Here is a 1,026,898-nt window from a genome sequence, read left to right as displayed (position 1 = left end):
GGAACAGAATGGAGATGCAGAAAGACTGGCGATGAGACAGTACTTGTTGAAGCTAGGCATTGGGTCCATGAGGTTTATCATACTATCCTCTCTGTTCCTGTGTATGTCTCAAACTTTCCCGAATGAGCTAGGAACTCAGCTCCTTCAGTTGTACTTGCTGTCCTCTCCAAATAATACACGTTCATGAACTGTCACCATAGCACCCAGTGTTTAGGCAGCAGGGGTGGGAATACTAGCAGCTTGTGGAACATTAATGTGGCAGGTTCGGTTCGGAGTACTTCATGTGTTTTATCTCATCTCACCCTCCTAACAATCCTATGAGGAAGACACTGTTATGCCCATTTTTCAGATGAGGCACAGAGTGGTTGAACACCTTTCCCAAAGTCACACAGCTGATAAGTGGCAGGGCTAGAATCCAAACCCTGCTCTGTCTCTAGAGCTGTGGCCACTTCGCCCAGGTGTCTGTGTTCATGTTGTGTCCATGATATTCTGGAGTTAGTGATAAGAAAGCAAACAGGTCTCTAGAAACTACTGGCTGTCATCAAGTCCCACTTAGATAACAGCATTGCCAGTCACTGAGTGCTGTCCCCGCTTATGCAGACCAGAGACAGGGGGCACATCTTTCTGGTTCTTTAATAACTAGCGTCCCCTAGTGGTAGTCATTTGTCAGGAGGATAATTTCCCAGCCAATGCTTTCATCACGGGCTTGGCCATGCTCCTGCTGTGAATCTCAGCCCCAGAGGCTGCTTCTATTAAACTGGGGGAGTCCAACGTGTATTGTCTGTAAAGAATGTATTCAGCCCACTGCCTGGCACAGAGTAAGCCCTCTGTCCATCAGAGCCATGCTTATGGTTGTTTATTGAGTGGAAGAAAGGGGAAGAGGTTTTTTTGTTTTTGTTCTTGTTTTTTTAAAGATTTTATTCATTTATTAGAGAGAGAAAGAGCACACATGAACCGGGGGGAGTGAGGGGATACAGGCAGAGGGAGACTGTCACGGGACTCGATCCCAGGACCCTGGGACCATGACCTGAGCCGAGGCAGATGCCTAACCAACTGAGCCACCCAGGCGCCTGGAAAGAGGATTTTTTAGAAAGGAAATATGTTTTTAAAAGCTCGATGGGTGATTTTAATGTGCAGCCAGCATTAGAACTACTGATTTAAGAAGTGGCTGATCTCTTAATTTTTAAATTTTTTTATTTTAAAAGATATTTATTTATGTATTTATTTATGTATTTGTGTATTTATTTATTTAGAGAGCGAGCTGGGGGAGGGGTAGAGAGGGAGAGGGAGAGAGAGAATCTCAAAGCAGACTCCGATACAGGGCTCAATCTCACAACCCTGAGACCACAACCTGAGCCAAAACCAAGAGTTGGACGCTTAACTGACTGAGCCACACAGTCATCCTTAAATTTTTTTTTTAATAAAGAATGTTATGGGGGTGTTCAAGATTTTATCTGGGCCTTTGGAAGAATGCACATAATCATCTGTAATGAGGCTGGAGTGGAGATGATAAATTTGGGGTCTCATTTTATTGTTATTTAGATGTAATAAGAAGGCAATTAATACCTGTGGGCATGAAAGATGGGGAAACCAAGTCTGAGAAAGGTCAAGTGCATATGCAGGTTACAATGTTCAGAGCCACATTTCTTGGTCCAGCAAGGCAGTGGTGGGGCCTTTCACAAAATTCCCAGTGTCCAGCACCCAGACCTTCACTGCTTGAAGAACAAGTTGATGTGGAAATGTATTCTTTTACCCCTTTACATGTTTCCAGACTTAGCTCCAAGGGACTTGTTTTTTTCTTTCTTTTTTTAAAAATAGACTTTGTTTGTTTGTTGTTTTTTTTTTTAACATTTTATTTACTTATTTGACGCAGAGAGAGAGAGCACAAGCAGGGGGAGCAGCAGGCAGAGGCAGAGGGAGAAGCAGGCTGAGCCCAATGCTGGGCCCGATCCCACGACCCTGAGATCCTGACCTGAGCTGAGGCTTAAACGACTGAGCCACTCAGACGCCCCTCCAAGGAACTTTCTTTCATTATGTTCTATTCGTTAGTTTTCCTCAGCCCTGTTGTGGCTGTAATTCCTCAGGAGTTCTCTTAGGGGCCAGGGAACAGGACACTTCAGAAAGTCCTGAGCCTTCTTGACACGGAAGTCTCTTCTACCTCAAGTCAGGTAGGACGTGGTGGATTTCCAAGAGAGCGATTGTATATTTACTGCTTCTAGGATTCCATTTATTGAGTTTTCATGGTTCTATTTTTGGGCAACTTCTAAGAATAAAGCATTTCAGAGCAATACTTCAGTTTTTTTTAAGATAAGTGACCTCGAGTTGTTCTTGGCACAAAGCTTTGCTGCCATTTTCTGGAACTTAAAGCGACCAAATGCATTGGGTGGAGGGCAGTGGACACTTTTTTTGCAGCAGAAACACAGTATGAAGGTAGCACTGGGGCTTTGGGTGGTGGTGGGGGGGGGGTGTGCCAGTTTATCTGTCTTTGACCCTTGTCAAGGGCCTCACGTATAGGCCTGACACAGACCTCATTCACACCGGAGACACGGAAGCTCTGACTAATGGGCCATGTGACTGTGGGTAAGTCTTTTCACCTCCCAGCTGATTAGTAGCTTTCTCTGGACACAGTTCTCTAAGTTCTCCTCTAGCTTTCAAGGGCCGTGGTTTCAATGATTTATCAGTACTTGAGCCTTCATGTGGAGTTGAGTTCATTTCAAACTCACTGCAGCTGTTCCAGTAAGTTCTAAGCTTGTTACAGCCACTTCAAAGAAGGCAGATTTAATAACAGTGTCTTAATTTTTACCTTCAAATGCTGACTCTCTCTCTAGGTGAGCTATCAAAGAGATGCATTGTAGAATCCTTTTTTTTTTTTTTTTTTTTTAAGTATCTGAAAGCCTGCCTGTCAATTTCAGAGCTGAAAGTTGCCTTGAGGGGTTCCTTTCTGCAGGAAACTCCTGCCATCATTTATACATCCAAAGCTGCAGGGGCCTTTCATGGGACCCCGGGCCCCTGCCGAATTTCCTAAGGCACACGAAGGGACCCTAGCCAGAGGGAGGCTGCTGGCGGAGCAGGCAGCCCCCTGGGAAGAGCCGGTGCATCCTGCTGACTTCTGAGGAGATTCAAGGCCGATGGGTGGTCTCTGGATTAAAGAACAGATGAACCTGGGAGTAAAGTAAATGAATCACATGTTTCCATTCTTTGAAAGTTAAACTTGAATTTATTTTTTAATCGTAGTAAAATATACACGACAAAATTTTAAACTTGAATTTGTAATCATCCATCTGGCATCTGGGGCCTTGTTTTTGTTTTCCAAGATGGCCTTAGAAGGCTGTCTATAATGTCTGAAAATCACTGAGCCATGATACTTGCTTCAACTGTTTAGTGTTAGAACCCATGAAAAGATGGCAGGAGACATAGCTCAGCCCAGTTCAGCCCAGGAGGAAATGCTCTGGGCAGCTACGATGGCCGTGCGGGTTACCTCTCAGAACGGGTTGAGCTGTGGTTAGAGTATAGAGCCACCAATGTTAATAACTTGAGCAAATGGCCATGAAGCTGTGGTGTAGGAGTCCGCTTCGGCATCTCGGAAAGTAGAGTTGGAGCCATGACTCTTTCCCTAACTAGCTTGTGCAAGCCGAGCTTCACTAAACTTCAGCTTCTTACCTACAGCAAACAAACAAAAACCATGGAGATGATAAACTCCGCAGGACTCTCACGAGGCCAATACTGACTCATTCACTCAACAAATACTGAACGAGCATCTACTAGGTTTCAGGGCATGGTGTCAAATAGTAGCAGCTCACATTTCCTGAGCACAAACGGGAACTACTATTGTTACCATCTTACAGATCAGAAAACGGAGATGATAGACAGGAAGACGCTTTGTAGATGATAACAGGGTCCAGCATGCTTTGGCACAAGACCGTGACCCAGGAAAAATTTTCCTTTACTTCCCCTATCTGAATTGCGTGGATTCTTGTGACCTCTACTGTCTAGCAACAGCAGCAATAACAGTTTTTCTACGTGCCAAGACTTCCGCTAAGCACTTTCCAAGCATGCATTCATTTAATCCTCCCACCAACAGTGTGAAGTAGATTATTATTGTCATCCCCATTTTATAAATGAGGAAAAGGAAGTCAGAAAGGATTAAATAATCTGCACAAGGTCTTCAGCTACTAAGTGTTAGATCTGGGGCCCTAGCTCAGTCTGGCCCCTCGGTCTGCACTCTGCACCATTTTGCCTCACTGAGTTCTAACATAGGTTGGCAAGGAAATATCCCATTCTAACCCACTTAGGCCTGATTCCTCTCCATGTCTGTTCCCTTACTAACAGCTATCCAGTTCCCTAGCTCCTAGCCAAACTTCCTGTCCCAAGGAAGCCTTCAGGGACTTGGGTTCTAAAGAAATCAGTTCTCACCCCTGTGCGTTTCTATCTTGCCCTCAGTTAACGCTAATGTGATTTAATAAGAGCCCTGGGAGGAGAGGGCTTCGGTCACATGAGGGGACTCCTTGTGCTGGACCGTCTCTCAGGGTGCTCCTTCCCCAGCTGGGTGCTGGCTTCTCTCCGCATGAAGGGCCAAGCCAGCCCTGACTAGCTGTGCCAAACAGCATTAACACCTTCCTCGTGCAAGTCATTAGTGTTTAAATACATACTGAACCAAGCCTTGATTTATCCTGCGGAGGACAGGCTGAATATTCGTATTGTGACTTCTGTGTCCCACCATGCAAGGGGGCTGCTCCCGGGAAACAAAAATATGGGGAAACTGTGAAAAGCAGCCGCAGTGATTTTTTTGAGCTCTGCCTCAGAATGGATGGAGGAGTCAAACAGCTTAGACACCTAACCCTAGACTCAATTCTATCTGTAATTTCCTGGTGGGTCTCTCTCTAACCAAGTTGAGCGCATAGGCTTTTCCTATACCCTCACGGACCTTCCCAGCTTGCCTCCATTCTGGTCTTGCTGCAGTAAGACTACAGCTGAATCTATTATAATCGGTCCTTTCTGCATCTCTCTCCTACCCTGTGTGAGTGTCTTAGGGATGACGGCTAGCTTTCACTCTATCCAGAGCCCCTAACATTGAACCTGGCACTTACTAGGTACTCAATAAATGTTAGCTAAGTAAATCGATGAAAAAAGCTAAAGGCTAAGGCAAGAAAGAAATCCGCTGAGTCCTGCACCCCCAGTGAAAGATGACTGATCTTCTGCCTCCCTCACACCGGGCTTCAGGGGAGTTAAAGCCCGTGACGTCACTCTGGTCACGATAAGGGGCCGTTTAAATTTATATCTTGACTCTTTTCTTCTAATCTCCTGATAAAGGTTTTTAACTGAATAGAATGGTCAAATGTTGTTTAAAAGACCTCTGAGGAGTTAACCACATGCGCTCGCAAGCAGATTGCTGAGAGGAAGCGGGCTGTTCCTACGAGTTCGCCTGACACGGGGAGGGAAGCTCCGCCCCTCCTGTCCTGGGTTCCTAAACTGAACAGCGTTCTCCTACGGAACAGGGTGTAGAGAACCACTCGTGAAAGCGCCCTGGGTGTCTGGCCTCTTGAGACCGGGCTTGGTAGGAACTCGGGTCCACAGCTGGTGCCTACGGAGCAGTTAGCCTACGCGCTTCTGTACTAAGGGTCTTAGGAACAGTATCTCATTAAGAGTCTAACGACCTGAGGGAGGAGGTTTTCCGAGGAGGAAACAGGCACAGAATTAAAATAGGCTGCTGGAAACCACACAAGGAATAAGTAGCAGAGCCAGGCTTTGAACCAGGAGGCTTCAGTCCAGAGCCACATCGCTAACCACAGTCAGCACTGGTTTCTGGGCCCTCTCTGTGATTTGAGACATGATGTAATGTTCCAGCCAGGAGAAGACTCAGGTCTTGGTCAGGTTGGCCAGAAATTAGTAATGTGATCAAGCTGCCTGTTTTTTGTATTTCTTAAATGGGGGATTGAAGATCTTTCATGAAAGATGAAGATCTTTCATAGGGGCGGTTGAGTGACTCAGTTGGTTAAGCATCTGCCTTCAGCTCAGGTCATGATCCCAGGGTCCTGGGATCGAGTCCCGCATTGGCTCCCTGCTCAACAGGAAGACTGCTTCTCCCTCTGCCTACTTCTCCCTCTGCTTGTGCTCTCTCTCTGTCAAATAAATGAATAAAATCTTTAAAAAAATTATGGGGCGCCTGGGTAGCGCAGTCGTTAAAGCGTCTGTCTTCGGCTCAGGGCGTGATCCCGGCGTGCCGGGATCGAGTCCCACATCAGGCTCCTCCGCTATGAGCCTGCTTCTCCCTCTCCCACTCCCCCTGCTTGTGTTCCCTCTCTCGCTGGCTGTCTCTCTGTCACATAAATAAATAAAATCTTTAAAAAAAAATAATTAAAAAAATTAAAAAAATAAAAATCTTTCATAAAGGAAGACCCTCTTTTATTAATTCCATGGGGCTCATGCTTTGAAAAGTATCACTTAGCAAAAGAATCATATTTTACTAGCAATCACTTTGCTTTCTAGTTTTAATTAATTAAGTCCCATCAGAGCTGTCAGTTTTGGCGAGGTCCCATCTATTCCACTTTACCTAGCCTCTACCCTCTGCTTTTCTGTGTCAGTCACCAGTTATTTTTGTTTCTTAGTCCCGGCCACCATATTTTATGTCCTAAGTCTGTTTACTAGTTTTGTCTCTCTCTCCCTCCGGAATGTAAACTTCTGTGTGGGACAGCAGTTCATCCGCTTATTTACGCCTGCTGCCACCTGCTCCAGGCAGGGTAACCCTCTAGGCCAGGTAACAGAGCAGACCTGTGTTCATGGGGAAGAGACTTCTGTGGTAGCAGAACTTCTCTCAAGATCCCAGGTGATGGCAAACCTAGACCTCTTCTACTCAGTTAATTGACAGGTTGAAGGAGTTGAAGAAAATACTCTCTTCATCTATCTATACATCCACGAAAGATACCTGGATCCATCCCTTTATGAAACTAAATATTAATGTGGGATCTCAAGAATGTTCTGGAAAGTTATTCATGCAGCTATAAGAAAGTGTGGGACAAAGGCAGGATGGGACAAAGGGAGAAGATGAACTCTGGTGCAAAAGTCACGAAGGCCTCGGTCAACCCTACAGGATGCTCTGGAGCTGGGAATGGACCGTCTCAGTTGTCCCTAATTGAGGCTGGGGCCAGACCTTTGATTAGCCAGGCATTGGCCACCAGCCTGCTGTGCTGGACTGTTCGGGCTGCTATAACATAATACCAGAGACCGTATCACATCATGGGGTGGTGCATAAACAATAGAGATTTATTTCTCACTGCTCTGGAGGCTTGCAAGTCCAAGATCAAGGTACTTGGAGTGTCATTGTTTGGTGAGACCTACTTCCTGTTTCTCAGACAGTTGGCTGTCTTCTTGCTATATCCTCACATAGCAGAAGAGATAAGAAAGTTCTCTGGGGCCTCTTTGGAGGGCATTAATCTCATTCACGAAGGCTCTGCACTCATGGCAAAATTACCTCCCAAAGACCATACCTCCAGATAGCATTACATTGGCTATTCGGTTTCCACACATAAATTTTAGGGAACACAAACATTCAGTCTGTATCACATCCCATAACTTTGGGTGAAGCAGCATGCTAGCTGAGGCCGAGTCCGTCAAAGGGCATGGTTGTGAGAACTTAGCAGCTTGGGATGGGTACAGAGGTCTCAAAGAGGGATCTGAAAGCCGTGCCGGGTAAGTCTTTAACTTCCATCTGATGCTGTCACCATACCCTAGCATACTGGATTGCCAGAATGGAATGGAACAGAAAAATTTGCTCAGCCAGGACTGTGTGGCATTGAGCAAAGCATGAATCAACCCAAATACAAAAATGGCCTGGTCTTCCACTTGCCAGATTTCCAGACAGACCAACCATCCCGAGTAAGCACTGGAGGAAGGTTCCTAACCTTCCTCTCTCCTCACCTATTTGCTTCCCCTTCCCCCCTTCCCTTTTAGTTCTCTTAGAGGCAGCCTTTGAGGGGCATGAAGTTGGTCCTCTTGGCCTTGCCTTGGAGAGGGAGGCTTAGGGGATGGGGAAGGAAGGGCCTCACCTCCATGTGGGAAGGGGGGAGCATGGCAGGGTGAAGGGAAGGGAGTGGAAGCCCTCTTTTGCCGACCAGAACTACACGTGTCATAGCTGTTCTAAATGGAAGGAGATGGCCAACAGGTTTCTGAGACTATGCAACTGAAACTGAGCTAGGTGGACCAAAAGTTCCAGACTGCACGAAAGAGGCAGTCTGAGCTTACCGATGTGAAGGGCACTTCTCAGAGACCGAATGTTAGCAGGGGAAGTGTGTTCCAGGGTTTGGTTTTGTTTGTTCCTGAAGAACACTGAGTCACCCTAAAGCACTAAACAGACATTCAATTTTAGAAAAGTCAGGGGTGGTCAAGACTGTGCTGGCCTTGACTTCATGCACCTACTCTCAGGCCTCATGGAAACCCTGGCCCCTCTGGATACCTTTATTTGCTTCTTTAACTCATTGACGAGTGAGTGTGCATGTCTCACACTGGATTGCAAAAAGAGTTTCTATTTCTAAGGGGGTTTTTTGGTGATAAAATATACCAATCTTTTAGATCCCAGGTAACAGTTTTTGAATGAACCTGTTATTTGTTATGCTTTATTTCAAGAGGGAGCAATCTATACAATGACTCACTCCTTTGACAATGACCTGCTCTTGAGGCTTCAAGGAGGCTTGAGAAAACCTCTAATTAGATCCATGGAGGCTGTGGTCATAAAGACAGGCCCCAGCTCACATATGACCCATGCTCCCAGCCTTCTTGTCCCCTGTCCCCTCCCCTCAGCTTGGGGGAAATGTGCAGCCTCTTGCGAGTCTACGGGTTTGGCAGACAAGAAAAGGGAGAGTCTGATAAAAGCAACCGCCTGGGGCCCTTGAGCCCAGGTTCTTGGCCCTCTCTGTGGTGGGGGTCCAGGAGTTGGGAGCTCTGGCTTCCAGATGGCTGGGCCCAGCGGTGAAGACATAGACGCAGGAGTCACAGAAAGCCTGGCTTGCAGGCCTAGTTTCATTGCCTAAACCAGCATGTCCTTGTGGTGCAAATTCAATCTCTAGGCACCTCAGGTTTTTTTTAACTGAATAGAATGGGGATATGACAGTATCCGGCTTCTAGGTTATTATGAAAACTACATGAAATACTGGATGAGACTGTGAGCTCCATGAGGACAAGGACATTTGTTTCTTCTGCGCTATCGCCCGAGCCCTCAGGCTCACACCATTGTTCCCGGCACTGAGATATCTGCTGGCTGAAGAGAGGAGGCAAACCGCTTAGCCCGGGGCCTGCCCCGGCCGGAGAGCAGAGCATCACGGGCACTGTGACTCTCCCGGGGATGCTGCTTCCTGATCACGACATCCACCAGCAGTTCTCGCGCGGACTCACGGGCTACACCCGCTCAGCCCTCCCACTCCAGCAGGAGTCGAGTTTGCCGGTTCCCTTGTATGACTCAGCAAGATGGCAGGTCTATGCAGCGGGCCTCTGGGCCTGGGGCTGCAGGGCTGCTGCTGGTGCCGCCGGCCTGCTGGGGAGGCCAGGCCTGGGTAGGGTGCCAAGCTGAGGCATTTCAAACAGCAGGAGTCCGGGAAGGCTTGAGGCGAGGCTGTTAGGTGCTGAAGAAGGGGCCCAAGGGGGACGTGGCAGGAAGCCAAAGGCACGATGTGTCTGGTTTGTTTTAGGAACTTTCCCAGGACCAGTCCTATACCCAGAAAAGCAGAAAGACATTTTTCTTTTCTTCTTTTCTGTATTCTCCTCCCTCCCGATTGTGTGAATTCTATTGTCCAAACACGGAACCAAGCCTGGTACCGTTAGCTCTACAGCTGAGCCACGGTTTGGATTCCCTGGGCTCTTGCTATTTGGAGAGAAACCTGAACCATCCATTGACCCATTGTTTCCACAAGAAATTCATTCCCAGTTGCAAACAGATGATTAATGGTGTAGGTCTCAGAATGAAACGCATTCTATACCCTGTCCTGGAATCCTGACAAATCAGGGCTTGATTTTGGTGGCAGGCACTGGGGATTGTGTTTGCATAATAAAGACATTGCAGGCCCCCAGGGAGAGGGAAGGCAGACTCCAGGCCATCGGCTCCAGACAGATAATTCTTGAATAAACTAGAATGACCACACTGGAGGCCAAAGGCACTTCCGCTGCTTCACACACTAGAAAACTAGAAGGGTAAGAACTCGACTTGAAGAGACTGCGCAGATGCATCAGCTGGTCGGGGGCGGCTGAGTTTCTGCGGCAAGGAACATCTTGACAGCAGCCATCCGAGTGTTCCTAGTCTCTCCCAGCCAGGGTCCCGAAGGGAGCCCCGGGGCCCGTTCCTGGGGCAAGAAGCTTAGTGAATGAGCAGAGAAAGCCATGGAAAGATGTGCACCACGAGGAGTGTGATAGAAACCCAGAGAGGGGAGTCCTTCTGGAGGTACCGCAGCAAGGATTTACAAAGCTGGTGAGAGAGCCGTGACTGGGGCCACGTCCGGGCTGGGGAAGGGGAAGTTGACCAGATCCCTCTTTGGCAGCCAAGGACTGATCTGTCACCCCAAGGGATGCGGGGTGCTGGGAGAGAAGCCCATGGGCAGCTGGCAGGACCGTTGGTGCCCACAGCCTCCTGGCTGCCACAAGTGCCCCGGGCCCAAGCCGCCCCACCTGAACGTAACCTTCTCGGCTACTATCAGAACCAGAGTGACATTTACAGAGACTTCTGGAATAAACAAGGTTTGAAATTGGGGGATTCAACCTATGGATTTCAGCTTGGGGTCTCCTCCCATCTTCCCTCTAATGAGAAAGTGACAGGAGACTTATGAGGAGCTGGCCAGATGGCTGCAAATGTTAATGGAGGAAACAGGTTACCTAAGGTGTTTCCAGTTAGTTCCCTGCCACCCCTACTAGCTACAGCAAACTGATTTGACAAAGCTTCACCCAAAGGGCAGCCAGATCGTTTCCCGCTGCCTCCTTCCCCTCTCCCTGCCCACAATAAGAATGCTAGGGACTGTTGCCAAAGGATTGGGAGAAAAGAAATGGACACTGGGGGTTGGTCCAATGCAGCAGAGCTTTTCACATGCCATCCGGACGCTGTGGTTCTCTGGAACACTGCTGTTCCTTTCACAGCTTATAAAATAAGATGGCATGTCCCAGTTACACCCAGCAATGAAGACTGAGGGGGGAAGCTGCATAAGAGAAGTTAAAAGGGAATTCCTAAACTTAACCTTCACCTACATCCCTGCCCCCACCCAACCCAGGAGAGTTGCCAGAGAAGAGCCAAAATTTCCCCTCCCCAGTGGAGGCTTCCAGATCCCCAAGGTGACTCAATGGATCTGCAGGGGGAGGGGGAAGGACCAAGCGTGGGAAACACACGGGCACATTCGTTCAGTCCGGACGTTAGCCTTGGTGCCCCGGGCTGGGGAGGTCTTCACATTCCAGTGTTGCTGATACTCTGAGCCCGGGGAGGGCATGTGTGGACCCAGCAGCTCACTCCCCCGTCTACAAGATGTGGTTCCTAGTACCTGCGTCCATCTCAATAAGGAGATAAAATCCAAGAAACGCTAAAAAGTGTTGAAGGCTTAGAGCAGATTTCCACAGAAGGAGCAGGTCCCTAAGGGTTCGTGTTTCAGGCCACAGGCAAGGACAATCGTCACATATGGAAGGGGAATTAGGAGCTCGGGGCTGGAAAATGCTGGGCGTGGAGGTGCGGGTGTGGTGGTCCCCTTCCTCTCGCCTGCAGAGGCCGAAACTAGGAGTTTTTCAAATCCCTGTTAGTATGCAGCCGTCACATTGCATCTGACAGGAAGGCCACCTCTTCCTGCTTCAGCAGTGGCAGATAAAACAGTCTCCCGCTCCACAGCTCGTGACTCTAGCCCTGTGGCGAAAGCCTGAAAGGCCCCGCTCACCGATGACACCAAGGCAAAGAAATGTCCACCAACTGATTCCCCTCAAAGGGTGCCAGGAATTTGGAACTCGGGTGTAATTCATCTTCTAAAGACTGAAAACGTTTTTTGTTGTTGTTTCTTCACCATTCAGCTCTTTGTATTAGGTTTGGTTTGACAGTTGTTTCAGGCTTTATTTAAATTTGTCCCTTTCCCCCAGGCAGGGTGGGTCAGTCAGTCAGTCAATACCTGCTGTGGGGAGGCCCAGAGAGCCCCACCACTCACGTTCCTGGCTCAGAAAAGTGATGGATAATGATGCAAAATTCTTTTTTATAATTATGTGTCGCCAGCGAATTCCCCAAACTCGTTGTCACATCTAGTTATAAAGACATGTCCGCCCCCAAGGTGCCTCCCTCCAGGCCCACCTCCAGGGAGCCTGCGAACAAAGAAAGAAGCATGGAAGCCAAAGTGATTATTGGGACCGGAGTGACAGGATGGAGAGACTGTAAGGAAATGATACGCACAATTAGTGGCCTGGCAAGTTTACAGACATTACTCAGTAAGCCCCCCCATGAGTTCCCTGAATGCACTGATGGGGGCTTTGTAGCAAACGTTAGCTTTTTGTACATTTTAGTGGCAATGAAAATAGAGCAAGTGCAGTTGATTGACGGAACTGAGTGGAGCCTATTTATCCATTCTCGAGCTTTTGTTAGGAGGGGAGGTGAAAGTGTCTTTAGCGCTCTGTGGTCTCTGCTCCTCATGGAGACCCCAGCCATCTTTCTCTCTCGTCTGAAAAGTGCTTTGGCTCTGGCAGAGGGAGGTCAGTGGGAGAAACCAAGTGAAGGTCAACCTTTTTCTTTCTCCTTTATTTTTTGTTAGTCATGGTTAGTGGCTGAATTTTTAAAAAGATCCAAAAGCATGAAGTGGGCAACTTGAGTATTCTAATTTGCATATTCATGTCAAACCTGGGTTGCCAGCACTGAGTTATTTCAAAGCCTGTTGCCAAGGGCCCAGCTTTGGAGGGCCTCTGCATGTAGGGGGGCACCTGTTCTCAAAATGACAACACCCCGCCGCTCCCCTTCTTTCCACTGCGCTCTGGGCTTCCCCCAGTGGAATGAACGGCAGCTTCTCCAAGTGGCTGACTTCACCCATCCATGCGCCTTTCTCCATGAAGGCATTTAAGCGCAGTGAGCTATGGGCACAGGACTTTGGAGATGGGGGTGATTTTTCTTTTATGCTTGTGTTTTTTAATCACCTCCTTGTTTTTAAAAAAATTTACATTTATCCTTGATTGTGTTCGGTGTTATTCTGGGTTATGCTAGGAGCTAGCAATAGCGGGGAGCACGATGGTTTGCCATCAGACCCAGGCGACCCGCTGTTTGTGTTCTCAGAGCAATAAACTAGAGCAATGCCGGATTGAAAAGGTCTGAAAGGAAGAATTCTAGAGTTAGAAAAAGCTACTAAACAAAGAAACGAGTTTGTTTCAAAGCATGGTAGATTTCGATCCGTTAGAAGTGATACTTCTTAGGGGTAGAGGGGCAGATTATGGTTGTTCCCAGTGAGAGCAAACTGGAAGGGCAGGACTCTGCCTGGAATCCCAGGAGTTTTATGAGCACCAGGTGCCCCCTAGTGTCCAAATGGCACCCCTGGGTTTGCATGCTTTAATCCTGCAAAAATGGAGCACAGGTGAGGGAGTGAGGAGGAGTCTCACTCATTTTCCATTTGTTCCCTGGGGTCTGGGGTGTTGTGGGGAGCAGTAGAGGAAGGGAGGGGACCAGCTTCAGGAAGCAGCCGTGTCTTGCCCCCAAACCACTCGGAGAAAGGGCCCACCACATCTAGGGCTTCCTTACCATGGGAAGAACAGGTCCATGCAGTGAAAAGAGGCTGGAGCTCAACTGCTAACTTAGCCACTAAGCAACAGTGTGACCTTGGACTAAGTGCTTAATCTTCTTGCTGACCCCTACGTGGTGGCAGCAATAAGTGTATTTCAGGATCAGGAGGAGAATGAGACAAGTGTGCGAGGCACGTGCTGCCTCTCAGAAACCTGGCCCCCTTTGCCTCTTGCCTGTCCTTCCTCCCCAGTTTGAAACAGCTTCCCAGGTCCAATTCACCTGACACAGCTACATGGGCGGGCTTCATAAATAGGTTATTTCTATCTACAAAAATACTATAAGGGTTTGTGAGGGTTTATTTTTTTTTTCAGTTTTAATTGATTTTGAAAAAAAAAATCTTCCTTGAACTTGGCGCTAAAATAGCTCAAGCAACCATTTCCAGGTGAGATGTAGCTATTTGCTCTTTGGCAATTATAAACAACGGCCGAGCCTTCAAGCTTGCGCCACCTGCCGGCCAAATGAGGTGATTCACTACTGGGCTGCCCGCAGTCGCTGGCGGCGGCAGGGTGGGGGTGGGGGTGGGGGTGGGGGTGGGGGGTCTCCAGGCGGTGAGAATTCTCTTCCTGATAGATTTTTGGCTCCATTAAAAGTTGTAAATACATTTTCCTAGCGATCCACTCCAGTGTAATACCAAAATATTTTCCTAACAAATCTCAAATCTTCTTAGCTTCTAAGTTTCTTTTATCTTTGTTTGGGGGAGGGTGGTTTTTTTTTTTTTTTTTAATCGCAGGGGAGTTTGGATTAATTAGAAAACACTCCCACTTTCCATTTTAACTATGGAGGAAGAAAAGAAGGTACCTCGGCTACCTCCCCTAGCCTAGGTAGCACAGGAAAATGTGAAAATATTTTACAGGCTAACTTCTCTTACTGTAGTCTTAAGTCTTACTCCCCTAGAAGAAAGGGGAATAAATTAGAACACATGAATAAGTCATTTTGAAAACTTGCCATGTGTGTGAGGGAAGGGGCAGGAGGAATGGAGACATCCATAAGTCATTCATAAGTGTCTAATGAACCAGGATTGAGTTCCATGTCAGTCAGATGGGGGGGGGGCAGTGTGTGTGTGTGTGTGTGTGTGTGTGTGTGTGTGTATCCTTGGGCATGACATTCAGATCTTTGGTTTTCTCATCTGTACAATGATTCATCATAATAGCACCTGCTATAAGGTTGTTGAGAAGATTATACCAGATAATGCATGGTAGCACACAGTCACGTGAAAAGTGTTCAATACATGGTATTTCTTTCTACGATTACTCATTCACTTTCTGCACTAACTTATTTTGAGTTCATAATGTACACTTTGCAAGCTTCCTTGCCAGTTTACAGAAGGAGCACGGGGTCTTACTTCACTTCCTGCTGAAATGGAAGGGCAGTTGCTACTTTGACCATTGAGAGATGAAGTGTGGAGGGAGATCTTATGCAAGCCTGCAACAGGACATTCTGGCAGCCTTCAACTTGGCTCTGAAGACAGAAGACACTCAGGAAATACTCATCAGCTAACTTAGAGCCAACCACAATGCTAACCACTAGGAAACAGGCTGGTACTTACACATCCAGGCAGCCTCAGACATAGCCTCTTGTCAGCACACTGCTTCTGGGAGCTGAGGGGACATCCCAAGTGGAGCCCCCCCGGTTTGTTCTTAGTTTGGGGTTAAATGGAGACATTTGTACCAAAGAGCCATAAGTCTGGTGCCCCAAATGTTGTTTCCGTTGTCATCCCCAGGCTACTTTGTCACCTAAAGAAGGACCTGGACCTCCCAATTATGTCACCCCCATTTCTTTTTTTTTATTCCACAGTACCCTTGGCACAGTGTTCGGGTCGAGTGTGATGGCTCAAGTTCAAAACCCAACCACAATATTTCCTGCAGTTACCACTGCGTTACATTACACAGTGCTAAAAAAGGTCAAGCGGGAAATGCTGTGTCATTATCTAGGAGAAGAGCAATGATTTCAGCTAATTCATGGTAGCACAAAGGATATCAGACCTAAATTCACCAAAGATTTTGTATAAAAACCCGCTGTCACATCAAGCTGATTGGGGTGGTTATTTCTGATGGTAGTTTTCATAGTTCAAAACTCCACATGGAAGACCAAGGGAATCTACTTCTCTCATAAAGAGTAAGACTTCTCAATGCTGTGGCTTAGATGTTCTAAAAATGTATACGCAGAGAGCAAGACGGACCCTTAGCAGCATCTGTTGCGGGTGGCTGCCTCTAGGAGAGGCTGTCCAAAGTGGGAGCAGTTGTCCTGACGGCTGCCCCCAGCTCTAGATGCTGCGTGACATGAGTCTCCTACCCGAGCTCTACTCTTCTTCAAAACCACTGTGCAAGTTGTCGTGTGAGGATTAAATGAGGTACTCATGCATGCCAAATAGCTAACAGCATGGCTGGCATGTAGTAGTCGCTCAATATTTGGTAATATCACTACCATCTTCTCATTTCTGCAACTCTTCAGGGGTGATGATGGTGGAGTTCTTAGATCTCGATAGGTCACTCTCTGGCATCATTCTTCCTTCTCTTATCTTTCTCATGAAAGAGGAAACCCATGTCTTATCTGAGCCTTGCTCTATTGGGAAAATGACAGATAATCTTGTTGCAGTTTCCCAATCTTTCAGGGCTTCTGTTCCCTTTTATTTATTTATTTATTTATTTATTTATTTATTTATTTTTAATATATTTTTTTAAAGATTTTATTTATTTATTCGACAGAGATAGAGACAGCCAGCGAGAGAGGGAACACAAGCAGGGGGAGTGGGAGAGGAAGAAGCAGGCTCATAGCGGAGGAGCCCGATGTGGGGCTCGATCCCATAACGCCGGGATCACGCCCTGAGCCGAAGGCAGACGCTTAACCGCTATGCCACCCAGGTGCCCCTATTTATTTATTTTTTTAATTAGGAGATGAGTCAGAGATCAGAAGGGCCTTGCAACTCTGCTACTCCAATTCTAACACATGTCGAGTGACTGGGGGCCTTGTCAAGCCTGTCCACCATCTTTGTCACAGTACCTCAGGCAGGCAGAGTGGGTATTCAGAAAATGGTGACCAAAGGATGTTTTGTGTGACTGTTTTTTCCCCCCACAGGTCTTGGTTCTTCTCCCTTTCATCATTCTGAGTGCTCTGCTGTGAATCCAATCCCTTCTTATCACACTTAACTTATAAAACTGGGAAGAACAAAAACCAGAATATTGCTCTTGTCCTTGTCTTTGGCCAATCCATTCAAATCACAGGTCAGGATGGGGCTGTCTGCCCTGAACCTCAGCTAATTTGAGAAGGTGCCAACATAATAAACAATAACAACAGCTAACATTTATTGAACACTGCGCTAAGCTTTGACACGCACTCACTAATTTACTTCTTGTAACTATCTGAGATACGTACTCTAGTCATACCCAGTCTATAGATGAGGAAACTAGGGGTTAGAGAAATTAAGTACCCGCCAATGGTAAAGCCAGTGCTAACGGCAGAGCTGGGTTTTGACTCCAGTAGATTGACCCAAGAGTCTTTGTTCTTAACCACTTGTGAAGCAATTCTGGGCAGATTTATCACAGTTTTTTAAAGGTATTCGTCTGGGAAGGGTGCTAAGAAGCAAGAAGGCAGACTAGATGAGCTCGTAAGGGTTGCTTTATTCCATGATTTTGCCCAAACAATGTCATGTTAATGCCATCATATGGTTCTGTAAAAAGCAGCACAAATTTTGGCTGAAACAACAGAAATTTATTGTCTCCCACTTCAGGAGGCTAGAATTCTGAAATCAAGATGTCGGCAGGGTTGATTCCTCTCCATGGCTGTGGGGGAAGGCTCTGGTCCAGGCTTCTCTCCCTGGCTTGTAGATGGCTATCTTCTCCCCGTGTCTCTTCACATTGCCTTCCATCAGGGTGTGCTTGTCTCTGTGTTCAAATTTTCCTTTTTATAAGTAAACTGGTCATATTGGATTAGGGCCTAACCTAATGACCTCACTTTAGCTTGATCACCTCTGTGAAGACCCTATCTCCAGATAAGGTTACATTCTGAGGTACTCTGGCTCCAGCATATCTATTTTTGTAGGGGGACAAAATTTAACCCATGACAGCTCCCCTCTGTCATTTCAAAGTAATGATTAGCATTGTGACTCCATTTCCCCACAGCAGGGAAGTGGTTTACTTAACAGAGAACAGTCCAGGAAGGTTAGCTTTTGGGATCAAACAGGGCAACTTTGTTAATGCCCCATTTGCTACTTTTAGCTAATGGTCAAGTGAGTATATCTCTGGTTACTCACCCACAAAAATAGGAAGGACAGTTTAAGAAATAAAGAAATAAAGGAAAAGAAGGTTTCAGTCAGTGGCTAACTTTTAGAAGCCCTCGACTGTTGATGATGATAACAGATTCTCAGTGAATCAAAGACCATTCAGGAATCAGATATCTCCAAAAAGAAGATGCAATGTTTTTTTTTTTAATTACATATTTACTTTTTTTTTTTTAAAGATTTTATTTATTTATTTGACAGAGAGACAGCCAGCAAGAGAGGGAACACAAGCAGGGGGAGTGGGAGAGGAAGAAGCAGGCTCATAGCAGAGGAGCCTGATGTGGGGCTCGATCCCGGAACGCCGGGATCACTCCCTGAGCTGAAGGCAGACGCTTAATTGCTGTGCCACCCAGGCGCCCCGATGCAATGCTTTCTAATTGGTTTCCTAACAGAGCTAGTTAACCTCTCATGGAGGAGCAACCTACCCTTAGATTCACTTAGTAATGCATTGGAAATTCCACTTGTAACCACCAGTGCTGACAGACAGCATTATTCTCCTAGGGAGTGCTTATCATCGATGCAATGATCTCCTCTCTTATTTTATCCAGGGTAAGGATCATTGCTGCACCAAATTAGAGAGGAAACAAGCGTGTAGGAAATATAAATTTTAAGATATATTTAATGAAAAAACAATAGCACCATGAATCCAACTTTATACAGGGCCAAAAAAGTAAAATGATGGACTCAGAGCTGTCTATTGCCTCAGGCTGGGCCAGATTTAAAAAGGGAAGTGTAAGCATTTGTTCTAAATATTGCTACTCTTTTGTTCTTTGAAATTCGACCATATTATTGAGAAAAGTAGAAAAAAATCTGTGGAGTCTAACACTATCATTTGTGTAAGAATTAGTGCAAGGAGGCTATCTAGGTATCGGTATTTATCTACATGGTCCAGGAGAGATACCCAAGAAGCTCCTAGCTAGGGACTGGAGATCTGGTGGGAGGAAAACGAGGTTCTCACTGTATAGTCTTTGCAGAACTTTATTTATTTAAGCCATATCCATTTTTAAAAATCAGTCCGTGTTTCGGATAACTGCACACACACAACTGAACTAGGCAAGGACATACAGGTCCCAAGCCCCTTCCAGCCTGCGCTTCCCTGTGCGGCTCTGGGCTGTCTCTGGGCACCGTTGGGAGCATAGCCTCAATTCATCTGGAAGTCTATACATGTGGCTTTGAGCACCTGCCTCTTCATCCTTGTCAGGCTAAGGTGAGCTTTCAAGGCTTGAAGACATGAAGTTTCAGACCTTATGTGAAGTGGGGTGAGAAGCATTTGGCTTGTTGCTCTGTCAGGTTTTAAGGACTGGAAGTTCTTAACTGTCCTTGCGCTTGTATGTGTCATATCTGAGGAAAACCTCTTTTGCCCCAATCATAGAATGTTAAGTTTGTGAGAGTCTCGACATGTTAAGCAAGTCAGCCACCCTGGCCCCACAGGAATCCCTTCTCCAGCATCTCCATCCCAACGGCTGTCCTTCCTGTGATTGTCTACCCGCCATGCTTATTCTTCAGGCAAGCTCTCCTTGGCAAAATACTCCTCCTTTATGTGGTGTTGAACTTGAACTCTACATAACTTCCACCCATGACCCTGGCCCTACCCTTCTATGCCTCCTGGAATGAGTTTAATTTCTGCTTCACAGGGAGGATCCTTCAAGTGGCTGCCCTATCTCCTGTTTCACTGACTCTTCTTTCAAGTAACTCCAGAGTCTTCAGCTCTCCTTCTGCTAAGCTGGTCTTCAGATAACCTTGATCTCCTGGCCACCCTCTTTGGAATGTCTGTGAGTGTAAGACACTGAGGTTTCCCAACAGTGAGGGCAACATTTCCCAGTGCTCTGAGCAGTTGAGACTATACAGAGCTGTCACAACCTTCCTCTATGTGTTGTAAATTTAAAATTTAAACCAAGACCAAGCATCATTTACTTCTTTTTCCCCTTTGGGGGAGGCGGGCGGAGGTGAGAAGTTACATCGCACCATTACATCACACTGTTGACTCGCTTTGAGCTGACTATTGCATAAAACGCTTCAGTACTTGCACAGCACGGCTCTGAGTGCCGTGCTTGCTTTGTTTGGAACCACGGCAGAGCCTGCATCTTTCCCTATGTCATTTCTTCTTCTTTAGCCCATGGTTAGAACTTAGATTTTAAACCCAGATTCTATCTTCTTAGGTATTCCCTTAGTGGATTAACAAACCTGCCTCTGGGTCTTCATCTAAATCAATGATAAAAAGTGCTCTTCTGGGGGCCAGAACTCAGATCAGATCCAATTCTACTTTGAAAGTGAAAGAGTGGCCAGTGTGGGAGCCCAAGAGGGAGTCCTTCCAAGACCTGAGTACTTGGAGAGTTTCCTAACCAGATACTTATGTTTATCTCATTCAGAATGAGCACTGGGATTTGTGAAGAATGGAGGTAATTATTTGTATTTTGCTCATGAAGAAAAGCCCTGTTTCTAGAAAGGTGTTAGCAGCTAGGGGTGGATAGGGTGCTTTAAAATGAAAAGAGCCTACAGACCCTTGCCAATCATTTCTCTTAAGGGTTCAAGAACAGAGAGAAGGAGCCTAAGGATCACTGGCTAGGAGGTTTGTTTTATGATTTCAGCACTCAGAATTTTAGAGTTTTTAATTTAGGATGGCTTCAGAGTTCCAGGAAGAACTTTAAGTAAGCATTTTAAGTTTTAAAATCTACTATTTTTTCTTTCCTTCCTTTATTTTTTTTTCTTGGGAATTCATATTTTAGGGACTTAGGGAGAATTTAGGAATCATAGATTATTAGAGTTGAGTGAATCTTGGCCATTAGGCTCCTCATTTATGAAATGGGACAGTAAAAGTACGTGTTGTGTGAAAGTTGTGAAGACTACATGAGAAAATGCACGGTCAGTACTCTGAGTGGATGCTGGCTCATTTTAAAGGTTCAGTGAATATGAACTGAACTGTTATTATCATGATGGTTGCAGAACCAGCAGCCCTTTCTCCCCTCTCTTCTCTCCACTGACAGATTTTGGCTCAAAAATAATAAAATTCTATTAACTAGAGCTAATCCATGAGGTAATTAGGAGCTGGTGACCTTATCATTCTTCAGCAATATTGGAGCAGAAACTTGTCATACTGGGAATGATGTTAGTGGAAACATCTCTTGAGACATACTAGGCTGCATGTCCTCTTCCAGTCAAGTCAGAATGACTGGCTACCTACAGTATTATCTTGGATCACAGCGTGTTAGCACTAAGAGGCACTGACCCTAGTCAGCTAAGATCCCCTCCTTTCTCTCATTAGTATTTCCAGGGCTAGCACTAGCCACGGTGACTAGAGCAGTCCACCCATTACCTCTTACCATTTGGCACTTCCAGCATCACTTCTCTGTGTTGGCAAAAATACAGCCATAGGGAAACAGTATTTGTGGGATCCTGGTCTTCTGTCCTTTTTTCCTTTTTCTGATCCTAAAAGCTAAAAGATTCAAAGAGTTGGTCTTGGTTCCAGACAGATGATCTAAGGCCTTTAATGAGATTAGCAAAAGCTGATTACATATAAATTCTTGAAACAACTAACAATAATATTAACAATAAATAAAATCAATAACAATAAAAAAAAGAAGAAAGAAAATCTAGACAGTTAGAAAACTTCAAGGACCTGAAAAATGGTGTATAAGTGCTTCTGTTATTTTATCGTGAGAAAAATTTAAAATTAGAATAGAGGAAAACAAAAAAGTGTATATTTATATAAGCTCAAAATTAGGCATCATTCTTATGTATAATATTATTGCCTAGGCAAGATGCATGTTAGATTAATTTAGTAAAGTTTTTTTTTTTTTTTTTTTTTTTACAGACCCAGTATTGAAGTTTAGAAAAGTACTCTGTAAGACTCTGCTTCTAAGTAGTGGAGCTCAGTGGTTCTGAGTGTGCGCTCTGGCATCAGACAGTCTGGGTTTGAACTTTGACCCATACTTATAAGCAGTATGAGCTTGGGCAAATTGCCCACCTCTCTGTGACTTCATTTCTCCATCTCTAAAAAACATATCTAATACCCAAGATATACGAAAACTTCTTCACCTCAATAACAAAAAACAAATAACCTGATGAAAAAATGGGCAAAGACCTTGAATAGACATTCTTCAAAGAAGATATCCAAATAGCCAACAGGTCAATGAAAAGATGCCCAACATCACTAATCAAATATTGTAAATCAAAATCACAGTTGAGGTATCAACTTACACTTGTTAGGATGGCAATTATCAAGAAAGCAAAACATAAGTATTGGTGAGGATGTGGAGAAATTGAAACCCTTGTGCACTGTTGGTAGGAATACAAAATGGAGGAGCTGCTGTGGAAAACAGCACGAAGGGTCCTCGAAAAACAAAAGAAGAAATATCATATGATCCAACAATCTCACTTCTGAGTTTTTATCCAAAAGAATTAAAATCAGGATCTCAAAGAGGTATTTGCACTCCCATATTCATCGCAGCATTATTCACAATAGCCCCGATGTGGCAACAATCTAAAAGTCTAGAACAGAAAAACCAACAGAGGAAAGGTGGTATATACCTACAGTGGAATATGATTTAGCCTTACAAAGCTAATCCTTCCCTATGTGACAACACGGATGAACCTGGGGGATGTGATGCTAAGTCAAGCACGCCAGTCACAGAGGGACAAACACTGCATGATTCTACGTACATGAGGGATATAAAATAATCAAACCCATAGAAGCAGAGAATAGAATGGTGGTTTCCAGGGACGGGGGGCAGGGGAAATAGGGAGTTGCTGTTCAGCCAGTACAAAATTTCATTTATGCAAAATGATGACATTCTCGTGATCTTCTGTACAACATTGTGACTACACTTTGCAATACTGTATTGTACACTTAAGAGAGTGGATCCCATATTGAGTGTTCTCACCACATTAAAAACAAATAAATGAAGCAACAGTAACAGCAACAAAACATACGTGAGATATGGTTAGGGTTAGATGAAATCATTTGTTCAGTATCCAAGTGCATTAAGAACCAGATGCGTACTAAGTATTAAATAACCATTGATAATATTTTCTTATTATACCTGTGGGAAGCTAGATTGCTTGGATTACTGATCTATAACCCAGGCACCACCATTCATTGGGTGGCATCGTACTCAAGTTCCAGCTGCCGTATCTAAAAGGAAAAAACAGACCCAGTAATTGGCACCTACCACCCCCGCCCCAGCACAGGACTGAATGGTTTTTTGCCCAGGGCTTAGGCTATGTATCTATAGTGGAACCTTTCCCATGTCCAATTTCTCAAAAGGGACTGAAATGGACTGAAACGGAACTGTTCAGGGCAGTTGCTGGCTGTAGAATGTGGCAGAATGCTGTATTGTCTTGCCTGACCTAGTTCGGCCAGAGTGCTATTTATTTCTAGGGACTAATCAGGCAAGAGCTGTGGTCTGGTTCTTTCTCAAGCAGGTGCTCTGTGCCAAAAGAGCTTGGATATTCAGCTAAACTCGAATCTGCACTAGAGCTCTGGCTATTTTAGTGCCTCATATATATAGTAGGATGGAAATTATTCATATTTTCTTTTTGAAAATGAGTCACAGAGTTGAGGAAGAATGTCAGTATTATGAGTATCAATAGAATTGTCTTATTTTTCTAACAGGCAAAAATTCATGAAACTGTTGACCAGCATTGTCCTTATAAGCTGTGGCTTAGATTAGATTGTTACAAATAATTTCTATATATTACACGGCTTTCCATTTTGAGATTATTTAGCTATTTCCTCCATACTGATAGGACTCTGTTCTTTCACATTCCTGAGAACTATTGGGATTAATATAGAATAAAGCTAAAATTGGCCATTTTTCTTAGAAGCTCCTGGCTATTTTCTTTATTAAATATTGGCTGGATTGCCCAAGGAAGTTATGGGTTTCTGAAAAGATTTATTATATTATATTATTATATTATATTATATTATATTATATTAATTAATTTTGTTTTATTTTTTAGAGGAGGGGAGGGGCAGAGAGAGAATCTTAAGCAGGCTCCATGCCCAGCACAGAGCCTGACCTCATAACCCTGAGATCATGACCTGAGCCAAAATCAAGAGTCAAACACTTAACCAATTGAGCCACCCAAGACCCCAGGAGAGATTTTAAATTGAAGTGGTTCTCGTTAGCCTGGATGGCTTGGCCATATCATCCTATAGGGAGAGAAGTAGATGAAATGATTCCTGATGCTCCCTGGTCTGTGACCACTGAACCCAGAAAGACTCAACATGAAAGGAGGTTCCTTCACAGTGTCTCAGGACCAACAGATCATGAGAAGTCACCATGGCAACTAGTTTCCAAAGGGAGGCTTACAGAAGAACCAGAGGTAGGGGGCCCTTGTGGAAGTAGTCAAAGGCTTAAGGAAGTTACAGGATTTTAATGGACTGATTCTTTAATAGCACAACCGATGGGATTGGCAAGCCCTATCTTAAGTGATAGATTGCTCCCTAGTCAGAAAGGCTTATATAGGCTCATTTCTAAATTCATTCAATAAATACTTTTGAATAGTGGTCTGTGTGCCAGCACTGTGCTAGGCAAGGGAATATGAAGATAAGCAAAGCATCATGGTTCCTGATTTCATAAAACTTTAAGTCTGGTTGGGGAGACCCATATTAACTAACTACACAAATATGTAATGACAGACTGTGATAAGTGCCCTCTACAAGACAGAAACCTAGTTGGGGTACAAAGACTGTGGTCAGAATTTGGAACTGTATAGGCTTCCCTGAGGAAGGGGCTGAGATCTACAGGATGACGAAACTAGATAAGCAGGTAAAATGGAAACTTTCTAGGCAAGAGCATGGGCATGGGGTCTGAGGGGGTTAGCTGAGGAGAATAGCCTAAAATGAGGCTAATGAGGAGTGCTGGGGCAACGTCATTTATGTGATGCCTTTTAGTCCTTAGCCGAAATGCAGTGAGAACACATTGAAGGGCTTCAGAAAATGGGGGTGGGGAGAAGAATGGAATAATCAGATTTGAATTTGGAACAAGTCTGACTGCAGCGGGGAGAAATCATTGGAAGTATACAAGGGTAAATATGCTATCGTTGAGATAAGAGATGAAAGCTTGAACAGATGCTTGCCCTGGAGATGAATAGTAGCAGACTTGAGATATCTCCTTAGGAGATCAACTTGATAGTAGTTGGTGCTTGCCTGGGAAAGGCTAGGTGGGGTGAGAGAGATAGAAACTCCAGATTTGAATACCTTGTGGATATCTAGATAGAGGTACAGAGGACATGGTGGGGTTTTTTAGATCAGATCAGAGAAAAATCTGGGAGGTTCTCCTGGTGCCTCCAAACTAAGTGAGGAAAGATCCCCCTATACGAGATGTGGTAGAAAGACAACATCTCAATTTATCTTGGCCATAGATTCCTGGAAAAGCTCCTCTAAGGCCTCCTGAGTAGTAGCCTCAGCTTTTGGATTCTATTAAGCTCTATGAAGGAAGGGACCTTTTGGCCAGGACTTAGCAGAATGCCCAGTATATGTCCTCCCAAATAGTATAGATAATAATATGGTATTTTCCCAAGAGCACAGAGAATATCAGAAGTGACGGCGAGATGGAGAGAAGCCTAGGCAGTCATACTTCAGACTCCTGGTGCAGTGACCTTCTGATGTCCCACCCTTCCTCTCTCCCTCCCTTTCTCCCAGGTCTTGTGCTTTTGTTGAGACTATACCTTTATATTCCAAATATTCCACTTTCGCATTTAGTTTTAAAAGCTTTAAAGTTTGCTTGGGCGAATATATTTGGTTTTATTTTGAGATGGTACCATATTCGGTAGCATTCATTTTAGTAGAACACTTTTGGATTGAATGAAACGGGTTTGCCAATGGTAGTTATTTGGAGAAATGAGCCAAGAACTCAGGTCTAGGTAAAACAAAGGACATAACACCATTAGGTAGACCCAGCAACACAACCGGAATGGTTGGAAGTTCAGCAAAGCAGGTTCCTGCAGATTTTAAAGATCTTGGCAGCCATGGAGGCTGGGAAGATCAGGGAGCAGCAGGCTAGACATTTTTAAAACAGTGAAACGAAGCCAGGATCTGGGAATTCAAGGTGAGAAGGAAGAGCCCCAGCAAACAACGTTGATGAACTTCAGCTCCAAGGACAAGCTGTGCAAGGGTTCCCTAACACACAGGTGGTTAATTGCAATGAGAAGAAATCAGAGACCTAAGGTGAACTGTCACTGGGGCTAGGACAAGGATGGAGATGACTTGATGGGTAGATAGTGACAATAGTTTAGATAACTTTGCCTGAGAATTCTTATTCTTGCTGTGATTTTCTTCATTTTCATGAAAAAAGGATGAGTGTATTTTTCCCTTAAAATAATGACATATATGTCCAGGTGAGCTGACACCATTGGAAATCTGGTTTTTCAAAGTCATGAATATGTTGTAAATGTGAAAGAAGGAGATTACCTCATAAACAGATGTTTCCAGAAAGGTAAATTAAAATGAATAGAATTACTGATATCTTCAAATGGGTATGGTTTCATGCAGCAGATAATTAAATATTTTCTTCACAATAAATGTGTGTGCACACATGCATGCTTGTGTGTGTGTGTGTGTGTGTGTGTGTACATGATGTAATTTTCCTGGCTCTTTCACCCTATATTATTTAGCAACAAATATTGAATTTTGACACTTGAGGCTTTTTCACGTGAATCTTCTACCAACCTACGTGAGTGATACTGGGTGTTGGCATCTGGGGAGGCATATGTGCAGAGAACTTGTTTTTGGAAGAGGTGTGGGTCCAGGGTCAGTCCAATTTAGGACCACAAATATGAACAAGGAGCAGACCTGCTGTCACTGAAACCGTAGGTCAAAGAGTCTTAATTTAGCTCTCTATCTTCACGGGGCTTCAGAGACACCTCAAAGACGGGCTTTCCAACCATCTTGGATGTAAGTTGTTTCAGATATTCTGGGTCTTGTTGTATTTACAATCACCATAATAAACATCAATACCCTACATTTTTCTTCTTCGGAATGACTGGTTACTCTGTTGTCCAGCTTTCCACAGGCAGCTATGTAGGCATCAGTGTTCATGGTGGCCTTGAACAGGCTGTTCACCCTCTGCAGCTCCCTCTAAAACAGGCAGGCTTGTCTTGGGATCTCCCTCCCTCTACTTCCATACTTGTTTCTTCTTTTCAGTCCTCTTGTCTTTCTGCTCTTTCCCTACCCTCCTACTTGCAGTCCTACCTAGTGTTTCTCTGCTCCCCTTAGTTTATACCCGTCACGTGACACTTCCTCACCCTTCCTTCTCCTGAGACTCCACAGCTTACAAAACTGAGTTCCAGTCTTTCACAGTCTTCTTCTCAGCAAAATAACACATCCAATCCACTCATGAAAGTATTCTACTTATCTCTGAACATTTTGATACGGGACAAATAATTAACATTCTGGAGTTCAAGGGGTGGGGGCTGGGAGCATGAGGCTGGCAGTGGTAGAGATCATTTTGGGTGGGAAAGGCCTTCAATTTCCCTTATATCATACTAAGCAGGCAAACCCTAAATATTGGGCAGGTGCCATCCCGGCCCTTCTATGGGGTAGGTCATTGCTGCCCTTTTCAAAGAAGGCTTAAAAAGGGACCCTGGGATATTGCCAGTGTGGGTGGGACCCCCTCATTTATCAAAAGAAGCGTGATCTAATTGAGTCGGGATTGGATTAGGTAAGGAATGAGACCAAAAGGAGACGTGTCCTTGAAAGCAGTCAATCTCATAGCCTGGGGGCAGACATTTGCTGTTGGCTGAGTCACACCGCCTTGGGATTAGCCAGCTCTACTTTCTGTTTCAACAATAAAAAGTCTTGCAAAACTGCTGGCATGTGAGACAGAGGTATCCAGAAGGTCTTGGCGTCTCTTCCAGCAGCATAATGGGTCTTAGGGAAGACACTCGTGAGCGCGTGGTCCATGCACTCCACCACCAGGGAGAGGTCCACGTTCACAAACGAAGTCGTGCCTTTCAGCTTGTCTAGACCTGTAGAAAGAGACAGAAGTACATTTACTCTTTGGAAGAAGGGGAAAGGGACTGTGTGAGGCCAGGGTGTAAAGGGGAGGATGTGTGGGCATAAATTTATTTTTAATTCGCTGTTATAAATTGAGATCCCCTGTGGTGGGTTTCTATCTATTCCTCAGAAAAGGATGCAGCAGTGCTTTCGTTAGACCCCTGGCTCTCAAACTTGAGTGGGCAGCAGAATCTCCTCAAGGGCTTGTTGAAACCCAATTGCTGGGTCCCACCACCAGCTTCTGACTCCGGAGGTGAGAAGTGAGATGCAATCATTGCATTTCTATCGTCTCCAGGGGACGCTGTTGGTGCTGGTCCAGGCACTGAGAAGCACTACTTTAAGGTCATAAGGGAAAGATACTATAAAGTCTATGAGGCCCCTGAGCCAAGGAGTTAAAGGTTTGACTCCAAATTTAAGGGAATACCGTATGTATAGGAAATGGGGACGTGCTGTGTGCATGTACGTGGGTGTGCATGTGAATACAGTGTGCCTCTATGATTGGTTGAATAAAGAGGGAATCATCCCCAAAGTCTTGACTCAGAAAGCTGCACATATCCCGGTGATCAGGCAGATGAAATGCTTGAGTAATGAGCTATGATAGCTTTAAAGCAGCAGGTATTTTATCAGAAGATTGGTAATGGCTCAGAGCATTCCTTCCGTGCTCTTAAAGCATAGCTGAGTTGTGTCTTCTCAAGAGAAAATCTATGATTTTAAATCTCCCTTTCAGCTTCAGGCCCCCGTAGCGACACGTTGTTCAAAGAACCTAACTGAGATGACCTAATAAGTCTTACCGGCTATTTTAAACTTTTACAACGACAGGTTGGGAAATGAAGGGGTGAGCTTAAATTCACGGTCTGCTTTGGAACTGTGAGTCTGGCAGATGTCCAAGTCCTGGTTTGGAAAACAAATAAAAACAACGGTGCAAAATTGGGCTCAAAGCCTTTTGGTACTTCTGAGAGGGGACAACTGAGCCAGGGGCCAAGTCAAAAATAATTTTGAGGTGGAAGTTGATGACATATTCACAGGCATTTAGAAAGTCTCAGCGTCAATATCAACAGAGAAATCTCTTGTAAATGACGGATTTTCTTTCTTTTTTTTTCTTAAGATTTTATTTATTTATTTGAGAGATAGAGACAGAGATAGCAAGAGAGAGTATGAGCAGGGAGGAGAGGGAGAAGCAGGCTCCCCACTAAGCTGGGAGTCCAAAGCGGGGCTCAATCCCAGGACCCTGGGATCATGACTTGAGCCAAAGGCAGATGCTTAACCGATTGAGCCACCCGGACCTACTTAGAATCTTCAGAGTTCGTAATGAGTGAGAAACAGAGTATTTAACTGCAGTGGTTCTCAGCATGATAGCACTGGGAGGTTTGTCAAACCAGACGTTCTTGTTGATACGTGTGTGTATGTGTATGTGTGTGTGTATGCGTGTGTGTATGTGTACCCACGTGCACGCACAGGTGGCTGGGGGAGTCCGTCATTCTATAAACCTCCCCAGGTGGATGTGACTTGGCTCTTGGCTCCACCTCGAAAACTCCCGGCGTTGAACCTTGCCACAGTTGGCTGTCTCACCAAACCCACCGGTGAAGAGGCAGGATCAGAGTTTCGAGGTTAGAGTGACACAAAGTTAGGTGGGGCCTGTTTGGCTTAAAGCAGGAGCTCAGTAAGTGTTTGGGGAATGCCGACTAAGCTTGAAGCAGGACCAGGAAGCTTGAGCTGGAGGTGGAGCCCGGGTACAGGAAGTTCCACCAGCTCTTTGATGCCCGTTCCCATTACAGTGCAGGGCCCAAGAATAAATGGCAAAGTCGGGCTGTCTGGGTTCCAGCCTAGCTCTTCCACTTACTAGCTGGGCTGCACTGGGCAAGTTGCTTCTCTATGCCTCTGTTTCTAGACAATTCAGGTAATATCTACTTCATAGGGTTTATTTGGGCATTTTAAATGAGACAGTCCACGTAAAGCACTTAGAATGGTGACAAGTACCAAATGTTCACTATATGTTAGTCATCATACTCTAATCTATTATTTCTCCATCCCTGACTCAATCTGACTTATGCTACTTCCCCTTCCGTCTCCGCCCCCCATGCATTCCTGCTCTGGAAAGCTTCCACCCAAATAATTCCTTCCTGGCCTTTAGGCCTTACTCAAACCTGACCTGTCTCATAAAGCCCACTTGACTAGCAATGCCTTCATCCAGTTCTGAATTCCTTGGGCAATGACCGTCTAGCACCCGTTCTGGGTTATTGGGTTCTGTCTAAGAATTACAGGATCGATTTTCTCGCATGCTGCATAGTCTCATTGTTTTATAATCTCGCTTGGTTGTTTTTTCTCATGAACTAGACTGTAAGCTGGTTAAGGGTCAGAGTCTGAGTCTAGGTATTTTGTAAGCTCCATAAATCTTTGAACATGTGAGTGAGTGGTTGGTGTTTACCAAAAAGAGGAGACTTGTGTAGAAGTGAAGACTGTGGGCTCCAGTCTGGGCACAACCAGGAGGAGTTGGACAGCTCTGGGTAGAACATTCACTTTTCCAAGCCTCTGTTCACCACTCCCATGATTCTTTTGAGGAGTAAATGATAGAATTCATGAAGCTCTTAGTATAGAACTTGGCACTTGGTAAATGCTCAGTAAATGTTTGTAAACAAAGTAAGAGATGGCACTGGAATGAATAGCGATCTCTAGACACATTTAAGATCCCTAGTGGTATATTATTATGAAAACCTTATTTTTTCATTTATATTTGAGTCTCCTTCATGTTGCCTATGACACTGAACCCCAGAGGAACCCTGGGTCCACCCAGAGACTTACTTTTTTCAATGTAACCTTCTCCATACTGTTGTTTGATATCTGGAGACAGATGTTTCCAAATGGCCAGTTTTTTTTCAGTGGCTTTAATTGGATCTGATAATTCTGTTTTGAATAATCCTGGTTCAATACATGAAACACGCACACCGAAAGCTTTCATGTCCCGTCTGTGAAAAGAACGCATTGATGATGTTTAATCCAGGTTTGTTCGGGGAATGTTTGCTATTTGGGTGATTGTTTTCTTAGGAATTTTTTCATGGGCTCACACAATTGGGTGCGTTGGAAAGGAGTATCTTGTTCTATACTCTCAGTCTGCAGTGAGGAAGCTGAAGTTCACGGTGGTGAAGGCTGGTTTAGTGGCAGAATGGGAAAGGGATCTGGGTACACCCACTTCTAGACTAGTGCTTCCCACTAAGCCATACTTTCTCATTAAATTGACAAGCAGTCAGGTTAAGGACAGGTTTCTTCTCAGTATGCAAAATACCTCATGGGGAAATGGAGTAATGATTGGCCTGGATGGACAAGTCTACCTCCATTTTAAAAATGTGAGGACATTGTGGGACAAATGAAGACAAGGTGAGGGACACAGTGTGACAATCTCTGATGTGGCTCACCTGCTCCCTATGCTGCTCAGTGAGCTCTTTCATTATGTGGTCTCAGAAAACCAAAGATCTACTGATTTCCTGGGCAACGAGGTTTTAGGGGAATCATGATGTGCTCCCTCCTTTTAAAAGCAAAACAAAGAATTGCAAGCCATCATATGAATAATTATTTCCTAAATTTAATGTATATTTCCACCAAGGATCTTGAAGGAAGTAACTACTCATTTTATACAAGTCTTTACCGTACAATTTTTAAAGAACTCCACCAATGACCTTAAAATGTAATTTACCTTAGGTTCTGCTTTCCAGCAATGTGCCTATTGTTTAGTTTGCAGTGTACTTGACCGAAAATGCAAATTAGCTTGATTTTGAAAGATTTTGAAAAGTATGTTGCTTGCATTAAAATTATTAAAAAGTTATTGTCTGACTTAATTTTCTTTACTCACCTATCTTCTGAGCTCCTTTGGGTTTTGGAAAGTATTTGGGAAGATTTGTCTCCCCATCTGCTAGTGAAATAACATATAATTTAGGGACGAATGGCTTTAAGTCACCCACCTAAGTTTACCAGGTAAGCCAAACCAGTATGAAACCAGTATGAGTGCTGGGCAAATACAGCTTTAAAGAGTCCCAGCCTTCTCCCAGTGGGACCATTGTCTCTAAACCCTGCTATTTATAGAAATTCTGGAGCCACCACTGCACTGTGGCCTGCACGCACAGTACCATTTCCAATACCAGTTCCACAATTTAGAAACAACAACAACAACAACAACAACAACAACAACATTCCTAATTGGGTAATTTCAGGCATGGTATAGCTGCATCGCACACACACAAGCCCTTCAGTTGAAATCCCTTTTTAAAAGTGGTTATTAGTCTCCAAGAGGGTGGGAAGAAACCCTGTTGCTTTTTGTCTCTCTCTTTCCTCCCATCACGTGGCCCCATACCCAGCACACATGTGGGAAGTAGTTGGCAGAATGGAGTAACTTCCAGCTGGAGGGCAGTCCCAGGAAACAAGAGAGAACTGGAAAGATCACAGAGAAGAGCTCAGGAAAGTGACCCCATAACAGTGTTTATGCACTGCACACGGGCCTGTGTGGATCTGACTTAGAGAAGCAAAGTCTGGGACCACCATCTTCCGTATCCCAGACTGGCTACTGTGTGGTACATCTGCAGACCAGATCTGAAGAGCACCGCAAAGTCTTTAAAAATCAAGCAAACGTTGAAATCTCAAAGTACAGAATGATGGTTAGCAACTGTGACCTGAATGCAACCTCATCAAATGTCTGCTAAAACAAAAATATTGGGTTGCCTGGGTGGCTCAGTCATTTAAGCGTCTGCCTTCAGCTCAGGCAGGCACCGGTCCTCCCTCTGCCCCCCCCCCCCACTCATGCATGTTCTCTCTCTCTCTCTCTCAAATACATAAATAAAATATTTTTAAAAAAACACCAAAAAAATCAACCTTCTCCATAGGACTTAAAAAAAAAATCACAGTAACTCATATCATTCCAAATATTCAACATCAAAAGAACTGACACATTCCAAATGTTCAGCATAAAGAGAACAGGAAAATCTCAACTCACATGGGAAAAGACAATGGCAGATGCTAATGCCAAAGGACACAGGTGTTGGAATTATCGAAGTCTTTAACACAGCTGTTATACAAATGCTCCAAATACAAAGGAAAATACTCTTGAAGTGAATGGAAAGTTAGAATGCTTCCCAGAGAAAAGAAAAGACAAAGAAGAACCAAATGGAAATTTTACACTTGAAAAATACAATAACCAAGATAAAATATTTTTTGGTTGGACTCAATAGCACAGCGATGATGGAGCAAAGTCAGTGAATTTGAAGGTGGACCATTAGAAATTATCCAATCTGTACAGCAGAGAGAAAAATGAGAAAGCAAAGAGAACCTTAGGGATCTGTGGGACAAAACCCAAGGTCTAACGTTTGTGTTACAGAGTCTCAGAAGGAGAAGAGAAAGAATGAATTGCAGAAAAAAAAATGTTTGAAGAAACAGTAGCTGAAAACTCATCAAATTTGGCAAAAGACATAAACCTATAGATTCAGGATGCCCAGTGAAACCCAAATTTTATAAATCCAGAGAAATCCATGCCTGTGGGCACTGAGTTGGGGCCTTTGTTTGCTAAACAGGTCCTTTGCTTTGAGCTCTGGGGTTCTCTGATAACATGAGCAAAAAGATGTGGTCAGTGCTTTCTTGTGTGAGCAAAATCTTCACCTCTGATTAGTAAATTCCTGCTCTGAGTTTTTTTGAAAATGAAGTATCAGAGGAAAACTGTCTTTCTTGTCCTTGGGGTGGGGGTGGGGATGGGAAGGTTATCATCCATTTAGCTGTAGTGTCTGAAATGTATGGAAATTTGAGTCTGGAACTTTCAACAAGAGGGGGAAAAAAGCTGCACAGCTGAGTCATTATTTTGTGATAGTTACATTTACTTTACCAGATAATTTTCAACTGAGGGTTTAAATAAGATGACTGTTGTGTCTGCAACTGACAGTTACACCGATGGAGAGTTCTACCCTGACTTAGGCTCTCTATATGATTCCCTAACTATTTAACAAACTGACCTGTGAATATAAGTTCACCATCACTGTCAGCATCATGCATTGATGCAAAAAGTAAAAAAGACTTGGATAGACTTAGGTTCAAATCTCAGTTCTACCACTTACCAGCTGGGTTACCTTGAAGTTATTTAATCTCTTTGTTTCAGCAGTATTGCCTACAAATTGGGAATAATTTAAAGCACTAAATAGAGTGTCTAGTACATAATAAGCATTCAGTAAACAGTAGCAGCTATTATTTCCTAAAATGTCAAAGTTTGCTTTACCTTAAGCTGTCATTGAAGCCTTCTACTGCATATTTGGAAGGAGTATAGCCCCCTCCACTAAATGCCAGCCGACCTCCAATGCTGGAGACATTGATAATCCTTCCTCGAGCTTTTTTGACCAAAGGAAGCAAATTTAGAGTCACATTGATGAGTCCAAACAAGTTCACTTCAATAGGTTCTCTGTAGTCCTCCACTGTCAGCCAGTCGGTGGGAGCCAGCACGCCGAGAACACCGGCATTGTTGATCAGCCCCCAGAGACCTAGAGCAGAAAGAAAGGAGGTGTGATAGAAGCCGGCACCTCCCCGGGCGTCCTTGATGGACATACAGCCCCTGCCTTTCACGACACTGCCGTTTCCTCCTCCTAACCACACTCCTGCTTTGAAATGCTTTACGGTTTTGGGAAGGAACTACTCTCTGAGGGGCTAGGAGGCTAAATTGAAATAGTTGAAGCTCTGTTACTGGAAGCCAATTTCACAGTAACTCTATTTCTGGTTCTGAATGTAAAATACTGACACTGTCTGAATGAGCCTTTTGCTTTTTTATCTTAGATGCAGAACAAATTGGTCTATTTTTCCCACTTGCTAGATTGCAAAGCCAGAGATTATTTATTTATAAACTGCTTTTTACAAAGAACAATATCAATCTACTTCGCATCTATTTTTGGTAAAAAAAAAAATCTAGTCACCAATTGTTTTATTTTACGGTGGAAAACATTTAATATTGTTAAAATGGTTTGGAATTCAAGCGTTAAAAACTGTCTGGAGCCTTACTAAACCATTGCTTCTGAGGTTTGGGGTCCAACTATATGATGAAGATGGGATACAGAAAAATCACATACACTTTTTTTTTCTTTTTTGGATTCTAACGTCTTCATTAGTGAGAATATTTCAAACTTCATTCAAGCCAATACAAGTCCTCTCGTTTGGAGTGCTGCCATCTTAGCAGAAGCTGGAGGCAGAGTAAGGTCCAATGGCTTACTACTCTACCACGATGATGCAAGACACCTTTACCCAGATTCTCAGGCTATTTTCTATCTTTCCCATAGAGAATGTGTGAGTTCTGGAATGGTTTTGTAGTGAGAAGTGGGTCCCAAGTGTTCACACGGCAATTTGGGGATTCCTTGCATGATCTCTTGTAGCCCCAACTTCATTTGCTGTGAATGTGGCTAAACTAGAATTTCATGAGAGAAGAGAAGGAAAAGTCCATACCTCCAACTCAGTTCTCAATTCGCCCACTGGGACTTACGACTGAGGACAACGTGGGCTGTGTCTCTCCTGCAAACAGCGAGCTTGCAACTCAAAACTACTGAGGGCTCTATCTTAAGAACTTTCCAATATTCTCCAGTGCCATAGCTGGTATTTAGGAGACATTTTCTTGAAAGGCCATTTAAGATCCAAACACGTTTTATTTAGCTGTAGCTACTCCACAACACCCCCTCCATTCTTCCCACCCCCACAACACTCACCTTTTTCCCCAACTTGATTTTTCACCCACTGGGCCGTCCTCTTGACATTCTCCGGGTCAGTGACATCCAGAAGCACAGTGTGAAGCCTTTCCGAGGTTTCTGCCTTTAAAGCTGTTGATTCTGATTCAGTCAGACAGGCAGCAATTACATGAAATCCTTTTTTATCAAAAGTTCTGGCTGCCAAATTTCCAAAGCCTGTGTCACACCCAGTTATAAAAATGTACTTATCAGTGATGTCTGTAATCTTTAGTTGTCTTTTATAATTCCATAGAAAACCACAAAGGATTAGGAGGGCTAACAGCCAAAAGAACATTTTTTTCTCCTGTATACGATAGGGACTCTCCTTTCTTGAACAATAAAAGAAGTTGGTGACCTGAATGTTCAAAATTAGAAAGAAAACTCAAATTAGAACCATCAAGGTGCTATAACCCAAATTGATAAATTGCAGATATTTTAATGCATTTGAGTGAATAGTTAAAAAAACCAAAACAAAACTATTATTTGGCTAGGAAGATGGCCACTTAAGTGCTAAACCATTCCTCTAAAGTAATGCAAAACCTAACTAAAACATAGCCAGAGAAAGTAAACGGGAGAGAGGTGTCTTGGCAAAGCTGACACAAGTCTTTGGGTTGACGTGAGTGAATGTATGAATTCATCCATCTGAAACATAGACTGTCACGGTAACATCTTGTCTCTTCCTACTTCATGAAATTCAGGAGTCGAATAGGAAAATCTATTAGAAAATGCTCGATTCCAATTGATTGATTAGATTGTTGATTATTTTTATACTGTCAGGCAAAGTAGTTGCCACTATGAAAATATTTCCAAGTTGGTTTCCATTTTCTTGTTTTCAGTGGGTTACTGTCATCCTTCAACCCAACTCTGAGACCATCCCAACTCCGTGCAGAGAGTATGCGGTGCACAGCCCCCGGGAGATCGTGGAGAGAGGGCGAGATGAGTGGGAAGAGACTGAAGGATGGTGGCCAAAAGCACAGCACTCCAAACAGAATCAAGAAGCCTCCGATTCTGTTCTCTTTGGACACTAGCTTTCTGTGAGAAAAAGAATCACATGACATAGGACAAAGGAAAACACAAGTCTTTCTGGAAAATTGTGAGGCTTTGACAGTAAGGGCAGCAGGATGACCTGGAAAACTAATTAGTCTGGGTTAGAGGTGGCCCAGGGCCTAAAATCAAACGGGTGGAGGGTTTCCTTTCTCCATTCCTCAGAAGGCTACCACTTGCACTTTCCCTCAGCATGTATATAACCTTTTTATCTTTTCCTAAATAAAAAAAATATATATCATTTCACGTAGGCTGACTATACCAATATAGAAATATCACAGTTGTTTTGGATTAAAAATAAATGTTAAAGAAAGAATACTACATTAATTTTATAGTTCTTAAAAAAAAAAAAAAGGTGGGGCTTGATCTCATGACCTTGAGATCAAGACCTGAGCCAGATGCTTAACCAACTGAGCACCCAGGTGCCCCTATTAATTTTATAGTCTTGACCATTTAAATGCATACGCCATCTTAAAAGTCATACTAATTATTATACAATGTTTGGCTGCAAAATAACAGTTGTGAACGAATCAAGCGATTATATTACTGAAAACAAGTGTGATGCTAATTTGGAAGTGCAATATCAAAAGTATCACTGGGTGAGACTTCAGACTATTTTGGGATATAAAATCCCATATATAAGGGTGCCTGGGTGGCTCAGTCGTTAAGCGTCTGCCTTTGGCTCAGGTCATGATCCCAGGGTCCTGGGATTGAACCCCGTGTCAGGCTCCCTGCTCAGCGGGAAGCCTGCTTCCCCCTCTCCCTCTGCTTGTGTTCCCTCTCTCGCTGTGTCTCTCTCTGTCAAATAAATAAATTCTTAAAAAAAATAAAAATAAAAATAAATTAAAAAATAAAATCCCATATATATCACAATGTTTGTCATTTACACAGACAGCCAATACTATCACTTTTATCTTGGGTACAATAAATAATAATAAATAAATAAATAATAAATGAGCCAGCTTTCCCATAGTAGGAAGTGAACAAGAACCGTGGCGGGGGTGGGGGCATTTGCCTGCTTGCTTCAGGTCTGAGCATCATGAAGGCTCAGACCTCCTTGCTCAGTCATTGGCAAACCAAAGGAAAGAGATCATTAGGTCCCACCCCACATAGGACCGGCCGTGGGTCTGTATTGGCTCTCTCTGCCTTTGGAAGCAAGAGGGGTCACAGAGAACATCACCTGTGGGAAAAACCTTATTTCCTTCCCTTTTGACGCAGAAAGTTTCCTTGCTTTGCCCTATGTTCACACATATCTCGGCCTTTGATCTAGATTCACCCTGAGAATCGAGAGGGGCCCTGAGTGCTTCATAGAGGACAATGGATAAGCCCTGGAGTTCAAGTTCAGACCTCACAGATGCTTCTGGAATCATGACGATTCATGGACACTGTGAGTACTTGCAAGGTCAAGCAATTTTATAAACTTTGGGCTTTCTTTTTTCTTTTCTTTTTTTCTTTTTCTTTTTTTTTTTTTTTTAAAGATTTTACTTATTTATTCGACAGAGATAGAGACAGCCAGCGAGAGAGGGAACACAAGCAGGGGGAGTGGGAGAGGAAGAAGCAGGCTCATAGCAGAAGAGCCTGATGTGGGGCTCGATCCCATCACGCCGGGATCACGCCCTGAGCCGAAGGCAGGCGCTCAACCGCTGTGCCACCCAGGCGCCCCTCTTTTCTTTTTTTCTTAAACAGGTATTTCCTGGTTTTTCATTTGAGCCATTAAAAAAATTGTTCATGATTTTTCTGCTTGTAAAAGTAACTTATGCTCATGGTAAAAAAAAAAAAAGGCAAATACAGAAAAAATTAAAGAACAAAGTAATGATGATCACATTTGACTCTTAATATTTTTGGTACATGTTTTCTTCCAGTTTTTCTCCTGTATATGTAAATATTTCTTTCCCTAATAAGGAATACAAACATACACACAGATAGAATTATACACATACACTCACGTGCACACACACACACAACTTTGTTTCTACTGCTTTATAAGGAACAGATTATTGCAGATAAAAAAATAACTCAGTGTAATATATCTTCTTCATTTCTCAAGGAAATTTTGGGCTCTGCTTTCATTTTCTTCCCGGCAAAAGATCTTTAGCTGAAGAAAGAAGAGGTAAGAGAACTGTCCATTGAAGAAACTAAGTCAGAGGTAAATATTAAAATATGATAGGTTTGAACAAATTGGTTGATTCTTTTGATATAGCTGTGCGTATTTCTAAAGCAGTCAAGTTTTTAAGACGATCATGGCTTAATAATTAGGCATAGTTTCCCAAATCTTTCCTGTGTAGCAGTTATTGATTTGTGGCAAATTAATGTCCATGTGGTAGAATTTTCCCTTCTCAAATATATAAATACATAAGAAAGTGTATAATTTTGAGGTGTAGTGTTGATGTAACTACCTGTTGGCAAATTTCATGTTTAGATATTTTAAGGAAATTTCATACTTATAAATTCAATTAGTATAGTGTTTTGTTCAAGTCTAGCCTCAGTAAATTCAATAATCGAATAACTAAATGTTGAATTGTTTTCTAAATGGATTCTGTAGCCTTCATTGCAATCCAAAGCTCATGGAGTTATTTGAGGAAGGCAAATGCTCATGGGGTTTAATGTGTCCTAGATCAGAGAGTAGAAACTTTCTACGTCATCATGTTTTGCTGGGGGCAAGCGGAAGGGGAGGAATAGTGAAAGAATGGTTTGCATTTGTGAAGCATTCTACACTGCATTTTTACATATAGATTTCATTAGATTCTCTCAACAGACTTTTGAGTTAGAGAGGGCACATTATTTGCCTCATTTTATACAAGAATTAATATGCCAACTAATAAATGTAAAAGAAATGATGGAATTAGAAAATCACCATTTGGCAACTATAATAGTAACAATTATATCAGGCAAGAATAATCAATGGACGCTCACACTAGTAGGAGAAATTCTGTTAAGAACAATTACAGAATCTCAAAAATATCTCCTCCTAAGATATGTACTAATTAAAAAGAGAGCAATAATAATTTCACAGTGAAATCTGACAGATACCACCTTAATCAAGTGCTCCTAGTTTTGGGACAGACCAACACCATGTGCCTCCTGCTACGGTGCCCTGGGAAGGACACAGCAGCATTTTCACGTATAAATGGAAGCTAATCTTTTTTTTTTTTTAAAGATTTTATTTATTTATTCGACAGAGATACAGACAGCCAGCGAGAGAGGGAACACAAGCAGGGGGAGTGGGAGAGGAAGAAGCAGGCTCATAGCGGAAGAGCCTGATGTGGGGCTCGATCCCAGAATGCCGGGATCACGCCCTGAGCCGAAGGCAGACGCTTAACCGCTGTGCCACCCAGGTGCCCCTGGAAGCTAATCTTGCACAAAGACATGTCTCCCAATTCCACACAGTACATGGCCTATATCTTTAAAAATGTCAGCGTCATGAAGGAAAGGAAAGACTGAAGCCTGCTCCAGATAAGTGGAGATTAAAGAAATGTGATAAACTCAATGCCATGTATGGTACTGGACCAGAAAACCATTTTTTTCTTTTGCCAGAAAGAACATTATTTGCTCAACTAGTGAAATTTGAGTAAGATTTATTGATCTGTTAAATACTATTTCATTCTCAATAAATATTAATTTCTCCATTTTTATAATTTACTGTGATTATGTAGAAAGTGTCCTGCTTTTAGGAAACACACACTGAAGTATTTAAAGATTAATTAGCACCGTATCTTCAACTTACTCTCAAAGTTAAGAAAATAGTAAGAATATTTACATAGATAAGTAAACCTACTAAGGAAGCAGTCTAAGTGTCCCTTGATAGATGAATGGATAAGGAAGATGTGGTTGCCAAACCACAAACAGGTGTTTGCTGGGGCAGTGGGGGGGGGGGGGGGGGCGGTAAATGGGCTAAATAGGTGAAGGGGATTAAGAGATACAAACTTCCAGTTATGAAATAAATATATCCCAGGGATAAAAGGTAGAGCATAGGAAACATAGTCAATAATGATGTAATAACTTGTATGGTGATAGGTGCTGAGCAGTTTATAATGTATACAAATGTCAAGTTACTACGTTGTACACCTGAAACTAATATAATATTGTATACCAACGATACTTCAATTAAAAATAAAACAACAGCCACAAAAACCCCACATACATATGGATATAAAGAGAGAATGACAATGCAAATGTGGTAAACATTAATATTTGGGGATTCTGGGTTGTATTATTCTTTTGACTTTTCCATACGTTTGAAATTATTTCAAAATAAAAAAGTAAAAATTTGGCAAGTAAAAATAAAGCTTTTTTTTTCCCCCTAAGAAAAGGCTTCATTAGCTCCAAAGGGGTTTCATGCATGAAATAAGTAACAACTCCAGCACTCTAGGATCTAGTGACCTTGGACTTCTACTCTTTGGTAAGTTCACCTTCACAATCACTAGAGAAAAGCAAAAACTCAAACCAAAACAGTCAAACACCCTCCTCCCTCCTCATGCTCTCCATCTCCCCCTTACTTCCTCTTTCAATAGCCAAACTCATTTTTCCTTGGTGACAGGCAACAGAGCGGAGCTTTTTCGTTGTAATGGATGAGCTTACATTAAAATTGTGTTATCTTCATTAAGTACCCCTCTGGGCTGAGAGTCATTTCAGATGCTGGTGTCCCAGTCTGCAGCCTAAATCCAGGGGTCTACCAACTCTGACCTAGAGTTTTATATAGCCTGTTCTTACTCCAAATATTATTGTCCAAAAAATACTGGATCTTCTTCAATTCCTAAGTTTCACATTCCTCTAGGTCATTGGATTGAGTCAATCACAAACCAACACATACTTACCTTTGACCTCTATTTTAGCCAAGACTCCATGTGTTGTCATGTTTCCTAGCAGCAGCTCTTGGTCAGAGTCATTGGGAACATGAACCTGTACACAGAAGCTGATTGATGGTCAATTGGTTCATCGACCACCGAGAAGTAAATGAATGACTGTAACGACTATGGCCGCCTCAACCATATTCCGCCAGCCTGGCCGCCTCCGCATGGCTCCTTCGTCCTGATAATTCAGAGACTTGGGGCACTGACCTTGGTTGCTTGGGCTGTTTGCTTATCTGCTTTGCCTTCTGGTTTATCTCACAACAAAGTGCTTAGCAGGGGTACACATCACTTGGCTCAAGGCAAGAGCCCCTCATCTGTAACAGCCTTCTTAGGACCCAGTGGCTGTGAGCCTGTGGGCTCATCAAAGCCGAAGACAGAGTTGGGGAAAGCAGGTCTGCAGCCCCCACACCGCAGTGCATGAGGACTGGTGCAATCCTAAATATGCATCCTCTGAACTGGGCCTGGAGACTGTTCCAAAGCCAAAATAAACACTAGCCACTTTGCTAGTAAAAATAAATGTGGGAAGCAAGGACTGAGGCCGCACACACACACACACACACAAACACACACGACAGCAAGGCAGGGGTTAGGAGTCCAGGTCTCAGAATCAGGCAGGTAGAGGTCCAGTCCCAGCTCCTCGATCATCAGAGGTCTTTGGGCAAATTATTTATATTCTCTTAGCCTCCATTTTTCTAGCTGCAAAATGGAAATAATAACGTCTCTGTTGGAGAGTACCTGGTAAAGTAAAGACCAGTGCCCACTGTACAGGAAGACCCTTATCATTGCGGTGGGATCTGTCACGTTCACTTGTGAGGGGCCCGCTCTATGTATGGCTCATACTTTGGCACGGCTTCCTCACTCGAGGTACTTTTTGCTATTTGGGGTGAAATTTTTTGTTTTGGGGTCTGTCCTGTGCATCAAAAGATGTTTAGCAGCACCCCCAGCCTCTACCCCTGGGATGCCAGGAGCACCCCCTCCCCAGTTGTGACAAAAAAAAATGTCTCCAGACATTGCCAGATGTCCCCTGGGGGGCAGAGCGGCTCCCAGGTGAGAACCACTGGTGTAGAGCTTCCTTGTGTTGGGGGTCCGGAACTTCATAGTAGCAGAACCATTTTTCCGGAAACTCAGCCATTAGTTCTTCGATAGTGCCACATTGATGAGAGTTCATTAATTTATTTTTTATGGCCTTACCAGAAAAGTTTTATTACTTATAAATATAACTCATATGCTGCTACTGTAAGTATTAGTTTCTGTGATTTTTAAAAAGTGCCTTTTTTGGGATGCTTGGGGGGCTCAGTGGGTTAAGCATCTGCCTTCAGCTCAGGCCCTGATCCCAGAGTCTCAGGATTGAGTGCCGCATCGGGCTCCTTGCTCAGGGGGGAGCCTGTTTCTCCCTCTGCTGCTCCCCCTGCTTGTGCATGGTCTCTCTCTCTGACAAACAAATAAAATCTTTAAAAATAAACAACTTTTAAAAAGTGCCTTTTGTCATCAGGAGGAGAGGAGGCATTGAACAAAGCCAAATTTAAAAATGACCAAGTTAGCACTCACAGCATTTGTGAGGCCTAAATTCTGGCTGGGACTTTTCAGTTAGGGCCACTACAGGTTCCTCTGGGGACGCCCTTCCAGTGGGTTGCCGGCTGATTCTACAGAATTCAGAATATGCCCCTAGAAAAACCATGGTACTTGGGATTCCCAGTTTACCAAGTCAGGAAGGCATAGTAGTAACTGCTATGACTTCCCGAGTGCTTGCTGTATTCTAGGCCCTCTGTTGGGATCTATAAACACTCCTTATTTAAACCTTACAGTGGGCACCTGGGTGGCTCAGTAGGTTAAGCATTTGCCTTCGGCTCAGGTCATGACCCCAGGGTCCTGGGATTGAGGCCCTCATCAGGCTCCCTCTGTCCCTCCCCCACCTCGTTCTCTCAATCTCTCTCTCTCTCTCTCTCAAATAAGTAAAATAAAAAATAAAAAAAATAAGGCTTACAGTAAAATTATCTCCATTTTATAGAGAAAGAAACAAATTCAGAAATACAGTCTAATTGTCTCAAGATAGAATCGTAGTGCTGTTTTGAAGACTGATACCCGGGCCACTTGGATTTGGCTGTTCTTCCTTTCCTGCTCTGCTCCACCGCCACCTGGATTCCCACTCAAGCCTGGGAGTCTGGGCTATGCATACACTTCTCTACAAGCGCCAGTACTTGCATAATCCTTGGCATTAGGTAAATAAATGCTGTCGAAGGAAAGAAGGAAGAGAAGAAGGAAAAAGTTTCAACTCTAAGCCCAGGGTTCTGGTGATAACTGGATTAGTCTTTGAGCCCTCTGAGTCATCAGACAAAAGGATAATAATTGCAATATAATATTCACACTTCCAATTTAGAGAACTTTAAGAATTTTTGAAAAGTGTTCGAGAAATATTTATCTCATTTAATTGTCAAAATATTTCTGCAAGCTAAGTATGGAGTAGGTATCATACAGAAAGTCATTAGCCAGAGAGCGGCTAGAGCTCCATCAAGTTCTCATCTCTGAACTCCGAAACCGTGTAGAAGGAGAAGGAAGAATGGCAAAGAAATTAATGCGTTGTCAGTTAATAGGAGGAATGAATATACTTTATCAAAAGTCTTGATCATGCCCCACAGATTCAAAAGGAACCAAGAAAGGAGAACTAATTGTGTCTTTCATCTGCCATGCAAAAATGCTTAAGTGTAAGCATGTGTTTGCAGCTATGGGAAGCTATTGCAACTCGATTACTATCCTTTCTCACTTCCGCTTTTTTAAAAAACTTTCTGTACCTGGGTGTCTTTCCTAGTAAAAAATAAAAAATAAGATCCTTTGATTTCACTTCTCTTATTCATGTTCCTCTGCCCTTTAAAAATAAGTGACAGTTATCAACAAACAAAAAGAACTGAGAATAACGTCTTCATGTCTCAATGTCATGGTGAGCTCTACTTTCCATAAGAAATACAGAATTCTTTCTAAATACTTCCTCCTACACGACTTCATTTTATTTCTACATAATTCCATGAGGGGGCTTTGTTTTAGAAAGCAATAGTAAAACCAGTTGATCACACTGATTGATAAGAATTTGTAGAATTTTTACTTACTTTCAATTTGTGGCAATCATGGTCCAAGTTGGATCAACGACTAAGTAGTTTCTTAAAAAACATCAAATAGAGAGCATTTAGAAGTAGCTTTCTCAAATATTTTCCTTTTGAAGTTCTTTGAAGTTCTCTCGCACATCTTTCTTAATATTGAGGCATTGTGGACCTGTATGTCCTTACTACATTTAAATATTGTTAACCTAGCTAAGTTATACCGAATTCCTTTTTATTTTGAACTTTTCCTTGAAGTAAGAAGTTCTGTTTGTTTTTTTAACCCAAGTGAGCTTTCACAGATTTCTGCCACGCCTCTAAGAAAAATAGTTTGACCTAATGACACAAACAAATTCCTATGATGAATAAGTTACATTTCTGTGAGAAAGTGTTCAAGTTGGGCACCTAGAAATCTAAGGCCATTTTTTTTTTCAATGGAGCCAAGGGACCCTCTATGAAACATGCTTACATGAAGCAACAAATGCTTCTCTGAGGGTCTGAGTAAAATAATAGTAATAATAATAAAAATTACGATGCTGCTGATGGTACAGTTGGGGTGGTCTTCGTCATCATGGAAACAGTAACTTCTCTCACTCGGTGGAATAAAAACCTCCTCCACCAGTTACATTCCCTTGACTCCTGCTTCCTTCAGGAGGGAGGGAGTGTGTGGTACCCGGAGTGTACTTTGTGACGCGGAACCAGTGAGGCGTGGAAAAGCACGTGCTTCTCTGCACACTCATTCATTCAGAAAGTCTCCTGAAGAGATACGGCAGCCACTCCTAATGGAGGGCAAACCTATTGGACTTACACTTGGCATTTTTAGTTCTAAGGATAAAAGTTCCCTCTGATTTTCTTTTGTCTTCTCGCAAAACTTTCAAATTATAATTCACCATAATATCCACAATTATTAATTAATGAATTATCCTCCATTCCCCCACAGGTTGATTACTTTGCCAATAGGTTTCCTGGTGGTATTGGCAGGTTAAGAATTATTGTTAAAGCCACGCTCGCTTTACTTAAGAGATAATACATTGTATATGACTATAGCTTGTTATTACGAGGCTTCAAAGAAAGCATAGACGGGTGCCAGTCTGGCTCAGTTGGAAGAGCACGCAACTCTTAATCCTGGGGTCGTGAATTCAAGCTCCACACTGGGTATAGAGATTACTTAAAAAAAAAAAAACACTAAAAACAAAACAAAGAAAACAGAGTATGGAGACAATGTTACGTATAGATGCAGAAAGTGTGTTCAAAACTTCAGTCTATTTCTTTTTGTCTGCAGTTGTCTTTGAGCAGAAGGAAAGCTCTGAGGTTTTAATCTGTACCTTAAGAAAGTGACATTTGTTCTGAGGGTTTTACAACCAATTCCCCCTTTCCTCATTTGAAACGTATGAGATAATGATTTTTTTTCTTGTATTTAAGCATTGGGATTTGTTCTAAAAATTGGACACATTTTCAAATCTCAAAAACACAATAACGAAGACGATACAACGTTTAAATTTCATTTCATACAGCATCTAGCCAAGGATATTCTTAGAGCATCTAACATATGCCAAAGGATTCTGAGATAAATAAAGCATAATCATTACCTTTGAGCTAGGAGCTAGTAGTGTAGGGGGACATTTCAGAGCTATTTGTACAACTCAAGTTGATTTTTAATTTAAAAATATGTTTTATTTAAACTTTCCCCCCAACTGCTAAAAATCAACCCACTGAGGGAGTGGCACCACACCCCTATTTAAATCATAAAGCCTGTAACAGTGGCTGCCCTGGATTAAGTGGCCAGAGGCCACTAAACTACGCATTGTATTTGGGAGCCAAAGTGAAAACAGACTTGGACTTGGAGGAAAGCCCAACGTCTTCTTGGTAAAATGCCAACCACAGGATCATAATATGGAGAGTAAATATCTGAAGCAGCTTTATCGCTGTCGTCTTAGTATCCAGGAATCCAGCGCGCATGGGAGGAGGTTCCCTGATTCCTTCAGACCTAGAAGGCACCTTTCTCGCTCACCTTAGTGTGCCTGTGTGCATTCGCCTCAAGGGACGTCTGGTAACACTGGCAAAGCAGGGAGGCAAGCAGATCAGACCTACAGTTAGCTGGGAGCACATCTGTGGTTCCAGTAAGAAACTCAGCTAAGACTCCTACTCTCTCCGGAACCCCTCCCCCACCCAGTTTCCAGTTAATTACAAGATTTACAGATGGTGTCAAATAGGCATAGAGAGAATAACTAGATACAAACTTGATTGTAACTCTAAGGTGCCAAAGAACATTCGAAGAGAGACCTGGGGGGAGTTCCAGGCAAGGACCCGGGTGACACTGGGATCATGTCTATGGTAAGATGGACTCAGTGTCTATCACAGCCTTCTAACATTACTATTACTATTACTATTATTATTACTATTACTACTTTATAGCATGAAAAAGGACTTGATTAATTCTGCAAGAGTGAGGAGAATCAAAGGCAGTTTGAAGACTGACATGAGAAACGGAGGGATAGATGACAGAATTCAGTCACTGGTTACCTTACTGGCGGTGAACTGGAGTGGCGAACTGTTGGGGACCGGCTGGGTGGAGGGCGGTTCTGTGCGCTGTGCTGAGGAAGGAAGGATTGAGCCACCTGACCACGCCGGTCCTCGGAGGTGGAGATTCTCTGGGCTTCCGTCAGGCCCTGAGTACACACATGTGTGAAGAGTTCCTGGGTTCCCGCCTTGCTCTGAGTCACTCTTGTGTGACACTGGCTGACGATTAAATCTCTCTTTAGTGCATGAAGGAGGCCAAACAGCTGTGGGTCATGTGTTTTTGGAGGAATCGGTAGTACCTTCAGTAAATTGGATTTAACAACTTTCAGGAGGGACTTAAAAAGGATTAATAACATTCCTTTCACTCTGAGCGCAATCTCTTGACAAAATTCAGCAGTTGAAATAATGTAACATGGAAGCGTTTTGTAAACTGCCCCATGCATTGTTTTAATCAATTAATTTTGAATTATGGTTACTGTTCATAGTCTCTAGGGTTTTGTTTTTCTTCCTGTTAACATGTCTGTGCTGACTGAATACCGCTTCCCTGCTAAGAGAGTAGGTAGGAGATACCAGTCTTGGAGGATTCTTTTTCTCATTTTTTTTGAACACTGATGAGCAAGGAGATGAAAGCGATTCGATGCAATGAGGTTCTGTACTTATCTATGAGTCTTAATTTGTGTTTGAAGGTATGACAAGGAGATCTTAATGAAGTGGTCTCTGGAATGGAGATCACTGAGAATGGGAAAGAATCCCCTTCCCTGCCCGGAGCTAGTCTGTTTCTGAGCTTATCACAATCGATCTGCCATGTCCTGGGACGACGATGGAAAACACGGAGGCTGTAGGTGAGGAGGAGGTAGAGACAGTGCTAATATGTACCCCCTTCGCCCAGGCTACCACCTCCCCCTTAAACACACAGCCAGGTACAGACTCCACGGATTGCTTACTTTCAGTTTCCCTATATATCAATTTATTGCTATATGTCTCAGATTTCCCAGGCTTCTGTCTTCCCTCTTTGAAAATGCAATTTGTTGTGGTTTAGCTGGGATGAGAGAATGAATGACTATAACCATCTAGGTAGAGTTTAGACACTGCTTTCATCCTGTAAATTAAATGGGGATCTTTTTTCTCCAAAAGAACAAAAAACCAAGACTGACATTTACAGAGGTAAGGATGTAGGATGCCAAGAACATGCCAAATGTACTTCTTCCCCTTTACATTCTGCACATCAAAGCAAGGCTTAGATTGAAGTAGTACATTGACTCAGATCCACATGAAGAAAGGTATAAATGATTAATATCATACCCTTCCTGTGAGCAAGTTATTGTTATTGAGAGCTGGAGAGAGCTATAGGCACCTGGTGGTCATGGAAGAGAGAAGGGAAAGGAGCAAAGAAAAGGCTAGACCATTAGATTGTTTCTCCCCTTGTCAGATGGTCCCATATACAGGTTCAGTTAGTGGAATCACTTGTCAGCAGTGCCTTATCAGGACTAGGTTCAAATTCACATCTTAAGAGCTAAATTTCCTTTCATTCTATTCCTTAACAAGGCAACCTATGATGGGCTACTTGCTCAGAACTCTCCCTACATTAGATTTCTGGTCATTGAAGGTAACGTAAAAAATACAGAACCAAATTACCATTCCATTTTTTCTTAGTTCTTTCTTAAAACAGGAGATTGCATTGTGGATTTCATTCAACTATAGAAAACAAAACACTAAGCATATGACTGTCCTTTTTCTTTTAAATCTCTGTGTCATGAACAGAAATTTCTGCAAAGAAGACATACAAATGGCCAAAAGACACATGAAAAAATACTCGGCATCGGGGAAATACAAATCAAAACCACAATGAGATACCACCTCATACCAGTCAGAATGGGTAAAATTAACAAGTGAGGAAATGACAGATGCTGGCGAGGATGCAGAGAAAAGGGAAGCTTCCTACACTGTTGGTGGGCATGCAAGCTGGTGCAGCCACTCTGGAAAACATTATGGAGCTTCCTCAAAAAGTTAAAAATAGAGCTACCCTATGACCCAGCAATTGCACTACTGGGTATTTACCCCAAAGATACAAATGTAGTGATCTGGAGAGGCACCTGCACCCCAATGTTTATAGCAACAATGTCCACAATAGCCAAACTAGGGAAGGAGCCCAGATGTCCATCAACAGACGAATGGATAAAGAAGATGTAGTGTACACACACACACACACACACACACACACACACACACACACACACTGGAATATTATGCAGCCATCAAAAAAGAAACCTTGCCATTTGCAACGCTGTGGATGCAACTAGAGGGTATTATGCTGAGCGAAATAAGTCAATTAGAGAAAGACAATTATCATATGATCTCACTGATACATAGAATTTGAGAAATAAGGCAAAGGATCATAGGGGAAGAGAAGAAAAAATGAAACAAGATGAAACCAAAGAGGGAGACAAACCATAAGAAACTCTTAATCTCAGGAAACAAACTGAGGGTTGCTGGAGTGGAAGGGGGTGGGAGCGATGGGGTGGCTGGGTGATGGACATTGGTGAAGGTATGTGTTATGGTGAGCACTGTGTATTGTGTAAGACTGATGAATCACAGACCTGTACCCCTGAAACAAATAATACATTATATGTTAATAAAATAATAATCTCTATCTCGCCCATATTTCCCCCAATTCTGCCCAAGGGTGCTTTCTCCACCTTTTCCAGACACCAAAACACAAGGTGAAATGCATTGGGCTTCTTGCAACTGCGCTGTGCTAGGTTCCAAGCCAGAGATAAGCCTGACGTGAGATCAGATAAAGAACAGCACTTACCCGGCACTGCAAGCTGTGATGGATCCGGCTCCCGGAGCACGGCCCGTGTCACTCTTGTGAGGGGGCCGGGGGCAAGGCTGTTTATGGAGAGAGTATGTTGGCCTTCTCCTTCCTGCTGTCGTATAACCCTCTCTCTAAGGTCACTCTCAGTGCAGTGTGTCTCTCTGAATAACGAGGAATTGGTATTATGACTTCATATTTTTACAAGCGTACATTGTAATCATACTGCTTCCCTTTGTCAACAGACAGCTTTCTTATTTCCAGTATACAGATCCCCCTAGTGACACAAACAATGACTTTGATAATCGAGCATAATGCTTCCCATAAATGCAGAGCAAGGCTTGGTCAAAACCAGGAGCTTTGTTACTCATTCTCCCAATTGTAAGATGAAGCTGGGCTAATCTTTTGTTCCCCTTTACTGTAAAATTAGCTAAACTAATAGTTAAGGACTGAATTGTGAGAACATTTGGTAGATTCTTTGAAAAAAGATCTTTCTTATTTGCAGAAGGCACAACCTTTTAGCTTATTCAGAGAAGAGGTCTTGGCTTGAAAGGTGAGGTGAGGAGTACTGTGTCAGGGAGCATTGTACTGAAAAGGCACATGGAGCAAGAGAGAGGAATGAAGGCTTAGGAAGAAAAATGTGACTCTTACAGAGGAAGGGCGGTGGGTGCTCCTTTTGGTGTGACCATCACATGCAGAACATTAAGAAAACAGAATGATCCGTGACTTAGGAATGATTCTCTTGCCACGTTTCCTGGTTTCTTCCAATCCAGACAACTTCTTTTCCCCTGAATTTTAGCGGAAGTGGATAAAGACTCATATGAGATGAAGGGCAGATGCTAGATACACTCTATTGTGTAATATGCAAGTACCGCCCAGTAGGAAAGAACTCACTGGGCTCCATGAAATGGAGTGGAGTTCGAGGTAGGCCTTAGCAGGTAGAGATACCTATTGTCAGACCCTGTTTTGGGGTATTCGGAATTGTTTGTTCTGTGCCAGGCCTGTGTTAGGCTCATGAGATATAAAGATGAATAAGGCCTTTTCTATCAAAGAACCACTTACATTAGCTTACTGCTGATTAGGGAATCCCATCGAGCTTTTCCTCTCCTTGAATGACCCCTGCTCCTTGCTGGCTCCCAACATGTGATTCTTGCTTGTGACCCCCTCCCCCCGCCCCTCCTTGAGACCGTTTTAGATTGTGGAGGAAGGGTGACCTCATCCTCTGCTGGTGGATATGTGAACTGCTACAGCCTTCCTTGAGAGCTATCTGGAAACATTTATTAAAATAAAATATACAGAATACTTTTTGACCCAGCAATCTCATTCTCAGGAAATCCATCCTATAAAAACAAAAGCAACTAATGAATCATCGAACTTTACATCGGAAACCAGGGATGTACTGTACGGTGACTAACATAATATAATAAAAAACATTAAAAAAAAAAAAAAAGAAAGCCAGTATATACGTGTATATGAACAAGATGTGGCAACAAGAGCCAAGAGCAAAGTATTTGACACCTGAAATAGGATGGCTGAATACATTGTTGTGGATATGCACATGGAATATTATTTTGGAGCCGTTAAACAGGACAAATTAGAGCTTTGCTACTTGGCTTGGAAGGCTTTTCATGACGTCATTTTTTGTAAAGCAGAGAGTCTCTGCACATGCGTAAAGGTAAGTGAATACAGAGAAAATATGGAGGGATATGCATTGGATTGTAAATATGGATCACGGTATTAGGTGGTGTCAGTGAAACAGGAGAGGATAAGGCAGGAGAAAAAAGAAAGGGTTTTTTTTTTAAACTACACTGAGAATGAAATGATCCAACACATTGGCAACCAGGGAAAAGTCCTGCCCGCCGCCATCACCCCCCAGAAAAGCACCAAAACCTACAAAGCTTGAATCTAATAGAGCCTCTATATCCAATCACCACATACAGAGATACAGAGAATGGAGGAAACAGATTCAATTATACCCTGAGGTCCCATCAGGAAACCAATGGAGGAAATCCTAAGGACAAGCAACTTAATTTATTCCATAGAAATAAATTGCACACAAAAATAGAGAGGAAATCTATTAATTAAAGGAGGCTTAAATAAGACGTAATAACTGTGTGCAGTATACACAAATTATCTGGATCCTGATTCAAAGGAACATACTTTAAAATAACAATAAATCCACTTCCAGCAATTTTTATGACACAATTGGCAATTTAAATAATAGTTGTTTCTATTAAGGAATTATTGTTAATTTTCCAAACGTGATGATGGCATTAGGGTTATTAAAGAAAAGAACCCTTTTGTTTAGGTTAATTACTGAAATATTAATGGATGAAATAATATGATGTGTGGGAATTGTTTCAAAATCCTGCAGTAGTGGGAGGAATGGATGTAGGTGTGGCTGGGCCAGGATTAGCCATGGGTTTAAGCTGGGTCTGGTGATGGGTACCTGGGAGTTCAGGATACCAACCTGTCTACTTTTATGTAGATTTGGAATATTCTATTATAAAAAGTTTAAAACATGATATAACCACACTTCACACACACACATAATCAATGTTCTTCTGAACTAAGGTTCAAAATTGAATTAAAGCATTGTCGGGGTGGAGAGGTGCATACTGAGATTAGCTTCAGGTCTCATAACCAGCACCTGGAAAGAATACCTTATTAAGAAGAGACTGCTCCCCTAATGGAAGGTATAGGTTTGCTATAGGTTTTTTACACTTCTAAATATGCTTTCAAAATTTCCCTACTTCTTTGTTATAATGATATTTTAAAAGTAAAATACCTCATTGCTATTTTATAAAATGCATCAGATGCTTCCCTTATGGTCATGGAGTTGAGCCTATATTTGCAAGCACCCAAAAGTCAATTCAGCTGCTTTGGCTTAATCAGCAAAACCAGGCAGGCTCCAAGTATTTCTCGTGCAAAATACTTCACCAGGTATTATGGGAAATACAAACTTGGCCAGCAACAAGCTTGCAATGTCTGGAACAATTGTTGCTTTTAAACCTAAACGTCTTTATCATCTGATGCACTGGATTCATTTAGTTTGCAAGATTTATGGACACTACTATAGTAACTGAAATTTGTGAAATGCTATTAGCCTTTCTGATTTTCTGAATATAATGTTCTTGTCCTGCTCAAATACAATTAAGTAAATTTGGCTTTTTGGTGGTTGTTTATTTTGAAATGTGAATTATTAGTTTGAAAGCTAACTGCCTATAAGCTGATTTGAGTGCAAAACATCACATCCCGGGAGTGGAAATGTTGTTATTAATGTTATTAATGAAACCTACCAAAAATAAAGAACACGTCTTTGTTTTAATAGCCTGTTGAAATTGATTGGCTGTAGACACAGAAAATGACCCACAGTGAAGTGTATCTGGCCCGATACAGGTTAGCTTCCAGTGGCCCTCTGGCGCATCACCAGACATTTGTTAGACAATGTCCCAGGTGAACTGTTTCTTATCTTTACAATGTACTGGGAGTACTGCCTGACAGCTTCTCAGAACAGGGGCTGGTTTCTTCAACTTTTCCCTGAATGAGAGCCTTTCCTTTGCTAAGCTGGGGCTACAGAACTTGGGTTTGGCTCTGTTCCATCTGTATGGAGGCTTGTTTAACATTTAAGCAAAATCCCAATAATTCTAAGAAATTTTTTTACTATTCCTTTAGTTTTGTTATTAAATAAAAGTAATTTAATCTCATCAGAGAAAAATCAACAGAAAAATCATTTCTTATTTAGCAAATCAGAGTAACACTAACAAACTTCAATTTAGTTTTCTAAGCGCTATGCTACAAGCATTAGCTTCTTTAATCCTCATAACAACCCTATCGGGTATTAAACCATAAACTAACTTATAGTTGAGAAAATTGAGACCCAGAGAGGTTAAATAAGTGATCCAGTTTACTTACCTTGTTATTCAGACCCAGATCTGTCTTACTTCAGAGTCCGTATCAGCACACTTGAAATCACTATTACAATTTCGAGTACATTCATTTTGTCTTCTCGTATATGTTTTCGTGTCTCCACGTGTTTTACCAAAACAGTATCATGCGTATTTTTGGCTGCTTTCTTTTCTCTTTTCTTTTTTTAAATTTATTTGAGAGAAAAAGAGAGAGAGCACCAGCGGGGGTGGGGGGCAGAAGGAGAGGGAGAAGCAGACTCCCTGTTGAGCAGGGAGCCCAACTTGGGGCTCCATCCCAGGACCCCGGTATCATGACCTGAAATGAAGGCAGATGATTAACTGACTGAACCACCCAAGTGGCCCTGTTGGCTGCTTTCTAAAAAATTCACCATAAATTTACCCAGAACAATTTCTGCTACCAATACAGATTCTTTTGTTCAGTGATTTAAAAAAACAAAAAGTTGTATTGTATTCCATCATATGGGTTTGCTACCTACCCTCCCATAATTGGGCATTTAGGATCCTTTTAATTTTGTATGCTTACCTCTTAAAAAAGCAAATTAGTTGTGGTTCTCTGGGCAAGGACAATACTCTATATTTGCAAAGAGTTGAAAAATTATTTAATCATTACTACAACAGCACCAATAACTTTTAAAAATGATCATCAGCCATGGAAAGCAATTCCACTCAATGACAGTCTTAAAGCTTAACCATTTTTTCAGCCTGGAAGCTTTCAGGACTTTTCCCCTCTGTCCTTGTAATTTGATATATATATATTTTTTTATTTTTATTTTTTATTTTATTTTTTTTTTGCCAGGAACTAACCAGATATGGTTCTGTTTTTATTGACCTTCAATCTTTACACTTCAAAATTTTTCAACTCCGGATGTTAATTGATTTCAATGATGATTGCTCCAGTTTTTTTGGCTTTGTTTCTTCCATGGAGAGCCTTATAATTCTTATCTTGTCTCTATTTCCTATGACTTTTATTTATAATATCTATTTCATCATTTTCATATTTTTGTCTTTCTCTACAGTTTGGAATAATTCCCACATTTATATAATATGTCACTGATTCCATTTCCTACAGTGTTGGCTCCCTGTTTACCGTTTGCAATGAAGATTTTAATTCTGATAATACAGTTTTAGTTTCCTAGTTTGTTTTTCTTCCTTATCTCACTCTATTATCTTTCTATGTCGTTTTGCCTCCTCATATATTTTACTTCTATTTCGCTTCATCTGTGTCTTCCTATTTCTTTTCTTTCTACTCAGATTGCTGAACAGTTTTCTAAATTTTGTGTGTGTGGGTTCTATAGAAAGTCACTTTCAGATCTGTTTACCTGTATTCTTTTGCTAGGGCCGCCATGACAAAATACTACAAACTGAGTGACTTCAACAACAGAATTTTATTTTCTCACCATTCTGGAGGCTGGAAGTCCAAGTTCAAGATGTTGACAGAGTTCGTTTCATCTGAGGTCTCTCTCATTGTCTTACAGATGGTCACCTTCTCTCTATGTCCTCCTATGGCCTTTCCTCTGTGCTTGCTCAGACATGACATCTCTGTGCATCGAATTTATTCCTTTTTATAAGGACATCAGTCAAATTGGATTGGGGACAATCCACTTCAACAGCCTCAATTTAAGATAATACTTCTTTAAAGCCTTACCTCCAAACACACTAACATTCTGAGGTACTAGAGATGAGAGTTTTAGCATATAAATTCTGGGGGGACACAATTCAACCCATAACAGTACCTCAGTTGTAAAAATGATGTTCCCTTTTCCTTAATGCTTAGCCAGGCCATTTAATAATTCTGAATTGGCCTTCACTTCCTGCTTATGCTGAGCCTAAAGATGAACTAGAAATGAAAGCTTATTGTCTTCTCTAGTCTTCTTTCAGCATGCTCGCTGCCCTGGACATGCACATAGTTTTCTAGACGAGCTAGCATACTTTTCAAAGCTCTTATTCCCCCAAAGAATCTCATTCCCCAGCTTTCTCTTCCTGACTTTTGTCCTGTCTACTATTTGCTTCAATTGTTAGTTTTTGTGCCAGGTGGCAGCACTTGGCTGTCAGTAGTTCTGAGGAACACCCTCCACCCTAAGAGAGCTACAATTTAGGTGAAACAGAGCCAGGCTCCTTGTGTTAGTTCTTCAGGGGAACCACAGACAGGTCAAAACAAATGTGACTCCGTGGGAGCAAGACTGTCTCTCCTCCCTGCAGTATCATGTATTCATACTGAGGATTCAAGTCGCGAGCTTGAAGCCGGCCACCATACTGGGAAAGGGATGGGGTGAGGATAAGTCAAAATGCCACAGGGTTCTCTTGTTGTGTTCTAGCAGCCTTTCTCCTGGTTAACTGTTCACTTGATTGCTGTAAACACTTGCCATCTTGCAGAGTTCCAAAAAGGTTGGTTCTTAGTTTTTGCTAGATTATTTGGTGTTTCTGGGGAAACATAAGCCCCTTGAAGTCCTTACTCTGTGATCTTCACTGATGTTATAAATTCACATGGATGATGTTTTGAAGCCCTTTTGTATATCTCCAATTAGATGGCAGATTGACCCAAATACTACTAATTTAACTTCTACAGTCTAGCATACTTTCTTCTTTGATGATTGTGGAAGACAATGGCAGCATTTTTTTTTTTTCCTGGCTCAGTATCTGGAGCTCTGTTATGCTAAAAATCTGAAAAGTTTAGTTTCTAGAATCTGCTAGTAGAGACCCTTGTGGTTTTTAATTTCTGGCAGTCAGCTTTTAATCTCTTTTGCTAATTCCCCCTTCTTTGGCCCAACCTCCAATGATGGAGTCCTTCAGGAACCAATTGCAGGACCTTTTTTTCTTCATTTTATGCTCTTCTAGGGGGTTTTAGATCTTTCCAAGCCTGTAAATACCATGGATACTCCAATTATTCCCTAATTAATATCTCCAGTCCTGTTACATGTTGAATTCCAGACCCAGTTATTACTCAACATTTCTCTTAATAGCTCACAATACCCCAGAATAAACATATTAAAACCGAACACTTAGTTCTCATTCTCACAAGAGTTTTTTGCCTTGGTTCTTTTCCATGTCACTAAATGACACTTCTATCCATCTAGTCATTTCTTCCAGGAATTTTGGAGTCATCCGTGACTTAACACTCCTGATATGTATATAACTATTTCTTGAAAGTGGCCGATTCTTGACAACTCTACTATCAGTACTGTAAGATAAGCTGTCACATCATATTTTTGCTTGTATTCCTCCAATAGCCTTCAACCTGTGTCTTTCTTCCACGCTTGCCACCCACAACTCATCCCGCAATTACAGTGAATGTTTAAGAGCACAAGTCAGATCACACCACTCTTCTGTTCAATCATAATTCATTAATGTGGCTCACAAGGTCCTTACACGACCAGCCTTCCACATGTCTGTCTAGCCACAGGCGATGCCATGCTCTCCTTTTGTCACCACTCTTCAGCCACAATGGCCTCCTCTTAGTTACTTTAATCTACAAGTTCTCTCCTGCCTTAGGATTTTCTGTGAGCTGTTTTCCCTCAGCTCTTGTCCTCTTCCGGCTATCCTTTTCCTGGCCAATTCCTTCCTTAGGCCAGCCTTCTCCAAATTTCAATCTAAGTTAAAATGCTTTTCCTGACTCTCCCACAGCCTCTTGAACTCTTCCCTAATAGATCTTGTGAACTTTTCTATGATTATTTGTATGATTATTACTTATTATTGGTTCTCCTTAAGACTATAAACTTCATGAGACCATGTTTGTTTTCTTATCATCTCTATCCATCGTGCCTATCAAGATGCCAAGTTAGTAGTCGCTGATAAATATTTATTGCATGAATATGTGAAAGGATGGGTGGATTAAGGGTCAGAAGCAGTCCTATTCTAGTTGTTCCCAAGGAGTAACAAGCATTAAGTATTTCCTGTGCACCTGAGCACATTCCAGTATAATGAGAGTAAACACCTAATTTCCCTTGTTCCCCCCCCCCCATATGTATCAGGATTGTGGTTTGCTTTGTTCAAAGACTTTGCTCTGGGATGGAGGAACTGAACACCAAGATGAGCCAAGGGTGAGAGAGGACTCAAGATGCTCAGGATGAACTGGTAATTGCCAATGAAGAGGGAGAAAAGCCATTGGATTGTTTAGGAAGTTCAAAAAGCCATGCTAAGTTTATACAAATGATTTATCAGAAATGTTATAATAATATAAATGAAACAAAATAAGAGAAAAGGACACTGGGGTTAAGATAAACTTTAATAGCTATGTCAAAAAACACAGCTTCAGATCCTTACAAAGGGAAATTAAAAAAAATGTGAATCCAATGGGACTGTGAAGAAAAGAGGAAGTGGTTTCTCAGAATTGGAAGTTATCAGGAGATTTGGGCTTAGAGATCTAAAGGCCACAATTGAGAAGCAACACTGGAAATCATAAGGAAGCCTGTGCAAACCTCATTGCTGTGAATTTTATCCCTATTGCATTTAAATGGGGATGTTTTGTAATTTGGATATAGTAGGAGATATTAGAAGTTATAAATGAGGTTTCGTGCATAAAGAAGGTATGGGTATTTTTTATTACACTTTGTTTTATTCAGATACCTATGTAATCACACATGGTCCAGGAACACTCGAATAGTGTGTGAAACGTGATCAGATGTTAAAAATTGGTCCTCAGGGGCGCCTGGGTAGCGCAGTCGTTAAGCGTCTGCCTTCGGCTCAGGGCGTGATCCCGGCGTTCGGGGATCGAGTCCCACGTCGGGCTCCTCCGCTGGGAGCCTGCTTCTTCCTCTCCCACTCCCTGCTGTGTTCCCTCTCTCGCTGGCTATCTCTCTGTCAAATAAATAAATAAAATCTTTAAAAAAATTAAAAAAAAATAAAAAATAAAAATTGGTCCTCAGACACTATCGCCAATGATGCTGTGCTTGCCCGTGGTCTCACTAATATAAAACCACATCCACATGTCAGTGGCCACAAACCATTCAGCACAGCTTCCTTACCTGTGAGCTGTTTGTAGCTACCAGGTTGAGCACTGTTGATGATTATTCTTCAGGCTCTAAGTAGTTATGGGAATCTCAGCAGGGATTGGAGGAACCAGCTCAATCTTAAAGTTGTGCCCAAAGGTGGCTAATCCAGGCTTTGAGCGAGTCATAGCAGCGTTGGTCAGCCCCAGAGCCTTCTCAGTGAGGTTATGGACAAATAGCACCACGGTGCTAGGATGGGAAGTTTGTCACGACGAGTGACTGGCTGAATTAGGTCTAGATATTTTCAAGATTAGATATTTTACAAGACTGATAATATGACAGGGATCCAGGAAGCAGAGGTGTGGAGGAGAGAAAAGCTTAATGCTTCCACAGGAAACTTGAATTGGCAGTGACACATCAGGAATCAGGGTGAGGGATGAGGGGAAAGATAGTAATCACTTAGGTGGGGGAATCTTTGGGAGAAGCCATGATAAGTGGTTGGAATGAAGATTTGAGATCAATCATCAAGGAGCCATTTAGTTAGATTGTATTTTTCCTTATTTACTCTTCTTACTTAATTTCTTGGGGTATTTTCTGAATTTTCCTTGATAAAATCTGTGGAATGTATAAAATTGTGTGTGTGTGTGTATGTGTGTATACTTCCTTGAGAAGTAATGATGCAATGTAGTTTCTGGAGCTATGTAAGAATGTAGGAGTATTGGTTATGTCTAGGTGCATATCCTAGTAATGGTGATGTTAGTAATAAGAGCAATTATTTCACATGATATGAAATCTGGAGGCATTTGGTTTCAGGGTTGGTTCAGTGGCCCAATCCTATCATCAAAGCCCAGCCTGTTTCTTCCTTTTTGCCCCATTATTCTCACCATGTAGCTCTTCATTTTTTGGTATGTCACCTCACGATCACCAGATACAATTCCTTGAGGTCTGACTTGGAAGGAAATACTATAACTTTAGTATATGAGGTGTTATGAGTTGTGCTGGGCTTGGCACAATTGTGTACACACACACACACACACACACACATGCACACACCACTCCATACACACTCATTTATACTAAAAATAAAGACATATACAGCAGTCCAGAAGAGAAAGGAACTAGCGGCTGTCATTTGTACACGCCCATAAATGACAGGGGAAATCCTAAAATGAATTTCTGAGAACTTAGGCAGCCCTTCCATACTCAATAAGGAAGTGAGGATGTGCCAGATCAGCGAACGTGGGATAGACTGTGGTCTAAAGGTAAGCATGGCTGACTACATCCTGGGAGATAAGTATGGACTCTGACATGAGGTGCGCTGACAGGCCTGGCCTGAACTGGGAGATTCCCTAGTACATGGCAGCAACCTCAACTTTCTCACTGAGTCAAATGCAGGTTTAATTTGGCTTTAAGTCCTTAAATTTTATCCTACTTTAGTTTGAGGTTTGATGCTTATGACCAGGGTCCCTAATTAATCACTTTTCATCATTATTTAAAATTGCGACAATTTCAAATGTGTGCCTAGACAAGTGTCAATGAGAAGCAATGAATTTGTCAATCAGGTCTAGATAGCTCCCTGCTTTAAAGCAGTGTTTCAAAAACTAAGTTTCCTATGTAGTCAGAAGTCACCCAGAGTTAGTAAGAGTAGAACTGGGGCGCTCCGAACGGCCATTTGCAAGACAGCAATAAAAATAATGTACCTTCAATTTTTCTCCTCAAAGCTGAAAATATTAGTTTACCAACATCCACCTGGATTGAAATGCTTGCTGAAAAGAGATGTGGCTTTTGGTTTTATGAGGCTATTAGATTGTTGTCCAAAGATACGATTGGCTAATTTGGTAAAACTGGTTCCATGTTGTATTAAGAATGAATTGCCTTGCATTAAGCCAGGGAGTAGTAGATACTCCCTCCCACTCACACATTATTTGTAACCACTTGGCACAGATCATTATGACCTATGCTTGAGTATAGTTTCCAAGATTCATACATCACTTCAAGAAGGGAGGTGTTCTGGGTGAAGCTGAGACATGAAAACCCAATCTTCCCAGAGCTTAAGCAGGCTTGTCCCTCTCTAGTGGGAAATGAATTCATTTTACAGTTCAATGACTACTTGACACCATACACAATCACTGGGTAACAAATGTTCTGTACCAGGATTGTCTCTGGTTTTCTTTCTCTCTCTCTCTCTCTTTTTTTTTCACCTATTCTTCTCCCTTCTCCAGGTACTAATGTTCCCTCATAATTTTTATGAGCCTTCAAGGGAAGATGAGAACTAGCCTGCTTGAAGGTATGAAAAGATTTGCTCATGAATAAAGTCTACATTTCTGTCTCAGTTTTCCTCATTAGAGAAGGAAACAAAAATAGAAATTCTGGCCAAGTACTGAGAGCTGAAGAAATAAATAGCTGTGGATTTCAATGTATTTCATCAGATAATTGTAAGCTACAACTTGCTGAGAGAGTGACGAAAAAGTCTCATGTGGTGTTGTTAGTTCTATGGGGGGCTAAAAATATACTGAGGTGACCCAATTCACTATTTTTGACTTTTATCTCCATGACCATCTTAAAGGAAGCATGATTTGAAGACCGTCATGAAGTGTTTTATGTGCCAGGTGTCTTACTCGAAATGGCCAAACAAGTGGGGGTCTGGAGGAGTCCCAGGAGCCAAAGCCAGAAAAGACATAGGATTGGGACAGACTGTGCAAGAGGCCAAAGGGGACCCCGAAGGCTGTTCAGATTAGAGCCAGCTTTTGGAGACGTGGGCCCAGGGACACAGGTCTGGAGTAGGATGGGGCTGCCTCAAGATTTAGGGCCACTGGGCCACACCCCCACATAGGAGCTTCGGGCACTACCACATGGGACTTGTCCGCGTTAAGATAAACCAGGATTGCAATGCAGACAGAGACTGAGAATCCACAGAAATTTTGCCTGTGATGTCCAGATGAGGGGTCCATATTTTTTGCAGACACAGAGTCTTCAGGGACAAAAGCATTGACTGAACCACAGCTAATATTTGGCGAGCATTCAGACGTCCAGATATATTTAAAAAATTATTAGTAGCATAAATTTTCTTAAGCATCCTTATAGGCAATACTTTTGTCATATACTTTATTCTTTTCATTTACTAAACCATATATTAAAAATAGTTTGCTTTTATTGTATACCATTTAGAAGACGCAGGAAAGCACAAAGAAGATAAAACTCATCCACATTCACATTTTTATTACTTACAGATAATCACATTTATATTTTTCTTCTAGTCTTTTTTACATGTTCACAAAACAAAATCAGGAATATAAGGATTTTGGTAGATACAAACTATACAAAATTCACCTGTCTGCCTGGAGCAGAATCACAGGATAGGGAAAGGGGAAAGAAAAAGGCACAGGTCATTGGTTCACAGTGGTCCTTCTACACTAACCCTGAATCAGCCCTGCACAACCAGAGGGCCAACCTTTCTGGATATCGCTGACTTATTTGGAAGGGCTTCTGCGAAAATATGTGCTATTAATATCTTATCATGGGTATCAATCGTGGACTCTTTTGGCTCGACGGAATGAGACTGAGAAAGTTCATTTAAAAAATCTTAAGCATGTATTTTTCAGGGCGAGCCAGCCAGACTCACAGTGCAGTATGATTAAGGAGGATGTCTACTCATTAGCTTGGGGCATGTTGGGTCTGGGGTGAATATCCATGTGCCAGCCAGATAGACTGAAATCTCAGACTCAAAATTAAAACTTACCCGTTTTAGGGCATAATCCCTGGGGGTCAGCTCAACCAGTGGCGGGCACTCCTTCTGGAGGAGAAACTGCTTTGCCCCTGCATCCAAAATTCTTTCTTCCCCCCTGCAGCAGGTTTGCCCAGGCTCTGTGGCACAGGTAAGTTCAGGCAGACTTCATCGCCCTGGAACGATGCCATTTCTACTTCCATTTTACGGATGAAGGAACTGAGGCTGGTGGAGATCAACTAACCTGCCCAAAGTCACATGGCTGGGAAGTGAATTCAAATCGTTGTGATTCCAAAGCCCACCTCTTGAGATTGGTCAGCTTTTAAGCACACCCCCTCGATGCACAGCTAAACCTCATGTCTTAGTCTCTTTGGCAGTTAGATGGGGCCATGTGACAGAGACCCGGCCAATGGCATATGGATGCCGCTTTTAGGTTTGGCCTGCGGACACTGTCCACGCGCTATACTCCATATTTTCTCTTCCGCTGTTGGATGGCTAGATGCCAATGTCCAAGACCTAGAAAGTCACATGTTGAGGACAGCAGAGGCTCTGTCAGCCTGGGTCCCTGAGTGACTTGTGGAGTGGAGCACCTTCTCTGGCCACCAACTTCCCTTCATTCAAAGGCTGTTGGACTTTATGTGAGAGGGAAATAATTAGTAAGTATCATTACCTTAACTAAAGTCACATCACAAGTAAGTGACAGAAGCAGGATATGAGCCCAGTTCTCGTTACTCCAGAAACCTGTGCTTTTTTCACTGTACCGTCCGTTCTGCCTCCCTTTGCAGTGAACTAAACTATAGAGATTGTTTCCTGCCACATGGCTTGCTTTAAAAACAGAAAGCTACCCAAGAAAGTTCTAATTCTGACATTTTCTGTCTACTAGTCTTTATGCCACAACGACACAGCCAATTATATTGTGTCAAGCTGGATTTTCACAATTTTTATTGATTTTTCAGGGTGGTAATGACCAAGCAAAAGAGTCTGTCATCGGTGTACATGTGTAAGACTTCCTCTGGACTGAAGCTCCAGTCAGACTATCTGCAACTCATTTTACTGGCACTGAAAACCCTTCTTTGTCTGTCTTCACCTACCTCAGTGAACTTAGATGCCACTATTTGCCAACAAATAAACAAACAAAACCCCACTCTTTTCTAGCCTCTTCTTTCATCTGGTTCTTCTTAATGTTGCCTGTGTGTGTTCTATGGCCTTGCTCATGCTGTCTTCCTGACTGGGTCCTCCTCATACTCTGAGACATAACTCCAATTCCCTCTCCTCAGAGATTTCTTTCCCCGGTGATTCCTGTCCCCACGGATGGGTCATTTTTAAAAAATATTTAAGAGATGCATTGAACTTTTTGACATTTGCTGTTGTTCTGCCTTATTTTATTCTTAATTGCTTTTTATGTGGAGCTTTATCTTCCCTTTAAGATTTATGTGTCCTCGAAGACACTATCTCTGATGTGTACAAGTTGGCAACCAGCATAACATCTGACATGGTACCTTGCAACTAGAAGATGCTTAATGATTTGTGTTTGAATGATTCAAGGATGAAAGTAATAGTGATTTCTTTTGTTTCTTCCACATTGCCCAGAATGATCCTCAATACAGTTTTGTTTTGTTCTGTTTTTTCCCCTCAGTACAGTTTTTGGAACAATTGTTGGCTGAATTCTATCTTCATCATTTGGGCCTTCCCTGAGGCATTTTTGGTATGAGTTTGAACCATGGTCCAAATTGGTCTAAAGTGACCTTGAGGGTTCTATGATAGCAATTCTCAAACTTCAGTATGCTGAGTGCCACCAAAGGGCTTTTATTCAAGACATCTAGGGTGGGCCTCTGAATTTATATTTCTAACAGCTAACGCTGATGGTCTAGTAATCACACTTTGTTTTTTATTTTTTTTAAAGATGTTATTTATTTATTTGACAGAGAGAGACAGTGAAAGAGGGAACACAAACAAGAGGAGTGTGAGAGGGAGAAGCAGGCTTCCTGCTGAGCAGGGGGCCCGATGTGGGGCTTGATCTCAGGACCTGGGATCATGACCTGAGCCGAAGGCAGATGCTTAATGGCTGAGCTACCCAGGCGCCCCTAGTAATCACACTTTGAGAACCACTGCCCTACTGCCATTAAAATGATATCATTTAGTACTGCTCTCTCTCTTTCTTACTCTACTCCAGCCATACTGACTTCCTTGTGGCTCCTTAAAGGCAGAAAGTACTCCCTTGCCTCAGGGCTTTTGCACTTACTGTTCCTCCAGATCCTCTGTACTTGCTCCCTCACCTCAGGTCATTCCTCATATGTCACCTTCACCAACCACCTGACTTAAAATGGCGACACTTCTCCTCACCTCACAAACACACATTCACACATAACACACACTCCCCATCATAGTCCTTTCCTCTAATGTTTTTCTCCATAGCATTTATCACCATCTGCACATATGTTGTGCTTGTTGTTTACTATCTACCTCTCTCCCTACCCACACCAGAATGTAGGATTCCTGAGGGCAGGAATTCTCATCAGTTTTGCTCATACTGTATCCCAGAGGTTAGAATAGTATTTGGCACACAGTAAGCACTCAAAAAGTGTTTCAGTTGATGTTTTAACTGGAGGACAGCAGGCCCCACAGCCCTACCTGTTTTTAGACCATAAACCATAAAGAAAGCTCACCTACTGCTGAAACAAAATAGGAATGATTAACTTAGCATTCATCCAGTCCTGGCAGGTCCAGGGGGCGTTGAAGGAGCAGAGGGAGACGTTATTAAACCTCCAAGGGGCTCAGGACAGGTCATTGCTCTGTCCTTAGTTTTTGCATCTACAAGATAAGGTGCTTGAACAAAAATATCTGCACTATTGTTTCTAGCTCTAGAACTCTCTCTTTTTTTAATCTTCCTGCACATCTACACGTCACACCAAGGGAAGGCTTAGGACACTAGGACCAGTGAGAAGCTCCTCTTCATCCTGTGGCTGTTATCAACAATTTCACCATAACAAAGGTCACAAAATTCTACTGAATTCAAGGCTATAATTCCACAGCTGAGCTGTCTTTTTGGTTTTGTGTAGAGCAAATTTCTTTGTCCTGGGTCCTAACTGTTGCCAAATCCAATATTACTACATTTGTGTTGCCTCAGAAGTCAACCTGTTCCAGGGCTTCTCAAACAAGTTCAGACAGGGGAACATCTTAGAAAGCTTTCTTATATTTGCTGACCTTGATACATGGAAATTTTAACATATACATATAATAACATACAAAATTTGGGGCTAAATTTTAAGCCATTGTATATATGGATTTCAGTAGAGACAAATAGTAGTGGATGCCAAATTTTTAAAAAGATTTTTAATTTTTTAAAATTAAAATTAAAAAGATTTTAATATTTATTTGAGAGAGAGAGAACAAGAGAGAGAGAAAGGGGGGAGGGGCAGAAGGAGAAGGAGAAGCAGACTCCCTGCGGAGCACGGAGCTGGAAGTGGGGCTCAATCCCAGGACCCTGGGATCATGACCTGAGCTGAAGGCAGCTGCTTAACCGACTGAGCCACCCGGGTGCCCTGTGGATGCTGAATTTTGAAGTTTATGGCTGAAAAAATTTGAGTTGAGAAAATTTGATCTTATTACTTGATCTTCTTTTCTGTAAACTGAGAAGCACTGGCCCATCACCTGCATTTTCGAGCCTGAGGTGGAAGGTTAGCGAGGAGTGGTCATAGGCTCTACACCTTGGTAGTAAAACCTGGGGTGGGTTATGTAAACTCTCTGTGCTTCAGTTCCCTCAGCTCTACAATGGCGATGAAGATGACAGCGCCTAACTCCTATGGTTATTGAGAAACCCAAATACGGGGGTACAAATAAAACTCGTCAGCTGAGCCGGGTACCCAACAAGGGCTTGAGCGACCTTGGCTATTATTATTCACCGCTGAAGGCCAGAGTGAGGCGCACTTAGGAAAGGATGAGCTCAGGCAGGGAGAGAGAAAAATAAGAGCGTTTGAGAAAATGGAAGAATGAACAAGAAGGGAGAGGAACAGACCTGGAGGGCACAAAGCCGTTGGAGAAGCTATATGTGTTTATTTGACTTGGATTTCTATTCATTTAAACCTTAAAAAAAAATCATTGATCTCTCCTTACACAAGGCTTCCTGCGGTGGGCAGAGCCCGAGGTCGTTGACTGTGGAGGCCGGGGTGCAAGGGTCATGTGAGCTCCCAGAGTTGGGAGCAAAAGGCTGTTTCAGGTGTTCTTCCAGGTTATCTATCTCCGTGCAGCGCCGGGGCTGGGGCGGGACGGTCAGAGGCCTGCAACGTCAGGATTTTCCGAGTCATCTTTCAAGTTGAGGGGGCAAGTTTCAAGGCCTTTTGTTTTCGGTCTTCCTATGTTTTAAAGTGACTTCTGAAGACCAAGGGCCTAAGAAAAGGCGGGGTGGAGGGAGGCCGAATCACAGCGCTCTTGCAGGGTGGGGGCGGAGGGGGCGCCAGGGTCGGTGGCTCCTTTCAAGGGAATCCGCACTTTCCAAAGCCTGTTGGCGCCCTCAGATGGCTTCCCAAGCACACTGGGTGTTCGGGGTTATCGTCTCCAGTGTCAACCTTTCCTCAGAGGTCACTGAACTGTGCTTCGGCTGGCCTTCGGGCCTTTGACCTGTCAGCAAATAGATAATGTTTTCAAAAAAGCTTGAATTCTGTTCAGTGTTTTATAATGATGAAAACTGAAGGTGGAAACGGTTGTAAAACCCTCTGACTGTCCACGGTGGTGTGTCTCGTTTCTCCGGCTTCCTCAAGTTCACGCTCGCAGGTGAGTGACTTCTGCTGTCTACGGCACCCGCAAGGCCATGTCCTCTAGCTTCTACTTGGTGGGGTGCTGTGTTTCTGATTCACTAAAGGCGGTCTTCTTGTCTTGCCATGAACAACGCGCTCATGCTTGGGTAGGAACTGGCAGAACACCGATAGTTCATAATACGATGTGCAGTTCCGATGGCTCTTGTCACTGTCTCATGTCTAGCAATACTACTTTATGCATCAGCTCTCTCGTGTGTGTGTGTGTGTGTGTGTGTGTGTGTGGTGTATGGGGTGTGTGGCACAGATGGGTGCCCAAAGTAAAAATGCTAGTGAATTTTTAAACCTTGGCTTTATGAAAGCACAATACCGTTCGCACAGATAACCACAAATCCCATCCCAGACAGCTGGTGCTGGTTTAACAGAGAACTACACCGGCTTTCTCTTGTCTCCAACACCATGCTCCTTTCCTCATTCTCCCGGTTCGCAATAATTTAGATACTAAAAAATAGGAGCTCTGGATGCATGGCTAGAGGGGGAAAAGTCGGATTCTAGAGTCTCCTTTCCCTTTTTAGGTTTCCCGAGCTAGTAGAAATTACCTGTTGCTGATGATTTGAACACATAGATCAAATATCATTCACATACAAGACTGGGAATAAAGTGTGGTATTTCCAAGCGTTTTGAGGGAAGGCTAGCTCACTAGACATATTAGAGACAACGTAAAATGACTGCACCCCAAACTCTTAATATTGGGATCTAATACTGGTTATCATTAAACTTGTAAAATATTAACTTATTTACAGACTTTTGTTTAATAGAAGTTCTTTCTGTGTGCAGCCACACCACCCCCCCACCTCAGCCCACATACCCCCTACCCCTCCAGACTTGGGTGCCCTCCTCCTCTGCTCTTGATTGTAAGCCCCTTGAATAATTTGTGTGTCCTCCTACTCAGAGTAATGGTGACAAATATTTGCTGATGAATGCTGGAAATAGATTAGGAAGTAATGTAGGAAAACAAAAAAACCAACCCTGTTCACTCCATGGTTTTAAAAGACACTGAAATTGCTAAAAAATTAAAAAGAAAAAAAATGCCCAAGTTCCATTGCAAGAACCAAGTGTTAAGAGTTGTGTGTTGCTTTGAGCAGATGGGGGAACTACGTGTGTAGAGACCAAGAAAAGCTGGGAGTAACGCTACCTTAAACTCTTTTGTTTGAGAGCCATTCTTTTAGTCCTCTATTTCATTTCTTTCTCTCGTCCATCAGCTGCAGCTCTCGGGGCTAAAGGGGCCTCAGTTTTGTCCCATCCTCTCCTATCTTCCACACTGTTGACACACACCATCACGCCACAACCCGCTTATCTGCAAGGCAGTTTTCTTCTATTTTTCTTGCTTCTTAGCATAAACTAGTATTTCTTTTCTCCTTTTAATGATCCTTGGGAGAAACAAATCATTGGCTGGGTTTAATAATATCAAAAGTGCGCTACCTACATTTCTACGTGTCAGCAGTGAAAGATACTTTAAGGGCTTAAAAAAATCAGAATTTGTGGCGTAAGAGGTGACTTTCAAATTCAAGAGGACCAGGAGCAGTTCTGCTTTTCTCTCCGAGCAGCCCAGGGAAGGGGAGCATGTGGTGCTGGCGGCCCTGAGAGCGTTTACGGAAGGAACGGCCTCACAAAGAGAAAAGCCCCGGGGAATCTTCACAGTGTGCTGTGGGGCGGGCTGAAGCCACTCCACTCCTGAGCCTGGCCTTGTACCCCTCGCTATGCCTCCGGCTCCTCACTGGCTGTTACACCATTTACATCGTCCTTATTATCTTGGCCTGGACGCAGAAAACCCTCACCTCTCCCTCCTGAATTCAGCTGATGCAAGATCAACATGTTTCAAAGATAGAATTTGGGAGAAAATGAAATGGAAAGCAGAACAAATCTCCTCAGAGATAATAGAAAATCTGATAGAGTAGAGAAGTGACAAGAGCCTGAAGTGACAGGAGCCTGGACACCGATGGCTTGGCTGTGGGGCACCTCAAACCAATTTGTTTTAGTCACCTCAGGCCTATCTGTCCGGGTGCGAGACGAACTGTGTGGCCTGTGCCCTGCTGAACGAGGGTGCCTGCTGCCTGGCCTGGCAGAATGTTTGTCCTTCCCAACCAGATTTTCTAGTCCCTCTGGGTGTGGGCTCTCAAGTTCCAAGCCTTATCAGAGGGTTGGCTTTTTTAACAAGTATAAAAATGATCAAGTCTTTATCTTGCCTAAAAGTCTTTACTAGCTCCCTTGCCATTGGGATAAGGTCCCAAGTCCTCAGCGTTAAAGATGAGGCCCCGAGGAATCCAGCAGCCAGATCCTTCAGAGATGTCCATCCACTTTCCCTCACACTCACTGGACGTTCTTCCATCCTGGAGCAATGTGCTCTCTCTTGGTCTGGGCCTATTCATGTGCTTTTCCCTGCCTGGGATGCTTTTCTCTCTCCTGTTTCCTTGGCTAACTCACCCGCATCTCCTATGTCCCATGTTTAAAATGCGCTGCCTCCAAAGCCTCCCCCAGCTGTTTAGACAGGGGCAGGGCCTCTGTTCAAGGGTCTTGGAGATGTCCGTGCTTCCCTTCACCCACAATCACCACGCTTGTCATTTCTTATGTGGCACCTGTCTTCCCTGCCACATTGTAAGTTCCACAAGGACAGGGCAGGTTGGAGGGCTGGTGTTCCATACGATTTTTAGGTTGGGTAAATCAAGCAGTATTTCTCCCCAGGCACCAGGCTGCCCTGAACTGACCTCATAATGCAGGAGTCAGCAAACATTTTCTGCCGAAGGCTAGAAAGTAAATGGTTTACGCATTGGTGGGTGGGTGGGGGGATATAAGTATAGTCTCTGTCACAGCTACTCAACTCCTCCATTGTAGCACAAGAACAGCCAAAGACAAAATTAAAACTAATGGACATGATTGTGTTCCAATAAAGCTTTATTTACAAAAACAGGCAGTGGGCTGAACGGTCCTATTATAGTTGTATCTTCAGCCTGGAAGGATTCCAGTTCTGGGAGAACTATTTTCACCCCTGACCTGTTTCTTTTCTCTCTTCCTTCTTTCTCCCCTTCCTTCCTTCCTTCCTTCCTTCCTTCCTTCCTTCCTTCCTTCCTCTTTCTTTCTTTCTTTCTTTCTTTCTTTCTTTCTTTCTTTCCTTTTCTTTTCTTTTCTTTTCTTTTCTTTTCTTTTCTTTTCTTTTCTTTTCTTTTCTTTTCTTTTCTCTTTTTCAGTTCTCCTACAGCATCAATAGCCAGACTGGTGTCTTAAAGTCACACTTAGCAGTCTTGATGTAATGGTCCATGGTGGGCACTGACATTTTGTGTTCTTTGGACTTTTGGTTTGTCCCTGACATGGCTTATAGAACTGCATCATAGGGGCGCCCCACATCGGGTGGGGATCGAGCCCCACATCAGGTTCCTCGGCTAGGAGCCTACTTCTTCCTCTTCCACTCCCTCTGCTTGTGTTCCCTCTCTCACTGGCTGTCTCTGTCAAATAAATAAATAAAATCTTTAAAAAAAAAAAAAAAGAACTTCATCTCATCTGGTTTTGACAGCTTCAAGCCCCCCATAGCACTGCTTATTTATCCCCTTTCTGAGGTTTGTCAGTGTTCTAGGTTCTGCCAGGCAACCCATCCAGATGTTACACTCTGTCTTCTCTCTCTTCTCCCCAGCAGTGGTTTTCCAGACTATTGTTGCTAGTGTTCTAAAGTAGAATTATCTGTGAAGTGTCCCAGTAAAGGTCAGGAGACTGTCCTCCAAGTTGATAAGATTACACATCTTATCAAAGAAAAGAAAACTTCAACCCTGGAGAGTTAAACAGAAGTACAGACAGTCTGCACATAGACCACATGCCATTTAAGCAGAGAGGGACAGTGGTGCTGGCGTGGACAATTAAAAATGCTTGGGGGTTCCACAATTAAGCAGCCAAAGTCTGCCAGCCAGTGCTTAGAAATCTTGATTTCTCACTTTCAACTGCCGGATTTTCTAAGTGTATTGGAAGACCATCTTCCTGGAAGACTTGAAAATTAATCTGCTTCCAAAGAGATTTTTTGGAGGTTCAATCATTTACTTTATGAAAAGGCAGAGTGAAAGGGAAGTAACATGGTACATTATTTTCAATTCTGAATTCTTTTGTGAGGCTAAAGTAAAATGTTGTTATTGTAAATTGTTAGGAAACCTTAATGAAAGCTTCCTGCAATGTGTGATATGCAAGAACCCTTCACATGCTTTAGGAAGCTCAAGAACAGAGTTGATGGCTTGGGTAGTATAGACAACAGCTGGGAGAGTAGAATTAGATGACATTACGCCTGCTGATATTGATGGGAAAATAATGTGACAAAACACCATAGCACGCTTACATCGTGGTACACCAGGTGCGAAGGAGACATACTCACGCGACCCTGTGAAACAAACCTGTTTATCACTGAAAACTAGATTCCCACTATGTTCCCAGGGTCCCAGAAACTATCAGAGATGCTCTCCAGCATCTGCTGTGTTTTCCAGAATCTCATCTAATAAAAAGGGAACTAACCAGTGGAAGAAAACATGGTCTAATGATATACCAGAATTTCATTCTACGCTTATAATGATATGAGGCAATTCAGCTAACATCCAATTCTGGAAACATCGCCTTTCCTGGAAAATATCGTAAGCAAGGCTTTTGAGTATTCATTCTAGTAATTTTGGTATCTCGTTGCACTTCCCCAGACTTAGCGCTATAAAGTTGCCACTGCCTTTACGGATGCCTGCAAGTCAGAAACGTTTTCAACACCGTGGCCTTCAAAGGCCTCACTGCCATTTCTGAGCTGCGCAGAGATAAGGGAACGAGCTTTAATTTCTGGCTGACCGCCAACTGAAGAGCCAAGAACTAGCAGCTCTGACGTCCAAGGACAGGAAAGGATGGATTTCCCAGCTAAAGTAAAAAAGCAAACTCATCCTTTCCTGACTTCAAAAAAATTAATTTTTTACTCAGATGTATTTGACATATAGGTTTAAGGCATACAACTTGTTGCTGCGATGCATTCATATATGGTCATATGATCGCCACCGTAGCTTTAGCTAACACTTCTATCATGTCACATGCTTATCATTTCTTTTTTGTGGTAAGAACATTTAAGATACAGCCTCTTAGCAATTTTGAAGCATTCAATACGGTATTGTTGACTATAATCGCTATGCTGTGCATTAGATCTCCAGAACTTACTCATCTTCTAGTTGCAAGTGTGTGCCCTTTAACATCTCCCCAATTCCTCCACTCCTCACCCTCTGATAACCACCATGCTACTGTTTCTATGAGTTTAGCTTTTTTAGATCCCACATATAGGGGATATCATATAATATTTGTCTTTCTCTGTCTGGCTTATCTCATTAAACGTAATGCCCTCAAGATCCATCCATGCTGTCACAAATGGCAGGATTTCCTTCTTTCTTATGGCTGAATAATATTCCATTGTATATATGTGTGTATGTATGTGTGTATATATATACACACATATATAATTTTTTATATATTCTATATATGTGTGTATATCTACATATATATATGCCACATCTTTTTTATCCATTCATCCGTTGATGGGCGCTTAGGTTGTTTCTGTATCTTGGCTATCGTGAATTATGCTGCAATAAACACAGGAGTGCAGCTATCTCTTCCATATCCTATTTTAATTTCCTTTGGGTATATACTCAGAAGTGGGATTGCTGGATCATATGATAGCTGTATTTTTAATTTCTTTTTTTAAAAATATTTTATTTATTTGAGAGAGAAAGAGAAGGAAAGAAAAAGAGAGAGAGAGCATGAGCAGGGGCAGAGGGACAAGGAGGGGAGAAGTAGACTCCCTGCTGAGTAGGGAGCCCAACACGGGGCTCCATCCCAGGACCCCAAGATCATGACCTGAGCTAAAGGCAGACGCTTAACGACTGAGCCACTCAGGCGCCCTAGATATTAAATCTTTGCCGGTATTTCAGTTAATGGTTTCAGTATTCATTGCTGATCATTACCCAAAATCTATTCATTGAAGTTGCAGATAATTATTTCTCTAACTGTATGGGATTTTAGAAATCAGTAATGGATATTGATTTTTATTGAATACTTTTTCTGCATCTATCAAAATGATCAAAATTTTTCATTAAACAATCATTGCATTCCTGGGATCAACATTGCTCATTATATTTTGTTCATGAACTGTTGAATTATACTTAATGTATTTAACAATTTTAAATCTATTTTCAAAAAGTAATTATAATTCTATTTTTTTATTATAACATTCTTGTTTTTTTTGATGTTAAGGTTCTACTTGTTTTATAAAATGAGTGGGTAGCTCTTCCCCTAGTCCACACTGGGCTCACCATATCCTCGATCTAGGAGTTGCATTTACAAAGGAGCACTGCAGGCTACCCACCAGTGTCAGGTGTTGGCGTTCCAGACACTGACCCGGGAATGTCACCAGTTGGTTGTATAGCTCTAGTGGTTTTTATTTGTACTCGTGGAAGGAAGGAAGGAAGGATAGATGAGCAGAAAGGACAAATAAATAAAAAGTATCCATTCATCAACTAGAGAAAGGCATTATCAATGGTTTGGCTTTATCTTTCCTAATAATTAGACTCTTTCGTGAAGTTACTGACTAAGAAATCTGCTCTTTAGTGAGGATTGAAATTGTTAGTGAAAGTTATTTCTTGTACCAAACTGTTCTTTCATTTGACTAGTTTGTTCAAAGAGGAGAAAAGAAATAATTGCAACAATGATTATTTTATTTTATAGGGTTATTGCCTGCAGATTGCAATCACCATGTCTGACTCAGTAATTCTTCGCAGTGTAAAGAAATTTGGAGAGGACAATTATGGTTTTGAGTCAGACAGATTCTGTAAGTGGCCTTTTTCTCTTACTGTCTCTTATACAAAAAGAGGTTGGAGCAAAAGTGGACAAGCTAGTGAACTTCCAAGGGGCAGAGGAAGACCAACAATAATATGGAGAACCATTACTGGATGTATTTCTTACCCACAAATGGATTGTTCTCTCCAGAATCCATGTAATGGAATGTTTGAAAACGCATGAAGTGTGGGTGAATGCGGGCTGGCTGCATACACGGAAGGACACAGCCAACAGAATTTATACATTTTGCAAGACTGAAATCATGGCAGGTCCAGAAATTGATGCCCAATTCCATTTCGCTGATATCAAAACATATTTCAACCCTTATACTCTCACAGGTAGAATGAATTGTGTCCTGGCCACATATGGAGGCATTGCTTTGATGCCTTAGACTTATACTTGGTCTTAAAGTTCAAGTTAAGGTCTAAAAAAGCACCAGCTGTGAAAGCAGCATAAAGGGATTTTAAACTGTACCTCACCTGTTAAGTTCCCATGCCTGGAGAAGCTAATGTCAGCTCATTATGTGATACTCGATCTGTACAATAAATTAAGAACCTGGGGGAAAAATGCACAAAGTGTGGGTGAATAAAGTATCACATCCATAAATATCTCTTTCCTAGTAGAGTAGGGTTGTTCCAGCATTGTTTATTATTATTGCCTTTATCCATCTATTGTTATAATTGATTATAGTAGTAATTATTTAGTGAGAAACTACCAAGATTATGCTGGCCAGAATGAGATAATGGGAAAGAGGACCCACAACATTAGTACCTAACGTCTAGGGAGCACAAATGATTCCAAGCAATTATTATTATTATCATTGTTGTTATTTTTTAAAAGATTTATTTACTTATTTGAGGGAGAGAGAGAGAGAGAGAGTGCCTGAGCAGAGGGAGGGGCGGAGGGCGAGGCAGAGGGAAAGCATAGGGGAAGCAGACTCCCCGCTGATTGCTGAGGGGGAGACCAAATGAGGGGGCTTCATCTCAGGACACTGAAATTATGAGCTGAGCCAAAACCAAGAGTCGGACGCTTAACCGATTGAGTCACCCAGGTGCCCTGTAATTTTTCGTTTTTTAAACAAATCTTATGGTTTTACAACTTACAGAAGAAGAAAATGAGACTTGAATAAGCCGGTGATGGGTATTAAGGAGGGCACATATTGCATGGTGTACTGGGTGTTATACGCAAATAATGAATCATGGAACACTGCATCAAAAACTTGGGATGTACTATATGGTGACTAACATAACATAATAAAAAGTTATTATTAAAAAAAAATAAAACCTGGCAAAGTTTACATGACCAATAATTGATGGAGCTATCATCCTAATCCGGTTCTGATTCCTAAATCCAAGATGTTAATCTCTATCTATACTATAATGCCTCTTTACTCTTACTTAAATCAAATTAATTAAAATGCCAGGGAATCAGGATATGCTGTCCCATGGCGGTGGTTGACATTAGCACCCTGAAATTCCTTTCCTTGTTGCTTCCCTACACCCATGGCCCTGCACCTCCACTTTCACTTCCTACCCTCTATTTGCTCTGACCTAGACTGGGGAAAATCATAGCCAGCTTAATCCTATGGCTTCTCCTGGCATGGGAGTGTCAACATCATCTTATTGTCTAGTTAATTTGTAGCCTAAATTTTAAACAGATAAATTCTGATGTTTCCAAGGAACCAAACAATAAATATTCATTTTACTTGGTAGCTCATAAAATTAGATTTTCTTCAGCTAATTTAAAAATGTTGGTCTCCAGTTGACATTCAGAAAATACAAATATCTCATATCCTGTAAAAATATCAAAAAATGTAGTCAAGACAACAATTCTGAACCTGACAGGGTGTCTTCTTGTGTAATATGAGAGAGAGAGAGAGAATGAAAAACAGGAGAAAAAGGCAAATAGTCATTTTGCAATGTTCCACGAATAAAGCTAATTTATGGGAATGTTTGCCTGGAGCAAAATTGTTAATGACTGTGTTGTTGTGTCATTATCATTAACTGCTTTGTGCATTGTTTTTATCCTGACAGATAACAATGATAAGAATTCAAGGTAAGTGACTATTTCAACAATACATCATCTTTTCTAGAATAACTTCCTAATATTCCTTTCAAAGGCACAAAGCAGAGATAATATTTTCATGCATATTGTACTTCCTATAAAATGGCATAAGTAATCCATTCCTTTTCTCTCTAAAACATTGCTGTAATTTGATTTCAAAAACCTTTTGAAATATTCCTTCTGTGTTAGGTCCAAATCTCCCCTCTGTATCCAGCAACACCACAGAATTTCTAACCTAAATGGGCAGAGGAATGATTTTATGAGCACAGGGGAGATCCCTAAACCTCAAATTCTTCCCACAGACAAGTAGTAGAAGCCTAAAATTTAATTATTAGATATTTCTCTTTAGTTTAAGAGTTTAAATTCTCGTATAAAAAATGTCAGTCAATCATACATTGGTATAAGAATAGGATTAGACAGAGTCTGACTTAGAAGACAGAAGGCAGGCACCAGGCAAGTTCCTGAAAAAGAGGCGATAGAAAGGCAGATGTTGAAGTTATATAGGAAATTCTAAGTAATTTGCAGTAGAAAGGGATGTTGGATATGGTAACATTAGTTTTAGACTAGGAGTGCTAGGGTCAGCTGGGCCTAGAAGAACCACACTTTTCTCACTGGGTAGAAAAAAGATGAAAATGGGTGTAGGTGTAGGTGAATGGCAATGAGAGAATGAACAGGAAGGTTGAGTGAATTCTTCAGTTTTTAGAGGAGGTGAATCTGTCTTCTGATATATATAGTAATGTACAATGAGAAGAACATGGCGAAAGCTTGAGAAAGCTGTGGAGGGACATGGAATAATCTGGACAGATAAAGTACAGTGCTGTAGATTGAGCTAAGACTGGAGGCCATACTCATTCATTCATTCTTTCATTCATTTCACAAATATTAATTAAGTGCCTACCAGGTATCAGACACTATTACAAGTGCTTAGGATACAGAAAAGAACAAAATGGACCAAAATATCTGTCCTTGAGGAGTTTACATTTTAGTGAGGGTGACATAATAAGCACCATAAATAAATAGAATATATAGCATGGTAGCTAGGAAAAATCTATCACTTTCTTTCTGAGAAAAAAACAAACAAACATGGAATGGAGATGTGGAATGCTGTGGGAAGAAAGTTGACATTCGAAAGGCTTTGGCCAGGGAAGGTCCCATTAAGAAGCTGTCTTATGAGAGGAAGTCTGAAGGAGATGAGGGGTTGGCCGTGCAGGTATCTGAAGAAAGAGCCTTCTGGTGAGAGGAAACAGCAAGTGCAAATGGTCAGAAGTGAGAATAAATTTGATATGAACAAAGGTCAGCAAAGAGGCCAAGTGACTCGTGTGCTGAGAACTGGAGTGCAGTAGGAAGAGACGAGGTCAGAGAGCCAATTGGCCAGACCATGGAGGGCCTTGGGCATCTCAGCAAGGACTTGGGATTCTTCTCTGAGCTGGAGGGGAAGCTTAGGGCAGCAGACGGCAGGCATGGCGTGTGTTGGCATCAGTTCACATGGTGGAGAGGTTGTCTCCAGCAGGCCCCACAGCCTGGCTTCAGGAGGAGAGGGGCAAACAGCTGCATGGATGCAGAGATGCAGTTTCCAAAGATGGAGGTGGGGAAAGAGATTAAGGATGATGCTAAGTAAGAATGTAGTCCAGTGACTGGTGTGGGATCTGGGATGCATGGGTAAGGAAGCACCATCTTGATGGGGTCTTAACAATTGTAAACTAATGAGGATTTAAGGGACTACAGATCTCAACTGAGATGACAAATAGGTGTAGAAGGAGGAAGTGGCAAAACAGAATGCGTAGGCAGTCCCAGAATGCCAATGGAGTAGAGTAGTTTCTGGCGAAAGAAATGTCCAGGGTGTATCCATGAATGGATGACTCAGGTGAAGTAGAGATCCCTGGAGTTGAGAAGGTCAAAGGTGGGTTAGATACAATTTTATGAGTAATGATATGAGTAAGAAATACTAAGGAAATACAATTTTATGGGAAGTATGGGAGTTTTTAAAACTTTTTCATCATATCAATATTATTTAATGTAGTTGTAAAATTTTTAAGGGCTAGAAGGAAGCTTTAAATCAGCTAATCCAACCACCTTAACTTATATTACAAGGAAATGTAAATAGAAACAGGTTGAGGGTCAGGGCTGAGGTCCAATAGTTTTATGTTAGTATAACTGGGAGTACAGAGCACTTTTTAGTTTCTTTCAATACCTCTCCAAAAACTTCCCTGGATCTCTGCTGAACATGAGATATAGCTATACTGAAATCTCTGGAAGACGTAAATCTGAAAAACAAGAGCTTGTTTTTAGGATGCCAGGTTTGGCAAGAATTTTTCAGTCAGTAGGGAATTTATTTCTTGCTAGAGGATGACTCATAAAATCATTACCTAGGGAGAATTTCTCTTTGTTTTGGAAAGGATGGTCTATAAATCCATATGTTTTTCTCCTCAGGTTACAAGATGAGAAGAAAGGTGACAGCAGTCAAGTTGGCTTCTTTCAATTGGTAATAAAACTGTGCTGTTTTTTGACATAAATTTTTAACTGTGAATTGTTCAGATCATGGAGGGAGTGTTAAATCTTAAGTCACTGGCAGGTGTTTAAGTACAGTGTTCACTTTTTCAGTCATAAACTTTGTCTATGTAATAACATGCTAAATGGCAATTAGAAATATGTTGGTAATTAAACACATAAATCCTGGGGCACCTGGTGTCTCAGTCGGTTAAGAATCCAACTCTTGATTTCAGCTCAGATTGTGATCTCAGGGTTGTGAGATCGAGCCCTGTGTTGGGCTCCATGCTGGGTGTGGAGCCTGCTTAAGATTCTCTCTCTCCCTCTATTCCTCTCTATTCTCTCTCTCTCTCCCCCTGCCTCTAAATTAAAAAATAAGCAAATAAATAAACAAAATAATATTAAACACATAAATCCTACGTGGTAGATCAGAAAAGGGTCTTGGAAAATAATCACTAAGCCCATAATTATTTTCGTAAGGAAAATCAACACAGTAATCATATCATGTATATTTATCCTTATGATATATCTTTGGAAATTCCATAGTGTTGTGTTTTCCCCAAATTTTCACAAGGTAGAGGCATTTCTAGGCACTAATAGGCACTCTTGTTTGTCAAAATCCGTTCTGGGATACAATTTATGCTCTTGTTGAATGCTTCACACAGTATTTCTACACGGCAACGGCATCAATGCCAGTGACCACTTCCCACTGAAACTGTGAATCGTTGGCTAAGAACTGAAGTCAGTTCTCGAGGTAAAGAGAATGAATTCAGAGACTAGGAAAGAAATAACATAAACAATGTAAGAGTCTAGTGTTTTAGATAATTGATATACCACTTACTTTGATATAATTAGTGAAAACTCTACTGTTCAATTAAGATGATTCCCATAAAATTTGGTGCCGAATGCTATTTATCAGAGCCTAGTAACTAAAATTAAATAGTCCTCGTACTTCTCCTGCTTTTCACCCATAGATGATCTCTGAATCCTTTGTTTTTCAAGTTTCGATTTTCTTCAACGACTGACATTTGGCTGATGTTTGTGGGAAGTTTATGTGCGTTTCTCCATGGACTATCCCATCCAGGCGTGCTGCTCATTTTTGGCACAATGACAGATGTTTTTATTGACTACGACACTGAAATACAAGAACTCAAGATCCCTGGAAAAGCATGTGTAAACAACACTATTGTATGGATCAACAGCTCCCTTAACCAGAATGTGACAAATGGAACGCAGTGTGGGTAGGCTGCTATTTTTTTTTTACTTGTTTTGCTTGTATATTAAATTGTAATTCAAAATGTGTAAATGGGATTTTATTAGCTGAACTGGAGTGATATCCAACACAGATATTAACCCATATTTCTACAAATTACTCTGCCCTGAGGTTCTTCCTATCTTACCAGGTTTTTAAATCCTAACAAAAAAACAGAATTGGAAATTGCCCATTAAATGTGTCACCCAAATGTAAGCACTTGGTAGACTATAGGCTTGAGGATGAACACTACCGGTATACTAGGAAGGTAAGCCATGGATTTTACTTGAGTCTTTGTCATATCTCGTGTCTTACATGGAAGACTTCTTTTACTTCCTTAACTCCGTTCTGTTTCTTAGCTCCTATGGCTGTGGCTAATGGTCCACTTGATCTTCAGCCTTCTTTCTAGAATGGGAAATTCATTAGTGGGCTACAGCACTTGGAGTCGGGCCGCTGGTCTCAGTAGTTGAGCTTCTATGGAAGAGTGGTGTGGCACCATAAACAGAAAGGAGCCCTGCAGTATTAGCCAGAACCCACTGGGCTACTATTCATTTCGTGATAAGCCCAGCAGGCTGCCTTGTAATCAGTGAGTCGGTAGTGTTCACGGTGCTGACTCACCGTCACAGCACGAACTTTACAGTCGGCCTCACACTGCCTCAGGGCCAGAACAAACTCATTTGCATGTACGAACCCACACACTCAGGTTCAAGAGCCAAGGGCAGGGCACATCCTGACTGGAAAGATGCTTGGAATAGCTCCCCTAGGCAAATTTATATTTTTCACCTTCATTTAAAAATCTTTCTACGTATTTCATTTAGATTTTGAACAAATCCTCCTAAACCACTGATAGTGTTCCATAATATTATCTACAGTTAGGGTCTTTCATTCATTCACTCATTTAACCAAAAGTTTTTGAACAGCAACTACATACCGGGAACTTGTGTAAACCTCAAGGATAACAATGGTTCTCTTGAATCATGGTCCTTACCTTCATGGCATTTAGGTCTAGTCAGTAAAATCATCATTAAATCAAAGACCATTCAAATAAATATGTAGTTACAGCTGGTTAGAACTTGACAGGAAAATACAGGACAATATATAATATGCTGAATTACCCTTTAAAAAATAATAGGCCTACTCATTAGAAATAAATATCCTAATGTCTAAATATATATATATTTCTTTTCTAAATTTGGAAGTAAGATTCTGAACAGTTTGTATAAAAGAGTTACTGTTGTCAGTGACAGTCTTTTCAATCTTTCTTTTATGTTGGAGGACAAAAATGAATTGCTTCTTACAGAGTAGTTCAACTACAAAATGTAATGTTAATTACTTCCCCCTTTGGAAAAAAATGCATTCAGACTTATGTATGATGTAAATTGACCCAAATCATTAATAACATTTATGAAGGCAAAATTTTCTAGGGAAAATTCCTGAAGGTACAGCCTGTTATGCCTTAAAATTTGGTAATAAATGTTAGAGGGGCCAAAACTTGAGACATATCCATGATAACGAGTGCTCATAAATATTTATTAGATGATTTAAAGAATGACTCTACCATTAACATCTGTATCAATAACATCCAATAGAAAAGAATTTACTGTGGCTACCCATTACTCACTATTTATTCTTACTAGATAATATACTTGAAGGTGAGCAGATAATAAAAAGCAAATAGGAGCTTTCAGAAGCTCATTGGCTTTTGCTGAATTCAAATGATACAGAGCATGTAAATGGATATTAGTCCTTTTATAAAATTTCATATGGGTATCTGGAATTGTGTGGACCACATCTTTCTCAGACCTTTTCTTTACCAGGAACTCCTTTGATGAGTTAAGTACTTTAATTGTGAATTATTATGGTCTCTGATATGACTACTGTTGTACTTCTGGGTAAATGTTTGTTTAGCTTTTATGTAATTAAGATCACTGTGACAATGGACTTGGGTGAGACAGAAGAGAAGGGAGTGGACATTTTCCTACCTGTAAGTAGTTAACAAGCCTCCAGAATTACTCAGCTCTTTTGCAATTTTTTTTCCTTGGAAAAAGTATGTCATTAAAACAATTTCTCCACCTATTATAATAGGTATATTAGTCTTGGACAAGGCTATTCCATGATTTTATCAACATAAGCATGTAAGCATGCATGTGTAATGGTAGGAGCTGGTTTTTCTCTTCCATTTCACTGGTTGGTTTCTATACATCAGTTGTAATCCATTGGATGGAATTTTTAGGCAAAGACTTCCAAACGGGTCTCAGTGCATAATGCTGAAAAGTATTATAGAACGTCAAGCCTCCGGATTAGTTTATCAGAATTCGTTTGCTCTGAGTAGTCAAATAATAAGGCAAAAGAATGAAAGATGACTGAAGGGGAAGTCCAAAGAGTCCAAATACCACAGTGCAACTTCTTTTTATTTTCTTTTATCCAACTGAAGTGTAAAAATTCAAATGGAAGCCACAAAGTCTTGTGATTTAATTGTGGAAGTGACATACCATAATTTCTGCCATTTTCTATTGGTCACACAACCAACCCTGGTACAGTCTGGGAAGGGACTATACAACAGTGTGAATACCAGGAGACAAGAATGATTAGAGGCTCTTTAGAGGCTGACTACTGTGGCCATTGAAAAGTTTGATTCCTCATTTCCCCCACATGTGAATGCATCAAAGTAGAAATCAGCCTGTTTTTTCTCTTGGATTTCGGTCTGTTTTCTTCTCAACGTACAGTTAGCGTATGCATTCAAGCACTATGTTGAAGTTAGACACTATAAAACAATACACTTTTTAAAACAGCTTTATTGAGACACAATTCACATACCATGAAATTTACCAACTTATGGTGTACAATTCAATGGTTTTTAGTATCTCACGGAGTTGTGCACCCATCACTATGATCAATTTTAGAACATTTTTATTACTACAAGAAGAAACCCCATACCCCTTAGCTATCACTCTCCAATTCCCCATTCCCCCCTCAGCCCTAGACAACCACTAATCTACTTTCTGGCTCTGCAGATTTGCCTATTCTGGACATTTCATACAAATGGAATCCCACAATATATGGTCCTTTGTGACTGGCTTCTTTAACTTAACATAATGTTTTCCAGGTTCATCATGTTGTAGCATGAATTAGGACAGCCTGGCATGTGTCCATCCTGGAGAGTGTTCATGTGCACTTGAGGGGAATATGTGTTTTGCTATTATTGGATAGGATGTTCAAAAGATGTCTGTTAGGTCTAATTCGTTTATGGTGTTATTCAGGCCTTCGATTCCTAGTTGTTCTATCCAATACTGAAAATATGGAGTTGCAATCTCAATTATTATTGAACCGTCTATTTTTACCCTTGAATCTGTCACACTTTGCTTCATGTGTTTGGGGGCTCTGTTTTTAGATGTATATATGTTTAAAATTGCTATGATCTCGAAAGATTGACCCTTCTATCATTACAAAATGCTATTTATTTCTAGTAAAAATTTTTAAAAGTTTATTTTGTTTTATATTAGTACAGCCACTCCTGGTTTGTTATGGTTGCTCTTTGCCATGACACATCTTTTTTCCATACTACTTTCTTTTTTTTTTTAAAGATTTTATTTATTTATTTTTGTGAGAGAGAGAGTGAGCATGAGTGGGGAGGAGAGGCAGAGGGAGAAGCAGACTCCCTGCTGAGCAGGGAGCCCGCCGCGGGACTTGATCCCAGGACCTGGATCTCATGACCTAAGTGGAAGGCAGATGCTTAACCATCTGAGCCACCCACGCATCCTCCGTATTACTTTCAACTTGTTCATATTTTTGCTTCTAAGATATGTCTCCTGTAGACAGCTGACAGTTGGAGCTTTTTTTTTTTTTAATTTATCCAGTCTGACAACCTCTGTCTTTTGATTGGATTATTTAATCCATTACTTATAAAAACAACCTACCTAAGAGTCTAAAAAAGTGGATAAGAGAAAGTTAGAGATCTCAGGCCCCAAATAATGACATGGTTGTGAGTTCCTTGGGTTTTCTTTAGACCTCACATGTACTAGATTGGGTGTTGGGAAAGCTGCAACCTAGAAATACCAATAAGCACAAACCACAAAAGACCCAATAAAATTCTGCTCTCTCTAGATAATAGACCACAAAGAGGCAGCCTGAAAGAAGAATTTCAGACAATAACTATTCTATTCAAGCCAACACCACAGAACAAAACAGAACACACATAACCTTACTCTTACCCATGCCAGCAAAGGTTGAGTTGGGTCCTAGACTTCCCTCTTTGCCAGGTATCAGTGAGCCCCTGTGGTGTCCCTCCCCTACCCAACTCCTGTGGTGTCAGTGAAGACTATGTGGAGGCCGGAATCACCCCACTCTAATGAGAAAGCTCTCTCCCTACCTGCTTGGGTAGGATCAGAGAGTCAGGACCTTCATCACCACCACCATGGAAGAGAAAACCAAGACATTTTCAGATGACGGAAATGAAGAGAATTTATTGCCAGGTGACTTAGCTAAAAGAATGGCTAAAGGAAGTTAATCAAAGTAGAAATCAATAACAGAGAGATGATGGAACCCTCCCCCCCAAATTCTTGGGAATCAGACAATAAACTTCTAAATAATCCATAGGTCAAAAATGAACTCTCAAAAGGAAAAGTTTTAAAAATTGAAGTAAATGAAAAGGAAAACAGAAAATGTAAAAATCTGTAGGACACAGCTCAAACAAGGCTGAGAGGAAAATTTATAGCACTAAACGTATACATTACAAAAGAGGAAACATCTCAAATTAAACATCTAAGCTTCCAACTCAAGAACCTAGAAAAATAGCAAAGTAAGTCCACAGAAAACGTATGAGAGGATAAAATAAAGATAAAACAAACAAATACAGGAAATCAATGAAATACACCATGACCAAGTAGATGGCTGTCTCTATCAAATAAATAAATAAAATCTTAAAAAAATAAATAAATAAAATAAAATTTCAATATCCATCCATAATAAAAACTCTTAAAAAAATTAGGAACGGAAAAAAAATTTTTTTTTAAAGATTTTATTTATTTATTTGACAGAGATAGAGACAGCCAGCGAGAGAGGGAACACAAGCAGGGGGAGTGGGAGAGGAAGAAGCAGGCTCCCAGCGGAGGAGCCTGATGTGGGGCTCGATCCCAGAACGCTGGGATCACGCCCTGAGCCAAAGGCAGACGCTTAACAACTGAGCCACCCAGGCACCCCCGGAAAGAAATTTCCTAAACTTAAAAAAGGACATCTACAAAAAAGTCCTATGGTTAACATCATACTTAAAAGCAGAAGATTGAATATTTTCTCCCTAAGACTGGAAACAAGGCACTTTGATTTTATGGTGCATTTATTTTTCATAAAAAGCAAGATAAGAATCCACATATCTTAATAATTTGTAAAATATATCTTACCTTTCCCCTCTAATTGTCATCTTTCTGCCCTCTTCTCTTTCCAGCAAATGAGCCAGGGGAATCTTAATTTAGCCAAGTAGATGCGTGTCAATTTTGCTCTTAAAAAGAAAGGCGCCCATTTGGTGAGACAAATCACCCGCACGCTTTAAAGAATCCTTTCTAGGATTTTATAACTACAAGAAAATTTTTCACCAGATGATAAAAAATTTGATGTGCAGTCAAAGGAGCCAAGCCAGGCTGCTCTTTTCTTCCTATCAGTTTTTCTGATGGGTTTGCCCTGTTGTTCGAGAAATATTCTCAAGTAGTTTCTAAAACCCTAATAACTTCTTATCCCCAAAAATGAGTTAACCGTTCATCTCTGGGGTGCCTCAGGAGTGAACAGAATCATAAACTACACATGTCCTTATCCACACTACTCAGCAGTGATATAATTCTCCTGAAGTTTGCCCCAGTAAATTCTGGAGCTGTGTCAGTGGTCAGTACTTTCAATCTGAGTAGGTCTGTTTATAACTGGCAGCTGCGTCTTTCATGGCAGCCATTTTATCGCCTCTGCTTAGAGCGCGTTCAGGAGGAATGCACCACAGGAAACCTAAGTAAAACTTTTTGACAAATACTCCTAGTTCTCTGTTTCTGGACACCCAAGTTTCTTTCACAATGAAAAATTTCACAGAAAACTAAGAGTATGGCCTCATTTACACATTAGAAGTCTTTTTCTTCATTATGCATCCTACACAGAGATCCTTAACTTTTGTGAGAACCTCTGATTGTGGATACTTATTTGTAAGTTTTCTATGTCTTGTTCTTTCTTGGGGTTCTCTTAAACCATCATAAAAGACCAGGAATGTGGTGAACAGACATATTAGCTGTTTTGGAGACTCTCCCTCCAAAGAGCGATTGACCGAGGCAATTATTTCCCTTCCTTATAAGTATTTTAAAAGTCAAAGCCAAATAAAGAAACATTTATTGAGGTATCCTGTCTGCTCTGTGTAAGGTACTGTACAAGGCTTTGGGCAGCGTGAGCAAGCAGCTTAAATTAAGCCCTTGCCCTCAAGTGGTTTGCAATCTAGCCAAACAAACATAAATCTATTCGGTATAAATATATTCAATGAAGATATTGAATAATAGTGCAAGATGTCAATAAAATCTGGCATGGAATAATAGTTTGTTTTGAATTAAAGAAATTATACTTCAACACTTGGTCCAAGTTTGGTAGAGGGAGAGAACATTTCAAGCTTGGGTCACAGAAGGAAGGCCTGACAGGAAGCAGAGAGCACTTAGGATGAGAGTATCTCTGCTGAAGACGCTGCTTTCCGGTTTCCTAAAGAAATAGACTCGCTATCATTTAAAGCATCCTCAAGGGTCAGAACTGTTACTAACCCATATGTTCATTTTCTAAGTGCAAAATTCTTTATTTCCTGAAAGCAATTTCAGACTAATCTGTGCCTCCCCTCCCTAGCCCTGCCAATCCCCCAAGGCCTGTGCCACAGTGTGGTAGTTGTGCTGAAAAAACCATCGAGCTTTCTTGCTATGCCCCACATTCTCACCTTAGAAATTGTCCCAGAGAGTGAAACCCCCTGGACCACAGTCAGCAGAAGGACTGGGCTGATAAAGTGTTTTTCTCCTTCCTTGGGATGATGACACACACATTTTTCAGTGTTACTTTGAGATGGAAAAGTTGAACAGCTGGCTCCGATTCCTGGAGGAGGTCACAGTAAAGCCTCCAGATTTATAGCACACATCTCTCTACCAGTGTCTTCACAGACCCCAGTCTGGCTTTTTAAAACCTCTCCCCAACAGCGATTTCTCCATCACTGCATAACCAGCATGAGTGAAGGGCCTTGTCAGAGCACTGGGCTGCCATCTACTGCCCCTGGCTTCCAACTGCCAGTGAGTCATTTTTGCCTGTAAAAATGAAGGTGTTAGGGGCACCTGGGTGGCTCAGTCAGTTAAGTGTCTGCCTTTGGCTCTGGTTACGATCCCGGGGTCCTGGAATCTAACCCCACATTAGGCTCCCTGCTCAGCAGGGAGACTGCTTCTTCCTCTCTCTGCCCTTCCCCCCACTCATGCTCTCTCTCTCTCTCAAATAAATAAATAAAACCTTAAAAAAATAAAAATAAAATAAAATGAAGGGGTAGGCATCTTTGCTGGGATTGGTACCATGGGGTCTAGGTGGAGATTTGGCTGGACTGATGATAATTCTGCGTCGATAAGATGCCTCACCCGAATTTCATATTTTATCTTCCTCTGTACCCACAAATGTAATCTTTGGTAAGCTTGACCCTACTTCTGAATCTTAACATTTCCCTCCCCTCTTTTGAAGGTTGCTGGACATTGAAAGTGAAATGATCAAATTTGCCAGTTACTATGCTGGAATCGCTTTGGTAGTACTTATCACAGGATATATTCAAGTGAGTGGCGCCTCCATTTTATTTATGGATCCACATCTGGGCTCAGAGACATTACAATGAAATGCAAAGTTCACTCTTTTACTTTTAAGTTGTTCAGAAGCCCGAAGGACTACAGTTTTATTTGGAGGTGGGAGGGGGCGAGAGAATGGGGAAGGATTCTTCTCCGACGGGGAGGAAAATACAGACAGTTGTCTAGAGAGACTAGACTGAATTCCAATGCCCTGTCCTCCCCCACCCCCTCTATTTCATCTTCTAAACTCAAAAATAGGCAGTTGTGGGTGTGTTTGTAAAGGGGGTGTGGGCACCCCAGAGAAAGCCAGACGTGAGGAATTGGAGGAAAGTGAACTTTACTTTCTTTTTCTCTTTCATTGCTAAAAATCTCACCAATCTGTGTTCCAACCCCAATTCCGTGGACTGAATCTAGAGTGTAGTCTGGATTTAAACCATGGAAGGGCCTGGAATTACTTAACCGTTATTAAAGAAGAAAAATATTTCATCTTTTACCTTCTTCTGTAGAAAAAATAATGAATCCCCTCAACCCCCATTCATTCAAGAATTCCAGGAAGTCCGTGTTCATTGTAAAGAGAAATGAATCCATTTCCCCTATTCTGGTACTGAGGGTTTTAATGACAGCCTGACTTTGCTTGGTTGGGGACAGCTATCAGTAGATTCCCTGCCAATGTCATAATTTTTGTCTTCCTTTCTCTGAAAATTATTGTCCAACAGTCTGAAAACTATGCATTCATGCTTGTTGGCAGGCCTCTCAGGAGGAAAAAATACACTCGGAAGGGCCATGCAAAAATAGGGATATAAGAGCAAGAATTTCCCTTTCGTGCTGTGAGCCTTCCTTTACGCATGAGGAAAGTGAAGCTTGGTAAGGTTAGATCTACAAGTGGCAAAGCCGAATTCACACCCAAACCTTCCGGCTTCCCTGGCCACAGCCGTTCCCCTCACCCTGCTTTCAGCAGCAGCTGCGTGAGCTCACACCGCCCTTCCCATGACTCGGCAATCTGTGAAGCACTTTCCTCTCTTCCTCAAGGCTTATGTTGAAAGTATTTTCTTCTGAAAAGAGAAGGAATGAACGAATATTTTTAACATCACAGTGCCAAACATTCCTTGCTCCATTTTCAGATATGCTTTTGGGTGATTGCTGCAGCTCGTCAGATACAGAAAATGAGAAAAATTTCCTTTAGGAAAGTAATGCGAATGGAAATAGGATGGTTCGACTGCAATTCCGTGGGAGAGCTGAATACAAGATTTTCTGAGTAAGTGGCTGGTAGGAGGTTTTAATGTTATGTGTGCGTTTTTGATCATAGAACCCTTGTTTCCAAATTAAATAACAATTAGAAACACGTTTTCAGTTATTTTGGATGCATTTTATCTCTTAAGTTGGGATTTTACAGGTAGCATGGTTTTTTCATAGGTAACGCTTTATCCGATATGGTCATTAACAATTGAAAGCCAGGATACTACGATTTTGTTTGTAGGCCCTAGATTAAAATGTTGGAAATGAAATATTACAGAAGAGAGTTAAAAGAAGTAAGGCTATATGGCCTCCGAAAGAGAGACTGAGGGATGTCACTGCATGTGTGTACAGGGAAAAACAATGTAATTAGGATGAATTATCTTGCCTTGTCTGTTGAGACCATTTCTGCACATGAAAACAAAGACCAACAAAATCCAAAATAGTCTGAGAAAGATTCAAACTAAACAACTGGTTTTAAATCCAGTTTATACCTAAAGACCATTTGGGGTCATTGATAGCCCCCTTCCCCTCCTCCTCCAGGTATTCTGAATGAGCCCTGAGTAATTAGAAGCAATTGAACCCTATTGAATTGAACTTTGGGGTCTCATGAGGTCCCATGAGAGAGTGTGTAGTATGGTGTAGAGCAAAGACTGAATGTTGGGATACTTGATTCTAGCACTCATTCTGCCCCTTCCTTACTGTGACCTTGAACAGATCCTTAAACCTTACTAGAATACAATTGTCAAATCCCTGGGTAATATCTTAGGTCCTTTTTTTGCTATTCAGTCCTAAGCCCTGTTTGCTCCATCTAAACAAGAGATTATGAGAATGTTCCTAGGAATATGAGTTTAATGTATTTATATTCAAACAGTATTCTAGAAGACTTACCGTATGCAAGCCATAAAGATAAACCACACAATTCCTGATCTCAGGGAACTTACAGCCTAGTAGGAGGGATAAAAGGTGCAAGCAAATAAATAATCAAAGCTGACATACTGATAGCTTACTGTACTCTAGGCACTGTTCTAGATACTTGACATATATTAACCAATCCTCATTACAACCCATCGAGGTAAGTTCTGTCATTATCCCCATTTTACAGATGAGGAAGCTAAGGCACAGAAAGGTTAAGTAATTTGCCTAGGAAAAGCTTGTGTTCAAATTCAGAGTCTGGCTCCAGAGTCTGTGATCTTAACCACTATTCTATCCTGCCTATAAGCAGAATGCAATAATTACATACACGTACACACACATACACAGATTCATTACATTGCTATGCAAACACACATAGGAAGTTATTACTTTTTCCTCAAGGGTTTTTATGAATTAGGTGGTGCGTGGGTTGCACCTTGAGGTTGAAAGGATTTAGCAGGTATGAAGAAGGAAAGAAGGGCTCCTCAGGACAGACCAAGAACATAAACTATAAGAAAGAAAGAGACAAATAAGATGGTTTCCGAAAAAAAAGTCTTTGTCCACATTGAATGGACACCAGTTGGGAAAGTGGGTTGAGGACAAACTTACTTGGCTGTGAGGGAGGGAGAGGCTATAGTAAGTTTCTTCAAATGCAAAAGTCTATTATGTTTCCCCCAGGCAATGGGGTACAGAGACGGCAGTAGAAGGGAAAGGCTGGGATTTCTCAAAAACACATTTGAATTGGCCAAATTCAGTTTTAGTGATTAAAGCCTCTCTTGTTTCTAGCGATATTAACAAAGTCAATGATGCCATTGCTGACCAAATGGCCATTTTCATTCAGCGCATGACCACGAGCATCTGTGGGTTCCTGTTGGGATTTTACCAGGGTTGGAAACTGACCTTGGTCATTATCTCTGTAAGCCCTCTCATCGGGATTGGAGCAGCCATCATTGGTCTGGTAAGAGTGTCTTCCCACTTCTCTCCAAGACATCTGCACTGAGAAACAGCCAGAAGTGTGAAACTTGACTCCTTTTTCCTGTGTACGTTTAGTCAACATTATTTATCACTGTTCTGGTTTATTTTGTTTGATTATTCCTCGGTATCAAATAACAATCCATCAATCCAGGGATTGATGGTATTCTAATAACATAAATATTATTGTATTAATAATAATAACAACTACCTTTGTTGAGCATACACTATTTTGCCAGACACTATTACAAACTTCATATGTATTAGCTCTAATCTTTACAGCAATCTTATAGAGTATTAATGCCATTTTAAACATAAGAAATGGAGGTTCAGAGAGGTAAAGAGACTTGTCTGGGACTGCACAGGTAGCGAGTGACAAAACTGGATTCAAATACAAGGGAGTCTGACTCCAAATCCCCATGCACTTTCTCATATGCCTATTGCTTCCCATGGTCTCCCAAACTCAGATGTTTTCTTCAAAAAGGCCCAACAAATGTACCCAGATCAGGAACAAACACATAAAGGAGATTTCCACATTCACAGCTGTGTTCTCCGTGCCGTCTGATCAGTTTCAGAAAGAGGTCACCTGACCCATTCCGAGCGGTATTTCCATTTCCCAGACGTGCAGGCCAAGAAAAAGTGTAGGAGTAGGAATATTGGGTCATCCCCATCAGAAAACACTCCCAAGGATTAATAAATTCTTACATCATACTTTGAGAGCAGCCACCTCAGATAGCAGCTCATGGGATCAGGCACACTCATAATTCGTTGTAAATGAGAATAGAATTCAGGTGAAAAGCTGCATACGCTCACATCATTGAGCAACAGGAAACCAATCTCCATAATATTTTCTAGCAAAATATTCTTCACAATCCACTGGCTATATTACTCTAACATTTCCCAGGTGGTGGTACAGAGTGACAGTGGCAAAGAGCTCACTCCTCTCAACTGGTCACCCCCTGATTCTAGCATCTGGCTTAAGAAAGGCATATTTAGCATGTCAAAACTTTAGCTTCCTGTCTTGAAGATAAGGTCATTGTGATGACTGAAGGCATAATCCATGTTATGCACTTAGCATGGCATCGGCACAGAATTAATTGCTAAAGAGATATTTGCTTTTATTTTTTCCAATCCACCATAATGTGCAAGCTTTATGACAGTCTTTCCTCCCAAACACTTTCTAGCTTCACTCCAGGGAAGCCTAACCATCCACGGGGCATCTTTGGGGATTCTGCAAACATTTGATTCAGCTTTTTTCCCCTAAATACACTTACTCTCTTTCCTCAAACCTGTGATTAATTAATATTCGTACTCAGATGGGTCTTATGTAACATTTCAACATGGTGGACATGTAGGCTGGGTAACTTGATTTTAACAGGCTTAGAGCATAGTTTCTCTTCCTATCTCAGTGCCCGTATTTCAAGTTTTTGTAATTGCGTCACCGATTTGGAATGTTGTAGCTTTGCACTGGTTTCTTCTTGAATTCAAGTCTGTGCATGTTTGTGTAAAATGATACAAGTAACTTCACTAGGCCCAATTCAGAAGCAGGACCAAAAGAAAAAAAAAAAGAAGTAGGAGGGGCAATATATAACCTGTTACATGTTATTGTGGGCTTTATATGCCTGTGTCTGACTTTTATATATACCATGAGAAATATGAGCAATCGTTAAATGTTTTCCAATTTACATCTTTAAACTCCTTTATCAATTTAACAGAAGTGTCCCAAGATTATTTAATGTGCATTAAATTACAAAAAAGCTATTAATATTCACAACTACTTAATTTCCTTAATACATAATTTAGAAATAAATTAGAAGAGGATTGTGGTAAAAACTGTAATGTCATTCGTAACACCTAAATTCAGATTTTCATGTTGATGAAAACAGTCCTGCTTTCCCTATTGTTGCCTTTTCTTTCTTTTTTTTTTTTTTAAGATTTTATTTATTTATTTGACAGAGAGAGAGAGACAGCCAGCGAGAGAGGGAACACAAGCAGGGGGAGTGGGAGAGGAAGGAGCAGGCTCCCAGTGGAGCAGGGAGTCCGATACAGGGCTCGATCGATCCCGGGCTCGATCGATCCCAGGGACCTGGGATCAGGCTCTGAGCCGAAGGCAGATGCCCAGCGACTGAGCCCCAGGCGCCCCTATTGTTGCCTTTTCAATTCACAACTCTTGTGAAGTGTGGACTTGTGACATAAATATGTTGTAACAAAATACTACATTTACTTGTTTTGTATCTTAGAATTCCATTTAAGATTTTGTTTGAGAAGAGTTCTGCTGCTAAAAGTTTGGAAAAACTTGGAAGATAAACTCCTTTAGTCTGGGTACTTATGTATTTTAGATTTCTGAGTTAGTTATCTTCTACCATATTTGCTTGTGTTCATTCTGCTACCTTCATCTGTGCCAGGGATTCCTTTGGTGATTAATTCTAATTACAACTCAATCCGAGTCCAATTTTAGAAAAAGTAACTTGTTAAATATTAAACGCAATGTCTTTTTAGTTCCTTTTGTAAAGAGCAAAGCTAGTTGAGCCCCTCCAGTTGAGTCAAATGGTGTAATATTTATCTGGAGCTTTCTCCTGTGCAATTACCTCTACAGCATCACGAGCCTCTGTATTGTCAGGACCTCTCTCCCAACTATATACTCTGACTAACCTCCAGTGTCTGTCTCTGGTGTTTGTCTGTAAATTGGGCAAAGGGCCTGTGGTCGATAGCAATGAAATGTGACATGGTTTCATTTGAAAACTGCATTAATATAATGAGTGAAACACTGTGGTTTCACAGGATGCCCTATCTGGGACTTACTCTGTGAGAAGGTTTTTGAGGTTGACTTCTAATGAAGTCATTTCGATATGCTAACAACCAAACATTCATGGATGGGGCTTAACACGGGTCAAACTTGGGCCAGATTCTTTCCTCGGTGAACACCTTTATGGTGAGAATCTAGTCTTGTATGAAACCACACCACATACTTACTCTGCTAAATGAACCATGGAATGACGGGCTGACTTACATAATTCCCTGGTCTTCACGTTTTGTTTTCTTCTTCTGGATTTTAGAGTGTGTCCAAGTTTACTGACTATGAATTGAAGGCCTATGCCAAAGCAGGGTCGGTGGCTGATGAAGTCCTTTCGTCTGTGCGAACAGTGGCTGCTTTTGGTGGTGAGAAAAAAGAGGTGGAAAGGTCGGTTTATTGAAATGTCTGCCACTTTCCTGAATTTCGTCATTTGGCGTATTACCCGGAATCTTTCCTATTTTGTACAAAGTGGCAGATTTGCCTTGGTCTGTTCACCCTGAGAGCTTTTGTTCAAGAGGTAACTGAGAGTAATTAGCTGGGCAAAGCACTCCAAGGACCCCAAGCCTTTAGCTGTGTGTTTTGAAAACGTTGTAGTGGAGATTTTTAGAATGCTATCTTGGGGTAGGGATTTATTTCACTCCGGGGACGTGTATGTACGCACGTTATACTCCCTGGTCCGTGACGCTGTTTGCTGCATGATCTCAAATGCAGTTCAACACATTTTTTATTCAGTATCTTTTATGCAGCTACACATGGTCTTTATAAAGTCTGATAAAATTTCCACTTAATCAAACAAAATTTAGCATTGGGTATATTACAGACCATCTCTAGGAGATTAATTCTTAATGAGAATAAAAAACCTAAATGATTCAAACAACACAGTTGTCAAGAATTTGATTTTGTTTATTCTTCCTCTTATCTAGTATTTATGAAGTGCTTACCATGTGCCAGGTATGATTTTATAAAATAGCCACCAATTTAATTCAACTCTTATGTCATTCTCAATTGTTACCAAATAAAAAAGAGAATAGAATTTACAATCTCTAATTATTCTCTTTTCCTTTTTTTTTGTTTTTGTTTTTGTTTTGCTTCTTTTGGTTTATAGAGTGAACTTACCTAGTTTCTCACAAAAAAATTTCAGTGGCATTCTATTCCCACCATAAGAGATATTCATTATTGTTACTAATAGCAGCTTTTTTTAAATAATAATTTTTCTTATGTTATGTTAGTCACCATACAGTACATCCTTAGTTTTTGATGTAGTGTTCCATGATTCATTATTTGCATATAACACCCAGTGCACCATGCAGTACGTGCCCTCCTTAATACCCATCACTGGCCTATCCCAATCCCCCCCCAAAGCCCTCAGTTTGTTTCCCAGAGTCCATAGTAGCTTTGTAAATGTTTTGAAAATGGTAACAAACAAAAAATAGCCTTTCACTTTGTCCTGCCAAATATTAAAAGTTCTTCATGAATTTATTTTTTGGAACGAAGGAAGGCAGTTACAGAATGTCTGAGCTTTAAGACAATGCCAGTTATTAATGGCGAGGTCATGGAATCACTGCAGCCTAGTGCTTGGATTGAATTTCTACATAGTTATCCATGTCCCATGGCTGTGCACCTGACGGGTTATGTTACAACATAGCATTCTTGGTCATGGGGCAGAGGGGTGGGTGTGTGGGGACGAGTTGGTGCAAACACCGGTTTCAAACGTGGGGGAAAACTGTTGCATCATTTTCGGATAGAAAGCATGCCATGTGACTTGCTAAAAACGATTCAAGCACACGTAGTACTGGATCCCTCGTGTCCAAACGTTTGTGTTGAAAATTCTTTTCTGTTGGGGTAAAGTTCTCACTTTTCTCACACTGTTCTTATCCGAGAAGTGATCAGCCATGAGGTTTGGTTAGGCATCGTTCCTTCAACACATTTCGTTGCCAGATTGAAACAAGCTAAATAACTACACGGAAGTTTGTCATTTTCTTTCCCGAAAGCTGCTGTGTGTCTGGGGTGATTTTATGACCATTGAGTAAAAGCACTGCATTGCGGCTGATTTAAACATTCTATCTGGAGCTGCTGCGGCTGACGTAGACACAAATGCTCTCTCTTCACAGGTACGAGAAAAACCTTGTGTTTGCCCAGCGTTGGGGGATTAGAAAAGGGATCGTGATGGGATTCTTTACTGGATTCATGTGGTGTCTCATCTTCTTCTGTTATGCCTTGGCCTTCTGGTATGGCTCCAAACTTGTCCTAGAAGATGGAGAATACACGGCGGGAACCCTTGTCCAGGTACTTTGGTCTTAATGACCTAGATATAACATTTCCTGCTGGAATCTGGGAAAAGCCTACAGTCAAGGCATTTTGTTTATTCCTTTAGTGTCCAAGGGAGGAGAGCGTCAGTGATATGATGGAGTCCATCTGCAGAAACAAGCAATACCTACACATTTTATAGTAAAGGAACACTGAGCATTTGAATTGATGAGACCAGCGATTTAATGATCTTCACTTAACTGAAGATTTTATAGCTGTCAAACAATGATTTTCTGACTGAGTCCAAAAGATAATATGCCATGAAAATGGGAAGTCAGTGATCTCTCAGCTAAAAATTAACAGCTCATGTAGTTAAGCTTAATAATAGTACAAGATATGTGCTAATGGACATATTTGTAAAACATAATGAGTTACTAAAATACCAAGCCAATAATATCCTCAACGGAACAGGTAATACGACTGACCATATTTTATTGTTCACTTGTGCTGTAGCCATGCAAGCACGAATGCCGTGGCCATTTTCATTTTCAGCATTTTTTCCATTGTTCTTTCAAGTATTGTTGAGCGTCTGCTATGTGCCAGACCCGTACAAAGCACAGAGGATTCAAGAGTGAGCCAAAGAAATGTGATCTTTTCCTGATGTGATTTATAGATCAGTGGGGAAGAGAGGCAATAATTAAACAACCGCATCAATACCTAATGACAGATGAAAACACGTGCTGTAGAAGACAGGGAATGTTAGCAGTGAATGGCAGGGTAACCGGGTGTGGCTAGGGTCAGAGAAAACTCTTCCTCCTGCTCACGAACCCAACGTCTTTCCTCCTTAGCTTACATCTGGACTCTTGTCATTGTTCTGATGCTCAGCTGAACGGCACCTCCCCAGTAAGGCCTCCCATGCTCATTCAATCTTTTATTCTCCTGTATGGCTTGAACTTTCCCTTCAGAGCCCTTGAATGAAACTGAACACGTGGGTTTGTTTACATTGGTTCCCACCCCTTCCTGTTCTCACACAGGAGGCCATGGAGGTAAAACATGAAATACATGTTTCATTTGGCCTAATAATTAATTAAGTACATTCATCTTTTTTAAGATTTTATTTATTTATTTATTTATTTATTTATTTATTTATTTATTTGAGAGAGAGAGAAAGAGAGAGCATGCACGAATAAGTGGTGGGAGGGGTAAAGGGAGAGGGAGAGATTGAGAATCTCAAGCAGACCCCATGCTGAGAGCAGAGCCTGATGCAGGGCTCCATCCCACAGCCCTGAGATCATGACCTGAGCTGAAATCAGGAGTTGGATGCTTAACTGACAGAGCCACCCAGGCGTCCCATAATTAAGTATATTAATTTTAAAAGCATGGAGATGAGAAGCAGTTTCATATAAGATTCTTAAATAAAATATTTTGGCTCAAGATTCTAGGTGAGACAGGTACCAATTAAACAATGAAAAATGCCGAAATCTTATATACTAGAAATTTGCTAGCTGATAGCTTATAATGTGAGGTCTGCTGCTTTAATATTAACACATTTCTAGGGAAAGTTGAATGGAATTTTATTTACAAATAGAAATGATTATCAGAGGTCAAACCATAGTCAATCTAAGCTACTAACTTCATTTCATTAACAGCTTGATGATACACAAAGAACAACTTTTTAAAATTCAGTTCGTCTGGGATGCCTGGGTGGCTCAGTTGGTTAAGCCTCTGCCTTCAGCTCAGGGTCCTGGGATCAAGTTCCACACCAGGCTCCTTGCTCAGTGAGGAGCTTGTTTCTGCCTCTGCCTGCTGTTCTCCCTGCTTGTGCGCTCACTTTCTCCCTCTCTCTCTCTGACAAATAAATAAAACTTTTAAAATAAAATAAAATTCAGTTCTTCTTTGCAAGATAAACAACTGGCATCATTTGAACTTTGTTCTAAAACATTAAATATGGTAAGACATGTTAAAGTGTCTTTTGAACCTTAAAGGGATAGTATAGATGGCAAATGTTGCTGTTATTGTAATTTGAGCACTTTCTTAACAGCTCTAATATAGCTTTGCACATATGAAAAACCAGTGAAAGTACCGCAGGTCGGAAACCTGACTATGAAGTCCCTCATCTTTGTTGGTCTAATGACTCTTAAGAACTTTCGACATTTACCAATTGACTTCAGTCCCAGATGCTTATATCTGATCGTTCTGCAGAAAAACATGTGTTGAGAAAAGACAGCCTTCCTTGCATTCCAGGCCTGCAAAGAGAGGACAGAGGTATGCCCAAATAACAGTTCAGAGGGAAAAATGAATTGCTAAATTGAAAATTAAATAATACACAATTCCAGTTGAAAACACTGAATTTAAAAATCCCTTGGTTACTCTCTCTAGCAGGAATCCAATTTTATGGTTCTGTTAAAAGGTAAATTGAGGCATACCACAATTTTTAAGAGATTATTTAAGCAAATATAATTCCAATCAGGCAGCACCAAGCCAGAAGTGATGAGAAGCCACTCTCTACCCACGGGAGCAGAGGAGAGAATTTTATAGAGAAAAGGCAGAAGCAAAGCAAAAAAATTACTTAATTGGCTCTGGCTTAAGCAGCTGCCTTGCCTGGGGAAGTGTAATTGATCATTTGTCATTGGTTGCCCTTAGGTTTTTGATGTCTTAACCTTGAGACATTTGCGCTTAGGGTTTGGTTTGCTCATGCAGGCTACTAAGGCATTAAATCCACCTCAGCCTGATGTCCTCCTTGTTTAACTAAGTTGACAGTCCTCAGCTTCAAGTGTCCACTCTTGTCTATACCTTCAGTAAGTAATTTGGCTGAGACAGTACTTACTATGTGCAGATGTGACATACTATGTGTTTCTAACATTTTAATAATCGATTATTAACCTTACCTCTGCCTCCTAAATGCCTTCCTGCAAGCCTCTGCTTACACCTTAAGAAATATCCCTTTGAAAAAATGAGAGACCTCCATTAACAGTATAATCACTGATAGCTCTCTCTCTCTTTCTCTCTGTCTGTCTCTCTCTCTCCCCCTCCCTTCCTGCATCCCTCCATCTCTCTTTCACTCATGTGTGCAGACACATTTTTGTTCATTCTTCTGAGTTACAATCTACGAAGTCTGAGTATACATGAGCTGAGTTGAGTGTTATTAATCCACTAAAGTAATTAACAATTAGGTTAAGTGAATATATTTTTGATGAACAAAATCATTATTGGCTACATGGTAATTGAGCATACATGGTAAGTGGTTCACATAAATGACTGTGATTGGTATCTCTCGTACACAGACAAAAACAAACTCTGTGATCTATTAGGAGTATAAGGTATCGAGCACTAAGTGACATATTTCATATAAATACCATATGTCATATCAAAACTTCATTCTGTACTGATGTCATTGTACTGCCACTTAAACATGAAATGGAGCCATGAGGTTGAAAAATATGTTTTGAGGGGCATGGAGTGGGATATAAACTCACATGTCTGTGCCTCCAGGGCCTGACTCATTAATCACCATTTTCCTGCCTCTGGATCTGCCTTCCAAGGAGCCACCAATCCCCTTTCCCCAGCACAGCACACCCATAGATAGATTGTTCCCCAGTGGTCTCCCTTGCCTTTCCTCTTCCCACACTCCATGGGGCTAGAGTACAATGTTTGGGTTGGGCAATGCTGGTCTGTTGGGATGGGCGCTAGCCATTGTGATGATATTAGGTACATGTCTCTGTCCTGTCCCACTCACTCTTTCCCTAAGTACCCTGAGGGAGACATTTGCAAAGCCAGGCTGAGCAAGGTTTGACTACAAACCTCAGCATAGGCCCCTGGTGATTCAATCTACAATCTAGAGCAAGGGTCAGCAAACTATGGCCCACCAGCCAAATCCAGCCTGATGCCTGTTTTTGTAAATAAAGTTTTATTAGAACACAACCACAACTATTTGTTCACTATAGTCTATGGCTGCTTTTATAGTACATTGCAGGGTTGTGTAATTGCTTTGGAGCCCATAAGGCCTAAAAAGCCTAAAATATATACTATCTGGCATATTATAGAAAATGTTTGCTGACCCCTGATCTAGGACATGTGGAAGGCTTCCTTTGCTCAGTTGGGAAGACCTCTGATAAAGTTGGTCTTAACCCAATTTAGAGAAGTACTGTTCTGTCTATTCACTGTATCACTTCCTAAGTGTGGAATCTTGCTTCTTTCAACACCACAATTATTTATGTGGCTAACACTGGATTAATCACCTTTAAACTAATTATTTCTCTTAATGCTCATAAAAGTCCCATGAGGTATATGCTATTAGTACGCTTGTGTGACAGATAAAGAAATTGGGGCTTGAAAAATGAAGTAATGTGTCCATGGGAGGAACTATCTGCTGTAATTAAGAAAAAGGAACGAGAAAGATGAAAACAGAATGTTGGTCCCACACATGGAGTAGGGAATTCAGGGAGAAGGCACGAGAGGGCTGGTGCACATCATCATGATATGTGGAATGGAGGTTAAGAGAGGAATGCAGGTAGCTGGGAGGCTCTGAGGAGTCTCATGGTCCAGACAGAAGACTAAAAGAAAGCGGGGAAGCCATCCCAGACTAGGTTCATTTGACTGCCTGAGGAAGACGCATTTCAGGCAGCAGTCAGTCTTCAGCTCAGCAAGTAACTCCTGTCCCTGACGGATGGTGGCCAATGAAACATCCTCCGTGAGGATCATGTGACCGGCACCCATTTGGTCAAAAGGAGTCTTATGCTCCTCCTAGAGGCATGGGACCAATTGTCTCATTGCTTCTTCCTTTATAAACAGCACTGATAAACACGGAGTGCTATTGGTAGGGACATCTGCTCGTGATCAAGTTGCCTTCCCCTAACTTAAGGCAATGACTGGGTTGGTGAGTTAAAGGACAGCTTCCTCAGCATAGCCCAGGAACCTGGCCATACCCACTGCATGCCACCAGCAGCAGATGGGCCTGTTTGCGAGACGGAACGCCAGTTGGGATCCTGGGTTCAAATACTGCTCTACCACTTAATACATGTTGTAATGTAGGATAAGTTAGGGAACCTTCATTCTCCTTGGTTTTCTCTTCTGTTGTATGGATTAAATGAAGTAATACAGCTTAAAGCACTTACAGATAGACATTAGTAAAAGTAGTAGTAGCAGTAGTAGCAGTAGTTATCCTAGTAATAGTCTACTAGTAGCAGTAATATAGCAGTAGTAGCAAACCTACGTTGCATGTACTTATCTCTAGGACAATCAAGCTGATCATGCTGTCTTTATTGCTTTAACCAGAAACCATATAAGCCTGTTTATATCACAAACGCAATTATCGTATCACCATTCTAACTCACTTTGTGTCTATATGCTGCCTTGCTTAGACCTCTTACTCGTTTCAAGATATGTTCTTCTTTGTAGAATAGGGTTCTACACTCCTATAGTGTAGTGTTTTACACATGGATGTTCAGTTAAATGTAATGTAGTCTTTAAAACCATAACAATAGAAAAATTGGAAATACTTTGCAGAACAAAAACTATTCCAGGTGTTTCTAAAGAGCGATTTAGCTTTCAAACTCCCATGGAAGAATATTTCTGAGAAATATCTGAGCTCACATGGGTAGCCCAAATGATGGCACTATTTACCAATTGACAAAAGCACATGAAAACTATGTTTATCTCTTTTCATTTCAGATTTTCCTCAGTATTCTATTAGGAGCTTTAAATCTTGGCAATGCATCTTCTTGTCTGGAAGCCTTTGCAACTGGGCGTGCAGCGGCCACCAGCATTTTTCAGACAATAGACCGGGTATGTGAAAGCCAAATTAAAGGCCAGGAGCAGGTTGGGGGTGGGGAGAAAAATGAAGTTCTGAGGAATTTACCCTCAATGTTAAGGAAAATGAGGGCCTATCGCAATACCCTTAATTTAGCAATACTTAATATGGACTGTCATGAGCCAGACCCATACTAAGTTGGGACTGAGAGAGTGAAATAGAAGAAAAATAAGGCCCTTGCTCTCCTATCATACTGGAAAACATGCAATAAAGAAGTAAGCACATTTATGGATCTGGTCTTATATATAGTATATATTAGTATATACTAATACTATTCATACCTACTAATATAACATCTCATATTAATATCTCAGTAAATGTTAGTATTATTACTATTATTAGTAAATATTTAATATGGAAGCAACTTTGGTGCAGTGTTTTACCTGGCTATTTTTCTGTTTTATGAGTAAATTCAAACCAAGATGGACAATAAATGCATATATATTCATTGTTGCTATATTCCTTTTATATTCTACTCCAGAAACCCGTCATTGACTGCATGTCAGAGGATGGTTACAAGTTGGATCGAATTAAAGGTGAAATCGAATTCCATAATGTGACCTTCCACTATCCTTCCAGACCAGACGTGAAGGTAAGTGTTCATCTTTTCCCCGGGAATGACGGCATTTTTCTTCTTTGAGGATTCATATCCAGGGCCACGAGTTACTTGTTTTTCTGGAGCATGACAGTTTCCAGGAAGAAGGAACAGAAGCACGTTTCTCTGGGAGTGCCTTTAGGCATCATGTCATTTCCAAGGCAACACGTCACATTCCTTTGCAGTAACGACAGCGTGCAAATCCCTCTGGTGGGGACACAGTCTGGCAGCCCATTCAGGTTAGGTCAGGCTAAGTATGATCCTCTGCTGAAATGAGTGGCAGGGCTTGTCATTGTAAGCATAAGCTAAATAAACTGCAAGGCCATCAGAACAATCCAGAAGTACAGGTGCAAACGGTGGAACACTGAGTGGGGAGAGTACGTCTGGCAAAGAAAACTGTTGCCTTTGTAGTTTTTCACTTCCTATCTGTAAGGTCACGAGGGTCACAAGATCCGTCTTTGGAAGAAAGGTAATCTCGTGACCTCATGCTCACGTGTCTTGTGCTGGGTGATCGCCCAGGGCACGTGAGGAAGGAAATTTAGTTTTCCTGCACCTACAGAGCAGGTGTTTTTAAAGGCAATTTACTCTATAGGAAAATTAGGATCTACTCCCTTGAATAGGTTGACTTTGAAATGAGACTTTTTCCTAATTTTTAACAGAATACCTCTAGCCACCCTTTCTTAATAATATTTCTATGATGGGAACTAAATCCTATGCAACTTATTTCTGATACTACATACCTAAAATGTAGGTAAACACATACATACACACGCACACACACACACACATATATATGTATATAAAACATAGGTACCTATATATTCTGATTAAATTGCTGGAGCATATTTTCTATTAGTTACATATCACCTATGTATGGAAACATTAAATGTCACAACGTATGTCAAAGTACCTTGTGAAAGATAAACCACAAGGTCGTACTCAGAAAAGATTTTTTAATGGATGGCTAAAAACTTGCTTTAGAATATCTGTTCAGAACAAGCTTGTAACAGCTGTTTCATAAATCCCAGTTGAATTAAAACACATTTATTTCATTTCTGTTTTATCCTCTATTCCCAACACCAGTAGTTTGTTTTCATAAAATCTTCATCCTTACACCTGTATGTCCTTAGCCCTGCTGGGTGCCGCACTGTACTGGGCTGTAATGAGAAAAAGCACATACAACGCCTGCCCGCCCTCGGGGAGATTACAGTCCAGTAAGTGAAAGTCTGTTTGCAAGCCTGACTCTCCAGTGTGAAATGAAAGATATGTGAGATTTTGTCACCTAAAGGACCCTACACCACCTTGACATGATAAGTATAAAAATCACCACTGAATTGGTGAAAATATCCAACAGATGCTTATGAATTAGATTCCTGTTCTTCCCTTTCTAGACTTAGCAGCAGTTAGCCTCTACCTTTAACAGGGCTTTAAACTTAACAAACACACCACAAACATTTGTTAGGGAAAGTTTTTCAGATGATATGTTCACACACAATACAAATGTATGACATCTTAAAATTTGTAAATTATTATTAATCCATGATCAGTAAATTAGTATTATATTTCAAACTTAATGGCTTTCTTTCCTTAACTAATTGGGATAGCCTCCTTGAGGCATCCTAGTATATCCGACGTGTTTTATTTGTTTTTTTAAAGATTTTATTTATTTATTTATTTGTCAGAGAAAGAGAGAGAGAGCACAAGCAGGGGAGCTGCAGGCAGAGGGAGAAGCAGGCTCCCTGCTGAGCAGGGAGCCCGATGTGGGACTTGATCCCAGGACCCTGGGCTCATGACCTGAGCTGAAGGCAGATGCTTAACCGACGAGCCACCCTGGCGTCCCTATCAGAAGTGTTTTAAATGTGGATTCTGGAACATACGTTTATAAGTTGGCATGGTTTATTTACTTCAACAGTGTTACCACACATCATTTTCTTTCTTGGGTGCCACTATCAGTTTGTTAACGAGTAATGTGCTAAATGCTAAAACGTCATCGTAGGCACTGTTGACTAATTTTCTGATTATTGATGGATATTGATAGGCGGCATAAGTAAACCCGTATAGAGTATCCTCACAAAGCATCCTAACTTACAATCTAATTGCTGACAATCTGAACATTGTTCTTTTCTTTTCTCTACAGATTTTAAATAACCTCAGCATGGTCATTAAATCAGGGGAAATGACTGCTGTGGTAGGAGCCAGTGGATCTGGGAAGAGCACAGCCCTGCAGCTTATCCAGCGTTTCTATGACCCCAGTGAAGGCATGGTGTGTGTCTTCCAGAAACCTCTCAATACATGGGGATGGGAGAGTGCAAATGGAGATACGCTGGTCAAACACAAACGCCTAGCATACACTGAGACCGTCCTGACATGCAGAGCTGACTTACTGGGTGTTTGACTGAATTGACTGGACTGATTCCCTACACAGTGGTTGTGTTCAATGAATGACCAGCCCGTTCGCTCAGTGATGTAACTAAATGTGCACACACATTCAAAATGCTATTGTTACCTCTTCAGTGAACTCACATTTCCGTTTCGTTCTTTGTATTGTAACAAACTCATTATTGTCTCTTCAAGTTTTCCAAATGCTAATTAGTAGGAAAGTTTGCATGGCTGGAATGAACAGATTGATTGATGACTGCTTTGAAAATTTAGGTTTTAAAGAAAAATCATATAACTTCACAACTACTTCGTCTCTTTTCTCCTTGTGTTTATTTGCCTACAAACATAGACCTAAACTAAGAAAATAAATATCTGTAATTGCAATTTGTTTATCACATTTGTCTATCACATTTGTCAAGCACTCTATGGAAATGATTACTTATTTTCAAAATGAGCCCCAACGTGTATATACTCATTTTATAAATAAGGAAGCAGAGTCAGAGAGATTGAGACTTGACCCGATTTGAACCCAGGTCTGTTAGATGCCAAAGGCTCTGCTCTTTCCACACTCTCAAAGTCATTCTTGTCAACATTTCCTTGATGCCTTGAGATAGAATCATCTGAGTACGTATCAAGTGGCTTCAGCGCAAGGCGTTCCCTGTCATGGGTGCATTGTTACACTGACATGACAAACGTAATGGAATTTTTCTTTGATGCGAACAGTGCATCCTACAGGCATTCTTTGCTACATACCAACTATACTCTGAATACATAGAAATCATGGTCTCTTGATGTAAGATTTTTACTTTTTTGCTAATAATGATTTTTGCTTATCCCACCTACAGTTTCAATTACTTTTGAACAGCAAAGTGCTATTTGATGAATCTGGCCAGAAAGTAAGATTTACTGTAAAGCATGCCTACAAGATAGGGACCATTTCTTATTTTCTTTGTAGCTTTTGAAGCCCATTTTAGGTCACAAGTCAAAAGGTAATAAAAATATACAAAGTATGGTGAATAACTGACTTGACTCTATTGAAAAATTAAAATTTTTCCATTCCCGGGCGAATCGTGTTACATTAAATGTGTTTTTACAATGAATTGTTCTATAGCTAGACTTGATTTCAACTCTATATTGTCACTCCTATATAAATAACCTCATTGTAAGAGGAATTTTTCTGTTATAATCTTGCGGGTCTCTATTATTTCTCCCCATAGGTCAAGTACAACATAACATTTTGGTTCAGAGATGTGACGTTGTGCTTATGTTCTCTAGGTGACTTTGGATGGCCACGACATTCGCTCTCTTAACATTCAGTGGCTTCGAGCTCAGATTGGGATAGTGGAGCAAGAGCCCGTTCTGTTCTCCACCACCATTGCAGAGAACATTCGCTATGGCAGAGAGGATGCAACGATGGAAGATATAGTTCGAGCTGCCAAGGCAGCCAATGCCTACAATTTCATCATGGACCTGCCACAGGTACCCCTAGCCTCTATTCCAGGGAGGGAACCCAGAAGTTGTAAAAGGAAAAAGAAAAAGTTACAAAATACTATACATTTCTTTCCATTTGAATCCCAAATCATTGAATTCTTAATACCATGTTCGGTTTTGTTCCTGAAAAGGTACCACGAGTTTTCCCCTTTGCCTGAAAGCATAATGTTGATATATTAAAAATCTACCAAACAGGAACTTTCTTCTAAAAGCTCTCTTTGACAGAGGCACAGTCCCCTTCCTCCATCTGTTAAGCATTTGTCCAAGCAGTTGATAAATTTGTTATGTGGCAATGACTTACACAATGCTCGGTGATGCCTACCAATGTCATTGTTCTTTCATTTTCTGTGCTTAGGCAGCTAATACTGTGGCCTCCATACTGTATCTCGCATATTCAAAAATTCCTCATTTATCTTCATTTTAAACAGCAGTGATGACAAAAACCAACTCTGTATTATCATACTTATAGGTTTTTTGTAGCCAATGGTCTGCTAAGTCGAAGAAGAGCTATTACTACCAGTTAACATTTATATAGTGCCTCCTACTGACCAGACACTGTTCTAAGCACTTTACATCTCACTTAACCCTCACGACCATCTGTTGACAGCTACTGTTATTATTTCCATCTGTAAAGAGAGAACCAAGGTTCCAGTAGGTCAAATAACTTGCTCAAGGCAGGAGAGTGAACCTTCACACCCAGGTGGCCTGGCTCCAGAGTCTGTGCTCGAGATCATTTCCTGTTCAGGTTTCTAGATTACCTGTGTGAATAGGATTGCAGCTGTGAGTATGCTATAGTCCAGTGGTAAAGAGAATAAGGCTTTGGAAGCAGACTGCCTCCGTGCAAATCCCAGCTTCTCCTTTGCAAACTTTATAAACTTGGGCAAGTTACTTTAGGCCCTTACACCCCAGCATTTCCTTACCCATTGATTGAGGAGAACAGCAGTACCTGCCTCGTTGAGCATCTGCGAGAACGAATGAGGTGATATGTGTAAAGAGCTCAACTTTATGCTTTATACATGGTAAGTGCTCAACTCATGTTGGCTAAGAATAAACAAGACAAGAGCCTGACATCATTGTGAGGTTCCAATATAATGCTAGACATGAAAGATACTCAGGAACTTTTTGCTGTCAATGGTAATGGTTGTACAGCTAGTTTGATCTTTCATTTGCAGTATAGAGACAGCTTAATATTGTGTTTTCCTGTGTTGCTTAGCTAGAGGAAAGAGGGAAGAATTTGATAGATGCTTTAAAATGGGTTTTCAGGAACCTGATCAACTTTTATTTTGGTGGAAACATTTTTTTTTTTTTAAGTAGGCTCCACACCCAGTGTGGTACCCAACACAGAGTTTGAACTCAGGACCCTGAGATCAAGACCCGAGCTGAGATCAAGACTCAGATGCTTAACCAACTGAGCCACCCAGGTGCCCCTACTTTGGTGAAAACATTTGATTTTGAAGTTGAGCTAAAGAGAAACATTTATACAACCCAGTGAACCTGGGAATGAAAGAATAAATCAATTTCTTTTTTTTTTTCTAAAGATTTTATTTGTTTATTTGGCAAAGAGAGAGAGAGCACAAGCAGGGGGAGCAGCAGAGAGAGAGGGAGAAGCAGGATCCCCACTGATCAGGGAGGGGCTCGATCCCAGGACCCTGGGATCATGACCTGAGCTGAAGGCAGACGCTTAACCAACTGAGCCACCCAGGTGCCCCAAGAATAAATCAGTTTCTTTATCTTACACACAAATATCGATCTGGCAATAATCTGTTTCAGGAAAGGGTATTTCTTTCAGTGAAATTTGGGCCTGTGAAAATTCATGCTTGAGAAGGATGCCAGAGAGGATCTTGTAATGATCACTTCCAGGAGCCATCAAATTATTCGTCTTCATTACCGGTGTCACCTTCTTCCTAGCAATTTGACACTCTTGTTGGAGAAGGAGGAGGCCAGATGAGTGGTGGCCAGAAACAAAGAGTAGCCATTGCCAGAGCGCTTGTCCGAAACCCCAAGATCCTGCTTTTGGACATGGCCACCTCGGCACTGGACAATGAGAGTGAAGCCATGGTGCAAGAGGCACTGAGTAAGGTTTGTTGAAAGTCTGAGTTCATTTTACAAGACCATGTGGAAATGTGCTGTAGGAAGTGCAGCTTGCTGAGAGAGGAGGCATGGGGGGAAGGACGGGATGGAGAGGGGGAGAGAAGGAGAAGGACTACATGGGTCAGTGTCTCCAGTCCGACTATTTAGAAAATACTGGCTGACTAGAATGTTCCTCACAGTTGAATAGAAGTCGGTATGGCTTCCTTCCAAAAGCTACAAATGCAAAATTTTAAATTTTATTAAATCTAACTTATAAAATGTGATTTCAAAAATTTCCATTTTGATTTTAGCTGTTCATTAAGAGCAGCAATTAGACCAACGTGTGGGATGTTCACGGCCTTGATAAAGTACGTTGGCCTTTTCTAATACCTGCAGAGCGCCTATTTGAGGATTTTCCCAAGGACCCAGGCTCTGACTCTCTTGTGGGTTCTGAGACCATCTGGATGTCAATGTCAGCTCTGTCTTACTGTTTGGTTAATGGTGCACTGTCCATTCTTGCAGATTCAGAAGGGACATACGATCATTTCGGTTGCTCATCGCCTGTCCACAGTCAGAGCTGCAGATGTCATTATCGGTTTTGAACATGGCACAGCAGTGGAAAGAGGCACCCATGAGGAACTGTTGGAGAGGAAAGGAGTTTACTTCACTCTAGTGACTTTGCAGAGTCAAGGCGATCAGGCTGCTAACGTCGAAGGCATAAAGGGCAAGTGTCTTTCCCGTTGCACTCGTACATTCTATAAAGCATTATGTTTGTTAGCTCTCATAGTTTCATGGATTCCTGTCCATTTTAATATACACTGTCTTGTTTGTTCTCCCCAAAGCGCTTGGAGGCATTATACAGATGATAAGAGAAAGAACAAACGCTCAGGGGGTTCGGTTACTTGATCGAGTCGGAGAGCTGAAACCCAGGTTTTGTGGGGAAGACGATTTTAATTCCATCCTGCTGGTTCCCACCTCCCCGCTTTGCAAATAGGAGAGCTGTCCTAGAGTGTCCTGCACACAGTAGGACTTCTATTCTTACTGTTGAGTAAATTAATCAATGACTAAACACTGCAACGCTTATTTTCATTAAAGCAGACAGACACATCAGGCCCTAGTGCATCCTTTTTTTTTTAATTCTGAATTTTCAGATTTGATAACTTACCCCAACTTACACTAACCAACCACTCTACCACATACCGGTTTGTGAGCTCCACCGGGTAAAACTACTGTGTATATTTAACACAGGCGATTTCTCCTGAAAAGACTTCCTTTTTTTTTTTTTCTTTGGTGAATCTACCATAGAAATGACCTCTAGTGGGTTTCCCTTCAGTTTTTTTTTTTTTTATGATTCATGCTATCAGATATCTATTTGTTGGAGATAACACATGGGGTATCACACAGTTCAAAAGATTTAATCCTGCTAGTTTTTACATTTATGTATTTATGTGTTTATTTATTTAAGTAATCTCTACGCCCAATGTGGGGCTGGAACTCACGACCCCATGTCCCAGAGTTGCATGCTGTTTGGACTGAGCCAGCCAGGCACTCCCTGCTGAGTGTTTTGACATTTTTTTGTTAGAATGTGCTGGATAAGTGCTAAGTTTCGTTTGTCACAAGAAAGTTAATAGAATGTTTTAGCATCAGACGTAATAACGATAGACGTAAGAATTTTTCTTTTGAGATGTTTCTCCTTATTGTGCACACTAAGGAATCGTTTATGTTGTGTTGAATAGGACAAGATGAAACTGATGGGACCTCACTTGACAGCAAACAGAGCTTTTGCAGAGGGGGCTACCAGGCTAGTTTAAGGTAAGTGGAAGCCATGGGGCAGATTTTAAGGTTTTACAGTATTCTTAGGAGCTGTCTGCACCTGTGATCCTCGGGCAGTATCTCAGGTACAACCAGGAGAGCCTTGAGCATCACCCCACGTTTCATGTAATATGAACATGCAGATGAATCCTTGGTTGCTATATTGACATTTCTGTTGCTAGTTCATGGAGATTTTTTGTTTAACTTTGGCTTCTTATCTTATTATGGGTAGGGTCATGATAGAGATGCTTTATAATTAGGGGCGCCTGGGTGGCACAGCGGTTGAGCGTCTGCCTTCGGCTCAGGGCGTGATCCCGCGTTGTGGGATCGAGCCCCACGTCAGGCTCCTCTGCTGGGAGCCTGCTTCTTCCTCTCCCACTCCCCCTGACTGTGTTCCCTCTCTCGCTGGCTGTCTCTATCTCTATCGAATAAATAAATAAAATCTTTAAAAAAAAAAAGAGATGCTTTATAATTAAAATCTTGTTAATCGATCTTAGAACGGGTATTTTAAAAATCTATTTGGTCTTGTCCCTGAGATCTAACCATGGTACAAAGCATTGTTTTACATGGAGGTGAAGTTCATGGCTTTAGGTCTATTTTTTCACCTACTAAGCTGCAATGGAATTACAAATATTTCTGCTTCCAAAGTGACCCATCTGAATTCACATCATTCCTTAACTAAATGAAATAAAATATGTATTTTTTAGCATTTGAGAAGAATTTCCTTAAACCCCAGCTATTTATTTATTTATTTATTTGGTGGATGAATATGGGGTATTGACTTTCAAACATATTTTTGGAATATACTATCAGCCAGACTGTAAGTTTTAGTCTTTCATCTTGACTTAAGAGTTTCAGTAAAATAGTTCCTTTAATGTTAAAACTCTGCGCATTAAGAATTCTGCCCAAAATATCTGTCTCTCTTCATGAAAATATTACTTTTTTCCCCCTAAGTTAGGAGGCTGTTCGTAAACAATGGGAGACAGCAGATTTCCTTAACTGTTGACTTTACTGTCTCTAGGGTATTTAATTCAAGGCTGCGCTCAGGGCAAAGTCTCAGTTATAAGACTTGCCTTTTCAAGGTAGTACATTGCTTGTTGAAAACTGGTTTAAAGAGGCTTAAAATAAAACCTTTAAGTAACAACTCCAAGTAATTCCAACACAGATTTTTAATATTCAAAGAATAATGGATAGAGTTGTTGAATCACTATTTCGCACACCTGAAACTAATGTAACATTGTATATCAACTATACTCAAAAAAAAAAAAAAAAAAAAAGAATGGTTCACTGAGCTTATGCTTAGGGCTGTTATTTTTCCTTTTGAGAATAAGTCTATCCGTAGAAATTTTAAGAAATGTGTTTTATCAAATTTATTGAATTTGTAAAATAAGGCAATAGCTTCAAGCTACTCTGTAAAGTAAAAGCTACAAAAATTGCCAAAATTATTAGGTGATTTTTATAGATATTAGGTATTACGTTTAACCATGCTTCTCTGATTGAAAGAAAAAAAATTATAAAGGTCATTAGAATCACAACCTGAAGATACTACCTTCTTAAACACAGGAAATGGTTAGGCACCTCTTTTGATCACTGGGCTAAAGGTTGCAAAGAGGAAGTGATATATTTCATTGTCATGTCGGCAAAAAAATAAGTATTTTCTTAACTTTTCTGATGAACACAATTCTATTGTTCTAAGTAGTTTACCTACAGTTTATTATTAGGACAAAATAACCATTTTTAATATAAACATTTCCTATTTGGCTATTAATTCTCACAAATTCTACATTTTGGTGACTAGGATGAGAAATCTAGAAATACAATCTACACCCAGAAAGTAGCTATTAACCTCCTGCAGAGAAAGATTTATAAGTTTGAGTAAGAAGGTCTGTTAAAAATATCTCATTGTGTATGCTGACAGATTTTTTTTGTTCAAAGATGACTAAACTAAATGTTAATTTGTATCTTATTTCCTTGGCTCTGGTCTTTCTGACAGCTCGGTCTCTCTTTAGTAATATATTTTAGGTTCAAGAACAATTTAATGGATAACAGTAACTAATTTCCTGAATAATAATGTTGAGAGAGAGAGAGAGAAAGTGGGAGAGTTATTTAGTCCCCGAATTGCTGTATTTATTTGCAGAGAGAAGTGGTATGCAGCTTCTGAGAAAGGGACTGGCGTATGTTGTCCGTTTCTTTCCTTTTTTAAAAAAGATTTTATTTATTTATTTGACACAGAGAGAGTACAAGCAGGGGGAACAGCAGAGGGAGAGGAAGAAGTAGGCTCTCTGCTGAGCAGCGAGCAGGGAGCCCAATGCCCAGGACTTTGGGATCATGACCTGAGCTGAAGGCAGACACTTCACTGACTGGGCCACCCAGGTGCCCCATGTGGATGGTTTCTAAAAAGGCCTGTGATAGAATTCTAACTCTAGAGCTTATGGTGGACCAGAGGGAGCTGGCGAGTGGGCCCAGGGTTCAGTGGGACAGCCTATGCTAGACAGGTGGGATGGTCTGTGAAATAGAGAGAGAGAGACTTAAGAAATAGAAGATTCAGGTAGTAGAAATCGGAAAGGACAAGGACATATGTTCCGCCATGCTCAAAACTGGGAGGAAGTCAACCATATCTGCTTCTCCACATACTCTACCATGGCTTCCAATGCTCTGAGCTCTCTCTAGGCCCATGACCTTACGTCTCAGCCCTACCACGCACTCTGTTCTATCCAGTTGACACACGCCTGTTCCTCGTGCATTCTGAAGAAGACTTCTTGACCTTGGTTAACTAACCCAAAAAGCGATTCTGTTGCTGGAGAGTCTCGGGCCAGGCTTGAGGAAGTTGGGGTGTCCCAGACGGCAGTTTGATAGCGGGGAGGCAGGTGAAGAGTGGTTTCAGGCCTTATCATCACGACATTTGGCAAGAGCGTGACTGTGCGAGAGCAAGGAAGAGGAAGGACTCGAGGTACATGACCTGTTGAACCTGGGTGACTAAGAGGGTGGCGGTGGCACTAACAGGACGGGGAACAAAGCCGAGGCACGAAGGTGGTGTGTCAGCGCCTTCTCAGGAAGGCCAGACGAGCATGTATAACAGGCAAGCGCCACCTGACGTTTGTCTTCGTCTAACTTCACCTGGATGCAAATGACGGAGAGGGACTTGTGGATGATTCCATCTAGACCCTCGGCTCTACGCCTCTCTCTTTACACCTTCTTTCTTCAGATTAGGTGCTTTGATAATGTAACGTCTCTTCTCGTCTTCAGCATTGCCTCTATCACTTAAGACGTGGGTGCAAATGACTGGAAACTTAACTCAATTGACTTTAACTTTTAAAGGGAGAGAATCAGTTTACCTAAGAAGTTCAAGGATGCCTTAGCTTCAGGCCAAGCTGGGGCTTTAATCAGGTGGCCAAGATGCATGCAGTTTCTCTTCCTTTCTCAGCTCTGCTTTTTTCCCCCCCTTCTTTTTGCTTCATTTTTCAGAAGGCTTCTTTCCTTGAGGGTCTCAACATAATTGCCAGCAACTCCTAGTGCTGCCTACTTTCAAGTTTAACCTAGAGGAGAGTAGGGGTCTCCTTCTCAGAAATCTCGGGAAAAAGACAAAACCACCCAAACCAATCTCTTCTTATATCTGTGCTGTACTACATATATGTAATAAGGAACCTGTTCTCTCCTGTTTCCATGCTTCGGTTTATATTGTCCTCTCCATCAGAAATGCTCTTCCTGGGGCGCCTGGGTAGCGCAGTCGTTAAGCGTCTGCCTTCGGCTCAGGGCGTGATCCCGGCATTCCGGGATCGAGTCCCACATCGGGCTTCTCCGCTGGGAGCCTGTTTCTTCCTCTCCCACTCCCCTGCTATGTTCCCTCTCTCGCTGGCTGTCTCTCTGTCACATAAATAAATAAAATCTTTAAAAAAAAAAAAAAGAAAGAAATGCTCTTCCTATGAATAGCCAAGTCCTACCGTAGCCACCTCTTTCATGATGCTTTTCATAGGAACACCTGCCTTATATTTCTTTTTTCTTTAAATTTTCATACTTTCTATTCAAACCTGCTTTACAGCACTTAGCACAGTCTTCCTTATAAGATTAGGGTTGGGTCCATGTTTTGCTGTTCTGTAAGATTTTAAACTCTTTGAGGGTGAAGTCTGTGACTGACCAGTCTCTGTAATCCCCACAGCACCTGGCATTGATCTGCATGTCACAGATGCCCAATAAGCTTCTGTTAAATGAATAAACACATCAAATAAATTTTATTTCAATAAGATATTTGTTAATTAAATGCATTTCTAGGGGTAGTACATAGCCTAAAGAAAATCTCACTTGTGGGGTACCTGGATGGCTCAGTCAGTTAAGCATCTGCCTTCGGCTCAGGTCATGATCCCAGGGTCCTGGGATCGAGTCCCTCATCAGGCTCCTTGCTCAGTGGGGAGCCTGCTTCTCTTCCATCTCCCTCTGCCACTCTCTCTGCTTATGTGCTCTCTCCCTCTCTCTCTCTCTCTCTGTCAAATAAATAAATAAAATCTTTTTTTTTTTTTTAAAGAAAGACAATCTCACTTGGGGCCTTATTTTCCTCCTACTAGCTCATTTGCATCCAGGTGACCTTACACTAAAGTAAAATATCAGGTGTAACTAGAGAGAGAAGAGTAACAAAACTATAACCTACAACAAAAGGAAGGTAGAGGTGCTGGGCCATCGCCATGGCAGCAATTAGCAGACCATGTGGATTTGGAATGGATTTGAACCTTGGACCTTCTGTTGGTAGACTGGTGGCACAGCTTTCCTCTCTTTCGCTCCCTCCCTGCTTGAGTGCACTCTGAATCAGAGTCCAGCTTGGGGCTTGGAAGATCCACTTTGAATAACGATGCCGTGGGGATAGCTCTGTGAAACCTAAACAAGAAGCTCCCTTACCTGGTTGCGACGTGACCGATCAACCATTCTGTTTATTTGATGCAGGTGATGTAAGCTTGAACACCAGTAAGTCCTGTTCCAACCTGCCCGTAATCTACCGACTCATGTTTCTGTTTATTTGCAGAGCTTCAATCCGAGAACGTTCCAAGTCTCAGCTTTCTTACCTGGTACATGAACCTTCGTTAGCTGTCGTAGATCATAAATCTACTTATGAAGAAGACAGAAAGGTCAGGCACCAGTGGCTCTTGGGGTTTGGAGGCAGTTTTTCCTGGGGGGCTATTGCATGACCTCTAAATCTGAGCATATGAGTTTTCAAGGCATCTATCCAGTGATGCTCACTAAGTCAGATTAAATGGGAGAACCCATGAGGACCTGATGAAAACTCTAAATGCTATCCAATATGTTAAAAGAAATGCAGAGTAATTAATTACTTTAAGAACATTAGTAACTAAAACTGGACTATAGGGTTAATCGATAGTTTCTAGATGAACCATTGAAACAGACACAGGCAAATTACACGCGTTTAGATTATTTGATCATGTATGTATAATTTTTAAAGTTTTTAAGAATACTTGAAAACAATTTTCCTCAAATTTTTAAATCTCCTTCTAAAATTATAACAACCTTGGCAAAAGTGTTTATTTGACAAAGGTATTTGAGAACGTTAGCCCTTATACAAGTTATCACAGTTTTTGATAGGGAGGCTCATTAGGTTTTATGGAGAGTTGTTACCTCACATAGTTTTACCATAATTATTTTAGGATACACCTAAAATTAACACTATTAATGTTAATATAATTCAAAACTACACAAAAATGAAAGAAATAAGAGAAAAATCAACAGATAACAGCAATATTTCTTCCTATGGATGTAGGTCCTCAAAGCTGTCGCGGGCATCTTAACTTCACAGCCGGTGTCCATCGTCCCCCTCCTCAAAGCCTTTCCTAATGTCTGCACTTCATTCTTCAGCCTGAGAGTCTTGCTTTCAGTCCCCCACTACTCTTCATTTGAACCTTTCATGACAGGTTTCTGACTGAGCCTCATTTGGGGTCATGTTGTCTTATTCCCTTACTAAATGACACACTCTTAAAGTTAGTGACTATATATTATTTACCTTGCTACAATAAAGGGAACATAACAACTTTTATAATTTCACCTCTCTCTGTGAGTTACTGGTTTGCCACAAATACAGGGAAGACGAGTAAATCGTCTTTAGCTTTTTTTTTTAGATGACTAAATTTGTCTTTAGGTTTGCAAAAATCAAAGGAAAAAATCTTCTATACAATACATAATGGCTTTATATCATAATGGCTTTATATTTTGTGTTCTTCCATTCTTCTATTCTTTTTTTATTTTTATTTTTTATTTTTTTAAATTCTCCTACTATTTTTTTTTTTTAGCTATATCATATAAGTCAATCAGAAGTCAGTTACTCAGAGACAGATTTTCTAGTTTTTGCATCATTCAGGCTTGATGGGGGTGGGTCAGGGGACAGTTTCCCTTAAAGTCAAACTTCTAGTGAAAGGGGACAAAAGAAAATTATTTAAATCAATTAAATTTTGCCTTTTGTTAGTTTATCTTGGAATGATAACTACTGGAAAAAAGTCACTTCATATTATTTTTAAATGTCTCAGGTATTGTTGCTTAGGGTTAGGGATACCTTCAAGAATCAGAAGGCCAAGGAAATTTTGTCATGTCAGGCTGTGAGTGGGCTGTTGTGTAGGGCAGTGGTTCTGGGAAATGCTGGAGTTTGATGTAACTGGATGGTACAGCATAGCTGACACTTTCTAAACCTAGAATCATGGAATCCTAGGCATTCAGCTCCGGAAGGAGCCTTGGAGATTACGTAGTGCTGGGAATCTTGCAGACTGGGCTTTATTATTAGAATACCTGAGGAGTATTTTTAAAACACAGATTCATACTCAGGCTTACTAAATTTGAATTTCTGGTGATTGGGACCCAGGAATCTGTATTTTTAATCATCGATCCACCATAAGTCTGGCAAGCATCCTCATCTGGACATCAACCACTGTCTAGAACTGGAAAGGGTCTAAATTTTGCTCTATTGCAAGCTTCCAAGTTAGCCTGACACAATTTCATGGATGCTGGCAGAACGTACAAGAGCTCTGAGCCAGAGACAAAAAACTTTATTACACACGGCAAGAGTAGTAACCAGAGTATATCATTTGCACAGTTCCCCAGCCCAACCCCCAGATTTAAAGAGGGCCAGATGATACCAGCAAATGAAGCGGTGTGTTACAGGAGAGAAATCCTGAGCCCGAGGAGCTTGATTCTTTTATAATGGGCAGTAAACACATCTGCTCTTTTCTTGGGATGGAGATACCATCTTTGTCCTCCAAGGCTATTTGCTATGCAAACCTCCTTGAAAAATAGTCTGAATAGAGGTAGTCAATGCCTCTGCATAAGATGTGCAGAAACACAAGACACCCATAGAGAGTTGTCTTCCCAAAACAACTTAGTTCAACCGTCTCATTTTGAGGACGAGGAACTGAGCCCCAGAGACCTAAATTGCTTGGTGATGTATTCCATGGGTGGCTACATTGGGCTCATCCAAGAACTCTGTTCTTTCTATGCTTGTTCTACTCGTGCTTTCCTAGGCACCCCTCTTCTTCCCTGGAATTGATTTCCTAGAGTTAGTAAGTTGTCAGAGATGAAAGTATTGAACAGAAGGATTTGCTGCATGAATGTATAGTGACAAGTGCAAATGTTGAGCACAGGCCAAGAGAGAATTTGAAATGGAGGCAATAAGAGATCCATCACCAGCCAAGCTGCCTTCCTCCACCCTAGTTGGCTTGCAATGATAATGACATGACACAAGGTTTTATTTAAATTAAATTGGTAATGTGGCCTTTGACTTTGGAAGCAAAAGGAATGTATTTGAATTTCCTTGCTGTTGTCTGTTCCCGACATTCAACTACCTAAAGGGTAAATTACTACGTATAAATGAAAGAGAGCACTAATTAATAGTTTTATAGTCAATTTGTTATAATATTTTTAGTACATTTTAATAGAAAAAGTAAAAAAAATTTAATGCAAATCTATATAAGCCACCTAAAATTCTTTCTTAAATGAAGTGAGTAATACATTTAACAAATGATTGAACGATTAGTCCTATAGATCAAGCACTGAGTAATATCTATAGGAAGGGAAAATGATAGTAAAAATGACGGGATTCTGAGTACAATATTTGCTTTCAAGAGGATAAAAATTTGCTAGCTCTGACACTTCAATGACAACGAAGGAGATCAGAATAGGGAAATATTAAAATAGTTTTCACGCCTTGCAAAGAATATGTAGAACGTAGAAATCCCGAATGGATTACCATTTACTTCTGGGCACTAATTAAGGAAAATCTTATAGAAAGCATGTAAATGACAACTGTTGACACCGTTTAACACATTTTAATAATTACTTTGCCGTGTTTCAGATACGCAGCCCTGCCTTAGCGCTTCAGTCAGTTACTAGATTGTAGAACTTTGCCATCTACGAAGGATATACCTTGACATTTTTATGAGTCATCAAATATATAAATACCACCATAGGCCAAAAGCTTTTTCAAATTAGATGGCTTACTTTTTTCAAAGATCCAACATATTAATTGCTCCCCTAGAGTTAACACGTAACTAATCGTGAAATGAAAACCACAAGCTTGTTTTCAGATGAGTATCCACCTAGCATGTCTCTTCCAAGTCACGGCATGGTCTCAAGCAATTGAAAACCATTTCTTACAAAAGAATGAATCACTTGGAGGAAATCAGACGGGGAGAAGAACCATGAGAGACTATGGACTCTGGGAAACAAACTGAGGGTTTTAGAGGGGAGCGTGTGGGGGGATAGGCTAGCCCGGTGAGGGGTATTAAGGAAGGCACATATTGTATGGAGCACTGGGTGTTATACGCAGACAATGAAGCATGGAACACTGCATGAAAAACTAATGAAGTACTGAATGGTGACTAACATAACATAAAGAAAAAAAAATCACTGCATCTCATAGAACTCTGAGGTCACTCATAACCAATCAAACCATGACTTTTTAAATCTGTGAACGCCAGAGGGACTTCTGTATAATGAAAGAACATATGCAAAAATGTCTTCAAGTACCTCAGGATGACTAATGTAACTCTCCCCTCAAGGACAAGGACATTCCTGTGGAAGAAGAAATTGAACCTGCCCCGGTTCGGAGGATTCTGAAATTCAATGCTCCAGAGTGGCCCTACATGCTGATAGGGGCCGTGGGTGCCGCTGTCAATGGGTCGGTCACACCGCTCTATGCCTTTTTATTCAGCCAGATTCTTGGGGTAAGCAAACAGCTGGATTAGCTTTATTCTGATATTTTTTGTTTTCCTATCAGTGGATATTGTCATTTTGAAGGGTTGGCTCTGTATTTTAATGGATTTAGCTTTCTTTTCCTCATCTCTAAAGGATTCAAAGTGCTCTGAGTCTCCATTACACAGAAGGTAAGAAGAGGAAGCTGAGCGCTCTCATTTAGGCTGGCAGGATACTCATCCAGGCATCGCGTCTGTAAAAAACTGCAGTATGGCTGCAAATTTAGTGTCAGGAGAGGGCAATTTCCCTATATGCAAACAAAATCAGAATGCAAAGCAGGTTTGTTGAATAATACAGAAGGATTTTAGGGCCGTTTGATCTTGCTGAGACAGCTGAGGTGCAAAGTTTGCTTATAAGAGCCGGTGTGAGTGCACGTTGTAGAATTGTCTGCTCTGCTGATTGCACCATTGAAATGGCAAGGTGGGAAAGGAAACAGGAAAAGGAAGAGAGAGGTAGAATAAAGGCATGGGTAAAGAATAAGCTTATTTCAATTTTTCACTTGCTAGGAGTTTTGATAGTCTCCATCTGACTTCATTGCTACAATGAAAAATAATAACTATAAGCATTAATTGATACTATCTAAGCACTTTATATATAATAGTTCACTAAATTTTCCTAGTAACCACCTGAGGGAGGTATTCTTCTTGTTCCTGTTTTTACAAAAAAGTGAACCAAGGTATACAGGACTTAGAATAGCAAATAATGGATCTGGGATTCAAACCCAGTGTGACTGGAGAGCCAGGTTCTAATAAAACTCTTGTTGCAAAATTAGTTATCAAAATGCTGCCAAATTTTTTTAGTTGAAATTTACCCCCACACACAAATCCCATGAGATCAACAAGGAGGCAAGCCTAGAATCTGGATAACTTTATTAATCTGTTCATGGTGAAACGGGCATTAGGTGGTAGGGCCAGGAGCAGAACCCAGCTTTTCCGAAGCTAGGCTAGAGGATTTGTCAGGACACCGCACTGTCATAGCTTAGTAAGAGTCCTGAGTGTTAGTTTCCCTTCCTTCTCTTTCTTTTGTGGTGTCTCTGGAAGAGGTCCTGACCAGAAAAATGTCCCCATGGGCATGAGTCATATTAGAAAGACCTGGACAGTCCACAAACAAAATCAAGTCAGTTGTGTAGGGAGGGCCTCAGCCACCGCTTTTACTGCCATACTGCCCCCTTGTGGTAAGTGAGGAAATCATGGTACTTTCAGAGAGGTAGGCAATTGGAAACCTGACTCTAAAACTCCGGTAAATTGAATTTCTGGTTGTGTGAAACCCTTTATGATGACAGTCTTTTAAATAATTAATTTATATTCCTTAATATATGGTAAGTACAATATCCTAATATCATAGAAATGTTCTTTTACTTACTCAACAGCTATTTGTTGTTTGTCTCGCATAGACACTGTGCCAGGGACTTGGGATTGCATTCAGTCATGCCGCCTTCTCTAATAGAGCTTCTCGTCTATGAAGAAGACAGACATTAAACATAAAAATGTACTCATAATTCAGCAAATATTTATGAATCACTTATTGTTTGTCAGATATTGTTGCTGGGATTGAGGATAGAAGGAGGAACAAGAAAACCAAAGCCCCTCCCTGCTCTCATTATGACGATATTCTAGTAGGGAAAGGCTCTGGAAATGCATCTCACTGAGCAGGGATGAGAAGTAGAAGGTGTGGTGGATAGGGTTGAATTCTGTAAAGACCCAACTATGCCCTAGATGTTTGCTTTTAAAATAAATCTGGGATACCATCTTCTTTTTTTAATAATAATATTTTTTTATTATATTATGTTAGTCACCATACAGTACATCCCTAGTTTTTGATGTAAAGTTCCATGATTCATTGGTTGCGTATAACACCCAGTGCACCATGCAATACGTGCCCTCCTTACTACCCATCACCAGCCTATAAGTCAAACAGAGAAAGACAATTATCAATATGGTTTCACTCATTTATGGAACATAAGAAGGAGGAAGATTGGTAGGAGAAGAAAGGGATGAAGAAAGGGGGGTAATCAGAAGGGGGAATGAAGCAAGAGAGACCATGGACTCTGGGATAGGCTGGTGGGGTACCATCTTCTTTGGTGATCATCACTTTTTTAGAAAAACAGAGCAGAGAATATACTCACTTAGCCTTACCCAAACCCTGTACATGAGCTGCTGTGGAAAGAGTGCTGGATTCCCAGCCAGGAGATCTTTTTCTCTGAAACTGGCTCTTCTAGATACTTACCAAGCACTATATGCCCTGGGTCACACCATGCCATTTCTCTGGGCCTTGGGTTCCTCAACGATAAAAGGAAGGATTGACAAAAATGGTTTCTAAGATACCTTCCAGCTCTATTAGTCTATGAAATGGCCAAGTCAGAAAAAATTAATGATTCAGTTATAACCCCTGCTCTCCTAGAGCACCCCCCAGTTGCTGGTAGTAAAAATAGGCTCTGTAATTCTTCGGGTCACAACCAGAAATCCTAGGAAAAACTTATCTTCAGCAATTAGCTTAAGGGCTGCAGTATCAGGGTACCAGGATCTAGCTGGTGACATCCAAAGTCTGCTCACGGTTAATGTTCTCACAGTGTTCTATTTGCTAAGTGAATGATGCTAAATGAAGTACTATTTTTCCTCTCTGATAAAGAAGATCATTTCTGTTTGTCTCTGAGCATAATTACCACATATTCATCAGTAGATTCATGATACTTTCATCTCACAGGGTATAATCATGAGTCAGATAATAGTCTGTTTGTAATTATGCTATTTTCATGCTGACCTACCTCAAGGGCCCAATACTCACATTTGGTGTATTGAGACCACAGTTTGGAACGTAGACCCAGTGAACGATTGGACACTATTAGGAGCCCGGGTGCTAATCAAGCGAAGCATTGATGCACACATAAAACATAATTGAGCTGATTCACTTTCTGTGGGTCTAGTTGACTCGGAAAGTGTACAAGGGATCCAGGCAGAGCAGTGTGGATGTCGCCTGCTGGGAGAAAGCAGGAACTGTGGAGCCAGCCAGCCCCGCATCTGTAGGAAGCCTCTGCTCAGTATGGTCTGTTTGCATTTGAACAAGTGGCTGTTCCTTGATGAGTCTTAGTTTCCTCATCTGTAATGAAGGGCAAGAAAATCTACCTCACTGGGTTGTTTTAAGAAGCCTAATTTAAGGAAATCTTCATTTAAGTTAAAGTAGGCTAAGTAACACATTTGGCATCTGGTAAATAGCAAGAGTTTAGTGAATGTTTCTTTTCTCCTAAACAAACTTACCACTACAAAAATGGCACAGATGTATCATAGAAGAACCTATGGATGGGTAGCCTTTTGGGTTGCATTTTCAACAAAGATATACAAAGGACTCATGGAGTAGAATTTTGGGGAAAAGGTTATAGATAGACAGATGCCCAGTCTTGAACTGGACAGTCGTGTGGATTTAACATTAGCCAAATATTCGTTTAGCACTGAGAAGACATGTAATGCCAGGAACCAAAAGAGCCCGCCAGGAAGAAAACCACTGGAATGGGAAAAATAGACATTTCCTTATCTAATAATAACCACTAGCTAAATGAACTTGGACAGAAGGTTTGATATTTTGGGCTCTAGTTTTCCATCTATAAAATAAGAGTTAATTTGACTAATCTGCACTTCTATGGTCCTATAGTCCATGGTAATAATAGGTGACATGAGGGAACAATGGGAATTGTGGCATCACAGTTTGGAGTTTGGAGGATTTGTGTAGTGATTTTTAACCAAATGAAACAGGTCTTCAAATCCCTAAATTTGCAAACTCTGTAAAGTAAACATAGGAGTTATTCTATGGGAATAATGACCGTGGAATCTTCTGAACCCACTTCCACCTGTATTAAGAACCACAAAGACCCTAGCAACTGTCCTTGAAACAGTAAATCTCATTCATCTAGAACTCCCCCCTCCACTTTGGAATTTGTGATGATTTGAATGGGTTACTTTGCTTTACAAAAAAGGATTTGTTGATGGAGTAGTACACATTGTCTTCAAGAGATTGGTTTGGTGTAGTGACAGGCGCTCAGTACGTATTTACTGAACAAATGGTTTCTTTTGAGCAACTGCTTGTTAACATTGTTCTAGTTACTTAAATTAATTTAGAACAATAAATAAGGCTGTCTAATGCATACTTTTTCTGAACTCAGAGTTCCCTCACTTAGCCAAAGTTAGGAAGTTTTGTTGTACCTGAAATCCATTTCATTGTAGGGCAATGTCATTAGAATGTGCAGTTGTTCTCCCCTTGTTTTATTACAGCTGAGTCCCCAGCCAGCTGCTTGAGCATACGTCTGCAAGTTCAGAATACACTTAAAAAGTATAGTTTACTCCCGATTATAGATGCAAAAAACCCCATTCACAACTTCCGTAGTTTTTTTGAGGGGGTGGGGGCATGTTTGCAACTTCTCCTGATTTAGAAACAACCACCTCAGCCTCGGATGGATGGAAAGTATTTTTAATCCTAAACCAATTCCAGTTAATGCCTTGATAGCTAGTTGCTTTTTTAATGATGCTATTATTCATATATATATGAAACTACTAATAGGTATGGTACCTGAGTGCGAAAATCATCGTTATTGCTTCCATTATTTGAGAAGGACAGAAATCATGATAATACTCTGTGCTTTGTTCCAGAAACCATTTTCATCTTCCTCCCTCCCTCGTCCCTCCCTTCCTTCCTTCTTCCCTCCCTTCCTTCCATCTTTCCTTCCTTATTTCTTTTTCTTACTACATAAAGGATTTGAGATATTTAATCATATTTTCATCTGTATCAATGAAAAGCCAATACAATTGCCTACATCAGGCTAAGAAACAAGACCAAAATTCTGCAAATTGTTGCTATTAGTTTTCATTTGCCAAGTTTCCTTTCCCACGGGGAATTAAAGTACACATAGTCACAGCTAACTTTGGCTTAATTACTAGTATATTTTCTTAACCCAATGCTTAAGAGAAATTTCTTTTAAACATTTTATTTCTTTTGCTATTGTTTGAAATAATAAAGTAATATCTTCCCTTACTCCCTTGCGAAGACTTTTTCACTTCCTGATAAAGAAGAACAAAGGTCACAGATCAATGGCGTGTGCCTGCTTTTTGTAGTAATGGGCTGTGTATCCCTTTGCACTCAGTTTCTGCAGGTAAGGAATTTTATTTTTTAGTAAGTGATTTAGTTATTTCCTCTCTTTTCATGTTAAAATATCACTAAAGACTCCTTTATGTTTCAGGGATATGCTTTTGCTAAATCTGGAGAACTCCTCACAAAAAGGCTACGTAAATTTGGTTTCAGGGCAATGTTAGGGCAAGACATTGGCTGGTTTGATGACCTCAGAAATAGTCCTGGGGCACTAACAACAAGGCTTGCTACGGATGCCTCCCAAGTTCAAGGGGTAAGCTTTGGGGGGGTGGGGAACCAGCAGTGTTATTAACTGGAGTAAACGTTCTTTCCTTTGAGTATTCTGATAATCACCTATATGTTTCCCATGAAATAGGAGCTCATGGGATTGAGATGTCCCAGAGCCACATTTCCTACCATTTGCAATGCTGACACACAACAGTCTCTCCCCAGGCAATGTCCAGAATCAGCGCCATGAGTTAAATCTGTCAGGTTTTAGATTTCCTAGGAGTCTAGCAACTGAGAGCTTTCCTGAGACTCATTTCTCAGATCATTTTCAGGCCCAGAGGCTCAGATTCCACGAGACTTCATGGTGCCCCCCCAGAGGCGGAAGCAAAGCCTCCTTACACAGATGCCCAGTGTGCAGGTAGTCTTAGGAAAAGAGATCTGAGTTGCCTCTGTAAACGCCAGTCAGGAAACTGAAGAAAAGAAGTAAATGATTGCCATCTAGAATCCCGAGGCACCCATAGAGACAATGCTGTGATTTCTGGACCCCAGAACCTGCACCCTTGTTCAGGTGACCCATCCATTGTAAGGTGAGGCAATGCTTTTAGAAAACCAGGGGTTTGTATTAAAGTGACAAGAGTCAAATGTGCCGTCCAGCACCTCTACGCACTTTCTGTGGGAATAAAAAGAAAGAGAGAGAGAGGAAGGAAGGAAGGAAGGAAGGAAGGAAGGAAGGAAGGAAGGTGAAAAAGGAAAATCACCGTTTGTGAGGTTCTTGGAAGAACCCCCCCCCCAGATTGAAAAACTGAGTACTGTGTGTCTTGACTCCTAGCCAGTTCAACCAAAAATAGGGACAATGGTGTGAGAGACTTTCAGAGGAACATGGGATCCTCTTCCCCAGAGCGTTTTTCTAGGTATACACACGTTTCTCACAAACTCTGGGTCACACTCTACATATTGTTTTGTAATCTTTCTGTTTTTCCCCTACAACAATCTGATGTGAGCATATTTTGGTTATTATATATTCTTCTAGAGTAGATTTTTGTTGGCTGTATAATTCATCATTTTAATGTGTCATCATTTAAGAATTCCCTATTTAAATGTTTTTCTGTTTTTCCCCCTTATAAGCAACTTACATCATTTCACATCAAGCGTGGCATATCCTTGATTATTATTTTTTTGTTCTCAAAATATAATCACTGGATCAGAATGTATAATCATCTTGAAGGGTTTTAATGTGCATTGTCTTGTTGCTTGAGGAAAGTTTGTAGCAATTTCACTTTTACAATCTGAGTGTTCTAGTGTCCAGTTTACCTGACTCTTGAGCTTAGGTCATATAAATAAGCTATCACAGTATCGCTTCTGTTTTTGCATCCTTCAATCGGCAAGGGGCTTTTTAAGGTTATTCACTCTCACTTGGACTCAGAGTAGTATCTAATCATCTTACAAAAATTTTACTTACTCTTTAAAAAAATGAAAAGTTTCTAAGAGTTTCTCTAATATTTTTGTTAAACCTTTTTTTAAATGAGATTGCTAACCTGGGTCAAATTTATTTTAATATTGGTGTAAGGTAGAAATCAAGGCTTTTTTTTTTTCTTCAAGCTGGATAGAAAATACTCCCCCACCAAAATTTAATGTAGATTTCATTTTCCAGCTATTTGAAATCCTCCTGCCCATTGAGAATATCAACTTCCCATGGATACTTGGAGCTACGGGGATTCTCTTTTCTCTTTCATTCATCAGTTTGATTTATTCTGTGCCAGGACTTCACTGTTTTAGTTATGTAACTTTCTGATAAGTGTTTATTTTCTGGTGAGGTAGATCCTTGCACAATAATTTTTCCTCTTCAAAATTCTTTTCTTTATTCCTGGACATTAATTATTCTAATGTACTTTAAAATCATCTTGGCTTTTTCAAAAATTTTATTTTGATTCCCATTGAATACAGCCATACAGCCACCCACCCCCACCCCACACCTGAAGATTGCTGTTTGGGATGCTAAAAGTTGCCAAGAGAGACATACAAATAAGGATATGCTATATGCTATGTATAGTATATATAATATACAGATACATTAACATATCAGTCTATCTTGTTCATTTTTTCTTATGTATTTTTTCACTATTTTTTTTAATGATTTTTTATTATATTATGTTAGTCACCATACAGTACATGCCTGGTTTCCGATGTAAGGCTCGATGATTCATTAGTTGCGATTTCACTATTTTGAATGAATGTCATAGGTTGAGATTTGAGCTATTAGTTTTTGTATATTTATCTTATAGCCATCCACTTTTTCAAATTTTCTTATTAACTAATTTTTAAAAAATTTAATATAGTCTTTTGAATTTCTAGGTATATAATCAAATTATATGCAAAGAAAGATAATTGTATCTCTTCTTTTTCTTTTTCAATACTTATACCAACTATTTTATTTTCTCGTTTTATTTCATACTAGAACTTTCAAACACTTGAGTACTAAGAGGAAGTAGAGGAGATTCTCATAAGTAAGACAAAAAAACATAAAGTAGACTTGTCAGATTACATAAAAGCTTAAAACTTTTGTATAGACAAATGATAACTTAGGAAAATATTTGTAACACGGATTAATATACCTAATAGGCCTAATATGTGTAGTGCTGCTGAATTGGTTAGAAAATAAAAATAAACTAAATAATAAAGGTTAAAAAAAGGTATATGGACAAGCAACAAAAAAAGAAATGCAATGGGACAATTAACAGATGAAGAATTGTACAACCTTATTAATAGAAAAATACTAATAAAACAATGAAACACCATTTTCCACCTATCAACTCAATAAAAACTATCGTGAATGACAACTTCTTATACTTGTGAGGATGAGGAGAAACTGACACTCTCATAAAATAGTGGTTACAGTTTGAATTCTTCCAACATTTTTTAGAGAATGATCAGGTATGCAAATCCTCTGACTGAAATTCATATGAGTAAATTCTCTCCTGTTTTGTAACAATGTGCACTCAAGTGTATGTTTATATTGATCAAAAAATTAATAAAATCCCCTGAAAACTACCTGAATATCCACCAATAAGAAAATAGTTGAGTGAATACATCCATACTAAGGAAAATTAGGCAGCTATTTTTAAAGGTATGAATGTAATGATCTGGAGGGATGGTTATTTTACACTAAGTAAAAAAAAATCAAAGTACAAAGTAATATCTAGACTGACCCTTTTTTGTGAAAATGTTCAGTGTTATATATGTACATATATTTTACATGTCTTAAGCTGCATTACTTTTTAAATTTTTAAAAATATTGATTGAATAAAATGTAAAAGAAAACAAAATAATGATATTCTAAAGAACTATGCAGCTATTTTCCAAATTCTCTTTAATGCCTGACTCTCCTTGCCACCTAGAAATTCTTTTGTTCTTTTTAACTGTGGTAAAATATACAAAACATAAAATCTACCATTTTAACCATTTTTAAGTGTACGATTTAGTGGCATTAAGTATATTCACATTGTTATGCAACCATGACCACTCTCCATATCTAGAACTTTTTATCATCCCAAATAGAAGCTCTGTACTAATTAAATATTAACTCCCCCCCCCCAACTCCTGCTAACCACCATTCCATGCTGGCTTGACTATTCCAGGAACCTCATATAAGCAGAATCATACAATATTTGTCCTTTCATGACTGGTGTATTTCACTTGGCTTACGGTCCTCAAGGTTCATCCATGTTGTAGCCTGTGTCAGAATTTCATTTCTTTTTTAAGGCTTGAATAATATACCATTGTTTGTATAGACGGCATTTTGTTTATCCATTCAGCTGTCAGTGGGCACTTGGGCTGCTCCCACCTTTTGGCTATTGTGGATAATGCTGCTATAAATATAGGTATACAAATAAATCCTTAATTTAGCTTTTCATTCCTGTCTTCAAGGAAGTTATAACCAATATACGGGAATTCTTGGGACCCGAGAGCTCATATTCCATTTGAGTCTTCAATACAGAATGAAGACGCAAAGTATTCTTGCTCAGCACTTCCTTAGTACCCATGGTTACCTAATAGCTTACCTGTGATTGTCTTGCATTCTTTATTTTTTTAAAAATGCTAAAGTCTCTACAATACTGACAAAGATCTTGCAATTGTACCCATGCAAGTCTTTTCTATACAGAAGACACCAATTTTTGGTCACATCTGTATATCCACAACTGAAAGAAGATTTGGAACCATCAAATAATTTTGAGTGTAAATAGTAATCACCACGAGTGTCCATTCTCCACCTATACAGAGACTGAATCCATTTTGTCCATTTTGCGTTGATTGAACAGCAAGTTACAAAGTCAGCATGTGATTTTGTACCAACGAGCAGGTTAACTTCAATGAGAATCAAAGTGGGCTCTTATAATAGTCTTGTACAAATTTCAAAACTCTAATTATAGAACAAGCATCAATCTTCACTGAATAATCAGAAATATTACCATAAGACCAATGCCTGGGTATTTTCAAGCAGACCAAAGGCACAGTCACCTGACATACATGCAACCCTTGCTTAGGGCTGAATTAATCTCCTCCTGACTGCCCTAGCTCTCACACCCATGAAATGAGATCAGTCAATAGATGAGCTTCCACAAGACTGTGAATAAAATGGACTTTTATTAATCCAGTCTTCAACTGCATTAGGGAGCTCGTTATTTCAAAAAATCTTTTTAAACACAGAACTACCAAATGACCCGGTAATTCCACTCCTAGGCATATATCCAAAAGAAGGAAAGCAGGGACACAAACAGATGTTTGTACATCGATGTTCATAGCAGCATTATCCAGGAGGTCAAAAGGTGAAACAACGCAAATGTCCATCAACAGATGAATGGATACACACAATGTGATCTATACATATAATGAAATATTATTCAGCTTTTATTTTTATTTTTTTATTTTTTTTAAAAGATTTTATTTATTTATTTATTTGACAGAGAGCGAGACAGCCAGAGAGAGAGGGAACACAGGCAGGGGGAGTGGGAGAGGAAGAAGCAGGCTCCCAGAGAAGGAGCCTGATGTGGGGCTCGATCCCATAATGCCGGGATCACGCCCTGAGCCGAAGGCAGACCCTTAACAACTGTGCCACCCAGGCGCCCCTATTATTCAGCTTTTAAAGGAATGGAATTCTGATATGTGCTACAACATGGATGGACCTTGAAAATGTTCTGCTTACTAAAATAAGCTAGACACAGAAGGCTATTGTATGATTCCACTTAGATACTTAGAAGAGGCGAATTTATAGAGACAGGAAATCGAACAGAGATTCTCAGGGGCTGGGGAGAGGGAGGAAGAGGAGTTATTATTTAATGGGTACAGAGTTCCTGTTATAGACGATAAAAAGATTTTGGGTATAGATGGTGGTGGTGAAGGTTACACAACACTGTGAATGTATTTAATGCCATGGAATTGTATACTTATGAACAACTAAAATGAGAAACATCATGTTATACATATTTTATCAGAATAATTTCTTTTTTTGTATAAAATTGCCTTTTCACATAGTGGAATTTGATAAAAGAGACTGTGTGTCTCAGATCGCTTGATGGTTTTTGGTTTGCAGGCAGCCGGCTCTCAGATCGGAATGATGGTCAACTCCTTCACTAACATCACCGTGGCCATGATCATTGCCTTCTTCTTTAGCTGGAAGCTAAGCCTGGTCATAATGTGCTTCTTCCCCTTCTTGGCTCTATCGGGAGCCATACAGACCAGAATGTTGACAGGATTTGCCTCTCAAGACAAGGACGCTCTGGAGATCGCCGGCCAGGTAATCTTACAGACCCAATTTTCCAACTGTCAGACAAACCATGAAGAATGAGTAGTACAAAGAGACTGAAGGAAGCTGTTAGCCTACAAATGTTCATCTTTGGAAGCCTCCCACTAGCCTTTTGTATACGTGCCTTTGCCCGAAGGCTGTGACAATAAAGCTCTGATACTGTGAGTGTGAGCAGCTGGAGAGAAACAGTGGGGCAAACAGAGAGGGCTGCATATTCGATTTCCTCTCCAATGGTTATTTTCTCCACATCCCGATTTGGTGTATTCTTATTCGCAAGAGTGGAAACTTCAGTTTTCTGTCTGCTTAGTTTAGCTAAACGGTTTCCCCAGGTCACGCTGCCCACACAGAGAGGAGCTATGATCTTTTAAATGGCACACACTTTTAATTTTCACACTTTAGTGTCTGCTAGACTTAAAACAAATTTCTTTCCCAAATGGAATGATGACATTCAGTTTAGGTCTCAAATACTCTTAGTTTTCAGTGATGCACTTTTAAAATTGTGTTCTAATGAATATCTGGTTAACCGGTAAATGAGGAGATGGCGGCATAGACATTTATCAGGTATAAGAAATCATGCACACACACACATACACACCTTTACTCTTTTAACAAATTGACTGTTTTCTAGGTTTTGTCTCTTAAGAGAGGGAATGTGAACATTGCCCAAGAAGACAGAAGCCAAGAAGATTTCATATACTGATGGCAGAGAGTTGCCCACTTTTGTGCTATTTTAGAATAAGATATGCTAATTCAGAAACAGTGATGATTTCCCCTAGCGTATGAATTGAAACAAAGGCAAATTCATAGTTGGACTAAAGATCAACTTTATAACTTATATAATATTTGGTCAGGTTTTTTAAGAAAATAGAATCGTATGTTGAACTTACATTGTTAGGTATCTTTTGTGTCGCAAGACACCTAAAGATACCATTTTAGACATTTCAAATAAATTCACGAAAAAGCTAGAAAGCTTTCAAGGACCAGCGTGGGTACATTTCCCCCCTTCTCTCTTCTACAAGTGGAGGCAACAAAGCCATGTTAGTATTGAATAGAACTTGAATTTAACCGACTCGTGGTCCGGGTCCGCGGACCCCCCACAACTTCTCTGTGCTCCCAGGTGATGCCTCGGCCGTGGGGCCGTACCACCTTCTGCCATTTGCGCCAGATCAAGTCCATGTAGCAGCTGAAATGCCACGAGAGTAGTTACTTCTGCTCTTTTATTCCTAAGCCTCTTCTTCACTTTTCAGATTACAAATGAAGCTCTCAGTAACATCCGCACCGTCGCTGGCATCGGAAAGGAGCGGCAGTTTATCGAGGCATTTGAGATGGAGCTGGAGAAGCCGTTCAAGACCGCCTTTCGAAAAGCCAACGTGTATGGCTTCTGCTTTGGGTTTTCCCAGTGCATAGTGTTTGTTGCGAATTCGGCTTCCTACAGATACGGAGGTTACTTAATCCCCAACGAGGGGCTCCATTTCAGCTATGTGTTCAGGTGAGGACGATCAGGCCAAGGTCCTAACAGCCCCACACTCTGGGGAGCAAGAGCCTGGCTCTGTAAGGTAGCTTTCGCTGCTTAACCGAACCAGACCAACCGTGGTGTCTTCAACAGTGGGGGCTTATGATTTCTCAAGATTCTGGGAGCTGTCAGGATGGTTCTTCCGGACTGGACTGATTCAGTCAGGCTTCTGCGTGCCCTCTGTCTCCACATGGGCTCTCTAGCGGGTGGGCTCGTTTCCTTCACATCACGGCGTCAGTATTCCAAGCACAAGAGAGCAAGCCCCGCTCCACAGTGTGCAAGAACTTTGCGAGTCCTTTGGGCATCACATTTTCAAATATCTCTTTGGCTGAGGAAAGTCATACCACCGAGCCCAGATTTAAAGAAAAGAGAAGGGAGTCTACCTTTCAATGAGAGGACCCGATTGTGTTTCTCCATTACTGTCACATTACTGTCACACTGCTGTCACAATTCTGACCCCTGATGGATGACCTACAGTTCAACTTAATTCTGACACCAGGTCCCGGGAGATAGAGTGAGATCCCACCAGTTAAGGGCTCTGTCCTGCAAGACTGCCCATATCACCTTCCTTAGACCCTCAGACACCCTATCTTTCCCGGGGTCGGGGGCAGCGATAGGACTGAAATTTCCACCCCTCTAATTGTGTGGTTGCTTCCCCTGGCAACCAGCCCCCAGCCTTAGGTTAGTTACTAGCGGCCTTCCAAAGTCACCTCATTAACATAACCAAAGACACCTTGATCACTCTCCAAATTTAGCAGTTTCCAAGGATTTAAAAGCTCTGTGCCAGGAATGGGAGCCAAAGACCAAATAGATGTTTCTTACTATAAATCACAGTATCACAGAGGAGTAAAAGAGTCACATTGCAAAGGGATGTGTACAGAGTAACGGGACGACTGAACCATTTACACAGTCTGCCATACTGGTTTACGCTGAGAAAATCTAGAGGCCTTGGATCAGACAGTTTTCTGAACCATCTTACCTGAACTCTACTTCTTGCAAGAAGGGCATGTTTCCAGCTGCATCCTGCTAGCTACGTAGAGACAGCAAAGGCCAGGACAGGGGAATTATGTTCCTTTCTTATAGTCCACACCTGCTCTTCTGATAAGATTAGCTTTGAATGCAATTTCTCACATTTCTAGAGGTGAGAACCAAAGGATGTCCAGGTACCAAGGGACTGGGGGTGTATGTATATGGCTGTAGAGTGGTGGGGTGGGGGATGTTAGAGGGATGAGGGGGAGGTGGTCTGAGAAGGCCTTGGAAGGACGTTAGGAAAAGTGGTCCCAATAGAAATCTGTTCTTTTGGGGTCATTCTCAAGCTATGAGTTCTGTCTTCTTGCCTTCTATATTTCTTCTAGAAATACAGAAGAAATTTTTTCTTCTGCCCTACTAGACCCACCCCAATCAGGAAAGCCTCTTTTCTAAATTTTGGCATACTGAGAGTTGTGAACCCCCAAATCAGAAATCACAAACTGTTGCCTTGTTAGTTTATGTGAGATACTTGAAGAATTATTCCCAATATGTAAAAATTGGGAAACTATAGAAAATTCCCAACTTCTGGCTTCTCTTTAAAAACTGAAAGATCACCTTCCACCATTTTATTCCAGATTTTTTTTTAACTCTTTTTTTAGATTATTTATTTATTTATTTGACAGAGAGACAGCCAGCGAGAGAGGGAACACAGGCAGGGGGAGTGGGAGAGGAAGAAGCAGGCTCCCAGTGGAGGAGCCTGACGTGGGGCTCGATCCCATAACGCCGGGATCACGCCCTGAGCCTAAGGCAGACACTTAATGACTGAGCCACCCAGGTGCCCCAATTCCAGGTGTTTTTCATTGCTTTAAGCTTTGGGCTGGGCTCCTAGAGATGTCTGGGTTTGCGTGTCTGGCCTAAAAGAATTCCTGCTCATGCACTGAGCAGTGAAACACACAAACACACTGCCCTCCACCACCACTGAGGCAGGCCCTCTGCTCATGGCGATGCAGGCGGTCAACCCGAAGATGCCCCTCGCATCATCATGTATTCAGTACCGGGAGCTCTCTGTCACCATATTAATCACTCATGTATTCACTCAGCCATTTGCTCATTAATTATGCACCCGGTGCATATAGTTAAAGGCTGTAGAAGCAGACAGATGATTCTATCTTCCCACGGTGTCTGAAGCATGAATGACATGTGTGCTTGGTACAGAAGGACACTTATATCACGAATCATTGTCTTTTACATACTTACCATGAGATTCAAAGAATGCTAGCTTTGTAAGAACTCAGCTCAATCTGGTGATCTTTCAAGCCCCCTCCCTCCTTTCTTTTTTTTTTTTTTTTTCCCCAAGAAGTCTTTTTTCTCCCAAACAAGTTTTTGGAGAAGAGGTTATTGCAGCTAAAGCAGGGTTTGGAGGTGTGAACACCCCTTGTTCAAGTCTCCCCTCACCATTTTCACATAGAACACACTTGCAAACTGCTAGTCTCGCCAAGCCCCCATTCCCAGTCTCAGGTGACCTGCTCAAGGCTGCTCCGTTCTTTCCTAGCAGAGCCAGAGCCGCCCTCCCCCCATGCCTGCCTCTTAGGCTGTCACACCACCACCCACGCCTTCTCTACCCGGGTGTCTGCCCTATTGCAGGGTGATCTCTTCAGTTGTTCTGAGTGCCACAGCTCTTGGAAGAGCCTCCTCTTACACCCCTAGTTACGCCAAAGCGAAGATATCAGCTGCACGCTTTTTTCAACTGCTGGACCGACAACCCCCAGTCAGGGTGTACAGTAGTGCAGGTGAAAAGTGGGTAAGTACTGAGGGGGCTACGGGAGGAGGGAGGGAGGCCTGTGCCTGTGTGTGTGTGTGTGTGTGTGTGTGTGTGTGCGCGCGCGCGCGCAGAATGGCTGTTGGGGCTGGTCTGATGATACCACTTAGCTCTTCAGTTCCTGCAGTTTATGGGTCCATTCATAGGCACTCAGAAGGCACCGACAGTAGATTTATAAATGGAAAGGAATGAAGTAAATTAGCACGAAAATTATTCATAAAGCTGGCATTTGAACAAGGTAATGATATCCAGGGAATGCTAAATTCTGTGTAATGTAAAACACACTTAGTTCCAGAATGAATGAAGCTGGATGTCTTTTGAAACCTACCCAACCACCATGTTTTCTACCAATGTTCTGGTATGGGATATAGAAAAACCAGTTCTTCCTGTCCAATAATATTGACTTAATCCATGTTTGTCTAGGTTCAAGTTTTAGCTCATGTGGACCCCAGAAAACTAATTTGATCTCAACAAAGTATCTTTTCCTTTGATAGTCCTCACAGGTGTTTTTTAATCTTCCCTGCCTATTTTTAAAAAATATTCCAGTGTGTTCGAGAGAACAACACTAAACTAAACCCTAGTAAAGCTGAATGAAATTCAGAAATCTTTGTAAATTGGTCAACTGACCTGTTCCTCCTGTTGTTATTAAATGTCTATCGCTTTCTGTAATTCACAATTCAGATAGTACAACTGAGGGTATCCACTTTTGCAACACAGGGTGCAAGTAACTTTCTGAGTCATTTGAAGGTAATGCTATTATTCCATATCTTTAGGGGGAGCAGAACTCTAGAGGTTCGGACGGTTCCTGGCTTCTGTGATGGAATCATATCTTCTAGTCGTTCTTTTCCATTCAGAACGCCAAGGAATGGATGACGAGGAAATCCCTTTAGGTTAGAATGGGAACGAGAGGTCACCTATCTTTCATTCCACCACTCAAACCTCCCTTTGTTCCCCACCTGCCAGAATAGGAAACAGGACGGCATCGCATCAAGGGGCTGTCTTCAGACTTCGCACTATGGCAGTGTGCTGTGCTGTTGAAAGTATCTTAAGCAAGGACCAAAACTCAGATTTAGCTGCATTTTCACTATTCTAGATTCTAGTAGGAACATATGTAAGTCCCATCTTCCCATCCACAGGACAACTTCCAGGGCCAGATTGATTTCGTTGATTGTAAATTTACATATCCTTCTCGACCTGATATACAAGTGCTGAATGGTCTCTCAGTATCGGTTCGTCCAGGGCAAACGCTGGCCTTTGTTGGAAGCAGCGGATGTGGCAAAAGCACCAGTATTCAGCTGTTGGAACGTTTCTATGACCCTGACCACGGGAAGGTGGTAAGCAATACACACGCCTTGGAGACTTTCGCTTTCTGCAGAATGTCTCGGACCCCTTCAAAGTGGCTCCAAGATCACGAGCCTTGCCAGATTCTCTCTAAAGTGCTTGCCATGGACACTGACTCCTGTCATTTCCAGTCATTTGCTGGTTGACCTGAGTCTACCTTACACTTTCTAACATCATATTCTTCCCAGTTCCAGATGGCCTGCTGACCAGTTAGACAAAGCAAACTGGGCGTGCTGCAAAGCTGGAGATGAGTGTGTTTGACAGAAGTGCTCACTTACCTGTAAATGGAGCGGAAAGTGCAAACTAATCAGGAAACTAATGACTGCGAAGGGAAAAACTGACGGGCGTGATAAGGAGCGCAATGATAAATAAGCAAGGGGGGTTGAGTATGAAAAATCTGACCCAATGCTGGTTCCAGGAGCTTACGTCTAAATGACATAAATAACCCAGATTGGTAGTTATGCGCCATAAAGCTTTGGCAAGGAGATTTGAAAGATTGGTGAACTGCTTTGTTGCTTATTTTCCAGAGCATTTCTTTCTTTTTTCTGCCCTTTTTCTTTTCTTTCTTTTCAAATAATATATGCAGAGGAATACAAAATAAAATAGGAAAGATTTGTAATAAAAAGCAACCTCTTATTCTACCCTTTTCCACCACGCCCCATTTCTCTGTTCAAAGACAACTATTTTTAACTACATGATGTTTTTAGATCTTTCAATGATTACCTCAGCGTCTCTACATAATATGATTATGCTGCTGTTTCACAGTTTAACAAATTTAGACTCTCTGTTGACTTATTCTCAAGAGACGGAAATTTAGTTTACCCTTCCCACTCCTGCTCTTTTTACACGCCTCCTCCCAGTACATATATGTATCACTTAAAACAGGTTCTCTGTTTGTAAATTCAATTAATATAATTCTGCTTCTTTTCCACCACCTGCAGATAGTATCTCTTGAATTCTCATTCTTTGATATGAGGATGGTAGAAATTCTATGTTTATTTTCACCTCTTCCTTTTATTTCTCTGGCCCTAATAACTGTACATTTATATTATCAAAATGCAAAACACTAACATTCTGTTTATGACATTTATTATCTTTCATGCTTTCACTCTACGCTGACTCCTAAAGTTAAAAATCAACCAACGACTTTTGTTATGATTATGTAAATAGCGCTCATCCCATAGTCAAGTGATGACGTACATCGGCATTACATTTTCTGAAAGGCTTTCCCTTTTTTTGCATGCTCTGCCTTTATAAAATGTTTATATTCTTCCAATGTCTCTATCCTGCTACCTTTTCTGAGGGACCTGCTTCTTTCTCCCATGTCTGTCACTGCCTGGACTGATTACAACCTGTGGCTGCCGGACACTTGTCACCCTGTGAGTTTCCCGCGTGTTTTCCTGGATTAGATCCATTATTTCCTAATTCCAGTGTCTTCCTTTTTCTTGGGTTTCACTGTCATTTTGTTGGAATGCACCCACCGGTAGTTTTCTAAGAAATGATTCAGAGGCATAGGTCTGAAAATGTTTTATTCTGTTCCACACTTGATTGATTGCTTAATCCTAATATTTTGGGGGGGAAAAGGCCTTTTTGAGTTCCCTGGGTAGTATAATCTTCACTGCAATAAGGACAGGTCACATTCTGAAGAAAAATGCTGAGAGAAACTCGAAGGAGGCAACTAAAGAGTCCCCTGCGTAAAGCAAAGCAAAGAAACAAGTGAACAGATATTGGTAGAACCCAATAAATTATGCAAATAAGGAGTAAGAGTGGATTATATATAATTTATAATCGCCTTGTTATCAATTTTAGGTATAAAGATTTTAATTTGTTTAAAAGGACATAGAGATTGATGAACCTAGAAAGCACATTGCACTGGGGTCTGATCTCTGCAAAGGAGAAGGTCTAGTTTCCCAAAATGTCAGGTCATCCCATCTATCACCCCAGGTAGACTGTGAACTCTGAGACATACAGGGACCCGGATCCTTCACATTTGACTTTTCCAACTTTAATGTATACATTAAGTATATTTTTCTCAAGGTGCTCAGTGCCTGTTCTGGTCATAGGTAGAAAGCAACGCCCATGAAGTAATCAGCATGATTCCTTGCATCTCATAAACACAATATATTTTGTTGTGTCATTGTAAAACATTTCTGCAAACCTTTTTCAAGTAGGAAAGATATCACCTTTTATGCAATTTTTAAAAATTGTCCTTGCTCTTAAGGAAGCTACCAAATGCAGCTTTCAAAATTTTCAACATTTAATTCCTGTGATATGCGGTACTGTGTTAGGCCCTGTGGGAGATTCTAAGGATCAGGAAGCATGTCTTCTGTCTTTTAGGAGCTTATGATACTGGCGCATGTACAATAATTAGCAAACAGCTCCAGTATTTAATTAGGTATTAAATTGTGCTTTGCAATCTATAAGTACTGTGGAAAATGAGTAGAGGAAGATGAGCCAGGCCCAATTGCCGAGGAGTGCCCTACATGTTTTCCCACTGGTGTTTGCCTTTTCCATTGCTGAGAATTTATCTAAAATATAATATCTTCACAGCATTTAACATAATCTTTTTCTGAAATCATAAGGCCAAACACTTTATAGTAGTACATTAAGCATAGCGTACCTTTATTATTTTAAGGCTTTTAAGTAAAACAGCCCAAATGTAGATATTTGAGTCCCTGTACTCAAGTGTCTAGCCCACGAATAACAAGAACACAGAGATTATTTTTTCTTTATAGAGCAGCCAAAGACTGCCTAGCATGGTACCCTTGTGGCAGGAAATTCAATATGTGTCTGTTGACTAAGTGAATAAATGTACTCCTTTCTTACTTGGGTCTAATATCTCACGTTAGGTTCAGTAAAATCAGGGAAGCAGCCTCAGTTCTTGTATCGTCCAATAGCTTTACATAGAAGCCTGTTTCATAACCTGCGGAGTCTCAACATTGAGCGGTTCTCCCTACTTATAGAGGATGTGCTACACCGAAGGATAAGGGGAAATTTTTTTTAAACAAAAGACTGTTCTGAGTGCCTTTCTCGTTGGTACTGCCTATAAAGCTAGAATTTGGGAAACAAACAAAACCATAGTCCGATCATAACTTTGACACCACTCCTGACACACGCTACCTCCGGAGGTCGAAGGCAACATAACGTATTTGTAAGATTCCTGGGATTTTTATCTCAAGCAAAGCAAATGTCTTGTATAATATGACCTCTAGCATATCAACGTTCCTCACTGCTGGAATTCTGAAACTTAATGCTCTGCTTGTCCCCTCTATTGACAGATGATAGATGGGCATGACAGCAAAAAAGTCAATGTTCAGTTTCTCCGCTCGAACATTGGGATCGTTTCCCAGGAACCAGTGCTGTTTGCCTGTAGCATCATGGACAATATCAAGTATGGGGACAACACCAAAGAAATCCCCATGGAAAAAATCATAGAAGCGGCAAAGCAGGCGCAGCTGCATGACTTCATCATGTCACTCCCAGAGGTGAGGATGCCGTCAGAGTCTTTCCCTGCAGGAGACGGGGATGAATAGAGGTAGAATGGCCAGAAAGTGCTATGACTGGCTCAAGGAGAGGGTCAAAGGCAACACAGGTCATTTCCTGGTGCCCTGGGATTGTTTCTGTCTTTTAAGCAAAATAAATGTCCTTCATCAATGTACTCTTTAGTGTTGCAAAGAATTCTATTATCCAGTGCAAAAGATGCCATGAAACTTACTGAGATTTGGAGCAGGTCTAGGTTTGAACTCAAACTCTGCCACTTACTAGCTGTGTAACTTTGGGACAATTATCTTTTCTGAGACTCAGTCATCAGTGAAATGCACACAATAACATTAAAATGAAAGAATGCACATAGTAGCCCGACAAAGAAAGCTGCTGCTGTTATTCTGGTCACATCATGACTGCATTACTTGACAGCACATGCTGCACGTGGTGGGGTGAGTTGCATCTGCCTTCGTGCTTCTCGCTTTTCCAGAGCCAAGTTTGGACTTAGTACAATATTGACTCTGCATTTTTCCATCCACCAAGAGCCTCTTAGTGGTTGATCACAAAGAAATTAACACATGGAAATGAAATTTTAAGAATGAAACTTTTAACTTTTTCCCCTTCTTTTAAATACCACTGGGCAATTACTTTTCTTTGTAAGTGATTATGTTTATAAATTTTGATCTCTTGTGGTGGGCTTTTTCCTTTGTTCTTTTTCACAAAGCCTCCTAAGTCTCAGCCTCATTCTAGTCTGGGTGGCGTAATCCACAAGCATGTGGAAATTACTGGTTGCTGTATCCCGAATGAAAAGCAGAGCTCGTGTGTCCCTGAGAGATTCATTTATTTCATGAATCTTTGTGGAGCACATCCTCATTTTGTGGGAGACAGTGGCTTGGAGGCGGTTTATGGCCTCTTTTTCATATGGATTTACCCGTCGGACCCTTCACTGAGCACTGTTTCTCCACGAGGACAAAACAGGCTGTCAGGAGTCTCCCTTGGCTGGTTAGCATTTGTCAGGAGGCAAGGGAAATGGGAAGGAAACACACTTGTGGAAGGTAGGGAGAGTAGCGGTCAAGGGCAAAGTCCCAGAAACAAGACACACCTGGATTTAGAGTTCACCTTCACTGCTTTGTACTTGTCTTTGCACAATGTTCTTACTTGTCTGAGCCTAAGTTTTATAAACTGTAAAGTAGGGAGAAAATTATTTCTATGAATGTTAAATGATCATCTGCCTGGAAGAGTTAACACAATACCCAATGCACGGTAAATATTCCGTGAATGTTCACTATTTTTACATAGCCATCCCAGGCATCTAGCTAGGGATTTTCCTCCATAACTTAACCTGAAACAACAAATACATGAACTAGTTATTAATATCTGCATTTTCCAGACAAGTTTGCTCCTCAAAGAAATTTATTTATTTATTTATTTATTTATTTATTTATTTATTTATTTTTTAAAGATTTTATTTATTTATTTGACAGAGGTAGAGACAGCCAACGAGAGACGGAACACAAGCAGGGGGAGTGGGAGAGGAAGAAGCAGGCTCCCAGCAGAGGACCCTGATGTGGGGCTCGATCCCGTAACGCCAGGATCACGCCCTGAGCCGAAGGCAGACGCTTAACCGCTGTGCCACCCAGGCGCCCCCCTCAAAGAAATTTAAATAATGTGTCCATCCTCAGAGCCAGTAAGCAGCAGAGTGGAGATTCACACATAGGCTTGTGATCCAGAATAATGCCTCCTCAATAAGAGGATGGACCAGAAGATCTCTCAAAGGGCCCTTGCGTTGGTAGGATCATTCCACCTTGGAAAGATCTTCCAGAGAAGAGTTTGAAAATCAGAGAGATCTCATGGACAGGGAGAAAAAAAAAAAAAAAACCTAAAATAAATGCAGAGAAGGGGATATAAAATCCCCTAGTTTCCCAACAAACCCCATGTTTTTCTTATATTCCTAAATGGATTTGACATCCTTTAGAGAAGGTCTCATTTATTATTGCTGATTTTAAAAAACAAAAAAACTGTTTAAATCCACAGTCAGGTCATTGATGTGGGCTCCATCCAGCATAGGAGCAATGATTGTTTCTGGGTCTCAAACTTACCATACTTTTTCCAGAAATATGAAACTAATGTTGGGTCCCAAGGGTCTCAACTATCTCGAGGAGAGAAACAACGTATTGCTATTGCTCGGGCCATTGTACGAGATCCTAAAATCTTGTTACTGGATGAAGCTACTTCTGCCTTAGACACAGAAAGTGAAAAGGTATGTATTGATTTTCTAAAGTCTTAGATCATTATAAATGAGTCTTTTGCTGTAATATATGCCTTTATAAAATGGCACTATTTTCAATTTTCTGATTCATTGACAGTACAAATGGCACTACTTGGTGGAACAAAAAGACAGTAATCTAGAGGAAGTGAGGCAAAATGGGCTTGTTTCAAACAAAAAATGTATTTTGACTTTAAAATAAGAATTGTTTTTAAGACTGTCTAGGCTAGGTGACACTTTTTCAAGGGTAAGTAATTAGCTTTCTTAAGTGCAATTAAGTAGTCTAGGTCATCTGTTAGGCATTTCATATTTTATAATTTCAAAGTTACATGGCAGGGCAGGTAGACAGCATGCAGCACAAAGTAAGAGATGGTATCTAATGTGCAGCTTGTGTGAAAGGAAATGCAATTGGGCAAAACAAAATTATGAAATTTACCATTTATAATTAACTCCTTAAAAATCAGGATTCATTTTGGAGAGAACTTAATGTCCTCAATGAAGAACAGTATCGGTAATGACCACTTAACTGCTACCTTACACGGTTTCCTTGGTTTCATTTTTGCCAACTAGACCATCAAGTATTGTAAAATTACACAGTGACCTCTAGTTTGCTTCATTCTTGCTTCACTGAAATTTCTCAGCCTGTAGAACGCAATTGAAATCATTGATGCATTACAGTCAGCAAATACGTATGTCATTCTTTCTCTCCTGTCAAATCTTTGGGTTTAACCCCTGAGTATTGCAATGTTAAGCAGAATTCTTGCGATGTTGGGCCAGGGAACAAACACATGTCCTTGCATCAGCTTTCCACCTTCTCTTTGCAGACGGTGCAGCTCGCCCTGGACAAAGCCAGAGAGGGTCGGACCTGCATTGTCATCGCTCATCGCTTGTCTACCATCCAAAACTCAGATATCATTGCTGTCATGTCACAGGGGAGAGTGACTGAAAAGGGGACCCATGAAGAACTGATGGCCCAGAAAGGAGCCTACTACAAACTCGTCACCACAGGAGCCCCCATCAGTTGACCAGACTCAAGAACGTCATGTACAGATGCACCAATTACAGGAGAGTCATGTTTGGTTTTTTTTTTTCTTTAAGGAGAAATGATATCTTACTTTTACAGTTATTGTCATACATTGGGATCCAAGCTAATTTATAATGACCTTCAATAATATCTTAGTTTTAAAAATCTGTATATAGAAAATGAAAGAAACTAGGATTAGTGTGAATGAAAATCCAATGTCAAGCAGGTGCTCAGCCATTACCCAGTGACTTTCTCCATGCAGAAGCCAGTCCCAATTACTACATGGGAATTAACGAGAAGTCATGGAGTAAATGAGACTTTAATTCCTCAAGGGCAGAGGACTATCCTTCGCATTTTTGAAACTTCAGTGTACACAGAGCCCAGTGCACTTACAATAGGCACTCACTGAGTGTTTATCAAGCTGGACCAAGGTCCTATGTGAAAAGAACAGGGGGACTGACAACCAACTATTTCTTCACTAAGGTTTTCCTGCAAGTGAAAGCAGATTCACTCATCTCTAAGGATGAAGATAGGAAAAGGAGAGCTTTGATACTCTGGACACTCTCAGGCTGGGAAAGGCAGAAAGGGGCAAGTATTTGCAGGGACTTACCCGTTAGGAGTGTGGATTTATAGATTCAGGGTGCAGTAGGTGGGTGGTGAAGTCAACATTTACTGCGCTAGAATCTGCCAATGTGGCTTTTGTGTATAACACTGTATGAAGCTACAACAAGGTAAAATGCACTATTTCATTTCATAAATAGACTTTGGAGAGACAAAGGACAGCAACCTGGGATAAAGACTCTACCCCAGGCCTTTAATCCTTGTCACCACCCTCCACATTTTTTGCCTGTATGGAAACAGAAGGACACACCCCTCCTGCAGCAGGATGGCTGCCCTTCTCTAATTCTAGCAAAAGATTTGGGGGTGGATGGGAAAGCTGACTGAGAAGCTTGCACTTAGAGACACAAGTCACATTTGAAGGGGTGGCTAAAGGCAAGGGGATTGAATATAAAGCTATATAGGAACAGAAAAAACATTCCAGCTCCCTCCTCCTCTGGCAGGAGATTTTAGGAGTAGCCTCTGGGGAAACTGGCTAATCCAAGAAAAGAGACTATCAAGGGCAGAGATCCTCCAAAGGAGATCCTCCAAAGAAACTCCCCAACCAGATTACTCTACTGTGAAGCCCAGCTGCCAACAACATGTACCCATCGGCTTTTCAGTGTCTCACTCTTCCACAGGAATAGATTGTGAAGAATCACCAGGCATTGAGGAAATATTTTAACACGAAAAGCAAAATGACAACAATAGAATGCCCAGAACAAGGACATTAGAGGTAACAGAGCCAATGCGAAGATTTGGAAAACATTCAAAGAATGCCAATAAATTTACATAATGAGATGAGAAGATATTCCCGTCTATTTAAATAAAAACAAGAGCTCATAAAAATGAGCATACAAAAAAAGAAAATACAAAAAAGAGCTCTTGACAAAAGAAGTGAAATTCAGTAGCAGTTCCTATCAAGTTGTCCGCCATCAAGGTGTCTTCCTACTCTATCTCTTTCCCAAATACGCTCTATGTATACATTTTTTTCTTCCCACCACCAACAAGTGAAATTCTGCCCACAAATTAAGGCTGAGCTGTTGTATATTGAGATATATTATTTATGTGTTTGTCCCATGTTTCCTGGTAAATAACCATAAAGGTGGTTTAGCAAGGTAACCAGTTAGGTCAGAAGAACTGATGGTTGCCAAGTCAGGGAGGGAGAGGGTAGAGTACAGCACTCTAGTTAAGTCATGAAAAATGGCAGGGACAAGTACATTGCAGAATAAAGATGCCTGCAGGAAGGAATTAAATTTTGTAGTATGCATGTGCTCATTCTGTAATATTGAAGAAAGAAGACCAAAATCCATTTGTGTAAGTGTAAATTTCAAAGAAGAACATAAGCTCTGTGCTGGGAGGCTGCCAGTTTCCCGGAATGGAATGTGTGTGGTGTGAAAAATGAATAAGAGTCACTTTTCAAATAAGGTACTTGAAAGTTATTGACGAGCAGGAAAAGGTTGACAACAGAGGGTTTGAAATAATGTGGGAGAACAATTGTTTTTTGAGGCTCAGTGACAAGGCAGAGGATTATAACCTTAAAAACATAGAAATAAATAAAGTTGCAAATTTATTTTACAACACCAGGGAGCGCCAATGTTTCCATATCTATCCCACATCCTACATTATTAGCAAAGATTTGGTCTCTGCAATTTTACATTATTAAGGTTTCTCAGATAATGGGGGTATTTGCTTTCTCTGTTCTATCTGACACTTATCTCAAATCTTTCTGTAATTTCTAATGTTTTCAGAATGGGTTCATGCTATGATCAAACTCATCCCATAACCCCAAATAATAGACGTTTACAGGAGAAAAAAAAATAGAAGGATTGGAAGATAAAGTTGGGGAAACTTCCCTGATGATAGGACAAAAATATAGAGCCAAAAAGTAGAAAAAAAAGAAAAAGAAAAATTTTAGAGGAAAAACCCAGGAGGTATAATAATTAGCTAATTGCAGTTCCAGAAAGAAAGATTAGAGGGGAGTAAATTATTAAATGGTCCAAAGATATTTCCTATAACTGGAGAATATAAACTTTCAATTTGAAAGGGTTCCACAAGTGTCGAATATAATAAATAAGCAAAGATCCTCTGTGGGCACACTATTATACAATTTTAGAAAACTGGGGAAAGAAGATACTAAAATTTTCCAGAAGAGGGCAGAACATGGTACATATAATAAAGAATCAAAGTGACATAGGATCTTTTGACAATAACACTAAAAGTCAGAAGATGTAAAAATTTGCTTTCAAAATTCTGAGAGAAAATTATTTCCATCCTAGAATTCCATATCCAGAAAACTCTTCTCAAGAATGAGAGAAGTCCAAAGAAACTCTCAATCATGTAAGGTTTCAAAACTTTCCCTCCTCATACATGTTTTCTCAGGAAGCCACAGGAGGGTTTCCCTAAAATAAAAGTAAATGAAGAAAGAAGAAGATATGGGACCTAGGAAACGGGTGATCTAACTCAAGAATGAGGTGATGGGGGTGCCTGGGTGGCTCAGTCAGTTAAGCATTGGCCTTTGGCTCAGGTCATGTTCTCAGGGTCCTGGGATTAATCCCCATCAGGCTCCCTGCCCATTGGGGAGTCTGCTTCTCCCTCTGCCTCTGCCCCTCGCTCTCTCTCTTAAATAAATAAAATCTTAAAAAAAAAAAAAAAAAGAACGAGGTGATGGGAATCTCCAGGTTGATTAGGAGGGGAAATCCCAGGATAACTGGTCTGCTGGAGACACAGTGAGCAGCCAGGCCCGACAGAAACAAGGAAATGAGGTCCCACGAGGGATGTGTCTAGGAAAACACGTCATGCTGCTAGACTATCGTGACATTCCCCCTGGCAGAGTTTGCCAGTGAATTAGCAATGTGTATACAGAAAGACAGAGGGAGAGAGAGAGAGAAAGAGAGTGAAGGTTATTAGCTATTAACTCTGGAGTAAAAGAAAACATACATGAAAGGAAATATATTTATATTACACTACGTGACCCACCCAAGAATGTTATTTACAAAGCCGTATTTTGGTAGCTTTTATTTCCAGCCATTCATCCTCTAAGTGGCCAGAACTCCCTGCTATATGTCTTTGGTCCTTGAGCACAGGGACTGTGTCCAGATCCTAATATCCCCAGTACTTTACTTACTTGGTATACAGTGATAACCAAATACATCTTGGTTGAATAATCATTTTAAATTTGTACAAGTAGTCAGTAATTTGTCAGCCCCAAGACAACTAGCCCATTAAGTTAGAGCAGTGTCTTCCAATAAAAATATGAGTCACTAATGCGAACTACATCTGTAATTTTAAATTTTCTAGTCACATTAAAGAAAAAAGAAATAGGTAAAATGAATGTTAATAATATATTTCTTTTACCCCAATATATACAAAACATTATTATTATATGTAACCAATATAAAAATTATTAAGAAGATAGTTTCTTTCATCATATTAAATATTCAGAATCGGATGTGTATTTATACTTACAGCCAGCCTAGCTCTGACTAGCCACTTGTCACGTTCCTGCTAGCTACATGTGACTAGAAGCTACTATATTGGAAAGACAGGGTTAGAGTATCCAGTTTCATGAATTTCCTGGTCTGGGCCTCCATTGCTCCTACAGGATTTGCGTCTTAAAGAAACATGAGCCCAGCTTCTTACACCATACCTGGGAACTTGGTAAAACTTGTTTAGGTTAAAGATCATGACTCGTTTGGACTAACAAGCATCATGGTAGGACCTGGCAGAATCAAACATTCTGATGTGAGAGTTACAAACAGAATCATATTGGCCCTTATCAGAGTGATGGCAATTCTTTACATCATTTATTTTACTTGATTTACCTGTTTGAGCCGACAAAGAGGAAAAACTAAGATTGTTTACGTATCACAGTATAACTGCAAAACTGCCATTTGATCTAATCCCCTTGAGTTCTCTTCCCAAGACAAGTTTTCTTCCAATTAATTTTGAAGAACCATTTATGATGTTTTTCTATGAACATTTCTTACAAATTCTTGGAGCAGCATGTTTCCCATCTTCTTTAGAGGAGAGATCCTGAGTCATCGGATACACCTCGAAATTGCATGAAAGCAGATGACCACAAACCAGATATGCTATTATCTGAGCAAAAAGTAGAATTGACCTCGAGATGATTTTGTCTAGAAACTCTTTTTCACAGTTACTTTGCGTGTACTCTCCATAGGCTCTTAGGAAATTACTTCGATGAAAGGATGTTTTGAATTTAGTAATGCATTCATGCGTGCAGTCTTTGGCAATTATACACTCATTTAAAAATGTATACCCCGGGATATCTTGATATTGTGTCCTGAAAGAGGAAAACACACAGGATCATAATCAGGTATAGTTTGCCACATATTTATTCATGAATTAAACGTGAATTTCCTATCCTAAGAAAATAGCAGACATTCCCATCAAGTTGGTTTAGGATCCCACCTCATATTTCCAACTAAGGGTTGGATTTATTAATATCTCTTATGCATGCAGAATCTTTCTATAATCAGGTCACGTAAGTCTGTTAGTGGAGATAAAGAAGATTGCAAATTTGGTTGCTGTTTCCAAACATATCTTGAGATAAATTTACATATGCGTGTCTATCATTATAAAATAAGCATTTAGTCCATTTGTAGGTGTTCTAAATTTCCAGATCAAGTGAATAATCTCACCTGCCTATAAGAGATGGGAGGTGAAAATAACTTAAATAAACTTTAAAACCCAATTCCAATTTCTTTCACACCGTGTTCAATTAAATGCCCAATTAATTTAAATGGATAGACTGTAAATAAAGCAGTGCACATGATTATCATCTAATTAGCACTGGCCAGCATTATAATGTGCTCATTAGTGAGTTGTCTGGTATCCTAAGTTTCATAATGAGTAATCAGGGTACACGTGATTGGCATGTAGCTGGCTGGATGCAACTACTCAACCCAATAAATCAGCGTGAAGACAGAATGTGCAGGAGAAAAAGGAAGAGGAACACACAGCTGGTGAATTGGCAGTTCCCTCCTTTGTATGATTCAGGTACAGCTCCTACTCTCGGATACAAAAGGGTACATTCGAGAACAACAGAATGGCTGGAGACAGAAAGGGAACTGTTCACCCACGGTGACCCAGAACAAGTGCCTATAATTATTATCAATGATTACAAGAAAGAAAGAAACGACTCTGAATTTATTTGTCGAGAGTACGTATTTCTAATACACCAAGTATGGAATCAAACTAAGAGATGGGCGATGTTTTAATAATAAAATTTCTTGGAAGATAAAAATTCGGTTATTTAAATCTACCCTGTGGTAACATTCACAAAACATTTTATCATTTAGAAAGTCTTTTGCCCTCATAGTTTTTGTATGTTATTGGGAAACCAGTTAGCAGGCTGCAGGTAAGGACTGCAGCCGGAAGTTGCGTCTACTATTAAATACGTGAAAAGTCATTTGGCTTGTATCGTAGGCTGGCTTGCTTGACCCCCAATTCTACAGCCCTTTGCCTTGCTTGCCTCTGTTACAGAGGTTGGAAAGCAAAGCCTTTACCTTTCTGGACTCCCTTGAGGCTAGGGGAGGCCAGATGATACTGTTATGCTTACTGAAATAGAGGCTCAAGTGTCTTTGGAGGCTGTTCCTTCTGGAATAAAGCCTGGGTTGAAGAAAGGCTGTTTCCCTTCCTCATTTTTTCTCTCCTGGAGGCACAGCAGGCATGCTGTGGTCATTTGGTCAGAAGCCACACACCATGGCGGGCAGAGCAAGAAGACAGACTGAGCCTGATTCCTGGACATCCTTGAACAGCTGCTCCAGACTACCTGCCTCCAGCCATCCCACTGCCCGGGAGGAAGACACCTCTCATTTGTTTCAGCCGCTGAAGTATTTTGTGCCGTTGTAGAAGTTGCCGTTAATTATGGATGAAGACAATCTTAATAGATGATTACAGTTTTGTTGATAAAAATACTGAAATGTAAGTGGAAGTAATGCCATGTTGAAGTACTCATGTGTGCTTAAATAACCTTAAAATATGACCTTGATATCTAAAGGTATTTCAAACATATCAGTTGAAAGAAAGAACTAATCACAGTCTTTTTTCAAATGTCACTGCTATGAAAAGGAGATATCACTGGATGGAATCTTTGCAGCTCATTCTAGTGGTTTTCCAGGAACATTCCAGATACCCTGCTTTCGTATGCTTCTAGTGAAGCAGGCTTTTACTTGGAGACTTGGTGTTTTGTGGTCATGCTTTCTTGTCTTCTCACATAGGAAACTGCTGTTAGTCTGGGAATGATCTAGATTCTACTGGCACAATATAGACCAGAGTTGAAAAGAAAATGATTCACAAAGAGGATGAATTTGAAACAGGGTGGGTTGGAAGAGATGGGAAATAATGTTGCCATCTAATCTGTAGCTGGATATAGTCTCAACTCAATTCTTCTAAGCCCACAGGCCTATGCTGAACTCATCCTTGCATCTCTACCACAGAAAGTACTTGTCAGGTAGACACCCACGGAGACTCAAGAGAAAATATAAGCACGGACAGGAGGGGTCCTGTTTGAGCTTGAGAAGATCTTAGAAGCTATTTGGAATGAGATCTCTAACTTTCATTTAGCACAGTGGTCCTCAAAAATCTTAGCACCATATAATTTGGTGTTAGAATTGTGTCACATTCAAGAAGCACATTTCAATAGCCATAAAGAGGTAAAAAGTAAATTTTGTCTTTACATCTTTGGGAGATCCATAACTAGTCCACAACAAGCCTACTAGCTTCTAGTCACTTTCTCCACACAGCACAGTTGGTTAAGCACCTCCAATCTCTCTGCCACAAAGCAAACCTCCCTTCTCCTTCCCTTCTCCTCACTCAGCCTGTTACTATGTATATCTGCTTAATATCTCTCCCTTCGAGAAAAGTGTCCTCATTAGGATGTTGAGGAAGGGGAAATGGAGCTGGTAATTTAGTTATAGGGTCTCTTTTGTAAGATAGGTGAGTGGGAAGTCTGAATATTCTCATGTTAATTTTGCCCAGTAACATCAGTTAAATTATTCCATAGCTATAAAAATCAGATTCTAGTTGGAATAGAATGTTTTAAGGATTGAAATGTATTACATAAATCTAAAATTGTTTATTAGAGTGGCAAATCAAAAATGGAGTAATTTTTAGAATTTACAGCCTTTTTCATTGCATATAAGTAAAATTTAACATGCTCCGGCTCTTCTTCCAGTTTCATTGAACGAGACCCGCAGGGTTGCAGAATGTCAGAGCTGGGATGCATGAACCTTCCATTCTAAGTCCACTTTAAGTCCCTCACTTGAGAAATTACTCAGCTGAGGCCTCCAATATTAACTGGCGTCCCAGCATCACAGTGGTTAGATGCAGAAACCCACTAGACTAGACTAGACTAGACTAGAATGCCGGTCCAATGACCTCAGTCCAGGGAGCTTGCTGCCGAACTCCTCAAAGTCTTTCATAAGTCTCTCTGTCTTAGAATTTGCTAGCACCTACCCCGCTGTGTTCTGATACCCTTTGGGATCCACATAAGGATGTGTGACACTGCCTCTTGATTGGCCAGCGCGAGCAGAGCATCAGTATTTCAATGCTAAGAGGATAAGATGCACGAAGTCAGACAGGAATACCTCCTTTCCCTTGTTAAGTCAATGCAATCTCCGTATAGAAAGCTAGCAATACCTCTACCATGTCTTTCATTCAAAAAATTGTAAAAAGGCAGAGTTTGAAACGATTCTGTAGAAAAAGAAATCTCAAGGACCAGATGCTTTTAACGTGGAATTATTGGGCCTGAGGGCAAGCATGGTGTCTAGGAAAGGCAGTGATATGTAAATGCAATGGCCACCGTTCGAAAACCCCCCATTAATGGCAGAATGTGTGAACAACGATGACAATCTGGCCACTGCTGTTCACAAGACACACAGTGAATCCAGGGAGAGGTCAGTTCTTTGAACAGAAGTTAGAGTGCGATTGGCCCAACTGATGTGCACGGGCAGGTGACAGCTAGCGAGCGAGGGAAGAAGCTCTTCATCTTAATGGCTTCTGGCTCTCTTTTCCAGGCGCACATACGGCCTGCTGTTCCTGCAGAGCATGCAGATTGTCCCAGGGAAATGGTTTCTGCTCTCACCTGAGCCAGCCCTGGAAACGGGCCCGAGGTGCTGCCTGAGCGCACGCTCCTCTTGGTGGGTCCTGATCTGTGCCCCAAATCCCACCCGGCAGGACCACAGCTGCCACCCTTCGCTCATTACCTTTCCCTGTCCTGGCAGCTCCTTCAGAATGTCGTGCTCTTTGGGGAAGTATCATGGTTTCTGAGCTGAAGACAGAGTCCTTTCCAGTATCACATGGCAGAATGTTAGAAGAAAAGAAAAAATTCTAAGAAATTTAAAAATTCAAAACAGAAAATAATTAATCGGTTTTACACTAACCTTTATAACCTCAATCTTCAAATTTTCTCCCTCCTTGAGAGCAATCACTTCTGTGCTGCCAAAAGAAATGAGATGTAATTCCTCCCAAGTCATTACTGTGATCTCCATCAAAGACTAGCAAAGACAGTAATTAGCACTCCCCGCCAAACCAGCCTCAAATTTGACGGAGACCGCACTTGTCCTTTGAACAGCTAAAGTGAAGCACTTCTAATTCCTAGAATTTTCCCATAAGACACTGTCATTTGGCAGAAGTTTCTGGAGTTGTTGCTTCTTGTAGACCTCTCCTGCTGCTAACAATTCTTTTCAAGAAAAAAAAGAAGCCTTTTTTTTTTTTTTAACTCACAAGTGGCACCACATTACTTTCAGTGCGAAATCACCATCAGGAAGCATTAAACTTAAGGCAGGAGGAAAAGTTAAAAGCGCCACCTTGGTTTCTTGGCAGCGCTAAGGTTCACGTATTCATCCAGAAATTGTACCATTTCCAGAGGGGCAAGGACAGTCACTCAATGCCGGCAAGATCCACAGGTGCAACTGGACCCTAGGGATCCTTTTTAGACCAGTTTCTGAATATACACAGAAGCTCCAGTATGCAGCACACAGGTGCGGTAGACCCAGACAAGCAGGACAACTTGGTCAGAAAGTCATCCAAACTTCCAGAACGTGGTCGTGAATATTGGGTAAAACTCTACCCAACATTGTGGCCCTTCGAGGGTTCTAGGACACAGTGCAGAGAGAGGGAACCTCGACCCCAGATCTGAGGCAACAGAGAGCTAAGAGTCCAGGGAGACTAGGGCAGGACAGAGGGAGAGAGAAGGATGCTGGCACACAGAGCACCTTAGATCTCCTGGGGGCCCCCCGGAGATGCAGCGGAGTCTACCGTTGGCTCTCTAGAGGCGCACTCCAGCCTTCCAGCCCCAGAAATGTCTAGTGCCGGTTACCACACAAGGTGATTTTTGTTTATATGTTCACAGTGGGATTTTCCTGGCACCATACATGTCTTAGACCTTGTTAACAGTAACTATTATTATTTTCATCTGGAAAATAACCCCCATGCGTTAATTAAAGATTTCTGGGCTGGGAGGAACATACGTTGTCCATGTTATATGAGCAAATCACTGATGCTTCACTTTCTTCATGTACAATGAAGGAGTTAATACTATTCATGTTGTCTCACACAGGGTCATGGACAGGTGACAATATAAAAAAACACTTTTTTTTTTCAGGGAAAATCACTGTGTGACTGGATCCATGCTGTCCAGTTCAGTAGCCACTAGACACACATGACTATTTGGATTCAAATTTATTTAAAGTAAATAAAATTTTAAAATGCAGTTCCTCAATTGCATCGGCTGCATTTCAAGAGCTCCAGAGCCACATGTGGCCAGTGGCTACCATACTAGACAGCACAAATACAGAACATTTCCATCACTGTAAAAAGTTTGTTGAAGAGTGCTAGAATATACAGTTTTATAATACTTAAGAGATGAGGCACATTTTAAAACCAAGTCTTTGACTTTCTCTTATGTCAAGGTTTTTTGTATATGTATTTATTTGATCTTGAATTTATTCACAGATTGTAAATAAATATAAAGCATTCAGAAATATAACTTTCAAGGGCATCTTATAATGTATGTTTTAAAATCTCCCTTCTGTTATACTGAAATAGGTCTAGAGAAGGAACCAATTTAACCTTCTAAGGCAGATGTCCAATCAATAGGTTGTCAGAGGAAAGGGATTCAACACTCGTCTTGAGAGCTAGTTTCGGCAATAATAAATTACCTTGCTTTTCTTTTCAATTGTATGTTTGATTGGACAGTTTCTCAAGTCACTTGTCTCATCTTCTCATCCTGAAAGCTCATGATATTGACATTTTTCTCCTGAATGTGTAGATGTGTAGACATTTTGAATGTATGGATATATTAACAGTGAGTCAGATGAGCTCAATTCTACTTACGTTTGGCAAATAAATAGAAGCAGAAGAGTCTTTTCCATCGTTATTAAAGGGAGGCATTTTCTCCAAGGCTGTGAGAAGCTGTTCCTCTTGCTGCCTAAGCAGTTTCCATTGCAAAAGCAATTTGCCAACATATGGATCCCTCCAGGAGGCTTCAACTAGAGTAAAAAGGGAAATCTCATCACATGGGGACTTTCAGGCTTTATGGCAGATAGGGGTGGAATTGTTGGGGATTAATTATAGAAAACGAACCCACATCTCATCTTATTCCCTTTCTGAGGATCACATGTCACCCAACAGAGAGCGCTCACTATGGGTGGCTAAGAGAGCTTCTCTCTGGGAACCGAGGAGGAGTCAGCATTGGAGAAGAATCCCGGCTCTTAATGCCCTAGTTTTCTCATGCTTGGTGACAGCAGTCTGAGTCTGTGTTGAGATGGAGGATTCCTCCAAACTGACATTACTAATCTCAAATAAAGCTTCGACAAAGGGATCCCAGACAGGAATGAGCTCTCTGACAAGTGCAGAAGAGTATGAGATGAGACAAATGCATTGTAAAGTGTTAAAGGATTGAAGTGAACTTCTGAGGACGACACTGGGGCAGGGGAGCTGAACCAATGACTAAGGATCACCACCTTAAGAACATTCTTTTCTCCTTTCCCCCAAACATCCCATCAACATGAGACAAATTTCATTCTTAAGATAATCTTTCATCATCCCTCGGCTTCTTGCTTAGGAATCACCTGACCATTGAAACCAAGTTCAATTACCTTTGAAGACAAAGCTGTTACGTGCGTTTTATAAAAGCAACAGCATATACTCTATAAATACATTTAGAAAGGAAATAATAATTACTTTGATTTTTAGAGGTTTTGTTATCCTCAGCTAATATTTTGCCAAATAGTATTTGCTTCAACTGTTATGTTTTCATAAGTATTTATGGATAATTTAATATATCATCTTCTAAAATAATTCAATGTCTTGATGTTTTTGGGAAGAGTCACATAAAACATTGTGGTGGACCACAGGTAAGTAGGATGTGTAGCAAAATCTGACTCAAAATGTACTTGATTGAAATGACATAATTATCAACTTAAAGTCCAGAATTATCAGATTCAATGAGGGAAAGAAGAAAAGAAAAACTCTTGTTGAGAAATTCTTAGTATAATATTAATATTCTTTCAATAATAATTTCTTAAAATAAAGCTATAGATTTTCATCACAGCTTAGTATACATAGAGATTAACCCAATTAATGTTTTTCTTGGGTTGGAGCATGACCTTGAGGAAAGCACTTGATGTCCTTGGCTTTGAGAGACTGGTAAATAATGTTCTAAGCAGAGCATCTTCAGCAGCATTTATTGAAATATTGGAAAGCACTACTGTAAAACAGAGACCAGGAGTTAAACAGAAGTTCAAGTCCAGACAGTAACCTGACCTGTTTCCCCTGGATATATAGCCATATCTAGAGCCATTGCTGGCCCCATTAACACCCCTCACGGTGTAAGTCAAACAGGAAGTGGGATTTTAATGACATTTCTGGAAAAACAACTAATTTACATGGCAATCATCACAGAAGCATTCACTCTTAACAGATTTTTACCTCTTAAAAATGAAGAAACAAAACAGTGTAATGGAAATACATGTGAAAAAACTTGGGTTCTAATTCCCGTTCTGACAATGGTGTGACAACAGAGAGTGCTTTCACAGCTGAATGAAACTCCCTCTCCTTATCTGAGAACTGAGGGGGTGGATTTGACTGGGGATCCCACTAAAATGCCCACAGGAGCCATAAGTGGCCTGACCTTCCTATGATGAAGGTAACTGATACTGAGGCTCCCGCTGGGACTATGAGAAAATGGATAATGCTGCTTCTTACTGGGGACAATCGGTCAGCAATGGTAGATTGTTTCCAGGTGGGAATGCAGGCCCTGTGGTGCCATATTGTCAGATTTGTCAAGAAAATACAGAAATTCAGATTTTTACGTCAAATTTTCCGGTTTAAAATGGGGATGGGAAGGGGGTGGAGACCACGGGGAAGGCCAGACTAAGCATAGATACGGTGGGATGGGGCTTGTGGCTGCCATTTTGTGACCTCTGCTTGGAAGCCTCCTGTCTGCCCCTGCTCTGTGGTTCTGCTGGAGGATGGGGAGGCGTGTCATGCTGGGACCACAGAGCATTAAGCCCCTGCAAAACTCTAATTAATCTTCTTTTCGCTTGGTTTCATTAACATATGAATACAGTAGGGAATCAGAGCAACCACAGTCAGTGGAATGGATGCACTTTTACAGAAAGACAGGATGTAAAATAAATGTTCTGCATGAGTGGGGATCTTGATGAAATGGTAGAGCTGCAGTGTGATCAACGAGGTCACTGCACAGAGCAGCCGGAAGCTCAGCTTGTAGCCATTTTCCCCTCGGCAGCTCCTAAGGAACATCTCTGAGTTGATTGCAAAGCCCAAGCCAAAGAGCACCCCAAGATTCCTCACGAGTCCGGCAAAAGGCGTGGTGTCAATGTGGATCCAGTCAGGGTTGGCACACCATTTCTTGGCTATGGGCACAGACCACAGCAGGTCAATGTCAAGCAGTCTGAGGAGCAGGTAAAAGCCGAGTGCAAACAGAAAGAGGAAGAGGTTGGTCTTCAGATACGTGCTCAAGCTCGCTGTCTGGATGCCTGGAGTGTGTTCAAAGGCCTCTGCCACAAGCATGCCTGGGAATTAGAAAAAGACACTGAAGATGACCACGTGCCCTTGAGTACCTCAGGAATCATTCCTCTCAGTATTAAAGAATTTACCACCTTGTTCATGATAAAAGGCTTTAGACATCTAGGTTCTATTCATTTTCCAAAGCCCTTTCCCTAGGCAATAGCTAAAATACTTGCCCCATGCTCTTTTCACCATCCATGTTAGCGCAAGTGAATCGTTCAGGAGTCCGTGGCCCTGGGTGGCAAACACTTTATAGGCAGAGCACTGACGTAGCTGCTTGCATTAATATTTCAATTGCCATAGCCAATGAACTAGAGAGCCTCTGAAAGGTCTGTGGGGCTGAATGGTGGAAACTCAGTCACGGTGAACGCCGCTTCAGCAATATAGAGCAGCTGCTCAGTGAAGTCCATGGTCATGTAATAATCACTTCAGGTGTGTCAAAGAGGGTGGCATGGTGTGCAGCCAGGAGGGTCGTTAGGAAGTCCCCAAACCAAGACACAAGCCCCCTGTCTGGGCTGATAGCTTGGGAGTTGGACATGGCCCTAGTCACACTTCAGAGAAGCCCCATCTCACTGAGAGGTTATGTATTTATGCCATCGCATGAGACCGTGCCATTGTGTACACGGAGGATCTGAGAGGTGTGTGAACTGCTTGCGCTCCGAGGGCAGCGTTTAGTAGCAGAGGCTTGACAGAGTCACCTGAGACTGGGGTACTGACTACCAGGAGAATCCGACGACATAAAACAAATGACACGAAAGGTTTCCAATGACACAACTCAAGGTAAGTGATCATATTTACCACCAAATACTCCAAGAATAACTTGATGAGGAAAATGTGTTGCTATGAATACTCTGGAGATGCAGACACTGATTTGAATCAACCAAAAAAGACTCCAAAGAAATGACCAGGTCAGTCTACGATGGAAGAATAGATATAAACGTAAAAAGCAAAGAAATTGTATCACTCATAAAATTAAGGGGGTGGACACTGGATGATCTTTCTCAGAGGAATCCATCTAACTGTGACATAACATTATGATTCTAGAGTCCTTTTTTTTCCAAAATGTTTTCATGTGCTCCATAGGATTTGAAAAGGTTTAACAGAGGTTTCTACATTTAGCAATTCATTAAGCTTAGCCAGAGCAATATCCTGAGATTTTAATAAGTGCTATAAAAGGGGAAGCCAATTTGGCATCCTGATAATTATTTTAATGGAATATGGGCAATTCAAATTTGAAGGAGTTACTAATATCCAGAATAACCTAGCATGGACCATATACGCTTTTACTCTCTGTTGTACGTGTTTCCTCTTTTCTGTCACAACATTTTTTTTGTCTGAAGAAAACTCACTGGAGAGGTAGCTACCACTCTGATGAAAATCACACAAGTATTTCATCAAGGGCAAATTTTCATTGGGTTCAATTTCACAGGTGCTCAAGAGTCCTGATTCTTTGTTTTTTGACATATAGAAAATAAGAGACAAGGGAATTGACTTAGACATTATATTATATTAGACTTTGGATTAGAAGCAGCAATTTGCAAAGAGCTTACAAAAATATTAAAGTCCAAGCTCATCATTTTAATAAAGAATTAGAGATATTCAGGTATAGGAATCCTTGGGGTTCTGCTGCTGAATATTTGTTCCTGATAATCCGACCAAACTGGTTATGGAAAAACGAAGAAATAGAAAGAAATGAGACTTTCCAAGAGGAAGTAAGCAGAAGTTATCCATGTGGAAGAAGAATAAACAGGGATTTGGTAATATTAAGATAAGGAGTAGACACTCAATAAATATCGATGGACAAAGGAAATGTTGCCATTATAAAAACTTAAAGGGAATTATAGAATTAAAAAAAAGAAACAAATGTTTCTCAGGGTCTGGAAACTTGAGGAAGAGAAGAACTACAGAGAAAGGTGAGACTTATTTAGATTCTCTTTTGGAAACGTGTTCATGGATTGAAAATGTTAATTTCTTTAAATTATAACTTTTGACTTCTTGTTCTGGGTTAGATAACGAACTTAGTAGGTGTACAGGTTGTGGTCTCATTAGAATAATCTTTGAAAATATCCAAATTTCTTTGGTGGTTGGTTTCTTGTATTGTCCAACACTACTCCAGAAAGTAGGATGTATGATGGATCTTGGAATTTTTTTTTGTATTTTAGAAGAATTTTTATGTAGTGGTATTTGTTATAGTATTTTTAAGCAATTAATTGACAAATTGTATCTCAGTAGCCTAATAATATATGATTAAAGTGGTGCTCAGAATTGTTTTAATGATAGGTAAGTATTTCAGGAGAAAAGAGAAGGAAACATCCCAATTCCTGTAAGAATTATGAATAATCTTATATTAAAGTTTCAGGTCTCTCTGAACACTATGGTTCTACTAACATTAAGTCTACCAACATTCAAATTTAAGTTTGCCTATAGAATGTTTTTAATTAAAAAGTTTGCATAGTCTTTAAAGCTATAATATATGTTATTGATGTCAAAAACATTGGCTATTCAAAGAAGGAAACGTAATTTTTCTAAACTGATAAAATCAAGGGGAATGATGATTCCCAAACTTCTCGTTAATCTTAAAACAAGGGAATATGTAAGCAAAAATACTTCCTTATATAATTTTACATGACTTACATATGAGCTACCAAAGTGATTACTGTATTATGGAAACCTAAAGGCACTTCCAGTGAGTCATGAATCAATTAAACATTTCCAATCTTATAATGTGGCAGTAGCTCTGAGCTAATGAGAGCATTATCTTAAAGCAAAATATTAACTTTCTATTCATTTTGCTATTTTGGCTATGATCGAATAGAATAAGCACATTTCAACAACTACAAATATACCAAAGTAAATTTTGAAAAGGCATTCTGTATTCACATTCCAGTGGTACAGAAACTGGAGCAAAGCTGACCTGTGCAGATAAATGGTCAACGACTTATCCATCCGACTGACAGTGTGGCTCAGGGCAGCTGTTACCATGACATACCAGACACACGATGAGCCCATTGCATGGCCCGATGGACTTCCTGCAACAACAAAGTGCTGATCCATTTGAAAGGTGGTTAATAGAGTATCCGTATCAGAAATAGACGGTAGAATATTAGCTATGAAAGTTACAAATAGCTCAGAAAAAAAACCCACAGGCTACATGTCATGTTTAGAAATAGGTAGAAATAAAATAAATCGAGTCAAATGGAGCCTCAAAACACTATTTCAAGAAAAATTTTTTCAGATATTTTCAAGTTCATCAAATGCCAGAAATCAAACTGTCCAAGGCTAATTAAGAGCTTAGGCTGTTGCACCAAAATCCACCACAGCCCTCCATGACTTTCATGCCTAATTGTTTTTAATTGATGAGAAAATTAAAGTACTTGCATTGGATCCTGAATCAGTTTATTTTCCTTGGGCTGAAAAGTCAAACATCCGAAGGATATCATTACTATGTTCTGCTTGACCAACTGACTTACAAGGGACTGCCATGTACTAGCGGCTACGTCTGGGCCTACCTGGTGGCTGGCCGCTGCAATAGGTGTCTTTGTCATTAAATGGACGAGGGAAGCTGTAAAGGGCATCAATCCTGACACAAGCCTGGCAGCCTTTCTACTTCCAGAATGTCTTTCCCATGCTGCTTGATTTTTAAAAAAAACCATTTACTTCCATGTTCCTCATGAGTTTTTACCAAGTGGAGATTTATTCAGATTAAACACCAGTCTGTTTTTGAAAAACACTACATTAAAGAAAGACGATCTATTTTTGATAGATCTAGTTCTTTCAAAGCTATATCTTACACAGGATTTTTCAGAGCCTATTATATGCTTACGTGAGTTGTAAATCTTTAGGGAGTGAATGTAGAATACGATCTCTCTCTCTCTCTTTTTTTCCTCCAGAAAATGTCTTAGAAGGTAGAACATGCTGGGAAGTGCTGGGATAAACCAAAGTAGCATTTCAATTGTCTCGAATGTTATCCTTCCATCCATCCATCCATCCATTCCACATTGGTTTCACAGAGATAAAATACACATCATCCCTGTCCTGATGGGACAGCTTATTGGGGAAGCCATGCATATGTAAAGAATTAATTATAGTACAGTGTGATAAATAATACAATAGATGGATGTATACTTTTATGGGAGCAAGAAAGAAATATATTCAGAGAACTCATTAAGACCTTACACATTCACTATATTCAGTGTTAGTTTCAGGATGTCAAATGGCAAGAATTTTATGCTATGTAACAAACTGTGGTAAGGTACAATATCACATTACATGTAATTTTCATATATATATATTTATATTTAAAAACCTTTTCATAATCTTAAACTCAACTTTCATAGTAAAGATTTTATACAGAATCTTACTTATAAAAGAAAGTGGCCCAAGAAGTCTACTTATATGTTATATATACAAGAGAAAAGAAGAAGCTTGAAAGAAAAAATTCTAAGATTAGAAATAATCTCTACTTGTAATACTGAAACCAGGAAGTCCTTACCTCATTCATGAGATCCTCAGATCCATAATAACTTTGAAAGTTGCTCAGCAACAGATAAATCAGCATTTCTAGGATTTTAATACAGTTCTTTGGGAATTCCTTCTAGCTAACTCTTTTTTGTTTGTTTTAGAATCAAACCATTGCATTCTTCCCAGAAATAAATGCAAAATATAAAATCATTTGGAAAGTAGTCTCCCAATTTACCCTTTTACAAATAACAAAACGATTATTCATAAAACTTCTTTCCTTTTCATTAGCAATTTTTATGCTTATGAACTTTTAACATCCTCACCTATGACATTTTCTTTAATACCCTATATAATATCGTATAGTAATGAGGTAATAACCATACATAATGACTCTCTGTTGGAATATCTTTAGTAACTTGAAGCTGCTGTATTTGCTTACCTGGACCTGTTTCACATGTAGTGGGGAACTGTTCAAGGCATGGACTTGAGTGATTTGGGTAAATCTGAGTTTCTTGGACCCACCAGTAAGGCCGATGACCAAACAATATCCTGTATTTAAAGAAACATAAACATGCATACAAATTTAAATACACAACTATTGCTTAACTGAAGACTAGCTATCTCGCCTATAAAAATGATTCAAGCAGAGGGTTGATGGGGAAAGATCATGATTAAGAGACTATGGGTTCTGGTCTGTCTCTTATTATAGAGGATGACACAGTCATTTGGAGTTTTTGGCATCCTACTTTCCAATAAAAAGAGATTTTTTTCCTTGTAGGGAAACTTCTGTGGGTGTTTTGGATTCTTAGACTGGAAATGTCCAAGTGGTCCCTGGAATTATCAATCCACTCATTATGGTGCTGCTCATTTAACGAATTTATTTAATCACAGCATATGTGTTACAGGGTTTGGAACTTACTTATAAGTCAGATTAAGCATACATTTCTATGCTTTCCGTACGTTCTATTTATGAATAGGTGTTTCAAGTTAACCGACATGTTTGAAAGATTTTCCAAGTAAAACTACACACATCCGAAATGTGATCATTAAGCCAATGCTACAAATTTAAGAATAAGCTTTACGAAAAATAAAACAAAAGGCTTACCATTTAAAAATAAGATTGAACCAATCCCCAATGACTGCTACCCATATCATCTTGGTTCCAATTGTCTGATTAAGTGGAAACCAAAGTGGAAAATAAATAGAAAAGATATTCCGGGGATCGCCAACATTGGACATAAAATTTAGAAAATTGTAGTAGGCTCGATAGTCCTTCTGCAAATGCTGAATAGCGAGCACTCCATTCCTATGAAGGAAATCCATCTCGAAAGAGAAGCAATTCTAAACATAGAGCAATTGGAGATGAAATGTTCTGAGTCCCACTGTTTTTATACGGTACCCTCATGGCGGGTGCGGCCATTACCGCAACATGTGACGCTGACCATCTGTGAGAGGGCACGTCAGCCCTCCTCCGCCGAAAGCTCATCTGTTCATGATTTTAATTGGTGCCAAAGAGGTGAAGGACATGCTGATCTGTAGCTAGTCGAGGGGAAATTTGGGTAGAGACGAAATGAATTTCTTATGCAACCTCCCGTTTGTGTGCACATTTGGATCGTGTTTGCTTGAAATTTTTTGCACAGTTCATTTCCTTCAAGGGCAGAGACATTGGCAATTTCTATGCTTGGCTAGAAGACTACGCAAATAATTACTGCATGTCAAATAGCCCTTAAAGCCATGCATTTTAATTTAAAATAGACTGTGGCTCTTTGACTATTTTATTGGGTCTTTGAGAAAAATGGATGAGTAAACATCTGGGCATGAAAAATTTATGTGATATGACAGGTTATTTTCTGAATGCAGACTTTTAAATCAAAATATTTTGATATTTCTTTATTAGCAGAGGGAATATGACATATATGCAACAGAGAAGGAAATACATGAAATATATGAAATCTGCAAGGAAACCTATTTTTTTGACTCTAAGGCAAGAACGAAGACACGGAGGTAACTTGGGTAATAGAACTGTGTTAAGAATGAGTCACATTTTTATGGACGAGAGAGTACAATTGGGAACACTGGGGAATCACTCATGTGACAGGAAGATAAAAATCAACTTTAAAGGGCTTTTCACCGATCAGGAAAATGGTTCGTTGAAAACAGAGCATTCAGCAGTAATATGAGGAAAGCACCCAAACGTACATGTAGATAGGAATAAACAGAAGGGCAGCTCAGAGAGGGGTCCAAGTCTGCAGTGAGGTGTTGAGTTAAGAGGACAAAGTCTGCAAGGTTCGACAGTCTCTGCAAAGCAATAAAGTCCCAGCTGGTGGCAAAGTCCCAGCTGGTGGCAGAGGGGGAAGGTAGGTCAAGTGTTTGCTCTCTTACCATTCAGATCCTTATCTTCTCTCATCATGGCCTCCTCACCAAGGGACTTCTTCACAGCCTCCGAAAGGCACCTTGGATTTCTCTTGGAGTCCTGTCCTATCATTTAACAGCGCCATCATCATGGGAATCCAGCGTCTATAGGCACCTTCCCAGCCTCTGTTACCGCCCCTGGAGCAAATGCTTTGACTGCCCATTAAAATCTTTTTGGATGTTTTTTAAAAATGCCGTATCTTTGTCCTACCCCAGACAAATTAAGTTTCTGGTGATGGGCCCCAAGCATGGCTAATTTAAAAAATACTTCCCAAGTGATTCCAATGTGCAGCTGGGGTTGAGAATCATTATTATAAAGAAATATATACATCATTTGTTCTCCTTTCAGCCTTAAGCCCAAAGTCAACCTAAACGAAGCTTCAATGGCATTGAATATGTAAATTATTGTGTATAACTGGATTTTCTTCTTCAATTCAATTTTTACACTGACTGATGTATCTTCTCAAGACTTCAGAGAATCTAGAATGAAAGAACCCTAATCTGGTGAGAAATTTTAAAGCTGTTAACAGTTGTATACAACCTTGTTATTGTGGTCTGGAAGATGTGAAGCAATGGTGACAACTGAAATTTGTGCCTCGTAAAACAGAGCATGCTCATTGCAACATCCCTCACCGAGTTTTCCGTGGTGCTTCTCTGGAAGGAGGTTAAAATGCAGCCTGGTTTCTGTGGATGAGAACTCTGGTTTGACAGTCAAAGTGGGATGGCAAGTGGCACCAGGTCATTTTTCAGAAAGTGACTTTATTTTTATTTTATTTTATTTTATTTTATTTTATTTCATTTCATTTCATTTCATTTCATTTCATTTCATTTCATTTCATTTTATTTATATGAGAGAGAGAGGGCAAGTGAACACCAGCAGGGGGAGGAGGGACAGAAGCAGAGGAGAGGAAGAAGCGGATTCCCTGCTGAGTGAGAAGCCTGACATAGGTCTCAACCCCAGGACCCTGGGATCATGACCTGAGCCGAAGGCAAACGCTTAACTTACTGAGCCACCCAGGCGTCCCCAGAAAGTGACTTTAAATGGCTACCAGGAAATGAATATTAATCTCTTTCCACAGTGAGAGACTTATCGGTCTCTTTTATCATTCTTATCATTTCAGTAAGAGGAGAACCAGCAAGAAGTCAGCGAACACTGGCTCTCCCCACCAGCAGAGAGTTTTGCTCTTTCCGTGGGAGGCCCAGAATCACACCCTCGGTTCTCCCAATAGTGTGCTAATCTGATCTGAACGATGTATGTGTTGGGATAAAATCAAATGTGCTGAAAACTCTGTTGTACTGTAGAAGCCTTGCAGTCATGCTCTTCCAATTATTTGCCTTCCAAAATTTTCTCTCAAAAAAAAAAAAAAAAAAACCTCTCTCTTATTATCCAATTTTAACGTCACAATAGTTCAGTAAGCCTCGTTTTAGTGATGGAAAAATGTGTAAGCATCCAGGCCCAGGTCATTTCTTTAGCGTAGGAGCTCTGTTTGGAGACTAAATTTTATTTCCAGACCAATGCTTCTTCTTAGTGTAGGTTGTGTCTAGGTTGTTCAAAGCCGACATGGGTGAGATTGTAAACAGTGGCAAAATGAATAAAAGCTAATGCTATGACCAGCTTATTTCAAGTGTTTTCTACTACCCAGACCCCCAATTCACCTGTATCATCATTCTAACTATGAAGCTTTGCTGTGCAGTCCTGAGAGAAAATTGGTTGACACAGAAACACATCTGGACAGCTGCCAGAGCGCTAGGAGAACTTCATAGATACAGTCACCACTTGAACTTCTCTTGGATGGCTTTTCCCGTCATTGGACAGCAGGGACACTGCTGTTATGGGAATTCATGGCTACTGTTACCTGTCCAGTCTCTTGACTTCTTCTCTGAAGGACATATCAAGTAGCACTCAGATGGACACCTCAGAGCTTAAAACTGACTCTCATTCCCATCCTTTGCCGATAGCCTTGCAACCCAGCAGAATTCTTCTTCTCTGGGGACAGACAAGTATGCAAATAATGAAAGCCACTCAAATGAGAACAGACAGAGGCTATTTATTCTGCGTTTGCTATAGCAAGAGTCAGCTACCATCACTCTCATTTGACAAAGGTTCAGAAGCAGACAGGGAGTAGAAAAGCTTTGCTGTAGAGTGGAAATAAGGGAAGGCCTCAGGTGTGCTCTGATTAGAGGTCACTGGCACAGGCAAGCTGGAGATGTGTCAACTAGAAGCCGCACATCTCATGTAATTGGTTCGGGGAGCATATTTAGTTTTCTCTGGTTGGTCCTGAGTAGGAAGCTGGGGCAAAAAATAGGGCAGGGGCGCCTGGGTGGTATAGTCGTTAAGCGTCTGCCTTCGGCTCAGGGCATGATCCCGGCATTCTGGGATCGAGCCCCGCAGCAGGCTCCTCTGCTATGAGCCTGCTTCTTCCTCTCCCACTCCCCCTGCTTGTGTTCCCTCTCTCGCTGGCTGTCTCTATCTCTGTCAAATAAATAAATAAAATCTTTAAAAAAAAAATAGGGAAGCCAACCATCATTGGCCAAATCCTGACCACTCTGGGCAGATCGCTTCAGAGGTTTTGGGTCAGAATTCTGTGAGCGTATTTGGTCTGGGCATTGTCCATTTGAAAATTCAGTCTCTCACAAAACAAATTGAATAAGTATGTGTCAGAAGTAATTGATGTGGCATCCCACGAAGAAGTAAGAGAATCCCTTGTCTATCCTATAATTCTATAACTCTTATTATTCATTGAGTCAAAAGGAGAGATAGACTTGCTTACTAAAGATAAATGAGTTTATTCAGGTATGCACTACTCGGTATGAGGCATTAGCCTTGACTAATCAGAGTTTATGTTCTGGCTTTTTTGTTTTGCATATTCAGTTTCTATAATTTCCATAATCTCTTTAATGAGCCATGAGGAAGGACATTACTCCTCTTTATTCTTTTTCTGAGAAGTGTTTAAGCCACATATTTCATCGTATTCATTTTCTTCGGAAATGTCTTGTCCCTAAACCAGGGTGTGAACGACATCAAATACATTTTGTCTTACAATTAAGAATTCAAGTTCATGCTCATTCAGTCCCTCAGAGTCTGTGGACTGTGATGAATTTAGCTGCACATTAGTTTTTCATCTTGGGTAGTTAATTTAGAGAGACTGACTGTCTCCTAAGGACTATGTAGTTCTATAGACTGTGGTATAATTAACTAAAGTAAAAGCACCTTGATTTCTTTTGCCTTTTAACAGGATCTGCTAAGTCCTTTTAGTCCCTGCAGTTCATCATTTTTAGTCTTCTCATAGCTTAGCTTATCTGCACTTTCTTAGCGGTGCTGTCTCTGGTCAGCATCCTTGCCATTCCTTTGACAGTGCTTTCCCTCAAGTACTCTTTTCTTTTAAGGGATTATATTAGTCTGCTAGGACTGACACAGAAAGCACCAGACTAGGTGGTTTAAACAACAGAAATTAATTTTCTCACAATTCTGGAAGCTGCGAGTCCCAGATATCCGCAGGAATCAATTCTTCTGAAGCCTCTCTCCTTGGCTTGACCAGATGGCTATTTTCTTTCTGTGTTTTCACATGGTCATCTTTCTGTTGGGATGTCCACCAGTCATATTGGGTTAGGTCCCATCCGAATGACCTCACTTTAACTTAGTTAAGTCTTTAAAGACCCTATCTCCATAGTCACATTCTGAAGTACTAGGGGTTAGGACCTCAATATATGAATTCTGGGGGATGAAATTCAGCCCATACCCAGGATTTACTTATAATTTGTAATTGTGTATTTGCTTCGAGCTTATGTGTTTAATCTCTCTTTCTTGCACCATAGTGCAAGCTCCATAAAATAAGGGATCGGGTTTTTTTGTGTGCCAGCCACCAGCATAGACCCCAGCACAAGCCCATGCTGGGGTTGATTTCCCAGGAAGCTTGCCTGGACTCCTGCTATGTATGGCAGGTTATTGCTGGGACCTGCTGGGAGTTGTACAGCATATTGATAATTTTATATCTTTTTTATTAAAGAGAGGCCCCAATATTAGAAGAGCTTTACTTCTCACAAAACGTGGATCTGCACCCGGGCCTTTCCTCATTATTCAATAAATATCTCTTGAATGAATGAATGAATGAATGAATGATTAAACAAAACTTGATGTGAGTGCTAATTTATATAAAGAAGCTTAAAAAAGGGTTGTTATTCAGTTAGTCTAAACTCAAATGCATTTTTTCCACAAAGATATTATAAAGTGGCTGGGTCAAGAATGCTTCTTTAAGATGGAGAAAATTATATATAATGTTTATCTAAGAAAAAAATAATATCTGTACACATCTGCTTGTATTTAAAGAGAATAGAAGAATAAACAATTTTTGAAAGTTCTCTATAAAGAAAAGAAGGGGATAGAGTGGAGAGAATGGGAAAAGCTAGACTTCTTTAAATATACTTATTTTCTAGATTTGATTTTGAAACCATGTAAGTATTTTACATAATTATAAAACTAAATTAAATTTAAAAAGTAATTAATGTAGAATTTTTAAAAAATGGAACAAACGAGAGAAATGAAAACAATGTTTACTTGACCCACCATATTTGTGAACTAATCACTTCTAGCTCCACAGCACTTATACACATTTTATGATTTTTGTTCCTTGTGGGAAACGTCTTTCTGAGCATTTCCTTGGTCCTCCTCAGTTTGCCATCTGCCATCAGAGTTGCCATGGCTTGGGGTAGGGATGCTGTCCCGCACTTATCCTATGTGGCTCACAGCAAGAAAGAGAGGCAGGAGTTGGGTCTTTTCTGGTACCAATAATCTTCACGTAGAGTTTTTCCCTTCAAAAACAGAGCCTGCCTCATACATTGAGTCATTTCAAATCAAGGTTGTTAGGATTAAGGTCTATCCCAAATCAGTTCACCAAATGATGGAACAAAGCCATGTCCAAGCTGTGCAGCCCAAAATCCAAAAAAGGGTATATCTACCTCTATCCTTCTCCTTTTGAGGTTTCCTTTCTCAAAGCGTGGTCTATGGATCTGCTTCCTGCACCTCCATATAGATTCCCGGGCCCACTCCAGACTATGGAATCAGACTCTTTGGGATTGAGGTCCAGAAATGTGCATTTTAGTAAGCTTCCTAGTGGTTCTCATACACATCAAATTATAGAATCTCCATCTTAATTCATAAATGAATGAATGATGAATGATGATACAGGTATCATACCCCTCCTGTGTGTCCTATGTGTAGTGGACCCTTTCTTATACTATCATCTCAGCTTCAACCCTAAGGCATTTTTTCTCGACCCCCTTATTTGGGGGTCTGTATTATTCCACCCTCTTCCCCATGGATGCAGATTTAGTGTGTTTTTGTTTCCCTCCTTTGGAATCCCCCTTCCATTCTCTCTCTCTCTCTTTTTTTTAAATTAAAGCCCATGGTAAACACTCAAAAAATACTAGCTATAATTAACATTCATCATTCTTATTTTGCCAAATATTTTGTAAAAGTGGAATTGACCTCCAATCATGAGATTCTTGAGCAGAGTAGAAGTAAGGCAACGTGATAACATGTCTTATACACAAATGTTCTGTTACTTCTCTTTTGAGCTCTGACATCTCTGCCTCTTCCTCCCTCCCTCTCTTTTCTCTCTCCTTCCTTTCTCTCCCCTTCCCTCTACTCCTCTTTCTCATGCTAAATCCATCCTCTCTCTTCTTTATGCTAAATACTTATAGAGTTGAAACTTTGAATTGGTCACAAACTTCACCCTTCCCCTCTACCCTGAGAGCAAAGACAACTTCAAGACAGCAGAGCCAAATCTGAACTGTTCACCACCGCATCTTAGAATCAAGCCAGATGTCCACCACATAATGAGAGTCTTCAGAAAGGTGCACAACCAATATGCTCTTCAGAATCAAGACCTTTTCTTCCCTCTGTGGTAGAATTCTCCATTTAATTGCTCTGTGTTCTGTTCAAGGACTAGAACTCTGCCATGCCAGTTAAAGCACTTTTGAGTGGAAGAAATCTTTAAGAGTTTGTGATTTGGTTCTAATATTAGCTGAATCTCTTTGGCCACTAGGCCAAGAGCTCATGACCTGAATTTGACCTATTTAAAGGTCACCAAACCTTCTGAAATCATATGCAAAATATTAGTGTATGTGCATGTTACTTGGAAGAAGGCCACAGCTTTCACAAGATTCTCAGTGGAATCCCTGACCCAAGTGAGTTAAGTACAGCATAAGGTTCACTGGAAGAAGGCCACAGCTTTCACAAGATTCTCAGTGGAATCCCTGACCCAAGTGAGTTAAGTACAGCATAAGGTTCACCATTTCCATGGTGCCTACGCCCAGGATCCTTTCATTTCCTGTTTCTTCAGAGTTATCTTCAGTACTCCAATCTCCCCTGGATGATTTGCTTGTCTGAATGACTTCCTTCCTCTTAATGACTTTTTAAAAATCTTTTAATACTATAGCCAGTCTCAAAACTCTGTACTGTTGCCTTCTTTTCAGTTAATTCCAATAGTCGAATAATTCCAGTTCTTTCCAGAACTTTCTTACTCTGATTCATTTAGGTTTTCCTGGGGTTTTGACTGGCAGTAAATCCTGCCTGCTTTACTTAGATTGCAACCTGCAGGACAGAGGCTAGAATTTCTTTAATATGCTCCACATGCCAAATAGATAACCACAAGATACCCTTTTATCATAAGATGAACCGTTCATCTCTGAGGTATAGTGCTCTTTGCAATTCAACATCATTCAGAGATATTTGACTTTCACTTGTGTTGCTGGTGCAGTGGTAGTAAACAAAAACGTATTTTGGAGGCATTGACCTTTATGTCTTCGTGCATGGTCATTATCCTTTTACTACAAGCTTATCTGCCTGCTGTAAAATAACTTGTATTTGAAATCTCTCCAGTGTCACCTTGTAATGTCAAATGGATTTATTTCAGACTGAGTTGAGACCCTAGTGACTTTCAGAAAATAATTACTTCCATTCCAGCTAGGTTTCCAGGAATACTGGCATTCCATGGTGACACTGTTATAAGTGACCCGGCTATCTCCACTTGTCTCATTATTCATTCTTCCCTAGAAATGATCATGAACTACACATTCATAAACTTTTCCTTGGATCACCAAAGGAAACAGAGTGGCCCATTGGGCAGTTCTATTCATTTTCTTCCTAGTAGAGTTAAGACATTTTGCACCTGGGTTCCTATTTTATAGATGGCCCAAAGAATACCTACTGTATGTATTCTCAAACTTTACTGTATATTAGAATCTTTATTACTATACAGAATATCTTGTGTGTGTTTGGAAAATGTACACTTTCTTTTCTTTGAAAAGCTGATGTCCTTCATATTTTTTATTTTTACCAATTTTGAGGTATAAATGAATAATTTTTGGGGTAATTTCTATATCATAAAATTCACCATTGTAAATGTATAATTCAATTATTTCTAGTAAATTTATGGAGTTGTGCAACCATCACCACAGACCAGTTTAGAATGTCTCCATCACTGTGGAATGTTCCCTTGTGTCCTCATGCAGTTAATGTTTGCTTCCACTCCCAGCTCCAAGCAAAGACTGAACTGTCTCTGTGGATTTGCCTTATCTGGATATTTTATGCAAAGGCTATTTTATGGAAAGGCTTTTTTATGCAAAGGGAGTTATATGATACACAAACTTTAGTCTCTGACTGAATGTTTTTGAGTATTTTTAATACTCAAAATAATTATGTTTTTGGGTATTTTTTTTTTTCAGGAATAAATGCTTCTTAGTTTGCTGTAAGCTTTCAGGTTATTTCCAGAACACTAAATGGTTGTTTTTGATAATTTCATCCAGTTTTATAGTTGCTTTTGGGGGGAAAGGATTTGCTGACTTCTTCACTTCCCTTGCTGGAGGTCCTAGCCCTTTTTTAAATTTTAGGGAGGAAATGAAAGGCTCCAGGTGAAATCTGGACTAAAGGTTGACTCCACTTTGGATATACTGTGCTTTGATAATAGCAATTATCATAAGAAACATTTTCTTGAATCATCTTTTCCAATGATTCTTGATATAGACCATGCAGAGATCTAGAGAATTTAAAGTTTTTTTCAAGAGTCTATCTAATGCAAGCATTTTCTATTACCTGTTCTTAACCTGGAATCTGTCCAAAGAGCTTTCCTCTTTTCTGAATTTATAGTAACTTTTTATCCTTTTTCATTTTCTCAGTGAACAGATATTGAAAATACAAGTACTAGCTAGCATTTGAGGAGTTCAGTATAAATGTATATGTCATAAAATGATCCTTATATCCAGAAAAGTGGAAAACTTTTCATCTTAACCATGGCATTGCTTGTTATCATTTCAATCTTGAGTTCTGCCCCCAAGATGGAAGGTATCTACTCAGCAAGGATATGTGCCATAGAGGACAATGACCTTTCTTCTTGTACCCCACGATCCTTCACCCATTGGAGAAAAAATCAAGTTTTCAGGGAAGGAGCAATGGAGCTTTCAGTCTGACCAAGGCTCCTGTAACCATGGCCCAGAAACACCTCCAGACTGGAAACATGTGCCTACTTCTTACTCTGCACCCCACCCTGGGTTACAGACCATATATCCCAGAGAATGTAGTGCCCCTCTCAATACATGGCACAAAACGGACATCCCCAAACTCCTGGTTGTTGAAATGAAAAGCAGGTGTGTGTGATGATAGTGATGATGGTGGTGTTGTATGGAGTTGTGATGGGGGAGCTTCTGCTTTTCCCTTTTTAAAGCCAAGGAAGCTATGCTGAGCAGAAAAGAAAAGCTGGTTGCTTGTAGCTACACTTGGTGGAGTAGAGAGAAACCATTCACATTTTCTTCTGGAGAGGAACACCTTGACAAATGACACAGGAGTTTCTCCCTCACACTTCTTGGTTGGGGATGAGTCCTGAGAAAGAATAAAAGACAATGGACACCCAGAGCCTGCCCTAAAGTCTGCACATCAGCGGGACAACCGCTTGCCCCAGTCCAAGGTTCCGTAAGTGATTCATCAGGTTGGTGGTCCAGGCAGCACATCTCCATGAATCTTGTTAAGTACTGTATTCACTAATCTGGACCAGTGAAAACCCTAGAAATGAGTGCCATTATTCATTGAGCTCAAGTTCTGAGATGGCAATAGATACAATTTTGCTTTAAGATAAATATTACCAGAAATCAGAAGTTCTTGGATAAATATCTGTGAAAAAATAGATGTTACAGCAAACTATATATCTAAGCTTATTAATAACAGTCCCTAGGATGAAAGCTGATGTATGTTGTGATGTGTTAAATGTTGACAATAAGTTGTCTTGATTTTGTTGGTCTGAATTAGCTCTTGGGATAGAGTACCAAATATCAGGTACCCCTGAGCATGTTATTTACACATAGGTTTTATTGTTGGTGTTTGAATCCTTAATGATAATGAAAGAAAATAGTAATAAAGACCTTTCAGCCTATAATCAAGGGCTTTATTTTCACAAACATGCTATGGTCAGAGATGAAAATAATAATTTTAATTCCATAACACAAGACATATATATTTTCCACTCCTTAAAGTGTATAGTCTCTGTGTTCCTTTCCTATTTTTCTCTCCTCCTCAGCTTTATCAAGAAGGATGCAAATAGTGAATCAATTTCATTTACTTGGAGTTCCTGACCAGTACAGCTTCCCTGCATCTTGCCCATCCTTTAGCAATTCAAGTTGAATAGCTGTGCCTCTTTCTGGTCCTCAAGGAACATAGCAGATGATTTTAAATAGAGTTCTAGTTCCTTCCAGTTTGAAGTTCTGCAAGATAGCAATGTATTGTTCTAGTAGGCCCCCCAAAATGTTGTCAGAGAGGCTGGAAGAATAGAAAAGAGATCTTCTGTAAACCATAAGAATCTATTCTGAGGACCATCTGAATGTTTCTGCCCACTAATAATTGGAGTCAACTTAGCAATAGTAATCCACTAAAATGAGAAAATGAGTCAGCTGCAAGATGTTCACCTTAGTTTAAGAGATATAGTTGAAGCCTTGTGTCAGTGGTGAATATCTCAAAGCCTTGCTAATTAACTTTTTTTTTTTTTTTCAATTTTGCTCATAGATCAATCGGTCGTGCTTTACCAGATTCTATCAGGAATGCATTAGAGAGATGGTCCAAGCATTATTCCAAGCTGGGGAAATAATTTATTATCTTGAACTAATAATGGCCTAAAGAAAGTACTAGAAACTGTTTTCAGACTATTGTTTGAAATTTAATATCCATTATGTTGAAACTAAAGTTGTTATATTTGTGAGATATTGGCAAATTATTAAATGGATAATGCTAAATAACCACACCTAACTAATTAATTCAACTTGGATTGGGTGGAAGAGATGTATTCTATACTTATCCAGATGTAGCAGAATGCGTGTCTCCTTAAAATCATAACTCAACAAGCAGTGTGACTGTCTTGTAATGGGAGCCATATGCATTGCCTTAGCTAAAGTGAGTATTAAATTGTAAGAATTTCTCTATTTCTTCACCAACTTAGATTTTGTTCTACCTAAAGCGTTATTTATATGTGTTTTAATATGACAATCTGTTGCATAGGAAGTAGGTAGGGTATAAAATCATAAAAACAAGAAACCATGTTGGGTACTTATAGGGACCTCTTCTAAAGCATTTACATTTATTATCTCTTTTAGTCTCCACATTGGGTATAGGAAGGAAGAAGGTATTATTGTTGCTATTATTATTATTATTATTACCCTCACTTTGCGGATGAGGAAACTGAGGTTCAATAGGCCAAGTAACTTGCCCGAGGTCAAACTTAGTAAATGCTGAAGCATGGATTTCAAACTCAGACAGTCTGACTGCAGAGTAGGAGCAGTTAGCCGCTGTTGAATTAACTAGAGAAGTAATATGCCTACAGGGTATTAACACTTGGATCTCCCGACAATATCCTCTTAAACTGAGCACATTAAAATCGTAATTCCTGCCTCCGCCTCCCTGCATCACCCCTCCCCAGCACACCAAAACAACCATGAAGATGTTTTCCATTCCTCCAACAGCATCACCATTCTTACAAATATCACGGTTAAAAACCTTGAATTACTTCTGGCTTCCCCGCTTCTTTTCACTTTTATCTGCAACGCAGACTATCAGAGAGGGAAGGTACCAAGAAACTTGCCCATGAAAAGTTTTGCGTCGCTGAATTTCTACTGGGGCAAGGAATACCAGTACTAGGTACTGCTTTTCGTTTCTGTTTCACACGGTCCAAAACAGAGACTTAAGAAATTTTGGAAATGTTCATATTAGAAGCCAAGAAACAGTAATGTTCTAACCACTTCCCAATGGAAAATCATTAAATGATGTTACAGATTAAGCAATGGTATTTTTATTAGCTTCATTATTTTTTAAAATTAACTTTAAGCTCTAGGGAGTGTTAAAGAAGAGTGTATATACTTGGCAACAGAATGCGATTAAAGATCAATATTTATATTTGTTGCAGAAACCTTTATTTGAAACTGATGAATGCCTTGTGCTGGGGCGAGTCCCTCCAGGAGCTATTAATTAGTATTTTACCAAACAGAGCTGAGAGTACGACTGTGTCTCAGAAAAAACTACAAATCCCAGAATGCACTTTATCTTTTCGCGAGAATCCCGGAGGGCTAGACCAACCAATGCCTTCATGAAGAGCCCACCTATCAGCCAATCCGAGGGCGAATGGGCGCCCGGGGGCGGGAGGAACAAGGCGCCCTAAAATTTGAAATAGGCAAGTCGGCGCGGATGCGGGACCTGGTTCTAGAGACCTAGTTTTGGCTCGAATTGGTTCAGGTCTTTTGTGGGTAGGTGGAGGGACTCACGCCTGCTGGAGAAGGTGAGGGAGGTGGGAACTGACCGGGGCTCCCCGATCCGCCTATCGTGATAAGGGAAAGCGGGTTTCCGGGCGGGATTTATTTTTGGAACGCCGTCTCTGAAACGCAGGCTTGTTGTTTGCACATCAGGTGGGCGGCCGTGAGGCTGAAGGGTTCCGGGTTTCTGTGAACGAAAAGTCTGTGGCCCTCCTGGGAAGGTTTTAGGTTATTGGGGTGGTTTTAGCGTTACAGAAAACAGGTGGAGCCAGTCTGACCGGACATTGTTTTACAGACGAGGGCACTAAAGCCCAGAGAGTGCAGGTGACTTGTACCTTTCCTGGACTAAGCCCACTAAATTTCCTCTCCAGTCGCCTGTTTAGTGCTACTTTTCGTGATCTTAGTGGGAGGGAGAGGCAGGTTAGATGTGGGACCTTATCCTATGAGAGGGGGCCGTCCATCTGGGATCTGGCAATGCAGGCCAGAATTCAAATGGTCAGAGTTGGAAACGCCTAAGTTACCAATTTTACTTGTGAGAAAACGGAGTCAGAGTCATTTTCTCAAAGCCATAGAGCTGTGTGAGTGTCTTGTGCAATTACACTACTGAGAAGTCCCTAGGAGGTAAAGATGTCCTTCCTGGAATCTTGCATCTTAACTGCAGTTAAGTCCAGGTGGCTTGATCTGCCCTGAAATATCTAGAGTTAAAAGTAAGGTGCTAACTTTTTTTTTTTTTTTTTTAAGCAAAGGTCACACTGCCAAAATATGCTTGATTGGAATATGAGCCTGATTTGATTTCAATAATTCATAAGAAATATAATGTTCTATTTGTTTTGTAGCATTTTCTTCCAAAATGATAGAGGATGAACTGACACTATTTGATAAAAGCATAAATGAATTTTGGAATAAATTCAAAAGCACTGTCAGTGACACTTCCTGTCAGATGGTGGGACTAAGAGATACCTACAAAGACTCCATCAAAGCATGTGCAGGTAACTGAAATTAACTTGTAACATGCTCTTTTGTTGTTCTTGCTCTTTATGTTATTTCAGCTGAATTGAAACTTCAATTCCAATTTCTCTTTCAGAAAAGCTGTCTGTGAAATTAAAGGAAGAAGAACGAATGGTTGAGATGTTTCTGGAATATCAAAATCGTAGGTGACAAACTGTAGATCACAGAGTTTTTTTAGATCGAACATCTTTATGCAATCTCTCATTCAAGTAAAACAATGTAGTGCGTGTGTGTGTGTGTACATATATATAAAACTAATAAACATGTATGTACCTACTACCCAGCTTAAGAAATAAGTATACTCCCGTGTATACTTTTCTCCCACCTTCCAGAACTAACCTATTAGTATGTAGTATTGTGTTTTTGAATGTTATATATATGGCATTATTTTGTGTATATTCTGTCCCTTTTTAAAAATATTCATCAGTATGCTTGTGAGATTCATCTGTGCTGATGTGTAAATGCCAGTTATTTGAAAAACGAGTTTTCCCATTGGAAATCATAGGCTGACAGTTGAAAAGCTGGAGTTCTTCAGGTCTTTGGGGTAGGGTTAGTCCTCCTGACCGTTTTTGTCCATATTTTTCCTGCTGTTTCCTGCCCTCTCATTTATACCACTCTTGAGTTTCCACGGTATATATGTTGGTTTTACTGAATTCACACAGATCAACAGATCACAGACTTGTGGCCATAGGCCACAGGTTAAATTTTACAGCACCATGTTTTAAACACTATTAATGGAATGTCTTTAGATGGAACATGTGTTCTTTAATTTGCTACAGTCCCCAATAGTTTCTTTGGCTTTGTTTTGCCCACTTGACTCATTATCTGGCTCCTGAACGCGTTTGACTTTGGAACCCTGGTAGGCTATTATGCTAGCCTTTTACTCGTGTCTACTTTCTAAGCTGCCCTGAAGCGTCCTTCTCCTTTGACTTCTCTCATTTCTTCTGTAACCACAAGCAGAAAGGAAAACCACTTTCGTTTGTGAGTGTGTGTGTGTGTGTGTGTGTGTGTAAGCATTCTTGGTTTGTAGAATTGCTGGGGATTAGAACATAAGTTTGAAACGATCAATTTTTACTATTGTGAGTCTCAGTGTGCTCTTAATGGTTACCTGTAGTGAAAATAATGTGCTAAATAGTCTAAAAGCTAAAAGCATTATCAATTGTTTTTCTTTAAAAAATCACTTTATGCTTGAACAGAAATATAATTTACTTAAGTTTAATTAATTCAGTGAATATTTGATATTTGCTTAGCATGGAGACAACCGTTCACAAAGTACTGTCTGCACACTGCTTACAATTTAGTGGAATATACAGACAGGGAATCCACAATGAAAATACATTGTAATAATTGCTGTAATAATGAAATGGGCTGCGAGAGCACAGAATTTTTTCATTTTTAAGGTGTCTACCCTAAAATGAGCATGTTTATTTGCTGCAGGAAAGAAGTTAGTGGGGACTTAAGAAAAGGGGTCAGGGGACAATGAGTAGAATAGAGGGGAGGGAATCTGGATTAACCATGGATTGGAGAAGGAGCCGCTGTTACTCTGGCAGGAGAGGATACTGATACAGATACATGTGGGAGTAGGCAAGCTGGAGGGAACTCACTCACTCACCAGAGATTTGTTGAGCAGCTACTCTGTGCCAGGTACCCTTCTAGGACGATACTGCAGAGAACAAATTAGCCAAAAATTCTGGCCCACCTGGAGCATCTGTTCCTTCTATTTATCAAAAGGAGGAAGATCATCTGTTCAAAGTGAGAGGCATGTACTATGGACCAGGCTCTTAAATCCTGAAAGCTTTACAAGACAGAAATTTGAAGCTCACTGAGGTTAAGAAACTTGGCTAAGGTCGTGCATTGCAGCCAATATGTTTGCTCTTTCCAGTGCACCATAAAACACTCTTTCCACATGGAAGGAAAATTCCAGGAGGGTTTGTGTGGTGAGTAGTAGTGAAAGTTTTAAATACCTGCCCTAGAGAATAAGAGACAGCTGGCTACGTACACATAAAATAATAGTTATGCAACATCAAGGGCCCTTCCATTTGTATGGGCACAAATGCATACAGTTCGTCCTTTCCTTTCCTTTCCTCTCTTTTCTTTCTTTCTGAGGTTCCAGAACTGTTGTTTTTTTTTTTTTTTTTAAGATTTATTTATTTATTTGAGAGAGCAGGGAGGGGGGATGGGATGGACAGAGGGAGAGGGGGTCACAAGCAGACTCTGGGCTGAGCACAGGGCTGATGTGCTTGGTCTCACAACCCCGAGATCACAACCCAGCCAAAATCAAGAGTCAGACACCCAACTGACTGTGTCACCCAGCTGCCCCCATGTAGTTCTTTAAATGTTATAATAAAAACACTGACATATATGGTATTTATGTATCATTAATAGTTTGGAAGTTTCCATCTTATTGTTATTGGATACTCTAGCCCTGTGCACTAAATAAATGGAGCAGCCATTATTATCCTCGTTTTATAAGCGTTGCCAAAGTTGTAATTTGACCAAGGTTCTTGGGTGACAACTGAGGAGCCAGAATAGAACCGAGACCTTGGACTTCAAATATTCATCTCTTTTGTCATTGAACATACTTATCTTTTTTTAAAGTAGCATTTTTCTGTAGTGGCCACTCTGCAAAATAGTAGGGATGTTCCTCAGAAAATTAAAAGTAGAACTACCATATGATCCCCACTCTGGGTGTTCATCAGAGGAAAATGAAAACTAACTCGAAAAGATATCTGCACCCCCATGTTTATTATTTATAATAGCCAAGATAAGGAAACAACCTACGTGTTCATAGATGGATGAGTGGATAAAGAGATTGTGGCATACACGCGCGTGCGCACACACACACACACACACACACACACCATGGAATAAAGCCATAAAAGAATGAAGCCTTGACATTTGTGACATAGATGGGCCTCGAGGGCATTATGCTAAGTGAAATAAGTCAGACAGAGAGACAAATACCATATGATATCTTATATGTGGAATCAAAAAAAATTTTTTTTAAAACAAAAAAGCAAACTCATAGATAACAGATTGGTGGTTACCAGAGGGAGGGTTTGGGAGAAGAAATGGCTGAACTGTTTTTGACCTTGGTTTTGGTTTTGATTTAAATTGAATTTTTTTTAAATCATTTTTCTTTCTGGTAATTCTGATAAAATGTCTATTTTTAAATTATACTTGACATAATATATGATCATGTCCAAATTCTTGGAAGATACAGAAAAGTAAACAAATCTGAAACGTTGAGAATCACATTTAACAAAATGACATACTTTTTTTTTTTTCTTTTTCATGTGCTATATAGTATTTTTGACATAATTTTGTTAAGGGTATCTATATAACTTTTTTGAGAGTATTTTCCCATATTACTAAATTCTTTGAAAATATATTCTACCTTATTGATATACTATTTTAATAATTTAGGATGTTTTCAGTTTTCACCATTAAAAATCATACTAAAAATAATTTTTTTGTATATAAATACTTGCACACATCTTGTTTCTTAAGGTAACTTGTAAAAATGAAATGAACTAATTAAGGACATGAATATCTTTTTTTTTTTTTTTTTAAGTGAGTGAGTTTATTACGTGAAGATACAGGAAAAGCTTTCAAGAGTGAGAGGGGTCCCAACAGTGTTGGGACAGGGTCGCCAACGAGGGCCTTTAGGGTTGGTCTTTTATAGAAAGCTAACCAGAGAACTTAAATCCTTTTAACATATGAATATCTTTAAGACTTGTTTTGCAATGTCAAAAATATGCCGTAAGGACTCGTATTTTGCATTCTTCTCAACACTGACTATTATTTTTGTAAACGTTGTTGTAATAAATGAAGATTGGTATGTCATTGCTTTATTTGCATTTCTGTGATTACTACTTAGGTTAAACTGTCTTTCATATTTATTATCCATCTGCAGTCTGCATTTCCTCTGTTTATTCCTTTGTCTGTTTTTGTTTTAGGAATTTGTATTTGTGTCTTCTTTAGATTAACAACAGTTGGGGGAGAATATTTAATGCTCAAAAGCATGGTCTTTGAAGTCAAGTCCTGAGTTTGAATCCAGCTCTTGTATTTATGCATCTTAGTAGATAAAGCTTTGGGCAAGTTAGTCAACTGCTGAGCCTTTTTACTCTTTTAAATTAGACCTACAAAATGTATTATAGTGAAATTTAAGTAAATTTACAGAAATAGAAGGTGTTGAACAAAGTTCCTAGCACATAGTAGAGTTTTATGCATATTTGAATCAAATGAGGTTTTTCACCTACTTATTAACTTTTATGTAGCTGGTATATGTCTCTCTCTTTGATTTCTTTTTGCCTTTGAGTAAAAAGATCTTTCCCCGTAGAACTAATTTTGTATTCAGATACTGCCTTTTAGGTGTTGCAAGATTTCATTTTATATTTAAATATTTAATACAGAATTTATTTTGTATTTCAGCAACCACCTACCACCTGATTTTATGGTATTTCATTTTTCATATCAATTTTCTAAATATACCAATGTTTGTTTGGAAATGCCATTTTTGTTTAAACTGTGTGTCATTTCTTCAGCTGGTACTCCACTATTGTATTAAAAGTGTCACAATCACAGATGTTAAATTTGATAGGATGAGTCCCTTTCCTCGTTATTTTTCTTACCATATTTCCTAAACTGTTGTCCCCTGTGTATTCATCAGGTAAATTTTATAATTACTTTTGTTGGATCTTCCCTTTCCCTTCCCTCCAAATTCCACTGGGACTGCATTAAATAGAGAAATGAACTTGGGAACTATTGACATCTTTATAATATTTAGAAGCGTAAAATGTCTTCCCATACATCCAGGTCAGATCAAATACATGTCTCAGATAGGTTTTGCCCTTTTTTTTCATATAGTTCCTACATATTTCTTGATCTAGATTATTCCTGGATGTTTTGTTTATTACCAATGTAAATGAGGTTTTGTCCTTCCTTCCTCTCTGTCTCCCTCCCTCTCTGCTCTCACTTCTTTCTGTTTTTTTTTTTTTTTGTATCTTCCAGAATCATTGATATAGCATTAGAATGAACTGTTTCTTTAAAGCACTGTGTAAAAACATTGTCCAGATTTGGGTTGTCTTTGGTGGTGAGCTTTATTTATGTACTTACTTAAAGAGCAGGGATGCAAGGATCTTTTATTTTCAAATGCAAATAGAAAAGAATAAGATTTTTTTTCTTTTTGTTCTTTATAATTTTTGAACCTTTAGGAAGCACTTACTAGTTAAAACATTATTGATCTTATGAAAGTCAATATTTCTTGTCTGTGATGTTGGAGAGCAAAGTATATATATACTAGCTAACACTGTGCTTCTTACAGAGATCTGTAGGCAGAATAACCTCATTCAAGAAAAAAAAGATAACTTGTTAAGGTTGATTGCTGAAATAAAAGACAAAAAGCAGGAACTAGAAGTACTGACTGCAAATATTCAGGACCTTAAGGAAGAATACGCTAAGAAGAAGGAAAGTAAGTTTCCAGTTGTACACATATTTCAAATATTAACCTAAATTTCAGAGTGGTGATTTCACAATTCTGTATCTCTTGCCTTCTCTCCAGTTCATTACTAACAATGGATAACATGACTCAGGCGCATAGCCGGCCACTCATTTCTGCAAGGAAGCTGTGGGAAGTTAGCTAAGTGGGCTTTCTTTTCTCTTGTTTTAGTTAAAGGTCCTTTTGATTTCTAGTATAACCAGAGTTGTAATGCAATTGGTATGGGAGCTTAATTAAGCAGAGTGGGAGACAGTTTCACTAAATAAGATTTGTCTGGAGAAGCCATAGTATAATTTATGCAACAGAGTTATTGATGACACTTTCTCTGCCAGGAACTATTAAGCACAGTCTTTATGCTGTAAAGTCTCTTTGTCTAAAAAAATTTCATATTCAAAAGTGTATTTCTTTTATCATAGCTATTTCTGCTGCTAACAAAGCTAATGAAGAGAGGTTGAAAAGACTACAGAAATCTGCAGACTTATATAAAGATCGACTTGGACTAGAAATTCGAAAAATTTATGGTATGTATATTAATGAAAGTGAAACATACGAGATTAGAAAGGTATATCTTAAGTAGCGAATTTAAAATATGTTTTCAAAGAAAATAATGACAATATTATTAACTTTTGAGAAAATAGGAAACAATTAAAATAATTTTTTTTAAAGATTTTATTTATTTATTTGACAGGGAAATAGCGAGAGAGGGAACATAAGCAGGGGGAGTGGGAGAGGAAGAAGCAGGCTCCCAGCAGAGCAGGGAGCCCGATGCGGGGCTCGATCCCAGAACCCTGGAATCATGCCCTGAGCCAAACGCAGACGCTAAATGACTGAGCCACCCAGGCGCCCCAGAATTTAAAAATTTTTATCACCCTAACATAATTACTGATGCCTTGGTTATTTATCATCCAGTATTTTAATGTGTTTTTGGCATGATTGCCAACATAAAAATAATTTTTGTTCCTTTTTCTTACTGGTATTTTATGATTAACATTTTCCAGTTGCTATAGCCTTCCTATGGTAATTTTAAAATGGTAGTATAATAATTCATTTCATTCATATATCTTAATTTATCCAATCTTTTATCTGTCATTTAGTACAGGTTTGTTTCTAACTTAATATTTGGATTCAGCCTCTGTTTCCGTTTTAGAAGTACTACAGTGAATATAGATTTCTCCATTTCTTTTGTATAATTTCCATGGAATTCCCAGAGAGGCATTACTGGGTTAAGGCATGTAAATATGTTAACGCCTGTTATGTGTAATATATGTGCCAATTTATAGCACTATTCATTGTGTTGGCAGTCCCCAAGATCACCGTGAGGTTTGGTGATTCCCTGGAAAGACTTCCAGAACTCTGCATATAGTCATATTCATGGCTCAGATTCATTGCAGAGAAGATGCAAAACAAAATCAGCCCAAAGAAAGGCACTGGGACAGTCTAAAAGAAACACTTTTTCAGGCATAATTTTTTAGGAGTCGTAATCCAGCAGAGTCCCACAGGATGTGCTTAATTCCTTTAGCATTGAATGTGACAATACGCGTCAAGTGTTCTCTACCAGGGAAGCTCATCAGAGACTCCTGCAACTTGTGCTGGTTTTCCCTGGACTTCACCCCATGGGTTTTTCCATTTGCTGATTTTGCTGGAGCCTTTCGCTGTAATAAATCATAGCCGTGAGGATGACCCTATGGGGAATCCTATGAGTCCTCCTAGTGACTCTTCAAACCTGGGGTGGTTTGCCAACAACCAGCTGGCAAGCAGGCCTTTCTAAGATTCTTCATGACCTCAGCGTCAGGCCTGCCATATTAATTCTTTGTGTTCACCTCTCTACAATGTGAAGAGTACCCATTTCATTGTCTTCTTGCCAGAATTGTATTTTTTAAAGGTTGTTTGGGTTTTTTGGCAGTTGACTAGATATAATTGGAGCATTTATTTTTAAATGCATTTCTTTGATTATTAATGAAAAGGTAAACCTTTTTTCCGTATACCTAATTATATTTCTTTGACTGCCTGTTTGGGCTCTTCATTCATATATCTATTAGTCTTGTTTCTGCCCCACTACTCCATCTGTTGGAATAAGCTTTTAATAAAAAATGTTGACCTTTTGATTAGAGGGAAGTACAAGGTCCAGCTCTGAATTTTTGATCCATTGGACTTACTGTCATCCTGAGGTGATTTTTTGAACCAGAAAGCTTTAAAATTATTTTAGATATAAAAATAGAACTTTCTCATAGCCCTCAAAGTCAGGAAATAATGTTTCTTAAAGAAGAGAACCCAAATTAAACCCTTCATTATCTTATGAAGTCTTTTATTTCCTTGGCATGTATCCCTTCCATTACTATTAACACTTTTAAAAATCTGGTGTACTGGGGGCGCCTGGGTGGCATAGTCAGCTAAGCGACTGACTCTTGGTTTCAGCTCAGGTCATGATCTCAGAGTTGTGAGATCAAAGCCCGTGAAGGGTGTCAGGCTCCCTGCTCAGCACAGAGTATGCTTAAGATTCTCTCTCCCTCTGCCCTTCCCCACCCCTCTCTAAGTCAATAAATCAATAAATCTTTTTAAAAAATATCTGGTGTATGAATGTAATTATTTCATTTTGAATAAAAATGTAAGACATGTTTTTCAAAGTTTCTGAATATTATTTTTTGTAATTAAAACCATTTTTAAAAATGAGATTTCCTAATTTTTTATGCTGTAGAGCAAACTGAAAATGTACGTGAGTTTCTACTTTGTGGCTGCCATTTTTAATTTCTAATGGGCATTTACTCCTTTGGGAACCTTTGGAGGTCTTTTGGAAAATAGGGATCGAGTCTGGATTACTATGTAGGAAAGGTCAAATTAAATCTATTCAGTAGTACCTTTTATATTGTGATAAAACTATATGACCTAGAATTTGCCATTTTAACTATTTTTTATCATACAATTCAGTGACATTAATTATATTTACAATGCTGTGCAATCATCACCACGTTTCCAGAATTTTTCATCACTGCAAACAAATTATGTACTTATTAAACAGTAACTTCTTATTCCTCCTCCCCTAGCCCCTGATAACCTCTAATCTACTTCCTGTCCCTATAAATTTACCTATTCTAAGTATTTCATATAGGTGGAATCATAGAGTATTTGTTCTTTTGCATCTAGGTTATTTTGCTTAGCATGTTTTCAAGGTTCATTCACGTTGTAGCATGTATCAGAAGTTCATTCCTTTTTGTGACCAAATAATATTCCATTGTATGTGTAGACCGTATTTTGTTTATCTAGTCACCTATCAGTGAACGCACGGTTATTATCACCTTTGGCTGCTGTGAGTAATGCTACTATAAACACTGGCAAAGTTATCTGAGTCCCTATTTTCAGTTCTTTTGGGTATATACCTCGGATTGGAGTCACTGGGTCCTATTGTAATTCTTGATTTAAACTTTTTGAGGAACTGCCAAACTGTTTTCCACAGCTTCAGCACCATCCTACATTCCCACCAGCGGGGTTCTGATTTCTCCACATCTTCATCCACACTCTTCTTTTCTTGTTTTGTTTTGTTTTGTCTTCTTACAGCTGCCCTGGTAGGTGTGAAATGATAGCTCACTGTGGTTTGGGTTTGCATCTCCCCAGTGAGTCGTGGTGTTAAGCGTCGCTCCATGTGCTTATTGACCATCTGGGTCTGTTCTTTGGAGAAATATCTATTCAAGTCTTCTGTCCATTTTTTAATTGGGTTGCTCTTCTTTTGGTTCTTCAGTTGTGGTTTTTAAAAATATATCCTATATATTAAATCCATGTCAGAGATATGATATATAAATATTTTTTCCCATTCTATGGGTTATCTTTTCACTCTTGGTAATACCCTTTGAAGGACAAAAGTTTTTATTTTTGATGAAGTCCAGTGTATCAGTTCTTTTCTTTTGTTACTTGTGCTTTTTAAAATCATATTTAAATTACAGTTCACTTAAAACTAATTCGTAACTTGTACATTTGGAGGCTTGGTTAGCGTGTGTGTGTGTGTGTGTGTGTGTGTGTGTGTATTTAGCGCACAGATGTTAAGGACAAAGGTGAGAAAGCTCATCTCCATTGAAAGCCTTGGCACGATAAAATATTCTCATACCAAATAATCGAATCTCTCTTTTCAGGTGATAAATTACAGTTTATATTCACTAATATTGACCCTAAGCATCCTGAGAACCCATTTATGTTTTCCCTCCACCTAAATGAAGCAAGGGAGTACGAAGGTACGTACTCCGATCTTTTAACTGGTATTTAAGATTGGCATCTCCAAATGTTACCTGACTCCGCATACAAAGTATAATGACGGAAAGTAATTCCCACAAGGTAGTGCCTTCTTTGCCAGTCTTGCTTCATGGGATAGTGTCTTCTAAAGGCTGAGTGTAGTTTTGATTTGTAGTTATTACGTAGGATCTTTAACATGTACCTTCTCTTCAGGCTGGCACGGTGTCACGGTGGCAGAAAAGTCTTAAGACCACAGATCACTGCATTTCATACACAAGTATGAATTATCCTTTTAGAGAACTTAAAGCTAAAGCTATAAAGGATATAACTACATAAATGTGAATATTATAATTTCTACAAGTAGGTGATTTTAAAAGCAAATGCTAAGTCATCAGAATGTGATCGTTTATTTTCCCAAAAATCAATTTAAGAAATAGTACCATCTCCTGAAAAATCCCCACATTGGTAATTTAGCTCACTTACTGATTCTCCAGCAGGCCAGCAGGTCATCGACTTCTGGGGAATATATATGATTGATAATAGGGGGAACAAGAAGAGAATGGAAATATATTTATCTCTTTTTCATTCTTCTAATGCCCCTTTTAAAGTAATTTTTCATTTATTGGAATTCAGGAAAATGGTTCTCAGCTCATTGGACCTGTATTCTCGTCTTAAAGCATTTATAGCAGATACACACTCAGGAGAACTGCTGAGTTGGCTTCCTAATGTGCCCTGGTGACTCCGTTCTCATTCTCACGGAATTTATATTTTAGGAATCTAATTCACATACAAATGTTTTTTTCTCTCTCTCAATAAATACCTTTTAATGAGTGCTAAATTTTAGAAAGCAAACCCAAAAAATCACATGCCTAGGTTTTTAGTGTTCTCCAAATTGTATATTCTCTCTTGCTACACAGTATCACAGTATTTGATAGTGTATTAAAATGGAATCTACAGTGTGATTTCGAACCAAGTGTTCTTTGCTATTCTTTCTCTTGTGGTCATGGTTCTTGTTTCCTAAGCAATCTCAACCAAAGAGCTGGAAATCTGACATGGTCAAATTTCTTCTCCTTGGACAAAGGACCAAATTGTTGGGAGAGAAAGCTGGGTCATTCCTTTCCTTTGACCACCCTCACTGGAGACTTGCTCCCAAGATGTACCGTTTTGTACAACTATATGTGAGAGCCGTCAGTTACTTGTGACTTTTGTCTCATTTGATTAGTAAGCCCTATAATTATCACTTTTAGAACAGCAATCACATTTTCTAAGAAAACTTATAAAAGCTTAGATTTTTCCCCATAATTATAAATTATTAAAAGTTGGCATTGAAAGATGTTCTTTTTTTGATCCAGTGACCAGAAACTAGAAGTCAAGCCAAGGGTTTACAGAGAAAACTGACTTAACAGTTTAAAAAAACAATACGCACCTGTTAAAACAGTTTAGTTAAACCAAAATGTATAGAAAGATGATAGAAATGGCATTCTGTTCTTTATCACTGAGCTCTTCAATCCATTGACTACAATCTGTTTACATTTAAAGTAAGATTGTAGTACTTAAGATTTTAATACTTAGAGATTAAACAAAGAATGAGTCCAAAAGATAGTTAGGATATGAAAATCAAATGTATCTATTGTTCTGTGCTCAAAGCATTTCAGTAAAATGGAATTGAAATGGTTTGAATCAGATGAAAGCATCTAAATTAGAAACACTTCTCCTCCACAAAAAAAATGCATTCCAATTATCTCCTTTTTTTCTTCTAGTGTCAGATAGTGCTCCTCATCTTGAGTGCCTGGCAGAATTTCAAGAGAACGTAAGGAAGACCAACAATTTCTCGGCTTTTCTTGCCAATGTTCGGAAAGCTTTTACTGCTATGGTTTATAATTAATGTATGAATAGTATATAAAAACTGTTTCTTTTTCTTCTCTATTGTGTATCTCTTTTTTTAAATCATTGTGTGTCTCTTTCAAAAAGAATCCTCATTATCCATTGTTTGCCTATAATTTTTTTTATTTCTGTAACATTTCTGTGTGGTATATTTCTTTAAATTATTTTAATTAAAAGCTTAAATAAAATTTATAAAGTCAAATGTGTCCTTTCTAAAATAAAAATATACTATGTATATATTTGTGTGTGTGTGTGTGTGTATATATATATATATATATGTATATATATATATATTTTTTTTTTAATAGTAAGCATGGGTAGTTTAAGGCTAGCCTGGGAGTGGGAATTTGTACAACATACACTGTCTCATTGGTTTCCAAGCCTTTTATTTATTTATTTATTTATTTATTTATTTATTTTAAGATTTTATTTATTTATTTGACAGAGCAGCAAGAGAGCACAAGAAGGAGGAGCAACAGGGAGAGGGAGAAGCAGGCTCAGCAGGGAGCCTGATGTGGGGCTCGATCCCAGGACCCCAGGATCATGACCAGAGTGGAAGGCAGACTCTAAACAGACTGAGCCACCCAGGCACCCCTCCAAGCTTTTTAAAGTCATGGACTAGTAATAAAAAACTAGGAATACAGGCCCAACCTAAGGGTAGCAAGTTTTGAAATGTACATGGCAAAATAAATACTACTGTCTACTAACATTCTAATATCATAAAAGAAAGAATATTTTCCTCATCAACCTGTGAGGTGGATACTATCCATAGCCTTGTTCTACAGATAAAGAATCCAAGGCACCGAGAGTTTAAGTAACTTCAAGTCACACAGCTGGTAAGCATTGGAGCTGGAATTCGAACCAGGTGGCAGTCTGGCACCTAATCCATGAGCTTCGCCTGGACGACACCTCATGCATTTCTGTGTTGTATTGTAGGGAAAGTATGTGGAGACAAAGTTCACAAAGATTGTAAACAAACTTGAACTTCAATAATATAACTTAGCCTTTTTCCATAGAAGTATAATGATTAAGAGAAAGAAAGGTAGGGGCGCCTGGGTGGCACAGCGGTTAAGCGTCTGCCTTCGGCTCAGGGCGTGATCCTGGTGTTATGGGATCGAGCCCCACATCAGGCTCCTCTGCTATGAGCCTGCTTCTTCCTCTCCCACTCCCCCTGCTTGTGTTCCCTCTCTCGCTGGCTGTCTCTAGCTCTGTCGAATAAATAAATAAAATCTTAAAAAAAAAAAAAAAGGTAAACTGTCTTGAAAGCAGAGGGATATGTTTTGTCTGGATCTTTAGGAAATAGCTTCACTAAGATGATAAAACAGCCTCAAACCTCAGGGAAACAATGAGCAGAGTACCAGGCCTTCAGGAGCTGCATGGCTCGCTGAGAGCAGTCTGTAGGCCTGTAGAATACAGTCAACAACCTGGTCTTCGTGGAAATGTCAGGTGGAGGGCTACTGACTAATGTATAGTCCTATCTGTTCAGTCAAATATGAAGACCTTAATTATTGAGGGTCACTATGTGGCAACCTAGGAATATTCTGGAACTGATATTATTCATATATTAGCTTAAATTATAAAGTTGATACATTATGAAAATTTCACTTTGAATAAAAATACACATGAAAGGCAAACCAACTATCTCATTAAGTTTGCTCCTTTTATACATTGTATTTAGGATGGTATATTACAAAACTAAAATAATTTTAAGCATTTAAAATCTTCCTGATATGGAAATAAAACACCAGATATGAAGACAAGAGATTTTCCTAAGTGAAAAAAAATATGCGCAAGTAGTAAAGTTGATTAAAATGGAATCCAAATGGGGTAGATTAATTTAGTCCAAATTTTGTAAAAAAATGAACAATGAGATCTTTAAAAATTAAACTCAATCACTAAATTGTTTAAGTTAAAAAAAAAGTGGCACAAAACCTGCTAAAATGTGCTAATGGATTAAAAATTTCAATTTTCCAGCTAAGGAGGATTACAAAGTGTTGCTTCTCTTCTAACTCAGAAAATTCCTATACAATTAGCTCTGTGTTGGTTTGTGTACAATGAGAGCACGTTGCCTATTTTGCTATCACCTAGCATAGTGTCTGGCACATAGTAGAAGCTTAATAAATATCTGTTAATGTTGAACACATCATACAGACTCAATAGAAAATTATTTAACAGGAAATCAAAATTACACCTCTGAAAAAGGGCTGACTTATTCAACAGTACCTGCATGTGTGTTGCTGCTATGTTCGGCTATTTTTTGATGGTGAAGATGGCCCTACAGGGAATTCTTTTTTTTATTTAAGATTTATTTATTTATTTGACAGAGAGAGAGAGGGCGGGCAAGTGTGGAAAGGGGCAGAGGGAAAGAGAGAGGGAGAATCCTCAAGCAGACTTCCCACTGTGCACGGAGCCCCACACCGGGCTCAATCCCAGGACCTTGAGATCATGACCTGAGTCAAAATCAATAGTCAGTCCCTTAACCGACTAAGCGACCCAGGCGATTCTTGACTTAATGATGAGCTAATAGAGGACAAGTTTCTTTCTGAATAAAAGATAAGGGTTGTATCTAAGTCAAAATAGAGTCAATTTTTTAAGTGAACTGGAGGAAATATAAGCTATTTAAAATCAGCTCCTTTCTTGATATGGTTAAATATATCCTGGTGAGAAGTATAAACAATGTACATTGTGATATGATGTGAAGAATGTTTAGAGTTTAGACACATTATCCCTTTCTCTCAGCAACTCCCTGGAAGCAGCTGGGGATAAGGTCTTTAACTGGAAAGAGGAAATATTTGAGAGTCAAATAAACGTGATCTGTGTAATGGTATACCTTGAATATTCTAAATTGTTTTGTGAAAAGTTCTGTTTTCCAGCATCAGAATGGGATTGTGGAAAAATCAGAATTAAGATGTGGTCCGGTCTATGGTACATGATTTCAGGCAAGTCATTTAACCTCTTTGAGCTTCAGCCATACTGTGCTCTGTGTAGTTCCCTAAACTTGCCAGTTTCTTTTCTGTTGACCAGGCCAAGGAGGTTTCTTCTATTCTCAGGTAATTAGAAGTAACTACCATAAATATTTGTTAATATTACCATGCCGCTTCTGCATCTATATAGATTTTCATCTTTAATCTGTCAACATGGTGATTTATATCAATAGATTATTTAAAAATGTTGAATCAACCCTCCCTTCCTGGAATAAATCCAATTTAGCCAGGATATGCAATCTTTTTTGAAAAATAGCGTTGGATTCAGTGAATATTCTATTTAAATTTTTATGTCTATAGCCCTAAGTGAGGTTGGCTTATAATTTTCCTTCGTATATGAACTCTGGTTTTAGCATCAAGGTTCTCTCCTAGGTCCTAGAATCTTGAAAATAGTTCGAGTGTGTTCCATTTTTTCTATTTCCTGAAAAAGTATGAATGAGATTATCTGTTTTTGAACTCACCTATAAAACTATCTGGGCCTGTGTCTTCTTTGTAGGAAGTTTTTTTTTTAACCACTCTTTGAATTTCTTTAATAGCAATTAAATTGAGTTATTCTATTTCTTGAGTGAGTTTTGATAATGCATATTTTTTGAGAAATTTGTCTTTTGGTCTTGCTTTTTTTGCAAAGTGATTGGTGTAAAGTCGTTGATAATATATAATTGTAGCTTTTAGATGTCTGCTGCCTCTGTCGTATGTCCACTTTTTCCTTATAAATAACATTTATCTATGCTTTTTTCTCTTAATCTTGCAGAGGTTTGCTCAATTTATTAATCCTTTCAAAGAACCGATAGGTAGCTTTGTTCAATATTTTATTTTGCTTTATATTTCATTAACTTTTGCTTTTTCTCCCCCTTTTTATTTCTTCCCTTTCTGTGGGTTGATTCTGCTGTTGTTTTTATAAATCCATAATTAGGATGCTTAGTTCATTTATTTCAGCCTTTCTACTTCTCCCTATAGCATTTTTAAGCTACTTTACTAGAACGACGGGTTTTAATATGTAGTAGCTTTCTTATTTTTTATTTCTAATACTTTCTAATTTCCATTAAGATTTCTTCCTTGACCATGGGTTATTTAGAAGCTTCTGTGTGCGTGCACATACGTGGGCTTATGTGCACGCAGGTGCACATATGAATGTGTTCTCCGAAGGCAGATGATTTTTAAATTATCCTTTTCTTAATGATTTCTAACTTATGCTGAGGTCAGACAATTCTAGAGACTTGCGCTGTGGCCTAGTGCATGATCAATCGTTGTACGTGTGTATTTTCCAGTGGTAAGGAGCAGCGCCTTCATTCTCAGCTTCTGGTGGCTCACCCCAACTTTCTCATTTGCCTGAGTGCTCCTCAGCTGACTTTCCCCAACCTCCTCGATCCTGATTAATGCCCCCCCCAAATGTTCTCATAACCCTCTTGATGTAGCCCTATTATAGAATTTATCACAGTGTATCATGTTTAATTGGTCTGTCTCCCTTACGAAAGTGGGCTCTTCGAGGAAAAGGACTTGTTGTCTTTAAGACTTAGTATTTAAGTAACAGAGCCATAATGTTCCAACCACTCTGGAGAGCAACTTCTACTTACCCTTCCAAATCCAGTTGAAAGACCCTACTCTTGACAATGGTGATGTGAGAAGGCTGGGCTATTCTGCCCCATAGAAACCATACACGAACTGGCAAATTATTAAAATGACCATTTCAAGGTAAGCAACAACCATTGCAAAGGCAAGCAACACCCTGGGAAATGTTTATTCATGAAAACCTGCTAGTGAATTGGACGAGAATGGCGAAATTATAGTCAACAAGCACATGGAAGGATGATCGGCATCATTAGTCACTAGGCAAATACTAACTAGAAGCCCAGTGAAATTAAATACACCTGCTAGAATGGCTACAATTTAAAAGACTGATAATATCAAGTACAGACAAGGGTATGCAACATCTGGAATTCTCATACATTGCTGGTGGAAATGCAAAAGAAAATCGCTACTTTGGAAAACAATTTGTAGGATTGTTTTTAAAAACACAGGAAAGTTAAATACATAGGGAAAAAAAGTTAAATAGACAGGGAAAAAAAAGTTAAATACACAGTTAACAATTCTACTTCTAGGTATCTACCCAAAAGAAACGAATTTCCCCCCCAAATTTGTTCACGAATGTCTGTAACAACATTATTCATTATGACCAGTAAAATGTAGTAGTCGCCCCCTTATCCACAGGGATATGGTCCAAGACCCTCAGTGGATGCCGAAACTGTAGCTAGTACTGAAACCAATATATACCATACCTATGATAAAGATTAATTTATAAATTAGGCACAGTAAGAGATTAACAAAATAACTAATAATAAAATCGAACAATTATAACAACATACCATAATAAAAGTTATGTGAATAAAAGTTATGGTCTTTGTCTCTTAAAATATCTTACTGTACGTACTCACCCTTCTTGTGATGATGTGAGATGAAAAATGCCTGTGTGATGAGATGAAAGGAGGTGAATGACACCGACATTGGGGGCGTCGTGTGAGGCTACTATTGACCTTCCAATCCCAAGTCAGAAGGAGGGTGATCTGCTTCCAGACCCTGGCTGGTGGAGCAGGGACTACGGAGGAATGGACTGAGAGCAGCAGATAGTTCGCTTCTCATTCTCTAGGGTCAAGATATGGCCCGTATCATACTTTGTTCTACCAATGAGATTATCAAGTAAGTGGCTGAGAAAGAGGAAGACGAGTCTCTTTTGAGAGAGTGTAATGTGGTCCAAAGTGTTCTTTCTTCCCTGGGCCAAGGGTGAATATGAGAAAGAAGAGGCGAAGGGGCCCCTAGGTAAAGCAGCCCCACAAGGGAGAAACTTCTTCGACCAAGTTCCCAACACCACTCATCTTTAAAAACTTATCGGATCAAAAGTAGGGGATATTTCTCTCTTAGAGCTGACTCCTTGGATATATTTCTCCTTCAACAGTGCTCCTTTCCTGGAGTGTATGCTGTAGACACTAGTCTCCAGATTCATGCAAGTAAGCAGTGGTTCTCAAACTTAAGCTTGCATTAGAATCACCAGGAGCGCTTGCTAAACCACAGATGGCTGGGTTTCTGAGTGTGAAGTGGGAGCTGAACATTTGCATTTCTAACCTAGTCCAGGGTTACATCAGTGCTGCAGGTTCCAGCACCACCCTTGGAGAACCTCCAAAGTAAGCATTTAGCCATTTGCCCCAGCGTCAGAAAAACTCAAGTTACTAGCCAGCTGAAACTGCGATCAGCAACACATTTGCCATGGCGAATACCGGGCTAGGCAGGCGCGAGTCCTTTCTAGGCGCTCCCTGCTGTAACTCCCTTTGTGTCCCCTGATCTCCATCATGAGCCCTCAGCTGTGGACAAAGATCTTTCTCTAGCCAGTTTATTTTCCTTCCTCTCCCAGGTCTGCTTCTCCATATCCCACGGTTCCTCTGAGAAAGAGTGTTTCACTGTATAATTCTGTGCAAGTCTAATTACTCCAATCTCAGGCCAAAGCTGCTTTCCTCCCATTTCCATGACCCTGCAGGTGAGTACTGGGCTCTCCCCTTTGGGCAGATTTCCCCAGCTGCAGGCACCCACCCGTCCCCTTAGTTTCCCTAAACTGAGCTCCTATCTGCATAAGCACAGCCTGGATTCTCTGGCTTGCTGACTTCTCACCCATGGTGCTGCCCAGTGGGAGGCCTGGGACCCCGGCTCTCCATCCTGGGTCACAGCAGACCGAAATCTCTGACACTATCCATGTAGCTCTATCCTTGTAGCTGCACTCCCTCTACAAAAGTTTCCTGTTCTTCTCTGCCATGTCCCCCACCCTGGTCCAAGTCCCAGGACCACCTAATCTTGCCCCCTACACCCCCCCCAAGACTATCTTCCCTGGGCTAGTCTTTCTTCCTGTGTAAGATTGCAAAGGACAGTAGGACATGTTATTTGACTCTAATGCACTTTTCTTGTTCTAATTCAGGCTAATTACCCACCAAGCCCATCAAGACTTTGGGGGAGGAGGGGGTGTTTTGGAGGGAAGAATAAAGTTACACTATACTCAAATTACTTATCAGTTAAAGCCTTATAATACTACGCAATAAAATTTACTTTACCCCAAACTGGATATTATATTACTTTTTGATAGATCAGAAGGCACTCTAAGTGATTAAAGTGCTTTTTGTCATTATAAATGTTAATTATTATGGGTAATTGAAAATGCAAAAAAAATGAAATTAATAGATCTTTCTGGTTGATAGTATGATAGATATATCAGCTTGTGTTCTATTAGAAGATAAAGTAGAATAACGCCTTCTGATGTTTTCAGTGAAAATCTGGCTCAGACCTCTACTGCTTATATTTCTGGCTGTGATGTTGCTAAAAATTTCCTGACATGAAACTGCGTAGTGGAGCGTAATTATGAAAGCCTACTTAGGGGCTTCAAAGTATTCATATTAAAAGTTATTTTATTCTGTACGGAAGACTTCTGTACATCATTAATCTTCACAATATACACTTAATTTTTATCTAAATATAAGGGATACCATTCCCACCTGTCCCATCAGAAAATTCTTGCCCTACTAAAAAGGTATTCACCAAGTCTGTTCTACCCAGCTATATTGATACATATAGTCTGATGAGAGTATTTCCTTGACACATAAAAATTTATATGTCACAGATGCAAAAGGAATTTGAAGCAATGTTACAAAACAGGAAAATCATTTATGTTTTCACAAGGTAAAACAGATTGACAAAGGTAGAGGGACATCTTTCTTTGAAAATTACTTCCAATGAGTTTCAGGGCCCAACCACCACTATCATCACTTTTTCTACACAAATGATCCTCTGTGGGCTGCAGTCAATTGCTACGCAATTTTTTATACATCGAGGCTTAATGGAAAGAAGGAAGATGAAGAGGAAATATAAATTCAAATTTTCTGTTCATGGTCTAATGGCCTATTATTCAGCCAACTTTCTACATGTAGAAAGCCTTCATTAGTACACCATTAAGAATGACACTAAAACTTCTGATCTGTTCTTCTAGGCTGTAAGTTATGTCTCACATAATGAATTTCACTAGAGCTCCTTCAGGTCTGGTGTCTATATCTATAAATACCTCTATGTGTTCGTTATATCCTGCTATAGGAGTGTAACGGTGCAGAGTATAAAAAATATATGTACCTTGATTTGAAAAATTCCTTTTTGAAAGTGTAAAATTTAATAAATTAGAAGAGGTAGGTGGCAAGAGAGTAATGAAATGGATTTTAATTATTCTAATGTCACACTATTTGGTACAAGAGTAAACATGCCGGAATGTTTCTATCAACACAATAACCCTCCATTCAGGAGAGTGTGATCTCCAATCTGATTTAGGTCATTTTCTGAAAGATGCTGCTGTCCCACTTCTCTCCATTCTAAAATATTCCCCTTGGGAAAAAATTGAGACCTATCCTCTCTCAGCCCCAATCTCTTCCCATTAAAGGGCATTTGGGGAAGCAGCATAAAGCTGTTTCTCTCTAGTCCATTTTAACAGTAAATGTTGGTTTCTAGAACTTTCTATCCAGCGAGACCTGGATAGTGAGGATAGTGAGGTTCCTTTCACTAAGAAGCTGCCTAGGGTGTTCCTTTCATAATGACCTACTTGGGAAGTGCAATTTTCTTATGTCTAAATTGGTATACGAAGTTTCCAAATGGACAAGGAGGCTAGAGATTTCAGGCACTGTCTCCTTCCTAACCGTTTCCTCTCTACTTCGCTCTTGCTCTCAGCTCCCGAGCCATCTCTGGCTCACACCTGGCCTCACTTGGAAGAGCAGTTCTGGGTGAGCACAGGTGATACATAAGAAGCCACTGCCTCAGAAGATTGCTGGCTGAGGATGGAACTCCATTCGACACTGAGCTTCTCTGCCTAGTAGCCAGACCTCTCGTCTACCACCCTCTCTTCTGATCACCGGGCCTCTTGGCCTCAGCTCCCCATCCTCTATTCTACCCTCGCCTAACCTGGCTCTCTCTCCCTGGGGTCTGACCTGCCAGGCTCTGCTGAACTCTTCATCTCGTTCTTCATCTGTTCTTCCTCGCCTCCCGGGCCCTGCTCAACCCCTCACAGGCCTGCTCTGGCCTGTTGCCACACAATCCGACAAAAAGGACATCTAAGTCCTAATCTCTGTGGTGCCACCAGAAAACTATGTGAGTTCAGGCAAGTGGCTGAATGATCTGAACTCCGTCTCTCTCTCTCTCTCTCTCTCTCTCTCTCTCTCTCTGTGTGTGACTCCGGGGGCTGTGTTGGGGCATCTCTAGGGTCTCTTAGGATTTGAAAACTGTAGTTGCTGTGGGGTCCCTTTCCCGCCTCCCTCCACTCTCATCTTCTGACTCTGTTTCAAGCAAATAAGCAAGAGTGCAAAGTGCGGAGACACACAGGTAAGACTCCATTCTCTATTTGTAAAGATTACAGCATTTATCTTTATTTGCACGCCCTGTACAGCTGACAGAGGAAGGCGGTGTGCTCGGAATCCTGTTTTACACCTGGGTGGCCGGGTTCCCAGCACTGGAAGGGAGCTCCTCCACATAAGCCGCAGGAAAATGGCCCTTTTTTCCATTCAGAGAACCAAACCACCATCCTTCTTCTTGTTTCCTGTATATAGTCACAATGTCGCCTGGGAAAATGCACATTTAGTTAGACAGATGGGTCTCTGCCATTAAGCACATGCCCGAGCCCAGTTGGCAAGACAGTTTTAAGGAGATTCTGCTTTCAAGGAGTTACTTGGTAGCATCATTCTCGGCACACGATTCAGATGATGCAAAATTTACTGAACACCTCTGTATGCAGCAGGCATAATGCAGAGAATATGAAAAAGAATAAGTTAATGGGCAACCAGGTTATGTCATACGATAGTTTCATTAAAAACCGAATCACGTGGGATCACATGTCCTTCTTGTGCGGGACGGCTTACTTCGGATACAGCCTATGGCTCGTCATCAAACTTTTTCTTGGTGTCTGTGTTTTAAGGGTTTCTCACATTGGTGGCCGAGATAGTCTGGTACGGTGACTAGAAGTACGTCTCAGCTACCAGACTTTTCTTTAGATCACGACAGCTTCTCTCCATTACATGAGCCAGTTTTATAGTCCAAAGTTCCAACTCACAGCTTTGCACAGAAACATAACTCCCCATTCCTCAATGTAGATCACTTTAATAAAATATCAATTTGAAGACAATACTTTTTAAAGCCACGAGTCAAATACATAGAATTCCTAAGAGACATATGGCTCTTCCCTAATTCTCTCTTAAAAAATACCATTCTGATATTAATAACCCTAAAGCTTAAACTGGTGTCCCAAATCCTCTGGCTAAGTCCTTCTCTGGTGAGAAAGGGCCCTTCCCCTCTGGCTGCTGACTGCACATCAAAGCAGAAGCCTCTTCTTTCGGCAGCCAAGAGCTCCTTTATTTTGAGCATCCTTCTGAGGTAACTTTTCAGTCTTTCTTTCTTTCATTCTCTTCTCCAGTTATTTTCTGTCTTAGGCAAAGAACTGTCCACCCCACCCCCTTCCACCTCGCCTCACTCATGAATCACTTTTTATTCTTACAGGAGATCATTCTCAGCCTAAGTGCTACCTCCAGTGAGTTCTCTCAGGCCAGCAGATCTCAGGTCAGCATATCGACACAGGCTACTAACAGGAATTCAAACAAATAATTTAAAGACTTGGTGCCGCTTCCCTAAGCCTCTGATGGCTCTGTTTACTTGAACCCACTTACGATACAAAGTATAAGTAGACTTTGCTGCCACCAGAACTGAAGATAAAGAAGAGAATCAATTTATTGTGTACCTACGTAACTCAGACACGGGCCCTGGGGTCTAGGTGGCATCTGGGAAATGTGCTTTTTATTCACATGGGAAGCGGGAATGAGGCATATCATTTACTCACTTACTGCTGTAGGTAACCCTAGGATGACATGATGAAGAGCAAAGGGACTTCCAGAACTCTGCCAGCTTTTAAATAAAGGCAACATTGGTTTAAGATGAATGGAGGAGAGGGTCCACTTTCTATTTCCTTTTTTCTTATCTTATTTATTTCTGAGCTAGAAGGAAAAGTAGTTGCTGGAAGAAATCTGGCTGGCAAACTGAAAAGGAAGCACCCGTTAACCAATAGCAAAAACGTGTTGTATGGCTGCAAAATCCATCGAGACTTCCTGTTGGCTCTGGGCGCCATGTCCTGCTCGGAGGTAATGCGCTCTCTCCTACAACACAAGTTTTTCTCACTCACCTTTTCATTGCCAGATCTCTGCCTTAGCTTTAACATCCAAATATGGTTGCTAATTGGACACACAAAGAAAGGTGAGGCTAGTGACTTTTTCTTATTTAATGTTGAGGTCTACATAACCCATGACGGCAAACCTTTCTGTGTTCAACCAAAATCTTTGACACAGAAAAGGGGGCCATTTCCTGGGTTGGCCATAAAGCATTTTTTCTGAGAGGTAGGTGGGAGAAGCATTAAACTGGGAGTTCTCTGACCTGGCTTCTAGAACTCACCCTTACCCTGAGCCGTGAGGGGAAATCATTTTACATTCCTGTGTGTTTAGCTTTCTGAAAAAGAAAAAGATGGGGCCACCTTTCTAATAACTTTCCATTACTGACATTCTACCCCAGTTAGCACTGTGATAAGAAGCATGACTCTGGGTTTCTGAGTTCAAAGCCTGCGCTATCACTTCCTCTAACATCAGCCAAAGTACTTACCCTTTCTACTTAGCCTCAGTCTCTCAACAGTAAAATGGGAATAAACAATAATACCTAACTCAAAGGGCTTTTATGAACATTAAATGGGACAATGGGCTTGCAGCAATGTCTTGCACTTAGTAAACACTGAATAAATGTTAGCTATTTTTATTACATGACTTTTACTTTTGGTGTGCTTATCTTTATTTTTGAAAAAGGGTGATTATAAACCTGTGATGATTTGATGTTGTGGTAACTTGTAAGGCTGTTGTAACAAAGACAGGAGTGTTTATTCAAGTGAAAGATCTCAACACGGTAAGGCAATCAAACTATTTGAAAATGATTCTTACCTTTTTCCAAATTTAATTCATCATCTTGTCTGGCTTGAAAAGAATATAAAGCCTTGCAAAGACCACTGCCGAGCGGGGCCACACCGGAGGCTGAAAGTTGGATCCAGTTATAATTACTAATGCTGTGTCAGGAGGCAAGACGAATATGATGGAAGCTCTTGAGTTTTCTAATGCTGGGGTGCAGAGCCTAAATATACCGACCTCTTCTCAAAAGGAAAGTTTATAATTTCACATAATATTCATTTCTTGGTATAGTAATCATTTATGATACACTACTGTGTGTATGGACTAGGTATAATATATAATCAAAAACTGTATGATAATGTGGAACATAATAAGTCTGGAGAAAAAAAGTAAATAATAAAGATGATAATTTAAATTTGTTTCCCACATGAACCTCTTTATCAATATCAGTTAGCTGATATGTGTGGTAGCTGATGCATGTTTTGCAAAACACAACACCGGTTTCCATTCAGGTATAGATAGGGGCCTTGCAGCACGTGCTTGCTTCCACCATCCCTAGGTTCTGACGGAACTCTTTCTTTCTTTCTTTCTCTTTCTTTCTTTCTTTCTTTCTTTCTTTCTTTCTTTCTTTCTTTCTTCTTTCTTTCTTCTTTCTTTCTTTCTTTCTTTCTCTCTCTCTCTTTCTTTCTTTCTTCTTTCTTTTTTTTAAGGTTCAGTTAGCCAGCATACAGTGCATCGTTAGTTTCTGGTGTAGTGTTCAACGACTCATTAGTAGCGGGTAACACCCAGTTTCTTAAGCAATGTGACGGTGAGTCTTCACTACACCATGTGGACCATTACTGTCCCGGGTTTTCCTGAAACTCTTTCTGCTAACTTTTCATCAAGAAACTTGCAAATCAAAGTTTGGAAGCTATAGTTAAACAAGGGTTTAACAAGTTTAAACAAGTGTGTGTGTGAGTGTGTGTGTGAGTGTGTGTGTGAGTGTTGAAAGGTGAAAGGTGGGGGGTGTGGGCTGGGAAATAGCTAAGGTTAGGCAGCTGAATAAGGGGAGTAGGTAGGTCTTGGGATCACCGTGTTTCTCACAGAAAGGATAGGGTTTCCATGGAAGTTTGGAGGAGGCTGTGGAGACAGAGCTGCTCACAATGGTTCAGGGGTGAATGTATGGACAGCAAATTGCAGACTGTCTGAATAACATGAATGCCAGTCATCTCAGGGACCTTCTCATAGCATGCATTTTTCCCCTCAACCCTCCACTTTTTGACTCCTTCCCACAGTTTGTATTATGTCTGCACAGAAAGCTACAAATGCTAACAAATTAATCAGTCCTAACCGAAATGCAAATTTCTTTCAGCTGATAGATGCCCATGTGACTCTGAAAATAAAACGTAAATGTCACAATGTGCTGTGCTTTACCAACAGAACCAGCCCCAAATTATTGTGGGCATGGGATTACCTGTAGATGAGGACCTTGGGATTCTCTGCCCACCAGAAGACGTCCTGCTCACAACATTCTCTAATCTCTTCATCAGAAAAGGCTGAGATATTTTTACATAACTATGCGTCTGTTGCTGTTTAAATAGTGTAAAAAAAAAAGTCATTTTAACAACACTGTCATCAGAAGTATTTGTGAGAAGTGACTTTTCCACAGCTGTTTTCCTCGGGAATTTGTTTTTTAGTTTTGGGGAGGACAGTATAAATAAGTTATTCAATGCTTTTCTAAACTCTACTATAAATCTTAATTGTTTCTGAAGCCGTAATATTTTCAGAATTAGACAATGACTGTATTTTATAGCCTGTGTTTGCAATTCTGACCTGCAGCTCCAGGTCAAATAATAACACTCACAGCTTTACTTCCTCAAATTCAAATTTAATTGGCTTTAACGCAAGTGAAATGGCCATGACTCTAAATGATTGATTTTTTAGAGTTCTGAGTCTCACGGAAAGAAAACAATCCCATTATCACAAGATGGTTACAGCTCCCCCTTCTGACAGGAAATGGAAAACAGCTGCAAGGAGTAGCGACTCCTGCGTATTCACCTGTCACCATCACTTCCTCCAGTGTATCGCCGGGAAGACACACGGATGTGAATTTTTGAAGTTGTACTCACACTTTACCCACATTATGTACTATGTTAAATGGATGAGACCAGTGCATATCCCAAAATCTTACACTTTAGGTCTGTATGAAATTTCACTCCAAAAGCATGTTTAGAGAATAAAGTTAAGATATGAGGAGGAAGAAGGAATCCAAAGTGTTATTAGCTCCTCATAGGTACTCTACAAAGAAGGTATTTATTTGTGATTAGCTCTTGTTACTGCACTCAAAAGGAATAAAAATGAATTTATCTTAAAATTCCACAACTGGGATTTGGGATATATGGTACATAAAACTCACAATAGCCTTTTTGCCCTGGTACGACTAGAAGCCACTCCATCCAGCAAGCGCCATCAAGAAATCACAGCCCATCTCTTAAATGTTTACCTTTTCTTTCCACTTGAAGATGGAGTTACTACAGGGATGGCTCGGTTGAGGTCTCTGCTCCAGTTCTGCTAACACCGATGACAGTTTGTAGGAGTTTGCTTGCAAGAGGTCTAGTTTCAGATTGGTCTGTGGATACATCATTTGGCCACATGAGTAAATTTCTAGAAAATGAGGCACAGCTGGTGGGTAAAGGGATATCAGGGTAACTTCCAAGATGACAAAGAGGTCTAGAAAGGTACACATTCGACTCATGCAGACAGGCACAGAAGATGCGAAAGAGAGCAAAAGTGGACCCTTCAGGACTTTAAAGGAACCTTGGTTGTCGAGTGTGCCTTCTTCTGGACTCTTATAAACAGGATAAACTGGAAACCTAGATAGAACAGTATTTTGTGGCAACAGATAGCTTTACTCAAATTTCTGCGAGGAGTGAGAAAGGGAATAATAAAGTGTCGATCTCAGAAGGTAGACTTTTGGGGGCTTTGAAGGAAGGCAGTTGAAAGTGGTGCGCAACGGAACTTGTATCAGATAGTATCAAACTCAAATGGTGTGAAGTGGGTTTTGTTGTTGCTGCTGCTGGTGTTACTGTTTTTCTTAAAGAGGTGAGGTCCTCTATTACCCAAAAAGTTTGCAGTAACACTTCTGGAAACTGGAAACAGTATTCGGGAGTATCTGGGTGTAAAAATAAGTGAAGCTAAAGATACACTCCTAGTTTGCCATTTGACCTTCTGTTCCCTGTTTGACCTTGAACTAGAAACTTCATAATAGCTTCTTTGTCAAGCTGTGTTCAGTCAGGGTAAATCAAATAACAGAATCTAAACAATGGGAGGGGCCTGCTTATCTCATCTCTTCCTCACCATTATTTCTCCCTTTTCCACACCTCCAGCATGGGGATTCCTAACCCTAACATCCCTGCCAGGGGGCCACAACCATGGACTGAACACCTCTGATGGATGGGGAACAGTCCATCGTATTGTGGGGCAGGCTTGCCTAAGACGAAATCAAAACCCACCGCATGCCTTCTACCATTAGACCTAGTCTGCATCTGAGAACATCATAGGGCAAGTCTCCTTCCTCCTCTATGTGGTGCTCCTTCCCATATCTGAAGACAGTGTCTACTCTAAAAATACATTCCGTTTCTGCAAAAAATTGCTCATAGAACATGCCTTACCAGCATTCTTGCTTCAAATACGGCACTTGAAGGACCAAGAGACAATGAATTGGGAAGAATTTAAATGAAACAGTTTCCTCCTGTAAGAAACCTTCCCTGGGGATCAAAAAGTCTACCAATACCACAAGTTTCCCTCCACCAACTGTAGGGGTGTGTAACCAAGTTACATGGGTATTCGGTACCCACTACTTGAAGGTGCATATTGGCTCCCTCATAAACACTGCGAATTCAGGGGGCAGACCCTCTCCAACCCTGCACCCTCCGCTGTGTGAATCAGATGCTCCTAGTACGTGTTCCATGCTGGTGATGACGATGACAAAATTCTATGCAAGAACAACCGAAGAAATAAACTTACAACTTAACACCATCACAAAATGCCCCATATGACTTTATTTTGGTAAATATTATTTGCATAGAATTAGTAAACCAAACATTTGGCACTGTCACAGAAAATGTCCTACAGACTGCTTTATAATTTCATAGGAACCGCAGCCATGTGTCCCTGAAAGTGTGTTAGACCTCTGCTCCCAAAAGAACAGAATCCGGGCCTTTCTTTTCACTAAGAGTGTTAGGCTTGTTCTTACAACAGCTCCCCCACTCTCCCAGCTCCCCAAGGAAGCCTCTGCTAAAAAAGAGATTAAACTGTACCTGACTGTATTTGTCTCCTTTCCCCAGAGAACCAGTGAAATTGCCTGTTTGGACAGAGGTATTAGGTACCTGCTTTCCCAAGAGAGTTCGTGAAGCTACGTATAAGGTACCAAGAGCCAGCCCAGCTTCCTGTATCCTTCAAAACATTGCTAAAGATTTTGTATCTCTTCCTGAATTCTTCTCAGATGAATCCCAGTCAATTTCCTCTCTCTCTTATCACAGCAGAAAACCTGTATCTAGCACACGTAGTTCACAGTATCTGTTCATTTTTATTCCTGTATAAAATTCACAGGCCTTTGCTGACCTCCCTTTCACCGTGGGTGCCTCTGAAGCAGCCTCATTGTCCATTGCTCCCCACAAACGCCAGAGGGGCTGCTGTGGCGCAGGCTCTCAACAAAAAGGCCCAGAGATGCCGCTCCCTGCCCTCTCCTGACAGTACCTCCCCTCCCCCTCAAAACCACCTCAGCCTCTAAACCTTTTTCCCTTGTTCTCAGAAGTTTTTGCCACACACTCAGACTACCCTCTTCCTTCTGTGTGCCCAAGCTTTCCTTTCTCCTGTTATTTCCAGAAGCCCCTGATGTTAGCTGAAGATAAGGGAAAGGGACTCTTCACAGTTACCAGGATTTCGGCTCTCCTCTGTGTATGGTGCTGGCACTTTCTAACAAACACTTTTTCCTCACAATAATCCTTTGAGGTAGGTACCGAGAAAAGTGAAGTTGTCCCAAGTCCATGGAAAGGGCAGAGCGCGATCCAAATATGGACCTTTCTGAATGCAGACCCTGTGTTTTTAATCACTTCTCTTAACCGGGTTAAAGTACACATGGTTTCCAGACCCTAATGGAATTATTCTATTTTGGGGAATTCTATTTTAGGCGCAATTGGTTTCCTGGAAGGACACTAAAGCAAACATGTCTAAGTAGTTGAATTTTTCCAGATCCCTCAAACTGCTCGTCAAGGAGGCGACTACAGGAGCTCTGACTGGATTGTTCTTTGTCATGAGAAAAGAAAGGCGAGCAGAGGTCAAACGGGCCCAGAAAACAAGCATTCTAAAAATAACTCCTTCATCTTTCAATCTAGGAAAGTAGACGCTGCAAATATTTACCTCGTCCATCAAGGCTGCTGTGATTTTTTGGCTCTCTGCGTCTGAGAAGGCGGGGTCCCTGGAGTAGGATTTCAGCATTCGTTCCAGGCCTGACAATGAGATCATCCTCTCAGTCACCGCGGTCCATCCTGTCCTGGAGGGACACAGCTGAGAGGGGGCACGTGCAGGGGGACCTGAGCCCAGAACTCACACCAGGGGGAGTTCCCGATGGCCGAGGCTCTTTCTCCTTGTAGTTGTTACTAACTTTTACTGAATGGGTGGCCTGCACCTTTATTTAATAAAGTTGAGAAATTCCAGTTTTTAAAAAATCCTGATTGTTATTTTGCAAGATGAGCATTCGAATCCTCCTTGTGGACCCAGTCCGTGGTCGATTCCCAAAACTATCGCAGTGTGAGCCCCTCCCTCACTGCGGTGGTTATGTTTCTAAACATTTCGCTCTCTTGGATTTCCTATCGGGATTATATTTCAATATGTTGTTCTGCTCCCCATCAAATAAGCTCCGCATACCAGAATCACAAGCGCGGGGCGGTTTGTATTACCCGTATCGCATTAGAGCTGCTCACATTCTGACATCCCTAACTCATTTAGAAGGAGAGCTTAAAAAGAAATAAACAAAAAAACCAAAAGCTGTGTGCACAAGGAGGCTTACCATCTTTTAAACAGCTCGCTGTTCCTCATTCCAGCCAATTTTAGAAACACGGCGAAATGCTATTATTTCTGGAAATGGAGACCAAGTGCTCGTAGAGCTCTCTTAAATAGACCAAAATGTCATTTTCAATCTGTTTGCGCTCTCCTTTCTTCTTTCCCACTTTTCTTTATTCACACAAATTAGGTCTGACATAGGATTCTTTAAATGAGGTGATCCCTGCCCCGATTAGCAAAGGTGAAATCACCCTACCTTTGAATGAACCCTCTGAGTAGAAAGAACACTTTCCCTGATCGGGCCATTCACAGATATAATTACACACCTTCCTGGTCTCTTGAGGCTTTTTCAATATCTTTTTGCAGTCTCAACAGTTTTGATTTTAATGAAGACTCTTGTCGCTCTTTATTCATTGCATTGTTAAGATCTTCTTCCTTTAGGGGAAAAAATGATGTTTAACAATTTAAGGAGAAAAAGTAAGGTTTGCTACTCCTAGTTGCACTGAGAATTTCACTGAAAACTGTATTTAATATTAACTTAACAGAAGGAAAAAAGTAAAAAAAAAAAGTCAGGATAACCTTTGGTTTTATACAGGTTGTTCTATCTGTCCTAGACCCACTTAATAAGAAAATATCTTGTCCACAACTTGTAAGTACACAGCTGAGCACTTTCTTCAACAGAACACAGTATTGCTGGAGAAAGAGCCTTCCTATAGTTTAATTTCACAGTTTCTTGATAAGTAAATCTATTTGTTGGATACTCTACTGCTCCCTATTGATCTTGATTGAAGTTAGAGTTCTTCGAAGGTCCAAATGTAGCATGACATGTTTCCCAGGAGCTAGGACTGTGTCGGGAGTTTCATCAATGTTTATTGTGCTCTGTTCTGTATTGGCTGGCTATTGGCGACCCATGAGCTCTTCCCAGGATGGGTCTATAATCTAGTCAGGCCTTGAAGCATCACGTAAAGAGACCTAGCAATCCAAGGCCACATTCATTCATGAGTGTGCAGACAAGAATGTGTGATTCGCCGAGTGCCAGGACGTGAACGTTTCAATGAGGCAAGAAGACTTAACCAGGATTTTTCAGTCAAGGAGAAGGAAGCCAAAGGGTACCCTGGACAGGAGAAATGGCACAAGCAAAGGACAGAGGGAGGGCTGCAGGAGACGCATCAGGAACGATACGTAGACCAGTTGCTTGAGCAAACACAGTAGAAGGAAAAGTTGTCTTGGCAGTTTAGGTCAGATTTTTGGGCTGAAGTAGGGATTTTGTCTTATAAAATGTGAAAAAATGTTAACAATATCTGAGCTTTCACATCCATTATTTCAAGGGTCGAATGAAAAGAAAATGAGGACGTCAAGGTTGGATGGGGAGGCAGCCGAACAGGAGTGTAGCAGATGGACAGGAATGCGTGGAGAAAAAGGGGACACTAAGGTCTGAAGACAGAAGTAGAGGGATCAGGACTTGGTTGATACAGAAGGAGAAAAAACAAGGATCCTGAAAGTTGGTGGAGAGATGAGCTTTAGATAGACAGTCATGAAGCGTGAGGATTTAGAGCAGAGAGAATAGCCTTAATAGGAATAATAAGGTATAGATAAACATATATTGCTCATATATTGTGAATTGTATATTATAAATGTTGATATCCTTATTACATGTGATTCTTACAACAACCCTAGGAGATTGGTTTTATTTTCCCCATTTTCCCTCTGACAGTCAGAGAAATAAATGAAGACCCAAAAGAAACAGTTTGAAACCCAGGTCCTCTGAATCCCAGTGTGCCTCCCCATCGGCTCCTGCCCATGCCAGCCCCTGGAGGTCGGCGGCCCCGCAAGAGCCCCGGCTGAACTGCAAGGCTGCCTCACTCCACCCCTCAGGCCCTTCTTGCTGGAGAAATGCACATCATCCCCGGGCTCCGGCTCCGGCTCTGTGCCAGGCCAAGACTCCATTTCGGTTGTTTGGGGACATCTATTGTTTACAAACGTATTTCTGGAAGTGGATCACTACTGGCACAACTCGAGGATAGAGTATACTGCTGTCCTTTAACTTTCTTAAATTTGTCCTTCTCTTCCAAAGACTTTAGAAAGATCAATATTGAAAGTGGCCTATGAAACTGCTGATGCAACTTAGGAGCATGGCCTTTCCAGCAACCTTACAAGTACTTTCACACTGGTCACCAGCCCCTCAATATCTGCGTTTGGATTGTTCTCCGGTCTTACCCTAGTCCTTGTACATTTCTTGGCAACTAGATATAAACCAGTCTACACCCAATGTCTATAAAGGCAGATTTAGGGCATGTTTTTCTTTGAGGATATTAAGGAAATCCTATTTACCCATTTGGAGGTACAGTCCATTGTCTTAGACAACAGATATGTAGTCATTAGCTCTGGTGCACTGATGATGTGATAGAAACCAAAAATTCCCATGGGCATGTCAATTACAGATAAACTGTCATGGCTGCCTCCTTACATCGCACTAGAAGCCTAATCACATTTTCAATGACAATGACCCCTATTTTACTGACAGCTTAGTCAATAAGGGCATTTTTATAAGAAAGTAACAAATATATTTTATTGCACATTTTCCCATCTCAGGAGTCACCTACACTATTTGGAAGAGAAAAAAAAAGGAGCATTTTCTGCTTATAATCAAATCTTCCTTTCCACTGCTTATCACTACATTTGTTTCTGTTTTGAACAGACATTACTATTGCTAATTCACTTCACTTTTCCAGGGTAGGAAAAGAAGATCTAATTCAAGAAATAGGTGGCCACTTACTGCTGTTCGGAGGGTAAGGGTGGGGAAAGCTGGTCAGGAGCCACTGTTGGGCCTAATCTAACCTCCTTTCCTCCTCCTTCATCTCTTGTTCCCTGAGCAGGACTCCTGGGATGTTGACTTCAGCTACACTTTTAAGCCTATAGGAGGCCATGACCAGTAGGCTAGTTCTCCATACAGGGGGAAACGAGCCTTCCCAATCTGGACCTTGAAAGTCTGGACAAAATACAGCAGAGGAATTCTTTCTGCAGATGGCAATAATTAATGATCAGCTCCTAGAACACTACAATTAAGACCAACAAGAGGGAGGACAAAATCCTTGAGGTGTGACCCAAGAAGACAAAGAATTTCCCCCCAGATAACAAAGAAGTGAGATGTCTAGGCTCTGACCAGGCACGCTGATGGGTTTTTAGCAAGTTTCATATAATGGTAGAATCACCCAAATGACCTCAAAATAAGCTTCTATAATATGGTGTGAGGTTTTCAAAGGCAAGGACCATGAAGAATGTTGACAATGATTCCCACCTTCGAGGAGTCCTGCCTTTGTTCAGTCCCCTCCACGAACACTTATTGACTTGGGTTTGCACTATTGGACTGCACTTATCGACTTGGTTCTGACAAATAGAATACAAAGAGATGTCACTTCTGAGATCAGCTTATAAAGAGTACAGTTCCACCTTGGATACTCTAGCTCTGTCTCTTTCGGATCACTAGCTTCTGGGGGAAGCAGGCTGGCCTATTGTGAACTCCCCACAGGTGCAGAGAGCCTTATGGCAAGGAGCTGGTCTCTGCAGCCACCAGTCAGCGGGGACCAGAGGCCTGCCATCTGCCACATGGGTGAGTTCAGAAGCAGGTTGTCTCCCAGGAGAGCCTTGACATGTCTGCACTCCCGCTAACACTTTGATGGCAGCCTTGTGAGGGACTCAGAGGCACCAGGGAAGCCACACCTGGATTCCCGGCCTGCAGAAACTGTGAGATAATAAATGCTTGTTTTAACCTGCTAAGTTTTGGGGGTAATTGTTTTGCAGCAATAGACAACCGATATGACATACAGTGATTATTTGCAGGTCATGAAACAGTCTGCCTGGGATTACTCTAGAAGCCTGAGCATAAAGATTCAGTCTGGAATCCCATTTGACTTTCTTCCCTTCCAGAGGACACCAAAGACATACTTCTATTGCCCGGTTTCTAAACCACATCCTGTTGTTGTTTTTTTAAAATTTATACAGACTATGAAAAAAAATCAATATTTTCATTTACAAAACAAGATATTTCCTTTACAATTGCTCTCAATGTTTTTCCAAATGCGTCCCTCAGCCTATGAATGAGGCTTCCCATCAATGGAATTTCCTTCCATTCTATACTTACGAAGTAATCGGTTAATAGGAACTCAGATTTATTTTCTGTGGATGACACTGCAGTTTCTTCCATGAGAGCCTGGGTGTCTTTCTCCACATCTATCTTGCTGATGGCACAGTGAATCTGCGTGTGGCACTGCAATGCCAAGAAAGCAGAACAAGGTTGCTGAAGAATGTTTCCTGCCAGTTCCTACCACGTGTATCAGAAATACAGAAATCCTTACAACTCACTGTGGTCAGGGTTTGGCCAAAAACAGAAATATGTTGGGTGTACTGGTTCAAGTTATTGTATAAAAGTTTAATTCTTTCCTTCTCCAGCTCCAGGATGCTCTGAAAAGGATGGAAAATGACAGAAGATGAGCTGGTTGTTGTGCAAAACTAAAGGCACCCACCCAAGCACTGGCACACCCCCAGAAAGCCCGTGAACGGTCACATTTGTGCCTTTTGATGATGTCATTTCCAGGCTGCAGTGGGGGGAGATTCCCAGGAAAGAACATGATTTGGTGCTAAGTCCTGTTTATCCTCCTTTAGGATTGGTTTTGTTTTTGTTTTTGTTTTTTAAAGATTTTATTTATTTGACAGAGATAGAGACAGCCAGCGAGAGAGGGAACACAAGCAGGGGGAGTGGGAGAGGAAGAAGCAGGCTCATAGCGGAGGAGCCTGATGTGGGGCTGGATCCCATAACACCGGGATCACACCCTGAGCCGAAAGCAGACGCTTAACCGCTGTGCCGCCCAGGCGCCCCTAGGATTGGTTTAACTCACATAATTTTCCCAGGCTGTTTTGGCCCAAAAGGCATTTGGTTACCTGGTATTCACAAAGGAAGGGGAGAAAAGAGATCATTTGAAAAGCATCTGTGAGTTCTTTTTTTTTTTTTTTTTTTAAGATTTTCCTTATTTGTCAGAAAGAGAGAGAGAGGGCACAAGCAGGGGGAGCGGCAGGCAGAGGGAGAAGCAAGCTCCAAGCTGAGCAAGGAGCCAATGTGGGACTCAATCCCAGGACCCTGGGATCAATACCTGAGCTGAAGGCAGACACTTAACCGACTGAGCCACCCGGGCATCCCAGCGTCTGTGAGTTCTAGAGAAGGAGTGTGAAGCCCAGTAAAATCCCTGTCCATATCTTGGAAATGCATTCAGACTATTTGACAAGAGCAGAACCCCAAAGTCTGATCAACTTTGAACTTAGGAAATTTTAGGCCAGGTTTTAGGAACACACTGTACCCCAGTAGGCAGCTGTTTCCTTATGTTGACACGAGTTGAGCCACCAGCATCAGTCTGAGACTAGAATCACCAGCATCTCTTCATGGAGATGGTAATGGTTAAGAGATTTTAATTACGTTTCAGGGAAATCATTAAAATGATCTATGTTTGCTCATGAAAAGAGGCAGAGATAAATTCCACTGTGCAAAGGGGAAATCCATATCTCATTTAATGAATTATTGCTTTCTGTTATCTTGTTCTTTTTGTATAAAATAGGTAGTAGAGAAGCAAAATACTCTGGAGGACCTAAAACTGTCCTTTTGTGCCTTTACGATAGCACATGTATGAGAGCGTGGCCAAAGTTCGCAGGGGGACAGCAGAGCTGGAGACTGGTTGGGGCCCAGGCACCGTGATAAACCATACTCTTCATTCTTTCCAGTCCTGTTGTCTGGTCTGTACTACTCAAGGAGTTCGGAAGGAATTCATTTTCATCTAAATTGCTTAAATAAAACTGATCAAAGAAATATCATGTTCTTTCTAAAGCAAAAACTCTCAAATTTTAGCATGCTTAGCAATCACCTAAACACCTTACTAAAATCATTCAGAGGTTCTGATTCATCCCATTTAGGGAGGTGCTCAGGAATCGGAATTTTAACAAGTACACTAGCTGCTTGGAGACATTGTCCTGGGACTCTAAAGGGCCACAAAAAAAAAAATCTAATTTCAGATTATTTATGATTCTTCCACCCAGAGCTACCCCATTAGCATTTTGATGTATTTCAGTCCGTCTAGGTATGCGCAAATGTACGATTTTATTTTTCTAGTTACCCAGCAAATTATTCAAATTTGTATTCTGTTTTTTCACTTAACATTATACAAGAGCAGTTTCTCATGTTGTTCGCCTCCAGAAACTCCATTTAATATAGTCCACTGCGTGGGGTTGCATACAGCACATTTGATTCATTTAGTCATCCCCTTAAGGTTAGCCATTTGAATTGTTTCCTCCCTTTTGCTTTTAATGTATTTTGAACAGAAATTGGTTTGTTTTTCAGCTATTTCCTCAAGATGCATTTATAGAAAGAAAATTATGTTTTTCACCACGGGTTCTGGGAGAGAGTCAAGCCCTACTGTCCTGAAGCGTCCGTTGTGTGCCGTATGAGTCACCAGCTCCCCAGCCCCAACCCCTCCACCCTGAGAGGCACAGTCACTACTGCCCTTGGGGGAACTGTGAAAACAATCACTCCGATTATTTTCTGTGTTCTGTGGTTCAGATGAGGAACACTGTTGAGAAGGTGAACATTTTTAATGTTCTTGACACTTATTGCAAATGCCTCTCTAAAATAATTCCTTGAGTACTTACTGTTGGAACCCAACATTTGGCTCTTGGTAATTCTTAGTAGCACGGCCATTATTTTTCAAAATATAGATTATTTCTACCAACTGAATTGTTTGTTCTTAGAACAAATGTGAATGTGACTTGAGCATAATATGATTATGAATAGTAAGACTAATTGACATGTGGTTTGTGGAATTGGTTTTATTACTTCATAACCACACTTGAAACTTGACCCTTTTTAGTAGCTAGCAAACTGCCTTGAGCACATTTCAATGAATGCTCTCTCAAAGAATCTATAAATCCAATTTGGAGAGTAAGAAGGGGTAAGAGGATACGCTATAGGATGCTTAAATGAATTCTTATACCCCATTTCTACAGAAGAATGGTCCTGGCAGAATGGAGGGAAGAAGGAAACTGAACCACCCTTGTAACATTTCCACCTCACACACTTATAATAAAATTCCCTTAAATTCAGTTCAGCCCACTTTTGTTATGTGTCTTCATGAGTATAACATTCTACTTCTGAGTTTGTAAACAATGGACGATCTAGAACACCCAGTATAATATGTGAGTCAATGATTTGGTGGTGCAGACAGGGTGTATACAAGCTAAGGGAATACAAAGTAAAGGAATGTTCTTGGGTAGGGCCGGGCGAGGATGACTTGGCAGAAGTAGTCTCGAATGGGTCTACAGAGCTGAGCTTGCACTCGGGAGGCCGAAGGTAGCTCTAAGGGAGCCGAGGTAAGAGGAAGTGACAGAACTGAAAGGGAGAGCGGGGCGCAATGTTGGTGGCCTCTGGAATGGTGGTAACAATAAACCAGGATACAAGAAGGGTGAAAGGAAATCTTTCTTTTCCTTACGGAGATTCTGATTTTGAGTAGATTCTCCACATGACTTGGATTCTAATAAAAAAAAAAAAACTACGGTTTTAAATATTTTTCAAACTGAGTTATAAGTTTATTAAAAAAAAAAACTTCAAGTATAATTAACATACAGTGTTATCCTAGTATCAGGTGTACAGTATTATGATTCAACGATTCTATACATTACTCAGTGCTCATCAGGATCAGTGTCCTCTTAATCCCCTTTGTCTATCTCACCCACCCCCACCACTCACCTCCCTCTGGCAACCACCAATTTGTTCTCTATAGTTAAGAGTCTGTGCTTTTATTTGTCTGCAAAGACATCTTTTGTAATAGAGAAAATGTATATCTTGTCACCATCAGGGAGACTTTATAAATAAAAAAGATAATTTCCATGATGTTTTAATATAAAAGTTGGAGCTGCTGAAAGGGGGTTGGTCAGGAGGAGAGGTACAGGAGGACCCTAACAGGAAAAAAGAAAACTGAGAAAAAAGAGAGACCTAGTAAGAGCCTCTGAGAGGGGAGTTGGTAATAGCAATACATAAGACATTTTGAAGGCCAGCTGGAGGTCACCTATACCAGTCATGCTGGCAGCCATACGAGGTAGGGACCATAATTATCCCCCATTGCTGTGATGTAGAGAGGTGAGAGGAGTGCAGACATAGAGGTTAAGTATTTTTCTCATAGCCCTTGAAGGGCGTCTGGAAGATGGAATGGGAGCAGCCATTTCTCTCCCATAATCTAACAGGGCTTCCAAGGAAGCCAGCCTCTATGGAAAAGCCACAGATCCACTGAGAAGTCCCAGGGGGTGAGGCAAGACCAGAGGCCAGGCTGGAGAGCCAGGTTTCAGATGGACAAAGTTGGAAATTAAATCCTTGGCCCTTTCTCCTCGTCCTCATCTAACATGTATTCAGCAGAAGCGAGGAGAGTACCAGGACCCTATGTTTGATGGCGTAAAATAAAGAAGGGTTTCTCCTCATTTCCTCCTCTCTTCGGCCTAGTTTTCATCTCTCCTTTAATTTCCCCACTTTTCCCTAACTCTGCATCTATCCTACCTGGAACGTGGAAGAGCAAGAGATTAAATATGGCCCATTGGATTTCGGCTTGTCCAGCAGAGAGCAGAGGTCAAGCCCATGGCATCAGACCGCCTAGGTTGAATCCCGTTGCCATCTTGGGCAAGTACCTTCACATCTCCACTCCCTCACTATAAATTGGGAATAGAATTATGACCTCTTCATGATGTTGTGAGGAACACAAAATGTAATGCTGTGAATGTACTCAGCGCCGTGCCTGTCCCTAGGCAGCACCTGTATCATTCACACATGACTGTGCTTATCAAATTGCATCTCGATTGCCTCTTTTTGCAACTGTACCTTGCTTTAAACATTTTTTAAAACTTAACATGTGGGGAAAAAAGAAACCAACATTCATGTTCTTAACACCCAGAGTTGAACATTATTTAAGTTGGTCAGATTTATGTTGACTTAAAAAATAGAGAACTAAGCTAGTCAGATATACAGTCGTTGGAGTAACTTTTGAGCCCGGGTTGCTTCGTCCTCTACAAGCTGTGTGGCTGTACGGGGCAGCTTTCTTGAATTCCCACCATTTCCCTCATACAACACAGATTCAGTCTATATGTATAAGTTTACAAACACACACATTAAAAACTCACTGTAGTTTGGGGTGTGAGTTTTTTAAATGCTTTAATTTACATAGAGTGTATAAATAGCATATTTCTTTTCTTCAACATCATGTTTTTGAGGTCAATTTGTGTGGGTTTTTTAAAGATGTTATTTATTCATTTATTTGAGAGAGAGCGCCAGAGAGAAAGCATGAGTGGAGGGGAAGGGCAGAGGCAGAGGGAGAAGAGGGAGCCCAATGCCAGGTTCAATTCCAGGACCGGACCGTGGGATCGGGACCTGAGCCAAAGGCAGATGCTTAACCAACTGAGCCACCCAGGTGTCTCTAATTTGTGTTTAAATATAGTTTTAATTAATATTTATTGCTAGATATTATTCTACCTTCTAACTTAGAGCACATTTTAAGAGGAATTTCTCTATTGATAGGTGTGAGGATTGTGCACAATTTTTTCTCATGATGCAGTTATAAACAATTCTGCAATAAACATTGTTATACATCACCCTTGGTATACACGTGTATACCAGATATACGCCTAGGAGGGGGACTGCCATGTTGTAAATACACGCACATTTCAGTTTTACTAGACACTATCAAGTTATTTCACTAGAGAGGTATAAGAATTCTTGTTTCCCAGCAATTCTTGTTTGGCAACACGTGATATTGCCACTTTTTAACCTTTGCCAAATGACCGAGAGTCTTTTCATATGTTTATTGGTCATTTCGATTTTCCCTTTTGTGATCTGCTTGTTCATACTTTTTAAGTTTTATGGGATGATTTGCCAATTTCTTTCTTTATATGTCTTCTTTGCTGCAAAACTTACACCTCCCAAGTCGAGATGGTTCTCTTTAATCACTGCTCCAAGCCCCAACACAAAGCCCCGCATACAAAAGAACTCCATAAGCGATTACTATATAAATCAGCTCTCAGGCATAAGACTGATTCCTGAGTGCCAAATACTCAAGCCTTAATTTACACTTCACATCGACAGCACTTTTTGAAGTTAGCTGAGTGCTATCGTGTCCATCGAGAGTTAGAATCTGGCCAACGATCCTCAGTAAATATGCACTGGTTATTGGATCCAGGAGAAATGGAAATGACTGGAAGTCATGTGGTTTGTCTAGAGTCACAGTAGGAGTGAGGGTCGTCGCCAAGGACAGAGCTCATCAGGTCATGCAACGGAGATTTGACCTTCCTTTTCAAGCCTCACAAAGCTCTATGGGAAGAAGAGAAAAATGCGAGCCCAGGACTCACCTGGTAGCAATTTTCCAGCGTGTTTTCCCACTTGAGTCTGGTAGCACAGCCAGCCAGGTTTTTTTGGTAGTAATTTTCATCTTCTTTTGCCAACTTCTCCGTCGATTTTTTCAGTTTACTGAGGAGCTAAAGGAAAACGTCAGTGTCACATATTCCCTAACACATTTATCAAAGCCCTTGGTAATCCCAGATAAAGGATTATGTACAACCCATCGATACGCTTCTCATCTCCCAGCTGAAGTCAGCCACAGTAACTACAGATGACAAAATCAAAGAGCTTTCTCAGAGAAAAAGCATATCAGAGCTGAAAGGAAACCTAAGGGTCAGTACGAATCCTTCAATTGTTCACAGGAAGAAATTGAGGTCCGTAAGTGTGACGTGATGTGCTCCTGTGCTTCCAATCAAGGAGGAGGCCAAATGACAGGTGAGGGGAAGCAAGCACAGAGTAGCAAGCTCCAGCTCAAGACTCGACTCTACAAATGACTCCTGTGCTCTCATTTGGTAAATCGCCCGTGCGCCCACATTCCTTCCGAGGACGGGTAGGGATCGTGCAAGCACGTAAGTTTAGAACCGGCTCGCTGGTGAAAAGCCTGACGCACAGGCCAACGTTCACTACAAGTTGCGGCCTGCCTGGCAGGTGCTTTCGCTCATCTTGCTCCCCGGTGATCTGTTTCTTCACGAAGAGCCCCCTCGTGCCAGCCACCAAAAGTGGCCATTCTGATTGTGAAACCTTCTGGAAAATCAAAGTGATAACAAAACTCTCTGCATCAGGGTAGCTGAAATTGATTCTCGAAATGCTCAAATAATTTCACATCTTTGAGAACAACGGAAGTTGTATTACATGAATGACTCTCAAACTTGAATATGTTTAGGAAGGACCTGGGTGCTTATAAGAGTGCAGATTTTCAAGGTCCCACAGGTAGCAATACTGATCCAGCAGTTCTATAATGGGACGGGGAAATCTGAATTTCACTACCCCTTTTGGTGATTCTGATGCAAACGGTCCTCAAAGCACAGTTCAAGGAGCACCAAAGATCCCTCTGACTTAAGCAGTTTAGGAGTTTCAAGGATAGAGACAAAGGCTTTCAAGAATGACCTTCTTTATGCTTAAGGACATTTTGACTAACGTTTTAGTAATGAAGAACATGCATCCAAAATGGTGAATATTAACACCACTCCCTTTATTCTTCCAACTGATATGCTGGCCATTCAGCTGTCCCGGCTCTGATGTATGACTTACACAGGACACATTTGGTTTTGTATATCAAGTGCAATGAACCACATTTATCTGTGGAAACATGAGCTTATGAATTTTAACCTGATAACAATACAGTGAAAAAGCTGAAAGTGTGCCGTGGCTATACTTTGCTAAATCATCATCCTTAGATTCTCGTTGAGAATGCTCGTACCCCCAGCAACGAGAATGGAGTCACTTTTGAGATGACTGCTCACATTCATCAGCCTACGCTATAGAGCTCTATTGACTAGAAGTTTCTGTTCAGCAAATTTACAACAAATAACCCCAAACAGATATAAAAGAATGGTAGACTTTTATATTCTTATTTAAGGAAATTCTCAGAAAAGTTTATAAAATTTGTCAAATATTGAACGCTTTATCTTTTCTTTCTCTTGGAACAAACATCTCATTCATTTATTCATCAAACATCTATTGAGTGCCTCCAAGTGCCATGTATTAGGCTCTGGGACTAGAAGAGTAAACTAGATAGTCTCCCCTTCTAGTCAGAGACCCACAGGGCCATCACTATCTCATGTGATAGATCCCAGAATGATACAAGTTTTAGGTATCACCGGGGTGCCAAGAGGGGCACCTAAACTAATCTTGGAATTAAATGGCATGTAAGCTGAGCGTTGGCATAGAATGGGTACTCACAGAAACGACTGTGTGTGAATAAAGCTAAAATGGGAGTCAGAAGTGGTGAGGTAAGATGGCATAACGTGATACTGACAAAATTTTTGCAGAGGCTGGAGCACACAGTTTGAGAGAGGACAGCAATAACACTGAAAAGTTAGGCAAGGGTCAGGTCAGGAAGAGTCTTTAGGGCCACATAAAGGAGTTCGGACTTGATTTGAGGTCGCCAGGAAGCTTCTAACGGCCTTTAAAAGAAGAATGATATGCTCATACTGGAGTTTCAGAAAAGTCAGGTGGGCTTGTAGATGAGGAAGAGATAGAAGGAGGCAACGCTGAAAGCCAGGACAGCAGTCTGCCAGAGAGCTGCAAGCAATGGTGATGGTGGTCTGGGAGAGAGCAGTGGGACATGGTGGGGAGGAAGCATAAGTACCAAAATTCAAGAAGTATTTGGTTTAGGAGGTAGAACCATGGGGATACATTACCTGATGATATTCAAAGATATAGAAAACACAGGAATAAAAGAATATTTTTGGTAGAGGGAAGTGATGGTTCCAATCTTAGATATTGAGTTTGAGGTGCTAGGAGGCAGTTCAGAGACTGGTTGGGCTGGAGACATAAATTGGGGTATTATCAGCCTGGATACAGTAGTGGAAGCCTTGAGAATATATTTATTAAGTACTGGTTATTTATTGAGTAGCTGATTTTGAGAATACTATGTTGGACACTGGAAATACAGCGCTGAATAAAACCGAATGAGTCCCAGGAGAGAAATCATCAGGAAAAGAGATATATAAAGGTCACGCAGAAAAAAGTCCATAAAAGAATTTAAGAAAAAATTGCCCTGAAAAAAAAACCAAAAGAGTAAGGTGTCACTGAAGTTAAAAGAAGAGAACTTTCTAGAAGGAGGACGTCAGCAATGCTTAATGCTTCCAAGAAGTTAAGTAAGATAAGAACTAGAAAGTACACATTGACTTTAGCAACAAGGATGACATGTTTTCCAAGCAAGAACACTCTTCGTAGAATGGTGGGGAAAGCTTGATTGGTGTGGATCAAGGAGTGAACAGGAGGTGAGGAAATGGAGACAGAGCACAGATAACCCTTTCAATAAATCTTATCGTAAAAAGAAGGAGAGATGATAAAATCTGGGGAGGAGTAGGAATAGGACCATGGAGAGGTGTCTCCCTGTCTCTTCCTACCCTCCTAAGATGGGGTGAGGAGGGCCATGTTGACTGATGAGAAGGGGTATGTCCAAGATACAGGCAAAAGGGAAATAATCACGAGAAACATCTCTGAGAGGCAGGATGGGCTGGAAATCCACACACACGATGAGGAATTGGCCTGTCCCCTTGCACATGACTTCAGTAGGCAGGTGGCTGAGCCGACTTCTATTTACTCTGTGAGGAAGGAGGCAAGATAGTCTGCTGAGAGTGGGTGGTGAGGATGGAGGTGTGAGAAGAATGGAGATTAGGTCAGCTTGTGCTGAGCACAAGGACTGCTGAGCAGGAAAGCAGGAAGAACTGCTGAGCAGTCAGGGTGGAGATGACGGGCACTTCTCTGCCACATGCGGACAATGAATGCTGCCTTAGGTGTTTAGCCTTAGGACTAAAAAAAAAAGAAAGAAAAAGCAAGCAAGGAAGCAAGCAAAAGCTTCCAGATAAAGTGATGAAGATGATAGGGGTCTTGATACGAGGACAGCCAAGGTCCCATGGTTACGAGACAAGTCGGAGGAGGGCAGACAACACCATGGGCTTCGACCTCCAGGGAAGCTGCTAATGAGGGACGGAAGAGGAAAGCCACCATTTAGCTGCCTGGCACTTTTCTCTTTGTTATTGCTCGCCGGGGATAAAGAATAGCTTGTAATGAGGGCTCCCAATGCCGGTGCCATGCCCGGTGCTCGGCGCTGTCGCACGCCGTGCTTCCGCCTCCTCGGAAGCCGCTTCGTTATTCAGTGCTTGTTACGACCATGTCACACTGGGAGACTGACACGTGAACAAGTAAGAACGTTGTCAGATCTTGCTAGCAATGAATTTAAGTTATTCAACTAATAGTTTCTTCAGATGAAATGACAGCCTTATTTACAATGACGATTTTCTTTTTCTTTAAGAATGTTTGGGGTGGCGGTGGTTCAGTCTGCATTTCCTTAGGGGGACTTCATCTTGGGGGGAAGAGACTACTTCAGAGGTTTCCAGTTTGAAGCACACGACACACGAGGTGTGCGAGATTGTCTATCATATCTCCAACGTCATTCGTGTTCCTTTTGGCCTAGACACGGTTAGCAAGCTTAATCTTATTTGACATATGAGTCGACGCTGGTGCCCAGCGTGGACAGTTAGGTGTTCTGGAGGGAGAGTGGGGATTTTACAACCTAAGCAGCTGACACGGGCCCTCACAAACGTCTTCACTTGCAGTATCCTGGGACATGTGGCCATCCGCGTGTGTCTGGGGTGTGGGGATTTACAGATTTGTCATCTAGCTTTAATCAGGTTATACACACAAAACGAGCAAATGTCTTGAAAAGATTTCTGCTGAGATGTAGATTGCCATTAGCACTGCCAATGTAAGCACAAGAAAGCCACAGGAAAATGTCAGAGCTGATGCCTTCTCCTGCTCCTCGTTATAAGCACATCATCACCCATAGGAAAAGGCAAAAACTGGGATGATCTGGTGAAATCTGAAAAGAGGTTAACCAAAAAGTTTAAAACTATCAAGAGGACTATTAAAAATATGAATTTACATTTACTACGGTTAAGGCTGAACCTTGCCCAGGTGTATATTTTGCCTGGAAATGTCACTCAGTGATCACAGGAAGGCATCATGATTAGCTAATCATTTAAAATATTATTTCATCTCTATCTCATCCCTCAAGCACTTTTTTATGTTTTCTAATGTTCATAACATATTCGTATAACATATAAAGTGCTACATGTGGTACACAATGTTGGTAAAGTACATGAAATAATTCGTTATATACATACATATATTTTTTACTTACTTGCACTGAGAGATATTTAATAGGGTCCCTATGGAAAAATGTGGACACTCTTGGTCTAATTCATCATCTGTCAATAATACCTTTTAAAAATATATGTGGACCAGGAATGATTTAGAATCCCTCTCATTCTCTGCCACGTGCCAGCTCTGCAGAGACCTCACACAGAGCAGGGAGTCAGCCAATTCTCTTGTGTTCATAGCTCAGAGTAGGAAACCCATGCTTCCCGACACCACATGCACGCAGCCAGCCATGACAGGTTACCTTCTGCTTCTCCTTCTTAGTCACAGTGTGCTTGGAGCTTTCTACAAGTTGGGAAAGTGCCTCATGCTTCTTGGTACTAACCATTAATTTCTTCTTGGCCTAGAGTCAAAAACACAAAAAAAGCAAAAAGGGATCAGAAATAGATATCAAGATAAAACTCTTCTGTTCTGAAACAAGTCATGTTTATGTGCTCACTTAAATGATTGTGTAATTTTAGTTCTTCATTTCTGCCCTCACCTCAATATCTGTCTAGAATATTACAGTGGCTACCATTGTGCCCTGAAACCACTGTATATTTTTTCATTATATCGAGTACACTCAAGAGGGTCATACATTTCTCCAAATCACAAAGGCCTGCAAGCCTCCAAAACAATGTTCTAGCCAGCATCATGAAGGGAATGGCTTTATCACAAAAACATCACAGCAGACATGGAGGACCACCTGCCTCACTCTTTTAAATCAACCTGGGCCATAACAGAGTCATTTTAAGATGCTTTCTTAAAACTTACAGCAAAGGGGCTATTTTGTACCTGACGCAAAGTCTTCAGAGGTGGGCATCTGCCTGGCCTCCTGGAACATGGCCTGCATTGGTGGGGGGGGGGGGCAGGGGTTTGGGAAGGAAGAAGCACATTCAAAGTCCTCCTACTCTGTTGATGCCTCAAACCTCAAAGTGGGTTATGACCCAGGTGATCATTTCCTATTCTACACAGTTCCAACTTGGCAGAAGATGATGTTCTCAAGGTCACAAGGACTTCAAAACCAGGTAATGAAGGGAAAAGTTCAGTTCCCTCTCTCTCTAGGAATCAGAGGCAAAGGCTTCTGAATGTCTCTCAACCTAAGAAGCCTCTGCAAAGGGGAATTCAAGGAATAGGAAACGCACTGACGCTCTTTCTCTGCCTCCAGTCAGTCCCAGGCCTGCGGAGAAATGAGAGCATGAGGGAAGAGCTTTGGGTCCTTTAAGGCTTCCATTTCTGTCTCCCAAATAGACCGCACTTCACTACTGACACGCTGAAAACTTTCCATTGTAACTGGGAAGAAAATCATTAGAGCTCAAGGATTTTATGTTCTCTAATTTCTCTGTCACTCTTCATAAAAAAATAAAATCATTTTATTTAGAAAAATTACTTGGTGGAAACTGGGAAAGAATAAAAGACACTTTTTTTTGTTCTTGAAAGCAATTATAGCTGCTGAGCATGGTTTCTCTCTTTTGGTCCGTTATGTTGAATTTCCTGTGAAAGACGAATACTTAGAGAATGGATTTTAAAAAAATCTGTTTGGGGCGCCTGGGTGGCTCACTCGGTCAAGCATCTGACTCTTGATCTCAGCTCAGGTCCTGATCTCAGAGTTGTGAGTTCAAACCCCATGTTGGGTTCCACACTGGGTGTGGAACCAACTTTTAAATAAATAAATAAACAAACAAACAAATTCTATTTAAGAAAGTTCATAAAATCAAAAGCAAAACTAAAACCTAATGACTGGACACTGATTATGGGACTTTTAAACGTTTATTATAAAAGTGATTCTCACGAGGATTCTTTTATCAGTGCTACTATTGCCGGTATAGAAATTCATTTATCTCAAACATTTCTTATTAATGCTTTTGGTCTTATGGAATCCTTGACTTCAGCAGGAGCTCCAAAGGCAACAGTGAGGACTGAGTCGGGGTCGCCTATTTTTGAGGGATCTCTCTGGTTGTTTGTGACTAGCACCTGTCTACTGGGGAAAGTTCTTTGGGTACTGATGCTCTGGAGATGAAAAGGGAGTTCAACTTTTGGAGCACAAGTTCTCTCAAAGGGGGATCACTGGGCTTTCTTCACAGATTCCCTCTCCACTGGTTTCTAGTTCTTTCAACTTGAATTCCTCCTAAACTGGATTGTTCTAGAATTATCTTCTCTACATATATATGGGTTCCATCTGTTATGCTCTCTGCGTAAGAACCTATAATGATATGCTCCAAATTCTCAAACCAGATCATAATTCCTCTCCCTAGAATTCATTTACTGTTTCCTGCACATATGTTATCTAGCCAACTACATTTTAAATTACTTGAAAATAGGAACCATGTCCTAATAGTGTGGAGTACAGGAAGTGGACGATACATATTTGTGGAATCAGTATATGTATTGCCCTTTTGTATGGCTCCTCACCCCTCACGGTACTCCTCTCACTAGTAAGACAGAGATCACGAACGCCCTTCCACAAATGATATGCCCCAAACTCGGAGAGTACTTGTCACTTGCCCTAAGTTACAGATTATACAGAAAGGCAGTCAGGGCAGTGGAATGGGTCAGAGCAATGACTCTGGAACCCGATGACTTATAACAATTCTCGATTCAAAACACTTAACCAGCTTTAGGCAAATGATTTACCTCTCTGTGTCTCAGTTTCCCCACCCATCTGTCAACTGGGACATACCACATTGGTTTGGGTTTTTTGTTTTTTGTTTTCTTGGTGGGGAGAGGTTGTTGCAATGATTGAATATATAAATATATAGCATTTGGCACACAACAAATACTATGTCTGTTAGCTATAAATAATAGCCGTATTTCAAGCCCTCCTCTTCTATCGGTTTAGTTGAAAGATATATCTCTACAATAATTCAGGTGAGGAAAGAGTTTTCTCTTCAGTTAGCACTTAGAAATACTAACGCTAAAACAGGATCACATTCGTGCAAAAGCAAAAATGTTCAGTCCTAAAAACGGAGTTGACATGAATGACATTCATACGTATACTTGCCTTGAGCTGTTGACTCCAATTGCCAATGACAAGATTTGCTGCCTTTTCAACTTCATTGTCAAGCTACAAACAGAAAAAAAGAGAAACGATTTTCTTCCTTCCTTTCTTTTCTTTTCTTTTTTTTTTTTTGCTGTCTTTCTGTTGAGTCATGCTGGCATATGAATTCTGGCACAATCACTATCACAATCCATAGGAATTTCAAAATCCTACAGTGGACATATATCCTGAAAAAAGGAGCCAAACTATCTTTTCCCCACGTCAAAACCTCTTGACAGAATTTAGCTTGAATGCCTTTGGTAATATAATTATTTCTGTGTCAACTATGTAACTATACAAAAACTTTTGAAAACAACATCAGTGTGTGCGATCTGCATGGAGGGGGTGTTGCAGAGTTTGGCGTCCCTTTTGGTCCCAGCACTTCCGCATCGTTCCACGTGGCCCCAACTTTAGCCTCCTGACAATACCGAACAGTCCCGGCAGTGTAGGGGTGCAGCGGGAAGGGCAATGCTGAAATAAAGGCTATGAAACTGGACCAGCAGTTTGAGGGATCATGCCGCTAATTATCCAAAGCTCTATGATAATGATCGTGTCACTGGGCCTGATTTATGGTGGGTAAGTACTAGGGAAATGCTAGTGATGATCATATTATTATGGGGCATGAAAAGTATTTTGTAATTAATGAAATATAGACTGGCGTTTGGTTTTTATTAAGTTGGTTTGCAAAGGTGGAAGATTATGTTGCTTAGTAATAATTACTATGTAAATTTCCCCCATCACCCCAGCCCTCAATAGAACATCCATCGTGGTAAAAACACACATATGTCCACACAAACATCATTTCCATTTCCTGACTCAGTTTAATTAATTTGAATAAAAAATTTTTGTATCATTTCTCTTCCATTGGGATTTTTATGGATCCCTCATCTTCCTAACTTATTACGTTTAGCACCTCCTTTATCTGGCTGTGGTCACTTGAAACCACCCCAAGCCACCACCCCTTCCCTGCACAAGGGCCACTGGTGACTGCTTCTGAACTTCTAAACTACACCTCGCCTTGAACCAATTGTGACCATGACCTCACCCCTATCAGAGTTGAGCAGTATTTATTAAACACCCCTTTATGTCGCCTGAAAATAGATTTTAAACACTACGACACACAAAGAAAAAGAAAAAGAAGCGCAGATGAAATTGTTCTGGAAGGAAAGGGACACAAGAAGACCAGAGAATATGCGAGACAAAAGGACCAGGTGCTCCCAAAAGAATTGTTTAGTTTTGTTTTTTACCTTTTTCCAATTTTAAGAGTATTTGGGGACTATACCTATTATTGTCTTTACCTAATCCCAAACTGTTAAGCACAAAAAACATGTCTTTTTAAAAATTATGTCTATAATACTTCTGTTTACACAAGAGTATCTATTCATTGAAAAACAATGGAAATGCAAAAAGTACCAAAAGATGAGATAAAAATAACCTCGAATTCCACTATCTAGAAGTAATTCTTACTAACATTCTCAGGAGGCTCCTTCAGATTTTTTTCTATTCATATATACATATATTTACTTTACAAAATTGAGATCATTTTTATTTAACAGTATATAGTGAAAACATTTCCATGTCATTAAATTCTTCTGTAATAAGATTTTAACGGTTGCATAATATTCCATTGCTTGAATTCATCATAATTTATTTTTGGATGACGAAGAGGTTTCGAGTTTTTCGCTACTATAAACAATGCTTTAGCAAACACCTCTACACATACATCTTGAGCTCTTGTCTCTTTTTATGACAAGTTCCTGAAAGCTAGTATCACTTTCATCACCTTTCCCTCCTTGGGTCCAAGACAGAAATCTTGCTTTAAGATAGATTTGACTCACTGATTTTTTCTTCTTTTCATGTACGCTCAGGACTTGATGCGCTGGTTTTATTGCTTCCAACTCAATTGCTTTGCCAAGTTTTCTGGAAATAGAACATAAAAGACACACAAGCATAGTATTAGGATTTATAGCTATTTTCCAAATTATTTTCTGGGGAAATAAAATGGTGTGTTCCAGCCTGTCTATTCAGGACAAGCTTGAAGCAGAGTATTCGTAGCACGCCCACTTTAACTATTTCTGCCTCCCCCTGGGGTTAGGGTAAGCCCTGGGGGTGCGGGGTGCGGGCATGGGGGGTGGGGGAGAACCACTCACTGGTGAAGGTCCGCCGCAGATTTCATGCCCTCTGAGACCCAGGCCCAGGCACTGACGAGACAGCTGGAGGCAAAACAGGAGGGCACAAGAGTGGGTGTCATTCTCCCAGTAAAGTCTGAGCAATGCAGCCTCCTGTCTGAGTCACCACATATGGCAATCGCCCTCATTTCCCTAATCTTATTTCAATGTGTCCACGGGAGTCAATTCTGCCAGTTTATTGATCTGCCCTGTAGTCATTACATATACAGCCTTTTTTCATTTCAATTTTCATTTTCCATTTCGTGTCTGTAGGAAATCAGGGAAATAAAGTAGCCAAGGGTGAGCAAGCGTTTAGAACAGGCGGAAGATCGTGTGCTAGGTACGGGGAAAGGGGTCTAAAGACCATCTTTCCAGGCTCCTCATTTCACCAGTGAGTAAGCTGCGTTAGGCTCAGAAACGTTAAGTGGCGGAGGACCCAAGAGCCCTGGGACGTCCCGTGTGCGGCTCTTGGGTTTGGGGTCCAGCTACTGTTCCCTGCTGGCTCATAGGACAACAGTGCAGATATTTTGTAGTCTTGTGAGCAGTATCTCCATTTTTAAATAATTTTTATTTTTAATTTAATTAATTAATTAATTCGAGAGAGAGAGATAGCAAGAGAGAGCACACGTGCGGGAGAGAGAGAGAAGCAGGCTCCGCACTAAGCAGGGAGACTGACATGGGGCTTGATCCCAGGACCCAGGGATCATGACCTGAGCCAAAGGCTGATGCTTAACCGACTGTGCCACCCAGGCGTCCCAGCAGTGTCTCCATTTAACAAAAGGAGAGCACTGCCCTCTCCCTAACGGCACAGGGTAGGGGGTAAGAAATGTGATGCTATTTTCTCCCACAGAAGGGGACAGAAACCCATATCACCGGCCTTCAGAAGCCAAAGGATAAGCTCAATTGCATCAGTAAACCTCAGGGACAGAGGCCTGTGTAGACTTTGCTGGGGGCCGGGACAGATCTGTGTCCCTGCTGAAATCAGGATGGGGCCGAGGCTGGGCACGTGACTTAGGTTGCACCCTGCAGTCAGAGAATTGAGAGCTGGACCAGAGGATGCCAGATTTTCTGCATATCCAAAGCCAGGCTCAAAACCAGAGACAAGAGACTACTTAGTATAGCCTTTCAGTTATAGGAAATCGCAAAAAGCGCAAAAAGAATCTGTATCCCTTGGGAGTAGATCAGTGGTCGCGTAGGTGGGGAAAGGATTGCAAACAGGCATGAAGACTCTTTTGACGTGATGACGATGTCTATGTTTTGATTTTGGTGGTGGCTCCACTGTATATACACCTATCAGAATCGACCAAACCGAACACTTAAGAAGGGTGCTTGTTGTTGCATGTAGCTTAAACTTCAATAGAGTTTATGTTTACAAAAGGAACCCTGCACCTTTGGGGAAGAGAATCTGACATTTGCTCCTCAGAGGAGCTGAGCAGCAGAGCAGAAAGCCTAGAACGTCTGCCTTGGAGGGGTCTGTGTCCCTGTTTCCTGTGTGACCTTGGAAAGATCACTTGATTTCTCTGACCTTCATGTAATTGGTCTTTTAAAATAGAAATAATTCAGGTGACCTACACAACACAGATTTTGGGTATAGATAAAAGTCCAATGTTTATTATTAAATATTATTGTATTAATCCTGGTGAAGCAGACATTCCGGACTTGCCAACCCATGCTGGATGCTAGGATCGCAGCACAGTAAGACCCGCACCCCTGCATCCCTACACCTCCCATTCTTTAGGAGGTCATTAGAATCAAAGTCATAATGAACTCCGTGCCAGGTAGTGAACGCACTTCTTGTATTATCTCATTTAATCCTCACAGCAATTATATGAGATAGGTTCTATTTCCATTTTAAATACACACTGAGAGATATAATAAATTGCCCTAATTCACCCACCTGATAAGCGGTAGAGGTAGAATCTAAATCTGGGCGGTGCCAATAAAGTCTATACTCAACCATTGTGCCATGCCGGCTGCCTCGCAGCCTACTAAAATGCTACCCTAAGAATCAAGCTCCAAGCCCAACAATCTCAAAGCCATTATTTGCTGTTACAGAGGATCCCTAAGGAGTAAGAATGGGAGCTCCAGAAGGACTCTTCTTTCTTTCCCTCTCTCTTTCACCATCAAAAGAGGTCTTGGCAATGGCACTGCCAGTTCGGGGTGACATCTGCAAGCTTTGGTCAAGAACCTTTGGACCATTTTTAAAATATCTTTTAGAATATCCAGTATCTTTCTTCTCTACCCCCCCCAAATCAACTTGACTCTGAAATGTATTAAGAAAAATGTGAACCACCAGTTTTTTAGGACCCAACATGCTAATCTCCACGCACATGATCTCATATAATATACACCCCCCACACAGACCTGCACACACATGTACCATGCAACACATATCGGCACTCCATCTAACATATGGAGGAAATCAAGGCACAGAGAGGCCAGGTTACTTGTCGGAGGTCATGGAGTTGAGATAAAGCGGGATTCCAAGCGGGTCTCCGGGACCTTCCAACTTAACAGCACTGCTTCCGAAGTAACATAACATCACTGAGGCTTATGATTATGGGCTTAGGAGTCATAAGGACACTGGATTAGCCCAGTTCTGCCACTTACTATCTGTGTCATTGGGACAAGTTTCTTAAAACTCTCCAAGCCTCAACACTGGTCTGTAATAGGGACAATAATAAGACTTGCCAAGGGTTATTGCGAGGATTAAAAGAGAGTATCTGGAAAAGCACTTAACACCGTGCCTGGCACACAGTAAGTGCCCAAGAACTGTAAGCCAGTCTTAACACTGCGCACCTGCCACAGTTAGAAGAGGAAGCTGGAATAGAACATACATCACACTTCATAACTTTTAAGAATTACTTTGCCTTACCTATTTCACATACTTACTTTTTTTTTGTGGTCTGTAATGCTTTGCTTAACTTGACTGCCAGTTTCTGAAGTCCTTTGGCATAGTTAATCTCCAAGTTTGCCCTGTTAGCAAAGGGAGAGTTGGTAGATAGGGTGTTCTGGCTAGACACACACACACACACACGTGAAGGAGGGCTCAGGCTGATAATGCAATGTCTACACAGGAAGAGATGATCTGTTTACTCTGAGGACCCTCTTGTCTTCAGGTGAAATCCTTAAGGATCTCCAAGAAGATTCTACAAAGGGAGAGTTTTTAATTTAAACTTCTTGTATACCAGTGTTATGGGTTGAATTGTATGCTCTTCCCAGCCCACAAAGATATTAAAACCCTAACCCCTAGAGCCTGTGCATGTGGACTCTGCAGAAGATCAAGCTAAGATGAGGTCATCAGGCTGGGCCCAGATCCAATATGGCCGTGTCCTTACAAAGAGAGGAAATTTGGACATAGACACACACACACACACACACACACACAATGCCATGTGGAAACGAAGACAAGAGACTGGGAAGATGTACCTACAAGCCAAGGAGTCCCAAAGACTGGCAGCAAACCACCAGAGGCAAGACAATGGCATGGAACAGACTCGGAAGGAACCGACCTGGCCGACATCTGATCTCAGACGTCCAGCCTCCAGAACTATGACACAACACACTGCTGTTATTTAAGACACCCACCAGTGTGGTACCTTGTGATGGCAGCCCCCGCAAACCAATTCATGGAGTAAGGAATCGAGGACTTGCCTAGTTACTCTGGGACGTTAGCGCCATCAGATTAGCTCTAGATTATAACAGCTGGCAGTCAAGTGACAAATTATGATGAAGTTAGCCAAGAAGTAGCTTTCTTTGTTTTGTTTTATTTTGTTTTGTTTTGTTTCTCAATGCCCTTGATCAAGTCTTTATTTAAACTTAACTGTCCAAGGGGACACCTGGGTGGTTCAGTCCGTTAAGCGTCTGCCTTCGGCTCAGGCCATGATCCCAGGGTCCTGGGATCAAGCCCTGCATCAGGCTCCCTGCTCTGAGGGGAGTCTGCTTCTCCTTCTCCCTTTGCCCCTCTCCCCCGCTCGTGCTCCCTCTCTCTCTCTCAAGTAAATAAATAAAATCTTAAAAAAAAAAAAACTAGCTGTCCAAATGACTCAACATTTATAGAAAAAACACACGTAGGATTAGGCAGCGAGCTTCTTGTCTTCATGGCGGGTTGCTTTTCTGTGGGGTTCTCAGGGCTGCTTTCTTGGTCGCCACAGCCTTTTTCCCACCAGAGGCTTCTTCTGCTCCTTAACGCCAACAGCCTTCTTTTCTTTCTTCACTGCCTCAGGCTGCTTGCCAGGAACCCCTTTCTCATCTGCCGGGGCTTCTAGCGCTGCTGCCGTCTTACCCTCTGGAGTCCGTGACACCGGCCTGGTGGACAGCGGTGTTCGGGCACATGGTCTTTGCATTCGGGTATAGCTTCAGCAGGGTTCTCAGGTTCTTCCGTGGATTCTTCTTCAGGACTCCGTGATGAATCTTCTTGAGTGGTGCTTGGAGGGCTCTTTGGATCGCTGGGCTTTTCAAGGTTCTGCTAAGGTGTGTATCAAGCATCTTGTGCAGGGGAAGGTTAGAGTTACTCTTGCGGGAGGCAGCCTTACGCCAAGTGCCATACAGATCATCTAACTTGAGGAAAGCACGTTCAGTCCCACTGTGGAAGCATCCCACTTGCCCACCAGGAGTAAGTTCCAAAATGTTCAGTTCGCTTTCATTAAGTAGAGTAATTCCAGGGATGTTTCTGAAGGCCTTGGTGACACTGTTGTGCTCGTTATATATGATGTGGGGTCCCCCACGTTGGATATGATGATGGTTTCTCATTTTGCCGTTTCCAGCCCTCATTTGATGAGATAGGTGGATTTTTTTGATATCACTCCAGGCCTTAAGTTTCTGAAGAAGCAAAAGTCCTCCTTGGTCTTTTTGTAGCCTTCGACTTTATTTTCAGCCACCAAAGGGAGTTTAGGAACTTCCTGAATACGGCGACTTTGAGACACGAGCAGCTCTGGTAAGACGGAGGCACCCATGCAGGGCAGGTGGCATATTGCTTCTGGGATGTTTACTCTGCGGTGCCCACAGTGCCAGGTTTTGGATGGTGCAAACATGAGGACCCTGTGACACGTATTTCCAAAAACACCATGGCTGCAATGGTGAGTCCCACTGCCTCAAACTCTGGGCATCCAAGCCAGAGCCCTGCCGGTATCCCAAGACTCAGCCCTTGTTTGATGACCTGCTAATTCACTAGCAGTGTGGGGTGCAAGGTGGTGCGAACAAAGTTCATAGTATCTGGTGGAATGGGAGCCTTGACCACAGTAGGCAAAGTGACATTTTTGCCAGATGACTCCCCCTTTCCAGAACACACCAATGCAAGTAACTGAGCACACATCATGGCAGGGAGGGGAGAACGAGAGGAGATGTGCTCCTCTCAACCCAGCGGCTCCTACACGAAAAGCAAGAAGTAGCTTCCTAATGGAAAAGTGCAGAAGTGGACAAAACCACATTTAGAAAATGAATTTCTATTACTTTGTATGCAGGACAAGACTCAGTAGGGAATCTGGGCATGCCTCCAAAAGCAAACTCCTTGGTTCTCTTGAATAGATTGAATCACTGTTATCTTAAACCGATTTTACTGTGTCCTACTTAGAGGCCCATCTATAGATAAAATAAAGACACAGTCTTACTCATCTCCTCACTTTCACTGAAGATAATACAAATGTTGGAAATTAAGTTTGATTTGTATTGTTTTCCTTCTTCATTTGGGCCAGAACGGGTTTGTTGATTTTGTTGTTGTTGTTGCATAGATTTTAGCCTTTGAATTCTATTTTTATTATAACTTATCTTTAGAATTATTTATGACTTCACTTCATTGGAAAAACAATCCCAGAACTCCCTAGTAACTAACTTAATACCTGCATTTTTTCAGCACAATGAAATTAGACTCAGTGTTACAGACCGAACAGAGAAAGATAGCTCTGTTTTATAAAATGGAATCCAGAGATCATGGGCTACTGACCTATTGCTAAATTTCTATTCCGCTTTCCCTGTTAGTACAGCTGTGCTCTAAGTTATTTTTACCACTTTCTGAAGGAAAGAAGGCCACTGTAGAATGCACATTAAGGCCTACCTGCAGAAAACAACATTTGGAATCAGAACTTGCCCAAGAATAAGGAATGGCAATGGCAAATATTTTAAAATAATGAAACTGATCAATAAGTATCACATTGCATTTATAAATATATTTCTGCATTCCAGGAATATGTTCCAGTTGATGGAGAGAGAGACTGCTGGTCAGCAGAAGCTGGGAGTGACCATCACCTTGATGAACCCAGATGCTCTGGAAGCCCAGACCTCTACCTCTGGAGTGGCTTTAGGCACTGCTCAAAGGGAGTAATAAGACTTACCTCAAGAAAAGGTTTTATGATGATTTGAACGTGCAAATGACCCAGGCCTAGGAGGGGCTGAACAATGAGTTCAATTGCTGGACTGACCTGCATAATCTGACACCTGGCTCCCTCTCTGATCCCCCTCCCCCCACCAGTCATCCCCTTGCTCCTGCTTAGTGGCCAAATGCCATCCTGCCTCAGGGCCTTTGCACTTGCTGTGGCTGGGTAGTTTTTCTGCTACATAACCACATAGCATCTCCTTCAAGTAAACTCCAACAGGTTTTACACAAACAGCACTACCTCAGAAGCTCCCCTGTCACTATCCCCCTACAGCTGTCTTTATGTCCTAGAATTTACCACTACCTTACATTACCTATTTTCAGTGTATTTCTATGAACACCCTTAGAATGTAAGCTCCACGAGGGCCAGGGTGAGCTGTGTTCACTGCCATATCTCTAGATCTAAAGAGTGCCAGGCACATAATAGGCACTCAGTGTGTATGTCTTGAATGAATAAATCAGTGAGTGGACTTCCCATCAGATCTTGGTTAGAATTTTTCACTGGTCTCTGCTATATTTGTTCTTGCTTCCCACCCTTGAAAACCTTACACTATTTAGACACATTCCTGCCCTGACGCATTGCTCAGCCCTCACGTGAGAGTACACCGCTTTCTAGCCCTTCCAGTAGCTAGACACCAACCCTGTCCTAGCCCATCGCTAAGCAGAGGGCTTTCCCAGCATTCCATGCCAGCTCTGAGGAAGCAGCACAGACAGCATGAAGTCTGACGGTGTGTACCGCTCAGCTCCGTGCTAGGCACCAAACACGTGCTTCATAAATAGCAAGTTTTCTAATCTGATTATTATGTACCCCAAAGGATCCCTAAACATCCAGAACACCCCAAATACACAGAGACGGCAGGTGTGGGGGAAAGAATTCACCGTTTGCTCATCCATCAGCTCCAGAACCATTCAGAATGGCTTCTACAGGACAGGTAGTGCTGTTGGGCACGGGCTTCTCCTCAGAATTCGGTTTCACTTTCAGAATGTTCTTGCAGGCTGTACAGGGAGTCCCAGAGGCCACGCAGAAATAAAGAGGACAATTGCCAGAAGGAAGTGCTGCTTTCCTTTAAATTGTTAACTTAATCAGAGTCACCTGGGGAAAAAAGCTGGGCTTTGGTGTCAAGAAAGCAAGAGGGTCCTGCCGGCTTTGAAGCTATTGCTGTTCTGTGTTGAGAACACACCTTTGCTCCGGAGCCCCAGGACTTCTGCTTCGCTTGAGCGCCGTAGGAAACCAGCCTGCAGAGACTCGGTTACCACGCAGCATTTCTCTTTACACACCAGTATCTTACAAATCTGGGCCGAGGGGTAGTTTTACAGGTTGGGATAGAGCTTAAAAGTTCCAAACGGTGCTCTCCTGACAGATGCGTTGCCATCCTTTGTGACATGTAGCTGACGCTTCACCTGTGTTCTGTCTGCACACAGAAGAGTGACATCCAACATTTCCTGGGCACTTACAACAGGCCAGGCACCGTTCTGAGTGTTTTAGGTGTATTTCCTCATTTAGTCCATGATAACTCCCATCAGGGAGGCACACGTACTCTACGCATTTCACGGAGAGGAACACCAACGCACAGAGTCTAGTCCATTAACTTGTCTGCGGCCACACAGGAGGAAGTGACAGAGCTGGGACACAAACGGGGCAGTCTGGCTCCAGAAAGTGCCTGCTTGGTTACTTCAGTTTCCTGCCTCTGAAACAGTGGGGAAGAGGCTGGAGATGGAGAATTGCCGAGGAAGGCAGAGGTAAGCGCTTTTAAAACCTGACGCCGCCTCCCACTTGGCCTTTGCGGGCAGTGCTCTGGATCACCGGCTCCGGGGGATTCACAGCAGCCCCGGTGCACACCAGGGCGCTGGCCTGGCCTCCTCTGCAAGCAGCAGCGCAGTCCTAAGGCATGTTCCCGGATGTGGAGGAGGCCCTCAGGGTCTGGAGAGCAGGAGGGAGGGAGCTGTGACATCAGCGGTCCCCTGCGGAGGTGGACAGGACCTCTCCGAACAGCACTACGCACTACGCGGTGTCCCCATCTCTCCACCTGCAGCAGGATGGTGACCCTACAACGTTTCAGACCCTCATTCAAACTCACCGAGCAAAGCAGGCTGCAAACATCTGCTCTTTTCAACCCTAATGACCATTTCAGACTCCTCAGCAGCTTACCCTGCCAGCTGGAAGGAAATGAAATGCAACAGGGTCCGGAGGATGGGTGTGGGTACCTGGGGGTGGAACACTGAGCTCGCTCCCTGGTGAGTCTGCCTACTAAAGCAAAGGTCCCTGCCTCTGGCAGCCAGTGGCCTTTATCTTAACAGAGGTTAATGAGTAAATTCCTCCCCAGAGAAAATGGCTCTAAGAATCCATGTTCCAAGTGGCAAGCAGAGAGAGAGCTTTTACTTTTCTAAGTTGGAACGTTTGTAAATTGAAAGGAACCCTGCCATGTGGCTCATCTGTGCCTATGATCTAACAGTGTGTGTGTGTGTGTGTGTGTGTGTGTGTGTGTCTCCTTTCAGAATTCCTGCTAAACAGAAATGAACCAACGGTGGGGTATTGCCAAGACAAAGATGGCAACATGCACCCCTGCATCCAGTCCATTGGTTTATTCTCAGTTCTTTAAAGGGAACAGCTTTTATCATGGTTTCCAGCATGCAAAGGGAGTTAAGAGAGGCAGAGTGAATCTGAGACAGAGAATGTTCATTCCCTCATTAAAATAGTCAGAAACAAGCTTGTAAGAACACTGTGCTTAATGTTCTAGCCCTATAGCTACTATATGTAATAGAAGTTACGATTTCTTCTCCAAGCAATTGTCTTGGTACATATAAAATTGATGATGTATGTATATATACTTCTATGGTTAACTCAAACTCAGAATTTTCCACGGAGCCTTAAAGATCCTGAACCAGGGAATTGGCACGCACTGACTCTTAATCCATTTATATTCTAATTTCCTCTCAGCATGCAGAGGCAAGTCAATAAATTTTCATTAGTAATAGAAGACCAACCAATAAGTCAAAGACCAACATTTGTCTTAGATTTTAAAACAAATGACACTTTTGAAAGAAAGGAGAGAGGAAAAATATGTGACATCAGATTCAATATTTAGCTACAGCACAAATTTAACAGGAAGAATAGAAGTGACCATGTCATCAATTTTAGTGTACCCTGATCTATTAAAATTAAGATGATAAAAAGTGATTTAAAAAAAAAAGAAAAAAGACGGTGCTTGGCCCCTGTGTCTATGAGGGACTAATTAAAATTGAACTAAAGCTTTCTCAAGCTTGGAAACAGCAGGTGACAGAGCCATCCCTTCATTATGAAATAAGAAGGAATTTTAGTAATCTGAAATCTCTGTTCGTGAATCACCCCCATCCCTCGTTGCTTACTTTCCACCACCAGCAGCTTCCGGCTTGGGGGCCGGTGTGCCGACATTGTCCACCCAAGCCTTAGCAGCTTGCATTTTGAAGGACAGTCACAAGCCCACCTTACAAATAAGCTATCTTTACAAGTTAGTTCCTTGAAGAACATTTAAAGGACATTTTTACATGGAAGCTCTGTTATTCAAGCAGCTGGGATCTTTGGCTAGCCCACAATTCTCACTTCTTCAGTCCTGATTGCCTTCATTCTGGCTGCTAAGACCAGTATGAGAAGCTGAAATGGGAGGACGAGACCTGGAGGACCCCACCTTGGGTGTCCAGAATGAGAGTGCCACTCAGTCACCACTCACTTCTGGCCCAGGAGCGCACACTATGGTAGCTCCAGACCCTCAGATTCCCCCTGCCTGGTCATTCCTGAGCCAAGTGAGGTCCGTGGAGTCAGGTGGAGGTGTTGTCTTGGGGGAAGTCGGGTAAAATGGACAAGAAGGGCACTATTCAAAACTTTTTAGCTGGAAAACAAAATTTTATATAGAATCTCACCACGTCCTAGAAATGCTATATTCTGATATCCTGGGAGTGGGAGGGACAAGGGAGCCCATCTGACTTCTCCTCACTCCCTGAAGCGGCCCCTGAGGACTCCCACAGACCTCTGTGTTACCAGGTTTAAAAGGTACTGGGCTTAATGGCTGCTGATGTCCCTTCCCATAGAGGACATGAAGACCCTGAAGGGAGCTGTACCAGGGCCCTTGAATGTGTCGGAACACCCACAGTTGGCGGTGCCCCAAACGGCCTGCTCAGTTGACAGATGCCCTCACACCAAGCCTGCGTTGAGCTCGGTAGAAATCAAAATGTATCTTCTTTCCCATATCCCCGTCTGTATATTAGGAATGGACGAGAGTACATTCACACTGCAATGGGTTGTGAGAATTAAAAAAGTAAAAGAGACCAAGGATAAGACACATCTAACACAGTGCCCGATCTGAAGATTGTGCAGGATGAATGGTGTCTTCCGTGGTTTTGTCATTCTTTTCTAGCTTTTGCTCAAAATAATATTCTATATACCATAGAAGTCAATTTCTCTGACACACTAATTTACTGCTCCTCAGAAGTACCCTAACTTGAAAGTTCTGAGTGCCTGAAGTCATTCCTACATTAACACATCCATTCGCTCAGCGAACATCTATTGCATGCCTGCTCTGTGCCAGGCTCTCTGCTGGTCACATGGGATACACTCTCAAGAGTTCGGCCTCCAGTGCAGGAGACAGGCAGGTGAACAGACTATAGCCGTATAGTAGGATCTAGAGCAGAGGTAAGCACGAGTTCTATGCATCTCTGACAGCTACCATTTTGAGATGGAACTGGAGTCAAGGAAGGCTCCCATGAGTGGGATATCCAAATCTGGACGATGCATTGAGTGGAGACTGGTAACCAAGGTGAAGAAGTGTCTGCCTCACAGAGGATACGGCAAGCACAAACTCACAGACCCATGATGGTGGGTGGGAATTGGCAGGAGGGGTGGCGAGGATGCATGAAGGGGGGCAGTGACTGCCAGTGATTCAACAGACACAGAGGGGTGGGGCTCATGGGTAGATGGAGAGAGACAAGCTGGATAAGAAGCCAGGGTCCGGACCTCCAAGGTCCTTTTATAAAATACTGTGAGGGCTAAATTTTACACTAAAGCTCGTGAAAGTCTAAAACAAGGTCACAGCCACAGACTGGAAGATGCATTAAAGACACTAGGACAGGGCCCTCTCCAGCACCCTAGTCGAGATAACCTCGCTTGGATTAGAAAAAGGGGATCCCCTGAAAAGACACAGCTTGGAGCCAGCGTGCAAGGCTCGAGGGTGGAGAGTGGGTTAGATTTCTGCCTTCACTCAGCCCCTCAGCCAGGTGCCTCTGTGCAGTGTACAAACTACACAACTTCCAGACTGTACTTCCAGACGGAAGAACAGGTTAAGAGATTTTTTCCCCAGAACAATGGCAGAGGCCATGAAATGAGAAGAAAGCTGTAGGTATGAAAGGCGTTTAAAAGAGAGAAACATGAAGACTTGGTCATGAGGAGAGATAGAAGAAGGGGTCATGGATGGCTCCCAGGTGTTGGGCTTGATTGGGTGGACAGAGGTCCCAGTCACCATGGTAAAACGTCCAGCAGTACCAGCTTTGGGGAAAAGCTGAGAAACTGTTTAGGAGAGGTTGACTTTGTGGTCCTATGGGATATCCAGGTGGACATGTCCAGAGTGTTGGATATATGGCTTGGAGCACAGATAAGACATATTGCCTGGTAATACACACGTGCGAGTCTTCAATATGCAAAGAAGAGCTGAAGCTGTGGAGTTCAGATCACCCAGGCGGGGGTAGAGTAGAAAAGGTTAGGATTTATCAACGTTTTCGTTTCAATCATTCATTCCTATGTTGACAGCATCCGCAATGAATGATGGGTGGAACGATGACCAACCACACTTCCTTCTTTGTTTTATTCTTTTCTTTCTTTTTATTTATTTATTTTTTTAATGTCCAGAGCAGCGGTACTTGCCCTTTGAAAATCTGATCTTAAGCTTCCTTACGGAGGAACAATTGATTTTCCCATGAAAGCCCATTTAAAGCCTAGCAATGAGGGTGCAGGGGACCAAACCTTCATAAAGTTTCTGGGCATTTGTCCTTTAAATCTGATCTGTGATTGTGCTAAAGTGAACCCGATGACTTTGACATCAGGCGTCTTAGGAGCTGCTGTGTGTTTCTGGCTAAATCGGAGCTGCTACTACAAAGGGAAAGCGAAGCCACTAATTGGATAGAGGAAGCTAAGCATGACCATGAATTGCAGAATTTCCCAGCAAAATGATGTTTCAATACCAACTGCACTTTTCCATCAGCACCAATTAGAACAAATTGGTAGGCAGCTGAGCTTGGCGATGCAGCACTATCTGGGCTTAAAGCTTGATTGTGACGCTGTCTCCTGTAGCCACGTGCTAACGGAACTGCCCCGCAGAACCACATTCCCATGGATTCGCAAGCCCCGTGTCTGAACTGTTAGGGTCCAAGGACGGGACAGACCTTGTTCTAGTAATGTAGAACTATCTTTCCTTTATTTATTCATTCACTCTACAAGTATTTGCTGAATGTATTTTATGGGACTGATATGCTTAGTTCGAAGAAGCCCCATACGCTCCCTCACGATGCCTTTTATTATGCTGGCCACTGGATTTGTCTTCAAAACTTTCTATGTCATTACCTTCAGTGGAAATGCTTACTATCTGTATTCCAAGAGTACCATCTACTTGTCTGGTGGGGTTTCTCATTACTTGTCTACACTCTAAGTGACAGGATAGTTTTTATAGAGTACTGTCGTTCCAGGTACTGGCTTTTCTAATACAAGGGAAAGGCATCATTGACTTATATGTAGTAAGTCTACCCAACTAAGAGGAAAATATGCCCAGTACGCATGTCTGGATAGCTGACGGGCAACAGCCTTTTATCTTTTGTATATCTAGGGTAATAAGTACTGATTCCTCAGAATGGAAAGAGTAAGGGAAGTATAGTACCAGCTATACTGTGACCACCCCTCCTGTTGATACGGTTATTATGTTAACTCAATTCAAACACCTTGTAGGAAGAGGTAGTGACTTCAGAATCACTTCCCATGGGAGAGAAATAACCCAATCTCGGCAAGCGACGTGGCCTCTGTATTTGCCAGCTAGCACATAGAAACATAGATGGAAAAACACAATGTGTTACATATTCATAGATCAATAGAGAGTTTGTGTCCATTAGAAAACAGTCCTCCCCAAATACCTACTCTTAGTGTGGACGAGCATCCCTCAAGTTACCTACATGATCTAACCCCAGAGCCAAGGAAGGAGAGCCTGAAGTTCAGGTGTGAGGAGACATTTATCAGGAATGAATACAAAGCAACTCAAATGGCATGTTGGTTAAGGAGAAATTATTTAACTGTATAAGATCAGCTTTACAAAAGAAAAGAGATGAACATATGGGGAGGGGGCAAAGAGAAAAAGGAGAGAGGGAAACAAGCCATAAGAGACTCTTTACGAGGATTAAGAGAACATACTGAGGGTTGATGGAGGGAGGTGGGTGGGGGATGGGCGAGATGGGTGAGGGGATTGTCATGAGCCCTGGCTGTTACATGTAAGTGACGAATCCCTGAATTCCACTCCTGAAACCAATATTGCACTGTACATCAACCACCTAAAATTTAAAGTTAACGGGTTAATTAATTAATTAGCTTTACAAAATGTCTAGGAAAGCATCCGTTGCGTAAATGACCTAATATCTAGCATAATTTTGTTGGTCGAGGTAAAATATTAGATTCATGCTAGGCATAATCCCAGAAAGTGCATGTAATTTTGCTAACCAGTAGTGTTCTTTAGACCTTCAATCTAAATTCTGCTCCATAAGAAGGTAAAACCATGGAGAGAAATATGCTTAGCTACCCAAGTGGTTTCCTCCACTGGAGCTTGTCCGCGGCCCTAGAACGCGTGGGTGGAAGGCTTTGTGCATGACGTCTAGGAAGGATGGCAGCCCGAGGAAGCTACGTCACGAGAGACACGGGTGAGACATGAAGGCTCGGGTCGTAGATAAAAGAGGTAGGTCTGTGGCAGGGTGGAGGTGCTGGAGTGACCTGGACAAGAAAACCACAGTAAGGCAGTTCTGGAGCAGTGATTCCCCGAAATTCATTCTGTTCGTCCTTGAGTCTGTTTGCCAGACATTATTTCCCACCTGCCTTCTGTCTTCATAGGTCTCTCCTGGGCACTACCTTTGAACACGGGTACACCAAAATAATCAAGGCCCAGATGACCCTAGTCCAGGTCACCTGCGTGGCTAACATATACAGATGCTTCCTGACCTGCAGGAGGGCCGTGCTTTCTAATATAGGTAATGGGTTGAATTTGTATAATAGCTAACTGGTCATATTTTCAATAATTTCCTTTGAGACTAAAAAAATTTTCTTACAGAAGAGATTCCCTCTCAGATTGGCCCTACCTGTTCCTCTCATAGAATCAAGGCAATTGGCTCTAGGAGTAACTTACTCTAAATTTTTTTCTTTTTGACTTCATTTGACAAACCTATTTTTGTTTTTCGGTTTTGGGTTTTTGTTTTTTGTTTTCTTTTAATAAATGACTGTGTGAGCTTTCTTGTATCTTTCCTGGGCCTCATGTATGGTTCCTGATAAAGCTAACGTTCTCCTTCGCTCTTGCCCTACTAATGCACGATGCAATCAGACCATGTATACCACACATGCAATTATTTTAAATTTGAAAGTGTTACCTTAAAAGAATATGCAATCTCTTCTGGAAGTCTCTTTAGAGTTGTTTATTATAGAGCTGTCTAGATATAGGGAAATGGCTTAAAGACTCTTTATGGCCCAATTCAGTCCTTGGGGTCTCTGATTTTAAGCAGGAACTTCTGTAACTTTTTTGACTGAGTTAAGGGTGCTCATTTTTGCACAGTCACCAAGTTGACACGTGGTCACATCTAGCGTTTAGACAAGGTGATGATCCTGAAAATGGTCACTTTTCATTCATCAGACATTTACTGACGAAGTCAAAAGCCCAGACTCTCAAAGCTCAGGACACAAAGATGAGCAAGACAGAGCCCCTGCCCTGGTAGGGGAGACAGAGCCAACTCATAAGTGCTGTCAGCGTGGGAAGTACAATAAAGGCAGACACACAGGCACGAGGGAGGCCTCAGGAGGGGGTGATAAACTCAGTCTGAGGAATCAAAAGAGACTTGACTGAGCCCTCCCAAGCAGAATTACTTCCTGTTGTTTCTTGATTTTTATGGTACCCAGTGATAAATGTGCAATAGAGGAGAATCACTCTTCGAATCAGTCTCTCAAGTACCAAAATATAACACTGAGCTCTGGAAAGTAGGACAGCTCGTAATCACTCCTCCAGTCATCTTGCTAGCTGCAACTAACGACGAGGAACTGTTTATTGCAAACGCGCGTCTTGTACCTTTGCTGAAGAATGGATGTGACCTGCTTGCAGAAATTCTCTCCGTTTTGAGAAAACTCCTTTAGGTTCTTGTACGCTTTATTATACTGAAAAAGAAAAGATGCACAGACGGGTTATGAGCACTTCCAAAGATAGAACTCCAATAAATTCACAATGTTCCGTAATGACGACAGTCATTGTAAAGGATCGTGCAGCTGCGGGGACGCACACCTTTTGAATGAGTTACTAAAATAAAGATTAAGTTTCTTCTGCCTGGATATGAAATATCTTGGAGAACTTTTCAAAAACAAAGCTGGTCTGTCTGTTTCTCCCCAGGCAACGACTCAGCAGTGGGGCGATTTTGAGGTCCGACTTCCTGTCGTCCTTTTGTTCCCGGGATGGTTAAAGTACATTCTGAAATATGTATACTGAGTAATCATTTTCTGCCTCCCCCAAAAGCTTCAAAATAATATTCCTGGGTGTCAAACCCCAAACGCATAAAAATGAATGTTTTGGGGGGCTGAGATCTGGAGATGGAAGTGAATAACTTGTTAGTAAAATGTGCCCTGTTCCCTCTACATCTCGTTTAACTCTAGTAATAAGAATATTGTAACGATGAGTTGAACATTTTTGTTGTGCCAAACTTCTAAAAAATGTACGAATAAACCTTTAGGAACTTCATTTCTATATGAATTTAGCCTACAGACACAAGATTTCGAAGGGAAGGTTTTTGTCATTTGATTTAGAACGCCACAATGTCACTCTGAAAATTGTGTTTGTAAAAGTAGGCACTGATGACAACAGACTGCAAGTGCTCCGATGGAGAGAGTATGGGAATGAATTCTGCAGCTTTCCTGACGCAGAGTAGCTCTGTTAGGTGGTGCAATGGTCCCACACGCCCTCCCTCAGGGTTTCCATCTGGGGGTATGATACCTCATTGCATTTTTAAAAATGAGATTCTAGGGGCACCTGGGTGGCTCAGTCGGTTAAGTGTCTGCCTTCAGCTCAGGTCATGATCCTGGGGTCCTGGAATCCAGCTCTGAGTCGGGCTCCCTGCTCAGTGGGGAGTCTGCTTCTCCTTCTGCCCCTCCCCCCTCAAATAAACAAAATCTTAAAAAAATAAATAAATAAAATGAGATTTGACCGAAGAGGATGAAAGTTCTTAGGAAAGAAGTGCCGGGCTGTAGCTCTTCACGCTCGGCTGATGAGCCCGCCTCCTCCCGCGCTCCAGGGGCGCTCGGTGGGGCCCTGCGTCGAGAGCTCCCATTCCACCAGCACCTGCTGTGCAGCGGGCAGGTTCACATCTGTGAATCCCCAGGGCCAAGGTGACCTTTCAGTTGTCACGGGAGGACCTGGTGAATGGTGCTAGCAGAGTAGCCAACAGAGGACACGGGGCCATGGAGGAGGAAAGGACCTAAAGAAATGACTTGACCAGGTCCCTACCTTCAGGGCTGCAAAGAGCCGCTACCTAGCATAGAGGAACACAGTCCTATAGATGCCACACTCTTATCTTCCTGCGGTGGTTTCAGTTCCCCCTGAACTCAGCACAGAAAGCCAGGGCGGGGTTTGAGAGAGCACAAGAGTAGCAAACGGCTTCAGTGAAACTGCCTTGGGCTCAAAGACAGTGGTCAGGGAGCCAAGCTCTTCACAAAGACATTGTTAACTCCTAAAGCAAGGTTTGCAAAATCATCTGACTGCAGGCACCTGTCAGCGCCCGAATGAGTGAGCAGCAGGGTGGGGAGAGCGAGCTAGAGAGACAGTGTCCCAACTGCTCTGGACCAGGGGAGTGTGGCCCACGATGGCCAGATAGTCCAGATTGTCCCAAAAGCTGAAATAAGGATTGGCATCTGAAATATGATTTTCTGAAAACAATTGTAGCAAACAATTTACAAATTTTAAAGCTCTTTGCAGAGTCGGTAAAACATACCTATAGTGAGGTTTACACGGAGGCTCATAGGAAGTGATTCTCCTTGAGTCATGAGACTCAAAATCACTATTTGGCAACCAAGCCATTTTCATTTCCATAAAAATAACTTGTCATATGAATGAAGTGATATTATAAGACCTCCTTCCTCCCCTTAGAGGTACAATGGGAAAGTTTGAGCCAGCATTTTAAAGCGGTTTAGCTTTTTGTTTGTTCCTCTGTTGCCTAAACATTCTCACCAAGTTCCCCCTAACCCTTCTATTTTCTTCCCACACCACCAAATAACATCCCACAAATCGCACAGAGGTATCATGAGAAGAAAATAGGTAAATGTTTAGCAGGGCACATGCCCCTGGAATAAAGTTATTTCTCAGTGTCTCTTCCTTAGGTGAAGCTATGTGACTAAATGCTTCTCAAGGAAGCATGGGTGACAGTTTTGTGTGGGGTTTCAGTGAAGTTTCCTTCCTCCTCTTTCCTGTCACCTGAACTTAGAAACGATGGCTGCCCCAATGTTCATAGCAGCAATGTCCACAATGGCCAAACTATGGAAAGAGCCCAGATGTCCAACGACAGATGGATGGGTAAAGAAGATGTGGTATATATAGATACAATGGAACATTACCGAGCCATCAGAAAGGGTGAAGTCTTGCCATTTGCAACAGTGTGAATGGAACTAGAGGGTATCATGCTAAGTGAAATAAGTCAGTCAGAGAAAGACACATACCATATGATTTCACTCATATATGGAACGTAAGAAACAAAAGGGATGAACGTAGGGGAAGGGAAGGAAAAATAAAATAAGGTGAAAACAGAGAGGGAGACAAACCATAAGAGACTCCTAACCATAGGAAACAAACTGAGGGTTGCTGGGGGGAGGCGGGTGAGGGGGTGGGATAACTGGGTGATGGGCATTAATGAAGGCACTTGAAGTAGTGAGCACTGGGTGTTGTATACAACTGATGAATCACTGAATTGTACCTCTGAAACTAACAATACACTATATGTTAATCAAAGCCAATTTAAATTAAAAAAAAAAAAAGAAACAATGGCCGATGCCATAAGGTGATTTTGAGGATAGATGCCATGGGTTAAGGTGGTAGAGCAGAAAAAGAAAAAGAGCCTGGGTCCCTGATGGCCCTGGGGGCCACCACACATGCCCTCAGTGCTCTATTTTTGGACTTACTGTGTGAAATACAATAATAGGGGTTTATAAAAGCCACTCTCATTTTTGGATTTTAAAATGGGCGGCTGAACATAGTTCTAACTCATACACAGTCTTTTAACTTTTTATTTTAAAATATGAAACATTTTTATGTTTCATAAAATAATAATGATACAGATAATGATGATACCCATTATGAACTCACTACCTAAGTTACAGAGATATTTAACACTTTTCTTCTGCTTTCTCTTTAAACAACTGTTTTTCCTTTTCATAATTTCTTTGGCTATACTTGGGCATTTATTCTTCCATATGAAGATTTATCTAATTACATTTTTTAAAATCCCTGTTGGGATCCTAATTGGAATTGCATTTTATATATATATATATATATATATATATATATATATATATATATATATATATATAATGCATATATATATGTATCAATTTGTGGAAATCGACTTTTTTATGGTGTTTAGACTTCCCATCCAAGGATATAGTAAGCCTTTTCATGTGTTCAAATCTTATTTTATGTTCAATAAAATTTTACGATTTTCTTTATAAGTCCTGTAGCTTTTCTATTTGATTTGTTTAGAAATATCTCACAGTATTAAATTGTGAGTTTTTTATGTAATGTCCTATCTGCTTCACTCTCCAGTCCACCACAAAGCAGAAACAAAGACCCAACAAAAACACCAGGGGGCCGTGTGCAAGAGAGAAAGATTCGAATGCATGCTTGCAGAGCGAGCTCTCCTGCTCAGAAACACTCTGAGGCTGGGCCTGGGGCTGGGAGAAGACAAAGCAGAGGCATGGATTAGAGGATGTTGGAGGCTGCAGAGTGGAAGTGAGAAGAACCACCAGCAGAGCCAGGAGCGCAGAAAAGGGAGTCTGAGCTGAACTGCCTTGGGGATGGGCCCACACCAGCCCCGTCCCCTGAGGAGTCTGCATCCAGCAGTCCTGGGAGAGAACAGGGTTCCTCAGACCCCATGTGTGAGGATGGGGGCTTGGAGAGGAAATCTTGCCCCTAACCAAGGTGGAAATGAGCAGAACCAGTTGAGAATTTTTCCATGTGCTGGGGTGCAGGGGCTGCTGCATTTCCCAAATTTATCAGGCCATCAAAACTCTCCAAGCATGTTTTTAAAATACTAGCTCCAGAGGACTAGTTCTAGGAGGCCAGACAGCCCTGAAAGTTTCTAAGCCACTGATTCAAAATTCAGCTATTTGGGGGGGGCGGGTGTTGGAGATCCTGTGTGAAAGCAGAGAGGCTCTGTCCTTCCCCAGTCACTCAAGCGCAGCTGTTTGAAAGCAGAGGCTGTTCCAGCAAAACCCGGCTTATGCTTCAACCGACCCTGGGCCTGCTGGTTTTATATTTTGGAAGAGGATTTCGTGTTATATAACAGACTGGTACTTCCTAACATTTTCACATCATGGCACACCTAGAAAATCATATTTGGGGGCACCTGGGTGGCTCAGTCCATTAAGCATCCGACTCTTGGTTTCAGCTCAGGTCGTGATCTCAGGGTCCTGAGATCCCTGGGCTCCATGCTCAGCGTGGAGTCTGCTTAAGACTCTCTCTCTCTCTCCCTCTGCCCCTCCCCCCTCACGCTCTCTCTCTCAAATAAATCTTTAAAAAATGAATAAAATAATTTTAAAAAAGATTATATTTGTACTGGCATAACGCGTGGTAAATGGACAAAGTTGTTTGAGGCAGAGGAAACTGGCCTGTGAGCTCTGCCCACCCCCAGCCACAACCCGCCAATTTGAGGGCTGCCGAGATTCATGTCTCAGGTACACCTATAACCCATTCACCAAATTCCACAATGCCCAGGCACACGCCCTCTGGAAGCACCTCAATACATTATGTTGTTGTTAATTTCATGATCACATGACAGCAGGATGTTCTTCTTATTACAGCAATGGAGAGAGTCTTTATCTTTGACCCCATATGCAATGTACCAGACACTCCCCGACAAACCCTGATCTCCCCTGAGATAAAGGTGACATCGATAAATAAAAGAGTTGCTAAGAATACTTCCATTAGTGCAGCATAACCCCTTCTTTAGAAACAGGAATTCTGTGCCTTTCATCATGTACCACCTACTCAGACTTAAAGACAAAATCTGTGAAAAGCAGACTTGCATAAATATCAAAGCAGAACCCAGGACCATCTTGTCCTTTATGTGTGTACGTGATCAGAAAACCTTGAAACATGTCTACTTCAAGGTGATGAAATCTCTTGACCTTGCTTTGGCCCTCCCTTTGCTCTCCCATCTCTCCTTCCCAGCTCACTCTGATCCACCAGAGAGGCCACAGAAGGGATTTCATGCAGCACAGCTTAAAAACCACCGAAGTCTATCTAATCCCTTTATTTTATAGGTAAGCGCCAAAGAGCTGAAAATAACTTCCTTAGTTAAGGGCAGAACCGTGATTAGAAATATTAGGTGAGCCAATCAATTAGAGAAACCATCAGAAATAAATAGATTTATAAATAGCTAATCAGTATAATTACACTAAGTTTACTCAGAGTAATATTTACCTTCAAGTGTTTTGATCAGTACAAATGGCTTCCTAATGTCATCAACCAGCACAAGAAGTGTTTTCTCTAGTCAAAATCATATGAAAGGTAAATTTTTGGTGTTCTTTCTCCACCCACTGAATTTTCAAAGACTTCACCCTTACCAAATATTCATTCCAGGAAAAGAACCTACTATTGATCCTACGTTTCCATATGAATTTTTATTAACATGCTGTCTCTCCTTGGGCTCATTTGTTACTAGGAAAAAAGTTCTGTATTTTTTCCCTGATAAAGGGAGTTCAGGCTAGTGGTGGAATATTTGGGACATTTCCGAGCCCCTAAAAAACCCTTCACCAAGAAAACTGGTACACACAGGCATTTCCCATTCGTCTTTAAAAAAATATTTCTGCCCAACATTTGTAAACAAATTCAATTGTATAAATGTTGTCCTCACCAAAAATGGAGCAAAGTAATGGGCACATGGAATAATTAGATAACTTCTCAACAATATAAAATGCATTGTATCAACCCTGCACTAGCTGTTCTTTCTGATTTTCCACAATTTGAATGATTAAGGTTAAATCCAGTTATTCCAGAAAAGCCCGTTTCTATTCTAGATGGCAGTATGGAAAGTTTTCGGACAGTGATATCCTCATAGTATTAAATAAACCATGATATTCCACTTATAGTTAATCAAGTAAACTTTTGATGTCTTTCATATGACAGGCACTGTGCTACTGATTTCATGTGAATCCTGATTCGTGGGGGATAATATTTCAAACCACTGCTCCTCTAACTAAGGGATTATCTAGGTAAGATTTGGAATCCCTGCGACAGGCCATCAGAAGTTATGAGATATAGAACATTAAAGAACATAGTCTACTCCATCCTTTCCTCTTCTTACTTTACAGAGGAGGAAACGGGCCTGTGAGATGTGGATGGCATATCTCATGTCTCAGGGATGCTGTGGGCCAGAGGACATCGATGCGGTCAGAGCCAACCTGCCAACTTTTCTCTGCAAAAAACCAGAATCCCTCAGAATCCATGGACCATTGTAATGGCATCCTCTGTCTTAGTGCAAGTGAACATCCCATGACCCAGGTTGAGCCACTGTGATGGGAAGCCCAGATTGGCACGTGAGCCGGGTTCAAGGAGCCGTCCCACAGCCTGGCTGGTACTGCTTCAACAGCTGGCAACGCTAAGGGAACGGACAGACTGTGTGGAGCCCCAAATGCCTGCTTTGACAGGTCCCTACTTGGCTACCGTATGAGTGAGTAAACACATCAGCTTGGCTACAGCTTGTTATCTGCCCATGATTTCTATGGCATTATTTCATAGGAAGGTGCTGCTTTTAACGAAAAAGGATTGGATTATTTCATTTGGAGATAGTTCGATTCCTGTCTATTTCCTTGCACTTGGATTTGAAAATTATTTCACCTGACATTTTTCTTTTCTTTTCTTTTCTTTTCTTTTCTTTTCTTTTCTTTTCTTTTCTTTTCTTTCTTTTTTGTAGGTATAGAAGTTAAACTCAGAGGCATCAAGACATTAAGGCCCAGAGCCAATTTTGTTCCTTTTCAAAAACAGAACTTTATTTTTTAAAATTTCTTATTATGTTATATGAGTCACCATAGAGTACGTCGCTGGCAAAAACAGAACTTTAAAAATCTTCCTCAAATAAGTTCTGACACTCTGAAGATGAGTTAAAAGCCTACACATTTAGGCAATCTTTGTGCTACGCTGGTGACTAATAATTTGAGCATAGACAGTGACCAGGCTGTTCGATGTCGAATAGCCCAGCTATTAGCCTATCTTGTCACTGGAGCATGAACTTAAAAAGAGATTTTAAAATACTTTTTTGTATTACGGTTCCTTTGGTTGTGTTGGAAAATCTATATTTCACTCAGAATATTTTTAAATGCATTAGATAAAATAACAGGATTACAAAAGAAACATTAAATTGATATATATTTATAAAAACATTTAAAAATTATACATGTTTTTAAATTAACATACTAAATAACAAGTCTTGAGGATAACTCAAATTTCTAAATCACACATAATATAAACAATATTTCTAGATAATTGCAACCACTGTAATATTACATCAAAATATCTGTGATTTTTTGGGGTTACAAATCGCAGACACTGTGGTAGTACTGAAGTTTGTTGCTTATATTCAGAATTAAAGTAAATTCTAAAGGTTTTTTAAAAATTATTTAAGAGAGAGAGCATGAGCATGAGGTGGGGCATGGGGGGGCACAAGGGGGGGACCACTGAGCAGGGAGCCCGACACCCAGCACCGGGGTCAATCCCAGGACCCCGGGATCATGACCTGAGCAGAAGGCAGACGCTTAACGGACTGAGCTAACCCAGGTGCTTCTGAAGTAAATTCTAAATTTCTGTTAAAAATTAGTAGAAACAAAGAGGCCACGTTTTTCCCATTAAATTTCACGTAACCACGGATTTTCATACATGGATCCACTGGGGCAGACCAGCTTAAAAACTGTAGTTAAGCTAAGGCTTTATGAATTCATTGTGTTCCATGCAACCCTAGGGACGGAATGGGACATTTTGCAGGTGGCTAAAGCTTTGGGTTCTGTTTGGCTTCCTCACGAAACCACCCCCATGTTTCCGAAGCATTCATCGGCAGTCCGTTCCTTTGTTTTATTCTGTTGCCAACGGCAGCTTCATCTTCATACAACATTATTCCCCAAGCACAAGCTAGAACTGCACCAGGAAATCAACGTGAGCCCTTGAAAATGAAACAATTGCAAATAAATAAAGATTCCATGACTTGAGAGGATTTAGAAACGTTGGCTGAAGGGATATCCGCCTCCTCTTGACTCCCAGACTACCTTTGATGGCACTGGGCCCAGAGAGATAACCTTCAAGTTGTGGACAAGGCTGGGAGTCCTTGGGGAGATGGCTCAGCTGAGGGGAAAGAACCCCTCAGTACGTTAAGGAGGGAGCATGAAGCTGACCCACACAAGTGGTGACGGGTTATCTTGAGGGGCTGCTCGGAAGGAAACATGTCTCCCAGATCCTGATCTGAAAGCAGCCTTTGAAAAGGACATTAGGCTATTAGTTCGTGCTCGTGTTATTGTTGCATTAACTTAACTTGGTCCCAGTTTCTCTCTCTTCTATCTCACTCTTCACGTGGTCGTGACTTTCTTCTTTGGTGACTTGGTGTCAAGTTTTTGCCTCCATTTACCCCATCCCTGTCTCACTCAACCACCCCTATGGAAAAACGTCATCGAAGTATCGTGGGAAGAAAGGAGAGGGGTTAATATTTGGTAAGGGGGCAAACGCAGAGAGAGAAAAATAAACAGCAAATACATGAACAATAAAAGACTTGTTTTAAAAAAGTTATCTGTGCTTACCAATGGAGAGAAGCTTGGGATGGAGGAAATTAAAGGGGAGAATTTTCCATCTTAGAATCTATATACAGCTACATTGTTGGAATTCGTTTTACACTAGACACATATTTACTTTTGTATTTAAAAAAGTGAAAGTAGACAGAACCTCCTATTACAGGGTCATTATTAATATTTCTAGCCATTATGACTTCATCTCATTAAGCTCATCTGATTCATGAACTCGTTTTGTGGGGTCCCATTTACACCTTCTCTAAACCTGTGCTTTGTCCATTGCATAAACAAAAATGAAACCAGTAATTTCTCTGTTGCTCTTCCTCTTTATGGCTTGATGGCAGCCCTTGTTTATCTGCTTCTTCACAGTCTGTTATTGTTGGGGTTTTTTTTGATAAAATACTTGAGGGATAAATGCAACCCGTTGCTTCTGATGTCACCGATCTTAGTTTTTGGCCACCCTTTCTCGAGCTAACACTCTGATGACTCTTGATTATTTTACGTCCAGAGTATATACGCCCCCACGCGCCTTGTTTTAATTGCTCCTTATTTTCTAAATTTCATCTCTACTATTGCTGTTAACAACCTCACACCATCTTTGGATTTTTGACCCATCTTTTCTTTTGGATAACACTCCCAGGACTAGACAAACATGTTGGGAGACCAGTCTGAGAACCACTGGAGGCCGGGCAGAGCAGGGGGGTGGTGGTGGGGACGCGTCCTTCCAGGTGCAGACCTTGAAATTCTGGGCTCCACATGATATGGGGGAACACGCCACAACCCTCTACCCTAACTTCATTCCCAGAGCCCCAAATCGGCTGCAGATTGTGAGTGTTCGTGCAGCCGCCCTACACACCATGTCGGCACCGCTGACGTGCATCTTAAGAATGTTTTCTAAACAGCCACCATCTGCGAGCAAATAGGACGCTATACCCACTCGAAGTTTTTCCAACAATATGAGGATAAAAGATGACAATTAACTTGCCCTGGCATTTGCTAGAAAGGGTGGTTTTAAATCAAACCAAAGCAAAACCACAAGACTTTTGTATCCCATCCAATATCTGCACATTTGTCCTCCGAATGTCTCCAATTTCTTAAGTTAAAACCCTTAATACGCAAACTTAGCCCTATAAGGCCACCCTCTCACCCACAGGCGCAAACCACACGGAGCTACTCACCGAGCAATCTGTCAGTGGGTCCCTCATATTGGAATGTTCTTCCTTCTGTCCTTTTACCTGTGCTCCAGCCTTCAGCGCTCAAGAAACTACAATCAAGGCTGGGTGTGTCCTGGACTGCCTGTATTCAAAGGGCCTAGAGTACGTCAGTCCTTGTCAAACACCCTGAGGAGGAAGTCCCAGCCCAGCACGTTCATCCCGTTTGTTTCCTGAAAAAGCAAAGAACTGCTCTGGGTCAAGAGAGCTGGACTGAGGTGCCAAGAATGACTTCTGTGAATACTTGAGGACAGAATACTGGGTCCTAAACTGTGTGACCTCGTGAGAAGGCCCTGAAGTGGTCAAGTGTCCCAAGAATGTGGGTGTTCAGGGTAGATATGGAGGACGTATAGTCTCCTGGCCTGCTGTATTTATCACATTTTAAAATTTTCTTTATTTTCTGATGTTTTGGCATGTTGGGGCCTTTCAGGCCTGAGGAGGGACAGCCCCTCTTAGCATTAGCTATTCCTGGAGAGAGCAAACAATTGGCCTGTAAGCGTGACTTTGATATGCAAACTGACCAATCCCGAGCTCAGACCCCCAACCACCTTGTTTATCTAACACACGCACGCGCGCGCACACACACACACACACACACACACTGAGTCACTATTGCCCTGTCCCAAATCCCCCCAGGGCCAGGTACCAAACAATTAGGGCCACACCCACAGAACTATGACTATAGTTGGAAAATGTCTAGAAAAGTCCATCAGGGAGCAGGGCACACATTAACCATCTCACAGGGCCTAACTCAACTCAACCCTCACTCTCAGCCCAAGAAGATAATCTATGGAGTTAAGAAGGATTTTCCTATGTTCACCCTCACCTTTTTGTTTATTATGACTCAAAAGGGTAAACAGAACTAGAAATCAACTATCAGCAACTTATCATTTATTGCTTTCTCTGCACCCAGTTGTCAATCCTTAGATTTCCAGCTCATGGCCTGTTGCCTTGCGGTGGCCATTTGCCGGACTGCAAGCATCAGGAGAGCCCAGTGACACACTTCAGAGCTGCCCGGGGCGGGCAAGCTCTATTCATCTGCCCTAGGTATGCAGGCTCCATTCAAAGTCCCTAGAAATAAGGCATGAAGAGGAAGGGGACACTGAGACAAGAGATGCTGCCTTGCAATCAGATGGAGAAGAGCGGTCCATAGTCAGGGATCACCGTTCACACGCTTCACAGTGCTCTCCCCTTAGCCTCTCCCAAGGGACTTTATCACTTGGGGTTCCACCGTTGAGCAGTAGCAACTAGGGGCTAGGATTAGATAAGGCATACGTCATTCGGATTCCCACGGGGGCTCCCTCCTGCCATCAGAGATTGTAGAGCAACTTGGCTGGAGCCTTGGTTCCAGGGCTGGGGGCAGCTCAGCGCCTTCCTTCTGATCCCGGAAGCTCTTGGTCTCGTTTCGGCTCCAACGTGGTGCAAAATGGGGAGATAGGCCTCCCTCGCTGGTTTGCACAAGAAATGCCATCACACCACGCTTCCTGGGATCTTTGTGGCCTATTGAAGATCGGTAGTGCGTTGCCGCACCCGTACTCATGTGTGTTTCTCACAGCAGGCTGACTAGCTTTCCCTTAGGCCTCCTGACATCTGCTGAACTAAAATACCTTCTTCTGGCTGCTGTGTCCTTCTCACAGACTGTTGTAAGGGCAGCAGGGTATCCGGGCTGAATCTACACTGAGAACTAGAGTTTGGCATTTGTTGAGCTTTTCAGAGAAGTGTTTGAGCCTGGGGGGGGGGGCGGGAATTATATATATATATATATATATATATATATATATATATATACACACACACACACACACACACACATATATATATAGTCAGAAAGAAGATTGTATCAGTTATTGTATATATACAATATATAATATATATATAATATATACTGTGTGTGTGTATATATAGAGAGAGGTCAGAAAGAGGATTGTATCAGTTATCCATTGTCAGAATGATGCTGTGTAACAAACAGAAAACCCAGTGGCTTTGAATGGCACAGACCTTCCTTAGTTCACAAGTCTGTGGTTTAGCGGGGTGGTACTTCTGGTCTCCCTGCATCCCTCATGTGGAAGCAGGTCATCTGCACACACAGCTCTTCTGGGTTCTGTTGGGCAGGTGGTTGGCTGTGGGCTGAGGCAGTTTTTCTTCAGCCAGTAGCCGAACCTGGGCCGTTCACAGGGCCTGGTGAGGAGCTGAGAGTGAGTGGAAGCACCCATGGCCTCTGAGGTGCAGGCTTGGAACTGACACACCATCACTTCTATTCGGTTGACCAAAGCCTGTCACAGGCCAGCCCAGATTCGTGGGGGTAGGGGAGATTCCACCCCTAGATACAGAAAGGGCAGGGAATTGGGATTAGTTTTACATGAAATTCACTACAATGGTCAGTCAATATTTGTTCTTGAATGACTAAAAAGATAAGACAGAAAAGACAATGGAGGGCATGGTCATCCCTTTCCCCAGTCGAGCCTCAGAGGATGTTTTTGGAACTCCAGCAGAGATTGAATTTATGGTGAGAAATAAAAAGTTAATTCTCTAAGGACTCTAGACGCAGACTTGGAGGTTCATTCTTCCTTCCGAGTAAAGAGTACAGTACAGTAAAGAGTACAGTAAAGCACACGAAGCCTGGGGTGGCAGGTGGGGGAGGAGCAAGTAGCCGAGCAGGTTCTCTAGGGTGTTTCCAGCACCAGAGGCTGTGACTGATGAGCCACCTGGGGGTAAGTACATTTGTCCTTGTGCCTCTGAGAATTCCCCGTCCCATGACTCCCAGAAATGGTCCAGGGAGAGCGGGAGGAAGGAGCTGAGTTCCTGTGCGAGCATGAGGGAGAAGAGCCTTGTAGTTTTGGAATTAATATTATGGGGAAGGAAGCATTCCTGCACCCTTCAGGGTCCTTCTAGCCGCACTAAGAGTCAAATTGACATGACACAAGTTAATGGGAGAAAATCAAATTTAATACTAGCGTATGTACAGGAAACCCACATAGACAGGGAAATTCCAAAGACAGTCAGGCAAAATGAGGTATACATGTCATTCTGAACAAAGGAGAAAGGGGTAAGGGGCTGTGTCTTCAAAGCAAAGGAATGTAATCTTCAGGAAGAATGTAAAAGAGTAAATGTTTGGTAAATCAATGTTTGCTGGGCCACTCAGAAACAGTGGGACAAAGAGAAGACTTGGAACAAACAGGACCTATTAGGTTCCTCCCGGTTGACCATCCCTACCATCCCTAGTGTAGTTCTCTACGGTGATAGCTCTCTTCCTGGGGCAGCTTCTCTCTCGATTCTTTTAGGCGTTTGTGCGGGAAGGCAAAGAGCTTTTCCTGACTCTGCTGGATTTTGATCACTTTTGAACTCAAAATCATCTTCATGTCAAGTGGCCTATCTTGGGGCGGCCTGTCCTTGGTTCCCGTCGACCCTAACATAACCCTGTACAAGGTAAAGGAGAGCTACAGACAGTGAAGCATCTCACAGAAGGAACACTAAAATATTTGGTTCCCAAGGCGTCCTTTTGAGTTTTTTGTCCTCAAGCTTTGTCTCTGGCTTGCACACATTCTCTGGCTTCTTTCCAGCCCAGGCCTCCAGCTTGACTCATTGACCGACATCTCAGATGCCAATCTTCCTGCTTCCTCTCCCCATCTATGCTTAGCATTCGCATTCCTGGCGTGGCATCTCTGCAGAAAGAAAACTTGCACTGAACTCCCTTGGGACTAGCCTGGAAGCCTCTTCACTGTATTCTACTCAACCCACTTTGCGCTGCTTCCAAGAGGAGTCAACAACATGGTAACATTTGTTAAGTGCTTATAAGCAGTTGTTGGGTATTGGTAATTTAGAAAGAAACAGTAGCTCAAATGTAAAAGAGGCTAAGGGCAATTCATAACTTGCCTTGGAAGTTTCCGTAGAACCCAAAGCATTAAAAAATTGGAAATGGCACAAACATCCATCAATAGGGACAAGTGCAGCTACTGAAATGAAAAGTATGGGGTTCCTCAAAAAATTAAAAATAGCAATAACATATGGTCCAGTAAATACTAGCTATTTACCCAAACAAAAACACTAATTCAAAAAGATATAGGCAGCCCTCTGCTTATTATAGCGTTATTTACAATGGCCAAGATAAGGAAGCAACCCGTATCCATCAATAGAGGAATGGATAAAGAAGATGTGGTGTGTATATATACGCATTCACACACACACACACACACACACACACACACTGGAATATTACTCAGCTATAAAAAAAAAGAATGAGATCTTGCCATTTGCGATACGATGGATGGACCTAGAGAGTATATGCTAAATGAAATCAGTCAGACAGGGAAAGACAAACACCATATGACTTCACTTACACATGGAATCTAAAAGACAAAACCAATGAACGAACAAAAGGCTGAAGCAGACTCATAAATACCGAGGACAAACTGATGATGATTGCCAGAGGACAAGAGCGTGGGGGGATGGGCAAAGTGGTCAAAGGGGGTGGGAGGTACAGGCTTCCAGATATGGGATGAAAAGTCACAAGACTGAAAGGCACAGTGCAGGGAGTACGGTCAAGCCCTGTGTGGTGACAGCTGGTAGCTACACTTGCGGTGAGCATGGCATAGCTTATGAACTTGTCGAATCACTGTGTGGTACACCGGAAACCAATGTAACATTGTGTGTCAACTATACTTCAATAAAAAAATTAATCAAACAATATCACAACCTGGTTAAATACTTCACGGTAATATGAGCTCACTTGTAGAGAACTTACCATCTGTCAGGTGCTGTTCTCACTGCTTTACAATACGAACTTATTTAACCACCGTGACAATCATCCGAGATAGCTCCGTATTGTTTTCAGCTTTCTAATTCACATAGGGACACAGAGGCACAGATGTCACCAGCTAGACCCCAAGACCTGACCTTACTGCCCGTCTGCTTGTACCCACCCACGTTTGTCCCACAGTTTTCCTTAAATTCTTCTTTCCAGCTTATCTCTTAATTCAGGCAAAGGACCCTACAGGCATAACATTCCGTGAGGGAAACTGAAACTACTCTCAAGCAATAACGAGTGCCCAGAGGAAGAGGTCTGGTGGCCCAGACCACCCGGACCAGTTTGAGCTAAAGCCCCGATTGGCACCAGCGCAGATGGACCACGGAGTGGCCTCTGGGATGACCAACACTTACCTTTATCTGGTTATTATACTAAAATCTCTGCCCCAGGAGGAGCACAAGCCTCATTTGTATAACGTACAATGTTTCCTCGAGGCATGCGCAACCTTTTGCCTGCCTCTGCATGGGAACCCATTCACCCTTGCTTGGGGAGTCATGGCTCTGGAAGTTATTCCCCGTTATCTCCTTATTTGCTGCAAATAAATTTCCTCTGTGCGACAACTCACCTGGTACAGTTTCTATCTATGACTCACCGAGGAGAGAACTGACTTTGGTTGCACAGGGTGGTTAAATGACTTACCCAAGGTCGCGCAGTTAGTGGTGGTATAGCTGGGATTCATCTGGCTCCAACGCTTCCATGTTTAATTACTACACTAGGCTGCCGGTCAACCCAAACACTGGGATACAAAATATCCAAGAACAGGAGAGAGTATAAAATATTGAGCTGTATGTACTGACTTAGAAACAGGTTGCAAAAGAATACGTATGATTCTAGTTTGGTGCATATGTAAGAAAAAAAGATCTGGACACATGTATACTAGACAGACAAGTAACATAACCCTGAAAGCTGAGACTATGGAAGACTCCCAACCTGGCGTACGTTTCTGGATAATATTCACATTTGAACCAAACCTATATTGCTTTAGAAACAAAATAAGACAAGTAACACTTAAGAATAGCAGTTATGCTAACTTTAATTTTAAAAACGAAAAACCGGTAAGTGAAATGATGTCGGTGAGCCTTGTTAGTTCATACCTCCACACTTTGCACAATGCTGGTTCCTTCTACCTTTATGTTGGCCTAGTTGACTTTGATTTCTCTCCAAAGCCCAGCTAGTGTCACTTTCCGCAGACACAGTATACTCTTGCCTTTGTATACCATTATCCATCACACCTACCTCATTTATCCCATTGTATTGAAATTACTAGTTTAATGGTCTGCCTGCCACAGTCCTCAGCCAGCTCTTTATAACAAAGTGCCTGGAGCAAGGAAATGTTCAATAAATATTTGTTTTCATTTCACTGAATTCCATACTGAGAAAGTGACCTCATTAGCTAGTTCCTTTCCATTGACAAGACAGGGAATGTTGCTCATGGGCGGACCTGTATTTTCAGTTCTCAGGAAGCAGAGTTCAAAACCCTGAGGATGAAGATAAGTGTGACCTTCTGGGCAGGAACTCTAAAATGGGAAATGGCCCAAATGCACCTGGGAATCTCTGACACTCTTATTAAAAATGGCCTTGACAAACAGGAAACTGAGAAGAAATCAAAAGGATCCCCAGGGGCCACTTAGCGAATTTGCTTGGAGATTTGTTGGTTAAAAAGATAGAAACAGACGAGGTAAGAGTCTTAGGACCAAAGATAAAATCAAAGACTGGCCTAATGCTAAGAATACATTTGAGAAAGCTGGAGTCTAAAATGAGCTAAGTTTTGCAAACTTTGCTGAGCATGTCTAAGAGAATTTTCACTATTTCCCCAGCAGGAGGAATGTAAAGGGACAGCCCCTGGGCTTATGGCAGCTGGCCTGTGTCCCCGAGGATCGAGGGAGCAGGAAGGCTGAGCCATGCTGCCAGGTTCAGGGCTCAGCGGGGCAGACAGAGAGGCTGGCGGGCAGCTCACCGCATCTTCAAAGCACCTTGACATATCTCCCCAGGGCCACCCCATTTCTGAGTCCTGGACGAAGCCGACTCCTTGCCTTGTTTGAGCTGACAGAGGACCGGTACCGTCTCTGCTGCCGTATCAGGCACGTGAGAACCATGGACAGTATTTACGAGACATGACATCACTCCCACCCATCACCCTCGGAGAGCAGCGTAGAAGCGATCTCATTCTGACTAAATTGCCTTTTATTTTTAGTCTCTGGTTGCTACAGTGATTAGTTTGCTTAATTTCCATATCTTCCCGAAGCTGAAAAATACATTTCTAAAGCCTTGTTTTAATGCATACGTTAAAAAAAAAAAAGTAACTTTGCCCAAACCCTCAGGTTGGAAAAAAAAATCCATCTAATTTAGAAGCGCTAGTGAGTGTTTTACACCGTAACAGGAGCAGGGATGAACACAGGGATACTGTGATTGTTAACAGCCAGCCTAATTTGTAGCATCTGAGATAACTTTTATGCTCAGTTTGTATTAATTATATTGTGGTTTTTAAAATTGCACAAAATAAGCTTTCTGTTTCATAAAAAATACCTACTTGTTAAACCGAAGTCCAAATGGTCATAACTAACTTTACAAACACAAACTAGCCTTGCATTCAGTGTGCTTGGGTGAGTTGTCACTGTGCATGTCCGAGTTTCATATATATTAATTTAAAATCTCCAGGCGTTAATAGAGAATAAAGATGAAATTAAATAGACTAAATTGCCTTAAACAAATTAGCATACATTTACTTTTCCCTCGTGAGCTGTAGGAAATGAAGACTAATGGACAACCAATTAATAATCAAGTCATCCTACAGCCATGATCGATGGCTTTAACTTAAAAAAAAAAGCGTAAGAAGAATATTTTACAAATGCAGATTCATCCAAATTACATTATATCTTCATTTGATCACCTATGTTAATATTCATGTGCCATTACTTACATTTTTCTAAGCTCATCTAGGACCAGTCTTACAGATTTTAATTAATATGCACACCGCAATGTCCAGGACAGGCCTGCTTTAGTCTCCAGGGCAAAATATGAGCTTGGCAGCTTTGCATATGTAAATAAAATGCCACCTGCGGGATTTATTTGCCTTTTCCACCTTAGTCATATATCCACGTTATAAATCATCAATTTATAGTTATTTCCTGTAAATCACTGCCAGGTTATGAAGATAGAATCTCAGAAAGAAAACGAAAATGCTCCAAATGGTTATTTATTGTGACTCCTTCTGTCCCCGGAGCCGAGGCGCTGGAGGTGGCATGGAGACGAGCGGGGGCTTTATGCATCTGGCATTTTAGATGATGAGCTTGCATCACCTATTCCAAAGTATAAACTCACGTATTTGTTAAAGCCATCGCGTACCTCTGGGACTGAGGGCACAGTGTTTGAAGCCGTTTACTCAGATCTTCGGTTCCGCCAGCCAGTTCTGTGTACTTGCTGAAAAACTCTTCCCCTGCTGTCTTCATACCCAGGTTATTTAACAGCCCCTTAGTCAGCTTCTTCCACAACTCTTCCGAAATTTCTCCAGAAGATCACCATTTCTGTCATGTTGCGTCTCCGTAGCATTTTCTACCATTGGTAATTCATTGATGGTTACTCACTCACTCACTCAGGGGGGGTCTTTATGTAGCACCCTGTCTGATCAGGCATTATGAGTGTACAAAGATGAATAAACTCTAATCCCTCTTTCAGGCAGCTCAGTGTGATGAGGGAAGGGTATGTTATGCTGTGATAGATTATATTAAAGAGGTCTTTCCAGAAATGTGATGGGCATTCCAAAGAGGTTCCCTGCTCAGCCTGGTTGGGGAAGGGGAGAATGACAGGAAACACTAGTGAGAGCTGGTCACACCTGCTGAGGGGCACGTAGTAATTGTCTGTGCGTTAGTGTGTGTTGGTGAATTCGGGGAATTATAAATCCCACAAAAATTCCTTGAGCACGCAGCATGGGGGACCTTTGCATGGGACTTAGAGTTAGTGAGGCCAAAGAGATACCAGAGACTCGACAGGGAACGATTTGGGTGTCATGTTTTGACTTTAACCCAAAGGTAATTGGAGCCACACAGGAGCCTTTTTTCCACAGAGGATTTTAAGCACATTGTACGCTCAGATGTGCATTGTAGACTCATCACTCTGACAACAGCACAGACACTCTTAAAAAGACTGAGCTAAGAATCAGAAGAGAGGGAGCCTGTTGCCAGGAACCAGGGGGAAAATGGCGAGGCCTTAACTAACATGGAAAAAAGGGGTAGAGTTTTCAAATGGAACCAGCAGGACTTAGTGATGGAATGGATTGGGAGTAAACAGTGAAGGAGTGGGAGGCCCTAGAGTTAAGCTCAGGCTTCTTGTATCCTCCCTAAAATCCCCTTCTCTATGGCCTCCATGGGTAACAGAGGGCAGGAATTAATAATAGTATAGGCTTGGGAGTGTGAAAAATGTGGGTTCATTAGTATGCTTATTTGGGGGAAATTTCTTAACCCTTTTAAGCTTCGGTTTTCTGGTATGCAAACTGGAAGTGATGAGACCACATACCGCATAGCAGAGTATACGTAATAAATGTTCAATGAACACTAACTGTTCATGATTACTGTTATCATTTTAATTTATTTTGGCATAACAAATTGAGGCATTATTAAAGATGATTGTTTATTACACACATAAAGCATTGACGAATACAACTACCATAATTCAAAAACTTGCAAAAACTAACATGACTACTCTACTCACCAAACAACTTACAATTCTTGAGAAGTTTTAACTAATGCATTTTCTTCTTTCACTAAATTCCCTTTAAGAGGCTGAGGAAGGCATTTTGTATTATTACTTTATTGCTCTTGGAACTCAAAGATGGCATTCTTCTTTTTTTTTTTTAAAGATTTTATGTATTTATTTGACGGAGAGACAGCCAGCAAGAGAGGGAACACAAGCAGGGGGAGTGGGAGAGGACGAAGCAGGCTCCTAGTGGAGGAGCCCGATGTGGGGTTCCATCCCAGGACCCTGGGATCACGCCCTGAGCTGAAGGCAGACGCTTAACGACTGAGCCACCCAGGCGCCCCTGCATTCTTATTTTTAAAAAAGTCCTTACTGCATCTAAGTATCTGAAAATTTCTTGAGATATTATTAGGGTTTTGAAAGCAAATATATTGGTTTAAAAAATTATCTCAATATGGTGACTAACATAATATAATAAAAAATCATTTAAAAAAAATTATCTCAAAGTTACAGGCAAATTGCAAGTTCAGGACACAGAATTTTTTCTTTTTTTTACATCTTAATATTTAGTGTGTATTTACTACAAACAAGGACATTCTTCAACAAAACCACAATACAACCATCAATGGCAGGAAATTAACATTGATTTATTACCACAATCTACTGCTCAGTTCCACCAATTGTCCTAATTATGTTCTCCATAGCAACAGGATCCAATTCGGAATCCTGTGTTGCATTCAGTTGTCATGTCTCTTTAGTGTCTCCTTCACTCTGGAAGTTTCCAGTCTTTGGTTGACCTTCATGCCATTGAGACATTTGAAGATTACCAGTTAATTATTTGCAGAATACCCCTCAGTTTGCATTTATCTGTTATATGCATCTTTGGCAGGAATATCACAGAAGCGATGCCGCTTTCTTATTGCACCAATCAAGTGACTCATGATTTCACTTGTCCCATTACTGATGGCATTTACTTGATTAGGATGCTGTCTGCCAGGCTTCTGGGCTGTAAAATCACTACTTTCACCTTTGCAGTTAATAAATATTTTGGGGGGGGGTACCATGAAACTATGCAAACACCTTGCTCCTCCTCAAACTTTCAGTTTATTCATTTATTAATTTATCTGAACACAGTTTCCCTTTTTATTCAATGTGTTATAATCAGTTACTATGATTAATTTTGATTCGGCCAATGAGCGGCCCTACAACTTGGTTTTGCTTCCTTAGACTATTTCCCCATCATTCTTTGAGCACCTCCTCACTTTCTGGCTCAAAGATTCCTCCCTTTCAGCCTGGCTTTCCTGCCCTGCCCTAGATTCAGCCACTTCTGTGAGGAGGCTGGTTCCTTTTAGTGGAAAATGGACTTAGGGTGGATTAGAAACCAAGACCTGGGGTGCGATTGTGCTGGTTGGGGAGTCACGGATGGCAGGCCCTCAGGTGGACAGCTGGGAATATATGGAGATACACGCGCATATACGCCGAGATATGCTTCCGTCTGCACTGTTATTGATACCTACCTATGTGTTGAAGGCCATGACTTTACATGGATACTTAATTTCAATCCAACACTAAATTTATTCCATTTTCTCCCCTTCCATATATGTACTTCCCTTTTCTAACAGTGAGAAACTGGCTTCCGTTATCCTTACTATATATATATTTGTTTCATTCCCCTGCACGCAGCCATTCTCCTCGTGCAGCTACTCTGACTTTCCACGCTCTGACGTCCCCTCTAGGCCGCTCCCCCACAGGCATGCCCTCGTCATCCCGCCTGGGTTTGAGAACTGCTGTTGGGCCTCCTCTGTATGGACACTCTCTTTCGCCCACGTTGATTCTCCCTGTCCTCTGCAGACACATCCATAACCCCATTCAGCCTTCGGGCCACCACGCCCCCCTCACCTGGCAGAAACATCCACCCTACTTTGTCCCATCCATTTGGAATTGAATAGTTCAGAAAGAGAAGGGAAGGAAAAGAGAAAGAGGCAGGAGGGAGGGTGAGCATTCTCACTCACAGACTGTATTATTTGTATCTTTGTTACCGCGGAGTTCTTTGCTGGCTGGTCTTCCTCCAGCCCTCTAGCGCAGGCGTGTCCCAAGGTTCTGCTTTGGCAGACAACGGAGAAATGCCCCAGAGCTCGGACCAAGTTATCTGGATGGCGGCCTGCTGGGTCTGAGCCCAAGGCAAGGTCCTACTTCTCCTTGGGCATCTATCTCTTGATATGAAATAACAGAAGTAATAATGGTACCTAGTTACAGTCCATTTTTCCAATTTTTGGAGACATTTCCAAATGAATGGGCTCATGAGCTCAAATTCAAAATGTAAAAGTTAATTCATTTTTTTCCTTCCAAAACTTCTTATCTTCCTGAAATTCCTATTTCTGTAAATACATATATACATTCATTCTGCAAGCATTTATTGAATGCTTACTATGCAGCAAATGTGTTGGCTAAGGATCCAGAGAGAAAAAGCAAGTTCTTTGCCGCCAAGATGCTTACAGTCAAGTGAGGGGGAGTGTGAAAAGCACTCTGATGGGGTTCAATGGTTGCACCTTCTCTTCTCTGGGAAGAGCACCACATTCTAAGTGACTAAGGCATTCTGGGAGGAGGAAACCTATGTTAATCTTGAAAGCCACATGAGAGTTAGCTTGGTGGAAGAGAGGAAGAAGGCCTTCGAGGCAGAGGGAGGCTAATGTGCTAGAGATGTAACGTGGCATAGCCTATTTGAGACCATGGACTTGGGACCTGGGTCGAGAGGCATGGGGAGGGATGAGGATAGACTGAAGAGTATCAGTGGTGAGGCCACAGAGAGCAGAGGGACTTATTACTGGTTCGCACCATGCCCTCTGTCTCAAACGCCCTTCCTCTTCTCCCTTGACTCATGAAAATTCATTCTTGGCTTTCTCCTTGAAATCTTTCTCATCTGATTCTGAAGCAACTTCTCTCTCCTCTGAACTTTTCTGTGATTACTATCCTAACAATAGATTCGATATGATGATGATGATGACGATGATGATAATGTCATGTCTATAGAGTAATTATCATTTTCAAAAACCGTTTGCCTTCATCATGGAGTTTGATCTGCATAACAGAGCAAGTACCATTTCTTTCAGCACCTCCTTGACCTTTTAAAACAACCACTGCTTGTGCTCGGCCCCTCTAACTGGAGCGGGGGCCCCTTGGGTCCGCAGCTTCGCCTCTGGCTCACTTGTATCTCTCACAAGGCCCAACACAACGGCTCGTGGAGAGCTGTGCTCAGTACACGCATTGACTTCATTTCGGTGCGCATTTTCTTGAATTCATTAGCGTCGGGGTTCTGTCTTTGCAGCTGGCGAGGCATATACGCGCTGTGTCACACATCCTCAGAAATGACTTACAAGTGAGTAAGAAATGGCGGCGCTGGGAGTGTAGTCTGTCAGAGCTCTGTTCAGTCTAGTGCCTTTGACAGAGAGAGGGAACACGATTTTTGAAAACTCTAGGGACCCTTTTGAGCTCATCTTTGGTGCTATGGCTCCAACCGGCCTAGCGTCTAGACACTGTTTGCTGACTGGCTGAGTCGGCGGTTACGAGCACCCTGGGTCAAATCTCAACTCTACCGCTTGTTAGCTGGGTGACAGAAAACAAGTCACTTAACTTTTTCGAGCCGCAGTTCCTGCGTCGATAGGTTACAGGTGGCGGTGGCGTGCCGGGGACTGCTTAACCACTGGCTTGCCCCAGTAAACAAACCCAGGACTAAACCCCTGGCTCGCAGCTTTTGCTAAACCGGGCGGGCTCACTCCGCAACTGCGAAACTACCAACGGCAAGGACAGCGGCTGCGCGCACGCCTCCCCGGAGGAGCGTCGTGGAAACTGTGACCGGGCGTCAGCTCACCGCGCAGGAGCTGCCCTGGAACCGCACAAAGAAGGCTGCTAACGGTCGTAACGGCAGAAAGGAACGCCGTTCAGTCAGGAGGTCTGCCCTCTCCCGGAGCTTCTGCTCTGGCTGATGACAGCCCATCTGTCATGGTTTTTCAAGCTGCTTCCCTCGGAGGCACCTGGAGGCTTTTCCTGTCCCAGGTCTCAGCTTCTTGGCAGCAAGAGCTTCCACCTCTCGTTCTCTGCCCAGACTTAGTTTATTGCCTGTGGATTGAATCCCCAATAGCACTTAGTCCTTTATTTCTTCCAGTGGCCACGTGCTCATGGCCTGGTCGTGTGGTGCCCAGCACACGCCGGCAGACACCGCTGACCCTGGTTTTCTCCATGGTTAGGATGGACATGGTTTCTCTCTCATTGAGGATGACAACAGATGAGATTATGCTGCTCCTGCTTAGATTCCTGAAAGGTTTCCCATCACTCTTACCCTAACACTTGCTCTCCCCACCATGGGACCCAGGCCCTATGTGATCTGCCCCTTCCTCACTTTTGAATGTTATCACCCACACTCTCCCTCTTATTTCTTTTGCTTCATCACATTAGCCTTGCTGCTCCTTGAAACTTCGAGCTTGTTCCCATCTTGGAGCCTTTGTATTTCCGGGCCCCACTGCCTCTTCTGTGACCACCTAAGATCCTGCCCTCTGTCAGGTCCCAGCCTGAGTCACCTGTCCATGAGGTATTGGAGACCATCCAGTCTGGAGAGCCCTGGATGTCACCATACACTTTGTTTCTTCATTACTTTTTTATTTTTTTTAAGATTTTATTTATTTATGTGACAGAGAGACAGCCAGTGAGAGAGGGAACACAGCAGGAGAGACGGAGAGGAAGAAGCAGGCTCCCAGCCGAGGAGCCCGATGTGGGGCTCGATCCCATAACGCCAGGATCACGCCCTGAGCCGAAGGCAGACGCTTAACGACTGCGCTACCCAGGCGCCCCCATTACTTTTTTCTTGGTCACTGTGTGAAATTACCTTGTATGATGGGCTGACTTACATCTCCCCAAAATCATGTTCAAGTCCCAGCCCCTATGTCCCAGGAGGTGACTGTACGTGGAGATAGGGCCTTTAAAGAGGTGACTGAGGTACCTTTCCATTTATGCATTCTGTGTACACATCCTTAGAAGCCCCAGAAATAGATTGCATCTGTGAATCAATATTTATTGTAGAAGACAGAGGATGTTAACTTTCTCCAAATCATAATACCCTTGAAACTTTGTTTTGTCCCTTTTGTTGGAAAAATGAGACTAATATAAAAATTTCATCAATGGTGAAAAAGAAAGAGGTGATTAAGATAAAATGAAGCCTTCGGGGGAGCCCTGATCCAATATGACTGCCATCCTTAAAAGAAGGGATTAGGACACAGACAGATACACAGAGGATATGACCATGTGACGGCCTAGTGAGATGGCGAGCTAAGAAGACAGGCCTCAGAAGAAATCAACCCTGCTGACCCCCTGATCTTGGACTTCCAGCCTCTAGAACTGGGGAAAACAAACTTCTGTTGTTCAAGTCACCAGTCTGTGATTTTTGATTACCGTAGTCCTAGCAAACTAACACTCGGCACCTCTTTGTTTTGTGTTTTCTTTCTCTTACTAGATTGTCTGTTCCATGAAAGCAGGAACCATATCTGTATTCTCTACCCTTCCGTCTTTAGTGCCTATAATGAGTCCTGGCACCTAATGGGCCCTCTATAAATATTTTTAAGTGATTGAAAGATGCAGTCAGGAACCCAAGCCTTTGTTGTTCAAGTTATCTTTGGCTATGCAAATATTTTCATCATTCATTAAGTTAAAAAAACAACCCAGCCTCCTGTGTAAAGAATTGCTTCAAACCTTAGCCACGAGTACTAGAGCTTAGAGCTTTCACGTTCTGTTCCGTGAGCGCTCCAGTAATTCAGCCACTTCTCTTCTCGGTTCTTTGTTTCTAGACACTTCTCCAGCCTCAGTCCTCCGTCTCATGTGCTTTATCGCCAGGTCTGGGAGGCTGGTACCACGGGCGGCCTCCCTCACCTGAGCCCGGCCACAGAGCCTCTGAGCTTCTGTGCCCAGCGGGTGAGAGAAGCGGCCCCCGTCCCACACACGCAGCAGTTCAGAGCCCGAGACCACGTGCTTTCTCTCGCTCATCTTGCTTCCGCAGCGGTGGGAGCGTTAACTGCTGAGAGCTCGCCTCTTACCAGCACGCTCGGGACTGGGCTCATTTGTTTCCAGCACACATCCCTCGTGCGCCAGTCCGGGCCAGGCTCCAGGTGGGGCTGCGGCAACAGTCATGCGGGCCCTCTGTTTCCTCCCCCCCAGATCTCTGCTCTGGCCGGCGAGGGACTGACCCCCACCATCTACACCTCCGTTGTCCCCTCTGGCAGCTTTCTGGCTGAGTTCAGCCCGTGGGGAGGGGGCGGGCATGAGCCAGCAGGGAGAGAGATGGCATGAGCCAGCAGGGAGAGAGAGGGCCGAGTCTTCGCTCCGCAGCCCGCGGGGCGGCCTCTCCTCCGAGCTGCTCTCTCCCACCGCCTCCGGCCCCAGCTCAGGCGCTAGCGGCTCCCGGGCTCGCTGGCCTCTGGCTGCTTTACCTTCCATGTTTGACCTTCCCGTCTTGCCCGTGCCTCTGACGGCAGTCCTTTTCTTGAAGTTTCTCCAGCTGAATCATCTGACGGTGACTTTCTGTTTCCTGCCTGGAGTCTGACGGATACAGGCTTTCTGTACTTTTTTAACTTCGGGGTTCAGGAATGATAGAACTTCTGGTGCCTCAGGCTACAGCCGCTCTGGGGATAACCAAGGTTGTGGCCCTCAGGCTCCGGTCGCCATGGTCATTGGTCCTGAGGGATCACTCCTCATCCTGGTAGATCTGGGTGTCCGACCCCCGTGGCCGGCTGTCGTGCCGTCTGTCACTCTTGTCGGCACTGCTGTCACTGCGTCCGGTGAAGCAAGCGCAGGGCTGCTGGAAACAGAATCAGGGGGCAGAAATAACAGGTGCCTAGGCTGGATGTGGCAGCCCCAGCAGGCAGGGGCCTAGAGAGGCTGAACTGCGTTGTGGCCATTTGGGAGGGATGCTTGTGGACTCAGATTAGCTTTGCTCACAGAACTAGAAGAGTTCGTGGCTTCTCCAAGAGGTGTATTAGCTCACAGCCTATCTTTCTCTGCCTCAGAGCAATTTCGGTAGTTTATTAGGAGAAGTCATGCTTGGAATCAGATTGTGGTCGGGGGTGGCTATAATATCTGCACAATTTTTAATAGGGCGTCTGCTTTATTTTTCATAATACTGGTGGTGGGGGGGGTCTGGTTGAATGTCAGTACTATTTTTATGGCTCTGGAGATATTAGATGACATAAGCTTAGAGCAGAAGAGCAGCTGCGGAAGACAGAGTTACACAGGAAAGACAGAGAAAGAGGGAAAGAAGCCCTAACGAAGGAGGGCACAGACCCAGAGAAGGTATTAGTCAAGCTCCTATGAGCTGTGCACACACTGACAGGGATGGTTTTGTGTGTGCTGGGTTCTGGATTGTTTGTTCTAAGTGCTTCTTTGCATAATTCAGAAAAATCAGTGCAGTTTGATATATGTGAGCTCTCATCTCTGTAAGTAATATTTAATATGTTTTTCCAGAATGAAGCACTACATAAAATCTAACATTTAAGTTTTTATTTCTTAATTTCCAAAGAGACACTGCAACCTATTACATATATAACATATAAATGTGTTAACTACGCTAGGTCAGTATTTGTCAAGTGGAGCACAAGATGTCAGATGGTGAACCAAAGTTCAACAAGACACCACAAGAGAAACTGAAATAGAAATGGGGGGAGCTACACACATGGCATGTCTCGAGGGGCCACACAGGTTGGTGAAGGCAGGGTGAAGACTGAGACAGGACCTGGGGCACATGCCTTTTTTAGGGTCCATGAGTAGAGTGCTTTGGGCCTCCTGGGCTAAGGCTGGATGGGTCTATCAAAAGAGTGGGGTTTTGGTTAACCCCGTGGTGGTCTCATCTAGGGGGAACATAAGGCATTCAGGTGCTGGGAGGCAGGGGAGACCGTGGATCACAGGGGCTATTGGGGAAGTCATATCGGGGACTGACATTTGCTCGTGAGTCTGAGGGCTGCTCTCTGGGGCGTGCACCTGTTTGAGGGGCTAAGGTCGGTTTAAGGTCCCTGCAGGGCACCTTGCAAACAATATGGATGCTGGGGCAGCAATATTATGGAGTAGCTTAGCTAAATTCCTGACAAAATAGAGATATATATGTTATATGTTATATATATGTAGCTAAATATGTGTGTGTGTGTGTAACATATAAATATAAAACTATTTTTCAGTAATCATAATGATAACTGGGATTTAAGGAAAGTTTGCAAGAAACTAGGAGGATGATATGTGCCCCAAAATAAATCTTGTCCAGGATGATGTGACTTATTACCAACACCAGCCGAGGAGCGCTTACAGAAAATGTCGTTTACACTTGACTCTTAATACTTATCTTTATTATGAAAGTGTTTCCAAAGTAAAATGATCCTCATAATAATGATTGCTTCCAGAGATCAAGAACAAATAATCATATTTTCATATAAAAATCAGCAAAACACAGTAACAATACATAAAATAATTCTAATCGGCTAACAGTACATCACTCCACTTCTGACAGAGACGCTCAAGCACTGAATTGTCCTAAGAAGACAGGTAAGATTTTGTCACCTATCCTAGTTCTCACTGCAAACTGAAAAAAAAATCAAATCCCCACACGAACCCTCTCCCCCTTGCCTGCCACGAACGGCTACGGAGGTAACCGATTCTGCGGGCACACCGAGAGCTGATGAGACTCATAGGCTTAGAGGCTTTAGGGAACTTTTGGGAATCAAACTTAGAGGGGGTATTTCATCTTTAATGAACCGCTGAGTTAAACTCCCAGAATTGCCACCTAACTGTTCCTATTCCAGAGCTAATTTATCTTTGGCAACAAATCTTTAAAAGCCTCTAATTTTTTTAAGGGCAGTTTTACAACAACAGTTTAGAAAAATTACTGTAGATCCAAGAGGGGGAAAAATGATCTCTATAAAATCTAATTTTTCACTTAACATAGAAATCATACCAACAGCTGTTGTCCCTGGTTTCCAGGCCATGCAACATATAGCAAAATAGGAAACCAAGCTTCGTGGACCGGTGTTGAGGAAAACAAGCTTACTTGGGCACAATACTTGTTAAGAAAAATGGAATCGGTCAGAGAAAAGAAGTGTGGTAAACAACTGATCCAAAGTCTATTGGGAAGTTGATAGCAGACAAGTGACAATATTTTGGTTTCCTCTTTATCAAGAGTTCCAAGAGGCTGTAAGGAATGTGGGTGGACGAGATGAACAAGAGAGATCTTGGGCTAACTGTCCCCTCCCATCAGTTCCCGGCAACCTTGAGAATACTTAGTCTTGTGAAGACACAATAAGATACACCATCGGGCTGGAGAGACTTTTATTTCTTTGATCTGATGGGTCTTAGCTTGTGGCCATTTGCTAAGCCATTCCTTTCAAAGGCTTCAAGGCTGAACTTCAGTGACAAACACCTGGAAAAGGTGATGGTTCTCCTTTGGGTGTCTGCAGAGCTTCCAAACTGTTCCTTATCATGTTTTATATTCTCTAATAAAGTTTTCTCCATGAAAACCAGCGTCAGCTATGCTCCCTCTGAGTATATACTCGAGACGTTACAACTGCGTCTGGACAAACGGACAGGCCTCCTCAGTGTCTACTAAGGGTCCCTTAGAGGAGTGGAGGGGACCATATACACAAAGCAGACCACAGGGTCCTTTCCTGGCCTGCGACTGTCAAGAACTGAGTCGTGTGGCCTCAGTGAGCCAGCACTAATTACCACCTGCTGCATTACGCATGACTTCAGGAACTGCTTTGATTACTGAGGGTGTTCCTTGCACGAACAGCATGCTAGACGGCAAGTGTAACAACCAGAGCCAACCGCGTTTTCTCTTCCCATACAAGTGACTCAAAAACTGAAGTGCCTTGTCATTACTCTCTCATCAGGCTGACTTTGATCTAATTTGTTTTTTTCTTACTCGAATGTTCTAAAGATTTCAAGGATACTCATATTTATCTACAAAGCAGAAATCAGCCAAAGACACAGAAAAAAAAGGTAAGCTAATTAATATCTTAAGACCTCAACTATCATAGGAAATGTAAACATTTAACCTTTTATTTCCAAAGGATTTCTTGAGGCCTCTCTGGACATAACGACATCATCACCTACACAAATAACAGAATCTCTTAACACCTGTGGAATTATTCTGTACACTTCAAATTCAGAAAAAACACTCAGATATTCAGGCAACTTTGGCATTAACATTTCTGAGAAAGGGACAAAAATAACTATCGATACAAAGTCATGACCAGAATGGGAACAATCGTGGGTGTCCACAAAGTTTTCTCTGAAGAGCTTTTTTGCAAACACTCAGGTGAAATGAAATCTCATTTTTCACTTCAGCCCAAATACCAATGAGGTTCAAGTTCCCAAAGTGGGAGATCCAGACCCTTTCGGCCTAAGGTAAAAGCATTCAGTTCACTCAAATCCAACCTCTATCGAATACTCAGAATGGAAAGCTGGCAACAGAATGGGACATTTTGAGGTTCACCCACCATTTTGGCAAAACGTGGTCTGATTTTATCTCACTAAAGAGTTATTTCTTTCACCCAACTGCCTGCTTTCTTTGGGGAGCCTACCTTTCCTCCTAGCTCATCTTTGTCCAATACCTGTTTCATTATCTGATGGTACCTCAGGACACCATCTGTCTAGCAGCCTGGCAGGAATTGGATGTTAATAAAACCTTGGGGTGAAACAGCAACCATATGCATTTTTTCCCAACATTCAGCTTAATCATCTAAAATACTGATAGTTAGTCTTCTATTCTCCACATGTGTACCACCACTAAATTTGGAAATGTGAACTACATTTGGCTTATATGCTGACCTTAGGCCCTCTACGATCTTAGCCTGAGGCAAGAGAAAGGATCCTACCAACTCTCAGCTGGGTGAGTGGCATGAACAGGAAGTTGAGAGGGAGGCGGGGAGTTTCTCTTGTATATGGTGGATCATTTTTATGAAAAAAAAAATATGGATAAGGATGAGTCAGTGCTATTTTGGTTTTATGTTTCTGGAGAAACATACAGGTATGTACATAGCGCACACATTGTCATATCATTTATTGACCCAAGGCCAAATTCTACTTGATTTTCTACTTCTTTCTCCACTAAGAGATCTAGAAAAGCTATACAGCATTAGAGAATAAAATATTACGTTTTCTAGACTCCTTCCTACACACCCCTTGGTACCCTGGAAAGGTCTGAATATGCGCAGGACGAAGGAACTATCAACACGGGCTAAGATCATTAATGGGAAACAACACTCTCAGTAACCTACAGCTGAATTTACGAAATACACTTCCAAAGCTATGGCCTGGCAAAAGGAGAAGATAAGATATTTCACATATTTTTCTCTCTCAGTCTTATGCCACCATGATAAGGGGGAGGAGTAGACAGAAATATATTATTTTTGCATCTTAACAGGTCTACAAACACCACTTTGATTAATCAAAAAGAGCTCTTTGCCCTAAAATGCAAAATGAAATAAAAATCTATAGATACAGAGGGGACTGTGTTAAGTTAACGTCATTGGTCACTGTGGCTCTGAGTATTCTCAGTCCTCCTTCCAAGAGACTTTTGGGAAAAACAAAAAACTGCTTAGATTTGTCTCTGCTAAGGACAGACTCAATTTACATCTTTTCATGCAACTCCGCGAAACCATTAATTTACAAGCCAATCTTTAGAAATTCTTCTTCTGTTGTAGGGTATCAGATGATCCAAATTTGAAGACACTGTGGTTCTCTGGTTTATTTCTCCCTTTGTGAGGACTTGCTCTAGACACTAAAGCAAGGTACAATCCACTCTTCTTCTCCATATTTTAGTCGATAAGAAAGGAAACTTTCACCTTCTCAACAGTTTTCAGCTGTAACATGCTTGCTGTTTCATTTTCTGTATCTGCATTTTAGCAGATGTTCAGATGACTAACAAGTAATTTTGATGTTTTATGACTGGTCTCAAACCATCCACAAATTACACTCCTAGACATACCCCCGTTTTGTGCAATAAAATAATAAGGCTTTAGGAGAAGAATTAGTTGCACTGTTTTCTCAATAAACAAGCAGACATATGTCTAAGCCTCTTCAATTATTACTCTGGGCCTTATCAGAAACAGACTATTTCCTACGTAGGTGGGGAAAGATTTAATATTACGGGGTGGGGTTTTTGTTTGGGAGCATTATTTTAACTATTAGCACACAGGCTGCAAATTGTGGGTACAAAGATTTATTTCAATTTTTTCAAAAATTTGAATTGAATGTGAATGGCCGTAAGCAGGACATGCACTCCCTAGTATTTCTGGGGCTACTGTCTTCACTCTCCCCTGACTCACACAATTATGTTACTGCACTGTGGTTTTGGACTCTTGTTTTGTTTTGTTTATGAAATAAGTGTTTGTAATACCTTTTTATCCCCTCTTACAAAAAGTTGGAAGGAAAAGAGATAACATCTTTGGTTTATGTGAATGGTTTTCTTATTTATACTTAAATAACACTGCCATGTAGGAGACTACAGCAACTTACTTTTCAGCAGTCTTTCTCATTGCTGCTATTGCCATAGTCCAGTAGAATTTTTGTTATTTTTTTCTGGAAATAGCTCCGTTTGAATAAAAATTCCTGGAAACCGAACAAATCTTCAAAGAAGCAAACCAAAGGCCTTCAAGTGCAACACTGCTCAGTTTCTAGCAACAGGAGAGTCACTCTGGGTCCTATTTAAGGAGAAAAGACAAAGTAAAATCGTCCTTCTCCCATTGGCTTTATTTTGCTCAGAAAAATCAAAACACCAAGATCAAATACTAGAGAGGGCACTTCCTCGAATGCTGGTTGCAATAAAGTGCTTTGCGCCAGAGCTGACCTTCGCCAACTGTTCAGTCTCCTTTGCTGTGCCAAAATATACTTAGCTTCTTTTTTTTCATGACGTGACAGAAGATTGCGGTAATTATAGGGGTAGTGCTGAAATCTGCTTGAAATCAGCTGTTCTCTTTCTGTTATTCTCAGATCACGGGACAAATTCCCAGTAGTAAGAGTGATGTCATTGTTTGTGACTATGACCTTAAGCAAAGGTCCTCCTTCAGAGCCAGAGCTCTGACCTCATAAGAGGGAATTAAAACAAAAACAAAAACAAAAACAAACAAAAAGCCAAACCTCTGTAACCTACAAAGCTCATCTCCAGCCAGCTACCAGACTCACTGAAGACATCTTGGCCATGTGTACAAGGAATGATGTCTATTCCAAAATTTAACACAAAACAGTTTTTTAAAGTTCTCAAAGAACCATACTCTTTAATTTGAACTGCTAATTGACCACGAAGAGTGACAATTAAAAAGCCTAGCTCATCCTGCTTAAACTTTACACTGGGAAAATGGTCACTGAGGCTATATAGGCAATTTCAAAACAGGCACTGTAACACAAAGAAAGCAAATCTATCTGGAGCAGCACGAGAATCTTGCACTGGGTTTTGCTTGCTCTAAGTGACAAATTAAGCTGATGCTCCTATCGAACTCAGTTACAGCAATAGAAAGGGGTAGAAGCAGATGGAGCACCTCCCTCACTGTCATGAGCCCAGAGAGTAAAAGGAGTGAGGAAACCTTCTTTTGTCCACAGATTTACAAACAAAAATGAAATATAAATAATATTCTAAGACAGTACAAATGCAAATACTGTTCCCTTGTGTCAATTACATACAGCATGCCTACGTATAGAGAATGGTAATTCTTCTTCATTCACAGACAGGACATATGGCAGTGCACTATTCAAAATGCTTTGATAATCCTAATTTTTGTTTCTGGTGCTGAGATATAATGAAAGGAACTGCATTTGCAACTTATTAAATACTTCCAGGAACAAACAGTTCACTTTGTTCGGGACTTGTAGTTTTCAGTAATTAATCATCCACGGAGCAAGACCCAGTCAGGAGGTACCCGTTGGTACCACTGGTCCCATTGGTGGTGGTCGCAGTGTGAGGGCTCTTCCCTGGAGGTTCGGAGTCTTCCTCATCTGAGCTAGACTCAATATCACTTCGATCATCCTTGGACACCTGTGGAATACAAGAAGGTGAGTGTAACCAGCTCCTAAGGAATCATTAAGGTATGGCATGGTCAGAAGTACATGTGATCATACATGAAGGGAAACAGATGCAAACGTTAAAAATCGAAGAGGATAGGAACATTGCCGTAACAGTTAGTTTTCCTTCAACGGAGATGTGCAATTTGGGTGACAAAGTCAGTTATCAAGGAATGCAATGTAGGTGGATTTAGGCACCACAGGGGGCTAGACATGCTGACCTCTTTAAGGTACCTCTGGACAATGAGAATGTACTAGACCCTGAAACCTACTCTTAACTGGTAAAGTGACATATTGTAAAACTGGAATGGCATTGTAGGAATTTGGTACAAATGGATCAATTTACTCTCTGATGATCACATTCCCCATGAGAATCCTGTAAAGGATTAACCACACTAATGGAGATATTCACTAGCTTAGATAATTTAAAACATCATTCTTATTTGGCTTTGTAATATATTATTTTGTGACTTAATTTGTTTTCCTTTTCTGTCTGCCAAAATTAAGTATAAATTTTGTTTTATATACTACATAAAAACTAATGGCAGTAGGAGGCATTTGGGGAACCTGCTGGGTGAGGTCTGGTTTAAAATATTTCCTAAAGAAAATCTATCAACCAGATCATCACAATGGGCTTCCATCATTCCACAGTTCTTCAGTCCTCTGCCCAGTCTCACTCATTACATAATGAGGACGGCACGCTCAGGCATCAGCATATGCATTACCATAAAGGACAGAAAAAAAAGTCACAGTCTAGCAAGGAACCTTGATTTAGGGAGAGATTAAGAAAACACTCAACTGCTTTTAAAATTAAAATAGTTTGAATCTATCCTACGTTATCCGTCTAAATTATGGTAAGCATATTTACCCAACATGCGTTAAGACCTCTGTGTAACTGAGCACCATTCACTTCTTTTCCCTAGGCAAAAGGGACCTGGGGGTCTGGAGGCCTGGCTTCGTAGAAGCTTTCTCAATTCTAGCTGCCTGTCTTTCTCTAAGAAGTGTGCTGGCAGTCTCCTGGGAGGTGTATCAGAATGAACTGGGGGCTTTTTCACATCACATCCTCTCTGTGCCATCAATGCCCCCCACTAGAGAAGTCACCATGGCTACAGGTCAACGTCATCTCTGTCAGGTGGGTGGGGACGAGGCCGTCTGAGAGCTCAGAACTGTTGTTCCTTTCTAACCCAAACAACCAAATAAATATAGTGCAAATAGACTTCACTCCAATGCCCCTTGAGACGAGACTGAACGCACAAGGACCATTTCTAAGACGATTTAGATACCGAAAAGACCAAAAGGACTGAATTATTTAGGGTACTTGAACTTAAAAAACAAACAAACTTGGGTCACAAAGACAGCATGAGAGTAAAGCCTCACGACATTTAGACATCCATTAGTCACATATTAAGCTGCTAATAGGAGAAAAAACTCCAGTTTCAGAGAGTGATCAATTTACATTTGCATGCTTAGTAAGATTATTTGTAATTGCATTTGGAAAAAAAAGTTTATACTTATGTTACTTTCAAGGAAAGGAATAATTTAAAAGGTCTCAAAATAACCCATAGAAACATAGAGTCCGTAACCCATGGACAAGATGAATATAACTGTCCTAGGTGAACAGCAAGGGCAGTTTAGATATTCTGAAGCCTGACATCTGCAATGAGATTCATAATCGTCTCTTCCTAAGACTGAAGGAATAATTTGGAGAGAAGACAATAGGTCTGGTGGAAACAGCAATGCAATAAGGAGACAAGTAATCGAATCCACCTGTCCTTGTGTCTCAGTTACTGTTACCATGCTGACAGCATTGTGCATGTTGATGCAATTTGTATCCAGAGGAGGAAAAGGAGTGTTTTTTACAGAAATACAGGTGCTTAAAGAATAAGAGGTCCCAGAGAAAAAATGAACTTTCACCTCTAAACAATTAATTGATCAAAATATTTTGGATTTATATAAGAGCTGATACTGAGAACTGGCTGCGCAGTATGTGACTAGATGTCCCGAGCCCCATGGAAGGGGCCAGCTCTGTTTACCTCACTGGGGACAAGGTGGTCAGGGCTAACAGGCAATAGTTGATGCTCAGGCCTCCATTCTGGACCATGATAATCCTCTCCCCAGCTTCGTTTCTGTTTCTCCTACTTCACTTTTGTCTATTTCTGGTTTTTTAGCAAACATGTTAAACACCAATGAAAAAAATTCCTCTCCTTCTGTTGGATGGTGCAAAATTTAGCAGAATGCAGGCTCACGCAAAGGGCACTACTAACTGAGCTGTTTCTAGTATCCTTTGCACCTGGTGAGAGCCACAGTTCAGTTAAAGCCTCTGGTCAGTGTCAACTGATTAGCTAGAACAATATGCATGGAAACAAAGCATCGGCGTGCCCCTCCAACAGGCTAAAGTGGCACCCAGAACAAGGAGAGAGGTATGAGGAACTTACATGTAAAGGGTTCCACTTCCCAGCCTTCCAGGGTGGCAGAAGGAAGAGAATAAACAATGAAAGTAAGAAAATGTCACAGAGAAATGTTCTGGAAAAGTCACTGCTCCCAAGAAACGTTATTTGAATCAGCCTCATGAGGTCATATTTAAACAAAGAGATTTAACTAAGTTTTACTGAAAAAATCATAAATGGGCAATATTGCATCAAGCAACCCTTCTTGTAAAAGGAAAGAAGTTATTAAATTTCTGTTTGGCACAAGTTTAATCAGAGAAGGACCATGGGAGACAGAGAGAGAGAGAAAGAACACAACAAATAACATATCATCATTAAGCCTAAAATTATAAATGCAGATCGGTGGGATTTATCAGCAAAGCAATGCTACAACTTAAAAAAAATTAACTAAATAGAAGAAAATGAAAATTTGGTTTGTGTTTCCAGGAGGTTATGCTAAATTATGAAGAAAAAATTCAAGTTTTCATGAAATTTGAAATAACAATGTTATTGTTGATTAAGAAGAACCCAAAAACATAATTTTCTGGGACATATCAGAAACAGTAAGTTTCATCTTACCTTGCCTTTTGAAATAGCTTTGCAAGCTATTTTTACGATTAAGTAAGACCAGAAGCAGTTCAAGCCTTGTATTAGCAACAGCAGTAGATTAAAAACCCACCAGGAAGGGTAAGGTCCAACGATCTCCCAGCTTTCAAATAATGTGGTATTTAACACCCTAAGGAAAAAGAGAAAGTAATCACTGAACACAACTTTTCACTCAGCCTTCCAAGGAACTTCAGTTACTGCACAGAAGCACAAAGCCAACAATCTCCACTAACTAGTCCCGCCCTGCAAGGATGGTCTGAAGTCTGACCAGGTACTTAGAAGAGTCATTGCTGCAGATTTCCCTGGTGTTGTAACATTCATTTTAATTCTAGCTTGAACCATGTACTGCTGTTCCTCTCTCACCTGCTGTCATTTCTTCCGTTAACTTCCCTCACGTTTTTTGTTGTGATGTTATCTCTTGCTACTTATTAAAAGGCCTATTTTGTTTTCAAAGTTGCTTTTGGTCTTTAAGTGTGAGGAATACCATTCGATAACATTACAGGGCAAGGAAAAGAAAGGTTAATTAATTCCAGAAACACTACTTAATAAGTTTAAACTGTATGCGTAGCACAGTGGTGGTTAGAATATACTTAAGACCTGATCCCTGTCCTCGAGTGGTTTACAGTCTAGTTGGGGAGACCCTACAATGTACTTAATTTTGTAAGCCTTCCTCTGGGAAAGAACTGACGATTGGAAGATATCATTTTGAAGTGATGCTTGAGATGAGTATTGGAATGTTTTTTTAAAGATTTTATTTTTATTTATTTGAAAGAGAGAGAGAGAGAAAGCACAATCAGGGGGAGTAGCAGAGGGAGAGGGAGAAGCAGACTCCCCGCTGAGCAGGGAGCCCGAGGCAGGGCTCTCAATCCCAGGACCCCAGGAGGGACCATGACCTGAGCTGAAGTCAGACACTTAACTGACTGAGCCACCCAGCATTTGGAATGATTTTTAAAAAAATTATTTGAATACAATAAATGGGCTCCATTTTAAGAGTGCATACATGAGGTAGGCGAAAGTATTTGAAGGAACTGGTTCTCTGTGTAATCCACCATCAGGAGCAGGATGGGCATCCACCTGGGGCAGGTACGTGAGGGCTGGTTTCAGCACTTCACTCTTGTCCCTGCTCTGCCCTCTCCTCTGCCTTTACAAGTTGACCCATTCCTCCTGGACTCGTACTGCCGCCATAGAGAAGCACGGCAGTACCCACAGAATTCTGCGATCACTCTGATTTCCTTGCTTTCCTGCTTAGCTTGCTGCAAGGCTTTGTCTGGACACCTAAGGATGCTGGCAAAACTCATCGAAGTGTATGTCCACCATCTGCCACAGCAGCGCTTGCTGGGACCCCGCAGGAGAGGTTAGGTCAACAACACTTAGTGGCTAAGAGGTAGGGATGGAAAACATGTATGGCCATAGACCACTCCTGCAAGAACAGAAGACAGATAGACAGAAAATTTTAATATACGAAAGAATGGGATGAGTGCTTTGAGAGAGGTTAAGAAAAATACTTTGTCAGTTCACAAAAGGAAGAAAACCTCACTTAATGTGCAGTTGGGATAAGAAGTAAAGAAAAGGGAGAGTGAATAATGGACACAAACAGGCTGCCCATCCCTAATTTCAGCAACCCACATTTACACACCAGAATGAGATGCACAGAGTATGTCTACGTCCTGTCACACGAGCTGTCTCTCAAGAACAATGTACAATAAACATGGATGTTAAAATCTCAAAATCAATAGTATGGAGTTTATTTTGACAATTCATTACAAGTATATTATTCTATAATACAGTAGAATTCATTCTGGTGGAAGGGGACAATATTAGGAAATCTGTTAATATAATGGACATGCCCATCGGCCAAATTGGGACAAGCCTAATTATTTCAATTGCACTGAAAGACAGTTGGTAATGTTCAATTCCCCTCTGCTGGCATTTAAAAACTAGAACTCAAAGGATTTCCTTAATATGATTTTTACCCAACTCAAGTCAGCTGTTGTCGTCATATTTAACAACACCAGAGTCACTGCCTTTATAATCAGGAACAGACCACAGCCAGCCAGCATCACCATTATTATTTAACACTATTCTGAAAAGGTCTGGCCTTGAGTATGGTAGAAAGTCAAAGACTTCATTTCAAATACATAAACATTAAATCTCTGTAACTGTTTTAGAAACAACAAACAATCAAAATTTCCAATAATCGGGAATAGTCAAGGAATTAGTTTTCATTCTTATTCCAGGAATTACGAACTCACTCAAGAATTAAACATGTTTCAAGAGTTTCTTATGATAGAGAAGAATACGTAATATCACCTCAACCTCATAAAATAAATACTGTTGACCCTTGGACAACACAGGTTAGGGGCACCAACCCCCCATGCAGTCAAAAATCTGTGTGTAACTTTTTGACTCCTCCAAAACTTAACTACTAGTAGCCTACTGAAGATCGGAAACCTTACCTATAACAGTCAACACGTACTTTGTATGTTATATGTATTATATACTGTCTTCTTACAATAAAGTTAGCTAGAGAAAAAGTATTAAGAATATCATAAGGAAAATTCATTTATTGTACTGTATTTATTGGAAAAAAAATCCATGTATAAGTGGACCTGTGCAGTTCAAATCCATGTTGTTCCAGGGTCAACTGCAATTGTCCATATATGCACCCACACAGAAAAAAACCCAAAATTATAATTTCTTGAAAGGAATTAAATAAAGCCATTATAGGCTTTCTTTGGTGCATTACGGAATTTTGTATTTTCTTCTTTACATTCTTCTTTTTTTCCAAATACATCACAAATAATTAGAAAAAAATACAAGTTATTTGTAAGAAGGAGTACATTAGGGGGGCGCCTGGGTGGCACAGCGGTTGAGCGTCTGCCTTCGGCTCAGGGCGTGATCCCGGCGTTATGGGATCGGGCCCCACATCAGGCTCTTCTGCTAGGAGCCTGCTTCTTCCTCTCCCACTCCCCCTGCTTGTGTTCCCTCTCTCGCTGGCTGTCTCTCTCTCTGTCGAATAAATAAATAATAAAAAAAAATCTTAAGAAGGAGTACATTAGGATAAGCCCATATTTTACCCTTGTTTATTATTCCACGAGACAGCCATCTTTTAAAACACCAGTTTGCAAGCCAGAGGACAAGAGATCTAAACAAGGTTCAACTCCACAGTAGTGAGGGAGGACCCATACACCTTATGATTTTCTACCTCCAACACCTTGCAAAACGCCCGGAAATAACATGCTCGCTAGACATGTCCGGTGATTGTGTGTTTGTTTAGTAGTCAAGTAAATAGGCATGTACAAGACAGCTCTGGAATAAATCAATTTTATTTCAGAACTAGCTCTGCTTCCTGACACACTATATATTTCGACATTCAGAGGGAATCTAGAGCAAGAGGTCCTGTAGAAATAGCAACAATGAGTGCATTATGCTGTTCATTAGAAATTAGCTTTTGCCGGATTATAGGTTGAGAGCCTTTCTCACCATTATGATTTGCTTGGCTTAATTTGAACAGGTGTCATGCAGTCACTGGCGACATGGCATTCACATTAATTTCTGAAATGCTACATCAGAATTCATAGGCTTTGCCATGACAGTCAGTGGCACTCTGAGATACTGCTCACGAGTAATGGGATTTCTTTGCAAATTGACTTGGGATGCCTGCAGAGACACTTGGGAAAATACAATCAGTGCACCAAGTGGATATATCTCTCAGGTGAGAAGCTTGGTAAGAAAAACAAGGTATCAGGAATTTAGACTGGAGGGGGAGATCTCATTATGCCACCAGGACTCTGAAAAGCAGCAAGCCCAGGAAATGGGGTCTTTGTTTAGCTACAGAATGTTTGATGAGGAAATTGTTCCTTTTGGGGCACACGGTTGAAAGGGCGAGTACAGGATTTTATCCTTTCTTGGAGGTTCGGGTCAGGAGTATCGACTTTAATGATGCTATTGAGAATTCCCAGTGACAGAGTTCCGAAGAGGGGTTATCTCTAAGCCCTGATGGAGGGAGGCTTCTGGGATTCTGGAAGTGTTTGAGATCTTGATCCGTGTGGTGATCATGCAGATTACACCTACATAAACTTGACAAATGTAAAAATGTATCAAGCTCTGCACTGGACAGTTGTGCACTATACTATATATGTGAATTCTACCTCAATAAAATAAAATGGGAAAAGTGCTCTGTGGGCCAAATGCCATTGATTTGCAACCTCTGGCTTGCATAATAACTATAATACCACTGTTTTTTTCCCCCTCCAATAATTTGGGTTCAACATATGGCTCCTAATAGATTTTTTTTCCATTCCCAAATAACAACCCACAGCGTCACACCTCCTGCTGCTGCTCAAATCACGTGTGGACAGTTTGCCAAGGGGGCATAAGGGACCAGAAAGGACCATTTTCCTTTTCACTAATTCAGGCACACTGACCACTAGGTGGCACATGACACACGTACAAAACATGCTCAACTAGGTCTATTCTGCCAGAACCGGCTGCCAAGGTGTGGCACAAAAATCACTGCATCTTTGGGTTACACTCTCCTTTCTAAGACTCGTGCTGAACAATGGAATGAGGAGGCTTCAGTCTGCAGTTATTTCTTCCTGCATGATTCTTGATGAGAATGGATGCCAAGGGATGCCTGCAGGGCACAGGCGGCTCCTTGCGATTCACTGGGGATGTGCAGACGCACCAGTTGCTGCCCCGGCGGACTAGCCTTGAGGAGTTACTTTAATGGATGGTTAATGAATCATAAGAATTTAATCTGACGATGCCTTATAGTTACTTGTGCTCATGTTTACCTTTTATGGATTCTTCATCTTAAATTATCCCAGAAATATTATACAGACTATCCAGAGGCAGGGATACACACACACACACACACACACACACACACACACACACACACGAGGGAAGTTTACAATTTTTTTTTTTTTTTTTTAGCAAAGGAAACACAGTAGTCTCATTTTAATATGATATTTAAGGACACATTCTAAGCATCAGTGTGACTTCTACTTTCTCAGGCCTCAGAATTCTGGAAGTCTCATAATATAACACAGCATAGTACAGAAAGATCTCCACTGTTATCTCATTTGGGAAACCTATAACCAATGCTTCATTTCTCCATTCTTATGACTGGCAACTCAAAGTGTATGTTCATTATGTTTAATATGTAAAGTTAATGAACATTCTCACTTTTGGCTCTAATCTTACTTTTAAAACTTAGACAGTAACTTAGAGGTAGGACCATATAACGGTGATTGAGATGTTAAAGACCAGAGGCCCAGGTGCTCTCATCGTGTGGAGGAATTACAGGTGGATGTTAATGATGAGCCCGAGCCCCCTGACCACGGCTAGCGACCACAGGCTTTGCCTCACTCCTTCCCTTCACCCCCACCAAAGAGCTCCATCTGAGCCCTGGGTTGGGGTTTCTGGAATGATCTATATAAAAACTACAACAATAACTGGACCCATGTCTAATATCCAAAGAGATGAGCCAAGACTGCTTCTCTAGGAGAGTCGGGGTCAGGGTGTCACTTTGAGCAAAGCTGCATAATGCAAGTGAGGGTAGATTAAAAAGTAAAATTTGCTTTTTGGTCAAAGTTAAGGTGTTCTTTACTTCAGAGCTTTTGAATGGTCTTGGTTTTGCTCTCCCAGACAGACTGAAGTATAATTCCATGATGTGTGTTTCTCTGGCATATATTGTCCTTTGAACGTACACAGAACATAAATGAAACATAGATTTGACCTAAAGATGGTCTAATAATCTGCTGGCATGTTTCGCTCATTTTAAAGTAGATGCTGATAGAAAAGCATTTAAAATTTACTCTGAACAGAAATGCTGGGTACTTACCACCTGAAAAAAAAAGTCTCATAATTAATTCACTGTGATAAGCAACCCCTCTCTGTCCTGGTTTTCCTAAGGTAATAAAAGCTCCAGGCCTAAACAATTATCTTTGTCAAGTGTTGGGTAGTCAAGGCTGCAAAAGGCTTAAAGCCACGCTTGTAATATTCTTTTAACAAGACAGTCTCACCAGAAGCTCAGGTTTCTCCAAGACACTGTCGTTTGTTGGCAGTTTTCTAGGAGGACGGCTCTGGGTAGCTTGTAGCATGGGTACCTAATTATTCTGAACTACAGACTCAAGTAATTTCTCTAACAGGAAGCTAAAGTTGAACACAGATGAATCATCTATCTTTCATTTAGCAGTGGACATACTGGTCCTGCCGTATTCCCAGCTGAATAAGACATGGTGGGGTCAATTCATTTATTTTTACTTTTCGGTCCTAGCCTAGCCAGACTTCGGAATTGGCCACTTAGACTCTTGTAAGTGGTGACTTTCTGGCTGGAGCAGCTATTTTTCTCAAAATTAGTCATTGCCCTCTTCGTGCCCCCTTGCTATCTCTCTGCCCCAATTCCCAACTCCTCCACTGCCTGGTCTGCGTGTCTATGTCACTCATCCGCCAATCGGAGTCCCTCTAGCCAACGCCATGTCATTCGGGATGTATCCTGATTCCAACATGCTTATTTTCAACCCTCTGCCTAGCTCTTTGTTGCCTTCATGCCCCTTAAAACAGACATTTCCTGGTTCTCTATAGCTGTCCTTTACTGAGTAACTACTGTGTTGAGCACTGTGCCAAACATATTACATCTATTGGTTCACTTAGTATTTTCAACATCCCCGTGAGATCCCTGTATAGTAGGAATACTTACACTAGCTAGTATTTATGGAGCATTAACTATATGCCAGGAAATGGGCTCAGGCTTTACATGGGCCCATTTAATCTTAATTTTTTTTTGGAAGTATCTATTTTACAGATGAAGAAACTGAAACATAAGGAATATAAATAACTCTGTCAAGGTCAGATCTCGTAGGCGGGGGCCAGCTGGGATTCGAACCCACCTGACTACTAGTCTGGGCCTTCAGGCCCTATTATTCCTACAGTCTTTATTCAGCTCCTGCAGACCCTTCCTTCGCCCTTCACCCTTGGCCCAGGCACAGGGCCACGTTACAACAGAGAAAGTACACAAACACACCTGCTGCTTTAACATTTGTGCTTCCTGTGGCCTGTCATTCCCTGTTCTTTTTTCCTGGGATTTTTAGTCTCTTGGGTTCATCATCTGCTTTCTGATAGCCATACCAGGCCCCTCCTGCTTAAACAACATATTTGACTTATTTAACTGGTTTTCCCATGTGGCCCACCCCATTCAAACCTTCAATCCTGACCGAATGATCTCCCTGACTGGACATCAAATAATGCCTTTCACTATTACTTTGTCATGTATATGAGATATTCAAGATAGAAAAGCAAAGATCTTGTTCTAAAAATGGGAAAAAGTGGGAGAGAGAGTATTGTGCCTGCTCGACAGGCAGACATCTAAGAGTCTCAGATTGTAGGAAATCATTCTTCCAGTCTCCTAAGAGTATAAAACCATAACTCCATCCTCACAGGGTTAGGACCGCCCAGGCTCTGAAACCTCCCCAAACCTTCCCCTGAAAGGCTGCTTTTTGCTCCTTCCACTGTAGGACTCATTCCTCACAAGACCCATGACAGGTAAGTGCCCCAGGCCAAGGTGGAGCAGGAGAGTCTCCCTGCTTGCCACGGGCTCCTGGCCCTTTCCTCCCGTTTCTCTTCCCTCAGGGGATCTGAAGAGTATTTGTTGTAGCAGTGAGAGAAAACAAAGGCCAGATGCATACAACGGCGGAACTCCTGGTTGTGAGAGTCTGTCTTACCTTCAAGTTTCTGAGTCTGATCAATTAGGTCAAAGCAGAAAAGCCTGACCATCCTTAGAGTTCACTGAACTTGTTCCTGAGGGAACCCAACTGGGCTCTGGCCAGGAAGTGCGGGGGGAAGGTCTAGTGGGCTTGTAGGAAGATGTCCTTTACGGTGTGGCTGTTTACAACAGGAACATAGGCTGCTGTAGTCATCTGCTTCATGGGAATGACTATCTTCCATTCTGGCTTTTCACTTCAGGTAGTGGGTGGGGCCTGGGGCCATTTGTATTTTCTCATTAGCTTTTTAAATAGCAATGTCTGTGTGAGAAGGGCTTTAGGTCAGAAGAGTCTGCAGTGTGGCAGGCCTGTGGTTAGTCCCTTGACTGCAGCCCGTGGGAGTGATGTGGTCTGACCATTCCCTAGAGAATGAAATGAGGCACACGGCACCCATATTCATGCCTATGTGCCGGGATTTCTACATGGAGATTTAAAATGAGCATCTCCGGCGATAAATGGTGAGAAAGCATGAGTAAAATATGTCACCATCTAGTCAACTGAACAATATAAGAGGGCTTAGGTAACAGTAATACTTCCATTGGGAAGATGTCTGAAGAATTTTAATGTTTATTAGACTCAGTCTCATTAATAACCTATAAAGTTGGCAGGGCAGATAGGATACCGACTTTTTGGTCAGGAGACCAGGATCTCAAAGGCTTATTTAATTATCCAAAGTCACAATACTGTAGGTTTTGTTTTGTTAAGGTTTATTTATTTGAGAGAGAGAGAGAGATATTCAGGAGCAGAGGGAAGGGCGAGAGCAGACTCTGCACGGAGCACACAGCCCGAGATCACGACCTGAGCTGAAACCAAGAGTCAGATGCTGACCACACTGCGCCACCTGGGCACCCTGTTTTTAATTTAAACACATATCTCTTGGTCTCCTCTTTTTAAAAATTTATCAAAACAGAGGATGTGTACTCTTCATAAAACTTTGAGGAAAAAAAGAGCTAACAGGGAGGTTCAGAAGACATCACGTTTGGGCTGGCAGGCTAGCAAGACAAGGAAGAATGCTGTCCCTCTGCCTCTTAAAAAATCCCTTGAGAAGGTTCCGGTAGAGTCTTGGCTCAGGGAGAATCTCCATATTAATTATTTAGGGATCCAACTCTACCCGTTTTGTTTAGAAGCTTGAAGAGAGTTGGCATTATCTTAGAAATCGTATGTGTACCGCAGGTGTCAGAACTTCCCGTCAGCCCTACCGTCATCTGCCTAGAAGCTGGGTTATGAGCTTTGTCTTATCAAGAAGTTTAGAGTAATGAAATCAGATAATCGCTTAATCTGAAATCACTAAAAAAAAAAACAAAAACAAAAACAAAAACCCTCAAAACTTAACAAATATTAATTATATATTTTTAAAGAAAAAATATATATCCTCACTAGTGTATGCAGGCATCCTCTGGCCCTTTAAGAAAAACAGGCCCTCTCACCTAGCATGCACCAACTGGCTGACAGGTCCAAAAGGTAAGCTAAAGAGTACTTTGTTCCTGAAAAATAGAACCTCCCTCCTCCTCCTTCTTGAATGACTTCCTTATTCTCATATCTTCATGTCTTCTTAGCTCTGAGACTCTGACCATAATTACTTCTAACTTTCTGAACCACGTATTTTCATATGGTCTCCTCAGTGTTTGATGCCTGATTTCCCAACCCTCTGGAAAACTCTGGCTTGCATGATGCTCCCTGCTCTAGGTGTCCCTGTCCTCACTCTGCCACCCACTCTTCCCCACACTAATCCATGCCAACTTCTTCCCCTTGCCTGTAGGTAGAGAGGGAGGGTAGAGGCAGGGCTTGGGGGAGAGAGGAAAGAAGGGTATAGTCTCTGACTCCTACTTGGGTTGTATTAAAGCTTACTTCTAGTAGTTCTGTGTGTGGGGATATGATTTGGTGTGTGACATTTCTATACATGTAATAAGTCACACTGTACTGGGTTCTAATGACCTCATCTCTGGGAAATGTTACCAGTCCCTTTTTCATCTCTTTCTGTTTTTATTTAAATGTTTCTAGGAGTCATTCTTTAATGTATCTTTGGGAAATATTCCTGAAAATTTTGGAAATGCTGCTGCAAGGAGAAAATGTATCACAGGCCTGCAGTGTTGATGGACACTGCACCATATTATCTGGCTGGCAAAGAGATACAGTAAACATGGCTGAAACAAAGAATTGCCTCCCCACAGTAAATCAGAATTGATAAAGCCAAGTTTAAGAGGCTGAAAATCAAGGAAAACAAGCAAATAACTGCTGCCCATCCCCCAAATAAGAGAAGGGGGAAAGGGGGAAAAAAAACTCTAGGAGAGTGAATGAAGAGATTTAGAGAAGAAAAATTTGCTTCTGCAGGCTTCAAAACTTTGAGAGAAAAATAACAAATATGAAACTATATGCATTGAACAATAACAGGGCAATCGGTGAACAAAAACATTTATTATAACCATAGCATTCTGGCTAAAAAAGAATTAAAATAATGTTAACTATTGGACTCACTTCCATAGAATGGGCATGCTTAGGAGTGTGGGCGGGAAGTGAGCTTACTCAGAAAGGAATGGACAGTCTTGAGTGTTACGTCTGAACTATAAGCCAGAACACCTGGATTCTATGTTCAGTCTTGATTCACTGATGCAATGATACTGGGAGTCTTTTTTTCCTCCCCAAACCTAAGATTCCTCATCTACAAAATAAAGACCTAGGATAAGATGATTACTAAACCGTCTTTAAACTCTAACATAAACGGCCATATGAATTCTTACGTTTTTAGATTTACCTAAAATTTTACTTTTTCTGATTATTTTCTCCACATATTAGACAGCCCACATGTATATAGATGCCTTCTTCTCAAGTGAGTCACAGTCGTTTCTCTAAATTCAAAACTGGACAACTAGGGCCAAGAAACCAGGAAAGGTTTTGTTTTGTTTTAGTTCTAGAAATGCAGGGGCAAAGTAAGGAAGTGGAAAACCAGGCAAAATGTATAAAATCTCATCTTTAGCAAGGGACCGATGAAGGGCATAAGGCCTTGAGAAACAGTTGATTTTATGACAGAAAGCCTCTGCATAATTGGCTCTACTGCGCTCGGAACTGGCGGGGGCAGCCCTAGCTTTCAGCAGCGGGGCATTCGGATCAGAACACAATGGCTACAGGAATTCCTTAGCAAGCACTCTGCTAAGCTTTGTGGTGCTTGCCAGCTATGTGTCCAGTTCCTTGCTCGCACACCATCAGTCGTTTCTCTGTGGAACTGGGCAGTCAGGAACACACGTGGCTGGCGTGACTTGTCACTGGAAGTGTATCCACAGCCCTTGGCTCACATTTCCGTTCAAGCCAGCAAAGCCGGAATCTACCAGCAACCGGTTGTACAATGTTGTTCTCTTTAATTTTCAATCTGTGTGAAAGACTTGAGGTATGGACTATAAAACTTGATGCCACTGGACACATACCACTATCAAAAACAATATTCTCTCCATTTTTTCCCCTATGACCAGTATATTTGTCTACCTTATGCTGAATACAAAAAATGACATCTCTGAAACTAACCAGACATCCTGGGTCTTCCTTCAGCAAGCCACGCAACTGTATCCCTGAGAGGGATTTTAAGATTAAGTATCCATACTCAAGGAGCTTACAAATAAGCATAGGAGAATAGACAAATACACTGTTAGGGTAGAGTATCTTATTGTAATAGGTGTTGCAGGCAAAGGGAGTATTTTGTAGCCTGCAAAAGCAAAGAGTATACACAAGGAATCATGAATAAACTGTGTACCTGTAAGGCAGTTGTGAGAGAAGGAACATTAGTTGGCATGATTTAGTGGAAGGTCTTTCTTGCTGGGAAGAGAAATTTGAACTTACAGTGGAAAACAAGAGAAAGTCTTGGATGATTTGGGGATGGGTGGGAGGGTGGGACTGGATTCGGGCCTTGCTTTAGGAAGAATCTCATAAAAACTGTGTTTGGGATGATGGTTTCCATCAGGAGAGAGAGGGCATGTGGGGATGCTGGGTAGGAGGCTACCACAGAGAGCTTGGTAAAAGGACACAGGGTCTCAGAAACAAGAGCAAGGGAGAGAACAGCATCTTTGAGAAACACGGCTGCTCTTCAGAAACTGTGCCCAGTGACTGTAGCTCATGGAAACAAGCACTCCAGAATGTGCAGAACAGTGGGAGAGAAGGAAGAATAGGAAGAATGAGGTTTTTCATGTAAGCACAAAGCCCTGATTTATTTACTGAAACAGCACTGGCTCACTTTGGAGAGTTTACACCCCAACAACCAGTAGTGCTCCGTGTTCTGGTGCAGTACCTGGGTGGTGCCAGACCACATCCTAAACCACATCCTCAGTCCTGTTCTCTTTAGGAAGGTGATCAACTCGTTTTAACGATGGGTTATTAGCATCATGCTAAACAGTACGTTTCCCACCCATGTTCAAGCCCCCAGATTCTTTTAACCTGATACTTATTGCTGGGACTTCACAAGGTGTGTTGGCCAATTAGGATCAGTGTTGAGGTTATCGGGTTTTTGATCAGGGTCACTGCTGTCGTTGATATTGAGCTGAGTGACACACACCTGTCTTTTGCACAACATGGAGGCAAGCAAAGGAAGCAAGGGAAGCTTGGTTAATTATTTGGTAACCAAGAAAGTTAAGTGGAATTAATTTTATTTTTATTACGTTTGTACTCTATGCCCAATACTGCCCCCACTGTGGGCGGGGTCCACATTAGTGTGCCTCACAGAACTCAAAATCTAGTTGGGGGGCAGGGGTTGGAATATAAATTGGCATACCGTATTTTTAGTGTTACAGTATGTATCAAAATGTGCACATCTACTGAGTCTGTAATTCTAATTTCAAACATTTGTCCTGAGGAAGTAATCAGGGACTTGTGGAAATATTTAGCTCTAAGGATGTTCACTTAAATATTAATTATAATAGCACACTACTTGAAACATCCTAAATAATGTCCCAAAATAGGGCACTCATAAATAAACAATGACCTTTCACAGGATGAAATACTCTGTAGCCAATAAAATTATGTAATAGAAGAACATTAATGAAATAGAAAAATGCTTACAGTACAATGGTAAATGAGAAAAGCAAAGCTATAAAACATTGTGCAGAAGGATCCCATTTTGGTAAAGAAAACAATGTAATTTTAAGCCCACGAAATCTTAGAAACAAAGACATCAAATCATAAACAGTGGTTATCTCGGAACTATGGGACTGGGATTTTTTTCTTCTTCTTTGTGGTTTTTCAGTTCCCATAAAATTTCTATAACGAATATTTAACTACAATGTGTGTAGAATCACATAAATAAACTTAGTTTCAGTTAAAATTTTGAGAAAACCATATGAGAATGGTAATAGATCGCTAAGTGCTAACAAAAGCCACTAAAGGTCTTAACTGGGGCAAAGAGGGCACAGATTTTCCCAGAGCCACGTGGATTTCCCGAAAGCCACCTCCACTGAGTCTCAGAGCGAGGAGGGGCTGCCTTGCTTGGCAAAGCCCAAGCTTCCTGCTCTGGACGAGGAGACAGGAACAGGCTTGTCTGTGGTGGCACCGGCTGCTGCCCCCTGTCCCCCATAAAGGCTGGCACCGTTTATGTGAGTGGGAGAAGGGGTGCTCCCTGCGAGTACTGACAGGAGTGAGGCCAGGGAAAAGCAGGGCACCCCGGCGGTGCCAGAGTCCCCCCCTTCTCTGTGACGGGCTGTTCACGGTGCTCACTCCAGAGACAGATGCTTTATTACATGTGAACAAAGTAAGCAGCTTTCTCGATTCATTCGTCATCATGGGTGGGGGGATTCTGAGAGGGCAGAGGGGTCAACTTAAACACACATCATTAGCACAGGTGATCACCTTTGTCCCTGCCATATGGGTTTGTTGGTATGTTTGGAGCTGCTGTTCTCAGAGTTCCTGATATTTTGAGCTTAACAACCGGCCCAAGAACTATGAAACCTGCCTGGCCTCTACACTCACCTTCTGTTACTTTCTTATTTCATGGTTTTGTGGAAAAAAAAATGTATTTTGCAAGATATGATAGAGCTTCTGGAAACCATGGGAAACCCACACGATCTTGTCTTGAGGGGCAGGGGGAAACAGACAAGGGAGTGGAGAACAGGAGAGAAGGGAGAATGACGAGGGGAGCGTGGATGGCTGGGGAAGGGAGCCAGAGAGGAGGAGCGAGACCGGAGCCCTGCTCCCCGGAGGCATTACACGTGTCTGTATCTTGCATGACGGCCAGGCCTTGCACAGACTCAGCCTGACATTTAATACCACCGCATTTCTGGGATTAAATGTTACACTAATAAAAAGAGAGTCACAAGACAAATAGTCGTGCCTCGAACATGGGAGAGGGAAGTGCCTGTGCAAAGCTCAGGGCCTGACACTTGAAAGCTCCTTCCCCCTCTAATTGCCAGGATGGGAATTAACCTGCTGTGACCTGTTTGCTGGCAAACTCAGAGCAGGTGCGTATTCAAACAATTCAACAAGGAAGGAAGCAATATAAACCCTTTGCCTTGGAGAGAGGGAAGGTGCAATGCGCAAACCCAGAGCCCTCCTGGTCTAACTCCAGGGGCCCACCTCTCCAGAGGGCGGAGGGCGAGCAGGCTCAGGAGCTGGAGAGCAAAGAGTTCTTCCGCAGAAATCGCCACTGCATGGGGCGCCTGGGTGGCACAGAGGTTAAGCGTCTGCCTTCGGCTCAGGGCGTGATCCTGGCGTTATGGGATCGAGCCCCACATCAGGCTCCTCTGCTATGAGCCTGCTTCTTCCTCTCCCACTCCCCCTGCTTGTGTTCCCTCTCTCGCTGGCTGTCTCTATCTCTGTCAAATAAATAAATAAAATCTTTAAAAAAAAAAGAAAAAAGAAATCGCCACTGCAAATACATCAAAGGAGTGGCCCCAGGGTTTTATTTGGTAAAACTCGTCTTCGAATACTTTAAAGTATACAGAGTGTGTGTGTTGGGGGTGCGGAGTTCAACTAAAAAGCAAAACAATTCATTTCGCTGAAACGACAAGATACCCTATCTGTTCCTCCTAGTTAGACTGTTTCATTGTGCTTATCCATTCACCCTCAAGTACTTCTTTCCATAGTCCCTGACCAAGAATAGAGCGCTTACAGTCAACAAACTGAATACGAGGCTTCTCCTCCCACAGACAGAATAGCCACGGCCACACCTTAAATCACAGAGGAAGCTTCCCTGGGCGGACAGGGGGTTTAAGTGGCATTCGGGTAGCATCTGAGGCAGCTTTCATTCACAGACGTCATAGATGCTGACGAGACCAGCGCTCCAACCTCAGGGGGAAAGTGGGCAAAGGATATGAACAGACAGCTCACGAAAGAAATACAAACACAAATGCCTTACGAAAGCGGGGGAAATGTTCCACTGTGCTTATAATCCAGTACCTACAGCGTTAAAACAAGAGGTACGTGTGCTAAGTTTTGGGGCTGATGTGTCATATGCGTCTGCAGCTTACTTGCACATGATTTGGCAAATGTAAGAGAAACGCAATGTGTATAAAGAAATGTAATGGGTCTTGCAGGGGCTAACAGCTGATGAATCAGGTGAGTATATGAGTAGTCACTGCATTTGTTCAGATGTGCTATGGGTTCGAACACATTCAAACTAACATATTTATTAAAAGAGAGAACATTTAAACTATCAAATCACCCAATGTGTATAAAAAAGAAGACAAACCACTGCGTTTTCAAAGTGAAACAACACTCCCACGTGGCCAGTCAGAGCATAAGTTGGTGAAATCTTTCCAGAAAATCTGGCTATACATATAGAGAATATTTTTTAAATTACTTTTTATTTATTTGAGAGAGAGAGAAAGCGGGCAGTGGGGAGGGGCAGAGGGAGAGCTAGAGGGAGAGAGAGAGAGAGAGAAAGAGAGAAGCAGACTCTCTGCTGAGCAGGGAGTCCGAGGAGGGACTTGATCTCAGGACCTTGAGATCATGACCTGACCTGAAGGCAGATGCTTAACACCAGACTGAGCCACCCAGTGCCCCTAAAGTATATTTTTAAATCATTTTTTATCCTCATAAATTTACTCTTGTAATTATCTATCTTTAAAGAGGTAAGTTATCAACAAATTCAAGCTCAGGAATGTCCATGCACTACTGTTTCTAATGGCAAAAAATCTCCCATAAATAAATGGTTAAAAATGCATATCTATATGGTGGAATGTTATTCATACATTAAAATCTTGGCTTCTATCTAATGACGTGGGAAAATCCTCACAATGTAATGAAAAGTGAAAAAAATCATTAAAATTATATGCAGTATGATCCTTAATTTTCATATATATATGTATAATACACATATGTATAATAGGAGATTAAAAGAAAATATTCAAAAGTATTCACATTGTCTACTTCTGATTCCAGGATTCAAAATAAAACATTTTCTATATTTTACAAATATATGTATTATTGTCATAATTAGAAAAAACACTTAAAAGTTTTTTTCAAGGTGATCATATAAGAAAATATTCTTTCAAATTAGTTCAAAAACACCTATTTATGTTTCACTGTCAGAGGGGGAAGAGGCAAAGCTGAATCTTCAGTCCAAGGCTGGACACAGTTAGCAATGCCCAGGGTATACAGACGGAGTAGAACATGTGGGAACCACAGCTGTTGGTTTTAGGGTTCCATCCCTATGAGTTTGTATCCTTAGCATGGCACTCTGACAGTACTGAAAAACAAATCCAAGAAGAAAAATCCCAGGAGGCCAGAATGGCCTCAGATTATTGTGCTCAATTCTTCCTAGACGGAGATCATGCTTGGAACATGATGGTAGAGAGGTGGGTTTCCACGTGAACGTCTGTCCTGGGGCCCCCAATGTTAAGGTGACTCAAGAGTCTAGGGTGAAGCATATAACACATGCTCTACAAATACCTTTTTTTTTTTAATACAAATATTTTTGGTTAATGGATAAGCATGCATATTATTTCGGGAGTATGTATATTTCAGAGTTTGGATAATGGATCTTATCGATTGAGAATGCTCAAAATCAGCTTTGAATTGGGATGGTATTTTTCAAAGCAAAAACTAATTCTCCGTAACCTGTAGAATTCAGAAACCTGGTGTCTCCACTTCCCACCGTGTGCCATGTACTTCAAGGAGCCTGCTCCACAGGCCAGCTGTCCCCAGTCGGGCTGCTCCCTAGAACTCCCTGGGGAGCGCTAAGAGTACTGATGGCAGTGTGTGGCCTCCAGAGACTAATTTCAATGGTCTGGGGTAGAGCCTGGGAACTGGAATCTTTAATAGGTTTCCGGATGACTTCAATGTACCGGCAAGTTTGGGAACCACTTCGGGAGAAAAAAATCTACAAACGATTCTGAATCACTTTTTACTGATCTATTTCTGCTGGCAGTAGGCAGGATGATTATAGGTCATCTGTGATTATGTGGGGCTGAATGATATTTACCAGGCCATGCATGAAATATTGTAAATTTTGTTCTTCTCCCCCATGTTAATGAGGAGGATAAAAGCCTGAGTATAAGAATTCCCAATGTTTGAGGTTTCAAACTGCCTCAACTCAGAGAGACTCAAGGACCTCACTCTTTGTAGCTCCTTGCTTATCCTTCAAAGGTTATATTTAACCTCCCAGGATTTTGGAATTGTCCCTTGAAGAGAGCACGAGTTTGTACACTCATTCAGACAATAAATAGAGCCCGATGCACAGGTGGGAGAGCGTCTATAGGGACAGAAGAAAAAGCCCAAAGTCAGAAAAGATGATGGTGCCTTTATCCTTGACCACATAGAATTCATATAAAAAATGATTCCCAATCACAAAACTGTGTAAGAAAATTCCTAAAAATTCCTTTTCTTTTTTGGCATTGGGAATCAGTTAATTATTGCTGAACCAAAATGTTGATGGCCCTGCTTGTGTCCTAAGCACACACTTCATTATCCTGTTAGGCATCTAGCATGGAGTGTCCTCGGTGAATGTTCGTGATCCATCACCCAGTTAGATGACGTGGGTCACCTAACATCCATGCTGCTAAAGAGAACATGTTCACTATAGATTTTTACTTAATGAAAACATTCCCCTTTCGATTCAGTCAACATCCTCAAGTTGCCTAAGTTTTATCACTGGGCTTATTATGTTTCAAACACCAGAAGAGACTGGATAAAGAGAGATTTTCATGTTAATTTTTGAGAGGCTTAACAAGGCTCCAGCTAGTAATGCACGATCTCTTCACCTTGCCGGGGGAATGGCAAGTACCCATGGGGACACAGGGGTGCCATGTCATGACTCTACTTCTCTTACTGGGAGGGTCAGGACTGGCCCTAAGCAGCGTGAGACGAGGCCAAACTATGCCCTCCTCGCCTAAGACATAAACGGGTTACCTGGAAAGGTAACCAAAGTCCCAGATAAGCAACCATCCCGAGGAGACAGGTGTCAAAGGAGACAGCTGTCCTACTTCTCTGTAGCAGTGAAGCTAAGAGGTTTCAGGGACACGCATACCTGTCAGGATCACTATTCTGCTTTATACCTACTAATCGCCACCCACTGCAATTAGAATAAAACCCTGAACACTTCCCAAGGCCCACAAAAGTCCCTAATCTTGACCTCTCCTACCTAACCAAACTCAACTCTTACCCCTCTTCCTCATGTTCATCAAGCTTCCTTCTGTTCCAGGAAGAGGCCACAGCTGTTCCCACCTCAGGGAGCTGGCACCAATGGCTTCCTATGCCTCCTCTTCGACTTGTCCTGTGATGTGTGTCTATCTCGTTTTAGAAACTTTTCCGTGATCCCATTGCTTCCTGCTTTAAAGCATGAGCCCTAAGAGTGCAATGATAGTGTGCATTTCACCTGTTTTGGACCTGTCAAGGCGCCTGTGAATTGCACAGGGCACTAGGTGCTGATCATGGGGAATGCTGGATCAGTTCCCATTCCAGGAAAACTGGCAGCAGACGTGGCCCTCACTTCGGCAGCCTAGAGCGTCCCTGCTGGATACACTGATTTACAAGCACAGACAAAACAGGGCTGCTCCTCACACTTGCCTTGCAATATTTATACCCATAGGCATAACTTTTCAGTGCACTGTGCCTTGATAATTGTTTTTGGCCTATTTACTGCTAAGACTTTAGTTTTAGCAAAAGCATTAGATACGCAATAGAGAAAAGAATGAGAACATTAGGCCCCTGAAAATAAAATTATTAGAATGTTAGGCAATAAAGGGAATGAAACCTCACTTTGAGGCTAATACAAAGTGACTTTGGAAGCTGTTTCAAGTGAACACCACACCAGGCAGAACTGAAGCAAACTGCAATACCAATGAAATGCTAACGCTATGAGTTTATATCATTATCCACTGTGATTTGTTTTTCCCCCTGCAGAGTAAGACAAATGACAGTCAAGTCAAAGCTCCCATTTTTTCCCTGAAACCTCTCACTGAAGTCAGGCCCTCAAACAAAACAGTGGAGCTGCCAAGCATGCGCTCATCCTCTGAAATAAACACAATGCTGAAATGGATGTTTTCAGATGCCAACTGTCTAAGGTTGGGACCGCTATGTCATTTACATACACCTGCCCCCCAGGAGCTGACGCTTAGAACACGCCTGCCATGGCTCCCTGAGACACAGTCACGTCCATGGTCTTTGGATACGGATGGGGACATTCCTTTAAAGTGTGGCTGCCTGAGCTGGGGGCCGTGGTCCCAAAATCACAGTTTTCCTTATTTCTATATAAACTTTGGTTTCATTACCACCTTACTCTAATGAATCAAATGAGTGTACAGTCAAAAATCATGCTTATGATTCTCTGCTTTGGTTTTCCAGATAAGTGTGTTTCGTTTTGTCTTGAAGTGCTCCCACCCGCACCTGTAACTGGCTGCTCGGCCCCCCTCTTGGGCATTTATGAGGCACTTCCAAAGCAAGCTTCGTATTTCCCCAGTCAAACCTGTTCCTGTTGTAAGTGACACCACTGCCTCCACTATGCCTATGATCAACCATCCTAACTCCAGAGATATAAAACTGTTTTCATCTCCAGCTCTGGCAGTAGGCTATGCAGCCAGTCATCCAGACAGAGGGAGAGAGCCAGGATTTGCACACACACAAGGTTTATCCAGAGCCCATTCTGTTAACTGCCATCTCTTTACCTCAGTTAATGGCTTTAGCCCTCACTGGGTGACCGAAGTCAAAACTGTGGTATCACCCTTTTGGTATCACCCTCCCATCTCCTTTCTCCATCCCTCAATAACCAGTGTGCCTACACGCTCTATTGCCCAGATTCCACGGGAACCCACTTCTTTCTGTCTACCACTGCCGCTTCTACTCTGTTTGAAACCACCATCAACTCCTACGCAGACAGGTGCTGTAACAAGCTTCCAACCGGTCCGCCAGGCAGACCTTGTTGCAAGATGACCACAAACAAAGAGACAATGTGAGCAATGAAGTCATGTGGCCGTACTTGTCCAGGAGGTGGTCATCCAGATAATCCAGAATATTTATACTTAAAAAATGTAGACTATTACTGTGAACAATTTCGAAACACTTTCTCAATTCCCAAGTAGGTGCACGAGCCCCCAGTGGTCAAGCTGGCCCCGACTCATTTTCAGATGGCAGCACCAAATTCATCCCTTAAGGATTTATTCTTTTTTTTATTTTTTTTTAAAGATTTTATTTATTTATTTGACAGAGAGAGAGAGACAGCCAGTGAGAGAGGGAACACAAGCAGGGGGAGTGGGAGACAGAGAAGCAGGCTCCCAGCTGAGCAGGGAGCCCGATGCAGGGCTCGATCCCAGAACTCTGGGATCACGCCCTGAGCCAAAGGCAGACGCTTCACGAGTGAGCCACCCAGGCGCCCCACCTTGGGGATTTATTCTGACCCTCAGAGTAGGTTAGACCCTCACAGCAGCCCATATATCTTCATACTACCAACGTAACAGTGTGATTGACATCTGCCTACCTAGACTGAAAGCTTCATAAGGGTAGGGACTGAAATATTTGCCTTTTCCTTACTGGTCTCAAACGCCTAGCAGAGTGTTTGGCAAATACTAAGTCTGCAAGTATTTGTAGGATAGAATTTTTCCATAATGAGAAAGGCTTTAATACTTTCTAATTCTGAATGTAGTATGTATCGTCTTGAAATTTCAAGCTATCTAGGAAAAGTTAAGAAAGTAAAGTCAATTCCTCCCCATTTTTTCTTCAGAGCGTGCTTGATCAATATTTTTTTTAACCTGTTGTGAACCAGTTTTGTGGTTTAAACAATGTGTAGGTGATTGAAAGTCCATGGGATTTTCCTTCATGAGGCACCAAATATGCATAAATCCTGAAAAAGGACACAAGACTAATCCTTCTCTCACTCTCTCTCTCTCTCTCTTTTATTTTTGTCTTTCCAAATTGAACTTTTCAGAATCAGGTCTTTATTGGACCTGGAGAATTAAAGCACACCCCTCTAAATGTTGGCTCTTCTAATTTCATCTCTTCTTCTGTGTTCCTTCCCATCTCTTCATATCTCCCAAGACAGTGGAGTCCATTGCATTCTATGCTAGAGAATTGAGGATTCAACTATTTTTGGCAAAAATAAAATTAAGTAAAAATTAAATAATTAAACAAAATTAATAATAGAGCAAAAGAGAAAATAGTTTAAACAACGTGGGAGAATCCATCTGCCATTTTCTTTCTTTTTTTTTTTTTTTTAAAGATTTTATTTATTTATTTGACAGAGATAGAGACAGCCGGCGAGAGAGGGAACACAAGCAGAGGGAGTGGGAGAGGAAGAAGCAGGCTCATAGCGGAGGAGCCTGATGTGGGGCTCGATCCCGTAACGCCGGGATCACGCCCTGAGCCGAAGGCAGACACTTAACCGCTGTGCCACCCAGGCGCCCCTTTCTGCCATTTTCTTAACTTGCTTGAGTTAGAGGACATGAATGTTTTGGACCCTTGGATATTCTCAGTTCTTACCTTACTTGCCTTTCATACAAAGCCCATCTTGTTGCATGCATGTAAATTTAGGAACATATACTCAATTTTTACCATATGACCTAACCTTGGAACCTATTTTCTGAATAACATTCTATCCTATTCTATTCCATTTCATATTGTGTTCTTTGCTGTTTTGCTTCCCTCTCTGCTTTTGAGCAAAAGGAAAGAGGTTTGTCCTTCCTCTCATTTACCACCTCTCTCTTCTTTGAAGCCCAGCCCAAATATCACTTCCTCTGTAAAACCATCCTTGCATCCTTGATCAGAATTATCAAAACTTCTACTGAGGCCCCATGGCAAAATTCTGTACCTCTGTTGACTCTTCCTGGCCACCCACTGTGGATTTCGGCTAGTTGTCCAATACCAGAACTGAGCACATGCTCCTTGTAGCAGGGGTATCATATACATTTTCATATTCCTGGTGGTTAGCCCTGAGCCTGGGTAAGTTTTTGATACTTTATGCTTGGTTAGAAACAGAACCTTATGGGACGTCTGGGTGGTTCAGCTGTTAAACGTCTGCCTTCAGCTCAGGTCACGATCCCAGGGTCCTGGGATCGAGCCCCGCATCGGGCTCCCTGCTCAGCAGGAAGCCTGCTTCTCCCTCTCCCACTCCCCCTGCTTGTGTTCCCTCTTTTGCTGTCTGTCAAATAAATAAATAAAATCTTAAAAAAAAAAGAAACAGAACCTTATGAAATTTTCCTTGACCCATAACCTATTAAAACATCTGAGATGCAAATTCTAAGTTAAAATGTTCTGTTCTATGCTTACTTTGAAGTCCATCCCTCAATGGAGTGTTTGTTTAATTTAATATATTCAAGTTCTATTCTGGGGAACGATAGTTAACATTAAGCTAGAGTTTAAAACTTACTGTACTTCGAAACTTCCCCAGTCTTAGCAGAGCACACCTGTCAGGGTGTTAAAATACCGGTTACATAACAAAGGACAATTTAGATGTATTGCCAAGAACAAAAAGTAGCTATTCTGTTTGGTGCCTGATAAATTGCCATTGTTTATTGTTTAATAATCACCACCATCTGCCATTTAAATTTTTCACACCATCTGTCAATATGGCATATCAGAGTAAAGCTGATTCACGCCTCTTCTTGCTGGTCAGCTGTAAGGAGTCCTGCGCAAACGACTTAGTAGAAGTCCTCTGACTTCCATACTCAACTTCCTTAAGTCAAACAATTCATAATCTGAGTCTCTCATCCTGTCTATAAAATAGAACAAAATTTCATATTTGGGTTTTTAATCTTTATTACTGAAAACTTCAAATAGAAACGCCAGGAAAAATATAATAATATAAAGATCCCACCACCTATTACACACTCATCAGCAGTTACATCAGTGATAACTCCTGGTTGGTGTGTTTTCATCCATATCTCCCTCCCTCTACCCATCCTTACTTACTTTGAAACTAATCTCAGACACCATATTATTTAATCTATAAGTAGTCCGAACTTTTTTAAAAAACCTATCCACAATCCATCATCACACCTGAAGACATTAATAATAATTCACATTCACCTGTTGAGTCTATTTTGCTCCTGCTGCAAAAATGGATCTTACTGAATATTTTCCTATAAACAGCTCAAATGCCCTTTATAAACCATACACATGCTGATAAACTACTACGATCTACTTCTAGGGCAAAGAAAAACAGCTTGTTCCCTGAATGCTGCTAACTACTGAATTCGGTTTTTGGAAAGAGGTTGCATATTATATATTCCTTTATTCACATACATGATAAAGAACAGAGATATTGGCACCCACACTACCAGATCAAGTCTGATAGCCACTCTTCTTTTTCAACCTTGCCTAGGGTTACAGACACAGATAATTTCATGCACATCCGAACAACTGGCTTTAGACACTGCGACCATTCATTTTATAATCTCACATCTCCCCTAATGAATTTCCTATGAATGCTGGTATTAAAGAGTCTGCAAGGTAGATCTTTTTCAAAAACCAAATGCCACATTTTTCTAAAGGTTGTTGCGGAGTTTTTTCCTTATACATAGGAGAAAAAAGGACATTTATGAGATGAAGTGTCTTTCTATGAGCTCAATATTGAATTTTCCATTGTTGGTGCTCAGTCTCTCCTGGGAGGCTCTTAATTGAATCAGTCTTGAAAGGTTTTCATTGTGTTTTTCCTCAGGCCCTCTTATGGATTACAGAAGCATTCATAGTGAGTACAGCTCTAATGGAAGATGCTGTCACCCCATTACTCAGTCTGGTCTCTGTCACAATTGCTCATGCCTCTTAAGAGGCTGGCATGCTATCAGGTCAAAAAGAGGTCAAGGTAGACAGACACAGGAAGCAATAGCTCTTCACAGGGAATGGGAGAACAGCGGGAGAAAGCAATGGTGCAGCCACCAATAATCCCCTGAGCACAAATTCTAGACTAATTCACCTAAGCATAGCATCAGACCCATACATTTACCCACGAGGACTAGAGGCAAGGTAGCATAAGAGAATGATGGCTTCTGTGGGCAAGGCAAGGGGAGAGGAAAGGAGCTCATGGGGTGGGTCCGGCGCTAGTGGCGTGGTCTCCATGCTGCCACCTGCACACCAGACTTGTCTCTACACCATCTCAACATGAAAGCCTGGAAGGAAAATGCTAGCTATCAGGAGAGAATTCTCATCTCTAACAGACTAAATGCTGCAGCTGAATTACTTGTAATTTTCCCTGTTTTGTTTCAGATAGTCAGACTTTTTCTTGACTTAAGCCTTATTCCCTCAAAGAATCCTTCTCTGCCTCAGTACCTCATCTAAAGCCTGCTGTCTAGTTAATGTCTACATATGAGCCACCATTTTCAAATAAGCTAGAAACAGTGTTATATAGCACTTTAAACCTTTCAAGTCCCTTTTATACACATTCTCACTTGATACATGCAAAAACTCTTGGCCAAGGAAAGCTTTGCTATACTCGCTTACAGTGGGGGTAGCAAAAGTAGGGAGAAGAGTGGTGATTTGATCAAGCTCACTAAGTAAATCTCAAAATGAAAACTTGAACAGGATTCTTAATTCCCAGTCCAATATTATTTCCACATCATCTCATTTAAGAGGGTTTTGAAATATTTTTCCTCCAGAACTTTGCAAAAGAGCTTTCCAAGATCTTTGGCTGATGTGAGTTCAATGACACATTGTGTGCATGCATACACTCATGCATCTATATACACTGCTTTGTCATTATTATCTGATTCAATTGGGAGTAATAGTTTTAGTAATTTAAAAAGTTGCTTAAAGAGTACATATGTACCTTAAAGATACATATGTGTGTGTGTGTGTGTGTGTGTATGAAAAGGTGTGTATGTGTATATATGTATATGCCATCATTCACCAATTTTTTTGATTTAGGGCCAAGCGTTTTCCTTTTGAATATGGGTTCACTGCTGGACCTTTCTTACATTCACCTTTCCTGAAATGCAAAGTCTACAATTTCCACTTTGGGCTTCTTTAAAATGGAAAACTTAGGGGTACCTGGGTGCCTCAGTCGGTGAAGCATCCAACTCTTGACTTCAGCTTAGGTCATGATCTCAGGGTCCTGAGACTCAGCCCCACGTGGGGCTCGACGTTCAGCAGAGTCTGCATGAGATTCTCTCTCTCCCTCCCCCTCCTCCCCCTCCTGCTTGTGCTCTCTCTCTCCCTCTCTTTTTCTCTCAAATAAAAAAATCTAACACAGAAAACTTAAAGCCACCTCGGAAGTAATCAGGGTGTGGAAGTCCTCTGGATTTTTACAATCTGCCTCTCGGTCTTTTACAGTTGTCTCACCTACGCGTCATCCAACAGCAATTTTTACACACTTCTTACTTTTTACAATGCATTTAACTTAATTTTTATAGTTTCAGAAAAAGCCATTATGTTTTTACACTTACAGTTAATATTTTATTATATTGAGTAATAAAATCATACATTATAACAGGCACAAAGAGGTCTGCGGACAACCGTGCGACTCTTCCACTGGAAGTAGTTCTCCAGCGTTCACTGGAGCAGTGGGTGTATCGCGAGGTATCTGGATGCCACAAGTATGCTTCAGTGGGGAAAAGAAGAGTGTCTGTTCACTTAGGGGAGAGGGGCAGGTAAGTACGACATGGCTGTGTGTTTCTGTTTTCTCTTTTCCTGGGAAGCAGTGCAGTTTGGCAGTAAGAAGACTGTCAAAAGTTCTGGCTCAGACTCCGAGAGACATGGGGCAGTTTAACTTTATCGGGGACTCAGTTTTCTCATTAGAAAATTAAGAGGACTGACTTAGGGAGTGGTTTCCTAGAGCACTGGGAATGAAAAGGATTCTCGGGCCTGGGCTCGGCCCAATGGGAAATGACGCCTTGATGGATTGGCAGTATCTGCTATGGGTAGTTAAGGGGAAGTGGCAGAACGTGCACACATCTTCCCGGAGCTAGATAATCATGGTCCCTGTGTAATGAAAAGGGCACAGGCTTCAGCTTTGCATTTGTGCTCTTGTGACCTTCAGCAAGTTAGTTACTTCTAGAGCCTCAGGAAAGCAGGGATACTCCTTGGAGACCTAAGATCTTATGTTCCTAAATGCCATGCCTGGATTACCCTTCACCCCAGCCCAATCACATGTTCCTTAGACCCTGTACATCCTGTTTCGTATGTACTGCATGGATGAAATTGTCCATCATATTACAATTCTATCATTAGGGTTGGGTTTATAATTAAATTATACTTTAAGGGTAAGAAATATATCTTATTTCTCAAACATTACCATAATATTTCTTACACAGTGTGCACTCAGTAAATGTCAAATAAGCAGATAAACAGAACCATTGTTATGAGAATTAAGTACAGAGTGTTTAGCACAATGGAGGTAACAGGTGCCCAGTAAATGTTAATTTCCCTTCCTTCCTAAATCCTACAATCCTGGGCGACAAATTACACGTGCATAGAGACAATATTTCTTTTTCTCTTTTCTCCTTGTGTAACACTTCTGTTGTAGATGCACTAGATACTTGAGAAATGCTTTAGAAAAAGCTTTGAATTAAAGTGTTATGGCATTATTTGAGCTTTCTTCTGGCCCCGCATAAAATGTTAATAGTATATAGATGTTTGACTAAATCTCTGGTTTCAAAGTATGGTATGAAGATGATTTTAGGTGTGAGATGAATATTTATTAGTTATGTATTTATGTGAACATGTATTTTACAAAATATAACAAATTCTTTCTTAAAAATTTAATAGTGACACAAGATATAATAATTCTTTCTTTTTTCCTTAAAATTTATTTATTTATTTGAGAGACAGCCAGCCCACAAGTGGAGGAGGGGCAGAGGGAGAGGGAGAGAATTTTTAGCCGACTCCCCGCTGAGCACGGGGAGTTGGACCCTTAACTGACTGATCTACCCAGGCGCCTCAAGATACAATAATTCTTTTAAAATAAACTGTAAGTAAAAGGAAATGAGTCTACTAAAGAAAACAAGCAAGCAAGTAATAATAGTATGTGGTTCTGGCACAAATCATAGTTTGTCAACAGCCAAGATCTAGAAAACTTATAACTAGCTAAAAGCATGACATTCTATAGCTAAACTGAACTTTGCCTTTCTTCAGTTGTAGGGAGAAAAATTCTCAAGTTTCAGTTTTCTGTAAACCTTTGTCATTTACTAAAATTAGAATTAAAGGGATATATAAGAAAACGTAATCATGCTTAATTTGACATACCCTAACCATGTGTACTGCAGGTTATAATTCTCTGTAGTCTATGTATTATAAAGCCATTTTCTGCTAGGGAAATCATTCAGAATTGGAATGACAGCATTTTAAAGACAATAAAAATCTCATGGTGTTCTATAAAACATCATTGTTTCCAGGTCTTTACCCTCTAAACAATTTTGAGAACCACTGAGTTAAAACAGTGGTTGTCAACTGGGGCTGATTTTGCCCCCAAGAGATAATTGGCAATGTCTAGAGATATTTTTGGTTGTCATAACTAACTCTGTGTGTGTGTGTGTGTGTGTGTGTGTGTGTGTGTGTGTCTGTGCGTGCGCATTCACGCACGCATGTATGTGCTACTGGCATCTAGTGGATCGAGGCCAAGGACGCTGCTCAACATCCCATCACGAACAGGACAAAGAGATTACCTGGCCCAAGTGTCAGTAGTGCTGAAGTTAAGAAACCCTGGTGTAGAGTTATGTTTGTGAATGACTTATGAATACCTTGATCTTACACCCACGAGTGAATGTCTAAAATGGTTCAGATGAAAGTTTTAAATACCTACTTCCAGATTTATTTTCAGAAAGCATTAGGGGAAAAAAAGATTTTCACAGAATTTTAACACACATCCACCTCTCCCTTTTTAAAATTCTCCATTTAGTTTTTGAGAATGAGTGGGTTGGAAAACCACCTCAATCATCATGGTATAAATGCCTACCTTCAGTTAATAGGTCAGCTCAAGACATCAGCTTAATTGTTCCAAGTGTTTTCCAGTTTTCATGGCAAAGAGCCTCCATATTTATGAAAAAACTCTCCTCACTGACTGTGCTGGCTTCCATGTGGGTGGGAGGGAAGGATATGTCTGCGACCCTAGGCTATATCCTCAACAGTCCCCTGGCGCCATCCTGGGCGTCTTACAGAGAGTGAACACATTCTTACTGTGCTTTATGATATACTGGGAGATGGCAAGCTATCAGCAGGAAATCAACTTATTTAGCCTTCCCACATCTCCCTTCCTTTCCTTCTGAGCTCTGTCAGCCTAGAAAAAATATTTCTTAAGTGCAACTGGTGATAAGATCTCACTAGTTTTTCATACTCTGTGCCCAGAAACCATTTTGGTCCAAGGATCAAACTCTTAGAGGCCTGAATCAGTCTGATTGTTCTGATAAATGTGTTCACAGTTGATCCAAATAGAAGAAACAGATTAGGGTATCACCTCCCCTTACCCCCAACACACAAGGAGCAGACTGTCTCTGTACAAACTTTTAGGAAACAGAAATGACTGAGGTGGGTATAATAATTTATAGGCCTAAATCTACCATACCCTCAGTTGAGTTACCTACTGATTTTATATACTTTTTTGCAGGGGTGGGGGAGAAATTTGTTAAAAGCGTTAGATAACATTAAGTTGCATTAACAGTGAGAGCTGTGAATGAGCCAGGCACAGAGCTGAATCCTCCTGTATTGACTGAATAATCGAAGTGCTGCACTGTTCCAACGAGGAGGGGTGAGTTAAGGATCAGTCTTGTCAACCCAAAGAACACATACTCGGTAGAGAACTGGTCAGTTTGAACACAATGAATGTGCTTAAATGCTTTGATCCATGGTTGGCTGCGTTTTAAATCCTAAGGCCTAATTTTTTTTTTTTTTTTGAAGATTCTTCTGCTTTATACTTAAGGAGCTGAAATTCTACAGTGTCATTTGCCAGGATACTGATTATGTATAAGTGGGAGATTTTTTTTTTTATCAACAATAAATGTCTTACACTGTGAAAATAGCAGCTTGACTCCCACATTCATTTAGCAGCAGGAGGCATAAAATGGATTGGCCCTTTTGAATTATTCCAGAAATGTGCTCCAAATGCATATAGATAGGCCACTAAATATAAAGCTAATTGCTTCTTTGTTTTGTTTTATCCTCCTGCTAAGCAACTTTTTAAACCAAACTGTTTGATAAAGGATGGGCTCTTTATCATCACTGTTCTTCAGAATAAAATTAAGTTTATAAGAAAGCTAAGCAATGTGTGTTCCCAAAATACAATCTGATGAACCCTGTTGACGACCGAAATTTATAAATGATAGACTGCCAAACACTGCCATTTTGACGTGTGTGGGTCTTTTGTTCCTAAAGGAGCTGTTCATTTGAATGGTTCAGTATTTATTGTGGCATTAGTTAAAGTAAGGAGGTGGGCCATTCAGCTCTCCCTTTAAGAGAGAGCTTCTGTCAGTCATGAAGAGTGCAGTTAGATGGTTCCAGCAATGGTGCCTTCAGAATTTGTGTTTGAGCTGAGGCCTGGGAGCTCTCTCTCAGCCCAGGACTGTACATGAAGGGGCATTAGGGGCTGCCCATTTCTTCACTACCCAGGACTCCTCTCACAGGCCAACACTGCTCTGGAGCTCTCTGTTGGGCAGGCCAAGGCTATCAGATCTACACCACTGTTGGAAGTTCTGCCTGCCCCACCCATGCTGCCTTCTCTTTATCTGACAGGCATGACCACCTAATAAACCTCTGGCTCTCTGAACTCCATCGCCTGCTTCTCAGGAGACCCAACCGACACACATCATTTAGATGCTGCTATCAAAATGGGAAGAGGGGAATCTTCTATGCTACACTTTGAACCAATGGCCAGTGGGCTGCAAACACGTCTTGGAAACCTTGACCATCAACACTAACAACTCGGTTTGTATATTGTTTTGTGATTGCCCAAACTGGTGTGTCTGCTCTGAATAGGCAGTAGCAAAATCCCCCGGTGTTCCAAGCCCGTAACCATAACCATCTCCTGGAACCCTTAGATTTAATTCTCACACAGCTAGTAAGAATCCTGAAAGAGGATTAGCTTTATTCTCTGTCAGGCAATGTAGAAATTAGTTAGAAAAAGACTTTCATCCAAACAGCAAGATGGGCTGCCTTGAAAGACATTAACTGCCACTTCCCCGTGAGATTTGGGGGATTAAGCTGATTAAAGGAAAAGCTCTCATAGGAAAGTGAATCAATGTAAACTCACTAATTTGAACCGATTGGTTACTTTCAAATTATGGTTTTTTTTTGTTCTGCCTCCACGGACAGGAAAACATGTATCTCTTGTGATTCTTTAAAATATCTCCCCACTCCAAGCACTTCTCTGCCTGCTGAGGGAAAAACGTAGTCTATTAAACCCTTTCCAATAGGAGGAAGATGGAAGGACCCTTGTTTCCTCCTGTGATAAACAATGTGAAAACACAAGGTGAACTCAGAAAGGAAAGCAAAAATTAACATCATGAAGAAAATACGAAACCGCCAAATACTGGATTCTTTCATTTTACTTGGCCTATCCTGAGAATCTCTGAAATTCCTCCATAGGTTGAATCTCGTGGTCAATCATGTCAGCTTGAGTCCCTGACCCAACACACAAGCTCCCTTTACCCCTTGGCTGGCGGCTGGCCACTGATGCTGTAACAATTCCTACCTGTTCCACCCCCACTCCTTTCCTTGCTTTGTTCTATTCTCAGGTTATACAGACAGGATTTAGAAAGATACCTCCTTTACAATCTGAGTACAGGAATTCCTCCTATTCAAAGGCACACTGCCAACAAGAAAGGGCCATTTAAAGTGAATCCAACAGGGGGCGCCTGGGTGGCACAGCGGTTAAGCATCTGCCCTTGGCTCAGGGCGTGATCCCGGCGCTATGGGATTGAGCCCCACATCAGGCTCTTCCGCGATGAGCCTGCTTCTTCCTCTCCCACTCCCCCTGCTTGTGTTCCCTCTCTCGCTGGCTGTCTCGATCTCTGTCGAATAAATAAATAAAATCTTTAAAAAAAAATAAAAAAATAAAGTGAATCCAACAAAACTAAAAGGCAATCTTTGGAATGGGAAAAGATATTTGAAAGGACATATCTGATTAAGGGTTAGTATCTATAATCTATAAAGAACTCACCAAACTCAACACCCAAACAATCCAGTCAAGAAATAGGCAGAAGACATGAATAGACATCTTTCCAAAGAAGACATCCAGACGGCTAACAGACACATGAAAGGATGCTCAACATCACTCAGCATCAGGGAAATGCAAATCAAAACCACAATGAGATACCAACTCACACCTGTCAAAATGGCTAAAATTAGTAACACAGGAAACAACAGATGTTGGCAAGGATGTGGAGAAAGGGGAAGCCTCTTACACTGTTGGTGGGAATGCAAACTGGTGCAGCCGCTCTGGAAAACAGTATGGAGCTTCCTCAAAAAGTTAAAAATAGAACTACTTTATGATTCATCAATTGCACTACTAGGTATTTACCCAAAAGATACAAAACCACTGATTCAAAGGGACACATGCACCCTGATGTTTACAGCAGCATTATCGACAACAACCACATTACAGAAAGAGCCCAAATGTCCACTGACTGATGAATGGATAAAAAAAAATTGTGATACACACACACACATACACACACACACACACACACACACACACACACACACACAATGGAATATTGCTAAGCCATCAGAAAGAATGAAATCTTGCTATTTGTAATGACATGGATGGAGCTACAGCGTATTATGCTAAGTGAAATAAGTCAGTCAGAAAAAGACAAATACCATATGATTTCATTCACATGTGGAATTTAAGAAATGAGACAGATGAACATGGGGCAAAAAAAAGAGCTAAGTGAACCATAAAACAGACTCTTAACTATAGAGAACAAACTGAAGGTTGTTGGAAGGGAGGTGTGTGGGGACTGGGTTAAATGGGTGATGGGGATTAAGGAGGGCACTTGTGATGAACACTGAGAATTGTATGTTAAGTGACAAATCACAAAAGTCTACTACTGAATATTACACTATATGTTAACTAAGTGGAACTTAAATAAAAATTTTAAAAAGGAAAAAATTTAAAAAAATAAAGTGAATCCACTTAAAATGGGATGCAAATTTCATAGAAAATAGGTCAATCAAGATTTTACTTTGAGAAATGAAGTAAAATTTATGAAAATGAAATCTATTTTATTTTCCATTTAATCAAATTTAGATTATAATTGCAACTATGTTCTAATTCTTAGAGCTAAAAATGAATGAAGTGTTGATTGGGAGGGTTGTATAATTTTCTCCCAAACTGAGTGGGAGTAGTATATGACCATTTTACAGAAAACGCACAATTATTTGAGGGCTTCAGCATTTCCCCAAGGGTCTCTCACATTCCTCTGTAATTCCTATCTTTCCTTTTTGAAGTACCTATTATGTCGCCATCCTTGCTGATGTTCCTTTTTCCAACTGTTAAACGTCTTGCCAACTCCGTTTTGGCAGGGGTTTGGTATGTTTGGAGCAGAGCTCTGACATCACTTTCACTGACTTCATGAAATCTTGCATATTGTATACACGTACGATTTCAGTTGGCAACTGACTAGCATTGCTTTGATACTCTTCTTTCATTATACTAGTTTGGTGAGGAAGGCTCAGAGGCTCAGAAAGATAAGCTTCCTACTTTCAGAAGGCTGTCCTTCCATCTGGCTGTTAATCCCTAAGACCCTGCTTGCTCAGTTTCCTCCTGTTCTTTCCCCCATCAGTATCATTAATCTCTTCCTTTACACTGACTCAAGGAGTCACAGTACCTGAAAAGTCACCTAACTAGAATCAACAATGGATGCTTGCCTCTCTTCCTTCAACTCTCTGAAAAGCAGGAGTCTCTTCTTTAATTCATGGGTACCGCACTAACACCTACAAGTACTCTCTCTTCTGTTTCTAAAAGGAAGCACAGATGTCCAGTATTCTATAAAAATCTTCATGTGATACTGCATTCAATCTAATGATCATCTTCTTTCTTTCTGCAAACTTCTTAAACAAATTGTCTGTGTCTACTATCTCTTCTTGCCCACTCCCCACTTGTTACCTCCCACCCCCTTAGAATTAATTGCGGGGATCACTCTATGAAATTTTCTCACTGGAAGTCACCAACTCACTTGTAATTGTGAAATCAGAGAATCAAGGAATTTTAAAACGTTAACAAAAATAAAAAGAAACTTTAGAGCTAGAAGATACTGTTGGTAAATTTTATTCCAGTTCTCTCATTTCACAGATGAAGAACACATGCACAGTTCACGTGACTAGTATTCTTATTTTCCTTGGTCTCCATTGCAGTATTTGATATTGTGAATTCCTTTTTTCTGAACAACATAGGTTAAATAAATAAAATACTGTCAATCTGATTTTTTTTTCTGATTGGTTCAAAAAGGAGGCTTGAGAACCTTTCCTAAGGATCAGCTACATTAGGCAAGAGACAAGGTGACCATCACACGTGTTTGTTTCAATTCAGACTCTTGGGTGAGACCCCTACCACCCCTCACCTCCCCCTCTAACCATCACCATGTTTTAATTTACTTTCAAGCTGTTTTCATAATCATCAGAGGCTTCATTTATTTCTGAAAATATTCAATATAAATGTGCTGTCTTTCTTCTCTGCTGCCTTTCAGCTGCTTACACCTTAGAACAAGGAACTTCATGTTTTGTTCTTCTACGACAAGATACCATTTGGTTATAGGATGACTCTACTTACTAACTAATATACCTAACATCAAACATTTGAGATGAAATGAAATTGCATCGTTTTTTACTGCCAAGTTCTCAGATGTCGAAACAAGAAGGAGCAAGTCATCACTGCCCACCAGAACAGGGACAGGGTGTTAATTTGAAGAAGAAAAACTAACCTCTCTTCCCACTCTGCTTAATGGAAAATAGTCTGGATCCATTCTCAAGTGGTTTGGAAATCTACTGGCTATTTTCAAGGTGCTCAAGATACTGGCCCAGGGAAACATATCCTGACCATGGTTAGAAATAATGCTGTGCCCATTTTAGACCTGTTTGGAGCACCAAGACTCTCCAGGTACAAAAAGTGCCAGCAAAATACAGTTTTAATGAAATGGTTAGCTTTTCATGCAAATGATTTGGAATTACCTTATCTGAAATCTCAAAGCCATTAAGGGCAATTTATGAAGAAAATATATCATTCAATCTTACTCCTTTTGCAGCAGGCAGCAATCAATAGTCTCACTACTTCTTAATTAGTAAAAAGAGAAGCTCCATAAATTCATGGAAGCAGCTGTTGTGATATTTATTTGATGTTGATAAGAGCAAGCAAAAATTTCATTATATGGTATATATACAAATAAAATATAAATCTGTAAATATATTTACTTAAGATATAAGTATCTATAAATATTTATCTATGATAAATATATATGTATGGATATAAGTAGTTTTTAGATATCTATCTATCTATATATAAATATAACATATTTATATATGATGGAGCACCTACTTCATTTCATCTTTTTGTGTGAGAAAAAGTAGGCCAGAAGATAAAAATAAGCAATGATCCTAGTTGTGCATGCAGTTATTTTCAGAATAAGGCAGAATTTCATCATCTTACCCAAACCTTTGAAGGACAGGTAGAAATCAAGTTAAAAAGAAAAAGAGAAGAGTCATAAGTCAGTATGTCCAGTGTGGGCCACTCAAAGTCCAGTCTCCTACATTTTATGCCTGAAATAGAACTTGTCCCAAACTCTAGCTGTGAAGGATAACATGTCAGGGTGGGCGAATTATGGTAGGGGAATTAGTGAGGGTATGTGGGCTCAAGAGAAGAGGGAATTTAAATAAGCATTATTTTGGCATTCAGAATGTTTCTTCCTGATTTTGGCAAAAAGAAAACAGAATGATACTCTCTTACATTGAAATTAGTAAACAAGTGAACAAACTACCTGCCTGGGGTGAATACCTTTACGCAAGTGAATATTCCAAATGAAGACCTAGAATAAATCCTAGAGATCTACTGTAAGATAGATCAGCACACTTACAGCATACCAGGTATAGTGAATAGCCCTGGGCATTTAGAAGGAGAATGAGACATGGTCACAGCCCTGTTGGAGCTCAGTCTTGAGTGAGGGGTGACAAGGAAATGAATGATTATCAAACAACAGCATCAGAACAGCGCTTCAGGAAAATGTCATGTGATGGCTACTGACAGTAGGGGACTCCGATATCAAATTAAATGTTTGATGGGATGAGGGGGGGGACACAATTTGAAATAAATGCAATCATATGGCTAGGAATAGAAAAGGGGGTCAAGCTCCATGAATAATTCACGACTGAGAGAGATATTTAAGCTCTGTTTCTTCTGTACTTTGTGGCAGCAGGTTTAACCTATGTTATGAAGCACCTAACTTATTTCTGGAAGATATTATAGTTGTAATGTATAAGGAGAGGGTTGCGACCCTTTTAAATAAAGTGCTGACTTTGCAAACTGTGCTTTTAACATAAGGTAGTATTCTGGGGAAGAGAGGTGATTTAAGAGCCTTGCACACAAAGAAAAATTCCTTCAGTGCTTCATGCTGGCTCCCGAATTGACTGAATGGGATGTGTTCACATGGCACTTTAATACTAACTTAAATATTCACTGCTTTCCCAAGGTGTTTGCCCTTCCGCAGTAGACGGGAGATAAAACACCCTTATACGTCCATGAGATTAGAACAAGAACAATTCGGCAGACTAAAATTATGATTAATGGAAATATTCTAGTTCATGATCACCAGAAAATTCTTTTTTGTTTTGCTCACTTATTATTAGTCAAAAAGCCTAATAAAAAGTCACTGAAAGATATTTTACTATTATCTGGTGGTTTATAATCTTGTACTGCTTCAAGTTAATACCCTTACCACCAGCTATGATTGCAGAGCACTGCAGGAAACAAGACGGGAGACTAAACTGAAACACAGGGGACCCAGAGCACTCCCTGGGGGCTATTTTGGGAAATAATCCCCAATATTTCCTTATTTGATTAGCACACACTACTATGCAGTAACGTTAGAGTGAACAGACTATTCTATCTCATTACATACATTTTACTACATATACATTTCAATTAAAAAGCAATCTAAAAAATGTTAGGTAATTAAAATAGTACTTCTTTAATTCTCAGAATTTTAGAACATTTGGAATTGTTCGTACCTGGCCATTCTTACATGCCACTAAAAAATGGAAGGTATTCAGAATCCTTTCTTCAACCAAATTTTAATAAATATTTCCATGAATGCTTCATACGACATTTCATCCTAACTACTGAATATATAGCTCAAAGATCATGATACAGTGTATTAGCAACCAACAAATCAAATTAAATATTTGTCTTCTGATGACTCTATTTAAGGCACAGGTTGGGGCTGTGTGGGATACAAAGCAGTCTAAGACACCAGTGTGTGTGAAAATTAGGTGTGGGTTTGTACGCGGTCCCTTCAAAAAAAGGAAGTTAAGACAGCTAAATTGGGTTGGTGCAAGTTGCTCCACGAGATGTGGAGTTTGCTATGAATTTGAGGTTGGGTACCTAACCTGACACTGACAGAAGATGAGAAGTCCCTGATGGTGGCTGGCACAACTGTCAGGGGCCCTCAGACAGAATTAATTACTATGTCGGGACAGTCTTCTATGTGCACCTACTCACCTTCTTTGGTGATCCCATGGATGGAGGAAAGACGTTTGTTTGTTTGTTTTCTATTTCTCTTTTTGAATAGTTGCCCCCTCCTTACACTGCCCTGCAACCTCTTGACCACTTCTTCTCTTTGTGCCTCACTTATCAAGAGTCAGTGTGCCCCACATCCCCACCCTGCCCTCTACGAGGCTCCCAGTCACTGCTTTCATTTTCAGTATATTTACTTGTGCTATGATTTTCCTTATCTATATTTAACTCCTGTATTTTCAATTGTTAGACATTTAGCATTCTCCAAGCATTTGTTTTATTATCTGCTGTGGACAGAGGCAGATAATAACAACTGCACAATTCTGTTTCTCTAAATTCTGTCTGAGCAAATGATTCAGTGGCTGGAAACCCCCCACTTTTGAAAGATACTGAGTCACTGCCATGTTTGTCTTCTTTGACCAGACTATTCTGTATCATAAGGAAAGACACATGTGGGCTGTGAAGTCTCAGTCGTGATTGCACCAAACTGCATGGGAAATTCTAGAATTTTACTTCTTGATTTGACAAATACTTATTGATGGTTTTGCAGTGCGGGATGTTCCTGGGCTCATGACCTAATCAATATCTATGTCCCCAACACCCACGCTGTGCCTATCACACAGCAGGTTCATGGCGAAGTGCAACTGAATAGATTTACAAAGAATAAATGGCTCCTTGTCTATGAGGAATTTTTAAAGTGTTTGCTTCCTTGTCCTAAAGACCTAAAAATTTAAGTAATAAAACATAAGATATATCCCTACAAGAAATAGGATGATTCCAGGGATGCCACTGATGCTGTGGTTCCGTCTCCTTGACTACACTGTCATCCCAGAGATGCCATTCAGAGATACAGACAAAGTTCTCAGAAGGAAAGGACACAGCCAGGGTGTGCACCAACAGTGGCACAGAGCCCTACACACCAGGATTCTGCAGGGGGTTTCTGGAACGGCGTAGGTACTTGTCTAGACTGAGAAGTAGGCAATGGGCAGGGACAAGGTGGTCCAGAGCTCAGCCGTTGCAAAGGGAATCAGCATGGACAGAGTGGCCAGTTGTCAGGACAGATCAAGGGACCACAACAGGGAGCTGAGGGTAAGTGCTGGAGGAGAGAACCAGCCTGGTACACAGCTGCACCTTATCATAACATAAAAGAATGGAAAGAGTAGATGTAGGTTCTTCATCAGGTACAGGATTTTCCACAAAGCATCACTCTCAAATAAGTGAGATTCTTGATCAAACATAGAATCTGCAAATCTATGGCCCCGGCATTAGACTTTATTACAATAGTCAGATATTTTTTTCCAAACAGATGAAATGGCCATACAGAATTTTATGATACTCTGAACAAACATGTTTTTTTTTTAAGATGCATTTATTTATTTGAGAGAGAGAGAGAGAGAGAGCGAGCACAAGCATAAGGGGCAGAGGGAGAGGGAGAGAGAATCTCAGACTCCATGCTGAGCGCAGAGCCCGACACGGGGCTCAAAATCATGACCCTGAGATCACGACCTGAGCCAAAACCAAGTCGGACGCTTAACTGACTGCACCACTCAGGTGCCCCAGACAATCATATTTTTTTTCCTCCTTCTCTCAGCAAAGGGTTCTCTGCAGTGATTGGGAGGGAGGGAAGAAATGCTTAAGACATTAGTTCTGCGCAGACAGCATTGCTAGGATACTGCATTTTTTGTTGTTGATTCAAGTCACAAAAGGAAAAAGCTTACTTAACTGGGAGCATAATCTGCCCATCTCACATACAATATTAAGAATACCTGGATGTTTTTTGTCTAGGGTAGACAATACTTCTAGAGAACATCCCAAGGCTGAATACATGTAACACATCACTCCCTCCACTGCCTTTTTTTACTCATCCGACTAATTCTTAATGGTCTGGCCCAGGAGTTGGCCAAATTTTCTGTGAAGAAACAGCTGGTAAATATTTTAGGATTAGCAGGCTATACACTCTGTCCCAACTACTTAAGCCATTGTAGCAGAAAGCAGCCAAACACAATATGTAACAGATGAGCAAGGTTGTGCTCCAAGAAAACTTAATTTATAAAAACAGGCAATGAGGCTGATTTGTCCTACAGGTGATAGTTTTTTGACTCCTGGTTTAACTTTTTAATCTTGAAATTATATAAAAATTATGATGTTCACATGAAAAGAAGCAAAACATTTCAGACACATTATTTTCAACCACCTCTACCCAACCTTATGAAGGTATTAATTGATGCCAACACATGTATTAAAAACATACCGAAATACCTACTAGCCAAAAGAGTTCAGATTTCATCCTCTATCTCTAAATTACATTTAACACAGACCAGCACCAAGGAAAATGTCAGAGAAAATCTGTCAACGGATTCTAGAAAAACAAAAACAAAAACCTAGCTTCTCCAAATTTGTGAACTCTGAGACTAATCTTATCAGATATTCAGAAAAGCATATAAGCCACACTACTTTGGTAAAGTAGGTTTTGAAAACTAAATCAGAGATGATGATGATATTCCCATACCATCTGGATGAATTTCAAATCTTATTATGGAAAATGGTAAAAGAATGATCTAGGCTCTTCTGTAACATTTTTTTAATTGCAGAAACTTTCAGAGAGTACAAATCAGCAAATAATTCTCCTACTTTGCAGGACAGAGATGCACAGAAAATCACCTTCTGAGATGTCATATGCTTCCGTCTGAATAATAGTGGACCACTGAAAGTACATATTTAACTCTAACCTTCGCATAGCCAAGGGGTTAGCATTTGATGGGACATGAATGGAGATGTGGAAAGTCATTACTAGGACATAGGAAGAGGTTTTGACAATTGCGGTATGCCCATTCATCACTGATAATGATCTGTCAATCCATGACTTGTAGGAAAGAACTAGCCTGACATCAACTTGCATTTTATGAAATTCTGTGAGATTCTGTGAATAGTAATGGTCATTCTGGTGGCTCAGGATCAGTATTGTCACTTAGAATTTCAGGGAATAAGACAACCCGGTGCATATCCGATATATGCTCAGTGAGTACTAAAAACGGAAGTGACTGAAACAAGATATTCTGAATCTCATAACTGGAGAGATAATTTTAAAATTTTATTTCAAAAGTGTCTATGATTATGGTTACTTAATCTAGACTACTTGGAGGCTATAAAATGTAATAAAAATTTCTAGCCATGACTTGGCCATAATGGGAATTTCCCTTTCTCTTTTAAAGATTTTATTTATTTATTTGACAGAGAGAGAGAGAGAGTGTGTGTGTGTACAAGCAGGGGGAGTAGCAAGCTCCTGGCCGAGCAGGGAGCCTGATGTTGGACTCGATCCCAGGACTCTGGGATCATGACCTGAGCCAAAGGCAGGCGCTTAACTGAGCCACCCAGGTGTCCCAAGGGGATTTCCATTTTTAATAGTAATAGATTTTTAAAAAATCCTTAATATTTACAAAGTACTTTATAGTTATAGAACTATAAGCAGTATTTCATTAGACCCTTAACATATCCTGGTAAGGTAGGTGGAACAGTTACTATTATTCTTATTTTCCTGATGGGACATAGATGTAATTAAACACCTGGTCTTCAGACACCCATGGAGGGGGAGAACCATGACCCAAAGCAAGCAGTCTTTCTACTGACTGCACCACGCTACTTCCCTGTCCGGATCTTTGTAGATTTGCCTTTTTTGTTTTCATATTCTAATGTACGGCTGGGGGATGATGATGCTTACAGTATGATGTCTTGGCTGGGCCAGAATGATAGAGACAATCATTTTGAAATTACTCTTTTTTATGTAACAACTACCAAAATTGTATCTCATCAACAGCTTTGTAGTCTAATCTTTAAAGAAGATAGTACTGTCTTGGAGGGAGAACCACTGAAACTTAGTAAGTACTTGCTGAATTGAGCTCATGTCAGGAGAATAGAGTCCAGAGAAATGGGGTAAATCATTGACTAAATGAATCGGTTCTCTCTGTGTAATAAGGCAGAAACTGCCCCTAACTACTTCACAATGATTTAAAAAGCTCAACTAAGTAAACAAATGTGAAATTGTTGAGGATGAAAGAGTACTTCTTGCACCCAACAAATACCGAGGAGCCACTGTGGGCAACGTATTGTGATGCCTGGTACAATGATTCTGGGCACAATCTACTCTGTGCCACTTGAAACCGCAGCTTTGTAAAACAGGAATTGTTAAGAATTTCAGGGATTACACAGAAATGGAGTTGAGGAAAGACAGATGCAGATCAATGAAAATGGTAACAGCTTATAATGATGGGCTTAACCTCAAAAATGATAAAATCACTGACTGTCCAACCACCACATAAAGGCTAAAATATGTAGACTTCTGAGTAGATGCAGTAACGTGAAACACATACCCAATTTCAAAGATTTGGTGTGCAAAAAAAGAATGCAAATATCAGTATTTTTAATATTGATTACATGTTAAAATGATATTGTTTGTGGTATATTGAGTTAAATAAAACATGTTATATAAAAAGTTGTCACCTCTTTCTTCTTACTTTTTTAATGCGGCTACTAGAAAATTTAAAATTACTGTGAAGCCTGAATGATATTTCTGTCAAGCAGTGATGTTCTAGAAGGACGTATTATGGCCAAAAGAAAAATCTGGGCAGTGTATGATTCTGAAAAGGCTAAGCATGGTGGATGTTGTCTTGGTGAGACACGGACTGAAGACACAAGAAAGAATGAGTCAAGTGTTATTAAACCCACAAATTACGAAAATTCTGATGGCTCATGTGGGAACAGAAGTACAGTCAGGAGGAACCTGGAAGATATTGCTGGGGATTCCAAAGTAAACAGACTGAAAACTAAATGAAGTAGAGGGCACATAGAATAATTCTGTTTCTTCTTTCACCTGAAGCACAAGTACTTGAAAGAGAATAGAAGTTTATAAAATGCTTGTTAGCACTGAAGTCCCATCTTCCTCCAGCACCATCCCTCCAGCAGCCACTGACTGCTTCACACGCACCATCTCTATGTAGTATAATGCTCTATTTAGCTGACAAAGCTCCCTAGGACACTTCGCCAAAGTACTTAACACTGACAGTCCAGTTACCTTATTTATCTCCAGAAAATGTTCAGAAAATAATTAATAATCTCTAACCCCCCCAAATTATAAACCAGAAAATTATAAACCAGAAAGTTATAAACCAGAAAGTTAAAAACCAGAATTATAAACCTATCAGGGTTCAACTGCGAGTGCCCCAAGGCAGGCCCTATGTCGGACTGAATTCTCAGTACCGAGTCCCTTACTGGTTACACCCTAAGTACCCAATAAATATTCACTAAGTACATCTCAAAAAATGGTATGCTGAAGGTAAGAGTTGATACGTAAACAATATGGAAAAGGCAAAGACTAGAAATTTTAGGCTGATAAGCTCATTGTTGCAGATAGATAGTCAGATGGGGGTGAGTGCCTAGAAATGAAGAGCCAGAAACCAATAAAAGTCTCCTAAAATCAAGTCATGCCGGTGAGCCTCAGATTCTTTTTTCACTGTTCCTACATGTGCAGAGGATGCCTTAAACAAGAGAGTAAATTTTTACTTTCACAAGAGTAAATTTCAACTTTCACAAGACCTTTGACGAAGTCTTTGATTACACCTTAAAAAAATCTGGGGAAAGAGCAGGCGTGATGACAGGGCAGTTATGAGACAGTAACAAGTAAAATCACAAAGACAGACTTGTGGTTGAGAGACTGAGGCCCACCCAAAGAGATTCTTCAGTAGTGTACCAGAAATTCCTCTGGGTCAACTTCTTTCTTCAGTGAGTTGGGGGAAGCATGAAAGGCATATACTTACGTAGTAGAAATGTGGGAGGGGTAAGTATAGCACTGGATGTAGTTCAGAAAACCCTACTCGGGCTAGAATATTTGACAACGGCATTATAAAAACTAACAGGAATAAATGCAGTCTGTATAATTAGGTATACAAATAAATCATAATAGAAATAAAAATACATAAAAATGAGATAAATTGAGGATGAGGGAGATCGAGTCTAGCAGGAGCTCAAATGTTTATCAGATCACTGACAGTACAATGTCGAAGTTGCTTACAGCTAATGCAATGGCAAGCTGCATTAAAGAAATGCAGTTCTAGGGGACGCGTGGGTGGCTCAGTCAGTTAAGTGTCTGCTTTTGGCTCAGGTCATGATCCCAGGGTCCTGGGATCAAGCCCCACATGGGGCTCCCCAGAGCCTGCTTCTCTCTCTCCCTCTGCCTGCCTCTCCCCCTGCTTATGCGTCCTCTCTCTCTCTGTCAAATAAATAAATAAATAAATAAATAAATAAATAAATAAAGTTAAAAAAAAAAAAGAAATGCAGTTCTAAATAAAACTTGTTTTTAGTTCTCTTATATTTTGTACCAGGCAGTCCACATTTGGAACATCACGATGAGGAATTCTCAGGAACAAACAAAGGAGAGCAAACAACAGGCAGGAATAATTGAAGGGATTAAGGATGCTTTCTGATGAAGAGAAAGCCTACAGATGATATGTTAGAAACATTCACGTTCTAAAGAGTTTTCGATTCAAAGTGTCAGGGTACACTTAGTCTGTTCCCAGAAGCCACTTTTTTGAGGAGGGAAGGGAGTCACGGATCTTGAGAATCTGATAAAGACATGCACCCTCCCCTCCGGGAAAAAAATACACACACCAACACGCTTTTCATACTGTTTTAGGGGTTTCTAAACAGATTAAGGACCTTTAGTTTATAAGTTCTAAAGACCCAGGTTTCCGTTTCATTTAAGAAACGATTTCTCCCTTAACCTCTGAAGCAATACTCCTGGACAAGGGAAACTGATAGAATTCCTATCCTGGGCAGAAGGCATGGGAGAAGAGGTTGGAGCTGGTGATGTGTAGTCCCTCCTAACTCTAGGATTTCCTAATCTAAAAGGAATTTTTAAAAATAATTTCACAGTCTTAAGGAAAACATTTAAAACTCTATTTGCTATCGTTAGGCACACTGTAATTTTGAACACTGACAATACCCATTACACGCTAGGAGTTGGAAACAAAGGTCATCCAAGCACTAATGCAACTTCTTCGACATATCTGAAAAGGATTTCATTCATTAGAGGTACCACTACGATGGGATCAGGTATAGAAATTATTTCTTGTATTACAAACAATAAAATATTTCTCTCCACAAGCTGCCTCTTGAAAAACTTGGCCTCATGCAGGGGCATGGTAGTAGAAGTCCTATGACATCTGCAATGTAAGTTCTTGCTTTGTATTTAGTTATAAGGATTTTTCTAAGTGGCTAGTTTATGGCATCATCACAGGGCATACCTATGAGTCATGCATAATTTCTATATTCTAGGCAACTCACTGCTGTCTAAACCTAAAGAGCTTTTTTACACATTAGCTGGAGTGAAGGAGAAGGGGTGCATCTAATTTTAATTCTACCCTTAAAGGGAAGTAAGCAAATCAAAGTACTTGAGAGTAATGTTTATTTCTTTAAAACTCAGGTTCTCAGAAGTCCTGGTTAAGAAAAAACTTTCTATTATTCTCTAGAGAAATATGTCCTGGACTTTGCTCAAATTACTTCTATTTAAATTCTTACCACTAAGTTCTGTTAATAATCTTGAAAGAGACCCAATCCTGAAATAATTACAGATACATTATATGTAAAATTACACGTGTTTCCTACCGACAAGTATATAAAACTATACTGAGGCTTTATAAATGCTTGTTGCCAGCATACAATGTTGCTTCTTCTATAATGGTTCTTCTATAATGATTATGAAAATCATCATAAGTAAGTGTCCAAAAGGGCTGAGAGCCTCAAAGAGAAGGGGTGCGTGTGTGTGTGTGTGTTAGTGATTTGTTTATGGAACTCCGGTGATAGACATACTCACTTTAAAAATCCCAACTTTATTATGGTTATTTTTCTACTGGGGCAAGTTATTACTGCATTCCTTCATTTCTCAGCTTTTTCCAATTTCCATTACTTTAATTTCCCATTCAAATCAATTTCTTAAAATAAAAAAAAAATATCTGCCATCAGTGGTAGACTTTAAGTGATACAGAGGGCTCATTTCTTTTCTGGTTCAAGTAACAGCCTTCCAGAAAAAAGATTAATGACACTGGACCTATTTTCTATAGAAAGGGTTGTCGAATTCCATCAAAATCAGTCATATTATTTCTTTAGCTCTCAACACAACAAAAGACATCCAGACATTAAGAGGCCATAGGGAATTTCAGGGGTTAGTTTCAGGTTATACCTTCCATCTGTTTCAGCTATAAATACAGCCGATGAGGAGAATTACAGAGGACAATGTACTCAAACTTCACTGTGGAGCAGAATCACCAGGAAGGCTTATCAAACACAGACTGCCAGGACCCAACTCCAAAGTTTGTGATTCAGCAGGTCTGGGGTGGGACCCAGTAAGTTACATTGCTAACAAGTTTCTTGGTGATGCTGTTGCTACCAGTCTGGGGACAAGGTTTTGTAAACTCCTGGTACAGGAGGATCCCTACTATATAATGGGCTGCAACACCATGTTTCCTGTATTTATTCAAACTTCCATGGCTAAGGGTTTCTGATTCATGCTCTAGACTGGACCCCAAAATGGCAGACGGCTTTCTGTGGTCTCAGAACCTCTGTAAGGTGCATCCTTCTCTAACTATCCTGCAGAAAAGATTAGTAAAGAATACAATATTTCTGGAAGAAGAAATCAAAACCATTTCTTGAGTCCCTCCCCCACTTTCTTTAAACCTCTTACTAAATATTTGGAATGAAATTCAAAAGCAAAATAGCTCAGAAAGCCTATCCGGAAGGGGTGGTTCTATCGGAAAGAAGATTGGCATACTCACCAGAGAGGAAATATACCCAGTCGTGTGGTGATAAAAACCATGGCAAACATAACAAACAGAAGATCACAAATTTTCTGAAACTTGGCATAATTTGCCATTTTGGCAGCCTATGAAAGGAAGGAATGTGATATATTAATTTAGTTAAACTGGTAAGTGAAAAGTTTCTTTCAATATGCACGAGTCTCCTGTAATATCGATATAACTTACCAGATGCATAAAATTGCCTGCTACTTTGAAATGTCATGCATCACGCATCAGTATTTATAAATTGCCCATAAATTGAGTGAAATGCAACGTTAGCTATAAGTAAAACTACGGACTTTCACAGATTTAATAAAACATTCAGCAACCTGAAAAATTCAATGATATGGTTGATCTCAGGAAAACAGAAAAATAAGAAAATTCCCGCATTATAGATGATACCAACACAGGAATTTGGCACAACAGGTCAAAGTAGAAAGTGCTAAGTAATCCTTTAAAGCTCTAATGAGTCCAAACAGTAAGGCCACAAACTTTATACAGAATATATGGAGGCTTTCTGCATTATTTTCTCCTATCTACTTAGAATGAAAGGTTTTCCTTAAACAGGCAAAAGGAATATTCTCGGGAGATAGTTTCTTGGCTTATTCTCATAAATTTAGAAATAAAGAATACATCAAGATCATGTCATTTCAATGAATCCATTTAGGTATAATTTTCAAAGTTGCATTAACGGGTCATTTTCTAGATGAAAGTCACTAATGTTCCAAGTGTCTGTGAGAATTACTCTAATAATTTATGATAGTAATTTAAGTGACCACTTTTTATATTATAAATTAGGGAAGCGATTACCTCCCTTTTCCTACCATCTACACACCTTTTAACAGATGATTCTAGGTAACAATAGGTGTCACTGAAAACATAATTTTGCTTGATCACCTTTTTACATTTTCACATAGAATTCACACGCACCCACACAGAGGGTTTTAAATTGAAGATGTCTTGCTGGATTCATAACATTATTTTCTACTTCTTAGAAAGCTAAATTAGCTGAGTCAAACTTGAAAGGACTGTTGACAGTATCCGTAGAAGCTACAATTTTATAGCTTTAAGTAAAACACAGAGGGATGAGAGAAATGGCTTCCTAAGAAAAAATATCTATTAACTGAGCAGAAGCCAGGATTATGAACTTTAAATTTCATGAATACTTTGGTTGTGATACCATGAATTATAGAAAGAACGAAAAAAAGTATTTTCTGCCTCCTTCTCCATAGGTAAATCATTTTTCTCTTATACAGTTCAACAGTATTCAATAAAAAAGCATCAAACATGCAATTTTTCTGAAATGTCTAGGTCACAGATCCCACTTCAGAGTTGATAGTTGACATATCTCATTATTTGGATATTCTCAAGTGTTATTGTATAATGTAAAGAAAATCCATGTGATGAAGAATATTTGCTTTTAAGCCACATGACTGGCATTTCTGGATTGTTTTTCTTTTCTGGATAAAAGTGACAGACAAAGATTCAACCAGCCATTTCCACAGACATTAAAGTTGGCAGATTGTACAGGATTGATTTCAAAACTGTATATTGCTGTATAAATCTGCACTTTCAAGCATACTTAGGATTTAACCAAATGATAACTGGTTTACAGGAGACTGCCCTTATACAACTATATTTCTCCTTTAAAAAGTATGCTAAATAGAGTTTAGCTTGAATCACTTAAAAATCATAGTGCCATACTATCATCTGATATACCTAGCCCATTAGGACTGTTTTTCTATTTCATAGCCTTATAAGGAACAGAGTTTTTAATGAAGTGCTGTATATATTTCAAGCCTTGATTAATCACCTTTATAGTAGATTCAATTTTATCATGTGGAGTTTCTGCTTATACTGTAATAATAGACCATTATTTGAGAGCACCTCTATATTCACAGTGACAGTATATACTTCAAGGGGCAGAACTGTGTGGGACAACAAGAATAAAAACTCAGAATACAGATTCTAAGACCCATTTCTACATGAAATTTGTACTCTGGTAAGTTTACCTTTCACCAGTTACATAAATTTCTTAGCATAAAGTAAAAAGGCTTTTATTTAATTATATAATACTATTGGGTGTGTCTCTTCATAGGGGCCATAATTAAGAGTAAATGCCACATCAAAATTTTCCTTGGGATTTTATCTTTTGAAATACGCTAGAAGCATTTTTCATTTTCTTTCTTTCTTTCTTTTTTTTTGCTACTTTAATAATCCTAAATGATAATGGTTTGGAAAGTTTATTAAAATACAACCAATATTTCCTCAAATACTCTTTATCCTTATACATGTAGAGAACATAGTTTATATATTTAATTTATAATTCATATACACTTTTCACTGTAAAAATGCTAGGATAATACACATGTTGGCAATAAAAACTATGACTACTAATTAATTTCATCAGGATGTACAACTACCATTAATAATTAAATTGAGTTCTATGTACTTCCCAGTTATATCAGTGTGAAACTTATAACACCAGAAACAAAACCTATTCAAGTAATGATTTTCCAATTGAAAAACATTCATTTCTTAAGTGTGGGATAGTAAAGGTTTTCATTATTCAACTAATAAAGAATGCTAAGATGATGAATATTCTTTGTATAAAAATGCATGGACTAAAGTCTCACTTTCACCCATTTAACTTACAAAGAAACACTTAGCAGTTTCAAATCAGTCATATACTATCTTCCCCCAGTGCCATTGAGAATAACAGAAGAACTGATGGTCTTGCGGATTTCCCGAATTCTAGATTTCGAACTCTTAAAGATGAAAGAAAACTTTTACCTCTAGAAGAGCATCAGCTGAATCGTGAAGACAGAGGACCAGGGTTCCTACTCGGGCCATATTGTTGACATACGAAAAGGAAATCAAGAAAATAGCTACAAGATGATGCAGGAACATAATGCCAAAGTCCTTGGGGAAGAAAAAACACAGCCATGTTAGGTTTTAGAGGACAGCAGTATTTCCATCCATCTCTTCCATTATTCAACAAATACTTCCCAAGGTTCTTAATGGACCTAGCACTGGGGATACTAAAATGAGTAAGAGGTATTTCCTACCCTCTGGGAGCTCACTACAGAGTGGCAGAGGCACAAAGGGGACCAGTGACTATGGAGAATGTGATAAACACCAGGACTAAGGCCATGTCACCAAGGGTGTTTTATATGTAAACCAAATAATTTGAAGCTATGGGAGAAATTGCCTCAGAATTTCAAGCAAAGAAAGTTATTACATGGATTTCTACTTTAGGAAAATCTTTTGGGCAGCAGCACAGGTCCAACGGAACCACATCTCCAGCTACCGAGGCTGGGGATTCTGCCTCCTTCCTCTAGAACATGTCCAATGGGATGGTAAAATAAGAATCCTAGTATGTGGCTTTTCTGATGAATCCTACACAAACAGGCCCTAAATTTTAACCGTTACCTGTCCATAGTCATTAGAAAAAAAATTGGCAAAAGTAATGATAAAATGGCCACCTTTATTTGGGTCATTTTCACTGGAGCTGCTGGTTGGCCCATGTGAAAAGATCATCTTTCTCTGACACTGATTTATCTCCTGGCCATCTGGACATGGTTTGTATGATGCAGAATTTCTGTTGCTTAGAAATACAGTCTCTCATTTACTAATATTTTTACTCTTATTTATATTTTTATTTTTTAAAGATTTTATTTATTTATTTACTTGTCAGAGAGAGAGAGAGAGAAGGGGAAGCTGGCTCCCTGCTGAGCAAGGAGCCTGATGTGGGACTTGTGGGACTTGATCCCAGGACCCTGAGATCGTGACATGAGCCAAAGGCAGACGCTTAAACAACTGAGACACCCAGGTGTCCCTACTCTTATTTATTTTTTAAGATTTATTTATTTACTTGAAAGAGGGAGTGTGTGCACACGCATGAGTGGGGGTTGGGGCAGAGGGAGAGACAGCATCTTAAGCAGATTCCCTGCTAAGCTCAGAGCCGGACACAGGGCTTGATTTCACGACCCTGAGATCATGACCCGAGCCAAAATCAAGAGTTGGATCCTTAACCAACTGAGCCACCCAGGTGCCCCTTTGCTCTTATTTATAATCTATTTCTTCCAGAGTATACTTGAACTTCTCTGGATTTAAGTGCCAAGATTAGCCCTAGTGGTGATCTATTTGAAGTCTTGGAAAAAATAAAGCTATTTATGTAAAGATAAATAAATTAGCCAAAATGAAAAAGAGCATGTTATGAAACTGAGAAAGAGAGAGACAGAAAGAGAACAAGTATGTGCATATGCTAAAATACAGAGCTACTGATGTCATATAGTTTTAGATTTGAAAGGTCAGCCTCAGTGATTTTAAATGGTTTTAAAACATTTAAGCAATGGCCTTTGTTTAGATACTGAAAGTAGCTAATGATTATCCATAAGTAATGAAATATTGCTATTAGGTCCTTTGCCATTTATTTCATTGTGTAGTTCCCATACTGAAAAAATTTTCAATTATTTGGTTTTATTTTTTAATTTTTAAGAAGATTTTATTTATTTATTTGAGAGAGAGAGAGTGAGAGAAAGTACAAGTGAGGAGGACAGGGAGATGGAGGCTCCCCGCTGAGCAGGGAGCCCAGGACCCTGAGACCAGGACCCAAGCCGAAGGCAGCTGCCTAACCAACTGAGCCACCCAGGTGCCCTGATTATTTAGTTTTAATTTATATAACATGAACCTACAAAGCTATGGATATTTCTACTGTTTAAATTCCTGTGATACAGAACTTTTTTAAATGTCTTTTTATGTTTTATAAAATAAAGCTTTAAATGGCAATGATAAAGTTAAATTTGTATGTTAAAAAAAAAACTCACAACGGTTCAGTGGTTCTGTATACACTCTCATGACTATATTCAGAGGTTACTTTTCTGCCTTGGAAAGTGCCAAACATTTTACTGATAACCATATGTACTGACGTAATTACTAGGATAAACAATGCATCAGTGTCCTAAATATGGTCAGACAGTTTTAAAAAACGAACTGCAACTACTTCTCTTCTTTTCAACTAACCTAGTCTCCAAATTCACCATGTTGTATTGATACTGGATACAACTGTTGGAAAAATCACCTGTCTTGTGTCAGTTCCAACTGCCCACAGCAGAATTACAGAACCAAGTCTTGCAAACTGCTGACCTACCACTATGGTCCTTCCTTCAGAACCACATTCACCGCACAGTTTTCAGCTCACTGGCAGAGAGAAATAATGATCATGCTATTTAATGAGTCTCATGAGTGATTACGTACAGACTCAACTTACCAGTTTTACCTATTTCTGATTTTCTGATGTACTTGTGGTCTCTAGGATTTTCCTAAGTCATTAAAGTTGGACAACACCAAAATGCCTTAGGTATACAATGAAAATTATGCTGATAACGTTTTCCACTGGAAGGTGAAATCTCTTCTCTCCAGGCTGTTATCAAAAATGTATGAGGTTCCAGTACCTGGAGTACAGTGTTCTACCAACAACAGCTACTTCAAAACAATGCATCAGGTGGAACTAAGCTATCAAATGATACTCCAAACTGTTTCCTAAACATAATTAAATGAAAACATACAGTACTTAATCCAATAGCTCAGTGAGTTTATATTTGCCCATGCTCAATATGCAGATTTGAAGTCTAATCAGCCAAGTACCTAACCAGAACATTTTCCACATTTCCTATTGTTCAGCCCTGAATGACTGCTCTGGATTTATTGAAAGAAAACAAGAGTTTTTCTCTATTTTGTTTAAAAATGAATACATATAAATTGATTAAAACACTTAGGGATGATTAGGACCACTTTATAATTATGTTTCTTAATTCGTATCAGATATAAATGTCCGTAAACAACACAAAGCTCTCGGCAATATAGCACACATCCCCTAAATATAAGAGCCTTGTTTTTGAGACAAGGTTTGTTTTGTGAAGATGATTTCTGCATATAAATCCCCTGGTCCTGGAAAACATTTATTACTGAGAGACTCAGAGTTATGCCCATGGCAGAAGACTAATTTTCATTATGCAGCCATTATCTGTATGAATATGAAAAAAGCATGAATAATGAATTTTCTCTTTTACATTTCTGCTTCAGAAAGCATTATACGCAACAAAATACATTCAGTAAAAGCCACACAATCATTATTTTATGTGTTACATCTCCTTACCTTGATACCTTTAAGCAGGCACTGAATTTGATCCAAATAACATTTTTAAGTAAATTGTCAACTTGGACCTTATCAATGCAGGGTAAGAACTCCCATCCTCAGGTTTGTTATTGCTGAAAACGACGGGTATGTGGGTAGACACAGGCCTGGCCGCAGGAACCTTAGCATCTTAGGTTGAGAATATTTTCCTGCATTTTTGGTAGCAGCAATTAGGTAGAAAGATTGTGATTTCTTCTTGGCACTCAGACTGAGGGCTGATTCCAAAGACCTTATTCAAAACAGACTGGTCTGGCCACCTGTTTCACCGGTGTCCCCCACCTCCTGCTGTTCGGCCATATTGTTTCTGGACAACTTCACAGCCAACATCAAGGGCTCCTTCTATGTTTGCTGCCTAATATGGACCCTGACCTCAGCCCTCATTCCAGCGGCTGTTCCTATGTTAATTATCAGAGATGGAAAAAAATCAGATGTAGTCTTGACTCAAAGTCAATTAGAATGAGTCTGTAATGAAAGAATTCAGGGAAGAGCCATCCATTTTTAATACCAGAAACTGCTAAGATAATGCTGTTTTCTTTTTTTTTTTTCCTTATTACATATTGAATGGCATTCAGAGAACTTAGAATAGCCCCTTCGTCATTTCTGTGTCATTTCCACAACAGAAATCACTGGATGCATCTACAGTTACAGCTACTTGGGCTCCATCGCCAACTGTTGAAATGAGAAATGGCATCCGTACTTTAGTTCTCCAGGGTAATTTCTTGCAAAATAAAATATTAGTGGTGAAAGGCCAGAAGGACCACCCTCATTAAAACGTTTAAGTCTGGTGTTCTGCATGATGGGACTCCCTTTGCAATGATCGGGAGGCCAAGACTCTTGAAAATAATGCTCTGTCTCCAGGAGGCACCAGAAATTCATCTTGATGTACAAGTTTTTATGAAAGCAAGATTGACTCATTTCTCATTAGGGAAAAAAAACCTACCGCAGACAATAAGAAACTTAATTCTCTAAATTCCCATTTGCTGGATAAATGCTCCTAATTTCTAATAGTTTCTTTTGGGAATAATCTTTGCAACGAATAAAGCAAAACACTGGTGAACCTTCTGAAAAACCAAAAAGACCAAGATTTTAAGTGATAGCTGATTTAGATGTGCATGGATAGTGAAGAATATGAAATAGTTCTAAAATGCAAGGCAAAGAAAAGACACTTCCTTCTCAGATGCAAATGACATGTATTAACTCTGCTGAATTTAACAGATAAAATTAACAAACACAATAAACTTATAATAGAAAGTTACCTGAATAGAAATCAGGTAATTATCACCAGGTTACCCATTTAACAGATTTTTAAATTCTCTAAGGAAACGGACATCATAAAAAAAATTTTTTTTTTTTTTGAAAGAGAGAGAGAATGGAGAGGGAGGGGCTGAGGGAGACGGAGAGAGAGAATCTTAAGCAGGTTACCTGCTCAGCATGGAACCTGACACCGGGTTGATCTCACAACTCTGAGATCATGACCTGAGCCAAAATCAAGAGTTGGATGCTTAACAGACTGAGCCACCCAGGCACCCCAGCAACAGTGTAATTTAGAACTGATTTCATTGTATGGCAACTGCAACAACAGTCAAAATCTCTCAGGTCTATTTGTTTTGTTTTGTTTTAAATAGTTTTCTTTTTTTATTTGAACCTTCAAGGTACCTAGAAAGTTGTGTGACTTTGACAGAATAACATGTTATTTTTTATAGAGATCAATAACACACTGTCTTCCTATCTCTTCACTAGGGATTTTGCAACCTGAGGGTAAACCTCAGAAAGCTGGGGAGAAGCACAGTTGTGCAAGCAGTGGACTTAGAGCCCATACCTTGGCAATGTGCAGGGGAGAGCGGCCACGCAAGCTCCATCTCCACCACAGCCCAGATGTGCCGATGCAAACGGGGAGGATCTCAGGCAAAACTTACATATGGCAAGAATAATCATAGGTACTTTTTCCTTTGAGGGAATATGAAAATAGGTTCTCAATCTTTGGCTATAGCTCAAGTCCTGATTAACAAAGCATGAAAAAATATATATACTTATATATATATATATAATATTTTTAATATATAAATATGCACATTTATATATACATAAACTTTTAAAAAGCTAAGAAACAAGAGACTAAAAAACTATCTAGGTCTTGAGATGATGACTGAAATAAAAGTATATTCATGGTGATTTACAGAAATCAGTTGATTCTGATTTGCCCCATATTAGGAAATTTGAGGAAAATTATACTTTTCTCTTACCCATGTGTGGTATGAAAAGTTCACAGAACATATTTAAAAATATCAACCTTTGGGTATCTGCATTCTCCCTCAATTTATCTGGCTATTTTATTTTTAGCTGGCCTCGAATGTTGGTGTACAATAGAGAGAACTGGTTAAATATTCCATTAAAAAAAGAAAAGATATTTCAAATAACAAGGCTCTTCAAAAACTGTAACTTGAATTCACTGTCATTCTCACAGACAGCCTATGCATGCTAGGGTAAATATTCACGGGAAAATGTGGGAAGGGATAAAAAAGTGTGATTGATTTGAGAAATATTCATTCAATTATAAAGTGGAGTAGTTCTGGCAGAAATTATTCGGTTATCCCTTCTCTAAAATTCAATCCACGAATAAAACTTCATTTACACTTAATCTACAGTCACATTTATTTCAACACTTTCTTTCCAATAGACTAGATTTTTCCACCTTTGGACTAAATATATACAGACTGAGGTCTTTGCGGAAGATAACTGTCACAAGCAGACATCATTCTAAAAACAAGTTGTGTGCCAAGAAATTGATTAAAGACATCTGAATTTATTATTGTCACTATCAAACTGCTTGAAAAATATGTACTGATGTGATTTAAATATCTCTATTAGCCATTCTCAAATCTGACATCCTAACTATTCAGCAAATATTTATATCTAGGCTACTCTGGTTTAGAGCAGAGAATGGCACAATATGGCCCCCAAGCCAAATCTGGCTCTCCGTTTATTTTTGTAAATAAAGTTTTATTAGAACATTGTCACATTCATTTGCTTAACCAATGTCTATGGCAGTGTTCTTCCTACAGCTGAGTACTTGCAACACAGATTGTGTAGGGGCGCCTGAGTGGTTCAGTCGTTAAGCGTCTGCCTTCGGCTCAGGGCATGATCCCAGAGTTCTGGGATCGAGCCCCACGCTGGGCTCTTCCGCTGGGAGCCTGCTTCTTTCTCTCCCACTCCCCCTGTTTGTGTTCCCTCTCTCACTGGCTGTCTCTCTCTCTGTCAAATAAATAAATAAAATCTTAAAAAAAAAAAAAAAGATTGTGTGGCCTGCAAGTTTAAATTATTTACTATGTAGCCCTACACAGAAAAGTCAGATGGCCCCTGCCTTACAGCCACATCTACATATGTATTTTGGGAAACTCAGGTCATGTTATCTGAGATATAACAATTGCATAGTGTCATGTCCAACTTCATCACATTTTCTTCAGATAAAGGATGTACGAGAGACCTAATTTTCACAGCTGTTCTTAAGTAATCATAGACATTACTCTTAAAATTCAGACAAACTATAAAAAAAGAGTTTTGGCAGATATCTCCACTAAAATTCTCGCGATAAATTACAACAACAACTTCAAGAAAATCTGAAAATCAAGACATTTTTTCACCTGTTTTTAAAACAAAAGCTCTCTGTCTGGAGGCGATATTATTTTCCCTACTGCTAGATGTACTATTACTTTATAGCTTCTGGGAACATATATAAAGTGAAATAAAGAACCGCTGTCCAAGCAGTGTTTACCCAGTCTTTCTCCTGTGTAACATTTATGGTACCATTTCAAGATCAAGAACTCATAATCTTGTCTTCTATGAATTATTTAGTTAATATTTAATCTGTAATTGATTTTATTACTGTGGAAAAGGATACAATAAAATTTTATTTGTACAACAGAAAATAGTAAGATAGTGCCACTAATTCCCTTCCAGTGTGCCTGGCCAGAGAGCAGAACTTAATTTGCAACTCCCTGGAGTCCTGCTCCATGCTTTCCTGTCCTTTCCCCGTCAAGAGAACAGTCTTCAAATACACTATGCTTTCAAGTGACATAGACATTTTTCTTAATTATATACACATGTTTTTTTTTCTCATTGAACTTGGGGTCTTCAGAAATTTTCATCACTAGCAGTTCTTGCCACATTCCAAGTACTTGGAGTTGGAGGCCTTTTATATACGCCTTCTGCGCTCTGTTTAAATTACACTTGGCCCAGTCACACTAACTTGTACAGCTTTTAATGCTAGGAGGGTCACTTCTGAGACATTTTAAATATACTCGATAGAACAGTCTTAAGTGGTACACAGGCTTACAGACTTTTTATTCTCTCTCTCTCTCTTAACATCCCTGAGGACAAAAGCAATGGCAACACTTAATGGTATCAGGTGAACCCACTCAGGCTGAAAACATCCAGAAAGATCAGTAGGGGGCAGACAGTGCTCAAGTAAAATCAGAAACATCCCAGGACTCAAAAGCTGACACCTTCGTATTTACTGCAAAGCCTTTGAGGCCCAAAATGACAATGGGCAATCAGGGACTCAATTTTGTGCTTTAGATGAAGATGAAAAATATCTCCTTCATGTCAACCAAGTTGGGACGATACTGCAAGCTGTCAGAAGGGGTTCAGAGGAACTCTTACTGTTGCCATCAGCCTTATCTCTAGTCTTCTAACTCCTGTCCCTTCAGCTGCCTGAGCTCCCTACTCTTCTTCACAAATTGCCAGAAATCTATTGGCAGAATTCACCTGTCCAGCTTCTTCTTGCTACCATGCAGGCCTCTGGCCATGCAGTTTTTTTTCTGGCCAGAACCCTAGTATTTTCTCTTTTCCAAGCCCCACTCCACTTTGACCACCTGGTGAACTATCTACCTTCCAATAATGCCAACTAATTCTCAAGTTCCAAAGGCTCTGTCTGACACTGTGATTTAGTCACATAAAGCAAGGACTATTAGAACCACGTTTTATAAAGAAACTGAGGCACAGAGACACAATGTAATTATTCCGAAGTCACACCATAAGAACAGGCTGAATTTGGTTGTGTGTGACTCCAGAGCTCAGGTTCCTAAGGAGCCGGCAGGCTGCTGCTCAGAGACAAACGTGAGAAGTGCTGGCTGTGAGGAAGGGAGTCGTAGCGAACTGAAAACATACAGAAGTGAGAGACTAACACACAGAACACGGTCCCTATCCCGAAGGTAGGAAGAGAAGGTGATCAAGAGCAAAGGTACAGGGTTAGCCATGAGTGGAAAGGGTGCCCCTTCTGAGGAGGCCGGAATTAAAGATGTGGGAATAGGTCCGTCGGTATTTATGGGGCTAGAAACAGAGGGAATTTACGGAGTTGGGGAGAGAGTTAGAGCTACAATAAACCAGAGTGTGTGTCTTCTCAAGACCCCTAGGATGGCTTGAGAGAAACTCCCCAGAGGAAGCTGAATGACTGAACCCCCCCAAATGAAAGTGGATCCTTCCAAGAGCCAATGGCACCTCCTGTGAGAGGGTGGGACTCCAGAGGCCCCAGTCGTGAAGGCGCAGAGCCCTAGGCTGCAGCACTGCGTAGATCCTGGGGTGTGGGTCTCTCTGCAATGCAGCAATGCTGCGGCCTGTACACTGCACTGGAAGAAGACGTTCCGGCCATCGCCCTCCCGCACTGCGGCCACGCCCCAGGACTGCCCTGCGCCTGCGAGTTGGACTGGGACCTCCAAACGTGCTTACGAGCCCCCCTCCGGCAAGGCCCTTGGGAGTCTGACTGCCGGATGAAGCCACCAGTTAAGGCAGCCTTTGAATAAAATCCTGTAAAATCGCCCCGTAACGCATGCTTCTTTTCCAGACGCCGCCGCTCCATCGTTCTCTCAGCAGCCTGCACGCAGCAGTGGGCTGCGATGTTCTGGTCACGGGTGGTAGCTTACTAAAATCAGCTGCCTCTTCCTCCCTTCTAGTCTGAAGACACAGCAGTGAGAAAGGAACAGGCCCAGGGCTCAAGAGTCAGGGCAGCAGCTCCGAGGTTACACGGAGAGAGAATACCACGTCACACTCCACCCCTCTCGGCATCACCAGGTGTCCTCTGGCATGACTTTAGCTTTTCAAACAAAGAAAGGACACACTGATGCCAGCCGGGGTCCTTGAAGTCCTATCTCTAGAAAATACTTAAATAACGTATGCCAGCAGTCCTTGCAGGTTTTGGTATCAGAACACTTTTGGATTTTTAAAAACCCTGAGGACATCAAAAAGTGTTTGTTGATGTGGGCTATGTCTCTTCGTCTTCGCCACATTAGACATTGGAACTGAGAAATCTGGAAAACATTTATTAAGTAAAGTCTATTACAGGTTAATTAACAGAATTATTTTCATGAAAAATAACCATATTTTCCAAAATAGAAAAAATAGTGAGGAGAGAGGTAGTGTTTTACGTTACTGCAAATCTCTTTGATGTCTGGCTTAAGATAGGAGAGTTGGATTCTCATTAACTGCCGATACCATCAAATTGTCGCCCTAAGTTATTTTGGTTGAAGTATATAAAGAAAATCTAATACTAAACAGTTGGAAAAGGGAGAAGTATCTTAATAGTCTTTTCAGATAGTTATGAATATTCTTCTTTGATATTGTACCAAAATTTGACAAGTGGGATATTCTTAAAGGTTACGTGCAATATAGAATCTGAAACCGTATCAATACCCCTTTCATATTCTTTTACATTTAAGTCCTTTGGTTGTTTTGACCTTTGGATGGATCTTCTACTCATGTATGACTTTGTGGCATCATGCATTAGTTATTTAGAAAATATTGGTTCACTGAGTTAATATTTTAAAAATAACTTTTATTAATATCCCCACCAAACTCATCAGATAAGTCTTCATGGATTGAGATGTTATCAAGCTCTCACTGGTGGACAGGAGTCTTCCAAAAATCTAATTTTTGCTTGAAAGCTTGAGTTTTATCATTGACAACAAATAATGTCAATTTTTTTTGAAACAACTCAACAAAATCACTTTGTACATTTTCCAAAAAAAAATCACTATCAAATACACAAAAGCTGGAATAACCACAGTTTGTCAGTCATTTTCCCAAGTAAAAATGAGATTTATGGGAGAAAAAAAGCAGCTTGTTCAGCTCACAACACAAAGCACAAAGTGCACATGATTTTCCTGAGACACTATCGGGTTCACTGCCAGGCAGCAAAAGTTCTTTATCCCTACTTCCCATTTTATCACATAAGATATTTTTAAGTATATACTCAAGAATAGAGAGTTAACAAAATTAACACTTTTTAATGCTTCATCAAGAGCATTCTTAAAGTGATATTTTTTTTTCTTCCTGTAAGCATGTGACAGCAAAGAAAACTAGGACTACTAGTACCATTGGGGGCCACTGCCTGCAACTTTGCCCACTATTACTTCTGGACTATGAGTACAATTTCAACAGAGCCAGGAAGGCAAATATCATCTTAGTATTATTATGGAAACAGCTTTCACCTTGCAGATCTCCATGGGTCCAAAGACTACACTTTGAGAACAGCTGATCTAGAAAAATTATCTCCAGATATTGTTCAAGGAAATGATAATTAGCCAAATTATTAATAATAGCTGCACTAGTCAGGATAAACTAGATTACATGTCAAAAACAAAGCCCTTAAAACCTCAGTGGTTTAAAACAAAAGTTTATCTCTTCTTCACTGCATGTTACCTTGGGCAGGGAGGGGGGCTGGTACTCAGGGACCCAGGCTGAGGGAGCAACTTACATCTCAAATGTTACCAATCACGACATTACAGGGGAAAAAAGACACTAGAAGGTCTCACCGGTGATTAAACACCTCAGAGTGACTCAAGTCAGTTCTCTTCCCAGCCTACGAGTCACCTGGCCCCATCCAATGGCAAGGGGAGGCAAGGCTGAGAAGTACAATCCTACAAGTGCCTGGGAGTAGAGAGGTGGCACTATTTGGTGAACCAAGTTAATTACCACAGTGATAGCCAACTTTTATTGAGCATTTATTATGTGCCAGGAACTGTTCAAAGAGCATGTATTGTTTATTTATGCTCACCCCCACGAGTTAGGTTATATGAACTCCATTCTTTGGATCAGAAAACCAAGGCACAGAGAAGTAAAGTAACGTGCTCAAGGTCATTCCACCTTAGGAGTGGTGCTGAGCAGGCAGACTGACTTCAGAGCCTAAGCTTTTAACTTCTAAGCCAAAATGCCCATAATTATTCCCCAGTCTAGAACAAACTGAGAAAAAGAATGTTTTCATAAAGATAAATTTAAAGGATTGTCCTTTATTACAAGGTGTCCTTTCTCCTTTAAAATGTTAAAATTTCCCTTCCTTTATGAATTGAGGGTGGTAAGTAGTAGGTGATTTAAAATTTCCTTACTGGGCAAAGTAAAAGGTTGGCAACCTTAAGTTAGTTCTTCTTCTTAATTATTTTTGCTAATTTTAATTGACCAAAAATATAATAATTTGTGACCAAAAATATAATAATTTCCCTCAACAAAAATATAATAGTTTGTTGTTGTTGTTGGCTGGGTTTAGCGCTATGTGTTGATTCAACCAAATTTTGGTCATCATGTGCTAGGTAATGTTCTAAGCTCTATTCGTCAAGCATTGTACCAGGCAGTTTTTATGGATATTACTTCACTTAATTCCATGCCATCCTGCTTCCTTATAAGGGAGATTATTGCACGCATTCTCTTTCACCTTAAAACTAACTGAAGCAGGAAAGATCTGGAACGTGGCAAGCCCCTACTCGGAGGAACGGGTGCCAGTTATCCCCTGCAGAAGTTACTAGAGAGCAAACACAAGCCCGTCAATAAGTTTCTCGCTAAACTCCTCTCTGTGAGGAATCTTTTCCAGGATGTAGTTTTTCTTGCAGGTTAAAGACTAAAAGAGCAATAAGCTGATATCACCAGCTGGGCCCTGGAACTCGGCCATGGATGATTTCCTACAAAGGACTCCGAACACAAGCAGTGCTTACTGGCCGAGGGCCCAGGCTTTCAGGCCAAACAGCAGCTTAGTTAAAAGGGACATAGGGCTTAGACGCGAGCAAGCTGTTCTGGGCTCCAACACATTTATTAGTTTCTCTTGGAAAATTCAGATATGCAGGAGAAATACTCATTGTGAACAGGTGCTAAAGAACAGAATTTTAATAAAAATTGAGCCTTGGGATATAAAAGATGTTTCCAATAATGCTGAATACTGAGAATGTACCTGTTGTTTTAATAAGATACCTTAACAATTTTGTTCTTACAGAAGAAGCAAGGAACACAGGAAGGGATGGAAGGAGAGACAAGTGGAGGGAAGAAAAGAAAAAGGTAAGTAAGGTAAAATCCTCCTAATATCTTGGTAGCATATAATAGAATATTTAAATTATAAGTCCATTATATACCAAATGACTACATCTGGGCTTGTCCTTTCCCTACGGGAAGGTTAATAATGATGTATCTCATCACTCACCAAGTAAGTACCAACCCTGGAAAGGATCAAGAGAGAGGCATTTTAAACACCACATTCTATTTGGAAACAGAGCAACTAAGGAAAAAAAAGGCTGGCAATACTAGGACACTTCTAGAGAAAAAGCGTTTATGAATATAAAAGCCACTCTGGAAAGTCTCATAAACTCATTAAGTCACAAAAAATGATTTCTAAACCTCACTTCAGTTATTGATTTTAACAGTCTGAGGCATGCATTCAGATTCAACGTTTATAAATCCTGGCCTCCACTTGAAATGGCCATTCAAGTTCATTGTCATTTAATAGGAAAACTAAAGAAACATTCTTTATAACTTTCTATTCATAATCCTATGAGAAACCTTCCATACTGTGTTGTCAATGGGTGTCTTCAAACAGTTCTATTTCATAATTAGGAGGCAAGCTGTTGTGATAGGGTTTAGTTAATAGTTGGTAGGGATAATACAAGAAAGGGAATGTATTTGGCAGCCAGGATATTGGATTAAGCCTCGCTGATGGATGGAAGAGCAGATCCTCCAAGCACTAGAGCAATGGAGAGGGAACGCTCAAGGACCTGCAGTGATAGTCAGCAAGATGCAAAGGAAAAAAGCAAGAGCTACAATTCACTAAGGAGAGATGGCAACAGAGAAAAAGGCCTATCTTATTAAAACCCGTGCTGAGTAATACACAGGTCTGGCAGTGCTAACTTCCCATTCTGTGCAACAAAGAGGGATAAACCAACTGCACCAGGAATGTACACAGGGACTCTGACTAGCTGAAGAAAGGGGAGGTGCCAGATGTCTAAAACAAGCTATTGGTGTTGACTAAGAAAAAAATGGAGACTTCATTGCTAAACATTGACAATATGTATAGGCTTGAGATCAATTCCTTGAACTTCACTGTAAAATTACCCTTTTTATATACAGGTGGTTTCCACATTGATGCAAGATATATTAAAATCATACAAAATGATACACTTCAACCCTTGAAAATCATCCCCTTATGATAACTATTAGATAACGGTCATTTGACTTAAAAGAATGAAGACTCTATGAGTCCTCTTGGCTCACTGAAAACACACGTTACATGCACATTGAGAAAGTTCGAGCAAATGGAAGGGGTTTGGTGACTTTGGGTATAGCAATGTCTCGCTGGGACTAGGCTCCCGGGAGCCGAGTACAGTTCCCATCTTGCTTTTATTAATCTACTTGACTCTAGATGGCATACCTAATTCTCGATAAGCAAAAGAGAAACGAATAAAATGGCAAAGAGCTGCAAAAGGCTTATTACTACCTCTCTAATGTCAGGAGCATGGCGAGGCAAGATAATGCAAGAATTGTTTACATGCCTGATCTCAGAGTGAATCACAGAACCTTGCTGGGTAAACCTGCGCTCTAATTTATTCCCATATAGCACAACCTTGAAAAATTTACATAAACTCACTGTATATCAGTTTTCCCAGCTACAAAATGGGAAAATATTCAAACCTTTTTTTATGCAGGTTTTTTCTGTAGCTACCTGGGAAAAAGTGCTCCTCAGAAGGAAATAAACTGCATATTACTCCGCCTTATAAAGAAAGGACATTCTGCCACAGGCTATAGCACAGATGATCCTGACGATATTATGCTAGGTGAAAAAGCCAGCCACGAAATGACAAATATGGCATGATTCCACTTATATGAGGTACCCAGAGTAATCAAATTCATAGAGACAGAAAAGAATGGTGGCGGCCAAGGGCTGGAGGAGGGGACAATGGGGAATTAGTGTTTAACGGGTACAGAGTTTCAGTTATGCAAGATGGAAAGAGTTCTGGAAACTGGTTGCACAACAATGTGAATGTGTGTAATACTCTGCTGAATTGCACACTTCAAATGGTTAAGATGGTACAATTTTATGTTTTGCATTTTCACCACAATTAAAGGTTTAAAAAATAAATAAGTAAATGCACAATAAGCCTAGCACCATGCCTAGCATGATCATGTAGACATGATCAGTCTACAAGTACTAAATACAGGAATGAAGAAGACTCTTCACGTAAGACAGATGAGATCTAATCTGACTGGCATACCACCACTGAGGGATCTTTAAACATTTCCAGAAAGTGACCCAGCATGGTACAATGAGGAAGGAACCACAAATGATCGTTGTCAAGGAGTTATCTCCTCTGCCAAGCTCTAGCCCTCACAGGGACCATTTCCTTCTGAGAATCAAGCAACAGACATCTCATGCAGGCTGTGCAGTCATACAAGGTAAGGAAAGACAGCTTCGTGCCAGCTGAGAGAGCCTCTGCTGGGGGACAGTGGCAGGCATGTCCCTGGGGAAAGGGTCTGCAGTACGAGGGACACGGACTCGTACGTGTTCTTTCGCAGCCATTTGGGTGCCACTTTGCAATTTAGCAGCTTTGGCAGCTTACTGATATAACCAAGGAAGTTACAGTGTTCCGGTATTGTGCTCCTTGACAACACAGAGTTGTTTCCAGAGGAATCTGGAAGATATCCATTAGTAAGTCAGAAGACATTCTGATTAGTCCCGTTTATTCACCTGCCCTAAACTTACTGACCCCCATCACCAGCAGGTGCACTGATGGCCATGGTACAAAGACAAACATATCTTGCTCTTTCACCCTTCAAGTCTAGGGAAGGGACAGAAGGCAGGCCACCAGGTCACAGTTCATTTAGGAATGTTGTATTTTCATGATGTGTTTTGATGTTAGATAACTCTAATTAAGGAAAGACTCATTCATGGGGTTGGAATACGGAGCTTTCTCTCTCCCAGGGGCTACAAATACAGTTAAAAAATAGAATATGTACACACTGGGCACTTGTAAACTAAACCCAGAGGAAGGAGTGGTCAAAAATCCTGGAGGAATTGGATTAGCCTTCAAAGAAGAGATTACTTTTGGACTAGGTCAGGTTTGGGAGGAGGAAACAGGATATATTCTAGCCAAGGTAAGGTCTTGTAAAAAAACAAAGGTGCATGAAAAAAAATTATATCTGAACAATGATGAGAAGATACTCTTGCTAGGACGTATGTGTGTGTCAGGGGAGAGGAAGGGGGGTGATGAGACTGGAGAAGTAGCTTTGAATCATGTTGACAACCCTGAATATTACTCCTACTTAGGTAGTCTGGCTTTGTCTTGAAGGTTTTAGAAATATAACTTCTTAGGTGGCAGACAGGCAAGAATGATTATTTAGATAGGAGGACCATTTAAAAGGCTATTACAATAGATTAAACAAAAGTGGAGATGACTCCAACTAAATATGTCAGTGACATTAAGAGTTCAAGTATAAGGAGAAGCAAAGAGGAGAGCAAAGGAAAACGCCAGCTTATGTGACTATCGGTTATAAGGATTACTGGAAGAAGCAGAGAACTAGCGGACGATCATGTCTTCAGCTAGAAATACTTTGCATGTAAATTCAGTTTCCTCATTCATAAATGAGAATAAATAATAAATGACTCAACTGGATCTTGGAGTTGATGGGAGGATTAAATGACAAAATAAATATAAAGAACATATTACTATTATTTATGCGTAGATTTGTGGAAGTATGCACCTGGAGAGAATCCAGGCCCAAAGAGAAACATTTGTGAGCTCTTGGTACATGAGTTATGGCTGGTAGTGCTGAAGGTTATAAGCTTGGTCATCCCGGGAGATGATGCCCTGTCATCCAGGACTAGACCCCGTGCGCACAAACATGAGCACATGAGGCACTGGGCTGGAGGCCATCAACGAGGACTCTGAAGGAATGATCCAAATACGGGAGTCTGGAGAAAATGGTATGATGGAAAAATGATAAGCAGTAAATAACCAGAAGTGCCTATTCTTCCCAGAAGCTGGTAGAATGAGAGCTGGTCGGGGTGGATTTGAACACTTAGGAGTTCAAAAGCGCCTGCAGCAAAAGTCAGTCCAGTGAAGGGGACAGGTGGAGGCTGTCACTGTTCATGGAGCAATGTTGTATTTTCATGATGTATTTTTTGATGTTAGATAATTCTAATTAAGGAAAAATTCATTCGTGGAGCTGGAACACTGAGAATTTACTCTCTCCCAGGGGCTACAAATACAATTTTTCTTCTTTATTTAATCTGAAGAACAGAGGGCCTTGTGAATCAGACTGAGAGAAAATTGCTGCTGTTAGGATTCGTTGATATATTTTTTCATGGAGAAAAGAACACTAGGTTGGGAGGAAGGAGGGAAGAGCCAATGTGAACAAAATATAAAGCCCCACAAACAAAATAAGGAACTTTCTACAGCAAAGCAGAAAGTAGCACCAGGCCAGCACTGCCAGAGAACAGAAGTGAGTGCCTTGGAGACTCTAAACCCATCTGGCAAGAGCCATTAAGGACACGTATCTGCAAGCACTTTACAACATAACCACTCTTACCTTTCTTTTGATATCGGTGAACTGGGAAAACATTAAAGACCAATAAAACGACAGCTCCAGGATGTAATAATAGTGAAGGTCAGTTGTGAGTGGCTGAGGATCAAAGAAAAAAAGGAAAGATTAATAGTTAATAGGAAACCAATTTGTGTCCCAAACATCTCAAGCTCAGTACTGAAAAGTGACATGGTCTTGCCCCTCTACAAATTCTAGCCCCATTCTCTCTGTGGAGAAGAAGGGCTTTGAAGCATGCCTCTAATCCGCAGCTTGATGGCATTAAGTTTTGTTTCATCCCCAACCAAAAAAGTGTCAGTGATTATGAACATTTGTTACCCAATTCACTATTTATTTTAACAACAGGATTTATGGTTCCTTGATGTAAGTATCTGTAAGATTCCTTAGGCAACCTGAAAAACAAAAAAACAAAAAACAAAAAAACCCACATACACAAAAAGAATAACCCTGGAAAGTGCTGTGAGATTCCATAATACAGGAGCAAGGGAGGTAGCTGATAGAAACTGGGGTGCCAGTTGGGTCACGGAGGCAGAGTTTCAAGTTCTGCATTAATCAGAGCTTTCTCGTTATTAGGAAATGTTCTGTACATTGCAAATATCAAAAAAGATAATTCAAAAATATTTCTTAAAAGACAGAAAGGGACAAAAAGGCTGCCAAGAAATACCAGGCTAGGCCCCCAGTCAGGAAATCTGAGATCAAGTCTCAGCTCCACAGCTCAGTAGGTATAAAATTTGGGCCTTAGTTTACTTTTTGTAAAATGGAGCTGACACCTACCTTAGAGGTACAGGAATGGAGAGAGGCTCAGAGAGGCAGAAGTCAGGAATATTTATTTTGTTTATCGAGCTATAACGAAATGTCTTACTTTACCAGAATGAATGAAAGACCTTTGAAATGCATCATCTCCACGCTACCCACAATGTAACAGTATATACAGTAACTGCAATTGAAACGCTAATGTTTTGTGAACCAACAGCAGCATAACAAATGACTTTCATGAGAAGCTGGCACTCACTTAACTACTACTTTTACCAACTTTATGCACTGGCACTAAAGAAAACAATTGCCCCTCCCACTGATCTTTGGCAACAGTAAGGGGACAGGATACTGTCCCACCAGCAATCCCAAGCTCTGAGAGACAATGAGCATCAGTGAGTTTATCAAACTCAGCACCACCCTGGAGAGAATATATTTTCCACTGAATTATCCTTTTAAAATTTGCAGGCATTAGCAATAAGGGATAGGTATCAGGTCAGACATATGGCGGCAATGAATTTAGAGAATAGGGCACTGGTTTCACGTCCCTTGGAGTCAAGGTTAAATTTCAGTTTTAAAGAGATTTCCTGCACTATCACCTGGAAAAAGCCATGGAGGGCTATGAAGACAAGTGAGAGTACATCTAGAAACCACAGAGTTCATAAGAAAGCATCATTATTACAAAACTACCGTATTCGTGGAGTGCTCTGCAGCTGACAAAGCTTACCTACATGTTAATTTCTTTGACTCTCATAAAAATTCTACAAAATTAGTACCATCATTTTCTAGGTGGTATAGTTGACAGGCAATTGCCATCAGTTAGTTTGGGTTGAAAGGTCAATCACAGGTCTTCCAGCTAGTGAGGCTCTGTGACTACCATGTTTAGGGATTCTCATTCCCAACTTGGGATCTTGAAGACAAACTAAAGTGGCCCAGCTAAAGACCACTTTTCGTTATTTTAAACTTAAAATATACACATGTATATAAAAATCATCATATAATAAATTACATATATACTCAGACACAAAGAGCAGTGTGCCTTTAATAAAATTGCAACAGACCACTACTCTCATCTAAATATCTGTCCAATTATTTAATATACATGCTAAAGACATAATAAATATGCTTCATGAGCATTTTAAGCCCTAAGACTAACTCTGAACTGTAATCTATGTATTTATGGAGACATAGCTACCCACAATGCACTTTAATTACATACATAATAATTACATGTTGTTCAATTTTTTCCCCACACATACAAAAAGAAAGAGCTGATTTTTTTTTAATTAGAATACGGTGTTTATCAAAGATGACCACTATTCCTATAAGAGAGCATGAATTGGTCCTAGATTTTGGGGGCTAATGCCAAATTATTCATTTATAAGCAATGATGTCTTATCAGCAGAAGACAGTCTTGATCTGAATCCCCACACACAGTAGCTTTGCTTCTATACTAATGATGTTCTTATTTTTTATTTCATTATTTTTTAAAGATTTGTTTTATTTTTTTTAAAGATTTTATTTATTTATTCGACAGAGACAGAGACAGCCAGCGAGAGAGGGAACACGAGCAGGGGGAGTGGGAAAGGAAGAAGCAGGCTCATAGTGGAGGAGCCTGACGTGGGGCTCGATCCCATAAAGCCGGGCTCACGCCCTGAGCCGAAGGCAGATGCCCAACCGCTGTGCCACCCAGGCGCCCCTGTTTTATTTTATTTTTAAGTAATCTCTATAACCAACATGGGACTTGAATTTACAAGCCCGAAATCAAGAGTCACATGCTCTACAAACTGAGTCAGGCAGGCACCCCAATGTTTCTTATTTTTAAACATAACTATCTACCAGACCTTCAAATTTTCATGTTAAATCTCTAGTTTTGTCTGTGAAACGGTCAGCAACTATAATTTTGGGCCCCTGTCCCAGCAACTAATTATCCCAGAAAAAAGCAATTCCTTAGCTCCAGCCATAAACGTGAAAGTTATTTCAGACTATGTTATAGCTATAAAGAAGCGTGGCTATTACATTTGATGTGACATTTGTCTCAATGTTGTTCATAGGACAGAATTTACCTCCTAAATGCAGTGGATTAGAGCAGCTGCCGCACCAACATACGAGTTACGGTTTCTAGGAGGCTTTGATGTGCTTTTATAAATAGAATTCTAGATATATTTGGATTTTTCCACCCGGTATACCATTACAGGACACAAAGAGAGGTGTAATGACAACATCCCAAGTAGTTAAGATGGTAAAACAGCAGTTGAGCCTGAGAATTGCAATTGTGCACAGTAAGCGATTGGTTTTGACGTTGCTTCAGTCTCTATCAGAAAGCCCTGGCAAGTTCAGCTTTCTCTAACCATGTCCTATTGCTTGTTTACATTCTTTTCTAATCTGAATAAACTACATGAAAGAGATGAAAATGCAAACTGGAATTCCATTTCAGTGTGTCCTTAGCCCTGAACCAGCCCAAGGAGTTTCCAAACCAGTCCCTAGCCTGTTGCAACAGAGTGTAACAAAGATACAGAGCATGCTTGCTCCCAGTAACTTTATACATACCAAAAAGACCACATGCCCCTAAAATGACAACCCAAGGAACGGATGGCAAAGTCAAAAATCCAAGGTGCCTATCATAACGTATGTCCCTGTATCTTGTCACCAAAATACATCGCTGTATTTGATTCTTTTATATAACATATTCCAATTAAACTAGAAATTCTAGAAATTTTTCAGTTAAGAAATTACTAGAAAAAAAGACCCAGCTATGATATTCAGATGGTAACTGATCTGAGGAACACAACGCATGCTAATATTATTGTATTCATGGACAGAGGCAAAGGTATGTCGGGGGTGGGGATCTGAAATGCTCCCTTCCTGGGATATAATTTTCATCTCATATTTGATGATGGTTGAAGTCTAGTGTAATGATACAAGCCCATTTTTCTATCCTCAAGGAAATGGTGCTTGATTTACATATTTAGAGGCGGCTCTTAAGTCCACAAAGTGGCCTGAACTCCGGGTGCTTGCCGTCCAGATAGACTCCTGCCGGCTTCAGGTCTTCAGGCTCTCTGCAGTCATTAGATGTAGATAGCTGTTAGAAGCAGGAATCGCCCAACTATCGAACGGACTGTATCTCACTCTTCAGCAAATGCACCTTCCAGCTTATTCCATTTGCTAAAGCAATTGAGCTTTGATTCTGAACTTCACTGAGAATGCAAGCTACTTCCCTTAACTAGGCTAAGTCTGTATCAAGCAGCAGAGGTGGGGGCAGGGGCCTAAAATCATGAGCCTGACCTAAGGAAGATACTCTGCATGTGTAAATCTCCTTACCTGATAGGGGTAGTTGTACCAGCAGTGCCTTGTATTCCACAACCAGGGCGTCTGAAAAAAAAGACAAACACATTTTACGTGTTTTGGAAATGAAGCAGGATAAGAGATGCTTATGACAGATTCTTGTCCCCAATACTTTGGGATTTCAATAATCTACCTGTATGAGAACTGAAGGACTTTAACTAGAATTAGGATATTAAAGCAATTAGTATTCCATTATACATGCTCTCTGGGTAATCTTCTAAACTCAACTGGTAGTGATGTAAGGAAAGACGTGAGGGTTTGAAGCCCATGGCCAAGAAAGAATTCTTGAGACGTCTTTGGTGCAAAAAGGTGATTTTATTAAAGCACGGAGACAGGACCTGTGGACAGGAAGAGCTGCACTGGGGTCATGAGGAGTGGCTGATTATATACTTTCAAGTTGGGAGGGGGTTAGGGATAGTCTAAGTCTCCAAGGAATTTTGGAAGCAAGGTTTCCAGGACCTTGAGGGGGCTAGCTCTTGTTGGGAAGAGGTCATTAATTACCGTCTAATAAAACCTTAGTCATAAGACTCTTCAGATGTATATCGGTGGGCCATATGCTTGAGGGATCATTGCCAACACAAGGAAGTTTCCAAAAGAATTTTATATGTTAAAGTAGGCTTACAGGATCCTGGGGAGGTGGGGGGAATTGGGCTAGGATTGCCTTTTGCCTTTAGCAAAGTGTCAACATCAAGGCAGTTGAGTCCCTAGAGGAAGGTCACTCTGCCTGTTTCGGGACTTGTCAATGGGCTATAGGTAGTAAGGAAATTTAATAATTTTTCTTCTGCCTTTATTTCCCACATCAGTAGTATTTCAGGCTACTTCTGGGAGGAAGTCCCCACTGGTGTTTTCTGTATTTTGCTGGTTACATGGACACCTTCCCACTATGTAACCAGCCTCTGCAGCAGAGCCTTTTAGGGGGTCTCACGTAGACCAGAGGCAAATCATCAATCTCAGTATTATCAATAAACAATGCTGACAGTTGGTACAAACTACTCTGAAACTCCTCCAACCCAACGTTGCAAAGCAACATTATCAATCAGTCCTTTCATGCTTTGATGACCAGTGGTTAAGTAACAGGCAGGGATACTGATTTCAGTAGAACAGCCCAGACTAATTCCAGGCCTGAGGGAATTAACCCCCACAGCACACTCCACTCCCCAACTCATGGTCAAGGTCTTTTAAAGACAAAACAATCACTCTTAATTTGACACCAGTCACTTGCCTTACAACACTGTAAAATCAAATAGAACAGCGAAGGGTACACACAGATTCCCAACAGTTATAGGAAGTGGGGAGAGACTGGTATAAATTTAAACAGGCTGCTGAACAATCCATTGATACCAGCACAAACTCTCTCATATTACTGGATTAGCTTTATTATTCTTTTGTATCTCTGACCTACAGTTATCAGCATTTTGTGGCATTTGTCTAGATGCATTTGGTATACATCTGTATGTTTCTTACTGAGAAACATCATCTATCCTTCACCCAGTCCTTGTTTATGCATCTCGAAATGATATTATCACTGAAAGATTCATGTTAGATATATTTTTACAGACCTAACCTCCTTCCTTACCCTGTCCCAGGCCCTATGAGACTAAAAGTTGCTGCTGGCTGCAGTAGGGTAAAGTCCTTGTCTCCCTAAGAGCCATAGAGACCCTGTCACCCCATCCTCCTCCTCCTCAGCCCTGCACTGATGAGGAGGAAGATGACGATGCTAGTGAATATTTGCTCAGTCATCCCTATGTCCATACGCTAATTTTTTTTTTAGGGCTTTTCTCCATGATCTGTTATTTACTTAACCAATTAAAAAGTTGTTCAGCTCAAGACTGCCCCATACACTTTTAAAGGCTCTCGCATATGAACTCATTTTATCCTTATAATAACTAGTAGTATTTGCTTCATCTTATACATAGGTAAAGTGAGGCCCTGAGTCTGGAAATAACTCTCCAGGTTAAAGAGCTAGGCAGTCTCAGAGCCGGAAATCAAACTCACTCTCTGGTCTCAAACCCAAATGTGACTATGGTGCCCCCGGTCTCTGAGTCTAATAAAAACTGAACCAGGCCTTGGTTTAGGGAGTCAGACTGAATAAAAAGCCACTCTCTGCCCTAAACCATTCTCCTTTGATTAAAGCACTACTGCTTCGCCTTCCTTTTTCCTGGCTTTGCCGCTGGTTACCTGTTCAGTGCCATACACATCACGCAACCTCACTGCATGTAACATCCCGGGCACCTGAGCTGTCTGCCTGTCTCCTCCATTTCTCTCACCTGTAACCTTGATGTGTATTACTGACCTAGCCCACAGAGTGCCTGTGACGATCAAATGAGAGCATGTATAAAAATACTTCGGAGGCTTCAAAAGTTTAATGTGCTGTCGTCACAGTCACATGAACACATGTCCTTTGAGGAAGACACAGAAAATAATGAAAAATAATGTGTATTTTCATTGCTATTAACATTTCATGTATAGCCCACTTTGGGTCTTTTTTTCTCTTTAATACAGATATAAACATATATAGTTTTATTTTTAATCAATAAATTAAACACACATACATACATAATTTTTAAATGTGGGTATGACATATCAAATCTACTTTAAAGTATAGTACAAATGTTAGTTTTTACCTTTTTTCTGATAAAGCTGTTTATTATTTCAACAATTAGTTGAAAGTCCAGGGAGGGGAATGTGGTGGGGGGGGAAGGTATGTTCTATGCATATGTTTATGCCCCCAGCACCTAGTTCAGCATTCATTTACTGAACGCTAATGAAAAGGAATACAGAATTCAATGCAAGGCCTGTGACAAACCTCGCAGCATTTTCCCGAATCTATCAGTCCCAAGCCTACAGGGCATGTGTGTGCTTGCCTCTAAAGATGCAGTGGGAATCTGTCCCACTGCGGCCACTCCTTCCAGTCACAGGAAGGAGAACAAACGTCTGACTCCCAGTGACCTAGAAAAATCCATTATTTAGAGCTTTCCTTCCTCTGTGAGTTTCTTGGCTTCTCTGGCTTTTTCCTCACACGCAGGCTCTTCCCTGTGCCTCAGATGTACACCACCTAGACCTGTTTCTATTACATGCCGAAACTTGACTGACCTGCAGAAATATGGGATGAGTCTCTCTCTCTCTCTCTCTCTCTCTCTCTCTCTCTCTCTCTCTCTCTCTCTCTCGGTGGACCCCGCCCACCTGAGACAGGAACAAAAGGCTTGGATATCCTGAATGTGATGGAGCTGGCAGAGCCCTAGCTCAGCCTGCAAGCTTATTTGCCAAACAATTTAATGAGAAGTTCTTTTACATGCATATTTACACACACCTCTCACTTTGACAACACTCGATGTGAATATCCCTTCTATATGCATACCACGTGTTTCTAGGATCTCATGTTATGTGCCTCCTCAACCCTATGAGACAGGTAGCACAAATACAAATGTCATCTTTCTCAATTACAGATTAGAAGCCTTAAGTCCATGAGAAGGCGATTTTCCCAATTTTTTATAGTTCAACACTGGTGTATGAATCTGAATTAGCTCCTTATAATTTAATTTATTAGGTATAACTTCCTTTATTTGAATTGATACCATGAAGCTATCTTTTCTTAAAATCAATTTATCAATTTTTCCCTTTTCCATGCTTCTAGGTATCTTTTTCAGAATCATTTCCACATTTATTTGATATTAAAATCTGCATATTCCATCACACAAAGTAAAGAATTCAAAACATAAAAAGCTGAATTATTTACATATCAAAAAGACAACACTGGTGATTTTTAAAAATACACTGAAAACCATCAGTTTAGAATGACAGGTCTAGCATCTTCCTTAATAATAATAATAATAATAATAATAATAATAATAATAATAATAAAATCTGTGCTTAGAATAGTACATGGCAATTCAAGCCCATTTTCCAGAAATAGATATGCTTTTCTCACATGGCATTACAATATCAAGCCATATTTTCAAGATTGGAAAATCTAAAAACCCAAGGAGTCTCCAATCTTGTCATCCTGGTACCTTAAGATTCACATTATTCCCTGTCACACACACACACTTAAATCATGTTACGAAAGACTTCACAGATTTCAAAGTATTTTATACATATGATCTTATTTAATTTCTACAACAACACTGTAAGTGCTCAAACTGCCACAGCAGATACCGTAAGAGACAACATGCTGGCTTAGAGCTTCTCAAACTGTAAAGTGCAGCTTCTGATTGAGCAGGTCTGGCTTGGGGCTCACATTCTACATTTTTAACAAGCTTCTAGACAATACAGACGGGCCTGGGACCATGTTTTGAATAGTAAGGTGGGCAGAGAAAGTAAGGTGACCCCATCTTCTTGGTATTAGGCACCCTGCTAAGCCCTTTGTTCCAATATTCCACAATATACTGTTGGCTGAATGAATTAATGAATTATTTGTAATGTTTATAATTAACAATTTGAGGCAGAAATGGCTAGTAAAACAATGCTTAGCTAGAGACATTGCTTCTCAACCAACCTCCCTATTTGATATAACCATTATCTCAGCTCTGGTAGGAGGGATGTGAGCAGATTTATGTGTGCCACTGCACGATGGTGCCCCTAAAAGTTCATGTGAATGAGTTCCTCTCATCCTTTCTCCATTCCTACTGGAGGGAATTCATGAAAACTGGAGCAATCACCTGGGACCCTGACATCTGTTTCTGTGGAGATTGGTGTCAGAGGGCTCCTGCCAGCCCTAGTCTGCTTCCCTCTCGATTATATGTGTGAGATGAACAAATTCCTAACATTTTTCTCATATCTAAGCTACTGGGTTGTCTTTAAAAACATATATATATATATTCCAGCATAGCCTGTATTCTCACTAATATATGCATCAAGGCAAGTCTCATTAATTATTGTATAGACAAATAAGCAATCTCAAAGAGGTACCATAATTAATTGAAGACTACATAGCTGATAAGTAGAAAAACTAAGATTCAAATGCAGGCCAGCCAGATCCTTCCACTTTACCTTCCCTGTGGTAGGTACCCTGGGTACAAAGAATGGGTAAGGAAAGAAAACGCCATGGGCATTTGAAATTGATTACCCCAGTTGAGTTATTACATTAAAAAAATTGAATTTCGAGTTAGAAAGGGCCTCCAAATCCTGTCTAATCTATAAAAGAACCCACATGTAAAGATGGGTAATCAGGCCTCTCCCTTTAAAAAAAAGAGCACCATGTTTATCAATCACTGACAAGATCCCTCAAGCTTACTTCCCAATTTTTTCTTTGTCAACAGAAATTATATCAATTCATGTTTGTTTTGGGATCTGTTATGAACTGAATTGTGTTCCCCCCAAAACTCATATGTCGAAGCCCTAAATTCGCAAGGTGATTGTATCTTGAGATAGGGCTTTCAGCAGGCTATTAAGGTTAGCTGAGATCATGAGGATGAGATCATAACCCTATACTGAAAGGATTGGTGGCCTTATAAGAAGAAGAGGTGAGAGATCTCTTTCTCTTTTTCTCTCATGCTCAAAGGAAAGGCCATGTGACGACAGTAGTGGGAAGATGGCCATCAGAAAGACAAGCAAGCCAGAAAGAGAGCAGAAACCTAAGCCTGCTACACCATGATCTGGAACTTCCAGCCTCCAGAAGTGTGAGGTTTAAGCTATCTAGTCTCTGGTATTCTGTCGTGACAGCCAGAGCTGACACAGCATCTTAGGACAATTTTTTATACGTGCTTAAAAGCTGTTAAACTCCACATCAACTAATTTCAACTTAAGAAGACTCGGGAAACATCTGAACAAAACCGAGACAGACCATAATGCTGTGGATAAGAAATGACTTCTAACACTGTCCACCTAAATCACAATGTATGACGGGATTTTTCTTTATATTGTGCACATCTGCTGTCAGACACGTCACGTGAGACACAAGTCCGCAGCAAGCGTATCCATCAATAACATGGTGTCCCACGACAGGCTTCTGTGGCTCTCCTTCCCCCAAGCAAACTCAACCCCAGCACCAGGATGGAGGTCAGAAGTGCTGTGGGGGGCAGGGAGGGGGGTCGTCCCATAGTCCTCATCTGCATTTTGACCATATACGTTAAGACGTGTGTATAACTATTGATTTTTTTTTAAAGAGAAAAGTAGAGAAGGCTTTTTAAGGGTCAGGAGAAGTGTTCTTTTATCTGCTGCTCTGTAGAGGTTTCATCATGAACGGAACTAACAAAAATAGGTGAGATTGGATCATCTTACTTTACCATCTGGAATAAGATAGGTTTGGTCTTATTTTTGTTTTTTTAAAGTTCCATCTGACGTACTCCTTAAAAATAATAGTTAAAAAAACCCACCAAATCTACCTTTCAGTTTCCATGCCACCTATCACGAGGATAGATCAATCATCAAAAATCCAGGAGGCTTTGTCCAAGTCTTTTGGACCCTAACGTAAACTACAGACTTTGTGTGTTTATGTGTCGGTGCAGCTTGATCAACTGTAATACACGGACTGCTCTGGTGGGAGATTTGATCACAGGACAGACTATGCATGTGCAAAGAGCAGGGGTATATGGAAATCTCTGTATCTGCGCCTCAACCTTACTGTGAACAAAAAACTGCTCTAAAAATAACTGAAATCTTAAAAAAAAAAAAAATCAAGGCAAGTAGGCTATCTCAGATCACTCATGCTTCTCATGTCCCTATAAGCCTAAAGTAACAGTAGAGTTTGAAGCAAAAGACCAGAGAAAAGAATACCTGGTTCACCAGGCGAGTGTTAAATGATTACATGTAAATATAAATATACATACACACACATACACTTTTCTTTCAAGAATCAGGAGGTACCTGTAGTTGAAGGAATAGTATTTTGTTTGAATTCATAATTATTTTGATTTAACAAAAGAAGATGAATCACACAAAGTATTAAAGAAATGTTGTTGACTTATCAAAGATGTGAAAGTTCTGTGGGTTTATACCCGAAGACAGCATCTTAGAGGAAAAATTTCATCTTTTCACTGATTCTATCCAAACTCCTAAATGGCTTTCAAAAAGCTCAGCTGTGACAATTAACAGTCAAGGAATACATTCTAAGAGACATACTGGCCTCCACATAGGTTAAGTACCAAGTATACAGAGCCTCAGATTGTTTTAAAATTCCAGAAACCTAGATTCCTGAACTACACTGAAACTAATTTCACTGAAACTACCCTGAAAACACTTCACTGAGTGACCCTTAAACCTTATATCTTTGGCTTATACTGAGGATTTATTGTAAGAAATAAACATGACGAAAGTACTTCCATGTCTGTAATGAATTTATATTAGAAAGGTTACCACTACTTTACCCTAAGTTGAATGTGTAAGTTCCATGATATTTTTCCTTTAAAATTTAATTCAAGGTGAAAAAAATATTTTCTTTCTGTGAATGTTTCCTTTTACCAAATGAGAATTACATGATCGTGTTATCGGTTTTGGGAAGCTGAGATTGAATTTTAAAGTTTAGTCACAGCACCTGTGATTGTCTCTTAACATCTTTGCTTATTTTTCATTTTATGTGCAATTTTTTATGTTAATATCTATATTAATAATGTTATTATATAAAGATTGCAAATTCTTTTTAGAAACCTTCAACTGTATGATTTAAATGAATTAATATGAAATCAAATCTATTCAAAATAAGATATAGTTTTAATACACATTGTAAAATTACTCAGAATGCATAGAAATATTTCATGCTTTAGGGGTAAAAATACTGATAAATAAATTGCTTGGGATGAAAAGAATGAAGCTAGAAGTCTCTCGGCCAAAGGGTGCTGCTGGTCAGTGGCGAACAGTCTGGGGTGTTCCCCAGAATGCAAGACCGTACCCTTTCCTCCTTTCCTGGGTCAGTAGATATGTGACTATAAATTTGCAAAGCAGAGTAGTGACCCCTCCCTAGAAGGACCCCCATCTGATTAACTCTGAAAGCTCTTGTGATGTCCAAATGTAATTTAGACTTGACCCCCATGTCATTAAATAAAGAAAGCAGCCTTTTATATTGATCGGGCTTTAAAAAAGATGCTGGTCGTCAAGACCTGGTCAAGCTTGTGCCTTCAGCACATTCAGCAATCAATTTAGAACATAATTTGCAGATCTGCCAAGCATACATAAATAGAAGGATTTCCTTGGAGATGGGCCCTGATGCCACCAGGTCTCTATGTGGGTTTAATCACTGAAACAAAGAGAAGAGCAATGTTGAGTAGCATTTCCATGTCTTCTATGACCTTCCAGCCAGTGTTTCTCCACTTTTTCTGCCTCTGCTCAGCTGACGGACTTCACACATACCCCAAAGTGACTGTGGCTGTAATTCTCAAGAGCAGGGAACAGAAAGAATAAAAAAGCCATCCTCCCAAGGATTTGGATGTAGACTCTCCCCTACACCCAGTGAGAATCACTACAAAGAGGAATGGACTGATAATAGGAAAAGAAATCAAGAATAAAGAAACCAGATGAAAGAAAGAAAAGAGAAAGAAAATGAGGTGGAAAGACCTAGACGGAGGGGAAAATGGTGAAAATATCAATACGGGGAGAGAAATGTGCAGGCCAGTGTAGAATTTCGGAATGCGACCAATGAGAGTGGCTACTAAGAAGACCAAAATTAGTTAAAAGATAATGTAGAGAAACAATTTATAACATACAGCAATGGATTAGTATCTTTAATATATAAAAAGGCCATAAAAATTGTTTAAAATATTTAAATACTTAATGGGAAAAACAGGGAGAAGATATAAACAGGTAACATACTAAACAAAACTATATGTGACCAAAAACATATATAAAAATTACAGGTTAGAACTAGACAGTATTTTTTTACCTGAGTCTGCAAAATATTTAAAGGGGTCAGCAGTATATAAGGAAATCAACGCTCTACAAACTGGAATAACTTTCCTAAAAAGTCATTGGTCTTTAAAATCAGCATATCCTTTGACACAAATTTTATTGAAAAAAATTAATTAGATCCATATGTAAGGCATTTGCACATGGATTTCCAGTACAATTCTTTTCCTAGAAATGAGAAATTGAAGTAAATCTGATTGTTCAGTAATATGAGGTTGGTATATTCTTAGTTGGGATTTTGTGGGAACAGACCGAGGTGAGGATGTGGGTGGAGGCTGTGATCACACGTGGGTGGAGGCTACCTTCAGAGTATTTACATGTTGACGGTGATATTTCGAGTATATACAAATTATTAATAATTTAATTATAAATTCTCAATTAAGAGAAAGTAGAAAGAGGAAAATAATGAGATGAGCAAATAACACAGAATGAATCTTGCATTCATTACAATGATGATCAATCACTTTGCTACTTATTCACCTACTCTCACGATGAAGATCCCCATCAACCTCTTCCTTACCACTTCTAAACCAATTTGCCTCTGGCGTGATATCTTGGTGCTAATATTATTGCATCCTTCTCACTCACTCACTCTTTTAAGTATTTAGTGAGTGGCTACCATGAATCAGGCATTCTGCTAGGCATGAAGATACAACAGACAAGTTCTCCGTTCTCTGGAAACCTACCATGTCCTGGATAAACAAAACAACTACAACAGGCTACAGCAGGGTAAACACAGGATGTAGAGGAACAGTACATAAAAAGAGCCCCAGTCCAGGGTTGGAAGGTGAGGGGGGAGAGGGCAGCTCCACTAGGAGGTACCATAGTAGCTGAAGCCAGAAGGCATCGTGTCTGGCATGCCAGCTCCCCCCCCTCTGCCCTCCTGCCTCTTGATCAACATTTCAGGCACTCGTTTGCTGGTTTTCTGCCTCCAGAGATCATTTTGTATACACTTTGGTGGGTCTTCCTCTCCACTGAACTCCAGATTATTTGAAAAGTATATAGTCTATGAATTGGTTCTCAATGCTGAAAAAGTATCTCTGATGTGTGGTTTTTATGTTCTTTGGTATTGACTTTCCTAACTGTCACCTACTAAGGAGCGTCCTAAGCACAAAGAAGGCAGCAGGATATAGGAGAGCACTTACAAATACGAGCATGTGGATCAGAAGAGGTGAGTGACTAAAAAAGTAAACTCGTGATTATGAGGCCCCTTCTTGATGTCCACACAATGCTTGATCCACCTGTCATTTCGTTATTGTGTGAGATGCTAACCGTAAACCTCACAAATGCTAGAAAGAGAACAGACTATTGTGGCTGAGAACCGGAATTCAAGCTTCTTTCAACCAGATCCTAGCTGAGTGTGAGTCATTAATCTCCCTGCATAATATTTTCAAATCGAAAAGCTGGCTTTCATGATTAAGATACGGTTTTGCCAAATAGAAAGAAAGAGAACAAAAGCAGGAGCTGGAACCACATGAGAGGGAGAAAGAGAACTCTACTGTTAAGATCCCCCAATGGACATATCTGGAGACATGGCGAGAATCTTCATTTTTTATCCTGTGAAAACATGAATTACTCCAAAAAGTTGGGCTGCATATTGTTGTTCCAATTAGCAACTAATAAAAGGTAAGAGTTTTGTGGGTTGCTCACAAGGATTCATGCAGGCCACATACCCACGTGCCGCACACCCTCCGAGAGGTGACTAGACCCCACCAGGAACGCAGAGCTGGTAATAAAAGTGTATTATCACATAAGAAAAGTCTTCTCATTCCTATCTTTAACATTTATTCAGGATAGAGAGAAACAATAATATGAAGGTGGAGAAAACATGAAAAGCAAAACAATGAACTTAATGAAATGTGAGTGAAAATTTGGCCGTTTATTTTTCTCACAAAGACTTGGTTATTCTGACTTGAGTATTCGTAGACATTTTCTTGAAAATGCACACAGTGAGTCTGTTACTTTAAGAAAATCAAATGACAGTCTTTGTTGCCAAAGATAAAATTCTAGCTTTCAAGCAAATATTAGCATTTTGGTATTCATATAGTCTATTATATTCCTAACAGTTTCCCATTAGTTAAAAGTTTCTGAGATCAGTGAAAACATTAAAAAATATATATTTTTGGTATTTATAATGACATGCCAACATTTGTAAGATCTGTACCCCTCAGTAAACCAATAACTTCCAAATGACCAGTGCATCAAGTTAAAGAGTCAAATGTGGGTAAAAAAGAAAGACAGATTAACGGGCACTAATGTCATCAAGTACAAAGAGTTCACTGACATTCTCCCTGAGTTTTGGTGTAGTATTAAAGAATAATATTACAGTTTTTGAAAAACACTGTTAGGATACTTCTGCCTTTTCCAACTACATAACTGTGAGGCCCAGATTTTCTTCTAATACTTCAACCAAAGAAAAAAAACACTTCATAACAGATTTTTTAAATTTCAAGTTTTTATTTAAATTTCAGTTAGTTCACATATATTATTTGTTTCAGGAGTAGAATTAAGTGATTCATCACTTACTACAACACCCCATGCTCATCATAAGTGCCTTCCTTAATATCCATCACCTATTTAACAACCATCTCCCCGCCCACCTCCCCTCTAGCAACCCTCAATTTGTTCTCTATACCTAAGAGTCTATTTTATGGTTTGCTTCTCTTTTTTTCCCCATGTTCATCTGTTTTGTTTCTTAAGTTCCACATAAGAGTAAAATCATATGGTATTTATCTTTCTCTGACTTATTTCACGTAGCACTATACTCTCTAGCTCCATCCATGTTGTTGCAAATGGCAAAATTTCATTCTTTTTTATGGCTTAGTAATACTCCACTGTGTGTGTGTGTGTGTGTGTGTGTCTGTGTGTGTGTGTACACGTACACACCACTTCTTTATCCATTCATCAGTCGATGGACATTCATCAGTCTGCGGATAATTTGGCTATTGTTGATAATGCTGCTATAAACACTGGGGTGAATTTGTTGCTTCAAATCAGTCTTTTTGTATCCTTTGGGTAAATACTTAATAGTGCAATTGCTGGATTGTAGGGTAGTTCTATTTTTACCTTTTTGAGGAACCTCCATACTGTGGAGTGGCTGCACCAGTTTGCATTCCCACAAACAGTGTGACAGGGTTCCCCTTCCTCTGCATCCTTGCAAACACCTGTTGTTTCCTGTGTTAATTTTAGCCATTCTGACAGGTGTGAGGCGGTATCTCATGTAGTTTTGATCTATATTTCCCTGATGCTGAGTGATGTTAAGCATCTTTTCATGTGTCTGTTAGCCATCTGGATGTCTTCTTTGGAAAAATGTCTACTCACATCTTTTGTCCATTTCTTAACTAGATTATTTGTTTTTTGGGTGTTGAGTTTGGTAAGTTCTTTATAGAGTTTGAATACTAACCTTTATCAGATATGTCATTTGCAAATATCTTCTCCCATTTCGAAGGCTGTCTTTTGTTGATTGTTTCCTTCACTCTGCAGAAGCTTTTTATCTTGATGAAGTCTCAATAGTTCATTTTTGCTTTTGTTTCCTTTGTCTCTGGAGACATATCTAGTAAGAAGCTGCTGTGGCCAAGGTCACAAAGGTTGCTGCCTGTGTTCTCCTCTAGGATTTTGATGGATTCCTATCTCACATTTAGGTCTTTCAACCATTTTGAATTTATTTTTATGTATGGTGTAAGAAAGTGGTCCAGTCTTTTGCATATCACTATCTGGGTTTCCCAACACCACTTGTTGAAGAAACTGTCTTTTTTCCGTTGGATATTCTTTCCTGCTTTGTCAAAGATTAGTTGACCATTTAGATGTGGGTCCATTTCTGGGTTTTCTATTTTGTTTCATTAATCTGTGTGTCTGTTTCTGTGATAGTACCATACTGTCTTGATTACTCTGGTTTCGTAATATGGCTTGAAGTCTGGAATTGTGATATCTCCAGCTTTGCTTTTCTTTTTCAAGATTGCTCTAGCTCTTCAGGGTCCTTTGTCATTCCATATAAATTTTAGGATTGTTTGCTCTAGTTCTGTGAAAAAATGCCTTAAATGTGTAGATGGCTTTGGGTAGTATAGACATTTTAACAATGTTTGTTCTTCCAATCCATGAGCATGGGATGTTTGTGAATTTCTTTGTGCCATCTTCAATTTCCTTCATAAGTGTTCTATAGGTTTCAGAGCACAGATCTTTTACCTCTTTGGTTAGGCTTATTCCTAGGTATCTTAACACATCATAACAGACTGAAAGTAGCAGTAGTGATGAGAATACAGCTCTCCTCTACTAAACCATATATTACAGAGGACAGTGAAAATCTCTAGTTTTTGTTTTAGAAAATATAGTTATTTTTCTTAAAATGCTATTTGTGTTACCATGTAATGATTTATTCTTTTTATTTTTAAATAAACTAATAAATGTATTTAAAGTTTGTTTTAATTCCTAATAAATATTGATAGATATGACTAATAAAAAAAACTCTTTAAAATCCTGTATACTTATTATAAGTATAAACGGGACCAGAAACCAAAATGTTTGAGAATCACTGCACCAAAAATGGCAAATCAACGAAATGAAAAATACCAAGTATCTGAAGACCACATAGAGCAGAGCTGCCTTCCTGGCCTAGGCCACTTATACTGGGGTTGTTACATGAGGTAGAAATGAACTTCGATCTTTAAGGCACTGTATTGTTGGGTCTCTGAGCTGCATTCCTGCTGCAGCTTAGTCTTCTTCCTGACCAATCTGTTGCACGTATGGCAACAGATACACACATTGGAAAGAGCCCTGGTACTTAAGAAATGAGTTCTTTTAAATCTAATTCACTGAATAAGCAATGTTCAGCACGTGCAATGTCACATCAACTGTATCTGATTTTCATTTCAATACATCCCTACCTCTATCCTCCCCAGCCCTTAACGTACACCAAAATTAGTTCCAAGAATCCAAAAACCATAGAGTTAATTAAGGTTGAGGAGGGAAGACTCTTCATCAGGGTAGTGATATACAATTTTTAATCAGATAATCCATAGCCATGGGAAGAGAATAAGGGTTATCCTTTGAGACAGTATAGCCTACGAGACCTTCAGGATTTTCACAAGTCATTTTTTTCTAAATGAATTTGTCTTGAGCTACTGAGAACACTTTAAAGGAATTATATAAGAAAAGGGTGATGAGCCATAGCTTGCTCTCTCTCTCTCAAAAATATTGGGCACTTTAGGCTTGATTTTTCTTATGTTTTTTAATGTTACCTTGTCACCATACCTATGCATTATATCTGAAAACCTACAAGTAACAGGCCACATTATATGAATCATGAATCCAAACATATTAAGTATAACCAGTTCTATGCTTCCTAAACTCCTAATCTGCCAGTACTCTTCCATCTAGATATGACCATACATGGCCATGAAAGACACATATTTTACATGAGTGAATACATTAGAAGAACAAACTGCATCATGCTATCATTATTTGAGAATGCTGTAGAAAAGTGGAAAAATCAGACACTTGCAAAGCAGCTAAATACCTGCAATGTTAATGAAGAACACCACTTTTATGAGAGGCAAGCCAATCTAGAAGTAGGGAAATAAACGTTTCTTAATTTCCCAACCCCTGAAAAAAACACATTATAAGGAAGAGAGACTCAGAAAGGACCCAAGAGCCCGACTGTCAGGCCTTAGTCTGCGATTCACCAGCTAGGTGACAGTGGGTAATCCCTCTGGTTGCTCATCTGTGATATCAGGAGTGGGACTGTGTAGTTCTTATAAGCCCTTCAAGCCCCAAATGTCGCCACTCCCTCTGCCACCTTTTATTTCTCCCAAGACAAAATCCTAGTTTGCCATGCTCTGATCATACTGCAGACTCCAACACCCCACAAATGGAAACCCAACATCAGAGGAAGACCCCTTTGCCTTCTCTCTGAAAGGACTCCAGTTATCCACTGCAATTCAGAGTTTTTGATTCACTGACAAAATTAAGTCACTCTTATTAAACATAATCAGAGCATTATTAGTAATTGGTATAATAAAAAGCTCATTTTGTCCAATTTTATAATGTTTGAGTGAAAGTCATAAAGTGAGTAACTGCTTTTCAATGTGTCCTGTATCTGTGAGGCTGAACTTTTATATTATGTTTGGTAGTGAAGATTTAAATTTTCTAAATTAAACAGTGATGAAAATTCGATGATGATATTTTAATTCAGGAAAACAATTACCCCCTTTCCTTACTGCTACTTCCATATATTAAAATTCAGAAGGGAACTCACAATTCAGTTTACCATTTTTCAATACTAATAGGACAAGTGATCAAACCATAGCCTTTAAATGAGTGATACATCCTTATATATTATTTATCTTCTAAGTAGGATAGAGAATTTATCTTTTGAGTTGCTGAGTTAATTACAAAGAAGAATTGATCTTTATGCAGTTAACTTTTGATCATCAGCTCCTGATTTTAATCAAGCCTGTCTTCCTGTCCTCCCAGCTTCTGATCTTGCAAAACCAGGTAATCATTTTGGGGGCCAGGGAAGCTGCAAAATATAAGTAGGATATATCAATGCAACTGAATGATATCAAAGGCCTGAACCACCAATATAGCAGTGGTTTGCTGAATATGAGACAAAGCTTTCCTCTTGAAAGAAGAACAAAGCTGGAGGTATCACAATCCCAGATTTCAAGATATATCACAAAGCTGTAGTAATCAAAACAGGATGGCACTGGCACAAAAAAAGACACATAGATCATTGGAACAGAAAAGAGAGCCCAGAAATAGACCCACACTTACAAGGTCAATTAAACTACAACATAGGAGGCAAAAACATATAATGGAAAAAGAAAGTCTCTTCGATAAATGGTGCTGGGAAAACTGAATGAAACAGGACCACTTTCTTACACCATAAACAAAAAATAAACTCAAAATGGATTAAAGACTTAAATGTGAGACCAGAAACCATAAAACACCTGAAAGAAGACATAAGCAGTAATCTCTCTGGGCATCAATCTTAGCAATATATTTAAGGATCTGTCTCTTCAGGCAAGGGAAGCAAAGGGAGAAACTATTGGGCCTACCCCACAACAAAAAGCTTGTGTATAGCAAAAGATATCAACAAAACAAAAAAAGACAGCCCACTGAATGGGAGAAGATATTTACAAATGACATATCCAATAAGGGGTTAACATCCAAAATATATGATGAACTTACACAATTCAATCCAAAAAAAAAAAGAGAAAAACCAATCCAATTAAAAAATGGGCAGAGAGGACCTGAATAGACATTTTTCCAAAGGCGGCATACAGATGGCCAAGAGAGACATGAAAAGATGTCCAGCACCACTAATCATCAGGGAAATGCAAATCAAAACCACAATGAGATATCACCTCATACTAGTCAGAATGGCTAGTATCAAAGAGGCAAGAAATAACAAATCTTGGCAAGGATGTGCAAACAAGGGAACCCTTGGTGGGAATGTAAATTGGTGCAGCCACTGTGGAAAACAGTATGGAGGTTCCTCAAAAAATTAAAAACAGAAATACCATACAATCCAATAATTCCACTACTGGGTATTTACCCAAAGAAAACAAAAAACAGTAATCTGAAAAGATATACATACCTCTATGTTTACTACAGCATTATTTACAATACGAAAGCAACCTAAGTATTCATCAATAGATAAAGTGATACAGAAGATGTGGTACGTATACATACAATGGAACATTGCTCAGCCACATAAAAACGTATGAGATCTTGCCATTTGCAACAACACGGATGGACCTAGAGGGTGTTGTGCTAAGTGAAATAAGTCAGACAGCGAAAGAAAATTCCATAGGATTTCACTTACATGTGGAATCTAAAAAACAAAACAAATGAACAAATAAATCCAAAACAGAAAGACTCATAAATACAAAGAACAAATTGGTGATTGCCAGAGAAGAGAGGGATGGGGGGTGGGGATGACAAAATCGTTGAAGGGGATTAAGAGGTACAAATTTGTAGTAGTAAAAAAAGGGGAAAAAAAGCTATTTTTGTCCATGAATAAAGAAAGCTCTTAAAATCAATTAGACAGAAAGGCTGGGTGATTAATGAAATTGGCAGGATACTGAAAATGTAATCTTAAATTCTCTATTTACCGAGAAGCAAAAACAAGACCACTAAGTAGCCTCACTATATCACTGACCAACCTTTCTATGCAAATAGGACCGGGTTCCTTTTTATCTTCTGTTGCATTTTTGAAATGCTTCTTTGTTTTGTTTACCTCAAGACCTAATGAATTTCTGAGTTTACTGATGTCTATAATATTAACCCATCAATGCTTACTTTCTTATAGTTTGGTAAATGTTCTCATGAGGTTGTACTTATTATTCGCCAAATACCCAATTCTTCAGGCTCGAACACTATCAATCACAGAACTTGCCTGTGCAAACAAGTGGAAAATCAAGGTTATTTTTTGAACTGGAAAATGGCAATGCTGACAAAGGCCATAAGAATGAACCAAGCGGGAGCCATCGGCCTCCAGGCTAAGGTATACAAATAACATTACGATTTCGGTCTACAGTTCCAGAGGCCATGACTCAGAAAACATGTATGAGGTGATCTTTAAATGGGAAACAGTGACAGACAATGACATTTTACTTGTTCCACTACAAACAACTTTAGTAAGTGAGCTGAGAAGACACAGTCTTCTGTATCATCAGGAAGTATTATCTCACATCAAGCTAAGATTTAATTATCCTTTAACAGATGCGTCATTGAATTAAGTGACAGTGGTATTTTAGGTCTTCAATTAGAGTTTCTAAGATACTCTAATTGAAGGAGTTTTGCCACTATAAATATATTTTCAGCTCCATAGGAATACCTCAGTTTGGAGGGCTTAAATATTGCCAGTGACCAATTCTGTAAATATGTGTTTTATAATATAAACTGAGAATCCATCAATTTACCTTCCGCTTCTAGAACAATAACCTGAAAGAACTGTGCCCTGTTTTCCTATATCATTGGTTTCAAATAGAAATAACATACATCTTTTACCTAATGGTATTATAACAGAATTGTATTATGTGTAGTTGCTGTTCCAGTGATACTTAATCCAAGGTAGAAACTGTAACAGTAAACTGTTTCATAATGGGACTGACTGATTCTGCCCCTGAAAAACTAAGAGGACACCCAAGGAGAGGAGAATTAGTTAGTTCAGACAGGAAGTAATCAAAAACTGTCTAAATATAGGGAAAATTGGCATCTGTAACAAGTTCCAATAATAACAAGATGGGAATTTAAAAATTAAAAAAAAAAAGATGGAACTAGAAGGTCACCTGTACAGTGGATTTCCTTAGTTCAAGATTATGTTTGTTGAAATGACTTTAAGAATGGTATAAAAATAAACTGAATGCTGGAACAATTAAGTTTCTGATATATTCTTATCATTAATCATGCAATGAAATTCATTCATCCAGCAAATGCTCTGTGCCAGGCCATGTTCTAGGCACCAGGGATTTAGGAATGAACAAAACAAATAGAAAATCACTGCTCTCACAGAATTTACTTTCTGGGGGAGGAGAGTACCAATAAACAAGATAAATGAGAAAAAATACATATAATGTTAAATATGATGAAGGCTATGGAGAGAAAAACCCAGCAGGAAAAGGGACATAAAATGTCAGAGGGTGTGATGGGGAGATGACATTGAGGGAATGGCCAGGGTGGGTGTCACTCAAAGTAAAAACCGGAAGGAAATCACTCTGTCATTATAACTTCCACTATTCTGTCTTGCCTACTTTACCTTCTAGCTCCTACTTTTATTTATATGTAAATAAAGTAAGCCAGTCACACACGGGGGTGGGGGGGAGGCATGAAAAAGAGAAGAGAGGGGCAGTTAGCTTTTAACTGGCAGTGACTTCACTGCTGCTTTCTAGATCTCTTTGTGTGCCATTTGTGAGTATCAAGTTGCATCCTTGCTAATTCCTTGTATGACTTTCGTGGAAAGAACACTGAGATGAGGGGGAGTGATGGGTGGGGTGGGGCGGAGCCGGCCAACACTGGGACGCAGGCCTTCACAATGCTGGCGTACTCTGGTACGTTGGAGAATGAAAGGGGATAAAAATACTGCAGAAAAATTTGCTCGTTTTTTTTTTGGTTTTTGCTTCTGCATGGACCTGTTTCCTCATTTAAATTGACATGCTGTCAGCTGAAAAAATAGTGTGATTTTGTTTCAATTCTCTGCTCACTGAAGTGGCCATAATGATCACTGTACCAGGTTTTATATAACTGAAGCAATATAGAAGCAAGAATTTTAAAAGTAAAAACATCTTAGGAATGGAAGTCATTGATTTTATTCCTTAGATTACCCCAATCGCAACATATTGTGATTACAGAAGACAACAACAAAATGGGTAATAGAGAAATGAATCCGCGAGAGACTTTATCCATATTATCAGGATTCTGAAGCTGTGTTTTTACATCAAAGACACTCTATGATGAATACTTAATCCTTCAGTAAGCTCAACCAGTATATCCAATCCTTGTAGGCTTTTAAAAAATCTGCTGTTCAATATTATACCTTCTTCTCCTACAATCACTAGGTTGATCCAAACCTCTTAGGACACTTAGGACACTTCCCGAGTTTATGTCTCAGAATTACCTAGGAGCACATACCCTCATACAGTGAACGATATTCCTGGGAAGTATGTAAGGAGAATAATCTTTACTAATCAAGTGCTGTCAATTCATGAGGGCCATGATGGCAATCACTTTCCTTTTTTAACTTGCAGATTCCTGGGAGCAACTCTAGACTTATTAAAATAGAAACTTTGACGGGATAGTGCCCAGTTAATGTGTATGGTTCCCAAGCTCCCCGGGTGACTGATCCACTGCCAGGTTGAGAGCCCCTCCACTCAGGTAAGCTGCTGGAACCTATAATACCTACAATACATCACGTGACAAGTGAGGCGTTCTACAGAAAAGCACTTGGTCACCGCCTAATTTAGTTGCTCTGTGTGTTCCTACCTTTCTGTGAAGAACGGTGCTCGGGTTCTAAGTATCTGACACCTGACGTGACTCGACAAACAGGGGAGTAGAAAGTGAAACTATAAAGCGATCTTACTGTTTATTTTAATAAAGATAATTTCTGGAATGGCAGCCACAAAGCATTAATACCTGAGTCTTGAAAGAGAAACCCAATAGTCCCAGTAATAATAGGCTTATCCTGCCCAGTATAAAGAGAGTTTTATCCATCCCGAGCAGAGCCTCTGTCCTCCTCCACCGGCTGCCTACACCAATATCGTTCTCCCCTTCCTTCCCCAGAGCCCCAGTTTTAAGATGAGTATAATGAGTATACGGTTTCCTGAAAATACAAAGAAGACATTTCTCAACCTTCTCGCAGCTACGTGGGGCTTTGTGTCTTAGTTCCGGAGTGAAAATGGTGTGCGGGATGTCTATAAAGGCTACTTAATGAGAGATGACTCAGCTGGCAAGCAACTTTTTAACCGTTCATTTTTCCTTCTTTTGGGGGTATGTTTCATTGACGTGACAGCTGGAGTTCTAGCAGCCATTTTGTACCAGAAATAATCTTCAAAAGGTAAGCTGTGCACTAGAATAGTGGAGCAGAAAGACATAATATCCCTGCATGGAGCCATCGTACCTGACTCTATCTCCGTCCAGGCTTATTTTACACAAGAAATAAATCCTTTTTCTTATTTAAGCCACTGTTACTACTTTTTTTTTTTTTTTTTTTTTTTTTGCTATATGCTGCCAACCTAATCCTAACTAAAATAATAAGTAGAGAGGAATACCAAGGGACATATAAAGTCAAGAAGAGATTTCGATGGTATATAGTACCCAACCTATGAATCCCTAATACACTGATATTACTTCCAGTATCTGTAAAAAGCATGTCGCATATGTATAGCTTTAAGCTTACAAAGAGATTTAATAATATTCACCCTCATTTGCTGAAGCAAGAAAGTAAAATAATTTACCTGATCTCTGTATACTGAAGAATAATCAGTGCAGTTTAATAGCGCAAAATCTGATAAAAGATGAGAGCTAAAAATGGAGAGCAGGAGATGAATGAGAGTTCCATGGCAGAGAAAGTCACTGGCATACACGGTCTTGTTGACCATGGAGAAGACGGTGAAGAAGTGAAGACAACCCCAAGATCCTCACTTGGTTGGCTGCTGCAGATGGTGATGTCCGTAAGTAAGACGGGAACGCCAGAGGAGGAATAAAAGGGATAGAAATGCAAAGTGGAGGACAAAGTCAGAAAACAGACTGGGAATCCAGATTGACTCGCTCTTCCGTCTTTTAAAAACATTTGATGATTCCACACCAATTGCTCCATAAAGCCCAGGCTCCTTATTGTGATTTCAAGGCAATTTACAACCTGGCTTCAACCCACCTTTCCAGATTTGCCCTTTCACATCTCTGTCTCTTTTCCACGAGGCCCCACCAAACACAAACCTTATGCTCTAGTCACATATGACTGCTCATGGTTCCCCCAAACAAGCTTCACAGAAGCCCATGCATATTTCTTTCATAACACGTATCTACTTTGCTGCAAATATCTGTTTACTTGTCTGCTTCCCACACTCAACAGAACTATTTGAGGGCCTAGCCTATTATCTTGGATATAGCACATCAAAACAGATAAGTACTCCAATACCTGTTTAATTAACAGAGGCTCCCATGCCAAGCCTCTGTGTTTTGCTTACTTTGTTTTCCTTATCTGGAACACAGAAAGGAATCGATGATGACCCTGAATTGTCAGGGCTGGGTGAATAATACAGTGGTGGTTTTTATCTGGAGAGACCAGATCAGAAAAGGATAGAAAAAAAATTGCCAAATAGCTATCAGAAAAAGGAGAAGTTTCTACAAAGAGGTAACACATACACTCAAGTCTCTGATAACTTTTTATTTCATGCAGCAAAATACATCAAGAGTGTGGAATCAATAGTTCATGTTTGGAATAGGAAGGCAGGAGCACGACAAGGAAGAAAGCATTGGGGTTCTCAAGAGGCAGGGTGGGGCTGGATAAAGAAAAGCCTGACAGGAAACCTCTCCATGCAACCAGAACAGTCACATTACTTACAAAACAGCCCTGTCAGCAGAAATGGGATGTGTCCTGCTACTTCTTCATCCTCAACTGTGCTTCGGAACTTGACGGAGGGTATTGTAGATAAGGTCTGGGTTTCCCCGCTTCAAGGTTTTCTGAATGCCACTACAGTAGCATGGACTATACCATTGGTTAAACACAGAAAGTCCCAGTCCAGAGATGCATTGCTTCGCTTCTCCAATTTGTAATAATAAGAAGAAATAAAATAATACCATGTGATAGTGCAGGAAACAGAAGAGCCTTATCCAGGTCATACATGAAAATATCTGCCACCCTTCTGTGACCCATATTCTTATTAATTAGTGTGATGTGGTACAATATAAACACAAGATGGGAGTTGTGAGTATTACAAAGTATTAAGAACACAAGAACTGATTTGGTAAATAGTGTATTCATGTTTTATGTTCATCCTTCAGGTCTTTTACACACAGTATGGGAATACGGTTTTAGGACACTCTTTAAAAAAGAAGAGAGTCTGAAAAAGGAAACTCAGTGTTACTCATTCCTGGCTCAAATTTAAATGGCTTCTCAGTGTTGGTTGTCAATGAGGGCCTCTATAATAGCACAAAATAAATACTACAAGATCAAACAATCACCCTCCTTAGAATTTACTCAAGTGATTTGAAAACTTATGTTCACATAATGTTTAAAAGCAGTTTTATTCATAAATTGCCAGAATGTGGAAGCAACCAAGATCTCAATAGGTGAAGGGATAAACAAACAGTGGTACAGCCACATCATGGAATATTATTCAGTGATAAAAAGAAATGAGCTATAAGCCACGAAAAGATATGGGAGGAGCCTCACATGCATATTGCTTAAATGAAAGAGAAGGCTAGATACTGTTTACTTAATGTGACATTCTGGGAAAAGCAGAACTATGGAGATGATAAAAAGAGCAGTGGTGATCAGGAGTTGGAAGGAGGAGGGAGGGATAAATAAGCAGAGTGCAGAGGATTTGGGGGGGCAAGTGAAACTGCTCTAGAGGATTCTATAATTGTGGATACACGTCATTAAGCATTTATCCAAACCCATACAATGTACGATACAAAGAGTAACTAACACTAATGTAACTGTGGCTTATTAACCGTAACAAAAGTACCACAATGGTGGGAAATGTTAATAATACAGGAAACTGGAGGGAAGAAAAGGGGTATGTGGGAACTCTTCAAGTTTTCTCTAAAGCTAAAACTGCTCAAAAAACACGACCTGTTAATTTTTTAAGAATATTACCTTAGAACCTCCAAGTCATTTAATAACTCAGAATAGCATTTTGTCAATCAGAAAAAGCAAGCAGCTTGGAAGACAATATAGCATAATTCAGAGTATAATGCCTTGACCAAGGGACACAATCTCTCTGTTCCATTTCTGTGAGAATTTGTTGAGTGACTACTGCATGTCGGTCCCTGTTGTGGGTGCAGACAGCAATAAACACACAAAGATACCTGGCCTCGTTGAGCTTATATTCTACTGTGCAGAGACAGACAATAAAAAATAAACCAACAGAGAAAGTGAATTATACCACATAATGAGAAGTCCGTGAGTGTTACAGAGAAAAAGGAGAGCAGATAAGGGGAATCCGGATTACTGGGTTGGGGGCTGGGGAGTAATTTCCTCGTTTGCTAAATACAGAGGAGATAATACGCTCTGGTGGATGTTACGGGTTCCATGAGATCTCCCATGCAAAGTGCTTAATAGTGCCAAGCACACAGAAAGTGCTCAGTCAGTAAAAGTGACCTCTTATTACAGTTATTGCTAAGCAAGAACTCAGGTAAATGGCAGTACATTTTTAAATAACTTTTATCATACCCACCATATTTTCAGCCCTGATTTTTTTTTTTTCCAATTGCTGGAGCAAAAGCAATGATCATATTCTAAGTGAGAGATTCATGTACTTCAGGAGAAATGAGCACGTGTAGAATTTGTGGTTGCTTACTGGTAAAAACCATCTTTTCATTAGCCATTCTACTCGCCTCTGCCAGGAAATCTCTTACATAATCATATGGACAGATCTGAGAAAAGATATTGGCAATGGTAGGTTGGGTTTCGTTGTCTCGGAGAGAACAATTCAAAGTCTGAAATGTCTGAAAATAAGCGATTCGGGACTCGTTATCATAGTTTCACAAAGTCTTCAGGGACCTGGGTTCCTCCTCGCTCACTGCTCTGCCACTCGTAGGGTGTAGACCTAGTCCCTGAGGCCCAAGAAAGCCGCCAGAGCTATCGCATCCGCGTGGTAGGCAGTAGGAAGTGATAAGGAAGGCCTCATGTTTCCCTTTGACGAGATTCCCCACCAGGCACTTTCCACAGCAGTTCTCCTGTCTGTTATTACCCAAACTGCTGTCCTGGCTCCCAGCCGCAGGAGAGGCAGGTGCGGTTTCACTGGCAGAACTGTGTCCAGCTAAGAGGCAGGGGGAATGGGCTCTGAGAGGTAGCAGCTGCTTTTCCGAGGGATGAAGCACAATGGCCTCCCACTTCTCCAGCTGGCTGAAGGGAGCGCCCACAGCGCCCATGAGAAGGGAGAGGATCCTTTGTCTCTGCAGACGTGTGTGGTTGCTAGGAGAGAAGGGAATTTGGTGGTAGTAACTCGTTACTGAAGCGCAGCCTTCTTTGTGTGTGTGTGTTTTTTAATAAACTGACTCAAACTCTATCAAAGACAAAAAGATTTCAATAAATTTTAAGACTGGAGAAAGATTTAGAGATTTTTTTTTAAAGTTTGCATTACATATACCACTACAAGAATACTTCAATAGCTTAAGGTGAATCCACATATAAATGGTTTATTGTCCAGCTGTTGAAATACCAACTTCCTAAAGATTTGAACTGAAGCAGGACCTATCTTTACCAAGAAACTAAAATCCTAACAATACGTATCATTCTTATCCAAATTCAGGCTTTCATTTATCACTGGGATTTTTTTTTTTTTGAAGTCCTCAACCTTATTTTGTTACTCTTGGCTATGCCTGACCAGTCAGTACAGGTGGCATATTTCAGAAGTTATCAAGTATCTATTATGTGTCAACATGTTTGGCAGGAGGCTCCAAAGACTTTATACCACATTCCCTGTCCAAGGGAGCCTGGGCTGGACTCCCAGCTCTCTGAGTCTACCTTTCTTTTCAGGGTTTTTGCTGGTTCAGCTACTACCTTCAGACACTGCCTTGTAGCCAGCCTTGCACCAGCTCTGTTCCTCCTGTTACAAACACCCCCTCCCGACCTCCCACCTTTTTATTTACTATTATTTAATGGTACAATTGTACTAGCCAATAGAAATGACTGTGTGAAATTCAGAAATCATTTAATAGAATATAAGATATAAAGAAGTAGGGGAAATGCATTGGCTCCAGAATGCTTTTTTTAAGTTGGTAAGAAAAAGCATATTCTAATTAGCAAAAATAAAAACAAAAGCCAGGGTTATAGAAATAAGAAAAATTGTAGATAATTTTAAAAATAGAGCACTGAATGGGGCCCCAGGACTCAAGGATCTCAGCTGAAAATAACTGAGACCTCACTTATTGTAATAGGCTATCCTGATGCTTAAGCCAGCTATTTTATTAGAGAGCAAAATGCTTTTATATGAAAGAAACAGCACTATATCTGTAAACCAATTTATTTGCATAAATCTTGTGATAAAAATAATCTAAAACTATCCTTTGATCCTAAGCAATACAAAAAGACAGAAAAAAGGAGCCCAAGTCCACCGCCAATGTAACATTTTTTCCCCCATCAAGTACAGCGGCACGTAGCTTTCTATGCAGACATTTGTACTGCATCCCTGCGGGAAGCCTGCGGTATTGATTCCTTTGTATCTTGTTACCCTGTGTATTTGGCTCTCCTCAGGGATTCTGGTTTGCAAAGGTGCTGGTGATTCTTAGCTAAATACCCCTGATAACTTTACACTGCCTGCCCTAAATGCATGCAAGAGAGACAAAACCTAATTCTCAATCTGAGGAGTGAAAATGTCAGGATTAAATTTGCTCTCAGGAAACAATAACCCTCTGAACTACTAATGAATAACTGGAGAGAATACGAGCAGAAGATAAGAAATGTAAAGCGTCTTCCCAAAACCTTAAATTGGGAGAAAGGTTTTGTCAGTGAGAGATGAAAAATGTGGACCACTGTGCTCCTTTCCACTCATTGCCTGCAACTTGTAAATTAGAGCCTGTCTACCAATGGTACATTTGGTACTTGGAAAATTACTTATAATTAATAGACATCATAATTCTCCAGCTGATAGCCTAGCAGGTAATCTTGCATGCTTAATTGAAATGATTTCTTGATCTTCATTTCATTTAAAAAATATAATTAAGGACATCAATAACAGCAAATTTAAATAAGCATTTTTCTAGCATATTCAGTGTTGTGATACAACTATACTTGAATTTTATTTGGTTTCTCCTTTTCCTTTCTTTTCTTTTCCTTTCTGCCTCCTCCCATAGCACAGATACCCCAGGACTGCTGTTGCTAAGAAGCAACCCAGAGAGGCTTGCCCTGACCGCACACAACCCTCGGCCTCCACCTCTACTCCAAATAGGAATCCTCCACACATTTATTGTCTGGACTCAAAATGCACCCTTCTTTGTTCCGTTACATGAAAATCGGGAGACATTTTCTAATTATCATGCCTCTATGTTTAAACACCAGATTTCAAAGGATCCGAAGCATGTACTCTAGGAGAGAGGTGGTCAATTCTGAAATTGCTCTAGGTCAAATATTTTCATTCCATAATGCAACAAACTTACCTATTAAAACAAGAAAAGAGGCACAGATAAGCTTTTCTTTCAAAAGGATTTAGAACTGAAGCAAAAAGAAAACAATGAAAAAAGACAACGTGATACTGACAGACTACGTGGAATCTTTAGAGAAAGGGGATACCCAAAGACAACAGTGCTGCCAATACTTTTCTCACAGAAATGTACTAGTCGAATATTTCCAATTCCTATGAACATACGTGAAAAGTCACAGACAGTGGTCAAAATTTTATAAACAAATTTTTTCTTATCATGTTTGTTTTATATTCTTTACAGAGGTTGGGACATAGTCTAACAATATTTAGACAAACAGTTTTAGATTGTGTACCAATCCCACCACTCAGAAGAAAAAAAGAAAAAGAAAAAAAAAAGCTTCACTATGACAAGGCCTTGCTAGACTGCAAGAAAAAACATTACCAGGAACCTCATAAAAAGGAGAGATTTTTAGAAACTGCGGAAAAAAAGAAAACATCGTTAGGTGATCAGGTGCTGTGGTAACATAAAGAGGGTTTTCTCAAGTCTCTTTTATTTGGGGTAGAGGAGAAAGGGGAGAGGGTAAAGCTAGGTTCTGGATTCTTTTACCTGTAGATGCCTTAACAGCAGAAACTCTAACTTGACTGTAATGTCCCCACAGCCCCTCATACATAGAGGCTGCTCAGTAGATGTGTGTTGAATGTTTTGATGAGTGAACCTCCCAGCCAGTCATGTAAACATGTACAGGAATTTTCATTTCTATTCCAAAGTCCTTTAAGAACCCATATGCCCTTGCTCTTGTACTGGTAAGAGAGAAAGCATATGCTCATTCAAACAAGCCATTTCCATATTCTTACTCCATCGTAACTTTCTCTGCTATTAAGTAGGAAATAATGTGGTTTCTTGACTTTGTGTCATAATGCCACGCTCAGGCTCAGCTTTGGTTCTTTTATAGAATGTTCTAGACAAAGGAAGTGGCATTCATTTCTTCATCTATACATTCTCTCATTTGGGTGACTGCCTTAATTGTCTATTGAATGCCCATTCTGTGCTGGTCATTGTGACAAGCACCAGGAATGCTGTAATGACCAAAGCCACAGTCCAGGTTTGCAAAGAGTTCATTGTACAGGTGATTTAAAAAAACAAAAACAGACAACATGGGAAAAAAAGTATTATAAGATACCATGAGGAGTGTTAACACTGCATACCTCAGAGAGATAGAAAATGTTGGTTGGGATTAGTAATAACTTTTATTTACATATCTTATGATAATTTCTCTAGTTAAAATAGAAATTTTAAGATAATGTGATGAACAATGCATATTAGCGTGATTCTATTATTTAAAATAATGCACATATATACTATTTATACATAAAATGTCTTCTACATATTCAAGAAGTACTTTAAAATCTAGGGGTAGAAATTGGCATGGGCAGAGGGAAGGAGATTTTTCATTTTTATGTTCTTCCATACCATTTGGGCTTATTTCCATGTGCATGTATAATTTGAATTTTAAAATGACTTTTTAAATGTGGAATTAAATAAAAAAGGGAACAAAAGGTAGTGACAAATTAAAGGCAAGACTAACAAAACCATAATGACAAACCAAGGGAAGGCTATAAATACAATTATTAGCTTTCTAGTGATTAGCTCAAAATGGAAGTTTACAATGTCCAGGAAATAAAATGAGACTAATTTGCTCAGGAAGTTTACCTATTCTCATTATTAAGAACTGAGAGAAATTTTTCATAGAAACCTTTACAAAGAAGATACTGTGTGACACAGAATATCCTGATATTATTCTCATAATCTTCACAATGACAGGTTTTACAAGACTTCTCATAATGTTCCCCAACAGAAGGTGATATCAACACAGCAAATGTAATTCACAAAAACATTTCTGAAGGGGGCTAGTTCAATCTGAAGGCCTGGAACTCCCTGGTAAGAGCATGTTTCTGAGACTAGATGGCCTGAGTTCAAATGATAGCCCCACTAGCATAGACTTTAAGAATGGAGTCAAATTACTCAACTTTTCTGTGTCTGTTTTCTTATCTGCCCATAGGATTTTGTGAGAAATAAATGAACACTTATACAAATTTTAGCACTGTGCCAGGCAAAGAGGTAAACACTCACTCTGTGTAGCTATTTACACCATCACCCTTGAGTTTTTTCTCACCTAAGCCCTTGATAACCTGAGCATGCCCAATACTGGGGACAGGGGTTCTCGCCAGAAGTGCAGACTCCTAAACCTCAGCAAAGAGTGTCCTCGTCTGTGTGTGGGGTCAGGAGCCTAGCACTGAGCAGGGGCCAAAGAGGATGACTTACCCTTTAATGTGAATAAGGGAATAATAGGAAACACTGCCAGATTATTTCTTAGAAAATATGATGAATGTATTCCGTCACACTATGATGAAGAAGGTAGAGATCTCAAAGTTCTACTACATGGGACAGCTCACATCTACGTCCCTGGGATCCCCTCTAAGACCCTAAAATAGATAATTTGTTGCACAGAATTATTTGCATTTTGTTATATTATTATTTTTACTGAGTGCAAACTATGGACCAGGCATTGCTCATTTAATTTTTATAAGAAGGCCTTTAAGGTAGGGCTAGTTAATCTAATTTTTTAGATAATGAAACTGAGGCACAGAGAAGTAACTTGTATTGTGTCACACCTAGTAAACAGTAGAACCAAGACTCCAGTCCCGCCAAATGGCTCAGCCCACTCTCAACTGTGGCATTGTATCATACCACATACTACATCAATCAGTTCAAAGTTCCTAAATGTCCACTGCAAAATTCTAAAGGCTTGCTATAGAATAGCTTTACAACATTTAGGTCCCTTCTAGATAATAAAATATTAATGTCATGTAAAAGAATGCTTATTCCATATTTGCAGGTTGCAGGGCTGATGGTGATAGGGTAACAAGGAGGGGGCTTATACCCAGTTACTAATCACCTCATGTCAAGATGAAAAGGCATCAGAAAATGGCCCTTAGAAATGTTAAATTGCTCTAAAAGAAGAGCACTTCTATTGGCTTGGCCTCTTGTGACATGTTGTGGTGTAAGGTCTAGATATGAGCAAAAAACCAGGTCTGTGCTCCGTTATGCAGCTTGGTCTATAGCAGAGCTCTGTGCTCGGCCCCCCCACAGAACTTCGGTGGGACTTCTTCAAAAGGGGCTAAAACAGCTAGAAGGGATCTAGGGAATACACAATGTCAGAGTCTAGCGGCACTTCCTTTAGCTTGGTCTGAGTAATAGACATCTGTAATTTGTCAGGCAAGCCGATTAGGTAACGTTGAGACGTGATGTACAATATGCTGCTAAAAGGAAAAAGTTCACAATCTGAAGTGAGTAGAAATGAATTGCCCTTACAAACACATGCCAAGCCAGATGTGCTGATCTACCCCGTCAGACTTAAAGTAAACCCCTTGGGAACAGAGATGGTATCCTTTTTATCCCTATATACCTAGCACCAGCAGAGTGGCTGGCATATAGTGAGTCCTCAATAACTGTTTACTAATCCAAATGGATTGAAGGCTTCCTGATATTTCTCTAGACTGGGGAGTAGACACGGGGAAATCATATTCTCACCCCATATTTGCTGTGTTACAACTCAAAGAGGAATATTTTTACTTTCCAAGCAAATATAAAGGTGACTACAACAGTATTTTTAGAGACTAAAAAGGCACTGTTACTTTAAAACAAAATCTATGTGTGATATATATATGGACTACTACTCAGTCATCAAAAAGAATGAAATCTTGCCATTTGCAATGATGTGGGTGGAACTAGAGGGTATTATGTAAGCAAAATAACTCAATCAGAGAAAGACAATTATCATATGATTTCACTCATATGTGAAATTTAAGAAACAAAACAAAGAAGCATGGGGAAGGGAGGGAAAAATAAAACAAGACAAAATCAGAAAGCGAGACAAACCATAAGAGATTCTTAATCATAGGAAATAATCTGAGGGTTGCTGGAGGGGAGGGGGATGGAGGGATGGGGTAACTGGGTGATGGACATTAAGGAGGGCACATAATATAACGAGCATTGGGTGTTATCTGAGACCGATTAATCACTGAACTCTACTCTGAAACTAGTAATATACTATATGTTAATGAACTGAATTTAAATAAATTTAAAAAACATAATTTTATGCCAAAGGCAAGTTCCACATACATTCTTTGGTTAGTTCTCTAACAATAACAACTATCAATCGTTTTGAAATTCTCCCTGAGATTTAAAAAAAAAAAAAAAAAAGGACAAAAAACAATGAAGAGTGCCTTTAATTGTGGTAATTTTTATCATGGGCTTTTGCAGCCTATGAGAAACTCCTAGCAGGAGAAATAGCTATGGCATCATGAATTTTTTTCTGGCCAAACCTTGAACACCTCATCCAACAGATGGTCCTCCCAAAGCCATCAGCCATTGGATGAGTCACTGCCTCCCACACAACTAGTTTTAAAAGAATGGTAGCCAACAGTATGCAGAGTGTCTCCCATATGCTTATTGACCAAGTTGGAAAACCCTACTATTAAGGATCCATTCCTTAAGGATAAGATCATCTACTCAGTTTAAAAAAAAAAAAAAAAAGCCAATTGTCCTAGGAAGATAAATACAAACTATTATCAGCCACCAACGCAGGGGTATCAGAGCCTTCCTAAGGACATTGAAAGCAAGGCCCTTCGATAATTAAAAAAAAAAAAAAGTTTCAATGGAAGATTTAGGAATGAAATAGGTGCCTAGTGGCAGAGATTATATACCCAGGGTTTTCTTAATTTGTTTCAAGTGATCAAACATTCTGCCATACTATTTTATGAACTACCAAAATGTCTTCAAAATTCCAACATACTGATATTCAAATTATATCTCCCAGAATACTTCTGCTCTTAGTAAAAGCATATATATTTAATATAATATATATTATATATACATTATGCTTTTTTTTCTCAATTCATGTGTACCTATTTTTGGTTGGAAAATGTCCCCAGGAGGCTAGGTATATGGTCAACACTCAGGAAAAAAAAAAAAAAAAAAAAACAAGGGTGCAGAAAAAGGAGGTCATATGACTTTAAAAGCAAATTGTTTATTTAATCATTTTTCTCCAGTTAGTCCTGCTAACAATTCATGAAAACATTCATAAGGCAAGTCCCTTCTTTTCTCATTGGTTTCCCCTTTGTCCTCTATTTCATGTTTACTAATTTGCTCTGTCTGAACACATCAGACATACCATACATACTCTTTTGATACTTTAACATGAGCTACTGAAGTGATGAAATGAGAAGGTATTATCAAAATTTCCTTCTCCTTTCCTTCCTCATGGTGAAGTTCAAAATAACTTCTCTAGGGAAATTACCAACTAGTCCATGCCTCTGCCAATGACCTGACATTTCCACTTAGAATGTACATCCAGTTATCACAAGGGATCAAGCATAAACTGAGGAGTAATGAAAACTCTTTAATGAGAATAATTCTAAATTCTTCTTCAATTATCTTAATGTATGAAATATAAATAGCTCACAGATTTTTCTCTAAGTTCAAAATACTGTGATAAGCTATATAAGCTTATACAAGTAAGTACTGCTACCTGGTCAGCAACAGTAAAATAGGTGAACAGGTGAAATAGCTGGCACTGGACAGCTTCGAAAGAACTCTTGGACATCTAGAAGTTCTTGGAATTTTGCCTCTTTAGTCTTATTTTTCTCAACTTTGACTCTATGTACTTTTGATTTTTTCTTTTCATTTCACATTTCATCAATTCTGAAAACTTAATGCTTTCCAGGCTGAGACAAGTTCTTTTTTTGATTATGTATATATAATCATAGCTCCAGGTCTTTCACCTGCTATAAGAGGAGAAATCCAAAGTCAGAGGAGTTAAGGGTCTATCATGAAAACACACCCTACATAGGTAGAATATACTATACAGAATCCCAAACTCCGTTCTAAACCCAGGTGCCTGAGAATTTTCTTTATTGGAAACTTCTAAATGTGCATTTATCCCTTTAAAACTTTCACATATTTCTCACTCTGTACACAAGTCAATTCAGTTGAGTAGTACCATCATCTTTGGATCAATGACCACTTTGGAGTAAGTGGCTGCCACCATCAAGGCAGAATCTCTCTTCCTAACATTCTAGGATCTATTTGGAAGGAAAGGTCTATCAGACTAAAACCCAAGAAGCCCACATGCAAACATGGTGCATTCCTCTTGGAGGCCAAATGCACACTGTCCTGATTATTAAGCGTGCATGGCTGCCATCTAGCAGCATGTAACACCTAACTTAGGATATAAGAGGCTGAAGTTAAAACCCTGCTTGTGCTCAGAATGTGTGAAGAAAGAACCACAGTCACATCAACCTCCCTGGCCTTCAGATACTTCCTCTACCTTGTGATAACTGAATGTACTTTTCAAGTGGAAATGTCAGGTCACTGGCAGAGGCATGGACTAGTCTGTGCTTTGTAGAAGTAAATGTGCTCTACAAAAGCATGAGCTAAGCACTGGGATCATTACTTGTCTTCTATTAACAAAAATTGAAATGTCATGCCATAAAATAGACTTCCACACAAAATTCTACCACTAACGGATGGCCAGAGCGTTCTTGGAGTTGGTTTTGCTCTGGTGTGGCCAACATGATTCATCCATATGCCTCTATATGTCTTGCCTTGTGAGTTATGGCATATGTTTTGAAAATGTACTCACAGACCATTACAATAGACTGTACCTATAAGCCCGACTTCAGCAACACTATTCTAATGACTAAAACCAAAATCCAATTAAATCACTTTTAACATTCTATATGCTATTACCATATCGAATTGTAATTTCTTTCCCTCGGCTTGATATCTTTTGATTCCTGAGACGCATGAAGAATCTGGGTTTATTAGTTTAAGTGCTTAATAATTTAAAACCAAAGGTTTTCAACTCTAAAATTCATTAGGAAGATATACTGAGGGAGACGCATCACAGAATGGCTGATAATGAGAATCATCTCGTCCTACTATCCGTTCTTTCCAACATTCACATGGTGCCAAAAAAGGCCATCTAACAACCACTTCCAAGCAGATGATATTCTAACTATTTATTAAAGAGAAATATTTTCCATGTCCCAGGGCACATTGCTAAGGCAGGGATTTGTAAGTTCCAATTCACTTATTGGTTTTGGCAGAATTCTACTGTCACAGTTGTTGGCTTTGCTGGCAGAAGATAGCACTTTTCTGTTGCAGTAGTCCGCAGAAAAGATATCCTAGATTGATGATAAAACTAGGGAAGCCAAATAACAGTGAGGAAGATTTTAAAACAGTCATGTGTAGTTGATAAACCTAAGGACAGAAAAAGTAATTGAAAACAATAACTCACAAATATTTAAGACAATTAAACTAGTGTAGCATACCGCAAAAGGTCCTCAGGCCACGTAATTTTAAAACAGGTTTTTAAATATTCTCTTTCAAAGGAGAACTATAATCCTTCTTCTTTGTATTGCAGGAAAGAAAAGGTTCCACCTGCACAGGAATGGCCTTGTTTCATGAAGAGTTCCCTGATGCAGTCAAGATGGCCGTTATCTGTGTCAGATCCCTCTAGTTGAAAGTGTATCCCATCAATAAAGTGGGCAGCCACTGGAAATGGGAGCTGTGGTGAGCCCTGTGGGATGCCGTCTTAGGGTTAAAATCTCTTAGGGTTTCACTGGAAAAACAGTCATTTATAAACAGAACATTTAGTAGGTTTCATTATGTTTCTGAGGGATTCATAAACCTTTAAAGGATTCTTTAATTCTAATAAAAATGCTGTTAAAAACATTCTTTCATATTTACCTTACTTCCGACAACCTGATGATGCTTTTGCACAGCTACCTTTAAAGAAGTCAGACTCCACAGAAGTCACTCCACATATCTGAATATACATCACATACGAAGGCTGACTGTTGGACAAAGATGTCTATGGATACTGTCAATATCAGATGGAAAAAGAGAACATGGTCACCCGGCCACAGAATTAAAACAGGGATCCTAGTTATTTTTCCAACGTGACTTTTCATTTACTCTTACAAGGAATGAAACTGAATGAATGTGAAAGAGTGTGTCTGTGTGTTTGTGAGTCAGAGCCACAGGGCCAGTGTGATCCCTTTAAGACAGATCCAGGAGGCTCCCTATGTGCTCCATGGGTGGGGGGGAGGGAAGAGTCAGACTTCCTAAGGTATTTTTGCTGTTGTTTATGTAATAATAAATTGGGGTGGGTTTGTTGTTGTTGTTGTTATCTTGTTTATTTGTTTGGTAACCTTACTCATCATTTTACCTATTTGTACATGTTCAGGTCTATATAAACTTGAAATACAACTAATGTAAGGATGGCTAAAAATACAATTAGCAATTCATTTTTTCTCCTTTTTTAAATATCTCAACATGTTCATTTAGTAGGTAAGGACCTAGGACTTAAAAGACCATTAATGAGTTATGTAGTTTATTAAACATGCTTGAGTTTCTGTTGAAAATAAAGGACCTGAGCTCAGATAATGGCTACATGACCTAATTCCTATAATCAAGCAATAAATTAGTTACTAAACTAACAGTTCCTAAAATTAAATTTATTAGAGTTATTCATAAATTTGCTCCTAATGGTATTCTGTTTTTAGAGGCAACGTTTTGATTATCAACCTGAACAGAGGCAAAAATCCAGAGGTCGACTGGCAGCAGAGAGTGACAATTTTTCTATTAATGAAGCTTCTGGCCACAGATCAACTCGTGACCCTAATGACCGGTTTCCTTGAACCAAGTTCTCTTATGTCATTAGCATCATCACTGCCTGTCAGCAAATGTGACTGCAATTTGCAGTCACTTACAGCCACTTTTTTAACAGGTCTTTCACAAGGTCTAATTATATGAGGCTTGTTGTGAAGCTACAGAAAAAGAAAATGAAATAATGTATGAGAAGGAGACTTGAAAGCAACAACATACCACACAAAAATGCTTCACCGGCTAATAACTGTTCAATCCCTAGAGGAGCAGGGCTTTGCTTTACGAAGTGCCTGATAACTGGGATATTAGCCTTTCTTTCAAAGGACACTTACTTGGCAACAGGATGAGGGCTTAGATATGTTAGACTGAACTCAGATTGAAGTGACTTGAAAAACCCTACACAAGTTATTTCCTTCTTTCTTCTTCCCTCTAATTCACAGAACTAACTTCATGCTGTCCCAAAGGAGACAGAGGAGATGGTTAACGTGAGCGCGAATGGCTGTGGAAGAGAAACATACCGTATGGTCCTCACAGATGATCCTTAAGAGGAGGAAGAGAAAGGGCTATCTTCCTAAGTCTCGAAATCCTCACTGACAGCGGAGCCGGGCTTGCACAAATCCGCACGGCTGCAACCCGTCTCACCGCGAAGTCTCGCTAGCCCGACTTCTCTTCACTCATCTCCGTGTTGCTAAAGGTGAGGCAGTTGAGCGAGTCTGATTCTCAGCGGCTCCTACCGCACGGATTACACGTGCCTCCCAGGAAGACCTCCCCGTCTTTTACAAACAAAAACCTTTCTCCCCCGTATCCTCACTTTCCTTTCTCTTACCACACCGGCTCCTCCAGCCACACCTCACACCTGCCCCCCCATACGCCCCCTCTACCCAATCCACACGGTCGCCACAATCCCCAAAGTGGAAGGAAAGTACTGTTAGCTATAGTGTTCACCAAGAGTGATACTGATAACGATGGGATATGAAGCAATGAACGACTGCTGATGTTTTTACAAAGATGACCTTATTTGGTATCAGGAAAAATAAAAACGCACATTCAAGACTGTTCAGAAATCCTGCGAAAGAGATTTTCGTCGTAACTGAAGGGTCACACTAGTGCATCACGTAGCTGCCATCAGCACAGCCCCAGTAAGTAGACTTCCGGCAACCCCTCGCTCAAAAAAAAAATCACTGGAAGTCAGATGAGGTAGATAAAAGCAACTGGATACTGCCTCTGGAATGGAATAAATAGATGAGGGGGGAAAGATATTTTAAATGGCCCCAGGATCTCTCCATGAATTCATCTGGTGTTGACTTAAGTTCTTCAGGAGGAGTTAGGCTATTTCATTTAAGGATGGCACTGATATTTGTTGGTAGAGCCAAGGAAATGCAAGGGAATTAACAAGTGATGAGCCATTCCCAGTGGTCAGAGTGGGAGGGAAGACTACAGAAATAAACTAACCAGCTCTGCCAGTGATTTGATGGCGAATAGACAGATGTGCTAATAGAGTGGACAGTGCTTTTCTCTCTTGCTCTCTACTGGGACTGGTGGACACTCCTTGGCATTTGGGACTCCTGTCCCTCCCTTCCTCTCATGAGACACCAAAGCCAATGCCCACAGGAAAGAAAATGGAAAATCAAGATATATCTTATCCTACCAAAATGGACAGATGTTTCTATGGCTTTTACCATCTACTTCCCTAACGTCAGAATGAAATCTGGAACAAGCAAACAACTACAGATAAAACATTAGGGTGTGGAACTGCAGCTCCTTTTTTAAAAGCTTAGGAATGTTCCCCTTCCCATTTCTTTTTTTCCCTTCTCTATTTTCGAAATTTGTCTCGTTTCTCAGTATACCTTCCTTAACGTAGCACGGCCATTAACCTCCTAGACAAACAGCAGATCTGTGTGACAACTATTTATTCAGTATCTGTTTTCAGGAACCAACCCGGAGGCACTGGCAGTAAGTCTGGGCAGCACACAGGTAACCTTGTGACAAGTACAGTAATTGAGCCCGTCAGCATCCACCAAGGGGGCAGAGGGTGTGATGGGTGCGGGAGGCAGAGACAGGATGGACAGCCCAGAGGGAGCTGAGGCATGGGAAGAGGCAGGGAAAGGAGAGAGAGCTCAAGCTTGAGCAAAGACTTATGTGATGGGCAAGAGTTAGCCAGGTCAGGAAGGGCTGACATCATTTTGGTCTATCACTGGCAAACAAATGACTTGTTACCAGGGCAGAAAAGCAGATCTCTCCCGTTACAAAGAGAAATGTTCTACTTTCTAGTACAGTAAGTTAAAAGCTTTTATCTGTTGAAAAATACAAAAATAGGATTTCTGGAAACCATATGCTTATATAATTTTAGTAGAAATTAAACACTTTAAAAATATTCTTGCATTTTATCATTTCTCTCCCATCTTTCCTTGCCATAAAATATCCACATGATGACATAATGTAATATCAGCGAATAGGTTTGCTTTTTAGGATCTGACTGAACATTGAGATGGACTATTTTTACTGCGAGGACATTTAACAGTGACAAATGTGGGAGAACAATCACATGACCTGGGGCTGAATGCCAGCTCTGCCACTTAAAGTTACTTAACCTCTTTGAGATGGTTTCCTCTCTCTTTTAAATGGGGGTAATAATACCAACCTCAGAGGGCAGGGAGAAAATCAATTAATACCACACTACAGGACCGAGCTTCAGATCAGCACATGGAGAGGACTAAGGAAGTGTGTGGGTGCCATGGCGGAAATATCCTTCCTTCTCATTCCCTAAAAGTCAGCTGCCTCCTCTTCTCTAAATATCACACAACCGAAGTATATTTTTTTTCTTTTTTGTATCTATTCTGGTAGTAGCAAAACAAAGAAGTACATTTTAAAATTATTTGTATTATGTACTAAGCATAACATTTTTTAAAAAGGAGAGTTTTTGTCTCTTCAAAAAATAAAGCATTCGATATCTTCATTGCAATGTGTTTATCCCTTGAATTTTTTTCCCCCTCTTGCTAAGTGAGCAACTCTGAATGGAAAAAAAGTTCTTTCTACTCCTATGGAAAACGTAACAACAAAAATAGCTACATTTTTTTGCCAGGTAATAAGTATAGTCATTCTTCTGGAAAACAGTAGAAATCTTTTTAAACTTTCACTTTTTCACTGTTCCCCTCTTTTAGAAGTAACTTTTAAATACACCAAAAATATTGTCTCCTCCTTTCCCTTTTAAAAAATTCAACATTACATCTTCAGTACTAGATAAGCCTTTATAACAAGCAGGAAATGCTTTACCTGTCTGAAACTGACCTTCTGCCAACTTTTTTGGGCATACCTGACACAAAAATCCACCACTGATACACAAGAGCCGGTTTTCACCAGCCTATGGACTGGTGCCATGGATGACAGACATCAGGACAGCTGCGGTGGCCAACACAGATCCCCCTGCCTCCTGTTTTTACTGCTTCTAATTCATTCCTCACTCTGCTCCAGCTCTCGTTCAGTTGTCCGTCACCTCTTTTCTTTCTTATTCAACAGAAGCCAAGTTCTTGACCTGGCAATCGTGACCTTCACCCACCTGCCCCATCCGTCTCTCATCATCATCACGCTTGCTGTCTCCCCTCCTCTCCTGCCCCCAAACACAAACATGTACACACACACACACACACACACACACACACACACAGTTCCAGCCTTACCACTTTCTATCCTTTCCCAACACTGTCCTTCCCTTCACTGCTTTTGCCCATCGTCATCAGCTGAAGCTTCCTTCATCTTTCATCCTCAAAACCACATCCTTAGTTCAGTCCTCCCTGAGCATCTTGTCATAGTTCTCCTTCCTCCTTCTCTAATCTTAGAGTTCTGCTTATACCATTACAATACCTTTGTCATGTGCTGCCAGATGCTAAATGTACTTGTGAGCAAGTCATTATCTTCTATTAACCTGTAAGCTCTTTAAGGATGAAGAATATGTGGCCCACCCAGAGGAAACCTTCAGATGTTGTGCTATCCTGGTTTACCATGAACATTTGTTGCAGAAGCAGATGTGTTCCCACCTGCTAATCATCTCCAGGTTCATGTGAGAGGCAACACAAAGTGACGCCAACTTTAGATGTGCCAAATGGTATTTCTCCCTGGATATGCTAGTGAATATCTTCTGAGATATCAAGAGAGATAAGTACATTTTCATAGTATGGTAAGCTGAATAATGGCTTCCAAAAGTACCCAAGTCCTAATGCCTGAAATTTGTGAATGTTACCTTATATGGTAAAAAGCAACTTGCAGATGTGATTACGGTAAAAATCTTGGATTGGGGAAGTTATCCTCCAGATGCCCTAACTATAATGACAAGGGTCCTGATATGAGGGAGACAGAGGGAGATTTGACTACAGAAAGGGAGAAAGCGACATGATGACTGGAGTGATGAGCTTGAAGATGGAAGGAGAGGCCACCAGCCAAGGAATATGGCAGCCACCAGGAGCTGAAAATGCAAGGAAACAAATTCTCCCCTACAGCCTTCTGAAAGAACGTACCTTGACTTTAGCCCAGCGAAACTGACTCTGCATTTCTGACCTCCAGAAGTATAAATGAATAAATTCGTGTTGTTATAAGCCACTAAGTTTATGGTTACAGCAGCCACAGAAAACTGACACATATGTTAAGTGAGTATTTAGCCTTTCTGGGCACCGCACTATATAGAACACAGTAGTTCTCAAAGTGAGGTTCCTGGACCAGTATCACCATCATCACCACCTGGGTACATGGTGGAAATGCAAATATTCAGGCCTCATCCAAAATTACTGAATCAAAGCTCTGGAGGAGAACACCCAGCTATCCATGATTTAACAAGCCTTCTGGTTGATTCTGGGGTATGTTCAAGTTTGAGGACCACTCCTGGAACATTTTCTCTTTGAACTTGGTAATTAACAGGATGTCACGCATTTTAGAAGGATGAAATAATCTACTAGAACATCACTTCCTTGAAACAAACGCTATGACAACACAACGTGGAAAATGGCAAGGACATCCTAAACAGACTGCAGCACAAATAACCAAAAAAGTCTTAAAATAACATGAGATGCTACTACCAGTATCTAAAGTCTATTTTATCTGTGCTCAAAGGTTTGAACCAGCAACAGTCAGGTGTAAGTATTCACTGCTAAACTACTAACTACTAAATAAAATACTTTTTTCTTAGCAGGCAAAATAGATTTAGAATTAATGGAACCATAAATCAGTACTTTTTTTAACAATGACAATTTCTCTATTATTCAGAAGGAGTCCATTTTGAACTTCCATCAAGTTCTTGGCCTATAATTGCCACATTCAGCACATGAAGACAAAACCTCCAATATTATATTTAGTGTGTTTTTTTAATTCAAGTATATGTCAGGAGAAACTTATAAATGGGAAAGAATAATATTTCCAACGTGATATCTAAAAATGGCCATTAGGCAACCTTTTGCATAATACTATTATACAATGGCTATTTTTTTAGAAAGCCAATTTCATACCACAAGCAGCTATTTATTAAAGGAATGAATAAATGCATGTCATATCTTAATAAGAGATGATCATAATAATCAACCAGTATCAAAATCTAAACTCTATTTTTAACTTCCATCTCTCATCTAAAGGGTTATTTAAGTTCCATAAGTAATCTAGAGAACTGTGTTTTTCTTTGCGGCACTGTTTGGTAATCTGAATTTTGCCAGGCTCTGCTGACCACATTCCATGCTTATCGACACTTACTGTGCTACACAGAAGTCAACCAGGGGAGTCTGTTCTCTGGGGTTAAAGGACTGGTTAACAACGAGAAGCAAGTGGGAATTCATTTCCCTGCCTAGGATCTTATAAATTAGGTCAGTAGGACCCAAATCAAATTGTATCCACAGCATTTATTAATTTTGTTTTTGCATGGCCCTGTTTTCATAATTCACATGAAATGAAGATAATTAGTAAAGCGCCACTTTATCAACTGCTTTATGGCTTCAACGACTAGTTTAAGGGAAAAAACTGAGGTTAGGTTATGAGGAGCCATGAGTAGGAACAAAGTGAAAAGAGAGCTGCTTCTTGATTCCTGCTCCACGTGTCAGTGGTGCCTGTACACACACATCCACAGAGCACTGCAGCCTAGTTATTACCTCCACCCCGTGTACTGGGTAGCTGGTGCCAAGCATAATTTGTCTGCTGATGCTGAACACCACGCACCCTAATATGAAACTCTGTGTTATGATATTTTATCAGTTACTTTTAACCTCCTAATCAAGAATCTGCTATGGAGAGAAGCACACAGCCACAAAGGAGAAGCTGATACTCACAACAGGGCTATTGCCTAAGAGAACAGACTATGTTTACTTATGCTGTGGTTACTAAATGCCCCCTAGTATCCAAGTCACTATAGAGATAATTCTTAGAATATTACCAGTTAATGGCCTTGAGCAAGAGGGGACTTGACTCTAGAAGTTAATATTTTATTTAATTTTATTGCCAACCCTATGTTGGGAAACAGCATAACCACAAATGAAAAAAATGATAAAAATCCTCAGCTAATCTCTAATCTTGATTTCAGTCCTTAATTTTTAAGTTCTTTCCCCAAAACTTTTAATTTTTAATTTTTATTTTTTTTAAAGATATTGGGGCACCTGGGTGGCTCAGTTGGTTAAGCGTCTGCCTTTGGTTTGGGTCATGATCCCAGGGTCCTGGGATTGAGCCCCCATCAGTCTCTTTGCCCTGCAGGGAGCCTACTTCTCCCACTCCCTCTGCCTGCTGCTCCCTCTGCTTGTGCTCTCTCTTTCTCTCTCTCTCCCCCTCTCTCAATTTATTTATTTGAGAGAGAGAGAGAGGGAGGGAGAACGCATGCATGAGCAGAGGGAGGGGCAAAGGGAGAGGGAGGGGCAAAGGGAGAGGGAGAGGAAGCAGACTCTCTGCTGAGCATCGAGCCTGAGATCATAACCTGAGCTAAAGTCAGATGCTTAACTGACTGAGCCACCCAGGAACCCCTCCCCCAAACTTTTAAAACAAAATTGTTACAAAATAGCAAAGTAGCATATTTTTAATTTCATTACTCAAACTCTGTTATTCTCAGCGGGATACCAGGCACTATGGGGAAATACACTGGGGTATGAGGCCCTGTCTTGAGCTGCTTATTGAACTGGATGGAAATAAATTTGAAAGCACACAGATAAGACACCTACTACTTAAGTAGATGTAATGATATTATATAATAATAATGACAACTCCTATTGATCAAACACCTTCCATGGCTCAGGGACCAAGCTAGCTACTTGACACACACACTATACAACCTTACAAAATATAGGACGCACTGAAGTAAAGATTTAAAGGGCCATAAGTTACAGGTTTTCCATGGTAAGGGGGATGTGTGAAGAATCAGGGCTGAAGAATCATCTTTGGGTAAAGATGAGGAAGGTCATTCTGAGTAAACCCAGTGATAATAACATACCCAGCCTGGGACCTTGTTCAGTACAGTTTCTATGGAAAGGTAGGGCAGAAGCCTCAAGAATAAATCAAGAGGGCAAAATATACAATGGAGAAAGAGTAGGCTCTTCAATAAATTATGCTTGGAAAATTAGATATCCACATGGAAAAAAAAATGAAATTGGACCCTTCAAAAAGTCAACTAAAAATGGATTAAATCTTTAAAAATAAGATCTAAAACTATAAAACTCCTAGAAGAAAAACTATAAAACTCCTAGAATAAAATCTAGGGAAAAAGGTTCTTGATATGCCCTTGGCAATGACTGATTGGTTAGGACACTAAAAACACCAAAAATGGGACTATATCAAACTAAAAAGCTTCTGCAGAGCAAAGGGTATAATCAGCAAAGTGAAAAGACAATCTACAGAATGAAAGAAAATATTAATAAATCATATGCCTGGTAAAGGGTTAGTATCCAAAATATATAATGAACTCCTACAACTCAATAGCAACAACAAAATGGGCAAAAGACCTGAATAGACATTTCCCCAAAGAGAAGGTAAATGAAAAGATGCTCAACATCATTAACCATCAGGAAAGTGCAAATCAAAACCACAATGAGATATCACCTCATACCTGTTAGGATGGTTATTATCAAAAAAAAGCAAGAGATAAGAGTTGGCAAGGATGTGGAGGAAAGGGAATCCTTGTGCACTGCTGATGGGAATATAAGTTGGTATACCCACTATGGATAAAAGCACAGAGACTTCTCAAAAAATTATATGACCCAGCAACCCCACTTCTGGGTATATAGCCGAAAGAATTAAAATCAGTATCTCGAAGAGATATCTGCATATCCATGCTCAATTGCAGTATTACGCACAATGGCAAAGAAAACAGAACATTGGAAGAAACTTAAATGTCTATCTACAGATGGACGGATAAAGAAAATGTGGTAAATAAATACAATGGAATACTATTCAGCCTTAAAAAAGGAAATCCAGCCATTTGCTATAATGTGGATGAACGTAAAGACATTATGCTAGTGATATAAGCCAGGTACAGAAGAACAAATACTATGTGATCCAATTTATATAAGTAGAAGTGTAGGGTAGAACTGTGGTTTCTAGGGGCTCAGGGAAAGAGGAATTAGAGAGGTATACATAGTTTTACTTCTGTGAAATGAATAGTGTTAAAGATCTACTATATAGCACAGTGCATATAGTTAACAGTACTATATTCTACATTTTTTTTTTTAGAGAGAGAGCATGGGCAGTGGAGACGGGCAGAGGGGGAGGGAGAGAGAGAATCTCAAGCAGACTCCATGCCCAGCGCAGAGCCCAACACGGGGCTCCATGTCATAAAACTGAGATCATGACCTGAGCCAAAATAGTCAGATGCTTAACCCACTGAGCCACTCAGGCACCCTGTACACTTAAAATTTTAAGAGCGTGGATTTTATGTTAAATGTTCTTACCAAAAAAAAAAAAAAGAGGGAGGGATGCCTGGGTGGCTCAGTGGTTAAACATCCAACTCTTGAATTTGGCTCAGGTCTGGATCTTGGTGTCATGAGTTCAAGCCCTGTGTTAGGCTCCACACTGGGGCATGGGGTCTACTTAAAAAAATAAAAATTAAAAAAAAAAAAAAAGAGGGAGAGAGGAAACGTCTAGAGATGATGGAGTTTAGAGCATCATATATGGTGATGATTTCATGGGTACACAGTTATCTTCAAAGTCATCAAATTGTATCTATTAAAGATGTCCAACTTTTTTGCATGTCAATCACACTTCAATGAAAAATAAATATATAAAAATAAATAAATAAATAAGTAAATAAATAAATAAATGTTAGTTAAATGTCTAAATGGAGACGACACTCTGATAGATATGATATCTACCTGGAATTTGGAAGTGAGGATGTTGGGGCAGAGAAGGATAAAGCAGGACTATTGGGGAAGGACAGTGGTTTGAGCAATCATGTTGCTTGTGGTGGTTAGGCTGGTGGTGCAAGGACTGAGGATATGATTTCACAGCAATTCATAGATGGATGAGGCCTGAGGGTGGAGGTAACTGAAATAACTCTCCTTCTCAACTCCCATCCATTGACCCTTTTGAGTATATGGAAGAGGGTCACAGAGGGAGCACAGAGAAGACATGGAGAAGAATCAGAGGCATAAGTTAATAAGATGAAAGACAATAGACTGGGGTCAAGGAGGAGGAAGGGTGCCCCTTCCAAACAAATACCAAGTATCTTTACAACGAGGACATGCAGGGGAATTAAGTCATCTTTTCTCTAATGCAAGCCAAGTCCTTCCCAAACACATTAGCAATTTTATTTTCTGATTTCTCCTTCTGTAATCTCAAACAGACCCTGTATTTTTCCAGTTTTCGTATTCTGTACTTTCCATCTAAGAATGCTTTCATTATCCCTGCTGTTTCAATGCTATACCATTTATTAGGGCTCAAACTAAATACTACCTCTCTGAGGTTTATTCAGTTCCCTCAATTGAGTCCTCTTCCATGCTCAGGAAGAACCCTATACTTCTGTCATTTATCACAAACTGTATTTATAGAGAAATCTTAACTCCTCTGCCATATTATAAGATCCTTAAAGGCAGGAACCATAGGTTCCCTCTCCTGTAACTGTCACTATGTATTGGTATAGCAGATATTTAATAAATGTTAGCTAAACTGAATTAAATTCCTAGGCCACTGATGATCCCAGGGAAGGGAAGAACAATACTAACATTAGCTCAAGGACTCAGACTGTCTTGCTAACTTCTTTTTTCATGATACTTAGAATAAGCCCTATCAAAGGGCAGGTGCTCAATAGATCCTGAATGAAAGAATGAACAAATGAACAGAGATCAGAATTTCCCAGTGGTAATAGACCGAGGCTCTTGAAAAAACCATGAATGGAAAGCCCTTTAAATAAAAGCCTTTGATCCTCAATAGCCTTGTGCCCACATTTCCACTCAGCAACACACAGCAACTGTTTATAAGGCAGCTCTAGGATGATTAAAGACCATTATGTTTTTTTAATTGAAGTATGACTCACATACAACAAAATCTAAGTTCACGGAAATTTGATACATGTCTACATATGTGCACATCTATGTCACCATGATCTGATCAAGATCTAGAAGAATTCCTGTACTCCAGCAGGCTCTCTCTTGCCTGCCTCCTCCCCCCTAGAATACTACTTCTATCAATATAGATTAATTTTCCCTGGAAAAAAGTTATCTTATCCTTTCCATTGTTCACTGCCTGATGGAAGTGTGAATTCCCTGAGGACAAAATGGCCATCTTCTCTGTGCTTTGGAATAGTCATTCAAAGGTAGTTGGTACCATCACACTTCTGCTCAAAAAATCCTAAGCAATAACAGCAGTGGTCTATAGCAGGCTATTCTCATGTGCATTAATAAAGGAGAAAGGCACAAAGCTAAGCAAAACACTAAACTATATGTCCACTTTACAGCACACTGTAGCTGACCCAGTATGCAGATGCTCTTTGAACCAGTTTTTTTGGAGACACACGCAGAGCTGTAATCAGAGCATGAGCTAGTGTGATGCCCGCTGTTCTGCTCCACATCAGATAATTGTCCTAAGTACCTGTACTCCACCCTCAACACACAGACAAGACTGGGTCTTCCCTGAAAAGACAGAACACCAGTTTTAGAAGCAGAAGTAGAACATCTCATTTCTTCTCCCAGACCACTACTGTTTTTAAGCCATGAACATCTGGTTTGTTTCATTACAGTTGATGAGGAAAATGATTTATTATGATGACCATGGTATGTGAAAACCACGAGCTCTCAGATTTTATTAAAACAAACCTTAGTAAGAATAATGCTTTTCTTGTTGAGTTCAGTAAAGGATTTTTCTTTATGTCAGATGACGATTCAGCTAATGCAGAGTGAATGTGCAGGTACAGATTTTGATACATGGATCAATATTTCATATCAAATTACCCGAGCTCTTCTGAGAGTGACTAGTTTTCTATTCCCTGTGGAAACAGGACAGGAATGCTAATGCAATCCAGTTCTCAGGCATTGCCCTCCGCCAGAGGAAGCCTGTAGAGCTAGCTGTTACAGCATATAAATGAGGACTAGTGTTTTTCACAGTTAAGATCAGCCCTAAACTTTTGCGAACTATGTCTATGCCTTTAGGGGACTGTCTAATAATGAATATCTTATGTAAATGAGTGTTATTTTAGTAGCCTCTAAAATAGAAGCTAGCTTTTTATTTTTAGACTTTCTACAAAGTAGACATTTTATTAAGTGAGCTGAAAAAAATAAGATTCATGGTTTGATCAAGCACCCAATCCACAAACCCTTGTATAAATAATTACATAAGAGCAATATCACTTCGTAATACTTGTCACTTGTACTTGGGAATCGACACAAGCACTTTCTCCTCCTACAAAAATCCACTTCAGCCTCATGAGCTCCTGCAAGTCCTGAAATCCTTCTACTTCACCGCCTGCAGGAAGCCATTGGTGTGAGATGTCAGTCCTTCAAGACAAAGCCTGAGCACAAAGCAAAGACAACCTGGGTAAAAGGTTCCTCAATGCTCTTTAGAGAAAATTATACACACCCAAAATTAAACCCTTGCATCTCACTAAATTTAAAAAAAAACCTATAAGCTATAACCTCAGTGCTGATGAAATGGTTTTATTATCTGAATATCTTACGTTTTCCTAGGCAGTAAACAATTTCACCTAATGCAAATTCCCCTAACTGTAGAGCATACTGAGTTGTCCCAACCAGCTTCTTACTGTGAATAGTGTATTAATGGTTTGCTAGTCACACTGTAGAAAGTAAATATGTATCAAAGAAGGCAAGAAAAAACTGTATTGCATAATGACATAGGTTTGTGTATAAAGGGACAATCTATACCCAATCTGAAAATTAGCAATTTCTGTTGCAATCCAAAAATACCAAGAATGCAGCAAGCCACAGATTCTCAGCTTTGCCGATGTGACTTCATTTGCAAGTAGATACATAAAAGCAAGAATAATGCTTAATTATCACTAAGTTTAACTCTGTAGTCTTAATATAAATATAGTCATAGGACACAGCCTGTGTTTTTTCTTGTTAAGTGGTCAGTCCTTATCAGCCCAGTAGACCCACTGAGTCAGTAATGAAGCCTGGATACAAGTAAGCCACAGTGTCAGTGATATCTCCATTTAAATTCCAGCCCTCCCACTGACTAGCTCTGTAACCTAGGACAAATGACTGATCCTTGGTTAGCCTTAGTGGATGAGAAGTTATGTTTCGCAGCACATGAGAAATGAACACTATGTGATCAGTATAATGCCCGGCCCATACTGAGTACTCAATGCAGTATAGCTATCATGACTTTGATTATGATGTGATTATTTTCAGTGATGAAAACTTGGCCATGCACTAAGCCAATAATGTTTCCAAGTCATTAGCCCACACCAAAAGGTGTGGGACTTTCATTATGAGAGTGCTAATGGAAGGAAGAATTCCGAGTTATCTCCTGACACGGCCACGTAAATCTGCTATGGAAACAGAGCTTGACTCTCCCTAGAATCCCACCGGAGACTAAAAAAGCTCCTTCAAAAGTCAGTACTAGGACATTCTCGGGCATCTGGGTCAAGACGATCACATAAAGGGATCCCCTGGGAGAAAATTCAGGGACTGGGGCAGAGAGGACCAGGCAAACAAGGACAGTGGGATTCTTAAAAAATGAAACTTCTGTATCTCTTTGCCATTTAAGTGAAATTCAACTTTTTTATTTTCTCCTTTTTAAAAATTACAACACAAGCTCTTTCAAACCCAAGTATACCTAAAGAGATGCACAGTCATTTCCATCCAAATGCCCATAACTCAGGGCTAATAGTTTTAATAGAAAAGAAAGTAGTAAAGACATTTGAAAAAATTAACTATCTGCAGCTCTGCCTAAGAGGAATCTTCATTTTTACCTATTACCTTCCATTTCTCTATATAAATGTTAATTATTTTCATGTAAAGTTCTGCTAAACATTTTATTAGGACTATAAATAATATGGTTACTTCAAAATTATTTTTAATTGATTACATGCTATTTTATCATTTTGATAATAATTTTAAAAACTCTATGAATATTAGACATTAAGATTGGTTTAAGTCGTTTGAATTTGCTATAATCTACGTTGCATGTAGTATGTATATGTATATGTACATGCACGTGTATATTTTAAGTGGTAATAAATAACTACACACATGTATTTTTTGCCCCTGTATAATTCTTTGCTCAGGATACATTCATGGAATTGAACTGCTGAGTCACCGTCTACAAACATACATATGGTTATTATTCTGCATCACCATGCTGCTTTCTAAAACAGGTCATACCGGCTTGCCATAACTATTGACTATTTCAAATTCTTCACTGAATAATGGTGTATGAATTCTAAAAATGTTATATTAGTCCACATTACTGATTTTAGAGATGTAGTGATTAAATCCCAGAGAGATTAAGTCACTTCTTCAGACTGCAGAACTGATTAATGGCAGAATTCAACCCCAAACCCAGGTCTTCTGACTACTTCTTCTGGGTCCTCACTGTATCGCATTATCCTCAGTTTCCCACTGGCCTCAGAATGTTCTCCTCAGATAGAATGCCTGCTGCAAGTCAACAGAGAAGGGCAAATGACAGGCATGAGGGAAATCAGAAAATATTCAAGAGGGTACATGTGGGTGGAAGGGAAAAAGGAAGATACAACAAGAATCATGGAAGGACAACATCCCAAGGCCATTCTAGGTTATTTCCATTCCAGAAAGTGCACTGACCTATTTGTAAGCATCGAAGCATGGCCACGACAAGGGATCTTACTTGGCTAGGAAGGGGCAGAAACACATTTAAAAGTTTCATGCCAAAAAAAAATTAAAAATTAGGAAAATTAAAAAATTTTTAAAAATAAGTTTCATTACAGGAGATTTAGGCATTCACAGCCCCCAACAGAACCCACCGCTCCATCAGTAATAATTAGTGTTATGTCTTACACTTTCTAAGTACTTTATAGCTTCCACAGCAATCCCACACAAAAGCTGAGGAAGTCAGGGCAGGCATCATTTTCTCATTTTACAGATGAGAAAAATGAGGTATCAGAGCACAGTGGTGTGATTAAGCATAACGGGCAGGGCCAGAACTACCCCCTCAATCTTGACTTCTCCCTTAATGTTCTCCTACAGTGATGTGACTTTTATTTCTTACTAAGGTAAGTTTACTAATTTAAACAAATATACTTGAACGCTTGATTTTTAAAACTTGTTTTCTAAGTCTTGTGTGGCTGTTTTAACGGACTCAGAAATTCTGAAGACCACATGTCTGGCTTCTATTTTTGGCACAAGCAAGTCAATTCATCCTTCTGAAATTGTTTCTTCTTCTGTGAAATGAGATATTTGAGATGGTTGATCCTTAGGGTCTATTCCCAATGTTCATATTCTGCATCATCTGCAATTCTTACAAAATTATTTGATGGGGCCATTAGGTGAAAGTTAAAACTCAGATAAAACTCTAAAAGTTGAACCTCTTTCAACAAGGGACATACTCCAAGCAATTTCAAAATGTTTTAAATGACACAAAGAACAAAATTATAAAATGGACACATATGCTAACGGCTAGACAAATTTTATTTTCACTGTCAAGACAGGCAAAATGCTGACAATTTTGCTGTTATGATTTTAGAAAGAGTCCAAGGGAACCAATAAGCAAAAGAGTATACCTTGAAGCATGATACCATGGCAACACTGTGTGGCCTTGTTGAACTTGGAAAAGCACACCAAATGAATAATGAAACTATGAATAATGAAACAAATAATGAAACAAATGAATAATGAACTATGCCTTCATTCTGAGCCGACTGAGACTAAGAGAATGGGCAAAGTGCTCATTTGGCCACGATACTACTTTTCAATGATGGCTTTTCACCCCCTAGTTAGTGACGAAGCCAACAGAGTATGTGACAACCTGCATATTTTTTCACTGTAGTTAATTACAGTGAGTTGTCAGAGCACATCAGAGAAGGCAGCACTACGGGGAGGCGGGGCTACCTATTAAGATACTGTCTTGCTTCAGAGCAGGCGCTTTACGAACTCCAATTCGGCTGGCTCTTAGGAGCCGGTGCCTTGTGGAGCTGAGCCTCTGAGAAGCTCTAGAGGGAAGCTAGAAGACTGCAAGAGGAAGATGGGATGTGCTCCTTTCTCTTCTGCTTCCTGTTCTGGCCATCACTTCGCCGCCCTCTCCCCCCACACCCCCAGCCATGCAGCTTCACCCCAGCAGCGGCAGTTCATTCCAGGGGCAATGGCAGCTTGCAGTTTGCAATTATTCCTTATTCCCACAGCCAGCCTCATCGCGGTCCTAGAGATTCCCACTGGTCAACATTCCCTCTCTGACGTCTAGCTCCACTGGCTCTTCCTTCAAGCCTCTACGTTCTGATAACTCCACCCACTTCCCATGAGCCCCTGGTGCTCAGAGAGGTAGCTTCTTCCGGCCATTACTATCTCTATGATACCTCCAGTGCACTGCTCATCCAAGAATGTAGAGAGTGCCAGTCCTTGAAATGGTTGTTACTGTTTCACCAGAATGTAAATTAACACCACTAAACACACTGTTTAGTTCAGTGGACTTTTTCTTCATAGATACTTTTCTCAAAAAAGCAGCAGTGGGTTGATTTACATTCAGGTCAAGCTCCTTATCTCCTTGCAGACTGGTAGGAAATAGTCACCAGATCAATTACTTGGAGTAACACAGTCTTAGTGGTTCCCTCAGTTAATGTTTCTTTATATTAGTCACTCCTAAAAATAACTCCTGTGATTTCTGTCTCATAATAGAACCCTGACAGAGAAGTTAGGTACAGGTAATATTCGAGTAACTTGTATTTTAATTATATACATGCATGTGTACAAAATGAATCAATATAAAATGTACCATAGGATCAAAAAGTTGGATATACATTAGCCTAAAATATAAACTATAAGAAAAAAATATTTACCTAAATCCTAGTTGCATGCATATCTACATTGCCTTCCTGTGACACTATATTTTTAATAAAGAAACTCAAAGAAAAATATTCAAACAACTCCACCCAATACAAACTTCCATCTATAAAGGAGGAAGAAAGTTAACAGTAAATGAGAGATACACTATTTCTTAAGGCTTGAATATGGTTTCTTTCAGGACTTAGGAAAATGTGTTAATTCGAATGAGTACATTGTGTGATACAATTTCAGAGCACCTAAATGAATTCTGGGTTTTCTTTTAAAAAGCACTTTTCTCTGCCAATCATATTTATGGGCAGAGTTGCTTGTGTCTGGCAATTACAGGAACAGGCTATTGAGATAGGCTTATCTTTCAACTATTTAAATATTTCCTACTAACGTAGCCATAACTTTACCTAATAGTTCACTAACCTGTCTGTAAGGTCAATGCCGTCTAGGGTTTGCTTTATGACCAAAGTCAGTGCTATCTAAAAAGGGGGTTCTAGGCTGAGAAAGTAGAAAACATGTAACATATAACATGTGCATACCTGAGCATTACCACATCACTATAAAATATGAGGCTCATTCTTTTACTTGTCAGCATGAAATTACAGAACACATTTTGTTGATTGCATATAAATGAACACACACACACTTTACAGGGTATCTAGAAATTTTGAAAATACAGGACCAATTATTTCATTTTTCATTATAGAGCTATTCATGTGTGACTGTATAGTTTTTCACCCAAACTGGGCCATTCTGAATACAAGGGAGAGGTAACTGCCTAGGACCCTAACACAGCTTGTGTGGTCACCCAACTCATGCAACGAGTCAGCCTCCAAAGATGCGTTTACATATCAACTACAAGAACTATGACATAATGGAGACTAAGTCAACACATATTAAATAAAATGAAAAAAAAAGTATGATAAAGAGTACTCTATGCTTCTAAGAATCTCGCATGCAAATACATAATTTCTACGTCACATAGAATCTTGTTCCATGATGTATCCTTTGACATTGCTCAGAAGAGCTAGACTGTTTGTAAAAATAAAGCATACATGGCAATCATGAGATTGTGCCTCTTAGATCTTGGAGTTTGGGGAGTGTATGTGGCCCAGGGCCCAGCTGCTGTGCCCTAAAATCCACAGCTGCCTTTGCATGAAGGCCACAGGCTGCTTGCAGCCAATGACTGAGCACAACAGGAGTGCTAAAGGAAGGCCATTTCTACAAAACATAGGTCTCCTCTGATGGAGTCTGTGGCTCTGGGACTCTCCAACTGAACTTTCTTTGGAAAGGCACAGCAGTATTAGAGCTTCACCCAACCTTTTTTCCTTCTCTCTCCCCCACACTGGGGGTCGGTCTTACACTGGGGTCTGAAGGCTCTTCCAGCCTCCCCCAACACCCTCCCCATTTTCACTCATAGGCATTTCCCACACATCTAATCTCCTCTTGGTATCTCGCTCTCATAGGACCCAAACTAAGCACAGATGTTTCTTGACATAAATCTAGTTTACATGTATTCTAAGTACAAAGAATATTTTAAAATGGAGGGCACTTGAATCAGTCGCATTTACACACTGAAACTCTACTATGATGTGGTAAGCCCAGAGAAATATGTAGACTCTCCCTATAGGATTAAGCCAATTCACATTGGAAAAGTTAACAGCATGTAATAAAACTTCAGTGTTCAGCCTGAATGTATTTCAACATGGTAGAGAAAAACCAAAGCTATTCTCACACTAGAGATTGATACCTCCTAGCCTCATCAATAAAAGGAGGTATTCAGATGATATGTGTGACAACTTCCGTCTCTAAAATCCTATGGTTTCCTAAAATTATTTATGGATCAATTTGTATTTTTTAAGATTCTCTATCTATTGTTGTGGGTGCATGGTGCTTTGCATTTGCTAAATATCTCTTTAACTGAATTTCAGGGTAGAAAGGGTTCTAAAGTGACTTAATCCACCCTAGGAGATGACATGCATCAGGCTCACTTGACCTAAAGGCAGAAAAAAACTGGACAGTACAAGCTGCTCAGGCATTTTTCTAATAGCCCACGTAAGAATCAACATTTTTAATGCTGGGAGTAAGAACCAGCTGTGGCCTCTCACCTCTTGAAATTGGTTCACTGCCCTGTTATTTTATTGAAAACACTTAAGAGTGCTGTGAAAATTTGAATTACCTTGTTTTGATTATTTTTGATTATTTTTGATGTTAATAGTATCATTTTTTCCTCTTAGGTTAGATGGGCAAACACACTGTCCATTCCAAGAGAGTTAATAGAAAATGTATTTTAAATATCCATTAAAGTAAGTATTTAAGGTTCTATAAATGGTAACAATGACTACATGAGGTCAAGTTAGCTAACTTAACCAAAGAAGGAAGTCATTTGGAAATCATGCTGAAGTTAGGGCAGGCTGGTAGAGTGGAGAAAGTATTGGATTAAGAGACAGCCGTGCATGTTTCATTTCAGATTCGGCTTTTAATAAACTAACTGTGTGACCTCTGAAACGCTACCTACCCTCTCAGGATTTCTGCTTCCCCAGCTGTGAAATAAGAGGGTTGGACTTATGAAGTCCTCCACAGCTGGTTCCGTCCCATGGATTCTATGTGCACTTTTCTATCACACACGATGATCAACATCAAACTACAGACTCAATCAAAACTGGGAGTTTCTTAGTATTACAGTTTGAAGAAACCACAAATGCAAATAATCTGACAAGAAGAAACGTTGTCTTCTCATTTTTTAAGCATTTGTTGTAACTAGATGCAGTATGAAAGGGAACCAGGATAAGGGCTCCTGGGTGGCTCAGTTGGTCAAGCATCCGACTCTTGGTTTCGGCTCAGGCCATGATCTCATGGTCATGAAATCAAGCCCCATGTTGGGCTCTGCACTCAGCTTGGAGTCTGCTTGAGATTCTCTCTGCCTCTCCCCCTGCTCTCACTCTCTCTCTCTCAAATAAAGTAAAAAAAAAAAAGGAAAGAAAGGAAGAGAGAAGAGAAGAGAAGAGAAGAGAAGAGGAGAGGAGAAGAGAGGAGAGGAGAGGAGAAGAGAAGAGAAGAGAAGAGAAGAGAAGAGAAGAGAAGAGAAGAGAAGAGAAGGAACCGGGAAAATCTAAGGAAAAGCAACGTCCAAGCCAACACCACTGACAGGCCCTCCTACTGCCTTCTACAGAGCCACTGAGGAATGGAGGATAGAAGCTATTCTTGTTCCCTTCAGTCTGCTGGACAGAGAAGCAGAGCTAAGTGTCAAAGTGTTTCCTGTTCTGACGACAGATGGCCAGGCTTGCTGTAGAAGGGCTAAAAGAGACTGTATCCTGCCGAAGGGCAAAAAAAAGTGCTTCCGGCTCTCACCATCTCTCCGTGCTTACCGTCAAAGCCCTTCACCCACAGAACCCAACGTGAATTCCAAACCCTGAGCTCAGTTAGCAACTCGCCATTCCCATGAAACACAACTTTCCCTTCTCAGCTGAAATTCCATCCAAAGCTATTTCCTCTTCCAAGGTAGTGACGTTGTGAGCACAGGAGCCCTAAGTCATTCTTTCCATTTTCTCACCATGTAAGTAAATTTGAAAACTAGAACAGTAGAGTTCCAAAAGAGGCAGTTTCCACCACATTTATGTACCCCAGTTAAGAATTTGTTCATACTCAGCCTACAGAATGAGGTTCACTCTTTTCAATCTATTCAAGTGGTCTCTGGGCCAGGCAGTTTATTAAGTGAAAAATAAGTGTAGTTACTAAAAGAAAAGACAACAAGTAAAAAGAATAATCCCTCTAGGCAAATATGACATTGGAAAACAACCACGATTTATGATAGAATTGGCCACAGGCAGATAATATCGTATAACTCAGACTTTAAAACTAAAAACTCATTTGCAAATTTTCACATCAATATTTACATGAAAACTTACTAGTAAGGCATGACACTTGGCACAATGCCCTACTTTGGAAAAAATTCTCTACTAAACAAAGATAACATAGATTTAACTTAAAGCTTAATACTATAATTTTTTTAAAAATAATTTCCAACCTTCTGCCGAATCAGTATTATTAATATGTGCATGACTAAGAGAAGCTCAGTTTTCATAAGACTTGAATTTAAGCAGCCTAACTTGTTAATAGTAGCATTCAGCATTGAAATAACCAGGAAAAAGGTTATGGCAGCCTTGAAGAATTACTTTCATAGATAAAGGTGCCTCAGTTTATACAGGAATAGCAAAGGAGCAGCAGGGGAAACACAACGAATGAAAGGAACTCCATTTTCCACCAACAGCTGGTGTTGCCTTGTTAATAGCTGTGCAAGACACTAAAACATAATTTCTGTTGGTGAAAATTATAGTGATAACACACATTGCAACAACTGATTTTTTCAATTATGTGACGTGGAAACTCTTCTTTCAAAGGATCAGATGGATTTTTTAAAGCTCCTCATGCCCATAAGTAATAAGTAACAACTACAGTGCTCAGAGGACTTGCAACATCTTTCACTGGCAAAATAAATTATTTTCAAAGATATTTTTGGCATATACCTAAAAAAAAATTTACTATAAAGGATAAACTACAAATATTTTTGTAAGTCAAGGAAAAATGCACAAATATTCTTAGGAAACCTGTTATGATTATTTAAAATACTATTATGTCATACACACAAAATGAGATATAGACTTACAGTTATATAAGAATTACATAAAGTAACTTGGCAGATCCTACCTTTTTTAGGAACCGGACTCCATAGGTAAATACATAAAGGGAAAATGAAAATCTCCACCTGTAGAAGTTTAAAAAAACATTCTATGACATTCAGTTTATATATTTCACAGCATAGTATTCTGAAACATCTAAGTGAAAAAAAGTCCATTAAATTTGACCCCCCCCCACCACTCCAAACAGGGATTAAGTTTAATGGGCAATTTCAGTGTTGGCTGAACATGTACACTCGTGTGCATGGTTTATTGCAAAATCTTAAATATTAATAATTCATAACAAATTTTCTTTCAGTTATTGTATTTACCCATCTGCTCATCTTCTCTTGCCAATATGTGCATTTCCTCTTGTTAATCATGAAGGAACATAGTTCAACAATACAAAGGTATATAAGATTGTTTTGAATTCCTTGTCTAATTCAGATATTAAGTAAATAACTTGACTTAACTGAAGTTCACACTTGTTTTAAAAATAAAAGCCTTAGTATTTTTAAGTCAGGTAAGATTTTTTCCTTCATCTTTCAACAAATACTTGTTGACGTCTTCATGGATGTTGCTAAAGAACCCATCCATCCAAGCTATCCATCTGATACCCGACTGTTAATGACAACCTTACGCCACTCCGAACTGTATGGCTAGCTGTTAGTTAGACTTTCATTTTGTTAGTGAGGAGAAACGTTTTTGGTTCTCTTTCAATTTTAAATGATTCAATGTTTAAGTCTTAAAATATAAGATTTTGTGTGGACAGTGGTGATTCTGCAGGGGGAAAAAAAAGTTGAAACCCTACTTTTTACCCTAACAAAGATGAACCACACTTAGATGCAAGACCTAAATTTGAAAGATGAAACTGTAAAGCTAACCGAGGAAATTGCTGGAAGAGATCTTTGCAATTTGGGGATAGCCAAAAACTTCTAAATAAGACCTTTAAGACCTCAACTTTGGAAGAAAATTCATGCATTCAATATCAAAATTAAAGATTTTGTAAAATGGTCTTCATAGATAATAGACAAAAGATTAGATGTTTTGTACAATATCAAAAATTATTGGGACAAGGGAAAATACTGAATATGAATCTTAAATTAGACATCAGTGTTATATAAATGTTAAATTTATTCTGTGGGGGAACTGTATTACAGTCTCTGTAGGAGAATGTCCTTTTTTAAAGGGGATTCACAGTAAAATATTTAGTGAAATACCTGAAATTTTAAATATATATATATATATATATGACTTTGTATAACTGTAAAGACTTTATATAAATTATATATTATATGTATATATGGTTTACCCTAGTACTCAATTCCCAATTTTATTTCTTATATTTTCTAAGTGTGACTAGCTATGCCTTTAAAAGCTGGCTAAGTTTCACTAATTAGCATTTCTGAGGTTATGTCGTTAGTAGTTCTATGGGTTACAAATTATAAATGCACACGAAGGAGAAAGGGACTAGTCAACTTCAATCTGTCAGGAGGCAAACTGCTTTATGGGTTTGCAAGCCATGTAAAATTTTCAAATAAGGTAAAAAAAAAGGGGGGGGAGAGGAATGGGAGGGAGAGGTGATTTTAGGAGAGGATTCAAATTTTAGACAAAATATTCTGGAAAAAATGATGGCTTCTGCAGGTAAGAGGAAAAGAATAATGGTAGGGGACCTCTTAGAGCTGAGTGAGACCCAATAGCAGACACAAGTATCCCTCAGAGTTTCATTCTTGGGCTGACTGACCTTTCAAACATCCTGGAATTCAAACCAGACTAACATTTAGAGAAGAGCTTTGAACTTCAGGGTTGAAAATCTTCAACTAATAATTTATAAAACCTGAATTCAGGAAGAAACGATAAAAATGGATGAAAGCAGTATAATAATTCAACAAAAACTTGCAAATAATATAGAAAAGCTCTCTTGTAAGTAAAAGTGGTTCACTTACTGCAGTATCAAAGTCAAGGACTTAATTTTGACCATGGCTCTGTTACTGATTTTTTGGTGGTTGTGGATGAGAGTGTCTGTATTTTTCTTTCTGTCTGGATGTATAAATTCTAGATCAGAAGTGATGACCACAGGGTGCTACACTTGGTTTTAATGTTTTGCTGGCACTATCTAGAAATTCTTAATTGTGGAACAAGGGACCCCACATTTTGTTTTGCACTGGGAAGTGCAACTACGTAGCTGGTTCTGGTTCAAACACACAGAATTTCCTAACTTTGGGCAAATCTATTATTCTTTGGCCTCAGTTACATCTCTATAATGGAAGAGTGGGCTTGTAGTACACTCTTTCGATATTATGACCCAAGGATTTGGTGGCACAAATAATCTCCACTTTTCTCCAGTCTCTTCCACCTCCTAACGTATGAAACCAACCTACTTCATGCATATGCAGGTCACTTTTCCGGCCTCTGAAGGCAACTGAATTTGCACCTCCCAGATTAAATGATTTATAACGGCTGTTTCAGCTCTAAAACTCTCCTGTTAGTAGGCAGTGATCAGGCAATTTTTATGTATAATAAAAACTTTATGGAAGTCATTGGAATTCCTATAATCACTTAATGTACCTACATTTTATTTCTCACTAAACTGACCCAGTTGTCATAAGACTTAGGTTCTAATACAGGACACCAATGCCTCCATCATTTGAGTAACAATTTGTGATGAATATTTACAAGACAGAGTTTATTTCCACAAAAGGCCTGTAGGAAGCAAAATTTTCAAACATTCTGCCACATGCATAACTTTTTTTATTTGTGTAGTTTCATGTAAATTACAGTTTTTAAATGCTATCTAGTTACAGCCTCCTAATGAATTGCCTCCCTCAACCTCCCACTAAAATACCTATAAAACAAGAGGTAAATAAAGGTGCATGCAATCACACACACACACACACATTATATATATAATATATATAATAATAATAATATAATATATATATATAACTTTCAACCTATTGCAAGAGTCAGAGAATTTTACAGCAGAAAACAAACAATAAAATTAGATTTTTAAAATGTAATTCGAGGCAGAGAAAAACAAGCTATGAGTCCTGAAGGAAGTAGGAAAATCTTAGCATATCTCCCTTTCTCCGCTTCCTAACACCTCCGATACAAATGCAACAATCTGTGTGGTCAGAAACCTGCTCTCTGTCATGAATGAGGCTTTTTGAAGCAGGAGGAGAAACCCCCCATCCTATCAGTTAGGGACTGCTAGTTTTAAAAGGTAAGTGGGAAGAAAGGGAAATATGTAGCACCCTGGGGTTTCAGTTGCAGAAAAGCAGATTTAGAGACGAGATGATCTATGGTGGTATGTATTCTGGGGGTTGGAGTTCTTAAATAATCCATAGAGAGTATGTGAAGAACAAGGCACTAGCAACTGCTGCTTTATATGAAACTCTTCTAGACCACTGAAAACAGGCCAGGGCCTGCAAACACCAACTGCTACAAAGTCGGAGATCTAAAGGAGGGCTTTTACTAGTAAACAAGAGGATGACAGGGGTGGGGGGGGGAGGGAGAGGTGAGGGGGGCAGGGCAATCCATGCACCCTCTCTGTGAGTGGGTCTAAACGGATATTGCCAAATTCAGGAAAGAAAATTAGAGCTAAATGTCAACATAGGTCTACCAAGAAGTAGTGCATAAATATGGAAAGAAAAGAGCATGCTAAAGAGTCAAGGAAAGACCTGTCTCCTAAAAACAACTCCCTAGAGGAACCAGATGTAATTTTTAGAGAAGTATTTAGCATTGTTAATACAACACAAGAAGACATGTCCTGGGGCGCCTGGGTGGCTCAGTCAGTTAAGCGTCTGCATTTGGCTCAGATCATGATCCCGGGGTCCTGGGATTGGGCCCCGCACTGGGTTCCTGCTCAGGGGAGAACCTGCTTCTCCCTCTCTCTCTGCTGCTCCCCCTGCTTGTGCTCTCTGTCTATCAATTAAATAAATAAAATTAAAAAAAAAAAAAAAAAGAAGAAGATGACATGTCCCTTAAAGACCAAAGTAGAAAGCCATACTCAATAAAGGACTACTGGGTATGATTAAAAGAGACTCTAAGTGAAATAAAGAAGCAGTACAAAGATTCTAAAAATGAAATGACAGAATATTACCCACATGGGGGGAGAGAGAAAACTGGAGATGTGTACTATGTAAAATTAAATCATTGATGTAGAAGACAAACACCCACATATGGCCAGAAAAAAGAACCAATAGATGAAAGAAGACTAGATCTGAAGGACCAGAAAAATCAAATCTAATTATAGTTGTTTCTGAGAAAACATGACCGCAGAACTGAAATAGAATAATCAAAAACCTGAACGGAAAAAAAGAGGACTAAATCGTATTCCAAATAATATCAATTCAAAGCCACATTCTGACAAAAGTTTTGAATCCTTGGGTTAGGAAAAAAAAAAAAAAAATCTTCAGTACCAGGCGTAAAAGCAAAAACAAGTCAACACAAAAATCAAATGAAAGTAAGTCACCATCAAAGAAACAAATGTCCAATTGGTCTTAAATTTCTCGTCTATATTAGTAACCTACAAAAGAAAGGGAAGATTCAATCAGAGACAGCCACTGCCAGCCAAACTGCCTTTCACTTGTGAAGGAACAGGAAAAGCAGTCTCACATAGCCCAAGGCTCTGAAAATACAGTACTTATTACCCTTTATTAAAATATTACTTAGCGTAATTCCAACCCACCAAGATACAAATAAAAATTAAGAATTCTTACAGGCCTAATTTTGGAATAAAAGGACTAGGGTTAGCAACATAAATAACTGCCCTGAATTTCATGGCCAAATTAAATGCTATTACCCTTCAGGGAAATGTAATTCATATAAAATATTTAACAATAACCAGGGTATAAATCCTTAGATTATACTAATGAAAGCAGGGGATGAAAAAGGGAAGCATTAAACTTATTCATACAGAGAAATTTCAAAAGACACTGTTGTTACGGTAATAATAAAAATACAGTTAAAGAAGGTTTTCTTAAAAACTTAATGCCTGGTTAAAGATGGTAAAAATAAATGACCTCTGTGCCTTGCATGAATGTAGCACCAAATAGGCAGAAGAGGGATTTTGTGACACATCAGTTCCCAAGGCCCCAGAAAAGAGGAGTGAGAACCACCACCCCATTTTAGAGGCTGGAAAGCAGAAAGTAAGTGTTAGCCTGGGTAGCAGAACCAAAAAGCGGGAATCCTCGGCTGTCAGTGTAGAATGCTGGCGAGGACCGCCGAATGCCAGAAGGACTCCAGCTGAGGAAAGGGCTCTGCAAGGCAGCAACCTCAACTGGAAACAAGATGAGGGATTAGCCTGCCCAAAGGCTGAGCAGCTATGCTGTTGCTAAGTGGCAAAACCAGGACAGCAGTGGCAGAGACGCCAAAGCCCCCTCTCAAATTCCACAGAATTAGAGTTCACTTCTTTTGCCTCGAAAAGTCAATGGGTTCCACTACATTTGCTTGGGCGTGGAAACTTTTATATCCACCAAACCTGAAAACTAGAATGGAAAGCTGATAAAAACTACCACCCACTGAATCCGGTTTATTGTCCTTATACAACAAGGCTGAAAGGGCTCTTTGTTAAAATCAAGACTAATAAAATGTGCCATAAAAGTAGGGAATCAGAGCGTTGACAGCTTGGGTCTTCCTGCCAGGTGTCACAAATGGCACCAGGACCCTCATCTCTAGGAGGATGAAGCAGAGAAAACATCCAGGGCAGCCCCAGCGCTCAACTCAGCACAGCGTCCCAGCGCGAGCAAGGCAGGCAGCTGGGGCCGTTTTCCCTACAATTACGGAGTACTTCCTCGATTCCAGGAGCTGTCCAAACACTTTACAAACAGGAAGTCATTTAGTGAGACTATTCCAAACAACAAAGTAGGTACTATTATCATCATGCTCCCTCTCCTTTTTTTTAGCTGAGGAAACAAGGACAGAGTGGTTTAGTAAATTGCTGAAGGTCACATAGCTAGTAAGGGAGAGAGCCAAGACTGGACACGAGACGGGCTGGTTCCAGTATCCCAGCTCTTACCCATTAGGCTATGCTACCTCTTCCTGAACTGTATACTCTGGAAAACTGAAGACAATGTATTCAGCTAAAATAGGGTTTTTAACCAAAGGGACATTAATGGACACCACATAATGAGAATGGTTTGTGTCCTAATGAAGAGAAACTGGTTGCCTGCAAAACTGGAGACACGGAAGGACTGCACTGGTGCTTTTATTCAATACCAAGGCAGCTAAAATAATACAGAGCTTGTCAGCTAAAGTCAACAGTAATTACCAGGGGGACATTCTACAGCTTAGCCAATCATCCTCTCTACCTGCTGAAATACTATTCCTCCTTCAGGATTTATGTCAAACGCTAGTTAGTCTATGAATCTGCCTTTTCTGAATGTTGCAACATTGAAACCACTGTAAGTTTCTCTCTGATGGTGTGTTCTTTACCTCTCTACTCATCTTCGATTACAGCCACAAACCTCTGACTTGTGAGTTCCAAGTAGGTAAAATGGAGTCTTATTTACCTTTGTATTACTGACAGCAAACATAATGTTTTGCAAAGAACAGCTCCTAATTGACATCTGAATCTTTATGAAAGGTATCGGTACTCCCTTTATTTATTTTAAAGTTTATTTTAACCAAAATAGTCCATAATCTTATAATGTTATCAACTATTTCTAGAAACTGTGCAAAAATATAAATAAGAAAGGGGGAAGACGTGGCAAACATTGCTAATGCATTTTTTTTTTAAAGATTTTATTTATTTATCTGACAGAGAAAGAGAGAGCACAAGCAGGGGGAACAGCAGACAGAGGGAGAGGGAGAAGCAGGCTCCCCGCTGAGCAGGGAGCTGGATGTGGGGCTCCATCACAGGACTCTGAGATCATGACCCGTGCCAAAGGCAGATGCTTAACCAACTGAGTTACCAAGGCGTTCCTGCTAATAAAATCTTTAAAATGATCAACATAGTAGTAATCTGGAATCAAAGAGAGTCAACTCTGGAATAGTGTACATAATGAAAAATATTGTTATTGAGTGCAAAACTAAGGTACAGAGCACAAAAATCTAGCATATAGTTCCTTTAATTATAAAATGGAATTCATTACTTTTGAGACATTTCTCATTTTAGCTGTTCCATTAACTAAACAATCACAAACAAGGATTAACTCATTTCTTGTCAAATACCTGAAGAGAAGTAAAGTAGGGCTTATATCTTTTCTTCCACCAAACTTAAGATTTAATATAAATTATGCCACTATATCTTGCAAATTATTACAAATAAAGTAAAATTATGATAAAGGAACAGAATATATTTTGAAATAAATTAGTATAGACTTTATTATATTGATACTTTAAAATATATAAACCCACCCTTTTACCTCAAAGTACAAAGTAGATTAAATTCCTGTTTCTCTACTAAAAACTCAGAGCTGATGACTTTCCTAAGGTCTGAACAAAGCTTCAACCTAAACATATTTGTATTTTACCACTTCTTCAGTCAAGTACAACTGGACTTCTAAAACTCTTCAAAGGGGTTTCTCACTTCCACAAAGTTTTGAAGAGAAGTACCTGTGGTTTCAAGCTTAATACCAAGTTTTCCGTACAAAGTGAACAGTCTTTCTACTTACTAGGTTTTCCTGAGGATCACCTATTTATTTTTAGAAAGCAACAACAGCCAGCATTTCTTGAGCACTTACTTTATGCACGATACTATCATTAAGAGTTTTGTACGTATTCTCTCATTTATATTTTATGAGAACCATGTGGGGCAAATGCCACTGTCGCTTCCATCTTGCAGAAAAGGAGAGGGGACTTAGGTAACTTGCCTAAAAACACAGGGAACAAGTGGTGAATTTGGTCTCTGAATCCAGGCAGGCTCATTCCAGAGACCATGCTTCTCACTAGTAAATATCGCCTCTTTAATACAAAAATTAAAATGAAACTTCTTTTTTTTTTATTGTAACTTTGCTCCACAGCTTGCTCTCTCTCGTCACATGAACACAAAATCCACTGATTACGCTGACAGCTGCCCACCTCCGTTTCAGCTCCTTTTCTATGCTAACGCAAGAGGGAAAATAAGACTTGCTCTGTTGTCCCTTCCTTCCTCTACAATGTAAAGCACGCACTCAAAGTGCAATGACGTAGCCAGAATGCTAGTTAGAGTTGGTGCTGTGACCATACGCTCTTACTCAAAGTGGGAAAACAGCTCACCGAAAGTCAGTGTTTGGTCTTGCCGGTGTTTCACTGTAACATCAGCATATTTCTGTGCACACAACTCAGAGGCATCCATCCCCCATTTTTTATTTCCTCGAAACCGGGGCTGTTCTTAACAACTAGAGAGTCCATCCACACCCTTGTTCTACAGATGAGAACACTGGGTCCAGAGAACTGTGCCACTCCCCTACATTCTCAGGTCACTTGGTGAAAGAAAACAGGTGTCCCTGTTTTTCACACTAGGTCTCCTTCATCCATATCTTGTGGCCCTGTGGCCTTACCATCAAGACTGGAAATGGATGACCACACTGTAAGGTTCAGAAAATACTCAGCAGATGCTTGATACACTGCCTGATACTCTGAGGCAGAATGTTCATTAGTGTATAAATATGGAATTTCACAAATTAAACCGACACCTAAATTTTTTACAAAGCCAGATTTCAGAACTCTGTGTGGGTGACTGGTTGGTTGGCTGGATTTTTGGCTTGTAGAACAAAGTAAGGCCCTTCGATTAACTGGCAATTATAGGTCTATCAGAGCCAGCAGACAGACACCACTGACTCATGTTAATGATGCAGACACGTATTCCCCTCTTGCTCCATAGGCTTTTAGCCAAAATGTTTCCCTGTTTCCCTCCAAGGATTTGTTATCTTTTTCTTTACCTTTAGGGTACAGTATGTGGAAGTGAGTAAGGGACAGACCTAAGACTTAGTTAACTAACTGATAGGTTTCATCTGCGAATATATATATTTTAAAGCTGTAACATGATCTTTTGGTCACTATTCTCCTTTCAAGGGGCACCTGGGTGGCACAGTCGTTAAGCGTCTGCCTTCGGCTCAGGTCATGATCCCAGGGTCCTGGGATCGAGCCCCGCATCAGGCTCCCTGCTCAGCGGGAAGCCTGCTTCTCCCTATCCCACTCCCCCTGCCTGTGTTCCCTCTCTTGCTGCCTCTCTGTCAAATAAATAAATAAAATCTTCAAAGAAAAAAAAAACTATTCTCCTTTCAAGCTGTTACTGGGATACTAACTTTATTACTTGCAAACAATAGAGGTGTTCATCAACTAGGGAGAAAAGTAAATTAGCTCTAGTTTGGAAAATGTCCCATGTATCTTAAAGAACGAAATAAAGGTGAGATGAAAACGGCCATTTTTTTTTTTTTTTTTTTTTTGGAAACTGAGATACAATCTAAATTCCCAGAATAGCCTTCAAAACTTTCATTAGTTTAGGAGTCCAAAGAAATACCCTAGTTAGGAGAAAAGATGTTACTTGTCCCATGGACTGATTACACAGACTTGAGTTTTAGCCTAAAAGCAAACATTTCCTGAAATTATTGCTACTTCCATCAATAATTTACTCTGTGATTCCAAATGGTTTTCCTCATTTGCTGAAGGCTCAGCTGTTTCTGTTTGAGAAGCAACAGACTTGTCAATGCAAAGTCACTGAGGTTGGAAGTAAGTCAAAACTATTCACTTTTCATTCTCAGGTCAAATGTGAACGTCATTTGAGCAGAACAGTCTTCACTAAATCCAGTCTGTTAAGCATCTGCCTTTGGCTCTCAGGTCATGAGGGGATCAAGCCCCACCTCGGCTCCCTACTCAGCAGGGACTCTGCCTCTCCCTCCCCTCTCCCCCTGCTTGTGCTTGCTCACTCGCTGTCTTTCTCCCTCTCTCAAATAAATAAATAAATAATCTTTTTTAAAAAAATAGTTATGTGAAGTTTAGTAATTTGTAAGATAATGCTACGTATCATATATATATATATATATATTCATATACATCCACACACATACACATATATGCATGCCATAAAAATAAAGAAGGAAATAAAAACACCAAATTCAGGACAGAGATGATCTCTGGAGAGTGGAGAACAGAGAGGGGTGTCCAGGGAACTTCAGCTGCTTCTGTAATATTTTAATCCTTTAAAACAGGATTAGAGAGAGCTGAGTGGGTCCTTGTTATATTAGTCTCTGTATTTTAAAATATTTCATTGGAAAAAAAATAGTGTGAATAAGAACCAGGCTCAGTAAAAACATGAGATGACTATGTCTTTCCCTCCTCCCACACCTGGAAACCATGAAGGACTTGTTCTTCACGACATTGCCCCAAGAAAGCAGCCTTTCCTCAGCATCATAATTAATTGTACTCTTTCCCTGTCATTACATTTGTACTTTTAGGGCCAAACTGCCATTGGAAATATCACTTGCATTTTATACTTAATTCTAAATCTACTGTGTTTGGTTTCTTGGATTTAACTACTTTGATTTGGATGTTTTTCTTATGCTTTGTTCATAAGCTCTATCAGCAGTTAAATTATATTGATTCTTCAATTTTGTATTGGGGTCTATCCTTTTCTCTCCAGGTTGACTTCTCTTGTCAAGCAGCTGGCAAGGTAGAGTTCAGCATCGCTGGCATTTGTCCCTCGTCAACACCAGTGCCAGTCTCCCATAATCTGCACAAAATACACCGGCCAAAATTCAGGGTCTACAAATTACACTTCCGTTAGGTCATTCTGCCTATAAAATATCTCTCATTACTCCCAGGATTCCTTTGAATATAGACTCAACTTGTAATTGTGAGCTTAAAGTCCATTTGCACTCAAATTTGAATAGTCATGATTTGCGGAAACAGAAAAAGATAAACAAGCATTTTCCAACGAATACTTGTCTAGGATAAGGATTAAAAAAGGAATAAAACCAAGATTGCTCCACTGTTGCCAAAAATAAACTCGGTCAACATGACTTTGGAGCATGCACTTGCAAACGTCACACTTCTTAAGCATGTGGTTGAGGCAAAACAGCCAAATATTTATTATCACCTAGAGTCAAACTAATGTTATGTGTTCCTTGAACATCGAGCACTTTCATAGTCTCTGTGTGATTTTTTTTTTTTACATGAAAGCAGACTGAAGACAAAGAGCTGTTTGATGCTGTGGTTACACAGGAAAGCAGAAAACAGGAACTAATGGTACTTAAGTTTTCAAAACGTATGTACTTCTGAGTTTAAGAAAGAAATGAATCTGACCTTTGCTACTGTCCTGTTCGGTGTCAGTTTTCTGCCATAGGCTTTAATCCAGTCTCATAACTGGATGCGGGACTGAGCAGCAGATCTTTCTCAGGAATATCAGTGGAGCCCTTTGCTTACCCCCAATTCCTGCCTATGACTCCAGTATAAAATGTCCTTGGTTTCTTCATCTGAAAATGGGGACTAAAATACCTATTTATCAGAGTTGTTAGAATTCAATAGGAAGGGGAAAAAGATTAAACAGAGAGAGATGAACAGGTATGAAGCCTAGGTTGCTGACTGGGCTCATTTATAATTTATTTGCCCTGACATACCAGTCTCCCCATGTAAACATTTAAAATCATATCTTATACCTCCTGGATCTTTTTTTTTTTAATCCTCTTTTCTGCCCCATGCCCACCCCACCTCTCAACCCCCAACTCCTTCCCTGTTCACTGCCATGTTCTCCTCCTAGACTTTAAAATTGCCTGTGAAGAATATGTATTTATACATATAGATTTAGATGTTTACGTATGTGTATATATAAACATACATGTATATTATGTAAATATATGTGTATGTATATAAACATACATATCTATATATGTGTATATGTATGTATGAATAAAAGCTAAACCCATGAATGTCAAGATCTTCCAATCAGAAACAAATACAGTTATATAGACTTCCGATCTATTATCTTCTACTTCGAAGGAGGATTTCTTGCTCTTTCCTCTTTTAAAGAAAAAGACATAATCAGATTAACAATCTTTCATCACTGAGGTTTTTCCCAAAAAACTCAGTCAACCTGCACTCCTGCATCGGAGAATAAGTCATTTCCACAAAATTGAACTCAGTTAACACGCACAGGGAAATTCTTGACTGACTGGTTGACGCCATGCGAGTTGCGTGCTGATTGAAAGAGTCATGAGTGGGCCACGCACCAGCTGTATTCACATGGCAGCACCTTCTGTTTTAAATAACTAGGACCTTCTTTTCACCGTGAGCATGGGGATGCGGTGAGAGTGAGCTGCCCACTTTCAAGAGGCAACATAATCTCCCTTACCAGCTAGTATTACGTAGTATTCCACGCTAACTGCAAAGCAATCCTTAGAAACAAGAAACAACGTGAGACAATGGGATAAGCATGAGATGGCCCCCACAGGAAACACTGTAATCACACCCTGACCCCTTCAGGGTGATCTTGGACAAGCTCAAGTCTCTCTTCTGGGGAAGCAAGGAGACCTTTAAGGTCTCTTCGACCTCTGCAGCTTTGAGTCTAGGTCTATTTTGATCCTACAGTCTTTGACAAAACTGGCCATTCTGTTCTGCTTAAATCACTGCCGCTCTGCTCTTTCACCCTTTTCTCCCACCTCACTGCCTCCGCTGCCTCCCGCACAGACTGCCCTTGCTCCTGACATCAGTGACACCCCGGCTTCCATCCTCAGCCTCCTTTTCACTCCAGACGCTCCCTGGAGCTGAATTCACCCACTCCCCGTCTGCTGTGCAGTCACTGCTTCAAACCAGCTTCATGGCCCCGGACACCCAAAAGGCAGACCATTTCACCAACACAGACACCATGGACTCCAACTTCAAAATCAAACATGTGTCATCTTTCTTCCAGAAATCCAATCTGTTTCTGCCTCCCATCTCCATCCAGGACATTATCATCCTCTCAGCATGCTATCCTTCATGCCTCCTCCTCCTCCAACCACTACATCCCATCAGTCATCAGATCTTGAAGTTCTAACTTGGAAATATTCCTTTCATTTACTCCCTTCGCTCCACCCCCACAAGTGTCTGCCCCTGTCCGGCACATCTAGTTTTCCTTCTCTCGGGGTGGGCTAGACTTCCCTGAACTCCACAGACAAACATTTAAGCCAAGGTGTCAACTGATTAATTTAATCATGAGAAAGAGAATAGTCACATAGTCCAGAATATTTCTTTTGTTATGAATGACAACTTCTCTTCCTACATGCAAATCTACACAGAAATCCAGAGTACAATCAGCGGACTGATTACAAAACACAGAAACAGAACAAGAAAGGTTGATGATCTTAAAATGGCCTGAGGCACTTTCACCAAAAGTAAATCTTTCCAGAAGCCAACACTCTTCCCCCAGTGCTTTAATATACTCAGCCAACCTGGATCTCAGAATGTCCTCTACAGCGGGGAAATTATAATGTCTCTGTGCCCCTACCCTTTCCTTAGCTGAGTGAGGCTAATCAAATGTTGCCCTAACCAAGCCTGGAATCACCTCTTTAGGGTGACCTGAGCAAGTTTCATTCCTGATCCATCGTATGTGAACTCTTCTTGTTTGTTTGTTTGTTTGTTTTAATCTTAACCCTAATTTTGGAAATAATGAATACATAGTTGTCTCCATGTATTGCCTATAAATATTATACCTGCCAGGTATCAGGGCTGCCTTTCATCTCATGAATAGCCCATTCACATTTATGCCTCAGCACCTTGTCTCCTACCTTTCTCCTCTCCTGGGACTGCTCTTCCTCTTCATCCACCTCAACCTACAGTGATATTTCTGAAGTTTTCTCTGGTCTACACCTACTAAGGCAGAAGTTTTTGTCCCCCTAATACACTGTTCTAAGATTAAGCGAATGCATATTCTAGTTATCTTTTAAGTGACCAACAACCAGATGGATTTTCAGCTCTGAGGGAAAGATCAGTGTCTTAGATCTACCCAGGACTAGTACTAGTGAAACCAGATAGTTTCACACAGCCTGTGTGATCTTGGGCACTCCCTTTACCTCTGTCACCTCATCAATAAAACGAAGACAATAACACCTACTTCAAAGGGCCGGGGTGGGAATGAAATGAGGTGATCCTTGTAAAGTACACAGAACAGCCTTTCAACACATAGCACGTGTCCCATAACTCAACCACCATTACTAGGTGTATATAGCAGGCATATGACAGGCACCCAATAAATGATTTCTCAATGACGTGTTATGATTACCTACAGGGGCCAGTGCCCATGGCTAGTCAGACTACTAAATCACTGGATGACTCTAGGAGACATTTCATATTACATTTGAAGAAAATACAGGTGTAGAGGAGGCCCTCGTTCTACTACAGTGAGCAGTAGGTCATGTAAATGAGAAACTCTTTGTTGCTTCTTTATTAAATGTATGTGTCAGGATTTGGCTGACTTCTTATTTTCCCCTTGTTTGCAGTTTTAAAGTTATTTAATATTTAATGTTACAAAACCACTTGAGATTGCTACTACACTAAATCTGCACATTATACAAGCGGCTCTGAAAATGTTAGGAGTGAAATTTAGTAGAGCTGGGAAGTGAAAAGTACAGCAGTGAATTTCCATGGCAATGTGGTGTTATAAATAAGATATGATATGTGGAGAAATCGACCGCTGAAGATGTACAGATGAACAAAATGACTTTATGTTTATTCATGGACTCCTTGCAAACTCCTTTGCACTCATATATTTTATAGCCACAAAGTAAATATCTAACCTACAAGGTCATCATCTGAGCCCTTTAAACCCAAAGGTTCTAAACAAGGATCTGCAAGCTTAATCCTGTGGGGACCAGTCAGGTCAAGCAAATAAGGAGAAAGAAGGTCAGGCTTAGCTCTGAGTATGAGGATGAATGGCTGCTGGTACTCAGTTTCTTGGCAGTGTGACAGATGGGGCCAAGGGCTATGGCAATTTCAATACCCCATTGAAATAAGAGCCAGTCAAATGTCAAGAAAAAAATGCAAACTCAAGTACTGCCACGTTTTCCCCAATTTTCAGAGAAAGCTGGCAATCTGATATTTCAGATACTTTTTATGAAATCTGGGTTTTTTTATAAATGCTGACAAATTAACTCAATTAAAAATAAAACACCATGCAGACCAACAAAATACATCTCGCAAGCTGGATTCCACTTGAGGTCACCAGTTCACATTGTCTGACCTAAGTGCTCTTTTATGTGTGCCAGAGATGGGTGGGATATTTTAGTCCTAACTGTTATTCTCTAAACTGGATGAGTCCCCTATAATAGAATTCTCTGCTTTCCTGACACATGGAATTCTCATGGGTAAAATTTCATCCGCATTTTCTAATAACCTAATGAACTCTCGCTCGGTTCTTGAAAAATGTCCACCCAGCAAAAATGGAGAGAAGTCAAATCAAAGAAATTCTAACGTGCAATTATGCTAACAAACAGATGCCCTTTCATCAAGGAAAATATGCTGAAGATTTACTAAACTTCAAGTCATACTACAAGATGCTGGGAATATAAATATGAATAAGTCATGGTCCCTCCTCCAGGGGCTGACAGTCTACAAAGCTGTTTCTTGAGGGGCTACAGATGCAAATCTAAGGAAGTATTACCTACTCTAAGGAGTCATTCACATCCTCTGTCCACACTCCCAGTCCATAATAGCCAGATAGTAACCTTTATCTCAAGGTCACTGTGCCCATGTGTCACTATGGAAGCATGCCTGGAGAACTGAGTCTTTCCATGTCAGATCTGGAATTGTTGTTAAGATGGGGATGGTGTCACCCCTTATCCCTTCTCTGGGTGAGCTGGGGTGAGGGAGTCGTGGGATAGAAATACAGTAGAGGACCATACAGAATATAAATTTAAGAGAAAGTTCCACTGGGACCAGTAGTATCCCCAACATAACTGGCTCCAACACAAGGGGAAAGGGAGCTGCCATTCAGTCTGGAGGTCCTTTTGCCATGTTAGTGGAATAGTGGAGGCAGAGCTCACAAGAATGGGAGCTCAGCATGGCAGGGCCCATGTCAGACCCATTTTGAAATGAACAGGACTTGAGGCTAAAGTATTCTGATATAACCGAACACTTATCAGAAAGAACTATAGTCTTATTATTTCTCTTTCCTTTTCAAATAAAAAAGGTTAGTAAAGGTATATTGATGTTCATACTTTGGAAAACAAGGAACAATTATTACAAAAATATTAATCTCATTGTCAAAGTTTTGATCATAAACATTTTTTATTATGTTATGTTAGTCACCATCATTAGTTTTTCATGTCGTGTTCCATGATTCATTGTTTGCATATAACACCCAGTGCTCCATGCAATATGTGCCCTCCTAAATACCCATCACCAGACTAACTCATCCCCCTAACCCCCTCCCCACTAAAACCCTCAGTTTGTTTCCTGGAGTGCACAGGCTCTCATGGTTTGTCCCTCTCTGATTTCCCCCCCCTTCACTTTCCCTTCCTTCATAAACATTTTTTAAGTTTGAAAACATATAAAGAAAGGAGGAGGGCATGGGGGGCCGTTGGGGTGTGGGAGGTGATCAGTAAGAAATGTACCACCAGTTATTACAGCAAATCAGTCATTCAAAGCACCTCATAAATGATGGTGTATGTTAATGAGGAAACAATTCAAATTACAAAAACAGAATATATTTATAGTTTTCCTGGAACATTGATACCATGTAATTCAAGGCAGAGATATACATTCGTATGGCAAATTGATTCTCAAGGGGCTCCTTGTAATCAATTGTACATATTTGGCATGAAATGGTTAATGTAATAAATATACATTCTTGCTCTGCTCCGCTGCGTGCTTTGGAGTAACATTATTTCCTGGCGTTACAAACGCTCTTTAACGTAGAACCTCAGGCTAACTGGGGTAGCACTGCCGAGAAAGAGAGAGATAGGGAAGTAAGCATATCTCTGGTGAAAGAATGGCACGCAGATTTTCTCAGAACCAAGCCTGGAGTGTAGGACTTCTTTCTAACGGGGTAAGTAATTAAAGCCCACAGTGTCCCTAGAGGTAGTCTCTGCCTCCCAGATTTTGCCCATTTATAACCAGACTGAAGTTCCTAAAAGAACATCTCTCAAGACACTGCTAAGAATGGAGTCTAGACTTCAAGGCTTTCAGTAATCAAAGCCCACTTTCAGAGTCCTGCCTTGGTCCCCACTAGTTCAATGTCTCGTCTCCTGAAACGTCAGATCTGGGCCTGCTGCCTTGATTACCCTTTACCATCTGTCCAACACCAGCCTCCCCTATAAGGCTCCACTTATCACTTCTCTTCAAAACATCCTGTCTTTTTTCCCCACTCATGCTGTGCTTTCTCCCTCTGCAGAAGATTACAGGATTCTTTGGCTCTGTTGATCGCTGCCTCCTTAACATCAAAAACAAGTAAATAACAACGAAAGATATCTACTGACCACCTGCTATTCTCCAGCCACCATGAAGTACAGCAGCATATGTAATTCCACGTTCTCTATCACAGCAACTTTTCTAGGCACTTGGTACTTGCCCCTTAAACAAATGAGACTGTGGCAGAGAGCAAACGTGACTTGTGGGACGTGGCAGAGCTGGTAAGTAGAAGAGCTGGGAACCGAACTCAAGATGTGTCTGATGCAGAAGCTTGTGATTTTTGTACAACGGTACTCCACCAAGCATTTAACAATAGCGACGATAATAAAAATGACAGCTAACACTTACTGAGGAACGACCAACAGGTGCACTCCTAAGTGCTTTGTACGTTCTAAATCACTAATCCTTACAACAAGTAGGTACTATCACTACTCCCATTTGAGAGATGTGGAAGGAAATATGACAAGATCAATCAACTTGCCTGAGCTCACAATGTCTTGCAAGTGGCATACGCATGCCCTTAACCAATACCCAATACCACCCCGTCTACTGGCTAAGAGTGCTACCTAACTGCTTCCTGAGACTTTTATAACTAGTCCTTATGTTCAACTTTTCCCCCTAAATCCCTATCATACTTTTTACATTATCATAGAGGGAAATCTTGAGAGGAAAACAGATTTTTTAAAGGAATGAGTACTGGGAGGAGGTAGGGGGAGGAAAGAAAGGAAACAAGGAAAGGAGGTACCCTGTTCCTTGGCCTGAAGAGATAAAACCCTTAGGCTACCTCACGATGAAACCAGTCATCCAACATCACTTCTCCTTTACTGATGTCCTAAAGTCATCTTTGACAGTCACACCCTAAACAGAAACTGTGATGTGAATAGATACAGAAATCAGGCAAACTGGAGCTGACTAGAGCTGACTAGGTGGGTATTCAAAATATGAAAACCTCCCAAAGGTGTGACACTATCATCAACCCTACCGCGGATTCAGAGCAGAAGCTCCATAAGCTCCTACGAACCTCAGTTTTGGTAAAATAATTAAAATGAGGAAAAATATTGGAACTTACTTTCATGTCAAGAATTCACAATACGCATTTCAAAATGCACTGCCCTTCAAATGACACCATTAAGAAAAGACATAAGCCACAGTCTGGGAAAAATGTCTGCGAGTCATATATCTAATAATGAACTTATATCCAGAATACCTAAAGAACTCTTAAAACTCAATAAGAAAACAAACCCAACTTAAAAATGGCAAAAGATCTGAACAGCCATTTCACTTCAGAAAACACATGAATGTCTGATAATCGTATGAAAAGATACTTATCATTATTCATGAGGGAAATAAAAATTAAAACCGTGATGAGATACCAATTCATACTCTGTAGAATGGCTATAATCAAAAAGACACTACCAAGTGTTTTCCAGAACACAGAGAAACTGGAACTCTTATACATCTTGGTGGGAATCAGAAAATGCTGCAGCCATTTTGGAAAACAGTTTGATAATTTCTTGGAAACCTAAACCTAAATTTGCCATATAGCCCAGCAATCTTCTTTTAGGTTTCTACCCAAGAGAAAGGAAAACACAGGTCCACACAAAGACTTGTATGTAAATGTTCATAGCAGCATTATTCATAATAGTCAATAACACAAACAATCCAAATGTCTGCTCAGTTGGTGAATGGATAAACAAAACGGGATATATCCATTTGAACAAAGTACTAATACATGCTATGACATATACGAAACTCAAAAACGTTACGCCAAGTGAAAGAAGTCAGTTGCAAAAGAACATACGCTGGATGATTCCATTTATATGAAATATCCGGAAAAGGACAAATCTATTGAGACAGGAAAGAGATTAATGGTTGCCTGGGGCTGAGGGAAAAGGAGTTAGGGAGTGAGAGCAAATGGGCACAAGTATTCTTTGTGGGATGATGGTTCTAAAATTGGATGGTGATGCTTGTACAACTCTGTAAATTTACCAAAAATAATTGAGTGGTGCCCTGAAAATGGATGAATTTTACAGTACGTAAATTATACCTCAATAAAGAGGCTAAAACAAACAAATACAATGCTTCAGCTCTGGCTGAATGCGGACTGCCCACTCTGGCTGCCTACCATTGTTCTCTGTCTGCTTGACAAGAGAATTGCTCACAACTAGGTTCTCTCTCAGATGTATTCTAAAGCACAGTACATTGAAGAAGAGAGAAAATGGTGCCCCAAGTATTTCATGATGGACGCAAATACTTAGGGAATGTTCCATTCAGTATGAGCCCTAAAGCCAACTGCTTCATATGGAGGACATTCTAGAATTCTCTTCTCCTGTATACTTCCAAAATATATTGTGAGGACTATTGGTTGATTTTTTTAAAATGTTGTTCCAATGTTGTGCCTCTTACATTGGCCCCTGAAAAGACTGCAAAAAACATGAGACATTTCTATTAAAATATACTAGCTTTAATACCTTAGAAAAACAATTTAAAAGAGTGGAACAAAAGGGTATGAATATTTGTTATAATCAAAATCAGGAGAGATGCCTGTGACATCATTCCCTAGACTAGGGGTTGGCAAACTTTTTCTGGAAGGGTTAGATAGTAAATATTTAGGATTTGTAGGCCAAAAGGCAAAATGAAAGATATTAGGTAAGAACTTATATAACCATTTAAAATGTAACCACTTAAAAATGAAAAAAAAATTATTATCTCACAGGTCATACAAAAACTGGCAGCAGGCCAGATTCGATTGGCCATGTTGCCACTCCTGGCCTAGACATACTCTACACACACACGTGAATCACACACCACACCAATGTTTTCAAATATGTTAGCCATGTAGAATTAACACTTTGTGCAGCCATGTTCTTTGAAGCCATACTGCTTACCACTTTCCAGCTGGAGGGGAAATAGGGTTAAGGGAAAGGGCTAGAAGCAAAGGCACCCTAATCAAGAACAGCTTCAAGTGATGTAAAAATATTGAAGTCTTTGTTGACTTCTCTGAGAGACTGATTCCCTTAAACACATTTGACTTCTTTTACCAAATTTTTTCTACTTTCGTTCCAAACCATATCTAATAATAGTTCCCCACAATTCCACTGCACAAACCAGAAAAATTTCTTGTTTCACTACTTATCTTGGGCCCTAGGTCAGTTTAGTGCTGAGATTAAGACCTAGAGCCAGACATAGATACAGACTCTAGACTGGACAGAACAAAACCAACCCAAAGACGAAGCTCACCTGCCTAAACAACATTTCTTAACCTTATCTGGTTCCAGGAGGCTCCTCATTCTGGGCCTCTACTGCCTCAGTCTCCCAACGACCAAGGCTCTTTGGGAATGAGGCCAACAACTGAACCGGAGCCCAGCTTTGCTTCAAAGGACACCACATCATAGAAGCTATAAATACAAGCAGCTCTCTCACTGATATCTGTGACAGAGTAGGACCTTAAGAGGCTACACCTGTGGGGAAAGGTGGTAAGAGGGTGCTGAGTGGCTGCAGAGAAGGCTGCTGCCAGTGCCTGGAGAGATGGACTTCAGTGAATATGGCACAATCACAAACATTAAAATCTCTGGTAAAATCAAGGCACCATTAAATCGTTCTTTGATTTTTTTTTTTTAACTATTCAAAATCAATGCCCAGATACTGATCTACCTACATGCCTACTGATTATCATTCTTTGTACTTGTCTTCCATAAATGTTACAATATTCATTTGGGTACCCAGAAGCTCTTTCTGAATCCTTCACTTAGCAAGAGAAAACACAAATAGCCATCCATCTAAGTCACTCAAGGTGACTCCATGGGGCTGATGGGAAGGGAGATGTTCAAATATAGAGCAGGGGTCCGTACTCGTCCCACCTACAATGTGCCTTTGGACACATTCTACTTCTCTTTTCTCAACATGATAAGGTACTCAGCAAAAACACCATGGTGTTACAAACATCACCTGAATATTCAAAGGGGAATCATGGAGCAGCAACTGAGTAATAGAGAAGTCAGAACCTGAGATTCTGTGTTTCCTTCAACAGAATGCAAGATCACTGTTACCAGCTCACTACTCGAGAATGTTGAAGCAGAAGGACAGGATGACTTTTCCAGTCCTTTCAAACTACACAGAGGCAAATAATCTACGCATTTCACAAAATGTAAATTCACAGAATAAATTAGCTATAATGGCTTTCATGCTGACTTAGAGATTGTTCAGTGCCCAAAAGAGTTTCCCTGGAATTGCAGTGTTATAGGAAACATTCTTTTTGAATGTTGACCTGTTCATGTCTGAGAAGCTGTGGCTGGGAGTCAAATATTGTCCAGATCCCAAGGAGTGACTACCAAGGTCAAACCCCAAACTCCATTCCCAGATGCACATACAAATAACACAATCTTGAACTTTACTAAATCAGATTTTACCCTGTCCTTGATGTTAACTCATGAGATTAATGATTTCAAGTTAATTTATATCCACTGACGGCATTGCATGTGTAGATATTATTTATTCTTCTGCTCCCTGGGAGCAAACAACATATCTGAATTCTTATTGTAAACCCTCTGAATACTAGCACTGTATAACTCTGGGTACAGGAAAGTGTTATTTAACTACACATTACTCTGTAAAAAAGTCTATACACATAAGTAGGTTGATCTGGGTGATTTTTTTATTTATTAAAGCTATAAAGACTTGGATTTAATTAAAGCTATTGCTTCTAGCAATGGGCTAATATTTTAGTACTCATACATTAGTGAAGATACTGAAATTATAGACGGTAAATTACTATAGCAGACAGATAATTTATGTACCTTTTCTCGAGTAGCACTCAGATATATCCATTAAATACTTCTGCGTTAAGTTTTGCTAAACTAATTTTTAATACGCCACTTGATGTGAAAAAAAGTTCTGAAAATCAATTTCCTTGTACTTGTTAAATGAAAGGGGAAAAAAAGTACCAACCAATGCTTATATTATGTAATACCCTTGGTATTTGGGACCACCCTCATCTTTTGTCTCACTATTACTATCAAAGTATTTACACAGCATACGGACTGCCTCCCCAAACGCTGTCTAAATCAACTTCGTTGGCTTGGCATTTCATTTAAGGCATTTATGACTTTGTGACTTAGAAGGGCAGTAAATTTTACTTCATCCGTGCTTCCTTTTCTGGAGGTCACTGAAAATATTCTATTTCTATATTTTAAACCTCAAACTTGCCCGCCAATATAAGACCTGTGAATTAAATTTGTTTTTAAAAGGTACCAAGGTAAGGCCAAGAAATTGGTGTCTACCTGAGAATTTTTTATTTCCTCCCCTATAAAATGAGACAGCTGGACTATATGAGCACTAGTGCTAGGAAACTATTTAATCAGAATTCACCATTGGTCTTTGTCTTCAGAAAGCAGAGGTCAACAAGCAACCAGCAAATGAGCATGCAACACTGCCAAGAAATAACAAATTAACCTTAATTTAAATCATAGTAACATCAAGAAAAGACAGAGATTCTTTATTGAGAAATAAAGATTTATCGAGGAATAGAGATTCTGTGTTGAGAGCCACATCGTACTGGGGCTGGTTCAAAACTGTTTCTCAGATTAGGCCATGACCTTCTGTGGGAGACTGTGCTGACATCTTTTATGGAATTCTAGATGGTAAGAGAAAGCCACCTGTTCTGTCAGCTGACAATGGATATTTTTATCCACCTTTGTGAAGGGGAGTACATTTGGCCAATCTGCCTGGTTGAATCATAGGGCGTAGGCTGAAGTGTAATAAGTACTAGGTGGTGGGGAGTGTGAAGAAACAGATAGACAAGCTTCACATGTCATGGTAATAAGTTCCACATTTGCTCTGGAAAGTGGAGGAAATCAATCCATGAGGTCTGTTTGGGTGGGATATTTCCAGACACATTGAAAGTATTTTGTAGTATACTGGTAAACAGATGGGATGGTGGTTAACTTCGCCCAGTGCCACAGAAAAGTATGAACTGGACTTGACTACTATTTATATGTAAGCATTATAGAGGCATCAGATCAACCAAATTTAATGAGTGCAGGACCCTGTATTAGACACCACAGGAAACGGAAAGATGCCTTTAAGGAACACCCAGTCTAGAACCTCCAGTCAAAAGGGAAAATGGAATAAATATACAAATAACCACAACTCAGGAAGCCACATGAGATAAATACTCTCAAGGTGCCTTCAGGCTTCAGATGTTAACTGGCTGAGCAGCAGAAACACAAGACTGAAGGGACATGTGATAAAAGCCTGGACAACAACAGGGACTTTGTGGGTCTCTGGCTTAAAGAGAAGTACGGTCGTTTCCTAGTCACAAGGTGAGAAGTTGGATAAGTTAAAACCCATGATTAACCAGACACCACTGCCATTTATAATGCTTACGGTGAGAAGGGAGAAAAGAGAGAAGGCTTCCATGTACAAGTTACAAACATTGTTAACAACCCAATGAGGTAAGCATCACTCTATCACCAGTAAGTGGGTCTGGGAAAGGCTCCCATGAGGTGAGGCCAGACTTCAACCCAGATGAATCTGACTTCAAAGCCCATTCCGGTTCCAAATCCACACCAGTATGTTGCCAGTATATGGAAAGTCTACTACTGGAGACAGAAAACTTTGATTAAGAAGTGACCGGCTACAAAAACGCAAATATCCCTGTGTCAAACCACACATTAAAGCAAGATCAAGTATAAAAATTAATTTGTAAGGAAGCTAGAAATATACCCTTGAAGGATAATAGAGGATTGGCTGGAGAGAAACAGGGCAAGAGCCAGAGAGAGATTTCTATGTCCCTCCTGCATGCTGAGTCCTTGGTAACAAGAGAGTTTTGGATAAAAGGAGAGACTCCTCTCTGTCGAATCTAGTTTGACGTAGTAGAAGCAATGTGCCAGTCACCAACATAGGTTTAAGTATTTTCCTCACATAGCTAAAATATCTCTAAGTTGAAAACACAGCTAGCTTTTTTCCCTCTTCCCTTCCTTCCTTTAAAAATCCTTTAAGGGAAAGGAAAATTCTCCCTAATTCCACAAGAAAGTCAAAATTCACCAAATGGTCACAATCATATTCATTCTTCTTTGGAAAGTGCCATGTCCACGATCACCTACTCTATTTCCTTCCTGCCATTCTGAACTCAGTCCTTGTTTCTCACATATACCCTACACTTCCCTGTTTCAGTGCAGTTACTCACACCATTTCCTCCACTGAAAACCTCCATTTATCACCATCAAAATAGCATGCTTTCTCCAGAGTCCATCCCAAACTGTGAGGCTTGTCCTGATATTCCCAACCTGATGTGCACACTCCCCCCTAAACTCTGAAGGGTTTACTTTAGAAATCTCTTTTTGCATTTATTAATTCTCCTTTGCCTGAGAGTCATTTTTGTTATTGTCTTATGCTTATTACAAGTGTGCTAACCCCTTTTAAGGGAAAGAGCGTCTCCCTGTATCATCAGCTCTACTTCGTGCTTATATTCAGAACTCCGTATTTGTGACATTCAGTTAAATTTATCCAAGATTGCCAATCAGGTTGTGCATGTAAAGCTACTTTATGATCCAGAAGGGTTCACATGGTTCTCACACTATATCTAGAAACCTCTATCATATGTAAAACTACATATAAAAGTCTCAAACAAATGTTAACACAGATCTCAGGTGAATTCTAGCAAATTATGTCTTCCTAAAATTACTTCTAGACAACAATATTTTTTAATCTAAAAATCTGGGGACGGGGATCAATAAACTACTTAAACTCAGAAGTCTTTCAGAGTGATATAATAAACCCTGGCGGTTCACAGTTGGATTTACTCTGACAATGTTCATTTTAAAATATATTGACGTCTCCTTTGTTCTTAAGTGTGCCTGCATTCTCATTATTGGCAAGAGTAAAAATGCAGAGAGGAAAATACAGAAAGGATAAGAATTTACTGCCTTTCTTCAACAAGTAATGACTCATGGGAAGCATCTCTAGGATAATCACCCTTAAAGCACATTCGCAACGATGCTTTACATGTCCCTAGAAGGAATGGGAATGAGAAATAGGATTTGCGGGGATGGAAGAAACAAAAACCACGGTGCACCTGCACTGTAGTTTTCCTCTACTCAGAGAAGCCACCTGGTTCCTGTTTTTCCACCTTCTACAAGGTGACCTGGTCACTTGCTTAATCTCACAGTGCCTCAGTTTCCTTAAACGTTAAAAAGAAGGCAGAGGAGAAGAAAAGGAAAATGAGGATGAAAAGGTAAGAATCTTTCTAATTCCTCAGGGTACATTCCAGGGCTGTTGAGACCAATTAGATAATGCTCACGACAGGTCCTTGAAAATTACAGAGCTATACAAAGGTCAAGTGACAGTACAAGCTGCCCACTTACTCTCCTCAGTCTCTCCTAACACTTGCTTCTCTTGTGGGAGGGGCAAGAGAGGAGAATTATTTCAAGAAAATGATCAGATTTTGTATTAATTTTTCTGTGTCATATCACTGTAGTACTGGACACCATTTTAAATGGAAATTAAGATCAAGAAATAGATCCATATTGGAAAAGTGAAGATTAATGAAAATCTAGTAAGCAGAGTTGTTAGTTTTTCTTTCTGTACTATTTAGGAATTGAGATCTATTTTTCCATTAAATTCTGTAGTTTCATTTTCTATAATGGCATTGTATCTTAGATTGTCACATATTAACTATTAAGGTTACATAAGCACCATATGGGAACCACTGGCATAAATTCCCTATTCTTCCAATAAACCACATCTTCGCAACTATTTTTTTTTTTTACCTTAAAAAATGTATAGGAACATATAACAAGAAAATAATCTATTTTGCCAGTAGATGTACAAAAAAGAAGAAAGCCTTTGGTTAATTATTGTGCCACATATACTGAGGATTTCTTTTCTCTCCCTCCAAAAGAGAGGGTTGCCATATATTCAAGTCCTTGAACAGTCTCTTATTGACAGAGGACTCACAAGTGCTTTATTTTAAACAAAGACGTATTCTTTGAATGAAGACGCTCAAATCTGAAACAATCTCAATCAATGATAGTTTGGGATGCTTAAAAAGGTCAGCTGATGGAATCAGCTACTTTAAAAAAACAAAGAAATTTAATAAAACTTGCTCATTATCTATAGGATTGTCACCTCACAATTATTCATATTCGATGCCATTGTAAACAAGCCTTTTAAAGATCTCTTAAAACAGTATAGAGCCAACCGGCTGGCTCAGTTGGTAGAGCACACAACTCTTGAACTTGTGGTTTTAAGTTCGAGCCCCATGTTGGATACAGAGATTACTTAAAAATAAAATCTTTACAAAAATAGTACAGAAAATGGTTACATTTTAGAGATCTCCAATGTATACCTATAAATAGAGACCCAAAAAAAGTCTGAAATGTGTGCTAGGGCCTTGGATAAAATCTAGAAGTAATTTCATACATGGATACCAAAAACATGAAAGTCCGTGGGAGTGAAGAGACTATACCCTGACACACTGTACTAAAGGACTTCAAAGTAACTCCAGTGACATTAAAGACATGATGCCAAAGACACAAATGTAGGCTTTGAATAAATTATTTCATAAAAGTGAATAGAAGAAACATTTCTCAATAAACACATTAATTAGTATGTTATTAATATATGTGAGATATTATTGTCCCTCCAAAAGTTTATGTATTCAGGGTGGCCCTAAATATTTTTTTATCTTACTAGAAACTGGGGGACCCACCTTATATCTGAGAGTACTCTTTGCCCATCTATAGTATCTGGCCATTGAAAAAAATAGAAGCAAATTTCCCTGTAGTGTGAAAGTGAGTCAGTGACTAGTTAGAACACAGAATTCAATGCTCAGCTATTAGAGCTCAAAAGAAATGGGAACAAAGCATTGTATTATAAAGAAACCAGGTAGACTATTTATCACTTTTGCTGTGGTTAAAAAAAAAAAAAAATTCTCACACTCCAATTTTCTACTAGAACAAACAAAAAATAAATAAACAAATAAAAAAGTTGCCCTAACTCCAGAGCGTTGCTATTAACTCCAAATTTTGTGTACTTACATGGACCGGGTGCCGAAACAATCATTCAATAAATCATGACAAGAAAGCAAGCCACTGAAATAAATTGTGAGTTTGTCTTTTAACCTCATATTTTCCACTCCAGTTGTGTTCTGTGGGAGCCAACCGTCTACATTTCCCCGAAGGAAGCATTCCTGAGGGAGGCCAGGAAGCCAGCTAAAAACTAGCCCAAGGGCCTAAACTCCCGCCATATAATCTAGCCCCAGCCTAATAAGATCTCATTTCGCATAACCTTGTGATCAACAGTGAACTGAATGCCCTCACTGAGATCCAAAACCAAACCCACTTATTTCACGACAAACTGAGTTTCTTCTTTTTGTGACTCATGAACAGAATCTAAGTCTATTAGCCAGATGTGTGAAAGCTTATCAATAAATATTGAGTTTTGGTAGCTCTCATAAAAGTAATTTTTTAAGTCTTTCTCTTTCGGGCACCTTTCCCTTACATCTGGAAGAACATATGAAGCCCACGTAAGACTACGTACATGGAACAATAAAGTCTGCCAAAAAGAACACACATAAAATTCTTCTCTTTCATCTCTTTCGGGAATCTTAAATAACTGTGTAAACAGCAGTATTAACTGTTTTGCCAATTATAAGGCAATGTTCATATGAGTCAAACATCAGGAGATGTTATTTAATGTCTGTATTTAAAAATGGTGAAGATGATAGCAATTCAAAGCATTAAAATTCATTTGCTGTAATAAATCTGAATGTATAAGAATAATGTTTCATGAGAGATGCTCTTCATAAGTATCCACAGCCTTAAATTAAATTTAAGTTAATGTTTTAATGCTACGTCACTCACAGTCAGTGAGTTAAAGCTGGCATTACAAATAATCCAATGTCAGGGAGATAAAAGATTAAAAAAGAAAAAAAAAGAAGTAAAGGTGAAATGAATGGCTGCAATTATGGCACTTATTACACCTTTGTCTTTCATTCAGTCATTATGAAAGGCCCCAAAGCCTCAACATTTAATTTAACCTGGGTCTAAGAACTCTCAAGCAGAAAGCATGAGAATGGAAGAGAATGGAAGAGAAATGCGGGCTAAAATCGCAGATGAAAGAGTAATTCCTCTCTTCAGACTGAAAATATTCTCCCAAATCTCAGCACCTGATGGGACTGGAGTGGAATTATTCTGAGGCATGTAAATACATCTGCTTCTTGTTCTCTGGTGTGATGCTTCCCCTGGTGAGAGCCGAAGAAATAGGATCCAGCAAACTTTCCTAAAAGCAACCATGAAAGGACTTGAAAGTAAGGGTGCTCATGCACGGACAGCCTGCCCTCTCCTCGGCAGCTTGACTCTTGTCAGATGACTCCTGTCCTTGACTACCAGTCCTCACAAACATACCCTGGAGGGCTGGGACAACATTGATCACTTTGGGTCCTAACCTACATGTCTCCTGTAAGATGTTTACTTAGCAAGATACTCCTTTAAAAGGCAGGGACTCCCTCTGCAACCAGAAAGTGTCAACCAGACAACCAAGAGGGCCACATCAGGGGGCTCCCATCTTTGGAAGCCTGGCAGGTAAAGTCCAATAGAGGACAATGGGTCACTTCAGTAACAATGCCTCATCGAGCTTCAGAGTTGGCTGCTAACTGGTAGCTTGTATCCTTAAAGCCCCAAAATAGCCCTAGGCAACTCTATCTTGGTCTCAAAGTAAGGAAATATATTCCTTAGGCTCACTCTGAGTCAATCAAAACCACCATATATTCACCAACCATACCCGGCATACATAGGCAGTCTAGTTGGGAAGAAAACAAACATTAAGGATAATAAAACAAGTAGGAAATAATTCTAAATAGTGGCTAATGGCTGAAATAGGTCATGCTGATTATTAGTATTGCAGGGGCACAGGGAAGGTCTCCGGAGAAATTCGTGTGAGAAAGAACAGTAGAGAGGGCTCATGGTAACAACAGGACTTGGGTTGAGCCTTGAAGAACAGGCAGGACTTCTGTAGGGGGAGGAAGGGAGAAGAGCAGGGCTAAGAAAGAGAGACAGAAACAAGCAGGGGTGTGTAGCAAAGGGTAAAGGGCCTGTTTGTTTGGAAGATGAGAAAGTGGAACTGTGTGAAGACAGAGCACATGGAGCTAGATTCTAGATGCTCTAAGGAGTCTAGAAATGGACAGACGGGTAGGGAGAAGGTAAAGAAGGAGAGGTGGAGGGGGGGAAAAAGAGAGGTAGATTAGGGAAGGATTAAACAGAAAATAGTAAATAGAGTATAAGAAAAGATGTGTGATTATAATGTCTCAATCTCCCCCATTAAATGTTAGTTCATTCTATTAAACAGGATACAGCACAGGGCTTGTCATAAAATGACAGAAAGAACCAAAGCTACTGAAAGCTACTTTGAACAATATTCTGTAGCACATGACAAAGCTATTTAATTTCGAGTTTATATCATTCTCTTCATTTGATGAATAAGGAAACCAAAGATCAGCCATGTGAAATGACTTGCTGGGGATCACAGAGGAGCTGAAGCCTGGAGCCCGGATTTACACAGGGTGCAGTCTGAGAATGGAAGACCCAGCAGGGCGAGGCTGCATGCTCCGTCCACCCCCAGGTCCCTGGAGACTACAACAGTGCCTGAGGCAGGGCAGGTATACAGGAACTCTCTCTGAATGAACGACTCTTCACCATTCATCTTGCCTTGCTACGTAAGTACTCTTATTATGAACAAGTCACCAAATGAAGCAAGCAAACACAAATGATTTATATAAGATATTAATGAAAAGGGAGTCAGCAACTTTTATAACCACTGCCTCAAATAACTCTTCTAAGTATAATAGTATTTTCACAAAGCATTTTTTTTTCTTTATTACAGGGGGAAATATTCAGGAAGTCATCTGTGTATAGAATGAAATAATTATAAGCACGAACATCAGCCTAAAGGCACAGGCTCTAAAATGAGTGTGAGGATTTTAAAATAAAACAAATATCAGATAATTGCTAAATTTGAAGTGCAACTAAAAGCAACCTGTCAACATCATTCTTGGAGCTTATTGACACACAGAGCAGAGTCCCAAGGCATACAGGAGAACGGTTAGGGCTCACTCAAGTTTGCAGGGCAACAGGAATTTCTGCACTAAAACAAAGAAGTCCTACTTAGGTTAGGGTCTCACGAACCACTTTTATGCAAAGTTAGGAGATGTGTATAAATTTTTCTGGGAAAATTTTTTATCAGATTCTGAAAGGGAACTGAGACCTTTAAAAAAATCAAGATGAACTACATAGTTCTGTAACATAAAAAAAGGAAGAAAATTCCTGATTGTAACAAATTGTTTACAGTCAAAAGGCTTATTATAACAAATGACAGGAAATGGACTAATATCTTCTATATCTAAAAAGAAAAATACTACTATTCCAATAGAAAAAAACACACAAAAGACATAAATAATTCAGGGAAAAAATCCACTTAATTTACTAATAGTTAAGTAAATGAAAATTAAAACTATTTTTTCCTATCATAATGTGTTTAACTTTTAAAATATGTCATATTGACAAGGAGACAGAAAAAAGTAATACTTTCAAGCACTGTTTATTGGTATAAATATGGGGAGGATATGAATTTATATCTCCTTTTTGTTGTTTGTCTGTTTTGCTTCTTATATTACTTTTTTTTCTCAAAGACTTTTTTATTTGACAGAGAGAGAGAGAAGGAGCAGGGGAGGGAGAAGCAGGCTCCCCGCTGAGCAGGGAGCCTGATGCAGGGCTGAATCCCAGGACCCCGGGATCACGACCTGTGCCGAAGGCAGACACTTAACCGATTGAGCCACTCAGGCACTCCTACTTTTTTTTTTCTTATATTACTTTTAAATTTCAAAAATTTCTACTGTGGCCATGAGGAAAAAGGTTTAAATTCAAAAGACCTGTGTTCAAATACAGACTATAGTATAGTTTTTGGGTTTTTTTACTTAATTTAATTGTTTTTTAAGTAGGCTCCACACCCAGCATGGACCCCAAAGCAGGGCTTGAACTCATGACCCTGAGATCAAGACCTGAGCTGAGATTAGGAGTTGGACGCTTAACTGACTGAGCCACCCAGGTGTCCAGGCTGTAGTATCGTAGACAATTCTTTCAACCTCTCAATTCCTCAGCATCATTTGTTAAGTGGAAATACTACTTATACCTCTATCTGGGTTTTTGTGAAGATTCAATTAGATAACATTAAGAACCCAGCACAGCTCCTGACAATTTTAGCCTAACTAAAATTGACAAAAATCATACACCCAGGCATCTACATATGCACAAGAACCCACATGCACACACATATACCTACAAACCATCACTTAACTTCCACTGACAAGCATCATCACCCTCCCTACAAGGCACCATCTGCTTCTCCAGCCTCATCTCCCTTCCCATGGCCTGAGCTTCAACCAGTGGGCAGATCTCAATTCTCCAGGGTTTCCCTGCACTGTGCCTTGGCTCCTGCTCTTTCCTTGCTAGAACATTCTTTCTACCCTTTCTCTGTTTTTTGCCTGTCAAGATTCAATCCATTTTTCCTGGCCTATCTGAAACAATCACCATCACGTCTTTAAAGATACAGCTCGGGAGGGGGGAAAGCAGGGCGTTCCTGGGTGGCTCAGTCGGTTAAGCATCTGCCTTCGGCCCGGGTCACAATCTCAGGGTTCTGGGATCCAGCCCCACATCGGGCTCTCCTTTTAGCAGCAACTCTGCTTCTTCCTCTCCCTCTGTCATCTCTCTTGTTCTCACTGTCTCTCAAATAAGTAAAATCTTAAAAAATATATATATAGCTCTTGGGGTGCCTGGGTGGTTCAGTTGATTAAGTGTCCAACTTTTGGTTTTGGCTCAGGTCATGATCTCACATATATGGGCTCTGTGCTAGTTGGAGGGGGGAATGGGGTGGGGCTGAGGAGTCTGCTTGAAATATTCTCTTTCCCTCTCCTTTTGCCCCTCCCCCTGCTCGCACGTGCGCTCTCTTCATATAAATAAATAAATAAACGAACAAAGAAACAAATACATAAAATCTTTGAAAAAGAAAAACAGAGCTCTCTCACTCCATTTGAAGCCCCAACACCTTTTGTAAGTAGAGTCATGATCTCCGGGTCCTAGGATCGAGCCCTCACCGATCTCTCCCTCTCCCTCTGCCACTCCCTCTGCTTGTGCTCTCTTGCTCTCTCTCAAATAAATAAATAAAATCCTTTAAAAAAAAAAAAGGAATAATGGCTGCGTAAGCATTACTCACAGAGTATTTGAATGATAAGGAATGTGTATACTGGTAGCACTGCTAACCCAAATTATTTACAAGTGTGATTTCATTTAAATGCCAAGAATCTCAACTTGGGCATCAAGCTCTCATGCTATCAGTCAATTTTTCACAGCTGCTAGTGAAGAGATTATTTTTCCTCTAGGGACAATGTGGAGTTTCATGCTGTGGATGATGAAGTCATTTGGGTTTTGCTGTCTTCTAGAGACAATGGAAAATAGCACTAACAATATTATGTAAAGATTTATGAGTAATTTAAAAATCATCATTATCTTTTTAGAAGTTTAGCTCTTTTGATTAAGCAATTAAATTACTTGGACTCTATTCCAAGGACAGTCCGAAATACAGGGAAAAAATATACACAGAGATGTTCTTCATTCACAGAGATGAACCTGACACTTGAGCCATTGTGAATGGTTGTAACACATTTATAGTAAGAAAAACCAGATTAAGAATGGTCCTAAATAATAACAGAATAAGAAAATAATCCTTAGGACATCCACTAGATGCCACATTACATCGCTATTTAAGCCAACATTTAAAAAGAAAGGGTACTGCCTGGGGATGTTCATGACCTGGGAAGCAGCCATCATGCAAATCACACCGGTCCTTCTATAGATGGAGAATACAAACACGGTGTTTTGATTCATTGTTTTTACCAGACTAGGAATGGTTATGGATTTGGGGGAAGTTACTCAGGTTCTCGAACTCTCAATTTCTCTGACTATAAAATGAGAACAAAAACAGAACCTACCATAGATGAGCACTGCAAAACTTAAACAAATTAATGAATATAGGATGCTTAGCCCACTGGTGGCCATTAACTCAGTACACTTTCAAGTCCGGTGCTTTAAAACAGCTGGAGAGAAAATTGTATGTGCAATATGATCCCAGAACTATATTAAAAAAAAAATTATACACTGAAAATTCTTTAATTATACTAAAACATTGCCCTCCCAATTTTACTTTCTTATGTTCCAAAATTCTATAATTTTTACATATTCTTACATAATGGGGGTAAAAAGCAATCAATTTTACGTTAAAACCATCTTCAGGAGGCTTGTATTAAAAATATATATATATACGCATACATACATATACACATTCAAACACATATGTGTTTATATGTTTGAAAGTTTTATTCAAATATTTTTATTTAGTAGTAATTTTTCTCTGATAACATTATTTATATGATAGCTTATTTAAATTAGTTACTCAGCTTAAGCTAGAAATAACCAAAAGATTCATTTAATCCATACTCTTCCAACAAAAGGACAGACTTTACTCTTCTATTCCTCTGAACCATGACCATGACTTCTTCCAGTTGCCCAGGTGAAAGAAATGTCACAGCAAGAAAGCTCTTGGTAATGTGGATAAATGCACAGGGTCACATATTTAGCTGATTTGCTGGACTCCCTGAAGCTAGCCTTGCCCGACTAAATCCTCTCCCATGCTGAGTCCCAGTCATCTGCTCAATTCCAGAGTCTTCCCCCAGGGACTGTACTTGTTTAACAAATCTAAGGCAGTCAAGCTCTTTCATCTGGCTAGGTCTTCTTTCAACTCAAGGGCTGTGTGAGTCAGCTTTAACTTGAGGACCACACATAAAATGTATACACGCTTCAACCCAGAAGTTCCATTTTTAGAAACTTATTCTGCCAAAAAAACTTACATGAAATACACACATAAGAAATTTCTTTGAAAGACACAAAGAAATGGAAAAACGTTCCATGCTCATGGATTGGAAGAACAAATATTGTTAAAATGCCTATGCTATGTAGAGCAATCCATACATTCAATGTAATCACTGTCAAAATACCATCAACTTGCAGCACCTGGGTGGCTCAGTTGGCTATGCATCTGCCTTCAGCTCAGGGATCGAGCCCCGCATAGGGCTCCCTGCTCAGCAGGAAGTCTGCTTCTCCCTCTCCCTCCACTGTTCCCCCCACTTATGTGCACTCTCTCTCTCTCAAATACATAAATACAATTTTGGGGGTAAAAAATACCATCAACTTTTTTCACAGAGCTCGAACAAATAATCCTAGAATGTGCATGGAACCAGAAAAGACTTTGACTAGCCAAAGGAATGTTGAAAAAGAAAACCAGAGCTGGAGGCATCACAATTCTGGACTTCAAGCTCTATTACAAAGCTATAATCATCAAGACAGTATCGTACTAGTACAAAAACAGACACATAGATCAATGGAACAGAACAGAGAACCCAGAAATGGACCCTCAACTCTATGGTCAACTAATCTTCGACAAAGCAGGAAAGAATATCCAATGGAAAAAAGACAGTCTCTTCAACAAATGGTGCTGGGAAAATTGGACAGCTGCAAACAGAAGAATGAAACTGGACACAAAAACAGACTCAAAATGGATGAAAGACTTAAATGTGAGAAAGGAATCCATCAAAATCCTAGAGGAGGATACAGACAGCAACCTCTTCGACCTCGGCTGCAGCAACAAGGCAAGGGAAACAAAGGAAAAATGAACTATTGGGACTTCATTGAGATAAAAAGCTTTTGCACAGCAAAGCAAACAGCTGACAAAACCAAAAGACAACCGACAGAATGGGAGAAAATACTTGCAAATGTCTTATCAGATAAAGGGCTAGTATCCAAAATCTATAAAGAACTTATCAAACTCAACACCCAAAGAACAAATAATCCAATCAAGAAATGGGCAGAAGACATGAACAGACATTGCTCCAAAGAAGACATCCAAATGGCCAAAGACACATGAAAAAGTGCTCAACATCACTTGGCATCAGGGAAATACAAATCAAAATCACAATGAGATACCACCTCACACAGGTCAGAATGGCTAAAATGAAGTCCGGAAATGACAGATGTTGGCGAGGATGCAGAGAAAGGGGAACCCTAAAACACTGTTGGTGGGAATGCAAGCTGGTGCAGTCACTCTGGAAAACAGTGTGGAGGTTCCTCAAAAAGCTGAAAATAGAGCTACCCTATGACCCAGCACTTGCACTACACTAGGGATTTACCCCAGCAATACAAATGTAGTGATCCGAAGGGGCACCCGCACCCCCAATGTTTATAGTAGCAATGTCCACAATGGCCAAACTATGGAAAGAGCCCAGATGTCCAACGACAGATGAATGGCTAAAGAAGATGTGGTATATATGTACAATTAAAAAAAAATGAAATCTTGCCATTTGCAACAACGTGGATGGAACTAGAGGGTATCATGCTAAGCGAAATAAGTCAGTCAGAGAAAGAAAAATACCATATGATTTCACTCATATGTGGAATTTAAGAAACAAAACAGATGAACACAGGGGAAGGGAGAGGGAAATAAAATAAGATGAAAACAGAGAGAGAGGCAAACCATAAGAGACTCTTAACTGTAGGGAACAAAGTGAGGGTTGCTGGGGGGGGGGGAATGGGGCAACTGGGTGATGGACATTGCGGAGGGCATGTGATATAATGAGCACTGGGTATTATACAAGACTGATGAATCACTGACTTCTACCTCTGAAACTAATACATTATATGTTAATTAATTGAATTTAAATAAAAAAATAAAATCAGGAAGATGACCAAAAGAAAAAGAGAGAATGATAAAAAAAAAAAAAAAAGAATATTCCTTGAAGCCCTCTAATGGTTGTGCCAATAGGGAAATGATAAACAAATCAACTTTCTGCCAAATGCAGTCATTAGTCAGAATGAGGTACGTCTATAAGTACTGACCTAGAAAAATGTCTTTAGTAAACAAGTAGGGCAGAAAAAGAAATATCAGAACAAAGCGTAAAGTATAAACCCTTTAAAAATTACATATACACACACACACAAACTCACACATACACACATATATACATATATATAAATACATCCATGTTTGGAAGGAAACACAAAAAAACTTATCAGAGATTGATTCTAGGCATACGCGGGACTGGAGCTAAGGGAAAAGCTCCAGTTTTTAGCACAAATACTCTCTATTGCTTTAATTTGCTGCAATGACTGTGAGAGAGGCCGTGATAGCTGGTGGTAGGAGCTTCGGCTCCAGAACCACCTTGCCTAGACTCAATCCCAGCTCCACTGCTTACTAGCCATCACCTCTAGTCTTCTGTGTCTCTTCTTTCAAATCAATATAACCTTCCTTAAGAATAAGAGATGAAATAAGTTAGTACATTTAAAATAAAGCCCTCAACATCACATATATTAGGATGGCTATGAAAGAGAGAGACAGAAGGCAGGCAGAGAGAGAGAGAGAGAGAAAGGGAGAGAGAGGAAAAAAGAAAAGCATTGGTGAGGATGTGGAGAAACTGAGACCCTTGCTCACTGCTGGTGGAAATGTAAAATAGTGCAGCCTCTATTCAAAATAGTATAGCAGTTCCTCAAAACATTAAACATGGAATTACCATGGATTCATCAATTCTACTTCTGGCTATGTCCCCAAAAGAAGTAGAAGCAAGGTCTCAAACCGATATTTGTACACCATGCATAAAGTAGCATTATTCACAATAGCCAGGAGCTGGAAGCAACTGAAGTGTCTGTTAAAGGATGAATGAGTAAACAAAATGTGGTATACACACACAATGGAATATCACTCAACCTTAAAAAGGAAGGAAATCTGACACCTGCTACAACGTGGGTGAGCCTCAAGGACATTACGCTAAGTGAAATAAGCCAGTCACAAAAGGACAAATACTATATGGTTCTACTTACAAAAGGTACCTAGACTAATAAAATTCCTAGCAACACAAAGCAAAGCTGTGCTTTCCAGGGGCTGGGGGAAGAGAATGAAGAGTTAGTGTTTAACAGATACAGAGTTTCGGTTTTACAAGATAAAAAGAAATCTGGGATGGGTGGTGATGATGGTTGTACAACATGAATATACTTAATGCCATGGAACTGCACATTTTAAAATGGTTAAGATAGTAAATTTCATGTTATGTGTGTTTTACCACAATTAAATCTTTTTAAAATATAAAATAAAAATAAAGCCATTCGAGCAGTACCTTGCCCAGAGTAAGTGCTCAGAAAATTTTAGCAGTAATAGCATGATACTATCACTATATTGTACTTTTGCATCTTAAAAATGAGACTAAAAAGAGGCTAATGTGCAAACCCTCACCTCCCCACAATTCAAGCTCATTTCAATAATTTTATACTAATCACACTAATTTTGCAAATTCCCTGGCCCATTTGATGGATGCCTTCACTAAAGCGTCTTTTCTCACACTGCACCCGTTCCAGAAGGCAAAAAAGGGTTTTCACAGCCAGGAGCTGACACCAGCTACTACCTCCGGCCAAAAGAAAATAAGAGGAGCAGTTAACACCAGCAGCACCCTGCATGGAGGCAGAGGCCAAGGAAATGCTCACAGTGCAACAGGCCCTCCGCAAGGAGCAGCACTGTTCTCTTGTTTTCAGCTCCGTCTCTATCGCCTCCATTGGGGCATCCCAGCCACCGCCAAAATAGTATCATTATACTACCATACTCAGTAGCCACCACAGAATATGATCTCCCTGGTAACTGTTAACACAGTATCATGAGAGCCACAGAGAAGGGTCATATGCGTCCCAGCATGGAGAAAGCAAAATTGAAAGACATACTGGTTCAGATTCAACTAACATTTATCAAGCACCCCAGTATACCAAGAATGTACACAGAAATTTGACAGACTGTATTATTTAAAGTTCACAGCTGCCTCCTGTAATATGTAACGTTACTCCCATTTCTATGTCAGAAAATTCGCTCGGAAAATTAAGTGATTTCCTCAGAGGCATGTACTAATTAGGAAGATAGTTAGAATTCAAACCTAGATTTCACAACTCCAAGACCAATGATAATGTGCAAAAGCATATGGAAAATAAAATGAAAAAATGGAATGGTCCTTAAATCATTTTGCCCACATGTCTTCTGATGGGTAGCTCCACAGTTAAAACATTTCTAGTAAAGATAGTCTTCGCTACTTTTGAAAAACAGACAACCTTTTAAAACTTGCCTAAAGGTATGTAAGTAAAGGAGGAAAAAAATACATGGATGCCTCTTTTATATACTTAGATGAAATCTGATTTGCAATTATCTCAGTCTTCCAATTTTCACTGAAATAGAATGGTGCTCATCAAATAAATGAGGGATGCTTTACAATTTTTTTTCAAAAAAACATTTTATAATGGGCTAAAGGAAAGGAATGTTGTTTTAGTTTTGATTTTCTTGAATTGTAAGTCAGAGTGTCATCTCTGAATATCTAAAGGACAGAAATTATACATGGTAAGCTTCCTTTCTCTCTTTTTGAAAGTACCTTAACCTGCCACTCACAAGCTATGCCACTCAAGAACTTATACTAAAGGACCTAAATGCCTTTCTGCAACTGTTCCTTTAGGCTAAATGTTTGGAAGGATTACCCAATACACAGATATTTTCTACAAAGAGCCACTTCTGTTTCTCCCGCTTTAGATTCCCTGGCTCAGGGGCAGCTGTGCTTAACATGGTACAGGATCCTGGATAAATCCCACTGCGTGTTTCCCTTTCTAACTATCCAATATTTAAACCTAAAAAAGGTCAAATTAAAATAATGCCTGGAAGGGGAGAGAAGTTATATAGGGAGACATACGGGCCCAATTTGCAAAGGATCAACCTTACCTTCTTCCCTAGGTGGGCTGGAACTGTATTTTTACGAGCCTCTGTTTCTTTTCTCTGGCCTAACAACCACATTCTTGCAATTTATTTTCCTTTGCCTTTTCCTCAAACCCTGAGGCCAGACTATAATCATAACAATGACTACAATAAGAGCAGATATACTTCACGTCCGTGGAGTCTTGCTATGCCACAGGCACTGAGAAAAGCCCTTCACCTGCATGATCTGCATTACACCCACAGTATATATGGAGAAAGGGAGTCCTTTTTTTTTTTTTTTGTAATTTATTTTTTTATTATGTTATGTTAGTCACCATACAGTACATCATTAGTTTTTCATGTAGTGTTCCATGATTCATTGTTTGCGTATAACACCCAGTGCTCCATGCAATACGTGCCCTCCTTAATACCCATCACCGGGCTAGCCCATCCCCCCAACCTCCTCCCCTCTGAAACCCTCTGTTTCCTGGAGTCCATAGTCTCTAATGGTTCATCTCCTCTTCTGTTTACCCCCCCTTCATTCTTCCCTTCATTCTCCTACCGATCTCCCTGCTATTCCTTATGTTCCATAAATGAGTGAAACCGTATGATAATTGTCTTTCTCTGCTTGACTTATTTCACTTAGCATAATCTCCTCCAGTCCCGTCCATGTTGCTGCAAATGTTGGGTAATCGTTCTTTCTGATGGCTGAGTAATATTCCATTGTATATATGGACCACATCTTCTTTATCCATTCGTCTGTTGAAGGGCATCTCGGCTCCTTCCACAGTTTGGCTATTATGGGCATTGCTGCTATGAACATTGGGGTGCATGCCCCTTCTCTTTACTACATCTGTGTCTTTGGGGTAAATACCCAGTAGTGCAATTGCTGGATCATAGGGTAGCTCTATTTTCAACTTTTTAAGGAAACTCCACACTTTTCCACAGTGGCTATACCAACTTGCATTCCCACCAACAGGGTAAAAGGGTTCCTGGAGAAAGGGAGTCTTACTGAAGCAAAAGTGGTTTGGCCAATATCACGCATCTACTAAGTAGAGTCTTTGAAGCCAGGTCTGTCCGACTTGGCAGACTGGGCACTTAACCATTAGGCCATACTTTTCAGTGGAGAGACACGGATAGCGGAAGAATTTAGAACACGATGTTCCTTGGGGGTCCATACTCAACTCCTTGAGTGTTGTCCATCACTGTCCCTCCTGCACCTAGTGCCCGGCACACAACAGGCACTTGCTGAATATTTAGGAAAGGAATGAAATAACACAGTAATAAGGAGAGTGACCAAGAATCAGCTCCTGATCTCACCACCCAGACTGAGGCAGGTACTACCGCTCAGCATTCCTCAAGCATGTTTCTCCACCGTTATTAATAGCTGGGCCCCAGAGAAGCAGTGAGTCGTGTATTTCCTGAAACGGGTCAAAGAACACCAACCCCTTGCACACTCACTACCACTTCAACTAGAAGGATCAACCAGCCTTTGTAGCACAGTAGAGATAGATCTAACCTTCGTTTTTGTTAAATTCTAAATACAGGAGTTAAAATCCTGGCAACTCTGTCTGCCAATTGCTTCCACTTAGAGTGTTCCGGAGACTGACAAGGAACGCAGCCATTGATCTAGGGGTATTTACTTCCATGTTTTCTACTTCCTCCAACCATTTTAAAGGCAAATCAGCTAAACCCTGCTTTTAACCACTTTACTTTATGCCATAAAACAAAAAAATAAACAAACCAAAGAAATATTTCTTGCAGCTGTTTTTGTTTGTTAATGTGTGCTGTAGAAAAAAGGAAAGCTCTAGCCCCCAAGTCTCCACAGCGAATTGCCAATTAGCACCTCCCACGTCAATGAAATAATGTCTTGAAGTCTGTGAATAGATTTTTTTTTTAAAGATTTTATTTATTCGACAGAGATAGAGACAGCCAGCGAGAGAGGGAACACAAGCAGGGGGAGTGGGAGAGGAAGAAGCAGGCTCACAGCGGAGGAGCCTGATGTGGGGCTCGATCCCACAACTCCGGGATCACGCCCTGAGCCAAAGGCAGACGCTTAACTGCTGTGCCACCCAAGCGCCCCTGTGAACAGATTTTGATTCAAAGAGTGTTCTATCACAGCACACTGTCTATTTTGACAGAGTTGTTGGTATAAACCGAAGGACTCCATGGTAAGGGAGAGATCCCCAGGGAACTGGGGAAACTGTGTAAAAAGAAATTAGGAAATGTGGTCAAATTGAATCTTGGTAAGACCCACAGAAGCTCTGCACATGTGCCTTTATGATTCGGTCACGGATAAGCTAATACGCTACCCGTTTGTCTCCCTCATACGGCCCCCACACGCACACTCGACTGTGACGCTTCTCTGTGAACATATGACCGAAGAGCCATCTGCAAAGGGCCTACTGTTTTCTATACGACAAACACCAAAAACGGGAGGTGAGAGACCTAAAAAACATTCTTCTTTTAAAGAGATAGTCTCACTGCAGCTCATTGGGAGTACTCACTATGTCTGCAACTCCACAATAAAAAAAAAAATTTTTTTTTAATTAAAAAAAAAGAGCAATACCTTGAAGGCAGCTTTAGAGAGAGAAAGTCAATCCTAAAGGCAGCTTTGCTAGAAATTACTTAGGAATTCAACTCCATTAAAATTTAAAGTTACAATCTCAGTATATAGGAAGTGCGCAGGAAGAAGCAAGGTATTTGAGTCGGTCACACAGATTTGGACTCTCGTTTTATATATACATGCATAGTACTTAGCTTTCCCGAACTGAGATAAAATCATCTCCCCAATGGGAGGATTAAATAAGATGACGTAAATAGAGATCTTGGCCCATAGTTGGTACTCACTAAATGTTTGATGGCAGCAGGCTGCTAAAATAATCACCACAAAGGAAATATGCACTGTGCCTACAAACTCCCCAGGACAGAGTCAGCATTCATTTTGTTGACTCAGAGAAGCATTCCATATCCATGGATGACAAATAATGATCCATCTGAATGGGAAAGCCAATAATTACTTTATAAACTAATCTTGCAGCCTTTCAGCTAACTACAGATTCTGTGCAACCCAGTCTTCGGAAGGTCCTGCTTCGTGCTCATTATCCTATTCCCAAAGTTCAAACAACCCTAACAATATTAAGGGCTGGTATTTTGGAACTGTTCTCTGAAGGTCTAATGACTGGTACGGTCCAAAGCCCCGGGAGGCCACCCATGCAGTCTCGGTTCACTGCATCTGGTTCAACTGCAGCCCTTTCCTCAAAGTCAGAAGAGAGATGGGAAAGAAGCAAGAGAGGCTAAACAGATTCTGCGGCTGGCTTTAAAACTAGCAGCAGCTGGGCTTTGCCCCCATCCACAAAGGGCTGGGGATGTTTCTTAAATGTCAGAACTAAAGTGTTTTCTTCTCTTCTACCATTTTTAGTTGGCTCATTTCCCAACCACATTCCTGGGGGAGTCTCTATCCTTACCAGAAGGGCATGCTTGTCAGTACCCATATGCTACTCACTCATACCTGGCTACTTTCTTCCCTTCTCTACCAACTCACAGGCCATGCTGTCACTAACGTGTATTTCTAAGATGCAAAATTTTACCCACGATTCCCATCTTCTAAGAGATTTTGTGCCTAACACTACAAACTCCATCAATCTGTGCAGCGTATACCTAGCCTTTCCCAAACCAGATAAATTTGATTAAATTTACATTTGCTTGTGCATTACTTTGTAGGAGCAAGGCCATCTGCATTGTTTCCTGGTACATATTAGGCAAGAATCTCTTTGTCAGGTTTTGCCTAATACACAGCAGAAAACAATTTAGGCAGATTTATATCCTCCATGTCTTTGAAAGGCCATGTCCCTCAACACCTCTCTAATACCATAATTGTACCCGGTGGGTGCTTGGTGTAGATGGCTATTTCACTGGCTCATTAGGAAAGTTGTTGTGTGCAGTTTTAGGAAATTGCTGTAGTTAAAATTGGAAGTCACACTGGATACAAGGCCAAACTGACCTTGTTTAACTTTACATCAATGTTAAAATGATATATCACATAAAATAAACGTGTACAAAAATTCTAGTTTCCAAAACCCTTTATCACATTCAAAACTTTTGTATGCATAGCACATATAATTTTTTTTCTCAGTAGATGATACTTACTAGATTTAAGGTTTTACTAATACTTCCTTTTCCAGAAATAGCAGACTTGGCTATTCAGAACAATTCCTTGCTACCCTGACCTATGAAAAACAATAAACTCCTCAATTAAAAAAAAAAAAATCCTTAAAAGCAGCCAAGGTAACAAGATAGTAAGAAGCTATTAGGAAAAAATCTAAAAAAAAAAAACCCTAGGAACCTAAAGACCTAAGCAGAGTATCACAGTTCTTTTCACCTCGAGAGCATCTGTCACAGCCAGTAAATCTGGGTTTCTGTTTTGGCAGCTTTCTGGAGGAAAGGGGAGAATCAAGGCCAAGAGCCCACTCAAAGTGGGGAATATTACAGGAGGCAATGTTCACATTAAGACGGGACCCAAAAGATTACATCCATAGGATGAGTATGAACCATACAGAAACCCTATTCCTACCCCTAACTCTGGGGAACAGCAGGGATATTGCCTTGGCACTAAGAAAACCAAGAGGGAAAAAAAAGAAAAAAAGGAAACAATTCCATGAGAAGTTATGGTCAAGGACCCACAACTATGACTGTAACCTAAGTTCACTATGCCTTGGTGGTCCTGGTAATATCGAACCATGGACTTCATTTAAGGTGGTCCTGGACTGGTAGTATGTAAAAATGTTTGACTGATGCATAAGTGATAAAGTCTCCTTTCTAGGCCTCAAGAATCACACCAATATTTTTTCAGAACAAAGAGTAGCACAAAATTAAAGCACACAAGGATAAACAAAGGTACCATGAATCAGAATCAGTAACAGACCCACTGATACTATCAAACACAGATTATAGAACAACTATGGTTATTCTCCGTACAGAAAAGAAAGACCAGGGGCGCCTGGGTGGCTCAGTTGTTAAGCGTCTGTCTTCAGCTCCATGCGCTGCTGGGAGCCTGCTTCTTCCTCTCCTACCCACCCCCCTCCCCCCCCGCCGCTTGTGTTCCCTCTCTCGATGGCTGTCTGTCAAATAAATAAATAAAATCTTAAAGAAAAGAAAAGAAAAGAAAAGAAAAGAAAAGAAAAGAAAAAGAAAAGAAAAGAAAAGAAAAGAAAAGAAAAGAAAAGAAAAGAAAAGAAAAGAAAAGACCAGGTAAAACGTACCTGCCAAGCATAGAAAACTATAAAAAGTGACCAAGCAGGTTTTTAAAAGACCACTTCTACAAATAGAAAATATAACCAGATTAAAAACTAGGAGGAGAAGGAAATAATAAATTAGAAAGGATTAATATGAGAATGAGTGATTTAAAAACTAGGTTAGATGGTATCTAGCATTCAGCCGAGAGAAACAAAAAAATGGAAAACTTGAAAGAGAAGTTAAGACACATTGAAGATAGTGTGAGATGGTCTAAAATACATTTAATTGTTGTTGCATAAGAAAAGAGACAGGATAGGGAAGAGGCAATATTCGAAGAGGTAATGGTAAGAATTTTCCAGAACTGATGAAAGATAGCAATCCATAGATTCAAGAAGCCCAGTGAATCTTAAGAATCATTTTTTAAAAACTACACTTGTAACACTGCATACTGAACATACAGAAAGACAAAAATGGCTAACAGAAAATTCTTAAATCATAAAGGGGCTGAGGGGAAGGCATTATCTTCAAAGGAATGACAGATTTACCATCGACTTCTCTATAGCAACAAATCAACTTCTTTTTTTTTTTAAAGATTTTATTTATTTATTTGACAGAGAGAGAGACAGCCAGCGAGAGAGGGAACACAAGCAGAGGAAGTGGGAGAGGAAGAAGCAGGCTCATAGCGGAGGAGCCTGATGTGGGGCTCGATCCCATAACGCCGGGATCACACCCTGAGCCGAAGGCAGACGCTTAACCGTTGTGCCACCCAGGCGCCCCAACAAATCAACTTCTATATAGCAATAATGTAAGCAAGAAGACAATGGGATGAAATCACCACTGTGAGGAAAGAAAGAAACTGCCTATCTACTATTCTCCACGCAGAGAAAAAACTTTCAAGAATGAGGGCAAAATATACTTATTTTCAGACAACAAAAACTAAGAGATTTCATCTCCAGGAAGTCCCAAGGATCTTCAGACAAGAATTAAGTGATTCTAGATGGCAAGGTCTGAGTACCAAAAAGAATGAAGAACAAAGAAAATGGTAAATATGTGTACAAATCTAAAAAGAACACTGACTCTAGGTTCTTTAAGGTGAATAATGTCTGTAAGCCTCAAAAACAGAATAAAAGGCATGAAAAAAATAACATAAACCAGGAATGGGTATATGGAGCTAAAAGTATTATACACATCTCCGATTTTCTGGGAAGAGGGTGAAAAAGGTGGATTAACATTAGATTTTGATAATTTAGGTAAACCCATTGTAATTTCTAGGGTGACTGCCAGATAATTAAAAATTGACCCTGTAATTTCGAAACCAGGAGGGAAAATAGAGTCATAAAAATAATAAGTGCATAAGTCAAGAAAGGAGAGAAAAGGAAACATAAAATGGACCAAAAAAACAGCAAGCACAAACTAAGATGGAGATTTAAAAGCATTTAAAAGTGATAATTAAGTGTATATGGGTTAAGCTTCAGTGGAAAGAAAGAGAACAAATATTTTCAGACAGAATTAAAACAAAATCCTACCACACGTTATCCACAGGAAACAAGACACGAGAATATGAAAGAGTTAAATAAAAATTTGGAAAAGGATGTAGTATGCAAATAACCATTAAAATAAAACTGGGGTAGCTATATTAATAAGACAAAATTGACTTTAAGGTAAAAAGCATGATTAAACATGAGAATCACTTCATATTAATAAAACATTCAATTTACCAGAAAGTCATTATAATTTTAAATGCTTATATACCTAAAAGCATAACCTAAAATATTTTAATGCAATAACTGACAGAATAAGAAAAAAACAGAAAAATCCATAATCATGCCAGATTTTCAACATTTTGTCAGCAACTGATAGAATAAGTAGACTCCCCCAAAAATCAGTAAGAACACAGGAGAGTTGAGGATCATGATTAAAATCTTTACCAAACAGAAATATATACAACACTATAACCAGCAGTTACAGAATTCGCATTCTTTTACAAAGGACCTTTACAAACATTTACCATACAGTGGACTTTAAAACAATCTCAACAAATTTCTAAGGAGAAAATTCATACAGAGCATAATCATCTACCCTGAGCTTTTAAAAATCATCTTAAAATAACTTAAAATGTCCACATATCTGAAAATTGAAAACGTATTTCTAAATAATTGCTGCATCAAAAAAATACTAAAAATAGAAAATGTTTTATATAAAATAGTAATAAAATACAATTTATTTATTTACTTATTATTAAAATTGTGTGTTGTAGTTAAAGCCAAGCTAAAAAAAAATTGGTTTATCTCTTCAAACATATTTATTAAAAAAAATATTTAAACATGCTTCACAACTCAGTTTCATCAATGAGAGAAATGCAAATGGAAACCACAATAAGACCTGTAAACACTACAAAATGTAAAAATGCTGTGTTGGTGAGGATATAGAGCAACAGAGATTCCCGTACACTTCTAGTAGGGGTACAAATGTGCACATTTGTATGTGTATACATTCTAATCTATTTAGAAAAGAGATTAACATTACCTCTAAGTCTGAAGATATACATACACTCTTTTCTTTCCTTTTCTTTTCTTTTCTTTTCATTTCTTTTCTTTTCTTTTTTTTAAGACAGAGAGAGACAGCCAGCTAGAGAGGGAACACAAGCAGGGGGAGTGGGAGAGGAAGAAGCAGGCTCCCAGCAGAGCAGGGAGCCCAATGTGGGGCTCGATCCCAGGACCCTGGGATCATGACCTGAGCTAAAGGCAGACGCCTAATGACTGAGACACCCAGGGGCCCCTTAATACAGGACCAAATATCTCAATTTGCCTGGGATAATCACCATTTTCACTTATTTCCCTGACATCCTGTCGAGTTTAGCATTTCGTCCACACAAAAATGTCCCAATCGGAACATTAATTTATGGTTACCCTACCTATGCCCAAATTCTCCTCCTATTTATACAGTATAGAAATTCATGATGGTGTACCCAGATTGATTTGTACAAGAATACTCATGGTATTATTTCTTAAACAGCCCCAGACTGGAAACAACCCAAATATCCAAAAATGATGGAAGAGAGAAATATGCTGTGGTATGTGTACACCATGAAATACCACACAGCAGTGAAAATGGGTGAATTACGGCCAACCGCACATACACAGAGCAGCATGGACAGGCCTTACAAGCACACCGCTGAGCAAAACAGGTGAGGCACAAAAGAACACATACACCATGATTCTACTCATATTAAGTTTAAAAATAGGCAAAAAATGAAACTATGTTGTTTCGGAATACACGTATAAATGGTACGACGGAAAGGAAAAGAAAATGAATACCACAAAAGTGATACCGTATTTCTTTATTGGAAAGAAAAGCAGTGTTGTGATCTAGAAGGGGCGCTTGGGGGGGTCTCTAGGAGTGGCAGCCAGACAAAGACGTGGGGCAAAATATTCTAGGAAGAGGGGACAGGGAGTGCAAGGGCCTGTAGGCAGGCATGGCCTTGGCTTGCAGAGAGCATGTGGATGTCACTGGAGTCTAGTGAGACAAGATGAAGTCGGCGAGGGAGACAGCCAAGATCCAGGCGATGCAGAACCTCACAGGCCAGAGTGACCGGTTTAGATTTTACTCCAGGGTAGAGACAGGGAGAGAGGCAGGACTCTCCGGGAACTCCAATTAAGGGGGGGGGGGGGGGGACACACCTGTGCCACGAGGGGTGGGGTGTTGAGAGAGAAACCTCACAGAAGGCACCTGAGTTGGACTTGAAAGAAATGAAAAAGAGTTAAAAGCAGAGAAAAAAAAGGGGTAGGGAAGATGCTGGGACAGAATGTGCAGAGAACACTCAGCAGTTACTTCTTACCAAAGCATAACATGCAAGGACAGGGCTGAATAACAGCTGGTAAGCCCTGTGAACCCGAGCCCAGAAACAATCAGGCCACTTTCAGACCTTGCAGGCCCTAGTTTGGAGGCTTCACCTTAAAGCATATTAATTAATAAGCATATTATCTTGTACCCACATCCCGTATATTAATGTGTTTGTCTGTTAAAGTTTTTAATAACTTTTATGGCTTTCAGTTTAAGGAGAAAGCAGAATGTATATCACAGTTGAAGCTGTATGATGGATACATGGAAATTCATTACACTATTCTCTCTTCTTTAGTGCATGTGTTAAAATTTTGATAATGAAGAGTTGAAATTAACTGAAAAAATTATTTTTTTGCTAGTGAGATTAAAAGTTTATTATATTTACAAATAATTTTTTATTTGAGTTGAGCCATTAACCCAGATCTTGCAGACATTTAATTAAACATTTAATAATATTAGGTAAAAAACAAGGATTTTATTTGAAATAATTATCAGAGGCATAGATTACTTTTTAAGTATCAAAAAAGTTACACTCATGGGATTTTGTGAAAATGCATCCCTTACAGTTTTTGATTTGCTTATTTGATTGTCTTCCTAATGAATTCCTTATTTTTAAAGGAGTAAACTTGGATCTAAAACGTAATGGGGATACAATGTGCATATAAAGAGAAAGCACAGGGAAAGAAAAAAAACACACTGCTTTTTTCCCCTCTCTCTTCTCTCTTATTTATATGCAGATTTAGAAAACTGGCTGGCTAGCTGCAGGCATATCTGGATGTGTTTCTTAAAATTAAAAGCATAAATTAAATAAAAATATCTAATGCATCAAATCATCCAAAGCTCAAGAGAAATCCATGTGGCAGCTTAAGAATCTTCAGCATGTGGTACAGAATTTCTTGGGACAGAAGGGAGTCTGGAATGGAACATCATCCAATTTAATAAGAATTTACTACCTCAGCAGCTCACAGGATAATGAACTAAAAGATACAGTAGTGCTTATTAAGATAGGGACATTCTCCTTCAAGGTAACCATAGGCAAAGGAGGCTCCATGGGTCAGTTTTGTCCCCTCAGTCTTTCCAAAGTTGCAGACTGACCGAAGGATATGAGTGACTCGTCCTCCTTCCCCTAGGAAACATCTCCTGTAAACAATGAATGTGGAAATGATAAAGAATGAGCAAATGCTTATTGGTTGTCTTAGCTCTGACTGTTCTAATAAAATATCAGTGACTGGGGGGCTTAAACAACAGACATTTATTTCTCACAGTTCTGGAGGCTGGGAAGTCCAAGATCAAAGTGCCAACACATTCAGTTTTCATTCAAGAACCCCTTCCTCATTTGCAGATGGCTACCATCTAGCTGTGTGCTCACGTGGGCTCTTGGTGTGAGCCCGAGAGAGAGAGAGAGAGAGAGAGAGAGAGAGAGAGAACTCTGGTGTCTCCTCCTCTTCTTCTAAGGGCGCTGATCCCATTACACACATACCACCCCCATGACTGACTGCATCTAAACCTAACTATCTCCCAAACGCCCTACCTCCAAATACCATCACACTGGGCCTCAGGGCTTCAGCATATATATTTTTTGGAGGGACACGTTCATTCAGTTCATAACACTGGTTAACACCAGTTGCAGTCTGGTCTGATACATGCCTGAGACAAGGATCTAAACCTTTGCTTTTAGCTTCGTTTTCCTTTAAGGAGCCATTCACTGCATTGCGAGAGCTGATCCCAAACCAGCAACTTTTTTTTTTTTTTTTTTTTAAGATTTTATGTATTTATTTGACAGAGAGAGAGTAAGAGAGAACAAGCAGGGAGGAGCAGTAGAGGGAGAGGGAGAAGCAGACTCCCCACTGAGCAGGGAGCCCAATGCAGGACTCGATCCCAGAACCCTGGGATTATGACCTGAGCCGAAGGCAGACGCTTAACCAACTGAGCCACCCAGGTGCCCCCCAAACAAGCAACTTTTTGATTAGAGAGGGCGACCTCTGGATGATCACACTCTCCTGACACCTCATTCCTTAAAGAGGCCCTCACTGCCTACCACCCCCCACACAGAAACACACTCCAGCCAGAGGAATTAATAAATATACTTCCAGACAGTTATTTCACACTTTCTCTTCTCTCCTCAAAATTCTAATACCTCCTACTCCCTACTCTAGTTTCAAGAAACAGAGTCTGAGCAAGGTGGTAAGTGCTCGAGACAGGCGAGTAGGCCTGGCCCCTCGACTGCAATGCCAGCTGGGCCTTGTGTGCCCTGACTTCTCTGCCTAAGACCTGAACCTCCTAGTTCCACGACAAGGGCCTCGTCCTGCTGTGCTAGACAAATAAGACTGTGGTTTCTAATTACACCCTACTTTAAAAGTCAGCAAGCCAGAAAGCCATGTTCTTACTCCAAACACCAAGAAGCTTTTCCTTTAAGAAAGTCAAGAATTAGATATTAAAATGATGAGTTTTAGTTCCTTCAACAAAAGCCATCACATCACACCTACCAAGTAATTATTCAGATATTTGAGGATTTAATAGAAATAAAGCCTTGGATAAAACACATGGTGGTAGTGTGGTACCCTAGGGTATTAAGCAAACTCGGAATGATATTAGTTGACTGGGCAGGGGAATTGAATTCATTTTGCCAGCCTCTAGCACACAGAAATTCCAATTGATCTAAAGTAATTACTTTTCCTGAGTTCTTACAATGTGGTAGGCATATCCTAGGTGATTTGTAAGAATTATTTTACTTAATTATTATAACGACTCTGTCAGGTTTTTAAGATTATTAGTCCTGTTTTACTGTTATGGACACTGAGGTTTAGAGGGTGAAGGAAAGAAACACTGTTATTTATCCATCAAGGAAAGAGGTCCTGGGGCACCTAGGTGGTTCAGTCAGTTAAGCATCTGACTCTTGATTTTGGCTCAGGTCAGGACCTCAGGGTCATGAGATTGAGCCCCACCCCATGTTGGGCTTCACGCTCCGCAGGGAGTCTGCTGAAGATTCTCTTCCTCTCCCCTCCCTCTGCCCCTACCCCGCACACGCGTGCGCTCTCTCACGCACTCTCTCTCTCTCTCTCAAATAAATCTTTTAAAAAAAGGAAAGAGGTCCTAATTTCCATCTAGCATCTGATACAGAACCCAACATGTAGTAAATGCTCAAAAAAAAAAAAATGTTTATTGAACCACCTAAATACTGGGAAGAAAGAGAAATAAGAACACTTAAGCCCATGAAGCAAGAAAACCTTTAAATTTTAATACACCAGAGGTATAGCTAGGATTCATGTGAATCCTTCATAATTTAAGATAAAACAATATTTTATTTTGAATCAATCAAATTGAAATGATACACCCAGGATCAAGTCCTATTTCAGAATTAAATAAGAATGAAAATCTGTTCAGGTTGGATGCATTTCCACAACTAAAATTCATGAGAGAGAAAATATTTGCTGAGAACTGCCATCTCAATGGCTAACAGAAGAAAAACAAGCGTGTCCACTGAAAAGTACATATAAAGAACAACTTTGGAGGAAATTCTGTATTTGGCTACTTCTTGAGATCTGCACGGGCTTATCAGCTAGAGCTAGAGGGGCAGCCTGGAACTTCTCAGATCTCACAGCTCACAGCACGGACCACAATCCTCACACACTGAGAATGTCTTACTGCGAACAGTATCCCAGCCCCCACATCACTGGGTTGGACCTGATGGAATCTGGAAAGCACTTAGGCAAAACTTGTGTTCACTTAGGACATCTGGTAGGGGTGCTCAGTGAACACAATTTCCCACCCCCTTCCAGCCCTTACCTATCCCAGTCCCCAGCCTCCCACCCACAGAGAAGAAAGGGAGACAGAAAAGAAAGATCTCTGATGGCTCTGGTTGAAAACTGGATTCACCAAATCACCTTCCTTGGAGCACCAACTAAGGTTCCCCATAAGTAAGGAATTTGCATGCACAGTGACTCTCCTCACACCCGAACAGAATAACACAGCGGGGCTTAACGGTATGTGCTTCAATGTAGGAAGTTCTGGCAGAATCCCAGTACGGGATGGTCACTTTGTTATTCCACAGGTATCACCAGCCAAATACTGTTCTTTTGAAAGATAAAAATTCTACAAATACAATTCAATATTTTTTATACTTCAATATTAATTCTGTCCCCACATCCATCATAAAATGCACTCGCAAGATGCTGTTTACATCAGCCAATGCTTATTTATCTCGACTTTGCTTTGCTAACCCACAAGTACTCATTACAATACAATGACTCAGCCCGGTCCCCAGGGAGAGCTAGATGGTCTGTAGCTCTTTCCTAAATTGCTGTGCCTTCCCCCCCCCACACACACATACACACACACTCGGAGTGCCAGAGAACAGCAATTTTGTCTTTTTTTACCTTTAAGTGCCCCAGCACCTAGCCGCTACCACAGAAAGGTCCTCTGTAACCATTTGGGAAATTGAGGTGAATTAAGTCCTGTGGGTGCATGATTTTTTTCTGGATTTTCTGGGATAATCTTGATTTCTAATATTCAATTGCTCCAAACCATTTAAATATTTTCATGCTTTTCTGACTGCATGTCCTGATTTGTTTTGTTTTTTTCTAACGTTGGACCTTGATTGCAGAGTGCTGAGTCAATGGCATCCTACCAGTTATGGGTCCCACACCCTGATTTTTTTTTCTCTGCAAAATATGACACAGTTGATAGAGCTAACAATGAGGTGATAATGTAACGTGGTTTTCTTTCTTTTTCTTTTGGTTGTTTAATTTTTGCATGTTTGTATGGGAGTTGGAAAAGCAAAGGGGAGAGGTCATTATGCTGGTTCTATTATCCTCTCTTGAAGACAAGATAAAGGTTGGAAGACAGACATCACAAGGAACACAGAAGGTGCCTGCTTAAAATCATCTCTATTATATATCAAATCAATAAGAGATATATTTCAATGAGCAAGTTTTCTTTCAACAAAAAAATTAAAGTGTTCAAACTGAGTCATACATTGGTATAATGCGCTGATAGTAAGAGCCAATTCCTTTCGTCAATGAGCCAAGCCCTTAGTAAACACGAGATTTTCGTGAATGCAGGCAAAGCGAGGACATTTTTGAGCAGAAGGTCGGACGGCCCTTGATATGTAGACAGGAGAGCATAGGAGGAGATGCCCAGGGCCTGCATTTGGAAATCAGGCTATAGCTGCCTCCTGGCTTCCCCTGTCCTATTCACCACTCATGCTGACTGGGCTTCCTCTAGCCCACCTTGCTCTCCAGGCAATTTCCACTCCCTGGGGTGGCCTTTGGCACCTTCATTCTCTTTCTCTACCTGGCCAATCTAATCATCCTCAAAAATTCAGCAGTGTCATCTCTGCCAGAAGGCCCTCCCTACCCCCTCCCTCCCACCTTGATCTTCCTAGGACTATTTGAAAGCTACCGACTTGAGCTGCTTCTTAATTAAATTTAGACCTTTAATCCCTAGTGGTTCAATCCAATCCCTAATCTAAATAATTGATTCATTCAGTAGACATTTATTGGGGTCTTACAAAGCACCAGGCATGGTGCTGACCTGTGGGGATGAAAAGTTGAATAGTCCCAGCAGTCAAGGTGCTGGACAGTTTAATAGCAGAGGGAAATGCAAACAGTGAAAATCACACGTCTCCAAGTGAAGGGCTCTAGGAGACAATAACTGAACGTGCCACTGGTGTGCCAACAAGACAGGGAGGGAATTTAATTCCAGGCTTTCAGAAACCGGAGGGGGAAAGGAAAGAGGACGACGATGAAAACACCCAAGTGCCCCCTTTCTATATTTGCTCTGAATGTGCTAACAGGTAACGTTCCTGAGCTTCCTCCCACAAGCCCCTGAATTGGGGCAAGCCTGGGTACAAATCCCAGCTCTGCCACTTACCAGCTGAGTGGCGCTGAGTCACTGACTCTACGTCGCTTTGCTTCAGTTTCTTCAGGAGTAAGAAGGGCTTGTGATACCTAACTTATTACAGAGGGTGGTTGTGAGGGTGAACTGTAAAGGCCCATTACGATACCCAGAATAGAACATAACCTCCGCAAACATTCTTTCTCCCTGGTCGCTTACCAGCATTAGGTGCCCACCACACCTGCAAGAAAACTCGTTGTTGTATGATCATAGAGAAGATGAAGATATGCAATTTTATTACCTGTGAGACTAAATACAGGAGTTATCAGAGCCCCAAAGGATTAAGTGGTATGTCCAAGTCTTGTGCACTCACCTTTAATGCCAATTCTATGGCTAGCCTTGACCTGTGGATCACGACGCACCCTGTCTGTGAGTTTGCACCAACGGCCTCCCTCGCACCATATGCTCTGCAGAGCAGTACCTTCTACATAGCTCAGCCCTAAGAGCAATATATAGCCTCCCATCGGCTGGCAACTGCTAAGAGATGGTATAGAGGCAAAATAAGGAATACTGACCAAATTTAAAGAGATTTTTCTAAAATACTTTAATTCTCTCAATCATGACAGCCCTATAGACAATGCCAGCAGGTCAACTTGCATTTAAAATGAACCTAATTGGGCTTAATTGCTTTTAGTTAAGTTTCCAATCTCATAGAGGGCTCATTTATGAATTTAGATTCGGGACGGATCTATACATAACTCTCTAAGACCTGCTTCCCCAAAAGTCACCTGGAATCTGCCCAAATCTTTCAAAAGGGGGAACAGCTGTGCCTCCCATTGCTTTGTTCAAGTGCCTACCCCCACCGCCACAACTTACACACAAACACCTTCACCCCTGAATTAGTAGGTGCTGTATACAAATACCAGGAGTCACGTGCAATGTGCCAAGTTTTAAGACAATTATAGTCAAATTAGTAATGGTTGAGGATTCTATGAAGCCTCCTGTCCACCCTCTTGACAAGGGCTGTGGACCCCACAAGCTAATCTCAGAAGGGTGAATAGCCAGGAGGAAGCAGAAGGCACCTACCCCTGTAATAGTGGGAGGTGGGAGGGAGAGAGGCAGGGAGGAGTAAAAGAAGAACAGAAAGAGAGGGCAAAGCAGACTGGACTCCCAAGAGGGAGCAACAATGTGCTTCCTTCCCAAACAATCTAAAATACGGTTCTCCTGATGGCATATTAAGATATAAGACCCAGAAAACCTCACAGCTGAGACAATAAGGGAGAGGCTCTAGAAAAGAACCTTATCACTTAAGTATCACAGGTTATATCTCCCTATCTAAGGTACTGAACAACTTTACTAATATGCAGAATCAGTTGCCCCTGTGAGTCCCACAAGGTCAGAAACTGTTGCTTACTTGGGGCTCCGGGGTGGCTCAGTTGGTTGAGCATCTGCCTTCTGCTCAGGTCGTGATCTTGGGGTCCCTGGGATCAAGCGCCACGTGGGGCTCCCTGCTCAGTGGGGAACCTGCTTCTCCCTCTCCCTCTGCTTCTCCCCTGCTTGTGTGCTTTCTTTCTCTGTGTCAAATAAATATATAAAAACTAGAAAGAAAGAAAGAAAGAAAGAAAGAAAGAAAGAAAGAAAGAAAGAAAGAAAGAGAAGAAAAGAAAGAAACTGTTGCTTACTCAACTTTGCAAACCCAGTTGAAAGGGAAACGGGCATTAAGAGATGCACATTACACCTATAACCTCTCATTTCATCGACAGAATGACCTGATAAATAGGAGGTATTTCCCCTTTACAGAAGAGGCCCCTGGGACCTAGCCAAGTTAAATTGCTCGCTAAGGGTGAAATAGCTTGAGCCTGGACATGAACCAGTCACATTTGATTCCCAACCTCAAACCTGTTATAGATCAATTGCCTCTGTAGCCCCTTCACCTGCACATGGGAGGTAACCAATAAACATTACATGTAACGGCAAACTCTTATACCCAGAAGTCATGCCGACGTCCTCAGGCTGATGCGCCGTCCTGGCCCTCGCAGAGGTGGTTTCACTCCAGCCAGCGCCGCTGTGCTCCAGGCTTTGTTCCTCTCTCCCCACTGGGAGAGGCAAGCTGTGTCTTCCTCAGGATCACCTGGGCAGATTTTACATCTCTGCGGTTCAAAGATATTCACTGTGTGTTCTGACATTTCTCATGCGGTGCTTCAAAAGCCCTGGCTCCTAGTGGCACAGCGGGCATCATTCCCTGCTGAAGTAGGACACCTTTTCTCATCCACTTCTGTCACATCACTACACAGCAGCAAGCCAAAGGGTCTGCCGTTCTGAACTCAGACGGATTTTGCTTCTTTTTTGTGTGCGTAGGTAAAGCCCAAGCTGACAGTCCTGTGAATCCACATGTTGCTGCCTCCTTGGAGTTCCACAGAATAAAAGAGCTTCATTCTAACTTAAGAACCCGTTCTCCCTGCATCTTCTCGAAGCTCTCCTCCCAGAACAACACACACCAGGGAACATGCCTATAGCTCTGCCATTGCATGGCTATGACAGACGACTAGCTGCTTGCTCCTGCTCCTGTTATACCAACTTGACTAACAATAGACAACACGGTGCTGTTGATGGTAGCTCGCATTTACAACCCCTTCTGTGCGAGACACCTTTCTAAACACTTCATATGTTAACACATGTGGTTTTCCCAGCGACCCTACAGGGTGGGCACTACCAATATGCCCATTTTACAGATAAAGAAACTGAAGCTTAGGGAGCCCAAACAGCTCTCCCAAATATCCCACAGACTTTTCGGAGAGGGAACACTCGAACTCAGACTGCCTGGCTCCAGAGCTCACCCCCTACACCACTACCCTACAGTGTCAGTCCCGCTGTAAGGCTGGTTGTGAAACCATGAATATCTTGCACTGTTAGGTGAGCATAGCCCAAATTTTATATTGGCTTATGTGTGATTTCACCTGTCGGAAAGACTATGTGAACGCAGAAATGTGCTGAGTTGACCTGAGCAATGGAGGAAATACAAAACACACGCACACACATGCACACCCACCCCTCTCAAACATCCCCACGTTACCTCAGTTCACATGTTATGGGACACATCCACCTGGTGTCACAGCTTTCTCTCAAATTTCAGATCCCCTCCTTCTACCGCGTCACAGAAACTTAGGAGCTGTAACTCTTGCAATGATCCTATGGGCTGAACTGCGTCCTCCCAAAGTTCTTAAGTTGAAGCTCTAACCTCTGACATGACTCTATGTGAAAATATGGCTTTTATGGAGGCAATTAAGGTTAAATGAGGTTATAAGAGTGGGGTCCTACTCCAAAATGACAGGTGTCCTTATAAGGAGAGGAAGGGACCCCGAGGATAAACATGCACAGAGGAAAGACTCTGAGAGAACAAAGGAAGAAGGCCGCCATATGCAAGCCAAGGAATGAAGCCTCAGGAGAAATCAACCCTGAGACACTCTGATCTTGGACTGTCAGCCTCTAGCGCTGTAAGAGAGAGATTTCTGTCTTGTAAGGTGCCCAGTATGTGGTATTTTGTTATGGCAGCTCACCCAATACACCAACACCAACTTCCAAGCAAACTTCAGGTCTTTTTCAAGGTAAAATACCATATTTATTATAGTCTTTATGTACTTCTTCACTACTTAACATGTATATAACTGTGCTGTTTTTATTAGGTCCCCATCTTTTTTTAATGCCTCTGACAAAGTTTTTGAGTGTTGTGCCTTGACTCATTTTTCCCATAAGCGCTGTGTTGTATTGTGTTGTTGTGCAATTTTGCACAGTGTGGCAATTTGTAGGAATGTGTACGTTGTGTTACAGCACAACTGTACAAGGGAATCATGCCTAATAGATCTGAAAGGCAGAGTTAGAACATAACGTTCCCACAGGCATCTTGAGGCCCTCTGATGGTGCAGGTTCTACAAAGAAAAACCCTGGAAGGGCAGGCACCAAGCTTAGATACACAGCATGTGTGCATATTTGTGTGGGCACATGTATAGAATATAATCCTAATAAGTAGCAAAAGCTGAAGTACTTATTTCTGGGTGGCAGGCTTTGGAGTGTTTTTTCCCCAAACTTTAGGAACATTATGTGCACCTTTATACATCCTCTATAATCAAAGTTGATTGTAATAATTTTCATGATTTTGTTCTAAAATCAGAAATGACTTTTAAAACAGATTAAACAACAAAGAAATGGCATACAGGTTCAAAAATGGTGGACAAGAATTAAATAAGAACATGAGGCTTAATAAATTCAATTATTCCTCTATATACACTGTTCTTTTCATCTCCATCCCATTCCATGTTGAATAAAATTCTTGGAAAAATTAGCTACAGAGCCTTAAGAAATTTAGGATTTAAAGAAAACTAACTAACAGTGCCTAATATGCAGCCCGCTTGACCAAAGTTTGGCCTCTCTGATATTTTTAGCAAAAATCTGGTTTCTTTAATTAGTCAGTACCCATGAATGACAGGCCTAGCCATATGCCATCAAGGACTGTGAGCGGCTTGATCTAAATGGAAAACCTGAGTTCACATGCCACAGATGGCAGGTCGGGAGTAGAAAGAGGGGAAGGGTTTCAAAAGCTTACCCAAGGCAAAAGAGCAGACTGTCTATAACACAGTTCATCAATCTTCAGAATTTTTGTAGGGGAAGTAATACTATCTTGAGAATACTAACAACTTCAAAGAGGACCTGATTGAGTTAAATGCAATTGCACAGCATCAAGGCACCATGTGCCAGGAATATTAGAGATGGGCATACTAATCACAGAACTGTCTAATGCTTCTATTATACGGCAAACTCTGTTCGATGGATGACTGTCCCGTGTGCTGTAAGACCACATTCTCCTTCCTGAAACTCTGAAAGAACTAACAGTACTGTAATCCCAAAGCAGGGTTTAACAAACTATAGCCTGCTTGCCAAATCCAGCCTGCCATCTGTTTTTGTACAACCCATAAGTTAAGAATAGCTTTTAAATTTTTAAATGGTTGAAAAAAAATTTAAAGAATGCTTCATGACATATGAAAATGATAAATTCAAATTTCAATATCTATTAATAAAGTTTTATTGGAACACAGCCACATACATTTGCTTTGTCTATGGCTGTTTTTGTGCTACAACAGTAGGGTTATAGCTGCGACAAGGTTCCTGTGGTCTAAAATACTTACTTTCTGGCCATTGACAGGCAAAGTCCGCTGACCCCTGCTCCAAAGTTAAAACTGACCTGAATACAACTGACAGATTTAAAACCATTTAAAACAGTCATGAGTAGTCTTGAACACCAAGATATTCACTGACTCAATCAAATCTGAACAGTAACTTGGCCTGTAACTATGTACTTTGGATGACAGGAGCTGTTCATTGGTCTAGGGACTATTCTGAATTAATGAGAAACAACTACCATCATCACAATAGCAGCAAAACAACTCAACTCTGTGCTTTTCAAGAATTAAGAGGTTGGGACGCCTGGGTGACTTGATTTTGGCTCAGGAAATGATCTCAGGGTCCTGGGATCCAGCCCCATGTGGGGCTCTGTGCTCAGCAGGGAGTCTGCTGGAGATTCTTTGCCTCTCCCATCACTTATGGTCTCTCTCTCTCTCTCTCTCTAAAAAAATTTATTTTTAACTAACTTAAAAAAAAAAAACTAAGAGATTGTATTCCAATTTTATGATTAATTTTTTTCCAGACTCATGATCAGCATGAACTCGTATCATAGTACTGAAAACATGAAGGTGCCATTTTTCTAGAAGATAATACTTTCTTATTCTGTCCTTCAAAATCGGCATCTGTCTTCGGGGGAACTTTGGTAGTAAATAATGCTCACGTCGTGATCTGATGGAGAAAAAAAACCAAAATTGACTTTTCTCTTTGGCAAAATTTTGTCCTTCATTATAGTGTGGGACAAATGGAAGATTCTAAAGAGTTTACAAATATTCAGTCAGTTCTCTCTTGCAAACAGGTGACTGGGTTGTGACAACTTGTTGAATACATTCACCACACATTTCCTCAGATCCAAGATCTGAAATCAAGGGATATGAGACAGCTTGCTCCCTGGGCATCCCTGCTCTTCTTCCCCTCAATTATTAGGCTCCACTTTCTTACTGAGGTCACAAGACAGCACTGCTGACATGACCAAGTGAAAAGCTACCAAGTAAAAAAGCAGTGACTGAGTGGCAGCATGAGGACAATGGGTTAAACCACTCATTTCTCACTCAGCAATGGAATCACAAATTAGGATCATGGGGCTTCTTTGCAGAAATAAAGTCACAATTTCAAAAGGTGCCCAGATTTTGGTCAGTCTGCTGCCCCTGAACAGAAACATCCCAAACCAGCAGCATTCGAGGGTAGTTTTAACCAGTCTCAACTCTAAAATGAAATTCCTAAAGAAATGACAGTCTTGAGTCCTCATCTTACAACAAGGTTCCATATGAGCAAATGCCTATCCACATAAATGAGTACTAATCTGTAAAGTGTAATATTCCTTGCCGTATATCTTCAGGTTATCATGTGGGAGATGTATCTGTCCAGTCAGGTGAAGACTGCTTAAACGAAAGTCATATATAATATTCCCTCCCAGGCATGTGCTATTAAACGCACTGCACAATATTTAAAAATGATGAAAGCATACAGGGTACAAATGAGAGGGAAGCCATTTATTCTGAAACTTATCTCTGTCCCCTTCCTGTTTCATCCTGCAGATATTTTTTTTATTGCAGATATGATTTACTTTCCTAGTATCCTGATGCAACTGTTGGGGGAGGGGGAGGCAAAACTTCACCGGCTTCAAAGCATGATCCCCCGGTTAAATGGCTCCCATTTAGAAACAGTTCCTCTGAAAATGTATCACAGGGTATCTCATTTTTATAAATTCTTCACTCCCTCTTGCAAATCTCTCTTTCAGTTGCCAATAAAGATTTAAATGCTTCTGGAAGAAATATTCATCAAAACTAACACAGCTGTGAATGACTGACATCAAGCATGAAGGGGGGAAAAAAGCATGTCAATGTTTCAACACATTACTTGTTGAACAACTTCTACTCAGTTCATCCGCATGAAGTGGGTGTGCCAAAAGCTGGACATGCCAGCAGATGGTTACAAGCACTGCTTGGCATGCATCTTGCTGTCATCCCACACTGCTGAAAGATGAAACACAGTTCCCCTGAAGAGAAACTATTTTCTAAAACAGTGATTGAGAGAGAACAGAAAAACTATAGAAACTGTACAGTTGGGCCCTAGACCTTCAAGTCCCAGATCTGTGTTGTCTTACTTGCTAATTTGATTTTCAGGATTTTTGAACAGCAGTCCCCTCTTTTCAGAGATTAATGCTTCTTAACCATGAATGTGTGTCATAAGTACTAAGGGCATTTCTTTCAAGATGTCCATGTCCCGACCTCACCTGGGTCACCCTGCTGACTCAGACATCCCGGGGTGGGACCCGGGTATGTGTATTTTCAAAAGCTCACCAGGTGATTAAACAGTGCACCCCTAGTTGAGAACAACAATTCCAGATCATTTTTTATATCAATGAGCAAATAACTACGACACACAAATGTGCCTATGATGACCAATATAATTCTGCCTTATTCCTCATGGCATCATCTACATGTTCCCCTTCGCCATTGCATTCCTTACTCTGAATTTCCTTCTTTGAAATAGTCTTGGAGCTTTCCACAGTTTGATAATTTTCCTAGACAAATTTTAGGCTAAGTCAGTGTATAATAGGCACTCTTCATTTGGGGAGGCAGAGTGCCAACTTAGATCAGCAAATCCTTCCAAAATAATGCCACTGTAACTTACAGTCATTTAACCAATATTTATTCAGCAGTATATATGTGGTGGGAAAGGCTAAGAATGCAAGAAAAACAAGATGTGGTTCTTGTGCCCTCAAGGAGCAAGTATTATGTAATTAGGGTAAAAATATATGGACAAGTTAAGAAAAGCTAAATAACCACATAAGAAAACACATGATTCAGTATTAAATTACCAGTACTTACAATGAGGACTCTAAAAATTTGAAAGAAGTAGTGTTCATGCCAGACACTCAACAGTCATGACACATTTCTGAGACGGCCTGGGGTTTGAAGAATGGGTAGGGGATAGATGGGCAAGGCAGAGGATACAGGTGTCCATGCCAGGAACACGGCATAAACCTGGGTAAGAATGAACAAAGTATGCACAGTGAAAAGACAACCTTCTGGAAAGAAGGGGTCTTTGGGGTGACTGATACCGAACACATAAAGGCCAGAGTCTAGCTAACAGGCTAAGGAGCCTAATCATTTCTCCTATAGTTGCAGAAAAATCACCAAGGTTTAAAAGCAACAGAACATGAAGATAGTAGCATTTTGGGAATTTTTTTGTAGCAAAATATCTATGAATGTGAGATAAATAACAAGGAGAGCTATGAGAGCAATTAAGATCTGGGCCATGGCAGTGGCTTTACAGAGAACAAATGGAACTTGGTGAATAACCGTTTTGAGCTTCTAGCCTGTAACAGAATAGAGGCATGCAAACAATAGAAGGGAAGTCAGAAAGGGAAGCAAGTCAGAGTTGCCAGTTGGGAGAAAGCAGAATGATGCCTCAGAAGAAACGTCTTCATTGGACACCTGACTTTGGAAGAACCTGGCAAGAGGAAATAACTTCTGCACAGAGGATGGAAGGTAGAATAGGGAAAAAAAGAGGCTGAAGACTGAATCCGGAGAAGAAGCCCAGTCAAGAAAATGGAAAAATGCAGAATAACCGATTCAAACAGAAGCCCTTGGAAAGGCAAGAGAATCTAGTAACAATCCAGAGGTTAAGGAAGAAGAGAGTTTTAAAACAAAGTTTATCAGCACAGTCCTCTGCAATAGAGAAGTCCAAGGCCACCAGTATTCTCAGGGCTCGTCCCAGCAGTCCCGCCACGTGCCCTAGCCCACAGCTGACCTTTCTCCTCTTCTTTAGTTATTGACTGTCCATACCAATTGTTTAGCACACACACCTGTTTGTTGTATAACAGACTCAGGTATTTGTCATATTTCCTTGACACTATTATAATAAACTTCTTAAGGAAAAAGATCAAAATCAATATTTTAGGTACCACCTCTCCCCCCAAGGTGTGCCTTCACATTGCCAAGCCTTTAGCCATCATTTAGAAATATTTTTAACTGATTATAACTATGCAGATAAAGCCCAGCTGAATTCAGGGAGAAGACATAGATCCTGGTCTAGTGTTGAGCCTTGCTATTCGAAGTGTGGTCCATGGACCAGCGGCACCACCTGGGAACTTGTGAAAAATGCAACCTCAGTTGCCATCCCAGACTCACTGAATGAATGAGAATCTGCATTTTTAACACCATCCAGTGACGGATTCCTATACACACTGGTACGGAAACTGGTGTAGACTTAGTATAGTACAGAAAGGACTAGCACTGAGTTACCAAAGAAGTTAGCTGGAGGAAGGGAAGATGGCACATGAGTTTCAGCATGTGGTTCCTGTGCCAAGACCCAGCTCCACTCCTGCTCAGACCTGCAGCCGAATGGCGCCCAGGCCCGTTGCATATATGGTGGGGCAAGGCCGGGAAGCAATTGCACCTTTTGATCTGGAGCCCAGACGCATAAACCCTTCTTCCATAAACTGCCACTAAGTTCAATTAAAGGAAGGGCTTTGCAGATTGTATCTACTGGGTTGTTTTTCCGGGTTTTATAAATATTCTGACCTCCTGAAGATCCTGTTTATGCTCCCCATATCTACCCAGCCCTAGGAATTTATGGCATTATTCTGCCTCTAACTCATTTCTCCCAGAACACCAGGTTTCCCTCTACGTTTTAGACTGCAATTGCTAAAATACTTTTCCAGCATAATTGAAAGCAAAACCTGAAAATGCACCTTCAACCCCAAACAGAAAGAACCTGCAACAAAGGGAGCAACACTGACAGCAGTATTGTTCCAATCACCAGGTGTCAGGAAAAAGCTCCCAAAGGACAGAGCTGTTAGACAAAGGCACAGTCATATCCCAAAGGATGAAGACCAAATGGACCAATGAGCTCAAGTCACTGTTATCTTCCCTTTGTTGGAAATGTGCTCAATGCTTCAGTATTTCTTTCTCCAACTTCCCTATAGGTAAGTGTATTGAGTGTTGCTATTTCAAAATAGCACTGTGCTAGTTCTCTGTGGGGCTTTTATTATTCTTAACCGCTTTATTGATAGATAATTTACACACCATAAAGTTCGCATTTCAGAAATGGAAGAGACCTCGCTCCATCCCCCATCTTAAAGCCATGCTTCATTAAATTCACCCAAGGAATATAATACAGTTATTTCTTAAACCTCCAGGAATATGGGACATCATCACAACTCTCTGATAATACATCTAACATCTCAGCTTTTACCAGTGGAAAGAACTTCTTGACAAAGTCCCGTCTGTTAAAATGCAAACTCTAACAGCAATGACTTCTAGTGCTATATTTCAGAGGTGGCTGACTGAAAAACGCTGTTGCAGGCCCGTGTAATCCGCCTACTTTGTAGGAACTCTACTAGAAAGTGAGCTTCATTTACTAAATCCAACATGGAAATCACAAATTCTTACGAACTACTATTCCCCCAGGGTTTTTTTGTGGACTATTTTTCCACCAGGTGGCATTCTTCTTAGGGGCTGCTGGAGCCTGCAAAAAGCCCTTATATTTAACCTCGGGGATGGGATGAGTACTCAGGCAGGTTTTTCTTTCAAAAAGAAAAACAGCAACTTACATGCTTTCACAGAACTTCCTCAGTGTGCTTGGCTTCTCTTGGTTGCATCTTTGTCGAAACCAGCGCTGAATGCTGCGAACATCCCAGTCCAGCTGCTTGGAGAGGCCTTCCAACCTCTTTTCATCAGGATGCTACGAAACAAGGTACCAGCAAAATCATTTTCATCTTCACTATAAACACATCTGCCCTTGTCTAAATTGAGATTCCCCACCCCCCCCCACTCCCGGATTTACTACCTGCTACTGAGATTTCCATATTTACCACTGAGGACCTAGTCCTTCCATTAGTAGCATGGCCATAAATAACCACTTAGGACAAAAAAAGTTACTCATTAGGAAACAGCACTGAAAAATACGAATCTTGCTCAAACGCTTGCACTTCTTATCAGCAACAGAGATGCAATGAAGCAGCCAACTGCCTGAGTCAGCTCCATCAGCCTTCAAGGAAAGGAGTTAGGTTAGGATGAATTTGCAAAGAGGCATCAAAGGTTTCACTTTCTCAGGAAAAAAAAAAATGCTATACCCAATTATCATACATCAGGGTAGTGTAGGACAGACAAAAGCTCAGTCATCTCAACAGACCTCACTTTAGCCTAAGAGGCACCAATTCTACACAAAACCTGTGTTCTCTTTCTTCCTCTTCTCTCTCTCTGCTCTGCTACTCACACATTCCTCTTCTATTCCTCTTCTTGGTCATTCCCTTTGACCAGACCCTCATCAAACCTTTACAACAACTATACATTACTTGAAGACGCAAACTTGGTGAACAAGAAGAGACCCTACTTATGGCTTGCCATAGGATGATACTATTCTGTCTGTCTCTCACTCATTTCTCTAACATTAGGAGGTGACAGCCCGGTTCAATTTGTCACTCTAATGACCTCTCAGCCTTGGTTCCCTCACCTGTCAGGGTTATTCATACACTGAAATAGGACTGTGATGACGACCAAATGTAAACAATATGTCTAAGACTCAGTAAACGTTAGTTTCTCCCCCTTTTGTATCTCTACCCTCTCTTCGATATCTTAGAGACCATCCTGCCCACAATTATGTGAGCATGTCCTGCCGAACAACAGAACCCAGCTGAGTGAGGTCTATTCCTTTATTTTTTCTATCTTTCCTTACTATAAATGAGATGTTAGTGATTAGAGGAAATAACCAAAAATGGGGTGGGGGAGGCAGGCTGAGCAGCTTCAAGTTACAACGGTGGGATTACCTATGATACCTTTCCAAAGCATCTCAAGCGATTCAAGATGTCAGAAACACAGGGAACCCAGCAAGTGGCCTTGGTATTATGACTGAGGTTATAAAATGTGCTGAGCTTGTGTTTGTGAAAGTCCTTTGCCAACTTTCAGTGAGTTGCACGCTTTGACATGTTTTTGTTTTTAGCAGTAATGATGCCATCTACACTCTCCTTTTAAGTCTATCTTAATTAAAAAATAGGGGAGACAGAAAATTCACATCCTACTATATACCTTGGCTATACCATTTTCCTAGAGGAATCGATTTTTAATTTCAATTTGTTTTCTCAGCTTATTGAATAGGTCAAACATTCACACGGTTCACAAAATAAAATCTATGCAAAGTTTCACCCTCCCATTTTATTCCTATTATTCTTCCCCTTCCTACCAGCTAACCAGTTATTAAATCAGTTTCTTTTCCAGAGATATTTTATGCAAATAAGTAAATTTAAATATGTATTCTTATACATCCCTTTGTCACAAATGGTTGCATACTACATGTATCATTCTGAACTTATATCTTGGAATATTTCCACATTAAAACATAAAGAATGCCCTCCTTCTTTTGTAGAACTGTGAGAATGTGCTATAATTTACTTATTCACTCTCCTGTCAATGGACATTTAAGTAGCTTCTAAACTTCCACTACTATAAACAATGCTATAATTAATCATCTTGTCATAGGTCATTTTATACAGGCATAAATAGAGATAAATTCTTGGAAGTAACTGTAGGAGATCAAAGGCCTATGCCTTTGCAACTGATTTAGATATTGAAAAGTCACCCTCACTAATGATTTTACCAATCTATACTTTCACAAACAAGAGGGCCCATTTCCCAATGCCTCGCCAACAGAGTACGTCATCAGATTTCTCAACTTTTTTCCAGTCTGTTATAAAGTGGTGTCTCCGTATGTTTTTAACTTGATTTCCTCTTTTTTACGAAATAGAAAAAAACCATTTACACTTCCTTTTTATGAGCAGTCTTTTCATATCTGTTGCACATTTTTTCTCGATTTGTAGGTATTTTATTGATTCGTAGAGTTTCTTCATTTATTAACTAGGGTGATTAACCTGTGTCTGTACCATAGGTTGCATGCTTTGTAACAAGGTCTTTGCGTTTTAGAATTCGTCATGGGGTTTTCTGCTTGTTTTTTTATTTGAAGTTTTTGAAAAGCATATTCGAATTTACCAGTTTTTTCTGTTATAACTTCTGAATTTGGGGTCATAATAAGAAAAGCCTTCCCTACTCCAAATGTTCAAGAAATTAACGTAGGATGAACTGACATCTTTACCCAATTTGTCTTTTGTATCTTTGACAGTGTTTGAAAATTTTCCTCACATTCCTTGCACATATTTTACGTTTATTCCTAGGGATATTATCTTTTCTGGAGTTGTTTGTCGTAACTTTTCGCTTGATTCCTTTACGTTTCCAAGTACCAAGTCACATAATAACATGTAACTAGAATGTAAGCTCTATAAACAAAGGAAATTTTTAGTATCTTTTTTCACCTAAAATACAGTAGGGACTCGGTACCTAAAACATAGTAGGGACTCAGTAAATTCACACAGCAATAGCTTCACCTCCTCATTTCTAATTTTTATGCCTTTATTTTCCTTATCTATTCGCTAATTTAAGGTAAAACTGAGCACAAGGTAGGGCAGTGGTTGTGAGAATCTCCATCTGTTCCAGACCTGAGTGACAATACCACTGTTTCTCATTTAGCAACAGGCCAAATTTGGAGCTGACATCGAAAGGTATTTATCGTGTTAAGAAAACCACACTTACCTCATTAGATAACCTGATTTTAAGCGCAATTATGTTAGATTTCAGCATCCATGCAGATGATTGTGTACTTTTTCTCCTTAGATCAATTAATATGATGTATTATATAGATTTTATGAGACTGAATATAGGGAAGGCCTTGCATTCCTAGAATAAATCTTCTCTGGAGATGATAAATAATTCTTGTACTGTGCTGCTGAGTTCTGTTTACTAATTTTTATTTGGGATTTTTCATTGCTATTGCTAAGTTCAGTTGGTCTCTAGTCTTATTTTTTTGGTTAAATCTTTGTCAGATTTTAATGTTAATTAATGTTTTATTTCTACATAAAAAGAGAATTTGGATGATTTTCTTAATTTTCTACGCTTTGGTATAGTTTAAAATAGCATTGGGATTATCTGCTCTTTAAGACTGTGTTAGAATTTTTCTTTTGAGAACATCTGAGCCTTACTTTTTTGCAATTTAGCTCTTTGATTTTGAGATATATATAATATATATACTATACATATAAAAATACAGTTGGTAAATTATATTTTCCGAGAATAATTTCCATTTTACCCAAGTTTTTATATTTTCTTTGCCATATTAATAGAAATAAATCCTTTTTATTTTCCTCCATTTCTGTGATTGTTGATTATTATGTTGTTAATTCTTATGTTGTAAATTTGTGCTTTTCTTATTTGGTTAGCTAACTTTCTGTAAAAAGAAAATTAAATGGGTAAGGTATTTTTGAATTGATTTTCAATTCTATAGTTTTGCTAACACAGTTTCTGCATTTATTGCTAATTACTGCCATCTGCTTGCCTTCATTTGTTTCGTGGTTCTTTTTCTTACGTTTAAGTAAGTGTTGAAATTTATATATATATAAATTATACATATGTGTGTGTGTATGTGTGTGTATATATATATGAATTTTCATCTGAGTACTGCTTTGGCACAGTACAAATGAGTGATGTTTTCGTCCGCTCTATTATCAAATATTCTGAATTTCTATTTTTATCCAAGAGTTGATTAAGCAAGCAAGAGATATTCTGTTTTCTGATTTCTAGTATTAAGTTAGGCCTATTTTAATTTTTAAAAAGTTTTTAAAAGATTTATTTATTTATTTGTCAGAGAGAGAGAGGGCACAAGCAGGGGGAGCAGCAGGCAGAGGGATAAGCAGCCTTCCCACCGAGCAAGGACTCGAACCCAGCCACCCAGGGATCCCAAGTTGTGCCTATTTTTAAAATTTATTACAGTTTTGTGTATACAATAAAGGTTAATTTTTGTAAATATTTAACAGGCACTTTAAAATTATGGTCCTTACATTAAGAATATAGGGTTCTAAGTGTACCACTTAGATCTTCTGCATTAATTATGCCTTAGAATTTCTATCTTCTGTTTTACATTTTGTTCACTTAATCTGTCATGACCCAGAGGTAAAATAAAATTTCCGGCTATTAAATTATTTTCTTTCATTCTTTTTTATGAGTATATGGATACATTGACATTCAATGCATATAAGTCATAACCACTTTATCTTTATTATGAATTGTATCTTTGGCAAGAAAAGGCCAATTCTTCTTTTCACATAATCCTTTTTGACCTGAATTCCACTTTTATGTAAAAACAAAAACCCTACTTTATTTTTGTATTTGTCTATACACTTTCACTCATACTTTTATTTTCAATATTTGTAATTACTTTTTCTGAAGGTGTCTCTTATCAGCTATGTGACCCAAACCTAAATTCGTTTTATTAGATAAGCCGAATCCATTTACATATATTGATATAACTGATAGGTTTGTTTATAGTTCTGTCACATTAATTCTGTTATGCTGTTCTGATAAAAAAAATTTTTTAATTTTGGCAAACCAAATACGGTTTGTATTATTTTCCTTCCTTTTTGTGGGCAATTTTAGTTCTAGTGGTTATCCATAATTATAATACTCTTCCTCTGTTTGTTTTCAATCAATAATACCATATGAGCAATATTTAAAGTTAGCATATTTCCTCTTCCCTCCACCCAATATTAGACAATAATTTTCTCTCTCTTACAGCTTACTCTTGTACTATTAAATATGCTTATATTTCTATTACTCAATTTGGCTGCTTAAACTGATTTGCTTTGACTCCCAGCTATTAGAAATTATGCAACTAGTGAATTTATTCTACCTCCCATCTTCTTTCTCCTTCTCATCTCAAATACGGTTGTACTTAAATTCTTTTTTAAAAATCTGTTTGTCTTTAACTGTTACAGAATAAAAACAATTTGCCTAAACGTAAAATTCTTAGTTCACATTTTCCTTGAAAATATTGGAAATATTGCTATAAAGAAGACTAAAGTCATGTTGATATTTTTTCCTAAATAAGTGATTAGATTTTTTGCTTGGCTGCTCAAAGAATTCTTTCTCTTATTTTTCAATTCCAGTAATTAAAACTTCTTCTAAAACTTTCAATTTTTACTACATGTTCATTAACATATTAAAATAAATCTCCATTTATTTTAGAAAATTTTTCTTGAATTTTATCTTTCAGTATTTATTCTCCTTTGCTTTTCCTTGAGGAATTCTAATAATGCAGATGTTTGGATCTGCTTGAGCTATATATCTGATTATTTTTAGCTCTTTTTTTTTCATTTAATTCAGTTTTTTTTTTAAGATTTAATTAATTTATTTAACACAGAGAGAGCACAAGCAGGGGGAGCAGCAGAGGGAGCAGCAGAGGGAGAGGGAGAAGCAGACTCCCCACTGAGCAGGGAGCCTGATGCAGAGCTCAATCCCAGGACCCTGAGATCATGACCTGAGTCAAAGGCAGACACTTAACTGACTGAGTCACCCAGGGGCCCCTCATTTGATTCAGTTTTATTATTTCCATCTCCCATGCTCCTCACTGAGTTTTCTGCAATGTCTAGTGTTTCCTGTGTTCTTTCCAATGTTGCCTTCATTTCTGTGATAGTTCTAGTACATTTTCCTGAACCTACAAGCTCCCATTGCATCTTTTCCTGCTGATGAACGATTTTTTTCTTTAGATCTACATTTCTTTTTTTGTGGTCTTCCTTCACAGAGTTACTTTTTTTTTTCTTTTTATGATTCATCTATTTATTTGAGAGAGAGAGAGAGAGAGAGAGAGAGAGCATGAGCCAGGGAAGGACAGAGGGAGATGGAGAGAGACAATCAATGTTAAGCAGATGCCCTGCTGAGCACGGAGACCAACTCGGGGTTCAATCCCACCACCCTGAGAGCAAGACTGAGACAAAATCAAGAGTCAGACACCCAACCAAGTGAGCCACCAGGCACCTCTTTTTTTTTTTTTTTTTTTTTTTAGTTTATGGTAAAATATTTAATCAATTTTCATTTACCCCATGGCCTCATTTTTCTAGTGACAATTTTTGTTAATAAGCATTGCTACACGTTTTTTTCTTATCATTGATGCTGTGTATGTTCCTTATGACTCATCTCTGAGTGAACTGGGTCTCTCTGACCCGCTCCCATCAGTGTGCAGGGCAGGGAGAGGGTTCCTGCCACTCAGCTGCCACAGAGGCCTCTGTCTCCTGAAAATCTGCCACCCGTATAGCTTTCTGTGTACTTATCCCAGTTATCTGAATTAAACTGGGTCCAGGAAGACATCTGCTGGCCTTGCTTCTGCACCTAATGTTGCAAACAGTGGCTAGAGCTTTCATCTCTCTCACATTCAAGAGCTGTCTTTTTGCTGGCTTTCCTGACAGCTACTGCCATGAGGCCCTCCATTCCCACTTCATGCTCTTCACTTCCTCCTACTTGGTTTCTACCCAATCCCCAGCCGTTCTTTGTTAGCCTTTATATATATTTTAAATCTAGAGATATGTATCTACTAGTTTGTCAAAAATAAAGTCTGAGAGATTTTCCTTCTTCTTTGTGTTTTGTAATTGTTTTGCATTTTTAAATTGTTTTCCTTAGTTTTTTTCTTTTTTAAGATTTCCAAGGGGGATGCCTGGGTGGCTCAGTCAGTTAAGTGCCTGACTTGATTTCAGCTGGGATCATGATCTCAGGGTCCTGGGACTGAGCCCCATGTTGGGTTCTGCCCTCAGCGGGGAGTCTGCTTGAGGACTCTCTCTCTCCCCTGCCACTCCTCCCACTTGCACTCTCTTCCCCCCCACTTCTCTCTCTCTCTAAAATAAATATATAAATCTTAAAAAAAAAAAAAAAAAAAAAGATTTCCAAGGAAAGAAATGAACAATGCTGACTTACATAGACATTTTTATTCCAGAAATACTTAGGTTGATTTTAATATGCATAACCGATACTGGAAGAGAAAAGGAAAGTAAAAAGGAAAGAAAGAGACAGGCATAAGAGGAGAGTAAGGGGGAACAAATTATAGGAAATTTGCCTGTGATTTTTAAAATATAGTGTAACATACCAAAAGTGGATGATGATATGATTTCTCTGGATCATAAAACCTGGTTTCACAGCTGACATACATATTTTTCCCTTAGCGGCCCAAGAATTGTTTTGACTGGAAAAGTGAAGCTGTTGGGATTACAGATATGTGCCAACAATATGGCAGAAGAATCCCCAATATGTAAATAAATAAATATAAATAAACAACTACACACACACACTAATTTATTTATAACAGATATACAGAGAAACAAATAGATGTTAACTCAAAAGGAAAGATTGTTAAAGAACATAAAGGGGTTCAAATTCATCAGATAATCACATAGATGAGAACTACACGGTCACGGCATGTGACCAGTGAGGTCACAAAGGGATCCATATTCAGAAAGACCCACACTTCAAATTTCAAGTTCTATGGCTGCTATCTCAAAATTCTCAATAATTTTGTTACAGAATTGGTATTTTGTATATGAAGTCCAGTGTCAGGGGTTCAGTCTTAGCTCACACACAGTCCTACCACTTTCCCCAGACAAGTTTGGGGGAAGTTATTTCTCTGCCCACTGGCTCCCCAAGCTCCCCAGGCTTCCTCCCCGTTCCCACTCTACCTAGTGACACTGCCGCCTCAGATGCAAGCATGGAAAGGGCTAGAGTTGGGTGTGCATATCCCACAGGGCCTCAGTATGGGACATGAAGGCAGCCACCTTCACCCTAGGCTGGCAGTGCCCCCATGCATTTGGTGGGGGAATCAAGGGGGACAGGCCTCTTGTGCATTCCAATCCAGGTACCAAGTGTGTCCTGGTGTAGAGACTGCAATACGCTTGAGAGTTACCTGTAAACCGGGGGTTGGGGCAGTAGGCCCATGGAAAGGGAAGAAACCTGTCTCCACTTCTCCACCCCCAGCCAGAGAAGGGCAGGCATGTGGGCTCTGTGTGCATTAAGTCAGAAGGTTGGGCCCCCAAGTACCTGTGAGGCTCTGTACTTGTCTCATGAGTATCCCCATGTCGGAGAAAGCATGACATTAAATAGCAAATATAAAATACCTTGACAGGTCAAGAAAAAGAACCTATGAAAGAAAAGAAAAAGCTTTATATTTTTATGCCTTGAATGATATTTTTTCAGACTTCTTGAAAAAGAGACCCCGCGTTTTCATTCTGCATTGGCCCTACAAATTATGCCGCCAGTCCTATATAGAGCAGATTTTAAGGGTTTTGAGAGTGCATCCCTACACATTTGAAAGATGATAACCATGCCCTTCTCCAAAGGTGACCTGAATCATGGTCAAGGCCAGTTGGTGAGTGATCACTCAAACACACACAAACACTGCTGAGACTCTCTAAGTGCTGCTACTTCTATTCTGGTCAACCGACCTGTTACTTCCTCATATCATAAATAATACTGGACAACTATAAAGAATTCAAGGAAAAACTGTTCCAACTTTTGCTGCATTTATGTTTAAAACATGAGGTTTCTGTTCTAATCATGTAAAAATGTCCAACAGAAACACCCTGGAAACTAAGAGTGTATGATTAAAATTAGCTAGAAGTAAATTTCTCTAGAGCAGTCAACCTGACTGCAAAATCCTTTTATTACCTTTATAGAAGAAATTTCTCCAGTAACCATAATAAACATAAGCAATGGAATAAAATGTCCACTGCAGAATTTCTAAAGGGATACATAATATGTGAGTAGAAAACTCATTTTATTATGCATTTAGAGTAGCTCACAAAGTGAATACAAATATATTATAATCTCATTTTTAAAAACCTGATGACTTCCTACACTTCTGCTTTATCAGAGGGAAAGAAGTGTCTCCTGCAGTAAATTGATATGTTAAATGAAAATACAATTTTTTCTTAATTTTTCTTCCTCTAAGTACCATAAGTTAAGTACCATAAGCCCCTTTGGGTTAGAAACTGACAATCTGAAATCAGCCCATAAAACTACCAGAAGGCGAGTTTTTAAAAAAATCTCATACATTCTTCTCTTCTTCCTAGCAGAGATATAAAAAACACCTAGTGCTTTCTTATACTTCTCCAGGAAAAATGTCATTTTTAAAAGGATAGAGGAGAAAATCCTCTTGGCAGAAGAAAGGACCATAAAATACACAAAAATGTTTGAATATTTGAATTAATAGTTTTCAGACAAGAGACAAGTAATACCAATGGTCAGCAATACAAATACCAAAATAGGAATAAAACTTGCATAACACTGTCAAACCACATTTTAGAAGCCTGAGTAATTTTCCCAGGAAAATGAAAAAGGGAAAATGAGCCATTTAATATACAAACACACAACACTTCCCCTAGAATGTTACACTTCGCTTGGTCTTCTTTCTTGTCTATGCCAGAGTAAGATAAAGAGAGAGAGATACAGGTAAGAAGATACTTGGCCACTGTGATGCTCTTCCTTTTTTCATGGCCTTAGATGGAAGGTTTGTGGCTTCTTTCTCCCCCTTCTTTGTTCTTAAGGCACTGTCAGCTGAGGGGTGACAATCTTCCCCCTGCCCTGCTCGGCTCCCCCTGCTTCTAGTTTGGACATTAACTCACCACAGTGATAATGTCTTCTCCTACCTTCTCTACAGTGAAACTACAACTTAGAACTCTCTAGACCCTTGTCCTTCATTCTTTCATGTTGCAACTCTTCTGTCCTTCAAGTATTCCCTCTTGTTTACATTTGCCTACGTATCACAACTGCAGGAATAAAAGGACAACGCTAGAAGCAGATGGGCACTTTTTCTCACACGCACAGGCATACCTCGTTTCATTACACTTCGATTATTATGCTTTACAGATCACTGCATTTTTCACTTATTGAAAGTCTGTGGCAACCCTGCATCGAATAAGTCTATCGGGGACATTTTTTTTTAATAGCATTGGCTCACTTCGTGTTTCTGTCTCACGGTTTGGTAATTCTGGCAATATTTCAAAACTTTTCATTAGTATTATATTTGAATTGCTGCAATCTCTTGACAAAACTTTAATGGATGAGAAGTTGCTTCTTATGAATGGACAAAGAAAGTGGCTTCTGGAGATGGAATCTCCTCCTGGTGAAGATGCTGTGAAGACTGTTGAAATGACACGAAAAGATTTAGAGTATTATATAAACTGAGCCGATAAAGCAGTGGTGGGGCCTGAGAGGACTCCTATTTTAAAAGAAGTTCAAAATGCTATCGACAAAATGCTATCAAACGGCGTCGCTACACATGCTCCCCATGCTACAGAGACACTGTTCGTGAAAGGAAGAGGCGATCAATGCAGCGAACGTCATTACTGTCTTATTTTAAGAAGTTGCCACAATCACCCCAAACTTCAGCAACCACCACCTGATCCGTCAGCAGCCATCAACATGGAGACAAGAACTTCCACCAGCAAAAGAAGATTACAACTTGCTGAAAGCTCAGATGATGGTTGGCATTTTTTAGCAATAAAGTATTTTTTTAATTAAGGTATCTATATTGTGTTTTTAGACACAATACTACTGCATACTTAACAGACTACCGTACAGTGTAAACATGCCTTTTATATGCCCTGGGAAACCAAAAAATTCATTTGACTCGCTTTATTGTGGTATTTGCTTTATTGCAGGGGTCTCAGACCAGACCCACGGTATCTCCAAGGTCTGCCTGTACATTCGTTATATTCCTCAGTTCTACCCCATCATCTCCACAAAACCCCGTCCAACTGTTATACGTAATGCTTCATGTCATGCAAGATTAAAAGAGGCACAGAATTAGACTAATCACTATCTAATCTAGACCATTCTTTACAGACAAGCTTCTAAAATCAATGTGAGAGTAAATAAACAGTTCTCAAACATGTCCACTTTTATTCACCTTCTACCCAGCTTCTTTCCAGCATGAGGCTGGGCAATTAGTTCTCAAATGCAAGAGGAGAGAAGGGATTAAACAATCTCAGACTGAGAGTGGTGGTCGTGATAATTCATACCGTACAAAAGGACAATCATACCTTCGTAATCGCAGTGAAGACCTTTTCCAGAATGGCATTTGGCTGGGCAATTTGTGGTCCATTGGCCTGAATGTTGAGGGCTATGGCACATGGTTTGGCTACAAATCTTTAAAAAAAAAAAAAAAAAAAAAAAGGTCAGAAGAAGTTATTCTTTCTATAACTGTTCTTAATATCACCAATCAATTACATATTACTCAACTGTCCCAATAAACTGCGGGATGGACACTACTAACACTCATACATTGGTCACTGTAAAGCCAATTTAACTTTTTTTCTCTCCTTTAGTCCTCCAACAGTAACAGGAAAAAAGAAATCCTTTTAAAACATTTAAATCTCCTAATCCCTACGTTCTAATGAGACTGAACAGGTAGAAAGACTACAAAATGGCAATGGAAGTACATAAGTGAAATAAACAAACCATCATTTTAAAATGATATAATTTATGCTTTTCTTACTGACATATGGCTAGCAACTGTCATTGCTCATATATTTTTGCTGTGAGATAGTATTTACTAACCATCTGATTACACATGGAAGATGCACCTTTGATCACCCCTACATTGTAAAATTGGCCATTTTTGTCTCTATAATCAAAGCACACTATATTCAGCCCCAATTCCTTATGGCTTCTTAAAATTCCTGCTTTGTGGTTATTTGTGTCTTTCTCATATGGAGTAATGAACGATATCAGACAGCATTGTATCCCAGACAAGTTGAAAAGTCTGAAATGACTAGAAGCATCTGCTGCACTGTTTTTATCCTAAGCGAATGACTACGTCAAGAAGAATGGGAAGACACAGTTTCATTTCTGGTCGTGTTTGATATGTGAATGAGGCATTGGAGGAGTAGGGGAGGGCATGGGGCCCCAGAGGCATGGTGACATCTCTAAAGCTCTTTTTTCTTTTAAGCATTTACAACTTTAAGAGTTGTTTTAGACTAAATGTTCAAGAAAAAAGGTTTTGTGAATATTCCTTTTCAGTAGTGACATTTAACATTTTCTACTAATACAAAATCATATAATAACAGATGAAAGTATTACCCATATTATTTTAATGTTGGCCAAAAGCAACAGTTGATAAATGTACAAAACAGATCATGAAGCTTCTTTAATATTAGTTGATGAGATTAAAGAATAGACAAAGGAATTTTTTTTAAGTGGGACTAATGAAGTTTACATACATATACCATATAATATCCTACTGGGTCCTATTTCAAGTTAAAAAGAAGACATTTATTCAAACAGAAAAATGGAAGACTGTACGTGCAAGCCTAACCCAGGAAAGATATACACAGATAATGTGATATAATACCTGTTTTGCTGGGCTCTCTGGGACCAAGTTAGGAAGGAGGAGTAACCACCCTTTCCTAGTACATAAGTGTTCTAAAATACGGAGATTTCCCCACACTTGCATTCCCAATTCTTTTTAACGTAAAATGTTCTAAGATACATTACCTATGCCCCTACCTTCTTAAGGAGAATGTAATCTTTTTCACTCTGGGTCTTCACTGTGAACAATAATCATGGAACTATGGCTATAGTTAGTGGGGAAAAAATGAAGTTTGATGGGTAATGCCCACAGCAGAGAGTCCAGAACTTGTTCTCTTGACAAGTTTCCTGCTTTGTGGGTTTTTTGCCTCCTCCTTATGATAGGAGTGTGAAAAGATACAAGGTCCAGCAAGAGTGGGGAAAAAAGGTAAAATAGCAAGATTAATTTGGTATAAGGGACATCAACTTATCATTGGTTGCCTTCTACTCTTCCATGTTGGATTTCTCCCCTGTCCTCCCTCATCCTCCCCATCCCCACAACCTCTAAAACACTGTTCAAATTCCCTTTCTGAATTTGCCATCATCCTTGTAACATCCTTCTGTCCTAGTACACGGTCTTCTTTCTATCTTCTAAAGAGTTGAGGGTCGAAATGCAGAGGATGGTCATTTCACTTCTGAATACACTGTGACAATGCTTAGGCTTATGCATGAGGGGGTCAAGAAAAGTGACCAACTGGTTATCTTCAGTAAATATGTTTTCATTGTTGCTCCCACTGTTTTGAATGCTGTTGACAAGTTAACATATCTTCTCTGTGAGCCCCACAACGAGTGGGCAAGCAGGAGAGTCAAGAAATTCACTCAACAGAATTAATTCAAAAGCCACTTCCTCACCTTTGCTATCATCCTACAGTAACTCAAAAAAAGCATTCAATATCTAATATGCAATAATAAATTATTTACACATTTCTTCTTCTCTTTTTAAGCATCAAGCCACTTCTTAAAAACTCTTCTTTAGGGGCACCTGGGTGGCACAGCAGTTAAGCGTCTGCCTTCGGCTCAGGGCGTGATCCCGGTGATCTGGGATCGAGCCCCACATCAGGCTCTTCTGCTATGAGCCTGCTTCTTCCTCTCCCACTCCCCCTGCTTGTGTTCCCTTTCTCGCTGGCTGTCTCTATCTCTGTCGAATAAATAAATAAAATCTTTAAAAAAAAAAAAAAACTCTTCTTTAAATTTCAAGAACTAATGCAAAAGCATCTTGAAGAAGGCATATCCCTTGATCACCAAACTTATCAAATTTTGGTAATCAAAATTATCAAGTAAATATGATGCTCTGTAAACAGATTTTTAAAGCAAAATCCAAAGGACAGGATGGAAATAATCTCTGCCACCATCTGGCTATGGCACCCTAGCTGCAGAAATCTCCCCATATATAAGAAAATTAATAATAACTACATATGTATAGGGGCGCCTGGGTGGCTCAGTTAGTTCAAGCACCTGCCTTCAGCTCAGGTCAACATCTCAGGGTCCTGGGATTGAGCCTCACGTCGGTCAGGCTCCTTGCTCAGAGGGAAGCCTGCTTCTCCCTCCCCCTCTGCCCGCTCACCCTCTCTCTCTGTCTCTCTCAATAAGATCTTTAAAAAAATAACTACATATGTATATAAATTGCATGTATGTACAAATACACATATTTGTTAAAACATGATGTCACATGGTCTTTCTAAAACTTTTGATGTGCGCCACCTGTACGGTTTCATACCATATAGCATTTACACATCATGACTTCTCTGGGTCCAGAAACCCAGTCAGCTTCAGCTGCACTATGCCAAGCCATGTGCACCCAACAAGTTCTAACAGTACCAAGCAAACACGAGCAGAAACCTAAACAGGCATTTGAAAAAGACCAGGGTCATCAGACAGGGTAACCGTTTGCCTCAGTCAAAGCTGCTCACTCAGCACCAGTGTTCACTCCCTCAACCCCTCACTAGGTGTTCTCTTTTCAACTTATCTAGTACACACAGCCAGACACTTAATTTCCAAGATTTAAAAAAACTTCACAAGATAGGCAGAAAATACGTAATTTGAAATCTTAAATGAGAGGAGAAAAGAAGATACATTTTTTTATTTTCCTAGTAGTATCCCTAATTATAAGAAAATGCAGACATTTTATTTGTGTTTATTCCCCAAAGAACTTGTGAACTGGGCATTTTATTTTTTTCTGAGAGAGTATGAGACACCAAATAAAACCCATGACACAACTACCATAATTCTGTTACCTAGCATCATGGTCCATTAGAGGAAAGCTGGATTTTTTTTTTCAATGCTGGCTCTAACAGAAATAAGTTCATGAAAGCTGTCTTTCACAGGTTTGTAGAGACAGAGAGATAGAGAGGGGTTAGGAGGTATACCTACAGATACAATTATTAAAAGTTAATACGTACTTTCAAACTTTGATGATTACCTTTACCAGAAATGCTCTCCTAATTACTTCTTTATCAAAGGTAGCAACGCTGCCTTCACAAGATCAAACATCTATAAAGTACTTTCATGTAGCAGAACATATGTGCAAGGGAACACAATAGGATATGAGCTTTGAAAAATACTAGTCTCGGTTTAAAAGCAGAGACATTTCTACTTTTTAATTCTATTTAACAACATGTATTTGTATTTTAAACACGACCTGAGTATCTCTGCACAGAGCACCAAAGTAAGCTCTGGGCTGTGGTATGGATAAAAGCACAACAAAACATAAAATGATTATTACACTCAAAATGCTTACAATATGTTAAAGGAAATTAATTTAAAAAATAAATAAATGTTTAGCAGGCAAATATTAGTTCTAATCGCTTAATACCATGTAATCTTCAGTGTGGAACATGGCCAGAGACTTTCAGTCCTTTCTAACTTGAGTATTTCCTGCACTTTCCAAACAGTTGTAAGGCTGCAGTGGAGGATACATAAACGTACACATGATGTAAATGTATAGAATTAAATCACACACACACACACGTGCGCGCACACATGCACAAATGAGTGTAAGTACACCTGGAGAAATCTGAACAAGTCCAACAGATCTTATAAATGTCAATATTCTGGTTGGGATATTATACTATAGTTTTGTAAAGGTTACCATTGGGGGAAACTGGATAAAGAGTACATGAATTCTCAGTGTATTACTTCTTACAACTGCATGTGAATTTATAACAATCTCAGCAAAAATTTCAATTAAAAAATAATTAGAAAAATTCTGTTTTTACAGTATAGAGTTCCTCAAAAAGTTAAAAATAGAACTACCCTACAATCCAGTAATTACACTACAAGGTATTTACCCAAAGAATACAAAAATACTAATTCAAAGGGATACATGCACACCAATATTTATAGGAGCATTATCTATAATAGCCAAATTATGGAAACAGCCCAAGCGTCCATCAACTGATGAATGGATAAAGATGTTGAATATTTACACAATGGAATATAACCAGCCATAAAAAGGAATGAAATCTTGCCATTTGCAGCAACATGGATGGAGCTAGAGAGAGCATAATACGAAGTGAAATAAGTCAATCAGAGAAAACAAATACCATATGATTTCACTCATATGTGGAATTTAAGAAACAAAATAAATGAGCAAAGGAAAAAAAGAGAGGTAAACCGAGAAAACAGACTCTTAACAAAAGAGAACACATTAACGGTCACCAGAGGCAAGGTAGATGTGAGGATAGCTTTAACAGGTGATGGGGATTAAGGAGTGCACTTGCTGTGATGAGCACCTGTGATGTACAGAAGTGCTAAATTGGGGTGCCTGGGTGGCACAGTGGTTAAGCGCCTGCCTTTGGCTCAGGGCTTGATCCTGGCATTATGGGATCGAGCCCCACATCAGGCTCTTCCACTACGAGCCTGCTTCTTCCTCTCCCACTCCCCTTGCTTGTGTTCCCTCTCTCGCTGGCTATCTCTGTCGAATAAATAAATAAAATCTTTAAAAAAAAAAAAGTGCTAAATCTCTATATTGCACACCTGAAACTAATATAACACTGTTAACTGGAATTTAAATAAAAACTTAAAAAAAAAAAAAAGAGATGAAGCATAGAAGAAAAATGTGAAACTATAGATTAATTATTTCTACTACTGAAAAGACAATTTTTTCCTATAGCAGTGGTTTTTTAAATTTTTTTATTTAAATTCAATTAATTAACATGTAATATATTATTGGTTTCAAAAGTACAGGCCTGTGCTTCATCAGTCTTATATAATACCCACTGCTCATTACATCACATGCCCCCCTTAACGTCCATCACCCAATTACCCCATCCCCTCTTCCCTCCAGCAGCCCTGTTCGTTTCCTATGCTTAAGAGTCTCTTATGGCTTGTCTCCATTTCTGGTTTTGTCTTATTTTTTCCTCTCTTCCCCTATGATCCTCTGTTTTGTTTCTTAAATTCCACATATCAGTGAGATCATATGATAATTTTCTGATTCACTTATTTCACTTAGCATAATACCCTGTAGTTCCATGCATGTCATTGCAAATGGCAAGATTTCAATTTTTGATGGCTGCGTAATATTCCTGTGTGTGTGTGTGTGTGTGTGTGTGTGTGTACACCACATCTTCTTTATCCATTTATCTGTCGATGGACATCTTGGCTTTTTCCATAGTTTGGCTATTGTGGACATTGTTGCTATAAACATTGGGGTGCAGGTGCCCCTTTGGATCACTACATTTGTAACTTTGGGGTAAACATCCAGTAGTGCAATTGCTGAGTCATAAGGTAGCGCTATTTTCAGCTTTTTGAGGACCCTCCATACTGTTTTCCACAGTGGCTGTACCAGTTTGCATTCCCACCAACAGTGTAGGAGGGGTCCCCTGAAAAGATAGTTTTAAAAAGATGATGAGCAGAATTTATTTTTTTTTAAAGATTTTATTTGTTTATGTAAGAGAGAGAGAGAGCATGAGCAGGGGAGAGGGGTAGAGGGAGAAGGAGAAGCAGACTCCGTGCTGAGCAGGGAGTCTGATGTGTGACTCACTCCCAGGACTTTGGGATCATGACCTGAGCCAAAGGCAGATGCTTGACCAACTGAGCCACCCAGGCACCCAGAGAAGAACTTCTTTCTTTAGCTTTAGTGTCTCATTGTGGGATTTGTCTTTACCTTTATGTATCTTCATGCTATAATAAATCCACAATTAGGACTAAAATAATTTGGTTTTGATGTGAAAGAATGAGGTCCTAATACATTGATTCTTCATCTTCAAAAACTCTGTACAGCATACTAATCCCCCCTAAACTAAACTACCTAGGGACTTAGGAGAATGAATAAAAGCAAATAGACTTTGGAGATGAGTCAAAAGTAGGAGCAAGCAACCAGCAGAGAGTAAGTTCCCTATTTATTTATGTTTATTTTGCAGCTCTCCCCGAGGACAGACACAGTCACAGCACCGGATGAAACGCTGATAGAAAAACACACTCTCTTTCTAGATGTAGGAACCAGGGGAAGGAGCCTGGGAAAATCAGAGAGTGATTAGGGAACCATGAAAGGGGAAAAGCCAGAGAAGCCAATCCCTAACTCTGTGTATAACCAACCAAGCATGATTCTGGCTGACCTCTGAACTATGTATGTACAAGGTAAACTGACAGCAGTCAGGAGCTAAGATTTAAAGAACTGAACTGAGGCCAAAGCCACTGTCCACTGAAGGCATGACAAGCTCCAATTTGAATCCAACTAAGTAAATCACCTGTTAACACAAAACATCAACACTCTTCAGGGCAATATAAAAAATAAAATCTAGAATCGCCACAATTTAACCTTCAAATTCCAGGATACAATCTACTCCAGGATACAATCTAATACATTGATGAAAAGAGCAAAGGAAAATATGACCCACACTTCGGGGAAAAGACATACAAAGATATTCAGTGAACTTGAAGGTAGGTCAATAGAAACCATGCAATCTGAAAAAGAGGGGAAAAAAATTAAAAAACAGACTTTGAGGACCTGTGGAACAATTTCAAAAGGCTAATGTATGGGTAATTTGAGTTTCAGAAAAGAGAGAGTGAGGAAGAAAAAGAAAATATTAGAAAAAAATATAGTTTGCAACTTTCCAGATGTGATAAAAGATATACAGATCCAAGAAGCTCAAGAACCCCAAAAGACTAAGTTTGAAAAGAAGAAAATCTAGACAAATCATAGTCAATCTGATGAAAACCAAATATAAAGAGAAAATATTGAAAGTCACCAGACAAAAATGGCACATTATATACAGGAAACAATTTAAGCTATATATACTAGAATGACAACTATAAAATAAAACACATAACGGAATAAAATCCGAAAAATAAAAAAATCACCATGTTTTAGCAGAAGAACTTAGCACTGTATTTCTTTTGTTGTTTCCTTTGTTGGACAACAAAACCCAGGTGGACAAAGGTGGTGTAGTTCATAAAAATACGATGAACTTAGGGGTAAAAGAGAATTACAGACAAGGCCAAGACAATTACCAATTGTACAACAGTCATGCTCTTCAAGAGCTCAAGAAATGTTTATTAACCATCACAATGCTTCTAAGCCTTCATTTCTGTAAGTTTTGTGGATTTTTATAGTGGTTTATAGTATAGAAAGTGTAAAAGTAACGAAAAGCACCTAATAATATTAAAAATCACCAGGAATGCCATCACCCAGAGATAAACATTTATTGGCATTTGAGCATTCTTCTGCTACCTCTCCCTCATACACTTTATATGTTTTTTATACTTTGTTTACTGTATTTTATTAAAAATTACATCACACTATATGTATTTAGTAATCTTCTTTATTTTCCTATTCTGAATATTTCTCCCAAGAAATTACATATCCTTGTAAAACGTGGTATTTAATGGTTACATAAGCCTAAGTGTTCTGATTTTTCGTTGTTGTGAAGACTCTCTCAGGAAATTGCCATTAGACTCTTTCTGACACCAGAAAACTCTGGTCAAAGTCCAATTACCACAGTACAGATTCAGGCAAAGATGAATTTGAACAATTAAATTCTTCAGATTGATTTGAAATAACTGTCATCACAGGATAATTATCCATTGTTCCATGTGCTTGATCTTTACTGAATTGTGGATCACTCTTGCTAATATTTCCAAAGCTTCAAAGAAATCAGTCATAAAGTTTTGAATAGGAAAATCTCTAGACTCTTCTACATCCTGAATTTTTATATTTTTAAAGATTTTTGATGATCAGTAGAAAAAATGGGCAAAAGATGCAAAATAGGCAATCACAGAAAACAGAAATATCAATATGCATATAAAGAGATATTCAACACCACTGGGAAAATGCAACAATACCATTATAACCTTCAGGCTGGGTCCGATAATCTAAAATATAGCTGAGGATTTGGAGGCACAAGAACGCAAATAAACTGCTTGTGGTGATTAAGTAAAGGCATATGTAACAATGACCAATAAGCATGAAAAGATGATCGTCCACACTCAATTTAAAAAACTGATATCAAAACACTGTATCATTTTCACCTATAATATCTGCAAAATTTTTTAATGTGGATAAATGTCAAAGCTAGTAAGAGTTAAGAAAAATAGGTACTCTGGGGCGCCTGGGTGACACAACGGTTAAGCGTCTGCCTTTGGCTCAGGGCGTGATCCTGGAATTATGGGATTGAGCCCCACATCAGACTCCTCTGCTGTGAGCCTGCTTCTTCCTCTCCCACTCCCCCTGCTTGTGTTCCCTCTCTCGCTGGCTGTCTCTATCTCTGTCGAATGAATAAATAAAATCTTTAAAAAAAAAAAAAAAGAAAGAAAAATAGGTACTCTGATAAACTGTTGATGGGTGTCCAAACTGGTACTATCTTAGAAATGTAACTTACCAGTACTTAACAAATTATTAAAATGCCTAAGCCCTTGTGGGTATTACTAGTTGTACATCCTACTAGAAATTTACCCTACAGATATACTGGCATTTGTTAAAGTAAAGTTTATTAAAGTATTGCTTGAAGTAACAAAAAAGGCAGGAAACAAATATTTATCCAGAGGATATACATGAAATACAGCACATCCATACAATGGAATTCTGTAAGGTTGTTAAATGAGGCAGATTTGTTGTGCTTCACGACATAATAGTCAAATGTAAAATGCAAGATACAGAAAAAGTATTATCATACCTGCTTCCTTAAAAAACATTTTTATTAGAGACAGTAGTGAAAAGTTACTAATGGTGATAATCTTTTGGGTTAATAAGATTGATCTGCATGTTATCCTCTCTGTATTGTTTACATTTACAGTATGTTTGCTTTATATTTACTTTAAGGGTAAATAACATTTAAATGCCTTCGATCAATATTTAATAACATAAAAAAATGCTCAAAGGCAAAAGGTAAAGCAATGTTTATATGATGACTACTTATAGATACATGTAAACTTCTGACATACAAAAGAAATTGAAAATATCCTAAAAGGTTAATCATGCCCACTGCCAGGAAAAAGACTGTGGCTTACTTTAACATTCTTTTTTATGCTTTTCTATATTTCTCAACATCTTAAAATGAGATTTCAAATACCAAAAGTAAAAAATAAAAATCTTCAAAAATAGAAATGAACAGAATGGTTTCTAATGCCAGGTAAGACTCAAAACCTTAATGACACAAAAACTGAATATGGAAAGCCCTGAGGCAGCTGCATTCCAGCTAATTCCATAGAGTTCTTCAAGCAAAGGGCTCCATTGTGACTGAGACAAGGAAGAGAATAGAAGGTAGAATAAAAATAAAATGCCATTTCAGTACCTTGTCAAATAGACAAAGGATGAAACTCAAGTCAATGGGAGCACCAAAAGATACAAAACTATGAAACTGCCTGAAATTACTTCAAGAAAAATGTTACCAACACTAAATAAATACACGGAGAATGCCGAGATGCCACCAGAAGAAAATTGCTTCTACCCAGGCCTGGAGACACCACAGAACTTCTCTATTTCCTCATCTATATAATGAAAGCTGGAATTACACTCCATCTCATGCTGGGAAATTTTTTTTTTAAGATTTTTATTTATTTATTTGACAGAGAGAGGGACAGCCAGCGAGAGAGGGAACACAAGCAGGGGGAGTGGGAGAGGAAGAAGCAGGCTCCCAGCGGAGGAGCCTGATGTGGGGCTCGATCCCAGGACTCTGGTGCCCCTGGGAAATATTTCTAAACCATTAGCATCTTGAGGCCAACTGAAAAGGGATAGACATGGGGACGATGGCACACAGGGTGTGCATGCAGAAGACAATTTTCTAGCATCACAAAGCAGAAAGGAAAATTCCTTTAGAACAAACCCGTATCCCTAGTGAATTTGCTCTGAGCTTGAAATCTTGGTAAGCTGTTTAGTATTTCCGAACTTTAGTAACCATATTTATAAAATGGAGACAGTAAAACCGACTTTGCAAATTTTGTGTGAACATTGAAAGAATGATTATAAACCTCATACCACAGGGCTCAACTGGCTAGTCTTTAAATTTTCATTACAAGAAGCATATGTTTTGCACATTAGTCGGTGCTAACTGGTAACCTGCAATGTGTTATAGGAAGAACATAAAGATGGCAAAAATTTATAAAAGAGTTGGAAAACTTAAGAACTTCTTTCTGTCACTTGGTTCAGCCTTCTTCCTCCAAGCCAGATTTCTTCTCTAAAGACATCATTCAGAAACTTCCTTTGGGTATGAAATGCTCCTGTACATTTCTTTGCAATTTCCTGTGAAACTATAATTATTTCAAAATAAAAAGGAAAAAAAAATCTTCCTTTGGTATCCTATTTTAGCTTTGCATCATGTTTGACTCAAAATATTCTTCCTGCATAATTTTTTCTTGCTGAAATGTAAACCCATTTCCTCTTTTCTTAGCCCTCTGGAGAGATCGGTATAGTCAATAACCTCCTCAAATACCCAAAAACACTGATTAAGTCATTCTGCATTCTTCTCTCTTCAAGAATCAACAGCCTGGATCCCATAAATCTTTCCTCATCCATCTTTTTCTAACTTTAAATTTTTGTCTTTCTAAACTTCTAAGGATTCCTTTCTGAATCTAACTTTACCCTATTCTTTAAGGAAGTGAAGAGGCCCTCAGACAATGGCTGCTTTTATTCATAAAAGATCATTGGCAGAGACTTTCTTGTTGTTAAAAAAAAATTTCACAAGAACCATTTTACAAATTACAGCTAAGTCATTAATAGCTGTAGTAAAGGGACCTGCCAATGGAGTCCACACCAACCTGGTAAGAGGTGCACATCAGAAACTGGAAGGCCATCAAGTGCCATCAGCTGTGAGCCGAGATCCTTGGAAAGCCCAGGTTGACCTGAGAAATGTCAAAACTACCTCTCCTTGCTATGCATTTCCAGAATTCTGAAAACAAAAACTCTAGACTTCAGACATTTCATCACGAGCTCATTGGAACTATTCAAGCCGCACAGAATCTAGCCTTTAAAAAGAAATTGTTGGGTTGCCTGGGTGGCTCAGTCATTAAGCGTCTACCTTCGGCTCAGGGTGTGATCCCGGAGTCCTGGGATCGAGCCCCACATCAGGCTCCTCTGCTGGGAGCCTGCTTCTTCCTCTCCCACTCCCCCTGCCTGTGTTCCCTCTCTCACTGTCTCTCTCTCTGTCAGATAAATAAATAATAGCTTTAAAAAAAAAAAAAAGAAATTGCATCTTAATTAAAAACATGCCCCTGTATTTTGCATAAAATAATAAAAAAGGCATTAGAGATATTTATAAGGAAAACTGTATAGGGTATATTTATATATGAACATACCCTTGTAGTCAGGAAAGTCTTTAATATGTTACCACTAAGCTGATATTTTCATTATGATACTGATAAAATTGCCGTCACTGTCAATCCCTCTTTTGGGAATATTGCCCATGTGTGAGTCAGCTGTTATTTTTCGTCTGCACTTCTTTGCACATTAAGAATGATACTATCTGGACCTCTCATTGAGGGGTACAACTGCACCCTCACAAAATTTGTCACTCTGTCAGCTCTGCCTCTTTACCTCATTGACTGCAATTTCGGCGATTCCATCTCTAACTGCTGCTTCCAGCAGTAGCTGTCAGCTTTTGACACATCTCACAAATCAAGAGCTCGGCCAGAGAGCCTCGGAATCCCCTGCAACTGTACCTCCCAGCACTCTAACAGATACCTTCCTTGTCACCGTCCTCATGCTCTCTGTGTGATGGGGTCTAAGTACCCCTGATCACTCATCTTCCGTAGATGACCCATTGAGCAAAGCGGACTTGCAAGAAGCAGGCTTTCAAGGCCTGCGGACAGACTGTCTTACAGGACCTTGTTACTGGTAGATTTGTCTCCAGACAGGCTGTAAAGCTAAATGGGAGATTCTGGACAGTTCCAAGCCTTCCTCTATGCATTAATCCTTTTACATTCTACTGCATCTGCCAGGTGCCTTACAGTTCAGCATGGGCTTTCACGCTTCATCTCAGTCACCATTCCAAATGTCTCTAAGGGAGATGCAAACTGATTTTATCACTGTTTTAGAGAAGAAGACTTAGCGTTCCTGTGACTTGAATTGTACACAAAGGGACTAGAGGTGCTTGCCAGCAAACACCCCTCTTACTCTACTCCAACAACAGCACTCACGCAACATTTCTGACTGGTTGCAGCTGGTTACACACGCTCATGGCCTGGATATCAAAGCCACAGGATTGGCCACTGGTGCCTCAAAACCACGAAAGTTGGTCATCAGTCATCAATAAATGATGCCTGGTTTCACTTCTGATCTACCGTTGAAGACTTCTGGGGGCATGTGCAGGTAAACCAGGATAGTGTCCTTTAGTTTGACGGTGGATCACTAATAGCACAAGGACTTTACAGAATTTGAAAACAGAGTCAGCAATTCATGAAGGAGAGTTTCATACAGGTCTTCACTTAAGCTCATGATCAACCACGATGCTAAAATTCCCCCCAGAAGAATTTGAAGCCTAACACAAATTTTAACACCAATTACATATCATGTGCCTCTTTCACAAGCAAAGATAACTGTGAAAAACAGACAGAATGAGACAGAACGAAGGGTAGCATCATTCACACAGTGAGAGTAATACAGAATGATTAAGAAAACTGACTCTCGGGGTGCCTGGTGGCTACACCGGGTAAGCGTCTGACTCTTGGTTTCGGCTCAGGTGGTGATCTTAGGGTCGTGAGATCAAGCCGTGTGTCAGGCTGTGCGGTCACCAGGGAGCCTGCTTGAGACTCTCTCCCTCTGCCCTCCCACCCCGTGTGTGTGTGTGTGTGTGTGTGTACTAGAAATCTAAAAAGAAAGAAAGATAGAAAGCAAGAAAGAGGGAGGGAGGGAGAGGGATGACTCGACATCAGCAAAATCAGTCTACTATAAAATGGTAAAAGCTGAACGGTAGCCTATGTAACAAACACACTGAGCACAGTGCCACGACGGAGCAGGTACTCAGGGACTGGTCTCCATCACCTCCCAGAGCCCCTGCCCATTGTCACGTACAGACTCCTATGGTTTCAGCGAACTCCTTCACACAAAGACCAAGTCTAATGAGGCATTACAGTACTGGATCGTCGTAACAGTTTAATTCAAGGCCTTTTTTTTTTTTTAACAATTACTCTTAATTCTCTTAACTTCATTTGACCTTGTAATTAGTATTACCTAAGATTTAGAGGTAAGAAATCTGAGACCCAGAGAGTGTCATTCCCAAACCCAGAGTCAGCTCCTCTCAGGTGGCCACTGTTTCCTGTTCTTTTCTCATACTCACCATGCTATCCCAGGATGGAATTGTGCTAGGAAAAAGTGAACGTAACACATCTGTTTGCAAATCCCTCAAGTTCTTCTGTGACTTCTGTCCGCCTACCTTAGGTCAGCAACGGACAGTGTGTGTTTCAGGCAGTGTGTGTTCATGCCACACCCGCGGTAGTTTAGACATTCCCCCTAAGAGAGTGCGGATCTGTGAGGATCGAGTCAGGAAGACAGAAACCACAGGTTATTTTAATAGAGAAAGTCTACTCTAAGGAACTAGTTATATCGGTATAGGAGTCCTAAAAGACACAAAGGCAACCCTGAGATGTCACAGAGGAAGGAACAGCAGCCAGCAGCCCTAGGGGTGTGGGAACAGAGGGTACAGGTTGGCGATGGTGACCCCGCAGGCTTGACCCAGATCCCTCAGGAAGGGGCAGTTCCCAGCTGGGGATGATGTCCTGGAGGGGGCATGATGCAGCTGCTTCTGGGAATGCCGAGGAAAGTCAGAAGCCACAATCAATCGCTGGAAACGAACCATCTCTCCTGGGGGAAGAACGGCTGCTGAGGTGACACTTTCAGGAAAGGAGGTAAACAGGATAAGCATGTCTGGTCTCCCTCCTCCAGCCATGCCGCCTCCCTCCAGCGTATTGGCAGAAATTATAGGGAGAAAGCTGGCAAAGGAGAAATGCGGTTTTTAGAGCCTCAGTCCCAACACCATAAATAAAATGAGAAGGGTGGGTTTATAGCTGAGAGATGATGGCTCAATTTTCAGCACAGAGTGTTCTTCACATGCTCAAAATCTCCAGTCTGGGGACGCTCCTGCCAACTGGACATCATCGCCATTGGATTTTTTAGCACAGCTGATACAAGGTCTGTTGGTGGCCACTGGGCAAGAAACTAAAGAGATGCTGACTGGCTAGGACATTTCTTGCTCTCCTACTCCAATCCCTCTGCTGTCACACCACTTGCACATGATGTGGAAACTTCTGCGTTCCAAAGAGTATGCTGTTTATTTTCAGAAGCCTCCTCCTATAGAAAGAAGCTAAGCAGCTCTGGAGGTAGGCTATCCTGATTTGACCACTTAACTAGCTGTGAGATAAGAGGACAATTATTTCACCTCCCTGAGCCAGTTTTCCTTGATGAAATTATACCACCTGGACCACACGACTTGTTTAAGAATTAAATAAAACGTTAATGTAAAAGTGCCTGGCACATAGGTGGGCAAATGCTGGATTCATTCCCTTTGTATGAGAAAAACACACCTCAAACGGTTAAAGAGCTATTACTCATCTGCTTTTCTTTTTTGCGATCTTCATCTTGTAATTTCAGTTGGTCTAAGACCCGCGTGTGATTCTATGAGAGTATCCTCTTACTGCCAGAAAACCCAAACCTAAAAAGCAACGTAAGCTCCCAAGATGAGAAACAAAGCTGAAATAAGAGGTGGAGAGACAACTCTGAAGGCAGCAAAGGCAAAACACAGCTTACTCATGTGGAGTAAACAGGAGAAAACAGGATAAAATATGCACTCGGCTCTTGATTAGGAAACAAGCATTTCTCGGAGAGACGTTCCCATTTTCTTAATGCAACCTTGTATTATGCAAGCAATGGATACAGATCCTTGTTATTTTTTTAAAAGATTAGTAATCTCTTGATGTACTATAAGCCTTCTATGACCACAACCCCAGTGGCATCATGAGACAGCCCAGTGAGTGAGCATAATGGTATTAAACCTTCAAAATTCTTTGATGGGAGCATTAATGAGAAATAACCAAATCTGCAAGTAAACATCAGAGCTCAATTAAATAAAAGAACATGAAGGTCATTTCCATTTAAAGCTCGGTAGTAGATTCAATCAATGACGTATTTTCCTGAGGGGCAAAAGCTTATAGAGTGAGTTAAATGAGTTCTTATTTAAAGACCTGCAAAGAAGGGTCATAAAATGTTAGTAACTATGGTACGATAATTGTAATAAAAGTGTATTTTACCATGAAAAAAAAAAAAAACTTTTAAGCAAAAGTCAACTTTTTCGGGGCGCCTGGGTGGCACAGCGGTTAAGCGTCTGCCTTCGGCTCAGGGCGTGATCCTGGCGTTATGGGATCGAGCCCCACATCAGGCTCCTCCTCTATGAGCCTGCTTCTTCCTCTCCCAGTCCCCCTGCTTGTGTTCCCTCTCTCGCTGTCTGTCTCTATCTCTGTCAAATAAATAAATAAAATCTTTAAAAAAAAAAAAAAGTCAACTTTTTCATTGTTTCCTTTGGGGATTTACAAAATAAAATTATTTCAGGGGAGCTCAGAGTGACATCCTCTGGTATAACTGCCCCCTGGATGTTTAAATTTCCTCAGGCCTCATCATTCCTGATGAGCTCTTTAGCCCTGTTACTTAAGCACCATGCACCAGTCATTGGTGTCGCCTGGGAAACGTTAAAAATGTAGAATCCCAGGCCCAACCCCAGACGCAATGAATCAGATTTTTGTGTTTTAACAAAAATCCCCAAATGATTCCTATGCACAAATGATTCCTAGTTTGATAGGCGTGCTTTAGCCCAGTGCTTCTCAAACTGTGGTCCCCAGACTAGCAGCATCAGGATCACCTGAGAGATCGTTAAAAATGCAAATTATGGGGCCCCACTCCAGCCCTACCAAATCAACAACTCTGAGGGTAGGGTCTAGCAGTCTGGGTTTTAACAGGCCCTCCAGGTAATTCTGATGCATGCTGAAGCCTGAGACCACTGCCTTAGCTTAGACTTGAACAGACTGGTCTTAAGGGATGAAGGAATTCTCTTGCACCTAAAAGCAGCCCATTTCACCTATGGGCAGTGCTCGCAGAAAATTATTCCTTAGAAATGAGCCCAAGTGTCCCCCCATAACGATTATTCCTACCAAGATGAATAAAGACAACAAATCTCAAACTTTCTTCCTACCTGATGGTGGGGAGAAAATAAGTGATCAAATAGGCATTCCAAGTGACCTGTGGAATATGAATAGTGTCAAAGGAGTGTAAATGCTGGGGCGCCTGGGTGGCACAGCGGTTAAGCGTCTGCCTTCGGCTCAAACATGACAATCCTACAACATTCCAATCAGGTCAAGTTCTGAACCTTCTTTTCTACAGGTAAAAGTCTACATAGACAGAGACGTAGATATAGTTAATTTATATAATATACATGTAAATAATATGGTAAAATATTTTGCTAATAGTGTATAAAAACATGTTATAATTAATTTTGTTGGGTATGATAATGGCATTGCAACTATGTTAAAATAAATCCTTTTTACAGAGAAGTGCATAAAAGATAGCTTTTATATACCTATAGTATACATACATAAAATCTCGTAGTAACTAAATAAAATAAAAGTATCATCTTTCTCATTCTAAATCAAATGTCAACAATCAGGAGCCACGTTAACATCGAGTTTTTGGCAGCCCCTTCACTCACTGGGCTTATGGTCAATCCAATCCCTTGAGTGTTATATCAATAATACTGTTTTTTATCTTTCTATTACACAGGGTTTTTTCTTCCTTCTGCATTCTTTTAGAGGTCACTTGGGCCTCTCAGTTCTTTCTCCACCTCAGTCTGCAGTCCTGCCTGCTTGGCCGCGGTATGGGGCAGCACTGGGCAACTTGGATGGACACTTCAGGGAAGACTGAGACTGCTCCATTTGTTTCACAATCCCCACTGCTTTACATTAATTTCTTTCCATACAGAAAAATTAACTCAATGACTGCTCTAACTGTACCAAAAATAACTTGGTATGGTTTATTAAACATCATTCAAAACGAAGCTAATGTAAAACGCCAGCATTATAAGCCTACCACAGCTCATTAAGCTGCAGGATATTTTCACATCCCGTGAAGAAAGCTGGACCTGTGATTTGAGGTGCTTCGGGACTTCCTTTACCTTAAAAAATACTACCGATACCTACTGATTACAAACAATATACCTCAAAAACACGTGAGTTCAAGGTTCAATTTTATTTTATTTTTTTAAAGATTTGAGATTAAAGATGTATTTAAAGATATATTTTAAAGATTATTTGAGAGAGAGAGAGAGCATGCACGTGCATGTGAACATGAGTGGGGGGAGGGGCAGAGGGAAAGAATCTTCAAGCAGACTCCCTACTGAGCATGGAGCCCCAATATGAGGCTCGATCTCACGACCCATGAGATCATGACCTGAACCGAAACCAAGAGTTAGACGATTAACCAACTGAGCCACCCAGGTGCCTGCAAAGTTCAATTTTAAATGCTGTTGGGAATGGCCCTTGGACGAGCAGAACACGAAGGAGAGAAACATGAGCACATCCACCCAAAAAGATAGTCTATTTGGAGAAACACCTAGCACTGCACCTGGCATTTAACAGACAGGCATCCAGAACACATGACATCACTCTTTCATTTGTCTGCTACTGTCTAATATAGCCATCACCATGGCACGTGTGGGCTTCAAACACTTGCCACCACTAGCACTGGTTACTCTCCTCATACACCTGCTATACAAACCCTAGGTTTTTGATTTTGTAGGTCTGAAGGCCACTGGCTGCCCATCTACACCAGCTTGAAAACTTCAGTGACCATTTCAAACTTTATCTTTTCCCAAGATTTTCTTGAACCTCTCCATCTCTCGCCAAACCTTCTTGCAACAGTATTGCATTTACACTCCTTTTTTTTTTTAAAGATTTTATTTATTTTTTTGAAGAGATAGAGACAGCCAGCGAGAGAGGGAACACAAGCAGGGGGAGTGGGAGAGGAAGAAGCAGGCTCCTAAGGGAGGAGCCTGATGTGGGGCTCGATCCCAGAACGCCAGGATCACGCCCTGAGCCGAAGGCAGACGCTTAACCGCTGTGCCACCCAGGCACCCCAGCATTTACACTCCTTTGACACTATTCATATTCCACAGGTCACTTGGAATGCCTATTTGGTCACTTATTTTCTCCCCACCATCAGGTAGTAAGATTCTTGATGACCCTGACTCACTTGTTCTCTTCTCTGAAAGCCTGGCACATGCCACCACGTACACGTTGGATACCCCTACCCCACAACCACCCTTCCTTCCTTGCAAACAAAACACCTCTTTTATTTGAAAAGACTACCCATGAATTCTGACTGATCTCAGGTAATCATGAAAATCAGATTCTTCTTCTCCAAATACCTGCTTTCTATTTCCCTGGCAGCTACTGGGGATGCGGAAGGGACTGAGAAAGTTTCCTCCCTGATAAAAGAAGTTTATTGGTCCATCAGCCTCTTTCTTCCTCTTCCTTCATTGTTGTAAAAGGTAGTGTTTGGAGCAGTGGCAACCATAATGGGATCGAGGGGTGATAAGCTTAAAGACAAAAACCAAACATTGACAGTGGCCGAGCAGAATGGCAGAAAGGGCCTGAGTTTCCACTGGCTTTGTCAAGCTATTAATCCAAACTTAATCCAGGTCCAGAGCCTTGGACCTACTGTGCCTCTTGTTACAAAAGATCATCAAATGACTTTTTCATTTAGCCAATGTCTTAGGCATTATTACTTTATAGGCAAAAGCATTTCTAATACAGCCACTATTACTCTTGGCATATAATAAACACTTGAATATTTACTGAGATGTAGTTGAGTTTAATCTATTCATTCATGTAGTTAGAAAATACACAAAAGCGCTTGGTCTCTCACTGCTACCATTTTCTCCCACTTCATTCAAAATCTCACTTAGATTACTGCAGAAAACAACTTCCTCACTGCTACTGAGTGCTGACACTTTCAGCATACTAAGAAAATTATTATTTTTTAAATGACAGGAAAATGTTTGCTCAGAAGGGATTAGACTCACAGTAACAGAAAGGAAAAATTTTTAAATGTGCAGTTCGAAATGACACCTGCTTTAAAAGATACTTTATAAATTTCAAAGTAGCCAATACTTTGCCCCAGATAAAGTAGACGGGCTGTCCTGAACACTCCACAAAAATCTGCTCATCCATCCAGCTTTTGGCTACCTGTGCCTGTTACACAGATCTCAAAATCCAGAGACATAATTGCCATAGGTTTGTGGCTCCTTTTCAGTACCAAAAACAAGGCTATGCAGCTATGTCAGAACACATAGCTACAAAATTTTCAATTTGTCAACAAGACTCCAAACTAGGTAGTCACACACACACACACACACACACACACACACACACACACACAATCATTCTCACAATAAATTCTCCAACTGTGTTCTCAAATCAATCACTGCCTGGCACAGAAACCTTAGAAATAACACACTTACCAAAACTGGCTTTTGTTGAAAGAGCTGGAAAGGGAGGACCAACCTCTATATGCCTAATTTCTTTTTACCTTTGAAAAATTGCTTCTAAGAAATTATAAACTATTTCCGTTCAAAGAAAATTATGCTCAGTGAAGCCCCTTAGGGCCTAAAGGTTTCTGAAGGCTATTCCATTTTTAATTTAGATCTTTCCATTGTTCCTGTCAGAGATGAGTGATGTCTTGGCTACCAGACCTTGGAAACCTTCAGTGGGGGAGCTCCCAAGCTGCAGGCAGAATTCTTTTCAACTTCTGGCCTTACGAATGTCATTTATTAGCTTAACATGACAACATCTCATCTTTCACCTCTGACTTAGTGAGAACCCAAGAAATGTCTGGCAGTGCCTCAGTTCAAATGCACCCAAGAAGTCCCACTAGTAATTTGCTGGAACTCTCTCTCAAAGCTCTGTTACTATCATCATCATCATCTCTTCCTCCCCCACCACCTCCTCCTCCTCTTCCTGCACCTGGTGCTTGTCCGCTCTTCAAAGCCACTATTGTACTCTTTATCTCATGGGATCCTTGTGATAAATCTATCAGGCCTACGGAGGATAAATCTATCTCTGTTAGAAAAGAGAAAAATACTGCCCAATTTTGAACCAAATCAATGGGGAATAGGTAAGAGTTTGTTTCCCTTCTGCCCCACTTGACTGTTACATTAGAACATTTAGCTTACGAATGACCATTCTATCAGGCAGTATTAGCATCTAGGCTGGTCCTTAGATTCCAGCTTGGAAATTATCTGGATCTCCTCTGCTGCTTTCCAATGTTATGCCTGTATAGCTTTGCCATTCTTAAATTTTGTCTATCAGATCAAATTTATTTCCCTGAAGAGTTGAGCTTGAACCAATTCTGTCAAACCTAATTTAGTAATAATAGAAAATGAAATTGAAAATATCTATAGGAAATAGAAAATATTTTAATGCTTTTATAAAATATCTATAGGAAATAGAAAATATTTTAATGCTTTTATAAACAAATTGTACTCATGTAGCAGAAGGAAAAGGTTTTAAAAGGCTTTCCAAGATGTAACCACAGTATGTAATTGAAGGTGTACCATAAATATCTATTTCTTATTTTAAAATTAAGACAATATTCCTTTGAAAAGAAATCTCCCTACCTCCCAACATATTTTTCTCTATATGGCACAATATTGCCAAGACTCTGTAATTTAAGATGTATGGTCACTAAGACTATTTGAAAAATACTACCAAGGCCAGCATTCTAGTGAATATCCACCAACACCAAAACATTTCCCCATATTTATGATGTACATAAAATTATTCTTTAATCAGTTAAAAATACTTATTGAACACTATGGGTACCCAGATTTGAGCCCTGGGACATGCCAGTCACCAAAGAGCAGGAAAGGATAAGGAGCGGGAGGAGGGGGGAGGCAAGAGGCAGGAAGAGAACGAGACAAATACATACATAGAGTTTTCCCGCAAAGTGTGTAGTAAGTCTTTGAGGCATTCACTATGAAATGATCAGAAATCCCAAAGATCACAACAATTAGTTCTCACACACAGACAAAGCTGCTCTTACATTCTTAGAGGAAGGTTTTTAATGATGATCTTACTACAATAATTAATTCAACCACAATGTCATGAGACCCTGAGCCCTACGGTATTAAGAAGGGGAACCAAAAGCAGCACTCCCCATCCTCCAGGACTCCATTGTACCACAGGGCCAAACAACCGGACATCAGACGATTAGACTATGTGGTAGAGGCAGCTCTGCCTCACAGCACGGAGATGAGAAAATAAAGCCCAATTCTCAGATTTGGGCCCAAAACTAGATTTCCAACTGAAAAGAAATGAACAATGACTAAACTATGATGCATCTTTTAATGTCCTTTAAAATGGTTATGTGTTTTTACAGCACAAAAAATCATGCACTGAAGTATTCATAATTATAATCTCTTCAGTACTGCTGTCCTACAGGGACATGCCACTTCAATGCATCACAAACATGCATCTTGGGACGCCTGGGTGGCTCAGTTGGTTAGGTGGCCGACTCCTGATTTTGGCTCAGGTCATGATCTTGGTGTCCTGGGATCAAGCCCCATGTTGGGCTCTGCACTCAGCGGGCAGTCTGCTTCAGGATTCTCTCCCCCCCCGCCCCTCCCCACACTTGCGCTCTCTCTCTCTCAAATAAACAAATAAATCTTAAAAAAAAAAAAAAAAGGACATGCATCTTAATTTTTTCTTTAGTCTAAAAGGAATTTATGGCAACACTATTTCATATATACCAAATAAAAAGCAGAAAGAACACTTTCCCCCCAAAACTTTAAAGGTTGTCTTCCAACAGATAATCAAGAAGGGAGTGATCGCTCATGCTCACACAATCTCTGCAGTTTATTAGTAAGGGTTTCTTAAATTAATTCCAGGTCCAATGGAAAATTTTGCAAGAACTTTAACAGCAAAAAAAGACACCCATGTCTTTTCCTTTCCATGGAGAATGAGGCTATTTTTGCCCCAAGAGCCAAAACATGAGGTATTAAAGGTCTCAACATCCTCCTTAAAACTATCGCTAGCACTTTGCTTCCACTCCCATCCCATGTATTTCTCAGTATGCTCCTAACCTTGGCAAGCATCCTCCTGAACTTGACCTTAACCAGGCAAAGAATTAAACAAGAGCCCCAGTTGTGGTTCCTTTGGGCTTATAGGAGAAACCTCCAAACTAAGTGTTCCTCCTTCCATAAAATTTCCAGAGTCCAAACAACACCCATCAAATATTAAGCCCATCAGTTAACAGTAATGAGGGGCAGAACAATCCCAAGCTTGCCCTTTCTCTCTTCCTCATCTTTTAGGACAAACTACTATATTTTGATAGTCCTGAGATCATGAGTGCAAAGCTAAAAGAAACCAGAATTCAGTCCATGAGAATTGCTTATAAATGAAATGGGCTGCCATAACACAGGAGAAACAGTACGTTTAAAGGTGAAGAACAGGTATGGGCTTTACAGGTGGGCGACTTGGCTTTGAGTCCCAGCCTCTTCCAGTCTAAGCTCACACATCAAATAACAACTTAATCTCAGTTTCTTCATTTCTAAAATAGGAACAGTTGCCACAATAGCTCTGGGCCACACACTCTTCTAAGCTCGTACACAAACAAATTCATTTAATCCTCAAAACTATCCTCATTTTACAAATGAGGAAACTGAGACACAGAGATTAAGTAACTTCCCAAGGTCACATGGCAAACAAATATGGAGCTCAGATTCATTCAATGGTCTTACTCCAGAATCTGTGCCTATAATTGTTACATAGTTGCCGTATCATACAGCTGTTAGAGGATTAAATGAAATAATGTACATGGTACATGAACTGGCACATAGCTGCTCAAAAACATTATAGCTGCTACTGCAGTTAATTATTATTGACATTAAAATAACAATATTGTTTATTATATAATATTTTATAGTATATTGTATATATATAATGTTACTACTATTATTTAGCTGCCTGATGTTAACCACATTCAAGCAGAAGCTAGATACTGCTCCTGAATGATCTCTAGAATGCTTTTCCATTCTGACTTTATTCTAAGATGGGTCAGCCTGGTTCTTTAACTCACAAGTAAAATGTTATGACATCTCAGATCTATATTCGTCCCATGGACCAGGCCTCACAACCCCGTTATCACCTGGTAAACCTCTAGTCAAAGAAAATGTGGGTGATTGTGAATATTCTGGAAACTACACCTGCAAGGGAGTCTCAACTACTGAAAACAGAAGACTTGGCCCATTCCTTAAAATTTCAAAATATAGCATAAGCAGTCAATAAAAACATGCGCTAGATAAAGTTCCAGCTCCACTTGGAAGATTATCCAACAAAATGAGTTTGATTTTTTATTTCTTTTCCGTTATTTTAAATTGCAAGAGACAGACATCTCCACGAGCTGGAGTTTCTCCAAAAAAAGTCACCAGGGATAAGATCCCTGAAAGCTAGAGAGTAATGTCAGCTATGGTACAACTTCTCCAACAAAATTGCCTCATTACAGAGTCTCTTCTTGGCACAACTTGTACTCTTAAAAATAGTAGCCCAATTTCACAAGCAAGTGGGAACCTCCTGATCCTGACTTCTACAATACTGCATTCCTTCTGCTGCTAGTCATGTTCAAAGTCTGTTTCTTAAAATTGCTTGTCAAGCCATACTTTGAACAAGGCCAATTACTTTCCTCCTAAGACAAAAGCATGAGAACCAGGAATCTGGGAAAACAAGAGAATCATTATTTTACTGACATGTTTACGTGAACATGAACTTTGAGTGGTTCCCACTTTCCACATCAACTCCCCTCCCCTTGGTGATTAGAATTCCAATGTTTTGAAAGACGGTAAAGCAAGGTCATCTGTAAATTTATTATTTATTCATTTATTTATTTAGGAGATAATGTGTGTGAGAGCTGGGGGGGTGAGGTGGGGGAGGGCAGAGGGAGAGGGAGAGAATTGTAAGCAGACTCTGCGCTGAGTGTGGACCCCTACACAGGGCTCAGTCTCAGGACTCTGAGATCATGACCTGAGCCGAAATCAAGAGTCAGACACTTAACCAACTGAGCCACCCAGGTGCCACATCATCTGTAAATTTAAAAAGAATGTTCATATTAGAAAGTTTTCCCTGCAGTGACCATATGGTTCAATTATTAAAAATTACATTAAAGAGAAAATCAAAAATTACTTTATTAGTTTATATCCTGGGCTTGAACAGACATTATTAACTTAGGCAATAAAACTGTGCTTTTGTGTGTTAAAAATATAAATGTCAAAAATATATAATTGTCATTTCTCAATTACAAAATTATGGATTTACACTCTCCTGCAATACTTAAGTACAGATGACTGAACTATTCAGTAAAATAATCAAATGAATTCATGTTCATGGCAATAATAATTTTAAAGGTTATTCAAGGAAAATGTCTGAAATACTAAATTTTCATTGTATTCTTATTTTCCAGCTTCTGATGTCAGAAATCAATCACAAAGAAGTTTAAATTACTTTTCCACCACACATGCCTACGTGGGCAGACACACATTCATTCCTGGAGTCCATGCGCAGGGACGGAGGGAGTCAGAACTGGACTCCAGTGTGCTTCAGTCTGGTTCTGATAATGCTGCAAAGTCAGTCCAGATATTTTGGCCAACTCATTTACTTCACTATGACTCAGTTTCTTCAGCTGTGAAACTAAGGTACTGGATGATCCCACAGGGCCCTCTGGTTCTATAACTGTTCTACAAGGTTCTCATTTTCTCTTATTATTCTTCTTATTAGCTGAACTGATTTCTACTAGAAACAGACTCATTTTTACTTTCTACTATCTACTGTTTCTCTTCAATTAAAGAGTTACTTCCTTAAAAAAAAAAAAAAAAGTATTACTGAGCCAAGAGGCAGATTCTTGTCTTCCACTCAATAACATCTGTTTCGGTGGTTGTGAAGAGCACATTTGGCAAAGTAATCAACTCTTGCCAAATAAATAAATACATTTCCCCAAAGTCACTTTAATTTGTAATTGCATACCATATTCTCAGGTTAAAATAAGTAAGACTACGTAGTGTGTGTCTGTGTGTGTCTGTGTGTGTCTGTGTGCATGTGTGTGTAGTCCCCCAGGACTGAAGGGTATGTATCTTCCCTATGCCTTTTTCCTTTAGCCCAATCCTGAACTTTCTATAATCAACAAAGGAGAAAGCTATTACTTATGGTTTTATCCAGTTAAATATAGGAAAAACAAGCCATATCAGAGGTGAAGAGTATCTCAGAACCTTTGGCAGCAGTGGAAAAAGGAAAGGAGACATCCCAAGAAAGGCAGATAGTACAAGGGAACGGGTCCGTCTTTCCAGGAGTACCTGCATGGATATACTGCTTGGGAAATTTTTAAGGCCAGAGGGAGCAAATACTGGTTTATAAAACTGGCCTGACAGACTATGACTGTTAGTAACTAAAATGTCAAAAAGCTTTTAGAAAAACATTTAGGGGCGCCTGGGTGGCACAGCGGTTAAGCGTCTGCCTTCAGCTCAGGGCGTGATCCCGGCTTTATGGGATCGAGCCCCACATCAGGCTCTTCCGCTGTGAGCCTGCTTCTTCCTCTCCCACTCCCCCTGCTTGTGTTCCCTCTCTCGCTGGCTGTCTCTATCTCTGTCGAATTAATAAATAAAAATCTTTAAAAAAAAAAAAAAAGAAAAACATTTAAATTTTTTCCAAACTCCTCTAAGGACGTGGTCAAACTGAAAATGACCAGTGTTATTGTTGTAACTGTAAGTTGCTATCCTTTTCCTTCTCCATTGCTCTTAGATACAGCCCTTGAGAATAACTGCTTTCTACTTTGTGTTTTAGGCCTAGCTCTTCATACAAGGAGTAAGGGAATGCAGAGCTGGGATCGGTGGCAAGCTGATCTCTAATCAAACTACTGCCTCATACCGATCGTCCTAGTTCTTATGTTCCACAGATGAGAGAAACCATATGATAATTGTCTTTCTCTGCTTGACTTATTTCACTTAGCATTATCTCCTCCAGTAGGAGGAGGAAGAAAGGGATAAAGAAAGGGGGGGGTAATCAGAAGGGGGAATGAAGCACAAGAGACTATGGACTCTAGGAAACAAACTGAGGGCTTCAGAGGGGAGGGGGGTGGGGGAATGGGATAGGCTGGTGATGAGTAGTAAGGAGGGCACATATTGCATGGTGCACTGGGTGTTATACGCAACTAATGAAGCATCGAACTTTACATCAAAAACCAGGGATGTACTGTATGGTGACTAACATAATATAATAAAAAAAATATTATTATAAAAAAACAAACAAACAAACTACTGCCTTACTCCCTCCTCAACTGCTGGTCTAGCTCCACTTCACAGCCAAAGTTCCAAGGCACCAAAAGCAAAAAGAAAAGGGTAAACAGGGGCAGGGATTAGGAAACAGGGAGAGAGAGAAGACAGAAGGAACGAAGGCTAATGGAGAAGGTGAGTTACTAAGAAAGATGGTTTGTGGGTCAGTTACCAGGTTCTTAGGCTAGGTCATCCCCATTTATGTCAAAAGCCTCTCAACACCACTGTTGGTGGTGCTTGGTATACCTTTCTCCATTTTTCAGACTGGAAAACTGCAGCTCAGAGAGGTTAAAAACCTTGCCAAAGTACCCACTGCACCTAGCTAGCTCAGGTGGGATGTCCTCCAGGTTGTGTCTGAAGTCAGGGCTCATCCTCTGCAAAGGAAGGGAAGGAAGAAATGACTGCAGAGTGGAACCACTTACTACAAGTCATACATCACACTGGATTCTGCACGTCGATCATCTTTACACTAATCACGAGGTAAAATATTAACTGCTACTAGCTTCATTTTCCAAGTGAGAAAAAGTGGGCCCAGAAAGGCTAATTTGCTCAAGGTGGTGACAACTGGCAAGTGGCAGAGACAAGCCTTAAACTCAGAGCATTCCCACACCCAAGGGAGTTCATGCTGCGTTTCTTAAGGAACAGATCACAAAATTACAGGGTAGAAAGCTGCTGCCTACACAGGAAGGCCGAAAAGAGCTGCCTCAGGGCTGCGGCTGTTTCTCCGGGTCTTCTGGAGCGAGGGCTGACAGCAGCAGCTCCAGCTTTGCCAGAGCCCCTTCAGAAAGCATACAGAGTGATTTCCACCCAGAATGCTATCAGGACTCCACAGGAATCAAACTCTTTGGAGGCAACAGGCTCTTCATGGAACCCACATTCCAAGAAAATGTCTCAACCCTGACACATCACCAAGTAACAGGTGTTCTTAACTTTTACTGAGTCACACAAAAACATGGAGAGAAATGTGAAAAAATTTTTTTCTTCTCACTAGCAAGGTTGGAACAAATTCTTACCTGTTCTAGTATAAAGAAGTTTTAGGAGGAATGGCTAAACTACGGCTTATTAACATTACTCTAACAGATCAGACTAGGAAGCTCAGACATTTTTGTTGATGCAGCAAGAGGGAGCAGTCTGTCCAGAGAGCTATAAAAACTCCGCACGCGGCACACAATGACTATTTCCCCCCCTCACAAATACGGTTTTCATCCCCTGCCATGAATTTTGTTGGGTTTTTTTTTTTTTTCTATCAATGTGAAAGAATGCTCTAAAAGTCCCTGGACTTTCAATTACAGAAGTAGAAAAGCTTATTAACTTTAAGTGACTCTAAATATCCAAAACAATTTTCCAAATATCAACGAGAAGCCACAGAGAACAACTATAAACTGAAACCTATCCTTCAAGGTTATAGAAAAAAACACAGATGAATGTCTTCAAGTTTTTTACTTGACATTTCAGAAATCATCCCCTTAAGAGGTTATCATGGGGGGGAAACAAAGCCAGGAATACATAACATATGGTTAAGTTCTACTGTTTCCCAGGGGTATTCTGAAGTCATTCCTTCCCAAAAGACAGTAGAGAATCAGGAAACTGCCATCTACAAAAGGTAATAGCAACAAGTGTTGTAGACACTGTTTGCAAAGACCCAGTCAGTACCCAACCATCCAAGAAATGGAGGAGATAACGGCAAATCTCAGGTGCAAACTGCGGGTATGCAAGTACCTCCAGCAAAATACTCTGCTTAACAGCAGCAGGGGCAGCAGAAACAAAAAGCCAGGACCATGGAGACCGGTCCACAGACAGTGAGCCAGGCACCTCCGCAGGGACTCACCCTTGTTAACCCAGTGCCTTTGATTCCTGCAGCCCCTCTCTGCTGGCCCTTTGCCAACCTGGAAATCCCCAGAGCAACAGAATTTACTTCCTCTAAAAACAACCAGACCGGGGAGATCAAACACAAAAACCCCAGCAATTGTGTCTAACAGCCTTCTGGTCCAGGTTTGGCCCCATGCTGCATGACTCATCCACAGAGCTTTATCCCTGACTCTCCCCAGTGCCACCTCATTGGGTAAGGGGTGGCTGCCATTTGCCTCTTGCAGGGCCCAGCCATGGGATTTCCTCTGCACCAACCAGGCTTGAGCATGGTGTTCTGGCCCAAACATTAGAGCCCTCACCACAAAGAGGAGCTGGGAATTTCAGAAGTCCTAAGGTGGGGCTGACTCTCTAGACTTGAACAATGTGGAATTGGAAATCGGGGAAAGCACTACATACAGATACTGCCTACTGATCCTTGAAAGCACTGTGAGAAAACATACGAAAACTATATATTTTTGTGCTATTTAGCCATGTGGTTTGTACTAGAGTACATTCATTTTCAATGCTGTTGATGGGTCGCACGGCAGGCCACTCCAGAATGTGCTACTTTGGCATATGGATTATTTCCACCTGAAGACAATCAAGGCCCAACAGACTCAAGAAGAGTCTTTTACCTCCCCAAAAATGCCAAAAGAATTTATTTTTTAAAAAGATTTTATTTATTATTTATTTGACAGAGAGAGAGATAGCAAGAAAGGGAACATAAAGAGAATGGGAGAGGGAAAAAGCAGGCTCCCCACGGAGCAGGGAGCCTAATGCAGGACTCGATCCCAGGACTCTGGGATCAAGACCTGAGCTGAAGGCAGATGCTTAACAACTGGGCCACTCGTGCGCCCTTCCTAAAAGAATTTAGATAGGGGACCTGTACCAGAAAGAGAGCTATTACCAGTGATAACTGTTTGCATCAGAAGACTTATCTGCATGGCATGGCAAATACTTTTTTACCAAGCATTTGCTCTTCCCAGCTTTCTGTGAATTGCCTTCCTCCCCTTTGAAGTTCCAGACCCCTCCCCACTTCTCCTTAGCTCAGGATGGCATATAAGCCACAACTGCCTGGGAGGGAGCCTCATATCTTTGGGGTTCCCATATACAAAATTAGATTTGTTTTCCCCTGTGAATCTGTCTTATGTCAATTTAATTACTAGGCCAGCCAAAGAACCTTGAAGAAGGAAAAATCTTCTCTCCCCTATACTTTACAGTATTCCATTGTATAAATAACCCCCAAAATATAAAGCATTCTACTATTGGTGGAAAAAAATTTAAAAGGCAGCAATGAATGCACCTGGATGCAAGTACCTGGGCTCACAAGTGTGCAAATATGAGAGTGCAAGCACAAATACATGTGTTCATTATTGATAAAATGTAAATGGATCCCAGTGTAATAAAGATCATAAATCTCTTGACCATTAAGCTTTCTCACCTCATGTTGCCCCTTCATAACACTTCGGAACATTATAATCTCTCTTTCTTTGGTATAATGAGTAGGTGGTCTAGAATGTATTTCCTGCTCTTGCTCATGGTCTGCATGCCCAGGGCTGGAACATGGTAGGGACACAATAATGACGTGTCTGATGGAGGGAACAAAGGGAAAACGGAGGGAAATGGCTGAAGTCTTCAGAAATACCCCATAAAAAAGAAAGGCCTCCATCGGAAACCGGGGATGTACTGTATGGTGACTAACATAATATAATAAAAAATCATTAAAAAAAAAAAAAAAAAGAAAGGCCTCAAACAGGGCCTCAAGAGAAGGGGTATAAAAAGCATTAAGAAAAGTGAAGACATTTCTGGTAGTTTTAGCAGCATTTTTAAAGGCATGGAAGCTGCCTTAAGTATACTTGGCAGGGGAAGGGGGCTGGTTAGAGAGATAGGAAAAAGATCAGGCAGCTAAGAGCAGTGTCTGGAGTCCTCACACTGCACCCCAGCTATTCCAACATGAACCCTTTCCTGGAAAGCCTGTCATCCCCATCTGCTACTCCCTTGGGGCTAGAATGGCTAGGGCCAAATTCCTGCCACTTACCAGCTGGGTGGCCTCAGGGAAGTGACTTACCCTCGCTTCCTCAGCTTCCCTTACTGTAAAGTGAGGATGATGTAATGCTTAACTTACAGAGTCAATGGGAGCATTCGATGAGTTAATACACGTAAAATTCTTAGAATGGTTTGGCACATAATGCTCAATTAATGTGGTACTATTACTATTTTTACTCTTGTTATCTTTTAAAACTGGCTAAAATTTCACTTCTCCCTGAAACTTTTCCTAACTCCTGCCTAGCAATACTGCCCCCCACCCTATGCACTCTACTTAACTGATCACAGCACTTACATACCACTTTAATGCACTTTATTTTATACTCGATTCTAGTTGTTTAAGGGCAAGGGCTATACTTTACCTGTATATGAATCTACAGTGCTATAATTTAAGGAATCAGCGGTATCACCAAGGCAGCTAATTTGAAGTTTGGGTGTCATCTGGAGGAGGTGGGTGAAGAGGATGGGAGAATCTGGGGAAAAGGACGTTCCTAGAGAAAAGTACACATTCTTGGTCCCTTTGGGCCTAACCAAGCTAGGGGGTGTTTATTAAGAAATAGGCTTCTAAGGAAGAGTACAGAGTAATTCAACAGGCCTAAATCACCTTGTAACCTCCATAACTTCTCATATGAGAAGCAGATGTCATCTTGCTTAAACACCTTGAGCGCTCCACAAATATACTTCTCACCAGGTAATGAATTTCTCATTGTGGTGGGTGGATTAAAGATGGCCACAAAGTCTCTGGTTCTCCTCCCTTCAAGAGATGTGGGTGTGTGGTCCCTCTGCGCAGGTACGGGAGGCACTGAGATGCTTCAGTCAATGGGACTCATCAAAAGGGAGGACATGCCAGTGTCTGGGCCCAAGGCTTAACAGACTGTCTCCTTCTTACAGAATAGCCGCAGGGTAAGCCAACTACCCAGTGCAACGCCTACCTATTACACGACTATCATGCTGTGACAGTGCCCTAGCTAACCATCTGGAAACCACAGGGAGAGTTGCCTCAACAGCTCACAGCTGCCAGCTTTCCCAGCCCAGGTGTCAAATGTGTGACTCAAAGAAGCCTTCAGCTATCTCCAGCTTCAGCCTCCTACTAATTCCAACTGTACGAGGAATCACAACCAAGAACCACCCGGCAGAGCCCTTCAAGCCCAGGACCATGAGAAATAATGATAAACTTTTGTGTGAAGCCACTAAGTTCTGATGTGGTTCATTACACAGCAATAGGTAACTGGGTAACCAGAACACTCATCACTGGAAGTGTTCAACAAAAATTTATCTGGTCACAGGTATTGTGGAGAGATTTAAATACAAGATTAAGGCAGGGACTACACCACCTGTGAGTTCCAGCCCACAGCTGTCTAACACAACTCTTGACATTTCTTGATGTTTACTATTAGTGCTCAACAATACATGGCAGATCTGGGACTAGAAATCAGACTGCCTGACTCCGAAGGAGCCTTTAAGTAGGTTGCTCCATCTCTAGCTTTTTTAGTTACTGAGCCCTGCCTTCCACCAATGAGAGCACCATGAAGCATAACACGTTGACAGAGTAACAATATGCACATGTCCTTATATATACCCACATACTATAAGTAAAATGCATTCTTTTAGAACTTAAAATTAAAACAAAACTTTTTAATCAGAATTTTTTAAAATAAGGCTGAAGTATTTCTCTCCAATGTTAGAAAACTCATTGAGAATGCCAGCCCAAAGCTTATATTCAGAATCAATGAGTTAGAAACTAAGAGCAATAATTATTTATTCACATAAAAGAACATTTGAAAGAAGAGAAAATGCAGGGATATGAACTAATGTATGCTCTATCTTGCTAAATGACAGGCATGTAGCTCAAATAAAAAATTTTCTGACTTAAAAATAAATTGTGCAATGTAGTCATTCTAAGTTGTTTCCTTAATTAAAAAAGAATGCCAGTGGAAACAATGGTGAATTCCAAATACAGTTGACAGTCTGTCACCAGAGCACCTCGGTGACGGCCATCAAAGTTTCCATCCTGCAGAAGTACCATATGGGGGACATTATCTGGTTCAAGGACCTGCTGAAGCAGACCCTTGCTACAGGCAGGCACCACGGCCTCCTTGTCAGCCCCACCAACTCCAAGGGCAAGGCGGATACTGGCAGCTTCAAATTAGTTCCGAAGGACAAAAGGAAAGTCTAATCCAGGAAGACACCCACCATGACAGCCCCAGGAGACCCCATGAGGCCAAGGAGAAGGGCCCAAGAAACCCATCGAGGCAAAGAAGGATCCTCCCAACCCAGGCAAAGTGAAAAGTGGGCACAGAAAGAAAACGCAAGGGGGGAAGAAAAGAGGAAACAGTCACTGGGATATATGGGAATTCTCTGTACTATCTTTACAATTTTTCTGTAAATCTAAAACTACTCTCAAATTAAAAGTTTATTTTTGAAAGTCAACAGACTTCACTCTTATACACACAGCTGCCGATTACCTTCATTGTGCCCATCTCATATATGTGGACAACCAGAGAGAAGGAAACATTTGAGGAAAGACTGCAAGATAAAAGAGAGAGAAAAATACAAACCAAAAAAACTGACCTCCTAGAAGAAGAAGAAAATAAAAGAGAACCATAAAAAATTTTAAGTAGTACTCTCACAGAAATTCAAGAAGTCATGCTATGCATAATATATAAGCAAGGTCCTTTGAAAACAATTGGAAAATATGAAAATACTTTTATTTATTTTTTTTTAAAGATTTTATTTATTTATTCAACAGAGATAGAGACAGTCAGTGAGAGAGGGAACACAAGCAGGGGGAGTGGGAGAGGAAGAAGCAGGCTCCCAGCGGAGGAGCCTGATGTGGGGCTCGATCCCTGAACGCCGGGATCACGCCCTGAGCCGAAGGCAGACGCTTAACTGCTGTGCCACCCAGGCGCCCCTGAAAATACTTTTAAATTTAAAATATTATGATTGCTGAAATTTTATAAGAAACCAATAGATTTGGGGGGAAAAGTCAAAGAAATATTCCAGAATGTAGACCAAAAAGATGAAGTAATTTTTAAATTACAAAAAAAGGAATTGGGGGTGAGAGAGTGAGAGTAAGACTGTCCTGGGTCTTTTCGTTTTTTTTTTAAATAAAATACACATAACAAAAATTTTACCATTTAACCATTTTTAAAGTGTAAAGTTCGGTGGCATTAAGTCATTCACATCATTAAACAGCCATCACTACCATCCAACTACAGAACTACAAAACTGAAACTCTGCACCCATTCAAAACAGTAACTCTCCGTTCTCCCCTCTCCTCCCTGGTACCATTCTACTTTCTGCTTCTATGAATTTGACTACTTGAAGTATCTCATATAAGTGCAATCATACAGTATTTGTCCTTTTTGACTGGTTTATTTCACTTAGGAAAACATCCTAAAATTTCATCCATGTTGTAGTTTATATTAGAATGTCTTTCCTTACAAGAAATAACAGGTGTTGGTGAGGATGCAAAGAGGAACGTTCTTGCACTATGGGTGGGAATGCAAACTGGTGCGGCCACTCTGGAAAACAGTATGGAGGTCCCTCAAAAAGTTAAAAATAGAACTATCCTATGATCTAGCAATTGCACTACTAGGTATTTACACAAAGGATACAATAATACTAATTTGATGGGATACATGCACCCCAATGTTTACGGCAGCATTATCAACAATAGCCAAATTATGAAAAGAGCTCAAATGTCCATCAACGGACAAATGGATAAAGAAGATGTGGTGTATATATACAATGGAATGTTACTCAGCCATCAAAAATAATGAAATCTTGCCATTTGCAACAACATGAATGGAGCTAGAGGGTATTATGCTAAGCAAAATAAGTCAGTCAGAGAAAGACAAATATCACATGATTTCACTCATATGCAGAATTTAGGAAACAAAACAAATGAACATAGGGGAGAAGGAAAAAAAAACAGGCAAACCAAGAATCAGACTCGTAACCATAGAGAACACACATGAGGGTTCCAGAGGGGAGGTGGGCAGGGGGGTGGGTTAAATAGGTGACAGGGATTAAGGAGGACACTTATGAAGGGCACTGAGTATTGTATGTAAATGTTGAGTCACTAAATACTACTCCTGAAACTAATATTACACTGTATGTTAACTAACTAGAATTTAAATAGAAACTTGGAAAGAAAGAAGAAAAAATAATTTCCTTCCTTTTTATGGCTAAATAATATTCCATTGTTCTACAATAGATAGATGTAGATATATATACCACATTTTTGTTTATCTACTCATCCATCAAGGGACACATGGGTTGCTTCCACCTTTTGGCTAATGTGGAGACTGTATCTTGACTGGGATAGTGGTTATACTACTGTGTGAATTTGTCAAAACTTATGGAACTGTACAATAAAAGGAGTGACTTTTGCTGTAGGCAGATTATACTCCAATAAAATAAAACTTTAAATATGAAAGAAAAAATAAGAAAAACTGAGGATTAATTGACAAACTCCAGGAAACTAGAAAGAGTTTTATTTCTAGAAAAAAGAACAAGGACTACCAAAGAAAGACATTTTCAAAGAAATAACACCAGAAGTTGCAGCAAGGTAAAATTTCTAAGTCCTCAGACTGACAGGACCCACAAATGCTCAGCATGATGGAAAACTAACTCTTGTCGAAGCAAAACGTCAGAACAGCAGTAAGACACACAAAGGATGCAGAAGCAGACTGGCAGAAGACTTCTCATCAACCACAATGTAAACAAAAAGACAGAGCAATGCACTCAAAATTTCAAAGGAAAATGATTTTCAGCTCAGAAACTTTCAATTAGTCAAACTATCCACTCAATGAGAGATTTACATGGCAAATAATAGGAAAGGGGCATCTGGCTGCCTCCGTCAGGGGAGCATACAACTCTTGCTCTTAGGGTTATAAGTTTAAGCTCCGCATTGGGTATGAGATCACTTAAAAATAAAAATATATATATTTTTTTTTTGAAAAGGGAAATAAAAGGAAGAAACAGAAGATCCCATTTACTTTTTAAACATCCTTTTGTACAAAGTTGTTTATTGATGTGATAGCAAAATGTAGATAGGAACCATGAAAGAGGAAGGTATAGGATCCAGGAAATAGTGGATCCAACCAGAAGAGAAATAAAGACTCAATAATTAACATCTAAAAAAAAAAATCTAAAGAAAGTAGCTGTGTAGCACATCTAGAAAAATCAATTAGTCCAGATTGGGACAGGAGGATGGAGAAAGGCAAGAAGAGCAAAGGAACCTTGAGAAATTTAGTACTCTGGCTGAATCTGTGGAAAGAGAGAGCAGCAGAGTGACTAAGAGCATGGCTTCCATATCCATGTGGCCTATGTTCAAATCTCTCCTCCACCCGTTAGCACTTGTATGACTTTGGACAATTTACTTAGCTTATCTCTAGTCCTCAGATGCACCTGTAATAATTCCCATATCATACACTGTTGTGAGGATTAGATTAATCAATGCAAGTAAACCACTTAGAAATTATTTGGCGCTTTAATCCCTTAATAAAAGTTGGCCATACTGATGGCAGAAAAAGTAAGCAATATAAATTTTAAAATCATAAACCTCAGGGAAAAAGGGAAAAAGCTAAACAAGGAAGGAAATGTAATCATAGTTCTTGTTTTTATAGAATAATACTTATACACTGATGAAAATATATACAGTGATTATTGATTTAACAACAAATAGTGATAAACTATATAAGCAAGCATGGAAAAGGAGTGAACACAGTTCTTTGGGCATTACTGTTCTCTCTAAATGTTACCTGGTTCATAGATGTATTATTTTCCAATATGTAGACCGGAATAAATGTGGGAAAAGAAGTGGAAAATAAGTTCTATAATATATGAATGTGTTAAAAAATGAACAAGTTATCTTAATGGGATGGAATTATAGGTGGTTTTTAGGTGATTTTACAATAAAGGGAGAAAAAATGGTTGTTGCTTTCCATGATTTTGCTGTTTCATAAGAAGTAGTTTAGGAAATACCATTTGAGGTGAAATTGCTTTAAAATGTTTGAATTTGTGATCAATAATAGAGAGCATTTGGTCAACCAGTAGGCAGGCTTTCAGAAACCAACTAAGGGTATAAAATCAATCTTTAAAGAAGACGACTCTACCAGGAGTGAGTTATTCTGAACTCTTTTTTAGCCAGTTTAATTACCATCTGAAGAAAAAAACCCTGAAATCAACCCAAGATAGATAAGAGACATATAAAGTCACCTAAAGAAGCAAAATGGTCCCTAAATCTAAAAACACTTAACAGTAACCTGCTCTGAGACCCTAAGTTATCTAAAGGGTATGTGGATGATACTTAAGAGGCAGAATAAAAGCTTAAAAGGACGGGAGGTGGTTCAGAGCCAGATTGGAAGTGTCCATGCCTTGTTCAGGGAGAAAGTGAATTTGACTTGAGAAAATGTGCTGGCCTGAGGATGCAGGAAATCTGACCTTTTATATATTATTTGTCCATTTTAACTTAGCACAAACCAACCGCTTTAATTCAGGAGACTGCTATCTTACACAGACTTTGCTGATTCTCCCACAGTTGCTACACTATGTGCCCTGAAGTTATGAATTTATTCTAATTGATGTCACAATCTTATTGTAAATCAAGGTTTCCCAAAGCCATCAGTTATTGAGAAAGGATTTATCAGCTCTTGTGTTTTCTCAGGCACAGGTCGTATTCTTTTTGCTACCATATACTTGGGACACAGTAGCTTAGAGTCAATCAGAAAAGATGGACGCGAGCAAACAGGAAAACCAAGAACTAAGTGCCTTCAGGCTTAGTGATACAATTTTAAACAGGCAACTGTCTAAGAATAGAGGGTACAACCTCTATGTCAGCTCATTTATTACATATGTGTTAAATCTACCTGGTACCTATTCTCCAGAGTGCTTAAAGCACAGCATCAGGAATATCAAATTTGACATCTCTAATAGTTATGAATACAGAAGAACTCTCTCACGGAAGGAAGGTGGAAGGAGGAAAGAAGAGAAAGAGGGAAAGAGGAAGGGAGGGAGGAAGGGAAAGGGAAAGATCTTTCTTGGAGCAGAATGCCAGCTAATAATGTAGAAAGAATCACAGAAATAGCAAGCACCATTTGGCAGCTGTCATCGAGGTGGCTGATTCATGCGGGATTGTCAATGGATACTGACCGGTGGAGATCTGATGAAAAACAAGACGTTGGCAAAATTTTGGGAAACGTTCCCACAAAATGCTGATCAATTACAAAGAAAAAAAGTAAATTTAATCTGCAAAGAATCTGGCATGCACCAACATGATCGGGTGATTATGGGCCACGTCACCAGTGGCAGGACAGGGCAGCATCTTGTGCCTTTGGCGTGATGCCCTGGGAGGACCCCAGCAGACTTTTTGTGGCATTCCACCCCCAACGCATTAACTGAGTTTAATCAGGAGGAAGTATCAGAAAGATCCTAATCCTACAATATTAAAGGCTTGCAGTTTTTAAAACTCTCAAGGGTACAAAAGAGAGGGAAAGACTGAGGAAATTTTCCAGACTGAAGGAGTCTAAAGAGCCATGAGAATTAACAGACAATACAGATTCCTGGACAGGATCTTGGACCAGAAAGGAAAAGAGCCATTGTTGGGTTCATAACACTGGCACTGCGAACTGAATGGCAGGGTTGTACCCGAGCTGGCTTCCTCATCTGGAGTGCCGTGTGCTGGGTGTGTAGATCATCCCCGTTTGGAGGAAACACACACTGAAAAAGCTTGGAGGGGAAAGGACGTCAGGTCAGCAGCTTGTTCTTATAAGGTTAAGAGAAAGACTAATGATCTCTCTTTCAGAGAGAGAGAGAAGGAGAGAGACAATGGAGTAAATCCAGTAAAATATTAACAACTGGGGAATCTGAGTATAAAGGAGTTCTTTGTTCCACTTGGCAATTTTTCTACAAGTCTGAAATTATTTCAAAATTAATAATTTGAAAATTAATCCATTGGGAAAATATATATATTCTTATAACCTAGGTCATAACTGATGAATTGTTGAACACTACATCTGAAACTAATGACGTACTATATGTTGGCTAATTGAATCTAAAAAAATCACTATGTGACAATATTCCATAATCAAAGGATAAAATAAAAAAAGATGGAAATAAAAAAAATAACCTATGTCATATAGATAATTGGAAACAAGAATGTCAATAATGAAATGAGACTAATTTTTTAGCCACTAAAATTTAACAAAAGGAAAAGTTAGCATTCAAATTGGCTCAAATCTGCTTTAAATGGAAAAATGCTTTATTCCTTGTGAAAGTTACTCTATTTTTGGCTTTCCAGTCAGATCTTTTTTTGAAGAGTTTGAACTAAGACAAAAAGAATCAGCTGGTGAATAGCATCAGAAGGAGCAAAAGTGGGAGCAAATTATCGTGTGAAGTCTATTCCACGAATGTGGCAAGTCTGACTCATCAGCTGGATTCAGAGCTTTCCAAAGGCAGCCACTGGGTTTTGTGGTCCTGCCACCTCCCTCAACGACTGGGACTGTCGCTCCCCATCTGTTATACCCTGATGTGGACCACTCAGGTGTGAGGTACTCTGTAAGTAATGGCCAATAGCCAAGGGGTAGTATGCCTTAAAATGAGTCCTTACTACATGCTCAAAGAGATGTAAAAAAAACATTTATTCATTCATCAATTAGTAAATGAAGTAAAAGACTATATTTGCAAAACAGAATTACTATATAGTAGCTACAACAAATAACTTAGGTTCCTATCAAAGAATGCCTAAGCAAAGCAGGTTACACAATGATATCACTTATATAGATTTTCACTCTGTCTTTGCGCTGGGACATGGGTCTTCTCCTGCCTCTGGACTCAAACTCAGGCTGGAACTTATATCATCAGCTCTCCTGCGTCTCCAGCTTCCCAACTGCAGATCTTGGGAATTCCTAGGCTCCAAAATCGCATGAGCCAATTCCTTATAATAAATCTCTTTAGATAGACAGATGAACAGATAGATTGATAGATAGAGATCTTTTTATAAATATCTTTTTATAGATATCCTATTGGTTCTGTTTCTCTGGAGATAATTATAATAACATTTAGATAAATTTTAAAAATACTAGTAATACTGAATTTAATTTATGACTACACACTTTAATATGCAAGAGTATAAGAAACAGAGTAGGAGAAGAGGTACTAAATTTATGATAGCAGTGAACTGAAGGATGGGAGAGGGTCTGAGACCAAAGATGAAGATGAATTTTATCTATGGTGTTCTACTTCCTTTATGAAAAAGAGATGACCTTAAGTGACAAAATGTTCACAATTTTTTATTCTCAGTGGTGCCTGCTAGATACTTACTATATAATTATATTGCTACAGAAGGACTTGCTCATGATAACAACTGACCAAATCATTTCCAGGCCATATACTGTAACACAAAATAATGGCATATACCCAGGGTCCAAAGTTGGTCCCGGCTGTACAGTTAGAAAGCATGAACGGACATGAGCTAGTAGAAAACTCACACTGAGTAGAAATCAGTTTCTGTGTGTATGAGATGTGACTTTTAAATGAATGTTCTTGTCTTAAATGCTTTAAAACTTTGCAAATTGTTGTTAATTTTTTAAGTAACTCATAAAATTAAAATGAGGAATTCCTAATCCACTCTTTTTCTCTGAAGCTCTAATAATTGGATAAGTGCTTAATTGGCAGGTTTCAGTTTCCATGATGGCAAGCTGATTTTTTTTTTTTAAATGGTACAACAAATATAAAGACAGTACCACACTGGAACTAAAATAAAATTTTAAATAATTTAATTTTAAAAAGATAGTCCTTTAGATTTTAGCTTTAAAATCCTAATTTAGGGGCCCCTGGGTGGCTCAGTAGGTTAAGCAATCGACTCTTGATTTCGGCTCAGGTCATGATCTCAGGGTTGTGAGACTGCTGAGTCCTGCATTGGGCTCCCTGCTGGACATGGAGTCTGCTTGAGATTCTCTCTCTTCCTCTCCCTCTGCCCCTCCCCCCCTTAGAAAAATAAATAAAATAAAATACTAATTTAGATACCAAATGACACAGGCATGACTGGCACCTATTTAATTTTATCATCTACATAAACTACCACCATATGTTCACCGGCAAGTAGAAAATCAACCTACCCACAAGCATTTATCGTACAAGTACGACATAGCTGTCCCAGCTTATCCTTGTCTGGATGGGGGAGGGTTTACATATATAAATAATAATTGCTCATCACTATCGTCTTACTACAGGAGACCTAAAGCACTATAATAAATGACCCTTGATAGAGTCACCTAATTGGAGACCAAAATACCACACAAAAATAACTTGGTACTAAGTGACAACAGTGACTATAAGCACAACCAGCACCTGAGTGACGAAAAGCTCACAGTGGAAACATGATGCGATGGAACTAGAGGAGAAGACAGCGAGGAAATTCTACACAGAAGGAAGCACGTGAGCCACACAAGGCACAACTGAACACATCTGGCAGAAGGCAGGACATAAGCCTGAGCGCACACATGCACAAGCTTACGGGAAGCTATCGGATACATGGCTGCACAGGGGGAATTAGAGCAATTTGGACAGAATGTTAAGTGTTTGGGAAGCCTTACTGATTTTTAAGATAGTGTCTGGCCATGATGATAGTAGGATTTAAGAAAAATTAATATGATACAATTTTCTGAGGGCTTTCCACATCACTGAGGGTAAAATCAAAGTCCTTACTTGGCCCTACAAGGCACTATATAATTTGGACACCTGTTCCATCTGTGACCTCAGTTTCTCCTTCTTTCACCTTCCCTCATTTTCAGTCATGCTGGCCTCCCTACCAAGCTTTGCACATGGCAGCCATGCCTCCACCCAGGATGTTCTCCTCAGATATCCTCCTGGCTTGCTCCCTTCCCTCCCTATGTCTTCACTCAAAAGTTAGCCTCTTGGGAATGTAAAATGGTGCAGCCACTGTAGAAAATAAGATGGCAGTTCCTCAAGAAATTAAAAATAAAATTACCATACGATCCAGCAAATCCACTTCTAAGTATATACCCCAAATCACTGAAAGCAGGGACTCAAAGATACATCTGTACACCCAAGTTCATAGCAACATTATTCATAAGAGTCGAAAGTTAGTAACAGCCAAAGGTCCATCACTACGTAAATGGATAAACAAAATGTGTTATATACATACAACGTATTACTTAGCCTTAAAGAGCTGACAAAATTCTGACATATGCTACAGCATGAACGAACCTTGAACACATTGTGCTAAGTGAAATAAGCCAGGCAGAAAAAGGCAAATATGTATGACTCCATGTAAATCATCAATTTTATATAGAAGAAAGCAGAATGGTGGTTACCAGGGGCTGGAGGGGAGGGGGTGAACGGAAAGTTGTTTCAGTATGGGGAGATGAAAACGTTCTGGAGACGGATAGCAGTGATAGTGTGAATATACTTAACACCACTGAATTGTACACTCAAAATCAGCTCAAACGGTAAAATTTTACATTAAATCTATTCTACCTTGATTTAAAAAATAAATGTAAAATAAGTCACCTTCTCGGTGAGCCATTCCTTACCACCTCATTTTAAACCACAAACCTCTTCCCAATCTTTACCCTGACCCTCCTCTGCCTATTTCTCTCCCCTTAGTACCACGCACCACCAAACATATGTATTTCTCTACATACTTGGCTTACTGTCTCCTCCACACCCTTGAAGGTAAGCTCCTGAGGGCAGGACTATTTCTTGTTTTATATCCCTAGCACCTCCAACAGTGCCTGGCATATAATAAACATTCAGTAAATATTTGTTAAATGAATTATGACTATTATGCCAGAAAGACTCAAGTTCAGGGAAGCTGGAAGCAAAATTAGCCACTCACGGGCTGTGGTTGGAATCCATGAGTAAGACGGTAAGGCTGGGGCTGTAGAGTGTCTATCATGAGAGAAGAAAATATAAACCTGAAAGACATTTCAAAAAAAGGATCTATAAGATTTGAAAACAGATTGGAAAAGAAATGGAACAGAAAAATGTGTCAGGATGGGCTCTATTTTGAGACAAGAAGAAGAAAAGCACCAATAAGAGTCATGGGGACGGGAAGCCAGTTTTAATAAAATACAGTCCAACACAGAGCTGACAAGTCAGAGCTGGAGGAGGGACTTTGTGACCCCTGCCAAAGGAAGGTTAAAACTAAAGAAGTCATTAACTCACCAAAAGAGTGCTTAAAAAGAAGAACAGCAGGGGCGCCTGGGTGGCACAGCGGTTAAGCGCCTGCCTTCGGCTCAGGGCGTGATCCCGGCGTTATGGGATCGAGCCCCACATCAGGCTCCTCCGCTATGAGCCTGCTTCTTCCTCTCCCACTCCCCCTGCTTGTGTTCCCTCTCTCGCTGGCTGTCTCTGTCAAATAAATAAATAAAACCTTTAAAAAAAAAAAAAAGAAGAAGAACGGCAAAGGGTGGAGGACATGACTTTGGTGGGCACACACATCAAGGGTCAGGAGGGAAAAAAGAGAATGAAACCAGCATCAGGATGACATGAAAAGCTGCGAAATCATGGCAGTCAGAAGAGCAGTTCTGAGGAAGAGAGCTGGGGGGAGGGGGGTTAGAAATTAAAAAAAAAAAAAAAAATGCCACTACATTCAGTAAGGAAGTTATTGATAACCTTAGAAAAGGGATTTAAATACTGGCAAATGTTTTAAGCAATAGGATTATTTTCAGAATTGTGATGTTTATAAAATTGGAGTCTGCAAATCAAATTTAAATGTTTTTGTCTGGAGGTTAATCTCTGGTAGGGAAGCAATGGGGACATGAAGACACAGGCCAGAACACTGGGAATTGCCCATAGTCTGTTGGGAGGCGGGACACCAGGAACCTTCCATTTAAGATCCCTTGCCCTTTACCATCATTATTCGTAAGGGCCTCCCTAACTATCTCCTCCACTTACCCAGGCATCCTTAAGAGTCTGATATTTCAAAGCCACCTCATCTGTTGGTTTCACATGTGTCCCTCCTAACTGCTTTCCCTGTATCTAAGCTCCCTTAATGAGGCCAGTCAGGAAGCTCATGTCATTGCTACTCAAAACTCCTGCTCAGAACCTAGCAATGGCTTCCCATGTCACTGAGAACAAAAGCCAGTGGTCTCACAGACCCCTATCAGGGGCCCTAGACACTCAGCTGCCACCACACACACCTCTTCCTACTCTCCAAACGGCTCACCTGACACAGCCACACTGACCCCCTCCTTTTTGTGGATTGCTCAAAGAGGTACTGCCTCAGGGCCTTTGCACTTGCTTTTGCCCCGCACCTCCGCTCCCACCTCCTTTAGGTCTCTGCTCAAAGGTCACCTTATTAGACAGTCCTTCTTCTGACTACCTGTATAAAAGTTCATCTGTAGTACTCCCAATCCCCTATGTATGTATTTATGTATCTGTCCTCCTTTCTTTTCTTTCTTTTTTTCTTTTCCTTCTTTACGTCCTTCTTTATTTATTTTTATGGTACTTATTGGCACCTGACACATTTTATTTGTTCATGGTTTGCTAACTGCCCTACATAAAGCATGAGTACATAAAAAGTATTCCATCAATGTTTGTTGAATTGTTAACTCCAAGTTAATGACTTCTACTATGACTAGACAAAATTGCTTCTAACATACAACTCAGTCACCATCTTCATACTTAGAATAGCCTCTCTGTCTGCCAAACCTTCTTTTCTCTAAAAGAGCATTCTAACTGGCTCTCTTCAGAGAAAGCTTTCCCAGGCTACCCATGTACCCTTCAGACTGTGATTCATAGCAGTTTAGTTTTACGTTAGCCACAATTATGAAATATCCAGGTCTGATTTCTCTGCCTACACTGGATTAGAAATAGCAGACTGGATAGAAGACCTGTAGAGGCAGGTGTATTGCTGGCACGAATTAACAGCTCTCAGCCTACCAGACAAAAAGAAAACTATAGATAGCAGCACTTAGGTCAACACACACACCCACACCTACATACATGTGCACATATGTTCCTGGATTCTTAGACTAGGAAGATGCCTTAAGAGTTTTAAAGATCTCACCTCTGAATGAACATTAATCAATGTCAATAATAACGGTTCCAAAATGTCAGAAAAATATTAGATCGGGTCCATCACCATCCACTCAGTAGCAATGAAGCTGAAAGTAAAGTTTTCCTTTTAGAATTTAAATGGAAAGCTCCAGCTAATCTAGAAAATTCCAATGTGAAACATGTTTTCTGATCATGTTTGCTGGATTCCTCCAACATCTAGAGCTGCTACTAGAAATAATTAAGAAACACAATATAACTAAGTATTCTAACAAATAACATCTCATATGCAGTATTTTCAAGTTTTCAAAGAAATGTTTTTATATATGTTATGGGACTCCCACAGAAACCCTGCGAGCAGGCAGGCAAGAGGCAGAGAAATAAAGAGATGCACCCACTATCAATTCAACACATGCTATGGAGTTGGTGTTCCAGTGCTGGCAATCGTGTGGACCCAACACACAAGGCCCCCTCTCTTAGAATCAAGGGCATTCTTTCCATTTTTTAAAGATTTGATTGATTGATTTGAGAGAGACAGAGTATGCATGCAAGTGGAGGGAGGAACAGAGAGAGAGAGACAAGCAGACCCCATGCTCAGCGCAGAGCCCAACGCAGGGCTCGATCTCAGGACCCTGAGATCATGACCAGAGCTGAAATTGAGTCAGATGCTTAACCAACTCAGCCACCCAGGCGCCCCTTACCATTTTTTTTAAGTAGGCTCCATGCCCAAAGTGGGGTTTGAACTCGTGACCTTGAGATCAAGAGTTGTATGTTCTACTGTCTGAGCCAGCCAGGCACCCTTTTCTTACCATTTTCATCTTAAACCATTTCACTGTATGAGTCTACGATAAGATAATCTCTACTACAGCACAAATCTTCTTATTTTATGTAATATCTTACCATTTTATGGTGCTGTTCTGCAAAGAACATTATGGCTTTCAAGTCTGCTGTCGACTAAATAATTTTTTAAAACGATTATACTAATACCATTGCACGTGTGTCAAATGATCTATGTGCAAGATTATCCACAGCACCACTTTTTCAGAGCAAGAGAATGAAAACAATCTGGGTGTTCTCTAGTGGGAGATTTCTTCAGTAAGTGGACTACTGAGCAACTGGTATAAAGAATGTGGCAGGTCTCTGTGCTGCAACATGGGACAATCTTTACAATACGCAGTGAGTGAAAACAGCACAGTTTTGAATATCAAATGTGGTACTAGCTTTCACAAAGAGCCTTGGAGATGGGAGGAAGGATGTGTATGTTTGTCAAGGCAAAGCACACCAATGGAAGGATACAGATGAACAGGGGTGACCTCAGGAGCACAAAATAGGTGGTTGGGGGACAGGGCAGGAATGGACTAATGTTTTGCCAAATACCCTATCATACCTATTGAATTTTTATAGTAGGTGAATACAAATAAATAAGGTTACTATAAAGTCAAAATGACAATAATGCTCCTCTGAAAGAATCATGGGGCAGATTAAGATACTATATGTGAAAACACACTGGGAACAACAAAGCAATAGGCACCTATTAGTTGCAATCACTTTGGGGAAAGAAATGCTTTTTCAATTTTCTCAATTTCAAATTTCAGAGCTCTTGACATTATGTTCAAAACACAAAAATACCTTCAGAGGCTGCAACCAGATTCAAGACCTATGAGGAAGGACTAGCCTTTTGCCCTCTTGCAAGGTTTTTGTTTTGTTCTGTTTTTTGTTTTGTTTTATCTTTGTTGTATGGTTTTCACAGATGTGCTTTTGCCTCTATACACAGACCCTGAACACAGACGGAGCCCAGCGGACGGGTAAGCTTGAAAGCGGAAAAGTAGACTGCATTTTTACACTTCTGCCTCACCTTTCTGATCTTTGTTGGGGTAACACTGAAATACTGAAAACCCAGCTGATCTGCTACTGTCTTGTCTTGAAACAAAACACTTTGACGGCAAATAGAGAGGGTTAGAGTAGAAGGGGTACGTTGTACGTTCCAGCAATCACTAGAGTTGACTTGGCCTAAATTAAATTCAGATATTTGAGAGTCAAACTATAACAAGTAAAAAGCTGTATTTCTTGGTTAGTGTGTTCCAACCAAGCACATTTTACCATGAGAGTTCAGTCTTCCTCATGAAACACCACGAGCCAGAGCAGTGACTGACCCAAGCACAGGGTGACGATATTCCAGGGGGACTCGGCGTCTGCCAACACACCTTCCCAGAGATCCCTGACAAAGGCCCACCCATTCTCTCACACAACAGAGATCGAGAAACTGTTACTTTTTGTTTAACACGCATTTATGTGCATTTACACTATGTCGGTGCATGTTCTAATTTAAATGTTAACATATTTGATCTGCATAATAATCCAAAGGGACAGACACTGTTTTTGTCTTCATTTTACAGATGAGGAAACTGAGGGATGGAGAGGCTTAGTAATAAGCCCAGGGTCAAAGAGCTAAAAACATGGGGGTGGAGGCAGCTGGAGTCCAGAGTTCAGGCTCTTCACCACTGACCTCTACAAAAAGCACAAGGGTAAATACTGGGAGTTGGAGGGGGACAGAATATAGTACCCCGTACTATCTCATTCTGACGTGTTAATTATGCTGAATTAAAGTTATGTAAGAAGCAGCCAGTGCAAGGAGGACACTCTGACCTCCTCTGTCCCCCTGAAACAGGCACTACATCTCCCACATGAAAGGTACCCTCCCTGTCCCAGGAAGAAGAGACGTGTCCTTGTCATGAGAGAGAATTTAGGGCAGACAAGGTTGTATAAACTAATCTTGTTACTTCTTCACCAATTTACTACCCCCAGCCCAAACCCCTCTGTCTTGCCAATTCTTCACAAATGTATTGTTTCTTTGCCTAAAAGGTACGAAAGCTGCCGGTCTGAGTCCCTTCTTCGAGTCTCCTACTTTTATGAGCTCCCATAAATACAAAATCACATTTGCTTTTCTCCTGTTCATCTACCTTTTGTCAATGTAATTATTAGGCTAGTCAAAGAATCTGGAAAGGAAGAAGAGAAAAGTGTTTCTCCCCTATAGAATCTACTGGAAAACAAGACAGACCTCTCTCTTCCTTCTTGGGAGCTGACCTCCCAGCCAGAAAGGATTGGAAGACCAAACAATAGGTAACAAATTACAAAGGCCGAAATGTCACCATGGAAAAGTGATGAAGGGTAGAGGATGATGGAAAACATTCACAGAGTTCTCATGGATTCCTCGCAAAACCCTGGAAAAGAACTAATAATATTCTCATTGCAGAGATGATGCCGCTGTGGCTAGGGGGAGGGGCGGAGCAGGCCAACGTAGGAGTCACCCAAGGTTTGAGCCGTCCCAGCACCAGCTGGTTGTCAGAGACAAACCACTGGACTTTCTTTTACCCCAAAAACAGTTGTGGTTTTCTTCCGCATTATATTAACCGACTCTCCTCTGCATTTACACTGTGAGGTGTAAGTACTTATCACGGGTGTCTTGTCAGATGCAGCAGCCTTACCTCAATGACAACAGTCCCTTAATACCAAGCACTCTGCTCACGGTCAGACCGTAATACATACTGGTTACCGGCATTCACCTAGAATTGATGCCTCTCACGGGTTCCCTGCAGCGGCCCTGTGCTGGTCGCCGAGGAGCTGAAGAGTAAAGGAAGAAGGGAATGAAGAGTAAAAATAACTAATGACCTCATTCCAAGGGCCAGGCCAGGTGTTTTCACACGTTATCTTATTAAAATGGCTAGCAGCGATCAGATGTTTCGAAGATGGATCAGAGAGGCTGTTGGGGTTGATTAAAAACAAACTCTTCCTCAATGGTATTGTGACAGAAATGTATGGCGGCAGATGGCAGCTACACCGAGAGTGAACAGAGCATAACGTGTAGACTTGTGCAATCACTCTGTTGTACGCCTGAAACTCATGTAACACTGTGTGCCAACTATATTCCGATTTTAAAATTTTAAAAATAAGTATCCTTGTAAAACAAACAAACAAACAAACAACCCTATTCTTTTATTTTAAAAGTACTATAAGGAAAGCAGAATGCAACCAAAACACCTAATTTCAACAGAACAGAAATTTTGCAGTCATGAAAAATTATGTTCCCAAGGAGTTTCCAACAAATGGAGAAATATTTATGTTCTAAAAATATCTACATATTCAGAAAAAGGACAAAAAGTAAAGTATAAGCTCCTTTATAAAATACTGCATATATATTTTATGCATAAAACATTTGTGAACCACCTAAGAAGGAATAGTATTACTCCTGACTCCCACCAGGGAGTGAAAATGAGAAGACGGATAAGAGGAAATTTTAACATTCAGTGTACAGCCTTCGAAATACATAATTTACACCTTTTGGATACAGAATTTTTAAAATTAAATTTAGGAAGAGTTTTTAAATTATGTGCAAAAACGATGAAAATGCTTAGGCTTAAAGTTATCTTAAGTGACAGGACAAAAGTTTTTTTAACACGGAACAATTTCAACTGTATCCCCTTCCCAATAAAAGAAACCAGAAGGGGCACCTGGCTGGCTCAGTCAGTGGAACATGTGACTCCTCCTGATCTTGGGGTTGTAAGTTCGATCCCTATGTTGGGTATAGAGATTACTTAAAAACAAAAATCTTTAAAAAAAAGAAAAAAAGAAAAAAAGAAAACAAATTAGAAAATTCCTGAAACACTATTAAGAATACTTAGCCTGGGAGTCAGTTTTTGCTTTTTTACTTTGTATACTTTCTTACTGTTTGAAATATTTATAACAAGCATTTATCACATTCACCGTAAAAAAAAAAAAAATCCCAGGATTAAAAAAGAACAAATAGAGTATAGGAAACATACTAATATAAGTGACAGAATTATAGGAGTTGCTTTTGCCACATTCTAAAGTCAAGGATAAAGAAGCCAAGATAGTCACTCTAATGTAAGTTTAAAGTAAACAAACACTGAAAGACCACCCTCTTGCTGAAATACAGCCACACGTGGGCTTAAAGTCCTATTTCAAGGAAGGCAGACTCACACCTTAATTTTAAATACTTTTGACCTAATCTTCTTTTCCTCCTTATAATCTTCTTTGATACATGTGTCAACTCTGCTTTCTTTCAAACAGTCACTTGGGAAAATAAGGTGATAGTGGCAATTAGCTGGAGTCAGGTCACGAGCCCCAACCTTCACGCGACTAGCAGCCACCCACACACTACACGGCTCTTCACACGCCTCACTGGCTCTGTGTGCTTCCACATCTCCCAGTTCCTCTTGGACTTAAGTTTTTCCTCTCAGAAAATGTTACCTGTCTCTACAAAGTATTAAGACATCTTGCATCTTACAAAATAGTGAAAGGAAGGAAATTACTACTTTAAGTCAGCTTGATGCCAAACTGTCATTCATTCGCACAATACGGATCTTCTTTGCCAGCTCTTTTGGAAACTATATCAGCGACGGGTTCGGTATCATCAGGCATTCTCCCCTCTGAGGTTAGAGATTCTTTGTGAGGCAGAAACAAAACAGAAGAGTTCTGGTTCCTCTATGGGGGGGCTAAGCACACTACAGCCTCTCTCTCTTGTTCTTTATAAATAAAAACTCAGGATACAACACAAAAAGCATCTGGTCGAGGACTCTGAAAAGTAAAGAAAAAAGGCGAATGGTGAAAGAGAGTCAAAACTTAGAGACGTGACCTTAAAGGGGGTAAATTTCCCAGGTTTTTATCATTATTATTTTATTCTGGCGGCTTTGTCCTGGAGCAGGACCGAGTCACAGAGTCCCACAGCAGTGCAGTGTGAACAGAGAAAACTCCAAATGAAACTCCTTTCCCATCAGAGGAACTTGGAAAAAGCACCCTTGCAGGTCAAAGTATGGAGGGAATCATGGAGAGAAAGAAGATAGAGAAGGGAATTTCCTAATTCTACACAAAAATTTGCACAATTCCTGGCCTTACCCTGAGCTGTGCATTCATGAGACAGACCACAAGTGGCAGAGCAAAGGCTTTGAAAACTAAACTGAGATTAGAGTCACCACCCATAGAAGGTGAGACAGAAATGCAGTTTGAATTTAACTGGGTTCACTGCCTATAAAAAACAAACAAAAAACAACATTGTTCAGAAGATTAGAATAGGACCCAGAATCTACATAGCATAAAATACACAATGTCTGGGCTACAATCCAATATTATCCCACATACAAAGAACTAGGTGAACATGACCAGTTCCCAAGGGAAAAAACATTCAGATTTAACCCTGAGATGATGACCCAGAGGACAGCTATCATAATATCCTCCATGAGGATATAGAATGATTGGAAAAACAGAAGTTCTCAGCAGAGAACTGGAAACCAGGGGGGGGAAAAAACCCACCTGGAAATTATAGAAATAAAAAAAGTACCTGAAGTAAAAATTCACTGAATGGCTCAAAAGAGGAATGAAGAGATCAGAAGACATGAGTGAGCTTGAGGAGTCAGTGAAATGAAGACAAAGAAGAAAAAAGAAAAGAAATTTTTCAGAAAAAAAGCAGAGACTCAGGGACCTAAGGGAAAAATATTAAAACTCCTAGTATTCATGTCACCACGGTTCTAGAAAAATGGAGAAAAAGCTTGGTGGAGAAACTATTTGAAGAAATAACGTCCCAAACTTCCCAAATATTAAAAGACATAAATTTACAAATGCAAGAAGCTTATATACTCTAAACTGAATAAACTCAAAGATAATCACCCTTAGACACATCACAAATAACTGCTTAAAAGCAGAGATAGAGAAAAAATTGCAGCAACTGGAGAAAAATTACACATTTATACAGGAAGACAATGATTTAGAATGACTGAAGATTTCTAATCAGAAATGAGAGAGGCCAGAAGGCCATGGAACATCTTTAAAGTGCTGAAAAAGAAAACTGCCAAGCAAGAATTCTACATCCATTAATAATATTTCAGGAAGCTCAACGGGGGCTCCTGGCTAGCTGAATCAGTGGAGCACACGACTCTTGATCTTGGGGTTGTGAATTCAAGTCCCACACTGGGTGCAGAGATAACTTAAAAATAAAATCATGAGGGGCGCCTGGGTGGCTCCGTCAATTGGGTGTTTCTGGCTCCAGTCATGATCCCAGGGTCCTGGGATCGAGTCCTACATGGAGCTCCTTGCTCAGCAGGGAGTCTGCTTCTCCCTCTGCCCCTCCCCTGCTCATGCTTGTGCATGCTCTCTCTCTCTGAAATAAATAAAATCTTTTAAAATAATAAAATCATAAAAGAAAGAAAGCTAAATAATGACACTTTTAGACAAAGCAAAACTAACAATTCATTTTTGGCAGATCTGCTCTAAAAGAAATGCTAAAGGAAGGGCTTCGGGCTGAACAGAAATGACACCAAGAAAGAAACTAGGGTTTTCACCAGCTAAAAAACAACAGAAATAATAAATATCAGGGTAAATATAAATGGCTATTTCCCCAAAATTCTTTAATGTGTGTATGATTGTTGGAAGTAAAAATTATACTGTTGTTTGGTGGGATTTTCAATATATACAGGTGTAACACATATCATGACTATAACATAAAGGTGAGTGGGGAGGATAAAGGCAGCTACATGACTGTAAGTTTTCTATATTTTACTTTAAGTAGTTCAATATTAACTCCAAGTAGACTGTGATGGTTTAGGTATAGCTATAAATATATGTAGGTTAGGTATATATACATGTATGTACATATATATGTGTGTATATATATATACCTATATATATATATATATACACTAACCCTCAAGCATCCACCAAAAAATTTTTTCCAAAGAGATAGAGCCAAAAAAACAATAGACAAATAAAAATGGAATACTAAAAAGATAGATTCAAATTATCCAAGAGAAGACGGGAAGGAAGGGAAAGAGGAATAAAGAGCAGAAGAGACATACAGAAAGCAATAAATGGTATATCTAAATCCAATCACATCAATTATTATATTAAATGTAAATTATCTAAAACATCCATGTAAAGACAGAGACGGTCAGAATTTTTCAAAATAAAAAGAACCAACTAAGGCAATTTTCTTGCCTATAAGAAATTTAAGGTATAAATTTTAAATTTTAAATATAAAGACCTAGACAGATTAAAAGTAAAGGATGAAAACATATATCATGTATACTATAAGCAAAAGAAAACCAGAATGGCTATACTAATTTCAACCAAACTCTTATTCTTGCCTCTCCTAATCTTTAATCTCTCTATATTACCTTATTGATTTACAGAGACTATTCCCTCATTACTTGTGAAACCATTTCCACAGTATTAAGCTATGTTTGTCAATGATTTATAAAATATATCATCATACCCCTGCTCTTCATTAGCTTACCATCTAAGCTAGACAACGCCAATGCAAACATTTATTAGTAATGCCCTATGTACACAGAAAATTTCATAGACTTTATGAATGGTATGGGCTTCTCACTATAGCTTAGGTGGTTTAGAGACTAATGCTGGGGAAGAGAAAAATAATGTAAGAAGCTTGAGAAAAAATATATTTTCAGAAGCAGCTAAACGTAGATTTTGAGTAATCAAGCCTAAAGCAAGCATAAGGCTGTATAGCACATAGATAAGCTGCTTAAAGTTTTATTAGACTTATCAAGATTAGCAACAGTATTAAGCAGATCATGTCTATCACTGCATCTTACATTATAATGATGAAATAATGTTTTGGGGGCTTATACCCAATACATGTCCTTCCAAACAGTATTTTGTACCTAAACATTCTCACTATAAAATTACAGCCTTACAGGCCCCTCACCTCCTTTTCACCAGTCAGGTTCTTAAGGTGATAGGGAGGAGAGAGAGGAGAGCAAGGGGAAGGAGGGAAAAGGAGGAGGAGACATTATGGATGATTACACAAGAGGGTGGAAACTTCTGCAACGGAAATTCATCAATTGTCTACAACACACAGATGAGGGTTTTCAATGCAAAGTTCTCCGGTATAACTAAAAACTAGGGGAACAGACTGGCTGTTTTAGGAGAAAGTGTAAAATGAAGACAAAGAAAAGTGAAAAAACTGAACCGTGTAGGAACCTATGGATCATCATTGCCCTCCCCCTTCATGTGTTTTTACATACTTTTTGTGATTCGATTTAAAAAAAAAACAAAAACTCTGCTCTATGTAAGAGGAGTATTAGTTCCATTTCACAAATGAGGCAACAGACAAAAAGTACTTTATCCAGATAGACATCCCTCACTCTTATGATGCAGTTCATTTCTGGAAACCATACTATAAAAATCATTAAGAGGACTGCGTGAAACGTATTGAATTCATTTACAAGAACAGATCTGACTTTAGCAAAGAAAGCTAGTGAGAAATAAGTGGATAAAGACAAGGAGAAGTGAAATGCTGGTCTTTCCTTTCACTGCATCACAAGGAATGCTTGGAGGAGTGAAATGCTAACTACACAAACAAGCAGGGCCTCAGCAGTTATGGGCACAAATACTGACCTGCACTACAGGAAGACTCACCAGGAGAGGCCCAGGGCAACTACTACAAATCTGCAGTTAGAAAACAAGGCAGTCGGGGCGCCTGGGTGGCACAGCGGTTAAGCGTCTGCCTTCAGCTCAGGGCGTGATCCTGGCGTTCTGGGATCGAGCCCCACGTCAGGCTCCTCCGCTATGAGCCTGCTTCTTCCTCTCCCACTCCCCCTGCTTGCGTTTCCTCTCTCGCTAGCTGTCTCTATCTCTGTCAAATAAATAAATAAAATCTTTAAAAAAAAAAAAAAAGAAAAAGAAAACAAGGCAGTCAAGAGCCTAGAAAGAAGCCCACACGAAAACAGTGAACTGATCTTTGACAAAGAAGCAAAGGCAATACAATAAAGAAAGGATAGTCTTTCAAACAAATGGTGCTGCAACAGGACATCCATATGCAAGGGGGGAAAAAATGAACACAGACCTTACACCTTTAACAAAAATTAACTCAAAATGGATCACGGACCTAAATGTAAAAGGCAAAACCTATAAAACTCCCAGAAGATAACATAGGAGAAAATCTAGGTGACATTTAATTCAGCAATGACTTTTTAGATATAAGATTAAAAGTACAATCCAGAAGACAAAATTGGTAAGTTGCACTTCATTAAAATTAAAAACCTCTGCTCTGCAAAAAAAAACATTGTTAAGAGAATGAAATGACAAGCCACAAACAGAGAGAAAATCTTTGCAAAACACGTATCTGATAAAGGACTGGTATCCAAGCTATACAACGAACTCTTAATATCTCAACAAAAGAAAACAACCCAATCAAAGAATGTGCAAAAGATCTAAACAGACTCCTCACCAAAAGATGTCAAATAAGCATATGAAAAGATGCTCCACATCATATGTCATGAAGGAATTGGAAATTCAAACAATGAGACACTACTACTCATCTTTTAGAATGGCTAAAATCCAAAATGCTAACAACACAAAATTTGAGTGAGTATGTAGACAGAAACTGTCATTGACTGCTGGTGGGAATACAAAATGGTACAGCCATTGGGAAGACATTCTGGCAGTTTCTTATAAAAACGAGACATGCTCCTGTCATATACTCCAGCAATCATGCTCCTTGGTATTTGCCCAAAGGAGGTGAAAATTTACATCTACACAAAAAATTACACAAGAATGCTTATACAGCAGCTTTATTCATAATTGCCAAAACTTGGAAGAAACCAAGATATTCTTCAATATGTAAACGGATATATAAACTGTGGTAATTCCAGACAATGGAATATTATTCAAAGGTAAAAGAAATGAACTATTAAGCCACAAGAAAGCATGGAGGTGAATGTGTTAACCAACACTGTGTAATCATTTCACAATCTATACATATATCAAATTGTCACAATGCATATCATGAACTTACACAATTCGTACATCAATTATATCTCAAAAAAGCTGGGAAAAGTAAATAAAATCAGTACATCATCCTAGACTGGATACTGTACTAGAGAAAAAAAGATTGTTACATACATTAAGGACAGAATGGGATCAATTCATAGACCGAATACAGACAGTAGACTTGATAGAGATGGGCACTTTTTTTTTTTTTTTTTTTTTTTTTTTTGATAACTATACTCTGTGTCAAAACTGTCCTTCTTCTCAGGAGGTGACTGGGTTAGAAAAAACATAAACACTATGTGTATATGTGAAGAAAGAACAAGAGATGAAGCAAATGGAAAAATTCATCGCTGAACTTGGGTAAGTATACAGGTGTTCTTTGCACTGTTCTCACTTTTCTTGTCTTAAAATTACTTCCAAAGAAGAAGTATTTAAAAGCTTACGGGGGGGGGGGGGGGCATAGAGAAACCTTGAATACATATTGCTAAGTGAAAGATGGCTACATACTGTATGATTTCCACCTATATGACATTCTGAAAAAGGCAAACAGAAGACAGATCAGTGGTTCTAGGGATTCAGGGGAAAGGAGGGGTGAACAGGTGGAGCACAGAATTTTTAAGGCAATGAAACAATTCTGAATGATACTGTAATGAGGGATATATGTTATTATACATTTATCAAAATGCATAGAATGGATGAAACAAAGAGTGAACACTAATAAAGACCACGGACTTTAGTTAAAATAATGTATTGACATTGGCTTATCAGTTAAAATAATGTATTGACATTGGCTCATCAGTTGTAACAAAAGTACTCTAAGATGTTCATCAGAAGGAAAACTGCAGAGGGTCAGAGGCAGAGATGAGGAGGTATATGAGGATTCTCTGTACTTCCCATTCACTTTTTTGTAAATGTAAAACTGCTCAAAAAATGAAATTAAATTTTTATGAAGCCAGGCAGTGTGTTATTTTTTTGTGTTTGTGTTTCATGCTTATGGGTTAAGTTTTTGTGGTTGCTGTTTTGTTTTGTTTTGTTTTTTTGAGAGAGAGCGCGAGAGAGTGTGGAGAGGGGCAGAGGGAGAGACAGAATCCCAAGCAGGTTCCATGTCCAGCACAGAGCCCAACACGGGGCTCAATCTCAGACACGGGGCTCAATATCACGACCTCGAGATCACGACCTGAGCTGAAATCAAGAGTCAGACGCTTCACCAACAGAGCTACGCAAGCGCCCCTATGGGTTAAGATTTTTAAACGGCACCAAAGAATATTTTAATTTCCTCCAATTTCAAAAGCCAGCACTGTAGTATGAGGCAAACAGCTGAAAAAGAAACCACCTAATGAAAGCCTGCCTACCACTTTCTCTGCCGTCTTTTCTGACTTCAAATGTACCTAGCTGCTCACTTGTTTCTTTTCATGAAGAACATGTACTCTACTTCACTGTGAGGGATCTTGAAGCACTACTGCAGCCTTCAAGGACGTATCCGTAGAATACAGCCCTCTCCTCACATCCCTTTAGCCAGAGCCGAGGCACCTTCTGATGACTCTTCATACGGCTAAAAACACCAACGCATCAGGCCTTATATGCTGAATGCCTCCAACGAGAGAAACTTTGGGTGAAAACACAGTGAAGCCCCTGTTCTTCTCTGCAGAAAAAAACCCACACATACCTGTCTCGAAAAGAGGTGACTGTAAGTTCTCCCCCCAAACACCATCATCAAATAGTTAAGAACTTCAGCTGTTAAGATAGAGTGCTCAACTCAGGACGATTTATGATTACGTGTCTGCAAAGGAACCGATCACCTCCCTGGTGTGGTTAAAATGGAGAATTGTTTTCTTCTCTACTTAAGATTTGTGAAAAGCCTAGTACTAAAAACAGCAGCACTTCTGTTGTGTTAAATGACATGCAGAATTTTCTGACTGTGCTTTTAATACGCAGGGCCTAACTTTTAGCTTTGAACATAGTGTTACAATATTTTGAATGCACGGAGATAATTCTAGTCCAGTGGTTCTCAAGTGTGGTCCCTGGACCAGCAGCATCAGCATTACCAGGGAACCTATTAGAATTAAATTCTAATGCTGACCTACAAAATGAGAAATTCCAGGGGCACCTGGGTGGCTCAGTCAGTTAAGTGTCTGCCTTTGGGTCAGGTCATCATCTCAGGGTCCTGGGATCCAGCCCCGCATAGAGCCCCACATCAGGCTCCCTGCTCTGCGGGGACCCTGTTTCTCCCTATCCCTCTACCCCTCCCCCACTCCCACCTGTGCTTGCTCTAATACATAAATAAAACCTTCTTAAAAAATGAAAAATAAATGAGAAATTCCAGCCATTTGTTTTCACAGCCCTCCAGGTGACTCTGATACCCAGTAAAGTTCTAGAAGTCCATAAATTTAGAAACAAGTCTTATCTTCCTTTCTCTAAGTTGACTATAACCAATTATATTGGTAAGGCTCAGGGAGCTCCTCATGCTCATAAATGTTAGAATGGCTGGTTAAGAATTTCATCTTTTGGGGGCACCTAAATGGCTCATTGGTTAAGCGTCTGCCTTCGGCTCATGTCATGACCCCAGGGGCCTGGGATGGGATCGAGCCTCCACCATGGGGCTCCCTGCTCAGCAGGGAGTCTGCTTCTCTCTCTGCCCCTCCCCCTGCTCATGTGCTCGCTCACTATCTCTCTCTCTCTCTCAAATATATAAAAAAATAAAGTCTTTAAAAAAAAAAAGAATTTCATCTTTTGATCCTTGCCTCTCTACCACGCAAGGATAGGGCCTTCACATGTTTCACGAAGGAAGGAGGAAGACTCATATCCAGTGCTAACTCTGAACCAACACAGAAAGAAATCTGTTTTCTCAGTGGGGGAAAAAAAATCAAAGTCTTCCTTTTCAAAGGGCTTAGGCTTTCTTCTTCATCACAATACCTTATTTTGGATAATAATTTTTATCAGATAATAATTTTTAGCTTACAAAGCACCTCCAGATACGTTATGTAATTCAGCTGCCACAAAAACCCTGTGAGGCACATTCTCCACTCTCCCTAACATTTTGAAGAAGTCAAAGCTCAAAGAACTCTGAGTAACTAGCAACCCGTCCAAGATCAGCCAACCGGTACATGTACAGAGCCTTCACTGTTCACGCCAAGCACAGTGCTTGTAAGCAGCCTCCATAAAAGAAACATTAGCTGTGTGATCGTGGACAAATTACTGAACCTTCAGAAGCCTCATTTCCACATCCATAAAAAAGAGGTAAAAGTAGTCCCTACTTTACGGAGTTTATGTGAAGATTAAATGAGATAATCCATGGAAGGTTCTAGCAACAGTGCCTGGCAATAGCATGGCTGTAATAAATGTTAGCTGTAATTACGGATCCTCACAGCATCACTGCTCCTGTTAGGACAACACCACAGTCACCACTCCTGTTCAAGGGAATGGGGTTTTTTCTTTAACCTATCACTGCTTTTCTGTACCCCTGCTTTCAGACTTCAAATGGTGTCCAAACCATCATATGTAGAGTGTTTATGCAACAGACACAATCCTACCATCTCTTGGGCTACGGTGGAGCTTACAATAGATTAAACCATCAAAAAACTTCATAATAAATGAATATTTTTGTTAGCAATTATTCCAATCATCACACACTTTGATATTTATTTGAATTTAAAGACTAGCTCTTATAAAGATAACCAGATAGTTATGTCAAATTTACACAGCCTTCATTCCCAGAGAGCTTCTTGAGATTCAAGGAAAACAAAAGGCTTAATTAAATAAGGCTGGCAAATTGAAAAGCTGACTTCAGCTCCTTGCCACTAAATTGATCAAAGATAGTCTGAATCTCCAGTTGTATAATGAAAAACAGAAACTCTTCTCTGAACAAATCCTTTCAGATTTATACCCGATTGCAACCCTTTGAAGTTGACACAGCTGAAATCAGATTTTTTGCATGAATTATGCACTACAGTGGAACAGAAGGTAGACCACTCAGAATATGACTCATCGCACAAAAGAAAACTGAAGGCACAACTTGTACTGTGTATTTTCTGGGAACCCAACATTCCTGAACTAGGTGAGGGTAATACAGCATCTAAGTGCACTGGGCTAATGATTCAACAAGTGCACAGACTTACTCATTTGTCTTTCGGTGCCTTTTGTCCTGGTGACTTCCAAGTCCGTTGATCTAATCCCCCATAACTAATTACTTAAATCCAGTGAGCAAATGGGATATTAACATTCATTTTAATTCATCTCAATTAAGTCAATATAAACCCAACAAAAGATTCCCTAAGTCCAAACTTGAAACCTCATTTAATTTTCTCCCTAAAATACTATGATTCAAGTTTAAATGCCATAATTTATTTCAACGCTGTATGCTCCATCTACGGATTCTACAAATCAAAATTATTCATATTTATTGAATTTTTGAGGCCTCTGTCTCAGAATTTTTGAGTGTCTTTGAAAAAATGCTTTTAATGATTTCTCTGGGCCTATTCAACCTAAGCTTAACTTGTTGTTCCCTAAAGAGAAATAACTTTTAAACCCAAACTTACTTCTAAATCAAATATATTCATGGTGGTACTATTTCAAATTCATCAAGACCCAAGATAATAGATGTTCACATTTACATATGAATGGCTTATTAGGTCAATAGTAAACCAATATTTGGGGAAACAACTGGTCTTTCAGTCCGGCCATGATTTCAGTGTTATTCCTACTTAATTTATATAACAGATGAAGCACTTATTTCTTGACACTGAAGTCAAAAGCAAAATGCGTCTGTAGGATTACAGAGCAAAGCTATAGGAGCTAGAGAGCCGTGTAATATCCTAAAGGCCAGCTTCAGACCCTAGCTAATGACGAGTCAGGAATTGCCCAGAAATTGCTTTATTCACTCCATTCGATGTTGACACCAAGAAACCCCACCAGCTACAGCTGACCCCATCTGACTAGTACATAAAAACCTTTTGAGCAAAGACAAAAGAGTTGCTCGAGTACACACAGTCGACTCACTGTTGATGGCGTGTAACTGCCCCTTTCAAACCACGCGCTTTCCAGGACAGGAGCCCCACTGCAGACCCTCTCAGTGTGGGGCTCAGGTTAGTGCCCAGCTTCTGCTGAACAGATGTTTCTTTCCTATCTGCTCTCTGCCACTTGCCACCAGGGAGCCTGGCTTTTCACCTCTTGCTTTTGCCCAGGATATTTTAGTTCTTATTCCTGCCTGTCTTTTTGACATGGAATCCACACTGTACCCGGGACTCGCAGACAAGTACTTCTGTCCCCCACCAACTCTAGCTTATCTGAGGCTTCCCTCTTTCCCCTTTACTCTGACTTAAACATCTACTCTTGCTCCAGTCCTATTTCTCACCCTCAATGTACTGGCCCACACCCCAGTATCACACAGTTGAAGCTGTGCTCTGAAAACACTCAAGAGAGAAAGCAAAAGTTCAACAGTGTTTCTATACCTCCAAGCTTATGCATCCTTCACCTACACTTGACTGAGGTCCCAGACATCAGTTTCTCAGGTACATCGGAGGCTGTGGATATGGACCTAAGCAAATACAATCATAAAAATGAAATCACAGAACTAAGAGTTAACATATGTCTTCTGATTCTAACTCTGCCCCTAAGCTCACACCACCGTGTGATCTTGAGTGAGTCATTATCCCTCCAGATCTATTTTCTCATCTGTGAAGTTAAAGGATTTTGTAATCTCCAAGTTCTCTTCCAGCTATGAAATTCTATATTGTATTTGACAAAGGTAATGGTCAAATGAATCCTCAGTCATGTTTAAAGGCTTAAGATATTATCTACTGTTGTTAACTCACATCATTTCTTCCTCCCATTAACACAGACAACTGAGACTCGATTGTGTACTCTAGGGCAAAGACACTGGGAAGATTCCCATAAAAACTTTTATTCTACTAGCATATCTGAATGAGCAATCCAATGCCCCTGTGGATTAAAACACTCTGAAAGACTCATCCACATCTACTTCTCTCACAAATTTAAAGAACCCATTGGCTGAGTCCCTACTATGAGCCAAGGATTTGCTTAAGCATTTTACTGCAATTATCTCCAATCCTCACTATGTGAAAGGTTAGTATGATCTCCATCTCACAGAATCAGAGAGATTCCTTAACTTACCCGGAGTCACAGTTCCAGTAAGTGATGGTAGAATTCAAACGCAAGAGGCTCTGGGCAGGCCCACTAGTGAAGACCTCAGTGAGCAGTTAACATGGCAGTCTCGGGTAAAGGTAATCAGCACACCAGCTGCCTGTCACACATACTCCTGCAGTACAACTTTCTATTGCATTTGACAGTGTTTACACTGTACCCTTCTCAGAAGATGGGAAGAAGTAGATCCTCCTAGGAACCAAATTCTCCTAGGCTTCACATTTGTCGTATGTGAGAAAATAAAATTTACAAGAAAAAGTTATATATATGTGTGTGTGTGTGTGTGTATGTGAAAAGACACATCTACATTGTACATCCAAAGTTTGTATAAGGAACAGGTCAACCTCCAGATTTAGACCTCATTGCAAGGTGACCGTTCTCCCCAGCCTCAGCAGAGGAGGGGTGGTTGACTACTGGAGAGGTTAAGTCCCGGAGGACCTGACCTTTGGGACATTAAGCACAGTGACCAAAACTGGACGAAGCGAAAATCTGCAAACCAAGTAGAACCTTCAGTTCCATTTCACTGCTCAGCTCCTAAAACGTGGGCAGCAGGCTCACAGCCTTCAGGCAGGAGGAGGAGGGCTGTTTCCTGGGCAAACTGACTAGCTCAAGGCAAAGTACTCTAGAGGGAAAGTAGTGATTACAATCCCCATAAAAACTAAACTCTTCAGCCCCGAAAAAAAATCATAATTAAGGTCAAAAGACATATTAAAAATATAATATTTACAATATACATGAAAGACAGCTCATTTATTTTTGCATAGAAAGCCTGTATAAATCAACAAACACTCCTCCCAAACACAAAAACATCACATAATTCATAGAAAACTAAAAACAAACAGCTTTAAACATATGAAAATGTATTGAATTTTACTTAAAAATAAGGATAAATCAAAATGATACCATCTCTTACATAGTCAACTGGCAAACATTGGAAAATTCAGTCACACGCTGCATTAGAAATTTTCCTAAATTAGTAGGGATATGAACAGATGCAACTGCCCAGGAGAACTTGACAATACAGATCAAAATTCAAAATAATCCAGCAACTGCACACTAACAGTTCATCCTTAAGCAATTCACATGTAAACAAATACATACGTACAAAAATAGCCATTGTGGCAATACTTGTAATAGCATATGACTGGAAATGACCTAAAGACACAATGATAGGGGACAGGTTAAATAAATTACGACAAATATATTGTGTGTATTAATATGTTATATATATACATATATGTGTGTGTGTGTGTTAAAAATCCACACAATCACTTAAGTGAAAAGGTACAAAAGAGTATATATAGTTTGTATTAAATATCATTTAGAGAAAGATATAGATGTTTGGATACACACAGAAAATTTTCCAGAAAATAAATGCAAATGGTCATCTCTGAGGAGGAAATTTTAGTTTTCACTGGATACCCTATTTTACCATTTGACAGTTCTTCCAAAATAAGCATGTATTGACTTTTTCCCTATCAGTTTCCTGCCCAAGAATTATATAGGGCAAGGTGATGATAATAGGATGATAAGAAAAAAAAAGTTCTCTGGGGCACCTGGGTGGCTCAGTCACTTAAACCTCCAACTCTTGACTTCGGCTCAGATCATGATCTCAGGGTTGTGAGATGGAGCCCCACGTCGGGCTCCTCGCTCAGTATGGAGTCTGCTTGAGATCCTGTCTCCCCCTCTGCTTCTGACCCTCCCCCTGCTCGCTCGTTCATGCTCTCTCTTTCTCTATATATATAAATAAATAAAATCTTTAAAAAGAAGAGTCTAGAGAGGAGCACAGTTAATGCAACGGCTGGAAGCTGAGAGTCCTTCTTCTGTCCAAGAATCAGTTTGGGAGAGATGAGCTAAGTTCTATTGCTACTTTCTTTCTGTACCTGAGAAACAGGAATAATAATAATTATAAAATACAAACTTATTTTAGTTTATAATCTAAACCTTGTGCCATCTACTGTGACCTTTATTTAACAAACATATATATTCAAATCCTTTCCAACTCAATGCCTTTGGCTCACTTAGCCAAGAGCAATGATGAGTCTGAACGTGCATTCTGGGGGGGTAACTACACCCTGATTGTCTGATGTGGAGACGTGAAGCCACTGTGCTTCAAGACCAAACATGACCCACAGAACTGTAAACACGACACCAGGGGCAGGAACCAGTAATCTTGAGAAATGTTTGCTTGATGTAAATAAGTCTAGCAACTTGATTTATAAATCATTATGTGCTTTACCTTGATTTTTTTTTAAAGCCAAGAAATATTACTCACGAATAACTACTTAGCTACTTCATATAAACTTATGGTTTCCCAGCTCAAACTCTTGGACACAACTTCCATGAAATACCAAGCAAAATATTGCATATGATCACCTATACACTTTTCAATAAAGTATCACTTCTAGCCTCATTTTTTATACATTCATTAAGTTTAGTCATTGAATCTAAATTTATGGTCTTCCTTTACTTTATAATTTAGCCAAATCCATAATAACTTTTCTACAGCTTTGAAGCTATACATTTCAAAAAGAAAAAAAAATACATAAATTCCACAATGTAAAATTCATTTTCAAAGAGTTACTTTTTAAAAAGCGACCCTGGAATGTCTTTATTCTTAGACAAAAGAAGCATGTTCAAGTACTTAAGGGTGGGGGTGCCTGGGTGGCTCAGTCCTTAAGCTTCTGCCTTCGGCTCAGGGCGTGATCCCAGAGTTCTGGGATCGAGCCCCACATAGGGCTCCTCCCCTGGGAGCCTGCTTCTTCCTCTCCCACTCCCCCTGCTTGTGTTCCCTCTCTCACTGGCTGTCTCTCTGTCAAATAAATAAATAAAACCTTAAAAAAAAAAAAGTACTTAAGGGTGATGTGTCATAAAACCTGCAATTTACTTTGTGTGTGCAGAGAAAAAGAAAAGAAAAAATACTATAAAATGTTAATCACTGAATTTCAGGTGGTGAGAATAAAAATGTTCATAGCATTACTTTTTTTTTTTAGCTTTTTGTATATTTGAATATTATATTAAGTCAAGAAATTTTAACAACTGCCGTTCTGCAGGTGTAAGAACATACCCCTTCCCTAAACAAAAAGGTACAATGATATAACATGGTACCTAGGAGGTAGGATGCTATGAACAGTCAGATACACTGAAGAATATAACCAAGTTCTAGTGATTAAATCTTCCCTTGAGTTCTAGACTCTTAGTTTACTTGTTGAATGTTTACTTGTTATTTGTTGATTGAAAGTTTTTCTGTCAGAGGAGATGAATCTTAAGGTAACTACTCAGATAATAAATTATTAGGAAACTTCATACAAGAGATCTCCCTCCTTCATGATTTCTTGCACAAGATAATAACATTCAATATACCAGTAACTGCCTTTTATTTGTTGTAAAGAATGTAGCAAAACACTCACCATTCTTGTGAGCTAACTAAGCTAAAGGCAACGAGTTGGAAACGGTGTAAATATAGGAGATGAAGGTTTGTTAAAGAAATGGTTGCCACAGATGCCACAAAGTTCAAAATTACAAACTCGAGTGAATTTCTCATCGTATCTTATGCTCATTAGTCCCATTTCTCTGGTTAAAGAAAATAAAGTGAAAATGTCTTCACGGCAGATACTATTAAATTTCCTTCCCAGCCAGAGTCCCAACCTGCTGTTCTTTGGATATGCCATCATGTTAAAACAGCTATTTTCTTTACAGGGCAGTTTGTCAAAATTACTTCACACTGGCAGCAAGTTACATCGGGATGGAGAGGTTTTCTCATTCAGAGTTGGGGAGGGGGGACTGGTAAACTGACATAATTTTTCTCAAAAGGTTTTGGCAGCGTTTATTAAAATTTTAACTTTGTACATCATCTGACCTAGAAATTCTACTTCTATGTTAACTTATAGAAATACATTTGCGTAAAAATAACTCTGTACAAGAATGATGTTGTAGCATTGTTTCTAACAGCATTCACAGAAAAACAGTTAAATGAGCCATGAAACGTCCAAACAATGGGATACCGTGCAATTATATTAAAAAGAATAAAGTGGCACTACATCCACCAACCATGGAAAATCTTCAAGATATAATGTTAAGTGGAAAAAAAAGTTTCAGAACAGGACTTAAAGTATATCATCCATGTGTTAAACAAACTTTATATTTCCATGTGTGTATGTGTGTAGATAGGTAGGTAAATTTACTGAAAAGGTTCTGAAAAAACATACCTATCAAGTGCTAATACTAGTCACACCTAGGGAAGAAAGTGAATTGAGAAAATAGTGAAAATGGAAAATTTTTGCTTTTTTTCTGCAATGGGAGTTTTCTTATGAAATTATGGACAAAGATTTTTTTAAATAATTTTTAAAATGGAATAAGAGGTTTTATATTTTCAAATGTTTCAAATACTAGTTGTTTTGTAGCATAATTAATCATGTTAGACATGGAAATATTTAAAAATCCACAAATTAAAATTAATACATTAGAAATTAACAAATAGTTACCGCTAAGGTAATACTGCACCAAGAGATTCACTGTACATTGTGTTTTACATTTCCAGAACATGGGAGGAAAAACTCAGAAGTCCCGTTTAAAGCTAGTGTGAAAACCCCATTATCCCTAGCATGCATAATTAGGAAAAAATATTGTTATACCACAGAGTTCAAAAAGGCTCTAGAAATTTGTACATAACTGCAGTGCCATTTGAACATTTCAGACTCATATGAAATGGTAATCACAAAATATCGAAGGTTTCATCAATGAAACATATTATTTTTATTTCTTTTAAAGATTTATTTATTTTTTGAGAGAGCAAGTGAGAGGGGGTGGAGGAGGGGCAGAGGGAGAAGAGGAAAGAATCCCAACCAGACTTCCCACTGAGTACAGAGCCCAATGCAGGGCTGGATCTCACAACCCCAAGATCATGACCTGAGCCAAAACCAAGAGCCAGCCACTGAACAGACTGAGCCACCCAGATGCCCCCATATTATTTTTAAAGAAAACCATTCAATTATGCTGTAAGTCCAAAAACAGTAAGAAATTTTAACAAGCTGATTTTACGGTACCCCCCTTTATAAAAATAAACAAAAAATGATCCAATATTTTCTGTGTTTTTGACTAAAGGGCATGAGTAGGACCTAGAACAACCTAGGCATAAAAATCACAAAATAATAAGAAGCAGAAAGCAAATGAAAAAGAATTACCCACAGGAATATAGGAGGTCGTCAAACAAAAATTGTAAAGAAATTGCAAGTCACGTGATCGCATCTCAAAAAAAAAGTCAAAGAAGAGATACTAGGGTTCATAAAAGTGATTACAAAACTACAAAAAAAATTGCAAATGGAAATAGAAGAGAAGGTAAAGATTAAGAAAAGATTAAACAACATGAAAAGCAACAGAATAAACAGGATAAACATAAATCGAAGAGATAACTGTTATTTGGCTAGAGGGAAATTAATAGAACCACATAGAAAAAAATATTAAAATGATTATAGAGAAGAGGTGGATATGAAGGGCAGGCTAAAGAATTCTAACATATTATAATTTGTATTCCTGAAGAAAAGAAATGAACAAATGGAACAGAAAATATAACCAAAGATGGACTTAGCTAAGAAAAATGTAGATTAGAAGGGACATGTTTTTAGGGTGAGTATAATTTTAAAAATACAAACGGAGCAAGTCTTAAAGATATTATTTTCAGGGCACCTGGGTGGCTCAGTCAGTTAAGCATCCGACTATTGATTTCAGCTCAAGTCATGATTTCAAGGTTGCACACTGCGCGTGGAGCCTGTTTAAGATTCTTTCCCTCTGCCCTTCCTCCTCTCACTCTCTTAAAAAAAAAAGTATTTTCAAAACAAATACAGTATCTCTAGATCATAATTACTCAGTATTCAAAATACATGGCTTTTTCAAATCCCAAGTATATGGTAGCTCTGATTTCCTTGTCTCAAACTACAAATCTTCTCAAATCTTCCACATTCAAGGAACAGGATACAGAAGCATTTCAACACGTTTGCCTATCCCCTGCTAACAACCTTAACTTGTTCTTTAAAAAAGGATGTAAAGATACCATATTTTTGTCCCTTTGTTAATGGATAGCCTTATAAAACATTCTCACCAACTACGTAAGGTGGGAAAGAAAAGGTGTGTTTTGACTATGGTTCTCTCTCTCACTTCTTCACGTGGTCTCTCTTTCCTTTGCAAATAATTCTTTAATTTATTCAATTTTATAACCAAATACTAATCAGACTTTGTACATAAACACACACATTTATCCAAGCATGTGCACAAACTTAACAGAAAGATGGTTCCATATGTGCTGGCAAGCACCAAAGTTCCTTCATAAAGAACCAACGACCTTCAGTTGAATATTGGGTTTTGATGCATAGACTAGGAATTAGAGTTGTCTCTTATCTTCACACTGCAAAGAATAAAAAGTTTGTTTCAGGAAAAATAAAGCACTTTTCTAAGAACACCATATGAATGTTTGTTAAGCAAGTGATGATGGTACATTTGAGAGCTGGGTTTACTAACGGTTATTTGCTGAACTAGGGTTTCACCAAGACAGAATTTTAAGCCAAAGTCAGGGTTCTAGGCTCCCTTTTGTTATATACACATGGCAGAGTGTGTTTTTTCTGTCTCTCTTTCCCCCTTTCTCTCTAGGTCTCACTCCCTCCACAAATCTAAACAATGAGCCTCAGAGCCAAAAAGGCTATGGTTAGTTTCACCTGCAAGTATTAAGTATAATCTGTGTCAACTCCCAAAATGTATCATCCTATACTATGTACTTCAGCAGTTCCCATTCAGAGCCCCTTCCTGGCTCTTTTAGGTTGGCTTTTAAAATAGGGCATAAGAATTTCTAGTAGCTAAATGCACCCAATTCAGAAAAGCTTTACACAATTTGAAAGAACTGACATTCCTTAGATTCGACCCTTGAGTAAAGAATTAGACACTGGCTAGAAAATAGAATGGAGATTGATGGAGAGAAAGGCTAACCAGGTTTGGTTCTGCTTTTAATGGAAGATGTTTATCATCTTCAACTCTTGCTAAATAATAATCCACTGTTCTACAATTGTGGAACTTAACCAGTTCTATTTCTTTCTCTCTCTTTTTTTTTATCAGAAAAAATGTCTAAAACCATGAAGTTATTTTTGAAAACAAAAAGAACATTTATTCCATATTATTTATTGTGTATTTTTTAACCCAAAAAAAAAATGAAATAGGAAAGTGTGAGCTGATAGCACTTGTCAACTATCCCTTTAAATGGATTTGGCCCAGACTTGGCTATTGCCATGGGAAATATGAGGAATAACAGAACAGCTGGTAACTCCAGAGCTCAGGACCAAGAGGTAAGGAGGCCAACCAGTCAAGAAATTCCGTTTACCCAGGCTACCTTAGATTTGAACCCAGGGGAGGGTCTGAGCAAGAGGGAGGGGTAAACAGAAGGTATGGAAGTGCTAAGCAAAAAGGAGCTAACAGTTGAAAGGAGTGATAGGCTGTGGTCTTAAATTGGTGCCCCGGTGTCGTCTGCCCGCTCTTACACGGCTTGACTCTGCATCTGGCACGGCAGACTGGGGCAGGCACAGGAACTGCCGCTGCAAGCCGTCTGCCTGCCCAGAAACCCAGGCTAAAGCCTTCCTCTGAGCAAAGCAATGTCTGAGCACTGACATTTCTTAACACTTCCATTGTTCAACTCTTTTTTTTTTTTTTTAAGATTTTATTTATTTATTCGACAGGATAGAGACAGCCAGCGAGAGAGGAAACACAAGCAGGGGGAGTGGGAGAGGAAGAAGCAGGCTCATAGCAGAGGAGCCTGATGTGGGGCTCGATCCCACAACGCCGGGATCACGCCCTGAGCCGAAGGCAGACGCTCAACCGCTGTGCCACCCAGGCGCCCCGATCCATTGTTCAACTCTTAAGATATAGTTCACTGCAATATTTATTTCAGGAGCCCAGTGATTTCAAATATACCACAGGTACCTAACACTAGCAAAAGTGAGCATTACACAGTGTAAGACTCCACAAAACCATGAACATAAAGTACATACACAGAAAACCACTTGACTGCCTGAATGCTCCTTAGAAATAACCGCTGGTTAAAAACCACCACTAGTACATCTATTTTTGCTCTCTTCCCCAGTCCCTTTACAATCCTGCAGGCAGCCATTTAAGTCTGGGTGGAAGGGGGAGGAAAACAGAATGGTGCGTATGAGCTCAGTGATGGAAGAGAAATGTGCTCAGGGGAAACATCACACCAAGAGCTGGCCTCGGTGTCTGCACACGGAGCTCTGCCCTCTGCAGCTCCAACCCACACTTAAAGGGGCGCCCTTCAATCACCTGGAAGAAAAAGGCCATGAAATGTGGTAACTGACAGTGGGCAGGCAGTACCTCGCAGTCACCAGAGAAGCTTCTTTCCACCACCACCTTCACTCACCCTGAGGGAGAGACAGAGTAGCCATTTTTACTGTGAAAACAACCCTGGCTGATGACCAGACCCGCACAGGTTTAACAACCAGGTGAGGTGAACAACTGTTCCAGTTTTTCCTGGACTGAGGTGTTTCCTGGGACAGCCCCAGATAAACTGAAACCAGCGGATCACTGGACAATGGCACTGTGGGAGTGCAGAGCAGCCAGGCCCTGCCAGGACCAAGGAGGGTGGCCAGGACAAGGCTCTTCATCTCTACAAGCTTCAGAATCCTAAAATATAAAATGGAAGGGGAAGATTCTTAGCTCTGCCAGTATTTCTCAGAGTGTGGTTTTCAGAACATCTGTGCCCTAAAACAGCATCTGGCAGTGGTGTTCCAAAAGGCTGGGGGAAGGGCCAGTGGTAGGACAGGGTGCCCCAGTGAGGAGGGCTATTTTGTTTTTTAAAAATTTTATGTATTTATTTGTCAGAGAGAGAAAGAGAAACAGCACAAGCAGGCGGAGCTGCAGGCAGAGGGAGAGCAAGGAGCTTAATGCCGGAATCGATCCCATGACCCTAGGATCATGATCTGAGTCGAAGGCAGACGCTTAACCGACTGAGCCACCCAGTCGTCCCGGGGTTGTTGGTTTTTTTGTTGTTGTTGTTTTTTTTTAAGATTTTATGTATTTATTTTAGAGAGAGAGCACAAGTAGGGTGAGGAGCAGAGGAAGAGGGAAAGGGAGCGAATCTTCAGCAGACTATGCTGAGTGCAGAGCCCAACATGGGGCTTGATCCACAGCCCTGAGATCATGACCTGAGCCGAAACCATGAGTGGGGCACTTAACCAACTGAGCCACGCAAGCACCCTGTGGAGGGGTACTTTTTACACTCTACCATTCTGTGTTTAGAACTGGCTTCACATGGTGCTAATAAAAAGCAGACCAACTTTTAGACAATTTTATTGTTCTTTTTTAAATCTAAAGGTAATGTACCCTCTTACTGCATGCACCTGGTCTCCCACTTTGGTACACCACCTGTGTGTGACACACAACAGACTCATATATTTTTAAGTGAATGACTTTTCAATTTCTTTTCCTTTGACTCTATTAAACTACTACTGAATTAAAAAAGAAGCAGTTTTGGGTAATTTCTCACTCTACAGTGCTGCGGTTTCATCTTTGCCTTACTTCCTCATTTAAAAGACAACCCAAAACAAATGTCATATTTGATCACCCTAAGACACCTTCTATCAATGCCTTAAAAAACTAACAGGCTTGTCAAATTATTTACACAGCAAACTATTTACAAATTATTTTTAAGCTGTTCAGAGCCCAAAAAGTGCCTATAGTAGAAAGCACCTGCCACTGCCTTCTAAACTAATTTGGTCAGGCAAGGTTAGCCGTAGTCACACCAGTGCAAGTTCAAATTTGGGGTGCTTTGTTTCTCTTACAGAAAAAAATACATATATTTGTTATTTTCAGCCAATTTTGAATGTCTGCATTTTCATAAACATGATCCCAGGGATGCTAGACTGGATTTTTTTAGTAAGGATCAAAGACAATCCACGAGGCTTGTAATTCTGAAAGAAATTGATAAATATTCAGTCTCAAGGCTTTCCTTTTTCTTGGAGGCTCTTAATAGAAAAAAATATTTCCGAACCATCTAAATATACAATCTCAGCAAAGTGCATTACATGAGTGTGAGGTGGACGAGGCTAAACTGCGAAGGGTTGTTTTCTGCCGACTACAATTGGAGGGTTCAGAATTTTCCTTAGACGGGAAGAAAGAGAGACAGGGACAGAGAGAGAGTGGAGGAGGTAACAGGGAACGTAAAACCCAAACCCAACCAGTAAAAAGCAAGAAGGGGTCTATCGTACATGTACCTGACACAAAGGTAATGCCAGTAAAGGTTTTCAGAAAGCTAATGATAAAGCCTCATTTCCGGAAATCAGGGCTCCAACAATCACTCAGAAAGCAATGGGGGCGGGGGCACGTGTGCACACCTCGAATAAACCTGAAGAACCAGGAGGAACTACTTCCATAAACTAGGCATTGCTCTAAACACAATGAATGCATTATCTCATTTAATCCTTGCAACAACCCTCTGAGTCAGAAACTGAACGTGAAGAGATTCAGTAATTTGCTCCTAGGTCTGCAGCTGTAGGTAGCATGCCTGGAATTCAGCCCAGGTCCTTAAATCAATAAAAATGGCCAATTTGATATTTGCCATTGCCAGTAACTGAATACCCAATCAATTTTCCCTTGAGTCTATGTGCAATAAAAAAAGACCGTCAGGGCCAGATGGGGCAGTGAGAGAGAGATTGGGATACTTGCATAAAACATCCCTCCACTGAAAGGCAGCTTCCTGAGAAAACTCTAGCTAGAGAAAGACCATCGTCCTGGGCCCTCTCCAAAGGCACTGCCCCCCTGAGAAAGCTTCAGGCTCCACGTGGTACAAAGCTGCCCATCACTGGTCCAAAATCCCACCATTAGAAATAGTTTTCTGCCACCACATACAAGCAAATCTCTGGCCTAAAACCACATTGATATTAACAGTTGAGAAGAAAAGGCTAAGAAGCATTCTCCTCCCTAAATAGGCATAGTGCTGAAGGGATTAGGACTTCGATGCCTGCCTAAAACCCTAAATATTTACTCTTCAACAGAACAAGTAAATCCTCCAGCTTCAGGATCAAATATATAAACAGGTCCTTCTGCCTCACAAACTGCACCCTCTCTCCACCCCTCAACCTCCGTCCCCCCCACACACACTTAACACACTAAATCACATTACAGAACATTACTTCTCAAGTACTAAATACTGTACTACGATGTTATTTTTTATACAATGTGTATTTTTAAGAACCAGTTTTTACTGAGACCCCTTTAAAAAGATTTTCACAGATAGTTTTCCAATATCACAAAGTAGGCGTATTCCCCATTTTGCAAGTAAAGACATCAGATACCAGAGAATATGCTGTCCACTACTATATAGCTGATAAGGAGCAGTGTTTGTTTGGGTTTTAACCCAAGTTCCATAATCTTTGTGATATCCCATCCATTTTCCTTTTAAGTCTCAGAATTAAGAAAGAACATTTGTAATTAATTGCAATAAATGTATAAAACAGTAACAATTTGAATCTACCCACACACTCCAAGATACACACACCCACTGGCAATAAAGTCCTTATATTCTCTTAATGCCCATAATGCCTAAGCTCGGAATGCTTGGTTCTCAGTTTCCCTTCACTCAAGCTATTGTGTCCAAAACTGCCACTCTGCTTAAACCACCAAGTCACTTTATTTTGCTTTGTAATGGTGATCTATGAAGACAAGATCTACAGAGCCACTTGGCTGGCAGCTTTTACTCTGGTACTTGCCAGCGTGTCCCTAGACAAGACTTTCGATGGTTTTCTCCATCCCCACCCCCACTCTTACCACCATGCTTCTCCTCTGCTCTCAGGACCATCTTGTGTTTTTAAAGGAAGAATGGAAGGGGAGAGAGAAAGAAGAAGACAAAGGAAGGGGGGGGGGGCAGAATCCCAATCACAGCTTCAGGACGGCAACAGGAGCTTTGTAACCTGAAAACCTCAAAGATAAGATGTGACATTTATGCAGATGCTGGCAAGTCACAAACAAATGTTATTCCTAGGTCACCGCGTGAACAGGCTTACCTAGTAAAGGAACACATCCTTCCTGTAATGAAAAAGCATTTGTGTATCTCTAACCCCACCCCTGCCAAAATCACCTCACAATCCATTTCTGAGGTAATAAAAGCAAAAGTAGGAATCAGAAGCAGGAGTGGTTCAGGAGAAGTCCATTTTGAAGGCTAGTGGTGAGAAAAAGAAAGTTCTCCTTAAAAAAAAAAAATGCCCCAAATATTCTCATAGATGAATTATAGGAAGCAGTGTTTTGTACAATGACCAAACATTAGCATAAACTTTGGAAACTACTTTTCAATAATATATGTACCTGCCTATGCTTACTATTGATTACCCTATAGTATGCAGCATTTGAGTAAAATCATGTTCCGATTTTCAAATATTTAAATTATTTGCTTATAAAACAGATGTCAATTTAAACTGAAAGACAAAGAAGAGGGTCAGGTCTGATCTTCTTCCCCAGAAAAGCTTCCACTGGATATATCTGTGGCCTAGGCCACCTGCCTTACTAGAATTTTATCCTATCATCCTGATTTGTTTTAAATGGATTGTGAACTCACTAGGATGCCTTTACTTTAATCCCAGAGCTGGATCCTCTGAAACTGTGCTTCTCTAAAGACACTGTATTCTCTTCTGTACCTGCCAACTTACTATTATTAAATAGTAATCACCTCTCCCCAAACTATGGTGATTCTGGTGAGAAGGGCTCTCCTAGTCCACAAAGGGCTCATGCATTTTAAAAGAAAACAAACACTGAAACAAAATAGTGCTTGATGAAACTGAGATCAAGAGGACTGGGTTGTTTGTTCCTAACCAGAAAATCGTCAAGCCTAGAACATGAAACCAATTATTTCTAGGAAGTGACTTTTTTTAAGTCCGTGAATCTTCTTTATTTTTCTGTTCTTTTTAGTTGTGGTAAAGTACACATAACATGAAATTTACCATCCTAACCATTTTTAAGTGTACCGTCGCATTGAGTACATGCACATGGAGCAACCACCCCACCAATCTAATCTACTTCCAGAGCTCTTTTCATCTTACAAAAATGAAACTCTATACCCATGAAACACTAACTCGCCATCGCTGCCTCTCCTCAGCCCTGGCAAACATTCTGCTTTCTGTCTCTGACTCTGGCTACCGCAGGTACCTCATATGAGTGTGATCACACGGTGTTTGTCTTTTCGTAACTGGCTTATTCGACTGAGCATACTGTCCGCAAGGTTCGTCCACGCTTTAGTCTGTCTCAGAACCCTCCCTTTTCAAGGCTGAATGATACTGTATTGAATGTACACACCACAGTTCATTTATCCATTCATCTGTCAAGGGACAGGGGGTTGCTTCCACTTTTTGGCCATTGTGAATAATGTTGCTAAGAATGTTAAGTGTGCAAATACCTTTTGGAGACTGCTTTCAATTCTTTTGGGCATATACCAGAAGTGGAATTGCTGATTATATGACAATTCTATTTTTAATTTTTTGAACATATTCCTTATTCTTTTCTACAGTGGCTGTACCCTTTATATTCCCACCACCAAAGCCCAGGGTTCCAATTTCTCCACATCCTCACCAATACTTGTTTGTTTCTGCCTGCCTTCTTTCTTACCTTTTCTTTCTTTATTTTTCTTTCTTTCTTTCTCTTTCCTTCCTTCCTTCCTTCTTTTTCCTTCCTTCCTTGCAGCCATCCTAATGAGTGTGAGGTGGTATCTCACTGTGGTTTTCATGTCTATTTCCCTAATGATTAGTGTCTAATAAGTCACTTTTAACTGAACATTCAGAGAAACAACGCAAGAATTTAGGCTCTATCTCTGAGTTTTCCTTCATAAAAACCCATTCAGTCTTAATCCCTCAAACTTCCTCCCAGCCCTTTCTCTCTGCCTCATCCTCCATAATAAAGTCAGGATATTATACTATTTCATCCTCTTGACTGCATCCCTTCCACTGTGTGGAATCTGAGAGGCTTCCTGCCTGATGATGATGACTCAGGTTATAGAGGAGAGGCTGAAAGCAGAAAGAAACAAAAAGTGTAAACACAGGACCCAAGAAACAGACTAAAACAAGACCATTCTGCATTAAAAAAAAAATAATTCAAAGGCCACCACTTTCCTACCAAAAAAGTTGGAAGGTTTATCCCAACAGGAAAACATACATGAATTCACGGAAAGTGAAATATAAATGACTAGTAAATATTTGAAGTAAGTTCATCATGAATAACAAAATATACAGCAGTAACTTTTTTTCAACTTGCAAAGCAAAAATTTCTTCAAATGATAATAATTTGCATGTTGATAAGAAAGTACAAATGGATATAATCTTTCTGGACACTAATCTCATAATTTGTGTCTATCAAGAACACTAAAATATTTACCGTTTGGGGCTCAGAAATGCCACTTCTAGGAAACATCCCTTAGGAAGTCACCAGAAGTTGAAAGATTTATATACACAAACTGGAAACAGCCTAAATGTCCAACAACAATATAGAGACTGGTTAAAGGAATTACGGTAGATCAACAACATCATCTCATGATGTTTACTTTAAAACAGATCACCAAAATTACTAGGAGATCAAAAAATCTGGTTCCAAATGCCTATTTTGCTATTTTTAAGCCGTGTGAAGCTAGGTACATCTCCTAAATTCTCAATCCTTAGTGTCATCTGTAAAATATTGAGAAAATTAATGTCTACCTCACAGGGCTTAGGAGAGGATTAAATGAAGTAGATGATGTAAAGTGATAAACTCATATTAAGAAACACATTGTTGGGGTGCCTGGGTGGCACAGCAGTTAAGCGTCTGCCTTTGGCTCAGGGTGTGATCCCGGCGCTATGGGATCGAGCCCCACATCAGGCTCCTCCGCTAGGAGCCTGCTTCTTCCTCTCCCACTCCTCCTGCTTGTGTTCCCTCTCTCGCTGGCTGTCTCTATCTCTGTCGAATAAATAAATAAAATCTTTAAAAAAAAAAAAAAAAAGAAGCACATTGTTGCTATTATTACTTTCAAAATTAAAATTAAAAAGTTATTCATTAAAAACTGCAGTCATTCACAATCGTCAAACATAAGGGAAAAAAATGGTGAGCATGAAGTCACAGGCTTTGGACTGTGTACCTTGGCATTCAATCGTCCAGAGCAGTACTCATGAGCCACCCCAAAAAGACATTGTGAGAATGACCACTTGTGTTCAGTCAAGCCAAAGCCTAGGTATATGAAGTCAATGAAGATTACAATAGCAGGTAAGAGTAACAACAAAAGAGTTGGTGAAATTTTTTTAGGGGGGAGGGGCAAAGACAAAAGGATAAAATCTTAGGAATAAGGGTTCTTAGGGAATCACTAGTATAGAAGGATCCTTGTGCTACAAGAAGCAATCTTGTTTACTTATTTTTATTAAAAAAAAAAAAAAAAGACTGCCTAGAAACATGAAATGACACAACTAGTCACTGGCAAACAAAATGTGAAACCCCAATATCCTGACTCAAAAGTGTCTAAGAAATGAACTGATCAAATGAAGATGGGAGGGAGGAAAAAAACAATAAAATTTTGAGAGTCATGACTTTGTAAGAAATAGATGACCAAAGGCTTTAGAAAATCTAATTTGGCCTAGTGATAGAAGAAGTAATTTAAGCACATGTAATAAATATTTAGAATCTTCTATGTGCCCAATGGGCCCAGATTCACAAGCTCACCAACAAAGTGTGACGGGGTAAGTGAAACAAGTGACTAGAGCCTGAGGACAGTGATCTCTTATATAAGCCATGGGACAGGTCTGCTGATAGAAGAAATTCACCTTAAACCCCATTTCCTTTCCACTGACACCTGCCTTCCTCCACCACCGAAGAGAAATCACTTACAAACTAGAATCCAACAGAAAAAAAAACCCAACCCCATCCATGAAGAATTCAGATACTTTCAAGAGTCATAAGCGAACTCCAAGTGCTAGTGTCATTAATCCCTGATGACATGAAATCATTTGTGATAATTTAAAGTTATCTCACCTGCCCTCCTCACCATTCTAAGGCACTAGCCATTAAGAGTAACGTGATGCCTTTTATCCATACATCAATCTACTACAAATAGCTAAACTATTGCACGCTGTAAATGCCAACCTTTTATTTTGCCAGATGAGAAAGCTGTGCTAAGGCTCTGCAAAGAATACCATCCCTCTGGTTTTAGGTTGTTTTCCAACAGAGCATCCATTGTAATCCAACTTTCCTTTACCAGTCAGAAACGGTAGGAGCAACCTATTGTCTCTGACCCCAACTCTTGCTTCTAACACCAGTCTGGAAAAGCAGGTATCCATAGTTTTAATCTGACTCACACCGCATTTAACAAGTGGAACAGATATATTTATAGAGTGAGATATCCAAGACAGAATGCATGAGAAAAACCGTTCCCATATGCAAATGGTTATCAAATACTCTGTCTTGGTCCATTCAGGCTGTTATAACAAAATATTATAGGCTGGGTGGCTTATAAACAACAGAAATTTATTTGTCACAGTTCCGGAGACTGGGGAATCCAAGATCAAGGCACCAGTCGATCCGGTGTCTGGTGAGAACGACCTTCCAGGTTCACAGACAGCCATCTTTCCACTGTGCCCTCACGTGGCTGGCGGAAGAGGCAGGGAACTCTCTGAGGTCTTTTTTATAAGGGCACGAATCCTGTTCACAAAGGCTCCACCCTCCCGGCCTAATCACCTCCCAAAGTCCCCACCTCCTAATAGCATTACCTTGGTGTTTAGGATGGCAACTTACGAATTCTGAGGGGACAGAAAAATTCAGTCAGTCGCAAATTCTTTCAAAATACATCAGATGACATCAGTCTCTTCATTACAAGGTACATTACAGGAATATCCTTCAGAAATCAAACCCACCTTACACTCAGCTTTTTCATGGCAGACGTTCACTCATACCTCTCCTCTCCCCTCTAACCATCAGGAATACATTCTCATTCATTTTCCCTCCCTTCCTTCCCCTCCCCCCTCTTCTCAGGGCCTCACCCAAGGCGGCTAGCAAGGCCAAGATACTAAGTAAATCCATAAGAAAAAGCCCAGTGGACAGACCTTCCCTTTGACACTACTGAGACACTATTGTTCCTTGAAGGTCTGAGGGCAGCAGGTCATTTGACTGAATGAGCCAAGCAAGACTGGTGTCAGCCTCCTGAAAAATGACACTTCTCACATAGCTTGGCACTCTGAGAGACAACCTGACAGGAATGAGTTTCTCATTTCACATCTAGTCATCACAAGAGGTGCCAGGTCAATTCTAGGGTCTATCTAAACAGGGTCTGAGGAAAGAGAGCAACAGCTTTCTCTGCAGAATCATCTCTGTGGACTATTCTGAAATACTGTAGCTTTTTGGAGCACAAATGATAATAGCCCAAACGATTCTTCTAATTCAAATCACAATTGAAAAATACAAGAAACAAAACAACCAGCTAAAATATTTGTATGAAAAAAAAACTCTTTATTCTTAGATGACTTATTTCTACCTGCAAAAAATGACATTTAACCTGCTCAAAGTTTCATGAGATAATAATTAGCAAACTTGAAATATATAGACTACCTACAGGAATCAGATAATTGAGGGGCTGAAAGCAATCTTAGATTACAAAGGCCATCTGCTTCACTGCATAGATGAGAAAATAGAGAGAAATTAGGTGGCTGCCCCAGGTTGAGGTAAGTTTGACTAGAATTTGAATGTTCTGATTTTCAATCGATACTTCCTGCATCTCTCTCCTAAAACCACATGGAAGAAAATGTATTAACATTACCTGTTTCAGCAATAACTCCAGGAATTTTTATTCCCAAAAAGAAATTCAGCAGAACTTAATCCCACATTTATGAATACTATAGCAACACATTTTTTTAAAGATTTTATTTGAGAAAGAAAGCACATGAGCGGGGAGAGGGGCAAAGGGAGAGGGAGAGGGAGAAGCAGACCCCTGCTGAGCACGGACAGAGCTTCACACAGGGCCTAATCCCAGGACCCGGAGACCATGACCTGAGATGAAGTCAGAGGCTTAACCGACTAAGCCACCCAGGCACCCCTACAGCAATACATCTTAAAAAGTGAATTGAAAGAAACTATTTATCATAATTCCATAGAATGGCTTATTAAGACTAAACAAGTGTTAAATAAAAAAAATCATCAAACATGATAATGCGACATTATTAAATATTTTGATCGTTATGAGCACTAACGCATAGAATTGTTGAATCACTATATTGCACACCTGAAACTAATATAACACTGTATGTTGACTATACTGAAATTAAAATTCTTCAAAATTGTAAAATAATAAATAATATTTTGTTCCTTGTCATCAAGCTAACTACATAACAGTATACCCTACAATTCTCATTCTAGGAGAAACCATGAAGTTTTGTTTTAACAACAGATATTTTACTTTGTCAATCAAGTAATATCTATAGTGGCCCTTTCGGTTCTACCCAGAGTTAAGTACAGTATAAAGGTTATGCTAAAAACCACCAAGCTTAGGGCTATTCAGAGACTCAGCCAAAAATCACTGAATTTAGGCTGCTCCATTTTTAACCAACCATGCTGGGCATCCATATTGTTGCCCATATGGTACTATAACACGGCATCATTCTGGCCACCAATGCCTCCACTGTCAGCACCCCAACAGTAGAGTGCAAACAAAAAAATAAGCCTGTTCAATGGAGCAGAGCTCAATTCAGTCCACTCTTTAGTATTCTCTTTATAAAGAGAAAAACATAAGACTAAGGAGAAGGTATTCAAATTCACAATTTGGGCCTCAACAAGGGCATTACAGACCCCATTTAATGGAAATAAAGATCTTGGATAATGAGATATTTCACAGATACGTTCTTAGCTTTGAAATAAATGACAACAGAAGCATAAAAAGAATAGAATCCTAGAAAGTAAAATAGATTTTTTAAATATTTATTTATTTAAGTAATCTCTACACCCAAGGTGGGGCTCAAATGACCCCAAGATCAAGAGTTGCATGCTCCTCCAAGTGAGCCAGCCAGGCACCCCAAAAATGAAAAATAAATTTAAGAAAAAGGAAGAGAATCTGGAGGAAATTATTTCTATGACAAAAGCATTTTATTTTACAAAGGGACTCATAACAGGCTTCTTTAGGTCATGCTATACATTACAGAATACTGCAAAAGAAAGATTTAAGCACATGTTAGAGGGGTACTGAAAGTGAGTTGTATCAATAACAACAATATCAGCTGATTCAAGTTCAGGCCCTTGATGGAGGCTGAATTGAAGGCCACAGGTTGGATGCCAGAATGTGTTATTTAGGTGTGAGAGGAGGAGAAACATGCAGAACTTGTAATTTTGGTTCCAACTACACACTTGAATTTTCAGAGGCTTGAGAGTCTGAATGGTTAAAGACAGAGCTGTCACTACTATATAAGAAGAAACAAAGTAGACACCGTTTCAAAAGTCAGCAGCATCGTGTGGTATATGGGCTATACTGGATTACTATTCTGAACATTAATCACAAACTTTCAGTTCCCATACAGGCCATTAAATTCACTTCCACTTGAATCAATGGCCTGAAAGAAACTGGAAAACTCTCTACCTAGCAATATGAGGACATTTGCTGTGACTGATAGTTGAAAGCAGCTGACCCTTTTGTATAAACTCTAAGTCAAGTCATGGGATTGTGCAAAGGAAGAAAGAAAATGTTCAGGAAGAGGAATAACAAACTTCCAGTTTTCAATTGGAATTACATCCGTTTTTAAGTTTTTTACGGCAGAGAAAGTCTAAGTACAAAGCTAAATTTACTTTTTTTCAACCTAATGAATAGCTTGAAATCAGCTTTCTGCATATAGGTCATTAGCTGACACGCTTTTGTTATCCAAAACATAAGACTACACACCTTTTTCAAATGCATTTGCTGACTACAAGTGATCCCAGGCAGAACTGATCAGACGTCCTAAGGCAACTGTGTGTGGAGCCCCTACTAAGGATCAACACGGAACAACCTGCTGATTCTGAGAGGCTGTTTTTGGAGAGATTGCAAAGTTAGACATGAGCTCCTATTTTCCGTAAGTAAACATTTGCTCTAGAAGCAACTCTAACCTGCAAACACACCCACTTTTTCACAGTAAGTCTCCGTGCTAGATAGGATCAATGAGGTATCTGTGCTGGATTTCAATCATTTTAAAATAGGTCTTAAAATCTGTTCCTTTGTGCATTTCAATCTCTGCATGTGAACAGCTGACTTCGTTCAGAAGCACCAGTATTGACCGTTGAAAAATACACCTTCCTTAAACAAGATATTTTTTGTTCCCATGAAGCTTTTTCTGTTGCCATTTCCAGAAACAAATGACACAAAAGGCAAATTCTGCCATTCTCAATAGCGGTTTTAGACAAACAGAAACAGCAAACAAAATAACAGCAAAAGCTTAAGAAACAAAACCAAGGGTGAGTTGGGGGCAGGGGAAGAGAGGTGGAGTGGACCTGAGAAATGGAGTCTAAACTCTGTGGTCTCAGAAATTCAGCCTTTACCGATGAATGGGGGGCTGGGTGAGGAGAGGGAGGAGAGGCGAGGTTTTCAGTTGAGGAAAAGAATTATGTGCTGCTGTCCTGGTTTTGTTTCAATAGCTCCCGGGCAGTGCACAGCACGCAAAATCGAGTTTTGTGACTAAGACTGATTCAATGAGAGTAACACAAGTTTGTTCATGACACAATGGAGCTACGAACCAAATCCGGAAATTATACAAACAATAAATAACAGTTCTTTAAAATGTTTTAAGTGCCTCTGGTACAAAAGTGTACGGTTATTCATAGGAAGCATCTATCTATTTAACATCACCATGTTGCCCGCTCTGCACGCGTCCTGCCATATCCTCTTTTAAGAAAACCGCTAATGACCTAGAGTGCTGGAAGCCTAAAAACTATTGTCATGTATCTCCCCGGACCGTGAGCCTGATACTCAGTGTCACTGATAGAAAAGAAACAGCGGCCAGAAGCCCAGGAGTCCCTGGCGAATTCTTCTGAAGCACAGCCCCGACAATCCGCGTGCCGGAGTGAAAGGACTGGAAGTGTGCACGGTCCCTCCGCCCTCCCGGCCGCGCGTCCGCAACGTTCCAGGCTGTCAGGTGGGTGGCGACGAGCCTCGGCGGGGAAGCCCTGCCCGGCAGCGCGGCAGCCCGCGGGGCGGAGAGGGGCCAGCCCCGCGGAGTGCGCCGCGTCCCGAGGCCGGCCGGCGCTCACCTTTGTTCGCCGGCGCCGGCGGCGGGGAGAGAGGCGGGCCAAGGAGGGGTGCGCAGGGCGACCCCAACGCTCCGCGGCCCCTCCCAGGCGCCCCGGAGGAAATCCGTAGGCTAGCTAGATCCTCCCAGGCTCCCCGAACGGCAGCCGGGCTGAGGGGTCAGCAACCCCTCGCCGAACACAAAGGTTGGGAGAAGCGAGCGCGAGCGCTGCGGGCGCGGGTGCGTGCGCCACAGAGCACGCGAGTGTGCGTGTGCGCGCGAATGTGCGCGCCCGGGTTCGTGTGCCTGTGTGTGTGTGTGTGTGTGTGAGAGAGAGAGAGAGAAAGAGAGGGAGAGAGAGAGAGAGAGAGAGAGAGAGAGAGTGTGTGTGTGTGTGTAGGGGGAGGGGAGGAGCGCTCGAGCCCTTCTTACCTCTCGAAGATGAGCCGCACCATGAAGATGCAGAAGGCCAGGGGGAAGGCGAGATAGAGGTCCTCAGCCTGCGGGAAGGTGGCTTCATCCGTGTTCTTCAGGTCCGCCCAGGTGACATTGTGTGGGAGCCAAAACCTCTCGTTCCAGAACCAGGCTAAGATCCCTGCCATCTTGCTTTGTCCACTCCAATCGTGGGCTCCCGTGGCCCGCCGAGCTTTCCGCCGCGCAGGGCGCCGGGGGATGCGCGCGCGGCTGGCCCGAGCCTGTGCCGCCGCCGCCTCCGCGACCGCTGCTCTCGAAGGCTCGCGGCGAGCCCCGGTTCTCTCCTCCCTCTGGCCGCGCTGGGGAAAGGAGCCGCCTAGCCCGTCACATGGCAGCCTGGGCCGCTCGTCCTGATTGGCTCGCCCACGCGTCAAGCAGGGAGGCACACGCGGCCAGCTCGCCCACGCCCGGAGGGTAGGGCGCAGCCGCTGCGCCCCAGGCGCAGGAGCTCGGCTCCCGGGAGTGCCGGCCGGTCCTGCGCTCCCCGCGCTCGAGCTCCGCGCGTAGGACAGCGACCTGGGGCAGGCACCCCAAATCCGCCCTAGCCTGCCGGCTTCCTCGCACATGCTCAGAACGCCGGTTCCTGCCCCCATTGGAGTTTCAGGGGTCTCAGTCCGCTTCCTGGGCGCCTACATGTGTTGGGAAGGCAGGTAGGGGTCGGGGCCGATCTTCAGAACCACCCCTGCATTGAGAGAGAACAGCAAAAGAAGAAGTAGGGGGCTCAAGGAGCAAAGGAGGAAGAAGTAGCAGAGAAAGGGCCATGCAGTCCCGCGCTTGGAGAGGCAGGGTGAAAATCAGGAACTGGGGCGGGATGGTTTGGCAAGAGTCTGCCTCTACCCCATCCCTGCCTTTTCCCCATCCCTGACTTTCTGGCCTCTTTTGCTACTGCTCATCACCACACCAGTTACCCCCAGGGAACAAGGCCCTCTATTTTAATCTATGAGGTGGTGGATGAAATTAGGCACTTAGGTGCTATTTGCTAATGATAATGGGGACTGATAATGATGATGATGGCAACTCGGCATTCTATAAAACTGGCACTCTAAAGGAACGTCTCAGAAAATGCCACCGGGCCACATTTTCGCTTCACATGGATCAATAGAGAACCTCCACTCTGCTATTTGACAGGTTATTATTCCTACTTTTTGAATCTGAAACCTTTAAGGTGTTAGGTGTATAAGGCCTAGCCCAGGCATCTTCACTCCCACAGTACATTTCCTCATTGATACAGTCAGCCATGTGGGTCAGTTCAGTGGCCCATGCAGACCTGGTTCTGGGGGTATTTTGTTCATTTTTCTCACAATCATTCCTTTTCTGCCTGGTTCTGCCAGTAGGCTGTAGTGGACACTTCCAAGAGGCATATAAACAGTCCCTTAACACACGCTTCTTTATTCTCCCTTCCCCACCGACCACCACCCTCTTTTCACCCCTTCCCTTTAAAGTAAAACTCAAAAGAATTGCCTGTGGTTACTCCTTACAGTTTCTCTCGCCTCCATTCTCTTCTGAACTTCCATTTGAGCATTTGCCTCTCTCTACTGCCCTGAACTGCTCAAGCTCACCGATGATCTCCTTGCTGCTTACCAAAGGTCGGTTCTCAATACCGCTGTCAGCAACATTTGGCCAAGTTGTTCAGTTCCTGCCTCTTGAAACACCTCCTTGTCTTGGCTTCCAGAAACCACATTCTTCTGGTTTTCCTCCTACTTCATGGCCAGGTATGCTGAGTATACTTTTTGGTCCTTTTCACCTTCCTAACCCCTTAGAGTGGAGTGGCCTTGGAGTTGGTCTTTTGTGCCCTTCACTTTTCTATCTACATATAATCACTTGGTGATCTTATCCAGTCCCATGGCCTTCAATGTCATACTGATTGCTCCCTCTTCATATCTCTAACCATGAACTCCTCCTTAAACTTCAGTCTCCTAAATTCACTATCAATTCGGCAACTCCACTTGGATGTCTAAGAGCCATTTCCTATCCAAACTACTAATCTTTCCTCTAATTTTTTTTCTCCTGTCATCTTGGCTCAGGCCAAAAACCTGGAAGCATCTTCCTAATGATTGATTTCTAATCTCCTCAGATGTCCTTCCTTATCCATAATAAATCTTGTCAGCTCCATCTTTAAACCAGAATCACACCATCTCTCATCACCTCTTCTGCTGCCATCTTGGTCCAAACCATAAACACTGCTCACCTGAGTTATACCAGTAGCCTCCTAACTCCCAAGTTTCAGCTCTTATCCCTTTGAAATCTACTGTCAGCCGGTGATCCTGCAGAAATGGAAGTCAGCTCACTTCTGTACTTAAAGCCCTACTGCTACCCCATCCCTCCCTAAGTAAAAGCTAAAGATACCTCAATGTCCAAAGGTATTTGGCTCCATATTAATTCTCTGACCTCATCTACTCTCTTCTCTCTCATCTGCCTCTCCCTTCCTCTGCTCTGGTCACCCTGGTCTCTCTGGCCTTCTTGGAAAACATCTAGCATGCCTTAATGCCTGTGCACTTGATTTTCTCTATCTCTGCAACTCGGCCCCCCACCCCCCAAATGTCCATACCTACTCTTGCTATAACGTTACTTACTCCACGAAGTCTTCCCTGGCCACCCTGGTTAATGCACAAGCCTCACCCCCACCCCCACTCTTCCTATCTAACTTTCCTGCTTTCTGTTCGCCCAAAGCATTTATCACTACCTAACACAATATATATTTTACTTATTTCTTTATTAGGCTCACACACGCACTAAAAGGTAAGCTTCAAAAAGTCTGAGATTTGTACCTATCACTATTCTTTTTTTTTTTAAGATTTTATTTATTTATTAGACACAGAGCACAAGCAGAAGGAGAGGCAGGCAGAGGGAGAGGGAGAAACAGGCCCCCTATGGAGCAGGGAGCCCAATGCAGGGTTTGATCCCAGGACCCAAGTATCATGACCTGAGCTGAAGGCAGACACTTAACCACTTAACCAACTGAGCCACCCAGGTGCCGCTGTACCTATCACTATTCTATCCCTAGCCCTTAAAATAGTGCCCAGCACATAGTAGGTACTCAGTAAACTTGAATTAATGAATCAACATCACTCAATCTCATAGAAATCCTTTCTAGGAGAAGAAAAACTCTGAATAAATAATTTTATTAAATATGTGTATACTCGTGTGAAGAATAGTGTGGACATAAAGATGGGATCGATCAGATCTCGAGTAGTGTAGGAGAGGTGTCCTTAAAGTAAGTCTTCATCAGGGAGTAGGTATCACCATTCCCATTTGAGACCAGGCAGTTAGCTGCTCGTTGTTACTGACGGTCCCCCAGGATGATGCCTTGGATTCAACTGCATTCTTGTAGGCCACAGAGAGGAGGTTGCTAGGGTCACTTGTCACCTTTGTGGCAGAAGATCATCTCATGGTGGAGCCTGGTCTGCTGGGCCAGAGGGACTCCCTCCATGGCTGCCTCTAGTCCTTTGTGTCACTCTCGTATATGACCTGATAGTATCTTTCCTTCTACCCTAGGACTTCTCTGCTGTCCAGCGGGTTCTGCTGTGTCCCCAAGCATATACAACAGGAACTGTTGGTAAGTTAAGGCCCTGGAGCCTGAACTTTGACCAAGACCAATAGAATCTAGTGGATAAACTTTTATTCCTTTCCCTCCCCTGCCATGGGACACACACGGTAGCTTCACACAGCTTCCCTGAAAATACCCTGTGATACAAAACAATCAGCTTATTCCAAAGTGGGGGCCCACTCAGTACCTCACTCCCTTATGTTTCCTTTCTTTCTCTCATTCTTCTTTTCCCTCATTCCTGCTTCCCTGAAACTACACTTCCCCGAAACGACTCTTTTTTCTAGAGAAGACAAACTAAGTTAATGTTACTCTCCTATTCATTACCTTTGAGAAGGTGGTAGGATTTCAGGAACATTTTGAAAAGTTAAGGTTGTTGAACAATGGAAAGAGAATTTACTACTTATTTGTGAATCTTGCACAAGTCACTTAGTTTCTAAAAGCATGTTAATGCCCTTAGAATGTAAAATGTGAAGGTGTAAGTTGCGTACCAATAGTGGCTGTCTTGCCTGAGCTATTCTACTGTCATGAGGCTCCCATGATGTAACATGTGGGAAGGGGCTTGTGAGCTCTTCACCTCTCTGCACATGTACAGGGTAGCACACCTTCCCTTTTATCTGTCCAGCAGATCTCCTTCAGGCACTAGGGCTTTCCAAACACCCTCCATCCAAATGACTACCCCAGAAATACAATGGAGTAAAATGCCACTTCATGTCGACCATAGTTGATTGGTTGAGAGATGGACCCTTGGCCCAAGATGGTAACTGAAGTCCTTTGTCAGGTATTAGGGCAAGAATCAAAAGCAGGCATCTTTTTTTTTTCTGTAACTTGGACTCTAGGATTTCAAACTCAGAAGTTGTTAGCCCCATGCTTCATCATATGGATAGAAAAAGCAGAAGCTGGGGCGCCTGGGTGGCTCAGTCGTTAAGCGTCTGCCTTCAGCTCAGGGCGTGATCCCAGCGTTCTGGGATCGAGCCCCACATCAGGCTCCTCCACTAGGAGCCTGCTTCGTCCTCTCCCACTCCCCCTGCTTGTGTTCCCTCTCTCGCTGGCTGTCTTTCTCTGTCAAATAAATAAATAAAATCTTTAAAAAAAAAAAAAAAAAGCAGAAGCTAGTGGGCATGAAGAAAGAGGAATAAAGCAGATCTGTAGAATTAACTAAAGCTAAGAGACATATTTCCACATGGTACCTGAAGGCCAGCTTGTTTCTCACCTTTAGGTTCCATGAAACAGTCTCATATCTTCATACAAAACATTATTCTAAGAATACGTAACTTTAACACTTTGCTGACCTCAGTTCGGCCCCCAGGGGAAGGTTAGTCACAAGAAAGACACCTCCCAAGGAGGCCACTATACTTGTGCAGGAAAGACTTCCAATTGCTGCCCCAGGAAACCAAAATACAATTTTGTATTTTGTATCAGACATGTTTGTAGTTCAACCAAAAAGCCAATAGTCAGTCTGTAAATAGAAGAGGGAAGGAGAGAGAAAAGGGGAAAACGTTTTTGTTGGGGGTAGGGGGTGACACTGCGTACACTGCATATTAGGAAAGTGTGCTTCAGGTCTTGAATATGAAACATCATATGAGAATATACCCTCTTTTTTTCCAGGCAACTGGGAAATATCAACAAAGCTAAGCATTACTTCTCATTCTTAGCCACACACCCAGGTCTTAACCCTTCTACATATATTTGAGTCCACCTCTTAGATGCAGAACAGCCAGTTGAGTTGAATTTCCACTGTGAGTTGTAGAACACAAAACTATAGGACTTGCTCTACAAAAAGAACACAAAATCTACTTGGGGAGCAGGATGTACTCACATGAAAAGCCAGATCGCTTACACACCAGCACCACTCATGAAGGCACTGGACCGTACATGATAAGTGCCATGTACTGCAGATAACAAGGACTTCCTGCTCAGAGGAGGAAGGAAACATTCTGTGCTGAAGAGGTCGAGGAAAGCATTGAGGAAGAGGTGGAAATGGAACCAGACTTCAAAGAATGAGGAGATCTTGAAAAGGCATGACCAAAAGAAAAGCGTGAGGAGGACTTGCTGACACACAAAATATGGCTGAGAAGCTAGATTACAAATGGCCTTTAGTATGAGGCAAAGGAATACTCCAATTTATTTTAGTGAGAACAGTATTTTATCTGGGATCATATCATATAAGTGACTATAGTACAATGCCTAGTACACAATAAATGTTCAATTACTGCAGGTTTTAAAAATATACAGAAAAAATTCATCTATTCCTTGAAACACAAGATAGTGCTAAAAGTAAGCATCCAATCAAACACTCAACTCGTTAATTTTAAGGAAACCTGATTTTCTTTGGGGATAGTATGGAAATATTGCCAAATTTTATTTCTGCAGTCATTTCTCCTGAATATATAACCTTCTTGCTCTGGTTGGCAAAACTATCCTAAATCTAAACTCATTTTCTGCGGTCCAGATAGTAGTCTCTTGGGTTTTCATTTACGTCATATTTAGGGGGAGGGTTGGGAAAGATGCAGTAGGATTCATCCCCATGGTATGCAGGTCACCCATAGCAATGCAGACAACTCAGCATCTCCTGGCATCTTAGGGAAAAGGGTAAGAGCATTTACCTCACAGCATTGGAGTTAGGCTAGGGTTATAGTATTAGTTAGGGTCTGTAACCTGGACAGGAATTAAATATACATTACTTTCTGGAAATTTTCCAGTAAGACTGCTCCCTCCCATGTTCATGGTCTTTTTTGCAAGTGTGTCAAGCACTGGAGGTCTGAAGATCTTTCTCCTCCCTCCCCTACCTTGACAGTTCCTGTCTCTGGAAAACCTTTTTGATACTGACAACCACCAATTACTCTTGTATTCCTAGCTAAACCAAATCACTGGCTGGATTTTCTGTCTTCTCTGTAATAATCAAAATCTATTTAAATGTTAATTTTCCCTCTTGAAATTTTCTTTAACTTACCAGCGTTATAGTCTGCATCCCACTAACATTTTAAGCATGACAAATGTACTATGAAACTAACAAAAGGAAAGTGAGAAACAACCAGCTTTTCTGACTGTGGACTTCCACTTAGGAATTATATTCACCTTAGTTACATGTCTGTAACTTCTTAGATCTCGTCGGCTAGGTATAGTCAACCATGATGGCATTTTCTATGTGTACAAACAGATGAACAGCATTTAGGAGGCAAGGCATCTGATTTACTAGCCAGAAAGCCTGACTTCTACTTTCCACTATGCAAAGGTTTTTATAATCAAAGAGAAACAGAGAACTCAACCCATCATCTCAATTTGTGAGAGGAATAAGTAACCTAAAATATTGCTTGAAATTACTGACTTTATATAGAAGCAGAAATTCAGAGTTGGAAGTGCCCTTATATACCAATGAGTACAATTCACTCTCTGTGCTCATCCAAACTGTGATTAAACATCTCTGATGATAGGAAGTTCACTATTTAACAATTGACCCACTCCCTTTTGGCACACCTATGACTATTAGAAAATCCTTTAATGAAGACATTATCTTGAGGAGTGTACCAAAATCTTCTTGGGTTTCAGATTTGTAAAATAGGGATAGTATTTTTCTGTTGGCTAGATGGACCTAGAACTCAGAACAAGATTCAAATCTAATCACATCACCTTGAACAAGACACAGCACTCTGTATTTAATCACATAGAAGGGCATTAGGAAAACCTCTGAGTGAACTTCCGTGTCACCCAGGCATTTCTGGCCTCTGTGAGCAACAACAATAAAATAAAGTTTAACTTGCCTACAGAATGATCAAACACTGGCCCAGTGTTTTATGGAGAATTTGGTGCTTTTTCCATAGACATAGACATAGAAATAGTGACCAGATATCCCTGAAAAATTTTTTAACAGTAGGCATCATAGGAATTATTTGTCAGCTGTGTAGGACACAGGAAAAATTAAAACTTTTGAAGTTTAAATCCCACAATCTTCATGAATTCTACAGAACATGAAAAACCTTATAGCATATAGGTTCTTGAATAAAATTTAAAATGTAAAAACATGCAGAGAACAAAATGGCCACCTTAGATGTAGAGGCTGAGTGGTTAGCTAGATGTACTTATTAGCTAAATTACTTCATGTCAAACAGTAGTTTTAATTCATTCCACAGCATGGTTAGGAGTTAGCATGAGCCATGGTCCTATTGAGTTGTTTTGAGAAGAATTACAACTGTAACTATGACACCCAAGATGGATGGCAAGAATATGCAATGTTATAAAAAAGTAGGGATTATAAATGCAAATGTCTTTAGGGGCCAGATAGGTAACAACATGGCTGGAACAGTCCAGGTGAAAGAAAGAAGGGTGGACCAGAGATTCTACAGGTATTCAAATTCTCCTTTCCCTTCTTATTTTTTGCTTTTTTGTTTTTGTTTTATGAAAAATAATGGATGGGCAAGTCAAACACACCTGTTGGCCAGTGTTTGTAATCTTAAATTACTTCCCTATCTTCACATCTGGAGGATTAAATGTATTTTAGGAGGAATTACTTTAAAAGAAATACTTTTTTTTTTTACAAAAAAAAAATGGAATTTATCCAGAGAATAACAATCAGGGTGATGAGGGATATGGAAATCTTGAAGAGATATTTAATATATATATTAGGTCTACTAACTTTGGAGTTTAAAGAAAAGTAGGTTTAAATGCTAGCTTTGTCAGTAATAGTCACGTTTTCCCTTAGAAAAAACTGCTCAACCTCTTAAAACCTTAGTTTCTTCACATAAGCAAGGGTAATAATGCTATCTACCACATGGGGTTAAAGTAAAATTGAAATAAGATCATGTAAATTGTTTAACATTTCAACGGTAACAGTTAATATTATTATGTACTGTAACAACAGTGAAAGTTGACTGTTGAGATAATCTGCCTTCAAGGCAGGCTAAATTTTTCACATCTGGGATTAGTAGAATTGACTTTCACTCAGCAGAGAGGGTGAGGACAACATTAGGAAGGGAGAGACGGGGGAGTGGAGGGAGGTTTCAGAGGCCCGGGCACCCTGCTCTGTGATTCCTCATGAGCCATAAACTGATTAGACCCAAACTACTTAAAACCAGTGACATCTTGTGGAAACTTGCAGAGAGACTAGGTTTTGATCCAAGGAGCTTCTACAAACAAGGAACCCTGAGGATATAAGCTAAAGAGAATTTGAGAAATTATGGAGATGGACTTTAAGTCTCAGGAAGTCAAGAAACTGGAATTTTAGTCAAGTGTGTGGAGCAGGGATAGTCTATGAGGACAGATGTATTCCAGTCACCATGAGGGAAAAAAAGGTGGCTGGGAAACATAATATGTGTGTTCCAATAGTGGAAAGGCTGTCAAGTGTGGGTGATTTGACTTGATCTGTGCAGATCCAGAAGGCAGAACTTGGGACAGTAGGCTAAAATACCCGTAAAGCTGATTTCATCTCCATAGAAGAAATCCACAACGCTGAACAAAGATGAATCAGCGGCTTCAGCAAGCCGTGAACTTGCTCTCATGGGAAGTGCTCAGGCTGCGGTTTACCTGTTACAAATGTTGGAAAAGGTATTCCTATCTGAAACTGACTGGAAATTGATGTCTTCTAAGTTCCTTTTAATACTTTGAATTCACATAAAGCACTGTGGAGAGAAGGGCAAGGATAAAACCAGAATCTGCCTTGCCCTAAGAAGTTTCTCCAGTTAGAAAAAGACACTAGTCAGTACACTCTTATTTTAGGACCTCTTCAGTCTTAAACTTCTACACTCTTGGAGGGTAGAGGGAAGAAGGAACGAAGAAAAACAATGGAGGAAAGGAAGAAGCAGTAGGTAATTATTGTCAGAGAGAAGCGCCTTCAAAAGCTAGAGAAATTTAAAAGTTTAAAGAAATGAATCACTTCTTGCTTCATCCTATAACAAGTCCTGCAGTGTTCAAAGGGCCATGTGGGAAGGTGTTGTTAGCTGCTTGCAGGATCCCACCAGAAAACAAAATCAAAGAACTTAGGCCACATGGTTATATTGGCAGTATCTGTTACTTACCAGTTCTCCTCCCTAGCACTTTGAACATTTTTCTGTGATTTTTTAAAAATTTATTTATTTGACAGAGAGCACAAGCAGGGGAAGCGGCAGGCAGAGGGAGAGGGAGAAGCATGTTCCCCGCTGAGCAGGAAGGCTTAACTGACTGAGCCACCCAGGCGCCCCTTGTTATATTTTTAATAGTGAGAAATTAGACATTAGAAATCACTCTATTATATGCTATTTGAGAACTGAGACTACCTAAAATGATTGCGTTCTTCCTTTCTCTCATTAGCTGTTAGAGTTTAAGTTCATTTTCATGTGTGGGTGCAAGAAGGAGGGTAGAATTTCAGAAGGAACTTTCACTTGCAATAGTTGTTCATCATTTAGTTTTGCCTTCAGAAGTGCAGCTAACACAAATGTTCATGTCCAAGTCTAAAATAACCATTACCTGGCAATCATTAATGTACATTAAATTTAACTCTGCAATGCTCATATTTGGAAAGTACTCGTATTTTTAAAAGTCACCCCACTAAAAATTTTTAAAAATACATAAATCTACATAATAACAAAACAGATCAGCCCTCTTTCATTGTTGTATTAAATTTGGTGCGGCACTGATGCCTAGAGAGGAGAAACATATCGTAAATATCCCAAGGAATTAATCGATCTCATTTAATTGAATTTGAGACCAATAAACTGCAATACCTTCTGCTGCCCTAATTGCATGTGATATTGTAAGCAATCAGCGGCATGTGATGGATAGGTCTAGCTGAGATGTTTCTATTTGCCTTGAATTTTTATGATCTCTAAATTCACTTAAACTTTAAAATACAATTAAAATATAGCATAATCAGAATTTGGGGGGGGAAACAAGCTTTCAAAACTCTGCCCCAAAAAAACAAAATGAAAACCAAAAAAAACCCCAAAAAAACAAAAAACACAAAACCAACACGAAGACCAAAAAACCCTCTGCACAGGTGTGAGTTATTAGAAGATTAAGTACTCTGATTTTACCAGCTATATATTTTTCAGAAGGCCTCCCCTGTGGCTGCCACAGAATTATTAACAAAATCCAAAGCCCTGGAACCTAAACGCTTATGAATGATTTGGTTTAAAAGATTTTTGCAGTCCTCATTTGCATTGTAAAATGGACTTCAGCTCTAAGTTTAGTCAGAAGTTTTAGAAGCTTTGACATGGCACATTGCCATGAGAATATTTTCCCTGTGGGGAAACGAAACTCGAATGTGCTAATTAAGGGTGCTTAATATCCCTCAAAATTAATTCTTTGTTACCTGCAGTGATTTAATTATTCCCTTATGGAAAGCTCAGAAATGCCCTGCATCTTTAAATAGCAGTGGGCCACTCATTGCTACTGAGTCAACATCCATTTTGTGGGTGTTTCTCCTACTCATTGGCTACGGCAGTGGACAAAGAAGACTTTAGGTGTCAAAATAAAGCAGCAAGAGGAATTTTCACTGGTGGTTTGTGAAATCACTGTCATTGATGTCATCATCTCTCAAAGAAAAGAGATTGTTTTCCTTGAATAGGAAAAAAATCATTACAGCAACAAAAATGAAGGGTGGGGGAGGGTTGTAATTAACACGAGGTCGTCTAGCTAAGCTCCTGACCACCAGGAGCAGTCAGCCTGCCCTTTCCAGAAAAGTAAAAGTCAGTGTCCTCAGAGGATGTTGGCTGAGCTGAGAAATAACTAACCATATACAAGACTGTTTATTGTTAAGCAAAAGACTTGAGTGTTATCCAGGTAATTACCATTCCTCCTGGAATTCTTCTTGAATCAAGTAGCGCTATGTAGCTAGGGGGCACAGTAATAGCTCTCCATGTAGGTATATATCCTCGGCTAAAATGCCATTTCCACTAGTAGCCAGTTCTGACCACACAATCTGAAATTGCTGCCCAATCCCTGTGTCACCCCCCACCCCGGTTTTATTGCCATCATATTACTGGGGACCAACTGAGATGATCTGGTGCGTTTACTGATTTACTAGTTTGTTCCTGTCTTCCCACCTGGAGCACGTGGGCTCTGGGTGAGGAGGGCCCTGGCTATCTTACGCAGAGCTCTACCCCATCCCTTGAGCAGCCCTTTGGCACCTGAGTAAATCATTATTGAAGGAGTGCAGTGCAGATTTTTTTAATGGCCCACTAACTTCTCTCTAACAATCAAAAGAAGATTTATCCTGGAGCCTCAGCCAGGAAAGGAGCTAGAAATCCTGGGTAGACAGCACAGAATTCATGTATTTAATCAAGATAGTTTTGTGTGGACCCACAGTCACCGGAACACACAAACCTTTGCACTGAAGCTGTCTGCTCAGGCAAGTTTGACCAGAATCAAAGAAAACTTAGTCCAAGTTGAGCCCTTGGCAGGACTTGCACTGTTATTCATTCTCCTGGGCTAGAATGTTTTCAGCTCAACCCTCGTCTGTGCTGCTTCACTGCATACAGATTCATTTTTAGTAGATTTAACAAATACTCGCAGACCAGCCTTTACATGCTTTGGGAATGAGAGCATGCTCAGAGTGCTTCAGGGAAATGGGCAGCTCAGTGCTGACAACAGGACCCCAAACGAGCAGGCTTAACTACTGACACGTGATTCCTATTAATGTGTGCTGGTCTGTCGAGCCCTGCAGGTGTTCTAGGGGGGCCAAGGAAATGGAGTAGGGGGACTTCTTAACTTCCCCACACTCAGGGCCCAGGGGGGTCAAGTGAGGTTCTGCTCACTTCAATTCCTTGAGGCTCCCAATAAGTAAAAATGAGTAATAATAACAAAATGGCTCTACAGTATTATCACATTGGCATGTTAGAAACTTTCAAATTGGGGCGCCTGGGTGGCTCAATCTTTAAGCGTCTGCTTTCGGCCCAGGGCATGATCCCAGGGTCCTGGGTTCGAGCCCTGCATGGGGCTCCCTGCTCTGCTGGGAGCCTGCTTTTCCCTCTCCCACTCCGCCTGCTTGTGTTCCCCCTCCCGCTGACTGTCTCTCTCTCTCTCAAATAAATAAATAAAATCTTATTTTTCTTTTTTTTTAATGTTTTTTTATTATGTTAGTCACCATACAGTACATCCCTGGTTTCTGATGTAAAGTTTGATGATTCATTAGTTGCGTATAACACCCAGTGCACCATGTAATACGTGCCCTCCTTACTACCCATCACCAGTCTATCCCATTCCCCTACCCCCCTCCCCTCTGAAGCCCTCAGTTTGTTTCTCAGAGTCCATAGTCTCTCATGCTTCATTCCCCCTTCTGATTACCCCCCCTTTATTTATCCCTTTCTTCCCCTACCGATCTTCATAGTTCTTATGTTCCATAGATGAGAGAAATCATATGATAGTTGTCTTTCTCTGCTTGACTTATTTCACTTAGCATTATCTCCTCCACTGCCATCCATGTTGCAGCAAATGTTGAGAACTCGTTCCCTATGATAGCTGAGTAATATGCCATTGTGCATATGGACCACAACTTCTTAATCCAGTCATCTGTTGAAGGGCATCTCGATTCCTTCCACGATTTACCTATTGTGGACACAGCTGCTATGAACATTAGGGTACATATGGCCCTTCTATTCACTATGTCTATATCTTTGGGGTAAATACCCAGTAGTGCAATGGGTAGGTCATAGGGTAGCTCAATTTTTAACTTTTTAAGGGACCTCCACACTGTTTTCCAGAGTGGCTGTACCAACTTGCATTCCCACCAACAATGTAGGAGGGATCCCCTTTCTCCACATCCTCTCCAGCAATTGTTGTTTCTTGCCTGATTGTCAATTTTTGCCATTCTAACTGGCGTAAGGTGGTATCTTAGTGTGGTTTTGATTTGAATTTCCCTGATGGCTAATGATTTTGAACATTTTTTCATGTGTCTGTTAGCCATTTGTATGTCTTCATTGGAAAAGTGTCTGTTCAAATCTTCTGCCCATTTTATGATTTATTTGTTTCTCGCGTATTGAGTTTGAGAAATTCTTTGTAGATCTTGGATACCAGTCTTTCATCTGTAGCATCATTTGCAAATATCTTCTCCCATTCCGTGGGCTGCCTCTTAGTTTTTTTGACTGTTTCCTTGGCTGTGCAGAAGTTTTGGTCTTGATGAAGTCCCACAAGTTCATTTTTTCTTTTGTTTCTCTTGCCTTTGGAGATGTGTCATGAAAAAGGTTGCTTTGGCCAATGTCGTAGAGATTGCTGCCTATGTTCTCCTCTAGGATTTTGATGGATTCCTGTCTCACATCGAGGTCTTTCATCCATTTGGAGTTTATCTTTGTGTATGGTGTGAGAGAGTGGTCAAGTTTCATTCTTTTGCATGTAGCTGTCCAATTTTCCCAGCACCATTTATTGAAGAGACTGTCTTTTTTCCACCGGATGTTTTTTCCTGCTTTATCAAAGATTAGTTGCCCAAAGAGCCGAGGGTCCATTTCTGGGTTCTCTATTCTGTTCCATTGGTCTATGTGTCTGTTTTTGTGCCAGTACCATGCTGTCTTTGTGATCACAGCTTTGTAGTACAGCTCGAAATCCGGCATTGTGATGCCCCCAGCTTTGTTTTTCCTGTTCAACAGTTCCTTGGAGATTCGGGGCCTTTTCTGGTTTCATACAAATTTAAGGACTATTTGTTCCAGTTCTTTGAAAAATGTAATTGGTATTTTGATCGGGATGGCATTGAAAGTGTAGATTGCTCTGGGTAGCATGGACATTTTAACTATGTTAATTCTTCCGATCCATGAGCATGGAATATTTTTCCATCTTTTTGTGTCTTCCTCAATGTCTTTCAAGAGTGATTTGTAGTTTCTAGAATATAGGCCCTTTACGTCTCTGGTTAAGTTAATTCCAAGGTAACGTATGGTTTTTGGTGCTATTGTAAATGGGATGGATTCCCTAATTTCTCTTTCTTCAGTCTCATTATTTGTGTATAGAAATGCGACTGATTTCTGAGCATTGATTTTGTATCCCGCCACATTACTGAATTGCTCTATAACTTCTAATAGTTTGGGTGTGGATTCCTTTGGGTTTTCCATATACAGTATCATGTCATCTGCAAAGAGAGACATTTTGGCTTCTTCTTTGCCGATTTGGATACCTTTTATCCCTTTTTGTTGTCTGATTGCTGTTGCAAGGACTTCTAGTACTATGTTGAATAATAGTGGCAAGAGTGGGCATCCTTGTCGTGTTCCTGATCTTAAGGGAAAGGCTTCCAGCTTTTCCCCATTGAGAATGATATTTGTTGTAGGCTTTTCAGAGATGGTTTTTATGAGATTGAGAAATGTACCCTCTATTCCTACACTCTGAAGGGTTTTAATCAGGAAAGGATGCTGTATTTTGTCAAATGCTTTTTCTGCATCAGTTGAGAGGATCATATGGTTCCTGAGTCTTTTCTTGTTGATATGATATATCATACTGATCGATTTACGAATGTTGAACCACGCTTGCATCCCAGGGATGAATCCCACTTGATCATGATGGATAATCCTTTTAATGTACTGTTGGATTCTATTAGCCAGGATCTTGTTGAGGATTTTGGCATCCATATTCATTAGGGAAATCGGTCTGTAATTCTCCTTTTTGATGGGGTCTTTGCCTGGTTTGGGGATCAAGGTAACATTGGCCTCATAGAATGAGTTTGGTAGCTTTCCTTCTGTTTCTATTTTTTGAAATAGCTTTAGGAGAATAGGTATTATTTCTTCTTTGAATGTTTGGTAGAATTCCCCAGGAAAACCATCCGGGCCTGGAGTTTTGTTATTTGGAAGGTTGTTTATCACTGACTCAATCTCTTCATAATTAATTGGCCTGTTTAAAAAATAAATTTCTTCCTGTTTCAGTCTTGGTAGTTTATAGGTTTCCAGGAAGGCCTCCATCTCTTCCAGATTGCTTAATTTATTGGCATATAGCTGTTGATAAAAGTTTCTAATATTCCTTCCAATTTCATTGGTGTTGGTTGTGACCTCTCCTTTGTTTCATTCATAATTTTATTAATTTGGGTCCTTTCTCTATTCTTTTGGATAAGTCTTGCCAGCGGTCTGTCAATTTTATTGATTCTTTCAAAGAACGAGCTTCTAGTTCTGTTGATCTGCTCTACTGTACTCCTGGTTTCTAATTCATTGATTTCTGCTCTACTCTTGGTCAACTGCTTCCTCGTGAGTGGATTAGGCCTGTCCCTCTGTTGCTGTTCCAGCCTCTTGAGGTGAGACTATAAAAACTGCATTTTAGATTTTTCTATTCTTTTGAGTGAGGCTTGGATGGCTATGTATTTCCCCCTTAGGACTGCCTTTGCAGTATCCCATAGGTTTTGGACCCTTGTGTTTTCATTCTCATTGGTCTCCATAAATTGTTTAAATTGATTTTTGATTTCCTGGTTTATCGAGTCATTCCTGAGCAGGATGGTTCTTAGTCTCCAAGTGTTTGAGTTTCTTCCAAATTTTTCCTGTGGTTGAGTTCCAATTTCAGAGCGTTGTGGTCTGAGAACATACAGGGAATAATTTCAGTCTTTTGGTATTGGTTGAGAACTGTCTTGTGTCCCAGAACATGGTCTATTCTTGAGAATGTTCCATGGGCATTAGAATAGAGTGAGTATTCTTTGGTTCTGGGGTGTAGTGTTCTATATATATCTATGAGGTCCAACTCGTCGAGTATGGCATTCAAAGCTCTTGTTTCTTTGCTGATTCCTTGCTTAGGTGATCTGTCTATTGCTGATAATGGAGTGTTGAGGTCCCCTACTATTAGTGTATTTTTATCTATATATCTCTTTATTGTGGTTAAGAGTTGGCTTGTGTATCTTGCTGCTCCCCTGTTGGGGGCATATATATTTATAACTGTCATATCCACTTCTTGGATACATCCTTTAAGAATAATATAGTGCCCTTCTATGTGTCTAACTATAGTCTTTAGTTTAAAATCCAATCTGTCTGATATGAGAATTGCTACCCCAGCTTTCTTTTGAGGTCCATTGGCATGAAAGATGGTATTCCATCCCTTTACTTTCAGTCTGAATGTATCTTTAGGTTCAAAATGAGTCTCTTATAGACAGCAAATGGATGGGTCATGTCTTTTTATCCATCTGCAACCCTGTGGCGTTTTAGGGTAGCATTTAGGCCATTTTCATTGAGACTGAGTATTGAGAGATAGGACTTTAATGATGCCATGTTGCCAGTAATGTCTTTGTTTCTATAGATTGTGACTTTCTGTTCTGTATCACTCTTGGGGCCTTTTTACTTTTATAGAACCCCCCCTTAATATCTCCTGTAGGGCTGGTTTCGTGGTTACAAAATTGTTCAATGACTGGTGATTCTGGAAGGTCTTTATTTCTCCATCAATTCTGAATGACAGCCTTGCTGGATAAAGGATCCTTGGCTGCATGGTTTTCTCTGAAAGAGTTTTAAAAATGCCCCCCCCAACCCTTTATCTCATTCCAGGTCTGTGTAGACAGGTCTGACGTAATTCTGATACCTTTGCCTTGGTACGTGAGAAATTTCTTTGCCCTGGCCGCTTTCAATACTGTATCCTTGGATCTAATATTTGCAAATTGCACTATGAAGTGACGTGGTGTAGGTTTGTCGTGGTTGAGCTTGGGAGGGGTCCTCTGTGCCTCTTGGATATGAATGTTTGTTTCCCTTGCTAGATTAGGGAAGTTTTCAGCTACAATTTCTTCAAATATCTCTTCTAGACCTCTGTTTTTCTCCACCCCCTCGGGGATGCTGATGATTCTGACATTGGAACGTTTCATTGAGTCAGTAATCTCCTGTAACCTACATTCCTGAGCGTGGATTTTTTTGAGTCCAGATTCTATTTTAGCTTTTTCTTCTACTAACCCGTCCTCCAATTCGCTGATATGTTCTTCTGCCTCATTCACCCCGGCCGTCAGAGCCTCTAGTTTTGACTGCATTTGGCTCATAGAATTTTTAATTTCTGCCAGATTCGCTCTCATTTCCACCCTTAGAGATTCTATATTCTCATTAACATTTTCGTTAATACTTTTTTCAAGTCTACACATCATCTTGACCATTGTTACTCTGAATTCCATTTCTGATAATTTGGTTATATCCATATCCATTAGTTCTGTGGCAGAGGCCACAGACGCATTGTCTTTTCTTTGCTGGGAGGGATTTCTCCTTCTCGTCATTCTGATGAGGAGAGGTTACGAGGTTGTCTAGAGCCCAAATTATTGATCGGGACCCAGGCCGTGCGTACTTGTTTTATAGGGATCTTAGGGATGTGGGCTTCTTGATTTTTCAGCCTACCTTCTGGGGGAGGGGCCTGCCACGCCAATACTCAGGCAACCCTGTTTGGGTAGAGTCTCCATGTCCCCTGCGAGGGGGGATGGGGATGGGCACACTGTGAGCCGGTATTTCCAGGCTTTTGTTCTCTGGTGGCTTTCCCTGGCGGCTTGTTGTGACTCTTCTGATAGAGCAGTAGTGGCCGAATCTCAGCCTCTGTCTCAGAACAGAGGGATCGCGAACCGTTCTCCACTGATGTTCTGGCCACTTTAACTCTGTTCCTGTTGGTGCTGCTCAACCCTGCAGCGTCCTGGGATGTGCACCCCACACCCGGCGTCCCAGCCCTCACTTCCAGGGCCGGCACATCTCTGTCCTTTGTGTTTCTTTTTTTTTTTTTTTTTTAAAGATTTTATTTATTTATTCGACAGAGATAGAGACAGCCAGCGAGAGAGGGAACACAAGCAGGGGGAGTGGGAGAGGAAGAAGCAGGCTCATAGCGGAGGAGACTGATGTGGGGCTCGATCCCAGATCGCCGGGATCACGCCCTGAGCCGAAGGCAGACGCTTAACTGCTGTGCCACCCAGGCGCCCCAGTCCTTTTTGTTTCTAACACCGCCAGCCGCTGGCCGCCCCCGCGCGCTCCTGGAGCTCCCGGTCTCAGTCTGGATCCAGTGAGCGCACCGGAGCTCCATTAGAAGTCTGGTGGTGCGCGCTCACCGGCTTACGGTCTCAGTCTGCTCTCTCGCCAGTGCCATCCGCTCCCCCATGCAGGTAGCTACCGCTTCCCGGTGCCTGAACGCAGTGGCTCCCTCCCCCTTCCGTTTATCTTCCGATATCTCTGCGCGGTTTCACGGCTCCCCACTTCGTACCTCAATACTCAGCGCAGGAGATGTTCATTTGTAGAGATCCAGATGTATCTTCCTGCATCTCAGGCTGATTCCGTGGATGTTCAGGCTGGTCTGGTACCTATCCAACTCGACTCAGGGGACCGGCTGAAAAAGGGGTCCCCTACTCCTCCGCCATCCTAACTCTTCTCAATAAATAAAATCTTTAAAAAAAAAAAAGAAACTTTCAAATTAACATTATTAACCTCCACGAACACAATGCAATATGACATTGCCATCATAAGATAATTGTAAAATCTGTGTAAAAAGCATGAATTCAGGGGCCCCTGGGTGGCGCAGTCAGTTGAGCATCCAACTCTTGGTTTCCGCTGGGATCATGATCTCATCGTCGTGAGATCCAGCCCTGCATTGGCCCCGAGCTCAGCGAGGAGTCTGCTGAGGTTTCACTCTCCCTGTCCCTCTGCCCCTTCCTGTGCTTGCTCTCTCTCTAAAATAAATAAATAAATCTTTTTTAAAAAATTCTTAAAAAAACATGAATTCATAGAGCACAGTGGGTCATGTAGTGTGGCACATATGCTAAAGGCTGACATGGAATGTCTCTTCCCTCTACTGCCAGCGAAACTCTAGAACTCTAGATATTACACCATTTTGACCTGTATTTGTTAAGGTCCAATGTCTACATTTAAGGCACTTCTTAAACAGGAAGCATAGGCTCCCTGAGCAGGTCACCACCCCCTGGCCCTTAGGCCCACATGTGTCCTTAATATCCACCTGTACTTCTGCTACTTCTCTTTTTCTCTGGGCTTTGCTTGTGCTGCAGGACCAAGGAGTTCATCCTGCTGGTGGTGTGCATGTATGTATTATGTCCTCCATTAATCTTAACTTAAACTTTTGGATACGGTTCTCTTTGCCTTCTATACCATCCTAATTCAGTGTCCCACCAAAAACTCTTTTGATCTATGGACTAACTTTCAAGCTGCACACCAGAGCTACTCAGGGGGAAACATAGCCGCTCGAGTGGAATAAGACCATTTGTCAACTGTAGTGAGTTTGAAACAAATTTTCATGAGGTAAAAAGCTTGTTTTATCTCCTTGTGAGATCTGATTTCACCTGTTCTATCCTAGTGGGAAGCACAAATAGAGTCATTTGCTCAGGCTTTCTAAGATTAGCTGAGGTAAAAAGATAATATAGTCATTGCAGGCATCAATTTTCTGGACTCCACACCCTTCTCAGAAATGCTGATTAACTAGGCCTCAACTCTTCATAGAGCTCAGTGAGGAAAATCTCCTCACCATCAAAAAGGAATAACAGATCATTTAGAAAAACTTCATAGCTTATGCTTCGAATAATAGGAATTTGTTTCAGTTCTTTAAGACTAAAAAAGATGAACAAATGCTATTTCAAAGGCCCAGGGAAAAGGCCACAGCAGGGAAGTAACCCTACTTTCATCCCCCCATCCTCCCCCAGGTACCCTTCAAGCCAGGGGCAGATTTATTCTTCTCCCACACATGTCCTTTCACCTTGCAAACCTTTGTCCCTTCCAAGAACGACTGCCAATGGTCAACATTTGGCTTCTGGTTGAGAATTTTAGCATGAACCTCAGCCTTTCTTTTCCTGTGCCATTGGAAAATATCTAGCGAGAGCCCTGTGAAAGAAAAGCCACAAAAATCCAACTCAAGGAAACAGAGTAAAACCTGGAGATGGAAGACAGGTTTTCCATGGATTTTTGCCCAGTGCATGTAGCCTTCCCTTGAGGCTGTCCCAACCAGCTCGGCAGTATGCAAGGTGCGTCCAGAGGTCTTATCCATCAGAGGAGTTACAAGAGCTGCCTGGTATCTGAGACACCCATATAATTCTTTTCAGTCCTCTATACAAAATGCTCTGCATGACTCTCCTCGGCTGTAGGACAAATCCAGCCTCTTTTGTAGGAAATCAAGGCCCATCACAACTGGCTTCTCATCTCTCTTTTCCTAATCCATCTTTGAGGTTCACCAAAACCATCTAACTTTGTACCCATTCCCTGATGACCCAGTCGTCCTCTCTTGTGCCATGTATTTATACAAGCCCTCCTTTTTAAATTCTTCTTCTTCATATTATTTCCCCTGTTTAGAATGCCTTTCCCTTTCTTCTTCCCTTTCTCCTCCTCCTCCTCCTCCTCCTCCTCCTCCTCCTCCTCCTCTTCCCCTTCCCCTTCTTCTTCTTCTTCTCCTTCTCCTTCTCCTTCCCCTCCTCCTCCTCCTCCTCCTCCTCCCCCTCCCCCTCCCCCTCCCCTTCCCCCTCCCCCTCCCCCTCCCCCTCCTCCTCCCCCTCCTCCTCCTCCTTCTTCTTCTTCTTCTCGCAGGATCCATGCCCAGCATGAGCCCAACATGGGGCTTGAGCTCATGACCGTGAGATCAGGACCTGAGTTGAGATCAAGGGTGAGATACTTAACCAACTGAGCTACCCAGGCACCCCATCCCTTTCCTCTTTACCTGTCAAAATTGTATATGTAAGCTAATTCCCATCTCAAAAATCACCTTCTGGAATTTTTCCAAGATCCCATCAGAGTTAGAACAAATCCTTCTCTACTCGGTGCTACCATAGCACCGAGCACCTGAGAGCCCTCTCCTCCTGCTATTTCTTATGTTCCATAAATGAGTGAAACCATATGATAATTGTCTTTCTCTGCTTGACTTATTTCACTTAGCATAATCTCCTCCAGTCCCGTCCATGTTGCTGCAAATGTTGGGTAATCGTTCTTTCTGATGGCTGAGTAATATTCCATTGTGTATATGGACCATATCTTCTTAATCCAGTCATCTGTTGAAGGGCATCTTGGCTCCTTCCACAATTTAGCTATTGTGGACAATGCTGCTATGAACATTGGGGTGCATATGGCTCTTCTCTTCACTATGTCTATATCTTTGGGGTAAATAGCCAGTAGTGCAATCACCAGATCATAAGGTAGCTCTATTTTTAATGTTTTAAGGGACCTCCACACTGTTTTCCAGAGTGGCTGTACCAACTTGCATTCCCACAAAGAGTGTAAGGGGGAATCCCCTTTCTCCACATCCTCTCCAACAATTGTTGTTTCTTGCCTTGTCAATTTTTGCCATTCTAACTGGCGTAAGGTGGTATCTCAGTGTGGTTTTGATTTGAATTTCCCTGATGGCTAATGATTTTGAACATTTTTTCATGTGTCTGTTAGCCATTTGTATGTCTTCATTGGAAAAGTGTCTGTTCAAATCTTCTGCCCATTTTTTGATTTGATTATTTTTTTCTCGTGTATTGAGTTTGAGAAGTTCTTTGTAGATCTTGGATACCAGTCTTTTATCTGTAGCACCATTTGCAAATATCTTCTCCCATTCCGTGGGCTGCCTCTTAGTTTTTTTGACTGTTTCCTTGGCTGTGCAGAAGTTTTGGTCTTGATGAAGTCCCACAAGTTCATTTTTTCTTTTGTTTCTCTTGCCTTTGGAGATGTGTCATGAAAAAAGTTGCTGTGGCTGATGTCAAAGAGGTTGCAGCCTATGTTCTCCTCTAGGATTTTGATGGATTCCTGTCTCACATCGAGGTCTTTCGTCCATTTGGAGTTTATCTTTGTGTATGGTATGAGAGAGTGGTCAAGTTTCATTCTTTTGCATGTAGCTGTCCAATTTTCCCAGCACCATTTATTGAAGAGACTGTCTTTTTTCCACCAGATGTTTTTTCCTGCTTTATCAAAGATTAGTTGCCCAAAGAGCCGAGGGTCCATTTCTGGGTTCTCTATTCTGTTCCATTGGTCTATGTGTCTGTTTTTGTGCCAGTACCATGCTGTCTTTGTGATCACAGCTTTGTAGTACAGCTCGAAATCCGGCATTGTGATGCCCCCAGCTTTGTTTTTCCTGTTCAACAGTTCCTTGGAGATTCGGGGCCTTTTCTGGTTCCACACAAATTTAAGGACTATTTGTTCCAGTTCTTTGAAAAATGTCATTGGTATTTTGATCGGGATGGCATTGAAAGTGTAGATTGCTCTGGGTAGCATGGACATTTTAACTATGTTAATTCTTCCGATCCATGAGCATGGAATATTTTTCCATCTTTTTTCTGTCTTCAATGTCTTTCAAGAGTGATTTGTAGTTTCTAGAATATAGATCCTTTACCTCTCTGGTTAAGTTAATTCCGAGATAATGTATGATTTTTGGTGCTATTGTAAGTGGAATGGATTCCCTAATTTCTCTTTCCTCAGTTTCATTGTTCATGTATAGAAATGCAACTGATTTCTTTTTTTTTCTTTTTTTTTAAAGATTTTATTTATTTATTTGATATAGAGAGAGACAGCCAGTGAAAGAGGGAACACAAGCAGGGGGAGTGGGAGAGGAAGAAGCAGGCTCCCAGCAGAGGAGCCTGATGTGGGGCTCAGTACCAGAATACTGGGATCACGCCCTGAGCCGTAGGCAGACGTTTAATGACTGAGCCACCCAGGCGCCCCGAAATGCAACTGATTTCTGAACATTGATTTTGTGTCCCACCACATTACTGAATTGCTCTATAAGTTCTAGTAATTTGGGGGTAGATCTTCATGTTTGACATGTTTTTGCCAGAAACCATGAAGTCCCCAATAATTAGATGACCCCTGTTTAGCCCTTGAAAAGTTTATGTTTGGTGTGTAAATTATTGTATCATTGAGCTGAGCTTCTTCCTGTAGATTTTGTTGCAGTTTTTTTTCATGGAAAAGAAAAAGATGAATGTTTCTAACCCTGCAGGAGTGAGTTTGGAGATCCAGGCTGAATTATTGTTTGTCCTTAGATAGCACTGGGGTTGGGAATGGGATGAGGGGAGTTGTTTTGCTTTGTTTTACTAGGATAAGTGACAGAAGACTGAGAAGGATGTGGGGGCTAAGTTGAAAGGATGGCTTTCACATGACTCTGCCACTGGGAAAGGCAGCACTGCTATTCTGTCCAGGTAACATGACTAAGTGTGGCCCAGAATTGGAACAGGTTGTCGTTCCCACTTCTCTGCAAAACCAGCTCCCCTCTGGCTCTGTCAGTGGCTAGTGAAGAGAGAAGACCCTTGTCACTGATGTTCTCAGAAGTCCCACCATTGGCAGAGGAAACAACTTGGTAGCTGTTACATAGTTACTTGGAGGAAAGATGAGTTGGTGGACATCTTTAGGAGCTATAGAAATAGTAAGAAAGAAAAAGAAACATTTCTAAGAAAAGAAGGAGGTCTTGAGGTCTTGTAACGTGGACCTTAAAATTATTGTGAATTCATGTTATCATCCACTGCTCCAGGTTTATGAAATTTGTAACGCACTGTTTAAATAAATAAATATTTGTGTATTTGAAGTAGAATTTTTTTTTAAAGTTTAAATCTAGAAAGAATTTGGGGTGGGAGATATAATAGCATAGTGATTTTTTTTGGGAGAATGGATTCTGGAAACCAGCAGATTTGTCTCTTGGCTTTTTTTTTTTTTTTTTTTTTTTTTTTACTAGTTGTATGATCACAAGCAATTTATTCTTCTTAAGTCTCTGTTTTTCATCTATGAAATATAAATGTGTAGCAGATTGTATTTTCCAAAAGCCATCCAAAGGCAGCAGCATGGATATGTATTCTGTCCCACAGGATGCACTCATGAACTGACATTGACATACCTTCATCAAGAGATGGGATCTATATTCCCTTCTTGAATCTGGGCTGAACTTTGAAATCGCCTCAACCAAAAGAATTTGGCAGAAGTGAGGGACTGCCGGTGAAGTCATAATTGGCAGTAGGCTTCTGCCTAGTGCACCCGTGTGTTCTCTCTGTCTCTTCTCTTTTGTGGGTCACTTTGTAACCCAGTCACCATGCTGTGAGGAAGCCCAGGCCACCTGTGAGTGTCCTAATCAACAACTCCGAGGACAGCCACTTAGACATGTCAGGGAATGAGCTTTTAGATGATTCCAGGGCCTAGCCTTCAAGTCCTCCAACTGAGATCCCAGACCTCATGGTGTAATATCAAACTCACTATGCTTTGCCTGAATTCCAGATCCACAGAAACCATAAGAGATCATAAAGGATTATTGTTTTTGTAAGCCCTTAAATTTTGTGGTAGTTTGTAAAGCACCAATAGAAACTAAAGTAAGGGGTAATGGTAAGTGATTCATGGTGGTGTTGTGAGGCTTAAAAGAAATAGTACAATGCTTGGCACAACAATGAGTGCTCAGTAATATTAAATGTTAATTATTATAACAATAAAGACAATTACTAAGCACAATTTTGAGGTGATCGAGGGTTCTCACTGGGCACCCTTATCTGGCTCTCTTAACAGATAGCCGGGGGAAAAAAGAAGTTAAAATGTACCAAAAACCCAGTGTAGAAGAAGCCAGAGGTCTGTAGAATTTGACTTGAATCGATTCGTGTATAGACTTTGATTTTACCCCTCTAAAAGAGGTCCTCTTAAAGTTCCTAAAGCTAGAAACTCAGGATGAGAGAGAGAATATACTTGTCAGAGCCAATGTTGTGTCTGGGATACTTACAACTATTAACCCACCACCCTGTGGTAAGCACTTAAGAGAAGCTAGCTTCTATATGCAATTAAAGTGACCTCTCCTGTCAATTACTCTCTAAGTAACCTGCCACATGGTTGGCAGGTTACTTTCACATATCTGAAAAATATTAGTTTTTCAGAATATTGCAGTAAAGTATCAGACTGTCATAAAGCCCTTCTAAGGATTGCTTTAATGGGAACTTAGGGATATGCTGATTTTCTTTTGCATTCTAAGGTAATGACAACCCAATCATTCTTGGAATTTGCCCTAGTTTCCTTCCATAATTTTGATGAAGCTAGATGTGGGCCACTGAATATTGTCCAATGGTCAAGAATATCAACAGGGAAAAGAAAAAAAAAAATAGCCCACTAATACTTCCAACCTTCTTCTCTGCACAAAAAATAAAAATAAAAAAGGTTATAAACTGTAATAAAGTCAGCAATGGAATAGGAATAGTGAAAATCAACTGGAAAATCTATCTTGTTTTCTCTGTTCCTGAATATGCGTTGTATAGAATTTGGGATTCACTCAGATTATAAGCAATGATTTAAAAAGAGAGACAAGACTTTAATGGTGGCATTTCTGGCACAGTAGCTGGGGAAATGGCTTTTATGTTAAATGTCAGTTTAACATCCTTTAAATCATCTTAGAACCCTGCTGATATACCATATACTAGTAAATTTAGATATAATTTATTGAGTGCTTTTTCTTGTTCTATGCACTGTACTAATCTCTTTGTATACATTATCTCATTATAATCCTCATCACGATCAGTCTTATGAGATAGGCATCACTAGCTCCAATTTTTTTTTCACATGGAAATTGAGAGTTAGAGAGGTCACAGGGCTTCTAAGAGGAGCTGAAATGTGAGCCAGAGATTATGCCTTGCCCATTACACAGCATTGCCTCTACTCTTGGCTGAGATCTCTGCTCCATCGGCATGTGCAGAAGTTAGTTCAAGTGCCACCTCCCCTTGGATGGTTATCTGCTCACCATCTTTCCCTGCCCCCCCCCACACACGAAGTATTCCTCCACTTCTCTCTAAACTTCTATATCAATGCTAGCCACATATGTAATTATACATTTTCTAGTAGCCATATATAAAAAGTGCAAAGAAATAGGTTAAATTAATTATATTCTTTATTTAACCCAGTATATCTAAAACATTATCACCTCAACATATAATCAATATAAAAATATTAATGAGATGCTTTGCATTTTTTTTGCACTGAATCTTCAAAATTCAGTGTGTATTTTATACTACATCTCAATTCCAACTACCCACATGCAAATGCCAGTTATCGGTAACTAGTGGCTATTCTATTGGACACTGTAGTTCTATAGCATTTAGCACATCTTGTTTCCTTCCTACGTAACATAATGTAAGTTTCTTGAGGTCTGGAAATGAGGCAGATTCATCTTTGTATTTCCCAACATCCCCCAAATACCATGCATAATAACTATTTGAGTCAGCGTGTGAGTCAAGAAAACAAGTTATCACGCCTTGCTGAATTCCTGGAAGGGAGGCATCTGTACCACGGCAAGTCTTAGGGAGTTCTCACAAAGTGAAAGTCAGCTTTGCACAGTCTTGGGAGCTGCAAGTTGGTCAGAGAAACTGACAAGAACGAAAAAGAAAGAGGTCATTATGGGGACTATGAAAACAAGAAGGCAGAGACAAAGCACCAGATCACTTCCTGGTTAGCAATTGAGCAAAGACAACGAGGTAACCAGACGATGATGAGGGGGTACCAAGTGACCCAATCATCTGAAAATGATAGAGCAATAGTTGATGCTTAGTATAAAAGGATTCTTTGAGTCTCTCTAGTGCGGCTTGAAACACATCTTTTTTTTTTTTCTTAATTTTTTAAAATATTTTATTTACTTGACAGAGAGAGAGAGAGCACAAGCAGGGGGAGCAGCAGGCAGAGGAAGAGGGAGAAGCAGGCTCCCTGCTGAGTAAGAAGCCTGATGCAGGCCTAGATTCCAGGACCCTGGGATCATGACCTGAGCTGAAGGCAGAAACTTAACCATCTGAGCCACCAGGCATCCCTCGAAACACATCTTGAGCAAAGATTTCCAGGATATAAAGGTGACATACTTGAAAAAAAAACTTTTTTTTTTTGGTCACTCAGGTTTTATGTGATTGACTCAACATCAGACAGGTAAAATCCATTAAAAAATCAGTTATTAATGAGTGTCCTAAGAAATTGCCTAGTTTTTTTCATTGTTCTTTTTTCAGCAAGTAGCTGTTACAGTATGGACATATAGCTTCACAGTATATTCATTGTATTGTTGGTGAATTTGTACTAAATTATTTCCTGGGTGGCTGTGACAATTAGTAACATATCCTAAAATACTTTTCATCTTCATAGGGCTTTACAGTTCACTTTTGTATGATTAAAATCTCCAGGACATTTGTGTCACTCCCATGGACCATCTGTCAAGGATTTATTTCTTGAGTAATAAAATTAAAGTCTTAGGCTGTTGATTTTGGAAATCATGTTAATTCATGCAGTTTCCAAGTGATTAAAAATCAGTCTTCTTCAAAAATCATAGCTCCCCTTTTAAGTACCTACAGTTTGATTCAATTCAGAAAATCTTCAGATGCTGCTTCTGCATACCAAGATGATCAGATTTTGAAAGGCATTTTTCTGATGCCCTTTGAAAAAAACATATAGGAATATATATATATAACCAGCAAGGAGGCTACTATTAAAAAAATATTGTGAGACCCAGATGTTAAGTGTTTTTTTTTAATGTCAAGAAATATTCTCCCTAGAATATTATCTTCATAGTTCTTATCATTCAGGAGGAGCCTGAAACAGGTGAGAAAGCCTCTGGGCACTGTTGGCTGGAGCAGGACTCTGTCCGCAGTCAGCACTCAAGCTGACTGAGGACCCCTTGTCCTCAGGAGTCTCGCTGGTCTCACTAGAAAGTGACTGCCAGATAGTGCATTCTGCTCAGAAGTTCACCAGCTGGAATTCTATGGTTGGTAACAGGCAGGATATAATGAGACTCTTTCCTTTTTCAAATCTCATGCCTATTTATGCTCAAATTCTTTTAAGCACCTGGGGTTGAAGCAAAGGGTTGTTCCCTCACATGGTCAATAAGGGCAGAGTGTGGGCTGGGTCTCCATATGCCCTTTACACCCAATAAAGTTTCCACAGATTTGAGCTCCCAGGAGTCTGCTAGTTTTAAAGCCTATTCCACCCCCTTTTATCAGCATTTAAAATGGACCATTAGACCTTTAATCAATATCAACCAAGATGTTATGGTTGTAGCTCAGCAAGAATAGAGCTATTTTCGAAAGCTATTCATATATGTAGCAAGAAGAAAAATATGCTACCTAAAAATAAGTAAATAACACTCTAAATTCTACATCAGTGGATGTTTGGTAATGTACTGGTGGGAGGGGGTAAGCTAGAAGATTGTGGAAAAATAAGAGAGGGCTTTAGAGCCATGGTTTGCAACCCTATTAGATCAAACACCTCATTTTTATAATAAGTGATTTAGCGTGTCGCTTTGACTATCATGAAATGAAATTCATTCTTCTCTAAAATTCCAGTGTACCTCCCTAACTATAGAATAAAGGAGAAATAAAAAGGAAGTAATTTATGAAATACATAAAAATATGTATTCAATATGCAAATGCTTGTCTAGGAGGACACTAGAGAATCCGTAATGAAGGTGTCAGATGCTTGCACTAATCACAGAAGCCAGCAAATACAGCAATGACAATTGCACTCTGAACCTTTGTGTGTTGCATTGAGCAAGGTTGCCATCTTTGATGTGATTTCCCTAAATAGTGAAGGACTCTTGGGGAAGTTCCAAACCAAATGCAACCTTCTCTCAAAAAGTCACAGATTTTTTGTTTTCATATTAAAAAAAACAGAGTTAGATTCTAGGTTCAGATAATTATGTACAGGATTTATTTTTACCTACATGAATGCCCAGGGGACATTTGAAAGTGGCATGAGATGCCAGACAATTCTTCATTATATGAGACTATTTTAGCATCTCTTCTTCCCTCCCAAATGTCAGCATTTTCCTTAAGCACAGCAACATGCAGGGGCACCTGGGTGGCTCAGTCAGTTAAGCTGCTGACTTTGGATTTCAGCTCAGGTCGTGATCTCAGGGTCCTGGGATCGAGCCCCACATTGGCTCCATGCTCAGTGGGGAGCCTGCTTGAGGACTCTCTCTCTCCCTCTGCCCCTTCCCCCATGCTTGCTCTCTGTCAAATAAATAAATAAATCTTAAAAAACAACAACAACAGCAAACACTGCAACATTCAGAAATGTCACCACAAGCCCCCCTGTGGACAGAGCCCTAAGGAGAAAGAAGGCCTATGAATATTGCTGGTGGCAAGATTCTAAGGAGCAAGACAAGCAGTGAACAATTCTTGGAGAGGCCTTGCGTTCATTTTAAGCTGTCTTCTGTTGTGTACTATGCTGAAATCTGTTCTAGGCCTAGACCTCCAGCAAAACTGGAGAATCAGGCTTAGAGGTGATTAGCCATAGCAGCCCAAATCATGCCATGGAGCTAGTTTGGTGAAAACCTGCCACTGCCACCACTGGGCGCAGACAATGCATGCAGTGGCCATCGCCGCTAGAATCGTTGCCATCGCTGACCTGGGGAAGGCACACAGCTGTGTCCACAGGCATCACCCTCCACTGCTTCTTCACACCACTGGCTTCTACTTCAGAGTACCAGTGAGTGCATTTGATTGGCTCGGCCTCCATCACGGGTCCTTATCTTAACTGGAAGGGAGGCTTGGAAAGAGTATAAGCATCTTCAGCTTCCAGAGGAGGAGGCAGGTTCTGCTTCCTCCAAACATAGGAAAAGTGTTCAGAGGCTGAGCAGCCCACAAGAACGACAAATGCCCACAAGCTGGACAAATTAGTTCTATAGACGAGAAGTACCCTGGGATTTTGGTGCAGAGAATGGTCCCTCTGAGGAGGTATGGACAAGGAAGGCTTTACACAATAGCTGAGATTTGATCAATTTTTGAAGGGTGAGAAAATTGGCAGGGTTGTACATAGGAGGCGGAATTCTAGATAAATGGAATGACATGAGCAAGAATGCAAAACTGGGAAGACAGGGCGAGGAATCCAAGTTCACTGGAGCTAAGTTTCACGGGGGGGGGGGTCACTAATGAAAGAAGAATAGAAAGCAGAGGAATGGCATTGAGGTAGGAAGGTTCCTTAACAGTGGTGCAATTCAATCAATGCGGTGTTTGATAGTAGCATTCGCATTTTTTTTGTATGTACTTTCATTGCTTTATCAAAACATGTCCTTGTCAGTTTGAATCTCATTCCCAGTCTCTAGGAGGATCAACTTGTTTTTATGAATTGCTAGGAGCCTATTGTTTTTTTGCTTATTTGTTGTTTATGATTTTTGTTGTTGCTTCTGCTGTATTTTTCTGATAGGTGAACTCTTTTATACTTTGAATTTGTATTACATTGTGTCCACAGAGGAATTTAGCAGGAATCTTTTAGCTGATTCTAAGAGTGATGCCTACCTGTAATTTTTAATCAAACTAGGTATCATAATCCATTTTTTGAAACACTTGTTATGCACATAACATGTGCCAAGCTCACTATATAATGCTTTCATCCACATATTTAATTTAATCATAAAATTACTCTTTTATTTATGAAAAAATAGGATCTGAGAGAATAAGTAATTTGCCCAATGGCACACAGGAAGTGGTGGGGTAAGGGTTCTAACTCAGGTCTGTTTAATCTAATTCCTACATCTTCTAAGGCTTCTCCCATCAGAGTCCAATTTGAAATTATGCTTTTTTGGCTGTGCTGTCTAGAAGGTCTGTGATGTTTTGATTCTAGTCATTCTGAAGCCAAGAGTGGAGACTCAGTTTTAAAGGCTCAAAGAGGGCAAATCTTGTTTGGTATCTCACGCAGGATTACCTTGCCTTAAATCCACAAGATCTTTGTCTTGCCAAGGGTGTCCTTTGCAGGGATAGAAGGTCAGTACTGGCTGTTATGACAACTCTGCCTTGAAGCCATATAAACTGCCTTCTTTGGTACTTCCATGACAATACCAAATACTTACGTACTGCCAACCGGGTATACCCTTGGGTGATAAAGTTACACCTGAGGGGATGTGCCACACTCTTGTCTCATCCTCTGAACCAGGGGCTCCAAGTCCCAGAGAGTGGTAAGACCAACCAACATCCATGGGCTAGGAATTATAATGGAGACGCATGAATGATGAAGGTCTAATGATAACCTAACAGGTACTGCTGTCCCCACCCCATCCTCCACCCCCACGAAAACTTAAGCAGAAATTTTAAGGTCTGGCCATCCAGGGTGATCTGCAACATTTGGCTTCCCACTTCTATTTTCTTTCTTTGTTCACCCTTTGGGAGAGTGACCAGTAAGCAATAAAATGTCAAAAAAAAAAACAAAAAACAAAACAGGCAATGGGAGGAAGGTGGAAAAATAAGCAATCGTGGTTTCAAGCTCAGCTGAACTTCTCCTTTGCTCCGCTGTCTTAGCGAACAGACCCTGTAGCAAGTCTCACAGACATTCACCACCCATGTTAAGTCCCTACTCCGTAGACCTCTCATAGACCTCTCTATCTGCAGATTGCTTCATGTTCTATTTCACTGAGAAATAGAAATAGAAAATCTTTCCTTTCCCCTTACCCTGCCAACTTCCCTCTGTTTAGAAAAGTGTTTCAAAGCTAAGCTCCTACTTTCAAAAGCTAAGCTCTCCTCCTGTGTTTCCAATACCAGCAGTCTTACTTACCTTCTTCTGTAACTTGCTCCATGAATGACCTTTACTTTTGTCTCCCAAGTCTCAGCCCACAAAGGTCTTCAAGGATACCATATCTTAAAGACAAACTCACAAAAGCCTCTCCTACCCTTAACCCCACACACGGTCAGTTTACATCTTGCTGCCTTTGGACAGACTTATTGAAAGTATAAGGCTCCCTGTGTTGTCTGTATTTTCTCACCTCCCCCTCACTCCCGGATGCAATATGGCATCTTCACTGAAACTGCTTCCCCCAGATCAACAAGGGGTTGGACTTCTGGGTTTTTGTTATTGTTTGTTGGTTAGTTGGTTTTCCCTGACTAACACCCCAGAACAGAGGTGTCCTAGTGGTCACAGTTAGAGGAATATCCATGTATGTATACAGTTAGAGGGCAGCCAGTCTGGACCATTTTGTTTCCTTCTCTTGAATTTGTTACCCAAGTGGAGACACAGAGGGAAGATGTGAATGCTGAGCCATCCATTGGCATCCCTGTGAAGAAAAAGTCCATCCACTCTTCCTGCTCGATTCCCAGCCTTTATTTCCTGCCTTTCCTGAGGCCTGGTTGTTCAGCTTTTCATGAGACTCTGTAAGCTATACTGTATCCTGATAGCTCTCTTTCCTTCTAAAGTTAGAGAGGAGGGAATGGGGAATGATGGCTGTTGGACAAAGGTTTCTTTCTTTCATGAGGTATCTTCCTTCACCTACATTCTAAGATTATGGGAATACGGAAAGTAGATTTCTGACATCAAGCTTCTCTAAAAGCCTAGAATTATCGAGCAAAATCACTAGCATGAGTCTATTAGACTCCATTTCTCCTGAGCTGCCTTGCACAGATTTTCCCTGCTATAAGCAGCATCCGAAGGTGGGGTGGTGATGGTTGAAAAAACAAAGGGAGTGATAGGGATGCTTATTATTAATTAGTTAGAAGAATAAAGAATTGGGCTGGCTTATTCTCAGACCCAAGAAGCCTAAAGATGAGCACACATGAAGTCAGGAAGCCTAAGATCCATGTTCTGGCAGAACCGGTTTACATCCCAGCTCTATCGCTTACTCTGAATTTAGGCTTTGAACTTCTCTAATCCCCAGTTTCTTTACCTGGAAAATGCAGATAATAAAGTTATCTACGACTTTTTGAGAAGATGGTGCCAAAAGCAAAGGAGGAAGCCCCCATGCCTCTCACAGCCGAAGCCAGAACAAAGGCTTTGAAGACCAAGAAAGTGGTGCAGAAAGATGTCCACAGCCACACACACACACACACACACACACACACACACACACACACCGGCAGATCAGCATGTCACCTATCTTCAGGCAGCCCAAGAAACTGCAGCTCCAAAGGCAGCCCAAGTATCTTCATTAGAGAGCTCCCAGGAGAAACAAGTTTGGCCACTCCGCCATCAAGCTCCTCTGACCACCAAGTCAGCCATGAAGAAGATAGAAGACAACAGCACACACGTGTTCATTACACTTGTGAAGGCCAACAAGCACCAGATCAAACAGGGTATGAAGAAGGTCTATGATACTGATATGGCCAAGGTCAATACCCTGATTGGGCCTGATGGAAGGTAGAAGGCATATGTTTCACTAGCCTCTATGATGTTTTGGAGGATGCCAACAAGCTTGGGATTACCTGAACTCAGTCCAGCTGGCTAATTTTAAACATAAATTCTTTCACCATAAAATATAATAAAGGTATCTACTGTGTAAAGTTTTTGTAAAGATGAAATGAGCTGCAAAAAATTTTTAATGGGCAGTAGAATGTCTATAAGCCAGTGAGTGATCAATAAACAAAGATTGCTATGACTACTATTTTTTTTAAGTACACTTATGATCTTACTGGCTTGCCATGAGTTAATCCATGAGCGGATGGTCATAAGGAAATCACATTTTAACTGCTTTTAAAATTTATTTTAAAATCATCATAAAATTCCCTGTAAGGAAGATATGGGTTTGGACCCTTTAAGAAGAAAAGATAGATCTGAGCATTCTGTGACAATAGCTGAGCTTCCTAAGAGAACATAGCAACTTGGTTACTAGGCAATTTTTTTTCCTGACTGAGGAAGAAACAATCATGTGTTAACATATCATTTGAGATACGTGTCATGTTTAGGGATCCTTATTGTTCAAGGAAATAAAGGAAGAGGGGCAGCCTCTCATTGTACAAAATAAGACAAAAAAGAAAGAGTATTGAACTCAGAAATGAAGATTACAACTGCAATTAACATTTCATCTAAAGCTGCAAAGTAGACAGGTGAGTGCTATGTGGGTCTCAGCCATAGAATGTATGGAAAATGTAGATGCCACACCCAGAACATAACCTCAACAGTTTCCTAAAAGCAATAAGGAGGATGCTAATTTTGTGGAGGTGTATAATACTGGGGTTTTAAAACCTGTTCCTGGTGTTTCTTCTTTATTCACGTCGTCACAGCACAGCGTTGAACAAGTTGCTTGGATTGAACCAGGCCTTATCCCTATTCTACTGCTTAGTAACTGTGTGACCTTGGCCCATATAACCCACCCTTTCTGTCATCTGTAAATGAAAATACCTGCCATACTGCCTTAAAGAACTATCGGAAACATGAAAGGAAAGAATGTGAACATACTTGGTCAATGATAGAGCATGACACAAACGTTTGTTGTCATTATGCAAGATCTGGTAGTCAATGAATGGTTAACGACTTTACATTCTATTTGAAGGGTATATTTTTATGGTGAAAACAAAATTGACTTCATCATAGACTTATTTAAAATAAATATGTTAACTATGGGATCCAGCATTAGACACCACCTGGTGGCAGTTAGGAGTAATGCAAGTACATTGCTGAGCTGCTGCAAATGTCACAGAAAAGTAAGGTGGAAGGGATAAGGAGAATCTCAAAGAGGGACTCAGACTAAAATGAGCAGAAATGAGACTGGCATACCTAGGATTGAAGTTCTAAATGGCTCTAGAATTCAGTGGGCTATAAGCAGCAGCAAAGCTTGGCTCAGCTGCAGCTAAATTAGGGGAAGAAAGTCAAGCCTCTTCTTCGACCTTGACTTCCCACGGACCGGCATGGTAATATCAAGAAGAAAATAGAAAGGAAAAAAAATACTAAGGAAAGGAGAAAGGGAAGTAGAGAGGGAGAGAAAATCTTAGAAGAAACTCTATAAACCAGCCCATTCTGTATGCTTTTATTTTGTTAGGTTTTTTTTCCTTCTGATTGCCAATTCAAGTTTCTTTTGAAAAATTCCAACTCTATGCTAACTGAACTAAATTAAATAGGGCTGACATGGCATAGTTGGAAAGAAACAATGTGTCTTTTTTTTTTTTCAAAGATTTTATTTATTTGAGAGAGAGTGAGCATGAGTGGGGAGGGGTAGAGAAGCAGAGGAAGAGGGACAAGCAGGCTTCCTGCTGAGGACTCTGGGATCTTGACCTGAGCCGAAGGCAGACGCTTAACCACCTGAGCCACCCAGGTGTCCAACAATGTGTCTTTCTTTGCCCTTTGTGATGGGACAAATCTGCCAGGACCAAGAATGCTAGGAAGAGCCCATGAAGTCAGGCAAATAAGGCCTAAACATTAAGATAGTCTATGGAAGACAGCTAAATTCACAGTTCAGCAGTACTTTCTTGCCTAGGATGAGGCACACAACACCAGCCCCCATGCAACAGGGTAACTTCTCCAGTCTCCATTGCCTTTTGATGACGGCATCCCTTAGCAAAAACAGGGAAGTGTCTCCCCTTAAAGCCTTTATGTCCTGGTCTTCCTCCATTTCCTCTTTTACAGAAGGTCACCATCATGCTCCCAGGCAGCTGCAGAGCGTGCTCGGCATGCCATTTGTACATGATGACTTTTCCTTGCAATGTGAGCATATTTGGGAAACAGACTATTGCTGCATCATACCAGCTTCCCAGACAATCAAGAACTTGGGCTCCAGTTATAGAGTGAACCAGTAGAAATTTTCCAAGCAACTAGTCAACCCCAGCCTTCCACTTGAAAATTCACTTAATTTACATAATGCTGTGAAGTAGGTGCTATTATGATCCTCACTTTGGAGCCTGTGAAAATCAGGACTCTTCCTTGATGAGGACTCAGAAGATATGTATACCCCCAAAAGTGATATAATAGAGAGACCAGAAAAAGTCAAAAACATTTGTTGGAATTCTAACGGGATGCACAAAGTCATGGCTATTATGATGAAGGAGCAGAAATTTATAAAGGAAGAAAGAGATGCAAATTGAGTGACTCTTTTTTCCCTTGGCAATGAATGCTAGGTTTAGGAAATTAATGTAAAGCCTTCTGACATATATTGTCAAATTGTATTTCGAAGTGTGGTAATAGTCTACAGTCCTACTCAAAACTCCCAAGAATGCCTATTTCATTTCATTAAGCATCACACATTTAAGAGTCTTTGCTACTTTGATACACAAGAAAACAGTATTTAGATAATTTTGCATTTCTTTGAACATTTTCTTATTTGTGTCCTTCGCTGTGTACTATCTAGTATTTATATTTATGAAGTTTTAATATTTTAAATTATTTTATAATAAATATATCAACCTTAAAAATACAATAAAAACAAATGTAAATTGCTATTAATTACATTCTGCATTAGAAGCAATAAATATTGTAGCATTAGAATCCATGAAGTGGAGGAGAGTCTTAAAAAACTCTGTAGATGTTCATATGAAAAGAGAAAGAGTTGAGAGAGGTGTTGATCCCAAACAGGAGAGAGAATGAAAAACAATCCTAAGAAGTCTAGGTATTCCCATAGCTAAATGTGGCAGTGGCAGTAAGATGGGAGGGATAGATGAGAAGATTTGAAACAGAAGAAATAATCACAGATGTATTTTAAGAAAGCTGCGTTGAAATAAAAGGGCTGTAGTAACGTTAAATAGGTAATTCTGCTGTGCAATCAGATCTGAGAACCGTCGGTCTCATTTGTTTCTGTGGTCTCTTCTAGATGGAATCCTTTTTGAATTTAAATTTCTGCAATGTGTTTTTATTTTGTCACATCCACTTCCTTTCTGTCCATAGTTACTTTGGAGGGAGAATGGAGGAAAGGGGCTTCCATAAGAATTTCTGGAATTCAGTGATTTCAAAATAACACACAGTCACATGGCACCTGAGTGGCTCAGTCAGTTAAGTGTCTGACTCTTGATCTCAGCTCAGGTCTTGATCTCAGGCTCATGAGTATGAGCCCTGCATTGGGCCCCATGCTGGGCATGAGGCCTCCTTAAAATAATAACAACAACACATGGTCTCATAGCCTCATAGAAACAAATGGGAGACCTGATAAAAGATCAGGTGATCTCATGAATTTTTTTAAACAAAGCTCCTTGAAGCATTTTTCCTATTAAGCCCCATCATCTTAGGGGGAAAAAATTAAATCTTGTACTATCACCGGGCTTTACTTGCTTTAATTTTTTGTTTATGAGGTTTTGAAAACATAGAAATGCATAAATTAATGGACAGACATGGTCCCAAACCTTCTCACACTGATTAATCTGAAAAGTCCCTTTCAGACCGTTTAAATGCTTGCGTCAAGGCCATCCCCCAGTCTGCTTTCAGGTCGAAGCCCTGCGCACAGAACGCTTTGTTAGTCTGAGTGGGGAGAAGGCATGGAAATTACCTCCATTGGACTCCTCTACGCAGGGCTGGGTGTGTGGCCAAGGGCTGTCATGTCTGGAGCACCATGCAAGAAAATTATCGAAGCCATGTTCAAGTGCCTTTGGGTCTTTCTTTTGTTGTGAACGTGGGGCTCTTTATTAGCACTGAATTGTTGAAAATGCCAACCGGATTCTCAACCTGTAGTTAGCCAGTTCTTCCCAGTATTGGGTGAGTGTTTGGGGGTGATTTCATTGTTATAAGTCCTTTAAATTGAATCTTCAACTCACCGATTGAGAATTATAAGAGGGAATTTTGTTTGTTTCAAGTTTTTATTTAAATTCCAGTTAGTTAGCATATGGCATAATATTAGTTTCAGGAGTAGAACTTAGTGATTCATCACTGCATGTAACACCCAGTGCTCATCACAAGTGCCTCCGTAATACCCATCACCCATTCAGCCTACCCCCCATCCACATCCCTTCTGGTAACCATCAGTTTGTTGTCTATAGTTGAGAGTCTCTTTTATGGTTTGCCTGTCTCTTTTTTCCCCCTACATTCATCTGTTTGATTTCTTAAATTCCACATATAATTGAAATCATATGGTATTTGTCTCAGCATAATACACTCTAGCTCCATCTACGTCATTGCAAATGGCAAGATTTCATTCTCTTTTATGGCTAAGCAATATTCCATTCTGTATATATACCACAACTTCTTTATCCACTCATCAGTCAGTGGACATTTGGGCTCTTTCCATAATGTGGCTATTGTTGATAATGCTGCTGTAAACATCAGGGTGCATGTGTCCCTTTGAATCAGTGGTTTTGTATCCTTTGGGTAAATAACTAGTAGTGCAATTGATGAATCATAGGGTAGTTCTACTTTTGACTTTTTGAGGAATAAGAGGGAATTTTTTAAAGTACTTTTTCTAAATGAAAATTTTATGTGGTTATTGTATAGGTGCCAAGACTTAGGTTTGGTCGTGTTTGATGACAGCAACCCAAAATGACACAGAGGAAGAAACTTCAGAAATTTCGGGTATTATTCTGTTAAAATCTGACTGGCAACTAACTTTTCACAGAAACTTGCCCTGCAAAATAGGCTTTCTTTTGCGCTGCCCTTTTTTTTTTTTTAAGATTTTATTTATTTATTTGAGATCGGGGGAGAGAGAGAGAGAGCGGGAAAGAGCACAAGCCAAGAGGAGAGGCAGAGGGAGAAGCAGACTCCCCGTTGAGCAAGGAGCCCGATGCGGGGCTCGACCCCAGGACCTCAGGATGATGACCTTAGCAGAAGGCAGACACTTAACCAACTGAGCTACCCAAGCAACCCGTCATTCTTTTTTTTTTTTTAAGGACTTTAAAGCTAAAGGTCAAGGGAGTCATTTTTCTTACCAGGGTCCAAATTAATTTAAGTAGTTTGCTTTTTGTTTTGTTTTTATCAAAGTTGCTTTATTTTCTCTTCAAGATTATATTAAATTATAACCAGATACAATTCACATTGGTTTCCACTTTTGCAGATGAACTTTCTGTCTTCCAGACCCCTGAAGGCTCTTCTTCCTATTCTCTCTCCCACTTTCCTCCTCTGCCCCATTTCCCCAAGTTAGAAAGAGCTGACAACAAAAGATTTATCAAATTGAAATGTTGGCAACATAACTTGGTTTCTTTTCTCTTCCTTGATGTTACAGGCCTCCCAATACAGGGATGGCATCCAGTTGCAACTTTCTCTTACTCACTTGGGAGAATTGGGAGGAGAATGTCCTCCACTTTCTAATAACAAAGTAGCAAGCATGCAACAATTCTCTTGACCTTGTAGAAAGCCAAGACTGAAAAACATCTTATGCTTTTTTTTTTTTTCAAATTTCTCTCTTTTTGTTAGAACTCATATAAATTATCTCCTGGGAATGGGATGCCCTGGGCCTTTCTCTTCCATTTTCAGTAATGGTGTAGCATTCTGGGTTTCCAGGTGAGGAAAATATTGTCAAATGACAACCATAAAGACCCTTCGGTCAGATTATTTCACAGTCTGCTCATACACACTCCCTGGAGGCTCTGCTATTTTCGAGTTTTATTATACTTTTAATAATACTTTAAAAATAGAGGACCTTTAATAGGCCTGGTGATACATTTTCTGCTTTGGATGAGTTCATAAGAGATGTGTACATTATGGGAATTGTATGGTTCCTCCACCTGCCCTTGAGAGCCACAACATTCACACCACCTTTGGACTTCAGCTACAGGGATATGGGGAAACTTTGGTGACTATCGAACTCTACCTTCAACTGCTGGTGCCCTACACCTGGATCCTCACAGTTCACAGACTGTGGCTTAGGATTTTGTCTCTATTTGTCCAGAGCTCACTATTCCTTAATTCTTCCCTCTTTTTTGGCCCTCCTCTATTAGCGTAACTACCTGATCCGTGCTGCTTCCTTCCCCAGACTTTAAGTCAGAAGCTTGGTTTGATGGCAGCATATGTGTTTTCATGGGGTAGGGGTCCCAGGGGAAGCCACCGCTGTGTTTGAGCACATCTTCAACACTTTCTCAGAGTAAATGTGAACATGACTGTTGTTAAGACTTATAAAATAAAGGCTTTAGAAAAGTGAAATATGAGAATAAAAAGTGCAGGTTAGACCACGATTTACAGAGAGAAAGTGGTTTAAAGTTCAGCCCACCCACACATTATGCATCCCACCATAATCCGTGAGCCACCAGGCTCTGTGTAGGGTGGTTAGACCAGGCACACATCTCTGCTCTGAGCATCTTACCTGCCTGGACCTATGGAACCTTCCTGCCCCTCTCTGCTTTATGTCATCCTTTCTGAACTTGACCTTTCCATCCAGTTGACTGGTAGGATGTGCCAGGTTTCCACTGGTCTAGCCAAAGTCCTGCTCTGGTTCTCTGCATCCTCTCAACTAATAAGACCCAGTCATTCCCCTCAAGTGGTCCCCCAGGAGCAGAACTTAAAACAAGGAGAGAGGGGAGGGATGCCAAAGAAGGCCACTTAGGCCTGATCCCTTATTCATGAAGGGACTCAGTTGGAGATTTTTGGCATTGTCTTCTACTGCAGTATTACATACAGCCACAGAGATACTAGTAGGATTAAAAGACAAAGACATTCATCATAGACCTTTACATTTTTTTGTCCCATCATTGGAACAGACTAACATAGTGCACTATGAATTGATATGTTTTCATAATTTATAGTTGTGATGACTACCATACTTATATTTTAGTATAATTTGTATCAACAGCATTATTGTTAATCATGAACACTTATATAATACAATTATATAAGTTTATTTTTAATTTTATCATTTTTAGTGTGCTGAAGCCTCAAAGAAGTAGTAGCCTAATCTCTCTTGGCCTGTAACCCTCTAACAGTATATGCTGGATGCTGGGTGGAGTAGTCTACCATTGTTGCTCAGAGTTTAAAGTCAGCATGGACGGGCATGCACAAGAAGACTTTCTGGAGGGGTGGACTTCCATCTTCTGCATTATATTAACTTCTCTCTTTTACATCATTATGTCTCATGAGAGCTTTTTACCTTCGTGGCCTCTTACATAGAAAGAGTGTGATATATCTTGTCAATGACTTCTTGCCTAAGCCTCAAGGGAGCTGGAATCTCCTTATTTTCTCTCATTTCTTACTCCTTCTGCCCATTAATGCATCATGTCTATGCTCTGCCAGAGGAGTCTGCAGGGATGTAGGGAGAAAGCGCTGGGGGTAACCTTTCTTCCCCCCCCCCCCACTCCACCTCCACACCGTGGGGATCGGTTCTCTAGAAAGAACTCAGGGAATGCCCATAATGAATTTGGGCTTTGGACTCTTTCTTCTATTTCCCTTTCCATACCTAACCAGAAAGATGCCTGATTATTCTAATCAGAGACCTTTAGAAAAGAAAATTCCAAATACACTTTGAGCATTTGAACTGCATGTTTACATTGTGTGAAAAGGAATTTATAAGTATATTTTCTAAATTGTGCTTACTTTTGAGAGTCAAAGGAGAAAAAATTACAAAGAGTAATATAGGAAATCTCTTATTCGGTCATTCTGAATTAAACATTGTTAATATTTTGTCTCATTGACTGTCAGCCTTTTGTTTGTTAATTAAGAAATAATACACTATAGATATAGGTCAGTCTCCTTTAAACCCTGTCCCCATGGTTATTACCTCCCTGCTCCCCACACCCCTCTCTTCTGATATGTTTGAGGTGCTTTTTCCTTCCAGTCTATTCTCAAATAGATTGATAAGTAGTTTTACATATGACTACTTAAAATATGTGTACATATATTTCTGTATACATATAATATGCCTATGCTTTTAAATGCTATGCATACATAAGAGATAAGCATAAAACACATGCAAGATTGTTTTCTTTTGTACACATAAATAGCATATTATATGTATCAACATCTTGCTTTTCTTTTTCAGCATTGCTTTTTATATCTATTTATATTGATATTTATAGGTTTAAAGATCATTAGCAGTGTACAGAAATGTAACAAATTTCTGTATATTAATTTTGTATCCTGTGACTTTACTAAATTCATTTATCAGTTCTAGTGGTTTTTTGGTGAAGTCTTTAGGGTTTTCTATATATAGTATCTTGTCTTCTGCAAATAGTGAAAGATTTCCTTCTTCCTTACCAATTTGGATACCTTTTATTTCTTTATCTTGTCTGATTGCTGTGACTAGGACTTCCAGTGCTATGTTGAATAAAAGTGATGAGAGTGGACATCCTTATCTTATCCCTGATCTTAGAGGAAAAGCTCTTAGTTTTTCACCATTGAGTATGATGTTATCTGTTAACTGTTAAGCCTTCGTTAGTTGTTATTATTACCAAAAAGACTTTCCCAGTCAGTTGCATCTCTTTTAATGTTGTTTGCAGTGTCTTTACGTAGACATTTTAATTTTAATGTAGTCAAATTTACCACATTTTTTTTCCTTTTGGCTGATGTTTTTGATTTGTTTAAGAAATGTATGACTCCTGTGTTTCCTATTCAGAAATTGCCTTAGCTATTCATGTGCTTTGACCTCTTTATATGAGTTTTGTATTCACGTTGTCAAACTTGCTGAAAAAAATCATTCTGTAATCTTTATTGGATCTTATTAAATTTACAGCTTAATTGGTGAAATATTTATACAAAAGCGTGTCCTTTCAGGGCGCCTGGGTGGCTCAGTCAGTTGAGCGGCTGACTCTTGGTTTTGGCTCAGGTTGTGATCTCAGAGTTGTGGGATCAAGCCCCGCATCGGGCTCTGTGCTGTGTGTGGAATCTGCCTCAGATTCTTTCTCCCTCTCCCTTTGCCCCTCCCATTTATTCTCTCTTTCTCTCTCTCTAAAATAAGTAAATAAATCTTTTAAAAAAGAAAGAATGAAAGTGTGTCCTTTCATCCTTGATAATAATCTTTATTTATTCAAATTTCTTATTATACCCTTTAAAAAGTTTTATAATTTCTTTGTAAAAGTCTAACTTTCAAAAAAATTAATTCCTTAACATTTTATAATTTTTGCTTGTCTTGCCAAAAATTGGTATAAAGAAATACTATTGAGTTCTTTCATGTTGCCTTTTTATCTTACTCGAAAAAATTCTGCTGAATTATCTTATTCATTCAATTAGTTTTTCCATTCCTTGCCTTGGATTTTGATAAGATTAACATATTATTTGCAAATAATGACTAGTTTCTCTCTTCCTTTCAGAAGTGAACAATGTGGTCAACCTTTAAATTTCCAAACCACAACAAATTGAGTGATATTTAGTCTAAATGATACATTCTCTAATCTTTATACTGTTTCTTTCTTTTCTTATTGCATTGACTAGGACATCTAGGACAGTGTCAAGTAGTTGTGGTCCTCTGACTTTGACAGAAATTTTTCTTAAGTTTTATTATTAAATATATTTGCTGAAGGATCTTTAAAAATGTCTCTCTCATTAGTTTAAGAAATTTCTTTATTTTCCTAATTTACTAATAGCATTTTTCTTTTTATAGAATGCTTTTTCTAAAGCCATTGAAATTTTCACTTTAAAAAATACATTAGTATGATGAACAACATTGACATACATAGATTTCGGTTTTACTGATCATTTTATTTTTGGAATATGTAGTACTTTATTATTATTAACTAATTTGACATTCAATTTGCTTATAATTTATTTAGATTCGATTTATTTTATGTATGTATGGATGGATGGATGGGATTAGAAGTAGTGCCAAACTCTGTCCATTGAAACATTTTCATTTGATTTTGCCACTTTGGTTTATTAAGTATCTGAGAAAGTAAATAAACTATTGTTTCTTCAAGGAGAACTTCTCTGAACCCCAGACTAAATTAGGTCCCTTTGTTAGCCCTTTCATTGTACCCTGTATTATAATCTACAGGTATATGTGAAATTATTTATTACCTGAATCACCCACTAGGCTTTAAGTTCCATAAGGGCAAAGAATTTTATCTGTTTAACTCATTACTGTAATCCTAGGGTCTAACCTGTGCTTAGTATATAATAGACACTTAAAAAATTATTTGTGGAATGAATGAATGATTAAATGAATAACAATTTGAAACCTGATGATATTTCAGGGTCTTTACCTGTTTGGAACTTGCTTAATGAGGATATAACAACTCAAATTTCACTAGGCTACTTTTACAAAATGTCTTCACCTGCTTAAAATGATATGCCAAAGTATTTCTTTGAAATCCTTAAAACTGGGTAAATCCTTTATGATTCCTTTTTCTCTCAATCACTACACTAGCACATCATAAAAATTAGGGGGGTTTTCTAAAATTAGAAACTGAATGTTACTAAAATAAACAGATCACCTAGTAGTATTTTCTTCAGTTTTTATCAACAGCAAATTGTATATTCACAGGCTTCAAAGCACAATTAAGCAAAAATTATTATCCAAGAGTTGTCAAACATCGACTTTTCAAGACTAAAGTAAGTGTGCAAAAGGCCAGCTCTGTGTGGGGATCTCCAGATCCTTGGGGATTTCAATAGTCAAATTGAAAGAGGCCATTAGCCTTTCATATCTCTGCTCCTTGGAAGGTACCAGAAGATCTGTGAATAGGAGTGGCCAGTTTCTGTTTCTCTGATCCCCTTTCCCACCAAAGTTTCCTAATTTTCAGTAGAATTGTTGAAGTTTAGGCTAGTTTCAAACAGAGTGTTAAACAGTTGACAACAGGTATTCTCATTCTTTGCCATCAATTACATCTTGAGAAGCTTTAAGGAATTGTCATTTTTTTCTGATTTCTTCAAAGTATACATATCATAATTAAGACAAGGAAAAACCACCTTTTGCCTGTGGTGACAATTTAAAGATTTTTTGTTTATTTGTCTGCCAGAAAAAGAGAGAGAGAGAGGCAAGCAGAGGGAGAAACAGGCTCCCCGCTGAGCAGGGAGCGATGCGGGCATCAATCCCAGGACCCTGGGATCGTGATGGGAGCCGAAGCAGACGCTTAACCCACTGAGCCTCTCAGGTGTCTCCTGTAGTGACATTTTAAAATTAATTTTACTTCACTATATTTACATCCAAAAACAATTTGAGGTAGTTACAAATTTGTTTGCACCAATTACTAGGCTACCATCGGTGGTTAAATTTATTAAATGCACTGCTAAAATAGTATCATAGTCAAAGCTTGCTAATTTCACAATTACAATTTACAACCCACGATTAAATCCTGAATAAATTTTCATTCAAAGGATGATTTTTTTTAATGAACAAATTCATTTTGTTCCTAGACAAGAATAAAATTTGTTCATTAACAAATTTATCCTTTGAATTACAATTTATTCAGGACTTACTGTGTTTTGAAAGTTATTCTAAGTGCTGGGCACAAAATATATTCCCTGGTGTCATGGAACTTAGAGACCAATAACGGATAGGGTAGTTGTGTACTGTGTCAACTTATTAAAATGAAACCATGCTTCTCAGAATCCCCCGTTTGTATGTGGTTTTGGTTTAGTGTTGGGCACAAGAAACATCATGTCGAAATTTGGAAGGCAAGAGGAGAGGGAGGAAAACTCTGATGTAATGCCAGTCACTGCTGCACTCATGCACCTTGTCACTGGTCTGCTGGCTCACCTCGTGTCATCGGGCAGCCAGCCTGCAGCTCCTGCTGCTCCTGCCCGATCGCCTTCTCCAGCTTCTCAGAGTCCTGGGCCAGGCACACGGGCATCTCCACTGCAAAGAGTACCAGCTTCTTTGGCGTGTTTCCCACATTATCAGAATTGTAGGTTGCTATAGACTGAATGTGTTTGTCCCCTCAAAATTCATGTGTTGAGCCCTAATCCTCTACAAGATGGTTTTTGGAGATGAAGCTTCTGGGAGATAATTAGTATAAAAGAGACCCCAAGGCGCTCCCTTATTCCTTCCAACATGTGAAGTTACAGAAATAAGATGGCATCTGTGAACCAGGAAGTGAGCTCTCATTAGACAATGGATCTGCTAGTGTCTTGATCTTGGATTTTCCAACCTCCAGAGCTGTGGGAAATAAAATTCTTTTGCTCCTAGCCACCCAGCCTATGGCATTTTATTACAGCAGACCGAACAGACTAAAACAGAGGTAGTATGAGGTGAACGTGGGTTCTGGTCGTCCTCATGGGTCCTTGTTTGTCCTTGCTCTCCCCATTTCATGCCTAGAATTTCTTCCTGACTGCTAAACCTATAGACCCATGAAGACTTGGGCCCACCACCGAGGCAAGGCAGCGGCCTTCCATAGACTACTTCACCAGCACCCACAATTATGGAAGATCTAATCCCTGTAATAAATTTCACTTTTGATATTATTCAGTGTGGTTCTGTTTCTCTGATAAAATCTGAGTGATACAAGGAGATAGACTTTGTTCAATGAATCATACAATACTTTACAATTATGATTTGTGTTAAGGGATTTGAAGGAAGCGTACAAGCTACAATAAGACAACATAAATACAGTGTCTTAATTTAGATTGTGGAAGGCGGTGTCAGGAAAGATCCTTTGAAGAAATCATTTTAGCTGAGAGCTGGAATTTGAATAAACATTAGCCTGGTCAAGAGTTAGACAAGAGGAATCAGTGTGCGAGAGCTCTGAGGTCCACCTCATTGGAAGAACTGAAGGAAGACCAGAGCAACCAGAGCAGAGGGAAAGAGGCAGCAAGTATGTAGAGAGGCCCTGTGTTCCTGTTCAAGGTCTTGACGCTTTACTCAAAGGGGATGTGACCAGGAACATATTTCTGTTTTTAAAAGATTACTCTGCCTGCTTTGTAAAGGAAGTGATTATCTATATATTTGAAAATGATCACCTGATTGTGAGAAATAAGCATTTTCCATAATGGGATTCAAAGTTTAGCATTTGGCTGCCTCTTGAAATAGAAATTACCTGTCAAAAACTCTCAGCATGCAAAAGAATAAAGACCTGGCCCCCGAGTCTTCCAAGCCTGACTATCAAATGTGTGGAGGGTGGTTTAATTGCTATTCTTGATGAATCATATTAGAGTATCATAGATGTCTTTTGCTTTCATATGGTTAGCAAAGTCTTTAAGACTTTGAAGTAAGGAAAACTGCAATGTCAAGATTGTGACTGCAACACTGAATTAGAAAGCGAAGATTAGTTGAACCCAAGTTTAAAAACATGTAGACCTTATTCTGACACAAAGGTCTTCTTAAATATCACTGACTTGTCTCTTTCCAATAGATCTCGAGTTAGCTAATGCTGGCAAGTTTGCCTGCAGAAACTGTCTTGTTCTAGCAATGTAGATGCCTTCCACCACCTCTGTTGCACCAGATTTTTGTTATACATTTTTATTTCTTCTCAGGAAAAAAGGTTTTGGATGACCATAATTCCTCCATATCAAATTTGAAAATTATATTCCCAAATCGCTTCCTTGTTAGCTTAAGTAGCCAAAATCTGAGTCACATGAAGAAAAAATAAATAACTGAGGTAATGATAATGACGATGATAATGTCAATGATAGAATATGGAGGAGGCAAGAGAAGACTGGTTTAAGAACAAGCTTTAAACATGGTAAGGCTGAAAGAAAATACAATTATAGGTTTAGATTTGTTGTTTTTTTCCAAGGAAAGAGAACTCTAATAATGAAGAAGTCTGATAAATTCTGAAAAATAAAGAGATGAGAAGCAGGAGATTATTACAATGGGTCTGGTGAATGAAGGGGTTGTGGCAGTGGAACAAAAAGGGGAACAAATCCAAGACTCTTTTAAAAAGTAAAGGCAACAGAATTTGGAGTCTGGTAGAACACGAACAGTATTGGAGAAATGGTCACTCAGTAATGATAATAAGGTTGAAACAGAGTGTCCTGGGGAATGGTAGAGATAATCTTTATTTCCAAAAAGTTGAGACTTACTAGTACTAATGAAGAAAGTGGTAACTCCAGACATTTTCTGCAGCTAAACAGAACAATTGAAACTCCTTTTAAAATATAACAGAATTTCCATTTTCCTCAGACATTCAAATACATCGAACTACTTCAGCCTAGAGATTATTGACTCCTCAGATACTTGAGAAGGGAAGGCTTTATTTTTTGGAATAGCACCACACCAGGACACAGTCTTTCAAGCCCGTATGGGTGTGCCCTTTAATTGCCTTGGGTCTTTCATTTTTTGTTAAGTTTGTAGCCTTGGTTTAATTAATGAGGAAGGAAAATATTTCAGAACGAAGTTGTCATGGTAATGACATGATTGGTATCTTGATTCTTTGTATGCATATGAATGTATGTGTAGTTGTATTTAAGACAAAAGGTATTACAAGAATATGATCATGCACTCGGTTATTCCCTCTCTTCAGATTGCAGGCTGCCCTTGATATTCACCATAACTAGGTTTCCCCTAAAAGCACACATCCTGGGAGGAATGGGTTGAGAAGGGGATGGTGTTCGCTGCCAGGGCCACCTACTTCCACCCACTCCCTCCTCTACCTGGCCCCTCCATTCCCAATTTGAGTGATCACTAACCTCTTCCTTGGCTGGGTCTTTCTCTGCTCCTTGACCCTATTGTTTATGTGATTGGCAAAAGAAAAACAGCAATTATTATCTGTGATGAAAACTACTCAGACTGGGGGGGGGGGGGTGGGAACATTCCATTCCTTCATTCAGGGCAATAAAAGGTTGAGAATCTGGGGGCAAGAGTTATGTTTTTAAATTGTAAAATATATTATGCTGTAGTTCGTTTGGAGTCAGTTACTAAGGGGTTGTGCCTCTAACCTTAGCGCTCAAAGGAGGAGCCTTACTTGTGAGTAGATTATGTTGGGCAGCGTATGCTCTGATTCTAGAGAGGTCCTGAAACACGATTTCATTGGCACGTCTCTTGGCACGTCTCAGTGCGAGGCATTTGGATTCTTGTCTCTTTTCTTCCAACATAAGAACGGTATCGGTTTCAGCCTTAATTGTCTTTCAAGGCTACCACAGATATCCAAGATCCTCTAACTACTAAAATAGCCTCAAGCAGCTTCCAAGTTTCTACTCCCATGTTTCTCCCTCCAACTGATAGGTGCACAAATCTGTGTTGCTTTAGAAACTTTTTATCTTTGGAAAGACTAGAGCTCGAGAAACCTTGAGAAATTCTTTATCAAGACTATTCCGAGAGTTATTGTTTAAGGGGTACAGAGCTTCTGTTTGGGATGATGAAAAAGCTCTGGACGTGGATAGTGATGCTGGTTGCACAACAGTATGAATGTACTTAATGTCACTGAACTGAACACTTAATGACGGTTAAAAGAGTACATTTCATGTTACATATATTTTACCACAATTAAGAAAAGTCAGCTTACTGGTTACCTGAAGAAAGAGGTACGAGATTGTATTTGAGAAGGACCTGGCGTTGTTCTGTTTTTGTTCTAATGATTACGTGTCTGTTCAGTAACTGTAATACTTCCCTTTGCTTTATATTTCAGCATATAATTTTATGTTTCCCAATAAAGAGATTAATTAAGAAGTTAAAAAAAATATCCAAAGTGGTAAGAATTGTGAGGTCTTGGGAAGTCCCTTCCCTTGCGCTGGGCCTTATCATTATTATTTTTTTTAATGTAAAAGGAATGAATTAGACTAAATGATCTTGGAAGACTTTCTAGTGCTAACATCCTGTAATTGTACAAAATCACTGCTTGTGAAATAACTACAAAAAGCAAAAATCCTAGGGGTATTATTTATTTGGGCTGTTCGTTCCCTCAAAGAAATTGGAAAATCAAACGAAAAGAAGAAAAGAAAAAACTTGGGATGATAAAACCCACTGACTAAGATGAAGAGAGATAGATTGTCTAAAATACAGCCTGAGTAAAGTTGGCTGCTCAGGGATACAGATGAAGAGAAAGGAATGTTTGTCACTTAATCGAAGGCAGGAGGGAAAAGAAGGCTCCACAAGAGGTCGGGTGGGGTGGCTACAAGGAAGTCAGACACAGTCGGTCTCTCCGAGCTGGAGAGGTAGAACAGGGCTTCCACCATCTCGGAGGAGGGAGGGGCTGGCCTCTACCTCTGCCCTCAACTTTTTCAAATTCGGACTCTCCAGAGCCAGTTTTGGTCCACACAAAATTATGTTCTTCCTCATAAATCTTTATTTTGCAGATTCATCCAAAAAAGGCTCTATGGGCAATCATACCTAACTGATGCCTTCCTTGTGATGTTCCCATTTTCCAAAAATCCTACTCGTACTTTGAAGTCTACCTGAAGTCTTCACCCCCCCCCCGTTAGCCATAATGAATCACACCATCCCTTTCCATGGGTTTCTATGACCTACTATCTCCCGATTCTCCTCCTCCTCGTCTGTCCGCCCCCCCCCCATTTACATCTTCCTTGACTCGACTTTTTCTCCCATATCTGAACTTCCTAGAGCTCCTAATATTCCAAAAGTTCATTCAGAAAGGTACCATATATATTGTTTCTGGAATTTTACTAACGAAAGATTGGCAAGCCTGCAGCCCATCAACTATTTTTATAAATAAAGTTTTATTGGAACACAGCCATTTATTAATACATTGTGTATTATTTATACTAATTGATTTATGCATTGTCTATGGCTGCCTTTGTGCTCCAGTGGCAGAGTTGAGTAGTTGCCGCACAGACCATATGATCCACAAGGCCTAAGATATTTACTATCCGGGTATTTACAAAAAAGTTCACCAACCCTTGCTCTAATGAATTAAGCTATTATTTCTTTTTCATCATTACCTTTATTAAGTTTGTGTTTGTTTTATTTCTCCAACTTGAGGCCGGAGACAATATCTAATATGTTTCTGTGCCCAAAGCACATCTCACTGCCTTATACTTTTTTGGGGTCTCAGTAAATAATGATTAATTAATTGATGAATGAATGAATGAATGAATGAATGAGATAGGAAAACTACCAGCATTTTTGTTGTTGCTGAAATAAAATTGCCTAAGGTAGAGTAATACCTTCCCCTAGCTCTCTACCTAAGATATATCTGACTCTCTCCTTTCCATGCTCCATAAACATCCAGATAGCACAGTGTTTGGGCACAGGTTCAGGAGTCAGAGAGGTCAGGGTTTGCATCTGCACTCTGCCTCTTACAGCCATGTGACCTTAAAGGAGTTACTGATGCTCTCTAGGCTTCACCTCCTCATCTGTAAAATAGGATACCCATAGTACTTCATCACAGGGTTGGTGTGAGAAATTTTAAATAAAATAATGTATTTTAATTATTAGCTATGGTTCCTGGGACGTAGTAAACAATCTAAAAATGGTTGGCGGTTGTTATCGCCATATTGTAATTGTACCTTAATCTCTTCCATCCGCCTTTCTCTACCTAATCCAAAGTCCTTTAAAAAGGTTATATTTTCCCTGTATTTCTCATGTCTTGAATTTGAGGGGTAGAAAGTTGGAGTTCTCTTGGCAGTGAAAGAAGGGTGGCAATGTACAGATGGGTTCCTATGACTTGTCTTTTCTTTTGCCATAGAAAAGCAGCAACCATTTCTGCCTAGTAATCAATTTGGAAGCTCAATAAATGCAGTAAGTGGTTTTTGAAAAATGGTAGCTTGCTAGAGGAGCGACTGAGGCATGGTCATTTACATTTTCTACCCCCCCCCTTTTTTTAAAGTAGGCTCCACACTAAGCGTGAAGCCCTGTGTGGGGTTTGAACTCACAACCCTGAGATCAAGACCTGAGCTAAGAGCAAGAGTCGGCTGCCCAACTGACTGAACCACCCAGGCACCCCTGTTGTTTGCATTTTTAAATAGGATGGTCAGGTGACATTTGTACAAAATTGTGAAAGATTTGGCATGTGAATTACAGAGACATCTGGAGGCAAAATTATAGGCAGAGGAAACATACTGTGCAAATGCCCCAAGACACAAGTAAGTACATCTGGCTTGGGCTAAAAACAATAAGAAGGCCAGTGTAGAGACCAGAAATAATGGTAATAGAAATAAAGTAGCTAACTTCTATTGAGGCCTCACTATTCTCTGAGCATTCTTCTAAGCATTATTACGTATAATCTTCAAAATAGTCATATAGTGTAGGCAAAGTTATTCTCCCCTTTTTATAAATAAGTAAATCGATACTTTTAAAAGGTTGAACCACTTGCATGAGATTACTTAGCCAACAGCTGCTGGAGTCAGATGTGTCTGATTGCAATGCTCATGTTCTTGGCCACTGCATTTGTCACCACACCTTTGTCTGTCTTGGAGATCAAGATTGGATTAGCTTTACTCTGTCCCACCTGTCTAAACTGCATAATTCTTTGTGACTTTTTTGACTGGTTAACTTGTCCTTTACATGCATTTTAGCTTAAATGCAGAGTTTTAAATGTTACCTGAGGTTTTCCATGGGCCCTTTACCACCTTATGACATTTCCGAATTCTCTCCTCTTCTTTCCCATTTTGATCTTCCATCATTTTACCAACTTTGCCTTTGCATACAAATTAGTTCAGCTTCAGGGGGCAATCTACACACCGGAGGGCAATCGTATCCTCTCTGGACTTCTTTCTTCAGAGATCAACTGATGTATGATGGAGCCTCTTCAAAATACTTTTTACTTTGTGAAAATAGGATTGTGGACATTCATACATGGAGACATTTTTGCAAGTTATTTTGGTATATCCTTTGTCGTTTCCTTCCTCCTTTTTTTTTTCTGTACAGAGTTTTGAAGATTCACCTCAGCTTTTGACAGTATTGCTTTAAAAATTCCTAAATTCTCAACCCTGCCTACCACCTTCTTAATCAAATGCAAAATATATTAATAACAAGGCCAGGAAATAGTACCGAAATTTTAAAAGTCTATTCACTTCTCTGTCCACTGATAAATATTTTTCATCAGAATTCCTGAGCATCATCCTTGTCCAAATTAATTTTTTCTCTCTTCAAAGAAAATGCAAGAGGATTAAATGACTTCTTTTCCTTCTTTAATGTGTAGAAAATATTTTCTTCTGGTAAAAGTATGTGTCAAATTTCAGCCAGAATGAAAAAGAATGTTCATTTCTCTATTAGGTTATAAAATCCCTGAGCTAGAAAGACAACAACCATGAGAAGGAAAAAATTGACCTTTTTGCAATGCTATCTGAAGAGAAATGGAGAAAAGAGTGGAAAACTTGGTTGTTTTCCCCATACTTAAAATTGCTTAGGTACTGGTATTCTTGGAATGGGCATTGGAATAGATAGGGGTGGAGGACACGGAGTTTTCTGAATACCATTTTTTAAAAGAAGTTCTAGTTTTTTAAAAATGGAAGGACTTAAGTCTGTTGAGCAAAGTTTTGGACTTTATGGCATAAATTTGAATGACAGAAAGCCAATCTGATTCCTTCAAAAGCTAGAGGTACATTTGCTTTTTTAAGCATATGGAAAAATGAGGTGTAGGGAGTAACCAAGCCCATTTTATCATATTCCAAGTGAAAGCCAAATGGTTCTTAGATGGTGACAGATAAGATGATACCCATAGAAATGACCCAGCTGAACTCTTCATTGGAAAACTACAAAGGTTTCTTTGCCCTCCTAAAATGATTGAAATTAATATATGCCTGGGAGTGCCTGGGTGGCTCCATTGGTTAAGCGTCCAACTCTTGATTTCAGCTCAGGTCGAGATCATAGGGTCATGAGATTGAGCCCCAAGCCCATTTTATCATATTCCAAGTGAAAGCCAAATGGTTCTTAGATGGTGACAGATAAGATGATACCCATAGAAATGACCCAGCTGAACTCTTCATTGGAAAACTACAAAGGTTTCTTTGCCCTCCTAAAATGATTGAAATTAATATATGCCTGGGAGTGCCTGGGTGGCTCCGTTGGTTAAGCGTCCAACTCTTGATTTCAGCTCAGGTCGAGATCATAGGGTCATGAGATTGAGCCCCAAATCAGGCTCTTTGCTCAGCACAAAGTCTGATTGAAGATTCTCTCTCTCCCTCTCCCCCTCCTCCCCACATGCATGCTCTCTCTCTCTCTCTAAAAATGAATAAATAAATCTTTAAAAAAAATACATATGTGGGGGCGCCTGGGTGACTTAGTTGTTAAGTGTCTGCCTTTGGCTCAGGGCATGATCCCAGTGTCCTGGGATCGAGCCTCGCATTGGGCTTCCTGCTCCGCTGGGAGCCTGCTTCTTCCTCTCCCACTCCCCCTGCTTGTGTTCCCTCTCTTGCCGGCTGTCTCTTTCTCTGTCAAATAAATTAAAAATACATACATGTGTATATATGCCTGAATAAATATAACTTTGCACAATTTCTTCTTCATTCTTCCATGGAAATTTTCAAATAGATACAAAATTAGGATATTTTAATGAATCCTCAATGCTCATCATCCAGTTTCAACTACTATCAACACATGGCCAGTCTTGTTTCATCTGTACTTCATGCTCTTAATATCCTTCCATACAATTTTGAAGCGTATTTAAACCAGTATATCATTTCATCTGTAAATACACAATTTCTTCTTACATTCAAAGAGTTGTAATCTGAAGCATGCAATAAATCAAGGTTTAAAAAAAAGTGCTGGAAGTCTCTCCTGTGATTAAATATGCTTCCTGGTTCCCTTGGCCTACCATAGCTTCTAATTTTAGCCCAAGAAGGGTAAGAGCACAGTTTCAACCAAGTCTAGTAGTCCACTGGAGAAAAAGTCAAGAAGCCAAAGATCCATTGTCATATATAGCAGATATACATAATTATTTTTGTCCACCTAGCGTTTGAAGACCTTTTCTATCTTTGGAGACTTAATGCACCTTGACGTTTCGTGGAAGACAGAATCTCTTTCCAACTGTAGGACCTGAAAATGTGGAAGACTTTCTTTTCTGGTTCCCCTGAATGTAGGAGCATAGCCTTAATTGATGCTTAGCCATGAGAAACAGCTGCCACAGATTTTAAAAAGGGAGCAGGTAACCCAATGAAACAGTGACAGAGAAAGCCTGCTATGGAGGCAGCGGCTCTGGCAGCCAAGTCCATCTCATAGGTGGGGAAGGAAGAAGAGGAATCGCGGAGAGGGTGGCAGTGGCGCCTGCCTCTGAGTTCATCATCTGTGTGTAGAGTATGTTGATGAGTGCTCAGCAATGAAGTGAATGTAGGGCTAGTATGGTAACATGGCCATGGGTAGGGTGCTAGCTGAGTTGTTTCCACAACTGCCTTTGCGTACAAACTAGTTCCAACTCTGCCGGCCATTCTTTGAGCTGCCCAATATGCTTTCACTAAATTATTTTCTGCGTAATTAATGTTTCTGTTTTTGCTATCAAGAAACCTCACTGATACACCTCGTGTGTATGCAAAACTTTAAATGAGTATCTGGAAGGGACCCTAAAACATAAGATGCATTAAAGAAGAAATAAAGAGCAGGCCAGAAATTGCACAAAGATCACTAAAAAAAAACTAATAGAAACATACCACAGTAGCAGTTTGAATGATCATGGAGCTCTTCTGATGGTGTGGTAGTTAATGTTTTTTAGTGCATTCCATTTGGACCTCTTAGTTTAGGTTGTTCTTGATGAATAAGGATGTTCATCAGATATTTCCTATAGTAGAAAAAAACAGAACAAAACAAAAACAAACAAACAAAGGAAAGGGGGGAAGTCACCTTAAATATCCACCAATTGGATTGGCCACATTAAGACAGACAATACTACAACACCTGTCCCGTCCTACTGCCCACCCGTACCCCCTTCCAACAAAAGTTAATGGTGAAGATTCATATGCAGCTTTAGAAAAATGTCAGTGACAAAATTTTAAATAAAAAAATCCTCAAAAACCTAACATCAAACTAGATAGAACAGCGGCCCCGAGTATAGCCCCAGTTTTGAGAAGTGCATGTTTGTGAAGATATATATAAATATAACACGGAAGAACTCCATAATGGCTCTCAGTGGGAAGTAGAAATACAGAGAAGATTTTTGTTTTTTCATAAGCTTGGTGTATCCCTTTCCAGTTGGGGCTGAAACAAACGACCACGAATTGAGTGGCTTCAAACAACACAAATGTATTATCTTACAATTCTGGAGATCAGAAGTCTGAAATGAACTTACTGGGCTGCAGGGAAGATGTCAGAAGGTCTGTGTTCCTTCTAGAGGTTGCAGGGGAGGATCTGCTTCCTGGCCTTTCCCATCTTGTATGCCATCTGCAGTCCTTGCATCGTGACCCCTTCCTCCATTTTGCCGATGCACCACTCCAACCTCTGGTTCCCTTGTCATATCTCCCTTTCTGACTTTGAACTTCCCTCCCTCTTTCAAGGACCTTTGTGATTAGATTGAGCTCACCTGTGTAATCAGGATAATTTCCTCATCTCATAAACCTTAACTTAATCATATCTGCAAAGTTGCTTTTGCCCTGAAAGAGAATATATTCGTAGGTTCCAGAGACTAGGACATGAACATCTTTGAGAGAACATTATTCTATCATACTTTCTAAAAGCAATTTAATATTGTTAAGAACTATTTTTTTCCTAGAAGTGCTTGTTCTCATTTGTGTAATAGTTTATTTATAGTGTAATTGTAAATTTCCTACAAAGCCTCAGCGAGAGTGTAATATTATGCCAAATAGATTAAATGATTAGGTTTCAGTTTTATCATTTTTTAACAAAAATTATGTTTATTTCAAAGATATTTTTAGGAATTAATGAATTTATAGTTCTTACTATTACCTTTCTTTTCACCCACCAAGGCTCAATTATCTGCCATAGTTACATTTTTTTTACTTGACAAAAAAAGTCTTGGAAGTATTGTTCAAGATAGTTATTGTTGGTATTGAAGCCATTTTCTCACCTTTTAAAGAAAGGTATTGTGCTAAGTGTCAATGACTATAGGGTCAGCAAAGGCCATTAGCAATAATATATGTAACAAAGGTGTTAAATTGTAAATGATAATTCATCAAAATTTAATATTTGCATTAAAGATACATGGCTTTTGATGCCTTCAAAACTTGTCCCAAATGGTAGATAATAATAGAATAATCTCTAGTTCAGGTGCGTCTTGTATTTAAAAACAGAGCTTCATGACCAATGTATTTTTGCTTAACTACCTGCAAATGTTAATGATCAGGGAAACAATGTTTCTTCCATTGTAAAAGGATCCTCAGTTTTTGTTGCTGTTGTTGTTGTTGTTGTTGTTGTTGTTGTTATTCAGATAATCTCAAGTCTGCACCTACTAATTTATAGAATACATGTGGAAAATTCTCACTGATGAGAATCTGTACAGTTAGGGATGTTCTCTCCAAGGACGATGTGATGAACAGGCCTGGGAAATAACCCTGCCAGGAAAAAAAAACAAAAAAACAAAAAAACAGACAACATAGCTTTCGTCTGTCAACCATCGTAAAAGCAAATGACAGGAGCAATTTCTCTTACTCTTTCACTAGCGCAACATGAATGCATGCTCATTAGAGGGTTGAGTGTGCAGTGCATTGCAGGTGCTCTTTTGTAACATGGGAATATTAATTAAGTCTTTGTACAATATCCAGTCACTAATTACTATTTAGCTCCACCAGTTCATGTCTCGGTCTTTATGTGTTGCTGTTTTTTCAAGCTCAGCCAGCGCCTTTGCTTGGCAGTGTTTTGCCTTTGAGTGTTTGAAACCATTTCCCTGGTGTAGGTTATTCTCCAGCCTTCATAGAACCTCAGCAGCATAGTGGGTATTGTTTTGACTGCACTGAAATTCTGTTACAAAATTCTCTCTCCACCTCCTCCTACCGCCCACCATTTTCATGTTGTTTCCAATGATATCTTGCCAACATTCTAGTTTCCTGGGAAACTTTATGAAGACATTTTTTCCCCTAAGCTATATAATCTTAGCAAAAATAATCATAATGTTAATAGGTGGGACTGTTATCGTTGGAAAAATGTAAGGAATGGTTTCATCCATAGGAAAGAATGTAATTGTGTAAAAGATTTCTGATTAGAACATTTTTCTCCCAAGGGTAGAAAGGTTAGAGTTCTGATATGTAGAGAGGCTTAATTCCTCTAAGATTGCTGCTTTATAGTTTAGGCTATCCAGACACACTTTGGGCAAATGACCAACTGGAAAGATTTCAGGGCTCTGAAAAGCTGCTTGGCTTTATATTTAAATATTTCTCTGACCCATGTTCAGAAGGACCACTTCTTAAGGGCTTTCTGGTAAAGATGGTTTTTTTAGGATTATGAGCACATCTTTAGGGACTAGCAAAACCTATTACCATTCATAGTTACTTAATGGGAATCAGACACTAAGGAATGTGAACTCATGACAGGTTATTTTTTGATGGAAAGAACAAATCAGAAGTGGTAGAGAGAAGGCTAGGAAATGCCTAGAAGTCAGCACAGGGCAAGAAGATATTTGGTTGTTCAAAGTTCATCAAAGGAAAAGAGAAGTAGGAAAGTTTTAGGGGATGTTGTACAATTTTCCATATAGATATATTTATTCATCATTTTTTCACACAGTTCTTAGTAAATGTCTATTTGTTTCTGGCCCAATTAAATCATTCAGTGTCAGCTATATAAAACAGTAGTTTTTCACATTTTAAATTTAGTGGCCAAAATTTTGCTCTTCCCCACAACACATGGCCTGTCCTTTGTCCCCCCAGCAATCCTGAGGCAACCTCTGATTAAAGGCTGGTTGAGTAGTCAACATCCTTTGAAATGAGGGGCACTTATTCAATAGATTTGTGATTTGAACCACCATTTTGGGAAGAAAAATCACTCTTTGTTAAAGTTGGCAAATTTAAAAAATTGCTGATACCTCCACTTCATTATTCATCTGCTCATTTTTTTTCAACAAATATTATTGATAACCTAGTATGTGCCAGACACTGTGTCAAGTTCTACAGATACAAGAGTGACCAACATAGACATGGCCTGTGCCTCATGGAACTTACGTTTTAATAAGAGTCAGCTGTGTGCTGCCACATGTACTCTGAACAAATCACTTGCCCAAGATACTCTGCGTGTATCTAGCTACACTTTGCTCAAAGCGTATTTTCCATAGATAATGATCTTAGACATGTCTTATGACAACTTACTCATGCTGTATAAAATTCAAAAGATTATCTAGGTGGGGCTAATACAGAAATTGGGGTAACTTACAGTATGTTGAAAGATTGCTGAAGAATTATCCAGCCCCCAAAAACATTATTCTGTAGTCAAAATGTTGGGGACTAAAAGGTTTTTCCCTTCATCCATACTAATGTTTCTCAGTTGCCCCCACCAACAAAGTTCTTTGAGACATTTAAAATTCATTCTCTGAACAAACTCAAATATCAACAGCTCATTTCTTTTAAGCCTTTCTCCTCTCTGTCACCAGCAAATCATAAAAAAGTAGAAGCCCAGGTTTCTATACTCCGTGATCTCAGCAAGTTGTCCAGAGGAGACATGCTGACTGGCTTCATGGAAACCTCTGTGTGTGGTCCCCAGGGTCTGCCCTTCTAGAGGCCCAAACTTTCTAGAGTTGCCAGAGTCAGTACTTTATATCCTGCGATTTCCCCTCTCTGGGTACCTTCCAAACTGTTCCATGCCACAGCTTTTCTTTTACAACTATTTGTTCATTTTATTTTGATAACCCTTGAGATAGCTAGAACCAGTCTAAAGTGAGGTAAGACAGGGCCAGAAAACCAACAGCATAAAAATAGCTAATGTATAAATAGCAGTAGTTTACACTAGTTATTCGTGATTAATTTGATCTGCACAACAACACCGTAAGGTAGGTGATTTAATGACTCCCCTCCGACAGAGAGAGAAATGGAGTATGGGAGATGTGAATCAACTAAAGGTCACACAGAAAGCCTCTGAGCCTAAACTCAAAACTGAGTCAAATTAGGACCCACCGTCTGCCTGCATTCAGGACATTCAGGATCACTCCATGGCCTCAGGCCTCCACATTTTCCCATTTTTCGACTCTTGAGAAAACTCATTAGAAAGAAATTTTAATCTTGATGATCCTGGAAGAAGGGTATGGAGCAATAAGAGTGATGAGAAGCCTTCTCTATGAAGAGGAAAGATAGCGCGGTCAGTTAACAGTATTGAGCTGCTGAGTTGAATCGTGTAGCTAGGCCTGTGCAAGACCTGCCCTGCCTCCCTCTTGCCTTCTTTCCGCCCCTCAAGCACACACAGCTCTTTCCCACCTGGTAGTCTTCATCCTGCTGCTGCTCTGCCCGCTCCACTGCCCAAGACCTTCTCCTGGCCAGCTCATTGTCATCGTTCTGTCTCATTGAGGCGCCATCACCTCGGGGAGGCCTCTTCTGACCATTCTGTGTAACCGACCCCATTACTCCCTCTCCTGTCACCTTATTTTCTTTTCCTCATGCTACTTGCACTCTCTGAAATTAGCTTGTTACTTTTTTAGAAATTGTGGTAAAACACACACAACATGAAATTTACTGTCTTAACCAATTTCAAACATGTAGTTCCGTGGCATGAAGTACTCTTATGCAACCATCGCCGCCATCTGTGTCCACAGCTCTTTCATTTTGCAAAACAGAAACTCCCCATTCCCCCACCCTCCCAGCCCCTGGCAACCACTCTTCTACTTTCTGTCTCTATAAGTCTGACTGCTCGTGTACCTCATGTAAGTGCAACCATACAGTGTTTTGTCTTTTTGTGTCTGGCTTATTTCACATAATATAATGTTCTCCAGGTTCATCATGTTCTAGCATGTGTCAGAATTTCCTTCCCTTTCAAGGCTGAATAATATTTCATTGTATGTATGTACTACATTTTGTTTATTCATTCATCTACTGATTGACACTAGAGTGACTTTCACCTTCTGGCTATTGGTATTACTCAACTGCTGCTGGGAACGCAGTGTATAAATGTCTCTTAGAGTCCTTGCCTTCAATTCTTTTGGTTATATACCCAGAAGTGGAATTGCTGGATCATATGGTAATTCGATTTTTACTTATTCAATAGTGTCTGACATATAGTAGGTGCTCAATTATTTTTTGACTGAACAAAGAATGACCATTTGACAATTGGGCACATCGTTTTTCATTTAATCTTAAAACTACATAATACATGTAAGTGGTAGAAGAAAAAGAAGAAGAAGAAAGAGAGGAAGAAAAAGAGGAAAAAGAAAGGGAAGGGAGAGGAGGGGGAGAATAAAAACTTAAAATCTATGGTAAGGTTTAATTGACAAGTAAGTCTCTCTTTCCTTGGCTCAACTACCTAATTTCTCTATTTAGATGCAACAACTTTTGCTAATTTCTTGTATGTTCTAGAAATATGCTGTGAATATACAAACGTATATAAGATATTCTCTCTTTTTCTTTATTTAATGGTAGCATACTGACTTCTGAGCAAAGTGAGGAATTAGCAGGCAGGATCAGACTAATTGGTTGGTTCTGGGGAGTTTTAAGACCTCGAAATAAAAAAAGCAACCCACCAGGTAGAGTTATGAGGAAGAAATAGCACCAAGACTCAGGATCAGAGGCCAGCAGGCAGTTCTCAAGCAGAAAGGAACATTCTTGCATCTGTCATTTAAGTCCCTAGCTGAACATGGCAGTATGGCTATCTGCCCCTTGTTTACCAATTAACTTCCCAATGACTTCCCTACTGCCAAAGGCAAAGCTCACGTAGCAGGACGGAGATATGTGATGTGCGTTTGAGGTCACAGCATGATGTGGAAGTGGGAAATGCCCAATAACAGTTATGGGTGTGGAAGTGGTGGGTGTGAGTCTGGACTAGAGATAAAGATTTGGGTGTCACTTTGGGGGGTGGCGGTGATGAAATTTGTGGGCAACAAGGAGACCTCCAAGAAAGTACAGCAGGAAGGAAGAGCCAAAGCCAAGGACTGAGCTCTGCCAATGCCTATGGACATCAGAATGGGAAAGGAAAATTGTTGAAGACAGAAATAATCAGACTGTATCATCATTAACAGATGAAATTTACTCATAGGCACAATGATGATGTTTCTTCATTTAAGAACTTAGAAGTTCCCTCTGAATCATATAAGTATTTCCGGTAGTTTATTTGCTCTGAAATCAAATGCTTTCCTAGAAAATTGGTCTGTAAAAATATGTGACCCTAAAAGATACTGTTCACTGACAAGGAACAAGAAAAAAAACTCTGTGTCCTGGCCACAAATGGTATTCTTAACATGATCCTCTGACCAAATACTTGCCATATTTTCACTATTCCTTTCAGTCCTTCTTCCCTTCTTCAATTTACCTTAAAATATCATGTTTCTTCTCTGACTTATTCTTTTCTAAACCTAAAATGACAGCAGTTCTATGCTGCATTGCAATGTCATTTTTTTTTTTCAACTAGGTGGGAACGATCAACTCTTCCTGAATCTTCGATTAGGTTTTTGTTGATTTTTCTATAAAAATTGTTTGTAGCTTTCTTTTAGGAACATGGTCCACAGTAACTTATTTATATCTTAGAATAAAACCTCTGAGTCTTCACACTTTTCTTTCTCCTCTTCCTTCCTGTTTCTTTCAGGCCCAAATATGCAAGACAGCTTCCTAAAAAACAGGCACATCTCTCTTGTGATAATGCAAAGAATGATCTTTTTCTTAAAAGAATCATGGGAATCTGGTTCTTTGTTTTATAGTGAAATTTCCCTGTGGCTTTCCCCTTGGTGCTCTCTGAAGTCACTGCTATATTGCTCTTTGAGGGGGAGCAAGAAGGTAATTCTGAATCCTAGTAACCCTATAAGCACATATCAGGACTGCAAACAAACTCTAGAACTGATAAACTCATAAAATGTAAGCCCATGACATAGAAAAGAATAATAGTAAAGAAAGAGTCCAATTATTGTCCAGAAAGTACAGCTGGGGAAAGAGTCTTAAAAATTAAGGTTTCATATGTGTCTATACTTGTTTGTTTCAACTTGCCTTTATTGCCAATTTATCATGCGTCAGGCACTCTGATTAATTCTGGTAATGTAAAGGTAGGTAAGTTTCATAGAACATAGGCAGTAGATAAAATGAATGTGATCTTTCACAGAGAAAAGTAAATATAATCCTATTGGTGTTACAAAGTCCCAAAGGAATAGAACTGTCAATTGGAACAAGGTATTGGAAGGGATTTTTTTTTTCTCGTTCAAAAAAACATCCAATGGAAGAGATATGTCAAGAAAGTATAAAACCCTATATGAAATTCAGAAGGACGTAGGGGCTATATTTAGTAATGGAAGGCTGGAGAGTGTCATACTTCCTCTAGACATGGAGGAGCATCTAATAAATCCTTGGCTAGCTTGCTGACAATTTCTCCTCTGGTAGGGTAGGGAAAACAAAGAGGAAAACAGTTACACTGGCTGTACTTTTAGCCAACATGAGAGACTGGTCAAGGACAGGAAAGTGACAGGAGTCATGAGGGAAAGTGGCCCAATCACTTAGTGGTAAGGAAGGGGGAGAACTTGTGAGTTGCTAAGCATTCCCCTGGACTTTGAGGAAGCAGCTTGTAGAATGTTCAAGGGAATGTATGCATGATCCTTTGTCTGAGACTAAGAAGGAATTTGAATAGAGATGCTGTACAAGGCAAAATGCTGTCAAAGTAATCAGAAATTATCTCAAGGGGCGCCTGGGTGGCACAGCAGTTGGGCGTCTGCCTTTGGCTCAGGGCGTGATCCCGACGTTATGGGATCGAGCCCCACATCGGGCTCCTCCGCTATGAGCCTGTTTCTTCCTCTCCCACTCCCCCTGCTTGTGTTCCCTTTCTCGCTGGCTGTCTCTCTCTCTGTCGAATAAATAAATAAAATAAAATCTTTAAAAAAAATAAAAAATTAAAAAATTTAAAAAAAGAAATTATCTCAAATAGAAAGAAAATGGGGAAGCAGGGGCGCCTGGGTGGCTCAGTTAAGTGTCCCACTCTTGGTTTCAGCTCAGGTCATGATCTCAGGGTTGTGAGATCAAGCCCCATGTTGGGCTCTGTGCTGAGCATAGAGCCTGCTTAAGATTTTCTCCCTAAAAAAAAAAAAAAAAAAAAATTGCCCTTTTATTTTCTTAAAGAAATAAATAATTTTTCTGCTATCCTTGTTTTTCTCTAAGACAATGTTAACAATAACAGATTTTACTCAAACTATTTTAAGATGTTTTAGTACGGATGAATTTCTTCATTGGAATATACATGTAGTCAGGGAGACCACTCCCTAACCATTGCCAACAATAATCCTTACCACACACAAACACTAACTCCATAGGCACAGTCAAGCAAGTGCCACAAGGAAGAGAGATATTTGATCCCCTTTATTAAAGAGCCCTAAGACAGAAATAGTGAGCTGTGGAGGCATCACCACCTATTGTCAACTCATCGTAGGCAGTTTCAGTGGGCAAGACCCTCACTATGTTTTATTAAAGAATCGCCTTATGGAAACTTGGCAAAATCATTATATGGTCTCTCTCATTTTTGCAACATCTAAATTTTTATCTTCTGGAAAGGGGCTTACAAATCTTACCGTGACCTACTTTAGACCATAGTTAACATCATAAATTGCTAATCCTATTTGTTTCTCACAAGAAACAAAATCATAATCATATTAATTGCATAATAATTCCTCTAGACTATTGTTTGAAGAATTAAATATAATTGTCTTATGACATCAGTCCCTCCTGATATTTTTATGCACAAGACAGAACTTACACACAGTAATGGTGCATGGATTGGATTTGTCAGTATTTAAATACTCATCGTAATAGAGAATTGTTTAATGGATAGATGGCAATGTTAAAAGAAGCTTCCAGTAGTATCTCAAAGGAATCTCTCTTATTAAAGAATTGTTTAACAATGACTAAAATGAAGACATGGAAATCATAAATAATTATAACAAACAAGCAAAATAAAGCTGGTGGGAATAGATGATATACCAGATAACAGAATCAAAATATTATAATGCCTAAAGTGATTGATAAAGTGGGTTGTGATAAATAACAACTGAGAAAAGAAATGTAAATTGCTATATTGAGACTAAAAAAGGTCAGTTTTTTTTCAAATCCAGATCATGGGTAAAATACCTTAAGAGCAGATCTTAAGAAAAACATTGGGTGTTTACATTTCTTAAAGTGTCACCATGAACCAGATTAAAGAGGTTAATAAATTTCGAGACAGGGGGTACATTTTAAAGCTGCATTGGTAGAATAATGATGAACACACCTAGGGCAGTACTTCTCTCAATTGTGCTTTGTCCTGAATATAACTCAACAGGTATTGTATTTAATTCTTGGTACCACATTTCAACATTGACAAGCATTTGGAGTAAGGCAAGTAGGATTGCAAGGAACTAATTTTAGTTTCTTTTTCTATGCCCAGAACCACTTTTTACAAAAAAAAAGGATCAATCCCTCCCTCATTCCATCTGATCCTAGTGAGATTATCTGTCACTGTACCCTCCCTAGTCTTCTATCCAGAGTGCTTCAGTCCAGGGACTAAGTGATTTAGGTGTTTGAAGGTCAAGAATTTTACATCTTTGTTATGATAGGCTGTGAGATGTGGGCTTGGGGCAGCCAGCTGCCAACTTTCTAGCCGTAAGGAGTCTGTTGCCAGAAGAAGAGAGTGAGGTCAGTATGCCAAAAGAAACAGATAATGGTGTGCTGGAGACAGCTCACACTGGCTTGTGAGAGCCAACTGTTAACGTTTTCATGAAATTTGTGAGCCAGTCATTAACGGTAGTCATCATTTAAAAATAAATGATATGAACTTACCATTGAGTAAAAACAATACATAGTATTGTATACAAAGGGAATACATATCTAAAACAAATCATTTCCTAATTGTTTTACTACGTTTTGTTATTATTTATGCTCTCAGGGTTATTTGTGGCTTTTGTTTCCTAAATGATGGAAATACTACATAATGGTGTGTTACTACATGTTTCCTCCCAATTCTGTAGTCAATGACATTTATATCAGTAGGTTGAAGTCAGCCATGGTGGGAATATTTACACCATAGAAATTGACAAACACTACAAATCGAGGCTTAATTTATTATTTTGTTGATTTTCTAGACCAGAGGTTAGCAAACATTTTCTGTATAGAGGAAAATTGTAAACATTTCAGGCTTTGCAGACCGTATCATCTGTCAGAATTACTTAGGACAATTCAGTGCAAAAGCAGTTATAGACAATACATAAACAAATGTGGCTGTGCTCCAATAAAACTTTATTTAAAAAAACAAGCAATGGGGCACCTGAGTGGCTCAGTCGGTTAAACAGCTGCGTTTGGCTCAGGTCATGATTCCAGGATCCTGGAATGGAGCCCTGAGTCCAGGCTCTCGCTGCTCAGTAAGGAATCTGCTTCTGCATCTCCCTCTCCCTCTGCCCCTCCTCCTTCTTATGCTCTCTGTCATGCTCTCTCTCTCTATCAAATAAGTGAATAAAATCTTTGAAAAATAATAATAAATAATATAAATAAACAAACAAGCAGCAGGCCAGTTTAAGACCATAGGGCATAGTTTGCTAATTCTGTCTCTAGATTTAACAAAGTTACAGAGAAAACGTTATGCTGATTAAACATAAAACTATGTCATGTCTGAAGATGTTATAAATAGCACAAAGAAATGAGGAAATATTATTCTGGTATTCAATAACTATAATATGATTCAGCAAAGAAGTCACTCATTGCAAAAAGAGTGAAGTTCCCACATATCTATTTATTGTTTCACTTTCATATTTTTTGTCTGGATTAGCTGGTTTGAGCTGCCAAACAAAATACCGTAGGCCGGGTGGCTTAAACAACAGAAATTTATTTCTCCTGGTTCTGGAGGCTGGGAAGCCCCAGATCAATGTGCTGGCAACATAGGTTTTATTCTGAGGCCTCTTCTCTTGGTTTCTAGGCAGCCTCCATCTTGCTATGTGCTCACACAGTCCCTTCTTTGTTCACACGTGGGAAAAGAGAGATATCTCTGTCTTATTTTTCTCATAAAGCCACCAATCCTATAGGATTAGCACCCACTCCTATGACCTCTTTTAACCTTAATTACCTCCTTATAGACCCAATCTCCAAATGCAGTCACGTTAGTGGTTAGGGGTTTGTCTTAATCTGTTCAGGCTGTTAAAACAAAATAGCTTAGACTGCTGACTTCAACAACAGACATTTTTTTTTCTCGGAGTTCTGGAAGCTGGAAGTCTGAGATGGAAGTGCCAGCATAATGAGGGCCCCCTTCCTGGCTTGCAGATGGCAACCTTCCCATTGTGTCCTCACAGTCAGTCCATAACAGGCTTCGACACATGTATTTGTGGAGGACGCAATTTAGTTTACAGCATTATCTTTCCTGTAATTGAAAGTATCAACTAACATTCAGGTCAGAAGCATATGCATCCTTAAAAACAACCACATTTGGCTACAGGTGCAAAAGTTTGGCAAAAATCAACAAAGCATTCTATAAGAAAAAATTAGCTGTATGAAATTTATGTAAAGGGAATTATATACTTTATTGTTATTTGTAAGGTCTTTGTATTAATAAAATTTACAATAAGCTTATGTATGTACGTACATAATTTTGTTTTTCTTCCAAAATTTAGTTGCTAAAACATCTATCCACCCACCACTAGGTAAAGACAAGTAGAAATGAAAGATTGGAGGAGAATCTGAGGGAGTATTGAAGCCCCTGGATCCAGCAGTGTTTATAACCACCAGCTCTACCCTTGCACTTTCTAGCTACGTGAACCAGTAAATTCCTTTTATTGTGGTTGCTTCAAGCTAATTTTAATTGGATTTCTGTCACTTCCCTTCAAGAATCCTGACTAATATTAAGTGTCATAGACAAGGTCAGGAAACTGATTTTTTTTTTTTTTAAGCCCTGAGGAAGAACTTTCTGAAGGTCTGAAGATATCGCCTTCCCTTTTAGGATCAAATCAGACTTTAAGTAGAAGGAAATAATGAGTCCTATTGTGAAACTCTGGATTTTGCATTGCTAGCTTTCTTGCTTCTCTCACTCTGCCCTCATGTGCCACTTTTATAACAAGATCCATTTCTGAGCCTCAATTCTCATTTTTTACCCAGTTCTGCAAATAGGTCTCTTCTGGTTCTTGCACCTGGAGTCAATACCTTTAGGACTGGCCCTGTCTTTTTCTTACCAGTCGCTGCACGGCCTAGTATCCTCTGTGCTCCCAGCCTGGTATGTAGCTTTGTGAAACTTGTTCCTTCCTGATTTCCCATAGCTGTGTCCTTGTGGGGACATGCTCTGCTGGCCCTCTCTGATGTGAACAGCTATGCCCAACAACCACCTCCATCTGTAATATGATCCACTGAATGCAGTGTTCTGTGTTCTACTTGCTACGCTAGACCCTTCCCAGAGTTTGCTGCCCAATGGCGCCCACCTAGCTCAAGTTTGGACATTTGCATGAATGCTTTTCAGCTTAAGACTTGGAGGTTCCTCTTGAATACCGAGGTGAAGAATAGCTCTACCGGTGAAAAATGAAGCTTTTAATAGCCTCTAAATTTATCATTTAAAAACAAATTAATTATAGGTAGTGAGTTGACATGTACATACGTGATTGTACAAAATAAGGACGAAGACACTTTCCACTTGCTTATTTGTAACTTTTCCTTCACTCATTCCCTCACTTCCACCTGTTCTTTTGAGATGTCAAAGCCACTAAAATCAAGGGTGGAGAGAGAAGCATTAATCTAAGAGTTCAGAGGGCGCCCGAGTGGCTCAGTCAGTTAAGTGTCTGACTTCAGCTCAGCTTAGGTTTTGGGATGGAGCCCTGCAGTGGGCTCAGCAGGGAGTCTGCTTCTCCTTCTTTTCTGCCCCTCCCCCTACTCTTACTCTCTCTCTTCCTCTCTTTCTCTCATAGAAATAAATAAAATCTTTTTCAAAAAATCTAAGAGCTCAAGGGGCACCTGGGTGGCACAGCGGTTAAGCGTCTGCCTTCGGCTTAGGGCGTGATCCCGGCGTTAAGGGATCGAGCCCCACATCAGGCTCCTCCGCTATGAACCTGTTTCTTTCTCTCCCACTCCCCCTGCTTGTGTTCCCTCTCTCGCTGGCTGTCTCTAACTCTGTCGAATAAATAAATAAAATCTTTAAAAAAAAATAAAAATAAAAATAAAAAATGTAAGAGCTCAAATAACAAGAACAGAAGGCTCAGTTCCCCGGTCCACGAGAGGAGAAGCATATGTATCTCTAGTCTTGTTTAGCACATTCCTTCGCACAGCAGGTGCAGACACAGCGTCTTAATACTGGGTCTGATTAAATTGCATTTTACTTTTTGCTTGAAAAAAATTAATGTAAACATATACATTATGTTCAGACAATTGTGTGTTGACCTCAGAAAGTCTGGACTGATGAATTCAAAACACTGAAAATAGAGGGAGGCACCTGGCTGGTTCAGCCCCTAGAGCATTGTGCCTCTTGATCTCAGGGTCGTAAGTTCAAGCCCCATGTTGGCAGTAGAAATTACTTTGAAGTAGGGTGATTTGCTTTGTTTCACTTGAGAGAAAGTCAGAGATGAAACAAAATGGGGCAAGTTAACAACCTTAACCTGTATGGAATTTTTTCAGATGCTATAGGGGAAAAAAATGGCTTTAATAAACAGATGTTGAAGGGGAAGGAGGGGAAATGCTCTTCAGCAGGTAAGACAGGATCCATTCAGGATCATGCATATAGTGATGTAATTATTACAATAGAGAATTTCTCTCTCAAATTGTACCAGGGCTTCCACCAGGGATTTCCTGTAGTAATGGGATCTGTCTTAGTTATTCCCTGGGGCAGCTGTGCTTAACCTTTTTTGCACTACAACTCACTTGATGGATGACACTTAAATATGTGACACTCCCACAGGCATGCCCAGATTTTAATGAATCAAGAACGATTTTCGTGAGTGCAGAAATAAAGCACTACAATTATTTGTAATGGCGGGGCTATTAAATGTAGATCAGTAATGGATAGGCAAGACTGCCCGTGATGCTTAATTCCTGATACGTTAGTGGTAATTCCACATCTTTTCCTCCCACTCAAGGAAGCGTTATGGATTTTAGATGATTGAGAGTTATGTTATTTGAGGGAGTAACCTCGAATTCACTCAAATGTATTTTTTTTTTTATTAAAATACTTGCCAACTTGAGAACCTTAGCTCCCATTGGTTACACATTACTGTTATGCACCGGAATCTGCGTGGTTGAGACTTAGAGCCTTGGGATTTCGGTTATCGAGTGACAAGAGGAAAGGGGGAAGGGAAAAGACCACAAGTCATTCTGATAGGAAACGGGAATGAGTAGGCGAGAGAAGAGGGGGCGAAATGGAAACAAAGAACTGGAAGAAGTTGTGGAATATAAGAGCACCAGATCTTCTGACTTGCTGCAATTTAGCAGATGTGGTTCAGAAACAGTGAAGCAAACTGCCCTTTATCCAGAGGATAAGGACAAACCTGGGTAGGGGTGAGAAAGTGACCTGGATTGGGGCCAGCATGTCCTAGAACTTTTCCTGAACACATTTCATAAAGTCAGGAGACAAGATACATTGGACAGCCAGTCAAAGTAACTAAAATGCTTTCCCAAAACCCACTGAGAAAAAGTTAGGATTCACCATTTTCGTATGAAATAATTTCACTCATGTTAAATGTTTACGTTTTTAAAAAATTCCCCTTTCAAAGCAGGACATCTAATTTGAAAGACTTTCGTATCACAACTTTAAAGCATAACATTTTTTTTTTAGAGAGAGAGAGAGAGAGAGAGCATCCTTGAGCAAAGGGGGGTGAGAGGAGCTGCGGGAAAGGGAGAGAGAGAATCCCAAGCAGGCTCCACACCCAGTGCGGAGCCCATCACTGGGCTCCAGGCAGGGCTTGATCTCACGACCCGAGCAGAAATCAAGAGTCTGCCACTTAACCAACTGAGCTGCCCAGGTGCCCCTAAGCATAGCATGATACTAAGAAATTTGGTAGGAATTTATCATCGGAACATATGTATGTATGTATCAGAATTCAGGCAGGAAAGAATTGGCACATTCAAAGGTATAACTGGTGAACTTTAATAAAGGGACTATTGACAGAAGTAGGATCAGGGTCAAGAGAAAAGATTATTTTTTTCTGAGGCACCCTAGGATGAGCAACACTGGGAAGCCACTGCCATCCCTAAGCCTGGAGGGGTCAGGGGAGGGGAACTGAGCAGAGCTGCAGAGCTGCGGGAGGGTGGTCACCTCACAGGAGTGTGGTGAGGGAGAGGAGGCAATGCCAGCCGGAACACAGCCAGGAAAGAAGGTGCACGGGGGTGGCAGAAGGGGCCCTTGATGTTTCCCATTGGCTGATCCCATCAGAAGCCAAAGGGAGAGGAAACAGGAGTGATGCAGTCCATGCAAGTCTGTCTCCATGGCACAGAACAGACAGGAGAACATAGAGAACAGATCCCCAGGGGCAAATGGAGAATGACCTGCACAGGGAGTTTCTTTCCATGCGGCCTCTGCCATCCTGCTGCCCGCTGGCCATCACTCCGTAAACTCACTGACAGTGTAGGTGGACAGGAAGAATCGGTAAACAAATTCTTTCTGGATTTTGCAGTGCTCTCTATTTTGATTTGGGGCAAATTCCTTTAACAAAGAAGGGAGTCACAATCAAAAAAAGGACAATGGGAGTTTCGAGGGGCAATCTCGGCAGTCTAAATCAAAATTGGGTGCCTTGTGCCTGAAGCACAAATATGCCTAGAATATAGTTTTTAATAGAAAACTGCAGACAAAAGGCTGTTGAGGTCAACAAATTGTTCTTAACTTTCCATTTTGCTTAATTGCATGAGGCCCCATAATCTGCAGGACCCAAGAAAGGCATGTCCTTACGGTTTGGAGAGTTTATTCATCAACTCGGAAGCGGCTTGGATGTAAAAATTGTCTTTGTTTAGGGAAGTTCAAAATGTCAAAAAATAACTCAGCTTGAAAGGAGAAAGCCTCAGCAGATTTCGATTCAGTCTAAAAACAAAATTGTTCAATTCTGTTGTCTAGGCAGTCGCGCAGGAATGTCACTTACATGCCAGGTGCAGGTTGTGCTTCTCCAAGACTTGTGGCTACTTGTTTCCTTCATGATGCCTGAAAAGCCAGGTAAGAGACACTGTACCCTTATTCTTACTGGCAAGTCCTAACTCTAATTTTGTTTATTACATCTCTGAAACAGTTTTATTATTATAAAGGTCATAATACCCTGTTAACAAGTTAAAAGCTCTAGCTGTTAAAAGTCATGGGCAAAAAAAAAAAGTTCTGTGTTCAAAAGTGGTTAGAAAATACTTGATTAAACAAATATAAATGGTTTTTGTCAGTACAGAATCTCTCATATCCTTCATGTTCCAGTGCGAATGATGACTTACATGAGGGCGTGGCTAATGGGTTCAGCCTTCCCAAACTTCCTTGACCACGGAACCCTTGTGTCACACATCATCTTGTAGACTAAAGTTTCAGGGAATAAATATTTGAAGCATGGCCCTAACAGCAGGTCTCCAAGCTCCTATTTCTCTTGTAACAATGTATCGATACTGGTAAGATGAGTGATGAGATTTTAGGTTTTTAAGAATGTGCACGGGCTGGTGGAAGCCTCTCTAAGTGTAGATTTGGGAGAATAAGGTTTATTTTCTATTTTACCACTCCCTGGCTGAGTAACATTGAACAAACCAACGTAATATTTGTGAGACTCAATTTCCTCATCTCAAAGAAAGGAGTAATTATTTTTATCTCACTAGGTCATTAAGAAATTTTCCCAAACAGCTTTTATGCTAGTTTCATAAAATATTAAATACATACCTACCATACAATGCAACCATTCTCCTCCCAGGTATTTATTCAACATAAAGGAAGGTAAGTGTCATATAGGAATGTTCATAGCAACTTTATTTGTAATAGCCAAAAAGTGAAACAACTCAAGTGTCCATGAACAGGCAAATAGATAAAGAAATTGTGGTAAATTCATAAAATGAAATACTACCCAGCAATGAAAAAGAGTGAACTAGTCACACATGCAAGAACATGAAAAATCTGAAAAAAAAATATGCCCAGTGAAATAAGTCAGACAAAAAGCATACATACTGTATGATTACATTCTATAAAATTCTAGAAAGTACAAACTAATCTATAGTGACAGAGAAAGGATCAATGATTGCCTGGGGACCCAGAGGGAGGGAGTAGCAGGGATTGGGAGGAAGGAGGATTTATTAGGACTGATGCATGAGTAAACTTTTGGGAATGATAGATATGTTCACTATATTTTTGCTGCAATATAGAATTCTGAGTTGACAGGTTTTTTTTCTTTCAGTACTTTAAAGATATTTCTCTACTGTCTTTCTTGCTCACCTCATCGCTGAGAAAATTGCATGGACTGGGGGCATATGAAACATATATCTTTTTCTTTAGTGCATAACATGCTTTTTTTCCCCTTCAACCTCTGTCTGTTTTAAAAGTTTTCCCCTTTATCACTGGTTTTGGGCAAGTTGACTATATGCCATCGTGTAGTTTTTTTCTTGTGCTTGCAGTTCATTGAACTTTTTAGAACTGTGGTTTATAGTTTTCATCAAATTGGGAAATGTTTTGGCCATGATTTCTTCAAATATTTCTTCTTTCCCACACTTCTCCTTTCTTTCAAGGACTCCAATTGTTATTAGGCCCCTTGAAATTGTGCACAGCTAACTCATGTTCATTTTTTAAAAACTCCTGTGTTGGGCTCTGTGCTTGGTGGGGAGTCTGCTTGAGATTCTCTCCTCTCTCCCCCGACCCCCCGCCACATGCTCTCTCTCTTTCTCTGAAACAAATAAATAAATCTTTAAAAAAAAAGATGTGAAGTCACTTGAAATAACTTTTCTTTTGATTGTTATGGCAGCTAAATAATATATATTTGATAAATTTGTTTATTTCAGCTTGTTTTTTATTTTTATTGATTAGTCTTTTTAAAATTTACTTTTACATTTAAATTATTTAAATGTAAATGTACTTATTTAAAATACATTTAAAATATTAAATGATTCCAAAGCAACAGTTTGCTGATAAATATTTAACAACTGGCTCCCTGAAATAAAAGCCCTAATTTTGCCAATTTCTATGGTATAAATGTTACCACTATGACTGATTTCAAGCTACCAATGTTACATCACTGAGGTACACGGTAGCACTCCATGTATTTCTACCATACAGATACAATAATCTCAGTGGAGTAAATAATAATAAAATGTAGTAAAATAATTAGAGATTGATCAGTTGTTAGTGTTTATTATCTTTATTTTAATATAATTTGTTTAATATTAAGTTCATACAATTTAATTTTTAATGATGGCTGCTTGATAGAATTCTTGCAAACTCAATAACTGGCTCTTGCTGGTTGGTGTGACCTGGCTCTAGCACACCTCTGTTCCAGAGTCAAAACCACATGACACAGGGTGCCTGCATGGCTTGCTTGACTGGGCGTCTGCCTTTGGCTCAGGTCATGATCCCAAGGTCCTCAGATCAAGTCCCACACTGGGCTCCCTGCTCAGCAGGCAGCCTCCTTCTCCCTCTGCCCCTTCTCCTGTCTCTCTCTCTATATATATATCAAATAAAAAATAAAATTTTTTAAATAAGAAAAAAACACTACATAACAAAGGATTCAGAAAAGGATTGCCTTCATACTTATTCTTTCTACCCAGTTTCCTCCTTTGCTGTATGGATAACCATTTTTATTAGATTTTGTCTCATCCTTTCATTGTTTATTTTTGAAAATAAAAGTAGAGTATTACATATTTTCTTACACAAAAGGTAGCACACACTAGACACTGTTCCGCTCCATGTTTAGCTTAGAATTTTTATTCCTGTTAAATTGCAGCTCCCCTAGGACAGGTAAAGAGGTGATACTTAAAACTGTTACCAATATCACACTGTGGTATTTCTTGAGAGATGAGAAGTGTCTGAGTAGGGCTGGAAGGTTACATTGAAAACAGGGGTGAAACCTGGAATCTGGGAGCTTCCTACACAAACGTCACGTGTTCACTCGGGATCAAAGCCGTGAAAAGCCCGGCTTGGCAAACACTGAGGTGGTGAGTCTGTGTGGAGGAACGCTCAAGTGCTGGCTGAGCTTCTGCCAGGCAAATCTGGCTATTTTTGTTGAACTCATCCTCCCTCCCTGTTATAAAAATTCTGGCCATCAGAGGAAGTAATTGGTGTTTTAATGTTTTAGTTGGATTTTTCAGCTGAGTCAAATGTAGTAGGGCTATACTTATCATCCTTGTGACCATCATTTTTACAATATTTACACATGTATACTGTAGGAGACTGAAATCTTTTATCAATATTCTGTTTCTGGTAACTTTCCACTGAGACAAAAATGACTGAGATCTTGGAAATCACATCATAATCACATGACTGCTTCCAAAGTCATGAGATCTTATACCTCATTGTTTCCTACAATGGTACATCCCATCTTGAATTCACTTATTAGATAATACCACTAGTAATTATTAGCACTTTCTAACACAATCGTATTTGCACGATGAAAGCCAGAGAGATTAAAAGACTTTTGGCATGATTTGTCGGCTGTTGTTGTGAACCAGAATGGGCTTTTTAATTCTCTGCGCTCTCTTACTATTTCTGGCTATTATCATGTTCGTCTGTAAGTTCTAGGGGAAGATATGCAGTGGTGTTTATGAAAAGAACAAATATGATCAGCTAGTAAAGTTAGACCGATACAGTGTTTTCAATGAATGTTTCCAGTAGCCAAGCTGAGGTTAAGGTTAGTGATCCCAGAGGACATAGAGCCTTTATGTGAAATCAACAGGGAAGAAATGAATTTAAGACATTGTCATTCAGTGCTGGGTCAGCACTTCTATCCTGTAGAGAGAAGTAGAAAAAAAGAGGCTGGAAGATGATTAGGGCAACCCTTATGTCCTCACATGGCATGCTGGCCTCTATAATGGATGAGCATTACCTGAGACTGAAGATAGAAAAGAGGGTGGAAAGGGATGCCCAGGTGGCTCAGTCTGTTAAGTGTCTGCCTTCGCTCAGGTTATGATCCCAGGGTCCTGGGATCAAGTTCCACATCAGGCTCCTTGCTCAGCAGGGAGCCTGCTTCTCACTCGGCTTGCTGCTCCCCCTACTTGTGCACTCTCTCCCTCTCTCTCTCTCTCTGACAAATAAAGAAATAAAATCTTAAAAAAAAAAAAAAAAAACAGAAAAAGAGGGTGGAAAGGAATTTATATACTTTCATTGAATGCTGCTTTATGAACCTGCGTTTGTAGGACCTCAAGACTTTTGGCCCCCTGTAATTATTGCTGTTCTTGTCTAACTGGTTGGTCATTAAAATTTGCTCCCTACTCTCCTTATGTTAGTAACAACATTTGAAAGAACGGGGCCAATCCCCAATTTGTCTCTCTCGCAGCTACTATTTTCCACAATATGCTTGTTCTGAGTTAGTCCAGTAATTCAAATGTAATGGATTGTGGTTATAATCTAGCACCAAAAATACCAAAGGCATAGTGTTTTGAGCCATGGAGTGGAATAAAGAGCTACCAGACTCCTTAAACTTTCATCACTGTATTATACACCCCAAGAGCAGAGATTCTGTATTAGAGATCCATAGCGTCCGAAAGGGACAACCAAAGAATTTAGTGTGCTGATTGAAGGCAGTGTGGCAAGCACTTCAGAACGAGTGTAATTCACATTAAAGAATTGGCATCATATGATCCAGCCTAAGACATTATTTCCTGTCCTGTCTTGTCTACTAATGCCTTAGACACATTGCTATGGGGATGATAATCTCTGCGTATTTCACAGCGCTCTGGTGATAATCAAAGAAAATGTTCACATAAGAGAAACTCTTTAAACTATAAAATATTAGAGCTATAGAAAGGCTATCATAAGCATTGTGATCAGAATTTGAAGCAAGGACCATAATTACAGTGAAAGGGTGAATCAGGAAAAATTCACCCACTAGCTCAAGGAGGCAATAAGGATGTTTCTCTGTCTTGGTCTGGACTCTAGGGAAAGAAGCTTCCCTTGAGAATTTGAACCATGGGTCTGTCATTACATTTGTTCCAAGAACACCCAAGCCGAGAAATAAGCATAAACTGAGGTGGGGATGGTAATTCTCCTCTGGCAGCTAACAGAAACAAATGCAAAACCCACTTGTTCTGGAAGATTAGGCTTTTATCCAGGCCTCTCAGTCAGGATTTCCTTCAGCACTTCTGTATTTGAAGGTAGTTCTTATGTTGCACATAAACTCTCAAGTTTAAATAGTCCCAACTCTTTCAACGAACTTTCATATGATAATTTCTGGAAACATCCCCAGCCATTTTCTTCTGTGTTCTCTCTAACATGTCCATGTTCCGTTTAAAATGTGCCCCCTTCCTTCAGTTCAGACATAAAGGCAAGACTCCAGAAATTGTCTAACATGTGTGAGATAAAATGGGACTGTTACGAAAATATAGTAAGAGGGTAATATAGTATCATATCAATATAATAATTTATTTAAATAGTGGCACTGTGATAAAACTTCTTTTGGGAGCACTCAGATACATAAAACAGTTAATAACAAACATAAAGGAACTAATCAATGGTAATACAATAAAAGTAGAGGATGTTAACAGTCCACTTATGTCAATGGACAGATCATCCAAACAGAAAATCAACAGGGAAACAGTGGCTTTGAATGACACACTGGACCAGATGGATCCAACAGCTATATTCAGAATATTCCATCCTAAAACAGCAGAATACACATCATTTCAAGCACACATGGAATATTCTCCAGAATAGATCACATATTAGGTCACAAAACAAGTCTCAACAAGTTCAAAAATATTAAAGTCATACCATGTATCTTTTCTGAGCAAATGCTATGAAACTAGAAATCAACCACGAGAAATAATCTGGAAAGACCTCAAATAAATGGGGGTTAAATAATATGGTACTAAGTAGTGAACGGGTGATACAAGAAATCATAGAAGAAATCAAAAGTACATGGAAACAAACAAAAATGAAAACACAAAGGTCCAAAAACTTTGAGATTCAGCAAAAGCGGTTCTAAGAGGGAAGTTTATAGTAATACCTCAAGAAACAAGAAAAATTACAAAAAAACCCAACCTAAACTTATACATAAAGGAGCTAGAAAAAGAACAATCAAAACCTAAAACCAACAGAAGGAAGGAGATAATAAAGATCAGAGCACCAAATAAATGATTTAAAAACTAACAAAACAATAGAAGAGATCAATGAAACCAGGAGCTGTTTTTTTTTTTTTTTTAAGATTTTATTTATTTATTTGACAGAGAGAGAGACAGCCAGGGAGAGAGGGAACACAAGCAGGGGGAGTGGGAGAGGAAGAAGCAGGCTCTCAGCGGAGGAGCCTGACGTGGGGCTTGATCCCAGAGCTCTGGGATCACACCCTGAGCCAAAGGCAGACGCTTAATGACTGCGCCACCCAGGCGCCCCAAGGAGCTGGTTTTTTGAAAAGATTAACAAAAAATTGATTAATCACTAGCTAGACTCATTAAAAAAAAGAGAGAGAGAGAGAGAGAGAAAGGACTCAAAGAAAATCACAAATGAAAGAAGAGAAATAAGAAACACAGAAATAAAAACAATTGTAAGAAAACATTATGAAAAACTATATGCCAACAAATTGAACAACCTAGAAGAAATGGATAAATTCCTAGAAACGTATAACCTACTAAAACTGAAGCAGGAAGAAACAGAAAATTTGAACAGACTGATTACCAGTAAAGAGATTGAATCAGTAATAAAAAAAAAAAAAAAAAACTCCCAACAAACTAAAGTCCAGGACCAGAGAGCTTCACAGGCGAATTCTACCAAACATTTAAAGAAGAGTTGGTACCTATTCTTCTCAGATTATTCCAAAAATAGGAAAACTTCCAAATTCATTCTGTGAGGCCAGTATCACTCTGATACCAAACCAGATAAAGACAGCACACACACAAAAAAGAGAATTACAGGCCAATTTCTCTGGTGAACATAGATGTAAAAAATCCTCAACAAAATATTAGCAAACTAAAATCAACAATACATTAAAAAAATCATTCACAACAGTCGAGTGGGATTTATTCCTGGGATGCAGGGGTGGTTCAGTATTCACAAATCAATCAACATGATGCATCACATCAATAAGAGAAAGGATAAAAAATATATGATCATCTCAGCAGATGCAGAAAAAGCATTTGACAAAGTACATCTATTCACGATAAAAGCCCTCAATAAAGTAGATTTAGGGGGAATATACCTCAACACAATAAAGGCCATCTATGAAAAACCCACAGTTAACATGATGCTCATTGGGGAAAAACTGAGAGCTTTTCCCTTAAGGACAGGAACAAGACAAAGATGTCCACTCTCACCACTTTTATTCAACATTGTACTGGAAGTCCTAGCCACAGGAATCAGACAACAAAAAGAAATAAAAGGCAACCAAATTGGTAAGGAAGAAAAACTTTCACTCTTTGCAGTTGACATGATATTACATATAGAAAACCGAAAGACTCCCCCAAAAAACTACTATAACTGATAAATGAATTTGGTAAGGTCACAGGATACAAAATCACTGTGCAGAAATCTGTTGCATTTCTATACACTAATAATAAAGCAACAGAAAGAAAAATTAAGAAAACAATCCCATTTACAATTGCACCAAAAATAACAAGATACCTTGGAATCAACCTAACTAAAGCGTGAAAGACCTGTACTCTGAAAACTATAAAATGCTGAAAACAATTGAAGACAAGGTGGAGCATGTGGCCGGCTCAGTCAGTACAGCATGCAATTCTTGATCTTCATGTTGTAAGTTTGAGCCCTGTGTTGGGTGTGGAGAGTACTTAAAAATAAAATCTTAAAAAAATACTTCATTAAAAAAAAATTGAGGATGACACAAAGAAATAGGCATTCCATGCTCATGGATTGGAGGAAAAAGTATTAAAATGTTTATACCACCTAAAGCAATCCACTGATTTAATGCAATCCCTTTCAAAATGCCAACAGTATTTTCCACAGAACTAGAGCAAACGATCCTAAAATTTATATGGAACCACAAGAGACCCTGAATAGCCAAAGCAATCTTGAAAAAGAAAAGCAAAGCTGGACTCGTCACAATTCCAGACCTCACGTTATAATATAAAGTTGTAGTAATCAAAACAGTATGGTACTGGCACAAAAATAGACATGTAGATTAATGGAACAATAGAAAACCCAGAAATAAACCCACAATTACATGGTCAATTAATCCTTGACAAAGAATATCCAATGGGAAAAAGATGGACTCTTCAACAAATGGTGTTGGGAAAACCGGTCAGCTACATGCAAAAGAATGAAACTAGACCACTTCCTTACACCATACACAAAATAAACTCAAAATGGATTAAAGACATAAATGTGAGACCTGAAACCATAAAAACCCTTGAAGAGAGCATAGGCAGTAACTTCTCTGATATTGGCCATAGCAACTTCTTTCTAGACTAGGGAAATAAAAGCAAAAGTAAACTATTGGCACTACATCAAAATAAAAAGCTTCTGCACAGTGAGTGAAACAATCAACAAAACTAAAAGGCAAGCTACTGAGTGGGAGAAGATATTTGCAAATGACCTATCCAATAAAAGGTCAGTATCCAAAATATATGAAGAACTTATACAACTCCACACCCACAACCAAATAATCCAATTAAAAATGGGCAGGAGCCATGAACAGGTATTTCTCCAAAGAAGACATCCAGATGGCCAACAGACACATGAAGAAATGCTCATCATCACTTGTCATTGTAGAAATGCAAACCAAAACTACCATGAGATCTTGCCTCACACCTGTCAGAATGGCTAAAATAAAAAACACAGGAAACAATAGGTGTTGGTAAGGACGTGAGAAAAAGGAACCCTCTTGCACTTGGTGGGAATCCCAACTGGTGCACCCACTATGGAAAACAGTATGGAGGTGCCTCAAAAAGTTAAAAATAGAATTACCTTATGATCCAAAAATCACACTACTGGGTATTTACCTCCAAAATACAAAAATAGTAATTCAAAGGGATATATGCACCCCAATGTTTATAGCAGCATTATTTACAATAACCAGGATATGGAAGCAGCACACATGTTCATTGATAGATGAATAAAGAAGATGTGGTATATATATACGATGGAATACTATTCAGCATTAAAAAAAGAATGAAATCTTGCCATTTGCAACAACATGAATGGAGCAAGAGTGTATAATGCTAAGCAAAATAAGTCGGAGAAACACAAGTACCGTATGATTTCACTCATGTGGCATTTAAGAAACTAAACAAATGAGTAAAGGGGAAAAAAATAAAAGAGAAACAAACCAGGAAACAGACTCTTAACTGTAGAGAACAAACTGATAGTTACCAGAGGGGCAGTGAGTGGGGGAATGCATGAAATAGGAGATGGGGATTAAGGAGTCCACTTGTTGTGATGAGCACCAGGTGATGTATGGAATTGTTGAATCACTATATTGTACACCTGAAACTAATATAACACTGTGTGTTAATTATACTGGAATAAAAATGTTTTAAATTTGAAAAGGGCACCCAGCTGGGCTTAGTGGGAAGAGAGTGGTACTCTTGATATCCAGGTTGTGAGTTCAAGCCCCAGGTTGGGTGTAGAGACTAACTAAAAAAAATCAAATAAACTTAAAAAAATTAAAATAAAAAAAAGAAAAATCTTTTATTATTAAATGTGTTTTACATGCTAAACACTCTGTGCTTTCTATGCATTATCTTTTTTAATCCTCACATAACCCTAAGATAGATTCTATTATTATCCCCATTTTACAGATGAGGAGAAAGCTTAGTTACTTGCCCAAGGTTACAGAGCTAGTAACTGGCCACAGAAAGAGTAATGTGTACATAATCACAGTCAGGATTTAAACCCAGACCTATCCATCTTCAATGTCCTTGTTTTAAACCACTAATACTCCGCCTTTTTAAATATGAGTCCTGGTAGGGCATCTGAAAATTCAAATGCCATTTTTAGTAATAGTCACCTTTTTTTTTGAGAAAGAGAGCACAGGGGAAGGGCAGAGGGAGAGAGAGAATCTGAAGCAGACTCCCCACTGAGCATGGAGCCCAGTGCCGGTCTCGATTTCACCACCCTGAGATCATGACCTGAGCAGAAATCAAGAGTCTGACGCCCGCCCAACCGACTGAGCCATCCAGGCACCCCACATTTTTTTAAAAAAATTTATTTATTTATTTATTTAGAGAGAGAGCACACGACCAGGGGGAAAGGCACAAGGAGAGGGAGAGAATCTCAAGTAGGCTCCATGCTGAGTGCAGGATAAGGGCACCGACTCACAACCCTGAGGTCATGACCTGAGTGGAAACCAAGAGTTGGACACTTAACCTACTGAGCCACCCAGGTGCCCCAGTAACAGTCATATTTGTGTGTGTGTGTGTGTGTGTGTGTGTGTGTGTGTGTGTTTAAGATTTTATGTATTTATTTGACAGAGAGAGAGAGCAAGCACGGGGAGCAGCAGGCAGAGGGAGAGGGAGAAGCAGGCTCCCCACTGAGCAGGGAGCCCAATGCAGGGCTCAATCCCAGGACCTTGGGATCATGACCTGAGCCAAAGGCAGACGCTTAACCGACTGAGCCACCCGGGCACCCCTTTTGTTTGCAGTGAACTAAGATTCATAGGATTTTAAATTTCTTTAAAATTTAATAGTAGGTACCTTTCCTGAAGATGTTTTCATATGACGGGTGACAAGAAGGGGAAGACTCAGGGAGAAGGGGGGCAGAGACAAAGAGTGGTTGGGGACACTAGTAATGTCTTTTGTTTATTTCCCAAGTTTGTGTGACGAGAAGCCGTTATGGTCACAGCCAGGAATTCTGCTGGGCCTTAAAAAATATTTTTATTCTTTTTATGTCTTATATTTCTTGAAGGTAAATAGTAGTATTGCATTTCTGAAAGCCAATAGTCAAGCTCTCATTGGAATCACCTTTGTTTTTTGAAAGGCGTAAAGGCTCTGCAACAGCCTTTACCTTTGGGAAGCCTGCCCTCTGCTGGATTAGGGAAATATTACATGCTATGTTTGCAAAACTCTCCAAAATTTGCTCTAACTTGTGAAGATTCCTGAACCACTGTTCAGAGTTTTGGGGGGAAAAATAAACACAACTTTTTGAGATGATTTCCAGAGGTTCCTGGATCATTTGTATAAATTTTGGGATGGAGTTTATGGATTTAAAAATATATATCTTCCTGAAAACCTCAAAATAAGTGGTTGAAGAACCCAAAGAGATAATAACAATAATGGTTAATATTATATTCAGTGCTTTCTCTATGCCAGAAATGTGCAAGGTACATTGCGTCTTGCAACACTCACCAACACTCCAAGACACAGGTTCTATTCACTATCACCCACAATCCCAATTTTCAGAAAGAACTCCTCCATCCCCACACTTACCCACCCAGCCACAGGCTGGGAGCCTCCGAAGCTCTTGAACTACTTTATCCCGTCAATTGGCCACAGTTGATTGAACCAGAAATAGTCAACCAGGCTTGGTTACCCAGACTACTTCTCCTGGGAATTTGGAATTGGACTTCAAAGAGAGCCATGTGGAGGCTGGTCACTTGAATGGAGGTCATACAAACTCAAGAACACCCTGTGAAAAAGGATCTTCCACCATGTGCATGGAGGAGAAGAAGAGGATCAGAAGAAAGGGAAAAGAATGAAGGGGTTGCAGAGCGAGAAACAGAGGACAACATTTTATTCTTGGTCCCAGTCCCTCATGACGCTCCCTGCTGGTTTCATTGATTTGGCTTGTTGATATATGTCTTATTCTTTATTTTTTAAATGTGTGTATAACCAAACCATGTGAGCAGTAATATGTAAAAGTGAACCAAATCTAATGTTGTAATGAAATAAAGTCTGAAGTTAATATGGCACATTGAATGATGTGCATAATTTTTATTGTGCTTCATGGCAATTAGGCTCAAATAGGGAGCAATTAATGAAAATGACTGTAATTATTGTCATGTTAACAAAGCCAAACTAAGCAATTCCAGAGCCAGCTGTAGGGAAGAAAATTTAGAGACAGCAGGAAGTTGTCCTGTAGCTCCTCTCAAGGACCCTGGATTTAAAAACCAGGAGGTCAGGGACGCCTGGGTGACTCAGTTGGTTATACGTGTGCCTTCGTTTCGGGTCATGATCTCAGGGTTCTGGGATCAACCCCTGCATAGGGCTCCCTGCTCCCCACTCAGTGGGGAGTCTGTTTGTCCCTCTGCCCCTCCCCCTGCTCATGCTCTCTCTCTCTCTCTCTCTCAAATAAATGAATTAATAAAATAAGTAAAATAAAATAAAAACCAGGAGGTCAAGTCTTCGGAAGGAGCTGTCAGCCCACTTTGCAAAGGTCTATATCTACTGTTGGCACAGAGCATCATCAGTGCGGTCCGGTCTAGCTCACCTGGTTCTGTATTGGGGATGGGGTTAAAATACTCATGGCAATGAAAAGTGTGACACTGTCTGACTTTGCTCTGATAATCTTCCTCAGGTACCTGGGTAGTCAGTATGACACATGATTGAGTTAGGATTGGATTTTGGTTGTTGAGATTGCTGGTTCCTGACCAAATATTATCCTTTCAGTCTCTTTTCCACATAGGTAAGACTAACAAGGAACACTCAGAACAGTTGCCAAAAGCCAGAATCCTAGAGCTCTGGAACTGGTTTGGCTTGAAGTAGCCAGTACTTATTGGAAGAAAAATGCAATGACTTGGAAATACTTCATTTTCCTCCTTCCACACATGGCTAAACCCCAGTCTGAACTTGGACGAATTAGAAGCACATTTGTATTAATAAGCAAATATGTCGCAGATGTTTTAAATGTATTACTTTCTTGAAAATGTTTTTTTGTCATAATTAGCTATGGTCCTGGCATAGGAGCAATGGGAATATTATGGAAAGGACCAGGAAAGGTTTTTCTGGGAGTCATTCAGTATATATTATTGAAAAATTACCAAGTGTCAGGCATGGTATAGGCACTAGAGAGAAAGTTACAAAGTCAAGTCTGGACTCTAGAACCTTCATGGGTCAACAGTCACCATTAACTAATGGGATGACTTCGGGGAGCATGAAAAAGGGGTTATTCCATCTTGGAACATTTTGATAACGCCTGGACATTTTATACAGATAAAGTTGAGTTAAAATAAATACAAAGAGGAGTCTAGGAGAGAATGGATGGCAGTGGGAGTGGGAAGAAAATTGCAGGAAAGGGGAAGGTTGTTATCTGGGAGCTGATGATGGCCTACATATGCATCTGAGGGCTGTTTTTAAACACTGTCTGAATCATCCCTCCACCCCCCCACTTTCCACCCCCTAAATCACCCCTCTTCCCGAGTCTCCCAGATTGCCATTTCTCATTTGGAAAGAGTAAAGGGAAAGGGTGCAATTTGTACAGAAGCCCTACGAACTGCTGGGATACATTGGGGCCTTTCATCTGCTCATACTACTGGGCAATGGGTGCAAGTTCTGGGTAAAGATGGGCTAATTTTGAGGTGCAAAGAGGTGGCCTGACTTCTCTGTATTACACCGTTTGTAAGAGACAATGCCAGAATGCAAACTCACCTTTAAAAATTCTAACTCAGACATATATGTTGCCTTTTAAAAAGTAAAGAAGAGAGAGAAGTGTGAAATACAAAAAATAGAAGTCTTCGCTTCTCTTCATTCCAAATTGTTTGAGGTATAGCTCATGGACTTTTTGTCTTATATGCTCAATGGTGTCTCTGCACACATGACCTATCACTGTATGTGTGAACATGTATAATTTTTATATAAATGGCCATCCTAACTCTGTTGTTCTATCACTCACCTCTCTCACCTAACACTACATCCTGGATACCCCTCCTTGTCAGAATCTAAACATGTACTTCATTTTTACCTCAAAGATGGATATTCGAGTAGTGATTATATCTTATTTAAGCATTTCCTTATTGATGAGGATGCCTCTGTTTTATTTTGAAATTAAAAATTAGTGTTTTCTCATTAAAGTATGATCTGCATGTGAGTTTTCAAACGTAAGCCATGCAGAGGAATTCTGAACTGAAAAGATTCTTTTTTCCTTACCCTCCATTCCAATCTCCAGTCCCCAGACTTTGTTTTTGCTGCTCTTGTGTTTGTTTTTCTGGTACTTAACGTTATAAAACAAGTCAATACAGATACAGTTCTTGATTTTTCTGTTTTAGAACGTGCTGTTGTCTGGCCTCAGTGATAGTTGAGAAGTTTCACATATTTTTACTCTGCCTCCCTCTTTAAATTGTTAGCTATATTCTATTTTTAAGTTATTCTATTTAATTACCTTTATATATTTTTTCTAAGTAGGTCTTTCATGCTTTATTAGAGAATTTTAAAAACATAAAGCCCATCTCAATAAAAATATAAAGCATTCTGATTATGTAAATATTATATACTGTAGTGCCGAGAGGTAACATAGGATCCATAGAGAAGGAGGTATTGTCCTCTGTGACTTAAGCAAGCTGGCAGCTCAGAGGAGGGGATTATGTTTGTATTTCTTTTCAGTTTTCTTCTAGGCCATACTGGGCTCCCACAGTTCTTTGTAGTTTATGTCCAAACTAATGGATCCAAGCCAAAGGGCTCCATATTCTCCAAATCTTATAAGAAGCATGAAGGGCTGGGAGGTCCTGGGAAGGCAGAAGTTCTATTGTGTCCTTGCCGAGGAGATACGGAACTGCAGGCAACCATGGGTTTTATCCAAGAGGTTGCCAAAGGCAGAGACGGGCTAAACCATTAACTTCAGCTCTGAAGTTAAGAGCATAACATCCATAAATGCCAAACAGGATCAGACTCTGTGCGGGGGATCAGGTTCTAGATGCAAAACAGGAATTCTCTCTAGAAGCCACATGTGCTGATCTAAGGCTTCCTTGTTCTCAAGCCGCAAGGTTATATAGATTGCCATTCCCCAACCCCAAACACCCAGATAGCATTTTGGCAAAGATCAGGAGAAGGGAGAATAAATATAATATAATAGGACTGATGGAACCAGAAGACACTAATATGTTGAATATTTGTCTACTTTAGTTATTAACTACCCCCACACCCAATGAGAAAGAGATTCATAAGGAACAGTTCATGAGACACAGACTGACCAGCTGTTCATTAAACCCATTTCCTTTCCTCATGGACTATCCCAACTTCTTGCAATTGGGTGTAGCCATGTAAGTGAGTTCTGGCCCAAAAACCATGGGTGGAGGCAATACACCCCATTTCCAGGACTGGTCCATAAAGATCTCTCCTGCCTTATTCTTTATGCTCTTTTCCACAATGATCCTGGAAACAGTGTAATGAAAATGGTGGAGCCACATAGGGAAGGCATCTGGGTCCTGGGAGATTTAAGAGAACTGCCTGCCAATTGGGAACTGAGGTTGTGTTTCAGTGATCTATGGCTACAGAGCAAACCACTCCCAAATTTAGAGGATTAAAATAGCACTTTGTTATGATGTATCGGTTTTGTGGATTGAGCTCGGTCAGTAGTTTCATTTGGGACATCTCATATGGTTGACGTCAGATGGGGGCATCTTTCTTTTAATTCGAGTTCATTCACTGTTACAACTCCTTTACTAGTCCCTAGGAAGTATATTAAGAATTCAATTACCCAGACCCTGTTTCCAGGGACCCTGATTCAGTAGGACTGGAATAGAGCTTGGAGATTTGCATTTTAACCCTCATTGTTTAAGGAGCTCTGTTCCCCTTGTATTCCCCTTGTTAGGTCTTCCCATTTCCCAAATCCCTAATTGATTAGAGAATAGAGGTCAGTCTCTCTGTGGACCTTTGCTTTACCCAACTCTGCATTTCACCACACACTTGGAAGACCTGCCATTTTATGAATCACTAGGAACTGGAGGCATCACTGAGTCCTTTCAGCCTTACCTTTCAGAGGAGATAAAAGTGAACTGGTTTATTCAGAGGAACATGCGTCCTATTTGTAAAGACCACTGAGAAGGGAAAGTGTGACAAATTAGACTGCTCAAACACTAGAATTATAGTCAGTTATGACTGCATTAGTTGACTGATTGCCCTATATTTCTTTCAAATTCAGAATCCTAATCACAGAACAAGTACCCCTTTAACTTTTTGTCTTTTTTCTTGCTGCTGCTGCTGCTTCTCCTCCTCCCCCACTCCTCCTCCTCCTCCTCCTCCTCCTCCTTTTTCCTTTTCTTCTCCTCCTTCCTCTCCCTCTTCCCCTTCCCCCTATTCTCCCCCCTCCCCCTCCTCCTCCCTCTTCTTCTTCATCTGCACTCCTCCAAGCTCTCCACAGGAGCTCAGCTGCTTTATTCAAAATTCTTAGTTCATGCTTTCTGCAACTCCGGGCTTTCTTGCCTAGGATGTAGGTTTCCCACCCCGGCTGTGCTACATTTTTATCGCCCTTGAACACAAGGGTGAAATTGATCTGTCTCAAATAGCAAGCTATACAGGGAGGAATAGGGGCTGAGGAATGAGAAGAACTCTGTTTGCGGTCTGGCTTTGCCACTTCCTGGCTGTATTTTCAGCCTGGTCTTCATTTTCCTTATCTGTAAAATGGAATTAGTATTAATCCTACCCCAGAGGGCTTGTGTTCAAGGCACAGTAGCTTCCTTTCAGTTCTCAGAAGGAACCATTCCCCCCCCAACCCCCAACCATACTGCTTTTGCAAAAGCTATTCCCTCCACCAGGAATATGGGTTCCTCTCCACCATTTACCCTGGTAAATGCCTCCTCTTTCCTCAAGTATCAGGTCAGTGGTTATACCCTCAAGTCATACCCTCAAGTATCAGGTCAGAGGTCATATCCTCAGGGTCATACCCTCCTCACCCTTTACCCTGGGAAATGCCTCCTCTTTCCTCAAGTATCAGATCAGTGGTCATACCCTCAGGCCATACCCTCAGCCACATGTTGCTTTCAAACCACCATGGGCTTCACCTTCAGGACAGGGATCGCAGTTCTAAATTCATATAATTTGTGAGATTATTTCATTAACATCACTCTAATAGACTGTAGGCTCCCTGAAAAAACCCACATCTGCTTTCTCTCACCATTTTATCTTCAGTGCCTAACGCTCAACAAACATGTATGGAATAGATGAATGCATACGAATGAGTGAGTAATAGCTGTGAAGATAAAGGAGACCATTGCATGTCAACCACTTACTACTATACTGTTAGTATTAATGATATCTTCTCCAAAGGAGCTGTGTGGTTTTTTCAAGATTTTTAAATTTATTTTAGAGACAGAGCACACAAGCGGGGAAAGGGGCAGAGTGAGAGAGAGAGGGAGAGAAGCAGACTCCCCTCTGAATACAGAGCCCGACACAGAGCTCCACCCCGGGACCCTGAGATCATGAGCTGAGCTGAAATCAAGGGTTGGATGCCCAACGGACTAAGCCATCCAGGCGCCCGTAAAGAGGGGTTTTTTTTAACAGTAATACCAACCGTCAAAATCACAAGAACTGCATAGGGTACATATATAAAAGTTGTTAGTAAACTGTAAAGCACTAGACAAATAGTAGCGTTATGAGATCATTGCTATGCCTCAGGGTTTTTCCCTGCAGACGGCGCAGTCATCCCCAGCACGGCTGTCTACCGCATACGTACACACACACACAACTGTGCTTCAGCAACGCGGTGTGGACCTGCTCCGGCGATTAAGGAATCGTCCTCACGCACTAATCACAAGCACTGCAATGGCACCGTCACTAGAAGAAGTGATGCATTTTAAGGAAACATTTGTCTTAAAACTCAGACACAGAGATGCTTGCTCTCGTAGAGCAGGCTTCATCCCAGAGAGTGAGGCAAGGGCAGAGAGGGGCGACACTGCATGACTGGGGTCACTGTCTGCAGTGGCTGCTCCCGCGAGAGCACTTAGGCAGCCGGAGCACTGTGTCCAAAAGGGTGCAGCAAGCTCATGAGAAAGGTGTGGGCCGTCTTCCGCACTGGGGCATGATCTGTCGGATGAAGCATGGACACGCATGGTGCCAAGCACAGCTGTACCAAGTTGCTCGCAATGTTCTAGTCAAACACAGCAGGACTCCTTCCAGTGGTTGAAGCCACAGGGACTTCAGGGAACGGGAGTCATGGCAGATTAAAGATGGCCTCAAACTTTTTGACCATCTGAGAGATGGAGTCTATATCCTCTCCCATGAATCTGGGCAGACTCCGTGGCTGCTTTGGACAATAGAATTTGCCAGAAGTGATGTTGTGCAAGTTTCTGAGCCCAGTCCTTATAAGATTAGAAGCATCCAAGTCCTGTCCCTTGGAACACTCTCTGTGAGAAAGCCAGAGGCCATGTAAGAAACCCACCTACTCTGAAACCTTCTTTCATGAGAAGCCCAAGCCACCATGTTGGGGCTAGCCCTGAACGATGAGCCCAGGTGAAGGGGGAGGGAAGGGCGGGGGGGGGGAGGAGAACGAGAGAGAAAGAGATGTGTTGAGGGGAGGACAAGGAGCATGGAGGCGCCTCGCCATTAAGAAACCATGATGATCTGAAACCATTGCATTTTGAGAAAGTTGATTACGCAGCAATACTAGACTGAAAAGGGGCCTCCTGGCAAGAGACAAGGACTCCAAGTTCCAGCAGCAGCTGACGTCAGGGAAGTGCTATAGTCCTAAAGGAAACTGCTATCAGGTATCTCATCGGACCAAATCCTAAGGAGGAGAGAGTTAGGGAGAGGGCTCACAGTTGCCTGACGCTCAGCATGTCTTCAGACATCCAACACAGTTAACACAAACTCACCAGAAGGTGGGGCTAAGCCAGGCACCACGCTTCTTGGCCCTAAAGGTGACTGGATGAAAAACTGTCAGGGACGGATCTGGGTGCCAGGAGGAGAAAGACAGAGAGAGAGAAGCACGAAGAGTTGTAGAGAGTAAAGATAAGTTGAAACAATGCAAGAGTTGTGGGTTCCAGGAAGTGTACTGACATACGTTTTTCATCTTTATAAGACTTGGAATAGTTATATACTACTACTATCACTACTTGTCCTTTTAAATTACAAGTTTATTGAAAGCACCAAGTTTCTGCTCTATCCCTCTTTTTGAAATGTTTTTTTCACAATGCAGAGTACATATGTTACAGGGGCTCATGTGATTTTTGTTATAGAAATCCCACTTTCTTTGCCTTCTTTGGGCACCCCCCTGCTTCTGGAAATCACAGCAGTGAGACATGACACAGAGAATTGCAGCCTACTGAGATCCTAAGGGAGGTGGAATTCCCAGGACCAAGTTATTTATATGAAGAGTAGGCAGAAAGAAAGGCTAGTTTACTTCACAGTATTAAAGAGAATTGAGGAAAAAAAAAACAAAAGAAGTTTTTGTGTTGCCTGGACTATTTTGCTTACTAATCTACTGCAGTCATTTTCATAAAATTTTTAAATTATAGCAAGAGACAAATTCAATAACATTTTAAAATAATACAAAATTACCCAGTCTAGGATTCCAGATCCAGAATATGCCGGTTCTGTGGGGAGTTTGTTTTTGTTCTGAATTGCTTTTCCTTGTTTTGTGACCAACCAAGCTGAAAACACAGAAAGGACCCTGTCAAGTTTAAACTATTAGAACGCCTTAGAAAAAGAAATGAGAGCATGCATTTCCCATCACTTGGGGAAGGATTTCCTTTATGTCTGACATAAAGGCTCTGTAGACTCAGAGGTCATTTTAGATTTTCACATGAATGTACCTTTCCACCAAGCACTACTGAGTAGTTGTTTCAAGGGAGCAAATCTGACTGTGCTCATTAGAGTAGAAGATTCACAAGGTCAGTTTCTATATATTAACTCAAATTTTATTTTTTTAAGTTTTTTCTATTTATTTATTTGAGAGAGAGCGACAGAGAGAGAGCACAGAGGGAGAGGGAGAGGGAGAAGCAGGCTCCCCGCTGAGCAGGGAGCCCAATGCGGGGCTCGATTCCAGGGCTCTGGGATCATGACCTGAGCCGAAGGCAGACCCTCAGCTGACTGAGCCACCCAGGTGCCCCTCTGTATATTAACTTTTAAATGTTCATCACTTGATCCAGTAAAGTATCAGACACATTATAAAAATGTTATGAATGTGGTTGAATTAACTTAATTTAAAGGAACTCTTACAAACCACTGATGATTGTTATGTAACTGCACTTTTAAGGATAATAAAATATTTACTTTATCATAGTAGCTAATATGTGCTTTTAAAGACTTATTTTTCTCTTAATTATTTTAAGCCCAAATGTGCATACTATAGGGCTTACTATTTCTTGCACTGAACTCAGTTTGGTGATCTTTGTAGCTGAAAGTGCTAAAATCAGTTGGGTTTATAAAACGCACTAAAAATCTATGCTCCCCTCTTCCAGATAAGCAGGCAACAAGATGGTATTTTCAAATGCAAGTAGGGTCCGCACCAGCTCAGCTAGCTCTCCTTGGTAGTAATTGCATGAATTTTTAAAATTCCACATTTTATAAATACGACAAAAAGAAAAGTTGAAACAAATGGAAAATAGGAATTAATTATTTACAGTTTGCTAACAACTAACAAATATGTATTTGTTTAAGCTAAGTTTCTTTCCTCTTCTGCCAAGATCATATCCTTAAAGATTCCTAAGGCAGAAAATGTGACTGAATTTAAGTAAGAATTTGATGAGGGGCCCAAGGTTAGGAGTGTACCTAGAAAATGTTTATATACTCCTCAATGTTCACTAAAATAAGGCAGTAGATTCTACAACTACGTAAAGGAGAAATCAATGACATTTATACATCTTAAAACAGTGGGTGTCATTGTTCCAATGATCTCTTGCTACCTAACAAGCCACCCCAAAACCTAGTGGCATACACCATTTTATTAAGTTCATGGATTCTGTAGACCAAAAATTCAGAGCTCAGCAGGATGGCTTGTCTCACATCACAGTGTCTGAGACCTCAATTGTGAAGACTTGAATATAAGTGGGAGCTAGAATCATCTGGAAGCTTCTTTAGTCTCATGTCTGGCACCTGGGCCAAGATGACTTGAAAGCTGGGCTCGGTTGAGGCTGTCACCAGAAAGCCTAGGCAAGGCCTCTTGTCATGGTTTGGGCTAACTCATATCATGGCAGTCTCAGGAGGTTCAGAATTCTTACATGGCCCCATCGGGCTCCAACAGCATGTGTTCAGTGAACAAGGAGAAAACTGCATGGCTTTGATGATCAGACATTGCATAGTACACTTCTGCTATAATTTCTGGTCAAAGCAGCCACAAGCCCACCCAGATTCAAGGGGACACGTACCTCACCTCTTGATGGGAAGAATGTCAAAGAATTTGTGACTGTTTAAAAACCAGCAAAATCACATATTTTACATCTCCCAGCTTACTAGAAACACTTCTGGATCTTACACCTGTATTAGCCAGGTTTCTCCGGAGAAACAGACCAATAGCACCTGTATATCTATGTACGAATGTATGGACATATGTATGTACATATGCAGATTAATTGCAAGGAATTGGCTCACAAAATTATGGGGGTTCACAATTCCAAAACTCGTATTCCTGCAGGATAGGTTGATAGGCTGGATACCCAGAAGTATTAGTCGAAAGGCTGGCAGAGTGCTGTAGAACCAGGAAAAGCTGACATCGTAGGTAAAGTCCGAACATAACCTGTGGGAGAATCCTCTCTTGCTGGAGAGAGGTCTTTGTCCTGACCAAGCCTTCACAAGATTGGATGAGGCCCACCCACATTAGGGAGGACAATCTGCTGTATTCAAAATCACTGATGTAAATGTTAATCTCCTCTTACATTCTCATAGAAACACCCAGAATGTTTGACCAATTATTTGGGCATCCAGTAGCCCAGCCAACTTGACACAAAGCATTAACCATCATATCACCCATCTATCACATTCTCAGTTATGAGAAAACACTTAAAAACACCTTTCGCTTTATTGCCAGATCATTTACATACTAAGCATCTTTCTTCTTTTTTGTTTCCTGCCTTTCTGCTTCCATCAGAGCTCAGAGTTATTCTCTCTAAATCACTAATTGGAATGATTGGAGAATCACATATATTTGATCCAATAACTCTCAGCTCATAAAGAGACTCACAGGAGAAATCTGCATTACACTAGAGTTCTGTAATGCACAAGTTCAGGCTGGGCAAGAATAGCCTCTGTGTTTCCAGGTTTAAATCATCAGACAGTAGCTGAGGTGGTATCTCCATTTTGGTCCTAATGCAGATCCCAGTTCACATTTATTATCCTGTTTCTGCGTCTCTAACCTCCATTATCCTCATCTATATTCCATTCTGTTTCCTGCTAGACTGTTTCCTGCCTCACATTAATTAATACTCATTGTAGAGAGCTTTCAGACAGTCAATAATCGTACAAAGTCCAAGCCATAAAATTCAGGCAGTCTGCTGCAACTACACAAAATTCGTCATCTGTGTTTATGTTGCTCTTTCTATTTCTGTTTCTAGTAGTTATTACAGAAAACATGCAACACAAGAATTGCAAGAGGGGTGACTCTCCCATGTGGCTGCCTTCTCATGGGGAGCAGAGCCTTGGATGAAGGCTTCTATTCAGATTTCTTATAGTCAGAGAAATGTTATGGACATCTACGGCCTTAGGCAGGAAAAAGAATCTTCTGGTCTAAGTGGTACCTGGAGAATTCTCTCATTAAAGCGGAACCCTACCCCCTTACTCACGAAAGACTACTTCAAGGAGCTGTTTTTCCCTGGAGCTGAGATGGAGGTTCTTCCAACACCTGCTTTGGGAGACCGTAGGCTAGGTGTTCAAGTGCAGATACCTGGTCATATGTGTGTATACACACACACACACACACACACACACACTAGAGCTGGAGACTGTGATTATATACATACACACACATATATGTATACATACACAGAAGATCTGCCACTTTAACACTTCTCAAGTGTACAGTTCAGTGGCATTAAACACATCCACACTGATGTGCAACCATCACCACCCTCCATTTCCAGAACTTTTTCATCATCTCAAACTAAAACTCCATACCATTGAACAGTAACCTCCCATTTCCCTCATTCCCGAGCCCCTAGTAGCCCCTCTGCTACTTTCCGTCTCTACCAGTTTGACTATTCGGGATCCCTCACATAAGCAGAAGCATACGATACCTGTCCTTTTGTGTCTGACTCCTTTCCCTTAGCATAATGTTTTCAAGGTTCATCCATGTTGCAACATGTGCCAATTTTTTTTCCTTGTTAAGGCCTAATAATATTCCATTGAATGTATGCCACATTTTGATTTTTCACCGACTCATTGATAGACATTTGGGTTATTTCCATCTTTTGGCTGTTGTGGATAATGTTGCTAGGAACGTGGGTATGCAGATATCTCTTAGAGCCCCTTTGAGTTCTTTTAAGTATATAGGGAAAAGGGGATTGCGTTATTAGCGCTTCTCTGGGGAGCCTCTTGCCCTAAATTTTGATAACTACTACCTTAGAGGCTTTACTAGTAAATGACTTTGTCAAATCTTACACAAACGTCTCCTGACATTCAATTTTGTGGAAGGGTGGGTGAATGAGTAGGCTTTTACACCATCTCTCTCCCTTTTTTTTTTTTTTCTTTTTTTTTTTTTTTTGCTATTCCCTCTTCCGCATCCATGTTAGGGGCCTAAAACCCTGGGCTTCACCTACTGGAAGGATCTCCTGTGACAGTACTTTTCTCTTCTGAGGAATTCTCAGGTATTCTCCTAAAACACCTCTCTTGTTTCTCACATCCATCTCCACTTCTTCCAAAACCTTTCAGCGGTTCCCATGACTACACAATAAAATCCAAACTCCTTACTTAGCCCGACTGTGGAGCCATTCAGAGTGAGGCTCCATTCTTGCTGAGGCTCCTTTCTTGTGGAGGGGTTCTCAGAGAATGATCCCGAGGCCACCAGCATCAGCATTACCTGGGAACTTGTTAGAATTTCAGCTTTTCAGTCTGCTTCGGACCTATTCCATCAGGAAGGGTGGGGAGGTGTGGAACTCAGCAACATGTGTTCTCACAAGCCTTCTGGGTGATTTCGAGTTTGAGAACCACCATGGTAATGAAGTGACTTGTGACAGTCTTCCCAAAATACTTCTCATATTGCCAGCTGTAAATTTGTCCCCATATGATCCCACCTGCCAGAAACCACCCTCTCCTTCTGCCCATTCAAATCTCGTGTGGCCTCCAAACCCTGAGTCATTTGCTGTCTTCTTCACGTGGCCTCCATTGAGTCCCCTACAGGGAATCCTGCCCTTAGTTCTACACTTGGATGGGCCCTTTTCTCTGAGCCCCTTGGCAGTTCCTCCTGTACTGGCTTGTGTCCTCTGTCTTGCATGTGGCCGGTAATGACTTAATTTTATTGATCCGAGTAGATTTGCTTTACCTCTAGTGAACTTAAAATGTAGCTGAGGAGCTTCTCAGACTATCAACCAGTTAGGACACCATGTTGCTAGTCCCAAATTATTGATGAGGATAACCAGACACCTCAGACCGAAATCCAACCGCGACGTACTGGCCCTGAACCAAAGGTGGGTAGTGTGAACTGGTGTGAAAGTCAATCAGGCGGCACCCTGATAAACACTTCTTTCAGGAAATGACTGCAGCTCGGCTGTAGTAACAGATGGGTAGTGGGGGTGGGGAATCAGATCCACCAGAGGGAAAGGGCTGGAGCAAAGCACAGGTGCAAGGCTTTGTTCCCTAGCCTGCTCCCTACGGGTTTATGGAGCTGCCTGAGAGCACTTCCCTTTCCTTTCCAGCTTTACGGCACATGCAATCTACAGGATGCATTAGCTTTCTTATAATTACTCAAAAAGGAATAAATAGTGAGTTTTGTGTAGAAAACCTAGGAGGGTGTGCCAGGTTCAATTAAATCTTCTACAAAGCCTGGGAGAAGGAACAGTGGGAAGGCGAGATTTAATTTTCCCCCCAGATACTGAAGAGTCTTCTTTAGTCCATGGGGAATGCTGTAATATTTTCATGACGGGAGTCTCTATCTTTTTGTTCAAGTGCTGCCTAATTCGCTAGAAAATGGTGAGGGAAATGCTTTTCTACACATAACTTGATAAGAGGATTCATTAGAAATACTGTTGTAGAATTAATACAACGTTGAATGATTTTTCCATCATTTTTCCTCCTAATAGTTTGTTAATGAGGATGAAAAGCAATTATTTTTATAATACATTTTCATGTAATTGGTGGCTAGGTGTACTCAATAGAAAATAATGAATGTACTCGTTTGCGATGAACTTCTTTGAAAGGAAAGAATAGACTTTCGAAGATTCTAGAGGAGTTTATGCTTTGGGCTACAAGCACAAATTCTCCCCCATCAATCATTACACACAATTTACAGTATTTTTTTAACAGTGACAGTGGTAGTATTTCTTCAAAAAGGCATAACTCTTTGAGAGTTCTGCATTTGGAATGAGTTCATAATGTTGCTTCAAACTTGCAAGCTGCATACAACAACAGGAAAAAACATGTTTGTTTTTTTAAGTTGGCCATTTTTAGCTATATAGGCTAAATGAAAAAAGCAATCTTCATTAAAATTATGCCACAATTTCTTGATATAAGAAAGGAAGCCATTTTCACTAAATGAAATTCCGAACTACTCGGTGCCTGTGGGGGGTAGGATGTTCCTAAGTCTTTCTAAGAATGTTGTTTTTTGTTTTTGTTTTTTAAAATTCTCTGCCCAAGAAGCTCCTGAAGAGAATAATCTCCTAATATTTATAGATTGTGATCACAATAACCAATAACCATTTAAAACCTTTTAGGAGACTGCTCTGGTTTGTGTCTCTGAAGACTCAATAATTTCTAGGTCCTAGGAAAAGGTTTCAAATACCCGTGAGAATAGAATGTTTGGAGCACTTACTGGTTTCTGTTTCTCTCTTCAGTATAACTATTTTCACTATCACATTTCACTCTTACATATACAGCTTTGAGGCTCTTCCATCACCCCCTCCAATATTCCCTTAAAGTTCTTTCTGCTCTTAATGGAGAGCACTCTTCTCAGGGAGCTGTGAGATTCCAGGCCGGGTGTGGAGTTATCCAGAGGCGCGACCGTGGGTAGGCATTGTAGGTGAAGATAGAAAGGCACTGGCACATAGTTTCTATTCCTTCTTGAGGGGAACATCCTTTGAAGATTATGAGAAAGGTTGGAATGCTAGATTGGCTTGTGGAGATAGCAGACCTTGCCAGGTCTCAATTTTTATTCATTCTTTCTGCAGTTTTGCAAAAGAGAAGTTCAATTGTTAGCTTTATGAATTAATTCTAGTCATGCTGCTTCATTTGTTTTCTTCATATTTCAGAGATGCATTTGAATTTCTTTTTCTCCTGAACTTTTTTCTTACATGGCTCTTGTCTGCTTTTCTCCTGAGACGTGGCCATCTTCAATGACAGATGGTTTTTAATAAATCCTTGGATGACAATCAGATCTCCAAAAGAATCTCACCAGGCCAGGTGTCAGTTTGATGGGAAATTACTTTGCTGCACTCAGCAGCCTAAGAATAAAAATTCCAGTTGGTGGGGTAACACTTGACAGTGACATTGTGAAATCTTATATTACTAATGACTGTATTCATGATTCATTTGGTTCCACCAAGCCTTGCGTTCATAATTCCATGCTTTATTTATGCGAATATACTCCAGAATAATACACTTATTTCCTTCCTTCATAAAAAGGCACTTGGTCCCTCCTGTCTGTCCCCACCTTTCAATCACTGTCATCCTAATTCACACCTCATTCCTTTTTTCCTCGGCGTTGTCCCCATCTCCCCACAATATTCCGTTCTACATACTCTTCATCAAATTAAGCTTCCAAAACTGAAGCTCTGTCATATTTTTTTTCCTTGCTTGCAAACCTTCAGTTTTTCTTTATTGCTTGATGAACTTATACTGGCCTCCAAGGCTCTGCAGATTAACCAACATTTCCACTCCCATCTCCCACTCTAGCCTGCGCCCCAAGCTTCCGTAACCTTCAGCCATAGGAAACACGCCCTAGCTTCCCACGTCCACACCTTTGCTCGCGCTGCCTACAACAGGGGTTGGCCAACTATGCCCTGTGGGATTTGGTCTACAGGCTGTTTTTGTATAGCCCCGTAAGCTAAGAATGGTTTTTACATGTTTAAAAGGCAGAGGAGGAAGAGGGTAAGAATATACAATAGAGACAGGATGTGACCTGCAAACCTTAAAATATTTATTACCTGGCCCTTCACAGAATAAGTTTGCCAACCCCTGGCCTAGAGAACACCCTTCTCTCTCTTGCTGCTTCCACTAGGATCTCATTTATCACTGCATGCCTGTGCTAAATGCAGCCTCACACACCTGCTTTCTATGCCACTGCCCAAACTTCTCCTTCTATGAACTCCCTTGGGGTCTTTTTGGGCTCTCTCAGAGCTCTTACTTATCTCTGTTACATAATAATTATGTGTGTAAATTTTTATTAAGCTGGAAGCACCTTGAGAATGAGGGACTATTTCTTACTTTTTAAATTTTTTAAAAAATTTTTGCGAATTCTTTCCAGCATTCCAGAACCTAGTAAAATGAGTTATAGACCAAATAAACTTTGTAAATATCTGTAACTGAATTAATTAAAGTCAAGTAAATACAAACCATTTCCTGGGTTCCTAAACAATGGATGAGAGATTTCCTCTTTGCTTGGGCCTCGGTTTTTCCTGCTCCAGGCAGCAGTATTCACTGGAATGGGGGTCCCAAAATACAATGGGAGGTTGAGCCTGGAATTGGGTGAGCCTCCAGGGGCTGCTTGAAATTCTCTCTGGCCGAAGAAAGAACAAATGCAAGTTGCTAATACAGATCATAGCAGCTCCTAAAGATGTCATTGCTTATTCCACAACGCTCTCCTGTTTGCTGAGTTTACTATTTAATAGTTAGGTGAAGAATTTGCTGCTCTCAGTGTAACTGATCTGGATCGTTCCTTCTGTGAGTTTGTATGTTGGCATTTGGAGGTATAAGTTCTGGATCTGGGAGGACCAAACATTTGCCAAGCCAGCTACTCCATGAAGTACTCTCTGTCAGTCATACACTACCACACATATTTGGTAGAAGTTATGGCATAATTTGATAATATACAAGGATAGAATGCAGAAGTTGGTATCTGGGGTAACATGATTAATAAGTTGCTGATGAAACAAGAGGAGCTGATCTTACAAGCAAGATTAAGTTTGGTCATTCATTAGATTTAGCATGTGTCAGTCATTTTTGCTGAACCAATAAGTTAAGAATCGTCCTTCAGTTAGGAAACAAAACTAGTGGGTGGTCTAAGGGGAGACATGAACTTTAAAACACAAAGAAGAGTCAGTGTATTTCAGACGATTTCAGAGAAGGCAACATGGTCATCTGTGTGAAGATCTCATCTCATTCATGACAAATCCAGCAAGCACAAATGCGCGAGCGCACACTCGCACACACAGACCCCCAACTAAGAGGTAAAGTCCAAAGATACATATATTAGGAAAACTCATGTCATATAGCCAGAAGAAAAGCTTATATTACAGTTGATGAAGGAAGCAAAACATCAAAGACAGGAATAGAGAGCTGAAGACCAAATATCAGGTCTAAGGAGTGAAGCAAGGCCATCATTTAGAAACAAGTATCCACATCAGAAGTTAGATTGGCTGCAGCCCTGGATTCAGAGGGTGAGGGAGAGCAAGGAGAGTGGATCAGGACGAAGGCTGTACCCAGGCTGATGTTGTCAAATACATGATGTCACAACATGGGAAAGAATTTTCAGGTCAAGATCTTTAAAAATGAGGCGTCTTCTAGTGAGAGTGTATCCAGATACTAATATACGGCTCTAGAGCTTGAAGCACCAGCGGCATTTTCCTAGATAACCACGTACACTGTCACACCTAAAAATAAACAAACAGTGATTACTGACATTATCTAGTACCCACTCCACTTCCTAATTTTCTCAATTGCTTTTAAAATAGTAAAAGAGAAATTCTTTACACATTTCTTTTTTTTTTAAGATTTTATTTATTTTTATTTGAAAGAGAGAGAGAGCATGAGCAGGGGGAGAAGCAGAGGGGAAGGGAGAGAGAATCTGAAGCCGACTCTGTGCTGAGCACAGAGCCTGACCCAGGGCTGACCCAAGACCGAGAGATCATGACCTGAGTTGAGACCAGGAGTTGGACACTTAACCAACTGAGCCACCCAGGCTTCCCTACACATTTCTTATGGTGACATACTTTCAAAGGCTGTGATGGAGCCTAATGTTTATTGATTTTATGTTCCATCTATGGGAGTTGCAAATAAATATTTTCAGAATCCCATGGTAACACAAACAGTAGCATGCTGTCGTATCAAGACTCCAGCAAGGTCAGGAGCTGGACCCAGTTTGTATCAAGGAAAATGCAAGGGAGAAACAAACAGGGCAGAACTACCCCAAGGTGAAAAAGCAACTGCCTATGCAGGGAGGCTTTCAAGGTAAAAACAATCCTCTTCTAAACCTCCTAAGAACGCCTTCTCCACCTATCCTGTCCTGTTAGTCCCCCCTATTACCTGGGTGAAGCAAACACAGGCCCGGGGCAGTGAAGACCCAAATTAGGACGCTCTGGCTGGTACTTCCCAGCCTAGTTTCCTTTACCACTAGCTGATCTACCCTCCTGCCCTCTTTGTTCCAAGTCATATACTATCTGTTTGCTGCTTGGCTCAGCTGTTCGTCTTCCTCATTCTACTTGGAAATTCTGACTCCTCCTTGCTCTTCCTTACGTGGTTCCATTCCTCTCGCCTAAATCCAAGCACTTCTATGGGATATCTACCCATTGCTTCGTTGTCCTTGCCTCATGGTCCTTAATAATTTCAACTTTGGCTTCCAAACTCTTTTTTTTTTAAGATTTTATTTATTTATTTATTTATTTATTTATTTATTTATTTGAGAGAGAGAGAGCATGAGCAGGGGAGAGGAGCAGAGGGAGAGGGAGAACAGGCTTCCCACTGAGCAGGGAGCCCAGCTCGGGCTCGATTCCAGGACCCTGGGATCAGGACATGAGCCGAAAGCAGACACTTAACCGCTTAACCAACTGAGCCACCCAGGCGCCCCTGGGTTCCAAACTCTTACAATAGAGAGAACCATACTCTCTGCTTCCACAGCCCAGCCAGCCTCTTTACTACACCTTCACAAGAGACCTTGAGCTAGAACCACCTAGCTAAGCCACTCCTGAATTCTTTTTCTTTTTTAATGTTTTTTTATTACATTATGTTAGTCACCATACAGTACATCCCTGGTTTCTGATGCAAGGTTCGATGATTCATTAGTTGCGTATCACTCCTGAATTCTTGATCCACACAAACTCTGAGATAATAAATAAATGTTTGTGTTTTAAGCTGCCAAACACAGGGTACTTTTGATATGTGACAGTAGATAACTTCATTTCTTTCTACATTTATCCATTTAATCCAACAAAAATTATTGAGCTCTGTTGGCTTAGTTGCCAAGCAGTCTGTGGCAGGGAACACAGTACAAGCATCCAGGGATGGAAGAAAACAGCAACATCTCAAGACTTATGGCCATACACGGGCAACTCCCAACTTGAGTTGCAGAACAGCCCCTATTTCCAAAGAAGCTGCATTTAATAAGGCACCCCTACCAAAGGGGGGGTATCTTATTTTTTAAAATATTTTAGGGACAGAGATTGTACAATTCTCTAAGAGTTGTTCTCATATCTCATTACTTCATTGAGGAAGTTTATCACCTTCCTTAGACAAAGTTCATGCCACGATCGGAGTCCCTTCATTCCTATCACTTCTTTGGTGAAGGCAGAGAACATGCTCAGTATAACAAACCCTTTGCGGACTCTAGATTACCCAGCTCAGCGACTAAGTAGTTAATTTTTAAAGGGCACAGATCCCACTGTGCTAAGCGCAACAGAAATAAATAATGTATATCTATGTGTCTCTTATGTGCTCGTACCCAGCCGTATTGTGTGGATGAGAGATTTAATCAATCCCAATTTGGACTCAAAGACCAGCCCAGTGATGCAGTGTTATTGCCTTTTGGTACAAGTATACTTCCTCCAGTATGTAATTCTCTTTAATGCTCAGCCCCACAGGAGAAAACTTCTAAGGCACCAGCCTGAATTTCCTGGCATTTATTTGCTCACATATCCCTGCTGGTACATTTTTGATGCCAACTCTGATGTATGACTCTACTTCAGTAGCAGGCATTTTAAATTAAGCATGATCTTACATGATACTTGCATAGACTGTAAAATGGCTTGAAGTCTTGAATAAATTATTATAGTCATGGCACATCTCTCAGGCCACTATATTAGACAGTCAAGGGGAAAACATATTCCTTAAATCAGCTGTAATTTTTCATTCCAGTAGAAAATAATTTGTAACTATATGCAAACAGGTTCTTCTAGAGCCAGCTCTTAAAGCAAGTTTACTGAAGACTCAGGTATACCAGCTGTTTCTTAAAAGACCTACTGACTACAAGTTGCATAAGCCAGACTCCCTAAATATAGATAGCTTTTCCAAGTGAAATTCCTTAGCCTTTCCTTGGCCCCACAGAGGCCAAAGTGAATCGTTTTCTTTGCAGATTCATTTTTCAGCTATCCAAAAATGTATAATGTTTGAACACTGGAATTATTCCTGAGTGGCCAGACATTTAAAAAAATAATTTTAGTCACTGGGGTCCCAGTGAGTATGAGAGAAGTTAAATGGATCTTTGGTAACTAACTTTAGTCCTTGTGGCAGAGGATACAATTGTCCAATATGAACATGCTTCTAAAAATAACCCTGGGCAAAACTGTGGCCTTGTGGTAAATTAAAATACCTTCTACTGAAGACAATCAAGCTTCATATATATTTAGCTTTTTGGGTGGGACAGAAATCCGAGTCTGTTGGATGAGACTATTAACCAAACTCAGTCCTGTTTTAGTTGAAGGCAAGTTGTCAAAGAGATAGTAAGTCCAAAGAAATAGCATAAGTTCACATTTATTTTTAATTTTCAATTTCTCTACACAGTAGAGTCTTATTCTTAAGAGGCAAAAAATCACATTTCATAAATGAATCAATTCACAGACCAGCTCTGTGAGACAGGTTATGTTGACAGAAAGATGGGCTGAGGAGGGTGGAGAAGGTCTCCCTGCACTCAAAATTCAGTGTGTGTTAATTTTGGAGGGAAATTATTTATGTTACCACTGCAAATGTTTAACTTATAAAAGCCATGCTGTGGAAGAGGGAAAGGCTGGTGGGTAAGGCTTATCCAGCAAAAATATCTGGTTCTAAAGTTTATAATAAGTTTTTATTTTGATAAAAGAACAAAAATACATATTTTCAACATTTTTTTTTAAAAATGCCAGATGAAGTGTTTTGTTTTGTTTAAAGAGGAATCTATTTAAACTAAGAATTTACAGAAAAAACTCACTCTGGAAATGAATGTTTATTAATATCTTTCATAAAGAGTAATTAAGGCAAATAAACACTCCTGTCCAATGCATTAGCTGTTAGCCACATGTGCTGTTAAGACTTAAATTATTTAAAACTTAAATTATTTAAAATTTAAAATAAACTTAAAACTTCAGTTTCTCAGTTGCATTTCGAGTGCCTAATGTGAGCAGTGGCTACCATATCAAACAGCACACATGTAGAACAGTTCCATCATCACAGAAAGTTCTACTGAACAGCACAGCTCTATACCCTACCTGGAGAATAGCCAACAATAGGTCACATCTAAAGCTGTTACCTAAATTCATTACCTAAGAGAAGATATAGGTAGTTAGTTTTTGTAAACAGTAGACATTTTTAAAAATAGGCACCTAAAGCTTCTTATACTACATAATGCTATATAAGTGGTGGGGCAACCCATTGAAGATTTAACTTCTGTTTTGAATTGTGGTGGTGGTGGTGGTAGTGGCAGTTATTTATTTGTTGCTTCAGCAAGATAGATGCCAGAAGTTCCTTTGGATTATCCTGGGTAGGATGACTGATCAGGGCAGCAGAGAAAATAATCTGGGCCTTTCTCAAAGACAAGCAAGCTCTGTTTTCTCAGGAAGGGTGTGGAATGAGCTCTCTGTGTCTTGTTAGGAAGGAACGGAGGCTAGCCAACTCCTCCCTCACCCTTCCTGAATTTTCTGAGACTGGAGAAGGGGACAGTTGTTGCCTATTCTGTCATGGGCCGACCCTCCAATCAGCTCAAGCATAGCACCTCTTGGCTGAAGACTTAGCTGCTTGGGCACTTTGATGATGTCCAGAGATCCTGGAGAAAACACCTTGGGTCAACTGGAGACACCTACAGATGTGGCCTCCTTTGAAAGCTTAGGTTGACCTAGAAGTTTGGCAGAAGCTGGTTTATGGTAACTTCCCTGCAGCTCTGGACAATCAACTGGACCCTTAAAAGGGACAGTATGTAGCAGCGAGGAACAATGACCACAAGGCAACTGCAGATCTTAAGACACAAAGTTCTTCCCCAGGTGGAAGTGAAAGTAGAGGGACCTCTTTGTTGGATGAAAAGCTACCACAATTTTTGGATGAGCAAAGAGATTGAGAGAGCCCGAAGAATGTATGGTAGAATTTCCTTCTCATCTGGCGTATAGAGGGTTAAGCAATTTTAATTTAACCTGGGAAAGAGAAAATAGACTTCATGTTACTTGTATCCTTGGTGTGGCAGAGCAGTTGTACTTATTTTGTGAAGACATGGGCAGCTGTAGTCTAACAGCTCACCCCTGAATAGTTTGTATAAATATTCCACATTTAGAAATACTCCAATTGGCAGAAGACCCAAATAACCAGTAAATTAGCAGATGGGGCATGCCTACCTGCTGAGAAAAGTTAATTCAAGGATTGAAACAATAAAAGTTAATTTTAAGACACTTTTTAAGTAAATAATTAAAAATTTAAAGATATATTTAAATTCCAGTAAGCTATAATTTTTATTAACAGTTTTCAAACTCATACTATCTCAACAAATAGCATACTTGTAAATATTGACTTTTTTGTTTACTAGATTCTAAATGTAGCTTTTCAGTTCATTTGGGCAGATTTGATCTGCATTGCAAATAATTGGTTTCTGTACATGGTTCTGTACATAACAGACTTTGTATATGTATTAAACTTTACAGAATAATTGCCCTATTTTCAGATGAGTTAATCCATCTTCAAATTTGCAATAGGGAGTTTTTATTGACTTAGATTTTGGAAAATAGTTCTATTAATTTAAAATATTTTTATGATCATCATAAAATGACTTTTTAAATTATAGTGATCTAAAATATTGAACTCATCTTAATTCACCTGCCTTTCTTAGAAATTTAACTCCTTTATTTTATAATTAGATAATTATATTTACTTTTGTACATAGACTATGGGGTGCCTGGGTGGCAGTCAGTTAACTATTGGCCTCTTTTTATGCTTGGGTTGTGATCTCAGGGCCATGGGATCAAGTCCCACATTAGGCTCCATGCTTAGGGCATAGCCTGCTTAGGATTCTCTCTCTCCCTCTACCCCTCCCCCCACTTGCATGCACATGCTCTCTCTCTTTCTTTCTCAAATAAATAAAATCTTTAAAGAAAATAAAATATTGGACTCATTTTAATTCATATACTTTTCTTAGAAATTTATCTTCTTTATTTTATACTTATATAATTATATTTACTTTTGTACATAGATTATTAATGTCAAATCTACAAATGCATCAGGCTGACATTAAGATTCATCATGGCTCCATGCTTTCTCACTCTTCCAGTACGTTTTCCAATTCTCACTATTGATTGCTTGTAGCTATTAGACATTTCCTTACCCAGTACCATATGAAAGTTTTTGATTAATATCCTGGGTTTCAGGCCCCTATAGAGATGCTATGGGTATTTCTGACAAATGCAGGTCTATAGTGGCTCTGCTATTGCTAGAATTCATATATTTTTCCAATCTACCATAACTTGGCTCTTGGGGGATTTCACCCACCAAAGAGGCATTTCTTTCTGGTTTGGTTGTGCATGAACACAACATGCACTGAGTGGGCCAGGGCCCCAGAAAATACTTCCTTCTTTTCCAAAGAAGGTATGAATATCCCAAGTCACACTTTTCCCAAACTTGAATCTCTACCTTTGTCAGGGGCACCTTCTTTTTCTCTTCTTTTAGCTACTACTTTCTGCCTCTCTCAGTAGATTCTCTACCAAATAAGATGAGCAGGTCTCTTCTGGGGGCTTTTAACACACACACAGTTCAATCATTAAGATTTTATGTGTTGAGGGGCGCCTGGGTGGCACAGCGGTTAAGCGTCTGCCTTCGGCTCAGGACGTGATCCCGGTGATCTGGGATCGAGCCCCACATCAGGCTCTTCCGCTATGAGCCTGCTTCTTCCTCTCCCACTCCCCCTGCTTGTGTTCCCTCTCTCGCTGGCTGTCTCTCTCTCTGTCGAATAAATAAATAAAAAAAATCTTAAAAAAAAAAAAAAGATTTTATGTGTTGAAAGAAAGATTTGTCTCCTGACAAGAGTTCAGAAAGGAACTACTTTCCAAGTTCTGAACCTCCAAACCTATAAGAAAAGATAAAATTTCTTTCAGTCAACCAACCCAGAATGTTATTTCCATTTAAATAGACATGAACAATGTCTTAAATAAAACTATTGTAATGCTAATTTAAAAACCCAACTTTTTCAAGCCAAGTAACATTGTTGATGTGAATGACCACTTTTCTCCTAAATTCTGGCCTCAGTTACAGGATGTTTATGATGATGCGAGTCTTATACAATGAATGCAGGCAATGCTCCAGTTGATTTAATCTGACAAGAGCTTCCTTAGGTATGAGTATGAGTTTGGGCTTTTAGCCAGCAATCAAAAGGGATTGTAAATTTAAATGATTACGTCATCTAGTAAAGTCTGCTTTTTGGCCAGGACAGAGGCACCGTCTCCAAAATTTATTCAGAATACATTTGAATCATTCTAGCTGTGTGACCATGGAAAAATGACTTAATCTCTCTGTAGCTCTGTTTCTTCTGCAGGGTGAGTAATTATAACATTCACCTCATAGGATTCTTAAACTAGTTAACATATGTAAAGCACTTAGATTACCTGGCACATCATAAATCTATATAAGTATTAACTATTATTAGTATTAACATTATTACTGGATTGATAGAGGGAAGCTGCAAAAACTTTATTCAGAACCTATGTAATTATCTAACACAATTTCCCTTCAGAGAGTATTTTAAGACATATTTTGTGTACTTAAATATTTTCCAAATAATCATCTTAAATCAAATAGGAACCCCTTCTGCAAACAATTTCTTTTTAGAAGAAAAATAATTTGCAAATGAATGGCTTATCTTTGGAGAATGAAAGTAAAAATATAAATGGGAGGGATGTACACTTACAAATCTTGACATGAGTTCATAATTACCACTTGGGTCTTAAAGTTTTGTTTTTCATTGACCTTCATAAGTACCTTGGAGATTTCTCACAATGGTCGCACTGGCTAAGAAGACAGATCAGAGATCAGGGAGGCTGAGGCAGCTAGAATTTGTGGCACAGAAAGTGAAAGAATAGAAATTACACAGAATAAGAAATCTAGAAAGCTTCATCAGCATCCCTTAAGTCTTTGACTAAATAATAATCTGTATATGCATAGGGTGACACTCAGTGAGGGCAGGCAAAGACAACTACCAGGGAACTATAAACTGAAAAACCACTACAGCTTCCAAAGAAGTAGAAGACATTGAAGTTCTGTACTTGAGCCAGAGTAGAGAGACATTCTTGAACAAGTGAGCATTTAGTAAAGGCTCTAGAAAGATTCTGGTTTAAGATTAGAGCTAGGGGTGCCTGGGTGGCACAGTGGTTAAGCGTCTGCCTTCGGCTCAGGGCGTGATCCCGGCGTTATGGGATCGAGCCCCACATCAGGCTCCTCCGCTATGAGCCTGCTTCTTCCTCTCCCACTCCCCTTGTTTGTGTTCCCTCTCTCGCTGGCTGTCTCTATCTCTGTCGAATAAATAAATAAAATCTTAAAAAAAAAAAAAAAGATTAGCGCTAAATTACCACTGTAATGGAGGTTATGCTACAAATGCCCTACCAAAGCTTTAAAACAAGCCTCAAAAAGATCAGGGGACTTCAATAGATTAACTGCTCACAAGAATAAAACTCAAACTTTTTCAGAGAAAGATAACAAAATCCATATACTAAATAAGGCAACATTCACCATAGAAGGCATACGATAAAAATTTACTAGAACTGCAAGGAAGCAGTGACCCATAGCCAGGAGAAAATCAGTCAATAGGAGCAGACCCATAAATGACAGAGACAATTAAATCAACAGATAAGAATTGTGAATCAGCTGTAATGAATATAATTAAGAGTTTAAGGAAAATATGTATACAATGAAGAAAGAAATGGACACTATAAAGAAGACCCAAGTCAAACTTCTAGAACTGAAAATTAAAATATTTGAAATTAAAAATTCACTGGACTTAATGTATTAGACACTGCATGGAAAAAAAGAATAAGTGAACTTAAAACTGTGCAGTGGAAACTACCAAAATTGAGGTAGAGATAGAAAAGGGATAGAAAATAAACAAACCTCAAATATACTGGGCCCAGTGAAAGAAGACAGACACAAAAGGATACATATTGTATGATTCCATTTATTTTAAATGTCAAGAAAAGACAAATCATATAGATGGGGAGTAGATGAGTGGTAGCTCAGTGCTAGGAGTAGGAAAGGGGAGTGACTGTAAATAGGTACAGGATTGTTTTTTGGGATGTTGGCAATGTTCTAAATTTAAATCATGGTAATGGTGCACATCTCTGTAAATCTACACAATCATGTGATTGGATTATATACTTAAAATGAGTGAATTTTAGGCTATGTAAATTATAACACAAGCTATTTTTAAAAATCAACAACAAAGCATAAATTGCCCAAGGAACAATATCTAGTGGTTTAACATATGTGTAATTATTCAGAAAAGGGAAGAAAAATTTTTTTTAACATTTATTGAGGTGACTTATAAAAAACCTGTGCATATTTAATGTATGCAACTTAATGAGTTTGAAGATAGTTTACAGCCATGAAACCATCCCCATAATCTATGCCATAAACATATCTATCACTTCCAAGAGAAAAAAGAATTTTTTAAACATAATTGAAAAATTTTAGATTTAATTAAAAATATTAACCCAGCAGTCTAAAGAGCTCAACATATTCTAAGACAGAAAATTAAGATAAAGACATATCATGATGAAATTGTTTTTTTTTTAAACCCTTTATTATGAAGAAAAATTCTTAAAATTATCCAGAGGAATAAAAGACACATTACATACAGGGGTACGAAGTTAGAACTATAACTGACTTTTCGTAAGAAAGAATGAAAGACAGAAGAAAATAGAAAACAATTTTTTAAATGCCAAAAGAAAACTAAGTCTGTCAAATTAGAAATCTATACCCAGTCAAAAGATCACTCAAATGAAAGTAAAATAAAGATATCCTCAGACAAACAAACCTGAAAGAATTTTTGGTCAATAAGCTCATACTACAAAAAATGTCAAAAATTATAATTATATATAATTATATAATTATAATACTAAATAAAAATTCAAATACACACAAAATAAAAAATGTCATAAATGGGTACTATGTGGGGCAATATAAAATATATTTTACTATTTTTAAGTTGTGTAAAAAATGATTGATTTTCTGAACCAAAACAATGACATCTTTTGTGATTAATCACATTTTTAGAAATAAAATTAACAAGAAATTAAGAAGAAAAAGGATCTAGGGAGGGGAAACGAGAAATACACTTTTGTAAATTGGGTTCCTATATTATGCATGAAATGATATAATAGTATGTGATGATAGCTTATGATAAGTTACATATGGATAGTGGAAACCTTAGCGCAATCAGTGGGAAAAAATAGAATGTGGAGGTAGAGATAATAGTCCAATAGAAAAGACCGAATAGAATTCTAAGACAACTCAACCTATAGCGAGGCATATAATTAGGGGGGGAAAGAGGCACATTAAAATGGGAGAAAGACAAAACAAGAAATGTGGTGGTATTAAACCAGTGGTGTGCAGGTGCTGATAGTCGCCACTTCATGAAAGTGAATGATGTATATCCCAATTTTCCATCTAGTTTGAAACCAGCACTGGTGGGAATATTTACATAATGGAAATCAGCAGATGCTGAAAGTTGTGATTTCTTACTTAGAAAAGTCTATTGGGGCGCCTGGGTAGCGCAGTCGTTAAAGCATCTGCCTTTGGCTCAGGGCGTGATCCCGGCGTTCCGGGATCGAGTCCCACATCGGGCTCCTCTGCTGGGAGCCTGCTTCTTCCTCTCCCACTCCCCCTGCTTGTGTTCCCTCTCTCGCTGGCTGTCTCTATCTCTGTCAAATAAATAAAATCTTTAAAAAAAAAAAAAAAAAAAAAAAATAGAAAAGTCTATTTACCAATATACCACTGACTGCAACCAAAAAATTGTGTAAAATGTAAAAGGAATAAACACTCTATTTAAAAGGCCAAGAATGACATATCAATATAACCCGATTTTCAACTATGATACTATTTACACTAAACACGGTTTAAGGATAATGACAGAGATAGGTTATAGTTAAAAAAAGAAGGAAGGAAGGAAGGAAGGAAGGAAGGAAGGAAGGAAAGAAAGAAAGAAAGAAAGAAAGAAAGAAAGAAAGAAAGAAAGAAAAAGAAAGAAAGGCAAAGAAAAGAAAGGATTTTATTCAAGATTTTTTTCTAGAGAATCTAGCCAAGACAGACAAGAAAAAGAAATAAAAGACATCTAAATTGAAAAGGAAAAAAATAAAACTACTTCTATTCACAGAGGATATGGTCTTTTTTTTTTTTAAGATTTTATTTATTTATTTGACAGAGACAGCCAGCGAGAGAGGGAACACAAGCAGGGGGAGTGGGAGAGGAAGAAGCAGGCTCCTAGTGGAGGAGCCTGATGTGGGGCTCAATCCCAGAACGCTGGGATCATGCCCTGAGCCGAAGGCAGACACTCAATGACTGCACCACCCAGGCGCTCCAAGGATATGGTCTTTAAATAGAAAATCTAAGAAACCCATGAAAACATGTGGATGGGGGGTGGACTAAATGGGTGATGGTTATTAAAGAGAGCACTTGTTATGATGAGCACTGGGTATTATATGTAAATGATGAATCACTAAATTCTACTCTGAAAGCAATATTACACTGTATGTTAGCTAACTAGAATTTAAATAAAAATTTGGAAAAAAAAAAGAAATCCATGAAACACTATTAGAACTAATATGTATAGCAAGGTTGGAGGATACAAAATCAAAATACAAAATTTATTTCTATTGTTTATTTCTATACACTATCAATAAACAATCCAAAAATCATATTAAGAAAACAATTCTATTTATAGTAACATTAAAATATAAAAATACTTAGGAATATTTTAAGGAAGTTTGCACACTGAAAACTATAAAATATTATTTTTTAAAGATTTACTTATTTATTTGAGAAGGGGGAGAGGAGGAGGGAGAGAAAAATTCAAGCAGACTCCACGCTGAGTGCAGAGCCCCATGCAGGGCTCGATTTCATGACCCTGAGTTTACGACCTAAGCTGAAACCAAGAGTCAGATGCTTAATTGACTTTGCCACCCAGGTGCCCCAGCTATAAAATATTATTAAAAGAAATTACAAAAGACCTAAATATATGGAAAGGTAGTTCATGTTCATATATCAGAAGGCTTACCATTGCTAAGATTACAATATTTCCCAGCTACAGATTCATTGCAATCCCTATCAAAATCCCAGTTGTCTTTTTTTTTTTTTTTGCAGAAATTTACAAGTATCCAAAATTCATATGTAAATGCAGGGATCCAGATTAGGCAAAACCATCTTTTAAAATAAAGAAGTTAAGGACTCACATTTCCTGATTTCAAAACTTATGACAAAACAATGGTCAAGATAGTGTGATACTGGCATAAGGGTAAGTAAATCAATGGAACAGAATTAAAATAAATAATTTTAATAAATTATTAAATAAAAAATAGTCTATAAATAAAACTTCACATTTACAGTCAAGTGATTTTGACAAAAATATTAAGATAATTTATTAAGGAAAAACAGTCATTTCAACAGGAGGTGCTGGGATAAATGGATGTAAAACAATGAAGTTGTACTTCAACCTCATACCATCCATAAAATGTAACTTAAAATTTATCATAGACCCAGTATTACCCAGCTACAAAAAGGAATAAAGTGCTAATACATGTTGTAACATGAACAAACCTTGAAAAACATGCCAAATGTTAGGACCAGTCAAACTAGGCCACATTTTGTATGATTCCATTTATAGGAAATGTCCGGAATAGACAAATCTATAAAGACAGAAAGTAAATTAGTGGTTGCCAAGGGCTAGGTGGAAGGGGAGTGATTGCTAGTGGGTACGGGGTTTCTTTCTGGGGTGGCAAAAATATTCTAATACTAAATGGTGGTGCTAGTTGCACAATGTTTTAAAAACCACTTGTACATTTTAAAGGGGTTATTTTCACAGTGTATAAATTATAGCTCAATAAAACTGTTTTTAAAAATAATAAAACATTATGTAAACTCGAATCATAAGAAAGATAAAGTAGTTATATTAATATCAGATAAAGTAATCTTCAGTACAAGAAATATTGCCAAAAATATAAAGTTATTTTACATATAGAATTAAATAGAGAATAAAAGATCAATTTCTCTAAAAGACATAGCAGTCTTAAATATGTATGTACCTCATAACAGAGTTCTATAATCCATACAGCTAAATGACAGAACTGAAATGAGAAATAGACAAATTTAAATTATAATTGGCAATCTCAACTTTCCTCTCTTAGTAATTTATAAATAAGTAGACAGAAAATCATTAAAAGTAGAAATGACTTCACCACCACTATCAATTTTACCCAATTGATATTTATAGAACACTTCACTTAACAAATACACATTCTTTTGAAATGCATATGGAACATTTATCAAGATAAGTCATATGCTGGGACATAGAACACATTTCAATAAATTTAAAAGGATTGGGGTGCCTCGGTGGCTTAGTTGGTTAACGTCTGCCTTCTCTCAGGTCACGATCTTGGGGTCTTGGAATTGAGCCCCACATCAGGCTCCCTGCTCAGTGGGGAGTTGGCTTCTCCCTCTGCCTTTGCCCCCCCACTCATGCTTGCTCTTTCTCTCAAATAAATAAATAAATAAAATCTTAAAAAGAGAGAGAATCACTATTTGGTAACCAACCATCACAGATGTAATTGTTTCAGGCAAGCATCATCAATGCATGATGAAATTAGGGGTCAAAAGTATGGTGAAAAACAGGTTATTTATGAAGTCTCTAAGTATTTCCCCTATAAGATGCAAATTAATTACCAAGGGGAAAATAGCAACTTTACAGTGGCGAAACTTAGCAGTCCTTAGTTAGCATCACCAGTAATAGGACAAATTAACAACATGTTCCTGCTGCAGTACGGATCGAGGCATAATATCCCTTCCTTCACATTCTTCCCAAAACACATAACCTGATCAAATCATGAAGAAATGTCAGACAAACCCAAATTGAGGGACATTTTAAAAAATAACTCATCGATACTCTCCAAAACTGTCAGACAATGAAACAGGGAGATTACAGAACAGTTAGAAGCCAAATGAGGCTGAAGAGATATGACAATTCATGCAAAATGTGATCATATATCTAATCTTGGACCCAAAAAATGACAATAGTGGAACAATGAGAGAATTGTAATAAGGTCTGTAAATTAGATATCATGGTATCAATACTGATTTTCTAATTTTGGTAACTGTACTACATAGTTACATAAGAGAATGTCCTTGATTTAAGGAAATACATACTTTAGTATTTAGAGGTCTTGAAAATCCAATTTATATAGGCCACCACATTAACAGACTAAAGGAGAAAAATTATATGTTTTTATTAATGAATGAAGGGAAAGTACTTGATAAAATTAAGTACCCATTTATGATAAAACAAAATATGATAAAACAACAACAAAACCCCCAAACTTTTGGCAAACCGGGATAAAACTTCTTCCTCAATCTGATTAAATGTATCTATGAAAACTCTATAGTTAACACCATATTTATTGATGAAATACAAAATATTTCCCCCTCTAGGCTAAGATATCAGTACTCTTGTTTCTAGTCAACACTGTACTGGAGGCAAGAGAAAAATAAAGGGCATGCAGGTTAAAAGAAGTAAGGCTGTCTTCATCACAGACAACATGATCTTGTATACAAAAACCCTAAATAATCTGCCAATAAACTGTTAGAGCTAATAAGTGAATTTAGCATTGTTGCAGGACAAAGATCAATGTATGCAAATCAACTATATTTCTATGTACTAGCAACAAAAGTTAAAAGTTGAAAGTTGAAAAAATACCGTTACCATAGGATCAAAAACTTGAAATACTTGGGGTACACTTAATAGGAATATGTGTAGTGTCTGTGTTCTAAAAACTATAAGATAATGATGAGAGAAATGAAGGAAGACTAAATAAATAGAAACATGTATCATGTTTATGGATTGGAGGGCTCGATGTTGTTAAGATGTCAATTCTTTCCAATTAACAAGCTGCTGCTAAAATCTATATGGAAATTAAAAGCACCTGTAATAGTCAACATACGTTTTAAGAAGAACTGACGGAGAACTTTCTGTACCTGATTTTAAGACTTACGGGAAAGCTGCAGTAATCTAAGTGTGGTATGGGTGTAAGAATAGACATAAGATCACTTGGGCAGAAGAGAGTGCAGAATTCGATCCACACATACATGTCAAATGATTTTTGACAAGATCGCACTGTTCCCCTTCCTTGTCAATGGCTTCTCACTGCTTCGGGCAAGCACTTATCTGTTTCCTGTCACTACGAATGAGATTTGCATGTTTGTAGATGGAATCAAAGCACAAGGATTTTATAACTGAGAAGTCAAGGGAATAGTTATGAATTCAGGCAGTGTTCAAATAATTCGATCAGGCATTAATCTATTCCTTGGTTCTACCTTCTTCTAATTGACTTCATTCACAGCATATTTTCTTTAAGTGGTGGCAAATACAGCCGACAGAAGCCTCAGTACTCTGTTCTTTCTTTCTTTTTTTAAGATTTTATTTATTTATTTGTGTGTGAGAGAGAGAGTGCACAGAGGGAGAGTGAGAGGGAGAAGCAGATGCCCCTCTGAGCAGGGAGCCTGATGTGGGGCTCGATCCCAGGACCCCAGGATCATGACCTGAGCCGAAGGCAGATGCTTAACCAACTGAGCCACCCAGGGGCCCCTCCAGTACTCTCTTTTGTTTCACAACTTCAGTAGAAATACTTCCTTCTTTTTTTGTAATTGCTATAAAAGTCTAATTCTTATTATATTTACCTGGAAAATATGCTTATCCCTGAACTATGAGGGGGATGACATGAGATGTGCTGCTGTGCCCATCCAGGGCCAAGTGCCTATCTATGATCTAAGGGATGCCTCCAGCCTCACAGAACGCACACGGACTGGGAGAAAGGAGTAATGGTTTCCCCAGGTACTCTCTCAGGATTCAATGTCCACTCCAGTTTGACAAGCCAAGCATCCCAGATTCTAGTCCAGCATTCATTAGACCACAATACTGTAATTCAGCACTTGAGACAATGCATAATATCCCAGGGGACTATTTGGTCATCTTTAGCCAAGATATGACGATGTCCTATGGCCCGTCTTCCAAGTAGAATTAGGGTGGTGGGGCTCAGGCCCTGTGGATTGGGGTTACCAGGGGCAGAGCTGATTAGATCAGACAGTGTCATCGCTGTGAGGACCAGAAAGCAGAGTGTTGTATCTTTTACATCATCTTATAAAAATTGAATTTACAAAACTAAGCAAAGCATAAATGAACTTAATAGAGGGAAGAGAGACAATTCCTACTCATTTGCAATTGTTCCCTCTGAATAAGAACAATGACTATGAAGAGAAAAGGAAAAGAAAGAGTAAGAAAAATGAGAGACTGAAGAACTACATAGAAGAACACAGTTTCTTACTCAACATATCATTGACAATGTTGGCAAGCAGTCGTTTTCCGCTGTCAAAAATGTCAGTAGAACAGCTCACTTAGAAAAGGGGAAGGCAATATTAGGAAGCCTGGTCTGTCAATCAATGCTCGCTTGATTATTTCTAGAGAAATGTTGGAAGAAATGTTTTCAAGTAGAAAAAAATATTTATATTTGTAATAAAATTAAAACCCTGGACTTTGAGAATATTCTCCTTTTATATTTTTAAGGAAACGTAAAGGATATTATATTTGGGGGTTTTAAAGAAAACCTGTATTTTATCATGGAAATTTAAAGTCTATCACAAAATGAGTTACTGTCCCCTAAAGAGAGCTCTTAGTAGTGTCAGCTTTACATGTAGTAAACACAGATATCAGCGTTCTTATTTCAGGCAAGAAATACTAGAGTCAAAACATAGATCAAAGAATTGTAAACTCCACCATCAGGGAATTTAAAGCCAAATGATTTCATAGAACTGAACCATTTCTGGAATAAGGAAAGAGCAAAAGTACTATAGATGTTCGAAGAAGGGATAGAGGAAAGCCTTCTAAAGTAAGGTTTGGTAGTTTCAAAACCTGACTGCAACTTGTTGAACTCTCCTCGCATAGAGCGAGCTGGGGTTATAGAGTCTATGTTCTCTCTACTTGAATTTGAGTGAGCTTGTAACTGCTTCAACCAATAGGAGGTGGAGAGATGTGAGGCTGTATAACTTTCAAGGCCAGGTCATAAGAGCCTTGGAGCTTCTGCCTTGATCACTGGAACACTAGCTCTCAGAGCAGCCAGGAAGGAAGACCAACTACGCTGAAACCATCATGTTGGCAAGGCCATAGCCCCAGCTGTGCCCAGCCCTCCAGCTGTCCCCACAAGGGTATTGGTTATAGAAGTGAAGCCGTCTTGGGCCCTTCAGATCGCTGTGTGACCTCCACTGACACTATGCAGAACAGAAGAATCATCCAGCCAAACCCTGCCTAATTCGTGACACACAAAATTATGATACTAAACAGTTTTTTTAATCCACCTAAGGATTTTATTATACATTATACAGTTATCGTTTCGAGCCACAAAATTTTGAAGTAATTTGTTATGCAAAAAAAAAAAGAAAGAAAGAAAAGAAAGAACAAAGGGGAAGCCGTTTTAGAATAAGTGATATACTTTTTATTTCGGTTTTTTTTAGTAGTCTCTACACCCGACATGGGGCTCAAACTCATGATCCTGAGATCAAGACTCACATGGTCTTCCAACCAAGCCAGCCAGGTGCCCCTAATTACTTTTTTCAAAAACAAGAACGTAACGGATATTTCTTTTCTTTTTTTTTTTTTTTAAGATTTTATTTATTTATTTGACAGAGACAGCCAGCAAGAGAGGGAACACAAGCAGGGGGAGTGGGAGAGGAAGAAGCAGGCTCCTAGGGGAAGAGCCTGATGTGGGGCTCGATCCCAGAACGCTGGGATCACGCCCTGAGCCGAAGGCAGATGCTTAATGACTGCGCCACCCAGGCGCCCCTATAATGGATATTTCTTAATAATGATTAAGGACAAATGGTCCAGCAACATGTTACAGCAATGAACAATATTGGGTCTTTGTTCTCAGGATGTTTGAGGCCCTAAGGGACACCTTTAATCAATAAGAAGAGTAATTCAAAAAGGAAATAAGAGGGAAAATGCAGAATTTCTTAATATAACACACAATTAAATGAAACTTTTATGTATCCAAAATTCAAATAATCAAAATGCTCAAGCAGCAGATAGTGAGTTTTCTAAATCTTGTTTCTTTTCCTTCTTATGAAAAAGAGACAAGTAATAAGTAAACAAGCTGATATTATCATTTTATTGAAAAAAATCCAGCAATGTGAGGTCTTATCACTGTGACAAAGATTTTAGAATCCTCATTTTAGGCAAAAGATACCAGAAACTTATTTATGAATAACTGGAGAAACAACAAAAACCTAAAATTATATCTGTATCTTCGACCTTCTAAGTACTGCATGTTAGCAAAAAATGTTTATGGCCCTGAAGATCTGTAAGATTCTGGAAGTCAGAAGGAACCCATAAAGATAATTAGAATAATCTCCAAAACTCTCTTAACATAAAACATATTTTTCTTAATTTTTTGAACTTTGGTTACTCATTTCTCACAGGCTATCAGTTTGTTTATTTTTCAATTCAAATATTACGTCAAATCCGCCGAAACCTAATTTTTATTTGTTGAACTTGGCTTCTTAATGTGAAATGCAATACTTTCATAAACGCACATGTGAAACTCTCTAAGGTCCTACAATGAAAGCATAACAAGTTAACTAAACACAGGAACACATAGAAGAAAAAAACCAAAAGATATTACTTGTATTTTTTGTTCATCAGAAAATTGAAAACAACAGAACACACAGAATTCACTGACGTTTGGTTAAGTATAACACTGTGGATCAAAACAGTTCTATAAATCAAACGGCCTTACATGTAGCAGAGATGCTATGAATAATTGAGGCATTGAGATGATTAAAAATAATAGTTGCATGCACTAATATCTTGATTAAAAAGAGACCAGTTGAGGGGCACCTGGGTGGCTCAGTTGGTAAAGCACCTGACTCTTGATTTCGGCTCAGGCCCTGATCTCAGGGTCGTGAGATAGAGCCCCAAGTTGGGCTCCAAGCTGAGCATGGAGCCTGCTGAAGATTCTCTCTCTCCCTCTGCTCCTCCCCACTGCTCTCTCTCTCTTTCTCTCTCTCTCTGTAAAAAAGAGAGAGAGAGAGAGAGAGACCAGTATGTCAATACTATATTTCTCATCTCCAAAACGATAGTAAATTTTAGTGATTGAAAGTAGTTAAGGGGTGTCTGGCTGGCTTGGTTGGTAGAGCATGTGACTCTTGATCTCGGGGTTGTGAGTTCAAGCCCCATATTGGGTGTAGAGATTACTTAAAATCTTTTTTAAGAAGTTAAGAAAACTAATACCTATTACATTTTATGTTTAGACTGAATCGATTCAGGATGGACATGACCAAAATTTCTTAATTTTTAAATTTTTTTTTGCCTGTCAACAGGATTTTCTCCAGTTCTGATTTAATATTAAGTCTCTAATAGGAATGCTTCCTTAGCAATTATTCTTATTTAAATAAACTCAATTAGTTCAACTTATGTCTTTATTAAGTTTATTCTCTACTCAGCGTCAAAAATTTGAATCTTACCAGCATCTTTAGAAAAGTCCTGGCAAAAGTCGGCTGGCCCAAGGCCATGACAGAATCCCTAAGAACCTTCCTTATTCTTGGCTGGATACAGAGCCAGCCTGAGGAATTGTCCTCTTTGCGCTACCCCCTCATTCAGGAGTGCTAACTTCTAACCATTTGTGATCTTCTCTGGTCACTGCAATGAAGAAGACACGCAGAAAGGGAACTCCATCCATCATTCATAATGAGTTACCTACCTTTCTAGTACCTGCGACTGAGAAGTTAGTATACAGAAATCCAGTTTTGTTTTATACAAAGGGTATGTCTCCCTAAACTTTATAAACCAAATTCTAACATTGTTAGTTTTCACAGACAACCCCACTCAAAATTTTGTATACACTTCACTATAAACCAAAGTCATATCCTGCTAGGAGATCGTCACAAAGTCACATTATCTCACCTCAAATCTCACCATGTTAAAAAAGCAAAAACAAAACAACAACAACAACAAAAAAAAAAAAAAAACCAAGCACAAATAGGAATTTGTTTCATCATAGATGTCCTCTATGGTGAGTATTTATTCTCCACAGATAAGACATTTTGACATGAAAGCCTGATGCGAAGTGTTGGCAACACTATTTCATAAACTATCTTACCCACTTTTTCACGGTAATTGTGTGTTGCTTCACATTCTCTGAATCTCTTAGGGTAGGAAGCTGGAATGTCTTAAGCCACTTCACTATTTGGTTTTTAAATTTCCAGTGCATTTTTTTTAGCTCTTTTCATAAGCAGTGTAGCCATTTGTTTAACAGAAATAGCATATTAATTTAAAGATAAGACTTTTAGAAACATGAATGTCTTAAATTGGACTGAGACATAATAATAATTGAAACTCTGAATACATCCCCTCCTAAACAAGGTGACCCCTAAGTAGATGGGCAGTTTGGTTTGGACTTTCTTGCAAGTGACGGACGCAGTGTTTAAGCTCAAAGAGGAGACTACTGGCTGCTAGAATGTAGGGGGGGTTGAGCCGGCACGAACACGGGACGTTCATTGATGTAGCAGGGCGTCAGGGACGAGTGACGAGGGCTGCTTCTCACCAACACACTTCGATCTCTGCTTCCTTCTGAGCCTTGACTTTATTCTCGGACACCAGGGGCTGACTTCCTCCGCATGAGAGGAAGAGTGTGACTTGTGGCCTCCCAAATGTTCCCAGGGGTATTGGTGAATAAAAAAAGCTGCATTTTGTGAGTTAGTGATGAAAACTCTACTTTCGTTTTTAAAACTACTGCAGGGAGATGTTGGGGTGGACTGCAGTCTCAGGCTATTGTTCTCAGTCACCCATGATCTTAGCTTAGGGACAAGGCCAACTGACTCTAATTTTGCCTTTCCAAGATCATATCCTACACTCAGAAATAAAAAACAGAAACTGTTTTGGTTTTGAGAGAGAGAGAGAGAGCACAAGCGGGGGGAGGGCAGAGGGAGAGAAAGAATCTTAAGCAGTGGAGCGGATGCAGGGCTCCATCTCATGACCCTAAGATCATAATCTGAGCCTTAATCAAGAATTGAACACTTAATGGACTGAGCCACCCAGGGGCTCCAAAGACAGAAATATTTTTAAAATGTCTTTTTCACCTAAAACTACCTTCGAGATTTCCAGGGACACTGGAAAATCACAAAGATTTGTTCTGTTTGTTCTTTCATCTTATAAAAAGAGGAATATTATCACTATTTAGGCTTGTTTTGTGGTCCATATTTCTTAAATAACTCAAAATAACATAAGAGTTGCATGAGAAGAGTTGTCAAATCCAAGAATACTTTGTGTTGGTAAAATGTGTTTAGTCTAAATGTTCCAGAGCATGTATACTCTCCAAAATGAAAAAGAAAGCCTTGAAGATGTATCAGGACGCTCCACTGTCCGTGGTATGTTTTTATCCTCCAGAGAAAGATGGATCACATTCTCAGAAACAGTAACATATTATATCCCAATAAAGGGTATTAATCTCCATTCTGATTTTATCAGTTGTTGTAATAGGTTAACCACAGCCAATTAGTTGTGTCGTTACAAGGCATTGGTCCTTTCCTCTAGTGCTTGCCCAAAGGTTCTGCCATAAGTTACAAGGTGGAAACTGAGTCTTCAACCGAGCGTGGTCTCAGAGCCTCGTGAGATGGACCGCACGGTCCAAAGATAAACCTCCGGGTACTGGCTTCCGAGCTGACAACTCTTAGACAACTTCCAGACTGCACCTGAGGACTGGGCTGAGATTTCCAAGACTTTTTTTTTTTTTTTGTCCAGAAGCAGATGACTTTGTGAAAACAGACTGGTGATCCAAAATCCAGTGGTATAAGATTTAATTACATAGAACTAAATGAACTGATGAGGGCATTTAATGGACGTGTTTTTTAAAAAATATATTATTGGTATAATTTTTTTCTATTTTGTGTGTGTGTGTGTATGTGCAAATATATATATATATTTTTTCTTCTTGATTTATTTCTAACCCTCAGTGTAGCTGAATCAGAAAGCATATTCAAAAGAATCAAGTACTTCGAGTATTCTTATTTTCCATGGTGATACAGTTATTTACATAAGTTCAATAAGAATCTCTCTTCCTTTTATCAGATAAAATTGGACAAATCATTTGTGGCACTAAGGCTACATGCGGGATGTCATACTTGAGACTAGTTCTCAGGCAGTCAGGTGTAACTAGTTCTCATGAAGGAACAAGAGTTGTTGGAATCAGTGACCTTAAGTCTGGTCCAGGAAGACTGGCTTGGTCTTCTCCTACGGCTGTCAGTTATTAGATTCCCAGCCTCACTCTGCTAAGCAAAGTCACTTCTCAGCAGGCCAGGAACATTGGCAAATTTGGGGGGCCTTGACCAAAGAGGAATTCACCCAGACTTTAGGTAGTGTAGCTGGAGAAAGTTCCATGGGTTTGGTTTTGTAGCCTTGGAATAGAAAAGCAAGTAATAGAGGCCTTTATAAATCTACAGTTTCTTATAAAAATTTCTGGCAGAAATTCTCTGGCTTCAGGAGTTCCTTAATACTGTATGGCTCTAGATTTGCCAAGCAAACTCAAGGGAGGAGGCTTTTTGGTTCATTAACACCCTTGCTGCCCCTAGGTAAATAATAAGGCCAAAACATAATGAGACCAGACTTTTTTCTTTAGTTGAGAATTATTTTGGAACATGATTTGTGGGAAAAAAGAGGAGAATGTTAAGTAAAATTATTTAAAAGATGCATACTCATTTTTAAAATGTCATTGCTGTTGAAAGGTTTTATTGAAAAATAAAAAGGGTTATGAAACAATAAAACAAAATTAGCTGTAGATTAATACTAGAGAAAAACTGTTCAGATTCCCTGCCAAGCTCTACATAGAATGCTCAGTCCCAATTTCCCACATACAGTTTCTCACATTTCTTCCTGTCTCCATCAAGTGATCCCTTGCTGGCTTTAAGCACCTGCCAAGCTACAGACCCAGCAGGATGGGCTGGGATACCAGGTGGCCGGCCAATAGAGGCTGCTCCTTGGGTAGATCTCCCGTGTGTCTCACATACAGAAGTCAGACGTGCGTGCTGGGGGTCTACCAGTGCTATTTTGGTTTATTGTCATGCAACTTTAGTAGGAATGCTTCATTGAAAAGAAAAGGATCAGAGATGAATGAACTGCTCAGAAGGTGGCCTCCGGGGCAAATGAGAGTAGAAGATGTCTCTAACTATTCTACCCTTTTGATAGCCTTCCAATATCATTTTTAAAACTCAACCCCAGGCTTGGGGTGTGCTCAGGTAGCCCCAGGACCTGGTGGGGAGGAGAGAGTGAAGAGAGCTGAAACACACACACACACACACACACACACACACACACACACACGCACACACAGGTCAGAGGTGGCAGAGGCAGGGTGGTAGATTTTTATTTTATTTTTTCATCCCGTGAGGAATGGGACAAAGTGAAGATGAACAGAAAAAGAATAGAGATATAAAGGTTGAATAAGATGGAAGGAGATAGGAGCCCAGTATCTGCAGAAATAACAATGGGATTTTTTTTAACACAAGATTTTTCTAATATTCACTTTGAAATTGTATTAGTCTTAGGTACATTTCTTTGTTCTCGTAAATCTTCATGGAGTCGGACACACTTACAAATGCCTTGCATGTTTTCTTTTTCATTTCATTTTGTTTAATGGAAATGAAGAGACTTTTTATCTGGCCCAAGAAGAACGGCACATTTAGAAGGCTGAGATGATCGCTAAACCTAACAAATTTGGTGGGAGGGGAGTTCAGAGCCGTGCAAGTCTCCTGGGAATTCATAGACACCTTGGGATTTTTAGAGTGCATGAAAGGGGGTGAGGGGGCCTGCCAGCCCTGGGCCCTTTGTCCACAGACCCTTCCCCCCCTTGCCCTTGCTGTCTGTGAGCAGAGGGACGCTGGCTGTGAACTCAATTCCCCAGGCTCCTGTGGCTGCGGCCAATAGCTGGGCTCAGCAGATAGGAGGTGCTGGAGGGGCTTAGAGGACCGCAAGGAGAGGCCACGCTCTCTGTCTCCTTCACCCCTGGCCTTGCGCAGCTTTCTTCCAGCTGCTGCACGGAGGGTAGAGGGGATTCCAGGCAGTCAGACCCAGCAGGATCCCAGTTTCCCCGTAGGTGACCTTGCACCCTGCCCTTTTAACACTACCTCCTCCCTCTGTCCTTCCAGCTTGCATATGGTAGAGACTCCCTTCTGCTGTTAATCTCTACGTTGCTCTAAGGTCCCCATTTTGGCTTTCTAGCTTTTTTATTTCTGTGCATAACCAATTCTCTGCACTAGAGACTCTCTGTCTAAATATTCAGATGGTTTCTGAAACACCATGTGGATGACATACCCAGACAAAAAATGCTATTCATGGACTTTGAGGAAATTCCACACCATCGACTACAGGTGCTGCAATACCACGTGGGGAGGCACATCTGAGCCCAGCAGCATCTCTGGCACCCGGCACCTGGGGACCAGGATTCTACAGCGAGGCTTTCTCTATTAGAGCTGGAACAGAGTATGCAGGGGCCCACAGCTGTCCTGACATATTTTACCCCATCAAACTGAGTTTTTATCGTTTAGCATTTATTTATAGGTAGGATAAAGCATCCCATGAATAAAAGAGAATGGTAGCAGTCCTGAGTCTTTCTTTCCTCCCAGGCATTTGGTTCTGGCTGGGACCTAACATATCCACTCTGTAAAACAAAATACCTATAGTCAACCTGACATCCTTCTTTGGAAAGTAGGTTAGTAATCAACTAGTCCTATGCATGCAAGTCTTTTGGGGGTTTCACCTCAAACCTTGCATTCTGAAGGGGAGCAGAGTCTGCCACTCCAAGGTATGCCACTTAGGCACAAAGATCCTTTTGAGCTGAAGACAACTGAGAAGAATTAAATACGAGAAAAACTCTCTTCCCTCTCCCTGTTTACCTAAAATCAGGACACAAATTTGTAAAGGTGTCCCCTTCCATCTCTACCAGGAAGGACAGGAGTTAATCACCAGAGGTTGTTCGAGACCCTTATCAGCCCAGAGACGACGGCACCAGAAGAATTTGCGGAACAAACATTACTACCTAGCTCACATCTTCCGTTAGTTCTCCCATTTGTTTGTCTTCCCACAATTTGCAGCTCTAGATATTCAAAGTCCTCTTCCTTTGTTCTGTCGTTTGTCAAAAAGTGACCATTCCTTTGTTAAGATGCTATGTAAGCACAAGTTTTAATCATCTCTTCGAGTTACTCGTCACTAAATGCTACCATGTGTATGCGTGTTGTACATGTTAATAAACTTCTGTTTGTTTTTTCTCTTGTTAATTGGTCTTTTGTTAGTCTAGTTGATAGGGTCCCAGCCAGAGAATGCAAGACAGGTAGAGGAAAAATATTTTTTCCTGCCCTACAGTTTTGTTTTTTTTTTAAAGATTTTATTTATTTATTTGACAGAGATAGAGACAGCCAGCGAGAGAGGGAACACAAGCAGGGGTGTGGGAGAGGCAGGCTCATAGTGGAAGAACCTGATGTGGGGCTCGATCCCAGAACACCGGGATCACGCCCTGAGCCGAAGGCAGACGCTTAACCACTGTGCCACCCAGGCGCCCCCTGCCCCACAGTTTCTTAACAAAGTATTCCTTACAAACACATACAATACTCTCCTTAAAAAGAGACCTTGATATGCGCATTTCCTCAGTATCATTGTATTTACAGATGACTTGGCCCCTGAGCTAGATTCCATTATTGATCCCAATTCTTTACCCCTTTCTGCAATTATACCTGTGCCGTGACCTACCTCATCGTCAGTGGACTGTCTTTCCTGCCCCTGACTTTGAATTTACTGTATGATTTGTATGGCCATTGACATATGGGCAGAAATGATAGTGAGCTAGTTCTGAGCCTAGGCCATAGAAGACTGTGGATATTTCTGCATTTCCTCTTGGATCTTTCCCTTCAGCCTGCTCTCCCAGTGGCCCAAGGAGAATGAGAAATGAGTAGAGCAGAACTGCCTTATCAGTTGACCCACAGACTTAAGAGCCAACACAGCCAAAAGTAATGGAATCATTAAACTAACCTAGCATAGATAAGCCAACCCCCAAGCCTGCAGACACATATGTGAAAGTAAATAATTGTCATTTGTAGCCACTGAATTTTGAGATTGTTTGTTATGCAGCAGAAGCTGACCAATATGGCGCCCCTGTATACTGGCAGCCAAACCCCTGTGCAGCCGGTTGCCTCATTAATCTGGCTTGGATTTAACCTTCATATGGTAAGGACGGCAGTGTCAGAAAAAGAGCAGGGATCAGACCACGGCTTACTGATGATGAGGGTAACCCTGTGAGGCAACAAACTGTGATCAAACCCCCGGTGTCTTCACACAGCTACAGGTGACACGGTGTGCAAGCATCCTGCTGCAGTTTCCCCTGTCTCACTCTATATTCCCACAGAATGCTGGACTCCTACGCCGAATGGGAAACAAAGTCCTGTGATGTTACTTGTGCTGGATCTGAGACTTTGCAACAGGAACCTATGCGGATCGATGAGCCAGAATTTGTTCCGATGCCTCAGTGATACGAATTGTTTAGCGAGATTCTGTAAGCTTGGTAAACGTGTAGTACTGTCACTTTACTTAAGTGTCTGAAGGACATGTGAAGAAGCTTACCTGCTGTGACTGGGATTGGCTGAAGATCAAAGCAGAACTGTTCAGCAAATCACCTGAGAACCAAAAATAAACCGGAATGCAGTTGTGGATGACAGAAAACTTTCAACTCAGAGGCAGTGGCTGGGAAACTCAGTCTCATATGCAGGTGAAGAAACCCACTCTTCCTGTACTTAAGTATTCATTCCTTGCAAGAGGCTAGATTGACATGCTGGCAGAGTTCTGTGTGAAACAGCCTTATTCATGTGGAGAGACATAGAACTTGCAATGGCCGTGGGTCATGAACATGATAATCTTTAGCTCCCAGTTATTGTGAAGATTAAACAAAATGGTGTGTGTAAATTTACACTAAAGTGTAAATCCTGACTCATAATAAATGCACAATAAACATTAACCATTATTATTAGTGGAATGATTAGAACCCCCTCAGCTGGGATGACCAAATAGAGAATATTGTCAACTATAGAAAACAACATAACATTTTCAAAAGCTGGAGCCAATCTGAATCATCACATTAAGCTGCTCCTGAGGAAAGAACATTTGAAAATTTGTGATGTATTCTTGCAACAAGTTTCATAGACGCAGTACATTGGAAAAACTGTAACAGGTAATCATGAAAAGGAAAATAATTGAGAGCAGGAAAGTGCTCGTGAAAGTGCAAATCACAATTGCTGAATTATAAACAATAAGAGGCAATAAAAAGCAAATTGAATATGATAGAGTATTGATTCAGGGAATTAGGAAATATGTACAAGAAAAGTTCCTGGAACTTAAAAGGAGAAAGAGAAACAAATTCAAAATGTTGAAAGAAAAGGTTAGATATAGAATTCAAAGATTTAATATCTGTTTGATAGGCATTCGAGAAAGAAAAGAGCAAGTAGAAGAAAAACAACAAAGAAAAAATAGGGGGAAATGTTTGTAACCTGGAAAAAAGTGCGTAAATCTAGAAATAGAATTCAGCAAGTACCATTCATTAATTAAAGGCCACAGATGCTTAGATAAATCATAAAGAAACTTAAGTGTAAAAATTAAACGGAGGGGTTCCTGGCTGGCTCAGTTGGTGGATTGTGCAACTCTTGATCTCAGGTTGTGAGTTTGAGTCCCACGTTGGGTGTAGAAATTACTTTAAAAAAATTTAAAGAGAAAAAACCCTAAAAGTACACTGAGTCAGGTTAAATGAAGATTATTAATTAAAAAACAAAAGTTATATCAGATATTTGTATAATATTAAATGCAAGAAGACAATCTTGATATTTCAAAGGAAAATGAGTTTCAACCAAGAATTGTAAAATATTTTCAAGTTTGCAAATCTGACAGGTAATAAACTACATCTCAGTTTAGTTTTAATTTGCATTTCTCTTATTATAAGAAAAGTAAAGCATCTTTTCATATGTAATTCTTTTTCTGTGAACTGTCTGTTCTTATCCTATGCCCATTTGTTGGGCTGTGTTTTGCTTCTTAACTGCCAGAAACTTTTAAATATTGGGGAGATGAGCATACTTTGTAGTATAAACTGCAAATATTTTTTCTAGTTTATTACGTATATTTCTTAAAACTACTCCAGGCAATCAAAGGTTGGCCCAAAGTATAAATAATTAGTTTAAATAATTAGTAGTAATTAATAAAACCTGTAATTGTTATCCAAATAATTGTTGACATGAAAGTATGGTTATAAAAATTAATATACATTTTGAACATAATTATTTAATAAGAATACACATGAGGCGCCTGGCGGGCTCAGTGGGTGGAACATGAGACTCTTGATCTCAGGGTTGTGAATTCAAGCCCCACATTGAGTGTAGAGCTTACTTTAAGAAATTTTGGGGAAAAAAAAATACACACATAAAAAATAAACACTTGGAAATTAAGACCTGAATAATCCCACCAAAAAGAAGCAATGGAAATGGGAGAAAAGAATAAAATATCTAAATCATCAAACTTATATGGATGTATGTTGATATTGGTAGCAAATATATGTTCAAATTATTTTCCTGAAATTTAAAGGTAACTACTATTTTCCTATGACTGTTGTAACAAATTATCACAGATGTGATGGTTTAAAACAACTGTGAATTTAGGGGCGCCTGGGTGGCGCAGTCGTTAAGCGTCTGCCTTTGGCTCAGGGTGTGATCCCAGCGTTCTGGGATCGAGCCCCACATCAGGCTTTTCCACTAGGAGCCTGCTTCTTCCTCTTCCACTCCCCCTGCTTGTGTTCCCTCTCTTGCTGGCTGTCTCTGTCAAATAAATAAATAAAATCTTTAAAAAATAAATAAATAAAATAAAACAACTGTGAATTTAACCTCTCACAATTCTGGGGGCCCTTTTCACTAGACCTTCCAGAGGCTCTAGGAGACATCTGTTTCCTGCGTCTTCCAGCTTCTGGTGGCAGCCAGCATTCCTCTAATTGTGGCCACATCATCCCACTTGTTGCCTCAGTGGTTACATTGTCTTTGTACGCTCTCTCCCCCTTTTTCTCTTTCTCATGAGATCTTTCTCTGTCTTTCTCTTGTAAGGACTCTTCCGATTGTATTTAGGGCTAACTCAGATAATATAGGATATAATCTCTCCATCTCCAGATCCATAATATTATGCCTGCAAGTACCCCTTTTCTTTAGAGCGTAACATTTACAGATTCCAGGGATTAGGGTCTTATTTTTTCAGGGGCAGGGGCATTATTTTGCCTATCACCATAACCATTAACAAAATGAACATTTCAAGTCACCAAATGGAGGAAAAAAAAAAAAAAGCAAGGATACTAACCCAACATAGTAAATGATTTTGAAAAAATATCAGAAAGTATAAAATAAATTAAAAGTTAAGGAAAACTAAATATATCCATTTTTACAGTATATGCAAATAACTTGAATTCTATTATAAAATGAAAAAAACTCCTTGGATAGGATCAAAAAACCACCTCCAAGTATAAGCTAGTAATGAAAGGCCCAATTAAAATAATAAAAAGAAGTAAAAAATAAAGCTATGGGCATGAGATAAAAGAAAGAAAGAAAAAGTGGCAAAATTCATATCAAAGGAGAACTCAAAATGAAAATAATTAAGTGGACGGGGCACCTGGCTGGCTCAGTCAATAGAGCATGTGATTCTTGATCTAAGGGTCATGAGTACGAGCCCCATGTTGGGGATAGAGTTTAAAATTTTTTAAAAATAAATGCAGCAGAGTCATTTTATATTGCTTAAGTAAAGTCCACAACAAAAGCATAATATTTAAAAACCACTAGTGAGAATATTTTAAATACCTCCATCTGTTTTTATAGATCAATTAGATAACAAATAATCAAGAAAATCAAGAAATTTAAAAAGCAAGTATAATTACAAAGATATACAGAAAATTTTTTTGAGTCAGGTCTGCCAGCGGTCACTTCGATTTATCTGTGTGTGTAAGAGAGAGTGAATCAAAATGCTCTATGTCTAATACAAAAACAGCAGATAGAATGGTGGATTAGTTAACACAAGTTTGATGAGATCACTTACACGTAAGTGAGCAAATTCAGTTTCTTACAACAAACACCTTTAGTGGTATGCTGTAAATGTTTTGCCACCAGCTCTCCAGGGGAAGAAAAGGGCTCTCATTTGTAGTATTTGCCCATTTCTGTCATGTAAATACTCCCAATCATGGCTGATTTCAAGCTAACAATGTGAAGTCACTGAAGGCAAAGTTGGGAAGACATACACCATCGACTCTCACAGCAAGTATGAGTTGGCTCCAGCATATGACCAATGCATTTCATTACTTAGATTACAAGCACATTTTGTTTAAAGAACAAGGTTAACAAGCTTTCTGGTCACTCAAACCTCATGGATAAACAGTGCATTCTTGGGAGACATAACTAAAACTTTAAAGATAAACAGCTGAGTATCACAAAAATCCACTTGCTCCTATCATCAAACATAAAAACAGGAACTGGTACTAACGCTAATGGGAACAGAGCATATATAGATGCAAGCTGATTGCTCCTCCTGGCTAATCTCCAACAGTGTTCCTTGTTTATTGTATCTTTGTGGTCACCAGAATGTAAATAAATATAAAAAGAATAATTTCAACCTAGTACTTGAGTACTTATATCTACAGATTATTCCCTTCACGAAGCTTCTCACCAGATGAAATTCTCATCAAATAAAACTTAGTCTGGGACACCTGGGTGGCTCAGTCGGTGGGGCATCTGCGTTCAGCTCAGGTCATGATCCCAGGGTCCTGAGATCGTGTCCCACATTGGGCTCCCTGCTCAGCCAGAAGTCTGTCCCCCTCTCTCTCCCTCTGCCCTTGCCTCTGCTCATGTTCTCTCTCTGTCTCTCAAACAAATAAAATCTTTAAAAAAACAAAGATAAAACTTAGTCTATCTTTTTTTTTTTTTATACACACATACACATGTAAAGATTTACACCCTACTGAGTATACATTTCCTTTGAATATTCATTGTTGGTCAATATGCAGTTTAACAATCACGAATGGTGAAAAAAATTATAGAGGACATGATGATGTTGAACTTAAATTTCCATAGAGAGATGTACCTATTAATGTATAAACTCTTGCTCATTAGTTTTGTGGTAGGGGTGTGTTCATCCAAGGGAAGAGAAGAGAGACAGAAGCAGACTACTTTTACGGGAAGAGAAAATATTTAGACTTGTGATAGATGGGAAAGTGATGGGTGATACTGGTCAGAACAGGGGTGCCTCGGTGGCTCAGTTGGTTAGCATCTGCCTTCAATTCGGGTCATGATCCCAGGGTCCTGGGACTGAGCCCCATGTCGGGCTCTTTGCTCAGCAGGGAGTCTGCTTCTCCCTCTCCCTCTGCCTGCTGCTCTGCCTACTTGTGCTCTCTCTCTCTCTCTCTATCAAATAAATAAATAAAATCTTTAAAAAAAATACTGGTCAGAAGAAAAATTTAGGCTAATGATAAGTACATAAATGTATTTGCTTGGAGGGTTTATAAGCATATAATTATGTAATTATGTATGCTCAGGCATATTATGTATTACATGGCAATAGAAACAGAATGTAGTGAATTAGTGGATTTATGAGAACATGTCTTGGTCAATTAGATGTATGAAGACACTGGCAGGACAAGGAGGAAGCAACTGCTTGCTTATAATCCTGCAACCACAGTTGGCATTCCATCAAATTGAAACAGAGGGTACAGCTAAGAGTGAACTATTTAGACATCATTTCTAACTACCCCAATGATTTAGTTAAGATTAGGTCCAACTGAAAACCCAAACTAACAGTCACTTATACAAGATTGAAATGAATACTTCTTTCTTATAGACTCTTGACAGGTGGTCCAGGGCAAGACATTCTTTTGTGACAGAGACCTGGGCTCCTTCTATTTATTCCTCTGTGTTTGGCCTTAACTTTATGGTTCTAGGTGGTAGTAACTTGCTCCAAGCTACCAAATGGAGGAAGGGATGAAAGAGGGACAAAGGATGTTTAGGAGCTAACTCTTAAGGAAGGTTCCTGGAAGCTGCCATACCATATTTCCTTCTAAATTTCATTGCCCACATGACAAATTTTGGCAGAAAGGGAGGCTTAGAAATGTCCTTTTTGTACCTGACTGCCATGGACTCAGGCAAATATTTTATTATTGTGGAAAAGGAGAAGGCATCCTGAAGGACACCTGGGGTACCAATGAATACTGCTCTTGAAACCACCAAGAACATTCTACTACAGCAGATTAAGGGCCTTTTGTCCATGTTACATTTTAAAATGAAAAAAATGGTAAAATGTAGGAGCAGGTGAGGTGAGATGTGAAGGAACATTCTGGGTCAGTTTGATCAAGAACATCCTGCAGAAGTTACCTGACTTATTTTTATTTTTTATTTTAATTCCAGTTAGTTAACATATGATGTTGTATTAGTTTCAGGTCTATGATATAGTGATTCAACAATTCCATATATCACCCAATGTTCATCATAACAAGTGCACTCCTTAATCCCCACCACCTGTTTAACCCATCCCCCCACCTACCTCCCTTCTGGTAACCATCAGTTGTTCTATAGCTAGGAGTCTGTTTCTTGGTCTCTCTCTCTCTCTCTCTCTTTTTCTGCTTTTGCTCGTTTGTTTTGTTTCTTAAATTCCATATATAAGTGAAATCATATGGTGGTTGTCTTTCTCTGATTGACTTATTCTGCTTAGCAGTCTATTTTCTAGCTCCATCCATGTCATTGCAAATGGCAAGATTTCATTCCTTTTTACAGCTGAGTAGTGTTCCAGTGTGTATATATTATATATAATCTATTCATCTGTCAATGGACACTTGAGTTGCTTCCATATCTTGGTTATTGTAAATAAATGCTGCTATAAAAGTAGGGGTGTGTGTATCCCTTGAATTAGTGTTTTTGTACTCTTTGAGTAAATACCAAGTGGTTGATTGCTGGATCGTAGGGTGGTTCTATTTTTAAATTTTTGAGGAAACTTCATACTGTTTTCCACAGTGGCGGCACCAGTTGGCATTCCCACCAATGGTATAAGAGCATTCCTTTTTCACCACATCCTCACCAACACCTGTTGTCTCTTGTGTTTTTGATTTTAGCTGTTCTGACAGGTGTGAGGTGATATCCCATTGTAGTTTTGATTTGCATTTCCCTGATGATAAGTGATGATGAGTATCTTTTCATGTGTCTAGTGGCCATCTGGCTGTCTTCTTTGGAGAAATGTCCATTCATGCCTTCTGCCCATTTTTTAATCAGGTCATTTGGTCGTGGGTATTGAGTTGTATATGTTCTTTATATATTTTGGACACTAACCCTTTATTGGATAGGTCATTTGCAAGTATCTTCTCCCACTCAGTAGCTTGCCTTTTAGTTTTGTTGATTGTTTCATTCTCTCTGCAGAAGCTTTTTATTTTGATGTAGTCCCAATAGTTGGTTTATTTTTGCTTTTCTTTCCTTTACTTCAGGAGACATATCTAGAAAGAAGTTGCTATGGCCAATGTCAGAGACTTTACTGCCTGTGCTCTCTTCAAGGATTGTTATGGTTTCAGGTCTCACATGTATGTCTTTAATCCATTTTGAGTTTATTTTGTGTATGGTGTAACCTACTTGTCTATTTTTGTGCCAGTAACATAATTTTTTAAAAGATTTTATTTATTTATTTGAGAGAGAGTAAGAGATCACAAGTGGGGGGGGGGTAGAGGGAGAAGTGGACTCCCCGCTGAGCAGGGAGCCCTATTTGGGACTCAATCCCAGGACCCTGGGATCATGACCTGAGCCAAAGACAGACAGCCAACTGAGCTGCCCCAGGCACTCAGTACCATACTGTTTTGATCACTACAACTTTGTAATATAACTTGAAGCCTGTAATTGTGATGCCTCCAGCTTTGCTTTTCTTTTTCAAAGTTGCTTTGGCTATTCAGGGTCTTTTGTGATTCCACACAAATTTTAGGATTGTTTGTTCTAGTTCTGTGAAAAATGCTGTTCGTATTTTGAAAAGGAATGCATTAAATCTGTAGATTGTTTTAATTAATGTAGTGTTATTTGAAGTGTGGTCTGTAGACCAGTAGCAGCAGCAGCAGCCAAAAGTTGGCAGAAATGTGAATCTTGGGACCTCACTCCAGACCTAAGGAATCAGAATTTCTGAAGGGGACGGGACACAGAAATTGGTGTTTGTTTTAATAAGCACTCCAGGTGACTTTTAAGTACTAAAAGGAGCATTGTATTAGTATATGGACTTGAATAATGTAACTAAACCAACTGTTTTTTAATCTAACTTCTTCCCTGATCTTGTCACTATCCTTGCATAAAATATTAGCTGGAACTGAATACAGATTTATTAACTTAGTAAATTTAGTAAAATAAAAATGGAATATTTATATTTACTTATCTTACAAAAATAAGAATCTCCCACACCCTATATATAGTAGTACTTCTGTATATGAATATATATGTAACTATTTACTGGTGTTTTTCTTGATGTGGAAAAATTAGAGACTTTGCATGGAATTGGTTGTTACTATTCTGTACCATTGCTTTTTCAGAGTTAACCAATGAAATTAATCCTGAAATAAAAATAAACTGATAAATACTGGAAAGGATGGTACACATTTATCATTATTCATAAATATGATTGATTTTTTAGAGACATAAACTTGCCCAAAAGAATTATGTAAAAACCTAGTATTATAAATATGCCAGCTCTCTATAGTCTAATTTAGTTAACTAATTATAGTAAAGTAAAATCTTAAAACAATTTTTAGGAAAAATAAAACAAAACTATGTTAATCTATGAGCAAAGATAGCTATGAAAATTCTGAAAAAAGTGGGGGGAGGATCTTGGTTTTCCTTCTATGCACAAGGAAGAGAAAGAAATTAAAATATTGCAGTAGCCACACCAGCATAGGAAGGCTGAACAGTGGAACGAGATGAAAAGTAGAAAATCAGCCCCATACATATTAAATAACTTAATACATGATAAAGAGAACATTTTAAGCTAGTAGAGAATGAAGGGCTTAGTCAATAAATGAAGTTCATACCTTGAAACTATTCATATGCTTTTGACTTTGAGTTATGTGTTTGAATGGGTATTTCAAATACTTATAAATATGTTTTTAATACATGACAACAGTGGCATTTTATAGTGAGAGAAGATATAGTTTATTAAATTCATGGCACCAAGATAATTGATTATCTGGGAAAATTGTGTACCTACTTCCTGTCAAACAAATAGTATATTCTGAAAAGAGTAAAATATGAGATACTTTCTTGTACTTACCAGATAGAAAGTTTGAAATCACACTATGTTGGTGAAGGTGTAGAGGCAAGAGGCATTCTTCAGTATTGTTTGTGGGTATATAAATTGGTATAAACCCTTAGAGGACTAATTGACAATGTCCATGAAAATGACAAATACCCTCTTTGACTCACTTTGTCAATGTTCTCCAGAGAAACAGAACCAGGAGGATATATGTAAAGAGATTTATTTTAAGAATTAGTGCAATAATTGTGGAGGCTGGCAAGTCAAAATATGTAGGGTAGGCTAGCAGGCTAGAAACCCAGACAGGAGTTAAAGCCGCAGTCTTTTTTTTTTTTTTTTTTTAAAGCTGCAGTCTTGAGGCAAAATTCTTCCCCTTTTTCTGAAACCCTCAGTTTTTTCCTTTGAGGTCCATCCGTATTATTGAAGGTAATAGTTACTTAAAGTTACTTAAAGTTAACTCATCTACAAAGTACCTGCACAGTAACGCCTAGATTAGTGTTCGACTGTGTACTATAGCACAGCCCGGTGTACGTAAAACTAACCATCGCCATCACCAATTTCACTCCGAAGAGTTTACTTTAAAAGTACACTTGCACAGGGGCGCCTGGCTGGCTTAGTCAGAAGAGCGTGTGACTTTCCATCTCAGGGCTGTGAGTTTGAGCTGCACGTTGGCTATAGAGATTACTTAGAAATAAAATCTTTAAAAAATATATATATATATATACTTGCACGTGTAAAATTTCATACACACAGAGAGAAAATCATCGTCGTATTTTTTTATAATAGCAAAAGACTAAGAACAACTTAAATGTACAGAAAAAGAGGACTGGTTAAATATATTTACTGAGATGAAATATTTGAAATATTGTTAACTTAAAAAAAACAAGATGCCATTTTGTGTGAAAATATCTTTAAAAAGAAGTCATGTTCAAATGCACTATAATGTGCATAGATTATCTCTGGAAGAAAATAAAAAACTGCATAGGTAGGATAAAGACTAGGACAGAGACTTAACCTTTTCTAGTGTGGTGTTTAGCATCTTTTGAATGTTGAATTAGATGACTATGTTAATTATTCCCAAAATCAAATAGTTAAGAGACAGACTGGTAATACATCACCAGAATGGCTAAATTTAAAAAGACTGACAGACCCAATGGCAAAGATATGGAGTAGCCATAATTCTTGTACACTGTTGGTTGGATGTAAAATGGTAAACCACTTTGGAAAAGGTCCTGGCAATTTCTTATAAAACTATTCTAATAATTTCACTCCTGGGTATTTATCTAAGCAAAATGAATAGACATATTTTATGTCTACAAAAAAATTCAATTGTACGAGAATGTTCATAACAGCTTTATTCTCAATAGCCAAAACCAGGAACAGCCCGGATGTTCACCAAGAATGGCTAAACCTATTGTAGTATAGGCATAAGATGGAATATTAGTCAGCAAGAAAATGGAAGAAACTGTGTGTTACAGACTGAATGTTTGTGTCCTCTCAAAATTCGTATGTTGAAACCTGTTCCCCAATGTGATGGTATTTGGAAATGGGGCCTTTGGGAGACAATTAGATCGTGAAGGCGGAGCCCTCATGAATGAGATTAGTGCCTTTATGAGTAAGACTTCAGAGGGCTTCTTCTCATCTTTTACCACATGAGGATACAATAAGGAGACCCGCGTAGAGGAACCAGGACGCAAACTTTCACCAGGCCCCAAATATGCCAGTACCTTAATCTTAGACTCCTCAGTCTCCAGAACTATGAAAAATAAATTTCTGTTTATAAGCCACTCAGTCAGTGGTATTTTTGTTGTAGCAGCCTGAATCCACTAAGATACTACTCAGAGATATAATAGTTCGGATAAATTTTAAAAGCATTATGCTGAGTGAAATAAGTTTTGAACAAAAGGCTACATATGATATCATTCCACTTATATAAAGTTATAGAACAGACAAGAAATCTATGGTGGAAAAATTAGAATAGCGGTTGCCTCTGAAGGGTAAGGGTGAGTATTTACTGAGAAGCAAATGAAGGAACTTTCTAGTATTGATGGTAACATCCTATATCTTTTTTTTTTCCAGATTTATTTATTTATTTTAGAGACAGGGTGCACGAGCAGGAGGGGTGGGAGGGAGGGGTAGAGAGAGAGGGAAAGAATCTCAAACAGACTCCGTGCTGAGCTCGTTGCCTACAGGGGGCTCAATCTCACAACCCTGAGATCATGACTTGAGCTGAAATCAAATGGGACACTTAACTGACTGAGCCACCCAGATGTCCCAAGTAACATCCTATGCCTTGATAGGGGTTTTGGGTTACACAGGTCAAAGAATAGTACACTAAAAATTTAGATATTTCATGTATGTAAATTTTACTTTAAAAATAATCTTAAATAGGGGTGTCTGGGTAGCTCAGTCAGTTAAGCATCTGCCTTTGGCTCAGGTCATGATCCCAAGGTCCTGGGATCAAGCTTCGTATGGGGCTCCCGGCTCAGCAGGGGAGCCTGCTTCTCCCTCCCCCTTTCCCTCTCCCTCTGCCCCTGCTCATGTGCTCTCTCTCTTGCTCACTCTCTCAAATAAATAAAATCTTAAAAAAAAATCTTAAATAAATGTTGAACTCTAGTAATTATATGCATACAGTTAACATATAGTAAATATTAAATATAATAAATAGTAAATATATTTTTACCCATCAAGGCAGCAAAGTTTGTTTGTTTTCAATGTAAATATACAGTATTGACCAGGGTTCAGTGAAATAGACTCCTTTGTACCCAATGAAAGGAATTTTAATGTGTAAATAATGTTTATCATGTTATTATTTATAAATCTAATTAATTAGAACTAAAATTTTAAATTGACAGCATTTTAGGGGCGCCTGGGTGGCACAGCGGTTAGGCGTCTGCCTTCAGCTCAGGGCGTGATCCCGGCGTTCTGGGATCGAGTCCCACATCAGGCTCCTCCGCTGTGAGCCTGCTTCTTCCTCTCCCACTCCCCCTGCTTGTGTTCCCTCTCTCGCTGGCTGTCTCTATCTCTGTCAAATAAATAAATAAAATCTTAAAAAAAAAATTGACAGCATTTTAAAGTTTATTATTATATGTAAGATGGAATATTAAACACACATTTAAAAATTATAAAATATCAGTTGCATGTGAAGGTTTTCGTAAAATGTTTTAAAATAAAAGTTTTATTTAAAAAGAGAATAAATCAAATTATATAAACTTTTATGTCTATATTTTGAAGGTGTACCAGAAACATAAACTAAAACTTTACCAGATGCTATCTTGCAGTAGTGTATAAAAGGTATTATTTTTATTCCTTCTCCTGCATTTCAGTATTTTTCAAGTTTTCTACAAATAACATATATTAAATGTGAATAGAAAGAAAAAAGTAAGTGTTATTCTTCGAAGGAAAGTCCAAGTCGGGGAAATTTAAATAAGGTTAACAGAATAATAGTTAGCTTTGGCCGCATAACAAACCTTCCCAAAAGTCTTTAAAACAATATTTATTTAATGAATGATTCTGTGGGTCAGCAATGTAGCCTGGGCTCAGCGAGGTGGCTCTTGTGATCTCAGCTGGGCTAACCCTTTTGACTGTGATCAGGGACAGGTTGGTTGGGGGTGGCTGGTGGTTGGCAGGGGTGGGTTGGTATGCTTCCATATTGTTTCTTACCCCACAGTAGACTAGCCTGGGCTTATTCCCATAGTTACTTGGTAAGTTTCTAACAGAGGTAGTGGAAGTGTGCAAGGACTCTTAAGGTTCTGATGAAACTGTCACTCATTGCTTCCAGAGCAGTCCATTGGCCAAAGCAAGTCACAAAACCAGCCCGGATTCCTGAGGTAAGAAAAGAGACTCCACCTGTTAGTGGAAGGAGCTGAAAAGTCACATCATGAAGGGGTTTGGATGCAGGGAGTGGAATAATTTGTGGTCACTTTTGCAAATATAATATACTAAATATTAAGGATAAGAATAGTATGTAAAGGTCTCCGCCTACTATAAAAATAAATTAGTGATAAAATTATAAGCAGTCAACCAATTCATATGTAATTAACTATAAAGTTAATAAAAAATTTTACTTTTATAATAGTTATTCAACATGATAAGGCACATCCACAATTTGTTATTTCTCTTTTAAGTTCTGGAAAACCTTAGTCACGCCAAGTTTCATGGGCTTGATTCATTTTAGAAAAAAAGAAAATAGGAAGCAAATATAAGAATTCAAAACCAGACAAAAATATCAAGCAGAGTCCAATTTATTGTCAATCTCAACTATTTTATTGAATTTCTGCCAGTTTGTTTTTACTTGTCACAAGAAATTTTAGTCATGAGAAAATTTAGTTGACTTATGTTTATGTGAACAGGACATTCGCACATGTATGCAGCAGCGTACACACACACACATCCTTATACAAATTGTTCTCCTCCAAAGCACAATCTACTCCGGGCACCCCTTCAAACTCCAGCCAATTGAAAGTTTACATGATGTTAGCGTAGAAATGCTGTAGAGTTCTATTTTCTCAAGAAAGTCTAGAAAATTATGTGAATGTATACATGTAGGAAAGTATGTTAGTGTGTACCGATTTATACGTGGTTTAAAAATTCAGAATTTTAGGGTGCCTGGGTGGTGCAGTCGGTTAAGCATCTGCCTTCGTCTTAGGTCATGATCCCGGAGTCCTGGAATCAATTCCCACATCGGGCTCCCTGTGCCTCGGGGAGCTTTCTTCTCCATCTGTCTCTGCTTCTCTCTCCGTCTCTCTGTCTTTCATGAATAAATAAATAAAAATTTTTTTAAAAATAAAAAATAAAAATTCAGAATTTTAAAACCTGGAGAGTACCTTTAAGATTACTTCTGATCTAGTTTTATACAGATGAAATAGCTGAGGTCCAGGAAATTAAGTGATTTAATAACTCTATTGCTGGTAATTTCTGAATTCAATGAAGAATTTAATGAACTCTCTGTAGTAGGTGTGGCAGATTGATGCTTAACGTTTGTCCCATCTTCCTGTACTGTGGAGACTGAAAAATTAGTAACTATACTTCCCAGACTCCCTTGCAACTTGGTTCAGTATGTGATCTAGGATCAACCAATCAGATGCGTTTGCCACTGTGTGGGTAGGCTGTGCTTCTGCTACATTTTTTTTTTTTCTCTATCGTTGCCAAAAACAATGGTAGAGGCATTTGCTTTTTGTGTGTGTGTGTGGGAGTTTTAGCTAAGGTTCTACTGTTCAAAGACCTTTGCATGATGTCTTTTTTTTTTTTTTTTTAAGATTTTATTTATTTTGAGGAGGGAAGGAGCAGAGGGAGAGAGAATCTTAAGCTGACTCCATGCTGAGTGCAGAACCCCACACAGGGCTGGATTCCACGACCCTGAGATCATGATCCAAGGGGAAATCAAGAGTCGAACACCTAACAGACTGAGCCCCTCCATGATGTCTTAGTAAAGGTGTAGACTGTTCTTAGCAGCTGTGACAAAATTCTGGAGTCAGCAGGAGTGATGACAACTTCCTGAATGTGGCAGGTTCCAATCCTGTTGGTTTGCTCATTTTCAAGGTTTATTAGCTACGGAAGTGAAAGAGTGGTTCTGGAACTAGAGGATCCTTGACAATGGAAGATTCAGGAGCTAGTACCCAGTTAGCTAGGGCTGGCATAACAAAGTACCACAAAACTGGGGTGACATAAAACAACAAAGATGTATTCTTTTACAGTTCTGGAGGCTAGGAGTCTGAAGTCAAAGGTGTCAGTAAGGCCATGCATGCTCTCTCTGAAGGCTCTATGGCACTCTTGCCTTGCGTCTTCTAGTTTATGGTGGTTGCTGGCAATTCTTGGCATTCCTTGGCTTACAGATGCATCATGCCCATCGCTGCCTCTAGTTTCACATGTCCTTCTCTCATGCATCTGTGTCTCTTCTGTTTTCTCTTCTTTGAAGGACACCAGCCATTCCATTAAGACCCCACCTAATCCAGAACAACTTCATCTTAACTTGAGTATATCTGCAAAGTCTTATTTCCAAATAAGGCTACATTTACAGATACAGGTAGATATGAATTGGGGGGGATACTATTCAACCCAGGGTAGTGCCTCAATACTGCAATGTAACTGTGGGAATCTTTTCTGAAAGTTCATCCCAGACTCAGTCCTTTTATTCTTTCCTCAAGGTCTGAAAGTCTTTTAATATCCTGCAATAAATACCTTATTTTTTAACTAGCTAAAATGTATTCTCTTCTTTACAAATGAACTCTGACAATACATCTATATACATATTTTTCTTTAAGTGTTCAATTTAAGGTTTTGCTTTTTGATCATGGTGTTGGTAAAAGAAAATGCTTCCTAATGTGAAACCTAAAATTTTCATAACCAGTTTTTGAAATCTTAAGAGTTTTGTTTTTAATTGCTCTTTCTGGGTCTAACAATAATTAGATTCAGAGGAGGGAAAGAGAACTTTATTAGTTAATTAGGCAAGGAAATTTGTTATCTGAACTTAACAGAAAAGAAAACTGAGGCCCAGAAAAAAAGAAATGACTATATTTTGCAACTAATAAGGGAGTCTAATAAATCCAACAGTAATGTTCTTTCTGTTGCTCTGTTGTTCCATGAAGTACTTACTGGAGAGGGAGAGGGTGGTTGAAGGATTTTAAGTCTCTGACTGATAGATTAAGATGGCAAAAATGAGATAATTATCCAGCAACGGAACCAATTTAAAAGAAGAACTTCTAAATCTAAGCGAGTATTGTTCCCTTCAAATAAATCACATTGGGAGCTATGTAGTTATTTCAAGTATTGCCCCAAGTATTTTGAGTCTTTTCTGCTGAAATTGCTGTTATAACTGGGGTCACTTCTCTGAATATCCTCACTGGCAAGTTTTGTTTTCCTTTTTGTGGTGGTTTTTTGCCTTTTTGAGTTGCTCTGGTTTTAAATACCGGCCGAAAGTTGTTCAAAGTGTAGTGAATAAAATGGGTGATCAAGCAGTGATTTGTGCAGCACACAATCCCACAAACGATTTAGACTTTCTGCATAATAAGCCAGCCTGACTGTTTGACCTTGAAGATTCATTCAGCGTGGACAATACCATTTATGTTGAAGAAACAAATTAGCATTGTCTTCATTTGTGATTCGGTCAGGCACACTTTCTTATATTTTTTTTTCTTGGAGTTTTCCATTTAAGGTTTTGGCATCTTCTTTTCAGGTCATACTGAAAATATCAAGTTTTATCGAGTTTCTATTGTCCCCTGAAAAACATGACTTTGTCCAGCTTCTCTTGAAAGATGAGAATAAATGTCAGGTCTTCTCTGTTACTGTTTATCACCTCAAATGCGTGGCCTAGTCTTTATAGCATCTTTGCTTTTACTCAAATTCTCTTTTGGAGTGAAGCCGTGTCATGGCTCTTAAACACAGGGAAAGATGCTCACCATCCCTCCAAATGAGAGAAACAAAATTAAAGCTACAATCACACTTTTTTCACCTACCAGATGGGCCAAGATCAGGCAGTTTCGGTAACCACGGTAGACCGCAAAGGGAACCTTACGTCGTTACAATCCCTATGATAAGTAACTTGTCAGTATCTTTTGAAATGAAAAATGCACATACCCTTTGATACAGCCATCCTACTTCTAGGAATTTTCCTACAGGTGCACTTGGACACGTGCAATAGCATATGTGTGCATATCATTCACTGCAGTCGTGTTTGTAACAGCGAAAGAGTCCATTGTTAGAGGTCTGCTTAAATCAATCATGCACATCCGTGCAATGGAATATTAATTAGCTTTTAAGAAGAATAATTATGAAATGTTCTATATCTTGCTTTGGGAGGTGGTTATGCTCCTATATTCAATTCTCAAAATGTATCAAATTGAATCTTGCATCTTAGTGAATGCAAATTATACCTCAGTAAAAAAAAGAAAAGATGGACGGGATAGAGTTAGGTCTAAATAAATTTAAAGAAGACTCCATGACACCCTTTCCAAGATATCTGTGAACTGGAAAAAAATCGGGCTGTGATTCAGTATTTGTTGCCATTAGTAGAGAAAATAATATATTAACATGGTTGCATATGCACCCAGCATCTCTCGAAGGATGTGAGGACAGGGTAGTAGTAGTTGCTTCTAGTAAAGAAATCCACATGGGTGCAAGATAAGGATAGGAAGGGGATGTAGTGTTCACCCTACACCCTTTCTATCTTTAAATTTTTATAAGTTGTACATGTCATGTATATTCAAAAGGAAAATAAGTTTTTTAATGAAGCTCTCCTGTAATTTTGTCATCAGCCACTATTTCCAATGTTAATTGCTTATTGGATAAAGCAAGTGCTCTAATTCTGTCAACAGATATATGAGCCTTTTGGGTTACTGGACTGCTGCTTTTCATTTCACAATAAACATTCTTGCTATCTTTTAAGAAACATTTGTGCCAATAAAATAACATTTCATTGACGTAATGTTACGCCATCACAGGATGTTACCTTCCAGCCACAAGAAGACAAGATGGTAAGCTTGCTATGATTCTCGATATTCAAATAATGTGTGGATTAGTAACACAAGAAATTGTGATTTTTTTCAAAATTTTCTTATATGTTTTAATGGAATGTTTAAAGATTTAAACTAATAAAATGAAAAGAATTATTGGGTTACCTATTGAAAGATGTTTTAAAGTTCTATAATATTACTTGGCCTTTTCTAGTCTCTTGAATTGTTTATATATACCACTATCCTTTGTATTTGAGGAACAATTGATTTGAAAATTATTCACTACTTGACTGAATTAACTGCCCCATTTAGTTAATGGACCACGAAATACTGTCATATAGCGTTTACTTGATTTGAAGACCAAACTAATAAATTATTTACATTGATTATTGAAACTAATGGTTACTTCACCATTTTAAAAACAGATTAACAATAGCCATTGTTCACATAGTATTATTGATGTTGCACAAGGGTAGTTTTAGAAATAACATTTATAATATTTGGATGGAGTATAGAGGCACATATAGAATATTTGTCTCCAAACTCAAAATTGCCAAAAATTATAGTTTTAAGAAGGAATACTCCATTCTTGGCTATCTACAACTTTATCTTCTGGCTTTAAGTGTCATTAAACTGCATCGCACACCAATAGTCATTTTAAAATTAAATTGTAATTTAATTTAGTTAATAAAATTTTGTTTAAAAGTTTTAATGTAATAATAGCAAATATGCCTTACCAAGAGATAGAGGGATATAGAGCTAAGTTTTACTTTCTGACTTTGAAGTTGGACAGAGCATATTTGAATCTTGGCTCTGCTACAGATCAACTGGAGTAGGGTTCAGTTTAAGTTACTTAACCATTATGACTTTCAGCTTCTCCATCTATAAAAATGCACAAAATGGGACCTCCATCATCAAGTTGTAGGTGAAGATCAATTGATAGAATGTAACTAAAACGCTTGGTACAATGTCTCCATAAACTATAGTCATTGTTGTTATTGTGAAAGGAATTAGAGACATTACTGAAAATTACCATAAAGCAATATATTATGATCCAAAGTTATCTTTGTTATGAGGGTTAAAATGTCATTCATTCACTCAGTGATTGATTCACATGTGGGGTGGCTGGGTGGCTGGGTGGCTGAGTCGTTAAGTGTCTGTCTTGGGCTCAGGTCATGATGGGAGGTGGGGGGTGCGGGTAATGGGACTGAGCCCCTTGATGGGGCTCCCTGCTCAGCAGGGAGTCTGCTTCTCCCTCTCCCTGTGCCCCTCCCTTCCCCTTGTGCTTGCTTGCTTGCTTTCTTTCTTTCTTTCTTTCTTTCTTTCTTTCTTTCTCTCTTTCTCTCTTTCTCTCTTTCTCTCTTTCTTTCTCTCTTTCTCTCTCTCAAATAAATAAATAAAAATCTTAAAAAAATAAAGGAAAAAGCTTAATTTTTGTGGGTAAATATGATTCATTTACGACAAGAACATTCTTTCAAGACTTTTCATTTTTGAACCCTTCATGCAGTAATACCATCTGAAGTCTAAATTGTTTCGAATGGCTCTTCTTCTCCATTCTGCTCTTCTCTCCCAGCTTCAGGGGTCTCTCCATCAAACCGAAGCCACCAGAGAATGGTCAAAATAGGACCCTGTGGCCCAATAACTTAAATGTCTAGTTTTGGAGTTTTTGAGGCAAAACTACAGTCTGTACATGTGACCAATCTCCCTGTCCCCAAGGGATAATTTATTCGTTTACACGTCTGTCTGTCCCATTAGATGTTAAGCTTTGAGAGTAGGGACATGTCTCATTCATCTTTCCATCATTCCACAGTCTTATGCCCAAAGCTCACACACAATAGGTACATAGTTTGTGTCTTTAAAATAATGCAATATTATTTTATTCAAACCATTTCAATGAAAATATTTTTAAAAGACAGTTACTATTTCAACAGTTCTTTAAAAAGACTCAGTCCTTTTTTTTTTTTTTTTTAAGATTCTATTTATTTGAGAGAGAGTGAGTGCATGAGCAGGACAGAGGGAAGAGGGAGAGGGAGAAGCAGACTCCCTGCTGAGCAGGGAGGTCATTCCAGGAACCTGAGACCATGACCTGAGCCTGCCATTTGTTACATCTGACTCCGGAAAGCCATCAGTGACCATTGAGTGTTTTAAAGTTGTCACCTTGCTGGGAACCCCCTGGCTCTGGTGCTTTTCTAGTTGTTGTGGTTTTCCTGTATCACAGTGATGTTCTCAGGGCCAGCACAGTTATTAGCAACTTGGGCTGCTGAGTAGAATCATCTAGATGCCCAGTTTCTACTGGCAGGCTATGGTTTAGGAGAATATAGGCGACACCGGGGCCTGAAGAATTTCAACAAGATGCAGAGGAGATGCTGACACCCAGCCAGCCTGAAGGACACCTGGATCACCCGTGCTTTACTCCCTGGCGTGGGCTCTCTTGAGACATGCTGTGCAAAGGCTGCAAAATTGTGCTCCACTGGCCTGAGGTGGGCTAAAAATGTTCAGCCTGCATGGTAATATTGTTTCATAATTGTGAAATATTTCCAACATACAGCACAGTAGGGATACAAAGGCAATAAAAACTCACGGACCTGCCATCCAGTCTAACAAATCTTATCATTTTGCTGTATTTATTACAGATTTTTATTAAAGCGATAAAACATTACAGATGCCATGGACGCCCTCTGTGTGCCTTTCCCCTGCCTATCCTTTCCACGTAATGACTACCTGGAATTTGGAGTTTATCATTCTGATCCACATTTCAGTAAATAGGTACTTAGTCAAAGATTCTGCTTAGTGTTTTCTTGCTGTTACATATTACATATACGGTATCAGATTCTGTGCAGCATTGTATAAAATTGGGCCAATATTTAAAAACTGAAAAATTTCACATGAAATCAGATTTGTTGGCTTCTCTTGAAACAACCGGAAGATCTGGCAACATTGGGCTAGCTTTCTGGCATGACAGCATGCCGTGCTGGGCCAGCGCTGTTCAGCGTGACACGGTCCCACGGCTCACACTGTGTAGACATATGCGCTTGCACCTGGACTGTGTCTCCTTTGATGCAGGTCTGGCCCCTGATACTGAACTTCCTTCCACCCTAATTCTTTTCTTTCTTCAAGGCCATTTCTGCTGTCCTCACCTAACTGCTTGATTTCAAAGGCGTCTTCCTCTCCAAGTATCTCTACCTACCTCTAACATCCGCCTCTCCTTCTGCGATCTCCACTCTTTTGTCTGAAATTCATTTTAATTTTCTTGCCATTTCCTGCTATTTCTCTCAGGTTCCTTGACTTTAGCACCAGAAGGGCATAGTTTCACTTCATTGTTGTTGCTTAGACTTTGCCAGTCAGTAACAAAAGAAGTTATTTATTTTGATTGGCAGACCGACCCACCCTATGACATCTCTGTGACCTCTAGCTGTTCACTTGTTCGGGTAACTTTAGGGGATGTGTTGGCCTGGAAGGTTTGACACTGGATAAAGTGGGGTTTTATGGGTTAGACAATTCTTAAGGGTGGAGGTAGTTTTGTCTTTTATTTTCCTACAGCATTTGGCAAAGTGCCATGCAAATTATAGTCCCTAGAAATGTATTTACTAAATGAAAGAATATTAATAAGTTAAATTACAAGTTTTTTTTTTTAAGATTTTATTTATTTATTTGACAGAGAGAGAGACAGCCAGTGAGAGAGGGAACACAAGCAGGGGGAGTGGGAGAGGAAGAAGCAGGCTCATAGCAGAGGAGCCCGATGTGGGACTCCATCCCACAACGCTGGGATCACGCCCTGAGCCGAAGGCAGACGCCCAACGACTGCACCACCCAGGAGCCCCTAAATTACAAGTGTTTTATTACATACTCCTCCTTACAAACCAGGGCAGCCCCTGGTCCTCCTTTGTCTCAGAATGCATGTAATCCAAGATACCGCTCCTGATAAAGATCTGAGTTTGTCAGGGAGGCCAGAGAGGCAGAGATGGAAGAGTGTTCAGGGTTTTGTGGATAGTTCTGGTGGGAGGATTTTTTAATAGGAAGAGAGGAGCACTGAGATATCTTTGGTATTTGGAAAAATCTGAAGGTGAGAGGGATGAACAAAATATTTTCAGAAAGTGCTGTTTTGTGTAATAAATGGGATTCCTATTTGAGATTCTTCAATGGAGTCAGCACTAAAGAATCAAATTACTTTTAATTACATTTTAATGTCATTCTGCCTGGGACAGGACTATCAGGTTTTAGACAGATTACATCATGAAAGAAATATGTATGCCGCACAGATTTACCATAATGCCTCTGGATGTTTTAGAAAAGGGCGAACCTTGCTAAATATGGAGGTCTTCCCCTATTAGTACCGAGATTAGGGCTTCCAGTAAGACCTCTCTCTAACAGGACCAGGAACCTTTCTATCATGGTAGAAACCTCTGAGATTAATGAAGAGGCATTAACTGTCACCAGAGCAATTTTGTCTGGAATATAAAATGCAATAGAAAGTCAATTTCAAGAGCTGGTTGGGAAATAAATGAAAACACATGTCTGCAAGTTCTAATTCATATAAGTTTAATTCCTTAATCACATGTGATGAATTTAAGAAGCAGTGTCTCTGCAATAATTCAACTTAAAATAGATTTAAGCCTCTTTTTCCATTTATGGCTGGGAAATAAACACTAATGGCACCTTAACACTAAATTGTGTTAAACCTAATAAAATAGAATCACACCAGTTCTGGACTTTAGATGATAGATAGCATCAGCTGTGCAGGTGGAAAGCACATGACGTCTCTATCAGTATGCTAAGGGGGAAAGGTCTTCAAAGTTGGAAAGGTTCATATATTCTTGAACGCATTTTTCAGATGGACATTTGACATCTCTGTCAAGAATTCATTCAGATGTTTACTCTGCAGGTGTTCTTGAAAATAATATTAAAAACAAGTTGTAAAGTCCAGGGTTTGGTGGTGTGGTGGCTCCAAAGGAGTGGCTAATTTCCATTAGTGCTCTTTGCTAAAGTTGGTCCAAATAAAATGCAGTTGGCTGACGAACAAATCCCGTAATCCCACCGTATTAGTTCCCCAGGGCAGCTATAACAAAGTACCACAAACTGAGTGGCTTAAAAATAACAGAAATGTATTTGCTCACAGTCTGAAGTCTAGGAGTCCAAAATCCAAGTATTGACAGGGTTGGTTCCTACTGGAGGTTCTAAGGGAGAGTCTGTTCCATGCCCCTCTCTTAGCTTCTGGCTGCTGTCGACAATCTTTGGCATTCCTTGGTTTATAGACCTGTCACTCCAATTTCTGCCTCCCTGGTCGTATGGCATTCTCCCTGTGTGTGTCTCTATCTTTGGGTCCAAATTTCCTCTTCTTAGAAGGGTACCAGTCATTGGAATAGGGCCCAACCAATCCAGTATGACCTAATCTTAACTTGCTTACACTTGCCAAGACCCTATTTGCAAATAAGGTCATATTCACAAGTATTGGGTTTAGGACTTCAATGTATCTTTTTAGGGGGGCACAATTTAACCTATAATACCTACCTTCCCCCGAGACTACCCCCCCACCCCGAGTGCCTCCCAGTCCAGAATTCTGGAGCCACTAGTGTGTGCGGTGGGTCACGTGTGTGGCACATGCCAGCTCATTTCATCTTTCCAGCCACCCCATCATCCTGGGGTGATTGTCCTCACTTTAAGAAAACAGGCTCAGAGAGTTTAAGCTGCCAGCTGGTAAGTACAGAGTGAGTATTTCAATCCAGCTATTACTGACTTAAACCAATCCTTTTTTACTCTGCCTTGCCATCACCTTAACTCAAAAACACCGGATCCTTGTCTTTGGAAGCAATCACTTGAATTAAAATCCAGCTCTTTCACAATTTTCCCCTCAAACACAGTTTCTAAAAGAGTAAGTATGAAAGAGTTGGAGATGGAAGATATGGTGATAGATTTTCTTCCCACCCTGGAACATCTGGCCTTTTCCCACCATGCAATGGCAGTGACTTTGCAGTCGATTACAGGTTAGCCATGGGAGAAAGACCATCTGTCAATCCAGAGTCTCCCATTCCTTCAGTAGATGTATGTTTTAAAACATTTTATAAATTGCACTTGTGTACATCTACTTTTTTTAATGCATTGGGGCAATTTGATTTTTAAAGGAATCTCATCTGTCATCAAGTTCTATTTCTCTGCTCCTTAAATAATTCTTAAGTCTACCCCCTCATCATTATCTTCAATATCATGAGATTTGTTCACATGCACATTTCTCTAACTTGACTATAGCAGTGGCTTTCAAATAGGTCTCTCCGCCTCCAGTTCCCTCCCATGTAATCCACCCTTGACATAGATGACTCATTCTGATGTTTAAAAGTATGTTTTTATACATTTAAAAAGTGTTATATTCATTCAACAAATATTTACTGGGTATATTCTGTGCTAGATGTTATTCCAGCCACTGGGAAACAGCAGTGAACCAGAGGAACAGAAATTCTTGCCCTCAGAGAGCTTATATTCTGTACAGTTCATGATTGCCATTGTTATGTCTCTTTCTTCTATATATTTTGTTACAAGTCTTGGCAGATAAGGATAATGATGATGATGACATTGATGAGGGTTTTCATTTTATTGAGCATTTACTGTGTGGCAGCCATTATGCTGAGCTGCTTACGTACAAATTATGTTGTAACAACCCACAAGGAAGTTATTATGATGCTGATTGTGTGAATGAGAAAATTGAGACTTGGTTTAATAAGTCCAAAGTCAGAGATAAAAAAAAATGTTGGGGGCAAGATTTGATTCTGGCATTTTCTTTCTTCAAACCCGTGGCCACTACACTACACATCTTCTCTTAGATGTCCAAAGGGTTGTAGAGAAGGAAAAAAACTTCCTCTACCTTCTCCAATTTAGTAATTTGAGGCCTGAGAATTGAACTGACAAAAGACAGATTAGCAAAGGAAAAAACAGTTTGCAGATATGCAATGGCCATATATGGAGGAGTACTCAGCGATGAATAAGTTAAAGAAGTGGGTAAAATCGGGGGCTTATATACCATTTTAACAAAGGGTGATGAATTGTGAAGTGGTTAGACAAGGGATAAAGGGGTTTGGTTACTAGCAGGGGTAAATCATGGGATGGTGACTGGGAAAGGATGGATACAGCTTGTCCATGCACACTCATTTCAGTGCCATTTCCCGATAAGAGTCATTCTCCTCTTTCTGGTATGGAAGAGGGGGCACCTTTACAAATGGAAATTTCCTTTATGAATGGAAATTCCATTTACAAAAGGGAAATTTATGCCCTGCTTTTAGGCAGATAGGGGAGAGCAGAGAGCTCTTCCTGTGTCTGTTGTTTCTTAATTGCCTTCAGCTCAAAATAGTTCTTATGCCAAAGTAGCATATTTTGGGGGCGCAGATTCCGATCCCTTTCAGGATTTACGAATTACTAACTGAACGTGATAGAAGCTCTTTGTAAAGCAAATAACCACGGTAGTACTCTGTTTATAAGATGACGATTTTTGTATAAATAGTTTATCTAAGGCAGCAGTTTGCTCTTCAGAGGCCATGTCTGGAGATATTTTTGACCATCATGACTGAGAGTAGGGGTACTACCGGCATCTAATGAGTAGCAGACCTCTACCCACAGAGAGTTACCTGGTACAAAACATCAGAAGTGCTGAACCCTTGAAACCCTGACCTAGAATGAGGTAGGTGTAAAAGCTGAATAAAATTAAGACTCTTATTTTTTCTGTGTTTTAAAGTGTCTGACTGAATATATTCTTTATGTATTGAAGTAAAGCTTGTTTGTATTTTAAAGGCTTCCTCCCCTGCCATCTTTCAGTTTAAATTTAGTAATGGGCTTTCAGGGAAAATTGCCTATCAGTTGAATACTTTTTAAATACACATGTTTCTAAGTTTTAAGTACCACTTTACTCAATTGCTTATGAAAACATTAACTTAAATTCTAATCAAATGCTTTTATAATTTTATAATTTAAAAATAGGATTCATGTTCTGTTCTTTAGATATAAAAATGATTCCAAAGGCCACCGATAGTAAACATTCTTCTTTACTCCGATTTACTGGTAGTAGTGATGGGTGTGCCCTGAATCATCAGTTTTGCAAGTCTTTTTTCTGGTAGCCATTTGGAAAGTGGCGGGCTGGGTGCAGAGATCTGGTGTGTGACTATGGAACAGTTGTTCTTTGTAGGAAACGAAGTGATCTGTGTTTGATTCAAATCTGTGCTATTGGTCCTGACAGCATCATGTTTTCCAATTAAGTTCCAAGAACTTTCCTGGCCTTCACGGTCTCACTTCATGATTTGAAATTCAAAATATAAATTCATATGACAAAATGGAGGTCATATCCAATATAATCATTTTTCTTTTCCCTTAAAAACAGTCCTTAAAAGTTCTTTGGGATGGGGAGCAGCCCTTGAGAAGGAGAGGTCCCCTATTCCCTATTCCTCTCCACTGAAAGCATCAGAGGCCTAGAATTTATTTGTTCATGAAGTTGTCTGTGTCTTGACAGACATTAAAATCAATACGCGGTTTTTGAACACCCATGCATAAAAGATGTACACTTTCTTAGTTCAGCATAAATTTCTGCTTATAGACCAGAGCGTCATAGCTGCTTTACCCCTTCTGTTCCATAATGCTATAAGAGATTAAGCACACTCATTTTGGTTTACATCACTGTTTGATTAGACATATAACATTTCTCCTAATGAATTTCTGAGTTTCCTAATTGTCTTCAAAAAAAAATCAAGATTTGTGTATATAAACGCAGATGATGAAGCATCACAATCTTAGAGTTGTTTTTTTTTAAAATAATGCTCATTATTCTAACGCATTTATTCAGTAGTTGTTTGTAGTCATGAAAACTACACAAGATAATTTTGGCAAAATGACCAATAGGACCATTAGTTCACCCCACCGTTTCTGCTTAAGACAGGAATGGTGTAATCTTGGTCATTACTACCAAGGGAACACAGGGAACATTCAGTGTGAAATATGACACCTATAATTAGGAAGACCTATGGTTATACCATAGCAATTTTAAAGATGAGGTAATTTTGGGAGTGTTGAAAAAAAAGCAGCAATTAATCAAAAGTTTTCAGCAGTTTATTTATGATACGATATGTTCTGCAAAAGAAATGCCTGCTATCTTTTGTCGTAAGGAGTTAATGTGGCGTGTTACTAAGAGCACAGAATTTGAAATAAAGTGTCCAAACCCCTTACATTTTTTAAATGCTAACTTTATAGGCCCTTGTATCACTTCCCTGGGATCCAGGCGGCTGGGAACAAACGAAGAAAAGCCTGTGAACAGCCAGGGACCCAGGGAATCATGTTTCACTCAGAAAAAAAAAAAAACAAAAAAACAAAAAAAACCCAGAAGGGCTGAGATTAGATTAGACAAGGTGGGAAAGGGATATTGGCAGGTAATGCGCAGGAAAGTTACAACTTGGGTTATTTTTTAACTGGCGTCCTACAAACGGCCCGCGTGTAGGTGTCTCTCGCTAACTTGTAAATGAACTTCAGGTTCTCCTTAGCTGGGGCGACTTCTGAATCTGAGAACCTGGCGGCGGTTCAACGACCCCGCCCTCAGGGTCCCCAGGGGGCATCTTCTGGAGAGCCTGACTGTCTGGGACACGGGCCCCAAAAGCAAACACAAACCCGCCTTACTCCCCTCGGGTGGAAACTTCCCCGGCCTCGAGCAGAGCGGGAGGGGGCGGCGGGGCGGCGGTTCCCCTCGCGGAGGCAGAGAACTGCGCGCGCGAGGCTCCGGGCGCGCGGCGAGCGCGGCGGCCGCCGCCTCCTCCCCACCCCGCCTCTGCCGGCGCTGCCTCCTCCCTCCGCCCGGCTCGGCCTCCCTCGCTCCCTCCCCTCGTGGCTGGCTCCGGCGGCGGCGGCGGCGGCGCGGCGGGGAGGGCGTGCGCCGGCCGAGAGGTGTCGGTGGTGAGGGAAGGGAAGTTTCAAGTGGAAGGTCGTCCGCCGGCCGGCGCGTCCTCCCGCTCCTCCGGCAGCATCATGGCGGAGCCAAGCGGCTCGCCCGTGCACGTCCAGCAGCCCCAGCAGACAGCCCCGGTGACAGCGGCGGCGGCGGTGGCGGCCCCCGCGGCCGCGACAGCAGCGGCGGCCCCGGCAGCGCCCGCGGCCCCGGCTCCGGCTCCTGCCCCGGCGGCGCAGGCCGTCGGCTGGCCCATCTGCAGGGACGCGTACGAACTGCAGGAGGTTATCGGTCAGTGCGGCGGGCGCGGCGCGGCCGGTGCAGGCCGAGCGCCGAGGCCGGGAGGGAGGCGCGGCCGGGGGCGGGAGGGGGCGCGGGATGCTGGGCTCGCCTGCATGCACGCCCGGGAGGCAGAACGGCCGGCTTCGGGGCCTACCGGCTTCAACAGTTTTTTTTTTTTTTTTTTTTTTTTAATTTATTTGTTCGTTCTCTGAGCGCTGGTGCTGCAGGAGGCGGCGCGGCGGATGTGACTCGCACTGCAGGCGAGCCGCATGCTGCAAACTTTTATCTCCCGGATCGCCGGGGCGGCGGAGCCGCGGACCCGGCAACGCCGCCGCATCACCCTCCACCCGCGCGGTGGGGCCGTAGCCCGTGGCGGGTGGCCATGCGGGCACGCAGCCGCGGGTGGGGTCGGGTGGGGTGGGGTTGCGGGGGGCGCCGCCCTGGGCTTCCAGCGCCCCCGCGCTGCGCCCAGGGGGCCGTGTCCTGGGGGACTCAGCGGGCGCAGCCGCGCCTCTGCTCGCCAAGCTCTGAGCCTCTGCCTCCTGTGAGCAGCCTCTCGCCGTGGGTAACCGGGCCACGTAGGAATCGCGGAGGCCAGGTTCTTTCCCGAGGCCGGGGAGGATGCTTGTCTCCCTCCCTGACAGCCGCTGCTCCACGCCCGTCTTGCAGCCCGGCCCGCCCCGGTACCCGCCTCTCGGTGCCCTGGCGCGCCGCCTGCCGCGCAGCCCGGCCGCCCGGGGAAAAGCAGGCGCCCTGGCCTCCTGCCCTGCACCGGGCCGGTGCTTTCCTCTGGTTCAGGGCCGAGCTGCTAGAGTGAAACCCGAGGCTTTCCGTGATCTGCTTCCTGCCATTCGGTGCCATCAAGTCGGCTCACAAATATCACCTTATCTTATATTTTTAAAAACCTGGCAAAGTCAACGGCAAGAAGCCGGCATTACTTTTCCTTGGGCCAAGCACGTGAAAGGCCCAAAGATTTGTGTTGACCCTTCGCTTAGAGCCTTTCCTATTGGGTCATCCTTTTTGAGAGTCTTGTTAAACCTACTAGTTAGGGAAACCTCCAAGCAGAACCTCCGCTTCTAACCGTACTGGGGCTGCGATGGGAGGCAGCTTTCCCATAGCTTGATATTTAAGTACGGTGATGAAAAAGGAATTCAGGGTATTTGTTTTAAATATTTTTTTTTTGTTTTTTTTGCCTTTCTTTAAAAAAATTTTCCAGACCCCCTTCAAAAGATTAAAACAGGAGAATTTCATTAGGCGTTTAAATGAAGTCTGTATCACCTGCTGTGTGAATGAAAGAGCATAGACTGAAATACACATATATTTCATATATATGAGAAAATGATGGGCAGAACAGTCACCTAGAATATAAAAACTTCAAATAATCTAAAATAGACCTCTCTCTATAAAATTCTTTGAAAACCCATACTTTTCACAACTTTGGGCCGGGGATTCTCAAGGGATGTGTCTTTGTGTCACTGCCTGGATTAAATCACTTTACCGGCTTCTCAAAGCCTATCCAATGAAAACTGCTTTAGCCTGGCATATAAACCCCTTCAGGTTTTTGGTTTTGCCCCTTCCCGAAGTCGGCTTTGTTGATTGTACCCTGAATATTCTGCTGTCCTATGACACTTCTGGTCTCCCAGTCCTCGTTGTCTGGGCACGGGCTCTTTTCTCATCCAAGTGCCCCTGTCTGTAGGGAATCTCACTCTCTCCCCAGAGGGAATTTTCCTTGAGAAGCCGTTTGCTTTTCCTGAGGCAAAGTAACATCGGCTCCCTCTGCACCTCTTTTTTCATACTTAATAGGATGTGATCCCCTATTTTTTATTTGTGCCACAAAATCTAAGGCCCTACTATGTCCCAAGCATTGTGCTAGATATTAGCAGTATATAAGTTCGTAAAAATGGTTCCTGCCCTCAAGGATTCTGCAACTTTATGTAAACGATTCTGTAAGATGTGATGAGTGAGCTCTGGGAGAGCACTAAGGAGGAGGGGGGCTGGGGATCTCCGGAACACCAGAATTTAGTTATAATCAATTTATATGCTTATTTTGTCAATTATCAGGGTTATGCAAGCTTTGCCTTTTGAAAACATAGTATTTTGAGTTGACTAGTTTTGTGAGCTAATGAATAAAAATTTTTAATTTTTAATTTAAGCGATGGGATTAATTGCAGGGCTTCTTTCTACTTGGAGTAACAGCATTGTTAATTATGGTTGGTCAGTTTACCTAAGGAATTTGAGAACAGAAACACCTGCTTATTACTTCTACCCCTATTTTTGCACATTCACACTGTGGGAAGGGCTTTTCTACATTTTAAATTCATCTTGTTTTTTTCCAACTAAAAGATGGTCTATGCAGAGGCCATGTTTTTGACAAATCAGGTTGCTGGAATAGGGTTTTGCAAGGGCTTAATGTTTATAGGGAATTATAAACCCATTTCCATTTAGTGTTTAATGCTAGTTGAGTGATTACAAGTGAACTTGTGGTTAAGCACTTTTGCTTAAACATTACATGAAGAAGTTAGTAGTTCAGACACTGAACTAGTTTCGACATGAATGCGGGTAGAGAGCCTTCTGCCTCCCCTCTCTCCACGGCAGGTGTCATATGATAGGGCTTCAGCCATGTGAACTGCAACCAGCAGGAGGCTCGATGTGCCTGAGCAGAGGACCAAGGGAGGCACCGTGTTTGAACTTTCCAGCGTGGCACAGAGCACTTTTTCTTCATTTCCTCCTGGGCAGAGATTGGGTCCTCAAGATTATGAGAGAATCGGTTTACTAAAGTTCAAACAAAGCAGGTTCAGTTGTTTGACTTCTGTTTTAGAAAAGTAAACACAGGATTTTGCAAGTCTAAAAATAAAGTTTTCTCTTTGTTGTATTGCTGTTCCTGTGTTGTAAAAGATCAATGGAGAATTTGTAATGCTCTTAAGGGTAATCTGATTCAGAAGTTTATGCGTGACCTGGAAATGATGTAAAGTCTAGTGGAGGGAGCTTTATGGTTAGAGAGGGGTTGAAAGTGTGGTGAAATTATTAAACTCCTTTAGCCATCGATCTTCTTGCCTTAGTAGACTTCAGATATTTCTGTCTCCTAAACAAGTAGCTGCTCTTGGGAGGTTTTCTTTCCTCTTTATGCACTTTAGCCTTGTGAAGCTTTGTCCCTCACCTCTCCCCTCCACCCCATCCTCCAATGCCTTCTTCTTCTTCTTCTTCTTTTTTTAAAATATTTTATTTATTTATTTGACAGAGAGAGAGGCAGCACTAGAGGGAACGTAAGCAGGGGGAGTGGAAGAGGGAGAAGCAGGTTTCCTGCGGAGCAGGGAGCCCCATGCCGGGCTCCATCCCAGAACGCCCAGGATCATGACCTGAGCCAAAGGCAGGCGCTTAAGGACTGAGCCACCCAGGCGCCCTTCCATTTCCTTCTTTAGAAGTGTAAGGGGTACCCAAAGATAGGCCAATTGAAAAATTAGTTTATTGGTGATATTAATAGATTACCTTCTTTGCCGAACAGAATGAACAGCAAGTCACGTTAATACTGTCTTTGGCATCTGTGGTAGAATTGAACAACCTCAAGGAACTTTTTTATGTCAGAGCACCGTCGTCTCTGCTATACGAGTTTCTGTATTCGAGGCCGATCATTGCACAGGGGCTGTGATCTTTACTGCTTTTCCTCAGAGAAGCCCTAAATAGACTTGTGCCTCCGATGATGTTTGATTTTCTTAGCTTTTTTACAGGATAAGCCTTTCTTTAGTTTTGCACTTGATTTCTCCGTGTTGATTCATTTCGTCCTCAGTGGTCAGTTAGAATGACCTAAAAATAATACATTTAGGGGCGCCTGGCTGGCTCAGCCAGTGGAACATGCAACTCTTGATCTTGGGGTTGTGAGTTCAAGCCCCATGTTGGGTGTAGAGATTACTTAAAAATAAAATCTTTAAAAAAAAGTAATACATTTAATTTTTGGTCCTCGTCAACACAAGAATTCGGTTCCTAGAATTCTAGCCATAGTTTGACCAAGGGCTGCTCTGGGCACTCTATTTCTCTCCCGTGGTGCTTTTTTTTTTTTTTTTTAAAACCATTCAGATGAGTTTTCCCCAAGCCCAGGTTTTCAAGGAGCAACAGTTTTTCCTAAAATGAGACCTGCAAGCAGCCCATACCATTCCCATTTCACCCTGTGGTCTGAGTTTGTGCAGAGTTCTGTGGCTTAGGGATTAGAACTGGTTTTATGGATGTTCTAGAGGGATCTTGAGGACATTGGGAACTATACTGGCTCACAGTCGTTTTCGTAGGATCTCAGAGGTCCAGGGCACTGAGTGTGTATCTCCCAGACCTTTAAATGGGGCTGCTTTGTTACTGCTGTTGGTTTGCTAGTTTGGCTCTTTATCCTTTTTTTTTTTTTTTAACAAGATTTTATTTATTTATTTGAGAGAGAGAGAGAGCGCGCGCGAGTGTGGGTGGGTGGGAACAGAGGAAGAGGGACAAACAGACTCGGCGCTGAGTGCAGAGCCCAGCGCGGGGCTCGATCCCACGACCCTGAGATCATGACCTGAGCTGAAATCAAGAGTCAGAGGCTCAATCAACTGAGCCACCCAGGTGCCCTTGGCTTTTTTTTTTTTTTTTTTTTTTTAAAGTAAAAGAGGCTTCAAATGCATGGCCTAAGAGGGCTTTTGGCTTTCATATCATTTCACTTTTTTTTTTTTTTGTAAAGAGAAAAATGTATATAGAAATATTCTTTTTGTACTTTTTTACCATTGTGGTAGAATATACACATATACGTTGCATAAAATTTACTGTTTTAACTGTTTTAACTGGTGTGTAATTGGTATTAGTTACATTTATAACAGAAATGCTCTTTTATTTATTTTATAGAATTCACCTGTGAGGCTATCCACACCTAAAGTTTGTATTTACTATTTGGATTTTGTCGTCTTCTCTTAATTTCGGTCATGTGTATCTTTCATGAAATTTTTGTCTCTAAGTTATCAGATTTATTGGTATGCCTTTCTTCATTATATTCACTTATTCTCCCATTTAAATAACAGCTTTAATGAGGTCTACTTCATGGACCTTACAATTCATCCCTATATAGTGTACATTTCAGTGTGGGTTTTTGCTCTTTTTACTATATCTGCAGAGCTCAACAAGGATAATAATTCGTTTTAGAGCACAGAAATGCTCTTTTAAATGTGCTGTTCAAAGTGCCATGTGGGAAAATGTCTCTAGGTACAAAGAAACTTCTGGTAGTATTATTACAATACTTTATTTATGCTTTTGATTTGTGAGCAATAACGTTAAGAATTCCGCCCTGTCTGTGACAGTCTGTCTTGCAGTACATTTTTGATGATGTCTGAGAATGAATCAAAACACTGCAGGCTCTGGAGTCAGAGGGCCAGGTCTGTTTCATATCCTGGCAATAGCGGTCCCTGGCCTTGTGACCTTGAGCAAATTACTTAGCTGTGCCTGCACTCAGTTTCCTCATCGGTAACATGGAGACGATGGCGATACGGTGGTGAGGATGAGAGAGTGTAAGGCCCTTAGAAGGGTGCCTGGCCCAGGGCACGCTCTCAGTTAGTCTGAGCCATGACTACTAGAAACGACGTTTGCCAATCAGATGCGAGTTAGCACAGCCCTGGCTCTGGCAAGATGTGGGAGCGGCTCGAAGGGTTTCTCTGCTCGGTTTCTAGCAGGGAGGGGGCAGGTGGGAGACTTTGCCTGCTAGTCCTCCTTCTGGGGCGCGCTGGCTCGAAGGTAGCCTGCCCGGGCCCGGCCCCCCCTTGCGTCTTCCCTCCGCTGCAGGAGGAAGTGGAGAGACCTGTGGAGCTCCTGGCGATCTGGAGAGCTCAGGGCTTTAGGTGCCAAATGGCCCTCTGACAAGCGGTGAGAGCATCCTGCGGGAGGGTTGCTGGGAGGGGCAGCCCCATTATGACAGGGCTCTGAGAACAACCTGCTAAGGCTGCACTTTTCTCCCCCCAGTCCGCCCCGTGGAGGCTGCCATGCTGGCAGGAAATGCTGCTGACTAAAAGAAACATCACCGCGTCCCAGAGCGTGAGAGGACAGGAGCGTTTGCTCTCAGATAAAGTCATCGCTGCTGCTCCCCTGTCTCCTTCCGTCCCTCTCTGCTTTTCCCTCCGCTTAAAAAATACTCTCAGGTCTGTCTTATCTTTAACGACAAAAGAGAACAAAACAAAACCCTCACCGCTCCTTCCTCCTCTGGCCGCTACGTTATCTCCTTCCTTCCTTTCACAGCCGAGCCGTTGGAAAGAACCTCTCGTTCACGCCTCGGCCCGCCGCCGTCTGGCTCGTGCCCTCTTGCTGAGGAACCAGAGCGGCAGTCTCCACCGTCGCCGTGAGCCTGGCGTGGCGGCGGCCGGGGACACCGCAGTCCTCTCTCGGCCTCTGCAGGGTTTGGCGCCGGCCGCGCCGCAGGAGCCCCTTCCGTCTGCCTGCGGCTTCCGCGTCGCCTGGAGCGCCCACGTGCTCCCGCTTCTCTGGACGCGCGTCAGCCGCCTTTCTAGGTCTTCGTGTGATGTTCCGCAGAAGCTTGTACTCCCGGGGAAACTCATTGTCTCTCCCCCTTCGCTTCGTCAGCATCCTCCCTCTTCCTTAAGACCCTCGAGCGCGAAACAGAAGCGTGCCAGTGAGCCCACCCTCTCCTGTCTTCTTCCATCTGCCCCATGGAACTGCCATCAGTCCTCGGTATTCTGCGGACTTGTTATCTTCTTTGCTCTGTCTTAAACTTTTCCTCTTGGCCATCGCTGGTTTAGTTCGGGCCGTGGTGTGTTCTTATTTGGGTTATTGTAATATGTTCCTAGGGAGGTTCCTTCCTCCTCTCCGTTCTTGCTTCCAGCTACAGTACGCATGGGTAGCAGAATGGTCGAGCTGTATCAACGTATTTATCAGTTACCCCCGGCTCAAACACTTTTCGTGGCTTTTCTATCATCCTCAAGGTTAACTCTCAGCATGGTGTTGAAGGCCTTTTGGGAATCGTCTCTTGCCTCCCATTCCAGACAAACCTTCCTTGTCATTTCCATTCTCAGACTCCCAGCCAGTGGGAACCTTTTGCAGTTGCTGAAATGATTCATTTGTGTTATCCTGCCCTTGCGAGGCAAGTTTTCACTCTGCTTGGAACACCATTCCACACCCTTCCCTGCTGTCTTCATTTATTTAACAGAGAACACTGTCTCTCCTTTTAAGTTTTACCATCGTCGAAGTATAACATGCATGTGGAAAAGTGTACAGATCATAAATATATAGCTTGATGCACGTTCATAAATTGAACACACCCAGATCTGGCCTCCCTGGTAAGACCTGGAATAAATGATTTCTCTTCACAGCAACAGTCTTGCTCCAGAGCCTCCTTTCCCTTTGCCCCTTGCTCTGTTGGGTATTTCACCCCCTGGCTGTCCTCACACTATGTGCAAATTGTTGGCTTCCTTGCCCATCCTGGCGCTACATACTAACTCCTTCTTGAAGACAGTATCTCTGGTCTCTATACCCCACACCTCTTAAGTGTTTGATAAATGTTTTCTGGATTAAGGTCTGACCTCTGGGGGCAAACACTCTTTCCCTTCTTATGCAAGGAGAGCATTGCCTGACTTCAAAAAATTTGCCTCCCTGGACCCTGAAGAGTCACTCTTGCCTATGGTTGATGATGATGCTTATTTAGTTGCGTTTGGGCCAATCAGCTTAAAGGGCTCTGTAGAAATTAGCTCATTAATCCTCCCAGATGAAGAGTCAGCACTTGCGCGCTTGCACTAGCCTGTACTGTGCAGGGAGGCATCGTGCAGAGGCCTGGCTTTCCTGAGGTCGTTGGACTGGGAGGTGGTCTCTCTGGATGAAGGACCCAGAGCTCCCTGTGGCATCCTTTTACTTAGGCACTGTAGAGCAGGACAGGGAGGTCCTGGTACTGGTCTCTTCTTCTCTAGAGCTTTCCTTTCTTGGGTGTACCCATGACCTCTCTTTTCCTGTTTATGTATTTATATATAACCCAACCTTGAAGTTCTGTGGGGCCTCTTGCTGTGTAGAAATCAGGACTGTTGGGAGAAGATCAAGGATATAAATGAAACACAGGAACAGGATATCAGGACATGTGGTTTTCAAAGGTCGTTATGATGGCAGCGATTGTATTTTTATAATTAATAAGGGACCAAAGGTAATAGGATTGGTGTGGATAGGATAGGATATGGCTAAGACCATAGACCATCCTTCTTTTTAAGTCAAAATCAATCTACTAGGTGTTATAATTCCTCCTAGGGTGTATTCATTGGGAAAAACATTATTTTTTTCTCTGTTTAAATAGAATCCTTGTAATCCTATGAGGTTTTGCATTTTTCTCTGGGACAGGTTTTTTAAATTATACCAAAACAATTCCAAGATGGTTGAAGTGTTTCAGGTGTTTCTTTTTGCAAATCTGCCATTCATTGGTCAAGTTTTTGATACTATAGAAGAATTCAATATGTTAATTAAAAAGGCATTTTAGGCTTGGCTTAACTGGGAAGCAGAGGAGAAATAGCAGCTCTTAAGAGAATGGGTTGGCAGTGCTTTAGTTTTAGAATTGATTTAGATACACTTTGGAATCTGGCGTGAGTAATGCTGGTATAGTTCACATTTCTTTCCACCTGCCAGTTGTTTGAGAATAAGCTCTGGTTTATTTAAGAAACCTCTTGGCCATTGAAGAATTAGATGAATTGACTTTTAAAACTGTGTACTTAAATATATAGGAAAACATTTTAAGATAGACTTCTATTTTTGAACTTCTTTCAGTAAGTACATTTAGTATAACTCTCAGAGGCCAAGTAGTGGGAGTGCTCATTCAGTTATTCGTTTAGGTAAGAGTATACGTCTTGGAGACATTTTTGGGGTTTAAGTCACTACGAGAGCTGTTTACAGGAAGAACTAGTATGGTAAGTGAAGATGATGACTTTCTGTCATATGAATGATAGATCTTCCTTTGGGGAGTATTTTTTAAAAATTTAATTTTATTGATTTTTTTTTAAGTAAACTCTACCCCCAACATGGGGCTTGAACTCAGGACCCTGAGTTCAAGAGTCATGTGCCCTACCAATGGAGCCAGCCAGACACTTTCATTTGGGGAGTATTTTGGAAGCCAGTGGCCTGTGACAGTTCTGAGACTTCTCATAATCACTCTATTGATGGTTAAGGTCTTACAAGAATCTGTGCTCTCGTTTTGTACTGGCAACAGCAGTTTTTACCAGGGTTTGTAACAAGGGGCATTCCAGTTGTATTTTTTTGCTTGCCCTGTTTAGTTTGGAGGTTGATATTTTCTGGATTGCTGCCTATTGGCCTATCTTGTATTACTTACATTTTAATTTGAATTATCTCATCCACCCTCCCTCCCTTCCTTCCTTCCTTCCTTCCTTCCTTCCTTCCTTCCTTCCTAATTGGCAATGTCACCCCTTTGCTTAATTATGGTGTGACTCAAAGCAAAGAGAGAGAGTGCTCAGGGGAAGGAATGATAGGTCCTGGTTGGGTTTTATAAGTCAATTCCTAAGTGAGGAATGGCATTAAGAATACAGAATCAGGAAATTTAATATTGGAACAGACTGAAGAGAAAATCCATTCTTGCTCCTTTGTTTTGCAGATCAAGACTCTAGTGGCTTAAGTTCTTCAATTATATTTATTTATTCTTTTAAGCTGTTGGTCCAGAAGTCCTTAGAATCTCAGGCTTGTGATTCCTGCCTACTTTAGTATTTTTTTTTCCTACTTACATCGCTTTGGTTCCTCATTAGTGAGAAGGAAGAAGTTAGAAATATTATTGACTCGATGAATTTTGTAACTACCATTTTAACAGAATAAGTATCTATCTGAGAACGTATTTACTATGTAACCGTCGTAGTACAAATCTTATTTATTTCTTTAGAGGTGTTAAAATCATCTTTATATATATTTCTTCGTCAGGGTGTTTTATCTAACATGTAAGCGTGGTGGTTTATGAACATAAAGTGGTTTCATTTCTATTGTCATCCTTTGCGTGCTGTGTTAAAATAGGCTGGGTTATGACCTTATCAGTGAGGCGGAGTTGGGGGCGTGCATGGGTGTGTTGGAAAGTAAAAGACTGAGGAGCAGCAAGGTGATGGGTGAAGAAAGCATATGAAACAGATGAACTTCACAGAGTTGATCTTCAGTTTCCGCTAGAGCCAGGTCCCTTCTGCTAGGCTGATGTATTGGGGTCAAAGCAGCAACGGTGGACGTTCTTTACTGGGTGTCTGGTTCTTTTTTTTTTTTTTTTTTTTTTTTTAAAGATTTTATTTATTCATTCGACAGAGATAGAGACAGCCAGCGAGAGAGGGAACACAAGCAGGGGGAGTGGGAGAGGAAGAAGCAGGCTCCCAGCAGAGGAGCCTGATGTGGGGCTCGATCCCATAATGCAGGGATCACGCCCTGAGCCGAAGGCAGACGCTTAACCGCTGTGCCACCCAGGCGCCCCTGGGTGTCTGGTTCTAAGCTGACTGGTATGGTAGCCGCTAGCCACATGTGGCTATTTAAATTTAAATTAATGAAAATTAAATGATTTGGGGGGAGGTGAGGGAAGAATAGGCAGAGCACAGCGGATGTCTAAGCCGCGAAACCATTCTGTGGGATAGTGTAATGATGGCTATGTGACATTATCCCTTTCCCCAAACCCATTCCCCAAATTCTGAATATACAGCACCCAGAGTGAGCCCCGATGTCAGCTGTGCACTTCGGGTGATAATGACGCGCCCGTGTGGGATCCTCCGTTGTGACAAGGGGATGTTGATAATGGGGGAGGCTGTGCGTGCGTGTGTGTGGGGGGGCAGAGGGTATGTGAGAAATCTCTACGTTCCTCTCAGTCTTGCTGTAAACCTAAAACTGCTCCAAAGAATAAATCTTTAAAAACGTTAGATATAATACAGTTCCTCAGTTTCACCAGGCACATTTCAGGTGCTCAGTAGCTCATTGTGGCTAGCATGGCTGTAGAACTGGATTTTGTTTCTTTAACTTCAGGTCTATAATCTGTACTCTCCAATAAGCCTGTTGGATCGCTCAGATAGAGACTATTTCCATCGGCGCAAGGTGTTTTATTGGACAGCACTGGATTATAACCTCTCCGAAATGTTCAGAAAATGACTAAATATTGTGACGGCCACCTCCTGATACCATGCTAAGGTGTTGCCACTGACTTAGAAGTACAAAACGGAGAGAGGCAATGCTAACCTTATTTAAAAAATAAAATCTTTTGTTTTCACTCTGTGCTCTATTTGAAAGCTAACTGATTCGTATTTTCAGAAGAAGAGTTATTCTTTTTTTGTGTGTGTGGTGAAACAGATACCCCCGCTGATGTAGGGAGACAGTTTTGAAGTGCGAGTTTTTATCTTACCCACTTAACTCATTCTGGGATGTTCTTGTGATTATTGTAAACAGGGAGAATCCTCCCAAATGAAACCCACTGTTTTCAGAAGTATCAAAATGTTACATTTCCTTAAGAAATCACTTCAGAGTCTTGGGGTTGGATGTGGTAGACAGTATCACTTCAGTTTATTTTCTTTTATTTATGAAGAAAGAAGTGACTAGGGTTTTGTTTTGTTTTAAATAAAATTACAAAGGAGTTGTGAAATTAACTCTATGTAGAAAAAATAATACCTATATCAATTTTAGTCACTTAAATGATGAGTTTGAATCACGGACCGTTCTTTTCTTTTGAGTTTAAAACAATTTGGTATCTCAGTCATTAAAAGATTAATGGTTTAACCTAAGTAATATATCAAAAAGCGAATAAAACATCCTTAGTCAAGTCAGTACCTTAGCAGGAATACACACTTGGTAACCACTGTTTGGGTAGGATACCCTCTTTGTTGGGAGAGAGAATGAATGACTGAGAGGTAAAAAAAAAAAAAAAAAAAAAAAAAAAAAAAGTCTGTGTAGGGAGATTAACTGGGTTTAATTTTGGGCAATTCAGGAACAGTCTGTACTTTCTCATGTTTGGTGTCCCTTGGGTGACTGGGGCCGAAACCGAATATTTTACTATGTAATCCTTTAACATTTTTCCTTGTATATGCCCTTTCAGGTTTCTGGAGTCCCACATCCAGTGTCTGACCTTCAACAAGGGTTGTTGTGGAAACAGTCTTAACATGGCACCTTTCCTGGGCACTTAAGAGGCCAAAGTAGAGCTAGGAGCAACGTCTCTGGGTAGTTTCAAATTGTGATCATTAGGACTCACTTAAGAAGAGGAGTATTTTTGGCATAAGTCAAGATCAGGGGCTAGATTGTTTATCTTTACTAAAATAAATACTCATCAGTTGTTTAAAAAGTGACCATCTCTGGGGCTAAGAAATAATGAGCCTCTGAGTTCATTTATAGCCATCTTTCCAATTGTTTCCATAGAAGCAGCAGGACTTTTTAAGGGCCGTAATTTCATGTCCTGCTCTTTAAAGCCTGTAGAAATAGACAATATAGGCATCTTGGAAGCTTATATATTTGTTTAAATAGCCTTACAGGCAGGTCAGTGACATGCAGTCACTGGGGTGGGTAAAAGTTCCAGGTGCTTGTGTTGCTTGGGCTTGCTAATAGCTTATGTTCCGTTGAGTCTACCATATGAAGAGTGAATTGTCTTTAGTTGTGTACAGTTGTTTAAAAACTAAGTATTCCCTTGTCTCTTGGAGCTACTTGGAGGAAAGGGAGTGTCAAATATATGAAAGGTGATCTTCATGGGATATGATTAACTTTAAAATTGATCACATCAGAATTTCTCTGCAAGAAGTATTGTTTCCTTTAATAAGGAAGTGGGAGGTGGTGGGAGGGTGTCCACTTATACTTTATAGCTACATTTTATTTTATTTATTTTTAGAATATTTTATTTAATGTCAGAGAGAGAGCAAAAGAGAGTGCACAAGCAGGGGGAGCGGCAGGCAGAGGGAGAAGCAGGCTCCCTGCTGAGCAAGGAGCCCAGTGTGGGACTCAATCCCAGGACCCTGAGATCATGACCTGAGCTGAAGGCAGACGCTTAACCAACTGAGCCACCCCGGCGTCCCTACATTTTATTTTAAATAAAAAAAATTACCTGTTTCTATTAGCCCTCCTGTGAAGAAATGAGACTGATTTCTAATGTGACATTAATTTGCTCTTAAGATATTTCCAGAAACAGTTTTAAGCAGTTGTAGGTTTATTGGAATAATAATTTAATCTTGCAGAATAACTCTAGCCTGAACAGTGCTGTTGGTTGTTTAAAGTCATGGTTTTTAATAGATTCGGCATCATTACTTCATAGAAGTACTGAGATGATCCAGGACTGTGGTTTGAGATTACACTGAGTTGTTTGTCTAGAGGTAAGGATAGCACCAGCAAAGCTCATGGTGGGCTGGGAGGATGCTCGGTAGACTGGTGGGGTATTCCAAGATCAGATCTGTTAGGCCAGAGATGAGCACAAGACAGCAAAAAGACCTCAGACCTGAGCAGGAGTAAGAAAGAAAGAACTCAGGGGCACATCCAAATTTAGAATTTGCAGGGGTTCGGCAAGGGGTCAAGGTAAGTAGGGACAATAGAGTTTTTCCCGGAAATTTCAGCAGCAACATCTGGTTGAGTTGGGCCCCTCATTTAAAGCTTTGCCTTCACGGGTGCCTCTGACAAACTGAAAGGCGCCGTGTGGATTCCGACGGTCTATCAGCCGTGTGTAGTTGTGTGACAAACCACTCCAAAGCTTAGTGGATTAAAACAATGACCATTTTATTTGCTTACGATTCTGTGGGTTGTCTGATTTGTGGGCGGGGCTGGGCAGGTCTGCTGATCTTGCCTCGGGCCAGTCCATGGCCAGCGGGGCCAGGCTACGTCTTTTAAGATGATCTCACTCCTGTGTGTGGTGGTTGGTGCTGGCTGTCGTCTGGCCCTCTCTCCACTGATGCCTCGTTCTCAGGGAGGCTGGCCTTTATCCCTTGGCTGCAGCCGTGTTCCAGGTTAGCAGGCGTGGAGCTTGGGACTCACCCAGTGTCACTGTGTTTCATTCGCGTCACAAGGCCAGCTCAGATTCAAAAGGAAGGGAAATCCATTTCCCTGCTTGTTGGGCGGAGTGGTGAAATCACGTGGCAAAAGGACATGTGCACAGAGATGGGAGGAATGCTTACTGCCATCTTTGCAAAGTCTCTACCACAGTAGCTTTATTTAGCTCAAGCGTGATGAATAGACAATGTTTGATATTCATTTAACTTTCCTTTTTAGCTTATGGTAGGGGAGCTAATTGCTCAACTGCCTTCATCTGGGTTCTTACAGCGTGGTTGATTATAGGTGTTTATAAACTAACGTGCTGTGTGAACTATCTGTCAGAATGAGTTTTGCTAGAAAAATGACTTTAGAAATATGTAACTTGCTGGATTAATATATAATCTAAAGATGTTGATTCCAGTGTGACATTTGAAGGGTGAAAGGGTGTGTGTGTGTGTGTGTGTGTGTGTGTGTGTGTAATGCTGATCCTTTTTAGGTTAGAGGTGTTTTATTCCAGACTGAGCTGACCTTCTTAAAACTCAGCACCACATTAAAAATATAGATTGTTTGCGTGCGTATGTACTTATTTCTCCTGCCATCTAGACGACAGGGAACCAGATCTATCATAGCCCCCAAAATAACACGTTGTCTCTGCTTCACTCAGTTTAAGTGTAGATTGTTGCTTACATAATTATGGAAGTTTCTTCATTTTGAAGTCATTCCAGCAATATTTTACTGCCAGTTTTAGAATTAGTTTTCAAAAAAGAATTGCCGTCCTATTAGGATAAAAAGATGAGAAACCTAGTAATAGTTATTGGCAGAATTTGCCCATTTTCTTTAGTTTATCATATAAGAATGGCAGAAATAATGGACGGATAGGAGATGTGTGAGGATACCATTTATTAAATTGCAGTCTTTCTGGTAAAAAGCACTTATGAAATATTGTATGCTTTTAGATGGGAGAAGAGGGCTGAGTGTTATCGTTGCAAATTTGCAGATTTAAGTGTGACTTCTGTTTTTTCCAAAAGGGGAGACAGATGTGTATGTGGATTAGATAGTGGAACGTCCTTCCTGTGGTTGGCCCACATCGCTTTTTCACAAAGGGAAGAAGGGTTGAGAAAAGGATGTTACCTAGACCTCTGGGTTGCAAAAACCTCCAGGCTTGTTTATCTTAAACTTTCCAAATATTATACAAGCATTATATAAAAAATTTGGATAATACAGGTGAGTAAAAGGGGAAATTCCACCAGTTACCTCATTGTGCAGGGCTAGATAGTGTTTGAATTTTGGGGTAGGAGTATAAGTTGAGATGGGCTAGGACTTAAAAAAAAAAGTGTAAATGGATATTTTTGGAGATTGATACATTTTAGCATCATCCGTGCTTTCACATTTCATTTGTTTTGAGAAAGAAAAAAATAAACCAGTGATAGATGAATACTTCTTGGAAAAATTATGATTTGTTTCTCAAAAATTTGTGAAAAGTGAAGCATACTTTATGATTACTAGACAGATTATATGTATGTATCTTTCTCACACTTTACGGAATACATTTACAACCTAATTTTAATGTCTGTGTTGCAATTTAGTATTTCCTAGAAGTGTCTGTTACTTGCCTTTTGCCCTCTGCGTGCTATGGAGCCACCTTATTTGCTATTTGGTACTTTCCTGATTGGAAGTGAAAACATTTTACAGAAAGTTCTGGGATGGAGGGAACTTAAGAGTAAGTAACTTTCTCATTGTTTGTGGGTGTGTTTGAACACAGTTCTGGCTTTCAGATTTCACCTTGACCTTTCATATCAAACCTAGAGCCGACAGTATGAGAATTTTTTAGATTGGCTAAATATAGGCTATCTTTTTGTAGAACCAGCTGTTTGGTTTCTTGGGCATGCAGGAGAAGTGCATCTTTAGGAATTTAATTTGATGCTCTGAATGTTGAATTTTTTGATCTTTTAAGTTTCAGGGATTTTATAGCATTTTCAACAAAAGGTTGAAATAGCTATAGGCATGACTAGTCTCTATTTTATTTTAAAAAGTCTTTAAATTACAAAGATATAAAAAATACTTTAGTATCAAGTGGGTGAAAATAACAACCCTCATTTTTCATTTCCAGAGTTACTGTCTGTGGTCAGCGTGGTATATCTCTCTCTCGATGTTTTTCTGTGTATACATATGCACATAGATTTTCCCCAAAATTTAATTATTATTTTTTTTAAGATTTTATGTATTTGAGAGAAAGAGTGCATACTCCAAAGCACCAGCAGGAGGAAGGGGCAGAGGGAGAGGGAGAAGCAGACTCCCCGCTGAGCAGGAGCCCAACATGGGGCTTGATCCCAGGACGCTGAGATCATGACCTGAGCCAAAGGCAGACACACTTAACCAACTGAACCACCCAGATGTCCTCAAAATTTAATTATTATACATGTAATATGGTAACTGTGCATATTATTCTACACTTAATGATTTTACTTCTATGAAATAGTAATATGTATTATATGTATATTTTACTTCTGTATTTTCTGTGTATATTGTAGTAAAATATATACATCACAAATATTCATAGCTATATTCTAGGTCATTTCTCATAGATCCATCTCATTTAAAAGTATTATTTTATTTATATTTAAATATTTTTATTTCTATTCCAGGCCCATTTCTATTCTGTGGATGTACTTTATTTAACCAATTTTTTATTGATTAATTTACTGGTTATCTCCAGGTTTCTGTATTTCCGTGAGATGGATATCCCAAAGTGGGATTGCAGGAACAAATGGTATTGCATTTGTTCTTTTGATAGAGATTGTGGAAATTTCCTCCAACTGTTAGGCTAATTAGTTGCCCTCCTAGTTGCTCCCCTTTCTGGCCTTAAAGGTAGAAGGGAGTTAGACTGAGAATGCATCTTGCCTACTTGACCCAGACCTGAACTACCTAAGACCAGGAGGAGAAAATGGTCGTGGGGTGGTCGTGGATTGGAAAAAGAGAAAAATTATCATCCAAGTGCACTTTATGAACTCAAAAAATGAAAGGTCATGACGTTTATTACTCTGAACAAACTTAAGGAAAGATTTTTCTGAATTGGTGAAAAGTCTTGATTATAGAATGTAACAAAATTGATTTACTCTTTGGGTTACAAGGGCCAGGGACTCACTGAAGTTACCCCCGAGTAACCGGACATTGTCTGTAAAGACAGATGTGGGAATAGGGGGACAGGAATGTCATTCCTAATCCCAGGGCTTTGCAGCAGCCCAGGAAACGCTGAGCACCTGGCTCTGGGGGACTTGCAGGCCTCTCATGAGCCCCGTAAGTGGACAGGACCGCTGCCCCGGGAATGTTTGAGTCTTCACTCCAGAATCCTCTACTGTTGGTGTCATTTAGCCAATCAGAGTGAGTCTGCTTTTGCGTTTGTCTACCTGCTCCTCCTCTATCCTGTGGTTTCTGCTGGGTCACGATTTTGGCTCATTCATAGCTGTCCTGGCCATTATGGCTTTTCTCTTCTTCTTTTCGTTTTAGCCATAGCTATGGCTGCTGATTGCTAGTTTCTCTCTTTATTTACCGATTTCAATGCTGAAGATTGAGAATCCAGTTTTATGTAGAATCCTTACTGCATAGGACATCTGCCAGCCTATGAACTGCTGTCCAAAGCTCAGGTGCCCTCTTCAGGTAAGGGTGAAACTTGGGAAGCTCCTACTTGGGAAGGGATCTTGGGGGTAGCAGGCCCCATGAGTCGGTGTTTATAGAGCATTGCTCTTAGATAAGTGACCTGTCCAGAATGTGATCCTGATTAGTGTACTTTTTTGTACACTACACACACACACATACACACACATACATATACACACACACTTTGTTATACAAATATATATACTTGTGATGAGCTTAAAAAGCAGTTTATTCTTTTAAGTCAGCAAATATTTCCCTGGGATGTAGCCTCCCTTTTTCTCCGTGGAGTAAATTGGGAAAACTTGTGCCCTGTCTCAGTTGTAAATTGTCTTCAGTTCTGAAATACTGAGGCCTGGGTCATGAGATACGGTCTTGCCTTTTTTGCTGGACTTGAAAATACCTTGAAGTAGTTCATTCTGTTTATGACGGTGCAATTCTGAAAAACAGACCTGGAACCCAGTACTGCCTGATCAACTCACTTTCCTATGTGAATAGTTTTATCTCAGCTGTACCTTCTCCCATGTGTATTAGGAAGAGTATCTGGTCCCCCCTAATTTTATTATGTGTTGGGCACTCCAGTGATTCAGAGATGAAGGGTCATCTGTATTTCTCTAAGCTGCTTTGTTTTCGTCCTGAGGGTCACAGTCAGATTTCCCCCACACCCTTGGCTTTCCTGTTCTCCCTCCTCAACCCCAATCCGTTACTCCTTCAAAGTAATGGCTAGTGGGTTGAATGTTTCAGTGACTCTTGAATTCCTGAGCTCTTAACTGGGGGGCCCATGTGTCTCAGCATCTCAAAGGGCAGTTTCCCTGTTACTTTTTAAAATGAGAACCATGCTCATGAAATGCTGTCTTAGTTTCGTTTCAGATCACTTGAAATGTAATCTGATTTAAGAGGCAGCACTTAAGCTCCTGTTTACCAGAAGGTTTTGATTATCATTTTGTAGGAATTTTTGTTGGGTAAAAGAAAGATGAACCTTTGGAAAAGACAACCAAATAGTCTTATTTCATTTTGGAAAGTTTGTTCTGTTGGTCTTGAATTTGGTGTTTTAATCTGCTTCAAAAATGCCTCTTCACACGTAAGCAAAATTAAACATTATTAAAGCCTGTGCGATGCTTTTTATTTTTTAGGAGAAAAATCTTTTAAATACTTTTGGGTAAGGACATGTCATTTAAAGCTTTCATTTTGACAGCTTGGTTTCAGCTGATAGGCATGTGAATCTCTGTTTGATTGCTTTGGTGGGCAGTTGAAAATCACGTAGTGCCTGGCCTACAGTGCATGTATAAATGTACTTTCTTTTGGTTTTCATTTTATGAATGAATGTTCCTACATGTTACTTTATTATAGATTTGACTGTTTATCTGATTACCAGATTTAGTTATTTTTCCTAAAGATTTTATTTATTTATTTGAGAGAGAAAGAGAGCAAGTGAGCATGTGCAGGAGTGGGGGGGTAGAGGGGGAGAGAGAAGGAGGGGGAAAGAATCTCAAGCAGACTCTGTGCTGAACGTGGAGCCCAACTTGATCCCAGGACCCTGAGATTACGACCTGAGCCGAAACCAAGAGTCTGATGCTCAATGAACTGAGCCACCCAGGTGCCCCTGATTACCAGATTTAAATAAAGAGTTTAACCATTTTTCTTTTTGATTCCATGTCCCTTTGTCATTTTCTTAATGCCGGTGTGCTGGTGTATAGGTAGCTGCCCTTTTCCGTTATTTTATAGCGTCATAGGAAAGTGGATATTTTTTTTTTTAAGCATTTCCCATTCCTTTCAGTTTTGGCTTAATTTTCATTATGTTCTTTCTCCATTTGAAAGTGTCAAAGTATATGTTAATATGATTATATATAGAATATGTGACTATTACATCATTTTTTTTTTCTTTATATGTATAGAAGCAAAAGATATATGTGTGTAAAATTATGTATGACCAAAGAAAAATTACGGGTAATAAAGTTATTTCACTCTTGGAGAGAATTTTATAATATCTCTTGAGATAATAATCTTTGAAGAAAAGTGTTGACAATTAAAATTTTGGGAGGGTTTGCTCCTGTCTACCTGGAAGACTTGAGGACATGTAAGGTGATTCGAGCCAACTGCATGATTCTGATACAGACCCCTGGGGTACCTGCTGTGTGTCTCCTGGACTGAGAACTTCACATCCTTACCTCATTCTTGCCAGGATTGGTATGATTATCCTAGTTCTACAAATTAGGAAGCAGAGACTTGGGTGATCACATAATCTGATGAAGGTCATACAGCTGGGTGTGAACCCAGTGAGCTCTGGTTGCAAAGCGCCTGTCCTTTCCAGGGTCCCTTGTCTCCTCTGCTTTTGCTCTTTGATCTGCCTTTAGGATTCTCAAGCTATCAGGACAGAGCTAATTTCTCGAAGAAAGGTCCCTGTGTTTTAAGCACCACCACAGCGTGTGATGGTGCTTTAGTGATGCTGCTGTAACATTTGGTTGAGCTGAAACTTACACATGAGGCCGTCCCAGGCTTAGATGCCATTGGCATCATTTACCAGCTTTGTGACTGTGAGCCACTTCCTTGGCCTCATTGTGCTTCATGGTGTTTCATCACTAAAATCGGGACCATCATATCAGCCTTGCCGGATAGTATAATGCATAATAAATAACGATGATGATGATTCTAATTATAGCAGTTTGCACTGAGGAGCTCTTATGTATCAACCCCAGGGCTAAAAGCTTTTTGTAGTTCAGTTAATCCTCACAGGAACACCAGGTAGGAAGGTTAAGTTACCCCTGTTTTATGTAGAAAGTCCTCAGTATGTGAAATCTTTTTATTTTTCTAAAAGATTTTATTTGCGCGCACATGGGAGAGAACACACGTGCACGTGGGGAGGGGGAGGAGCAGAGGGAGAGGGACAAGCAGACTCTCCACTGAGCCCAAGCTTGACCTGAGCCAAAACCAAGAGTTGAAAGCTTAACTGACTTAGCCACCCACACGCCCCTGTGAAGTCTTTTTAAATTATTTCTACTTTTCATACCAGTGTACCTTTTCATTGGTATGGATAATTGAGGATTCACTGACTTAGAGAATTCACTGTCATTCAGTAAATTTGAACGCCTATTATATGGTCATTAAGTTAAAGTTTCTCTCTTCCAGTGTTTTATTGTAGTGATAACTTTTTACATATATAACTCATACTTTAACAGGTTTTGTTGTTAAAAGATTAATTTTATGATAACTCAAGCACTGGTTTAAACAATCGCAAACAGGAAAAGCACGGACAGAAGTACCTACATTCCAAGCCAATTTTTATATGTCCTCCAAATTAATTAATGCTACTATGTTGGTAGAAAGGGCTCTGGAGATTATATGCGAGGACCAGGAATCTTTTAAAAATGCCCTTTATTCGTCCTCTCATCTTTTCTTCTCTATCACACAAAGTACCTAAAAATTCGGTCAATAAATAAGTGGCATAAAGCAGCAATCCTCACTGCCTGTCATCTATCTAAATCAGTGTTGGGGATGCTGGGAGGTTTGAAAATGTTATTAACTTTAATGCAAAAATGTTGACATCTGTAAAGAACACAATTCTGGCAGTGGACTCAAATACGTTTCATTATAAAAGAGAAAATAGTAAGCCTTTGCTCATGTACTTCCCAACATTGAAACCAGACCACAAAATTCAGTCAAAGCAGCAGGCTATTAAACATTAAAAAAAAAAACAAAAAACAACCCATGCAAATGCACCCGTCTGAATGATCCTGTAATATCCTGGAATCTCCTGTCCACTAGCACAAGACTTCGTATCGGTTAAGAACGTTCCTCCCCACATGTTGGAGAAGGTGGAACCATGCTTCTCAGAACATGAGAAGGAGGGTGGGGGGAGTGATGAGTCTATTCTTGAGAAAGACCTGAGCAGCTGTGAGCCCGGGCCAAGGGTCAGAATGTAGACCTCCCTGCTTTTATCTGATCGGATGGTGGGTGGGTGAGTCTCCACGTTTGGTGTGTGTTGAGCTCCCTTGTATACCGGGCATTGCTGCATCTTGGTGGTAGAGGAGAAACTCCCTTTGGGGTTCGACCTTGAGGAACTTTGTCTACAGGGGAAAACAGGAAACTGATTGCAGTCCAGTGAGGTGATTCTCTGGTGAGGTATGTCACCAAAATTGAGAGCTAATTGCTCCATCTCGAGTCGTCCTGTCTTTTTCATCAGCAGCATGTCATGTATAGTGATTGTCATGATCTTAAAGGAAGGGATTTCAAATCCCATTTGTTAAATTCCCACCACCCACTGTGTGTTGTAAAGTTGGTTCCAAGACAGAATTATAGCGAGAGAGTGACAGGACTAATGTTTTGATAAAAACTCAATAGTTCTCATCATAAAAACATGTATATGTAAACATATATTCATGTATGTCTGGCTTTTTGATGTGCCTGTATTGACATCATGCTTTTATCTTGTATGTAAACTGTGGACTCTGAGATAATCAGTTTAAACTTTCAACAAGGAAGAGAAATAATGAAACGGAACAATGGTTTTTTTGTTTTCCCAGTAACTAAATTTACCATTGTTCTGAGAAATCAGCAAATGACCACAGGATGTGAATTTAATCAAGTTGTGCCTTTGAACAAAGGTATTCTGGTTCTAGTGGAATTTTTTACTTCTCATCATCCTTCTCACATGTTCACTTGTGTCCCTGTGCTGAAATCTACAATAGCTCACTCTGATTTCACCACGTTCGCAGATGATAATTTTAATACAAAAGAAATGGACTTGGGGACGCCTGGGTGGCTCGGTTGTTAAGCGTCTGCCTTTGGCTCAGGGCGTGATCCCAGGGTCCTGGGATCGAGCCCCACGTCAGGCTCCCTGCTCCACTTGGGGCTTGCTCCTTCCTCTCCCACTTCCCCTGCTTGTGTTCCCTCTCTCGCTGGCTGTCTCTCTCTCTCTGTCAAATAAATAAATAAATAAATAAATAAATAAATAAATAAATAAATAAATAAAAAATAAATAAATAAATACAATCTTCAGCAAAAGAAATGGACTTGGGAAACAAAAGGAACTATTATTTCTGACTCTTACAGGTCAGCACTCAAAGTCAAAGATCTTTACCTTTTACTGGAAAAGTATTTTCCTACGTAAGGTTTTTCTACATAAGGCCCACTTTAAAATCGAACCCCCTCCACGCAGCCTGGTTTGAATTGGAGGTGCTGCCTGATTAGCTGTGAGTCAGGATGTGGAATCCTAACAGTCTTCTCAGTTGCACACATATGCAACTGTATCATCTTCTACAATTTAAATAGTTGTTTTGTTTTTTTCATCCAAAGGAACTAAAACATTTAGCGAAGAACTGTTTAGAACCAGCGCTTGCCCTAGAAATATTGTCTTTCTTTCATTTTATGGACTGTTTTTCTTGATCCAGTTGAAAGAGATTTTCGACATCTCCTTTGGCATTGCCTGTCCGCATCGTCTCTTTGAGAGCACAGCTCTGTCCCGTGTTAGTCCTCTCTTACACTTCATCAGTGCTTTATTAAGAGCTCGTCTGCTAAGTCCTTTACACGCACATCTCATTTAATACTCCTATCAAGCCAATGAGGAAACCAGAGCCCAAGATTAAAAAAAAAAAAAGTTGCCAGGGTCAGATTGAGTTTCCCTCTTGTTTCAGTCCATACTCTTAACCGTGACTGCACCACACCTTGGAGTGGTTTGTCTCTGTCCCAGGGGACCCCTCCCAGGTAAGCCAACAGCGTGTTCCCGGCATCACTGTCAAAAGGCTTTGTTTGGTATTTATTGGCTGTTGCTAATTGAGCCATTTAGTTTCATTCCATTACTTTTTCTCACACTGAAGGTTGTTAACAAAGAGCAGTCTTGATCACCATGATTGTTCAAGCACACAAGGAGATGAATGGTGACTCCATCTCTTTTCTGTGTGAATGCTCCATAGCGTGCCATTATGTTTTCAGGTGCCTTCCACACTGAGAGGGGCGAATAATGATTACACGGTCAAGTTTAACAGAGGCTGTGAATCAAAATTATTTATCTGTATCTATCTATATCTCTTTATGTGTGTGTGTGTGTATAGATAGATAGATGAAAGCAAGAAAAAAAAGGTTAAAGAAACTCAACTTGTCATCCATCCTAACATCAAGGTAAGCGAGAGCCTGGATGGTATCTGTGAGGTTGTGAGCATCTCATCTTTTTTTTAAAGGTTGATTCTAAGAAACGGCTTCTTTTGCCCCTAAGCCTGGATCTTTAGACAGCACAGATTGCCAGAAAAGTGATTGAGAAACCAAAGGTGCATGCATCTATCTATCTATCTATCTATCTATCTATCTATCTATCTATCTATCTATCGTGTTGAGAGAGGAGCGCTAGCTTGCTCGAGACCACTTGGAGAGAAAATCAGGGATGGGTTAGAAGCTTTCTTCTTTTGTGGAAGGCATCTGTCTGACTGGCACTGGGTTTGGACAGTGGTGGGACAGACTAGACCTACAAACAATCCTCTGTAGTCTAGTAGCATGGAAATAAAGGAAGCCAAAGGAAAAACCTTCTCCCTGGGGAAGGGGACATGACAGGAGGACTAGGAGATCTTAGCATGGGGTGGGAGGACGCCCCCCCGAGTCATGTCTTATCTGTACTCTGCAAAGCAGCTGACCAGCAAAATGAGAGTTAAGTGTATATGGAAAGTCGCTGAACACACCCAAAGTATCTGGAAAAAAAAATTTTTTTTTAACTTACTTGATGTAAAGATACATGTTTGGCTTACCAGATGCATTGGGTACACACAGGACCAGTAACAGAACTGAGATTTTGCCCAAACAAGGTAACAGCAGTGTCCCACAAGGACTGGTGTATTGCCTTCCAGGGTGCCTGGGATCGTTGTTCATCTGTTAGACTGATTACGTGTTCTCTCCTAAACAAATACTACCGGATGGAAAGGGACAGAGAAAAGCACCAATCATCCCACATTTCGTATTGCTGTGTCTGATTTCATTCTGATGATAGGGCATTTGGTGACCGTAGCAAGTGACCCTGCTTGCCCAGGTATGTCTCAGCCCCTCCTGGGCCTGGTGGTCTCTGTGGAGTTCACCTTATTTTTTTTTTTGGCGTGTATTATTTAAGCTCCTCTGTGATCTGGTCCCAGTCTGCTTTTTCTTTTCTTTCTTTCTTTTTCTTTCTTTCTTTCTTTCTTTCTTTTTTTTTTTTGAGATTATTTATTTATGTGAGAGAAAAACTGAGCGAGCGAGAGAGAGAAAGTAGGAGCAGGGCAGAGGGAGAGGGACCCCCAGCTGAGCAGGGAGCCCGACGAGGGTCTTGGTCCCTGGACCCCAGGATCAAGCCCGGAGCCAAAGGCAGACGAGTAACCGACTGGGCCACCCAGGTGCCCCCCCCCCAGTCTGCTTTTTCAAGTAATCTTTCATTACTCCTCCTCAGCACTATTTCCTGAAAATAAATGGTGAGTCCCACCTTTTTGCCTTGGTAGGCCCTGTGGCCACTTCCCAGCATGCTAAGAAACTCTTTCTTTTTCTTCTAATATGTGTTCAGTGTGTCTTTCAGGGTTCAACCCAAATGCCTATCCCAAATCCTTGATTCATGCGGTACTTAGGGGAAATCACCTGTTGCTGGAAAATGCAGCTATTTGGGCATAAGCTTATTTGCTCTGGTAGCTTTTAAGTTCTTTGAGAATAGGCTGCCCTATGGGGTCTAGTTCATATTTATCGAGTGGCTGCATGACCGTCAGTCTTTTGACTGTGCTACTATTTTCTCTAAGTCTAGGCTTTCCCACCTCACTTTTAGACCTTTTGGAATCTGCTTTTATTTACTGTATTTTATTTCACTTTTTTTTTTTTTTTTTTTGGTGAAGTCTCTTCTGTGCTCTTGCCTTTGCCTTCTATGCCTGAAATTACCTTTGGGAAAACATGGCGTCTTTGTGAGTTTGCCTCTCAGCCCTTCCAGTCTAACGCTCAGGAATTTCTCTCACGGCAGTCACGTTCTGTGGGTGCCCTGGCCCTCGCTCTGGCGAGCCCACCTTGGTTGAGCATTGGCCCGAGCTGGGCGAGTAGAGGGTTGCCCACCTCTGCCCTTACCTTGGTACGGGTGGTGTGTCTGTACCCCACAGTCACTGTTGGTGGTCAGACTTGGTTCAGTCAGCTTCCTGGAAGAGGTGATACATGTCGACACTGTGAGAGTGAACTTTCCCCAGGCATTCTTCTGCGATTTTTCTCAGCTTTGTGGTTCTCTAAAGGTTACTCACCTACTTCAGACATCCAGGGCAGGCTGCTGGACCCCCTGTATGATGACACAGAGATCTCCGCTGTCCTGGGGGACTTCAGTGAGTGACAGCAGCAGTGTCCCTGTCCCCAGGAGAAAGTCTTTGTAGGGCAGAGCACAGGGCTAGTCGGTGGCACCTTCTTCCAACTTATGTGGTTTGTTGCTGTTTAAATCTTTCCTCTGTCAGGATTCCCATCCGCAAGGGTCATAATAAGAGCCAGTAATTTCCATTTATTGCCTCCTTAATGAGGTCTCTGTATTAGAAGATGTTTGTTTATATGATTCCTATATACCCTAGAATTTTCAAAGTAGAATTTAAGTGATTTGCTGCTAGTAAGCTGCATCAGTCTCAATCATGACGCTAAATCATGGACTTGACTTTGAAATTAATAGTTATGTTTTTGTTTTTTGTTTTTTCCTCTTAAGAACACATGATTTTCAGGGCTGGCTTTGAGATATCTACCTATCTTCAGTCTAAATCTGTGCATATACATGATTCTTCTGTGGTAATGACAACTGATAGGAAATTGGGTGAGGTAGATCTGTAATGGCATGCATTCCCTGTGTGACATAAGGAATTCTAGCACCCTTGGATGTTCTTGGGGGAGTAGGATGCTTTTTTTTTTTAATTTTTAAGATTTTATTTATTTGAGAGAGAGCGAGCATAAACAGGGGGAGGGGCAGAGGGAGAGGGAGAAGCAGACTCCCCCCTGAGCAGGGAGGGAGCCCAGGGCCCAGGATCGTGACCTGAGCCGATGGCAGAGGCTTAATGGACTGAACAACCTAGGCATCCTGATTAGGATGCTTTTGAAGATACTGGTAGAGTTTCAGTGAAACTACATTATCACCTATTTGGGTTTTGGGAGTTTGTTCAGATTCATAAGGAAATGCCTTCTGGCAATACAGCCGGCACGGGCCTTAGAGAAGTCTGTTTTATCTGATACCGCACGCCCATTGCTACTAAGAACCCAGGGCTGGAGCTGACCTTAGCCCAGCCAGCTCCCCACCAAGTACCCAGGCTGAGTATTTAAAGACCTTTGTCCCCAGACATTGTTGGGAAAAGAAGGGGTAAGCTATGCAGGTATTCACCAAGATGGGGAGCGCCTGGTGCAGACATGATGAGACCACCTTGGTTGATCAAAGTCCTCTCCTGTTCATGAGATTATCCGTGGCTGAGAGGTACCATGGGGGAATCAGCTGTCTTTAGAAGGTTGAAAGCTTATGGATAATGTCTTCTTTTGAAGATGACTTATAACAGAGTTTCTCTGCCTAAGACTTGTATTTCTGTAAAGTTTGCTCAAGCTAGGCATGGCGTCTTGCCACTTCATCAGATGACTCATCTCTGTGAAGAAAGACATTTAGCCCTTTCTCCTGGACTACCCCCAACCCAGGAATTTCTTGCCGTGTTCCAGGGAGATCTTGAAACAGCCAAACACAACTTTTATTTTGGTGTATAGGCACACTTCTGTTTCTGTCAAAATAAATTAGTCCTTCAAGTCATAAAATTAGGAAAATATTTTGTGACTTGCGTTTATTATTTAACAAGTAGAATCAATAACTGGCTTCAAAAAAACAAAACAGAAAGAAAAATCCAAACCCATCGCAGCTGGATTGCAGAACATCACTTTACCGTTTGCCAATAGTGAGGACGTGCCTTCTCTGGGAGACGAGAAGCCTTTCCTCCGTCACCCTCTGATTTCATTCATTCTTCTCCATCCATCTTTCTGTGGTCACCTTGCTCTTTTCTGCCTCTGCCCTGTGGATCGGGTGGGCGGATGAGAGCCTGGGAGGGAAGGGCTGGGAGTTCTTTCTGGATCTCTGCTGTTTATTTCCTGTCTTTCCTTCATGTTACAAAGTTTCTCCTTACTTTGCTTTTATCAAGTCTATGAATGACTCCCTTTGTCAAGCTTATTGGAATGCCCTGTGGGAGGGGTGCTATGCAAAAAAATAATTATATTGCATAACTGCTCAGTCCTTTGAGATGCCAGATCACACTTGGCACTGGAACAGACCGTCCTCTCTAGCAGGTCCTATGAGAGCAGGGTGCGGTGCGTCTGAGAGGTGGCTCTGTCCTCCACTCTAGTCCCATGGGAGTGACCTTTACCCCAGCTCTGATAAAGGGCTTATTTTATTTTTCTAAAATGCTTGTGTTTCCTTAGCCCAGAAGGGGATGTGTCCGCGTGTGTGTGTGTGTTCCGTGTATGGTTCTTTCCAGCTGGCGTTCTTCACAAATGTCACGTTTGTCTCCTGTGTCACCTTGAGGCAACTGACATTCGTGACTAATTATTAAAAAGGGCAGCCTTTTAGCTTATTTTGATGAAAACAAAATCCCAGAGAAGTCTGTTAGATACAGTGTAATTGAGCAGGTGACATGTTGATGTTTGGGGTTTGGTTTCCATCCAGGAAGCGTAGAGTTCTTGGCATGGTGGCTGAAGGAACCAGAAGCTCCAAGGTGAACTTCATGGACTTAGTACAACACTGTGCGTCTCCTCTGAACTAATTCCAGGCCTTTAAACTAAATACCAGACAGCCAGGCCAGGCGGTCACCGGGCTTCAGGAAGGGTCATCTGGGAGCATAGAATCATGCAATGAACTCCTATCCAGCAAACATATTTCTTTTTCTTGTAAAATCAAATGACCACCTCAGTTTGGAGGGTGTTGAAATGGAAGGGGGGGTTCATCGCACTCTTTTGTCTGTTTGGGGGCGGCCGTAGTGGTGTGCGGGAGGGGTTTGGCTAGGGATGATGCATATAAAACAGCTCTAGAAGTTAAATTTCTTTCAGAATAGGATTTTATTTTGGCGTAGGCAGTTGCATACCATGCTGCTTCTTCATTGTGAAATCTCCATCAATTGGCATCTTATGTATGACCAGGTACAAAATCCCGAGTAAAAGCAAGCTGAAAACGTGTGAATCAGGGTGCGTTCCTAGAGCTTCAAAACAGTGATAAAGGATGGTGCGTGCTAACGCGGAGAGAGCTCCAAGACACATGCCAGAGGGTAAGAAATGAAGAAGAGAGCTGAATGCCATTTCTTTGGGAGAGGAGGAAAGGCAGCGAACCAAGACAGCGTGTTGGCACCCAGGTGTCGAGGGTTAAGCAAGCCTACTTTGTAGCCCCCCGCACGCTGGCATCAGCAGGCCGGGCAGGGCTCCTGGCCGCATGATGCTGTGTCACCCTCGCTCGGGCCTTCGTTTATGCCCTCCGCCTGACTCAGTCCTTGTCCCCTTCCGCCCTTTTTGAATGTGTATGTTATCCTTTCACTTGTGTATGTTCTTGTAAAACATCTTGTTTCGCGTGCATTTTTCCCCTGGGGTGAAATTCATATGCCGGAAAATTAATCCTTTTAAAGCGAACAATTCAGTTGCATTTAGTGTATTGACAATGTTATGTAACTGTCACCTCTGTCTAGTTCCAAAACTTCAGTGCCTCCAGAATGAAACCCTAGACCTTTTGAGCGGTCACTCTCCATTCTCCCTTCTCAGCCCCTGGCAGCCGCCAACCTGCTTTCAATTTCTAAGGATTCCCCTATTCTGGGTATTTCAAATAAATGGAAGTATACGGTATGTGACCTTTTATGTGCATGCATATATTTTTCAGTCAGCTTTACGGAGGGGTAATTTACATCAGCAAAACTCACACTGTTAGTGGACCTGACGCGTGTTTTTTCTTGTTTGTTTTGTTTTGTGCGTCTTTTGCATTTATTCACTGCAACTGTATGAGGGGGGCCCTTTTGTCACCCTCATTTTGCAGATGGGGCCTGAGACTCAGGGAGGCTGATTGGCCTCAGGTTACATAGCTTCTGAGTGCTAGGTGGGATGTGAGTGTGGGTGGACTGGCTCCGGAATCCACCAGAATCCATGGTAACCACTGTTGTCCACGGCCTCTTGGATCTCTGTACGGTTTCAGAGCCTGCTTTTCCCCAAACAACAGTGTGCTATTTTCCCACGTTGACAGAAAGTGGCTATGGGATATTTGTATGTACCATAATTGAATTATTTCCCCACTGATGGATTTTTAGATTCTTTCTTTCTTTCTTTTTTTTTTTCCTGGTCCTGAATCATATTGAAAGGAAGATTAAGGACCAAAGAAAATTATAAAGTAATATATATTTGTTGTAGAAATATGGCCCGACCAGGAGACTAAGCCAAGAAATACATATAATTCCCTTCAGAGGTAACCAATGCAAGCATTTTGAACATAGCTCTCTAATCTCTTTTATGTATTTTTTTTAATAGGGGAAAAGAAAGCCCTTTAGGAGAAGGAATGATACTGTAAATGAGGTTTTGTCATAGAAAATTTACAATATACTGTGAACATCTTTTTATCTAATTAATAAAGTGAATATTTGCAAAGTGCTTAAAATGCAACGGGGGCTATTTTAAGTGTTTTATTCCATTTCACAGGAATCATGTGAGGTGTGTGGATATTACAGCAAATGAGTATATTTATGTCTGTTTTAAGCTTACATGAGTAGTTTTGTGCTCTAGCTCATATGATTTTTTAAAATTTAGAACTATGTTCTTATGATTAATCTATTTAGCTTGCTGTGTTTACCTAGACATTTGTTCCCCTATGGGTTTCCTTATTTTTTCCTCTGTTTCTGGGTTCTCACACACAGCAGTGCAGGGAACATCCCTCTACATGCTGTCATAGGCCTATAGGAGATCTTGCTGGAGTATATGTCCAGGAATGATGGGATATGTGGAATATGGGAATATATATCTATATCTATCTATGTATCTACACACACACACACACACACACACACACACTTATGACTAAGTATTGACAGAAGCAGATTCTTTTCCTGAATAGCTCTGTTAGAGTTTTATACAACTTTGCTATATGCTTCCTGTGGTTTCAAAAATATATATGCCTAGAGAAAGGTCCAGAAGGATAGATACCAAACCAGCACTAGGAACATGTACAAGGGGATCAGGAGGGAGATGAACCTTATCAGTCATGATCTGATTTTTTTTTTTAAGATTTATTTATTTATTTTTAGTATTCTTTACACCCAGTGTGGGGCTTGAACTTACAACCCCGAGATGAAGAGTTGCATGCTCTTCCGACTGAGCCAGCCAGGCGCCCCAGTGATTTAATGCAAGGAGAATGTCTTCATGTGTAACTTGTCATTATAATTTACTGTTTAAAAATACGGTCTGAAAACATGACCTTTAGCTAAAGTTTACTATTTTATGCTGTGAACACTTTTGGAATTGTCAGCGTGTGGGTTAAGATTAGTCATGGCACATGGAATGAGTTATTTTGCAACTTGGTGCTTTTTGAAGCATGCTCTAAACAGTTTTCCTAGTAACACCTGTAAGCCTTCCTCGTTTAATCCGGGTCCCCCACATCTCAGGTGGCTCAGGGAGGTTAAGTGATTTTCCCAAGGGCGCAGGGTTAGGAGAGTTGGCCAGGTTCCATGTTGGAGGAGTGGTTCTGGAGCGGTGGGCCAGAGTAGAAGTCTTCTTTCTGAAGTGCTTACTGACTGGAAATCAAGGTTGGGAGGAAGGTGGGCGCTGTTTTCCTGAAGGTGAGGTAGGGAGGAAGCACTCTCAGGAAAGGTAAGTTTCAGTAACTTCCTTGTATAAACATTTAACTGAATGAATGTATTAGTTTGCTCTGTTTACCGAGCACAAGGTATTAAGACAATCTTTGCCTTACAAGCTACTTCTCTCATAAAATGAAGGTGTGTGGTCTTTAAGTCAGGCCTCAAGCTTCCTTCTTTTCACCTCTTCTGAAGTGAGAACGGCAAAGGTTCTGGATGACTGAAGAGATACTTTTTAACTTTTTAAAGGTGCCATTCTTGTTCCTCTTGCATATTAGTTTCAACTGAGATGCCTCATTCTTTCTACAGAACCCAAAGGAATAATTATCATAAGTCACTTTTTAAGTAACTGACAGAGTAGGGTTTGTTATCTTTGAGGAACCCTACCATCTCAGGCCCCGTCACCTTCACCCACACCCTGACCAATGGTGTGCAGTTTGGGTTATAACAGAATCAGTGAGTCTGTGTCTGAATTTTACTTTCAGGACCAGGAATAAGAATATTTACACGCATGCCCTGTGCTGAAAGAGGTGTTTGCACACAGCTATGGTGAAAGGTTTCCCAATAGGGTTTCCTCCGATGAGCTGCTTGGAGACAGAAGACAGGGTGTTGATGATGCTTTATGAAGTAGACATATGTTTACTACTAACACTTAGGTAAAATTAAAAAAAAAAAGAATATACTGGAAAGCATACAAAGGTATAAGGTCATAACTTTAAGACAGGAATTTTCCCACCAGCAAATATTACCCAGAACTCCCTGGTTTAGAGGTGAAAGGCACAAAGCGTGGTTGAGAAGGCAGAACTGGTTTCTCTGTTGTTCCCAGGGTTGGTGAACTCTGGAAACTCTAGAACAGAAATGACCACGATCAACAGGTGCACATGTGTGGTAAGTACTTGGTGGACGTGTGCTAACCGATGAATAATTAATACTACTTCCTCTTGACTCATACATTTGAAATGAAGGAGAGTCCATCTCATTGCAGTATATACCACTATGGAGCAGGGAAGTTGAGCGGGAAGTTGAATTCAGTAATACTCTTACAATGAAATAGGTGGTACGGGGGAGAGAACAGTCTTGCTTTGCATTTTGGGTGCATTTTTGTTGTTGTTGTCTTGACTGATGGCTACTGGTACCTTTTGTCCTAGCTTACTGAAGGTATAAGATTTTTAAGTTCAGGAGAGAGGAACTGAAGTTTCAGTTTCCTCAGTGGGATTGGATGACCAGGGGAAGACGGGCTAATTAGGTAGCTTTCCTTTGTAAATGATACAGTGCTCACTCATGACTGAAAGTTTTTGAGCGTATTTTTGCCTTATTTTAGGGAAAGACAAACGGAATAATAATCAAATAGTATATCATTTTGTGTAGATTGTCCTTCAGATAAAAAGAAAACCTTCCCTGCTTTTCTTACAGAAAACAAAAAGGAGATTAAAGTTTTCTCTGAGTGTAGATTTTAGATCCGTTGTTCAAAGTGTGACAGTTTGCTTAACTAGTAGATAGACCCATGGGATTGTGTGTGTGTGTGTGTCTTGCTGTTTCTGTGTAGCCTGTATGATCTGAGAGCTGATAATGAAATTTGCAATACCTCTAAACTAGTGATTTGTCTGAAACCACAACATATATTTCCTTTCACAGCTGTTCTCTTAGCCTGCATGTGTGGGCCCCTTTCAAGAAGGGGTGGGAAAAAATGGTGGGAAGTGACCTTTGAAGTGAACTTCTGATATTTGCATTACAATTCTGTGGGTTTAAGCTTTTAATTTTTACAATTGTGGGTGGTATTTGTGAAGAGTATCAGCTTCTAGTAGGTTCTGCGTAGTGGGGATCTAATCCTTGCAAAAATATCAGCATATTTACATGTCTCTTTTATCTGCTCTGATGTCTGATGTTGTCAATGCCCTTGCAGCCTGGGTGGGAATTGAGATTTTTTTCAATTACGTTAGTACGGTATAGTTAGAGAAAATGTATGTATCTAAGTAGACACTGAGCTTCTTGATTGAGCCTTATTTTTTTTCCAAAATAAATGTTCTTCTGGTGATCTCTCGAGAATTCCCATCGTTCTTTTTAAAGTCTAACTTGTTAAAATTCATTTGACTTTGCTTAAGATTTTCATCACCGTCAGTAAAAATTTATCAAGCTGCTTCTGTGCAATTTCTTTACTCAGGCCTGGGGATGCAAAGGAGAGGCGCAGAACCTAAGGTTTCTGGAGGTTAACCAAAATTGAAGGTAGGAAGGCTTCTCCGGATTTAGGTGGAACAAGGTGGAGGATTTGATTGAAGGCGGATTTCTGGGGCCCTGGCAGGTCCAGTGAGCTTGTTTTCTCAGGTGAGGCGGGGCTATGGGGTCGGAACATCCGGGGCAGTAACAGAGGAGCCCGAATCACAGGAGCTTAACACAGCGACAGAGTCAGCCGTCGTTCCTGCAGCAGCTCGGGGCTCGGCCGCTGGCGGCTCGTGGCCCGTCGTGGTGTGATTGCCGCAGGAGGGGAGGGGCCGCCGAGCCTGCCTCTGCCTGTCAGCACTGCCCCCCTTTCATTGGCCCGGCCCGCACACAAGGCCCTGTCTATCGCAAGGCACCGCGGTGCTTTTGTGCTGGGGAAGGAGATGGTGCTGTGTCTGTCCCACGTGTGTGATTGCAGATTGGGGTCTCCGAGAAGAGACGGGAACCAGACATGAGGTTGGAGAGGTCTTTCTAGTAAAGGAAACGGTGGAGTAAGTTTCTAAGGGAAAGTATACACTTAAAGAGGCTTTAGTGTTCCGTGACGGCTTTTCTGTATGTTGCTTTCTTCACAAACTGGGCAGCATGCTGCCCTCGAGAAGTAGAAGGCGAGCTGTTGCCACTAACTGTTGCCCCTGTCAGGAAGGTCAGAAAGGTTCTGTTGGTGCTGTTGTTAATTTTCACGCTATGTTGACACTGTCCGCTTCCGAAAGTGTCCTTGCACTTGGTTGATGGATCATTTCAGGGCGATGAGATCTCGTAGGTAAGCATACCCTTAAATCTTGATGATAACAGGTTGTCTTGGCCAGAGCTTAGGCGGTGAGGTATAAATCATGCTTATTATTACTATGTATATTTTTAATCTCCATAGGATTAGGAGACAGTTTGTAGGTACTCATGCATGTCAAACATATGAGGACCCTGGCTTTTCTGTGATCTTTTCTTCCAAGAGTGTTTATTACTTGACGTTGGCGTGAGAATGTGTGACCATACTTCTGCTAGTCTACCCAGGGCATCCACAGAGAAGGGACCTGCCGGGTCAGACCAGGAGCTGGTTTTTGTGAATGTTTACTGCCCTGGTTAGTCTCTAATCTTGCCTTTCCCACCCCTGCTTTTCCTTCTCAATAATTCTTTCTGTATACTTGTCCCTCCCTGGGTTTTGAGAGCAGGCAGACTGGATTTGGAGCTTTTACCTGTGACCAGCTGTTTGACATCGGGCAAATCCCTCTCAGAGTCCCAGTGACCTTATCTGTAACACAGGGCTCAACTGCTGCCTCGCGAGATTCTTGGTGTTTAGTGATGTGTGCAAAATACCGCAGGACCTGCTACATTTTAATTGTGCAATAAATGTTAAACTGTATTTAGTATTATTGTCATTTCCTACCTTCCAAGGCACATCTTAAATAATTCTTTCATGAAAACTTTTTCTTCTTTGTTTCACCAGGCAGTGGATACAATTTACAGATCTTTCTCAGTTTATGATGGCGTTCTATCCCAGTAAACCCATCATAAGTTGAAAATACTGTAAGTTGAAAATGCAGTTAATACACCTAAGCTACCAAACATCCTAGCTTAGCCTAGCCGACCTTAAATGTGTTCAGAACACTCAGGATGGCCTACAGTTGGGCAAAATCAAAACAAAGCCTATTTTATAACAGTGTTAAATGTCTCCTGTAATTTATTGAATGCTGCGCTCACAGTGACACACAGAATGGGTGTAAGTGTATTGGTTGTTTCCCCTCTTGATCAGGTGGCTGGCCAGGAGCCGCTGCTGCCACCACCCGGCATCACGAGACAGAATCCTGCTGCATATCACTGGCCCAGGAAAAGATCCAAAATCAACATTCAAAGTACGGATTCTCCTGAATGCATAGTGCCTTTGCGGCCTTGTAAAATCGAAAAAGAGTTAAGAGGAACCATCGGAAGTTGGGGACTGACTTTTGTATTCTCCTTTTTTGCATACATATGCTCATGTGCTGAGACTTACCGTCGCACAGGGCAGTAGGTATCCTTCACTCCTTGCTGCACCTGCTGCCTCACCTTCATTGTGGGGTGCAAGTAATAGGTGCTTAATTAAGGGGTACATTGAGTCAAAAAGGAGATATAAGGGGGAAGGGCTCTAATATGTTTATAAAATAGTCTGCCTATTTGGGTGAATTCTCCTACGTTGGAAAATGTAAGTGTTCTTCAAACAGTACTCAGTTACTTCCCCAGTTAGAGCATTAAGATGATTCTCACTGTTTATTAGTTGAAACTTTAATGCAACAACAACAAAGGAAAATTAAATAATGAAAGCACTGCAGATGGCATAAAAGATTATCAGTAGCAATTGATGAGTTCTCAGAGGACAGCTTAATCCAACCTTGGTCATTGATATAGCTGAGAAGGTAGCTTTTACTTCCTGTGCTCAGCTGCTTGCAAGATTGACAACTTTCTGACTGGTTTTGCACATGGGAAGTTGCACCTGGTAAGGTAAAAGAGGGGTGTTAAATTAATCTCTCCGGAAGTTGGAATCTGATTAAGTGAGTGGATTTACCTAGAGTTATGCTTGTATTGTGGATCCCAACTCAGTTTAATGGGGTTGGTTTCCATTCCCTTGGAAGGGCATCGCAAGGAGCTTGGAGACATATGTGAGTTCTCTCTTCCCTCCTTACCTACCTGGGATTGATCACTATCTCTGAACATTGGATCCTCAAATATATCCTTGAGAAAACTCTTGTTTTTTGATTCCTTTATTCTCTTGTAGAAGTGAGTGGAATGTGAGGTGTCTGTTTTATAGATCTGTAACACTGTAAAATGTTAAAGAATGCAGAGAGACTTCGGTATGCTGAGACAAGTACTCTCATTTTAGAGTTGGGGTCTTGTGGTTTGTTCAAAGTCGGCCACAGAAGCAAGAGTCTCGATCTCATTTTTGCTACAACCCTAACTCATCGGGTGTATTTTGTGCTTGCGCTGGAAAGTGTGTGTTGTGCTGTGTGCCCTGGACAAAGAAACATTGGTAAATGTGCCAGCTGGGGACTTTTCTGGAGTCTGAAGGAGGCCCTCACGAGGGCACTGCTGTAAGGGAGTGTGCTTTGCGTTGGTGGTAGACCAGATGGACGTTATAGGGAGGTAGAATTTATACAAATTGGAAGCTTTGACTTGAAAATCTGCTTAAAAGGAACTGAGTGCTAAAACACATTTCCTTATTGTCTTGCCTTAATAAGGCTTATAGGATTGTCTTCTGCTCAGTTGCTTTTCTAAAAAATCTGCTGCTAAGGGAGTTGAACCTGAATATAAAAAACCCACTGTAATAAAACTTCTTATCTGTATAATTCTCAATAGTAAGTAATTTAAATTTGGCTTCAGAGATTTTGTTTTTTTAAACATTAATATTATCAAGTAATTTTTAAAATTATAATACATGCTCATTAAAGAAAAAATTGGAAAATGTAGGAAAAGCACAAAGAAGAAAATAAAAAGTCACCCATAATTCCATCTCCAAAAGAAAAACAGTATTTTGGTGTTTATTGTATATTTACAAAATTGGTATTGTATTGTACATGTTTTATGACCTGTTATTTCTATTAAATATGTTATTAATTTCCCCCTTGTCATTCCATATTATTCCAACATAAATGCTGCAGGGTTATTTAAAAACTGCTTTTGAGGGATGCCTAGGTGGCACAGTCGGTTGGGTGTCCTACTCTTGGTTTCAGTTCAAGTCATGATCTCAGGGTCATGGGATTGAGCCACAGGTAGGCCTGGCTCCAAGCTCAGTGCGAGAGTCTGCTTAAGACTCTCTTTTCCTCTGTGCCCCCCTGCTCCTTGCACTCGCGTGCATGCTTTCTCTCTCAAAAATAAATCTTTAAAAAAATTGTTTTCAACACTGTCCTATGAAAAAATTTCAAACATGCGGCAAAGTTGGAAAAATTTACAGTGAATACCCGTATCTCCATCACCTATAGTCTACCATTAATGTTTTCCACACTTGCTTTGTCACGTGTCCGTCAGTCCACCTTAGTGCTCTTTCCATGCATCTCAAAGTCAACTTCGGTACAGTACAGTACTGAATTATGTTTGGTTTACACCATTATTCAGACTTCGTATTCCTCGAGCACACACAAAGGAAAGCCTGGAAAACTTGCCCCGAGAATTTTGTTGGACGTAGTGAGAAAGGACATCCAGGGATTTAAAATTTGCCTTGGAGCAAAGTATGCATCATTAGCATCTGAAGTGGCAAATAAAGACCCAGGAAGAATGATCTCCTCTCTTCTCTGCTTTTACGCCTGATTCAGATTTCAGTGTCCAACAGGGAAAATCTTCAGAAGGGCTAACGCTTGTCTCTTGTGGATCTGCACGCTATGATGCTTGGTACCTAGTGAACGGTGGCGGGCCTCGCTGGTGGGCAGAGCGCGGCAGTGTGGTTCCTGCCAGCCGCCAGGTGGGGCGCCTGACTCCCCACTGCCCTCCGGACTCAGGGTCCTGCTTGCCCTGCCTCTTCCTCCTCGGATTCCCTGGGCAGGAGATTGGGGCCCTCTTGTTTCCGCTCCAGATAGATTTCCTGCCGGCTCACCTGGCCTTCCTCTCTGAGTGACAGGGTCTTTCTTTTGTTTCGGTGCTGGTGGTGAAATGTTGCGGGGCCAGTGCAGGACCACCTCGGCAGACACAGAAAGCAGCTCGTGTTCCCAGGTCTTCAGCGCCCACGTTTAAAGCTGCCTCTACTGTGTGCCCCAAGGCGCACGGCCAGGCGTGGTGAGCTTGTTTTGTGCACAGGTCCGTCGTGGCGCCTTGTGTATTTAGGCAGTGCTTGCTGATCGACACGTAGCCTGTCCCCGTTACACGTCCCGGAGTTGCTCCAGTTCTCCTGGGCAAGCACGCGGTGCCTTTCACAAGCATTTCAAGAACACACATTGGGTCTCCAAATCTTATAACCTTTTCTTTGTTTTCAAGTGGCTGCAGGCCTTGAAGAGAGACAAGGCTCTGTGTTTCTCCCCACTCTTTCTTTTCCCACGTTTCACATTCCAGAGTGTTCAGTCTCGGTGTCACGTCAACACCATTTAACACGATAAGAAGCCTCAACTCTGACATTGGTGACAGCTGTGACATGTCCTGTCTCATAAATTCAGCCTCGGCTAGAACGCCCTCCTAGGAACTCCCAGTTTTACGTAACTGGGTTGCCAAGACAAAGTGATTCCTCTTCCCTTCTTTTGTCTCCGTGTCTTTCTTTCTGTGGTTTTCCTGAGGGCAGTCGATCATCCGGTTTCTGGGTAATCCGGGTAATCCGGGTTCCTCGATTTTTCCCCCAGGCAGTTTCAGTTCTCAGTGACTGGTTTGGCCACGACCTTGATACTTGGAAAGGACATCTGGTTTCTTCCCCACCTCACTTCTCTCTCTTCCCTCTTTTAGACAGAACCCCCTCTGCCTCGTAGAGCTATGGTTCTCAAGTGAGGGAGATTTTGACCTTCTCTTCCTGCTTCTCTGGGACACCTGTCAATGTCTAAAGTTTGAGAAACTCTGCCCTAGATATAAAGATGGTTTTTTTTTCTCTTGTTTTTTTGTTTGTTTGTTTGTTTTTGGTAAATCTTCCCATCCATGGTGTTATATAACCTCCATGCCCTTATTATACTGTTCCCCATCAGAAAGTTCATCTGCTCATCTAACCTAAGTTCCTTATGCTTCAGTTAGTTGCTCTGAAAAGTGTTTGCTCACTCACCGTCTTCTGCATATGATCGTATTCTCTCAGCCTAATCTCAGTTAACTGTTAACATTGTCTTATAGCCCCGTTTCTCTCTTTTTAATCTCTCCAGATGTTTTCCAAAATTTTTATGTATTCTGTCTGTTAAATTGTAGTAACCCAATCCAGAGAGAGCGTTCTAGCAGTTTGGACACTGCTGCATGATGGAAGTGGTTATCTTTGGGGTGGAATTCTGGGGGAGGACGTCATAACTAACTGTATAAATGACCAGTAGGAGAACAGGAAGACAGTCAGTTACTTTCCCTGCTTATCAAAGGGGGTCCCATTTAAGGGAAGACTTTCCCACGTCAGAAGAGACCTGGATACACTTTACTCTGCCACTTATGAAAAGTTTGACCTTGGGTCTTTGTTTCCTCAGGCATAAAATGGGGATGAAATACTTCATAGGGTTGTTCAGAGTAAAAGTGAACAGAACTATGTCTGTACGAATGATCATTAGCACTTGTGAGTAAATAGAGGGGTTCGGTGACTTAATTTACTGTGTCCATGGTTTGTGTTGGCAAAGATAGTCCAAACTTTGGGAGATCTACAGAGGTAGTTTGAGTTTGATGATGGTTTTCAAACTGTATTGTGCAGAAGAGTTCCCAGGGAGCCAGTTAAAGCATGTGGGTCCTCAAGCTTCTCCCCGAGAGGTTCTATTTGGGAAGTTTGACCAAATCCTGGCATTTTTCTTTTTCACAGTATCTCAGGTGGTTTTGATACAGGCAATCTGCAGGTAATACTTGCAGAACCCTGACCTTAGGGGAAAAGCTCTCAGTTTTTCCCTATTGAGAATGATATTCTCTGTGGGCTTTTCTTATATGGCTTTTATGATATTGAGGTATGTTCCCTCTGTCCCTACACTGTGAAGAGTTTTAACAGGCCATGAAAAAAATGCTCCACATCACTCGACATCAGGGAAATACAAATCAAAACCACAATGAGATACCACCTCGTACCAGTCAGAATGGCTAACATTAACAAGTCAGGAACCGACAGATGTTGGTGAGGATGTGGAGAAAGGGGAACCCTCTTACCCTGTTGGTGGGAATGCAAGCTGGTATAGCCACTCTGGAAAACAGTATGGAGGGTCCTCAAAAAAGTTGAAAATAGAGCTACCTTACGACCCAGCAATTGCACTTGGTATTTACCCCAAAGATACAAAACAAACATAGTGATTCGAAGGGGCACCTACACCCCAATGTTTATAGCAGCAATGTCCACAATAGCCAAACTATGGAAAGAGTCCAGATGTCCATTGACAGATGAATGGATAAAGAAGATGTGGCATACACACACACACACACACACACACACACACACACACACACTGGAATATTACTCAGCCATCAAAAGGAAATCTTGCCATTTGCAACGATGTGGATGCAAAATGAGTCAATCAGAGAAAGACAATTATCATATGATCTCACTCATATATGGAATTTAAGAAACAAAACGGAAGATCATAGGGGAAGAGAGGGAAAAAATAAAACAAGACGAAATCAGAGAGGGAGATGAACCATAAGAGACTCTTACTCATAGGAAACAAACTGAGTGTTGCTGGAGGGAGGGGGGAGGGGGGATAGAGTGACTGGATGAGGGGCATAAAGGAGGACACGTGATGTAATGAGCACTGGATGTTATATAAGACTGATGAATCACTGACCTCTATCTCTGAAACCAATAATACATTGTATGTTAAGTAATTGAATTTAAATTTAAAAAAATTAAAAAAAAAAAACCCAAAACCAAAAACACTTGCAGAAATCCTGGCCATGTGGCCCCTGGGCAAGCATGAAGGAGAGGCCTCAGTCTCCTTAGGATGCCTCCTCTCCAGTTGTTTTCTGTTTCTTTGGGGCCATTGACAGAGAATAATCTGTTGGAGCTGTTTGAACAGGACAAAACTGTTCTTTGTTCTTGCTTTAATGGCAGCTAGAGATATCTTTTTATTGGATGGTCTCCTTGAACATTATTTTGATTCAGAGTCCTAAGTCTTTTGGGAACCAATTCAGGAACCCGGGTTGGGAAAATCTCCTTGTTCATTGGCTGATGGATCTGTGATTTGGGCTAGGAAAGGAGCATGTTGGAGGGAGGTGGTGTTTATTCTCAATGGGGGTTTTAGGAGGCTTTAGGGAAAAAGAAGTGAAATGTGGGTGGGATTTCTCCCAGCTTCAAATTGCATTCCTTTAGGAATGGGATAAAAATGACCAGATTCCATCCACTTGCCAATTATTTGTGTCTGGTTTCTCTCCTTTTTTCATTGAATTGTGCCTGGTGAGCTAGAATATTGACTATACTTGTATTTTCAAGAGTTTCTTTTTGCAACTCTTTAAAAGGTTGGAGGGTGGGAGGCTGGCTCGCCGAGTGGACCTGTGGTGACCAGAGCTTGCTAACTCCTGAAGTGAAAGTTTGTCATTTCTTGACATAAGGATAAAATAAACGTCCCAGGTTTTCCCAGAAATACATTTCAGTGCTTCTCCTGTGCTTCTGTGCGGGGTCTGCATGTGTTCTCAGAGAACGTTCTTTCTGCGGGGTGTGTTTTACCCACTCTTCCATGAGGCACAGCGGCCCTCTGCTAGCATAAGCTTTGGCCTCTGCGGTGTGGGCTGCGAATCCAAAATATTTAAAGAGAAAATCTTGGAAGGAATTTCCATCTATTTAATAAATGAAAGTGTGAGGTAGAAATTAAAAGTCAACTGGGGAGTGTGGTTGGAAAATGTAAACCATGTGAGACGTGCCTTTAAAAAGTTTTAGCTCCTTGTTGGTGTTCCCCCCCCCCCAACTCTTTAAAATCCTGTCAGATGAATTTATTGAGTTGGAGACTGTGACTGTGAATCTTCCATCAAAAGCGTGTAGACCGAGGAGTCAGGTGGTTCTGGGCTGGTGTCAGTCCCACACAGAGATGTTTGTTAATACGTCTTGGTCTCCCTGAGCTACAGGAAATGATTGTTCTGTCCGGTAACGCTGGGTCCCTGGGCCCACGGCAGGTAGACATTTCTGTGGATTTCATCATCATAAAACCAAGTAGAGAAAATATGATTATTTATAAACTGGTACAAAAATAAAAGGTGAATATTTACGGGTTGAATGGTAGTAGAAGATGAGAAGGAATTTGCTTAACTGAATGGTTTTTTCTTCACGATTTTATTTATTTGAGAGAGAGAGCAGGAAAGGTGGGAGGGTCAGAGGGAGAAGCAGACTCCCCCCTGAGCAGGGAGCTCGATGTGGGGCTCCATCCAGGGACTCCGGGATCATGACCTGAGGTGAAGGCAGACGCTTAACCAGCTGAGCCACACAGGTGCCCCAAGAATGGCTTTTTTTTTTTTTTAATTCTAATTTTAACTTGTGGTATCCTTTAAATACATTTGTTCCAGAGTCGAGGGTAAGATGGTAGCTGGGGATGCTTGTGTCCTGTAGATTTCAAATGTGCTGACCTCTGAGACTAGTGGCATAGCATTTAATATTTCCATGGATTGCTTTCTTTTTTTCCTATTTAACCAGTCATAGCTTTTCTCATTTCTTAAATATTTTGACATAGAGTTTTTGATACACAGATTAAAAAAATACCCAGGAAAACGTTACTTTAAAGATTGAGAGAGAAACTAAGGTGAATGGAAAACCGAACATTATTTTATGGGCCCTGTTCGGTCATTTTGCTTCTTGCTGGAGAACATGAGGAATTGTAATGCAGGTCAGATACTATCGCGAAATGTAATATGACATCCAGATACTCTCGTAGCCCAGACATTTCTAAGACCCTGCTGACAGCTTAATTATTTCAAGCACTATTGGCTATGGCTGAACACCAGTTATCCAAAGAATTTGGATGTCCTTTTGGAGTTCTTGTTCAATGTAAGTGCTGGCAGAAGATGTGAGAGTCTGCGTTGAAATAATGTTAAAATACAGGGAATCATCATGGAATTCCTTTCACCAGTGACTTTGAAATACGAAGCAGTTTGCAAAACTGAACAGCCTCCTTAACTTTCCAGGATGGAGTTAAGGGGTCCCATGATGGGATCTTCCCTATAGATAGCCATCTCTTGTCCTCCTGCAGGCATTCTCCTGAAATGGTTGGACTCACAAGTGAAGGACAGTGAGTAAAATACATGGAAAAGGTGACATTCCGTTGTCCGAGGCATTTGCGAATATTCCAGAGAGGCTGCTGCTGGTTTCCTTCCTTTTAAAGCCGAGAACGAACTTCAGTAGTGTCAGCCTCGTGTCTGCAGCCCGGCATGACCCTTGAAGTGTCAGGATATCAAGGGATGTACGAAATACTTTCTGAATCTAAAGCCCCTGGCGCTCCCCTTGCCCCTCTGCTACTTTTAGCTTTGCCTAAAATATAGTGCCATTGCGAAGACTCTGGAGGACAGCTGGGAAAGTGGCAATTGCATAGCATAGCATATGACACTTTTTAGCCATGCCTCGAGGGATTAGGAAGCCTTAAAGGAAAGACACCTTTAGAATACAGGATGCTATTCTCTCTGTCTATGACATTTATTTGTGTTATATATTTATATAGTTCTAAATTACCCACGCACGTTTAAATACAGTGAACGATGTCATTGTGGAACTATGCTTAAAGCATTCAGAGTTGTCTCTTGCAGTGTTTCATCTGTGGACTCTGATGAAGGTTAAGACTTTGGCAGAATCACAGTGCAGAGAAGGTGATGGTCCTCTAAATCCTTAGTCCGTTCACCCTCTAAAAAAATCAGTGCCCACTCTCTGGTACAGGTTCAGCCGATTTCCTGTTGTGCTTTGTGAGTGAGTCTAGTATCCTAGGTGAATAATCCCGGAATGAAATTGATGTATTTCTTTTTACTCACTTGGTTCGGCAAATCACCTTGATAGATAAATGATTTTATAAGCAATTTAATGAGTTACCAAATACAGTGACTTTAATAAGAGTCTTGAAGCTTCTGCATTTGGCATTGTTTTAGCTTTTATTTGCACTAAAGGTGGATTATTCCTTTGAAATTATGATACAAAACCCTGAGAAAGGAGGATTCAAGTGTCTAATCTTAGGGTTAAATGCGAGAATTTATGGTTCAATAACCTGTTGGGGTATTGTGGTGCAACGAATGTAATTATAAACATGTTGTCGAACCATGAAAAATGTTTACAATCTAATTCACAGTGCAAACAGCAGAGCACGGAGCCGTAATTACTCTGACTCTATTATGTGAGTGTATATGTGTGTGCGTATGAGTAAGGATTAGAATGTAATATGCAGTCCTGAAAATAGTTGTGTTTGGGTAATGGGATTTGAAAAAACTTACTCAGAATACTCTTTGTCGTGGCTGCTTAGCATGGTGTAATTTTAAGGAAGAGAGGAAAAAAGCCTTCGTTAGACTGGTTAATTATTTCTTTTGAGCCTCCAAGAGAAAAAAGAGTGGGATGGACCAAAAAAAAAAAAAAAATGCCTCCAAATACCAAATATTTATATTTCGGTTTTTGGTTGTTTTTTTTTTTTTTTTAAAGATTTTATTTATTTATTCGACAGAGAGAGACAGCCAGCGAGAGAGGGAACACAAGCAGGGGGAGTAGGAGAGGAAGAAACAGGCTCACAGCGGAAGAGCCTGATGTGGGGCTCGATCCCATAACGCCGAGATCACGCCCTGAGCCGAAGGCAGACGCTTAACTGCTGTGCCACCCAGGCGCCCCCGGTTTTTGGTTTTAAAACATGTTTCTTCATAGGAGGCAGTCCACACAAATATTCTTTTGTAGGAAATGACTGAACAATTCTTTCTTCCCTGAGAACACCTCTTGACCGTGCGGAAGCACAGCCCCTGCTCTTGCTTGCGTCTCCTCAGTAAGTGGGAGCGGGCGGCAGCCTGGTCTCCGCATCTCCGGCCCCTGCATCCTCATCCTTCCTCTTCTTCACTTGGTCGAACAAATGCACGGTAGCTCAAGCTTTTTAAGTTGTCATTGGGCGCAAGCGGCATGTGGTCTGGTGGAGGGACAGCTCTGGTGGCAGAGTTTTGGAAAGGGTGAAGATGAAGAGAGAATCAAGCCCGTTTGTTATAAAATGCAGTGATGATTATAGTGGAGGTGATCATGCATTTAGTTTTATTACCTAAATGCCCCCATGCCCCCCTAGTTAACATCCAGTCAGTCAGCAAATCCCACGGCTCTACTTCCAAATATATCCCTAATCCAGCCACTTTTCTCCCCCCCCCTTCGGTCACCCGAGCTTTAGCCGTCATGAATTCGTGCCTGCCCGTCTCTGGCAACTTCCTCACCAATCACGCTGCATCTGCTCTTGCTTCACATTATAACCTTATGTGCACGGAGCAGCTGGAGTGAGCAGTATAAATGTGAGTCAATAACTCTCGTCAGAATTCTCCAAAGTACTTATTTTGGCCAACAGGGCTCTCTCTGTGTGTTCATTCCTCTGCCTACCTATCCGACCATCTCTTTTTCCACCTACCCTCTCTATCAACAAGCTCCAAGCACACTACCATTGTCTCTGTCCCTCAGGCTCTCCAAACTTATTTCTGCCTCAGGCCCTTTGCATGTGCTGCCTCTCTTCTTGGAATATTCCACCCACAAATCTTTGTGGCTTCTTCAATTCAGCCCAGATGTCAGCACCTCAGAGAGGCCTCCCTGACCATCATAGCTCAAGTGATCTTCCCATAAACTGATATAATATCTGTTTTGTCATACTACTTACCACAAAATCAAATTCTTACTCACAAATTTTTAAAGAAATCTATGCCTGTCATCCCAGTGAAAATGCAAACTCTTGGAGGGCACGTGCTTTTTCCTCTCTGCCTCATTCCCAGCACCTTAAATAGTGCCTGGTGCGTTCTTTGAAGCTCAGTAAAATCTCTGAATAAATAAACAAATGCGTAGTCTTTGTCATATGATTGTATGAACGATAAAATGCAGTTTTTTTTTCAACGTTGAGATGCTGTTATTCTGTGGGTGTTGAAGGCATTATTACAGTTATTGTACATGATAGATCACATGCTTGTGGTTGTTCCTTCCCACTCTGTTCCCACTGCTGGTGGTGGACTTGTTACGCCTCTCTATCCATCTTGGTCTCCTGACTGGGACTGCATTGGCCGGAGTAACAAAGTGGAGCTAGTTGACACATGAGAAGATTGAATCTGAAACCGGGGCATTTTCAGGATTTTGGTCCATACACTGTAGCTGGTGGGCCAGCAGCTTGGAGCCTAGATCTGAGGGCCTGGCCAACAGGTTTTTATTAACTTATGTGCAAGAGGGGTCTTCTTGGCAGTGAACAAAGCACACTGAGAGTGGAGGTGACTGCCTCCTGAGAACTTGGAGTTCAAGACAGAAGCATTGGTTAACCAGAAACTTGATAGCAAATACATGAAACTGAACACTTCGATTGTTTGATGAGTAAATGAAACAGAAAGGAGATAAAGGAGTTTCTCTCTTAAAAGATCAGTTTAAGAAGTACTTACCAATCCAGTCAGCCTAGCTACTAAAACAAGAGGTGAGAAATGAGTGACTCCATGTCACAGTCCCCCCCTTTGCAGCCCTCCGTAGAATACACGTCAGCTGCCAGTTAGAGATGGGGTCACGGAGATGGGGACCTAGGCCTCATGCTACAAGAGGGGAGTTTCAATTAACAAAATTATTATTTGTAATAATTCTTTTTCTTGAAATGCCATACGAGGTAATCTGTGTATGTTGAATTTAGACATCGTATTGCTGTTATAAAGTTTAATTGTCTAATGTGTGTTGAATAAAAGCATTTACAGTGATCTGACTGGCCACTTTTGTTTACCGTGTACCCTTCGTTACCCATAATATTTGAGGAATCCTGTTTTCTGGATTAATGGAATAAATTTCCAGGTAACTGAAGCCCAAGTTAATTTAAGCCACAGTTGCTGGAAGTAATTTTGGAAGTTAAATTACACTTCGTCTCCTGAGGCAGGAAAGTAGAGTTGGCCTCATCTTTCATTCGTAGCCAGTTTCTGAAAATATACTGAAAAATCAAGTAATAAACATTAAGGGGAAGAGTGTTGAATCTTCATTTTTGAAGAGCTAACTACACATAAAATTACCAAGTGTGGTTCCCTGTGGAGGCATTTGCTCCCTCTGGACTCCTGTAGGCCGGGGAACCCCTTCCCCAGGCAAGTGGGTGCCTCTTCTCCCAGACTCCCCAGGCATCTGCTCCCCGTGGCTCCTGCCGCCCTCCCCAGTCAGCTGTTGGGGTTGAGGAGGGGTGGGTCAGGAGGTTTCCAAACACTCTGATCCTTTGTTAGGAGGTGGGGACCTGGGTGATTTGGGTCAGCTACCGCCCCTGTGCTCTAGCAGTTCCAAGTGCGGTCCATGGACTGGCTGCATCGGATCACCGGGGAGCCCCCGCCCCGCGGAGTCAGCGACTGCCTGTTCCTGCCATACCCAGGTGACCCCTTGCACTATCTGCGCGCTTTCGAGTTCCTGCATAGTCCTCTAACATTTTGGCCCCTAACCTCAAGACCACGGGAGGGAGAGTTCTCCTGGTGTCCTACTGGGCTCCCCCTGATGGCACTGTGAGGTCTTGCAGGTGCCTCCTTGCGGGGACCCACACGGTGGGGCTGCTGGAGGCGGGTCAGGCTGCTTCTTCCATCAGGCTCCCAGTGGTGAGCAGGCCCCTCGCGGTGCGAAGTGCCCTTTGTGGGGTGCTTCTTGGCCTTCTTTCTCACCACTGCGCTCCGGGCCCGCTCAGATTGCTGAGGCCCTGCTTTCCACCACACTGGACCTTTGCGTTCCTATAATTAGCACTCCCTTGTACCTCTTCTTTTCTGCCAGCATTTTAGATGGTGGCCTCTTCCCTCCGCTTCTGCGTGAATTCTGTGTCGAGAGAAAGAGAGAGAGAGAGAGAGAGAGAGAGGGGCAGGAAGACCTCTACCCTTTAGGGTTCCCTTACCTCGTGTTGTGTGGTATTACTTGGGGGAGAACCTCAGGTTGCCGGGGGAGACCAGATAAGCAGGAGCGAGATTATGAGTAAAGTCAGATCAGATGGAGAAGGAGGGAGGGGTGGGTGGCATTCACATGAGTGGACTTTTCTCCAGTGTCCTTGAGCTAGGAGAGTTGTTTTAGTTACTTGCTGCTTCATGGATGTGGTAGCCAAGGATAATTACCAGAGAAGTGGATCTTGAACAATGAATCATTTCCCTGCATAATTTTATGTACACCCAGTCATTGTCGTATAAAACTTAGTCGTCAGTGCTGGCTACCAGGAGTAGGGTTGGAAGAGGGGGACTTAGCTTCCGTCACAGGAACCTAAGAAGTGGGGCTCTGTGGGAACGGAGGTGATCCCGGGGGGAGGAGGATAAAAAAGCTTTTTTGTTTGTTTGTTTGTTTTTAAGAAACTTATAGTAGACCTCGTTCTAGTTTCTTTCCAGGTGTCTGGGATACTCATACTGTTGATAATACAGTCAAAACATAATTAGCCACTTATGTGGCAGACATGTTCCTTTATATTGCTTTATTTGTGTGTATTATCTCATGTAATATTTACAGCCATCCCATGAGGTAGCTACCATTGCCATTCCCTTTTTATAGTTAAGGAAACTGAGGCATAGAGGTACAAAGCAACTTGCCCAAGGTCACATTGCTGATAGGGCTGTCTGGCCCTAGACCCCCACTCGTTACTACTACCTGACCAAAAGGAGGTAGAATGGGGCTGAGCTGGGGTCGTAGGGACAGAATGAACATTTTGGGAGTGTTAGATATTAAAAGGGGCCATTTCAGGAATTGTGTTTGAAAACAGAGTGAATGAGAATGAAAAGGACAAGGCCAACCCTTGCTAGGTGGAGCTTGGAATAGGCACCAGCCTCGTGTGGGGCTGATGGACATCCTATTCCCTTGGCTCCTTATTAAGTGGTTGTCTCTAGGCACCAGATAGACCTTTCTAGACTGCCTTGTGTATTGGGCTGTTACTCGGCAATCCACGTTCCTCCTCTGCCTGCTGTTTCCCTGTTAAGCTCTCTAATAGGGGCTGCTAGAGGGCTTCCGGGAGGCTGGAGGAGGCAGAAGGGACGTGATTCATTGCATTTGCTTGCTGTGCTTGTCAGCCTCATTCCAGAAAGGGCCCTTCACTCTGCTAGCTGCCATTGGTTCCTATTTCCAGCACCTTGCTACATCCTGGAACCAGCCTCCTGGCACCCCTCAGAGAATCCATTGCCTGGCCATTCTCAGAAGTTTGAGTTCTTGCCCCACATGGACCTTCCCAAAGGGTCCCGAGGTACCAGCACCTGTTCTTCAAGAGATCTGCTCCCAGCTCTGTGGCTCTCCTCCTTTCCACTGTTAGATTCCCATAACCCCAGCTCCTCCCTTTGACTCCCCATCCCGCGCCCCAGGGGTGGGAGCTCCTTCCCACAGTTTAGTGCTATTGCTCAGTCTTTCCAGCTCTCTGACGCTTGTTGAACCACTTCTGTGTATCAAATGATATCTGTTGTAGTACCTAGTGTTGTTTCTATTTTCCTAACTGGCCTCTAACTGATAAATCTTCCTGTGTCCTGGCAGGGGAAGGGAAAGGCAAACTGATACCCAGAAACCATGGATTTCAAACTTTGAGAGTATAGCGGGATCCCTGGAGAGGCTTATTAAAAATACAAATATCAGGGGCGCCTGGGTGGCTCAGTTGTTAGGCGTCTGCCTTCGGCTCAGGGTGTGATCCTGGCGTTCTGGGATCGAGCCCCACATCAGGCTCCTACGCTGAGCCTGTTTCTTCCTCTCCCACTCCCCCTGCTTGTGTTCCCTCTCTCGCTGTCTGTCTCTCTCTCTCTGTCAAATAAATAAATAAAATCTTTGAAAAAAAAATACACATATCAGTGGGGAGCCTGGGTGGCTCACTCAGTTGAGCATCCGACTCTTGATTTTGGCTCAGGTCACGATCCTGGGGGTTGTGAGATCGAGCCCTGAGTCGGGCTCCGTGCTGAGTGGGGCTCCTCACTGAACATGGAGCCTGCTTAAGATTCTCTCTCTCTCTCTCTGCCCCTCCCCTCTGCTCCTGTTCAAGCTCTCTCTCTAACAACAACAACAAAAAAAGGCACGTATCAGGCCGCCAGTTTTAGTAATCCTGATTCAGTAGGTTGGATATGGGCTCACCGTTTTTGAAATAGACATTGTAGGTGTTTCCGATGTAGTTACTCTGTCTTAGAGGCTTTGAGAAAATCCTCCCCTATCCAGGGCCTTCTCAGGGGGCTGTTTCTTAGGTCTGGGGTTGTTGTCCCGGGGCTTAGTAAGGAACCTAACTTATTTTTGTTTTTATAGAATGGGTGCTTTGGATATAGTAATCTTTGTTCCAAGGCCAACAGGGTTGTACATTGCCCCTAGAGGCCGAACATCAGCCCTCGTTCAGCCCAGTGAACTATGATGCAATAACTGGGAGAAAGGAGCTTTCCCCCTAATTGTGCATCGTCCCCTTGTCAGGCCTTCCACATCCAGGTTTGTGTCCATTCAGAGAGAGAGATACCTTTCTCCTATTCATACAAAGGCAACATGCGTGTAGCTGAGATGGGATGAATGGAACTGACCTTGGAGTAGAGACCAGCTCTTCTTTTTGTATTTGCAGCCTTTCCCGTTTCCAAGTGGCTTCAGGTTGGAGCAGTGAGGCATGAGAGACGTCATGTTAGAACACCCTGTTGGGACCAGGACACTTGTGTCTTTTGGCCTTCGCCAGTGGGTGTATCTGTTTATCTGTATGAATAGCAATGGACATTCCTCTGTGGAATGTTGGCTTCTGTTGGGTTGATTTAATCAGTAGAACGAGTGGGTTTTGCTGGGAGGGGTTGAACTGCCCCCTTGGAGCAGAACAGGAAGTTTTTCAGTTCTGCCAGATCACGGGGCTTTGAGTGTGCAGGGGGCAAGGACTTGAATTCGACCTTTAAATGAATCTGAAAATCAAATGTGCTCTGTAGGAGCGTGTCCGTCCTGCAGTCCAGGGCCTGGTGCATGGATTTGGAGGGCTGCTGATGGCTCCTGTCCCCTCTTCACCTTGTTAGGTGTTTTATGTCACTACTCTATGCTCACGGGGAGCCCTCAGAGGCCCTACTGTATTAGCCTGCCGCATTTTGCGTGGCTCCTACATGCTGAGCAGCGGCCAGGGGATTTAATTTTTTAAAACTGAAGTTCCCTACCCATTGTGGTGGAACACTGCTCTTTAGTATGAGCTTTCCTGTGACATTTGACTCTAAAATGGAAACAGATGTTCTGCAGATCAGAAATGCCTTCAGGCACATGGCCTCCCTAGGCCTGTTCTTGAAGTTCATTGCCACATCCACCAATTAACTACTTAAAACACACACAACGAGTAGGTCAGAGACAACATATCGAGTAAAATTGCTCTTCCTCCTTGCCTCTGGATTGGATGGTCTTCCAGGGCCCTGGTGCTCTCTGCGTAAAACACGGCTTCACCTCTCTTGTGTCTACCTGGCTTCCCCAGGGACGGGCTGACGGGAGTTTTATTCACTTAGCCAACACTTACCTAGGGCCTCCTGCATTCCAGGCAGGGGCTTCGGCCAAAGGGCCGATTCTAGGAGTAATAAGGCCAGGGAAGACCGTTCTGTGATCCTGGACGTGTTAGGATGAGGCTGCTCTGGGTCCTTGGGAGCAGAGAGGAAATGACTACCTCTGCTTGCGGCTGTTGGAGGAGGAAGCGTCTCAGGGGATTCCTCGCCAAGCCCTGGGGCTAGCTTGTCAAACGCCCCCACCCCATCAAAATCGGGTGTTCTTTTTCTTAGCAAATAAATGCACATTCACAGACGGAGGTGTTTCCTCCAGGTTCATGTTGGTAAGTATCAGCATCAGGACTAGAATCCTAGAATACAGTTTCAGCTTTGAGGGGTCTAAGCCCTACATCTGAGTGCTCTTCAGACTAATGAAGTTTGTTTTTTTTTTTTTTTTTTTAAGCTGGCAAGTAATCATATTCAGAGTGATTTTTCTTTTTTTATCTAGTGTATATCATTAAGAAAACAAAAAAATGTCTGGGAGTGAATCCCAATATTAATCACATTGAATTTGATGGAAATTAGAGTCTGTTATTTAATAATTCCTTATCACGTACTTACCACTCCTCTTTAACCAGGTGCCTAGAATTTACTTGTATTCCCGCAATATTCATTATTGATTTTATTTCTATCAGTAATCCTAATCCATGTACCTTCTGAATTTAGTAAGTGTAATGTAGGGTTTTTTTTTTTTAATGTGTTTTTTTTTTTAAATTGCTGCTTTAGATGTAGCTTGAGGTCCAAGGTGAATTTATTGACATTCATTTCAATTTGATTCCACATCCCAGTTCCCCTCTATCTCTCTTACGATCAGATCCCCAGGCTACTTTTTGTTTTTCTGTGGCATTATCAGATGGCTCTTGCTGAGTTACATACAAGTGCTGCTTTCCTTTGGTGAGGGTCTGTGACCTCTAAAGGTTCCAACAAGCCAGGCTCTCCCAGGTAAGGGAGTTTTGTGTAGGTCAGTGGTGAAATGTGAGCATATTTGCTCAGTGGCCATTTCTCCACAACACCCTCGTCTTCATTTAATTTTGTGTGAGCTCTTACTCTGCTCCAGCAATTCCAGAAGGTGGGTCCACCGACTGGTTCTTTTGATGGAGGCAGAAGGATGTAACTCAGCCGGCGTGATTGTAACACAAACAAGGTCCCTGCGGGGGGGGGGGGGGGGTCCCTTGTTTGTTGCTTCCGTGAAAAACGTGGCCTTGCTGTGCCCTGCCCAGGGTATACACACAGTCGGTGTACCAGTTATCAGACAGGCTGGCAGGAGCATCGGTTTCATTAAGGAATCCACATAATGAATTGCTTATAACACCTGTCTTACCATTTCTGTTCTTCGGGTTTGACCTGAGAGTTTACTGCGCTGTTCCTTTCACATAGGATGTACCAAATGACAGGAAAATAGCCCTGATAGATTTCTCTTGATGGGAAATGGTGGGATAAGGTGGATGGCAACACGGCCCACATGTAGTCAGTCAGTTTGGGCCCGTGTCCTGAGTATGTACATATATTATGTTGAATCATTGGAAATGTGATCACTTTTGATCCAAAAGAATGGCAACTTCATATCTGTAAGCTAATAATTTAAAAATTGGACCGTCAGGTAAGGAAGGGTGCCTTTGAAGCCGAATAGTAGTTACACCGGGAGGCAAAATACAGCCTGTGGCAAGCTTCAGCGTGACTCACAATGCTTTTATATTTCACAAAAATTTAATTGCTAACCTTGTCTTATTAGGAGATTTCAAACAAAATTCTGAGTTTTCAGCTTTTCTGCACAAATCAGAATCTTGCCGTGCTAGGTTGGCGATCTTCCATGGCGACATTAGCGGGGGCGGAGTGGCAGCTGTGCCCTTGCAGGGTTCACGTGTGTGTCCATTCACACACTGGTCAGCTTCCGGCTCTCGTGACCTTGCCTGGTCTCATGGCCTTTGAGGTCGGACACATGACATAAATAGAACACATATAGTGAGTTGGATAAAGAGAGAATTGGAAGAAGTCATCAGCTGGGCCGGAGCCATTTGTTTTGTTAATTATCCACCACCAACCAGCACATCCAGAAAGCAAGCCTGATGCCCCTCCGGACACTGTGCACTGAGAAAGGACAGGTAAGCAGAATGAAGGCGTCCTTTCATGTGCTAAGAGACGGGCAAACTCTTAGGAAAAGTTTTGGCTAGGTGCTCCTCATTTAAGTAGGATGTGACGACAGCTTCCTTCCACTGGCCACTATTCCCATTATAGGCTAATAGAATATCTATGTTGTTTGTTTGCTTTTAAATCCTGACATTTATAAGGAGAGGTTACTGGACAGTTGGCTACATTCTAACTTTATCATAAAGAAAAGTTCTTATGGACTAATATATATATATTTTAAAGTACCGGCTATTTATTGCTACATTATTCATACTGGACGGAAAACTGGAAATAAAGAGAAGATTGATGAATGGAGAAGGGCTGAATAAATGATGGTATGTCAACATCATGAAATATGTAGCATTAAAACAGCAAATTGGCCGGACACCAGTTGACTTGGAGAAGTAATACTATAACTTACGATTTAATTAGTGCTTCCTATGTACTAGGCACAGTTCCAAGGGCTTTCCGTGTATTAACTCATTTGATCCTCACAGCTACCCTGTGAGCTCTGTGCTGTTATCGCCATCATATAAATGAAGAAATTGAAGCATGGAGAAGCTAAGTCAGTGATCGAAGAATAAGCATTTGTATGTGGTAGGACTAGGTTATGAACTCATGCAATCCAGGTAGACCGAGATTATTAAAAGTAATTTTTAGTTGATATCAGAGTTCCTTATCAATGAGAAGTTTAGTTATAGAATCGTAATTCATAGCTATTCCAGAATTCTCTGGATTCTTCTCATATTTTAGACTCTTAGACTCATCATGCTGTCTCAGACCTTAGGAATCATTTAGTCTCCCAGTTTTCGAGGTTAGCCCTCCTTTTCCCCTCTTTAAACCAACTGAATCTTCCTGTAAGCAGAATGCTACTTAGTACCGATCTGGAGCTACTCTGCCTTCTCTCTTTTCCCTAGAGGGTAGTGCAAACTACAGATACAGTCTAGCTCCTTAATTGTGCAGGTGCGGAATGCATTTCAGAGAGAGAGCCTAACGTTTACTGAGTTCATGTTTCCAGGGATGTTATTAGGCGTCACAGGTAGATTTTATTATGCCCATTAAGGAAACTAGATTTAGAGAAAAATGAGGCCCCACATCACAGAGGAAATTGGTACCAGGTTGAAAGGACAGGATAGAATTCTTGTTGAACCTCCTTTTCTAGGGTCTTACTAACCTAAGATTTAGGAGTTTCAGTGGCCAACCGGAGGCCCTTCCATTGAATGTTACCTTATCTTGCTGTTGACTTCATCAGGCAGTTGTTGAGACCTGATTTTCACGGCGTTATTATTTACCACTGGTGATAGCGAGGCAGTGACTTAGAACCGACAATGAAGGGCTTTTGTATTAGTCAGCTTGGGCTGCTGTAACAGAATACTAGGGGCTGGGCACTTCCCGCAACACGCGCTTAATTCTCACAGTTTCGGAGGCTGGAAGCCCATACAGATCAAGGTGCTTTCCAGTGAGAGTGCCCTGCCCTTCCCTTCCCTTCCCTTCCCTTCCCTTCCCTTCCCTTCCCTTCCCCTCCCCTCCCCCTCCCCCTCCCCTCCCCCTCCCCCTTCTCCTTCCCCTTTCCCTTCCCCTTCCCTTCCTCATCTGTAAAGCTAGGGGTTGGACTTGGTGGTCCCTAAGGCTTCCTGCCCCTCTGTCATTGTTCTTGATCTCCCTTGCGGGTGAGGGAAATCTTTAGGGTCAAAGCGGTGTCCTAAATTGTCCAGTGAGTGGTTACATGCATTCACGCTAAGACAGGAACCCCAGGATTATTCTCTCTGGAGACAAGAAACTTCCGGTTGTTCTTTAGTCAGTTGTAGTCGTTATGTAATAACAACTCTCTAGTTGTGAAACTCTAATAAAAGACTTTCCCTCCTGCTGCCTCTTTCTGTCCAGAATTCTTATTTTTGTCCGCATTCTTGCATGTGTCTGTGGAAGTCAGGAGACTTTGATAGTCAAGGATTTACCAGACCCTGGGAGGAAGCCCCCTTGTTAGCCTTTCTGGGAGTGTATTTTCCTCTTTCCTGTTTTTCAGTTCACCTGGTTTGAAAATGTTCTGGGATGTGGATTAAGGGTTGTGGGGGGGGGGGAGTAGTACTGGGGGGCAGATTTACAACAGGTAGAGCTGAGAATGCTTTCCCATCAGCAGTTCGTTAAAGATGTGTGTTGATTTCTCTGCTGGATAGCAGGCCCAGTGCTCACCAGCTACTTATCGCTTTCTCTGTGGCTCAGTCAGTGATGGTGTCTTGTTCTGGAGACCTTGACTGGAAAGTACATTTTGCTATCAGCAGGCCTCTTTGTAGTATTTGGCTCTGATATCTAGAGCATTCTGGATTGAACCCAGCATGCTCTGATCTGCAGGGCCAAGCCCGATATGGTGGGACTTGGAATAGTAGCTGATGGAGCAGGCAGTGAGATTAAGGACAGGGAGGCCCTTTTAACAACCTCTGACAATAGCACTCTCTCCTTGAGCTAGAGAGTAGGGCTCACTGGACTCTTCCGTCTGCGTGGTTTCTCTTTTGTTCAAGCACATAGGACAGTTTTCTGTCCTTTAAGGCCAGGGCAAGCGAGGAAGGGAAGCGTGAGCTCTGGCCTTGGGAAGCAGGGAAAAGCATGGAGCTTGGAGTCTGGCCAACCTGACTCAGACCCCGGCCCGGGCACTTAGCTGTGTGGGCAAGTTTTCCAAGTCCCAGTGTTCTCACATATGAAATGAGGCTAGGAATAAAAAACATGCAGGCTTGTAATGAGAATTGCATGAGTAAAGTGCCTACCATACAGAGGGTGCTTAGTATATGCGGATTTCTCTCGCTGAACAGAGGTTGGGCTTTCTGGAATGGGAGTCTTGTAGTTGGAGACCCGGTTTTGGAGCAGAGGGTGATCTGCTTGGGACACCAGATCTGGGGACCAGAGCTGATGTTGAGACCACAGGACAGAAGAAAGGGCAGACTTTCAGCTCCAAAGACCCCCACTTGGGCACTTCCTTGGTGTGGGAAAGGATTGATTTGCACCAGAAATGTCATGCCTGTCACGTCTGTAAGGAAAGCTAGTACTGATCTCGCTTCTGTATTGCCGAAAGCTGCCCCCTCCCCCATTTGATGATATTGGATGACTCATTTGAGAAGTAGTCCTCGAAGAAAAGCTTCAAGGAGAAAGGTACATGGTCACACCTGGGCCCCCGCTTGCACAGCCCTGAGCGCAGGTTGTCTCTGCTCGGCTGTCTTGGTAGAGGATTTACGTGCTCCTAGGGAGGTTTTTGGTATTCTTTGCAGAAGTGAGATGCCTTAACCTAGAGGTCTTTTTGCCCCCGTGGAATAGAAATCGGATTAGGAGCTCTTTGTGCTCTGCCACAAATCATTACACGTCTACATTTTGCTCTTATAAAATATGGATAATGACATGACTCTGTCTCCTAGGAGTTTGAGTGCATTAGCTAAGGATCATGGAACCTTAGAAGTAGGAAATTCGTATGAAAGCTGAGAGCTCGTGTAATTACACATTTGCATCACTTGCTCGGCATCCTTGAACGTCGTGCTTTCAACATGAGAATCCTCGGGCTGATTCCTGTTCTTCTAATTGTAGAGCAGGTGCACACGGAGTAAGCTCAAAGAGCGCTCCGAGCGGAGAAGTTGTCACAGCGTCCTGTGGAAACCCTGAAGTAGTTCAGGCGGAGTGGTTTGGTTTGGGCTGAAGTGGAAGGAGAGCTCAAGATATTGTCAGGGCGCTGAAGTGAGAGGATACTGGGGGCCAGCGATGGTAACGGCCTCCAGGTGACGTTGTGCTTAGAGACTCGAGTACCTTGTCCCTGTGACCTCAGACCCGTCACTTTATCAGCCTTTGTTCAGGGCAGCAGTAAGCATGCTGGATCGCAGTGGGCTTTCTGGGTGCGGACTGTAGCTTCTGGAGTGCGGGCACTGGTGTTGTATCCCGTCAAGGAGCCCGCTCTTTCCTTTTTCTCCCACAGATGATTATTTTCAGACTGAGAAACTCTTTAAGAATATGTTCAAAGACAGTGTTTTGAATACCTTGAAAAAAAAAAAAAGGTATTTGTTTCAGGAGGGGGTCCTGACTGGTAAGCAGACCGCATGCCACCTACTAGCTGATGCTGTTTTTCTTTTGTTTCAGGCAGCGGAGCCACCGCCGTGGTTCAGGCTGCTCTCTGCAAGCCCAGGCAAGAACGCGTAGCAATAAAGCGGATCAACTTGGAAAAATGCCAGACCAGTATGGATGAACTATTAGTAAGTAAAAGTGAAGGATACCCACCGGTTGCTTTTCTTCCCCGATGGGTATGCAGAGATGGGCCGGAGAAGCGGGGGAAGAGAGAGCAAAGGCAATTTGGTGTTCTCTCCTATTTTGACACGGGTATTTCTTGGGAAGCAGCCCACATCGCTGTTCCTCCCCTGATTAACTGTACCGTCCCTTACAATTGTGTTGTATACTGTACGACTTACTTCACTTTGACAAGCAGGATTTTGTTCAGGCCTCATCATTCCAGGTTGGGGCTGGTCTCTGCGCTGACACTCTCTTTTGGGAAACCAGGGAACAGACACAGTTCGATGACGCCTCAGGTCCTGTGATACTGAGTGCAGAGCTGGGTTGGAGAGCTGGGTTGGAGAGCTCCTGGCCCTCTGTCTAGAGTCGTGACATAAATAGGAATTACTCCCCAAGCCCTTTGTCGGTCATTTTGCCTTTCAGAAATTACTAAATGACCTACACATTTCGGTTATTCAAAATACTGCAGGGTAGCTTGCATTTGGCTCATAAGGGGAATTTGTTTTTTGAACATGGCAGCTTGTACTTCTGATTCTAAATGAAGTATGTACATTACATAAATAATTGGAGCTTTGACTGTGGATATAACTATAGTAGCATTGGTTGGTTGAAGGAACATTTGCTTTTGGCTTAACTGACTCATTATTAAATGAACAGCTTGGCAAATGGTTATTAGTTGCCCGGCAAACTGTGAAAGGTTTGAGAGTTTAATCTCATAAATATAGTTGTCGTTCTGCCTGCCAATTCTCTTTTTTTTTCCTTTTGGCCATTTATTTGAGGATAATAGGAAACTGCAGTGGAGGAGTTAACTGATTGGTTATCCCAACCCTAATCCCAGTACAAATATTAGTCCGATAGCTCCACGCAAGCTACAAAGTATAATGACATTTGGCTCCAAATGAAGAAGCCTTTTGTTGTTTTCTACATTGGGAATGGAATGTCATTAACAAGAGCTTTTTGTCTTTACTCAGAATATAGCTTTTATTTCAGGCTTAATTACAGCACACTATAGTATAAATTAAGTAGAAGGATAAAGCTGTACTTTTCCAGATCTGTTTGGCCTCACATTTTAAATGAGGCTACAGAGGGCATAGATTTCGCTGGGATTGAAGCAACAGATTGCCAGCTAAAACTCAGATTAAAGTAAGGGCTTCCACAATTTAATGTTAATTTCAAAAAAAAAAAAAAACAAAACCACACAACAAAAAACAAACCCAAACCCCACAAAGTTTGTATACACTTAAGGCTTTTACCTTCTTCAGAATTTCCGCTGTGTGTTGCTCTTACTGAAATGATTGCTTTATCATCTGTTGCTTATGATCACAGTGACCAATAAAATTGTGCCTTTGTCATCTGACCAGTTTTGAAGGTCAACTTTCCCCAAGTAGAAAAAGCACTAGACTGTGGGGAGAGTCGGGTCCTACTTCTGCCACCAACTTGTTTTCTACCTTTGGTCAGGTCACCTAACAGCACTGCACTGTTTAAAAAGAGAGTTGGATTGGAAAATCTCTCAGATCCCTTTAGGAGTCCTGAAATTCTACAGCTATACTGAGTATATACTAATTTTTTTTTATAATTTTTATTTTGTTATATTAGTCACCATACAGTACATCTCCAGTTTTTGATGCAATGTATTTTTTTTTTTTAATTGGCATGTACATTTAAACGTATGCCCTGTTTGGAAATAACCACTCACGAATTTGCCTGTGGTGGTTGTATTTGATCGTGGCACTCTGTTGGAGATCCCATGGCCATCCTGTTGCCAGCAGCAGAATATTTATATAGAGTCTCTGTGAGGCCTGTGCACATTTGTGTCTAGCAATTCTGGAAGCAGCCTTCTGGACCGACGCTGTGGTCCCTGGTCTCTACAAGCCCTAAGTTGCCCCAGGCCTCCATGGTCTCCCTCTGCAGGCTGTTGGTCAGCAGTTGGCTGCCGGCATGAGAGTTAATGAAGGTCCTGGTGGAGGCAGTGGGGGTGGGGGGAACCATTTCCTCTGTTTCCCTGGGACCAGGGACCATAACAGTGTCATTTGGAGATAACTCATAATTTAGGCAGAGCTGCACATGTAAGGACCTGGGTTTTATGGCTTTGTGCTTGGCTCGTTAATCTAAGGTTTTAGGATTTATGAAGTTGATTATTAGCAGTTAGTTTATTTCTTTCATTCTCCGCCCCTCCCCTTAATACCTATGTTGTATTAACAGAGTATAGTATATATGTATAATTATTTTTCATTTAAAAGGTATATTGATTTCTTGCTTTGATCTTTCCTTAACCTTGAACCTTTGACCTTTTGATGTCTTGCTAGTTCAAGAGATGGGAGGGGGAATGGTTCTTTAGGATGTTTGTCCTTTGCAAACAGAAAGAAATGGAATTTACAGTATGGGCTGCCTAATGTTGCCAGGCTTTTGTGGGCCAGCTATTGGCACATGAGATTGTGTGGAGCAAAGTTGCTATAATCCTTTCAATTTCTAATACTGCTGTTGCTCGCACTTTTATTATCTTGCTGGGTTCACATTTTGGCAGTGTTTGGACATCCGGTATCCTAATAATCCTTTAGGTCCGTGTGCGCGCGTGCGCGTGCGTGTGCGCGTGCGCGCGTTGTGTACAGGTCAGTGCTCCGCATCTTTTCACAAACTGTGCCATGTGTTCACTGGAGGCCCTTGTTCTTGTGAGAAACAATGGCCGCTGGAGTCCTTATCCAGTGAGAGTGTCATGCCGGAGAAGTCGCAGCTACCGACTATTTGCTGGCTGTTGGAACGTCTGCCTCTCCTGCTGAAACTGTATCACCTTCCACTTCCTCCTCTCTGCCGGGTCCCTACCCCCTCGCTTCAACCCCCCAAGTAAGGTAGGATTTACGCTCCTAGGTCCGATGGGACGGCCCGGGAGCAGTTCTGGACGACTGTCCCCGGACTCGGCTTCTTCGTGTGGCAGAGGCTGTCAGAGTCTGTGGTCGTATGGAGTTTATTTCAGGTTTGGCTGAAGAAAGATTCAAGCGGTCATGATTTCTGAAGCAAAGTACTGGCTTCTCTGAGAATGAAGGGAGGAAAAGAAACAGATGAAATCGCTGGTGCTAAATAATTGGTAATTTGAATAAAATTTATTTACTGTTGAAATGAGTCCTGTAATATTCCTCAAGGACAGTTTGGTTCCAGATCTAATATACATTTAGTAATTTATTTGGTAAATATTTAACGAGTTTCTACATTGTGCTCAGGCCCATAAGAAGGGTGGGTTTTGCGTGTATGTATCAGAGGACAAAGCAATATGCTCGCTAAAAATTCATCCTAACAGCAATCAGATTAGAAAACCCTAGAACAAATGTTTTTCTTGGCATTGCATGAATAGCATTTAGTTAATCTAATTCTTCTTCTAGGCATTTTTTAAAAGTTGTTGTAGATGTATTGGAGTTTAGCTTTTAACTATATCTAATCTCTCTATGTATGATGATTCGGTGGTTAATTTTCCAGGAGTCAAGGGATGTTACTGGTCTATTCTGTATTCCTGACATTCCTGACCATTCCTGATAATTTCTGAAATTTGTCAATCCCACATTTTTTAATCCCACAATGGTGTAAATAACTATAATAGGCTTAACAGCCTGTGTCTCTGAGAGACATAGTTTTAGAGCAGAGCTTGTTAACTGCATGATTATTTAACTTTACTAGGTGCTAGACACTGAGCTAGACGATGGGAAAACAAAGTTGATTGCTGTTTTTTGGGGAGCCTGGGGACTGGTAAATGAGTTTCCCATTTATATATTGGGTTGGTGAGCCTTTTGAGCTACGGATTCTTTCTGCACCTTTTCCCTCTATTTATCTAGAAATGGTTTAACAGATTCTCTAACATGCATTCTGCTGAGGGAGTTCTTGCTTTTCAATAGGAATTTTAGGCTTGCTTACATGGGTCTGACCCACTGTCATGCAGGCGAGTATATTCTATGTGAAGATGGCCTTGAGGTTTCTTGAAAGAGCTTAATTCTCTGGTTTGTGGTCAACCTCAAAGGTTAGGGATGCTGCTCGAGGGCCCACTCACTTCCCTTAAAATTCCATTTCACGAGTGAAGAACTAATCCTCTTTTTTGAAGTCATCTTTCAATTTCTATCACCAGGTGACAGCGATTTCCAAAAATGTGACATAGTCATCCTTCCCTTTATTCATCCTAAAACCCACTTTTTCCGACCTTCAGGGATCTCTCCTTGAAATTTTTACCCAGGGATTGATGGACATTTTGGATCATCACCTTACTTGACTTTATGATTTTTAGACTTTAACCATATCCTTAATGTTTTTTCTCTAGACCTGAGTTGTCATATTTTTAGTCCGTCTTTGGTACCTAGTCACAGAAAACTCAGTAGCATTCCTTCACAAACATCACTGCCATCAAAACTCAATTCCTAGGGGCAGGAGTGCAATGTGTGTAGGAGAAACCATGGCTTTGGGGCCACTCAAAGTGCTTGGTTCTTCAAGGAAAAAAAAAAAAAAGAAAAAAAAGTCTAGTTCAGTGATTCCATTATAAAGTAATATGTAATGATCATTACAATATTTTAGCATATGATGGGTGACAAATGTGAGCTACACATGGTTGCTGAAACTTGTGATGAAGGGAAAATGGCTTCCTGGGTTAGAGGGCCTGTGTTCTTCACGTGGACCCTGGACCTGAGAGGAATGGGTTTCACCTCTGGGCCTCTGTCTCCTCGTTTGTTGAATAAGGAATTCTACTTGATGGCAAAACTTACTTTCATCACCAAAGTTCTATGGTTCTGCGTATTTAAAAATTAATTATTTTAATGAAATACCTTTTAATAATCATTTGAACAGAAACACTAATTGCTAGCAAATTATGCTTCGTAATTCAGGATAAAATCAAGTCACTCTAGTATTCTAGTGTAACAATAACAATCCAGTGTAAATGCATAGATCTGGGTACGAAGTGTGCCATCTGCCTCTCCCATGTACATGATGAAAGACTTTCTGTCACCAGCTGGAAAAAATCTGGCATCTGCCCTTCTCTTCCATATCTATCTTTACAAGGGTATTTTGCTGTGTTTCACTAACAGCATTCGTAGATAAATCAGGAGCTTACTTCCCTCAGAACAAAGCCACTGCCCTCATTTTGCTTTTTGCTACAATGTTATTTTATTATTTCTTATTTCTCTTGATCTGCTGTTCCCTCTCTAGTCATCTGCCCCTTTCTTCCTACTTTCCTTCCTTGTGTTTGGAGGAATGAATTAGCTATGATTTGTAGGTTATTTTGGAGAATACAGCCCTAGGTGTTTATTTTGCCTAATGGTCATTTGAGAGAATAGCTTAGTTATCCCCTAATACTTTCGTTATTTGACATAGGCTTCTCTTATACTTTTAAAATTAAATTATATTATATGGGGACCTCTGAATAGTTCTTCTAGCTAGCAGGGTTCCCCCCTTTTTAATTGAAGTTTAAAAAATTTAAAGAACATTTTTTATATGGTTTTTACCTAATCTCTGTAATTGTGTTGATAGTTTTGTAAGCCTTGTTTATTGTAGAAAAAAATTCTACCAGTTTGAGGACATCAACTTAAAAAGCTGGAAGCTATAATGTATGTTCTCTTAATTATAGAAATGGAAGCATTTTTCCATGCTTTTTGAACAAAATAATTTTCTAATTAGTAAATTAATTATTCATATCCCAGCTCATTCCCCATCATATGTGGTAACAAATTGCATTTGGCTGTTTCTCATAGAGTCTTTTGTACCAAGGGTAGAGCATTAAAATACAAGCCAACTTAACTGAATGTGGTACTATTTTGAGCATTTCAGGTCTCTGACATTAAGTTTTGGACTGCTGTTTGTCCCTTGCCACTTACTTTTTGTAATTATTTTTGTACAAGTTGGTCTTTGTGTTTACCAAAGTATAGTTCAACTGAAGGCAGGATTAGGAATGGGGAATTTTTAGAGATTTTGAAAACATACCTTTATAAGAAATTAGAGAATATTATATATGCAAAACTATTTTTACAGCTCTAAAGTTACATTAGCTGAGAATATGTATGATTTGGTTACAGAAAACATTTTTCATTTTGTTTTTGTTTTTGCTTGTTTTTTTTTTAAAGATTTTATTTATTTATTTGACAGAGATAGAGACAGCCAGCGAGAGAGGGAACACAAGCAGGGGGAGTGGGAGAGGAAGAAGCAGGCTCATAGTGGAGGAGCCTGATGTGGGGCTCGATCCCGTAACGCCGGGATCACGCCCTGAGCCGAAGGCAGACGCTTTAACTGCTGTGCCACCCAGGCACCCCAACATTTTTCATTTTGGAACATCAAATTTAAAAGTCATAGTTAAGTCAGATAATAAATGTACTAATTGAATTTACTTCTAAGTGTTTTTATACTTCTGTTAGAAATGGCTTGCTAAAATATTTAACATCTCACCTTTTTCCCAAAGAGGAAGCAGAAATGAATATTGCAAGGACACGTTTCTGGACTTACATGTACTCAGTAAGAAAGAGACCCAGCACATACTCATTTTCAGAGTAGGAGAAAATGGGGAAAACACTCCGAGATTGAATCTGACTTTAGTTACATGTTGTTTATTTTTTTATACCTCACTTTTGCCGTCCACAGAGACTTCTGGAAAATGTTGTTGGCTTGGGTTGAGACAGATGATTTTGTTCTTTCCTCTGTTATCTTCTTTATTTTGGTTTGGTTATTTCCACAATTAATTAGCTGGGGTGGAAACAGAAGGACTGTGGCATACTCGGGGAGAAGGTCGGAGCGTGTCGGGCAGGGCCCTGGCCGCTTCTGCAGGACGGCTATTCCCTGGCAGAACCCCAGGCTGCAGACAGTAGTCGCCCCCCACCCCCAGGCGTGGGACAGGGGGGTGCCACAAAAAATAAAAAGACACATTTGACCTCACATTCTCATCATTGGGTTCAGCTGTGCTGAACGTTGGCCTGGAGGTCTGTAGCAATGTTAGTTGGCTGACAAGAAAAAGTCTTCCTGTTTCTGTTTTCAATGAAGTCTTCAACTTTACTTTTTCCAGGACTCCCAATTGTAGTCAATTAAAAGACCAAATAGCAGTTATTGATAGCTGAATCTGATTCGGATACCAGGGGGGCCAACGTGAGAGCTTCCAGGACCCATGGGTCATCCTTATTACTGTTTGCTGAAGAACTTTGCAGCCAACTCTGGAAGAAATTGGCTTCTCCCCGTTGGGTTTTCCTATAGTATTTCAGCATCACATTTTTATTCTTTGCGTTCTTTCCCCCCTCCTTGTTGCTTTTGAAGAAAAGAGCTAGAGCAGTGGCTTCTTACATTTCCAAGAAAGAGTCTTCCATTTCGTTGGGACAGTTTTTGTGGAGTGCCCAGCTTTGTGATACCACCACCAAGCCATAGGCCCTGCGATGTATGCTGTATTCTGTCAGCCAACAGACGTTTACCCATGTGATTGCCCTGCTGTTTCGAGAGATTTTCCTGCCCTCCGTCTCCCATGACACTCTACCTTTTACAACGTCTCTCTCTAGTTTTAAATACGTCTCTACGGACACTGATTAAGGCTGTCGCAGAATTTATGCTCCCCTTCTCCTAATTTTTCAACAATATTTCCCCATCTTCAAAATATCTAGACTTTTCCCATTTCTAATCCTGCCTTCAATGGACTGTTCTTGGATAAACACAGATACCAAGTCATAGGAAAATAACTACATAACTAAATGGCAAGGAACATTGGTTGATTCGTTTGTAAGGGGTACAAGTCGAAATATTTGACTTACTCTTTCTTGAGGAGATTTCTCCCTCTTGATAATCTTGTTCCAAAAGAGGCACGAGTTTGCTGTGATATGAAATTTTTATATATAAAAATATATACTTTTTTATATGATATGTATGATATATAATTTTTTATAATTAAAATACCTCCTGAAGACATTTTCAGTCATGAAAATGACAGGCCAAAAAATCCATTGCTCTTAATAAGAGCTTTATCAATCTTTTTCTTCCATTTCGTGGCTGACATTTGATGATCATTGAGGTTTATAGTTTTTGTTTAAATTCTGCCACTTACAGTGTTAGGCTATTTATGAATAGGGATTATGTTACCCTTCATTATAATGCTGATGTTAAGGAGTTGCCAGCTGGAGAATGACTTTCTGAAAAGTGTTTTTATTTAACACGGCTACCCTCATCATTTAAAGAATTCTTGAAATGCTAGCAGGGTGTTGCATGCACTTTAAAGATGTATCTGGTTATCTCTTGCATTTGGAAATGTATGTTTCGTTTGGTAGTATTTATAAGTCACATATTTTTTTCCTTTTCAGATTAAGTGGTAGTGTGGCTATGTGCCTTTCTCTCGGCGTTTTGTTGAAGGAATGATGCATTTCTGTGCTTAGCTTGAAAGCAGTGGTTCTCAGCTTTGGCTGAACATTAGACTCACCTGGGAGCTTTTGAAAAATTTCATTCCCAGCCTGTTATCCTAAACCAATTTACATCAGCATCTCTGGGGCTAGGATCCAGGCACCGGTATTTTTTTTAAAGCTCCCCAGGTGATTTCAATGTGCCAGCAAGGTTGAAAACCACTGCTTGAGAATAAAGTTAGAAATGGCATCTCCTCAGATTTAACTGCACGTGATGTTGGAAGTTGAGAGGTTTGATTCCTAACTAAGGCCGAGTCGGATATTTTGCCACCAATATCAGATAAAGAAGAATCTATTTAGGATTTACATAAGCTGTGAAAATATGCTAATTTGGTTAAGTATAGTTTAATATTTTGAATTCAGAATCCATTTAAACCGTTCCCTTTCTGTAATGAAATTTCTTTCCTTTCAGTGCTTTGTGAATCTCCTGGTTTTAGGGACTAAAGAAACTAGACTTGAACTTTTCCTCATTCTTTTATCTTCAAACTCTTTTCTATGCTCTGTGGTTTTTTAATTTTAATTTTTTTAAAGATTTTATTTTTTAGGTAATCTCTACACCCCTGGTGTGGGGCTGGAACTTAGGACCCTGGGATCAAGGAGTCGCAAGCTCTACAGACCGAGCCAGACAGGTGCCCCTGTGCTCTGTGTTTTGAACCCTTTGCATAGTATATGTTTAGACTCCTTATCCCTAAAGGTTTTGACAGTATACCATCATGCCTGAAGTATGACAGGGCGGTCTAAATGAAACACAGGGTGAAATACTTAGGAAAAGCCCAAGTGGAGACAATGTACAGTCAGAAATACAGCTGCAAGTTCATGGCCCAATGAACGGTACACATGGTACCGATGCTCTCAGAGCCAGCAGGATGCACGGGCGCCTTAGGTGACGTTTCTGTAGAAGGTGAGCTGCTGCCCGCGGCTCTCGCCTTCGAGGCTTAGCCAGTCACTTAGAACACTTGAGAGAAGTGATCCGTGTCACCCGCCATGAGGGGGACTGAGACATGGAGAGCCTGGCTTTTAGCATTGAGTTATGCGCTAGCCATTCTGCACGGGGTTTTCTAGCTCCCATTTCACTTATTTCACAAAAATCACATGTAGACGGCATTAATAATCTCCTTTTTACAAAAGGAGGCCGAGGTTCAAGGCCACGGAATAACCTGCGCAGGTCATGGAGCTGGTCGGTGGCTTGGCCAAGCTTCCAAGTCTTACAGTGGAGCCCTTCTTAAGTGGCTTCTGCTGGGTCCCACCCCTGTTAATCATAGTTCTTGTTTGTCCTCTTCTATTTATAGGAGAAGTTTTTCTTTTGGGTTTTTTTTTTTGGTGGTGGTGGTAGGGGGACTAAAGGCCATATAGAAGCATTAGAAAATACCACAAAAATAAGCACACTTTCTTTTTTTTCATTTTTTCAGTTTTTGTTTTTTTGGTAGTTTTTTTCCCCCCTCCCAAGCAATCCTATTTCCAGGGTATTCTGTGGTAGGAAACTCTGTGCGGTTTGTGTCCCCCCACCAAACGTGGAATATCCCGCATGAGAGGCCTGTGTCATGCCCCAGTCGGGCAAATCTGGCTGGGCTGGCCCCGGAGCAGCATGGGGGTGTCCCTGGTCGATCTGTCTTCCGCCCACTTGGCTCCCAGCAGCGGGATGCTGCTGTGGCTGCCACTTGAGTTCTAGCAGATGGGAAGGCCTTTTTCTTGCTATCCCATTTTAGGCCCGTTTTCCCACTCCTGTGAAATTTCATTTATGATGTGTTTCCGATGAGGCTGCATGAGCAGATCCAGCTCTTCAGTCCACAGGGAAGATTAAATCTTGTGTCCTAGCTTGGTTTGGCACTTGAGGACGTGTCTGTCTTACTTCACTAGACTTCCAAGGGAGTGACTGTGTTCTGTTCCTTGACTGTAGTTTTGGCAAATGTGTTGCCTGGACTTCACGGTTCTGTACGTTCTTCCGACTTGACCTCACGTCTTTCTCTCCCTTTGAATTTTTTACCCCTTTCCGTAGTTGTGAAATTCAAACCGCTTTAATAATAATCTCTCTTTTTTTTGCCTTTGCTTCCTACCCCTTTCTTCAGTCACTCGCAGTTAGGTGGTACCTCTGTGCTGAGCTCCCCGCCTCTGGCTGTGACCCCATCACCTTCACGGCTGCTGATGGAGATCCTTCCTTTCGCACACCCTCCACCCAAGTGGAGAATGTATATTTATAGGAGAAACTTTTTTTTTTTGTCTGCCTTCTACCGCTTTGCCACGCAGAGTCTGGTTTTTGGACCTAAAGGGTCAGCATGGTTTGGAAGCCTGATGGAGATGCAGAATCTCAGGCCCCACCCCAGACCCACTGAATCAGAATCTGCATTTTCACACAGCCCCCAGGTGATCTGTGTATACAGTCAAGTTTGAGAAGCGTTGCTCCAAATCACTCATCTATGGATTGTGTCCTAGTTAAGGGATAGAGTATTAGAACCCATTCGTTCTGTAGGGAGAATTGGATAAATCTTTTTTTTTTTTAATCATACCCATTTATTCATCTTTCGGCAATACTTTTGTCACTTTTAGAGATAGGAAGAAATGAATATATTTGAGAATAAATGGATTTTTGCCTATCCTGTGAGTGAAGTTAAGGCATTGGGAAAAGCTTGGATAATTTAGCTAATAGACTATTAGTAAGGAAGGATTCAAATAGCAGCTATCATCATTGTTTTGAAAAGAAATGGAGAACGTAGTTCTGTGGAAAGAGCATTTGACTAAAATATTTTTATTTTCAAAATATAAAATATAAAAAATAATATATGATTATCTTAATGAGTTCAGGCTGCTATAAGAAAAATTCCATAGGGCCGCCTGGGTAGCGCAGTTGTTAAGTGTCTGCCTTCGGCTCAGGGCGTGATCCCGGTGTTCCTAGATCGAGTCCCACATCGGGCTTCCCCGCTGGGAGCCTGCTTCTTCCTCTCCCATTCCCCTGCTGTGTTCCCTCTCTCGCTGGCTGTCTCTCTGTCACATAAATAAATAAAATTAAAAAAAAAAATTCCGTAGATTTGGTAGCTTATAAACAACAGCAATGTATTTCTTACAGTTCTAGGGGCTGGAAGTCCAAGATCAGGGTGCTGGTAGGGTCAGGTTGGGGCCTTCTTCCAGGTATGGACTTTTCCCTGCTTCTTCGTGTGGCAAAAGGGGCAAGCTTGCTCCTTGGGGTCCCTTCCACAATGGCACAAATCTCATTCATGAGGGCTCCATCCTCAAGACTCAGTCATCTCTCAAACGCCCCATTTCCTAATACCATCAATTTACGAATTTTGCAGGGGACACAAGCATTCAGACCATAGTGGAAATATAAATATAAAAATGTAAAAATTTGCATCTCTGTAGAAGGCAGCTAAACAAGAGGCTTATGTATAAACTGAAATAGGGTTGGATAGGCAGGTAGAACACCTTGTTCTTTCTTCTTTAAGTACATTTATGCACTGTTTGTGGGGATACTGCTTATCATGGGGGCTCAGTGATAGCATAGGTCATACGCCGAGGCAGAGTGGCTGGGGTTTCTCCCTAAGGCAGGTTCCATCATGTCTTTAAGCATTAGAGGCTCTACTGCATGGAAAGGCTTGTGTGGGAAATTGGATGGTGTAGGAGTGGGGGTATGGACCCCCTAGCCAAGCAGTGAAGAGGGACAGTGAGGCTGCATGGAAGGAGAATGTGGGTTATGAGTGGTCAGACCTATGCAAGTTCGTGCTGAGATTTCCCACTCCTTCCATCTGCCCTGTGTTGCTCCTTGGGGTGTATTAGTAGGGGTGGTATCTATGTCCCCCTTTTTTAAAAAGATTTTATTTATTAGAGAGAGAGCAAACATGAATGGGGGGAGGGGCAGAGGGAGAAGCAGGCTCCCCACTGAGCAGGGAACCCGCAGCCTGGCTTGATTCCAGGGCCCTGAGATCATGACCTGAGCCGAAGGCAGACGCTTAACCAACTGAGCCACCCAGCTGCCCCTGTGTCCCCTCCTTTTTTCTTTTAAATCCCCAGGACCTTTAAATATCTAGCTGGTACCTCTTAGACCCAAAATTTTGAAGTGTTACAATTTGATAAGTTATATCCACAGGTTATTTAAAAGAGTTTCTCCCTTGTTTAATTAAAAGAGTTGTTTTTCTTCTCTCTCCCTCTCTATCCATCTCCCCCTTTTCCCCTTTTTCTCTTTCTCCCCCCACCCCACACACGAATGCTCCCACTCATGCCCGCAAGTCGTCCACCCCCCCCCGCCCCCAAACACACACAGTTAGCTCACTGCAGTGTTGGAGAACCTGGTAGTCTGGGTAGGAAGTGATACCGGCCATCTACATGGAAAGCACGAGAAAACGTGTTTTTCCAGACTCTGGCCCAATTTTGCTTCCGTGCAGAAGAATTTCCTTTCATATGGGCACTGGTTATTTATTGTTCATTTTGATGAATGATTTAAAAGCTAGACAAGCCTTCATTTGCATTAGATGTAAAATGGTGAGAGTGTAGAGTGCCCGTAGTTTCAAGAAACAGTATTCTCCTTTCTCTGAGCAACAGGGGGCATCTGTGTGGAGAGGCCCCTACCTAATGCTGCAGGCCCCCCAAGTGGGCCATCCATCCCCACAGTGAGCAGCTGCTGGTGACGAGGTAGGACTGGTCTGGGCAGTGTTCCATTTCTCCTTCGGAGGCATCTTGTCGTATCAAAACCTAACACCAGAAACAGATGGAAACTGGACCTCGGGTTTCAGGTCTTGTTCAAAGGACAGGAGTAGCTGACTTGAAAAGTGTCAGATGTAGAAAACCTGTAATTAGTTAAATGGATGAGGGGAAATGATGAAGGAAAAGTGTTGCTATATAACGAAGATGAAAAAATTAGTGATTTTCTTATATATGTATCCTTGGTAAAAGGCACTTGTAGCACATACACAAACCATAATGTATGTGTTTGGATACTTAATGGTATCTTGTCCAAGTTACCTGACATACAGAGTCTTGGCAGTTTGAAGATCAGGTGGGACTGGCTATGTAAAGATTGCAGCTCCGTTGGAATATTCTGGCCAGGAGATTAGAAGTGAATTCAAAGTTAACTACATGCACGTTATTATTGAAAATATTTGTAAGATGCATAAATACACTTTTCTTTCATCATAAATGCATAATAGCATAAATGAGGTTTCTTTGATGACTTACGTTATTTTTTGTGGCTTTCGGACAGCACCTTGCAAGCCAGTTATGCTGGTCTGGTGACTTTGAGGGTTAGCATTTGACTGTAGCGTTATAGGAGAAATCTGGCAATAACTTAAAATGACGCATCAAAACCAAGGGGAACTTGAGTATTGTAGGAGAATGTGGTTTATTGAAGTGGCCTATTTGTTTGATTTCAGAACTTCATTGTTTTATGTCTGTGTATGAAAGTTTATTTCTCTTCAGTAGTAGTGTTTCCTACACTGTGACACACAAAGTGTTATTTAACTGCATTTTTTTTAAAGATTTTATTTATTTATTTGATAGAGAGAGACAGCCAGCGAGAGAGGGAACACAAGCAGGGGGAGTGGGAGAGGAAGAAGCAGGCTCCCAGCGGAAGAGCCTGATGTGGGGCTCGATCCCATAACGCCGGGATCACGCCTTGAGCCAAAGGCAGATGCTTAATGACTGTGCCACCCAGGTGCCCCTTAACTGCATTGTTAGTATGGATTCAACTATGCCAATATATCTACTGCAGGACTTCTCAGAACCATTGACAGTACTGATATTCCCCGTGACCCTTTTTAGAGGGAGAGATATGATATTTCCCAAGCTTATCACTTTGCCTGCCTCCCCCCCCCCTTTTTTTTTCCTTTATGGACTATCTATCATGAAATAGACTTTGGGAAATTACGCTCTGGCATATTCATATGTATTTGCTCATTTACAACATCACAGCAGTCCTAAGAGACAGAAACAAGGTTTGGATGAGGGAGGAGTTAAGCCCCTAGAGTTGAGGCTTGCCGTGGGACCCAGTCCTTTAAGGACCCAATTGGTCTTTTCTCTCTCTGTCGAGGCCTCCAGTGCAAGTAGGAGGCACCCAGTCCTGAGTGCCAGAGCTCTCTGCTGCAGAGTAGGGGCCATCTGGGTGATGGGCCCGGCTGAAGTTTCTCTGCCCCGTTCTTCAGGTCCACAGTGGCTCTGTGGTTTCTTGGTCCACAGGGCTCTCTGGGCTCCTGAAGAGGCCTTTTTCAATTGCAGCACGTTAATCATGAGGGTGAATTAGTTCTCATGGAGCTTCGTTGAGCTAAAGGTTTAGGCAGCCCCCCAGGTATGCTTTTAAGTAGCAAAAGTGCCCAGGTACTCAGTTGTGGTTTCCCTTCTGTTTTGTTTCCTGATTTTCGACCCCATGGTACTATGTCATGTTTTGTTTTGTTTTTTTTTTATAGAAAGAAATTCAAGCCATGAGTCAATGCAGCCATCCCAATGTAGTGACCTATTACACCTCTTTTGTGGTAAAAGATGAACTTTGGCTGGTCATGAAATTACTAAGTGGAGGTAAGTAGGTTTTGTTATTTGCTTGTTCTTATTTTGATTTTTTTTTCCTTTTGTGTGAGCCAGCATATTGAATAAGACTTTAAATTTGGTCCCCTCCCTTTTGTATTTAAAAGTTTTGCTTGTTTATTATTTACTTAGAGAATAAAGCCCAGATTTCACTGCCTAGACTACCTGTGCCCTTTTACACCAAGAAGGTGGAGGGGAGGCTCCTTCAGTACCTCCAACGCCCCACCTTCCCCACACCTCACCTCTGCGGCTCCTCAGCCCTAGATGTCTGTCCTTCCCTCTCCAGGTGCTGAAGTCCGAGCAGGTCACATTCTCTCTGCAGCCACCCCGACTCTCATCAGAAGAGTTAATCAGTCTTTCCTCTTTAAACTCTTTGTTTTTAATATGATTCAAGTCCTTCCTACATCGCAATATAATGAATTCTTCCAGCGCTGTTCATTCAGAGTTCTGTGGTAATGGAAATGTTCTAGAGCCGTGCTCTCTAGTTTCTAGTAGGCACTTGTGGCCCTTGAATACTTGACACGGGGCTGGTGTTACTGAGGCTCTGAATTTCGCTTCAATTTTAATTAGCTTCTATTTAAATAACCACAGCTGGCTCATGGCTGTGTGGCGGACAGCGCAGATGGAGGTTAGATTGCCGACTTGCCCAGGAGAGCGCGGTCTCCTGTCCTTCTCCTTTACTGAGCTGGCACCCTGTGGGTGCTCAGTGAATATTGTTTCAATTGAAATGGAGAAGAGCTTCATGCTAACGGTTGCAGTGTTGATCAGCAGTGGCACTATTTTCTTTTTTCCTTTTTTTTCCCCCCAGGGAAGTTCTACCAAATATTTATTTATTTATTATTATTATTTTTTAAATAATTTTTTTTTTATGTTATGTTAGTCAGCAGTGGCACTGTTTTCATCCTATGTTTGCATTTGAAAAGGCAGAAGAACTTTCCCTCTGGCCCCAGGTCACTGAAGTTATGAAAGCCACTGACAATTTACCTTACAAGACACTTTCACATTCCCATGTTTTTTCTTTTAATCTTTTAACATCACTATTTGATAGAGAATGGTAATGAGAACCATTACCTTTATTGAACGCTTACTCTCTGGCTAGGTCCCGTTCAAGGCAATTTACTAACCTCTCGTTTCATCGAATCTGGACAGTGTCTTTGAATAGCCGGTGTCACCGTCCCTGCTTCTCAGAAAGTTCCCCAAAGCTCGGGAGAGTTAGGCAGCTTGCCCAAGGTCACCTGCACAGTAGTTGTTAGCGCTGGAAAGAAATGGTGCTGGGACCTGTTGACTTAAAAGCTACGCGACGCCACGAGAATTATCACCTTCATTTTACAGACGCGGAAATTGAAGTTTAGAAAGCCCAAGTGATTTTCTTTGTAACACCCAGCATACCCCCATCTCTCACTCCTTCTGTACCTTTCGCAGACATGAAGTGTGGTTTAGGAGCAGAGCATGTTGTGGTGCCTGGATGAAGCCCAAACTGGCACTGCAGAATTTGTATTGTGGTTACCATTTTAATCTGCAGACCTAGTTCCAGGGAAGGCCAACTCGGGGTGGGGTGGGGGGCATCTTAATTTTTTTTTTTTTTAAAGAAACCCTTGGATCCAGCAGAGGCCCCGAACCGAGAGGACAAATGCTCTGTAATTGCCTTGGGTCTGCTTGTGCAGGTCTCAGCGGGGAGCCTGGGAGAGCTGAGTCCGGTTCTGTTCCCAGTCTTGTCAATCCTATTAGTCATTGTTTCCTTGAGTGCCTACTTTGGTTTTTAATTAAACATGAAAGAAACAAGGGAAAAAAGAAAAAGACAGCCTGCTGGAGCCAGACTGCAGGGTTTGAGGGTCAGGACTGCCCCTGGGCTCTGCGGAGGCCCCTCCTTTGGCAGGAAGATGTCCCTCACCGAGCCTCTTCTTGCGGGGTTCCCCCAGCTCGGAGGAGACTGAGAAATTCTGCCTACCTGGGGCCCTGGGCAGCCCCAAATACTCAGCTCAAGCTGAGGATTTTACTTCCTGTCTTTATTTTGATCCCAATTAACCTTTTATAAGCTCGAAAATATTCCCTATTGCCTTGCCTGAGGACTTGAAAGAAATTGTCATTGTCTTTTTAAAAGAATCCAATTTAGTCAGTCTCCCCGGGCTTTAGGTAAGAAGAACAGGTTTGAAGCGGGTTTCCACAGGTCCGGGAGTCCGGGGCAGATGCGGACTCTTGCTCGTTTTTCTTTCAGCAGGCCAGAAACGCGTGCACGCTTGTACGGTATATCCTTGTAAGATAAAAACAAAACATTTTTGGAAGTCTCGTTTTCCAGATTATTAATAAGTTTAAGAATCAATGAATAAATAGATGCTTCTCTGAGGGGGAAATATGCATTTGTTTTCTTTTATAATATTTTATCACATTAAATCTCTTAATGAGGGGCAGGCAGCTCGTCTGGTGTAGTAATAGCTGATGGGGAAACTCAGTTCTCCCAGTTAATCATAGAGAGCCCGGAGCCAAATTCAGGTCCTGAGGTAAGCTATTTGTTAACTCTTCAGAAATGTTGAACCCCCAGGTAATTATGGCTTTTAAAATGACCAGGAGGTTTGGAATATTAATTAATATGTGTTGAAACATGAATTCACAGTGCCAAGGATACTAATCTGTTTATGGTAACAAAGTACTGTGTATTTATTTCATTATGAAATTCAGCACTTAATGCATCAAGTAAATGAAAATAAAGTTTGCCTAGAGTCACAGAAAGGAATCTTCTGGTTGTAAGCAGGGGTCTGGTGGCAACATACTTTTTTTTTCCTCCCTCCCACTTGTGTTCCAGATATTCATAAAGATCTGCGCTTCTCTTTCTCATCAGGTCACGGCTCTGGCCTCTTCCTCCTTTGTTTTTTCACTTCAAACATTTTGAACCCTGTTTTGAGCCTGTAACCAGTTGTGTATGTGTAGGAGAAAGGAACTAACCCTGAGGTGACCCTGAGCAAGCTTGTGGTCCCTGACCCGGAATTCTTCTCACGCCGAAGGTGCTCTCGCAGACTTGGATGTAGGGTTTCTGGTCCTGTGCCGCCATGCAGTTGTATGCCTTGGGGGGGGGGGGATTGTGTTAAATAAACAAACATATTTTGACATTTCCACTTCATTTTCTAAATAGTGGAGCCCAACCTAGAAAGGTAACGAAGATGCTTACACAAAGTTTCCACTTCTTCTGTCTAGGTTCAATGTTGGATATCATAAAATACATCGTCAACCGAGGGGAACACAAGAATGGAGTTCTGGAAGAGGCAATCATAGCAACAATTCTTAAAGAGGTTTTGGAAGGCTTAGACTATCTGCACAGAAATGGTCAGATTCACAGGTAGGATTTCCGCACCGATGTTGAAGTTCAGCCGTTTGTATCTTTAGCTCTAGCTTGTAAGGAGTATTAAGGAAACACGTGTTGCAGGGAGGCAGCAACAGTATCTCCAAGCTAGGCCGAATAGATGAGGAAACAGTCCTGAAGAAAGAAGCAAGCGAATACATTTTGATGAAATATATTAGTATCCTCAGGGTTGGCTTATCTGCTCTCACTGAAATAGAAGCAGAACATAAAAAGTACCGAGAGAACTCATTTAAAAAAATCAGTTAACATGCTCCTCTTGAAGTCGGCTCAGTTGAGCAGGATGACATCTCTGCCTTCCTAGTGTAGGCAGAACCGTTCCAGACACTGTAAAATGTTCGTTACTTTGGGCATGGTGGTGTGAAGAAAGGAGGGGGAGCTAATTTCATCTTCTTTTGTGGCCTGAAATGTTCATTCCTTCAATAGCCAAACAGCCTAGAATATGAGTGTTTGATGTTTCAAGAGGGTTCATGTTGCTTGGACCCTTAGGGATAGCTGTGAGTAAATCACCTTTATTAGTGATGCTGACGTGGTAATTCCCCTGTCTTGAGCTCTGCGTGGCCGATACATGTAGGGATGTCTGCCATGTGTTTCAGTACTTAGAAAAAAATACTACCTTGGATATCAAACTTGTAACTTGTCCTTTTTCTTTTGAAGTAGTAAGACTCCTATGTGGTGAAGAAATATAGAATATTGTAATTAGTATTTATAATCAGTATCTCCCCAGAGGAAACACTGATCCAATCCATTGTTGAGGAAGCTGCTGGGGTTAATTTGGAATTGCACCACAGACACATTTGAGTGGAAGTAGAACAGTTTTACACAGAATTATCAGCTTTCATTCTTGATAAAGTGATAGTATGGTGAGTTAATGGACAGTCTCTAACTCTATAACATAAAGAACGTACTCACTAGTGATTTAATTCAATTTGGATGATGATTCCGTATAAAATATTTGTTACTAGGCGTGCCTGGGTGGCACAGTCGTTAAGCATCTGCCTTCGGCTCAGGGCGTGATCCCGGCGTTCTGGGATCGAGCCCCACATCAGGCTCCTCTGCTAGGAGCCTGCTTCTTCCTCTCCCACTCCCCCTGCTTGTGTTCCCTCTCTTGCTGGCTGTCTCTCTCTGTCAAATAAAATCTTAAAAAAAAAAAAAACTTTCTAAAAGAAATATACGTATATATATTTGTTACTAAAATCCTATCTCCCAGGAGCAAACTATAAAATCATAATTTATCCCTGTAACTTTAAAAATCTGTGATATAATTTTAATATTTATAAAATGTTAATTATGTTAAATAGCAACATTATGTGGTATGTTTTTAAATCTCTCTGAGTGAATTCATGCAATATAGTGTCTGTATTCCATATTCATTCTCCATTTTTTTTTTTTTTTTCTAACAGGGATTTGAAAGCTGGTAATATTCTTCTGGGTGAGGATGGTTCGGTACAAATAGCAGGTAAAGCTGAGAAAAATAGAAATTCTTTTGACAGAAATGTTACAGTTTCAAGGAATATCATTATTAAATCACTTCAAGGAATATCATTCATTATCATTCAAAATCAATAATGAGTGAATGAATAAATGAATGAATGGATGCCTGTGATCTGTTTTAAGAATGTATCTGGGGATGGGGTGCTTGGGTGGCTCAGTCACTGAGCGTCTGCCTTCGGCTCAGGGCGTGATCCCGGGGTCCTGGGATCAAGCTCCGCATCGGGCTTCTCCGCTGGGAGCCTGCTTCTCCCTCTCCCGCTGCCTCTGCTCGTGTTCCCTCTCTCTCTGGCTGTCTCTCTCTCTCTGTCAAATAAATAAATAAAATCTTTAAAAAAAAAAAAAAAAGAATGTATCTGGGCTGCCCTGTTCTAGAACGTTTGGGTCTGAGGAGAACATTTTTTCCTATATTACTATTTTTTAAGATTTATTTGTTTATTTTAGAGAGAGAGAGTAAGCAGTGGGGAGGGACAAAGGGAGAGGGAGAGAGAAACTCAAGCAGACTCCCCGCAGAGCTTGGAGCCCGATGTAGGGCTTGATCTCATGACCCTGAGATTGTGACCTGAGCTGAAACCAAGAGTTGGATGCCTTACCGACTGAGCTACTTAGGCACCCCCTTTTCCCCCCCTATTGTTTTGATAAATTTTTCTTAGATGATCCAGTAAACAGTGCTATTTTAGAACATAGCCTTTTGAGAAAGACGATTTTACTTTCAGTTTTATTTTTTCTACCTTTCAGGTTGAATAAAGGTGATATTTATATGACTGCAAGAAAAGCACTTTTGAGAGTTTTTCTGATGAGTTTGGAAGTTTCAAACACTGTACCCTTCTATTAATTTAAGCCCTGTGATTTCTGAAGAGGTGGCTAAAAGCACTGGGAACCCAACTCAAGCCTGTGGGTTCTTTTGGTCTTAGGGCAGCCCGTGCGTGGCTGCTGATGGCAGTCGGCAGGCAGGTGCAGCGCGTGTCCATAGAGGGAATGCACCAGACGAGTGTCCTCTGTGTGCAGCACTTCTCATTTTGTTATTGTACCTGGAGTACCCGGAAAGGCCCGGGATAAAATGGAGCCATATCTGTATTGGCTCTTGTTTCACTCCATGTCCAGGAAGGCCTGCCTCCACCCTCCTCTCAGCCATCTCTGTTTTTTGCATTTTTAACTAGACTGGCCTTCCTTGCACCTCACTGTCCCCATCATCGCAGGTCACTCAGCCCTCTGGCTTCCAGGCACCGAATGTCACTAGCAGCGCGTCCTGGCAGCATCCTTGGTGCGAATCGCTCACGTGGTCCTGTCGTTGAAGAGCGCCGAAGCTCGCCCCAAATGTTTCATCAGCCTGCTCTGCAGCTTTCTGAGTTGGAGCAGAAGAGGCCTCTCTTCCAGTATTTAGGGCTTAGGGTCTTTGCATGTCAAGTTCTTAGAGCAGAGTTGATCAGAGTCCTTAGTTCTAGTCTTGTTTCTAGACAAACGGGAGGCTCTGGGGTATTATTAGAAATGTGAGAGCGCAGCAGAAAACAAACACACCCCCAACACAAAGGGTAAGCCTTGAGTCATCTCTTTGATTCATTGTTTGTCCCTCTTTAGGTGCCAGGGAACCTGTCAGGCGATGCCTGGCCTATATGACAGGCACAGTGCTGACCTTGGGCTCTGTATTTAGTTGGGTACATTCAAGGGGACTTTCATTTATTTCCTTATAAAGGAGAGAAAAGATGTTTTAAAAATACAAAAGGGAAACTGAGAATTTGTTTCAAATCAAATGTTTCTTCCCTGGAAAACTAATAATGAAAGCATTATCTTTTATTATTCCTCTCTTTGAAAAGATACATTTAGTCAAATACGGTCATTGGCTTGAGACCCCTGTGGAGGCACTCTGTCTCCGTTAAACACAAAGGCCTCGGAATCAAACAGGCCTGGTTCCAGACCCACAGAGCAGTGTGGGGCAGGCTGTTACCTCTGTGAGCCTCAGTTTCCCCATCTGTGAGATGGTGATGATAATGCCTATTATTCGAGAAGACACTGATATCCTGTGCACCCGTGGAAACGTAGGGTTCAGGGTCCTATAAGTGCTGTGTGTTTCTGGGAGCTGCAGAGTGTTCTAGGTGGAGAGGAGAAGCGGACTTGCAGTCAGGAGGTATTTCTATGTAGGCATTTTTGTTTAACTGTCTGAAACTATTTTAGAAGAAAGGAACTTATTAATCTTTGGGATGCTAGTGGATTGGTATGAATTTTTGATTTTAAAGAAGTAGATATATTTATACCTAATTTTGTATTGTCTGTTTTTCAGAGGGTTTTCCAAATTATGTAAGCTTCATGTCCCATGAAATGACTGCTGATATGGTGGTGACGATAAGTAAATAAATGTGAGGAATGCTTATTATACCCCAAAAATGTGCAACAGGCAGGGATACACATTATAAGCTTATTTATTGGAGCACTGTTTGTGATTGCAGTCGATTGGAAACAACGTCGGCGTCCCAGTTAAATATGATAGGTGGCCTGTGTACGTTATGGGGGAGCCACCGACTGTAATGGAGAATGAAAAGCCTGCTGTACACTCACAGAAAGAAAAAGTCTCCAGACTACGTGGTTAAATAAATACAAGGTGAAATAGAATGTGTATAATATGTCACCTTTTGTGAAAGAAATGGGGAGCAATAAGAATATCTCTATATTTACACAAAGAAACATTAGAAGGATAATGGGGAAGGGGGACTGTGTAGTGTGTACCTTTTATAGCATTTTGGATTTTGAATTGTGTGACAGTATGACCTGGGAAAACAGATGACTTAATAAACTTCATAAGCTGTCAAATAGTCATTTTTAAACCTTTTATTATAACAATTTTCATACGTAGCCTAAAGTAGAAGAGAGGGGGGCGCCTGAGTGGTGCAGTCATTAAGCGTCTGCCTTCGGCTCAGGGCGTGATCCCGGCGTTATGGGATCGAGCCCCACATCAGGCTTCTCCACTGGGAGCCTGCTTCTTCCTCTCCCACTCCCCCTGCTTGTGTTCCCTCTCTTGCTGGCTGTCTCTGTCTGTCAAATAAATAAATAAAATCTTTAAAAAAAAAAATAAAGTAGAAGAGAGGAAGAAGAACCTCTTGGCATCACTTGGCATCCGTAATGATCATTGACCCACGTGTCTTCCCCCTGTACTCTGGTGGCTCTTATTACTAACACTGAATTTTGTTCGAGTCACCAAAGTTAGTGCCTTATGTATGCATATCTTTTTTAAAAAAGATTTTATTTATTTATTTGATGAAGAGAGAGTGAGCAAGAGCAGGGGGAGTGGCAGGCAGAGGGAGAGGGAGAAGCAGGCTCCCCCTGAGCAGGGAGCCTGATGTGATGCAGGCTTGATCCTAGGACCCCAGGATCATGACCTGAGCCGGAGGCAGATGCTTAACCGACTGAGTCACCCAGGCACCCCGACATCTCTTGTTCTTACTCTAGAGGGTGGCCCTTACCCCACAGGCTAGGGACATTTAGGAAAAAAAAAAACAAAAACAAAAAACTTCAACAAAATGAGTGGCAACTGAAAACGTTTGTGGACAGAAGCTTCAAACTCTCCCACCTCCGAGAATTCAAGTTCAAGGTGCAAGGTCTCAGATGAACTGGCAGGGTTGAAAATCCCAGGTCACCACTCAGGTTCTGTGACCTTGGTCAGGCTGCTCAACTTCTTTCAGACTCCGTTTCCTTAGAGAGGGATACGGATCTCATCCCCCACAGCTCTTTCTGTGGAATCGAATGCGACTCTTCCCATCCAGCGATGGGAACTGGCTGGCGCACGGTGGGCACACAACAGTCGTTGTGGTACTTGTGCTACTCTTCTTACCATCCCTGCCGTTACTGCTTTCACTGCGACCGACAGGCTCGCACTGACCCTCCCCTGCACCGCCAGGGGATCATATGTACCTCAAATTAGTCTTGCAGGGGGTTCAGCTCTGAGGGGCTTTCATGAGTTATAAAAAGCTAATTATTAATTATGGCACTTGGAAGTTAACTTGTCATTAATCTTGCTCTAAGCTGATAAGGAAGTACGACTAATTTTCTCTCTTTGGTGATGAACCGATCATTGCTCACTAAGAGGGTCCAAATAGCAGTGAACTGCCTTTGAAATGTGAAGGCGGGTAACCCTTGCCTTCTTCTGCCACTTGGTGCTTTGCCAGTCACTTCATCTATTATTCTTGTCAGATTAATGACCTGAGCTCTTTCTCTGGGCCTTCTGTAGCCCATCGGCCTTTTCTTTTTCTCAGTTGGGATCCCCTGAAGTAAGATTTTGTGACTTTTTCAACCCCCTTGGGCCTTGGGTTTTCTCTCCTCACTGTGGGTGGTGGTGTTGAGTGTCACCCTGTCTACACTTGCACCGTGGGGGCTGCTGGGTTCAGAGGGTGCGTGTGGAAAGCCACCACCTGGATTGTGAGGACGAGATGAGTCCGTGTGTGAAGTGCCAAGAACAGAGCCTGGCACATAGTGAAGACTCGGCGTACCTCCATTCTGGGCTCTCGCTGGCATCCCTTTTGTGTGTGTGACTTCTTGCGTGTGCCATACCATGAACTGAAGTGGCCCTTTCCCAGGTGGATAATGGTAGGTTAACAGGCATTTATTTATTTTTATTTATTTATTTATTTATTTTTTGAGAGAGCAAGCGAGCGAGTGCGAGCTGGGGGGGGGTGGGAGGGGAGAGGGAGAGAGAGAATCTCAAGCAGGCTCCACGCCCAGCATGGAGCCTGATGTGGGGCTCGATCATGACCTGAGCTGAAATCAAGAGTCGGTCACTTAGCTGCCTGAGCCATCCAGGCGCCCTGGGTTAACAGGCATTTAAATTGTACAGTTTCTACATCTCGGGGGCTGTGGCTTTCTAGAATTCGTATTTAATTTTTTCCATGTTCTCTAACCTGAGCACAACATTGAATTCCTATGGTACTTAAAATTACTTCTAATTATTGGTTCTAACTATAAAATAAGGTTATTGCTTTAAGAAAACATATGCAGTGCTTCCTTGGAACAGACAGAGGGCTGCTGCTGTCTCTGTTTTCTAGGAGTTTCACTTTCTTGGCCAGGCAGTTGGTTACTGCCTGAACAGAAACGGGGACCAGGAGTCTTGGGGTCTTTTGCTGCCCTCTAAGCCTGGTGGGTGAAGTAGGGGAGGTGGATGGGAGAGTTGAAAGCTACCTATTATACTTGGGTAGATAATACTTTGCTTTTGTTCAGGCTGTTTGTGCCCTTTCTCTTTACATCCTTATGTTCTTTAAGGCCCTATTTTTTGAAATAAAATTTAAGCAGGGGAGAAAGTTTGCATTTACTTCTTTGTTTTTTTTTTTTTTTTTAATAATGATTTTTTATTATATTATGTTAGTCACCATACAGTACATCCCCGGTTTCCGATGTAAGGCTCGATGATTCATTAGTTGTGTATAACACCCAGTGCACCATGCAATATGTGCCCTCCTTACTACCCATCACCGGTCTATCCCATTCCCCCACCCCCCTCCCCTCTGTAGCCCTCAGTTTGTTTCTCATTGCATTTACTTCTTTGAATGTACTATTTGTTTACCCTGAGAGTATTATTATGAGCATTGTTTTTAAAAAGACTATTTGTGCTGTTCTCATAGAAAACATAACATTTTTATTTAAATCACTCTACCATTTATGTATTTCCTTTCTCAGAACTTTTTATTAGAAAAAGGGAAGTTAAGGGGCGCCTGGGTGGCTCAGTTGGTTAAGCGTCTGCCTTTGGCTCAGGTCATGATCCCAGGGTCCTGGGATTGAGCCCTGCGTCAGGTTCTCTGCTCAGCAGGGAGCCTGCTTCTCCCTCTGCCTGTGGCTCCCCCTGCTTGTGGGCACGCTGTCTCGCTCCCTCTCTGTCAAATAAATAAATAAAACCTAAAAAAAAAAAAAAAAAAAGAGGAAATTAAAATTCCTGGTTCAGACCACGAGAAACTCTCATACAGCCAACAAGCATGGTGAATAAGGCAAATATGCTTGATTCTGTTCCTAGAAATACGAATTTTCTGGGAATTATATACATTGCTATTGGCCGGGGGTGTAAAATCAATAATAATGTGTATTGAGTGCTTCCTGTGTTTCAGGCCGGGTTCTGTGTGCTGAGCACCTTGTGATTCGTTCACCGCAGCCCTGTAAATGTGCCCATTTTATAGACAAGAAACTAAGGTACAGAGAGGGGAAGTAAGTTGCCCAGGTCACAAGTAGGCTTCAGATTCCGGGATCTGGCTCCAGAGCCTGTGACCCCATGTCCTTGGGATTTCTAGGAAGACAGCCTTAAATCTGTGTATAAATGGTCTCCGTTTAGGATGGAAACCCAGCAGCCATCAGGAGCTTCTCTGCACCTCTGCATAGCGATTCCAGCAGGGAACATACTCGGCACCCTGTCCCTTTCTGCTCCTTCAATTTGAGACACAAGTCTCTGATAAGGTTAGGGTATGGAAGAAGCAATCATCTCGGGTGTCATTTGGTGTCAAATTATGCATAGTAGTGACACCACACTCTTTTTGAGACTGGAAAACTTCAGGTTTGAGATAATCAGTTAAAATTTGAGGACTGCCTACTCCGAGTTTAAAAGGAAATGCTTTGCTTCTTATTATATTTTCTGTGCTCGGAGAACCTGAATGTGAGACTTCCTGGTAATGAACTTGGATAGGATGCCTTGGTAAACGTAAAGGTGTTTGCTACAACACGTGATAGAAGGAGTGGCTATTTGAAAGTCATGCTCTTCCCACGGCCTAGCATTTTATTTTCCAATCTAATGTTCTGTCATGCTGTCAGGAAGAGCTTAGATCTTTGTCTGGCAAGTGACTAAGCCTGTTTGTCTGGAATTAATGAGAGACACTATTCTAAGCAGAAATTCATAAAAACAGGTCACTTTGGGGTGGTCACTGCAAATATATTTATCCTGGGATTCTTTTAAATAGTGACCACTGTAAATGTACTATTAAAATGTTGATTTCAGAACATTTGCTTTCTGAAGGACTTTCTAGAAGCATACCACTGCATTATATTAGGTAGATCTTAAGCTAACTTTCTTACATTTGCCTTTTAACTGTGTGTATGCGTGTGTAAATGTGATTCCCGTTCCTAGTTTTTCATAACAAATTTGACTGAGCTAAGTCAGCCTAATACTTCAGAAGTTTGGAAAGTTATCATTACATCTATCTCAATGTATCTGAGACCATCCAAGTCAAGCTTATGTACACCTTAGGTTTTTCACCGTCTAAGGCACATTGGTATGACTTTGGGTAGTGTCTCTCTTTTTTGGGAGGGAGATTATATCCTTAGTCAGCCTTTGAGTACATCTTGAACTTCAGTCTGCGTCTTGGACAATTATGACTAAAACTTCGGCCAGGAAAACATGCAACTAGATTTAACTTGCTTCCAGTACTCTGGTTATTTTCAAGGAGCCAGAGGAAGGTGCGTGTAGTGGTGGAGTTGTGCTTTTTTTTGTTTTTTGTTTTTGTGTTTTGTTTTGTTTTTGTTGTTTGGTGTGGGGGTTTTTTCATTGTTGGTCGTGGTGGTGGCATTTTTATTCCCATAGCTGTTAGGTTCTTTTGTTTTCTTTCTGTGCTCTGGTGAATGCATGTCGATGGGGGATGGGGGAATGGGGTGGAAGGAGTATTTCTTTTGCTAGGAGGGGCTGCTGCTTCATGCAAGGTAATATGGGCTCCCTGTGTGCAAGCGAGGCAGCAGCCTCTGATTCATATCAGAAAGGTCTGAAGGCCCCCGAGGCATCCGAATCAGGAAATGACGATGTCTTTGTATCTGTGGATGCCTTGGCCTGGAGCAGGGCTCTGACATCAGACTGCTGTGGTTTCACTCCCTCTAGCCCTGTGACTAAGTTATTTAAGCACTCTGTGCCTCAGTTTCCATATCCAAACAGTGGAAAAATACTAGAGGGCTAAAGGAATTAACGCACAGTCCATTTTAGAATTAAGTAGCTCACATTGCTTTTGTATTGAAATGGAGGTGGGGCCCTTTAATTACTTAGGACGTTGTAAGATCACAGGGAAGAGGCTAGGGAGGCAAGGCTGGCGGCCTTCTCTCTGACCCTGCCACATCATTTTGCTCTCCCTGTTTCTTTACCCCATTGATTCCCCCCATATCACCAGAGTGAAAAATGTGCAGTGCAGATCTGACCATATAATTCCCTTGCACAAAATTTAAAACTGTTGCTGGTGGAATAAAGCCCTTAGCTCCCTAGTATGGCCATGAAGGCCCTGCTTGCTTTTCCGGTCTTGCCCGCTCATGCTTTTCTGCTTCCTGCTGGAAGGCAAGCTCTGTGTTAGGCAGCTAGCTGCGCACGAAATGATGACTACAGTTGAGGAAGAGCGAAGCGACGCACAGAATTAACAACTGTGGCACACTCAGAACATAGAGTCCAAGTGCAAATGAAGATCTTTGGAGGGCATAACGTGCTTTATAGTGAACCAAAATGTATGTTTTTTGACTTTCAGGAAGTTGATAATTATGTGAATTATGGCTTAATGAATTACGTCAGAATTTTCATACATACATTTTTTGTTTCTTTGTTTAAATAAATAGGGACAGCAAATTAATGTAGCTCCCTGAATTTTGGGATCTTGACAAATCAGTGGTAACACGTGGTGCAACCCCTCGCATGAAGCAAGAATGTGTTCAATTCTGGAAACCCGGTTTTCCACTCCACGTGTCTATCATCAGTGAGAAATGCTTGGGGAGATTTTGAGCAGCTTCCCATCCTTGAGCAGCTGCTAGCAGTTGTTGGAGCAGCCGCTTGAGGAAGGCCGACCGGGTGAACGTGATGGGGGGAAGCTCTTTGCTCTGCTTGTCCGCTGCAGTCTTGCCGCAGCTGTGCACATGCATGGGGCACGTGGCGGAGCTTCAAGGAGGAGCGTCTGGGAGGACATGGGGCAGACGGGGCTTGGTCTTCCTTCTTCCTTCCTTCCCGCCTTCCCTTCTTTCCTTCCTTCTTCTCTTCCTTTCTTCCTTCCTGCCTTTAAAGGCCTGCAGTGTCATTATTAAATTACATTTTATATATTACCACAAGCTGCTGATGTCTGGGAAAAACAAGAGTTGTTAGACTAAGAGCAGAGCGGTCCAGCTCAGTTCTTTGCATGGTCATTTCTTCATTTGTTTGTCTGCTTCCCAGAACTGGCATTTGTTAGAACAAAAAAACGGCCCTTCCCTGGTGAAAAGGCGAACATCGGTTGATTGGGTTTAATGCACCTGAAGTGGTGATTGGCAGATCTTTTTTTTCTTTTAAGGTTTTATTTATTTATTAGAGAGAGAGAGGGAGAGAGGGATAGAGTGAGCACAAGCAGGGGGACGGGCAGAGGGAGAGGAACAAGCAGACTCCCCGCTGAGCAGGGACCCCCCCCCATGCTGGATTTGAACCCAGGACCCCGGGATCACGATCTGAGCTGAAGGCAGACGCTTAAGCGACTGAGCCACCCAGGAACCCTGGTTGGCAGATTTTTACTGAGCGTTTGTTGTGGTGCAGGCCTAGCCCTATGCGCAGATATGGTGGTCAGCAATGGAGACACCGTGTCTACTGGCCTAAGTTTACAGATCAGGTGAAACCTATGAAACAGTTAACTATCAAATTTAATTTCAAAAATTTGTCAGTGGAGGGAAATGCATATGCCTGGAGAATCTAGGTTAGCCACATTAGGTCTAGTGTAATAGATTGTCATGGGGAGTAAATCTTAAATGGGAATGATTTGGGGAAAGGTGTTTTTGATCAGTAACATATTAGAAGTTACTACATCACGCCATAGGTTAGAGATTTGTAGGAAATCTGAATAGAGTTAACGTGTTTATACTCTCTGCAATATAAATTTAACACTTGAGTACATGGAATACTTGAAGACACAGTAGCCAAGGACTGTCTAGCTTTCCAGGTCACTAACTTAACCTGTGCCCTCAGCCAAGTCCTTTGCTGGCCATGGTTTGTATCACCTATAAAATGTGGTTCTTGGCCTCTCAAGTTTCCTTTTAACTCTAAAGCTTGTATAATTTTCAATACAGAAAAGCTCTGTCACGCCTTTGCCCCCTAACAGAAAGCCCTTCTTGCAGTCTTCCTGTTTCTTTTAATGGCAGCTCTGTCCTTCCATAGAATAGGCCAGGGTTGGTGTTCCCTGATCCTTCTCTTTCTCTCATACCCATCCTGTCCAGTTTGTCAGCAAATCCTCTTGTTGACCCCGTTTCCCCACCTCCCCTGTCATCCTGGTCTGGGCCACCAGCAGCTCTTGCCTGGGTTATTGAGGTGGTCTCTTACCCTTAAGAGCACTCTTGCTCCTCTGTTCTCTGCATGGCAGCCGGACTGATGCCGTTAAACTAAGTCGGCTTGTGTCATGCCTTTACTCAAAGCCCTCCACTGCCTTCCCATCTCAGAGTGAAGTCACAGCTCTTATGATGGCCCACCTGGCCTTACAAGATCTGGCCCCTAACATGATCTTGTTGATCTCATCTCTTCATTCATCTTCTCCCTCACTCCATTCCAGTCAAACTGGCCTCCTTGCCATGCATGCTGCTGCCTCAGGACCTTTGCACTGGCTGCCCCATCTGAATAGTCTTTCCAGTACCTCCTTCAGATCTTAGTGCACATGTTACATCAGTGAGGCGTCCATGGCCGGTCTTTGGTAAATTGCAGACTCCTCTACCCTGGACTCCCTACCTCCTGCTCTCTTTTTCTTTATTGCGTACATCAGTGTACACCGTGTTAGTGTTTTCCAGGTGTGATCCTTGACCAGCAGTATCACCATCACCTTGGGAACTTGTTAAAAACATAAATTCTGTGCTCTTCCAACCCTGGAACTGCTGAGTCTGAGACTTGGGGAGGAGTGGAGCCCTGTGGTGTGTATGTGAAGAAGCCGTCAGGTGGTCGTGATGCTCACGAAGAGCTGAGAAGCACTGCTGTGTGTCGCACTTAGGAATTTTGCTCACTGACCGTATTTTACCTCTGCTTCCCGCTGCTGCCCCAGCTTGAAGGTCAGCTTCATGAAGGAGGGGTTTCTGGTCTATAGTCCCAGTGTTCAGAACTGGAAATGACACTTAGTAAGAACTCAGTAAATCGTCGTTGAATGAATGAATGAAAATATGTCTATTTAGTAAATGTAGATTAGAAGAATACTGAGCAGCAGAAGTGAACACTGTGACCGTCGTAGTTTGTGACTCTTTAGTGTTCAGAGTCTTTTTTTTTTTTTTTAAAGATTTTACTTATTTATTCAACAGAGATAGAGACAGCCAGAGAGAGAGGGAACACAAGCAGGGGGAGTGGGAGAGGAAGAAGCAGGCTCATAGCGGAGGAGCCTGATGTGGGGCTCGATCCCATAACGCCAGGATCACGCCCTGAGCCGAAGGCAGATGCTTAACCGCTGTACCACCCAGGCGCCCCTAGTGTTCAGAGTCTTAAATGTGAGGTTTTCTTTATTGCAGATTTAAAAAATCTGCAGATTCTTTGAAAATTGTGTTAGCTTCAACTAATCCTTCTCCAAACTTTGTGGAAATGATGTAAATTGTTGCTTTAAATGCTTCTGGCAACTGAAATTGTGCTATTTTAACCATTTCCCGTAGGGACCATCTCTCGTAGAGTGTACAGATGGGTCATTCTGGTTTATTGAAAGCTTCTGATATTAGAGCTAGTTAAGTGGAGATTTGTATGAAAAAGACCACCTGCAGGTATATGAATATTGCATTGGAAATTTAGACTTATTACTATTTGATCTAAGTTGCCTGTGCCCGTCTTTGCAAATACAGCCAGCCGGGCGCCCCCGTTGACTTCAGAGCATGGGTCTGGCTGGGGAAATGATACCTGTCTAATCCGCTTCCCTAGTGTTCTCCTTATAACAGCTCTGACGGTTCAGCGGAGTAGGTCTTAGAGATGGGGGGCACCGAGGACTGCTGAGCAATTCTGGATGCCCTTAAAGTCATTTTGAAGGTCGTAAGAGCCAATCACTCTCAGATCTCCTGACTGCTCTGTCAGGCCTTGGCTCACTTCCTTACTCTTGGGCTCCCCTCACCCACCCCTGCTCTTCACACTGTGCTTTTTGACAGTTCAGCCCCCCTGGGGCTCAGTTTTTTTTTAACCGAAGAATAAGGAAGATTGACAAGACTTTCTTCAGGACCTGTCTTACATCACAATCTTAGAGTGGCCCTTCATTAGCCTCAGTCACTAAAGAAATTCTCTACCCTGTTTGAAAGCATTCAAATCAGAGGATGGTCTTGGGCACGGAGGGGAGAGTAAGCCAAGTATCTGTCCTGTGACTGCCTTTACCAGAGCGTCTTTACAGATATCCCGCCCGCACTGGGGAGCCGGGGAAGAGTGAATCTGTGATTTGGAGCTCATCTGTGGTTTTCCTTTGTTCATCATAATTACCACATTCGATAGAAAGCTGACCACTAGTAAGTTCTTGGTCATGCCTGTCATTGGACTTGAGAAAGCTGGCTCTCGCTGGGCACCTTCAGCATAGCTGGCCTGGAATTATCGCTCCAGTCTTCCTGCACCCCTGTCTTCTGCTGGTGTCCCACCAGGAATGGCCTCTGGCTCCTCTTGTCACTGGAAATTCACCTGCTTTGGTGAAGGGTTCTGTGGCTCCGACATAGATGGGCGGATTATCTGTGGTTTGCTGTCATCTTAAACTAGTGTTTTCCTTCACGCTTTGGCTGATTGATTGCATTAGTCAACTGAATGGTGAACCAAATGTGAATCGACATCAGCCAACACTTGACCCTACTATCTTTTTGTCCCTGTTAAGCCTGTGTTGTCCCGAGTGCGAGAATGGGGGGAATGAGAAATGAGGGACTGAGTGGCAGCTTGTGTATCCTCGGCACTTTTACCAATAATTCTCCCGTTGAAATTTTCTTGTTATTCCTCTGTGGCATCGTGAATGGATGTTGACTCGTGTACGAAGTACAAACAAGTGGCTAAGATTTAGTTAAATCCTTTATGAGTTAAGATTTAGCACATTTGAAGGAAACCTTTGATGGCAACTTTGAGAATCTACCCACACGAGAGGCCGATCGTGGAAAGGTTTACTTCTTTGTGTTTCTTTTATTTTGAAAGGTGAAACTCTTCCTTCAGGGAATACGGATATGATGTCTTCTAATTTCTTCTTTTGTTGTAAGAAAAGGCTATGGAATTGTCATTTTCTGATGTTTCAAAGAAGGTCAGGACTGCCTCTCCCTCCCTCATTTATGGATGGGAAACGGGTTTTTCAGAGCAGCCGAGAAGGGACTCCGGGGTCCAGTCTCAGGAAATACAGCAGATGGTGTTTTCTGTGAGTAGATGCCTGGGACGCCATGCTGTGGTTGGGACTGCAGCCTCTAGAGCCAAAGAAGGCCACTGAACACCATTTGGGTACAAGGAGGAATAAGTAGAGTTGAAAACCAGGAGTCTGATTAGAGGAAAGGCGATTGGGTGGAGAACGAGGGTTTCAGAGAATTCTTTTTGGTTCTGTCTGGTCCTTCTTGGGGTACCAGCCTTCCTTCTAGACAGGACAGGTGGTGTGTCCCAATCCGTAATGAAATAGTGATTATGAATAGTAGATAAGGGGCCAATATGTTTATCATTTACTTAAAAGATGAGCAGATTCAAGGTTATCGCTCTAATCATGTATCACCCTCACACAATTGCATAGCAGAGGTTGAGAAAGGAATAGTGTTCCAAACATCTGCGCTGAGAAGGATACCTACCCGCAGCCCGTCCTCTCTGTGCCCTGGCGCTCTGCTGAGCAGCTGTTACTGATGGACTGTTAGTATGTATGGTGCTCATAAGTTCTGTTCTTGTATTTTAACAAAAGATTTTGTACAGATTGGAGTGTGCCACATGTGTGAATTTGTCCTGCTTGACACAGCCTTGAGAATCATGGGGTCAGTTCTCTGTGGGAGGTGATTTAGGTCTCTGAAAGTATTGCCCTCGTGCTTACTCGGTCATAAAATACATGAGTGTGCACGCATAAATACTTTTTTCCTGCTACTGTCTCTCACTGCTGGAGTTCTCTGCATCTAAGAGGTGAAAGAGGGAAGCCATGGCGTTGGGCAACTTTGAGATCATCCAGTCAGACCGAATCATGCCATAGCATCTGCTGGGAAGACCATACTCTTGAGCAGTGCTTCTCCAGCTTCCCTGTGCGTCACATCAACTAGGGATCTTGCTACAATATGCTGACTCAGGAAGTCTGCGGTGGGACCCGAGAGTCCGCATTTCTCAGAGGCTCTTCAGCGATGCTGATGATCCTGGTCTGTGGACTCCACTTTTGAGTAGCGAAAGTCAAAGATACTTCTTTCTCTTATTTTCTTAGAAGTGTATTGTTCTGTTTCTGGAAGGTTTATGTAAGTGTAGCCCAAAACAGAAACTATGGGCCAAAAAGTGAATTAAACTCTCCTTGCAGTGTTTTTTTTTTTTTTTTCCTCTTGAGTTGCCTGGGCATTTATTTGTTTTGATTTGTGCCCTTGGCATTAAAAGCCATGCTTAATACTAGAGCTGTTTAAAATTCCAGAATTGCACTGTGTACTAAATTGTTTTCTTGCTGGTTTTACCGAGTCCTTTTGGGGATGGCAGTGCCTTTAGCCTCTGATGCAATGGTTAACCCTTAGTCATCAGGAAGCAGGAATAAACATGGTGGGCCTGGGGAGAGACAGGTGACTGCAGAGTTAAGAAGCTTTTGGGTGCAAATGCCAGAGTGCTTGATGGGCAGGAGATTGAGCAATAAGGACATTTAATTATCTCATATAACAGAAGTCTGGGGCATTTTGGTTCCAGGGTTGGCGCAGAAGCCCAGCGATATCCCAGAGGTTGTGGGCTCTGTCCTGCTTTCTGTCCTGCATCTCAGTATGTCGGCCAGAGCCTGTCCCCATGGGCTACTCAGTCCCAGCATCTCATCCTCAATGACAGTGTCCTCACCAGGCTGGGGAGAGGGGAGTAAAGGAACCTTGTATGGTGGTTCTTCTATACAGGCGAAGAACTTCTGTGCAAGAGCTTGCAGTGTGCCCCCCTTGGATCTTACGGGCCAGGACTAGGGCAGACCCTCAGATCCCGCACTGGTTAAGAGGAGCCAAGCAGCATACTTGGCTTAGAGCAGCACGATTAATCCCCTGAGGCCTGGCAAACAAAATCAGGGTTCTGGCAGAGAAGGATGGATGGGTGTGGATGTGGGGTAGGCAGCCAACAAGGACCATGACAGAATCTACCGTATATGTTCTGAGCTCCCCATTTTATAGCCTGTGAAACCGTGGCTCGAAGCCGTTGAAGTAAATGATCGGGGAGTGTAGTTGTCACTAGAAGCCGTCAGGACGTCAGAGTATGCCTCTGAGTAGCGGCCACGTAGCCCACGCCAAGTGTGTCACCCTTTGGCCCCTGAAGAGTTGTGTTCTGTTCATGGTGCACTGAAACACCACTACCAGAGTAGTGAAAGAACTACTCCTATGAGCAGGGTGGCGGTATTTCAAGAAGGACACGAGCCCAGGGAGTGGTGGCAGCCACCGTCCCAGGTCTTGCCACTTCTTCACTTGGCCCCCAGGGGTCTGGGCCCTGCTTCTTGCTCGGGGTTTGCTGCGTGCTGCTGAGCAGGGCCCAGGTACCCAGAGGCGCGGTGCCCACCCAGCGGACTGGAGGCGTCCCCTCAGCCACCTCCAAGTCAGCGCTGTCTGGGTTTGCAGGGATTCCCAGCGGGCCCGAGGGGACGGCCCTCCTGGTTCCCCTCAGCCCCGGCCCTCAGTGCCCGGAGATCCGACGACTCTCTGAAGATGGCAGGGCTCCAGGAGTGCGAAAAGTCGTTCCTACTTCGTTTATAAACAAAAATACAACAAACAGAAAGAACTGGTGGAAAGGCTGCATGTAATCATACGTAAAAAATGAAATTGGAAAACGGCGATTGGTTAGTGAAAGCAGCCAAGAACACTGTGCCAGGGCTTGCGGTAACTGGGGAGGCCTTGCCGTCAGAGCAACGGTACGGGCAGCCTGGTGTCCCCGGACGGGAGCAGCTGTGGCGCGCGGGGCTGCTTTGCTATCGTGTCCAGTTCCCTCGTCGGGAGGCAGGTTTTGCCGGAGTGTGCTATGGTCAGACCTGCGCTTGAGGAACACGAGTCTGGGTGGAATAAGCCGATTGCAGTTGGAGGAGGGGTGTTTATCTCTGTAACTGCTAACGCCTTTCCTTACCCTGGTGTGTGTTTTCACCAAGAAAGCCAGCAGGAAAACCGCACCTAGGAATTGCCAGCAAGCCGAAGATGTCATCTTTAGTTCTGAGGACCGGATGCTGGGCACATTAATGTATTTCTTCTATTCATGCTCTTCAGGTCCTGTAACACGGCTTTGTAAATTAACATCACACGTTCCCACGTTAGCTCTCACCAGAAGGCCAGGGTTGTGTCTAAATCAAGGCTCTGGAAGCCCCGGGCCTCTGAACCCACATGGCTGAGAGGTTAGTGTGAACGCCCCGTGCTTCTGGAACCATGAGTGGGGTGTTCTACCACCGGCCCACCTTTTATAAAAACAACATAGTAAGAACTCAGTACGGTGTTTAAAACAACTTTCCGTAGTCTGCTCTGTTAAGGAAATATTCGCTTCTGTTTTATACCCACGGGTATATAGTTCGTATTATTTAAATTGTAATGTACTTCTTTACATGCTGCTTTATTCATCCAGCTTTGATGGCATGGCATTTTAAGGAAACCTGTGGGATTCAGGAAGGCCGGATGCTGGCAGCCCTGAAAATGTTCCTGGGTGTTTAGAAACACACTTCAATTTTGCCAGTAAAGTCTTAAGAGTCTCTTGTGAAAAAAAAATAAAGAAACCTGGGAGTCAAACCAAATTGTGAAGGGATTGTTTTTGATGATATAAACATGACATTTCAGATTAACCAGGGAACCTCAGATGAGTTTCTCTGTGTTGGGTAATCACAACTTGATCTTTACTCAGGGAAGAGCTCAAGAGTTGTGAAGTATTAACCCCATTATTCCATCTTGCGTTTCTTTTTCAGTACAGAAAAATACACTGAATTTTCTCAAAACGGAAACCAGGGCTAACTGCCTGACTCCTCTGTGAAGGGCTGTGGATTTTATCCAGACCCTCGATAACTTGCTATGTGGTTTTTGGCAAGACATTTAATCTTTTTAATTCCTTCCTCTTTTTCAATTCCAATAGCCACTAAATCATCGTATTTTCCTAAGAATTTGTCTAATCCTTTCCATTTCCAGAGTCTCTCTTCAGATACAGGTCCTTTGATTTTGCTCCTGAACATCCCCATGTGTCCTTTCTCCAAATTTCCTCTTTGGCTCGAGCGAGCACCGCGGTAGTCCGGGGGGCCGAGTGGATCGCGCTCAAGTTCCCTTGCCTGGTTCTCAGACTCTGTGGCTGGGCGCCTCCACAGTCTCGGTGCTTCCTACTTTTCTAGACCGTGGCCACTGGGGAAAAGAGACCGGTTCAAGCAAGGAGCTGCCAGGGGGCCCCACAGCTGCGGGCGCTCCTGCTCCCCAAGACCCCCAGCCAGCTGCTGGCGGGTCTGAAGGGATCTGATCTGTTGTAACGTGTTTTGCATCCATGTTAGGAAGCTCTGAGCCATCAAATGTTGATTCCATTATTCTCTAGCCAAGTGTTGAGTTAACCTGAGCCAATTTCTCATGTGCAACTCAGGCTCCTTCTCTTAGGCATTAATAGCTGTTGTCATTGTTGGCGGTAGGTCAGGGTTGGCTCTTCACCCGCAACGCCACTCCCAGGTTGTAAGGAAATCAGGTTTCAGACCAAATTTTGCCATTCGTTAGCAAGCAAGCCCCCTAAAGAGTTCTCGTGGTTTGCTCTGTAGGCTCAGGGAAGTTCCTGCTCTCTGTCCCTCTAGGTGAATGAAAAATTCACTTGAAGCAGACTTGCCAAAATTCCGGATGCAGTTTTCTTGTGCATGTATACTTGGTGTCTAGAATCGAACTAGACCTAAAACTGGGGAGAGATTTAGCGTACTCCTGGGCCTGGCTGGATTCTTTTCATTCGTGCAAGAGTGGTGAGGTTAGCTAAAATGATAGCTAAAAGAAATATTGTAGCCATTCTCTGTGCACTACCTTTACTTCCATCTGTGAAAGCCTGTTTCTCACATGCATCACGCCTGCCAACAGGTGACCGGCATTATTATTCTCCAATAATAGCCCCTTTTGGGCCTTCACCCGGCTCGTACTTATTTATACTTACAGATAACAGAAATACTTTTAGCAGCTGCTTCTGGCATCCTTAATCAAATGCGACCAGAGCCTTCTGGCGCTGGGCATTCTGGGTCAGAATGCCCAGTTGACCACTTGGGTCTCACAAATACAATATTGCATGGTGTATGTTAAAGTATTTTAGGTAGATTTTAGGCCTCATAGCAGCTTAGCAGATTCGTTTTGCAGGCTAAACCAGAGAGGCATAATTGCTTTATTTTGCCTTTCCAATGTTTTTTTTAAGTGAATTTGTTGCCAACAACAACAGAAAAGAGGTTTTATGTAAAGATCTTGATGTTTGATTTGCTCTGGGAAAATTAGGACATCGGCCCCACCAGGCCCTATTCCTCTATGATGACTTTCTTTTCCAGTGAAATAGCAGCAGCGTGCACTGAGAATGGGCTCCTGGGGAGGGACCAGCACTGCCTGGCGTCCCCCTGTACTGACACTGAGGGTCAGGTGCCCTTTAACAGTTGAGATTGTGCTGATGCCTGGCCCCTGTAGGTATTTGAGGTTCGACCCTTGCAGCTGTCACACACTTTTTCTTCTTGGCTCAACACTTGTGCTTTGCCCAGGCTGCTTCTCTGTCTGGAATGCCATGGCCTTTTAGGGTTGCCTATCCAGGTCTTAACGTCTTCTTGAAGGCCAGGTCCCAGGCCCCGCTGGGTGTGGAATCTGTCACGGCTCTTACAGCCCCTACCTCCTCTGTCTACACAGACGGCACAGCGTAGCTCTGTTCTTTGTTTCCTGGCCTCCCTCTCCTTGCTGGTCAAGACTTAAAGTCAGGAACCGTATCTTTCTCATATTTGGTATCTACCACTGTAAAAATGTTAATGCTTATCCCCTCACCCCAGTTCAAAGGCAGAGAATAGTAGCTCATCGATCTACCTCACAATTATTGGAAAGCCGATTTATCCATGGTGAAAAGAAGCAGGAGAGTGTTATCAGTATGGTCGTAATATAAAAATAGGCAGAACTGAGAAAGCTGGTAAGGAAACAGAGGCCCAGAAGCCCAGGTTAAGTGGTTGGCAGACTCACCGGCTGGGGAGCAGCACGGCCTCACCTAACCGCTGGGACCCCCGGCCCCTGCCGGTGAGGACTGTGCTGTCCCCTGGAGGGTCCGCCCACTCTCCACATCAGGCGGGCTCTGCCGTCAACCCTGCACATCTGTCTGGGGCTCTGCATTCACGTGTATAAAAATAAGACCATTCCCAAAGTGGCTTAATCCTGCACCACAAATGAGGCCAAGGTGTCGGACACGCCTCAGACTAGCCGCACCCTAACACGCAGGCGGCTGTGGAGAAGCCCCAAGGCACCGGGAGTCAGGATGCCACGGACGCTTCCGCTCTCCCTAGGGATGCGCAGAACGGCCTTTGCTGCCCGCGCTCGGCTTCGCGGAGGGAACAGCGTACCTGGACGACCACGGAGCATCAGGTGCACAGACTGTGAGGGGCAGCGGGGAGGGCAGGCCTGGTGATGGATCTGGGGAGTAAACAGGGAGTCGTTCAGCAGGGGGAGGCTCAAGGTCGGAATTTGGGAGTAGGGGCAGCTGAGGCGGGAGAGGAAAAAAGGGGAGTGAGATTTGCGGGTTGTGCTGCAGGATTTTGACTTTATCCTGGGGAGCAGAAGGCCTTGAAGGCCCGTTGAGGGAGAAGTCAGGTAGTGACCGAGGACGGCCTGGCTGCCAGGGCATGGTCCTACACAAAGCTGGAGAAGGTGGGGGTTTAGGAGGCTGCAGGAAAGTGGGTGGATTCAAAAGATGTGAGCGAGCCTTTCAGTGCCTAGAATGACAGCATTCTTTCTGGTTTAAGATGCTCTTACTCCCGGAGGCAGGGAGATGGGCTGGCTGACTCTATGTGGAGCCTTTGATTCCATGTTGCCAGAGAAACGTTCATGGTTTCCGACCCAAGTGTATCTGCTTGCACTCCCTTCAGCTGTATAGACGTCCCTCTTGGGAAACAAGGACTCTTTTCAGTGGCTCTGCCCCACCCCTTGTTCTCACCCTCCTGTGCACGCTGTCTTGACAGAAGAGAACAATTTTCCTTTTTACACAGGTAATCTGTGTACTTCGGTCAAAGTGTTGTCTCTCGGTACATAGAAATCTTTCTGTATACACATCGGCAATGCATAGGAGCCAATTGCGTATTTACTCTGTAGTCATAAGGGTGAGTAGATGTTAGGATTGGCGTTTTCTGCTTCTGGAATTTTTGCTCTGAGCTTTAAAGACATTTAACCATCTGTTTATGGCTTTAAAGTGAGTGTTCTAAGTGGAGACTATGAATAAATATGTGAATCATGAAGGATATATTGAAGGGATATTGTCAATAATAAATTGGTACCGTACATCTTTTCTCAGCTGTTTTGCAGCTTTAAAAAGGTCTAATCATTTTTAAGGAATTAAAAAAATTTAATGTTAACTATGGATTTTTATCTGGATTTTTATCTTTAAGGAGAGACCGGTATAGAATTGTTTTAACTGCATTTTAAAATATCTATTTTTCCTTAGATCAATTTCTACCGATATTCTTACTTATTTACAGATGATATGTACTTAGTATTATCTTGTTACAAAAAAGTTCTTTTTTGAAGATTTTATTTATTTGAGAGAGAGAGAAAGCGTACTCATGCATGTGCATGAGCAGGGGAAGGGTCGGAGGGAGAGAAGCGGGCTCCCCGCTGAGCAGAGAGCCCCATGTGGGGCTCAATCCCAGGACCCTGGGATCATGACCTGAGGCTAAGGCACACTGAACTGACTGAGCCACCCAGGCACCCTTGTTACAAAATTATTTTAATAGAAGTGGAATGTTGGGTTCATTGTTGAACTTTCCAGAAATAACATAAATTAAGTTGAAATTAATATTTTTCAAAGCCGATCATATTGTCTTTTCCTCTAGCCAAATATAGGAGATGCTTACAAATAATTTAATTCAGCTAGCTCTTCTGTAAGAACATGAATTTTATTTGCTCCTACCCGCAGGAGACTGGTTCACTGGTTCTAGAGATTTCTTTTCACAAGGCTTCGTTTTTCCGACAGAAATATAAGAATTCAAAGAGTTTTAGAGTTTGGCACGTATGTGCAAATTAAATTATATAGCATTTTCAAAATATGCTTTTGCTCAATATTATCATGAGAGGAGCAGTTGGAACAAAGACTCCATTTGTCAATTTTTATTCCTTTTACTTGTAGTTGAAATCCTGTTGGGAGTTGAGTAAATTTAAATGTAAATAAAATGAAACAGTCAACATATTTCAACTCAGGGAACTGGTTACAGTGTTACTGCATAACTTAATATTGAAGACCCAAAGCAAATGCTAATACGTTTTGACCTTGGTTTGTGCTTGATGTTGTTCTTTGGTAATTGCTGTCATCCTGGCAAGTCATCAAAGGGGACCAACAAAGGAGAACTATAGGAGAGCAATTTGAAGGGGCTCAGGCTACATAGTCTGCTGCAGCATTTTGAGGTGTTGCCTGCCTTTTTAATTACTGTTTACCTGCTTACTGTTGAGCTGTCCTTGAGTTGGCTCTTGGGGGTAGGTCTATACTAGCCCTGAGTAGTTGGTACTTTAACTTAATAACTAATTTTAACTTTTAATAAAACTCTATGCAGAAATGCATATATTAATAATCACCAGGTGTTCCTTCTCCGTGGTCACAAACGAACATCATTTTGGCATAAATGCATGTGTGTTTGTATATACAGTATGCCTGATTCATCTTCCCACAAAAGAATTTCTAGTATGTAATGAATGTTAAGAAGAGTATCATTTCATTCTACAATCCATTGTATCTATCCCTATGAAAATTATCCAGAAAGCAAACATTGTGAAAAAACAAAACAAAACAATCTTTGCTGACTGAGATTTTCCTTTGTGTTGATTGCTACATATGTACAAACCTGGGCACGTTGGCTTTATGTACCTGGGGTCGTGGATTTGCTATTATGATTTTGCCTAAGGTGTCAGCACTGTTTAAGTAAAGCCGTAAGAATGTGGAAGATGAATGATATTTATCCTTTATTTAAATCTTTTTATTGAATTATAATTAACATCCAGTGTTACACTACTTTCAGGTGTACAGTATAATGATTCAGCAATTTTCTACATTACTCAGTGCTCATCACCATAAGTGTCTTAATCCCCTCTATTTCACCTTCCCCCCCAAGCCACCTTTAAAAAAAAAAATCACTCCCCAAACATTGGTGATGTGGAATTAAAGAGGCTGGAAAATAATCATAATAAAAGAGACACATAAAAAGAAACTGCATCACATACTGGTTTTACTGCTTCCAGCGCTATTCTTAGAAATGATTTGTTGAAATGAATCTTAGCTAAAAGCTAAGGTCCTTTATATTTAGGGCTATGAGAATTTTTATTGATATAATCCTTTATGACTTTTCATTAGTTAGTTATGACTTTTAGTTAGTTACAACTTTCGATACCTTTTTGGTAGAAAAAATAACTTGGTATGCTGAGTTTCTGGATTGGTGGGCTTGCTGACCCATTACCCGTGCTGGTAAAGTGTAGGAGGGCGGGTGGCGGGACTGCCTTGGTGTGTCCCCGAGAGAGCGCCATGGTGTTTGGAACAATTCATCATCACTGGACAGGTCACCAGGAAAAGAGAGGTTTATAAAGTCAGAATGTGTAAGCCATAATGTCTTACATAAAATAAGGGTGATTTTTTTTTTTCTTTTAGATTTTGGGGTAAGTGCATTCTTAGCAACAGGGGGTGATGTTACCCGGAATAAAGTAAGAAAAACATTTGTTGGTACTCCGTGTTGGATGGCCCCTGAAGTCATGGAACAGGTAAAAAAAAAAAAAAAAAAAAAAAAAAGGTGATGCTTTGTATCATTAAATTCGTTAACATGTCATTCAAATCAATCATTTTACTAGAATGCATCATGTAATTAAGATTTAGTTCCCGATTGCTGGGCCTTAGCAAAGTAATATCCAAGTTGTGCACCCCTGCCGTAGACCTCCGATAATACAGACTTCTGGTGTGTGACGTGCCTGCTGTGTAATTGTGTTTTTTCCTCCTTCTGTTCTTAGGTGAGAGGCTATGACTTCAAGGCTGACATGTGGAGTTTTGGAATAACTGCCATTGAATTAGCAACAGGAGCAGCGCCTTATCACAAATACCCTCCTATGAAAGTAATTACTGTTGGAAATAATATGTCGGGCTTGAAATCGGATTTAATGGAATCTGTTCTGTAATTCTCTTAAACATAGTCATTTTCCTCTAAGACCTGAGGAGAATTAATGGAGGAACGCAGCCAAGTTAAATGTTGTCCGATGTGGACAGGATAGGACAAAAGTGGTACGGTTCCCAGCTTTGAAGCTTGCTTTACATTCTTAGCACAGAGCTGTCTGAAGACTGCGATCCCTTTGGCCAGTGGAGGTTGAGAACTGGGACAAATGCTGGTCACTACTCTTTGGATAGCCAAAGACCCCAGGTCCCCAAGGAAAATCTAAAAATAGATTATAGTGAATCATCTTTGCGATGGATTCCCCCCCCTTTTTTTTTAATGATCTGTAACATTTCACCCCCGTGCTCACTGTCATGTTGGTGACTCATCTGAAATAAGGGAGCCCAGTGTTTTTAGGCAGTAACCTACATTTGGATAGTGTTTTCAAATTTTTGTGATTCTTTTAACTGGCCCCTCCTTTATTATTTCACTTATTCTGAGATGGTGGTAACAGGGCTGATGGACCCAATTAGATTTTGTTTGGGGGCTGAAATAGGTGGTGGAAATGACGAAGGTATTTTACAGAGAATATGGTCTTTGTTTCAACTTTTTCCTAGGAAAATACTGGAAAAATTTAGGAGGATTAAGAAAAACCCGAGGATTAACAAAGTTCAATAGCTTTACTGATTAAAAAGTTAATATATTCTTATGAGAGAAAATTTGGAAGTCCGAACAAGAATAAAGAAGAAAATAATCATTCATAATCTCATCAACCACAGACAATCCCTGTTAAGGTCTTAGTGTAGTTCACTACATTGTTCTTTTCTCTCTGTATTTATGTACATATTTTTAACATACTTAAGATTAGGGGGTGTGTGTGTATACATATCTGCTTTTGTTAGCAGAAAATTCAAAGTTGAGGTGTAAACAATTGAATTGACCTTGCAGAGAAAAAGCACTGAAGCAACTCAGGATTTTTCCTTCCATCCAGTTTTTCTGCATTATTTTTCCTTATTTCTTGTTTTCTTTCTTTCCCCACTCCTCCGTGTTTCCCACCCGAATCCAAAGTCCCACTGCTAACCCCAGCCTGACGTCGCATGGGGCTCTGCCGGTACTTCACAGCTCGCCCACTGTCTTCTGTTTGCTGGTATCCTCCACAAACAATAAACTGTCACTTTAATCCTTCATCTATTCACACATCTGAAAGTGTTTGAAAGGAGTCTTGGCATGTATAACATTTGCATAAATTAAGGCCGATTTATGCATTAATGAGGTTTGTTCCTTTTATATAGGTCAATAGTTTACTACAAATTCTCTTTTTTTTTTTTAAGCAAGGAATTTCGATGTTGTGAATGAATGGAATTTTTACCTTTTTGATTTGAAGCTGTATTTTGATGTCGTTTTGTCCCCTTCCAGAAGCAGCGTGGCCTCTTGCTCTGGTTATGGTTTTTAGTAACTTGTATCCTGGCTAACTTTCAGTGGCTTACTGTCTCAATTTTGCCAAGCCTTTAAGCAATATTCTCATTTAAAAAAAAAAAAAAGATCATTTGTTACCTTCTGGGATGTTGTGGATTTATTTTTAGGGTTGGCAGTGTGTTAACAGAAGCCTTGAGTACGGGCGCTTCCTTACTTATGAATGACCTGTACACATGGACGTTCACTGCTGCTCTGGGCCTCTCCTCCCGCTCCCCCTCACTTTCCCAGCCAGAGCCCCAGCCTTCGCTAAGCCTGTGCTGGAGCTACGTGCTTCTCGAGGCCGTCTGAGAGCCAGTTCCCAGAAGTTCTGTCCCAGCCGCTTTGGGACATCGTTCTTCACACACACAACAGATTTTGTAAGTTCTGTCAATGGAATAACAAAAAGGTGAAAGGGCACATGAACGGATTTGCGAAAGGAAATGAGTACTTTGAGTGCACACTTTCGGGAAGGTTAAAGTCACAGGAGAGCACCTCATCAAGGATGGTCTCTAACGCTTTTGTGATACATTAAGAACTCGACTGCAGCAGCGGCTGGACTGAGATTCTGTCTTGGTATTTGTTTCCGCTGCAGGTGTTAATGTTGACTTTGCAAAACGATCCACCCACTTTAGAAACAGGAGTAGAGGATAAGGAAATGATGAAAAAGTACGGCAAGTCCTTTAGGAAATTACTTTCACTGTGTCTTCAGAAAGATCCCTCTAAAAGGTATGTCAAACTTTGGGGATGAGTTAATGACCTGGTTTGAATCACGACAAAGCTTTGCTTGTGGCTGGGAAAAGGCTGTGTGAGGACACCTGAAAGGTGCTTCTGGTTCAGGGGAAATCCTGCTCCGGCCCCTGGTTTCCAACCTGTTAGTGGAAGACAGGGTGGGTGCGAGAGGGAGAGGAGTGAGGATGAGGGAGAGGCAGAGGAAAATTTTTAGTGTTAATGAGATTCACTGTGTTTGTTCGGTGTGCGCTCTGTCATCAAAGGAAATGAAGTAGAACAGAAATCAAAAAGAAGTTGGCAGCCGCGCGCTCAGAAGCTAGTATTCCGCACTGTGCAGGTTGAGCTGACCTCTCAGGATTTGAATATCCTGCTAGCTCCAGTCTAAGCCGGGCAGAGCTATTGAATTTTGCATGAGCTTCCCTTTAGTTGCAGAACAAGTTGTGCTGTTTAAAAGATTATCGGTAAAGAAGATTACGATTTTTGCGTTAGAAACATTAATCATATAAACAGAAGCAAATGGTTTGAAATTAACGTTAGTGTTTCCTCTTTCTTCTTGGGTTGTTGCCCTGCTCTGTAGTATGTCTGTTTTCTGCGTTTGTTTCTTCCTTCGTAATTTCTGTGACTTTGAAATACCCCGGCTAGTGATAATATAGCCCCATGTTTTCTCGCTTAAAGAAGAATGTGAATGACGTGAGCCACACAGGCCTTGCCTGGGTAGAGTCCCTTCGTCGAGCTAGGTTGTGTGTGGTGTGGCCCTAGCGGACCCTGAGCATAGACCACGGACCTGGAGAGGCCTCTGGGGAGTCGCTGGCCACCTCATCCACCCAAAGGTTCGATTTGAAAACGTAAAAACTGGCTTCTCTTCTGAGGCTTTCCTTTTCAGGGAAGGACCCCGATTTTGGAGGGATGCCTGTTTTCTTAAATCCTTTATGAAACGTAAGCCTTTTCTCTTTACACAGTAATCTGCTGTTTGAGTAGGCAGCCCTTCTCCAGATTAAACACAGTTGCCATTATTTTACCCCATTCTTTGTAGCTACTCTCTTCACTCCTTTACATTTTACTGAATTCGCCTTGAATCTTCTCTATATCAGTCACCATTCTCATGGAGTTAGGTCTAAAGACTGCTGTCAAGGATCTTGAAATTATTTATTGTAAAAGGGATCATTGTTTTGTCACACCGGTAGGCTGTTTCTGCTTAAACATCTTCGTTGCCCTTTATATTTGATTTGTACGGCTTGTTTTTCTTCTGAATTTATACTGATCTTTTATTGAGGTTACTTCTTCACACTCCTATCAGGTGAAGATGATATTAGATTCATATTTTGTTCTGCAACACTTGCTTGTCTTATCTTTGTATTTGGTGTCGTCTCCAAACATAAATTTTTGGCATCACCAAGGAAATAGTTTGATCCTCCAGAGCCCAATGAGAGAGGTACCTGTCTGCCCAGTTAGCCCTGGGTTATTGCTGATGGTCTTTGTGATTCTCAAACTAGTTGAGATCCCACCTAGTGGTGATGAAGTGTAATGTCACACATTTCTAGCCCTTCTGGAAAAAGATACTGTAGGGTAGAATTGCTGGTATACTCATGATACAACAGTAGATTTCTTTAGGAATTTGTAAATTAGTCAGAATAAATTAGATTATCATATGTTAAATTTAACAAACCATCCTTATTTCTTAATAATCTTGAAAGTCTTCCCAGGAGTTATTTATTATATGAGCTCAAATGTCAGGTTCCTACCACCCCCTGCCAAAAAAAAAAAAAAAGAGTCTTGCACCATATGTTTGAATTCTTACGAAGTCTTCCCCTAAGAGTGCTGTCTTACTAACTTATTGATTTACAAAGTATTAATAGTTTAAGGACTTCTTTTAGATATTTTCATTATAATCTAATCTAATCTCACTATTGTGCAATTGTCCTCTGTTAATAACGGAGAATATAAGTGGTACAATGAATTCTTGGGGACTCTTCTTTTAAAAATTGAAGTATAATTAACATACAGTATTATATTAGTTTCAGGTACACCATATAATGATTCAAAAACTCTATATACTCAGCGCTCATCACGATAAGTGTACTCTTAATCCCCATCACCTATTTCACCCGTCCCCCACCCATCTTCCCTCTGGCAACCACTGGTTTGTTCTCCATATTTAAGAGTCTGTTTTGTTTTGTTTGTTTTGTTTCTCAAATTCCACATTTGAATGAAATCATGGTATTTGTCATTCTCTGACTTATTTCACTTAGCATTATATCCTCTAGGTCCATCCATGTTGTTGCAAATGGCAAAATCTCATTCCTTTTTATGACTGAGTAATATTCCGCTGTAGATACGTTCCACATCTTCTTTATCCATTCATCTGTCGGTGGACACTTGAGTTACTTCCATATCTTGGCTGTTGTAACTAATGCTGCAGTAAACATAGGGGTGTGCGTCTGTCTTCTTGGATTAGTGTTTTCTTTGGTTTTCTTTAGGTAAATACCCAGTAGTGGAATTACTGGATCATATGGTAATTCTATTTTTAATTTTTTGAGGACCTTCCATACTGTTTTCCACTGTGGCTGCACCAATTTGCATTCCCACTAACAGTGCATGAGGGCACCTTTTCTCCACATCCTCGCCAACATTTGTTTCTTATCTTTTTGACTAGCCATTCTGACAGGTGTAAGGTGATACATCTTTGTGCTTTTTTAAAAATTAAATTAATTTTTTTAAGTAAACTGTCCCCCAGTGTGGGGCTCAAACTCATGACTCCGAGATCAAGACTCGCATGTTCTACCGACTGAGCCAGCCAGGTGTCCCTTTCCTTGTGGTTTTGATGTGCATATGATGATGAGTGATGTTGAGCATCTTTTCATGTGTCCGTTGGCCACTTGTATGTCTTCTTTTGAGGAAAAAAAAATTCATGAAATATGAGAATGGGAAAAAAGTAATACTGAATTTATTATATAGGATGCAGTTTTAAAATATGTATTCATTACTAAATAAGTAGACATTTAATTGCTACACAAATCTGAAAGAAACCATGAATATTTCCTGTCTTCTCTGGCTTTGCTTATGTTGTCCAAAAGGTTCTTCCTCTGGCCCTTTCCACCCTCTTTTAACACTTACTTGAAAGGCCCCATCTTCTTAGGGTTGGATAAATCTGGATGGGTTCCTAGCTCTACTTTATCATCATCTACATGACTTAGTTTCCTTGTCTGTAAAATGGGCCTAATAACACCTACTTCATAGGATTGTCCTGAGGATGGAATACAATCACTCGCTTAAAGGGGATAGCACAGGGGTACCTGGGTGGCTCAGTCAGTTGAGCGTCTGGCTCTTGGTTTTGGCTTAGGTCCTGATCTCAGGGTGGTGGGATCAAGGCCCTTGTAGGGCTCCATACTCAGCGGGAAGTCTGCTTGAAATTCTCTTTCTCTCTCTCCTTCTTTTTTTTTTTTTTTTTTGAAGATTTTATTTATTTATTCGACAGAGATAGAGACAGCCAGCGAGAGAGGGAACACAAGCAGGGGGAGTGGGAGAGGAAGAAGCAGGCTCATAGCGGAGGAGCCTGATGTGGGTCTCGATCCCATAACGCCGGGACCACGCCCTGAGCCGAAGGCAGACGCTCAACTGCTGTGCCACCCAGGCGCCCCTCTCTCTCTCCTTCTGCCCCTCCCCCTGCTTGCATGTACCCGCTCTCTCTCTCAAAATAAATAAATAATTCTTAAAAAAAAAAGAGGATAGCACAGTGCCTAGGGGTTCCTAAGTATTCAGGCAATTGGGATTGCCATTCACTATTTGCCTTTTTCTTCTTGACTGAGTGGAATTATTACAGCCCTTAGTTTTCCTACAGTATATTGAGGATATGTCTGTTATAGCACTTACCACACTATGTGCGTTTATTGGCTTACACATCCAATTTCCTCATAAATTTGTAAGTTTTTTGGAAGGAGAACCTGTGTCATTCATCTTTATGTCTTTCCATCCACAGTGTTCGGTCTGTATTACAAATTTGATATTTCTTGAGCAACTGGAGACAGTTGGGAGCTTGCAATTTGGGGATGATTTGAACTCATTGAAGAGTGTGTCAGAAACAAGCCAGATGCAAGCAGGTTGAGGAGTAAATGCAGATTTTTGATAATTTTTCTATTTTGCATGTTGATCATCTACTTGTAATCTGAAAGCAGTGACAGGTACCAAAACCCTGGTCTAGCTGAGTACCTTTTTAGCAATGAATAGAAACATCACAGGTGAACAGTGACCAGGAGAGATTCAGTCCTGTGCTGGAGCCCTCAGGCTAGCTGACAAGGAGCTGTGTTTTCTATCAACCTGAGAGCTCATGGAACTTTCCTAATAAAAGAGAGCGGTTATTGGAGCTGTTTGCCTCATCCAAGTCTGTGCTCTGCATTGGCATAGACTGAGAGGTGCTTATATTCTTTTATTTGCGTAGCAGAACATTTTGCTATTTCCTAAAAAATGAGCCTTAATCCCGTAGATTATGTACTTCATATGGATGGCAACTATAAAAGGAACCAGCATTTTCTTCGAGCAACAAGAGGGTGCATATCACATAAATAAATTCATTAGAAGTGAATAAAACTTGAATATTTCTTTTGGGGGGAGGGTAGGGTGAGAGTTGCAGCTCTGCCTGAGGTCAGTGAGATGTTAGAAATTATAATGCATATTGTTAGAACTACTTAAACTGTATCATGTTCATCCTGAATCCTTTGAAAATTATTTTAAGTCTCAGTGGACTTTGGTTCATCCATATGTATTAACTGAACCTTTAAGAGATTTCCTTCTGAGAATGTTGGTCCTTACAGACTGCTGCATTGTTTTTAAGGATTTAAAATGGAATCGTCATTCATCGCCTGTACCGTTATTTGGGTTGCTGGTGTAGAGCATTTCAGCTTTTCTTGTACAACAGTGTCTGTATTTATGTTATGTTGCATTATTTGAAAATTGTTAGCAGCCATGTAAGACATAACTGTGCTTGCAGAATTCTTTCTCTTACGTGGTACTCAGCTAAGGGGCCGGCAGTTTTGATGGTTCCATGATAACCCCGTACTGAGAGTTGCTGTAGCATAAAACTAAAACAAACGGGCAAGCGGACGAAACACAAAAACCCTAAAGTCAGTTGGGCAGCATTGCACCTCACCTTCTCTCATGCCTTCCGTCACTTTCTTCCTCCCTCATTTTCCTCATTTCGTCCAGTTCCACTTTTCCATACTTTCTTACGGAGATCGCTTGGCACTTGTACGATTCTGCCTCCAAAGCTATAGACACTTGAGGTCATTTGAGCACACAGACGATCTGCTGTTTATTCTTCTCTGTATAGAGTAGACCTATTATTTTGTATGGCCTGTATGGCCTATTAACATAAATGTTGAGCCTATACAAGAAGGAATGTGGCTCCTTTAAACCATTTCTCATTTCTTATGTGATTGAGTGTTTGTCTTTATTGATGAAGACTAAGAATGGAGAGTGCTGAGAAAGGGGTTTTCTCTGTAGCATGCTTTTCTGCTTTACAGTTTTGGTCACCATAGAAATGACCTTGCTGGGGAGGGGAAGGTATTTTCCCAGCCCTGTATCTTGAGGTATGTCTGGCATTTCCCAGCCTCCTCTCTGTGTTGGTCCTACACCTGACCCTTAGTGTGCGGAAGGAGGAGGCAGGGTGCAGAGGAGTGAGGGAAGCATGGGGCTCTCCACTTCAGGACCTCTACTGTGCACGACTTACCCCCCCCCTTTTTTGTTAGCATGAGTCTTATTTTCATTACCTTGTTCTCCTGTTCCCTACTACCTTGAACAGATGCTTAGAATTTGGTGTTGACTAGATTTGGCTCTAGGAGTTGTGGTTCTGTGTCTGAGTGTCTGGTAGCATCACTTCTACCCCATGTTTGATTATGGTTTGGAAATTGAGCTATAACGGTTTTCTGGTCTGTGTTGGGCATTGGGGAAATAAAAAATGAATCCTGTGTGTCCCTGTCTTGAAAGGGCTTTCAACTTAGTGGGGTCGAGGCAGAAAACATAGGAACAAATAATTACAGAAGAGGAGTGTGGGTAGAATGGTACGTGAGCCCCGAGTAGGGAGCAATGAATTCTACTTGTAGGAGCTGACCAAGTATCTCTGAAGATGATGACATTTAGATTGGTTCTTGACTGATGAGCAAGGCTGTGCCAGTCGGTTACAAAAATTTTTGAAGAAAAACAGTGTGTGCCTTGTCATGAAAGAGCACGAGAAGGATGAGTTTACCAGCATAGCCCGAGGCCAGCGTTCACGAGGGGCGTGATGGGAAATGCGGATGGGGGAGCCAGCATCTGTCCGCCTCCTGAAATCTGTGAGGATGGCTGAGAATCGGGTTTTTATAGAAGCCGGCTCTGGAGCAAGGTGGCTGGTGGGTCAGAATGAAGAGGAGAGACGTAGCAGAGAGCCTGGCTGGCGGGGGGGTGCTGTCGTAAGCGTATTGACCAAAGGCCATGAGGGTTCCGACTGAATCCGCGGCCTTGATTGACTCCCTTAATCATCTTGATTTTCTTAGGTTCCTTTTCACTTAAAAAAGTTAAATCTAAGTTATTTTAAAAATTTTGTTTCACGTGAATGAGGTGTCAAACACGACACCAAGTCTCGCTCAGTACAGCGTGTAATGGTTGTATGTTTTCTCTGGGGCCCTCCCCTGCCCCCGGAGCTCCATTCCAGTGTTTGAGTGTTCTGATGCGCCTCTTACCGCCTAACCGCGCGCGCGAACTCGTATCTGCTGGATTCCAAGCTGCTGGAGGTGGTGTTAGCGTCTGTCCTATTCACCGCGGTATGCCCAGCACCTAGCACAATGCCTGACGAACAGTAGATGCTTGCTAAATATTTACCGAGGGAATGAAGGAGGAATCTGGAGTAGCTGGAGGCCAGAAACATTGCCCACGATCTGCACGAGCGTACGTTAAAATAACAACCGAAGTTAAATCATGTGAAATAGCACCATTTTTAGTTCTAGTGTGCCTGTTTAACGAGGTACGAATTCATGAGTTCGAACAAGCTCGCCGAGGGGATACGGCACACAAAATCTAACTCGGGGCCCACCTGTTGTTTAGACCTCTATTTACTCAAAGCAATTAGCGATTAACAGCTGTTTGTTGCAGTGAATATGGTGATTCTGGGTTTTTGTCAGGTGCCTCTAACCAGCGTTCCACTTGAAGCTGAGGAAAAGAGCAATAACAATTTAAGTAGGAAACTTCTTTGCAGAGAAATACAGTTTATGGCCCCTGTAGACTTACACGGTTTCGACAGCGATGGTCTTAAAGACGTTTCCTAATTCTTCCGTGTGCCTGGGTTCAGTCCCTGGGCCCATTTTAACAGAGCTTCCTGGTCCCCAAGCAGTGGTTTCCAGTCTTTTCAAGTCTGAGGACTCCTTTGAAACTTGGCTCTCTCTTGACATAATACCGTTTGTGCCTCTGGTAATCATCCCCTGAGAGAATACCTCCCGATATTCAGTAATGCTTCCCCTCCCCCCCCAATTTTTTTATTATGAAAAGTTTTGAATGCACGGAAAGGGTGAAAAATTGTGCAGTGGGTACTTCTGTAGCAGCACCTAGAAGCAGCAGTTACGAACAGTTTCCATATCTGCTGTCTCCATTCATCTCCATTTTGTTTGCTGAACAGTTTGCAAGTAACAGACTTAATATTTCAGCTTGCGTTCCCTACAGATAAAAACGTGTTCCTATATAACCACGATACTTTCCCACACCTAAGAAAGTAAACAGCAATTCCCTAACATTGCCTTAATACCTGGCATATTCATATATGTCTAATTATTTCCAAATGTCTTTTGTAGCTTCTCCCCCTTCCCCTTCAAATGCAGGGTTAGGCAAGAGTCACTCTTGGCATTTGTTTTTTTTTTTGTTGTTGTTTGTTTCTTTAAGTCTGTTTTAACCTGGAAAGCTTTTCTTACTTCTCTCCTTTTCCTCCATGACACTGACTTTTTGAAGAGTTCAGGGGGTTGTCTCGCCGATTATCTTCTACTCTAGGTGTATCTGGTTCTGTCTGCTTGGCTGCTTGTTTTAGAGGGAACTATTGAGGAAGGAAGCTATTCTTTATGGAAGAATTCTAGGTAATAAACATAGGGGGAATGATACAAGTAGAATATCAGCATTCTGCCACCTGCTATGAAATAATTATTTAAGACAAAGATGCTAAAACTGTCAAGGAATAGAATACTCAGCCAGTGACAAAGTGTTGCCCAACAGAAAACCTGCCAAGTGCACTGGGGAAAACATACCTTTACAGTGGCGAGGTCTCAGGCCTAGGGATCATTGGTTAAACTAGGCATCGCTCCCAGTGAGAGAACCTAACATCCTGTGCCCCTGGTGTATGTACCATGGGGAGAAGTGCACGTCTGTGGAGTATTCTTCCTTCCACATGCTTCATGCCACCTTGTCAGGTTTTCAGACCTACCTTTCAGTTTATAGGAAATGCAGCATAGAGAAACGAATTAAATAACACCATGAGGAGACCCACAGACCGTTCCAGTAATGCTTTTAAGTGACTTTGTATTTTACTAATCACCACTGCATTTCCCTTCCCCCGACAACTGGGAGACAGGGTCCCTCAGTGGGCAGACAGAGCTGGTCCACAGGATGTGGACCTCTTGCAGTAACTACTGCTCTTGGGGACTCCTAGAACACTGTAGACTATAATTTCTTTGACAGGGCCATATTGTAGCTTGCACGGCTTCTTAATAAATAGCAGGGATTTAGCTCACAGTCTGCCACCTTTCAGAAAGACTGAATTCACTTAGTGAGGTGTAAGGATGAGGGGCGGAAAATTGATCATGCCCCAAATATTTAACTTACAGGAGTTTATGTGTTTTGCAGTAGAGGTATTTGGAAAGAACTGGAAAATCTTCCCTGTTTTATTTGGTGCCCGCTTATGATTAATTTAGTTTCTGGTTTTGCTATTCCTGAAACTGGTTTTCCAGAAATACTCTGGGACTTGGTTGTTTCGTCAAGGCAGGGTATTTATTGAGTGGTCATTGTTTCAACTCTAATTTATTATTGATCTTTCAGGCCCACAGCCGCAGAACTTTTAAAATGCAAATTCTTCCAGAAAGCCAAGGTAACATGCTTAAAAACCCACGTAAATCTGCTCTTTTGAAATCACTGTGAATTTCTGCGTATGATATTTGGTGTTAAACTGTTGGGAACATTTGTTTTGCAGAACAGAGAGTACCTGATTGAGAAGCTGCTTACAAGAACCCCAGACATAGCCCAAAGAGCCAAAAAGGTAAGAGCCACAAGCCTTTGTGATCCAGCAAGGGCTGCCCCCCCCCCCCCCGGGAAGTGAGACCCACAGAAACATAGGACAAAGATGGCCACACACTCAGGATGTGTTGTTCAGAGGTTATCTGATTAGCTTTTCCTCAGTTGGCTGCATTTTGCCTTTTGGATATCTCCGGCTGGCTGTTATGTGGTTGTGGAAGCAGTGTGAACTTGAATGATTTCCCTTTATCAGTTTTGCTTAAAGAAGGTCAGAATGGGGAAGGGATCGCGATGGGGCTTGAACCTCGGAGAGGTGAATAGCCTTGAGTATCTTTTCTTTGGAAATTTCACAAAAGAGGAGCAGTCATTTTTAAGCAGTTTGAAATGACAAAAGAAAAACCAAAATTTGCTTATAATGGTCATCTTTTAAAATCTGATTTTATTTACAAATTTAATGGTTGTCTTGAGTATCTGTGGGATGTTGGTCTTTTCCTTATAAAAAGACCCTGGCCCCTCCTGTAATTTACCTTATATTAACTAAATTATGTTAATGAAAACCTGGAAAACTTTCCATTCTTGGTTTTAGATTTTTTAAATGGTGTGTATATGTGAGTGTATTTGTTTATGTATTTATCCAGAGTTTTATTTATTTGTAAATACTGATTTCATTATGGCGTGAAACCTAACGAAATTTAACCTCTGGTTTGGTTTAGTTTGGTTTTGAAATTATACTCGATATTTATAATGAAAAATATTTATGTAGTCACAGATTTAGAAAGGAAGTTTCTCTCTCCCCCACCCCCCTTTTATGGTTAATAGTTACAGGGAAAGCTGATCTGACTCAGAGTCTTACGCTCTGAAGTACAGCTGGCCGAGAGATAGGCGTCAGAGAGAACATCTCATCGTGCCGGGTTGAGTAGCTCTGAAAGTTACGTTCCAGTCATTGCCTTTTCTGAAACCTTGTGTATGAAGTGCATTTCTCCGATGCCTTAAAATTGTTTTAAGCAGATTTAAGAGTGGATTTTAAGACACCGCCCGCTGTGTCCAGGCGTGTGAGTGCTCCCCGGGCCCAGCAGAGTTCTTGGGTGGTGGGCCTGGGCGGGGGGCCGGGGGATTGCGCCGTTGGCTGCGCAGACCGGAGCCCGAGCTGGTCTGAGGGATGTCTCTGAGGGGAAAGGGAATGTTTGGCAGACGGCCCATCAAGAGTGGCGCGTTTCAAGAGGCGACACAGGAACACTAAAGCTTCAGTTGAGGCAACAGAAAGTGCAAGGGTCCAGCAGCCGTCCAAGGGCTCCGGACAGGAGGACCCAGGAGAGACTCCCTGGGGTGTGCGAGCCTCATATGGGGCTTTGGTCAGGCATCTAAAGTGTTCTCCAGAGTTGGAAAACCAAACCATTGGCTTGGTTCAGTTTGTGTCATCCCCAAAGAACATTTTTGTTGGTCCCGACTTGTTTTGCTAGTTTTGTCTGGTCTCGTCCTGTAGCTGTTTCCCCTGGAGGGGGTTTGCCAGGCCTGGGTTCTCTCCAGAGCTTTAGCTTCGCACCCCCAGCTCCTGTCAGGTGGCCTGGAGGCCTCAGAGGTGCAGTTTCCAAGTGGCTTCCCTCCCCTCCCAAACCGAGTCTTCCTGGGTTCTGTGTTTCCGTCTGAGTCACCCGACCTCAGAACACTGGGATTGTGTTTGTGTTTGAGGCCTCCATTCCCCCCGTCCTCCCGGTCTAGCACCTCTGCGGCTCTCAGCCACAGTGCTCCGAACGCTCTCCTCCTGGTTTGGACTGGCCAGCGGCAGTCCCTCCCTTCTGTTCCTCCTTTCTGTCCTTAGTCACTGCCGCAAGATTAGCTTCTGGATCACGTCACTTAATGGCTTCAAAGTGGTTCCCCAAATTAAACAAAAACAACCCCAAGAGCCCATAAATGAAAAACTAAGCGTCCTGTCAAAGAAAGGCCAACCTCCTTCGCCCTGAATTCATGGCACCATGTCAGCTTCCAGCCTTATATCATGAACGCAGCCCCGTGAACCGCCTACGGTAGCTCTCCCTGCGTGTACTTTCCTCGCTAACCTGTACTTTCCTTTGAAACTCTCTCATTTTGAGAAAATGAAGAAGCTCTTCAGGTTCCAGCTTCACTTTCTTTCCTTTAAAACATTTTAAAATTATTACATATGAATGTGCTGTGCATTCCAAACCGCGTTTGGCATGTCTCTTAAACCATGAGCAGCTAGAGTTTTGGGAGATGTGATTTTTCGAGCCTTTTTCCACGTACTTGCTCCTGGACTTTAGACTTAAACCTCAGGGCTTGTTTCGCCATCCTTCCCTTCGAACGGAGAATGGCTGCACATGTCAGAGTCACCGAGAAGAAGAATAAACAGAGAATATAAATTCATCTTTAAGCATCTTATAGGAACGCGAGTAGCCCATAATAATGTGGTTTTTGCTCAGCTCTGGCTTCATCGAGTCTGCTGATTCCCTGTTAGAATTTTGTTTTCAAGCGCACGTGGGTTATGAGCTATGCCCACTCTTTGCCCGTAGGCTCCACGGCAGGTGTGCTGACCAGCACATCGATCGCAGCGCATGTCTCGCTCATATCAAGTGCCCACAGATGTTTGCTAACTCCGTGAACACATATGCTCGCGTGTACCATGGAAAGGCCTTTCAAAGCTCTGTTTTTTTATGCACCCAAAATGCTCGGCATACACTCGTTCCTGGGCTTCCTGTTAACGGCAGACATCCCACCTTCTGTCTGTGGGGTGCGTGATGGTGGGGAGCAACCGCGCTGTTCCTTGCTGGAAGCTTCTCCTGTGGGCATGGCCCATGGAAGTAGATGTTATAATCACCATGAGCGTTGAAAGCCTTTGTTGTAGGATGTCCTTGCTTGTCTTAGGTTCTTACAATGTGGAAGTAAATTCCGTTTGAAAGTTGGTACAGGGGAATCTTCGGTGTTCCTGGCTTCCTCGGTTTTTGGACTTCCGCTTACTTTCCCGGCTCCACGGTGCCTCCTGGGTAATCATGCTCTGGTTTCCTGGTGTAGGTTTGTTCTTCAGATGCTGCTTATTGCTGCTGGTCCTTTGATGTTCATCTCCTCGGTTTGTTGTTTTAAAAATAGAAACAGTCCATTGATAGACCAGTGTTTAGAGGACACCCGGGCCTGTTGACCAAGCTCTGCACATTTAGAAATCTGTGTGGATTTGAAATTTGTTGTCAGAAACAACAGTTTTCTGCTTCTCCTCCCTGGTGGTAACAAAAATTAAGACTTATTTTTCAATGTTTTTTTTTAACATGAATAATTCTCATATTTGAAAGAGAGAGGGGCCCGTTGTAGCTGTTCTCAGGAAGTCCCGTGAGCCCACCAGTGCTGTCCTTTGGCACAAGAGAGGTAGAGGCCTGTCGTATTCATGTTTGGCCAGAATGTGAAGCATTAGTTGGGGGCCATGGAATTCCATGTGGGTGGGTGACCTTGTCTTCATCCAGATTGAGTCCTCTAAATCAGGAGAGAAAAAAAAGAAATAGACCAGTGTGGCTTTCTTGGTAATTTAGTGACATAAAATGATTATATATGTGTCTGTGTGTCTGTGTGGTCATTGCAGAAATTAGGGATATTTGTTTTCTTCCTGGAGGCATTTGGGTTTTTTGTTTTTGTTTTTGTTTTCCCTGACAGGCAGTGTTGCTTGGGGATTGTCTTGATTTTCTTTTGCCCTTATTTTTCTGTCTGAGAAATGGAAATTCTCTCTGACCTCAGACATGTGGTGAAAGGTAATGAGAGATTTGATGTTCCTGGACCACAAGACATTCTGTGAATTCTAAATGAGAACATGCTAATAATGACCCATGAGAAAGAACGAGGTTAAGTACAGCTATAATTTCTTTTCAGCTTTTCACTTATCCTTGTGCCTGAGAAGGAAAGGCTTCAGAGCCATTACTCCCTCTCATGTGACTTTTTAGGGGCCTGCCTCCACTCATTTTTAGGGGTTTGAAAGCTTGAGCATGTTCTGTTCCACTATTTATCCTGCTAGATTCACTGGGTGGGGAAGAGTGTAAGTCATTCTGCTAAAATTGCATGCAGATGCTTAGGGCCGTGTGCATTTTCTGTAGGAGCTTCTAAGTGTCGGAGTTGGCTGGTGTCTCTGCTTTCTGTTGGCGATGCGAACCTTGGGTCACCACACTCACGCTCCTGTCCATACACCTTCTGTAGCTAAAACCCACTGATGGCGGGAGAGGGGCAAAGGGTTAGTTGCTGTACAGATATCTCAATACTAACTGCTTAACCAAAATGCATATTGGCCAGAGAAGTGTTGAAGTGGGGGAAATGCGATCCACAGTATTGAGGTTGCCTGTGTTTTTATGGGAAGAGGAATTACTGGAGGATTTTTGTTTGAATTTTCTTAATTTTGAAATTGAGAAGTTAGAAATGATTAATCATTATCAGAAAGAAAAAGATGGGTGACTCAGTGGGTTAAGCATACGACTCTTGATCTTGGCTTGGGTCTTGATTTCTGGGTCTTGAGTTCAAACCCCACGTTGGGCTCCGCACTGGATGAGGAGCCTACTTAGAAAGAAGAAAAGAAGGAAAGAAGCAAAGATATATTGTATCACTGCTGCATTTGGATAGAACCATTGTGAATTGGAAAAAGTAGGGTGGTATTTGTGGGCCCCAGAATTTCTTGTATCAGGCTTGTAAGATTGACTTCATATTAAGGGCCCAGGGAATTGGCTTCATTTGATCCCCCTATGTGCTTAGGAATAAATGGGTTGGGATATAGGGATATTATAGTTCATATTTATTTAATACTTAATATGCGTTCATAATCTGTCCATTCCGTTTTTACTTTTCATTTTGAAATAATTTCAGGCTTACAAAAGTTTACAAAAATAAACACAAAAAATTCTGCACATATTTTCTCTCTCACTCTCTTTGGAAACATTTCAAAGTTATAGACATGATGTCCTTTATCTTTAAATAAACTTCAGTGTGTATTTCCTAAAAACAAGGGCATTCTTTAGCTAACGGTTTAATTATCCAAATCAGGACGTTAACATTGACACAATACTATTATTTAATTTTCAGATCTTCCACAAGTTTTGCCAGTTTTGATAGTGGTCGTCTGTGTGGTGCAGGATCCAATCCACAGTCGTTTAGCTGTTGTCTCTGTTGGTCTTCTTCAATCCGGAATAGTTTTTGGTGTTCTTTTATAGACAGCCACACTTCTGAAGACTCTAAGGCCACTTACTTTGTCAAATGGTGCTCAGTTTGGGTTTGTCTGATATTTCCTTGTGATTAGATTTAGTGTATGCATTTTTCAACAGGAATACCTCAGAAGGGGTGCCGTGTTCTTCTCTGCGATCAGGTTGAGAAGCGCGTGATGTTGATTCATTCCTTTGCTGGTGATGTTAACGTTGATCACACGCTTACGGTGGCGCCTGCCAGCTTTTTCATTGTAATAAACACAATTACTTCCTAATAGGAGGAATTCATTAATATTACATTCTTTCATTATATTAAACATTAAAAGGTAAAGTGAATGTACTTACTGTACAGGGTCATTAGTCTTTTTTCAAGGAAACATTTATGCTTTCGTCATTGTGGTTATACATTCATAGGTATTAATGATAGGATTCCCTATGGTTTCTAAGCGATCTCACAGACAAGGGACCCTTGGCTCGTATGTAACGTTTAGATGGAGGTCGGAAGGAGGAGTGGTAGTGCTCTAGCCTCCGTGTCTGGTCTGGAAGCAGCAGGGGCTGGATCTTTGTCCTTCGTTGGGTGAGCTGGCTGGTCTCTCTGAGTCCAGTCTAGTCAGATGGAGCCAAGGACACTGACTGTCACCGTGATGATGAGAGATGATCCGGGCAGGATGTCTCGCGCTGTGTCTGACACATTGTGAGTGCACGGTCCAGCACAGGCTGCCACGACTATCGTGTAAATAAGGGAGTGACTATTGTGGCTGTACAGGTGGACATTTTAGAAGTACCCAGTGAGAGAGGGAGTGAGGAAAGGGTCCCGGTAGCGGGACAGGTGGAGTGGGCGAGGAAGGTTGTTTCTCTTTCGCTGTTGCTTTGAACGAGAGGGAGAAGCCCGTGGAAGCCTACAGAAAGAGAGAGAAGGATGACCACCATTATTTCATCGCTGTTGCCAATTCACATGTCTTTGTGTTTTCTTTCCTGCCTCATCACGCTGCTGGCAGTGGGCACGAGCCAGCACGTGTCCTGCAGCCAGTCCTCTCTCCCGTGAGAAAGCAGCACAGTGTGTGTTTGCGAAGACCAGAGAATAGTAAGAATCAAAGGCACACACAGCTGATATGCATTTATGGCTGTTAGCTCACTTTCACATACGCTTCCTCATTCATTCTAAACAGCTGTGCTTGAAGACAGGTCGGGCGGGTATTATCATTACACTTGACAGATGAAAGTGGGAGAGGTGAACTGACTTGTCTGAAGTCACACAGCTAATTAAAGGCCGTTCTTATTTCTGGTTCTGTGCTCTTTCCACCAAATCATACCTCAGAAGGAAGAAGAAGAGAAGGGAGAGGATAGGAAGGAAATCTAGGTGGAGAGGCTTGACGGTGTGACATGGTCTCAGTAGGAGAAGGGCGGGTATGTTTGTCATTCTCAGTGGGTATTCTGTCCCCTACCACATGCCATTCACAGGCACTCGGAGACGCTGTGAACATCATTGTAGCCCTGGCGGATTGCCAGGGTTCTAGCCAGTGTCAGGGGGAGTAAGGCGATAAGGGGTTTGGAGACTTTTTTTTTTTTTTTAAGATTTTATTTATTTATTTGTCAGGGAGGGACAGAGAGACAGCCAGTGAAAGAGGGAACACAAGCAGGGGGAGTGGGAGAGGAAGAAGCAGGCTCCCAGCAGAGGAGCCTGATGCAGGGCTCAATCCCAGAACACTGGGATCACACCCTGAGCCAAAGGCAGAGCTTAACGCTTAACGACTGAGCCACCCAGGCACCCCAGGGCTTTGGAGATTCTGAAGGGAAGAGAGATGGCTGGTGGGAGTTGGATAGCATCAGCAGTTGTTGAAACCTGCCAGAAGCCCAGCTTCTCATTTGTGAAATGGGGAAAGTAATTACGATACCTGCCTGTGTTTTTTAGGACTGAATTGGGTAAAGCAGAGGAAGTGTATAACCCAGTGGTTGGTTGGCACAAAATAATACATGGCACTAGTTATTATAATCCTGGAGAGTTTTATTATTATAATCACATATACTGCTTTATTATTACAGTTTTATTATTATAATGTCATTATTGTTTTTGTAGCGTTTTTTCATTGCTGGGCTGCGGGCACCCCTGCTGCTGTTCCCGCTTCTGCGGCTGCTATAACGGCTGCCACCATTACAACCACAGCTCCCAAGAATGGGTGCTGTAGATAGAGGACACAGACCAGGCAGTGAGACTCCCCTTTCCAGTGGGGAGCACAGCACAAGCAGCACAAGACATACTCAAAGAGTAGCAGAGATTAAGTGCCTCAGGATGTGGGCGCGGAATATGTACCACAGAAGGGGAAAGGTCATGGAGCTGGTAGATGGGGGGACACGGGCAGAGGAGAGGGAAGAATTCATACTTCTTGTGTACCTCCATGCACCATGCTAGACACTTGGTTTATGTTCATGTCCGCTAACTGTAGCCTTATGATAACCACTGAAGTCCTGAGTAACAGGACAGATGGATTATCAAGACTGGTTTAAAGTATGTTTTGAAGTATGTATTTACTGTTTTGAAGTATGAGTGGAAAGTATTTACTGTTTTGAAGTATGAGTGGAAAAGAGCATAAATGTCTCCTGGTTTGTGATCCTTCAGTTTGCAGACCCAGGTTGGGCCTTGACCACGTCGTCGTATAGTGGCCGTGTGAAGCCAGCTCGCTTCCCAGTTTGCTGCCATTTAGACTCCTCTTTTAGTCAATAAAGAGGGAAAATGACCTTGCGTTTCTACACAATTGCTTTTTCTCCCCCTCCTGTAATCTTATAATTAATTTATGAGATATTGAAGATTATATATTATCAAGAAACCAGAGAATAAATAAGGTGATTTCAAACACTGGAAGGATGGATTTTAATTTTGTTCCAAATATGTCCAGTAGAGGGCAGTGAAGGGCTTTATTTCTGAGAGGCTGTGGCCTGCAAACTGAGCAAAAGTTTTTGGCTTTGTTGAAGGTCTCAGACTTGGAGAAGAATCAAAGGATGTTAGGTACCTACTGAGCTGTGAGTACCAGGCGCCGAGTGTTTCTTTACTGGGCAGGGGGTTGAAGGGCAAAGGTGTAAGTACCTCTCATTATTACCATTTTCATTTCAAATCGCATTTTCTGTTAATCAAAGTAATCTAACATTTGTATTTTCCAGAATTCATGTCAAAACCCAAAATTTCGATTTTGAAAACGGGATTAAAGATTTTCTGGTATTTTGTAGTTTAAATTAGTACAGTTCTGGGTGGTTGCAGGCTATTTCTAGAAAGTTCCTTTGTTCCTGCAGTTCTCCTTAAAGCCAGGTAAACAGGAAAGACGGAGTCAAAGCATATGCAATGAAGGAGAAGTGAACAGACCTCTATATTTTGGATTTAACGTAAGATACTCCTCGTGATTCAGGTAGACGTGAGGGTGCATATTCTCTTATTACTTTGTGTCTCTTTTCCCTCCCTCTTATTTGAAAACAACCACAGGTATTGGTAATCTATTTTACTGGGGAGCTCACATGCTCAAAGGGAGGACTTTGGTGGTTGAGGGTGTTGTTTTTCCCATGTTAATGGTGAGAAAAGTTGTCCAGAGAGGTTAAAATTGTTGTCTTAACTGGGACAGATGTTCCCAGAGGGTAAACTCATTAATGTTTGCATTGTTTTTACATTTTAAAAGCTTTGCTTTTAGGCAGTTGAGAATGTAGAGTTCATTTGTTCAGAAAAGTGCTTTTGGTCACTAGGGGGTGCTATCAGAATAGTTCATGTAGGAACCTGGGCCCAGGAATTGAATTGCTCATTAGTCTATAGAAACCACTGCAGTCACAAATTTCTTTCTTTCTTTTTTTTTTTTTTTGCATTGTGCCTGCAATAGGAAGCTTTGCTTGTGTTTGTGCTGGGGGTGAATTAGGCAGAGGTGAGGGTAGAGGAAAGAACAAGGGAAAAAGCATAATTTACTTTCAGTTCGGTTGGTGAATTGAGTTAAACACTGTTTAACTCAGTTAAACAGTTTTGGGGCACCTGGGTGGCTCAGTCTGTTAAGCTCAGTTGTCCTGGGATTGAGCCCTGCCTCAGGCTCCAAGCTCAGCAAGGAGTCTGCTTCTTGCTCTCCCTCTGCTCCTTTTGCACATTCTCTCTCTTATATAAATAAATAAAATCTTAAAAAAAACTGTATATATTTTAGGTAAGTGGCCTCTTTCTGGTGACATTGACTTAGAGCAGAAAGGATCCATGGTGGAAATTGTGATTTGCTAATCCTGACAGCCCCATCTACGAGGAAACGTCTGTATTTTGAGATTAAGGTGTCTTTTAAAGATACCAGTTGCTTAAGAGAGTTTAAAACTTTTACAAATCTTGGAGACCCAGTTTTAGGAAATTTAAAAATAATGACATACATTCTGAAAATATTGTGAAAGATAGTATTTGCACAACTTCAGTGTGTAGAGAATTGATTGTTTCCTTTTGCTGGAAATGAATAGGGAGAATCAGTGGCCTTATTTCACATCCAGTTAGATTTTTGAGATCTGCGTGTTCAAATGCATTTTGTGCTTCATTTTTACCTTTGGGGAATTTGCTAACTTTTTCCAAAGCTTGTGTGCATCAGGCAACTTTGACACTTAATTGGCACACGTGTGCTGAGGGAAGTCCCTGACTGCCTGCTCCTCCAGGGCTCGCTGAGCGTCACTGATAATGTACCAGGTACTGACTCCCTTTAAGGCAGTTTGCCTTTATTCACCTTTACAGCACCCTGTAGCATACCATTGCTTTTAAAAGTAGATAAACCACAAAGAATGGAAAGGAGTTTGAAATTTGTCTATGGTTGCAGCAACACTAGTATAAAAAGTGAGCTGATGCTTTTTTGATCTTGTTAAAACTCTGGTGTGATTGGCTGCACCTTCATTCTGGTTTAAAACCAGTCAGTGGCTTCTTGTCGATTACAGGGAAGTTCCAAGTTCCTGCCACTGATAGGATGAGGTCCACGTCACTTGTAAGATGAGGACCAGGCAAGGCTCCTGTGCTCTGCATTTGGGCCAGCTCTCCAGCCTTTGCTTCGGCCACTCACCACCTCACCCTCGCCACACCCGTACAGAGTTCCTGGTTTTTCTCTTCTGCCAGCGCACTCCTGAAATCCCACCTGTGTTTTCCGTGGGGGTGCATGTACTGCTCCCTCTGTTTACAAGGCTTCTCCCTGAACTTGTATATTTCCAAGTCTGGTACCTCCTTTCTGGAGCTTTCTCCTCCCATCCCCCTGTATCCAGATAGTTCCTCAGTCTTCCATCTGTACGTCTTCTGTACCTGGGGCTTCGGTCCCTTGTTGCACTTACTTTCATTTGCAGTTACTTTCCCCACACTTTTGCTTTCTGGACCTGACTAAGCTCCCTCGGTGCAGGAATAGTGTTGTATTATTCCTGTGTCCCCAGTACCCAGGACAGTATCTTGGTCCATCTGGAATTGAAGTTCAGGAAATGAGATTGCAAAGGCATGAAGATGGCTTTTAAGGGAGTTGATGTGAGAGCATGAGGGGAGGCGAAGTGAATCTTGTAGTGTGAAAGGGGAATAGTTGAGAAGTTTTTCAGTTGGTGCTGTCTTCTTGTATTTCAGGTCTGGGACTCAGAGGTTATCTGCTTTTAGTTTAACATCCCTTGTCATCTCCCACTTGCTGAGAGTCTGAGATGAGCCAATCAGCTTGACCCACCTTTGCCACCTCGTCACGAAGTGGAGTGGTTAGATTTTCTTACCTAACACTGACACACTCTGCATTTGGATTATCTGACAGCAGCAGTTTAGTCCCTGGCACCCAGAATATTCTATGCTGTCATTTTCTTTTCCCAGACAGGATGTGCATAAGTTTTCCTATCACTGGAAGCCACATCTAATTAGGAAGATATTTTGAAACTAGATTTAAATTAGTTTTCACTACTCTCTAATTTTGGATTGCCTGTTATATATCCCCTCACTTAATGGAAACAGTTTAAACTCAACTCTTAGATCATGATCCTGTAAATCTGGAGAGTGAGTCTGACATTTTGGAGAAAGGGAGGTAACGGAGATAGACAGTAATGGAATTGTGTGTTCCAGTAATGGAACAATTGGGAAAGCAAAAAGTCCATGCCAGTGGAAGGGATCCAGACGTTTTACTCTTCTTCCTCCCTTCCTCCCTGCTCATTCCAGAAGTGTGGTGAGGCCAGCAGAGGGCATGGTACGCATGTTTAAAAAGTCAAGTGTGGCAATGGGGGGCTCTGCCGCTTCTGTGTTAATCAAATTGATTGATATAATGATACATTGTTTTTGTTTTGTTTTTTTAAAGACAATTTATTTTCTTTCTTTTTTTTTTTTTAAGATTTTATTTATATATTTGACAGAGATAGAGACAGCCAGCGAGAGAGGGAACACAAGCAGGGGGAGTGGGAAAGGAAGAAGCAGGCTCATAGCAGAGGAGCCTGATGTGGGGCTCAATCCCATAACTCCGGGATCACGCCCTGAGCCGAAGGCAGACGCTTAACCGCTGTGCCACCCAGGTGCCCCGATACATTGTTTTATTGTGCTTTTTAAAGAAAAGGCCAGAATATGTATTTTATAATTTCTTTTTACTTTGAAATTAAGTAGTTTTAAAACATTAAAATTCAAGAGGCTCCATTAAAGTTGTACTTTGATACAGGCTTTTCTAGGTTTCCCATTAAATTACTTCTCACAAATTCAAATACTCATTTAGAAGAGCATATAATAACTTTAATTTTTTCCCCTCACATACAGAAAGGAAAGGAGTCCTTGTACAACTTACAAAGCAGTAACAGAGCTAAGAAATTCAAATAAGAGCCTTCAATCCAAAATTAAAAGGCCATTTGAAATTGTTTCGGCTGTTTTGCAACTACTTTGTGGGTTGATAGAATTTGGTTGGGGAGGAACTGGGAAGGTCCTGTCTCATCAAGGCTGGAAGGGCTCCCTTAGACGATAAGGACAGAGCATTAAGAGGGGGGCTTTCTCTGTGACTTTGTGGAAAGTGGTAGGAAATAGGAAAAAGAAAGTGAGAAACGGAGCCTAGAAAGAGGTGGAAGAGATCCCAGAAGAGGAACTCTAGGTCAGGAAGCTGGGACCCATAAAGGTCCGTGCTAGAAGGTAAGGCCAAGCTTGGACACTTGCAGGCAGGCCCTAGCCAGACCCTGGCTCTGCCACTTGCTTATGGGGTCACCCTGAGCATCAGCTCACCGCCCCCACCCTGCCCTCCCTCCTCTGTGAAGTGCAGACGGTTCAGTGGCTTCTCTGTGATCCTCAAGGGGGAAAAGCGAACCCTGAATTGGGCCTCTTGTGCTTGCCATGGTCTAGTCCCTTCCTCATCCTTAAGACTTCTGTCTGTGTTCTCCACCCCCTCATTCTCCAAGGGTCCATTTGCCCGAGGCCCCTGCACAGGCTGCCCTCCCCTCTGCAGAGAAGTGTCAGCCTGCTCCTTCATCAGCAGACCCCACTTTCAGGTCCAGGAGGCCCTTCTCCAGAAAGCGAAATTGGAACCGTGCTGTATTCATTGTTCTGTGATCACCTGCATTTTCGTTGAAGGTACCTGTGGACATCTCTTTGTGCCAAGAAACAAAAACTTACTAAGTCCTGTTTAACGGCTGCGTAATGTTCTACTACAAGAGTGACTATAACTGATCATCAGTTCTTTCTTGATGGAATTTAGATTGTCTCCATTTTTTTTACTCTTAGCCATACTGGGGTGAACGTCACATGCCTGCACTGTTGCATATGGTGTTGCTGATTTTGTTAGGATATGTTCCTAGGAATGGAATTGCTTGCTGGAAGAATATATGTGCCTTATAATTATTGATGTATACTGGCTTACTGATGTTTAAAATGGGAGGCATTGTATTTTAAATCTCGACCTGAGTCTCAGTTCTTTCATCTGTACAATAATACATTACTCACATGTACACACACACACACTCACACATACATATTCTTAGCTCAGTGCCTAGCATACAGTATTTAATATTAGGATTTATTCTTGACATTGAAATGTTATCCATGTACATTTATTTCATTTCACTTTTTCCTGGCTCTTCAGTTTACTCTTTTGCAGAGAACATCCCAGGTCTTCTGGTAGTTTTGCAACCTTGAGACTTGCAGGAACTTTAGGAGAGATGAGAATGACCATGTACTAAAAGCTGATCGATAGAAAGCCTATTATGGAGGTCCCAGCTTGGGGTCCTGAACTTGGAGGGCCATTAAACGTCGTTAGGAGAATGCCACCAGCGGTGAAGTGCGGGGAGCCCTCCCGTTCTGTAGCCGGTTCTTAGATAAGGAATTCTTTTCAGTGTGAGGACTGGGCTAAGTGTGCAGCCCGACAAGGCCCTTTTGCCCGTTATTCTGTCACTGCAGTCTCTGTGTCCAGGACAAACAAATGATAAACCAGCTGCCAGCCTGAGAAATGGTCCAGCCCTTTTCGTCACCCCTTGGTTTGTGGAGGTGTGGGGTCGGCCGTCTGTGCTGCGGTAGGTGTTGGTCACGCCCGGCAGCCACAGTCACAAGACAGCACCGACATTCTGGATGCGGAGCTTTTCCTTTCTATTCTCCCTTTTATTTTTATTTATTTTAGTTTTAAATTTTTATATTTTATTCCTCCTTATTTTATGTTGTTATATACTAGTATCCTGGTTCAGATCCTTTATGATCTTAACCAGTGACAGCTTTTAGAGTTTGAAACTCCATTTTTCTTTTTTCCCCGAATCATTGCATGGGATGTTTTTAACAAGTGTAACCTTGAGAATAATCTTCACTGCCCCTTGGCTGCCTTTGAACCTTGGGGGAGTCACCCACCTTCTCTGAGACTTCGATTTCCTCACTTCCCAGCTGCCGAGGGTTTTGGTGACGTTTAAACGTGACTGCTGATGTGAAATGCGAGGCGGTGTCTGTAACGTCACAGGGCTTGCATTAACGCCTCCGCCTTTTCCTTCCCCTCATGGTGAATCAGGAAAGGTTTGATAAGGAAGGAATTGTGTGTTCTACAAGTGGGCATAAGGAAGTATTTAAATGTCATGTGGGGATTGTCTTTTATTTTCTTAAGGAAATTAACGTCTAAGGTTAGTGATTTTCACCTTGTGCTTTGCTTCTTTCTTCCTGGCTCCTCAGAGCCCCAGAAGCTAACCCTTGTTCTTCAAATAAAACTGTTTGTTCTTACTCTCCTGCCAGCACACACAGACTTGCTAGTTTCCTTAAGGACTTCAAGTTACTGAAGTTTATTTAGAATTGGGTTATTCACTTCTATTTTAATTGTAAGATTTCTGACTTCTTCATTTATTTATGGATTTTAAAGTTATAATTAAGAGAGGTTCCCCATTTAATGTATTTTTAAACAGATATCATTAATTTATCTGTTAGAACTGTTAGAAAACAAAATTCAGCCGAGGAAATTTGAAGACCTAATTGGCTTTATTAAGCAATTCGTGAGTTGGGCAGCTTCCCATCTAGCAAGTACAGAGATGCTCAGGGGTGTGCAAAATGGAAGATTTTTGTGGGAAGGAGGTGGGGCAAGTAGTTACTCGCAAAAGAAAAGAAAGGATTGTTCCAGGCAAGGTCGCCTTCTCTTAGGGGGAAGAGGAGGGGGTCTTATGAGGTGGATTATCTCATCTCCATTTGGGAGATGGAGAGGACCCATGTGACAGATGACCTCATTGGTGCTGATCAGAAAATTCCCGACTGGCTGGGTAAGACTACATTTTTGAGGGAGGCTGGAACTGCAGTTAGGTTAGGCAGTAGGCCCTGGTTGGGTGACTTGGCCAGAGTGACTCCATTTAGGGCCTGTGGGTTTCTTTTTAACGGAACAAAGTAAAAGTTTTCAGAAATAAATGACCTCTAAATCTGCTCCTCTCCTACTGACATGTTCTGTAATATGATGTTATTTCTGTGGGATCCCTTCTGCTTTTCTCTTATTTGCCACCTTGAGAGATAGTCTCCTGTCCCCTTTCCGTATAGAAACTTAATGCCTGGCAGTTCTGACACTTACCGTGCAGATCCCCAGGCGCCTTAAGCAGACATCCGTATTCAGTAGATCTGGGGCCGTGACCCAGGACTCCACATTTACTATAAGCCGGTTAGTTGGGAAGTGGTACTGTGGTGAGACAGACCTGGCCGGGCTCCAGGTTTGGAAGGAAACCATATTGCTAAGCTCACGTGGCAAAAATTATATAATAGTCCTGCTTTCTAATTACATAGACACAATGAAAATGCTTTTATTTCATCTGCTGCTTTTCTCTTTTTTTCTCCACGGACCCTTGGGCAGTGCTGTTCCCACCTCTCTGCTATTTACACTCTGACCTCCACTGACGCAGTGCCCCCCTCCGGGTTGTTGCTTGTGAGGTCAGTCTTACCTGTGTTACACTGCTTGCTAGCGGGGCAGACGGTGTGAGGCAGAGCTGCAGTGTCTTCTTAAACCACAGCTGCTTCTGGTATTATGGACTAGGTCTTAGATGCATTATTCAGGTGGGTGTATCTGTCTTCAGAGTGCTCTGACGTTACTAGCATTATTAATATAGGCACTCATTTTTACCATCCTCATAATGCTAGTGTTAAAAAACAAAATTCAGTTGAGTAAACTTAAAAATCCAGTTGCGTTTACTCAATGATTCATGAATCAGCCAATATCCCATCCAGTGAGTCGGAAGGAGCTCAGAGGAATTATACGAAATGGAAGGATTTTGTTGGCAGAACAGGATGAGGTGGTTAAGCTAAATTAACAGCCCAAGAAGCAATAGGTGCTGGTGAGGATGTGGAGAAAGGGGAACTTTCTTGCATTGTTGGTGGGAATGCAAACTGGTGCAGCTTCTCTGGAAAACAGTATGGAGGTCCCTCAAAAAGTTGAAAATAGAACTGCCCTACCATCCAGCAATTGCACTACTAGGTATTTACCCAAAGAATACAAAAATACAGATTTGACGGTGTAGACACACCCTGATGTTTATAGCCGCATTATCAACAATAGCCACACTATGGACAGAGCCCAAATTCTCTTGACTGATGGATGGATAAAGAGGATGTGCTGTGTGTGTGTACACACACACACACACATATAGATATAAAATGGAATATTACTCAGCCATCAAAAGAATGAAATCTTACCATTTGCAATGATGTGGATGGAGCTAGAGTGTATTATGCCAAGTGAAGTAAATCAGTCAGAGAAAGATGAAAAGCATATGATTTCACTTATATGTGGAATTTAAGAAGCAAAACAGATGAACATAGGGGAGGGGGAAAAAAGAGAGGGAAACAAACCATAAAAGACTTTTAACGATAGAGAGCAAACTGAGGGTTGGTGGAGGGAGGTGGAGAACAAACTGAGGGTTGGTGGAAGGAGGTGGGTGGGGGATGAGCTAGGTGGGTGATGGGGTATTAGGGAGGGCACTTGTTGGGATGAGTACTGGGTGTTGTGTGTTAGGTGATGAACTACTGAATTCTACTGAAACCAAGATTACACTATATGTTAACTAACTAGAATTTAAATAAAAATTTGAAAAAAAAAAGAAAAAACGCAAGAATTTAGTGAAGATCACTATATTCTACTCTAACTGCTGGAAGAATGATGCAGAAGAAAGTGGGTGTCACCTTGGATGCATTGGGAAGCACCCCCATCTTGGAGTGCAATCAGCTTTGGCACATGTACTGGTTTCCTAATGACTGAGCTGTCTGATATAGTCAGGTATCTGGAATTAATTATTTTCTACTAATATAAATGATAGAAATTCAAGTTTCTAATAGCCAGCAATATTTGGAAAAGTTAGATGGATTTTTCAATATTATCAGTAACTTTGCTATGATAAAGGTATGGCTAAATTAAAAAAAAAAAAAAAGGAGATTATTTCACCTTCTTGTAGGGAAAGGCGGGGGATCTTGTCCTGCAGATAACTTCACTGGTGCTGATCAGCAAGTTCTAGACTGATTGGTTTAAAATTAGCTGAAACTGCAGTTAGTTTAAGTATCAAGTCTTGGTGGGGTTTAGCAGACGTGACTTCATTTTGGGCCTACTATTTCTTTTTAACAATACTTTCTTTGATGCATGATATAGGAAGGTGTATGGCAGACTAACATTTGAGGGAGGCAAGCTAGATGAATGAGCCTTTTTCATATCCTAGTGCAGAGTGAGAGAGGTAAGGTGATGTGCAGGGTTTATCTTTGGACAATGAGGAGGAGAGTTTCTAATAATGGAAACTATCCAAAGATTAAATAGACTGGAATTAAAATCACAAAGGACCTAAAGGACTGGAAGAGGCTGTCGCCTCAACCAGAGCTTCCCAACCAGTGGCCAGAGCACACGGGTAAAAAGTGGGTGGGATACAGGTGAGCCACAGTATTGATCTTCTCATTCCTCAGGGCAGTTGAGCAGGGCTTGAGATGGCTGGCGTTCTGGGGCCGGTTTCTATGAATCACATTAGTAGCTTATCCCAGTATGCTGTATAATTATTATCATTTTCTATATGTGTCGTGAGGTATACAAGCTTATGAAATTAATCATCCAAACCTCCTGGTATTAAAATTCTGCAAACCATAAAAGACATTTCATCTGGAAGTCCAAAAATTTGGATACAGGAGATTTTGAGAAAGCTTAGGAGTTCAAAGAATTCAGTTTGAAGACTACTGGTCCGAACATATCCTCCTGGTATAGAGAGCAGAAACTAAGTTCTGTGGAGACTGAATGGATTTTTAATCAGTGACCGAGACCTGGATCACTGCTTTTGGCTCTTGCTTCAGTACTAATTTTTTGTGTTGCTTAAGCTGAAGATAGGGGACAAAAAGAAGAATTAATAGATTGTGCGTTCATTGAAAAGCAGGGACCGTCCTACGTGGCTAACCTCAGTGCTTACTACGTTCTGTGACAAGATAGGTGCCCAGTAGGTGTTGGCCAAATGAGTGAATATGATGTTCATTTTTGTCTCTACTGAGAAGTTGGGTCAGATGTCTTTGCGCCCTTATCCAATAAAGAGTCAATGAGGTTCTTATCTCTTGTCCCTGTTTACGGGGAAGGAGGACAAGAATTTTTCTGTTGGAATTGAGGATAGTGAAAGCTTTTACATTCCATGTCATTTTTAAACTTCCAAGAGCCTTAGAAGAATTTGAAAGCAGAATTCAAATAGATATTAAAAACTTGCCTTTGAATTTATAAGGAGAAAATAGCTCATTTTGGCAAATGAATTTCGTTTAGTTTAGGGTATGTTTTTCCCCCTCACTGTGTACATGTGATAAATAAGTTGAGTTTCCCAATAACCAGATCCTGCCTTAAACATAGATCATATTGCATTGCTGGGTCCACAGAAAGCAGAGACAATATGTAAGGATATAAAGTAAAAGAAAAAAGAAGCTAGAGGCTGAAATATGATTGGTGAGTTAAATGTGAAGGTAAACGTGCAGATCAGCTCTGAGCAGCAGAGGGGAGAGAGTTGGGCCTAATCTGTTGTTTAACCCATGTATTCATATTTTACTTATTCATTTTTACATTTGACAATTGAAAGTTGAGTCTGAGATTCTTGAATTAAGCTGATAATATTGAGAATTGAAAGATGGCTGAAATGTCCCCAAGAGGATTGTGTGTCTTGGTTTCTGGAAGAAAGAAACACAAACATTCTTTGAAGAAATTCTTTCTTTCAAAGATAAATAAAACATTAGAAATAAATAACTAAATTAGGCGTTCTCTCAAGAAATTTGGATATTGGAATTATTTGTATTAGGCATTTTATATCATCATATGTGAAATGTGAAAAGAAATAAAGGACAGAATGATAGAAATGTATGAACAACAAAATACCAAAAACAACCAGGCAGATTTGAAAAAGAAACAGCTTAGGAATGAATCTTAGAACTGTTAAAATAATAAGGGTTATAACAAATAAACAAAAACCCTTCCTGAAAGGACTTAGACAGATGAAAAAATATTTGGTGGTTCGACAGGTTAGATACAGAAGAAATGAGAATTGGCCAACTGAAGAAATTACTAAGGTTGCAGCATAGAGAGATAGGAGGATGAAAATTATGAGAGAGAGGTTAATGGATGTAGAGGACAGAGTGAGAAATTGTGACACAAATCTAATCATAGTCCTGGAGAACATAATAGAGAAAATGCAGAAGAGGTAATTTTTGAATAATTTTCCAGAATTTATTTATGTTTCACAGGAACATACTCTGAACAGCAATAATAGGAAAAATATTCTTTTTTTTTTTTTTTTTAAGATTTTATTTATTCATTCGACAGAGATAGAGACAGCCGGCGAGAGAGGGAACGCAAGCAGGGGGAGTGGGAGAGGAAGAAGCAGGCTCCCAGCAGAGGAGCCTGATGTGGGGCTCGATTCCAGAACACCGGGATCACGCCCTGAGCCGAAGGCATATGCTTAACGACTGAGCCACCCAGGTGCCCCAGGAAAAATATTCTGAACAAGCAAGATAAATAAAAAGAAATCTGCACTTCAGTATTTTGAAGTAAAATTGCAGAACCCCAAAGATAATAGGAAGATCTTCAAATCCACCAGAGAAGTAGAGTAGATCACCTGTAAGGGGATAATAAGTAGGCTGACAGCAGACATCTTTTTGCAACAGTCCCAGTCTGAAGATGAGAATAACTTAATATCTTCAAAATATTGAGAGAAAATTAAGAATTTCAAGAGAAGGATGAAATAAAGACATTTTAAGATTAATAAGAACTGAGGAAATTTATACTGTAATGTACCTACGTTAAAGGAACCTTCAGAGGGTGCCTGAGTGGCTCAGCCAGTTGGGTGTCTGACTCTTGGTTTCGACTTGGGTCATGATCTTGGGGTTGTGGGATCGAGCCCCACATTGGGCTTGGCGGTCAGCAGGGAATCTGCTTGAGAGTCTTGCCCTCTCTCACTGCCTCTCCCTTGCTCACTCTCTCTTTCTCTTCCTCTCTCTCTGGGTAAATAGATTGTTAAAAAAAAAAAAAAAGGAACCTTTAGGAAGAAGGAAAGTGAAAATTAACAAGCTTGGCATCTAACTTGAATTAGAAAAAGTACAATATTAATCTGAAGAAAATGGAAGGAAGGAGTTGATAAAGATATGAGCAAAAATTAGTGAAATTTAGAACAACAAAAATATCAGAAATAATTAAACTACAACTTCAGCAGAGATTAAAAAGGAACTGCAATAGTGCAGTGAATTCCTATATGCCATCTATCTAGAGGAGATGGATAAATTCTGAGAAAAATAGGGACACCTGGGTGGCGCAGTCGTTAAGCATCTGCCTTCGGCTCAGGGCGTGATCCTGGCGTTCCGGGATCGAGCCCCACATCAGGCTCCTCCGCTAGGAGCCTGCTTCTTCCTCTCATACTCCCCCTGCTGTGTTCTCTCTCTCACTGACTATCTCTCTGTCAAATAAGTAAATAAAATCTTTAAAAAAAAAAAAATTCCGAGAAAAATATAACTTACCAAAACTGAGTCAAGAAAAAGAGAGACTGAATAGTCCTATAGGTTAACAGGCAGAACAAGATATTATTTATTATTTCTGGTACCTTATTAAATAAATCTAGCAAAATGTATAAGAATTTTAGGTGGAAAAAGTATAAACCTCATTGGAAAACATTGAAGAGGACATAATAGATAACAAAATACATGTTCACCAATAAGATTCAGTACAACACAGAAGTCCGTTATCCTCAGATTGGTGGATAGAGTCCATGCTGTTCCAAATCAGACTTCCTACAAAAATTTTTGAGAAACTTGACAAGTTAATTGCAAAATTTATTTGAAGAGCAAAAGCTTACGAATATACAGTGTAGCTCAAGGCATTGTGATATTGGGGATAGATGAATGATCAATGGTATAAAATAAAGAACCCCCAAACCTACCCTTGGTATATGACACACGTATTGCCCATCTGGGTAGAAAGAGGGACTGTTGTATGAAGTAAATAGTTATGGGATGAGAAACACATCCATATGGGAAAAAAAATTCTTATTCTATACCATACAAATAACTTTGTTCCTGACTAATTAAAACATGTAATGTAAAGGCAAAACTAAAACTTTCAGGGAAAAAGAAACAACACATTACTTTGAAGCAGAGAAGGCTTTCTTAAGATCCAAGAAGTCTATCCCTAAAAGAAAAGACTATTAAAGTCACCTGCATTAAAGTTAAGGACAGCTGTCTATCTGTTATTAATGTAACAGAAAGATGAACCTCAAACTGGGAAAAGATGTTTTTAAGACATACAACAGACAAGTGATCGGTGTCTAAAATATGCAAAGAACTTCAGATCATTAGAAAAATGAACATAAATACACAAACGGGCATCTCCCAGATGAGGAACTACGAATGGCCTAGAGATATTCCAAAAGTCGCTCCACATTGTTAGCGGAACACCTGCACCTCTTACAAAAAGCTGGCGGAAGTGAAGGTACTACCGTCAATTTGGAATTGAAGGTGGCACCTTCTTACGAAATATTTTTATGTCCTTTAGTCCAGCAGCTCTACACTTAGAGAATTCTCTATCCGTGGAAACTTTTGTACACCATGCTATGAGACATTTACAGGAATGTTCAGAAGAACACTTGTAGTTGTAAACACAAGAAAATAATCCAGGTATCCTTACATGGGACAATGATGAAATGTAGTATACCCACCCATTAGAATATCATACAGTGGCAAAAATGAACAGCACAGATGAGTCTCAGAAATGTAATATGGAGTGAAAACAAGTAAGCTATGGAAGACCATAGTGAGATTGATACCGTATTTATAAAACTCAAAACTGAGCAAAATTATGTGATCTAATATTTAGGAATATGTGTTTGAGATAATAATATTATTATTTTTAAAGATTTTATTTATTTATTTGACAGAGAGATAGCCAGCGAGAGTGGGAACACAAGCGGGGGGAGTCGGAGAGGAAGAAGCAGGCTCCCAGCAGAGCAGGGAGCCCGATGCAGGGCTTGATCCCAGGACCCTGGGATCACGCCCTGAGCTGAAGGCAGACGCTTAACAGATAATATTGTTTTTTAAAAAAGAGGTAAATTGCTAACAGGATTTACGGTAGTGGGCAGGACTGGGGCAGGAGAGGGGCACATGGGTCAATGCAGTAGCCTTTAAAGTTATATATTATTAGTGTTTTACTTCATTACTTGCACATATGGTATGTATGTTCATTTGTATGTCTCCAGAATCCCATACCAACAGCGTGAAGAACCAGACTGCCTATGTTCCCGTCGTGGCAGCTGTGTTCACTAAAGGTTCAACCGTGTACAAGTTCAAAGCTCAGTTCCTTCTCTGAAAAATGGGATGATAGCCATAGTATCTATATCACTGAGTAGTTGTGATTTTTAAATGGGACACTCTGTAAGACTAAGTTAGTTGCCTATTACAGAGGAAGTGTGCAATATATTTAGCTTTTGTTATTTCATTATATTTTCCTGAAAACATGAAGTGTGCTGCTCTGTACTTCACGTAAGAGCTCAAGTCGATCTTGCTCCCACACAGAATGTGCTTCCGTTCTGATAGTATGAGATGTTTACAGTATGCATTTTAAATATGCGTAAGTGATACCTATTGATTTCTTCAAATTCCCAGCCTCTCACTAAAGAAGAGGAATTCTGGAAGGAGAAGCAACCTTCACGCCCTCTGAGTCTTTCAAATTCTGGAATGTTAGTGGAAGCAGTCCATCTTTTCTTGACTGGAGTGAAAGATCACTGGACAAAGGCGGTGCTCCGCAGCGGGTTACAGAGTACTACATGATGGGGCCACGGCGTCCCCAAACTGTTTGTGCTCTTGACCTAGGGGCAGTGATGTGTAACTCCAGCGGTTACGAACGGGGCTCAGTAACGCCACGAGACATCTTAGAAAGTGCAATTCCTGTGGGTAGTTTGAAGTGGCATGTATATTCTGTCGGAGGTAGAATTTTACCAGCATCGTTGAGATGGTTGTGTTAAAATTAGGAAGAGAATGTTTAAAATTTGTTTGGTTTGAAAATGTGTTGGCTGTGTACGTTGGGAAACACTAAGCTGGATTTGTAGTAGTGGCCTTACTGGTGCAACGGCATGAGTCAACTGTAAAGTAAATGATGCTTGGACCCTTTACCTGAAGCTTAGGGTAATATGGCAGTTTTTATTACGTGTGGTCCCAGGACATAGTCGCGGTGAACACTGTTACAGTAGCTATTACCACTTGTTGGATTAGTACGGAATGTGAAAATGAATAAAGGTCCCAGTAACATCCCACATTGTGGGTTATAGTCAATGTAACTGCGAGGCAAAGAGCAGAAGAGAGATTTCACAGAGCCATCTGTGTGTCACAAACTTGAACGTAGGTACAGAGATGTGGTTATTTGTGTTAAGGTCAAGCGGTAAATCACTGAGTCCAAATTTCCTGTATTTTGTGGCAACTCTCTGAAAGAAATGTTCAAGCTAATTCCGCATTTAAGTGCTTTATGGAGGCTGACAAACAGAGGTGGTGCAGACCATACACTAAGTATAATGATCCCAATGTCCTTTAGGACAGATGCTTTCTTCTTTCAAGTAGGCGTATGGTGACTGAAGTGACACATCATTCTGGAAAGCTCCAGATTCACAAAACCTTTCAAAAAGGTTTCTCTGTAGCAAGCTGTATTTCAGACGACCCTCCCCAGTTCAAGACCTGTGTGTTTTTAAAAGACCAGTTCATCTTTACATCAAAAACCAGTTGATGATGTTGTGAAATTATTCATCTGGGAATTAGAATCAGAAAAAAAAACGAAGTTTAGAATATTTGAGAATAAAGCCTGAGGATAAAATCACAGTTACCCTGTGATTTTCAGTTTGATAGCCATGAAGTTAACTAATGATTATTTAAAAAGTATTTTGTAAGCAGAGTCATGAATGCTAAATGGATAGTTCTAGCAAAATAATCAACTGAGAGAATTTTTAAATTTTAAAACTGTGTCATTGGAAACAACTAACATTTTCCAGGTGACTCATCTGTAGTAAACATTACAGTTGTCAAACATGATGCCACCCCCCTCCCCCCTTCCAAGTGAGTTTTATGTTATCATGAATTCCATCTCGATTCCAGGATTCTGGATTATTAAGTTTTAACCCAGGTGCAACTTCATCTGGGGTGTAATCTGTTCTTTTAAGTTTAGTTCTAACACATGTATGTATAGTTAATAGGAGAGGAAATGTCAACAACAATAACAAGAATAATAACAATAATAGCTGATCTTTATTGACCTTGAACTGGGCCAAATACTGTGCTAAGCGTTTGGCTGACATTTTCTCATTGAATCAGTATAAACTCCTTGTGAGGCAGGTGCCGTTAGATCTTCATGTCGCAGACAAGGAAACTGAGGTGCATAGAGTGTTAAGTAATTTATCCGGAGTCTTCTAGCTGGTAAGTGCTAGGGTGGGGGTTTGTTCAGAGGCAGTCTGACTCCGAAGCTAATGTTTTTTTTTTTTAATACTTTTTAAAAAAGATTTTATTTATTTATTTGACAGAGAGAGAGACAGCCAGTGAGAGAGGGAACACAAGCAGGGGGGTGGGAGAAGAAGAAGCAGGCTCCCAGTGGAGGAGCCCGATGTGGGGCTTGATCCCATAACGCCGGGATCACGCCCTGAGCCGAAGGCAGACCCTTAACAACTGAGCCATCCAGGCGCCCCACAACTGAGCCACCCAGGCGCCCCCTGAAGCTAATGTTTTAAAGTATTATGCAATCCAGACGCTGCGCTGGGTATCGTTACTTTGAAAATGTATCAGAGTCTTGATGTATTACTCTTCTCAAGGCCTCTACCTGAGGACTGGAAGACAAGCCTGCCCTCACTGGAAACCCTTACTGTTTTTTAAAGGAAAATAGAATTCTTATCTTGGATTTCGGTGCTCAATTGAGGTTCTGGAATAAATATAGCCCTTCTGTAGAACACAGCCAAATTCATTTCTCCCGGAATTGGAGTCATCACTCACACAAGGTCTTGCCCTTTCGGTTATGAATTCTGCAAACCATGGTCTTAAAAATCTCAATTAAATGTGTATAGCTCTACACAGTCCTTCCAAAGACACCACTGGTATTTCCTGTCTGTAGAAACTCCACTAAGAAATGGTGTTTGCTTATTTAAAACTTGCCTTCTCATTTTCCAGATTTCCTGGCTACACCTTGTCAGCCTGAGCTTGCATTTGAGATTGACTTACAAGCCCAGACACCCTTGCCCAAGACCCTTTTTTTTTTTCATGCCAGTTAGATAATATCTCATAGTGGGGATTTTCTGAATAATGCCTGTTGAACCAAGAGAGTAGTCTGCCTTTTGGAGACCTGATCTGCTGGCTTTACTGTTTCATGAAATGACTTCAAGGCGCCTGTCTGGGCTAGAACTGGTTTGTAGCCTGCTGAATCATTGAGTTATGTTGTCCCTAACGGAGCGCAGGCCTTATTTTGTTCCCAGTGGATGTCGGGTTGAAGGAGAGCTTGGGGGAGCCGTGAAATTTGTCTGAATGAGTAGGGCGAACTAAGTTCTCTTCCCTTCTCAAGATAACAAATTTTCTGTCCGGTATCTAGAGGTTATAATGAAGAAGCACTTTGGAAATTCAGTCTGCCTGCCATTGCAAGGATTGCCAAATTGCTTTTGACAATTTGTTTGTTTATCTCCCCAATTTGTGCATATACAGTTTTAGTTTTTACTCTCCATGGCCCCAAAAGGTAACATTAGACCGTTTTTTCACTGAATACATTTCGACATCTGTATGCAACTTCCTGATTTTTTTATTGCTACGTAGTTTCTGTTGTAAGGCATAATTTATTTGATCAGTTTCCTGTTGTTAGACATCTGGGTGTTTGTGGACTTTTGCAATCACAAACATCGCTTCATTAATTATTCTTGTATACGTGTTGTTTTGCATGTGTATAAATTTTTCCGTGGGGTGAATACTCAAATTAGAAATGCAGGATCAAAGGGTGGATCTGTATGAAATTTGGGTAGATTTTACCAAATTGTCTTCTAAAATATCATGGTTTTTAGAACCCTAATCTCCCTCTACTGTTAGGTCAGAATGTTGAGCTCCAGCAAAACAAATTTGGAGCTCTAATTAGTGGCCCTGAAAAATAAGATATAGATTTCCACCACTGCATTTGTTTTTTGAATTTCTGGAAACATTACTTCCGTTTCATTCCTCACCTTCATAAATCCCACCCAGACGCACAGGAAACCCCTCTCTTTTGGGCTCACACCTTCATAGTTCATGTTGCTTTTCTTTCCTGAATGTTTATGGCGTGTGGGCACAGAACTCATTTTGAAACTCCCATCTTCCACCACTTGCAACTTAATTGTTTCTTTCCCAGCGTCTGGCCTTCCCAGGAGGATTATCAGATGTTTGAGAGCTCCTAGCTTCCTTTCTCATCCTGTATTCCTTCTTAATGCCTAGGACGGTGCTTTGCACGTTGTGGGATTTTTTTAATCTTCTGAGGAAAATAGATTTATTGTTTGGTAAAATTAGTGCATGCTTATTATGAGGAATAAAATGATTTAGAAAAGTGCCAGATAGGTAAAAACTCCCTGAAATACCCCAATCCAGAGATAACTACTGTTGGCATTTTGTTACACATCCTTCCAGCTACCTCTCTATGGATATACATACATGTGTACAGTTAGATATGTACTATTTTACACATTTCCTCACACTGTTCGAACTGTCGGATACCTTGCTTTTCTTCAATGGAAGATTTAGACCTTTCCCCATACAACTGGCGTGGTTCTGTATGATTTCTGATGGCTACATAGTAGTTGTTTCTGTACACACATCATGGTTTAACTAGTACTGAACCGATTAACTTTTGTGGTTGGTAGTTTTTTGAGTCCGTGCGTCTGCCCGTACTAGTGCAGTGATCTCCGTAGGTAGGGTAAAGTCTTAGGAAAGAATGCGCTGCACGGAAGCACGGGTACCTGCTGTAGGATCTACGAAAGTACTTTAAAAAGAGAAGAAAGTTTACTGAAATGTTGAGTACTTTCTCCTAGGAAGCTGTCAGTTTCTATTAGATAGCGGTTGCCTTCAGTAGCAGCATTCAGTCATCAAAAAGTATCAAGATGTTTTATACAAAATAAAAGGAAAAAAAATCTCAGATTCTCTAGGAGAAACAACCTTTGCGTGTATTTCTGAGTGTACAAATGAATCACTGCTTTCTTCCTTTTATCCTGCTGGGCAGTGACTACCTGTCTTTCCGTTCCCCAAACTATTTGGAAAGCTTGTCTAATTTAGAATATTATAAAAGCGTTTTCCTTCCTGCCAAGATACAGAGAAGGGCAATGTTTTCTGCTTCTTGGAGAATAGTTTGCTTAGGAAAGTACACAATCTAATGAAAGGACCTGCAGCTGTAGGCTATTTTAAAACCTACTTGAAAACATTTTGGTGTGTTTATTTCTTTACTACTCCACTTCATTTTGGGAAAGATTTGAGATGGTTTACAAAGATGGAAACAAAGGGCTAGACAAAATTTATTTGATAGTTGGGAAAAACGAGGTAGGGGAAAATAAGGAGGGAAGGAAAATAGAAAGCCAGGAGTAAAGTTAGTTCACAAAATGCACATGAAAACATGAATTTGCTGTGTTTGGATATGGGCAATTTTGTATGTTTCAGCCACAATATTAAGTCCTGTGCCCTTGCTTGAAGGTGGACCTCAGATTTGGCCCTGAGCCAATGGGATGGGGTTGTGTAGCCTTATACTTGATATAATTAGAACACAAACCTCTTACTCAGAAGTCCAAATATTCCTGATATTGAGGCCAAAGAAAATTCACCTAGAGAAGAGATTTTTAAACAGTAGATATGTATGAACCCAGATAATCACAACTGGAAGGGCCTCCAGGGGCCTTCCTGTTCAACATTCTTAGGATTATAAGGAGCTTCTGGGGGATGCAACGTCTGCATGTGACTCTGACCTTGAGTCAGGTGCTTGACTTCTCCAATCTAGTTTCTGGAGTACAAATAGGGATATAGATTGGTCCTTACCTCATAAGGTTGTCCTGAGGATTAGGTAAGATAATGCAGAGGAGCAAAACGCAGATCGAAACCACAGTGAGATACCACTTCATCCCTGCTAGGTTAGCCACAGTCAGAAAAAACAGACAGGTGCTGGCGGGGATGGGGAGGAATTGGAACCCTCACATCACGTGGCTAGTGGGAATGTTAGTTGGTGCAGCCGCTCTGTAGAGAAGCCTGGCCGTTCCTCAGAGGGTTAGCCTGTGACCCAGAGGTTCCGCTCCTAGGTACATGCTGAGGAGAAAGCACCAAAACCTCTACACGAGTGTTCACAGCAGCATTATTTATAAGAGCCAAACTAGAACCAGTCCAAATATCGTCAGCTAATGAATGGAATAAAGGGTACGATGTTGCATGATTTCACTTATATAAAATATCAGAACAGGCAAATCCGTTGAGACAGAAGGTAGGTTAGTATTTGCCTAAGGCTAGAGGCTAGGGGGAAATGGGGACGAATTGCTAATGAGCATGGGGTTTCTTTTTGGGGTCATGAAATTTCTTGTAAAATTGATTTGCGGTGACGGTTGCACCGGTCTGTTAATATACTAAAAACTATCGACTTGCACACTTTAAATAGGGAACTTGTATGGTAGGTGAATTGTATTTCAATAAAGCTGTACATACAAAAAAGATAATGCTTGGCCAACTTCTTAGTAGAGTGCAGTGTAAACACTCGATAAATTGTAGGCTTTTTCTTTTTTTAAACAAATGATGAAACGGAGGCCCAGCCGGTGAGATGGTTCATCCTGATCACGTGGGCTCCTTGGTCTAAACAAGACCCTGCTTCTCTGCGAATATCGAGACTAAGTCAGCAAGCTCTTCCCCTGTAGGAGAACAGCTGCAAAGACCCGCAGGGTGCTCACTTTCTCTTCTCATGTGGTTCTTGATTTTAGTCTTTTTTTTTTTTTTAAAGATTTTATTTATTTATTTGACAGAGATAGAGACAGCCAGCGAGAGAGGGAACACAAGCAGGGGGAGTGGGAGAGGAAGAAGCAGGCTCATAGCGGAGGAGCCTGATGTGGGGCTCAATCCCATAACGCCGGGATCACGCCCTGAGCCGAAGGCAGACGCTTAACCGCTGTGCTACCCAGGTGCCCCATTGATTTTAGTCTTTAAAAAATATTTATTTATTTGAGAGAGAGACAGACAGACAGAGAGCATGAACAGGGGGAGAGGCAGGGGAAGAGGGAGACCAGAAGAGTCCCTGCTGAGCGGAGGGCTGGATGTAGGACTTGGTCCCAGGACCCTGAGATCATGACCCGAGCTGCAATCAGGAGTCAGGCACTTAACCGACTGAGCCACCCAGGCGCCTTTTAGTGGTTCTTGATTTTTTTTTTTTTTTTTTGACTTTAGTTGACTTTCATTTGGTCTTGAACCTTTCCGCTGTAAAGATTTTAAGTCTTCCAATTGTGGACACAGTATAAACCTTGAAATAGTCAGCAAAGTTTTCAGTTAACCGTGATGAACTGTTTGAAAAATTGATTCGTGGTCCTGCCTAGTATTGATTTTTCAGAGACTGATTAGCCCATCTAAGAATTACTCAGGTGCTTTGTTTTTTTCCCCTTTCTCTCCATGTGGCCTGTCTTTGGCCAATCAAAAGCAATGGGGACTTCTGTCTCAAAACAAATTAGGTATAACTTGAATTTGTTGTGTTGGTGTGAAGTGATATTTGGCTTATTACAATTTTTTTGTTATGTTAATGTTATGGTATTAAAAACGAAACCTTTCTTTGGCCACTGTATCTGGATATTGCCATGTCATGTGACATGAAGAAATTACGAAGGTCAGTGTCAACCTGGTATTCTCAATTCAGTGAAATTGACAGGGTTTTGGATAATTTGAATTATATGAGTTTGCTATAGATTGGTGTTACAAAACTTACGTTATCAACAACCTGAACAATGTGTATATTTAACCTTGTATAAAGCTTAGTGCCTTAAAAAGTACAGCTGGGGGTTTGACAAATATTAGAGTAAAATGGAAACTTTCTGGTTTTCAGGAAAACTCAGTTTTCCAGAATAGCTCTCTCTCCAGAAGTGTTTGGGGAGTAACGTCATAAGGACCTCTCTTTGGAGCATAAAAGTAGTCACCAAATAATAAACATCAATACAGAGTTAACGAAGGTGAACTCTTCACGTTAGCAGCCCCACCTGCGTTTGGATTGGTCATTTCACTCTGTTAGACATTAAGGCACACGCTGATGGTAGGTTACTAGTGATTATTATCTGTTATCAATTGCTGCGTAATGAATCACCCCAAAACTTAGTGGCTTAACTCAGCAACGGTCATTTTATTACTGTCTCTTAGGGTCCTGGGGCATGACTGGGCTTGGTTAGGCAGATCTTGCTTGGGCTCTGTCATGCCGTTGTAGCCATGAGTGACTGGTGGCTTTTTGAGGCTAGCCCACTCACGTGGGCAGAGGCGATTGAAGGTGGCTGCTGTCCAGGACCTCAGCTAGCTAAGTACCTCCACTTGGGCTCTCCATGTGGACTCTGTTTTTTACAGCATAGTGACTGGGTTCCAAGAGTGAAGTTCCCGTGTAGGCGAGGCAGAGATCCTATGGCTGTTTGTGACCCAGCTTTGGAAGCCACGGACCATCCATTTTTCTGTGGTTACAGGCTTACCCAGATTCGGGGAAGGTGGTATAAGCTCTGCCCATCGAGGGGATGAGTGTCAATGTACATTGTAAAAAGAGCGTGATGTGGGTTGGGAAATCTTGTGATCCTGTTGGAATACACTACCTGCATTTTTTCAATAAAAGGCAATAATAGGAAAAGGAGACAAAAAGAAGGAGAAAGAGAAGAAAAGGAAAAAGAAGGAAAAGAACCCCAGGGCTGGGTAAGAGAGTAGAACAGTGAGCAGCAGCAGCAAAAATGAGAGCAGGAGATGGAGGCAGGACACACCGGGTCAGATGGACGTGTGGGGGAGGCAGGACAGACAGGTCCTGGTGAATTGGGCGTCGCTGGCACGTACTGGGCCCGCAGCCATAGGAGCTACATCTGAGGGTGCGTCCTTGACAGTATCTGGGGCAGGAGTACAAGGCCAGTCGTGTTTAGCAGGTGGGAGACGGCAGAGCTGCTCCCTAGTTGCCCCAGTAAGCTGGTCAGGTTAGCGTGTGGTGAAGTACCGCGGGTGTGGTATCAGAATCACCTGGTGACTGACGGGGATTTCTAGTCTGCCTATAAGGGGAAGAGGAAGATACTAGCATAAAATGATTATGGAGACCTTGAGTGAGAAATGGACACTTATATTGTCCTTTCTCACTCCCTCCTTTCCTTGCAACAAATATTTATTTTGATTATTGAAGTATGTGCACTCGGGTGGGCGCCTGGGTGACTCAGTTGGTTAAGCGTCCAGCTCTCGATTTTGGCTCAGGTCGTGATCTCACAGTCGTGAGATGGAGCTCTGTGCTGGGTGTGAAGCCGGTATAAGAGTCATACTCTCTTCCTCTGCCCCTCTCCACCTCCCCGTTACCCCCCCCCCCCCGCTCATGTGCATGCACGCTCTCTCTCAAAAAAAAAAAAAGCAAATAAAAAATGAAATAAAATATGTGTGCTTGATTAAAAAAAGTCAGATATTTATTGGGTGCTTACAGTGTGCTAGGCACATTCTAGGTTGGTGTGTTTTACTAAAGAAGAATAAAGAAGTAAATCTAGTAATTACATAGGACTGTTTTTTGTTTTGTTTTTTTAAAGATTTATTTATTTATTTTGAGAGAGAGAGAATGAGAGAGAGGGCGGGCGTGCGCGCACGGGGGGAGGGGCAGAGGGAGAAGGAGAATCTCCAGCAGACTCCCCGCTGAGTGCAGAGCCCGATGCAGGGCTTGATCTCACCGTGTTGAGATCATGACCTGAGCCAAAATCAAGACTCAGAGGCTTAACCAATTGAGCCATCCAGTTGCCCCACTTAGTACTGTTTTATGCAATTGTTTCATATACCCTATATGTATTCTAAGAAAGGGTTCGTATTAGCTTGCTCTGAGGCCTCTGGGAAATGATTTAGCTTCCACGAGACTCCATTTTTCGGACTCTGTAATACTTGTTTGCCTAGCTCTTGTCGGTATTGGAGACATGTTTATAAAATAAAAATCATGCAAGGAAGCCCTTAATAAAAGCTAAATTTTAGTACCATTATAGAATGTGATTCAGTCAGATGTTCTTTTTTTAAAAAAATATTTTATTTATTTATTTGTGAGTGACAGAGATCATGAGCAGGAAGGAGGGGTAGAAACAGACTCTCTGGCTGAGCAGGGAGCCCATTGGGAGGCTCGATCCCAGGACCCTGAGATCATGACCTGAGCCAAAGGCAGATGCTTAACCAACAGAGCCACCCAGGCGCCCCAAGTCAGATGTTCTAAAGCAAAATCACGTGGCATACTGGTCTACACTCATGTATTTAGTGGTTGTGTGCATTCATTCCTTCCACTAATCTTGCCTGAACACTTGGAATGTGCCAGTTAGCATACCGAGCTCTGGGATTCAGTGAGGAACAGGTGGGATAGTCTCTGTCCCGTGGAACTTACATGAGGAGGGTTCCTTTGTGAAAAAGATCTGAAAATGTATTAAGACTTAGTGAAGAGGTGAAATGGGTATATGAGCAAACTGGGTACATGAGCAAATATAGTCGATTGTGTCCATTTTCAGGAGGAGGACTTCTATTTCAGATAGATGTGGCCTGGATAGGGCATCAAGTAGCTAAAAAGCTGTTGGCAATGATGCTGTTAGAACTCTGGGATTTTCAAAGCTGTCCTCTCTGAGTGCAGTATGTTGCCTGGAGAGTTTCAGAGTGCCAGTGAAAATGGTCTGCTTGGTGGCCCTTGTCAACTCTGACCCAGGCTGGTGTTGGGAGCTGTAGTTAAGTGGGACAAGGACACACAGTAGCATGCGGTAAGAAAGGGTTCTAGAATAGTAAGTAATCTTGTTCTTCTCTCTACTGTGTGGTATTTGGGGCACAATTCTATCTCTTGCAAGATTTTTTTCCTGTGCTCACTGATTTGACATATATATTTATAAGAGTATAATTCAGAATATAAATATGGAAAAGGTCTCATGAGGAAGTTTATCTTTATCTCAGACATTATATCATTAATACTTTAAATCTCATTATAACATTGTAACCTGAGTGCCACATCTTTCTTCCTGTATGGAGACCTTAGAGAAAAATTGTGGCCTGATGCCGTCTTCATCCATTTATTATCGGTGTTCATAATGATGATCTCAGATATCCAAAAATAGTTATATTAGGCCACAGAGTGCTTAGGAAATAGGTTAGTCTACAATAGGTTTTAAACTCTACACATTTGGATGGAGTCCACAGTGGTTCATTCTCTGAGTTCTTAAAGCTGAGGACATACCCGCTTTTTGGTTTTTCTAGAGTAGACGTCAGTACAAACCAGCATCTTTGAGCACATACAAAATTGTGGGCAGTGGACTAAAAGTTCTACTCACATTATGTCATTTGTCCTTGTAATAACTTGACTGGGTAGGTATCAGGGTGACAGGTCAGATGAGACCGAAACCCTGAGATCACGACCTGAGCTGAAGGCAGACGCTTAACTGGCTGAGCCACCCAGGTGCCCCTAGGGAATGAGATCTTAAAGCTAGATTGAATTCAGGACATGAAGAGCCTTAGATCATAAGCCATGGTTTTGGGACATGGTGCTGTAAGCTACGGGAAGGCAATGATGGGTCGTGTGTAAGTGGGGAAGCCACTGGAAAAGATGGGTTGGGAGTGGTGGAGAGTAGGGGGTGACCCGAAGAAGGAGACATGGGCTGGCAGAATTGTTAACGACATCTAGGCGTGGGGTCAGGAGAGTCCGAATTCGAACAGTGGCAGAGCTGTAGGGAGGAAAGAACATGAGTAAGTACTGCTGAATGTCTAGACTTGAAAGAACCCAGTAGGTGACTGGATGTGGAAGGGAAAGGCACAGAGGGAGGCAGCAGAAATTTAAGGCTGTAGGGACAGGAGGATGGTTGTGGGGGTCCCTTCAGGGCAGAAGATAGATGCCAAGTTCATTGGCATCTATTTGAGTTTGAAGTTGCACCGGGACCACCATTTGAATGTGTCCTATTGACTGAAGGAAATGTGTAGCTCAGGAGAGACTGTGACTGAAGAGAGCTCTGCTTAGCAGTTTTCTTCATGGGGTGATTGTGGACACCGTGTGATTGGATGCGATTGCCAAGAAGGACATTGCAGAGAGGATCGGGAGGTCCTGGGGGAACAGTGATGGGCCAGGTGGAGGATGGAGAGAGCTGTTAGAAGAGAAAGAGAAAGTGCTGTCATAGGAACCAGGACGGTGGAGGTGGTCAGCAGTTCTGAATTTCGCAGAGGGTGAGGACAGTGAGGTCTTATAAAAGGACATTGGATTTAGCTCAGTTTTAATAGTAAGGGGAGAAGCTGGACAGTCAGATTTAATGAATAAAGAGCTGATGAGGAAGGTACAAATGGGTAATTTTTCAAAGTTTGTTGGCAAAGGGCAGGAAGAGACTTTCATGGCTCAACATGTGAGAAGATTTTCAAGGTCATTGGAGACGCGGATATTCCAAAGCTCAGTGTGGAAGAAGAAAAAGAGGAGTGAGGTAGGCTCGTCACAGGATTCTGGAGGACAGTGGTTCACCAAGACAATTATTACTCATTGGTGGACACGTACTTGCCATGTATCAAGTTCCGGGACTGTGGTAGGGCTACAGAGAGAAGACTCCATCTTTTTCTGTGAGTAACCCAAGAGAGGAGTGGAAGTTGACAGGATGGATTTGAGCCTGGATGACTTGGGGGTGGAGGCCCCACAGATGAGGAGAGGACTTGGTCAGGAGACAATAATCAGGCAGGACAAATACTGTGATGAAATGGTACGCAGAGCCCTGGAGCAGGTAGAGGAGGGCAGAGGGTGAGGTGGATAAGGGCTTCATCAAGGACATGGTGTTTTAGTTGTCCTGCATGGGATAGGCGGCAATCTTCCTTCTTCTCCAGAAAGCAAGGGTGCTTAGCTCGACTCGGGGGACCCAGCATGGGCGAATACTTGGAAATGTACTGGAAAAGCAATTGTTTGTGTGATTGAAGTAGAGGGAAGATATTCAGAGGTGAGGCTGGAGGGGTGGGCAGGATCCAGAGCAAAAAATGTCTTATGTGTCCTGATGAGGAGTTTAGCTTTTTTTATTTTTTATTTATTTTATTTTTATTTTTTCCCTGAAAGGGCTGGCGAACTGTGATAGGAATTTAAGGCGAAATGTGTAGTGATCTAGTTTGCTTTTAGAATGGTGACCTTGGCAGAAGTGTGGTGTAGAGGGACAAGACTGGAAATAGCAGCCAAGTGGGTAGGCTGGTGTTCAGTCCTGATGAGGATGGGTAGGGACTTTAGGCAGAACAGCCAGAACACAGGTAAAGGAGATATTTAGGAAGCAGAGTTGACATGACTTAGCGTTTTAAAGATTTCCTTGGGGGTGGGAGGTTGAGGGGAAAGTGAGGGGTGGGAGGACTTGGGAAAAGCTGAGATTGACCTGCCTGCTGACATAGAGACTATTTGGAAGGCAGGAAGAAACATTTACTGGGGCAGATACTGAATGATTTGAATGTGTTGATCTTGAGGCACTTGTGGGACCCCTCATCTCAAATGGAGATGTAAGTAGACCAGTGTACTGGTCTGCAAATCACAGGAGGGAGAAACCTGTCCTCAGTACAAGAGCGATAGCTGAGACCAGTGTGTGCACGAGATCTAGGCATGTGTGGGCTGCACATACGTAGCCTCTTGACTCAAGAACTAATGTTTCATTTTCCGAATTTTCTGGATGCCTTCTGCCTTTTTGTTTTTAGCTGTCTACAAGTTAGCTGTTGGATTCTTGTTGGGATTAAGCAGCAAACAGTAAAAAAAAAATGATGGTAATCAAATATACTGAGTTTTCTATTGATTAGAAAATGTGATGACAGGATCAGTTCCTCAGAAGAGGAGGATCAGACTCCACAGGGAGACTTGAATTACTTGTGAAACTCATTTATGTGTCTACACTTGCTCTCCCCCGTCCCTTACTAAGGACTCAGAAGCTTTGATGTTTAAAAAAAAAAAAAAAATTAACCCCATGAAAAAATACAACTGTTTTATTTCTTGGTTTCTTTTTAAAATCAGTGGTTGATACTGTCTTTGTTTGGAAACTACATGATTAGAATATATAATTTTTCAGAATCTTTTACAGGGAAATCTATGTTACTTATTTTGCTGCTCTGGCAATCTCTTTTTAGTACTAAATGAACTCACAAAAATAGAATTTATGGCCCTTTCCAGTATTGAAGCAGAGTTGAGACATTTCCCCAGAAATAAAATTCCTGTCTGGAGCATTTTTACACGGGGGCCCATCATAGCTTTTATTTATTACTGAGAATTAATTTTCCCAGTGATGTAAAGGACGTGTGTGTTATCCCCACGGAGGTGGTGTTCCCTGTGAGGAACGGGAAAATAGTGAAGTCCTTACACTGTCTTTTTAGTTAAGCCTCGTCTAGAGCAGAGTTTGCCGCGGTGGGTACGAGGGCCCCCCTTCCACAGACCCCAGTACGAACTGCCGTAGACTGAAGAGTGTGGGCTCCTTGTGGATCGCGTTCGGATCCTGTTTTGGATAAACAAACTGCAAAAAGCATTTTTTGGCAACAGTGGGACAAGATTGAACATAGACGGATACTAAATTCTACTAAGGAATTATTGAGGATTTTGTTGTTTGTGAAAACGGTATCGTGATCCTGTTTTAAAATGTCCTTATGTATGAGGTGGTGTAACTGCCGCAGCGGTTACAGGTGAAATGAGAGGATGCTCCGAGTCGCCTGAAAAGTGCTGAAGCAAGAAGGGTGGGGGCATAAAGGTGAGATCGCAGCGGCAGAATGGTGACAATCGTGGACGGTGGGTAAATCGGGTTCATCTTACTGTCCTCTCCTTACGCACGTGGATGAACTGCTCCATTACAATAAAGCTGTGACGAAAGTGAATGTAGTCACCGGCAGCGGCCCAGAACGGGAGGAGTTCTTTTCCAAGGTCCATTTCTCACCTGTTTCTCATCCTCTGTGGCACGCGTGCCACTCTTTCCGCATGTAGGGTGATAATCTTCCCGCCTTCCTGGCCCACGAATCAAGGATACAGGACCCCCGCTAGATGGTGTCTCTGTGACGATAACGCCGTGGCACCCGGGACCTGGGCAGTCGTCTGGGCAGTTCTTGTCTCTTTCTCCTCAGAGGCTTGAGCCTCCCGTGAAAGTGACCATGCAGGGGATTCCTTGTCCCCACACATGTTTGAAACTTTTGAGTAGGTGAGACTTGGGACAACAGCTTGGGTAGAGTGATCTATAAAAAGAGATGGGGGGCATCTGGGTGGCTCAGTCGGTTAAGCATCTGCCTTCAGCTCAGGTCACGATCTCAGGGTCCTGGGATCAAGCCCTGTGTCGGGCTCCTTGCTCAGTGGGGAGTCTGCTTCTCCTTCTCCTCCCCGCTCATGCTGTCTCTCTCTCTCAAGTAAATATAAATAAAATCTTTAAAAAAATATATAAAAACATAAAAAGATGGAATGGCAGAGAGTAAGAAATTTAAATATGAGTCATGTTTCTGCATAGAGACCTTATAATGCCATCATTGGTGGCTCTTATCAGTTCAAACTTGTGCTGGAATTAGATTACTCTTTCAAACCCAAGTGTAAGTCAGTTTTGTGTGTGTTTTTTCCAGCTAAACTCCATCTGAAGTCTTTGCCCTTTGCAGACAGCGGGATAGCAAAATGAGTTGGTTACAAAGGAAACATGATTTCAGCGAACCATCATGGACTTGTTTGCTTCTTTGAATTATTCCCAGCATGGTAGGATATTAACAGGTCGTCTCAGAGGCAGATGGGCCCGTCCATTTTGATCATCAGCTTTGGTGTTATTTGGCATTTGGAACTATGCCTTTCCTTTCAGATGCTTAGAGATGGCCCAGAGTTTTCTTGACACCAGCTGTTGCTTTGCTTAGGGAGGTAGAATAAAGTAGGCCCTTTAGCGTCCTTACACGCTGTTACCTGTGTCACCACAATGACAGGTCCATGATAGCAAAGGGTGGTAGTTGTCTGAGGACATGAAAAAAATGTTTGGAGTTGCTGGATGAAGTATCTTGGCCCAGCACTTCCCTGTGTCTTTATGTTTCAGCCTAGGATTATTTATTTATCCAGCTAACACGGCTCAGGTGACCCTTATGCACTAGTAGTCTGTATTGGGTGCTGGTTCACAGAGCAAGGTTTTTTGTTCAGTGTTGCAAACTCCAGTTACATTCAGGATCTGGGGATTACCCAGACAGGAGGCGTGAAAAGGGCTTCAGGAAGTCGTAGGGTCTTCACTTGCCTTTCCCCTCATATCCCTTCTGCACCGCTATGATGCTGTCTCAAGCCCCTGCCGTCCCTCTCCACGGGGAATGATTAGAGAAGGATGGGGAGAAGCTCTGTCCTGGTTACAAGGTTTTCTTTGGCAAAGCTCTTTTCAGCAGAGAAATGTTACTTATTCATCCTGCGTATATGTATTTGGTACCTACTACATACAGAGTACTCTAAATAGAAATAGAAAAGCTCAGAACAGATTTAATGGTGTGTTGTTCCCCAGGGCACGCACTTTCCCAGCCCCAGATTTCCTTGTGTGTTGGAACATTTTCTTAGTATCTTTGGAATTTTGTAGCAAAGACCAGATGAGGAGACACAATAGAATCCATTATTCTGTAGACATAGAAGAACACAAACCCACCTACCTGGTGAAGAGAAATGTAAAGACAGGGCATTAATAAGCACAGACTCCTATCGTTACATTTCGTACGTGTCAAAAAAATGTGATGATCGGATCACTGCCCAGACCAGTAGTTTCTTGTAATGGTGAGTCTTCATCCCAGAATTTGTTACAAAGAAATCAAATATTAGAAATGTTGGAAATTTTACATTGTCACATTTATTGTAATAAGTGCAGGTGAATATAAGTTGATGTTCTTCTGACGTCGTGTCAAAGTTTCAGAAGGTTTTTTCTTTCTTCTTCTTCTTTTTTTAAATTTCTTAAGCAACTCATCTTTTTATCATTCCCTCCCACCCTGGAAAAGTCACAATCTTTGAACATTGTTTAGAAGTAGAAAGTAGTTACTTTTACTTTCTGTGTTATACAATGCAATGTTGTTTGAAATTCTTTAAAGAGGTACAGACCTCTTTCATTTTTAAATATTTGGTTTTTGACTGACAGCATCACACATAATAATGATAAAAATTCAACTGATACAAAAGGACATACTGGGCGACAAGCAGAGAGGGAATGTATCTTCTTCACTGCTGATATTCCTTTAGCAAAGTATTCTTGGCCTCTCTCTGCCCAGTGACTTACCTGATTGGTGAGTTTGGAGGGAGAAATCAGCTGTGGCCCAGCCCTGCCCCTCCCTTTCTCCTGGCACTGGCCTGCTCACAGAGAGAGGTGCTCGGTCAGGTCACTGCGGCCCTGCTGTGTGAGGGAGGACTGTGTTGGTCAGCCTTGCTGAGGACCGGGTAAGGTAAGTCTTGTCTGAATCCAGGGTCAGGGTGGCAAGGAAGGTGACTGGCTTAGTGTCGAATTCTCAAATATCGCCTTTATAGGGAATAAGGGCAATGTTTTGACCTCTGTGTACGTGTTGGTCTTATTTCTAAATTAGTTCAGAACTAGAGAGGGGGAGAGGGATTTGGGGTTCCTTAAAGTGTACGACTTAATGAAAAAGTTCCACCTCTCAACCTAGAAGCCATCACTAAGTCCTGTAACCTCTTTCAGAAGTGCTCTGTGCTTATACAAATGCGCCTAGAAATGTGTATGTATACCTCCCTTACTTTTTTCCTACATATTTTTTTAAAAGATTTTATTTATTTATTTTAGAGAGAATGAGAGAGAAAGAGAGCGCGCGTGCAGGGGGAGGAGCAGAAAGAGAGGGATAAGTAGACCGCACTGAGCACAGGCCCAGTGCAGGACTCGATCCCACGGCCCTGAGATCATGACCTGAGTTACCCAGGCGCCCCTGTACCTTCCTTACTTTTATATCAAACAGTGATGAACAGTTTCGGTTCCCTGCTAGCTTTTTCCACTTCATATATCTTGATGTCTGTTTGATACTTATTAGCTGCATACTATTCCATAAAATGGATGTTGTATTGATTTTACAACCAAAAAGAATAAACATGATTCCAGTTGAGCTGTGTGCCGTGATGAACTGGAACCCTAAGGCTCTGCTGTGGCCAGAAGGGACAGCAGTTCACTTTCACGAGGAAGAGCTGTGTTATGTATCTCCAGGGGGTGAGACTCGGTTTTCGGTAATGGAGAGCACACTGCAAACCTTGGATGGAGGGACCTGCTTTTTCAGAGAACCTGTTGCTGACATTTAACTGGGAATTATAAGCTGAGTAATAGCTAAAACATATCTTCAGGGCAGTTAGTAGTAATTTTTATGAAGGAACTCTTTGGTACTGACATCTGAGTTATTCTAAAATGTTTGTATGAATGTGCATATTTTAAAAATCAGAAAACTTAGTGAAATTATACTATTACAAACATCCTCTGTATTCCATTCTGCGTGAGTTACTGAGTCCATAAAGCTCAATCCATTTGCGTATCTTCCATGAGCGATTATTCCCTCTGCAGGGCTAGTTGCTGCCAGGACGTTTCCAAGATGGTGGTGTTGATTCTGTTACTCAGAGTTAACACAAAGGATGTTTAACCAGTAACTGAACCCTAGTCTTTATGTTGGGTGGGGTTTTTTGTTTTGTTTTGGTTTGGTTTGGTTTTACAAGGTACGAATCTAGTTTGTGTTAAATTACTGGTAGTTCTTATCATCCTAGTTATTTTTCATTTTATTGTCCTTTTTGTTCAACTTGTTATATTTCATTTGGAGACATTGACATATCCCCTAACCAAAAACCAGTGGATGCTGTTACTGCTTTTGCTGTCCTGCCAGCTAATTAGTCCTTTGTTTCTCAGTACCAGTAGGCTGCTGGATTTAGTGAGTGTGTGAGTTAGGCTTCAACCAGAGAAACAGAACCAGTAGGAGATAAATAAAGAGATTTCGTGCAAGGACCTGGCTTTTCGTGATTAGCGGGGGAAGTGAGGCTCGCCAGCTGTCCGTGGGGCAGGCCAGATGTTTGTGGGGCACGCCATCAGGACGGGCAGGCCCTGAGTCTCAGGCCTGGCAGAAGCTGTTCTGGATGGGTAGAATTTCTTCTCCAGAGAAGCCTCAGCTCAGCTGTGAAGGCCTTTCCATGGTTTGAGTCCAGTCCACCTAGATTATTAAAGAGAATTTCCCTTGTTTAAAGTCAATTATGGATTTTAATCTATCTGCTGAATGCCTTCACAGCAGTGCCTAGGTTAGCATTTGATTGAATTGCTGTGGACACTTAAAACCGGCCATGCCAGTGATTCTCTGTTGTTTGTTAGCCTTCTCCTGCTTCTCGTGGTCAGTTAAGCACGGCCTGCCTGGAGCTACAGGGCTCCTTTCTCCTTCCCACCCCTCCTGCAATTAAGTTAACTTTGTGACTTACTGCCCTCTCCAGAGCAGCCTCGCCTCTGCTCCAGTGCCAGCCATTTATTTTCTCTCCCCCCCCCTTTGGTTTTACATGAAGTGTGTTTTCTCATCTGTGTTATTTGTCTTACCAGGACAGAATGTTCCCATTGTTTTCTTTATTAGCCAAAGTTAGAGATCAGCTTGGCACCCATTCCAGCAGGAGCCTTAATTCTCAAAGACAATAGTTGCAAAATTGGATGCTGCTTTCCTGGCTCCTAGCAGTTGTCATTGTTCTTTGTCACCCTAACTTGGGGAAATGCCATCTTGGAGGTTTGATAGGACTAAAGCAGAATAAGAAATCTAATTGCTTCTCTGTGTTTTGTGCTGCTTCCTCCGAATAGCTCCCTCCCAGCTTCCAGAACATTCTCTTTCAAGACATTGCCCTTTCATGTTGGATGTCCCAAGTTACAAAATTCCATTATCATTATCTGAAGAGCAACATTTATCAAATTTGATTCTTTTCACATTAGAAAATGTTAAAGCATTGTAAGAAAGTTGCTACAAGTGTGTCCTTCCCTGAACTAGCCCAGTGTTTTGAATGTTATTATTGAATTATTAAAGTCTTTGTTTCTCTAGAACCTTTTCTAATTGCCTACAGAACATTTTAATATCCTCATTCCTTTATTCTGTCCTTTTATGTTCTAGAAAAAGGGAATGCCAAATTTTAGCAGAACTAGATAAGCATTGAATTCCAAGAGGTCAAAAAAAATGTTTAATGTGAGTCGCTGGTGAAAAGGTCCAAGATTTAGCTGTAGCCACTTATCTATGATTAACGGAATAGAACTTTTTGGTGTTTTAATGAGTAATAACATGGTCTGATGGAAAAAATTTGTAAGTATAAATTTAAATTCCACTCTGCAGAGGCCCAGAATGTCCAGAGTCAGAAAACACGGACCAAGAAGCAAAGTACAGCAGAGTGTGTTATCTGTCTTGGTAAGGGGTATCAAATATGACCTACTAATTTTCAAAAATTACAAAGTCTACAAAAACGAAAATTAAATAAATCACCTTATCACCATCCTTATTCTGATTATCTATTGCTGTGTAACAAATCACTCTAAATTTAGCAGCTTAAGACAACAACAGCCATTTTATCAAGTTTCCGTGGGTCAGGGCTTCGGAAGAGCCTTGGCAGGCCGGTTTCTGGCCTCATGTAGCTGCAATCAGATAGTCAGGTGTTCTCCCCATGAGGCTGGGTTGAGCTGCCTGACAGCCACACCACTTAGTTCTGTTGGCTACAGGTGAGGCACGAACCCACTCAGATTTAATTAGAGGGCACTGGACTCCCATCTCTTGATAGTGGAATGACAAGATTCTGGAAGAACACGTGGGACGGGAGCTATTGTTATGGGCATCTTTGGAAAAAAACATTCTGCGGTGGTCTGCCCCCGGCTGCAATAATTCACATCTCTCCCACGTGTAAAATATGCTGTTGCACTTCCAAGACCCTCTGGAAATCTCTTCCCATTATGGCTTCAGGCTTAGGCTCAAAGTCAAGGACCTGGCCATGTAAATTGGGTCTGGGTAAACAAAGGAGGCTCCTCGGGACCAGTTTCCTTGGGTATCGCTCCTTGAGGACTGTTCTCAGTTATCTGCGCAACACACATCCAAAACACAACAGGAGGACAAGCATTTTAAAGGCCTGCCCCAAAGGGGAAGGATGACAGACACACAGTTCCTCTGGCGATACTGGAACTTACTAGCCAGGTCCATGTTACCAGGTCCTGTTCAGCTGTTCTCTGTGGCTCTTGGTTCTATTCTCTGGACTCTTGGTTCTGCTCCTTAAGTCAACCTTCCTCTTCCGTAAGAAGAGCCAGCATTTGCAGCTGAGTAGCCTTCTCAGACTGCTTCCTGCCCATAAATTTTGGGGATCCGAAGGCCCTTTTCATTGTGTACTCTCTATTTCCTTCGTCTAACTTAGCAATAATTTCATAATACAATTATCTAAAAAACCTTGTGGGTTTTCTGTGAATCCTGATGGGTTCCCGGCAAAAGCCAGGAAGACCCCATGATGATTGTCCTCCGTGGGCTCTCCCCACGACTGCTGAGGGACGACCTGCATCAGGTTCTCAGAAGCCTTGTTATTTAATGCAGAGTTTCTGTAAGGTGCGCTCTCATAACATCCTTAGAAGGCCTTAGGTCTGTTTGAAAGTGTCTAGGAGGCACTGACTTAGATCTTTCTGAAATCTCAACAAAGTGTCTTACACAGTCGCACTCTGGATTTGATCCTTGTTGGGAAGCCATTTCTTAATTTGAGAATTGCTTGACATCACGAGAGGCTGGGAATGAGGAACGGTTTCATATGTAACCGTGTTCCTTAGCTCATCTCGCTCTGCTCACATTTTATCCCAGGCCGTGAGCAGAAGCCAGGTGTCACTTTAAGTAGGCTGCCTGGAAATGGCCTTAGCTAGATCACGGAGTTCATTAGGGACATTTCCATTTCCCACGTTACCGTAGACAGCAGCATTGTCCCTGGCAAGCAGGGTCCTCTCGTCCTCTAGCTTCCAGTAACACTGTCCTCACTTTCCTCTAAGCCCTGACAGACATCCTCAAACAACAGACCTTTCATTTTTGTGCATCAGGAGTACGGGAGGGGCTCGTTCGGACTCCGGGTCCTCACGTGGTTGCTGGCAGCGTGGCGCCGAAGCACTTGTGTCCAAGCCGCCAAGGAGGCCACGGGGCTTGAAGTCACTCCATTTTAGGGGGATTCGTTGCCTGTCAGTAGGAGCTGGAACAATTAACAATACTGCTTTCTTTCTGGCCTTTGTCACCCTCCAGTCCCGGTTCCTCTCCTCCTGTGCTCTCAGGAATCCAGATTTGATCATTCTCCCGCCCCCGTGCCCACTCGAAAGCCTTCTGTGTCTTTCCGTCGTCTGAATTCCAAGACCTCTGACTTGGCATATGACAGAGGGTGCAAACGCACAGGCCAGATTTGTCCCGCAGACACATCGGTTTTAGGCTGTGCAGAGGGTTTGGTTTTTTTTTTTTAACTTGACATACTGTTAACATTTAAAAAAAAATCAGGAGCATTCACATAAAAATCCAAATCATCTACTTCTCTGGAAGAATCTGAAGAGCTGGCCACACAGGGGCTGCCTTCCTGCGGCAGCGGTCAGCTAATGCTGGGTGCTCCCTTTAGGTGGGATGGGCCCTCTCCAGACCACTCAGTCCTCACTGGGTCTGCTCTCCATTTCCCGCCTGGCTTCTGTAGGCCTTTGAACGTGCCCTTCTTCTTGTACGGCTTCTTTGCCCAACGTTTCCAGCTTTCATCTTAGCCATTTCCTTAAGCCCAACCCCTAGACCCCAGGACTTTGTGACCAAGCCACATCATCTGAGTGGGCAGAACTTGGTAAATTCTTACCTTCTCTGCAGGTGGAATAACGTCCCTGCTTTGTGTTTGGGGAGCTCTTACTGTCCTTCACCGACCAGTCTCCCGGGCTGTCCCTCAGCAGGTAGCCATCCTGTGGCATGCCCGTTTTATTGACATCATTAGCTTACATGCCTGTCCATTCTCTGGATGGTGAATTACTCTATGGTGTAGACTTTAATTCAGTTTATCTTTTGTCTCAGACTTGCCATCAAACCTTGCTGACCGAGCGAATAATCAGTGATGCTTTGAAAAAGGCTAAGGCTAGTTCAGTATGTCATCCATTAAATGTAGTCCAGAGAAGGGCAATATAAAGTTAGAGGTACAAATACCACTTGGGAGAATTGGCAAAAGCTCCTTGGACTAGAAGAAAGGAGAGAAGTGGAGCATATTGAAGGGCAGATCAGGCCAGGGCATGTATGTAACACATGTTAGAAGATGGAGTCGTGAAAGTGCATCATTTGTACATAACTGGATTGTGGGGTGTCTTAGGGGTATGGTATGAAAGAAGTCTTGAAAAGGTCTTTTGGAGCTAGGGTGTGGAGAGACTTGAATATTAAGGGATCTGGACTCGTTCAATAGGCAAGAATGAACTCTTGTTGTTTTTGCGAGATTGCTAATGTGTGACTATATGAAGGATAAAATAGGCAGGAGATAAGTGACTAGGAGGTTGATAAGCAGTTTTTTTTAACAGGAAAGAAAAAAAAAACAAACGCAATGTTGAAGGGGGACCTGATCTAACACAACAGCAGTGGGGGAAGTAAAGTTTGCAGAATAAAACGTTTGATAGATTTAGGTTGTGAGAAAGATGAAATCTATTAGTGATAACAGCACCTGTCATGTCTTGAGTGTCTGTTATGTGCCAGACAGAATGTTAAGAACTTTACGTGACTGTGCCCCTTGGTCAAGATGACAGGGGGTGGAGGAGGGGGAAGGAATTTCAGAAGTGCTATTTCGTTTTAACCTGAAATGGAATTTTATTTTAAATACTTTGTGTTTGAAACAATTTATAGGAAGTTTGGGCCTTGTTAAGCCACTACCTAGTGAATGCTACATGCAGACAGTTTCTATAGACAATTTCTATAGAGAGATGCTTAATAGAAATAATCTATGTGTTTCTGTTCTTCTGGGGTTAGAATGTGCGAATGGAAATGTAAAGTAGACCAGTACTTTACTATCTTTGACACTTTACTTTTCTCATATTCTATCAAATAATCAAGGTTCCAAATTGTTATAAACAAAACGAATAATTTTTCAATGACATTTATATTTATTATTGATCTACTGTCATATTAATATTTACAGGAAGTTTGAGAACTTAATTCCATGCTTTAACTGGCAGGAATGTATATTTCCATTTTAGAGAAAATCTATCTGGTATAAAATTCTTGATCTTGTCTGCAGAATTTATCATACATTCCTAATTATAAAGGTAACTTGAAAATAAGAGGATACTTTATTTTCTAAATCTAAAGATTAGAAAAACAAGTGTTCTGCTGAGTTTGAACATATTGAACACTTAGGGACATAGAAGAATAACAAAATATTTACTGATAAAACTTAAAATTATTTGTAACTATGTTATTTAATGCATTATACAAAACAACGTTGTTTGGGAGTACATCATTTGTTTTCCTTTCTTACTTTGTATTAAGCAGTATTAGTCTCTCGACTTGCAGTATTGGCATCAATCATCATAGATGCAATTTTTGTATCATCTAACACAATCTTTCAGTCGCTCTTCTCACTTTCATTTGCCTTAAAAAAAAATAGAACACCGTGTTTCCTCATGATGCTTTCATAATGTTATCCCAAGCTGTGTCAGTTTAAGTAATATGAAGATAATTGTCTCCCTCAACTGTACCTCAATTGGTATAGGTTTGATATGTAAAAATCAATTTGTGTGTTTTTTAAAGGTATATTGTTTTTAAAGGTGAAATTTAAGAGGCTTGTGTGATAGAATTGAGATATTTTCCATCATAAACTAGCTATTCCCAGGAATAACTAAGCTCATGTGAAATGTCATGGTCAGATTTTATAACATTCCCATCAGGTGAGTCTTACCACCCGCGGTGTGCTGGTAAGCATAGAAAACTGGCATTCTGGCAGTGAGGGAGGAGTGCGAATCCTAGTTTGTACTATTTTCCAATTTCCATTGTGTAAATACTCCTACCGGGGCCAATTTTACATGACCAGCGTGAAGGCAACAAGACCGTCTTGCAGACTTTCTGAAATGTTAACAGTGCACTCGCCTCGGCCACTGTGAGCCAACGGCAGCACGGAGCCCGACAGCCTGGAGAAGTGGCCGAGGGAGGCTGGGGCTCGAGCCTTAACGAATGGGTTGGAGATGGCTCACTGGAAATTGATCGGACATTCGTATCCCACAGAGCATTTCGAAGACAAGACTGAGAGACGAAGTTTCCAAGGTCATCAGCTTAGATGAGAGAGCTGAGGCCATGGAGACCGTGTGCTCTCTCGAGGAGACCGTGTCTGGCGGCCATGTGTGCCGTCAAGACGGAACAAAGAACGGTAGGACATGGAAGGACAGAGAACAGTGGAAGGAGAAGCGTTCCGGGTTTGGAGAGAGCATGAAGGCAAAGAATGGGATTCAGCTGTGTCTACAAGATAGCATTAGGGCAACAGAGAGGAGCGTTCCATTACGCGAGCGTGAAGTCATTAAATCCTGGGGGGAGAGGCAGTGTGGGTGGCGTCCTGGGGGCAGATCATCTTTTATATTGAGATTAAAGAGTGAGGAAGGGCTGAGCAAGCAAAGGCAGCGATTTTGAGTGACTGCAAAGTTAAATCTGACCCCGGCCCCCGTTTGGGCAGAAGGATAGGAGAGTTGAATGTGTTTCTGGTGGACGTAGAGGAACAGGGCCTGGCTGGAAATGTCTTGAAGGAATGAGTAAGTGTGTAGATAAATGAGCACACAGGAGGTGTTGGCTCTCAGAGGAAAGGGGATCCATTTTCCTGCACCCAGGAGGTGTTGGCTCTCAGAGGAAAGGGGATCCATTTTCCTGCACCCAGGAGGGAAAGAGGCTAAGGAGGGTGGAGCGTGTGAAGGAGCTGACAGGATCGCGTCGACGAGGTGGGCGTAGGCTGGATGGGCCGGGTGCGCCGAGGGCGGCGGGGGGAGCTGTTCGGATGACTGGCGCTCCCCTGCGAGCCGCAGTAGCGGAGTCCGGCCCCGGCACGCTGGGGTCAGACCCCTGCCCTCCCGCCCTGGGCCCGGCTCAGCCAGGTGTTTCACTTCCCCGCACCTCAGTTTTCCCTCAGAGGAATGGGGGAGTACAGTGATTCTCGAAGATGACACTAATTGCGGTGTTTAAAGTTCTCAGCACAGGGACTCTCTTACATAAATACAGTCGGTATTACGGGCTGCGGAGAGGGACTAGGCTAGCGGTAAGCCATCAGCACAGCGCTTCTCCAGGCTGAACGCGAAGATGAATCACCTGGAGCTCTTGCTAAAAGGAATATTCCGAATCAGTGGGTTTGGAGTGGGGCCCAAGATTCAGCATTTCTAATAAAGCCCCCGGGTGACGCTGCTGCTGCAGGAACCGCACCTTGAGTGGCCGGGTTGTGGCAGGCCCGTATCCCCCCAGGAGCGGCCAGCGACCCTGTGTCATGGCACCAGGCGTATGGCTAGTCTCTGTTCGCCCAGGAATGAAGGCTGGGTGTTTGGACTGACCCCGCCCCCCTCCTCCCAGGTGTGGTTTGTACAGGCAGGGGCAGGGGGTGGGGCATAATAAGTGAGCACCAGCAGAGTCAGCTGTGGGCGTCAGACCTAAGACGGGGGTGAACCAGGAGGGGCTGAGGGAAGAGGCAGGGGAGGACCGACGGCCAGAGAGCACAGTGAGGCCAGGTAGTAGGTGCGGCACGGAGGTGTCAGGTTGTGCGATATAATGTCAGAGTATAAGACGGGGAAGAGTAAAATACATCCAGCTGAGAACTTACTGAGGCTTATTTTATTTTTAAAAAAGATTTTATTTTAGAGCTAGGGAACACAAGCAGGGGGAGGAATAAAGGGAGAGGGACAAGCAGACTCCGTGCTGAGCGCGGATCTCTAGGAGAGGCTCGATCCCACGACCCTGAGATCTTGACCTGAGCCGAAATCAAGAGTCGGACGCTTAACCTACTGAACTACCCAGGTGCCTCTAATTTTATTTATTTTTGATGATTTAGAAGGCTTTTTGTTTCCTTGGCAGAGCCTCAAAGATGTTATAAACCGGAATTAGAAACGTTTTTAATACTTCTGCTCAGTAGAATGCCTGATGAGGGAGACGTTACTGGGTATTGCTTTCCACCATGTCCGGATCACGAGATTCAGGCTGTGGTCAGGCTGTAGGTTAACAGGCGGAGGAGAAATCATTCTGAGGAGACTCCGAAATCCTACCTCCAGGGAGACATGAATGTAGCCGTGAAAGCAGCTGACAGGTGCCTTAGAAAGAGGGGCACGCAGGATTGAACAAATGCTGCTAAATTTTAGCCAGTTTATCTTTGGGTCACATTCATCCTTTTTAGAGAAATAGACTTTAATTTCTAACATGTTTAACACCCTGTCTAGATAGCTTATCTGCTGGCTGTCTCCTGTCTGTCCTTCGTACGGTTTTTTCTGTTCTGGTGTCAGGGGTCAGGGGTCCACGTGACGTGTTGCAAAGAAATCCTGGGTCCCGGTTATTTACAGAAAGCTCCTGTTCAGAGGGGCACCGCTGGGAACATGAGTCAGGCCGCTCCGGTGACTTCCCGTTGTTGCTGCCATTCCCTGTTCCTGGCTGCTCCATCCTGGCTCCACTGCCAACCTAGGAGCCCATGGCCACCAGCAGTAGCCCGGGAGCCACACTATTTCTCTGTCTGACCTGACTTCTTCTCTAGTGGGAATCAGAACTTCGGTTCATTTTTAAAAATGAATTTTCATAAAGACGGGGTTTAGAGAAAGGAAAGGAAATAACAGATCAGTAGAACTGCTCAACTGTACTTTATTCCTAGTCTTGGGAATAATTGTTACTGCCTGTAAAACTAGGTCTAACCTCACTGTTGGACCTGAGGAATTTGTGGGCTCATGACTGAGCTCCTTTCTCTGAGAAGCATTGGATTCTTTTTTTAAATCCCCAACTACCACCTCTTGGCTTTACTAAGTGATGCATTGGTTTAACAGAATGAGAGCAATGGAAAAGTAACCTCCATCCTTGCGGTAGGAGATGGGGAAGGACAGAAGGCTTTTACACATCTTTTTTTGGATTTTTAAAAAAATTTTGTAGAGTATTCATCAGTTCCTAAATAAGAACCCCGTTTGTTAAACTATGGAAACTTAGTTGCTTTGGCTTTAGAAGGTGGAAGTTGTTTCCTGGAGTCCCTGCAAACTCCCCACAGGGATGTAACTTTGTGGAATTGCTTTCTGGTCTTTTCAGTGGAGGTCAGTGTCACATAAATATACCGTGAAACCCGGGTTTCAAACTATGCTGCAAGTTTTCCTTCCTGTAAACCGAAAGGATGTTCTTAACAGATTTGTATTCTTGTTCTCGTGACTCCTATACCAATATTGTCTGTGACGTAGGTTTTATAATGTTTTTGTCTTAATTTCTACATTTATTCAGTATTTATTACATAAAGGCCCATGCCACCATTTCTTTCAGTGCCCAAGGCTATAATCTTAGATGTTTTGCTTTATCTTTCTCTCTTCCACCAAATAAAACTAGGAGGGAGGCAGCCAGGATTCTAAAATAAAATAGAAGGTGGCCATTTCATCGTCTGTGGTTGGATCCTGCTTGTAGAAACAGAACTAGCAGATTTTGTGAACAGAGGGAAAAGGGCTTAAAAGAAATTTTAGGGTGTGAAGCTGTACTCTATTGTCAGATTTCCTTAGGGTAATCTCGTATTAGTCCTTGAAGAATACTGATTCATTAATCATGCTTTTTTGCGGTTTCACTAAAGGTAGAGTTCTGTTTCTGATACAGTTTTCCTTGTTTTCTCACTTCTTAGTTAATATGTTTTGTAATAGATGGGGCTTTAAATTCTTTTACTGTAGTCATTAAACACAGATTTTCCTCTTTTGATGTAGTCATTAACACAGATTTTCCTCTATCATCATGATGAGTATTGCTAAGAAAATAATTTTATTGTGTACGTCAACAGAAATTTTTTTTTTTCTCTGGGAGGCCTGGGTGACCCAGTCGGTTGAGCGTCCGTGTCTGGGTTTCTGCTAGGGTTGTGATCTCAGGGTAGTGGGATCGAGCCCCACCTCGGGCTCTGCTCTCAGCGTGGAGTCTGTTTAGGGTTCTCTCTCTCTCCTCTCCCTCTGCCCCTCCCACTTGTGCTCTCTCTCTCAAATTTTTTTTTCCAAATTATTTTCTCTTCCCCTATCCATTTCTTTGTGGTTTTAAAGAGCAGTCTGTTCTAAATGTCTTGACGCGCATTTCAGCACTTGTTCCCTACACTACTTTGCCAGCACCTGTTAGCACATTAAACTCACTATCATTAGGTCTTTTCCAATGATTCAAAAAATGTGAATGGAAAAAAAATATGTCAAGCACATAAGGGGTTGTTTCAAAGGTGAATTAGTTTTTTTTGGAGTGGAGACAAAGCTTGCCTTTTTTTTTTTTTTTTTTTATTGAGCATAACTGTGTTTGCAGTTATGAGTAAGAACTTTCTATTTAACTTTCCATATTGGGGCTCAGATCTTCTAGACCAAGTGGTCGGGCTTGCTTTTACAGGTTCTACACAATAATGTCTTCAAGTCAAACCCCGAGCCTGCACGTATGGTGAATCGACATTGACTGAACATGTGTGTAAATACTTACTTTAATTTTAAGGTCTGTGGTTTTTCCTTTAGGATTAATGAAGCTCCCACGATATAACTAACTAGTTTCTCTTATGGAAAATAGTGTTTTCCTCCCATTATAGTCTTTCAAAGTCTTCACAGGATGTTTTTAGACGACTTCAGTTTCACAGTCATCATTCAGTGGTGTAAGTCTCACATTGGAATGGGAATCTGAAGGCTTTTTTTTCTTGCCTTTGTCCTTATTACCCTGTGATCTTCGGTCACATTCTGGGCCTTCATTTCCTCATCTGTAGAACGAGGGGATCGGACTAGACAGTCTCCAGGGTCCCCTTCCCCTTGAAGTTTCTCCGAATCGGTGAATCATTGGCTATTGCATTCACATGTTCATCTGCTACATTGCTTTGTTTAATTATGTCTGAGTCCATTTTTTTTTTTTAAGGCAAATTACTTTGGTTAGAGGCTCATCATTCTCAGTCATCCTGTCCTTTTAAAAAAGTTTTGCTTTTTCACCCACACCAGGCATTTGGAAAGCATACCCCTGAATCGCATCTCTACCCTAGTTCAAAAAAATTTTGAAATTCTTGCAGAAGACTGATGGAATCTGTTTAGATTATCTGGCGCAGCTGCTGATTATCTTGCTGTCTCTAGCAATCCTCCCAAGGCTCAAAAGTGTTACCAGGTGTGTTAAGAATAGTCTGATGCTGCGGTTGAGTAGAATCCTGGGAAAACAAGTGTGATGTCAGGTTCTGAAAAAAGAGCAAGGTGGCAGTAGAAGGGTATTTGCTTTTTTTTTTTTTGACATAGGTTTTAGGTCGCTGATACACCCCTAGATTCGTATGCCTCATTAGGCTGCCTGATTCCCCTGCCTCCCCTCCGTCAGCAGTCTGTTGCTCGCGTTTCCTTAGGCAATCTTGAAGCCGACCACATGGCCTTTAATGTGTAGTAATTAATGAAGTGTTAACTGAAGCAAAAGTGAAAGATGGGTTTGATCCTGATGGCTGATGTACGTGGTGTTCTTCCAAAATATTTTGTTCTTCGTGTGTGTAGTAATGCATTTCAAGAACACAGTATGTTTGGAAGGAGGACAAGTGTGGGAGTTTGCGGGCTGTGTGGTCTTTTTGGGTACTAACTGCTATCCCTGAATGCGTAGCCAGTCAGGGTGTCTTCAGGGTAGGCGTGCGCTGCGTGGCCCAAGTTGCAGTCCCAGCGAGCGCTGTCTGCCTTCCGCTAGTGAAGAATCGGGCGGGTGTGTTTTGATTCAGGTGAGAAGAGTCCCTGGGTCAAGCGGTCACCTTCATAAAACCGAGGACGGTGACTGGGAGTGGAGTGACGACGAGATGGATGAGAAAAGTGAAGAAGGGAAGGCAGCCTTTTCGCAAGAAAAGGTAAGTCACATTGATGATGGTGAGCTAACCTGTGCACATTTTCTTTTTGTGGCATTTTGTGGGTGTGTGTATTAACGGATCTGCAATTGTTTTACAGTCACGAAGAGTAAAAGAAGAAAACCCAGAGGTGAGTGGTGGTTATTTATTTAAACATTATTTTGGCCCACTCACCCCCACCCCGTCCACCACTCCTTGTGGTGTCAGAGTGTGATCCATTTGGGGAAAGAGACCTCAAAATTTTGTTCTCATGGAGCAGCAGAGCAGAAAAGGCATGTAGATTTTGCAGGTCCCGATTCTGTCTGAATTACTTTTGGGCTTAATAAATTGGTGATGACTTCACTCCTTGAGCCTCCGTTTCCTCCTCTGTCAGATGGTGAGGATCACACTATTGAGTTGCTCTGAGGATCTGTGAAACCACGCGTATGAACTGCTCACTGGGTGCTCAACTTAGGACTAAGTTGATCTCCATCTTCATATATACTGTCCTTTAGAAAACGCAGTAGGCATACAGACAAAATCTTTCTAGATTTTTTAGTGTACGATAAAGCAGTTATAAAGTGGTTCAGTTTCACGTTGAATCTGTTGGTCTTGGCTTTACAATCTCCTGGGTAACTTAGTAGGCAAGGAGTACCCCTCAGCTTCCCTTTGAGAACTGGTCATCTTTCGATGAACCAGATGGAGGAAGCAAAGTTAATTATCCTAATGCCTAATGATGCCTGTAGTTCAAAAGACTTGCTAATTCTCCTGGAGAAAATTTGAGCATATTTGAATAGCTCCAGATATTTTACAGACCTAGTAATTAATGTGTGCCTTGATAAATTCTCATTAAGAAAACAGAAGACTTTGAGTTACAAATGATACCCACCCCAACTTTTTTTTTTTTTTTTTTTTTTTTTGTAATTAGTAGATATTTCCTTTTGATGAAGTGAAGTAAATCTTCCATTCCACTACAAGGGGCAGTAACCAGCTGGCCCTTCTGAGAAGAGCACATCGAAGCTGCAAGCCGTTGTTTCCCTGTCACTCTCCCCTCCCACCGGTCTCTTCATCCCTCCTGCCACAGCAGTAGGCCTTCCCTAGGGATTTTTCAGTCGGCTTGCCTCCCGCTGTTACCTGTTCTTCAGTTCCTGTTTCTTCCTATGTTTATCACAGGAATTAATTTTTGCATTTTGTACATAAAATGTAAGCTTCATCAAGGAAGTTATCCCTGTCTGTTACAAATGATGGTGGTGAGCTCCCGGGTAGGACCCATTGGCTACACACGTGCTGGTTTTTAGAATGATCTTAACCAGGTATCGTGAACTCTGCCCTCTTCTTGCCCACTTTCCTAGTTTACCCACAGTGAAGTGCAGAGTCCAGGTTTTTCATCCGTTTCCTAGAGTGTCTCTAACCGGAGGGGCCCATCCTGCTTAGAAACAGAACAAAATATCATGATTCAAGTAGCAGGGTGATGCAGAAAGCGTTCATATTGGTTCACTATGGAGCGTCTTTATTGGATCGTGTTCACCGAATCCTGCCTTACCTGGCGCAGACTGACGGGTGGGGGACTTTCCTCTCGAGGATTTAAGTGTATTGTGATGATATCCTCCTCTGTGCTTGTTGAAATTGCTCTGATAACTGATCTGTTATTTGGATATTAACGGTATCTTTTTGGCAAGAATGTGTTCCGCAGAGACAGGGTGAGTGATGGATAGCGTGCTGTCAGGTCATCGCCATCACAGTCGACCTTCATGGGTGGGATCTGAAAGTCTTAGGCACTTCTCTGTGTCTCAACTCATTTGATGTCCCAGAGGCAGATGTCTGTTCCCATGCTGGTTTCTAATTAAGGAATGCATAGATAGCCTTGTTTTTGTGAAAGGGTTCATGTGTTTGAATATAAACACTTTTACCACATTTTAGGAATAACCAGCCCCACCTGCTACTGCATAGCTCTTCAGGCCAGTTTTTTTTTGTTTTTCAAGGCTGCCGTTTCAGCATCCGGAGCTGTTAAGAGCAGCTACCATGATGGTTCCTCTGTCCTTTCAGCTTTTAATTAAAGTAGCTCCCTGACTTGCCACCTACCTAAGTTCACTTTTTGTAAGTGAATCAAAAAGTATTTCATATTACAAAAGGAATTAGAATTAATGGGCAACACACACACACATGCATGCATACTATGCACATTGTTCTAGTAGATTTTGGGGGTACGTCAGTGAGAAAAAAAACATGAAATCCCCGTTCCTGTGGTGCTTACATTTTGAGGGGAGCAGGTAAACAACAAGCAACAGCCTTCGTAAATCAGTTTGTGTTTTGTTACAATGGAATAGGAGCAATGGGGAAAAAATAGTGGGAAGTACAGGGATGTGGTTCGGGTTTATAATTTTAAATGGGTTGGTCAGGGTAGGTGTTACTGAAAGGGACACAAAAACCTATTAAAATTCTTCTTACGGAAGAATTAAATAGAAAAACCTGAAGAGCCACTTTTATTCTGCTGCCCCTCTCGCCCCGTGTTTGTTCCTTCTTTCCACAGAGGTTATTTTGCAGTATTTTCTTCCAGACTTTTTTCTGCTCATTTACATACAGATATGTAAAGAAAGAAATCCATACCCTATTAAATATGTGAATGGGATCATAAACACCGTAAGCTTTTTATTGAAGTATAGTTGACACAATGTTACGTTTGTTTCAGGTGGACCACATGGAGATTCCACAGAAATGTTTTTTGGTTTTTGCAACTTGCATTCCTCTTGGAAATGTTCCCACATTAGTTGTGTAGATCTGCCTCTATTTTTCACTGCTGAGTAGTATTACTAACCTGGATGGATTGAAGTAGTTTATTTAACCATTAACTTCTTGGTGAGCATTTACGTTACGATTACAAACTGCCTTCCATTCACATTTTGTGTCTGCGTGTCGAGGCGCACATGTGCAAGTAAAGTAATTTAAAGAATTGAAAGAACTGTGATTACTTCATCTAACAAAATCTGATTTTGAATTTTTAATGGCTGCTATCAAAAGCTGAACCACTTCAAATATCTCACATTTTTATTTGTCAATTGTATCTCAGTAAAGCTGAGAATAAAAAAGCAGTACCAATTTATACAGCCTCTGACAGTGTACCGTATACCTTTAAACATCTTTGAGGGTGAAAATGCTTATCTGTGCCAAATGGCACATTTAAATGCCAGTGTTTACATTTTAATAAGCTTTTCAAGAGCACTCATCATTTAAATTGAAGTTTATTTACTTGACTAGAAGCCACTAGAAGACTGGGCTAGTATCTTATTCATATTTGGGTTCCATTGCATCTAGTGGACACTCTGTGGGTATTCGAGTCACCAGCGGACATGTACACAGTAAGATGCTCCAGTAAAGGAGGGAGTGTTTTAGATGCTTAATTTGTAAAGGGCTGTTTGGCTTCCCCAGGAAGTATAAGGAAGAATGTCCTGGTACTACAGCATTTGTTGGAGAAGATTGAGGAGGTCAGGGTGGGATGTTTGTTAGAGGGGCCTTGGGAAGATGTGCCTGGTACTCGGTCATATTTGGAGATCTTCTTAAATCCGAGAGAATTTCCAGTGTGACGTATAAAGTGCCAGAGTTACACTTGTCTTGAGATTCATAGCCAAACCCATAGAAAAATTGGTCTGCCTGTGTTCCTAACCCGATGTTTTAGAAATAGCCTTGCAAAGTATTAGTTTCAGCCTACTAGTAATTCATAGTTTGTAGTATGTAGGTAATTCATGCTCATTTCATTTATTTATTATTATATTCCACTTGGATGGCGGAAGCCAGTGGTGACTTAAAGATGACTATATTGTTAAATGTAACAATAGTATTAATAATGAAGTTAATTGAGCAAGTATTTAATCTGTGCCTGATTTTTACATGAAGCAGTGTTAGGTACTGTGGCATTGTGGGAATTATACAAAAGCAAAGCAGAGAGCCTGCTCTCCGGAAACTTCTCATCTCTTTGGAGGTGGGGAGGGGGGCGGGGGAGGCATTTGCAAGACTGGCTTCTTTAGGTGGGGTTTCCTAGCCTATATGCCATCGTAGCTTATAGAAGACCTTTCAACTATTACCTCATTATTGATCTTTTTGACCAGTGATCTGGGAATCTGTTTTTGTCAGATTCTGAAAATATGTGTTTTATAATTTTTAAAATCAAGTTTGCTTTATATCCTCATTTTCTGTATAAAAGTAAAATTGCCTTTATCTTTACATTCCCACTTTCTTTGGGTTTCCTTTAACTGAGGGAGACATTAGCTAAGGCTAAAGATGCATTCTTTTTGTAGGAGCCCCTCTGTTAGGCATGAAAACAAATGCTTTGCAACCTTGGCTCTGCATCAGAAAAACCGAAAGCTTTAAGAATGCAGATGCCTAGAACCAGCCCTCAAATTGTGATTTGGGAGTTGTGGATGATGTCCAGGCAACCCGAATTTTTAGGGAACTGCTCATGTGATTCTGATACATGGCTAGGATCAAGAACCACTGGCTAGGAAAACCACACCAATCCAGAAGTCCACACTGAAGTCCAGGAAGATTGGGTGCTCAAAATTTCTGAAGATTTGTTTTAAATATCTGTCAGAAATCTCAAGAAGAAAATAAGAGAGGGAGAGAAGAGGAGAAAACCGTGAAAGAGGTTTCAGAAACCCCCTGGAGAAGTTGTCCTGATTTAATCAAGTGTCATGGAGCCAGGTGGGAAGGTTTGTTGACCAAGGCCGCCAATGGCCCATAAGAGCTAGATTGAAGGATTTCATTACAGAATCTAGATGAGGTTAATTGTGAAAACGTTCTGTTTCCCGACTCTGGTATTTTGTTCTGAGGAGAAAATAAATTGGGTGTGGATTTAGGCTAATTTTACTAGAGATGAGTCACAATGTGAAAGCTGAATTTATTGTTTACATTTACTCATTTCTATTGCCTGATGGTTAGAACTGCTGTTAGCTTTTTAGTGTATTTCTTTTTTTTTTTTTTTTAAGATTTTTTATTTATTCATTCGACGGAGATAGAGACAGCCAGCGAGAGAGGGAACACAAGCAGGGGGAGTGGGAGAGGAAGAAGCAGGATCACAGCGGAGGAGCCTGACGTGGGGCTGGATCCCACAATGCCGGGATCATGCCCCGAGCCGAAGGCAGACGCCCAACTGCTGTGCCACCCAGGCGCCCCATCTTTTTAGTGTATTTCTGAGAACCTAGTGTTTTCCAAATTCCTGTCAGCTCTTATACATGTTTGTATTATATCCACTTGTAGATGGAGGCAAAGATCTGATTTCTCCCTCCAAATGTATTATGCTTGGCTTTGTCACCACAGATGGCTCTGACTCTCTACTTTCCTACCGCCATTTTCTAAGACACGTTCTTATTTCTGGTGACTGGCTTTCTGACTTTTTGTCATAAACGTTAGATTTGTCATCAGAAATCTTCTGTATTTCTGAAAATAAACCTATGTTGCAATAATTTTAGATTTCGAGAAAAGTGACAAAGATAATACAGAGTTCCTATACGTTCTTCACCTGCTGTTCCATTTTATGTGAGCCTGGTTCATTGGTCACAACTAAGAAATAGAAGTGCTACATTACTGTCAACTAACCCACAGACCGTGTTCATATTTCAGTTGTTTGTCCACTGATATAATTTATTTTGGTCCCAGGATCCAATCCAGGATAACACACTGCATTTAGTTAGCCACAATAATTTTAAAAATAGAAAAAAAGATTAGGCAGAGCTCTATGGGAAATTAGCAGGCATTGTCCCTTTCTTTTCTGTATTCTGGGATCCTTCCCTCTCTTTCACCCCGTCTCAGAGGCCTATTTGCAGTGTGATATCCACCATTAATCTGTTCTTCTCTTCCCTTCCTATGAAAGCCCCTGTTCTCTCAAATCCGCTTCTTATAACAAACTGTTTAAAAACAAAACAAAATAAAAATCCAATAAGCAAATTTATATTACACTGTGGTGAGTAACACCTGCTTGATATGTTAGCTTTCTTGTAAGTTTTTATATTTAAAAATGTACGCCTATAATGGTGACATTTGGATGACTGGTGTTGGTCATCAAGGAAGATGTTTTGCAGAGGAAACTTCACTGTTGTCCACTCCTGTGCCTCTTGCATATTTTCCTGAGGAACCCCCTGTATTGCTTGTGTACTGGTGAGAGCCAGAGGCTGGTCCCTTCGTCACCTGCAGGGCTGCACCTACAGAATGAAATTGCACAGGGGCCTTGGGAATCCAGCCCCCAGGCCAGTTAACCAGCTTTCCATCCTGGTGATGGCCCAGGAGTAAGGGAGAGCAGGGCAGGAGAGGGGACCTCCCTAGGAGGAAGAGAAGTTTTCATCTCTAGGAAATGCCATTAATGTTTTTCAGGTTAGAGTAGTCTTTTGACTAGAGGTAGAATATTCTGTGAGTGCTGATGTGGCTTTTGGTTGTATTTTAAACCTTAATTGAGATCGTGGGATCAGTCAACCTGAAGGGTTCTTTACAAGAGATCATTTGGTATAGGCCCAGTCTTCTGGCTGGCTAAAGAATACACATTTGTTCTTCTTACATAGTCATTTTCCCCAACATTTTACTATGAACATTTTCAAATGTATAGCAACATTGAAAGTATTTTATAGTGAACACCTACCTACACCTAGATCCTACCATTACTATACTTTCTTGTGTGCACATCTATTCCTCCATCTTCATTTTTTGTTGCATTTCACAGTAAATTACAGACATTAGTAGGCTTCCCCCCATTACTTCATTACCAGCATAGTTATTTTGAGGAAGCCCGGTGAGTAAGAATTCTGCATCTTAAGCTTTAGAAAACTTGCCGTAAAAAATTTCCGATGACTTCTGATTATTTTAGAATTGATAGTAGTTTTAGAAAATAATATATATTTTTCATTTCATTGCTGTTCCTCTTCTAGTTGTTTCTCCCCCCCCCCCCCCTTTGGTCTTTCCAGTTTTGAGGGCAGAGTTCATAAAAGTAAGGCTTGAGGCAAAAATACTTTTGGTATCATATTAGGGTTGGATTTCTTTTTTTTTTAAATAATATTTTTTAATTATATTATGTTAGTCACCATACAGTACATCCCTGGTTTTTGATGTAAAGTTCGATGATTCATTAGTTGCGTATAACACCCAGCGCACCATGCAATACGTGCCCTCCTTACTACCCATCACCGGTCTATCCCATTCCCCCACCCCCCTCCCCTGTGAAGCCCTCAGTTTGTTTCTCAGAGTCCATAGTCTCTCATGCTTCATTCCTCCTTCTGATTACCCCCCCTTTCTTTATCACTTTCTTCTCCTTCAACAGATGATAAGAACTAGGAAGATAGGGTTGGATTTCTAACTCGAGAGAAAAAAATAACCTATCGCTTTGACTTTTCTTTTGGGAAAATGTCTTAAAAGTGCAGCTACCTTTATGTATTTTTTAAATCCAGTGAAAAAATTGTTCCAAGTAACGATTAAAGGTCAAGTCGTGGTTAAAGTTACTAATCCTAACATCCTTTCGTTGGGGACCTTTAACTTTAGACGAAATTCTGTGACAAGAACAGATGGTCCTAGAGCATCTTTCTGTTATTAGATTTAAACTATCAAATAGTCCCTGCCTTTTCACTTTAGCTCAGTGACTCTGTGAAAGCATAAGGATTACCCAGGGTGCTTCTTAAAGATACACATTCTCTCCCGTCTCGATGAAATTCTGAATCCTGGCTAGGCGGGGCCCAGAAATCTTTACCATGAGTCCTGGGTGATTCCAATGAGGTGTGTCAAAGGACCACACTTTGGAGCAAAAAACCAATTTAAAATTACTTATGCAAAATTGTCTCTGATAATCGGGACTTGGGGTAAGCACGCTGACCTTACTGTCTCATTTTGGTTTCCTTAAGTGCTGTAACGGTGCCTCTCTTAACAGATGGCGGTGAATGCCAGCAGTATACCCGAGCAGATACAGTCCCTCTCTGTGCAGGACTCTCAGGTATGTTTCTCCACCAGTCACTTACGTTTGAGATGATTTGTAGACCTATTTTTGGAAAAACCAACATTTTTCAGAAGATAGTTTCAGGGCAGTCCATCAAAATTGGGGGCTTGTAAACTCTCCTCTTTTAATAGGTATGGAGAAAAGAGTACTGTTACTATTGACCATGATTTTCAGGACCTCCAACCTTTAAATGATAGGTTCAAGAGCAAGGATTGATTACCACACTGCTTCTGAAATTGTTGGTAGTGTGTGAAGTAAGAAAAGCAAAGAAAATGACTCCCCATTCTGTTAGATTCTCGCCACAAAACCATAGAGTTAATTGATACTTTTCTCTTTTTGGCTCTCAGTTGGATTTCTACAACCTGTTTTCATAATTCTTTTATCATTGAATTTTATGGGGCAATTTATCTCTACAACTTGCCTTGTAAAAATAAAAGTCCAGGGACTGTGACATGCATTTATATTAAAAGTTACGTAATGGAAAATATGCGGCATGACTTGAGTCGGGTGCTGATGCAGAGCGCTGAACAACACACAGGAGGGACATGGACATAGTACCGGGGTGCAGGCCCCTGTTCTGGTTTTGCTGTATAATTAACAGGCAAGCCCTTTTGCTCTCAAAATCATTATACTATCAAGCATCACAAGCCTTGGGATCACAGCTTTGTCCCCCAGATCTGAATATCGATCGATAAATTCATTTTCATCCTACCTGATGTGTGTTTTCTGAAAGCAGCTGTAAACTGAGGATCGTGTGATAGGATTTTATGGTGGCAGGAAGCCTGTTTGAGGTCAGACATCTAGTCCTTGGCCCTTATTTTATAGCTGAGAAAGCATAGACGTGCAGAGGTTAAGTGGCTCATGCAAGGTTATAGAACTGGTTAGAGGCAGAGCCGGGATTCAGTTTAGGTCTTTTTACTCTGTATCAGTCAAGGTAGTAAAACAACTTGAGACGAATTGTGAGGACTGGTTGAATGATAAAAGGCAAGTTAGGAACAATAATTTGTCAGAAGGTGAATAGAATAAGGGGAACAGGAAAGGGGACTAGGATAACTAGTATTATGTAACATGTTATAGTTGATAAGCCATTTTCATATACACTATTTGTTCTTCCAGCAAACTTTTGAAACCGGTATTATCCCCATTTTGTAAGTGGGAAAATAGGTTCGGAGAATGACTTGCTCATGGTTGCACACCTGGTCAGTGACAGAGCCAAGTCTTGACCCGAAATCTCTGTTTTTCTACTCCAGCAGGAAGTTCTACTCATGTCCAGGGATTCGCAGGAGTTGGGAGGGGCTGTGGAGTGGAGGCATTTGTGGTTGATGATCTGTATTTAAGGAAATAGGTTGCAGGTGAAAAAGGCAGGAAAGATCCCTACTGGATCCCGCCTTCCTCTGCCTCCTGATGTTTCAGGTGCCCAGCCTTTGTGCATCACCAAACCCCAGTGGGTACCCACAATGGCTCAGCTTGTGGGATGCTCCTTTAAGATGGCCGACCCTTCCTGTTTGGACTTACTGCAGCTTATACCACCTGTTCATAGGACCCACCCTACAACTGAGGTTTTCTATTTGAAACATTTGGTTCTCCAACTGGGATGGGAATTAGGCATCATTCCAACCTTCACATAGAGCTGCTGTGTGGCCAAATAGGACATGCCATGTGTAAAGACCTAGTTTGGAAATTTCCAGAAAGAAAGGGTCGTGGGAATCAAGGGATGTCATGATTTTATTCATTTTTTTGCGGTTTTGTTTTAAAGGGCCTACCCAATGCTAACGAAGACTATAGAGAAGCTTCTTGCGCTGTGAACCTCGTTTTAAGATTAAGGTAAATAATACTGTTTATTTTGTACTGCTTTTGCTATAGTATAATATTCTTATTTCCTTCACTAAGTTTTCGTAATATTAGCATAAAATAAAATTGTTAACTTATTTGATTTCGCCAAACAGCTAGTGTGTAAGCTGTATTCCCAGGACTAATTGCTCTTTTCTAATTGCTTACTACAGAAAAATAAGAAAGACAGCACCAGATGACTGTGTCTGCAGGCTCAGTGTACCCTTCATTAAGTTTTTTTTTTTCCCTTTCCTTTTCTTTCTTGGGCTTTTTTTCCCCTTTTTTTTTTTTTTTAAATTTTTTTACAATGTAAGATCACAGTAAGAGATTTTTAATGAGTTTCTTTCACACTTCGGCAGTCAGTCTGACAGAAATAAACCATGCTTGTACTACAAGTTGCCTGTTCAGAACATTTTTCAGTGGCAGGTTTGATCAGCTACTGTGGAGAAATGACAGATGTATTTTGAAAGAACCCTCAGTCTTCTAGGAAATGGATACAAATATGGTTCCTGACCGTGTCGACTTTGTATCTAGTGAATGAAAGTTCTTTCTGTTTCATGGATTCCTATACCGTAAGGTCCATCTTGATGTGTGTTCTTTGTTAAGAATATGGTGTCTGAAGACATACTTGCTTCCGCTTAATTATAAACAGCTTCACTCACCAGGTCAGTCAGGATACTGTCACATTTTTGAAGGTGTTTTAAAATAAGTTACGCATATGTTCTCCTTTGACAATTAAATAAAACACATGGCTGATGGACCATTTTCAGAGCCATGGCTATAAAAAGCGGATTCATTTTCAAGGTTAGTTTCCAGCCGTCTGAGTTAGTTTAGTCTGTCAGGGCAGATAATCGTCGCCATAATCACCCGTTATTTCTGATGGTCATTTACAATCTGCGGTGTGTTTTCACATGCTTACCAGGGGAACTGCACGGCAAGCTTTGCTGTGATTTAATTCAGAGGTGATTTCCCAGTCAAGAAGTGAAATTATTGCGAGACTATTTTCCTTATATTTGAAAGTAGCCTTGATTATGATTCATAATTATGCATATTTAGTGATCGCCAAAGAATGAAATAGCCCATTCCTTTGTTTGACTTTGGAACCAGATACTACTTTTATTTGTTCACTTGTTCATCTATTCATTGCACGAACGTTTATGATAAAACCGCTGTGCCGGGCTCTGCGTTCGCTCCTGAGATATAGTCACGAGCGAGACCGTGGAGGTTAGCGGCCAGTCCACTTGAGTGCGCGTTATTGGGAGTGACCTTTAGAGTCCCAGCATCCAGTCTCCTACTTGATATACGCAGGAATTTTTTCTTCAGCGGTGTGCTAGATATCCACCTCACCTCTGTGCATACTTGAGCGCTTTTTCCGTGATTCCCTCCTCTGATACTAAAACGCTTTGTTACGGTTCACCTTCTTCCTTGAGATTCAATTGATCTTCCGATCTGGGGTCCAATTCTGACCCTTAGAGCCAGATGCCAGGTTCTCTGGATTGAATTCTCCTGGAGAGTATTCAAATGCATACGTAGTCTTTAGCGTTACCTCCCGAGACTGTTTTGCTTCAGGTACTAGAACAGTGTAGAAGAAGTGCACCCCCTTGTTTTTCTGAGAGCCATTTGTAGTTTCCTAGGACTCGCTCCTTTTTCCTGGGAAAGACAGTACAAGTAGCCTTGCTTCTCATCATATGGTTCTATATCCTCACAGTCCTTCATTGACATGTAGTCTGCCCCTGCTTTTGTTACCTTGTTCCTCATGGGCCCAGGTGGTTTCTTCCTGAGTTTGTGACTTAGACCCCTGATCCTACATATCTTCCACCTTCAAATAAGCTAAGAAACAGTGCATAGTGTCCGTCTATCTGTACATACACACATACACACTTTATTTTGAAAATCACAAGGAATATTAATGTATTAAAAGTTCTAAGATGTTCTGCAGGAAAGGAATGTAAGTTGGTTTACTCTAAAACCTCAGAACTGTCTTCATGGAGTCGTTTTCCAGTTTAATGTTGTAGCACCCATATTTAAATGGAAGCCTCCAGATGTGGCCTTAGCAGACTAGAATACAATAGTGATATTATGTGATTTTTTTTTTCTTTTCTTTTTACACTCTGTATTTCTCTTAAAGCAGCCTAAATTTCCATTGCCTTTTGAAATAGCCGTGCACTTTGGTGACCAATCTAGCATGACCTAACAGCCAAACAAAGCGTCTGATTTTGTTATTTCCACTTGAAGGGCTATCAAGCCTAATTTGAACTGCAACTTGTGCTTTAAACCTCATTCTGTATGTCTTAACATTTGTCACTATAAGAATGAACCTGTTGGGTTTGACCCATTGCTTGCCTCCCCCCACCCCGCCACCCCACTTGCCCATACTTCACTCATGATTGTCAGTGTGGCATATTAGTTAAAATGTTTGGCTATATGTCAGTTGCCCCTCTGATGAACCTGTCTTACATCTTTATCTACAACATGGATTTCACATGTTCCACAGTTCAAGTAGTACAGAGGCTTCTGGCATCTGTTAGAAACCAATCACCTTCTGCATGGCTTTTAATAATCAGTATTTTTTGGTTTAGTTGCTCAACTAGAAACAAATCTTATTGGGGTGCCTGGGTGGCACGGCGGTTGAGCGTCTGCCTTCGGCTCAGGGCGTGATCCCAGCGTTCTGGGATCGAGCCCCACATCAGGCTCCTCTGCTGTGAGCCTGCTTCTTCCTCTCCCACTCCTCCTGATTGTGTTCCGTCTCTCACTGGCTGTCTCTATCTCCGTCGAATAAATAAATAAATAAATAAATAAATAAATAAATAAATAAAATCTTTGGGGAAAAAAAAAGAAACAAATCTTATTGACTTTACTGCTTTTTAGTGGACATTTAGCTAACTACTCCCAGGGATACCATAAAAGGATCCATTAAAAATGTTACTGAAATTGACATATCAATGATTTTTTTCTGAATCTAACCACCTAGAAACATTTCCAAAAAATAGAAATGAATTTTTATATGACTTGGTGAATATATGTTCATGCCTGATTGTATGCATTTTTTCCCTGATTAAATGTATACAAGGTATTCATTTAAACCAGCTTTTTTTCATATTTGAGAACTCCTGAATCTCCCAAAACTGTATAGTTGTTTTCCTCTAAGGGCAATCCTTGTACTTTGAGAAATAACCTTTAAAAATGAAAAGTTAAATGCTTTTAAGTTTTTGTGGCCGCCCTGTGCTGACAGAAACATAAGCAGCAAATCTATTCATTCACTCTGTATTTATTGAGCACCTGCTATGTGCATGGCGCTGTTCTAGGTGCTGTGATGCAACAGTGGAAAAACACAAAAGATGAATTTAAATTTCTTGCCTTCTAGGAACTTAACATTCTAGAGGCAGGGAGAGGAAATATTCAAATATTCATATTACTTACATGATAAATCAAGTTCTCTGTTGGCAAAATCTACATCAGGAGCATAGAAAGTGTGGGGGTGCTGTTCCATATTAAAGAAGGCATAGTAGATTTCTATTGTTGTGTAATAAGTTAGCACAAATTTCGGGGCTTACGACAGCAGCCATTTATTCTCTCCGTGTCTGTAGGTCAGAAGTCTGGGCACAGCTTAGATGGGCTCTCTGCTGTGTCTCACAACACTGCAATTAAGGCATGCCCATCTGGAGCTTGAGGTCTCCTTCCAGCTAATTTGAGTGTTGGCAGAATTCAGTTCCTGGCAGTTGTGGACTGAGGTCTTTGGCTCTTACAGGCCACCTGCCGCACACACAGTTCACAATAGGACTTTGCCTTCTTTTCAAGGGTAGGAGGAAACCATCTCCCCTCCCCTTCAAGGGCTCAATCCCTCTGTTAAAGATTTCTCACTGGATTAAGCTAGTTCCCTCTACATTAATCTCCCTTTTTATTAAGTCAAAATCAACTGCTTTGGAACTTCAATTACATCTAAAAAATCCCTTTACCTTTGCTGTATCAAGTAACCTAATCATGGGAGTGACAGCCCATCATATTTAAAGGTCTCGTTCACACCCAGGGGAGAGGATTACTCAGGGCATGCGCACGAGGGGACAGCGGTATAGGAGACCATCAAAGAATTCTTCCTACCACAGAAGGGCTCTCTAAATAAAGAAGTATTTGAGCAGACACCTGACAGATGTGAAGAATCAAGCCATGAGATTGTTTGCAGCAAAAGAGTTCCAGGCAGAGCAAACAGTGATTGCAAAGATTCTGAGCAGGAAGCATGTTATAACCAATTATAAAAACAGCCAGGGAAACAGTGTGACCAAAGGGGTAGGAGATCAGGTCAGAGAGTTAGCAGGGGCTGAATCCTGTAGGGCCATGTAGTCTGTGGTGTGGACTTTGGACTTCACTGTTAGTGGGTAGAAAACCATTGGAAATTTGTGAGCATATCTGAGTTACATTTTAAAACCACTGTGATTGAATTACGGAGAATGGACCATCCAGGGGCCATTTAGGGTGGAAGCACAGAGCATTGGCAGGCTACTGCAAGCCACGCAGAGAGCTAGGATGCGATCTGGACCAGGCCAGGGAGTAATGGAGGTGGCAAGTAATTACTGAATTCTGGATAGAGAAGAGAACTCCAGGATTACTCAAGGTTTGGGCCTGAAGATAGGGATGAATGGCAGTGAAGAGAGTTGGAGGTCCAGGATTTGGCGGAATCAAGAATTCAATTCCAGAAGTCCAGGTTTGGGCGGCATTAAGAATTCAATTCCAGAAGTAGTAAGCTTGGGTTATCTAGTGGATGACGTGTATGTGATGTCAAGTAGGCATTTGGGTGCACACGTTTAGATTTCATAGGAGATCTAGTTCTGGGCTAGAGATACTAATTTGAGAATTATTGGCGCATATGGTATTTAAAGCTATGAGATTAAATGAAATCACCTAGGAGGGAGTGAAGACAAGGCATCTGGCACACTCTCAGGTGCTCCATGGATGCAGAGCAGTCAACAGATTGCTGAGGAGAGGCTGGTGAGGTAGAGGAGAGAATGGCGGTCCTGTAAACCAAACAGGAAATGTCTCAAGAAAGGAGGAGTAAAAAGCTGCAGCAATTGCTATTAATAGATCAAGTACAATGGGAACTAAGAATTCACATTGTATTTGGCAAAATGCAGCGCATTCTTGACCTTGGCAAGAATTGTTCTGGTGGAATGTTGGGGACAGAATCCTGGCTGACCTGGATTTGGGACAGAGTGGCAAGAGAGAACGCAAGAGAGTAGGAATAGATTACTCGTTTGTCCAGATAACTTAACAGATGGTTAGTATCCGGGGAGCAGAGAAATGGAGTGAAGGGAGTCCTTTTTAAAAAGGCATTGTGTATCAGTTAATGGGAGGGAAACCTGGAATGAGGGAGGGGATATGGTAAGACTGGTGTCCTCAGATGGGTGGGACGGGATGATACCCAAGCATACACGTAGATGTCAGCCTTAGAAGAGTGGAGAGGTCCCCTGTTGGACGCGCAGCCACCATGATGGAAGGGCGGGCGGGCTGACGTGCAAGGAGATGGATGGGTTTGGATATGGGAAGGTGGAAGTCCTCTTCTGTTGTTTATATTTTCACAGTAGAATAGTGTGATCAGTTGAAAGTGAGGAAGGGAAAGATGTTGGAGGTTTGAGAGTTGGAGATAAGTGTGTAGGAGAGCTGGAGAGTACATTCAGGGAAATGTGGTAGGATGAACATGTTGGCCCGGCGATCCCTTGAGGCCAGTGATTGTGACTGTGAAGGTGGGGCAGGTAGCGTGATCCCTGAAATGGACTTACCTTGATGTCCCAGCATAGAGATCTGTGTGTGTGTGTGTGTGTGTGTGTGTGTGTGTATGTGATTGTATTTGACACAGAAACACAACATTTAAAAACATTTGTAGAGGAGTCTATGAGCACACCTATGGGTCCCAGTTTTGGAATCACTGGAAACAAATGTGGGTCATGGAAGTGCCCTCCGTGGTCTCTGTGTGCAAGGTGGCAGTCACTTGACCTCTCTGGCCACCAGCACTCCCTCGCAGGGTGAGTGCTTCCTTCTCTTAGAAACCTCCAAAGTTACATGCTCCTCGAGAATCAAAGCCCTGCCACCCAGTGTTGGTTCTGTCATATGATTTCTTCATTGCCCGTTTGGCGTTTGAAATTTATTTGAGATCACTCGTTCCCTCTCTGGGCCCAGGTAAACTACCTCCTAAACCAGCCCATGTGAGAGGGAGCTGGATAATTGTTCTGGGCAGTGTTCATCAGATTAGAGAATCCATGCCTCCTCCTTTTATATCTTTCTCATTCCTTCCCATCAGTATTCTGTGTGTGTGTGTGTGTGTGTGTGTGTGTGTGTATACACACACATATGTACACACAAAAATAGACCCTTGCTCTGTCTTTGGGATCCGCTGGTCTAGCCAGTGTGTGACGCGTATTGGGAAATAGTGTGCTTGTCCTTCTTACTCCCTGCGGCCATCTGGGCATAACATTTATGTGTATTGTGCTCTACCAGCTAGTGGGGAGAGACTTGAGTTCAAGCAGGCCTTTCATCAGTCCTTAACTAATGCTATATGGGTAGCTGCCCACTTACGTCTTGGAAAAGGTCATTCTGACTTTCTTTTTGACATAGCATTTTATAGTCTTACCTGCTGGGAATATGGCTTCCTTCTCCCTCCTCTCACCCCCAGCCCCAAGATGCTAGGTAAGCCTCCCCTTCATTCTGTAAATAGGAAACTCAGAAATATTTTACTTTTCAAAATGCCACGTTCTGTAAGAAAAGACAAATACATAGTAGCTACAATCATATATTTGTTTCTCTGTTCATTTCTGGCAATCATAGGCAAAAGACTGAAGAGGCAAAGGCTAATTTCTTCCTTGCAAAAATACACCGTTGCTTTACCTTGTTCTCAATACTGACCTGCCAATGTGAGGCTGGAGACAAAGCGTTAGACCTTTGGTCTTGATGTTAAATGCTGGAGGTAGTTTAGAAAGTAGATTTTTCTCTTGAGTACTTTTATGCAAATGTTTTCTTGCTGATTGTACATATGGTAATGTCATCTGTGTTATCAAAAAACTTGAGTATCAAGGTGCAGCATAAGGAAATCCTCTTAAACACATCTCAGAGAAAGCTTGTTAAGTGGGCCATCTCATGATTTATATGCCGTCAAGAGATACTACTATAATTTCTGTTTAAGTGGAACATTGTACAAATATTTTGCCATTAGTATATTTTTCATAAAATAGAATAGTCATGTATTTGACATAAAGCGTATGTTTTTGAGAACTGGGCTCAGTGATTTGGAAAAATGATAATCTTATCAGTTAAATTGTTAATTCCTTTGTGTAGATGCTGTTCGTACTCTGACAGTTCAGCCCTATGGATTATAGTTAAAGTTTTGCTGAAGGCAACTGTCACAGTTGCTGTACACAGATGTTCTGGAATGGGCAGCCCATCGATGTGCTCATAATGAATTTACCTTGTTTTTAGGTAGCAGTATCATTATAACTTGATGGACCAATTAAAGACCCAACAAAACTACTTTCCTGCTTGTAGGAAAAGATCTCTAGGATAGGATATTTGTTTTAATAAAAATCCTTTAGTATGACAATATTGCCTCATTTGACTTATTTTAATTTCTCTATTAAAAGGTGAACTTAAGCTATTGGTATAGACTTAGTAAATCCTAATTTCGTAAAGAAAGCTGAAGCTGATAGAAACAATGTTGATCACTGTTTTAGCATCAGTGTGTCTGAATTTTAATTCCACATTATCATTATTCAAGAGGAATTAGAATTCTTAAATGGTTCTCTAGCCTGTAAAATTGAGTTAATTGCATAATTTTTACTAGTCAAGTGGTTGGGAAGCTTGATTAATTTTCCCCCCAAAGGTTAAATAGTATGGGTATAGTTGTGGCAGTGCTTTAGGTACATTTTTTCCCCCAACACACTGATTATTTATGGCCTTCTTTGTGCAAGGCTTTGTTTAAAATCTAAAGATGAATAAGACAGGGTTTCTGCACTCACAGAGCTTACTGTGTAGGCGGAGAGATCAGACCCCGCTCAAATGACTCTAACACAAGGTAGAAAGTGATAAAGGCAATAAGAAGACAGACGAAAAGAAGAGCTATGGGTAGTTAAAGGAAGCCGAGAACCCTTTTGTCTGAATGTTATCTTTGGGTTACTTGTTCCAGTGGTGACCAGTGTTTGTTTATTTTTTTAACATCTAAATTTTGAGAGGAGTAATGGTTAGGTTGATTCTGGGGGTGATGTCGGGCTGTGGTGTTTGGGAAGGGCCTTATCAGACTCAAATTATTTCTGACAACACCACACTTATGGTGTAGTAGAGTGGTATGTATTATTACATGGGCACCAAGTTATGAGAAATACAGTTCTTTAATATGAAAACTATTTTGGCATTTTACTTAATTTTTTAGAATGTTCTCTTTTGGTTAATTCCTTTCCTCTGAAAATTGGAGTCATTGCTGCACATCTCGGCTTTATTGTCAGTGAGATCCTTCAAAAAGAGAAAGATCCTACTACGTGCCAGGCACTGAATAAGCGCTGTTTGTGCTTTGTCTTCTTTATCATAAAACCTCCACGAGGTCAATCCTGTTGTTACTGACATTTCACAGATGAAGAGATTAAGGTGCAAAGTCATGGGGGTGACTTGTCCAGTACTACACAGCGCAGAAGAGGCTGACCGGGTCTTGAACTTAGGACTGTTTAACACGCTGGTCTTGGCTCTTCTCCACTTGACCCCATGGCCGTACTCCATTCAGTTCCGTTTGGAGTGCAGTAAGGAACTCGTGTGCACTTGGGAGGTTACATTCACCTGTCCACCTTAAGATGTCATGTAAATATTTCTTTTTGAAAGATTTGTTTCAGAGCGAGAGCAAGCGAGCATGGAGAGGGGCAGAGGGAGATAGAAACTTAGCAAACTCCTCGAGCTGAGCTCAGAGCCTGATGTGGGGCTTGATCTCCCAACCCTGAAAATCATGCCCAGAGCTGAAACCAAGAGTTGTTGCTTAACTGACTGTACCACCCAGGGGCCGCTCATGTAAATATTTTTTTAGCAATGTTTCCTGATGAACTCCTCATTAAATATTGTGGCAGGAATACCTGAAAATATTTTAGAGATGATGCAAATAGCAGTTTTATATCTTTAAAAGCACTGTCACGTCACATGCCTGATTTCATTTTTCCTTTCATCCTGTGTTTGCTGCCCACAGATGAAAAAGAGAGATGGGCGATATTAAGTAACTTTTCTGTGGTCATGGAGCTAGTACACACAGACTGGAGCCTGGGTCTTCCGGTTTTCGTCCAGTGGCATGGATAGGGAGTTGGCATAAGGACAGGTGATGTGGGGTGGTGGAGAGTGTAGGCCTTTTGTGTATATGAAATCTTCTGGTAAACATCCTAAAGGAAGGAAGATTTATATTAAAAATTTGGTTAAGTAAGGAAAGCAAAATAGAAGAATTAAAAACCATTCATGGTGAGATAAAGTTACTTTTTCTGACAGTGGAGCAAGATGTTTGTGAGTAGAAAGACTTCCAGCAATAGGGAATGTAAAGAGTTCTTTGTTTTGAGGTGGTAAATGGTTATCTTAGAAATTTAGGAAATCACAAGAAAATAAACAAAAGCATTCACAATCTTACTACTCAGGGATACATCATTATTAACTTCTCTGTAAATATTCTGGTCTTTTTTCTGCACTTACAGTAATGTAGACTTAAAATATTTCTACAATAACATTTTTAAAATTTAGTTTCACGTAACACAGTGTTTTTATAATCTGCTTTATTTGGTAACATCTTTGTTATCGTTTCGTGTCAAGGAAGATAGATCTACACAATCCTTTTAAGTGGCTGCCTTATATTTTGAATGAATGTGCCAAAACCTATTACTTAAAATGTGTTATTTGACATTTACAGAGTTCCCAGTTTTTTGGTATGGCAACATAGAAAATCTTCTATGTGCAAAAATGATGTTTGAAAACTGCCTAATAGAAAAAGTCTCTTCCAGCATTGAATTTTGACCTTGGTGGTATGCCCTCAGACTTGGAGAAACCTGGAGACTCAAAACCGAGTAAGCCTGGTATCAAAGCACGTGGGGATTAGAGGGGCTGGTTGTGGCTCTTGGTTCAGCAGAGGATGTCCCTATCTATGTAGCCGCCAACACTGCTTTCTCACTCTGTTAGGGCTGAGTGCTTAGGGCAGGGTTTTAACTAAGGCTCTGCACCGAGAAGCCACACAGACGAATGATTCCTGAGTATAATGTGCTCACCAGCGATAGAACACAAATGTAGGCTTCCATCTTGCAACTGTTCTTTTGAATTCTTCCTTCTAGTGCATATTCTTTAAGAAATGCTCTCTTGGCTGTTGGCTGTGAGCCAGGGTTAAAGGAAGTGACATCTGTGGGACTAACAGTTGGAGGAGATGAGAAATTGCCTTTATGCTTTTAGAGCCTTACGCAGTGTCCGGCATGTGATAGACCCTTAATGAATATGTGTTACACAAGTGCCAACTGAGTGTTTCTTAACTAGAGGTGGGTCTCAGGGGGCACCTGGGTGGCTCATTCGGTTAAGTGTCTGCCTTCGGCTCAGGTCATGATCCCAGGACCCTGGGATTGAGAGCCTGCATCCGGCTCCCTGCTCAGCACGGAGCCTACTTCTCCCTCTCTTCCCATTCTTGCTCTCTCTTGCTATGTCTGTCTCTCAAATAAATAAAATCTTTAAAAAAATTAATAAAAGTAAAGGCAGCTCTCACAAACTTTTAATATCAATCTGCCTCACAAGATTTTTTTTTTTTTTTTGCAGCTCTTTATTTTTGATGGTATAGCAGAAATGGGTACCAAAAATACTTCTTTACTAGGTTTTCTCTATAAAAGTTCCCAAGCAAGGAAATACTTTGAATATAATCTCTATATTTTATTTTAGTTTTTAAAAAATTTATTTATTTATTTGACAGAGAGGCGGCAAGAGAGGGAACACAAGCAGGGGGAGTGGGAGAGGGAGAAGCAGGCTTCCCACCTAGCAGGGAGCCTGATGCGGGGCTCGATCCCAGAACTCTGGAATCATGACCTGAGCCGAAGGCAGACGCTTAACAACTGAGCCACCCAGGCGCCGCTCTGTATTTTATTTTTGAGAGTATACATGGGCTCCGTGCTCTGAGAACTGCAGGGCAGTGCCTGTGGCAGAGGTACAAGGGAAGCCCTGCTGGCCGAGGACCCTGACAGGAGTATGCCCTTTCTTCCTGTACACACAGTTTGGGTTACTTCTGGCGTTGCCCGTGGGATCCATTGGCTGTCCCTGCCTCTGGGTCTCAGGGACAAGTCTCAATGTGTGAGTTTTGAACTGTCTGTGTGATATGCTGCTTCGTCCAGACCCCTCTCTAGTGGATGTTCCCTGGTTAAAAAAAAAACCAAAAACCAAAAAACCAAAAAAAACCAAAAAAAACAAAACCCACGAGTCTTCCTGGCTCCTGTAGACAGCCTAAAGGTAGAAGCTGTGTGCGTGTGTGGAGCTTACCCATAACTATAGCTCTGATGCAGAACATTTTCAGGGGAGCTCGTCTCTAACCTCAGAGAAGTGCAGTGGATTGTGCCATGTCCCATGTCCCATCACTGACCATGCCAGGAGTAGGACCCCACTATTAACCTGCCGGGGCTGGGGGGAGGGGTGCTTCCTTCCTCTCCTCTCTCTCCTCGTAAGTTCCTCAGTACTCTGGCCAGCAGTCCGTCCTCCTCGCTGGGCCAATTGCTTGGTCCCATTTTGGAGACTTTCATATCTTCCCTGAACTCTTGCTTCTTTCTCATGAGCTTTTTAATGTCATTGAACAGGTAGGCAAGGAGAGAAAATGTCTCAAATGTAGCGGGTACCTTAAAAAGCTTTGGTGGCATTTAAGTCAGCGTTAATTACCTGATACCCTGGCTGAAATTTTAACAAACGCTTTAGTATTTTAAGTTATCCTTTCTGTCACTATGCAGAGGCTGTCTCCCCTCTCCTTTTTTATATTCCGCCTTTCCTAGCTGCTGATGAGGTAACCTGCTGCTCTTCGCATTCTAAAAATTCTCCTCTCCAGTGTTCTCGGGGAAGGTTGTCTCTTAGGACTTGTCCTCTTGATCAGAGCTGAATAATTCTGAGGGCTGTTTGCAAAGTTATTTCAGGTCTCAGTTACCATATCCCTAGAGATAATGAGCGGTAAGATTTCTTCCTGGAAATGTTGGGTCTTGGAAAGGTAACAAGCATATTTCAGTTTGGGAGCTTTCTTCATCTTAACTTTTCTTTCCCCATCGAAACCAGACTCCCTAGAATATACTTTCAACTTTATTTTGCAATTCCCAGAGTGGTGGAAAACTTTGTTCTCCTTGGTAAAACTCCTACAGTTGCTAACTGGTCGTGCAGTGGGAAATCTCTGCTGCCCAATGAATTTCGCTGGTTGGTCTTTGTATTAGTTATCTACTGCTGCTGTAACAGATTACCACAAACCTAGTGGCTGAAATGAGGACCAATTTATGATTTTATGGTTCGGGAAGTGAGCAGTCTAACATGGGTCTCAGTCTAAAATCAAGGTGTCCTCAGGGCTGTGTCTTCCTTTCTGGAGGCTCAAGAGGAGATTCTGTTTCTTTGACTTTTTTATGAATTTATTTCTTTTAAAGCAGTTTTAGGTTCACAGAAAGATGAGGGGGAAGATATGGAAGTTTCCTTTACCTCTTGACCCCACATATGCATCACCTCCTCCACTATCAACATCCTCCAACAGAGTGGTATGTTTGTGACAGTCTGAGCCTCCATTGACACGTCCTTATCACCCCAAATCCATAGCTTACATTATGTTTCACTTGTGGTGCTGTACATTCTGTGGAGCTGAACAAATTTATAGTGACATGTACTACTGTTATGACTCTTGGTTTTGGCTCATGTGGTGATCTCAGGGTTGTGAGATCAAGCCCTGTGTTGGGCTCTGCTCAGCATGGAGTATTTTCATTACCCTAAAATCCTCTGGGCTCTGTCTGTCTCCTCTCCCACACTTCTGGCAACACCTGATCTTTTTACTGTCTCCCTAGTTTTGCTTTTCCCAGAATGTCCTATGTTTGGAATCATACAGGACATAGCCTTTTCAGATTACATTCTTTTTAGCTATGAGTAATACACATTGTATGTTCCACTATGTTCCGTACACATTGTTTGTTTACCCATTCACCTACTGAAGGACATCTTGGTTGCTTTCAAGCTTTGGCAGTTATGAATAATGCTGTTATAAATATCCACATGCAGGCTTTTGTGTAGAAATAAGTTTTCAGTTCTTTTGGATGATACCAAGAAGTGTAATTGCTGGATTGTATGGTGAAATTAGAGTTAGTTTTTATTAAAAAAAAAAAAAAAAAGCCAAACTGCTTTCCAAAGTGGTTATACCATCATGCATACCCACTAGAGTTCCTCTTGCCTCATATCCTCACCAGCATTTTGGCCATTCGAATAGGTATATGGTGGTATTTTGCTTCAATTTTCATTTCTCTGATGACATTTGTGTGGGACATCTTTTTATATGCTATTTGCTATCAGTATATCTTCCTTGGTGAGGTTTTGGTCCATTTTTCTTTTTCTTTTTTCTTTCTTATTGTTGAGTTTCAAGAGTTGTTTGTATATTTTGGACAACGGTCCTAAATCACTTATGTCTTTTGCAAACGTTTCATTCTCTTGACATTGTCATTTACAGAGCAGAAGTTTTTGAGTTTAATGAAATCTAGCTTATCAATTATTTCTTTCATGAATTGTGCCTTTGCTGTTGTATCTAAAAAGGCATCATTGTACCCAAGATCATCTGTGTTTTCTCCTAGGAATTTAATAGTTTTGCATTTTGCATTTTGCATTTAGGTCTGATCCATTTTTGAGTTAATTTTTGGGAAGGATGTAAGGCCCATGTCTAGATTCACTTTTTTTGCATATGGATGTCCAGTTGTCCCAGCACCATTTGTTGAAAAGATCTGTGCTCCTTTGTCAAAAATCAGTTGACCATATTTATAGAGTATACTTCTCGGCTCTCTATTCTGTTCCATTGGTCTATTTTTCTGTTCTTGCACGACTACCACAATGTCTCGATTACTGTGGTTTTTGCTTTTTTGGGGGGTTGGTGGGGGCAGAGGGAGAGGGAGATAGTGTTAAGCAGACTTCATGCTGAGCAGGGAGCCTGATGCTGGGCTCAGTCTCACAACCCTGAGATCACAACCTGAGCCAAAACCACACTTAACCGACTATGCCAGCCAGGCACCCCTTAATTACTGTAGTTTTGTAGGAGATCTTGAGGTTGGGTAATGTCAGTCCCTCAACTTTATTGTTCTTCAATTTTGTGTTGGCTCTTCTGGGTCTTTTGCCTCCATATAAATTTTAGAATCAGTTTGCAGATATCTACAAAATAACTTATTGGGGATTTGATTGGTATTACCGATCAAGATGGGCAAAACTGATATTTTGAAAATATGGAGTTTTCATATCCATGAATATTGGATAGCTTTCATTTATTCAGTTCTTCTTTGATTTCTTCTGTCAGTTTTGTAGTTTTCCTCATATGGATCTTGCACATATTTTGTTAGATTTATACCTGAGTGTCTATTTTTAGGGGGTGCTAAGGTAAATGGTGGTGTTTTTAATGTCCAGTTCTGTCTTATTGCTGGTATATGGAAAAGCAATTGACTTTCATATATTAATCTTGTATCCCTTAACTTTTCTATTGGCTGTCTTTATACCAATAATTACCTATTGGTTGTCTTTTCTTTTGGATTTTCTACATAGATGATCATGTCATCTGTGAAGAAAAAGTTTTTTTTCTTTAAAGACAAAGTTTTATTCTTCCCCAATCTGTATACCTTTTATTTCCTTTTCTCATTGAATTAGCTAGCACTTCCAGTTTGATGTTGAAAAGAAGTGGTGAGAAGGGACGTCCTTGCCTGATACCTGATCTTAGCGAAAAAGCTGAGTTTCTCACCTTAAGTATGATTTAGCTTTAGGTTCTTCATAGATATTCTTGATCAAGTTCAGGAAGTTCCTCTCTGTTCCTAGTTTACTGAGTGTTTTTATCATGAATGGGTGTTGGATTTTGTCAAATGATTTTTCTACATTTATTGATATGATCATGTGGTTTTTCATTTTAGTTTTTTGATTTGATGAATTATATTAATTGATTTTCAAATGTTGAGCCAACCTTGAAGCAAGGATAAATCCCACTTGGTCATGGAATATAATTGTTTTTGTAAATTGTTGGATTTACTCTGATAACATTTTGTTGAGAATTTTTGCTTCTTTGTTAATCAGAGATATTGGTCTGTAATTTTCTTGTGAGGTCTTTGGTTTGGGTGTTAGGATAATGCTGGCCTTATAGAATGAGTTAGGAGGTGATCCCTTAGCTTCTATATACTAAAACAGGTTGTAGAGAATTGATATAATTTCTTCCTTGAATGTTTGGTAGAATTTATCAGTGAACTCCTCCAGGACTGGTGCTTTCTGTTAGGGAAGGTAATTACTTATTCAGCTTCTTTAATAGATATAAACCTATTCAGATTGCCTATTTTCTTGTGTAAGTTTTGGCAGATTGCATCTTTCAAGGAATTGGTCCATCTCCTCCTCTAGGTTATTAAATTCATGGGCATGGAGTGTCCGTGTTATTCTTAGGTTATCCTTTTAATGTCTGTGGGCTCTATAGTGCTATCCCTTCTTTCATTTCTGATATCAGTAATTTATGTCCTCTTTTTTTTTTTTTCTTAGTTAGCCTGGCTAGAAGCTTATTAATTTTGATCTTTTCAAACAATCTGCTTTTGGTTTTGTTGATTTTCTCTGTTGATTTCCCATTTTAAATTTCATGTCTGGTTCTGATATTTGCTCTGTCTCTTCAAATTATGTTTTTTTCTTTTCTTTTCTTTTTTTTTTTTTTTTTTTGCTTTTTGTTATGCCTTGTAATTTTTTTCTTGAAGGCAGACATGATGTACTGGGTAAAAGGAACTGATCTAAATACACCTTTAGTGATGTGGTTGTGAGGTGGGGGAGGGGTAAGTGTTCTATAATCCTATGATTAGGTCTCAGTCTTTTAGTCTGTGCCTCTGGACTGTGAACAAGAGTTTTGTTTTTGTTTTTCTTTTTTTTCCCTCCGCCTCAGGTGGGACAGGATGGCTAGAGCGGGGCATTGGCTCTTTCCCTTTTCCCAGGTTAGCTAGGCTCTGATAACCCCAGCAAGTTAAGCTCTGGTTAACTAGTTTCCCTTGAGGGCAGGCTTTGTTGAGAATAGAAGGCTCTCTCGCATTTCAGGATGATTCCTTTTTACCTCCCCTGCTGAAGCCTGAGGGGGTTTTCTCTGATACTGATTGTGGAAAACTCATTAAAGGTCCCGGAGCTCCCTAATTTTGTACTGGGGGCCCTCTTATGATTGTGTTCCCCTGGTGTTTTTGTTTTTAGGATTTTTATTTATGTATTTGAAAGAGAGAGAGAAGAGAGAATGAGTGAGAGAGATAGCAGGAGCAGAGGGAGGGGGAGAGGCAGACTCCCCTGCTGAGCAGGGAGCCCAGTGCAGTAGGCGAACGCAGGACCCTGGGATCATGGCCTGAGCCAAAGTTAGTCGCTGAACTGACTGAGCCACCCAGGCGCCCCTCCCCCTGGTGTTTTTAACTCTCATGCTTGTCTACGTGGAGGTTCTAGCGATTTGTCAGTTGCAGTTAAGATTTTCCTGCCCCAGCACTGGTTCTCACTGTGGTTTCTCCTTATGAGTCTCTCTGTTGCAGTAAGCCATGACTCTCTATAGTTGCCTTTTTCTGCAATCTTGGGGGCAGTGTTTGCCCTGTGTCTTCTGCCTTACAGATCCAAGAAGAGCTGATTTTTCAGTCCATTCGGCTTTTTACTTGTTATGATGGAGTGGTGACTTCTAAACTCATTGCACTGTGGAACTAAAAATTGAAAATACTCCCTTGCCTTTTCCAGCTTCTAGAGCCTGGCCACATTCCTCCGCTTCTGGCCCCCTGCAGCTGTGTGAGGAACTAGCAACTTTATTTCCCTCTGACCTTGCCTCTGTCATTACATGTCTTTCTCTGACCACAGTGAGGAAGGTTCTGTACTTTTAAGTACCCATGTGATTGAGAATGGGTCCATTTGCGTAATCCAGAATACTCTCGGGTCTTGGTCCTTAAGATAATTACATCTGCAAAGTCCCTTTGGTCCTGTAAACTAACGTGATCATGGGTTCCTGAGATTAGGCCGTGGACATCTTAGGGTGGTGATTATTCTCTCTGCTGCATTCGTGAATGGTGGCGATAGTAGAGGAAGATTTTAAGTGTCTCTCTTTAGCTCATGGTGTATAATTTCTGTTCTAACTTCTGTTATGCTTTCTTGCCAGTCCCATGTTTCTTAGTATTACAGGGCCTGCTTCTGTGCCTGCCACATTACTAACATTTAGGCTCCCCAGAAGTTGGGCAGTGAATTTTCATGACCTTGGATTATTATCATGGAATACTTGTTTGGTCCCTGGTATATACAAATGCTACAAAGAGGATGTACATGTATATGAATATTAGTTTTTCTATCTTCATAAATATCAGAGACAATTATATGGAAATATGCAGTTACCTGTTTCATCCCTTTAGCTGTCAGGAGGGATTGATTGAACATGCAAGGTAATTTGTGAAGGTAAGCCTTCCTACAGTATCCTTGAGGTTAAGGTCTGAATCCATGGTTCCTGTATAGGTCCGTCCTTTAGGATCTAACACCCAGGTCTCTAGGGTATATGTGTAGAGTTTTTCCAACTCTTCACTATTGTAAACAGTATCACCCTACACATACCTGATTCTTTCCCATGAAAGAGTATGAGCACGGACATAACTCAGGGTAGTACAGGACATAGTCGTGGAATTGCAAGTTCTCCATCTGTGGCTGATGAGATAATTACTATTCTAGATAGCATTTACTGCCTGTTAACCATATGCAAGGCAATGTGTAAAATGTCAGCTGCCTTATTTCCTTTGCCTCTAACAATGCTGTGAAATAGATACAAATATTATTCTCATTTACAGGTGAAAAAAACCTCAAGGCTCAGAAGGTCATTTACTTGCCTAGGGTCACACTCCTGCTCAGTACCGAAGGAGGAATTCCAACTTCTGTTATCAGTGCCTGGTAGGCACTCATTTAAACACTGCCCTGTATAGCTTGCAATGAAAGAAAAGTCCGGAAACATATACTGGAGAGACAAGGTTATGGATTTCAAGCTACAGAGTTTGTATTGTATTCTGTAGGTAATAGAAAATAACGAAAATATTGGGGTGACAGGAGGCAACCCAGGAAGAAAATTATCAGAACTCTTGCTTACTCAGAAATGGTTTTTCTTTCTGCCTTCGTTCACGTCGCTATCCCACATTAAGCTGTGTTTTCTACATGTTAAGTGGTGCCTTCACCTTCTCCAGTTCACTGTCATCGACCTTGCTTCCACACTGCTCCTCTTCGTGCATCAGCTGACAGTTCGGAGAGTGTCTGGCAAGGGCCTGATGGTTTATAAGATACTCAGTGACCACCTGTTACCAGGACTGCCACTTGTCTTTCATTTTGCAAATGGGGATGAAAACATTTTCTCCATTGCATGATGCATTAGGTCATTTGCTAGAGTTGACAGCAGTTAGTCTGGGAGCTGCTGTTGAGGTTGTTACGTGGGTAAAGGGAGGTCTGGGCCTGGGGACTGGAGATGACCTCTTACAAATGGCTGAGCCTGGCCCAATGCTTATGAAAGATGATGAGACAAACATTAACTTACCCGAACTTAAAAGCAGAGGCTGAGCAAGAAGTAGAATATATCCACTGTATTTTAGGGAACCATGGCAAAATAAAACCCATCACTTGATAAGGATCTGAATTTAATGATAATTTGGTTGGATGGAATTAACTAGAGTTTATCTTCCGAGCTCCCGGCCTCTGGCCCATGTGGAAATCAGACTATCACACAAATAAGAGAACTACTCTTTTTAAAATTTTTCATAAAATAAAACCCTACACTCTCCTCTGGTAATCTGCTTGTTGCAGTGAGTTTCCCCAGTGAGGTAAGTGATTAAGTAACCGTCATCTCCGAGAGAAATTGGAGTTTTGGTGGAGTTTTTAATGAGTTTAGATAATGGAGAAACTATAACGTGTACCTGGCCACAAAATATTTATGTTAAGTCTCCTTCAAAATTCTTTGGCTCAGTTTTATTTGCTTCTGCCCTGGGTTAGAAAGCAAACCACTTTCTCTGACACAGGCAGGCCCCGGGTGTTGCGCTCCCACACCTAGAGCACGCTGTGTTGGGTACTTTAGGATGATTCTTCAATTCTAGAGGTGGAAAATTTGCCAGTGTGCCAGCCATTTGCCTTTGTTGTCTTAAAGGAGAAGCCCTGGGGATGTAATAAAATCAAGCCGCACACATTTGTCTGGACTTGGTTCTAGATTTCCTTGCAGTGGAGGTCAGCTCAGTGAAAAAGTTGTTGCGGTTTTTGTACTTTGATCCATTCTCTTTTTATGGCTTGATTGCACCATTATGCTCCCTCCCTGAAAGAGAGAGCTTTCTCTGAGAATGTTCAGATGAAGTATTAGTCCTTTAAATGGCTTAAAAAGAATGTTTATTACCGCAGCATGGGCTATACCATTTTAAACTCTCACATTGTAAATCACACCAAGGATCCTTGTCAGGTTGGCCTTTTGACTGCATTAGACTAACTGCTCTGTTGCAGGGAAGTGTAGTGTTTACTTAGAGTATTTTTAGCAATATCCAAGTAGCTAAGATGAATCTTTTTTGTTTCTCAAAATATTCTGTCTCCTTTACCTCCTCTCTCCCAGAAGATCTAAGAGAAAATGAGAAACTGAAAAAGATCAGGACTAGAAGATATTTAATAATCCTTCATTCATTTTTTTGTAATCAGTTTATTGAATAATCTATACTTGCTAGGCTAAAAAAATGAAAGTTTTATTTTTCTTTAGTCACCGTATTTGAAGAGCTTTGTTGAGTCTTTCTTTCTCATCTTTTAATGGCATACAGAGCATTAGGCCATAATTTTCCAGTCAGGCTATTAAAAAGTCAAGTCTAGTCTAAACTTCAGTCTTAAGTTCAATTTAGCCTTTATCCCTTTCCCTCCCCCCGTTGGTCCCTTCTGGCTGAGGAGGGAGCACAATCCGCTCTTTCATCCTTTCTGTACTACTTTCTCTTCTTGGTCGTCACTGTTTCTCACAGACCAACTGGCTGCCAGTGTTCTCTTAGTCAAGGATGCAAAGGTAGGAGCCCTGGTGGGACCCTCTGAAGAGTTCTGAGCCAGTTCCAGTTCTCTTCACCCACAGAGGTGGGCAGGCAGTCTTCCGGATGGGGTAATGGCAACATGGCTTGATTATGGCCGCCTTCCAGTTGACTCCTTCAGCACACCAGGGCACGAGTATGTATGCAGGTCTACAGCTGCTCCTTCTCTCCACTCTGCTGTCTTTTTACCAGTTCTTTTCCTTACTCAGGTAGTCAGGGGTAGGGCTAATTGATAAGATTCTGCCCTAAGCAGATAAACATTTGGGGAGTGAGATACCAACCTTCCCTCCTCACAGGCACCTCTGATATATCAAGTGACTCTTTGGGAGACTCTTGGAGTAGACTTGAGAGTGGGGAGTCCCAGCACACTCCCTGGACTGGTCATTCATGACTGAAGATCCTTTGTTGTTCTGCACACCCACCCCCAAATTTTATTTGTATATATAACAGTTGAAGCAGTCAGAGGTTATGGTTGAGGTTAACATAGCCATTTGGGCCAGTTATTAATAAGTGATAGAATGGCTGATCTAGAATATGGGATACCCCATGCCTGTTTATCCTTAGCAGAGCATCCTGGGAACCAATTCTGGAGCAACAGGAAAAGAGTCACTCAGTAGTTAGTGATAGTCATTCATCCCCATGTAGACTGAACTACTCCGGGCAAGTTACCATGGGGAATATCATGACACACAGCCCTTGGCCTTTAAGGAACATATTACATTTTAGTTCAAGGAAATAAAGATCTAAATATGGGAAATCTTTAATCAGTATCAGGCTGCCTGTGATGTGTAGCTCAAATATAATTGAGAATAAGTGGTGTAGTTTTTCACATAAGTGTCCCCTGGAGTAGCCTGCTAGGGCTGCCTCTTTGAGGAATTCTGAAGGCTGTGGAGTGGGTGGGTCAGGAGGCGATCGAACGTGGTATCTTCCAGCTGTGCTGTGCAGCTCCTAGCTGGACGCTACTGATACGGAAGGGGAGGACGGGAAGAAGGAATGTGAAAAGGTATCCGTGCAGTTTTAGAAAGAACCTGATTTTTTTTTTTTTAAACCAGACTGAATTTTGAAATATCATGACATTCTTGCTTATACGCTTTTGGGGGGCAGGCTATCACAGTTTCTAAGGTGTAAATGAGCAATGTATGTTTGAGAACTCTGCCTTTACTTTTTAAGTGTTAAATAGAAGTTGTAAAGAGTGCTGTTTACTAACTGCTTTTCTTGTCTCTGTGACGAGGTTGATTCCTCTTCAGGGTACCCAATCACTATTTTCCTCTGTTTCCTTGAAAGGAGAATTTAAAATAACCACCCTCTTTGGCAGTGGTGCTGTTAGAATTGTTACTCTGTTTGGGCTTTTGCTTACGGTTGGTTGGTTGGCTACTGGTCTGCGGTGTGCTGTGTTCTCCATTGTCTTTGTCTTCCACGACCCACTTGCTTATCACCTCCCCTTTCCTTTGGGACTGTGTTCACTCACTTTCCCCAGTAGCTGTCCCCGGTTTCCCTGGGTCTGTCCCGCCACAGTACAGCAGAGACAGTGTGTGGACTTGGGTGTTGGTAGATCTGGTGGTGTGTACATTGGAATCTTTTGCTTTCTTCTCTTTTTGTAAACTCCTGGTCTTTCTATACTTTGTTTCTTAGAGAATTACAGAGGCTACTCTCTTCATCTTTTGTATAAACAGCCTTTGGGTCCTATTCCAGCATTTTATCAAGATTAATGACAAACCAGCTGATGCTCAGTAATCTCTCTAAGGCTAGAATTCACTTTATGACATTCATTAAATCATCATGTTTAAGAACTCCAAATTTATCATAGTGGCCTTGGACTTCAAGTTACATATTGAATGATAAGGAAAAGACATATTTTTTCTATTTTATTGTCTTTTATATTATTAGTGTTGGAAGTGGAAAGGTCCATTAAGTCTAAGGTTACCTTAATGGGAGGCTATCTCTCCCATTAAACTGACAGTACCTTTGATGTACACAACAGTATTTCCGGGACCTTTCCCTTGTCCCTCAAAAGTCAGCTGTCATTATTTACTTATGCCCTTGTATCACTCAGAAAAAAGGAGCCACATAGAAATGATACATTTTAAATGGCCCTACAGATACATTTAGTGGCCTACAGATCTGTAATCAAGGAACGTAAGCCGTGGATGCCATCTTGGTGCTTTCCTGCTGCCTTGCTCTACCTCACTAGTATCTCCCAGAAAGGAGCCCTGACTTTTGTGTTTGCCACCCGGGGGACCTTCTAGATTGCCTGGCTCTGGTGGCCAGCAGGATTTAAATTTGCGGCCCCGTAGGACTGTATATATTTGCATGCTTTTAAAAGCTGCTGTCTGAGAGTCTGGCTTCTAGTCAGCCTGAATCTAGGTGCTAAGAGCTTCACCTTTGGGACTCTGGCAGGTGTTGGCACATCCTCAACTACTGGGAACTATTAAAAATATAATAGTTTGTTTGGCAAGCACAGAAGTTTGAGGGATGATCAACAGCTGGGGCAGGACTGAACAAAAAGGTTCATCTACCAAGGTCACTCCTTCAAGAGTGATCTACCAAGACTGAATCATGAGGAAATAGAAAATCTTATCCGACCAATTACTAGTCAGGAGGTTCAGAACCTTCCAACAAATGAAAGTACAGGGCCAGATGGCCTCACTGGTGAATTCTACCAAGCATACAAAGAGTTAATACCAATCCTTCTCAAACTCTTCCAAAATATAGAAAGGTGTGGGGTTTCTTTTCCAAATACATTTTATGAAGCCATCACTACCCTGATAACAAAACCAGACAAGGATGACACAAAAAAGGAAAATTACAGACCAATAACCCTGATGAACGTGGATGCAAAAATCCTCAATAAAATATTGGCAAACTGAATTCAGCAGTACACTAGAGGATCATGTACCATGATCAAGTGGGATTTTTTCGAAGGATGAAAGGATGGTTTAACATCTGCAGATCAGTTAATGTGATATACCACATTAACAAAATGAAAGTTAAAAAATCATATGATTATCTCAGTAGATCTAGAAAGAGCATTGACAAAATTCATCCATTTATGATAAAAAAAAATCTCAACAAAGTAGAGGTAGAGAGAATGTACCTAATAAAGAGAATGTACATGATAAAGGCTATTTATGAAAGCCCACACATAATATATTCAACAACAAAAACCTAAAAGCTTTTCTTCGAAGATCAGGAATAAGACAAAAATGTCCACTGGCCACTTTTATTCAACATAATATTGGAAGTCCTACCTAGAACAGTTAGAGGAGAAAAAGAAATAAAAAGTATCCAATTTGGAAGAGAAGAATTAAAACTCATTATCTGTAGATGAGATGATATTATATATAGAAAATCCTAGATGCCATCAAAAACTGTTAGAATAAACAAATTCAGTAAAGTTGTGGGATACAAAATCAGTACACAAAGATCTGTTGCATTATTTTACGCTAATGAACTATAAAAGAGAAATTAAAACAATCCCATTCATAATTGAAAGAAAAAGAATAAAATACCTAGGAAAAAATTTAACCAAGGAAGTTAAAGACCTAGATATTGAAAACTATAAGACATTAAAGAAACGAACTGAAGACAAATAAATAGAAAACTATTCCAAGCTCAGGGACTAGAAAAACTAATATTGTTAAAATGTCCATACTGGATGATCTCTCTTGTATGTGGAATCTAAAAGGACAATGATAACAAAAACGAGAAACAAAGACAAACTCATAGATACAGAGAACAGATTGGTGGTTGCAAGAGATTCTGGGGTGTGAGGTGGGAGAAATGGGTGAACTGCTTTGTTTTTGTTTATGTAAATTGAATTAAAAATTTTTAAACTGAGGCAAAGAAAAAAATGATATTTTTTAACATGCTGCAGGTACGAACAAGGGCTTTAAAGTAACCGCGACAAAGAAAAGAATACTTATTTTTATAAAATGCTGTCCTCTCCCCAATTTGGGAGGTTGCGTTCCAGTAGCTAAATCCTCGGTAGTAAAGCCCGTGTCGTTATTGTTCTGATGAGGAACTGTGAGTGTGGGGCATCATTTTCTATAAAGGGATCCTTATCTAGAGCATTTTTTTTTTTTTTTTTTTTGACAGAGATAGAGACAGCCAGCGAAAGAGGGAACGCAGCAGGGGAGTGGGAGAGGAAAAAGCCGGCTCATAGTGGAGGAGCCTGATGTGGGGCTCGATCCCATAACGCCGGGATCACGCCCTGAGCCGAAGGCAGACGCTTAACCGCTGTGCCACCCAGGCGCCCCATCTAGAGCATTTCTGTACTGGATAATCTGTAGCCTCCTAAGCTCAAATAAAAAGTGGCGGTTAGAATCCTCTAGCTTTCAAGTATATACAATAATGCTGTTGAAAGTAGATAGTCAAATTATGAGAAGATAAAACTCTTGACAAAGTAAGATGCTTTTGACAAGTTCCAGAGGAGAAACCAAAGGAAGGGTTGAAACAGGACTGGTGGTGTTGGCAGGAGCATGCATCTTTGGCAGTGGTCATGGGTCAGAAGTTGTGCCTGTTGCATGCTTTTGACATCCTTGTAAGCTAGCATACCCTTCTTGCCGTGTCACTCCCGCAAGGAGAATTTGCAGAGAAAATTCACATTTGCATTGCTTCCGTGTTTTAAGGTTTAGAAGCAGCTGCATGATTTAATCAAGCAGGGAAATATTGTTTAGCTATATTTGGGGGGTTGTTTGCCTTTTTTCTGTACATACACACTTAATTGCTCCTATTACTGCTATTTATATTTATTTTCAATTAAAAATTTAGGAATCATCAGCCTCCAGATTAGACTTGTCGCCATTAGTTATTGGTGAGTGGTTTTTTGCTATCAATGGCTGATAAATAGAACTCCTCAGGTTAATTAATTGTGTTTGTTCAGCAATTTTTTTTAGTGCCTACCATATGCCAAGCACTGTGCTTGGGGACGCAAAAATGAATAAAGTTAAAAGATAAAGGGAAATTTAGTCTAGTTTTTGGGGAAAAGGTGACCTTGCGACTGTGTTTTGTATTTGTGGTCAAGATATTGGTAGTTGAAGATGGTGTGGAGTCAGGCACTGGGGACAGATGGATGGAAAAAGTAAAAGTTCTTAACCATTGTTACGGTGGTTATATACACTTCAAAAAATCGGATCAAGGCTATTGCCTGCCCATCTCCCCTCTCCACCCACAAGTGCAGATTTCACATTGACACAGCATTCTGCATGCAGTTGATTTAGGTGGGCCCGCTCTCCCTCGGAAACCATGCACAGACTTCCGAGTTTAGAGGGAAGGGAGCTAGACCTGAAACCCTTATCACCTGTCATCGTTTTTCCATGAATGCCAAGGCACCAGCATAACCTCTACTTTTGAGCCGTCCTAACCTGACTCTAAATATGAATAGCGTCCTCACTTACTTGTTAGCTGTTTTGAAAACGTGAAAGGGAGATCGCTTGCTTCTGTGAGTGGAGTGTAGGCTACGCGCAGAGGTAATTTCTAAAGGAGAACTCTTTCCCAGACAGTTGGAGAGGTGGAGGTGAGGCTAATGCAGTGGCAGACGAAGAGAGGAAACTGTCCTAAATGTTTAGAAAATAATTTCTTTATATTCAACCCCTTGGCTGTTTCAACTTCTTCTTCTTTGTGAAAAATGGAGGGGTGGGAGGTGAGCACCAATTCAAGCCAGGAGGCACCAAGAGAGAGGAAAAACCTCCAAGAAAAGCCATGCATTTAAACACAAGAATCCAGGTGCCTACGAAGCCCCGCAGGCTTCGATCAGTGGTCTCCGCTGTAGGCCTTTGCTCCGTTTCCAGGCCCTTTGGAGCTGCACCTCCTTCGTCCTTCCCTGCCCCCATTGCCAGCGTCCTACGTCATATTCTAACTTATTAATGTATTTTTGGCTGATCTGGTTTGGTGACCCCTGGGATTTCCTTCCTGAGTTTCTTTTGGTTCCTGCATAATTCTCAGCTCCACTTCTCTGGATTGGGGTCTGTGGGCTCCTTTGTCAGAGACCAGAAACATCCCACAGGGACTGGTCCCCAGGCTCTCTGTGAAGGGGTGCTGGTGGACTTGGACATGTAACTCGTGTAAAATGATGTCTAGGTCCATATGCTGCACACAATATGTTTTGAGCATATGCCACCTGTTGAAAATGGGAGAGTAAACATTGTGAGAAAACATTTTTTTAAATCATGTTGTTTTACACTAAGCAAGAGTTACTTAACTAGAGGAGCTTGTGACGTGCAGGGGAAACAGCATATTGAATATGGTCTTGGGAAAAGGGGGTTGACGTGACACACCGTAGAGCCGGTTAGAGCTGCCAGAAGTGAAGTAAGCATTGATTTAACCACCTGTTGTACATGAACGATGTTATTTATTTCTAGCTTGCCCTTTTCCAGAGAAGATTTGAGGTAACCTACATATGAAAACATAAAGCAGAACAAGTAAAAAGAAACTAAAATGAGATTTTAAAACCATTTTGAGAGTGGAAAGAGGATTGAATCAGGAAGCCAAGATGATACAATTAGAGTCACTGAGAAGTAAACGTAGCTCTTAGCTTCTTAGCAACCAGGAAATTACAGTTGTCTATGGAGTTCTCCTTTCATGATAAAAGTAAACCTATGTGATTAAAAGATATAGAGAGGCAAGATTTTGCTTGGAACTATAGTCAAGAGAAATTCATCTTATGGTTCTTCCTATAATGAATCTTGGATAACACAGCAAAAAATTTGACCTATGATATTTTTGCAAAAAGTGCAAAAATGTTCTTGAAATGTGTTTTCTTAGATTGTCCTTAGAAGTCAGGAGCTTGTCCTCATTGAATTATAGCATAAAGTTATTTCTCCAGGGGCTAAGCCAGGTTCAGATCTGTTTTCTTCTGATCAACTCTGAAAGAAGAGCCCTGAATTTAGAGAAACTAAGGAAACACTTCTGACCTGGAGAGGATAGCCCTTGAGTTAAGACAGCCAGGGGCGCCTGGGTGGCGAAGTCAGGTAAGTGTCAGCCTCTTGGTTTTGGCTCAGGTTGTGATCCCAGGGTCGGGAAATGGAGCCCAGGTCAGGCTCTGCCCTAAGCACGGAGCCCGCTTCAGAGTCCCTCTGCCTCTCCCTGCTGCTCACGTGTGTGTGCTGTCTGTCAGATAAATAAATTAAAAATAAGAGTCGGGAGTTCTCTGCCGAGAAGAACTGTGGGGATAGATGCTGTAATTTTTGTAATGAGCCTCTAATACTTTTACCCAGCTATTCCATTTACACCCCATAACTCTAACCATACAATGTAGGCAAATTGCTTTTAGCTTGAGCAAATCACTTTTCAAGTAGATGTGATCAATGGCTTTCTCTTTCGTAAGCCTAAGGTGTATCCTTTAGAACTTTGATTATGTTAAATGCTGCATTTTAACTACATCTCCAAGAGTTTTGCCTTAAGAGCTGGAAGGATTGCATATTTTTTTCATTTTAGTGCTAGCAAACATTTATCACAAACAATAATGTTGGCTTTAGCATGCTAATATTGTTAAAAACAAAGTCAAAAAGATGAGCAGCTCTGGGAGATTCCTCGCGAGAGTTCTATCTTCTTCCCATTGGGTAGTAAGCTCCTGATAGGCAAGGACCGGGTCTGTTTTTTGTGCGGGCTGGGGGAGGTTTATTAAATTAAAGGTTTAGCTTCTTTGTTCACCTGTGCATATGATCAACATTCATTTAATTTCTTTTTATCGAGATAAAAGTGACTTCATGACACATTAGTTACATATGTACAACACTGTCTTATTTGTATATATTGTGAAATGATCACCAGAGTAAGTCCAGTTAGCATCCATCACCAACATAGGTACACATTTCTTTATCTCGTGATGAGGACTTTTAAGATTTACTCTGTTAGCATCTTCCAAATATGTAATAAAGTATAGTTAACTATAGTCAACATGACTACAGGTGTGTTTTATTCACCTCTGCATCTTCTGTGCCTAGCACGGTTCCTGCCACGGAAGAGCTTAGTAAACACTTCCAAAACAAGAAAAAAAAAATGAAGCCTATTCTTACCTTCCTCTATGTTATGTTAAATAGGCATAATACCAAGTAATTTAAAACCAAGACGTTCTTTATGTAGATGTACCAATGAAAGATAAATTGGGAGAAAGCCCTTTGAAAGTATAATTGGTATGTTAGGCTATATTAGGAGATGTATTATGCCTTCTGTAATGCATCGAATTGAGGAGGGCAAGTGCACAGGCCCTGAGCAAAGGTAAGTTTTCCAGCTTAATTATTTTGAGATTCATCTGTGTTGTTGCATGTATAAACAATCCATCCCTTTTTATTGCTGGGTAGTATTTCATTAAATGGATTTACCACTTTTTGTTCATTCACCTGTTGACAGACATTTGTGTCTCCCCACCTTTTTTTTTTTTTTTTATATACTACTATGAGCACTACTGTGAGCATTCATGTGCAAGTCTCTATGTGGAAAATATTTTTGTTTCTCTTGGAAGAATACCTAGTTGTGGAGTAGCTGGGTCAGATGACAGGTGTGTGTCGAACTTTTTAAGAATTGCCAAACAATTTTCAAAAGTGGATTTTCCATCTTATACTCCCATCAGCAGTGCCTGAAAATTCTAGCTCCATGCCATCCCTGCCTCTACTTGGTGCGGTCCATCTTTTCCAGTTTAGCCATTCTAATAGGTGTGTGGTGGTATCCCCTTGTGGTTTTAATTTTCATTCTCTGATTAGTTACATTGAGCGTTTTCTCATGTGTTTAACAGCCATTTGTGTATCTTCTTTTTAAATCTTGTGTTATTTTATGGAATTATTTTTATTACTGATTGTAGTAATTCTTATATTCTGAATATAAACCTTCTGTCAGATGTACACGCTGTGAATATATACCATACCGTGGTTTGCATTTTGGTTTCTTACTGGTATCCTTTAAGAAACAAATTTTAAATCTTGATTTGGAGTTCAATTTAATAACCTTATGTATTGTACTTTTTGTATGCTATTTAAGAAACACTTACCTACCTCTAGTTGCAAAGATTTGTCTCCTATTTTTTCCCTATGTTTTCTTCTAGAAACTTGTATCATTTTAGCCTGTACATTTATATCTGTACATATTTTAATTTTTGTGTATGGCATAAAGCCACGGTCAGTGTTCTTTTTTTTCCCCTTAGAGATACTTCGTTGTTTCAGCCTCATTTGTTCAATGAGCTGAACCTCTGTGATAAGCTTGTTGTGATAAAAGTGTGGAGTTCTTGTTGGGGGTCTGGGGGTGAGCAGTTCAGAAGAATAAGCTCAGAGATGGGTTCCCACCTGAGCAATATACCTTACCTGTTAACATTCTGGTGACTCATTCAGACATTTTTTTCCACATTTGTGCACGCGCATCCGTGTGTGTGTAAAATTATACCATAGACAGGGCTTTGTAACCTAACCTAGCTAACTTCAGGTAACCTCTCTGTTTCAGATTATCATCTAAACCTCACCCAAGGATCCCCTATTTCACTGTTGTTCCCCCCCCCGCCCCAGTGGTGACCAAAAACAATTACCTGGTGTTGCTTTTAGTTTTTAAGTTTTAGCTCAGTTCTCTGCCTTTCCTTTTAAGGGTTCCCCCCCCATCCCCAAATGATGATTAGTCATTATAGCACAAATTCTTTTTCAAATCCTAGTGGATCTTTTTAAAGGAACTTTCTCCCTGCATTATAAAAGTAATACATGTTCATTAGAGGAAATTTGAAAAATACAGAAAGTTCTAAAGAAAATGATTACCCATCGAACCATCACTCAGGGATAAGCACAATTAACATTTTGGTGTATTTCCATCTTTTTTTTTTTTACTTTGCATATATTTTTTATTGTCCCAATTATACTACTTATGCAGTTTTGTGGCCTGTTTTTTTTTTACACTTGGTATTACAATATAACCATTTTCTCATGTCATTAAAAATCCTTTATAAACCGGATTTTAATAGCTGCATAATATTGCATCCTGTGGTTATTCCACTGCAATTTATTTAACTATCTGCCTATCATTGGATACTTAATTTGTTTCCGGATTTTTGCTACAAAAGAAGTTCTCTAACGACTGGTATTAAACAGAAAACTCAGATTTCTAACTTATTTTGTATGTCAGATTTAGAGCTTAGAATTGGTAGATCAAGGGATATTTAATAATTCTTCTAAAATTCTGGAAACATGTTGCTGAACAACCCTCTCAGAAGATAGTATTAATTTATACTCCCAGTAGCAGTGAAGGAAGGTCTAATGGATTACATCCTTGCCAGTGTTCCATGTTTCCTATTATTATTTTGTAATCTTTGCTCATTTTATTTGGCAGGTTAAGAAGTAGTGATTGGATTTTGTAGTTTGCATTCCACTGAGCCAAGTCTCAAAATCCCCAGATGGACATAAGCCAGGAAGGGCTTGAAAAGACCCTTTAATTGTTACTGGGTTCCCAAGCCCAGTAAAATGACTTATCCCTATATGGGAAGAAATGGATATTTCTTTTGCTGTTCTGGAAAGAGTTCACACCATGTCCCCAAATGTGCATTAGTCTTAACAAAGCAAGCCTAAGGCTTTCCTTTGAAATTGAAAGGTTTATTATAATAGCAAAGAAAGAAATGAGGTTATTCTGAACTTATTTGTTCTTCGCGATTACCTGCTGACATCCAGTGATGATAATTTCCTTCTTTGAGTGTGCTCTCAGATGATCCCTTCAATACTGAGATGCTGAGGAGCAGCCTCTTTGTATCAGTCTCTTTGCTTTTTTCCCCTTCCCTCACCTTTCCCTAAAAAGACTGTGTGCACGTCCTCACCCTCGCCCTTACTCCATCAGTGGGCAATAGGAATCCTGTTGCTGGGTTTCCTTCCTGGCTAGTAGACAGCAGGCATAGGTGCAGGGCACCTGGGAGAGGCCCTTGACTTACGGTAGCCAGTGGGTACCATAGTTGATCTTAGAGCTCAACCAGCTAGAGGGACCCAGATAAGTCTGGAAATAGGTCACCTTCTCCCCTTAAAACCTCTGTTCCTGAACCTGTTGTTTAATTATATGGGTACACATTTTTTACCCACTCCAGACCACTAAGGCCAGTTTTAGAGCTTAGCAGAGCTATTGGGCCAGTACTATTTTATCAGCTCTAGGGCCAGATCATTTGGCTTGCCAGGAGGAAATCAATAATATGGCACCTGTTTTCCCCCAAAGGCACATAGTGGTGTGTTTCTGGGTCTGATGGAGTCCTGCAGTATAATCTCCTAATGAATAAAAATTACTACAGTGGGTGATGATGGGGAGCTCACTCCATGAGCCTTCTTCACCAGCTTGATGGTCTTTCGACCAAAGCAGCACGTGCTTTCCCCACACAGCCTCACAGTACTGTGGTTTGGGTATCGGCAGAGTAGCTGTAGGATTTAGGCTAATCACATGGGAAAATAGTCTGAGTTAGGCACTGTTCCTTCGTAAATCTGTTCTCGTCTGTCTTAATGGGAGAAACCTGCACAGTGACATTGAAATTCCTCATTTTCTCCCCCAAGCTTGATAGACTTGAATTTTCTCTGTGCTAAGCATTTATTTGCCAGTTCATCTTAGGAAATGTGAAGTCTGGGAATGACCTTGGTTCTGTTACCGCTTCCTTCCCAGTATTAGGAGTTCCCTTGCTTTTTAAGTGAGTGTGTTTAAGGAGAGGATGATGGGGATGGGGAGGGGAGTAGCAGAGTGTGATGGAGTAGACATTTCGAAGGTAAGGAAAAAGGCATTCATGGTTCCAGTGTCTGAAATGAGAACTCTCTTAAGGACAGTACACCAAACACCTCTGATGAACCCTGGCTTGCTTACCTATGGAGTTTGTTTTCATCTCTGAATCCTGATTGGTCGTAAGCTCATCGAGCACAGTCTGTACATGATTTCCTCTCCGTGTATTCTCTCCTCCCACGCCTCCCACGTTGCCTGTATGTGTCCTACACTTGTAGCTGAGCTCAGCAAGTTTCTCTGCCCACCTCATTTTCTACTCACCCATCAGTGTAACCTAAGTCTTAGTTCCCAGATAGATTTGATCACATATACTCCATCAAATGGCATGTTAGATACTTTGTTTGAAGTTTAAAAATTATATTTGATGCACATTTTTACTTGTTATTTTTGTCAGAAAAAAGGGAAGACAAAGTAAGAAAGGACCAAACTCTTCTCCAAGCTTCAAGAACTACCAGTAGGCTGTTTTAGAATTGCAAGAGTAGTAATATTTTTATTTTATTTTATTTTAAAATTTTTTAAAGATTTTATTTATTTATTTGACAGAGACAGAGACAGCCAGTGAGAGAGGGAACACAGGCAGGGGGAGTGGGAGAGGAAGAAGCAGGCTCCCAGTGGAAGAGCCTGATGTGGGGGCTCGATCCCAGGACTCTGGGATCACTCCCTGAGCCAAAGGCAGATGCTTAACGACTGAGCCACTCAGGTGCCCCTATTTTAAGTTATTATTCTAAATTTATAAGAACACATGTTGGTAATCCCATGTCAGATACTGAAGTGAAATTAAAGTCTGTCATGTATCCCAAGCAAAAGCAAGACCATCATCATAGGCATCCTATGTCTGGCCTTTAAAACTCTTCAAGAGTGGGAATATTTTTTTCATTTGTAACCAGTCAAAAGCCTGAACAACATTCTGGATACAGGAGATTCCCAGACCAAGCTTGAATCATCAGCGGTCAACTTTGATACCAGCTCCAAGTCTTTCAAATACACAGCTGCTTGGCAGCCAGATTCAGGCTCTAGTTGGTAAAAAAGCGTTTTCAGATCATTTTAAAATGTTTTATTAATGGCCACATCAACAGGCTGAAGGAGGTCAGTATGCTGAGGCGCAGATAAAAATGAGTATTGTGTTTTTTTTCCTCCCAGTTGGCTCAGTGGGAGATCCTTTTTGTGCTGTAAAAAGTTATATAATTAGCATGGCACCCGCTGCTCATTGGGTAAGCCAAATTGGTTTTTAATGTTCAGAATACAAAACATGGAAATGTCATCTTCGTAACACTCCATGCTGTCACTGATAGCCGAGAGCATTTCTGAATGACAGATCTGTAATAACAGTGATGATGAGAGTCACAATTAAATAGCACTCCGAGCTCGGAGCACTGTTCCTTCAGGCCTTCCTAAATCCAAACAGGCCTTGGGTGGCAGCAAGTACATAATTTGAATGACGTGTGTGCTGTCTTCTAGTGCGAAGGAAGAAAATTGCCAGAAATGCTGGCCGACTGGGTGTTTTTCTTGGGTCTCTTTTCTTAGGGACTCCCCGTGGCCTGGCAGACAGGATTACATACCTTAGGCATGTTTCAGTCTTCTGTTGTACCTTCCTACCTTCACATAAACTAGGATCTTTGATTTGACCAGACAAAGCAGAGAATTTATTTGTAAGGGAAGGAGGCATGGGATGGATTATCAGGAGAATTCTCAGATCCTCCTGGGTTTATTTCACTCTCTGGGGATTATCAAGGACTCTAAAGCAGCCCTATTACTAGTATGTTTGTTTCTTTCAAACTCTGGGTTGGAGACTGCTGTTCTCCAGCACCCAGTGATCAGACCCCATTTATTCAGGCGTTACTGGGATTCCTAAGGAGATGGAGACCTGTACCCCACTGAAATGTTATTACATCTGTTGGGGTTTACAGTTGGAAGCTGTTACAGGATTCCGTGCAGGATTGGACGCCTGCGCTCCTGCTCTGGTTAGGTGAAGGGACGAGAAAGAACCTATCTCTGGGGGGAGGCTGGTATCTGACACGGAGAACCCAGTGGCTCTTATTACTGTTGTTATTTACTACTGACTGAATGCTTGCTGTGTGCCGGGCACCATCCCTGCTGCCTTCTCTCTGAGCTATCTATGAAGCAGTTGCTGTTACTGCCTTATTTTACAGCTGGAGATGTTGAGACTTGGAGAGTTCATTGCCAGAGGTCTCCTGGCTAGTCCGTGTTACAAACGGTATTGAAACTCAAGAATGTTGCCTTCAGAAACCCAGCTCTGACAGGCCGAGTGAACCTAGCAAAAAAGCATTTTGTGTTCTCAGACTCCCCATAAAACCAAATCAAAGATATGGAGCAGAGGGTGGAAGAGGAGGGAGAAGTCCGGTGTAACTGGTACAAGGAGATGCGCTCTCTTGCCTTCTATACTTAGTTAGATAAAAAGCAGCGCCGTGGACATTAGAGCAGCCTGGAGCTCGGGCCCGGGTGGTGCAGGAGCAGCAGCGTTTCCTAATCATCAATGTAAAGCTTGTCCGGCCACCCAGAGCCTCGGGGTCGGGCAGACTTGTCCGCAGCTTGTATTTCATGTGACTCTCGGCCAGGTCGATCCCACCACCCTGGACGCTGACTGTCTGCTCACTGCTCGTGAGGAATAGCTTTTTTGGCCAGAAATCTCATCAGGATAACAGGCCTCATTTATTTCTCCCAGATCCGTTCCTAATGTGACATCTTCTCTAATGATCATGGCTCCGGCCTGCATTGCAACTGAAATGCCTTCAGCCCAGAGACTTGTTTTGTTTTGTTATTTGGGTATTTATGTAGGATTGGTTACCTCCCTGTGCAGGAGTTTTGTCTGGTGTGATTACATGGGAGTTACTGCCATGCAGCCGGTAAGGACGAATAGTGGCCTGCTTGACGCAGTTAGGTTTCTTGAATATTTCTTGAGAGCTTATTACTTATGTGCCAGACCCTGGGCCAGCCACTCTGGGGAGAGACAGGACATCGCATCATAGCTCCTCTCCCCCATCTCTTAAATTCTGTATATTTACTTAAATGTTCATAATTGTTCACCTGTTATCATCCCTTATCTTTGCTACAGATATTTACTGGCTTATTTTTTTTAAATCAACTAATTCTCTTAACTTGAAAAATAATCAGTGTTTATTTTATTTTGCCTCAGAACAATGGAGACAGGCTTTATGGTTAATCACTTTGGAAGGGGCCCCCTTGACTTTCCCTTCTGAACCCCTTCCCTGTCTAGTGGCATGTTTTTTTGTACTTCCTTATGAAAAGTACATTTATCAATTTATAGTAAGAAACAACTAGCAAGTAGTTTGCAAGATGTGCTGTATAAATACTTCTGTAGAGTGAGAATTCTTGTTGATCCAGCCTGACCTCCTTTATGAAATTTTCACTGAAGTCAAGAGATCTTAAAAAGCTAAGTTAGTCTTAAAAACCTGTCCGAGATCAACAGACTGGGTATAAAGATCAGTCACTGAAAAAAACATCATGAAGGAAATTGTTGAGTTCATATTTTTATTAGTGAATCTAAGATCAGAAAAATGCGTGCTCCCCACAGTCTTGGTCAAGTCCTTCACTTTATGGTGCAGTGACACACATGCAAATTGCTTATTTCACATTCTCAGCATGTTTTTCAATATCATCAAAATTGTGAGTATGGCTCTAAAATACGGATTCCATGACTCACGCATGAAAATCAATTTCATTATTTGACAGTCATACAGCATGTGTTTGAACACAGGCAAAAAATTGTTTTGAGCATTTGGAATAAGATTCCATATCACACTAGTCTGCTTCGGAGTCTTGTCCTCAGTTACGCCGTTCGTGGTAGAGGTAGCCTTGCACCATTGCAGAGCGAGCTTCTTGTCCAAGTCAAGGGTCTTTTCCATTTTGGTGAGCTGTAGGTACTTGGGATTTTTCAGTTAGGGTGGTTTGATTTCTATGCCAGGTGCTGAATGCCATTTTATTTACTTTATTGGGTGTGTGGAAGGGCTGGTTCCTTCCTGAAACAATGTGATAATGAGCGCCGTAAATTAGTGCTCTCGACCCAGAGAAGGGATGCAGTGGTTGCTGAAGGTATAAATGTTGACTTTTAAAAATCTGCCAGGATCAGATGAGAAGGAAGGCATCACGTGGCAGGTGCATTTTTAAGGGCCACCTTACAGTAATAGGAAGAGTGGTGCATTCCGATCAGCTGTGGTGGGTCTTTTGAAAAGGCGTCCATGGGAAGCAGACAAGATTGAATTTCAGATTTCCCCCCTCACTTGTGGCCATCTTCAGATAGAAAAAAGCAGTTTTGTAGAAATACTTAGAAAGATTTTTGGATAATTAGCCCTTGCTTTAAATCATATCATGTAAATAATGAACGCTTTCACATCCCCTTGCCTTTTGGGGATCTGTTAATCCAAAGGAAGTTTCTCAGGCTTGCTCTCAGGTGCCTTCCCTACTCTTCATGCTTTTTTTCCCCTCCCTCCCTCCCTTTTTTTTTTTTTTTTTTTTTAAGATTTACTTAGTTTAGAGAGAGAGAGCACACATGAGTGAGGGGAGGCACAGAGGGAGAGACTCTCAAGCAGACACCATCCACCCCCTGCCCCCCGCCAAGCATGGAGCTGCGTGGAGGACTCAGTCTCATGACCCGGAGATCATGACCCGGACAGAAACCAAGAATTGGTCGCTTAATCATCTGAACTACCCAGGCGCCCCCTCTTCATGCTTTTTCAACACTGTTAGTGTCAGTACTTGGAGAATCCTACAACTCCGAGCCTCAAAAGCAAGTGGATGCTTGGGGGGGGGGGGCTTGAGTGTTTGAATATTTTTTATTTTTATTTTTACATTATTCTGAATAAAAGCCCCATCCCTAATCCAGAGTCCTAACAAGTGCTGCTTGACGTGCTCTAATAAATGTCTGTCTCTTTCTGATGCCCATCAACAACCTATCAAGTGCCTAGTAACAAGGTTTATTTTCTGTGCAGCTGTGTGTTTTATAAATAGCCATTTGCTGAAGTAATTTCAGGAAAGTCCAATTTGAGGATTTATGATGTCTTTGCCAAAGACAAAGGGTCACCCACACTAGACTGTAAATACATTTACTTATAGGCCATTTCTCTGAAACAGATCAAAAGAGAAAATACTTGCTCAATCTCATTTATCATTAAATTTAATCGTCTTAAGGTGCTCCGTGTGGAAAAGCCAGGGAAGATTCTGCTTTCATTTCTAACGTAGAGGACACTGGTATTAACACTTATTATTCATTAGTCCTTCACAGTTTTCTCCTTTATTGGGTGGGTATTTTAAACCGAGTTAAAAGTGATCATTTTCCCTTTAATTTTGCTAATTTTCAATATTGCTTTCGTGGGATATGATTATACATATAAATTGGTAGGGAAGTTAAAGCATAGTTCTTGCTACTTTTGTGATCACCTCACTAAAGTGTAAAGAATTCTATTGTTATTTGCTCACTTTATATTATTGCAGCTATACTAACCATGGCTAACTCTCTTGATTAGTAGCAGGCATTCTTTAAAACTTTTAAGCAATTATCCTTTTTCCCTTCTGAAGCATCACAGTTTGGTGTGTTGAGCTGAGCACATGTTCAATTACTTGGCCAGATTTGGAGCTTCCTCTTGACATGGAGAACCCTACAGCCCACCCATCTTAGCAGTTAGCCACCTCTCCAGGGGAGGACTTAATCTGTCTCCTCTGCGTTCACGGCAGAATGTTACCTGTGCACTTAAGTTTTAGCTGCAGTGAAAAATCTATGTTTAATCAACACATCTGCAAGAGTACCAGATGCCTTCCGACGCTAGTCAAAGTTCAGCCACAGCATCACCCATCATAACCCTTGACAAAGACACTTTTAGGGCATCAGGAAGCAGTCTGCATGGGCCGTTCATTTCTCCAGGTTCTTTGGGCTCCCTCTGTTGAGGTAAATCATCAGGAAACAGTGTACCTCGGCTATATTATTTCAGCTCCCCACAGAAATGCCATCACTTAGGTAAGATTTAATATGGTGCCTTCAGCCTGTGGGAGAAAAAAATTCTCATCTTTTGCGCCACATAGTTGGAAGACATTTATATGAAAAAAAGTTTCTGTCCTTTACAACATGGAGTTGAAGACATTACCCAGTGTCTCTTGTAAAGGGGCTTCCATACAGAATTTCTCCTTGATATTAATGTCAAGGGAAAAACATCTGCTTTGCGTATTTCTTTTTTGATAAAGAACTGTATCATGCAATACTTTTTCCTTTTTTTTTTTTTTTTTTTTTTTTTTGCCTGAGCTGCAAGCAAACAAAGCTAAATTCAGTGTTCAGTGGGAGTTACTGATGTCTCAAGTGTATGTGGTATCTCTTTCTCTGTTCCCTTTAATTTCTGTTATTTTGGATAATGTTCAGTTGAATATTTGTTTTAACTTTGATCTACTTAACCATCCCTTTTTGCAAGAATTAAAACACACCGCAAAGATTTGATTGTTTCCCATAATAATTAGAGATTGTAACAGTTTGTGCCTTAAAGTAAACTTCGACCATCTTGAAGCTTGACCCAAGAGTGCTGCAGATATGGGCAGCACCCCCCACGTCCCCATATTGCTGTCTCTTGATCTGCATAAACATACCTACCATGACGTGAGATCAAGAGCCCAGTTGGTTATTTACTGAATCCACATCTTAGAGGTGCCCCTTGCATTTTTAGTATAACTTACTTAGCATGCTGACTTGGGAGCCTGCTGCATTGAAGAGAGGTTATCTGTCACAGAAACACTGAGTCCAGGTTTTCTGTAGTAAACCCTAGCACACGCCAGACTTCCCCACGCAAGTGATGGGAATGAAGACTGCTTCTCTACTTCTATCTGTGGATTTCAGTCAGGAGACATACACAAAAACCCCTAACTAGTAAGTGTGTTTAAAAATTTTTCCTGCTGCTAAAAAAACGTGAACTTTGATTAGACTGCAATGTTTCTACTTCTACCAGCTGTACACCTGACTGTAGTTTGTTTTTTTTTTTTTTTTTAAGATTTTATTTATTTGAGAGAGAGAAAGAGAGCACAAGTGGGGGAAGGGGCAGATGGAGAAGCAGGCTCCACGCTGAGCAGGGAGCCCGATGCAGGACTTGATCTCAGGACCCTGAGATCATGACCTGAGCCAAAGGCAGACACTTAACTGACTGAGCCACCCAGGCACCCCCGACTCTAGTTTTTATGTGGTCACTCCATTTCGCTCTTGGCCTATCAGTAAAAATCAATTCAGTAAATATATTCACTGGACATTCTAAATGCTGAAAAGGACTGCCACCCATGAAAAGACAGTTCCATAAACTTGACAGGAAGCAGAGTCCTCACACAATAATCAGGTCACTCATGATTTACCACGGTTGGGATGTAACAATCGATTTTGTACTGTGTAGGCAAAACATTATTAAAATTTTATGAATTAAGCTCTGAAGTAAATATGACAAAATGTTACCATTTTAAAAGTTCCTGGATGGTAGGTACATGTATATTTGTTTTATTACTCTTTGAACTTTCCTGTATTTTGAAGTGTTTTTCATGATTTTCCAAAGTCCACTAGAGGGAATAAAAAAAAAACACGTTTAGGCTGGAGAGTGGGCGGCGGGGGGGGGGGGGGGGGGTGAGAGGAGGAGTCTACCTGGCCAGCATGTAGATTTTCAAGAGGTTTCTTTTAAAGGAACTTAGTTAAGATTATTTCCAGATGAAAACTATTTTTGTAGACAGTAAAGGCAGTTACTTATGATAACCTTTTTGCATATGATTTATTCATGGGTATAAGCATTGTACAGAGTGTGAGAAATTTGTGAGGCTCTGTGCACGCACCTCTCATTTAGGTGTCAGCTGTGTGAAATCCTGTGCATCCAGACTGCTTGTTCCATGCGGACCGTAAATCTGAAAGGCCCTTCAGGCTGCTCAGTAACCTGGGGGATGCATCAGAGTCCTTAGCCTGAGGTTCTAGCGCAGAAAAACCTGTAGAAAGCCAGCGTGCAGGTGTCCAGTTCCTTAAGATAGATCAAGATACCTTGTTTCAAGAATGTGTGTGTGTGTGTGTGTGCGCGCGCGTGCATGTGCACACACATGCATGCATGCACACACAATTGTATTAGTCACTGCTTATGTTTTCTTGTTAAAGGGAACTGTATGACTTCCTGATCTGTTTGTCGTTGATCATAAGCTGTGTGACGCTGCATGGCTTGGTATAGACGAGAATTCTGGATGCTATCAACTTATAAATTTGCTAGGCCATAGGCACATTTTTGGGTGTCCGAAGATCCAACCCTGAAAGGAATTTTCACTTTCACATTTTAGGAGACTCACTGATCCCAAAGGCTCTTTTAAGGCAAGTTAAATGCAAGGCCAAGGTGTGGGGGCGACGGGGTAGGTATGGGACTCACTCTCCTGAGGCATGGCTCGGGGTATATGGAGATCTGTACTTAGAAGAGAGCTTCCCTTTCAAGCAGGGCTTTGGGGCACAGTGTTGATGGGTACAGCAGTGGCTCTTAACCTTTATTTCTGCCGTCATCACCTCAGTCCTGTATAGAACCCACTCCCATCTGTAACCTCTCTCGCTGCATGCAGCATTTCTTAACTGCTAGGGGTAGGGGCATCACTGAGGGAAAGAATTCTTTCTTTAGAGAGCACACCTCAGCTCACCCTGCAGTTCGAGAATCACCAGTCGAGAATAAAAGGCAGTCATCTAGAAGCATCAGTCCCAGGTTTGGGTGTCATTTCTGCCATAAATGGCTCCTAGGACAGGCCTGACACCTAGTAGATGATCAATAAGTATTTATGGAGTGTTGAGTGAATTAGCCAGCTGTGTAATCTTAAGCAAGCCACTTAATCTCTTTGGCTTCAGTTTCTTCACCTCAGGAATGAGGGAAATGGATTATGTGACCTCCAGGGCTCCTGTCAGTTGTAAAATTATATGATTCTGTGATTGGACCTTTACCTCAGAGAAGATGAATTTGACAGGACTGTGAAGAATGGAGAGAGTGAGAACCAAACGAGGGGAAATGCTCCTTTCTCTGAATTAGACTGATATTTCTTTTTCTACTACTGCTTTTTAAGGACATCTTTATGTTGGGCTTTCCCCGGTACTTTTACTTCCTGTCAGCTGTCCTTCTCTGGGAACACTGTCAACTCTTTAAGGACTGGAACCATCAGAATGCCCGACGGCTCCGTGAGGGGCCCACAGGGTGTCTGCGCACAGCTCCTTTAACCCGGGGTGAGGGCAGCATTGTTTCCTGTCTTCCTGCAGAGGGAGCTGGAGTGGAGGTTGGAGAGGGGAAGTGGTAACTGAAGGTCATTGCTGGCATGCGGCTGAGCTGCAGAGCCCAGAAGGACCTTCTCTAGTCCCCAAGGCGGTGTGGTTGGCTGACCTAAAGACTCAGCCCTAGGAAAGCCCAGAGATGTGCAGAAACACTGCGTCCCGCACCCACGGGCCTGGACACAGGAGGCTTCTTTTTTTCTCTTCCTGATTCTTTTGTTTCTGGCCTTACACTTGTAGGTGTCCTTCGACTTACCGTTGCTTTGGCGTCATTTTCCACATCTCATTAAGTACAACGATTTTCTTCCTGGGCTACAACACGTTCATCTGCCAAGATTACACCCCCAGTATTCGCTCCCTCAGCCTTTCGTTCCTTTTTCCTTTGGCTGTTCATCTGTGGCTCTGTGACACACAGCATTCCCCGTGTGTCTGTGTGCAGTGTGTTTGAGTGTGGATAAAATACCCTTTGTTCATTAGATCGGTTATTCTCCTCTCGGGGCCGATAATGGTGACCTGCCTTTGGTCAGTGGTAGCAGAGTTTTAAGAGAAATGGATGATTTGAGGAATCTTAAGGAGGTATCACCCACAGCTCGTGGTAGTTGGCTGTCACCACCATTTGCTGCCATAGGGAGCAGAGAGAAGCGAATTTGAGAGGAAAAGTAATGCATTCCATTTTGTATCTGCTGGGTTTTTTGGTGTCTGGACATTGCATGGAGAGATGCTGTGTAGACAGTTGATAATGGGTTTAAAGCTCTGGGGAAGTACCTGGGTTTAACCTGGGTTTAATGATGCATTTGGAGTTATCCAGAAAGAGAAGGAGAAGTGAAGATGGTGGGGCAGAACATTCACAGGGACAGGCAGACAGCAGTTGTTGGGCACACAGAGAAAGGGCAGAGAACTGGGGTGACAGTGTCTCAGAAACCAAGCAGAGGCACTTGACAAAAGCCAGACTTGTAAAATTTTCTTCCTTCCTTTCTTTTTCTCTTTCTTTCTCTCACTCTCACTCTCATTCATTCATTCATTCATTCATGTGGCAGATGCTATCAGTGCATTCCGAAGACACTGTGCTTGTTGCTGAGGGGAAGAGCCGTGAACAGGGCAAGCAAAAGGCCTTTGGTCTTTGGGAACTTGGTGTCTAGTAGATGAGGTGGACGTTAAGGTAGTAATATTAGTTTGTACAAAATGTGAGTTAGTACAGAACTAGAGGCGAGGAGAGCCTACCCTCATCTGGCTGTCTTTACCCTCTTTCCTGGTCTCCCCCAAAAGAACACGGTTGGAGTCAGTCAATTGGAAGGAGAATGAGAGTGGAGATTTGCTAGCCTGAGGGAAGCTGGCTCCCCAACAAGCCGCAGCCCCCAGGAGTACTTCTCTGTTCCCTCCCCCACCCCCCTGTTTCCCTCTGTACCAGGCCTGTCCCACCAGCACACAAATGTTGCTTTTCTCCCATCTTAAAAAGCCCTCTCTTTCCCCCACCTCCCATTGCAGCTATTTTTCCACTGCCTTACAGCTAAACTCCTCAAAAGACTTGCCCCTGACTGAATCCCTTTCCTTCCTCTGTCTCCTGAACCCACTGCAGTCAGGCCTTTGACCTCCCCACTCTGCTCCCCCTGCGCCTTTGCAAAGCTGTATCTGGGGAAGGAGGGCAGGCTGGAGATGGCAACAAGGCGAGCAGGGGACAGTGTGGGACAGTTGAAGATGGGGAGATAGTCGAAGCAGGTCTTGGAGGGGTCATGCTAAGGATTTTAAATTTTAAGAACACAGGGAAGGCACCAGGATGGCTCAGTCAGTTAAGCATCTGACTGTTGATCTCAGCTCAGGTCTTGATTTCAGGGTTGTGAGTTTAAGCCCTGTGTGGAGCTCTAAGCTGGGTGAGGAGCCTACTTAAAAAAAAAAGAAAATACGGGGAAGAAAATGGAGTCTTTCAGCAAAGGAGTGGCCTGATCAGATTTCCGGATAACAAGCTGCCTGGCTCCTGTGCAGATGGTGAGCTTGACTGTGGAGAGACCAGTTAGGAGCATCTGCAGACTCAAGGCGGGGCCCCCGGTGGCTCCGGTTAAGGGTTGTGCACCGGAGAAGACAATGGGTAACATTCATTTAGTTCTAGATTTAGTTAGGATCTGCTCATCAGTCGTATGATTTCGGATATGTCCTTTATCCTTTCCGAGCCTCTGTTTCCTTGTCTATAAAATAAGAGGGGCTAAGAGCCATCCCCACGTCGAGGGTTGTTCGGAGCATGGCGTGAGATAACAGCAGTGAAGCACCAAGCACACGCTGGCAGACAGTAAATGCCATTAATTATTATTTTCCCCATCTCCCAGTTGAGGAAACAGATGACAGATGCCAAACAAGTAGCGAGTGGATTTGAATGTAGACCTCTGTCCCCACGGCTCCGTTACGTCCTTGGTCTGTGCCAGGCTCTCTGCTGGTGTGGAGAGAGATGCCCAGCAAGCTTCAGTGGGAGCCATAGTCCCTTTCTGTCCTAAGCCTGTGGGAAGAGACTTCGGTTCAATGCCAAGAGCAGGAAAGAAGCAAGCGGACCTAAAAATGATGTCCTGATTCTTAGCCCAGCCTGTTTGAAAGTCTCCATCCTGCTCCCAAAAGGGGGAAACATTCCAGGAGTCTAGGAGTGAGAGTCCTTCTGGACGTACTTGGATACCAGCAGCTTCACTCTGACCCGAAATCTTAGGTTCGAATAAGGGAAAAGGGGATTGTCTGCTGCTTAGGAGGGAGGGGCATGTCTGGACCCCTAGAAAACACCATACTTGCCAGTGTTACGCCAACTGCATCCTCAGCCTCAGAGCTTGGGGAAATGGTTGGCATTCAGCCTCACCGCATGACAGTGGCACTCACGGTTGCTGGTTCCCTTTGACAACCAGTGGTATCTGGGCTTCAAAGCATTTGGATCACATCTGCTTCTTAGGCGTCGTGTGTCCCCGTACGTTTTTTGGCATGGGCTAAAAGACCTGATTGAGGAGCTAAGGAATGCACTAGTCCTGAGCTGGCGTTTTGGCTTTGGAGTCCTCTAGGAGCAATAACTCAGACTGTCCTGATGTGGTACATTAAGAAGTACAGAAAAATGCTACCTCCTGGAAAATGCAGACTCCGACTGCGCAGGCCCGCTGCACCTCCATCACCTCTCACGTGACTGTCATCCCCACCCTCCGAGCCAGCTGCCTCATTGGATGGTTCACTGTGTCCCTTGCAGGTGAACTGAATGAGCAAGAAGGAAGACTTTAAACATGACAGTCTGTATCTCCAGATTTGTCACTTTGAAAAGACATAGCAAATATATGTGTATTTATATTTACATATAGTATATGTATTTTACATCCAACCTGTGTATTTTTATATATCTCGTGTGTGTGTGTGTGTGTGTGTGTGTGTGTGTGCGCGTGTGTGTATGTGTATTTTTTTTTTTAAACGTGATTGAGCCTAAATTCCTGCCTGGCTTACCCAGCTGGTGCTGAACAGTGGTTGCCCTCTTTAAATTGGGAAGAAGCTTTCCAGCTGGCAGAACACATCTTCCTGTTTTGTGTTGTTGTTGTTGTTTTTTTTTTACACTATACCTCCTGCTTTATTCATTGAAAGTTCCTGCAATGATGCTTACAAATTGCTTGTGAGAGTATAAATTGGTACAACTTAGATGAAGGGGAACTTGACAATATCTATAAAAATTGCAAATGCATTTATCCTTTGACCAAGCAACTTACTTCTAGAAGTTTATTTTCATACTCATGTATTTGCAAAATGATATAAGAACAAGGTTATTCATTGAGCATTGTTTATAATAGTGAAAGACCAGAAACAATCTGTTCATAGAATGGGAACTGGTTAAAAAAAGGATATCGCAGACAATGGAATACTATGTAGCTATAATAAAAAGAATGAGAAAGCTCGCTATGAACCAATAGGGAGAAATTCCAAGGTATATTATTAAAAGAAAAGGCAAGGTGCAGAACAATGGATACAGTATGCTACATTTGTATTAAACAGGCTTAAGAAACGATGTGTGTATATTTGCTGATAGATGCATGAAGCATCTTGGGAAGGATGCACAAAAAGCCTATATCATTGAGGGGGACAGGTAGTTGAGTGACAAGAGTAGGAGGCCTAGTTTTTACAGAATACCCTATTGTATCTTTTGGATTTTAAACCATGTAATGGTATCACCTATTTTAAAATATAACTATTCTGCCTGAGCCCTGTAGACATTTGCCTTTATGATATAATATATACCTACAATGAGAAATAAGGGTTTGTACTTATCAAATTTAGGAGTGTGTTTTTTTTGGTTGGAGTGGTTTTTTGTTGTTGTTATTTTGAGGATTGAAGGGGGTTTTTTTGTTTGTGTTTTTTCTAAGGACTTTATTTATTTTTTTTTAGAGAGTGTGAGCTGGGGCAGGGGACAGGGTGATGCAGAGGAAGAGAGAGAGAGAATACCAAGCAGACCCCGCACTGGGTGCAGAGCCCAACCTGGGGCTTAATCCCAGGATCCTGAGATCATGCCCTGAGCTGAAATCAAGAGCCAGACCCTCAACCACCTGAGCCACCCAGGCGCCCCAGGATTAACAGGGTTGTTAATAAGAGTTATCGAAGGTAGCTTGGGTCTTAAAGCTGTTACTCTCAAGTTTTAAACATTTCCTCTATAAAGTTGCACAGATTCAGTTTCTGGCTTTAAATCATACCTATTTTCAGCTTCTCTGAAATCAAGAATATCCTGTGCCATATCAATTAAAGTAAATGTACTTTCAATTAAAGGTGTTAAGTATGAGTCTGAAAAGATTAATTCTTTATAAAAGGATGACCTTCAGTAGTTAGATCCAATTAGGCGTTTTTCCAACTATATTTCAACCTGATGAGACAAGTCTACTACTCACAATCAATCACTGTGATCTTTTCAAAGGCAAGTATTTTAGGTTCAGAGTCGTAAAAGAAGGACTTGACTAGGCAACCTCCCTAACTCGAGCCATAGTTGATGTAGAGATGATGGGTACTGGTTATTACTTCTGTGGTATTAATACTTAATGAGGATGTACGTGATGATACTCTGGGTACAGTTCTTATACCTCTCTTCTTATGGCCTTAGTAGGACAAACTAATTTAGACAAGACTGACCAAAAGAAAGAGAGGAAAAGAACAGTGACCTAAATTAGCATCAAATCAAATTCCTTTTCGTTTTTTCCTCCTCCTGTCATTTTATTATTTAAATACACTATGAATACTTGCTTTCCTAGTGATCTTTTTTTTTCCCCCTTACTGGACTGTTTTAGTTCTAGTTCAACTTTTGTTGATACATAGCACGTAAAACCAAGGCTATTAAATAAATAATGCTTGCTGATCTTTTTATGGTAATGTGAAAAATCTTGAGGAATAGTGTTTTCGCTCAAAAGTGAAAGGAATTGCGCTTTTCTGTATTTGCATTCGGTATTTCCAATGTAGAATTGTTGGTCCTCAGTCTGCCACTCAATTTGTAAACTTGGAAAGGCCATTGAATGTGCTCATCAACAAATAGTACCTACTCTGCGTATCTCAAAGATTGATTGCTGGAATCAAATGAGATTTGATTCATGAGATTTTATATCAGTGTTTCTTAAAGTGGGGTCCTATGATCCTGGGTGGGGGGTGGTCCTTGAGTCCCTTTCAAGCAGCCCATGAGGTCAAACTATTTTATACAATAACATGAAGAAATTATGTGCCTTTTTCACTCTCATTATTTCAACATTTAGAGTGGAATTTTCCAGCAGCAGGCAACATGATACGTGATATTGCAGCAGATTGACTATAGAAGCAAAAATAGGAATCCATCTATCTTAAGCCAGACATTATAGAGGTTTACAAAAAAGAAGTTTGAGAACTGCTGATGTATATGAAAGCACTGTGTAAATGTGTGGTGACTGGCAGATAAACAAGGCCACAGGCAAACAGCCCTTCCGCTGTAGGCACTGATTGCTCAGGGTCTGCCCCAGCTCCAGGACGGGGTCACTTAGTCTGGCGTCCAAGATGATCTCTGAGCCGTCTTCCGTTGTCTGCAATTCCACGTGTTAGTCCTATGTCTACTTCTTTAGAGTCGGAGTGCACAATTTTCAGTCCTCGGTCTCGAAAAGCAGATGTTTTTAAAAGAAGCCCAGCTTTAACTGTTGCCATTCTTCTCCACCCCCTCCCCTGCCCCATCCCATTCTAACTCTGAGAGGAATAGTGACAGTCAAGGTGGGGACACCTGGGAAAGGATGCACGGTGGTTCAAAGCTCTTATGACTGTGGCCTGGGCTTGGGCATCTCTTGAATTCCTGACCCTTCATTTTTCTGCTTGTGCGAAAGTGCAGACAGGCCAGATTCTCTAGGCATGGAAGAAGGACTTTTTCCAAATCGGTACCTTGCCTTTGTCATTTTTCTGGGCCTCCTGCCTTTAGTGTGGAAGGATGTCCTAGCACCTGAAGAACCAGCCTCAGGCTGGGGACCAAAAAGGGTCCAGAGACTGGTGGCGTCATGATGTGAGCACTGTATATAGAGACCAGGAGATACTACCCAGGGTTTTTAGAGTCCCAAACTGGAGAACTAAACAGGATTTGATCAGACTCTTCTGGCACCCGAAGGAGGCTGTTTGGGATGGGTATTCAGACCATGTCTGTCTCTGTCTTGGACCCTTGGTAGCTGAGCAAATAGTTGACTGTTTGTAGAAATTACCATTTCCTGTTTCCTACTGCAGTTATGGTATTTTTATTAACGTTAATTGTAGCATCTGTTGAGTTACTCATAATATTTTAGTGTTCTTATGAGAATTTAAAACCATTCTAATTATAACTCACTGCCCTATATCATTTCTTGAAATTAGTATGAATGGAAAACTCATATCTTAGGTATTTGCTTGTCCCATATTTCCCTAGTATCAGTTTTTGGATTGAATATACATATATACTTATATATTACAGTTTTATGTAAGCATTTTGTATTTTTAAAAAGTTTATTCAGTGGATAATTTCACAACATTCAGGGGGTCCCCCTCTATGTAGATAAATTTTTTTTAAAGATTTTATTTATTTATTTGATAGAGCACAAGCCAGGGGGAGTGGTAGGCAGAGAGTGAGGGAGAAGCAGGCTCCCCACTGAGCAAGGAGCCTGATGCGGGGCTCGATCCCAGGACCCTTGGATCATGACCTGAGCCGTAGGCAGACACTTAACCCACTGAGCCACCCAGGTGCCCCATAGATAAAATTTTTAATAACAAAATACATATCCTTTTCTGGGCATTTTGTTGCATGATTAATATACAATGTTGTCATAAACTTCATCCTAGAGATTATCTTTCCTGTTTCACTTTGAAAAATAATTGATGAAATACTGTTTTCAGGAAAGATGAAAAATATATCAAATATTATTTATTCTAGACTAAAATCTGAAATTTTTAATTATGGAATTTAAGGTTATTGATTTAGTGTAGATCTTATGAAAGGACATTTTATTTTTGGAATTTTGTGAAATAAACGTACTTATATAAGGTAAATTTAGTCAGTTAAATATCTCTATTATTGTCATAACTATCTCTTGTGTTTGATGAAGTACTCAGAGGTAAACCCAAAACTGTAAATGCTGTCTACATGTTAGTAGCATCTTGTAGAAATTAGAATACATTTAGTTTGATTCAACTGTACTTCATTGGATTGTAATGTGCTATGTGTTATGTATTTCAGAAATTCCAGAAAGGAACTTAATGACATACGGTTTGAGTTTACTCCAGGAAGAGGTGAGTTTTAATTGAAATTAGTATTTTATTGCTGCAAAGAGCATTGAAGAAATTTATTAAAAGTGTGTGGTGATAATTTGCTATTCAAAACTGCTTTCTCTAAAAATGAAGAAAGGAGGATGAAGGGAAGGGAGGGAGAGCGGAAGGATTTGCAGTAATTGGGGGGAATCCAAACTGGACCCGTACTGACTACATGAATTCCTGTGACATGCTGCATAGTTTATATACACATACACATGAAATATGTTAGCTCGACCATGAAAAGAAATGTTGGCGTGGTGACGCAGGGCCTAAAGGACCCTGTGACGAGTGTACGGAGTAGCATAGAGCAGTCCTAGTGAGAGGGGAGCAACAAATAAGATGTCACACCGAAAAGTGCTGTACTTGCCCTTCTACCCTCATCCACAGAGCTTGGTAGGAACCTTGCCATTCTCGCAGCTTCAAGGCTGGACTGCTTGCCTTCTCAGCTCCTGGATGCCTGGAGTCTGTAGAACCCGGCTTCATTTCCTGGTATATTTAGCGCTTGACCAAGTGCCTGCTATGCAGGAGAATCTCAAGTAATTTTGGTTAATTAATGGATAAATAACATATATGAACAGGCTTTGGAGTCCATAAGATTCGTAGTTAAGCAAAAATTGCTATTTCCACTCTTTAGTTTATAACCAGAACAACCCAAATAGGTGAGTATCAGATGCTAATGCTGAGACTTCTTGTTGTCCCTGACCTCTGGTTTCAGATATTTGAATACATGGAAGTAGCCTCGATATCTATATTGACAATCTTCTAAAATACATTATATTATTAAAATACAACACATTAGGCTCATACATTGGAATATGTTAATATACATTAAGCTAATAACACTCTAATTATTTTATGTTGTAGAGCTCCCTTTAAATTTTGATTTGATTAAATAAATCATATTTGCTAAAATTTTGAAAATCTGAAGTTTTCTAGTGTGATATCTGGTCAAGGGGTTACCTGCTTCAACCTCCCTGCTATTAGAAATGTAAGAAGACCCAAAGTCAGACGTGTTCAGGAGCTAGAGCAAACAGTGGGGACTTCAGGAAACCAGACAGTTCTGTCTGTTCACGTTCAGTTTTAAAAAAACAACAAAACCTCTGCTGGCCAAACAGAACATGTTTCTGGGCCAAATGTGGGCATTGACTCACTGGCCCTGATGTCTAGTCTCCTGCCAGCATAAAGATTTAATGATTCCCAGTATATTTGAATTAAAGTAACATATGAAGTACTTGTTATAAAATAGAGGCAAGTAAGGCCCTGATAAATTTGCTAATTGATCTTTCTTTCTGGGAACATGCACCTTGGGCAGTTTAGAGTCAATCTATGAAATTGTACAATACCAGTTTGTATTATCCGAAAGTGCTCTATTTTGTCATAATATGAGAATATTGACCAGCCAATAGTGTCATAAAATCTAGTAATTATATGATAAATCTTTCAAATACAGTAAGTAAAAGAACAAATTCTCTCAAGGGTGTTTTTTTTTTCCATCTAATTATCTAAAATTGACAGTGGCAATAGAAATTAATTTGAATTTCAGGAGCTAACAAAGAAATGAATTTCCCAGTTGAGGATTTTGGGAGAGAAGATGGCCCTCTCTGCATCGCCTGGCCCTTTGTGCTGGCTTTGGCAGCCTCGCTTGCCCTTGTGGGTTGAGTCTGCTTTTGTTTCTCAGATAGCAACTGTGGCATCGGCTTCCTGATGATAGCTGGCCTTCCCCGGGCAGTGAGCACGGGCCCTTGGTAACAGAAGCACCATGGATAGATCACCGTCCCTCTGTGATGCTGATGCTGTCTCCATTTCACATGCTGTCTGCACCGGGCATGCAAGTGTAGTGTCTGCTGTACGCGCATGTAAACGTGTCGTATGGCACAGAGTGTAGAACACAAACATAGCAGATATTCTCTGTCTTCACTTGAGAGCAGCCCTTTGCATTTATTATGTTGCTATATATTCTGGGAACTAGAGCATATATGATTATATAGGATGATTTAACCCTGTTGACACATTAGGAATGTTAAACAGCTTAAAGAAAAATGTTACCAATTACCTTCCAGTTTCTGTTCTAAACGATCACTGATCTATTACAGGCACACAAAGTAACTGGTTAATGGCACACAAACATGGAATGTTTCTCTTTGGGACCAGAAATGGCCAGCATGGCCCTTGTGCAATTTGAATGCGACTCATCCTCCTGATCTTCAGGAGTCCTGAGAATAACAGGCGATGCTGTAAACTTTAATCATCGGGAATGTCCTTTGCTTTGGCACTGTTTTAGGGCTAGCCGGCAATGTGGATTTGCTTGATTATTCCATTTTCAACCACGTTCTGTGAGCCTAGCTCCTCACTCAGGTGTAAGATCTTATTGATACTGTAGAGGCGGTGGTAACACATCCAGATGCTTTAAGAGATGATTAGTCCATAGGAACTCAGTCACTGCCTACTGTGTGCCCTGTGCCTACTAGGTAGACACCTTAGTTCAATACACTTTTTGTAGTGAAGTTTCTGGTGGCATCCAGGAAGATGAGATTATGAGCCCACAATGTTCCAGTCGACTTCATAAAGCTACAGTGCATGCAGAGTAGAGCCTCTCACCCTAGATTCCATGCTAAGGCATCAGTTTATCCCTGAGAGAATTTTATAAGGTGTATTTTTGTACTTCCAAGAGTAAGGACAAGCCCCAACATAAGCCCACCTTATATGGAATCTCACAGTCGAGAAAGATTCCTTTTTCTTTTCCATTTCCTTCATGTTATTCCATGTCATTCATGATAAAATGGGATGAGTAAAATGATGCAATACCACAATGTCTCTGGATGTACAAAGAATATACAGTGGCTCTCAAATGTTTTATTCGAGATCCTGGAAATTGGGCCACGTATGAAAGGGCAAAGGAGAGTGCTCTAGAGCACGACCTATATTTCCGATGATCTTTGGCTGAGCAGCGGCATCATGGCTACCGCTGATGGAGTAATTACTATGTGGGGGCTAAGCACGTTAACGGCCACAGATCTGAAAGATAATTTTACCGTCAGCGACACGCTCCCACGAGCGCTGACGCATGCGCACGCACACTCTGAGGGCAGCCTTAGGTGTAGCAAACTGCAATTCAATTTAGATGCGTGTTTGTTCAGCAGCCATACTTTGAGGTGCTCCCTGGCTTTAGAAGGCGCTCGAGCCAAACCTCCTTCCAGGTTATTACCAGCTGCTGAGCCAGTTTCTTCTTACCCAGCTGTAGTTCTGGACGTTTGTGATAATGTCAGAAGGCCGTGGGGACCATGTCCTCTCCCTTGTAAAAACATAGGGGTTCATAATGGTTCTTTTGAGCACATTGCCATTTATCAGTTTCTCTTTACAAAGTCTTCGAACAGACTTCTCACTTATTACCATGTTCATTCATAACCTTTCAGTTAAGTGATTTTGGTTATATTCACTTGCTACAGCCTGTTCAGTCCCATCTTTATGAGATTTCTACCTCCTGTCACTTATCATTGAGAAACTGCATTCTTTTATTCAGCCACATTTTCTAAGAGAATGAATCCGTTGCTATCAAATGATCAATGTCATGTTAAAGGAGTTTCTTAATAGCATAAATTTGAATAGCACATCTTAATAGTCCAACAAGCTCAAAGGCTGTTTGTACCAAATAAAAGGTTGTGTCAAGTGCTGCCTGTTCAACCTTTGCCATAAATTCTGACTCAGTAGCTACTAATGATAGAAAAGGATTGATGATGGCCGGAATTAACCTTGGCAAGAAAGAAAAGCAGTGTCATTGGGACCCGTTATGAGCTAACTTACAGAGGTACATTTGAGGATTAAGTCAGGTGGTAGCCAAAGGGCAAATGTTTTTTGGTTCCCCAAAAATGAAATAATAATTTTGTATAACCTCTGTTGAATAAATACCAAGATGCAAAGTATATATGGCAAAATATATTTTGCATTGCCTCTGATTTTTCCTTCTGATAGAATCTGAATTGTTGAATTAAAACACGCGTGGGTGATTTTTGTAAATGAAAGCTATCTTTTACATTGTACTGGGTTGTTGATTTTTATTTTATGGTTACTAATGCATATTCATTTCACATTTGGACAGATACAGCAGATGGCGTATCTCAGGAGCTCTTCTCTGCCGGCTTGGTTGATGGTCATGATGTGGTTATAGGTAAATCATTTTTTAGTACACAGTGTCATTTTGTTGATCCATCAAATGGAAATGCATTTAGAAACAGGTTTTCATAAAGGAATAATTTCCTCTGGAGTTTTGAAAATTTCTTGAATTCTTTTATGTGGAAGAAGCATATATGAGTCATATTTAATTTTCTTTTTTAGAAAGCTCTTAATGTAATTCTCTCGCATTTAATAAGAACTTCACTTATTAGAAATATAACAAAGAGCCTAGAAGATCCAAAAGTCCACGACATAGCAAAAATGCAATACTATAAATTCCATGCACCAAAGTACAGGAATCTCCTAGGTCCTTTGTCAGAGTTCTCTGTTCTTTCTTTGGGCACAGTTCTAATGAACTTAGATATTAGTTTTCCCAGCCATTCACAAGATTCATCACAAAGTCTTATGGTTGGATGGGACTTAGAGATCATGCAGGCCAGTTCTTGCATTGTATAGACAAGGACGTGAATGCCTAAAGGGATTCCATGGGTTGTCTGGGGCCACGCAGCTGGGTTGGGGCAGAGACACTTCACTCTGCGCACAGGGCTCTAGTTCTTCTGCTTTTAGGATGCAGAGATAGCTGATGGGTCAGGGGAGCCTGCTAGACACAGATGTGCTGTCAGGAGCAGGGCATGACTGGCCGCCTCCCCAAAGGCCGCGGGAGGCAGAGAAACTGTAAGAGGCAGATGCTGTCATCTAAGAAAAAGTGTAGCCTGGTTCCACCCAGGGTGAGGGTGAGAAGCTCCACACTCCTCGGATAATCCTGAGTTTGTGAAGATTTTATAATGTAGTCGGTCTGTCGCTAGGTATTCCTATTGATGACCCTAAGTAATTAAGACTAGTTTAATATGTTATTAATGTTATCTATGACATGAACTAATTGTATTGTTAGTAATTATCAGGAAAATTAGGGTAATGTGTATTATGATAAAACTTTCTTTAAAAATAACCAAAACTGATGCTTAAATGACTTATATATAATGTAGGGCATTATAAAATGAATTATTTTAGGGATTATCTGAGGTTTTAGTGGGAGATTAGGATTCTGAGTAAAGAATCTATTTGTAATATGCTATTGATATACAAACCGATATGTCATAAATGTGAAGATAGCTTTATAATTAGAAATAATGAAGCTCTTTTTCCTTTTAACTGTGTATGGTATACGTATTGATTTCACAAGGAAGCTCTGACCCCTCTGCCAAGTGTTGCATGTTATAAAGCGATAGAGACATATTTTAAAGAAAAGTGGCACACACACACACGCGCGCGCGCTCACACACACAGACAGGTATGTGTGTTTTCTTTGTGTATTCTGTCTCTCACACATTGCTTTATCTTGTGAGATCCCATGGCCAGCTGAATTCTTACCAAAATGTTCAGCCCAAAAGCGAGGGGGAGTTGAGCAATGAGGGCAGCTCAGCTTTGGTGTCCACCGTAAACTCCATCTCAGAATTCTTGATATACAGTCCCTTGATATACATAGATACTCTTATTCTCATTAGAAAAAGTGAGCCCACACCTTCGTGTTGTACTTGACCTGACAAAATAAGGAGAAAGTTAACGGCTTGATCAAGATGCCTTGTAAGGTGTGTTTTCCTTAGCAAGAACTGTGGTCCATACACGAAGCAGCCTGAATTAAAAATAAGTAAAGATAATAACGTAAAAAAACCTTCTTTTAAAAACTTACTAATTAATGTCCGTTATTGGGCAAGAAGTTAAGGATGAAATAGTCTTTTGAGTTGAGTTGATCCTGGCCGGTGGTAGGGAACATGAAGATTAAGAGACAGTCATGGAAAGATACTAGGTCACATCTTTTTGTAAGCATGGGCTTGCTTCATACCTTCAGTCAAATTTAGTGTACTACTTTTTTTTTTTTTTTTTTTTTTTTTTTTTTTTTTTTTTTTTGCCCCAGGCTTAGCTGAATCTGAACTAAAGGATTTTTGGTTGTTGAGTTTTTTAAAGGTGGAAATTGGGGCATAATTCCTGTACAGCTTACTGTGTTTTAAATACAATATGAGAAAGCTTCTATTTTTTTCATACTTTAATTACTTATTCTGCCAAAAATTTTTGATTTTGCCTTTGTTCCCCGTCTTGGAGCTGAAGTGTAGGGTGTTGGAATTAGACCAAGCATACAATTCCTCCTTCTCTGATAGCAGAGAAATGCCTTACAGGGATATGACAGCTATGAGTTACAGGGTTTGTGTATTTTATTTGATTATCTCATCAATTCCATAAGGTAGAAAGGACAGGTTTTTAATCCATATTTAATGGGTGTAAAACGGAGGTGAAAAGAAGTTTCTGGGATGTTGTAACTTGTCATGGTCTTTGAACTTGGCTTTTATGACTCCAAGCTCAGAGCCTAACCCTTCTCTGTGTACAATCGGTTCAGTGTCTTCAGCCTTGAAAAGTAGATCCAGATCCTTTTAAATGATGGGTGTTTGTGTCTTCTGCGGGGCCGGGGGCGGGGGGGGCGGCGAGCGAATAACATATTGTTACTTGTTTTTCATCAGTAGTTGATTTATATTTTAATTGCAGACTATTTGATAAACAGATATAAAGTGTGTAATTCTGTCTCCCTGAGCCTGTCCCAGCAGCTCTGTGCTTTCTCCTTTATCCTCTGCTTCCCTCTTTACATTTTTATTTCTCGAATCTTACAGGAAGCCCTCTTTACCCCTCCGCCAACTACAGCTATTTCTCCACCCCTTTACAGCTAAACTCCTCAAAAGAATTGCCCCTGACTGTAATCCCTTTTCTCCCTCTGTCTCCTGAACCCACTGCAGTCAGGCCTTTGACCCCCTCCGCTCACCCTGTACCTTTGCGAACCTGCCCCTGAGGAAGGCTCCCACCCGCGCAGGATCTGTCTAAGCAGAGGTGGGCATGGCTGGAACGGAGTGAGCCGGAGGCTGGAGGGAGGGTCCCATCCGTTCCTTGGTTCCTCAACCTGGTTGGTTCGCTCTCAGTCCTCCCCCTACGTGGCACCTCAGCAGCGCTGGGCTGAGTTGACCGTGTCTTCCTCCATGAGAGCTTTTGCCGTTTGGTTTTTAAGATTCCATTCTTGGTTCTCGTACCTTATTGGTGTTTCCTTCTCAGTCTTTTTCACGGGTTGCTCCTCATCCCTCTGACCTGTAATACTAACATGCTCAAGGACTCAAGTTGGATTGTGCTCTCTGTTCTGTAGTAATCACTCACTCCCTTGGTGATCTCCTCTAGTTTCATGGTATTAATGTTTTCCTTTTCTAATTCCCAAATGTGTATCTCCAGCCCAGACCTCTCCTTTGAATTCCAGACTCCTGTCCAGCTCCCTTTGGGGCATCTTCCCAGGGAAGGCTGGTAGCACCATGGGTTTCTTAACATCAAAATCCAGCCCCTGCTCTTTCCTCCCAGCCTGCCCCTCCCACTTCCCCTGGCCCTGCTCCCTGGGTTGATGTCCTCTCCATTCAGGTGCTCCAGCCAAAAACCTGCCTTGGCCTTGACTCTTTCTCTCCTACCAGACGTCCAGTCTATCCAAACGTACCCAAGATCCGGCCATTGAATTCCCATCTTGTTTCCCATCCTGTTTCAAACCTCTCTCATCTCTCAGTTGAACTGCTGTATTCATCTCACTACTGGTCTGCCTGCTTCTGTCTGTGCCTCCATTCCGCCTGTACCCATCACAGTAGCCAGAGACATGCACGTACACAGTAAGCCAGATGCAAAGGGCCACGTGTAGTGTGGTTCCGTTTATATGAAATGACCAAGATATGCAAATCCATGGAGTCAGAAAGTATTTGCCAGGGCCTGAGGAGGACGGGATAAGGGGAGTGACTGCTAATGGGTACAGGGTTTCTTTTTGGGGTGATGAAGTTGTTCTGGAATTAGAACTGGTAATGGTTGCACAACCTTGTGACTATACTAAAAGCCACTGAATTGTGCACTTTAAAAGGGTGAATTTTATGATATGTGACTTATATCTCAAAAAAAAAAAAGCCAGATCACATTAATGCTTTTAATAAAAACTCTTCGAATGGTTTTTCCATCCTAGATCTCAGTGGCTTACAGTCCCTTGCATGATCTGTCCCCTGTCACTTCTCATACTTCATCCCTCACTTCTCTCCCCCTTGCTCATTCCACCCCAGCCATACTGGCTTTTGTTCTTGCTTTTCCTTCTGCCGGGACACTCCTTCCCGAAGTACACTGTCTACCTCCTAGATCTTAAATACTGCCTCTCAAAGGGGCCTCCCTTGACCAGCCTACTTAAAATTGCAACCCATCTGCCACCCTCCACCCCCCTTCCTCATTTAATCCTTTGACCCAGTCTCTCTGGGTGTAATAGGCTGTCTGTTTCATTTATTTAGTTAACTACATAGGATTTTCCCTGGGGCATAAGTTTCTTAAAGGCCAGGATTTTTATCTGTTTTGTTAACTGCTATGCTCCAACTGTCCCAAACTTTGTACTTCATATAGTTGGCACTCTAGAAACACTTGTTAGAGATCAACAAATACCATTTTTAAATACACAGGTATCTCATAACATTTACTTCAGAAACAAGGTATTTTGAGCATAGGATCCTAGTATTTTAAGAATCTTACTTTTGCGAGTGCAGAATTCAAGTAGCATTTTAGAAATATGAAATATGTTCAACTTGACAACTGTACAAAAAAAAAAAAAGTAGTCCATTTCAGCTTAGACTGTTGGCCTCTAGAGGTTTGAATGATTTGTGTATTTTTCCATCTTCTGTAATAGAAAGCAGCTAACATTTAAATAGATTAAAAATCTTTTTTTCCCCTTTGGAATTTTCTCTTGAATTAGAGTAAATGCTTAGGGCAACATAAAAAAAAGAAAGAAAGAAAAACCCTGAAAGAAGCAATAGTATATGTTATGGAGCAGTAAATGTTACGACTTTTACTATAATGTAGCAAACATACGTTACAACAAATCTTCAGCACCCAGCTTCGGGGTAATCTGCCTGTAGCGTGGGAACCTTTACAAACCACGGTTTGGATTGAAGAAGGAACGGTGTAGTGACATGGAGTGATTGCTTTTGTGCAGAGGTGCAGAGATTAAATGTACTGTGTGTATGCTGAAATCATAAACCCGCTTCCGTTGTGCTGAAATGGAGCAGTACCTTAGGCAAGAAACAGGAGACATTTTTAGGCCTCAAGTCAGTGGAAACTGATAGGACTGGCAAGGCTTCCTGGGGGAGTTTTGGTTTAAAAAAATAAGTTAACTTCGTAAGATGGAAAAGCCTGTGATCTGCGTGTATAAATTTGCATGCCTTGCCTGGCTGGGATAGCTGATAAATCAAAATAGACCAGATCTGAGTCCCCATTTCAGTTGTTTCAAAGAGGGATCCCAAGGATTACCGATAGTGAGGCAGCAGAAAAACTTGTTTCCTTTGCCTTCTAGTTGAAAAACTGCTGATCGGAAGTTTTCTCTGCAATAGCAGCACAGGGGAGGGGGGAAAACAAAAAACAAAAAACTCCAACTCATGTACAAAAGACAACAAAAGTTCTGAATTTTGTTGAGGCCTTGTGATACGTGATATCTTTGAGTCTCCTTTGAACGAGTGTTGGAACCTCAGCAGTAGAAGGAACGCCAATGGGTGTGTGAAGCTAGCCAGTGGTCCGTCCTGCTCAGCAGCTCCTACGAAAGTCCGATCCAGGGGCCTGGGTTCCACCGTGAGTGAACGCTGGGCAAGGTAGCTGCCAGGCAGCTGCCTTCTGGAAAAATGCCTGCTGACTGTTTTTTGCCGGGTTTTTATACCATTTCCTGGCTTTTAGCTACACCACACACACACACACACACACACACACACACACATACATATACACATATATAATTTTTTTCCCCTTTAAGTGGAGTATAGAACCAGCTGTTGGAATTTCTGTTTCCTGAGAAGGGAGCTGTCTTCCTGCATTCATTTGTACAATTTCCTGTGGTGGAGATGGAGCCTAGCTGACTTCGTTATCACTGCACTAGAAGCTGATATTTAGCTATATAGATTCTCAGAGCTCTCTCAGCAGACTTGTGGACATACTGTTTATGGCCCTGGAGTGCTCTTTTCCTGCACACGAGAATCCTGTTCACAACCTGTCTGCCCTTCAAGATACACCATAAATGCCAACTCCACGAAGGCTCTCTGCTGCTTGCCTCCTCCCTAACAGATTCGGGGGGGACAGCTTTTCCTTGTGAACGCCGGAGACCTGTACTTTACCACGTTTACGGACATGGGGCTTTCTTCCTGCTGTACTTCCTGGTACCTGCTTTCTCTTTGGAGGTTAAAAGTGCCTTTACGGCAAGGTGTGTCTTCTGTTTTATCGCATCTGTGCCGTTCTTGCCACACTTAGGCACTTAGGAAATACGCCTATGGATACGTGAATACACTTAATTGCATTTGGCAGACTTAATGCTGGAATAGCCCCTGGATTGATAATTTGAACAATCCAAATATTGTACCTTCTCAAAACTGAAGAGTAATTCGCCATAACTGATGTTTTCCTATTTCTCTGCCCTTCACCTTTTTCTCTTTCATAAGAATTGACTTTTCATGTAACTTTTGGGAAAGAAATACAATTGGTCTAGAAGGCCTTTTTTCTTCTTATACTTGTTGAAGCCGCAGTGTTTGTCTCAAAGCACGCACCCTGAGATGTCCTTATCACTCTTATCTTCGGTGCTTATTAAAAATGCACATTTCTCGGTTTCAGTCTAGAGCCACAGAATCTGGAATCTTGGGCTTCTGAGTGTAGAAATTTGCATTTCTGAGTTAGAAATTTGCTAACAAGCACGCCAGGTAATTGCTATCCGCAGTAGGATCTCATGGCTGCTGCTTTGGTTTCTGCTTGTAGTAACCTTGGGAGACTTTTAGCTTATTGCATCATCTGTGTCTTTTTTCAATCTCACTGGTCTCTGTTGCTTTCCTGCCTTATTTGATTCTCTTCTCCTTTTTAAGAGTCTGTTTTAAAACTGTGCCAGTTAACTTTTTTAAATTGAGTGTTTTATAAATGGCATAGATGTGTGGAGATACCTCATTGGTATAAATTTTTACCATCATGAGTCAGTACAGTTTTTATTAAACTACGGCCGTTCAGGATGCCGTCGGTCCTCCTGGTGGCCTTCAGCTTCTGCACTTCTAGGTCATGGCAAAGTATCTTTAGGCTCCAGAGTGAGCAAGCAGAACCTTTGCTTGTCCGTGAGCAGATAGTTGGGTGTGTGAGGCGCTTTGTTCCCCAGCTGTAGCCCGGGATAGTACTGTGTGCTGAGTGAGTTGGGCTTTCTTGAGCAGCAGTGTGCTTTTACAGCGAAAGTCTGGGGAAAGCGTGAGCATATTCTCTTATACTCAGTTCAGTGATGATGCTGTGATGTTTACTGATGTTGAAATTCAGTAAAGGAAAACTTCCGTTAAAAAAATATTGTCTCTATTATACAACTGGACTATGATTTTAAAGTGGTGACAGATAATAAAAAAGGAAGAAAACTCCTTAAGCCCTTTCTGGGTTTTCAACAGGCTTGGGGTTAGTTGAATGATGTCAATAAATACAGTTGAGTGATTCCTGATTAAAAGTTGTCTGTATGTTAAGTTTAACAGTCTAGGGAATTAAGGACTGTAAGTGGCTTGGGAGAACTATACTGATTGCTTTCCTTATATATATTTACCAGAAATAAATGTTGAGTGGTTTAATATGGCACAGGGTTACCATTTTCAGGAACACACCACACTACAAATTTGATTGTAGCTCACTGCTCCTGGTTTCCCAACCATCTTTTTTTTTTCTTTTAAAAAAATCTTTATTGAGGTATCATTCCCAATATAGGAAAAGTTCTTTTAACATGAAAAATTAGTATACAGAAATTACTTAAAAATATTTACAAGTCTTAAACGGGTCTATCGAATATAAAAGTATGATGCTTTCAGATGAATGACTACCATTTCTAGCTGAATTAAAATACTCAGAAATGAGCAGTTTGGAAAGGGCTGTTTGCTCTAGCAGTGCTGGAAACAGGTCCGTATAAATGTGCAGAGCACATACACACTTTCGACATTAATTTAGTCACAGACCTAAGTTAATGTATTTTTAAGTTTGATTGCAACAGAAAGACAGACTGAAGTAAAATATAATTCTTACTTTAACAGTATAATTTTTATAGTTTGGTGACTATACCCCTCCCCCCTAAAATTCAGGGAATTAAACGGAAGAAACATTTTCTTAGGAAACCAAGTCAGAAAATAAAATGAGCTGCCCAATGAATGATGAAATTCATTGTCAGCCCCACCCACCCCCTCTGCTTACTTATCTGCAAATTCTAATGCGAAGTGATGGACATTCCAGAGATAAGGGTTGGCCAGACTTATTGTTTATAAAGATGTTCTGATTTAGGATGGAGGGGGCAATTTAAAATGACCTTTCAGGGGTACCTGGGTGGCTCAGCCGGTTGAACGTCTGCCTTGGGCTCAGATCATGATCCCAGGGTACTGGGATTGAGCCCCGAGTTGGCCTCTCAGCTCAGCAGGGAGTCTGCTTCTTCCTCCGCACCCCCACCATGCTTGCACTCTCTGTCTCTTTCTCTCTCTGAAATAAATTTTTTAAAAATCTTAAAAAAAAAATTACCTTTCAAAGTATGGGCAAATGTTATTTCCAGGAACTTCTAGAAAAGCATAAAGTAACACCTGTAATTTCCCCAAAGGTGTTCTCAGTTTCTGTATTACATGATTATGAATTAGTGCAGCAGTAAACCACACCGTAAGCCCTAATTTTCTAATTAACTGTGTCACTTTTTATTTGGTTAGGAGTTGTGGATCCTTTTTAAAACCGCTGATACAATAGACTCCAGTTAAGATCTCTACTTAATTTCACTTAAATGAAACGAGAGCTTGCAAGTGGATTAGTCTTAGATATTCACTAAGTTAGCAGAGTCTTGCTTTTTTCAATTCCTTTAAATTGTCCTGCTTTAATTTATGTTAATCTATATTTTAACTCTAGAATCCAATATGCCTGAGGATTACGTTCAATCCAGCCAAACTTTCTGACTGTAGAATTACAATAAATTCCCAAATAACCAGTCCCTCCTTGTAGTGAGAATACCTTTCTGGTGAAAGTAAAATAGGCTTATTCTCGTGCAGGAAACCTAGTCTTTCTAGTATTTTTTTTTTTTTAAACACTACCAGGTGTGTGGGGTTTAAATTAAATGGCTCTTTTCCTAACAGTCTGCCCTCTTAGATTGATCTGTCTATAGCCAGAGTGAGTGAGTGAGAGAGGGAGGGAGGGAGAGAGAAAGTGTGTGTGTGTGTGTGTGTGTGTGTGTGTGTGTGTGTGTGTGTGTGTTCACCCACTTCAGAAATCTCTGGGCCCACATGAATTTTAATGATTCCATCAATAGTACAGTATTGTAGATACTTGAACATGCCCAGTTGTGCTTGTTAATAGATTGACAGGCAAATCTCCTAATCCCAAACCAAATCTCTATTTTTTTTCACTCTACTAACTGAGATGAAAGAGAAGATACTGCCTCCTAATTTCTTATATAACAGAAAATAGAACTTGTTTACCCAATCAAAAGTTTTAAAGCCAAGAAAGAAAATTAGGTCAACGTTTTTGACGCAATGTGGGTTTCTCATCACTATTTTCAGCTTCGTGTCTAATTATAATCTTAAGTTTGATCCTGTAGCTTGCATTTGCTTACCATTTTTTAAAAACAAAGAAGACCTTCTTGCCAAACCCAAGAAAACCTAATTTTTCTTCTTGCACTCCTTACATTGAGTATCCAAAAGGTATGTAGGAATGTTTTCACCCCAGATTCATTTTAAGATCAGGAGAGACCTTGACTCGCCACATTCACACTTTTCCCATTGACATTTGTGCCCGATTATGTTCCTGAGCTAATATTCGTCAGAAGTAGCCACTGTACAGTGGAAGCCGTGGCAAGCATTCCATAAGTGCAGGTTTTCCTGGAGGATTTCATGTCTGCTGAGACATAGAAACATCGAGTAGGAATTTGTAGTGAGGAAAGCATTTGAATAACCTTGGGTGCAAACTCACGGCCTGGCTCTACAGCCCTTCTGGCCCAGGTACACTGTGGCAGACCGCAAAGAAGGAGCTGCCCATTAGACTGAGGAGTAAGATTCCTTTTTTGGCCTAACTTTTTAATAACAAAATACCTTAATCTTCACCCTTAGGGAACCTGGTCAGCCTTAAGAGGTTTGTTACTTGAAATGAGAACATCCCATTCAAAGTATCTTTTCAGTAATAGACCCCCAGGAGGACTAATTTATAACAGATTTTGAGACTTCTTACCAGATTGTGATTGTTAGCTGGGTCTTTAGAAACTCGATATGTTCATGACTCTCTTCACTGGATGAATGGATCTGGGGTCAGAATTTTGCCAGCTGTCTGCATTTTTTCATCTGCCTGAAATATGCAAGGTCAGAAGGACGAGAGAGGGCTTCCAAATTGCTTAGGCTCTAACCTTGCTTTCCTTCCCCAGCAGCTATCAATTTCTCGCATAGTTTTCTTCATGCTTTGCTTCTCATTCTTGTAGTTGTCACTGGAACTGAGTGGTGAGTTGAGAATGGCATGCACTGGGAATTTAACGTCTCATAGAGAAGTAGAATACAGATTAGAGGACATGATTTGGACAGCACTATATTTGGGAAACATAAAAATGTTATAGATTGTTTCTGATTAATGGGCTTCTCAGCCCCTGACATGGTAGGCTTGCTGGAGCTCTCAGGATTTCTTTTTAAAGAAGTTGGCTTTGTTACTTAGTGCTCATGAAAATTGTTATCAGGTAAGGAATGATTATGAGACATTTTTGATATTTTTTTAGGATGGATTTTTTTTTAATGTCAAAAACACAGAACTTTATACTTAAAATAACTCTGAGCCATGCTTTCTATAGTTAATTAGCAATAATTAAATATAACAGCTCAGGCTTCTTGGCATAATCTGAAATATCCATGTACTTCAAATGTCTGCAGACTGAAGAGTTGTTAGCCAATAAGAACAGATATTCCCCTGGGATATTACCAGGAGTCCCCAAAGGGCTGTGTCCCAGGGGTCCTTAAATCACTTTGTCAGTGATGGTTACCATGTAGTGAGCTCACTGGCTTCCCCTTGTTCCCTGCCCAAGAGGCTGACGAGTCCTCGCTGGGATCACCAGCCAGCGTAGGGACCCGGTGCCTGCAACAGAGGTGCTGCTTTCTCAAGGTCCTAGGGTGTTTCCTATTATTGGGCCAGAGGTGCACCTGCTTCCATGCAAAAGTGGGGACAAGGGCCTCCTGCCACACTTTGTCATCCAGGTCCAGAAGCTGCCCTACTCCGTTCATTCAAGAAGTAGAGCCTCCAGGTAAACAAAACAGTTCTTGTCTCCTTGAAGCTCCTGGGCTAATAGGAGAGGAAGACACAGGTGTAAGTAAAATTACAAATTGCGAGAAGTGCTCTTTTGTGCTCTGTGGAAAGTAATAAACAGGGGTCCTCATTTAGATTCAAGAGCAGACTAAGCCCCTCTGAGGAAGAAACGTGTGAGTGACATCTTCGATTCAGCCTGGCCACAGAGGGCAGAGAGGCACAGCTTATGCAGAGATAATGAACTTGGTGCAAGATGACCATTGTGACCAGATCAGGCGGATGAGGAGAAGGGGACATGAAATAAGGCCAAGCAGGAGGCAGGGGCCAGATAGTGCGAGATCTTGTAAATAGCCGTTCACCAAATGCCTTGTTAAAACCAATTCCTAGCCGTTCCCCTGGCATTGAGTCACTGTGTAGGTAAAGTATAAAACTTGGCACCTTCCCTCCCTTTTTCCTATCAGAGGGCAAATAAATGCGTTCCTCTAGCCTCACTCATTCTGCAGGGAGTCTATTATACCTAGTTTACAGGGGCTCAGATCCCTTTGCTGTCTGGACTTGATTCCCATTCGACCGTGGTATGTGGACCCAGGAGGACAGGACAGGAGCTCTGGAGCACTTGAGAAATAAAGGCTCAAATGATGTTTCAACATTCTGTGTTCATTTAAGTTTGAGGGCATTGAAAAGTGACTTGTAACTTAATGTTCGGGGAGCAGGAGAACCAGAGATGTCTTCCAGTAATTGTGAATCCAATTATTCTATCAAAGGGAAATTAGAAGTTCTAGAAAAGGAAAAAACTTGGGCATTAATTGCAGATATTTGCCTTCCTGTATATTCCCATGGAGAATATTGCCTGAATATTCATAATATTGCCTGAATCTCACACAAATTACGGTGTGGGCTAAGGTAGCTTTATATATACAGTAGAACTATTATCATTATAGTAGAGTACAGAAGACATAAAATATTCATGTTCTTTGGGTTAAAGCAAACTTGCCATTTCAAGTCCATTAATTGCAGTTGAATTTAGCAAATTTTCTTTCTGGGACTGATACTCTAATTACCTAAATTAAAGTAGGCATTCCAGTTAGCCTTACGTCCAGAATGCAGACATAGTAAAATAAGCTCTCGTTTAGCTAACCTTTATCTCGGTGAACTGGATGTGGAGCTGAGACCATGTTTCTTCACACTGTGATTTCTAGAGTGTTTATAAACTAGTAAAGCTGTCTGATTGTCCTGGTCATTCCTGTTTTTACCCTTTCTTTATGGGCTTTATTCTCTACGCAGTACTTTCTAGTAAAGAAAAAAGCTTTCCAAATTTCTGGAGTAGGGGAGTAGAGACAATAAAAACACTGAATGGCATAGAAATCACTACACAGAACTCTGTCCAGGCTCCATTATTATACAGGCTCCATTAACTGACATCTTCAGTAATTATTTAAATAACTGATTGCAGATTGATAGGTTATTGTCTCTGCAGAGGCCTCATGGCTTTCCACATTGTTTACTGATGTTTATGATTTAACGGATCAAACACCCCATCTTATTTCTTAGTCTCTCACCCTGTGAGACACGCAGAGACTGTGTGATGTAGGCAGAGGGCACCAGCTCTCAACTTAGATGCAGATTCAGATCCCAGCTCTGTCGGTGAATGGATGTGACTTAGGGAAGTTTCTTCATCTCTCTAGCCTCAATTTCTTCTTCCCCACGGAGGGACTCACTTAACCCGAGGAGCTGTTAGGAGTCTTAATTTGATTACATGGAAAAGTTAGTGTGCTAGCAGGCAAATGGTGGTTCTTTCCTCTTTCTCTTTTGGACTCCATTCTTCTGGCCCCCTGTCCACTAGACTTCTTCAGTGAGATGCCAGCTGGGGGATGAAAGGCAGCCCTGCGCATTCCCTGACTCTGCTCCTTGGCAGGGAGTGCAGGTAGACACTCCACGTGGGGAAGAAGGACTGCCGCACTTCAGTCTCCTTAGAGTCTGCGATTCTCCGAATGTACTTCTGCCTCGGAACCAGCAGTGGGAGTTGTCGCTCTGGCCCAAGCAGTGCGGGACAGGGTGTAGGGGCAACACCATGCAAACCGACGCTCAGGAAGAGGTAACTGGATAATTGGTCCCACCGAAAAGTTTACTTGTGGTCAGCCTGGGGGTGACTCCAGGGACACCTTCTATAGTTTCTGCCTGTCTCCCTGTGATTGAAGTTGCTCTGTCCTCCTGCTGGGGAGGACATCACACATGTGTGTCTTGCTTGACCCAGAAGAAGGGTCAGGAGAGAAATGTGAATCCCCCTGTCCCAGGGAGGCCTGCCTTTTGAGCTCTGCTTCCATAGGCTACGATCAAGCTCTTTCTCTCTGTGCTTTTGAGTTCCAGTTCTTTCCCCAAAGTCCTACCTCTTTTTCTGATACTTGGCAACAGGAACGCCCATCAGCCAGGGGGAGTTTATATCCCTATCCCAAGGAAGCTCATGCTTCTTTTCCTAAGGGATTGGAGCCATGCTCCTTGGCCTTGATGGGACAACTCAGAAAACATTGCAGTAAGCCTAATATTTCTACAAAGGGATGGGTGACCTCTTGAACTTGACCCATTGAATTCAGTAACGCTCTCAGTTCCCTCGCTAAAATGCGCTAGTGAGACCCCACACATCCTCACCAGGAGATAGAGACAATACTCTAGGATTGTCTGCTCCCACCATGTAAATTCTGTGTTAACAAGAGTCTTAAACTTGTTTTCATAGGTTTTCTTCTTATTAAAATTATATCATTCAAATAAATGCTAAGATAGGAGCTCAAAAAGTGAGTTGTTTCTTTAAGAAACAAATGGGATGCTTTGGGAAATCTGATAAAGGCAAATTGTTAAACTGTTGTTAAATTAAATCTGGAACAGAGAACTAAAAAGGTTTATTAAATCTGAGTTCTTTTTTTTTTTTTAAATAGCCTTGGCCCAGTGTCACAAGATTGGTAAATGAATGTACATTGATATGATTTAAGTTAAAGCATTAAATTTGAGATCTATTTGTATCACAGTTTTATGTTTTCCTGCTCAAACTGTCCTTTTATGTTAACCAGTGAGCCTGTATCACTGCCAGTGTTATCAGATAAGAATATGTCTTCTGTACCTACACACAGGACTGGCAATGCAATTTTCAGGGCAAAATGAACATGTAGGGTCCCTTGTTCTAAAATTAATGAGAAGTTCAAAATGGTCCCAACAGAGGGTTATGGCCGGCACAGAGCCCCTCTGTGCCTGGGGCCCTGTGTGTCTGTCCCTGACCAAGGGGCTGGGACGGAGCAGTGGTGCTTGCAGGTACCCCTTGGCCCTCGGTTTCCAGTGCAAGGAGCGGCTTCTTGTTTGAGGCACCTGCTGTTGCTGAATTTCTGGTTGGGAGGTCTTTATACTGAGCCAAATCCATTCTGCTTTAACCTCTGCCCAATGAAGAACATCTCTAATCCCCTTCGATTATTAATTCAAAGCCCACCTTTATTTCTTCTTCTTAATGAATTTTCTTCAGTGGCTGTATCATTTCTTTAAATCTCCTCCATCTCATCTCTCTTGCTACACTCTCTAGTTTTTCTGGATCCTTCCGTAGAGAAGTGCCCATCCTTATCCTATACAGACACCCAATTCCTAATGGGCTATGGGGGTTCTGAGCTTATACGGGACAGGAATACTACATGTCCACTAATGGCATCAAATGCTGTTTTAGAATTTTAGATAATATAAATACCATTTCTTATACTGAACTTGATAGCAAAGAAAACTCCTTTGTTAAAAAAAATTGTTAAATGTTTTATTACAAAATAATTGAAATTTGCAAAAAAGTATATAAAAGACAATTTGACTCCACATACTTCTTAGGTTTGCTACTGACATATTTGCAGCATATTTCTCCCTGCTGCATCCCTGCTTACAGTCTTTTCTCCAACTGGCTGCTACTTACCCAACTTACTCTGTATTAGTATAGTTGAGTTTTATGACCTGAAGGCCTTAACTTTTCTTCGTTTGGGCCCATACAGAGTGTCTATAGTTTTACTGGAGATTTCCCTCCAGGGAGTTCTAAAACCAACATTCTTTCTGGTATAATTTCCAAGTTTATTAAAATTCTATGAAATGAACCTTGAAAGCATTATGCTAAGTGAAAGCAGCTAGACACAAAAGGTCACATATTATATGATTCCATTTATATGAAATCTCCAGAATAGATAAATCCATAGAGACAGAAAATGGATCAGTGGCTGCTAGGAGCCCGGGGGTGGGGGGGGGGGTGTGTGTGGCAGGGATAGGGAGTGACTGCTTAAGGGTATGGGGTTTCCTTTTGGAGTGATGAGAACATCTTGGAACAAGCTATAAGAGGTGGTTACACATTTCCAGTGTACTAAATCACGGAATTGTTCATTTTAAAAAGAGATCCTTTTGTGTTATGTGATTTTGGTCTCAAAAAAAACACAGCCAACTATGAAATATTTAGATATTTGGCATTCAGCATTGTACATAAATATGGAAATCAGTGATGTTGATATTTCTTTACTAGTAACCGTATGATGAGTATTGTTTACTATATACCCAGTCTGAAGTACTTCTATGTCTTGGTAGGCGGGAAGATGGTTATCGACAGTGTAGCAATTCTTGCAGATACATAGTGTATTAAGAGCAAATTAAGTTCCTATAATACTTGAGACTGTGGTTTCATTGTGCTCCTGAAAAATGGGAACGTTCTATAACTTTTTAGTCATGTCTTAGGCACTGGTATGTTCTGTCTTGCCATTCACTTAAGCAGTTCACTGGTTGGTGTAAGACTGTATTCCAGACTGGCAAATGAAAAGTAGTTGGATCAAACCTAGAAAGTTTTCCTTTGGGGAGACTCCAAAGGGGAATGTCTTTTGGACGGAGTCATAAAAATGGCTTTATTTGTATTTAGCCTACTAACATTCATTTCCAAATAAGATACATCATTCCTAGCAAATTATGGTATTTTAAGAAACTGATAAAAGAGGGAATTTTTTTTTTTTGTAGTTTGATGTGTTTTTGTATGGATACAACCAGTGCCTATGAGAAAACCACACTAGGTAAAAGTTGACTCTAAATGTTTTGAAGAATTTGAATGATTCTCCAGGAGAAAGTGCATTTTCAGTTGGAGTCATTTAAGCCAAAAGTGACAAAATGGTTGAAACAAGGACTTTAGCTCACAGAACTGGATATCCAGAGGAAGTGGGGGCGGCTTTCAGGGTTGTTCAGCATCCCAGCGGCATCGGTCAGGGCTGGGGTCTTCCGTCTCTTAGCCCTGTCTCCACAGCTTTGACATTATACCATGGCTCATCCCTTTGGTGTCCTAAGAGGCTTCCAGTGGCAAACAATGCTACATGTTCCCTAATTCACATTTGGCTTTTCATGGTCCTTACTAAGGAGCAAGAAAGGTTCTCTCCTAGGTGCCCCCATCAAGCCTTTCCCCCTTTGTCCTTGAGCCACATGAGCCTGCCACCTGTCCCTAAAACAGACCCATTGGGAGTGGGGGCTGAGATCCCCGTGAACTCATTGTGGGGCATCAGCCACAATGGCCACTGCTGGCCCCACAATAATCTTGTTAAATAGCCTTCCATCTTCTTTTTAAATTGTCTACCTCCTAGGTAGAGAAGCGTCTTCAGAATATTTGTTGTTAGGTTATGCCATGGTCGTGTAACATCCTTTCAAGAGTGCTACTTAGACATGCTATTTGCAGTCCAATTTCAAAAGTGAGGACTATTAAAGAGGAGGAAAACCCAAAATGTGCCTTCATTTCTTTTTTTTTTTTTTTGTAAAGATTTTATTTATTTATTCGACAGAGAGAGAGACAGCCAGCGAGAGAGGGAACACAAGCAGGGGGAGTGGGAGAGGAAGAAGCAGGCTCATAGAGGAAGAGCCTGATGTGGGGCTCAATCCCAGAACTCCGAGATCACGCCCTGAGCCAAAGGCAGACGCTTAACCGCTGTGCCACCCAGGCGCCCCATCCTTCATTTCTGCTCATATTTCATTGACGAGCATCTCCTACTTGATGGAAGAGCAAAATCGAGTTTGTTTATGCGCTTCTTAAAAATGTTGCATGCTGTATAGGTTTGTTTTTAATAGACAAGCCCTCTTTTAAAGTTAGTGTACTCTTGTGCTTCATTGCTGATTGTGTTGTTTTGTTCCATTTTCTTAACTACATTTAGTATGCAAAATTCAACCTTAATTATCTATTACAGGCTTTCCCCTGACTTTAAGCCATGACTCCTTTTGTTTGAATATGTTAAAAAATAAATCCCAAACTGTGAAAAACTGATTTTTAAAATGACTTTAGTCCACATTTTCGATCTCAAGTCTTAATTTAATCACAGTTCTTGAGGAAATGAACCTAGGCAGCCTTAATTGAATGTCTCTGTGCCTGTGGAATTCTTTTCCTCTGCTGGCACACCAGCATTGAAATCTGTTGAGCTTTAAGTTTTTCTTGCAAAGCCTCTGAACCACATTTTAGTCAATAACTCATCCCACATCCTTTTTTTCTGCTTGGACTCCCAATTCCCGACAGTTCCTTTGGTGTTTTGCTATCCTGTGGAGGTGTGTCCTGCTGGCCCAAGGCTTGGATCTTGCCTACAAATGTATTTTGTTTGGCTTGGACAATGTTTTTAGATTTTGGAATTAGTTGCCAATATTTAAAAAAAAAAAAAAGAGTTGACATAAGAATCCAGTTTTGGCTTGTCTTAGAAAAACCAGATCTGAAAACAATTGGGCATGAAATCCTCAAAGGCAAGAATTCTGCCCCCTCCTCTCTGACTGCTTTATCCTGGCTCCCTGGCCCCTGAAGATGTTCGAGTTTCCAACCCCTGTAGAGTGCATTAGTGCTAACTGCTGCTGTCCTGTTTTCTTCCTTCATCTCGAGCATGCCATCTCTGCAGACCCGGATAAAGATGATTTTTCTAAGCAAAACACAAACCTGATTGATCCCTCTTTGATGAGGCCCTCAATGTAAGGCTCTACAGCTTTTTGCAGACTCCCATATCCCTTATAACTCATCGGAAATCACCAACATCCTTAGACATGATCTTGGACCAGAAGAATTCAATGTGCACTTAATAGTCCAGTCTTGGAAAAGGTGTAATACCAGACCAGTAGAACATAAAGCCCTGCACTGTTTCCTGTGAGGGAGGAGTCGCACGCACCCGTGAGGATTAACCCTAGGTAGCTGAGGATGCACCGAATCCTCAGGGAGCCAGCCCCTTAGTCCGTCGTGGTTTGGGTGCCTACAGGAGCACCACCTTTCAGAACACCCGTGGTGAGCATCAATCCCGCTGATACTGTCTCCTATGCAGATTCCCTGGTCATTTATTAATACTTTATTGATCAAGCTCATTAATGCCAAACTCCGTCGCCCCCTCACAGGTAGGACTGCAACGTGAATGTGCATGCCGTAGTCACATGAGCAGATAATAGAGCAGCTGCACTATATGGTGGTCCTGCCAAAGATGAGTGCAGACTCATCCTGACATCCCCTTATTGCTCTCCGGGGTTGTATTTTGACCTAACTCCAAGGCCTCTTCCACCCCCATCAGACAAACTCATTTTAAAACTCCAGTACACGTCCTTTACATTTCTCCAGGCAGACTATCACTCCCTCCCTGCCCCCACCCCCTCCCAGCCCCTGTCCCACACAGCAGGGTGATGCCCAGAGCTGAATATTCCAGCACTAATGACATTCTCAGACCCAGCACACAACTTAATGTTCTGTTCTTGGCTTAGTGTTTCTGGTCCGATTTAGATGTTGATTCTGGGACGTCTCATCACCGGGGAAGTGTATACGTTGGAAGAAACACTCATGTTCTCTTAGTAGTGACTTAGTTGGCCATTGTAATATGTTTATGATTAATAGGATTTTGCAGACTAGCACGTTTTAAAAAGTGTTTATAACTAGTAAGCATTCCCATATAGTGTTTGTTACTTGACCCAACTAGGTAATCTAGATTGTCCTTAAAATTGAAACTACTCTGCACCATTTCACCATGGCAACCCTTTGAAATCCGAGTTCCTGATAGGTCATTGCCACTTTGGACTCTATTTGAGCACTGTGGGTAGTAATGCCTGGTAAAATGTAATTTCTGGAAGATGTTGGTTGTTCAGTGGCTTTGTTGAGTGAGTTCACTAATAACTGGACTAAACTACACACACACACACACACACACACACACACACACACACACACAGGGTTTTTTGTCTGCTTTGTCGACTGGTGTATCCGGAACACTTAAATAGAAGAAAAGAATAATACTGAATACCTAGTAGGTACCTGATAAATATTTGTCGAATGAATGCATGATCGAGTTAACACCTGCCATTCTGCATAAAAATATATGAGGTTTTTTGTGCTCTTAGGTTTCATTGGTCTTCATCACATCACTGGCATGTGTTAGCAGCCAAAACTGGGGGTCTGCATTTGTACTGTTCAGATTTATAGACTAAGCAGGATGGGCATTCCAGAGGTTTCTGTCTTCCAGAATTATGTCTTAGGAACCAGAAGCTGGAATGCGGTCGTTTCTTACTACATTACCCAGGCAAGAATGAATTCATCATTTTTATCTCACCATTTCTCATTAAAAGCCCAATGCCAATATCTCGTCCAGAGCAGTGCCAAATTTCACATTCTGCTAAACTAAGAATGGAATGTATGTTTGAACAGCACACTGTGAGCCTATGGCAGATTAACTCTCTGGAAATGGAAAAAATATATGTATTTAACTGACCTCGAGCCAGTTAGAAAGAAATCCTCTGCATCATCTTGCCAAAATGTCGTTTGGTTGTGAACAGGGCTCCTCATTTGTCCTAGGAGATCCTGCATCTCAAATGTCAGTCCACTGCGGTCTTTTCTGCTGCTTTTTTGTCTCCCAAGCAGCTGTATCTTTGATAAGGTAGATTTGTGATGAAATATAATTGTCATCTTTTCCTTCTGTCATGAGCTACATTTTTACTCTATCGAACTATCTGTAGGATGAGGATTTTTTTTTTTTAATTCAGTTTCTAACAACAACTTAGTTGGTGTTTATGTTTCTGATTTCTCTGTAAACTTTCAACCTGTTGCTTCCTTTCAGTTAGCCCTGCTATGAAATCTCACATCAAGTTCTACTCTAACAGCGACTGGAAATTTTAATCTACCATCACCACCTTTAAAAATAAGGTCTCTTATGCATCTGGGTGGGCAACTTTAATCATGATTTTCCTGTTGTTTAATGCTTTGTGTATTTAGCTATGCTTCTGATGGATGATTGATGTATTTCCTTTTTTTAGTTCAGAATTTATTGCAATTTAAAAAATTTCCTGTCCATAATATATATGATGGAAATAGCACTTAACTGGACTAAGTGAAGGTTTCATTTTTACTCTTCTAGAAAAACATACCTGTTTCTGGATATATAAATCAGGTTGCAAGTTTAAAAACAATATCCTTTTTTAATTTCTTGAATAATTGTTCTACACTTAGAGTCCAAATCGTCCTCTTGGTCTCATTAACTCCTCACCAGGACCTCCGAGGGGTCAAAGTTACCACCACTCTTCCAGCATTGGTCGAATATATGGCATCTTGATTTTATTTTTTCTTGTTCTGGCATAAAACTCAAATGAATTCCCTGGTACTGTTGGTTCTTCTGGGGGACAGTGGATAGGAATGTATTGGGTAGCAGAGGGAATTCCACCTGAGAATAGCTCCTTAGTTCAATTTATGTGATGATTCGGCCATAAGGTTCAATCCCCTGATGATGTTCCTTTTGAAACTCATGTATGGTCCCACATTCATCACAGTATTTTTTATTCCTTGTTTTGGGGACTGGCTGGCTTTATTGCTTAGAGGATGATCCAGGTGGTGGTTCCTTACGATGGCTGGGAGTGGATTTAAAGCCCAGAAGCAGCTGACAAGTGATGGGACATTGATCACAATCTTCAGCCTTCCCTAGCCGGGTCTCAGCCATACCAGCTAGCAGATGTCACTATTGAGGAAAAAAAGGAACAGTCAGAGTGCTGCTCCCTGGGCCTGTGGGGGCTGAGAGCTCCGGGCAGAGGATGGGGAGTGTCCTCAGCACTGCTCTTGGTTAAAGCCGTTGGTGGTCGATTGTTCCCTGTCTATCATTGTAGCTGCCCTTCACATAAAGCATAAGCAAGCAGTTAAGCTGCCCATCTTCTCACCCCTTAGCCTGCTAGAGGCAGTCTTCAGAGTATCCCCAAATACTATAGTTCTTTTAGGTGGTTTTAAACATGTTCATTCTCTCTCAAGAATTTCACGTGTGAATTTCTCAAGTTATCCTTGAGTGTAAACCAAATCTGCTCTGTCACCATGTTCTATTCCAGCAATGTGTTTTTTCCTCCTGATATTAACAAGGGGAAGCCTTTATCCAAGGAAGAGAGTGTTGTTGTTGTTTTTCCTTAAAGCAGGAGATAAGATGTAGAAGCGTCAGCCACAAAATAACCCTCGGAACAGCTTTCCCTTCCCACAGCTTTCACTGGGACTAGCTGTCAAGGTTGTGAGGAGTTGAGGTGTTTGAAAAATCTTAGTGGAGGGGCGCCTGGGTGGCACAGTGGTTAAGCGTCTGCCTTCGGCTCAGGGCGTGATCCCGGCGTTATGGGATCGAGCCCCACATCAGGCTCCTCCACTGTGAGCCTGCTTCTTCCTCTCCCACTCTCCCTGCTGTGTTCCCTCTCTCGCTGGCTGTCTCTATCTCTGTTAAATAAATAAATAAAATCTTTAAAAAAAAAAAAAAAAAAAAATCTTAGTGGAAAGGCACAAAGATCAGGAAGATGATGGTATTGTACATTGGGAAGTATCAGCCCTAATTCTTTCTCAAATGGTCCCGTGGGAGAACATGGAGGGCGTTTGCGTAGTGTTTCACTTCCTGTCTGGTGCACTATTCAGGTGCCCAAGGAGATCTTCATATAGGCCTCATGACAGCTTTGCAGGAGCAAGATGAGCTTTCAGACAAGATGGAAGCCACCCTGGTGCCTACTCTTTGGTGTAGGGGGTGTTGGTGCTCATGAGGGGCACCAGTAGTGCCTCCTGAATCCTGATTTTTTATTTTAAATACCTGCCTTAAAACAGTAAGTCTGTTTTAAGATGGGAGGTATCTGGGAGGCAGCATGCACTGTGGTTATATATACAAGTTCTGGTGAGCCAAACTGCCTACATTCAGATCCTGCGTCAGCCCTTCCCGAGCTGGGTGACCTTGAGCAAGGTACTTCGTCTCTCTGTGCCTCAGTTTCCTCTATGTAATGGGGCAGATGATAGTTTCAACCTCAGAGGGTGGCTGTGAGGATTGTAAGTGTAGAGCATGGTACGTATAGATACACAGAGAGCGTAATAAGTCTCAGTAAATATGTTGTCACCAATTTCTTAAAGATTTTATTTGAGAAAGAGCGAGCTAACACAAGCAGGGGGAGGGGCACGGGGAGAGGGAGAGAGAGAATCTTAAGCAGACTCCCCACTGAGCATGGAGGCCAACATGGAGCTCGATCCCACAACCCTGAGATCATGAATTGAGCCGAAATCAAGAGTTAGACACTTAACTGACTGAGCCATCCAGGAGCCCTGTTATCATTAATTATTAACAATAGTTTTATTTATCCAGAAGTGATATCACTATTCTCATTTGCAGAATCCTCAAAGTCAAAATGAGGAACTATCAACCCAAGGGCTTGCTCAACCAGTGGTCCTTAGAAGTCAATGAAATTAAAATCTTATTAAAAGGAACACAGAAAGACATGATTATTTGGGGGTTCTTTGGAAGTTTCAGTATTCCTGGGGTGACTTAGCACAGACTGGTCTTTGTGAAAACATCAGGACCTCCCCCAGCTTAGGGTTACCATTACCATGCCGTCCTAGGATCTGATTGGAATTCCAGCAATCATCTCCTTAATGGTCTGTTTTATTAAATGATTGGACAGCCATGAACACGGTACATCAATAAAAGAGAAACATTATTTACCGTTTGTCTCAGGATTAGCGTATCTTCATATGTCCCGTAACTGCTCTACAACCTTCCATAATTAACTCTGCCACCATAGACATTTCTATGAAGAAGAGTGATGTTATCACAACGTTGACATCCTTGCTCTTCTCACAGTTGACTAATCTAAGTCTGCTCATCGTCTTCTTAACACCCTAAAAGTGTAGGACTGTGAGAAGCCTGGGGGAGGGGCTGGGGAAGGGAAGGGAGGGAGGCCAGTCGTTCTGTAGTAGAGCGGCAGTCAGGCCAGGAACTGCATTGTCCTCACTTGTGCCCCGTCTTTTGAATCAGGAATCGACTTCAGTTGCAACTCGCAGCTTTTCACTCAGTTTCTTCCATTGGGTAGGAAAAGCCAGATCTTCCCAGAGTTAATGAGGTCTTGCTGCCTTAAATAGCATCAGAATAAGCAGTCCTGCCTTGTTCTCTCTGAGGCTGCACGTACAGCCCACAGTCTTGTTTGCCCTTTTCACTGCTGTCAAACATTCTTCTGATTTTTATTCCTCAGTGCATTATTGATGATCATCCCCAAGTCAGCATCTCTTTCCCGGCTCCTCTTCTGTATTTTGATGGCTTGTGACTCCTCTTAGTCCTCGATCTCATTACTGCACACGCCGTGAGCCCCTTTTCCACATCCTCCTAAGAAAGGCTCCCTTCCCTAAGATAATCAACCACTTTGTCTACATGGAGAGCAAACTACCTGCGCCTCATAATGACCTCATGGTGCTCCTTTCTTGCCTCTTCCCTTGCCAGAAGTGTTGTTTGTCTGCTTCTGTTCCTTATTCCTCAGATCAATGTGACATCTCTTGCACTTTTTTTTTTTAATCTGCTACCTGTTGTAAAAAGTCTCAATCCATTTGTTGTGCTTGGGTACCTAAAGCTGAAAGACAGCAAACTGGTATCTTCTCTCTTCATAGGGAGGGAATGGAAATCTGAAATTCAAATTTATTGTGTTTCATGTACTTGTGAGGGACTGGTGCTATCTGGCCCATTTGTAAGTACAGAATATTCCTGAAAGTTTGGTAATCTTCTCATTTAGAAATTCCAGTATCATTGCAAGGACCAAAGCAAAAATTGCCATAGCTGTTCCCTGGATTGCCTTGGTGGCTATTTTTAAGCATAAGAATGGTTTGGTCCCAGTCCTCAGACACCCAGCACATCCTCACGGCTGTCTGTCGTCTTCTTTCCCTGCCATTCTTCTAATTCCTTCTGCCGACGGCAACAACAACAAAAAGTTTTTGATAATTACCTTGACTGTGTCTGGCATTAAGGGCAAGATCCTTAAAGTATGCATTTAAGATTGCCTCTGTTTTCCCCATCCCCAGAAGATTGGAATTTCTAATAACTCAGTTTATTGTGCAAGGAGATGGTGCTGGCCAAGCACATCTACCTGGTGAATTCCAATCTCGAGAAACAGTAGTGAGATGAGGACTTAGAAAAGCTATGACTGTGGATACTATGACCTAAGTATTTGGCATACTCAGTATTTCCTTCCATCCTGAAATACTATGTTTTATTTAATGAATAGTAGAGAAGGGGGGGTCCATTACAACAGTGCATCTCAGACTGCTAAGAGTTTAAAGGTAAGGTAAGTTAAAGGTTTGAAAGCTACTGAATTTCTAGGATATTCATTTCTTGAAAATACCTTCTTATGACTTGTAGTAGGTACTGAATGACTATGTAAGTTAGTATTATTATGTAAGCATGGAAGTTAGTATTTATTATTAATAGTAATGCATACATGGAGTCTTTGAGGCTGTGTTTTACTATTTAGGTGACTGCTTTTCCTCCTAAATTAACGTCACATATCCACCAAGAGTTCAGTGACGCTAGTGGTTTCATTAAGGTGTACTAGCAGGTAATAAAGTTCTAACGGTGTGTGCTGTGGAAATGGGTCATGAGGAGGTGGGAACGGGTTCTGTCGACATTCTCAAATGTAAGATAAACAACTTTGTGCCTGAAGAAGGAAGTCAGTAGCCCTGGGATGTCCCTTCTAACCTCAAGACACGTGATAAGCTGCTTTTCCACTACTAACTTTATTCATACCACTTTGGTAAAACAAATGTACAAACAAAAAAAAATCAATTTGGAATTTCTTGCACTGAAGTTGGGATTTTTTTGTTTTGTTTTGTTTTTTTTACCCCAGTGTCATTTTTATCTTCTTTGCAATAATGGCTCTTCCTTCTCCATTACCCTGGTGGTAAGAGAACAATGTCAGGAGAGAAAAATGAATTCGCTGATAGAGGGTTTCTTATCTGTTCAATTAGGATAACTAATATAGTCAGATACGGTGACTTCTCCATTAACGAATCATCTGGGGAAAAGAGCTCCTCTATGTAAAGTTAGTTGCATTAGCCCACGCCCCACGCACAGCAGCATATTAGAATAGCCAAGCCGGCCTGCGTGAGAGTACCCAAGTCGGGTATTTCAATTCCTCCTTTAATTTATCTGAATCCAGGCAATGTACTGCATTAATTCTTTTCACAGTCTACGTGAGAACATCATTTTACATGGGCAGTAAATGTAAAGACTGGCCTTACGTGTATAAAGCTTTTCATTTTAAAATACATGCAAAAGTTGTCCTATTTAATGATAGGTTCCATTCTAATCAGCATGTCCTATGACTATTAAAGTCTTTCCACTTTGCCAAAGCCAAATTGGAATTTTAGATTTCTTTGGCCAAACTTTCAGCAAGAGTGATAATGTTTTTCAGTGTATGTAGTCCACATCACTAACTGGTGTCCTACTGAAAACTTCTCCTGGAAGGTGAAGCCTATCCTCCTTGGTGGACGAGGCCCAGACCATCAGCCCCTGCCAGCTTCCTCACCTGGGTCTCCTGCGGCCCCTTTGTTTCAGGCTCACTGCCGAGCACGCTGGACCTTCAGTGGTGCTCTCAGACTTGCTCTGCTGCCATCTTTCACATGCTCTTCCTCTACCTGGCACATTCCCATTCAGCTGGCAAACCCCTACTCTTCTTTCTAGATGTAGATTAAGTATCACTCTTCCTGAAGTCCTGCCCAGAACTACCCTCCAGGCAGTTGGCCTTTGCCTTATCCCTTATCCCTACCCCACCACCAACACTTGTGGGGTCTTGCTATCATCCTTGGGTTATGAACTGCCCACACACTAAGCAAGGCAAGGTTCACGTCACTTGTGTTTGTATGTCCCCAGCATCTAGTGGGAAGACCAGTGAGCTGGTACACACTTGTGTAAGAATTTGTTTAAAAACTGAACATTGGACACAATTGAAAAACACATCTGCTTTAAAGTCGTGGGTCTTAGTAGTCCACAGCTTTTCTTGTACACAACTTCTCAACACACCGTCCCCTCCCCCCGTATCCCCAGCCATTGGGCCACAACATGGAGGGCCCACGTTCTCTGTGGTCTCCTCATGAGCAACTTTCTTACAATTAAATCTGCATATGAAGGATCTTTGAGTAAGTACTACTTCCCAACCCCCTTTGAGACTTGGGAGGGTTGGAAAGAGTAGAGGTTAAAGTCTGGAAGGCTTTGAGTTTTCACATTGGAATAAATGCACGCACAGGAGAGTAGGAGAACACAGTTTAAATCCCAATGATGATTGAGGGAGAGAAGACCAGGGCATGTTGTCAGGGTCGAAGGGATAACCTTACAAGAGTGAGCACTACATACCCAGCTTCCAGCATCTGGGAGACCTAGTGCAGAAGGGAGGGATGACGATGTCTCAAGTTCAATGTACTGTAATCAGAAAGTACACTTGAATGCCTGAATTCCTCATAGGTTTCATTGAATTTTAGGGACAAAGAGAGGTTACACCCCTTCCTTCCACCATAAAGGAGAATAATTCCATCTCTACTACTTTCTAATTGCCTTAAATTTGTTTACCAAGAAATCGATCCTTCTATCCATAATGAGAGACCAGGCTCAAATTTAATTGCAGATTCCTAGAAGAGTTAACATAATATCCTTGACAAAATGTGCCGCTGGTTTATTTTCATTCATTCAATCCGTAATTATTTATGTGCACCTTCTGTGAGCCAGACCCTGTGCTGGGTATTACGTGTACAACAGTGAGCTAAGTAGACCTTGTTCTGTCTTTGTGCTACCTTGGCCAGTTGGAGAGGGGGGAGAGTTTTTCAGGCATTTAACAAGGTCGAGGAGGTTCCTTCTACGGCATGGGGTAGAAACTGGAGGTCTGAAAAGACCAGCCTTTATGTCACTCTGATCAGCTCTGGTTCTTTTTATCTTTATGGGCTTCTGAAAAACTACGTCCTAATCCTGTTAACCAGGTACTTGCAGATCTTTCCTTTGTAAATTCATTTAGCACCTACTGGGTGCCAGGTTCAGTGTTTGGTACTGGCTGGGACTCTGGAGGTGACAGGTGGTGTCTGTTTTCAAGGAGCCTCAGTCTAGATCCCTTGTAAGTAGGACGACCATACCAATTTATCAGATAAACCAGGACATTTTTGAGAGCACAAGGCGAAAAGGATCTCTCGCAGGGTGATATGTAAACATACATCCTGCATTTGTGGCTGTCAAGTCATTTTTCTTCTGGGAACAGCCTTTGAAAAGGAACTGCTGTCTCTTGACAGAGGTTCTGATGCTTTATTAGGCAACTTGTGTCTCCTTCTGTCTCCTTGGGAGTCAGTGACATAATGACAGCCCCAGGATGGGTGGTAAACCTGGACAAACATTGTGTGTGGGTTCCTTGGCTTTATGGAAACAAAAAACCAGGGCCTAACTTTTTATTAAACATGTTCTTTTTTAAAGCTCACCTTAGTGGCACAAGAGTTTAATACAAAAATTTCAAAAGATTTAAAAAATTAAAAAAAAAATTGTTGTAGACTGATCCCATACAACAAATCCCAGAACTAGTATTAATAGGCATGTTCAAACTATCCTCTCTGTTGTGTGTCAGCCTTTAATTTCTGTACGTATTTTATGGTCCCCAACCTGTGATTTTGCAGTGACTCTACCAGCTGTGCTTTGTGTGCTGTGTGGACTGCCCAGTGGCCCTTCGCACAGCTAGGTGGTACCTCAGATTTCTGGTAGGGGCATCCGCATTCACTATGACTCCTACCACCACCCTGATCAGAGCAGTTAGCTGTCCCCGGCGACTCCCTTTATGTTATCAGCAAGTGCTGCATGCTGTCTTTCAAAGAGAGGTGTAGTTACCCTTAATGGGGAAAGGGGAATTGGTCAGGGGGTAAGGGAGAAAATTATGGAGATGGTCTTTCAGATTTAATCATGTGTAAAGTGAGACCTTCGCTCAGTGCAATTAATGTCTCACATTTACTAGATAAGATCAAAGCTGCAGGTACAAAGCAAAAAGTCTGTCAAACTCATGCCAGCTTATTTTCATGCAACAATTAATAATGATTTGTTAAAAATTAAAAAATACAGAACAAATGTTAAATTGAATATGACACTATGACAAGAAGCTTCTTTATGAAGTATTTAATTTTATTTCATAAGCTTTTTTCCACATTCCTATTCTCTCTTCATCTTTTATTCTACTGTTGTGAAGTTTGCAAAAATTTCCATTTCAATATCTTACCTGTTGTTGGAGGTACTATATACCACAGCCAGTTTTAGACTTGATCCAAACCCATCTACCAAGAATGGTGAAGGGAGGAAGGGGGCAGGTTAGTATTATTTGGGGAACAGTCCATTCAGTGTGATCCACGTACTGGCTTGTGCCACAATGACAACCAATGTTCTTCAGTATGTTGTGGAGTTCAACTCACTTTTGCAGGGGGTGGTGAGTGGAGGTAACAAGACTTTCTCAATGAAGAAGGCAACGACTGATTTCCATCTGGTGCACACTCCATACCTCACGTGGACCTGGAAACGTTTTGGCACCTGGCTACTTTGAGTTTCACTGGTCTATGGCATAGGGAAGGTAATTTTCCAAAGTTTATATTATGTATTATAAATAGCATTAGATTTCAGGTCCTTTATTCTTTAAGCTATATCCTAATCTAGAATGAAGTCCCAGTCAACCCTTGAATTGGTTTGATTTCTTATTACTAAAGAAGTGAATTGGGGCGCCTGGATGGCTCAGTCATTAAGCGTCTGCCTTCAGCCCAGGTCATGATCCCAGGGTCTTGGGACAGAGTCCCACAGTGGGCTCCCTGCTCAGCGGGGAGCCTGCTTCTCTCTGTCCCTCTCCTTCTCTGCTTGTGCTCTCTCTGTCTCTCAAATAGTTAAATAAAATCTTAAAAAAAAAAAAAATTAAAAAAATAAGTGACTTGTTCTTCCTTGGTCTGTACTTTTCACTGGCTATTAAACCCTTCCAATGCTTTAAAATATACACAAAGAAGAAAATAACTCAAGAAATGAAGATAGAGTAGGCGTCCCCCTCTGGGGCAGTGCCACATAATATAAAAGGAAGCCCAGCTCCCCTCCTCCATGTAGGATGGCCAAATACATGTGTGAGAAACATTTGTGTTTGGACTGCGGCCGCCACGGGCCGGACGAGGAGTCCTTCAGGTTTCTCCAAGCTGTGAGCCTACACCAGATGGCTCTGCGTCAGTTGGCTGCATTGGCCCATAATTTAAATAGCATTCCTCTTATCGGTGTGTTTATGATCTCATTAATTTTAACTTTTCCAAAGCTTTTCCCTGTCCAAAAGCCACTAGGTTAAATCTGAAGCTGTGTGTGTCCTATTAGTATGTGATTATTGAAAAACCTTGTTATAAAACAAATCAAGATAAAGCAAGAGTGACAATAAGAAAAGTTGATCCCATGAATTAAATGTTTCATTGCCCTTTGATGTATTTCCTCTGATTAGAACTTTTCTAGAATTCATACGATTTGACAAGGTCATAAAGACCACTTTTAAAGCTTATTTCTGTAAGTGTTTTTGTTTTCAATCAAATGATGATAGGCACCGAAGAAGACATCAATTGTTCTTAGTCTTATACACAGAGTACAGGGGAGAGCAGCTGCCCCGGCGTCTTACTTTGTAGTATTTGCTACATATAAGTTGTCTTTCAACAGTGTTTGGGGGATTGTCATTAAAATCCTGGAGTTCTTACCTTCCTGCTTTATATGCATATAGTCTTGTTCATATTTCCAGAATGTGCTCTTGGGTGTGAGACTCTTCTCTTGGAATCTAGACATCTAGTATAATTAAATAAGACCTATTGCTGTGAACAGGGAAGACCTGGACAGGTTTTTCTTTTTACCTCTAGAAATAAATCAAAGTTGGGTGGATTTCCTGTATCTTATCTCTTCTGCCTTCCACGATACAATCATTTCCTTCTCTTCTTAATTCTACTCAGACTTGTGATCTACACATTTAAAAATCAGTAGTAGGGTTGGGAGTTCTGAACTCTATGGGGAGCTCTTGGAGATTTTCCAAGATGCAGACTGATGCTGTTTGAGCTCTGAGACCTTCATATCTGTTTGTTGTTGTTGTTGTTGTTTTTTATCATGTACTAGATGAAAAGCTTAGCTCTTGGATGAAGAAACTTCGTTAAATTCCATAACAAAGGCTTTGGTTCTTTTTAGAAAAAGCCTTCTACTTAACCGAGAAAAGCCACACCTGAATTTATAGAAACTCTTAATTGTTAGAAAGTGACCTTAAAAAGACTACACAAAATACGCATGTGGAAAGATGCTCTACCAGGGAAATGCAAATTAAAATTATGTTGGCAAGTGTGTAAGAAACTGGAACTCCCTCACGCTGCTGGAAGGACTGTAAAAATGGTACAATCGCCCTAGAACACATTTCAGTAATTTCTTATAAAGTTACACATACATCTATATGAGCCAGCCGCTCTACTCCTAGGTATCTGCCCCAGTGAAAGGACAGTGTGGGTCTATGCAGACTTAAATGTGAACACTGCAGATAACAGCTTTATTTGTAATGGCAAAACCTGGAAACAACTCAAGTGTCCATCAAAAGATGAATATGTAAACAAACTGTGGTATATCCATACAGTGGAATACTACTTAAAAAGGTACGAATTATTGACACATTACAGCATGGATGAATTTCAAAATAATTATGGTGTATGAAATAGACAAGATAAGTATACTCTATATGGCTCCATGTGTATAAGATTTTAGAAATGCAAATGATAGTGACAGCAACCAGATCCGTGGTTTCCAAACAGATATAAAGGTCTCAGAGCTCAAACAGCAACAGTCTACATCTTGGAAAATCTCCAAGAGCTCCCTATAGAGTTCAGAAACCTCAACCCTGCTATGGATTTTTAAATGTATAGATCACAAGTCTGAGTAGAATTAAAGAAGAGAAGGAAATGATCATATCATGGAAGGCACAAGAGATAAGACACAGTGGAAAGAGCGACAGAGAAGGGAAGGTGGAGGGAATTACAAAGTTTTTGATGAAATCTTGACATATTTTTGATATGTTCCTTATTTGTGGTGGTTTCATTGGTGTATGTGTATCAGAACTTATCAAATTATACACTTTAAATATGTACAATTTATTATGTGTCAGTTGTACTTCAATAAGACTGTTCTTTTTTTTTTTTTTTTAAGATTTTATTTATTTATTTGACAGAAGGAAAGACAGCCAGTGAGAGAGGGAACACAAGCAGGGGGAGTGGGAGAGGAAGAAGCAGGCTCCCAGCGGAGGAGCCCGATGTGGGGCTCCATCTCAGGACCCTGGGATCACGCCCTGAGCTGAAGGCAGACACTTAATGACTGAGCCACCCAGGCGCCCCTAAATAAGGCTGTTCTAAAGAGAAACAAAAGGCCTCACCTCTAAGTTGCTTACGTTAATATGGGAAGATGTTAGTAGGTATTTGGGACAGCAATTTAAGGTTACCAGGGCATGACCCCAGTGAGTATCTGGTAAAAGCTGAAACCCCTCCCCTGAGAAATGTGCACACAAACTTTTACCTGTAATTTAGAGGGTTTTAAAACTAAACACCCCAGGTGAAGGCACCTATCTTTTGAAGAACCCAAGCACATTTTAACATCTATGTCTCCCAAAGCAGTAATCCTCTTTGTTTTTCCAAAGCAGATACATTCTTACCTTCATCTCAGGTGAATTTTGGATATGCTTGGCAAGAGTGATTTTAAAGTTTAGCCCTTCTGCATACAGTATTTTTAGTTTTTTACTTTCTTCATCCTCATTCGAAAGAGGAATTAAGCCATAAACATACTGGTATGTCCTCTCCTCCAGCTAAAATGAAGCTACAATTTCATTGATTATACCATTTCATTGCTTTCAAAATGAGCTATAATAACATAATGATTATTGGGCACTTCCATTACCTCACTCTGGTCCAGTTCATAAAACTCCACCTTAAACACAATAAAGGAACTTCAGGACCAACATAGTAATTTTATGATTATATTTTAAAGGACAGATTCAATACCTGCCAGTTTAGTTTTCCAGACTGTTTCAGACTTTCACATTATGCCAAGATAATACTAAAAAACTGGAATTTACCCAAACCTTAAGGAGAATGGCAAGTGTATTTATTTTTTATTTCCCATAATCTTTTTCTGATATAAATAATGCTAGTACTCAAGTCTTTTTGATATTTTTGTCTCAAAGGCTAATTTCTTATGGTACCTGTAACATTCCTAAAATCTCTTCTAATTACTTCTTTTTCTCACCATCTACAAATCTAATGCACAGAAATGGCAAATAATATACTCAGTCCCCCTTTTCCTCTAATATTTTATTTATCATTTGCACTGTTTTTTTTTAACACGTCAGAATGGCCAATGTTTTATTATTTTAATTCTAATACAGTTAACATACAGTGAAATATTAGTTTCAGGTGTACAGTATAGTGATTCAATACTTGCATACATCACTCAGTGCTCATCACGAGTGCCCTCCTTAATCCCCATCACCTGTTTCATCCATCCCCGCCCCCAACCCATCTCCTCTCTGGTAACCATCAGTTCTCTATGGTTAAGAGCCTGTTCCTTGGTTTCTCTCTCTCTCTCTTTTCCTTTGCTTATTGGTTTTTTTCTTCAATTCCACATGAGGGAAATCGTAAGGTATTTGTCTTTCTCTGAGTAATTTCTCCTAGCATTATACTCTCATGTGTCTGTTGGCCACCTGGATGTCATCTTTGGAGAAATGTCTGTTCATGTCTTCTGCCCATTTTTAAATTGGATTGTTTGGGGTATTTTGGGTATTGAGTTGTATAAGTTCTTTATATATTTTGGATACTAACCCTTTATTGGATGTCATTTGCAAATATCGTCTCCCATTCAGTAGGTTGCCTTTTAGTTTTGTTGATTGTTTCCTTCAAAAGTTATGCAAAACCTTTTTATTTTGACATAGTCCCAATAGTTTATTTTTGCTTTTATTTCCCTTGTCTCAGAAGACATATGTAGAAAAATGTTATAGCCAATGTCAGAGACATTACTGCCTATGCTCTCTTCTAGGAATTTTATGGTTTCAGGTCTCCCATTTAGATCTTTAATCCATTGAGTTTATTTTCATGTATGGGATCAGAGTGGTCCAGCATGTAGCTGACCAGTTTTCCCAGCACTGTTTTTGAAGAGACTGTCTTTTTCCCCATTGGATATTCTTTCCTGCTTTATCAAAGATTAATAATATCATTGTGGGTTCATTTTTTATTTTCTATCCTGTTCCAAAAATCTACATACCTGTTTTTGTGCCAGTACCCTACTGTGTTGATTACTACAGCTTTGTAATATAATTTGAAGTCTGAAATTGTGATACCTCCAGCTCTGCTTTTCTTTTTCAAAATTGCTTTGGCAATTCCGGGTCTTTTCTGGTTCCAAAAAAGTTTTAGGATTTTTTTTTCTAGTTTTATGAAAAACGCTACTGGTATTTTGATACGGATTTCATTAAATCTGTACATTGCTTTGGATAATATAGGCATTTTAACAATATTTGTACTTCCAGTCTATTAGCATGGAATGTCTTTCCATTTCTTTGTGTCATCTTCAATATCTTTCAGTGTTTTACAGTTTCCAGAGTACAGATCTTTCACTTCTTTGGTTAGGTTTGTTCCTAGGCATCTATTTTTGGTGCAATTGTAAGTGGGATTGTTTTCTTAATTTCTCTTTCTGTTGCTTCATTATTAGTGTACAGAAATGAAACAGATTTCTGCATATTGATTTTGTATCCTGCAACTTCACTGAGTTCATTTATCAGTTCTAGTAGTTTTTTGGTGGAGTCTTTAGGGTTTTCTGTGTATACTATCCTGTCATCTGCAAATAGTGGAAGTTTTACTTCTTCTTTACCAGTTTGGATACCTTTTGTTTCTTTTTGTTGTCTGATTGCTCTGGCTAGGACTTCTAGTACTATATTGAATACAGATGGTGAGAGTGGACATCTCTGTCTTGTTCCTGACCTTAGGGGAAAGGCTTTCAGTTTTTCCCCATTGAGCATGAATTTTGCTGTGGGTCTTTTCATATTTGGCCTTTATTATGTTGAGGTATGTTCTCTCTAAACCTACTTTGTTGAGGGCTTTTATCATGAATGGATGTTGTACTTTGTCAGATGCTTTTTCTGTGTCTATTGAAATGATCATATGGTCTTTATCCTTTCTCTTGTTGATGTGATGCATCATGTTTGATTTGTGAATATTGAGCCACCCTTGCAACCTAGGAATAAATTCCATTTGATCATGGTGAATGATTTTTTTAATGTATTGTTGGATTCTGTTTACTAGTATTTTGTGGAGGATTTTTGCATCTATGTTCATCAGAGGTATTGGCCTGTAGTTCTCTCTTTTCTCTGGTGTCTTTATGTGGTTTTGGTATCAGGGTGATACTGGCCTCACAGAATGAATTTGGAAGCTTTCCTTCTATTTTTTGGAATAGTTTGAGAAGAATAGGTATGAAGTCTTCTTTAAAGGTCTGGTAGAATTTGCCTGTGAAGCCATCTGGTCCTGGACTTTGGTTTGTTGGGAATTTTTCAATTACTGATTAAATCTCCCTGCTGGTAATTGGTCTGTTCAAATTTTTATTTATTCCTGCTTCAGTTTTGGTAGTTTATATATTTCTAGGAATTTATCCATTTCTTCTCAGTTATCCCATTTGTTGGCATATAGTTTTTCATAATATTCTCCTACAATTGTTTGTATTTCTGTGGTGTTAGTTGTTATCTCTCCTCTTTGATTGGTGGTTTTGTTTATCTGAGTTCTCTGTCTCTCTCTGATGAGTCTGGCTAGTGGTTTATCAGTCTTGATCTTTTGAAAGAACCAGCTTCTGGTTTCATTGAACTCTTCTGTTGTTTTTTTCATTTCTATATCATTTATTTCTGCTCTTATCTTTATTATTTCCTTCTTTCTGCTAGTTTTAGGTTTGTTGTTCTTTTGCTACCTCGGTTAGGTATAAGGTTAGTTTGTTTATTCATGGTTTTTCTTCTCAATGTAGGCCTGTACTGCTATAAACTTCCCTCTCACAACTGTTTTTGCTGCATCCCAAAGGTTTTAGACCATTTTGTTTTCATTTTCATTTGTTCCCATGTACTTTTTGATTTATTTGATTTCTTGGTTGACCTGTTCATTGTTTAGTAGTATGTTATTTAACCTTCATGTATTTGTGGTCTTTCCAGATTGTTTCTTGTGGTTGATTTTCAGTTTCATAACATTGTGGTCAGAAAAGATACATGGTATGACTTTGATCTTTTTGAATTTGTTGAGAGTTGGTTTATGGCCTAACATGTGATATATACTGAAGAATGTTCTGTGTGCTTGAAAAGAATGTGTAGTCTGCTGTTTTAGGATGGAATGTTTGAATATATCTGTGAAATCAGTCTGGTCCAGTGTGTCATTCAAAGCCACTGTTTCTTTATTGGTTTTCTGTTTAGGTGATCTGTCCATCAATGTAAGTGGGGTGTTAAATTCCCCTACTATTATTACTGTCAATGATTGTTATTAACTGTTTTATGTATTTGGATGCTGCCATGTTGGGTGCATAAATATTTACAATTTTTATATCTTCTTGTTGGATTATCTCTTTTATTATTATTTAGAGTCCTCCTTTGTCTCTTTTTATAGACTTTGTTTTAAAGTCTATTTTGTCCAATATAGGTATTGCTACTCTGGCTTTCTTTGACATCTATTTGCATAATAAATGTTCCTCTACCCCCTCGCTTTCAGGATGCAGATATCATTCAGTCCGAAATGAGTCTCTTGTAGGCAGCATGTAGATGGGTCTTGTTTATTTATCTACTCTGTCACCCTATGTCATTTGATTGGAGCATTTAAGCCATTTACATTCAAAGTAATTATTGATAGATACGTATCTGTTGCCATTTTGGTACTTGTTTTGTGGTTGCTTTTTAGTTTTTCTCTGATACTTTTTTCCTCTTTTTCATGGTTTGCTGGTTTTCTCTAGTGATATATTTGGATTCTTTTTTTTTTTTTTTTGCATATCTGTATTTTTTTTTTTTTGATTTGTGGTTACCATTCAGTTTATATATAACATCTTCTGCATTTGACAGTCTACATTAAGCTGATGTTCACTTAATTTTGAAGTCATTCTTTAATCTTCTCCCCTCTACATTTCAGATATTTGGTAACATATTTTACATCCTTTTATTTTGTGCTTCTCTTTCATTTGCACTGACTTATAAATTTGCTAACAGAAATGCCTTCTAAGGTGGTTCTACAATGTTTGTCCTATTTAGTCTTAAGGTTTCCAAGGGGAATTCCCAAAGAGGAACAAAGCTAAGAGTCATCAGCCAACAATAATCCCAGCAGGTGGGAGAACATTTGCCTCATTCTTAAAGAGAAGACCTGGGCTGCACACCAAACTATCCACAATAGTCCGCCCCTTGTACTGCTTGGATCCAGCTGGGAATAGTTCCTCTAGCAATGGTTGGTTTCTTTTCCTGGGGAAGGTTGTAAGAGGGAAGGTTAGTGGTATGACTTAGTTCTCGTTGCTGTAGATAGTCTTGAGGCCACACTGATGCTAATCATGTCCATCCTGTACTTACCATTGTAGATTCCCTTTGTTGGGGCTACCACCTATGCTAGTCTGGTGGTTTATCTGCAGAGTGACCTAGACTCTCATCTCTTAAAAACAATGAAAAGTAGCCAGTTTTGCTGGTTCCTTATAGATGAAATGGGATGGAGGTAGTAGAGATGAAGAGAAGTAAACAATCTCAAACAGATTAAAGACAAAACTGTTGGAGAAGTCTCATCTGACTGCTGGGTAGAGGCTGAGCCATTGAGGAACGAGGATGGAAGCAGGGAGACGGTCGGCTATTGTGTGAGTCTAGACGAGAGACAGTGGTAGCTGTACTTGGGTCATACATAGCCAGTGGAAGTGGTAAGAAGTCATCAGTGTCTGTAGATATGGGTATATTTCAAAGATAAACCTTTTGCAGAGTTGAATAAGATTTTGTCTGGGTTATCAAAGAATTTGAGTCGAGTGGGGAAATGAGCTCTGTAACAGATTGTTTCAGCACATAATGATGAAGAATGGTGGTAGATATCTAGAGGAGAGGGGAGTGGTTATGGAGCCCTTCCTGGGAAAATCTAGGGTAGGACATGGCAGAAAATGAACTAGAGAGGTGGGTTGGGTCAGACTATGGAGAGTCTCATAAGACCACATTAAAAACTTGGACTTAATCCTGAAGTTGATATGAATAGCTAAATGGTATTATATAAGGAGGCAACACATCCCAGGTCATGACTTAGATTCTCCAAGTCACTCTGGTGAGTGTAAGAGGGCTCATGAGTTAAGACTGAAGGCGGGGAAGCCAGTTAAGATATGCAGTTGTCCAGGCTAGAGATAGTAAGCTAACATTTGTTATGTACTTGCAATATATCAAGCACTAGTCTGAACACCGTATGTGTATAAACTCATCCCCAGAAGAGCTCTATCACATCGGCACTATTAATATCCGCATTTCACAGATACGTGGACTCCAGCACACAGACGCTAACATAAACTTGCCCAAGTTCATGGGGCCACGTGGCTCTAAGCAGGAGGCAGGATTTTACCTAAGCGCTCTGACTGGAGAATTCATGCACTTACGCACTGTGCTACACTCATATCCTGAAGATAAGAGCTTGGAGATTTAGGGAAAATAATAGGGCAAATCTCTTGTATTTTGTCCCAACCATAATTATTATCTGTAATTTTGCATTAACGTTACAGCGGTATCCATGAGAGATCCACCCTCCTATCGTTCCTTTTCTTCCTTACTGAGAAGCTTGGATTCTCTCTTGGTACCTGTGTCTCTTGCTTGCTTGGCGATCCTTTGCTGCCTTTCTGCAGCAACGCGGGGTACAGAGCAGGTGTTTGGGACATGTCTTTGGATCAGACAATATTGTGACATCAACTCGTCAGGTAACCCAAGTCTGTGCTTTCATCATCTCTCGGAATGTCCTCTTGGGGGAATGCATTGGACTTGGTGTTCACTGGGGTGCTTTTCTTCACAGCTTTTGTTTGGGAATAGCTCAATTTGGTAATTTCACTCACGGCCCCCGGAACGTCAGTACTATGTGAGATTGTTGTGAAATACACTGGTATCTGGAGAGAAAAGTGTATCTTTCCACTAATCACTTGTAATACAAACACTGACTGTAAATAGTCATTATGTAACTGTTACTTTTCTAACTGTCCAAATGTGGAGAATCTGAGTAGTACAAGGAGTGTATAGAGAAAACAGGGTCTGGAGAATGCCTGACTTAGTTTGCCGAAGAAATGTCGGCTCTGCTGCCTTGCCTCTAATGGATGACCCCCAGGACAATCTTATTTCTGTCTATTTGTATTCGAATAGGGAGGTACTGAGCACCGGCATCTTTTTCCTGTGGTTGTTAAAGATATTATTACAGTTTCATGAAGCACAGTACCTACCGTACGTTAGGTCAAATGTTATCCAAAAAGAGCACCTAGCACTGATAGGGGTTCAAGCCTAAGTGGAACCCAGAGACCCCCAAATAGCCAAGAAATAGATGGCTCACACAAAGGTATCCTGTAGCCACAGCGGGAGGGCAAGAGGGCCACAACCCCTGGTACCTCGGTGAGTGTTTTCTGTGTCCTTTGTGGCCAAGAAACAGAGCACTTGTGACTGAAGAGAGTGGGCTGGGAAGGTGGGCAGGGGCAAGCTCAAGGAAGACACCAGTCTGTGTCAGAAACTAGGAGAATGAGTTCTATTTGGGAAAGCCAGGGAGAATTGGAAATATGTTGGTGGCCACCGGGTAGGCAGGGTTCAGAAGCCCCGTGTTTTGGGGAAACCTAAAGCGTCCTAAAGCATGAAGTTCAGTGTCACCAGCACACACTTGAGAAGCTCTGAAGTTAACCAGCCCTATCCAGCCCTTCCGTCTCCGCTCACGTTCCAGGTAAGGCACATTTTTATTTTTGAAATCCAGGTGCACAGTCAGGAGAAGGGAGAAAACAGTGACACCCATCTTTTTAATGAGCATTGCTAGTGGAAGAGAAATTAGCATCACCTTGAATTTTATGTGATGTCAGTTAAATGAAGGTATTTTATTGCACTTTACAACAAATTAGAATCAACTAAATTGAAAATAAGCCTAGCAGCTGGGATAAGTAATCAGGTAAGTGGCCAGTTTTGCTATTTTTGCTTTGAGTTGAAGACAGAATTTGAATTTCTAATGTCCCTGATGTGTAGGGCTCACAATTGGGGAGTGTGGTTTCCGGGATGATTGTTGAAGATGCTAGCGTTTCAGCTTTGCCCTCCAAGTCTACAACTCGCGTAGCCATGCTCCTTGGAGACTGGCACTAGCACATAGGCACGCACCCCAGAGAGAGGGCTGTGAACTCGTGCAGGACAGAGCTCTGCTTTTGGCGGAACGTTACAGAGCAGACTGGAAATAGATGACCCAGAACAAGGCAGTAAATCATCCACATTAACTGAGAGCCTCCAATGAAAGGACTGAAATTCATAGGAAGACATTATGGCGACTCATGAAATCAGCCAAATCAGAGGAACTATTAGAACACTTTTTATGTTTTAAGAAAATAGTGACAGTGCGCACTTGCTGCAATTTGCATCCAGTCAGAATGCCCTGACATCATAAATACTGGCTTTGGTGGACAGAACTTCACAGCCAAGCTTTTCACTCCACGAGCCAATGTTTCTCGTGTGGATTACTAGATGATTTTAGCATCTGAAATAGGCTCAGGAAACTGCTGAGGAGGCCAACAGATGCTTGGCGATGATAACTCTGTTGACCTTGGTGGCCCAGGACCTACCTGACAGGTGTGCAGGTTGGCTTGTGTGGGCAAAAGAAAGAGGAGGAAAAGGTGGGGCGGGGTGGGGGTGGGGGGTTACCATAAACGAAACTTTGCAGATCGTTTGGAGTGGAAGTATTAAGGGCAACAAATGAAGATAAACTGATGCTTGTAATTATGGTTTATAAAGAGAAATAGGCCATATTGAGTATATAATTTTCGTTTCTTTCCTGCTCTGCAGCTGATGGATTAAATGAAATAAACTGATCTGCAGAAAATCCACGTCTCTGGGTTGTTCTTAGTCAACCTTAGAGAAACGTGAAATATGCAGATTTCTTTCTCTTCTTTAGACTTTCTACTTGAAACACTTTTCTCAAAATATTTGTTATCTTAATTTTTTTTATCTTAAAATAGTCATAACTTTTCAGATACCTAATTACTGAAGCAGCAGCAAACTTTCCAAATGAAAAATAAAAAGGATACACAGACCTTTCTCTCATTTCTTCAGTAGTCCTTTCTTTTTCCCTAACCAGCAGCGCTTACGTGATTTTCAGTACTTGATATTTTAGATTTGGATGTGGAAAGAGCCAGGTTTTAAATTTCTGTCATCATTACCTTCTGAGAATTCTGTACCCTAAGCCAGGGGAGTAAGCAGGAAAAGTGGACTTCTCTGCTAGAGTATCAAATATATCATGACACCGCAAAGGGGGGATGGGTCTCTGATGAATCCCGTTAATGCTGAAACATATCTTCTCTACTGAACTCCAAACTGACAGCCTCTAGTGCTTGACCTGGTTCCGCCAGCTTGGGTATTGTTCAAGGTGGCACCTCCCTGGTTTTACTGGTCATTGAGCTCTGAAAGCATGAACACATCTTCCCGAGTCGTAGAGGTTATCCACTGTATTTTGTTGCTTTGATAAAAATGGGTGCAGAGAATTGAGTGAAATTATGGGAGAGGGGTTCAAAAGTACTGACCTTATTCTTTTCCAGAAAAACCGTTCTTTGCAGTGCCTCTCTATTTTGTGCTGCCCTCTGCTGGCTAATAAATTTGGTAGTATTGCGTGTTGAGAAAAACAGCTGTAGAAAACACTGGGGGCTGCTATCACTTCTACTTGCCACTAGAAAGTCATTTCCCATTTTGTTGTATGAAATGTGGGCTCAGCGTATACTGATTAATTCAGATGCGCTGAAGATATAAATTGTAGAAAATGTGTGAGGCTAATTTGGTTATTTATATGGACTTTGTAACGCCTGTGAAAGAAATAATTCTGCAGCTTATTGCATGATTAGCCAGATTTTCCAAATCATTGATGTGAAAATCCAGTGTTACTGTAAATGATATGGACATTTTTTCTCCACGTTTGTATTTTTCAGTGGCTGCTAATTTACAGAAGATTGTAGATGATCCCAAAGCTTTAAAAACCTTGACATTTAAGTTGGTAAGTTCAAAGTTCTGGAAAGAAGGTAAATATTTTGCCGTGCTCTGCCAGCAAGGAGTAACAACACAGTGTAATAACTTGCTCTGTCATTCCACTGCTGCGCTTGCTTTCTTCTGGGATCCAGTTTTGCATTTGTCCTTTGCCGGTTTAACCTTTGGGAATGTTTTCTGACCATGACTGGGAATTTCCTCTTGGATAAGCGTGGCTTGTTTCGCAGTGCATCTCTCAGAGCGGCCGTGTGAGAATCTTGGAGCCCGTACCATTTTGCCTCTAGTTTGTATGGCACCTTGACCATATAGACAAAATTAAGCCTAATTCCAACCAACACTCTTAATAAAGCTTCCCTAAAGTGAAAGCCAGGTGGTTCTAACTTGTAAAAATTGAGGCTGATTGTTGTAGAAATGGTTTAGGTAATTGGAAGCGATTGTGGAGCTCCTCACTGAAGGCTAGTGAACAAAGACATAACGTTTTAACACCACCTTTCGAATCACGGTAATAGATTCTCGTAGAAAAGAGGTGTTGCCGCACTTTTTCTGCACTAGTGGACTTAAAATTTAAGAACTAGAGCGGCCAGAGAGATACAGATCCTGAGCGCCCAGGCATCGTTCTGAAAGCTAGAGCTAGGGTGACCATGGCTGGAAATGGGGGAGCCGTCCAGACAGTCAAAAGCGACGATTTTCCTGAAAGTTTGAGCAAACAGTACATTAAGTGACTCATTTTAAAATTATAAATCTTATCAAGAGCCAGTCAGAATGCCTCAAGCAATTTAAGATATAAATGACTAGCACTTTGCTGTGCACAATATATATTGATGATCTTTTTTATTTCTTGTGAGAATTTAATGGAAAATGCACATGGCCAAAGATGTGAAATGATTAGTTACAGTAAATGTTAGCCCTGTGCTAATTAACTTTCTGGGTCTTGCCTCACATCTAATTTCAGATGGCTAGGCTGGGTGACAAGGCGAAAAACACACAGATTCTCACAGAAAGAATTTATCTGAAGAAATTTGTTTTGTTTTCAATAACAAAAGAACATTTTTCTCAGACATAGAATGATAAATTAACAAATTGAAAAATTACTCTTCTGCTTTAGGACTTGTGTGTCACCTCTATTATGTTTCTAATTCACCTTCATCTTTGTAAACGTTTCATTCGTATGAGACTATAGTGATGAGAAAACGGTATCCTGTGTCAGGATTTCACGCCTGTTAATGTTCCTTTATTTTTTTGTAGTGTAAGAAAGAAGTTCTAACATACCACCTCCAGAAGATTTGCCTCATTTTGAATATGTAAACAGAGATCAGAGACGAAAGCTTTCGTGCTGGCTTATCCCCACACTCGCTAAACTTGCTCACCCATGAAACAGGGATAGCAGCCCTGGCCCTTTCCTGGTACCTGAGGTCTTAGAGAAACACCTTGTGTGTCCTCTCTAAACAGTAGGAAGAAGGTCAAACTCCCCTCATCTCCTACTCAATTTATTACTTCTGCAGATTCTCTCGCTTGACTCTGTCCTCTTCTCTCCATCCCTATTTCCAGCGCTCTAGCGGGATCCTCTCATCTCCCAAATCGGATCTTCCTGCCTACAGTTTGCCTGCGTCTGGCTCCGTTCACCACACTGTGGCTATAGCCAGAGTGCTTCTTCTGCATTGCAAAATGCTCCAAATACTTGAGTGGTTCTCCACTGCCCTCTCCTAAAACTCAAACCCCGGACCAGATCTCCCTTTCGGGCTTCCGCTTTAGTACCTTCCTGGGTCTCCCCTCATTCTCTCCTCTCTCATTCTCATCCTCTGTCTCCTCCTACTTTTGTCTGCTGGCCCTTTGTATGTGCTTCTCTCTCTCACTAAAATATTCTCCCAGCTTCACCAGGCTGCTTTGGCCCCCCAGCACCTAGGCATGTTCCAGCTTTCTGCTTAAATTTCACTTTCTCCAGGAAGCCTTCTCTGACATCCAGTCCTGGCTCAGGTGCTCCTCCTCTATTCTGCCCCACGAATTCATCTCTCTAAGAAGTCTAGAGGCCCCAGGGGCCAGAGCCTACTGCCTAGCACAGTAGCTGGCACACAGCAGGGGGCTTGATAGTTAAAATATACCGGAATAATACAAACCTCCGTTAGAAAAACTTCAGCCATCATTTTTTCCTTAACATTTATTTTAATCCCTGTAAAATAATTAAGATGGTGATTTCTGCTTCATGCCCTCTTTTTAGGGTTCCTTTAAATTCCTGGACCTTGCCTGCAGAAAGAACAAGAATCACTTTCTTAGGCATCCGCTGTTTGCTAGACCGTGCGTGAGGTGGTTTACACACTTCATCTCAGTTCATTCAATCCTCATGATCCCACAAGTTGGTGATATCATTAGGTTCATTTTCTGTCCTGGGAATCTGAGATTCTGGGGGGCTAACTTGTCCAGGATCATACAGTGTAGACCCTGCAAATTTGACTCCGGTCTAGCATCCCAGCCCATCCTCTCAATCGCTGTTCATTCTGAGAGGCAGGGCTCTGCAGCTCTGGGATTGTATGGTTTTCTGTTTCTCTGTGGATTCCTGCTTTTGGATGACCGGCTCTGTGGACAGTGGTTGAGATGGATTCTCTCCTGTACCTTAAGCAGATTGAATAGTATTGGCCTGTCCGGCACGAGAGTCCTGCAGGAGAACCCAAGCCAGTCTTCCCTTCCCCTAGTAGCCTGAGAATGTAGTAGTGTGCTGTTCCCAGAAGATGGAAATTAATGGCTTTTTCCCCAAAAGATAGCTGAAGATGCTAAATAAAGCCAGACTCAAGAGCGACCTTCTGTTTCGGTCACTTCGCTTTCTGTCCAGCCTTCTTTCAACCTGGGGGGGTTTCTTTGTTGTTACGTGTTGCCAGCCAGTGTGAGATCCACTCGATGGAGCTCATTTGAATTGCTTCTTGGCCTAATCTTCTGTAGAACGCTGGCTCCTGGGAGAGCCTCAGATTCAAATGCACTTGCTTTCGTTCATCAATTTGGCTGTTTTCTTGAATAGAAGAAAGTATTTCAGAAGCATGTTTCCTCACCAACTACTGCTGCTCGTGGTCCTTTTATCTCTCAGCTGTTTATCATTTTTATCTCAGAGCTTTCTCTGCTTTCTAAAGGAGAGTGGCAGGGGCCTGAAAATCGTCTAAGAACAAAGTTGTATCTTGGCGATGTGGTTCTTCACCTCAGAGAGCAGTGGTTTACTCATGGGATGGTTGGGGCACTTCGCAAAATTACTGTTGTCTGGGTCCTATACCAGATGTCCTACGGTAATTGCTGTTGGGACAGCCTGGGCATTGGGCATTTTAAAGTGTTCCTTGGTGATCCCAGTATTCAGCCACGGCTGAGAGACATGCTGTTTGTAGACAACTCAGTCTCTAACCTCTTTTCTCTTTACTCTCCCACCACTATTGGAAATATCAGGCTCAAGTTTGAAAAGGTGGCTGTCCTTATATATCTGCTTATACAAGAAAAACAGTGGCCCAGGGAGCAAGGATATTGGTTAAATCAAGAAGTACATTTACTTTTTTCCCTGCCCGATGAGATCTTTAGCTTCATTTGACATATAATAAGTGAAGTATGATTTCCATTGTTGGCATGGCCAGAGGCAGGGATATCAGAAGCGTGTGTGTGTGTATAGCACTTTTAACAAAGTGGTTCAAGCATAAGGGGCATTTCAGCTCAAGTGTAACAGGCCGTGAGTGCAACATCTCAGTACTGTTTTATTGTTGATTGTTATAAGCCTTGCCTTGAGACAACTCTAAATGTTTAAGGCATTTTTTAATCTGCTGCTTGCAGTTTTATAAAGTAATTGAGTCTTGCTGCTTTCAATGTGAAGTTTTTGAAATTGCATTAGTACAAATACGAAATTACATTAGTAAAAATATAAGACAATTCACCCAAAAGAATACAAATTTTAAGTATATGTAAGTAACATCCAGTTGGTACACGTTTACATGAGCATTACAGATCTTACTGAAGTTAAATAACATGCATTACACAGAGCAATTTCATAAGCATTTTGGCAATTTGTGACTAACGGGCCTTATTTTTAGAGGCTTTCAGCATAGGCATAGTTGGAGGCTGTATCACTCAGGCAACATGTCCTGAAGGACAGGGAAAGTGAAGACTGAAATGAGATTAAAACTACTAAACATCCCCCCCACCGCCCGAAAGGGGAGAAAAGTAAGACAAAAATCTTAAGGGAACCTATCAGTTCAAGAAGAGCCAGGAAGCAGCTCTGGGTAGCCTGTTGCAGTCTGAGACAATGGTTCTCCAAGTGTGGTCCCCAAACTGGCAGTGTCAGCTTCATTGGAAACGATCTGATAAAAATGTAAATTCGACGGCTGCATCTCAGGCCTAAGGAGTCAGAGTCTCTGGGAGGTGGGGACAGGAATCTGTTTTAACAAGTTCTCCAGGTGATTCCGATGCATGAGAAAGTTTGAGAACCACTGCTTGATGGGAAACTTGGAGCTTCACACTTTGGAAAGTGCTTGGGTAGAACAGTGGTTCTCAAACTCTAACTTTTGAATCACCTAGGGAGCTCAAAAATCCCAGGATTATATTTTCAAACTTCTAGTGGTCCCAAAGCCCACCCAGGTTTGGGGTGGAATATACTAAATCCTTTGTTGTCATTTCCACAATCTTCACGGCATCCTCACCAGAAGTAGATTCTATCTCAAGAGACCACTGTGCTGATCCATAAGAAGCCAGCTCCTCACCTGTTCCTGTTTTTTCCTGACCTTGCGGTAATTCAGTCCCATCTTCAGGCTCTACTTTTAATTCGAGTTCTCTTGGAATTTCTCCCACATCTGCAGTTACTTCCTCCACTGAAGTCTTGAACCCCTCCAAGTCATCGGTCAGGGCTGCAAGCAGTTTCTTCCAAACTCCTGTTAATGTAGACGTTTTGACCTCTTTCCACAACTCACTTGTGTTCTTAATGGCATCTAGGAAGGTGAATTTTTCCAAAAGGTCTTCAAATTTCTTTGCCCAGATCCATCAGGGAATCACTGCCTGTGGCAGCTATAGCCCTCATGAAATGTATTTCTTAAATAATAGGACTTGAAAGTTGCAATGACTCCTTGACCCATTAGCTGTAGAATGGATGCTGTGTTAGTAGGCATGAAAATGACATTAGTCTCATTGCCCCATCTCCATCTGATCTCTTGGGTGACCAAGGACATTGTCAATGAGCAGTGATATTTTGAAAGGAATCTTCTCTTCTGAGCAGTTCTCAACAGCGGGCTTCAGATATTCAGTAAACCATTTTGTAAGCAAAGGTGCTGTCTGTTCCATTAATAGACCACAGATTCTATAAATAAATAATATAAATAAAATAAATAAATAAATAAATAAAATAAAAAATATAGCATAATTCTTAAGGGCCCTAGGACTTTTGGAAAGTAAATAAATAAAAATAAATAAAAAAGGACTTTTGGAAAGTAAATAAATAAATAAATAAATAAATAAAATAAAAAATATAGCATAATTCTTAAGGGCCCTCGGACTTTTGGAAAGTAAGTGAACATTGGCTCCAACTTAAAGTCCCCAGCTGCCTTAGCCCCTAACAAGAGCCAGCCTGTCCTTTGAAGTTTGAAGCCAGGCATTGACTTCTCCTCTCTAGTTATTAAAGTCCTAAATGGCATCTTCTTCCAATAGAAGGCTGTTTTGTCTACATTGAAATTCTGTTGTTTAGTGTAGCCACCTTCTTTAATTCTCTTAGTTCTGTCTTCTGGAAAACTTACTGCTCACCTTGGAACCAACCTCTGCTAGCTTCCAACTTGTCTTCTGCAGCCTCCTCACCTTTCTCAGCCTTCCGAGAATTGGAGAGAGAATTAGGGCCTTGCTCTGGATTAGTCTTTGGCTTAAGGGAATGTGGTAGCTGGTTTGATCTTCTATCCAGACCCCTTAAAACATTCTCCATATCAACAGTGAGGCTGTTTTGTTTTCTTATCATTCATGTGTTCACTGGAGTAGGACTTTGAATTTCCTTCAAGAACTTTTCTTTTATATTCACAGCTTGGCTGAAAGGGTGCGAGAAGCCTAGCTTTTGGCCTGTCTTGGCTTTCGACCTGCCCTCCTCACGAAGTTTAATCATTTCTAGTTTTTGATTTAAAGTGAGAGACATGCACCTCATCCTTTCACTTGAACCCTTAGAAACCATTGTAGGGTCATTAGTTGGCCTAATTTCAATACTGTTGCATCTCAGGGAATCAGGAGGCCTGCAGCCTGGGAGAGAGATGGGAATAGCCAGTGAGTGGAACAGTCAGCACACATACAACATTTATAGATCAAGTTCACGGTCTTATATGGGCATGGTCCATGGGCCCCAAAACAAATGCAAAATTAAAATCAGAGATCACTGATGTCCTATTACCATAACAAATATAAAGAGAACCTTTAAAAAATTGTGAGAATTTCCAAAATGTTCCACAGACATGAAGCAAGCCAGTGCTGTTGGGAAAATGACTTACTTCGTACAGGATTGCCACAGACCTTCAATTTGTTAAATAAAAAAATAAAAATAAAAAATAAATGATATCCGGGAAAGGCAATGAAGTGAAGTGCAATAAAGCAAGGTATGCTTCTGTACTGAAGTACCGTGGTTGTCTCTAAGAGGAGCTCTTGTGAGATTAAGTTGTAGGCTGAACTAGCCATTTTTTTTTTTTTTTTTTAATATCCCTGTGGAACACCATTTTTACTTGGCAGGATAACTGACAAACTGTGGTTATTCAGACTAAGGCTTTGGCAGATATTTTTTCAAAATGAACCAAGTGAGCCTGACATTTCAAGGAAAACAACTGACAATATTTGTCATCAATAATAAATTTCAGCTTTCGAGCAGAAAAAGGATTTTGGAAAACTTGCATCTGCCACTGTAAGCTTGACAACATCCCCGTACTTACTTGTTCTGATGCGATTAGTCATGTGTGATATTAATGAATGTGACTGGTCGACATTGTATATTGAAACATTGAGATTATATAACAAACTGTGTCATCAGTGGAAGATCTGCATAATTCAGCAACACTGAAAAAGCCTAGTTGGGTAAGAGATCAGTTCAAACTGGAGGCTAGACCACTAGTTTCTGGTGTGACAGACCACGTGGGCTCAGATGCCACAATGCAGCTAACTTTTAAGAAACTCCACTTGGTAAATCTTGGTAACAAACAATACCCACAGTTACCCGAAAGATTTTTAAAATACTATCTATTTGCTTTTTCAACTACATATTTATATGAGGCTGGATTTTCTTTATATACTTCAAGGAAAACCACATAAGACAATAGATAGAACATGGAAGCAAATATGAAAATCTAGCCATCTTCTGTTAAGCAAGACGTTAAAAGAGATTTGCAAAACGTAAAGCAGTGCCACTCTGCTCAGATTTCTGTTTTGGGAAACTGTGGTTATTTTCCATTAAGATTTTATTTATGTTAGCACGTAATGTGTTTATTATTAGATTTAATGAATAGTAAGTGAATAATTTAGAAATTTGTTTTAATTCAGTATGAACAATATAATCTACATAAGCATGTTTGTTTTTGATTATTTAGTACTTTAATATTAAAATCATGTTTAAAATATTTAAAAATTTTTTCAGGTTAAGTTTTAATTCCAGTATAGTTAACACAGTGTTACGTTAGTTCCAGGTGTACAATATAGTGATTGAACACTTCCATACACCGCCTGGTGCTCATCACAGCAAGTACACTCCTTAATCCCCATCGCCTGTTAAACGCATCCTCACACCCACCTCCCCTCTGGTAATAATCAGTTTGTTCTCCAAAATTAGGAGTCTGTTTCTTGATTTGTCTCTTTTTTCCCCTGGGTTTTTGTTTCTTGTCTTTGACTTATTCACTTAGCATAATACTCTCTAGCTCCATCCGTGTCATTGCAAATGGCAAGATTTCATTCTTTTTATGGCTGGATAATACTCCATCGTCTATATATATACACCACATCTTTATGCATTCATCTATCAGTGGATACTTGGGCTGCTTCTGTATCTTGGCTATTGTGAATAATGGTGCTATGAACATAGGGGTGCATGTATCCTTTTGAATTAGTGTTTTTGTATTCTTTGGGTAAATACCCAGTGATGTGATTGCTGAATCATAGAGTAGTTCTAACTTTTTGAGGAATCCCCATACTGTTTTCCACAGTGGCTGCATGAGTTTGCATTCCCACCAACAGTGCATAAGTATTCCCCTTTCTCTACATCCTCACCAACACATGTTATTTCTTGTGTTGTTGATTTTAGCCATTGTGACAGGTATGAGGTGAAATCTCATTGTAGTTTTGATTTGCATTTCCCTGATGATAAGCGATGAATATCTTTTCATGTGTCTGTTGGCCATCTGTAGGTCTTCTTTGGAGAAATGTCTGTTCATGTCTTCTGCAATGTTGAGTTTCATAAGTTTTTTTTATATATTCTAGATACTAGCCCTTTATTGGATATATCATTTGCAAATATCCCCATTCAGTAAGTTGCCTTTTTAGTTTTGTTGATAGTTTATTTTTGCTTTTATTTCTCAGTAGACAGATCTAGAAAAAAGATGCTGTGGCAGATGTCGAAGAGGCTACTGCCTGTGTTCTCTTGTAGGATATTTACGGTTTCAGGTCTCACATTTAGGTATTTAATCCATTTCAAATTTTTGTGTATGGTGTAAGAAAGTGGTCCATTTTCTTTCTTTTGCATGTGGCTGTCCAGTTTTCTCAACCCATTTGTCGAAGAGACTTTTGCCCATTGGATATTCTTTCCTCTTTGTCGAAGCTAAATTGACCGTATACATGTGGGTTTATTTCTGGGTTTTCTGTTATGTTCCATTGACCTGTAGGTCTATTCTTTTTTAAAGATTTTATTTATTGAGAGAGACAGAATGGGAGGGAGAGGGCGAGAGAATCTCAAGCAGACTCCATACTGAATGCAGAGCCCAACTCGGAGCTTGATTCTTCAACCACAAGATCATGCCCTGAGCTGAATCCCAGAGTTAGATGTTTAACTGACCAAGCCACCTGGGCACCCCTACATGTCTGTTTTTGTGCCAGTACCATCCTGTTCTGATTGCTACAGCTTTGTAATTTAACTTCAAGTCCAGAATTGTGATGCTCCTAGCTTTGCTTTTTCAAGATTGCTTTGGCTAGTCAAGGTTTTTCGTGGTTCCACACAAATTTTTAGGATTTTTTATTCTAGTTCTGTGAAAAATGCTGGTGGTATTTTGATATGGATTGCACTAAATGTGTAGATTGCTTTGGGTTGTATAGACATTTTAACAGTATCTGTACTTCCAATCCATAAGCATGGCATGTTTTGTGTTGTCTTCAATTTCTTTCATCAGTATTTTCTCTCTAGGTATCTTATTTTTGGTGCAGTTATAAATTGGATTGTTTTGTCAGTTTCTCTTTCTGTTGCTTCATTATTGGTGTGTAGAAGTGCCACAGATTTCTATACATTTTGTATCCTGCAATTTTACTGAATTTATCAGTTTTAGCAGTTTTTTGGTGGAGTCTTTTGGGTTTTCTATATATGGTGTCAAGTCTTCTGCAAATAGTGAAAGTTTTCCTTCTCCATTGATTCGGATGCCTTTTATTTCCTTTTGTTGTCGGATTGCTGTGGCTAGGACTTCAGTATTACATTGAATAAAAATGGTGAGACTGGACATCCTTGTCTTGTTCCTGACCTTAGGGGAGAAGCTCTGTTGGTTTTTCATAGATGGCCATGTTAAGGCATGTTCCCTTTGTTGAGGGCTTTTATCATAAATGGATGTTGTACTTTGTCAAATGTTTTTTTCTGTATCCATTGAAATGATCATATGGTTTTTTCCTTTCTCTTATTGATGTGATCTATTACATTGATTTATGAATTTTGAACCACCCTTGCATCCCAGGAATAAATCCCACTTGATCATGGTGAAGGATTTTCTAAAAAAGCATAAGCATTTGCAGTCCTTGATAATTTTTAAGAGGAGTATAAAGGGTACCAGAAGCCAAGAAGTTTGAGAACTGCTGCTTTAAGGGTCTCTAGTCCCTTTGCTCTAGAATCCGGAATCCTCTGCATATTGCCCTCAGTGTTTTTCAGGCCACAGTGCGTGAGACAGGGACTCAGCCTTGGTGGAGAGTCAGCAGAGTAGTGGGGGAAGAGCCGAGTGCCTGAATGAGAGCCAGACAACCTGGCCTGTGCTTTGCCAGAAAACTGAATGTTCCAGTGTAGCTGCAGGAGGCACTGGGGACAGAGGCTGAGACATGGACTCCCTGTGTGATGTACCCACAATAACCACTGGTTTGATCACCCACTCACACTGTAAGTTCTCCCTTCCATTACTCTTTACAAGACGGATTCAAGATTTTTCTTTTACCCATTATTGGATATTTTGTTTTTATTTCTAGTCATTTTCACCTCCTGCTATTCCCATTGCCAAATTTCTGATGTATCTTTGACATCCACTGATGTGTTTCCCATTGGCTAGCCCCTCCTTGTCACTGCCAACAGCCGCCCTTGCTCCTGTGGTGTTTGTCATTTGCCTATTAATTACACACATTGTGTCTGCCCCCATTCACTGCATTGAGAAAATTACATTAGCAGTAGTGGAGGAAGAAAGGAAGGTTTAGGGAGATACTCAAGCAGTGGTTGTGGAACAAGAAAATTGGTGGTGGTGGAGAGGTATCCCCCTACCTGTCTGACAAACACCCATGGGAAAATATCTCGGCTGAAAAGCCTTCTGTGTCATTTTGTTAAAAGTGATAAGGAGAAGAATGGTTCTGATCTTACTGCGCCTGACAACACAGTGAATCTTGCCAAGTAAAACTAGAGAAATCATTGGACAAAGTAAAATGCCAACTTATATATTTCTACCCTTTAGGCTATTGATTTTCGTATATAAGCATAAGTACTGACACCATTATTTTAAAGATAATTACTTAAAAATACTCAAGTTATATATTCTAATTAGCTGCTTATTGTAAGGGAAAATGTTGGGGTTGACAAAGGGCTGAGTTTATGTACTGGGTTTTGGAGCAGTGCAAAGCAGGTTCATCGTGATGATTGGAAAAGGCTTTTTTTTACATGGGAAACTAATTGTTTTGACAATAATTTAGCAGGAATTAGGCCAAGAAAAGGTTTGTGTGGTCCTTTGGTGATTAATTGCCCATTCCCAGTCATTTATCAAACTTTTTCTCCCCACATGTACTTACACAATGTCCGGTTCTGATTTATGCACTCTGAAGAGGCAGCCTGGAATGGCAATCTGAGTACCGTGTGTGAAAGAGAGAAAGAGGGAGTTGAAAAAAAAAAAAAATAGGTTTTGAATGAGGACAAGTGAGAGGTTTGATGAGCAATGACTTGTTTCCAGTTCCTTTTAATTTTGAAGAAAAATCAAAGTATTTGACACACTATAATTTGGGCCAATTTTAGGCAATAAATCTTAAGTATTATAAACAAAATTCTGTTATAGAAAAATAAGTTATCTATCGTGAGCCCTTCTACATGGTAACCACTTTTTTCCTGGCCAGTTTTATAGAGGATGCCTTTTGGTAAAAACCATATCACCCTCAGTGACCTGTTAAATCGCTTTTGCTTTCATAATTTGTTTTAATAACTGCAAATCTGTACATCTTAATTCCCTTCACCTATTTCTCCCATCTCCCCTACCCCCTCCTTTCTGGCAACCACCAGTTCTCTGTATTCAAGAGTCTGTTTCACTGTTCATTTGTTTTGTGTTTTAGAGTCCACATATAAATGAAATCATGTTTGTCCTTCTCTGGCTAAACTTATCTCGCTTAGCATAATATCCTTTAGGTCCATCCTTGTTGCAAATGGCAAAATCTTATGGATGAGTAATATTGCATTGTATATATATTCCACACCTTTCCTTTATCCATTTATCTGTAGATGGACACTTAGGTCGGTTTGCTATCTTGGCAACTGTAAATAATGCTGCAATAAACATAGGGGTGCATAGATCCTTTCAAATTAGTGTTTTCGTTTTCCTTGGGTAAATACCTAGTAGTAAAAGTGCTGGATCATATGGTATTTCTATCTTTAGCTTTTAGAGGAACCTCCATACTCTTTTCCACAGTGGTTGTACCAACTTGCATTCCCACCCAACAGTGCGCAAAGATTACCTTCTCTTGATATCCTTGCCAACATTTGTTATTTCTTGTCTTTTGATACTAGCCCTTCTGACAGGTGTGAGGTGATATCTTATTTGGTTTTGATTTACATTTCCCTGATGATTTGTGATGTTGAATATCTTTTCATATGGATGTTGGCCATCTCTATATCTTCTTTGGAAAAATGTTCAGGTCCTCTGCCCATTCTTTATTGGGTTATGTGGGAGTTTTTGTTATTGAGTTGTAGGAATCATATTTTGGGTTACTGACCCTTCATCAGACACAGAATTTGCAAATATCATCTCCCATTCAGGTTACCTTTTTCATTTTGGTGATGGTTTCTTTTGCTGTGTAAAAGCTTTTTATTTTGGTGTAGTTCCAATAGTTTGTTAGCTTTTCTTCCCTTACCTGAGAAGACAGGTCCAGAAAATTGTTGCTAAGGCTGATGTATAAGAGATGACTGCCTATGTTTGTTCGGTAGGATTTTGGTGGTTTTAGGTCAATTCACTTCGAGTTTATTTTTTGTGTACATTATAAGAAAGTGGCCTAGTTTCATTCTTTGCATATAGCTGTCCAGTTTTCCCAGCACCATTTATTGAAGAGGCATCTTTTCCTCATTGTATACTTTTTTGTATACTTTTGCCTCCCTTTTTCAAAATTGCTTTGGCTATTTGGAGTCTTTTGTGGTTCCATACAAACTATGGTTATTCTAGTTCTGTGAAAAATACTATTGGTATTTTGATAGGGATTACAGTGAGTAATATGGATATTTTAATAATTTTTCCAGTCCATGAGCATGGTGTATCTTTCCATTTGTGCCTTCAGCTGATTTCATTAGTGTCTTGTTTTCAAAGTATAGGTCTTTCACCTTTTTGCCTAATTTATTCCAAGGTATTTTATCATAATCCTTTAAAAATGATTAAGGAGCTCTAATTTGAAAGTATATTTAAAATCACTTTCCTGGCAGACTGTGGTGTTTTAACGGGAACAAATCCTTCTCCCACCCCCCGTTTTCTGCACTTGATAGCATGGGGACCAGATTTGTTACAGTAGTCATTCAAGAAGGTGATTCTCTCTGTCCTGGAGGACATGGGACACTGGCCCCATACAGACTGTACCTTTGCTTGGATCAACTGGCATTGAAGCGTCTCTTTCCCTTTTCAGGCTTCAGGCTGTGATGGGTCGGAGATTCCTGATGAAGTGAAGCTGATCGGGTTTGCTCAGTTGAGTGTCAGCTGATGTACGTCCCTTGACATCTCCCTCATCTGTCGTGCCCCCCACCTCCCAACACGCCCCTCACCCTGCCTCCCACCCCCTCACTCCCAGTTCCCGCAAAATCAGAAGATTGTGAAGAGTCTGGCTTCAATGAAATGGGATAAAAAAGAATTTTTTTAAACTTACGACACTCCGAGTTCTGCTTTATTCTCTAGCAATCCACAGTATGAGAACAAGCAAATGCCACAGCTGCACGACTGTTGCTAACTTTTCCAAAAGCTATTTAATACTCTTAGCAATCAATTCGGATATCCCTTAAGTGAAAAGAATCTGAAATACACTCAGGTGGTCCTATTTATTGGCAACAAAAGGAATTTTTTCTATCAGAAGCCTATTTCTTCTCTCGTTCTTTCTGTTCTACTTTAATTGTACATCTGACAATACTGCCTCTTTTACGTTGTATTTAGAAATTAATATACTTATAAAATTAAGATTTATTAGCCAAACTTGAATTCTAGTTTTAAAACTGACTGTGAATTTTATTTTTCATATATTTATGCATTACACACCTTAGCTATAAGAAAAGTTTTTGATTATATGCTTCTTGCAGTTAATCTCGTTATTTAAACAAAAAATTTCAGGTCTATCTTTGGAGTATTTATAACTTTTGATTTTTGAATTAGGAACTAGGATGCTTATTCTTTTGGTTTGTTTGCTGAAAAACCAATCCACAATCTGATTGTCTCTTGGGAGAGGGAGGTGCCTTGCAAACTTTCATATTAATGTGCCTGAGGCTGCTTTACTCTGGAATAGTCTCAGATCTAAAATTTCCTCTACATCAAGTGGCATATGTAAGTTTTGCTTCATTGGAACGTATAGAATGCTATATAAAATGTTGCCATTCTATTAGACTGCTCGTTATGTACCCATCTCTGATTTGACTTCTCCTTAAGTGATAGGATTTGTTGTTCCAAAGGTGATAAACTTGAAGCTACCAGAATCTGAGTTTTACTTGAAATTCTGCAGAATACCCAGATGGAGTGAAAAAATAGAAAGGGTTTTGTGCAATGAAGAAAAAGGTAAAATGCTGTTCAAGAATAAATACTTTCAACCCAAGTAGCCCTCTGCTTGACTATATATTACAGAATAGTAAACCTTAGGATTTTCAAAATTGGAGTCTAAACTTTCAGGGAGGTGGGCTCCCAGGATGGTACCGTTGCTCTTTCCTAGCTAACCCTAGATATGGCAGCTCTTTAATGTACTTTAAAAAGCAAATATATATTACTAAGGAAAGAAAAAGTTATTTATAATTGCCTTGTCATAATTGTTAAGGTGTTCTAGAGCCATTTGCATACAATTTAATGTAATTTCATTCCATTCTATTGTTTACACAACGATTACTCAAAGATGACTGCAAAGGTAAAAGGAAAATAAAAGTGTATTGCACAAAGTGATTGTGTCCCCTTGTTTCCTTCCTCCTCCAGGTATTACCTGCATGGCAGTGGGGCTAGGTAGCACTTTCACGCCCCCTAAGAACTAAGAAGTGAAAAGTGCCCTCAAGGGAACAAGGCAACCATTCAGTCAGAGAATCAGGTTTGACAAATATTCACATTCCATGAGACAGACTGTTTGAATTCAAACCCTAGGGCTGCAGGGAACAAGAGAAAAAGAATCCTTACCACCGCTTCATTTTAGCCTGGAGGCTTGTAGTGCTTACGATTTTTCTAAGGCCCGGGTTCTGATATCCAGAGCATATTAACACTGTATACACCTTGTGGACAAAACCAGTATAAGACAAGACCCTCATCATCTTCTGAGAAAGTAAAACATGCGTGGAGAACCCTAGTTTTGCAACATAGGAATACGTATCATAGAATAATGTATGCTCAGAGTCGCGTATCCTTACTGATTTTATGTGAATGTACATAAACCCCCTCAAATACTAAGACAAAGATTGTTTTAAAATGAAGGGCCCATAAGAACTGGTTAACAGTATGATCACCAGGGTCAGGGCCGTACACAGACATGACACGTGAGGCCTTGCAGAATTGTTGGAGGAGGACAAAGCTCAGGCTGAGAGCGTCCAACCCACCAGTCGTGAAGAGGTGTCTGAGCAGATACAGCCCAATCTGTAACATTTTTCTTTTTAAAGTTAGGAGAAATACATTTTTTCCTAGTACTAAAGCCTGGAATGAAATTTCTCTAGGAAATTAAACTTATGTATTCAGAAACTGCAAAACAGTCCTACAGTACACACATAGTAAATTTTGGACACACTTACTTTTCTAGTACTTTCAGCAGATGCCCAGAGGCAGGTTATGTGATAGGAAGTGCCAGTCATCAAGGAGCTGAGAGCATGGTCCAAGCAGTACTGTACTCGGAAAGTGTAAAGGCATGAGTGCACTGTGTATCCTTCAGGCAGTCCTCCATGACTGTTTCCCTTAACCAAGCTTTCGATTAAAGAGGACACGCAGCAGTGCAGTGCTGTGGTTCTGTTCACTGGCAAGGACCGAAACTTCACTGAACACATATTTGGTATTATCTGTTTGCCTTGACAAACAGGTGGGTTCACAACCTCGTGGTAAAATCAAGGCACCCATGACTGTCTAAATTCATACAAAAACTGTTCTGCGTCCAGGGTGCTTCTATTGTGGTTAATTTGCAAAATTGTAAAAAAAAAAAGCAAGTTCCCTTTTATCTCATTTTAACTCCAATATATCGTCGTTATGTGAACAAAATGGTTTTCTGTGTTTAAAATAACTTTTAGAGGGGTACCTGGGTGGCTCAGTTGGTTAAGCATCCAACTCTTGATCTCGGCTCAGGTCTTGATCTCAGGGTCATGAGTTCAAGCCCCACGTTGGGCTCCACTTAAGAAAAAGAAGTAAAAACTTTTAGAGACACCCATAAATCATGTGTGATGAAAATTTTTCTAAAAAAAGTACCCTTGTAAAGTTCCTTATGTGTTGCATATCTTATGTGCTGGTAGAATAAACATGGTGGATGGCCACCTCCTCTTCCTGTCTGGGTAGGGTGAGGTAGTAGTCTTTAGGGGAAGACCCAAGAATCCCCTCAAAAAAACAGTCCTATGTACAACGATTTTAGCATGTAAAAATTTTGCATTCATATTTTTCAATCACTCATTTCAATAATGAACCTATGGTCTATTTAGTTTTAAGCAATATACCTCCCATGTGAACCCTCCAAGTTACATTACAGAGATGGTGAGGATGAGCCCATTCACATTGGAAGACTTCTGTGAAAAATTCGGATTTGCATTTGACAGTAAGTGATCCTAGGTCTTTTTTCTTGGAAGCCTATTTGATAACAAACTGTTGCTTAGTGAGACCCATTTAGGTTGTGATAGGAAGATCATAGGATCAAGTTAAAATGAAATGGTTATACAGTTAAGATCCCGCTTACAGGGAATCAGATACACCTTGGTTTTGAGGCACATAATTTATTGTCAGAGCTGTTAGGCAATCCTAGCTAACGACCCTTGGCTCTCACCAGGATATAAAGGGGCAGGTTGAGAGTGTATGGTGTGCCATGGTGGGTGGGGCTAGAACATTCCCCCTCGGGGCCGGAAGGTCCCAGCCTAGAGCCACCTAATGCTTTCCGGGGTTCTAAGTTTTAAGACGTCTATGACTAGGCCTAGCAGCCATAAACAAATGGCTTTCAAGTAATTTCCATTGTGTATCTGCATGAACTAAAAATTCGAGTGTAATGGGTTTGGTTATAAGTGAGTGTTCTCTTAAAGCTGATGCAACTGCCTGGAGTTTGGTGCTTGGGATGTGCCCCCAGGAATAATGAAAACACTTTAATGCATGTAACTGGTGCAGATGGTAGGAACACGTGTTGAAAATGAGGAAGTGACTCACTTCCTCAGTATATCAACTAACACCCAAACCACCACCCAAAAATGGGGGGGGGGGGCCTGCGCTCCACTGAAAGAGACAACGCATAAAAAATGGTCAAAAATACCTGTTTCCAAAATGTCCCAGTGGTTGCCTAGATGATATTTTGCCACGGGGAAAACGCATGGTCAAATAACAGTGATATCCTTTTATCTGCTGCCTTGGGCCTTGCTCACCAAACCTAGCCAAGGAGTTTGGGAATCTAAGAACAGTGAAGAAAAATGCACACAATTAGGTTACCAGCCACTGTGCGTCTTGTGCCAAACCAACGGATGCTGTTTTTAATCGAGCATCCCCAGGTGAAAAAGCTAAGAGAGATACAGAAAACTTCCCCCTGCATGAGTTACGGCAGACAAAACATCATTAGCTGAAGTTTATTGAGCCCATAATTTAGCTCATAACTCATCAAAGGGCAGGGAATGTTATTAAAAGTTGCAATCTTATGCTGTTGGTATTTGAATTTGCTACAGAATGATGAAAGGGCAGTAATGGAATAATCATTCCTATAGTGTGTTTGTCCCTCATGTAGAAAACCGGCTTGAGAAACCAAGACTTGTCATTTATCGCGGAGGAAGCTGGCCTACTGTCTAGATAGAATATTCAGTAAAATAGCAGGTACCTAATCTGGGAGGAGGAGGAGGATAGTGTGCTGCTTTACAAAGTGGTATCGACAGCGCTCTGGTCCAGCCTCACCCAGATGAACAATTGGGTACTGAACAATTCTGGCAGCACTTACATGCGTTAAGTAATGAAGTTCGGAGTAACTAGTGATCAGAGTAAGAGTGCATACGCTCAGATTTTTCACAAACCTCAGTCTTTTTTCTCCTCTCTCCAAACTCTATGGGATTCTGAAAAAAGGAAATAAGAGAATCAAAGTGGAGGATTGAGGAAGAGGCATACTGAAATGCCAGCACTGTTCGTGCATGTTATCAGGAAACCCTGATTTCAGATCCAGCACTATTTTCCAACGCTCTAGAAAGAGCCCTGTACGAAGCTTGGCCATTTGCATTATCCAGTCTGATTCACACAGTCGTCCTGTGATGTTTATGTGTACACCGAGTAACAAGGGAAGACCTAATTCTCAGTGTGGGTTGTAGCAAGTTTGAAAGCCTCTGCTTTAAGCCCTTTTGAATGTTTTTTTTTTATTGTTCTTGCAGCCAAAAGCAGTCACTTTGCTAAGCGCTTTACATCATCTCATCTAATCTTAAGTAACTCTGTTGGTTGAGTTTCATTACCCCATGTTACACATGAGAGAACTAAACCTTGGAAGGCCAAAGCTGCCCAGAGTCACACAATCAGTGTCACACATGTGGCAGGAACTTGAAGGAAGGTAAATCTAAATCTGGTTCTAAAGCCAACACCCGCAATCCTATCAGACAACCTCCCTACATGATACACACGTTACTGCAGGTTTTCTCTGTGCCAGGCACTAAACCAACAACTTCCAACTCACCTTGCTGAAGCCTCTCAACTCTGGGAAATTAATTGGCTTCATTATGCGGGTTACAGATGAGGAAATAGCTATACAGAGGTCCGAGGAAACTCTTCCAAAGTCAGCCAGCTAGTAGGTAACGGAAAGGAACTGAACCCGTCGGGTGGACTCCGAGGCATTTCCACCAGACCTTTGAGAGCTGCCTTGCTAAGGGCAAACCCAGATTTTGTGGGGCCTGAAATTAATACACTTTGGGATAGGGAACTCTAAGTTTGGGAACAAAGTTCTTCATGACAGATGAGGTACTGAGTCTCGCAAGGGGCCCTGCCTGCTCTTCCCGGTAACTGCACCGAGTCAAAGATGCCGCACCTGCCTTTCAGTTCATGATTTGTATCATAGCTTCGGAGTTCATCAGTCTTCTGTGATGTGGCTTCCAGGTCCAGGAAGGTGCGTCATTTTTCCAAGATCAAAGGATGAGAGAGAGTTGTTTGGGCAGGGATGGTTTCAGTCTGATTACTTTAAACGTCTTAAAAAAAAAAAAAAAGGAATCTAAACAAAAAAATAAACCAATTACATTCTTTGGTAATAAAATGTTAAGACCAAAATAGCTTCTGCTCAGGCTTTGTTGCCGACTGTCACTGTGACCTCACCCAGGTTCAATTTCACTTCGCTAAGCCTCAGTGTACTCATTTTTAGATTGAGGGGGATTAATTAGTTGATCATTAACTTCCTCTCCAACATGAACATTCTAGAGGCCCAAGTGAGCAGACGAATGAATAAACCGGTTGCTGCTTGACTGTACGGGTCCATCCACGCAGCTGTAACAGTTGAGCTGTTGGTGAATTGAGTTTTAGAAATTCTAATCAGTTAATTAGGCTCCTTTGTTATAGCAGAGTTGTACAGGGAGAGTCAGGATCAACCTATTTGAAGTTAAAAAGATGGATATGTTAATTAGCTTGGCTGTGCTGATTATTTCACAATCTGTGTGTATATCAAAACCTCAAGTTGTACACCTTAAATATATAATTTTTATTTCTCAATTTACCTGTAGACATGGTCTTAAAATATTAAAAATATTTCTATTTCTGGGCCTATACCCTCAATAGGAGCCATTCCATCAAGCTCTTTTCTGTGCCCATAGAGCTCCTGCTGCGAGAGGAGTGGCAGGAAGCGTGTTGAGGAAAGGAGAGGTGAGGAGGGAGACACCTGACCAACCATCCTACCCACTCACACTGGCATTTGTGGGTAAAGCAGCCACAGCTTCCCTGTCGACTCCAAAAATCTAAGTTAAAACCAGGATCTTAGAGATTGCACATTCCTATCCTTTCTAGCATTGCTGTCTTGTAAATAGTTAATGATTAAATTAAGGTTAAAAATAGTTAACCTTAGGTGCACTGGGGTGGCTCGGATTGTTGAGCGTCTGCCTTCAGCTCAGGTCATGATTGCAGGGTCCTGGGATTGAGCCCTACATTGGGCTCCCTGCTCAGCAGGGAGTCTGCTTCTCTCTCTCTCCCTCTGTTTCTTGTGCTCTGTTTCTCTCTTGAATAAATAAAATCTTAAAAAAAAATAATAGTTAACATTACTAAAGATACTAAACACAGAGTAACTACCTTATTCCAAGTGCTTCTCATATGTATGATCTCTTAATCTTATAACTATGCAAAGCAGGTATACTTGTGTCCAAATTACAGATAAAGGAAATGGAGTTCAGAGAAGTTCAGTAACCTACCCAAGAGTCAACAGCTAGTGAATGGCAGTACTGGAATTTGAATTCACATGTATCTTCCTACTAGGCCAATTGCCTCCCCATTAAATCTACATTTCCCCTATATTATGTTTTTTGATTGCCCTCTAAACAACTAACAGAGTAGAAGCTGCTTACAGGAGTAGTTGCAAAGGAGACTTGGTAATGTGGTCTGGTACACACCCTTACTCAACATGTGTTGGAAAATACAATATAACTGGCAAGAAAATAAAAATCCATTAGGAGACATATATTGTTGAAAACCAATGACTTCAGTCAGACCAGCAAAGAATCCAGGTATAAAAATTGCAAATGGCAGTTACAGGATGATCAAGAAAAAGACAGTCTGCCTGGGTAGTAGCATGTTCAGCTGTTCCTCTGTGTTGGCAGCCTTTCAAACCCACACAACTACTAACTGCATTAGTATAAGGAAGACTGTGATAACACCACAGTCAGCTGTGTAAAATGAATTTAAGAGTGACTGACAGATATGTAGACTTGAAGTAGCAAATTGCTGAAAAGATCAGCTCAGAACCGTGAAACGGATTGATGCTTCAGTTGGGTTAAAAGAGAAAGGGTTGACATGTCCATCACTAGAACCACCTTGGGGATCACGCAAGGATTTCTTCAACTTCTCAGTACCAGCATGGTATAGAATAAGGTTCAACTTCTCATTGAAGTATCACCTGGACCATGCTCACTACCATAAAATTCACCTTTGAGTCTAAATCCTTTCTGTCCCTTGTTTTATATAGTTCTTTGCCCTCCATCAGGAAGATAGGAGACTTATATGTAAACACTGATAATGCTGAGCTCCATGTGATAAACCCTGTAAATTTCAGGAAGTCGTTTGGTGTTGCCTTTTAAAAAGAGTATCATCAATGCCTGTGCTCCACTTGTGCAGGGAGCCTTTGCATTTTGGTCATTGAGCTGCAGAATATTTTACAGTATTTTACAGCACAGCAATCTAGACAACGCCGATCAATTAGACACTTCTGAAGAGAGCTACACCATGGAAATAAGAACCCTGTGACTATTGTATTAACAGCCATATATGTAAGACTTAACTTAGACAAATTGTGCAATAATTGAATGGATAAATGAAGGCTATTATAATTATATAATTCCCTCAAATTTAGACTTACTGAATCTGTTTTTTAAAAGATAGCAGGATTTCAGAGGTCATCTGTTCTAATCTCCTGGCAACCTTTCTTAGGACCCAGGCTTTCTAACTCCCAGCCTTGTGTTTTTTTGTGCTCTGCATAGAAAGAAAATCCCTTACTATTAAAAAGAAATATCATACAAATATGAGACCAGTTTTTTGAGTGGGACCAATGTTTGTGTTTCTGAAGATTTTAATCTTAGAATATATTAAATGCAGATGATCCCAAAAACACCATCCACAGAGACACCAGGTCAGGAAGAACCATGTTGAGTACACAAGGAGATATTTGATATATAAACAAAGTTCCATCAAGTCACCTTGAAATCCTTAGCTGCAGAAAAATGATTTTTCAACAATGACTGAGCCAGAGAAGCTTATCTACCGTGTTCTCTGCTGAAGACAGCTAAGACTCCATGTTCATTCTTTGTCCTTGAGTTCACAATTGATGTCTACGAGCTGGTCGTTTTTGGAGGGTCAGCCTCAAAAGAGCTCTCAGACCAAAGCCCATTCAAAATGAGGAGGGAGAGCTAGGCACTCAACTATGAGGATTTTTCCTCAAACACATTCTTAAAAGCAGCTTTTTCACCACATAGCCCAAAACACAGGATGATAGGAGTGTAGTTGTCAAATTTTATAGGTTCTTAGGTGAATATGGAGCCTTGAAATACCTTGTATTGGTCTTAAGAAAATATAATCAGTACCGGGTCTACAAAAAAAAAAAAAAAAAAAATTCTTACGTACAGATCGAATCCTGTCTCCTTCCCCAGTGCTTATCTTCTACCAAAGACCTCCTTGCTGTCCTGAGTGTAGCTATAGAGAGCTAAGGGTCTCTACATTGTCTGGTTCCCCATCATTTCCATGATCTTCTCTCCTACTTTCCTCTGCTCCCTGAACTTCAGCCACAACCAACTTCCTTGTTGTCTTTGAACACACCAGGCACTGCTTTAGTTATTCCTTTGGAAACAGGCTTCTCCCAGTTCTCCTTGGCTAATTCCCTCTCCTCCAAGTCTTTGCATAAGCGTTACTTCCTTAATGAGGCCTCCATGAACTTTGTATTTAAAATTGAAACATTCAAGAGGTGGTCCAAGATGGTGGCACAAGAAGACCCTGAGCTCACCTCCTTTCACAAACACACCGAATCTACATCTATACATAGAGCAGTTTCCCCTAAAGAACTGAGGGCTAATTGAACAGCATGAAAAAAGAAATGATAGGTTCTCCTGTGGACCTCCGCCTCCCACCTGGCCATGGTAGGAGTTGTCCAAAGTGGCTCCAGGTCCCCTCCCACAGTGGACCAGTGCAAACCTTGCTATCACCGTGTCCCTGCATGTTTTCCTGCAGGCCAACCCCCCAGCCTGCCCACAGCATCCAAAGCAGCACCACAAGCATGGCAGTGTGCAAGCAGCCCCAGTGGAGGTCAGCACCACCCCAAAGTGACTCCTGCCCCAGGGAGAGGACAAGAAAACTACACATACCAGTTCAACTGCGGCTCCAGCTGTGGGCTGGTGGCAGACATTTGCTCTGACTGCATGTCCCACCCACCAGCAAAAGCTTCTCAGGGGATGACACAAGAACATCCTACAGTTTGTTGCTACCACAGCCCTAGCAAACACCTGCTCTGACCTAACTCAAGCCCAAGGCAGCCCAAGACTGGCCACTATCAACACAGAGACCAAACTTTACCCACAACAGCCAAGGAGAGCCATTGCAGACAGCTAGACTGAGGGCAAATGTGGCTCAGCCACAACAGTAGGGGACAGGCAACACGTATAGGAGATACCGCTGAAGTACCAGGTTCTGGTGAACCAGAAATATTGCACTGCAGGGCGCCACAGAACCTCTTCTTAAGGCCACTACTTTCAAGAGCAGGAGATGTAGCTGACTTTTCTAACACGTAGAAATAGGCACAGAGTTAGGCAAAGTGAGGAGATGGAGGAATATGTCCCAAATGAAAGAACAGGACAACATCCCAGCAAGAGAACTAAGCAAAATGAAGAGAATAACAACACTGGGACTTGAATAGGGAACCTCAGTGAGACCTTCAACAAACAGAAAACATAAAGAACCATTCAGAGATGAAGAACTCAATAACTGAAATTAAAATTACACTAGAGGGAAAAAATAGTAAGATGAAGAGAAGCAAAAGAATGGATCAGTGACCTGGAGGATAAAGTAATGGAAAGCAATCAAGCTGAAGAGGAGAAAGAAAAAAATACAAAACAAAGTTTAGGGGACCTGAACAACATCAAGTGTAATAGCATTTGCACTAAAGGGATCCCAGAAGGAGAACATAGAAAGGGGCCAAAAATTTATTTGAAAAAAATAATAGCTGAAAACTTCCTGAATCTTGGGAAGGAAACAGAAATCCAGAACCAGGAGGCAGAGAGCCCCCAACAAAATCAGCCCAAGGAAGTCCACACAAACACACCTAGTAATTAAAATGGCAAAAAGTAGTAATAAAGAGAATTTTAAAAGCAACAATAAAAAACAGTTACATACAAGGGAAATTCCATAAGGCTATCAGCTGATTTCTTAGCAGAAACTTTGTAGGCCACAAGGGCATGGCATGATATATTCAAAGTGCTGAAAGAGAAACATCTGCAACCAAGGATACTTTATGTAACAAGGCTGTCATTCAGAATAGAAGGTGAGTTGAAGTTTCCAAGACAAACAAGTTAAAGGAATTCATCACCAACAAAACCAGCCTTACAAGAAGTATTAAAGGGTACTCTGTGAGTGGAAAGGAAAAACCATAAGCAGGAGTAAGGAAAGTAGGAAGAATGAAAACGGTAAAATTAAATATAAACATATAAAAAAAATCAGTCAAAGGATTCACAAAACAAAATTCATGAAATAGAATAAACAAAAATGCATTTATTATGCAAATGGAAGTGAAAAGAAAGCTGGGGTAGCAATACTTATATCAAACAAAATAGACTAAAACAGACTGTAGCAAAAGACAAAGAACACTATATAATCATAAAGGGAACAATCCAACAAGAAGACATAACAATTATAAATACTTATGCACCTAACATAGGAGCACCCAAATGCATAAAGCAGCTAATAATAAACATAAGAGTAATCAATAATAATACAATAATAACAGGGGACTTGAACACCACACTTCCATCAATGGATAGGTCATTCAAACAATCAATAAGGAAACAGTGGCATTAGACCAGATAGATCCAATAGATATATTCAGAACCTTCCAACCTAAAACAGAATACACACTCTTTTCATGGGCACATGGAACATTCCCTAGAACAGATCACATGTTAGGCCACAAAACAACTTTCAACAAATTAAAAAAGACTGCAGTCATACCATGCATCTTTTCTGATCACAACTCTATAAAACTAGAAAAAGTCTGGAAAGAACACAAATACATGCAGCTTAAATAATGTGCTACCAAACAATTGAGGGGACAACCAAGAGATGAAAGAGGAAATACAGGTTAGACTTAAGATGGCAGAGGAGTAGGGACCCCTTTTTCAGCCGGTCCCCTGAGTTGAGCTGGATAGGAACCAGACCAGCCTGAACATCCACAGAATCAGCCTGAGACGCAGGAAGATACATCTGGATCTCTACAAATGAACATCTTCAGTGCTGGGTATTGAGGTATGAAGCGGGGAGCCATGAAACCGCGCACAGATATCGGAAGATAAACGGAAGGGGGAGGGAGCCGCCGCGTTCCGGCACCGGGAAGCGGTAGCCACCTGCACGGGGGAGCGGGTGGACTCGCGAACTGGCACCCGCAGGGAGCAGACTGAGACCGTGAGCCGGGAGTGCACACCACCAGACTGAAACGGAGCTCCGGTGTGCTCACAGGAACCAGACTGAGACCGGGAGCTCCGGGAGCACACGGGGGCGGCTGGCGGTGTTAGAAACACAAAAGACAGAGACGCGCCGGCCCTGGAAGTGAGGGCTGGGACGCTGGGTGTGTGGCGCACATCCCAGGACGCTGCAGGGTTGAGCAGCACCAACAGGAACAGAGTTCAAGTGGCCAGAACATCAGTGGAGAACAGTCCACGATCCCTCTGTTCTGAGACAGAGGCTGAGATTCGGCCACTGCTGCTCTCTCAGAAGAGGCACAGCAAACCGCCAGGGAAAGCCACCAGAGAACAAAAGCCTGGAAATACCAGCTCACAGTGTGCCCACCCCCATCCCCCTAGCAGGGGACACGGAGACTCTACCCAAACAGGGTTGCCTGAGTATCAGTGCGGCAGGCCCCTCCCCCGGAAGGTAGGCTGAAAAATCAAGAAGCCCACATCCCAAATATCCCTATAAAACAAGGGCACACTGTCTGGGTCCCGGTCAATAATTTGGGCTCTGGACAACCCCGCAACCTCTCCTCATCAGAATGACGAGAAGGAGAAATCCCCCCCAGCAAAGAAAAGACAATGAGTCTGTGGTCTCTGCCACAGAACTAATGGATATGGATATAACCAAATTATCAGAAATGGAATTCAGAGTAACGATGGTCAAGATGATGTGCAGACTTGAAAAAAGTATTTAAAAAAATGTTAATGAGAATATAGAATCTCTAAGGGTGGAAATGAGAGCGAATTTGGCAGAAATTAAAAATTCTATGAGCCAAATGCAGTCAAGACTAGAGGCTCTGACGGCCAGGGTGAATGAGGCAGAAGACGAATCAGCGAATTGGAGGATGGGTTAGAAGAAAAATCTAAAATAGAATCTGGACTCAAAAAAATCCATGCACAGGAATGTAGGTTACGGGAGATTACTGACTCAATGAAACGTTCCAATATCAGAATCATCAGCATCCCCGAGGGGGTGGAGAAAAACAGAAGTCTAGAAGAGATATTTGAACAAATTGTAGCTGAAAACTTCCCTAATCTAGCGAGGGAAACAAACATTCATGTCCAAGAGGCAGAGAGGACCCCTCCCAAGCTCAACCTATGCCACAAACGTCATAGAGCAATTCGCAAATATTAGATTCAAGGATACAGTATTGAAAGTGGCCAGGGCAAAGAAATTTCTCACGTACCAAGGCAAAGGTATCAGAATTACGTCAGACCTGTCTACACAGACCTGGAATGAGAGAAAGGGTTGGGGGGGCATTTTTAAAGCTCTTTCAGAGAAAAACATGCAGCCAAGCATCCTCTATCCAGCAAGGCTGTATTTCTCCATCCATTCTGAATGAAAGACCTTCCAGAATTGCCAGTCATTGACCAATTTCATAATCACGAAACCAGCCCTACAGGAGATATTAAGGGGGGGGTTCTATAAAAGTAAAAAGGCCCCCAGAGTGATACAGAACAGAAAGTCACAATGTATAGAAACAAAGACTTTACTGGCAACATGGCATCATTAAAATCATATCTCTCAATAATCAGTCTCAATGTAAATGGCCTAAATGCTCCCATAAAACGCCACAAGGTTGCAGATTGGATAAAAAGACATGACCCATCCATTTGCTGTCTACAAGAGACTCATTCTGAACCTAAAGATACATTCAGACTGAAAGTAAAGGGATGGAATACCATCTTTCACGCCAATGGACCTCAAAAGAAAGCTGGGGTAGCAATTCTCATATCAGACAGATTGGATTTAAAACTAAAGACTATAGTTAGAGACACAGAACGGCACTATATTATTTTTAAAGGATGTATCCAACAAGTGGATATGACAATTATAAATATATATGCCCCCAACAGGGGAGCAGCAAGATACACAAGCCAACTCTTAACTAGAATAAAGAGACATATAGATAAAAATACGTTAATAGTAGGGTGCCTCAACACTCCACTATCAGCAATAGAGCACCGGAGCAGAAAACCAACATAGAAACAAGAGCTTTGAATGCCATCCTCGACAAGTTGGACCTCATAGATATATATAGAACACTACACTCCAGAACCAAAGAATACTCATTCTATTCTAATGCCCATGGAACATTCTCAAGAATAGACCATGTTCTGGGACACAAAACAGGTATCAACCGATACCAAAAGACTGAAATTATCCCCATGCATATTCTCAGACCACAATGCTGTTAAATTGGAACTCAACCACAAGGAAAAATTTGGAAGAAACTCAAACATTTGTAGACTAAGAACCATCCTGCTCAGGACTGACTCGATAAACCAGGAAATCAAAAATCAATTTAAACAATTTATGGAGACCAATGAGAATGAAAGCACAATGGTCCAAAACCTCTGGGATACTGCAAAGGCAGTCCTAAGGGGGAAATACATAGCCATCCAAGCCTCACTCAAAAGAATAGAAAAATCTAAAATGCAGTTTTTATATTCTCACCTCAAGAAGCTGGAACGGCAACAGAGGGACAGGCCTAATCCATTCACGAGGAAGCAGTTGACCAAGATTAGAGCAGAAATCAATGAATTAGAAACCAGGAGTACAGTAGAGCAGATCAACAGGACTAGAAGCTGGTTCTTTGAGAGAATCAATAAAATTGACAAACCGCTGGTAAGACTTATCCAAAAGAATAGAGAAAGGACCCAAATTAATAAGATTATGAATGAAAAAGGAGAGGTCACGACCAACACGAATGAAATTGGAAGGATAATTAGAAACTTTTATCAACAGCTATATGCCAATAAATTAAGCAATCTGGAAGAGATGGAGGCCTTCCTGGAAACCTATAAACTACCAAGACTGAAACGGGAAGAAATTGATTTTTTAAACAGGCCAATTAATTATGAAGAGATTGAGTCAGTGATAAACAATCTTCCAAATAACAAAACTCCAGGCCCGGATGGTTTTCCTGGGGAATTCTACCAAACATTCAAAGAAGAAATAATACCTATTCTCCTAAAGCTATTTCAAAAAATAGAAACAGAAGGAAAGCTACCAAACTCATTCTATGAGGCCAATATTACCTTGATCCCCAAACCAGGCAAAGACCCCATCAAAAAGGAGAATTACAGACCGATTTCCCTAATGAATATGGATGCCAAAATCCTCAACAAGATACTTGCTAATAGAATCCAACAGTACATTAAAAGGATTATCCATCTGACCAAGTGGGATTCATACCTGGGATGCAAGCGTGGTTCAACATTCGCAAATCGATCAGCGTGATACATCATATCAACAAGAAAAGACTCAGGAACCATATGATCCTCTCAATTGATGCAGAAAAAGCATTTGACAAAATACAGCATCCTTTCCTGATTAAAACCCTTCAGAGTGTAGGAATAGAGGGTACATTTCTCAATCTCATAAAAGCCATCTATGAAAAGCCTACAGCAAATATTATTCTCAATGGGGAAAAGCTGGAAGCCTTTCCCTTAAGATCAGGAACACGACAAGGATGCCCACTCTCGCCACTATTATTCAACATAGTACTAGAAGTCCTTGCAACAGCAATCAGACAACAAAAAGGGATAAAAGGTATCCAAATTGGCAAAGAAGTCAAAATGTCTCTCTTCGCAGATGACATGATACTCTATATGGAAAACCCAAAAGAATCCACTCCCAAACTATTAGAAGTTATAGAGCAATTCAGTAATGTGGCAGGATACAAAATCAATGCTCAGAAATCAGTTGCATTTCTATACATGAATAATGAGACTGAAGAAAGAGAAATTAGGGAATCCATCCCAATTACAATAGCACCAAAAACCATACGTTACCTTGGAAGTAACTTCCAAGTTAATCCAGAGACGTAAAGGATCTATATTCTAGAAACTAGAAATCACTCTTGAAAGACATTGAGGAAGACACAAAAAGATGGAAAAATATTCCATGCTTATGGATCGGAAGAATTAACATAGTTAAAATGTCCATGCCACCCAGAGCAATCTACACCTTCAATGCTATCCCGATCAAAATACCGATGACATTTTTCAAAGAACTGGAACAAATAGTCCTTAAATTTGTATGGAACCAGAAAAGGCCCCAAATCGCCAAGGAACTGTTGAAAAGGAAAAACAAAGCTGGGGACATCACAAGGCCAGATTTTGAGCTGTACTACAAAGCTGTGATCACAAAGACAGCATGGTACTGGCACAAAAACAGACACATAGACCAAAGGAACAGAACAGAGAACCCAGAAATCGACCCTCGGCTCTTTGGGCAACTAATCTTTGATAAAGCAGGAAAAAACATCTGGTGGAAAAAAGACAGTCTCTTCAATAAATGGTGCTGGGAAAATTGGACAGCTACATGCAAAAGAATGAAACTTGACCACTGTCTCACACCATACACAAAGATAAACTCCAAATGGATGAAAGACCTCGATGTGAGACAGGAATCCATCAAAATTCTAGAGGAGAACATAGGCAGCAACCTCTACGACATAGGCCAAAGCAACTTTCTCATGACACATCTCCAAAGGCAAGAGAAACAAAAGATAAAATGAACTTGTGGGACTTCATCAAGATAAAAAGCTTCTGCACTGCCAAGGAAACAGTCAAAAAAACTAAGAGGCAGCCCACGGAATGGGAGAATATATTTGCAAATGACACTACAGATAAAAGACTGGTATCCAAGATCTACAAAGAACTTCTCAAACTCAATACACGAGAAACAAATAAACAAATCAAAAAATGGGCAGAAGATATGAACAGACACTTTTCCAATGAAGACACACAAATGGCTAACAGACACACGAAAAAATGTTCAAAATCATTAGCCATCAGGGAAATTCAAATCAAAACCACACTAAGATACCAGCTTACACCAGTGAGAATGGCAAAAATAGACAAGGCAAGAAACAACAATTGTTGGAGAGGATGTGGAGAAAGGGGATCCCTCCTACATTGTTGGTGGGAATGCAAGTTAGTACAGCCACTCTGGAAAACAGTGTGAAGGTCCCTTAAAAAGTTACAAATTGAACTACCCTATGACCCAGCCATTGCACTACTGGGTGTTTACCCCAAAGATACAGATGTAGTGAAGAGAAGGGCCATATGCACCCCAATGTTCATAGCAGCATTGTCCACAATAGCCAAAGCGTGGAAGGAACAGAGATGCCTTTCAACAGATGACTGGATTAAGAAGTTGTGGTCCATATATACAATGGAATATTACTCAGCTCTCAGAAAGAACGAATTCTCAACATTTGCTGCAACATGGACGGCACTGGAGGAGATAATGCTAAGTGAAATAAGTCAAGCAGAGAAAGACAATTATCATAGGATTTCTCTCATCTATGGAACATAAGAACTAGGAAGATCGGTAGGGGAAGAAAGGGATAAAGAAAGGAGGGGTAATCAGAAGGGGAATGAAGCATGAAATACTATGGACTATGAGAAACAAACTGAGGGCCTCAGAGGGGAGAGGGGTGGGGGAATGGGATAGACCGGTGATGGGTAGTAAGGAGGGCACGTATTGCATGGTGCACTGGGTGTTATATGCAACTAATGAATCATCGAACTTTACATTGGAAACCAGGGATGTACTGTATGGTGACTAACATAATAAAAAAACATTAAAATAAAAAAAAGAAAGAGGGAATCCAAAAACACATGGAGACAAATGAAAATGAAAACCCAGAGTTCCAAAATCTTTGAGATGTAGCAAAAGTGGTTCTAAGAGGAATGTTTATAGCAATACAGTCCTGCCTCAAGAAGAAAAAAACTCAAAACAATCTGACCTTACACCTAAAGGAGCTAGAAAAAAAAGAAAGAACCCAAAACCAGAAGGAAGGACATAATAAAGATTAGAGCAGAAATAAATGATAATGAAACAAACAAAAAATAGACAAAAATCAATGAAACCAGGAGTTAGTTCTTTGAAAAGATCAACAAAATTAATAATCCTTTAGCTGGATTCATAAAGAAAGAGAGAGAAAGAGAGAGAGCGAGAGAGAGAGGACTCAAAATCAGAAATGAAAGAGGGGAAATAATAACGGACACCACAGAAATACAAAGAAGTATAAAAGAACATTATGAAAAATTACATGCCAACAAATTGGACAACCTCAAAGTGGATACATTCCTAGAAACATACAACCTACCAAAACTGAGGCAGGAAGAAATAGAAAACTTGACTGGAACAATCACCAGCAATGAAATTGAATTAGGAATAAAAACAAAACAACGAAAGTCCAGGACCAGATGACTTCACAGGTGAATTCTACGAAACATTTAAAGAAGAGTTAATACCTACTTTTCTCAAACTGTTCCAAACAATAGAAAAGGAAGGAAAGCTTCCAAATTCATTCTCTGAGGACAGCATCACCCTGGAACAAAAATAGAAAAAGACACTACAAAAAAAGAACTACAGGCCACTATCTCTGATGAACATAAATGCAAAAATCCTCAACAAAATACTAGCCAACCGAATCCAACAATACCTTAAAAAATCATTCACCACGATCAAGTTGAATTTATTTCTGGGATTCAACAGTGATTCCAGTTTTGCAAATCAATCAATGTGGTACATGACATCAATAAGAGAAAGAATAAACCATATAATCATTTCAGTAGATGCAGAAAAAGCTTTTGACAAAGTACATCTATTCACAATAAAAGCCCTCAATAAGGTAGGCTTAGAGGGAACATACCTTAACATAATAAAGGCTATAGGTGAAAAACCCACAGATAACATCATGCTCAATGATGAAAAACTGAAAGCTTTTCCCCTAAGATCAGGAATGAGACAAGGAGGTCCACTCTCACCACTTCTATTCAACAAAGTACTATAAGTCCTAGCCACAGCATTCAGACAACAACGACAACAACAACAACAATTAAAGGCATCCAAATTGATAAGAAAGTAAAACTTTAAATATTTGCAGATGCTTTGATACTTTCTAAATAGAAAATTTTAAAAACTCCACCAAAATATTAGAACTGATAAGTGAACTCATTAAGGTCACAGGAAATCCATTGCATTTCTATATACTAATAATAAAGTAGCAGAAAAAAGAAATTATGATGACAATCTCCTTTACAATTGCACCAAAAATAATAAGATACCTAGGAATAAACTTAAACAAAGGGGTGAAAGAAAACTATAAAACATTGATGAAAGAAATTGAAGGTGACAAAAATAAATGTAAAGATATTTCATGGCTGTGGATTGGGAGAACAAATATTGTTAAAATGTCCATACTACCCAAACAATCTCCAGATTTAATGCAATCAGTGTCAAAATACCAGCAGCATTTTATACAAGAACTAGAACAAAAAACCCTAAAATTGGGGCGCCTGGGTGGCACAGCTGTTAAGCGTCTGCCTTCAGCTCAGGGCGTGATCCCGGCGTTCTGGGATCGAGCCCCACATCAGGCTCCTCCGTTATGAGCCTGCTTTTTTCTCTCCCACTCCCCCTGCTTGTGTTCCCTCTCTCGCTGGCTGTCTCTATCTCTGTCAAATAAATAAATAAAATCTTTTTAAAAAAATCCTAAAATTTATATGGGATCACAAAAGAACCCAAAGAGCCAAAGACATCTTAGAACAAAACTGGAGGTTATCACAATTCCAGACTTCAAGCTATATTGCAAAGCTGTAGTAATCAAAACAGTATGGTAATAGCACAAAAACAGACACATAGATCAATGGAACAGAATAGAGAGTCCACAAATAAATCTATGATTATATGGTCAAATAATCTTTAACAAAGGAAGCAAGGATATGCAATGGGAAAAAGACAGTCTCTTCAATAAACAGTGTTGGGAAAACTGGACCACTTTCTTACACCATATACAAAAATAAATTCAAAATGGATTAAATAAAAATCCTAGAGGAGAGCACAGGCAGTAGTTTCTCTGACATCAGCAGTTGCAACATTTTTCTAGATATGTCTCCTGAGGCATATGAAGCAAAAGCAAAAATACGCTATTGGGACTACATCAAAATTAATAGTTTCTATACAGAAAAGAGCACAATCCACAAAACAACAAGACAGCTTACTGGATGGGAGAAGATATTTGCAACAGACATATCCAGTAAGGGGTTAGTATCCAGAATATATCAAAAACTTACACAACACTAAAAAACCCCCAAATAATCCAATTAAAAAATGAGAAGCCGTGAACAGACCTTTTTCCAAAGACATACAGATGGCCAACAGACATGAAAAAATGCTCAACATCACTCATCATCAAAGAAATGCAAATCACAACAATATCACCTCACACCTGTTAGAATGGCTAAAATAAAAAACCCAAGAAACCACAAGTGTTGGCAAGGATGTGGACAAAAAGGAAACCTCATGGACTGTTGGTGGGAATGCAAACTGGTGCAGTCACTGTGAAAACAGTCTGGAGGTTTCTCAAAAAATTGAAGATAGAATTACCTATGATCCAATAATTCTACTACTGGATATTTACCCAAAGAAAATGAAAACACTAATTCAAAAAGATATCCACACCCCTATGTTTATGGCAGCATATTTACAACAGCCAAGATATGGAAGCAAATATCCATTGACAGATGAATGGATAAAGAAGATGTGGTATATATACAATGGAATATTATTTAGTAAATATTACTCATAAAAAAAAAATGAAATCTTGGGGTGCCTGGGTGGCTCAGTCATTAAGCATCTGCCTTCAGCTCAGGGCGTGATCCCGGCGTTCTGGGATCGAGCCCCGCATCAGGCTCCTCTGCTGGGAGCCTGCTTCTTCCTCTCCCACTCCTCCTGCTTGTGCTCCCTCTCTCGCTGGCTATCTCTCTCTCTGTCAAATAAATATTTTTTTAAAAAAGAATGAAATCTTGCCATTTTCAACAACATGGAGGGATCTGGAGTATAATGCTAAATGAAATAAGTCAGTCAGAGAAATATACCATATGATTTCACTCATGTGTGGGATTTAAGAAACAAGACAAGTGAACAAGGGAAAAAAGACAACAGACTCCTAAATATAGAGAACAAATTTATGGGGACCAGAGAGGTGGGTGGAAGGATGGGTGAACTGTCTGAAGAGTACACTCATTGTGGTGAGCACTGAGTGATGTCTAGGAACACACACACACACACACACACACACACACACACACACACTCGATAGAGGGAGCAGACAGAGAAGGGTAGGAGAGAAAGAGACATGGTAAAAACAGGAACCCCACCTTGATGTGGCAGCCTGCAGTAAGGAGGGTTATTACTGAGGGGCTCTTGTGCAGACTCACCTGCCCCGGGGCGTGGCAAAAAAGACCATAGTGGTTTGGGGCCCACGGGCCGACTGTGGAGTAGGAGGCTCCCGAGCTCACCTGCTCCTGTGGCCCTGCTGAGGCAACAGCTGCCTATGATGCAACTCACAGTGAAAACAGCCTGAAGCCTCGCAGGAAAATCTCCCACAGCTAAAGACATAAAGAAGCCACATCAGAAGGGGCAGAGGGGCAGAGATGGTGGTTGAAAACAAAACCCCGGCAGAGCAACCCACAAGCGAGAGGGACAGTGCAGGTACATAGGTCCACCCCGAGGTGCCAGGGGATCAAGTCCCACATTGGGCATCCTCAGCCGCGGGGACCTGTCCTGGGCAGATGAGACCCCATAACATCTGGCTTTGAAAATCAGTGTGGCTTAACTCAGAGCCAGAGAGCTACAGGAAACCCAGACTCAGCTCCTGCAGTGCCAGTGCACATCACTCATGCCGAGACCAAACACAGAGGAAGCAGTTTGAAAAGCACCTAGGTTATACATGAGGGAGATCTATCAACTAATTTTAGTGCATGTGCTGAAAGAGCAAAAATTAGTTTTCTCTGGGAATGGAAATGCTGGTGGGTGCCATTTTTCCTGCCCTCCTCCAGCCTAGCTAGCATAGCACCACTCGGTCTGCCCTCCAGACCCCCTCCCAAGCAGCTCCTGCCATGCCACCCCTGGTGGGCAGCCTCCGATGGGAGTGGCATCACCCCGAAGCAAACACCACCTGCCACATCTGTCAGGTAGTCCCAGCTGGGCTGGCAAGCCTCTGAAGCGACTCCAGCCCTTGGGAGAACGGGGGCCAGACTCACCCAGCAGCACATCTGCGGTAGCTACAGCAAGACCTCTCGGCTGTACTGAGACAGCTGCACTGGGAGCTAACTCCTCGGACCCAGCAGCAAGCCCAAAGGAGCTACAACCAGGCTTCTCAGCCAGCTGCTCTGGGGGCCAGCACTACCAACCACTACACCCAAGGAAGCTATGGCCAGTTATTGCAGGCAGCAAAGCTGAAGACCATCCCCACCCACCAGCATATCCCCAGTACCTACAGCTTTGCCTCCCACTTGGCCACATTGGGGTGCAAGCTCCACCCACTAGTATGCCTTCAGGAGTCACAGCTGGTCACAGACAGCCCCACCCACCAGTGCACTGCAGCATACATGTCCCACTCATAATAAAAGGGCCCATGCAACCCACACAGGCAGCACCCTTAGGACACCTGTATCTGATGCTCAGGAACGATTATGCTACTGGGTCCGACAGAACACCTTCTTCATAAGACCACTACTTTCAAGACTAGGAAGAGTAGCTTACCTACATAATACCTAAAAACAAATACAGAGAATCTGACAAAATGAAAAGACAGAGCCATATGTTCCAAATCAAACAACAAGATAAAAATCTCAGAAAAAAACTAAATGAAACAGAGATAAGCAATCACCCTAAAAGAGTTCAAAGCAATGGTCATCAAGATTGTCACGGAACTTGAGAGAAAAGTGGATGAACTCAGTGATAATTAAAAAAAAAAAGAGAGAGAGAGAGAGAGAGGGAGAAAATATAGAAAAGGAACCAATCAAAGCTGAAGAATACAGTAAGTGAGATGAAAAATACACTAGAGGGAATAAACAGCAGATTAGAGGATACAGAAGAAAAGAACCAGTGATCCGGAAAAGAGGGTAATGGAAAACAACCAAACTGAACAGCAAAAAGAAGAAAGAATTTAAAAAATAAGGATAGATTAAGGGACCACTAGGACCACAAGTGTACTAACATTCTCTTTATTGGGGTCCCAGAAGGAGATGTCCAGGACAAGGAATCACAGAGACACTCAAACAAGATAACCCCAAGGAGATCCACACCAAGACACATAATAAAGTGTCAAAAATTAAAGATAAGGAGAGAATCTTGAACATTGAATGATTACATACAAAGGAAACCCTATAAATCCTATCAGCTGATTTTTTAGCAGAAACTTTGCGAGCTAGAAGAGAGTGGCATAATATAATCAAAGTGCTGAAAGGAAAAAATCTACAACAAAGAATACTCTACCTGGCAAGGTTATCACTCAGAAATGAAAGAGAGATAAAGAGTTTCCCAGACAAACAAAAGTTAAAGGAGTTCATCACCATTAAACTAGCCTCGTAAAAATTTTAAAGTCACTTCTTTAGCAGAAAACGAAAGGCCATAACTAGGAGTAAAAAATTATGAAAGGAAAATACTTCAGTTCTAAGAGCAAACATGTAGTAAAGATAGTAGGTGGATCATTTACAAAGCTGCATGAACATTAATAGATAAAAGTAGTAAAATCAATTAAATCTAAAAATTTAGT

At 40.8% G+C, this 1,026,898-nt stretch overlaps 7 protein-coding genes and 2 pseudogenes across 29 annotated transcripts; 4 read left to right on the top strand and 5 right to left on the bottom strand.

Annotated features, from left to right (window-relative positions):
* Positions 1–26,459: 26,459 nt before the first annotated feature.
* DHRS9 (dehydrogenase/reductase 9) lies at positions 26,460–47,481 on the bottom strand. Its single transcript, XM_026492609.4, has 5 exons — positions 47,263–47,481; positions 35,739–36,111; positions 34,274–34,532; positions 30,829–30,992; positions 26,460–28,001 (listed from the first exon to the last, which is right to left on the bottom strand). Exons 2-5 carry the CDS (start codon positions 36,049–36,051, stop codon positions 27,778–27,780), a joined length of 960 nt encoding a protein of 319 aa, XP_026348394.1. The 5' UTR covers positions 36,052–36,111; positions 47,263–47,481; the 3' UTR covers positions 26,460–27,777.
* Positions 47,482–66,895: 19,414 nt separating this feature from the next.
* Positions 66,896–145,191, top strand: ABCB11 (ATP binding cassette subfamily B member 11). 4 transcript variants are annotated; one of them, XM_044381499.3, is made up of 28 exons: positions 66,896–67,419; positions 74,175–74,277; positions 76,319–76,340; positions 78,780–78,831; positions 79,839–80,077; positions 87,805–87,892; positions 89,024–89,157; positions 90,837–91,008; positions 94,079–94,203; positions 95,928–96,102; positions 101,734–101,847; positions 102,354–102,464; positions 104,605–104,730; positions 106,122–106,325; positions 108,246–108,416; positions 108,930–109,131; positions 110,144–110,219; positions 115,231–115,333; positions 119,261–119,425; positions 124,486–124,590; positions 124,678–124,839; positions 130,381–130,584; positions 131,841–132,082; positions 134,720–134,876; positions 136,031–136,228; positions 139,514–139,720; positions 141,832–141,978; positions 142,809–145,191. In XM_044381499.3, the coding sequence occupies exons 2-28, from the start codon at positions 74,202–74,204 to the stop codon at positions 143,007–143,009; spliced, it is 3,978 nt and encodes a 1,325-aa protein (XP_044237434.3). In that variant the 5' UTR covers positions 66,896–67,419; positions 74,175–74,201; the 3' UTR covers positions 143,010–145,191. The 4 variants fall into 4 exon arrangements, with proteins under 4 accessions (XP_044237434.3, XP_044237436.3, XP_044237435.2 ...); XM_044381500.3 differs by lacking the exon at positions 74,175–74,277 and having other exon boundaries at positions 67,264–67,419; positions 79,811–80,077; XM_057318406.1 differs by lacking the exon at positions 74,175–74,277 and having other exon boundaries at positions 67,370–67,419.
* On the top strand, positions 74,286–75,545 carry LOC113250807 (ATP synthase membrane subunit K, mitochondrial-like; annotated as a pseudogene).
* Positions 145,192–155,303: 10,112 nt separating the features above from the next.
* Positions 155,304–162,448, bottom strand: G6PC2 (glucose-6-phosphatase catalytic subunit 2). Of its 2 annotated transcripts, XM_026490640.3 has the most exons (5): positions 162,231–162,448; positions 161,565–161,674; positions 159,579–159,693; positions 157,463–157,578; positions 155,304–156,669 (listed from the first exon to the last, which is right to left on the bottom strand). In XM_026490640.3, exons 1-5 carry the CDS (start codon positions 162,446–162,448, stop codon positions 156,158–156,160), a joined length of 1,071 nt encoding a protein of 356 aa, XP_026346425.1. In that variant the 3' UTR covers positions 155,304–156,157. The 2 variants fall into 2 exon arrangements, with proteins under 2 accessions (XP_026346425.1, XP_026346429.1); XM_026490644.2 differs by lacking the exon at positions 157,463–157,578 and having other exon boundaries at positions 156,545–156,669.
* Positions 162,449–175,214: 12,766 nt separating this feature from the next.
* Positions 175,215–188,091, top strand: SPC25 (SPC25 component of NDC80 kinetochore complex). 2 transcript variants are annotated; one of them, XM_026492611.4, is made up of 7 exons: positions 175,215–175,312; positions 176,155–176,307; positions 176,403–176,468; positions 181,653–181,799; positions 182,243–182,347; positions 185,948–186,046; positions 187,805–188,091. In XM_026492611.4, exons 2-7 carry the CDS (start codon positions 176,169–176,171, stop codon positions 187,927–187,929), a joined length of 681 nt encoding a protein of 226 aa, XP_026348396.1. In that variant the 5' UTR covers positions 175,215–175,312; positions 176,155–176,168; the 3' UTR covers positions 187,930–188,091. The 2 variants fall into 2 exon arrangements, with proteins under 2 accessions (XP_026348396.1, XP_057174363.1); XM_057318380.1 differs by having other exon boundaries at positions 175,215–175,344.
* Positions 188,092–197,320: 9,229 nt separating this feature from the next.
* On the bottom strand, positions 197,321–252,388 carry NOSTRIN (nitric oxide synthase trafficking). 14 transcript variants are annotated; one of them, XM_057318331.1, is made up of 17 exons: positions 242,132–242,218; positions 240,608–240,795; positions 239,763–239,853; positions 229,328–229,411; positions 226,418–226,480; positions 226,106–226,187; positions 224,232–224,294; positions 221,496–221,594; positions 216,373–216,498; positions 210,313–210,411; positions 210,092–210,217; positions 206,277–206,385; positions 205,309–205,397; positions 202,391–202,516; positions 201,362–201,476; positions 199,945–200,034; positions 197,321–199,194 (listed from the first exon to the last, which is right to left on the bottom strand). In XM_057318331.1, the coding sequence occupies exons 2-17, from the start codon at positions 240,672–240,674 to the stop codon at positions 199,175–199,177; spliced, it is 1,449 nt and encodes a 482-aa protein (XP_057174314.1). In that variant the 5' UTR covers positions 240,675–240,795; positions 242,132–242,218; the 3' UTR covers positions 197,321–199,174. The 14 variants fall into 14 exon arrangements, with proteins under 14 accessions (XP_057174314.1, XP_057174312.1, XP_044237439.1 ...); XM_057318329.1 differs by having other exon boundaries at positions 197,321–197,701; XM_044381504.3 differs by having other exon boundaries at positions 197,321–197,538.
* LOC113250811 (60S ribosomal protein L4-like) lies at positions 230,477–233,678 on the bottom strand (annotated as a pseudogene).
* Positions 252,389–270,147: 17,759 nt separating the features above from the next.
* Positions 270,148–565,287, bottom strand: CERS6 (ceramide synthase 6). The gene is made up of 10 exons (XM_026492626.4): positions 564,949–565,287; positions 481,325–481,430; positions 469,979–470,109; positions 405,191–405,248; positions 348,669–348,719; positions 344,583–344,675; positions 327,347–327,475; positions 324,533–324,639; positions 278,874–279,030; positions 270,148–275,842 (listed from the first exon to the last, which is right to left on the bottom strand). The coding sequence occupies exons 1-10, from the start codon at positions 565,116–565,118 to the stop codon at positions 275,690–275,692; spliced, it is 1,155 nt and encodes a 384-aa protein (XP_026348411.1). The 5' UTR covers positions 565,119–565,287; the 3' UTR covers positions 270,148–275,689.
* Positions 564,288–1,004,684, top strand: STK39 (serine/threonine kinase 39). 5 transcript variants are annotated; one of them, XM_026492623.4, is made up of 20 exons: positions 564,288–564,423; positions 568,486–568,546; positions 636,656–636,751; positions 777,283–777,395; positions 792,203–792,311; positions 795,507–795,648; positions 797,073–797,128; positions 820,019–820,128; positions 820,372–820,473; positions 822,556–822,689; positions 831,735–831,783; positions 831,886–831,951; positions 885,013–885,135; positions 885,233–885,262; positions 893,009–893,071; positions 894,831–894,898; positions 943,821–943,873; positions 947,991–948,059; positions 989,857–989,921; positions 1,003,184–1,004,684. In XM_026492623.4, the coding sequence occupies exons 3-20, from the start codon at positions 636,670–636,672 to the stop codon at positions 1,003,256–1,003,258; spliced, it is 1,509 nt and encodes a 502-aa protein (XP_026348408.1). In that variant the 5' UTR covers positions 564,288–564,423; positions 568,486–568,546; positions 636,656–636,669; the 3' UTR covers positions 1,003,259–1,004,684. The 5 variants fall into 5 exon arrangements, with proteins under 5 accessions (XP_026348408.1, XP_026348407.1, XP_057174284.1 ...); XM_026492622.4 differs by lacking the exon at positions 564,288–564,423 and adding an exon at positions 565,496–565,640; XM_026492621.4 differs by lacking the exons at positions 564,288–564,423; positions 568,486–568,546; positions 636,656–636,751 and adding an exon at positions 718,850–719,272.
* The last annotated feature ends 22,214 nt before the right edge of the window (positions 1,004,685–1,026,898 follow it).

This window comes from Ursus arctos, unplaced genomic scaffold, assembly GCF_023065955.2.
Source record: "Ursus arctos isolate Adak ecotype North America unplaced genomic scaffold, UrsArc2.0 scaffold_1, whole genome shotgun sequence".
NCBI classification, from domain to species: domain Eukaryota; kingdom Metazoa; phylum Chordata; class Mammalia; order Carnivora; family Ursidae; genus Ursus; species Ursus arctos.
Note: the sequence above shows the minus strand (reverse complement) of the source record. Positions and strands in the feature narration are given on the sequence as shown.

Excerpts from the sequence above, each read along its gene's own strand:
- NOSTRIN (XM_044381504.3), bottom strand. The coding sequence starts at position 240,674 with ATGCACAAAGCCTTCCACCCACGCGTTCTAGGGCCGCGGACAAGCTCC. Across the intron at positions 206,386-210,091 it reads TCCTATTAACCGATTACTTC|GAAGAAGATCTTAACAATGC; the intron begins GTAAGTATAGAA and ends TTTCCCCTAAAG. Across the intron at positions 202,517-205,308 it reads CAGCAGCCTTGATGGACGAG|ACCAATCTGAAACTAGACCT; the intron begins GTAAATATTTGC and ends ATGTATCCACAG.
- CERS6 (XM_026492626.4), bottom strand. The coding sequence starts at position 565,118 with ATGGCAGGGATCTTAGCCTGGTTCTGGAACGAGAGGTTTTGGCTCCCA. Across the intron at positions 324,640-327,346 it reads CAGCTGATGCTCTTCTAGAG|GCTGCCAAAATGGCAAATTA; the intron begins GTAAAAGTTTTC and ends TTCCTTTCATAG. Across the intron at positions 279,031-324,532 it reads CTGGGTATATTTCCTCTCTG|GGTGTTAAATACCACATTAT; the intron begins GTGAGTATGCCA and ends CTTTTTCCTTAG.
- SPC25 (XM_026492611.4), top strand. The coding sequence starts at position 176,169 with ATGATAGAGGATGAACTGACACTATTTGATAAAAGCATAAATGAATTT. Across the intron at positions 176,308-176,402 it reads CTCCATCAAAGCATGTGCAG|AAAAGCTGTCTGTGAAATTA; the intron begins GTAACTGAAATT and ends TTTCTCTTTCAG. Across the intron at positions 181,800-182,242 it reads ATACGCTAAGAAGAAGGAAA|CTATTTCTGCTGCTAACAAA; the intron begins GTAAGTTTCCAG and ends CTTTTATCATAG.
- STK39 (XM_026492621.4), top strand. The coding sequence starts at position 719,062 with ATGGCGGAGCCAAGCGGCTCGCCCGTGCACGTCCAGCAGCCCCAGCAG. Across the intron at positions 797,129-820,018 it reads TGGTTCGGTACAAATAGCAG|ATTTTGGGGTAAGTGCATTC; the intron begins GTAAAGCTGAGA and ends TTTTTCTTTTAG. Across the intron at positions 822,690-831,734 it reads CAGAAAGATCCCTCTAAAAG|GCCCACAGCCGCAGAACTTT; the intron begins GTATGTCAAACT and ends TTGATCTTTCAG.
- G6PC2 (XM_026490640.3), bottom strand. The coding sequence starts at position 162,448 with ATGGATTTCCTTCATAGGAATGGAGTGCTCGCTATTCAGCATTTGCAG. Across the intron at positions 159,694-161,564 it reads TACATGTGAAACAGGTCCAG|GAAGTCCATCGGGCCATGCA; the intron begins GTAAGCAAATAC and ends TTGTTGTTGCAG. Across the intron at positions 157,579-159,578 it reads TTGACCATTTATCTGCACAG|ACTGACCTGGTCATTTCTTT; the intron begins GTCAGCTTTGCT and ends CTTCCATCGTAG.
- ABCB11 (XM_044381499.3), top strand. The coding sequence starts at position 74,202 with ATGTCTGACTCAGTAATTCTTCGCAGTGTAAAGAAATTTGGAGAGGAC. Across the intron at positions 76,341-78,779 it reads AACAATGATAAGAATTCAAG|GTTACAAGATGAGAAGAAAG; the intron begins GTAAGTGACTAT and ends TTTTCTCCTCAG. Across the intron at positions 80,078-87,804 it reads ACAAATGGAACGCAGTGTGG|GTTGCTGGACATTGAAAGTG; the intron begins GTAGGCTGCTAT and ends CCTCTTTTGAAG.
- DHRS9 (XM_026492609.4), bottom strand. The coding sequence starts at position 36,051 with ATGTTCTTTTGGCTGTTAGCCCTCCTAATCCTTTGTGGTTTTCTATGG. Across the intron at positions 34,533-35,738 it reads AAATCAAGTTGGGGAAAAAG|GTCTCTGGGGGCTGATCAAC; the intron begins GTGAGTGTTGTG and ends TTTCTGCTCTAG. Across the intron at positions 30,993-34,273 it reads GGCTTCAATGACAGCTTAAG|ACGGGACATGAAAGCTTTCG; the intron begins GTAAAGCAAACT and ends TTCTTTTCACAG.